At 54.4% G+C, this 1,069,385-nt stretch overlaps 25 protein-coding genes, 1 non-coding gene and 1 pseudogene across 70 annotated transcripts; 14 read left to right on the forward strand and 13 right to left on the reverse strand.

The window, feature by feature from the left end:
• The first annotated feature begins 41,344 nt into the window (after positions 1 to 41,344).
• Positions 41,345 to 70,174, forward strand: FAM102A (family with sequence similarity 102 member A). Its single transcript, XM_041004503.1, has 11 exons — positions 41,345 to 41,840; positions 58,698 to 58,818; positions 59,918 to 59,947; positions 61,446 to 61,562; positions 63,912 to 63,958; positions 64,087 to 64,238; positions 65,769 to 65,873; positions 65,958 to 66,153; positions 66,450 to 66,571; positions 66,667 to 66,736; positions 67,740 to 70,174. The coding sequence occupies exons 1-11, from the start codon at positions 41,695 to 41,697 to the stop codon at positions 67,783 to 67,785; spliced, it is 1,152 nt and encodes a 383-aa protein (XP_040860437.1). The 5' UTR covers positions 41,345 to 41,694; the 3' UTR covers positions 67,786 to 70,174.
• A 1,437-nt stretch (positions 70,175 to 71,611) lies between these two features.
• On the forward strand, positions 71,612 to 74,535 carry DPM2 (dolichyl-phosphate mannosyltransferase subunit 2, regulatory). 2 transcript variants are annotated; one of them, XM_040963352.1, is made up of 4 exons: positions 71,612 to 71,662; positions 71,868 to 71,957; positions 73,459 to 73,561; positions 73,920 to 74,535. In XM_040963352.1, the coding sequence occupies exons 1-4, from the start codon at positions 71,660 to 71,662 to the stop codon at positions 73,976 to 73,978; spliced, it is 255 nt and encodes an 84-aa protein (XP_040819286.1). In that variant the 5' UTR covers positions 71,612 to 71,659; the 3' UTR covers positions 73,979 to 74,535. The 2 variants fall into 2 exon arrangements, with proteins under 2 accessions (XP_040819286.1, XP_040819285.1); XM_040963351.1 differs by lacking the exon at positions 73,920 to 74,535 and having other exon boundaries at positions 73,459 to 73,913.
• A 1,419-nt stretch (positions 74,536 to 75,954) lies between these two features.
• On the forward strand, positions 75,955 to 82,558 carry PIP5KL1 (phosphatidylinositol-4-phosphate 5-kinase like 1). The gene is made up of 11 exons (XM_040963270.1): positions 75,955 to 76,061; positions 76,732 to 76,935; positions 78,058 to 78,108; positions 78,247 to 78,401; positions 78,560 to 78,684; positions 78,930 to 78,964; positions 79,066 to 79,121; positions 79,530 to 79,642; positions 79,906 to 80,059; positions 81,542 to 82,146; positions 82,302 to 82,558. The coding sequence occupies exons 1-10, from the start codon at positions 76,032 to 76,034 to the stop codon at positions 81,810 to 81,812; spliced, it is 1,194 nt and encodes a 397-aa protein (XP_040819204.1). The 5' UTR covers positions 75,955 to 76,031; the 3' UTR covers positions 81,813 to 82,146; positions 82,302 to 82,558.
• Positions 82,559 to 85,121: 2,563 nt separating this feature from the next.
• On the forward strand, positions 85,122 to 91,911 carry ST6GALNAC4 (ST6 N-acetylgalactosaminide alpha-2,6-sialyltransferase 4). Of its 5 annotated transcripts, XM_040963097.1 has the most exons (7): positions 85,122 to 85,221; positions 85,307 to 85,337; positions 85,646 to 85,733; positions 86,936 to 87,121; positions 88,177 to 88,589; positions 89,627 to 89,734; positions 91,257 to 91,911. In XM_040963097.1, the coding sequence occupies exons 3-7, from the start codon at positions 85,722 to 85,724 to the stop codon at positions 91,444 to 91,446; spliced, it is 909 nt and encodes a 302-aa protein (XP_040819031.1). In that variant the 5' UTR covers positions 85,122 to 85,221; positions 85,307 to 85,337; positions 85,646 to 85,721; the 3' UTR covers positions 91,447 to 91,911. The 5 variants fall into 5 exon arrangements, with proteins under 5 accessions (XP_040819031.1, XP_040819028.1, XP_040819032.1 ...); XM_040963094.1 differs by lacking the exon at positions 85,307 to 85,337; XM_040963098.1 differs by lacking the exons at positions 85,307 to 85,337; positions 91,257 to 91,911 and adding an exon at positions 90,792 to 91,236.
• A 6,055-nt stretch (positions 91,912 to 97,966) lies between these two features.
• On the forward strand, positions 97,967 to 109,179 carry ST6GALNAC6 (ST6 N-acetylgalactosaminide alpha-2,6-sialyltransferase 6). Of its 3 annotated transcripts, none has more exons than XM_040963190.1 (7): positions 97,967 to 98,093; positions 98,991 to 99,045; positions 100,391 to 100,481; positions 102,823 to 103,002; positions 104,270 to 104,676; positions 107,287 to 107,394; positions 107,880 to 109,179. In XM_040963190.1, exons 2-7 carry the CDS (start codon positions 99,020 to 99,022, stop codon positions 108,181 to 108,183), a joined length of 1,116 nt encoding a protein of 371 aa, XP_040819124.1. In that variant the 5' UTR covers positions 97,967 to 98,093; positions 98,991 to 99,019; the 3' UTR covers positions 108,184 to 109,179. The 3 variants fall into 3 exon arrangements, with proteins under 3 accessions (XP_040819124.1, XP_040819125.1, XP_040819126.1); XM_040963191.1 differs by having other exon boundaries at positions 98,006 to 98,093; positions 107,873 to 108,144; XM_040963192.1 differs by having other exon boundaries at positions 98,006 to 98,093; positions 107,876 to 108,144.
• Positions 109,180 to 113,510: 4,331 nt separating this feature from the next.
• On the forward strand, positions 113,511 to 121,100 carry AK1 (adenylate kinase 1). 3 transcript variants are annotated; one of them, XM_040963268.1, is made up of 7 exons: positions 113,511 to 113,580; positions 116,234 to 116,271; positions 117,540 to 117,575; positions 117,674 to 117,837; positions 118,323 to 118,439; positions 120,588 to 120,779; positions 120,859 to 121,100. In XM_040963268.1, exons 2-7 carry the CDS (start codon positions 116,265 to 116,267, stop codon positions 120,925 to 120,927), a joined length of 585 nt encoding a protein of 194 aa, XP_040819202.1. In that variant the 5' UTR covers positions 113,511 to 113,580; positions 116,234 to 116,264; the 3' UTR covers positions 120,928 to 121,100. The 3 variants fall into 3 exon arrangements, with proteins under 3 accessions (XP_040819202.1, XP_040819203.1, XP_040819201.1); XM_040963269.1 differs by lacking the exon at positions 113,511 to 113,580 and adding an exon at positions 115,173 to 115,191; XM_040963267.1 differs by lacking the exons at positions 113,511 to 113,580; positions 116,234 to 116,271 and adding an exon at positions 117,239 to 117,293.
• A 9,378-nt stretch (positions 121,101 to 130,478) lies between these two features.
• ENG (endoglin) lies at positions 130,479 to 156,112 on the forward strand. 2 transcript variants are annotated; one of them, XM_040963277.1, is made up of 16 exons: positions 130,479 to 130,892; positions 138,072 to 138,223; positions 141,686 to 141,697; positions 147,075 to 147,212; positions 147,761 to 147,926; positions 148,439 to 148,604; positions 148,745 to 148,871; positions 149,188 to 149,362; positions 149,541 to 149,683; positions 153,065 to 153,202; positions 153,436 to 153,474; positions 153,628 to 153,744; positions 153,974 to 154,231; positions 154,732 to 154,776; positions 155,373 to 155,493; positions 155,604 to 156,112. In XM_040963277.1, the coding sequence occupies exons 1-16, from the start codon at positions 130,826 to 130,828 to the stop codon at positions 155,726 to 155,728; spliced, it is 1,989 nt and encodes a 662-aa protein (XP_040819211.1). In that variant the 5' UTR covers positions 130,479 to 130,825; the 3' UTR covers positions 155,729 to 156,112. The 2 variants fall into 2 exon arrangements, with proteins under 2 accessions (XP_040819211.1, XP_040819210.1); XM_040963276.1 differs by lacking the exon at positions 141,686 to 141,697 and having other exon boundaries at positions 147,057 to 147,212; positions 153,974 to 154,225; positions 154,732 to 154,783; positions 155,398 to 155,493.
• Positions 156,113 to 156,745: 633 nt separating this feature from the next.
• On the reverse strand, positions 156,746 to 165,925 carry FPGS (folylpolyglutamate synthase). 2 transcript variants are annotated; one of them, XM_041004521.1, is made up of 15 exons: positions 165,419 to 165,925; positions 163,985 to 164,113; positions 163,849 to 163,902; positions 163,708 to 163,772; positions 162,162 to 162,276; positions 161,974 to 162,051; positions 161,802 to 161,863; positions 161,611 to 161,713; positions 161,303 to 161,380; positions 161,071 to 161,218; positions 160,700 to 160,789; positions 160,192 to 160,342; positions 159,976 to 160,051; positions 159,141 to 159,207; positions 156,746 to 157,503 (listed from the first exon to the last, which is right to left on the reverse strand). In XM_041004521.1, the coding sequence occupies exons 1-15, from the start codon at positions 165,554 to 165,556 to the stop codon at positions 157,133 to 157,135; spliced, it is 1,725 nt and encodes a 574-aa protein (XP_040860455.1). In that variant the 5' UTR covers positions 165,557 to 165,925; the 3' UTR covers positions 156,746 to 157,132. The 2 variants fall into 2 exon arrangements, with proteins under 2 accessions (XP_040860455.1, XP_040860456.1); XM_041004522.1 differs by lacking the exon at positions 161,974 to 162,051.
• Positions 165,926 to 179,744: 13,819 nt separating this feature from the next.
• On the reverse strand, positions 179,745 to 182,663 carry CDK9 (cyclin dependent kinase 9). The gene is made up of 6 exons (XM_041004440.1): positions 182,553 to 182,663; positions 181,686 to 181,844; positions 181,394 to 181,560; positions 181,129 to 181,300; positions 180,868 to 181,016; positions 179,745 to 180,603 (listed from the first exon to the last, which is right to left on the reverse strand). The coding sequence occupies exons 1-6, from the start codon at positions 182,629 to 182,631 to the stop codon at positions 180,238 to 180,240; spliced, it is 1,092 nt and encodes a 363-aa protein (XP_040860374.1). The 5' UTR covers positions 182,632 to 182,663; the 3' UTR covers positions 179,745 to 180,237.
• A 7,140-nt stretch (positions 182,664 to 189,803) lies between these two features.
• Positions 189,804 to 214,916, forward strand: SH2D3C (SH2 domain containing 3C). Of its 5 annotated transcripts, none has more exons than XM_041004418.1 (12): positions 189,804 to 189,883; positions 191,673 to 192,159; positions 200,476 to 200,515; positions 206,325 to 206,453; positions 207,675 to 208,126; positions 209,531 to 209,655; positions 211,014 to 211,549; positions 212,308 to 212,423; positions 212,972 to 213,143; positions 213,522 to 213,633; positions 214,161 to 214,367; positions 214,456 to 214,916. In XM_041004418.1, exons 1-12 carry the CDS (start codon positions 189,847 to 189,849, stop codon positions 214,629 to 214,631), a joined length of 2,589 nt encoding a protein of 862 aa, XP_040860352.1. In that variant the 5' UTR covers positions 189,804 to 189,846; the 3' UTR covers positions 214,632 to 214,916. The 5 variants fall into 5 exon arrangements, with proteins under 5 accessions (XP_040860352.1, XP_040860353.1, XP_040860354.1 ...); XM_041004419.1 differs by having other exon boundaries at positions 211,041 to 211,549; XM_041004420.1 differs by lacking the exon at positions 189,804 to 189,883 and having other exon boundaries at positions 192,080 to 193,362.
• A 1,434-nt stretch (positions 214,917 to 216,350) lies between these two features.
• TOR2A (torsin family 2 member A) lies at positions 216,351 to 218,908 on the forward strand. 7 transcript variants are annotated; one of them, XM_040963457.1, is made up of 5 exons: positions 216,351 to 216,548; positions 217,034 to 217,299; positions 217,697 to 217,872; positions 218,034 to 218,161; positions 218,277 to 218,908. In XM_040963457.1, the coding sequence occupies exons 1-5, from the start codon at positions 216,398 to 216,400 to the stop codon at positions 218,519 to 218,521; spliced, it is 966 nt and encodes a 321-aa protein (XP_040819391.1). In that variant the 5' UTR covers positions 216,351 to 216,397; the 3' UTR covers positions 218,522 to 218,908. The 7 variants fall into 7 exon arrangements, with proteins under 7 accessions (XP_040819391.1, XP_040819393.1, XP_040819392.1 ...); XM_040963459.1 differs by having other exon boundaries at positions 216,376 to 216,627; positions 217,119 to 217,299; XM_040963458.1 differs by having other exon boundaries at positions 216,376 to 216,548; positions 217,700 to 217,872.
• Positions 218,909 to 219,046: 138 nt separating this feature from the next.
• TTC16 (tetratricopeptide repeat domain 16) lies at positions 219,047 to 228,891 on the reverse strand. The gene is made up of 15 exons (XM_040962753.1): positions 228,769 to 228,891; positions 227,924 to 228,099; positions 227,586 to 227,676; positions 227,356 to 227,460; positions 225,934 to 226,034; positions 225,714 to 225,843; positions 224,010 to 224,224; positions 223,318 to 223,562; positions 222,943 to 223,084; positions 222,504 to 222,669; positions 221,449 to 221,591; positions 221,112 to 221,289; positions 220,612 to 220,699; positions 219,755 to 219,924; positions 219,047 to 219,679 (listed from the first exon to the last, which is right to left on the reverse strand). Exons 1-15 carry the CDS (start codon positions 228,889 to 228,891, stop codon positions 219,047 to 219,049), a joined length of 2,706 nt encoding a protein of 901 aa, XP_040818687.1.
• Positions 228,892 to 229,283: 392 nt separating this feature from the next.
• PTRH1 (peptidyl-tRNA hydrolase 1 homolog) lies at positions 229,284 to 231,102 on the forward strand. 2 transcript variants are annotated; one of them, XM_040962909.1, is made up of 5 exons: positions 229,284 to 229,390; positions 229,595 to 229,814; positions 229,972 to 230,071; positions 230,238 to 230,283; positions 230,379 to 231,102. In XM_040962909.1, the coding sequence occupies exons 1-5, from the start codon at positions 229,295 to 229,297 to the stop codon at positions 230,562 to 230,564; spliced, it is 648 nt and encodes a 215-aa protein (XP_040818843.1). In that variant the 5' UTR covers positions 229,284 to 229,294; the 3' UTR covers positions 230,565 to 231,102. The 2 variants fall into 2 exon arrangements, with proteins under 2 accessions (XP_040818843.1, XP_040818844.1); XM_040962910.1 differs by having other exon boundaries at positions 230,472 to 231,102.
• A 234-nt stretch (positions 231,103 to 231,336) lies between these two features.
• On the reverse strand, positions 231,337 to 235,875 carry CFAP157 (cilia and flagella associated protein 157). The gene is made up of 8 exons (XM_040962755.1): positions 235,703 to 235,875; positions 233,975 to 234,246; positions 233,285 to 233,438; positions 232,811 to 233,078; positions 232,386 to 232,516; positions 232,046 to 232,196; positions 231,660 to 231,826; positions 231,337 to 231,571 (listed from the first exon to the last, which is right to left on the reverse strand). Exons 1-8 carry the CDS (start codon positions 235,873 to 235,875, stop codon positions 231,337 to 231,339), a joined length of 1,551 nt encoding a protein of 516 aa, XP_040818689.1.
• Positions 235,876 to 243,263: 7,388 nt separating this feature from the next.
• Positions 243,264 to 298,328, reverse strand: STXBP1 (syntaxin binding protein 1). 4 transcript variants are annotated; one of them, XM_041004508.1, is made up of 19 exons: positions 298,174 to 298,264; positions 273,963 to 274,012; positions 271,849 to 271,930; positions 268,629 to 268,705; positions 267,813 to 267,891; positions 266,941 to 267,044; positions 264,007 to 264,155; positions 261,921 to 262,005; positions 261,125 to 261,255; positions 259,000 to 259,107; positions 257,720 to 257,780; positions 256,736 to 256,801; positions 256,012 to 256,092; positions 253,934 to 254,072; positions 253,389 to 253,498; positions 252,373 to 252,474; positions 250,883 to 250,968; positions 249,740 to 249,894; positions 243,264 to 243,568 (listed from the first exon to the last, which is right to left on the reverse strand). In XM_041004508.1, the coding sequence occupies exons 1-19, from the start codon at positions 298,208 to 298,210 to the stop codon at positions 243,486 to 243,488; spliced, it is 1,785 nt and encodes a 594-aa protein (XP_040860442.1). In that variant the 5' UTR covers positions 298,211 to 298,264; the 3' UTR covers positions 243,264 to 243,485. The 4 variants fall into 4 exon arrangements, with proteins under 4 accessions (XP_040860442.1, XP_040860443.1, XP_040860441.1 ...); XM_041004507.1 differs by lacking the exon at positions 243,264 to 243,568 and adding an exon at positions 248,059 to 248,185 and having other exon boundaries at positions 298,174 to 298,328; XM_041004509.1 differs by lacking the exon at positions 298,174 to 298,264 and having other exon boundaries at positions 243,486 to 243,568; positions 266,941 to 267,035; positions 273,963 to 274,007.
• On the reverse strand, positions 262,821 to 262,921 carry LOC121145205 (annotated as a pseudogene).
• An 11,399-nt stretch (positions 298,329 to 309,727) lies between the features above and the next one.
• On the forward strand, positions 309,728 to 356,479 carry NIBAN2 (niban apoptosis regulator 2). 2 transcript variants are annotated; one of them, XM_041004290.1, is made up of 16 exons: positions 309,728 to 309,735; positions 313,015 to 313,024; positions 328,299 to 328,311; positions 342,535 to 342,663; positions 345,793 to 345,921; positions 346,750 to 346,855; positions 347,789 to 347,956; positions 351,495 to 351,610; positions 351,963 to 352,067; positions 352,163 to 352,325; positions 352,839 to 353,026; positions 353,274 to 353,429; positions 353,683 to 353,799; positions 353,938 to 354,045; positions 354,307 to 354,418; positions 354,717 to 356,479. In XM_041004290.1, exons 2-16 carry the CDS (start codon positions 313,020 to 313,022, stop codon positions 355,298 to 355,300), a joined length of 2,199 nt encoding a protein of 732 aa, XP_040860224.1. In that variant the 5' UTR covers positions 309,728 to 309,735; positions 313,015 to 313,019; the 3' UTR covers positions 355,301 to 356,479. The 2 variants fall into 2 exon arrangements, with proteins under 2 accessions (XP_040860224.1, XP_040860223.1); XM_041004289.1 differs by lacking the exons at positions 309,728 to 309,735; positions 313,015 to 313,024; positions 328,299 to 328,311 and adding an exon at positions 317,768 to 317,948 and having other exon boundaries at positions 342,533 to 342,663.
• A 1,423-nt stretch (positions 356,480 to 357,902) lies between these two features.
• LRSAM1 (leucine rich repeat and sterile alpha motif containing 1) lies at positions 357,903 to 384,166 on the reverse strand. The gene is made up of 26 exons (XM_041004292.1): positions 384,015 to 384,166; positions 383,664 to 383,777; positions 382,541 to 382,635; positions 382,276 to 382,332; positions 381,762 to 381,806; positions 381,003 to 381,080; positions 380,160 to 380,228; positions 376,854 to 376,938; positions 375,896 to 376,017; positions 374,855 to 374,945; positions 372,681 to 372,811; positions 372,073 to 372,102; positions 371,667 to 371,789; positions 371,348 to 371,487; positions 370,625 to 370,669; positions 368,949 to 369,019; positions 368,154 to 368,253; positions 367,144 to 367,231; positions 366,074 to 366,148; positions 364,998 to 365,078; positions 363,829 to 363,924; positions 361,693 to 361,791; positions 361,001 to 361,132; positions 360,033 to 360,114; positions 359,210 to 359,346; positions 357,903 to 358,383 (listed from the first exon to the last, which is right to left on the reverse strand). Exons 3-26 carry the CDS (start codon positions 382,610 to 382,612, stop codon positions 358,258 to 358,260), a joined length of 2,175 nt encoding a protein of 724 aa, XP_040860226.1. The 5' UTR covers positions 382,613 to 382,635; positions 383,664 to 383,777; positions 384,015 to 384,166; the 3' UTR covers positions 357,903 to 358,257.
• Positions 384,167 to 384,258: 92 nt separating this feature from the next.
• On the forward strand, positions 384,259 to 386,335 carry RPL12 (ribosomal protein L12). 2 transcript variants are annotated; one of them, XM_041004294.1, is made up of 7 exons: positions 384,259 to 384,393; positions 384,736 to 384,809; positions 385,117 to 385,215; positions 385,313 to 385,394; positions 385,783 to 385,869; positions 386,055 to 386,167; positions 386,291 to 386,335. In XM_041004294.1, exons 1-7 carry the CDS (start codon positions 384,357 to 384,359, stop codon positions 386,294 to 386,296), a joined length of 498 nt encoding a protein of 165 aa, XP_040860228.1. In that variant the 5' UTR covers positions 384,259 to 384,356; the 3' UTR covers positions 386,297 to 386,335. The 2 variants fall into 2 exon arrangements, with proteins under 2 accessions (XP_040860228.1, XP_040860227.1); XM_041004293.1 differs by lacking the exon at positions 385,117 to 385,215 and having other exon boundaries at positions 384,275 to 384,393.
• LOC121145160 lies at positions 385,572 to 385,698 on the forward strand. The gene has a single exon (XR_005881957.1). It is a non-coding gene; the product is annotated as a small nucleolar RNA SNORA65 (small nucleolar RNA).
• A 2,768-nt stretch (positions 386,336 to 389,103) lies between the features above and the next one.
• SLC2A8 (solute carrier family 2 member 8) lies at positions 389,104 to 396,323 on the reverse strand. 3 transcript variants are annotated; one of them, XM_040963536.1, is made up of 10 exons: positions 396,219 to 396,323; positions 395,967 to 396,129; positions 395,596 to 395,802; positions 395,002 to 395,101; positions 392,449 to 392,648; positions 391,669 to 391,812; positions 391,452 to 391,560; positions 390,920 to 391,093; positions 390,605 to 390,750; positions 389,104 to 389,503 (listed from the first exon to the last, which is right to left on the reverse strand). In XM_040963536.1, exons 1-10 carry the CDS (start codon positions 396,269 to 396,271, stop codon positions 389,297 to 389,299), a joined length of 1,503 nt encoding a protein of 500 aa, XP_040819470.1. In that variant the 5' UTR covers positions 396,272 to 396,323; the 3' UTR covers positions 389,104 to 389,296. The 3 variants fall into 3 exon arrangements, with proteins under 3 accessions (XP_040819470.1, XP_040819471.1, XP_040819472.1); XM_040963537.1 differs by lacking the exon at positions 390,605 to 390,750 and having other exon boundaries at positions 389,320 to 389,503; XM_040963538.1 differs by lacking the exons at positions 389,104 to 389,503; positions 390,920 to 391,093; positions 391,452 to 391,560 and having other exon boundaries at positions 390,620 to 390,750.
• A 1,606-nt stretch (positions 396,324 to 397,929) lies between these two features.
• GARNL3 (GTPase activating Rap/RanGAP domain like 3) lies at positions 397,930 to 536,819 on the reverse strand. The gene is made up of 30 exons (XM_041004369.1): positions 536,815 to 536,819; positions 520,838 to 521,008; positions 501,443 to 501,512; positions 471,142 to 471,216; positions 459,068 to 459,167; positions 456,756 to 456,874; positions 453,464 to 453,528; positions 451,275 to 451,338; positions 448,359 to 448,385; positions 444,917 to 444,992; positions 443,890 to 443,988; positions 441,665 to 441,768; positions 435,169 to 435,277; positions 432,682 to 432,727; positions 432,166 to 432,272; positions 428,930 to 429,045; positions 428,472 to 428,576; positions 427,563 to 427,637; positions 423,636 to 423,747; positions 419,664 to 419,762; positions 419,291 to 419,407; positions 418,626 to 418,801; positions 417,028 to 417,186; positions 413,617 to 413,683; positions 404,450 to 404,557; positions 403,073 to 403,191; positions 401,644 to 401,782; positions 400,609 to 400,824; positions 399,617 to 399,743; positions 397,930 to 398,092 (listed from the first exon to the last, which is right to left on the reverse strand). The coding sequence occupies exons 2-30, from the start codon at positions 520,978 to 520,980 to the stop codon at positions 397,930 to 397,932; spliced, it is 3,102 nt and encodes a 1,033-aa protein (XP_040860303.1). The 5' UTR covers positions 520,981 to 521,008; positions 536,815 to 536,819.
• A 7,062-nt stretch (positions 536,820 to 543,881) lies between these two features.
• On the reverse strand, positions 543,882 to 765,091 carry RALGPS1 (Ral GEF with PH domain and SH3 binding motif 1). Of its 11 annotated transcripts, XM_041004441.1 has the most exons (20): positions 736,581 to 736,751; positions 732,470 to 732,574; positions 719,841 to 719,891; positions 683,087 to 683,170; positions 673,206 to 673,295; positions 671,179 to 671,271; positions 658,870 to 658,996; positions 584,074 to 584,211; positions 581,839 to 581,932; positions 577,479 to 577,546; positions 563,187 to 563,313; positions 561,891 to 562,048; positions 560,469 to 560,520; positions 553,837 to 553,920; positions 552,648 to 552,753; positions 550,899 to 550,991; positions 550,674 to 550,779; positions 549,342 to 549,433; positions 548,823 to 548,882; positions 543,882 to 545,005 (listed from the first exon to the last, which is right to left on the reverse strand). In XM_041004441.1, the coding sequence occupies exons 1-20, from the start codon at positions 736,635 to 736,637 to the stop codon at positions 544,976 to 544,978; spliced, it is 1,815 nt and encodes a 604-aa protein (XP_040860375.1). In that variant the 5' UTR covers positions 736,638 to 736,751; the 3' UTR covers positions 543,882 to 544,975. The 11 variants fall into 11 exon arrangements, with proteins under 11 accessions (XP_040860375.1, XP_040860378.1, XP_040860377.1 ...); XM_041004444.1 differs by lacking the exon at positions 548,823 to 548,882 and having other exon boundaries at positions 550,674 to 550,755; positions 553,837 to 553,917; XM_041004443.1 differs by lacking the exon at positions 548,823 to 548,882 and having other exon boundaries at positions 553,837 to 553,917.
• Positions 631,319 to 649,130, forward strand: ANGPTL2 (angiopoietin like 2). 2 transcript variants are annotated; one of them, XM_041004452.1, is made up of 5 exons: positions 631,325 to 632,173; positions 642,129 to 642,322; positions 643,311 to 643,581; positions 644,500 to 644,698; positions 649,121 to 649,130. In XM_041004452.1, coding segments are annotated over exons 1-5 (1,506 nt in total). In that variant the 5' UTR covers positions 631,325 to 631,332; the 3' UTR covers positions 649,122 to 649,130. The 2 variants fall into 2 exon arrangements, with proteins under 2 accessions (XP_040860387.1, XP_040860386.1); XM_041004453.1 differs by lacking the exon at positions 649,121 to 649,130 and having other exon boundaries at positions 631,319 to 632,173; positions 644,500 to 644,743.
• A 17,659-nt stretch (positions 765,092 to 782,750) lies between the features above and the next one.
• On the reverse strand, positions 782,751 to 804,178 carry ZBTB34 (zinc finger and BTB domain containing 34). 2 transcript variants are annotated; one of them, XM_041004623.1, is made up of 2 exons: positions 804,142 to 804,178; positions 782,751 to 784,604 (listed from the first exon to the last, which is right to left on the reverse strand). In XM_041004623.1, exon 2 carries the CDS (start codon positions 784,580 to 784,582, stop codon positions 783,080 to 783,082), a length of 1,503 nt encoding a protein of 500 aa, XP_040860557.1. In that variant the 5' UTR covers positions 784,583 to 784,604; positions 804,142 to 804,178; the 3' UTR covers positions 782,751 to 783,079. The 2 variants fall into 2 exon arrangements, with proteins under 2 accessions (XP_040860557.1, XP_040860559.1); XM_041004625.1 differs by lacking the exon at positions 804,142 to 804,178 and adding an exon at positions 801,456 to 802,423.
• An 18,739-nt stretch (positions 804,179 to 822,917) lies between these two features.
• On the reverse strand, positions 822,918 to 840,013 carry ZBTB43 (zinc finger and BTB domain containing 43). Of its 2 annotated transcripts, XM_041004681.1 has the most exons (3): positions 839,907 to 839,990; positions 837,003 to 837,125; positions 822,918 to 825,925 (listed from the first exon to the last, which is right to left on the reverse strand). In XM_041004681.1, exon 3 carries the CDS (start codon positions 825,900 to 825,902, stop codon positions 824,499 to 824,501), a length of 1,404 nt encoding a protein of 467 aa, XP_040860615.1. In that variant the 5' UTR covers positions 825,903 to 825,925; positions 837,003 to 837,125; positions 839,907 to 839,990; the 3' UTR covers positions 822,918 to 824,498. The 2 variants fall into 2 exon arrangements, with proteins under 2 accessions (XP_040860615.1, XP_040860614.1); XM_041004680.1 differs by lacking the exon at positions 837,003 to 837,125 and having other exon boundaries at positions 839,907 to 840,013.
• Positions 840,014 to 917,931: 77,918 nt separating this feature from the next.
• Positions 917,932 to 985,309, reverse strand: LMX1B (LIM homeobox transcription factor 1 beta). Of its 3 annotated transcripts, XM_040963187.1 has the most exons (9): positions 985,170 to 985,308; positions 984,258 to 984,444; positions 921,493 to 921,725; positions 920,406 to 920,587; positions 920,173 to 920,250; positions 919,955 to 920,034; positions 919,643 to 919,662; positions 918,367 to 918,510; positions 917,974 to 918,131 (listed from the first exon to the last, which is right to left on the reverse strand). In XM_040963187.1, exons 1-9 carry the CDS (start codon positions 985,306 to 985,308, stop codon positions 917,974 to 917,976), a joined length of 1,221 nt encoding a protein of 406 aa, XP_040819121.1. The 3 variants fall into 3 exon arrangements, with proteins under 3 accessions (XP_040819123.1, XP_040819121.1, XP_040819122.1); XM_040963189.1 differs by lacking the exon at positions 919,643 to 919,662 and having other exon boundaries at positions 917,932 to 918,131; positions 919,968 to 920,034; positions 985,170 to 985,309; XM_040963188.1 differs by lacking the exon at positions 919,643 to 919,662 and having other exon boundaries at positions 918,349 to 918,510; positions 919,968 to 920,034.
• Between the last annotated feature and the right edge of the window lie 84,076 nt (positions 985,310 to 1,069,385).

Below are 1,069,385 nucleotides of genomic sequence, written 5' to 3' on the forward strand. Positions count from 1 at the left end.
AGGAGCCGGGCCCTGGAGGGTGATGGGTGGGAAGCAATGATGAGGCAGCTAGCACACCTGTCACAGGGCAGTTCCACTTCCCACCCCCCACCCCCAACCTGTGCACTCAGATAACTGCCACCCCGCCCCAGCCTTGACCAAGTCCCATGCCTGCCCTGGGAGGTGCCATGCAGGCAGAACCTGATCCCAGGCCATCTCGATGGGCAGGAGTTGTGAACCTGTCCTGCCTGCCCCTAAGCACCAAGGATGCTGGAATGCCAGGTTTCAGTAAGAACTCTCCCAGGTGAAACTTCTGTCTACTAAGTTCCTCCAAACAAAACATACCTGTGTGCCAGATAAAATCCTTGGAAGGCTAAACACAAAACAAAGCTATTTTATTTATTTGAAAGGCAGTTGTGAGGGAAGGGCAGAGAGAGACAAAAAGAGAGAGTTTCCATTCACTGTTTCACTCCCCAAATGGCTGCAATAGCCACGTTGAGCCGGGCTGAAACTGGGAACCCAGAATTCCATCCAGATCTCCCATATGAGTACAGGGGCCTGAGTACGTAGGTTTTCTTCCACTGCTTTCCCAAGCACATTAGCAGGGATTTGGGTCAGAAGTGGAACAGCCAGGACATGAACTGGCACTCATATAAGATGCTGGCATTGCAGGTGGAGACTTAGCCTGGTGTGGAGACACCACCATACCAGCCTCTTCTCCTTTTATTTCTTGTGTGGAAGGTGGGGAGGGGGAGGGGAAGCAGCCACCACCTGCTGCACCTCAGGGTCTACATTCTGGGAGCCAGACCGCACGGCACAGACTCCGCAGTGGGGAGGTAGGCGTCCTACCCAGCCGCCCAGCTGCTCAGCCCAGCTTCTGCCCCTTGGCCTTTTGTGGTCATCCCTGCCTCCCTACTCCTCCCTGCTCTGGCCCAGGCAACCACGGCTCTGTTTTCTGTTGTGGGAGATTAGCTTGCATTTCCCAGAATTTCACTTAATGAATCATGTGATGTGTAGTTAATACTTCTGGCCTGCTTTTCTTTCTTTCTTTCTTCCTTCCTTCCTTCCTTCCTTCCTTCCTTTCTCTTTCTTTCTTTCTTTCTTTCTTTCTTTCTTTCTTTCTTTCTTTCTTTCTTTCTTTCTTTCTTTCTTTCTTTCTTTCTTTCTTATTTGGCCCAATTGTTTTTTCTTTTTCTTCTTTTTTTTAAGGATTCATTCTACTCATGTGAAAGGCAAAGTGATGCAGCACAGGGAGAGATACAAAGAGACAGAAATCTTCCATGCGTTGATTTTTCTCCCCAAATGGCTACAGTGGCTGTGGCTGGGCCAGACAAAGCCAGGAACCAAGAACTTCAGCCAGGTCTCCCATGTTGATGCAGGATCCCAAGACTTGGGCTATGTTCCATTGTTTTCCCAGGGACATTAACAGGGAGCTGGACTGGAAGTGGAGCAGCCTGGACTTGAACCAGTGTCCATAGGGGATTGTAGTGCTTACAGGCAGTGTCTTGATCTGTTATACCACAGCGTGGGCTCCTCAGCCTGGTGGTTTTAGAGAGACAGTCCGTGTTGTCAGGGGGACCAAAGGCTCACTCCTGTAATGCCAAATAAGCTGGACCTTAGTTTCTTTGTTCAATCATGTATTGATGGGCATTTTTGCTGTTTCCAACAGTTTACTTTCACAAATTAGCTGCTATGAGTGCTTGTGTCAAATTCTTAAAAAAAACAAAACAAAACAAAACACGGGCCTGGCACGGTTGCGCAAGTGGTTAAGGTCCTTGCCTTGCACGCCCGGGATCCCATATGGGCGCCGGTTCTAATCCCAGCGGCCCTGCTTCCCATCCAGCTCCCTGCCTGTGGCCTGGGAAAGCAGCCGAGGACGGCCCAAAGCTTTGGGACCCTGCACCTGTGTGGGAGACCCGGAAGAGTCTCCTGGCTTCGGATTGACATAGCATCGGCCGTTGCGCTCACTTGGGGAGTGAATCATCGGACGAAAGATCTTCCTCTCTGTCTTTCCTCTCTGTATATCCACCTTTCCAATGAAAAATAATAAAAAATAAATCTTTAAAAAAAAACCCATTTAAAAAATTTGTTTATTTGAGAGGCAGAAAGAAAGATAGATGAGTGTGCATCTACTGATTCACTCCCCAAATGGCTGCAATGACTAGGGTTGGATCAGGATGAAGCTGGGTGCAGAGACCCATCCCTGTCTCCCGTGGCTAGGCAGGTGTCAGGGACCCAACTCCCTAAACTGTGACCTCCTGCCTCCAGGCCATCCACTAATAGAAAACTGGAATTAGGAGGGAGGTAGATCCTGAGCCCATGCACTCCCATATGGAGTGCCTGTTCACTGCAGGACTGGCTGTGCATTCCATGGGTACAGGTCTTTGTGAGGACATGTGCTCTCCTTGGATAAACACAGGCACACGATGGCTGGATCCTGTGACGGTGTGGCCCAATGTTTCCAAAGTGGTTATATTGCCAGCTTCTATTCTCATCTTCAGTGTGGCAGAGCCCTGGCGTGCCACATTTGGGCCAACACTGACCCACTCTGTCTCCTCAACTCCCACTGTTCGAGCAGATATGACGTGCTAACTCATTGTGGGTTGTTTTTTGGAAGGTATATATCATTTTTTTTTCATTTGCCTTGGAAGGCAGAGAAAGAGAGAAACATACATATTTTCCATCCATTGGTTGGCTTCCCCAAATCCTGAACAGCCAGGGCTGGGCCAGACTGAAGCCGTCTAGAAACCCAACGCAGGTCTCCCCTGTGGCTGGGAGGGACCCCCAGCCTTTGTGCCATCACCCGCTGCCTCCCAGAGTGAACATGACTAGGGAGCTGATTGGAAGTGGAGTAGCCAGGATTCGGACCAGGCAGTCTGACACAGGGCAAGGTGGTGGGGAAGACCAAGCAGGCACTGAACCACTGGGCAAAGGTCCACCCTCATTAACATGTCCCTAACACTGAGGGAAGCAGGCAGCTTTCCCTGGGGGCAGTCACCATTAGTCCATCTTCCACGATGAAATTTTTATTACGTCCCCTTCATCAATGGCAAGAATGCTTTTCCTGTCTGACCAGTAGAATGCTGGACTTTGGCTGCTAGGCCATGCTGCCAGGCCCCTCTTCTTCTTCTTCTTTTTTTTTTTTAAGATATATTTATTTTTTATTTATTTAGTTCTCCCTTTATCTCTCCCTTTACCCCAGATACAGGAAAAAAAAAAAAAACAATGTGGAAATAATAGTCTTACCCACTTTCCCGTAGCCCTTGAAACTTTTTGCCCTAATTAACTATGTAAAGATTGTCAAAAGTAAAGGGAAAAATTTCCTCCAAAAAAAAGATTTATTTGGGCCTGGCATGGTGGCGCAGTGGCTAAAGTCCTCGCCTTGCACGGTTCTAATCCCAGCAGCCCCGCTTCCCATCCAGCTCCCTGCCTGTGGCCTGGGGAAGCAGTCGAGGATGGCCCAAAGCTTTGGGATCCTGCACCCGTGTGGGAGACCTGGAAGAGGCTTCTAGCTTCAGATTGGCATAGCATCGGCCATTGTGCTCACTAGGGGAGTGAATCATCAGACGGAGGATCTTCCTCTCTGTCTCTCCTCTCTGTATATCTGCCTTTCCAATAAAAATAAAATAAATCTTAAAAAAAAAGATTTATTTATTTGTATTGCAAAGTCAGATATATATAGAGAGGAGGATATACAGAGAGGAAGATCTTTTGTCTGATGATTCACTGCCAAGTGACCACAATAACTGATGCTGAGCCAATCTGAAGCCAGGAGCCAGAAACTTCCTCCAGGTCTCCCACATAGGTGCAGGGTCCCAAGGCTTTGGGCCGTCCTCGACTGCTTTCCCAAGCCACAAGCAGAGAGCTGGATGGGAAGCGGGGCTGCCAGAACTAGTGCTCATGTGAGATCCTGGCGTGTCCAAGATGAGGACTTTAGTCACTAGGCCACCGCATCGGGCCCAGGCACTGGTTCTAATCCAGCTCCCTGCTTGTCCTGGGAAGGCAGTTGAGGATAGCCCAAAACCTTGGCACCCTGTGCCCGTGTGGGAGACCTGGAAGAGGCTCCAGGTTCCTGGCTTTGAATTGGCTCAGCTCCAGCCATTGCGGCCACTGGGGAGTGAATCAGTGAACAGAAAATCTCTGTCTCTTCTCTGTATCTGACTTTACAATGAAAATGAATAAATCTTTAAACAACAACAGAAAAAACACTTCCCACTGTATACCATATATAAATGTATTTACTATATGCCCATTAAACAAAAATGTGTTGTAAAAAGGAATGAATTCTTTTTACATCTAGATATCTTTTTCTCAAGTATGTTCTGATCTGCACCCACCTTTGCACTTCCTGACAAGCCTCACCGATAAACACACTGATCTGAGAAAGGCTCAACAACAAACAGTGCAGATTTACACAGCAATTATATTGCTGACAATGTGGCCCAGTGGGTCAAGACACGGCTCATGTCACCAGCATCCCAAACTGGAGTGCCTTCTTGAATCCCAGCCGCTCCACTTCCAGTCCAGCTTCCCGCCAGTGCACCGGGAAGGCAGCAAAGAATAGTCCAAGTCTTTGGGCCCTGCTACCCATGTGGGAGACCAGGACGGAGTTCTGACCTCTGCACCAGCCCTGACTGTTGCAGCCCTTTGTGGAGTGACTTAGTGGCTGGAAGGTCACTGTCTCTCCCTCCCTTTGTCACTCTGCCTTTCAGAGAGAGACTCTTCATCCACTGTATCACTCCTGCAATAGCCAGGGCTAAACCAGGCTGAAGCCAGGAGCCTGGAACTCCATCTGGGTCTCCCATGGGAGTGGCAGAGGCCCAAGCAGTTGGGTCACCTTCTGTTGCTTTCCCTGGAGCATTAGCAGGGGGCTGGGCTGGAAATGGAGCAGCTGGGACTCAAATCGGCACTTACACGGGATGCTGGCACTGCAGGTCATGGAGACTTAGCCTGCTGCGCTGGACCCATCAAATCACTACATCTCAAAAAACAAACAATAATGAGAACAGGGATGGCTCAGCAGATTGGCACGGAAAGTACCGGTGATGGAGGGGTTGGAGGGATACCCCCCAGACCCTCGAGGAGGAGTGGGAACTGGTGCAGATCCCAGGAATATTTGCCTCAGGGTCATCAAAAGAATCCTTAAATGGGATCTTTGGCTCAGCCAGTTCAGTGGTAGGAATTCCTCCTGACCCAACACATAGGAGTAGTGTGGCTCTGTCCTGGATCTTGGGGCCCTGGGTTTGCCCTTTGGGGATGGAGCTGCCAACATCCTAGCTGGTGACCCTTGGGCTGGAACTGGCCCTGCTCCCTCCCCTCCTCCCTGCCCACAGTGGGGAGGAGGATGCAGGGCAGGCACCATCTTCCATCTCAGCATGCAAGAGTTCCAGCCAGCCAGCTACAACCAGTGCAAGCAGGCCACTCTGGCTGTGGCTGAGAGAATCCCTGAGAACTGAATGCCCTTGGGAACTCTCCAACCACTCACAGCTTTCCTGAACCTCAGTGCAAGGGCTCTGACCGCTGCCTGGAGTCTTGGTCTCTAGGTTAGACCCTGCCCTGCTGTGCCTCATCTGCCCTTCCCACCTCCCACCCCACACATACTGGAGGTTTTTTAGGCAGGGAGCTCCAACTTCCTCCCTCTGCCCCAGGACCTTTGCATGTGCTCTGGGCCCTGGTCTGCATGTTGTCTACCTGCCTCTCCCATCTGTTCATCACAGTTCAGACACTGCTTCTTTTGGACAGTGGCTTTAATTCAATTGTGCCTCCCCTCTAAAGTTCATGTGTTAGAAACTGAATCCCCGAATTCATGAGCTGATGGTATTGGAAGGCAGGGCTTTGGGAAGGAATTAGAATTAGATCATGTTGGGAGGGCACAGGCACATGATGGCATCTGGTTGTAGCTGGCTGGCTGGAACTCTTGCATGCTGAGATGGAAGATGGTGCCTGCCCTGCATCCTCCTCCCCACTGTGGGCAGGGAGGAGGGGAGGGAGCAGGGCCAGTTCCAGCCCAAGGGTCACCAGCTAGGATGTTGGCAGCTCCCTCCCCAAAGGGCAAACCCAGGGCCCCAAGATCCAGGACAGAGCCACACTACTCCTATGTGTTGGGTCAGGAGGAATTCCTACCACTGAACTGGCTGAGCCAAAGATCCCATTTAAGGATTCTTTTGATGACCCTGAGGCAAATATTCCTGGGATCTGCACCAGTTCCCACTCCTCCACAGGGCCTGTGCTGTGGCACAGATAAAACCACTGCCTGTAGTGCTGATATCTTGTACAGATGATGGTTCAAGTCCTGGCTGCTCTGCTTCCCATCCAGCTCCCCCTTATGGCCTGAGAAGGTAGTGAAGATGGACCAAAGCCTTGGGCCCTGAACCCACTTGGGGAGATTCAGAAGAGGCTCCTGGCTCTTGGCTTCAGCTTGGCTCATTTGAAAAGTGAATCAACAGATGGTAGATCTTTTTGCCTCTGTGTGAGTCTCCTCTCTCTGTAACTCTGCATTTCAAATAGAAATGCATAGGGCCTGGTACAATGGCTCAGTGGCTAAATCCTCACCTTGCATGTACCAGGATCCCACAAGGACAGTGGTTCATGTCCCAGCTGCTTCACTTCCCATCCCGCTCTTGGCATGTGGCCTAGAAAAGAAATAGAGGATGATCCAAAGCCTTGGGACCCTGCACCCATGTGAGAGACCAGGAAGAAGCTTCTGGCTTCTGGCTTCAGATATAGAGAGAGGAGGAAAGAGAGGAAGATCTTCCATCCGATGATTCACTCCCCAAGCGGCCGCAATGGCTGGAACTGAGCTGATCCGAAGCCAGGAGCTCTTCTGGGTCTCCCACACGGGTGCAGGGCCCTAAGGCTTTGGGGCCGTCCTCGACTGCCCTCCCAGTCCACAAGCAGGGAGGATGGGAAGTGGGGCCGCCGGGATTAGAACCAGTGCCCATATGGGATCCCGGGCGTGCAAGACGAGGACTTTAACCACTATGCTATTGCACCGGGCCCAGGAATTAGTTATTCTTGTAGAGGCTGTAGTCCCGCTGCATCCACAGGCCTGGCATTGGGCAGGCATCCCAGTACTCTTAATGATGTGTTTTATTCCCATGCTTTTTGCTCCTCCAGTTAACCAGACCAGACAGGATAAAGATCAAGTTCTAACATATTCACTTTACTTAGGATACAGAGAGACAGTGAGAGGCTGGTCTGCTGGTTCACTTCTCCAAATGCCTATAGCAACCAGGTCTACTGGGCCAAGATGTAGCCAGGGACTCCCTCTGGGACTCCAACATGGGTGGCAGGGCCGCCAAACGGGAGGGTCGTCCTCTGCTTCCTTCCCAGGAAACAGAAGTGGAGCAGCTGGGACTTGAACCAGGCCTCCCATGTGGCACGCATGCATTGTAAGTGGCAATTTAACCTGCCAAGCCACAAGGCAGCCCCTACTGGTCATTCTTTAAGAGGCAGGGAAACAGGGCATGCTTCTTGAAGGCGAGTTAGATGATTTCTGCTATAATATAGTCCGACCTTAGGGACTGCGGTGTGGATCCAGGAGAGGACCGTGGGGGTCCCAGAGCTCTGGCCTGCGTGGGATGGGTCTTCTAAGTGGGCACCTGCCCCGCCTGCAGTTACGGGAGCTGGGGGGAAAAGTGTGTGACCTGTAGTTATTGATATGCCCATCTAGGCGGCGCTAGATAACCGCAGTGGCGCGCAACCCTGAGCTTGTTCCAGGCTGCAGAGTGGGGACCGGCGAGGCTGCAGAGTGGGGACCGGCGAGGCTGAAGGGGGCATCTCAGCCAAGTCTGACCATGCACCCTGGAGGGGTGCAGCCTCTTCCTCCAGCTAGGGTTCTTCCAGGCGATCTAGCCCCGAGGCGGTCCTGAGTGCAGAGGAAGCTCAGTACCACGGCTCAGAGTCCTGCCCTACTGGGCAAGCTGTGTGGCCCTGGGACTATGTCCCTCTGTCCAACATAGAGAAAACATTCTCTCTCTCTCTCTCTCTCTCTCTCTCTCACACACACACACACACACACACACACACACACCACACACACTATCTGGAAGGCAGAGTGACAGAGGGAAACACAGAATCTTCTAGCTATGGGTTCACTCCCCAGATGGCTGCTGCTGCCGGGACAGGTCCAGGCTCCAAGGTCACCCAAGCACTGCAGCCACCTTCTGTTGCTTTCCCAGGTGCATCTGGGAGCTAGATCAGAAGTGGACCATATGGGATGCTAGCACCGCAGGTGGTGATTCTACCCTCTATGCTACAATGCATTGATTTCTTAGGGAAGACAAAACCACAATCTATTTAAAAAAAAATGATCGCATAGACTGCCAAATGTAATACTTTTTAAAAGATGACCAAGCAAGTCACAGAGTCGTATTATGCATTACATATTTCTGAGAAAGGCCTTGTTTTCAGAACATACTCAGGGGAACAGACAGTTCAGTTAAAAAATGGGCAAAATATCCCAACAGTGATTCCCGCAGAGAGAAAAGATATGTGCAGATAGCCAACAGGGTGTTAAAAAGACACTCACAAAGGCACCTCTGCCCCCGGGCTCGGGTGGGGGCCGCGAGATCACCTTCTGGGTGAAGCGTCAGATAGAGTACCATTTAATTTTCATGAAACTTCGATGGGCCCAGCGCGATGGCTCAATGGCTCAAATCCTTGCCTTGCAGGTGCCAGGATCCCATATTGAACCAGCAAATGGACACTCTCCCTGAAAGAGAAAAACTTTGTCTATAGCTAAGAGTGATTTTCAGGTGCAGGTGGGAGAGAAGCACAGTGATTCAACCCCGAAGTGCATCTTTGCTCCTCCAGAGCTGAGTCGGTCGGGGGTGGGGGGCAGGAAGGATGGGGGGGAGGGAATGGAGGTGGAGACGCGTGGGTGCCAAGCCCTGGGTGCTTGTCCACAAGGTGGGGGATGTGGCAGACACGGTGGGATGTGGGGGAGCAGGTACTGGCTACAACAAATGGGTGAGAAAACAGCAGGAGGTGTAAGTGCTAAAACAAACTGTGCAGGGGTGAGGTGAGGGGGTGGAGGGCGAGAAGCAGACAGGAAACCGCACTGGCGCAGGCACTACTGTCTCTCCAGGCTCCCGTTGGGTTTCATCTGTTCTAGGGTGTCCACTTCTGCACGTGCAGACACACACACACACACCTCTTGCATCTTCTGATTTGCTTCCCAGATGCAACCGCCAGGATGGGGCACGCTGAAACCAGGAGCTGGAAATTTAACCAGGGTATCTGATGTAGGTGGCCGGGGACCCAAGTACATGAACCATCATCTCCTGTCTTCCACAGGCCTCATCAGCAGGAAGGAAGCTGGACTCAGGCACTCCAGTATGGGACGTGGGATCCCAGCTACAATCTTAGCTGCTGTGCCCCACAGCTGCCCCGTCAATGCACATCCGAACATCCTCAAATGAACATGCACCTGCCCACCAGCCATGCTTCTCTTTTAGAACTGGCAGTGGGCAATGAGGAATGGGCATCTTACGCATGGCAGAGTCTTGGAGTCATTGCGTGCTTTCAGTCAATTAAAAATAATTTCCCAGGAATAAGCAAGCTAGCTGGAACAGCTGCTGTGTGTCGAATTCTCACCATGGGCCCAACTCTTTCAATGTTCACATTTAGTCATTTTGTTTAAAAAAAAAATGTGTTTATTTATTGAAAATGCAAAGTTAGAGAGAGTGAGGGAGAGATGGTGAAATCTAGTCACTGGTTCATTCCCCAGATGGCCGCAACGGCTGGAGCTGGGCTGATCCAAAGCCAGGCACATTCACAGGGAGCTGGATCGAACCCAGTGTCACCTAGTCAGCAGGTGGCAGGCAGGAGCAGAAGCCAGCCACCGTCTTTGGAAAGAGCTAGAAACAACACCACAAGAGCAACACCGAGTAGGGGCCAGCTGAGGGTCCTGTGTCCCTCGCTTAGTTCTGACTTCCTTAACATGGTCCTGACCAGCCCCAGGGACCTGGCTGGCAGCTCCTCAACTCAGGTCACATCTAGGGCTCCAGGCAAAGCCCGGAGGGGGCAGGGTCATTGCCTGTCACACTCAGGCCGGGGCTGGGTTTAGGACGGTGAGGCCAGCTTCAACACTGCAGAGAGCCAGGTGCCATGTAGGGGGCTTGGAGGCGAAGCCACATGTTCAGTGACTACCAGATAGAAGTTTGCCTGTGGGACAGCCCCGGAGCTGTGCTGCCTCCCCAGAAAGTTAGCGTGTCTGTCACTGCTGTCACTCGGGGGACCTGGGCCCCGGGAGGGAAACCCACATCCTGTTTCCAGATCAGCCTGAAGATCCGAAGCTGTGATAGCTGGGCATGGGGCGCTGAGCTCTCCACAAGGCCCCCTGCTCCTTCCTGCCTCTCCCCTCTGCCCCAAATTCAGAGCCCCAGCCCTCCTCCACCCCACTCCCGCAGTGGGGCGTCTGTGGCATTCCACACCTCGTGTGCTGGAGCTTTGCTTTCCACTGCTGTGAGATGGGAGGAGGGGTCGTGGCCCACGGCCAGAGGGAGCCCGTGGCTGTGGAGGCTACTGCAGTGGCTCTATAGGCTAACCCTCCACCTGCAGCACCGCCATGCCACATGGGCACCTATTCCAGTCCCGACCTGTGGACCTGCAAGCCTCAGAAGGAAGCCCAACCTGGCTTGTGCAGTGGGTCAGGTGGAGCACAGCTTTCTCCCTTGGGTTCCCTACCTCTGCATGTCACTTTCCCAGGAGACTCGGTCCTTCACCTGGACAAGGCCGTTCAAGGATGGATGCCAGCCAGGGGAACCCCAGGAATTGTCTGCAAACGGCCAGGGAAATCTGCAGGGGTATACAAGCAGAAGCCGAGGGGGAAGAGGGGGCTGCCTGAGCACCAGGCCTGCCCATAGGAGTTGGTGTGATCTGCCCAGTCAATATTTATTTATTATTTATGTATTTATGTACACCTACCAATTTGCATGAACCAGGGATGGGAGCAGACTGTCTTTTTTTTTTTTTTTAGAGATTAATTCATTTTTATTGGAAAGGCAGATTTACAGAAAGGATACAGAAAGATCTTCCAGCTGCTGGTTTACTCCCCAAGTGGCTGCAACGGCTGCTGAGCCAATCCTAAGCCAGGAGCCAGGAGCTTCATCCGTGTCTCCCACTTGGGTGCAAGGTCCAAAGGTTTTGGACTATTCTCAACTGCTTTCCCAGGCCACAAGCAGGGAGCTGGATGGGAAGTGGAGCAACCTGGTCATGAGCCAGCACCCATATGGGATCCTGGTGCATGCAAGGCGAGGACTTAGCCCCCACTCAGTATTTCTAACACTTACTGTCATTCATTCATTCACTGGGAGGGGACAGGACATAGTGTTTCCTGTCCCCTTACCACTGTATGCTGGAGGCAGAGTGGTAAACCAATCCCTGTCTGGCTGGGGCCTTTCATATAGTCAAGGGTGGTAGGTGGCAGAGAATGATAATCATAATAACAATAATTATTATTGCAGACATCATTCACTCGTGGTCGGCTCCACTTTTCATAGCTTTGCTGTGCTGCAGGTGTTGCAATGATGCTGACTTCCCAGAAGAGGAAGTCGAGATCCACAGGGACCGCATGACTTGGTCAGGGCAGAGGCTGGATCCGGCAGTCAGTTGCATGTGTTATAAGCAACATCAACAAGCCAAGCATTGATGGGGTGGGCTTCCGGGCCAGCAGGGAAGACGCCTAGGCCCATTTCATGCTGCCTAGTTTGAGTCCTGCCCAGTTCTTCTATTTCCCACTCTGGAAGGCAGCACATGATGACCCACGTACCTGAGTCCTGAGGAAGTCCCATGGAAGATGCACGTGGGAGCCGCGGTTGTGCTCTGGGCTCCCGTGGTCAGCCTGGCCCAGCCCTGGCTGCTGTGGGCATTCGGTGACTGGATAGCAGACATCTCTGTTTGCCTTTGTCTCTTTGACTTGCAAAGAAAATGAAAATAAACCATGTAATTCCAAGCAGTGATCCACACCACGGAGCAGTTATTTTAGGGAGATGTGATTTGAAGAGAGCTGGGGTTGGTGATGAGAGAGAGAAAAATCTTCCATTCACTGGTTCACTCACTAAACAGCCACAGTGACTGGGGCTGGGTCAGGAAGAAGCCAGGATCCAGAAACTCCATTCTGGTCTCCCGTGTGTGTGTGGCAGGGACTCAAGTAACTGGGCCTCTTCTATGGCTTTCCCAGGCACATTAGTAGGGAGCTGGATGGGAAGTGGAACAGCTGGGACTAGAGTTGGCACGTGGAAAAGGTGTATCTGTTACATAAGAGGCAGCTTAACTTACTGAGCCATAATATTGGCCCCTATTTTTTTTTTCTTTTTAAAGGACTTCTTATTTTTATTTGAAAGGCAGAGTTATAGAGAGAAGAGATGAAGAAAGAGACAGAGAGATCTTTCATCTGCTAGTCCCCTCCCTAAAATAGCCTCAATGGCCATAGCTGAGCCGATTTGAAGCCAGGAGCCAGGGGCCTCCTTCGGGTCTCTCACGCGGACGCAGCAACACAGGGCCTTGAGTCATCATCTGCCACTTTCCCAGGCTATTAGCAAGAAACTGGATCAGAAGTGGAGCATCCAGGACTAGAACCAGCACCTATATGGGATGCCAGCACTGCACGCAGACAACTAGCCTACTATATCACTGTACTGGCCCCTGTGGTTTTTCTTTCTTTCTTTCTTTCTTTCTTTCTTTCTTTCTTTTTTTTTTTTTTTTTTTTGATTGATTGATTTTCTTTTCTCTCTCTCTCTCAAGTCTGAGAGACAAAAGGGAGAGAGGAGGAAAAGAAAGAAGCAGGAGGAGAGAGAGAATACCAGACAGAAGTCATGCCCATCTAGCCAGGGCAAGGCCAGGTTGAAACCAGGAGCCTTGACATCCATGTCCCTAATGTGGGTGACAAGGACCCAAGTACTTCAACCATGACCACTGCTTCTCAGGACGGCATGAGCGGGGAGTTGTACAGGCTTGAGTCAGGCACTCAGACGCAGGCTGTGGACGTGCCAAGCCTGTCTTACCCAAGTGCCACTCACCCCTCACTCTTCTGCTGACGGAGCTTTGGTGGCTGGAATAACATTTGATTGACAGGAACCCCCCCCCACCCCCGTCACACAGCGGTCTGCACACCTGTCACACGCTTCCCAGATGTCGTCATCTCAGAGGCCTAAGGTGCATTTACCAGCAGGACCTGACTGCAGTGCCTCCTCCCAGCTGGTCCCCCCGCCTTCCCAGGGGCCGTCCGGACTGCGCCGGGTCACTCTCCTTGATGCTTTGCTCTGACTTTTTGTTGGGTTTCCCTTGCTTTCTGTTTCTCTCCAGGCATGACCTTCCTTGGAGGTGCACCGTTTACTTGTTATAACATACCCCATGATGTCCTGACTGGCTTGGGTTCTGGATTTGGGGAAGGAATGCCTCGTAGGGTGCTCTCCTCATGTTTTGTCCCAGTGCCCGTGAGTCACAGGATGTCACCTGCGGTGTCAGCTGTGCTGCCAGATTGGTGTGAGGTCTGCCATGCTTCCTCACCATGTACTTACTAGTTACCTCTGTTTTTCTTTTCCTAAAGATTGATTTATTGGGGGCCCGACCCGGTAGCCTAGTGGCTAAAGTCTTTGCCTTGCACACGCCAGGATCCCATATGGGCACCAGTTCATGTCCCAGCTGCTCCACTTCCCTTCGGTTCCCCACTTGTGGCTTGGGAAAGCAGGGGAGGATGGTCCCAAGCTTTGGGACCCTGTACCTGTGCAGGAGACCCGGATGAAGCTCCTGGCTCCTGGCTTTGGATCAGTTCAGCTCTAGCCATTGCGACCACTTGGGGAATGAATCAGCCAACGGAAGAAGTTCCTCTCTGTCTCTCCTCTATGTATATCTGCCTTTCCAATAAAAAATTAAATAAATCTTTAAAAAAAAGAGAGAGAGAGAGCAAGAAATAAGAGGTCCTGTTTAAAAAAAAAATGATTTGTTGGAAAGGCAGTGTTACATATGGAGAGAGACAGAGAGATCTTCCATCTGCTGATTCAGTCCTCAAATGGCTCCAACAGCCAAGGCTGAGCTGGGCTGGGCTGGGCTGGGCTGGGCTAGGCTGGGCTGTGAAGCCAGGTGCCTGAAATTCTGTGCAGGCTTCTCATGTAGATAGCAGTAGCCCAAGCACTTGGCCATCTTGGCGTGCTTTCTCAAGCGCACTAGCTGGGAACGGGGTGAGAAGCAGAATAGCTGGAACTCTAGCAGGGCTCTCGCGGGATGCTGGCGCTGCGGGGAGCGGCTTCCCGCTCTACATCACCACGTTCTTTAAAAGCAAGTCACAAAGTCAAGCCCCCCACCCCGAAAGGGGTGGGGAATGTAACCCCCCCGGGGGAGGGCAGAGTGCCATAAGTTATCATTTCCTTGCTAAGACAATGTGTGCCTGCTTTCCTGTGGATCTGCTTAGTCAGCCATTTAGCGCTCCAGGATGGGACTTTGTTTTACGCTTGGAGTTTGCAATCGATAGTTCTCAAACGACCCTGGGTTTGGCCATTAGGAGACCTTTCAGGCTGAGCCCAGACCAGCTGGCCTTGGGGTACTTCCTTGCTGTGCCACGCTGCCAGGTTCTCCTGGCTCACCTTGCCTTTGCCCCGTGTCAGCCACAGCAGCAGTCCTGGCTACTTTTGATTGGACAATAGCATTCAGAAGCCAGGATCAGGTATGGCATCTGCTGCACCTGCTGACTGTGTCGCCGCATCCAGCCGTCCCATGCCTCATTGTGTATGGCTGCTTAGATACTGCGGGCCATGAGGCCCTTGGCACTCTCAAGGGCTGACTTCACAAAGCTCCAGATCCCGAGCCAGGGGCACCCTCGAGGGCCTTTCTGAAGGCTGATCACTTTGCAGGGACCTAACGGACCCTCTGCTCCTGTGAGGTCAGAATAGCCATCATGGGCATGTGTTCACACAGTGCTGTCTGCTGGGGTACACACGAGAAGCCCCCAACGCTGGTTTCTTGGGGAGACAGTGTCGGGTGTAGGACAAGAGAGAATGCATTCCCTGTGGTTGGGGAAAGAGAAAAGCAGCAGACAGCCCCAAGCCCCCAGGGAGCCTGCGGCTGAGCCCAGCCCCAAGGGCGCCAGTTCAGCCCTGCCACACACCATACATCTGGCCATGCTGTTTTGGCAGTGCGGTTTGTATTTAAACCGGGGCCACGTGGCACCGCGGTCAAAAACACACAGCTGTGTGAACAAATGCCGGCTCAGTCCCCTCCGCACCAGGCCACCATGGACCATCACACTTGTCTCTCCTTCCGCAGCTTGGGGACAGTCACGTTCCCTCCCACTAAGGAGGCTGTGAAGATTTGGCCACGCATCGGAGGAACCCTAGGGAGAGAACTCCAAAGTGCAAGCTCATGTCATTATCAAGTTCACAGAAAACATAATCCATGTCACCCTGAGGCTCCAAGAGTTCCCTCTCTGCTATCAGTCTATGTGTGGGTTCAGCTGGAGGACTGGTGTGTTCCCAGGGTGCTCATGCCTCATGCGTGGCCTGGTCTGTTCCCTCCTGGACTGACCCTGCCTGGCCCTCCCCCACACCCTGCCCAGCTGGAGGTCTGAGCTGAGCCAGGTAGGGAGTGTCTGTTTGTCCCAGTAGCGGTGATGCCTGGCCTGTGCTTGGTACAAGCCGGTGTTCGGTAAATATTTGGTGACTAAGTGGACACAGGCAGATACGAATGAATGGAAAGTGCAGCCATGTGCATGCGATCGCCATGCTGGCGCCAGCCCTCACCTTCCAGGAGGAAGTGTGGCGAGTCCGTGGTTGGAGGAGAGGACAGTGTGTACCAAGGTTCAGAGAAGCTGGTGTGCCACCCCTCTGGGGCACTGGAGGCAAGTTCACCTGGGCGGAAGACAGTTGAGGGGAGGTGATGGGGGAAGGACCAGGCGTGGGGTGAGGCACCAGAGCTGCCCACTCACAGCGCTGGCCATGGCTCATGAGAGCTGGTTCCCCTTTCGGGGTCTCAGTTCTGGCACCTGTGTGCATTGGGCACAGGGCTTTTAAGGAGGGTGGCCACAGAGTTGGCCAGGCCATGCTGACTTGTCTACTGGACTGATGAATCAGACTAGCTTCAGCTGGGCAGCCTAGCTGAGGGTTTTACATCCTAAATGCATGTGTGACTTTCAACTTGGCAGTTCCTTTTCTTAGCGCTTAATCTGAAGGCGACAGTTTGGGACTTGGGAGAAGATGTGACTCCCACCCAGGACACTGGTCAGCATGTGGCCTGCAGCGCAGGACAGTCAGAGACTGTGTCACCACGCAGCAGGAGGGAACCCAGCACTGCGCTGTCAGGTCATGCTGCTGGCTCCTCTGCAGAGACGCGCAGCGGCTCTCACAGAACACACTCAAGACACATGACTGGGGGCCCGAGTTGTAACGCAGGTGAGTAATCTGCTACTTGTGACGCCAGCATCCTGTGTGAGCACCAGTTCAAGTCCCAGCTGCTGCACTTCTGATCCAGCTTCCTGATAATGCACCTGGGGAAGGAGGTTCACAGGGCGCAAGTGCTCAGATCTGCGCCCACCTGGGACCCCGGTGGCGTTCCAGGTTCCTGACTCGGGCATGGCCCACTTGGGGACCAAATCAACAGACAGAGGATCTCTGTTTCTCTCTTTAACTCTGCCTTTGAAATACAGAAAGAAACCTAAAGAAAAATTGATTGTAAATGAAATACATGGCTCTCAATACACTCAAACCCTCAGCAAGAGCAGAAAATGAAAGTCCCTGCTCTCCCACCCATGCTCAGTCTGGAAGTTACTAATGTCAGAAGCTTAGAAAATCAGCTTCCAAAGTCTCATCAATCATGTATACACAGATGGACATATATCTGCACACATGTGAATTACACAGTCATGTAACACATCTTACGTAGAACATGTGTGGTAAGGTGGGCATTTGGCATAGAGGCTGAAATGTTTCCCTCCTGCAGCGAGTGCCTGGGGAGGTTGGGTGCCAACTCAGCACCTGACTCCATTTTCCTGCTGATATGGATCCTTGGAGGCAGTGGGAAATCATGCAAGCACTTGAATCCTTGCCACTCTCAGCCAGATTCCCAGTTCCTGGTTCAACCCCAGCCACGACCTTCAACAGCATTTGGGCACTGAACCAGCAATGAAAGCTTCCTCCTTTCTCCTCTAAATACTTTTTTTTCCTTGAAGAAAAGGTTTTAATAATGCCTGCTGCTGCCACATGCTCTGTGCTAGATGTCACCGTAGCACACCCCCACCACACCCTGCCTGTCAGCCTCTGCCTGTGCCCTGCCGTAGACCCTCGCAGACTGGCCACGTGACTAACTGTGGCCATCGGACATTGATAAGCACAATGCAAACCTTGCTTTACATTTTCTTCTTTTAAGTTGGAAAGGCAGATAAGATTCATGGAGAGAGACAGAGAGAAAGATCTTCCAACTGCTAGTCTACTCCCCATGTGGCCGCAATGAAGCCCTGAGCCCACGTGAAGCCAGGAGCTTCTTCTGGGTCTCTCACATGGGTGCTGGGTCCCAAGGCTTTGGACTGTTCTCAATTGCTTTTCCAGGCCACAGCAGGGAGCTAGATGGGAAGTAGAGCAGTGGGACACAAACCAGCATCCATAAGGGATCCTCATACTTGTAAGATAAGGATTGATCAGTTGAGCCACATCAAGCCAGGCCCTGTTTTTTTTTTTTTTTTAAGGTTTATTTATCTGACAGCAGAGTTATACAGAGATTCTCCATTTGCTGGTTAAATTCCCAAGTGGCTACAGTGGTCAGAACTGAGCCAGACTGAAGTCAAGAGCCAGGAGCAGCTCCTGGGTCTCCCATGTGAATGCAGGGGCTCAAGGACTTGAACCACCTTTCTGCTGCCTTCCCAGGTGCAAAGCAAGGAACTAAATAGGAAGTGGAGCAGCCGAGACTCAAACCCATGCCTTTATGGGATGCTGGCATCTCAGGCAGCAGCTTTATTGGCTATGCCACAACATTGGCCCTAGCAAACAGAGATGTTTTTTAAATGTTAATTTTATTTATTTAAAAGACACAGTGACAGGGAGAGACAGAAAGTGACCTGTTTCATCTGTTGGTTCACTCTCCAAATGGCTACAACAGCCAAGATTAGGTCAGGCTGAAGCCAGAAACCCCATCAGGGGCTCCCCTATGGGTGGCAGGGGCCTAAGCCCTAGGGCCATCTTCTGCTGCTTTGCTAGGCACTTAGCAGGAAGCCAGCTCTGAAGTGGGTCAGCTGGGATTTCAGCTCAGCTAGGTTGGGGCTTACCCTGCTGAGCCACACCGCTGACCTGGTTCTGCAGCTGCTAACAGCATACCTCACTGGGAATCTCATACAGACCAGTTCACCTGCTGAACGACCCCACAGTGAAACCGAGTCAACCTGTCCGCCTCTTACCAAGGGCTCTGGGCGGCCCCCAGTGCTGTGTGTGAGACAAGCCAGAGAAACCGTGCTACAGCAAATCCCTGCTAGTGGAAGGGCACGTTACCGGGGGCCTTGCTGCTGGGTTGTTGGGGAGGCGTTTGGGAAGTGTGCGCCAAGTCATCCTCCAAAGGGGTCCTTGTAAGGAGTGATTCAAACATCCCACCTTGGACCCTGTGCCACTTCTTACTTCCCCTTCCCCACAGCTCCTGAAATTTGCGCAGTCCAGTTATCCACCAATCGTAACTAATCTGGCGCCTCACTTGAGAATCCCACTCCCCAATCTCTCCGGCCCCTCCCCCTAGTCTGCACCCACCTACCTGTGGCTCAGATCTTCTCAGTCACGGGTCCCTGGGGCCGGCACACAGCCCGCACACAGCCCGCACACAGCCCGCACACAGCCAGCACACAGCCCGCACACAGCCCGCACACAGCCAGCACACAGCCCGCACACAGCCAGCACGCAGCCCGCACGCAGCCCGCACGCAGCCCGCACGCAGCCCGCACACAGCCCGCACACAGCCCGCACACAGCCCGCACACAGCCCGCACAGCCGTCCCTTCCCCCTCTCTCTTCCCTTCTTACCTGGCTCTTCCTTGTCCTCCTCCATCTTTTCCTTCCCTTGTCTTGGCAGGCCACATCCTGCCACCGTGGCGGGAAATGTGTCCCTTTCAGTTTTCTCCCTCTCCACCCCCTCTCCTGTTCCTACCTTACTGGAATAAAGGACCTACTAAGCACCTTGCTGCGTCTGGGATTTTGGCTTGCTGTAAACTGATCATGAAAAGAGGACTTGGCTGCGGGAATTAGCTGCGCCTAACCACGTAAGAGGTTTAAGAGCTTTAAGTGTGTTTAAAACCTAACAGTCCTGCCATCTCAGACTGCTGCCTGCGGAGGCCAGGGCCCCAGCACAGACCACTTGACCTTGAAAGGCCTCAACAGAAAGCCAGAGTGAGATCGTTCCCCAGGGGCTGGGAGGTGGAGAGTGGAGCTGGCCAGGGGCGGGGTCTGGGGAGTAGTGTCTGCCCCATCCTCACTGCCACCTCCTGCCCTGCTCCTGCCCTCCCTGGTTCCCGTTCCTGCCTCTTTTGCCTGTGCTCAGCACATCCTCTCCCAGCCGGCTTGCCTCCGGGACAGGCCCCAGTTCCTCTCGCCTTGACCCCTGATCTCCCGACACTATGACCTCTGCTCAGAGAGGCCCCTTCCCAGCCCCTGGCTCTGCCTCCTGCAGCAAGGGAAGCCTTGCAGGCTGCCCTTGGCTCTGACCCTCTCTGATGGGTTCCTGCTTGTGTGGGCGGGACCAACAGCAGCCACAGTATGCTGCTGCTCATTCTTGTAGGGGAAACAGCATGTTGAATCCTTGCATTCTGGATGCCCCGTGACCCAGTGGCATTCAAGGCCAATGGAGTGCTCACGCAGCGTCGTCCTCCTAGGTGCTTCTGTGTGGGTCTCTATCATCTGGAACAGGGGCAAGTCCATGCACAAGGACTCGACTGAGCCAGATGGTGGGAGACCAGATGGCTGCTGAGTGGGGAGCATGAAAAGGCTTAGTAAGGGGAGAACAGAGTGGCTGTGTCCCTGGTGAGTGCAAAGGCCCTGGGGCATGAAAAGCGTAGAGGTCATCTGAGAAGCTGGAAGCAGAAAGCTGGGGAGGAGTCCGAGATGAGGTCCCAGGGGTGAGTGGGGATGGTCCACAAGGTTGCAGGGGCGAAAGCATTTCATGGCCTGCACCTTTCTGCCTGTGGTCCCTTCCCACACCTTTAAGGCCATGAACATGGAGACAAGTCCTTACATTGCCATCTCTCTAGGGCCTCTGTCTTCTCCCACACTGAAGCTCCCTTGGAGATCACATCCACCCACGTGACCCAGGACCTTCTGACTTTTTTTTTTCAAGATCAAATTCACTTTATTTTTGACGATGTTTGCATAGCTGAGAGGGATGCATGCCCATTGGACCACCAATTAGGATGGAGAGGTCAAGGGAAAGTGGATGAGAATGACTCCACTCCCTTTTTTTCTTCCTGTCTCTGCAGAAAATGGGGAGAGAAAGGGAGGGCCGCACTCAGCAGCCCAACCACATCAGTACCCAGGAATGGGGAGTGGCAACCCAGTGTCATCCCAGGGTCGCCAGTGTGGAGCTTGTTCTGAGAATACTGCTTAAGTGGTTTTGATAGTGCTGAGATGCTGTTGATTTTATTGCTCCTAGACTGAGGAAATCCCTCCAAGGGCCATTGGCTGACATAGTCTACCTTAGAGTCCTCACTCATCCTGATACTTGCTGTCAAAACTTGACCGGGAGAGCTATCTAATTTGTTCTGCCATACACAGTACTAGATGCCCTCTGAGGGCCTCGAGGAACTGGTTGTCATGTCTCCCATGAGCATCTGGGCATGCCATCCACTGCACCATCTTCAGCAACTGAGGAGACCCAGTTCTGACACATATTCTCCATGTCAGACCACAGATCCTATGATTTTCACTGTGGTTGGAGTTCTGAGTCCAGTGATGCAGTTGCAGGGGGCGGGTTTCCCAAAAAAATTTCACGAGAGGTGACTCCAGACATGACCCTTGTGTGCGCCGGCCAGTGCAGCGTCCAGCTCAGTTCATCACCCACATCAGCCCACACTCACACTGATGGTTGCAGTCACCTGGTCAGTTCGGTTCCCAACACCATCTCATACACAAACCAATGGATACTGTGGCCCAGCCAGACCTTGCCCACTTTACACTTAGCACTCACACACACCACGTGGGAACTGCAGCCTAGTCAGAGCAACTCCCAATCATCCCCACCCCTGGTTCCTGCATATGCCAGTATGTGCAGCAGACTGGTTCAGCCTGTCCCGCATCCCATTCAGCTCTCATACATATTAATGGTCATTAGATCCTAGCTCAGCCCAAACGACCCCATTATCCAATCCACACTCATGCCAGTGGATGCCACTACCTGTCCAGCCAGGCCTGCCCCTAATTGCGGTTATGCCTACCAGTGAGAGTTGCAGCCCGAGAGGGGTGCCCACAATTTCCCTGCTAGGCCTACTCCCAGCCCTGGATCTTGAAATTTCTAGGTGATTCTGCATTCTAGCCTAACAGGACTTATTCCCAGTCCCAGCTAGCTAATGCTGTGGCAATGTCCAACCAGTTTCACTTACTCTGGCTCATGCCCCATTGGATATGGTTACTTAGCCCAGCCTAGCTCTCCCCCAACCCAGTTCACATACAGGCCAGCTGGCTTTGTAGTGCTGCCTAACCTGGTCTGCCCCTAGTTCCAGCTCTCAGGCTTACCAGTGGGACCAGTGGCCTAGCAGGGAAACCCCCACAGCTCCCCTATTGGTCTCAACACCTCCTCCCCATCTTGGGTCTTATATGTGTTAGTGGTAGCTGCAGCCAAGACTGGCATAGCTCACTTCACATCAGCATTCACCAGTAGGTGTGCCCCAGCCGGACTCGGCCCAGTTTACACCCAGTCCCAGCTCATGCTGGAGAATGCTGAAGCCTAGCCCAGCCCCCAGTCCCTGCCTTAATGTGAACTGGTTGGTGTTGTGGCCCAGCCTGGCCCACCTCCAGACCTGACCCATACATATGCTGGCAGGTACTATAACTTGGCTTGGTCTGGGCTGCTGGTTCTTACACTCACCTGCACGACTGTGTCCTGACAGAGAAGTTCCCCAAGCTCCTCTCTCAGGTCAGCTCACGGTCTCAAATCTTGCACACATCAGTGGGTTCTTGGTCCAGACTGACTTGGTCTACCTCCTGTCCTAGCAGGTAGAGCAACCTTGCCCAACCGGCTCTTACTGTTGGGTACTACAGCCCAGCCATGCCTGGTTCAGACGCAACTCTCACATGGTTCAGTGGTGCAGAGACCTAGCCCAGCTTGTCCTATACCCACTCTGGCTCTTGCAAGCACCAGTAGGTGCTGGAGCCTAGCCTAGACTGACACACCCCAAATCCAGTCCACTCCCATTCCAACGGATGCTGCAGCCATGTCCAACCCAGACTACCACCCCCATTCCAGCTCTTGTACTCACCAGTGGGAACTGCAATCCAGCAGGGGTGATCTCTTAGCTCCCCAACCAGGCTCGCTCCCAGTCACAATCACGTTGCCAATGGTTGCTCCAATCCAGCCTGGCATAACCCATTACCCAGCTTGGCCTTTGCCACCAGATTGTATAGCCTGGCCTGATCTGTCCCAACCCCCGTTGCAACTCTCACTGGTGGGTGCTGAAGCCTTACCCTGCCCAGCTTGCCCCTAACCTTGGCTTTTACGAAAATCAGTAGAGATGATAGCCTAGCCTAGCCCTGCATGGCTCCACACTTCATCCTGGCTCCCGTGCATGTCAGTGTGCTAGGATTTGGCCTGGCTCTGCTCAGTCTAATCCCCTTTCCCCTCAACCCAACCCACATACCTGAGGGCAAGTGAAAAGACCTGCCCTGCTTGACCAACACCTAGCCCTGACTCATGTGCTCACAACAGAAGTGACAGCCCACCATGGGAGTGCCAGGCCCACTCCCAGACCCAGATCTCACACATGCCAGTGGGTGTTAGGCTCTTACTCAGCACAGTCTACTCCCCAGTTTTGGCCTTTGTGTGGGCTGGTGGAGATCACAGCCCACCCCACTCTACACCCCATTCTTGGGTATGCTTGTGGGCACTACAGCCTGAACCAGCCTGACTTGTTCCCAGCCCCAGCACCAATGAGTGTTGGTGAGTTCCATGGTCATGTCTAACTCAGCTCATCACCACCCATGGTCCTCCTTGAGCAAACCAGCTGGTATGGCAGTCCCATAGGGGTGAGCCCATGATCCCCCATAGAATCTCGCAGATTCAGTTCTCTCGTGTGCTAGTTAATGTCATGGCCCAGCCTAACATGGTCCATACCCTGACCCAATATTCATTGGCAAGTATTGTGAGTGAGCCCTGCCAGGCAGGCCCCCCAACTATGACTTTCGTGTGTGCCAGTAGGCAATGGTTGATATCGACAATTCCAGCTCAGGTTTCCCATGTGGGCAAGTGTATTGGTTTAACCCCAAAAGGTCCTCTGGTTTTCCTCCTCTAAACTAACCAGTCTCAGCCCTCTCGTTGACCTGCAAGTGCAGTAGCCTGCTGAAGTCCCTCAGAAGTCACTCTTCACTTGACGTATTCTCCCTCACTAATCCTCCCTCCCACACATCTCTAGACCCACTTTTCTGAGCAATCCACAGTCACCCCTAATCCCACCATGCCCACAAGTGCACAAATCCCCAAGCCTGGTCCTCTGGCAGTGTAACCTGGCTTGGTCTGGGTTGCCAGCCTGGGGCTCTACCTGCCTACCCAGGGCCCATGCATGTTCGTGTGTAGGGCCCTAGACCCTGTCTGCTGGCGTGCCAGTGTCTACCCCCGACATATCTTAAAAAAAAAAAAATCAGAATAGGCAACTATGCTGATATACTGGTATGGTTAACACAAATTTTGCATTAACCAGGCCCAGGATGCCTGTCAGCTATTAGCTTCTTTTCTCCCAGCAGTGTAACACTTGCCTAGGTACAATGTAACCCAGGCAGTTGCCTGCAGCTGGAGCCTCCCCCTGATTTTAAAGTCACCTGATGAGCAGGCTTAATCCTGCCTCTCCTTTGCTGGGTCACCTAGCACATGCACACGTGCACACGTGTGCACACACACACACACACCTGTCAGGACACAGACATCTTAGGGGCAAGATCATGGTCTTGCAGATCACACCTCCCCTGTTGGAGCCCGTCCTTTCCTGCACACACAGCCAGCCTGGTGGAAGTGTGTGCAGCCCAGCTATATACCTCTGCAGAGGATTTTGTGTTTCTTTTTGGAGAAACATGGAGCCTGGTGTTATTTGCTCTAGTCCACAGCTAAGAAAACCAAAGCTAGGGAGCTCTAGTGGTTGTGCCAAGGTCACAGGGAGAGGGACGGACATTGCTAGGTTCCCCTCCTCCTCCCCTGCTTCCCCATCTTCAAACAGCCTCACCTCCCCCCTCTTGTCATTGCTGTGATCCTCCAAGGCCACTCCAAGTGAGTCCTTTGGCCATTGTGCACTTGCTTCTGGCTTCTTGCCAAAAGTCATGGGGTCATACTTGAAAGACTTCCTCCAGCCCGTAAGGCACTGCTCCAGAGGGTTCTGCCTGAATTAGAAGCAGGAATTGCTCCCTATACTCTGCCATAGGTCCTGCCATAGGGTTCAGTGTATTCCAAAACCCTTCAGAATGTGCCACATGAAGGAAACAGGCAGGGACGCACTTTTGGGGATGGCCTCATAGCACCAGGACATTAGTGAAATACCAGAGCCACCTGGCATACCCGCCAGGAGGGTCTCAAGGGAATGGTGGGCTTCATTGAGCCTTCTGCGTCAGGTGCCACATCTGTGCATCCTGCATGGAGTCAATCAGCTGCAGAAGGAAAATGTTCAGCAGCTTAATCCACCACCTACATACAGTGCCAGCCTCTCAAAAGAGTGCCAGTTTGAGTCCCAGCTGCTCTGCTTCCTATCCAACTGCCTGCTAACGCGCCTGGAAAAGCAACCGAGGGTGGCCTAAGGACTTAAGCCCCTGCTGCCCACATGGGAGACCCAGATGGAGTTCCAGCCTGGTCCAGCCATGACTGTTGCAGCCATTTGGGGAGTGAACCAGTAGGTGAGATCTCTACCTCTCTTCCTCTCTCTCTATAACTGCCTTTCCAATAAATATATAAATCTAAAAAAAAAAAAAAGCACAAAGAAAAAAAGATCATGTCTGTGCTGGTCTTGCACACTTTCCCCTTTGCTGTTGTGCAAGCAGTACAGCATAACTGTATGCAACAGCCACATTGCCTGAGCTTCTCTAAAGGATCTTGAGATGGGTTAGCATCTACAGAGGACGCCCTTAGGTCCTGTGAAATAGGACTTTACACAATGGAGCATCCCGGAACCAATCCCCTTTGGATATGGAGGTTTGACTGAGTTACTGGGTCATTAAAAATGAAAATGTGGCCTCTCCATATTCCAAAACGGTTGCAAAGATGGAAAGATGCTCTACTCCATTAGTGCATTAGTCAGCTTCTCGTGACACTAGTGAAAATGCCTGAGAGGCACAGCTTGGAAGGGAGAAGCTTATTATGGCTCACAGACTGGCTGTTCTTCAGCCGAGGTCAGGGGGCCCCAGGGCTGAGGTGTGGCTGATGGGTGGCTATGGAGCCTGTGCTGAGGTGGAAGGTCACATTCCACAGCGAACCAGGGAGCAGCGAGCAATACGAAGCACTTTCAGCCCGTAGGATGGATCCTTTCCCAAGAAGCACCTTTGGAAGGCAAGCTGCCAGGGACCCAACCACCTCCCTTGGGGCCCACCTCCCCGATGTCAGCTATAATCCATTAAGCATGAACATCAATCCATTGGCTGACAACATAAGATTTTCGGGGTTAAACGCTGTTGGCATGAGTTTAGGGAAACAAATCCTAATCAGATGGTGACAATTAGTCACCAGGGAAATGCAAATGAAAGCCACACAGATAAAATGGAAAAAAACTAACTTCCTCCCACTGCTCCCCTCCCCCTCATTCAGTATCGGCCAGGGAGTGGACTTGCTGGCACTTGTCCATGCTGCCAGTGGGGGTGTAGGATGGTAATAACCCTTCATAAGGCAGTCTGGTCGTTTCTCAAAAAGCTGGACACTTATTCTAGCATTCCGAGGTTCCTCTCTGAGACATTTACCCAGGACAAATAGCATGTGTCCTATGAACACTTGCATATAAATATCTATAGAAGTTTTACCCCCAAACTGGAAACAATTCAAGTGTCTATTAGCGGGTGATGGGTAATCTAACTGTGGTCTAACCACATGACACGCTACCACCCAGCAAAGGGAAGGAGCAGCCAGGAGCAGGTGTTCGGCCTCGTGATTAGGAAGTCCACGTCCCGACCCCAAGTGCCAGCTCTACTTCCTCACTCTGACTTCCTGCTAATACACACTTTGTGAAGCAGCAGGTGTTGGATCCAGGAATTGAGTCCTGCCACACACCTCGGAGACCTTGCCTGGATTCTTGGCTTCCAGCCGTGGTTGTTCTGGGCATCTGGGGAGTGAACTATTGGGTGAGAACTCGGTCTCTCTATCGCAGATTTACAGAGATTGAAAAATCTTCCATTTGCTGGTTTACTACCCAAATAGCCCCAATGGATGGAGCTGAGCTAATCTGAAACCAGGAGCCAGGAGCTTCCTCTGGGTCTCCCACGTGAGTGCAGGGTCCCAAGGACTTGGGTCATCCTCTGCTGCTTTTCCAAGTTACAAGCAGGGAGCAGGGTGGGAAGTGAAACAGTTGGGACATGAACTGGTGTCCATATGGAATGCCAGTGCTTGCAAGTGGAAGGATTAGCGTATTGAGCTACAGCATTGCCCCATCTGCCTCCCAAATTAAAAAGAAAGAAAGAGAACACAATTAATCAGTATACAATGAACATGGTGAATTTCAAATTCTCCTGACTGAGAGGAGCCAGAGAACAATATGACTGCGTTCACTTCTATAAAATCCTGGGGGATACGAACTCATCCCAATGACGTAAAGCCGACCCAGCGTTGTGGGCAGAGCAGAAGGGTGTCCAAGGGGACCAGCAAACTCTGGGGCTGTGGTTCCTGTGCAGATTGTGGTGAGGGATTTGTAGACACACACAAATGCTAAACCCCACACAGGTAAGGCACAATTTATTATTTAATTTTTCATGATGGATGGGAAGGATCGAGGGTTAGGCACAGATGGGTGAAACCGTTATTTCCAATTTTGCTATTTATTTTTCTTGTTTCTGGAGGAAGGGGAGGTACAAAGGGGGAAGCCACATTCAGCTTCTCAAATGGCCTAGTACCCAGGGATGTCCACCCAGAGTCCTGGTGTGTGCATGTTCCGAGGGTTCTGCCCAGGTGGTTTGGATATTTCTGAAATGCTATCAATTTCACTGTTCCAAGGATGATGCAGCCCTCCCAATGTCCATTGGCTGACACAGTCAGCCTCAAGTCTCCATTCATCCAGGTTGTTGCCATCATTATTTAGCTGGGGTACGCGTCTGGTTTGCTCTGTTCTCCTTCTTCCGCGATGGTACCAAATGGGCTGCCATATTCTCCATGTGTGTCATGGGCTGTGTCCATTGCTCTACCTTTTTCACTGAGTCCAAAGACCTGGGCCAGGCGACCCAAGTCCTGCCTGACCCCAACTCCTGGGACTCACGAACTCATCACCCCCCTTGCAGATGGGCACAGGGACCCAAGGCCAGGTGACCCGAGCCCGCTAGATCCCCCAGCTCCACTAGATCCCCCAGCCCTGGGGATCAGTTAGGTACAGTTTATTTCATGTCAATTACTCCTTATGTAAGCTGTGTTTGAGGAAAACTGCCCTTTGGACACACCCTAAGTTCAGGAAACAAATGGAAAACAGATTCCAACATTATGTATAAATTTCCTTTCTGGGAGAGGAAAAAAAGTATGGGTGCACATGTATGTGTGTATGTGTGTGTGTGTGTGTGTGTGTGTGTGTGTTTTGGGTGATGGGGTCAGAGGTGGAGCCCACCTTTTTCTTTAGATTCTTGGGCATTTGTGTAATGTTCTTTAAAAAGCACACGTTTGCGTTTATATTTATGAGAAATAAAGCCAGTTCCATTTTGGCGAGAGGAAAACTGCGAGTGCTGGCTGGAGACACAGACTCCAGGGCTTCCTGTGCGCTGCAGCCACGCCAGAAGCCCCAGGGCAGTGATGGGAGCTGCGGTAGGCAGATGCTTCCCGGAAGGCTGGGGTCAGCCTGGGTCTCAGCGGTAAATTACCGCTGTTGGCGGTGACGGTGCCGGTCCTGGCTGTACCCACTGCTGCAGGGCTGGGACAGTTCCTCTGCGGATGGAGGACCAGGACAGGGAAGGGAAATGCAAACACTCAGCTTGGATGAGAGTGGGGGCTTCCGCTCGAGCTTGAAGGAGGTGGGAAGTACATCACACCATGGGGCAAGTGGTGGAATCCCAGGGTGGGCAGTACAGCTCTGAGTCCCCAGCCCCCAGGGATGGAGACAGAAGGAAGCCAGAAAGACTCTCTGAAATACTTTGCACCAAGGACTCTGCTTGATGCTCTGTTTCTCGGGACACAAGGCTACCATGTGGGTACTTGACATGCCAACAACACGAGCTCCAAGTCAAGAATCCCAGGGTAGAATGAAATTAGTGCAGCTTCAGTCAGGGGAGGCCATAACCCTCCAGGGGTTCCACAGAAACAGTTGAGGACAGCCCAAAGCCTTGGGACCCTGTGGCAATGGAAGAGACCCAGAGGATGCTCCTGGCTCCTGGCTTTGGATTGGTTTAACTGCTGTTCTGACCACTTGGGGAGTGAATCAGCTGATGGAAGATCTTCCTCTCTGTCTCTCCTCCTCTGTGTATCTGACATTCCAATTTTTAAAAAATCTTAAAAAAAAAAAAAGTGGCTCCTATGTAGTGCTGTCCTTGGTTGGGGATTCAGCACAGCCAGCCATCCTGGTCCAAGCACCCTGCCATGAAGGATTAGGACATGAGGATCTGTGCCAAGGCTAATCTTGGTGACAACTGCTTAGATTTGCGCCTCAGCAGCAAAAACACTCCTAGAAATCAGAACAAGCTTATTGTGGGGCAGCACCAGGCTCTAGTCCGCACAGTAGAGGTGGGAGAGTGTATAGAGGGCTGCATTCATCAGCAGTGGAGGGGCTTGTCACTGTCACCAGAGCCACAGTCCTCAGGCTGCAGCCTGGACATAACCATGACAAAAAAAAATGCTTACAATGTGGCCAGCAAGTCCCATATAGGAGGGTGTTGAGTCACAACCATGAATGCCAGTTGCAGGTGTAACCTGGAAGGCCCCATCCAACCGTGAGCATTTAGTGTTAACATTAGCCCTGATCCAGCGCCTCATGTGCACCCACTCTTGTAGCTCTCCTACCAGCTCTGATAATCAGTCAGGTATCACCGTCCCCATTTTCACAGACAGGAAAACTAAGGTGCAAATAGAATCAATGATTTGCTCTAGTGGACGAGGCAAAAATCCAATCTCAGTTGTCTGGTCCAGTGTCATGTTTATGGCACCAGAGCTACGCAGATTGGCCTGTGCCTAACATTGTGCTAGCTACTGGGATATGGACCAAGATACAGATTGTACAGTATGGACCTGACCCCCTAGGGGAGATGGACACAGAGAGTAATAACCCATGGAACAAGCTGGCTTTGTTATCTTGGTACCTAGAATAGGCCTGTCCTTCCCCAGGGGTGTCAGGGAAGGCTCCCTTGATAAAAAGGCATCAAGGTCAAGGTCTTTAGAGGGACAAGAAATGGGCCAGACACGGTGCTGGGGGCAGGGTGAGCAATGGAAAGGGGCCCAGATGAGAGGGGATGGTGTGTGAAGCACACCCAGATTATGTCAGCATTTTGCTGAAGGTCAATCAATGCCAGCCTCTCTGGGACTCTTCCTGTTTCTGGCCTGCAATCAATGCCCAGGACTGTCTTGGAGGGGACAGGGCAGACTGTTGCTCCCAAGCATCCAAAAAGGCCATGGGGCACTTCAATGCCCAGTTTGCAGGAGTCACAATGATTCAGGGAAAGGCTATTAACTGGAAGCTGGATGGGAGTTCAGCCGGCCCAGCCACGCCTGCACGGAGATAACTAAGAGGCTCTGCACTTTGTGTTCGGCAGTGCTGGTCTCTCTCCAAGGACAAACCTGTGTGTTCTTGGCCTTTCCTCAGTGGCTGAAAAGACAAACACTGCAATTTTTGACATGTGCTTCAAGCACAGTCCATTTCTGAACCCATTTCTGGGCCAGTGCTGTGGCATTGTGGGTTAAGCAGCCACTTGCAATGCCAGCATCCCATGAAAGCACTGGCTTAAGTCCTGGATGCTTCACTTCTGACCCAACTTCCTGCTAATGCATCTACAAGGCAGTGGAAGATGTGGTCCAACTGCTTGGACCTCTGTCACCTACAAGAGGGACCTGGATGGAATTCCAGGCTCCTGGTTTGAGCCTGGTCTAACTCTGGGTGTTTGAGCCATTTGGGGAGTCAACCAGCATTTGTTACAATCAGACAGAGGCAATTTTTTGTTTGTTTGTTTTGTCAAGAGCTGAAAGTAGTGGGGAATCAGGCATTAGTGTTTGTTTTGAATATTTATTCAATATTTTAATAAGTTTTAATATGTATTCAAATAAAAATATTTGAAAGGCAAATCTTACAGAGAGAGAGAGCTTTCATCCACTGGTTTACTCCCCAAATGGCTGCAACAGCTGGACATAAAAGATCCAAAGCCAGGAGCCAGGAGCTTCTGCATCTTTCACATGAGTGTAGAGGCCCAAGGACTTGGGCCATCCTCCACTGGTTTCCCAGGCCTTTACCAGGGAATTGGATCATAAGTGGAATTAGTCAGGACCCAAACTGGTGTCCACATAGTATGGTAGCACTTGTAGGCGGAGAATTAGCACGCTATGCCACACCACTGACTCCAAGGCATTAGTATTTCATAGGACTGAATGTGTGTGTGTGTGTGTGTTTGTTTTTAAGATTTATTTTATTTTTATGGGAAAGTCAGATATACAGAGAGGAGGAGAGACAGAGAAGGAAGATCTTGTCTGTTGATTCACTTCTCAAGCAGCCACAATGACCAGAGCAGCGCCAATCCAAAGCCAGGAGTCCAGAGCTTCTTCGGGTCTCTCACACCCCATGTGGGTGCAGCTGGATAGGAAGTAGGGCAATGGGATTAGAACCAGCACTTCTGGGCCCTGCGTGGTGGCCTAGCAGCTAAAGTCCTCACCTTGATTGCGCTAGGATCCCATATGGGAGCCGGTTCTAATCCTGGCAGCGCTCTCTCCATCCAGCTCCCTGCCTGTGGCCTGGGAAAACAGTCAAGGACAGCCCAAAGCCTTGGGACGCTGCACTCGTGTGGGAGACCCAGAAGAGGATCTGGCTTCTTGGCTTTGGATTGGCTCAGCTCCAGACATTGCGGTCACTTGGGAAGTGAATCAAGATCTTTTTGTATCCTTCTTTCTGTACATCAACCTTTCCAATAAAAATAGATAAATCTTAAAAAACAAAAAAGAGTTGACTTTAAGCCAGCTCAGGGCAGGGAAAGGTCAGCTCTACTCTGCCTTCCTACTCTCCTTTCCTCCAGCTCCAGCGGCACCTGGGCACCCTGCATTCACTCTTCCACAGTGCACCCTCAGCACCTGTCTGTGTGCCTGGCAAATGGTGGGCACCCAGTTGTTGTGGTCAAAAACACTTCACAAACACGTCCTCCTTCATTGTTCATAACCACCCCATGAAATGGTCAGGGTTTCTAACTTAGAGATCAGGAAACAAGCATAGAGAGGTTCAGTAACTTGCCCTAAGTCACACATTCAAAAAAGTGGTCCCACCAGGAGGGACTGAGATCTGGGAGGGTGGAATCCTGAAGTCAAACAGCAAATTAGAACCCCAGTCTCCCAGCTTTTCTGCTCCCAGGCCTGAGACCCTGGGCTGCCATGAGTTTGGGATGAGAGGGAAAACCTGGATAGTGCTAAGCTCCTTGCTGTGGCTGCCATGAGTAACAAAAAGCCACTCTCCAGACCCAGTATGACATTAATAGCTAGCTTTGGTTGAGCCCTTCCTTATGGAAGGTCTTTCACCAAGCCCTTTATACACACTGTATAGCATAGACAATGTACCCTTTATATGATTATTTCTTTTTTTTTTTTTAAGATTTATTTATTTTTTATTGCAAAATCAGATATACAGAGAAGAGGAGAGACAGAGAGGAAGACCTTCCATCCAATGATTCACTCCCCAAGTGCCACAATGGCTGGTGCTGAGCCGATCCAAAGCCAGGAGCTTCATCCAGGTCTCCCACGCGGGTGCAGGGTCCCAAAGCTTTGGTCCATCCTCCACTGCTTTCCCAGACCACAAGCAGGGAGCTGGATGGGAAGTGGAGCTACCTGGATTAGAACCGGCACCCATATGGGATCCCGGTGCGTTCAAGGTGAGGACTTTAGCCGCTAAGCCACCACACCAGGCCCATGATGATTTCTTTTGAGCCTTGTCAAATCCTCAGAAAAATTCCATGAGGCTAATAGCAGCTACTAAACCCACTTTTTGGATGTAGGAACTGAGATCCAGAGACCCCAGGCAATAGGATTCTAACAGGAAGAGGAGTCTGGAACTCTCACGGAGTAAGATCTCTGGCCTCTGCTGCTGCCCCCACAGGGCCTCATAACCAAATGCCACCACAGTGAAGACACTAGCTGGGGCTATGTGCTTGGTGCCCCCACCTGGGACAGCAGCACTTCTGATTCAGCTTTCCCGCTCTGTGTGTCCTGGGAAGGGAGACAAGAAGGGCACTTGAGCCCCTGCCACCCAGCCTGGCCCAGCCCTGGCTGCTGTGGTCATCTGGGGAATGAACCAGTAGGTGGAAGATCTCTCTCACATTTCTGTGTCTCTCAAGTCAAATGAAAACACAGAAATAAAAAGATTAAACACAAAACAATAGCAGTTGCTGATAGTAACATCAGGAACTTGTGACTAAGAGTTCAGAAAAGATGCAGAACTCAGCCAAAGGCTGGGTGTGTGCGGATACTTTGGAGGACAGGGAGGTGGGCTGAGAAGGCCTCTTAGCAGGAACAGCCCTGATCATTAGGTGAAAGGTATTAGATTCCTGCCAGATTATGCAAGCTCCCTGCCCACCTGCTGACTGCTGGCCTGCTGGGGGCAGGGGATGAGATTGAGAAGGCCTGGAAGCCTCCACGTGGGCCCTGCAGGTCCTCCTTGAGGCAAGCTGTCCAAGAAAGGCCTCAGTCAGCCTTTCCTTCTCTGCCTCCTGGGGCCAGCTGGAACCTTCTAGAAATTGGACTTTTGCTTGTGTGCTGGGAAGTCCCTCCGGCCCCCTCTTGACTTGGCTTTGCTCAGCCCAGAAGGCATGCATGTGCAGAGTTCAGCTGCTAACTGGCTCTGCGCCATGCACTTTCCCCTCGAAACTTATGTAACTGCGTAAGGAAGGTGTCATTATCTTGGGTTTACAGGTCAGGACATTGAAGGTAAAGGAGGTTAATCATTCCCTGGAAGTGATAGGACCAAGGAGTGGCTGTGCTGAGACTGAACCCAGGTCACCCCTGAGGCCCAGTGCTCCTGAAGTACTTAGAGACCCACGTGGCAGGTGGAGGAAGGAAGGGTGGGGGCACTAAATTCCCAAATCCAATGGGAAAGCAAAAGTGATGTGGGGGCTGGCCTGGCATCATCCCCTTATTCTCTTTGGCACTGTCTGCAGCCGTACCCCATTACCTTTTAGGATAAAATGCCATATCATAAATACGGACACTAGTCTCCCCATTCCCAACCCTCTGTGCCTAGCCCTCCTGCCATGCCCCGACCCTTGGCAGATTCTGGGGGCTGGCTCAAGCTGATCCCACACAGCTTACTTCTCATTGTTCAGGCTTGGTCCCACACGCCACACTCAAACCCTCTGTGTTCCCACTGTTCTTAGAAGTCCTACTTCAGCATTGTCCTCCCCTCCTCCCCCATTCCAGCAGGTGTAAAACAGCCATCATGGCTTGGGCCACGTCTGCAAGCCCCTCACTGCAGCCCCAGGGCAGGTGGCAGGGTCAACATGTCTGCATGTAGGAGAAACTGAGGAGACTGTGGAAGGGTAGGGCGGGCACCAAGTGTATGTGAGGAGGCTGCCGGGGCTGACCCACAGCTTACAGTCATACAAGGGCAGGGCCAGCTCAGAGGCTAGGACACAGCACTTTGCCCTGTCAACGATTTGCAGTCCTCTGTTGTAGGTATGCTGGAGCCAAGACCGGGTTTCAGAAGGGACAAGTCACAACGTAAATGGGTCAAAGGCACATTTGTGCTTCAGCCTGAGAAGTTTGTCTAACTTTACTACGCTGGGGCAGGTGTGCTCAGGGCTGGGTCTTTGCACACACTTGAGAATAAAATCTGTTGGAGAACCCCAGGAAGCAGGGGTTGTGGGGGTCCCACTGAGAAGACAGAGACATGGATACCTGCAGCAATAAAGTGATCCGAGTCACATAAGACATCTCTAATCCCACCTGACCACAATCCTGTGTTGCTGTCCACTGTTGCACTTTTAATAAAAAGAAATGCAAAGTTGAGTTCCTCATTTGTCCTGGCCACATGGCTACTGTGTTAGACAGGGATCCTATGGAACTTCTCTCCACAGTTGAAAGTTCTCCCAGGCAGGTCCTCACAGGCCATCAGCTCAGGGCTAAGAATTGAGGGGAAGACCAAGGTCAGGTTCAGTCATGTGGCAAGTCAAAGCAGAGATGGAAGTCAAACCTCTGGGCTCCTGACTGCTGTTCCAGGGTGCTTTCCACTGACCTGGATTGGCTCCCATTTCTTAGCTGGAATGAAGATGCTTTTGGGAGGCCAAAAGACACCATCAACAAAACCTACAGATAATTGATGAAGTGGAAGCAATGCTTGGATGCATTTAACAGAGGCTGATATCCACACTATATAATAAACTACTGCAAATAAATGACAAAAACATGATGAATCCAGTTAAAAATGAGACAAAGGGGGGCTGATGCTGTGGCACATCAGGTAGGCTGCTCCCTGTAGCACTGGCATCCCATTTGGGCATCGGTTTAAGATCCAGCTTGTCTACTTCTAATGCACCTGGGAAAGCAGCAGAAGAAGGCACAAGTGCTTGGGCCCCTGTACCCACATGGGAGACATGGAAGAAGCTCTTGGTTCTTGGTTTTGGGTTGGCCCACTTGCACCTGTGTGGCCATCTGGGAGTTAACCAGTGGATGGAAGACCTTTCACTTTGTCTCTCCTCCTCTTTCTGTAACTCTTCCTTTCAACTAATCTTTTAAATGGACAAAGGACATAGGTGCATAATTTCAAATGGCCAGAAAATAGGAGAAGATGTTAACCAAAGGAACCCAAGTCCTGTAGGATGGCCATCTCATTAAAAAAAAAATCGCTTTGATCCAACAGGTTGTAAAGATGGAGAGGATGCACTGTGGGGGAGGGGAGAGCAATGTGTACAGCCTTTCAGGAAGGTAGCTGGGCAGCCCCTCCCCACAGCAAACAAGCAAACACTCTCTGACTCAGTAATGCTGGGCTGGAACCCAGCTCCGGCTGACTCCAGATCTCGTGCTCTGAACCATGACTGCCCTGGGTGAGTGACAGCCAGGCTCGGGAGGAAAAGGGCAGATCAGCAGGCAGGCTTGTGCACTTGGCAGTGGGAGGCCTTTGCCGGGCAGCCTGCCGTGGGCGAGTTCTTTGGAGCCTTTCTCTTCTCCTGGGACAGACTCAGATGCTAGCAAGAAGCTGGGCATAAATCGATATGCCCTCGGTCAGCTGCTTTGGTGGCTCAGCTACCATTCCAGTTCTGCAAATAATTGGAGTCCAGTCCCTGGTGAGTCAGCTCTGCTGCCCTTGGCAAGCAGGGCCGGGACGATGGCTTGGTGTGACGTGGCTGTGTGAGGCAGGCAGGGCTGAGGGGCCAGCTGGGGAGCTGCCCTCAGGGCGACTTGGGGAAGTGACAGTCCCCACCCCTGCCTCAGTTTCCCCTTTCTTTCTCTATTTCTTCCCTGTTGTCCCTCTTCTGTCCTATTGCCCTCCCTTGCAGTGAAGGCCAGCTACACTCCAGAGTGTGCAGGGCCTTGGGAAGACAGAATAGCAGGTCAGGCCCTGCTTTTCTTCGCAGCACAGCTTGGGGGGTTCAGGGCAGGGTGTGGGGTGTTGGGCCTGCCAGGGAACAGAAGGCAAAGAGAGGAAAGGAGGTGCTTCAGTGAAAGCCAGACATTTTGTAGGGGACACTAAGTGGGCACTGTGGACTTGGGGCAGCAGAACTGGGAGAGGCAGAGGGAGGATGGGAGCGAGAGCCTGAATGTTAGGCTAAGTATCTTGGATACTGTCTAGGGGAACAGAGACACAGGGAGATCCTTTGTTTATAATATCCTTCCAATCACATGTTGTTCAATTACAGAACAAATGCACCCTACTACAAAAAAGAAATTGGGGGCTGGCATTGTAGCTTGTAGGTTAAGCTGCCTCCTAAGATGCCAATATCACATATGTGTGCTGGTTCAAGTCCCAGCCACTCCACTTCTGATCCAGCTCTCTGCTCATGTGCCTAGGAAAGCAGCAATAGATGACTCCTGCCCCATGTGGGAGACCCAGATGGAATTCTAAGCTCCTGGCTTCAGCCTGGCTCAGCTCCAGCTATTACAGAGTCACCTGGGAAGTAAAGCAGCAAATGAAAGCTCAATATCGCTCTTTCTTTGCCATTTTGCTTTCCTAAATAACAATTTTTTTAAAATCTTTAAAAACGTCACATGATGTCAAGAATATATTCAATAATATACTCAAATAAAGTAAGCATTTCTTGGCCTGACACGGTAGCCTTGAGGCTAGGGTCCTTGCCTTGCATGCACCAGGATCCCATATGGGTACTGGCCCTAATCTCAGCAGCCCCATTTCCCATCCAGTTCCCTGCTTGTGGCCTGGGAAATCAGTTGAAGATGACCTAAAGCCTTGGGACCCTGCACCCACGGAGGAGACCCAGAAGAAACTCCTGTCTCCTGGTTTTGGATTGTCTCAGCTCCAGCCATTGAAGCTTCTTGCGGAATGAACCAGTAGATGGAAGATCCTCCTCTCTGTCTTTGCTCCTCTCTGTATATCTGCCTTTCCAACATAAATAAATAAATCTTTTTTTTTTTTAAGCAAACATTTCCCTCAAGGCTTCTCACCAGATAGAAGCCCCCAACCTCACATCAGAAGTGTGGGGTATGTCCTCCTACATGTTTCTTTCTTTTTAAAAAAGATTTGTTTTTATTTGAAAGGCAGATTTTACAAAGAGAGAAAGAAAAATAGAGAGAGAAGGTCTTCCATCCACTGGCTCACTCCCCAAATGGTCAGAATGATCAGAGCCAAGCTGATCTGAAGGTGGAATCTGGGAGCTTCTTCTGGGTCTCTCAGGGGTTCAGGGTTTCAGGATCTTGGGCAATCCTTTGCTGTTTTCCCAGGCCACAAGCAGAGAACCAGAACAGAAATGTAGTTGTTAGGACCTGAAACGGTGCCCATATGGGATGCTAGCACCACAGGGTGGAAGAGTAGCCAGCTGTGTGCTGGCTCCAATAATCCTCCACTTCTCTTCACAAACTGAAGCCCGTCCTTTCCATACTGTCCTGTGACTTGCTGTGTAACAGCTGAGCTGCTGGCATCCTCCTCTGCAGCCCTACTACTCCACCCTGCCTCACTCACTCCACTCTTCATTGGACTGACACCGGCCCCACTATGCGCCAGGTGCTGTTCCTGGTACCTTGGATGGAACAGAGGACAAAACCCAGTGATGCTTTCTAAGCCTCCCTCTCTCCACTGCTGTCTTCGGGCAGCTCCCAGCCCTTCCTGTAACACTGACAGGGCAGGAATCATCTTGCCCCTGCAGTTTGTGCACATGCAAGTGCCTTTTCAGAAAGATATATTTATTAATTTGCAAGGGAGTGAACGAGAGTGGGAGGGAGAGAGAGTGGGAGAGGGAGATTTTCCATCTACTGGTTCACTCTCCAAATGCTTTAACAGCCAGGGCTGGGCCAAGCAGAAGCCAGGAGGCAGGAATGCAGTCTGGATCTCCCACATGGATGCATGTGCTTAGGTCCTTGGGTGATCTTCTGCTGACTTTCTAGGTGCATTTTCAGGGAGCTGGAGAGGAAGCAGAGCAATGGAACTCAAACCAGGCGCTTTGCTCCAAGAACGGATGTCAGTATCAGTGATGTTGCAAGCAGTGGCTTAACCTGTGGCCCCTGGAGGCTGTAGCCACACGAAATTCCTTCACTGCCCTCTGCCCTCACCCCATACCAGCTCTGCTGCTTAGGCTAACTTTTCTTTCCTCCCAGCTTTCACCTCCCCATGGCCTTCAATCCCATTCACAACACTGGGACTAGTCAAGGTGTTTTTTTTTTTTTTTTTTTTTTTTTTTAGCTTTTGACCACAACTTTATGCAATCATGACCATTGTCCAGCCTGTTCAGCCAGCATTCCGTTTCTGCAAGATATCCCTTTGCTCTCTTCACGACTAGGTCCAGGGCAGGCCCGAGTCGTCCTGCGAGGTTGGCTGACTCAGCCTTCTTCCCTCTCTGCTTCTATTCTCAGCCCTCCCCCCACCTCCAGCAAGGAAAATCCTGTTTTGGATCTTGTCGCTTCCCTGCTGACACCCTTCAGCAGCATCCCTTTGGACTTAGAATAAGATCCAAGCTCCTCCCAGGAACCCCAACCCAATCATACGTATCCCTCATATTTGCTGGCGTTTCCTTCTCCAGATCGTTGGTCTGAGAGAAAATGCTTGGTATTCACTTCCTCCTCCGTGTGGTCAGGCCTCAGGGAGGTAGGAAAGGCCATGTTTGGGAAGTGAGGGGCTGGAGAAGTGTGGAAGTGCCAGCCTGGAGCTCCCCAGGTTTCACCAGGCCTAAAGCCTTTTGTAGGCACTGCCTCTTGAAGTCCTTTCAACATCCTGGAAAAGTTGGTATTGTTACTTCCAAAACTACCTGCAAGTTTGGTGCACAAGTGATCAAGAAGGTGTCAGTCAAACCTCAGGCTCAACTCCCTTAGGTTCCAGGGCAGGTGGTCCTAGCTACACCTTACTGAATCCCTTCCCTGCTCAGGGACCACTCCCCTGTCCCCCCAGCCCAAGCTCTGACCAAGTCTCAGTGTACTGAACCCTGGCCACAGTGCCAATCCACAAGAGGGCTGAGATTCTAACCCAGACTCGGCCCAGCCCACTTCTAGCATCCTGTCCTAGCACCATGATCTCGCCCTGTCCCAGGTGCCATCTGGGAAATGAGACATGGGCAAACTTCCTGGGCTTCCAGCCCTGAGGCTGCTGAGACGGGAAAAACACCCCACCTGAGCTAAGCCTGGCAGCAAGGCCCACCCTACTTCCTGTTGGAGTGCTCTGAGGTTACTGTGGGTCACCGACAAGCCTGAGGATGTGCTTAACCAGCTCTTTGCTTTGGCATCCCCTCCTGGGATCAGGTAGCTAGCTGGCTGTTCCCTGAGTGCAGGCTGGGCAGCTTGGCATCTGGGCTCCAGGGTCAAGTCCCTGATGAAGTAACTGCAACCCTTTAGCCCTTGTCTTTTGTGTCTGTACCATGCGACACACAGTAGTATGTGCTCAGGGTTGCCTTTGTCCAATCGGGCTTTTTCTTTTTAAACACACAACACACTGTTAAGCAGCTGGAAAACAGGAGGAGCCAGATTTAAACACCAACCCTCTCCCGCCATGTCCAGCCAAGTCAGCCTCTCCTGCTGAGCCCATTTTTTGCCTGGACCCAAACCCACCTGTTTCCCATTTCCTTCCCTCCCTGTTACGTGAAGCCAGAGCTTTTGAACAAGAACAAGCAATCTGATCCGACCTGTTGGTAGCTCTGAAAGTTGGCGCCCCCTCCCTACTACTCCATCTACAAGACCAGGCAAGATCCAGCTGCTACAGGCCTTTCCAGTCTCTAATTGCCACGAGGCAGGCAGATTGCAACTAGAGGAAACTGCACTGGTGGTGGTGGTGTGGGATCGGGGTTCCCAGGCCTCTGGCACCCCTTCTGCCTGGACCCCGCTGGTCCTGGGGTCCTGCTTGCTGTGGCTGGGATCATTTCTGAGTCCTGCCCGCCATCCCCACCACCCACCGCATTGCACATGGCCTGAGTCCCCTTGTAGCACCCAGCAGCTGCACAAGGCAAAGCCCACCGGCCTTCCTGGGGATCTCCAGGAGGACTCAAGAGTGCTTGTCCCAAATATTTGGGGACGCAGAGGGCCTGGGAGGTGTGAGGCGCGTTAAGGTGGTCTCCGCCCCTGGCGCCCTCACTCTAAGTGAGCGAGACCGGCTGTAAGGAAACCCTCCTGAAAGACTGAGCCTGGAAAGACCCAAGTTGGCTCAGTTACAAGGCTGTGCGTCGGGCCACCCCCAAACGCCCCCTCAGCGACATTCCTGCCCGCAGCTGAGAGACCCGCGGGCTGTCAGGCCACCTCGCTGGGCACCACCGCTCTGAGGAATGGACTCTGCCCTTCGAGCGGGACCCCGGGAAGGCCGTCCCAGCCCTCGCTCCCACACCATTTCTCTTGGTCATTGTTTCTTTTTCTCTCAGCTCGTGCTCTCCTCCCGGGGCCCGCCAAGCCCGGCTTCCCCGCCCCGGGACCTCCCACAGGTTTCCCCCTCCTCGGCCCCCTCACGAAGCCCCGCCCAGCCCTAGGTGGTGGGCGGGCTCGGCCGCGAGACTCACCAATCCGAGCGCCCCGCGCCGCCTCGGCCTCCAGGAGGCGGTCCCGCCCCCACGTCGCCGACCGCCAATCGGGCTCCGCGGTCAGGCCACCCAATCGCGGGCGGGCTTGTGGCCGCCGGCGCCCCGCCCCCTGCCGCGCTCGGCGGCGGCGGCGGCTGGGCGGCTGGGCGGCTGGGCGGCTGGGCGGGCGGCCGCGCTGGGCCTCGGGCATTCTCCCAGCCGCTCGGCGCAGCGTGCGGTTCGGGCGGCCGCCTCGGGGGCCGGGGGCAGGTGGGGCGCAGGCAGCGGCGTTGCTGCTCGCGGGGGGAGGCCTGCTGAGCGGAGGCGGGCGCCACCGGCTGGGCCGGAGGGCGCGGGAGCTCCGCCGGGGCCCGCAGTGCGGGTCCCAGGACCGAGGAGGAGGAGGAGGCGGCGCCCCCCCGGCTGCCCCGCTGCCTGCTCGGAGGCGATCCGCAGCCGGACGTCCGCGGCCCGCAGCGTCCCCGACGGGCCGTCCCCCATCCCCCGCCCAGGAGGTGCCCGCACCCTTCCCCAAGCTCAGCCTCACCTGCGCAGGCCGCGGGGCACCCAGGTGCGGGGGCGTGTGCGCAGCCGGGGCGCCACCCCCGGCCGCCAGCGAGGCGGGGGCGGGGCCGCCGCGGCCCTCACCGGTCCTCCGGCTAGCCCGCAGTCTCACCGGTTCGCCCGCTGCGCCGGTCCGCGCGGCGTGAGCTCCCCGGGGACCGCGGCTCGGGATGCTGCTGCCCGCCCGCGCGGCCGCTGGCTCGCCGCCCGCCTCGCCCGCCCTCACCTCCGGGGCCGTGCCCCCGCTGTTTACATGCCGGTGAAGCCCCCGGCCGCGTCGAGCCCCGCCGAGCGCCGGCGCCCCGAGGGTGAAAGCAGCCGACCCAGCGACTGGACTGGTTGCTCCGACCTGGGGCTCCGGACTCAATCTCCGCCCGCTCCACCGCCGCCTCCGCCAGCATCTGGGCGGGCTCCGGCGCTGGTCTTTTGAGGAGGGCTTGTGGAGTAAGGAAGGGAATCCTGGGGATTTTTAGGGTCCCCTCTGGTTTGGCCTTCGGGGCACTTCAGTCTCAGGGAACTCGCTCATGGCTTTCTTGATGAAGAAGAAAAAATTCAAATTCCAAACCACTTTCACCCTGGAGGAGTTGACCGCCGTCCCCTTCGTGAATGGGGTTCTTTTCTGCAAGATCCGGCTGCTGGATGGCGGGGATTTTGTCAGCTTGTCGTCAAGGTAGGAACTGGGGCTGTGGTACCTGCATGTGGGAGTTGGGGATGAGGGGATGCAGAGGGCGGTGAGTGAGATCTGGACACTTGTGGAAGCGCCCCTGGGGGGTGGGCAGGCGGGAGAGGGGGTAGAGGTGGGCATTAGGTGTGTTTGGGGCAGGTTTGCACAGGACAAGACTGGGCCTGAGCAGGCTGGCGGGGTGCCAGGCACTGGGCTGCAGGTGACGTGCAGGTGGCTCTCTGGTGGGGGGTTCTTGCAGCCCCCTCCTGAGACTTTTGCAGCTGGCACCCCCTGAGACCTGGAGCCCAGTGGGATTTGTACCTCAGGAGGGGCTCAGGGAGGAACAACCCCGGCCACCATGCAGTCCTGCTGGCATCTTGGGCATAGGCCAGCCATAGGTTCCCAGCACTTTGCAGGTCCCTCTGGGCACTGGCTCCCTGGCCAGGTTGGCTGGAGGTGGCTGTAGTTTGGACCTTCCAGTTCCCTTGCCGGTCTTGGGGCTGGAGCGAGACTGCTTTGCATTGCAAATGCCCTTCGGCACATCTTGAGGCTGCTGCCCTCTCTGCAGGAGGCCTGGCAAAGTTGGGTTTGGTGTTCATGTCCATCCTGACAGGTTCAGCTGCCCAGCTTACAGCAGAAGGCAGCTGATCCCCAGGCTGTCCCCTCACAGCCTGGGCCCACTGGGGCTCCACAGGGGTCCAGAGAGAATGGAGTGCAGCAGATGGATGGGTCCCCATCATGGCCCTGCCCCTTCCTAGTTCTGGGCAGTGGGCCTGTTGCAGCTGTGACCAGCAGAAAGCTGAGAAGTTTTGGCAGCCAGCACACAGTGCAGGGTCTCTGGCCTGGGGGTCTCTACGGTGCTTCCTGACCTGAGGGTCACTGTTGGCTCCTCAGGCTTCCAGCCTGCCCTCCTTAGCTAGAGCCGCCACGATCGTGCCAGGTGGCAGGTGGGGAAACTGAGGCTGCAAGAGAGAAAGTGGCTTGCTGGGGACTTGGCTGCAGATGGTCATCCTCTGAGCTGGGCAGATGCGGTGGCTGAATGCAGAGGCTAAGTGTGGAAGGGAGAGAAGTCAGGCCTCTCTGTTACAGCCAGGAACAGCACTGGCCCTAGTCCGTGCTTATCTGAGGAATTTGCACTGGGTCTGCCCTCGGCGGTGGGAGGAAGGGAGGGTGGCCTGGGACCACCTTCGCGGGACAGGACGCTGTGCTCTGAGCCCTGGCTGGCCTTGGATGAGCTACCTAACCTCTACATTCCCAAGCAGGGGAGGAGGTGCAGGTGTGATTGTTAGTCCCATTTCACAGAGGCACACCCTGAGACTCTGATAGGGCTGGCTACCCAAGAGTCCAACTCAGGAAGTGCTTTCAGCTGTGCCTCTGTGTGCCTCTCCTGTGAAATGGGCTGGCCGCAACTATCCCCAGGCTCCAAGGGGAATGGGTTACCGCGGGCAGAGGGGTCCAGATCCCCAGCTCTTCCCAGGTCTTGGGAGAGTTAGCAAGGGGTCTCTGGGTGGACCAGGAATGGGGATAGAGTCCTGAACCCCACCAGGGACTTGATGGCTGAGATCCTGCCCCTCCTGGCAGGTTGCTGAGCCTCTGCCACCTGTCAGTCTTTCCATTGCCCCGCCCTCTCATCTGGCAGAGTCTGGAATGTTCTGGATCTTAGTGCCCCAGGTCTGGATCTCACCTCTGTTTTCCCATCTTCCCTCCTGGCAAGGAGCCTTGAATTCCTGAAATCCTCTGAGGCCAGACAGCTTTCCCTGAATGCAGCCTGAAGGGCTGAGGACGGGGAGAAACTGGCATTGGCTGCCTTGAGGCTGAGCCATTAGTGGGCATTGGGCACCTGCTGGCTAGAGAGAAAAGACAGTGGAACCAGACTGGCGGGGGTGCTTCGGCTTTCATTCCAAGATGGGGATTCTGGATTCCTACGCCTATCCCGGTCTGTGGCCTGTAGTCCTCAGACCCCTTCACTCCAGACAGGCAGCCCAGGCCGCATTGTTTGCACGTTGGGGTAGGGTCTGGGTTGTCTGGACCTGATTGGATCTTGGACCTGGATCTAGTTCAGCAGCCTGTTCCCCCACAGCCCGCAGAAATCCCTCAGGTGGCCCCCAAGACCTGGTGAGCGCAGCCTGGGCTGTGTCAGTGAGGCGGGCCTAGCTCCACTGCTGTGTAGCTCCCGCCCTCTTAGCTCAAGTGTTTCCCTGGGTGTTGGGTGCCATGGCAACAGCTCGGTACACAGCTCTGCCTGACCCAGTTTGAGCAGGTAGAACAGGTGGCTCGTCTGACTGCTCCTAGGCCTTATCTATCGGAGGCCACCTGACAGACGGTCACCCTCACGGTCATCATCTCCAGCACCCATGCTGTGTGCCAGGCCTCATGTCTCGCAGATGGCATGTCTGTTAATCCTTTCGACCAGCCAGAGGCCAGGAGGTGATGCTGCACACCAGAGGTCACCTGGGTGGTGACCGCCAAAAGGGACACTGCTGTTGTGGTGGTGGCTCAAAGCCCCAGTGGGTGCTGACCTGTGTGCATGTCAGCTCAGCCCCTGCAGCCTCTTGCTGAGCTGAGAGCGTGCGCCCCTGCAGATAGGGACAGATTGGGCTGTGTCCCTCACTGGGGTGTGGCACAACTGTGATTTGACTGTGGGCAGCCCCAGCTCGATAGCCCTGTCTGGTCTGGGAGACAGTGGGCTAGAAGCAGACCACAAGGGGTGTGTGTGTATTTGTGTAGGGGAGGGGAGGCAAAGGCCCTGTCGTGGATTGGGAACCGGGCACAGGCTGGCACTGGAGCACACTGGGCGTTTGCCAAGGTCTCTATCCCAGAGGTCTCCCTGGCAGACACATGCAAATAGCATCTGGGTCCCAGGAGGTTGTGGAGGTCCTAGCCAAGTCTGGAGAGTTCAGAAACAGTGAGCCAGGCACAGGCTTCCAGCCCTGAGCCAACTTGTCCGAGGTGACCCACAGGCACCAAGAATCCCAAACATCCCTGGAGGGCCTTGCTCCCAGCTGGCACTGGTCCTGTGGACTGCACCGTGCACGTGGCTGGCAGTGCCAGGGTCAAGGAGCACAGGGGAGGCACAGACTTACGTCACAGCAGGTCCTTGCTGAGAGAGAAAAGCCGGGTGCTTCTCTGGCCAGTAGATGGGGAAATGGAGGCCCTAAGCAGAGATTTGCTAGGGCTGCTCCACAGGAAGAGCTAGTGACACAACTGGGCACACTCTAGTCCTGCCTCACCCTCGTGGCCCCTGGCCTTGGTACTGTTATTTGCGCAGAGCTGGCAGGCTGGCACCATAGAGCTGTCCTTAGCCCCAGGTCACTTGAGGAGCAGGCCGACTTGGAGAGGAGGTTGCCTGTACTGTCTTCCTTGACAGCTTTTGTTTTTAGGTTAACTTCTTTATTGGAAAGGCAGAGTGCTAGAGAGAGACAGAGACCTCCCATCCACTGGGTAGTTTCCTTGACTTGCTGCAGCAGGCTAGGTTTGGGCCTGAACCAGAAAACTCCAGTTGGGTCTCTTTCGTGAGTGGCAGGGTTTCTGACACAGCAGTCACCATACACTTCTTTCCCAGGTGTATTATCAGGGAGATGGACCAATCTGGTACCCCAGTGTGGGATGCCATTATCACAGGTGGCAGCTTAACGCATTGGGCCACCACACTGGCCCTAACTTAGGATCCTCAGTTGGTTCTCTGTGTGTGTGTGTGTGTGTGTGTGTGTGTGTGTGTGTGTGTGTGTGTTTTAATTGGAAAGATAGATTTAAAGAGAGGAGAGACAGAGAAAGATCTTCCATCTGCTGCCTCACTTTCCCAGAGGGCCACAATGGCTGGAGCTGAGCCAATCAGAGGCCAGGAACCTCTTCTGAGTATCCCACATGGGTGCAGGGTTCCAAGGGCCACCCTTCACTGCTTTCCCAGGCCACAAGCAGGGAGCTGGATAGGAAGTGGAACAGCCAGGACACAAACCAGCATCCATATAGGATGCAGGCACTTGAAGTGAAGGATTAGCTTATTGAGCCACAGCACTGGCCCTACTTAGTGGTAGTTTTTAATCTGGGCAGCTCTGTTGGAGGAGAGTCACTCATGACATAGGCTCTTTCATGCACGCAGCCTGGTGCCGATCTAGAATGGAGGCCAGGGAGGGATATTTGGGATTCTTTGAGCAGGAAGGAGGCCTGGGATGGGTCAGTTCTGCAGCTGGAGGCCCTGTGCCCAGACCCGCTCCCTGGGGAGGCAGGCCAGCTTGGGTCTTCCCTTGCAGCACACCCTGCGTGCTTGGCTGATGCTCCGCTCCCAGGCCTGGCCCCACCTCCTTGGAAAAGGCTGTGGAATGCCACTTGAATCCACAGTCCCATGAAGCCTGCTTGCCGCCAGCTCCTCTTGGTGTGGTGGGGAGGGAAAGCAGATGGGGCTGAACATGTGGTTGTGTTTTTCAGGGCTGTGGGGAGCAAGGAAGGTGTGGAGGTACAGGGGGACCCCCAACATGAATAGGACATCCACTATGTCTTCCACTCTGGGTACCTAGAGCACCAGGGAGGGAGGAGGTGGCTGGTTAGGCCCATGTCCCTGTTCTGCTGCTATATGGCACCCTAGACCTGCAGAGGTGGGTGGGAAAAGATCGTCCACTCCCAGGGATCTCCCAGTGTGGGCACTGTGTGCTGGTGGGCATCCTAGATGCTGCAGAGCCACAGATGCCTGCCCAGGCTGGGCAGCACTGCCTTGTGGGGGGCTCCCGTCTCACGACAGGGACAGCTTCCCTGAGGGAGTGAAGCCTTGAAGGCTCGGAGCCTTGCTCTAGGAGGTTGGAGAGAACCTTTAGCATTGAGGCCCCTGGTCTATGCGCGGGGTCAGAGCGTGAGGCAGGCTGGGAAGTGGCATAGACTGTGAGGTTTCCTCACCAGGACTGTGTGCTTTGGTGCCTGCACAGTGAGCAGCAGCTGAGGTGGGCTGGGTGGGCAGCACAGAGGGAGAGGATCCAGCATGCTGGGGAGGGGGGTCAGCAGACCGAGTGGGCAGGAGGGCATCCTCGACCTGGAGGCATAGCCCTTCACAAAGTGCTTAGGAGATGCTGAAGGGAGACATCCAGCCCAGGTGCACCATGGCAGGGTGTGGCCAGGGTTTTTGTTGACACTTCTCCTAAGTAGCCTTGGGCTGTATGGAATTTTGGCTCCGGGGAGTCCACAGCCACCTCCTGGCATGTGCTGCTTGCCTCCTCGAGCTTCTCCTGGCCCCTGGCATGCCCTGGATGCCTCAAGTGCTCTGCCACTTGCAGTTTGCATAGTCCAGCCTGATCCCCGGGGCCCTGTGTGTTGGCTTTCCATGTATAGGCACCAGGGGCTGAGCTGTCCATGGCAAGAAGTCTTGCTGGCAGGAAGAAAGGACAGTCCAGGCTGGCAGGCCTCAGAGGCCAGCCTGGCAGCAAGGCTATGGCACCAGGCCAGCTGCTGGTGGCCTTGGTAAAGCCTGAATCTGTCCAGTCTGTGCTGGGTTTTGGGCTTCCTTCTGGGTCCTGCCTTGGCTGCCAGCTGGCCATGCCACTGGCAGGTACCACCCTGCCACGTGCCTGGCTGCCTAGTGGCTGCTTCAACTTAAAATGATCTAACTATGGGACACCAAGTCTGTCCCCTGGGGGCTGTTCCCCACAAGGTGCTGTGCTGACAGCCTCCGTGGCCAGCTACATGCCTGTGGACTCTGCTTGTCTTGGGGGTTAGGGGATGGCCAGGGGACCCTGAAAGACATTGAACCCTGCTGTTTAGCACCAGGGAGTCCTCACCATTGTTCTAAGGGCCCTGCCGAGCTGTCGGAATGACTGCTGCCAGTCTACTTATGGGCCTCAGGGTCCTAGGGACTTGCCATGGAGTCTGATGGGGCTATGTAGTGATACTGTTTTTGCTTACCTGCTAATAGCAACAGGGGGCAGGGTGGGAGTGTGTGGTGCCTGAGACCTGCGGCAAACAGTACACACCTCCTCGCCTCACCAAGTCTTGGTTGAGACGGGGGACAGATGCCAGATGTGCTTAGCAAGATGTGGAAGCAACCAGGGTGGAGAGTAGGGGTAGTTATCCTTCGCATGAATCTCGCATGGCAAGTGCTTTGGCTTGTGGGACACTCCAGACCCGACCCCAGGTGTGCTTTGGGACTTGCTAGCCACCCTGTGACCCGTGGGTTCCCTGTGAGGTCCAACGGCTGGAGGTGGGCTCCATAGGGCTTGGCTGGGGTGTCTTTCAAGGGCTCTGCTATAGACCCTCGGTTCTGAGCCTCTCTGTGCACCGTGACCTGGCTCTGCCTGTCCCTCAACAGGGAATGACCGGCCTGTGGCCCCTTTGGTCGCTTCATTTCCAGGTAGGGAAGAAGAAGTGCTGAGTGGGGACTTTCTCTCTGTTTGGTTTGTGCCCTGCTGGTCTCCCACCACCACCCCAGGGACTCACTACCTGTGTGTTGGCCAGGGGCATGGCCCAAGCCTCATCGTCGCCACCCGTGAAACGGGCTGCTGTTGCATGCTTCGCAGGGCTCCCAGGAGGACGTGGTAAGAGCCATTGGGTAATGCGTGTCCTATGGCCAGCTCAGCTCCTGGCACACAGTGTACACGCTGTAAGACACAAACTGTCCTTGCGTTCCTGGGCTGAGTCAAGGCCGTGGGCCAGCTGGTGAGCTCACTCACCTCTGGGGGCCTGGACATGGGGTGCTGCCGGGAGGTGGGCTTCCCTGTTCCAGGCTCTACACTGCTCAGCGTGAGAAGCCAGTGACTGGCATACCTGCCCACGAGGTCAGTGGGCTCAGCCTGCCCTGCAGTGGTCAGGGGCTGAGAGTCAGGGGAGCCAGAGAGCTCTCAGTGTGGAGGAGAAGGGATGGAGGGGCCTCTGCTTGGCCAGCTTGGAGTCCTGCTGTAACCAGCAGGGGACAGCTCCTCTCGGAGGGTGAGGGCACCAGCTGGCAAACTGCTGGCCAACAACGTGTAGGAACTAGCCAGTATCCCCTTGGTGGGCAGGGGGCTTTGTTGCTCCTGGCCTTTGTCACGGCTGTCACTGTACCCACCCCCTCTGGTCTCAGGGCCTCTGCTCTTGCAGTTGCTGGCTGCTTCTGCTCCCTTCCCCTCCTCCACTTTCTCAGCCCAGGAGCCATTTCTTTCCGGAAGCCTTCTGGGGCCTCGTTTGGTCTTGTCAGTCTGTAGGTCTCCCCTGGCCAGGAGTGGCCCCACTGCATCCCATGTTCCAGGCCCAGGGCTTCCTGCTGTGGGTCGGTGTTGCCTGAGGCCTGGGAATCTTCTTCCCTGGCTCTGACCCGGCATGGGTGTGTGTGCTGGACTGTGTGGTGGCCACTGCCAGCTGCAGGGCCTGTCCCCTCCTCACCCTGTGCTGGAGGTGTCAGCCTGTGTCAGGAGCAGCTATACTGGGCAGCTGGGTGCCCACATGAACTCAGAGACTGTGAGAGAGGGGGAGTTGGAGGCCCTGAAGGCTTGGCAGGACTCCTGCAGGGGACAGGGGTGCTTGAAGGAAGGTGGAGGCTGGGGCTTAGGTCTGTGACAGTGGCTGAGGGTCTTGGTCTTGCAGTCTCCTCCTCTGTAAAATTGGGTTCCTACAAGGGCTGGAGGATGGGCAGCTGGGCCCAGAAGCTGAAAACACAGAGGAGCTTTGCAGCCTGGTGCTTGGGAGCACAGAAGTCTGAGTCCTCTTCACTGCCAGATGCTGTCACCACTTCCTCCGCAGGTGGTGGGGTGACACATCTGTAGCTCCTGCTCGGCCTGGACTCCCCATCCCAGTCACCCTGTGAAGACATATTGGGTATCTTCTGTGTGGGGTGCTTGGGCTGGGTTTTTTGGGGTTCAGTCCTGCCCCCAAAGGGCCCCCTGATATTGGGCCAGACCCAGGATCCCAGTGGTGCTGTGGTGACAGGTGCTGAGGAACTGACATGAAACTTAATGGGAGGGAAGAGGAGGGCCTAAGATCAGCCCAAGACAGAGTGTGGCAAGGAGCTTGAGAGGCTGCAGAGAGGGGCTTGGCCTGTGGGGGTGCACATGTCAGATCTGTGTTTTAGAACCAGCAAAGTAGCCATGGGTGGTCTGCTAAGGCCCCAGGTTGCAGGACAGAGCAAGTGGCTGTCTCCCTAAATGGTGGCTCCCCTTCCCCCATACTCATAGAATGTTTCAGAGCTGAATTTGAGATGGGTGTGCAGTGGAGAGCACACACTAGCCCCAGTATTTGGTACTCACCAGGCCCTGCCATGCAGATACCCTTTGTGTCCAGGCAAACAGGGCAAGGTTGTCCTGGACAGGCAGAGGGTCACGTTTGCTCCTTGGTGGTTGGCTGCATGGCTGTGTTCTCTCCAAAATGCTCTGCACCTTGGGTGGTGCTGGACAAGCTCGGTGCAAGTCCTGGAGTACTTCTGTGGGTGCCTGAGGATCCCCAAGGAGGCCTGGGGTCTTGGGAATTTCTGCTGAGTGAGCTGGAATCACACTGGCCCTGGGAACTCTGGATTCCAAAACCAGAGTTCCTTCTGGTAGCTGCCCGTTCTCACTGACTAGTGGTTTCCTGTCTGCCTCTTGCAGCCCCTGGGCTGTGGGTTTGGCAGTTTGGAGGGTGGGAGAGTAGGTGGGCTCCTGAGGCTATGTGACCACAGATCTCGTCCTGCTTGCCTTCCTCATCTGTGAAATGGGGTCGTAAGCTCCCCTGGTGTTTGAATGGTGCTGATTAGGTGCCTGTCAGTCCCCAGAATGGAGTAGGAACTGGTAAGCTGTTGGTTTGAGTCCAGGGCCGTGACAGGAGGGACCTGGGGTGGGACCGAAAGGAAAGGGGCTCATCCTTCTTTCTCCCCTGATCTGTTTCCCTTCTTGGTGCCCAGCTTTGTCCACTAGGCTAGCATTTGTGAGTGGAGCCATGCCACGCCCCAACTTGAGACCCATCAGGCACATGGAGAGAATTACAGAACATGGCTGCAGGGAGCGTGTAGGTGAAGTGGGGCTTCACTACTCAGCCAGCGCTGGCCCAGAACCCCCTCTGTGGAGGTGGTCTTTGGCTAATGTGCCCTGTGCCAGTACCAAGAGCATGCCTGACACTGGGCAGCAACATCTCTGGGGGCAGGAGGAGGGTGGCAGCTGAAGCAAAATCTCCCCCTTGCAGCCAGGCTAGGTTGAGGATGGTTATGCTCAGTGAAGTCGTGTGGAACAAGTGGATGTCTCAGGGTCAGGCCATGAGTCTGCAGAGATTTAAGTGTCCTGGGAGGAGGTGGAGACCAGGAGCCCTGTTGCCTGTGGTTTAAATCTGTGGGGCTGTGAGGAGAAGTGCTTATGACTGAGAAAGTCAGGGCTTACCCTGTGGATCAGTAGGCACACTGGGTAGGCAGGTGCCGTGATGGTGGTGAGCCCTGGGTCCTGCATAGAATGAGGCCCAGCCACAGCCAGGGCACCCTGACTCTGAAGAAGCCAGAGGCTGATATGGGAGCTAGATATGAGGGACACTTAGTCTTTGGGACAGGGACAACAGTAAGAACAGAGGCTGTGCCTCCAGCTGCCCCCTTTCTGGAAATGGGCACCTTGCCCAGTTTTAAACAGACCTACCAAAGACCCAGGCCCAGTGTGTTGCAGAGGCCTTGGCATTGGCGTGGGTAGGGGGCTGAGGGTAGGAGTCCAGGGGACAGAGGCATCCCCAGGACTTGAGTCCAGCCATTTGTCGAACTAGACCCTGGACAAGGATCTTCCTTCCTCTTCTTCCTCCTTGGGTGAATAAAACAGCACTTGGGCATGAGTCAGCCAGGACAGGCCCGGATGCGCCTGGACTATCTGCCAGCCCACCTCCCTGTCACAGCCAGGTTCAAGGTCTGGTCCCTGGTCCTGGGTCTTGGGAGGAGCAAGGAGGCCTGGGGCAGGGACTTTGCAGGCCCAGCCTCTTGCTGGGCCGCCCCAAGCCCCCACCCCACATACTCGTTTCTGAAGTCAAGTCCCTGGCCGCCTTTTGGCATGAGTGCCAGGTACTGTAAATTCTGGGAGACAGGGACAGGGTGGTGATGGGATGATCCCTGAGTATCCAGTGGGGAGTAGAGTCTGGCCTTGAACTCCACTCTCTGCCTCCCCTTGCTGCACAAGCAAGCTTGCTGGGAGCCTGCTGGCTGCAGGAGGGGAAGTCCCCTGAGTGGAGCTGCCCCGCAGCTCTGTTTTGCTTGTCGTGGGTCCTGAGAGAGGAAGTTGCTGCCGCCGACCCAGCCTGACGCCCACGATGTCTTTTTATTTTGAGTTCCTGGCCCCCAGCCTGGCACAGGGGCCTAGCCCTGGGCCTCAGTTTTCGTTGCCTGTGACATGGCTGATGGTGGGCAGTAACTGGGGTTGGACTGTGTGTGATAGGGGTCAAGTGGGAAGCACTTGTAGGTGGGAGGCCAACCTTGAGGGTGTCAAAGACAGAGTCTGCTTATTGGGGAGCATTTTCCTGCACCCCTGGTTTGACATAACATGGTTGGTTTCTGACACCAGCAAATCTTGCTGAGTTCTTACACCCTGACCAGGGGCTGTCATTGTTGGCACAAGCCTGCCCTCAGTACCCCGGCTGTGATGTTGGACCTGGCCGTGAAGCATCAGTCACAAACCCGAGTCCAGGATCCCTGGCACATGGTGCACAAATGCCATGATCGCCCAAGAACTGGTGGCTCTGTCACCCTGGCAGATTGCCCAGGGATCCTGCGGGGTGGGCCCAGCAGTAAGACCATTGTGACCTGCACCCTGTCTCGCCGAGCGCAGTTCCCTGATCCGAGAAATGGAAACAGGAATGAATGCTTTGGGAATCCCTTGGCATGTGGAAGTGTGCCCAGGAAACAGGAGCCAGATGTGGCCGTGCTGCCTGGCGTGATTGGTGTGTGGGTTTGGATGAGCCTTTGGTTCAAGCCTGCAGTCCCTAGCATGCTTGCCTTGCCGTGAGAATGAGAGGGCCCCTTGCTCTCAGCTGACAATCAGGTGGAGAAGGCTTCTCGGGACTGCCGGTGACTGTTCAGAAAGCTCCAGCATCAGACACCCCGGGGCCTGGGCTTCTAGGAAAGGGGTGGACCGTGGACCTGCCACGACTGAAAGGAGCAAGCTGTTTCCCCTGCCCGCGGCCAGCCCTGAACTCCTGGCTGGCTGAGCTAGATGCTGCTGGCCTGCCACGCTGGCTTTTCCGCCTGAGCCCCTAGGCGGGCCCCTCCCCAGGCGGCTGCACTCTCCTCTCTTCGGGGAAACGCTGGCAGATGTTGTTGATTTAAATAGTTTCCTTATTAGACTCTCACTCTCTGGCCCCAGCTGCTTCTTCGGCCAGGAACCTTGATTGCCTCACCATTTGCTGCACCAAGGAACCCGACCAAGGCTCTAGGAGAGTCCGCCGTCCAGGAGCTGGTGTGACCAAGGAGTGGCAGGCTGGATGGCAGGGAGGGGGCCTTCCACTGTGGAGCATGTGGTGTCACAGCTGGGCTAGAACTTGGCCAGCTGTGACCTCCCAGCCGCTTGCATCAGAACCACCTGTTTCCTTCCAGGACTGTCCTTTTAAGGCCTGCATGGAAGTTCTCAGCCTCCGATGCACTGACACATCTGGAGGCCATTTGGGTCACCAGTACCTGGGGTAGCAGTACTGGCAGGATGCAGCCGCATAGCCACACCCCTCCCCTCTACGGGAAACCCTGTAGTCAGTCTACAGTTCTGGTACAGCCTTGGTGTGTAACCAGCCTTGGCTCACGAGGCTGAATGTCTGTTGCCTGCAGGATAAGATCTCCGGGCTGGGGATGCTGTGATTGGGCAAACAGCTGGAAAGGGGAAAGCCATGGCCACACTGAGGTTTTTCCCATGGCCCTGACCGGGCTATGCTGTCTCCCTGGTCCCCAGGGTTCCCTTGACTTTCTGTTCCTGTGATGACCACCAGCTGTGCCCATGCCTTAGCTCTGTTTCTGGCAAGAGGGTCTGGATCTGCTGGAAACCAGCAGCCTGCAGCCCGGAAGTGACTCCCACAGCACTGTCCCTGTCACCTGAGTGGTGGAGGCCCAGGGCTGCCAAGATAGCTGCATTTGTTGAGTAGTGTCACTGCACGTGCGAAGTCCTTGGGGTGGGAGATGGTAGTGAGCTGACCTCAGAAAACCATGGGGGCCACATTTTTGCTGCAAGCTCCAGATTTTGCTGTCCCAGAGGCCAGGGACAGTACCTTCAAAGCCTGCTCAGTTGCTGGGAGCCCGCTAGGCAGTGTCCCCTTCATCCAAGATGGCTACTCCACCAGGGGTGAAGCTCCAGAGTCAGCACACACCCCCTTGGTTCTGGGGTCTTATCTCCCCTCCCTGGACCTCTGGTTCTTCACCTGGAAACGGGTTTGGTGAGGGCACTCCCAACAGTGGGTGCAGGTGGGATGGAGTTACCATGCACCTGAGTCCCAAGGAATGGGAGGTATTCACACTTCTGAATTGTTGAGGATGAGCACAAGAGCAGGCCCTGGGTGAGACCTTGCACTAATTCTGGGAAGACTGGGGTGACAAATAGAGGACATGTGGTCCCTGTATGCCTGGGACCCTGAGGGTGGTCAGTTGCCCTCCTGGGTCCCCTGAGACTCACTGAGGACAGGTGCTAGGATGCTGTAGGTACACTATGGGTGGGCAGGTGGCCTTCCAGGCTCCCTCAGCCTGATTCTGCTCCTGAGTCCGCCCTCCCCTCAAGCTCCAGCTTCACGTCTCTTCTTGGGGACTATCGCATTCCCTCTGAGTCCTCCCCCTGTGTGACTTGACTCACTGCCCGGGACACACTCCTTGAGGCCTGGCTGTGAGATCACTGCCCCTAGACCAGGTCCAGTGTCTGCTCTGTTCAGTGCTCAAGCTCCCCAGGAGATGCCCACCCATGCTGGGTGACCCCTCCAGGACTTTGGCCACACTGTACCTTGCCCTGAATTGGTGCCCACAGTCTCTGGGTCCATCCTGATGGCCCCTGTCCCTGTGTCCGCTCATCATTGGCAGCTGTCTAAGGGAGATCCGGTCACTGGGCTGGCCTTGCTGTGGTGGGGAGGGCCCTAGGGGAGTGTGGTGGGAAGAGGACCTATTTCTAAGGCTGTTCCAAAATAAACTCCTCCCTTGGTGACAGCCACCCACCGAGGTTGCGGTGGGTCTAGGGCCTGCCCCACCTCACTGGCTTCACACATCTAATTGTACATCTTGAAGCTAAAAATGGAACCCAGGCCCTGTAATTACCTGTCCCCAGCCACAGGGAGCCAGGGGAGCACGCCCTGAAACTCCAGGCTGGGGAGGAGGGGACACCATGCTCTATTGTGGTGGTGCCCACTCCTGCCAGCAGCCCCACATCTTGCACGATGACCTGCCTTGGCAGTGCCCAGGGAGGCCGTGGGCTAGAGTTTTGAGTCAGGAATACATCCTGGTAGCCAGCCATCTAGCTGAACTGCACTCCTTTTCTGCTTTAGTCTTATACAAACAGCTCCCAGCCATCCCCTGTGTCCAAACCATGCCTGGCCTCTGGTCACCCCTGTCCACAGAGCCCGGCTTCTCTCCATCCTTGACCGTGCCAAGGTCTTGAGCTGGGATGGCCTCTGCTCCTCTCTCCCCAGATGGCCACCTCTAGGACTCACAGGACAATCCATTCTCTTTAGGCCAACGTTTCAAAAATTCACAGTTGATGCTTGGAGTTCGGAAAAAGAAACAACACAGTGTTTCCTCCCCCACTTGTTGTTGTTCCCTCCCCTGTCTGCGGAAGCCTGACTGAGTGAAGGGACCTCATTTGCAGAGTGGCGCAGGCACCTCCCGTACCCTTTGTGCTCCTGGACACTCATGTCTGCCCCTGCACCCATATTTTGTGTCAGTAAGAGTGGGGTCCTGTTGGAGAGCCTAGCCTGCAGCTTTCCCACCTTGTGGGAGCAGAGCCCGCCCTCCTGTCGCTTTGATGCAGTTGGGCAGCTCCTGGTTGCACGTGTGGGTGGTTCTCACTTTTGCTCAGCCATCAGCAATGCTGCTATGGCCACTTGTACAGGTGCATAGTCGTCAGTGCCTCTACGTAGCCCCAAGCCCGCCTGCCTGCCACCTTTCCCCTCCCCGTTCTGTGATCCTGCTCCCTCCTTGTGTGTTCTGGAGCTGTGGGGAAGGGGTGATGCTGTGCCTCCCCTGTAGGATCAGCAGTACTGTGAGCCTTGTCCTGGCCTGGGAAGTGGCCGCTGTGCTGGTATTTGTTTGGCCCTGGGTGGGCCAGGGTGAGGCAGCTGTTGTGTCCTGTGGGAGTGGTGACAAGGAGCAGGTGATTGTCCAGAGCCCTGTGGGAACAGGAAGTGCCCTATTCACCTTCCCCAGAGGGAGGGAACCCCGCCCGTCACCTGAGCCAGGCAGGGTTCCACACTGCTGTCCCTGGCCTAACCTGGCCTGGCCTGGCAGGGAGGACAGGAACCACAAGTAGGCAGCATTCCCACAGCAGACTCAAAGGGGAAGGGAGAAAGGCCGCAGTGCTGGATCAGCTTTCATTCCCACACTACCATCCTAATCCCCTGAGTGTTCCAACACGCCCTGAGCTTCCTCCCCAGCTCTCCAGCAGCTGCTGCCAGCTCTGGGAGGGAGGTGGCGAGACCAGGGGTCTGGAAGGTCCATATAGGTATCCCACCCTGTTTTCTCCTGGGAAGCGTCTCTGTGCTCTTTGCACCTTTTGTCTGCAGCCTCCATGGCCACTTGTGGCTTCTGCCTGTCACTGTCCATGGGGACAAGGCAAGAATCACTCTCTGAGTGAGGCCCAGCACCTCCCCTTCGGCTGCTGAGGTCTGGGAGGGCTCAGCCCCTGCTCCTCACCCACCTCACCCTCTGCTGTTTGTCCACTTGCCAAACATGTTTCTGCCCCGGCCCTTTGTGCTTGCTGTCCATTCACCCGGCAGCTCTTACCAGGCAGAGGTCATTGCCTGAGCGGCCATCCCATCCACCCACCTGCTGCAGTGTCCACTACCTTTTCCTCTCTGCCCGGCACTCCCTGCTCTTTGTTCCCCATCTTTGTGTTTGTAATTCACACATGCCACACCTCATCCAAGGGAGGCGCTCAGTCCAATGGTTTCCTGGTCTGTTTACAGAGCAACCATCACCAGTCAACTTTCAGAACCTTTCATTACCCCAGGAAGAAGTCCTGTGTCCATTTACCATCGTTCCCTATGTGTCCCCAGCTGCCCCACCCACTGGTATCCAGGGTTCAGCTTGGAAAAGGAATCATAACAACACCTTGAATTTGGCTCCTGGCCTCTCTGGCTTAGCACAGTGTCTTCAAGGTTAACTCCCGTTGTCACAGCTGTGCGTGCCTGACTTGTTGGGATCCTGTTTCCTTGTGTGGCTAGACCAGGTCACACCTCTGGTCAGTGCTTGGGCTGTTGTTGTGGATAACACTGAGGTGAACATGTATACAAGCTCTGGCGTTGGGCCCCTTGGGTTTCCTCTGGGAGTGGAGTTGCTGAGTCACGTGACAGCTGTACCTGGTGTTTTGCAAGCAGATTTGGCTAGGGGCCTTTGGTACACAGCTGGCCCCACCTGCCTAGCTCTCCTGGACCCCTGGCCTGTGTGAGTTGAGAGACTATCTGAGGGCTCTGCCTCGGAGTCAGACAGTCCTGCCCTGCCTGTGTTTTCAGTCCCTTGGAACATGATCTGATGTGTGTATGTGGACGGGGGTAGGAGGGCTTTTTTTGGATACCTCTGCCCTGGTCTGTATTGGGGGCTGCCTATAGCTCACCTTCAGAGGCTGTTGTGAGGAACAAACAGGCAGATGTTTTGGCACTACAAGACCATGGTCTTCTGACTCTGATCTCCCACCCTTAGCCTCAATAAGGCAGTTAACCCACGTACCCCAGTCACTCCAGGCTAGAGATATCACTTCCTGAGCTGTCCACTTTACTGTCCAGTTAAGCTGGCTGGGCTGCAGGTGATGCCTCTGGCACAGGCCCTGCCTGGCAGGCCGGGAGGGGGGGCGCTTCTCTCTGCTGATGCCGCACCCGATCCCACCTAACCCCTCCCTTCCCCAGCTGCTGAGAGAGGCTTAAATGAGTCTCTCTCGCCCATTCCAGGGCATGGTGTGCCTTTTTGGTTAAAACAGTGCCTGCTTTTTCCTCTTGATTGTGCTCCCATGCCCAGGAGGAACTTGAGGGCACTACAAGGCCAGACCCCCAGGGTGTGGGGAAGCCTGTGCACAGGCTGCTGCAGCTCAGTCCCTGTTCTGCCCCTTGCTGGGATTCGCAGCCCCCAGAGCCCTGGTTTTCCTTGGTGGTGGGAGCCAAGTACTCGCTGTCAGAAAGCTCTGGCCTGATCGTCTGGCTCGGCCACATGGGGCAGGGGCGCTTGCTGCTGGCTTCTGTGAGCCTCTTGAACCTTGTGGAAAACCTGGCTGCTGGGACCTGTGGGGGTGTGAGTCTGGCCAGATCCTGCTGGTCTCCAGGATGCTGTCTGTCTGGAAAGCAGCACGTGAGCGGCAGCTGTTACTGTTGTCACAGGTGTGGGAAGGGGCTCTGCCATCGTGCCTGGGTTCTGGGCCAGCCTGGCTTTTGCCCGACTGGGCAAGACTGGGAAGTGAGACTGCCCCGGACTTTCCATCTGCACAATGGATTGAGAGTTAGGTAGCTTGGGAAGATTTGTGTGGGTTACCAAGGTCACAGAGAGGCATGTGGGTACTGCACTGGTCACAGAGGTCAGGGGATCCCTGGGATGGACAGCTACCCTGAGCCAACTGCTCCCATGACTGCTGTCTCTCAGTAGGTTTCAAACAACTACACCTGTGTGTTCCATGAGAAAGCAGTCCCTTCGTGTCCCTTAGCGTCTTGGGAGAGCCCCTCTTCCCTGACTCCCACAGACAGGGTCCCTGCCCTGTCCCTCCCACTGCAGCCATGTGGTCCCACTGACCACATGGTGTCCCTGTGTTCTCTGGCCCGCAGGGAAGAGGTGCAGGAGAACTGTGTCCGGTGGCGGAAGAGGTTCACCTTCGTGTGTAAGATGAGTGCCAACCCGGCCACTGGCCTGCTGGACCCCTGCGTCTGCCGCGTGTCTGTACGCAAGGTGAGCCAGGGCGGGTGTGGGCTGTGCCCTGGGACGTGGGGAGGGGTGTGCCCTTTACTGTTTGAAAAGGAGAGACAGCTCTCCTATCCACCGGTTCACTCCCAGTTGGCTACAGTGACCAAAGCCAGGAGCCAGGAGCTTCCTCCAGATTTCCCATGAGGGTGCAGGGTCACAAGCATTTGGGCCATCCTCTGCTGCCTTCCCAGGCGCATTAGCAGGGAGCTGGATCAGAAGCAGAGTAGCAGGCCCGACATGGTAACCTAATGGCTAAAGTCCTCGCCTTGAACACACCAGGATCCCATATAGGTGCTGGTTCTAATCCTGGCAGCCCTGCTTTTCATCCAGCTCCCTGCCTGTGGCCTGGGAAAGCAGTTGAAGACAGCCCAAAGCTTTGGGATCCTGCACCCACATGGGAGACCCAGAAGAAGCTCCTGGCTCCTAGCTTGGGATCGGTTCAGCTCCAGCCGTTACGGTCACTTGGGGAGTGAATCATCGGATGGAAGATCCTCCTATCTGTCTCTCCTCCTCTCTGTATATCTGACTTTGCAATAAAAATAAATATCTTTAGGGGCCCGGTGCGATAGTGTAGCGGTTATAGTCCTTGCCTCGAACATGCTAGGATCCCATATGGGTACCAGTTCTAATCCTGGCAGCTCTGCTTCCCATCCAGCTCCCTATTTGTGGCCTGGGAAAGTAGCTGAGGATAGCCCAAAGCCTTGGGACCCTGCATCCAAGTGGGAGACCCAGAAGTGCTCCTGGCTCCTGGCTTCAGATTGGCCTAGCTCCAGCCGTTGCAGCCGCTTGGGGAGTGAATCTTCAGATGGAAGACCTTCCTCTCTGGCTCTTCTCCGTATATCTGCTTTTCCAATAAAAAATAAATAAATATCTTTAAAAAAAATGAGTAGCTGGGATTCGAACCAGTGCTTGTAGGGGATACTGGCGTCACTGGCAGTGGCTTAATCTGTGCTGCCATGCCAGTCTCTCTGTCCCTTTTCTTGCCCTCCTTCCTTTGCACTCAGATTCAGTGGGATTTGAGGGTCCTGAGAAGGTTACTGGATTCCCTGGTCACACTTTTGCTTATGTCTCCCTCCCCATGTAGGAGCTGAAAGGCGGGAAAGCTTATTCCAAGGTAAGAGAGACTGTGAAAGGGAGGGGTGGTGGCATGGGATGGCCCAAGACAGGCAGGAGAGAAGCTTCCAGAAGCTACTCGTAGCATGGACTTCGCCCACCCATCCATTGTGTGGGCACAGGTTGCCCTGTGTCCCTTCAGTGGCCAGTGACAGCCAGCTCAAACAGGCCCACGATGGGATGTGTGGTTGTCAAATTTGTGTGGTACCAACAGACATGGTGTAACCCGCACGGTGTAACTTCTTCTTGGGGAAGAGGCGAGGATGGTGCCGGTCTTGAGGAAGCCTGCCTGCCCCTCCCAACTGTACTGTGACAGGAGGAAGGGGGGTGGGGCAGCAGCAGGAAGGGGAGAGGAAATGCCACGCCTCACCTCCGGCTCTGACCTGCTGTGTGGACGGCCAGCGGATGGCCGGCGGGAAGTGCTGCCGCAGGCGGTGCCCTTCCCAGTGACCCCATCCCGGGTGCTGAGGCATGGGCTGGGCTGTGCCCTCTGCCCTGGGCCTGCTGGAAGCACAGGGCAGGTTGCTGGAAGCAAAGGGCAGGTTGCTGGCCCCAGGCTATGGAGCCTCCTTCCTGGCGCTGTGGGCAAAGGCAGCAGCCGACCAGGAGGGGAGCTGCCTGCAAACAGCTTCACCTCCAGCAGACACTGACTGGCACCTGACCATGCCCTCCGCCCCTCTGCTCTGCACAAGACCCCCTACCCCACCCCACCCGCCGCAAGCTTTGTGGCATCCTACAGAGGAGGAAATGAGGCTCAGGGAAGTGGCCAGACATGGCTGGGTTGTGGTCCCAATTCTGCCACTTCCCCTCCCTGGACCTATCTTCCCCGCCTGAAAATGGGGGGCCCTGCCTTGGTGAGTCAGTGGCACGGTTGGGGTCTGAGCCCTGGTGCCTGATTCTGGCGTGAGACTTGGTAGATGTCCCTGCTTGCTTAGGTTGTCCCCCATTACCTACACTTAGCACTCCTTCACCTCTGCCTCAGTCTCCCCTCTGAGCTGGGCAGGTTGTGCTTCATCTAAGGGGCCCCTGTAGTTTATGTGTCTCCCTGCGCGTTCCTGCACATAGCTCCCTGGACGTGGGGTCAGGAGCAGCCCCAGGCCCCACCAGCGGCTGGCCCTACAGCATGTGCTTCCCGTCCCCCTTCCGTGGGGTGTCCCTTCTGCCCTTCCCGCCATCAGGTTCCCACTGGCCTTCCCTCCTCCTGCCTGCTCCACAGCACGGCCTTGTTTCCCAGGGAACAATGTGTCTGTGTCACCGACAACAATGTCCTTTCATCTCAGGCGTGCTGGCCCCGGTGCACACTGGGACGCGGCACAAAGGCTGCTTTGTGCGCCTCAGGGATATGAGCTCCTGGCTTTGCCACATCGCGACCCGGGTCCTCCATTTCTGCCCCCCCCCACCGTTGCATAACCCAGATCCCTTGTTGGAGCTGGGGGGCAGGCCCAGGGGTTCTGCCAAGTTAACCCTTCTGGTGCACCTGCCCGCCTCTCCTCTCCCAGCTGGGCTTTGCTGACCTGAACCTGGCCGAGTTCGCAGGCTCAGGCTCCACGGTGCGCTGCTGCCTGCTGGAGGGCTACGATACCAAGAACACGCGCCAGGACAACTCCATCCTCAAGGTACCCACTGGCTCCTTACCCCCTCCCCCCCGCAGAGTGTATGGGAAATAGGTTTTCACCTAATGGGCTGTGAAAGACGCCAGAAAAGTGTGGGCCCAGAGACCAGGACACAACAGACGGCAGCCTGGGCAGGCCACATGCCTCGGTTTCCCCATCCTGGTCAGGGGAGGGTGTGCCTGTCCATCTGGCTTTAGATGTACTTTCTGGCTTTAGGTGTAGAGTGCTCACAGCTCTTACCCGTGACTGCAGCAGCCCTGTGGGGGCGTGCTATCTGTTCTTGGCCCCAGTTTTGCATAGCAGGGAGATGGTACACAGGATACAGCCATGGCCTGGGGGTCACCTGACCCCCAAGCCATTGAACTCTGGGGCCTGGCCTCACCTGACACAGGTAGCCTGGCTCCTTGCAGGACAGCACTGAGTGGAAGAACCTGTCCTCCACAACTCATGCCTGCATGGGCAACCATGTGACGCCTCGGGGCAGACCCATCCTGGCTGGCCACCTGTGGGTTTCCAGTGGCTGCAGCAGCTCTTGCTCCCCAGGTAGTGGCCTCTCTGGGCTCCTGGGAGCAACATGTCTGGCTGTCCGCAGCTGGTACACCTCACTTCTTGTGTCCTGCACCAGTCTCCTGACAGGTGAAAACAAGCTATGTTGATGTGGCCTCTAGGAGCAGAGCCTGTGTTAGGGCAGTGGGCCCAGGCAGATGGGGGCAGGGGCTCTTGGCCTCTGCAGCCCTCCTAGAGATCTGGAGGCCCCGGAAAAGCCCAGGCTGATGGCATGGAGCGACAAGGCATTTCCGCTACCCATGGTCCCGTGTACTGTCAGCTGGGCTGGACCTAAGGGCCAGTAGGTCAGAGTGCTACATTCAAGACCAGCTCCCCCGTATCCTGTCCCCGAGGTCTTGGACAGTTGCTTCCCCTCCAGGAGTCTCAGTTCCCTTGTTTACAACCTGGGGCTGTCGCTGCTTTGCAGACTGCTGTCAAGGCCAAAGCCAACACTGCAGAAAAAGCCTCGACCCGGGCTACTCCACTCAGCTCTGCATCCAGTACAGCTGCCTGCCAATGGCTTGGGAAGGCAGCGTGAGATGGCCCCACTAAAGTCCCTGTGCCCATGTGGGAGATCCAAATGGAGCTCTGGGCTCCAGGCCACAGCCTGGTGTGTGGCCATTTAGAAAGTGAACCAGCAGATGAGATAATTCTATCGCTCCTCTCCATAACTCAGCCTTTCAAATAAATCTTTAAAAACAAAACAAAAAATGAAAAAACAAAACCCTCCCCCATTGGAGCCCTGTTGGTGTCCAGGAAGACCCTGGGTTTTTAGCACCTCCTCCCCACATGGGCCCCCTGTCTCCATTGCAGCCCAGGTTTGGGCACCTAGGCCTTGCTGTGTTTATGCCATTGCCAAAGTTTGTTCAAGGGAATGTTAAATCCTTGATGGTTTCCTCCTTTCATTACATCAAGCTTGCACCAGCCCCTGCCGGCAGCATTAACCTCTGGGGGGAGTCACTGCCTGCCATGGGGAACCTTCCCTCAAGCTGGGTGCTGGCGATGGGCCTAAATGTGCAGCCTGGGCACCCAGAGAGCCCACAGTCTACTTACAGCAGTCCATTTCTTTATTTGTTTGAAGGGTAGAGTTTACAGAGAAAGGGGGAAAGACACAGAGATCTTCCCTCCACCGGTTCACTCCTACAATGGCCAGAACTGGCTGATCCAAAGCCAGGAGCCAGGTGCTTCTTCCAGGTCTCCCACCAAAGACTTGGGTCTTCTGTTGCTTTCTCAGATGTATTAGCAACAGCTGATTGCACATGGAGCAGCTGGAACAGGAACTGTTCCCCAACAGGTACCCCAATGGGATGCTGGCATTGCAGGCAGCAGCTTTAATCCATTATGCCACAACACTGCTCATCCCTTCCTTTAAAAAAAGATTTATTAGTTGATTTGAAGGCGGAGTTGGAGACTTTCTGTCTTCTAGTTCACTCAAGAAATGGTTGCAACAGCCAGGGCTGGGCCAGGCTAAGGCCAGGAGCCAGAAACTCCATCTTGGTTTTCTACATGAGTGGTAGGGACCCACACCTTCTGCTGCCCTCCTAGGCATGTCAGCAGGAAGCTGGATGGGAAGCTAGAACTGGCACTTCTATATGGAATGTCAGCATCTCAAATGGTAGTTTAACCTAATATACCATGTCAGACCCTCATTGCTGATTCTTGCGGTGCCGGTGGGGTTGATTCCAGCCACCACAGGGTACCCAGTGAAGTCGATGGCCCCATGAGGGTCCCTCAGTCAGGGAGCAGCCTGCATCTGGGCTGGGTGTGGGTGGCTGTAATAGCTGATTGTCCACCCCTCCCCCCCAGGTCACCATTGGGATGTTCCTGCTCTCTGGAGACCCCTGCTTCAAGACGTGAGTGCCTCTGGGCCGCAGGATGGGGTGGGGACACAGGGACCCTCTCTTTTCCTGGGCCCGTGGCTTCCCTGTCTTCCTGGTTCCTGGGGTGGGACACCCCAGTGACACCTGTGTATCCTGCTAAGGCCACCGTCCACTGCCAAGTCCATCTCCATCCCGGGCCAGGACTCCTCCTTGCAGCTGACATGTAAGGGTGGCGGGACCAGCACTGGAGGCAGCAGCAACTCTCTGACCGGGTCCCGGCCCCCTAAGGCACGGCCTACCATCCTTAGCTCAGGTACTGTTCCTCGCTTTCTCTGCTGTGGTGTGCCCAGGTCCTGGGGGAGATGCCTGCTGAGGGAGGGGTGGTAGGCAATGGCGTGCCTCAACCGATGCAGTCTGCACACCCTGCACGTGTGCCCATGGTCACAGCAGCTCCCTGCACCAACTGACACAGCATCCTACAGACCTGGCAGGAGCTAGGGAGCAGGGTCAGAGAGGCTCCTTGGAGAAAGAGGTATTTGAGATGTCATCTGGCATGATGTGCCCCCCAGGCCATCTGGGAGCTTTGCTTTTCCATTGACTGTGTGTCCTTGACCCTGGTCTGGGTTGTCCTCTGTCAGGTGGGATCAGTGGCAGAATTACTTCCGGGTTGACCGTGGGGTGAGCTAAGTAATGTGTGGGCCTGCCTGCACAGCAGAAGCATGCTCTGTGGACATTAACATCATGGATGCTATGCAAAGAAGGAAGGAGCCAGGATTCCCAAGGGAGACGTGTGGGTGGGCTGAGTACCAACAGCAGGGAAGCCTGGGATGCTCTGTATTTCTTGGGCCCCCAGCCTGCATCCAGTGCTGTGCACGGTGAAGCAGGGTCCAGCGCTGAGAGCTGGGGCCTCACACCCCATTCCCCTCTGGCAGCTCAGAGCTGAGGGGCAAACTGCCTGTGCTTATCAGTGAGCAAGTTAGCACACCTGGCCCTCTTGCATTCCATGAGGGGTTTGAGAGGTCACGGGTGCAGGGTAGCTTGTCAGATAGGTCTGCACTCTCAGGCCTGAGGGCCTGTAGACCTACAACAAAAGCTGGGCTTCTCCAACTCCTTGCTTGCCTTGGCACTGGGCCCCAGTGCTCTGTCCACCTGCAGGGTGTGGGTCGCAGAGGGGAGACCAGACCACCTGGTCCGGCTGTGCCTGGGATACACACTTGCCCTTCTCCCTCCATGGGCAGACTGTTGTTTTGCTGGCGCTTAGGGGAGACTGGGGCACTCACCTCTGGTGAGAGAGTGTGCATTTGTCTTTCCTATGTTGGCTGTGGGTGTTCAGCGAAGCCCTGCCTGGACCTTACTACTTCCCTTGCACCTTCCTGGGAAAGTTGGCCTTAGAAGTCACAGTTGTGGACGACTTAGGACAGAGACGCCGGCCTCCCCCTGCCCACCGCCTGATGGCTGTGCGCTGGCAATGCCGAGCCAAGCTGCTCCAGCTTCAGGGCCTCTCCATTTCCCTCCTTCCATCTGGAAAGCCTTAGCAAGCTGCCTCCTTCCCACGCGTCCTGAAGGTCTTGGCATTAAGGCCAGTTTGGAGAAGCACTGCCCACTCCTGGCTGGGTGGCTTCTGCCATGCTCTGCTCACAGCTCTGCAGCCGCCATGGGCGGCCGTGGCCTGCTGTTTGCCAGGCCTCCTTCCTCTCCACTAATCTGGCCGGTCCCTCCTACAAGCAGGCCCTGGCCAGCTGGGGAGGGAGCAACTCTGGGTTCAGAGGCTTGGGGAGGAGGGACATCGTGAAGGACTTATGGGGTCCCCCTCCACCTCCAATAACCCTGCTGCTGCCCCCAGGGCTGCCAGAGGAGCCGGAACAGAACCTGTCCAGCCCTGAGGAAGTGTTCCACTCTGGCCACTCCCGCAACTCCAGCTATGCCAGTCAGCAGTCTAGGACCTCAGGTGAACAGCTGTCCAATCCTGCTTTGCCACAGCCCCTACCCCAGGGTGCCTGTCACCTTGACCCCTAGCTATCCCTGCCCCCAGGCTGCAGCACGGAGCACTCACGCTCCTCCAGTCTTTCGGACCTGACACACCGCCGCAACACATCCACCAGCAGCAGTGCCTCGGGTGGCCTCAGCATGACCGTGGAGGGCCCCGAGGGCAGTGAGCGGGAACACCGGCCCTCCGAGAAGCCACCACGGCCACCACGGCCCCTGCACCTGTCGGACCGCTCGTTCCGGTGAGGCCCATGTGCTGCCTGGCCCCAGGACCCCTTGCAATGGCCCTCTGACCCCCGAGGCTGGTTGGGTGATTGGAGGGCCAGGCAGGGTACAGCTCCCTGTGGCTGCTGACTGGCAGCCACGTATGTGTGTGGTCTGGGAACCCTGCATGCTGTGTGGTCTTAAGCTGTTTGCTCAACCCCTTTGCATTCCAGTCACCTGGGGCACAGGTAGGGGTATGCTGGGGCTCACTGCTCTCTTTGCCCTCCTGCTCCTGCACTGCCTCCGCCCTGACTGCCCTGGCCCATCCCTCCAGGCGGAAGAAGGACTCGGTAGAGAGCCATCCGACCTGGGTGGATGACACACGCATTGATGCCGACACCATCGTGGAGAAGATCATGCAGAGCCAGGACTTCACCGACGGCAGCAACACAGAGGGTGAGCGGCCTGCGCTGTCGGTCTGGGGGCGTGGCCACCTTTATGTGCCTCCCCTGCACTGAACCTTGTCTGCCTCCTCTTCCGCATCCCCACAGACAGCAACCTCCGGCTGTTCGTGAGCCGCGACGGCTCCACCACGTTGAGTGGCGTCCAGCTAGCCAACAGGTAAGGGATGCAGGTGCCACAGGCCTCAGTTCTCTTATCTGTCAAGTAGTGTGGATGACACCCACCTCCCCTGGAGACCTGGGAAGTACAAGCCTCCGAAGGCCAGGATCCCGGGTTACATGGGAATGCACCCGGCAAGGGACCTAACGCCAGCAGGGCGTTTCTACTGTCCTTGTCCTAGGTGGCTCGTAGGTGACTGAGTGCCACCCACGCCCCAAGCACCGAGGTGGGGGTGGGGACACAGCCCTGAATTACATGACTGCCAACAACTGAGGGCATACCAGGGTCAAGCTTTGACTAGGTTGCTGCTGTGCACAGCCTTCCTACAAGCTTCGTCCACAGTGTGCTGGCTGCACCTGGCACGCCATGTCCTTGTCTCACTGAGTGAGCGAGCAATCACCTGCCTTGGGCCCAGAAGATTCTGCCTTGCTGAAGATTTCTTCCTGTGTGCGCCTGTGTGCCAGGTGGGGAGGTGCCTGCTTAAGCTGCAAGCTGCTGGACAGCCCTGGCATGTTGCTCTGCTGACCCCTGCTGGTCGAGGTCCAAAAATGCATCCATCAGCCCCCAACTGGTCTGGTGGACTGCCTGCCCACTGTGTGGTTCACCAAAAAATGAAGAAGTCTGTGAATTCCCCTCTCTAGCTCACTGTGAAACAAAGAATTCAAGGCTCAGGAGAGGGAAGAAGCAAGCTGAACAACAACCAGGTTCTAGCAGACTGCACATAGAGCGCCAGGACAGGCCCGTGTAGCCTCGGTGGAGAGCAGGACTGGCAGCTTCCTGCTTGTTCACTTCCCTCCAAGGCTGGTGGGGCTGGGCGCAGTCTTTCCCTCTGGAGTCCCCGTGAGAATGGAAGCAGACCCCTGGGTGTGAGTCAGAGTGCTAGCTCCCTGGTCCTCACACCCCAATTCTTGCCTTCAGGTCTCTGAGCCACAGATTTAGCCCCTCTGCAAAAGGCCTGCTGGGCCTGGGGCATTCAGGGACCCAGCTGACCTGTCTTCCACAGGGTTTCCTCTGGGATCTATGAGCCGGTGGTGATCGAAAGCCATTGAAGAGCCGGCGTCTGGGCTAAAGAAGGTTCCAGAGCCACATTGTTCCACGAGGGACCGCGCGCAGAAGTCGGCCTCTCATGTGCATTCGCACCTACGCCTGCCTGTGCCCAAGTTGTCATTCCATCGTCCTTCCCGTCCTCACTGGGACCCCCTGGCCTGGCCAGGCCCCAGACACCACTGTGAATATTCTCCGAACCACTAGAGGGCAGGGCACTTGAGCCCACGCTGCAGGGGGACCCTGCCTGGGCTGGGCAGCTCCAGGAACTGTGGGGATGCCTGTGGCCAGAGGGCTCTTGCCTGAGTCCCCACTCACTCCAGGAGTCCCAGCCTTGGCTACAGCCGGGCAGGGCCCGGGGGAGGCCAGTCCGCCATCCATCCCTGTGACCCTCTGATGGCTCAGTGTTTCAGCTGTCCCTGCCTTGTGTCCTGGAGGTCCTGCCGGCAGCCACCTCCAGAGAACCAAGATCGGACCCCAGCCTCACTCCGGATTGCAGCCCCCTGCCTCCCCTCCCGCAAATGTCCTTCTGCTGCCCTCGCAGCCTGCACTTTGCACGTGCTTGTCCCCAGCACAGCCCCACTTCCCTCACCGTTCCCCTGAGCCCCAGGCTTTTCCTGCTGTGCAGCCAGAGGCCTGACGGCTGGCAGCCCGGCTGGAACACGGCGCTGCCTCTACTTCCTCCAATCACCCCCGGCTCAACCCTGAGCCCCTGTGCAGAGATAGGGCTGGGCCTTGGGGGGTGCCCTCCTGCCCAGGGCTGGGTCCTGAGCAGGCTGGTGCTCCCACAGAAAGGTCAGGGGCCTGGCTGGGCTGGGCTGGGTGAACAGAGCCCCCTTCCTGTGCCCAAAGGTCAGCAGCTTGGGCGCGGCCTGGTGCCGGGAAGGCAGGCAAGGGGGCTGGGATTGGGTCGGCCGGAGCTGGCTTCCTGGCTGAAGAAGTCTCTGTCCCCTTCTGGGTAGAGCTGGGGTGGGGCCTGCCCGGGGTGTGCCCTCCTGAAGGGGGGCAGTCTGGTCCTGCCCCTCCCAAAGCCTCAGTTCGCAGCACTTTGCCCCTGTCCTTGTGAACTTGCTCAAAGGGGGGTTCTGGCTGGTAGCCAGCCCACCTGGGCAAATGCCCCTGCCTTCTTCAAGTCTCATTTTGTATAAACCCAGCGGGCTGGTGTTCTAAACCTTCTGCCCCCTCCTGCCTTCCATCTCTGCGTAGTTTGGAGTTCCCACTTGTTTTGCTCTCCTTTCTCCCCTGGATGAGGGAGGTGTTTCTGTCCACTGCCCTACCTGCTGGCGGGGTCCCAGCAGGCCTGGGGACTCCACCCCCACCCTGGGGGCTGGAAGGGTGCTGGTGCGCTCCCCAGGCCGGGAAGGTTCCTTGCCCCATTTTGTCTGCCCAGCAGCAAGGTCATGGAGACTCCTGATGTCGGAGCTGCCTGGCCCCACGACCAGAGTCCTTCTAGGGTCTCTGTTGTCATCGTCACCCTTGTCATTTTAATAGCCTAACTCTGGTAGAGAGTGAATGTTAGAGGGAGCCTACTCAGCAGGCCAGGACCTCGGCTCTGGCTGCGGCAGGCTCTGTCCCAGTGTGCAGGTCCCTGGCACTTCAGAAGGAAGCTGGCCGCACCGTGTGCGGGCCCAGCAGCCCCAGGAGCCAGGGGTGGCAGTGGGGGAGAGGGCACTGCTCTTCTCTGGTGTCCTTTAGTCTGATTTGAAGTCCAGGACCCCCCACCCCAGCCTGGCTACGGGGCAAGCGTGACAGTCACCACAGAAGGACACACTGCCTGTGGTGTCTTCCCACGCCAGGCCCCAGGCCCGTGTCACTGCACTCAGAGTTTGGCCACAACCAAATTAATGCTGGCTGGAGCGTGTGAGTCCTGGAGCTCCGGCCCAGCCCGCACCCTGTCCCGGGGAGCCCACCCCGCAGGCTCAGTGATTCCACCAGGCTGCCCTCGCCCCTGGGGTTTCAGATGCTATAGAGAGATAAAGTCTATTAGAGATATTTTTGGAAAGCTGTTGGTCTATGCAATGCCAGTTTGGAATCTTGAAAGTTTAACGTTTTTACTAGGAGAGAGGTAAAGAAAAGTCTATGATATTTTTAGGGATTTTTTTTTCTTCCAGTCCCCACTACAAGCTGACCACGAGGCCTGATCTGCCAGGGTGCAGAATGTTCCTGCTCCCCCATCCTGACAGGGCTCCCTGAGGGTGTGGGGGAGGGGTGTCTGTTTCTGAATTCCCCTCCTTTCTAACAGAATGTGCCCCCCCCCCCCAATTCCTGGTCCCCTGTGGGTTGTGTTTGTATCTGTCCCAGTTTCTGTCATAGAAAATAACATTGTAAGGGGAAATCGGCCTAGTGTCAGTGTCTGGGTTTGGGGGGAAAAACAATTAAATGTTGCAGTTTTTATTTCTGCTGTTTCATTTTTTTGTGCCCTGAGACTTCACCACCTTGATTTTGAGGTCAAAGACAACAGCCAAAGGAAGCCAGATGTACAATTGGCTATTCCCGGGGGGGTGAGGATATGTTGGGGTCCAGGAAGCTGCCAGCTGGGACCTGGGGGTGGCAGCAAGCCAGCTCACACCTGCTAAGTGGCAGCCATGGCTCTGCAGGTCTTCCTGGTGGCCACTGAGGACAGGGAACTTGCTCGATGTTCTTGGCTGCAAATGGGCCCACAGATTGAACACACACTGGGGTTAGGGAGGCCTGAGCTTGGTGGCTTGGCCATCTCTGGGGCCTCAGCAGGAAGCCTTTGCTGGGGACAGTGTCCTCACCTGGCTCAGGGCTGACCCTTCACAGCCCCTCTCATTCCAGGAGGCTGAGGACCAACACTTTGTCCACACACACCCCCAACAGCCTAGCTAGCTCCTAGCCGAGCCGCTTAGTCTGGGCTGCAGGTGGAAAGGGGGTGCTTCTGGCAGCTTGTGGAGGGTGATCCCCAACTCACCTATTGGCTTAAAGGACCCAAGGCAGCTAGTGCCCACCATGCCTCGGGCTGTATCCAGTTTGTCCTCCTCACCAGGCTCAGATATCAGAACTGCCCCCAAAACATTCAGGGATGCCACACTGACATTGGGGAACCTCATGAAAAAAGAAAATCCACCAAGTCATACAGGCTGCAGCATGCCGCATTCTGGAGTCTGGGATGCCACAGGGACTACTGACCCTGTCCTCAGGACTTACACTCTGTGAGTGAGCCAGAGGAAAAGTAAATTGGTGAGTTGTTTTATTAAATATTTTTATTGGAAAGGCAGATTTACAGAGAAGGGGATACAGAAAGATCTTCAATCTGCTGGTTTACTCCCCACATGGCCACAATGGCTGGAACTGAGCTGATCCAAAGCCAGGAGCCAGGAGCTTTTCTCCAGTTCTCCCAACGTAGGTGCAGGGTCCCAAGGCTTTGGGCTCCTGGCTTTAGCTTGGCCAAGTTTAGGCTGTTGGGGTTGTTTGGGAGTGAATCAGCAGGTGAAAATCTCTGTCTCTCTGTAACTCTTTCAAATAAGTTGACACACAGGCCTGTGGAACTTGGTTGGGTAGGGGGCCACTTCTGCCTCCAGCTGGGAGGCTGTCCCTAGGGTATGGGGTGCCCTCATGAGGCCAGCTGACTTAGGGGCAGCCTGCCCTGTGACAGTGCTCCTGACCCAAGCTAGAGAAGAAGCATTGAAGATGGTCTGTCCCAAATGCTCCATGTTCTTAGAGGAAACGTTTTTCCAGCACCAGAAATTGGGAAGGAGCACAACCCACAAATCTCTCGAGAAACTACCCTTCCCGACATGCCAAGGGAAACAGAGCCTGGGAACTACGACTCCCAGCATGCCTCGCGACCACACGCCGGTGGTGCCCGGATCGGGAACCGGATGTAGCTTAGTGCTCCGGTGGCAGAGTGCCGGGGACATGGTGAGGCAGGGGCGGGTTGCCGGGAGTGGCTGGGGTACAGCGTCGGCTGGGGAGCTGGGGCTCGGGCTTTCGGAAACAGACCCCGAATTGCACTGCAGACGGCACACGCACGAAGGAAAGGCCGAGCCCTGGCTGCGTGCTGCGTGGGGTTAGGGCTGGGCTGTGCTACCCTGTTCCTTCGTCAGCTGCGCCCCTTCTCCTCCAGGCCACGGGGACAGACCAGGTGGTGGGACTCGGCCTCGTCGCCCTGAGCCTGATCGTCTTCGCCTACTACAGCGTCTGGGTGGTTCTCCTGGTAGGTCGGCCTCCCCTGCCCTCGGCCAGGTCCGGAGAGCTCAGGGGGAGCCAGGCGCTGTCCAGCCGAGAAAGCTGGGACTGTCGCAGGGTGCGCTTTTTTATATTTAAACTTTTACTTATGGGAACATCAGAGACCGAAGGACCGTGTGATTCACTTCCCCAAATGGCTGCAACAGCTGGGACGGGGCCAGGCTGAAGCCAGGAGCCGAGCTCTGTCCCGGGCTTGGGGCCATCCCCTGCTGCTGGCAGGAAGGCTGGGTGGAAAGCAGCCAGCCCTGGGTGGGATACCGGGGACCAGCCGTGGTGCCATCTTCACCTCAGCAGCGAACTACTTGTCCTGCTTCTTCTTCTTAAGATTTATTTTAATTGGAAAGGTCAGATATACAGAGAGGAGAGACAGAGAGGAAGATCCATTCGCTACAGCCAGAGCTGAGCCGGTCCAAAGCCAGGAACTTCTAGGTTTCCCATACAGGTGCAGGGTCCCAAGGCTTTGGGCCGTCCTCGACTACTTTCCCAGGCCACAAGCAGGAAACTGGATGGGAAGTGGAGCAGTCGGGATTAGAACCAGTGCCTATATGAAATCCCGTTGTGTGCAAGGCAAGGACTTTAGCCACTAGGCTGTGCTGGGCTCCCTCTTTTCTTTCTTAAAGATTTATTTGAGAGCCTGACATGGTAGCCTAGTGGCTCACATCCTCGCCTTGGACGCACCGGGATCCCATATGAGCGCCAGTTCTGGTCCCCATGGCCCTGCTTCCCATCCAGCTTGTGGCCTGGGAAAGCAGTTGAGGATTACCCAAAGCTTTGGGATCCTGCACCCGTGTGGGAGACCCAGAAGAGGATCCGGGCTCCTTGCTTAGGTTTGACTTAGTTCCAGCCGTTGCAGCCACTTAGGGAGTTATCTTCCTGTCTGTCTCTCCTCTTGGTATATCTGACTTTCCAATAAAAATAAATCTCTAAAAAAATATATTTAAAAGGCAGGGAGTGGGATTGCCGTCCCATCCACTGGCTCAGTGTCTAAATGCCCTCAACAGCCAAGGCCGAGTTCCATCAAAGCCATGAGCCTGGGAGAGGGTGGGTGTTGGCAGGGCCACATGACCAACACACCCGGCCCAGGACTGCTCCTGTCTCTACTACCCTGGCAAGCCCTGTGGCCTGTTGGCATGGCCTTCTGACACCCGGGCTTGGGAAGCACTGGTGGGTTTTGGGAGGGGGTCTTCGGAGTGTCACATTTCCGGTAGAGAGAAACCTTGGGGAGTGGCACTCATTCCCTCGTGTGCCCTGTGCTGGGCTCTGGGTGTCTCAGGGCTGCGGGCACCATGCATGGACTTGGTCAGGCAGTTCTCAGGGAAGAAGGCCTGGGTACCCGGAATGCCACTATCACCAAGCTGAGAGCTGGCGGCCCGGGCACAGGGCGGGTGTCAGCCGTTTCAGTGGATGAGGGGCAGTTTGAGGATGGGGCTAGCAAATGGCGCTCACTGGAACTCTGCCCTTGGGGCCAGCCTTTCATCGACAGCCAGCATGTCATCCACAAGTACTTCCTGCCCCGAGCCTACGCCATCACCATCCCGCTGGTTGCGGGACTGCTGCTGCTGCTGTTCGTGGGTGAGTCCTGCCAGCACCTTACGCACCTGTGGTGGCATGTGGGCAGTGGCTATATGTCTGTCTGCTCGGGGCTCCCTGCTCCCAGCTCTCCACTGCCTTCTCCTTTGTGTGCCCTGGGCCCTGGGCACTGTGGTGGCACGAGTCCTCACCCCTCAGCCCCCCGACTCCACTGCCTGAGGGATGGCCCCATGTCCTCAGCTCCCAGCACAGGCTGTGGCATGAATGGAAAGCCCCATAGGGCGGTTGGGGTGAGCCTGTAGTGTGGTGACTGTGTGGTAGGGTGGGCTCTTGTTCCCAGTGGGAGCAGAAGCAGGCCACGCGGCATCTTGCCCACATGTGCCCTCCCTACGTGATCCAGGTCTGTTCATCAGCTACGTGATGATGAAGAACCAGAGGCCAGCCAAGAAGGCTCAGTGAAGACCCAGCGTGCAGGGCTGACGCTGCCATTCCCACGCTGCAGCTCCTCCCAGGCAGGCACCACGGAGGGAGCTTGCAGGACTGATCCAGGCCCTGTGGCGCCACAGGCCTCCCTGTGGGATGAAGCCGATCAGGACTCTTCCTCTGACAGATCCCCCTACACCCCACCACACACACACACTCAGTCGCCCTCTGGAAGCCAGAGGGCTGGGTGCCTGGAGACCTCCCTCTCTTCCCGCTGTGTCAGGGCCTGGACAGCGCTGCTTCTCCTCAGTCTGCTTCCAGCGTCCCTGGCTCTTCCTCCCTGGGTTCTGTCCATAGGCTCAGCATCCCTCAGGTCACACTGATGGACTTCGCAGGTTCTAGGACAAGCGGCCCCGCCCTTCCACAAAGGCAGCTTTCCTGAAGGCGACACAGCTCAGAGCCCACATGGACTTCCTGACTTGGAAAGTCCTGGGGCAGGATGGATAGATCCCGGGACCACCAGCAGGCTTCCAGGGGCATTAGGGTACTCACACCAGGCTGCGGAGACCTCAACAATAAACCCTGACCACACACTTGTGTCTGTGCTGTCCTTGGCAAGGGGACCTGGTCTGGGAGGGCTTGACTTTGACTCCGACTTGGTCTCTGGTCAGGAGAGCTTGGTTGGGCTATAGGGTGTCTGGGTGCTGCCTTGGCACTGTGCCTGTGCAGGGTGTTACCTCGAGCCAATGAAGTTTGGCCCAGAGGTGCTCACAGCTGGAGTCAAACAGAGGACCCAGCTTGTCTCCCCAGCTCAGCTTGGCCCAGGGGGACCAGAACTGTAGGCACCCTTCAAAACCCAAGCCTGTCACCCATCATCCCGGTGTGGCAGCCCTGGCATCTGTACTGTCCCTGCAGGTGATTCTCGTAGAGGCCAGCATGTCTCCCCGTCCCAGGGGAGGGCTGTCCGTGCACACCTGCCCTCCATTCCAAGTGGAGCTGATTCCCCGGGCTTGGGTCTGCTCTGCTCCTCTCCACACAGCTGTGGTAGCAGCAACCTCCTCTCGCTCAAGTTCCCTGCCCAGGGGAAGCTGCCTCTGCCTCCAGCACTGTCCTCTCAAGGCTTCCCCAACCCGCTCTAGGAGCCCATGGAGGGGACCCCATTCGCCCAGCCATGCTTCCCTGTAGGAAGCTATACCCACTGAGGCTAGGGGAGTGAAATGGCAGAGAGAGGAAGGAAGGAGTCTTCTGTGCGCTGGGGCTCACTCCCCAAGTGGCCACAACAGCCAGCAGCTCCATCCAAGCCGTCTGCAGCTGCTTTGCCCTGGCCCATCAGTAGGGAGCAGCATTGGAAATGAAGCAGCCAGGTGCACACAAGATGGGTTGCTCCAGACCACTTACCCCACTGCCCATCTGCCCTGTCCCTTCAAGAATCCACGTGCCCATTTGCTCCTTTCCTGGGTCCAGTCACTCTGACCTTGGAGCAAAGCCCTCTGCATACCCTACCTTGGATGCTCCAGGCCACGCTGGGCAGTGAGACCGTGTTGGTCCCTGCCTCTGTACTGCCCTTTGTTCCCTGTGGTGACATCAGCCTTGTGTGCCGGCAGTGGTGAGGTCCTCACTGAACCACCAGCACCGATCCTGGCCCAAAGCGGGCGTCCAAAACATCCAAGACACGGATGTGGAATGAATGGGCGCCCTGGCCTCCTTGTGACTTGGAGGGTGTCACCTCCGGAGCTAGGTCTTACCTTGCCCAACTGAAAGCATTTAGTGGATAAATGGGTGGACCACCTCCCCCAGACGAGCCCAGAGACCTGAGTGCCTCTCTCTGCGCTGGGGAAAAGGCAAGAGGAAAATGGGGGTTCCTTCCAGAAACCCCGAGCCAGTGCCCCGCCTGGACCGCGGTCTGAAGGATGCTGCAGCCGCGGGGGCGGGACCTGCAGGCGATCGCCAGCATCCCCCCACACCCGAATTGGATGCAGCCGTTATCGGACCGAACGATTGGCCTGTGGGGAGGCAGGGGCGTGGTCTGACTCCCGCAGCCCGGGCGGCGCGGGGACACCGCCAAAGCCCGGGAAGCTGCTGCGGGGCGATGGCCGTGCCGAGCCCGGGGCCCCGCGAGGTAGGTGCGGATCCGGGAGAGAACAGGAGAGGGCAGGTGCCGGGGCCCGGGTCGGTGAATGGTGTGGACCCGCCCCACTTAAGGAGGAGCCCTGGGCTGGGTGAGAACCAGCAGCTGCCTCTGCCCTTTCCGGATCACCAGTATGAATGGGGGTGATCTGGCGGGTAGCCCCCCACCCCATCCAGGCCTTCCGAGATGAGGATGGACGCTCCTTCCCAGGCATGCCAGGTACTGGGTGCTGGGCACATGGTCAGCAGGTGCCGGCTGGAGGCACTCCGTGCAGAGGACAAGGATAGATTTGGAGCCCATTACTGTGATGGGCGGTAGTACCTGCCAGGAAGGAGTTGTGTCAGATCTCCTGGCACAGGTGAAACAGCCAGGCTCTGGGGCGGTTAGAGGTCTTAGTTGTGGTCACACAGCCATGCTCACATCTGGCTGGACCGCAGTGTACTGTGCTGTCGGGGTGCTGGTCACCTGCCAGGTACTGTGCCACCCCCATTCTCCCCACACACACCTGGTGAGCTGGCTCCCAGCACTAATCATCGACAGCAGAGGAAACTGAGGCAGGGACAGACTCACAGGTGGCACATGGGACTTGCACCTGGGTCTCTTCCCCTTGGAGATGCTGCCACCTGCCCTTGGCATCCTGTGCCTTCCCCCCACTCCCCAGGCGCTGGCCCCCTCCCCAGAGGCTGGACACAGAGTAGCCGCCTCACGCTCCAGCCGTCGTGGACTCTTCTGGCGCCTGCGGGACAAGCAGTCTCGCCTGGGCCTGTTTGAGATCGGCCCGGGCCACGAGCTGCATGGCTTGGCATGTATGATGCAGGCAGGGCTATGGGCAGCCACCCAGGCCTCCATGGACCACCCGCCCACGGTGAGTGGCCAGCCTGCCTCCTGCATCCCCACAACAAATGCCCTGTCCAGCTAATCCTGGGGCTCAGAGAAGGTTGTCAGAAGGGGGAGGGGACGGAGGGTGATCCTGGGACAAGGCCCTCAGTGTTGAGGGGTCAAGAGCCACCTGGCAGGTGCTCGCTATGTGGCTGCAGGCGCCCTGCCCCTGACTCAGCCTCATTGCCCCCATCTGTGCAATGGGTGGAGGGGATGGTGCTCCCAGGTTTGAGTCCCCCCACTCCCCAGCCCTGCCAGGGTTGATGGTTGAGAAGGGGCTCCACTCCACTCCCACCCTATCCGCTCTGCCCATTTTCCCCTGAGCCAAGCTGCGGCCCGCCTGGCTCAGCAGAAAGGTTCATCCAACTGCAAGCTCAGCAGCTGAGCAGGACTGGATGGGCACGTGTGTCCTATTGTGGACAGGGTTGGGTGGACACGTGAGTCCTGTCTGGGGGCACATGTGTGTACAGGGTGGATGAGCATGTGTGTTCTATTTGTGTACCATGTCTGCATTCAAGAAGGGGTGAGCGTGTGTGTGTGCGTGTGCGCATACTGGCTGGGCGACCAGCGTGTGAGGGTTAGGATCCCTTCCCATTAGTGGTTGCAGCCTCTCAGGCCCTCTCTGCCTCCCTCCTTTGCTGGTGGCTGTTAGTGCTGGCCCCACTGCACTGACCTGGCTCCCCCTTTCTACTCCCCCATAAGATTTCTGCCTAAGGTCACCTCCTTCAGGAAGCCTTCCCAGATGTCTCCAGGCTGCATCAGACATACCCCTGACTCTAGACTCCTCCCTTGGTACTAGGCTGCAATCTGGCTTCCCTCCACCCGCATGTGTATGGGGCAGCCTGGGGACACGGGCCAGTCTTGAGCACAGACCTGGTGTGGTGCATCAGACACACTCAGACCTACTGCTGATCCCACAGGTCCTCCCTCCTGCCCTGTGGCTGAGGCCACACAGACTGTGTCCCCAGTTCAGGCACACCCAGGGCCAGCTCAGGTCCCTGTTTGCTGAGGGAACTATATAGGGTGGAAGGCAGGGGCAAGGCCCGGTGAAACCCTGGAGGGGTGGGCTGTGAACTTGGAGAAACCCTGAACTCCCCCTTCCCTGCAGGGGCTGCTCACTCAAGAGGACTTTTCTGAGGTGCTGACCCAAGTTCATGAGGTAGGCAGCCCTGGAGTCCCCTATGGGCAGGAGCCTGGGTTCTCTGCCACCCCAACCCCAAGGCGCCGGGGACTCCTGTGGTCACTCTGACCTTCTGTCCTCACCCAGGGCCTTGGGGGCCCTCTTCTTTCCCCACAGGGCTTCGAGCTGGGCACCCTGGCTGGCCCAGCCTTTGCCCGCCTGCGCCGCTCGCTGGGCCTGGTGGAGGAGGACTATCAGGCGGCGTTGGGCCCCGGGGGGCCCTACCTGCAGTTCCTCAGCACCTCCAAGAGCAAGGCCACCTTCTTCCTGTCGTGAGCTAGAGGCAGGGGTGGGGCGGGGATAGGGATGGAGGAGAAGCAGGGGTGGGGCCAGGGGAGGAGGAGCGGGCTGGAGGCCAGCCCCAGGAGCGACAGAGCTACATGCACAGGCCGCGGGGCGGGAGGGACTGACCTCTCCCTTCCACCCTCAGCCACGATCAGCGCTTCTTCCTGAAGACCCAACGGCGCCGGGAGGTGCGCGTGCTGCTTGCCCACCTGCCCCGCTACGTGCAGCATCTGCAGCGCCATCCGCACTCGTTGCTGGCCCGCTTGCTGGGTACCGTGGGCCCCGCCTCTGGGGCGGGGCCTGGAGGGACAGGAGTGCGATTGGCTGATCTGGCCTGGGGGCGGGGCGAAGGGGTGCGCATCCAGCCGCGCGCGTGGACTGCGGTTGGGGGGCCCGGGTCGGGCTTAGAATCCCGAACATCTGGACAAGGAGGCAAGGCCTGGAGCGGACACGAGGGGCGGGGGAACCCCGGGATGTGCATTTTGCGTCCCTCACCAGACGACCCTCTCTCCCAGGAGTGCACAGCCTGCGGGTGGCTCAGGGCAAAAAGGTGGGTGAGGCCGAGGGAGGCGAAGGGGCCGGGGGCCGAGAGACGGCTGCGGGGGGGCCACTCCGGGTTCCCCTCACCCGCACCCCCACGCTCATCCCCAGAAATACTTCATCATCATGCAAAACGTCTTCTTCCCCGCCGGCCGCATCGCTGAGAGGTGAGCAGTCTCGGCTCTGAGGTTCCAGAAAGAGCACAACCACGCCTCCAATCTTGACGCCCCCCTTGTGTTATAGGGGCAGGTTATACAGGCTGCAGAGGTGAGAGGTGCAGGGGTGAGAGGCTGAGGAAGGGAGAGATGAAGGCGGGCACAGTTCCAGCCTCACCCACCACACACAGCAGGGTATCAGTGACACCCTTGGGGTCCCTGGGGACAAGGTGCCCAGGGGCAGGCTGACCCAGGTCTGACCAGGAGCCTTTCCCTACTGCATGAGCCTCAGCCTCCTGGTCCCTAAGGTGAGATCAGGTTAGGTACCATCAGGACTGGTGGGGGAGGGACCCCTCGTCTGTCCTGGTTGTCTGTGTGCCAAGGTCGGTGTAAAGCCGCGATGTGTTCTCTGCCTCCCAGGTATGACGTCAAAGGCTGCCAGGTGAGCCGCTGGGTGGAGCCAGGCCCCGAGGACAGCCCCATCATTCTGGTGCTGAAGGACCTCAACTTTCAGGGCAAGACCATCCAGCTGGGTGAGCCACGTCTGGGGATGAGGGGTGCAGAGGACGCCTTGGGACCTGTCCTCTGCCCAAGCCCCAGAGCGCTCCGACTGTCCAATCAGGCAGGGTGGGGTCTGTTCCCAGCTCCCTGGCTCACCAGCTAAGTGACTGAGGCGTCTTTGAAATCCTGGCTCCTGTGGGAACATGGGGTTAGGAAGGACAGCACGTGTTTGGGCAGAAGTGGGCACATGACTGGGCCTCCCACCGTGCTCAGGGCCCACCCTGGTGCTCACCAGGCCCTCAGCGGAGCTGGCTCCTCCGCCAGATGGAGCTGGACACGGCCTTCCTCCGTGAGCTCAACGTGCTGGACTACAGCCTGCTGATGGCCCTGCAGCGCCTCCAGGAGGACGAGCGGGGCCAGGGAGGCAGCCTCGTCTTCCGCACAGTCAGGTGAGCACCCTGGAGACGCCTGGCCAGGCAAAGACAGCGTGTGGGGAAGAGACGGGGTGGGGTGATGCCTTCCCTGGGTGGAGAACAGCAAGGAAAGAGCCTGGAAAACTGGAAAGAGCAATGTAATACCGCACACGTGTGTGTAGATGTGAGCACATTATACATGTGTATGCATGCTCACATGTGCACATATGTGTATGAAGGGGCCGGGAAGCCTGGCTGGCCAAGGCAGAGGCAGAAGGCACAGGTGAGCCACGGCAGGGGATGGAGCTGATGAGGTCGTCTTGGACAAGGGCCGCAGGGCTGCTGGGAATGCTCATCCATTTCCCAGTAGGGAATGTAGTGTTTGCCTTTGAAGGAGTCTTCACTCTTACCCAGTCCCCGCATGGCCTAAGCCCCGCGGTGATTGCCACGTGCTCCCAGCTTGGCACTCACCTTGCCCCACGCCCTTTGCAGGCTGACCATGAGCCTCACTAGGCCAGGGTGGAGGGTTGGGGATCTGGAAGTTCATTCTCATTTGTAGAGGCTCAGCAGGCGAGCACAGTGGCAGGATGACCTTGAGGCCTCCGTAGCAGCTCCTGGTCTCCAGAGCCAGTCTCTCAGTGGGGCTGAAAGAGAATTGCCAGGACACAGGTCCTAGGTCCGTGCACACAGGCACAGGAAACCTGGGAGCAGGCAGACGTGAAGGAGGAGGCCCAGCCACCTGCCCCAAGGAGGGAGACCTGGAATAGCCGAGGTTTGGACAGAGCCAGGGTCACAACCCTTCCTCAGGCAGCTTGTGGCCAGCAGAGAACCTGTTGGGGTGCAGGGCAATGGTTCCTTCCCCTAGCTAGCCACTGCGGCCACCCTGGCTCATGTTTACACGGAGTTGTTGTATTGAAATTATTTCATAATGGCTTGTCCCAGCCCAGCATTCATCACCCAAGCCAGCCCTTTGCATCCCGGCGCCTTCTGGTCTCTGATTGGTCGCCACCTGGGCGAGGCCTGCTCATTGGCTGATTTTTTTCCCCAAGGCAGAAAAGGGCTGGAATAAAACCTCTGGGTAACTCATACAGGTCAGTCAGGAGACCTGGGGCTGACATGTTGGCATAGCAAGCTAAGCTTGCAGCACCGGCATCCCAAAGGGACATGGGTTCGAGTCCCAGCTGTTTCACATCTGATCCAGCTCCCTGCTTATAGCCTGGGAAAGCAGTGGAGGATAGCTCAAGTCTTCGGACCCTGAACCCATGAGGGAGATGCAGAGGAACCTCCTGGTTTTGGATCGGCTCAGCTCCAGCAGTAAGCACCTTGGAGAAAAAAAAAAAAAAAAAAAAAAACACACACACACACACAACAAACAAACAAGCAAACAAAACCTCCTAATAAGAAACTTAAACTCAGGCCATATAAGGCAAAACCGAGTGTCTGTGCTCCATGCACTCTGGACCAACCCCAGTGTCCCCTGGACCCCAATCAGCCTCTTCCTGCTCTGTCGGCCCCTAGGTCCGTGCAAGGGGCCGGGAGCCCGGAAGAGACCGAAGCGCAGAACCGCAGGCTTCTTCCCGACAGCCCCAACGCCCTGCACGTGCTTGACGGGCCGGAGCAGCGCTATTTCCTGGGCCTTGTCGACCTCGCCACGGTCTACGGGCTCCGCAAGCGGCTGGAGCACCTGTGGAAGACATTGCGCTACCCAGGCCGGACCTTCTCCACCGTCAGCCCTGCGCGCTACGCCCGGCGCCTCTGCCAGTGGGTGGAAGAGCATACGGAGGAGTGACGGGCACCGACGGGGGAGCCTGGGGCCTCTCCGCGCCAGCAGGGTGCAGCCACCCCCCACCAGGGTCTCCCTCTATGTGCGTTTTTCCTCAATTCCTCAAGCAAGGCTGTTACATTCTCTTCTTAGAGACTAGGAGATGGAGGCTCTGGGACCGAGCAGGACCACTCAGCACTAAAACTGTCGAGCCTACGGTGGTCTTAACCGCGGGCTCCCACCACCCCATCTGGCTCCCGGGCAGGGGGACCCCGCGGGCTGATGGCCAGAGCTCCCACTTCTCCCGTGTGGCCCAGATGAGGAAGCTGAGGCCCAGAGACTCCCAGAGGATCACACACGGGTAAGTGGCGAGCTCGTCCTGGCTCCTGCCAACTTCCTGTCCCTACGGAGCTGCAGGTGGGAGGAGGCGGAGGGGGCTTCCATTGAACGCCTCCCTTTCTCCAGCCGTGAAATGGGGCCATCAGCGCCTGCTCAGCCACTCTTGTTTCCCTACAGGAGAACCCAGCCTCAAGCCCTGGGGGCTGTTGTGGGAGCCCCTCCCCTGTGCTTTGCTCTGTGAAATGGAACCTCATTAAACATTCCTAGAGCACTTGACTTGTGAGCTTGGGGCCTCCCACCACCTGTCAGATGACACAGCTAACGGGAAGAGTGAACTTGGATTCCTGGAAAAAAATTTTTTTTTTCCCACATTGGCATCACTGCTAGCCAGGTGGCTTTGGGTGATTACTCAATCCATCCATCCTGACGTCAGCCCCAGCAGGAAGCTGACAGGAGCAGTGGCTAAGACTTGGAGTGCGGGGGGACTGCAAGGGGGTGAGGGCGGGCACTGTGCCTCCTGGCAGCTTTGGGGGTAGGATTCCCTCAGGAGACCACGTCAGCACCCAGAAGCCTGTGCGCCCCTGGGTGCTGGCTGTCGGCAGGAAGAGACCTGTCTGGGACCTGGCTTCCTCATCCATTCATTGCACGGGCATTGGCACGTCGTGTCCTGAGGCTGGAATGAGCTTGGTGTGCGTGCGGTAGGGGTGGTGGGGGGACAGCCAGGGGTAGGGCAGGAGTCCACACTGGGCATGTTCTTTTGGGCTGCAGTAGGAACAAGTTGTTGTTGTTGTTGTTCCCAACACCAAGTGGGAGAATGCAGCACCCTCGTTGGAGCTGCAGGACTTCAGGTCTTAATTCCACTGTGGATTTCCACCGTCCCATCCCTGTGCAGCCCTAGGAAGGACGTGAGGGGTCACTGACCAGCCACTGTGGGTCATAAATGAACACACAGGGCTCATCTCGCCTTGGGGCTGGATCCAACAGAGGAACTTGAAGGAAGACTTGGACAGACAGCATTGTGGCACTGTGGGTTAAGTCACCATCTGTGGCACCAGCATCCCATAGCAGATCCCTGGTTCAAGCCCCAGCTACTCCACTTCTGATGCAGCTCCCAGCCAATGCACCTGGGAGAGCAGCAGAGGATGGCCCATGTACTTGGGCCCCTGCAGCCATGTGGGAAACGTGGATGGAGTAGAAGTCTTCCTTCCTGTCTCTCTCAGCCTGCCTTTCAAGTAAAAATAAAATCTTGAAATAGAAAATAAAGGAGGCCTTGAAGGGAGATTAGAAGGGCTCTGACTGTGGGGACTTTTGTGCACCTGTGTGACTCAGGGGCTAGGGAGAGGCTGAGCCCAGACTGCTGCTCCCCAACAGGCAGGGCAGAAGGGCACAGGTACCAGGGACACCCCCTGAACAGGACACGGAGCATGCTTGGCGAGCTGCTGAGCAGGGAGCAGGCACCCTGGTGGCCTGCCCTTGCCTGCACCTCTGTCAAGAAGGAAGATAGAGTTTGGAGTGGGGGGCCAGGGCAGGAGCCCAGCTGGTTCCCAGGTCGGCTTCCTGCCAAGGGAGGTACGTGGATGTTTGGGTGGGCTTTCTGGTTCTGCAGGACATAGCCAGGGGATCTTTGGAGCCTGCTTTCTGCCACACCACTTCCTGATGCCTCACACCTGTCCCTGCTGCTACCAGCTTGGCCCCTGTGTGGAAACCACAAGAGCCCCAACTGAACTGCCTTATGGGTTTTGAGAACGCTCAGGGAGGGGAGCGTTGGAAGGCATAAACAGGGGCCAGAACGCCCCTTTGCCTCCAGCTCTGCATCGGAAACCCCTTGGACTCCATGCTGGCTCTGCCATGAGGATGTGGGTACTGCCTTCATCCCCAAGATGAAGGTTACAAACAGCTACAAGGAGGCCTGTGTTGTGGCATGGGGGCTAAGATGCTGATCACACCACCGCCACCCCCTATGGGAGCCCTGGTTCAAGCTTAGATGCTCCATTGCCAATCCAGCTCCCTGCTGAAGCTCCTGGAAAAACAACAGAAGGCAGTTCAAATGCCTGGGCCCCTGCACCCACGTGGGAGGCCCTGATGGTAGTTAATACCCCAACTGTCCTGTATTGGGGTGCTGTGGTCGATACTGGGGTCACACCCTAGACACCAGCTCAGCTCCTTACTAACGCAGACCCTGAGGGTAGTGGGTTCCTATTACCCGCCTGGGAGACCTGGAGGGCGTCCTCTCCTTGGGCGGCATCCGGCCCCACTGGTGGCAGGCATGTGGGGAGTGATGGAACAGAGGGCGCTCCCCTCCTGTAATACGCAATCATCAGAAGAGCAAGCTGCTTTCTTCCTTGATATTTCAAGCTACCTGAGACTCCCGTGTCGTACTTGCAAAATTTGGCAGCCCTGTCAGCCTGAAGCCGGGGCTGCGTGACTCCAGGCCTTGCCTAATTTCTTTACCCACCCTTCAATTTTAGAAACGGGGAAGCCGGAATCCGGCGAGCCCAGCATTCTCGGCCAGCAGCCCACGCCACCGCCACCGGTGCGGAAACGCGGGAAGCTGGGACCTCTTGGAGGGGAGTGAGGGAGGAGGGGCATGCTGGCGCGCCGACTCCGCCCCCAGCCTCCAGGCCTCGCTGCCAGCCACGCCCCCACGGCCCGCCCCGGCCGCGCTGATCCCGCCCCAGGCTGCACAAAGCTCCGCCCCATGCCCGGCAGTTCCCACCCCCTGCAGGCTCCGCCCAGTCTCCGCAGACTCTGCCTTGTCCCCCGCAGGCTCCTCCTCTCCCCTCCCCGCAGGCTCCGCCCTCCCTGCCGCCCCGCCCCGCAGGCTCCGCTCTCCCCGGCTGTCCCCGCCGCAGGCTCCGCCCCTCCCCGCAGTCTCCGCCCTCCCTGCTGCCCCGCAGGCTCCGCCCCTCCGCCCCGCCCCGCAGGCTCCGCCCCGCCCCTCGGCCGCCCGGGGCCCGCGGCTTCCATCCTCCGCGCGGCCGCAGCGCCGCCTCCGCCCCGGGGCACCGGCGTCCAGCCTGGCGCGCCTGGCCGGGCAGGTCATGGAGCTGCGAGCAGCGGATCGTGAGCCTCCGGCGCGCCTCAACCAGCCCGCCCGGTTAGCGCCAGGCCGGGGGGAGGGGGCGGTGGGACCAGGAACAGGGGTTACAAAAGAAAACCGCACATCCTGTCTCTGTCCCCAGGCCTCCACCGCGCGTCCCTCGGGGCAGGGAGGTAGGATGGATGGAGTGGCCATGTGGGCTGTGGGCTGTGGGCTCTGCGCTTGTGGCTTTAACTGCCTCGGACTGAGACGCGTGACCTTGGGCGTTAGGGGTGCCGTCTCTCCTTCCTCATCTGGGCAATGGGGATTGGGTTCCGGGAGGGCTCCTTTAAGGGGCAACGTTGCTGTTCAGGGTTGGGCATCTTGCAGGTGTTTGCTCCCCTGGGTGCCTTCTTCCTAAGCCGAGCCTGTAGCCTCCCCTGCCTCAGTTTCCCCATCTGCCTCATCCCCCTTGAGGCTCTGAATTCCTGGGTCTTGGCAGGTGCCCAGCTTCCACCTCTTCCCAGCCGCAGCCCTGGAGACAGCATCCTCCTGACTGCTGAGGCGGTAGCGAAACCATGAAGGCTCAGGTAAGTCGGGGGAGCTGCCTCGCTCCCCTGGGGGTGCCTGGAGTAGCCTCGGTACCTCAAGACAGACCGTCCCTGTGGATCCCACTGGCCCCCTTATGTGCTGTGCAACACACCCCCTAGCAAGTTTCATCCCTCCTCTGGTTTCAGGACCTTCTGCCTTTACCCCCTGTCCTACAAGGTCACGTGGGTGAGGCCCACCTGCAGGTGGCAGGTGAGGGGGTATCTCAGCTCACCTGCTATTTTGTGTTTATTTAGGACCCAGGGGGTGGGGGGAGGGTGATGGGACACAGACCAATGAGTGGGGCCGTCATCCGCCCTCCTGAGAACTTGTGGGCACGGAACCAGGTGCCAGGCCCAGTCTGAGGCCTCAGGGGCTGTGCACCCTCCCCCACAGCTGGCCACACAGAATAGTCCTATTTTTAGATGCTGATGTGGCTTTGTGGGCAGAAGAGGGTGGGTCTCTAACAGGATGTGCGGGGGGGGGGGCAGGGGAGCCTTCCCCCCTCCCCTTGGAATGTTTGGAGCTCCAGTGGCCTCCAGGTGGTGTCTGTGGGGCTCTTGTGGGCACTTGTGTCTGTGGAAACCGAGAGAGGCCCAGCACACAGTGACATACCCAGGATCCTGCCCCCACCAGGTAGTCTTTCTTGGGGAGGGATTTTCCCAGAGTTTGCCAGCCCCAGCAGCCTACGCTAGGCCCCTGCAGGCAGGCGGGGCAGTGGGCAGTGGAGTGAGAAGGGCTTGCTGGTTCAGTGCCCCTGGCAGGACCTCTGGGTGCAGCTTCTGTCGCCCTTGAAGGCATTTCTGTAATACCACTTCTCTGGCAGGTGACCAGGCTCCACTGAGCCGGGTGGGGGTGGGGCTGGAGGCGGGGCTGGTGGCACAGAGACCTGGGTCATACCCGAGAGTGGCACAGGCCCCCTGCCCCAGGCTTCTGGGCAAGGAGCTGAGCTGGGAAACCTACAGTTAAGGCCCCTTTCTGCAGCATCCTTGCCCTATGCCTTGACCTGCAGCTTACCCTGTCTAGACAGAAGAGGAGAATTGTCTCGGGGCTCTGTGTGTCCCTGAGCCCTGCGGCCCTGGGCAAGGTCGGTGGCTGGGGGCCGTGGGCGCTACACCTGCAGCTGCTACAGCTGCTGACCTAAGCTCCTGGGAGCCTTCTCTCCAGCTCAGCCGCCCCTGCCCATTGCTGCTCTCTCCCCCAGGGCCGCCTCCTGCTCCTGCTCGCCTGTTTCTTGGTCCTCTCCGTGCTCTACATCCTCCTGTGCTGCTGGGCCTGCCTGCCCCTCTGCCTGGCCACCTGCCTGGACCGTCACCTGCCTGCCCACTCCAGGCCCACCGTGCCAGGGCCACTGCACTTCAGCGGCTATACAAGTGTGCCCGATGGGAAGGTGGGTCAGTCAGGGGGTAAGGAGCTGTGGGCAGGCCTGGTCAGGATGCCTTCTAGTCCTTGAGGGTGGGTGTGTAATCGGTAGGACCTTAGTGAGGCTGAGCTTGTGTCCGGCCAGCCTGGGCCTTGAGCTGGACCTTTCCACGTAGCAGCTCAGTGACCCCGGTCAGTCACTGTACTGCACTGAGCCACCAGGTCTTGGCAGGAAATGGAGTTTGGGACTGAGTCTTGCCTGGCTGAGACACATGTGTGTCTTCTGTACGGTTGTGGACTTGTCAGCCTGCATGTCATCTGGTCAGCAGCATGCACTTGGCACCTTTGTGCAGCAGGACAGACAGGTGACAGGTGTGAAGGATACGGGGAAGCACCCCTGCCGGGGCCCCTCTCCACATGTGCAGGTCACACGCCACTCCCTAACTGCAGTGTCATCCCCACTGCATGCTTCTTTTTTCTTTCTTTTAAAATATATCTTTATTGATTTGTTTATTTGAAAGGCAGAGTTAGAGAGGGGAGAGAGAGATCCTTCAACCACTTGTTCCATTCCCAAATGGCCACAATGGCAGAGCTGAACCAGACTGAAGCCTGGAGCCAGCAGCTTCTTTTGGGTTCAGGGTCCCTAGGCTTTGGGCCGTCCTCCACTGCTCTCCTAAGCCACACAAGTGGAACAGCTGGGTCACAAATGGGAAATCCATATGGGATATCGGTGCTTGCAGGTGGAGCATTAGCCAATGGAGCCACCACAGCATCCCCCACCAGCCCCAGATCTAACGGTTTTATACTTGCTGGTATAGTCTAACAAGGAACCCAGGAGAGGCACTGTTAGAGTCTCAGAAAGAGCAGTTACTCAGAGGAAGCCTGGGGGTCTTGAAAGGACCATTTTAGCTGGGCGGTTTGTAATCAGTAGGACCTTAGGAAGGCCACGCTACCTGCCACCTTGCATAATGGGTTAACAATAGCCCTTGAGGCAGATGGCGGCCGCCCAGGGAGCATGGGGGGCAGGAGCAGCTGGCTGGAAGTCACACTCCCGTCTCTCTTCTTTCTCTTACCCTCCCACAGCCGCTGGTCCGTGAGCTGTGTCGCAGCTGCGCTGTGGTGTCCAGCTCTGGTCAGATGCTGGGCTCAGGCCTGGGGGCCCAGATTGATGACGCCGAGTGCGTACTGCGCATGAACCAGGCGCCCACAGTGGGCTTTGAGGCGGACGTGGGCCGGCGCAGCACGCTGCGGGTGATCTCACACACAAGCGTGCCGCTGCTGCTACGCAACTACTCGCACTACTTCCAGCAGGCCCGGGACACGCTCTACGTGGTGTGGGGCCAGGGCAAGCACATGGACCGGGCCCTGGGCGGCCGGACTTACCGCACGCTGCTGCAGCTCACCCGCATGTACCCCGGCCTGCAGGTGTACACCTTCACGGAGCGCATGATGGCCTACTGTGACCAGATATTCCAGGACGAGACGGGCAAGAACCGGTGAGCCTGGGGCCTGTCGGGTCTCGCAGGGGTCTCCCAGGCACCCCCAGGCCTGGCAGGGGTGGGGAGTGGGGGTGGAAATCAGCAGTGCAGGTGGCAGGCCTGCACCTGCTCTCCGCTGGCAGGCAGAAAGCAGAGATCTGGAATCCAAAGTGCAGGCAGGAGGAGGGGGCCTGGGTTCTGTGAGCCGTGACGTGGCAGGGAGCGCCAGCCAGCCAGGACAGGTGTTGGAACTCTACTGTCTGCAAAGGCGCTGCTCTGGGGCCTTGGCATTCCCAGGCCACAGCCACCTCTGCCCTCTTGTGGGCTTATGCATTGCACGTCTGGGCTCTCAGCCTGCCTCTGCCACCTCTCCCAGCTCCTGGATCTGCCATCACAGGGTCATCGGGACCTGGGCCACCACTTCTGGCTGTCCCTCAAGCAGCCTCCTGGCCTGTCACCTACCCCTCCCTACTGTCACCTTTGCCCCTACATTCTGAGCTCCTCCAGTCATGCCAGTGGCTTCTGGCACTTGGCTTCCTAGCAGCTTGGCAGCACATGGAGAATAAAGTCCAGACCCCCTCTTCCTTGGCCCAGCCCTTGCCCACCTGCCTCTGTGCCCTTGTTCTGTTCTGTTCTTTTCTTTCTTTCTATGGCCCTCAGTCACGTGGGCTGCCCATCTCTGGTCCCACCTGCAGGCCTCTGTACCTGCCATTCCCTGTGCCTGGAACATCCCATTCCCAAATCTTCCCAGGTCCGGTTCCTGCTTGCCACTGAAGTCTTGGTAAAATGTCACCTCCTTAGGGAAGTCCTCCTGGACCTCCTCACCAGAAGGGGCAGCCCTGACATTGGGCTGCTGTTCAGCTCATTCCCCTTCGCCCCGCCTTAATCACCCACTAAGAGTGATAGTTCCAGGAGCTGGGTCTGAACGACCCAGCCCTCCCCACCTCTTTAGGTAGAGGGGTGGCCCTTGGCTAGCAGGGTGGCCAATGCTGCTGCCGCAACAAAGCCAAGGTCCAGGGAAGGGCCACCTGACACTGTCCCCAACCCCTTCTCAGGAGGCAGTCGGGCTCGTTCCTCAGCACTGGCTGGTTCACCATCATCCTGGCCCTGGAACTGTGTGAGGAAATTGTGGTGTACGGGATGGTCAGCGACAGCTACTGCAGGTCAGACCTGGCCTGGGGCAGCTGCGCAGTGGGCCAGAGGGGCGGGGCCAGAGGGGGCAGGAACAGGGGTGGAGCCAAAGGGGTGGGACCAGAGGGGCAGGGCCAGAGGGGGCAGGAACAGGGGTGGGGCCAAAGGGGCGGGACCAGAGGGGCAGGGCCAGAGGGGCGGGGCCAGAGGGGGCAGGGACAGGGGTGGGGCCAAAGGGGCGGGACCAGAGGGGCAGGGCCAGCGGGGGTGGGGACAGGGGGTGGGGACAGAGGGGCGGGGACAGAGCCCCCCCACTTGGGCTTCCAGTCCAAGAGCTGTGGGGACACGCTGTGGATAGGATATGGATCAGCTGGGACACGAACTGGTGTCCATGTGGGACCCTGGCACTTCCAAGGGAAGGATTAGCCAATTGAACCATTGTGCTGGACTCAACCAAAATGATCTTTTAATTCCGTTGGCTATGTACTTTTTGGAATATCCTCATGATTCACTAGTAGGTTTTATTTTTTGTTCTTGTTCTGTTTTGTTTTTATATTTATTTATTTTTATTGGAAAGTCATATACAAAGAGGAGAGACAGACAGAAATCCTGGCACATGAAAGGCAAGGACTTTAGTCACTAGGCTACTGGGCCAGGCCCTATGTTATTTTTTAAAAGCTTTCGTTAAAAGAGTTATAGGGAGAAGGAAAGAGGAGTGTCTTTCATCTTTTGGTTCACTCCCTAAATGGCCACATGGCCAGAGCTGAGCTGGTTCAAAGCCAGGAGCTTGTTCCAGGTCTCCCACTTGAATGGCAGGGGCCCAAGGACATGGCCCATCTTCCACTACTTTCTTTCTGAGGCACCTTAGCAGGGAGCTGGATGGGAAGTGGAGCAGCTGGGGCTAGAATTGGCACCCATGGGTGCCAGTACTGTAGGCGGTAGCTTTTCTTGCTACACCATAGTCCCAGTGTGTTTCTGCTTTTGCTATTTCAATCATGCAGCAAGTTCGGGCCTGGTGCTCTTTTATAACCTTGTTGTATGTTAATGTTGTAACTGAGGAGTTCAGCCGGGTTCCCTGCACTTCCTTAGGTTTCCACTTGCTGTTCTCTTTGCAACTTGCTGATGGAGCAGGTGGACAAGATGGTGGAAGCCCATGTGCCCCTGCCGTGGAGCCCATGTGCCCCTGCTGTGGTCCTGGCTGGCCTGCAGGCCTGCATGATGCCAGCCAGGTGGGTGTGCAAGGCTGGCAGCTGTGCACCACACAGAAGGAGGGGCTTCTCACTGTGAACTCAGCGCCCACCTGGCATTTGCATTTGTTACCCTTTGCCACATGCCCTCCAGGAAGATGGTGGTCTCCAGTTCCATTCACAGACAGGCTTCTGGGCACACGGCTGGCCAAGGGCTGCCCATTTGCAGGAGGCAGAGCCAGGGCTTAAACCCTGCTTTGGGGATTCCCTGTTCTCCCCCACCTCTTCTTGTCCTCCCTGGCACCAGGCCTGGGTGGGTCTCCACACAGGTGCCTGGTGCCCATCAGTCCTGTCTTCACCCCTGCAGGCAAGAGAGCCACCCCTCGGTGCCTTACCATTACTTCGAGAAGGGCCGGCTGGATGAGTGTCAAATGTACCTGGCACACGAGCGGGCACCCCGCAGTGCACACCGCTTCATCACAGAGAAGGCCGTGTTCTCCCGCTGGGCCAAGAAGAGACCCATCGTGTTCGCCCACCCATCCTGGAGGACTGACTAACCCCTGTGTGCCCCTGGCCTTGACCAGCTTCGCCCCACCAGGCCTCCACACTCCGCTGAGGACATTTAATTTATGACACTTCCTGAGCCCCCACCTCGGTGGGGGAGGGGTGTGAGCATTCATCTCCACCTTGAAGGGAGCAAGTGGTAGGGAAGCAACCTTGTGTGCCTCCCTCTCGTGGACTCATCTTCATCTTGGGGTTCACCCCTCCTCGCCAGGTCTCCCAAGTGGCCTTTGCCTTCCCCCCATCCGGGGCTGATGCCTCTCAAAGTCACCAGCATCATGACCTGGACCAGTCCTGGTCCCTGCCTCTGCCCACCTACTCGCCCCCTGCCATCTCTGGTGCCACACTGTCCCGGGCCAGTCCCTCTGCTCAGGGTGGCCTGGGCTTGGCTGGCTGAGGTGCTGCTGGCTTCAGTGCCAGGGCCATCTCCGGAGTGTACGGGTAAATGTGTATTCTCTGCACTGTCTTGGGTATGGTCGTGCGTCTCTTTCGGTGGCGGTGAGGGGGATCGGCTGGTCTTGACATTGTCTCCCTCCAACCCTCACCCACGAGGAGGTAGAGGCCTGGTCTGAGGCTTCTTTGGGATGCCTGTGGCCACCTGGAGGAGAGCCAGGAGAGGGAGGAAATGGGGCGGGTGGGGGGGATGTGGAAGGCAGTTCCTCCAGCGTTGGGAGTTTCTCCCAGGGCCGTGGGTCAAATTCCAAAGATGTTGTCCGTTACATTCCCTATTAACTTTGGGGCTGGTCCCTTTGTGAGGCAGGAAGGGCAAGGGCAGCCTGGGTGGGGGAAGCAGAGGAGGCTGCCAGGACCTCGGGCTGGCAGCTTTGTGGGAGAGCAGTTGGTAACCCATTTCCCCATTGAGGAGGGGCCACTTGGCTGAAGCCCATGGGAGAGCCAGGATGGAGTCCCAGCCTGAGGGCTCAGTCAGAATGTGGACCCGCACCCAGCGAGGTTGAGGGGGTGCGGGAGTAGGGTGGAGTCGGGTTGTAGCCCTCAGCTCCAGCCACCAGGGGAGGTGCCCAGAGCTGCATGTGTCACTCAATGCTCTTGAAATTTGTTTTTCTATCTGGAACCTTGTATTTTTCTGTTGTCTTTTGTGTCAGGGGCTTTAGGTGACTTTCTGCTGCCAGACCTCATGAGAGAGGTGGGAGACCTGGTACCTGGCCCACAGCTCTGCCTCCCCCTCCCCAACAGGCTCTGCAAGCATGAGAGGAGGGCAAAAAGTCCTGAGCATGGGAAGCCGGGAGTGGGCAACAGCAGGGCCACATCTGCCGATGTGACAGTGGCAGCTGTCTCAGCAGGCACTGGGCAGAGAGGACTAGAGTGGAACCTGGTGCAGGAAGGCAGGCTCAGCAGGAGGGGATCAGACAATCAGACCTGAATTCATTCTGCTTCACTTCCTGCCAGGGGACCCTGCAAGGCAGTGTTCTGGTTTGGGCCTGTTTCCCCTTCTGCAAGGGATATAGAAATCTCCTCGGACTGTGTGTGGAATCAGGGACCTCAGGTCCTCAGGTGGTCCTGGTAGGGATGGCCTCATTCAGGTGGCCCTGCCCAGCCTGGGCAGCTGTAGGTGTGCAGGAGGCTGTCAGATGCGTTGGTTGGTCCCCTGGTCTGTCATCTTGGGTGTCCAAGATGACTGAACTGGGATGCTGCCTCTTCCTCTTCCATTCTCCCAGAGAGAGGCACGGAGGCCTCTCTCTCCTGGCCCTGCCCCTGGGTGGGGTGTTTACTGTTGAATCAGTCTCAGTAAATCCTACGCCTCTGTGGGGCTGGTAAACTAGCAGGTGTTACCCACCAGCCACTTTCTCCAGGCAAACGGAGATGACCTCTGCTGGGTCTGGTGGCCACTGTAGTTCACTGAAGACTCTCGTGACCATGGCCGTGAAACAGAGGACACCCCTCCTTTGCCACTGCGGGCCTTGCAATTTCCTGAAGGTAGGTGGGAGGAGCGGGGGCTCCTCGGTGTGGAGACCCTCTGGGGTCTTCTGTCTTCCTGTCCATGCCTTGCTTCCTTGGCCTCTCGCTGGGGACCAGCTCTGTAGCCCCTGAGCCCAGAGGGGACACCAGGTGGCTTCAGCTGGCAGACAGGTGTCCCCAGGAACTCCTCCTTCAGAAAGGAGCTCACGCTCTGGCCTTTTGTGCCTAGGAGAGGGTAGGAGCACCAGGCTTCTGGGGACTCGGGGCACCCACACCTACTGACCACAGCAGCCGCTTTCAGGTGCTTGCTCTAATCCAGTCCCAGCACCAGGTCTTGGGGACACGTGTTGTAGAGCAATTCCTGGCAGAGACCCCCCCAGACCACCCCCCACCGCTGTACCACCCCCTCTGTCCTCTTCCCAGGAATTCCTGGCCTGGCCGCACACTGGATCTGAGTGTCTTGGTTTGGGTTCCTGTAAATTGGGAGCTGGGTAGCAGGTGCAGTGGTGGGAGTGGGGCTCAGAGCAGGAGCATGAAGCACAAGAGAAGTCTACGCCCAGGAAGTTTGCCAAGGGGCAGGAAGGTGTAGACCAGGTGGGTCTGGTGGACTCACCACCCTAGCACCAATTCTCTCCCCCTACCGGGAGGTGGGTGCCAGCAGGCTCGTGGGTTCTTGGAAGGATTCGTGCAGTGGGTCTGGCAGGTGCCACGCAGCTCCCTGTAGTTCACCAAATGGCCTGAGGACCCAGTCACTCTTCTAGTGGCTGAGTTACTGGCCTGAGTTAGAGAGAGGGGCTGGGGCACTGTATGCTCTCACCCAGGTGCAGCCTCTGACACCCCCACAGCTGGCAGGGGCTCCCCTGCTAGGAAGTCAAGTTCCTCAGGCTTGCCTGATGCTGTTCTGCCAGTCTGGACCTTATCCTCTATGATTTTCCACTCTGGAGCAGGCAGGGCAAGCTCAGGTGGCTGTGGTGGTCGGTGGTGGGGGGCTCACATGGGCCTGAGGCTCAGGAAGTGGATTGAGGGACTCATCTGCAGGGACAGGAAGCTGGGCCTCTCTGCATCTTCTCCTTCCTGGTTCTTCATTTGCTGGGTCTACAAGAAGAGGAATGAATACTTTTTTTTTTTTTTGAAAGACGTGTTTATTTGAGAGGTAGAGTTGGATGGGGGAGGAGGGAGTGAGCGGGAGAAAGCACGCCAGTTCCCCATGGCTCGGTTCACTCCCCGAGTGCCTGTGACTGGGAACTTGATTGAAGGACTCGGGCTCTCTCCCAAGGCCCACTCTAGCACTGAGCCGGGCTTGCTCTGGGGGTCCGGTGGCACTGGGACACGGGCCACGGGGAGCTTCACTTGCGTCTCAGGTTCTAAACAAACAGCTACCACCTGTACCTTTCCTTGTACACACTGTGACACACACCAAGCTCTGAGTATAAGGACTGTGCATTTTAATGCATAATAGTGTCACGAACCTGAACCTTTGGCCAGATCATTATTTAATTTTCTTTCTTGCTCTCCTAAGAACTTAGTGTGGGCCCCGGAGCGGTGGCACAGTGGTTAAGGTCCTCACCTTGCATGCCTGGGATCCCATATGGGCGCCGGTTCTAATCCCGGCAGCCCTGCTTCCCGTCTGGCTCCCTGCCTGTGGCCTGGGAAAGCAGTCCAGGACGGCCTAAAGCTTTGGGACCCTGCACCCGCGTGGGAGACCCTGAAGAGGCTCCTGGCTTTGGGAGCTTTGGGGCCTGCACCCATGCAGGAGACCTGGAGCGGCTGCTGGCTTCGGCCCGTTGCGCTCACTTGGGGAGTGAATCATCGGATGGAAGATCTTCCTCTCTATCTCTCTCTGTATATCTGCCTTTCCAATAAAAATGAAATAAATCTTAAAAAAAAAAAAAAAAGAACTTAGTGTGGTTCTAACTAGCTTTTCACACTGTAATCATTGTACTAGTCAAAAAAGCTTCCTACTGGAGCCAGCGCAATGGCTCAACTGGCTGATCCTCTACCAGCAAGTGTGCATTCCCAGTGGGTACTGGTTCTAATCCCAGCTGCTCCACTTCCCATCCAGCTCCCTGCTTGTGGCCTGGGAAAGCAGCGGAGGACAGCCCAAAGCCTTGGGACCCTGCACCCACGTTGGAGACCTGGAGGAAATTCCTGGCTCCTGGATTCAGTCTGTCTAATCTTTGATTGTTGCAGCCATTTGCAGAGTAAACCAGTGGATGGAAGATCTTTCTCTGTCTCTTCTTCTCAGTAAATCTGTCTTTCCAATAAAAATATAATAATAATAAATAATGCTTCCTCCTTCCCCTGGCTGACTGGTTTGTATGCCAGCATCATCTGGCCAGCTCTCTGTATCTGAGGGTTCCATCTCCTGGGTTTCCAACACAGTGGGTGAAAAAAATCACTTTTGTCCTAAACATGAACAGCTGCTTTTTTTTTTCTTGCCATTCTTTTCCAGCCAATTTGGTGTCACAACTATATATATATATGTATATATATATATTAAAGATTTATTTATTTATTGGAAAGTCAGATATACAGAGAGGAGGAGAGACAGAGAGGAAGTTCTTCTGTCCGATGATTCACTCCCCAAATAAGCGCAACGGCCGATATTATGCTGGTCTGAAGCCAGGAGCCAGGAACTTCTTCCGGTTATCCCACACGGGTGCAGGGTCCCAAAGCATTGGGTCGTCCTCGACTGCTTTCCCAGGCCACAAGCAGGGAGCTGGATGGGAAGTAGAGCTGCCGGATTAGAACCGGTGCCCATATGGGATCTTGGCGCGTTCAAGGCGAGGACTTTAACCCCTAGGCCACACCGCCGGGCCTGTCACAACTCTATGTTAAACACCTGTGTTGTGTAAGATGTAACACATGACCCAGAGACAGCTTAAAGATGGAGCAAGGTGGACTTGAGTCATGTTCAAGCAGAAGGCCGTGGTGTGGACAAGCTGTGGGATGAGTCATGTGTGGTTTTAGCAGTCTCCCCACACCTGTCCTCGAGTGTCACAGCGCTGAGATTGGCTGGGTCATTATACCCCCTTTAGTTTCCCCTGCCCGTGGCAGTCCATGGTGCCAGAACGGTGGCTATGCGGGCTTCTTCCGGTTCTGTGGAATGTTACACAATATCGCTTTGCTGCATAGCTTAGCAGAAGGCAATTGTTCTGCACTTGGCTTTCCAAAGTGGTTCCACTAGCCCCAGCTCGCAGCTCGCTGATGCACCTGTGGTGATGGGCAGTGTGCCCTCCCAGGTCATGTCTGTGTAGTAAACCATCTCCTCGCGATGTTACTCTGTTGTTTTTCACTGTAGCATAAAATGATGTTGCTAAATATCCCAGGGGCCCAGCCCGATAGCTCAGTGACTAAATCTTCACCTTGCAGCTGCTGGAATCCCACATAGGTGCCGGTTTGAGTCCTGGTTGCTCCACTTCCCATCCAGCTCCCTGTTTGTGGCCTGGGAAAGCAGTGGAGGATGGCCCAAAGCCTTGGGACCCTACATCTGTACGCAAGGCCCAGAGGAGGCTCCTGGCTCCTGGCGTCAGATTGCCTCAGATCCGGTCATCGGGGTTATCGGTCATCGTGGCTGCTTTTGGAATGGACTAGCAAATGGAAGATCTTTCTCTTTGTATCTCCTTCTCTCTGTAAATCTGCCTTTCCAATAGAATCAATAAATCTTTAATAAATAAATAAATAAATATCCCAGAAATTAAGTAATCTTTACATTTTTTTCCCCCATTTTATTTGAAAAGCAGCCAAAGAGAAGTAAGGAGCCTGGAGTGGCAGGGATTGAAGTACCTGGTGCCTCCCATGGTACATGTTAGCAGGAAGCTGGAAGGGAAGTGGGGCTAGGAATCCAACCAGGTGCTCAGATTTGGGATGTGGTTATTATCCCAAACACTTTTTTTTAAAAGATTAATTTTAATTATTTGAAGGCACAAGTTAAAGTTACAGAGAGAACCTCTATTTATTGCTTTATCTCCGCCAAATGGTCCCAGCTGCAGGGGCTGAGGCCAAAGCCAAGAGCTTCTTCCTGGTTTCCCACGTGGGTGCAGGAGCCCAAGCACTTGGGCCATCCGCTGCGGTTTTCTCAGTCGCATAAGCAGGGAGCTGGACTGGAAGTGGAGCAGCCAAGACTGGAACCGGGTGCTTATGGGATGCCATGCCATGGGTGGCGGGTGTATGTGCCATTGCCCTGCCGGTAGGTGTTTCTGATTTCTCCCAGGGCAGAGGAAAGGGAAGGGGAAGTGAGAAGACCCGGGACTTGCCCTCAGCGAACGACCCAGCGGGAACTCCTGTGTGTAGAGCCCCATTGGGGGCTTCTCAATGAGGACCTCAGCAAGTGCGTTTGGGGACTGTTGTGGGGTCAGCGAGGCCACATACAGTGGGCCTGGCCCAAGTAAGCTAGGAGACTCCGAACACCCGCTGTCATTTTCGGGGTCTCCACGGGTGGCCCATGGGCGTCCCTGATGCGCGTCTACCGCCTCAGGACCCCGAGATTCTTACCCCTCTCCCATCCCCACGGGTGCCACCGCCGGGGCGGAGCCACCCGCGGCCTTCCAGGCTCCGCCCGCCTCCCAGGCCCCGGCCGGCGCTGCGATCGGCGGCGCTAGGACCGGGCGGGCCCGGGGCTGCGGCGGGGCCTGGGTGGCCGGAGGAGCGGGGACCCCGGCTCTCGGCTCCCGGCGCCATGTGAGGGGGCTCGGGGGGCCGCTGGGGCCCAGGCTCCCCGGCGGAGGTGAGCGAGCGCCGCGCGGGGGCGGGCGCTCAGGGCGCCGAGGAGGGGGGCCTCGTGAGCGGCGGGGTGGGGGGTCGCGAAGGCGGGGTGCCTAGTGCCCCTCGCCCACTGCCCAGGGCGGTCGCGGCTGCTCGGGGCCTCCGGCCGCTGCCACCCCATTGGGGCGCCGGGACCCTGCGCAGGTGCCGCTCACTTCTCCCAGCCGGGGTTCACCCTCCTGCCGCCCCCCCTCCCGGGGTGCGCGAGTTGGGAAGGGGATCCAGGGGCGATCCCGCCCCGCGTTAATCTATCCTCTCCCCGGGAACCCTCCTCACTCCCGGCTGGCCCGTGGGGGCGCCCCCACCCCACCCAGTCTTGGCCCGGGGTCCGAGTGCGCGCTCCTGGGCCGACACCTCCCCAGCCTGGGCGAGCGGCTCTGCGCGCACGGGGCTTGCGCGCCGCGCGGAGCCAGGCGCTGGGCACGCTCCCGGCGGCCTCTGGCCCCGCGGGCGGAGGGGGATCCTGCTGGGGGAACCCCGTCAGGCGCTGCCCTGAGCCGCCTGGTGTGACCGCACTGCCTAACCCGGCCGTGGGGTGGGCGCGCGTCTCTGGGCCTCGCTCTCTGGGTCTGTGAAATGGGGGGAAAGGGGATGGGGTTAGAGGTGCCTCCCCGGACCGGAAGGATGCAGGTAGTGGGCGACGCTGAGCCCCTTGGTACTAACGGAGGTGGCTGGGTTGGTTTGGCCCAGGGGAGCAGCGGTGTTTGGTTAGCGGTTCGCCTAAGGGGCGGCAGGCCGGGAAGGCGGAGTAACCTACAGATTTAGAGTCATTTCCAACATTGTGCGCCCCCGGCCTCATGTGCCTGTATCCTTCCAACAACCCCGAGAGTCACCTATTCTTATCATTCCCATTTCACAGATGAGGACACTGAGGCCCAGCGAGGTCACATGGCTTGCTCGAGGCCCCCCAGCCAGTAAGTGGTGGAACCGGATTCGTTCGGGCGCCTGACATGCTCTACTGACCATGGTGGCCTTCCGAAGGACAGGACTGGGAGGAGCTGATGGGGGGGGAACAGTGGCCGTGGCTGCGGAAAGCAGGGTCTAGGAGGTGGACCTCGCAGGCCAGGGCAGTCAGTAGACCCTGGAGGCCCGAAAGGCGGCTGCGCCCAGGTGTGGCCAGCAGGGCTCAAGGGGTGGCCCTGGGATTCTAGAATTTGTCCTAACGGTTTCTTGAGTTTAGGAATAAACGGGCTCCTTCTTCCTGATGAACCTCAGTTTCCCCGGCCGTCCAACTCGGTGGGGCCTCCCAGGCTGGTCAGCGGGGACAGAAACCTGACGCCAAGGGAGGGGGTGAGGGCGGGGCCCCCGGTAGCCAATGAGGAGCCGGTAGTGGGGGGTGCCGCCCCTGGTGGAGGTTCTGGGCTCCCAGGGCAGCGGTGGCCGCGTGGGTGTAAACAGCAGCCAGGCCAGGGGGCGGGCACAGCGGCGGGAGGCGGGCGCACGGTGCCCGAGCCCCAGGGTACACATCTCCGTTGCAGTCTCCCGACTGGAGGGAGGCTGGGTGCCACACTCAGGTCCTTTTTACAGGTGGGCCGGTTGAGGTCTGGGCCCCAGGGAGGTTGCGACGTTGAGGGGAGCAGTGGGCACAGAATTGGGAGATACCGGACAGGACAAGGTGGGGCCGGGAGGAAGACTGCCCAGGATTTTGCTGGCCGCCGCTGGACTGATAGAAAGCTTGGGCTCTGGTAGAGATTTCCAGGCCAGGACCCAAGCTGTGCTGCTAGCCCCTGGGATCTAGCTAATACATTCGGGATTCTCCCCCACCGGCTGCCTGCATGCAGATGGAGACCTGGGGGGGTAGGGCTGTGAGTGAGAGCAGATGTGGGTGGTGCCATCTGGGAGGTCTCCATCCCGTCCCCCAGGTAGGCAAGGGTGCAGGAAGGAAGGAGGCAAGGGCAGGGTCTGGAAGGGGAGGGGAGCAGAGGAGGTGAGGGGTCCCTGGGGGTGTCACTGCACTTTGAGTCCCTCGCAGGGCTGGAGAGCAGGAAGACCTGGCGTGCATCTGCTGAGTGGGGACAGGTGTGGCTGTGTGTGCTGACCAGGCAGGGAGAGGCAGGGCTCCGGCACCACCAGGCTTGTGTGACCTCAGGCTGTTCTTGCCCTTTCTGGGGCTCAGTGTCTCCATCTGTAAAGTGGACATAGCTCTGAGCCATCCAGTTCTGAGTACAGAGAGCTGATGAAGAAGGGAGGGTGAAGCCTGCGACCAGATGGACCCAGGGGAAGGTGCCGGGGGCTGTAACACTTTCTGGTGGCTTGCAGGTGTGACCCCACTTCCCTGCCCCCAGGGCCGCCTGCAGGACGCTGGCCCCTACCCCTGAGCAGACGGCGGAAAGAGATGAGTAACAACAAAGTAAGTCCCCTCACCCCGTGTCTTAGCCCCACTTCTTCATCTTGCTTTTGAAAAAGATTTATTTATTTGAAAGACTAAGTTGCAGAGAGAGAGAGAGATCTTCCACGCACTGGTCCACTCCCCAGATGGCTACAAGGGATGGGCCAGGCCGAAGCCAGAAAGCAGGACTTTTTTGGGTTTCTCATGTGAATGCAGGGGCCCATCTTCCGCTGCCTTTCCAGGCACAACAGCAAGGAGCTGGAGCAAAAGAAGTGGAGTAGCCGAGATTCGAACCAGCACCCATTAGGGATGCTGGCGTCACAGGTGTGGCTTTCCTCTCTGCACCACAATGCCGGCCCCAGCCCCACTTCTGAGTTGCATTCATTCTGTGACACCGTGGCCCCCAGGAGTCTCTCTACCAAGGGGCAGCTGAGCACAGGAGATTTGTGCTTGAGCCCTGACCTGCTGAGTGATCTGCGGTGAGCTCAGGGCCACCTTTGGTCTTGTTAGGCTTGGCAGGTGCATCTGTGGTCAAGAACTGGCTTAAGAAAGTGACCGGGAGCTGTGCAGGGGTGAGGCTGGGGAGGTAGAAATGGTGGGAGGCTGGAAGAGGGTCAGTGTTCAGAGCCAAAGCTTGGGACATGCATTCATGCATTCACCCATGCTTTACAGAACCCCTGAGTGCCCGACCCTGCTCATCCCCCGCCACACACATTTCCTGGGCTGAGCGTGACACTTCCAGGTTGGGGGCGAGGTGATTGTACTCGCTGGATGTCATCAGGAGAGAGTACATGATACAGAAGGCCATAGCTGGTGAGCCCCCCGAGAAACAAGGATCACATTTGTGGGGACACAGGCTGCCCCGCCTTCTGGTGCCTTTGCTTGCGGGTTTTCAACATTGCCGTGGTATGAGAGCCCTCCACACGCAGCCTCGGCTGTGCTTCGAGTTGTGTGTGCTCTTGGCTGCTCCTGTCCCTGCCCTGAGCTGGCAGTTTGTCATAGCACCCTCCTGTGTGGCTCCTAAGTCCCTAGGCCACAGCTGAGACTCTGCTGTGTGCCGCATGGCCAGGCTAGGGGTGTGGTCAGTTCCTTGCCTTATCGTAGTGTCACAAGGTGAGCAGTGTCTGTCTCCCCAAATTCATGCCAATGTTTAACGCGCCACCCCCGCCACATCTTGTGTCCATGGCTGATAGAGCTATGGCTGGTGACTTGAGAGCGTCGAGGCGCCGTGCTAGGATCGTGTCTGAAGGTGGGGCCTGCACAAAGAGGTGGGATTGGATAAGGTTGTTGGGGTGCAGCCCTGACTTTTTAGGGGAAGCCACAGGAAGGCAGGTGGAGAGTGTGTGCCCCATGTGTCTTTCTCAGGCCTGGCTTGTCACAGAGTTCCTCTCTCTGCACCAGCGGCTGATCCAGGGGGACCATCTGGCCTTGATCTTGACTGCGAATCCCCTTCCTGGGTAGCTCCTGGCAGGTGTTCAAGTTCCATTAAAAGAGAACTGACTCTGGGATATGGCCCTGTCATAGGTTGGGGGTTTCTGTAGAAGAATGGCAATATAAGGAGATACACACTCACTAGACCACCAGATACCAAACCCGAGCCATTGCCCCCGAGGTGCCTCTCCAGTGCCCTCTGCTGGCGAAGCTTATATGTAGCTGGCTGGAAAGGGCTCAGATGTATTTTGACAGAGCAGGCAGAAAGGGTGAACTTAGAGCTTAGGTGTCTGTTGGCATTCAAGGTCCAATTGGATCCAGGGCGCTCCCTGCTGGCCCCAGAGCCTTTAGCTGCTCAAGTTTTAAAAGCGGCCTTGTGTTTCATAGCACCTTACTCTCACACACTTCCAACCCGAGTCTCTGTATTCCTTATAACCGCTGACTCAGCCTGACTACTAGCTGTTACGCTGTCTTGTTGAGGAACTAACAGCAAAAGAAGTCTGCGAGTTTGATCTGTGCTTGGCTAAATCCTCAGATGTGGAACTGTAGACTCAGAACTGACTGTGTGTTGCTCAATTCTGGAGTGTTCCTGTTGTGACAAAGCTAGGTCTCCTGCCTTGTTCCACCTGCAGGCATCTCTTTTTTGCAACTGAGGGTCTCGTGCACCTGCAGGCAGCCTGGCCCAGCAACCACCCCCTGAGGTCTTGCGATGCCCCTGTCCCTGGGCTTTGGGGCCCCAGTGTGGGGTGGAGATGCGAGGCTGACCCAGGGTCAGTCCCCAGAGCTGACGGTCTATTTGAGGGGAGTTGGGGGTTGGTGGTTTGAAGGCAGTGTGAGCAGGGAGCTCTGGAGGCTGGAGGCCTTGCTGGAAGAAGCACGTGGGGGCTGGGGGAAGGGGAGCTGGGTGCTCAGTGGCCTCTCCCATCCACAGGAACAGCGGTCAGCAGTGTTCGTGGTCCTCTTTGCCCTCGTCACCATCCTCATCCTCTATAGCTCCAGCAGTGCCAATGAGGTCTTCCACTACGGTTCCCTGGGGGGTCGCAGCCGCCGGCCCGTCAACCTCAAAAAGTGGAGCTACGCCAGTGCCTATGTTCCTCTCCTCGGCAACAAGGTAGAGCCACCCCGAGGGGGAGCGTGCAGGGCTGGCCCTCTTCGGGGTCATGGAGCCCTCTGTCCACCTCTGCTGCACCTGCTGCTCCCGCTCCACCTCCCTCTCCCAAAGCCAACACCTCCCTGCTACAGGCAGGACTGACCCCACAGGGGGTCAAGGTCTCCTTGCTTGCTATGTGACCTTGGACAGGTCTCTTGCCGCCCCAGGTCCCATCCTTAGCGCCAGTTCTTTCCTAAGTTGTCCAGTTCTGCCTGCTTCCACGGTTCTGCTTCTGCTGGAGAAAGGCTAGGACGCTGCAGGCTTAGCGGCACAGAGGCAGCGACAACAGCGACTGCCTGTTACCCAGCGCGAAGCTCTGTGCTCCCTCGGAGACGATCACTGAGGCCCGGAGGAGCGGAACTGCTTGGCTGAGGCCACACAGGAAGGGAGGGGACAGGGCACTGCCTTCTGGAGGAGGAGCTGTGTACAAGCGTTTCCTTGAAAGGGGACTAAAAAAAGGCAGAATCTGGGAGAAAGTGGGACAGCTTGAGTGTGGGCAATGGGGCGGGCAGGTGGCAGAGCCCAGCTGAGAGAGGATCTCGGGACGCCAGAGCTCAGGAAAGTAGGAAAACTGTCAGTCCAGACACAGGGCACACGTGGCTACGTCTTGGTGTAAGGGCTTGTGTGGAATGCTTCCTGGAGGAGGTGGCATTTGACCTTCGCCTTGAAGGGTTAGTAGACCATGGGCAGCAACTCGACCCCTGAGATCATGTGGTTCCAACCCATTCACCTCCCCCACCCCCGTTCCTTCAGAACAAGGTAGTCTTGTTTGGAGCCGGGGACTGTGTGGTATCTCGCAGACCTGGGCTTAGCCAGCGCCTGAGTCCCAGCACCCTGCCACCTTGAACCTTGAACCTTGTACCTCCCACCTTGAACCTCCCCCAGGGTGGCTGCCCCCACCCCTCCTCCTCCACAGGCCTCCCCACACCCCTTTCTAGCCAAGCCATGCCCGGGCGGCTCCTGCTTGCCCTATGCGGCCCTCGTTCTTCCCAGCACATGCCACTCATGTTTGCCGTCTGTCTCCACAGCTGGGAGCTTCTCCAGGGTGGGAGCTGGGTAGCTCTGCTCCCAGTTTGGTCGCCAGTAGCTGCCTGGCTATAGATGGTGGCTGAGTGATGATGACTGGGGCTCCAATTTCCCTATCTGTGAAATGGGTCCAGTCATTTTTAGGGAGCACAGGACACAGCCATGACTGGGTCACCTCTGCTTGCTCCCCTCCCTCCCCCAGACGCTGCCTTCCCGGTGCCACCAGTGTGTGATCGTCACCAGCTCGAGCCACCTGCTGGGCACCAAGCTGGGGTCCGAGATCGAGCGGGCCGAGTGTACCATCCGCATGAATGATGCGCCCACCACAGGCTACTCGGCCGACGTGGGCAACAAGACCACCTTCCGTGTGGTGGCCCACTCCAGCGTGTTCCGGGTGCTGCGCAGGCCCCAGGAGTTTGTCAACCGGACCCCCGAGACCGTCTTCATCTTCTGGGGCCCTCCGAGCAAGATGCAGAAGCCGCAGGGCAGCCTGGTGCGTGTGATCCAGCGGATGGGCATGGCCTTCCCGCACCTGGAGGCCTACGCCGTCTCTCCCGACCGCATGCAGCAGTTCGACGAGCTCTTCCGGGGTGAGACGGGCAAGGACAGGTACCAGTCACCCACCTACCCATCAGCCCCAGGCTCCTTCCCAGCCTGCTCAGCCTAAGCACCTGCCATTCCCTACGCGGGCTGCCCTGAGGACCAGCTCCCTTCTTGTCAGATTTCTGTGGCTTCGCCTGCCTGGGAGGGCTTCCTCCCAGCATGTCCCACTCTGAGGGAACCAGGGCTCCCATCATGCTCTGCTCCAGGGTTCACAGTCACTGTTCACTTTCTGCTGCAGTCTCCCCCAGCAGCATCAAGACTTGACTGTTCCCAGCATGCCTTGCTTTAAACAGATAGTTGCTCCCAGAATACCCCATGCAACTAATTTCCCCCTAAAAAGCAAGGTCCAGTAAGAATATGATGCAAGGTACATCTCTAGTTTTTTGTTTTAAAAGATTAATTTATTTCTGTTGGAAAGGCAGATTTACAGAGAGAAGGAGAGACAGAAATCTTCACTCTGCTGATTCACTCCCTGAGTGGAGCTGTGCCAATCCAAAGCCAGGAGCCAGGATCTTCTTCTGGGTCTCCTGTGCAGGTGCAGGGTCCCAAGGCTTTGAGTCATGCTCTATTGCTTTCCCAGGCCACAAGCAGGGAGCTGGATGGGAAGCGGAGCTGCCGGGATTAGAACCAGTGCCCATATGGGATCCCAGCACATGCAAGGCAAGGACTTTAACCACTGGGCTAACATGCCAGTCCACGTTTGTAGGTTTTTTTTTTTTAATATTCATTAATTTTTATTGCAAAGTCAGATATATATAGAGAGGAGGAGAGACAGAGAGGAAGATCCTTCGTTCGATGATTCACTCCCCAAGTGACTGCAATGGCTGGAGCTGCACCAATCTGAAGCCAGGAGCGCCTCGGGTCTCCCACACAGGTGCAGGGCCCCAAGGGTTTGGGCCATCTTCCACTGCTTTCCCAGGCCTCAGGTAGGGATCTGGATGGGAAGTAGGGATGCTGGGATTAGAACCAGCGCCCATATGGGATCCTGGCACATTCAAGTCGAGGACTTTAGCCACTAGGCCACCATGCTGGGCCCCACATTTGTAGTTTTAATTTTAAAACATTTGAAAGGGGCCCAGCGCGGTGGCGCAGTGGTTAAGGTCCTCACCTTGCATGCCCGGGATCCCATATGGGCGCCGGTTCTATCCCGGCGGCCCCACTTCCCATCCAGCTCCCTGCCTGTGGCCCGGGAAAGCAGTCGAGGACGACCCAAAGCTTTGGGACCCTGCACCCGCGTGGGAGATCCGGAAGAGGCTCCTGGCTTTGGATCGGCATAGCATCGGCCGTTGCTCTCACTTGGGGAGTGAATCATCAGATGGAAGATCTTCCTCTCTGTCTCTCCTCTCTGTATATCCGCCTTTCCAATAAAAAATAATAAAAATAAATCTTTAAAAAAAAGTTTTGAAAGAGTTGGAGAAGAAAGACCTTCTATTGGCTGACTTGCACCCCAAACAGCCACTAAAGCCGGGAACCAGGAGTTTCTTCCAGGTCTCTCACGTGTTTATAGGGGTCCAAGCATGTGGACCAGCCTCTGCTGCTTTCCTAGGAGCATTAGCAGGGAGCTGGATGGGAAGTGGAGCAGCCAGGACATGAACTGGCTCCCATGTGGGATCCCGGGGCTTGTGAGGCAAGGAGTACAGCTGCTGGGCCCTCTTCATTTCAGGTGACAAACGGAAGTGTGTGGGTGCTTGCGGAATCTTCTTAGTACCCATTTCATATCTGCCAGGAGATGATGAAGCTCTCTCTTACATTCCTAACATTGGCATTTTTCTCTCCTTTCTTTGTCATTCTTGCTAGAGTTTATTTTAAAGGTTTATTCATTTGAAAGAGTAACAGAGAGAGGGAGAGAAAGATCATCCATCTGCTGCTTCACTCTAATTGGCTACAGCTGCTAGGACGGGGCCAGGCTAATGCTAGGAGCTTCTTCTGGGTCTCCTCCTGAGTGCAGAGGGTAAGGCACTTAGGCCCTCATTCGTTGCTTTCCCAGGCTCATTAGCAGGGAGCTGAATCGAAAGTGGAGCAGCAACCCTATGGGATGCTGTTGCTGCAGGCAGTGGCTTGATGTGCTATGCCACAGCACTGGCCCCAAGAGATTTAATTGGGGGGGCGGGAAGCACCTTCTACCAAATAGGGTGTTCAAGGGTTTCCGTTCATCTTGGAATCGATATCAAACGATGACCTAAGACATGCCCTGTGTTCTCTGCAATCCAAGGCACCTGGTGTGTGTTTCCACGCATAGTGCCTCTGCCAGGATCAAGTGCTTAGTAACCACGGGCGACCGCTGCTCCTTAAACACAGATCCGGGTTCATGGCCACCCCTCGCCCACCCTGTCTGGAGTCGAGTTTAGAGTTAGATCGTCTCAGTTGTCTCTCCTGGGGAATCTGCTCTGGGCGCAGGCACAGCCATGCGGTCACGGTCACTCGCAGCATGCCCGACTGTGCCAAGCACCCAGCACAGCTCATCCTTGCTTCTCCCTGGGTGCTCTGCCTGGAGATGTCCTCTGGCACACCCCGTGGCGGGGCTGGGCCCCAGGGTGGGCCTGCCCTGTGCTTCCTGCCTGTAAACTCCCCTGCCTGCCTCCTTGTCCCTTCACCTTGACCCATCTCTGTCCCCAGAGAGAAGTCACATTCATGGCTGAGCACCGGCTGGTTCACCATGGGGTTGGCGGTAGAGCTGTGTGACCATGTGCACGTCTATGGCATGGTGCCCCCTGACTACTGCAGGTGAGGCCGAGCCAGGGCCCTTCTGGGGAATCAAGGTGTCAGGAGCGGGGAGGTGTGGACTCCCTGGGCCTTTGTGTGGGTTTCTCACTGCTGGGCTCCACCCGATAGTGACTATGGCTGCTGACCCTGCTGGGCGGGCATTAACTGTGACTATATTTGTGGCCTTAATGCTTCCTCCAGGTGGCCTTGGGGGGATACCTATCCACTGTCTTCTCCCCATTTCCTAAATGAGGAAAACTGAGGATGTGCCGATGACCCAGAGGCAGGCAGGAGTGGGGGCCAAGCCACTGACCCACACCACTGCTCTTTCACTACACTAATATAATACCAATGGTTACAATCCTAGTCTACCCTATACCCATTTACAGATTTGGCAACGGAGGCCCAGGGGAGGGGTCCCTAAAGCAGGCGAGGGTCCGCAGGGACCAGCCCCTCGGCGCGTCCACCTGCGCTGATGCCGTGCCCCCCATCTCCTCCACAGCCAGCGGCCCCGCCTGCAGCGCATGCCCTATCACTACTACGAGCCCAAGGGGCCGGACGAGTGTGTCACCTACATCCAGAACGAGCACAGCCGCAAGGGGAACCACCACCGCTTCATCACAGAGAAGAGGGTGTTCTCGGCCTGGGCCCAGCTGTATGGCATCACCTTCTCCCACCCGTCCTGGACCTAAGCTGCCGCCCGCCCGTCTGCCTGTCCGTCTGCCCGTCTGTCCGTCCATCCGCACCTCTGGCCGTTTTCTGGCCAATCAAGGGCTGGCTGGAGTGTCTCCCAGCCAATCAGCGCCTTGATGAGGGTGTGAGGGTGTAGCCTTCTGCCGATTGGCCAATCAGGGATTTGGGAATTTGGTTACGAATCAGGGTGTCAGGGTCTGGCATAGTCAGGGTATTGGGGTGCTTCTGAGTCCATCAGGGGCTAAGGACATGGCCTTTCCCAGGAGGCCTTGGTTCAGAGTTCCCAGGAATGGACCCCAAATCACTTCCTCCTGGGCTGGGCTGCTGGGGGGATAGGAGCTGGGAACTTGGGGCTGCCCCCACCTTCAAGTGCCAGCATCAGGAAGGGAGACGCAGGGGTCGGAGCTGCGGAAGCCTGTGCCGAGGTCTCCCAGGCCAGAGATCAGGAGCCTGTCTTGGGGAGGTTTTGACAAGCCCTCCCCGCCCCCTCCCCGGTCCACTTCAGCGACTGACTGGAGTCTGAGACCCCCCCTCCCCCGACACTGAGTTGGGGGTTGTGTGGGGGTCCGTATACCAGGAGCCTGAGCCCCCAGCCCATGTTGAGCTCCCTGGTGGTGGTGGCCAGGGACGATCGGGGGTGCCCTTCCCTGACACCTTCTGGAACACTTTTGGGGGTTTCTGTGTCAATTTCCCTCAGGTTTGGGGGGACCCTACAGGGAGGAGACAAATCCTGAACCATCTTTTCAGCCTCCCAGCCCAGCTGCCATGAACCTGGCTCTTAAAGGGCCAGGCCTCTTTTTCTGCCACCCAGCAGGAGAGTTTTCCACCTGTTGGAGAAGACTTTGGGAGCTGAGAAAGGGGGCTCCCAGCCAACTGGGGTTCTACAGGGGCTTTCGAGAGTCTTCCTGGCCTTTGGGCTTGGATGCCCTGGGATGGCTGTAGGGAGCTGGGGGCTGGGTGCCCTGGGTCCTGGCCCTGTCACAGGCACTTTACTGAAGCAGGGGCTCGGATGGAGGGGAGGGAGGCCGGCCGTGAGCCCATTGCACACAGGGGTGATGGGGCTGTGGCCACTGTCCACCTCGTGGTTTTGTAATGATTCGTACAGGAATAAACACACCTAAACTCCACTGCTGTTTCCTGCATGTGTCTGAGCTGGCGCTCTGTGGCCCAGGAGCTCACAGAGGCCCACTGTGTGCTTTTATCACCTTTGCAGGGGCCAGTACATCAGGCATTTGGCTGCCTGGGAGGCAGCCTGACAGGTGTGAGGGTACCAAGCCCACCCTGCCTGTGTGTGACCCTGATCACTGTGGTACTGAAGCCACAGGCCCCCCAGCAGTGCCCTGGTAGTCTCAGTGGAGGGAGGAGGAGAGTTGAGCTCCAGGGCCTGGGAGGCTGAGAGGGGGCAACTGAAGTTTGGCCAGCAGGCACCCCCAGTAGGACCCCAGATGGGCTGAGGATGTGTGGGTCCCACCGCTGCCCACCACTGGGCTCTATGCAAAATGCCTGTTCCCTCCAGGGCGGCACAAGGCAGGGGCCATGTCTCCCAAGTTTACAAGCTGTTTGGACAGATAAGATGCCCTTGGGGACAGGGCTTAACAAAGGGTGATTTGTGCCAGACAAGGGCAGGCAGTCTGCTGGGCTCCCCAGGGGCTGGCTGAGAATGGGAAGGAGAGCTCTCTGTTGGCACAAGGCCAGCAACACAGGTGCTGGGCAGAGGAGGAATGTGGCCAGGAGTTGGGGGTCATCAATGGGGGCATCACAGCCTCAATCAGGAGGCAGCTGCAAAGAGGAGGAAGGAGATGACGCAGAGGACCGGGAGGGTGGTCTGAGGCAGCTTGGCCTGAGGCAGCGTTCTTGCCTGAAGACGCCAGGGGACAGCAGCTGGGAGGCTGGGAGGTGACCCAGCGGCCAGTTGACGGGCGTGCTGACAGAGGTCGTCTGTAGTAAAGAGGAAAGGAGGAACTTTGCACAGATCCAGCTTGGGGACCATCATGGGGTTTGAGGGATATGACACATTTTTTCCTGTCACAGCAAAGTCTTCTGGGATTGCCGGCCCAGAAATTCAGCAGCACCCTGGTCCCTCTGTCTGCCCAGGAGTTACAGAAAGACAGTGTCTAATTGGATGATATAGCAATGATGGACTAAGGTAAGGGGCTCAGGAATCAGTAGTCAAGCACAGACCAGGTTGGGGGACCCTCAGTGATTAAGACTTCTCTAAGCTCTCAGACACTGGGAGTTAATGGCCTGAAGGTCACATGGGTGGAGCCTCGTCCCACGCTGTGCTTGGGGACTGCCAGGAAAGGTCATGGGCATCAGAAAGGGCATTCCTGTGCTCCCACTGACTGCTAAGTCCACAACTGGTAAGCTTTGTGGGGCACTCAGCCACACAGCACTAAGAGGGGGTCGGTCACTGGGACGGTCCTCTGAGCCTCAGAAGGTGGGCTTTTGGTGGTAGAAACCTTGGGTGGGCGGTCTAGGCTAGGTGAGCCTAAGACCCCAGGCCCGCTGCCAGGATCCGGCGGATGCTGAACCCTCATGGCCAAAGTCAGCTTCCTGGGGAGTGACCACATCATGCTTCTTTGTCACCAGTGGCTGTGAGTCCCCTGTCAAGATCAAATCGCCTCCTGGTGGGGGGCCCAGTCCCTCCTGTGCCTGCGTTTATGCTCTTCTTTCTGACCCCTGGGAGGTCCAGTCCCCCATCACAGCCCTTCCTCCTCCTGGCTGGGCTTCCTGTCCAGCTGTTTCCTGAAGATGGCAGTGATGTTGCTGTTCCATCAGCCAGGCCCAACTGGGTCACCTGGCTCCCCGCCCCCCTGCCTGTTGCTGGTACGCCCAGCTGTCCAGCTGTGAACCTCAGAGGGAGCAGACCCTGCCTTGGGTTTGTTTTCAAATCTTGGAATTCTTTCTGTAACCAAAGTGTTTTTAACTGTTTTTTTTTTTTTAAATAAAAACCTTGGTTTTATTTTTCTGTTTACATTTTAAAATAATGTTCTGAATTGTTAGAATTGTTATGAAGTGACTTAAACCGTGCAGCTGATACAAGGTATACAACAATGCCATCACCCAGGCCCTGAAGGCAATTTCTGATTGTAAGATAACAAGGTTTATCTTCATGGAGCTGCAAGGCAAAAATTAAATAAAATCTAGGACTAGACTTTGCAAGCATAGCCACACACACAAATGCGATGGTTGCCCCTTGTCCTTTGTTTAGGGTATAGACAGGAAATAAAATCCTTGTATTTAATTGATCAAAAGATGTATTCATTTCCATTGAAAATGAAAATTTACAGAGAGCAGGAGAGACAGAGAGGAAGAGCTTCTGTCTGCTGGTTCACTTTCCAAGTGGCCACAATGGCTGGAGCTGAGTCGATCTAAACCCACGAGCACAGAGCCTCTTCGAGGTCTCCCACGCGGGTGCAGGGTCCCAAGGCCTTGGGCCATCCTCGACTGCTTTCCCAGGCCACAGGCAGGGTGCTGGAAGAGTAGAGCTGCCAGGATTAGAACTGGCATCCATACAGGATCCCAGCATTTGCAAAGCAAGGATTTCGCCACTGAGTCGGCATTCTGGGCCCAATTCCCACATTTTAGCATCCCAATAGTGGTAGATACGCAACTAAAATAATTAGGTCAAGTGCCTAAAATTGTCTTTTTAATTTGTAATGTTTACTTTTTTGGAATTTGCCAAAAAACAAACAATAAAATCCAAACTACACAATGCAAAGTCCTCCGAGCAGGTCAGCCATTCTCCTCAGAATTTCTCATCGTGTGCATGTCGACCACTGAGCCATCTCTGTTCTCTCCCTGGCTGCTTCCCACCCACACCTGGCCTGAGTCCTGGCACCTGCTTTCCTTGTCTATGTCTCATCTTCAGAGGCCTCAGAGAAGTGAAATCCAAGGGGGCTTATCTTTTTGGGACTGGCTTGTTCCACTTAGCACAGCATCCTCGAAGTTCATGGTCACACTCAAATGGTTTTCTATAAGATGTGATCCATGCTTGTGGTATAGGAAAAAAAAAAAAAAAACCTTGAAAGAGCTTGCGTAAAGTGTCAGTCTCACTTCAAACCTGGGCGGTCCCACGCAGACATCCACCCTGCCAGAGATGCCCTAGTTTCTCAAATTCAAGATGCCATGGATTTAAAAATGTGTTTATTTTTACTTATTTGAAAGGCAGAGCTACAGGGACAGACATGGAGATCTTCCATCCATAGGTTCATTCCTCTACTGCTAACAGGTGAGGGCCAGGTTGAAGCCAGGAGCTTCTTCCAGGTCTCCCACGTGGGCGCAAGGGCCCAAGCACTTGGGCCATCTGCTGCTGCTTTCCCAGGCTATTAGCAGGGAGCTGGGTCAGAAGTGGAACAGCTGGGACCTGAACCAGCACTCAAACAGCATTGCCAGCGGTGTAGGCTCACCACAATGCTGAGTCTGAGTCAACAGGATTGTAACTTTGCAGAATTAAAATGCAAAAAAGAAAAAAAGATCAAATCTGGGACTAGATTCCAGTCACAACCACACATGTGTGAACACACGCAGGCATATTTAGAGCTATTTTACGCAGGTTTGACTGGAGCAGCGTGGGTGGACTCTCACCAATGCTGGGCCTGTCAGGAGCCTCTTGTCTCACCAGTTCTCCTGATAAGTCTCATTTGACCACACATCTTGTGTGGCTCCCTGCTGCCTACAACACAAATCCCAAAATTCAATCCACCCCACCCCATCCTCTTGGGTTGCTGCCTTCCAGGCTATGCTGCCATGTGGTGGTCAAGTGTGTGGGTTCTGTTCTGCAGCTGGGTGGTCGGTTCTGGGCTCCCAGTCCTGTGTGCCACCTCTCTTGGCACCTACTGCCAGGGACCCGTCTCCTGACAAAGGGCGGGAGAAGCATGTGGCGTGCCACCAACAAGCCTCACATCCCATTCTTGTTAAGGATTTCAGCCCCAGGCCCCGCTGTCTTCTGATTGGTTTTACTCTTGTTAACAGGACAGGTGCTTGATGTGGGTGCTTACAACATCCTCAACATTGCCTGATCTAGGGGTGCTTCAGCCGTCTCTGTTGGGGGGGCAAGGCTGGATCTGCTCTGAGCAACAGCAGGAGATGAGTGTGCCCCACAGTGGGTGTCGGTTCAGGTCCTCTGGCAGAGTCTGGCCACTCTGCCCCTGTAGCATCTTGTGCCAGCTGCCTCTCATCTTTGGGCTTAGTTTCCCCTGGAGTGATGGTGGGCAGAGCAGCGGGGGCGCAACAAACGCTGCTGGCAAACCGCGAAGGGCAGCGCGCAGCCACTTTTGGATGATCCTCCAGGGGTGCCAGTCTTGCCCGGGCTCGCCAGGCCCAGGCCCCCCCTCGCCCAGGCCCCCTCCCTCCTTGCCCGCTCCCCCTCCCTCCCAGCCTCGGGGAGCGCCGGTTCCCAGCATGCCGCGCGCTGACAGCCTTATAAATAGTCGCCTTTGCGGGCGGCCGTAGGACGGGTAGGGCACGTACGGCCCGGTGCCCACCGCAGCCGCCCCCTACCCGCACCGCCAGGTCAGTTCGCGCTCACCCGCGGCTGGGGCGGGGGGATGGTGCAGGGGGTAAGATGTCTGTGCGCGGAGGTTGGGGGAAGGCGCCCCTGCAGGGCGCGGGGCCGCGCACCTGGTGGGGGGGTGCGAATGTGTTTGCGTCCGGCTGGGTTTGTGCGTGACTGCACGCTCGGCGGCGGTGACCTCTCTTTGCGTGGTTGGCGCCTTCGGCTTGGGCGTGCGCCCAGGTGCTGTGCCTTTGTGGATCGGCGTGTGTGTGTGTGTGTGTGTGTGTGTGTGTGTGGCAGCCCCTCCTGGCTTCCCAGGCAGTCCCCCTTTCGTCCCTGGCAGCTCTCGGGGTCCCCAGGTCCCTGCTCTTGGCTCATCCCTGCTGAGGTCCCCCGGAAGTGGGTGAGGGTGACTGGGGCCTGGTCTCCTGCCCCAGAGAATCCCAGGAAGGGCCAGCTCAGAGGGGCTGTCCTGGCTAGTCACTGGAGAGTTAGGGGCCTCCAAATCCCTGGATACTTGGGTCCCTGCCCCAACCTCCTGCCTGCCAGGGCCAGCACACCAGGACTGCCCATGGCCCCCTCTACTGACCACCCCAACCACAGTCACAGCCACAAGGCCAGAGAGGGGACACTGCCACCCAAGGTCACACAGCTGAGCGATGAGACTGGGACTGGAGCCTCAGGCAGTTGCCAACTCCTGGGAGGGCTGCTCTTGGCTCAGGAGCTGGGAGTTTGCGTGGTGATGAGGGTGATGTCCCTGCCTCTGCCGGGCCTCAGCTCCCTGGATGCCCCAGGAGAGCACCCAGGCCTGCCCTGGGAGCCTTAAAAGGCTTGGGTGAGGGTGTGCTGAGCCCGTAACCCAACCCCGCTTGGACCCCTGGCCTCTAGGAGGCCTCCCTCTTCACCATCCAAGTTATTTTGGTCCAAGGAAACGGCAGGTGCCAGCAGGACAGAGGGGCTTGGGTTACCCGGAGGCCGGGTCAGGCCACACTGCTCAGGGCTTCACTGTGGCTAGACCTGTCACGGGGCAGTCCCCCACCCCTGGGCAGCTGCTAAGGGGCTGGAGGCACTCAGCCCTCCTTCAGCCCACTCAGCAGGAAAGTGGCTGTAACTCATGCCCCACAGGGAGGCACCACCAGCATAGCTATCTTGGGCCCTGCCAGGTGCCAGGCCCAGAGTGGCAGACCTGAGTGTGACCCCAGTGGACCTCTGAGCTAGTCCATGTTCAATCCCTCCCCCAGCCCTGTGCTCAGCACCCCTCAACCTGGTGTCAGGTCTTGCAGGTGAGGCACACAGCTCCCCACCCCTCCACCACCCCCAATCCAAGTGGCATGCCTGGCATGTCTGGTGCTGAAGAAGCTTAGAGAAGGCACCTGCTAGTGTGGGAGGGAGGGCACAGTCCAGGAGGCCTTCCGGGAGATGACACTTGAGCTGAGTCTTCAGCCATGGCAAGTGGGGGAAAGGCAGCAGTGCTGCGTGACATATCTGCCAAGGTGTGGAGAGTCATCACCACGGTGAGTGAAGGGGCTCCACGCCCGAGGCAGCACTTGCGACCCTGCCAGCTCGGTTAAGGGACTGGGTTTTGTCCTGGGAACTGAAGAAGTCGCTTACAAAAGGCTTGTAAGCAGGTGAGTGACATGGGCCCATGCTTGTCAGCCAGGGGTGGACACACTGAAACGGGGTGAGATGGAGCAGGGGAGGCTGGTCGGGGAGGTTGGATGGAGGTAGTAGCTGCAGTGGTGGGAGAGGAACTTTGTAACTCTGCTACTAATGTGGGGCTGCACAGGGCTGGGAGCCAGGCCTGAGCTTGCTGCGCAGGTGTGAGGGGTCCCCCAGCCGAGGCCCTGAGGGAGAGGTTGACGGACCTGGGAGATAGGGTTCAGGGTCAACATAAGGATGATTCTTGATCATGGCTGGTGGTGTTGGGATGTGTGTGGGATGGGGTGATGGGGGGAAGGAAGAAGGGGCCAGAGATGGGAAGGGGCAGTTTGGAGGCGCTGATGAGGGCATGAAGTGGTAGGGGAGGCGTAGGGTTGGACCCTGGGAGAGGTTGGGGAAGGGGGCAGTGAGACAAGGTTCTTTCCCCCTTGAGAGGGGGAATGGCAGAGCCCCTGTGTGTGAGGGGGAGATTAGCCCACCCAGAGGTGCAGGGACAACAGTCTGGAACCTCTCACTTTGAACACTGGCAGGAGTTCCTGCAGACCCCACACCCTTGGGCCCAGGAGTGCTTTAACGCATCCTGGTGCAGGAGGCGTCCCAGGTGAGGCGTCCCAGGGTTCTGTTATACCAACAGCTTCCCGGCAGGCAGGCTCCCCCATCCTCTGTTGTCAGGGTGCTGGGCAGACAGTGGCCCCGCCTCTGGTTCCTGGAGCCATACGGGAGTGGTTCCTCAAGGTGCCTCAAGGGTGCCTTTGTTGCCACCCTTGAGGCACCCCAGGGACACAGCAGGGGGTGACCAACCGTCCTTCAGGGGCAGATGACACAACGGAAACTGCAGAGGGAAGGGAACTTCCTCAAAGTGACCCCCACCCTCTGCCCTCAGCTTGCATATATACTGAGCCAGGCCGTGCTAGGCGCCCTGCGTTGCAGCTTAAGCTGAGCCGGGGTGGGGAGAAGGACCTCCCCCTGGCCCCCCTCCTCCACACACACACCTGTGCCCTTGTCTTGCAGACGCTGATTCAGCTCCTCAGACTGTGACAGGATGGAAGGTATGTGGTGCTCCTGCCCATAGCCTGGGCCTCAGTGTGCCCAGCTGCGAAGGGGGTCTGCTCCCAGAGAGGCAGGGAGGAGCTGGAAGAGGCTCAGGCTGCTGGAGTGGGCCCACCTAGGAGTTTCTGGTCTCCTCTTCCTCCAGGCCCCCATGGGTTAATTTTAGACTCAGTGAGGTCTTCCTGCACTCCTGGAGCCCCCATGCCCCACCTCCACGCCCCTCCCATGGTATTTATACAGCTGAGCCCTGCCTGTCTGGGGCTGGGGGGGTCTGCTCTGCCAAGGGAACTCCCCTGCACCGTGTGCACAGAGCCCACCTCATGAGGCCAAGGCCATCCCTGGCCCTCTCTGAGATGAAAAATGGTGTGCCTGCAAAACCAATCCCCCTCAACCCGGTTCCTCTGGGCTGGGCCCGAGAGAGTGTGAATGGCCCACCCCTGGCTGGGATGCCGGCAGTACCACTGCTCACCCCTGGTACCGGGCAATCCTGGCTGCTGCCACCGCTGCGAGCCAAAGTCTTTGTATTTCCCTAGTACTCTGCCCCACGAACTTCAGTCACCCCGTGGCTGCAACCTCTTGCCCAGTCTCAAGTGCCAAGGGACCACAGCCTGGAGAAGTTTCTCTGACCGCTCCTCTAGGCACCACCCTCTTGCCCACACCCCACCCCTTGTCTGCCTGCCCAGGAGCAGAGGGAGACCTTAGTTTCCTTCTGTCCAGCAGTGAGGGGCTGGGGAACACGGTCACCCCAGCTTATGCAGAGGTAGAGGGCAGAACCGAAGTTGCTTGCTTCCCTGTCCAGACAAGAGCTGCGCACGCCCACTGCAGCCCTCCTCCCTGGCAACTGTCTCCATGGCAACACACGTTGTGGTTGCCAATGCCACATCATCGCCGTTGGAGCAGGCCGGCAGGCAATGGGCAGGGCCAGGCCTGAGAGGGACAGGGCAGGGGCACTAACAACACAGGACCATGGGATGCTGCTCTTCCAATGACCCTCGCAGCTGGGCGGACTCTCAGGCCAGAGGTGACCCAGCCCTGCTGCCTTCCACGTGCAAGGGGGGTGTCCTGGGGGCCATGTCCGGGGCCCCAGGCTGTGCCTCCTCTCAGCTCCTCTATCCTTAGGGCATCCTCACCTCTCTGCTTTCTCTCGGCTGGGACTGGGCTCCCTGTCCAGTGTCCGAGCCGTGTTAGGCCTGGGGTCCCAGCAAAGCCTAGGCTGTTGGTCTAGCCTGGCCCTGAGCTCTCCGTGTTGCCCTCTTCTGTCCCACAGAGAAGCTGAAGAAGGCCAAGATCATCTTTGTGGTGGGTGAGTCATGGGCAGGAGGGCAGGAGTCTGGCCGCGGCACCCTGGGCTCCCCAGCTTCCCTGTGACCACAGGGTTTCTCACTGTGCGGGCACTTGCAGGCGGGCCCGGCTCGGGGAAGGGTACACAATGTGAGAAGATTGTGCAGAAGTATGGCTACACCCACCTGTCCACTGGGGACCTCCTGCGGGCCGAGGTCAGCTCGGGCTCAGCCCGGGGCAAGAAGCTGTCGGAGATCATGGAGAAAGGGCAGCTGGTGCCACTGGTGAGTGGCCCCGGCGCCAGGCTGGCAAAGCCCATGCCATGCTGGCCAAGTTGACAGTGGCCCTTCCCTGGCCGTGTCCCCTCCTATGGGTCTCTGCTAACTTATTCAGAGAGTTCCTTCCAGAAGCATTCAAGTCCCTGGGGTACCCTGTCTTGTTACCCAGTCCCCACCTGTCCTCTCACTGCCCTGGCCTCTCTATCCCCTAGATGAGCCCACCCTCCTTCTGCCTGCCTCTCCCTGATCCCCAGCTAAGACCCCTCCTCTAGTTTCAACCCCCTGAGACCTCTTCTTTATTGTACCCTATGTGCCCTGCTGGGCCTTCCCTAGCCTGAGATGGGAGCTGTTGGTTTAATCAGAAGACTCTCGTTGGAGAGGGAGTTTGCCGAGGGTGTAGAGGTTGGGGTGCAGGAAACACATGAGCCAAGGCCCTAGAGGAAGGCTGGGGAGGAAAGCTCCAGAACCTTCTACTGTTGCTGCGCCCACAGGAGACGGTGCTGGACATGCTCCGAGATGCCATGGTGGCCAAAGCAGACACTTCTAAAGGCTTCCTCATCGATGGCTACCCACGGGAGGTGCAGCAGGGGGAGGAGTTTGAGCGGCGGGTAAGGCCCAGACCTGGGGCAGGAACGGTGAGGCAGGCCGGGATGCAGAGGAGGATCCAGAGAGGGAAGAACCCAGCTAGGGAATTCCCAGGCCCGAGACCCTGGGCCTTTCCTGGGGACCCCCAGTTGGGGATGGGGGGATCAGGCTGGAAAGGCAGGCCCAGTGGATGCCTAGGGTTGTGAATGGCATTATTGTGGTTACTCCCCAGGGGCACTATGCCCTTCATAGGGGCACCTCGCACAAGCACACATGTGTGCTTACATAACCTTGACAGTACAAGGGTATAGCACACACATGCAGCAGGGGCATACATGTGTCTCTGGGGCACAAGACCTCGAAGGCAAACATGGGGAAGCTGAACGCCTTGAGGGGAGAGAGCAGCAGAGAGGGTGGTGGGATTCTTGGGTCCCCCCCTTGAGATTGGAGTCAGGACCAGGCCTCCAACCCTCCACTCCCGGTCAGGTCACTATGGGAGTCACCTTGGGGCTTCTGTAGTTCCAAGCTGCAGCCAAAAGATTGTGTTTTGACCTCTGGGCATCGGCAAGACCCCAAGAGTCTGTTCTGTCCTCAGTCTCTTTTCCTCTCTGTAAAACAGGGGTTGGTTGGGCTCCTGTCTGACCCCTGATCCTGCACCCTGTGGTCGCAAGCCAGGCAGCTTTGAGGACTGCCCTGTCCTGGCCCAGACCCCTCAGCAGTGATGTCCCCTGTAGCCTATCTAGTAAGTGGGGTCCACGGAAATTCCCATTGCCCGGCTCCAACCAGATGGTCCCCAGGGCTCTGGGCAGCCGTATTCTGAGATCTGGACACCAGGGGGCACCAGGGTGTCACTGAGGGAGAAGGGGTGGCCCTCTGGCACGGCTGGAGGACCCAGAAAGGAGAAGGTGTGTGGCCTGCTCCAACCTCTTCAGACCAAGTGTCCAGAGCTGATGGGAAAACGGGGGTTCTACAGCCCAAGCCCCAGCCCAGGAGCCCCTGCCCAGGGCCTGAGCCACCTTCACAGATTCACTGCCTCCACCGTGTGTGTGTGTGTGTGTGTGTGTGTGTGTGTACACACATGCAGGTACATGTGTGTGGACAGCTGGCCCTGAGGAGGCTGAGAGGCTGGTGGCCTGTGGTGGCCTTGCAACTGGGGTGACGCGGCTGATCCTGGCCCAGCCCCCAACCTGCTCATGGTCCCCCCTGCACGAGGAGAACCCTAGAAGGTTGTCCTTCGTCAGTAGACAGCAGCGGAGGCCACCCTCCTTGAAGATGTCACTTCCAGTCCTTAGAACCCCCAGGAGACAGGGGCGGGAGTTGGGGTGGGCTCAGAGAGGGCAAGCAGCCAGGCCTAGGTCACAAAGCTGGGCAGGTGGAGGGGAGCCCTGGGATGGTCTGTGCTGGGGAGTAGCTTGCGCCTGCCATGGCCATGCAGAGAGGCTGCAGCAGCCAGCAGGGAAGGGCATGCGTGTGCAGGCCTGTCCCTGGCAGGCCTGAGTGCGTGCAGGGCTGGGGAGGCCACGGCAGTGCAGAAGGCCTGGTCCCTACCCTGAGGCTGCAGTAGCCAGGAATGATGGCTCTGTCGTTGCGGTTGGTGCTCCCTGGCTCTGGGAGGAGGCCCAGGGGTTTCTCTCCTATAGGCCTGGAGACCTGGTGGCGACAGAGGCAGGGGCCTACTCCTGGGGACTGGTGGCCAGGCAAGGGGAGGGCTGTGTCTCGGAGGGGCAGCGTGGAGGCCAGCTCGGGCAGTGGGTGCGTTCTCCCCACTCCTCAACAGGTCTTGCAGGAGCTCATCCCCCAAGGACTCAGCAGCTCCCCCTCTCCCGCCCCCCTTTTCCTCTGCCTAGCCAATGCCCCAAGGTCAAAGTCAGAGGCTACAGGCTAACTGCATTTCTGGAGGGTCTCGAGGTGCCAGTAATAGGACTGAGAGGGCACACCAGGGTGCAGGTGCAGGGGAGGGGCTTCTGGAGGTCAGGGGGCGGGGTCAGGGTGGAAGGGCAGGACTCCTGGCCAAGGGTCGCTGGTGGGTCTAGGCCTGGCATGGGAGGGGCAGGAGAGCAGGGGCTGCCACCAGGAGAGCCAGGACCCTCCGCGTGGGGGTGCGGACGATGGGGTGGCAGCGCGTGGCGCAGGAGCCCGGGTCCCTGTGACGTGGTGGCCCCTGCACGCAGATCGCGCAGCCCACGCTGCTGCTGTACGTGGACGCAGGCCCTGAGACCATGACGAAGCGGCTCCTGAAGCGCGGAGAGACCAGCGGGCGGGTGGACGACAATGAGGAGACCATCAAGAAGCGGCTGGATACCTACTACAAGGCCACGGAGCCTGTCATTGCCTTCTATGAGAAGCGCGGCATCGTGCGCAAGGTGCACCCCCGCCCCAACCCTCCCCCGGGCTGCTGTGCCGCCTGCCCCCTCCGTGGCCTCACGGCCTGTCTCTCCTCAGGTCAACGCCGAAGGCTCCGTGGACGATGTCTTCTCGCAGGTCTGCACCCACCTGGACGCCCTGAAGTAGCCGAGCGGGGGCCCTTCCCTGGTTCCGCCCGCAGCCGCCCGCCCCTGTCCTGCCTGGAGGAGGTCGCCCTGGCCCCAGCCCAGCGCCTCCGCCCTGCTCTGTGGAGCACAGACAGAGGAAGCCACGTTATCCTGTTTTCACGGACAACCCAGCACTAAAGGAATTGCCAAGGACATTTCGGTTTACTCCTTTTTTTTCTTCCTTCCAATCAGAGTTGATTCACCTGGGTGTGCCCGCCACGCGTGAGGCCTTGGCCCCTCAGCCCACCTCCAGTCAGCGCCTCCCCTCCCCCAGCTCTGGTGGGAGAGCCCCACCCGGGGGCCAGGCCCGAGACCCTGTGGTGACAGCAAGGTGGGCACCTTGCTCTAGGGCACAGCCTGGGTTCCTCTGCACCCTGCTGACACGGCTTTCATCTCTTTGTGTCTGGCCCTCCCTAGGCCTGGGCTTGGCAGGCAGTGAGGTCATGGGCTGGGGGCACTTCCTGGGACGGATGGGTGGTGCCCGCCAGTCCCCAACCCCAAGAGAACAGCGAGGTGGCCTGCTTGTGCACCAAACCCAGGCTAGGAGGTCAAGGCTACTGCAATTGAATGAGAGCGCAGAGTCAGGCTCAGGGTCACCTCTTTGGTGGTGGTGGTGTGGGGTGTGACCTGGAGGCCCCCCAACCCGGATGGTTCTGAGCAGCTCGCAAGCACAAACGGAGTCACTTGCAAGCCCAAACTAGGCCCTACGCACAGCTCTGACCACAGCCCACTCCCTGCCCCAAGTTGGGACAAGTTAGGGGCACAGGCAGGGACAGGAGTTTGACGTGGTAACCAAAGAACCGACAGGCAGGCCCACCTTCTGGGTTCTGTTTTTGCTCGTTCTGTGGCCTCATGGCTAGAAAGGCTCCATTCGGTGCTTGCCATGTCCTTGACAGCTGTCTGGGGCCCGGTCGAGGCTCCCCATGGGACCCAGGCGCCCTTGGCAGCCCCTGCCTGGGCTCATGTGTGCTCAGCATGCCCCCTTCTGTGACTGGCAGGGACCCTGGGCTCTGACCTCCACTAGTTCTTCCAAGTTCCCCCTCAAATAAATGTATTTAAGTTATAAAGAGAGAGTCTGCTGAGAGAAGCACCTGGAATCCACAAGAGAGGGGCACGCGTAGGCCAGGGCAGGCTCCATGGAGGGTACCAGCCTCAGACACAGGCCTCTGCACCTGCTCTCCTGCTCTGCACATTGGCCTGGGCAGGTGGGCAAGCAGGAGCTACAGATCCCGGGGGACCTCGGGCCCCCCACAGGTTGCGCGTGAACACGCACACTCCCCACACTGACACACTCATCGAATACATGATGCACACCACGACTCTCCACTCTCACACCAAGACACGCATACAGGCGCACAACACACACAAGTACACACATGTCCTCCTGGCTCAGGTTAGGCGGTCAGTGTGCATCAGGCAAGCATCAGACTGGAAGGACCCAGAGAGAGGTACCTGCCAAGGGGGCTTCATCACTGCCTTTATCCTGACAAGCTCATTCGCCCAGGGGCGTCCAGGCCAGGAAGCTACCCCAGCCCCGATGACTGAGTCAGCGCATTCATTTTAGAAACACTCTAGGGGGTCGGGACATCTGCAGCCCAGATCCCAGGACCTGGTTTGAGTCCGGGCTGCTTGGTATTTCTGATCCGAGTTCCTCCTCACGCACATCTCGGGAGGTGGCAGACGATGGCTCAAGGGCTTGGACCCCTGCCACTCACGCAGGAGACCTGGGTGGCGTTCCGGGCTCCTGGGCTCGGCCTGTGCCAGGCGCAGCCATTGCCAGCTTTTGAGGAGTGAACCAAGATGTGCGCGTTCTTGCTCTCTCCCTCTGTTTGTCTCTGTCTCTACTAGAAGGAAGAACAAACATCAGGAGCAAGCCCAAAGGCACTTCTCCTGTTACCGCCTCTCCAGACGCTGTTTGTGGAACTCATCAGATGTCACTCAACAGCTCCCCGACTCCGGTCCCCCCCCCACGCAGACCTGCAGCACTCCCTTCCCCCCTCCCCCCGGCAGCCGTGTTCATGGAGTTCCCCCCTACCCTGCTCAAGCAAGACCCCTTCCGGGCAGCGGAACACACAGCGCTGAAAAACCCGGGGTGAGCAGAAGACTGCTGAGCTGGTGCTCTGGGCCAGTGCTCTGCGGCTCTGGGAGTTCACGTCGTGTGCCTGGGAGGGCAGAGGGGACAGCCCTGGCAGCCTGCAGAGGTGGGGCCAACTGCTGGCTGAGGGCAGAGCTGAGGCCTCCGCGGGGACGGGGTGCAGGCTAGAGGGGATGCAGCAACAAGAGACAAACCTGGCAGTGACAAAGGACAGGGGGACTCGAATGCCAACACGAGTAGCTGACGCTTCTCCTATAGGCAATTTGAAGTTCAGAATTAGTGCTCCTTCCTTCCTTCCTTCCTCTCTCTTTTTTAAAAGATTTACTTGTTTTCATTGCAAAGTCAGATATACAGAGAGGAGGAGAGACAGATCTTCCATCCGATGATTCACTCCCCAAGTGACTGCAACGGCTGATGCTGCACCGATCCAAAGCCAGGAGCCAGGAGCCAAGAGTTCTTCCTGGTCTCCCACATAGGTGCAGGGTCCCAAGGCTTTGGGCTGTCCTTGACTGCTTTCCCAGGCCACAAGCAGGGAGCTGAATGGGAAGCGAGGCTGCCGGGATTAGAACCGGCGCCTATATGGGATCCCGGGCACGTTCAAGGTGAGGACTTTAGCCACTAGGCCACGGCGCCGGGTCCTTGGTGTATCTGTTTAAGGAACGTGGACACTTTCCTGAATCATCTCAAATCTGAGTGTCAGAAACATGGACTTAACCTGACTACAGAAAGAGCTGACTCTCTGTCCCAAGAAACTTTTTCTGGTTGTCCCCAAATGCTGCGATTCATGGCAGGTCTGTGGCACCCAGGATGCCACCCAGACTTGCACATGCCTCTGGCCGTGACACTGCTCGGGTCCTGTTAGGGCTCCTGCCTTCGAAATCGGCCGAGGAAGAGAACAGCTCTCCCCGTTTCACCCGTGGCTTCCTCTGGCTGCTCTACCTGGCTGTGGGAGCTGCGAGCTAGTCAAAAACATTCCCAATGTGCCAGTTTGGGCTTTGGGCCCAGAACTTCTAGGAGCTCATCACCAGGGAAAAAGCACACGGGGAATTAGCCCAGTTTTTGAGATACTGGTGAAAGGTGAGCTTAGCACACCCACTTCCCACATCAGAATGCCTGACCGGTTCTGATCCCACTTCCAATCCAGCTTCCTGCCAACGGGCTCCATGGAGAGGCAGCGGATGGCGGCTCTGGAACTTGGGGCCTGGCCCTTCACGTGAGGGGGAGATGGAGCTCCAGGCTCTTGGCTTCTGCTAGGTTGTTGCACGCTTTTGGAGCGTGAACCAACGAATGAAAGCGCTCACTCGGTCTTGCTCTTACTGTCTTTCAGCAGGTCACATAAAGTGAAAAATAATAAGCAGTTTTTTGGTTTCTTTTTAAAATTACTTTTAATTATTTTTTAAATTATTTTTTTAATTATTTTTTTTTATTGCAAAGTCAGATATACAGAGAGGAGGAGTGACAGAGAGGAAGATCCTCCATCTGATGATTCACTCCCCAAGTGAGTGCAACGGCTGATGCTGTGCCAATCCAAAGCCAGAAGCCAGGAACTTCCTCCAGATCTTTCACACAGGTACAGGGTCCCAAGGCTTTGGGTCGTCCTCGACTGCTTTCCCAGGCCACAAGCAGGGAGCTGGAGGGGAAGTGGGGCTGCCAGGATTAGAACTGGTGTCCATACGGGATCCCAGCACATTCAAAGGTGAGAATCTTAGCTTCTTGGCCATCACGTCAGGCCCCTGTTTCATTTATAATAAACATTTTTTAAAGAAGTCTTAAGATAGAAGATGCTAGTTAAGGCAGCTGAACCTCACATCTGGGTACCTTGATTTAATGTCTGATTCTGGCTCCTTAAAACAGTATTTATTTATTTGAGAGGCAGAGTTGCAGAGAAAGGGAAAGACAGAGAGAAAGACACGCACACACAGAGAAATCTTCCATCTGCTGGTTTATTCTCTAAGTGGCTACAATGGCCGGGGCTGAACTGGTCTGAAGCCAAGAGCTTCTTGTACCCACATGGGTGCAGGGTCCGAAGCACTTGCCCCATCCTCGGCCACTTTTTGCCCACCTCTGGCTCCTGACTCTAGCTTCCTGCTGACGTCCGGGTTGATGTGGGCAGCTGCATCCCTGCCCCACACAGCTGGCCTGCGTTGAGTGCCAGGCTCCCAGCTCCAGCCCTTGCCAGCGGAGTGCATCAGTGGACAGGAGCTGTCTAGTTCTCTTTCGCTCTCAAATAAGTGTTTTTTTTTTTTTTTTTTGTAAGAGATTAAAAAGAATCTAATGAAAAATCAAAGCCAACTGTCAGGTCGGGTTTGCCTGAGTCCCTGTTTCCCTAGGGTCTCACCTAAGGCTGCCTCTGGTGGGCAGGTGTGGGCAGTGCCAACAGGCTCATGTGTGCAGAGGAAGGACCAGCAGCGCCCAGATCGGGAGGGAGCCTAGGGGTGGAAGGGGGGCTCCCCCACCCTGTGCGTGCAAGGAGAGCTGAGCAGGCTGACTTGGAAAAGGTCAAAGCTATCACTCTTCTTGTCTCTCAGGACACCCCAGGCAGGCAGGGCCGACTATTCCAGCCAGCCCCCCAACACCAATGTCTCTGTCAACCTTGGGGTCTCCGGGACTGAAAGCACCTGGGTGGTCCCCGCTCAAGTGATGGTCCCCCACTGCTGGGCTGGGCCCCCAAGTCTTGGCCTCGTGGGCTCCCGAGGGCCTAGGCCGGAGACGCAGAAGTGGAAGAGGAAGGAAACCGGAGCAGAGGAGGCCAAGGCTGTCGCCTCCCAGCCGCGAGAGGGGCTCGAGTAAACAGGAAGGCCTGGCGGCTCCACTGAGGTGGGGGGGCAGGCAGGAGGGGACGAGGAGGAAGCAGGCCCAGTGAGGTCCTGTGGCTTCCCCAAGTCACACAGCAGCGGATGCGTGGGACCAGACCCTCGTGGGCTTCTACCCCTTCCTGGGGGTCTGGTGCAGGGTGTCCTGTCTTCAGAGATCATTGTGGGGCCCTGCGCAGTATCCTAGTAGCTAAATCCTTGCCCTACAACTGCCGGGATCCCATATGGACACTGGTTCGTATCCCGGCTGCTCCACTTCACATTCAGTTCCCTGCTTGTGGGCTGGGAAGGCAGTGCAGGATAGCCCAAAGCCTTGGGATCCTATACCCATGGGGGAGACCCAGAGGAGTTTCCTGGCTCATGACTTTGGGTTGGCTCAACTCTGGCCATTGTGGACACTTAGAGAATAAACCAACCGACAGAAAATCTTTCTCTGTGTCTCTCCTTCTCTCTGGAAATCTAGCTTTCCAATGAAAAAAAAAATCTTACAAAAAAAAAAAAAAAAGATCATTGTGGCAGCTGGAGTTCCAGAAAAATACACTCCCTCCTTCACAGCCTTAATTTCCCTTCCCATGAACTCAGGAGTTCTAGACGCTTCTTTGGCCCAATAGGTGATCCTCACAGGTTCCGTGGACCCTGGAGAGTGGGCTTCATGGGCAGGGCCACACAGGACTTGGAGGCAGCGGGGAGACGATGACTCCCAGGAACCCTGTTCTGGAAGCGGAGACTGCAGGATCCAAGCCCCAGCCACCCTGTGTCCTGAGCTGGTCATTCTCCTTCTGCAATTCCGCTGGACTCAGAACCCCTGACAGCAATGTCCTGGGAATGCAGAGCCATCCCCCACCTAGAAGGCTTGGAGGTGCAGCCCAGTGGCTAGACCCATTCAGTGGTTCACCGGGTTCACCTGAGCCAGGCCCTTCTGAGAGACACAGCATGTGACAAAGCAGTGGCCTTGACCTCATGGGATGTCCATCTTGGGAGGGGAAACGCGCTGTGTGTCTGCTGGTGATGCATGTCCCAAGGGCCGAGTGCAGGTGAGGAAGGGTTTCGGTGAGTGCAAAGGGCTTGAGGCAGACAGGGACTGGTCATGCTCAGGGGTCAGCTGGGGCCAGTGTGGCTGGCATACAGGGAGCAGTGGGGAGAAACCTGGGAAGTGAGGCTGGAGGTGGGCCTGGAAACCTCACCTCCATGTGGATGGCCCTGACTGCTGTTCCCAGTGAGGAGATTGTTGGCAGGCAGGTGGGGTTGAGCCAGTATCTTTTCTTTGACAGCACCCTAGAGGGTGTGGGGAGGGGGCTGGGGCAAGTGCAAAGCCACACGGATTCTGGAAGTGGAGGGGACAGTGACCTTGCAAGAGGAGATTATCGTAGATCTGCCAATCCGGGTGTGCAAAGGAACACCCATCAGGAACCACCCCAGGCTTGCAGGTGAGAGCAGCCATTGTGGTCTTTCCAAGCCATTGTGAAGCTCCTGGTTTGGGGCCAGCCTAGCTGTGGCCATTGTGGACATTTGGGGAGTAAATCAGCAGGTGGAGATCTCTCTGTGTCTCTCTTCTTCTGCCTATAATTTAAATAAATAATATTAATAATAATACATTGAAAGAAATGGAGAGGCTGAGATGGGAGCAGAGTGCAGGAAGCCCGCAGCCAAGCAGTGGCTGTGTCAAGGTGGAGTCATCCCCGGGAGCTGAATATGCTCAGTGCACAGCCAGCTCTGGGCTCATTCATCTACACCTGCTGCGCAGTCACGGGTTTTCCTCTCTGGCAGGGGCCCAATGACAGGTGATCAATCACAGTAGCTTGTCATCAGTAGCACCAGACAATTGGGACAGATGGCCGTGAAAGGGGGCGGTACGCTGGGTCTTACTGGATACAACACTCCAGGCACCAGGGTCTGAGAAAACCCCTATGGACAAAGAAAGGCAGGAACGCAGGCAGGGACCAAGCACATGGGTAGAGGCAACGGAGGGGGACAGGGGAAGACAGACGACCATCAGCATGGCAGGAGGACAACCGGGATGGCTTGTTCTAGAAGCTCCTCTGAGTCAGTTTTCCTCCCATTGTGCAGACAAAAACACTGAGGCCCAGAAGGTGAAAAAGGTCCTTGCCCTGAGGCCACCTGGCCTCGGCAGCACAGAGTCCGGACAACCCTTTGGTTGGAGGCTAATCCTGCTGTTATCAGCAAGACCACGGCTGGAGACAGACGGCCGCCGGGGGTCCCCGGGGGCCTCGTGGAATGCTCCAATGGCCGGTGGCCAGTGTCGACGTGCCACATCCCTTCCTGCATCCCAGCCTCCCTGGCCAGCCAGGGGAGGAAGGAGCGAACGTGTGTATCTGTCCGCTGCCTGCACTAGGCCAGGAGTTGCTGCCAGCAGGCACGTGTCTGTCTGGCTCTGGCTGCTGTGGACAGGCAACCCTGGGAAGCCAATGAGTGGGCCAGGGCCCCAGTGGGAAATGGATGGCTCCAGGGACATGTGGGGTAGCTTGATGAAGGGAGGCATGCAGGACGCTGGGCAAGTGCACAAACTACCTCCAAGGCGGGCCGGGATGGGGACACGACACCCCAGCCTGATGGGGAGAATAGAGGAGCCCATGCCACAGCCAGCCAGGCTGCAACCTTCCATAGGACCTTTTACCAAACCCACGTCCAGGGCCTGACTCCGTACTGGGCACCAGGGAGCAGTGCAGAGGACATTGGCAACCCTGCCTCATGTGCTGCTCTAGGTGTCGTGGAAGCTGGGTGCTGTGTGCTCAGGGTGCCATGGGAGCTAGCAGTGCCCTCCTCTGCCCCCTGGGGGTCCCAGGCCCCAGACCTTCCTGTGGTTTATTCCTCTCCCTATGACTTTTCTGTAAGTTCCTCCCCCCGCCCCCGTCCACTTGGAGGCTCTCCTGCTTTCTAGGGAGTCTAGTGGGTCTCATTTATAACCCAGACGGGGGTGGAGTGTGGGGGGTGAGATGTGGAGGGACTCGGGTGGGAGGGAGGGCTGAGACATTCCATGGGGGTTCCCTGAGGTTATGACCCCCATTGTAGTCAGAGCCCCACCCCTCGCCACCAACACACACGACCTAAACCTACACGACCTACAAGCCCCTTGGTCAGCCGCTTGGTCAGCCAGGAGGGGCAGGGAGCAGCTGAGCTTGGAGCTAGAGTCTCCAGTTTTCTTGGGCTCCCCCACTGTAAAATGGGGGGATAACGGACATATCTTATGAGAGCTGATAAGGTGAACGCCTTGGGTGGGCCCTGCTGGAGACAAGGCTGGATTAACTGTTCTTAGGACTGCCCCACAGCCACCTGCTAAGCCACCCTAGGCTGGAGGCAAAGGTAGAGAAGGCATCCCATGGCAGGCAAGGGGCACTGCTAGGAGGGGGTGGGTCTCCCTGGATCCCACTGCCATGTGTGGCTGGGGGCCTGCAGCCGGGCAGCCCCAGGGATCAGGGACCCTCCCTTTAGTCCCTACTTAAGGAGCCATACCACCCTGCCCACCCTGGGTCAGCTGTAGCAGAGACAAACTCAGGAGCCCTTTTGGTCACCACAGAAGGTCAATGAGGGCTGGGAGCGTCTGGGGCCCAGATCTTGGACCCTAGGCTGCCAGGGCTCCTGCCTCCTCCTCCCTCCTGGGCCACCATCTCTCCTCCTGTGACCTGCACAAGCACAGGGAGAAGTACCCTGTGCCATCCCAGGGCGGGTCCTGCTCTGCGACCCGCCCAGCTCTGCGACCACCTGCTCAGCAGTCCTCCGAGGCTCCCACTGGCTTTTTAGTCCTGGCATTCAAGCCTCCCACCCCCAGCCCTCTAAGCCGGCTTCCTGTTTCCACCACATCCCTCTGGTCCCCAGGTGTCTGACCCCTTCCTGCCCCTGTGCTAACTCCCAGCTGGCCCCCGGCCCAACAGGTCCCTCCTCACCCCTGCTTCTTCCCACCAGTTAGCTCAGGCTCCTCCTAAGAGCTCCTGTGGACCTGACCCTAGGAGCCACCTGTGATGAACATGGGGTGCACAGAGCAGGTATCCACTATTTGCACACTGAACATGGGTCGGATCTGGGACTGTGGCCAGGCTCAGGGTGTCAGCCCCAGGGTTTGCTGGGAATTCTCACAGCTGCCCCGTGGGCATGACCCTGCCAGGCCCTGCTTGCCAAGCAGGTGTCTGGGAATTGAGGACTCCGGGTCTCAGGGATGCAAGCTCTGTGCATACCCTGGGACTCGAACCCAGGGTCCCTCAAGGGTAGTTTTTTTTTTTTTTGTGCCTTGAGGATTTTCTATCCAGGAGAGGTGCACAGATGCCTAGTGGGTGCATCTGGTCCCAACCCATCATCTTCTGAACTAGTAGCCTATTGTCATCAGTCTTCCAATCCCGCATCTGGAAAATGGGAGTGCCAAGAGCTGGGGACTAACGGGCATCCGTGGGCCTGCTGGGTGGGAATCTGTTCTCACCCACCCACCTGCAGGGAAGCCTGGGTCCTCCCGCCCTACTGCACCCCCCCAACCCTGTCCTGAATCCCCAGGGCCCCCCACCCAGCGACAAAGCCTGCAGCACTTCCTCTCCCTGCCTGGCAGGCAGCCTGGGCCAGCCCCTTCTCTAAGCAAACGCATTTCCTGCCTCCCTGGGCCGGGCTGGATGAGCCAGAACTCCCTGCCGCCGCCACTGCTACCACTGCCGCCACTGCCGGTCATACCCCGGCCTCCATCTGCACCTGGGACCACCACGCCACTGCTGCTGCCGTCACCACTACCACCACCATCCCCAGCACCCCGGCAGCCCTCTCCTCCTCGCCACCGGCCAGCACCCTCCACCCAGCCCACTTCTCCTGAGCCCTCAGCCGCCACCCCAGAAGGCTGGAGCAGGGACGCCGCCGCTCCGGCCGCCTGCTCCCCTCGTGTCCCCGCGCGAGCCCACGCCGGTCCCGGCGCCCGCCCGCAGCCCTGCCCCTGGACACTGGATAAGGCCCAGCCCGCACAGCCTCAAGCGGACGGCATGGACCTCGGCACGCTCCCCCGGCTTGTGGCCCTGCTACTGGCCGTCTGCAACCTCAGCCCTGCAAGTAGGTGTTGGGGGGGACACGGGGTGGGGACAGAACTGGCCCCCAGCTGGTGCTTTCATAAGCTCATGCCCTAGCTGTGGGCCATGCTGGGGTCTCTGGGCAGTACCCACCTGTCCCTGGCTCCTGGTGCTGGGAACTTTCAGACTTCACGCTCTGAATGTCTGGGAAAACAGGAATATCTTCCTTATCTTGACCTCCCAGTGTGTCCACACTACCCCTGGAAACCTCAGGTCCTGCAATGCTGTGCAGCCTTGGGAAAGTCCACCCCCTCTTTGGGCCTTGAGTTGCCCAGCTAAGGGGTGTGTTGGGAGGTGCACCCATGCTGGGTTACTTCTTCACAGTGTGATCTTTGGGGACCTGTGGAGGCTGCGAGCAAAGGCTCCTGGGGCCCGGGAAGGCCATTGTGGGTGTTTTCTGTCACCTTCAACTCCCTCCTCCAACCCTTTGGGGCCTTGCCCGGTGCCTTCTGCTCCCCAAGAAGAATGTGGGTCAGGGTACAAGCCCAGGGTGGGGTCCTGGGGGCTTCTCCGGGGAATCTTTGTGTCTCAGAAACTGACCAGAAGAAAGAGGCCAGCTGCTCAAGGTAGGAGGTCTCAGAGCCACCAGCCAGCCCTGGAAACCCTTCATTCCACTGCCAGGGTCTCCCTCAGGGCTCTGCAGGGAGAGGCTGTAGCCTGGAGCCAGGCATGAGGGGCAGAAAGGTGTCGGTAGCAGCCTCGCCACTGCCTCAAGCCCCTAGACCAGGCCCCAGACATCCTCCCTGACCTGCTCAGCGGCTTAGCAGGGATTTGGCCCCAAACTGTAGGCTTCTCCTATGAATCCCCAAGTTGTCTCCCACCTGTGGCTCCCATCCCCCTGCCCCCCATTTCCTGCTGGGGATAAGTTCCCTCCTTTGGGTCTTTGAAAAAGATCCATGCGGGGTTTGGGGTCCGGTCTAACAGGCTGGAGGTCAGCAGTGACCAGGGCAGCAGGTGCCCACTGGTTGTCAGGGGGCCCGTTTTGCAGCCTGCTTTTCGCTCGCTCGCTCCTTGCTGTACACATGCCCAAAGTGCCCATGCCCAACTCCCAGCTCCCAGGTCCCAAGCCCAGGATCACGACCTGGTGCCTCCCCTCCCAGGAAGTGACAGCACACAGAATGAAACAATGAGGCAGTGCCCCAAGCTTAGGTATTTAGTATGTTTTATGTAGCTATCCAGTTTGTTTAACTGGAAGCTTGAGCAGCTCGGTCTATAGCTCCAGCTTTGAAAAAATCTAGGGGAAATGTTGTCTGTCTGATGCTGGAAGTAGGCAGCAGCCAGACCCAGCCAGCATACAGGGGTCGCAGGTTCAAGGGCACCAGCACTCCTCCCCCACCCGCCGCCCCCAAGCATCACTTGCCCAAGTCTAAAAATCCATGTGGTCATCAGTGCCATCCATGTGCCCCAGCAGGGGGCCCAGGACATAAGTCACAATGCAGTGGGTTATCCGTGTGGCCTGGCCAGGTCCGTAACAGCAAACAGCCAGAACGTGCACTGTGCATACAGAACATTCTAGAAGGACGAGCATCCATATGACTGCTCTCTAGGCTGGGGAGCTTCTGAGGGGGGTCCTCAGTAAGACCCACTCTTCTATGCCATGCTGGAAGTGTTTATTTCAGCATAAGCCTGTAGAAATGTTGAAAAAAGCAATTTATCCTGACTTGCGCAGTAAGAGCCTGTGAGGGTGTGACAGGTTGATGGGTCTGTGCCGTTTTTCTGGTTTCACTGGGTCATTTTCACCCAGGTGTGTCAACATTTTGGAGTCCTGGGTCCCAGGGCTTTCCTCAATATCTTGTGGACTCTAGAACCACTTTATTACAGTTCTGGAATGTTCTGTGCTTTAAATGTTCCACCATTTGCTTTGGGAATCCCTTATTGTGGAATATTTAGGTGGCTCCCCGCTTTGTTCTAGCTACAAATACTACCTTCATGCACGTTTTTTGGTCCATGCACCTTTTCCTGGATTGAAGATTAATTGCATTTGGATGGAGTCCCAGAAGCTGGGGGGCGGGGTGGGGGCCGGGGCCTCGTGGTCCGAGCTGGAAGGGCTGCGATGGAAGGGCGTTTCCTAAACGTGGATGCACATTTGCTACAGCCGTGGGTAGAGACATGACAGGGAGCTGCTGGCCATGGTGCGGGGGTGTGTATCTCACTGAAGAGGGGTCGGGGATGCAGGACAGTCTACAACCATCCACCTCCTCCAGGCTATCTTCTAGTCCCTGGGGACTGTGGCACTGTAAGCATGGACGCTGAGGGCACAGGGACAGGACTTGCTGGTGCTCACAGAGGAGTAACCCTAACCCTAACAGCCGAGCCAGATCTGGGGACACTGTGCCAGCCCCTGGTCACTGTGCCCAATTGACAGATGAGGGGATTGAGGCCCAGGACAGGAGACATGCAGATCCAACTCCGGACTCTCTGCCTGAAAACTCAGCTTCTTGTCTGCGCCGTTGCTTGTCCCCACCTAGCCCCCCATCTCCTAGCTCCTGCCCAGGTTTTGGGGTATCAAGCCTAGGGACTGAAGAAGGCCCCCTCAGCCAGGACTGAGTGGGTGACTGTGGGGTGCATCAAGGAGAATTACAAGCTGCCATTTCTTTAGCCTCTGGCCTATGGCAACCCGTGTACCTTATCAGCTGAGCTTATGCAAAGCCCTATGGAGCCATACACTGCCAGTCCCATTTTACAGATGTGGAGCTGGAGGAAGTAGCACAGCCTGAAGCAAGCAGCTGGCGGTAGAGCCGGTTAGGCCTGACCACTGCATGGCACTGCCACAATGGAGGGGACAAGGACCTGACCTGACCTCACCACAGGCCATCAGCCCCTTCCTTCGCCCTCAGAGAGGCCTCCCCCTCACAGCATGCCACTGTACCTTCTGCAGCTTTGGGCGTAATAACCATTGACCAGGTACTGTCCCATACCCAGGGGAGTAGCTATGGCCCGGGATGGTGGAGGGGCCTGCCGCAGGGCACCCAGCCAGTTAGAAGGAGGCTAGACAAACCCAGCCTACAGCAGTGTGTCCATGGGAGCTGGGTGACTGGGAGCCAGGATGATCAAGGCTTTTCCTGTCCTAGCACAGCACACTGTCCCCTGGTAGCTCAGACACGTGGTCCCTGCACAGCAACTTCCCCCGGCACGTGTGGTTTGAGCATACCCAGGCACTGATTTGTCCAAAGGAGGAGGAATGACTTTTCATGGGATTTTCTCACCAGGGTTTTGAAGGAGGAATAGAAGTCAGCTGGCTGGTTAGATGCCTGTTGGTGTGGTGAAAGGCAGAGGCAAGGGGCAAGGTGTGTTTGAGGCAGAAGTCTGCCTCTCTCCTGTTGACTTTAGAGTGTGTATGTCTGACAGCTGTGGCTAGCTCCTGGGCTAGCCCTGCTCCAGAGGAGCGTAGTATCCCACTGACCCCACAAGAAAGCTCTTAGAACTGCCCATTGTGCAGACAGTAACACTGAGGCACGACCATGGAGGTGGCAGGTTCAGGAATCTGTCTGATCCCTAGGGGAGCTGGGGCAGGTACGGGCAGATGCCTGGCTGGTAGGTGGCTCCCAAAGGAGAGGGGGCAGGCCTCTGGGCCAAAGAGGCTTCTCTGGGGCCTCAGGAGAGTGCCCCATGCCACTGCACGCCAGCTGCTCTGGGTATCAGGCACATGCCCAGACTCCTTCATCATACAGGCACAGAGGGTGGTTTAGCGTCCCCAGCTGCTATGGCAACTGCCCAGCTCCCCTCACTCCTGTTCCCCACCCCAGGGCTCCCATTTTCCTCCCTGGTGTTTGCCCATCAGCTGTGATATCTGAGCCTGCAGGTAGGGAAACTGAGGCCCAGCCAGGATCAGCTCAAGGTCATGTCCTCTGGGGCAGAGACTGGAATTTGGCCCAGGCCGCCTGGCTCCAGAGTTGCCTTCCTCAGACTGACCTGGCCACTTGGAAAGTCCCAGGGGATCCGCGTGCTCCCAGGAGAGGAAGAAGGAGGCGGCTCCGGGGCTCTCACTCCAGGGACCAGGTCACCCAAGCCCCTGGTGGCGCCTCGTCCACTCCTCCGGTCCCGGGAGGCCCAGGCCTTCTCCTTGGTGCCAGGGGATTGTTTTCAGCTGGGGTTGGGCCCGCCTTGGGCTGCTGGAGACAGGTCCCCCGGCGGCCCGGCGTCACTCTCCCTCCCGTCTCCCCATTCTCGTCTGCAAGGGTGGGGGTGGCCTGGAGCGAAAAGGCCCCAAAATAAATGGACCTCTTATCTGATCTTCCAGCCTGGCTGTTATCTGATCATTACATAATAGTCAGGCCTTCTCTCTGGCCTGGCTGGCTGACAGCATGGAGGAGGTGGCCCTGGGTACCCGGCACTCTGGGAGGAACTAGGGTTCCTGGAAGTCCTGGGAGGGGACAGGGAAAGTTCCAAGAGAAACTAGAGGTACCGTGTGGGTCTGCAGGCCAAAGCACGGGTCAAGTGGGGAGAGGTGGGTTCCAGGCCTGGCGCACGAGTGGCATGGGCATGGCCCAGCCTTAGTCTTTTTTTTTTCTAAGTATTTATTTATTTTTATTGGAAAGGCAGGTTTACAGAGAGAAGGAGAGACAGAAAGATCTTCCATCCACTGGTTCACTCCGCGAGTGGCCACAACAAACGGAGTTGAGCCAATTTGAAGCCAGAGACCAGGGGCTTCTTCTGGGTCTTCCACACAGATGCAAAGTCCTAAGGCTCTGGGCCGTCTTCCACTGGTTTCCCAGGCCACAAGCATACAGCTGGAAGGGAAGTGGAGCAGCCAGGACATGAACTAGTACCGGCTAAGATTTAGCCACTAGGCTACTGTGCTGGGCCCACAGGCTCAGTCTGCTCACCTGCATTGTAGGAGCATGGGCTGATAGTGGTCAAGAAATCTCAATTCCCAGAGAAGATGAAGTGCTGGTTGGTCGGGATGAGACAGGGGCAGATGGTGTAGCCCCTGGATCTTTAGGAATCTGGGGGACCCGTATCACTTTGTCCCCAAGGTCTCTTACTTGGTGGCTGCCCTGTCCCATCACGTCACCTTGGACTGTGTCTGAAGTCTGCTACCAAATGATGAGAAAAAGAGTCCCGCCCTGTCCCGTGCTGTCCTCTGAAGGCCTCCGTGGGGGTGAGCACCCTCCGTTGATTGTCACTTCATAGGCACTTCATTGCCCACTGGGGGCAATCAGTTCCCAAGATGCCCCCTCCGGTCTTGAGCGCTGGCCTGCGTGGGGAGTGGGTGCTGCCTGGTTCTGGGGTTGCTGCTCAGACCCAAAGCACCAGCTTGCCAGACCCTCGGGAGGCCCCGGGCATGCTCAGGATAACAAGCCATAGGCACCTGTCCATAGGGGCCTGCTTGTCCCCAGAAGGCAGCTGGCACCCCAGGGAGGCTCCCCACCTCTCTGATCTCCAGGGTGCCTGGACCCACAGGGTGCGACCAGGTGGGAGAGAGGCCCTGTAGGCATCAGGCAGCCGACCTGGGGCCTTGGGGCAGGGACCGCCTCTCTGGCCGCCACCTCCAAGCTGGCGTCGGCTGGACGCGTGGCCCGGCCCTCCGCGCCCATCTTTGATCTCGAAGAAAACAGGAAGTGAGCGCGACAAGATGGAGACACAAACTTCCAAACAGTCTCTCCCCTTCCCTGTCCCCCTCCCGCCCTCGCCGCCGAGGCACATTCCTTGGGATGAGGTGTAGGGACCTCATTTCCTCTTCCTCCTCTGTGGCTCAGGGTGAAATTCCATTGCCTTCCCTCAGGACCCGGCTTCCTGGCGGCCCAGGGCAGGCTCTTGGGCCTCCAGCAGCCGCCTCCCTCCTCGCGGCCGCCCTCTCAGCTCAGTCCAGCCCTCGGTCCTCTGGCCCTGGGGTCGGGACACACTCAGCCACCCTGAGCCTGATCTGCCTTCCACCCCCTCTACCCCTCCCAAGGAACCTGCTTTTGTGGTCTGCATGCAAACCCTGCCCCACACTTGGGGTTGCCTGATGCCACAAACACACATACGAGAACCCAAAAAAGTTATAATCCCAGAGAAACAACACAGCTTTCTGAATGACAAGGGGGGGGGGCTGGTGCATTATGTAGGATCATTCATTCACAGAGAGACAGAATCTTCCACCTGCTGGTTCACTCTGCAAATAGTCGCAATGGCAGGCCGAGCCAAAGCCAGGAGCCTGGAACTCCATCCGGGTCTCCCACTTGAGCAGCAGAAACGCAAGCACTTGGACTATCTTCTGCCACTTTCTCCGGTGCAGTAGCAGGGAGATGGGTCAGAAGTAGAGCAGGAGCCCAGTGTCATAGTTCAACTGGCTAATCCTCCACCGCCAAGCACCAGGATCCCATAGGGCACCAGTTAATGTCCTGACTGCTCCATTTCCCCATCCAGCTCCCTGCTGGTAACCTAGAAAAGCAGGAGAGGTTGGTCCTGAACCCACATGGGAGACCCAGAAGAAACTTCTAACTTCAGATCAGTTCAGTTCCAGCTGTTGGCAGTCATTCGAGGAGTGAACCAGTGGACGGAAAATCTTTCAATCTCTCCGCTTTGTAAAAAAAAAAAAAAAAAAAAGTGGAGTAGCCGGGACTCGAACTAGTGCTTATATAAAATGCCAACATCACATGGTACGCAAACCTGCTGTACCTCAACAGCAGGACCCAACATACTCCTCTTGTTTTGTTTAATTGTTTGCTTAAGCTGTATTCATTTCCATTGGAGAAAGAAGGAGAGACAGAAAGATCTTCCATCCGCTGGTTCACTCCCCAGCTGAACTGATGCAAAGCCCGGAGCTTCCTCCAGGTCTTCCATGTGGGCTCAGGGGCCCAAGGCCTTGAGCCATCCTCGACTACTTTCCCAGGCAAACAGGGAGCTGGAAGGGAAGTGGATTAACTAGAATATGAACCGGCACCCATAAGGGATCCCAGCGCACGCGAAGCGAAGACTAAACTGCTGCCCTGGGCCTAGCACACTCCTCTTGTATCTGAAGTTCTGGCTTAACTGGGTGGCTTGTTGTTCACTAGTCAACCTTGTACCTTTTGCTCCATGACCCTGGACAAGGGGCTTTTCCTCTTTGAGCCTCAGCTTCTCCATCTGTGGAATGGTTATAATGCTCCCCACCTCGCAGGGTAGCTGACCTTGGCGGGAGGCAGGGTGACAGCCACAACCCTGAACTCACCCAGCTCTCTGACACCTCTCCCTGCAGGCCTCGCAGAAACCGCCCGCTGTGACCTGGAACCCGTGGATGCCGACAGAGGCCAGGTGACATACACCACCAGCCAGGTGTCCGAGGGCTGCGTGGCTGAGACTTCCAGCGCTAGCCTCGAAGTTCATGTCCTCTTCCTGGAGTTCCCAACCGTGAGTGTGCCCTGTGGTGAGGGGGCAGGAGGGCCCGGGGGGGGGGTGCCGACTGGAGGAGAGATGACAGGTATATTCCACCCCAGGGCTCCTCCCCTGAGAGTGACGTGGGCATCTCCTGGGGCCCATGAGGGACGGTGTGTCTGTGGCCGAGCCTGGGGCTGTGGCAAGTCTTCCGGAAGCCCCTGCAAGCCACAGGTAGCGAGGGCTGCCTCTGGGACACCTGTGTGCCCCCTCCTCCCTCATCCCAGAGCTCCACGTCAGTGCCTCCTCTCCCAGGCCGGCAGGTGGCTAAGTTGTGACTAACTCTGGGCCTTTAGTGACGACTCAACATTTATTAAGCACTCCTTGTGTACTGAATCCTGGACCAGGACCTACTGTGTGTGTCGAGAGTGAAGCCCCTGGGCAGAGAAGGCTTCCTGAGGGACCAGCTGCCAGGGTCCCTGCTGCAGACCCCACCTCTCAGACGAGGGAGCAGAGGCTGAGCTCGGGAGAGCAGAGCCAGGCCAGCTGTCACAGCACCTCTGCAGGGAACACTAGAGCCAGGCTGCTGGCCACCTGACTCCTCGGGAGCCCTCTGGGCTCAGGCAGCCAGGGGCCTTTCCCCGGGGTGGGGAAAGGAAGCCACACGTGTCCAAGAGTGATTTCCTGGTGTCCGTTTGGGGGTCAACGGGTGGCCAACCTGTCCCCCAGAACTGTTGGGTTGTGCAGCGATAAGAAGTCGCCTAGACCACCAGTATCAGGGATGCCTGCCCACCGCCAAGGCTGTGGCCTCCGATAACCCCCAAGCCACAGATAGCACCGAATGCATTCATGTGCTTTGCATTAAGACTCCTTCATGTTTGGCAATGGCATGCAAAAGGAAATTGGCTTCTCTGGGTCCACGTGGCTTGTCCTGATGCTGAGGAATGCCCCAAAGGTGATCATGTCTTATTGGGTCACAGTCAGAGAAAGCACCCGCACCCTGCACCTAGTCAAGGGTGCAGGTGATTGGTCTCAGGGCACACAGGGCATGAGGCAGAGCTTCCTGACAAAGGCTCAGTAACTGAAGAGGTATCAAAGAGAGCAGGTGCAGAGCCAGGGAGGTGACCACGGCTCAGCCAGCATGGGGCAGGATGCACGGTCCACCTCAAAGCAGGTCTGCAGATACAAGAGGCCCCTAGCCGCAGTAAGGAGCTCGGTCTTTGTCCTGCGAGCAAGCACAGTTGACGGCTAGGGTTTTAGGGCTGTGCCTGGTGCCACCGCACCTCCTATCCTATTCAGAGAGCCTCTCGGATGTGCCCTGTCCCTCCCAGAGAACTCAGTCTGCACAACATGCGACTTTAGTTCAAGGAGCTAGACAGCCAGGGTGTTTGTTGGAGGAGGTAGTAGAGGGAGCTCAGAGGGGGTGGGGCAGCCCTAGCAGGGTCATGGCCAGAACCCCTGTCGGGCTGGGAAGGCACAGGCAGAATCTTCCACCCACTGTCCTGTACACGCTTTGCTGGGAGCTCACCCAGTAGTCAGAGCAGCAGCAGGGCCTGGCCCGGAGCTGGACATACACACCGCTGGCTGTAAGGACCACTGCATAACAATGTGCAGATGGACTGGTGGCTGAGTGGCGCGGAGCTAAGAACACCAGTTCTAGCCAAGAAGCTGCTCGGGCGACGTATGTCCCATCTTGGCCTTCCCTGAGCCGAGTCCCGGCCTTGACTCTCAAGGCTAGCTTCCTGCTCCTGTGCTGAAGGCAGCAGGTGACAGATGAAGTCCTTGCTTGGGTCCCTGCCACCCACGTGGGAGACCTGGATTGGGTCCCAGGCTCCTGGCCCAGCCCTGGCTGATGCAGGCACAGATGTCCCTATAGGCAGCCACACACGAGTTGTCCCTGAAGTTGTCACTTCTGAGCAGATGGGCAGGGGACATGAATCCAGTCTTGGAGACACCAACCCTCCTGGAACTGGGCTTCCCCGAGAAGTTCCTGGCCTCCTTGTAACCCCAGAGAGCCTCCCACTGTGACCCATGAAGAACCCATGCAGTCCTGGGGCAGCATCTTCTGCCCCCGAGACAGCCCCCAACAAGAGGGTCCAGGGCCCAGCAGTCCCTACTCCACCAGCACCGGGCCCCGTGTCAGTTCCGCAGCCAACATGCTGTGCTGGACATTGAGGTTGCAGAGAGAAAGAGGGCAGGGCACCACCCTGGAATACCCCCCACCCTGGAATACCCCCCACCCTTTCCCTGCACAGCTCAGGAAGCCAGGGGATGGCCCTCGGAGCCTGCCCTGGAATCAGAAATGGAGGGCACGTGTAGAGGTTTGTGGGGACAAGATGGCCAGCATTGAACGTGGAGGGAAGACTTGCTGGGGGCAAGGTTTCCAGTCTAAAACAAAGAGAGGGAGGGGCCAAGTGCATCCCAGGTGTTGAACATTGCATCCCCAAAGGCTAGGGGATGAGAGACCTGGATTGGTGACTGCAATGCAATGACAGCCATCCCAACAGCCAGCCTGCCCCCTCTCCGCCCTCAGCTGCCTGCGTCAGTCCCTGGCATGGAGAAATGGAGAAAGAGCCTTCCAGCTCATCCCCGCCTTGTTTCGGAGCCCTCAGATTTCCCGTCGGTGGCAGCTAGGAAGCAACACTTGGGGCGAGGGGGCGGGGGCGGGGGGGGTGGCGTATGTAGGGGTGGTCCACAAGCAGCCAAGGGTCCCCGAAGGGCAGGACGGAGCCTGGATTCCGGGAGAGGGCCCCGGGGTCACATCCTGACCCGTGGAGACAGGAAGCCGGCCTGGTGTCGGCGCTGAGCTGCTGTCTTCCTAACAGGCGGGCGGGCCAGGGCTGGGGCAGCCGCTGATTCACCCCGCTCCCGGCACTCCCCACCCACCCCTGTCGCTGACTCACGCCTGGCCTGGCCGCAACGCAGGCGAGGTTGCAAAGCAGAGGGGAAGCTGGAGGGGACCTTGCGTGCCCCCAAACCCTCCTGGAAACCCTAAGGGCTGTGGAAGGCAGTGTAGTCCACCTATCCGGTCAGAGTAGACGGTTTGGAGGGTCTTAGTGCGTTTGATCTTCCAGACCCTGCTCTGGCGTCCCCGGGATCTTTGGAGCTCGTCCTTGTAACGTCCTCTAGGAGGCGCACTGCAAAGCAAATGTGAGCCCCCCTGCACTGTCAGGAAGGGGAGGCTGCTGCTGGGGTGAGGAGTGGTGGGGGCAGGGGGAGAGGAAAGCTTGGGCGTCTAGCCTGGGCGTACCCGGCAGTTACACACCATGGCTGTGCTTGGCAGGGCTGGGGCTGGGGGCTGCCACTGCGTTCCAGGCGCAAGTGTGTGTGGCCCTGTACTGGCTACCTGTCCATCTCCTTTGCTCACCACCTGTGTCTGGTCATTTGGGGGTGATTTTGTTTTGGTCTCATCCAAGTTCCTGGGAACAGTTAGGGCTCTGCAACCGGGAGAGTAAATGAGTTGAGAGGCTGGGAAAGCTTGGGCTGACTGTCTAGTAGCATCCGAGCCAGGTAGGAGCCCTGGCTATTGTCCCTGGGCCCAAGACCCAGCTTCCCGGATACTAAAGGCCCAGGATGGGGACTGGGAGCCACACAATCCCTCCCAGTCATCACTGTGCCCATCCCACCCTGCACACACTGGCACCCAGGGAGGGAACACCATGGGGGAGGGCCTAAGAGAGGTAAATCTCGGGTCCCCCATGCCACCCACATCTAACCCCAGCCACGGGCTCCTCCTCTAGCCAGTGTGCAGTGGCAGCTGGAGGTAAGGACAGCCAGGCTGCTACCATGCACAGTCGTCCCTCAGTGTCCACAGACACCAGTTCCAGGACACCCCAGGGCACCAACATCTGCGGAGATGCAGGACCCTCCCGTGGAAGGGTGCGTGTCACAGCTGCCAGGCTGTGAGTGTAGGAAAGTCGGCACAGGCTCAGTACATAGACAACTTTAATTTTTTTTTTTAAATTTTGATTTTTGATGACTTTTACGTAGTTGATTAGGGTGATGCGTGTCAAGGGCTACATGAGGGTGGGTGAGATCATAATTTCCACGTTCTCTTCTTTTCCTTCCTGTATCTGAGGAAAGGAGGGAGACAAGGAGAGAAGCAACACCCAGCCTCCCAAACACCCTTGCACCCCAGGACACCACTCCAGGGTCCCCAGTGTGGGGTGTGCTCTGAGGGTCCTGCTCATGAGGTTTCGATAGTTCAGCAGTTCCGAATCACTGCTGATCTCGCCACTCCAAGAACAATGAAATCTCCAGAATCCACTGGCTGACACAGTCCGCTGTAGAGTCTCCGTTTGCCTAGGAGGCTCACTGACAACACATGGCTAGGGTAGTTGATCAATTTGTTCTGTCCTGTTATGGTGCCAGGTGTCCTCCGCAGACTCCAATGGACTGCTGTGTCCTCCATATGCACCTGGATATGCTGTCCACTATTTTTTTAATGATCAGTTATTTTTATTGGAAAGGCAGATTTACAGAGAGAAGGAGAGAGAGTTTCCATCCACTGATTCACTCTAAAAAATGGCCACAATAGCCAGAGCTGAGCTAATCTGTTTATTTATTTATTTATTCTTATTTTTGAAATTTATTGTACAATTCTGTATAGTCTGGGATTCCCCTCCCCCCAATTTCCACCCCCAGATTGACTTTCCCATAGTGTCACAACTCTTCATAAAGAGTCACAATTCCATCAGTCTGTTAAGTGTGCCCCAACATTGCTGGTACAGACAATGTCAGACAGTCCGTCATCCTATTGCCTAGATATATCCAACACTTTCATTGGGAGTCCAGCTGAGCCAGTCTGAAGCCAGCAGCCGGGAGCTTCCTTCAGGTCTCCTACAAAGATGCAGGGCTCCAACCACTTAGGCCTTTTCTGCTGCTTTCCCAGATTGTAAGCTGGGAGCTGGAAAGGAGGTGGGGCTACGGGAACTAGAAATGGTACCCATATGGGATGTGGGCACTGCAAGGTGGAAGACTAGCCTGTTGAGCCATCATGCCGACCCCAATTTTTGTTTTGAATATTCCTGATCTACAACTGGTTCATTGGCAGCCCCAAAACTAGAGGCCAGAGAGCTAACTGGGCTTGGCTGCCCTGAGGGGCTGCTTTGTGGACAGACTTGCAGCAAGCCCTCTAAAGTCAGTCAGGTGCACTCAGTGTTCAGCCCATTGTCCAGATTAGCAAACCAAGGTCTGGCCAGAACCAGGGACTGAGCTGCTTCTGAGTTCAGGTCTGCTGGGCTTTGTCCCTTCCATGCCCCTGCCCTGATTTGACTGAAGTCTGCCAGGGTAGACAGAGGGGGCGCTGGCCCTGGGAGGGCAGGCTCCACTCTGGGAAGAATTGCTGGAAATGGCTTTCTATTAGCGGCTACGAGTGCTTGGGGCCTCGTCACTGAAATCCCCGTGGCTCACCACTGACATCGGGACCAACAATGGCCTCTGTGGGACACAGGTGTAAAAATAGAAACTGGACTCTCGCCCACCAGCCTGGCGGGGGGCAGACCCAGGCTGGCTCCCAGAATCCCACTGAGGGGTGGGAGTCTTTCTCTGTGGGTGAGTTAGGACCATGGCCATGGAAACACTGGTCATGGAAACCCTGGCTGAGTTTTTCGGGCCACAGGGCCAGCCTTGGCCCAGCCCAGGGGTTCAGACCACCTTCCCGCCCCTGCCCCGTGTGTTTCTACACTGCCATGGGATTGCCTCAGCTCCCAGAAGTCCCTGCAAGAAAGGGCTTGGTGACGACTGGGGAGGAGGGCTGGATTTCTGAGCTCAGCGTGGCGGCAGACGACCGGAAGCTGCTGCCCCCGGATGCCCTCACCCCGGTGTGACCAGGCCCTGACCTCTACTTCCCTTTCTTCACTTCCTTGTTCCAGACCCCCTGCCTGCCGCATGGGTTCCCGACCCCATGGCAGCCCCATTTCCCAGATGAGAACTTGGAGGCTTAGAGGTGTAGGGGCTGGTGGAGGAGCAATCTAGGAGGGAGGCGGAGTCCAGGGCAGTCTGGGTGAGCTGTGGGTTCCACCTGAACACCAGACCAACATGCATGGGCTTCCAGCGTGGCCACCCTCTTGGGCCTTTACATTCACCTCTGTAAAATGGGAGAGCAACATGCTTGCTATGGCCAGACAGTGCAAGCAGAATACTCAGTTTGTGGTCCAGCACAGAGTCAGGTGGACACAATACTTAGGACACTTCATGGCTCTTGAACGGCTTGACGAGATGAAATCCACCCGCCATAGGTGAATCAAGTGAGTTTGAGTACATACGCAGAGTTGTGCAACCACATTCGATTGCTTGCACCAATGGTAGGAGCAAAGCCTGGGTCAAGTTGCTTTCCTGACGTGCATCTTGTGTTACCATGGTGACAAACACAGTCCGGGAACATGGAACTTAGACGTGGCTTTCACACTATAACAAAACAGGGTGTGGAGATTTCTCTTTGAAGTGTTTAGGATGCATGTTTTATTGCAGATCGTTTATTTGGAAAGCGGAGTTGCAGAGAAAGAGTGGGGGCAGTGCCAGAGAGATTTTCCATCTGCTGGTTCACTCCCTACTTGGCCAAAATGGCTCATGCAGGAGCCAGGAGCCTTGCACTCCATCTGGACTTCTGCCATCAGTGCAAGGACCCAAGCACTTGAGCCATTCTCTGCTGCCTTCCCAGGTGCGTTAGCACGGAGCTGGATGGGAAGTGGAGCAGCCAAGATTTGACCTGGAACCAATGTAGGCTGTCAGCATTGCAGATGATGGCTTAACTCACTGTGCCACAATGTAGTCTCCTAACTCACATATATATTTTTCTAAAGATTTATTTATTTATACTGGAAAGGCATAATTCCAGAGAGAAGGAGACAGAAAAGAAGATCTACCATCTGCAGCCTCACTCCCCAAATGACCACAACTACCAGATCTGAGCTGATCCAAAGCCAAGAGTCAAGAACTTCTTCTGGGTCTCCCACATGGGTGCAGCCTGCCCAAGGCACTGGGTATCTTCTGCTGCTTTCCCAGGCCACAAGCAGGGAGCTAGATGGGGCACAAACCAGCACTCATACAGGAGATGCTGGCACTTAGAAGTGGATAATTAGCTAGTTCAGCCATTGCATTGGCCCCAAATTGCATATTTTTAAAAACAATGAAAAAGGATCTGGTATCATAGCAACAGAAGGTGGAACTGTCACCTGCAGCATCTTGTCCCATGTAGGGGCCGCTTCCAAACCCAACCCAGCTCCCTGTCAACAGCCTGGGAAAGACAGAGGAAGATGGACCACTGTTGGGCCCTGGCACCAATGTGGGAGCCCCAGATGGAGCTCCTGGTTCCTAACTTTGGCCTAGATAAGCCTTGGCCATTGCAGCCATCTGGAGAATGGACCAGTGGATAGGAGTTCTCTCTTTGTCTCTCTGTTTCTCTCTCTCTCTCTCTTTTTCCCCTCTCTTTCTATAGCTCTGATGCCCAGATAAATGAGATTTCTTTAAATAAAATGAGAAAACAGGCTAGTTGGAAAATCAGACGTTATAAATTCATTACAGTATCCTTTGAAAATGTGAACTTGTTCAAATGTTAATCTGAACTCCGCCATTCTACTACAAATGAGCATGAAAGTCATTATTTTAAGCTCCCCGACCTGAATGGCCCTGCAGAGTAAGCAGACAACCTCGGGGGAACACTGACACGAATCGGTGTGATTTTTCTTGTTTCGGCTTTAAGAGCAAACAATGAATGCGGGAAGTCCCTGGGCTGCCATGCCATCTCTGGCCGTGGAGCATCAATTCGGGAATGAGCAGGTGGCGGTGAGAAGCTGCCCCTGAAAACTTCCTACTCGCTTCTTCCCCTCTCAGTGGGCCCTCTGATGGGTGCGGCCTGTATTCCCTCTGCTGCCTCTGGGGATAAGCCAGGGGCCAGGTGTGGTGGCCAAGTGGGTTAAGCCACAGTTTGCAATGCAGCATCCCATAGCCAAGCACTGGTTAAAATCCCAGATGCTCTCTTTCCAATTCAGCTCCTTGCTAATGTGCCTGGGAAAGCAGCAGAGGAGGGTCCAAGTCCTTGGGCCCCTGCCATTCAGTGGGGGACTTGGCTGGGATCCCAGGCTCTTGATGTCAACCTTGTCCAGTGTGGGAGTAAACCAGCAAGTGGAAGATCTCTCTCTCTCTCTCTTTCTCTCTCTCTCCTGTCACTCTGCCTTTCAAACAAAACAAAACAAAAAAGAAAGTATGGGGAAGGACAGTGGGGAGACATCCAGATCCTAGGACCCCACTAACTTTCTGTGTGATCCTGCCTAAGTCAGCCCACCTCCCCGGGATCAGGTCCCTCATCTGTGAGTGGGAGCAACAGGACGGCTGCCGCCAAGGTCCTCGTGAGCGGCTTGGTGCCAGGCTGGCCTGGGTGTGGAGCTGTCCTCAGGAAACATGGCAAATGCACCCATGGCTGCTGCATGCAAACTGGCAGGGTGGGTGCTGTGACCCAGGCCACAAGCACGCTCACCTGCCCTGTAGCAAAACAATAGTATTAAGCCAGCAGTTAAAAAAAAAAAAAAAAAAAGGCTGCTTGTGCGTTTTAGAATAGAAATGCAATTAGGATCATTGATTGCAGAGCAGGAGGCCAGAGGGTCACCTGGACAGCTAGCACGGGTGCAGGGACACTGGGCACTCCCTGAGCTACACAGCTGCCTAGAGGCCTCGCACACATTGGAGGGGCTCCTGGGAAACAATAACCTGAACTTGAACCTGAACTTGGACGTGCGGGGCCAATCACCTTCCCTGCTTTAGGCTGTGGGAGACAAGGGCGGACTTGCCACAGGGAGCCAGCAGGTTGCGTACCATCCTCAGCCTGTGAGTGGCTGACTCATCCACGGATGTGTGTCTCTCCCTGTCCCAGACCCGAGAGCTGTCAAAGTTGGAGCTCACTCTGCAAGCCCCCGCGCTGAACGGCTCCCAGCCCCGTCAGGTGCTCCTGGTCCTGGGCACGAGCAAGAAAAGCAAAAGCATCTTCGTGCAGCTCCAGGCCCCCGGGATCCCATTGCACGTGGCCTACGTGAGTGTCACCCACAACCCCAAGCTGAGGTATCTGTGCTGTTTCTCCCTGGGGCCCTGACCAACGGAACTTGGAGGGCAACAGGTTAGAAGAAGCGCTGACCCTTTTTGTGTCCACCTGTCCAGTGGGACCATAGCCCCCAGTGTAATCTGACTGAGAAGTCTCAAGACCCATAGCTGGAAATGCAGGTTCAAGTGCGGTCGGAATGGCGGGGAGGGAAACAAACTCGTGGCTGCAAATGGGCTCGGCCGGGACGTCTATTCCATGTTCTGTTCTAAGAACTGCTCGAATGGACATAGCCTGCATAGCTAACAAAAGCTCAAGTTCAACTGTCAGAGGCATCCAGTAGGGAGAGAGGGAGGGGAAAAATGAGCAGGGACCTTCAGCTTGGCCTCCTCGGTGGGGAGGGGTCCCAGATGTGAGCACCTGCGGTTCACAGCGGGTTCACAGCGGGAGAATGGGGGGTGGAGCAGGGCTCAAGGCTGAAGAAGAAAGGCAGGAACGGAGGGGGAGCGGGGAGGGGGACAGCTTTCGCCATGTCTCCCCAGAACCCGGACCAGATCATCTTCCACACAACTGAAGGAATCAACACCACACAGATCCCATCCTTCAGCAGCACGAACCAAGCCCTTGACTGGGCGCTCACCTGGGGCCCCATCACCTCGGTTGCCCAGCTTGATGACCCCCGCAGCATCCTGCTCCACCTGGGTCCAGGTCAGCCTCCCCCATCAGTGGCTGTTGGCTTAGCCCTCTGTCCTGGCCCTTCCCTGAGGCTGAGCCACTCAGTACCCAAGGGGGACATGAGTTGCCTCGGTTTACTCTCCCCTGCAGGTCGGGTAGGGTAGGGGTGACTTTTCCAGCCAACAGGAAACCCCAGGAAGAGCTGGTTCCTTGTGGGAAAACAGCTGGGTCACCGTGTGCCAAGTTCTGAGCTGAGCACCCGGGAACCCTGGGCAAGGGCCATGTGCACAGAAGGCACCAAGCGTGGGCATCCTGGGAGGGGAGGCTATCAGGCTGAGCTTACCCTGTACATCCCCATGGTTAGGCCTATGTGGACAGGAGAGGAGACAGAACCGTAAGAGAGAGCAGCCTAGCGAGCAGGCAGGTGTAAGCCCGGGTCCTCCAACGCTCCCCTGCCCCAAACCGTGCTGGCGCCATCCTCGCCCGCCCCTGCAGCAGGCCGTGGGCGAGGGGGGCCCGAGGCTGATGCGTGTCTGTCTCTGCAGCCCCAGGCTCCCCTGCCGTTTGCGTGCCTGAGTCCCCCCAGGACATGGGTCACACGCTTGAATGGCAGCCCCAGGCCTCTGCCCCGGTCTTCGGCTGCCGCTTCCAAGATGTGGCCGGTCACAAGGAGGCGCACATCCTACGTGTCCTGCCGGGCCCCAAGGCCGGGTAAGCAGGCCCGCCGGCGCCCCAGCCCCGGCCCTGCACAAGGCTGGCGGGGTTGGGGGCTACCCCACCCAACCTCGCCCCGGTCCCAGCATCCCGCGGCCGCGGCCCCCGCAGTGACGCCGCCGCTTCTGTCGCTGCAGCCCACGCACAGTGACGGTGCAGGTGGAGCTGAGTTGCACATCCAGGGACCCGGCCGCGGTGCTCATCCTGCAGGGTCCACCTGACGTGACCTGGCTCATCGATGCCAACCACAACGTCCAGCTCTTGGTGAGCCTGGCTCTGCCCCCAGACGGAAAATCCAAGCATCCCCTCCCCACCTCCACCTTGCTATCTAAGGCAGTACCATCCCTCGCCCTGGACCCCTGCACATGATGGGTCCCTCCACCCATACAGTGTTCCTGCTTTCTCCTTCAAGGCCTCCTCCTCCAGGAAGTCTTCCCTGATCTCTTAGAGAGCCCCTTAAATGGCAGGTGGAGACAGCGGGAGGAGGAAGAGCAGGAGCTCGGCCCAGGCCCATCCCCTTCCCTCACTGAGTCCCTGACTTCATCCCTTGATGCCTTGTTGTCTTTCTGCGTCCCATCAGACCACCGGGGAATACTCCTTCAAGATCTTCCCTGACAAGACCATCAAGGGCTTCGTGCTCCCAGACACTCCCCAGGGCCTACTGGGGCAGGCCCAGAAACTCAATGTTAGCACCGTCGCATCCTTCGTGGAACTCCCTCTGGCCAGGGTCATCTCGCTGCAGGCCTCCAGCTGCGGTGAGCCCCGGCCCCTGCCCTCCTTGGGGTCCGTGGCCACAGTGTCTTTGTCACATCCATTCATCTCTCTGAACCCCTGGGACACTAAGGGGCCAGCCATGGGGGTCTGAGTCCCTGTGACCAAGCACACCCACTGAAAACCACTCCCCTAAACTCCCCCGCCTCTGCTACCCCACAGATGGTGGGCCCCAGACCTCACCTGCACCCGAGCCGACCACCCCTCCCAAGAACACGTGCAGCCCGGAACTGCTCATGTCGCTGCTGCAGCTGAGGTGTACCGATGACGTCATGACCCTGGTGCTCAAGAAGGATCTTGTCCAGGTAAAGGCACAGCCACCCTCTGCGGCTCGGGCTCCACTCCAGCAGAGGGGTGTCCCGGCCCAGACCTGGGACATCCTCAGCAAGCCTGAGCTTTCTTCCCATGGAACCAGGGCCAGGAACAGTGCCTGCTTCAAGGGGGCCCTTCCCCGGGGTCTGCCAGCTCAGTACGCTCTAGCCATGGCAAAGGGAGCCAAGTGATCGGCCTGTACCACCACTGCTTCTACAGTCTGGATTCAGCCAAACGCAGCTAGAAAAGAACTAGAAGGGGGAAAATGTGCACGTGCTTTGGCCATGGGCAGCCCCTTGTTCTTGTCACCATGCCCCTAAACAGTGCAGTGTGCTACCTCTCCACACAGGCAGGAACGCCGCATGATCTAGAGGCTACTTCCACTGTGCCGGAGGGAACCCAAGCACATGGGCATTGTGGTGCCCACTGCAGGACGGCCACTGAGGATGGCAGTGGCCTCGCAGGCACCTGCTGTCACACAGCGGCAGGACATCCCCATCTCCACCCCAGGGACGGTGGCTGGCGGCCGTCGGGGCCTTTCTTTGTGGTGTGCTCTCTGCGTGCCCTTCCTGTATCCGCGGCGTCACAGTGCTCGCATTCCTTTGTCTCCTGCTAGTCCACTTAGCGTATTTTTAGAACCCTGACGTCTGTGGCCCACGCTGTGTTGTTCGTGAGTATGGGTTGGTCTGTCGTGTCCGCAGTGGGCTCCTCCGCCCATGTGGCACATTCAGAATGTCTCCAGTTCTGTGATACTCCAAGTATGCAGAAAATGCCATGGTGGGCAAGGCTGTTCTGTGGGGGGATTGCTTTCTCTCTCTTCCAATATTTATTATTTTAATCTAAGAGATTTTACAGAGGAAAAAGGAGAGAGAGCTCTTCCATCCACTGATTCACTCCCCAAACGGCTATAGTGACCAGAGCTGAACTGACCTGAAGCCAGGAGCTTCTTCCGGGTCTGCTATGCAAATGCAGGGTCCCAAGCACATGGGCTGTCTTCTGCTGCTTCGCTCGTCCATAAACAGGGAGCTGGGTCAGAAGTGGAGCAACTGGGACGTGAAGCGGCATCTGTGAGATGCTGAGACTCGCAAGAGTAGGATCAGTCTGTCGGGCCAATGAGCTGGCCCCAGGGGTTGCTTTCTTAGGCAGGAGCCCCCAGAGTGAAGTCCAGAGGGGTTCACTTCTCCCTGGTCATGTATGACAGTACCTCTGCCACTCGCTTTCCCTACAGACTCACATTTTTTTAGTCAAAAGCAAAGCCTCTGCCCAGGTCAGATGAACCATGACATTCTGTTCCTGTTCGCCTGACTGGTCTTGAGCTGGGAGTGACCATGACCTTGGCGCCACACCAGCAATGATGACCTAAGTCTCTTTGTCACTGGGGCTTGGTGTTTTTCTTGATGTTTTTGATAAGTTTGGCTTTTTTTTTTTTTTTAACATAAAAGGGGGAAAAAAAAAACCCCATGGCCTTTGTCCATGTTTTTCCCTGCTGTGTTATGCTTCGTTGCAGGATGGCCCCGGTAGTCTCTCGCTCTTTTGAGTATTACTAAACGGAATGAGCTAGAGCTGGAGTGGCACCGTGGCTTAAGCCACCACTTGGGACGCCTGCAGCTCGTGCCAGCTTGGGATCCAGTCTCACACCTTGGCATTCCCATCCAGCTGCTACTTCTTTTTAAGATTTATTCATTTTTCTTAGACAGATTTACAGAAAAGAGAGAAAGATCTTCCATCTGTTGATTTACTCCCTAAGTGGCTGCAGTGCTGGAGCTGAGCTGATTCTAAGCCAGGAGCCAGGAGCTTCTTCCAGGTCTCCCACATGGGTGCAGCATCTCAGGGCTTTGGGTAATTCTTCTACTGCTTTCCCAGGTCACTAGCAAAGAGCTAGTGGAGCAGCCAGGACACAAACCAGTATCTATGTGGGATGCTGGCCCTTGTGAGGGGAGGATTATTCAGTTGAGCCATTGTGCCCCTCCCACCACCACACTACCATCCAGCTTTCTGCTGGAGCGCCTTGGAGGCAGCACGCAATGGCTCCAGTGTTGGGTCTTTGCCACCTGTGTGGGAGACCTGGATTAAATTCCTGGCTGTTGGTTCTGGCCTCATTCAGCCCAGTGCTGTGGGCATTTGGAAAACCATTTTCTCCCACTCTCACTCTGTCTTAAAAAACAAAACAAACCAAAACAAAAAACCCTGTCAGACCTCTGCTAAGTCATCCATGACACTGAACTCTGAGTAAATCCACAGGAAAGCAAAGCGTGGGACAACACTCCAGGTCCCTGGTTCACACATCGCTGGTTTTGGCTGAGACTTCTGCTAGGCAGACAGGCCAGGTGTGTTCAGAAATAAATGAGCGAGAGAAGTAACACTTGGGGGAATGCAGGACCCTCATGCCTGCACAAGCTGCAGGTCAGACCCAGACTGCAACTGCAGAGGCGGCCGCCAGCCTGCAGGGGCAGAAGCAGGGCGGGGTGCACAAAAGGCCGCTGGTGGCGCATGCAGTGTCAAGAGCAGTGCGACGTCACGTGTTCAGGTACAAAGGAAAAACACCCATCTCCCTATGAACACTTTCCCTAACACAAAGGGTCTGCACACTCCCCCCCAAACCAGGGTGCCCTCCCACAATGGCTGCATTCCAAGGTCCCTGGAGCCCCATCCAAGTCCTTCATATGGGCAGTAGCAACCTAGGGTAGCTTTCCAGAGGAGTGACTCCAAGAGAACCAGAATCAGGGGAACCTTCTAGAGTAGTCTTCATGACTCTTTTTTAAAAAAATTTTTTTAAAGATTTATTTTATTTTTATTGGAAAGGCAGATATGCAGAGAGGAGAGACAGAGAGGAAGATCTTCTGTCCGATGATTCACTCCCCAAGTGAGCGCAACGGCTGATGCTATGCCGATCCGAAGCCAGGAGCCTCTTCCTGGTCTCCCACAAGGATGCAGGGTCCCAAAGATTTGGACTGTCCTCGACTGCTTTCCCAGGCCACAGGCAGGGAGCTGGATGGGAAGCGGGGCTGCCGGGATTAGAACCGGCGCCCATATGGGATCCCGGGCGTGCAAGGCAAGGACCTTAACCACTGTGCCATCGCGCCGGGCCCTTGCATGACTCTTAATCTCTGAGATTCTTCTCAAGTTTGATTCTAATGAAAACAGGTTGCCAAATTCTGACTTACCACCTGTTTTTCATTTTTAAATAAAGTTTTATTGGGATACAGCTGCACCCATCTGTTTACACACTGTCCATGGTGGCTTGTGCCTATGACAGCAAACCAAGTCATGACAATAACAGCCACATGGCCTGCAAGGCCTCAAATGGCTGGATGTAGAATCCTGACCATGCCTGTGCTGACCTGTGCCGGCCTCCTGTTTTCCACCCACCACAGGCCCTGCAGTGTACCATTCTGAGCCTCACCTTTGGGGACCCCAGCTGCCAGGCTGAGGACAGCGAGGACCAGCTGGTCCTGCACAGCCCCTACTCACGCTGCGGCATGGTTGTGACCGGCAGCATGGTCAGCAATGAGGTGAGGACTGGGTCTGCCCCCACACCACCACCACCCAGTGGCTCCCCCAGGCTCCAGGCCAAGGTGGTCTCTGGAAGAGCAGACTGTGGTGCACTTTCTAGCAGGAACATAAGCTCCCAGTTGGGCTATCAGCTGACCCAGTCTCTCCATCCCTAAAATGGGTGTATTGGCTGGGCCAGCCTCCAGGGTTCTTCCTGGCTCTGACCAGCAGCTCCTTGGTTCTGTCCCCACAGGTGGTTGTCCACGTCCTGTCGGGCTTGTCACCACAGCGGGTGAGAATCATGGTCCCTTGTACTAACACACCTGGCCCAGGGTTTGCTGCTGCCTGAGCTGGGCTGCACCCCGGCTCCCACCCACTCCCCCTGCCAGAGGCTTCCTGGCTGGTACCGCCCAGCCTGACCGAGGGTCCTGCCTCCCGCCCATAGAAAACCGTACAATGCTTCAACTCAAAAGGGCTCGCTGTGCAGCTGGGCCTCTACCTCAACCAGCATTTCATCCAAGCCTCCAATACCATTAAGCTGGAGCAGCAGGGTTTCGTGCAGGTACTGGGCTTGCCTTGCCCCTCCTGGGCCTTCTGGGTGCCCTTCCTCCTCTTTCTGCCCAGCATATGGGGAGAGTCAGCCTGAGCGGGGAGTGAGGTCGTGGCATGGCTTGGCTGGTGGCCTTGTTGTCACAGGCTCCAGGCAGTCATCACTGCATGTGAGCCATGGCCCAGGGCTTGGGCTCACTGCCCACTCGCCCATACTTCGTACCCCTTGCCTGCCTGCACAGGTGAGCCTGACCCCACCCGTCCCTGAGCTCGCATTGCAGCTGGACAGCTGCCATCTGGACCTGGGATCCGAGGCGGAAAAGGTGGAGCTGATCCAGGCCGGGGCCCCCAAGGGCAGCTGTGTGAACCTGCTGTCCTCGAGTGCTGTTGGCCAGCAGCGCTTCAACTTTCTCCTCCGCGTGAACATGGTGCCCACACCCAAGTCTGGGACCCTCAGCTGCTCTGTGACGCTGCGGCCCAAGAGCTGGTCCCAGGTGCGTGCAGCTTGGGGATGGCCCAGCTTCTGTAGGGGCTTCTGGGTCTGGGATTTGCACACAGGGATGTGGCCATCCAGAGGGACATGGAAACAGGTGGCAAGGAGCAGATTCATGGTCAGGCGCTTGTCCACCCTATGGCCTTCTGCGGGGGCTGCTGGGTCTGGGGCTTTGAGAGCAAATCTGTTATTCTTTATCCTCCCAATGACCCATCCATCCACCCATCCATCCATTCATCCAACCCCTCCTCTTCCTTCCATGTATTCATTCATCCACTCACATTGGGACAAAGGTCCCAAATCTGGCTTTGGTGCATGTGCTGCCCAGGGTGAGGGGGGCTCCTCCAGCACCTGCAGCAAACCAGCTGGTGGCTGCCAGTCCCTTCCATGACACGGCTTGGCCAGGGCTGATTGTAGGTCCCCAGCCAGAAGCTCCAGGCTGCTGGCTGGCTGCAGGGCTGGGAATCAGCCTGGAAGGGTGTGCCATACCTCTCCTCTGCCCCACAGGAGATCCACAGGACTGTATCCACCCACTTCAGCATCAGTTCCGACGTGCCTGGTGAGTGCCGCCCCTTCCCCCTACCCGTGGGCTTTGGTGGCTGAAGTCGGACTGGGAGATGCCTGGGCCTCCAGCAAAGGGATTTCAAGGACAGCAGCCTGGGAAGAGGGGCAAGAGAAGTCCCCCTATGCACAGGATGGAGGCCCTTGCCCACAGCTCCCAGTGGCCTCGGACACCCAATCCAGTGCTCTGCTGGGTCCTTGGGGCTGCTGGTTGACCCAGCTAAGAGGCTGGGGCCTCCCAGGGCAACCTGGGGCAGGGGAGGGAGGGAAGGTTGCATGCTTGGCCCACCCTGAGGTTCCCAGGATGGAGGCAGCTGTTTAGCCCAATGTCCTGCAGCCAGCCACCCTGTTAGCTCCCCTGGGGCCCTTACAGTGGGGGCTAAGGCTTCACCTGCCATCCATCCCGAGCATGCGAGTATCCTTGTCTCCAGTTCGGGACCAAGAAATCAGGACTAATAATCCCATTGCACAGATGGGAAGCCAGAGGCCCAGGGAGTGATTGGCTGGCTCAGAACCACACCACACGTGCTGAGCAGCACAACAGGGGTGGGGCAGTGCTGGGCTGGGCAGAGCTGCAGCGCTGACAGATGGCCCTGTCTTGTTTCTGCAAAGGCCTCAACCTGCCCGCCGTACTGGGCATCACCTTCGGCGCCTTCCTCATCGGAGCCCTGCTCACCGCTGCGCTCTGGTACATCTACTCGCACACGCGTGAGTATCCCGAGGCACCCCCTTCTCTGGGGGAGCCCGGCAAAGCCGAGGAGGCAGTCAGGAGCCTGCCCGGGGCGGGCCCTGACCGCTGCCCCTGCCACTGCCCGCAGGTCCGCACGGCAAGCGGGAGCCCGTGGTGACGGTGGCCGGCCCGACCTCCTCGGAGAGCAGCAGCACCAACCACAGCATCGGCAGCACGCAGAGCACGCCCTGCTCCACCAGCAGCATGGCCTAGCGCCTGACCCTGGGGCCACCGGCCAGCCTGTGCCCGGCAGATGGCAGCTGCTGCCGGCTGGCAGCCACAGCCAGGAGCTCACCTCCTTCTCTAGGGCCTGCTGCCAATGGGGACACTGCTGCCCTGGAGCCCTGAGGGGTCCCCCAGGCCACTCTACAGAACCTTCCGACCCAGTGGCTCTGGGATGCAGCTGTCCAGGACCACAGAGAGACAGGTCACCGTCCCGACTGTCCACATCGCTGTAGAAACGCAAGGCCCATCTGTGCTGATGCAGCCCCTGCTCTGGGTGCCTGGGTTGCACACAGACGCAACCCTGCCCAACCAGGCCCCCGCACCTCTCCACGGGTGAGAGGGGACCTGGCCTGGAGCCCGCTGGGTCCCCACGCAGCAGCCTCCACACTTGAAGCAGAGGAAGCAGAAGCCCAGGGCGACTGGCCTGGGAGACCAGTCGGTGGCAAGAACAGTTTGTGTGTGTGTGTGGGAGCAGGGATCCAGCAGTCCTGGCACACCCCCGACCCCATGGGAGGTGCCAAGATGCTCATCCTGCATCCAACCCTGTATATTCATCCCCAATAAATTAGACATTGAAACCAGTGTTGGGCTGGGAGAAGGGGAGGGGTGGGGAAGGGCCCGGCAGGGGTGGGGGCTCTACCAGCGACCTCTGCTTGCTGCTCCCTGGGCAGCACATCCCAGGACTACAGCTGCAACATCCATTCATGAGTGAATGCAGTCCTTGCTAGCTCCGGCATCTGGTCCCGGGCCTGTCACCTGGTGGCTGGGACAGTGGGCAGGTCCCATGGATCCACAAAGCCAGCTATGCTTAAATCCTCTATCTGTAAAATGGGCACAAGTCTCCTTCCAAGATCTGTGCCAGGAAGTCCACAAAGCAGTGCCTGGCATGCTGCCACGAGAGGGAAGGAGGGACTTGCCCCGGGCCACCCTGTCCACTTCCTGGACTGGCTACACACCCCCTAGTCCCGGACTGACTGTCGCCTGAGAGAGCCAGACAGAGGTCAGGAGTCAGGGAAAAGTTTTGCCATTTCTTTAAAAAAGTGAAAGGCTTTAATTCACTTGGTCACCAGGGAGGCCCAGACAGAAAAGGCCCTGGCTTTCCCAGAAGGCACTGCAAGGAAGAAATCCACTCCCTGGCAGCCAGCAGGACCCTGGGTCTGGCCAGGCAGCTCCTACAACGAGCTGGGTGGTGGGAGGGCAGGCTCGGGTGCCAGGCCTGCCATGTGGGGGCGCTGTCCTTGCTGGGAAGGCATGGCCAAGACACAGAGTCCCTCCTGCCCTCAGGAGAACAAGAATCAAAGGCACCTCCTGGTATCTTGAGTTCACGGAGATGGCAGGCCAGGCGTTGGCTGCCCTTCCTCCAACCCCGACCCCACAGCCCCGCAGCCTTGGCTACTGGGACAGGGAGGGGTCCAGCAGCTTCAGCACGCCGCCCACAAGGTGCAGGCTGCCTGTGACCAGCACATGGACAGCAGTAGCCTCCCGGAGTACCTTGGTCTTGCCGCTGGCCAGGGAGAAGGGGAGGAGACCTCTCGGGGGGCTGGGGGACTGGGAGACTGGATCCCGGCCTTGGCTGATCCACTGCAAGGCGTGCGAGATGCAGCTGAAAACCAAGGAGGTGCTGCTGGAAGGGTGGAGCAGGGATCCTGCCTGCCCTGGGCTGTGGGGGCTCCGGACACCGTCATTCAGGTGGCTCCAGTGCTGCTGGTGCTCCAGGCAGCGGTGCAGCACCTGGTCCAGGGTCACCATAAAGTTCTGCTGGTCTGTGGGGTGCAGAGATGGGCAGGTCAGGAAAGGGAGCACAGCATGGGGAAGTGGTGGGTGCACCGCAGGGGGAAGCTGCAGGTGTGCAGGGAGGGGAGGCACAGGTGTGCAGGGAGGGGAGGCACAGGTGTGCAGGGAGGGGAGGCACAGGTGTTGTGCACCCCACCCCCTCAACACCAGGCCTTTGGCATACATCGCTCTGCTGTAGCCACACTCTCAGCCAATGCTGGGAGGACACTGAGGCTCAGTCAGGCCCAGAAAGGCACAGCCCTGTCTTATAGCTCCCAACACATCTGTGACATGGACAACTGTCCAGCTGGAGTCCACCACCACATTGGTGTATTTCCGAGGGAGCTGGCTAAAATGCAGATTCTAGAACTTTCCCCAGATAATCCCACCCGGGACTTGAGGAGTTGTGTCTTTTGAAAATGTGTTTATTTGAGGGGCCGGTGCAGTGACTTATCAGGCTAATCCTCTGCCTGCCAGCACTGGCATTCCATACTGGCACAGGTTCATGTCCCAGCTGCTCTACTTCCCATTCAGTTCCGAGTCAGAGTTAGCAAGCAGCCGAGTTAGGCTCCTGGAATAAACAAGGCTGTGACACAGGACATGAGAATCCTGACTGCTGCCTTAGCACTGGCCCAGCTCCCAGTTTATTCTAGACTGATGTGGAGTCATCACATCTGCTGACAGACACATTGGGACGCTTCAGTGGGCATCTGTCATTTTTCCAGTACTGCATCAAATTTATTTTAAAAAAAAAAAAAAAAAAAACAAGGGCCCAGCACAATAGCGTAGCGGTTAAAGTCCTCGCCTTGCACACCAGGATCCCATAGAGGTGCAGGTTCTAATCACAGCTTCCCTGCTTTTCATCCAGCTTCCTGCCTGTGGCCTGGGAAAGCAGTTGAGGACGGCCCAAAGCCTTGGGACCCTGCACCTGCGTGGGAGACCTGGAGAAAGCTCCTGGCTCCTGGCTTCAGACTGGCTCAGCTCCAGCCGTTGTGCTCACTTGGGGAGTGAACCATTGGAGGGAAGATTTTCCTCTCTGTCTCTCCTCTCTGTATATCTGACTTTGCAATAAAAATAATTAAATCTTAAAAACAAAAAAAAAAACTAAGACAGTAGAGGGGAAAAATTTAACTGATAAAATTTACTGATTTTTTTTTTTTACCAAATAAGGGGGATACTTCAATATTTGCAGAAAATGAAATTAAGAAATTTATGTTGGTGCAAATAAATAGAAATCTATGCCACATTTTTTTTTAAATAATGTACATGTTCCACAAATGGAAGACTCCTGGAAAATGCCTGCAACAGAATCTCCCCCATACAACAGCTACCCCTGCCCTGAACAACGTGCCCTGGCGTTTTCCATGCTACTTTATTCCGTTTAGAAGAAACATGGCTGAGAACCACTCCATCGGCTTCCGGAACCAGCGTGGGCTGGTTTTGAAGAACATCCTTCCCGATAACTTCCTTAGCATCGCAGTTACACGACACATAATCCAAACTGCACCAAACGTCTGCTCACAGAGTAAACCGAGGCCTCGCTCCCACGCCTGTGTGGTCCACCCGGGCCCTCAGCCCCCTTGCCAACCACCCTCACCACCCTGGGACCACACTTGTCCCCTCTCACCTGCGTCACCTGTGAATGACACCTCTGTCAGGTTGGGGCAAAAGAGAGCATAGTCAAATTGGCAGGGCTGGAAAGACCAAGGGGGAGCTGCGTGTAAGACCTTGTTCCAGCTGAGTGGGATGACGCTGCCTAAGCCCTGCTCCGGACTGCCAGGCCTCCCCTCCTCTCCCCTCCCTGTCCCGCCCCTTGCATGCCCCGTCCCTTGCATGCATGCCCCACCTCCTCCACTGTGCCCACGCCCGCCACACACACACACACACACACACACACACGCACGCTCCCTGCCCCCTCCCACCTTTACTGCACAGACCCAGGGGAGGGGGCACTTGCGGAGGCCCATCTGTTAGTGAGCAGCCCCCACACCCGGGCTGAGCCAAAGGTGCTGCCTGCACAATGCAGAGAGGCTCCAACCAGGAACAGCCTCAGCCTCCTGGTCTGTGAATGGGCCTAGGATGACCTGGGGGTGCCCCAGTTTCCCCAGGAGAGAAGAGCCTGCATTCACGTTGCATCCCAAGGATGCCTTCAACCACATCTAAGAAGCAGACACCCACCCAGGCGTCCCCATTTTATGGACAGGCAAGCTGAGGCTTAGCAGACACTTAAGGGCATACAAGGGGGTGCGAGATTGTACCTCTGAACCACCCTTCGCCCTCCCTGGAGCCTAGACCCTGGGTTTGATTAGGCAGTCAGGGCACCAGGGCAATGACCGAGGACAAAGCTTTCCTAAGCCCCAGTGCTTCTTCAAGCTTAATCTCAGCATGACAATGGCAGAGGGGGCACCAAGGGAGGAGCCCCAGGGGTCACACAGCAGCCCTGCCCCCACGCAGCCCCTTACCTGCAGCAGCTTCAGCAGGGCCGCTGAGTCCCGGTCCCCAGTGGAGTTGAAGAGCAGGACACGTACTTCCGAGCCGCTGCATCAGGGGCCGGGGTGGTCATCCAGCGGCACCTCCCGCAGCCCCTCTGCCCCTCTACTCGGGTGCTCCTTCCCACAACCCACCCGGACCTGCCTCGCCCCTTCCCCCCGCTGCTGCCAAGGCCACCCAGAGCTCACACGCTCGGTCTCTCCTGCTGCTGCAGCGCCCCAAGGAACCAGCGCACACAGGCCTGCACGCTGCTGGTGGTGTGCGCACCATCCAGGTACCAGGTGAGTGGCCCACGCCTCAGTACCTGCGTGCGGCCCAGCCATTCCGTGTCCCGAAGCCCTGGAGGAGGGGCAAGGAGATGCTTTGGTAGTCAAGAAGCCCTCCTGGATCCCCACCCACCAAGTCCCCCTCTCCAGGAAGGCCACGCTCCTGGCACACAGTGGACACGCTTGCTGCCTGCTGTGTATACAGCACCTCCCTCCCACACCCTGGGACACTCGTGCCCTGCTGATGGAGGGGACGGTAGTGACATCCTGAGCCAGCTCCGCGTCCTGTCACCACCTCAGTGGGCAGACCAGGCTCAGGAAGACGCAAAGCAGGAAGGATTGCTGCTCACAGCCCATCACTGGAGCCAGTTCCACTTGGAACTGCCAAACAGGAAAGCAGACAAACCCGTGGGCAGGAGGCCCCACTCACCGTGCCTCATGCGCTCTGTAGGCTGGAACACGGGCGCCAGGGGCAGCTGCCACAGGACGCCGGGCTGGGAGGACTTCAGCTCGCCAGTGTCTGCGGGGGACGGGCACGCGAGTGAGCCAGAACTCAAGAAGCCCCGCCCCCGGCCCCGCCCCACATGGCCCCGCCCCTCATTGCTCCGCCCCACATGGGTTCCACTCCTTCAGGGCTCTGCCTCTCGGGTTCCACCCACACATGGCTCCGCCCCACCGGGCTCCACCCTGAATGTCCCCGCCCCCTCGTGGTTCCACCCATGCATGGCTCCGCCCCACATGGCTCCACTCCAAATTACCACGCCCTCGTGGCTCCACCCCCACAGGGCTCCGCCCACTCACCTTGGTGCTCCTGCCTCCGCAGCCAGCAGTGCGCCAACTGCAAGGCCAGGGCAGCATTGGCCCGCTGGTGCTCGCCCTCCAGGCCCAGGCTCAGCGGTGGCCCACCCTCCTCCAGGACTTCCAGCGGTGGGCACAGGTAAAGGGGACACTGTGGGGAGCCAGGCGGCAGCTGGCGGCAGCTCCACCCCCCAACACACACCCTCAAGACTCCCTCCCAGGCTGACCGACTTACCGAGATCTGCTGTGCTCGGTCTCTGAGCACCGCCAGGGGCCCCTCAGGCTGGAGAGATGTGAAAGCTGGGACACCACACTGTGGGGAGCCGGTGGGGACTGAGATGGGGCCGCCTAGCACCCCCGACCCTCCCCATGCTCCCCACCATGGCCCCCATGCCACCATGCATGCCTGTCACACCCGTTCGGCATCCTGTCCCTTAGGTCACCATGGAGACACCTAAGCTAGGAGGGGGACTGTACCTGCTCCAGGTACCCCACAGGGCCAGGACTCAAGTGCACCTCCCCATCCCCAGCCTGGAAGGTCACCTTAAAGATGCCCCCCTTCTGCCATGCAATCTTCTCCATTGTGTCCCCGAGGAGATTGGTGTGGTCCATGCCAAGGGAGGAGACACCGCACACCACGGGCTTCCTGTGGAAGATGACCAGTGTCGTGTCCCTCCCTGCAGGCGGTCAGGTGGGGGCCCGCTCCCCAGCTGCCACCCCATGGCCACCTTCACCTGACGATGTTGGTGCAGTCGTAGGCCCCACCAATGCCTACTTCCATCACCGCCAAGTCCACCTGCAGGAGATCAGGGGCTATGGCAGGGCATACATGGGGGGCAGGCACATAGGAGCAGAGTGCCCACACCTGCCTGCCTCGGATGCAGGCTTCGGGAGGCGGGCACGCACCTGCTCTTGGAGGAAGACGTGGAAGGCCATGAGCGTGAGGAAGCGGAAGTAGGCAGGCATGGAGTTGTAGTTGTCGTCCTGCAGCATGGGGATACATCAGGCCCTGCTCCGAGGAGAGGGGGTCCTGGGACATACAGCCCCTTTCTGTCACCCCTCTCTCCCAGCCTGCAGCCCCCTACTTGGGGTACCTTGGTCTCCTCCAGCCGGTGGTAGAGGCGCCAGAAGTGCTTGGTGAAGAGCTCGCGGCTGATGGGCTGCCCGTTGATGCGGATCCGCTCACGTACCTGTACCAGGTGAGGAGAGCTGCCGGGAGAGCTCAAGTCAGGCCTCCCCGCCAAGCCCTCTCAGCACAGCCTCCTTGCCCTGGCCCCTCCCTGTGAGGCCCCGCCCATCAACACAGCCTCCCAAGCGAGGCCCAGGGCTGTACCCAGTCCCTCTGAACGTGCCATGTTCCTCACCCTTTCCTGTCCGTTTCCAGGCCTCTTGCACCTGCCCTTGCCCCTTCTCCTCTCCTGGCCCACCTGACCCAGTGAGTAGATCTAACAAGATTCCCTGCCAGAGGCTGGGCTAGCGTCATCTCTGCGCTCCAAGCTGACCCCCTCTTAATGTCCATCCGACTGCCACCATGTCTGTCTGTCTGTCAGCCCTCCTGCTCTAGGCCTGGCTGTCACCACTGTTCACATTGCATCTGCAGGATCACACGGTCAGGGCTTCTCTCATCACCTTACACAGTCATGGACCCCAGCAACACGCCACCTGAGAGCAGGCTGCCTGCAGGCCAGCGGGCCCCTGAGATGCAAGCAGAGGGATGCCGCTGCCACCTCACTTCACTAGGGGGATGTGGGTGATCCCCCAGGCCCCTGTCCTGCTGCCTGGAGGGATTGGCTTATGCCTGGAGAGCGTGGCTTAAGCCTAACCTTCCCCATAACCCAAGGCACAGCCTTCAGGCCTACACGCGGAGTGTGACCTCCAACATAGCTTGAAAGTCAAGGGAAGTATACCTAAACATGTGCGGTCTGGCGGAAGGCTCCCTCCTGCCCTCCCCTTCCTTACCCTTTAAAACCTGGAACCTGTGCGTAATGAAGCAGATATTCCTCACCAGCTTGTCTCCGGTGGTTCTTGCGGCTGAAGGCCACTGTTTGCCTTACCCTTGGTGACCTTGGGGCCTGCTGGCAGGCCTAAATCCTGAGAGGGGGAAGCCTCCATGGCTCCCTCAAAGACTGCAACAGCAGTGTAGGGAGAAGATATTGGGCAGCGGTGACGCTCCCTTGCTGGCCTCTGACACTGGCAGGGCAACCCTGATGGGGCCAGCAACAGCCAGAGGCCAGCAAACCAAATCCCCAGAAGCAGCCAAGGGACTCATTCCACTGGCTTACCAAAAGGAGGCGCTGTCTCCAAAGCAAAGCCACCACCAACTGGGGCAGGCTCCCTTGCGCCCTTCCAAGCCAAAGCCTGCTCCTGACAGCAGACACAGCGCACTGGGAGAAAACCCTTTTGTGACTTTACAACATGTGTTTGCCCTTAGCGGTATCCCGGATGGCTCTGGCTGTGTGTGTGGCTCCTAGTCAGGCCACAGCAAGCCCACCCACTGCATTTTCCCTTATGACCATGAAACTGCCATAAACCCCAGAGACCAAGATGGTAGATGCTGTGTGAAGAACGTATGGCAGACAGACAGACACACTGACAGCTGCCCCAGGGCTGCTTCCACCACATGCCCTTCCAGCTCTGTACCTAAAAAATCCTGTCTTCAACCCATAGTTCCGAAGGATGTGTTCAGTGAAGGCGCAGGTGGAGCCCTATGGAGAAAAGGCACAGTGAGTGTGGGCCCCCCCACCAACCATACCACCCCTACCCCGGCGTCCAGCCTCTCACCTTCCCCTTGGTCCCCGTGACGTGAATGATGTTCAGGCGGTCCAGGTCCTCCAACTGGGACAGACAGGATCCTCACTTTAGTCACTCAGGCCAGGATGGCGGGGGAGTGTGGTCACATATCCCTTCCCTCCTTTACCTGTAGGCCACTCCGTGTCAGGTAGAGTTCCATGGCTTCCAGCTGGGCCTGGGGGTCGCCCCGCTGGCGTTTTACCTGCTCCAGGTAGCTGGCATTGGTCTGCAGGGTATTGAGCATGCGCACGGCATCCTGGCAACCACAGTTTCCAAGCCACAGGTTAGGGTTCCCCTCGGGTCTGAGAGACAGGGGCACCCAGCCCAGCAGCACTGGCCAAGCCAGGGCACCATGGGCCTAGGGTACCGGCCTATGAGTTAAGCAACAGCGCAAAGTGACAGAAGTGGCAGCTTTCCAACTGGGGCAAAACTGGATGCCTGGGGCAATTTGCCCCACCCAGGGAGTGCCAGGCCAGAAACATGGCATGACTAACGGATCAGATCTGGCTTGCCAGCCTTCAGGACTCCCAGGGCCTCTACTTGCCTCCCACCCTCTGGAGAATGCACTGCAGGGCTGGAGGGGGCAGGAAGGTCCACACAAGACCAGGGTCTCTCAGAATTCCCCACATTATGACCCAAAGAGATGGACAGATGTGTCTGGGGCACGGCCTCAGGAGGGCCCACAGAGGTGTAGGGCGTGCCAGTGCCAACTGCTTCCCCTTAGGGCTGCTGGGAGACCCCACTCCATCAAGGTGGGGTCCAACATCAGCCAGCACCTATGCAGATTTGTTTTCCAGCTTCTAGGGCCTTCCATTGCCCCCCACCCCCACCAACTCTGACACTTGACCACCAACAAAAACCTTTCTTTAAAAACAGACTCTCCAAAGCACTTTTGTTTTTCTTTTTTTCTCTGAAAAGGAGATGGAGTAGGCTCTTCCTTCTGCTGTTTCACACCCCCCAAGGGCCTACAACAGCTCAGCCTGGGCTGGGCTGAAGCCAGGAGCCACAACTCCATCCGAGGCCCCCACGTGGATGGCAGGAACCCAACTCACACCACCACCACTGCCCTCCCAGGCATGTGCACTGGCAGGAAGCTGGACTTAATGAGCCCTTCTGAGACAGGACTGGAACCCAAGCCCTTGGGTATAGATGTCCCAAGTGGCCCTCACCCAGGCATCACACACCTGCCGAATCCTGGAAACTGCCCCTCATCAGCTACACTCGTGGGTCTCTGCAGCCCCAACTGTTGGGTCCCCTCCCTCCCCACCTCCCCTGCTGATCCGGACTTTGGGGCCACAGGACAGAACAGAGACCAGGTCCCTACCACCAGGGTCCCTGCCCACTCCGCCGCGACACGCCAAGCCTCAAGGTCCCCAGGTCCGATGACCAGAGCTGAGCTTCCTGGCCCATCCCGCTGCGGACTCCAGGCAGGAGGTTCCCGCCTCCCCAAGCCCCCGCTGCGCCTCGCTCAGCCCCGCAAGCCAGAGGAGCCCGCATGTGGCGTGGCCCAGGATCGGCCCCATATGTCACATCACGACCTGCAGGAAGCCCCGGGAGATACCTGATACTCCATGCCGGGCTCCTGCGGAGCCGGCCGCGTGCTCAGTTCCCGCCGCGCGGCTCCTTCTGTCGTTGCAGCACGAGCAGAAACCGCTGCCAGAGCCAGGGCGGCGTGCAAGTGTCTCCGCGCCCACGACATAGTCTCGGGACAGGCCACCGCACGCTAGGCCCGGACGGGAGACGCTACGCCCCCCACGGGGACGCGCCCCCTCAGCTGACCAATCAGCGCCATCCGAGCCGCTCTCCCGCACCAATAAGGGCTCAGCTCCTTCCGTGGCGGCCATCTTTGTGAGGGGCAGACTTCCCCCACCGGCAGCGTTGGCAGAGCGCTTCCGCCCATACTTGTGCGGGAAACGCTCCCGAGGGGGCGGTTTTTGTCTCGCGGGACACGCGTTACCTCACAGCCTGGCCCGCCAAGTGCCCAGAATAGCCAGTCTCAGCTTCTGCTCCAGGCTGGCAGCAGCTCAAGAGCCGAGATAGAATGACAGGGCTGGCGGGCATTTTGTGCATGTGGTGGGATCCCGACTCCGAAATATCTCAGCGGAACACGGAGATCCTGGGGTCGGGGGCAGCCCTACCTTCATGGATATGGTAGCCAAAGCCCAGTCACGTATATACTCTTGGACCTCCTAGCCGACCCGGAAGGAGCTTCCTGGGAGGGAGGGAGTGCTGCGAGCTGGCAGGGCGAGAAGTTGCCAAGCTAAAGGAAAGGCAGGAAATGGGGACAGGTGCAACTTTGCACCGTATCTGGGATCCCAGTAGGTTCAAGTTCCTGCTGCTTGGAGCTTCGGACCCAGATGCAGTACCTTGCTCAGCCCGAGAGGCCAGGCCACGGGAGAGATGGCCCAGGTGCTTGGGTTCCTGCCGCCCACCCTCGGAATGGGAGACCAGACGGAGTTCCTGAGTAGGCGTGCAAGGGCTGAGCCAGCAGACGGAAGGTCCTTGTCTCTCTCCCTGGCTTTTTTTTTTTTAAAGATTTATTTTTATTGGAAAGACAGATTTATAGAGAAGAGACCGAAAGAGATCTTGTGTCCACTGGCTCACTCCCCAAATGGCCCCAAGGGCTGAAGCTGAGCTAATCTGAAGCCAGGAGGCAGGAGCCTCCTCCAGGTCTACCATTCAGGTTCAGAGCCATCCTCCACTGCTTTCTCAGGGCACAAGGAGGGAGCTGGATGGGAAACGGAGCAGCCAGGACTTGAACTGATGCCCATATGGTGTCCTGGCGCGTGCAAGGTGAGGATATAGCTATTGAGCCATCACACTGGGCACAAAGATTTAACAGGGAGCTGGGTCAGAAGTGGAACAGCTGCAACTAGAACTGGCGTTCATAAGGGATGCTGACACCACAGGTAGGGGATGAGCCTACTACACCACTGCACCAGCCTTCATGTAAGTAAATCCTTTTAGGACATTGGATGAAAACAGTGTCTTTAGGGAGGGATGACGTGATCCAATTTATTATGTCTGGAGCTCCCTGCTGCCTTGGTGGGGGGCCAGCGAGGGGTGGGCAGGTCACACACTTGGTCTGAAATCTTTACTACACTGTCCATCAGTTATTCATCTATCCCTGGGCTGGTGTCAGCTGAGGCTGGGGTCAGGCTGGGGGGGCCCTTCCAGCCAGCCCCACCTGGGGAAAGCCCCCTGGGGTCAAGGCCAGGTCCAGGGGAGCCTGTGATTTCCCAGCTCCCTCCCAGTTTGCTGCCTCAGGGGCAAATATTTGTCAGAGGTTGTTTGTGAAATAAGTGAGTCAGCAAGGTGCTGTTTGGGCCCCACAGCTGGATGTGTGCTCACTGGTGGCTAGGATGCTGTCCCCGGGCGGTCACAGGTCCTTTGGCCCGTGCTTCCCGCCTCTTCTCAGTGCTCGCGCTTGCTCTGCACATGTCATTTAGTGATTGTGTCCACTGGGTGACAAAACTTTGCACCTTTGTCTGTTGCCAGCTCATTTGCCCTGCCCCACCCCCACATGCCCACATGGTTGGTCTTTAGGTAAGCCCTTTGAGAGCTGGGTGCATGGTCTTGTATTTTCTTTCTTTCCTTTTTTTTTTTTTTTAAGATTTATGTTTTATTGCAAAGTCAGATATACAGAAAGGAGGAGAGACAGAGAGGAAGATCTTCCATCTGATGGTTCACTTCCCAAGTGGCTGCAACAGCTGGAGCTGAGCCGATCCGAAGCCAGGAGCCAGGAGCTTCCTCCAGGTCTCCCACACGGGTGCAGGGTCCCAAGGCTTTGGGCCGTCCTCAACTGCTTTCCCAGGCCACAGGCAGGGAGCTGGATGGGAGAAGCAGGACTGCCGGGATTAGAACTGGCAACCATATGGGATCCCGGCGCGTTCAAGTTGAGGACTTTAGCCACTATGCTATTGTGCCAGGCCCTTTCTTTATTTTTCTTATTTTAAAATTTTTAAATTGGAAAGTCAGACTTTTACAGAGAGAAGGAGAAACAGAGAGGAAGATCTTCCATTCACTGGTTCACTCCCCAAGTAATTTTAATGGGGGGAGCTGAGCTGATCCAAAGCCAGGAGCTGGTGCAAGGTCCCAAGGGTTTGAACTGTCCTTCACTGCTTTTCCAGGCCACAAGGGGGAGCTGGAAGGGAAGTGGAGCAGCCAGGACAAGATCCTGGCAAATGCAAAGTGAAGACTTTAGCCACTAGGCTACCACACCGGGCCTCACACCTACCTGCACAGTGAGGCAGACAATATTTTCTGCGTTTTTTTGAAAGGTAGAGCAATAGAGGGGGCAGCCTCTATCCCCTGGTTCACTCCCCCAAGTCACCAAAAGGGCCAGATCCGGGCCAGGTCTGGCCAGGCTGAAACCTGGCGGGGTCCAAACCCTCGGTCATCCTCCATTGCCCTCCTTGGCACATTAGCAGAAACTTGGATCAGAAGCAGAGCAGCTGACCTTGACCAGCACTTGACCAGGCAGGGGGATGTGGGTGATGCAACCCTGGTCCCTGTTTTTCTGTATCTTAATTTTCTTACTCAACAGTGAGTTTCTGGGGTTCCTTCTAGATATCTTAGCAAACACAGGGATACTTAGACAAGTTCATGGAATGTGGAACTAAAAACATGTATGCTGGGGTGAAAAAAACCTGGAAATCCTTGTATCATTTTTCAAAATATACATCACCATGATCTTAAAGAACCTTGGTTGGGCTTGGTGTGACAGCCTAGTGGCTGAATACTCACCTTGCATGTGCCAGGATCCCACACAGGCACCAGTTCATGTCCTGGCTGCTCCACTTCCCATTCAGCACCAAACTTGTAGCCTAGGACAGCAGTGGAGAACAGCCCAAGGCCTTAGGACCCTGCACCCGTGTGGGAGACCTGGAGGAAGCTCCTGGCTTCTGGCTTCAGATCAGCTCAGCTCCAGCTGTTGTACCCACTTGGGGAGTGAACCAGCAGTTGGAAGATCTTTCTGTCTCTCCTCTCTGTAGATCTGCCTTTCCAAATAAATAAATCTTAGAAACAACAACAACAACAACAACAAAAAACTGAACCCTGGTATTTATAGCTTTTAGAATGTTTTGCTTTGCACCCAAATAGACTTGGTTACACTTTCCATGATTTCTCAAAGGACTCTTGTTCTTAACCAGAGCCTCTCCTGTCCCTGACACTGTCAGCACACAGCAGCTGGTCTCCACCCAGTCACTGTCCCCAGGAGTGGAGCCCTGTGCTGTCGGTACCTTTCCCTGCTGAGCGAATCGGCACAAAGGAGAAAGGATTACACTGCAGTCACCTTGTCCAAATTTGAACACAAGCCCAGAGCCCTCAGCTGGCCTTCTGGGGCCCCCTCTCTCCCTGCCTTGTTGGGGATGTTGCTGGCTTGTCCACCTGAAGGTGGCCCAGGGCTAACTGTGCCTCTGGTGTTTTTGCTGTGGCAGCAGCTAAGCACATCTCTCCAAGGATATTAAAAAAAAAAAAAATAGGCCCGTCACAATAGCATAATGGTTAAAGTCCTCGCCTTGAATGTGCAGGGGTCCTATATGGTCGCCGGTTCTAATCCTGGCGGCCCCATTTCCCTTCCAGTTCCCTGCCTGTGGCCCTGGAAAGCAGTTGAGGATGGCCCAAAGCCTTGCGATCCTGCACTCGTGTGGGAGACCTGGAAGAGGTTCCAGATCAGCATAGCTTCAGCCATTACGGCCACTTGGGGAGTGAATTAGCAGACGGAAGATCTTCCTTTCTGTCTCTCCTCCTCTTTGTAAATCTGTGTTTCCAATAAAAATAAAACAAATCTTAAAATATATATTCCTTAAGTTGAAAGGCAGAGAGAAGAAGAGAGCTTTTCTGAGAAGTAGAGAAGTGGGGCTGGGTTCAGGGGTGTTTGCATCCTCTCCCCATCCCCTATCCCTGTTAGCTACCACTGACATCCCATTTGCATGCTGTTTCGAGTCCTAGCTATTCCACTTCCACTCCAGCTCCCTGCTAACATGTCAGAGAGTGGTGGAAGATGGCCCAAGTGCTTGGGTCCCTGAACCCATGTAGGCAACCCGGATGAAGTTCTAGGTTCCTAACTTGACCTGGCCCAGTCTCCAGCCATTGCAGCCATTTGTGGTGTGAGCCAGCAGTGTGTGTGTGTAGGGGGGTATAGGTCCCTGTTTTTTCCCACAGCCCCATTGTGATCACCACAGATCTGTCTGTAAGAGGTGGTGTTGCAGCCCTAGGCCAGTCGTCCCAGCATTTGGTCCAGGGCCAGACTGCTTCCCTACCTGGGTTCCTTTCCCGTCTCCCAGCAAGGAAGCCCACCCGGGCCAGTTGTCCCCTTTGGCCAGTCTTAGACAGGAGAAACTATGTGCTTGGGGGAGGAGTGGGAACTCAGTCCCAGGAAATGGACGCAGAGGGGTGACCAGTACGGGGACTTGCAGGGAGACAGCCTGGCACAGGCCCACGTGTGCAGGCTGTGGCAGGGGCACTCGGGGCCGCGGGCAGACCACCCCTGTCTGCAGTGTCCAGATAGTCAGTGTGCACAGTGCCACGGGGGATGTGTAAGCATCCAGAAGGAACAGGACAAAACAGGTTCCCCTCCTTTTCCTTGGTGGAGCCCAGCAGCTTGGGGTGTCTGCAAAGCCAACATCCCACACCAGAGGTCCCGGGGGGCTCAGGTCATTGGGTTCCTGTCGCTCCCACAGGAGGTATAGATTGAATTCCTGGCTCCTGGGTGTCTGAGTGTTCCCCGACTCCCCAAGCCAGCCACATTCAGCTTCTCCTGAGACCCTTCCAGAAACACCCGTTCACCGTGCCTACTTGAGACCACGTTGCACTTCTCCCTATGCCTCTATGTCCAGAACCTCGTCCATACGTAGGCGCTGCCTCTTAGCTAAGGGTCTTTAGTGGAGGTTTTTTTTTTTTTTTTTTTTGCTTGTTTAAGATTTATTTTTTTTATTGGAAAGTCAGTTTTACAGAAAGATCTTCCATCCACTGGGTTCACTCCCCAAGTAGCCACAGCGGCTGGAGCTGAGCCAATCCAAAGTCAGGAGCTTCTTCTGGGTCTCCCACGCAGGTGCAGGATCCCAAGGCTTTGGGCCGTCTTCTGCTGCTCTCCCAGGCCACAAGCAGGGAGCTGGAAAGGAAGTGGAATAGCCTGGGTACTAACCGGCGCTCATATGGAATCCTGGCACATGTAAGGTGAGAACTTTAGCTGCTAGGCTACTGTGCTGGGCCCAGGACTGTAGGACATTGTGACCCTAGAAGGACATAGGGAATGTGAATAACCCTGGAGGTGGAGAACTCTAACATCAGTCATTTGCTATTGGATTTCCCACATGGGAATGGTAGCAGCCCAGAACCCTTGTCATTGGGTCTGGTGACATCAGAGCTATGGCCAGGAACCCCGGTGGCACTCAGATAAAAAGGATTGCAAATTTCCTTCTGGACTCAGGAGAGGAGCTTTCTCTGGTCCTTACTTAGTTCCAGCCTTGGCTCCCAGCCCTCTCCTAGACTGACCATCAGGGTTGCTTGGGAGCCCCAAAATTAGTTCAGACAGACAGAGAGAGACTAATTAAAGGTCAACTAGCTGATAATCACTCAGCTTGTTCCTTACTGATCAGGCTTCCCATTTGGCTTTTCAGATTGACTGATATAGAAAGTCTGGAACAGCCAGGGAAAAGGCCAGCCAACCTATAATGGCTCAGCCTGTGTTTACTGGTCAGGCTCCCTGTTTGCTTTTCTGGACTTTACTAGATAGGATGCAGAGTTAATTTCTTGAGGATTTCTCTGCTCACCTGCCTAAAACTTTTTTATTCTTCAACTGTTAAGAATTATAAGACTGTTTTGATTATCCTAAATGCACGAGGTTCTGTAAAATCTTGCTTAAATACTATAAACTGCAAAGTTTAAATTGTGGATTAAGATTCTCCCCCAAAAACTTGTATCAGTTCAAAGCTGCTAATGCTAAACAGGCTGTAACTGCGTAGAAACTCTGATGTTAAGTTTGTACTCAGCTGTCACATATGATGGATGTTAATGTTGATCCTTTCACTGTTCCGATGACACTCTGATGTAGGTTAAACCCAAGAATATGCTAGCTCAGGAGAAATTCTAGCTGTTATGTTTCTACCTTCTACCAGGGACCCCTAGATGCATTCCCTAGAGAAGTGCTGGCTGCTGGGGCCTCCTCTCTCTGCCCCTTCTCAGCTTGAAGTAGCCAGAGCACGCCAGCCCCATCCCTGACAGGCAGCCAGAGTCCATTCTTGGGAAAAAGGATGTTGAGTTAGATGGGATGATAGGCAGTTAGGGTGTGCGGTCCCTGATGAAGTTATTTTATATAGTACTGCTTCTCCCCATTTTCTGCTCTTCCAAGAGCATGTTGCCCCTACCTACATCTTTCAGAACTAATTTTATAACACAGAAGGGGGATCTGTAGGACTTTGTGACCCTAGAAGGTCAGCAAGCACAGGATTACAATGGATTGGATAATATCTGTATGAGAACAACTGGATGGATGCCATTCGTGTGACTGATTGGATATCCTTTGAGAAATGAATAGATACCTTCTGTATATCTGATTGGATATCACTTGTATGAGTACAGCTGAGTGGACAGCATTTGAATGAGAACACTTGGTGGAATATACAAAACAAAGAGTTCCGGGCCTAGCGGCTAAAGTTCTTGCCTTGAACGCACCAGGATCCCATATGGGCGCTGGTTCTAATCCCGGCAGTCCTGCTTCTCCCATCCAGCTCCCTGCTTGTGGCCTGGGAAAACAGTCGAGGACAGCCCAAAGCCTTGGGACCCTGCACCCGTGTGGGAGACCTGGAAGAAGTTCCTGGATCCTGGCTTCGGATCGGCCGATCACTTGGGGAGTGAATCATCAGATTGGAGGTTCTTCCTCTCTGTCTCTCCTCCTCTCTGTATATCTGACTTTGCAATAAATAAATAAATCTTTAAAAAAAAAACAGAGTTCCAAACAAGAGTATAGAAACAGTTGATGGGTTCTGTTGATAAGCTCAATACCTCCTCCCTTATCCTGTATGACCCTGTTGTCTAAAGTCTGATGGCATTAATAAACTTTTGCTTTGGACCATCAGTCAGAGTCCAATATGTTATCATCAGCTCCGTGCACTAATTCCATCGCTGCTGGACAGCGACACAGGACCTTTAGTTTTTTGTTTTGCTTTGGAGCTGCATAGTACTCCATAGAGCAGACTGCAGCACCCTGTGTTCAGCCGGTTTCCAATGGGATTTTAGGTTGATTGCAACATATTGCCGTGACAGAGTGCTTTACTGCCCTTACCATCTGCCATGTGTGTCTGAATCCAACAGATGCATTCCAAGAAGGAAGGCTGAGTTAACTTGATGGATGCTCTGGCTCTTGGTAACTACTGCCGCATTGCCCTGGGGTTGGGAGGGCAGTGTCTCCCTGCCAGCTGGACAGGAGCCAGCACTTTTCCCACATCCTCTTTGGCACAGACGGAGCCAGTGACAAGCCTTGCCAGAAGGGTGGATGGTAAAGTAGATTCTGGAGGTCACTGCCATTTGTGGTTATTGAAAAAGAAGCTGACCACTTTTTCTTATGTTTAAAAGGCATTTGTGCATCATGGCATAACAGGCTAATCCTCAGCCCTGTGGTGCTGGGATCTCACATGGGCACAAGTTCTAATCCCAGCAGCCCCACTTCCCATCCAGCTCCCTACTTGTGGCCTGGAAAAGCAGTTGAGGACGGCCCAAAGCCTTGGGACCCTGCACCCGCGTGGGAGACCTGGAAGAGCTCCTGGCTTGGGACTGGCACAGCACCGACCGTTGTGGTCACTTTGGGAGTGAATCATCCGATGGAAGATCTTCCTGTCTGTCTCTCCTCCTCTCTCTATATATATCTAAAATAAATAAATAAATAAATAAATCTTTGCAATAAAAAAAAAATAAATCTTTCAAAAAATAAAAATTTACTTGAGAAGCCACTGTTGTGGTGTAGCACACTAAGCCTCCTCCAGTGGCACAGGCATCTCATACAGGCACTGGTTACTCCCAGCTGCTCCACTTCCAATTCATGTCCTTGCTAATGGCCTATGAGACCAGCACAAGATGGCACAAGTCCTTGGGTCCCTGTATTCACTCAGGAGACCCAGCCCAGGTCTGGCCATGGTGGCCATTTGGAGAACGGACTAGTAGACCTCCTTTCTGCAATTTTGCCTTTCAAATTAATAAAAGAAAAGAGGAATAAAAAGAAAACCTTATTTAAAAGGCAGAAAGAGAGATCTTAATCATTTGCTGAGGGGCTGTGCGTGCCTCAGGGAGAGACAGGGCAAAAGGAAGAGGGCAGGAGGGCACCCGCCCAGCTTGGGGCCCTACGGCAAACGAGGGAGTCAACCTCATGCTCTTTGCATTTGCTCTTCTCTCCCTCTAGAATGTTCTGCCTTCAACTTCCAGGCATTCCAGGACTCTGCCCCAGCGTTCTGTTTTCACCACTCACCCTGTTGTCCCTTTCCAATTTTAAACCACATGATTGCATTACCATTTCAAGATAAATACTAAATAAATAAATAAATAAAAGTGTTGTAAGTCATGGTAAAGACTTGAGAAGAAAAAAAAAAGCCAACCTGTTAGCAAGGCAGTGTGGACATTGGATCCCATTTTTTTCTGAATAATTTACAATATAGGCCAGAAGTTGCTCCCTTCAGATGGGCTCTGATTGGTTGTGGGTGCTGAGACTACAGGTGACCTTGACCTTCCATTGGTAGTCAGAAACTCCCTCCGTCCCACACAGGAACATGTCCGGAACAGAGAATGAACCCTGTTCTCCAGCCACTCTGCTCTCCTGCGGGGGACCCGGAGGTCCCACAGCGAGGGGCTGAAGCCAACCAGGAGCCAGGTACGGCTCCTGAAAGCCACGTGTGTTAGGTGCCCCATGAGGCTGCAGTCCCACCTGTGGCAGGGCGGGACCTCCTCTGCTCCACCCAGATAGCTGCTGCTGTGCGGCTGGTCTTCTCGGGAATATGTGGAATGCTTTTTCCCCTAGTTGCTAGTTTACTTTCGGGCCTCCAGAGTGTCCTGGGGGCTGGAGGGAGGGGAGTACCAGCTATCCAGCCTCCCGAGTGTCCCAGGCTGAATTCCCATTTTACAGGCCAAGAAACCGAGACCTGAGGAGTCCATCCTCTGATGGGCCTCAGAAAGCTCCGGCTCCTATTTCTAGCTATTGAGGACCTTTTTTTGCAGTGACAGACAGTGGAGTCAACCTAGACTTAAGCTCCTTGGTGTGCAGCCTTATTTCTGCTCCATCCTCACGCTTGGCGGCCCTGCCCCACCTCACAGGAGGCGCCCGCACAGGGTCTGCGCCCCTAGGCCGCTGCTGGACCTGTCCCCACCTCAGGGACTAGGGTCATCTGATGCACAGCATTGGCCTTGAGCAACTTTTGACTTGGTTTGGCGGAGTGGGCAAGGAGGCTGTGACATTCTCATCCCCCAGCCCCTCACTGAGGCCACAGGTCTGTGCCCAAACCCTGACCTCTGGGCCCACTGCTGCCTCTGCTGCCTGGCAGCAAGTTCTGTCTGTCCCAAGCCTGAAGGTCTCCGAGGCCTGGGAACTGGGTAGTACAGGGGAGCAGTTGCCCTGTCCTGTCCTGTTCTGACAGGAGATGGCCAGCCAGGGCTAGGTGTCTGCACCTGTAGCCTGTAGAGTATGAAGTCCAGGGTGTGGCTTTGCCGCTTCCAGACCTGACCCTGCTCCTCCCTCGCTGAAGCCCCCTACCTCATCCCAGCCCTATCTGCCAAGCAGGACTCACAGTCCTCCTCTGCCAAGGGCTGTAATGAGGCCCAGGCGGCGCTGGGCCCGGGGGGCATTCCCCACATGTGAGCTGGCTCAAAACCCTCCCAGCAGTGTGGTCTCGGCTCCTCTCTGAACTGTCTGTAGAGCATGAAGCGCAGGTCCCAGGCCACCCCACCCCGGCACCATAGGCCTCTGCTCAGTTCACCCACACAGCAGGGAATGCCCAGCCAGCACACTGTGAGGCAGGGACCCCTACCTCCCCCACTCCGGGACCCCATTCCCCTACCTGGAAGGAGGCAGTGTCAGCTGGGGAAAGACATCCTGGTGGGTCTCGTGGCTCCATAGTCACTGCCACCAGAGCTTTGGCACTACTGGCCAGAAGAGAGCCAGGGAGCTGGCACCTGTCATCCCTCAGCCTCCTGGGTGGGGCCTGAGGTGGCTTCCATGTGCGGACGCCTCTGCCAGGGCAGCTGTGCCAGCCTTCCGCAGGGGCCATGCACCTGACGGGGTGCCAGATGGGAGGGTCCCGTGGCGGCCGCCCCCAGGGGGACAGGCCTGGCTGAAGAGCTGTAGGCCACAGGCAGCAACACATTCCCTGATAGGTCACTGCCCGCATTTGAGGCTCGGCCCTCGGAGATCTCAACCTTCCCAGCAGGCCTTATAGTGCACCTCGGTCAGGGTCTCCCTGACCAGTTAAATAACAACTAGGGAGAGGTTAAAGGTCAGCCAGAGGCAAGTGGCAGATGGGAGACCTAGACTGCGATGTCCAGAATCCCTCCCAGGCCTTGGATCACAGCCCACTTTTCTGCTTTCAGTCAGGATCCCCCACTTGCCTTCAGCCCCCCAAAGGTGGGATCTGACCTGAGCACAGCAGTCCTTGACTTTAAGCTCCTGAAAGAACTGGCTTTGCTTCACCAACTGGCTAGGGCATGCAGCCCGGGTTTTGGCTGTGGGGCAGCTAGCAGCTCTAGGACCAAGAGTCCAGTCTGTTGTAAAATGTTGTCTCCTGGCAGGAGCTCGTAAGTTGGGGAGACACAACTTAAGGCGAGGCACCAAGCCGGGGTATGGGGATGAGCACGCGCCGCTACCAGCTCCCCAGGGGAGGCTTTGCACGGCACCTGTCTGACTGGTTTAAACCGAGAGCAGGTGTGTTCCACAGTGGTGGAAGGGGCAGTGGTGCTGTGCCCACTGCACCTGGCCTAGAAACACTCTGGTGCTTGTTACAGACCCAGAGACTAAAGGTGGACTGAATGGGATACCCCTGAGAGTCTAATGAGGACTGCAAGGAATCCCAGACCCTCGGGGTGCAAGCACTGGGTCCCCGGTGAACAGCACAAGAAACCTGCTCACCTGCAGCCTGGGGAGCAGTAGGGCCGGCTGTTTCTTCAGTCACTTTGTTCAAGACCTGCCACCAACCACTAGGACACCTATGTTGGTGGTACTCTTCGGATTCCTTGACTACCTCTTCTTCAAAGATTTATTTATCTGAAAAGCAGAGTAAAGGGAGAGAAATCTCTCCATTGGTTCAGGCCCCAAGTGGCTACAATAGCAAGGTCACAGCCAGGAGCCAAACTGGAGCACTGGGCCAGCCTCAGCTGCCTCCCCCGATGCATTAGCAAGGAGTTGGACTGGAAGCAGAGCAGCCAAGATTAGAACCAGTGCTTGTGGGCCCGGCACAGTGGCCTAATGGCTGAAGTCCTTGCCTTGAACCCCCTGGGATCCCATACGGATGCTGGTTCTAATTCCAGTAGCCCCACTTCCCACCCAGCTCTCTGTTTGTGGCCTGGGAAGGCAGTTGAGGACAGCCCAAAGTCTTGGGACCCTGCACCTATGTGGGAGCCTGGAGGAAGTTCCTGGCTCCTGGCTTCAAATCGGCGCGGCACTAGCCATTTTTTTTTTAAGATTTATTTATTTATTGGAAAGTCAGATATACAGAAAGGAGGAGAGACAGAGAGGAAGATCTTCCATCTGATGATTCACTCCCCAAGTGACCGCAACGACCGGTACTGTGCCGATCTGAAACCAGGATCCAGGAACCTCTTCCAGGTCTCCCACACAGGTGCAGGGTCCCAAGGCTTTGGGCCGTCCTCGACTGCTTTCCCAGGTCACAAGCAGGGAGCTGGATGGGAAGCGGAGCTGCTGGGATTAGAACCGGCACCCATATGGGATCCCAGCTTGTCAAAGCGAGGACTTTGGCTACTAGGCTACGCTGCCAGGACAAAAAATAAATAAATCTTAAAAAAACAAACAAACAAAAAAACAGTGCTGGATACAAGATGCCAGCACTGTTAAGGGACGGCTTAACCTGCTGTGCCCAGACACACCCTCGGTCACTGACCAGTAACCCCTCCAAATTCGCATTCTTCCAGAGACACAGGAAATGGCCTTGTTTGAAAGTGTTTGCCAGGGCCCAGTACCGTGGCCTAGCAGCTAAAGTCCTCACCTTGAACGCACTGGGATCCCATATGGTTGCAGGCTCTAATCCCGGCAGTTCTACTTCCCATCCAGCTTCCTGCTTGTGACCTGGGAAAGCAGTTGAGAACGGCCCAACGTCTTGGGACCCTGTACCAGTGTTGGAGACCTAGAGGCTCCTGGCTCCTGGCTTTGGATTAGCACAGCACCGGTCGTTGTGGTCACTTTGGGAGTAAATCATCAGATGGGAGACCTTCCTATCCTTCCTCCTCTCTGTATATCTCACTTTGTAATGAAAATAAATCTTAAAATAAATGGGGCCCAGCGCGGTGGCGCAAGTGGTTAAGGTCCTCGCCTTGCATGCCCGGGATCCCATATGGGCGCCGGTTCTATCCCGGCAGCCCCGCTTCCCTTCCAGCTCCCTGCCTGTGGCCTGGGAAAGCAGTCGAGGACGGCCCAAAGCTTTGGGACCCTGCACCCATGTGGGAGACCCGGAAGAGGCCACTGGCTTTGGATCGGCATAGCATCAGCCGTTGCGCTCACTTGGAGAGTGAATCATCGGACGGAAGATCTTCCTCTCTGTCTCTCCTCTCTGTATATCCGCCTTTCCAATAAAAAAAATAATAATAAATCTTTTTAAAAATAATAAAATAAATGAGAATATAAAATTAAAAAAATAAAAAAGAAAGTGTTTGCCCAGGGTCACCTACATGAGGGTGGGCCCCGTGTCCAACTGACCAGACTCTGGACAGCGTGGGAACAGGGGGAAACACATGTGAAGGCAGAGACACCCCAGCAAGGAACCCGAGGTGCCCAGCAGCCTTCGGGAGTCTGGTACCTGACTGCATCCAGCCGGAACCAGCCCTGTCGATTGGACCCTGGCCTCCAGACCTGTGGCCTGGATCTGTCAGTTCAGGAGTTTGGTAGAAAGTTTGCCAGCCCTTCTCCAAAAGGTCTGGCCCCTCGCAGAACACAGACTGCACCCAGCTCCAGGATGCGGGCTCCAGCCTGACCCCATCCTCCCTCTCCATGTACCCACTTATCCCAACTTCTACTGCCTCCTCCCCTGCCCTGGGGTCCTTCACTCCTCCAGTCACCTCCTTTCTCACTTCTCCGGGACATCCTGGTGCATCACTTCCTATTTGAAAGCGACTGCAGAAGTCTAACCAGTGTGTTAAGCGGCCTTCTGCAATGCCTGCATCATTTGAGCACATGAGGTCCAGTTCCAGTGCCGGCTGCTTCACTAGCAATCCAAAGCACCTGGGAAAGCACCTTGGCCCCTGCCAGCCACATGGAAGAGCAGGATGGAATTCCAGGCTCCTGGCTTCGGCCCGGCCCTCCCCAGCTGTTGAGGCCAAATGGGGACGTCAACTAGCAGATAGAAGACCACTCTCTCCTCCACCTAATTCTTTCCAAATGAGTCACATTCAAACAGGTGTCTCTAAACTGCAGAAGCCCAGACCCACCTGCTGGCTCAGGGCAGCCCTGCACCAGGGGGCTGAGGCCTCTTCCTCCGGCAAAAGCACTTAGGAGTGACTCGGTCCTGCAGTGCTGTTTTGGAGAACATCCCGACAGGTGACATAGGAGATGAAGGAAGGTGAGAGTCATGTGTGGTGTGTCGGAGAGAACTGCACCAGGGCTCAGAGCAATGGCTCCACCCGTCAGCTGCCATGGGCAGCAGCTGAGGGCCGAATGCAGGGAAGACACAGCCACCACGTGGAAAAAAACAAAGCCAACTTTTAATTGTAACTAACCTAACTGCACAACTGAACAACGAAACACAGTAAAATGCTTCCTTCTGCCAACCCCATTGCCTGGGGGTTTCAACTTGGGACAGCCCCAGCCCAAAGCCTTCTGTTCCCGCAATGGGGGGTGCCCAAGGAAGGGCAGAGGACCTGTCACCTCCTCCCACCCTGCAGGGCCTCTCAGGAGTCACTGGTCAGAGGACCCCCTTAGCCCCCCATCCTGTCCTGTGGTATGTGGATACTCCCCCAAACATGGTCCATAAAGCTAGGCAGCGGGGCAGCAGCCCTCACAACCTCCTGGCCTGGCAGCCAGTGCTTCTCTCCAGTCCCCTGGCTGCTTCCTACAGCGCCCACCACGGGGAGGAGCCCGGCCAGCACTGGAGACTAATCTCAAACGTCCACTGGCTCCACGGTGCGAGTCACGTGGCAGAGACGGAACAGCAGCAATCGGCCGCAGCGCCAGCCTCAGAAGACACGCTCGAACTCGGTCTGGTTGGTGGTGGTGGGATTGCGGCTCTGGTTGGTCGCCTGCTGGGTGATCTGGCTGCCCTTCCGGCGTGGGGGCGCCAGGTACTCGAACATGGACGTCAGGTGGGTAGACAGCATGCCCTTGAGGTCCGAAGGCATGGGGTCGGACCAGAAGAAGTCATGGTTGAGGGCGTCGTCGCTGTCGATGCGCTGCGCAGGATCCAGCACCAGCAGCTTGTCGATGAGGTCCAGCGCGTAAGGGTCCCGCACGTAGGCCTTCAGCCTGTCCTTCACTTTCCGCTTCTGCCCTTTAACCAGCTCCAGCTTCTCAAACAGCTCGTATTTGTCCACATTGGGCCACACCTGGAAGTGGGTGTGGAGACAGGGCAGTCAGGACCAGAGCGGCAGTACCTGGACCACCCTTGGAGAACTTGGCAGGTCCACAGGAGAGTAGCCATGTGCCAGGCCCCTTCGCGGGAACAGCCCCCACATATGCCTGTCTCTGCTTCCCCAGGGGGCAAGTGAACACCTGTGAGGCCTGCTGCCACAGAACTCATCTGGGCCTCAGCCAAGCCCTGCTCTCCTTTCAGAAGCCTGACCAGGCGAGCCGGCAGCAGGCCCACTCACCTCCGGAGTGATGGAGCCGCAGAGCTGGCTGATGAGGGCAAGCTGGTGCTGCTCCGTGTTGCCCTGCATGATGGGGCTGCGTGTCCACATCTCAGCCATGATGCACCCAGCTCCCCACAGGTCAATGGGGGGGCCGTAGTCCCGCTCCCCTGGGAAGAGCACACCAGGAAGGCACCTTGAGACTTGAGCCCCCCAGGGCGGGTGGGTGGGCAGTGGGATGGGGGCAGGGGAGCCACGCTCAGCCTGCCCAACAATCCTCACCCAGCAGCAGCTCCGGGGGCCGGTACCAAAGCGTCACCACACGGTTGGTGTAGCGGTTGGGCTGGCTGTTCTTGGCCAGACTGAAGGCCCGGGCCAACCCGAAGTCAGCCAGCTTGAGCACCCCGTCCCGGGTGATCAGCACGTTGGCCGCCTTCATGTCCCTGTGCAGGATCTGTGGGGTGTGTGTGTGGGGGGGTTGGCTCAGCCAGGTGCCCAGCCCGGCCTGGCCCACCATCGTCACGGTCACACCTCCCCCGGCCCGCACCTTGTTCCTGTGGATGTAGTAGAGGCCGTTGAGCAGCATCTGCATCACCCTCTTGATCTCTGACAGTGTGAACTTGACCAGGACATTGCTCAGCAGCCCGGCGAGGTCATGCTCGCAGAAGTCAAACACGAGGTATATGCTGCCCTTACAGCGATTATAGGGAGAGGCTGCGGCACGAGAAGGAGCCATCAGGAGGCCCAGGCCCAGTCCCGCAGGACACCGCATCAGCCGGGAGAGAGGCCAGGCGGTGGCCCCGGGAGAGGGGGGTCACATGCCACAGGTGAGCCCTCACCTTTGGTCCGGCAGATCTCGATGAGGTTGACCACATTCTCATGCTTCAACAACTGGAGGATCTTGATTTCCCGCAAGGCCGTGATGGGGAACTGCGGGGCAGGCGGGAGACGGGAGGTCAGGCAGTTACAGGAGCGTGCGTGCCCGCCCAGAGGCCCCGGTTTGGAGCACGCCTCCCGGTGTCAGCCCCTCGCCACGTGCCTGCGTTGACAACAAACCATTCCTTCCTCTCGGGAAGGCCGGGCAGAGCTGGGACCGACGTGCTCCGTCCCTTCTAAAAATTAGGCGTGTTCGCTTGCTGAGAGCGAAGGCAAACGCTGGAAGAATTAATTAGAAGAAGGCAAGTGAAATGGAGAGAACGGTAAAGAGAGGAGGTGTGGGGATTGGGGTATAAAAGAAAATTATAAAAAAAGGAAGTATAGGGATAATGGTGATAATTAGGAGTGAATAAGGAGGAAGGGATGGAGGGGGAGAGGAATGTTTATAAGAAAGAGGGGGAGTATGTATATAAAATGGGGGAGAAAGAAAGTAAGATTGAAAGGATTGGGGTGGGAGGATGGAAATGAGGATAAATGAAGAAAATAAAAGAAAGAAATGAAAAGAGAAATGAAGAGGAAGAAGGGGAAATAAGGGGGGGGGGGGTAAAAGGGGAGAAGGAGAAAGGAGAGAAAGAGAGTATATAGGGAAAAATAATTAAAATAAGAAGAATATTAGAAGAAAAGAATAAGGAGGATGGGGAAGGGGTAGATAAGGTATAAAAGATAAATTAGTGTGTGGTTTGGGGAGATATGGGGGGAGTATGGGGTGAAGAGGGTGATTAAAAGAAAAAATTAAAAAGAGGAATTAGTAGGTTTGGTAAATTGGGAATTGCCGATCTTAGCAAGCTTCTCATATTTGGTCACTTCGTCGCAAAACGGGCATTCCACCGAGTCGTACTGCTTGGCCATGGCCGCTTCCAGAGCGCCGCCGCCGCCCCCGGCCCCCGCCGCCGCCGCCGCCGCCGCCGCCGCTCCCGCCCCGGGCCCCGCAGCCGCGCTCCAGGCCCCTCCGCGGCCGCGCCACTTCCGCCTCCACGGCCACTTCCGGCCCCGCGGCGCCGACCCCGCCTCTTCCGCCCGCCGCCCGCCGCCAGGCCCCCTGGGACTTGTAGTTCCCGGGAGGCCAGGGGGAGCCGGAGCTGCAGAGGCGCCTCCGCCGCCGCCGCCACCACCGCCGCCGCTGCCCGCGCCTCCGCCGCCACCGCCGCCAGTGCCGGCGGCCGCCCCGATTGGGGGCGCGGGGATCCGGGGCGCTGGCGCTGGGGCTCGGGGTGCTGCGTCCCGCTGCATCGGCCCAGGCCGCCGCTGCTGCCGAAGCCGCTGCCGCTCTGGCGCCCGATCCGGGGCCAGCCGCAGTGCCCTGCTCCTGCTCCTCCTCCTCCTCCTCCTCCTCCTCTGGCGGCGCCGCCTCCGCCGGGCTGCGCGGAGCGGCCGGCGCGGGGGAAGAGGAGGAGCAGCCCCGAGCCGCGGCCTGGGAGGAGGGGGTGTGCGCCCTGGCCGGGCCCGGGCCCGGGGCGGCCGGGCGAGGGGGCGAGCCGGGAAGAGCCGACGAGGAGGCGGCCGGAGAGCGCAGAACGGGGCGCGTTATAAAGGGGGAGGCGCCCCGGTCTCGCCCTCCCCTCCCCCTCTGCCCGCCCCCTCCCTCCTCCTCCTCCCCCTCCCGCCCTCCGCGGCCGCACCTGCCGCCGCCGCCCGCCGCCCGCCGCCCGCCCGGCCGCCCGCTCGCACTCGGCCGGCCGCCCCGGGCGCGTCACCGCCCGCGGCCCCTCCTCCGCCCTCGGAGGTGGGGCCCGGCGCGCGACACCTGGCTGCGGGGCGCCCTGCCGCGTGCCTCAGTTTACCCCCAGGAGCCCCCACCCCTCCCGCTACGGCTCCGAAAGGTTTTCGCCCCCAAAAAAGGCGAAGACGGGAGGCGCGCCCAGGGAGAAGAGAACGGCCCCCCGCCGCCGCCGCCGCCTCCCCGGCCCCGCCACCCGCCGTTGGCATGGCAACCGGCCGCCGCCAGGGGGCGCGGCGACACCGGAGGCGACGGAGGGAGCCGGGCCGGACCGCCGTGAAGCCTCGGAAGCAAAAAAAATAAATAAATAAAAACAGCTAAGGCCGACTGAACCCCCACTGTGTGCTCCAGAGGTGCTAGAGGCCCCCCTACTCCAAGCAGCAGCTCCCACAAAGGCGGACCCATTTCACAGACCAGGTCACAGAGGTCTCCAGGGCTGAGGTTGTTAGCCCAAGGTCACAGAGGACCAGAGCCGAGCCTCGAACCGGGCTGGCTGAATCTAAGGCGTTCTGCTCATACAGCTGCTTGCAGTGTGGCACCCCACCTGTTCCAAGCCTGTGGTCCTCGCGCAGGCAACCCCAGCCCTCCGGCACTCCTCCTTCGGCCTGGCCCTCCGCCTCCCTCCCCCATCCTCTCGCTGGCATCTCCCTGACTCAGGGAGCTTCGGCTCTGCCCGCCGAACTGGCTTTTCTGCCTCGCGTCACTTGTGCCCTCCGACGCCGCCCTCTGCTAAGAAATTCCGAGTCCCGGCCCCTTCAGCTGGTCCCCTCCCAGGCCAGGCTAGAACGTTTCCGAAGTGCAGTTTGCAGGCAGTCTCTTGCCATCTTCTGGAAAAAATCTGAATGTGCCACCCATCCCCACCCCATATTGTGGCAAAGTGGGTAATCCCCTGCCTGCAATGCTGGTGCCACTTAGAGACCCAGCTGCTGTATTTCCAATCCAGCTCCTTGCTAATGGCCTGAGAAAACAGCAGAAGATGACCCAAAGTGCCTGCCACCCATGTGGGAGACCAGGAAGAAGCTCCTGGCTCCTGGCTTCAGTCCAGCCTTAGCAGCCGTATGGGAAGTGAACCAGCAGACAGAAGATCTCTGTGTGTGTACCTCTTTCTCTCATTGTAATTCTGACTTCCAAATAAATAATCGTTTTTAAAAGAGGAAAGACAAACTTGAATTTGATGTACTAGGCTCTGTCCAGCTCCCGTCCACAGGGGCTTTGGCTTTCTGGTGCCTGCAGAGGCCCCGTTCTGGGGCAGGGCGCTGCCAGGGAGGGGCAGGCTGAGGGCAACAGGGAGTGGGTTTCAGGCAGAAGAGCTACGTGTTGGGGGGCAGATCTGAACCAGCTGTGTGGGTCCATGCTTATCAGAAGCAGAAAAGCTGTTGGCTGAATCAGGGTGGGATGGGAGAGCATCCTAAAGCAATAATTGCCGTTCATTCAAACAAAATCTTCCTCAAGCCTTACGTGGGGGTGTTCTCGGTTCTGCAGAGCAGCGTTTACCTCGGGCTCCTTGGGGTACTAACGCTGGAAGGCAGCAGCCACCCGGGAAGGGGTGAGGCAGCCGGCAAAGGGATAACAAGTGGCACAGGCTAGTCCAGCATAAGCTCCATCGGGGGCAGAGCCATGGATGCACGGGTGACAGGTGGCAGGGGCTGGCTGCAGGGAGAGATCTACCATGGCTCAGGGTGCCTTTCCCGTGAGACTACCAGGCCAGTATGTTTCCTGCAAGCCCTCCCTTGGTCACATCCTGTGGGCAGAGGACTAGACAGAAGTTCCGCTGGTGTTGTCACCTCCACCTCCCCATCCCTGGGCTGAACCCCGACATCCGCCCGTCACTTCCCCTCAGGACCCACCCTGGCATGGGGGAGGGCAAGAGCAGGCAGGAGCCCCCTCCCTTCATGAGCTGCCCAAGACACCAAGGTTGGCAAAAACCAGGTAGAAACAAGAGCAAAGGAGCTGGTTCTTGCAATATTTGACTTTTCTGTTGCTGACTTGAAGGGACTGTGTCCAGCATCCCGTGGGTTGGCCAAACTGGCCAGACGTGAGACCAGTGCTTCTCAAAAGTGTGCTGAGGGTGGGCATCGAGGCCCACCCGTGAGGCCTCCTCCTGGGACACTGGCATTCCATATGAGCTCCACTTTGAATCCTGGCTGCTCCACTTCCCATCCAGCTCTGTGCTAACACACCTGAGAAAGCAGCAGAAGATGGCCAAGTGCTTAGATCCCTGCCACCCTGTGGGGGGCTAGGGTGGAATTCTAGGCTCCAGCCTGGCCCAACCCTGGCCGTTGCAGCCAATTGAAGAGTAAATAAGCAGGTGGAACATATCTCTCCTTCTCCCTCTCTCTCTGCCTTCCAATAAATAAATATTTGCATATGCGTAAAAAAAAATGTGTGTTGACTGCATGACCAGGCACAACCATGACCTGGTTCGCCTTTAAGAGTTAGGAAAACTGGGCCCAGTGCAGTGGCCTAGTGGCTAGAGTCCTCACCTTGAACGTGCTGGGATCCCATATGGGTGTCAGTTCTAATCCCAGCTGCTCCACTTCCCTTCCAGCTCCCTGCTTTTGGCCTGGTAAAGCAGTTGAGGATGGCCCGATGCCTTGGAACTCTGCACCCGCATGGGAGACCGGGAGGAGGTTCTTAGCTCCTGGCTTCGGATTGGCTGTTGCGCTCACTTGGGGAGTGAATCATCAGATGGAAAATCTTCCTCTCTGTATATCTGACTTTACAAAAATAAATAAATAAATAAATAAATAAGAGGAAAACTGAGGCATGGAATAGAAGAGTCTGTACTTGAACTCCAGCTGGACCCTGCATGAGGAACAGAGGAGGGCCGGGCATCCACAGACACCCACACGGTGAATGCCACAGTCCTGGCACCAGGGAGCCCCAGCAGAGCACCTGCTTTTAGACCCAGCCCAGGACCAGCAGGTGCGCTCCCTCTGAAATGTTCATTACACAAAAGTTGCAGAAGAGACTCGAAGTGGTGATGTAGCTTGCCCCAGGCCACACAGCCAGGGGGCGCCGTAGAGCAGCGCTTCAGAGACAGGACCGTGTTATACCACTGTCCCACCCTGTCCCCAATGTCAGAGCACCAGCCAGAGAGATGCAGTGTGGGCACACACAGCCAGCAGGGGCCCACGCGGATGGGGAAGGCCCAGACCTCACTCAGGAAGCTGGGGGTCTGTTTGGAACACACACATGAAGACATCAGGAGGCCACAACCAAGTGACACCATCGTCAGTGGCAATGTCTCCTCTTATGGCCACAAGGGGCGGGCACCTTGCTCCTCCACTTACCACCAGCTGTCGCCCCCTCAATTTGTCGGAAATGAGTGGAAGCTGAAAATGCCTTAAAGCACCCAACCTCCCTGGCAGCCCAGCTTGGCCCACTGCAAGCTGCGCTGGTTCCCCTCCAGCCGAAACATCAGCTCATACTTTGCCCAGAATGCTGGCCACAGGGAGGCCGAGAATCCCGGCTGGAGACATCTTGCCCAGAGCCATTCCTGGGGCCTGTGTATGTGGGCCTAGTGATGCTGATGTTGGGCTGGTTCAAGGTCATGCCAGAAAGAACTGAATTCAGGTTTGCCTGGGCAATACCTTTGATGGACACCTGAAGGCTCCAGCTCCCCTCTCATGGGTCTTTTCCATTGCAGGAGCCTGTCCCTGGCCTGTGAGCCACCCCCTAACCTCTCCCCTTCTCCTCCCACCCCCAGCAATCCCTGCCAAGTGAGAGCCTGCACAAGAGCGAGAGGAAGTGAGACAAAAATCCAAGCAGGGTGCCCAGTGGCCCTCAGCTCAGGCCGGCCCTGCAGCAGGAGGCTGAGGCTCCAGTGACAGTGACAGAAGGAAGAAAACTGCACTGGGGGTGGGGCCAGCACCCAGGGGCGGGGCCTGGGGAGAAAGGCCCTGGGGGTGGGTCAGGGCAGGCTGTGGACCCAGGGGACTGGCCCACAGCCAGCTCAAGCTGAGGAGGGCCCTGGGGGACAGCCGCCAGCCAGCAGGTCTTGGCCAGCCACACACCCAACGGCCACTTGAAGCCCCACAAAGGAGCCTCTGAACTCGGAGGAGCGGCCACACTGAGCCCCATTCATCCTCCAGGGATGCTAGCCACAGCCCTGGCGCCTGCGCCAGCGGTAAGCTTACTGAGTGCCTGTGCCAGGGCCACACAGCTGCCCCATGGCCGGCACCTCCAAGCCCATGCCAGGCGCCTGCTTGCCAGCTTCTCCCAGTGCCAGACCACTCTGTCCCTCGCCCACACACCTGTCCCTCAGCCCTAACAGCTTGGGGCAGTCAGGCTCAAGTCAGGCCAGAGTTGCCTCTGAGAAAGATGCCAAGTTCCCCCCAGCTTTGCCCTCCTCCTTTCAAACAGCAACCAGGAGATGTGGAGAAGGGGCACCAGCCTTAGTTAGGACACTGGCTGCCCATGGCCTCATCTGTGAAATGGGTACAATAGCAAGATTTTCCTCTCAAGATCTAGTGGAGGTAGAACAGCAGTGCAGCCAATCAGGCCCTCACCTGTAGTACTAGCATCCTATATGGGTGCAGGTTCATGTCCAGGTTTCTCTGCTTCCAATCCAGCTCCCTGCTAATGTGCCTGGAAAAACAGACTAAGGTGGCCCAAGTCTCTTTTTTGGTTGCTATGCCCACACGGGAGGCCCAGAAGAAGCTCCTGGCTCCTGGCTTCGGATCAGCTCAGCTCTGACCATTGCAGCTATTTGGGAAGTGAACCAGCAGATGGAAAATTTCTGTTTTTCCTCTCTGTTAATTCTGCTTTCAAATAAACAAATATCTTGGAAAGCAAACAGATGGTGAATGCATGGCAGAAGGCACCATGATTGCTTCTTGTCATCCCTCTGCATAAACCCTGAGCAAGCAGGACCCAACTGCCTCTGGTCTCCTGGCCTTGGCTTGAACTCTACCCCATGAAGGCCCATTATCCAGCTGCCAGGGGCCTGGAAGTCAGCAGTGCTGGGACTTCGCAGCTGTGAGGGTAGGTTCCAGTTCCAGGGGCGTGGCTTTGGGGGTCCATTAGTCATCTTGGGGGTGCAGGAGTCCCTCGATTCCTTTCTCATAGCCTCGGTGGCCAGGCAGCCTAGAGTGGAAAGAACTTGGCTTCTGTAGGGAGGTGGGATGTGAAGATCCTCCTGCAGGTGCCTAGGGCTGGGGGGAGGGGCTGTGTGTGCCAAGTGAGTGGTAACCCAGTCTGTGCCACCAACCCACTGTGGGACAAGGTGGAATCCCCTTCTGTTGTTCTGTGCCTCAGTTTGCTCATCTGTGGCCATGGGTTTGGTGGCCCATTTTTACCTGTCCCTGCTAGCTTGAAAAGGGGTGTCCCACACCTTGGCAGGCTCCAAGTTGGAGCTGGGCTCTGCACCAAGCACTAGACCCTGGGAGGTCCCTGGGAGATCTCTGGGAGGTGCACAGTACAAGCACCCCACCACCCCCACCCGCTTGCAGAGAGGAAGTGACCTGCTGAGCCCTCAAGACCACATAGTGACAGGCAGTCCAGGGGAGAGCTGCCCCTGGGCTCCAAGGTAGCTGACCACTGCATTGTCTGCTCCTCTGCTGCCACGCACCTCCTGAGTGCCCAGGCTCAGAAGGACCCTCTCTCGTGTGGGTCGGACCTTGCCATGAGTTGCCTGCTGTGATGCCTACATTCTGATGCAGAGTCCCTGGGTTCAATTCCCGGCCTGGGCTCCTAATTTCAACTTCCTTCTTAGGCACACCCTGGAAGATGGGGCACTAGCTTGTGCCTGGGTCTCTGCCACACATGTGGGGGAGACCTGGACTGGGTACTGGCTCCCGGCTCTGGTCCCACAGCTGTTGCAGGCATTTAAGAAGTGAACCAGTAAATAGGGGGTAGGTGGGCACCCCCTCTGCCTCTGCAATACAGAAGGAAATGGAGTAATCAAGAAACTATTTACAAAGACTAAACTGCCCTGCACAGTGGCCTGTCTCCTTGCCTTCCCAGCCCCTGGGCCAGACCCCCTAACAGCTGCTGGCAGGTCCCCAGGGGCCCCCCGGCCCGGTCGGCTCCATGCCCAGAGCTTGTGGTTTGTTCCCCAGTCCTTGCAGGTCCCACAGGCTTGCGGTCTGCCCCCTGCCCTTGTGGCAGAGGCCCAGGAGGCCGGCCCTTGGACCGGGGGAGGGGGGCAGGACAAGGGGGAGGCCCCAGCCCCCCTCCCCCCTGGTGGAGAGGGCAGGGAGGGTGGGGCTGAGAGAGTTTCAGTGGTTTAAAAATACACAGAGGAAGCGAGCAGAGGGTGAGAAAAAGGGGAAGGGGAGGTGGAAGGTACCTCGACTTTGACGTCCACTCGCCGGCCAGCCAGGACCTTGGCCCAGCTTGCCGAGATGATGGAGGGCACCAAGAAGGGCAGCAAAAAGCTCAGTGAGTGCGGGGCCCTGAGCCTGCCCAGTGGCCACCGACTGCCGGGCCTTGCCCCAGCCTCTTTCTCTTTCTCTTTCTCTTTCTCTCCATCTCTGCCTCTCACGGGCTGCTCCTCTCTCCCTCTCTCTCCCTCTCTCTCTCCCTGGCTGGCTTGGCCCCCATCTCACCTCTCTGTGTCTCTGCTTCTCGCTTCTCCACGGAGCCCTTCGGCTCTCGCCTTGACCTCGGAGGAGGCCTGAGTAGGGGAGATCTCCAAACCCCCTGTCTCGCTGCCCCCCAAGATCTCTGGCTGAGAGCTGCTGGGAGGCTGAGGTCTAGGGTTGTGGACCTTGCTTTGGGGTCCTGTTGCCGTTCCCACAGGTGGTGAGGAAAGAGGCCCCAGGCTGGGGCTGCTGTTGCAAGGGGAGGGGCCACACCCTCCTGGCCCAGTCTCTGCCGCTCTTGGCTAACTCCTGCTCCGCTGCTCAGGACTTAGATCCGAAGCACCTGGGGTGGGCAGGGAAGACTCCTCCCACAGCCAGGGACGCGGAGACCTAACTGCTGCATCCAGTCCTTGCCCTCGGGGCCTCCATGTCCCTCCCAGCGACTGCTACTGTTTCTGGCAGCCAGGGGTGCTGAGGGGGGAGATCAACCTGGGTACCCGCTTTCTGCTTCCCTCCCAACCCCCACCTCATGGCACAACTGTCCCCCGGGGCCAAAATGCCATTTCTGAGATAAGACTGAGTTGGGTGGCCAGGGCTGGGAAAAAAGTTCAGGGAACACCGACCCAGCAGACTGCTTAGCCACAGCCTTGTTGCAGGACCCTGGGCCAGGCCTTTCTCCTGCCAGGGCCACAGTGGCCTCTCTGGGCAACCCTGTGGGGTGGAGGCCTGAGCAGGTAGAGGTGCCAGGAAGCAAAAAAATGCTAGGGTTTTTCCTTTTTGCTTTTCCGAGGAAATCAGAGGTGGTGGCTGTGAGGAGGGACAGCACCCCACACACCTCCTCCCTCCCCACACCCCTGCGGAAGCGAGGAGATGGTATCGCCTAAGGGAGTGTGGGCTCAGCTGACAGGAAGGAGGGAACCACAGGTCCTGGGACCCTCTGGCTCCTGGTGGCCCCCCCTCCTCTCCCCCAACCCTGTGTGACCTCAGGCCCTTCTGCCCACAGTGTCCTCATCTGGGGCATGGGAGAACTCAGCTTGTGTCACTGAGTTCTGTTGAGAACCTGTGTAAGGGTTGGTGCTGTCCTTGTCACCCTCGTCCCCACTGTTTGCGGATGACGCGCTGTGCCAGGCAGCGTGGGTCATGGGTCACAGGAACTGTGGGGCACCATTTCTTTCTTTCTTTTAAGATTTATTTATTTTTATCGGAAAGGAGATATACAGAGAGGAGGAGAGATAGAGAGGAAGAGAGGAATATGTCCTGTCTGATGATTCACTCCCCAAGTGGCCGCGATGGCCAGAGCTGCACTGATCCAAAGCTGGGAACCCAGAGCCTCTTCAGGGTCTCCCAAGCAGGTACAAGGTCCCAAGGCTTTGGGCTGTCCTCTACTGCTTTCCCAGGCCACAGGCAGGGAGCTGGATGGGAAGCGGGGCTGCCGGGATTAGAACCAGTGCCCATATGGGATATGGTACGTGCAAGGTGAGGGCTTTAGTTGCTAGGTTACTGTGCCGGGCTTGTGGGGCACCATTTCTAAGAGAGTGATCAGAGGGGTGGTCAGAGGGGTGTTGGGGGCCAGCACTGAGTAGAACTGTAGGTGCTTCTGTGTTTACTATTACTGACACCCCCTTTCCTGCCCTTCTCCCTGCCAGAGTTCTTCAAGTTCAAGGGCCTGGGGAGTCTGTCGAACCTGCCCCGCTCTTTCACTCTAAGACGGTCCCTGACCCCCAGCAGCCTTCGGGCCCAGCTGAAGCCAGACACGTTTGAGGCCACACAGGACGACATGGTAACAGTGCCCAAGAGCCCGCCGGCTTATGCACGCTCCAGTGACATGTACAGCCACATGGGCACCATGCCTCGGCCCAGCACCAAGAAAGCTCAGGACCGACAGGCATCCCACCAGCCTCAGGGGTCCCTAGAGGTGGGCCTGGAGCCTCAGCCGGTACCCCAAGGCCTGCCCGAGCCCCCGGGCGCAGGGCCAGCGGAGGAAGTGGTGGCGGCCAAGGCTCCAGGCATGGACACCGCAGCCGCCTCTCACCCAGACCCTTCTGTCCTGGATGTGGAACCTGCACCAACACCTGAGGCCCTCACGCAGGACACAGAGGACAAGGGAGCTCCTCCAGCTGGGCATCCAGACGGGTAGGTGCCTGCCAGGGGCCGGTGAGCTCCAGACTTGGAGAGGACCACCTCCCCTAATCCCCACATCTGGGCTAGAGAGAGAAGGGCTGACTCTGCTCGAGGTCCCCAGGCAGGGGAGGGAGGTTGCGTCCGGCATGGGCTCTCGGGGGCTAGTTGGGCACTAGGGTTGTGGCTGAACAGCGTCTCCCTCCAGCTGCAACTTCACTAAGTTCCAGGGTGAGTTAAGTTCAGGTAGAATACAAACAGGGATGCCAGACAACCTCCCATTTACTAAGGATTTTTTTTTGTACTGGACATCCTGGAAAACTCGAGTGACTGGACTATTAGCCCCACTCTCAGAAGGGCACACTGAGTCTTGGCAGGCTCATGCCAAGCTAGGATTTCAGTGCTTCCAGTGGCTTGCACCCTCACCCACCACCTTCCTTCCTCCCCCAGCCCAGGTACTTCATGGTCCTGGGGTAGTCAGCCCCAAATTGAGGAGCCCCCAGAGACTAAGCCACACCAGTCAGGTGTTCCCGAGTCGCTCCAGGACTAACGGTCAGTCCAAGGCCTGTGTCCAGGATAGCACCTGTCTGGAAAGTTGATGTTTGAGGAATTATAATGCCTGTGAGATCTGAGCGCAGTACCTGGGTGCCTGGCAAAGGGTGAGGCGGCTACCCTAATGACAACAACTAAAGCTTTTCCACCACGCCCGCCTATCCTCAGCCGCGTCCCCTCTCATCCGCTCCCCAATTCGGTCTCTTCTGGCAGAGAAGGGGGTCCTGACCATCCTTGGGCACTCCGTGCACCCCGAGATCCAAGAAGGCTCTGGGAGCCCTTGGCGGGAGCATGGTGCAGCAAGGCGGGGAGGAGGGGCGTGGCCAAGGGGCGTGGCTTCTCCCGGGCTGTTAGGAGAGGGGCGGGGTGGAGCCCTCGGGGGCGTGGCCCTACACCCCTGACGCTGACGCACAGGGAGGGGGAGGAGCGAGCTTGGGGGCGTGGCCCTTCCTCCCGCTGGCGTAGGGATGGGGCAGGGCTGGAAGGCGTGTCGTGGGCGTGGCCTACACGTTAGGCTCCGCCCTCTGAGTTCTGCTTTGAGCTGGGCTGCTGCGAGGCCTGAGAAAGGCGGGAGTCGCTGAGGCTGAGGTCTCCAGGCTGCGGGCGGCGACCCCCGGCAACCATGACTGCAGTGGGCCGAAGGTGCCCGGCGCTGGGGCTCCGGGGGTGAGTGACCGAGCTGGGCCCGGCGCAGGTCAGCGCGGGCAGGCGTGACTTCAGCGGGTAGATCTGCATGGGGGTATGAATTAAGCATCAGCGAGTTTTCCAAGCCAGTGTTCTGGGAAGGGAAGACACGTCCGTGCTCTATCCGGAAGAGCCCAGGAGAAAGGTCCTATTGTCCCCATTTCACAGATGAGGTTGGCTTTTCGGGTGGGAGTTCCAGTTAGGGCTGCGATCCCTGTTCCTGGCTAAGGATCTTACCTGCTGGGCGCCCAGTGGCCCTGGGAAAGCCCAGGGCTTCTGACAAAGGTGGTGCTGAGGTTGTCAGGTCTGGGAGCCAGCCCAAACCTGTGCGCCTGTGAGCAGAGGCTCCGGTGGCCCTTCCGGCGTGCCTTAGGCATTCGGCTTGGTGTGACATTGTTAATGGAGAGGCTCTCTGCCCTCCATCATCCCGAGTGGGAGGGAGGGGGTCCTGAGTCGGGTGAGGTACCAGCAGAGCAGAGGCTGTCCCTCCAGGGCCCTGGCCCCCTCCATGCAACTACTCTCCAGGGACTGCTAACTGTCCCTCCCGGGTCTACTACCTCTGTGCCTTGCAATGGGGAGACAGCCCTTGCCCCATGCTGGACCCGCATATTAAAGCCATCTGGCTGGGGGAGGTGAGCCAGTGAGCAAGGTGGCAGGGAGCCCGCTCCTGAGTGCTTTTGGGGGGGTGTCATCCCCGGGGGAGGGCAGGGTGCACCTGGAACTGGAGGAAGGAAGGGGAAGAGGTGAGGCTGCAGCAGTTTCCTGGTGTCGTCCCGGCTGAGATCATGAGGGCTGGGGAGGAAGGAGGGAGGAGGGGCCGTTAGCCTGGCCGCTGTCCCTGCCCCGTGCCACACCAGGAATCTCAGCCTCTGCAAGGAGACAGCAGGTCCAGCAAACCCTGCACACTGTCCTCTAGTCCTTACTGCAGAGGAGGGAGCAGGAGGGAACCACACACACACACACACACACTGACTCCAACCCACCAAGACAATTGCAGGCCAGCCAACGAACAGACGGCCTGCTCAGCCGCCTGGGCCTGTGCGGTGGGCCCCTCTCTGGTTCTGCTAGGGAGGAGAATGTAGTGGGAAGAGAGTGTAGTTTGATACCAGCTCCATCTCAAGGCCACATTTCGCTTTCCACCTTTCCTGCCACTCTTTCAGGTGACTTCCTGGGGAGAAGGTTATGGGGGAGCCCATTTTACAGATGGAATCATTGAGAGGCTGGTTTCACAGCTGACACTTCCTTCATCCTAACAGTGACGGGGGTGCAGCTCTGCCGTTCCCTGTCCCAGGCTCTGGGGAGGCCACCATGCATGGGCCCTCTGGGACCCCAACTCCAGTGCAAGGGAGGCAGATAATTGTCAAGACAGATGAGTGAAACGAGTGAGCAAGCAAAAAGAAAGGAACCATTTAAAAACCAGTGGGGGCTTTGGCCCTGGGGAAGGAGGCAGTGGTGATTGGTGGCGAGGCAGACATAGTGGCTGTGGGAATGGGGCTGAGGAGGCAGCTGGGAGTGCTTTTTGGATGGGAGGGCGGCATGTGCAAAGGCCCTGGGGTGGGGTGGGGTGGGGCATGACCGAGGAGCAGCAGCGGCCAGGGCGGCTGGAGCCCCACAAGTTCAGGAGGCCAGGGAGGTGGGGGGTAGGGGTGTGTGCCCAGCCCACGGGAGCCTGGCTTGGGTTCTACAACACACTGCAGGGGGCAAGTGGAAGCTGCCCTTTAGCAAGCCCCCCTCAGGGGTGTGGGATGCTGCTCTGTGTCGCACCAGGGCCTCATGCCACCACCCTGTCCGGGGACACGGGCTCCCTTCCCCTCCCCACCCCCACTTCCCAGTGGGACAAACTGAGACTCAGAGAAGCAGCGAATGAGTGTCCTCCAGGAAGCTGCTAGGGACCCTATTTTGGTCCTGCCCCTGGTGCCAGGCACGGAGAACAGGCCAGGCCACCCCTTCTCCCCTACTCCCACCCTCAACCTTTCAGCCCGCCCCAGTTCCTTCTGGAATGTTGACTCTGGTCCAAGAATTCCCCACTCTTCGCCGGAGTCCCACGACCCTCCCGGCCCTGCGGAGTGACGTCAGCCTAGGGGGCATCTGGTAGAGATTACCCACTGGGGGAGGGGGTCGCGGTGGGCCCCGGCGGCACGGCCTCCTCAGGCTCGCAGCAGCGGTGGCGGCTGGGTCTTGTCGTGTGAAGGGGCCCAGCTGCCGCAGGCTTTCGTTTCCTGTGGAGACTTTCTCACAGTCCCTGAGACCCCCAGACGCCTTGGGCTGTGGGAACGGGGCGAGCTGAAGGATGGGCTGCCCCCCTCTCCCCAGCTGGAGCCGCATCCCTCCCACCCCCACCCCTCAGGGGACTCTGCAAGCAGGCTGCTGTGGTGGCTGTGTGCAGGGAGAGCTGGGGTTCTGTGAACCACACAGAACCTTGACTGGCTGTGTGCAAGTCAGAGCCAGTCCTTTCTCCTCTCTGATCCTCAGTTTTCTCATCTGTAAACTGGAGCTAATGGTAGCACCTGCTTCCCAGGAGTGCCCTGCGGACTGAGGGAGACACCAGGGAGGTCTGACCTTGGCTCAGGGCTGCAGAGGGAGACAGCCCAGTGAGGGGTCTTGCCCCTCTCACAAGCCTGGGGAAGGGGGGTTCTTCACTGGATCCAGGCCTCGATCTTTTTGCTTCCTGATGTCCATACTGGGCTGATTGGAATGTGGCCATCTTCACCCTCCACCCCCTACAGCGTCCCCCTTCTCCTCCTTCTCCAGCCAGGAGTGCCTGGGTTTCTGGGGGTGCAGAGAACTTGACATTATCTGGTTCTTGTCTGAGCAGCTGAGACACCGCATCATGCTCCAAGCTGGGTTTTCTCAGCAGTCAAACGAGGCTTCAAGTTCACGGACATGCAGCTGGCACTCACAGGTGTGCAGCTGGTGCTTCGCAAGGGCCTTCCCTTTCACTTTTCCCTCTTCTTTGGAGAGATTCAGGGCTCCTTAAACTCAGCTAGTAGCCCCGGCTGAACCCTCTCCTTCCAGGGCCACAGTTCCTTCTTAAGCCCCTGCTGGATGGCTCACTCCAGCCAGGAAGATGGACAAGGACAGAGATAAAGCAACAGGGTTTGGGCAGGGCAGGGGCTAAAGCCAGGAACCTTGGTAGCCCTGAATCCCACTGGCCCTGTGGCTGAGTGTCCTGGGGAGGCATGGGGCTTTCCACCCAGGCTATTTTGCCCCAGGCCTTTAAGCACTGAGGTCCAGGGCAGATACCTACTGCTTCCCTCCCAGGAGGAAGTAGAGCAAAGGAAGGACTTGGCTCTCAGTAAGGTCAGATGAGGGATTGCAGGCAGGGGTGAGGGGGGAGCCCCCACTGAGCCAGGAAGTCTTGCACCCCTGCAAGAGAGATCCAGTAAGCCCACTGCATGGATGAGAAAGTTGGGGCTCAGATCAGTAAGACAGGGAGCAGTAAGTGGGGGAGGGGAGCAGGTGGCAGAAGTCAGAGAAATCTCCAGTCCAGCCTGTGGAACCCAGCCCAGCCCAAGAACAAACTGGGGGACGCAGGGGCCCAGAAAGGCCTCGACAGAGGTTAAGTTCATGCCCTTCCTCCCAAGAAGGGGCCCCAGCAGGGAGAAGGGGGCCTTGGCTCCTCCCACCTCTTCTCCTCCAAGGTCACCCTGCCTTCAGGCCCAGGCCAGACACTACAGGTGAAGTTCAGAATCAAACAGGCATTAGGAAAATAAAGGATAATGGGCTCCAATTAATTAAGCTAATGTATGCAATAAGTTGTATCAGTTATTAGAACAAATTGGTTAATACAGGCAATTAAAGGGGTTGGTTATTTAAATAATTAATGCAACTGATTAATGGGATTGATTTAGCCCAATTGTCACTATTATATATTAATTATTCTTAACACTTGCATGCAAAGTGAAGCATCCTCCAAGTCCATATAAGAAGCAATAAATTAATTAATGGGTGGTGGTGAGGCTTTTCAAATGGGTGTTTTGATTTCTGGATGTGATCATGATAGTGGAAAGGAGAATGTTCCAGAAATCTGCAAGGCATTGAGATCTGAAGGTGGAGCAAGAATGTCCTGGGTGAGAGGATGTTCTGGGCAGCAGGAAGGTCATGTGCAAAGGACCTGAGGGTAGAGTGAGTGGCACAGATGGAAAGAAGACCAGAACACAGGAAAGAGTAGGGAGAGGGGGCGGGGACAGGCTGAGTCACAGACAGCTGGGGTCGCTGTGACATTGGTCTGCTTAACATAGACCCTCTGGGTGCCTGTTGGCGTCCCAGCACCATTCCTGGCTGTGGAACCAATCCCGGCCTTGGTGGAGCTGGGATTACAGGACAGACTGCATGCAGGGGGGATGTGCAGGGCAGCTCAGGGCTCCAGTGGCATCTGTGGGACTCAGAGCGTACCTGGGGGGGGGAAGATGCTGTTGGCAGAAAGAGGAGCAGATTCAGGGACCCTGGGGTGGCAGCATGTGGGGAAACCCAGGAGGAGCAGCCAAGGCTGGGAGGCAGGGACTGGGGGTACAGGACGGTGAGGCAGAGCCCAGAAGAGCTGCACCTTTGTTTTGATGCTGTGGTTCCTAGTGGGAGAGTGCAGGGAGGCCAGAGACCAAGAAGGGATGAGGGGCTGGGTGAGTGGGGGCACGGTGGGGTTTGGACAGAGACATCCACACGCTGCCCCCAGATCCCGGAACACTGGAGTGTAGCTGAGAAAGGCCCAGGGGCGGAGCACCTCCCTGGCTCTGGCCACCCAGCCCAGGCCTGCCCTGTACTACTAGCACCCCCTCCGCAAGGCTCTCCTTACCCCAGAGCCTGACGGGAAGTGGACAGGAAGCAGGAGGAAGTGTTGAGTTGATCCCAGTGTCCCGGCCAAGTTGTTCCCAACAGTAGGAGGATTTCCGGGCTTGAATGGCCGGAAACATTGGGATGGGTCATTTCACCCGGGAAAGTAGGGAGGGAACAGGGAGGGGTCCTCCACTGCACCCCAACTCCCACTGCTGCGGGACAGAGAACCCAACAGACTCTGGAAAGTTTTGCCACGTTGCAGTTTGAGGGACTTGGGTGAGAGGGCAGGAAGGACTTTCTACGAGGGTCAGAACCCTAGAGGCCAGCAGGGAAGGAGGTGAGGGGTCAGGGGGCTTTGAGACAAGTCCTCAGCCAGGAGCCCAGGCTGCGGGAGCTGAGAATCACAGCACTATTTTTATTATTATTTTAAATTGTGGTAAAAGTTTATTTGAGAGAGAGAAAGAGTGAGCCTGCTCAAGGAAGAGAGATCCTATCTGCTGGCTGAGACCTCAACCCAGCCCTCCTAGGTGGGGGCAGAAATGCACCTGCTTGCAGGGTCTACCAGTCAGGAACTGGAGCTAGATCTTGAACCCAAGTCCTCTGACATGGGGCACTGACTGTCTACCAATAGGCCAAATGTCCACCCTTTTTAAAGTTCAATCTTATTTATTGATTTGAAAGGCAGAGAGGGAAAGATAAATCTAGATGACAGAGACAGAAAGAGAGTGATCCTCATATCCTGGTTTATTCCTCAAATGACCACAATAGCCAGGACTGGCCTCGGCCAAAAACAGGAGCCCAGAGCTCTCTCTGCGTCTCCACGTGGGTGGTTTGACCCCAAGCACTTGAGCCATCCTCTGCGGCTTTCCCAATCACATTAGCAGGGAGCTGGATGGGAAGTGGAGCAGCTGGGACTTGAATGATACCCTAACATGGGAAGTGAGTGCTAGTCCTGCTTTGCTTTGTCTTCAACATGAACAAGCCCCTGTCTTCGAACAGTTGTTTCCCCAGCATGCGACCTTCCCTCTCCATTAAAAAAAAAAAATATATATATATATATATATATATATATATATTGGGCCCAGCGGCATGGCCTAGCGGCTAAAGTCCTCGCCTTGAACACACCGGGCTCCCATATGGGCGCTGGTTCTAATCCCGGCAGCTCCACTTCCCATACAGCTCCCTGCCTGTGGCCTGGGAAAGCAGTGGAGGACAGCCCAAAGCTTTGGGACCCTGCACCCATGTGGGAGACCCGGAAGAAGCTCCTGGATCCTGGCTTCAGATCGGCATAGCATCGGCCGTTGCGCTCACTTGGGGAGTGAATCATCGGACGGAAGATCTTCCTCTCTGTCTCTCCTCCTCTCTGTATATCTGACTTTCCAATAAATAAATAAATCTTTTAAAATTATTTATTTTTATGTTTTCACTCTCCGTGTTACAGAAGGGACAATGAGGCTTTCCTAGCCTAGCGGAAGTACCAGTGAGGGCTGCTTGTTCACTTCCCACGTGTTTTTTTAACCGTATTATTAAGTGCCTGCTGTGTGCTGGGTACGGTACGAGGGACTGAGGTCTCCCTGGGGAATGAACTCAGTCTCGCCACCCCACCCCAGGCGCCAGACAACTCAGTCAACAGATACAGGGTAGGAGCAACCAGGCAGGGATTTGGAAAATGGAGGAAATAAAGTAAGCCTAGGGAAACAGAGCCTGAGGGACACAAGGGACCCTTAGGGGGGTGTGGTTGAGGCAGGCTTCTCAGAGGAGGTAACTTGAATAAAGTGGGGAAGCATGGCCTAGGCCAGGGGAACAAGTGATTAGAACTTGGGGCAGGAACAAGCTGGTGGGGAGACACGTGTAGCTGGGGCAGCAGCTGGAACCGCAGGCCAGAGGACCGAGGCCTGTGAGGGCAGGTGGGAGAAGGATGAAGCTGATGGGAGCTGGGGCGGGGCAGAGAAGGCCCTGGGGAAAAGCTGATGGGGAAGCACCCACAGGTGGCCGTGGGGGAGCTGCTGGGCTTGGCTCGGTGATGAAGGGTTCAGTTCCAGCTGACCAGCAGTGGGGTGGAGCGTGTAGGGCTGGGGGCTAGGAGTGTGTACAACAGGCTTGGCACCCTGGGTACCCATCTCCTGCAGCATCTTTCCTGGCCACGCTGGAAGGCGCAGGGAACTGACTCCGCAGTCTGTCTGCTGTTGCCAGCCCTAGCACTGCAGCATCCTGGGCTGGGCTGGGAGGGGCCCTGAGGCTCTGGTGGGGGCCCCAGGCAGGGGCTGGTAGTCAGGGAGCCCAGCAGGACTAGGTGCACTCACATTTCTTTTCTCCTTCCAGGGCTGCAGGAGAGCCTGAGGTTGCCGGGGACTATGTGAAGGTAGGAGGGGCTGGGCGGGGGTGCTCAGGTGGCTGGCACCCTTTGTGGTCTAGGGGCTGGGTGGCATGTGGCATTTCAGTGTCAGCAGCTTCCTTCCTCGTGTGCCATTGCTTTGTCCTGGCCCAGGACTCAGCATTTGCCAGGACAAGGCCCCTGGGGAGAGAGGGCGTCTCCATGTAAAGGCTGTAGTGCCTCAATCCCACCTATGATGTGCTCAGGCACAAGGGCCGGGGGGCAGGGAGGGTGGACATGTGGACTCAGTTTCTCAGCCCAAAGAATGGGCAGACTTATCTAGCCACAGCTGAATTTGTGCAGGACACTGGGAATGTGGAGACCGTGGTTTTGCTAGTGAGTCAGGGATGGCTCTGGATTATACCACAAGAACCCACTAGAGGCAGAAGTCTTGGACTTCCTCCCTCCTTGCTGGTCAGAGTAAGGCCTCTTTGGGCCCATTCACAGATGGGAAAGTTGAGGTGCAGACTAGTGCAGTGACTTGCCCACAGGCACACAGCACAGGGTGGAGCTGAGCTTACAGCCCAGGCTTGATGCCCACAGGACAGACAAAGCCCTCGACTCTCTACCCACAAGGGCACCAGGAACACCAGGCCCCGAGTCCACAGGGCTCTCAGTTCACCCCAGGCCCAGGGAGGAATCATGCAAGGGTGTGGTCTTGTGTTTTGCCGTCCAATAGATCTGAGTTTTAGACCCACAGACCTGCCCCATGACCTTGGGTCCTTGGGTGTGGCCGTCACCCTCTGGAGCATCAGGCAACAGAGGGGAGGGGGTGACTGTGGGGTCTCCAAGCCAGGGTTGCCATGGGTCCAGCTGCAATCCCTGACAATTGTCCCCAGACAAAAAGTGGGGAAGGAGACGAGGATAGACAGCCGAGCTGGGGCCAGCCCAAGCCGGAGCACTAGTGGGCTCTGGAGGCTGCGACCAGTCAGGGCCAGGCCTAGAACACTCATTCCAGGGGGAGAAAGACAGGGGGAGAGCCCACAGCAGAGCTGGCAGGTGGGACACACACACACAGGGGCTTGGTAGGGGACCGCCCCCACCCCGAGTTCTTGTCAACTTTATCTCTTTGCTTCTGTATATGGGGCAAAAAGTGCAGATTTTTAGAAAACTCAGGGAAACAGCACCTGCTGCTGGCATGGACTAAACAGCAAGATGAAGTGAAAAGAAATGTTCCCACCTGCTCTAGCCTTGGAGGAAGGTGTGCCTTGGGGGCAAACTTCCAGGCCTCCCCCAGTGTCTCCTGTAGGCAGAACCAGCTGCTGGAACGCTGGAGCTCTCACATGGGGTGTGGATTCTTGGGTTCTCAAGCAGGGATTCTTAACAAGTCAGGTTCCGTGCTCAGAACTTTCCAGGGTCTTTACAGAAAACAAACCCACGACGGAGCCTCAGAGAGGTGGTCCTGGTGGGCTGGAATCACACAGCCCAACAGGAGGGCTTGCCCCTAGCCTGGCTGATGGCAGAATCAGCAGCGCTGTCTTTGTGCTGTGGAGTCTTGGATTGGGGTCAAAAAAGTGCAAATTGGGAGACAGGAAGGCTGAAAAGCAAGCATCCTCTGAGCTGTTACCCGCACCAGCCCAGCCAGTGCCTGAGACTTCTGGGAGGGCAGCTCAGGTACCAACAGCATCCGCTGCCTGGGTCAGCCCGGCTCCCTGAGAACGACTGGTGGGGTTGAAGGAGGGGCCACATCGACCCCAGGGTTCCTGCAGCCCTGCATCCCCCCAGTCTGTCTACCAGGGGCAATCCCAGCACCGTTTCTGACACCAAGTCAGAGATGAGCAATCCCAGGATCTGGACCATCTCTTAAGGCCACAAAGGGATAAGATCAAGGCACACGGGGGTTTGCCCCCGCACCCCTGTTTGGCTGTGATGGAACCCCCCAAGTCTACCCACTCTGAATTAGAGAGGGGTGCAGTGAGTGGGAGAAGCAGAAGCCGCTTCCTCCTGGTCCTGTGGTTCCTACCGCATCCCGACTGTCCCCGGTGACGGACACTCCCCACTTTCATTGCCCCTACACCTTGGCAGGTCCTCCACTCTGCATCCTGGGCTGCTTGGAGCTGAAGCGCTCAGGGCTGGAGCAAGGGGCTGGGAGGAGGGAGGAACAATGGCCCCCTCCCCTCCGCGGCCGGCTGGAGGGTGGGGTCTCCCCGCCCCGCCTCCCCGCTCCTCCCCCGACAAGGCGATGAGGTAATCGCGCCGCTGAGAGGCACGCGCAGCCGGTGCCCAGCCTGGTCTGTCCCCGCGCCCCTGCCCCGCCGGCCGCCGCCCCCCGCACCGTCCAGGCTCCGGCCGCCCGGCCCCACCATGACCGAGCGCTGCAGCCTGTGGAGCGCCCTGTCGGCCGCCGCCTGCTGCTTCTACCGCGGCTCCTTGGTGCAGGTGCAGGTGAGGGGGCGGCTCGGCTGCCGGCCGGGTGCATGGGTCTGGAACCTCCGGCCGCTCCGCCCGGGAACCCGAGCACCCGATAACCCGGGAGCTCCGCAGTCCCGCGGAGCCCCGCAGGCTCTCGGACCCGGCAGCGGTGGTGGGCTCAGGGAGGGGGCGGGGTCGCCCCAGTCTCACCTAGGGGCGCCCAGCTGCTCCGCGGGGGGATGAGGGGTCTTGTGGCCATTCCCGGGACTCTGGGCTGTGGGGACTGACGATCTGGCCTCCTCCGTACCAGGGAGCTGAGCCGGGGCGTGGAGTCCTGGTATGAAGGTTCCCAGCGCCCCTGCAGGTCCTCCAGTTCACGCTCTGGCCCCTGCAGCTGACCAGGGTAGCCTGACTCCCCATTGTACCGGGGTTAGAGTCTGACGGCTGAGTGAGGGGCAGGGCGCGGGGAGGGCTGTGCAGGTGCTGAGACTGGTGTCTGAACGCCTGCCAGCTTCCTGCTTTCTGGATGGGCTCGGTCACTGCTAGGTGCGGGTCTCCCACTCTAGCCGGCCGGACAGTGCCGGTGGCGGTGAGAGGGTTAAACGGAAGGGGGTGGAAGGGAGGACCTGGACCCCGCCTCTCTGCGGAGCATCATCTGGGGCTGACTCTGCTTGAAGTTAGGTACTCAGGGCAGCTAGAGGGGCTTCGCTGGGCGCCAGCTGGAGGGCAGGGATGAAGAACCTGCCCGGGGCGGGGAGGGGGTCCCCGCGCTCTTGCCTCCCGGGTCCCATGGGAGACGCCGGGCGAGTCACCCCTGCGCTCCCCCGGGCTCACACACCCGCTCCGAGCCCGCCTGAATGACGGCTCCGCCGGCGGCGGAGCGCAGCATCCCCGCGCCGGCCAATCAGGCGTGCGCAGGCCGGCCGGTGAGATCATCTTCAGCCAATAGCAGTTCGCGGAGCGCAGGGATGCTGCATTTACACCCCAGCCCCCCTCCCCGCGCAAACTCTTGGGAGCCGGCGACCCCCAGGTCGAGGGTGAAGGAAGAGGGCATAGGTACCCCTAGGAGTCCCCACCCCTAGAGGTGTGGGGGCCCAAGTTGGATCTCCCAAATTGATCACTGATTAGGGCTGGCAAAGAGAAGCCTAGGCTCCCAGCGCCCTTTGACAGGCTCACAGGCGCAGGCTGGGAAGTGACAGGCTCAAGGTCACTCAGGGCCTAGGTCCAGGCTCCTCAGCTCACGACCCTCTCCCCTGCTGGGCCCGGTCTCCCTAGCTCCAGACTTGGGACAGGGTCCTTTTCCTGGGTGAGCTCTTTGTCTAGGACCCCAGCATACAGGGGTGTGTGTGTGTGTGTGTGTGTGTGTGTGTGTGTGTGTGTGTGTGTTGTGAGTGTGTGTGTGTGTGTGTGTGAGTGTAAATTCTCCTTCACCCACCACCCTCCCTTCCCTGGGGCCTGGTATGGGATGGGGAGGGGGCATAGGCTGGTATCAAAGCTGCAGAGTGGGCCAGCTGGGGTCCCCTTGGGGCATGGAGGTATCTAAGATGGCCCTATCTCAATCCAGTACCAGGCCTCTGGCCCCTGGTCAGCTTTTCTATGGGATTCCCACCCCACCCCACCTTCCCCCGGGGACCTGTGTAAGACTTGCCATCTCTGGTCACAATCTCAAGGCCTATTCTCATGGTCCCACCTTCAAGCTGCTGCTGCCCACCTCGGCTTGGGACCCTAGCATACCAGTGTGCCTAAGAGACCATCATCACCAGGATCTTGACCTGAGGGCTTCTCTTACCCCTCTCCCTTGCTTCCAACCCGTGCCCATGTAAACTCTCCTTCCCTCTCTCCCCCATGCCCCACCCTGCCTTACCATGGTTTGAAAAACACTAGGCCACGCTCCACCAGCAGGTGGAACCTGCCCCAACAATTAAAAACCCTCTTGTGGTTCTTACTGTGATTGCTGGGTAAAGCCTGGCTCCCTAAGGCAGCTTCGCATCCCTGCCACACCTGCCCCTGCCCCCATAGCCAATCTCCCCTTTCCCCTGCCAGCCCTCAGCTCTCCCCGCCTCCCCAACACACACATATAACCTCTTCCCTGCCCACCCGTCCCCACCCCCCAGTCCATCTTCTGGCCTGGGCAGGAACCGTACCTCTCGGGGGATGTGAACGGAGTCTGCCCCTGACTAGGGCTAGAAGGGGTTCCCAGTACATTCAGGTGATTGCTGGCATCTGGGGGTTCTGAGCACCTGGGAGCCTTGGCTCTAGCTCAGGGCCACAGTCAGGGCCAGGACTGAGTCAATGCCAAATGAATGGAATTGGAAGTGTTGGAGATGTCTGGAAACTTGGTATGCTGGGGTGATGTAGATCCAGGTAAACTGAGGCAGTGTGGGAACAGAGGGGCATGGAGTGGAGGTGCAATGGCAAGGTCTGAGGTCTCCTGGGGAGTTTGGCAAGGCCTTGGGGAGCCCTGGCTCTGCCCTCGTTTGTCCCTTCTGGAATCTGTGTATGCAGCATCCACTTTGGGGCCTGAAGTTGGTGGTGAGCCTTGCTGTGTCTTCACAGTGAGACGACGCAGGATCTGTCCCATTCTTCTGAGACAAGCTGAGGTTGAGGATTCCCATGGGCCAGCCAGGATCGGGCTGGGCTTTGTGGTGGGAGCTCCCTTAGGACCCCTTGGATCAGTCAGCTTTCATGACCTTTGAGGAGGCCAGTGTGGGCAATCCTGGGCATCACCCCAAGGAGTGACCCTAAGTTCCCTGCTGGGCCGCAATGTCTCATCTTGCAAGGACTGCTGGACACTGCAGGAGGATGGTGCCTTAGGGATTGCCAAGGGTGCAGATAACTTCGGGCTTGGCTGCCTTTCCTGAAACCATCCTGCTGCTTCAGTTTGTCAGCCCCTAGCCCCCAGTATTGTGTGACTTGAGCTCCCTCATCCACCTATAGAAATCCCCCCTCGCCCCACTTCATGATCAGTCTAGTGTCCCTGGTGCATAAGAAATGGTTTTATGGCTGTTGCTTCCAGAAAGGCAACTCAGACTTATGTGCCTCTCACTCAGCCTTAATCCCTGTTCTTCTGAAAGTTTGCCCTGCCCACTGCCGCTGTCCACTGCTGTGGTGCTGACTGCAGGCGACTCCAGTTGCTTCTAGGCTGTTGCCTGTAGGTCTCCTGGCCCAGAAACCTTGGTGAGGAGAGGGCTTAGTTTGTTGAGCACCTCACTCATCCAGTGTAGGTGGAGGTGCAGGGTGTGGAGTGCAGTGGGCAGTGTCAGCTGAGACTGCCTGCCTCCCACGGGGACAGGAAATCATGGTAGGGATCTTGTCAACACTGGCACTTTAGTGTTCCTGGAGTCCCAGGGATGGAGGGAGACCTCCCAGGATGGGGTGGCTGAAGTGAGGAGAGGAGGAGGAAATGGGCTCTGAATACATGCCAACCCTTGCTGTGTGTCTCCAGTTCTCCAAGGAGAAGTACATCCTTGATTCCTCGCCGGAGAAGCTGCACAAGGAGCTGGAGGAGGAGCTCAAGCTCAGCAGTACCGACCTCCGCAGCCATGCCTGGTACCACGGTCGCATCCCCCGGGAGGTGAGTGTGTACGTGGACTCCGGCTGGGAGGCCTTGAGCCCACAGCCTTCCACCCACCACCACGGGGGCTGGTCCTGCCCCATCCCGGCTCCCACGGATCCCTCAGCCTGGGTGGCGTGGAATGAGGGCTGCTCACTGACCCTGTGAATGCCTTCTCTCCCCTCCCCGAGCCTTAGTCTCCTCATCTGTAAAATGGGAGGTAATAGCAGTGCTCACCTCCAAGGGTCATTGTGGAAACCGAGTGACATCATCCAAGCAGGTGCTCAACCTGACCCTGGGAACTCGGGCCATGTTGGCTGGTGGTGTTGTTGTTGCTATTATTGTTGCTATTATTGTGCTATTATTGTTGTGGTTTTTATGAATCAGTTTCCTATGTTTGGTCAGTGAGTGTCAATCCTTGGTCTGCTCAGAATTATTTATTTAAAAAGCAGAGTAGGAAAGAGAGAGAAGGGGAGAGACAGAAACAAAGAGATTTTCTGTCTGCTGATTCACTCCCCAAATGGTCACAGCAGCTCACCTGCCACAGGGCTGGCAGAGGCACAAGCCCTGGGGCTGTCTTTGGCTGCCTGTTTAGGTGCATTATTAGGGCACTGGATCAGAAGTGGAACAGCTGGGAGTCAAACCAGGACTCATATGAAACACAAGCATCACAGGCAGTGGCTTAGCCCACTGTGCTAAGTAAGGGCTACTCGGTTTTGACAAAGTTGAGGCTCTGGGATACTGGACCCTGCCAGGCCCAAGCTCTGCTGGACTGTGTGCCAGACACTGAGGACGCTGAGGTAGAAGAAGCAGTAGCATGGGTCTGACTGGCAGATGATGGGTCTGACTGGCAGGTGGTCAGAGCCGAATAGGAAACGCCCAAGTCCAGAGGAGAGGGGCCACTGTATGTGGGAAGGTTGGAGTTTGCTAGTGGGCAGGGCAGCAGTGGTGTTGCAGCTTGGGAGTGCCAAGGCCCAGAGTGGGTTGGCAGTGAGGACTGGGCATTTACTCATGAGGTGCTGGCAGCCCCTGGGACTCTGTGACCTCCGGTCCAGGGTGCAACCATCCGCAACCCTCATCTTTTATGTCCCCATGGCTGAGGTGCTGCCTTCGAATCTGGGCTGTTGGGTCCTTGTCCCCCAAGCTACACACGTCTCCATTCACTGGTTTCCCTGGGTCTGGTTTAGCTCTCTCACAGCTCCCCCTACTCCAGCTTTACCCTCCCCCTCCGTACCCCTACAGGTCTCAGAGACCCTGGTGCAGCGCAATGGAGACTTCCTCATCCGGGACTCGCTCACCAGCCTGGGTGACTACGTGCTCACGTGCCGCTGGCGCAACCAGGCCTTGCACTTCAAGATCAACAAGGTGGTGGTGAAGGCGGGTGAGAGCTACACCCACATCCAGTACCTATTCGAGCAGGAAAGCTTTGACCACGTGCCTGCCCTGGTGCGCTACCATGTGGGCAGCCGTAAGGCCGTGTCCGAGCAGAGCGGCGCCATCATCTACTGCCCGGTGAACCGCACCTTCCCGCTGCGCTACCTTGAGGCCAGCTACGGCCTGAGCCAGGCAGGAAGCAAGGCTGCCAGCCCCGCCAGCCCCTCCGGCCCCAAAGGCAGCCACATGAAGCGGCGCAGTGTCACCATGACTGATGTCACCACCGACAAGGTCACTCGTGCTGATGCCTGCCCCACCAGGTCAGCCGGCCCCTGTCCTGCCCACGTGCCAAATGGGGGGCATCCTGTAAGCAGAGAGTGGGTGGGAAAGGAGGGAGCCAGCCACCTGGAGCTGGGGTGAAATGAATGCCCCCCCATCTCAGGGCCTTTGCATATGGAAGGGGCAGGAGGAAGGTCAGGTGGTAATGGGTGGTCACTCACATCAGTCCCAACTCTGCCACCTGCTAGCTCCTCCCTGTCTCACCTATACAGAGTCCTCTCTTGCCTTGGCCAAGAGGGTGCTCTGGCTTCCTGCCCCCTGATGCCACCCCTCTTCACCCTGTCTGGGTGGTCCCAGGTGGGTACCTGAGTGCCCCAGAAATGGAATTTGCTCAGCGACATCTTAATGACACCTGGGTTGCCTTGGGGGCTGCATGAGAACAGGTCCCAGGAACAGCCCCAGCACTGACGGCTCCCGTGCTGTGTGCTCTCTGGCCTGCTCCCCTGCCCACACCCTGTCCTGAAGATGAGGAAGCAGCTGTTAGTTATTGTGATAAGAGGGAGTTTCCGAGTCAGGTCTGTCCGTCCCTCATTTCTGTGGCCTCCCTGGCCATTTGCAAGATCTGCTGTCTTCCATCACCAGCACCTGTCAAGGAGGCATTCCTAGCTCCATCTCCCTGTGCCTGGCATGGGTGCTGCTGGCCAAGAAAATGATGCCTGGAAGCTCTGTGGGCAGCAGCCATTGGGTTTGTGGTTTTGGAATCAGGATCCATCAGCTGTGTGTGCCTGAGGCATCCTGAGCAGGCTGTGGGGGCTGTGAGGTGGCCCCTCCCAGACTCATACCTGCTAGCTCCTTTCCACAGTTTTCCCAAGTTGTGGAAAGATGTCCAGGGGAGAGAGTGGTTGTGTATGCTGTGGACTGCACAAGGGCTTCTGACCCAGGAGGCAGCAGGGGGCTAAGATTCACCCTGTCCTCTGTACCTTGAGTTGAGGACACTGCTGAGGGGCTGTATGTGCCCAGAGAATGGGTGGCACGGGGCCAGGTTCACAGGGAATAGCCAAGACACAGCAGACTGAGCAGGTGCCCAGCCTCACCCTACCATGCTGATCACAGCTTTGGTTGGGGGTAGAGTAGGGTGGGAGATGCTGGGCAAGGACAGAAAAGGGAGCAGGACTAAGTGAGGGATCTGCCTGAAACCAGGAGGGCCGAAGCACAGACCAGGATTGGGGGGAGACAGGAGTGCTGGTGTGGGTAATCCTGCTGTGCTCCTGCCCTGCTGGGTGAATCCCGCACAGCCCTGCCCCCTCTGGGGCTTCAGTCTCATCCCTGTTCACTGGGAGGGTGCACACAAAGATTCCCCACGTCTTTCCTGCTTCTCATGGTCAGAGTAGGAGGCACCCAGGCTACAGCAGCGTGCCTGACCTCCTGGCTGCGTCTGTCCACAGCACGTCCCTGCCCCACCCTCGGGACTCCATCCGCAACTGCACGCTCAGCATGGACCAGATCGCAGACCTGCATTCGCCCATGACCCCCATCTCCGAAAGTCCCGGCTCCCCTGCCTACAGCACAGGTAAGGTGGCTGGATGAGGCCTCGGGGAAGGGGAGGGGGTGAGCTGGGGGTGCTGCTGCTGCCGCACCAAGGGGGTATGTGTCTGTCTCTTGGAGAGCTCAGCCCTGCAAGAATGTCTTTAGAGGGGGGCTGGCAGTGCTGCTCACACCCACACAGGAGATATACCCTCCACTTACTGGTTTCCACCCAGATATACGCAGCTCCTACACAGGCCCGGGGAATGGCCAGGCCCCCCAGAACCACTTGAGTTCAGCCTCACCAAGTCAACTATTTATGAGACTCCTGGAATATAATCTGTCCACAGCAGGCTGACTTTTAAGTTGCTCATTTGGGTGTGGTCTGCCAATGACGGTAGAGAGACTCAATGTGGTCAAGGTGGGGAGAAGATTCTGGGTGCCAGGCATACTGCAAGGTGCCCAGAGTGTGTTCTGAAGTCAGCAGAGCCTTGCATAGGCACAGTGTGCAGTGTGCTGGTGCTGGGGCGGCCAGCTTGGGCCCCTCTAGTGGGGCTCCTGCCTTACACATTGGGCTCTGTTGTGCCCTGCGTGGGTAGATGGGGTCTCAGGTGGCATAGGGTGTCTCCGGGTGGCCAGTTCAGACTGCCATGCTTTTTTTTTTTTTTTTTTTTTAAATATGCTGTGTTTCTTAGAACAGTTGAAGTTTCACAGCTCAGTTACAAAGGAAGGCAGTGCCCTGGGCTTCCTTGGAGGGCAGAGAGCGCTTGTGGGTCAGCAGTGAGAGGCCCCAGTCTGGGGGAAAAGAGAATGTTTCCCACACATAGTAGGCAAAGTGTTAGGAGAGGGAGCAGGCTACAGACGCTCTGCCTGGCAGGGGCTCTGTTGGAGTGTGGCCGTGTGAGCATCTGTGTGTGTAGCTGTGTGTATGGCCATGACTCTGTGCGTCTGTGACTACGTGTGTTGCTGTGTACATGGCGATAGCTGTATGTATGTAGCTATGTGACTGTGGGTAGGGGTGTGTGTGTGTGTGTGACCGAGTCTAGCTGTGTGTATGGTCATGACTGTGTGCATCTGTGTGACTGCGTGTGTGTGTGTGTGTATCATTGTGTATGTAGCTGTGTGTGGCCATGGCTGTGTGTGTTGTCTGTGTCTGGTTTATGCCCCACAGTTCACTCTTGGGGGCTCTACCCCAGCGATCCCATCTCATCCTGGTTACCTCCTCAAAGACCCTGTCACACGAGCCACATACAGAGCACAGCCAGGGCTCTTCAGAATGTACCCCAGGGCTGGTCCTGGGCCACCCCATCACCCTGTAGGGAGGATGGAGCCTGTCCCGGGGGAAGGGGAGGCAGTTCGGTGAGGAGCTGTGGTAATGAGTTTTCTCTCTGGACCCCTCTGCAGTTACCCGCGTCCACACCACCCCTGCAGCCCCCTCCGCCACAGCCCTGCCTGCCTCGCCTGTCGCCCGGCGCTCCAGCGAGCCCCAGCTGTCCTCTGGAAGCACCCCAAAACACCGTGGGGACTCGGACAAGAGCTGTCACGCCAGCCCCTCCCACAGCCTCTGCAAGGCTTCGCCGTCCCCGTCCCTCAGCAGCTACAGCGACCCAGACTCTGGCCACTACTGCCAGCTCCAGCCCCCTGTCCCCGGCAGCAGGGAGTGGGCGGCGCTGGAGGCCTCCAGCAGGCAGGCCAGGAGCTACGGGGAGCGGCTGAAGGAACTGTCAGAACGCGGGGTGCCTGAGGGGGACTGGGGCAAGGCCTTGAGCGTGCCTGTTGTGGAAGCCACGTCCTCCTTCAGCCCAGCCACCTTCCAGTCCCTGCTGATGCCCAAGGACAACAGGCCCCTGGAGGTGGGCCTTCTGCGCAAGGTCAAGCAGCTGTTGGCCGAGGTGGATGCCCGGACGCTGGCCCGGCACGTCACCCAGGTGGACTGCCTGGTAGGTGTCCCGTGAAGCACCCGCCCCTGTGTCCTCTGGCCTTGGCACAGGGATCGGGTGTGAGGAGCCTGGAGTTTGGCTTGTGACTTACTTTGCTTCTCTGATTTGGGGCTGGTGGGTCCTGCCTGTCGGGGCCTGTGAGGTCTGCTTTGAAAAATGGAAAAAGCTAGGTATTCTTGCTTCCAACAAGTGCCGGTTTGGCCCTGGAACTAGGCAGCCCTGTTAGCCAGAGGCAGGAGTGGGGACCCGGACGTCTCACACCAGGCCTACGGTCCCAGGTCTCCTTCCTTACGCCCCCTGGTGGGCACACGGGTAGAACCCGTTACTTAGTCCCAGACCTGGGTCCTTGTCTGGATGTGGGGATCCCGCGTTCTCAGCCCCTACTTTTCCCGCATTATCTGGTTGCCCGTCCTAGAGCTAGGCGAGCAAGGCAGGGTGGTCGCTCCATGAAAGAACCCAGGTCCCATGTGCAGTGTGGGACTGTAGACAAGCTACGGGTCTTGAACCTTAGCTCAATAATTGACAGGCACCTCGGGCCGTTTTGTCATGCATCCCCCATTTCACAGATATGGGGACTGAGGCCCCCTCAGCAAAGTGGGCTCAACTTGGTCCACGCCGCTGCGAGGGGGTGGAGGCGCTGGGATGCAAACCCCGCCTCCCAGCCAAGCCACCCCTCCTGGTAAAGCTCTCCTCTCGCTCCCAGATGGCTGGGGCCAGCCCTGACAGGAGATTAATCAGCCCTCTGGGCGTCCTCGCAGGTTGCTAGGATACTGGGCGTTACCAAGGAGATGCAGACCCTAATGGGAGTACGCTGGGGCTTGGAGCTGCTTACCCTTCCCCATGGCCGGCAGCTACGACTCGACTTGCTGGAAAGGTGAGGCGCGCCCAGGTGCTGAGGGCGCGCGGGGAGGACCGGGAGTCCCTGACCCCCCGCGGGCTGCGGCCGAGTCCCCCACCCCACCCTACCGACCAGTCCCAAGCGCTTCACAACCACCTGCACCCACTCCTGCTTTCCCAAACACTTCAATCCTTTCTTGGTGGATTCGGCTGTTTTTGCATCCTCCGGACCAATCGTCTCCTGGTCCCTTTGCCTTGGCCCCGCCTGTCAGTTCGGGCTTCCCCGCGTTCTTTCCAAAAACTGCTCAGCCGGAAGGATTCCACCCATCAGTCACAAGCCCCGCCTGGCCACCTGGTCCCGCCTCAACCCATACCGGCCAATCAGAAGCCTTTGCCTTGCTCCTCCCCTCCTACCGCCACTCTGGCCGCGCTCCCAGCCTCATTGGGCTCTCCCACTGGTCCCGCCCTCTGCCTTGACCGCCCACCTCGCCGGCCCCGCCCCATCCCTCGCTGGTCCCACCCATCCCTCGCTGGCCCCGCCCACCTCCTCGCCGGCCCCGCCCCTCTGACCCGGCCCTCCCACAGGTTCCACACCATGTCCATCATGCTGGCCGTGGACATCCTGGGCTGCACGGGCTCCGCCGAGGAGCGCGCCGCGCTGCTGCACAAGACCATCCAGCTGGCGGCCGAGCTGCGGGGCACCATGGGCAACATGTTCAGCTTCGCTGCTGTCATGGGCGCCCTGGAAATGGCGCAGGTACCGAGGGGCCCACCGGGTGAGCGGGACAGTCCCCAGTGGGCTGGAGGGGCCCTGGGGTGCGTGGCTCTGGGATGGCGCTTCCAGACCCGCCGGCAGAAGGGCAAGGGGAGGACCGAGTCCTCCAGGCGTCGGTCGAGGCCCAGGCCATGGCGTGCCTTTTCTGTGGGTCCTCGTGTCCCCTCTTCCCAGAGCACCGAGGGCTGCTTCCTGGCCCAGCGGGCCGCCCCCCTGAGCCGGACGCCAGGTGCGGGACTGGCCCGGGGACTCAGCCTGCGAGGCGGCCCTCCCCTGTAAAAGCGGGTGACCCCCAGCTCTGCGGCCCTCGGAGCGAGCACCCCGCACCCGGCGCCTCCGCTCACGCTCCGCTCTCCGCAGATTTCCCGGCTGGAGCAGACGTGGGTGACCCTGCGCCAGCGGCACACGGAGGGCGCCATCCTGTACGAGAAGAAGCTCAAGCCCTTCCTCAGGAGCCTCAATGAAGGCAAAGGTACCGCTCCTACTGCCACGTGACCCACATGACCCGCCCACCACGTGACCCAGGACAGCCCTGCCTGCCACGTGACCGCTCTTCCACCTCTGAACCCAAGAAGCCCGCCCTCCTGTCAAGTTACCTGTTAGCCCCTACCACGTGACCCAGGACGGCCCTCCCACTCGTCACGTGACTAGCCCCGCCCTCCCCTGCCACATGACCCATGGCCCCACCCTCTCACCTACCACGTGTCCCAGCCTCGCCCTCCCACCACGTGACCCCAGACCCCCATCACGTGATCCTAGCCCTCCCTCCCACCACATGACCTCAGTTGCCTCCCACGTGACCCGCCTCCTCCCCCACACCACGTGACCCCTCCCATCAGGGGCCCCCTCTCTCCCACCATGTGATCCCTCCCATCGTGACTCAGCCCCACCTGCCACGTGCCCCCACCCCCCCACCAAGTGACCCCGCCCCTCTTACACCACGTGCCCCCTCGTCCGCACCACGTGCCCCCCAGGCCCTGACCGCGTGTCTCCCCGCAGAAAGTCCTCCGCTGAGCAACACCACGTTTCCGCACGTGCTGCCGCTCATCACGCTGCTCGAGTGCGACGCGGCGCCGGCCGAGGGCCCCGAGCCGTGGGGCAGCACGGAGCACGGCGTGGAGGTGGTGCTGGCGCACCTGGAGGCGGCGCGCACCGTGGCGCAGCACGGCGGGCTGTACCACACCAACGCCGAGGTCAAGCTGCAGGGTGAGTGGGCCTGGCCCCGCTGCCGTGGCCGTCTGGGGAGTGGCCGGCCGGGGCAGCCTCTCTGACCCTGACCCCTCTTGCCCTGCAGGGTTCCAGGCGCGGCCCGAGCTCCTGGAGGTGTTCAGCACCGAGTTCCAGATGCGCCTGCTCTGGGGCAGCCAGGGCGCCTGCCACAGCCAGGCCCGGCGCTACCAGAAGTTCGACAAGGTGCTCACCGCCCTGTCACACAAGCTGGAGCCCGCCGTGCGCGCCAGCGAGCTGTGACCGCAGGGTCCTAGCCCCTCTGCGGCTGCGGGCGGGGGCAGAGGGGCACCGACCTGCCCCGAGGACCCCAGGGACACTGTGATCTGCCCAAGAATGTTCCGGAGCTCAGCGCCAGGGTCGTGCGTGGACTCGGCCCCGGAGGGACAAGGTCGCCTGCCGCAGCCCCAGAGGCTCAGGCCCCTGCTCCCCCGGTCCCCGGCCCCTCCCCGCTGTACAGAAGCCTTGCCTGTAAATAGTGTACAGAGCCGCGGGCGTTCTTTCATACAATAAACTTTTATGACTCTTTGTGATGTCCATCGAGGGCCCCTGGGGTGGGAGGGAGCGCTTTGTCCACCCAGGGTTGGAGCAGCAGCCCGCCCTGAAGTCCTGTACCTGCCCTGGATACACCCGCAGCCCCACTGGGCAGTGGGCGGAGGCCCTGGGATGCCCCCAAGGCCACCATGTTCCTGCCCCGGGGACCACTGCCACAGCTCCCACTGACACACAACGTGGGACCCGAGACTTTGGCAGTGGAAGAGCTCTCAGAAGTCTGGGGGTGGAAGGCTGGGACAGTGTGGTGGCATACCACATAAGGCTGCCACCTGCAGCACCGCATCCCATATGGACGTCAGTTCAAGTCCCGGCTGCTCCGTTTCTCATCTAGCTGCCTGCTTGTGGTCTGGGAAAACAGCAGCATATGATCCAAAGCCTTGGGACTCTGCACCCACATGGGAGTCCTAGAGGGAGCTCCTGGCCCCTGCCTTCATATTAGCTCAACTCTGGCTGTTAGTGTTATTTGGGGGATGAGGGGTGAACTAGCAAATAAGTCCTGCCCCCCCAAAAAATGTTCAGGGTTGCAGCTGTGGTCCGCAGAGTGAAGGCAGCAGTGGGGACCCCACGTGCTCTGTGCTCCCCAGAGTAGGAGCAGCAGCTTCTTCCTGTGCACACTTGGCAGTGCGGTACCAGGAGTTTGTGTGTGTAGGGATGAGATGAACAGGGACCAAGGCAGACCCACAGGGTGGGCCCCGCTGCAGGCTGGGGAGTGCAGTGTGTGGGTTAGTCACAACTGGGTCATCGGAAGCTCTCCCTTCACCTCTAACTCCTGTGACCCGGGGAGGCTGGCCGTCTGAGGCGTGGCACTGCCAAGATCCTTTTGGCAACAGCCTGGTGGACTCAAATAAATAAACGACTTAAGCTCTCGGGTCTCAAAGTGCCCTCCCGGTAAGGTGGGGGCCATAACGGACCCATCTCAGTGTAGATGCCAGGTGTTGGGCACGTAGCAATGGCTAGGTAAGAGACTGCCGGGTTTGGGGCCCTCGTGAACTGCCGTTGGTCCCTGCTTTGGACACTTGATGTGGCTGAACAGTGCTGGAATCTCACCCTGTTCCTGCATGGCAGGTGCTGAAGCTCAGAGCCGTCAGCACGGTTCCCTTGTCACCCGAGGAGAAAGCGTGGAAAAGGCACCATGCAGGGTGGAAGGTTCCACACTAGTTTCGGTTACGACTGTCACGTCCCGCTTGGTGGGCATCATTCTGTATTTATTCTGCCTGAGCTACCAAGACGGTCCCTTAGTTACGGTTGCTATAGCAACGCGGCCCGCCGTCTCGGATTGGATGGCTCACGGGCGCCCCCTGGAGGTCATTTCCCGGTCATGCGGCAGAACGACGGGGCCGACAGGGCAGCCGGGAGTTGTAGGCGACGGGCTCGGAACGGGGCACGCCGGGAGTTGTAGTTCGGGGGCGGGGCCGTTGGCGGCCCCAGGGGGAGCTCGGGCCTGACCTGGATGGATGGCGGCTGCGACGCGCGGCCGCCGGCCCTGGGGCTCGCTCCTCGGGCTGCTCGGGCTGGTCGCGGCCGTGGCCGCCTCCTGGGACCTGACTTCCCTGCGCTGCAACTTCTACGACTTTTGTGAATGCGACTTCCGGCCCGATTTTCCTGGTGAGGCGTCAGGGAGCCGCGGCCAGTGTCGGGGGAACGCGGGGAGTCCCGAGCTGGCTCCGGGCCGGAACAGCTGTGGGTCCAGGGGGCGGAACCGAGGGGCGGGACCCGGGGCTGGAGCACGGCCACGGGCTGAAGCGCGCCCGGCCCGGCGGGTCCGGAATCTGAGGTACAGACCCGAGGTTTAGGGGCGCCTGTTGGGGAGACCCCGAGGGCCTGCCAGGATGGAGGCAGCCCTTTGACAGCCCCCTCACAGCAGGGGGGTGTGTTGGGCCTCCACGGAGTGCACAGGCAGGCTAGGGGGCGGGCTGTCCCGGTGGAGGGCAGGGGGTTCATGGCAGTTCTTGTCGGCGGCTCCATAGGGGCGGGCGCCGTCTGGAGGGCGGCCTGGAGGCGTCGCTGCCGAACTGTCAGTCTGGCGGTGGGCCCAGATGGCCAGTGTCCCCCGCCTGCCCTCATCCGTGACTCTCCTCCTGCGGCCCTAGCTTTGGAATGTGACCTGGCCCAGCACCTGGCCGGCCAGCACCTGGCCAAGGCGCTGGTGCTGAAGGCGCTCAAGGTCTTCGTGAGGGACCCCGCCCCCACCAAGCCCCTGGTGCTGTCCCTGCACGGCTGGACGGGCACCGGCAAGACCTACCTCAGCTCCCTGCTGGTGCACCACCTCTTTAGGCGCGGCCTCCGCAGCCCCCACGTGCACCACTTCTCTCCCATCATCCACTTCCCCCACCCGAGCCACCTCGAGCAGTACAAGGTAGGCTGCCTGCATGCACACGGGGCATGCAACTCCCCTGCACTGGGTTGTGGGGGCGGGGAGAAGGGCACTGACCCTTGGGGAGGTCCCCTCTGGAACAGAACTAGGAATGGCGCCCGGGGCTTGCAAGCAGCAGGGAGCGGTACCCATCCTGCACCTGTTGGCTAGAGGCTCCGCGCGAGAGCCCTGGGCCGACCCGGCGTCTACCACTGCTGCTGGCCTTGCGAGGCCCTGCCCGGGCTGGTGGAGGCTGCGGAGTGGGACCCGAGGCCGCTCTGGGAGGCAGCACCTCTCTGGGAAGGGATCTGATCACTGCTTGGGGAGAAGCCTGGGGTTTCACGAGTCTCCCCAACACTACCTCTCCTCCATGCCCGTCCGGCCACCCCCGCCTCCCCAGGAGAATCTGAGGAGCTGGGTCCAGGGCAACCTCACAGCCTGTGGACGCTCCCTGTTCCTCTTCGATGAGGTGGACAAGCTGCCCCCAGGGCTGATGGAGGTCTTGCGGCCCTTCCTGGGCCCCTCCTGGGTCGTGTATGGGACCAACTATCGCAAAGCCATCTTCCTCTTCATCAGGTGGGCCTGGCCTCGCTGTTGGGCAGGGCAGGGTGGGGGGCCTCCTGGCCTGTGTTCCCGCCTCCAGGGCACAGTGCACTTCTGTGGGCATCACCTTGTTGGCTCCTATCCTGTCCCTGTCTGGGGGCCCTGCCTGAGTCCCGGGTCCCTCATGGTTTCAGCAACACCGGCGGCGAGCAGATCAACCAGGTGGCGGTGGAGGCGTGGCGCGGCCACCGGGAGCGTGAGGATATCACTCTGCAGGAGCTGGAGCCGGCCGTCACCCGTGCTGTCCTGGACAACCCGCACCGTGAGTCGGCGGGGGTGGGGCTCCCTCTGGGAGTTGGGGCGCTGGGGACCCGCCCTCCTCGGCCCTCTCCCCTCTGGTGGAGCCTGCTCAGTAGCGCCCGCCCCTCTCCTTGTAGATGGCTTCTGCCGCTCTGGCATCCTGGAGGAGCAGCTCCTGGATGCGCTGGTACCCTTCCTGCCCCTGCAGCGGCACCACGTGCGGCACTGCGTGTTCAATGAGCTGGCCCAGCTGGGTCTGGAGGCCCGGGAGGAGGTGGTGCAGGCCGTGCTGGACAGCATCAGCTTCTTCCCTGAAGAGGAGCAGCTCTTCTCCTCCAATGGGTGCAAGACGGTGGCCTCTCGCATTACCCTCTTCCTCTGACCCTACATGGCAGGGACGGGGCAGAGCCGGCTGAAGAGCCCCCGCGGCCAGCAGCTAGGAGGGTGTTGGTCAGGCACCAGGGACAGGACCCAACAGGGTCGCGACCTCGTAGCTGGCTGCAGAGTACCTCGGGTGGGCGCTGCCTTGTCCCCCAGGGACATAGGAACTCATTGAGCCACCTGCTTCATCCCTCCTTCCCTGGCCCAGCACGAACCCAGCCTCAGGGACTGTGCTGGAGGCCACACCTGCTCCCAGGTACCTCGAGGCCCAGGCTGGGTCTTCTCATCTCCCTGAGTGGAGGGACTTGAGCTGCCCCCTGGGACTGGTTGGAGACAGTTTTTTAATTTTTTAAGAGAACATATGTAATAAATGGAGCCATGGAGCAGAGCACGTTGGGCACTGGTTTTTCTCACTGCCCTGGGAGGTGGTGCCTCTGCTGGGCACCTGGTGGCCTGGGATGAGGGTCGGGGAGAAGGGTCTGTGGCCTCAGCAGGAGTCCAGGCTACCCCAGGCCCTTTCAGAGAGCTACAATGAGGCGGGCTCCTGGTCAGCTTCCGCAGGTTGCGGGCTCCGGCTTGGGCTATGGGCGCCAGCTTGGGCTGCGGACATTGGCTCAGGCTGTGGGCTCGGGCTTGAGCTGTGGGCACCCTTAGTCTGGCTGGAACCTGAGCTCGCACTCTGACCCCAGCTCAGGCCCTCAGTGACCTGGATCCAGTCGGGGCCATAGAAAGACTCTGTCCTGCAGGAGCTCCGGAGCAGCCCGAGGCTCTGGCCCTTGGCACCCATGGTGCTCCAGCCATGGGCTGTCTTGGCCTTCCTGAACCTCCGCTTTGGGCCTCGGGTAGCCTCCATCCTGCTGACCTTCTGTGTTGGGCCCTGGGTGACCTTGGTCTTGCTGGTTTTCTGTGTTGGGCCCTGGGTGGCCTCCATCCTGCTGGCCTTCTGTGTTGGGCCCTGGGTGACTTTGGTCTTGCTGGCTTTCCGTGTTGGGCCCTGGGTGACCTTGGGCCTGCTGACCTTCTGTGTTGGCCGCTGGGTGACTTTGGTCCTGCTGGCCTTCTGTGTTGGGTCCTGGGTGACCTTGGGCCTGCTGGCCTTATGTGTTGGGCCCTGGGTGACCTTGGTTTTACTGGCCTTCGGGGTTGGGCCCTGGGTGGCCTCCATCTCACTGGTCTGTGTTGGGGCCTCTGTGGCCTGGATGGAGCTGGACTGCGGTTGTGGGCCCCGGGCAGCCTTGGTTTTCCTGGGGGTGTGGCTTAGGCCATGGTCCTTCCCATCCTGGTGGGACTGCGAGGACTCGGTCCTCAGCACTGAGGACTCAGATGACGTCACAGCAGCAGTGGAAGTGCTCTGGTACTCCTGGCCGAGGAAGGATGTCTCCGTCTCGGAGGTGGGCACAGTGACTGGTAAGGGTATACAGGCCTCTGTCAGGCCTCTCCCCTCCTCTGGGCAGTTTCCAGGCCGGGCTAGCCCAGCCACCTCAGTCGGCTGGCCCTGAGGTTGGTCAGGGCGACTGGGAGGGGGCCTGGGGCTGTGCTTGCTCGGTCCCTGGCCTGCTCTGCAGGTCGCCCCTGCCCTCTGTGCTCCCTGCAGTCTCAGTACAGTGCTGGTCACTGCTCTGCCTGCCTGCTTCCTGGCATCTGCCTGGCTCCCTGCTGGCTATTCACCTGCACACGTGTGACCTGGAGCCCACTCAGGTCATCTGCAGACATAGCCTGGGCTGTGCCCGTCACCAGGGTCCCACCCAGTCCTGGCCCCAGACTTGGTGCCTGTGCTGGGTTGCCCTGAACAGGGGGAAGGCGGCTGCACTGCCACCACTACCACCACCACCACCGGGACCCTGCGAGAAGCAGCATTCAGCTTTTCCCTTTTTTCCCCTGCCGGGCAGGGCACTGTGGATGTCTGCAGGGTCTGGGGGCTGTTCTCTGGACTAGGCTGAAGGGAGGAGGAAGGACCTAGAGGGACGGACCCCATCCCCTCGAGGTGAGGCTGTGGCCGTCACCTCTGCACTAGTCACTTGCCCAAGGTCATGTAGTGATATGCATCTTGGACCCCCGAGATGCCCAGCAATGGAAGGGCTGGAGACTTACAGTCCAGGAAGGAGGCCGAGGAGGTCTGCTCGACGTAGCTGTCAGTCAGCGATGGCACCTTGAGGTATCCGGGCTCCACCTTGTCCTCCTGTGGCCGCAGAAAGACCAAGCAGTCACGGGCGGTGGCAGGAGGTCCCAGCCCACCTGCCCGCCCAGAGCACACTTCTGCACACAGGCTCCATCCTCCTTGGTGCCAAGGTGTGGTGGGGTGGGCTTAGACCAGGCCCAGCCCCGGGGAAGAGGGCACTGGCGCAGGGCTCTGAGGAAGGGGCTGGTTGGTCGTCAGCTTTCACAGCTGAAAATGAGCAAGCTGTCAGCTGTTGCATGTGTGTGTGTTCACACCGCCCGGGAGGGAGGAACTAAGCAGCTCCCCACTCAGGGTTCCCAGGTGTCACCTGTGTCACTAACCCATACCCAGGGCAGGGTACTGTGGGCTGCAGTTGTCAGAACCACCTGCCTGGGACACTGGCAGCCCCGGGCCCACCTGGGCATCTGCTCACCTCGGCTTTCTCTTCCGTTTCTGTGGCCTTGGCCTCTTCTGTGCCTTTAAGCTCCATGTCCAGGTCCTGGGGGCTAGCCCTGAGCCCCTCAGAGATCTCCACCAAAGGCTCGTCCAGCTTCCAGGACAGGCTCAAGGCCTGGGCCCTCAGGCGCTCCAGTGCCCGCACTCTGAGGGGCCTGCCGTAGGGGTGTGCGTTTGTGCACACATGTGCCATGGCATGTGCCAGCATACTCGTCAGTCCCCCGGACCTCCATACCACCCCCAAGAAGCAGACAGAGGCCCAAGGAGGCCCTGAGGCCCAGCTGAGCCCAGTCCGGCTGTGTCCCACAGCTCACCCCACGACTCCCTCCAGGCTGCTGGGCTGCTGCCCGCTCTCTAGCATGCGCTCCAGCTGTATCTTGGCCAGCTGGCCCACCTGGCTGCGCACAATGTCCTCTGCCGACATGCCCGGGAAGAGGTTGGTCATCAGTGTGATCAGCTGTGGGGAGGGGGACCGAGCCACTGGCAGCCAGAGCAAGGGGCAGGGCATGCATTGCCCTGCTCAGGACCCAAGAGAGAAGGGCTTGAAAATAGGTTTTATTTTAAAAAGTTATTCTATGGGGATGGCAGTATGGTAGAGCAAGTTAAGCCTCAGCCTGCAGTGCCAGCATCACATATGGGCATTGGTTCAGTTCTGGCTGCTCCACTTCCCATCAAGCTCCCTGCTGATGGCCCAGGAAGGCAGCAGAGGATGGCCCAAAAGGCCTAGGCCCCTGTACCCTATATAAGAGACTGAGATGAAGCTCCTGGCTCCTGGCTTTAGACCAGCCCAGTTCTGGCTGTTGTGGCCATTTGGGGAGCAAACCAGCAGATGGAAGATCTCTCTCTAACTCTCTCAAATAAAAATAAATACATATTTAAGAAATCTATTCAAGATGCAGAGAGAGTGTGGGAGCAGGCATGTATACATATATATAATGTATATATGCATTAATGGTTTCGCTCCCCAAACACCCACAGTGGTCAGGCCGGGAGTTTGGTCCAGAATCCCACATGGATGACAGGGCCTTGACCACTGGGGTCATGGCCACTGCCTACCAGGCTCAGCCTTATCAGGAGCCAGAATAGTAACTGACCCCAGGCACTCTGCAGAGCCGTCCTGGAGCCATGTCAGGTGGTGGTTTTTAAAGGGATGACTCTTTTGATCCCAGAACCAGGAGGAGACCACAAGAATGGGCCTGTTCCAGGCCCAAGCCAGGCAGAAGAGAAGAGGCAGGACCAAGGGGACTGCCTTCTTGGAGCCTTGTCTCAGCCTCGTCACCTGGGGGTCTCGCTGGGCTGGCATTGGCAGCCCTTGAAACTAACTAAAACGTGCCCTTCGGGCTGGGGAGGGTCTGAGGCAGGCACCCACCTTCGGCTGGTTGGGATTGAGGAGCAGGACAGTGGCAAGGTCCTGGCGGGCCCCGAAGACATCCTGCAGCAGCCGGCGGCTCTTAGCCCGGTACAGGTAGTACTGGGGCTCCTGTGGGTTGTGCTGGATGGCGGCTGAGAAGTGGTCCTCTGCCTTCTGGAACTGCCTGTGGGGTACAAGGGCCCCAGGCCACAGTGAGCTCGTCCCCTGGGAACCCAGGGTGGACAGCCGGGAAGCTCCACTGCCCCTTTTCCCTTGGCTGGGCACCCCTGGCCTCCCCCCTCCTCCAACTGCGCCCTTGCGCCTGTGTCCCATTATCAGATCACTGGTTCGAGTCCCAGCTGCTCTGCTTGTGATCCAGTTCCCTGCTAATGTGCCTGGAGAGACACTGGGTGATGGGAGCGGGCCAGGGGCAGGGACCGGGTTGCCGTCCCCTCACCTGCGCCGCTGCTCACAGAAGCCCAGTCTCTCCTGCAGCAGGCCCATGCGCATGTTGGCACCCTCGTCTTCCGGGTTCAGCGCCAGCGCCTGCTGGTAGTCAGCCTCGGCGAAAGTCAGGTTGCCCAGCTGGAAGAAACAATCTGGGGCGGCAGGGAGAGGGGAGGAGAGGGCCCCCTCACCGCCACTGCCCTGACCTCAGCCCACCAGGCTGCTTTCTGGGCCACGGAGCCCCTTTTCGATGTGGTCATTCCAACAGGAGACTGAGGCCAGCTAAGGCAGCCTTTCCCCCAGATCGGGCACCAGCCCCGGTCGGGGGGGGGGTGAGTGGGTGGTATGAGGCCACACCCTCTCTGCTCCCCCCACTCCCCCTCACCACCACGGTTGAGGTACAGGCCCTTCTCCCGCTGCTCCTCCTTGAGGGCCTTGTTGAGCAGCAGCACACCCTCCTGGTAGGCGCCCTGCATATAGCAGCACACCGCGAAGTCGTTGTAGGTGAGCAGCAGCTGGCGCTGCACCTGCTGTACTATGTCCTCCTGGCTGCTGGTCACCATGTCCAGTGCCTTCAGTAAGTCCTCCATGGCTGCGTCAAACTGCCCAAGCCGGCGGTACATGGTGCCCCTGCAGGGTTGGGAGGTGCAGGGTGTGGCAGGTGGTAGCAATGGATAAGCAGGCCAAAGCATCCCCCTCCCTCCCCTAGCAGGTGCATGGAACACACAGGCCTGTCCAGAGGTGCTGCTTCTGGGCTCAAGGAGATTCAGTGATCCCTGAGTCACACAGCCAGTCCCTGGGGAAGCCAGGGTCAAGCCCAACTCTCACCCTCTGCATGGCAGGGGCCAACCCTCCCAGCACAGCCACTGTTCAGCAAGTCTGGGGTTCTGGGACTCTCCCCTGGCCCCTGACTGGAACACTGCCAAACTGAGCTGGCCACTCCTTTGGGTTGGAAGGGATGCCTCGGCCCTGACAGGAAGCAGGGCCATTCAGAGACCAGCTGGGGCATGCTGAGGCCTGGGGGAGGTCAGGCACTGCCTGGAGACCATGCAGCCAGTCTGGAGGGAGGGGCAGTACCGGAAGAGGAAGAAGCTGGGGTCCAGGGGGTTGTTCTCGATGGCGCAGCTTATGCACAGCAGCGCATGCTGCAGTTTGCCCTGCACCGCCAGGATCCCAGCATCGTAGCGGGCCTGCTGGGCCTGCTCCACCATCTTCTGCAGCAGCTGCCTGGCTTGCAGGTGCTTTGGGTTCAGCAGCAGGGCACTGTGCAGGTCCTGGTAGCACAGGCTGGGCTGTAGGGAGCACAGCGGCAGGGGAGGCCTCAGGTGGCACAGGCCAGTGCATGCCCAGCACAGGGAGACTACACCACTCTCTGCCTCTTGGAGGAGGCAGGGCACATGGCAGGAACCTCCACTCCACTTCCCATCTCATTGACTTATTTGTTGGGAAGGCAGAGTGGGCAGGGAAAGAGAGGGGCATTCTCCAAATAAGCACGACAGGCCCGGCGCTCCATTCAGGTCTGCCATGTGTGCGACAGCAGCCCGAGGACTTGGGCCTTCTTCCTGGAGTTTCTCAGGTGCCTGAGCAGAGGCAAAGCAGCAGGGATGGGAACCGGTGCTCTGCACGAGCTGCTGGAGTCACTGTGCCACCACGCTGCTCCCACATTCTTGCTGGTCCCTTTCTGGATGTGACCTGAGGTGAGTCAGCCAGACCAGCCTGGCTGGTTCCTGCCTCCTCCTGTGACTTGACGTGTGTGATCTCCTGACTGCATCCATCCCACTGCCAGGCCTCCCCCTCCTCGGGCCCCCCATGCCCTGCCTTTCACACCCTGACTGGTATGTCCCCAGACAAACTCTGCCCAGGGACAGATTCAGGTCTGAGTGGAAAGCTCCCCAGGTTGACACCTCCCACTGGGGCGCTGCTCGAGAAGTCGATCACTCAGTGAGTCAGTCGAAATGCAGTTTCGGGGAGCATCCTGCAACCTGGGGTGACTTGGGCCGCGTGGGAGGCAGGTGCCAGTGGACACGGGAAGGCAACAGCTATGAGCATGAGACGTGAGGGTGTGACATTGGGCAAGTCACCCCAGGGCTGGCTCTTTATCCACCTCAGTGGTGATCACTCAAGTGACCAGGTCTCTGCCACCCACACGTGACCTGGGTGGAGTTCCTGGCTCCTGACTTCTGACCCTGGCCCATGCCTAGACATCATGGATGTTTGGGGAGTGAACCAGCGGATGGGAGCATTCTTTTGCTCCCAGAGAGGCAAATAAATATGAGAAAGTATGAGTACTGTGTGTTTTGCAGGCCTATGGGGGCGTCCACAATCATTGTAATTACTGGCCAAGGGGATGCTGCCGTGAATCACCTGCGGGATGCTGAAGCCCCGCCCCTCAGCCCAGGGGGTGTGGCCAGGGCTGGCCAGGACTGAAGCCAGTCCAGCAGGGTAGCGCCTACTTACTCGCTGGAATTGTGGGCTCAGAGTCCCAATTCACCACCAAAGGGAGGTGACCCTGCCTGTTCCCTGGCCAAGTGGCTGATCTGGTTCCTTCCCTGTGCCTGCCTCAGCACCCTTGCTCAGGCACCTGAGAGTTGGGGAGACCAGGGTCTCTGGTCCGGGGTTTTTCACTGGCTAGTACTGAGTAGAGAACCACACACCCACTCCCCCACCCCCACCAAGTAGGACTGCCCCAAGGGGAGGGGAGAGCCATCTGCTGGGCTGGCTCAGAGCCCCCAGTTCTCCTGGGCTCCTGCTCCCCACCCCACCCACAACCATCAGCTCTACCTTCTGGAAAGAGTTGTAGAGCCTGGCGCGGAGGACAAAGACATCAGGGTTGCTTGTGCCCTGTTGCACCTCCTTGGTGGCGAGGACCAGGCAGTCATGATGGCGTTTGAGGGCCAGGAGACAGGCCATGCTGAGGGCAGAGGGCACAGGTGCCTGTGGTGTCTCAGGACGGGGTGGGGCAGGAGAGGCTGCTGGGGCACTGGGGCCAGCCAGCGCTCACCAGCGGTAGCGGAAGCAGGATTTCTCAGGCTGGAGGTCTGAGGCTTGTAAGAAGATGCTTAGGGCATCCTGGAATTCGCACTGCTCATAGAGGCACTGGCCCTGGGGCACAAGGACAGTGGGTTGTGCCTGTGAGCTCGGCAGTGCCCACCAAGTGGGTCACAAACAGCACAGGGGGCAAAAGGAGAGACAAGAGGCAGGGACAGGCATCGTGGCACAGCAAGTGGAGCCTCTCCCTGCAGTGCCAGCCTTCTATATGGGCACTGGTTCAGATCCTGGCTGTTTCACTTCTGATCCAACCCCTTGCCAATATGCCTGGAGAAGCAGAAGATGGTCCAAGTGCTTGGGTTCCTGCACCCACATGGGAGACCTGGATGGAGTTCCTGGCTTTGACCTGGCGCATCCCCAGCTGTTATGGTCTTCTGGAGAGTGAACCAGCAGAAGGGAGATCTCTGTTTCTCCTGCTATCTCTCCTTAATGCTATCTTTCAAATAAATGGTCTTTTAAAGATTTATTCATTTTTAGGGCCCAGCGCAGTAGCTTAGTGGCTTAAGTCCTTGCCTTGCACACGCCGGAATCCCATATGGACAATGGTTCTAATCCCGGTGGCTCTGCTTCCCATCTAGCTCCCTGCTTTAGGCAGTCGAGGATGGCCTAAAGCCTTGGAACCCTGTTCCCGCATGGGAAAGCAGGAAGAGGCTCTGGGTTCCTGGCTTTTGGATCAGCTGTTGTGGCCACTTGGTGAGTGAATCAATGTATGAAAGATCTTCCTCTCTGTCTCTCCTCCTCTCTGTATATCTGACCTTGCAATAAAAATAAATAAATCTTTTTTTAAAAAAAAATCTTCCTCTCTCCTCATCCTCTCTGTCTCTCTGTATATCTGACTTTGCAATAAAAAATAAGATAAATCTTTAAAAATATATATTTTTTTTAATTGGGAAGTTAGATTTACAGAGAGAAAGATCTCTGTCCTCTGGTTCACTCCCCAAGTGGCTGCAATGGCCACTGAGAGCTGAGCTACTCAGAAGCCAGGAGCTCCTTTCAGGTTTCCCAGTTGGATGCAGAGTCCCAAGGACTTGGGCCATCTTCTATTGCTTTCCCAGACACAAGCAGGGAGCTGGATGGGAAGTGGGGGAGCTGGGTTATAAGGCGGCACTTATACGAGATCCAGCACTTGCAAAGGGGAGGATTAGCCTGTTGAGCCAGCAGGGTTGGTTCTAGGAATAAGGAATGTCCCCATGGCTGGAGGAAGAGCCAGCAGGGATGGGGGCGGAGAGATGGAGAGCCAGTGGGGGATTGGGAGGGAGCTAGCAGGGGTGGGGGGAGAAGCCAGTGGAGGGTGGGAGAATCAGCAGGAAGTGGGGGGCAGCAAGGGTAGGGGGGCAGCAGGGGTGGGGTGGGAGGTACTCCGGCGTCTCTCCACCTGCAGGTAGAGCACAAACGCCAGTCGCTCCAGGTAGAGGGTGTTTTCAGGCTGGTCGGAGTAAGCCCTCCGTAGGTTTTGGACCGCCGACGAGAAGTCGCAGAGCTGGATGTAGGCCTCGGCCCGTAGGGCGTAAAAGTCCACCTGTGGGGAGCAGGGGGTGACCAACCCAGACTCTGGGACAGCAAGGACAGGGTGGGGGCGGCCACTACCCCCAGCTAATCCCTTACCAGCTCTGAGTCCAGGTGGAGGGCCCTGGAGCAGAAGAGCACACCCAACTCCCAGTCCTCCTGTTCCAGGCACCTCTGGCCTCGGTAGAAGCTGCGGGGACAGGGTAAACAGGCGGAAGTGCTGGCCTTGCCGCCCGTACTGCCCTGGGGACCCATGCTGGTGGGAGTGTGGGATGGGTGGACAGGAGGGGCAGCTGGAGCAGGCAAGGACCCGAGGGGGGCGGTGCTGGCCTTCCTGGAGCTCATCCTCTCCAGCAGGAGCTCCGTCACGCCTGCTGCATTCACTGTGACTGACTGAATGGCACCTGGGACCCCAGGGAGCCAACGTAGACACTCACTACTCGCGGAGTTTGAGGGGCACTGTTAGGCCTGTGACCTTTGACTTTGGGGCGTCGTAGACGTGGAACACCTGGCTGGTCCCGAAGATGCGTTGCAGGTTCCCCTTGGGAACCGGGATCACCCATGGCTTCTGTACGGCAGTCTGGAAGAGGACCTCATACTGCTCCAGAACATTCTAGAACCCAGGGGGACAGCAGGCAGAACAGGCCTCAGGAACCCTTCTCATACAGACACAGCCTTCCTGTGTGCTCTGCACAGTGGAGGGGGCAGACGGACAGGTGGGAGGTACACACAGTTTGAGGGCTGGGGGTTTCTGGAGGCTTCCACTCCCCTGGGGGTGCACTCACCCGAGTCCTGCCTCAGGGTCAAGGTCAGGGCCCAGGTCCTGGGTCTTCCTAGTTCCTGCTTCTAGCTATCCAAATCCCAAACTAATATTATCAGCTCAGCACTACGGCCCAGCAAGTGTGCGTGTGTGTGTGTGTGTGCGCGCGCGCGTGCGCAGCTGGAGGCACTGGAACATAGCTGGCTGGCTGCTGCCCCCCGGCCCCCCGACTTTCTTGCCTCAGTGAGGTCACCTTATAAATCCTCAGCCACCAGAGCGCGAGACCTGTGCCCTGTAGCCCTCAGTCCTGGCTGTTCCACACTTGCAGTCTCCAAGGCTTCCTTCCTCCCGGGCTCGCATCTAGGCCAGTACCACCACGCCACCGGCCACTCGTGCCTGCCCGACCCCAGCTGTACAACTGGCAGGGTCCTTGCATTATTTCGTCTCTCCTGAGACCCCAGGCCTGGCCTCTCAGCCCTACCTTGTGCCTCGGCTTTACCCGCTCAGCCCTCCCGCCCGCACCTCGAGAGCGGCTTCCTTGCCGCCCCCTTCCGAGGACCCTGAGGTGCCGGACTCTGCTTCTTCGTTGCTAGGCACCATTTCCAGGACGCCCTCAGGTCCCGCCCCGCTGTTGCTAGGCACCATAACCAGGACGCCTTAGGCCCCGCCCCCACGTTGCTAGGCAGCATCTCAGGGAAACCCCAGGTCCCGTGGACTGTCGGGAGTTTGAGGCCTACGGCGGGGTTAGGGATTGCATATCTGCAGCCAGGCAGAGCGACAGTGGAGGGAATGACAAGGTTCCCACCTCCCAAATCCCAGGGCAAGAGCTCGGAGCCTAAATCACGGCAACCCCACGGGACCCCGTGACGTGGCGCGGTGGAATGCACGGGGGCGAGTGGGACGCGGCGCCGCCCCGCCGCTTCCGCCCTTCTGAGGCGCGGCGTCCGCGCAGCCTGGCCTTGATTGGACGTCCCGGGACATGTGGCGCCGCGATTGGCCACGCGCTGAGTGACGTCAGGGGCGAGGTCTTGGCATGAATGGGGGCAGCATGGCGCTGTCCGGCCTCTTCCCGCGCAGGCTGTGGCGGGGTCCGGCCATGAGCCGGTGCGTCTTGGAACCCCGGTCCGCGGGGCAGCGGTGGCTGGTGAGTGTTGGCGGCCATGTAGGGGCTGACGGGCCTTCGTTCCAGGGCCGCCGTTAATTCCAATCGGGATTTCCCACTTTGGTCGTTCCTGCCTTCTGGGGTCTCCGGGTTTGGCTGGGTCCCTTCTCCCGCTCCGCTCTCCGCTCCCCCTTCTCCTCCTTGGGGCCGGCGTGCTGGGCTCAGGATCCCTGGTGCCGCCCGCAGGTGGCTGGCCTGGGGAACCCGGGCCTGCCCGGCACACGGCACAGCGTGGGCATGGCGGTGCTGGGGCAGGTGGCGCGGCGCCTGGGTGTCGCCGAGAGCTGGACGCGCGACCCGCGCTGCGCCGCTGACCTGGCCTTGGCGCCGCTCGGGGATGCCCAGCTGGTCCTGCTCCGGCCGCGGCGGCTCATGAACGACAACGGGCGCAGCGTGGCCCGGGCCGGTGAGTGGAGGGTGCATCGATGCGGCACCCCTGGGGGTTCTTGGCGAGTGTGTGTGTGTGTGTGTGTGTGAGAGAGAGAGAGAGAGAGAAGTGGGCTTAACTGCGGCCCCTCTGGGCAGATGGGCATTAACGAAGGCTACCGTCTCCCTGTGCCAAGCCGAGCTGTTCGGGCTTACTGCTGAGGAGGTCTACCTAGTACATGATGATTTGGACAAGCCTCTGGGGAAACTGGCCCTCAAGTTGGGGGGCAGTGCCAGGTGAGCCCCGGGGCTGCCTAGGGTTGGGGTGTGCATGTTGACCTCCCCGTAGGGATGGAAAAGGGCTGCTGACCAGCCCTTCCAGGAGATGGGGTGGGGGGACAGCACGGAAGGGCGATGGCTTGGTTGTCACTCACGCCCTTCCCTACCCCCATCTTCCTGGAAGGGGCCACAATGGAGTCCGTTCATGCATTAGCTGCCTCAACTCCAGCGTGAGTGTGCCCATTTGTCCTGTACTGAGCTGGGATGGGGGGAGGATGGTCACATGGGGTCCCCAGTGTGCCTCACCCCTCTTGCTCCCTCCTAGGCAATGCCAAGGCTGCGGGTGGGCATTGGGCGGCCAACCCACCCAAATGCTGTGCCGGCCTATGTGCTGAGCAGCTTCTCCCCGTCGGAGCAGGAGCTGCTGCCCCCGCTGCTGGACCGAGCCACTGACCTGCTCTTGGATCATATACGGGCGCGAAGCCAGGGCCCCTCCCCAAGCCCCTCCTGACGCCCACTTGGCTCTGTGAACCCAGCTGTGGCCACAGAGCTGTCAGGCCCATGGTGCTGTCCACGTTTTATGCAACTTTTTCTCAGGGTTGCTATGGGCCAGGCCACCCACAGGAAAAGGACCTGGCCAGTCCTGGGTCAGGGTGGGAAGATCATCTCCTCGCTTCTTACTTGGGATGCAGGCAGTATTCAGGGAGACTAAACCTCTTGAGCCGTCCTGGGATCCTGGAAGCGTGGATCTGTAAGATGAAGGAGTGGGCACGTGGCCTCATGGTCAAGGGGCTGCTTGTGGGCGTGCCCAGGCCTGGGTCCTCATTCTGCCTATGGGCGCAGCTTCCTGCTCAGGTGTATCCTGGGTGGCAGCGGGTGATGGCTCAAGGATTTTAGTCTGTGACTTCCCCGTGGGAGACCCAGGTAGGGCTCCCGGTGCCCAGCTTTGGCCTGGCCCCACCGTGGCTGTTGTGAATGGAGAATGAGCCAGCAGGTGGGGAGAGTTCTGCCTTATCTTTCCTCTTCCACCTTTCAAATAAATAAGTATATTTATTTTAAAAAAAAATTCTTGGTTTCCTTAAAGAGAGCGAGCCATGGCTGTTGAAAAGCTGAGACTACCTGGCGAAGGAGCTGGGGCCAGTGGGGTCCAGCAGGCCCCCTCCCACGGGAGGCGCAGGTCCCCTCGCTCTCCTGAGGCCCTGGCCATGGCCTTTCTTCTGCCCATTTTATGGATGAGAAGGTTGGGAGCTCTGGCCTCAGCCCAAGGCCACACAGCTCTCTGCCTAATAGAACCCTTGTTCACACCCGACCGAGGCCCCTGGCACGCTCACTTCAGGGCTGCTGTACGCTCGGCAGGTCCCCATGCGTGTGACGTAGGAGAGCATCCGTAGGTCCTGTGGGTTCGGGGGAATATGGACCTGGCGAGGCACCAGACCCAGGTCCCCCGGCCGGTAGGCTGTGATGCTGGACAGTTGCTGCAGCAGGGCCTGCGCCCTGGGTGGCTGGATGCTGAGCCGGCTGCGGGGGAGTTGGCAACAGGGGGTCAGGCCTTGGGAAGCCAAGGTGGCCGGCTCAAGGTCAAGGCTGTGCAGAGCTGCACACTCACCTCCCTGGGGCCATGCCATGGGGTTGGGCCTCCTGACGTCGGCATACTGCCACCTGGGGAGTGTGGACCATGGCCGAGCTGAGCAGGGCCAGCAGCTGCTGCAGCATCTCCTTGCGCTGCAGCTGGAACACCACATCAAAGTCGCCATCGTCACCTTCCGCTTGCATCTGCCGGGAGGGCCAGGGGTGGGGGTCAGGTCCGTGGCTGCTCGGGGGCGGCCCACCCACCTCCACGTGTGTTTGCTGAATATTCCCTGATCATGGCAGTTACAGAGGGAAGAGCGGGATACCCGTTTTCCAGTTTGGAAAGACTGAGGCCCCAAGTTCCCCAGACCTTAGAGGGTCTATATCAGAAGAGGATGGATTGGGGTTCCCAGCCCTGCTTACCTGTAGGATGTCCCGGAGGAAGGCCGTGGCCCGGGCCAGGATCACCTCTAGCCTGGCCCGCAGCTCCTGCTCTTGGCTCAGCTCCTGCTGCAGCCGCTGTGCCTCCCCCTTCTGCTGGGACAGCTGCACGTCCATCTGGTCTTTCTGGCTCCTGGGCCCCAGGTGTGTGGGGAGGTTGGACCACGTCAGCAACTGCCCCCGCCGAGCCGGGTCCCCCTCCTGCTTTCTCTCTGGCCCCAGGCCACCCTACATGTGCTGCGACACTGAAGCCCTATGAAGTGTGTGTGGGCAGGGGAGGCAGGTGTCCCGGGTTATGTCCCATGCCCCCTACCCCGCGCACCTTAGTGCCACGATGTCCTTCTGCAGCTGCGCAAAGTTCTGCTCCAGGTGCCGCAGCAGGAGGCGCAGCTGCCGGACCTCGGCCGTGTCCTCCTGTTGTTTGCGGCACTTTTCCATCAGCATGAGGATGACCTGTGGGTGATGGGCGGGTGGCGAGGCCCGGGGAGGACCGAGGGTTCTCAACCAGCCCTGACCCATACGCTTGCGGTCTGGAGAGGCCAGTACCAGCTCTGGGGGTACAGACTGGCTGAGCCTCCACTTCCTCAGGGCCAGGTTCCGTTTATGAAACTACTCACAGGGGCTTTCAAGTGAGTCAGGAAGAGGCCCTGGCATGTCAGGGACCTGCACAAGGAGGTCCTGTCCCCTCCCAGCATCTACTTGGGTCCCTTCTCTCCCTCCCCCCAGCTCTGGGGACCGTGGGTGCACCTTCTGGTGGCCGCGGCTGCGCCTGGCCATGGTCTCGTGGCCGTCCTGCAGCAGCTGCAGCTGCTGGCCCAGCTCGCCCTGGCTGCCGCGCAGCCGCTCATTCTCCTGCAGCAGGTGCATGCCCTGCCGGGACATCTTGGCCAGCTGCAGGGTCACGCTGTTGTTCTCTAGGATGGCCCTCTTGGTGGTCTCCCACATCTGCTTGGTGGCTGTCCTGCGGAACTCGCTGGCCACCAGGTTCACCCGCTGGGTGATCTCTTTCTGCAGTCTGCCCGTGGGGTAGGGGGTGCATTCAACAGCTCTGCCCTGGCTTTCCCCAGAGATAGCCCCCTCCCCCCGCTGCCAGACCTCTGCTACCTGCGTGAGGAGGCCCCGCCGTGCTGTTCTCCCCCTGATGTCCCAGCTGGGGCACCTCCAGAACAGCAAGCTGGGCTGGGGAGTAGGGGGGTGCTCAGGGACGCCCATGACGCCCACCTGTCCTTGTCCAGCACCGATTTCTTCTCCAACTTGTACATGGAGTCCCGGTACTCGGTCTCCTGCCTCCGCAGCTGGTCCTCCAGCACCATAAACTTCTCTGTGAGCTCCTCCTTCTGCAGTCGGAATTCCTCCAGGGATGCCAGCTTCCCCCCTGCCCATCACCGTTCAGCAGAAGGCCCAGTGAGGGGCCTCCCCTGATGTCCTTCAGGGCTCTGGCCCTGCTCACCTTTTACCGCCCTCATCATCATCTACATTGTCGTCCCGCCTCCCCTCCCCTTGGGTTAGCAAGGCCTGGTTCAGGTTCCACCTTCTCCAGGGAGTCTGCCTGGATAGCCACCTTCCGTTTCATGAAAGGCACAGCAGTGGCATAATTGGAATTCTCTGGGCTGGACACACTCGAGCATCCCAGGCACAGCCCTGGCCAGCTGAGCGACAAACACACAGGTCACAGATGCTTTCTCATGTGCAAGGTGGGAGGGGGAGTGGTGCTTCCTGCCTTGTTGGGGCGCGGGGACCATGAAGGAAGATGATGGTGTATGCAGGGCAGCTGTATCATTCCCCGACCCCGCCCGTTCCCCAAGTGTGAAAAGCGAGGGACACGTGCTCGCCTGGGCCACAGCTGGAGTCCGGTCATGTTAGGGCTGCAGCCCGCCCAGGCCCCCTGCCCTGCTGCCGCCTCCTCCTCACCAAGGACGATGTTCTCCGTGGTGAGCTGGTCCTTGGTCTCCTGGAACTCATGGCGCACCTGTGCCAGCTGGGCCTCAAAGGCGTCCTTCTCCAGTTCCTTGGCCAGTTGCAGGTTCTGCAGCTGCTCGTTCAGGTCCGTGATCTCATCCACCCGCTGGCTGAGTGTCCGCTTGAGGAAGGCCACGATCTCTTTCTTGCTGTTGGCCAGCTGCTCAAACTCTTGGCGGGACAGCTTGTCCTGCACTGCCAGCTCGTCCCATTTCCGCTGGTATCTGGGAAGGATGAGCTAGAATGTGATCTCAGGTCTGTGTGACATCCCCTCCCCCTGCCCGCCCCCTCACTCCCCCAGCCAAGGCTCTCGGGGACAGTTGCCCGCTCTGCAGGCCTCCCCCTGCACTTCAGCATCCTGCCGTTGGCCCTTTGTGAGTGAGCCCTTGAGGGGCTTCCTCAGCAGCTTTGCACTGGGCCCAAACCATATGCACAGCCCTCACCCTCCACCAGGCTGGCCCAATTGTCCTGTGGTCCCGAGCTGCGTCCATCTCCTCCATGTGGCAGGCCTGCTGCCTCCACACCCAGCACCCAGCTGAGGCTGGTGAGCTGTTGGTCCCCAGGGGCTGGCCATTGAGTCACTCCTGCCTGCACCTGCCCTGACTGGGGCCTCAGCACGAGTGCAGTTTGTTCCAGGTTTAGTATATGTGCTGCCAAAGCGAGCCTGTGAGTGCAGCTTGAAGAGCACTGCATAGCGATTCTTAGTTTTCCAATGAAATAATGTAAGTCATTGTAAAGATGGTTTTACTTTTTACCAGCGGCACTTCAGGGATGTGGGCTGATAAAGCAACTTGGGGTTGGGGGTTGGTGAGGCCAGGGCTGTCAGTTTGTACCTGTGAGATGGGGGAGGGGAGTCTCCCTCTTGGAAGCTCAACTCTTGTCTTTCTCCTCTCCCACCCCGCCACTGTCTGTGCAATGGGGGTGACACTGGGACCTCTCCCTGGGTTGCTGTCAGGTGCAGAGGGCACCGGCCCAGGCTCCGCCAGCTGCACACACAAGACTGGATGGTAGCTGTGACTACACAGAGCAACAGGCACCTGCGGAAGAGCTGCTGCCCAGCTGTGGCTTCTAAGGTTCCTCTGATCCAGGACTAAGGCCTCACAGCTGTGGAATCAGTTCCTCGACTAATACAAACCATGGGCAAGCGGTAGGTAGCAAGTGTAGCGGTTAAGATTGTCCCACATCCTACATCGGAGCTGCTAATGCAGACCCTGGGAGACCGTGGTGATGCTTCAAGTCCCCGTGGGTTTCTGCCACCCACGTAGAAGGCGCTGTGCTGGCCCAGCCGTGCCAGCACCGTACAGCAAAAGAGCTCGGCAGCTGTTGGGGTGGGGGGCACAGGCCCCAGCACTTCCAGCAGAGGTGGCGGAGGGTGGAGTGCACTCACCTACCATTCCCAGCTCCTGCTGCCCTTCTGTACAACCTGGGTCCCTTGAGGCAGGAGGAGGGGACTGGCTGGGGATGGGATTTCCATTAGCTCTGTGGTCTCAGCACGCTCTGGGATACTAGAAGGGGCCGGCAAATCTATGACCGGCAATCACAAACCTATAGACCTTTAGAATCTCAAGTTTTCCCCATGTGAACCAAAGGGAAACTGAGGCTGGGGTGGGGCTGGGGCCTGCGCATGCCCTGGGAGGCCAGGATGCCGGTCCAGGGTGGGGGCCCCGCCCACCAGCGCACCGGGCTAGTCGGTCCTCCAGGTCTCGGATCTGGATAAGGAAGAACTCGCGCGTCTCCTCCGACAGTGGCGTCTCCACGGGCTTGAGGCTCACGGTGGCATCCTTCTTGCCCCCTTTCTTCTTCTTGCCCTCGGGCTCCTTGACCCCCTTGCCCACCTTCTTTTTGGGAGCCATGGCTGATGGCAGCCACCACTCCAAGACTCCTTTAAGAGGTCAGGTGGTTGCTAAGGAAGTTGGTCCCATACATAGCAACAGACCAAGGGCATGAGGCTGAGCTTAAAGGGGCCCTGCTCTTCCTGCCTGGGTACTCATGGTCATTCCCCTCCCTTAACACTCCCAAAGACAGCATGACTGAGCTGCTCTTTCAGGTTCTAGGACAACCCCTCTTCCCTCAAGGGAAAATAAGCTACAAGGGGCGTATTACAAGGGGTTGGGGCAGGGCCTCATAAGTCACCAGCTAGCCCCTCTGTGCTGGCCAGAAAGCTGTACCTTATCAATCTGTCTTTTTTTTTTTTTTTAAGATTTATTTATTTTTATTGGAAAGGCAGATATACAGAGAGGAAGTCTTCCGTCCTATGGTTCACTCCCCAAGTGAGTGCAACAGCTGGAACTGAACCAATCTGAAGCCAGGAGCTAGGAGCTTCTTCCAGGTCTCCCACGCAGGTGCAGGGTCCCAAGGCTTTGGGCCGTCCTCGACTGCTTTCCCGGGCCACAAGCAGGAAGCTGGATGGGAAGCAGGGCTGCTGGGATTAGAACCGGCGCCCATATGGGATCCCGGTGCATTCAAGGTGAGGACTTTAATCGCTATGTTATCGTGCAGGGCCCGTCAACTCTTATTTTTACAAGAGGCTTGTAGAGGTTGGTGCTGCGGCATAGCTTGTTAAGTTGCTGCCTGTAGTGCCACATCCCATATGAGTATCAGTTTGAGTCCTTGCTGTTCCACTTCCCATCAAGTTCTCTGCTATTGCACCCGGGAAAGCAGCAGCAGATAGCCCAAGTCCTTGAAGCCCTGCACCCACTTGGGAGATCCAAATGGAGTCCCTGGCTCCTGGCTTTGGCCTGGTCCAGCCTTGGTTTTTGTAACCATTTAAGGAGTGAGCCAGTGGGTGGACAATCTGTCTCCACTCTGTCTGAAAGAATAGAGATCTATCTGCTGGCCCACTCTCCAGATGGCCATAATAGCCAGGGCTGGGCCAGGCCAAAGCCAGGGTCCAAAAACTCCACCCTGGTCTCTCATATGAGTGGCAGGGGCCTTGCACCCTGGGGACTGCCCCCTGCTGCCTTCCCAGACACGGGCAGCGCAGCTGTGGGTCCAGCTGGTTCTCTGCTGTGGGATGCCAGCACTGCATGCAGGAGGCAGCGCGGTTGCTGCGGCAGCCTGGATGCGGCTCCAAGGTGAAGTGTTCCTTCCTGCTTCTGCTGCAGTGCAGTGCCCAGGGCGGCTGGGGGCGGTGGGGAGGGGAGATGGAGGTGGGAGGAGGCCAATGTGGTGACAGCTCCCCAGCTGGGGGTGGCGGCATACCGAGCAGGGAGCAGCAGGCTCCTCTTCATCTCTAGGGAGCTGGATGGGAAATGGGGCTGCCGGGACATGAACCAGTGCCCATATGGGATCCTGGCGTGTGCCAGGCAAGGACTTCAGTCACTAGGCTACCATGCTGGACCCCAGGCTTGACTTTTAGCAGGAGATGATGGTGGCTCCACCTGCTGGTGTGACCAACAGCAGAGGAAGTGCAGTGGGCCTTGGAAGTTGGCAAGTGTGCTTGACTCAAATGGCACGATCTTTTTTTTTTTTAAGATTTGTTTTATTCTCATTACAAAGTCAGATATACAGAGAGGAGAAGAGACAGAGAGGAAGATCTTCCATTCGATGACTTACTCCCCAAGTGAGCACAATGGCCGGTGCTGTGCCGATCCGAAGCCAGGAGCCAGGAACTTCTAGGTCTCCCATCGGGTGCAGGGTCCCAAGGCTTTGGGCCATCCTCGACTGCTTTCCCAGGCCACAAGCAGGGAGCTGGATGGGAAGTGGAGCTGCCAGGATTAGAACTGGGGCCCATATAGGATCCTAGCACGTTCAAGGCAAGTATTTTAACCACTAGGCACAGCGCCAGGCCTAAATGGCATGGTCTTTGGGGGAGAGAGTGGATAAGGAGCCCCCGACCCAAGGTGTCAAAAACACCTGTAGGGGTTGTTCACTGCAGGCAGTGGTCACTTACAGGGGGCTGCAATCTGAGGGCTGTTATGTCCTGTGTGGCCTGGTGTGTCTGAACTGTGAAAAGCGATGACAAGTCATGCTTGGAGGAAAGCGCATGGTGCAGGACCTCAGGCCAGAACGTAGCATGCCTGCACTTAGTAAGTGACGGCTGGTGTGGCCAGTGGTGCGGCCAGCCAGCGAGCTTCAGCTGCTTGTGTGGTGGGGCTGGGTAGGGGGGCTGCCTCTGGAACCCATGCTTCCCTGGCTTGCTCAGGGTATCTGTTCCCCGCATGCAGGGGTCATCCTGGGAGGGCAGATATGTGCCCCAAGAAGGCAGTGTGGAGTTCTATAGGGGTGTCTGAGTCCCTTCCCTGCACCCTACCTAGAACTACAGAACTGGAGAGGCCAGGATGCACCCTGGGCCCCAGGACCTGCACCATGCTGCCCCTCCCACAACACCTGCTGTGGTCACCATAGCTCCCCTGTGGTCCCCTTAACTGTCTTTCTGCCTCCCCAGTCAATCCCCACCTTTTTACAATTATTTCTTTATTTATTTTTATTGGAAAGGCAGGTATAGAGAAGGAGAAACAGAGAGAAAGATCTTCTATCCTCTGGTCCACTTCCCAAGTGGCCACGATGGCTGGAGCTAAGCCGATTTGAAGCCAGGAGTCAGGCACTTCCTCCGTGTCTCCCATGGGGAAACCATCCTCGACTTCTTTCCTGGGCCACAGGCAGGGAGCTGGATGGGAACTGGAGCATCCAGGATACGAACCAGTTACCATATGGGATGCTGGTGTGTGCATGGCGAGGACTTGAGCCACTATGTTACTGCGCCAGGCCAGTGAACTCTTTCTTGCCCCCTTTCTTCAGGGTGAAGCTCTGAGGTTTTGGACCAGTAAGAGAGAGCAGCTTCCCCTAAGCACAGACGGCCCAAGTCCACGCAGCCTCAGCAGAGGGAGGTGGGGGATGGGTGGCGAGGGCGAGGCTAGCGAGTGGCTGCAGTCACAGAGTGACCAGCTGGACTTCTGGGGAGGCTGCAGGTGGGAGGGGGAGCACTTCCACGGTTTGACTGGGGAGTCTCCCCAGCGCTCCCCATTCTGGGGCCAAAAAGCTGTCAGATGCTGGTCTCTGCTGCTTCTCCAATGCTTTCCTGCTCTCTTCCGGGGCCCGGGGCTATGGGAGCCAAGCTCCATGCTGGAAGTGCAGGGCTGGAAGGGGGTGATGTTACCCTCAGAAGAGACGGGACAGGGAGGAGGAGGCACCTCCAGGTTGACAAAGCCCGGACAGGAGACTGTGTCCTACCGGGGAGGGGCCACGTGATGGTCACTGGATCAGCTACAGGAATGTGGGCTCCAGAGAGGAAGAGACAGGTCCTCCAGCTGCTGATTGACCCCCCCTTGCTCCCAGTGGTCATGACAGCCTGACAGCTGGGCCTGGGAGAGGCTGTCCCCAGGGCCTGGAGCTCCATGTGGTCTCCCCTGTGGGTGCAGGGGTCTGAGCCCTGAGCTGCTTCCGCTTTTACCCCTGTGCAGCAGCAGGGAGCTGGATCCGGGACTAACCTGTGCCCAAATGGGATGTTAGCTTTGCTGATGGCAGTTTAACTACCTGCACCAGCCTCTCCCTCTCCTTAGCTTTTTCTCTGTGCGCTCAGCCCTGAGAGCTCCACACAGATGAGCTGCCTGCCCACACTGCAATCCCTATGGAGGCCCATTGTGCTGATAGTGACGCGTGGTCAAACTGGGAAGCCAGGTGAAATCCAAGCCTGTCTGGCAGGAATCAGGAGATAAGATTAAAAATAAAAAATCCTGGAGGCCCACAGTTCTGTTGCCGTGGTAACAGGTGACTACCTAAACTAGTTCTAAATCCAGAATGAAGGACTCACCACTACAGCAGTCTGCCCTGGGAGAACCAGCCAATCAGCAGCTGTCTTACTCCAATAGCCTCACCTTTGTCCATCCCTGCCAGCCAGGCTCCCAGGCCAGGGGAGGGCAGTGCTGCCACCTTGCTTTGAGGCTGTTGGCCAACCATCTCCAGCATTGGTGTGGGGCCGAGCTACAGGGCTATGCACCCCATGCCATGTGGGTTAAGGGGATCCTGGGGTCCCTGCAGACCCCCACCCTCAGCAGAACCCTCTTACTAATGGAGTTTTCGGAATCCACTGACTTGGCTGTTGCCGGAAATGGGGATGGGAGGTGGGGGAGTGAACCAGTGGATGAGAACATGGTCTCTGCCTTCAATAAAATAAATGTTTTTAAAAGTAATCATCTTTAGATTACTGGTGACATTTAATAGTTCTCACACTGCCATGCTAGGGAATGGCAGAAGTCTGCACATGTTCAGGACAGATAGCATTAAAGTGGATTTTCCAACCACAGTGGCTTACACCCCTAGATGTGGAAGATGTGGAATCTAGACAGGGAGGCTGGCTGGTGTTCTGCCCCCGCCGACGCTGGACAGGGAGGGTGGACGCGAGAACCCCATCCAGGGAGCGGCTGCAAATTAAACCTTTGTGCTAGTTTCCTTTGCTGCTTCAGGCAACTGCTCTGAACTTTAGTGGCTTGGGACAGCAGCCATTTACGGACTTAGAGATTCTCTGGGAGCTGCTTCTGGGGGGCCCAGCTTATGTGGTTGGCAACAGGCAACAGGTGGAAGGGCTCTGGGACAGCCAGAGTGGCTTGCTGTTAGCCAGGACAAGGGAGGAACCATCTCGTCACGAAGCAGTCCCACCGTCCCAGCAGCCTGCAGGCAGATGCTGCCAGGTCCTGGCTTGGAACTGGCACAGGCTCCCTCAGGTCTCGCTTGAATTTCTGGCTCTGGGCTCCCACTGTGGGTGTTTAGGAAGGAACCAGGCGATACAAGCATGATTTCCATCTCAATTTTTTTTTAAACAAAATTAAAAAACAAACTTGTTGGGCCCAGTGTGATAGCACAGAGATTAAAGTCCTCACCTTGAATGCACCGGGATCCCATATGGGCGCCGGTTCTAATCCCAGCAGCCCTGCTTCCCATCCAGCTCCCTGCTTGTGACCTGGGAAAGCAGTTGAGGACTGCCCAAAGCCTTGGGACCCTGCACCCGCATGGGAGGCCAGGAAGAGCTCCTGGCTTTGGATTGGCTCGGCTCCAGCTGCTGCAGCCGCTTGGAGAGTGAACCATAGGTTGGAAGATCTTCCTCTCTGTCTCTCCTCCTCTCTGTATATCTGCCTTTCCAATAAAAATAAATAAATCTTTTTTAAAAAATTCTGGGGAAACACCCAAGAGAGCTAGAAGAACGGATTTGAAAAAATGTTTGTGCACCCTCATTTGGAGCAGCAGCATCCACACCAGCCAGCTGCCCATTCGCGAGGGGACCTGGCAGGGAAGGCAGAATGGGCACGCACACACAGGCCCATCACTCGGCTTCAGGCACTTCTGACGCAGGCTGCTACGACATAAATGAACTTGGAAGTCAACTACAGAAAGACAAACGACATGGCATCTCAGTGACACAGGCCTCTATTGGACTGTCACATGGACCAGCAGGTAGCATCTATGGACAGCTTGGAGTGCTGGAAGCACAGGGGTGTGTGGCTAGGAGGCAACACGATGACAGAAGAGCCACTGCACCTGTAAGGCCCTGTGGCCACCAGAGGCCCTAGGCAAGCTTCAGGGGTCCCCCAGGGGCGACAGCTGTTGCCCTCATGCCAGGTTGCTGGAGCCCACACCTCAGACACCATGCCTGAGCAGGGCGGGGGCAGGCTCCCCTGCAGCAGACCACGCACCCCCACCCCGAGACACCCCGGACACCGTACGTGGGCGCTGATTTCTTTATTGAGTACAGAGGGGTACAGAGATGATGCATGTTTGTGCTTCAGTACTTCCAAACACGGAGAACCTGGTGATAATCCCAAGGTCAACGAGTTTCAAGACAGACCAGCTTTTTCTTTTTTTTAAAATATCCTTTTGATAAATTATTTTATATATAAACAACAGAGGAAAGGAAAACTGACACGTTCGACTGACGAGGTCCTGAAGCAAGAGCATCGCACGGCCGAGGCCAGCAGTGATGGTAGGAGACGAGCCAACGCGAGCACCTATGGTGCTGGCCTGGAAGAGGAGGGTTCTGGGGCAGCAGGGGACGGGCCTGGAAACTGATCCTAGCAGCGCACATGGCAGTGGCGGGGATGCACCGACGGGCAGACAGGGCACGTTCTGAGGCAGTTGGGGGCAGGCTGTGCCGCACTGGCACACACACCACGTGGCAACGACATCACGAGACGGGAATATACACAGTCCACGGGGCTGAGGAGCTGCTGGGGGCAGGGCTGGGGACGTTTTTTTTGTGACTTCTACTGTCATTCTATTGCACATCAGCAGCCAAACACTGCGCGTGCTGGCTCTGGGGGAGCGGAGAGGAGTCCCGAGGGTGACGAGTCAGCCCTCCAGCAGCTTGCTGCTTCTTGAAGTCTCACTTGGGAGCTACGTGTATACACAGGGAACAAACTGATCGTTTTCTCTCACAAGCATAATGACCACAACCCCACATTGCAAAGGATCAAAGCACTACAGAACATCTGACACGGCGGATGCTGTCACAGCTGCTTGCTGAGTAGGTACAGGGCCTGGACCAATCCAATGGCTACTTTCAGGCCAAGAGCCCTTTCCCCCAGCAAAGGGCTCTCTGACCGCAGCCTCAGCACCCACCTGCTCTCATCTCCCCACGCTGATGCTTCTATGGAAAGGAGTGAGGGGATGCAGGGGGAGGAAGGAAGGGCTCTGGGTTGATGGCATGAGGCCAGGTGCTTCTTCTCTGGGGGAGACCAAGGTCCCTGGTGCGAGTTTGCTTTCAGCTTGTCTGGGCACCACGACTTGGACTGCAGCAGGATGCCCTTAGGACCACACCTGGTGGACATAAGCTGGGGGTGGGGACAGGATGCCAGCTGGAACCCATCCTGGCTTTGTACAGCTGCCCCAGCCTCCACCCTCAGCAGAACCACTGGGGGCCCCCAAGCTGCAGGGGAAAGCCCAGAGGGCCACCTCCTGGCCCATCAGGAGCAGGGTGGGCACCAGAGGGAAGGTCACAGATGCCTCCTCAGTGAGAAGACTCTGAGAACACAGACAGCTCCAGGAGGCTCAGTGAACATGGGCATAACCAAATACGAGTTTGCAAGAACACGCAAGCTGCTCCCTTTCCATACTCAATCTGCACGTGTCAGGTCGGGTTATGTACAAGGTCATAGGGTCACAGACCATGGCAGGGAGGTGGAGGGGGGCAGGCGTCCACTCATTCCCAGCAGCTCCGAGGACTCTGCAGCGCACGGCTTGCACGTGAACTTGTCCTTGTAGAGGACACATAGGTAGGATACTCTTTTTAAAACAACAAAAACAAAACCCAAAAAACCACAATGCATAATTTCTTTTGTCTCAAACAAGGAGAGGGCGTCATTAAACACAAGAACGCAGCGGCCACGGGGCCGGCCAGGGCGTGCAGAAAGCGAGGAGGCAACGGACGGGCGTGGGGTTCAGCAAAGTAACCGATGCGGTTGGCGCCGCAGGGGGGACGCAGGGCATTGTGGGAGGGGGTCTTGTTGTGAGGGGTGGCTGGGTATTTTTTTTTTTAACTGCTAATTTCTTCATCTGTTTTGTTCAGCTTCTTCAGGGTGTCCAGCAGCTTCTGTGGGGTGAGGATGTGCGTGGATCCTGGGGTGGGGGGAGAACGCCATGAGTAACTTCAGGATACAGATTCTCCTCTCCCTGCTCCTCACGCCCCACCCGGGTCGGGGCCCAGTGGAGGGGGTCAGGGGGCTAGGGACGGGAGAGTCTGGGGCCTCCACGTCTGGGAGTGCTCCCGCGGGGCCCACTGCTGGCTGCCAAGGTGGCTGCACAGGGGTCAGGTTGGTAGGCAACTTGTGTGCCCAGTAGGGGGTAAGTCGAAGGGCCAAGCCCCGGGATCCGCGATGCCCTGGTGGGGGGGGGTTGGGGGGACCTCAGGCATGACGGGGAAGGGCAGGGACCTGAGGCCTTACCTTGCAGAGACCGCACATTCTAAGAGATTAGAAATGCTTGCAAAAATTTAAGCTAATGGAATTAAATAGAATTCTACTGCAAAAATAAACACAAAATATAGAACATAAAAATAAATGGAGGCTATTTTTTTTCTTGCAAGGGGAGAGAGATCTAATTAAAGTGCAGTAAACAAGATGCATGGATCGTGTGGTTCGGACATGGACTTGAAAAGAATGGTGATGCGTAGCTTTGGAGCATGAGGCCTGCACGCATGCAGTGGTGGGTGTCAAAGAAAGATCCTGGTGGGAGAGGGTAGAACCGAACAAAAAGAGCCAGCTTGAAAATGTGCCTCCTTGGAGACCCAAGCAAGGGTGGGGACAGAACTCTCTGAAGGCCAGGCTGCCTGCACAAGGGCAGGCCAGAGAAGGCTGTGGCTGGCTTCTGGGGCAATGTTCCTCCACCAGGGGCAAGGGCCTCTGATCACTCCTTACGCAGCTGGCTTGGGTCTTTCCTGGTCAGTCCAGCCCAGCAGAGAACTGTAATACCCTCTCCATGGGTGGGGGGAGCACCCTGGCTTTCTTCAGTTGAAGCCCCAGCATCCAGTCTCTGCTCCAAGATGAGCCAGTCCTCGGGCAACTCCTGGAGGTGCCTAGCATGATGCCTGCCCGACCCTGGTGCCCCACCGCTCACTTGCCCTGGGGCAGCTGCCATGCTGGTTTTGTGGGTCTGTCCCTATGGATTTGTCTTTCCCCTGAAGCATGCTCATAGCAACCTTCCTGCTAGCCCTACAGGAGAGGCTCCAGGTCTGCTGGGCACAGGAGGGCAAGGGCCTCCACACTCCAAGCAGGCCTCGCTGGCTGAGGACTTGCGCCAGCCAGATGGGGGCTGGTGGCACTGCTGTGGGGCCAGGGGCAGGCAGCCTGTGCTGGTGGGATGGCGGCAGGAGTCAATCCAGGCCTTCCTAGGTAGGGGCGGGAAGCAGCCCCCACTGCCCAGCTTGCCAATCCTGCAGAGGAGTCCTGAGCAACAGGTGGCAGACTGGGTCCCAAGCGCTGACCAACAGCTGGCCCCACGTCACTCACATGTGGATTCGGGACTGAGAGGAGGTGGAGTGGGTCCACACCGGGGCTCTCCAGCTGTTATCTGCTTCCTGCCCACCTGCTGTCCCTGGTCACGACTGGAGAACAGGGTGGAGGGCTACAATCCACCTGCCCTGCTTGTCCCAAGGTGGGAGGCACGAAGACCAGAATATGGGGACTTGCTCAGGGTGGGCAGAGGATACAGCCGGGCTTGTGGTCAGGGCTCTGGTCTCCTAATTCTGGTGCCCTGGGGCCTCCTGGGATGTGTTTGCACACATATAGGACACTTGCAGAGTGGCTGAGTGCCATCAGCTCTGGATTCAAATGTTGCTGTGTCCTGCTGAGAAATGAAACTTCGCTGATCCTACTCCAGAAAGCAGCAGAGCATTCCATATAAAAGGCAAATGGCATGTATAACCTCAAAGGCATGTGTAACCTCCTGATGCCTCTCGGTGCTGCCATTTGCCCCTGACTGCCACAGGGACATTCCCAACCAAATTGGAAGGCTGCCAGGGCTGGTTAGCCGGGACTCTGGCAAGGTCCCCTGCTGCTGGCTAAAGCAATGAGGACCCAGCAGCCTTGGCAGAATACTGTGCGACTCAAGGCTGCACAGCGGATTCCATCCGCATTCCCTGCTCTGCCCGTGGCTGAGCCCCGCTCTGCACTGATCAGGAATGACACACAGGGAAGAGTCTGCAGCGGGGCTCCAGGCCAGGCCGTCCCACTAGCGCTGCCCAGAGCACAGGCTCTTTGGGATTTGGTCTGTAACTCTGAAGTCTTATAAGTAACCCACTGATATCTGTCCTTCTAAGAGTCTTAAAACGGGTCATCATGGCAATTCAACAGGCTAATCCTCCTCCCTGTGGTGCTGGCATTCCATTTAGGCACCAGTTCATGTTGCAGCTGCTCCATTTCCCATCAATTCCATCCAGCTCCTGCTGCGGCCTGGGAAAGCCTAGTACCTACGGACCCTGCACCTGCATGAGAGACCTGGAGGAAGCTCCTGGCTCCTGATCAGCTCAACTCTGGCCACTTGGCCATTTGGGGAGTGAACCAGTAGATGGGAAACATTCTCTATTTCTGCTTCTCTAAATCTACCTTCCAAATAAAACAATAAATAAATCTTAGAAAACAAAGTCTTAAACTATGAGGGTACTACAGGAAGCTCAACGGAGAACAGACAGCAAGACAGGTTTACTTTGGTAAAAAATGCATGCATACGAGGAGTCATCAGAGCATTCAGGCGGTGCGGCTGTGGCTGTGGCATACCGAGCTGAGCTGCTGCTGGCATCCCATGTCAGAGTGCAAACTCAAGCTCCTGTGGATGTGCCTGGGAAAGCAGCGGATGACTGCCTTCGTTCCTAGGTCCCTGTCATCCATGTAGGAGACCCCAAAGGAGTTCCTGGCTCGTGGCTTTGTCCTGGTCCTCTTCTGGCTAATGTTGCTATTTGGGAAGTGAACCAGTGGATGAAAGTTCTTTTTCTCTGTCTCTTTCCATCATTCTGCCTTTCACATAAATACATAAACTTTTTTTAAAAAGTCATAAAAAAACTGCATTATGAAAAATTTGGCGTGGACTTGAAAGCCATTCTTGTATCTTCCTTTTAGGACTGGTGTTATGGTGTGGTGGATTAAGCTGCTGCCTGTGGTGCCAGCATCCTACGCTGAAGTGCTGCATTGAGTCCTGGCTGCTCTGCTCCTAACCTTGTTAACATTAGAGACCCAAGCGTCTGGACCCCTGACATCCCCATGGGAGCTGTGGATGGAGTTCCTAGCTCCTGGCTTTGGTGGCTATTGCAGCCCTCTGGGAAGTGAACCAGCAAATGGAAGAGCTCTGTCACTTTTTTTTTTTCTTTAAAGAAGATAATAAGCAGGCTTCCGAGGGGCTGTCCCCCAGGGGTTCATCAGAGCCCACAGGTGCCGTCTGAGGCACCAAGAGAGTCATGGAGGCTGTCAGAGCTACAGGGAACCCCAGAACTGGCGACCCTGCCTCCCTGTACTTGTGTGTTGTGGCCGGAGGTAGTGTTGGGGGGTGCAGTCACGCAGGTGCTCCCTGAGGAGCAGGGCCAGAGTGATGGTCTCTGCTCGGCTCACAGGTGGCTGCTGGGGCCACGGGTCAGCCAGGCCTGGGGGTAGGGATGTGCTCTATGTCCATGGCTCACAGCACTCCCAGCCTGGGACACAGCAAGCAGCTGTGTCACAGAACCAGCGTGTCGGTGGCTTCGGCCGTTTAAAGGTCTCCCAGGGGGCTCCCGGCGTGGAGGGCAAGAGGGAGGAAGGTTCCCAAGAGTAGTGTGGATGGTGAGTGGATGGACCACAGGGTCAGGCCCCATGTCTGGCAGAAGGGAAGATGCTTCTGGCAGCACACAGAACACATGGGGTGTGAGGAAGCGATTTTTCCTAGGGCTTCTGACCTTCTCAAAAGCTTTTGGGATGTTGGGGGTTGAGCCTCCTTCACTGCTGCAGGGACCCGCAGGAGAATGACAAGAAAGGTGGCAGCTGGAGAGCAAACCCCTGCCACCTGCTGCCTCCAGCACAGGCTGACCACTCTACAGGGACCTGGCGGCTTGCGGCCACTCATCCGGAGGAGCTGTTCCTTGTACTCACTCACCTGACTACTGGGGTCTTGTCACCAAGCCTCCCCTGCCCCCAACCAGGCGTCTGGGTACCTTCCCCAGAAAGCTGCCTTCTTGGACATGGCCTTCCCTGACCGTGTCACCTGAAGCTCCTGGCCCAGATCCCAGCCAGGACACTCTGTATTCACTGCGGATGCCCACCCATTCACCATGGGCCAGCACTATGTCCCAGCATTCCTCTCTGAGGACCGGGCCTGGCAGCTGACTGAGTGGCATGCAGCCCAGGGCAGGAGTGAGCTGGCACGTTGGAGCCCGGGGTGGAATAAGGCAGAGTTCAGGGTAGGGCTAGGAAGGTGGCATTGGACACATTTTCAATCGGTATTAAGAACTGCAAGCATTTTCTTGTTAAAGAAAATCAAATAAATCGTGAACTCAAAAAGAAAAGAAAGAAAGAAAGAAAAAGTGACGAATAACCAAAGAAAACCCTTCGGAGCGGGAAGAGTTTCCTTTCTGGAATAAGCTGCTTTTACTTTGTTTCTTTGGCTCTCACTCCATTGTTGGAGCCTGATCCTCAAAAGATACCCTAGAGGACTCCCTGAAGTCGGGGTGTCTCAGGTCCGTGAGAAATTTGGTGGGAGTGAGAATGTGAGTAGAACCTGTGGGAGAACAGAGGCCAGCTGACTGCCTGAGCACAGGCACGGGGCAGGCGCATGCCAACTCAGGCCTACGGTGTGTGCAGCTGATGGGGCACGAGAAAGCGACAGACACACACACTCGCGCACACGCACACACAGGCAGGGAAGCGGCTGGCATGCACGAAGCAGGGGAAGCCACACAGTGGACGTCAGCTGCGCCAGGCCCCTCTGTGAGCCTGTGCGTTCCAGCTCCTGACGGGTGGCCTTGGAGCAGATCTGCAGTGGGCAGGGAGAGGACACTCCCCTCCCCAGAGCCTGACTGCCCTGCCAGTTTCTGTCCAGGAAAGCTGTGTTTGAGCTCAGAGGGCCTCGGCGCACACATGCGACACAAATGCAAGCTGGGGACGGAGAGTTTGGCCACGGAGGGGCCTACATGATGAAAGGGAAGAGGCAACCTACAGGGAGGGCAGTGGGGGGAACTGGGGTGGGCATGGTCTCTCCAGTGGCTCATGGGTCTGGAAAGGCAGCGGACAACCCCAAGGCCAGCTTGGTAACCCACAAGCAGTGACCTGGACTGCTGCACAGAGCTCGCCTATCTGGGTGGCTTCTGGGGGCCCTCGATTTGTTCCCCCTAGATCAGGGTTATAAACTGATAAGTCTCATAGAGACAGCCACTGAGTGAGGAACTAGGACAGGTAGTGGGCCAATGGGGCACGAGGTCAGAGGGGCCAGCCCTGTGGCAGTTCAGGAGGGCAGCCTTAGGCCTTGGGTAGGGGTGCGGCCCACAACTCCTTCCAAAAAGAGACCAAGCACCCTGGCCTGATACCTGGAGGGCAGTGCAGCTGGGGTCCTCCTGCTAGTCAGTGTCTGGATGGACCCTGGGGCAGGTGCCCTCTACCCGTGCTAAGGGCAAGCTGGGACAAGGCAGGTACGAGGAGGAGGGGGCCCTCTCCCAGCTCCTGCTTCCTCCCAGGCCTGTGGGGCAGGCAATCTCTGGCTGCCTTCACCGTTCCTATGAGCTGCTTACTCTCTGCCGGAAAAGGTGAAACAGTTGGGGGAACCCTAAACAGAGTCCAGCAGTAAGGCTGCCACACACTGCCCATCCATCCCAGCCGACAGGAAGAGACCCGGAGCAATGACTTCCTGTCACTGAGTCTCTGCTGCCAGGAAGCCCTGGGCCTGGAAACTGGCTGGTCTCATTGTGGGCCTGGTCTACAGGCTCTTAGCTGACAACTCCATTTTGTCCAGTGGGGATGTGGTTGCCTGCATAGGCTGAGTCACCTGCTTGAGGGAACCCCCCACTTGCAAACGGCAACGGGCACGTTTGGCTGGTGGTTGGGGAAGGGTTCTGCTGGACTCTGTCTTTGGGCCCTTCCACTTCATAAGGCCATCTCTCAGCCAGAGAACCAGGCAGGGCAGGCGCGAGGGAGGCACCCCCCCTGGCCCTCGGCCTCTGTCGGCTACAGCTGGTTCTCCGGGACAAAGAGGCTCTGACGGGCTGCAACACGGAAGCGTGGAATGGAGTCCGGGTGCGGAGAGGGAGCCCTTTGCCCCGGAAGACACGCCCTTACTCACCTATCAGCACCTCCCACTTCCCATTGGCTTGAGTCACCTCGTAAGCACAGCGCATCTCATTCAGGCTCACACCCCCAAGGATGAAAATAATGAGGCGGGGGCCACTGCGGTACTCCCCTGGGGCCTTGTTCTTGTGCCAGTGTCCATAGCGGGCACTGCAAAGAGAGGGAGAGATGGAAGGCAGAGATCGTTTGATCAAGTACGTCTGTCCACACTTAGAGCTAGCTGGTTTGCTCCCATGTTCCCACTGCCCGACCGTGCCCAGAACAGACACACTGGTGTCTCCTGAGTGCTGGTTGCCAGGCGGTTTATAAGTAGGTAGGCTGGGCCTGGCGGCGTGGCCTAGCGGCTAAAGTCCTCGCCTTGAACACACCGGGATCCCATATGAGCGCCGCTTTAATCCCGGCAGCTCCACTTCCCATCCAGCTCCCTGCTTGTGGCCTGGGAAAGCAGTCAAGGACGGCCCAAAGCTTTGGGACCCTGCATCCGTGTGGGATACCTAGAAGAAGCTCCTGGATCCTGGCTTTGGATCGGCATAGCATCGGCCGTTGCTCTCACTTGGGGAGTGAATCATCGGACGGAAGATCTTCCTCTCTGTCTCTCCTCCTCTCTGTATATCTGACTTTCCAATAAATAAATCTTTAAAAAAAAAAGTAGGTAGGCTGCCAGCAGGAGGGGCACTCTGGGTGCCTGGACTGTGGGCCTGTCATCGCCTTCTAGGGATGCACAGGCACTGCTTGTTTAGGTCACTGTCTGGACACTGCTGGCAGCTGGCAGTGGGGACAGGGTCTGAGGTCTGAGCTGAGACTGGCACTGTGATCCTCTGAGCAGGTGGGTAGCACCAGCCTGCTCTGTATTCCCACGGAGGCCTTGCCCACCTCCAGGCTACCACCCAGCAGGGTGCAGAAGTGGAGACAGAGCAGCCAGTCTGAACTGGGCTACCAGGGAGGGCAGAGCTCCAGGCCGTGGGGGTCAGGCTGAGGGGAGGCCATGGGAGGCTGGGAGCCACCACGGAGCCAGGGAATGATGGCACCATAAGGCTGGGAAGCTCCTGGAGGAAGAGAGGGGGCCGGTCTCATGCGGGCACTGAACACTGTGCCCATCCTTGGGCTGCAGCCCCTGCCTGCGGGGGTCTCCGTCTACCTGACAGCAGTGGTGCTGAAGGAGGCCGAGGAGCGAGTGGAGATGTAAGGGTAGTGCTTGGTATCAAGTTTGTCCTCGATGGTGTCCTAGAAAGAGACGCAAGACAGATGAGCCAGCTGTTGGACAGGGGTTCCCAGGAACCCAGGCAAGGGAAGAGGTGGGCAAAAGGCATGGCCCGGTTTGCAGCAGTCACAGGAGCCCCCCTGCCTGTGTGCGCGGCCACAGGCTCACACCGCGCTCACCCTGGCATGTTTCATACCTCGCTGCTGCACTTCAGAAGTCGGTGCAACTGCTCTTTTACACTGAAGAGCATCTTTTCCAGCTCATTCTCTTCTATCATCTAGGTGAAGTCCTAAGTGGTCCCCAATCCTCCCAAACCCCTGGCATCTGCCAACCAGAGGGCAGCAGGCACAGGCAGAGAGTGCCTCCCACCAGCATGCCTCGCCCCTCCATTTCCCAGGGGTCTAATTATCTGGTGTGGGAATTCTGCCTCTCCTCCCACTGCTAGGAGAGCCACACGCCTCCTAACAGCTGTGTTTCTTTAGGGGATGGGGAGGAGGTGGAGAGATCAAAAGCAGGAATGAGACAGGGAGACTGGCTTTGTCTGTGGCACCAAGCCACACAATGCAATTGGGGCTGCATAAAGCTGCTACCTGTGATGCTGGCATCCCCTATGGGTGCCAGCTGGAGACCCAGCTGCTCCAGTCCTGCTGATACACCTGGGAAAACAGAAGGTGATGGCCCAAGTGTCTGCACCCCTATCATCTATGTGGGAGAACTAGGAAAAGCACCAGCTTTTTGCCAGTGGGGCCATCTGGGGGAGTGAGCCAGCAGATGGAAGATCTCTCCACCCTCTGTTTCTTCCTCTGTATAACCCATACTTTCTAAGAAATAAAAAGAAATGCAACTTGTCTCTAGTTGCTTCATGCCCAGCCATCCTATTGATTCATGGGTTTTAAAAAGGGAAGCTAGTTATTCCACATATGTAAAATGCTGGTTCGACAGGAACACCTGGGCTAGTCCCTCCGCTCCTGGACTGCAGTTCTAGCCACTTGCCTAGCATGGCACTCGGACACAGCCTGAGCCCAATCCCAAAGCTCTTGCAGTGAAGGACTCCGTGTCAAGTTCCCTCCCTTTGTGAGAAAGGAGGACACCATAGGGCACTGCCACACCCGCCATCTGACGCATCCTCACATGTGTGAGGCTCTGTGGCAGCCAAGGGGACAGGGATGGAAAGACAACCCTAGTTGCTGAGCCACACACACGTACATCAGGACTCAGAGGAGCCTCCATGGGGTGGGTGGTGAGACAGGTGCGACAGAGGACCTGCCATGTCCAGTCTGGGTGTGCTCTGTGCTATGCCGCCACACATCCTGACGAAAAAACCCTCAGGGGAAGAACCCACAGGTGTCCCCACCACCAGAGGCACCTGGGTGCCCAGGGATGAGCCCTGGGCCTGGCTGCCCTTGCCTCAGCCCGTCCCCACTGACCTCCATGATGTCTTTAATAATCGGGGTCCATCGCGAGAGCTGGTAGGTCTGCTCACTGATGCGCTCCTTCCGCTCTGGCTTGCTCCTGCGACGCAGCGTCGACTGTGTGCAAACACACACAAGGTAAGACTCTGCTCAGGGCCACCTGGGCCCCTGCTGCTGCCTCCGGGGATTCTCACGAGGACCTTGGCCCAGGTTGGCGAGTGGCTAGAGTAAAAGGGGAGCAGGGACGGTGGCTTCTGACACATCCCAGAACCGCCCCTCCATTTAGGAACCTGGGGCAGACTTGATTCAAATCATGAAAAACAGCGAGAAAAGCAATACAGTTCTCTTTTAAAACCAAACCAAACCAAACCAAACCAAACCAAACCAAACCAAACCAAACCGAGTAGCTGGCTGGCTGCGACAGGGGAAAATACTACTTTAGTGATAGCTTGCTGGTTGATTTCCTTTCCACAGCACAGGCAGAGTGACTCCTCGTGGCCACCACCTTGAATCCCCCAGTGACCACAGCCCTGGTGAACACACCAGTTACAGGCCTACAGCAGGTGGCAGGGGGAGTCCACGTGCAGCTGACGCTGTGCGCCATGCCCTGCCCATGGACAGCAGCCCATGGCTCGCAGCAGAGTACGTTGTGTGGTCTGCTGTCCTAACTTGGTCCTGAAGAAGGTCCATGCAGCAGGCTCGGGGGTGGTCAACCCACCTGCTCCAATAGGTCCCGGGGGCTGTAGGGGGAGTGCTGACTGAGATGTCCAAAGCCAGACCGACCTCAGCTGGGACGGCTGCAACTGAGGTGACCCCTGTCTTACTTTGCTTTAGAGGAGCAGCTCAGTATGACTGTGACACTGCAAAGGGGACATCTAGGTTCCTAACACACCCCGATGTGTGCCTGGACCCCCTGATTTCCGCTGCCCTTTCTTCCTCAGTGTTGAGTTGTGCGCATGTGTGCTGGCCCATTAATGCAGGAGCAGGTAGTGCACGTAGCCCACCCTCCCCACCCACAAAGCCAGCCTTACGTCGGTGACAATGGGCACGCCCAGGTGCGCCATGTTGGTGATGATCTCGCTGTCCTCTGGGGGGATCTGGGCATGCTGGATCAGCTTGTTCAGGTTCTCCTCTGTGATGCCTGTGTACGGGAGTCACCTGGTCACTACACCCACCCCAGGCCATAGCTGCTGTGTAAGCAGAGCTGGCCACTTCGCTTCTCCCTCACAGTCAGTGGATGTAATCCACTGTGTGTACTGTGTCAAATTGACTGTGAGGATAAAACAAGGGCTCCAGTTCTTTTTAAAAATGTGGTAAAGCTAAAAATACTTAGTAAAGGGGAGCTGTAGTGGACTGGCCAAGAAGCCCATGGGCGACCCGTTCTCGGCCCTGGCCCAGCACCTTCCATGGGCTTCATCATGCTTATAGGCTCCAGTCTGCCCTGGGAGCCTTATCTTCCAACCCCTCACATCTCTTAGACAGCTTCTCCACTAGCCTTCCTCTCAGTTGTCTCATCTGCCCCTCTCCCACCCTCTCCCATTTCCCAGCCTCCCTTCCTCTCCCCCCCTCACACTACCATTCTTCAGGAAGATGTAGAGGAGGATGATACGGATTTTGTCATAGGTGCTGACGTTGGCATCCAGCAGGATGGGCACGATGGCTCTCATGGGGTCCTTAATCTTTTCTCCCTCGGCATCTGTCCCCATCGCCAGGTCCTGCAGAGAACACATACCTGTTGGGCCCACTTCGGGCAACAGTGGTTCTAATAAAACTCATGCTTGACAGCGGGGACGCCGTTTCATGTCTCTCACGGCACAGGGTGGTTGGCATGGGCACTGGCAGCTCCACTTCCTGCGACATCACTGAGGACAGAGATTCTCCAGCCCGAAACCCCAGGGAGCTGCCACCTGGGTGCAGGCAGGCTACTCCCTGCAGGTGTGTGTCTGTGCACCTGTGCCCACTCCTCAGGTAGACCCAGACTAATAGTCCCCTGGAGGTACAAGGCCACGCGGAGGGGACCCACTTTGCTCCCACGAAAAGCTCCAGCATCTTAAAAGTGCCTTTGTGCAGCTAGATTCATTCCCCGCTGCTTCCCCTGACACAAACAGCCCTGATAATTTAGCCTTAAGTATTCCTGGGCTTCAATTACTGCCTATAGCACTGGTATCCCACATGGGAAGCTGTTCCAGTCCTGGGTGCTCCACTTCTGATCCAGCTCCCTGCTAATGAAAAGCAGTGGAGGATGATCAAATCCTTAGGCACCTACACTCACGTGAGAGACCTGAAAGACACTCCAGGATCTAGCATGGTAGCTTAGTGGCAAAGGCCCTTGTCTGGCACACACCAGGATCCCGTATGGGTGCCAGTTCGTGTCCCAGCAGCCCTGCTTTTCATCCAGCTCCCTGCTTGTGGCCTGGGAAACCAGTTGAGGACAGTCCAAAGCTTTGGGAACCTGCACCTGCGTGGGAGACCCGGAAGAGGATCTGGGCTCCTGGCTTCTGATCAGCTCAGCTCTGACCGTTGAGGCCACTTAGTGAGTGAATCAGTGGATAGAAGATCTTCCTCTCTGTCTCTCCTCTTCTTTTTATGTCTGGCTTTCCAATAAAAAGAAATGAATCTTTAAAATAAAAAGAAAAGGAAAGAAACTCCAGTTCTTGGTTTCAGACTGGGTCATCTCTGGCCATTGGGGAGTGAAGCAATGGACTGATTTTTCTCTCTCTGTTTTTCCTTTTCTTTGTGTGTAACTCTCTGCTTTCCAAACAAGTAAATGCATCTTTTCTTTTTTTGTAAAGGACGCTGACTCACACGTTAGTATGTCATCAGACTTTAAAGACGGAGGGCCAGGAAGAGAGATTCCAGAGAACATCACTGAAAAATGAACTGGCAATGCACAAAAGCAGTGAGAGAAATAAAACAGAGGGTGCACACATCAGGGACAGAACGTCAATCCTGAACTTCCAGCTTCCGGTGCTGAGTGGGACCCAGGCTCGGGGACAGTGTGTGACCTGCCAGGTCCTACCTTGCCCAGGACCCCTGAATCTGCACAGCTGCTTTGGCCACAGCTGGAGAACACACTCAGGACCCACAATTCTGCCAGTCCCATCGGCAGGAGCTCAGAACTTCTCACAGCCCTCTCTAATCACCCCTGGGCTGCCAGAGACTTGGCAAAGGTCAGGTGTGCACAACCCTGCCTGGGCAGCGTTCACATCCATCTTGTTTTTTCACACCCAAGTGGAGCCACACAGGATGTGACTGGGCAGAACGGTCAAGGTCAAATGTTAGAATGTGACTGCAGGTAGAGGGATGGTGGGTGGTTTGGCAGAGAATGTTACACTTGGAATGCCCACATTTGAGTGCCAATTTGTGGCCCAGCATCTCCACTTCCCAGTATCCCTGGAGGCAGCAGACGAGTGTGCATGCCAGGGCTCACGTGGGCAATCTGGATGCAGTTCTGGGCTGGTAGTTTCAGCCCAGCCCAGCTACAGTGACACAGGAGGCATCTGGGGAATGAACCAGCAGATGGAAGGTGTCTCTGTATCTGCTGGTCTTTCAAACAGACGAAAATCAAGAAGCTAAGCTCACGTTAAGACAAAGGTGACAGGTGGATGGGCTCGGCAGATGGCCAGCTGCAGCGGGGCAAGGTGAGAGCCCTACCTGCTCCACTCGGCAGAGCTTGTCCACGGTGCCTTGGTAATGCTTCATGCAGTCCTCGGCCAGGTGCAGGTGGGTCGAATACTAGGGGCAAGTGCAACAGAAGCGGTGATCAAGGAATTACTCACTGACTCACACAACACCCATGAGTACACACTAGACACGCAATACCGTGCCAGGGCGCTGAGCAGTCCATGGGCCAGGGAAGTGACCGCACGTGTGCAAGCAGGCACACATGCATGCCAAAGGAGCAAGCTGCCCGTCTCAGGAGGAAAGGCCACAGCACAATCTCAAAGAACCCAGAGGAAGGAGAAAGACTTTGCTAGGGTGGGCTGGGCTCGGTGCTTTGTCTCACAAAGCAGTGGTGGGGAGGGGAGCCACGTGAGGAGCAGGACATGACACCAGCGCCCCTTTTGGGCCTTTCTCCCAGCCCACTGGCTCTGGAGAAGCCCATGGTAGTGCTCTGATCCCGGTGGCTCTGCAGTGAGCCCCCAAATCACCCGCCACACCCCGAGCCCCAACAGCAGGGGGATAGGATGTGAGATAGGATGGTGAGTGGGTGGAAGAAAGGAAGTGAGGGGAAAGTAGCTGCCTAGGCCAGACTGTCACGGTTTTTCTTTCCTAGTAAGAACTCGAGAGAGGACTACAGAGTGGGGGTGGGGAGCTCCCACGACTCGGCAGAAGCAGCGAGCTGGCGGCCCCCGCTGCCATGCGCTCGTCACCAGACCTTGCTCAGTTCCTTCTGGTACTGGGGCATCTTCTTCAGCATCTGTGACAGGTCCCGCATGGTGGTCTGTGGGGAAATGAAATTACAGTGTCACCCCAAGGTCCGGACAAGGCCGTCCTGGGGACGTGCTCTGCTGGTCAACATGCATCGATAAAATGCTAGGTCACATGTGTTTAGAATTCTAGGACTCTATCTCAAAAAAAAAAAAATCCATCCACCTCAGTACTATGATCTTCCAGCTGGGGAACTGAGCTCATGGCCTAGAACATGACTCTTGCTGCCCCCTGCCTGGCTCTGGCGGCCTCAGTGCTGAGTCTGCCTATCATAGGCACAGAGCAGCTCTAGATGGCAGGAGGCCAGAAGGTTACAGAAGGCTGGAAGCTGCGGCCTGACAAGTCAGCTGCGTGTGCTGTCTTCCTGTGATCATCTAACCTACACTCTTATCCAACAACAACAACAAATCACTAAATGACTACTACACAGCAACAAAAAGTAAATTTCTGGAACCATGTTGTGACACTGAGTTAAGCTGCTACCAGCAACGTTGGCAGCGCTTACAAGCACAGTTTGAATCCTGGCTGCTCTGCTTCTGATCCAGTTTCCTGCTAGAACACCTGGGCAAGAAGCCGAAAATGCTGCCCCAGGCCCAGGAAGGCCTGTCTGTGGGTGGGCCTGATGCTGAGTGGTCAGTGACAAGGTCAGGGATGAAAGGAGGCCCTGCTAAGTCGGGTTCTGAATTCTAATTCTGGTACAAGCTTAAAACAGGTCTCAGGGTTCTTCCGGCTCAAAAATGAGTCGTGATCCAAAACAGTAACCCTCGGAGAAGCAAGAATGTCTAAAGATGGGAGCTCCACTTCAGAGTCCTGAATGCCAAAGCGAGGATTCAAAACTGCATTCAAGGAAGAGCGGCCTATGACCTCACTACGCCGCCGGCTGAGCCTGCTCGCAGGTTAGCAGGGCGCAGAGACACTGGCCTGCACTTACCTTCTCACCAGTGTTCATTCTCTTGCTAGAAGAAAAATCTTTCAGAGACCGGGTCACTTCCCTGCAAGACAGAAGGAGGAGCTCAGCCGCCCAGCGACACCAAGGGCCCTCCCTGGGGGCTGGGGCCTCGCACGACACTTCCTTTGCAGGGGGAGTGGCAGTGATGACACCTTTAAAGCAATTTTCCAGGTGAGCACAGCCATCGTTTTCTGACGCATGGCTCAGCTGGTGGTCTCCAGAATGGGGGGCCACACTGATGGACCCCGTGGGCAAAGAGAGCATGAAGATTTCGTGTTGTGTTGATTTTATCCTGTTCTTGTCTAACGTATGTTTGAACATGTGCAGCTCATGTTTGAAAAGTAAATATGTATTTGTAAAAATCCATATGTCAGTACAGCTGGGCAGATGTTTGATTCATAAACAGATGTAATTCCTGCAAGTGTGGGCTGAGGTAGTTTAAGGTTACGTGTGGTTAACACAGTCCAGAGACCAGGCCTCTAAATGGCACCACGACATCAGGATGGTACTGCTTTCTTGCCAAGGCTTCCTTGAGGACCTGGTCACACAGGGTAGCAGAACATGTCTGAATGGGCAGAATTAGCTGCCAGCTGCGGTCTGAGGTCTTAGGATCAGGTTTAATGCTGGAGACGAGGTAAGGTGCAGTTCGTGAAGCAGACATCAGCTCTTGGCTCAGATCCTATAGGTGAGTCAACCGGGCAGGCTGCGGACAGCTACATAAAGCCGTCCAGCTGTACACAGCACAGCTTGGATCTTTTAATAGATGAACTATTTGATTACTATGACTACAGAATCCTCTGGCTGTTGATTTTAAATTTATATGCAGATGTCTGCAGCAGCCAGGGCTGGGCCAGGCCAAAGGTTGAAACCCAGTCTAGGTTTCCGACGTGGGTGGCAGGCAGTCAACGCTTTCAGCCATCAGCGCTGCCTCCCAGGGCAGGCAGGAGCAGGAAGCTGGGGCAGCAGCTGCAGCAGGGCCATCCTAACTGGCATCTCCACGGCCAGGCGATGAATGGGCCTTAAGTGTTTCACGTTTATACAGCTTTTATTCAGAGAGCTGTGAATTCTTTCTGAGAACCCAACAGGCAATCCTCCTACCGAATGGACTTTCTGTGAACATGGGGTAGTTCAATTAATAGAGAACTTTGCTGATACTGGCCACCATCCTGGAGACTCTACCAAGGACACAGCCTCCCCACGGGCGGTTTCCCTGCCGTGGCCCACGTCCCCGCAGGGGGAGGGAGCAGGCTGAGGGGTCTTACTGGGACACTTCGGCGATGTGCTTGTGGCGCAGTGCAATCCACAGGTCGTCATCCTCATCCAGCAGCACCTCCTTCACCCGCGCCTCTCCGATGCCACTCGTCTCATACCTGGGGAGGGGACAGACTCAAGTGGAGTGCACTGTCTCCACCGGCTTTACCAATCTGTTACTCCCAAGCCTTGGCTGCCAGAGGCTCAGCCCTCAGGCCCCCCTAGGTAGGTCCGGCTCTGGTTCCTTGGGCTGGAGACACTCAGGGCCTTACTCCACCTACTGGAGATTCTGTTTCAAGACCTGGAGGGCTGGTGGACAGGAGCTCTCTCTGCCTGAGTCCCCAAGGATGAGGCATGGAGTTAAAGGAAAGAGTCAAAGTTTTATGAGAGGACTTGGAGACACTGCTCCCCCTCCCTCCGCAGCCTGTGCAGACTGAACAGCCTGAGGTAGGGGCACACGGCTGACCCTCAGCGTATCCTCATAGATGAGGTCAGGAATGGCTGGAGGGAGCGAGATTACAGGGAGCTCTGAGTGAGAAGAGTGGACATTTGCTCATATTTTTAGAACCTTTATTTTGAAGTCACTGTATCATTACGATTAATGTTATAAAAGAAAATGACATGAAGGGGGCATGTTGTAGCACAGAGGGCTAAGCTGCTCCTTGCAACACTGACATATCAAAACAAGTTCAAGTCCCAGCTATTCTGCTTCCCACTCAGCTCCCTGCTAATACACCTGGGTAGACAGGAGAGGCTGGCTCCTGCACTTGGGCCCTTGCTACCAATGTGGGAGACCAGGATGGAGTTCCAGGCTCCTGATTTCTGCCCGGCCTAGAGCTGATGGCTGTGGCTTTTTGGGGAGTGAATCAGCAGAAAGAGCATCTCTCTGTCTTCTGAAAAAAGTAACTATTTTCTTCTTCTTTTTTCTATTTTATTTTTAATTTTATGGCACAATTGCATAGGCATAAGTAACTATTTTCTAAAAAAATGGCATAAAAGTGATATAGACTGTTTTCATATAAAAAATAATCAGTTTTTACAAACTGAGTTTCTCAGAACTGCTAAAAAATGTGCTTGTTTTTAATTGCATTTACTTACAACGAGAGAGAGTGAGAGAGGGAGACCTCCCATCTGCTGGTTCATTCCCCAGATGTTTCCAACAAGCGGGGTTGGGCCAGGATCAAAGCCAGAAACTGCTAATTCAAACTGGGTCTCCCATGTGTCTGTCAGATACCCCGCACCCCGACTGCCTCCTAGGGTCCACAATCAGCAGCAAGCTGGGGCTAGGAATTACATCAGAAATTCAGATGTGGGATGCAGATGTCTTTAACCACTAGGTCAAATTCCTGCTCCTAGAAAAATGTTTCCTTGACGAAACAAAACGGCTCCACTACGCAGGACGTGCAGAAGGAGACTCTTGTTCGTAAATTTTATAACCATCCTATTTCAGGATCTATAATGAATCAGTTTCAACAGTTTATTATACATGTGTAGAAATATCACACTGTACCTTAATACATTTCCAAGTATTATATAGTAATCAAAAAGCTTGAAAAATGTTTCAGAGAAAATGGTGTTTAACAAGGCTTCATTTCTGAATAGGCAAACATACACAGCAGGCTACCGTGGCTTCAGGTGTCCTAAGAACTACAGATTTAAAGGTCCTGCTTGGAAATTTGGAAACATTCCTGCCATCCGAGTTTGGAAGCAAAGTTTATAGACCGGGGCCGGTGAGTGGCACAGTAGGGAAAGCTGCCCCTGCAACTCCAGCATCCTGTACTGTCAGTTCAACTCATTTGGTCCCAGGGGTTAGGTCTCAGCCCCCCATGGGTGAGACCCAGATGGAATTCCTGGCTTCCATCTGGCTCTATCCTGGCTGTTGTAGTCACTCAAGGAGTGAAACAGCAGGGACACCTCTTTTTCTCTTCCTGTGTCTCAGAGATTTTGACTTAAAACAAAATAAATAAATCTCAAAAACAATGACAGGCTTATTCATAAAACTATCAACACATCTGGTTTTTTCCCCAGGGATATGAATGTGGATTGGAAGTAGAGCAGCGAGGACTTGAACCAGCGCCCCATGGGAGTTAGTCTGCAGCGTGGTGGCCCCTCTGAGATCTGTAGAGTCGTACTCACTTGTATACATCATTCTCAATAGGCAGCAGATCATAACTCATTGCCTGGAAAGTGAGTTCATGGAGCACGGGGGAGCTGGGATCAAAGCCGCGGTCCAGGATCAGGAGCTGAGAGCGCGCCTTGTCTGGACCCTGCAAGGGGGAGAGGGGAGGTGCTTCACCAGCTGCCCAGCGACAGCGATGCTGCTTCTCAAAGCAGCAAAGCCCCTCGTGCCCACGGAAGGGGCAGCACGAGGAGACCCCTGAGCGTGAGTCTGCTCACACAGCACTGGGTGGTGCCACTGATGAACCCTGTGGGAGCCCTGGGGAGCAGATCTGATGCTGTGGCTGGGGTCTGCAGTGAGCTCATGGAGGACAGCTCCAGCCACAGGCAGTCATGGGCAGCCACGGGCAGAGGGGGAAGCAGCCCCCTGGGGGCAGGCCTGCCATGAGGGACGTCCCTATGAAGTCTTGGGCAGTGATGGACTATAGCAGTGGTTGCATGGATCTGCGCTCAACACAGCTGTCCCAGACTACTGACAGAGCACACGGAAATGCTAAGGACATCGGAATGAGGCCTGCATGATGCTTCAATGTCAATTCTCTGGATTTGGCACTGTTGCACAGAAGATCTCCCAGGATACACATAGGGAACCGGCCAAGAGTTGCCAAATAGCTGCATCCCAAGGTACATGGACCCCACCTGGATCCCACCCGAACCTCCTGCATTGCATCAGAAGCTGTCACGAAGGGACGTGGCACTCAGCTTGCTATGCTTGGGACGGGCATACACACAGGGACATTGGGCCTGGACTCACCTCCCCCATGGTTGGGTCATCTGCTTTGTAGGCATCCAGCTTGTCCTGGATTAGCTGAGCCAGCAAGGCATTGTCCTTGTACTCCCTGACAAAGGAGGAGCGACACACAGTGAACAGCCGCAGAGCCTGAGGGCAGGTACCCACTGCTGCCTGGGAGGATGCGGGACACGTGAGGAAGGTGGCAGGGCAGAGGAGACGTGGGTGGCATCCACAGAACTTTTTTAAAACAACAAAAATATATTCATAGACCACATGTGTGATGAGAAAGGACAAAAACACTTAGCTAAGTGCCTGAAGCAGAATGACTTTCTTGTCCTCCTTTTTAAAGCTACTTAAACAGAAACAGAAGTAGTCCTGCCTAGCAGGTACAAACAGCCACAGTTCTAGAAGACTGACCACGCGTCCTTTTCCTGGGATCAGTCAGTCAAAGCCTGGTCTGTGTCATTCTCATTCCCTTCCATTCTCTTGGAACTGCTGTAGGCAGGACAGAGATGAGAACCTCTGACCCCTGCACCCTTCTCCCACCCCCACTGAGTCCGACAGCACCCCTACACTGTGCCTGGCTGGGCGGGCAGTATGGGCAGCGGCTACCACCTGACTCGCCAACCCCAGTGCCATGGCAGCTCTGCTCCTGGGATGGGCTTCGGCCACCCTGCTGAAGACATACCTGGGCTTCATCTCTTAACTCCCACCCAGCTTTGGCCAGTGGCACAGGCATACCTCACTTCACCTCGTTCCCTGTGCTGCACCCCACAGATGCTGCGTGCGTTCCAAGCTGAAGGTCACAGACTGAACCCGTGACACGTCTCTGCCCCACACTGGCTGTTTTTTGGTTAGGAAAGGTGATAGTTTTGTGTGTGTGCTTCGAATCCAGGGCTGTTGCAGGCTACACAGGCTGTAATATAACTTTAAGGCTTCATTGTGTTATTCCTTGCGCAGGGGCCATGCTAATATTCTCTGTATCGTTCCAATTTTAGTATATGTGCTGCCGAAGCAAGCACTTTTAAGCTTCATTGTGACCACTGTGGTGGCCGGAGACAACCTCTAAAGGGAGAGGGGCCAGGCTGCAGGGCAGCCATGAGGAGGTGATTTCTGAAGGCCCCACATTCCAGCAAAGGGACAGTAACGACAGTGGCTAACACAGAGCTCCCTTCCTGCTCGCCCCTAATCCTCCCTGACAATCCTATCCTGCTGCACCTACTTAGCCCCCCTCCCCTTTCCTGCCTCAGCCCACACTGCCACCTTCTGTTCCCACAGGCCTGCTCCACCCCCTCATCACAGGGAGGATCCCAAACCTGACCCCTGAGGTCTCCCGAAGTAGTCCTGTCCTCCCCCACAGCCCCACAAATACACTGTGTTACAAGATGGATCCTTCCAGCTTGCCCTTGGCTCACTCACTCCAGCTGCAGGAGCTGAGTGCCCACACAAATGCCCTCCTGTTCTCCTCGCAGGCCTGCTGGAACACTAACATGTCCTTCAAGACCCAAATGGAAACCTCTTCCCAAGAGCTACCCTTGTCCCTGCCCCAGGACCTGCCCCTGCCCAGGGCCTCCCCCTGCCTCTGCATGCCCTGGTGTGTGGCTCGGCCGCTCTCATGGCCTGTGTTGGAGCTATAGGTACTATGTACACACATTTGCTGCCATCCACAGCTGGCCCCTCCCGTCTCCAGCTCAGGAAAGCCTGCCCAGGCAGGGCTGTGTCTTCAGCCCTAAGTACTCTGGCACTTAGCAAGTCAGTGACAAGCAGGTGACTAAAGTCTGAGGAAAGTACCCTGAAGCTCGAGTTCTAGAAAGACAGTGACACCTGCAGGAGAGCTGGGCGGCAGTTCCACAGGACACCCCAGCTTGGCTATCTGCTATGCTCTTGCCTGCACATACTTCAGTCTGCAATCACCATATGTATATGTGTTGCCGAAGTGAGCACTCACAGCCACACTATGTAAAAAATAACAAAACTCCTGCAAGACCCTCCCTCTGCACTCTCTTGAGGCTGCTGGGGTTCCCCGGGGCCACAGGCAGCGCTGGGGATGGCTCCTGCCCGGGGGACACGCCAAGGCCAGCTGAGGCAGATGGGCACGCTGTCTTACCCCCGATACCGCACGGCTGGGTACTCCTTCAGGGTGGCACACAGAGTGGCGATCTGCTCGGCCAGGCGCTCCAGGATGGGATTTTTCATCTGAGCCTTGTGGGGACTGTAGAAGCTCTGGAAAGAGTCCGCAGAGTCCAAGGAATACACCTGAGGAGGACAACAAACCACACGCATGGTGTGCGCCTGCACGTGGGAGACACAGGCGCAGCTCCTGGCTCCTGGACAGAGCCCGCTCCAGTTCTGACCGCGGGGGCCATTCGGGCAGTGAACTAGTGGACTGAACATCTCTCCGTCTCTTCCACTCTAACTCTTTCACACAAATAATTTGTTTAAGAGTGGCTTGCACGCTACTGAGAAGTCGGTGTAGGTGAGAGAAAGCCGGAGCAGGGGAAGAAAATGCCGCTGGACCGGAAGGGCAGGCCCTGGGGCTGAGGAAGGAGGGGATGCCAAGGGCTCGGAGATGGCAGGCAGTCACCCCCAAGAGGGCACTTCTACTGAGGGGGCTGCATGAGTCCAGGGTGTCTATAAAAACATGCCAAGGCCAGGAGGCCAGGAGGATAGTCTAAGACCCCAGGGGCCATTACAAGTTCAGTTTGTAATGAGTAAGGGATCAACTAGAAATTGTGCCATGACTGCAGGCAGATGGAGATTTTTAATAATATATTTTAAGGTTTATTGATTTATTTGAAAGGTAGCTTTATAGAGAAATAGGGAGAGATCTTCCAACCTCTAGTTCACTCCCCAAATGGCTGAGGTGGTCAGAGCTGGCTAGTTCCAAATCAGGAGCCGGGAGCTTCTTCCGGGTCTGTCACTGCGGAGGAGCCCAAGTACTTGGTCCTTCCTCCACGGCTTTCCCAGGTACTCATCTTGGATTGGAAGTGGAGCAGCCAGGATTCAGAGGTGGCAGCTTTAGTCGCTATACCACAGTGTGGGCCCCAGGAAGGAACTTTGTTTTTTTAACCATTCTTTTTTTTTTAAGATTTTATTTTTATTGCAAAGTCAGATATACAAAGAGGAGGAGAGACACAGAGGAAGATTTTCTGTCCGTTGGTTCACTCCCCAAGTGACTGCAATGTCCGAAGCTGCACTGATTGAAGTCAGGAGCCTGGAGCCTCTTCCAGGTCTTCTAGATGGGTCAGGGTCCCAAGGCTTTGGGCCGTCCTTTACTGCTTTCCCAGGCCACAAGCAGCAAGCGATGGGAAGTGGAGCCATCGGGATTAGAACGGTGCCCATATGGGATCCCAGTGCATTCAAGGTGAGGACTTTAGCCACCAGGCTAGGCTACTGCGCCGGGCCCATGAAGGAACTTTCATAGCCCAAATCATCTCCTATATGTGCTAACTACTTTTTTTTTTTTTCAAATTAAGATTTTTTTTTAGATTTATTTATTTATTGGAAAGTCAGATATACAGAGAGGAGGAGAGACAGAGAGGAAGATCTTCCGTCCGATGATTCACTCCCCAAGTGACCACAGCAGCCAATGTTATGCCGATCTGAAACCAGGATCCAGGAACTTCTTCCGGGTCTCCCACATGGGTGCAGGGTCCCAAAGCTTTGGGCCGTCCTTGACTGCTTTCCCAGGCCACAAGCAGGGAGCTGGATGGGAAGTGGAGCTGCCAGGATTAGAACTGCGCTCATATGGGATCCCGGCGCGTTCAAGGGGAGGACTTTAGCCACTAGGCCACAGCGCAGGGCCCAATATGTGCTAACTACTTTTCTCTTAAAGATTCCCAATATATGGGCCTGGCGGGATGACTTGGTGGCCGAATCCTTGCCTTGCATCCGCCAGAATCCCATGAGGGTGCCAGTTTGTGACTTGGCAGCTCCACTTCCCATCCTGCTCCCTGATTGTGGCCTGGGAAAGCAGTTGAGGACGGCCCAAAGCCTTGCGACCTTGCACTAGCATGGGAGACCCAGAGGAGGCTCCTGGTTCCTGGCTTCAGATCGGCTTAGCTCCAGCCATTGCGGACACTTGGGGAGTGAATTATAGAACGGAAGAGCTTCCTCTCTGTCTCTCTTCCTCTCTGTGTATCTACCTTTCCAATAAAAATAAATAAATCTTAAAAAAAATTAATAAAAGATTCTCAAAATATAAAATTCCCTCTTAAACTACTCAGTCTACCAGCATTCTCTCCAAGTCCTCTCATGTATCAATTATGTTGGTTTTCTAACAAACCTATTTTTAAAAATGTATTAGTTTCTTAACATTTCAAAAATGTACTGAACACACCAGGCAGTCCAGGTGGTGATGGGACTGACACCTTTCCTCAAGCAGGAGAAGGGCTTCCAGCTGCTGAGAGGAGAGACAGCGGTCACTGCCAGCCCCTCCTAATCAGAATAAGTTGATGCCAGGTTCCACAGTCCACATGAGGCCTGTATGCCCCAGGCATCTCTGATCTCCACAGAATGCATGAAAACACGCTGGGATAGAATCCGTCCTTTCTGTTACAATCCGCCTTGCCTTTGCTGCTCAAACTACTTCCCTCCTCCCCAAGGGCATAGGGCAGCTTGCTGCTGTGGCCCCCTAGCACCCGAGGGGTTAACAGCTAATGACAGGGCCACCATCTGTTCCTGGCACGTGATGGGCTGAGGCTGTCTCAGAACAACAGCCTCCTTTGCAGCAGATGGGTCGCCCTGCCCTCCCTCTCCTCCCTGCCCTTCTTGAATGGGCACCTTCCTGGTTATTCAGGAGGGCAGCCACAGGGGTGGACGCTGGCAGGGTTGGGATGCGCCAAGGAAGGCACAGACTGAGAGAGTCAGAGAGAGCCAGAGAGGAAAACAAGAGTAGTGGTACACCCCTACAGAAAGAATCCCACTTCCAGGAAATCAGCGTTCACTCACCGGATGGACACTCTCCACCCACCCCACCCCCGGGATTCGGGAGAGGGTCACCAGGAGCCAGACGTCCCTCAGGCTCCCTGCTCAGCCTCACCTGGGACTCGTACGGGAGAAATGCAATGTTGATTTCCGTCAGAGTTTTGATGACTTTGGCTGCTCGGGACTTCACCAGCTCATTAAAAAGGGCATCTGGACAGGCTGCAGCAACAACAAGACCGGGTCTGCCGCCCTGCCCAGCAGCTGCGCGGTCCAGCAAATTCTTGGTTTTCTCCATGTTTTTAAAAGACAGACAGTTCAGCACACACTAAAATACCCAATACCTTGAGGCAAAACCACCTGAAGGCCCTCAACAGATCAGAGGGGACAGAAGGAGATACTGAGAGCTAAAACAAACCCATCTTCAGATCCCAAAGAAAGCACAAAATAATTAAGAAGGGCAAGCCTTTCCCATAAACGCCTTGAGGGCTGCTGAGTTCTTGCTATCTCTGTCACTTGGTTATCCCACAAGCTCTACACAGCTCTGCCTCTCCACCAGGATCAGCACACAAAACCCCACCAAATAACTGACATCCTAGGGCAGTGGTCTTGGGTTTGAAGATCCAATCCAGGGGGTAGGAGTAATGTGGCAGCTGAACAACTGATGGGCACAGACCACGGTTCATCGTAACATCCGGAAGTCTGTGTGATGGGACCCCATGGTCAGTATCAGGAAAATTCTTCCTGGCATTCAGCTCTCTGGTCTCAAGGAGAGACCCCGTTGTGCCATTTCTCACTGGGGAAGAACTGCATGTCTGTGAGGTTTATAGTTGACTACGCTGGCTGTTTATCTCTTATACCATTTTTCTTCTCAAGAACAAGTAAAGGCATGGCGACAATCTGCTTCTCTTCCTATTGACCCGACTTGATTCAGGGTTGGCCAAGTTGTGCAGAAATGCCCATAGCCGGGCACCCCACGGCAGTACTTACAGTCGGTGAAGAACACGTGTGCGGCCCGGTACTTAGCAGTCGGTGGGTCCTTAAAGTCACTGATGAGAGAGTGGACGGACTGTGGACAGGGAAAAGAGGGGAGCTGAGTCCAGGTCCCGTATCTGACACTGAGCCAACCGCAAGCTGCCTTCGTGTCACTTGCACAAAAGAGACAGGGATGTCTAATGTGTAAGGCGCACACACGTGTTCCACTGCAACCGAGTCCTGAGGGCTTAACACAGGGACTATTTCTGAGATCAGCTGAATAACAGCCCTCTTGGCCTGGTCCACAGGGACACCTGAGACCCAGAGAAGCGCAAATGGGTCACAAAGCCTCCAGCAGACACGGGCTGTGTCCTAGCAATGGACTTACACCTGCAGAAACTCACGTGAGCCAGTTTTCAGGAGTGAAAAGTAAGAACCAGAAGGAATTTACACAGACCAAAATCTGTAAGACAAATATCACCCCCAAAGCAAGGAAGTGGACCTGTGTAGCTGCTGCCTTGAACCAACCCACAAGATGACGAGACAGAGCCAACTGAATGCTAACTGGATCTTGACAAAATGAACCTGAGCACCTAACACTCCCAAGAACAGAGGGGATATTCTAGTGTGATCAAGTGGATCTCCCTGCTGGAGAGGGAGTGTGGGGCAGCCAGAGCCATGCAGTAGCATGTCAGCAAGCTTCACGCACTCCCCGTGACTCACCGCACAAACACCCCCACCTGCGGGCTGCGCACATATACAAATATCACAGGTGTGCTTAACCCAGAAATGGCAGCCGCTGCGACCTGGCCACCTCGGCAGAGGGTTTACCTTCTCGGATGGAGTGATGAGGTACACGGCCTCCAGGCTCGGGAGTGGCTCTCTGCGTTTGTTGATGTCTTCCACAACTAGACGAGAGAACAGCCCTCTGTGAGTAAGGAAACACGACTGGCCATCGCAGAATTTGAAGCAATACGGACTGGCCACCTCCTTATCGGCATAAACGAAAATCTACACTCGGGGGAAAGCAGCATTCAGCCCTGACAGTTACCACCTTCCTCGGCAGCGCATTCCACAGCCTCGCTGTGACCCAGCTGTCAGAAGGCCCAAAACTCTGCCACATTTTGGCTTATGTTCTTGATTTGTTCTGAGAAAACAGGGAAAACACTGCCACTTCCACTGCCAAGAATGATTCTCTTGCCTCTCTAGCTTCTTCTCGTCTGTCCCGAAAAATCCCAGGTCCTTCAGAATTTCCACGCTGACATATTTGTTAAAATAGAACCATTTAGTCATTTTCCTTCTCACGGCAAATAATGACATACTCAACACACCCTCCATATCTCAACAGTTCCGAGATCATATTTTGCTAATGCATGGGCTTCTGCTGTGCCTGTTTCTTTGGGGGTTCCATCCACTATTTCAACTGGGAAAAGCAGCTTTTGGGAGAAGCTCACCCCACTGGTAGCACTCACTAACTCATGCAGGGGACAGAAGCCACTCTTCCTCTGTGGATGATTTCGGTAAATAAAAGCATCACTTTTGGGCCCAGCGGCGTGGCCTAGCAGCTAAAGTCCTCGCCTTGAATGCACCGGGATCCCATATGGGCGCCACTTCTAATCCCAGCAGCTCCACTTCCCATCCAGCTCCCTGCTTGTGGCCTGGGAAAGCAGTCGAGGACGGCCCAAAGCCTTGGGACCCTGCACCCGTGTGGGAGAGCTGGAAGAGGTTCCTGCTTCCTGGCTTTGGATTGGCTCAGCTCCAGCAGTTGGAGTCACTTTGGGAATGAACCATCGGAGGGAAGATCTTCCTCTCTGTCTCTCCTCTTCTCTGTATATCTGCCTTTCCAATAAAAATAAAATAAATCTTAAAAAAAAAAAAAAAAAGAAACCACCTTTGGCGCCTGGCTTAATGGCTCAGTGGCTAACTCCTTGCTTTTCATGTGCCGGGATCCTATATGGGTGCTGGTTCTAATCCCAGCTGCTCCACTTCCCATCCAGCTCCCTGCTTATGGCCTGGGAAAGCAGTCAAGGACGGCCCAAAGTCTTGGGACCCTGCACATATATGGGAGACCTGGAAGAAGCTCCAGGCTCTTGGCTTTGGACTGGATCAGCTCCAACTGTTGGAATCATTTGGGGAGTGAACCAGCAGATGGAAGATCTCTCTGCCTCTCCTTCTCTCTGTAAATCTGCCTTTCCAATAAAAAGAAACAAATCTTTAAAAAGCCAAAAAACAAAAAGCACAAAACCCACCTTTTTGGGGATCAGGGTAGACAAGAGTCTGTGTAGCTGGGAAGCTGAGCCCTACCACCACAGTCAGTGAGTCACAGAATATGTGAAATGGGTGAATCTAGACGTACTACTGTAAGCACTTACCCAGAAAACACGAAGAAGAGCCAGAACACTGAGCAAGGTGGATGCGCCGGGCGGGGTCTCCTGGGGGAGTGGGGAGGAGGCTACTCCTCCATCACAAGCCTGCCAGATTCATCTGGCTTCGCCCCATCCCACCACATCCCCTTTAATTTTTGTGCATAGTTTTGCTTTGGTAGAAAAAAAAAATCCTTAAAAACTCAATCATGAAAATAAGGCTGCAAGTTACAATCAGCAAGTTACAAACCTGGTCTTAAAACCACTCAAACCACTGATGTGAAAGTCACAACAGAGATGATGTATTCCCAATGAATGGGAAATCCTACAAGATCTTCACAACTTAATGGCATTTTAGTACCCGCCAAAATAGGAAAGACATACATTTTAGAGTAAAGAGCAGACCTTAAATTCATACAGCTTAACCCTCCTTTTATTTCCTCTGGTAAACTGCGTTGTGGTCATCATTTTGACAGAAACTAGGCAACAGTCTGTGAGCTGGGAGATGCAATGGAGAGATGCCACCAGCTCTTTCAGTATTGCTTTTCAATCAGTACGGTTTCAGAGATGAAAATGCTGGCAGTCTCCACAAATGAGCCCCACCTTGAGGCTAGAGTTGCCCAGGGATATGAGCAAGAGCCTTGGGGGCTGGAAGGCATGGGCCTGCTCACATGTCACCCTGCCCATCATCGGCCTTTAAAAAACAACAACAACAACAAAAAACCCCTATTTATTATTAAATTATAACAGACATTCCAAAGAGCAAATAAAAGATGAATGTACAAGTAACTACGCTGCACATGCATGTGTGTCAGCATCAGACGTTCCAGTTAGGGAACAGGACCCGTCAGGACAGCAATACCAACACCACCCCAGGCACCTTCCCTCTGAGGACAGCCACCACCCCACCCTGAGTGGGGAGCATCACTCTGCAGGGACCCCACCTGTGTCTGCACTCCAAAACAGTCTGCTGGCTGCTTCCTGGCTTTGGGCTTGCCAAGGCAGAGCAAGCCCCAAGCACCCTGGATCATTCCGCTCCTTGCTCCACGCTGTGTTCATCAGGTTTGCATTGCTGTGTGGGCTGGAGTGCTCCTGACTTGACTGCCTTTTGGTACTCCCACTGTAACTATGTCCCAACCGGCTTCATGAGTCTACTCTTGACCTTGGGGTTTCAGTCACTTTAAGGACTCCTAGGAAGCCTGCTCTGGGGGCACTCCTGCATACGTGCCTCCCTGCTCTCGCAGGCATGTACCTCAGTGCAGAGCTGCCAGCTCACAGGACACGTACGCCTTCAATTGAACCAGATGCTGCCCAGTGCCCTCCAGAGCAGCTATGCCACCTGACGCTCGGTCACGTAGGCACCCTCTTTGTCTACACCCTTGTCAGCGCTTGCCGTTCCCTGAGTTTACATGTTCTAATCGGGCGAGTCTCTGTCGCTGGTTGGAATGGCACTTTCCTGACCACTAATGAGCGGGGCGTGTGTTCCTGTGTTTATTGACTAAGCAGACGGCCTCCTCTGTCCTTATCTGCTGGGTGGCCTGCCTGGTGCTTTGAGCATCCAGGTCTCTCAGGAGCTTACCAACCCACAGGTTGTCGGAAGACACTCTAAGAATGAGAAGGAAAGGGGCAGGGTGGGCTGCAGAGCGGGGATGTGTGCGTGGTGCCAACCCAGAAAGCGCTGGACTCACTGGTTATGCCCTCCGTCATGATATCCGTCATCTTGCAGCAGGAGGACAGCATCCGCATGCTCAGCTGATCCACTACCAGCACCTGGAAGGAAGGGGGCACTCAGGGACGCAGGGCCCCCACCGGGAGCCGTTCATCAGTGAGTGCAGAATGCTGGAGGAAAGGTGCTTCCTGGGGCTGAGAAGTCAGCCGCGAGCCATCTCTACTTTCACCTCCGCTCCTAAGCGCAAACCTTCAGTATTTGGAGACTCTTCGCATTCATTTTTATGAACTTCCAAGGAATAAAAGAGGGACCATAAAAAAACGCAAAAAAAAAAAAAAAAAGGAAAAGAATTACCCAAGTCTTTGACACCCACAGATAACCGCATGGGTGCTTTTTCAGAGCATGAACTTGTGGTTTAGCGAGCGTGAACACAGTGCCCTCACTGGCAAACACAGCTGCTTCCAGGATATGCACAGCTGCTTCCAGGATACGCACAGCTGCTTCCAGGATACGCACAGCTGCTTCCAGGATACGCACCTTCCCAGCACACATGTCCTCCGGGTGCATCATGACCTTGGTTCACGCTGGAGCAACAAGAACCCTCCGGTATGGCAGTGCTAGCTGACCTCTCCTAGCTGCCCCAGCTCGCCGGAAGCAGGGAGATGGCAGGTCGGACGAGACCACTTTAATGAGATAAGCAGGGAGCCATAGCAGCTGGACACAATGGGCAGACAAGACAGCTCTCCACTGCAGTGCAATGGTCAGCTGGTTTTCATTCGGAATGACACCTCCCGTGACACTAGCCTACCATTTATATGCCTACAAATCTATCACTGTGGGGGAAGAGTGTCAGAGCAAGGCAGGCACTGAGTTCTAGGCAGAGAGGCAGGTGTTTGGCGTGGCAGTCCTGACACCCCCGTTCCCTGGGGCAATTCCTTCCTGAGTCCAGCTCCCTACTAGACCAGACTCTGACAGGCGCAGGCAATGACTCCAACAGCGGTCCCCTGCCACTTGTACAGCAGACCTAGAATGAATTCCAAGGTCCTGGCTTTGGCCCTGCCCAGCCCCGCCAGTGTAGGTGTCTGGGGCAGCAAACCGCCAAGTAGGAGTTTTCTAACTTTCTCTGTGCCTCTTGATCCCCCAAATAAAATAATAAGAAAAAAGAAAAAGGGAACTGGCATTGTAGGTTAGTGGGTTAAGCTGCAGTTTGCAATATTATCATCCTTTACTGGAGTGCTGGTTCAAGTTCCAGCTACTTCACTTTGATTGAGCTTCCTGCTAATCCATATGGGAAAGCAGCAGAAGATGATGGCTCAAGCACTTGGGCACCTGCCACCAATGGGGCAGATCAGAGTGCAGTTCCTGCGTCCTTGTCCAGACCTGGGTGTTGCAGTCATTTGATGGGGATAACGATGTTGGCCACAACAGGAGCCCACACAGCCAGGGCTGAGGCTTTAAAATCCTCCTGTGTGCATTAAAGACGCGTGTGCTTCTGACTGGAGGGAAATCAGAGAGCAAGTGTGGTGGGAACAAACACTTCAGCAGCACATGAGGTGGTACAGGCAGAACTGCACACCCTCCTGGCAGGTGTAGTGTGCAGCCTGGACAAGCCTGAAAAGTCTGACTTGCTGCACACAGGCAGTGCTTTCCTGGGCCATCCTCTATGGAATCTGCCTCACTCACACATTAATACACAAGCTAACTTGCTTACAAATTTATCTTTTCTAGTGCTGGGCAGATGAAAGTAGACCAGATGACAGATGAGGGCTTGTGTGAGCCATAGCACAGCATTTAATGATTATAAAAGAGTGTCTCTTTGTCTTCTCTCATATAGAGTGGATTTCTCCTGCTTTATTGAATGGGCATCAGGTCAAATTTTGGTTGAAGGAAAGAACCACACTTGCCTGGCTAGTGATCTTTAAGATAAGCTTCGTGGCCAACAGAATTTGAAACCAAGGTCATTTACATGAGCGGCAGAACAGAGCAGCTTTGTGAAGTCCAGGAGCCTGTGCACGCTGGACACAGCCAAGCCCTCATTCCCACCCCTTTGCCAGCTCTATCCATTTGTATTTCCCAGAAGAACGTCAGGGCCTTGAGGGGCAATGATTACTGATAACGATGGGCGACACTCACCTTCCACTCCCCCTTCTTCTTGACCTTCTTGATAACATCATGCATAATCTCTAAAAAGGAGAAGGAAGGAAGGAAGGAGGGTGGGAAGGAAGATAGGAAGAGGGGAAGGGAAGGGAAGAACAAAGGAAAGCAAGGTTAGTTCAATGTAATTTCAACCTCCACACCTGAATATTACACCAAGTCACTTTCCCTACACTTTCTGCCAACTCGTCTGCTGACTGAGCCATAGTCATTTCACCCTAAAGAGTTCTCCTTCTGTTGCTTTTATTCAGTGAATCTCAAGTATTTTGGTCTCAGGACTTCATACTTTGAAGAATTAAGACCCAGAAGAGTGTGCATTCATGTGGGTAACTACCTATTAAACATTCTCCATATTACAAACTAAACTGAGAAGTTTTAAAAATTTATCAATTGGTATGGGTGCCAGGCTGGGATCGTCTCCATGCTCAGAGCCCTGATTCCAGCCACCTCACACACGCGGTGACCTGTCCCTGGGCCTGCCCGAACTCCAGAGGCTGCTCCCTTCATGATGAGAACACCGAAGGGGGAAGTCTGGAGAGCCGGGCAGGCCCAGACCCCACCTGCCGCCATCATTGCCTGGTGGATGGGATTGGGGAGGGGGCAAACTTGGGGGTCTGGGGATTAAAACTTCCAGCAGCCTGTTGGCTGCTGGTGGGCACCATGCTTGGAGCCCCAATTCTAACCACCGTGTATAAGCGGTGACCTGTCCCTGGGTGGCCAGTGCGCCATTTCGTGCCAGGCTCTGCCTGCTGGCCACTCGGCGGCCTGTTCTGGGGTTTTGGGGCTTTGAATTGCTGCTTAGGTGGCTCCATGTTAAGCCCACTATGCTTCCGAAATGTCAAGCAATCCTAAAGACTCCCAATGACAGAGAAACTTTTCCTTTGAAGGTAAGCAAGGGTAATAAGACCTGGTAGGTTTGAGGACAGGGACCAGAGGATCTTTATGGAAAAGTCTGATATACCAACTTCCTATCAATCCTGTGTAGAACTGAACAAAGCTTAGCACCGAATACCAGTCCATGCAAAAGCTAAGGCTCAAGGCTTGTCTAGTATGATCATATCCTATTACCAACATGATGATGAATCAGGAGACAGGTCTCATTTGGCAGGGCCATGACATTAACTGGCACACGAGAGAACCATATCCGGGGGGGCGGTAGATTCTGTGGGGAATGTGTGGGCTAAACCCCGTAGAAATACTAGCCTCACTGGTTAGTTCAAGAGTTGAGGTGGTGATGGACTAAGCTAGGGGTGACCAACAAGCCTGACATCACCCATGGGTAAAGGAACCAATAACAGTCAGGACTGGTCAAGGCAGCAGCATCCAAATGTACATCCTGAGTAGGGTGTGGGGTGGGCCAGACTGCAACATTCACCAGCTCATTCAAGTCAAGTCTGCCTGACACTGGCCTAAAACCCACTGGCATGTATGAGAACTGGGTCTGGGAGTGGGTCAAGTAGAGGAACTTGGGAAACTCCCTTGGCAGATCATAGCTCTCGCTGGTGAACACATGGTCCAGACCTGGGGGTCAGACAAGCTGGGCAAAGTAGCTCCAACAGCTGGCTAATGTGTGGGTTGGTAATGGAACAGGGTATGCTGGGCAGGGCCAAGCAAAATTAGAAATCAGGATGGAGCACAGGTCATGCCGAGCTAAGCTATTGCACCTATTGGTCTGCATGAGCCAGGGACGCTAAGCCACAGCATCTAGGGCAGGGGCCGGGACAGGTGAGAGGCTGTGCCAAGCTGAGTCAGAGCAACCACTGGCATGCGCGTGATCCATGGCTGGGAACAGGCCCAGTTGGGTTGCTAAGGGGACACCCTATCTGGGTTGAGATTCCCACTGAGGAGCACAGGGGCTAGAATGGGGGCTGTGTTCTGATCTGGATATAGCTGTGGTCTCCCTTGGCAAAAGTGTGGGCTGGGACTGGATGCACCAAGCCAGGCTAGACTCCTCTGGTGCTCTGGAGGACCAGGGTAGATGTGGGATGGACTAGGCTAGGTCTCAGCCCCTACTGAGCCATGTGTGAGCTATATGGGGGTATGGATGAGCTGTGGCCGGGCTGAAACATTCAACAGTAAGAACCAGATTGGGTTGAAGACCAGTCAGGAAAAGCCATTGTTCCTGCTAGGACAGGAGGTAAATTGAGTAGGGCTGGCTCATGGACCCACAGGTATATGCAAAATCTGGCACTGGGAGAGGTTGTGATGGAGGAGCCTGGGCAATTCCTCTGACAGGACACAGTCCCTGCAGGTAAGCACAAGAAGCATGATAGGAAACAGCCCAAAGCAGGCCATGGACAGTTTCCCACTGGCATACATTTGGCATGGGTCAGGGGCAGACCAGGTTGAACCCATTCACGTCACCACTGGCGAATCCGAGCACCAGAACAGAGTGTGGGTCGAGCCAGGTTCAGTCACGACAAAAACAAGCACACAACTGAACTTGAGAACTGTGGTTATGCAGCAAGGTGAAGGAATCCACTATGGGGGGAGGGGTATGGGAGGGGTGGGGGGAATCCCTAGTGCCTATAAAACTGTATCACATAATACAATGTTAATAACAATAAAAAAAAAAAAAACCAGCACACAATACAGAATGCCAAGGTGAGGTGACGTGTACCGGATGTGACCACAGCATCCAACCAGCACACGTGAGAACCAGGGAGCGAGGGGGGAGAGCCAGCAGGGGGAGTGTGGGGGGGACTCCCCTGCTGGACGCTACTCCCACTGGAGAGCGTGAGCTGGGATAGGGGCAGACCAGACTAGACAGGGCTACAAAACCTGTGTGCCTCATGTGGACTAGATTAGGGAAAAGCCAGGCTGGGCTGATTGACCCTACTGGTGCAAACTAAAATTAGAGTGGGTGAGGTTTTGTTGGGCTTAGCCACAGCATCAGCTGGCAGAAGTTGGCACTGGGGGCTAATTCTGTCAAGTTAAACTGCAGAACCACCTAGAGAATACATAATCTGGGAGTGAGAATGGCCTAGAAGGGAAATAGTAAGCACCTCCCTCTTAGGTTACCACTCTCACTGGAGGGCACGAAAACCAGGACAGGAGCTGGAGTGGTGAAACAGAAAGGCACCTAACAGTATGTGGTTGGGCTGGATAGTTGGGCTGGTTGGGTTGAACTAGGCTTCAATGCCTATTGACAATGTATGAGGGCTGAACGGCATGTGGGACAGACTAGACTAGTCTGATGCACATAATGGCAAGCATGGGAACCAGGGTAGGGAGCGGGCCTGGTAGGGGTTATTGTGGGTCACTTTGATTAGGCTGCAGCTCCCACTGGTTTATGTGAGGGCCGAGTAGGTGCTAGGCAGAACCAGGCTGGATTGCAACACCCATTGGTTCCACTGGAAGACAGCGCTGGAAACAGGACCGATCCAGTAATTGCAACCACCAGCTGATTGGGGCAATGGACTGTACCGGGCCCTGTACTTGCAAGTACATACAAGAATCTGTTCTGGGAACACCTCAGGCAAAGTTTCTTTGGGGATCTCCCCAATCGAACTGCCGGACTCAGAACCCTAACCATGAAAAGACAGAAGACAGAACAAGTCAGTCAACTACCTCAGCCATATGTTGGCAGTGAAAAACTGGGCAAACGGAGACTCTAAGATGGACTATGTCAATCAGTGGATTCTTCAACAACCTCATTGTGCTTGGAATGGTGAGATTCGCAGCAATTAATAACTGTTGAACTACCAAAACCACTTGAGCAAGACCCTCTGAGTACGCCCCACATCAGAGACCTGGGGTGGGTGGGAAACTGGGTGGGGCTTCTCCCTTAATCTCCCCCTTTACCCAAGATACATGAAAAAAAATGTGGAAATAATAGTCTTACCCACTTTCCTATAGCCCTTGAACCTTTTTGCCCTAATTAACTATGTAAAAATTGTAAAAAATAAAGAAAAAAAAGTCAATGAAGAGGCTTGGCAAAAAAAAAAAAAAGATCAATTCATTTAAAACGAATCCACTGTATATTAATATAAGTAGCAAATAAATATATGTTCAATAATAATAATAAACTATGGAAAACAGTGGCATTCCCCACACTCCCAAATTTGCAATATAATGCCTAGGTCTGCTGGGACTCTTGGCAGCTGCAGAAGGCCATGAAAGCATGGCCATGAACAAGGCAAGTAGCATCTTAGCATGAGATAGTTCTGACTTCATAAACCTTCAAAAGGGTCTTAAGTTTGAGAAGCACAGGTGTCAAGTGAGTAAGAGGCTGTGACCAGGTCTCAGGCCAGCCTCGCCCAGCCCCCAGCTGAGATGTGAAGAGTAGCTTATCTGGGGAAGATTCCCCTCCCTGAGTCAGCACCCTGGTCATTGGTCAACCACAGTATCTGCAATCCCAACAGCCCACAACCACATGTGGAAACAACCCACTTGCTACTTTGTAAACCATCAAAACACAATTCCTGAGTGACCAAACTGCCAAGAGTTGCTATCAGCAACCACTAGTTTTGTCATTTCCTGGGACATAGTGCTTCCTGACTCTGCATTTACCTGTCTTCAGGCTCTTGTGGGTCATAAGTGTTCTGGAAGCAGATGGTGTGTGCAGCCAGTGAAGAAACCACTTGGGAAATTCCTTTCCCATACCAGAGTGCAGGTTGGAGCCTGGTCTCTCCACTTCTGATACAGCTCCCTGCTCATGCATCCTGGGAGACAGAAGATGCTTCAATACGCCCACAGTGCAGCCTGGATGGAGTTTTGGGCTTTTCGTTTGGCTTGGCTTGGTGCAGCTGCAGCTGCTGAAAGCATTTGGGAAACAAACCAGTGGATGGAAACTTAATCTCTCTGCCTTTTAAGTAGATGAAAATGAATATTTTTAAAGGTAATTTGAGACTTTAAGAAAAACATTTTTTTAAATTGGAAAGACAGATATACAGAGAAGGAGAGACAGAAAGATCTTCCATCCACTGGTTCACTCCCCAAGTGGCCAAAATGGTCTCTTTTTCTGCCTTTCAAATAAATTTTTAAAATTTCAGAAAAGAATGCAAAGGGAAAATATGTATTCATGCCTTTGCTGTCTCATTCAGTAAATGTCTTGTTGAATAAGCACAGTTGGCTGGTCACTGTGCCGCCCACTGGGCATGCACAATGTCAGATCAGCTCAGGTCCAAGGGACTGATGCTCTGGAGGAGGACAACGGCGGCTGGACAAAAGGAGCAGCTGCAGCTTCCCCAAGTGCACTGACAAACATGAGGCGCTATAGTTGGAGGAAAACAAAACAAAACAAAAACTAGTGTGGCAAGCCCACAATGAGGAAGCTGGAATTGATCAGGAAGAACTGAGCCGAGAGCTGGGGAAGAAAGAACAAGCAGAAAGGTGTGAAATGGCTATAAATAATAAGAAATTCGTATTTTAGGGTTTAATGTGTTAGCCTAGTGGCTAAAGTGTTTGCCTGGATCCCATATGGGTGCGGTTCTAATCCTGGCAGCCCCACTTCCCATCCAGCTCCCTGCCTGTGGCCTGGGAAAGCAGTCAAGGACGGCCCAAAGCTTTGGGACCCTGCATCCGTGTGGGAGACCTAGAAGAAGTTCCTGGAACCTGGCTTTGGATTGGCATAGCATTGGCCGTTGCGCTCACTTGGGGAGTGAATCATCGGATGGAGGATATTTCTCTCTGTCTCTCCTCCTCTCTGGATATCTGACTTTCCAATAAAAATAAATCTTTAAAAAAGAAAGAAAGAAAGAAAGAAAGAAAGAAAGAAAGAAAGAAAGAAAGAAAGAAAGCAAGCAAGCAGAGGAAGATGGCCCAAGCTCTTGGGCTTCCGAATAGAAGTGGAAGAACCAGATAAAGCTCCTGGCTGGGCACTGGCCCTGCCCAGCCCTGACTGTGCGGCCATTTGGGTAGTAAGCCAGTGGATGGATGATCTCTCTCTCTGTAACACTGCCTTTCAAACAAATAAATCTTTTTTCAAAATAAAGTTATTATACTATTGACAAAGAAAATGGAGCTTATGCCAGTAAAAATTCATTTAAAGTCACTGAAAAAACAAAAAGATTTTGCTCAAGTCATTTTTTGATGGGGAACAGCAGAAATACAATTAAAAAATCAAACCAAATATATCAGAGCTAAAAGACACAAGGAAATAATGATTGTAGCCCCGGCACTTCTCACCAATTCCTTCCCTTTCCAAAATTCTGAGGCCATATATTTGTCCTGGCTGTTGTTAATAACCAATTCCAGCCTTGCCCTACATTTTTAATCCAATACTGAAACGGAAACAGGGATTAGAGCCCATTTTAGTATTAAGAGTCTGCAGCTTGGGCTCCCACCTCACATCTAATCCCCAGTAGCCACACTTCCTCCCCTTCCTAAATCTCTTTTATCCAGCGGAGGGAAAGATGCAGCTCAAGCTGGTCCTGCTGGGACCCTGCCTCTGGGCACCGAGCTGTGTGCATCCGCAGCATGTGCCGCCCCCTAACCCCACCCCCTTCCCTGTGACATAGAGACCTCACTCTAACGGCTCTGCTGCCCTCAGGGCCAAGTGAGCAAGAAAGGTACCTCCAGCTGGATCTGGATGCCTTCCAGAACTCCAAAAAGTTCTCTCAAACCCTGAGATAAATAACAAGTGGTCTCAGATGATCAACCTGGCCATCTTCTTCCAACTGGAGCGCCAAACAGGATGGAGCCTGTGCCCGAGGGGCCACCCAGGGCTTGCAGGGCCCCAGCCCAGGAAGCTCTTTCAGCCTGGGGACTCGTGACTGTCCCCTCCAGTAACTAATATCAGACTCGGGGCCCAGGGCTTGTCAGAGCATCTGGAATGGCACTATAAACAGGCAGAAACCGAGAGAAATACAGCCAAAGTCCTCCAAGTATGGGTGAGTCCACTAGCCCAGAGCAGATCACCAGGATCTGCCTCCCAGATGAGAGAGACTGAAGGCTGTGGGACCTCAAGCTGCGATCCCTGGCCCCTTCCTTCAATGCTAAGTCCCCAGAATTGAAATTCCTCCAACCTGGGAGTAGAAGTTCAAGCAAAAGTCACCTTTTGGGGCCCAGTGCGATAGCTCAGGGGCTCAACCCTTGCCATGCATATGCCAGAATTCCATACATGTGCCAGTTTTTGTCCCAGTTGCTCCACTCCCCTTCCAGCTCCCTGCTTGTGGCCTGGGAAAGCAGTGGAGGACGGCCCAAAGCCTGGGACCCAGCACCCACGTGCAAGACCCAGAAGAAGCTCTTGGCTCCTGGCTTCAGATTTGCTCAGCTTCAGCTTTCATGGCCTCTTGGGGAGCGTACCAGTGGATAGAAGATCTTTCTCTCCTTCTCTCCGTAAATCTCCTTTCCAGTAAAGTAAACTTCGAAAATACGAAAAAAGGTATCCTCTGGACAGAATCCCAGTGGTGTAGGATATAATGCTGGCTACTCAGACAAAGGGCACCTCCACCCCAAGCCTTTAAGAACAATCATCAAGTGGAGTATTGAAGTTAACAAATGGCAGTTAAAATTCAAGTCCAGACATGTTCCAGCTGTGTTGAGTTTGGCCAAGTTTACAGCATGTTAACCTTTAGTTGTCTCATCTGCCAAGTTAGAGTTGTAATACTTTAATGGTCTGTTGTGGTGATTGGTGAGGTAAAATGCCCAGGACGGTAGGACAGAGCCTGGCACATTTGAGATATTTAACAACAGGTGCCTACTGTAATACCTATGAAAATATGTATTAACACAGAAAGGCAGATACCAGTGTGGTGGTGGGAGGGCCCTGAACACCAGCCTGGGTGTGGAATGCCAGGAGGAGGAAGCCACTATCAGCCGAGAGACCCTCACGCCTGCCAACCTCTCCCCTGTGCCTGGGGAACAAGATGGGGTACCTTGCAGCATGCCTTGCAAGGTCATCGACGCCTGGCTTCTGTGTCTCGGTCCCACCCTGTCACCAAGCAGCTGCTGTTCACTGATGACTACCCAGTACCCCTCTGCCAGAGGTGTGCTGGCACCCTAGGCAGCTTGGCCAAGGCTGCTGTCAGTGCTGTCTCCAAAACCCACAGCAGTCTGACCCCCAACCTCTGAAACCAGATTTCCACAGCGGGAATCCACAGACCATCTTAGAAAGATTCAAACCAGTGTCTGTACAGAGGACCCAGGTGCCAGCTGTGGTGACATACAGGTTTTTACACAGGAGAAATAATGTGAAGTAAGCATGTTAGAATAAAACAGATATTATTCAGGGACCAATGTTGGGTTGTAGATTGGTAAAGCTGCTGCCTGCAATGCCGGCATCCCACATGGGCACAAATCCTGCTGTTCCATATCTGACCCAGCTCCCTGAGAATGTTCCTGGGAAAGCAGCGGAAGATGGCTCACATCCTTGGGCTCCTTCACCCAGGTGGAGGACCTGGAAGAAGTCCCTCACTCCTGGCTGCCGTCTGGCCCAGCCCTGTTGCAGCTCTCTAGAGAATGAACCAGTGGATGGAAGAATCTGTCTCTCTCTAGCTGTAACTCTTTCAAAAAAATAATCTTTCTTTTTAAATTATTGTTCAGGGGTGGGTATTGTAGTGCAGCTGCTGAAGTTCCAGGGACTGCCAACTGCCTGTTCAAGTCCTAGGTGTTCTGCCTCCAGTTCAGCTTCCCACTAGTGTGAGTGATTCTGGGAGACAGCAGGTGCTGGCTCACGCAGCTGAGTCCCTGCCACCTACAATGAAGACCTGAATGGAATTCCCTCGGCTTCAGCCTCATCATGCACTGGCTACTGCCAAGTATTTTCCAGGCTGCAGCTCCCACTGGTGTGCGTGAGGGTCAAGTGTGTGGTGGGCAGGATCGGGCTGGACTTCAACACCCACTGATTTGTGTAAAAGACAGGTCTGGAAACAGAACAGACCCAGCAATCGCAAGCACTAGCATATGCATAAGAGGACTGGGGCGACAGACTGTGCCAGACCCTGTACTGGCATGTACACACAGACGAAGTTTCTCCAGAGATCCTCCCAACTGAACTGCTGGACTAAGAACCCAACCATGAAGAGAAGTGCAGGTTCCATGGTCTGACCATGGAGTGTATGTATCAAAGCTGAGCCTCCTCAGTGGCTCAGACAGAGCATTGGACAGCATATCCAGGTGCACAGGGAGGATGTGGCAGTCCATTGGAGCATTGGAGCCTGCAGAGGACACCTGGTACCACAACAGAGGATGGAGGATAGAACAAATTGATCAACTACCCCAGCCAAGTGTTGGCAGTGAGTCTCCTAGGCAAACGGAGACTCTAAGGTGGACTATGCCAGCCAGTGGATTCTGGAGAGATTTCATTGTGCTTGGAATGGTGAGATCGGCAGCTATTCAGAACAGTTGAGCTAGCAAAACCACTTGAGCAGCGCCCTCAGAGCATGCCCCACATCGGGGACCTGGGATGGGCGGGAGGCTGGGTGGGTGGGGCTTCTCCCTTTATCTATCCCCTTCCCCGAGATACAGAAAAATTCAAAAAGTTTTTTTTTTTAAGATTTATTTTTTTTATTATTTTTTCATTGGAAAGGCGGATATACAGAGAGGAGAGACAGAGAGGAAGATCTTCCGTCCGATGATTCACTCCCCAAGTGAGCGCAACGGGCCGATACTATGCCGATCCGAAGCCAGGAGCCTCTTCCGGGTCTCCCACGTGGGTGCAGGGTCCCAAAGCTTTGGACCGTCCTCAACTGCTTTTCCCAGGCCACAGGCAGGGAGCTGGAAGGGAAGCGGGGCTGCCGGGATTAGAACCGGCGCCCATATGGGATCCCGGGCGTGCAAGGCGAGGACCTTTAACCACTTGCGCCACCGCGCCGGGCCCCAAAAAGTTTTTTAAAAAGAGAATGTGGAAACAGTGGTCTTACCCACTTTCCTGTAACCCTTGACCCTTTGTGCCCTAATTGACTATGCAAAGATCATCAAAATAGAATAATAACATTTTTAAATTTTTCTAAGAAAAAAAAAAAGCACTTGCAAGTTCAAGCTTGTAAACCAAGTGGATGTGAACACACTCCTTCCCTTAGCTCTGCCACCCACATGCAGAGTTTGGTATCGAAGACACACTTGGGTAAGAAGCATCTGCCGTCTTAAAATTTCCCATATCCTAATTTTTAACTACTATCTCAGATAGAAAGAAATTAGCCAAAATACTTTTTAAAAGTATTTCTGTTCTGTTTTTATTGGAAACTCAGATATATAGAGAGCAGGAGAGACAGGAAGATCTTCCATCCACTGATTCACTCCCCAAGCGGCTGCAATGGTTGGAGCTGCACCGATCCAAAGCCAGAAGCCAGGAGCTTCCTCTGGGTCTCCTATGCAGGTGCAGGATCCCAAGGCCATGGGCCATCCTCTACTACTTTCCCAGGCTACAATCTGGGAGCAGGATGGGAAGCAGAGCCACAGGGGCATGAACTAGTGCCCATTTGGGATCCTGGCATGTGCAAGGCGAGGACTTTAGCCTTTCACAAGTATCTATTAGGGGCCAGAGCAGTGGTTCAATTGCCAACATTCAATATGGACACTATTTTGTGTCCCAGCTGCTCTACTTTCAATCCAACTCTTTGTCTATAGTCTGGGAAAGCAGCAGAGGATGGCCCAAGGCCTTGGGCCTCTGCACGCACATGGGGGGCCAGGAATAAGCTCCTGGCTTTGGATCACCTCAGCTTTGGACATTGTGGCCATTTGGGGAGTAAGCCAGCAGATGGAGGACTTCTCTCTGTCTCTCCCTCTCTCTGTAACTCGGCCTTGCACAAGGATCTTCCAGCTCCAGCCCTGTCCACTGTGGGCATTTGGAAAGTCCATCAGCAGGTGGGACACTCTCTTTCCCTGCCTCTCAAATAAACAAAAAAATGAACACAACTTTCTTGACACGGGATCACTCTAGAGCGCCTCCATTTGAAGATGACTTTAATGCCTATAAACACAACAATTAAGCTAGCATAATTTAGTTACCATGATTTTGCACCTAAATGACACTTTGCAGACATAAAAAAGACCAGAAGTTGTTATCCATGGGGCAGGAAGAGGGTACCACTCCCTTCACTGCTGAAGGACAATGGCTGAGCCTCATTACAATCTGAGGATGTTTCTATTTAGGTTCTGAGCTTTGAGTGGTGTGAGTGGAATCAAGGGGTGGGATAAAGGCAGCTTGCAGTTCTCAGGAGCTTTCAAATGCTTGCAGGTGGATTAACAATGGCTTGATAGCAGCAAGTACCCCCAGAGGTTCACAATGTTAGGACAGCCAGGCGACCTGAGCTTCTGCCAACACCAGAGAGGTGTGCATGATGGGAAACGGCTGACATCTGAGAAACCGAATCCTAACCTCAGGGTCATGAAGGTGCCGGGCTCCGTTACAGGAGGGACTATTGGCTTTCTCTCTGGAAAATCACTGATTGTTGGCTTTTCCAATCTTACTTTCCCACTTCATAAGGGTTTAGGGCTAAGAGGTTAAGGGACTAGAAAAAACATCTCTAAGCAAAGCCTCAGGGACTGTGGCCTTGGGTTAGTAAGAAGGAAGTCCAACTGGGCACACTGAGATCAGAACCAGGCACTCCTGGGCAAATGTCAGAGGCAGCCGTCGCTGCACCTCCTCCTGGGGATGCCCACGAGCCGTGAAAATGTAAATTCCACACCAACAGTCAACTCAAAGGTCTCAACCAAAACAACTTGCACCTTCTTAAGATTAACAGCTTGTGGTGTTCAGCACCGCCATACTGATATTTTGAACCAAAACTCGCTAATTGATCCTCCAGGGAAGAAGGCACTGCTATTACTTCATGCGCTGCTGAGGTCCAAAAAAATGGACTGCAGCGTAGGGTCAGGGTTGCTTTGATACAAGACAGCGGGACCAGCACTCACTTAGGTATCAGGGAGTGTTTCATGCCTGCTATGGAAACACCAGACACTGTCCTTGCACACCACTAGCAGCAAGCCTCGTCTGTGCAAGCCCGTGTGCACCGCCGGCCAGCATCTTCTCTGTACGCCAGAAGCTCAGCGCTCTTCGGTAAGCGTGCTGACTCCTGCAGAATCCGCTCCCCCTGCCCCCACAGTGTGGGCCCCAGAATGGCACCCTTGATCTTGGCAGGAAACCAAGATGTGGAACCTAGCATCTTAACCGGGAAGACACAGCCTCTAATGGCTCCAAAGCACACCTCTTATCTTGAAAGGCAGTCTCCCTATGGACTGAAGGATTAGGCGAAATGCACTTTGAAGAGAGGGGAAAAGAATGGAGTGTTTCACACAAGAAACTGAGAACAGACAGGGCACGTAAGATGACTCAGTCTAGGTGTTTCAATGGGAGCGATTTTCCTTCCCCAAGAGACACTGAGCATGGCTGGTAACTTTAAGATTTCTTTATGTATTTATTTGAAGGACAGAGAGAGAGAGAGAGAGAGAGAATGATCACCATTCTGCTTGTTCACTCCCCTCCAACAGCCAGAGGTGAGCCAGGCACCAGGAGCTCCATCCAGGCCTCCCACATAGGGACCCAAGCACTTGGACCATTTTCTGCTGAACGTTCCCGGGAACGTTCGCAGGAATGCTGGAATCAGGGCAGGTGGGCACTTGAACTTGCACTCTGATATGGGATGCCAGGATAGCACACAGTGATTTACCTTGCAGCACCACAACAACGCCCTGGAAGCGGCTTTCATTGCGTGGTTTGGGGCTGGCGCAGTGTGGTTTGGGGCTGGCGCAGTGTGGTTTGGGGCTGGCGCAGTGTGGCGCTTCGGCGCCTGAACAGCAGAGACCAGGGGAGGTGCTACACATCCTACAGGCTACTCGACTCAGAAAGCCCAACAGCAGAAGCTGCGGAATCCTTGTCCATTCACGGAGAAAGTGAAGCTGAGAGAAATGACTACTCATGTATGACAGGGGTGGTGGGAATCTACTTACATTCAAGTTCAAGGCTGCCTAGTCCCACCGGTCCTGCTTTAAGATTTAACCTGCTTAAGGGGGCCAGTGTGAGAGCTCAACTAGCTGATCCTCCCCATATGGGATGCACTGACAGAACGGCCCAGGTCCTTGTGACCCTGCACACCCACAGAGGACCTGGAAGAAGCTCCTGGCTCGTGATCAGCTCTGCTCCAACCATTGTAGCCATTTGAGGAGTGATTCAGCAGATGGAGGATATTTCTGTCTCTCCTTTTCTCTGTAATCTGATTTTCCAATAAAAATAAGTAAGTCTTAAAAGGGGGACCTAGTACAGTAGTCTGGTAGCTAAAGTCCTCACCTTAAACACACCAGGATCCTATATGGCTGCTCCACTTTCCATCTAACTTCTTGCTTGTGGCCTTGGGAAAGCAGTTGAGTATGGCCCAAAGCCTTGAGACTCTGCACCCATGTGGGAGACAAGGAACAAGCCTGGCTGCTGGCTTTGAATCAGCTCAGCTCCAGCCGTTGTGACCACTTGGGGAGTGAACTGGCAGATGGAAGATCTTCCTCTCTGATTTCTTCTTCTCTCTGTATATCTGCCTTTCCAATAAAAATTTTAAAATAATCTTTTAAAAAAATTTAACCAATTTGAGGGGGCTGGCATGATGGCTCAACTTGCTGGTCCTCTACCTGCGAGCACTAGCACCCCATATGAATGCCAGTTCTAGTCCTGGCTGCTCCATTTCTAATCCAGCTCCCTGCTTATGGCTTGGGAAAGCAGTGGAGGATGGCTCATGTCCTTGGGCCCCTGCACCCACATGGGATACCAGAAGCAGCTCCTGGCTCCCAGCTTTGGTAGAGTTCAGCTCTGGCTATTGCAGCCATTTGGGGAGTGTACTAGCAGGTGGAAGATCTGTCTCTCCCTCTCTCTCTGCAACTCTTTTAAGTAAAACTAAATATATCACTTAAAAATACTAATACTAATCAAAGGTCCAATCCCACACTGCATGATGAAGTCCATTAGAGCCCTGTGTGGAACCTGTAATAAAGCCATGACACAGAAGTCAAACACTCTCTCTCTCTCTCTCTCTCTCTCTCACACACACACATACACACACACACACAGCCTCAGGGAAGATTCCAGAAAGCAGGAAATGTCCCCCTCCCCCATGACAGCCCCAAGCACACAAAGGTCCAGTTCAGGAGGTCGGCTTCCTCTCTCCCAATCCTCCCGACTGGTTTCAATAAGATAACATTAAAGGAAAACATCCTGTTGGGGTCTGGCCCAGCATCCAGCCCAGGAAGGAGGTGGCGCTCCAAGGAGAGGCCCAGCACGCAGGGCACAGAGCAGTGGCAGTGTCACCCCCACACTCCCACTCGCACTGTGCAAGCTGCCCACATCCTCCACACCTTGCATACAGCTTCTTAGGTCTGAAACCTGGCTCTGTCGTTCAGCGAGGCCACTGCTTTCCGTTTGTATGGCTGGATAGCTGGCTGGCTCCTCATCTCACTGGGTCAGTTCACATTACCGCATGTCTGAGCTCCACGTTCCTGGTTTCTCAGTGGGACACGGAGGTGGCAGTGGCAGCCTCTGCCCTGGCCTGTGTCTCTGACAAGGTCATTGCCTGAGACTCTGTCACCTTCCTATTATTCTTCCTTTCACAGACTTCTCGGGTAGACTTTCCTCTCTAGGTTGGAGCACGGGCCACTCCCTCTAGCCAACCAGTGACAGCAGACAGGTAGACAGGGGGGCTCTGACTCCCTGGCCACACATTATATGAACATTCTGCACTGAAGGTTAAACACTGACCTTTGCCACCTGCCCCCAGCCGGAGGAAGGAGGCGGGGTGAGACATGACTGTGAGGTTTTTCTCTCCACACCACGTAGTTCAGCGGCAAGTTCTAGATCAAAGATCCCTACCTGGGGTGGTATCGTGGAGCCTGGGGAGGCGGAGCGGGGCAGCATGAAGAATGCAGCCAGAAGCAGCAGCCTGGGCATGCAGTCCAGCCTGGCCGTAGCCTCAGCAGAGACCCAGCTTGCTACAAAATTCCTGGATCTGGTGTGTCAACCCTTTGTTGGCATAGTGAGGTTCTGGGTCACCGTGCAGACAGGCGGCCCTGTCCTCTGACACCAGAACGAGGGTTTGTCAGGAGCAAGAGTATAGCGGTCCCCACCTCTGGCTGGGGAGCCCGCTCCTCCTTCCCTCCTGAAATGCAAATATAACTTTTATACTATGGGTCTGCGGGCTCATTTCCTACAAATGGCTAACTTAGCAGGTCCTGAGTGCGGGCCCTGTGGGAGTGGAGCCTTCAGTGAGCACCAGGAGCAGTGGACATCGGCCAGACATGCGCAGTTCCAAGAACTGGCAGGGTCAGCTACCTCTGGAGCTGAGAAGAATGGGCAGAAGCATAAGGCACCTGGCTGGTTCCTGAGAAGTGGGAGGGTATGGAAGAAGCAGTTTAGCCCTAGACCCTGGGGCCAGTGTGGTGCGGTAGTGCGTAAAGCCACTGTCTGCAGTGCCGGCATCCCATGTGGGTGGCAATTTGTGTCCTGGCTGCTCCACTGCTGATACAGCTCCCTGCCAATGGCCTGGGAAAGCAACTGAGACTGAAATTTCAGGGGGCTGAACCCTAAGGGAAACCACTGATTAAAGCAGTGGTGGGTCCAACAGGATGGGGGTCTCATCAATCTCTGGGGCTGATGTGCTAGTCACTCCTCACAGCGCAAGCCGGTAGATGACAGACTCTCTGCTTCTGTCCCACCTTTCAAATAAAATAAAAGGTCCTGCCGACAGGCCAACTGGTCTTCCCTCACCTGGCAGGACACTGAGGTGACCCCTGGCTTGTAGGAGCCCCTACAGTGGCAGCAAACTGCCTGATAGGAGCCCCCTTCTCACGTCTTCCTCACTCAATGCCAGAATCCTGGCAGGCAAGCCTTTGCCTCCCACAGCAGAACACGGAAGAAACTTCTCTGAGGAATTAGAGTCCAAGAAAAAGCTAATGACACAGACTCTGGGCTCCCCAACAAGCAGCCCACACAGTCCAGGCCACCCCCACCATGAGAGGCCACCCCTGCTCCCGCCCCCTTCACCATGTGACACAGTTTCCCAGAAGGTAACCCACCCAAATACAGGGGGAAATGCAGCCGCATGGTTACCTTCTCCTCAAACCCCAAAGCTACAGGGCTGGCATCGCGGTAAAGGGGATTCAAGCTGCTCCATGCAACACCAACACCCATGCCCTACGCATATCCCTTTGTCTTTCAAATGGACAGATCCTTTAAAAAAAAGAAAGAAATCCCCACAACAGAGCACCTTTATCTCAAACATGAGTCTGTATACTGAATAATTTTGCTTATTTTTTTTAAAAGGTACTATATATATGTATATATTTGAAAGCTAGAGAGAAGTATCTCTCATTCACTGGCTCATTCATCCAAATGGCTGCCAAAACCAGAGGTGGGATGATCTGAACTCAGGAGCCAGGGGTTTCTTCCAGATTGCTTGAGTGGATGCAGATCCCAAGCACGTGGACTGTCCTCCACTGCTTCCCAGGCATGCTACCAGGGAGCCGGAATGAAGTGGAACAGCCAGGACTTGAACCGGTGCTCATATGGGATGTTGGCACCACAGGAAGAGGATTAGGTTGCTATGCCATGGTGCCAGCCTCAAGTTTTGCCTCATGATTTATTATTTATTTATATATTTGAGAAGCAGAGTGTCAAGAAAGAGAGAAAAGCAGAGACAGAGCAAAAGAGAGAAAAATGTCCATATGTGGGTTCAGTCCCCAGATAGCCACAACAGCCAGGGGCCAGGAACTCTGTCCCAGTCCTGGCAAGAGGCTCAAGCAGTTGGGTCACCATGTGTTGTTTCCCAGTCACAGCAGCAGGAAGCTGGACTGGAAACAGAGCTGCCCGAACTTTAACAAGTATGGGGTAGGGGACCCAGCAGCACAGACAAGGGTTTAATCTGCAGTGCCAGGTCACACTGAGTAATTTTTCAGGGGTTTCTTTATAGCACTGTATCCTTTTAAAGCCCATGATGGGAAAGCAACACGGGGTGAAGGGACACTCTTGTCCAGTTCCAATGTGTAATTTTTCTTACATCCCTAGCAACTGGCGCCATCACTGTCCATGAGTCCGGGGACCAATGAGAGCATTCACCTGATGTGCTCTGCGGGCATTTCTAGCTGACAAGCCTCCCAGCCCAGAATGGGGGCCTCATTCCTGAGAGGAGGACTCTGAAAGCTGCTCAGCATCAGTCGGAGGGGGGGCCAGTGAATCAAAGTCACACGCTGCCCTACTGGGGGTGCTGCCCCCTCGTACTCCCAGGGTCGCCAGCTACTGTGGCTGAGCCCACAGCCCTCAGCATCTTCGGTCACCCTCTATCCCCTTCCCTGGATCCAGCCTGCTCCCACACTCCCTGGAAGATGCCCCCAACCCAAGCCTGCAGCTCACACCTCCGTCGGCCCTCTGCTTGCCGACCTCTGAGCATCTCCCGTCAGAGGGTAAGCAGGCTCCGGGAACAGCATGCCCTCCATGCTGACCATTCCCCACAACCTATTTCTTTTTCCTTCTGATTTTCATCTCTCAGCCAGGGTCCCGGTCATCCAACTGGCTCCCCACGGCCTAGAGAGTGTAGATACATGATCTCAGGAAGGCTAATGGGTTCTCTGGCACCTCTCCAGCCAGACTGAACCCTCCCCGCTCTCAGGTCAACCTCGGATGCTCCTCTGCCCGGCTGGCTAGCACCAAGGCCCTGTTGCACCTCATCAGCCTTCCCCATCCCCAAGGGCTCCAGCGTTCCCCACGCGGCCTCAGTCAGAGGACATTCCCCACTGTGTGACACCACTTGTCTGCAGGTCACAAGGGAAAGCCAGAAGAAGCTCCTGGCTCCTAGCTTTGGTTCAGCTCAGCCATGGCTGTTGTGGACATTTGGGCTTGACCCAGCTGATGGAAGACTTCTCTCTTGTCCCGCCTTCTCTCTCTCTGTAACCCTGCTTTCCAAATAAACGACATATATGCATTTTAATTTATTTGATTTTCTTTATCATTCTCTAGATGCTTTTCTTTCTATGAATAAAAAAAGGCTTTGCTAGGCCTGGCATGGTGGCCTAGCAGCTAAAGTCCTCGCCTTCAACGCGCCAGGATCCCATATGGGCGTCGGTTCTAATCCTGGCAGCTCCATTTCCCATTCAGCTCCCTGATTGTGGCCCGGAAAGCCCAAAACCTTGGGACCCTGCACCCACGTGGGAGACCCGGAAGAGCTCCTGGCTCCTGGCTTCAGATTGACTCAGCTCCAGCTGTTGCGGTCACTTGGGGAGTGAACCATTGGATGGAAGATCTTTCTCTGTCTCTCCTCCTCTCTGTATATCTGACTTTGCAATAAAAATAAAATAAATCTTAAATAAACAAGATTAAAATTTTAAAATAGGCTTTGCTAGTTTGATAAACACTTAGCTTCATGTTCACTTCCTACAAGGTCAGCCCCAAGGCCAAACGGTCAGTAGGCTCTGAAAGGGAAAGTCAGTGACCACGAGGAGACGGGGGGAGGGACAGAGAGAAAGGCTGGATTCTGCCCAGAGGCTTTGGGGGTGGGGGAGTCACTGGAACCCCAGGGACAATACCAAGATCAGAGGCGTATCTGAGCTGCTTTAACCGTGCACACCTCCAGGGCTCTCAGAGTGCGGGCAGCGGCCCGTGTCCGCAGTCTATTTCCCCGACTCTTTAGTAACCTGGAGCAGGTGCACTGATGTCTAACTGTAACACAGTCACAGCCCCTTACATTTTTGTGCCTTTCCAAGCAACTTTTCATATATTATTTAGTGTGAACACTGTGATGCTGCCATTAGAATTCTCATCCAGGCAATCCAACCACGAAGAGCGGGTGTCCTGCAGGATTCAACCCAAGGTTGCACTTAGATGAAAATTAACCCTGAGGAGAGCAAGGGAGTGTAGGGGGTAAAGCCACTACTAGGGATGCCAGCATCCCATATGCACGAGACCTGACTGCTCCACTTCCAAGCCAGCTCCGTGTTAATGATCCTGAGGATGCAGTGGAAGATATCCCAAGGCACTCAAGTGCAAGTCAGGAAGAAGCTCCTGGTTCCTGGCTTGGGATAGCTCAGTCCCAGCCACTGTGGCTATTTGGGAAGTAAAACAGTGGATGAAAGATCGATCTCTCTCTCTGTAGCTTACTCTCTGTATATAACTCTGCCTTTCAAATAAATAAATCTTTTTAAGAAAGATTTATTGTCTTTTTATTGGCAAGTCAGATATACAGACAGGAGGAGAGACAGAGAGGAAGATCTTCTGTCCATTGACTCACTCTGCAAGTGACCACCACGGCTGGAGCTGAGTCAATCCAAAGCCAGGAGCCAGAAACTTCTTCCAGGTCTCCCACACGGGTGCAGGGTGCCAAGGCTTTGGGTTGTCCTCGACTGCTTTCCCAAGCCACAAGCAGGGAGCTGGATGGGAAGCAGGGCAGCCAGGATTAGAAGTGGCGCCCATATGGGATACCAGCACATGCAAGGTAAGGTCTTTAACCACTACGCTATCACGTTGGGCCCAATAAATCTTTTTTTAAAAAAATCATATCAATAGATGCTTTTAATAGAAAACAAAAATCGGGCTTGGTGCAGTAGCCAAATGGCTTAAGTCCTCACTTTCCATGTGCCAGGATCCCATATGAGTGTCAGCTAGTACCCCAACTGCTCCACTTCCCATCCAGCTCCCTGCTTGTGGACTGGGACAGCAATCAAGGATGGCCCAAGGACCTGGGACCCTGCACCCACATGGGAGACCTGGATGAAGCTCCTGGCTTCAGATTAGCGCAGCTCCTGCCATGGCGGTCACTTGCAGAATGAGTAAATGGACAGAAGATCTTCCTCTCTGTCTCTCCTACTTTCTGTACACCTGACTTTCCAATAAAAATAAAAATATATCTTGGGTCCGGCGTGGTAGCCCAGCGGCTAAAGTACCTCGCCTTGAATGCGCTGGGATTCCAGGGGTGCTGGCTCTAATCCCGGCTGCTCCACTTCCCTTCCAACTCCCTGCTTGTGACCTGGGAAAGCAGTGGAGGATGGCCCAAAGCCTTAGGACCCTGCACCTGTGTGGGAGACTCGGAAGAAGCTCCAGGTTCCTGGCTTCAGACATGCTCAGCTCCAGCCATTGCAGCCACTTGGGGAGTGAACCAGTGGATGGAAGATCTTTCTCGCTCTCTTTCCTTATCTCTGTAAGTCTGCCTTTCCAAGAATAACAAATCTTTGAAAAATATATTTTTAGGGCCCGGCACGATGGCGTAGCGGTTAAAGTCCTCGCCTTGCATGCGCTGGTATCCCATATGGGAGCCACTTCTAATCCCACAGTCCCGCTTCCCATCCAGCTCCCTGCTTGTGGCCTGGGAAGGCAGTCGAGGACGGCCCAAAGCCTTGGGACCCTGCACCCACATGGGAGACCTGGAAGAGCTCCTGGCTCCTGGCTTCAGATTGACTCAGCTCCAACCGTTGTGGCTGCTTGGGGAGTGAATCATGGGATGGAAGATCTTCCTTTCTGTCTCTCCTCCTCTCTGTATATCTGACTTTGCAATAAAAATAAAATAAATCTTTTAAATATATATATATATATACTTTTAAACCCTGAAATTTTAAAAATTGACAATATCTAGAATAAGAATTCCCATATGCTGTTGATAGAAATGCAAAATAGCATTATCACCTTGGAAAGCAGGCAGTTTCTTAGCAGATTAACTAGACATGTAATCACATGATCAATTAGTTCCCTCCTGGGTATTTATATAGTTAGACGATACAGCCACCAAAACTTGACTGAAGCTTACTTGGTTGTTTTTATTTATTTGTTTGTTTTAATATTTATTTAGCAGCCTGGCACAATGGCTCAGTGGCTAACTCTTCACTTTGCAAGCACCAGGAGCCCATGTGGCAGCTGGTTCGTACTCCAGCTGCTCACTGTCCATCCAGCTCCCTGCTCGTGGCCTGGGAAAGCAGTGGAGGACGGCCCAGGGCCTTGGGACCCTGCACCTGTGTGGGAGACCCAGAAGAGGATCTAGGCTCCTGGCTTCGGATCGGCCCAGCACCAGCCGTTGCAGTTGCTTGGGGAGTGAATCATTGGATGGGAGATCTTCCTCTGTCTCTCTTTCTCTCTGTATATCTGACTTTGCAATAAAAATAAATAAATCTTAAAAAAAAAAACTTTATCCCAAATTCCTCTTCCTCCCTAGCACCCCCACCCCAGAGGACAGTTAGTCTATCCTTCCCCCAAACCCTCTAACAGTATTACCTGCCCTGTGGCAGATCTCATTGTAGCAACAGTTACTGAAGTCCCTGTCTGCTAAGAACCACGCACCCCTCCCATTAAACTTTCATAAGCACCTCCCCCAAGACAGGTGTTATTTTTACCCATTTTGTAGTTGAAATGGAGGCACAAAAACATCCCCCTATTTGCCCAAGTCACGCAGCTAATTTAAGCGATTCCAGACAGTCTAATTCCAAAAGTCCTCTCTCTAACTCTCGCATTTTACAGCCAGTTATTCCACAGCGATTGTCAGAATTTAGCACTGAAGACGGATCCGAGAAAGACAACCTCCGGCTTTTCTCCAAAAAAACTTAGAACCCAGCTGGGCAAGACCAATGCAAGTGTAACACAGAGCACACCCTAAACGTGCCAGGGAAGTACCAGGGAAGACATGGCAGGGCTGTCTCGTGCAGCAGGAAGGGTCAGCAGCCCCATGATACTCTTCTCTGAATACCCCAGTTCCTAGCAGCCTCTGAGCAAACGTTTGGGAATGAATGCCTGAGCTGAAGACAGGCTCTGTTTTTGTTATACCTGCAGCCACTCAATAAAGGTCAACTCGCTCTTTCTGCTTCTCCTTTACTGTGTAAGTCTGCCTTTCCAGTCAAAATAAAATATATATATAAAAAAAAAAGGGTGGGGTGGGGAGGAGCTGGTACAATGGCTCAACTGGCTAACTGGCTAATCCTCTTCCTCCAAGTGCAGGCATCCCATATAGGCACCTGCTCATGTCCCGGCTGCTCCACCCTCATTCCAGCTCCCTGCCTGTGGCCTGGGAAAGCAGTGGAGGATGACCCAAAGCCTTGGGACCCTGCACCTGTGTGGGAGACCCAGAAGGAGCTTGTGGCTCCTGGCTTCAGATCAGCTTCATTTCAGCTCCAGCCTTTGTGGCCATCTGGAGAGTGAACCAGAAGACAGAAGATCTCTCTCTGCCTGTTCCTCTCTTTGTAACTGTTTCAATAAACACATAAATTGAAAAATATATATTGCTGGTCAAAATAAGTCAATGCATTAAAAACACACAAAGGGCGGAAACACACAAACAACAAAACACCCAAACAAGATCATTTGAATTGCTGGGAAGATAAACACATTATCATTTTTAACAAATAAGATGATGAACAATATATTGAGAAGGCCAAGCTGTGATGGTGATATTCAAACTGATTTGCAGTCATTACAAAAAAATAAAAAAATAAAAAAAAAAACCCACCTAATTTTACTTTCATTTTGTTACTGAAATAAAACGCTGTTCACACACAGGCCATATTTCTACAGACCGCCTTGATTTTATTTTTGTACACAGTAGCTTTGCTTTGTTCAAAAAAAAATTCTTGGGCCATATGGCATATTGATTTTTTTAAAACCATTATGCTCGCTTCTAAAAAAAGGTGAGAAAGGAGGCCCAAGGAGCCACCTGCAGGGAGGAGAATCTTGGCAGAATACAAACCCTTGGTTTCTGTAACAATTAGAGATTTTACCTTCAATGGGCAGCACTCAAATATAACATTGGAAACAACGTAACATTTTGGAATGCTTTAAAAGGTATTGCGAGGAAGTGGTATAAACAGAATGATGACAGTTTATTTTTTCTAACTAAAATTACAAGGTAATGGACACTGTGTGTGTAAAACTTAATTGCCACCTATTTCAGCAAGCCTTTTACCTGTTCCTACCATGCATGTCTTTTCCATGAGTAAAATGGGGGTGACGAGGTTGCAGAATCCCCGTGCACCAGCCAGCCACTCTCCATCCCTGACCCAGCCTCAAAACCCGGCAGAAAATAGAAGGTGCAAGCATCTACTGCAAGGGCAATGCAGGTGCAACACTAAGCACTTAAAAAAAAAATTGTTCACCTAGGGTTCGGTTTTTGCAGCAATTTGTGTCTGAGTTAATAAATCAAGGAAGCCTATGCAACACCATTCTTGCATAGGAATAACTCGTATATAGCAGTTAGGATGCTCAAAATATAAATAAAAGAACACTACACAGAGAAAGGCATTCGATAGAAAAAAAGAGGAAAACTAAATATCTCCATTTTCACCATTTTTGTACCGTTTTTCCTTTTTTATCCTCTCCTACAGAGCCAAGTCCAGTCTTCACTTCCTGTTCATCTCAAAGCAGCAGCCAAAGCCGCAGCAGCAGCCTGGCCCGGTTTAGGCGATGAAAACAGAGCCCAAACACCGATTTTTCGACACCTGCGGCCCATCTAACGGGACCAAGAACATCCTGCATCAGCCCTCACCCCGCTGCAGACGACGCTCGCCTCCACCCATTTCTTTAAAAATCCATTTATGCTGTTTTTCCTGCAGCTCCACAAACAACCATCCTTCCCCCCACCACCGCCCGCACCCTTCGCCCGCAACGCTCTGCCCAGCCAGTGCCGAGTCCCGCCAAAGGGAGACTGCGGACTGCGGCGCCTGCAGACTCGCCCCGCCCGCCGAGCGCGCAGTCCCGCACGGGGGGCTCCACCGACTCCCCGAAAGCACCAGCAGCATCGCGCAGGGGTCGTGACCCCGAGAAGACCCCACCCTCGGGGGGGGTGGGAGCCCAAGTCGTGGGAAGGCGCGGTGGCCTTTGGGGACCCTCGGGGACGCCCAGGCGCCCCGGGGTGGCCCCGGCTAGCCGCGCGCCGCTCCCAGGTGGGTCCCGGCCGCCCGCGCGCACGGCTCGTCCCCTCCCCAGGACGCCGGAGGAGGAGGACGCCACCCGGGGCCCGCTCGTCACGACTCAGCCGGGAGAGGGTGGGGGAGAGAGGGAGGGGCTGGGGACAGCAAGGAATAAAGGAGGCTGGGGAGGGAGCGGGGGCCCCGCGGGGAGGGCGCTGGGGGGACCCCGGGCGGGCCGCGGGGTGGGCGCGAGCGAGGGGACGAGGTGCCGGGGAAGGATGGAGAGGCTCCGGGGGGCGACGGGGAGATGTGCGGTGCATGGGGGAGGCCGGCGGGCAGGCGCAGGGCCCGGGGACCGCGGGTTCGCGTCCCTGGCCGGCGGCCGGCGCTGGGAGCCCCCCTCAGGCCCGGGGTGGGCAGCGGCGGAACCCGGGCGCCGCGGCGGGGTAGGACCACTTACTCTCTCCGACCACGGCTTTGAGGCCAATGGGGGCCATGGCGCTGCGCGACCCTGCCGGCTCCGACCTTCGTCTCGCGCCGCCCGCGGACCCCGCCGCAGCCCGCCGCCCCGCAGCGCGCTCGGGACCGACTGAGGCGCGGACGCGCGGGGGCGCGGCGCGGGCCAGAGCGAGGCTGCGGGGCCGCCGGCGTGCGCGCGCGCGGGGGCGGGGCCGGCCCGGGGCGGGGCCTCGCGCTGTCAGGGCCGCGTCACCCACGCGCCTCCGCCAATCGCACTGCGGCCCGGGCGCTCGACCCCGCCCCCCGGGATGCGGCTGCCGCGCCCTCCCCGGCCGCTCCCGCGGAGAGCGCGCGCGCGCGTGCCCGGGGCGCAGGGTCCTAAAGTCCCCTGTGCCGCCTCCGCACGCGGGTGTCTGGCCGCTAGCCTCTTCCTGGAGGCCTTTCTGGTCATCCTCCGAGCCCTGCATGAATTCCGAGGCTGTCCGTCTCGTGAACCACCTCCATCCGTAGCTACCGCGTGATGTCTGTGCTTATCCACGCCCACCTGTGCCTGGGCACCTATGTCCACAGAACTGCCATTCCCAGAACTGGTAGTCTGTGCCAAGCGCCCTGCGGGCATCATCTCGCTCAACGCTCACCATAATTGGCCGTTGTTTTCCATCTCCATGTTCATATGTGGGGGGAAAAAATGAGGTGAGAGATGACAGAAAAAAGCCTGAACTCGCTGCCCTTAGCTCTGCTGTGCCTAAGTCTCTGGAGCTACAACCTAGCACCAGCCAGATTCCGGCCCCAGCCCTGGGATGCTCAGAAGGTTGGCGTTTCTAAGTTCCCAATCTAACAGAAGCGTACGGTAGAAGTGGGGTTGACTCTGGCCCCAAAACCTTCTTCCGATCCACATTTACCGAACTGGCCCCAGGTCAGCTTCCCTTGGAGAAAAATGTGTTGTGCCCATTGGAAATCAAATCAGGAGAGTCAGCATTAAAATCAGTGACTCCACGCGATATGCTTGCAGGAGCCCCAGATCCAGGTCCTTTTCTTTGTGTTATTAAGAACTGGAGTTGTCTTGGGGATATTACTATGGTGCATCAGACTAATCCGACATCTTGTAGCTCCAGGTTCTAGCCCCAGTTGCTCCACTTCCCATCCACCTTCTGGCCTGGGAAAGCTCCGGTCCTTGTCTCGCTTGCCAGCCCCAGGCCATACAGATTCGGCCATCCTCCCACCCCATGGCAGCCCACGCTGACAGAACCCTCACTGCAGCGTCCCCAGACTAGGGTGGGGGTGGGGTTAATGGGTCTTCTCTCACACCTCTGTCCTCCCCTGAGTGTATTCAAGGAAGAACAGGCTTCTTTGCCAACTGGGAGACCTATAACCATGTGCAAAGGTATGGGTTCCTTCCCTTTCCAGCTGGCACCGGTTAGCAGGGGCTCTGTGGTGTAGGCACCTGCCATGAAAATGCGAAGTGCCAGCCAAGGTGTCGAGATGGCAGGGAGCTCTTGTTTTCATTCACCCATCAGTGGGTCAGCAAGCACTGCTGAGTGCTGCCTAGCCCCCGGCCATGTGCTGTGGATAGTACAGACACAACTGGTGCACTCCAGACGTGAATGGGAGCTAAAGAGTCAGCCACAGGCAGGTGGCCGCGAGTTAAGGAACAGGCCTTGGGACTCAGTGGGCTGGGGTTCAGGTGCAGCCAGCCAGGAAACTCTAGCAAGGGCCCGGAGGAATACCCAGACAGACAAATGCCCTGTGGCAACAAGAAGCTGGGCTTTCTCCAGGAGCAAAGAAGTGACAGGACGATTTAGAGGATGGAGGTAGGGAGGGGAGGACGGGGACGGGCCTTGGTGCAGGGTCCTGGGACTCCTGGGTGGCCCAGCATCCTATGGAAGGTCAAAGCCAATCAAATGTAGGAGCAACTGCTTGTTTTCTACAAGAAAGACCCAACAAGATATTTTACGGGGATGTGTACCTGTGATGCTCCCTGGGGATGGCAAAATCAACACAGAAGGGATTTAAATTAAGTGGCAAAGGGGGTGACAGACTGTGGCCTCGGGGCCCGCGTGGAGACCTCCCTACCTCACTGATACTTTCCCAAGGCATGAAAGAGGAACCAAAAAAGCTTGCAGACCTCTCGCGGGCCGTGAGCCACAGGGAGCCACACATCGTGGCTGTCCTGTTCATTTACTAAGGGTTGGCTGCATGCTCAGCACTGTGCAAAGAGCCCTCCGGAACCGGAACCAGATTCTCGCTGCAGCCTACTGGTATCCCACTGGAGCCCAGGATGGGGTGGGGAGGTGCGCAGGACGGCCAAGTCATCCGCTCAACGTCATGGCTCTTTGCGCAGTCCCAGCACTCCACCTGACATCTCCATGCCCAGGGGAGACTGTCCAGGACCCAGTCCCAGTGCCCTGCTCCAAGAAGAGCTTTGGTTGTGTGGACAATTTGTTGAAGTGCATCAGCAAAGAGAACCTGAACCGCTCCGGAGTTTGAACCCCGGCGAGTTCTTCCCCCTCCCCTCCCCCCGTACCAGGTCCCTAACTCTAGCCCAGCTTGCGAGCGAGGCGGGGCTAAGGCCACTGGATGCGCAGAGCGAGACCTGGTCCCCTCCGGCCAGCGTGCAGCTGCTCCTGCAGTTGCGCATGCGCGGCCTGCAGCCTCTGCAGAGCCCAGTGCGGCTCGGCGCTTGGGGTGGGAACTGTCCTGTGATTTACGCACGCGTCACATGCCACCGAGGAGCCTCAGGAGCCGGCGAGTGGGGCAGGTGGGAAGACGGATGCGCAAGAGGGTGCGAGGAGGGATCTAGAACCAGGAGAGTCTAGCCAGAAGCAGCGATGGGGCCGACCGGAGGCGGACAAGCAACCGGTTTTGGCTGGCTCCGCGCAACCCCACTGTGTCCTCCAGGCCTCCCTGCAATGCTGGAGAGCCCTGGGGGCGGAGCCTAGCCCACCTGGGGGCTGGCAGCCAGCTCCCAGTGGTTTGCTACTGCTTGGTGGGCTGCGTTGCCCTGGGGTCCTTCCTCCTGTCTGCTGGGCCTTCGGACTGTTAGGAGTCTTGGACCATTGGACCTGAGGAATTCAAGATAATAGCTACACTTTACCCAGTCCTGGCAACCTGCTGAGGCTCCAGCGACTGTTGAAGTCATTGTTGAAAATGGCACATCCTGAGACTGCGTTGAATCGGTACTTGCATACATATGAGCTGTGCACGTCAGATGTTCAGATGTACGTGAGTTATACATGAGTAGAGAAGGACTCCGTCTTTGCTGGATGCATTGGCAGGGAACACAGGCCCGATGTCTTCGCTGCTCTCAGCCCTGTCCCAAACACCCCCTACAGCGAGCAGGTGGGCAGAGAGCTACTTAAATGCCCAACAGCCTTGCCCTTTCACAGTTCACAGTCTTGGAGGACTGAAGTCCAGGGTACAATATCAGAAGCCTTTTTCTTTTTGTTTTCCCCAAAAGGCTAAGTAAGTCACGCTTGTAAACTTTAAGCGCTGTAGGGGCCCAGAGGTGCAACATCACAGATGTGGCCAAATACACAGCACCTGCCTTCGCCAGAGGAGCAGACGCTACCCAGATCTGGTGAGGCACCTCTCATTGTTGGACGTTACAGTGCAGTTTTTCTTTTTTTTTTCACATATTCAGAGCACCACTCCAGCCAAAGAAAGCCGACCTGTCAGTCACATTTTCCACCAGGTGTCTGCACACAAGTCTGGGTCTACACGAATCGCTCTATAAGAGGAGGTTGGGTGCCCCAGGATCTGGACTGGGAGCCGCAGGTCCCAAACAGACACTGATGCTCCCTGCTCATGGACGCCTCCTAGTGGGCAGCTCTCAGGACAAGGTGGCGGGCACTTCTCAAAGTTGAGGGCCACAAGAGGGGTCTCCCTACTTAGTGTGGCCCTGTGGCAGCGGACAGAGTCAGGCCAGCCACTATGTCATGGGAGTCTAAGAGCAGCTGATGCAGGCAGCCTCATTTGTCCAGACTGTGTAAGCCCTTCAGGACTGGGCAGGCACAGGAGCATGGAGGGGCCCCCAAGAATGGCAGATGGGACAAGGGGGAGAGGGAGGAGGGCTGGAAGTTGGTTGAATGCACAGAGAACAGAGTTAAAATGCCTGCATGTGATGGGCTTGGCACAGTAGCTTAGTGGCTAAAGTCCTCACCTTGCACACACCAGGATCTCATATGGCCGCCAGTTCTAATCCCAGTTGCCCCACTTCCCATACAGGGAGCAGTCGAGGATGGTCCAAGACCTTGGGACCCTGCACCTGTGTGGGAAACCTGGAAGAAGCTTCAAATTGGCTCAGCTCCATCCGTTGTGGCCACTCAGGGAATGAACCAGCAAACAGAAGACCTTTCTCTCTGTCTCTCATTCTTTCTGTAAAAAAATAACCTTTCCAATAAAAATAAATATTTTTAAATAAATTCCTATGTGTAGAAATCTATATATTATTTTTTTGATATTTGTTTATTTTTATTACAAAGTCAGAAGTACAAAGAGGAGGAGAGACAGAGAGGAAGATCTTCTGTCCGATGATTCACTCCCCAAGTGACCACAACAGCCAGTGTTGCGCCGATCTGAAGCTGGGAGCCAGGAACCTCCTCCAAGTCTCCCACACGGGTGAGGGGTCCCAAGGCTTTGGGCCGTCCTTGACTGCTTTCCCAGGCCAGAAGCAGGGAGCTGGATGGGAAGCGGGGCTGCCGGGATTGGAACCGGCACCCATATGAGATCCTGGCGTGTTGAAGGCGAGGACTTTAGTTGCTAGGCCACTGCGCCAGGCGCTCTCTCTTTCCTTCTAATAAATGAATAAGGAAAGTGAGTGAAAGGGAAAATGGAGCCTGAGGACTGAGAGATAAAGTCAAATCAAACCAAAGAGAGCATAGCTGGACTTGTGGTTCCCGTAGTACCAAGGCACCCTGAGTGAGATGACACAGTACCTTAGCCGGCAGGTGGAATGCTTTAACTTTTGGAGGAAAATACAATGCAGTCACCCATTGGGCACTAAGCACTACTAGCCGGAAGCGGGATAGGCCCTGGAGACGCCGCAAGAGAAGAAATCCTGCCGATGGAAAGCTGACATCCTAGAGGGGGAAGCAAAAAATCAGTCCAGGGTCGATTATACCAAGGCTAGAAAGTGTCAGAAGTGCAGTGCTTAAGACAAGGCAAGGTGCAGCGGCGGGGAAGGTCCTTTGTATTTGAAGCTCTTGGACACGCGTGCAGTCAGCATGTACCTGCTGGTGAACGGGTGTGAGTGTTGCCAGGTAAGCATCCGTGCAGTCAGGACCCTGGTCAGCATGTACCTGCTGGTGAACGGGTGTGAGTGTTGCCAGGTAACCATCTGTGCAGTCAGGACCCTGGTCAGCACGTGCCTGCTGGTGAGCAGGTGTGAGTGTTACCAGGTAACCATCCGTGCAGTCAAGACCCTGGTCAGCACGTACCTGCTGGTGAACAGGTGTGAGTGTTGCCAGGTAACCATCCGTGTACTTGGGAGTGTTTGTCCTTCCCTTCTGTGTTGAAGGGCGTTTTCGGTGAATCCAGGGTCTCTTTCGGATGATTATCATAGTCAGTTACGAACGCACTTAGATCTGATGTTAGTATTCTATTTCATGTTGACAGGTGTTTGGCAGAGGAGGGCACACATTAGCATGCCCTTCTGGACAGATGAGAAAACTGAGGTGTCAAGAATGCCAAGCGTAAGGGCTACTAGGCAGTGTGGTGCTGCATGCTAAACCCCTGCCCGTGATGCCGAAATCCCATATGGGCACTTGGGTGTGCCACTTCTGATCCAGCTCCCTACTAATGTGCTTGGGAAACCAGTGGAAGAAGACCCAAGTGCTCTGGTCCTGCTGTCCATGTGGACACCACAATGGGTCCCAGGCTCTTTGGTTTCGGTAAGAAGGCATCTCAGCTGTTGTGGCCATTTGGGGAGTAAACCACTAGATAAAATTTCTCTCTTCCTCTCTCTCTGTAACTCTGCCTTTCAAATACAGAAATAAATCCTTAAGAAAAAAAAAATGAACACAGGACCTTGCCTGGGCCCCACAGAAAGCAGCTGGGCTGAAGTTTCATCTCAGCTCTATCTGGCCTGGAGACTGTGTCCTGTCCACTTCCCAACAACATCTGCTTTCATGTGCTCCCGCCTGCTGCCACCTGCCCCCGACTGTCCCCACCTATCCCTACCTGTCCCCACCTGCTCCTGCCTGCTGCCACTTGCCCCCAACTGTCCTCACCTTTCCCTACCTGTCCCCATCTGCTCCCACCTGCTCCCGCCTGCCCCCGACTGTCCTCACCTATCCTCACCTATCCCCACCTGCCCCCACCTTTCCCTACTGCCCCTTTTGCCCCTCTGATGCAACCTCTGGGGACAGCAAGGAGGAAGAGAAGCCAGGAAGCTCTCAGCAAACGGGAATGGCTGGGCAGCACAGCTGCTGCTAGACCTGGAAACTAGTTTTCTGTTTTCCCATATGTTTAAACAAGATTTATTTGTTTAGTGGAAAGGCAGAGTCAGAGAGAGAGAGATCTTCTACCTGCTGGTTCACTCCCCCAAGTGATTGCAACTGCCAGAGCTGAGCCGATCTAAATCCAGGAGCCAGGAGCTTCTTTCAGGTCTCCCACATGGGTGCAGAGTCCCAAAGACCTGGGCCATTTTCCACTGCTTTCCCAGGCCACAAGCAGGGAGCTAGAAGGGAAGTAGAGCAGCCAGAACATGAACCAGCACCCATATGGGATGCCAGTGTCACAGGCAAAGTTTAGCTTACTGTGCCACAGTGGCGCTGGGTCTGTTCTCATTCTTAGAGAACCCCTCCCCACTCCACCTCCTTATTGATGTTCCAGGCCTTACAAAACCTGGATGCATCAGTGGGTGGGTGGCGTATCATCACACCCAGGAGGTGTCACTGCGGAGGAAGATAATTACCTAGCAACGGGGAGCCCTCTCCGGGGTCCTGGAAAGCAGACCTGCAGAGCCTGGGAAAGGCAGAAGTGCCTGCCCCCCAACGCGACATTAACCACGGGCTGTCTCGGCAGCCCCGGCTCACTGCCTCCTCCCCCTCCCTCTGCTGTCTCCCTGGCTTTTCTGCCCTTCCCCACTCATCCCTCCCTTTCATACAGAAGGTCTGAAGCACTGTGGGAGAGTCGGGGATCCAATGTCCTGGGCCTGGACATGTTTTTTTTTTTTTTTTTAAGAGAGTCTATGCTTATTTATTTGAAGAGTCACATTTCACACATAGACACCCAAAGACAGGAGAGAGAGATGTCTTCCATTCACTTGTTCACTCCTCTCAAATGACCTCAGCAGCCAGGGCTGGGGCCAGGCTGAGGTCAGGAGCCCAGAGCGCCATCTGCATCTCCCAGGGGCCCGAGTACCTGGGCCATCTTCCTGCCTTTGGACTGCCTCAGCTTCAGGCGTTGGAGCATTTGAGGAATAAACCAGCAGACGGAAGACCTCTCTCTCTGTCTCTATCTCTTCTTTCTCTATAAAATCTGCCTTTTCAATAAAAATAAATAACTCTTTTTAAAAATAAAAGTGAAGAGGGCCCAGCACAGAAACCTAGCAGCCAAAGTCCTCACCTTGCACGTGTCAGGGTGCTGGTTCATATCCTGGCTGCTCCACTTCCCATCCAGCTCCCTGCTTGTGGCCTGGGAAAGCAATCAAGGATGGCCCAAAGCCTTGGGACCCTGCACCAGCGTGAGAGACCCGGAAGAAGCTCCTGGCTCCTGGCTTCAGATCAGCTCAGCTCCGGCTGTTGGGGCTGATTAGGCAGTGAATTATCAGACGGAAGATCTTCCTCTCTGTCTTTCCTCCTTTCTAATAAAAAATAAAGTGTCTTTGAAAAAAAGAAAAGAAAAATAGAAGTGAAAAAATTAAATAAAGAGGAGAAAAAAAGTGAAGCCACCAGGACTCAAACTTGCACTCTGACATGGGATGCTGGTGTTGTGGGTGGTGCCATAACCCCGTGTGCCACAATGCTGGGTGGGCCTGCTAACCACCTCTGTCCTCCGCACCTCAGCTTTCCTATTGCCCATCCGTACATAATCTGGGCCTCGCCCGCCCGTTGTCCTGACTCCCTGGAGTGGGAAGCAGGTGGGCCTGACTCTCCCAGCCCTGCAGGCCTTGCTCACACGGGAGGTGTCCCTGGCCTGCCTGACTGCACACTCAGGGCTCTCTGCCCAGACCTTCGGGGCATCCTGCTATGGGGTTCCACAAGGACCTCACTGCTCCCCCCACTCCCGGGGACTCCTCTCCGCCCGTGCTCTGTCTGCCTAGCCCCGGACCTCCCTCCCTCCCTTCCAGGCTAGGCCATGTGTAATCCCCTGACCCCAGCACTGCCTTGGACCCTGGCTAGGCAGAGGAGGAATCTTAGCAAACACGTAAGGCACTAAACAAAAATAGCGGTTATGTTGCTGCATGGGCCCTGGCAGTCTCAGACATCTGCTTGCCACATCCCGCCCGCAGCCTAAAAATACCTGCTTCCTTCTGTGCGCAGCCACCAAGGGCTGCTTCTCGCACTGATGGGAGTCGAGGAGGGCCGTGGCCTAGGACTTGCACGCCCTGCGCTGGAGGGAGGGGCCTGAGTTTGGGTCCCAGTTCCTTTTCTGGTCCCAGGTTCCTGCACAGGCATGTCCTGGTGGTGGCTCAAGCAGCTGGATCCCTGCCATCCCCGTGGGAGACCTGGATGGATTTGCCAGCTCCCATCTTCAGCCCAAAGACCAGGAAACTGAGACTAAGAGTAGGGGAGGGGCTTACCCAAGGGAACAGCCATGAAGTCAGATCCTCAAGTAATTCCACGGACATGGAAAGCAGAGCCCAAGGGGAGACTCTTCGCGGGGCTCAGCTGCAGGTCATTCAGCAGGAGGGGGGCGGGGGGCTGAGAGGGCGGTGAAGGGTCAGCACCTGCAGGTCATTCAGCAGGAGCGGGGGACCTGAGAGGGCAGTGAAGGGTTCAATCGCGTTCTCTGCCCCTGGTTCCAGCTTAGCCTGCTGTTGCTTCTCACCCTGCTCTGGTTTACATTCTTGGTCATTTCATTTACCATGAATTTTCTTTGCCTTGCTTTTTAAATTAAAAAAAAATTTTTTTTTGCATTAGGGGCCCAGTGCCATAGCCTAGTGGCTAAGGTCCTTGCCTTGCAGCCATCAGAATCCCATATGGGTGCCAGTTCTAATCCCGGCAGCTCTGCTTCCCATCCAGCTCCCTGCTTGGGACCTGGGAAAGCAGTCGAGGATGGCCCAAAGCCTTGGGACCCTGTACCCGTGTGGGAGGCCCAGAAGAAGCTTTGGGCTCCTGGCTTTGGATTGGCTCAGCTCTGGCCATTGCAGCCACTTGGGGAGTGAATCAATAATGGGTGGAAGATCTTCCTTTCTCTCTTTCCTCTCTGTATATATCTGCCTTTCCAATAAAAAAATAAAATCTTTTAAAAAATATTGCATTAAGCAATTTATTATTATTATTTATTTGTTATTTAATTTTTTAAAAAGATTTATTTTATTGGAAAGTCAGATTTACAGAGAGAAGCAGAGACAGAAAGAAAAATCTTCCATCCACTGATTCACTCCCCAAGTAGCCTCAACAGCTGGAGCTAAGTTGATTCAAAGCCAGGAGCCAGGAGCTTCTTCTGGGTCTTCCATGCAGGTGCAGGGTCCCAAGGCTTTGGGCCATCTCCATGGCTTTCCCAGGCCACATGCAGGGAGCGGGAAGGGAAGTGGAGCAGCCGGGATACAAACTGGCGCCCATATGGGATCTTGGAGTATGCAAGACAAGGACATTAGTCCGCACTGGGCCCAATTTGTTTTTTTCTCAATTGCTGAGACTCTGGGCACACAGTTACATTTTGCACCCTGGGGCGGTTGTTGTGGCCCCACTGGGGCCCCCTGCTTCCTGTGTGGGAGGACCTGGCTCAGGTCCCTGGGGCCTGGGCTTGCTCTCCACCTTCATGCTGATGTCAAGCAGTGGGGGTCCTGCCACCCATGGGGAGACCCGGATCTCCCTGAAGCCAGAGGGAGAGCAGATCTCTTTGAAGCCCGAAGCCAGATGAGGCGCCTGGCTTCATTCTGAACCTGCTCAGGTTATTGTGGCCATTGGAGGAGAGAACCAGTGGATGGAAGATCTCTCTTTTTTCCTCTCTGCTTTTTATTTTATTTTTACATTTTATTATTTTTATTATTTTTATGATACAGTTCCATAGGCTCCTGGCATTTCCCTTATCCCCTCCCCAATTCCCTTCCCCCCACCTAGTTCTTCTATATCATTATTAAAATATAGTTCTTTGTACACAGTCATATGTCCATCACTGCGGGCATGGACAATGGCAGTTTTTCTCTGCTTTTTAAATAAATAAATTAATTAAAAATATATATATATTAAAGTTTGTGGAAAAGAAAATTGGAAGAGAAGTTTATTGTGTTACAAAAAAGCCTTGGGCCCCTGCACCCATGTGGGGGTCCCATAAGAAACTCCTGGCTCCTAGCTTCAGGTTGGCTCACCTCTGGCCACTGCAGTTATTTGGGGAGTGAACAGACGGATGGAAGATCTCTTCCTTTTTCTCTCGTTCTCTCTGTAAACCTGCCTTTCAAATAAATCAATGAATCTTTATGAAAAGTAGATGGTGATTAGGACTGGACTACTGGTTTGCTTTGTAAGAAGAAGGGCATGACACTATCCTGGGCCGGGGGCTTTCTGAGTGTGTCCCTGGTGGGTGTCAGACGACTGCTCACCTACACAGAAGTATGCCGAGCTCTGGCCATACAGCCACGGCCGCGATTCCAGGAACATCCACCTGGGGGCGCGCCACGCTGAGCCATGACCAACACGTCCTCCATAGAGTACTTTAAGGAAAGATGTGGTTGAGTTACAGGGGCCCCGGGGGGTGGGGGTGGGCCAGTGACTGAGATGGGAAGGGCCCTTGAGCCCACGCCCTGTGCCTCATTTCTACCCTGCAGGAGTGGGAATCGTCTCCCAGCCACCACCAGGGGGCTGTGTGTTCCTACGTGACCACTGAGACAGCCTGTATCCAGTGTGCAGGGCAGTCTCCCTGGAGCCCTCACTCGCCCCCTGGGACACTGTGCTTCTTCCAGAGGATCCTTGTAGGAGGCGACAGGATGAAAAGAAATCCTGACATTCTACTCCATGAGCTTTGTGGTTGTAGCTGGCTACAGTGCGGTGTTATGCTTGGGATGGGACCAGGATCTTACAGGGAACACACCTGGCTCAGGGGAGAGCGGGGCCTGCCCTTCAAGGTGCTATCTCACGCCCACATCATTCCTTTTAGTCTGACACTCCTTTCCTTCTGGGCATCCTGTCTGCCCTCAGTGGTCATTTCCTCCCAGACCTGTTCCTGGGCCAGGCCCTGGTGGCCCTGGTCACACACCAGCCCCTTTCCCAGGAAGGCCTCTGGTCATACGCCACACCCTCCTCATTTGGGGCTCCTGCGGGGGCCTGGTCCTTGATCTCCATCTTGGCACCTGCCCCTGTGATGTCATCAGAATTGGAGTTCAGTGTGGACCTGCCCGCCCTTCCAGGCCAGTCTCCGATCGTTCCGGGAGAAGCCCCTGGCCGGGGGCTGTCACTCTGTGGCCCCCCCAGGATTGAGGGGGGGACGGAGGGAGGGGATAGATACAAAACCCAGAGCCCATCTAGCCATCTGGAGAGCAGTTGTCCCTGCATGAGGGCAGCACGGGCTCCTGGGTGGGCAGAGACGGAAGCGGCTGGAAACTCTTTCAAGTTGCAGGAAGAGATCTGACAGGGAGGCAAGGGTGAGGGCGGGGCTTACTCGAAGGTAAAAGGCTTCAAGTCCCCAGAGCAGGAAATACTTGGTGAAAGGAGACAGGCTGCTTGGAAACCAGGCTCCTGGAAGGCTTGGCCTTGGCCTTGTTTGCTGACCTGCTCCTTACCCTGGGGGCCTGGCAGCTCACCTGGGATCTGCCGACTCTTCCGCCAGTGAATGCGAAGTGCCAAAGAGGTCTGCATGTCCACCCCCTGCGCGTCCATTCCCCCCAGGTCCACTCCCTGCATGTCCACTCCCCATATGTCCATGTGCCCACTCCATTGTGTCTATTCCTGCGTGTCCACTCCTCTGCACATTCACTCCCCTGCGTGTCCATTCCCCACCGTGGTCCGCGTTCTAGCCTGCTGGTGGAGTGCTGTTTCAGAGTGAGAAGGACCCAGGTGGCCAACCTCATCAACCTCACCGCTGTCACGTGTAAAATGGAGCAATTACTAGCTCAGCCTGCAGGAGCCCGTCATGGCGTAAGCACACAACCATGGTGGTGGGGGGCCTGGCCTCCAGGGTGGGCCTAAGGCGACGGCTGGTGTTGCATCCAGCGTTTGCTTGTCATGGTCGTGTAACGTGAGGCAGCTGTGGACACGGCTCTAGCTAGAGCAGAGTCTCTTACAGGATACTGGGCTGACTTAGGCCCTGGGCAGGATCAGCGTCCTTGGCAGAAGGCTCAGGAGCCTAGCCCTTTGGGTCTGAAACACCAATAGCCCCTGCCGGTTTCCACTGCCCACCCCGGGGTCCCTGCCTCCACACTTGGGGCTCCACGCTGCACAGATGCGTGTGGAGCAGGGCAGCTAACGGAGCAGGAGCCAGCTTATGCTGTACTTGCCCGACATGGCACTTGTCCCTGTCAGTCATCACTAGCTTGCCTAATTCTCATGGCAGCACTATACAGGACCGGGCACCCAGGGCCTTGCCAGCCTCCTGCTTCTGGATTCCTGGTCAGCCCTTAACACCCAGTGGCCCGTGCCTACCCTGGAAACCCAGATGTGGGCTCTCCCTAGCTCCACCTTCCTCCCAGGTTCTGTCTCTGTCCTGATCTCCCTCAAGTCTGCAACCCATAATGCCTTTCTCCTGCCAGACCATCCCCTTAGTGAGAGCAGGGACCCCGCCCCATCGGTAGTGGCTCTGGCACCCTTTGGGGGTTCAGGGCGAGCCCCATTCTCCAGAGAAGGCCTGGAGGACAGACATGAGTAAGACCTGAGGGAGAGAGGAAGGGGGATCAGTCTGGGTGGAAGGGCCCCTGGAGGGAGCTAGGCTCAGCCTCACCGCAAACTTAGTCACCAGGAGGGCTGGGCGGGCTGCAAGGCTGGCCTGGAAGGCTCTGAGTCACCAGCCCGCCTACTGGTGAGCTGGTGAGGGGCAGCTGTGGCCCAACAGGAAACTGAATCTGACATGGAGGACGTGGGCGGGGCTGTTGGGGGCCCCAGTCCTTCAAGCTGGCCCTGGGGGAAGTGGGCGGAATTGGCCAGCCTGACTCCCACACAGGCAGATAGGCTAGGGGTCAGGATCCTACCCCGCCCCCAGCACACACTGGTCCCTGCTCTGTGTGGAGGCCTGGGACAGGGAGGTAAAACTGTGATGCCAAGAATATGACAGGGGGCCCTGGCACGATGGCCTAGCGCTAAAATACTTGCCTTGAACCTGCTGGGATCCCATTTAGGCGCCGGTTCTAATCCTGGAAGCTCTGCTTCCCATCCAGCTCCCTGCTTGTGGCCTGGAAAAACAATCAAGGATGGCCCAAAGCCTTGGGACCCTGCACCCATGTGATAGACTCGGAAGAAGCTCTGGGCTCCTGGCTTTGGATTGGCTCAGCTACAGCCATTGTGGTCACTTGGATGGAAGAACTTCCTCTCTCTCTCCTCTCTGTATATATCTGACTTTGCAATAAAAATAAATAAATCTTGAAGAAAAAAAAAAAGAATGTGACAGGGACACAGCAAGTGTCTGGGGACCGCTGGCTGCTGTGTGGTCACTTGAGAAGGACAACTTGATGCCTCGCAGTGAAAGCCTCAACTAAGTTCAGGATTGCTTTTTTCCTTTCATGTAAGATGCACAAATTCATGAAGAAGGTTAGGGCACCCGTTCAGGTGTCTGCATCCCCTCTTCGGGGTGCCTGGCTCCTTCCCCCGCCCCCAGCTTCCTGCCGATGCAGACCCTGGAAAGCAGCACGATGCCTGAAGGGAATGGGTTTTCCTGCCACCCAGTCTCCACACCGGGCTGAGCTCCTGGTTTCTGACTTGTGCCCCAGCCCCCTGCTGTCCCAAAGCAACTGATGGGAGCTGTCTTTGTCTCTCAAATCAAAGCCATGCTCTCTCTCTCTCACACACACACAGATTTCAGTGTAGCAGTCTCACTTTCAGAAATGTCCCATCACTGGGGTTGACACTGTGGTGCAGTGAATTAAGCCACTGCCTGCAATGCAGGCATCCTATCATAAGGGCTGTTTTCAGTCCCAGCTGCTCTGCTTCCGATCCAACTTCCTGCTAATGCTCCTGGAAGGAAGCAGCAGTAGCCCCAGGTACCAGGATGAGTTTCAGCCTGACCCAGACCTGGTTCTTGTGGCCATTTGGAAGGAGCCAGAAGGAATAACTTTCTCTGCTTTCTTCTTTCTGTCACTTTGTCTTAAAAAAAAAATGGGGCCTGGCATAGTAGCCCACTGGTGCCCGCCCCCCTTCCCACCCAGCTCCCTGCTCGTGGCCTGGGAAAGCAGTTGAGGATGGCCCAAAGCCTTGGGACCCTGCACCCACGTGGGAGACCTGCAGTAGGTTCCTGGCTTCAGATAGGTTCAGTTCGGACCGCCGCAGCCACTTGGGGAGTGAATCAACGGACAGATCTTCCTCTCTGTCTCTCCTCTTCTCCGTATATCTAACTTTCCAATAAAAAAAAAAAATCTTTAAAATATATATATATATAAATATTGGAAAAGCTAATGGAAGGTGCTGATTGAGGTGTACAGGGTGTGACAGACCTGGCCTGCTGCGGGCAGGTGGTGCAAGAAAAGAAGAATGGGTTTAGTCTGGGGCTTGGTGGGGTAAGATGGAAAGAGGGTTGGAATTTCGGACAGCCCTAGGTAGGATGGGGTGTGGCAGTCCGGGGTGTCGGAGGAGGGTCGGGGAAAAGGGGCAGAGGGTGGCAGGAACCCCAGATGCCATGTTCAGGGGTCTGGCTGCATCTGAAGGACAGTGGGAGCCACAGAGGATTAGAAGCAGAGAGAAGACATGGAACTGTTTCTGTTTGAGAAGAATCTGCCTGGTTGGCAGCAAGGAGCAAATGAGAGACTGGACAAGTGCCCAGGATGGGAGTCACAGGGCTCAGAATTGGGGGTTCATTGCGAAAGGGGGACGGTTCAGCCACAGAAGGAGCAAGGGAAGCGCGGAGGAGGCCAGGGCCACATGGAACAGACTGAAGCTCTGGTTCTTTCCACCGCCCAAGAGTTCATACAGAGGGGAGGCCCGGGCTGGGTGCCAGGCTCCTGCCCGTCTGTACCAGGGGCCATGCCAACCCAATAAACAGAGGTGGACACTCAATACCCCTTAAAAACAAAATCCTGATTCATTCACACTCCCTGCTGTTTACTGGAGGTGTTTGTTTTTTTTTTTTCCCTCCTGGTCTATTTCAGGTCTGACAGGTTTGTGGGGAAGTGCTGAGCTGAGGCCCACAGCCAGCGGGGAGGGAGGGCCCCTCCTCTTTCCCCACCTGGCAAGAGAAGCATCTTGACCTAGCCCTGCTGAGTGTTCAGGGACAAGTCCCTTCCCTTCTCTGGGTGGGCCTTCGTCCAAGCTGGGGCGGTAGCTCTGCAACCCTCCTTTCAAGACAGTCTGTCTTCTTCACCCTTGGGTCCCTGGCTGCAAACGTGCTGAGGGTGGGGCTGGGCGAGGCGGCCCTGCGGGTAGGTGGCTCTCGGCAGAAGCCACTTCCTGACTCAGGAGTGATGACTCAGGAACTGGAGGTGGCATTCCTGTCAAGGAGGGGGCAGGCCCAGCAGGTGAGCCCCAAATCAGCACTGCTTCATCCCTGGCTGAGGACTTGTCAGAGGGTGGGAGAGCCCGGTGGACAAAACCAGCAACCCGCAACCCCAGGGTCCAGAGAGACAGCAGAGCTGCGTGCCCAATCCTCCACCCTTCAGGACTGGCAGACTGTCGCTACAGAAAGAACTCTTAAATTAAACACACACACACACACATACACACACACACGCACACACACGCACTAATGGCCTGAAGATATGTGAAGAGATGCTTCAATGGACTCAACACTGCCAAATACCCATAAAAATAGCCTTAAGAGCCCGACACGGTACTAGCAGCTAGTCCTTGTCTAGAATGTGCCAGGATCCCATATAGCCGCCGGTTCTAATCCTAGCGACTCTGCTTCCCATCCAGCTCCCTGCTCGTGGCCCGGGAAAGCAGTCGAGGATGGCCCAAAGCCTTGGGACCCTGCACCTGTGTGGGAGATCCAGGAGAGGCTCTGGGCTCCTAGCTTAGGATTGGCTCAGCTCTGGCCGTTGAGGTCACTTGGGGAACGGATCATTGGACAAAAGATATTCCTCTCTGTCTCTGCTTCTCTCTGTTTATCTGACTTTCTAATAAAAATAAATAAATCTATAAAACAAAACAAACAAAAATAGCCTTAAGTCCATGGATGAGGGACATTCATGGAGGTCTGGGAGTTTGACTTCCTGGAATCCATCAAGGTGCTGATAGCTGTGCTTGAGTTTTCTTTGCTTACAAAAAAAGAAAAATCCCAAAGACTGAGTCACCTGCACGCTGTCCAGAGCTGAGGAGTACGTGTCAGTTTTGGACACTGAAGTTGCCTCTTCACCGGAAGTCAGCACCTACCCCGGGGCGTGGGGATGCCTTTCCCTGGCCTGGGGGCCTGCGGACCGGAGGCCTCCACTCTGCCTTGGCTTTTTCCTGGTGCTCCAGCATGGCCTGTCATGTGCACACAATGCAACATATATATCCGTTCTTAATTTTTATTTATTTGAAAGGCAAAGTTGGTGAAAGAGACAGAGCTCTCCCCCAGATGCCTGCCATAGTCAGAGCTGAATCAGGCCCAAGCTAGGGGCCTGGAGCTCCAGCCAGCTCCCTCCCTTGCGTGTGGCAGGAACCCAAGCCCTCAAGCCCTCATCACTTGCTGTCACTCAGTGTGTGTGTTAGCAGGAAGCTGGAGCCAGAAGTGTATGTGTGTGTGTGTTCAAACCCGGATGCTTATTGCGGGATTTGTGAGTCCCAAATGGTGAATAAACTGCTGTGCCAACCTGTCCTGGAATATGATGCTTTTAAGTCCTGGCAGCAGAGCCCGGCACGATAGTATAATGGTTAAAATCCTCACCTTGAACTTGCCGGGATCCCATATGGGCACCAGTTTTAATCCTGGCAGCTCCCTGCTTGTGGCCTGGGAAAACAGTTGAGGACGGCCCAAAGACTTGGGACCCTGCACCCACATGGGAGACCTGGAAAGAAGTTCCTGGCTCCTGGCTTCGGATTGGCGCAGCACCAGCCATTGCGGCCGCTTGGGGAGTGAATCCTTGGACGGAAGAACTTTCTCTCTGTTTCTCCTCCTCTCTGTATATCTGCCTTTCCAATAAAATAAATAAATCTTAAAAAAAAAAAAAACCTGGCAGCATTTTAAACAAGGGTGACATGGTCATGCATGTTTATTCCTTCACCAGAAGTTGGGAGGACTATACGAGGCAGGAGAGGCCGTCTGATTTTAGCAGGTGGTATGGGCTCCAATAAATGGTAGCTCTTCTAGAACCTTCCAGATCTCAAGATATCACCCACTCCCCAATCCCCCAAGGACTTCCTGTACCACCCTCCTAGGTGGTGTCCACCTTGCCTGGCTCACCTGTCATTCTGCCCCGTCTTCATGTTCATTAGTCCCTGAAATTAACTTACTGATTTATCATCTTTGTCTCCCAGCCTGAAACTATAACTTCCTCAAGGGTGGGGACCTGGTCTATCTGGTGTGTTCATCTTTCCCCATGACCTGCAACCGCACCTGAAAAGCAGCAGGCGCTGGACAGAAGGGTGCTGTCATTTTAAATACATTGAATGCAACAGAATTTTTGCAACTATCTTCAGCATGCTGCACAGGTCACATTCACCCCTTCCGGAGCTTTCCCCAGGGAGCTCTCATCTGTCCTATGCTGGCAGGCAGTAACAATGTTTCCTGAGGATTGAAATAGAGGGATGCCAGCAGGTGCAGTTCCTCCCCCCCACCCCCGTTTGTAATGCCTTACCACTATACTCACCATCTCATGAGCTCTCTGCATTCAAAGCCACGGATGCTCAGAGGGGTCAGGAGACTTGTGACAGAAGCTATAACAGCGGGTCCCAGGGACAGGAACCTGGCACAGGGGCAGTGTGTGGGCACTCCAGGCCTGGGTGTACCCTGATGGCTAGGGGAAGGCTACTTGAAGTCCCACCTCCCATCCCATCAGTAACTGGCCTAGGATGCCCTGGGGATATGCAGTCGCCAGCAAGTGTAGTTGTCCCTCCCTGGACAGGGCAGCCTTATTCATTCCTTGTAGCTTGGCTGTGGGCAACCAGCAAGGAGATGACCAGCATCATTTGTGTCTGGTTGCTGCCTAGGTTTTGCTCTGGCCCTGTTCTTGGTTCCTGCCATCTGCTTTCCTTCTCTGTACCAGAAGAGGAAACTCCCCCATGGCCTTGCACCTGCTGGGTCTGGGGGTCTGGGTGCTGTGTGAACTTGCTTGCTCTTCCAAGCCAGCCCTTCCTGCTGTCCCCACACTCAGGAATGTAGCTCCCAGCACCTGCTGTCAGTCAGCGTGTTGGTTTTTCAGCTTCAGGTTCCAGGTCAGCTCCTCCTGTGACTTTCCTCCAGCCCTTCTCTCCACTCCCTCCTCAAAGGGCGGGGGCCAAGCAGAGGACTCCAAGCAGGGAGACAGGTTCAAGGATTGGCAGATGATGGCCACGTGTCTGTCACTGGTCTGGGCACACAGTCATCTCAGCTAACCCTCCCAACCAAGTGTGCTGTGCCCACTTGACAGGTGAGAAAACAGGTTACCCAGCTGGGGCTTGCTCATGGCTTCCTCTACAGTGTCTTGTGGAGGGCGGGGCGCATACCGGCGCAGCTGTACAACGCCTGGGAAGTGACCAAAGCATGTATATGTATCTGCATCACCAACTGGTGCGGGCAGGCCTGAGGCACAGGTGTCTGTCACGGTCCACATTTTGATCACCGCTTCCTGACCCAGGTCACCGGGACAGCAAGGGCTTCCCGGTAGCGGGGTGGGAGGTCCAGATGCTGGGTCTGCCTGGCTTGTAACTGGGGTCTCTTTGGACTGCACCGGTCTTCTTTTTCTCCCTCCACCCCTCCCACCTCCCCCGCCCCTATAACTGTTGTGCAAGAGAGGTCGGCACACCTGAGCACGTAGAATCAAGGCCAAGGATTTCCTGAGTGCGGGTGGCGGCGGGCAGGACCGGGGACAGGGCGGAGGGCGCAGGGGGCGGGCGTCCCTGGCCTGTCCCCCACGTCCGTCCTGCTGGGCGGGAACCTCTCGTGCCGGGAGCGGTGATCCGTTCCTCCACCCCGACCCCGTCCGGGGCACCCCCAGTCCTTTCAGCTGCCCCCTGCAGCCCCAGCTCGTGCTGGGCTTAGTGTAGAGCCCGGGGCTCTGCGCCTGGGTCCCCTGACTCCTACTCCGGGGACCTTCCCTTTGTCTGCGGCTCCCGGGCGCTCCCCGCGGTGGCCCCGGCCCTGGCTGCGCTCCGCCCGCCCGCGGCCCGGACGGGGCGGGTCCGGCTGCGGGAGGCGGGTCCGGGCGGGGCGGGGCGCGGGCCTGGCCCCAGCCCGAGCGGAGGCCGCAGCCGGGGCGGCGGGAGCGGCGGGCGCGCGGTGGCCGGGCTCCATGGCGCCGGCGGTGGCCGCCTGATTGGTGTGCAGCGGCGGGCGGCCGGAGCGGGCCGCGGCTCTTCGTCGCCATGGGGGACGTGGTGTCCACGCACCTGGACGACGCCCGGCGTCAGCAGATCGCAGGTGAGCGACGCGGGGGTCCGGCTGGGAGCCCCGGGCCACGCCCCCGCAGCGGCCCGCCGAGCTCGCCGCCGGGGCTGGGGTCTCCGGAGGGGCCTGCGGCGGGACCGGGTCTGTTCTCCTAGCGCTTCCCGCCCGCAGCTGTCTCTCCTTTTCTCTCTTGACGGAGCTCCTACCTTCTCCCCACCCCCGCACCCCCCTCCCTGCAGGAACCGCTTCGGAACCCGATCTCTTCGGAACCCCCAACCTAGTACTCCAGATTCAGCTGTGGCATGGGCGCAGCTTCTCCCCACTTCCACCAAGATACCCAACCCAGACTCGGTGCAAACCCACCCTGTACTCTTGAAATGTTCGGATCTGCCCCCACCCTCCCAGATGTCTCAGTCTGCAACTTGCCCCGGCCCCAGCCCCCAGTACACGTGGCTGAAGCCTTCTGGGGCTGGGCCTGTAAGGACCAGCTGGGGTTGCTGAGGAGTGGGCTAGGGGGAACCTGGCTGCACTGGAGGGCAGGTGTGGGGGATCCCAGCCCTGGCTCAGACTTGCCAGCGTGTTCCTGCTGGCAGCAGCTGCCAGAGTTCCCAGGAGGCCCAGTACCAGCTTCTCCACCCCTGCTTCTTCCAGGCAACCCTTGGCTGTGTCCCTGCCCGGTGGGCGTTTCTCATAGGGACAACTGTCCACTAAGACTCCTTGGCACCCCAGGGGGGGTGCTGGGACAGGTCCTGGGTTCCTTCCTCACCCCACTGCACTGTCGTGCCTTGGGGGAGGCTGAGGTGAGCTCTGCAGCCGCTCTGTTAGTCTGACACCTCCCACACTGAGCCTGCCCTCCAGCGGAGTCCCTGCCTATGGTGTCTCCGTTTTCCCTTCTTCGCAATGGGATTGACGGTTTCTTCCTTAGGTGTCAGAGGCTGAGAGCTGTGAGCGAGCTCATTCATGGAGCTCGCTCAGCCCCAGGCCCGAGAGCTGGTCGGTGGGGTGTTGGACAGGGGGGTGTGGGCAAGTCTCGTGGAGCGAGGAGACAGTTCCTCTTGGCCACGCTTGCCTCGCCCTGGCCAGTGGGCTGGTGTCTCTCAGTTTTGGTGTCTCCGGGGCAGGAGAACAAGGATGGGGACTAGGGGTCCCTCAACACCCCCGTCCCTGGGATTCCTTGTGCTGGGCACAGGGGCGGTACTGGTATGACTGTGGCCTGTGACTTTCCCTGTGTGTTGGACCCAGGGCTGATTGGGGTGCGGTGGGAGCGAGGCAGGATGAGATCCCAAATCCACCCCTCTCTAGCCTCTGACCAGTGGGGGTTAAGTTCTGGAAATTCTCCTTGTAGGACAAGGCCTGGGCTCTGGGAGGAGGAAGGGCTGGGCGGAGCCTTCCTGTCCCCTCCCTGTCGGTGGCAACCTCCTGGGGCTCTGTAACAGTCCCTCCATTCACGGGCCTGCTGGCGGGCCCCTCACCCAGGCCTGGGTGGGGTGTGGCAGCCTTCTGTTGGGTTTTTCCTCCCCATGCTCTCTCTCACCCCCTCCTGCCTCCTGGGCCGAGACCTGCCAGCCCAGTACTCACTGGGGAGGACGCTGGCACCGCGGGAGGTAAAGGGTGCCCCACTGGCCAGGACCCTGGGTCAAGTGGGCGGGTGGCCCACTCCCAGAGCCGTGGCCTCTAATCGCAGCACTTCAGTAAGCCTCTTGGGATGCCTCACATTCCAGGGGCAGACTCACCTGAAGGGCTCTAGCCACCGGGCCCTGGGAGAGGAAGTCAGCTTGGGAAATCTGTGTCGGAGGGGAACTGGGGAAGGCGGGCCTTGGCCGCCCCCAGCCACCTCAGGCCCCACCCAGAGAGTGCGGGACACGGTTCATAGCAGACAGTTAAGGATTCCAGAACCCTCCCTGGCTTCCCCGGGGGATCCAGGGCCACCCCTGTTGAAATGCTAGCCTCAGGAAGATCCCTTCCCACAGTTCCAGGAGCCCCAGGCGTGCTGGGCTTCTGTGGCTTGGCCGGCAGCTCCGCCATGCCTGCTGTGAGCAGGTGAGCAGGTGAATACCAGCCTGCAAGTCCTGGCAGAGGTCAGGCCGCTCCTGCTTGGCTGCCCCGGCACCTTTCATCCTGGCTTTCAAAGGCCCGGGCAAGCAGGGGCTTGTTCCTGCACCAGTAGCCCCAGCCGCTGAGCTGGTGGTGGTAAGCTGACTGTTCCCCCTGGAGGTACAATGGTGGGGAGCTGGCCTCCCCCCACCCCGGGGCTGGGCAGGTCCTGAGTTTCTCCTACACCCTTCCAGGTCTGTGCAACCTCAGCCATTCAGCGGTTCAGCTTCCCTAGTTGCATGTGGGTGCCCCCTTGAGGGTCCCGGGTTCCCCCATAGTCCTCCAGACTTGGGGCAACTCAAGGTTGGCAGGCATGACCTTGGCCCTATCTTATCTGTAAAATGGGAATAATGATTGTGGCTCTCTGTTAGGACTGATGAGATAAGCGCAGGTTGGATCAGCCCTGCAAGACTGGCACATCCACACTGTGAATACAAAGACACTCCCTTTCCTTCTCTTGGGGGGTGGGGGTCTGCCCTTGTGCCTTTCTGGGGGTATCCTGTCCCTGGGGACCCGGGTGCCGTTTCCTCCCCCTCCCCGTGTGGCCACACACAGGGTGGCCTGTGTGCTGTCCACCTGGAGAACTGCCCAGGGGCTCTGGAGGGCAAATGCTGATGGGAACCCGAATGGGTGGCTTTGGCTGGACTTCACGATCCACGTGGGCACAGGCCCTGAGAGGAGAGGGTGGGGAAGCGGGGTAGCATGCAGGCCCGTGGCTGGGTCCTGAGCTGAGGTCAAGTTCTGTGCACATGGTCGGAGCCACAGACACCAGGGTGCAGCAGATGACATGGGGGGGCAGACTCTGTGTGCTGGGACCCATGGGTAGGAAGCCTGACTCCAGCTGAGGTGGGGGTCCCCCTTTTGTCTCCAGGACACTTAGAGGGACTTAGTCATCGCAGGCCCAGAAGGTTGTTACCTGAGAGCACTGGACCTGCCGCCCTCCAGGCTCCTCCCCTCAGCCCGGCTCACCTTTCTCTTTGCTGGAGATGTTGCTTTATTGAGACAGACGTACTTCACCTGCTGCACAAGCCACCCACTGGCATAGGTAATGCTCGTGCAAACAGCCAGCAGGGCAGAGTGGGCCGTGCACACACATTGGCCTGGTCCTTCCCACCTCCAACCCCACCACTCCCCGGAAGAAACCACTCAGGTGACACTTGGGGTGTTGCCATTTCCAAACATTCCTCTTTCTCTGTGTCCACACGCCTATCATTCTTGTTTTAGGAATGGGCCCTCTTTCACAGTCTGTGTCATCTTTTTTTTTTATTTTTCCCAAGGTCAGAATTCCTGCGTCCATCTCCTTTTTCTGTGCTGGGGGCAGTGTGTTTACCCAGTCCACTGTTCGTGGGCAGCTACTGGGTTGTGCCTAGGGTTTTGCTAACAGTCACGAAGCCGTTTGTCTTTCCTCCTGCAGAAGTGCCACTGTTGGAGGGGGCACTTGGCTGTGTTGACCCCTAGCAGCCATGTGACACCGTCCTGGGGCATGCATGGGGGTGGGCGTCACCCTTTTGGGATGATCAATGTGAGATCGAGAATGTCCCGTTTACTCACTGATTCAGGCAAGCTGGGCCTCCTGCACCTACCTGAATGATCACCCTCTCCGTGGTAGGGAAGTGAATATTGGTGCGGTCCTGCTTCCCACCACAAGCAAAGATGATTTCACTAGTGTCCTGGACGCTGCAGGAGACACTGGGGTGGCCAGAAGTCGTGAAGGGGTGTGTGTGTGTGTGGGCAAGGAGGAACCAACCTGGGCTGCCGCCCTACCCCAAAAGAGGTTTGGGTCGGCCCCTGGAGGGTGAAGCTGCTGGGTGGGGACTGTGCTGTCTCTTGTGTTGGCTCTTAGACAACACGCTCTTGTTGGTCTTGACCCTGCCCTCCTCTCTCCGTCTAGCCTCCTCTGGGCCCTTCCAGTCTGTTCCTCCAACATGAGCTGAGCCCTGGGCTCTGGCCTCACCCAGCTCCCCCAACTCTGAGCTACCCCCGCCTCCTTGGAGGGGCCTCCCGCTTCCCGCTGCGGCTCTTCCCACACACGCTGCCAAAAGAGACCTTTCTAAACCCAAACTGGGCCACAGCCTGCCCTCCCCGCTGCCCGAGGAATGAAGTTGGAAGACAAGAATAGGCATCACTCCTTCGCCATCCTGCCCTTGTGGGTTTCTTTTAGGCATCGCTGGACCTGTGACTCAAGTGTGTGTGTCCTGTTGCTTTCGTAAACACCCGGGAATAAACGTCTCTCCCGGGTCCTGAACACGTACTACCCAGGACAGGCACCTTCCTGGGAGCCCCTGTAAACTGGGGGACAGGGAATGTCCCTGGAGTAGGAGGGGGTCCCGTGACCTAGCTGCTGCCCCAGCCTGTACCCTGCAGGGACGGATATGTTTCCAGTCTGGGGATGGTGGCTGTGGAGGAAGGAGGGGGCAAGATCGGCCATTCCTTTAAGTGAGCACTTACTATGAGCCAGTCCTGTCTTTGCCGGGTTCTCCCGTTCCTTGGCAAGCCCTTAGCTGCTAAAACCACATTCCACTGTGTGCCTGCGTGGCTCCCTGTGGGTGCCCAGCCTGAGCAGAGGGACTACATGGAAAGGGCTCAAGCAGAGGCAGTCGGAGGCCCAGGGAGGTGGAGGAGGTGCTTAGTGGGAACAGAGAGGCAAGTGTCAGAGGCTGCCGGAGGTTGCACAAATATATCCCACCCGGCATTACTCAGTCTGGGGTGCACAGGCCTTCTTTGACGGGTCCTGCCCTCCGCCGACCTGCCCCTTCCTCCTCCTCCCCCTCCCCCCCACCATCTCCTCCTCAGGCTCAGCCATGACTCACTTCGCCCTGGGTCTCTGGAGGCATCCTCCTGCGGTTGCAGAAATTCCTGAGCTGCCTTTTCCTTCCCCTGCCCGCCCCCATCCTGTCCCTGCCCAGGGAAGAAGTGCTCTGGGGCTGGGCAGAATTTTAGGGGCAGGAGCAGGGGCAGACGCCGGGGTTGCACACCTCCTTGTAGGGTGGAGTCCCCAAGGCGCTGTCTGCTGGCGGGAGATGAGGGCTTGACTTGGGACAGGCTGCAGCTGAGCTTCTGATGGTGCTGGTCTTAGAACCGGGGGAACAGGAAGTGCTTGCCCTACAGCCCCCCCCACTTCTGCCTCTTGGGATTAGTCCTGGTTTGGGAGGGGGACTGCCTGGTGACACAGCGGGTGGTAAGTTGGCAAGAAACGGAAGCTCCTTCCGGGGGCAGGGCTGTGCAGCTGGATTGCCCAGGCATCCTCCCTCTCAACCCTGCCCCGGGTGGACTGGTGTTTCCGGCTAGTCTGTCGCCTGGGGGGCGTCCTCTGAAGTGTGGAAGACAGTTCCTGTTTTCTTGGGACAAACACACCAGGGCCACTGCAGCCACGGTGCTGGTGACATGCCTTAGGAGACTTTGCAACCGGAAAGGTGCGCCAAGTCTGAAACCCCAGCACCTGCAGTGTGTATTCCCCAACCCCTGCTTTGAGGGCAGTGCCTCCGCCCCAGAACTTAAGGATGCTGAGATGCTGAGTATCTGAAGAGCAGTGGGCGTGGTCACGTGGCAGGCAGTTGGTCCCCTGTATCATCCAGTCAGTACTTGGCTGTGGTCAAGGCTTGGTGGTTGGAGTGAAAAGACAGTTGAAAGCCACCCCTTGCTGGCTGGTGAGGCTTGAGTCTGGGGCTCTCTATCTGTGACCCCCAGACCAGCGTCTGCTCTTGGGAATTCTCTGCCTCCCTGTGGGGGTCTGGAGCTGCTTTTCGAAGGCAGGGCTGGGTGGGCAGCTGAGCAGATACAGAGCTACGTGCCTCCATTACCCTCCAAGCTCTGGCCCCAGACATACTTAGCCATTCTTTCATTCAACCAGTAGGTGCCCGCTGTGTACCAGGCTCTGTGCTAGACGCCACAATACGTGGATACCCAGACACTCACGGGGTCTGTGATGCTTTCTGACTGTCCCTTCTCAGGGCAAGGTGCATCCTGCAAAGGAAAGACCTTGGGCAGGTGTGTCTGTGGGGAGGTGGGCAGGGATGTTGCTGGCCCAGTGGGAGCAGGCCAGGGCTTCTGGACAGAGGGCTGGGGAGACCAGGAGGCAGCTGGGACTTGGCCTTGGTGAAGAGGGGCTTCTGGACGTGTTTTCAGCCCAGTGGTGAGAGGCCTGGCCTGGACCAGCAAGGTGATGGGAACATAGTCAGAGCAGGTCAACCCTCAGTGATGGCAATGTGAGAGGTTGAGGTCACCTGTTGTCCATCATCTGTGGGCTGTTTATTACGGCTGCCATTCGCGGGCCAGCACAGTGGCATAGCAGGTTTAGCTACTGCCTGCAGTCCCAGCATCTCATATGTCCTGGCTGCTCTACTTGTGATCCAGCTCCCTGTACCTGGGAATGCAATGAAAGATGAGCCAAGTGCTTGGGCCCCTGCACCCACATGGGGAACCTGGATGAAGCTCCTGGCTCCTGGCTTTGGATTGGCCTGGCTGTAGCTGCTGTGGCCATTTGGGGAGCAAAGGGGGCTGGAATCCTATATCCAAGGCCCTGTCCCTCTGGCTGGTGTCCTCCTTACTCTGGGCCTCACGTTCCTCATGTGTAGAGTGGGCAGAGGGGACGCCCAACAGGTGCTGGGAACCGTCCATGAGATGCTGGGACTTGGGAAGCGAGGCGGGAGCCAGAGTGTTGGTACGGGTTGCCTGAGCATTCCCCTCCCCTTGCCCAGCCACATATCCAGAAGTAGACTTGCAAGTCTTGAGTGTCCACCCCTGTGCCCGATGGACCGTGACCACCCACCTCTCCAAGGTCAAGCCATGCCTCACGCTGAGCAGAGCGCTCTGGGTCCAGCTTGCATCTTCCAGAATCTGTAAGAGTTAGCCCTGGGCAGAAAACTCCCCACTTTCTTACACTGCACCTGCTGGGAGCCGTGGGGGGTGTCAGCTGAAGGTCATTGCCCAGGACTGGGGCCAGGTAACCTCTGGCAAGTCCTTCCTCCTCCTCTCCGTGCCTTACTTTGTCCATCTGTGCTATGGGCCTGAGGATCATCTCAAAAGTGCCTCTGGCTCTGACCACTTGGAAGGGCTGTTGGGAGTACTGTGTGCAGGGGATGAAGCAGGGATGCAAGCTCTGGTCCCACAGGACTTGTGCCAGCCCAGAAGGTTCCGTCAGGCCAGCCGCACTGTGGATCTGGTTGCAAAGACAATGGGTCTTTTTTATGCATGTTGGTTTTCAACGCCACCACCAGCGCAAGGCAGTGTCTGCACTTGGCCTAGGCAGGCGGCTGCCATAGAAAGCTGTGACTTTTAGGGAGTTTCTGTCTCTGCAGAGCCCTGGCTGTCTGCGACAGGGATGGGCTGTGAAGTCGCCAGGAGAAGCATATTGCTGCTCCTGGCCCAATTAGGTTCTGGGTCTGGAACGGCAGTGGTTCAGCTGGAATCTCATGGGAGCTGGCTGGCCTTCGTCCTGGCCTGACGGAGACAGAAGGGGAGACCCAGACACCCCGAGGGGCTGAGCTGAGAGGTGACTTTCATTTGGCTTCCCGTTGGTGCTTTTTTTCTTTTTCTTTTTACTTTTTATTTTTCACTTTTTTTTTAAGTTATTGGGACTGGTGTTATGGCCTCAACTTTCAGCTCTGACATCCCATACGGGTACTGGTTCAAATCCTGGCTGCTCCTCTTCCACTCCAGCTCCCTGCTTGTGGCCTGGGAAAGCAGAGAAGGCTGACACAAAGCTTGGGACCCTGCACCTGTATGGGGGACCCAGAAAAGGCTCCGGGCTCCTGGTTTCAGTTTGGCTTAGCTCTGGCCATTTTGGCCATTTGGGGAGTGAACCAGCAGGTGGAAGATATTTCTCTCTGTCACTCCACCTTTTAAATTAAAAAAAAAAAAAAAAAAAACTTTGAAAAAAGGTTATTTGAAAGGCAGAATGATAGAGACAGGAAGGGATAGAGAGAGAACTTCCACCTGCTCTGTTAGCTCCCAGATTCTTGTAATAGCCAGGATGGTTTTTGGAAGGTGGAGGAGGGTAAGAGAACAGAGCTGGAGTGTTGGGGGAGGCCGGGGCTGCCCCGGGGTTGCTCCGGATTCCCTTCAGCTGGCCGGCAGAGCCTCACCTTGGGTTTGGGCCACAGGTGTATCTCTCAGCACAGACCCTGGTTCTCCTGGCCAAGAAGGCCGCTTGGAAGTCAGCCAAGTCAATCCTGTGTCCATTGCGTTTCTGAGTTAACTGAGGCCCAGGAAGAGGAAAGGCCAGGACCCAGTGGATTAGAGGCAGGCAGCGGCTGTGGGACCCAGGACCTGTTCTCTGCAGCATTGTGCCAGTTAGTTGAAGGAGGCCCAGACCGGGTCAGGCAGGGGGTAATGGGCTGGGCAGGGCAGTAAAGGTATAATTTTGAGAACTGAGTAAACAAATAACTCCTTGGGGAGAGAAGTGTGCTGCAACGGACCGGTCAGGTCTGTGCTTGGTGCACCCTGGGGTGTGGTTGGCCACACGCCCCCCTCCTGGTTCTGTGGAACTGGGAGGGGGCGGGCCACCTGCGGGTTGGGCTTGGCACAGTCACAGCTGACAGGGGGACCTTGGCAAGGACCTCAGTTTGCCTAGCTCTCCAGGTGGGTGGTGAGGATGGCAGATGGCATGAGCAGCGGGTGTGTGTGTGTGTGCAAGGCCAGAGACAGGACTCTGCCTATGAGCAGAGTGGGGGTTTACTCTCAGTGACCTGCAGAGTGGGCGCCCCCTTTCCCCCCTGCTGCCCAGCTCATCTTTCCTGTCTCTGTGTGGGATGGGGCTGGCCATGCCTTGGTTTGAGGGCCTGGGGAACTGCCATGCACCTCGGGTGGAGCCCAGCTGACTTCCTGTGCCCACCCCTCCCTTCTCCTGCAGTCTGCTGTGTGAATCCTGAGGGTCCAGCCCTGCGGGTGGTCAGTGGTCTAGCCTCAGACCTGGCTGGCTTTGGGTGGCTCCCTTCCATTTGCTGGTTTGCTTCCCAAATGCCAACAGTAATAGCCGGGGTGGGGTCACATCCATCATGTGACCACTCAGGGACTCCCTACAGGCCTGTGTGGCCTTGGGGGCTGGTGTCACAGGCCAGGGCTTAGTCGTGCACCACAGCTCGGTTGCTGTGTCTCCTTATGTTGGTCTTTGGAGCTGTGCAGACGAGTGACACTGCAGAGGTGGCGAGTGGGGCAAAGTCTGCGTATCGATGATCGATACTGTGATACTGCAGTGTGTATGTACAGTGTATACAGTATGTGTTGGTGCCGGCAAGCTGGCTCTGCTGTGAAATTTCCAAGCCATTGCGAGGTCTTTGTCCCGTGGCACAGTGCCCAGCAGATATGGCCTTGTGGGGGGAACAGGTGGGTGACGGGGACAAGGGTCAGACTGACAGGCGCCAGCATCTGTGGTACCTACCGCTGTATTCCTCTCTGTGTGACTCACTGCCTTCCAGCCCTTGATCTTCATCCTTAAGTCCCTTGGGTGACATCTGTCCTGGGCTGGGGAATTCTGTCCTGCACAGGTCCCTCTGTAGTCCCTTGGGTGATGGGCAGCCCCCACCAACTCCCTGTGTATCCCACACAGCAGCCGCACATCCACCGAACACCTACTGTGTGCCCTGCCTGGCACAAGTAGCTCCTGGGCAGACGATAAGGAGATAGTTCTTTGAGCCCAAATCTCTTATGCTGAGAAAATGAGCATAAATCTCGATTCTTCCAGCACGGCCTGGCACAGGAGGAGACGCCAGCTCCAGGTGGTGCAGGGTCTTCCCAGGGGGAGGGCATCCCGGCTACCTGTGACTTCAGAAAGAGCCCCAAGCCTGGGAGGTGAGATCTGTGCTCAGGCATGGCTCCCTGGAGCGAGCAAGGAGGGCAGAGGAAGGCATAATTACCATTCAGCCTTGGTTCAAACCGGAAAGGAAACCATGTATTACTAGGCGTAGTTCAACAGGGTAATATGTAGCCATTCAAAGTGAAGATGTAGCTTTTTAATATCTAAAGGTGTGTATAGGCAAAAAGAAAAAAAATTGAAGAAGATTCAATAAAATTCAGGGATTATCTTGGGTGATAGATTACTGGGATACTTAAATTTTCTCTCTATCCTTTTTTATTTATCAAAAATTGGTTGATTAATTTGTAGGAATTATAAATATATGTGTGTATGTGAGATATATATATATGAGAGAGAGGAGAGAAAGATCTTTCATCCATTGGTTCACTCCCAGATGGGTTCAATGTCCAGGGGCTTCCTCTGGATCTCTCACACTGGTGCAGGGTTCCAAGACTTTGGCCCATCCTCCAGTGATTTCCCAGGCCACAAGCAGGGAGCTGGATGGGGGAAGTGGGACAGCCAGGATTCCTACCAATTCTCACCTGGGATGGCAGCGTCACAGGGGGCAGCTTTATACACTGTGCCTCAATGCTGGCCCCGAGCTGAAGGTAAGAACAGGCAGCAGTTACTGGGCGCCCCATGACCACGGATGGGTGGGACTGTGGTGGTGCTGGATCCATAAAGGCAAAGGCGCTCTCCACACCTGGCACTGCAGCCTGGGTGGAGTGGGGTATGGGTGCCAGGAGCGAGTGGGTTCCCAGCTGGCTGAGAGACGCTGTGACACATCTGTCCCTCCATGTCTCTGTCACCATTCTGGTTGCTGCTGGGCTCGGGCTCGCTGAGCCGTGCGAGCCCCCTCGGCAGTGCTTGGAGCTTCCCTTCAGCTTGCCCTCCTGTGCCCTCAATCTCACATTCCTCCTGTGTGAGACAGGAATGGATGCACCTGCCTCCAAGAAAGCTCACATACCTGCTACTGGGCATGCTGCCAGCTAAGCGTGTGCCTGTGGGGCCTCATCCCTGCCAGGACCGGGGTGTCCTTCCTGGTTGAGTGACAGGCTGATGTTAGCTTAGGTGGCAGGTGGCTTGGTGGTGAGCTCTGCCTTGCTCCTCACACCTGCTGTGGTTCCCACCTGCCAGCATCCACAACCTACCAGGACCTGTGACCATGGAGGCATGACCTTAAACTTGGAGCTTCTCCTTGTATCATTCTGTGTTCCTTGTTTTTTATTTTTCTAGGATTTTATTTATTTCGCTTGAGGGAGTTACAAAGAGAGAGGGAGAGACAGAGAGAGATCTTCCATCTGCTGGTTCCCTCCTCAGATAGCTGCAACGGCCAGAGCTGGGCCAGTCCAAAGCTGGGAGCAGGGAGTTCTACATCTCCCATGTGGGGGAAGGGGCCTCAAGGGCTTGACCCACCCTCTGCTGCTTTCCCAGGCCACAAGCAGGGAGCTGGGTTGGAAATGAAACATCTGGGACTTGAACCAGTGCCCATGCGAGATGCCAGCATTGCAGGCAGAGGTTTACACCACAGTACAGGCCCTTCTGTTGTTTTTTACATAGGCAATAGCTAGTCATCAAAGGAAACTCAGAAAATCTGGATAAGCAGTAGAGAAGAAAGGGACAGTCCTAGTCCCGCCCAGAGATGATGACTTAGGGGTGTTTTCCTGACGCATGGCTGCTCTTTGGGCTTCTTGTGGTCGCGGTCCTCTGCACACATGTGGCCTCCCAGCAGCTGGTTGGCGCCTCCAGAATATTCCATGATGCCCCACTCTTTCTTTTTTTTTTTAACTTGTTTAACCAAACCCCTATTGCTGGGCAGTTGAGTTGTCTGATTTTTCCATCGTTGTCAACAGTGCTGCATGGATGGCGTGAGTCTTGAGTCGTGTCTGTGACACTTGGCTGGTTGCCTTTCAATGTCTGCTACTTCCATCCCTTCCAGGAGCTGGGAGTTGCCGGCCTCCTTCCGGCCTCCTTCCTCCTCGTGGGGAAGCAGGCAGGAAGAATGAGTGAGCCATGCACCTTCCCCAGGCCACAGAGGCAGGCCTGGCTGTCCCACAGCCTGGAGGGAGGCGAAAAGAAGACCATCTCAGATTCCCAGGCTTACCGCAGGGGCCGGATCATTTTCCTGGAGCCATGCAGCAAGGGCAGATCTGAGGACCCCAGCTTAGGTAACAGCCTGGGCAGGCATGAGGGGTGATGACTTTCATTGCTGCTTGGACTGGCCGGGGGTCGGAGAGCCTGAGAGGTCCTTTGAGGATGCTGGGGAGACTGAATTTGGGGGCTTTGGTGTAATTTCACACACCAGTGTCCTGTGCTAATCTCAGGTCAGGTGCGGGGCCTGAGTGCCGCATGAGAAGGACAGGGCCCCTGCACGCATGGTGGAAGTGGACACTGACCAATGAATTATTGCAATTTTGGTGGCTAACAAGGTTCTGACTGAACAGCGGGACGATGATGGTTGAGGCCAGTACCTTGCAGTGCCGAGGCTGATGGCCGGACCTCAGGAACTGCCAAGCAAGGCTGAAGATTGGGTTTGTGTCTTGGGCCTCCCCATGCATTGGGAAGGGACCATGGGAGGGGGCCAGAACATTGAGGGTCCAGCCTTGCTTCTGGATAGACAAGGGGGTGGCCAGCCAGCAGCGTGAGGGCTTGCCCAGGTTGCCCAGGCCAGTACCTATGCTCAGAGCTGTGCATCACCAACCCCTTCCACTGGGACAAGACTGAGACCGGCCACCCGCCCCCTCCTCTCCTCCCCATCAGGGACCCCCGGAAGAGCAGGCATAGCCTTCAGTGCTGCTGACTCAGCAGAGTAGCCCATGAGTCAGCACAAGTGGAGGGGGCGTCAAAGACGCACGGAGTGTGGAGAGCAGAGACCACTTCCCCCTCTGGAAGAGACCTGCAGCGGCGGACCCGAGGGTGGGGCCCCTGCTCGCCACTGGCCAGCTGCAGAGCGCCAGGCCTGGGGAGTCTTGCTATTTGAATAAACTTTCCATTTTCTGTCTGTGTGATTGTCTCCGTGCCAGGGGTCCCTGGCGCTGCAACCTGGGGTTGGATTTCTTTCTGGCCCAGCTGCAGACACGAGAGAATTTTCATATTGGCTGCCTTCCTCCCTCCCCTGCCCCAGCCTCCCCCTTCCCCAGTCCCTGGGCTGTAGGCTGGAACATACTGTGTGTATTGGGAAGGGGTGGAGAAGGAGAAAGAGGAGGGAGGTGGGCTGCGAGAAGTCAGGGGTCTTGGGGCAGCTTGGGAAGAGAGGACAGGTTGTAGCAGGGACGCTGGCCCTGGGTTGGGGGTGGCGGGAGCTGGGTTTGTGTGGGTTTGTGTGTGTCTGTACGTGGCCACAGGAGCTTCTGTCATTTGGGATTTGGTTCCTGACTAAGGCGCCAAGTGCCTCTTGCATATCTTCTCAACAGCTCCCTGTTTGTAAACCCATTTATGGTTAGAGAGATTGAGCCTTACCAAGGTCATGATCAAGGGCAGAGCTGGGTCTGCCTGGGCCCAGAGTTGACTGCACTCCCTTCACAGCCTGTGTGTGCACCCTGTGGTGGTGGTGATCCAGGGGAGCTCCCTGCCTCTTGGGGTCACTGTCCTGTATGGAGACCTGAGGCAGTCTGGTGCCCTGGCAGTGTCCTGTCTGCCTTCTGTGTGTCCCTGGAGGGCACATGTGTGACAGGGAGTGCCCAACATCTGCTTTCCCTGGGATGGGGCTGCCTTCTAGAAGCCTATTCTGGGCCCTGCAGGGTGAGCCGGAAACTGGAGGCCAAAGCTCTAAGGACGTTCTTATAGCCTCAGTGTAGATGTCTGTGATGGAAACAGGGGGCTTGCTGTGGGAGATAGCTGTGCTTGGGGTGCCTTCAGGGGGAGTTTGGGGTGGGGCCAATGCAACACCTCTGCCTCCCTGCTCCCAGCAAGGAGGGCGCAGCTGGCCTGGAGTTGGTGACCAAGCCGAGCTAGTGCTTGGGGTGCTTGGTGGCTGTTGGGTCAGTGCCTTGGCGGACAGCGTGGCTGCTGGGGAAGGCGAGTGGGGACCACAGCAGGGGTGGGAAGGGGACTGCCAGGGCCGGTGGCAGAGAGGGCTTGGCTTCTGTCTTCACTGGTTCAGCTCTCTGTTGCTGGTGCTGGCTCCACTTCTGCTTTCTGATGAACTGGCCACTGCTGACGGTGGGGTGCTCTCTGTTAGCTCCTGTCCCATGGCCTGAGACTTTCCAGGAAACAGCCAGTGGCACTTGTGACAGATACTATCCACCCCGCCCGTTGTGGCCTAGCCACCACCCCTGGCATGTCATCACTGTCCCAGAGACTTGAGCCCTATGGGTTTGTCAAGTTGACCAGGTTTCTTCTGACTGCCTGGCATCCGTACTGGAGTGAACCTAGTTCAAAACTTGGTTCTTCTACTTCCAATCCAACTTCCCACTATTATTGCATACCCTGAGAGGGGCAACAGGTGATGGGTCAAGTACGTGGAAGACTCATATGAAGCTCTTGGCTCCCGGCTTCAGCCCAGCCCAGCTCTGGCTGTTGTGGGCATTTGGGAAGGAGTGAACCAGTGCTGGCAGATTTCTCTCTTTCTGTCTTTCCAAAACAATGCAGACAAGAGCAAACATGGCCACATTCTCTGTTGTCCTGGGGCTGACGAGGGGGGTAGAGCTAGTGTTTGGGCTGAGCTCTGAACCGCAAACCACACTGTGGGTGGAACTGTGGTCTTCAGTCACTGTATCTCAGCTGGCGTTTCCTGGACCTTCTGCTTGGCACTCTGCCTTTTTAACTGCCCCGGTCTAGGGGCTGCCTCACTCTGATCCAATGCTAGGGGCCAGGCCAGGCACACTCCTCGGGGTGGCAAGACCTTCCATGCCTTTCCAGCAGCCACGCACACACTGTTGGTGTGTCTCATTGGTTACCGCGTCCCCCTGATGGCTGGAGCTGGCTCTGGCTGGTTCTCTGTGGAGTCCCCAGGGCCCTGTGGTTGTTGGATGAAAGACCGAGGACAACAGGAAACTTTCCCTGGCTGGTGTGACAGAGCCTCCACTGACCATGGCCCTGCTGCCACCAGCCACCGTTAGCACCTGCTGCCACCAGGCCAGGCAGGGAGCAGGTGTGGGCTGTGGGCGGGGCTCCATCCTCCATGCCCGCTTCTGGGTGCAGTGACCTGGTTAACGAGGAGAGGCTGGCCCTTCTGCTGATCATGCAAGCATCATGGAAGAGCTCACACAGCGAATTGTGTCTGGTGTCTAGGTCCACACCCAGCCTGGACAGTGAGGGGAAAGTAAGAGAGAGGCTTGCTTTCGGGCAAGGCCTCATACACTGGCCCTGGGCAGAAACTGGGGTGGTATGGAGGAGGAGTGGACCTGACAGTTCCTGGGCTGTGACACTGGGCAATCAAGGGCTTGGGATGAACAAGGCAAGAAAGGGCTGGAGGCAGGGGCACGTGGCTAGGAGTCCGAAGGAGTATGAATGGGGTGGGTAAGTGGGGGATAGTGGGTGGTATCTGTTTACTTATGGTTGGGCCCCCAAGTCCACCAGTCCTACATGCATGGGTTCAGCAGATGCTGGTTTGGAAGTATTTGAAAAAAAGTTACATCAGTGCCAAACATTTACAGACCTTTTTTCTTGAACAACTTAATTCCTTCACATCTACTCCATCTTGCGAATGACATGCAATATAGGCTGGATTTTATGCGCGCAGGAGGACATGTGTAAGCTGTTTAGTATTAGCGCCTGGGACACCTGCAGGTTTGGAGGTGGTAGTTCTGGTCTCCCAGGGGATGCTGCCATGGCTCGGCCTCCTTCTCTGTGTCTGGCGTGATGCCCAGTCCTGGAGAGAGTGGCTGTGGGATTGTCCCCAGGGCTCCAAGCGGGGGGCGATGGCTGGCCTGTGGAATGGGTGAGGGTGGAGCTGGTACATGCAGGTGCAGGACAGGGTGCTGGCCTGCCATCTTGCAGCTCCAGAGTTCCCCAGGCTGCCTTTGATGATCCCTTCTGGTGGCTCTGATGGTCATGGGTGTGACAGTGCAGGAGCTTAGCCTGAAAACATAGCTTATGCGCATGGCAGGTGTGTCATGACGCCCGGCCCCTGGTGGGTGTGGGGAGGCCCGTCCTGTCCTGGGTGAATGCTGCTGGGGGTGTCCACGTTCCTCAGAGGGAGGGTGCGTGTGGCCTGCGTGCCCAGAGCATTCCCCAGCTGCAGGCTGCTGCTGGGCGGGAGGGCAAAGGGCTTTTGTTTCCTGCTATCTGATTCAAGATGGACATCATTTCCTTCCAATGGGCAGCGGTGGGTGGGTCTTCAGGCTTTCTTGGGGGAGTGTTTTGCTGGGCCTCCACCTCCTGAAAGGGGGGGTGCTGCTTCATGCCTCAGACCTGTCGTTGCTGAGTCCTGGTTAAATATTGGCTCATGAGAAGCCATTTAAAGGCAGCTTTGTGAGCCACTCTTCTCGACTTTGTCCCTGGTCAGCCTTTTTGGGGACATTTGGCCAGCTTGTCTGCTGCTCCATTGCTGCCCAGGCCCCTGGAGGCGCCTGATGGTGGCTGGGGCTGGCCAAGGTCCTTTCTGGTGAGTGGGTCAGTCTGCACCTGTTTCAGAGCACTCACCCCAGCCAGGCAGGAGCTGGGTGCTGGGGCTGTGCTGCAGACCACAGGGTGAGTGGGTGGAGCCAGGGTTGGAGGAAGAGGGAATTAAGACGGGGATCACCAGGGCGAGGGCCAGGGTGGGGTCCTGGGGGTAGAGCTTCCAGGAAATGACCCTGGGGACCTCTTCCTCTGGGAATGAAAGTCTCCCTGGCCTCTTTCTTTGTCTTTTGGGCCACTCTCAGGGGATGGGACCCTGGGCAACCTCCTCCTACGGCCTGCTGCCTCAGTTTCCCAGTCTGTCCACAGGAGAGCTCAGGCTGGATCTCCCAGGTCCAGTCTGTTCCTGGCACATGTGGTGGACATGTTAAGGTGGAAATGGCATCCAGCTGTGGGAGCTACTAGGCCCACCTGAGCCCTCCCCCAGCCGCCGTGTGAGCTGGGGACATCATGACGTTATACCCTAGCAAGATGAGGAAACTGAGGCCCAGGAAAGCCATTGTAAGGTTAGGATTTGTTTCTTGCTTGGAACTTGGCTCTAGCTCCCACCTGCCCCTATGGGAAACCCACCCTCTTCTCCCGAGCCCAGTGCTGTGCTGGGTACCAGGATGCGGTGACACAAGGCAAGCCAGGGATGTCCCAGCAGACTTGGCTGATGGCATCTCCCTTCTTGTTCTCAGCAGGGACAAAAGCATCCTCAGGGCTCATTCTTTGGTTTTGTTCTTCCCTGTGTGATGTTGGACAAGTCACTCAACCTCTGTAACACCAGAATCCTCATCCATCCAGTGGAGTAAGCACCAGGAAAGGGTGAAGAGGTGCAAGGCTTATCTGAGCCAGCGCAGGAGCTGGTCCTAGACTGGCACCTGCTGTAGCTCATGCTTGGAGGACATGGCTGAATTGTGTGATGGAGAGGTGGTGAGGGATTGTGGCCTGGCAAATCTGATTGAGATTTATTTTTAAACTTTATTATCTTTCAAAAGATTTATCTATTTTTATTGAAAAGGCAGATTTACAGAGAGAAGGAGAGACAGAGAAGATCTTCCATCTGCTGATTCACTCGCCAAGGGGTCGCAATGGCCAGAGCTGAGCTGATCCAAAACCAGGAGCCTGGACCCTCTGGGTCTCCCAGGCTGGTGCAGGGTTCCAAGGCTTTGGTCTATTCTCTCTCTGCTTTACACAAGCAGGGAGCTGGATGGGAAGCAGGGTTACCGGGATATGAACTAGTGCCCATATGGGATTCTGGCACATGCAAGGTGAGGACTTTAGCCACTAGTTTGAGATTTTGAATGGGGGATGTTAGGGTGTCCCAGGTATAGGGCGTGGCACAGGGCCAGCATGGTGGGCAGAGATGCCTGGTGTGGGTAGGACATGGCCAAAGTAATGGGAAGGGAAGGGGAGTGATACCAGGCTCCTGGGTTCGATCCAGGGCCACTTGTTGGGGGCTGCAGTGTGCCAGGGACCCCTCCACCCCTGAGCCTGCTAAGATCTTTTCAGGGTACTTCACCTGTGCATGGTCCTCAGTACCATGTGCCAGCATCCCAGGTTCAAGCCCCATCTTGGGTTCCAGCTGTCTGACCCCTATTTGATCTTGGACAGCCACTTGCATCATAATCCTGTTTCCTTAAAAGGGGCAAACCTTGCCTACCTCCAGACCCGGATTCGGTGTCAAGCCGTGGAGCTGCCCCACACGCAGCCCACACGTGAACCTGCTGCCCCTGGCAGCTGAGCTGTTCTGCCTCTCTCTGTCCAGCTATCCAGCCCTGGCACGGAGAGGCATGCACCTGTCAGGTGCCTGTTGGGTCAGCCCTGGCTTTCTGCCCGTGCTTGTGTTTATGGGAGAAGATTTTCCTGGTTAATGACTGGCTTCAGGTCCAGGGTGCCCGGCAGAGCCCCTTCAGGGTCCTAAGGCTAGCAGGGAGGGCGGCGCTGCACCTGCTGTCTCCTTGGGCGAGAGAGCCTGTGCCTTCCCCTCCTCCCCAGGACCCAGCCGAGTCTCCTGAGCAGGTGCGCCAGCCTTCCTGGCTGGAGTGTGGAACCACAGGGCCCTGCAAGATTTATTGCTTGGTGGAGCGGTGACATCCGGCCACCGTGGCCTGGGCTGGAGATCACTGCCTCAGGCCTGGGGCTCTGGGCTTTCCTTCGCCTGCCTCCTTGGGTATCAGGCCTTGCACCTTGGACCTAGAGGAGTCAGACAAGAAAGGGGGGAGGGGGGAAAGAGGGATACTCTCCCACCCCCAACCTGGAGACTTTCCACAGGAAGGGCCAGCTGAGTGGGTAGTCGAGGTGAGTGCCCAGCAGACGAGGGAAGACCAAGAAGGGAGGGGAGTTCGGCTCTGGGAGCACCCTGGCTGAGACCCTAGCATCCTGGGAGCAGGCCAAGGGATTTTGCCTCGACCTAAGGCCTGGGATGCCCCTCCCCAGGAGGTCCATGGAGCAGGAAACTCCAGGCTGCTTCCGCTTAGGAGTCTGAGGTTGTAGCTGACACTCGTGTCGAGGCTGAGCAGGTGTCAGCCCAGGGCCAGCAGCCGGTGGTGGAGGCTGTTTGAGTTCCCCCAGCCTCAGACTGGCCCCTGGGCTGCTACAAACATCCCCACCCCTGCCATTCCCATCCTGTTTGGTGCAGGGCATGGCTGAGGAGGGGGCAGGAACCAACTAGGCCTTACTCTCCTCTGGCCCTGAAGCTGGGATCCAGGACCTGGCGTGACCACACAAGAGTGCTAAGCCGTCTCCCTGGGCCATCCCCTTGCCCTCTCCAGTGCCTTTCTGAATTGCCTGCACGGGTGGGGTAGCTGGCCTGTCTTCCCCTGTCCCCAGCTCTGTGGACTCTCTCACTGTGTCCCACTCTGCTCACCCATGGGCTGCCAGTCCCTTCTGCTGATGGTGTGGCCTGTCATTACCCCTCCCCCTGCAGCCTGATTACAGGTTCCAAGCCTGAGCCCCGGGTGTCAGCCTTTCCAATGGAGGCCACCTCCAGGGCTTGCAGGACCTGTCCCCAAAGGTGGGTGTGGGGTCAACCTGGCCAGACCTTGGTCCTCTGTTAGACTGTGCTGAATCCATGCTATTCACAAGCGGCACATCCCCAGGGGAGTCACTCGGCCTCTCTGGGCCTTAGGGAATAAGATATCACCATTATGGTGTGAAGTTGGGTTGGGCGTGCATAGCCACGGTTGTCATGGATTGGCAGCAATACTGGGAGGCTGAGCTGGTAGGTACTGGTGAGGCATGGGGGCCTGACTGCTAGCCCAGCCCTGTTGGGGTGCTCTGTGTGACCCTAGGAGAGTGTTGTCCTTTGCCCCGCCCCCCCACTCCCAGACCTCCTATTCTCCCTGTCTCAGGCAGATGCTGGAGATGGTGATGTTTGGACAAGCCCAGAACACGGGGTGCATTGAGCCTATGGCTCTTGTCTCCTGGGTTCTGGGGGTGGGGGTCAGGTTTGGTGCCCCCCCTCCCAACCTGCTCCCTAAGCTCTGGCTCTGGGAACTGGGCAGGCAGGTTCTGAGCTTGCTCCACCCCACCCCACCCCATGGAGCACTGCCACCTGTTTGGTTTCAGTCTGCAAACCTCCCCGGTCTGAAACCCTGAAACTGGGCCTGGCCTGGAGGGTAAGGTGTGGCTCTGGAGCCCACTGGAGGGACCAGCCAGGCCAGGCCCAGCTCTGGCGCAGCGCCCTTGGGAAGGACTGCAAGGGGCCTGTGGTTGGTACAGAGCTATTGGCATGGTGGTGGGTCAGGCGGCTTCTTTGTCTTGCTGCTATTGTCGGTGGGGAACCAGGATTCCAGCTTGGGCTCCTGGGTCATCCATTGGGAGCTGGGATAATAGTTGATGGGCCGGGGCATCAGTTTTATGGGCTGGGCTCTTGGTGTTCTAGACTCTAGAACATTCTGTTCTAAATCCTCCCTTCACTTCTGCCGTGCAAGCCTGTCTTGAGGCCTGTTTCCCCATGTGCACAGTGGGCCTATGGCCCTATTCCTGAGCCCCCCAAGACTCTGGGGAATCTCAGCACACCATGCCCCCCGCCCAGGCCTCACATGCACCCTCGTATCTGCACAGGAAATAGTATGACCATGAACTTGTCAGTTGGGAGCATCAGAAGAGATTAACCCTCTTCCGGCAGCCTGGGCTAAGTGTGTGCTGCTCCTGGGGGTGCTCCCCACTTTCTAGGGGTCCCCCATTTGTGATGAGCCTCTTCCTTCCAGGCTGCGTTGTACACTGGAACTCACTGATGTTTGGGGACACTTCCCATGAGCCTATTGGCAGGGGGACCCGAGGCTCGGAGTGAGCAGGGGCCGTGGCCTAAGCCACGTAGCTGGTAGATGGCAGAGCTGAGACCTGCACAGCAGCCTGCATACCTCTGCACCTGCTGGACGGGGTGTGGGTCATCTCTCATCCCTGCACCTCACCTGCCACGCTCTGTCCGGCTGAGCTGGCTGTGGTGGCCCCCGGCTAGAGCTGACTCAGCAACCAGCAGTTAGGGGAGACGCCGAGGTCAGCATGCCGGGCAGCTCCCGGGGCCGTGGTAGTGTTGAGGAGATGGCCGTTGAGATGTTAGGTCAGCTGAGTGGACAGGGCTCCGCCCACCCACCCACCTCAGAGGTAGGAAAACGGAGGTGTTGGGGAGATGCCCGACTCAGTGCTGCTCCTGCCCCTTGCCGCTCACAGACCTTTGAAAAACAGTTTGGCTTTTCTGAGCCTCCGTTTTGCCCATCTGTGGAATGGGGTAGTAAACCAGCTTCAGCTGCTTCTTGGGACCGGACAGGGACCCCAGCAGAGGGGCCAAAAGCCAAGTAGTGGTAGTGCTGGGCCAGTGGGGGATTCATGCAGGCTTGAGTGTAAAAGGAGTTTGAAGCCCCCTCTCTCCGAACCCCTGTTTTCTCATCTGTACAATAGGAGTAATCAGCTGTTAGACTCCTGTGGGCTGTTACACACAGGTCTCGGTGGCCGTGTCTGGGGACACATACACATGTTCTGCCTTGCCTACATGCATCTGTGTCCCTCTACACGGAATAGCACATGTGTGCGCACGCACCCTGCCCTGCTTTTCCACCCCACCCCCTCCCTTGCCTGTGCAAGCTCTCCCACCCAATGGGCATGCCTCAATATCTTTCCAGTAAAGATCTACGCATTATTATTTCATTGTTGACTTTCCTTCTGGTTCTTCACACACACACACACACACACACACACACACACACACACACACACTGTGCAGATGAACACACAACAACAACAACAACAAAACACAACTTTATTGGGGTTTTGCAAACTATAAAAATTACACCTGCTGGTGCAGCGTTCCAAGTCTCTTAGCCACCATTGTTAACAGGCCGTGATTCATGGGGGGCCCTGGGCTGACTGCAGGCTGCCCACATCCTGTAGCAAGCCCTGGGGGGTAGGTGTTGCAAGGCCCATTTTACAGATGGGGAACTGGGCAGCTGCCAGCTAGCCAGCCAGCCAGCCGCCTGCAGAGCTGGGACTCTTGGAGGTCTGGTCCCGGAGGCTGCCACAGGCCCATCCAACAACTCTGGGAGCTGAGTCAGCGTGGGGAGGGGTGGATGGCAAGATGTGGAGGGCATGGCCAGCACACACCCTGCCACGGTCCCACCCCTGCATCTCTGTGGCTGGCTGAGCCACTGCAGTGTCTCTCAGTTCCTGGACGCAGACAGAGCGGCCAGGGGTGGGGACAGTGGGGACTGAGCAGCACGGGGAGGGGCTGGCTTCAGCAGGTGCACTGGTGGCAGTGAGGTCTGGCTCCACTCCCCTCCTTCCCTTCCTCCGAGGCCGTGGTGCCCACCCAGGTCTTCTCCTGGCAAGTCCCAGGTGACCCGGTCTGGCTTCCGCTTTGTGAGTCCTTTGGGCTGCACCCCCTCCACAGCTGTATCCCGAGTCCTTGTCCCTGTGTTTTGGGGTGATCTCGTATTCAGCATGGCGGTTCCTCCCAGCCAACCTGTGATGTCCCTGGGCAATGTGTTAGAACCCATGGCCTATGCCCGTCTTTAGTCCCTACCCCCTGAAGGATGCCCCTCCTGTCCCCCGGTGCTCGCGCTGTCAAGAGAGCCAGTCCTGACGCCAGCCCCAGTGCGGAAGGCTGGGTACCCAGGACCGTACACTGTGCCTGTCTGGTGCTGGGATTTCAGCTTGCACAGCGTTACGTCTGAAAGTGGATCCAGCTCTGTGCATTGGCTGGCAAAGGCTTGTCTGTGATGGCGACTGGGTGAACTGGGCCTGTGTCTGCCTGCTGTCTCCGGTGCAGGACATGCCACTGGCTGTCTCTGGTTCCTCTCTGTGAAAGAAGTGAGGTACTGCCCGGCCCCTCTCTGGTCTGTGTCAATGACTTCTTCCCTGGGCACCCCTGAGTGCCTGAGTACCCTGTGCCCACCCCAACAGGATGGATCAGGATTGAGACTCTCCTTGGGCTGCGGCTGCTCGGCTTGGCTCTCCTGGTTCCCAACCTGGCCCCTGAGGCCTGCTCACACCCCGCTCAGGGACCCCAGCCCTATTTCTCTGGTTCTCCCCTTTTTAGGGCTTTGGTGGCTGTCTCCCAGCCCATGGTCCTGCCAAACCCTGGCCTTGGAGACACTCCTGGCTGGGATAGTGGGGGGCCTCTGGCTGGCCTTGTCCTTCTGGACCCATCCCAGCTCAGTCCTGGGGTCCTTCTCATCCAACCGCTCTAGGCCTCCTGGATTTGACTGCTGAGCCTCCACCCGCAGGCTGTGAGCTGAGAGCTCGGACTAGATACCCGGGTGGGCTGGGGTCTGAAGCCCTCCACTCGTGGGCAGGTCCACGTCTGGGCCTGCCCTTCCTGCCGCCTGAGGGACCCTGGGTCCCTTTAGGGTTTCATCCATGAAATGGGACAATAGTGGCGCTGGCTCCACAGGTGTAGGGGGTCCTGTGTGTAACCCTGGCCCGATGCTGCATCAGCACCAGGGACCTTGACCGTTTGTAGCACTGTCTGTTGGCTGCCATCCCCATCTCTTTTCCCATCCCCCCTGCCTCTCCACCCCAACCAGCCTCACCATTTTTCTAAACAATCCACACCCTTTACCCGCCCCCACCCTCAGGCCCTGGGAAAGTGCTGGCTGTGTGTGGTTTTAAAAACCAGGCATTCAAGCAAATTCCTTATTTGTTTTCCCTTCCTCTTGTCCCTCCCCACCAGAATCCAGAAAGACCTCCTTTCAGGGCGGCGGCTTCCCCAGCAGGGCCAGGATCTGTAGGGGTGGGTCGGCTCCAGAGGGTGACTTGACCCAGAAGGTCAAGTTGCTCTCTCTCAGCTTCTTCCCCAGCTGCCTCCTCCTGGCTTAGCTCCAGGATTGCATGGCAGGGTCACTGCCTACTGTGGCTTTGGGCCAGTGGTTGAACGTTTCTGGGGCTCCTCCTGTGCAAAGTGGAAACAGTTCAGCCCCTTCCTCACAGAGCCATTGTGGTACCAGGGACTGAGCTCAGACGGGGCAGGGCTTAGAGAAGGGACCAGGTGTTGGGAACCTGGCAGCCATTACAGGGATGCCCAGTTCTTGGGGTCTGGGTGGAATCCGGGCCCCAGGTCAAAGGTGGGCTGGACCCACCCTGCCCTCCCACGTGGGCAGCTGCATCATGGTCACCCATCCCTGCTGCTGCATCCCAGGGTCTCCATGAGCAAGGGCACTGGGGTCAGGAGCTAGAGCCAGAACTCCAGCCCCTGGCTTCCCTAAAAGCTAAGGCTCCTCCCTGGTACGCTCCAGGATCCCATATGAGCACTGGTCCATGTCTTGGCTGCTCCACTTCCCATTTAGCTCCTGGCTTATGGCTTGGGAAAGCAGTCAAGGACAGCCCAAAGCCTTGGGAACCTGCACCCGTGTAGGAGACCCAGAAGAGGGTCCTTGGCTTTGGATCAGCTTGGCTCTGGCTGTTGTGGCCATTTGAGGAATGAGCCAGTAGGTGGAAGATCTTTGTCTCTCCTCTCTTTTTTTTATATATTTGCCTTTCCAATAAAAATAAATAAATCTTAAAGCAAAGCAAAACGTGGGTCACCTGGTCCCCAGCAAGGCCTGTGTGGGTGTCTCGGGCCCAGCTGCTGTGCATGAGCCATAGCACCTGCAGGGATCCTGGTCTGTGGGGGGCCAGACACCTGGGGGCGTCTCGCGACCCTTGCCGCCCTCCTGCCCTCCCACCCTCACTGTCTGTGCTTGCCTTGCAGAGAGGACCGAGAAGGTGGTGAGCGAGTTCCTCCGCTTCTACGAGGACCAGTATGGCGTGGCGCTCTTCAACAGCATGCGCCACGAGATCGAAGGCACAGGCCCACCGCAGGCCCAGCTGCTCTGGCGCAAGGTGAGGGGTGCCCAGGGTGATGAGGGGCAACAGGAGGGTGGGGGGACTCTGCTGTCTGTTCTCTGGGCCTCAGTTTCCTGTGGTTGTGGTGGCACAGAGTGCTCCCCACCCGCTTGGTTTTCATAGCCCAGGTCCTCTTGTGTCCCTGAGGGACGGTCCATGTGGGTCCCTCTCAGTGCCGTGCTGTCTAGAGAGCTGGCAAAAGAAGGGGTGACTGGGAGGTAGGGTGGTGCCCCATGGAACACCTCAGAAGTGCGAAGTGGGATGACCCCAGGACTAGAGCTGGTGGGTGGACCTTCCTCCTGGCCGCCCCTTGCTGGGGGCTGTGCCACTCAGTGGGGCTGAGATTTCTAAGCCCCACCCCAGGCCCCGCCCCCTCTGCCTTGTGGTCCTGCCAGATGTGAGTCAGGGGTTCTGAGGTTGGATGCCATTAGGAGCTGGGAGTTTGGCTGAGCTGTTGTTGACTGGGCCTCTGGGCTCAGTCTCCACCTCTGACAATGGAGGCCCCTAGGTGGTTAAGCGCGAGGGAAAGTGGGGTGTGGACAGGACAGCTGGTGGGACCACTGAGGCAAGGTGTGATCCTGACCTGCTGGGTAACCTCAGACCCCTCGAGGACATCCCCTCACTACACCTGTCTGTCTGTCCCATGGGCTTCCAGTGAGAGGCACTGTCATGGGCTGGAGGAGGTAGAGCAGCGAGGGCTGCGACCAGTGAGGCAGTGACAGGCAGGAGAGGGCTGGGGTGAGCACAGACCCCTTCCTCCCCGGGTCTGTGATGAAACCGTCTCAGCTGAGGACCTGACCGTTGTTTACGGGGGCAGGGGAAGAGAGATAACAGGGCATGGCACGTGTGAACCCCTGTGATTTCAGTTTGCCCAGGGTGAGTCTGGACTCAAGTCTGAGGCTGGTTGGGCTTCCCCCCCTTCCTCAGGCTGCTGAGCAGAGGCAGTATTGAGGTTATATGGGGTGGGGGGCCCCACCCAGGGCATCATACGCCCCTTTGCCTGCAGGCTTAGTGTCTGAGGCAAAGTCTCTTTTCCTGGCTTCTAGCCACTTTTCCAGCAGGTGCACAGGTGCCTGGAGCTGTGTGGTGCGGAGGGAGGCGGAGGGAGGCGGAGGGAGGTGGAGGAAGGTGGAGGGAGGCTCTGGCCCGTCCTGGGGGAGCAGAGAGGAAATCTTCCTGCAACTTACGTCGCCAGCAGCTCTTGTGGGCAGGATGCTGTCCTGACCCCTGGCCCGCATCTCCTGGCGGGCGCACAGGCCTAGAGGGGGAAACGCAATTGCCCAGGCTCCCCACCAATGGGGGGCCTTGGGTCCCATTTTGCCACGCAAGAAGCTGGTCTTCCAAGGAAATCACAACCTTATCATAACAGGGCAGCTCAGGCTGTCTGCACCCCAGATTCGAGGCCCTGGTTTGCGTTCTGGTTCTGATTCCAGTTGCCTGCTAGTGTACACCTGGGGAGGCAGTGGGGGATAGTTCAATGTCTTGGGTCTCCACCTCCCCACATTGAGTTCTTGGCTGCTGGCCCTGCCTGTTGCAGGCGTCTGGGGAATGAACCAGTGGATGGAAGATGTCACTGACTCCCTGCCTTTCAAATACATAAATAAGTAACATAAAAAAAATCCTGGGCCACTAGGTCCCACACAACTTCCTGCAGACCTTCCAATCTGAAAGTCCGAAAGTGGCTAGAAACCACTGGAAAGCCTTTTTTCTTTTTAAATATTTCTTTTTTTTTTATTGGAACTGAAGCAGGCAGGACTAGAATTAGCACCCATATAGGATGCCAGCACTGACAGGTGGACAGTTAGTCTGTTGAGCCACTGTATCTACCTTTGTTAGAAGGTCTGAAGCCAGCAGCCTGTGTACGAGTGATCCCCGTCTGGGGTAGCCTGGGTGGAAGTGAAGAATCAGGGCTGGGCCCAAGTTCCCAGGGTCCTGGGGCTCCTGCCCTAAACAGAGAGCTGGCCGCAGCCCAGAGGCAGAGGCTGGGTGAAATCGCCCTGGGTGTGGACAGAGCTCGATTGGCTCTTTCTAGACCAGACAGCGGAGGGGAGCACTGGGGTGAGTGGTCTAAAGATAGACCGCAAGTCTGGGGAAGGGAGGGGGAAACACAATTTTTTTTCCCTGGAAGTATTTTTATCCCTGTAGGAAGCTGCCTGCGGGGGCCCATTGTTTGAGTACAATGGACTCTCCACTTTTGGGTTTCCCCTTGAAGAGTGGCATGGAGGGAACTGGTGGCGGCAGGGCAGGCTCTGGGTTGGGGGAGGGTGGGCCTGGAAGGAACCCGAGCTGGACTCCAGCCTCAGATCAGAGCAAGGGAGGCAAGGGAGGCAAGGGGGGCAAGGGGGGCGAGGGAGGCGAGGGGGGCGAGGGGGGCGAGGGGGGCGAAGGGGGCGAAGGGGGCGGAAGAGCCTAGGCCTGCCCGGCAGGTGCAGCAACCGCCCGTTTTTGTTTGCCAAGGCATTGTGTAGAGTCACTGGGACTTGCTGAAGAAGAGGGGGGTTCTCCTGTCCAGGGCATTCACCCTCCTGGCTTCCGCCACTGCCCCTGCTTGTGCCTGGTTGGCCATGGCGACACCGGAGATGGTCACACAGACTCCTGAGTGATCAGGACCCTGGTGGTTCCTGGGTCAGAGGAACAGCCCTCCCAACCCTCCCTGGGACCCCAATTCATGGACAAATTTACAGGGAGTCTGAGGCTTGAACTGCACTGTGAGCATGAGCCAGGGCTCTGTAGCAGCAGCCATGCCTGCATGCAGGTGCAGCCCCTACACCCCTACCCAGATCTGGCTTGGAGCTGGTGTTGGGGGACTTTGCAGCTGCCTTCCTGCTGTTTTCATTCCCCGGTGGGGAGGCTGAGAACTGGGGCTTGGGACCTTGGCAGTCCTCAATGGTAGCAGGAATGGGTGGAGGGGACCTGTCCCCAGGTTACCTTGGTCCTAACCTGGCTCTGCCTCCTGGCCCCACCTCTGCCCTGCCCATACCCTGGATGTGCCTCACTCTTTACATCTGTCCTTGAGGTGAGATGCAGGCTAGCCTCAGAGGCCCAGGTCCTGCTGGCTGGGCCAGGGCGGGGTGGCGACTCTTTCCCCAGGCCATGTCTCCTCAGGGTGATGCTTCCCACCCACAGGTGCCGCTGGAAGAGCGGGTCATCTTCTCCGGGAACCTCTTCCAGTACCAGGAGGACAGCAAGAAATGGCGGAACCGCTTCAGCCTTGTGCCCCACAACTATGGGCTGGTGTTGTACGAGAACAAAGTGGTGAGGCCCCACCCAGAGCCCTCTTCCCCATCCCACTCCGATTCTTCCCTGGTGTGGCTGGGACTGTGGAAGACCTTCTGTCATCTTGGGGCCTGGGAAGCCCCTCTTGGTGGAGCTGCAGACACCAGATTTCATCCCTTATCTTTCTGTGTTAACATGGGGCAGCCTCACGCGCCCCGGGGTGTGGCTCACATCGGAATGCCCTGGAACCATCCCAGCAGTGTTTACCCCAGAATTTGAATCTAATGGCGGAGCCAAGAATGCACCTTCTAACCCTAGTTGGTCAAGGACCACTTTGCCCATCACTGCTGCAGGCAGGAAGTATCCTGAACAGTGACACCTGGTGGTGAGGAGCGGCATGGCAGCCCAGCTGTATGGGCTATTAGACATCCACTGTGCATGGAATCTTCCTCCAAAGGAGAGCTCAGCCCCTAGGGAGGTGGTGGAGGTTCTGGACAATGGTCAAAGGGCCTGGGGGCCCTGGGGGCCGATGCCTGTGTTCACATCCTATGTCTACTCCTTGGGCTGAGAACATTCTGTGCAATTGGTGACACTCAGCTCAATGGGGCTCAATGGATGACACACTTTCTGGAATTTTCTTGCTTTATCCTTAAGCAGTTCTGTAGATACAGGGACTGAAGTAGCAGGTTTAGGAATCTTATCCCCAGCATCCCAGGGCAGCAGCCAGGAGCCCGGGTTAACACTGTTGGGTCTGTCCTTTCTGGTCCCCAGGACTCTTGGCTTCCTTCTCTTTTCTCCTGCCAACCCATATAATCACAGAATTGGGGGCATGGTTTGGACTTGACAGTGTCTGTCATCCCTCTCCAGGCCTATGAACGTCAGGTACCACCCCGAGCCATCATCAACAGCGCTGGCTACAAAATCCTCACCTCCATGGACCAGTACCTGGAGCTCGTGGGCAATTCCTTACCAGGTAAAGACTCACTTGCTCCACTCCCCCCACCAGCCAAGATGCCCTGCATTCGTGGAAAGAGAGCAGTAGGGCCCAGAGCTGTGGACAGGTGCCAAGCACAGCCTGAGCCCTCTCGAAGGGGGCTGTCCCTGGGCCCAGGTGCACAGTGGGGACCTCCCCCTCCGTGCCCTACAGGTGCTGACCCCATGACCAGGCTGTGCATGCCCACGGATTGAACTCCCTGCTGTTCCTGAGCTCTTGAGGACCTCCCACAGTGGGAGGGGGTGGGGAGGCCAGTGACCCTACCCCAGTTGCCAAGAGTTGTTATCTCAGGTGGTCTGCTTCTACCCCTCCCTGGTTGAGGCTCCTTGAAGACCCCATGGGATTACTGTCTGCCTCTCAGCTGACCCCAGGGGCAGGAGCTGTGTCCCCCAGATAGGACTTGGACCACATGGTGGTGGTAGAGGCAGGAATTCCTGGGGGGCTCAGCTCCAGCTTCCGCTCTGTGCTGTTATTTCCAGATTGTGAACTGCAGTGCCGGTCCCGGCCCAGTATGGGGTGATCTTGTGGGATCTCAGATATCCACATGGACAAAGCAGAAATAGAGAGAGAAATTCCTTGGTGTTTATTTTGCTCCCCCCGCTCCACCCCACGTGCCTCTCTCCTCACATGGCCTCCACAACTAAAACTTAAAGGGAAACTCGAGAAAGTGGGACCGACTTGTGAACCCAGGAGCTATCACCTGTCTTGCTGATGCCTGGCCGTAGGAAGACAGAGCCTCGTCCAACAGGGCGGTGGACAGAGTCTGGGGTTTCTTTGGCCAGGCTGCAGGGCACTCCCGGTCACTCAGCTGGGCTTGTGCCTTGCCCTCAGCTGGACTGGGGGCTGGTTCCCTGCCATCTTCTGGCCCAGGGAAGCCAAGAAGGGCCCTGCCCAGCTGCTCTGTCTCCCCAGGGATCACATCCAAATCGGGCACCGCCCCCATCCTGAAGTGCCCCACCCAGTTCCCGCTAATTCTCTGGCACCCTTATGCCCGTCACTACTACTTCTGCATGATGACGGAAGCTGAGCAGGACAAGTGGCAGGCCGTGCTGCAGGACTGTGTGCGCCATTGCAACAACGGTGAGTGGGGAGCAGATGTAGGCGATGGGGTGGGTGGCACCTGCTCAGGTGTGCAATGGTGACCCTTGGTGGCTGAGTGCGGCATGGCAACCCTGCTGTATGAGCTGTTTCAGTGTCCTTCCTAGGTTTCTAAAAAACACCCTTGAGATTTCAACCTTCATTTTCTTCCTTTATGAAAACCATTACTTGAGGACCAATACTGGCAACAGCCAAGATTGGGCCAGGGTCTCCCACGTGGGTTCAGGGACCCAAGTACTTGTTGCCTTTGAGGATATGAAAAAAGAGGAAGGGGCCCGGCGCGGTGGCGCAAGTGGTTAAAGGTCCTCGCCTTGCACCCCCGGGATCCCATATGGGCGCCGGTTCTAGTCCCGGCAGCCCCGCTTCCCTTCCAGCTCCCTGCTTGTGGCCTGGGAAGGCAGTCGAGGACGGCCCAAAGCTTTGGGAACCTGCACCCGCGTGGGAGACCCGGAAGAGGCTCCTGGCTTCGGATCGGCGTGGTATCGGCCCGTTGCGCTCACTTGGGGAGTGAGTCATCGGACGGAAGATCTTCCTCTCTGTCTCTCCTCTCTGTATATCCGCCTTTCCAATGAAAAAATAATAAAAAAATAAATCTTTAAAAAAAAAGAAAAAAGAGGAAGAAGAAATTGGGAGTGAAACGGAAACGCAAACCAAGAGACTTCAATATGGGATGCAAGTCTTTTTTTAAAGATTCATTTGTGTATCTGAAGGGCAGAACTACAAAGAGAGAAAGAAAGAGCTCTCTTACCTCCCCAAGTGGCTGCAATGGCCAGGGCTCGGTCAGTCTGAAGCAAGAAGCCAGGATCTTCTGCATCTCCCATGTGGTGGCAGGGTTCTAAGTTCTTGAGCCATCTTTGCTTTCCCAGGGACATTAGCAGGAAGTGAATGGAGCAGCGGAGATTTGATCCAGCACCCACAGGGGAATGTCGGTGTAACAGGTTAAGCCGCTTGCTGCCTGACTTGCTGTGCCACAGTGTCACCCCAGGATGTAGTGGCTTACCCACTACGCCCAAGGCACACCCTGATGGGAACACTTTTATGTTGCTCAGGAAAAAAAAATGAGGAAATTATTCACAGAGATGTGTGATTGTTGGGCCCTGCATCCCCGAATCACAAAACCATGATTGTCATTCTGCTGCCTTCTCCCAGTGTGACATCAGGCGACCCCATGTGGCTCCTGGTGCCTCTGTAAAATGGGCACACGCACCCTGTGTCGGGGGGCTGTGTGGAAGAGTCGCAGGGGGAGGGCGCTGCTTGTATGCGCGGGTGAGGGTGACCCGCACCCACACACTCTCTCCTTTGTTCACAAGCTTTTTTATCTGCCGAAGGGCAGACTGGGATCCGGGCGGCAAGACAGGTTCCCCACCTTCATGCATCACAAGCTGGGCGTGGAGGTGGGGGGAGGCAGTGGGTCACAGCTGGGCCAGGTGCCCCTGGGGACCTTGCAGGCGTGCATGTTGGGGAGGTGGGCAGTTGTGGCAGCTTCCTCGAGGAGATGACAGCTCTGCACCCATAGTCGCAAAGGAGGTCGGGACCCCGGAGGAAGAGGGGCACTGAGGTGGCACCACCAGGTCCTGGGGTGGGGCAGGGCCTCCCGGGGCTCTCATGTGGCCCCAAGGCTCAGGATTATCTACCAAGCTGGTCACAGCCCTGTCCCGGAACCCTGCCTGGTGATCTGGCCTTGAGGAACACTCACCCCACCCCCACCCTGGGGGTACCAGCTGCACACTTTTTGGGGGAGGGATGACTTGACACCCGGCAGAGCTCTGCCTGCCCCACCTGAAGTCACCTCTGTCCCTCTGGAGTTGCCAGGCAGGAGGAGCCAGGCCTGCAGCTTGGGCCCTGCCCTGCCACCTGCAGCTGGGCCCTGCCCTGCCACCTGCAGCTGGGCCCTGCCCTGCCACCCACAAAGGGACTCCTGTTCCCAGCTCTCCTGGGGCTGTGGCTGGGGCCCCCACAACTCCCACCCCACCCCCAGCCCTGGCAGCTACACATGTTCCCTCCAGGTTCCCAGGGTGGGACTGAGCTGGCCTGGCAGGCTGGATGACCTCAGGCCAGGTGGGAGAGAGCTGGGGACATCCAGGGTGGAACCCCGTGTAACCCAAGCTCCAGAGAGCTGGCCTGGGGTGGGGTGACACCCAGCTGTGTCGTGGCTGGAGGCTGGGGTGGGGGGCAGCCCGAACCCTGGGTGCTGTGGGTGGGGCCAGGAGCATGTCCCGGCCAGGGTGGCACCGTCACCCGCATCCCCAGCCTCTCCTTTGCCCCCAGGACTGTGAGAAAGTTTTCTGCCAGCCGCCTGGGCCTGGAATCTGCGGAGCCTGGAATCGCTCATTCCAGGGGCTGCCAGGAAGTTGGGGGGGGGGAGTGGAGAAGCACGCCAAGCCGGGTGACGCCAGCTCAGCTCAGGCCCCCCTCACATCCTGCGTTCCCAGAGCAGCTGGGGGTGGCAGGAGGCTGGCCAAGTCCTCGGTCGGGGCTTGGAGGCAGGGGCATGGGGCGGAGGTCGAGGCCTGCTCTGCCTGCCTGGGGCCCCTCTGGCAGTTCCTGTCGCAGAGCCTGACTGGTGACCGGCAGGCCTGAGTGCTGGAGCAAGGAGATGCCTCCCTCCCAGGGGCTTCCCACGGGCCAGGAAACTGGGGACTCCACCACAGTGTATGAGTCTAGGGGCGGGGGCACCCCCAGTTTTTCTGTTACCCCAGGTGGGGTTGGAGGTGGAGAGCTCAGAGGGGACCCTTTGAATGGTCAGATTTAACAGATGAGCGCTCAGCTCAAGGGGGTTCCGAAGATCCAAGGCTGTGACCCCAAATTCCACCTTCTACCCCTCTGCAGGACAGGGGTGATGTGGGAGGGGCTTCATGTCCTGCATCATCAGGTTGCCACGCCCTCCTGGGAGTGTGTAGGGACCCCCCCTCTGCCGAGCCACCCTGCGGCCTGGCAGCGGGGATGCCTATGGCCAGCCAGGTGTGGAGAGGGACTTTTTCTCTGTGGGTGACTCAGCGTGTTGTGGGCACTGGGTTCTGGGGTGTGCACGCAGCCGGTTCCCCTTCTGTGGGCTCTGAGGACATCGTGGTCAGAGGCACATGGCCAGGGGAGCCGCCTGCTGCCCAGCTCCATGGTCTTCAACCACGTTTCCCCAGCCGGGTGTTGCAACTTCCTGCCTGCCAGCCCGCCCAGCTCTGAGGCTGGGGGTCCACGCCTTGGGCATCGGGTCCTCCCCCTTTCTGCCGGCCAGCGAGCTACAGTCAGTGTCCCTACAGCAGGGATAGGAAATGGTGTCTTCCAGTTGTCCTTAGGACCTTTCCATGTGGCTGTGGCATCTCTGCCGGGGCTGGTCCCCTGGCCCCCTGGTCCCCCAGCCCCTCCCCATGCAGCAGGTCTCCAGTGCTGGCAGGATATGAGGCAGGGTAAATTCTCACCTCACAGCTGTCACTCCAGGAGACTCACTGGTCCTGGTGTACAGGCTGCAGGCAGGATGGGTGGTGTGTGGCCGGCTCCCTTACTCCCCTGCTCTCCTGGTCAGGCATCCCTGAGGACTCCAAGGTGGAGGGTCCTGCATTCACAGACGCCATCCGCATGTACCGCCAGTCGAAGGAGCTGTACGGCACCTGGGAGATGCTGTGTGGGAACAAGGTGCAGGTGAGGCAAAGAGGGGGCGGGGCGGGGAGGAGCTTGTGAAGTCACCCTAAGGCTGGGAGGCCCCAGCTGGCCCAGGGATGGGGCTGTGGGCGCAGCAGGTTAGCAAGGTGTGGGGCTAAGCCCAGAGTGGACAGGTGGGGGCCTCCAGGGTGGGAGTTAGAGCTGCTGGATCCTGTGTTCAGTTACTGACCTGCCCGGGCTCAGGTGCAGGTGCAGTGAGGGTGGGGTGGAATGGGGGACATCGAGCCCAAGGCAAGCCCAGGGAATGCAGTGGGGGGCCTCGTGTGGCTGGGTTGGCTATGCCGGCCGGTGGTGCCTCAGCTGCAGCCCTTGCATGTGCTGCCGACTCCAGATCCTGAGCAACCTGGTGCTGGAGGAGCTGGGTCCTGAGCTGAAGGCGGAGCTCGCCCCACGGCTGAAGGGGAAACCGCAGGAGCGGCAGCGGCAATGGATTCAGGTTGGAGGGGACCCAGTGGAGCCAGTGCGGGTGGGGGTGGTGGCCCAGCACCCTTAGCCTCAGCCCTGACACTGCCATCCTGGCTGTGCCCACAGATCTCGGATGCCGTGTACCGCATGGTGTACGAGCAGGCCAAGGCAAGCTTCGAGGCCGTGCTGGCCAAGCTGCAGCAGGCCCGACCGGCCATGGAGGCCGTCATCCGTACTGACATGGACCAGGTCATCACCTCCAAGGAGCACCTGGCCAGCAAGATCCGAGGTAGGCTGGCCTCTGCCTTGCCCGGACAGCTGCGGCAGGGGAGTGGGGGGCCAGCAGCACTGTCCATGGGTCCTCTATGTGTCGCCATCTGTGAAAACTCCATGACCATGGGTGCCCTGCCCAGGCCTGAGTCAAGTCCTGTTGCACTGCAAGTTGCCCCAGCAGACAGCGGTTCAGCTCGGAGCTGACCTCTTCCAGGCCAGGGTCCATCCCCAGCTGTCCCCACTGAGGCCAGTCTTCCTGGCTGCCAGCTCTCCCAGCAGCGCCCCTAGCGGTGTCCCCGGTGGCAGACTGAGACCCAGGGAGCTGACATTTTGTGGAACAAAACAGCAGTCCTTGGGCAGGGCTGAGGGTGGACATCCCAATGGCCCCTGCCCACAGGGTGGCTGGAAGGGGCAGGGGTGGTGCAAGAGCCCCTGACAGGGTGATGCAGAGCCAAGCCATGCATTGTGGGGCCAAGGATGGCCTGGGCCGCCCTGAGCTGAGAGCTGGCCGGGGCTGCCCCGGGCGCAGCCTTCATTCTCCCCAAGGCGGAGGTGTGCGTGCGGAATCACGTTCAGCCCTACATCCCGTCCATCCTGGAGGCTCTCATGGTGCCCACGAGCCAGGGCTTCACCGAGGTGCGCGACGTCTTCTTCAAGGAGGTCACGGACATGAACCTGAACGTCATCAATGAGGGTGGTATCGACAAACTGGGCGAGGTGAGGCTGGGCTGCCAACGCCCCCAGGCAGGTGGTCAGAGAGAGAATGGCTGCTGGGGGTTGGAGCATGAGGCGAAGGGACAGGGAGGGGATGGCTGCCACCTGCTCGTTTCCAAACCCGGAGGCTTGCTGGGATAGAAGAGGATTTGATAGACAGGTGGGGTGCAGAGGTAGACCCCCAGGCAGCCGGCTGCCCCAGGCGGGCACTACCAGGGCTCGGGCACCACGCATGCACTCCTCCCCACAGTACATGGAGAAGCTGTCGCAGCTGGCCTACCACCCCCTGAAAATGCACAGCTGCTATGAGAAGATGGAGCCGCTGCGGCTGGACGGGCTGCAGCAGCGCTTCGACGTGTCCAGCACGGCTGTGTTCAAGCAGCGAGCCCAGATCCACATGCGAGAGGTGAGCCCGGGTGCCACCCCACACCATGCTCACCTCGCCAGCCCCGGCTCAGCCCAGCCCTTCCTTCTCTACTGAGGACAACGGCACCTCTGCCCACCAGGCTGATTCAGGCTCATTTTGCAGGGTTTGGCTTGTCAGCCTTCTTCTAGGAGGGGGAGCTCTGCGCCCCCGCCTTAGCAAGCTTGGGGGTGGGCTGAGGGGTTGGGGTCCCTCCAGGGGCATCATGTGCCTCCCCACATTCTGTGCCCTGCAGCAAATGGACAATGCAGTGTACACCTTCGAGACCCTCCTGCACCAAGAGCTGGGCAAGGGGCCCACCAAGGAGGAGCTCTGCAAGGCCATCCAGCGCATCCTGGAGCGCGTGCTCAAGGTCAGACGCTGCCTCCCTCCGGTCCCTGCTCACTACCACCTGCGCCTGGGCATCCCCGTGTACGGCTAGGCTACCTGTTCCCCGGGCTGCTGGAGCCCGCTGAGCCCAGACCCCGCCCCGTGCCCTCTCCCCCTGCAGAAATACGACTATGACAGCAGCACGGTGCGCAAAAAGTTCTTCCGCGAGGCCCTGCTGCAGATTGCCATCCCCTTCCTGCTGAAGAAGCTGGCACCCACCTGCAAGTCGGTGAGCACTGTGGGGCGGGGCCGGGGAGGAGCCTGGAGCCCAGGGCGGGGCTGGGGAGGAGCCTGGCACCCCAGGGCGGGGCCGGGGGAGGAGCCTGGAGCCCAGGGCGGGGCCGGGGAGGAGCCTGGAGCCCCGGGGCGGGACCTGGGGAGGAGCCTGGAGCCCAAGGGCGGGACCTGGGGGGTTGCACAGACCCTCCCTCTATAACGTCAGGTTTCCGTGCCCTGACCTGCCGTCTCTCCACTCCCCATACCCTGACAGGAACTCCCACGGTTCCAGGAGCTGATCTTCGAGGACTTTGCCCGGTTCATCCTGGTGGAGAACACATATGAGGAGGTGGTGCTGCAGACGGTCTTGAAGGACATCCTGCAGGGTGAGCTCTGGTCCCGCCCCCGAGAGCGGCTGCTGCGGAGGGCACACAAGGGTCCACAGACCAGCCAGAGGTGGCATCAGCCCAGGGTCAGCTATTGTGGCCCCAGGAGGGTGGCACCCTGTGTCTAGTCCTCGACTCTGCAGGGTCGGCCATCACCACCTTAAAGTCACGGTGCTACATGCAGTGTGCAGGGGTGAGGCTTGGCCTGAGTCACCCCAATCCCAGATAACCCTTGGCGGGGTGGAGGGTTTGGGAGGGGCTACCAGAGCCCCCTGACCCCTGGCCTGTGACCCCACAGCCGTGAAGGAGGCCGCGGTGCAGAGGAAACACAACCTGTACCGGGACAGCATGGTCATGCACAACAGCGATCCCAACCTGCACCTGCTGGCTGAGGGTGCGCCCATCGACTGGGGTGAGGAGTACGGCGATGGCGGCGGCAGCCCCGGAGCCGATGGCATTCCAGATTCAGCCACGCTCTCGGAGAAGCGGCGGCGTGCCAAGCAGGTGGTCTCCGTGGTCCAAGATGAGGAGGCGGGGTTGCCCTTCGAGGCTGGCTCTGAGCCAGTGACCCCTGCGTCCCCGGACAGTGTCACTGAGCTCCGCGGCCTGTTGGCCCGAGATTTGCAGGCTGAGAGTCCCCCACCAGCCAGCCCCCTGCCCAACGGGGCCCCCGCTCAGGAGAGCCCTCAACCCACAGCGGCCCCCGAGGCCTCCTCCCCACCCCCTTCACCCCCTGACCATCTGCCAACTGGGAAGGCTGTGGACTCTGATCCCCCCAAGCCAAGCGACCGGGAGACGGGTGAGCAGGTGGCCAGTCCCGGCAGTCGTCCCCCTATCCACACCACCACGGAGGACAGTACCGTGGTGCAGACTGAGTTCTAAGTTGATGACCCCCTAACTTCTGTTGGACATAGCCTTGGGGCGGCATGGGGGCGCCCTCTGTGCGGCACTGGCAGCTCGGGGGAGGGGAGCCCCACTCTGTGCCTTGTGGGTGAGGCAGGGCGGGCACCCCCAGCCCCTCTCCAGGGTGCGGCGCCCCTTCTCTGCTCCTCTAGCGCTTTGGGATGATCTTGGATGCAGGGTCTGGGTTTTGGGTTTTCCTCCTTGCTCTGCGGCCGAGGACACCTCTTCCTACTCCACGGCTCCTCCCTCACGGGTCTCACCATCCTTCCTGGAGGAGGGAGACAGAAGCATCTGGAAGTCTGTGCAGTTGGCAGGCAGGAGAGGGCGGGCCATGGCACACCATCCCTCCCTCCCCTGCTGTCTCCACTGTCCCAGCTGGGCCAGGGTCAGATTCAAGGTTGAGGAGAGCTGGGCCAGGGCCTGGGTCCCTGGGTGCCTCACAGAGGGAGTGCAGCAGTGGGGTGGGGGGAGGGCTGAGCTGAGCTGAGGCAGGCCGGGCAGTGCTGTCTGTGGCAGGAAGTGTCCTGATGGCCTCTGGGTGGCTGTCGGAGGGTGAGTGAGCCTGAGGGGGATCTAGAGCAGCAGCCTCGCACATGCCCCTCCCCCTCTCCCTGCCCAGCCTGGCCCCTCCCCACTCTGTTCCTATCTCTTTTGCACCTGTGGCAGACCACACGACTTGGGGGTGTAGGGGTGACTTCTGTCCACCTCTGAGGGACTCTGCCTGCTTGAGGGAGTTGCCCATAGCACTCTAAGATGCCCCTGAGGACTGGGGGTCATAAGCCATGCCAGGCCTCTGACTCGCCGGAAGGTGCCAGACCCCTCCGCAAATGTCCTGGGGTCAAAGGAGGCTTGGCCTACTGTGCCTTCCTCAGCTTCTTTTCCTGAGTGTGAAGGTCAAGTCCACTTGAGTTTGACACCTGCTTGGGGAGCCCTTCTTCAAGCCCCAGGGGGTCCCTGCCCTAGCCCTGCCCCCTGTAACTCCTAGCCCTGCCCCCAGGCTGGGGCTCTAGACCCACAGGAATGGCTGGTGCCTGGAGGACATTGTCCCACGATGCCCCCACCTCCTGTGCCTTGGGGTCTTTAGTCCTCCCTGTATCTTACTGGGAATACTACGCAAACTGTTGTAGCTTCTACTAATCAATAAATGCTTTATTTAAAGCCGGTGGCCTGCTCTAGTGTTGGAAGGGCGTGGGCAGCAGGGCCTCCGGACTCATCCTTGACTCAGTCCCTCCAGGTCCACCAGCCAACGCCTTAAATGGTCCCATTTTCTGGGGTTCCCAGAAGACCCACGTCTGAAGTCCTGGAGTTTGTGGGTGACCAGGCTCCTACTGCAGCCCCTGGCCTCTCAGCCAGACCCCCAAGTGCTGCGCTACACATGAACATGGCTGCAGGGTTGCCCTGGGACCCCTGCCACTCACAGCCAGCCCAGTGCACTCTTTCTTAAAGGCTTTATTCATTTAGAAAGCCAGAGTTGGGGTCGGGGGTTGGGGATCTTCTGTCTGTTAGTTCACTGGGCCAGGCTGAAATCATGGATGCGGGGGACCAAACACTTAGGCCCTCTTTCCTGCCCTTCCCAGGCAAGGAGCTGGAGCGGAAGTGGCGCGGCCAGCCAGGGTGTTGTCCCCAGCTGCGCATGCTGTTTTGTAGCTCCTGCTTGTGTGCGGACGCCCATGGAGCCCTTGCTTCGGGCTGTGGGCTGGCACCTCCTGGTACTGCCCTCAGCATTTCAGCAGGTGTGAACTGAGGCCCAGGAAGGGGGTTCTTGGACACAGGGAAGTCCCCTTGTCCTTGGGGCTGCCCCACCTGCAGGCTGGAACATGTCCTTGTGAGGCAGGTGGCAGCCAGGCACTCCCCTGGTGCAGCCTGGCCACTGTGGCCAGGGCAGTGGGCCTCTCAGTCTCACAGCTGTGGAGTCAGAGACCGGGGCCTTGAACTTCACGTCTGCAGCTGGAATAGCAGGCAGTGATGGTTGCGCCCCGGGAGGACCTAGAAATTGTCAAGAGCCCACAGAGGAGGAGGGGGGGACCAGAGCGTGCTGGGCATGTCTGCCCTGCCTGGGGTGGCACCATGGGCTCAGCCTCTCCTGCTCTTCTTTGGGAATGCTGCACGGGGGTGATCCCCCAGCTCCCCCTGGTGGTCATCAAGGTAAGTTAGGGCCCTATTATGAGGGGAGTGGATAGAGGATACCCCAGCCCAGGCCGGCCCAGGGTTGCTGTGTGAGCCAGGGGCAGAGCTGGGTGCCCCGAGCAAGCCTGCCACCTGCCAGAGAAGGTGTCCATCCGGTGCTGTGTGTACTGACCCTGAAATTGTGCAGTGCACCACCTGCACAGCTAAGTGACCATAGGGACAGGCGGTGCCTGGGCTCCAGGTCCAGCCCTTCCCTGCCCCTGCTGCAGAGGTCCCAGTCTCCTTGTCTGCCCGCACCGGGCCCTGGGCTCAGCGTGGTGGAGGAGGCAGGTGCGGGCACCCTCATGTTTGGCCTGCAGTTTGGTTCAGGGTGTTCCCGGCCCCTCCCCTGGAAGAACCTCTCCCAGCTCCTAGGCCCAGGGCCCTGCCCTTCCCTGCCAGATTCCCAGGCGGCCCCAGGGCTGAGGTTGAGTTTATTGACATTCCTGCTGGGGTGAGGCGGTACAGGGGTGGATGGATGGGATGACCTGAGGGCTGAAAAGCAGCTGAGGGGAAGCCTGGGGGGACACCAACCTGCCCTGTACCCTTTCTCAGGCTGGTCTGGCCCCCCTGCACATGGTCACCTGCCCACAGCTGGGCAGCGGCACAGCCAGTCCCTGCCCAAGCCCCCATGGGGGTGGCCTTCACACTCCAGGCCCGTCTTGCACCAGCACAGCCAGGCGTCCCCCTGGTCCTGCGGCTATGGAGCGGCCCTGGCCCGGCCTCGGTGTGCCAGGCAGTGGAGGCAGGGGTGGCGGGGGTGCGGGCACTCAGCTGCTGTGGTAGATGCGGAGGCGCTGGGTGATCTCCTGGCGGCACAGTGGGCAGGTGCGCAGCGGCTGGCAGCACGGCTGGCAGCAGCAGACATGGCCACAATTCAGGAAGATCATCTGAGCCTGAGGGGAGAGCGTGGGCAGAAGGGGGTCGTCAGGGCAAGATCCCACCCTCTAGGATGAGAAAAACCCCAGACCTGCTCCCAGGCTGGGGGCTGTCACTCCTTGTTTTATAAAAACAAAACAACCCCCTCCCGTCAGCCTGAGGCCTGCTTACCAAAGTGGAGCCCGCATATCTGCGCATGCCCTGGCTTTAAGGTCCTGGTCCCCCTCCCCTACCCATCCCAGACTCGCACCCCATCCTCTGTTGTCCCCACGGGTAGGAACGGGGCTGTGCCCAGTTTTCCTCAGGAAGCCATTGAGGACATACTCCAGAGTGTCAGCCTGCTTGTGACATTGGGCCAGCCGGAGCTCCCGGCAGGGCCGAGGGTTGGGCCTGGCTAAGGCGGTGTGTCCTTCCACCCCACCGGCCCACGGGGCCACTCGTGCCATCTTCCACAGGGGGTTGCTTGGGCAGGCAAGGGCAGGGGCCTCTGTTGCATGCCCAGGTATTGATTCTGCTGCAATTTTGAAAAGATGACTTTTGGGGGAAAATCATGTGACCGAGATTTGAGGCCTTGCAGTGTTTCACCTGCACGGGGAGATGAACAGCCCTTTTCTGGAAACGAGGAAAAAGCTTCAGAAAGTGACATCAGCACCGCTCACACTCGGGTCATGGGATCATGGCTCATCTCTGTTTCCTGGATTTTTCTTTTTCCAAAAGTTGCCATGAATATAGTAGACTTGTGCAACAGAAGAAAACAGTGCAGAAATTCCCCCACAGGCCTAGAGAGGCCGGCCGGCCGCTGGCCAGGCCAGGCAGCTGTGGGCGGGCTGGGGACAGACTCACCTCCCGTTCCAGGCACACGACACACTCCGAGGCCGGTGCCTCCAGCTCTGCTGGGGGAGCCGACGGCCTCACCAACTCGGGGGGCTCTTGGGGAGCCATGGGTGATTCCAGGGCCTCGTCCTTGGCTGGTTTCAGCTCTGTGGGGACCAGAGAGACAGGCTGAGCCAGGGTCATCTCTTGCTGACCCCACCCCTTGGGGTCTCCCCCAGCCCCACCTGCAGGCAAGTGAGCTGGGGCGGGGGGCGGGCAGTGAGGGAAGGGCCTTCTTTCCCTCGAGCTCTCTCTCTTCTCCAAGCCTCACTCTCCCACCTGTACAATGCCTTCTGCACACCCTGCCTCCTGCCAAGGCTGGGAGGAGGGTAGCAGCACATTCTAATTAGGGCCTCTTAAAAACCAGCATTTACTTGTTTATTTGCCCTTTTGTTCAAAGGGCAGAGAGAAAACTTCCATCCTCTGCTTTGCTCCTCAAACATCTGTGACAGCTGGGTCTGGGGCGGAGGGAGCCCAGAACAAACCGAGGGCCCCAGCAGGAGGGGAGGAGCCCAGGGACTTGAGTTGCACCTGCTGCTCCGGATGTGTGTGTGAGCCACACCCTCTTTCTCTCTCTGATGCTGTCTTCAAACAAACAAGTTAATTTAAAAGAAAAAAAAAAAAGAAAGCAGCTGGATAACAGACATGTCAGGCTTTGTGAGGCCTTGGGCAGGGAGTTTCAGGACTGGCCATGGATGGTGTCACCCAGGCCCCAGCCTGCAATGTTGGCAAGGGACCCCCACCCATGGCCATCACAGCTATGGTCCCTACTGGAGATGCCCGGGGGCAGTACCTGGCTGGGTGCTGGCCATGGCCAGCAGCTCCTGGACTCTGCGGAGAATCTCCTGCTGCAGGCCAGCTTCTGAGACGCCCACCTGCGGCAGAACAAGGCTGAGCAGGCTGTGGCCTGGCAGGGCTGGAGGAGGGGCTGGGAGCTGGGGAGCCATACATGACGGGTGGCCCCTCGCTGCCGGGACCTGGGGTCAGCCTGAGGGGGCCAGCAGTAGAGCTGGGAGGGTGATTGCTTGGGCCCGGGCTCCGACAAGCAGTCTGGCAGGGGGAGAAGCTGAGGCCCAAAAGAAAATGCTAGAAACAGCTGTGGTTCAGCAGGTGTCTCCCAGGGCGGGACCTCCTGTTGGTCACATCGGGAGGGCTCCCAGAGGATAAGGCCGGCAGGGGGTGGGGAAGGAGAGAAGAACTGAGTCACATGGTCCCTCGGTCACCAGAGCCCATGGGGGACCAGCCCACAGAACAGCAGAGTGGCAGAGTAGAGACCCTGGAGCCAGCCCACCCTGGGTGGCCTCGGCAAGTTCCTGCCAGGTGGGGACGTTTGCTCATCTAGAGAGGCTGCCCGTGTCTCCTGCCTGGCACAGCCACGCTCTGCAGCACAGGCCTAGCAGGGGCTACCAACTCTGTCCTGAGAGGTAACTGCAAGGCTTACATGTGCGGGGTTCAGGCAGAGCTGCGGTTGCCGGGAAGCCATGGGTGGGGGTGGGCTGGACCAGACCCTCCCAGGGACACCCTGAGGATCAGTCTTGGTTGGCAGGGCTGGCGGTCAGCAGGACTGGCTGGCCAGATGGACACAGGCTACCCACAGGTGGCTGGGGGCAAGTGTCCCGCTTCAAAGGCAAGGTGCCCTGGCTCAGTTAACCACGATAGTCCTTATAGCAAACTACACAAACAGCAAGTTGGACGGGTGGACCTTTGGATCGGCCTGCCTCCCTGCTCCCTCCGCTTCCCCCAGGTGCTGCAGCTCCCCACCTTGGCCAGGTCCCCGGGGCTCATCCTGCTCAGCGCGTCCAGTGACAGGCGATGGTACGCGAAGAGGGGCAGGTAGTGCTCGGCCGACAGCTCCACCAGGATGGCCACCAGAGGGCGCTCCATGCCTTCCTCCTGCAGAGGCAATGGCAGAAGGCCTTCCAGAGATTCTCCCCACAGACACACAGGTGGACGTGTCCAGAGGTGCGTGGGGCACAGGCCTGCAGACCTGCCAACAGGAAGTGGCTCAACATCTGTTCAGAAGGGCCTGCCTCGATAACCCAGGAGCACCCACATTTAGTACCAAGAAGTGACCCGGACCCAAGATGGTGATACAGGTGTACATCTGGGCATAGCGTGTCACCACTGCCGCCAGAACAGTAGCATGCCACACAGCACACATGCAGCAGCTCAGATGTCGTGAAAATGGAAGGCTTGAGCGAGCATGCGCCTGTGTGTGTGTGTGTGTGCATGCGCCTGTGTGTGAGAATGACATCTGTGTGTATATGTGTGTGAGAGAGACAGTCAGAGTCACATCTTTCCCATTCCCCAAGCCCTTCAAGGACAGCAGCTCCCATCCTCCCACGTGGTCTGACTCCTGCCCCACACATCAGTGCCCAGGGCAGAGCAGCAGCAGGGCACCTCCGTGAGGCGCCCTCATGGCTCCCCAGACCGGCGGGCACCACTGGCCTCACCTGCAGCTTCAAGGACAAAGGCTTCTGGTGCAGCAGGCGCTGGTACTGAATGAGCCAGTAATTCTCCTGCTTGGTCTCGCTTTTGGCTTCTAACTCCGTCTGCCAAGAACGAAGCAGCCACTGTTAGTCACGGATCACTTCCTACAAACTGTGGTGACGACCATAAAGACAAGGATGATGACCACCACGGCCCTGAGCGTGGCTCCTCTGAACAACTGGATGTGCTTGGGATTTCAGAGGGGACTCTTCTACCCGCTCAGCTCAAGTTTAAACTCTGAGAAAGGCGGGAGGCAGCCTGTCCCGGCTGACTGCTGAATATGATCTCTTGGGAGGTAACTGACTTGCCCAACCGCACTCCCTTAGCCAGGGAGCCCTGAACCCGGACTTCTCACTCCCTCTGGGCGGGTGACCCTCCCATCCACTTGTCAGGGAGCAAAGTGTAATGCGTAAAGCTCACAGCTGCCTGCCCAGGGCCTCCTCTCGTGCATCTGTCAGTTCTCACAGATGCTGTTCCAGGGATGCACTTGGGGAGGAGGCACTTGCCCAGGCTGCAGACCCGAGTCTGGGCGGCTCCGGGGCATGTTGTGAGCCACTGCTGCCCTGCTGAGGGCTGGGGACTGAGAACAGCATCTCCCTGAGTCCCTCTGGACCTCCCTGAGCTGGCTGCCTCTTGTCCTTGGCCCTCCAAAGGTGATGGACATCTGGGTCCCTGTCTGGACATGTCCTGCTGGGGTGGGGAGGCCAGTCCTCCCAGACCCACTGAGAGCAAACGCAGGAGCCTGTGGCAACTGACTGTGCTTGCCCAGTGTCAGGGCTCTGTGACAGTGAGGAGCCCGTGCCACCTGTGCTTGCCCGGGGCTGGCAAGGAGCTGCTTACGGTGACACACAGCGTGCTCAGCTCCGGTCTCCTTGCACAGCGGTCTGCTGGCCTGGAGGAGGCATCCAGGGGTGCGTGTGGTTCTGCTACCCTGTCCTGGGCCAGCATCTGACCCACCTGGACTTTAGGGGACAAACCACTCCTGCCTGAAGCTCACCAATCACACCTTCCCACCCCCCTGACCACCGTGCTGTTGTCACATACTTAGTGTGACAGACACTTTGAGAACTTGGCACATCGCTGGCGACAGGGCCTGGCTAAGTACCACCCATACCAATGCAGACATGGAGAGACTTTCATGGCACGAAAAGGAGATGAAAGCCTGGCCCAGATCCCTGGGGTCCGTTTTCTAGGTGAGTGACGGACTCGTGAGCACCAGGGGTAGGGAACCTGGTGGGGCTCGGGTTGCCTGGCTCGGGTCCTGGGGCCTGCCTGCGAGGTGGGTGCTGGGTTTATGAGCCTCAGGGGAGGGGGATCCAGTGGTGCCTGGGACGCCTGGCTTGAGTCCTTGGACTCGCCTGCCAGAACATGTCCTACTTAATGAAAAAGCTGGAGCAGTGGACACAGGCCCTGTTGTAAAAGAACATGCAGCACATTTGGTGCTGTAGCAGAACAGAACTAACCGGACAACAACCCCAAACAAACGGTGACAGCAAAAAACCTCGGTGGATGGAGCCGACGGACACTGGGAGGGTGACACCATCTTTGGATCAGTGAAATTGGCAGCATGTCAGAACTATCCAAGCCACTTGGCCAGAACCCTCGGAATTTGTACACACTGGGACTCTGGGTGGAGATGAGGTGGCGGTTCCTCGTCCCTGGGCACTGGGGCGTGTGGAAAGTCATGAGCGGTTTCACCCTTTGTCTCTCTCCTGCCCCCAGGAACTACAGAAGAAATAGCAAATTTGGAAGCAATGAATTCACCCAATTTTCCCTAACCCTCACTCCTTCCCAGCCTGATCAACTTTGCAATCATTATAAAAAATAAAATTTACATAAAAAAGAGTGGAATATAGGCCAATGGCTAGAAATACGCACATCGGGAAAATGCACAGCTGCCAGCCAGGGAGGGACCACTTCTCCCCGACACCGGGAGCTTCTTCCACAACTATTCCAAGAACGAGTATTTCCACCCGCTGCGACTGCATTTAGGAAAGTCTGCGTGGAGGATGCTGGCCATCGGGGGACACGGGCTGGGCAGGCAGGGGAACACTGGCAGTGTGGCACGATGACATTGGCCACGGGCAATGCGCACGCACCAGCATTTCCCGGAGTTCCTGCTCACGCTGCGCCTTCTCCTTGAGCAGCTGCTGCAGCAGGGTGCTGAGTGCCCAGCGCTGCTCCGAAACCATCTCCTGCAACACAGGGTCACGCCCAGGGCCCAGTGAGCTCGCCTAGTCCCCACGAGTCCCCACAGCTGGTAGTGCAGGGGCCCAACCCAGATGGGCTGGGACCGCGTTTTCTTCCCCCAATCCTCAGTTGGTGGCTCCGCTTTGAGGCTCTGCCCCACTGGGGGACAAAGCCAAAAGGCCCTGCTGTGCTAGCACCCCCACCCCCTCTTCCCAAACCTGCACATCCCTTCCCTGTGGGGTTTAGGGCATCAGTGGACCCCAGTGATGATGACAAAATGGAGTGGTGACAAATGTCAAACAAAAGAAATGGCAAATTTTGGTCTCACTGACCATGGAGAACATGGGCAGAAGCAGATGGAGGGGAGGGCTGCTGTAAACCCACAGAGGAGGTGCTCAAGCTGTGTTCCCCCTTCTGGTGCCAAGCTCCACCCACTCTAACAGGTACCTGCTGAGCAGTGAGCCCCTGACCCCTCATCTCTGAGGACCACCTGGAGGCTCCCAAGGGGCTGTATCACCTTTCTCTGAGGGCCTGGGGAGGGGGATGGAGGGTCGGGAAGGGCAGGGTCACATACACACATGGGGCAGACCGGCGAGCAGCCCTCAGGGTCACTGGGGATGGTGTGAGCTTTGGTACAGAGGACAGACACGGTGCCAGGTGGGTGAGGGCTGCTCTGTAGTTGGGTATGGCCTCCTGTCCTCACATCCCAGCCCTCAGCATGCATCTCAGGGGATGGAGGCTCCAGACCCAGTACCGGCCACTGCCTGCCAGGGCCTGATTTCGGTGGGCAGGACATGAGACTGTGGCTTGGGCTGAGCTCTCTCCTGCAGGCATCCTTGGGACACCAGCTGCTCCCTGGGGTGCCACGCAGCCCAGCAGCAACAGCAGGGAGCCTGCTCCACGCCATGGAAAGAAACGCAGAATGAGGACAAGGATGAGGCCTGGGTGCCTGAGCCACAAGCCCCTCCTGCCTTCCAGGGGCTGCCGTGGCCTCGAGCCTCAGCCTGCCCCATGCCTTCCAGGCCAGACTGGGGGCTCCCTTGGGTGGGCAGGGCAGCAGGCCGGAAGCCCCACATACCTGCAGTGTCTCTGTGTCCAGGACTTTCCTCTTTAACTCCAGCTGTGTCAGCTGCAATAACTCAGTCTCTATTAACTTAATCTAAACAGAAGACGAGACAGGGTGTGGTTTTACTCACATCACTCAGGCTCTATTTTGGGTTCTGCTCTTGGGTGTTCATGTGGGGTCTAAGAAATCTTTCTTGGGGGGTGGTCAGGGGGGCTCTGGGATGCAGGAGCCTGGGCTCACCCCTGGGACTGGGGTGGGTGGGAAGGATGGGACTGGTACCCTGACCAGAGCCTGAGCTAGGTCTGGGCTGTGCACTCAGCGAGCATCACGTCCCCTGGCTGCTGGGATGAGGACCCCAAGGCTCTGTGAGGTTCAGGAACCTGCTGGAGGATGCAGGGCTCTGAGGGCCTGTTTTTGGGGTGTCCCAGCTCTGTGGATCGAGCGTAGGTGGCCTGCTGGCTCCGAAGCACCTGCTGTACTGTGTCTGGGGCTGTGGGAGATCAGATGCCCTCCAGCGAGGGACTTGGCCACCCTGTGTCTTCAGGACCCCAGTCTGTCCCCAAGTCCCTGTCACTAACACACTCAGAGGAATGAGCTTCAGGTCCAGCAATGTGCGAGTGAAATTAAGAGGGGGAAAAAGATCAGCTGGTTGTATTAAAAAAAAAAAAAAAGAAAAGAAAAGAAAAAAGAAAAAAAGGAAGCATGGAAAATGTGGAATTCGAAGTCTGTTGGAAACCATGAGATGAGTGCCACCCACAGTCCTTAAGTCCCCGTCCGCCCTGGTCCTGGACCTCTGGACAGAATGAGGCCACCAGTGCAGTGGAGCCTGGCCTGGCTCTGGCCTAGCCCCCATGTCTGGGGTCAGGACCCCTGGGACTTGGCATCTGCCCCGGGGACCCTGCAGGTGTCCTTCATCCACCTGGGTCAGCTGGGTACCCTGGCAAGGAAGTCCCACTGATGAGGTGGGGGCTGTGCGGACACTGTCAGGGTGGAGGCTGCCCAAGCAGCCCAGGCCACATGGTAGTGCTGCCTTGGCGTGAGGGCGCTCACAGGACCTCAAGTCGAGTGGACAGGGCCCCCACACTCACCTGGTTCCGGATGTGCCGGTGCATCAGGTCTTTTTTCACCTGCAGGGCCTCAAAGGCCGCCTTCTGCATGGCGCTCTGCGGGGGGACCATAGCCTCTGCTCACATACATGTGCGCACGCACGACGACCCTGCCCCGCACCCACCCGGAGCCCACCGCGTGCCCACCTGGAGCCCACCCAGTGTCCACTCTGCCCCATGCCTACCCGGAGCCCACTGGGTGCCCACCTGGAGCCCACCCGGCACCCACCCGGGGCCAGAATGAAAGCCATGTGCACCACACCTTGATGTATGATTTTCTGTTTATCAGAGAGAAATCACTTTCAATCTCACTTGTTTAACTTTTGACTTTTAAAAATTTTCTTTGAGAAACAGTATGGGGGAGTGGCTCCCACTTGTTGGCTCATTCCCCAAATGCCTGTCACAGCCGAGGCCAGGAGCTGGCAGGCAATCCTGGACTCCCATGGGTGGCAGCAGCCCAGTGACCCGAGTCTCCCAGGATTTGCATCAGCAGGAAACTCCTTGGGAGCCAGTCAGGTTCCCAAAGCCAAGGGCTCCGGCACAAAGGAGGCAGGCATCTTCACCGGCGCCTGCACCCAGGCAGAGCACCCACCCTACTTGTGCAAGGCTTGCGAGGGCCGGCTGCTGGGTCACACTCTAAATGGCCCCAAAGCCCATGGCTGGGGCCTTCTACCGCCCTGACTCGGACACCAGCTCCACCGGGCTCCAGCGCCTCCCAGAGGCACGTCTGTCTCTGGGAAACAGACTTTCTGATTGTTGTCACCTTCTGCCTCCAGAGTCCTCACCTGGAGCCCTCCACGAGAGGAGAGGGGTGAGTATCCCCCAGGAAGCAAGGGATTCGTTAGATCCAGTGCCCAGAACACCAGCCCCCAGCCTCTCCCTGCTCCTCTGGGCCTGACCGCCCCGCTCCTAAGTCCCCAAGAGCACGTGGTTCTACACGCTAAAGGCAGGACCCAGTCCTGAGCTCCACCCTCTGAACTCCCTCCTTGCCCCGCCCCCTGAGCCCGCCCCATCCTGCTGAGCCCCGCCCCTCCTGCCCAGCACCCATTCACCTCCTGCAGGATGTGGGTGATGGCCTTGTTCTGATCCATCTGCTGCCACGACAGGATCTGCTGGAACCGCTCGTCCATCTCGGCCATGCTGCCGGAAACACGGCACAGCGGTTGGCTCTCTGAGCACTTCAGGGGCGCCTGCTACGGGACAGGCACCTGGGAGGCAGCCAAGATAACCAGGTCACTCCCCCAGGACACCTCGCGGAAGCTGGTGGGAGCTGCCTCCTGCTGGACACACCCACAGCGCCGGAGGAATCGGAAGCAGACAGTCCATCTCCCAGCGCCCCTCTTGTGGCTGCCTGGCCCTGCCCAGCCCCTCCCAGACGAGCCCCCACCCCAGGCTGGGAGACTCCCACCCTGGCTGTGGATCTGCTCTCAGAGCAAGGCTGGTGACTTTGACCCCAAAACCTGCCACCGCACGTCTGCCCATGCTGAGTACAGCCTTGGCTTGGGCTTGGCTTGCCTTCTCCCACGCTGTGACTTGTCAAACCCTTAGGAGGCTGTCACCACACTGGCCCAACTGCTCAACAGCTCCCCCATAACTCAGTGGGAAATCCAGGCATTTCTCTCTCTCTGTCTTGGAGAGGAGAGCAGCTGGCCCACGCAGCTAGCCCTGGGCCTCCAACACAGCCTCCTGCCTACGTGTCCCGCAGGCAGCAGGTGCCAGCTCACAGCCACTGCCAGGAGCACCCTCAAGCAGGCCCTGCCCTGGCTGTTCTCTGCCTTCCTTTTCTCTCCTCTTGTCTCTGGGATTCATATCAATCAATCTTCCTAAAAACTGAACTCACGCAATTCAGTCCTCATAGAACGCGCAGTGACTCAGCCATGTCCCTGGAACACGGGACGTGCACGGGACACGGGGGTGGCTGTTGTCCCTTTCTCATCCCCGGCCTGGAATCACGGGGTCCACACAGAAGAACCAGAACTGCCACTGGCCCAGCCCCTGCCGCCCCAGGCCCGGGGCCAGCTCTGCCCGCTCCCTCAGCTAGGGATCCTCCCGCTTCGCTTACCTGGAACAGGCCTGCTGCACCAGGTGCTGCCGCTGGGACTCGTAGGCCATCTGCATGAGTCGGTTCTTACAGCTCTCAGCTAACATGTGCTGCATGGCGGCTGCGGAGAGGTAGGGAGTGGGCTGCGAGGGGGCGGTGGCTCCTCGGTGGGGGCGGGGGCGAGGAGCCTCACCCGGCTCTCTACCTGGGAACCACCCCACAAAGTCTTTTCCTCTTCTAATTATAAAAGTAACCTAGACATTCAGTATTGTGGCAGAATGGGTTATCACCTGCAGCAGTGCTGGCATTGTCATACGGGCGCTGGTTCGAGTCCTGGCTGCATCACTTTGACGCAGCTCCCTGCTAATGTGCCTGAGAAGGGAGCGGTGGATGGTCCAAGTACTTGGGCTCCCACACCCACATGGGAGACCCAGAAGAAGGTTCTGGTTCCTGGCTTCAGATGGGCCCAGCTACTATGGCCATTTGGGGAGTGAACCAATGGATGGAAGATCTCTCCCTCTGTCCCCATCCCCTCTCTCTGTAACTCTGCCTTTCAAATCACACACACACACACATATTTGATGCTTCTTAACACAAAGAATAATACAGGTATGCCAGTTACCCTGATTTGTATCATGTCCTATGGTACTCATGCCCAAATGTCCCCCACACTGCCTAAATGTGACTGCTGTCCATCAGCAGGACGCTGAAGCCGGAAGGCCGGGAAGCAAGCACTTGAATGGACACTGGGTGCATGAATGGACACTGCTGCCCAGGCAGCACAGCCAACGCGCTTCGCAGGCCGCCCTGACTCACAGGCAATCTCACGGCGCCGCAGGTTCTCGCTCTCCTCCTGGGTTATGGACATCAACTGCTCCATCCTTATTCTAGAGCAAGTTAAAAAAAAAAAAATTCCACTTACCACATAGCCTTTTCCACAGGGCCTCCCATGAGCTGAATGCCACCTCCTCCAGGAAGCCCTTCTGGATGTGGTACTTGCAGTGCTGGCACCCTACACCACAGTGCTGATTCTAGTCCCAGCTGCTCCAGTTCTGATCCAGCTCCCTGCTAAGGGGCCTGGAAAGGCAGCAGAGGATGGACCCAAGTGCTTGGGCCCCTATACCCATGTGGGAGACCCAGATGGCTCCTGGCTTTGGGGGCTGGACCAGCCCTGGCCAACGAGGCCATCTGAGGAGTGAGTCAGAACATGGGAGATGTTTTTTTTTTGTATCTCTCCTTTTCTTTGCCACTCTGTCTTTCAAGCGAATTAATACACACATACGTTTTTTTAACAGCCGGCGTTTTTTCCAGGGAACTGGATTGGATATGAAACAGAAGAGCCATGAGTAACTCCCACATGGGACACCATCGCATGTGGCAGCTTTACCCACTATACCACAAAGCAAGACCTGAATAAATACATTTGGGCTAGAAAATGTAGTCCAGGGGTCCAGGATGATAGCCTAGCAGCTAAAGTCCTCACCTAAATGCGCCAGGATCCCACACAGGCACCGGTTCTAATCCCAGTGTCCCTGATTCCCATCCAGCTCCCTGCTTGTGGCCTGGGAAAGCAGTCAAGGACGGCCCAAAGCCTCGGGACCCTGCACCCGTGTGGGAGACCTGGAAGAGGCTCCTGGCTTCAGATTGGCTCAGCCCCAGTCATTGCGGCCACTTGGGGAGTGAATCATTGGACGAAGATCTTCCTCTCTGTCTCTCCTCTCTGTATATCTGCCTTTGCAGTAAAAATAAATAAATCTTAAAAAAATATACAAGCAGGATTCTTTTATGGAACTTCTTTTTCTTTTTAAATAAGGGTACCTTCCATCAGCCCCTCTTCACATGTTCAGTACTGTCCTTTTACTTTTAGAAAATTTATTTGTTTTTATTGGAAAGGTAGATATACAGAGAGAAGGAGAGACAGAGTAGAAGAGCTTCCGTCCGCTGGGTCAATGCCCAAGTGGCCAAAAAGACCAGAGCTGCGCTGATCCAAAGCAGGAGCCAGGAGCTTCCTCTGGGCCTCCCACGCAGGTGCAAGGTCCCAGGGCCTTGGGCCGTCCTTGACTGCCTTCCTAGCCCACAAGCAGGAAGCTGGATGGGAAGTGAAACAGCCGGGACATGAACCTGCACCCATATGGGATCCCAGTGCATGCAAGGCGAGGATTTAGCCACTAGGCTACCGTGCTGGCCCTTACGGGATATTTAACAACTGTACATTATTTCTTCACATATAATTTACATAACTAAAATTTTTTGCAGAGATCTGGATTTCTTTTCCAATTGTTTATACTGCTAACATTGCTGGACACTGCAGCCTTTGTCATGCCTGAGTTTTCCTCAGGAGCGTACACTTTTTCTGGAACCGGAAGGCAGGGAGCCTATGGAATGGAATGTCCCCTGAGGCGTTCCCTTGCAGCTTCAGGGAAGTTTCTGGCATAATCTACAGGAAGTTGGGATGTGCTTGCTTCCGGCTGAGAGCCTAGAAGAGCGCTCACCTCTCGTTCTCCAGCGACTTCAGGATCTCCGAGCTTTTCTTTTGCCTATGAAGAAGACCACAGTGGGCCCCTGCCCGTGACCCGCAGAGCTCACAGGGCCTTCATGACCAGGCCAGGCTCGGAGTGTCAGGGCCTTCCGCTGGAGACGACAGTAACACCAGCACAGAACACACAAGCCTGCAGGGTCTCGGGACCGAGAAGGTGAGAAAGTCCACTCCCAACACTCAGCCAGGGCAGCTCCTGCGGCCCGCGTGGGCCTGTCACTCACCCACAGCGGGGAACCGGAAGCCTGGAGCAGCAGGTCGGGCTACCACCTGCTTCTGGACCCTCCCTGCTGTGGCCCCCTCAGGGTTCCCGAGATCTCTCCAGCTCGCAGCGTCTCCTCACGCAGGGAATTTGGACCGAGCCCACCCCGAGGTGAAAGGCCAACCTTGGCACAAGCCCTCCCTGCCACCCAGGCCACTGCAGCAGGAAGCTATGGCAACACTGCAGCTGGGAAACCTGGGCCCAACACCTGTCCAAGGTCACGGGTCAGTCCCAGGGTGAGAAGCTATTGCCTGTGGTGCTGGCCTGGGCTCTTCCCTCTGTAGCTGGGCGTGGGGGGAAGCCCCCACGCTGGGAGAGGGAGAGCTGAGGCAAGAGCAGAGACCTGGGGGCTAGCAGGGCCAAGGGGACCCCCATGTGGGGTTCCTCAAAGGTTCTCACGAGGGATGGGAGCCTGACCTCTGGTTCTCCTGTAGAAGTTTCTGGATGCGGTTGGAGATGCTCTGCTCCGTCTGCTTCAGCTGCTCCTGTAACCGCTGCCGCTCGGCATCCAGGTAGCGCTGGCGCTCGCTCAGGCCCTGCTCCAGCCGGGACTGCTCCTGTGCCGGGGGCAGGGGAGGCCTGAGCCTGCGGGGACCGGCAGGCGCTGGGGGCCGGGGTGGGCACTGCTGGGGGCCGACCCTACGGGCCCTCTTGCACAGGCTGGGGACTGAGGGGAGAGCTGCAGCCCAGGTCCTGCCCTGCCTGCTCCATTGCTGCCAGCCGGCAGCTCACCTACCTCCCTGACTGTCTGCAGGATCTCGTCTTTTTGGCTGTTGCTCTGCTGGAGGAGCTGGGCGTGCTCCCGCTGCCCCAGTTCCAGGCGCCGCTCGAACTCCAGCTTTTCCAGCATCTTCTGCTCCTGTGGAAGTGGATGGCTTGGTGACAGTGGCTGCAGTACTGCGCGCACTAGGTCACAGGAGTGGCCAGGGGGTGGGGGACAGGGGGAAACCCAGACCTCAGCAGTGCTGAGCCCCAACTGTAAATTAACACTCTTCACGGCAGAGGGCCGGGCGTGGGCTCAGTCTGCTCCTCTGTCAAATGGGGATGTCGGCGGGCACATGCCCTTGAGCTCAGATTCAGAGGTTGTGAGCTGAGGTCTCTGAGGAGGCGAAGGGTGCCGAGAGGAGGCGGGCCGTTCTCACCTTCCGCTTCTCGTAGTCCGAGAATCTGTTCTGGTGGGAGAGACAGGGGTCAGAAGGTGGTGGCAGGGGACTGGCCCCTGGCACACCCCAGAGACCCACAGGGACAGGGCTGGGTGTCAGTAGCAGGTGGCTCTAAGGTGGGGACCCCAGGTGCTGCCGCAGGCTTGGCACAGTGGGAAGGAGCTGTTTGAGGCTGCGTGGGACATGCTGCACTCCCAAAAGAAGACCAAGGAAGTGACCGATTCCCTGGATGCCTGCTCACCCTTGGGGCTCTCAGGTCACCTGCCCACGCTTAAGGGAGGACGCATGTGGGGAGCCCACACCAATGCCTGTCTGCAGGTGTCTGTACCCGAGTGACAAAGCTGCTGACGGGATGAGCGGGAGCCACAGCCCTGCCTGCCCACCTTTGTGGGGTACAGCCTGATTCCTCTTCTGCACAAGTGACCTCAGCAGAGGGCGCCCCGAGCACGTGCCCGCAGGTGTGCCCTGGTGGGCTGCCCACGGAGGGTGGGTGGGAGGGCAGAGGCCCATGCTCTGCAGGCTTGCTCCAGCTCACACCAATGGGAAAAGCCGTGTGTCATGTGACACCGGCATACATGTTGCCTCACCTGCCACTCGATCTCCTCCCTGCAGAGTCTGTTGGCCGGCCCGTCGGGGCTGTCCTGGGAGGTCTCAGTTCTATCCTGCTCCAGCACTGGCAGCAGGTACTGGGAAGGGGGGTAGTACTCCAGTCCCGATTCTGCAAGAGACAGAGTAGAGGCTGCCCAGGAAAGGGACATGGCCCGGGAAGGGGGACACGGCCCTGGAAGGGGGACACAGCCCAGGAAGAGGGACACGGCTTAGGAAGAGGACCCGGCCCAGGAAGGTGGACACGACTTAGGAATAGCACGCGGCCCAGAGGCCTAGAGCCGCCAGTTCCCTCAGCCCCGGTCCACAGCAGCCCACTGCTTCACCCCTCCTGATGCTCACCCCCCGGCAGTGCTCACGGGTCCTGACTCTGGGGCCTGGGGGGTGCCGAGTGCTCTGCCTCTTCATCATGTGAGGCAGCACGGGCAAGGAGAGGTCTGGCAAAGCCCGGCCTGGCAGATAGGTCTGCGGGCCCCACCCCTGCAGGACCTCGGCGTGCTGCTTACTCCCCTGGCCTGGGCTGTCTCCTCCTGCGTCCTCAGCGAGGACTCTCCCCGCTCCCTGTCCTCTACGGGCTGCTACGGGCTGTCGGCCTTTTAGTACAGACGTTTAAACCACACCTTGAGGCGGGAACATGAGCTGGATGGGAAGCGGGGCCACCGGGATTAGAATGGCGCCCATATGGGATCTTGGTGCGTTCAAGGTGAGGACTTTAGTTGCTAGGCCACCACGTTGGGCCCCCTTTTTTTTCAGGATCTATTTTTGAGTGAAGAAAGCAGGACATAGAATTGTACACTATGACATCCTCTGTGACTTTCTTTATGTCCTCTTTAAAGACATTGTTCAAGAGGGCAGAAAGGGGCCTGGCATGGTAGCCTAGTAGCATGTGCCAGGATCCCATATGGGTGCTGGTTCTAATCCTGGCAGCTCCACTTCCCATCCAGCTCCCTGCTTGTGGCCTGGGAAAGCAGTTGAGGACGGCCCAAAGCCTTGGGACCCTGCACCCACGTGGGAGACCCGGAAGAAGATCCTGGCTTCATTTCGGCTCAGCTCTAGCTGTTGTGACTACCTGGGGAGTGTGAATCATCGGACAGAAGATCTCTCTCTATCTCTCTCTCCTTTCTGTATGATGTGACTTTCCAATAAAAAAATAAATAAATCTTTAAAAAAAAAAAAAAAAAAAGAGGACAGAAAGGCAGAGAGCCAGCTAGGGGAGATAGATATTCCATCCACTAGGTCTTTCTCCAAATGCTTGCAGCAGCTGGACTAGCACCGGGGCTGGGAGTCAGAGGCTCAAGCCAGGTCTCCCACATGAGTGGCAGGAGCCATCACTGCCTCCCGGGGTCAGCACAAGCAGGAAGCTGGAGTCTCGTCCAGCCTTCACTTCTCAGCCAATCGCCTGCCACAAATGGCAGCCCTCAAGAAGGGAAGTTGTGATTAAAAGTTCCATTTTATTGGAAAGGCAGAGAGAAAGGTCTTCCATTCTTTGGTTTACTCCTCTAATGCCAGGGCTGGGCCAGGGTCTCAACAGCCTGGGCTGAGGCAGGAGTTCAAGACTCAGTCTGGGCCAGATGTGTGGGGATTCTGTTCCCCAAGTCCCCCGGGGGTCAGGGAGTTCTGTCTCCTCCAGGCCCCACCGCCCCTCTAGGGTTCTAGCTCCTCCCACTGTCTTGCCCTGCCTCCAAGTGCAGACCAGCGGCGTCTCTTCCCTGATCAGCCCTGTGGCGTTCGGTCTGGCTTCCAGCCTGCCACCCGGGCTGCTCCCGCAGCTGGAATGATCTCTGTGAGAACAAACCACCATCCACCCCCGTGCCCTGGCGCTCTCCCCAGGCACACTGCCACACCGGCTGTCCCTGCATTCTGCCTCAAGTCCCTTCAGCACACATACACCTCCTGCTGCCAGGAAGGCCTCTCTGCTTTAAAGTCCTCAGCATGCTGCAGCTGCCAGCCAGCTCCCTTTCCCGGGGTAGCCTTTCCTAGCCCCAGCCTCAACCAGACGCCTCACTGGATTCTCTCTCTGCCGCAGCTGGCAGCTGTGTTTCCTTTTGTCTGATGCCCTCTGCCCCCGAGCTCCAGCAGGCAGGCACAGGGGTGCTCTGGGGGCTCTGCTGTCCCCTGGCTGGGTGGCTGCTGGGGGTAGGAGGCCTGGCTTTACCTCTGCAGAGGAACTGCTGCACGGCTGCGGTTCCTGCACCACACACGTCCTGCGGGGGATAGACCATGGAGGAGGCGTCGAGGCTCAGCGTCTGCAGATATGCGGGAGGGGTACAGTTCACCTCACCTCGCAAAGCCGTTAGAACCACCTGATGGCTCTTCATTTCTGTGCTGTCTGCTTCCTCTGCCTGGCAGGTGTGCGTCCATGGGGAGCCGAGACAGCTGCGTTGTCTTGTCATTGACTGCTGTGTGCTGGGCAGTGACCATGGAAACTGGTGCACGGCAGGCAGCTCAGGTTTTCGGACAAACACATGAGTCCGTGAACAAAACAAGTCCCACACAGCACGGAGACTATGAGCCCGCCTCGTTAAAAGAAAATATGCTAACCTGCTCACGTGGGTGCAGCCTAAGAAGCATTTGGAGGAATATACGCAGACTCTTAGAGGGGAGATTCTGTGGGATCTTTTAAGGGCTCAGTGGCCACTGGCCCTGAGAGCCCGCCTTCCTGGAGCCTTGGCCTCGTGTCAATGTTTGGGAGGAGTTGACCTGTGCCGGCCCTGGCCCAGAGCACTCGTCACTGAACTAGCCTCTGCCTGTCAGCACGTGGCTGTGGTCGGATTGTCTTAAGGGAGGTGGCTGAGTTAGATACGGGTCACAAGGCTGGGTCCTGACACAGCAGGCACAGCAATGAGGACCCAGTGAGGAGGCAGCATCCACAAGTCATGGGGGAAGGCTGTTGAAGGAACTGACCTTGGCCTTACCCTCATGGCCTCCAGGACTGGGAAAACGGTGTTCTGGTTTGAACACCCCCGCCCTCTGGGGCCCTGGTGCTGCATTATGGCAGCCACTGCTGATTGACACAGGGTCCCAGACGGGCTTGCTCTCCTCTCCTCACCACCCCAGACTTTCATGCCCTCCCAGCCTCCTGCCTACTCTGTCAGGGGTCTCTGGGACCAGAGCAGGCCCTCAGGAAAATGAGAGGGGTTTGGCCAGGCTGTATAGGACCCCCAGGGCCCCCCAGGGTGAACGGTTGCCCACAGACCTCCAGGGTACGGACGTGGGCCAGCATCTGTGGCAGCCTCCGGAGGTTGTTTTCGCTGACGTCAAGAGTGCGCAGGCTGCGCAGCTCGCCCAGGCTGTCGGGAAGCTCCTTTAGTCTGTTGTCTGCAGAAGGAGAGAGCTCGTGGCACAGCTGGGCATTGGCACCTCACACCAGCAGCAGCTCTCTGCCGGATACCTAGCAGGTGCACGTGTGTGTGTGTGTGTGTGTGAGTATGTGTGTGTGTGTGTGTGTGTGTGTGTGTGTGTGTGCTTGTCTCTGAACCTCAGGGAACACACCAGCTCCTGGAACCTGGGGTTCCCTAAGAACATGACAATGGGGTTTGGGTTCAAGTTTGCATCCCCGGTACTTCCAAGCCAAGGGCCTGGGCAGGCCAGCACTAGGATAGCACCAGCCACCTCGCAGGTAGCCAGGGCGTCTGATGAGACGCTGCCCATGTGGTCCTCAGCCTGGGGTCAGCAGGACCCACCAACCCTACAGTTTGACAGGCGGCTACACGGGGGTATTCAGTGTGGAGAGCTGGGGGCAGTGAGCCGAGAGAACTGGGAGCTGCGTGTGTAGAGGGACGCGGGCCACAGCAGGGTCCTGGTTCGCTGTAGGGCTCCTCTGCCTGCTGGGCATGGTTGTACCATCCTCTGGCCGCCTCATGGCTGCATAAGATGGCTCGCCTCAGGGCTAACAGCGGGACAAGTGGGATGCACTGCTCCCTGCCGCCACTAGGGCTCCTTGTTACTGTGCAGTCACTCTCCCCACTGCTCAAAACGCACACAAACCACAGACTGCAGCCCAGCTGACCCAGCCGCCTGCCCTCCTCCCCACGGAGACAGACAGCCCTCAGGGGAGGCTGCCCCCTTACCAGAGGCAGCCCATGGCTCCGTAGGGAGTACCCTCTGCCCCTGGCTGGAACAGGCTGCCTAGACTGGCCTTCCTGACCCCCTACCTTTAACATTGAGGGTTTGCAGCTGGACCAGGTTCCCGATGGAACGTGGGAGATGCGTCAACTGGTTCTTCTCTACATTCAACACCTGAGGAGGAGCAAGCAGTGACGTGAGAAGCCAAACCTGGGTGGGGTGACTAAGCGTGTACCTGTTTCCTGCTTCAGGCATGGCATCATCCAGGTGTCACACACCCAGCCTTTGTCTCCTCCTGCCAGCTCCGCGAAGGCATTGGTTGCTATGAGTCCATTTGAAATGAGTAAACTGAGGCCCTTGGCTCAGAGTGCTGAAGTCATGTGCCTGGGAAACAAATCCCAGACAGTGAACTCAGCTCCAGCCGAGGTCCCATCAGGCACCCTGCCAAAGGATGCCTGGCGTCTGGCCTCACACACCTGTGTCTGGGTTCAGGTCCTAGCCCCGTTCCTGATCCAGCTTCCTGTGATGCAGCTCAAGGGAGTGGGTCCCTGCCAAGACGTGGGTGATATGGACCACATTCCTGGATTCTGACATTGTGGACATTCATGGAGTGAATGAGACGATGGGAGCTCTGTCGATCTCTCAAAAAATAATCCTTAAAAGAACGCCCAAGAGCTGGTGCTGCAATGTAGTAGTTTAAACCTCTGCCTGCAGTGCTGCCATCTCATATGAGCACTGTTGAAAGTCCCAGCTGCTCTATTTCTGATCCAGTTCCCTGTTAATGGCCTGGGAAAGCAGTGAAAGATGGCCCAAGGCCCGGGCCCTTGCATCCACATGGGAGATGTGAACCAGTGGATGGATTCTCTATAGATCCCCTTCCCCCATATCTTTTTCAAAGACTTATTTTCATTGGAAAGGCAGATTTACAGAGAGGACAGACAGAAAAATCTTCCATCCATTGGGTCACTCTCCAAGTGACCATAATGGCCAGAGCTGGGCTAATCCAAAGCCAGGAGCCAGGAGTTTCTTCTGCCTCTCCTGTGTAGGTGCAGAGTTCCAAGGCTTTGGGCCATCCTCTGCTGCTTTCCCAGCAGGGAGCTGAATCGGAAATGGAGCAGCTGGGACACAAACTGGTGCCCATATGGGATGCCAGCACTTGGGAGTGAAGGATTAGCTAGTTGAGATATTGTGGCAGGCCATAAATTCCCCTTTCAAATAAAAATAATAAATCTTGGGGGAAAAAAAAATGGATGCACGCTTTTCCCCAGACTCTTCCCTTAAAAACAAATTGAAACCTGGCGCCATGGCCTTGCAGCTAAAGTCCTCGCATTGAACATGCCAGGATCCCATATAGGCACCGGTTCTAATCCCGGCAGCTCCACTTCCTATCCAGCTCCCTGCTTGTGGCCTGGGAAAGCAGTGCAGGACGGCCCAAGGCCTTGGGACCCTGCACCTGCAGGGAGACCTGGAGGAAGTTCCTGGCTCCAAGCTCCAGACTGGCATAGCACCAGCAGTTGTGCTCACTTGGAGAGTGAATCATCGGATGGAAGATCTTCCTCTCTGTTTCTCCTCCTCTCTGTATATCTGACTTTGTAATAAAAATAAACAAAAATAAATCTTAAAAAATGAAAAGAGAGAAAACCACAAGCCCTGGGTCCATTGCTTTGGCTTGATTGACTGGCTAATCCTCCTGTGTGGGAGAGCTGGAGGAGGCTCCTGGCTTCGGATCAGCTCAGCTCCAGCCACTGCGGCCACTTGGCGTATAAACCAGCAGTTGGAAGATCATTCTCTCAATCTCTCCTTCTCTGTACATCTGGCTTTCCAACTAAAATGAATGAATCTTAAAATCAAAAGCAAGCCCACCTCTGCCCCACCAGTCATGGAGGGAGCAGGAGAGGCCTGTGGGAGGCAGTGCGCATCTGGGCATTGTGTGTGTGGAGAGGAGGGTTGGGGGAGGAACTGGGGTGGCATGGGCGGTGGGATCTGCCCCAAGCCTCCAGGCCCTCCTGGCCTCTGGCAGCACCAGGACTGGGGCTCAGTCCCCCCAGATTGCACAGGTCGGGTTCCCTCCAGGAAGCAGCAGGGAGAGGTGAGCGTGGCTGATGGGTTAACCCTCAGTGGCTTTTAAAGATGGATGTGACGGGAAGCCAAGCAGCCGAGAGGAAGGAGCCGCTGACGGGCACTGGATGAGCCAAGGGGGGTAGCGGGCTACTGTCAGGCATGCGGAAGTTTACAAGTGTGGCTGCGGCACTTCGTGCCAAGCACACCCATGTCCGGAGACTGCCCAACAGCATGGTCGCTGAGCTCGGTCTGAGGGCCACGACGACTATTCTGCTCTCATGACTCTCGCCTGGCCGGCCCTCTCGAGCTTGGTTTCCTGCCATGCGGTGCTTCACTTAAACCGCTCCCTGGTCCTCTCCATATGCTAGCCAGGCAGGGTGAGAGGTAGCAGTGCTGCCCTTGGAGTCCGCAGGCCAGCAACAGACAGACCTCAAGCCAGACAGCACAAGAACTTGGCTGCCTGTGACCAGAGCTCCCAGGGAGGTGAGCCAGAGTCAGGGGGTTGGGGTGAAGGGGTGGGGGGCAGCTACTGACACTGGAGAGGAGCTCTACGGGGAGGACAGAGAGGGCAGAGGGCAGCATCAGGGGCCACCAGCAGCCAGCAAGGCAGACGGAGCGAGAGGCTGTGCAGACAGGCGGGCCCAGGCGGAAGCATCATCTTAGTGCAAGGGAGAGCTCCCTTATCCTCTGTGAGAAGGAGAGGGTGACACCAGCAGATGATGTGGTTGGCCCAGGGATGCCAGGCTGCCCAGAGATGGCCCAGGCTGGCCCAGGCACAGCATGCAGTGGCTGTCGGTGATATTCCTGCTGTGCATGGGAGGGGAGACGGCAGTGTTCCCTGCTGAAGGGCAAGTTCACCGGGATGCTTGTTTTCTATAAACTCATGGCACTCACAAGCACATGCCCAAATTATGGCGGGCAGATGTCTACAGAGCAGGGCATCCCTGGGATCTCAGGAGCAAGGGGCGGGGGCTGGTGAATGTGGTGGCACAGCATGCCAAGCCACCTGGGATGCCGCATCATGCCCTATTGACTGCTTCCAATCCAGCTTCCTGCTAATGTGCCGGGAAAGCAACAGAAGATAGCCCAGAGGTGTGGACCTCTACCACCACACTGAAGAAATTCCTGGCTGCTGCCTGTGGCTGGGCCTGGCCCTGGCTACTGCAGGCAGGCTGCTAGACGTCTCTCTGTCTCTCCCTATCAAATAAATACATCTTTAAAAAAAAAAAAAGCAAAGTTGAGGGGGAGCTGGCATGCAGGCAGCTGCTTTCATGGGGGAGAGCAGTCAGAACATTCCATGACCTGAAGTGGGTTCCTGTTTCCTGCAGACGTACCTGGAGGGCCGTCAGCTGCCCCATGTCCTCGGGAAGGCCCGTCAGCTGATTCGCGTGCAGATCCAGCACCTGCCGGGTGGGGGCAGCGCTGAGCAGCCAGCCTGGCAGACCGCAGGCTCCCTCCCTGGCTGCGGGAAGGTGTAGGGTGGGGAGGGTGCGGCTGCCTCTGGCCCCAGAGCACCAAGCCTTCCTCTCCCATTGACCAATCCTCCTTCCCACCTCGGTCCTTTATGCCATTCCCTTCCTTTATTCATCAAATAGTAACTTTTACTTTTAAGCGAAAAAAGGTAAACTATAAAATAGTCTGCATAAAGAGAAAACTACACCATCACATAAATACACATTTGCAAAGAGCCAGCCAAGGGTGTGAGGAAATACCGCTGATGGCTCTTCCCTTCCCTTCCCCTGGCAGAGGAGACACGGTGGGTCTGTGTGCTCACGCAGGTAGGCGACGCACACGTTTATGAAGCATAAAAAGGGTTTCCAATGTTCTCATTTTTCCAACCATGAAACTCATGCACCAGAGAGGTCAAGGGCAGTTTGCAGCCACAAGGGGAAGCAGCTGGGAAAAGCACTTGACGTTCAAACACCCAATCTCTACCTCCCTCACATGTCCCCTGGCCCACGTCCCTGCAGAACTGTCCTGGGGCCACCATACATGTCATCTGTGACTGTGTCCCAGCCACCCCATCATGGAAGGGCTCCAGTCAGGAGGGACTTGGCGCTTGGCGGGCACAGATGCCCCATCTGTGGTCCTACCCTCCTTGCCGCGGGGATCAGCCAGGAGAAGGGCCCTTGCCCCACCCACTCCTTCCCCCGGGATCAGCCAGAAGGGCCCAGCACCTTGATGGTGGCGAGACTCAGGAGACTGCAGGACTTGGGGAGCAAGGAGGTGAGGTAGTTGGAGTGGACAATCAGCACCTGCCGGGCAAAGACGGGGGCACCGTGAGGCTGCAGGAGAATAACAGGTGCACGGAGCCAGAGGGGGTGAGGAGGGACGGGCCAAGCCTACTGCAGGCTCTGCCAGAGGAGATGCCGCTCTGACCGGCTCCCCCAGCGTGGAACTGGATGACCTTAAGCTCTGGAATTTCAGGGGTGAGAGGGGCGAGAGGGAGCCCCCAGGGAGCTGCTCAGGTGGTCTACACTCCCCTGTTTCCATGTACTCAGAGAGAAAATGGAGAATAATAAAGCGTGTGCCACGCAGGACGATTAAGCGAATTAAAGGCCTGGCCCAGAGCACAGAGAGCATTTCCACCTGCCTGAATCTAGACGCTTTCCTTGGGGCTCCCCTAAGTGCTACCTTCACAGCTGTAAACCTTCTGGCAAATCCCCCGTTCCCTCTGAACCTGCAGACTGAAGCACAGATTCACGCTGGGGTGGAGGGTCAGGGAAGCCACCCTGGTCACGAAGCCGGGTGGTAGGGTGGGAGGGTCCCTGGGCTGTGCCAGCCCCACAGGCTGCTGTCCTCACTGTGACAAGCCAGTGCAGACAGCAAGGGACACTTTGGGAAGAAAGGCATCAAAGCAGCAGGCAGGCCCCTGGCTCCTGTGGGGCTGCGGATCAGTGCATGCGCAGTGCGGGGTTCCCCACTCATTTGCTCACCTTCTTCTGCAGAACTTTGCAGGTTGCAAAAGCGCCAAAAGGAATCTGAAGTGAGAGAAAGAGGAGTTTAGTGCCTCCCCCAGCCCCGGGAGGGGAGGAGCAAAGCACAGGTAGTGTGGTCCTAGGACCCACAGCTAGCCAGTGAGGGGTGTGGCCAGGCCTCTAGCAATCAGCCAGCAGGGGGCTGTCCCACCCTCTTGACCCCCTCAGGAACTCAAGCTGCAGAACCCAGGCTCCCCCATTGCCCCCGCAGGTTCTCCTACTGCCCTCGCGGGCTCCCCCATTGCCCCTGCGGGCTCTCCCATTGCCCCCGCAGGCTCCCCCATTGCCCCTGCGGGCTCTCCCACTGCCCCTGCAGGATCCGCTGGGACACTTTTCTGTCAGGTAAGGAGGCACCTCCTCCCAGGATCTTCTGTCCTTCTCAAAGCCCCCACACCACGCCCCATCTTTCCGGGGGAAGCGGGATCCAAACAAAGAGGGCTGTTGGACTCCACCGCCCAGTCACTCCCCTCACCTCGGAGAGCTCACACTGCGAGATGTCAAGGATGTCATCTGCCCCAGCTTCTTTTGCCTGAGTGTAAAAAAATGAAAACAAACAGAATAAAAAAGCCTAGCAGAGGGAAGAAGCCGGGCAAAGAAGTGCAGAAGCAAGGAGCCGCAAGGGGCTCTGGCTTCATCGCGTGGCCGGATTCTGGTCCATAACCCCTGAGGCCCAGTGGTGGAAGAGGGCGCAAGGCAGGGTGGAGGACGGACAGGCTGGGGCAGCCCCCTTCTCTCACCAGACACATCTGGTATTCCAGGCGTTTCCGGGCCTCCTCGCTGGGCTTGCGCTTCCGGAAGAAGAGTGGCATGTTTCTGCTTTTCCCAGAGCAGGCTTCGGGATCCAGGGGCACAGGGAGGGGCAGTTAGGGCCTGGGGGACCACACACAGCCCCCACCTCCCCAGGACAGGTGCCCCCTCGCCACAGCCTGCCACACACAGAGCTCTGGGGACTGCCATTGTCGCAGGTCTGTGGGTGCCCTGGACGCTTTGAACTCGGCCAGTAGCAGGCTGGGCTGGCAGGGGCGCAATCTGGGTTGAGGCCCACATCAGCCAGTGCCCCGTGTGAGATCCTGGCATTATGTTTTGGGCATTTCCTCAGGATTCAGCCATGACCTCGTATGTGTATATGTGTGTTGGGGTGGGAGCAGGACAACTCAATAGCATCCTAACAAGAGAGGTCTTGGAGTTCAATCCAAATTTCAAATGCAACTCCCAGGTGCCTTCCCTGCCACAGCCGGGTTTATGGGGACGAAAGGGTTCACGGATCTGGTTGCACAGCCTGGATCCCGACCCTGAGTCATCTTCTCCCATCGCTCGGCGCCCCCGGGGGCGGGGCACCGCCCTGAGCCCAGGAGCTGGTGTGCATGGCCTGCTCAGTGACCAGCAAGCAGCAGCACTGGACAGGAGGCCACCACCCCGGAGAAAACCCCCACCCCCGGCTCTGCATCCACCAACCGTGTCACCGCGGGTGTCACCTCTCAGAAAGTCCCAGTAATAATGTCACCAACAGTGGATGCTGAGAGGACCCCACATACCCTGCGCAGCCACGGGGCACCGCATTGCCTGAGGGCCAAGATGGCCAGAGCAGCGCCCCCTCCCCGAGGTGGACGGCGAGCGTGGGGCTCCCTCAACCAGCCCACCTGTTCCAGGGGTTGGGGGACGGTCGCCCCTCTACCCTCCTGCAGAGCTGCCCGATTGGGGGACGATCGCCCCTCTACCCTCCTGCACAGCTCCCCGATGCTCCGGAGGGCACCTCGGTTCCCCACCTCCTCCCAGGGCACCCATCCCCCGACGGCGGCACCCAGAGGCAACGGCCACACCCATCCTTTCCCGGGCTGGGGCCGGGCCGGCGCGGCTCACCTGGCCTTGGGTCAGTCCTGGGGCTTGGTCATGGACGCGGTGTCACAGATCCCTTAAGGGGCAAGTGCCCGGGCAGAGCCGGACTACTGTCTCGTCCGCGCAGGAGCTGAGGGACTGATAGCGAGACATTTTACAAAGTGCAGGGTGGGACGAGCAAGTCTGGGACTCAGGAGGGCGGGATCGCAGCAGGGTTGGGGTCCCCAAAGGACTGTTTGGATGCCTTGGACCGCCCACGCCACGAAGGGTCTGGCGTGGCGAGGACACTGAAGTCCCGGACCGGAATGCGGACTCCTCAGGGTCCAGGCGGGTCGCTGGACTTGGGTGACAGGAAACCCCCGGGGTGACCCTTACGGTAAGGGAGCACAGCAAGCAGCAAGGCCAGGGGACTCTCAGGAACAGCCGTTCTTCTCTGACTTCCCCCGGGCGCACTGCTGCGAACCCGGCTTCTGAATCTTTATAGCTCCCGGCTCGGCTTTCCGGCTGTCAGCATCTGGCGCTTGCCCACAAGAAACATGGCATCCAGGGCGTCGCTGGGCGGAGCCAGCAATTATCGCGAGAGCCGCGTTTTGCATCTTATATCAGGCGCCATCCTCACGACTTCCGGCCTTTTGGTTTTCGGCTCGGAGGAGGCCGCGGTGCAACTTTCTTCGGTCGTCCCGAATCCGGGTTCATCCGACACCAGGCGCCTCCACCATGCCACCCAAGTTCGACCCCAACGAGATTAAAGTCGGTGCGTGTCCTGGCCGTGACCGGGGCTGCGGGATGGAGCCTCTCCGCGCCCCGCCGCGTGCCTTTGCCGGCTCTGGCCGCGTCTTTCCCCTTTCTGGGCCTCGGCTTCCCCACGTGTAGACGGGGAGGGAGGACCGGAAGACCGCGGCGGCTTTTGCAGCCCGCTCGCCGTAGGGTAAGGCTTGTGTCCGGCGGGCTCTCCGCGTGTCGTGCGGGCTGCCGGCCCCCCAGCTGACCCAGGCGGGAGCGGGGAGCGTGTGCCTGCCCCGCTGCTCCCCGCGGGAGGAGGGAGGCGAGAGGGCCGCACGCTGCCCTCGGCTCAGCCGTGCTCCCTTCCCTCCAGTGTACCTGCGGTGCACCGGCGGCGAGGTGGGTGCCACGTCCGCCTTGGCCCCCAAGATCGGCCCCCTGGGTCTGGTGAGTGCGGAGTCGGGCAGGGTGGCCGAGGGCTGGGGGCTTGGGGTCGGGATTGAGGGGTGCACATTTTGCTGGTCAGTGTTAGCGCACAAGGTGGTAAAGGCCTGTGCTTTCTCTAGTGCTGCCCCTAGGTGGCCCTTTTGAGGGACACCTGTAGACCAGGGTCAGATGGCACCCGGCTCCTGTGGCAGGTCCGCCGAGGCCTCGCCTCGCAGCTGGACTGTGGCTAGGTGGCCCGGCCGAGGGTAGCTGTTGGGTGTCGGTTGGGGGCTGGGCAGGGCGTGAGGACCCTCCGTTGTTTGCACAGTCTCCAAAGAAGGTGGGAGATGACATTGCCAAGGCCACCGGGGACTGGAAGGGCCTGCGGATCACGGTGAAGCTGACCATCCAGAACCGACAAGCGCAGGTGAGGGGCACCGCGGTCCCCCCAGGGAGGAGCTGGACTCCGCGTGTGCACGCGCGGCGGGATGGGGGTCCCTGACCTCCCACCATCTCACTCGCAGATCGAGGTGGTGCCGTCGGCCTCTGCCCTGATCATCAAGGCCCTCAAGGAGCCGCCCAGGGACCGCAAGAAGCAGAAGAACAGTGAGTCGGCTTCCCGGGGGTCGGGGACCGGTGGGGCTGGCATAGCTTGTGCGAGAGTTTGCAGGGCTCCCGTTGATTGCTCAGGTGACACCTGTGTAGGGCAGTGGAGCCACCGGCAGGTACTGCTTCCGGGGCATAGGTCCGAACTAGCCGGTCTTGTGGGTGTGTGCCCAGCCACCCGCCACTGCGCCTGACCACCCGGTTGGCTGGCGCAATCCAGTGGTGAGCTGAGAGCAAACCCCGGCTTAGGAAACAGGGTTGTTCTCCATGTGGGCAACTCTGTGCCGAAAGCACGGGGACAGCCTAGCACAGTGGCAGGTGGGGACCTAGTGTGAGGGGTTGGTGCCACACCAGAGCCCGTGACTGAGTTTCTCCCGTCACTTTGTAGTCAAACACAGTGGGAACATCACATTTGATGAAATTGTCAACATCGCCCGGCAGATGCGCCACCGATCCTTAGCCAGAGAACTTTCTGGTAAGAGCAGAATGTGGAACTGTCTGGTGTGGTTTGGGGGTGTCCTGCAGGAGTGGGGTGGTGTTGAAGGAGTGGCTTGATGCCAAGCGTGCAGTCTGCATGGAGAGGGGTCTGTGTAGACTGTCTGGGGCAGACCACGAGTTCAGGGAGCTCAGAGCCCATCCTGGTGGTGCTTTGTTGCACAGGAACCATCAAAGAGATTCTGGGGACTGCCCAGTCAGTGGGCTGCAATGTGGATGGCCGCCACCCGCACGACATCATAGAGGACATCAACAGTGGTGCAGTGGAATGCCCAGCTGTAAGTAACTGCATACGTTTCATTAGATTAGAGCAGGTGTGAAAGTGGAGGGATTGGCTAATGTCAGGCTGGATTGTTCTAGAAACAGTGGTCACTGATAGCCTATTTCTTTCTTTCTCACAGAGCTAAGAAGAGAAAATGTTTCAATAAAGGATCATCTGGCAACCACTGGGCTTTGTGCTGTGCTGTTCTCCCTGGGGACCTGGCTGCTGTTGGGTGGGGCCGAGTGCAGGACCCCAGTTAGTAACTTCTGTGGGCAGCACCTCCTACCTCTGGGACCAGCTCAGAACGAACCCCTGGAGCCTCCAGGGTCCCACTCTTGGCTGGCCAGTAGGCAGGGCAGCACCTGGGCGTCTGGGAACTGAGACTGCCTGGCTGGGTGTGAAGATGGGTGATGGAGAGAGGGTGGGAGCTAGGCAGGGGGCCGGGTGAGTGGTGCAGTCTAAGACCTAGCAGCTTCCAGTAGAGACCTGAATGGGCTCATCTGTCCCTTCCATGACAATTTCAGGAATTGGAGGGACCAGTGGTTAAGTTCTGGATCCAGGATCAGCTCAGCATATGAAGATTTTAACAAATTTTTGATTACATAGTTGGGTTTGTGTACCCATGTGGACAACTGATTAGCCTGGGTTGAGGTTAGTTGAGGGGAGAGTGGATGAGAATTCCAGGAATGGAAGACATTTTTTAAAGACTTTATTTTCATTACAAAATCATATACAGATGTAGGAGAGAGGGGAAGATCTACCATCTGTTGATGCACTCCCCAAGTGAGTACAACAGCCAGTGCTGAGCCCATCAGGAGCCAGGAGCTTCCTCCAGGTCTCCCATGCGGGTGCAGGGTCCCAAGTTTTTGTGGGAGCTGGATGGGAAGTGGAGCTGCTAGGATTAGAAACGGCACATTCAAGGCCACAGCACCGGGCCCAGGAATGGAAGATACAGGTTTATTTTTTGGGCCTGGAATGGTAGCCTAGTGACTAAAGTCCTCGCATTGCATATATCGATCCCATTTGGGTGCCAGTTCTAATCCTAGTGGTCCCACTTCCCATCCTCTGCTTGTGGCCTAGGAAAGCAGTTGAGGATGGCCCAAAGCCTTGGGACCCTGCACCTGGATGGGAGACTCAGAAGAGACTGGGCTTTTGGCTTCAGATTGGCACAGTTGCAGTCTCTTGGAGTGAGTCAGTGGGTGGAAGATCTTTGTCTCCTATTTGTATATCTGACTTTCCAATAAAAATATATACATTTAAGTTTTATAGATATGAAGATCTTTCCATCTGCTGATTTACTCCCTAAGAGGCTACAACAGCCAGAACTTCCAGTCGCTTGTGGCCTGAAAAGCAGTAAAGGATGGCCCAAAGCCTTGGCACCCTGCACCCACATGTAAGATCTTAATGCCTTTAATTTGTTCTGTAAGAATTAAATCCTAAAGGCACTGTCATGTTGGACCTTGGTCAAGAGTGCTGACTTTTCACATTCATTTGGTCACCTTGGTTGTGGTAGACCACGGTTTCTGGGAGGTCTACAAATGAATACAATGAGATTGAGTGAGATGGGGCTACTAAAGGTATGGAGTTGAGCTTCCCTGTGAGTGTGCCTGGGAAAAGCAGTGGAAGATGGTCTAAGTTCTTGGGTGGGAGACCTGGAAGAAGCCCCTGGCTCCTTGTACCAGGTATCAGTCATTCTCCGGAGTGGAGCCTCTGGTGTGAAGGCTGCATCCGAAGGCCTGGCCACAGAGGTTGGGCTTCAGGCAGCCATGGATCCCCTGGTATTGACAGAAGGCTGCCCAGCACTTGCCACCCATTTAGACTGGGCACTGGACATTGCCCGGGTCCTCCCTGAGGCCTGTCCTGCACTGTTGGGGTGAGGGGCTGCTCACAGTGCCCACCTCCCTGCCCCAGGACCTCTGCATGTACAAGGCCATGACCAGCAGTGCCCCCAAGCCATGGTAACAGTGCTCAACTCAATTTTGAAGGGTGGCCTCAGAGATAACAAGGACCTTACAGCTGTTCCCATTCTTCCACACCTTGGTTTGATGTGTTGTGCAGGCTCTCATGATTGCTGTGGCAACAGCTGGGCCTGGGTTTTCCTGTTGCCCAGAATCCCAAGGGGCTTTGCTCATTTGGTGCCAGGGGAAGTGCCCTGTGCATAGCAGGTGTTTCCAAGGGGGAAGGGTGCAGGCCTGAGGCTATTGGGCCCTTCACCTGAGCTTGGTTGATAGCCAAGCCCCATGTAAGACCACCATGCTCCCTATCGCCAGGGAGCCTCATGGCTGGCGGTTACCTCCTCCAAGCCACCTGGGATTGTTTCAGGGACTTTGGGAAATGGATGTGGGGCCCATGCCCTGGGGCCCACAGGAGTGGAGTCTGAGGGGCAGGAGAAGGGCAGAGCCGCCTGGGAAGGGCTGGAAGCCCTCTGCTTACTGACGCCATTCTGCCCAGGGCCCCAGGGCCTAGCAGGCACTAATCCCAGAACACAATGGGGCCCTGTCCCATCTTACTCCTGCAGCCAGGGTCTTCCCGGAAGATAGCCCAAGCATAGGGGCCCTTTGCACCCACATGGGAGGCCATGGAGCTTGTAACTTCAGTGTGATCCAGACCTGGCCGTTGCACCCATCCAGCGAAGTAAACCAGCAGATAGATTTCCTCTCTGCCCTTAACTGTTCTTTTAAATAAATATTTAAAGAATTTTGTTAGACTAAGATTTGTGGGCTAGTGATCTAGACACCGAGGCTAAAGGAGGGCCAGGCACATCTTCCATGTAGCAAGGGTGAGCATGGCTCACCAGGACAAAGTCAACCCCCTGGCCCAATCGACATGTGCTTCTCAAACTGGCTCATGAAGGGAGGTTATGTCCTGGCTTTTGGAGTCAAATCTTTATTTGGCAAACAGTTCCTTTCTGAGCTTTGGGCAGCTTCCCCAGCTTGCTGCCAGGAGCCAGGAGGACCATTCTGCCTCTACTTGGGTGTCCTCAGGAGCTGGCGGGCAGGAACTGACCACAGGCCTGGAAAGCTCCTGCCATCCCAGTGGTCCTGAGTCCATGCAGCAGCACGGGCTGTCCCCGGCAGCTAGGCTGTCCACAGCAGGGCTCCTGGGGGGTGTGGTCCTGGATTCCAGCTCCTCTGGGGCCTGGGGCTCAGCCCAGAGAACTAGGCTGGCTCCATCTCCTCCCTGGAGTTGGGGTAGCCTGGAGCAGTGGTCGCTGGTACCGCCCTTCAAAATGGGCTGTGATTTGTTCCAAAGTCTTGCCTTTGGTCTCAGGGACACAGAACAAAGTGAAGAGGACGCCACAGATGCAGAAGGCTGAGGCGAGCCAGAAAGCTCCATAGGGTCTGAGGGCCTCCTGCAGGGAGAGGAGGCCGCATGTGGATGAGCTGGGCAGTGCCCACCGAAGCCATGCCCAGTGTGTCTCCATCCTCCTTCCAGGGTTGCAGGAGTGGTGGTGGCTGCCTGCCACAGTCGTGCCAGGACCAGTGCTGTCTGAGATGGCCATGAGCTTGGGCAATGGGGTGACCACCCCAAGGTCAGAGGCCACACAGCAAGTGCTAGCTAGGTCCTGGCTGCATATCCAGGCCCACACACCCACCCTCTGGGCCCCATGCCATTCCCAGCGCTTGGGAACGGATGAGCTCTCAGCAAGTCAGGATGTAGGCACAGCTCTGGGGCACCGAGTGACCAGTGCAGGGAGGGCTGGGTGAGCAGTGCCCTCGGTCAAGGCCAGAACCAAAGGCCACTGCCTTAACTCCTTCTGTGGGACCCAGAGACCCCTTCCTCCTGAGAGCCCTCTTCTGGCCTCCTGGACACTGCTCTCACTGTTTGGTCCTCTGTTGCCTCCTTCCTGGCTTATTCTCCCCCCTGTTACCCCTTCCACCACAGGCCTCCTGCTGTACCCCTGGACACCCAGCTTGAGCAGCACGGGCCAGCCTGGTGGCCATACCTCTCACCCAGCTGCCTCCCTGTTGTCCTAGCCCGGCCTCCCACCTCTGCTGCTGTCCACCTAGCTGCTGTCCCTGCCAGCCCTGGTGCCTCGAGCAGGCCCAGATGTGGCCCATGCCAGGAGAGCTGGAGGGGTGAAGGACTAAGGATGACATGTTAATCTGCCCACGGTCCGCTCTTTTGGCATCTGTGCTGACAGCCTGAGAAGCAGCAAGGTGCCCCAGTGCAGTGACACTTTCAGCAACCTCCAGTTCCAGCACAGCAAGTTGGTTCAGAGAAAGCGAGCTTCATATCCAAGGTCACCCCACGAGGGTGTGGCCCTAGTGGGGCCGGGGCCCAGGCCTGCTGATTCTCCCCCGATTCAAGGGGAGGCCAGCTATGTCGTTCTTCCACCAGAATAGACTCCACAGGACCATGGCCTGGGTACCTCGTGGGCTCTGGCTCTGGGGGTGGGCATCCTGGCACGCAGGTGTGCCGCTGGCTGAGGGCAATGTCAGACAGTACTCACCATGAGGCTGCTGAACTCCTTTGTCACCAGGAAGGCCATCAGCCAGTTGGTGAGGACACAGACACCCGTGGCCAGGCCCTTCACGTGCAGGGGGAAGATCTCAGACATGAGCAGCCAGGGGATGGGCCCCCAGCCCACGGCGAAGCCTGCCAGGGGGAGCCGGGTGTTAGGGCAGCGGGCAGCACAGAGGTGCAGTCAGATTTGTGATAGCTAAGGTCGGGCTTCACAGGTTGTGGAGGTGAGGCTGCGTGAGACCAGCCCAAGCCTGGAGCCACAGCAGTTCTCAGCCAGCCTCCCGTGGCCCTTCTTCCTCACCAGCGACAAAGAGGCACATGCTGCCCACTGCCAACCAGGCCAGCCCCACGCTGGTGTCGATGGGTTCCGCAGAGATGGGCGCCAGGAGCTCCATGTGGGAGGAGTTGCTGGGACCCCCTTGGGCCAGCTTGAAGTAGGCCCCGAAGGCACTGGTGCTGAACACCATGACCACACCTGCAGGCAGAGGGGGCATGGCATGGGTTAGGGAAATGGCCCAGATGCAGCGTGGCCTGCAGACAGCCCAGAGTGGCCAGCACCCTTACTGTGCCTGAGACCTTAAGTCGGCCTCAAGGAATTCCCACACAAACCCTCACTGAGCAGCAACAGCCGGAGCAGGCACCCCTGCTCTCCCCACTGAGGGCGTTGGAATCACTTCCCCTGCTACTTACAGTCCTTTGTCCCTGCCTCAGGGGCTTCCTGGGAAGCAAACCACAGAAAGAGCCACAGCCCCGTGTGGCCATGGGGCACGAGCACCCTTGGGTCTGGCTGGGGCACCTGGTGCACAGGCCTGAGCCCTCACCCAGGGTCTCACCTGACACGGTCAGGAGCAGCCTCCGGCCAGCTCGGTCCATGATGAGGGCTGCCAACGCTGTGAATAGTACCTGGACAATCCCCAGGACGACGGAGGCCAGGCTGCTGTCCTGGGGGTAGGGCAGGACAGGCCGTGGCTGGTCAGCTGCGCCCTGGGCTTGGGGAGGAAGCCCTACCCATGCAGCTATGGACAAGGCAGGCCAGGCAGAGGCCCTTACCTGGAACTTGGCCTCCTCAAAAATGGTCTCTGCATAAAACATGACGGCGTTGACGCCCGACAGCTGCTGGAAGGCCATCAGTGCGACGCCGATGACGAAGGGCTTGTAGACGCTGGGCTGTTGCAGCAGGGCCAGCCGGAAGGCCTGCTCCCAGGGAGACTGCGGTCAGCACTGTCTCCTCCTGGGGGCACCAAGGTTTGGGGGAGGGAAGGGGCCGCAGCTTCCTGTCCTGGCCTCACTGTGGCCTCAGGCACAGAGGTGTCCTGGCTTGCCTGTAAGGTGAGCAAGTCCTGATCTGCTGGGGGAGGGGATGGGGGAGCCATGGCAGGATTGTGGATGGTATGGGAAGGCAGTGAACAAACTGTTCCTGAACCCCAGTGCCACCTTCAGTGGTCCTGTGCGCTTCATGGACCCCCAGGCTGTGAATATTGCCCCTCCTCCTGACCACTGTGGATGTGGGCTGGCACTCCCACCACACAGATCAATAAACAAGGGTTACACGTAGGGAGACTTTAGCTGACAAGTGGCAGAGCCAGGGTCAAACCCATACTCCTCACTGTGACTCCTCACGGTGGTCCCTGCCCTGAGACACCAACCCTGCATTTGCATCCGAATGGAACTGCCAAGCTTCATGGGTGACCTCAAGACTCACATTAAGGGGAGCACTGTCTAACCTCAGCCTGCTCAAAGTCCTGACTCATGGTAGGACCGGATGTACCTGCCAAGTGTGTGGCCTTGGGGATGGCCCTGTGCCACCCTCCTCGGCCCCCAGCCTCTCACCTGGGTCTCGGCCTCGACAGGGGGCTCTTCGCAGCCCTCCTCGGAGCCCCACAGGAATTGCAGGGAGGCCATGGCCTCCTGGCGCCTGTGCCGGGCCAGCAGGAAGCGGGGTGACTCGGGCATGAAGCACATGAGCAGCAGCATGAGGGAAGGGGGCACACAGCCCAGCACTGCCAGCCAGCGCCACTCCAGCACCCAGCCTGCAGGGGCGGGAGGGGCAGTGGCCAGTGAGGAGCTAGGGCAAACCAGCCTGGCCCTGCTCACCCCAGGAATGCACTCCCAAGGCAGGGGAGAGCTCTACATAGCTACCTGGGCATGGGGCACTCAACACCGTCATCATCAGTATTATTCTGAAAGGCAGAGATCAAGCAAGCGCTGCCCAGATAACCAAGCCTAGGCTGGGCTGAGAACTCCCAATGAGTCCCCACAGGGCCAGCCAGGACCAGAGCCATCCCCTGCTGCCCGCCAGGCTGTGCACGGATGGGACTCAACCACCGACACTTCCCAGGCGAGATGTAGATGTCCATGTGACATCTTCGTGTCTTTGCCTGACACCCAGCCCTCAGGAACACGGAAGCCGTTTGTGGACACGAGTGGTGGCATATCAGCGTGTACATTACCATATCTGCTTGGTGAAGCAAGCCACGTGCTGTGCCACGTGTCAGCATTGTCCCGTGCACGCACAACACTGCCCAGTACATGGAGCCACAAAGTCCCTACTGCCAGAGGGGTCGCCATCATGACATAACACAGAGTGCCACTTGGGTGTGGGCAGCGACTGCCTGGCCAGTCCCATGGCAGAGATGTCGGCTGACAACACCTTTCTCAGAAGGTGGCCCAGTCCTTCAGCCCTGTGTAACTGCATTTACCCAGCCATGACACCAACAACAGGTGCTGGCCGTGTGGTCGGGCATGGCTGGTGTTGGACAGCAAGGAGCTGCATGCTGCTCAGCCGGGCATGCGCCCTTCCTGGGAGCAGAGATGTTACTGACGTCACGTGCCTTTGGAGATTTCTGGAGGTCGAGTCTGGTTATTGCAGAAATGACAGAGGCAAGATTTTGTGACAGGCAGAATTAGCATGGCCCCCATCCATCCAGGGGCTCTGGCAAAGCGACCGGAATGAGCCATGTTAGGGCCCCAGCTCCCTAACTCCTAAAGCCTGCCCAGTCCTGGCACCCTGGCACGTACCTCTGTGGTAGCCAGGAGGTGCCCATTCTCCTTTGGCAAGGAGAGTGGCGAACAGGAACATTCACACCTTGGCCTGAGCAATACGGTGCTGAGCATCTGTTACCCTGCCATGAAGCCCAGCCCCGGGCATGCTGCTGTCCCCACGGAGGCACACGTGTCACCAGCACCTCACTTTTTTGGGCTGACAGGGGTGACCCACACAAGTGGCTCAAAACTCAGAAATGGGCTGGTGTTACAGTGCAGCACGTTAAGCTGCTGCCTGAGATGCCAGTGTACCATATCAGAGTGCTGGCCCTAGTTCCAGCTACCCTCCTTCTTATCCCGCTCCCTGGTAATACGCCTGGGAAAGCAGTGAGGAGGACCCATGTGGGAGGCCTGTTCTGAGCTCCAGGCTCCTGGCTCCAGCCTGGACAAGCCCTGGCCACAGGTGACAGGTGAGAAGCAAACCAGTATATGGAACATCTCTCTGTCTTGCCCCCTAATTCTTTCAAATAATTTTAAAACTATCCACTCAGAAACTTCTCAGGGAAGAGAGAAGCAACAAGTGCAGATTCAGGTGAGTCACAGGTGGTTTGTGTTGTGTGGGCGCAGTGCTGCTACAGTGGGGACTTCCGGGGCCAGGGCAGTGGGTCAGCAGCAGGAGCCTGCCTTTGCCAAGACAGGGCAGAGTATAAACCAAAGGTCATGGCCTCAACGCCACCCACTCTAGCAGCCAGAAGGCTTAGGCCACTGAGCACCTCCCTGCCCTGCCCCCCATAGCTCTTAAGTCTTCCTTTCCACACTGCCTCACCAGCCTTGAAACAGGTGCTGGAGGCCCCCAAGGCAGGTGTGGCTTGGCCAATGTCACACGGTAAGTAGTAGAGCCTCCTCCAGGTCCCCCACACGAATGCAGGGTCCCAAGGCTTTGGGCCATCCTGCACTGCTTTCCCAGGCCACAGGCAGGGAGCCAGAGGGCAACTGGAGCAGCCAGGATCCAAACTTGTGCCCATAGGAGATCCCAGCGTGTGCAAGATGAGGATTTAGCCACAAGCCACAGCACTGGGCCCTCGTACTGCTTTTCTAGCACAACAGGGCTGCTGCCTGACACTTCCCTAGGCTGCCCCGGCTTTGGCCCTGCGCCCTGCACCTGGCTTCTGGAGGAGGGAGTTTTGCAGTTGTCCCACCCCTGGAGGAATGCTCTGGCCTGTCCCTGCACTGGCCTAACCAGTGAGCCCTCTCCCCTGACCCCAGAGTGGGGTCTGGGAAGGAGAGGACAGCCTCCAAGGCTAAGTCACAGTCCCACATGTCCCAAGGGCCCAGTGAGACAAGTCCCTGACCTCAAGGAAACCCCCGTTACTGGGGCTCGGAGGCGATCAGGGTAAGTACCTGCCAGGTACGCCAGGAGGATGCCCGTGACGACCATCAGCTGCACGCAGGAGCCCAGCAGCCCACGCACTGCTGGGTAGGCAATTTCTGAGATGTACACCTGAGGGCGGGTGTAGCGGCAAGTCACCGCAGGTCCCAGCGAGGCCGCGGGTCAGCTACCCCTTACTGAGGTGGACGTGTCCCATCCCTGTCACCCCTGAGTGCAGGGCCAGGAGCAGGTGGGGGTGGAAGTCGGAGGTTTTGTGTTTTTGCGTCCCCCCCTCACACCCGGGGGCACACCCTCCTAGTCACAGGTATGTGGTGTTAGAGCGCAGGCAAGGGCCGGGTGATCTAGGGGCAAGGTCAGGGGCAGCAGCAGCTAGGGTGGTGACCAGGCAGGGGCTGCCGACACCACCGAGGACAGAGGAGGGCAGGGGGCCGGCCCTGGGTTCTGGGATTCAGGAATCACTTCCCAGGGCCTAGCTGAGGGTTGGGGAGATGAGGCGGCAACCGCAGGCTGGCCCCAGCTTCCTCGGTCTGGGGACCGGACTGGTTGGTTTAGCTCCATCTCGGTCTCAGGCAGGGAGGCAGGAGGCGGAGGGGGCGGTCACTCACCGGGGCCACCAGCGAGGCCACTCCGCAAGCCAGACCCGTGAGGAGGCGGCCACCCAGCAGCATCCACACATCCTGGGCCGCGGTGATGACGGCAAAGCCCAGCACGAAGGGCACGGCGCACAGCAGGAGGCTCAGCTTGCGCCCCACGCGGTCCACCAGCGCCCCGCCCAGGACGCCCCCGGCCGCGGCGCCCAGGGTCACGATGGCCTGCGGACGGACGAGGGCGCCGAGCTGAGCGGCGGGTGCGGGGGACGCCGCCCGCCTGCTCCCTGCTCGCTCCCCGACGGCCCCCCGTCCAAGGGCTGGGAGGGTCGGGGCGCGCCCCCTGTCCGCGGGGGTCCCAGGCGGGCTGGAGTCGGGGGGCGCCTCACCCCGAACCAGGAAGCCTCCTGCTCATCCAGCCGCGGGGCGGGGGGCCCGGCGCGCTGCAGACTCGGGATGGCCGGGGAACTGTAGCCGAGCGCGAAGCCGAAGCTGAGCGGGCCCAGGGCAGCGGCGAAGGCGGCGAGGAAGACGCGGCGGCTGCGGGGAGCGCTGCGAGGACAGGGCCGAGGGTGAGCGGCGCCGCGGGGCCGGGCGGCAGGGCGAGGCCGCGCCCCGGGCCGACACTCCCTGCCGCCCACCTGCCGCCCCGAGGCCCCAGCAGCGGCTGGGTCTCCCTGTCCTCAGGCGTCATGTCGCCGACAGTCAACGCTTGCCTCGGGCCGACTCGGACGGACGCCCGAACCGCCGCCGCGGTTCCGCGAGGGCCGCCTCACGGGGCCTCTCACGGCAGAGCCGACCAATGGGTAGCAGGAGGCGGTGTCGGGGCGGGATCGGTTCCGCCCGCACGTGTACGGACAGCCAATGGGAGAGCAAGGCGAGAGTGAGCGTCTGCGCTAGGTCCCGCCCCTCAAGTCTAACCAGACCAATAGGAGCCCAGATCTGGTGGGCGACACCGTCCCTGGGACATCGCTGCCCAATGCAAGGGGAGGACGGAGCTCAGCTGTCCAGTCGGAGTGCGGTGCGAGCTCGGGGGCGGGACCAGAGAGCCGCTAGGACTTTTCGTCCTCACTCGCGGGTCCGGGCTGTAGTTCCTGGCGTGGAGGCACGTGACCTCTGTGTGTGTGGCCCGGCTGACCCTCCACTTTGGCGTGTCCCCGATTGTTGCTGACTCCGCGACCTGAGGCTTCCCCCGCGTCCCGCGCCGGCGCACGTGGGTGTGACCCGGCATGGGTCCCTATCACAAGGGCAACTCCGCGTCATCGTCTTCCTGCTCACCTATCCAGGAGTATGGCAGGTGCAGAGTCCGAGCCTCAGCGTGAGGAGGTGCTGAGGCTCGGATGAAGGACGTCTGACCGCCTTAGCAAGCAGCGATGCCCCGAGCCGCCCTCTGTGCCTGCACCACCACACGCCAGGGGCGCTGGGCTCCTCTGCTTGCACCTCCCTCCCCCATTCCTCTGGGGTCTCCTCTGGGCAGGGGACCCCTGTTGTTGCAGCGTGGATGAAGGCCTACAATCCAGGGAGACAAACTGGCGCTGTGCGCGGGCTTCCTAAGTCAGCTGCGTGAGGGGGCAGCCTTGAGGGGCATATGTAACCTTCTTGTGTGTTTTGCTCCAGAGACAGCGGAAGTTGTGAGGTCTGAGAACTCAGGGTAGCCGTGTCTCTTGCTGGGCAGTTCCCGTGGGAAGAGATGTGGGAATATGGTAAGGTGGATTGGTTCACGCCAAGGGCACATGACTTTCTCCACATTAAAAGCAGCCAGGATCATCCAGGGACATTTGATAATTTTCCATCCCTCATTCCTCCTGAGATGCAGGAGTTGCTGCTGAACCCTCACACTGAGCTTGTCCAGCCCAGCCGCCAGGCATGCAGCTGGCTCCCAGTGCCATGGACTTGACCGCGCTGAGGGCCGGAGGTGCGGGAAGAAACACATTTATAATAATCTAGTTAAAAGGCAGCAGGTTTTTCTTTATAAAAGGGACATGTCACATGACATAAATCAAGCTTGTATTGAAAAAAATTCTCCATCTGAATCTATTAAAGAGAAGGTTGCAGCAATAAGAATGAACGTTTTTGATTTATTCAAAGTTTCAATCTAAAACCTCAATGAAACCTACCACCTTTATTACAAGGGGACTTGATGGGTCTGGAATGGAGACAAACTGAAAGGTCGCGGAGGAGGCACCAGACACTGGAGGGGGACCCCAGGCAGCCCGGCGTGTGGGTTTGGTCCAAGAGATAGGCTGCAGATGGGCTGGGAGCAACGGGTTGTTGAGAAATGACATTGTGACTGTCTGAAGAGTAGAAACCTCCATAAGAAAAGGAAAGCTGGCCGGCGAGCCAGGGGCCGGGTCACTTCAAATCAATGATGTCCTCCTCGGAGGAGGCAGCGAGCTGGAAGGGGCCACCACCGCTCACCGGGCTGCCTTCTCTCTCGGCTGCTGGCGCTGTAGGCTCGCGCCCATCTGGGTTAGCTTCGGAAGCAGAAGGACTTTCCAGGGAGCCTGATGTGATCCTGGGGGGTGGGGAGAGGAAAGTTACTGTCTGAGGGACCCCTGAAGACCTCACAGGCTGGACCTGCTCTGTCTGGAAGCCCCCAGAGGCGCCTGCATCACCTCGAATGGCTGGGAGTAGGCTCGAATGGCTGGCTAGGCCCAGTTGAAGCCAGGGGTCTCTGGGGTGGGTGGCAGGGACCCAGGGACTCGGGCTGTCACCTGCTGCCTCCCATGAAGCATTAGCAGGAAGCTGAGTGGACTCAAAGGTAGGACTCGATGCCTCTGATACAGGATTGAGGCACTTGAAGCAGTGGCCCAACCACCACGCCACAACTCTTGCCTCCTGCCCCTTCCTGCCCCATCCCAGCTCTCCACACCTGCCCCTTTCCCAGCATCCCACCTGCTAGGGCTGCTCCCGGCTCCTGATTCACTCCAAGCCCAGTTCCATACCACATCCCCAACAAACTTTCTTCTGTCACCAGTCCTCCTACCCACCACCCCATCTCTGAGTTTAAGTGTCTGGGTTTCTCTTGTCAGGGTCTCAAATCACATGATATGCTTGTTCAGTTACAGGGTTGCTATCTGATTCACCAAAGTACAGTGCCAAGTCCACGCAGGTAGAGGCTTGGGCAGTGGACGAGCATGAGAGATCCTAGGCAAGTGGCTCTGCCCTTCCCAGCATGGTTCATGTTCACCTGACTCAGGGGATGTAGCTTAGTCCTCCTGTCTGCCGATGCAGCCCCTCCCCTCCAGCACCCTCACCAGCTGTGGACTCCTTCATTGTTCCATTGTGGGTCTTTTCCATCAGCCTGGGACCCCCCTGGAAGGCCCAGAAGTGGGGTGTAGTTGCCTCCTAACCATCATGCCCAGCTCAGTGCCGTGTATGCCAAGATTGTGTGTTGAGTGAATTGGGAGGGAGGCCCCATGCCCCTTCATGCAGGAGCGCACAGCCATGATGTGGCTTGAAGGACAGACAGAGATGGTTCAGGACAATTCCGTGTGACTCAGCATTTGGGAAAGGCGGGACCTGTTTGCGTGTATCAGGGGCTGACTTCCATGCCCTCTTCCTAGCATCTTTGTTTTTAAAACCTTCTGCCGATCTTGGGGCTAGTGTTATAGAGATGCCGGCATCCCGTCTGAATGCTGGTTTGAGTCCCTGCTGCTCCACTTCTGGTCCAGCTCCCTGCTAGTGTACCTGTGAGGTTAGCAGAGGATGGCTTAAGTGTTGGGGTCCCATCTGGTGGGAGACTCAGATGGGGCTCCTGTCTCCTGGCTCTGAACTGGCTCAACCGCAGCCACTGCAGGCATTTGAGGAGTGAAACAGTGGGTGAAAGATCTCTCCTCCTTTCTCAGTATCTCTATGAAAAAAATAAATTAAATCTTCAAAAAGAAAAAAAAAAACCCTCAACTAAAACTCTCCAACCCAGTGAGCAACAAAGCAAGCCTCCTGACTGTTTAAGGAGGTCGTATTGGAGGGGCTGGGGCTGCCCCTGGGCCAGGGCTTCCTGGGCCCCCATCGTGAACGAGGGTCACCCCCATCTTACCTGTCACTGCTGGTTGATCTCGCTGTCCCCAGCTTAGGGGCTGCTGGGCTCTCTTCTAACCGCTTCCTGGCTTTTGACTTAGTCCTGGGCGCTCCTTCTGACCTGGCTCCGCCTTCATCTGAGAGGCCTGGGTGATGGGTCACGGTCAGAGGTCAGAGAGGGCATGACTCCAGAGCTGCCACAGAAATGAAAACTGTGCCCCGCCCCCCTTTGTCTGGTTGGGTACTTGGGTATTACTAGGCTAGAGTCAGACAGAAAGATGTCAGGATGCACTTACTGATGGAAGGCTTTGTTGTTTTTGATTTAAAAAATTTCAGCAGATAAAATCCATACTGACACACCAGGGGCCCTGTCCTCCTGTACTCCTGAGAAGCATAGGGTGTGTTCAACAGCAACTGAGCTTTCCCAGGAAGCAGGGGTTACAAACAGCAATGTATACATTTCAAAAGGACAGTGGGAGGACCCAACTTCCAGAAGCACCTCTCCTGGTCAGTGTAGCTTGCCACATCAGCAGGCCTGAGTCCCCTTTGTGAGGGGTTCAGGGGGCATTATTGAGGGCCTGGGGACTTGCTATCCACCCCTCTACTACTTCTGTTTTATTTCCACCCAAGTTATCAAACCAGTTCTAACTGGCTTACTGTGCCATGTGGTGTTTCTCCCAATTCTCTTTTCACAAACCTGAACAAAATGTGTGATGCCCACCCAGCCTTCCCGTTGGGACCACAGTGCTTGGCCTGGGCTTCCAGGTGCCCGGGGAGAAGGTGTGACAAGCATCCTGGTTTGTGCCATGCCCACAGCTCTGCCCAGGCAAACCGAGAACTGGAACAGGCACAGGTTAACAGGTGCTACATCTCAACTTTGGGGATACCCAATACCAAAAATGTTGTCCTCCCAGACTCTCAGCTTAGGCAGTGATCTGCATCTGGGGACTTTTACATCCCAAAACTCTTGGGGTGCAACATGTGGAAAATACATAGAGGATGAGCCATTACCCAGCAGCTCCCTGCGGGTCCTGCTGGCTATTTCTTTGATTTCCATGCGGGACAGCGACAAGGAGTGGGTGACGGGGATGGCAGCAATGCCGACCCCGATGGAGGTGGGTGGCGTGATGACCTTGGAGACTAGGGGGGATTTCAGAGGTCGCTCGATGCTTCTGCCCACCAAGTTTCGCAGTGGAATCTTGTACAGATTTTTGGACTGGATTTCACCTGAAAGACGATTGCAGAGGAAAGATGAGGAGTGGAAGTCGGCTAGGTCCTGTGAGAGGATCCCATCCTGCCCCTCAGCATTGTTAGCCTGCTGCCTGGCACCTCCAAGACTCCTTCCTGGCTTGGTTTTGCACCTGCCCATTGGAGAGCATGTACTTCCTCCCGCCCACACCTGCCTGGGGAGGGCTGAACCAGAGCAGAAGAGCGAAACCCGGCCCCGCTCCGGGGAGCAGGGGGCTCTAGCTGCATAGGAAGCCACCAGGGTAAGATCTTACATCCTACTGGTGTGGTAAGCTCCCTTTCTGCAAAGCTCTTTTTTAAATTATTGATTTTTTTTTTTAAATCACAGGTTTCTTAAGAACACAACAGGGGTCAGCATGGTGGCTTAACACGCTGATCCTCCCCATGTGGTGCTGGTATCCCATATGGGTGTTGGTTTGGGTCTCTGCTGTGGCCTTGGAAACCAGTGGAGGATGGCTCAAGTCCTGGGGCTCCAACACTCATGTCAGAGACCCAGAGAAAACTCTTGGCTCCTGGCTTTGGACCTACCCGGCTCTAGCCATTTGGGGAGTAATCCAGCAGATAGAATCTTACTGTAAAAAAGTTAAATCTTGCATCCTTCTTAATTATGTAAACAATATTATAAATAAATTAAAATTGAAATAAATAAATCTTAAAAAACACTCATAACAAATGCATTTGAACGGCACACTTTTTTTTTCTTTCCTAAGTGGCCTTGACCCATGACTCCTTTAGGCTGCCATGCTCTGCAGATACTCAGTAGGAAGACCAGAGATGAACGTAAAAACAGGACTTCACCTTCCCCCAGGGAAGAAGGAAACGCGGGAGCGTCTCGGCCGGGGGGTGTCTGGGGGGAGCTGTGGGCACTGGCCCCCTTGGAGCTGCCTCCAGACGAAACCTCATTGCTGGCCGCAGCTGCTGTGAAGTATATGTCCGACTGGACAGAGAGAAAGAGCGTTAGGAGCAGGTGGGGAGCCCAGGCCCTGCCCGCCCGGCCCCTGTGTCATCACTGGCAGCTGCCGGGCAGGCCTCCTGAGGATGCGCTTGTTCCTGGCAGCCCCCACCTCGTCTGCCTGTTGGTCCGTGATAGAACACAGTGTCTCCCACATCCGCAAACACGTGACACACGCACTTCCTTCATCTTCCTCAGACACCTGCAGCGTCAGAGCTGAGGGAGCTCATGGATTCGCTTGGGACCGTCCTGCAGGTGGGGCTCATCCTTCATTTCATGATCTGATCCGGCAAAGCGGCTTATGCCCCCGTGGGTGACAAAAGCAGTGGTGCGCTGGTGCGAGGTGTGACTCAGGCAAGCCACATTTTAGGAAACTTCCAGGGTGGCTCGTAAAACCCAGCCACAATCACAGATCAAATCACATCACCAACGGGACTAAAGATCCAAGTTCGACTGTTTCTGATGATTTAGTTGCCCTTGGGTGACTGTTCTCAACAGACTGTGTGTGGCAGAAATGTTGGTGGTAGAAGTGTTTCGGGGGTCCCTTGTGGTGACTGCGGCACCCTGCCCCCTGCTCGTATGGAAGCCTGAAGATTGGGAGGGACTACCGACTTCACCAACACCCACGCTTTTCTCCGGACTGGAGAGAAAGCTAACGATGAGGACTGTGCTTAGGGTTGCTGCAGCTGAAGGAGGGTGGCAAGCAGTGGGACGGCAGATGATAGCCCAGTGGCAAAGGCAGACACATGAGCAGCCAGCCACCCCCACAAGGGTTGGATGTCGGGATAGGGAAAGTGCCACAGGGATGTGGCAGGGTCAGCCAAGGGACTGGAGCAAGTCCCTCCTCGCCTTCCTCCTCACCCTTATGTGGCAGTGACAGGAACCACTGCAGGTCACTGTGGTGCTGCATCCTTTGGTTGTGATAACCTCTGGGCTATTGGACACAGATTTGTCACAGCCACACACCACAAATCCAAACTGGGCACAGCCAGGGGCAAGGCTGCCTGTCCCTTTGTGTGGTGAGTGCACCCTGATTCTAGCTGCACCCCGTGATTCTGTCAACAGAAGCGAGTCGTGTTTCAAAGCCCAGGAGGGTCACAAAGGTGCACAGTGGCTCTTCCGTTGACATCAGCACATGGCCAGCCATGCTGCCAGCATTGCCCAGCCTTGGAGACAAGCAAATTCCCCGTGCATACTCTCTCAAAGTCTCCTGGTGCCTGGGGCTCCCAAAACCCCATGGACAGAAACCCAACCCCCAAACCCAGGGTCACTCACCCTGGAAGCCACGAGCTGCAGTTGCGGCACCACGGCCGTGTGGACCAGGTTCCCATTCACCACCAGGCGGATCTCCATGGCATCAGTGGTGAAGGCCAGGAGGTAAGGGAAGGCGCAGACTGCAAGGAACGGGGTGTCACTGCCTAGCTGGAGGCCGACGGCTGCCATGGCTCGGGGGTGTTGGACAGCCAGCCTCCTGTCTCCAGAAATTTCCACTTGTTTCATTCCTTGGCTACTCCTCCCGCCCCCACCGAGCAAGACCCCCCAGTGCTGTGGTGGCAGTCACTCTTAAGACTGTCCTCAGATGGCCTCGCTGGGCTGCCAATCTGCTTCTGGAGGCCAAGAGCTCAGCATTCACTTCTGGCTGGTGAGAACCCAACTGCTGGAGCCACGGCTGCTGGAGCCACAGCTGCTGCCTCTCAGAGACTGCCATGGCAGGAGGCTGGACTGGAGCCAAGTGTACAGCTGCCAAGTGTACTCTGATGGCAGGGTGTAGACATCTCAGCTGCGGGGCCAGAGGCGACCCCCCACTGATGTGGACCTTATAGCAGAGTTTTAGTGTGAGTTAAACAGCACTCACTGGAATGTTCTGGGAGCTGACTCCAGCCAGAAACACAGAGCATGCCACCCAGGGCCTGGAGTGTTAGTGACAGATTAAAGGACCTGACTTTCCGGGACTAGATTTTCCAGCTTGAAAACAAGATGAAAATGGGGCTGGTGCCATGGTGTAGTAGGTTAAGTGTCTGCCTGTGGTGCCAGCACCCACATGAGCACCTGTTCAAGTCCTGGCTGCTCTACTTTTGATCCAGCTCCCTGCTAATGTGCCTGGGAAAGCAGCAAAACATGGCCCAAGTCCTCAAGTCCCTGCACCCACATGGGAGATCTGGAAGACGTTCCAGGCTCTTGGCTTTGAACCAGAGCATCAACAGTCTAATCTGGCTGTTGGAGCCATTTAGGGAGTGAGCCAGTGGATGGAAGATATCTCTCTCTCTGTCTCTCCTCTCTCTTAAAAAAGAAAAGGTGGGTGTGGGGAGGACTGGCCTGACAGCTTTGTGTTCTCCATCAAGTCAGTTCTCTGAGGCAGAGAGACCTGGCTATCAGATAGTTACAAAAAGCAAGGTGGGGCCCAGCGATGTCAGGAGGTACCAAAGAAAACTAAGAGCTGAAGAGGGTGGTTAATGATGGCTCTCAGGTGCCCACGTGTTCAGGGCACAGGTGCACTCAGAGAGCAGAAGTTGTCAAAAAGGAGGCAAGAACACTTGTAAGGGCCAACCTTACCTAAGTGATCTGGGACAATTGAGCAGGAAGCCAGTGAGCCGGTTACCTAAACCTTATGGCTCTGAGAGGGGAACAGTGTTAGATGAAGGAGCCGCTTACCAATCGCACACGGAGCTTGGTTCCAACAGAACTGGAAATCTGATGCGGAGGGCTGCACCAAGAAAGAGCCGCCATTGAACGGGCAAACTTTTTTATAGATGCAGCTGTCTGCAAAGAAAACAAGAGCGTTGTGTTTGTGTGAGAGCAGCATGCGGGGTCCCTGTAACTGGGGCGATGAGAAATGGGTGGCAGGAATAGCGTCGTGTCTTGGGTCCCGAGGCCTTCTGGGATGGGGTGATGCGGCCAGCACCGGCAGTAACTAACCGCTCTCACTTACCGGGAAGCACTTCCTGCGTGCCAGGCACTGACCCGCAGTGAGTCCGGGCCATCTCACAAAGCAGCTGACATTCTCACACTCACTGCACACATGTCTCTCAGATTAGGAGGGGAGGCAGGATTTGAACACAGGTCTTGCTTGGCTGCCGGCACACCTCTGCCATGCGATCTCTCATGCTTGGGAAGGACCCTCCAGGCCCTGGCTGAAGGATGATTTTCCCCCAGGTGGGTCATGCCTGAGCACAGCTCAGGACAGGGTGGTGGAGCAACCTCATGTCCATCAGTCACTTTTCTACCCCTGGATGTAGACAATCATTAATCGATCTGTCTGCACTGAGTAGAACACTCTTGAGGCTCCACCATGTGTCTGTGTGTAGTTTCTTTTTTTTTTTTTAAGATTTATTTTTATTATTTTTTTTTATTGGAAAGGCAGATATACAGAGAGGAGAGACAGAGAGGAAGATCTTCCGTCCGATGATTCACTCCCCAAGTGAGCGCAACGGGCCGATACTATGCCGATCCGAAGCCAGGAGCCTCTTCCGGGTCTCCCATGCGGGTGCAGGTTCCCAAGGCTTTGGGCCGTCCTTGACTGCTTTCCCAGACCACAGGCAGGGAGCTGGAAGGGAAGCGGGGCTGCCGGGATTAGAACTGGCGCCCATATGGGATCCTGGGCGTGCAAGGCGAGGACCTTTAACCACTTGCGCCACCGCGCCGGGCCCTGTGTAGTTTCTTTTCATGATTAACATTCCACTGCACGGCTGAAGTATGTTCTGTGCGTCTTGCCCTGTCACCACATGTTCTCTGGAAGGCACACATGCATCTTTGTCATTGTTCAGAGAACATTACTGAGTGTGGATCTGTGCAGGGCAGGCCGGGCCCAGGGCTGGGTTATGCAGGTGAGTTATACAGGGTCCTGCTCTCTTTCTGGTCCTAAACAGGAAGAAGAGGGAAGTAGAAGAAGCAGGCAGGCTGTGGGGGCCCAGCGGAGCCCCATGCCCAGGATGCCTCTGTGGAGGAAGGAACAGCTGCCTCAGTGATGCTAACATCTCCTATGGGGGCTGGTTTGAGTCCTAACTACTCTACTTATGATCCAGCTCCTTACTAATGTGCTTAGGAAAGCAGCAGAAGGTGGCTGGGGTACTCTGGCCCTTGCCAACCATGTGGGAGACCCAGACGGAGTTTTGGGCTCCAAGCTTTGGCCTCATCCAGCTCCATTTGGGGAGTGAACCAGCAAATAGATGATCTCTCTCTTTTCCTCTTTCTCTGTAACTGACTCTCAAAACAAATCTTGAAAGGCAAAAAAAAAAAAAAAAAAAGAGTAGACAACATGGAATGGTAGCATTTGGAAAAGGAGAGACAGGAGATGAGGCCAGGCAGGGAGGGAGGCAGAGGGTGGTGTGGCAGAGGGGGTCCTAGCGTGAGAAGTAAAATGTTTGGGTTTGAGTTTTAGGAAAACGATGCTGGCTGTGCTTTGTTTGTTTGGTGACCCAGGAGGTGAGTGGCGCAGATAGTAATAGGCGGGACACTCGTGATTCATCTGAATCTGTGCAAGAACACTTGGAGCGGGGTGTGGTGGCGGGGAGAGACCCGGGCGGCAAGCCTGTCCGGCTAGGGTGACCTCTGGGCAGGTGCACTCTGGAGGGCGGCTCCTGAGCTCAGCTGGCTTGGCTGAGTGCACACGCGGAAGTGAGACACCCTGGTGTGCAGGTCAGAGTTGGGTCTGGAGGGAGAGCTGAGTCAGCAGCAGCACGCAGGGTCCAGGTGTGTCCCAGCTTGGCTGCAGGGAGGAGGCCAGGTGCTGGAGTTGGCTGGGGGCACATCTCGGGAGGGTCTGCTGCCTGCTTTTAGCATCCTTCCCACTCGGTGGACTTTTCTGGAACGCCCTGCCTTCTTTGGGTTTGGGGACTCCTTGGCTGTGAGCACTGTGCCTGGTAAAACTGCTACCTCACTGCTTTAAAACAGCTTATTAAGGAAAACACTTGAGTATCTTCATATTCGGCTGAAGATCTGGCCTGAGGAGTGCACCAGGGATCCAAGAGGATGCTGTGAGCTGACCTTGCACCTGCAGCTGCTGCTGGCCTGTGACTGCGGTGCGCCTGGATCACCTGAGTCTTCCTCACTCCAGTAATGCACCCCTCCCTGCACCCCCTGCTCTTTCTTCTCTGTTCTCCTAGATGGCCGTCTCAGCGCCAGTCCCTTTGTGACCCCTGCAGTCAACTCCCACTGCTGCTTAGAGACACCTGCTCCCATGGAGGTTTCCTCATGACCTCACCTGGCCAAGTTCAAGGCTCCAGCTCCCATCTGTTTCACCTGGGCTGGTGGAGTCCTTGGGTGAAGCGGATAGCACCTCCTTCTTAAACACCTGTCTCTAGGGGACGCCACACTCTGCTGTCTGTCCACTCCTCAGCCTGCTGTGCTTGGCTTCTGTCGTCCCCTGTGGGTGATGCGAGTGAGTCTTTTCAGAGCTGGCATCTCCGCAGCACCCAGGCTGGGCCCCTGATTTGTGCCCAGGCCTGCGCTCCTCCAGCATCCTTTCAGTTGCTCTTGTCCCAGGCTGCACGCTTATTCTGCCCCTCTTTCTCTCACGTGCCAGATCTGTGTTGTCAGCAAATTATCCTGGTTCTTCCCCCTTTCTTTAAACTTAAGACAGAAGTGTAAGCAGGCAAGCTGCACAAACAGCTGCACAGACGGCCGTGGCAGGCAGGTGCTTGCTGCTTTGACGCTGCAGCAGGTGGTGGATGAGTGCTGGGGAACAGGTGCTTGGTCACGTTCTTATATTCAAAATAGATTTCTGGGGGCAGTTCAGCCTAGCAGTTAAACCACCCGCATCCCACATGTGAGTGTTTGGGTTGGAGTGTCAATTCTGTGTCCTGTCTCCAATTTCCTACTAACGCAGACGCTTGCAAGCAGTGGCAAGTGTTCCCATCCTTGGGTTCCTGCCATTCACATAGGTTCCTCGACTGAGTTTCTGGCTTCGGCCTTGGGCAATTATGGGCATTTGGAGATTATTTGTTTCTCTCTCCCCACCCCACACAAAATCCTCAGCTCTGACCCCTCTCTGCACCTCTCCTGCCACGCTGTGGCCCCGAGCCACTGTCACCTCTCACCAGGTCATGAACTGTGCTCTCGGCTCTGGCCTCCACACAGCTAACTCTTCACACAGCAGCCAGAACAGCCCTTCTCACCCTCGGCCAGGTCTTGCCGCCCCTTTTCTCAGACTCTTCCAGGTGCTCACTAAGGTCCCCTGCCTAGCAGGCCCTCCCCAGGCCTAGCTGTCCGTGCCGGTTCTCCTCCCCAGGGAACCCTCTATTGTAGCTGCACTGATCGGCTTGGCTTGAGGTCATCTGTGCTGAGCCACAATGTTCCCTCCTCAAGCTCTTTGGCACCTGCTGTTGTGTCTGCTTGGAATACTCTGGAATACTCGTGCTGTAGATATGATGGCTCTGCAAAAAGCTCCGTGAGAGAATGGAATCAAAAGTATGGATTTACTTTGGCAGAAAACATTTGATTTCCCATGATACAGAGAGGATCTGTATGTTAGGAAGAAACTAAATGTGGACTTCAGTGTTGCTTTTATACTCCCATAAACTCATCCTGCTAGTCTCATTTTCCATGAGTTCTTTTTAAAATAATCACAGATCATTAAAACTATAATTTAAAAAAATATCATGAAGGGGTGTTGAATATCTTCAAGTGCTTTCAACTATTGAGATGGTTTTATTATTTATTTATCTTTGGTACTTCATTCTCTAGAGGTAGTTTATGATGTGTATTGACTTGCAAATGTTGAATCACCCGTGTGTTCCTGGGATAAATCTCACTTGATCACGGATGGACGATCCTTTTGGATTCGACTCGCCGGGATCCTGTTGAGAATGTTTGCATCTATGTTCCCGAGGGATACAGGTGTGTAGTTTTCACGTTGTGGCTTTGGTTTTGGTATCCAGATAATGCCGGCCTCACTGAAAGGCTCTGGCAGAGTCCCGTTCCTGCTCAGCATCCTGGAGTAGTTTGGAGAATACTGAACTTTCTCTTCCTGTTTGTATACTTCCTCTTTGCTTTGTAGACTTCAGCAGTAGAGCCATCAGGTTCTGGACTTTTCCTTGACCGGAGGCTTTGGATTACTGCTTCAGTCTCATCGTCCGTCATGGATCGTCTGGAGTTAGTCTTGGTTGATTATAGGAATCCAGGAATTTATCCATTTCTTCTCGGTTTTCCAGTTTATTTATTTATTTTTTTAAAAAGATTTTTAAAAAAGATTTATTTATTTTTATTGCAAAGGCAGATATACAGAGAGGAGGAGAGACAGAGAGGAAGATCCTCTGTCCGATGATTCACTCCCCAAGTGACCGCAATGGCTGGAGCTAAGCCAATCTGAAGTCAGGAGCTTGGAGCCTCTTTGGGGTCTCCCACGTGGGTGCAGGGTCCCACGGCTTTGGGCTGTCCTCTACTGCTTTTCCAGGCCACAAGCAGGGAGCTAGATGGGAAACAGGGCCACTAGGACTAGAACTGGTGACCATATGGAATCCTAGCACATGCAAGGTGAGGACTTTAACCACTACGCCGTCATGCCGGGCCTGGTTGTCCAGTTTATTACTGTACATTTCTTCATAGCAATTTCTTATGATCCTTTGTATGTCAGTGGTATACACTGTAAGCATCTCCTTTTTCATCTCCGATTTTATTTATTGGAGTTTTTCTTTGTTAGTCTGGCTAGAGGTCTGTCTAGTTTGCTTATCGTCCCCAAAAATCAACTTTTTGTTTTGTTGTAGATATTTTTTGGGGTTTGAGTTTCACTTCTTTCTGCTCTGATGCTTATTACTTCTCGCTTCCTGCTCTTTGGGGTTTAGTTTGTTCTGGTTTTTCTGTCTTCAAGACTCATTGTTAGACATTTAATCTCAGATATTTATTTCTCTTTAAAATATAAGCATTTGGGACCGGAGCGATGGCACAGTGGTTAAAGGTCCTCGCCTTGCACGCCCGGGATCCCATATGGGTGCCAGTTCTAATCCCTGCAGCCCTGCTTCCCATCCAACTTCCTGCCTGTGGCCTGGGAAAGCAGTGGAGGACGGCCCAAAGCTTTGGGACTCTGCACCAGCGTAGGAGACCCGGAAGAGGCTCCTGGCTTCGGACTGGCTCAGCACCAGCCATTGTGGCTGCCTGGGGAGTGAGTCATCGGACGAAAGATCCTCCTCTCTGTATATCTGCCTTTCCAATAAAAATAAAATAAATCTTAAAAAAAATGTAAGCATTTAAGGCTATAAACTTCCCTCTTAGGGCTGCTTTTGCTGAATCCATAGTTTTTGATATGTCGTGTTTCATTTTCATTTATTTCAAGTTTTTGATTTCCTTTCTAATTTCTTCAATGATCCATTGATCATCCAGTAGCACGATGTTTAATTAAGCATTCATGATTATGCTCTTGTTCCTGTTGCTGGTTTCTGGCCTTACTGAATTATGGTCTGAGCAGACCCAGGGTGTGATTTCAGTAGTTTTCCATGAGCTTTCTGACTCTCCTGGGTATCTTCCAGTCTAACTTCCAGTCTTCTCCTGGCTCTCCAATGCCCCTCATGGTGACTGGCACTCCCTGCACCTGCCCAGCCCTCATCCCTCTCCCCTTAGCACTACCCACTTAGTGCCCCAGGTAGTTCCCTTGTTTGTTTTGTTCACTGTCTAGCTGTTTACCTCTGAGTGGTAACTGCCATGCCAGCACGCTAGAGGAGTGCCAGTTCAAGTCCCAACTGCTTTGCTTTCGATCCACTTCTCTGTTAGAGTGCCTAAGAAAACAGCAGAGGCTGACTCAAGTGCTTGGACCCCTGCCACCCACGAGGGAGACCTCGATGGAATTTGAGGTTCCTGGCTTTGTCCTGGCCCAGCCATGGCCACTGTAGCCACCGGGGAGTGAATCAGCAGATGGAAGATCTCTCTCTCTCTCCTCCTTCTATATCTGCCCCCATCCTTCTACAAACACCAATTTATTTATTCATTTGAGAGATTTACAGGGTGGAGTTGGGAGGGTGGGAGAGAGAGAGAGAGAGCTCGATCTTCCATCTGCTGGCTCACTCCCCAGATGGCTGCTGGCATCCCAGTGTCTACCTGCTATGCCACCATGCCACTCCTAATACATCAACCTGATAACCTTTCCTGAGGTTAAGTGCTGGTATGCATGTTACCGCTGAATCCCCAGGCAGGCATGTGCTCTGGCTGATGCTGGCTGATTGCAGCCTCTTGTTTCCCATCCCGGGGGGAGGGAGCAGAGGGCAGCAGTCTGTCTCCCGAGGCCTGGTTCCTTACACTTCTCTCTCTCCAGCCCCATGAGGAAAGGCTGCGGTGAATCAGACTGAACAGGTAGATCTATGGAGGAGGGCTTAGCTGTGCAGCCTGTCTGCCTGCAGCCCGTGCGTTCCTCTCCCCAAGGCCTCAACTCACAGCAACCCCAATACCGCCTCTGGCTCACCAGGCCCCCACAGTCCCCTGCTGTGCTCTGGCTGTGTCCCCTCAAACTCACGTGTTGGGGGTTAGAAGGCAGGGCCTCCTGAGAGGGGTTCAGGCTGAGAGGACATTGTCGCTGCTGGGTCACTGCTGCTGCAGGAAAGCCTGCAGAAGAGGGTCTGCTCCATTTTGCTTTGTGTGGACACAGTCTGCACCCATTCGTCCTGTCTGCCGTCTGTCATGTAGGGATGTACCATTGGGTGATGGTTTTTAGGACCATGAGAAGTAAATTCCTGTTCTTCCTAAATTACCCAGAAGCAGGTGTTCTGTGGTGGCAGAATGAAGTCATCTCTCCGCGGTGGCTGCACGTGAGAGGGCTGGGCTGAGGGCTGGACACGAAGTAGCCCGGCACTGACCAGCCAGCTGGTGCAGAACGACAGTGAGTGACACTAACTCTGACTTCAAGACAAGCGCCTCTGTAGGCAGGTCCTGTGGAGGGCAATAGCTGGGCTCTGAAGTCTCACCCTGGTGAAGCCCCACTACCAGAAGGGCAGGTGGCCTCCTGCCGTGCCAGGCAGTGCTGGGGCTAAATAAGGTCATGTGGAGAATGAGGGAGCTTTCCCAGTTGAGCTTGTGTGAATGTCTCTGAGACCCCATTGGCAAACACAAGCATTTCCCCCCTTGTACTTAACTCAATAATTCGCACTGAAGGTTGATGACAATGGAGTACTAACGTTACTGTCAATTCCTTTCTTTTTTCAAGTACTTTACACTGACCTCAGGATCTAAACAAATTTTTTTTTTAATAATTATTTTAAAGTTTTGTTCGTTTATTTTATTTCCCCCTTATGTTTCTGTCTTAGTTTTGGCTTCAGGCTCTTTGACCTTGGTATTTTAAAATAGAGGCTAATGATGAGAAAATAAGAAGGTCACCAACTGCCTGCATTATTTAGACCCTCCGGGGTTTATGATGTGAATCTGTTTTTCTCAAGGGACACATCGTAAGGTCTCTATCACAAACTCTTTTTGTCTTTAGCAGAGCTATGATGAAGATTTCTCCTCTTTAGGACTTTGAATTTCTAAAAGTTATTTTTACTCAAAAGTTATATTTTACTTAAATAATAAAAATCAGTCCCTCACCCCAGGTGAAAAGATGTAGGACAGGACGTTTTGATGTGATGGTCCGTGACTGGAGTGGGACCGGAAACCTGGCGTGGGGCAATGGGCCTCCCTGGGTGGGTTCCGGTAGGCCATGGTGGGGGTGCTGCTTGAGCCACCTTGGCATAGCAGAGACCTCCTCAGCTGGGTTGAAAAGCATTCGGTCCCATATGTTTTTCATTGATTTTTTGTTTGTTTTCTTCTAAAGAAAGTAAAGAGACCACTCCTTCTTCTTGGTTCACTGTTTGGAAGAAGGTGTAAGCAGGCCTGTGATTAAACATCCTCTAAGAGTAACTTCCCCTTAAGGAGCTTTCCTTACACTCTGTAACTTGGTGCACTTTGTAACTGCCTTCTCCTAACTTACTCCCCCTCAGTCTGGCATTTTGAAAATGATGTTGATCCAAAAGATTGCTTTCCTATCTACTAGGCAGAGATTAATGAGTCAAAGTATCTTATCCATGTGATAGAACTAGCACCACTGTCCCAATATTGATAAAGTCATAGGCTGACAAACAGATCTGAGGCTTTAGACTGCATGACCTCTTCCACCCAGGAAAAATGTCCAATTTTTTTTTTAGTCTTAAAAAAAAATACTTTTAGGGGCTAGCATGATAGCTCAATTGACTAATCTTCTTCCTACAATTCTCCCTGTACTTGTGTGGGAGACGTGGAGGAAGCTCCTGGCTTCAGATGGTCTCAGCTCCGGCCATTGTGGCCATTTGGGAAGTGAACCAGAGGATGGAAGATCTTTCTCCTCTTGTAAATCTGCCTTTCAATAAAACATAAATCTTTAAGAAACAAAACAAAACAAAACAAAACTCGTCTGGTTCCTAGCCTGGGGATTGAGGGAGTCCAGGGACCCTAGAAGCGAACCCTGGGCCTCTGCTTTGCAGCTGCCTGACCCCGAGAAAGGCAGCTCACCTCTTAGGCTTTTCCTGTGTTCTCTCTAAGCTGGCAATAGGAACAGGGCCAGTTCGGGGGTGTCCATCATGCAAATTAAACAAGACAATAACCATCACATACTGGCAAAGCACGCAGCACAGAGTAGGGGGTTTCCTTACTGGCAGTCGGTGTCAACACTGCCACATTCTGGTGCTAGTGTCATCCCCTGGCTTTGATGCCATGTCACCGAGAGGTTGGGGTGGAGGCACACGGGGGGAGAGCCAAGGGTGTGCATGTGTGTGTGCAGTTTTGAGCTGCAATTACACGTGCAGGCAAATCTGAGGGTAAGTCCCTTTACACTGCCCAGAGACGAGACAGTCCTCATGAGCAAGCGAAGACGCCGCAGGGCCTTGACTTACAGTTGTGACACAGGAGCAGGCCAGCCTCTCCATCTTCGTACACATCAATAGCTGCAACAAAATTAACCTGCAATGATAACGGGCAATGGTGGTGGGCAGGCAGGACATGGACACTAGGAAAACACGGGCTCAGGCTGCGAGCTGCTGGCTGCCAGGCCATCTGTACCACCTCCCCCACCCAGCCCCCAGCATCCAGTGGCGCCACCCAGAGGCCACGGATGCAATATACGGCAGTCCTTTCTTACTGCCTCTTCACTCATCTGAGCAACTCTATTTCCAGCTCTGCTGTTCTCTCTGTGCAAATATATCAGGTGTACGGCACATGTTCCCGGTAACAGAGCATTTTCACATGGGCTTGTAATTTCATTCTTGGGTCAACCCTAAAAAGTGTCTGGCATTATTCCCACTTCACAGATGGCAAAGGGAGGCTCAGAGAGGCTTCCTGGCTGGTGGGGGCCGCAGCCCAGATCCAACCCGGGGCTCGGGTCCTCTTCCTACCTTTCTATTCCTGTCCCCTCAGAGAGGCCTCACGTTGCCTCTGAGCCTCCCAGTGGCTCCAGCAAGCCTGCAGGGCTGGCCTTTCCCGTGCTCACTTCTGGGGAGAGGAGGACCTGTCCTGCGGGTCCTCTGCTTCTGCATCCATCCAGGCCTCAGTTTCTGCATTTGAGGAGGGGGCTCTGGTGCCCATATCCTTGTTGCTGGCTGCTTTTATTCCCCAGTGCTAGCCCTCTGAGGGTCTCCTGCTCCCTTTGCTGCCCCACCTGCATTTCTAGCCCTTAGCCCAGCCAGGACAGCCTCCTTCCCACGGAAGGCCCCCACTAATGCTCACCTCTGCCCAGTACCCCTACAGCCTCTGATATGGGAATCCCACTTGTATCTGGTCTCCCATTTCAGATGATTCTTCTATCTTGCAGCTCTTTTTTACAGAAGCAACTTGGATAGTATCAAATTTTTCTCTGTTTTCATAAGCTGGCTGTGTTCTGTGGGTGTTAGCAGGCACATGGCACGTTGCCTTGCCTATCTCCAGGGTCCTCCTGCCCATCGGACAAGGGAGCTCCTGACCAAGGAGAGGGACCACGGCTGCTGACCACACAAGGCGTGAGTGCGCAGTGCTCTTGGAGCCTGGATCTGGGGAGGGGGCTTTTGCTTTTCCTTTCTTCCTCCAAAACAGTTTCTTTTTTTCTCTTAGAGAAACGCTCTGTATCTTTGTTTTCCAAAAAGCATACTGAAGGCAGAAAATTCTAGAATTGTTCCTCGTAGATATCAGGAAAAATGAGGAACACATCAAAGCAAGTTATCAAAGGAATTGTCTGTAACTCAGTTTTTCCTAGGCTTTTCATGAGACATGAGGAAAAAAAAAATATCCTCAAGCCTTCTAAGGAACGATCAGGATTTTAAATGTAACTAAATAAGAGCTACAACATAAATGAAATTGTTGAAAAGATGACATTTCTCTACCCTGATAAATGATAATGCAACTGCAGAATTCTCAAAGACATGATCTGTTTTAAACTCAAACACGTCAAACGCTGTCTCTGAAATAAGCTTGGGTACTTTCCCCACGAGAAAGTTTTCTGGAAAGAGTGAATGAGCACCTGCTAGGCCATCATTGCTCTGTGGTTTTCGGCTTGAGGAGCCAAAATGGGTGAGACCTTTTCGAGGATGAGCCAGGCACTTCCTCCCCCATAAGGCCAGCAGGCTGGGGTGGCCCCAGGCCCAAAGAGAAGCCCAGGTGGTGGTCGGTGGCTGCAGGGAGGGGAGTGGCAGTGCCTCAACCTGGGTTCAGGCGGCCTTTCAGGATAGATGTGTGCAGCTGAATCTACCTTAGTCTTAGAAGACAGTGGTTTCTGAGTCCTCCCCATCCTGCTTGAGTCCTCCCCAGACTCTGCTTGGATCTGGAGTGGCGGGATGGGGAGGGCTGGGAGCTCCTTCTCACAGCTCCCCAGGTGATCACAGGCAGGGTTCAAGGTGATGAGGATGTAGCCAGGGATTCTGATGTGAGCAAGTCCATTCAAGACCAGTGAGGTCTCTGCAGGAGCAGCGTCCAAGCTCCTAGATGGCTCCTCAGAGAGCTGAGTTGGGATTCCAGCACCGTGGAAAAGAGAAATGACAGCGTACTCTACGGCCATCAAACCAAGACCTTCTTACTAGATAGATAGATGTAGGCTTCTGTATTTCTGGTTTTGCTGTTTTTCATATTGGAGGGCTAGTTCAAATTCCAGTTACACAGCTTCCCAGCCAGCTCCCTGCTAATGGACCTGGGAAAGCAGCAGAGGATGACCCAAGTCTTTGGGCCTCTGCCACTCATGTGAAGACCAGATGAAGCTCCTGGCTCCTGGCTTCATCCAGGCCCAGACCTGGCTGTTACGGTCTGGGGGTAGGTGGTAGGGCTGGGGGTTAGTAGTGGACGGGAAATCTGTCAGTCTGCCTTTCAAATCAATCAATCAAGATTTTTTTTTTCTGCCTCTGAAAATCTTGCTCTAATTAGATATTACGTGTTCTTAATGATTAGCAGTATTAATGAGCACTTACTAAGACAAGCTGCTAAGCCTAACTGGAAAGAATTCCATGGTCTCTGGCTTGCTGAACAGAATGGATGGGGAGCCTATGTGTTTGGAAGCCCGGTGAGGATCTGCGGGTTGTGTTCTCCCAGGGGGAGACTGAGTCCCTCATTCTACCTTTTGTATCTAAGGTGGGATGCTAGTGTACACTGCCCAGTGTGAACCCCACGATTCAGCATTGCCAGGTCTGCGCCTTGTCTCTCAGTGGTAAACAACCTGCTGTCATCTCCAGCCTCCAGCGACAGCAGGGTACCCTGGCCTCAGGGTAGTGGGTGTTCAGCAGCTTCTGCTGAGCTCAGAATTCAGACCCCCTCCCATACTAGTTAGCATCAGAGTAGTTTTGCTGCTAAACCTGGAACCTGTGCTTTCCATACAGCTCAGGGTGCAGACATGTGTGCTTCCGTCCGCCTGCCCACTCTTCCCTCCCCACCCCAGTGGGGCTCTAAGTGGTCAGAAAGGAGTCCACCTGTCCCCTACCCCGAGTCATTGATCCCTAAGCTGTGAGCCTCAGATTGACTCTCCGAAGGCCTCCCAGGTGCTCTGCCTAGCACGTCCTTTGGCTTCCTTAGCTACTGGCATTCAGCTCTCTGACTCTGTGCTTTGCTTTTGTTCAGGAGGCTGGCATGTTAGGGCAAGATCTGGAAGGGCTATGTGGGGCAATGGGACAGCAGTGTCGAGTTAGGGGAAGCCATTTATCCCTGCTAAAATGCCAACCCAGTGTGGTTCAGGCTGCAGAGTGCACCCATAATACGGGCATGCTGAGTGGGAGGTGATGGAAAGAAACCCCATGAAGGCACCTAGCCCCGTCCCTCGCCCACTCCCCAGGCTGTCCCTCCAGCGGCTGCCTTACCCTGTTGGCCTCCACGTGGTGCAGCCGGAAGGCCTCCCCCGTGCTCTCGTTCACCACATCGAACTGGTGTCGGTAAGCCACGCAGATGAGGTTGTCACTCTCTTCCGTCGGCCCGTCCACCAGGGTCATCACCACGGGTGAGTCCGACAGGCAGATTTCCTGGGCGCAAACAGCCGCCTTCATGTCAGCTCTTGCTGCTAGCCTCCTCGGGCAGCCGAGGCTGCCCCCCGCCCGGTGGCTAGGGCCTCCGGTGACCCGTCATTGAGATGACTGTGCTTGGAGGTGGGGCCTTGGGGAATGATGAGGACTAGACAAATCATTAGGTTGAAGGCCCTGTGAGCAGTGACAGGCACAGCCCCACCTACTCCCGGTCTCTTGTCTCAGCATGCCCTGCGTCCCACTGGGACTCTGCACCTCCACAGCCCTGAGCCTACACAGCCCTCTCTTCTTGACAGTGCCCTGCCCTGCACGTTTGGTTTTTAGTCCCAGAATGCTTGCTCCATGTACTTTGCCTGTAGTCATTGCAGCCTGTTGTGGGAGAACAATGGGAAAAGAGCTTCCATGACATATGGGTGTGTGCGTGCTGTCTGCAGATGGTCACGGATGGCCTTACAAGGGCCAGTATCCAACTGGGGCAAGACTTGAACTTGCCGGATCCGCCATGCTGCCCCAACTCCATTATGTGCAGCAGTAGCAGACCAGCACAGGTGTAATCCAGGGGACTTTGCCAGAAACAGCGTCTCAGTTTGCCTGGGTGGGGGGTTTGGGGACATTGCATGATGGGTTACGAGGCTGTGCCCCCAGCAAGTCCTGGTGCCTCGGGCTAGTGGCACAGCTTCCCCCTCCCCATGCTTCTCTGACCCTTCTGGCTCCCCGGGCCTGAATCCTGCTTCAGAGGCCCACTTGATTTCTACTCTTGGGCTGCAGGCTCTGCTCCACCCAGGAGCTAGTAGAAATCAAAGCCAAAGTCTTCGTTAGGGCCCCTTGGGTCCCGCCTTCTCTGAGCTGCCTCCTGCCCTTTCCTCTGTACCCACCACCTGCCTGTTCCAGCATCTTCAACAGCCCCAAGGGCCACGGACTGGCACCTAGCCCCAGGCATTCTCCGCATTTGCTCCCACTCTGCCCTGTGGTGTCTGTTCAGGGCAGGTTTTCCTGGGAAACAGACCTCTGCCCCCTCACTTCCCTCTGCCTTATCCTCCGCCTCTGCTCAGGATTTATCCCTGCCAACAGTCACAGGTCTAGCTTCTGCTCTGTGTTATCCTTCAGCTAGAGAACAATCTCCAGGAGAGGGGATGCCTAACTCCATCCAGGTCTCCCACCTGAGTGGCAGGGACTCAACTCCTTGGAGCCATGACCTGCTGTCTGCCAGGATCTGCCTTAGCAGGAACCTGGAGCCCAGAGCTGGAACTGGAGCTGAGTGTTAATACAGAATGCGGGGAGTCTCGGCTGCTTGACTGAGTGCCTGCCCAGGAATGAATTTTTCTGGTGAGTGTCCCACAGGTGAGGGGTCCCTCACTGGTTATGGAACAGGTATGTCTAACTGTACCTTAGGCCGGAGTGGCCAGGAGAGAAGTGCTCTGCAGTGCAAAACAACCTACCCTGATGTACTGGAATTCTTCAACTGGTGACTCAGACACTGGGGACAGCGAGGAGAGGCCGGGGCCCCCGCTCGGCTTCTTGTGTTTCCTGGTGATCAGGAGCAGTTTATTCCGAATGGCGACCACAATCCTCAGCTCCCGGCTATGGTGAGTGTTAATTGCATACAAGTGGCAGCCTGGGAAGAGAAGGGAAGTGTCGCTCAATGTGTAGCCGGGGAGTTTAGAAGCGTCGGGGCCTTGATGCTTTGGTGATAACCTGGGAAAACTCCACTTTCTGACATCAGGGGGAAAGGTGACTTAAAATAAAAATGGGTTACAGCAACTGTAGCGTGCAGGGTGTGGTCTTGTCTTCCTGTTCCCTGACAGGTCACATGAGCAGGGTTTGGACCTGTCTGCAAGACATCTCCTCTTGCCAGTTTGCTAACAAGCTGAATGCACCTACAGGAAAACCTGTTCTGCACGGGCCTGGAGCTTCTCTCAAGCCGCAGCCAGCTTCTCTATGTTTTCAAGTTTCCTAAGGTAACAGGTGTCACTACCTCGTGACGTTTCCGAGTCAGGACCAAACCGGCGCGGTCAAATTCCTACTCGTTGTTATCTTCTGCAAAGCTTGGCCACAGGAAAACCTCAGCTCAACAGAAACCCCTGAACACGAGGATCCCAGTCACCTTTTGTCTTTTCCAGCTTGTTCTCCCGGCAGTCGGACCTGCCCTTCCCGGCCTGTTTGGCGTCGAGGCCCTTCTGCAAGGCACTTAGCCGGAAGACAAAGAGGCGGGCATCCTTTCCTGGTGACAGGGGAAGGAAGGAGTTAGGTTGGACGCATCAGAAGACCTGGAGGAACCTGGGAAGGGCTAGGATGTAGGAAGCACCCTATATTGCTTTCTGGCTCTCTGCAATTGCGGATGCACCTCCCTGCCGCCCCTGGCTGAGTGTGGGGGTGCCCCAGGAGAAGCAGTTGACCCCGGAGTCCCCCAGCACATCGGCTGCAGAGGGTGGGCCCTTTTTGGTCTCTCAGAGCACCCACCCGGAAGGGGATGCCACCTTTGTCTGCTCTGAGCACCAGGAGGTCCAGCGTCTCCAGCACGTGCACCTGCTTCACGGGCAGCGACCTGTCGAACACGGGCACTGGCGGGAGGTCGTCTGGAAGAGGAAAGCTGGTTACGCGGGGGTGGCGGCCCTGCCCACACCGCCCCATCCGGGGCTGGAGGAGCCCGCCCTCCCGCACAGCGAGGAGCTGGGCCTGGGTCTCCACAGAAAGCTCAAACATCACCCTTCTCTCGGCTCAGGGACAAGCACCAACACGAGGGGACTTAAGATATTTGGAGAGAATGGGCTTAAGGTTGTTTTTGTTTTTGTTTTTGTTTTTTAATTAAAAAGCAAAACAAAACAACAACCCCAAATTGAAATTCCCTTGTATTCCCCTCTAGATGCATCCAGAACTCAGTCTGGAGATACAGCAACAGGAGTAAAAAAATTGTATTCTCACTTTCATTAAAGACAAAGCAGTTGAATCTCTCAGTCCCAGTTTCAATGTGATGGTCCCAAAAGACTGAACAAGTAAAAAGATAAGAATGAAAAAGAGGGTGGAAGTGGGAGAGCAGTGATCTCAAGTCTCTCGTAAAGTATTATGGTATTTTCCCATTTTTAGGTACTATGTGAAATGATCTTCTATTTTAGATCATTTTTCGTGTATCTCGAGACAGTAAAACAACACTTTCATTTGTACTTAAATACTCTGTTCTAACCTGCTGTGATCTGCACCTACAGTAGTTCGCCTCCAGGTTCATAGTATTACTCTGAATAAGAAATTCTCTTTATTTTAAAGGCAAAAATAAAAGGGAAATATTAATTGTACTGCCCAAACAGCAAGAAGAAATTAATTCCAGGGGGGAAATTTTCAATTATATGGCTGATTAAAGGCATCACAGGTGCACACAGGACCTTCTTTGAAGGTGACTCATGGGAATTTCAAATTATCAGCGGTTGCTTTGCTCTCAAAGGGCCCTGTGACACCGGGGGGCTACAGGTATGATGTAGGCTGATCTGTGAGGCAGTTTTTTTTCTCTGGATGCAGACGCGGGGCATGGCAGGTGCAAAGGGTAGCCAGGGCTGGGGTGAGCTTGGTGCAGGAGAGGTGGCACCTTCGTTCTGTGGCTGCCCTCAGCTCTCAGTGGCTGTGCCCGGGGCTTGGGCTTATTTACCTAAGCCCTATTCAGGTGCAAGGGTCTCTGAGCACATCAGCTGTTATAGCAATGTAAGTGTGCTTGGAGGGCAGTCCACCCTGGACGGTGCCCAGGACAGGCAGGGGGAAAGTGAGGCCTTGCTGTCTGCTCCCTGTTGGTGGGGGATGGATCTTTTGCTCCACACGGCTTGTCTCTGATTTCCTTTTAATTCCTGGGGCAAATGTGAGTGAAACTGATGATGAGTCATTCACTCATCAACCATTCTCCTTCCTCCTCTACCTCAGGCCTTCACAAGAAAGTACTGATTCTCACTGCACTGTTGCCAGGGCAGCCTCCATTGTTCCAAACATGGGAGGATGGCCCCAACGCCCGTCAGCCACCCACCACTTCCGGCTGAGTTACCGTGATCATCCCATTGCGGGAGAAAGGCAGACAACCTTCCAGGGCCTGGTGCTTAGCGTGCCTGTGGCATTTCCCAGTGCCCCCAGGAGGCAAAACTGGTAACATTTCCATTTAACAAGACTGAGCTGCCAGTAACTTTTCTGAGGCCACAGCCCGGAGCAAGTGGAGGCTAACCCCAGGCAAGGACAAAGCCAGCTGTGTGCTGGGTCATTGTCAGGGCATGAGAGCCGCCTTGCCTCCCATGGGCTGAAGGGGCAACCATGGCAGCAGCAGCAGTTGTACACTCAATGATAGGAACTGCACACCGGACACAGGGACACTGGATTAAGCTAAGCAGCCATCCCCCAGGGTTCCTTCCTGGGTGTGCACACAGCACAGGAAGGCAGAAGATGCAGGACTGACTGCTGGGTGGATTCCATGACTGTTTCGTCAATCCTGTTTTTTTTTCCTTCTTGTCATCGCCTCATGGAAAACAAAAGCACACGGGGATGGCATTAGGAATTGGCATTTTTGTTCTTCCAAAGCGGGTTGGGCTCCACTTGGAGTGCAAAGGACCTTGGTTTTGCATAATGGACTTGAAAGGTGTGGACTCATAAGGGCTTAGTCTAATGAAATGAAACAGTGGTTAAACGGGACAGAGTGGAGCTCAGCCTGAAAGGGTCTGAAAGAAGCCCATTCCTGGGAACAACTCACAGGACGAAGAGAACACAGAATCGTGGCTGCCGCTGCTTCTTTTTTTTTTAATATTTAACTTTTTAAGAACCGTGGCTTCTAAGTGCTTCCAAGGCACGAAGAAAGCCTCAAGGATTCATCTTCTTAGTGAAGACCAACAGGGAAGCGTTTGTTTCTATTTCATCCTGATTTGATTAGGACTTCATTTTTGGAAATCTGTATAAAACACTGATAAGAACTTAAATAGATTGTTACAGAACGTAGCTGGTGAGTGGAAACGAGCCCTGGGCTCGGAATCCCCTTGGGTTCCAGTTTCAGACACTCCGTGGTATCAAGTAAGTCCCGACGCTTCTTTTGGCCTTGGCTTTTGCATCTATAGAACTAAGAGACTAGACCAAACCTTTAGGGTTTGCTTCTTTTTCAAAGCAAAATGTTTTTGGTTGTACTTTTGGCAAACAACAACAACAAAATCTAAGGCTTTTCTCAAAGTGTGGCAAGGTCATGGGGACAGAGGGAAGGTCACAGCTATCGCTTAGTAGGTGACAACTGTGTGCTGATATGCTTGGGACACTTCACGTGGGCAGTCCCTCCATGATAACATCCTTTAAAAAAATCACCTCCATCTGAGAGAAATCCAGGCCTTGGAGTCAAGCATTCTTCAAGGTCACAGAGTTTCCAATTGCTTTTGCCATTTCTACACTTCAACACTCATTTTCGATTCTTGCTTGATGAATTTTTAAGCTATCTGCTTTTTCTTGAGTTATAGACACAATTTGGCTAAGGGCATTAGGCATTGGCATTAGGACAGGTATCAAAAGTAAGATGAACCAGGATCAGACAGACATCCCCAGGGAGTGTGGCCAGACTCCCTGACCTCCCCACCCCTGGCACCCAGCCTGGCAGGTGCTGAGTCAGGGTCAGTCTGGGTGCGGGTTGTGCTAAAGGGTGGGAAGAGGCTGCAGTTTCAAGGACACTGTGTCAGTCCCATGATGGTGGCTTTAGCAGTCCCTTGAAATGTTGCTATGGTGGCCAGAGCCTGGGTATCTGCAAGGGCTGTGGGGACCCTTTGGCACCCCCGTCTGGGACTCGGGCTTCCTCAGGAGCTGCAGATGACCTGGTGCTGGGTTGAGCTCCTCTGTCACCAACTGGGAGCCTGCCCTGATGCCAAGAGTCCTGTGGGTCCATCCTTCAATCTATACCCTCGACCCAAACTGCGCTTACTACCCACTGTGTCTTGGCCACGGGCAGGTTCTGCACACGGTGGCTGGTCTGTGCAGCAGGGAGCTGAGCACCTCTGGGGGCACACTGATCTATGGGTTGGTGTTAGAGGGGCTTGACTCAATCAAGGTCTCTTTGTTCATTCATCAGAAATGAATCACATTGTTTGTTTTTAGACATGAAGTATTTTACCTCGAGAGAGATCACATGGTCACTGAAGACAGTGGTTCCAAACCACGTGTCCTTGTGGATTTCAGGTAACCATGGAATAAGTTATTGCTCAGCAAGGGAGAATGCTTTGGGGGCATTTGATAGCCAGCTGTCACCTCATCAGATCTGGGGCAGCAATGAGCCTGCATGATTGGCTAAGAACATATGTCTTCTGCTTGCATTAAAGACAAAGGGTTGATTTGGGCAGGCCATGGCACTTGGCAAACCTCCCCCTGATGGTGTGATGGGAGTTGATTCGTAGTCGCCCTCTCGGAATGACTCCAAATTACACAAATAAAGACAGTTGTAGGAACAGCTACTCACTAACCATCCACTAGCAAGACACCGGCATCCGTGGAAACCAGCAGGGCCTGGCCCCAGGGGTCTGCGCACACGGCTTCATGGGGGAAATTACTGCAGAAACACTGGGGCTCCCAGGGCTGTGAGGCGACACAACATGAGAAAGTAAGTGCATTGGAGGAAACACACGGTGGCCTGGCCAGCCCACGCCTGAACCAGCAACACAGATGCGCAGTGGGAAGGCAAGTTGGCCACACCCTGGAGCTCCGCAGGGGGCTGGGCTCTGTTACCTTCCTGAAGAATGCAAAGTCTCCTTTCCATAGGCAGGTAGAAAAGAGGGAGTTTCGGACGCCATGTCCTGCGTCTCTGCGCTGCAGTTACATTCTTTTGGGCAGGGCAGCTGAAGCCCTGGCAAGGCTTTCTAAGGCTTCAGTGTTTGGAGGTGGGGCCGAATGTGCTGCCTCTTTCTTGAGAGGATGTGCATTCGTTCATTATAGAAGGAAGTGCCACGTGATGCTATGAAAAAGTCAGATTCCTGTGTTGCTGATTCTGCGAAATTATTAAACCACACACAGTGCAAAGGGTTGGTATCGTCTTAACCCCCCAAAATGCTTATCGACCCACATGAAGCCAAGAACTCTTAGAAAACGGTGGATGCTGCCGAGGTAACTATGCCTGCTCCTCCACAAGCAGCAGGTTCACTCCTTGGGTCTCAGTTTCATTTTCCTTCGGGGTGTGAGAGCTGGAACTCCCACGTACGGCTCCGAGCTACACGTGGGTATGTGGAAAGCGCAGAGACAGCTTCCGGAGGCCTCGGTCACACCAGCAGGCCGAGTGAACATTTTCTTTCTTTTTAAACTAAAAACTATTTTACTTTTATTTGAAAGGTAGAGAGAAAGAGAGAGGAGAGAGAGAGAGAATCTTCCATCTACTGGTTCACTTCCCAATAGCCACAAATGCTGGAGCTTCTTCCAGCCAGGAGCTTCTTCCAGGTCTCCCACATAGGTGCAGGGATCCAAGGACCTGAGTCATCCTCCACTGCTTTCTCAGGCCATTAGCAGGGAGCTGGATCAAAAGTGAAGCAGCCACGACTGAGCCAGAGCTCTTATGGGATGCCAGTGACATAGGTGGAAGCTTTGCCTACTATACTATGGTACTAACCCCCTTGTGGATGTTTTTAACATAACCATTAACTCCCCTTCAAATCAATGGCTTGGCCTCAAAGGACAAGGGACCTTTTCAGAGATTCTTGGGGACAAGTTGAAGTCTTCCGTCTTTACTTTTACTCTCAGACACAAGGGCCTGGTAAGTCCCACCTGGGACTGCAGAGAAGCCCTGAGGATGCCCAGGAGGTGTGTCTGTCAGCACCTAGAGAGGGTGTGTTTCATACTCAGTCTCAAAGTCTTCTGGGATGAGAGTCTCATTAGGGCTGAGGATAAAGGATGTACGGGCATCACTGCTACCTTAGAACAGCATGGCACTGTGGCACAGTAGGTAAGGCATCCCGTACGGGCACCAGTTTGTGTCCCAGATGCTCTACTTCCAGTCCTTTCCCCTGCTAATACTACTGGGAAAGTAGCTGAAGACAGCCCAAGTGCTTGAGCCCCTGCATGCACGTGGGAGCCCCAGAAGAAGCTCCTGGCTCCTGACTTTGGACTGGTTCAGCTCTGGCTATTGTGGTTATGTGGGGAAGAAGCCAGCAAATGGAAGATCTCTTTTTAGTTTTCTTGCATCCCTTCTCCCTGACCCCCACCGTAACTCTGTCTTTCAAATTGAAGGGAAAAAAAAGTAAAGCAAATCATAGCATGCTTCCCTGTCAGGAAACCCATGAGCCACCAAAAGGATGTTCTAGCTGCTAAGACAGGAACTGTCCTGTTCTGGAAAGGTTACCTACAGCATGGAAACATCTTATAAACAGCAGAGCGGCTGTGTCCTGCTGATCGTTGCCTGCAACTGCATTTCCCTGAGATTTCCGGCAGTCCTGAGCTTGTGGCTCAGACGAGGACAGGCGAAAGCGAAGCCGTATGAATGTCACACCTGGAAGACAGACTCCAGTGCACTTGGAGATCCCAAGACAGGCAACTGGCTCTTCCAGGCCAGGGAACACTGGGACACTCCTGTAGACGGGGCCCTGGACGAGGCATGGAGGCGTCTGCGAAATGCCAGGAATTGTGCCCACAGCGCCGTCTGCACATTTTGCAGAGCTGGGATGTGGCCTGCCTGTAGACTTCAGGGATTCTCCCTGGGGCTGGTGACTGTGTGAGGTCTGAGGTGCTACTGACTGGGACCAGGGACCAAGGGGCAGTGACAGACTGAGATCTGGCTTGCAGAGGCTCTGGTCTGGACCTGATAGCCCTAGACCCCTTCTACCATGTGCAAGGCTCAGGCCGGGACACGTGGGCTTCCTGCCTGAGCGTCAGACTCCCCACAGGCTGCCGGACAGCACTCTCCTGTGTGACAAGGGGCTGAAGGAGCCCCGTGCCTAGCCCATGAGGTCCTGGGAACAATCTTTCTCCAGGGGTGGCCACTGCCTCGGGGCAGGTATCAGCAACCCCAAAGGTAATAGCTGCTCTTTAGCAGTTACTGGCAAGCAAGTCATGATTCGACATGTTTCAGTTTTTAATCTGGCCCTAGGAACTTCTTATTCAGACCATCATTAAATTTTACGGGAGGAGCTGACACACTGGCTCAATAGGCTAATCCTCTGCCTATAGCACAGACATCTCAAATAGGTGCTGGTTCTAGTCCTGGCTGCTTCACTTCCCATCCAGCTCCCTGCTTGTGGTCTGGGAAGGCAGTCGAGGACAGCCCAAGCCTTGGGACTCTGCACCCCTGTGGGAGACCCAGAAGAGGTTCTGGGCTCCTGGCTTTGGATTGGTTCAGCTCCAGCCATCGTGGCCGCTTGGGGAGTGAATCAACAGATGGAAAATCTTCCTCTCTGTCTCTCCTCCTCTCTGTATGTCTGATTTTCCAATAGACTAAATCTTAGTAGAATAAGTAAGTAGAATAAATCTTTTAAAAAATCCTACTAGAATTTTCTGTTTGTAATATGTTTAGTAACACTGCTAATTGCTACTTATGTGCACGACCAAGCAGACAGACACCTTTGGAAGGCATGCTTTGCTGCCAGGCTTAATTTGGTTGCAGTTCTTTCAAGCTCGCCATTTCCCTGAAGCTACATCTTAAAACATGAAGGCTCCAGTCATCTCTGCTTCTACCACCAAGACACACATACTCATTTCTCTTGCTTTTATAACGCACACTTCTCTAGTAAAGCATGCCTGCCCATCTATCCTCTTTAGGTGATCTTTACATTTTTCTGAAAGTACGCATCCATGAGTACTGAAGGTATTGTTTGGCAATACAAGATCATGTGCCTAGTAAGTTCATATCATAATTTATTTTTTGCTGTTATAATCTTGATTACTGCCTAGTACCCCTAATCCTCTCTTCCCAGTGGCTGGGTGAGTGGCAGATTCAGCAGTAGTGGATTGGCAGCTGGGGTATGTCAGTATTACCTGGGGACCTGTCAGGATGCACCCTCCAGACCCTTCCCACATCCTCAGCTCTGGGGGACGACAGCCATGCAATGGTGTTAACCTCTGCCTCCAGCACAGGTCAGCAGCCCGGGCGCCTCATTCCAGCTGGAGCGAGACACAGACCTGACCGCAGCCACACTCCTGGCTCGGAGCATGCGTGGGTTCAGGGGGTGTGAATGCACACACCGCAGGGTAGGTGCCACCAGAACCTTGCCTGGCTGCCCATGCCCGGCCCAGCAGCTCTGCTCTGTTCCTGTAGGCCTCAGACGTGCATGCCATGGGAACATGGAGTCTCCTTTGGGCCCCAGATGCTGCATTAGGTGAGCTCCTCCTTCTTCCGTCCAGACTTTTCCCCCAGGAGCCTTGCTGAGCAGCAAGGACACTCACAGGCCCACGGGAAGGCTTCACCAACTCACCTCTCTTTTACAGATCCCTGAAGCTGCCAAGCTGGATGGGGCGTCTCCTCTTACTGTGGACTTCAGCTTCAGGGCCTTCAGAACAGAGATGCCTTTTAAAAAGTTTGTCATTAGCAGTAAGGGAGCAGTGGGATGTGGAAGCAAAATTTATAAATCAGGAGCGGTTTCAGACTGAAGGACTGGCTTCTCCCACTGACTTGTCATTGAATAGCAGGTAGTGAAACCACAGCCCAAGGAGCCCCAAACATGTTGTACCGTTTTGGTGAGCTGCTGGATCAGGGCCTTGTGAGTCCTGAACCAGCAACATCGAGAAAAATCGATGCCCAGGTCTTTCTCTAACCTGGATGGCTCCAAATCGTCCATGTGTTTTAGATGGGGGAGCCCTGTAGCCATGCACCTGTGTGAGCAGAGTGGACTTTGCCTCTAACTACCTGCTTACAGCTGGCAGCTAGGCTGTGACGTGGGGCCAGGACAGGCAGCCTTGCCACCTCCTGGAGCTGAGAAAACCGCTCACGTAGGCCTGAGGCAAAGGGAGGACAAATTCCTCCAGTGCCTGCAATTAGGGTGTGGCTTGGGGGCTGTCCATGTGGGGTGGGGGTGGCAGGAACTGTCTTACAGGATGTTACTGGATAAAAATTCAGGCTTTTTTGTGAAAGAGACTGCCATTGAGCCAGGAATAGGGACAAAACCACAGCTCCCTAATCGGCTCCCTGGACAAGATGTTCCCAGGATGCAGGCAAAGGATCCCTGCTCCCTGGGCAAGAGGGAACCCAGGCTTGGGACCATCTACATCTAGGCCATGGCAACCCGCTAATGCAGGGTGCTATTCTCTCACAAGTGCCTACACAGCAGGAGGCAGATGGCAGATGGCTGCACCAGGGCCATCTGGTGGGGTCCGGTAAGACCCACCTGCCCGATTCTGACGAATTCAGCCTGGCGCGCCTCCTCTTTCTTCCGGGCCGACTTGGGCGATTCGGGTAACACATCACTGAAGGACCGTCTGTTAAGCATGTTCTGAAAAGCAGAAATGAGTTATGAATCCCGCAGATCTCTGGAAGATGTCAGAGTTGCCCGGCTCATTCCCCGACCTCCTCAGTTTTACCTGCTTGTCACCTTCACGGCCCAGAGCAGCATCACCTGGCCCTGCTGGGGCCAGACGCTCCAGGGGATGCTGACCAATACTGGGCCACCCCATCCCCCACACCCAGATCCCCACAGGCCCTGACTTCGTGAAAACCACAGTCCCACACAAGGACACTCCAGGGCTGCTCCTGGGCTTCTCGAAGAGGAGAGCCTATCACTAGCATGTGGGGTCTCAACTCAGACCCCCGTGGGAAGGAAAGAACTTTGGAAGGCCCCAAAGTTACCTTGTGCAGATCTGGCATCAGATCCTGATATAAGGATCGGATCAGCATATCCAGAGTACGCCGGCGCTTCTGGGCAAAGGTGGGGGTTTCCAAAGTGGCTTTTTCACCATTGATTACTAAACAGGGCAAGTTGAAGGGAAGTTACAAACATTGTTAGCCATCGAGGAACACCATTAACTTTCCTGATATTGGTGCTGCCATTGGTACAACCTTTCTATTGTGAAATAAAGCTTGAATATTCTGCAAAGGAATTTGTGCATCCTGCTGATTTGGCTTCATGGGTTGGGAGGTGGGGAGATAAGCGGGTCAGATGGGTGGGAAAGCCACTGGTTTGGTCTTCAAGAAGCCTATAGACCAACAAGACAGGCTCGGGTGCACTTTCAGAATGTGTTGATCTGCACAAAAGGCATTTGGTCCATTTTGTTGGGATAATAACTACATCAGCACAGGACTGGGGTTCTTAGCCTAATGGAAGCTTCTGGTGGGAGAAAACTGAGGTCTTAGTGGACTCTCGGCATTAGGAGTCAACAAAATGGAATGGACAGTCCCACATGCACAAGAGTCTGGGAGCCCAGGGCCAAGGTGCAGCTGTTGGCTGTGTATCCTTAAGTGAGTTGTTTGGTGTCTTGGGTTCTTTAGTTTTTCTACCATATACAGGGGGGTATCGCTATATTTCCTATAGGGTTGTTGTAGTTTAAATGAAATACTGCATAGAAAGAACATGGAATTATGCACACTGAACTGAGCAGATGATACCTACAAATCTCACTCGGAGGCCCAGAGGAAGGTCAGAGTTCATAGTCAGAGATGCAACTCTGTGAGGGCAGGTGTTTCTTGGGTAGGGTCTGTGTGCCGGGACAAGCTGGGCGTGTGAATGGCAAGACTCCTGTGTGTGTCTATTACTGTCTTTTCAGTTTTGTTTAATTTGCTTGAAAGGCAGAGGGAGGCACACAGAAAGACAGGCACACACACAGACAAAGCTATTTTTATTCTGTGGGATTTTTTTTTTTCTTCTTAGTACCTTAGAAAAACCAATTAAAAAAGATTTGTTTGAGCTGACTGAAGAGGAAGGTCAAGGTTTTGAATGACATTCCCTTTCCTGTTATCTCTGAGTTGTCTGCCTGGCTGCTTCCTGCTTCCTACTAAATCTACTTTGGAGCTCAAAGAACTTTCTGCTGCCATGGCTCCCAGGCCCGCTGACCACTCACTAAGTCCCCTGGTCCCCATGGCCCCACCATGGCCAGATGCCCTCACTGACCTCTCCACTCCCTCTAGCTCCTGGGCGTACACGATCTGCCTCAGTCTTCAGTGTCAGATCACCTGAGCCCTGCATTTCCTTTCACCCCAGCACCCCAGGGTGCCTAGGCTGGGTGTTCTGTGCAGCTGGGCGCTCCTCTAGTCCCTGGTGAAGGCCCCATTTGCTGCAGGCTCTCTCCCAAGGGTGCCCCCAGCCCCTGTTGAGCTCCCTTCTCTCCCCGTTTGCTGCCTGGAACTTGACCCACATGGACCCCATGGTTTTAAGACGTAGGTAGTTTTACACAGAACTCCAGATTTCCGACTTTTCCTGAAGACTCAGGCTGTGTGGCAATGTGCGGCTCACACTCCTGAAAGGCAGCGCCTGGCTGGTGCCAAGCGCATGCTATCCCATGGATCACAGCTCCTGACACACTTCCTGATCCCACGTGGTCTGCCTTGCCCACTCACTTTCCTTTCTGCCTCTCTAGGGACCTTAGTTCTGGCACTTGATAGAAGGCACATGGACACAGGGAGGGACGAGACAAAATCATCTCCCTTTCCAAGTGGTCAGTAGGATCTGCTGCCCCTTAGGAGTTGCATGCTGTTACCTACAGACCCTGGTGTGGGTTAAGGTGTTGGAAATGATAATTCTGGGTGGCTCTGCTTGGGCTCAAAGGGAGAACCTGCTAAGGTGCCCTTTATGTCCCCGCAGTCCAGAGAAAGGTTTGGAAGCACAGAGGAAAGCAAAAGGATCCATCCAGTGGCTTGGCTAAGACTGCCAAGGGATTAAGTGATATTCATTGCTTTGATTGTCAGTTGTGAGGGTCGCCACCTGCAGACCTGCTTTGTGCTGCTGTGGGGTTCGTGTGCAAGGCTTGGCAGGATCCACTGGGACACAAGGAAATAACGGAGGGACAACGTGTGTGTGTGTGTGTGTGTGTGTGTGCCCTTTTCCTGGCCTAGGGGACTGAATTTGGTCGGTCTTGCAGTAAGATATGACCAGAGGCTGGAGAGCCCCTGTTCGTGGGTGACTGTGTAGAACTCTGGGCTCAGTCAGTGCTACCTTGGGGCTAGGGAACCAAGGCAGACTCAGAGGAGAAAGATGGGAGGCAGCCAGCAAAGCAGCTGAGGGCCCAGGGTGGGTCTGGCAGAGGCTAGAATGGTCTCTTCCCAGAGGGCCCAGGGGCTGGCAAAGCGGCATACACGAAGAGGTTGCAGTGAGCAGACCGTAGGGACTTGAATCTAACATCCATGAGACAGCCACCCCTGGGCCTGGCCCAGCAATGTCCACGAGCAATGGTGTGGGGGAGGGGCGTGGCAGAGCGCGTGTATTCCAGGGCATGGGGATTTGGGTACCATGAGGTGAGCTACAACATTTGCTCAACAGTCAGGGATGCCCAGGGCAGTTGGGGTCTACTTGTCATATTCATATTCTGTCTGTCTCTCACACATTCCCCAAGAATGCTCCCTGTCCCTAAGGATGGGTGCTTAGCCACTCTTCCCCCATCCACACCCCATCCTCTGACAAAACTCGGAAAGACAGAAATACATAGGGTCGGGCCTGGCACGATAGCCTAGTGGCTAAAATCCTCACCTAGAACACACCGGGATCCCATGAGTGCCAGTTTTAATACCGGTGGCCCTGCTTGCCATCTAGCTCCCTTGCTTGTAGCCTGGGGAAGCAGTTGAGGATGGCCTAAAGAAATGCACAGGGTCTTGGGGACAGCTGCATCAAGCACAGGACAGGAGGCCACTTGAAGACCCCACGACACTTACTGTGAGTAGGTGAGCGCAGATAAACTTCAGGGCAGCTGGGCAGCTGGTGGAGACCTATACAACACTCCCTGAAAACTCAACATGTAAGGAAAGAACCAGGGTGCTTCAGAAAGGATCTGTCCTTGTCCAGCTTCCTGGGAGTGGTGGTGGTGGTGGTGGGGAGTCTGAAGATATGCATTCTTACTTAGAACAAGCAGCGAAAACATTGTGAAATGGAAACTTACATTTCACCAGCAAAAAGTCCCTGAATTCCTGGTGATCTGTAAACACCGGTGGGGATGGCAAGGGTGGGCCAAAGAGTGGGACGCTTTCTTCTGAAAAAATTTTCAGCCTGGGTAGGTAGAGAACATTCCAGAATCAGTTGGTTCTTCTTCAAAGGCCACTGGTATCTAGCCCATCAACATGCCTGGCCACCCATGTGATGTGTTAGACATTCCTTCACGCCATACTTGGCTCTCCTTTCCAGCTTGGCCAAATCCTCTTCTAGGCCAGAGGACAAGTCTCCCCAAATCCCTGGTGGTCCAGTCCACCAGCCCTGGACAAGGTCAGGCACTGGTGGGTTGGGAGGAGAGGGGATAATAGCAGTGGCCACTATTGAGCATCTTGAAGACAGTTCTGCAAGGTGAGGGCATTCGTTTTGGATTGATCAGGAACTATGCATATTAAGAACCTCACAAAACTCATGCTGAATTGACAAACACAAGTATCAGGCCACAACAATGATGCCATTCGTTACTTACCTGTAATTGTCATTTTGTTGGTCGTATCTCACTAAGGCAAAGATATCTGTGGGGACGGTTAAGGAAATGGATCAACACTCTGGTTGATGCTAACTGCTGACGGCCTGAGTGGTAAAAATCCCGGCGAGGAGACCTCTCCACCAACGAGGTCGTGGAGCTGTGACTCAGGTTGGGACAGAACTGGGACTTCTCTACAAGAGACCACCGTGGGAGAACCCAGGGACTAGGCCCGACCAGGCAGGCCCATCCCCAGGCATGGGGTCAGGCGCTGTCAGAAAAGACACCTGCTGGGCCTGGCGCGGTGGCGCAAGTGCTTAAGGTCCTAGCCTTGCAAGCCCTGGATCCCATATGAGCACCGGTTCTATCCCGGCAGCCCCGCTTCCCAGCCAGCTCCCCGCCTGTAGCCTGGGAAAGCAGTCAAGGATGGCCCAAGGCTTTGGGACTCTGCACCCACGTGGGAGACCCGGAAGAGTCTCCTGGCTTCGGATCGGCATAGCATCGGCCGTTGTGCTCACTTGGGGAATGAATCATCGGACAGAAGATCTTCCCCTCTGTCTCTCCTCTCTGTATATCTGCCTTTCCAATAAAAAAAAAAAAAGAAAGAAAGAAAGAAAGAAAAGACACCTGCTAAGATGTCCGCATCCTGTGTCAGAGTGCCTGAGCATTGCACCTGGCTCCAACTCCTGCCAACTAAGACCCTGGCAGGCAATGGCGATGGCACAAGCGATCAGCTTCTGCCATCTCCACAGGAGCCCTGGCTGAGCTCCCAGGGCCCAGCTGCAGCTTGGTCCAGTCCTGGCCACTGCTGGCATTTGAACAGTAAATCAACAGTCAGGAATTTTCTCTCAGTTTCCCCCTTTCTCTATCTCTCAAACAAGTAAAAACTTAATCTTAAGAAAGAAAATAAGAAATAAACAAACGTAGGAAATGAAGCAGCTAAAGACAAAAGAGCATCCCCCTTGCCTAGGAGCATAAGCCGCTGCCGACGGCCGATCCGTCATCCACCTCATCTCACACATCTTGCAAAGGAAAGCAACGTGAAGCTGCCGCCACGCACCTTCCTTCTCCCCCTTCTGGCTGTGGGGGACGAGACAGAACCCAACAGATGGGGCCACACCAACAGGGCTGGCGGCAGCTGCGAAGCACAGATCTTGCTGCTGTGTTGGTTGGGCTGGTGCTGTCTCCACCCTACTGCTCCCTTCCTCAGCTGGGGCCATAAAGATATAGGGTTTTCCTTCCAAAGACTGGGGAGTTGGAGATGCATCTGTATTAACTGTCTGCCTATCCTTCTCCAGAAACAAATGTGTCAAGCTCCAAATCTAAAACTTGGAGTTAAGGTAAAGGTCTAAGAAATAACGACCGTCACTCAACCACTTAACATGTCCCTGGCCTGAATCCCAATGAATGGGGGACAAGAGCGTTAGAAAGCACCAGTGAGAATGGAGAAGTAATAGTAACTGTAGCGCAGGGGCGTGCTTCTGGACTCTACTGTTGGGTCACCAGGAACAACAACAACAAAAGTAGAGACAGTTGCACACGCAGTGAGCCACCGTGCTCCTATCTTCAAACATCGTTCCTGGGTCTTCGGAGAACCTGAGTATGTAGGCCAGAATTTATTCCAAAGATGCTCATGAGCTGCCTTTGACTTACGATGTGGAACCGCACAGCCAATGGCCGTGGGTTTTGCACGCACAGCTTGAAGCACGCCATGCGCTTGAGCTGGGCCAGTCTGGCTGAAGAAGCTCAGGCACTGTAGGGGGCCTTGTTGGAAGTACAAGCCGACCATGGGGTTAAGACAGCCAACAGAAGCATCAATTGCATCACTTCTCAAATTCCACAACATGATAGCGTTGGTAGCTATTTCCAGGGCTAAGTGCCAACAAGGAGAAAGTTCAGCTTTTTATCTGAACTGGACACGTTTCCGTATCTACAGCAAATTTCTTGGGGGATTCACTACCTGTAATTCCTCTAATTCACTTATTCCCACTGGATGGTGGATGGCTCCTCATTTCATGGCTACCAAGAAAGGGGAACATATTTTAGAGTCGAGAATTCCCTGAGGGGCGAGTTCAGAGTGCACGGGCTTGATGCTTGCCTCTATTTCCGATTCTAGCTTCCTGCTAGCACAGACCCTGGAGAGAGTAGGTGATCCCTAAAGTCCTTGGGTCCCTGCCATCCAGCTGGGAGAGCTGGATGGAGTTTCAGGCTCCTGCCTTTGGCCTGGCCCAGCCCTCACAGGTGTGAACATTTGGGGAGTGAACCAGCTGAGGGTCTTTCTCTCTGTCTTACAAATACAAAAAGAATTCCACGAGAATGAATCCAATCACTAGTCCAATGGAAGGAGAGGGAACAGCGGCAAACGCAGGGTTTTGGAATTCCCACACAGTGGGTTTCAGGCTGGAGCCCTGCCAAACAATCTGACTAGGACATTCGCCCAAGTCAAGTTCAGCAAGGCTGTGCAGCCACACAGGCCGAGGCTCAGGATGCGTGTGAAGTGGGAGCGGATCATGGAAGGCTTGAAGGCAGGGCACGTCTCCTCTCCTTCCTGGAACACGATGGTCACGATGTCGTTCCCAATGTGGCGCTTCCGTTCCACCTGCGGTGGCACAAACAGCGCAGCTGAGAAAGGAGAGTGGCGTGTCTACGGAGCTCCACGTGATGTGACACAGCACCCACAGTCATGGCCCCAGGGCCCCGAGCCACATGCGTCCTTGCCTTCTCTCTCTGTTTCCCAGCCCCGGCTCCTGCTTCTCCTCCCTTGCATTTCCTCACCTCCTATGCCAGTTTTCTGCAGATTGGATCGACTCACCTACTTCACTCTCTATCCTTAGCCTGGCAGTCTTGGTTCCAAGCCAGAGACAGACAGCAGACTTTCCCCATGGATGGGCCTCCAATGGCCTATAGATGGCTTCCGAGTAAGCATGCTTATACTGTGGATTTTTTTTTTTTTAACTTTATGGTGCTCTCAGAATGCACCATTTTGCTTTTCACTATCAATATGATAGTCAACACATTAGGTGGTTCACACCTGGTCCTAAGACAGGCCACTAGGCAGGCTTAAATTCTGCTCTGAGCACATTAAAGGTGGTGGGCTGAGCAGCGATGCTCTGGAGGTCCGGGCAGAGGATGTATTTTCTACTTGGCAATCTTCTCAATGTACAGGGTGTGTGGGGGAGCATGATTGGGGTCTGGCCCTGACACAGGTCTGTTTTTGTTTGTTTGTTTGTTTGTTTATATAAAGACTTAGCTAGCTCTGAGCAAAGATTTGGTGCAGACAGTGGCGCTTCATAACTTGACCCCAGTTGACCTTTTCAAAATGATTTCTCAGACCTGGGTTTGCAGAGTTTTCTTTCAGTAGAGGGCCAGACAGCAAAGATCCTGTGGCCCAGGGTTTCTTTCTCCACGGCTCCGCTGTTGCAGCACAGCAGCCGCCAGACCTGCACACCCAGGGGCGGGGTGGGTTCCAGGAACACGCTCCTCCCCAGCATGGCTGCCAAGCCCTGCCTATCCCATTCATTCAGAATCGCCTTTCCTCAGATCCCCTGGTGTATTTCCAGCAAAAGACAAGGGAAACATAGCCTCTGTCTGATGCTATTCATTTCGCCTGTGCTCTTAGTTTTGTTCAAGAAAGCAATTGTGCTCTTAGTTTTGTTCAAGAAAGCAATTATGTTTGGCAATGCCTCTGCAGGTAGCAGAGGTGCTGGCTGTGTACTGTGCTAAGGAGCACAGCGTAGCCCAGGTGAGCCTGCTCCAGCCTCAGAGCTGGCTTCTGAAATGACCAGTGGCTTCTGCCACCTTCCCCCTGAAACACACATTTTCTTTCTTTTTCTGGGCGGGGGGCAGGGACGTGGGTAAGGAGGGTGTACTGCCAAGGTCAGAGTCAGGAGCCAGGCTTTCTGCTGGAGAGACAGTGAGGTGATCGCTGAGGCACTATGGTAGGGACAGCTCCGGAGCTGTCCAGAGCAAGGGGCAAGGGGCTAGATGTCACAGGCCTCAGCCTCCAGATGTGGCTTCCAGTTGACTGCAACTGACAAGAGATCCTACAATGTGAGACCAGCAAAAAACCTGCCAGCTGTGCCCAAATCATAAGAAATTAAAAAGCAGCCCTTTTAACTGACGAGTTTGAGAGTGGCGTGTTAGGCGGCAACGGGTAAGTGAAACATGGCCCCTGCCTACTCTATTTCTGTTGCCTGGACTCTTAGTTCTGCGTGTCCCAAACCTGCTTATCTAAGTGCAGGCAGGCAGGACCTTCTCCAGGAAGCCTTCCTTGCTCTCCATTAGATATCACCCTTCTCAGTGTTCAAAGCATATTTCTCAGGCCATTGTTACGGGGTTTATAATCTGTTGCTTTGCACAGTGCTGATGTTTGTTCATGTTTGTACTCCTCACTGTACGTGACTGGAGAACAGGACCCCTGATGGGTAAATCATGAATATTATTCCAGTTCTGCCCACAAGAAGATTTAGGCTAAGAGAGAGGTTCTAGTAGTTTTAATGAGGCCCACTTTAAAAAAATAACTATCTGGGGGCAATGACATTTTGGGTATGACATTAAAACTGCAAGCAATAAAACAGACAGATGAACAGAGCTACATCGAAACTTAAAACTTCTGGGGCTGGCACGGTGGCAGAGTAGGCTAAGCCTCCACCTGTGGCACTGGTTTCCCATCTGGGTGCCAGTTCAGGTTCCAGCTGCTCCAGTTCCATTCTAGCTCCCTGCTTATGGCCTGGGAAAGTGGTAAGGATGGCTCAAGTTCTTGGGCCCCTACACACACAATGGGGACCCGGAGAAAGCTCCTGACATATCATTGCAGCTCAGCTCTGGCTGTTGTGGCCCTTTGAGGAGTGAACCAGAACATGGAAGATCTCTCTCTCTGTTCCTGCTTCTCTCTGTAACTCTGCCTTTCAAATAAAAATAAATGCAACCTTAAAAAAAATTGGAAACTTCTGCACATCAAGGGACACTATGAACAGAGTGAAAAGACATCCAACTACATGGGGGAAATATTTGCAAATCATGTATTTAATAAGAGTCTGATATCCAGAATATATAAAGAGCTCCTAAGATTGGACAACAAAAAACCCAGTTATAAAGGGCTTGAACATCTGTGTGTTCAAGAAAGACACACAAATGGAGGCAAAGCACATGAAAAGACACCCAATGCCATTAATCAGAGAAATGCAGACCAAACCAAAGTGTCATTTAATTCCCACCAGGATGGCTGCTGTCAAACAAACAAACCAATCAACCCCAGAAACCATCACCTATACTGGTGAGACTGGGGAGAAACTGGAGCCCTGCGGGGTCGCTGGTGTGGGAGCGTGAAATGGTGCAGCCACCAGAGAATATGACATGATGGTCCATGAGAAAAATTAAATATAGACAGGCCACATGATCCAGTGGCTGCTACTGGTGTATACCCCAAAGAAAATTACAAACAGGGATTTCAACAGATTTAAGTATTGCGATGTTCAGAGCAGCAGTGTTCACAAAAGCCCAAAGGAGGACAGAGCCCAGTGTCCACTGACGGATGAGTGGCCAAGGAGGGTGTGGGAAGGCACAGGCACAGAGGACGAGCCAACCTCAAGAAGGAAGGAGGGCCCGGCGTGATGGCACAGTGGTTAAGGTCCTCACCTTGCACGCCCGGGATCCCATTTGGGCGCCGGTTCTAATCCCAGCGGCCCTGCTTCCTATCCAGCTCCCTGCCTGTGGCCCGGGAAGGCAGTCGAGGACGGCCCAAAGCTTTGGGACCCTGCACCCACATGGAGACCCGGAAGAGGCTCCTGGCATTGGCTGTTGCGCTCACTTGGGGAATGAATCATCGGATGGAAGATCTTCCTCTCTGTCTCTCCTCTCTGTATATCTGCCTTTCAAATAAAATAAATCTTTTTTTAAAAAAAAAAAAGAAGGAAGGAAATCCTGGCCCTTGCTACAGTGCTAGACTCCCGAGGATGTCAACGCTGGAGATGGATGGTGGTGACAATTGGGTAGTAGCTTGAACGCATTGAATGTCACAGAACCACACACTTGAATGTGGTCAAAATGGCAGATTTACATTATGCATAGTTGACTGCAATAAAAAGTTATTGCTTCACCAACTGGTAGATGGATAAGCAAAATGTGGTATATATCCTTGCAAGGGAAATTGGCTATCAAATGGAATAAAGCAGGAGCAGGTGCTACCTAGCAGTTAAGAAGCCTACATTGCACACTGGAGAGCATCTGTGTTGACTACCCGGGGCCACCCCTAACTCCAGCTTCCAGCTCATGCAGACCTGAAAGGTAGTGGTGATGGCACAGGAACTGGGCTCCTGCCAACCATTTGGGAGACTTTGAGTTCCTGGCCATGGCTTTCGCCCCAGTGCAGCACCAGCCACTGTAGGCACTGGGAAATGAACAAGCAGGTGGGAGGTCTAGCTAAATAGCATTTTGGAGAAGGGCTGAAGCACTGATATGGCTATCACATGGATGACATTTACCAGAGACTGTATACTGGCTGATCTCATTTATACAAAAAGTCTCCAGCTGGCTCATCTATAGAGGCAGGAAGTAGGTTAGTGGTTGTGAGGGGGAGGTGACGGCTAAGGCAAGCAGGGCTTCTCTTTGGGAGTAATGGAAGTGTTCTAGAATTCACTTATAACAGTCAGGGTTTCAACAGGCTCAGGATAAAATGTGCACTCAGCTACGGCTGTTTGCCTGTTTTCCCTTAGGCCTTTTTATAGGAACCCAGCACATCTGCTTATCATGGAGATTTCTCAGAACAAGCACTCATACCCTCCCGGAGAGCTTCTGTCCTGGCTGGCATGTGGAATCGCCAAGGTGGAACAGTGTTGCTGGACCAAGCCTCGTGCAACCTCAAATCCCCAGGAGAGGGAGAGAGAGATTTTGCAAAGATTTTGCCTTTAACTCAAGGGTTTGGAAGTGACCGATTTGTATTCTGAAGGCTCCTCTGGCTACCAGACTGAGAAACAATCTGTTGGGAACAAGGGAAAAGCAACAAGGCCAGACCGCAATGGAAATAATCCACACACCACGTGATGATGGCTGGGAGTGTGGGGTAAAACGCAGCGAGAGTTTTAGATTTTTTTTTTTTTGCGGGCAAAGCCAGAAGGATTTCTGACAAACTAGATATGGGACAAGACAACACATGATTGACTCTCAGGTCCTTTTGTCCCTGAAGCAGGAAGAGCTGAGGAGGGCAGATAAGCAGGAGGTGGGGCCTCCTGGGATGGTAGGAAGAAGGCAAGTGCCAAAGAGGTGGGTGCTGAAGGGCCAACCCCCTGCCGTCACCATGGTGATGAAGGCAGAGGGCAAGGAGAAATGATGGGGCTGCAGGACTCATAGGATCCATGTGAGAGAGCCATGACTAGGGTGTGCCACTTGCCACACCAGTATTCCATGAGTGCCTGTGCTGGCTGCTCTGCTTCCAATTCTCCTCCCTTCTAACGCACCTGGGAAGGCAGCAGAGGACCAGGCAGAGCGCTTGGGCTGCTATACCCACATGGGAGATCCCGAGGGAGCTCCTGGCTCCTGGCTCAGCCCGAAGCTCAATGAAGCACTGGGTGGGAGATCTCTTTTCTTTTCTGTCTCTCCTCTTCTCTCTTGGTCTTTGTCTACCTTTCAAATAAATTGTATCCAGAAAATCCTTATGGGAGCTTGCCTTGTGAAAGCCTATCTGGGATGGGGCTCTGACTAGGGTGCCGGAGGCCAGAATGGCACTGTGGTTCTGTGAGCTGGGCTGGCCTCTAATCTTCCGACTTTGACCTCCAGCCCACGGGGGACTGTGACAGGACAGAGAGAGAGGGGCTCACACTGGTAGTCCCCTTCCCCCCCAAGATCAGGCCCTGTTAGGGTTCACTGTCCAGGATGCCAAGTCTCCTGCAGAACCAGCTGTGCCCACCTCTTGCCCACAGCTCCCTAGTCCCTGCAGACCCTCGCAGACCCCTGGGCTGCTCTGGGTCTCTCCCTCTGCTGGGACAAGGCTCACAGAGCATCCTGTGAGCCCACCACTTGACCTCTGCAGGATCCTGTTTCTCACAGTCACAGTGACCTTTACTTGTCTGCAAGTACAGGGTCAGGATCACACAGAAGGCTGCACGGACACCCCGGCCCTGGCCCACCATCCCCCAGAAGCCAGCAGCACCGCCTTGGCTATGCTGGGACAATTTCTCCTCTGCGCTAGGCAGGTTGTGTCTCGCGTGGGGATGAGAAGGTGCAGACAAGCAGGGCTAACCTTGTGTGTCAACCTCCGCCCGCTGGTACTCAGGACTTACTTAGCTTACTTCCCTGAGTCTGATGAGACTCGAGGTATGGTTGTGAGAAAGGCACAGCTCCCACACAGTCTCTCACCAGTGCTGCTGTGCTTCAGGTCTGGCTTGCATTCACCCATGAAAGGTTTGTGGGCCGGGAGCTGGGTCCCCAATGTGGCAGCGTGGACAATGGTGAACTGCTTCAGAGGGAGCTGAGAGGGTAAAGGCTAGGACTACAAGAGGGATCGTCACTTTGCTCTGGACAAGGTGACCTCCTGGCTGGGTGGGAGCTGTTAAACCAGAGTCTCTCTGGCTTGTTGCCTTGGTCTCTTCTACAAGCCCTCCTGCCACTAGGCTGGCATCCACCATGCCACCCTCACAGGAGCTGAACACACACTCTTAAACCTCAGAACTGTTAGCTAAATCAACCTAAAGTATCTTGTCACAGCAATGTAAAATGGACTAATGCCACTTTATAAAGAATCACACCAATACATGGACACGCATAGATGCTGTTACCACGGACCCTGTGTTTCTTGGAGGTGACAGCATCCGTGAGAATAGTCATTCCTAAGACTTACAAAAAGCACCCTGAAGTGGCAGCTGGAGCTCAGCTCATTTGTGAACTTATACCATCTCTAACTCTATGAGGTTGGACCAACGCCCTCTCCACATTCCAGTCTCTATACGATGGCACGTGAGCTCTCCAGGAGCCCGTGTGCACATGTACGCACCTGCTGTTTGTTCTCTTTGGAGTACGGCAACATGGTGGAGACGTGGAACATGATCTCGTGCCCTTGGTACACCGTGTACACAGAATGGATGCCCGTGGTGTCGTCTGTAAGACACATATGCAAGTGTTGGACAAGGAGAACTCTGAGGCCACGAGGAAACAGCTGTTATTTGCAGGCTGGAGGGAATATGGAGCAAGGTTAGTACATCCTCAGAGATCATTCTGGACTGTCCATCCCAGAAGCAAGGGTGGGTTACCTAAGCATCCATTTTCCACTTGGTGACAGGCTCCTACCCATTTGGGGAGCCCTCCTCTTCTCTCCAGGCTCACTGCTCTCAGATTCAGGACTCACTCAGGATAGAGAAGGTCAGGCATCTGGGCTGCCTTGTTAGGATTCCTTGCCCAGTGGCTGCAGGCATACCACACAGGATTAACAAGCGCAATTCTGATGTCCGTGGAATAAAAAGAGGCAGAACTTCCGGCAGAACAACCCAGAGATGAAAAGCCTGGACTCTGGGCAAGAGTTCGCATCTAACTCCTCATTAGCTCCAGAACTTTTGACAAGTGACTGTGTTTCTCTCTGAACCTCAGCTCCTTCATTAGAAAATGGGGTTTAAAAATAGCACCTGGCTCCTAGGAAGACATTGGAGAGCTCCGGGGGTGGCAGTTGGGGTCACAAGAAAGGCTGAGGGTTGGCCTTGGATGTACTTTTAGGAGTCTCGGACTCTGAGTGTGGAGGGTGTGTCCAGGGGGGATAGCGACCCAGCAGCTGGGGACAAACCCTTCCTGGCTGTGTCTGTCACTTAAGGCACTTCCAGCTGCACCTCTCACACACTATGCACAACCGGCGCACTGATGCCTGGGTGGGCTGCCGAGCAGCTGTGGCTTCCAGCAGCTGTCACACATGGCCTGTCACACATGGCCCAAATGAGTCTCACATTGCCTGCTTGATGTCCCTCCAGGACTGACTGTGCATGTCAAATAGAACAGCTAAAGCAGAAAGAAGTGCAGGAAAAAGCTGGAAAAGCCACATGGATGTTAAGATGGAGAAAGTGATTCCAAATTTTGTGGTCTGGGCCTTCTCCCTGCCCCCTTGCCCGAAATGCTTCCTCTCAGGTAGGTGTGGTCCCACCATCACTGGACGGACACCTTCTCTCCTCTTCACCCTCACTTGCAAGCAGCTGTAGGATCCAGCCAGCGCTGCCTTGGAAATGGCCCTTGCGTTAGCCCACTCTGCCACCCTTCCTTCAGCCAAGGCCACCCGCCTCTGGCTCTTCCTGCCTCCCTTTAGGCCATCTCCCCTGTGCAGATTCGGCTTTCAGGTACAAACCTGATCTAGCCACTCCCTCACTTAAACCCCTTCAATGACATTCAGTTAAATTTAGAACTAAACCCAACATTATAAGGTGACCTCAGACTCCCTGCAGCGTCTGCCCCTCCCAAGTCTCTGGCCCTCCGGCCAGTTTCTAGACCACACCACATTCCCTTCCGCTTCAGGCACTCCACGGATGTCGTCAGAACTTGGAACACTCCTCTTTGCTCCAGAAACAACACTGCCCATTCCTCACTCTCCTGGGACTCCTTCCCGGATCCCCAGATCCAGCCAAATGCCTGCATGACGCCCAGGGTTTCTCTTTTGAGATCCTGCAAGTGCTTAGTACTGAACTGCGGGAACACTGGCTATCTGCCGCCTGGATCGTCCACAGGACAGAGGGGTTTTACAGAGGCAGGGGCCCACACCCACTCATCCACGGTACATGCCCAGAGTTTAGCTCAGCCATGGTGCAATAGGAGAGGTCTCGACAGCAAGCCCAGCCAAGCATCACCTCTGCCAGGGAGACCTTCTGAGAAAGGCATCAGCAGGTGATTTTTGTCAAATGTGGTTGTGACATCACTAGGCCATATATTAAATAGGACCACCATCGTACGTGGGGTCTGGCACCAACGGAAACATCACTGTGTGTGGCACACGATTGTAGTTAAAGGCAGCTCTTGACTCCTGCCACCGCTGGGAGATGTGGGCGGGGGGGGGGGGGTTTGTGAGGGTGGACTTAGGCTTACAGAGCTCAATGGAGGCAGCCCATGTAAAGACCGGTGGCCTGGGTGTGACACTCAGGGCTCCTCCAGGCACGTGTGGTCTCTCTCCCCACTTCCCGTATAAGTGTGAACATGGAAACAACCAGAGCCATGCAGATGACAAGGGAGCGGGTCAAGAGGCATGCTTACTTTTGGTGTCCAGACCACCTCGGTAGCCCGTCCAGCCCTTGAGGGTGATGGTGTCACCCAGGAGTTGTAAGAATTTTTGGAAAGCTTCACTTCCAGTTTCTGCAGGAAGAGGCAAAGTGTGAGGAATGTTCGGGAATCCACAGGTTCTCTTTTCCAAGCATGTGCTGACATCTTGTGACCATTAACCAGTCACTGCCACCACGTGCGGCAGGTAAACAGCACAGAGAGACTCCATTTCCTCCCTTGGAGGGTCGGGGGAAGGGTCTCCATCCAAGACTGGACCCACCTCACCATTGTCAACTTGGGGTTACAGGTGTTCAGCCTTGCAAAGAATGGTCAAAACTGTTACTACTCCCTGAAGTAATAACTAGTAGGTATTTAACATAGAAGAGGGTAGCTACCCAGCATGGGATACCAGCTCACAAGCCTCTCAACCACTTAAAGCAGAGATTGGGCAGAGCCAACTGATTCCAGTCCCTGGGCTTTTCCTCTGGGACTGTACCACCAGAGCCCAGGAAAGCCAGGGAAGCAAGTCACAGAGACAGCAGTCCTCCTGTGCCTGCAGTTTTACGTTCCGTGACATCAATGATCCCAGCTCAATCTCGGTCTGAAAATAGTGCATGGAAATTTCCAGAAAGAGTTTACAAGTTTTGAATGCTTTCTTTAAAATGATAGTGTATGCTTACAGTTGTTTCGTTTTATTGTCACTTATTGTTGTCCGTGTCTTACCGTGACTGATGAGCAAACTAAGCTCCACCATGGATGTGTGTAGGGAGACCAGCATGCGGAGTTTGTCACTCTCCCTGGTTTGGAGAGTCCACTAGCGGGTCAGATCGGATCCCCCGTGGGTCAGAGAGGACTCCTTTGTTTGCCAAGGGAATGAGAATGTGCCACAACCATCCTACAGGGTTTGCACAGCCACCCGGCTCGGTGTTGTTAGCACTGCATCTCGACTGACAGGTTCAAGTTGAGCTTCCCCATGTGCGGCCAGGCGCGTCAGGGTTTCTGGAAGGAGACCATCACTCACCATTGCTGAACATTTCGTCGTCAGTGAGCTGGCCGTCTCTGGCAAAAAGAACCCCAAACTTGAAATTCACAGAGCCCTTATGGTGAGACAACAAAAGATGAGACAGTCAATGTCGTCATCCCATGGGGATGGACCCTGGGCCTCCGCCTGGCTACCCCAGCGTTGACCAATGCTAGCAACAGTCTTTCCTTTTGTTTTTAGCTCACAGGTGAGACTGCTGTTATGTGAGTTCCTGGTGGTATCGTGGGCTGCCAGGCTATTCTGGCCCCAGGAACCTGCAGCACTTGCAGCATCTCCGCATCACTGCCAGGAGCAAGGCGGCCCAAGCCCAGTCAGCAAAGCTGAGCTAATTGTCATTCTAAGCCCAACACAGCGGCCTTGGGCTGATGGCTCGGGACTCTTTTAGAAACAGAAATGGAAATCGTAAGCATTTTATATGAAAAGCTCATTTTCCTTTAGTTCCTAAACATACTTAATCTGAAGAAGTAACAACACAGATGTGCAGGGCGGGAGGGAGGGGAAAGGGAAGGAGAGCGGCAAGCCAAGCACTTGGTAGCTGAGTCTGACTCTAAACCCAATCCCGTGGCAATGACAAACACCAAACAAATGACAAAAGCTTCCATGGGGAAGGAAGGAATGGGGCTGGTGAGTGGGAAACAGGGCCTCCATTGGATCCTGAATATTTTCCTTTTTTTCTAAGTTGGGTGGTATGTTTGTAAATCTTTATTATAGTATTCTCTGCACTTTGGTTGCATGCTGACGTATTTGACAACACCACAAATCTGATGTTGGGTAAAACCATTTGTAATCCCAGCATCCTATAATGGCACTGGTTCTATTTTGGCTGCTCCAACTTCCAATCCAGCTTCCCGCTAAAGCACTGGGAAAAGCTGTGGAAGATTACCCAAGTGCTTGGGCCTCTGCATCCACGTGAGATCCAGAAGAAGCTCCTGGCTTTGGCCTGGCCCAGTCCTGGCTGTTGCTATTATCTGGGGAGTGAAGAATGGATAGACAATTTCTCTCTCTTTTCCTCTCTATCTGTAATTCTGTCTTTCAAATAAATAAGTAAGAAAAATCTGATGTTGGACTCTTGTTTTGCTTGACCCATCACTACCTGGAGGAATTCAGAGTGGTCAGTGAAGGGGCAGACAGGAAACCAGGATGTCTAAAGCACTGACCAGGGGCTTAGGGAGGTTAAGGCATAATGCCTGGATTCAGGATGGTTGGATCTGGGAGAACCGGAAGTCTGAAACTTGTTCAGTCCACAACACACGTGACAGGCGGCCACAGGAGCTGTCCCACAGTTGGGGTGGGGAGGACACTGTTAGATGACCCCTCCACCTGGAACTCTTTCCCACTTCCGCCCTCAGGCGGGCTTTGGCTCAAATGTGTTTACAGAGGGGCCTTTCCTCATTTCTGGAGATCAGGTCCCTCTTGTCTCACTGCTTTTTTCCATCTCAGCACTGCTGTTATTAGAACTCTGCAATCCTTGTGGGTGTGTTAAGGATTTACCTTATTTGAATGGCACGGTGACATAGCAAGAGAGAGACCTTTCATCTGTTGGTTCACTCCCCAGGTGGCCACAATGTCTGGGGCTGGGTCAGGCTGAGCCAGGGACCTGGAACTCTATCCCGGTGTCTGACAGAGGTGTCAGGTGCCCTGGGACTTGGGCCATCTTCCACTGCCTTCCCAGGAGCATGAGCAGGAGCTGGTGTGGGAGCAGGACTTGTACAGGTACACCCAGATGGGATGCCAGTATTGCATCCTAATCCAATGTGCCACAATCTCAGCCCCAGTAATTCTCTTACATTGAGCTTGTATATTTTTAAAGTTTTATTTCCTTATTTTCATTTTATTTGAAAGGCAGAAAGACAAAGGGAGAGAGAGACAGAAAGATCTTACATTTCTAGTTTACTTCCCAAATGCCTGCAGCAGTCTGAAGCCAGGAGCCAGGAGCTCCATCTAGGTCTCCAAAGTGGGTGGCTTGGGCACAAGTACTAGGGTGGCAAGGGCCCAAGTATCTACGATGCGAGACATAGAGACTGGGTTTATGCGGGAGAATTGTCTGACCACATTCTTTTCTGTGGCTTCATGGTATTTCATAATTCCTTCATTTCCCTTGTTGAGCCAACGTTGTCATTGTACCTTCTGTGTGTGCTCTTTTAGGGTCTGAGGCCAAAGTAGTAAATGAAGTTCAGGAAAACCCAGCACCTGGTGCTTGGATTCTTGTTGGGGGGGGACACACAATAAAAAGTGAATAAAAACCCTAGGCTAAGCATCCCTCCCAGGTGCAGGTAGAGAAATGAGGGTGTGAACGCGGTCAGGTGGGGGCCGAAGGCCAGAGAGGCTGTAGGGCCAGCAGGCCCTGGCAGGCTGGGGGAAGGATTATGTATGTACTTTACAGTTAAAAAAAAAAATCTGCTCGCTTATTTGAAAAGCAAAGTGACACAGACAGACCTTTCTTCTGCTGGTTCACCCCTCAAATCATCTCAATAATGGAGGCTGGCCCAAACTGGGAACCCCATCCATGTCTCCCACATAGGTTGCGCAGCCCCAAGGACCTCATAGCAGGGAATGGACTGGAAGTGGAGCAGCAGGGACTCAAATCTGCTTTCTGGAATGGGCTGTTATTTTCACAAGTGGTGGTTTATGCCTTTATATCACAACACCTTCCCCTGAGGCTTGGCTTAGAGGCAGATGAGAAGCCACTGGGGATCTGAACAGAGTGAGGGAGGCCCTGACTGGCCATGCTGCAAAAGGACCACATGATACTAACTGGGAAATAGGCAAGAGGATGAGGTGGGGCTGGGACTGGTGGTAGCAGGGGAAGCAGCATCAGGAGATGAGGTGTGGCCCAGGCCAGCGAGGATGGGGCAGCATCAGCGTGCTGAGTGGTGGCAGTGGGAGGACCGAGATGTGGCTGAATTAGGAACAATTCCGGAGGCAATGTGAATGGAATATGAAGATGCGCGAAATGTAAGGTGTGGGAGAACGAGAGCCCTTGAAGGATTTCCCCAAGCGTGGCCTGAGCAATGGGACAGCTGACCCTGTCCCTGTCATTCACTGGGAGGCATCACTGACTTACCCAGTGGCATACTGATCACATGGGGGACATTTCCCTGAATCACGTGCACAATGTATCAAGGGTGTGCTACTGAACACCAGGGCTTTCGCTGAAGGAAAAGGCAAATGAAGGAAAAGGCAAACCCCATAACCCTCATGACGAAACTCAAGCAGGCTGAGGCCATTTGATGGGTCGTTCAGCTATCTTTATAGCTTGCTGCATGGAAAATCCCAAAGAAGCCCTGCTGGGCTCAGGCCATGCAGGGCCGGGGAAGGGAATCCACTGAAAGGGCCTTGCGCGTGGGCACCGGAGTAGCAAAGTGCTGTGGAGGCAGAGCGCTGTGCTCACATAAGCCAGCAGCATGCTTGGAGCACTCACCTCTTGTTCTTCAAGAACCAGCAAGTCCTGGCAAAGAAAAGTTTTCAAAGTTATACCCATGCTGAGCAGAGAGCATTTCATATCATTTTACTGTGCAAAGCCAAGCTTCAATCTACTCACATAAGTTTTCATGGTTTTTTTTTTCATTGAAACGTTTTGAAAAAAAAAAAAAAGTGAAAAAAAAAAAGAAGCAGCAGCAGCAGCAGGAGGCAAGACTCCTGTCACCTGCCTGCGGCTCACACTCTTCCTTCAGATGTTCCTAAGAGCAGGGAGCCATGTGTTAACAACCTCAGCTTTGGTCCTTAACCAAGTTTGGGAATGAGTCTTTTGGCGAGTGGGATGGGGGTCTCTGCTTCCTTATCCCTGGCCCAAGGACCGACTTCGCCCCATGAGGGTCCCCGTGCAGAGGTAAGAATGCACAGAAGGGTGCAGAGGAAAGAATGGGAAGACCTGTTAAATAACAGAGGTCTGGTCGACCACCAGGCACTTTCTTAGCCTCGGTTACCTGCTAAGAGACTCGTTTTTCCACCAGGCAGAGAAAGCAGCTTCTGGTTGATCGGTGGACACCGCAGCCACACCTCTGGCCTGGAGTGGGTCTAGCAGAGATGAGCTGAGGGGGAGAAGGAAGGGTCCAGGGGACTGGGGCTGCCAGGATGGGGGCAGAGTTGGCTGTAAGAACCTCCCCCTCCCTGTTGTCCAGGGTTCTCTGAGCCCCCTGGAGGGAGGCCTGGTAATTTGAAGAACTACCTGAGACACCTCCAGCTCCACTTTACTTAACAGTGTCTGAATCAGAACTTAGCCATCTTTATCACATTGAATTCTAAGAAGAAGCAGGAGGAGAAGGAGAAAAACAGCCAGTAGGGGACGCAGCTGTTAGATGGCGGTATCTTCACATTTGCATGTGACATGCTTTGTGTTACTAAGTCTCCCCACAGTTCCCTGTGCTCTTCTCAGGCACCCTGATTGCTCCCAGATCACAAAGGTGGGGTGGTGGTGCCTGGGCCAGGGTGCCCTGGCAAGCAGCACATGGCCGGCTTCCTGGCCCAGAAGCCGGAGCTGTGCCGCTGTGTGTCAGACTGAGGAAGCCGGAGGCTGGCCACAGAGGTCTGGCTGAGCCTCTCGGGCTGGCAGCCGGCCCCTTGGCTCTGGCTGGCGGGCCACTGGGCTCAGTCAGTTTGCTCTGTGTTCAGAAGGGACACTCCTGCAACCTGTCCTGGGCTGCCAGTGTCCTGCGGAACACAATCCAGGGATTTAGAATATCCTCGTGCCTGAATTTCGGAGCAGCAGCAAAATCCATTTTATTCCCCAATTAGTAATTTTAGCGCAGAAGGTATCATCCCAGGCAGTAATGGTGTTTCTTAAAACAGTCCCCCCGGAACTGTTTTTGATGGAATTTTCTTTTTTTCCCTCTTCAGATATACAAGACTAGGGACAGAGTGATTTTCCATACACCCAAAAAAAGAATCCAGAAATGCTTTAAAAAATTCAAATTTGTCTCTACAGAGCTTTATAAAATACCTAATCACTTAAGAAAGTTATGCTATACCATTGCTACCTGGAAACAAAGTTGATGGAGAAAAATTGAAACACACAGACACCCAAATTGTTCTGTCCACTTTAAAGCAATCATACATTGCTTCTAGAAAGAGTTTGGTCAAGAAAAAAATGTCACTGTGGTGCAACAGCCAGAGATATTCTTAGCACCAAACGCTCTGCTCTCCGTGGAAAGGTGCCCTGTGATCAAGTTGCTTTATTTTTGGTTTGTTCTTTGGATCCTGTGGTTTCTAAGAACTCTCTCCCCGATGCCTAAAGGCTGGTGCTCAAGGCCTGAAGGCAGCTACAACACTGCGGCTACAGAGTCTACACACACACACAGAGCTCATATGCACACAGCACTCACATACACAGTGCTCACACACACACACACATACACAAACACACCCGGTGCTCACACAGGTATCGCACACAGTGCTCCCATACACACACAGTGCTCACACATGTGAACACACAGCACCCAGAGGGGAAGAAAGCTCACAAACGGTTCCTTGCTAAGCGAAATGTGTCCAAACACAAATGCAGAAAGCATTAAAGTATCTTTTGGGTGATGAACAACAGACTCCCAGGAGAACCATAAGTACGGAGAATGCTGGCGCATCTTTTCTCCTTGCCCTTCTTTTAAAAAAAAATTCTGTACTACAACTGTATTTGAAAAAAAAAAAAAAAGCAGTGGAGGGAGAGAACAGATGGAAAAGAGAGAGGGAGGCATCTTCTACATTCCAGCTCCCTCTCCAGTTCTCACAACAGCCGGGGCTGGGCCTAGCTGAAGCCGGGAGCCTGCAGTGTGATTTGGGTCTCCCATGTGGGCGGCAGAACTGGGTCAGGATTTGAACCTGGGCTGGGATGTCAGCGCTCCAAATGGAGGCCCAGGCGCTGCACTGGATGCCTGCTTCTGGTCCCCAATATATCTTGTGGAGAAGAGAAGGCAAGCTCTGCGGATGGACCCAGCTTAGGAGCAAGAGATGGACAGAGGCCCAGCAGAGGCACTGAGATGGATTTGAGGACTGTGTCTGGAGAGCCGGCTGGTCACACCCAGGTTTGTAGAAGCAAAGGGTTAGGAATGCCAATCTGTGTGCCTCCAACGACTAAGGCCGTGGGGAGGCCACGGTCATGACTCCAAACTTTTTAGGACCACATGGCCTAGTGGCGGTCTCCGTGGTGGCTACACATCAGCATTAAGCAAGGAGCTTGAAAACCACAGAATCCCAGCTCCCCACCCCCTGACACAGTGAGGCAATCTCACGCACGAGGGTCTGCCAGGGCGGAGCGTGTGAAGCCACGCTGGGACACCCTGTCAGTCCTATCCCCCATGCGGTGATGGATACCCTGCAACTATATAACATATGGGTTTATCATTACCTTTTGTATCTCGGGATGAAAAATTTCCCTGGGACCTTTCTCGAATTTGTCCAGATTCATGGCACTGAAAGAGAACAGACAGAATGAGCTGCAGCGGGGTGGAGAGCTGTGTTGTGTGGAGCAGGTCTGAGCTCTGCAGAGAAGCTAAATGACAGCTCCCAGAACACCGCAGCTGGATGCGGGAGGGCCCAGCACGCAGGAGAACAAACCCGCAAGTGGGTGGTAGATGCACGTGCATGCTGGGAGTACCAGAGGGCTCAGGCGTGTCACATGGGTACTAAGAGGGAGAGGGCGGATCAGGAACCCCTGTTACAGGGCACCCTGACTCATCTTCCAGATTCTTTTATTTAATAGAAAAAAATGATGAAATTTAATTAACTTCTAGTTCTTCCTTCCTTGGGCAATTCCTCTGTCACAGAGGGCAAACGTTCACCATGATGCCAATGTCCGCCTTTAAAGGGTGACAGCGGCAAGGACCCAGGCCTGCTGAGCACTTGTCTCAGGCCAGGCGCCCCACGAGGTGCCCGGCACGGAGGATTTCATTTAGTCCCTGAAAGGCAAGGGTTGGGTTATGCTCACTGCAAGGATGAGGAAATGAAGGCTCCGAGGGTGTAACAACCAAAGTTGGTATGGTCAGCAAAAGCCACGATTAGAACTCGGGCTTATCTGTATCCATAGTGTTGCTATTTTAATTTTCTTCTGCAGCTTTCAAGTTCATGCTTGTTCCAAGATAGTGATCTTTTTCCTTGGCCGGCAGCGACCGTAGATATTTTTCATTTTCCACGTCTTTAGAAATGTTGCTTTGGTTTTGGGGGGTGGGGGATGGGAAGCGGGCAAATTACCTCCTATTCATTACATGTCCTTGTCAATAAACATGAAGAAGAGAGGGGGCTGGAACTGCTTCTTTTTAGAGGCGGGTCAGGGGGCTGGGGTCGAGTAGGGATTCACAGAAAGCCAAAGCTGGTAGAATGCAAGATATTATCTCAAGGTAAGTCAAAACAGAGAGCTCTCAATAAAGAGTGAGACAGCCCTGCACTCAAGAAATAAAAAATAATAAGAAAGAGAGGAATCTCTTCAATGTTTTCCTGACTCAGAGGCAGAATGCAGAGCAGAGCGTCAGAAGGCTAAAGGCAGATAGGGCAGGTCAGCAACTGGGAGACCACAGGAAGCTTGGCAACAGGCTACAAAACCTCCTGCCTCTGCACCATGGTGCTGCCTGCCACCCCAGCCTCAGGGTCGAATCTGTCACTCTTTGAGCTGTTTTGGTAAGTATATGCAAAGCCACATTACCTGGGAACACCAGGACATGCTATCAGCTCCTACCCAGTTGCCATTGAGCCCTGCCGGGAGGAAACTGCTGAGACCCTGGAATGAGCTTGGCCAACAGCCCAAACTGAAATCCCATGACCCTTGTGTGGGAATCCCAGCCCATTGGTTTACCAGCTGTGGAATCTTGGTCAAATCCTTCACCTCCTTCCTGCTCCCTGCACCTGCTAAGTGGACTGGGGATGGTGAGGGCTGTAATTGGAAGAGCCAGCTTAAAAACTGACCATTAAACATTCAGCACTGAGCCTGACAGTGAGTACGACCTAACTGGTGGCAAGGCACCAGGCTAGAGCTGAGTGGGTGCTTTCCCCAGGAGAGGCTGGGAAGGGAGGTGGGAAGCTGGGGGGCGTGAGCGGCGGCTGGGTCGGGAGCAGTCAGATGTTCTATTCAACTCCACGTTCTGTTTTGGTGAAGAATGAGTGCGTTCTTCCTAGAGGAAGCTTTGCTGACATCTGGGTTTCTATTTCAAAGCAGAAACTTGAAAGTATCTCTTGATTTTCTTCATAAAGCCAAAGTGTGGGAGTGAATGCTGTGAAAAACCAGCAGATGCCCACTGCAGTAGGGAGAGGTGCTTATGGGCTTCACTGGGCATCAGCCCAACCAGGACTGGGGTCTCAGGCCTGACACACAACAAGCTCTGTACTCTTTCTTACAACCTCCATTTCCTCGTCTATGAACTGGGGCAGGGGCAGCGACAGGACTGCTTGCCTTCTGGGGCTGCTGTGAAGGTTCCACGAGGTAGTGCACATCAAGGGCCAGGCACAGGGTCTGCATGCAATGAAGGTTCGAGAACATGGAGAGCTGACATCAGAACGACCATGCAAAGGCAGGGTGCAGAGGCCTCCAAGGTGGGGCGTGCTCACCTTAAGATGGACTTCACAGACAGGGTTTTTGTGGGGCTGTAGGGCAGGCATATTTTCTGGGTACCCTGAAAAAGAGAAAACACCAAGTCAGTGAGGGGAACATACTTCACTGGGGAAAGTCTTGCTTAGACCTTCTTCTAGCATCTTCCACCGGTCCCTCTCTCCCCAGTATTTATGGAACCAAGGGTGACTCTCCAATATCTGGGTGTTTGCTGTGTTGGGAATTATAGGGAGTCAAGGGGGAGGGAAGGTGTGGTCCCTAAGATTCAGAGAAGCCTCCAAGACCCCCCAAAAAAGTCTCCACGCATTCAGTGGGAGCTACATGTAATGCCTCCAAGTCAAACACTTTCTGACTACGCATCACCTGAATCTAGAGGGATTTCCGAGTGTGCACCGCTCTGTTTGTGGCTTTTGCTGAAGGTGCATTTGCTCCCAGTTCTGTGTGTGCTTCCCGTGACTAACTCCAGGAAGTACCCAGGGAGCACGCATCGACTGCAAAGGGCCCTGAGAACAGAACCTCCCAAATGACACAGCCCGCACTCCAGCCACCTGGGACAGGACGTGCTGTTCTGCTGATTTAGAATCTACCGAGGATTTAAACTGCATGGTTTACAAAAAGGATGATCACGGTGGCACACACATAAAACTCTCTTCCTAAGTTTGGTTAATCATAAAGTTGGCATCGCAGATAACCAGGGAAGGGTCTGGACGCCTCTCACGGGAAGTGGCAGACAAGAAAGTAGGACTTAGGGGGTGGGGCTAGTGTTGTGGACTAGCGGGTAAAGCTGCTGCCTGCAATGCTGGCATCCCATATGGATGCTGATTCATGTCCAGGTTGCTCCATTTCCCATCCAGCTTCCTGATAATGTACCTGGGAAAGGCAATGGAAGATGACCCAAGTGCTTGGGTCCCTGCTCCTGACACCTGCTTGGGAGACCAGGATGAAGCTCCTGGGACCTGACTGCAGTCTGTTACAGCTGTTACAGCCATCTGAGGGAATGCACCAGAGGATGGAAGATCTCTCTGTCTCTCTTCTCTCTAACTCAGCTTTACGTATTAATACATAAAAATCTTTAAAAAAAAAAAGGAAGGATATCTCTCCTGTTTTGGCTGCAGGGACTGGGCTCCAGGAGGAAGGCAGAGCTTCTGTGAGACTCTGAGAGGAGCTGAGACCTGAGATTGGTCACAGAGTGACTACCTAAGCAGCAAACAGGTGCACGCGGGTGTCAGGGGCGGTGCCTTCCCACCCAAGAGTCAGATTGGCTCAGTGGTCAAACAACAAACAAACCCACGTTTAAAAAGTAGGGCCAGAGCACAGCCCGCCTGGTGCAGGAGACAAGGGGCTCTGGACCAAGGCACTGGGGAGGGATGAGCAAGGACTGTGATGTGTGTGCACTCGAGAGAAAAGGCATGCAGTCCTCCACCGCGATCTCCCAAAGCTTGTCTGTGAACTTGGCCCTCAGGAGAACTGGGCTGTTAGTAGGACTGACCCCAACCACAGAGACACGGGAAAGCGGGGAACGCCAACATTTCTCTGCAGGAAATAATTTCACACATAAGACTTCACATCAAATAGGTATTTTTACCTTTAAAGTTGCTTTAAAGATAAAAACCAAAAAGCCCCCCAAAAAACAAAAACCAAAACCCTGAGGCATACCATGGAAATGTTTAGGAATGGAGGGTAAGCTGGACTTGGGTGTCACTTGTTAATTCATTCAACAAGGTGTTAACCACGCTTTCTCTGTGTGCCAGGCGTAGCACCGGGTGGCAGGGATGTGAGGGCACGAGAGGCATGTTCCTGATTCTTTGGAGCGCACAGACTCCTGGGAGAAGGCTGACATGCACACCTGGTTTTAGCCAGAGGGCATGACCCGGTTACACACACCTGGGTTTTCTTGGTCCCTGACACTGGCATGGCGTCTCAGCCATGTCATGTGACAGCACTGAGTCCATGCATTCGTAGGACTGAGTATCATTCTTGGCATGTAGCAAGTACTCAATAAACACTAGATATTATTGTTATGACTATTTTAGGTCATTATATAGTATAGTGATCCCTGCAAATTCTTTCTGGGTAATTTTTTTGAAGTTGTGTGAAAATGCATGCGTATGGATATGAATACACATTTGTATATATGTAAATGTATTTCATATACACCAAATAACTGTATGTGCAAAGTTTCCGTATTATTTCTAGAAATAGTTACCTAGCAAATTTTTTTCTTTTTTGGCATACTGTGGAGCTGACATTGAAACCAGCAGTGTGCTTATTTAAATACTGTCAACAACCATCCCGGGGAGTCAGACCACCGACTGCAGGACCAGCAGTTTCAAAGACTGGCTTACTAGACTGTTTTAAAATCGTGCTCTGTCCTCACCAATTCGAGGGGGAACCACAGTATGCTTCAGGCACTTTGGGATTTGATGAGCTGGGGCACAGGCAAGATCTCATTTAGGAGAAGAACTTTAACCCCCCACCTCACCCCACATGCTGTGTGCGTGGCCCGCTGCTTTCCCCACACCACAAAGATGAAAACGGGCGCTCACAGGGCTCCAGTGGTTCTCTCCAACTCACACAGAAGGAGTCTGTTACGGCCTGTGATCTGCTTGCCCCAGGCCCTCCGTTCTCTCCAGGGCCCTACACTACCTAAAAACTCTCCAGTGTAAGAAAAGAGGGCAGGGGGAAACCAAGAGAAGAAAATGATGATGGTGGGGAGGAAAATATAAGAGTCACCCAGAAAAGAAGGAGAAAAAGCAACAGTGACATAATGAAGCCGACGGCCCTGGGCTGCGCAGACCTGCCCCTGGGAGCTGAAACGGGCTTTGAGCTCAGTGCTCAGAGCCCACCAGGGTGGTGGGCAGCTGTCTTGCTAAGTCTTGAGCTGCTTTTCTACTCTGAGGGACTGACAAGAGGGGCTTGGCCTGCAATGTGGCTGCTGCAGTGGCTCCTGGAGACAGGCGCCAGTGGGGTTGTCGCCACGAGTGTGAAGGTATTTCTGCACTGATGTTGCCTCTTGTAGGAGAAGGTGAGCCTATTCATAGTTTCCAGCATTGGAGGCCATAGAAGACAATGCACAAAGACCCTCTGAAAATTCAGGGTGATATTCCTGAAGGCCAAGGATGGAGGGGGGCGTGGCCACAACTGACAGGCAGCAGCTGCTGGAATTCAGAGTGGGGTGGTCTCATCTCCCAAGGAAGTGGTCCTGGGATAGTAGAGAGAAAGGCTTCCTTGAGCCGCTTGGCTGATGCTTCTGATTCAATTCTGCAAGGGTGACTCTAGTCAGATACTCACTGTTTTCCTCCAGAGGATTGCCCGGTATTGAGGGACGCGCTGGTTGTTCTGGTCAGAGAGAGTCACAGACAAGAAAAAGGGGCTCTTCTCTGCATCGTTTCCAATGTAATTCTGGTGGACTGAAAAAAGAGAGAGGCTTGCAACAGCTAATGTGATGGAGTGTCTCCGTCATGGACAACTGCAGATGCTACAGGTGCCACCTCCCGGCCCTTCCCCAGCCTGGCTTGGGCTCGAACTGTAACCCTCTCTGCTAATCTTGCACCCCTCCTTGTCAGTGACCGTGAACGTGTGGCCACGTTCTGGGCCATGAAACAGGAGGGGAAAATCTGCCAGGGGCTTCTGGGAAGGCTTCCTCATGCCTGCATGACGTGTTTGGCAGCGATGTCAGGATTGTTACAACCATCTTGTGACCCTGAGGAGGGCCAAGCGTGCCATACCAGAGCTGGAGAAGCAGGAAGAGGGAAAGGGCTTGGGTGCCCAACATCGCACGGAGCCCCTGAATGCACCGACTTCGAGCCTGCCCTCCGTCTGGGTTTCCTGCTCTGTCCCTTATTGCTGAAGCTACTGTGGGTCAGACTTGCTGTAAAGTCTTCACTGCTCTAGGCCCAGGCTTGTAAAGCATTTGGGGAGAAGATGATTTGCCTGCTGGGTTCTTCCCTTTATAAACGTTCCTGGACTTCCCCACTTACCTGAATAAATTCTGCCTCGTCACATCTGTATGAACTTGGAACAATGTAATTTGACTTTCAAATGAAGTATTGTTTATTTGAAAGGCAGAGAGGCACACACAAAAGACAGCGAGAGTAAGAGCAAAGGAGAGAATCTCCCATTCACTGGCAATAGAGAGGCTGGGCTAGACTAAGCCAGCCAGGAGCTCATTCCTGGTCTCCCATGTGGCACAGGCACCCAGTGACTTGAGTCATCACCACTGCTAAGAGGGAGCAGTGCTGGGGACTGAACCCAGGTCCTCTGACGGCTGGCGTGAGAGTCTTGGCATGAGTCTCAAGGTGCATCTTAAACCTCCCGCCAAACCAGAGCTTTGGAGAGACGTCATTTAGGTCAGTGCTCTCATGGTGTGCTCCACCATCGCATCTTCTACAAAAGATGGCATTTGCCCTTTTTAAACTTCCATTCCTGAAATGCTCTGTCACCGACCACACTCCTGTTTGTCACCTTCCCGTGTGTGTTCACATGAGCGGGTCACCTCCAAGGCGCATGGCTGTTTACGACAGAGCCCATCCTTGGAGCCAGATGCTGAACTTGGTTTCATCCTGGCACAATCTCACTGAGACTTCTGTTCAACCAGGGAGACCCTTACTTTGCAAACTGGGAACCAAACCTCCATGGCAGGTGCCAGGGAGGCCCTCACATTGCAGACAGGGGACCTGAGACTCAGAAAGGGGAGAGTAACAAGCGTAAGTTCCTGGGCTTTGTAACAGCAGACCCAGGTGAGAATTCTTTGGGCTCCTGGGGGCAGGGATGAGGACCGCCTTGACACTGCACCCACTACTCTGAGTGTGGCCTGGAATCTAGGAGCTGCTGATACATAAATCCTTGTCACTGATGAATGAATCATGGCAGAAGCTAATGTCTTGCTGGGGGAACCATCTCTGTCTCTCATTTCGGTTAACCAGTGTTCAAAACCCATTACAGACAGGCCCTTAGCCTTGCTCATTTGACTTACTTCACAAATCACTTATTCTCTACTCTCTTCTAACTTTCCTAAGATTAAAAAAAAAGTGATCAAAAAACAAAAGCCCAACCAATCAACTAAAACAACAGCCCCACCCTTCAAAATGACAAACAGGGCCCAGTGCGATAGTGTAGTGGTTAAAGTTCTTGCCTTTCACCCGTGCCAGGATCCCATATGGTCGCCAGTTCTAATCCCTGCAGCCCTGCTTCCCATCCAGCTCCCTGCTTGTGGCTTGGGAAGGCAGTTGAGGATGGCCCAAGGCCTTGGGACCCTGCACCTGCGTGGGAGACCCGGAAGAGGTTCCTGGCTCCTGGCTTCAGATTGGCTCAGCTCCAGCCTTTGCGGTCACTTGGGGAGTGAACCATTGAATGGAAGATCTTCCTCTCTTTCTCTCCTCTCTGTATATCTGCCTTTCCAATAAAAATAAATAAATCTTTTTTAAAAAAATGATAAGCAATGTCTTAGGCTAGGGCTTGGACTTTGATGGCTGGATTTACAAAGCTCGCAGATGACCCTAAATTGCTAGGGTCCCTTTCCTCCAAGGCACCAGAAGTCACACCATCACCCATTTCCGTTTCGGACACCCTTTCTTCCCCACCGCCACCATGGCAATAATTACCTTGTCCTAAAAAATACTTGAAGTACCATCGGGTATGGTATTCTGGGTTCTCCAAGTGCACATCCGTTCTTCGCCAAGTGCCTGGCAGCGCAGCCGTGTTCTGTAAGGGAACAGGGTTTGTGCTGTGAGGGGCGTGTCCAGGAGGTAAACTAGGACCAGGCCAAGAACTGAGGCCAAAGAGCATCCGCCCCACGACTGTAACCACACGCTCCGTTGAGGAGACACAGCCTCAATCGGTGCCTCCTTGGAATCTTCTAGAGGTCCAAAGGTTGTACGGTAAGAGGACCATGGGACTGGGGGGCTCAGCTGTCCGACTCAAGGAGCCAGTCTGGGGGAGGTTTCTACCTAGTTGGCAGTTACCATGCCCTCTAGAGGCACATTTTCTATATGCTGCTACCTTTACTATTTTTTTGCCTAGAGTGCATCTTGGCAACATCTTGACTTTGTAGAATTAAATCATAAAAATCAGCCAATGAACATGAAAAATCTGGATAACTATCAATAATATGGTACATTAGCAGGAAGCTGGATTGGAAGCAGAGTGTCTGGGACTCCAACCAGCGCTCATCTGGAAGGCCGGCGTCTCAGGTGATGGCTTAGCTCTCTGAGTCATAGTTGGCCACCTGTATCCTTTTCATATACTTGTGGATTTCAAAACAATCTAGGTCTCATGTCTGCCGGTGAGATGGACCTGCCACGCTGTTGGGGTCATGCCACCTTAGAAAGTGAGTTAGGATGCTTTCCGTCTTTTGTGGCAGCTTGGGAACTCAGAGCACTAGCCTGTGCATTTTCTCCAGCGCCACCTCCACCAGCTTTCTGAAATGCTTTCTATTTTAGCCCTTCTCATTTGGATGAGGAAACTGCAGCTTGGAGAATTTCACACGCTGCCTGAGATGACAGAGGTATCAGGCCGGGAGTCAGCGAGGCGGGGGTGAGTGGGTGGGGAACACGGGATGGATGCTGCTTCCATTTCCAGAGGTGTTTTCTCTTTTCCTTTTATATCTTAACCATGACATCATCTTCTGTCTTTTTTTTTTTTTAAATGTCTTGCCTTTACAACCTTTTGAACAGTAAAGGTATAGCTTAAAATTTCTTAGTATTACAGGCTTTTAAAATAGTTTACTCTCTGAATTTTTAAATACCAACTATTGCTTCACATACTTCAACATTCATTTAGAAATGCTTTTAAATTTATGAGTATGTAAAAGCTACAGGCATAAGAACAGTGCAGGGAGGGCCCAGCGGTGTGGCCTAGTGGCTAAAGTCCTTGCCTTGAAAGTGCCAGGATCCCATCTGGGCGCCAGTTCTAATCCCGGCAGCTCCACTTCCCATCCAGCTCCCTGCTTGTGGCCTGGGAAAGCAGTCGAGGATGACCCAAAGCCTTGGGACCCTGCACCCCTGTGGGAGACCTGGAGGAAGTTCCTGGCTCCTAGCTTCAGATCAGCACAGCACCAGCCATTGGGGTCACTTGGGGAGTGAATAATCGGACAGAAGATCTTCTCTGTCTCTCCTTCTCTCTGCATATCTGCCTTTCCAATAAAAATAAATAAATCTTAAAAAAAAGAGAACAGTGCAGGGAACACCTGTGTATCCTTTGCCAGATTCACCTGCTATTACTGTGTTACCCCAATTTTGTGTTTACTTCCTTCCCACACACACACACACACCTTTTTTATGAACCATTTAATCCCCAGGTGCATAAACAATAGGATTTTATTCCTACATACTTCAGTGTGCATTCCCCAAGAATCTGAATATTCTATTACATAAACACAATTTTCACACAGTTTTATCACTTTAAAAAAAAGATTACACAAAGAATATCACCATCTGGATCCCGATGTTGTCAACCACTCAACAGTGTTCAAGGTGTCTTCCTCTTTGGAATGGAATCATCTCATCATCACGCCTGCAGAGTCCCTTCATTTGGGACATTTCACAAAGTCCTTGTCTTTGAGGACAAAGACATTTCCGAAGAGTGTGGTGTTTCTCCACGATTAGATTCTGGGGAGGTCTGTCTGTTGGGAAGGCTTCTCCTTGACCCATTCCAGATCACGACCTGCTGACTTTCATCACCCAGCCATGATGCTGTCCCCAAGGTTTGACCTGCTGGTGTGACTCAAGAGAAGCACACGTCAGGATTTTGCTCCCTGCAGGATTGCTGCATGTGCCATGCTCAACAGTCATTCATTTCACAACTGAGTCACCCCAGCGGTGCTCCTGGTCCATGACATCCCAACACCACGCTGCCAGACAGCATGCAGCTCGGGCAGGAACCCTGGGGTCCACCAGCCAGTTTTAGGCATCTGTTGGCCATACACAAGGTGGCAGAGAGGCCAGCCTAAGAAACTGGTCTTAGCCTGTCAGATTGCATGGTTGTGGTGGTTAAGGTCCCGAGGTTCTGGATCCTGCAAAGCTGCTGCCGAGTCTGCAAGTGGAGTTCTTACTACCCCAGCATGTGGAAACCTTGGGAGCTGCTGAGACATGCACAGCACAGACAGAACCACTTCAACTGGCAGATCTTAGCCCAGCACTTCTCAAATTTGTTAAACTATGCATTCTTGTAGATCTCTGTCTCCTTGGGGGCTCTCTGGGTAGGGCCCCAGACTCTGCATTTTTCTTTAAAGATTTATTTATTTTTTGAAACTCAAAGTTACAGAGAAAAGAGAGAATCTTCTATCCCTTGGTTCAGTCCTCAGGCATCTACAGCTGCCAGCCTTATGCCAGGCTAAATTCTGGAGTTGGAGCTCCATCTGGGTCTCCCACATGGGCAGCAGGGACCAAACTCTTGGGTCATCTTCTGTTGTATTTTTCTTAGACTATTAGCAGGAAGCTGGATCAGAAATGGAGCAGCCGGGACATGAATCAGTGCCCAGATGGGATGCCCGCATCACAGTTTGTGGCTTTATGTGTTATGCCACAATGTGGGCCCCTAGAATCTGCATTTAGCAAGCATCCAGCTGCTTCTGGTAAACATGGACTTGGAGAATCAATGCTCTGGGCAAGCTTTTAAAGGAATCCAGGGCAGAGGAAGGGATCAGGAATGTGGATAAAAACAGAATACCTGTCTTTATTTTCCCTAGCTAGGACTCAGTATTTCATTCTGTCATGAGTACAGGCGAGAACCATGGGAGAACAAACAGTTCTACTAACTGTGCTACATCCAACACATAAAGAGAGCAAGAGAGAAAGTGGCAAAAGATCACAGACATTTTCAAAACCTGTCTAGTGACTGGAGATACCGAGAGACACTGCTTCTGTTGTAGATTACACAGGAGCTGTGGGACCTGCCTCCAGGCTGCTTACACCTGTTGAATTAGTCATCACCTGGATTACTACATGATAAATTAGGCTTAAAAGTTGGTTTGACAATTCTGTCTCTTTTAAAAGATTTTTTTTTTTTATTGGAAAGGCAGACCAGATTTATAGAGAGGAGAGACAGAGAGAAAAACCTGTCCACCGGTTCATTTCCCAAATAGTTGCAATAGCTGAAGGTGAGCTGATCTGCAGCCAACAGCCAGGAGCCTCCTCTGGGTCTCCCATGTGACTATAGGGTCCCAAGGCTTTGGGCTATCCTCTGTAGCTTTCCCAGGTCAGGAGCAGGGAGCTGGAAGGGAAGTGGAGCCACCGGCACATGAATCGGCGTCCATATGGAATTATGGCGCATGCCATGTGAGCATTTAGCCACTGGGTCATTGTGCCAGGCCTGATAACTCTCAATACAGCTCTTCGTGATCCTATATATTTTGTCTTATGCATTTATGAACAGTATTCCACGAAGGAAGTCTACTGGCTTTTTCAGGTTCTGCACAGAAAACCTCGCTCTAGGCTCCTGAAGGCCCTGAGCCTGCCCTCCCCGTGGCTGGCCCCTGGAGTGGACTGCTTTATGGAGGGGCGAGGTACAGCTGGCATCTCAGAGGCCAGGCTGGCTCTCAGGGCCATGCAACACCTTGAGTTACTTCCTCAGTAGTTCAAAACTTATCAACTTAAATGCTGTCTTCACTGAACACTTAGCTGAAGTGGAGGGGAAAAAATAATGAAAAAAAAACACACTATGAAAGCTGTGAGGCGTGACACTTCCTTCCCTTTGTTAAAATCAAGCATGACAATGTGCAAAGGCAAAAATATGCACAGGAAATGACAAGGGAAAATGCACAGGCCAAGCCCCGAGCCTCCTCTGTCCAGTTTCCCAGAGCAGCTCAGCTCTGGAAGGACCTGCATCTGGCAGGAGGAGACAGTGATGGGCACAAACACAGGGGCAGCGTACAGGTCATCTTCCACGCATTCCTCCCAGTGCCCACTGCTGGGATCAGGCTAGGAAGTAACTTCAGTAGCTTGGAAGGTTTGCTTGCTCCCTTTCTCACTCATTGCCCAATCACATCCCCCAAGGTAATCACTCACTTGTACCACTGTGGGTTAGTTTTGCCTCCTCTTGAGCTTCATGGAGATCAAATCGCCTTGTAGGGAGCATTTGAGTTGGAGTCTGCAGTTGATGGACAATCAGACCGTGGCCAGTTTTTGACTGCTAAGGATAAGGCTAGTACAAACATTCTGGGGTTGACATTTTGTCCAACGCAAGCTCTCATTTCTGGTGGGTCACATCATAGGACACCAAGAATAAGTACATCCAAAAAATATTTATTTATTTATTTATTTATTTATTATTGGAAAGGCAGATATACAGAGAAGAGGAGAGACAGAGAGAAAGATCTTCTGTCCCCTGATTCACTCCCCAAGTGGCTGCAATGGCCAGAGCTGAGCCAATCCAAAGCCTGGAGTCAGGAACCAGCAACCAGCGGTTTCTTCTGGGTCTCCCATGAGGGTGCAAGGTCCCCAATCTTTGGGCCATGCTTGACTGCTTTCCCAGGCCACAAGCAGGGAGCTGGATGGGAAGTGGGACTGCCAGAACATGAACCAACGCCCATATGGGTTCTCAGTGCATGCAAGGTGAGGATCTTAGCCACTAGGCTACTGTGCTGGGCCCTACAATTTAATACATGGCTTTGGAAGAGGTTGCACCAGTGTATCTGCCTGTCAGCAATACATAATACATGAGAATTCTGATTGCCTCACATCTGCTGAGAAAACTTAGTGTTTCAGTCCTTCTAATTTCATCAGCTTTGGAGCGAGTGTTAGTAGTACATAATCATGCCTTCTTTTACAGCAAAGCAAGGTGATGGTGAAGCAGGAACATGTTGCATACTGAAATCAACAAGAAAACTAAGGGGATATGTTCGGATGAGTATGTTTTTCAAATAACTGAGGTTGAACATTGCGAGTATGCCCTTGTGGACCAACATTCGCTCAAAGCCTTGATGGGTGTAATGACCTTGAACCGTTCCCTGTGGATGACCGTCCATGTGTGCAGTGTTCCAAAAGTGATAATTCCTGAGCTATTTGTTTTTGCCAAGTCCCATTGTTTATGGACTTCGTGCACACTTCATCAGGTAGATGTGATTAATTATACCATCAGCCATTGAGGACTGACCCAGTCTCCAGCCCCGCTCCTTCCTCTTAAGGTTGAGGGTAGATAGGGCTGAAACTTTCAGAAGATTCTAACCCAGACTCAATCTTTTTTGGGAGCCAGACCCCATCCTGAAGCCACCTAGGGGTTTTCCTAAGAGTCACCACCATAGCACGGAGACATTCCCAACCCCATTGTCACTCAGGGCATTCCAAGACTTTTAGGCACTCTATGCCAGGACCAAACAGACAGATCAGTTGCACATTTTCCATCATGTCACATGCCTAAAGCTGTTCATTTCATTTTTGAGAATGTCTCCTTGCTAGAAACTTCTTACGGAACAGTGCTCGCCTGCCTCTGTGTTCCATTCAGAGCCATCTACTGATATTGTCCATAGCCCATAGACTACATCTTAGCACTTCAACACAGCAGGCCTTTGGGCCATCCGAGACTTGGGCTCAGGCCCCCATCACCCGCTTCCAGTACCGTTCCTGCAATTCACACGAGTGACTTGAACACATGACTCGGATAGCTCCACACAACTGAAGGGCAGAGCAGTCCTGGCCCTTTCCTCACCGTAGACCTCCACTCTTGATGAAGTCTGGCAGCTCACGATGGACCCACAGTGTGCACGCTCCCATAGGGGTTGGTTGCTAGCTATGAGGCAGCATCATGGTGTACCCAACTGTAAAACTGTCAGCTTTGCCCTCCAACAGTGCCCAGCAGCATCTGACTCGGCGTCCCTAAGCCCCAACTTCCTAATGAATAAAAAGGGAGATGAAGCCCACTGTGTGTCCTTGGCCTTGTCCTTCCTGTACTTGAGAGATCTGTGTTTCGCATCTGTGAGTAGGGTTAGGCATTGTCCAGTAAATTCAGACTCACTAGTGATCCCATAATTGCTCATTGTCAGTTTTGTGTGTGTGTGTGTGTGTGTGTGTGTGTGTGTGTGTGACATCTTGATTCTGTCACCTGTCCCACTAATCAACCCACTGAGCAGCTTTATATTGCCTTCAAATGTCCTCATCTTGCCATCTGTGTGCTCATTCAGATTATTAATTAAAATAAGTGTGACCCTCAGGTGGATTTCAGGGCTGTCCGTTCTAACTCACTTGCATGTATCAATTAATAGATGGTGGCGCAGAGGGGAGCAATCTCTCAGCCCTTTACAAATCTGTCTTCCTTAGCCTGGGGAAGAGTCCTCCCATGCACTGCTGGGCAGGTGTGAATTCATACCATCTTTTGGGAGGGCAATTAGCAATAATTAAAAAGGTGGACACCATTTGGCCAGCAGTTCTATGACTAGGATATACATCATAACATGAGTTAAAATAGAGGGAAAGAAAGGGAGCAGAAACAAAAGCGAGAAGCAGCCTCAGTTCCAGCCAGTGAGGAAGGATTTTACTCCTGTGCATCAGAGTACATTAGTACAATGAACTGCGCAGTAACTGTCAGAGAGGACGAACCAGGGCTGTGTGCTGCCACAGGACGACATTGGAGGTACACAGTGAGACATGAAAGCAAGAGCCATGGCACTGGCGTGATGGCTCAGTGGCTAAATCCTTGCCTTACAAACACCAGGATCCCACACAGGCACCGGTTTGTGTCCCAACTACTCCAATTCCCCACTTGCTTCCTGCTCGTGCCCTGAGAAAATAGTGGAGGATGGCCCAACGCCTTGGGACTCTGTCTTCACATGGGAGACCTGGAAGAAGCTCCTGGCTCCTGGCTTTGGATCAGCTCTGGCCAACCACTGTGGCTATTTGGGGAGTGAACCAGCAGATGAAAGATCTTTTTCTCTGTCTCTCCTTCACTCTTTAAATCTGCCTTTCCAATAAAAACAAATAAATATTAAAGAAAAAGAGAGAGAGACATGGAATCTAACCTAAATCCCTTCCTCTAAGAGGGAAAGAAAATCCAGGGAAGAAATTGGAGGACCTTGGCACTACATTCTACTGAACATTGTGCATGTATTTACAGCATCTGAGTTCAAAGAAGTATTTAATTTTTAAGATAATCTTTATAGTGGTTAAAAACAAACTGGATCTATATGTGCTGACACAAAAATATTCACAAGATGTTAAGGTGTTTTCTTTACTGGAAAAAAATGAGTTTCAGAGTACTGCCTGTATACACTACTATCCTACTTATGAAAACAAATTATGTATATGTATATATACACATATGTTATTTATAAATATATATAGGAGGAGAAAGAGAGAATATGTATGTATGCTAATGGGTGATGCCTCTGTGTGTGTGTATTGATCTTTGTCAATACATAAAAAAGATCTGGAGCAATCCAAGCCAATCCTATAGCATGAATATTACAGAGAAAAGGTAGATTGAGGCATGGAGGATGGGAGAGAGAAAAGGATTTTAATTTTTTTATATAGTTTCTCCTTTTTTAGAACCAAGTTGTATGTATGTTTCCATTTGTAATCCTAAACTTTATTTTTAATCCCTCTTTGCTGATGCCACAATTGTCTCAGCAGTATAACCTAGAAACCGGAATGAAATCAATTCGATATGTCACCCTCTTATATTGAACTCGGTCTGAAAGAGACTCTGAAAAGCCATAGGCAGGCCCTGGGCGATGCTCTCACCTGTGATCTGTGTCTGTAGTGTCTGGTTTCCCTCTTGTCAATATCTGAGAACATTCAGGTAGAACCAGGATGTACGTATTTGAATTCTCAAAATATCTCAGCGTGATTCAGTCCTCCTTCATAGCCCACAGCGTGAACAGGGTAGGAGTGGGCTAGCTACCTGCTGGCTTAGCCTGCTGGGTAAGATGCCTGTACCCATGGGTGGGGGTGGGGAGGTCAAGGAACTTCCAGGATGATGAACACTTTGAGTTGTGGGGAAAGTGGCTTGTCTTAAGAAGTTCTGGAAGCTCTGGAATGTTCCAACCCCGTGCTTTGTCCTATGTACCTTTTTCATTTGATTATTCCTGGGTCATGTCCTTTTAAATAAATTAGCTATGGTGATTAAACAATTTTTCTGGGCTCTGTGAGTCATTTTAGCAATCCGTAGACCCTCAGGAGTGGGGTGGCGGGAATTTCTAATCTCATAGCAAGTCAGTCAGAAATTCAGTCTGTGGACTCAACAACGCTGTGAGTGCCTCCTGGAGCGAAGGCAACCTTGTCGGACAGAGTCCCTAAACCTGTGGGGTCTGACATTAACTCCAGGCAGTTGGTGTAGAAATTGGATTGAATTGTAGGACACTCAGTTGGGGTCAGAACTGGCTGCTGTTAGGAATGGAAAAACCAATCAAGGAGTAGCACGTTTCCCATTACCACAATGTATAAGCAGGGAAAGATGTGCTGACTGTGGGTAAAGTTGTTGAGTGGGTCTCTGTGTTGGATTGGGAACAGCCTGGTGAACTCCGGACAGTGAGGGAGGGCCCATGTCAACAGGACTAATCTGTCAACTGCTTGCCAGCCCATGATCAAAGGGACAGGAGTGGAAAGAAGGCATTCAGAAAGTTCTATAGGAATATGATCTTTGTGTCATCAAAACCTATGCTTAGTGGGTTTATCTCATGCAACAGAGCCCAGCTCCCAACTCAGGTCCACTGAATTCCATGGTCAGTGGTGTAAGGTGGGTGCTGGATCCTAGTCATTGCCAGGTGGGTCATGCATAGCTCTTCAACAGGTTGGAAAGCAAAAGCAGGTCTGTTGCCACAGATCGGCTTGTGAAGCACCCCTTGGAGGCTTGGCCCTGCAGTGACATCCCCGGGAAGGCCTTGACTGACCGGCTTATCTGAAGGCAGGCTCTACCTTTGACTTGGCACCACAGCATTGTTTCTCTTTAGCAGTTGCACACACTTGCAATCATCCTACACATGTGGATTGCTTCCTCACTGCTCTCCCTGCTGGTCTGTAAGCTCCCAGGTCCACGGAGCCACCGAAGTAGGTGAGTAGAAACCCTATCCCGTATGATGCTGGGATCCCAAAACTCTACTGGCTCAAGGAAGAGTGACTCAGAATAAAGGAGGCCCACCACCCAAGATGGCACGGAAGGCTGCCATGCTTCTAAGGACAGCTGTCCCTATGGCCATCACAGGTCAGCCTTCCTATGCACACACAGCTCCTAGAGAGTTGCTGGGTACCACATTGACAAGTGTCTGGTATAAGCAAACATATATCCTCCCTTACATAGGGCAACTCACCCTAGGCCTCACTCTACTTCTTTTTTTTATTATTATCATTTTATTATGATACAGCTCCATACACTCTACTTCTAAACATTAATTTCCAAGGACAACAAAGGGCACATGGTCAGGTAGTGAAGGATACGAAGAACTGCATCGCACCAAAAGCACACGCTGGGAGGAATGAATCAAATAACAGAGAGAGGGAGTGAACCGTGTAAAATTTTGTATGTTAGGAGTGTCAATCACAGATGAAATGTAACGATGGCTTGAAAAGATAAAAGACACATCCGACACTTCTGAAGGGAAGAGTCAATTATGAAAAGTGACTGTGCCATCTTGGAGAAAGGCAATGGTTTATTAGCTAGGACACAGAAAGCACATGCAACCAAAATAATACAAACTGGGCATCATGAAATTCAAATAGTTCAGTACTTCCCAGGACACAGTCAAGACAACAAAGACCACTCATGGAATAGGAGAAAAATTAAATGCATCCAGCGATAGCCTAGTACTCAGCCTAGATAAAGAACATTGACAATCCAATGATACAAAGACAACCAGTCATAAAATTGCTCTGTAATTTGTGGGTTTGCAAAATCGTAAGCTACACTGAGTTAACTACACTGAGTTAACTGCTTTAACCAATTCACAGTAAGACATTTTTCCCTCTCTGAGTATTGGGTGCCCCTTTGATTTTTATCAGGCTGAGCATAACAGTGGCCAGAAGCTTGCGACTGAAGACCATTGGCAGCTAACACAGCCATGGACTCTGACCAAGCACCAGCTTTCAGCAGCTTTGCGGAACCCAAATCTATAACAATATTTGGCCGTTGATACCATATTTCTCAGGAGAAATCTGAAACAAGACCTTTTTTTTAGCACAGCAAACGCAGCAGTGAGCTGTGCAACGCAAGAACTACCTCAGAGAGCTCCTAGCATGTCAGGTGCACAGCCTGAGGCGTCCTGCTGGTGAGCTGCAGGGCCACAGTGGGAACCCCAGCACCCTGACTCCAGAGCCAGGGCACAGATGACTTTTAGTTCCCAGCTGGGCCCTAGAACCTACTCCTGGTGTTTAATGGCACAAGGTGACACAGCCAAGTGGGTGGTGTTTGATGACCAATGTGTGGTGTGTTGGTGCCACAGGAAAGCTCTGCTTACATCTGCGCTAGTCCTGGGAGGGGCCAGAACTATGTTTCTATGGGGTGAGGACAGCCCAGTGCCACTTGCTTACTTTACAGCGGGCTCAAGTTCTGCCAAAGGTAGGTCTTCAGACACAACCGTTTCTGGGGTCTCTGGTACTTGGGTTCTCTAAGAGCGATTCAGCGTGGTGGCTGCAGCAGGGGAAAATGAGAATTCCAGGCTTCTGCTCTGGGCCTGGCACCTGGGCCAGGCTTGCTGCCTGGCTTTGGGAATGGCTGCCTCATCTCAGGGGCTGGGCCTCTGGGGGAGGGCTGTTTGCAAACTTTAGGAGCAGACTTCTCTGGGCGCTCCTGAGCACGGTTCTCTCACAGAACACACATACATGTTCAGGGCCCAAGACAGGACTGTCTCCCCTTGCCTCACACGGCCATGGTGAGGGCACTGGGTCTGGGTGAATGATGGTACTGGGCTAAGGCCAGAGGTGAAGTTGAGCAATGACCTCCCAAAGGCTGGGGCCTTCCAAGGTCAGTCCACAGCGCTTAATCAAGAGTCTGCTCCAGGCAGGGGTCAGGAGGCCAAAGCTGGGTAACACGCAATGAGGACCATGGCAATGGCTGCCACTTCTGTCACAGCCTTTGCTTGCTGAAGGCTCACTACCGGCCAGGCACTGCGTTGAGAGCTTTGCAAGCTCAGTTCGCTGGAGCCTCTCAGTGACCTCTTCAAGACAGCATTCTATTGTTCAGAAGGGGAAACTGAGGCACAAACCACTGCCGGGGAGGGTTGCCTGGGTACGGGGATGTGTCACTTCTCAAAGAGAAGCAAAAGAGAAAAACTTGGGGAGCTTATGTTATACTCTGAGGTTTTGTGGGGTGGAACCCGTGATGGGGGCAAAGTGAGCCCCTGTGGCCTGCTGCAAGGGCAACCTGGAGAGCCCGGACGAGGGCCTGGATCCATCCGAGACATGCAGACCTCACGGCTGCCTCTCCCAGTGTCTTCTCTGGATGAAGGTGACATTTTTGAATCGTGGTAACTTTGCATCTCTATCCTGGGCCCTGAACCTGCTTCTGTGGGGGCCGTGCCTAAGGGACACAGGAGTTCTCTTTGTTCCCACTGCTGTTCTCTAGAGGGTGTGTGCTGTGCCATGCACAGTATCTTCCAGACCTTTCCCCTGTCAACCTGCGCTGACAGCACTGGACAGCTTCTAGTTCACCCCTTCCTGGTGGGCAAGGAGTCCTCCATGGAAACGAGGGCCACACACTGCTCCCTGCAACGTCGCAGACACTCGCACTCTCATGGGAGTAGGGCGGGCATCCTTACCTCATCCGAGGAGCCATTTTCCACTCTGAATCTTCCAGCCCGCTGTATGGCGCCGTCAGCGTCACTGGAGATGAGCTGAGAGAAGAAAGCACTGGGTTAGGCTGCAGGGCCGCCAGGTGCCACGCCTGTCTGCACGTATCCATCCAGGAGGAAGCCACTCTAACACCTGACACCATGAGCTACAGGGCGCAGCTCACAAGCTGCCAGTCCTCTCATTTATTCATGTATTTTTATTTATTTTTTTTAAATCGTTGATTCGTTCACTTGAAAGGCAGAATGACAGATAGAGAAGAGAGAGGAAGAGAGATTTTCCAGTCACTGGTTCACTCCTCAAATGCCTACAACATCTGGGACTGGGCCAGGTCCAAGCCAGGAGCCAAGAACTCCATCCAGGGGTCCAGTACAGTAGCCTAGTGGCTAAAGTCCTTGCCTTAAATGCACCAGGATCCCATATGGGTGCCAGTTCATATCCCAGCTGCTATACTTCGCATCCAGTTCCCTGCCTGTGGCCTGGGAAATAATCGAGGACAGCCCAAAGCCTCAGGACCCTGTGCCCACATGAGAGGCCTGGAGAAAGCTCCTGGCTCTTGGCTTCAGATTGGCTCAGCTCTGGCCGTTGCAGCCACTTGAGGAGTGAACCAGTAGATGGAAGATTTTTGTCTCTGTATCCTTCTCTCTTTGTAATTCGGATTTTCCAGTAAAAATAATTAAATCTTCAGAAAAAAAAAAAAAAGAACTCCATCCTGGTCTCCCACGTGGGTGGCATGGCCCCACGCAAATGAGCCATGGGAAGTGTCACGAGGCCTACTGTCCTTGTCAAGCTCAGTGCTCAGTTAGGCTGTGGTCCCCACAAACCCAGGAGAAAGGAACGCCTCCTCCTTAAGAGTGGGAACCAGAGCGTCAAATCCGCATCTGGACATATTCTGTTATTAGAAAACACGAAAGCAACGCTCTCTTGAAAGAAGAATCGCCACACAGCACATGTGGGCATGCGGCAGCTCACAGATGGCGAAGCTGGAAGCCCGGTCCCTAGTCAGGCGGCTTGCACAGGACAGCCTGAAGAACGATTAGTGGCTGGCACGGACACAGGGCTCCACTAACATCAGAGAAAGCCCGTGTATTTCATCTGCTTTTAAACAGTTTCCAAAAGGCCAATTAGTCCCATGCGAGGCAAGCAGACTGTGTGAGAGCTCTGGTGACACCAGGCTTGCAAACAGGCCGTCTGCCCAGGGCCTTGTGTCGGGAGGGGAGTGGACAGGGACAGGGAGCTGCGGCTTGGCACACTAGTGCTAAAATTAATGACTCAATGCTTATCTCATTCTCTCCTCCAAGATGTCCTACTAGCACCTTGGGAAAATGATGGCCCTTTTTTTTTTTAACATCTAAATCTGTCCTTAATTTGTAGTAAAGATGTGCCAACAATTTCCACACCTCAGATTCATTAAAGCACCTTGCCCAGGGGGCACAGCTCATGGCTCTGACTTGACGCTCACAACGAGGCAGCAATACACACTTCTGTCCACTCCAGAAGACTGTCACTAGTTAATGCTTAAGAGACACGAGGACACGTGCCAAATTTTTAGGAAAAATAATTTCCACAAATTTTCCCAAGGAAATTATTTTTAAAAGATTCAGAATATTTTCCCATAGCAAACACAAAAGTAGTATCTAGTATTTGCTGGGTGTTTCTATGTGCCAGGTACTCCTCTGCCTCATTTAATTCTCATAGTAACAACACCAGGACTATTGTCACATATGAGCAGGGAAACGGAGGCAGAGAGACATTGCTAGCCAGGGCCATGTGAGCACTCAGCCTGGGGAAGGACAGGGTTGCTGGCAAAGACGGCCTGACTCCTGATGCTTCCCACCCTCCTCTCCCTGCCTGCCTGCCCAGCCATCCACGGAGGAAGCACACAGGATTCTGTGTCAGTGTCTTCTTTGTGGGTTTCTGTTTGTTGTCTGTTAGAACAGAGGGCATTACAGACAGGGTTCTCCAGTCCCGTGTTAACGGCCTAAGTTGCCTCAAGGGCATGAGGAGAAGCATTTGGGATTCACATCTGGACGTAGCAAGAAAAGAACACTGCATTCAATTCCTAATGTTTGATCCGGGTATATAAACAGCAGGGGACACACACACATTTCTTACTTGCCACCCTTAAACTAGAGGTTGGCAGACAGAGTCCCAGGACCCAGGTCGTGTAGGACCCAGGGAGAAGAGCTTATGGTTCTTCACTGACTCACTCATTCGTTGATGGAACAGACATGAATTAAACATCTGCCATCTGTTATTGTATTCCAAACATTGCCACGCATGGGCAGGCATGCTCTTTTCAGGGGGATGGCTCAGTGAAGCTGTGAAGATGCCGCTCAGGGTGCCTGTACCCCATAGCCGAAGGCCTGGGGTTCAGTCTCAGCTCCATAGAGGATCCCAGTTTCCTGCTTATGCACACCCTGGGAGGCAGCTGGTGATGGCTCAAGTTCCTGGGTCCCTGCCACCCACACGGGAGACTCAGCACCCAGCCCCAGCTGCTGTGGGCCTTTGGGGAGTGAACCAGCAGATGGAAGATGTTTATCTGTCTCCCCCGTCTTTTAAATAGATCATCATTACATTTCTAAAAGCCTTTAAAAGAGAATGCCTTTTGCCTTTGATGAGAATAGAACAAAAGCACATTGCTTGTTTTGCTTTAAAGGGTCAAGATGAAAGTGAGAATATACTTAACAGCTCAATGATTAGAAGGAATCCAGCCCCCCTTTGAACTCTTGTTCCTGAAATTGACTCAGGTCTCAGGTTAATGCATTTAACTCAATCACTTTCACCATCTCCCCCACCGCCGTCTTCATCCAGGTCACCTCTCGCCTGGATGATGACCACAACCTAACTGGGTTAAATGCCCAACTGCTCACATGGCACTGGCAAGTGGGGTGCATCCCACCCCTCTCAAGTGCATCTTCCCTCACATTAGAGGGCATGCACCCCTGGTACTCGTGGCCTGGGAGCCTCTCCCATGGCGCTTTCCCTAAGTTCCCACTGCTCTAAGATGCCTCCTCTGGCCTCCCGGCCTGGGAAAACGATTCTGCATCAGGGCCTCCGGACACTCCCTGAGGTGTGGCTGCCCTGCCCCAACTCATCCCTGGACTAGTGCCTCCCTCCACAGGCATTCTCGACCCCCTTCCTTACGCTCCATGAGGGCAAAGACCACATTCCTGCTCACCACTGCACTCCCAGAGCGGACTTGGTAGAGATATTTTTCCAAGTTGCAGCAAAAAAAAAAAAAAAATTTATTTCCGTTTGGTCCTGGTAGAGATTTTCATTTGAGTGTTCATCAACAACAATGATGTCAATTAGATGAATGCCAAATTCCAACTCAAATGCCCAGAGGAATCCAACAATGGGAGGGGGAAAGACCTATGCCAGCTCTGGCAGTAGAGAACACTCATGACTCACATAAGAGATGGCCATGAAATTCTATAAGGTTTATCATGAAGGAAAACCAATGAGAAGGGCAGGCTGAATAACCTGAAGCCACCAGGGCACATCAGTGTGAATCATGATGTAAATTTCATAGCTTGAAGCTAATGCCCCTGACTTCCAGTGCCAGGGCCTGCCTGGGGAGGTAGGCGTGAGCGGAAGGGCAGTCGGTGGGAGGAGGGAATCCTGCCAGTCACACCAGGACTGGCAAGCAGAATGGCTTCTCTGTCCTCCCCTGCCCTGCAGCTGGCTCAGACAACTGCGGTGGCTGGTGCCTGGCACACCAGCTCCTGTGGAAAGAAGTGAGCGAAGGAACCAAGAGATGAGCTCACACACAGGACAGGGAGACGTTCATTCAACCAGCAGACTCGGCTGACTGCCAGGCAGTTATCTCTATTCTCTTCCTATCATTCCTTCTCCTCCTCCTTTTTTTCTTTTTGTTTTTTGTCTTAAAGATTTTATTTTTAGGGCCCGGCGCGGTGGCGCAAGTGGTTAAAGGTCCTCGCCTTGCACGCCCGGGATCCCATATGGGCGCCAGTTCTAATCCCGGCAGCCCTGCTTCCCTTCCAGCTCCCTGCCTGTGGCCTGGGAAAGCAGTCGAGGACGGCCCAAAGCTTTGGGATCCTGCACCCGCGTGGGAGACCCGGAAGAGGCTCCTGGCTTCGGATCGGCATAGTATCGGCCCGTTGCGCTCACTTGGGGAGTGAGTCATCGGACGGAAGATCTTCCTCTCTGTCTCTCCTCTCTGTATATCCGCCTTTCCAATGAAAAAATAATAAAAATAAATCTTTAAAAAAAAAAGATTTTATTTTTAGTGGAAAGGCAGATCAAGTTTATAAGAAGGAGAGACAGAAATCTTCCATCCATCAGTTTACTCCCCAGATGACCGCAATGGCTGAAATTGAGCCAATCAAAAGTCAGGAGCCTCTCCGGATGCAGAGTGCCCAAGCTTCGGACCATCCTCTACTGCTTTCCCAGGCCACAAGCAGGAGCTGGACCATATGGCATCCCAGTGCATGTAAGGTGAGAATTTAGCCACTAAGCCATTGTGCTGGGCCCCTCTATCATTCCTTCTGCACCTGGGATCAGCCACTCACAGCCCAAGAGGACCTGCACTCCTCCTGCTGCTGGGAGGATCTGACTCAGGCATGGACACCGTCCCTATCAGAAGCCATCTGAGTGTCCAGTGTGGTACCACCCAGAAGCCCTGTGTGTCCCCAGTGCCTCCTACATGGTGCGGGGTTCCAGATGCCGCCAAACTCTGCTCGTGCCATCTTCTATAGGAACAGCACCCTCAAGGGGGCCATGGGACACACCCAGAGTCCTGGGTGGGGCAGGGAGCACTTATGGATCCACGGCCTGTGGGAAAGGGGGTGTCTTTCTCTCGCACTTGTTCCCTCTCCACTGGCAAGAAGCCTAATGTCAGAGAGCTCACCAAAGCTCACATGGAAGACTGTGGGTCTGCCCATGCTTGAATGCAGTGTGGGCAGAACACCCAGCTGGGTGTGAGGGAGAAGTCAGCTTGTTTCTCACTGCATTGGTGAGCTAATCCAACCCACAAGGAAGAACGCAGAGGAAAACCACTGACCCCAGGTGCATAATGTAACCTGCAGAGCCTGATGTGACTAATCCTCAGCCTGTGGTGCAGCATCCCATACAGGTACCAGTTCGAGTCCCAGCTGCTCCACTTCAAATCCAGCTCCCTGCTTATGATCTTGGAAAGTAGTGACGGATGACCCAAAGCCTTGGGTCACTACATCCCCACATCCGCATAGCAGACCTGGAAGAAACTCCTGGCTTCTGGCTTTGGATCAATCCAGCTCTGGCTATGGTGACTACAGGGAATTGAACTAGCAGATGGAAGACCTCTCTGTGTTTTCCCTTCTATCTCTGTAACTCTTTCAAGTAAAATAAATAAATCATTCAAAAAGCACAAGATTTTAGAAAATCTCTAATTATGATAATAATTTGGGAGCAAACTGGATCTATAAAAACGGGACAACCTGTGATCAGATGAAAAAACATAATCCCAGAATTCTGAAATTTATCCATCACAGAAACCAAATCCTAGATAGATACCAACAAGAAAATGGCCCCCCAAGAGTAATCTGGAGTACTAGTTTGCAATAACTGTAGGAAGAGGATTATCAAAGCTTTAGGGAGGGCCTGGGACAGTGGCCTAGCATCTAAAGTCCTCACCTTGAATGTGCCAGGATCCCATCTGGGCGCCAGTTCTAATCCCAGCTGCTCCACTTCCCATCCAGCTCCCTGCTTGTGGCCTGGGAAAGCAGTTGAGGACGGCCCAAAGCCTTGGGGCCCTGCACCCCCGTGGGAGACCTGGAGGAAGTTCCTGGCTCCTGGCTTCAGATCGGCACAGCACCACCCATTGGGGTCACTTGGGGAGTGAATAATCGAATGGAAGATCTTCCTCTCTGCTTCTCCTCTTCTCTGTATATCTGCCTTTCCAATAATATAAATAAATCTTTTAAAAAAAAAAAACTTTAGGGAACACAGCTAGGAGAAGGCACATGGAAGAATGGGTGGAGTGTGACTCCGAGTGCATATGGGCAGAGAACCAGGGATAGCCCTCTACCAGCAGCCCCCACAGCAAGGTTCATGCCAGGCAGAGAGCTCCCCTGTCTGAGGCAGCTGGGCCTGAACTGCATGGACAGAAAGCAGAGAGCATGTAGGCTGAGTTCTCTAAGCCCAGAGGCAGCCAAGAGGAGGGCTGTGATGGTTAACCTCTCCCACAGGAGCATGCTGTGCCCCGTGAAGAAGAGTCCAAGAAAGACCTTCCCAGGGGTGCTGGGACCCCACCTATCCAGCAGTTCCAGGAGTCACTCAGATGTCTTAAAATATGATCAGCTCAGACCTGCACTTCCAAAGGATGGAGCGTGGGAGATGGGACGGGGTATAAGGAAGTGGATAAAGGGAAGCTTGGAAGCCCTTCCTGAGAGCCAGAGAGAGATGGGGTGTAGTCCTCCATGCAAAGCAAAGAGACCTGGGGTTCTGGTATGGTGGCAGAGTACACTGATCCTTTGCCTGCAATACTGGCATGCTATATGAGCACCAGCTCATGTCCTGGCTGCTCCACTTCCCATCCGGCTCCCTGCTTATAGCCTGGAGAAGCAGTGGAGGATAGCCCAAAGCCTTGGGACCCTGCACCCATGTGGGAGACCTGAAGAAACCTTCTGGCTCTTGGCTTCTGGATCAGCTCAGCTCCGCCCACAGTGGCCATTTTAGGAGTAAACCAGTGGATGGATGATGTCTCTCTGTCTCTCCTTCCTCTGTAAAAATTTGCCTTTCAAACAAAAATAAATACATCTTTAAAAAGAGAGAGACTTGATATTTGGGAGCATTGGTGAAATTCAGCTAGCTGCAGAAGACATCTTAAATAGCATACAGCAATCAGGAACAAGAAAAACAAAGCAAAAATATTCCTGATAAGCAAATGATACAAATCAGAAAATAGGGTTTATGAGAAAAAGCTATCAAAAGAAAAAGTTATTCCATGGGGATAAAAAGAACCAGCTAGCCCCAAATATAACAAAAAACATTTAGGTAGTAAATAGTAATTATAAAACAAAAACCATTATAAATAGGATTATACAAAATCATAATTACAATGGAAAATTTAGTGTTTCTCTTTGATGAACAAAAGTAAAAACCAGTAAATATTTATGCAGGAATTAAAAATAAAATTGATAAGCACAATTTATATATATTTTTTGAGATATTTATTTCTACTTGAAAGGCAAATTTATAGAGAGAAGGAGAGACCTAGAGAGAAAGAGATCTTCCATCCACTGGTTCATTCCCTAAATGGCTGCAATGGCTGGAGCTGAGCAGATCTGAAGGCAGGAGCCAGGAGCCTCCTCTGGATTGCCCACATGAGTACAGGGGCCGAAACACTCAGGCCACCCTCCACTGCTTTCTCATGCCATAGGCAAGGAGCAGGATCAGAAGTGCAGTGTGAATCGGCAATCTATGAAATACCAGCACTTTTAGTCACAGCATTAGTCTGATAAGCCACAATTTAACAGACATAAATATATCAAGGCACAAACAGAGAATCTGTGTCTTTTAAAACTGTTAACTGGCCTTTAAGATACTAACAATTTTGAAAAAAAAAAGGGGGGCGGGGGGACTAAAACCCTAGGAAACTTCTTAATACATATACCAGGAAGTAAAGATACGTGGCAGTACATGTCTGTACTCCCAAATGAAAGCAGAACTCCCAACGAAACATTTAAATATACTTTTACAGTATGACACTAGATTTTCCACCTTGTCTGTACCTGGCAGGCCATGATACACGCAAACAGCAGAAAGTTAAACTTGTAACTGTTACTAAGGGACTATGCTCCCGGGATCATGTGCAGAGAAATGGCAGGAAGGGAAAATGGGGAGGGGGAAGGAGGAAGCCCTATGGTTACAAAACTGTACCGTAAAAAATAATAAAATTGGGCCCGGCGTGGTGGCGCAAGTGGTTAAAGGTCCTCGCCTTGCACGCCCGGGATCCCATATGGGCGCCGGTTCTAATCCCGGCAGCCCCGCTTCCCTTCCAGCTCCCTGCCTGTGGCCCGGGAAAGCAGTCGAGGACAGCCCAAAGCTTTGGGATCCTGCACCCGCGTGGGAGACCTGGAAGAGGCTCCTGGCTTCGGATCGGCATAGTATCGGCCGTTGTGCTCACTTGGGGAGTGAATCATCGGAGGGAAGATCTTCCTCTCTGTCTCTCCTCTCTGTATATCCGCCTTTCCAATAAAAAAATATAAATAAATAAAAATAAATAAATAAATCTCTTTAAAAAAATAATAAAATTTTTAAAAGTCTGTAAAACTGTAGCACTCATATTCTAAAGTAACTGAGTCAGAAATTATGTTCAAAGGATTAAAAAAGCACATTAAAAACATGTAATCGAAAACATCTTAAACAGTCATGATAACACTGGACATTCTTCCAGAGTGAAACAAATGAAGCCACAGATGCTGAGTTTATAGGAGAATCCGTGTTCTAAAATGTTTCATTGCCAGACAAGAAAGGATAAAAATAACAAAACAGGGCCTGGCGCGGTAGACTAGTGGCTAAAGTCCTTGCCTCGCATGCGCCAGGTTCCCTTTCGGGCACCGGTTCTAATTGCGGCAGCCCCACTTCCCATCCAGCTCCCTGCTTGTGGCCTGGGAAAGCAGTCGAGGACAGCCCAAGGCCTTGGGACCCTGCACCCCCGTGGGAGACCCAGAAGAGCTCCTGGCTTCGGATCGGCTCAGCTCCAGGTGTTGCGGTCACTTGGGGAGTGAATCATCGGATGGAAGACATACACTCTCTGAGTTTACCAGTAGCTATCTGGAAAACTGGAGAAGCTGTCAGAAGACAGCACTCCTGGCCCAGGGGGGTCTTCCGAGGAGGGGAGGGGTCCTGTCTCCCCACAACAGCTCCCCCCCAACACATTCACGGGAAGGTGCTTTGCTCAGAGAAGAATTAGCCAATCAACTGCATTTAATCTGCTGAAGAAGGTCAGGGAAAGGAGCTAATGTGTACTTAACATCCTTGATGCAAAGAAGAGAGGACAAGATCTGTATCCGAGGGGGATGGCACGATGGTTCAATTGGCTAATCCTCTGCCTGCAAGTGCCAGCATCTCATATGGGTGACAGTTCATGTCCTAGCTGCTCCACTTTCCATTAAGCTCCCTGCTTGTGGCCTGGGAGCAGCAGAAGGCCCAAAGCCTTGGGACCCTACACTCACATGGGAGACCTGGAAGAAGCTCCTGGCTTCTGATTGGCTCAGCTCTGGCCATTGCAGCCATTTGGGGAGTGAACCAGCAGAAGGAAGATCTTTCTGCCTCTCCTTCTCTCTATAAATTTGCATTAAAAAAAAAGTGTTTTTCAAAATTTTGTATCTGAGTCACTTGACTTGGTATCACATCTCTGACTTGGTCATGTGCTAACAGGTCTGAGCCTGGGGGTGGGGTTGGTGGCAGGAGGCAGGGGCCGTGTCAGGGCAGGGGGAAAGAAAATGGTGAGGGCCCCACGGGCTCTGGAGGGTCCCCTTTGCTTTCTCACACACTGTCTGGTGTGGGAGATTGCCCCTGGATCTCTGCCTGCTACCTGCTGGGCATGGCTCACAGCTTGTCGGCCCATGACCTGCGGCTCAGCTTCCAGCCCTGCGTGGGCAACATGACTTCTGACATGACTGGAGGTCTAGGTGAATAGATGCGCCTTCTAGCCAATCACAGTGTTCTTAAACAACCAAGGAGAGATTATGAGTGTAGGCTTAGGGGTCCTACTGGCCAGATGCAGATCTCTGTGAATTTGGGGAACATCACTTAATGCTTCCTCTTCAATGTTAGTCTCCTTATCAACAAATTGGGGACAATGACTATCTACTTCCTAGCACATGAGGTGGGTCCAATAAGTAAAACATGAGAGGATACAAGGATAGCAGCTGGATACAAGTAAGTGGCCAATACATATTACACTGCAACAGTTTGTTAGGAATGTATGATAATGCAATTAATATAAATGCTCTGATTAGTACTAAAACCATGAAATAATGGAGTGTGACTAAACCACTTTTTTGTTTTGCTGAATTTAATGTGACTTAGTGGGTAAACCTCTTTCCTGGTGCATTTAAACATCTGGAGGATCCATCCAACAGTTATCACTGACACCTGTTTTCAGAGCTTGTGCTGAATGCTGCACTTACACAAACGCAACATCATCCCTGTCCTAGAGGAACTCAGATTCTAGAGGGGGACAGCCCAACACAGAAGCAGACACCAACAGAGAAGCCACATCAGAGGCAGGAACAGGGCGCCCTGGGGGTCAGAGGCTGCAGAGGCCTCTGCTGATTGTGGTACTGTGGAAGGCTGCATCGCTATAACACAGTTTGTTCTGGAGCTTTAATGCAATTTATTGTGGTATAGGACTTTGAGAAATGATTTCCAACACAACACAGGCGGGGTTTTTTGTTTGTTTTTTAAATCACACACACTGGTTAAGAAAGCACTCCTGCTGCTGGCCGCTGGCCTCTCACTCTTCTACACTGGCTGTCAGCAGGGAGAAGCCAGGGAGCAGGTGCAGGCTCTGTCTAGAAGGCTGTGCAGCAGGAGTGCAGAGCGCCATCATAGAACCAGAAGGAACACTGGGGCTTCTCAGAACGTTCTCCATCCAGCAGCCACAAGGCTCTGAGTCTGAGCTCTTTCTCTCTTTCTTTCTCTCTTTCTTTCTTTCTTTCTTTCTTTCTTTCTTTCTTTCTTTCTTTCTTTCTTTCTTTCTTTCTTTCTTTCTTTCTTTCTCTTTCTCTTTCTCTCTTTTTCTCTCTCTCTTTCTCCCCCTCTCCCTTCCTTCCTTCATCTTTTTCTTTCTTTCCTTCCTTCCTTCCTCCCTTCCTTCTCTCTCTTTCAGACATTTATTTTTATTTTTATGAAAGTCAGAATTACAGAGAGAGAGAGAGAGAGAGAGAAGCAAACAGAGAAGTCTTTCATCTGCTGGTTTCCTCCCCAAATGGCTGCAATTGCCAGAGCTGAGCCGATCCAAAGCCAGGCAGTAGGAGCTTCTTCCAGGTCTCCCACGTAGGTGCAGGGTCCCAAGGCTTTGGGCCAGCCTCCACTGCTTTCTCAGGCCACAAGAAGGGAGCTGGATGGGAAGTAGAACAGCCAGTGCACAAATCAGTGCCTATATGGGATCCTAGGTGTCCATGGCAAGGTCTTAGCCACTAAGTTACTGTGCCAGGTCAAGACTTTCTTGTATTGGAAAGGCAAAGTGGGAGAGAGAGAGAGAGAGAGAGAGATTGATCTTCCATCCACTGGCTCACCCCTGAATGACCACAGCAGCCAGTGCTAAAGACAAGAGCCCAGAACCCCATTGGGATCTCCCAAATGAATAGTAGGGGCCCAAATATTTGAACCCCGTCTGTTGTCTTCTTAGGTACAACAGCAGGCAGATGGATTGGAAACAGAGCAGCTGGGACTCAAACTGGCTCTCTGATGTGACATGTCGGTGTTGTAAGAGGCAGCTTAATTTGCTGTGCTATAATGCTAGGTTCCAGACTTTTCTAATCATTATCTCTGATGATTAGAGGTGAACTCATTAGAGGTGATTAGAGTTCTTCAGTGAGCTCATTATTCACCATGAGGATTTATCCGATGGATTCAGCTCATGTCTTCCTGTTTTTCCAAATTTAACGACTTCCTAGCTCTGCCTTTCATGTCCAAGGTTCCAGCAATGTCTTCACATCCATCTTGGCACAGCTTGGTGACCACTGCACTCAATGTATAAACCACCCCTGGCTCCTCTGAGTACATGATCTAGCTGAGGAATCCCTGGTTAATCAAGTCAGCATTGCCAAGTCCCAACACACAGGTCCCATGTACTGCTGGTTTCTCACATGCACATTGTCAAGAGCCAACACTCCAGCCACCTGTTAAAGGTAGGCTGAGTCTGTGGAGACAGTCTGCATGGGACTAGGTCTGCAACCCACGCATGGCACTCGAATAAGGCTAGCTCTTCATCTCAACTTCTTGTGTCCATTCCTGCCTAGCTTCTCATCACATCTCCCACCCTGTCCGTCAGGCACCCTTTCCCCCAACAGACAACCTGTCCACTTGTTGTAGTGGGAAATGTGAGGCAGAGCAGATTAGGAGTGTCACGCAACCCTCCAGCTCAAAATATGCCCGTCGTGGCTTCCTGGATAACGTTGCATCTGGCCAGCAGCCCCAGCTGCCCAGTAGGATGCCTGGGAAGAGTCACCATAAACAGGTGACTACCCATAGACAGGACATTTTCTATTTACTCTACGGCTAGTGGGGAATAGAGGGTCACACCCGGAAATAGGCCCGTGGCCTGTAGCAGTTACCGAAGGCTGGAAGATACTTTGCTTTCTGCTCCACTACTCAATTTGGTCAAGAGACAATGGCCCTAGATAAAGAGCTACTACAAAACCCTGGGAATCTCCCTGTTTGGCACAGGGAAGCCCCCACACTGGGACGACCCATCTATGCCAGCATCTCTTCACTGTGGTGGGAAGGCAGAACATCCTGGGAAGGACAGGCTGCCGATGTGCTGGGCACTGGTCACACCAAAGGGTGTGTGGGGCTGGGGGAAGTCTTCACCTCTCCATCACCTCGATCCTACTCTGGGATCCTCACAGCCGCCATGTCCTCCAGTTCAAAAGAACAGTCAAGCTGATATCACTGGACACTTCTCTTCCAAGCCAGACGGCGACGCAAGCCCTTAAATCCTTGTGCTCCCCAAGCCCTGGAGCCATGGGTCCAGGGCAGCAAGAGGACGCCCTGGCCCAGCCCCTGCTGGACACCCGGGGGGTGTCGGGGGCTTTTCCCCATCACCAGCCACGCAGCTGCCCAGGAAAGCCACCTTTCTGGAAGGACACTGAGAGCTGATGTCATCTGGTTACACATTCTGAACACTGGGAAGCATTAGATCTGAAAAACAGTTTGCTTTTCTTTGAAGATTCATAAGAAGGGAGAAAAAAAAACCCCAACATAGAAGACATGAGAAAAATGAGATACATAATCCCACTCAAAATGAAAAAAAGAAAGTCTTCACTGAAAAATGAAAATAAAATTTTAGGAGTGCAGTTGCTATCCTCAGGGAGAGGGAAGACAAGATCTCTCTTGGCCACAGCATAAAAGCTGTACATGTGGTGACATGAAAGAGGAACAGACAATGCAAAAATATGGGATTTAGAATCCTCACTGGAGGAAGAAAACAATACTGATTTTTAAAATACGAAGAATGAAAAGACAGTCACAGAGGACAGAGAAGAAAGATCTTTACCATTCTGAGGATGTGTGTGTGTGGGGGGGATGAACAGTAATCAAAGTTAAAGTAGAAGAAAATCTATTCATTCCTGATTAAAGACTTGGCTAGGAACTACATAACTAGAATGCTTTTGGCAAAATTAACCACAAGAGAAATATGAAGTAAAACTACAGAAAACATTTTTTTTCAAAAATGTATTTTGTAAAAAAGGCTTATTTATTTATAAGTCAGAGTTATTAGGGGGAGGAGATCTTTCACTTATGGATACATTCCCCAAATGGGCCAGACTGAAGAAGAGCCTTGCTTCCCCAGGGGCTCCCTCTTGGTGCAAGGGGGGCACGTGTTCCCAAGTGCATTAGCAGGGAGCTGGATAAGAAGCAGAGCACCCAGAACATGAACCTGTGCCCATATGGCATGCCAGCATTGCAGGCAGCAGTTTTACCTGCTACATCACAGCTCTGGAGAAAAACAAGAAATGAAGAGAAATCCAAGCAGGAAAAGTCTCCCAGAAAACAGATAAGAACTACAGTGCCCAGTCTCAGGTTAATGACGACTGAGGTTATGAGCATAGCTGATGCATCTTACCAAGCACCTGCAGGCAGGAACCTTTGAGAAGTCAGGGACAGCAAGGAGAACATGCTGGAAGCTCACGGAAAGAGTAAGTGATGCAAATATCACAAAGTGATGCAAAAAAGGAGCACCCAGAAGCAAACATTCCTGTGGTTTTCTTATTCCCATCTCAAGAGACCAAATGAGAACACGTGAGGAATTTTAAGGTCCTTTTCAAAACGGAAGTCCATGCCAGCCATGCCAAATAGTGATGTGAATTTTAAGCAAAGTGTTCAAGTGAGGTCTAAGCTCAATAAAGCTTTTAGGGGTTTACTGGAGCAGCTACGATTATGGACATTCACCTCAACACAACCCACCACGGCAAAGATGCAGAGACCAGCCCTACCACACAGCAGGTGTGTGATCTCTCTGAACCACAGCTGTAAAGTGGGGGTACCTACACCTCCTCAAGTAGTTGTGGAATTTAAATCAGTTTGTATCGATAACACACTCACAGGGTTATCTGATGTTGGCCAGTGCATACAGATGTCAGTCAAAAGCAACGTGGCCCTGAAATCTACATTTGATGAGAGAGTAGATGTGGCCTGTGAATGATTTTCTGGTTTCTGGAACTAGTGTCTCAGACACTAGATCTGGGGCTTGCTGAGGCTCAGCTGCCCTGTGGGCCATTCCAACAAAGATGTCCAGTGGGGATTTGGGCAAACTGGTCCCTGTAACAGACAGCTGTGGACAGAAATCTGGACGAACACATGACATGGAAGTCCCTGTTTAAGTGAAGCCATGGAGAGGGAAGATCGGTTAGGAAGCGCCTCAAGAATGAGAGCAACGCCTGGGGCCAGCATCAGGGGAGCACCTGAAGCAAGGAGCCAGGCTGGAGAGCAGGAGTCCCTGCAGAGGAGCAGGGGAGGAGGAGCGGTGAGGCAGGGGCATGTCAGGGGAGAGTGGAGATGGACAGGGCCCCCCACCGCCACAATGGGGCTGCAGAAGATCAAGACTGAGAAGTGTCAACTGGCTCAGGCAGCAAAAAGGCTCTTGGTGACCTTGACCAAGAGCAGTTCAGTGGATGGCAAGGCAGGGGAGGGGGGCACTGGCATCAAAAGGAGAAAGTCAGACAGGAAATGGTGCAACCAGTGTGGGGATCAAACAGAGAATGTAGAGGCTGGCTGGCATATCCTCCCAAAGTAATTAAAAGTCTTCCCATCTATTAAAAAAGCACAGTTGGAGACTTTGTTTTAAATGACTGCAACATGGTGATAACTGAGACAGGCTGATTAAAAAGCTGAGTGCCCCCTCCCCCCCCCCAAGCACACACACAAGCATGCAAAGTAATCGTTTCTATTAAAATGGCTAGAAGAATTCAATGTGAAAATATTACTTGTGGCTCAGTGGTCACAGTGAGGACATAAAACCATGAACCCTTTGGGGTCAATTATAGCAGGACTTCCTCTGGATTCATTTAGTAAAGGGGATAAAAAAAATTGGATGGGGGAAACAAATTTTTAGACATAAACTCTGTTTTGACTCCTGCAAGAGGTAGGCCCGAGGTAAACAGGCCTATGCCTAGAGAACTTGCGAGACAGGGATGCCAAGAGGAACTCTGACGACACCACCACTGCTCTGGGATCCCATACCCCCAAGAAAGCCTGTCCCTACAGCCTGCCACGGGGCAGTGCGTTAGTCACGAGGGCAGGGGGTCTTGTGGTGAAGACCCCACAAGGGCTTTGCCTGTCCACTCCCATGCGGGGAGAGGTGGCAAGCAGATCATATCGCCTGTCATCTTTAGAATAAAGAGGGCGGTTTCCAAACTTCGTGCATGCTCAGGGCGCACTGTCAAATGCTGTGGCTTTGAGGGAGGACCCGTATGAACTCAGAGGAAAACACAGGTTCTGACAAGGCAGCTTTCAGACAAGTGAAAATGCCTTCTTGTCACTACAGCAGCGCAGACAGGCACCTAATGTGACACTGTACAGAGCGTTGTTTTAAGACTCGGTTTTGTAACAACCGAGGATACGCATTGCTGAGCCTGATCCCAGCTAACCTGAGCCCAGGTGGACCTAGGGCAGAGCAGAAAGGTTTTCACCAACAGGCACCAAGACAGCCACGTGCTTGCAGAGGCACACACGGTGGCTGCCTCTCCTGTGGATACGAGAAGCTGAAAAATATTCTACTCCGAGTAAGCACTGTAAACCTGAAAGACGACCGTTAGACTGATCAAAACTGCAAAGTGTTTTTGTAGGACAGTAGGGTACCATATCCTGGGTGGGGGAGTGAAGGTCACTGGGGTCAAAGCACAAAGATCCCTTAGGACCCCAGCTGAAGGTGTAGAGGCCAGAGGCTGCGAGCTGTCTGGACGGGCTTGACTGGGCAGAACAGGAAGGGGAGACCTGAGTGGCCCACGGCCCACAGAAGGGAGGGAGGTGAGGAAAGAGGGTGGATGTTTGTGGCTCTTCTCCGGAGGATACGCCGATGCCATATATGGTGGTGGCTCTTCCCTGTGTTGATCTTGTCTGGGAAAGTCTGCAGGGTCTGTCTGAATTTTGATACAGTCTGTGTTTGGTCTAGAAGGGCTGCTGCAGCTTTGCACCCCAACTATGCGTGTCATGAACTTGGGACACAGAGCTCGAGATGGTCCCCAAAAGGTGGGGCCAGTGGTGCTGATATCCCCCCATGCTTTGTTGGTCCTGGGAAAACAGGTCCTAAAATCACACTGCAGTCAGAAGGAGGGTGAGGAAGTGACAGGAGGTGGAACTGTTCTGAGCCGGGCTGCTGGCCGTGAGGATGAGGGGGCAGTCTGCAGCAACACCTCTTGGCTTACACTCTACCTTGTTGTTTTTCAAATGGGATAAAATTAAATGTGGAGCCTGCTCAGCATATGGGAGAATCAGGTGTGGGGTAAATTGACTGAAAGACTGGAGAGCAGGTTGAGGTTATGAATTATAAAGTCCTTTAAAAGGCTGTAGTTAGAGGTGAACCACACACAGAGTTCCGAGCTCTTAGGAGCCAGTGCATGGGAGAAAGGACCTTTTGTTCACAGGATTTTCCCTGCTCATCACCTTGTTAACAAACCACGTCCTCTGGTACTGAGGGCAATTTTGCCTTATGGATCCTCTTGAAAAGACATTGGGTGATGGACAGAGACAAACCCTCAGCAGCAACCTGCGTGAGATGCGCCACCAAGCCCATCTGGCTGTTCTCCACTCTGCTCTCACAGCAGGAGCAAGGCCTGATGCCCAGAATGGATCAAGACACACGAGTCTGAGAGGCACTGGGAAAAGCTAGGCAAGCGGGCGGAGGTGTATCATGGCTGGGTTTGGTTTTGGGCGTAAAATTTCAAGCTTGGGCATCTCTTTGGATAACTACGAATATTCTTCTTACAATTTTTGTTACAAATTGGACAGAAAGGGCATTGCAACTCTGAGTAAAGTAGAGCCACTCTCTGCAATTGGCTAAAGACAGTGGTATTCATTAGAACACTCAACATTTTCTCTGAAAAATACTCCCTAGGCAAAAAGTCCATTAAGAACATGGGCTCATTGATTAAGAGATTGGTATGGGGCCTCTGGAGTCAGACAGACCTCAGCTTAAATGTCACCTGTGCAGGCTACAAGACCTCTCTGAGATCATCAGATACGTGGGAATCCGTTCAATATCCGTTCAATATCCGAGCATCCAGTGTGCGACAATATAAAAGCTCCCTGCCTCGTGTGGCTGTCCGTGAGCATCAGCTACAAGAACAAGTCTCAGGTACTCGCAGCAATGACTGGCGCAACAGAAGCAATTTCATAAATGTGGAAAGTAATAATCCTAACAGAACAACAACCCTCATGAAAGACGCCAGGTTCTGCTCACACATTCTAATCCGTGTTCAAGACTAAGATCTCACAATTCCTCTTTACAGAGAATGGTTGTGATCATTTCTGCTGGGAAAACTTTCAAAGCCAGGATCACCTAGTCACCATCATTTCAGGCCAAAGTTGGCCATTAGCAATCACTCTACATGACAGTACAGTCATCAGGAGAGGAAAAAAGAGAGAGAGATTACCCTGTGGTTGTAAACCTGCTTAACTTTCCAGAGGAAGCCACAAGAGGCATGCTGACATGTGACTCAGACACAGGCTGGGCAATGCCAGCAGACCTCAGCTATATCATTATACTCTCGTATTCCCGAGGGAAGTTGTGTGGTTCCTTTACTAATTTCCCAATTTGCTAAGACCACACAGAATACACTTTATCCCATAAAAGTCTACAAAAACACAAAACAAAACAAACTCTGTATAGAGAAGTAAGATGCCCTGTGCAAAGGATGCTTGGCAGACACAAGTCCTTCATTGCCAAAGCATCACAGTCCTGCACAGCAGTCCTCCAGACACAATGCATAGCTGTGCTGCAGCAAAAACAAAAACAAACAAACAGAAAACCCACCAAAAAGCCAAAATAAAACAGCAAGTTACCACAGATCACCCTTGGAGGGTCCTCCAAAAGTCAAAATCTCAAGTGTCAAAGTCTGCAGCTGTCAGCCAAGTTCATCACCCACTGTCTGGCTATGCAACGCCATCGGACGGCAGAGTGAGACCCCCAAGGAGGCCACCTGTAGGCCATGCCAGTGAAGCCATGCCATCATCATGAAGGGGAGTGCTCATGTAGCCCCTTCCTGTACTGCGGGGGCTGAGGGGAATACTTGGAGTCAGTAAGACACAGATCTGACAAGGAATAGGGTGGTAACCTACCCTGTGTCAGCTGATTTTAAAAGGAGCTGCGGATGGTGGGGTCCCATAGGTGTGAGGCTGGGGAGCCGTGTGAGATCCCCACAGCTGCCATAGGCAGGAGGAGAGGTCTCCATCATTTGTCACCAATGCACATCAATTTCCTGTCCTGTCTGTGGAGACCAGGGCCAAGGAAAGATCAATAAAAGCTACAAACACTCTTAATGTGTCTCCTGACAGGTTTCGATACTGAGCGATGAAGAATGGCTGATGGCGTAATAGCTGTGCTTGCTTAGACTGCTGCCATGGGAGTGTGGATATGCAATTCATCAGGAAGAAAAACGCACCTGTTTCAGCTGCAATGCGCCACAGGCTGCTGGGCCAAACTGTATCTGAGGGTGGGCATCTGCAAGCCCACCATTTTCTCCTTTCCCTTATTTGCGACGTGCTAGGCTAACTCTCCCAATTCATCCCTGAATCTGCCACTGCTGGAAACGGTGCTTGCTCCCAAGACACAGTAGGAATAAGTTTGTTAGGAGCTCAGTATCTATGTCCTCATTTGGGGACAAGGGGCAGGCGCTTAGCCTAGCAGCTGAGATGCCCACAAACTACAGTTTTGGTCCTGGCTCCTAACTCTGGCTTCCTACTAATACACGTATCCTGGGAGGCAGAGGTGGTGGCTCAAGACTTCGATGTTGGGATTCCTGCCACCCACGTAAGCAACCTGGATTGGGTTCCTGGTTCCCAGCCTCAGTCTTCCCCGCCCCCCATCTCCCTGCCACTTCAACACTGCAGGAAGTGAACAAGTGGGAGAAAGTTTTTTGTGTCTTGCCCTCAATCTCTGTCTTTAAAAAAAAAAAAAGAAAGAGAGTGGAGGGAGTGCCAGGGAACTAGCTCACAGCAGAGGGGGAAGCTTTTGCCAGGTGCTTTCAGTGGGAATTTTAAAATCCTTTACTTATTATCTGAGAGGATATTAGACACATTTTGAGAACCCAGCCTAGCTCATGCCCTTCAGAGAGGATCCATACTATCTATACACTCTGATGAAAGTGCCAAAAGACGTATTTATCCCAGAGACTATGTCTGCCCAAGCATTGCCCTCTGAGCTGGAGATGGACTCTTGAACCCAGAGGGAACATTCCATAATATTCCACTTGGGATTTGGAATTCAGGCCCAAGAATGAAGAGGGTATTTGTGGTGGTGGCAGGGGGATGGAGGGACAGTGGAGTTGTAGCTTATGTAAAACTTGGGGACTTGGGCCTGGGAATCAGTTGTGTAGTTTAAAAAAAGAGACAACTTATTAGGCTCCAGGTTCTAGAAATGCAACAATGAACAAGACAGACACAATGAGATGAGAGAGTGTTCAGTAAGAAGGCAGAGAGGGAACAACAGGCAATGTAAGTAAGTGGAGTACAGCAGGTGGAGGGATGCCATCATGGCCTGGGTGGTCAAGGAGACCTGGACAGTTACAGTTAATCTGACACTGGCAAACATGGAGAAGCGCTGAAACCGTTCTAGGGGGCAGGGACAGGAAGTGCAGAAGTCTGGGGCTGGGGAAGAACTGAGTGAGACCTTAACAGTAAAATAAGGGTAGAAGTCTGAAGGCCAGTGAGCAAGCAGCACGGGAACGGTGTGGGGGAGAGCAAGGCGCAGCAGGGACCAAACAAGTCTCTGGTGAGTCTTAATTCACAGGCTGGCCTTGACGTGCAATGGGCAGCCACACTGTGCTGTTAAAATGTTAAAACATCATGTTAACATAAGGACAGTTCTTCACTGAGGTGGAAGAGAAAACACAGAAATGAACCCTTGTGTTAATGGTCAACTGGTTCTTCATAAAAGTACCAGAAATATCCTTCAGTGGGGGAAAAATACAGATATTCAATAAATGGTGATGAGAAAGCTGGATAATCACATGCAAGAAAAATAAGTTGCATCCTTACCTAAAAAGTAATTAGGATGGGCCAAACACATACATGCAAAGGTTGAAATGATATAACTCTTAAAAGTCTAGGGAAGGGCCCGGCAGTGTGGCCTAGCGGCTAAAGTCCTCACCTTGAATGCGCCAGGATCCCATATGGGCGCCGGTTCTATTCCCGGCAGCTCCACTTCCCATCCAGCTCCCTGCTTGTCACCTGGGAAAGCAGTCAAGGACAGCCCAAAGCTTTGGGACCCTGGACCCGTGTGGGAGACCCGGAAGAAGTTCCTGGATCCTGGCTTCGGATCGGCATAGCATCGGCCATTGTGCTCACTTGGGGAGTGAATCATCGGATGGAAGATCTTCCTCTCTGTCTCTCCTCCCTCTCTGTATATCTGACTTTCCAATAAATAAATAAATCTTTAAAAAAAAAAAGTCTAGGGGAAAGCCTCTGGGATATTGGATTTGGCAGTGATTTCTTGGATGTAACACCAAACCATAGCCAACAAAAGAAAAAAATTAGATAAAATGGACTTCAAAATTAAAGGTATTGGTGCATCAAAAAACACTATCCATAGAGCAAAAAGACAATCTACAGAATGAGGAAAAATATTTCTAAGTTATATATCTAGTAAGGGATTAATTCCTAGAATATATAAAGAACTTCTACAACTCAATAAGTAAAAACAAAACAAAACAAAACCAATAACTTAATTAAAGAATGAGTAAAGCATTTGAATAGCTATTTCTCCAAAGAAGAACTATAGAAATGGTATGAGATACTCAGGGGCTGCTGTTATAGCACAGCAAGCAGAGCCATATGGGTGCCAGTATGAATCCCAACTGCTTTACTTCTGATCTAACTCTGCTAATGGCTGGGAAAAGCAGCAGAAGATGCCTCAAGTGTCTGGGCCCCTGTCACCCACGTGGTAGACCCTGAAGAAGCTTTGAGTTCCTAGCTTTGGCCTGGCTCAGCCCTGGCCATTTCAGCCATCTGGGGAATGAACCAGCAGAAGATCCTCACTCTTTGTCTCTTTCTGTGTAATTTTCAAAATAAATTAAGTAAATACATTAAAAATATGCTCAACATCACAAATCATTAGAAAATACAAATCAAAACCACACTGAAGACATCATTTTACACCCACTAGGATGGCTATGGTTAAGTAGGAAACAACACGCTGGCGAGAATGGGAAGCCACCGGAGTGCTTACGCATTGCAAGTGGGAATGTACAGTGGTGCATCCACTGTGTTTCTCAAGAAGGTACAAATTGAGTTACTGTGTGACCCAGCAATTCCTAGTTACTGTGTGACCCAGCAATTCTTAGTTAATATACCTAAAAGAACTGAAAGTGGACTTGGCATGATGGTTTAGTGGCTAAAATTTTACCTTGCAAGCACCAGGATCTCATATGGGCGCCAGTTCATGTCCTGGCTGTTCCACTTCCCATCTAGCTCTCTGCTTATGACCTGGTATAGAAGTCAACGATGGCCCAAAGCTTTGGGACCCTGTGCCCACGTGGGAGACCTGGAAGAAGCTCCTGGCTTCAGCTTGGCTCAGTTCTGGCTGTTACTGTCACTGAGAGGGTGAACCAGCAGATGGAAGATCTTTCTCTCTGTAAATCTGCCTTTCCAAGAACTGAAAGTGGGGACCAACAAGTGGCTGTGCACCAACGTTCAAAGCAACATTCATCATCCTAGCTGCAAGGCAGAAACAACCCAAGTGTTCAGCCCCCGAGGAACGAATAAAGAAAATGTGACCTACGCACACAACAGAATATTATTCAAGTATTACTCAACCATAAAAAGAAATGGAATTCTGTTGTCTGCTGTGGCACAAGGATGAACCTTTGCACCATTAATGCTCAATGAACTAAACCAGACACAAAGGATGGATATGGTATGAGTGCACTCCCATGAGCTTCCTGGAATATGCCAATTCACAGAGACAGAAAGCAGCCAGAAGTCACCAGGGGCTGGGGAGAGCGGGGAATGGAGAGCTTGCGTTCAATGACGTTTCACTTTGGGATCACAGTAAATCGTTCTCAAAGCAGACAAAGCTGCCTAACATCATGAATGTAGACAAGACCCCTGGGCTATACACTTTAAGCATGCTAAAATGGTAGATTTTAAGTTATGCTTATTTTTCTACAAAAAAAAATAAATAAAATAAAAGCCACCAGTCTGGTCTGTAAGGGGGAGAGTGGAGCTGTCCCACAGACATGACAAAGATCCCGTGGGGCAGAGGAAACAGAACCAAATGCATCTCTGGCTTTTCCTGTCACGTGATGCTCAGCCACACCCCTGCCTTTCCCTTCGAGGAGACCTCCTCCCCACTCCATTCACAAAACTACATAATACTGAGCTGGACTGAATATACCTGCTCCCAGTGAGGAAGCAAGCCCCAGGGAAGCAGGGGCGGAGGCTGAGATCCAGCTAATGTGCACTTCAGGGATGCTGAGCTTCAGGCAGCTGGTCTCTCCCAAGCCGGTCCACAGCTGCACAAGAGCAGAGATCCAGCTATGTTCCCTTCCCCTCTGTGCCCAGCGTGATGCCTGCCTGCCCCCGGCAGACCTTCAGTAAACATCTGCTGAATGGCAGCTAAGGGACTCTCTGCAGAGTGGTCTCCAGGGATCCCAGCTTCCGGCACTTACTTATCCCATCCACAGCCCACCTGGAACACAGGGAACCAAGCCCCTAACATTTGCCCTCATTATTAATTAAACAGTCAAGCTTACTTCTTCACAAAGATTTATCCCTAGGCCTGGGGACTGCCACCAACTTGGCCGAGGACCCAGGGCAGTGTGCGTGGTGGCTGTGAATTGTCCTGGGAAGAGGGTTTGGAGATGTGTGGGTGGTGAACTTCTGAAGAAGTACATTACAGGTGAGGAATGGCTTCTGGGAGACTTCCACAGACCTGGTCACTGCAATTGCAGGTAAACGAGAGGGCTGGGACCCAGTGGTTTGGAAGAGAAAAAGCCAGAGGACATGTCTAGGTCAGACCAGGACAGCTGCCCATGTGGGAGACGTGAGTTGGGCTAGTTGGCATGGATCACAGCCCAATGGCATATGTGAAAGTTCGGGCTGAGGGGCCTGCCTGCAGGAGTAGGCCACAGTATTCGCCAGTGAGTGTTGGGGCAGGGGGTGGGTCATGCTAGGCTGGGCCATGACACTAATAAGCATGCAAGTGAACCGAGTCTAGGGACAGATTCTAAGATAATTTGTGGACTCGTCCTTGTGGGACTGTAATACCTGCTGACTTGCATGAGAGTTGGGGTTGGTGATGACTGAGCTAGGCATGGCCATGGAACTCACCATCACTCATGGGAACTGGGGTTCAGAGTAGGCCAGGTTGGCCCAACATGCAACACCCTCAGGTGCACCCAAGAATTGTGTGTGCGGCTGGGCTGGGATTCCACATTCAGTAGTACATGCAAAGGCTGAGACTGGGAGGTGGATTATGCTAGGCAGGGCCCTAGCACCCACTGGGATGCATGAGATCCCAAGTCTGGGAGCAGGCCTGGTGGGGAACTTGGGGAACTCCCCTACTAGGCTGTAGCTCCTACTGGTGAGCATGAGAGTTGGGGCTGGGTGTGGGCTAGACCAGGGAGGGCAGGTCCATTTGTTGGCAGGTGTACAGGCTAGCTAAAGGGATGGGGGACAAGGCAAGGCCAGGCCAAGTTGTAGCACACACTGGCATGTGTAGGAGCCAGTACAGGGTGTGGGCCATGCTGGGCTAGGCTTCTGTGCCCTCCTATTTGCACGAGAGCTGGTGATGGGGGCAGACTGAGCAGAGCTAGGCTGCGCACACATTCGTGAGAGTTGGGGACTGGGGAGAGGCTCAGTCAGGCAGGGCCACGGCATCTGATGGCAAAGGCCAAGATGGGGTATGAGCTATGCCGGGCTGGGTTGAGCTACCACTGGCATATACAAGCTCTGTGGCTGGAAGCAGGCCTGGTTGGGGAGCTAAGAGGATACCCCTATGGGGCTGTGGTTCCCACTGACTTTTGAGTGCAAAAGTCAGAATTGGGGTGGTGAACTGGGCTGGGCACAGCTTCAGCACCCCTTGGCATGGTTGTGGACTAGGTCTGGGGTATGTCAGACTGGGCTAGTCTCCAGCACCTGCTGGTATTCACAAGAGCCAAAGTGGGTGTATAATAGGTTAGGCTAGGTCTTGGCACCCACTAAATCACGTGAAAGTTGGGTCAGGGGTAGACTAGGCAGGGCTGCCTGTAGCACCCACCAGTAAGAGCTGGAATGGGTGTGGGCTGGTCAGGCAAGGTTGCTGTACCTGTCAGTGAATGCCAGGACAGGAAATGGGCTCAGTAAGGATGGGCCAAGCATTCACTGCTGTACATGAGATCTGTGACTGGGAGATGGCCTGATAGAATAGAGGAGTTTGGGGAACTCCTCTGTTAGGACACAGTTCATTCTGGTAAGCACAAGAGCCAAGTTTGGGAGTACCCAGCCCAGGTCAGGTCGGATTATAGCACCCATGGGTCTATGTGTGGGTCAGGTCTGGAGATGGACCAGGCTGGGTCAGTTCTTAGCACCCACTGGCAGATATGAGAACCAGGAGGGGTGGGGCCAAAACACATGCCAGTTCATTTTAGGACTTGGACTGGGGACTGCCTGGGTTGAGCCAGGCTGCAGCACCTGCCAGCAAATGTCGATATGAGGCGGGCCATACTAAACTGGGCCTCGGCACCCACCAACACATACAAGACTCAGTGTGTGTGTGTGTGTGTGTGTGTGTGTGTGTGTGTGTGTGTGTGTGTGTGTGTGCCTGAGCCTGGCAGGTGGCTGCAAGGGCTCCCCTACTGGGTCTCTGTTCTCACTGGTGAGCAGGAGAGCTGGGATTTGGGGCGAGCCAGGCTGGGCAAGGCTACAATACCTGTCAGCCTACGTGTGAGCCAGTTTAAGGGGAGAGCCAAGCTGTAGACTAGGAGACTACATCTACTGGTGCATGTATGAGCCAGATTAAATGTAGGCTGATCAGGCTTTGCTGCAGCATCAGCTGACAAGTGCTGGGAATCGGGGTAAATACTATCTGGCTAGACTGCAGTACCACCTGGACAGTACAAGATCTGGGGCTGGGAATGGGCTGAATAGGGAAACTGTGTGTGCACCCTTCCAATGATTGCAGCTCCCACCAGTGAGCATGAGAACCAGGGCTGGAGGTGGGTCTGGCTGGACAGGCAGTAGCTCCTGCCACCATAATTGTGGGCTGAATAGTGGGTCTTGGTCAGGCTGAGCTGGGCTGCAGCACCCATTGGTGTGTACGAGAGCCAAATGCGATATGCAATATACCAAACCAGTCTGCTACACATACTGGCATGCACAAGAACGTGGCTGGGGGCAGGCCTGGTGGGGGTTACTGGGGGTCACTTTGACAAAGCTGCAATTCTCACTGATGTGTATGAGGGCCCAGTGTGTGCACGGTTTCTTTGGGAACTCCCACCCCTGCCGCTCCCAGCCAAATGGACCGCTGAACTGAAAAGTCCAACCATGGGGAAAACCCACAGGATCTGTGGTCTGACCATGGAATGCTTGTGTCAGAACTGGGCCTCCTCAGTTGCTGAGGCCTGTGCCGTGGATCAGGTGCACATGTGCCCAGGGTGCACATGAGGGACATGACAGATCATTGAGGTCTGCAGAGGATGTCTATTAGGGAGGGCAGAACAAAATGGACAACATTCCTGGCCGAGCTTTGACAGCAAGTATCAGGGTGAGTGGAGACTCCAAGGTGGACTCTGTTCGCCAATGGACTTTGGAGGGATTTCCTCAGCCTTGAAGCAATGAAATCAACAGCATCTCAGAACCATCGAAACCACTTAAGCAGTGTCCTCGGAACATGCTCCACATCGGGGACCCTGGGATGCCATTGAGTGGCTGTCCCCCATCCCCAGATACTGATGTGGTTAGGCTGCTGGGAGCAGCCCTCTCCCCTTCTCCTAGATACAGAAAAAAATTTTTGGAAGCAATTGTCTCATCCACTTTGTCCCATTCCTTATCCTTCCAACCCTAATCAGTGGTCCACAGGCATATACCCTTCCCAACTATGTAAACATCATCAAAATAAATTTATAATAAAAGACTTATCCCTAACTTGTTCGGGGTCAGAAGTTATATTAAAATTTCAATATTTTAAAAAAGTTATTTTTATTTGAAAGGCAGAATTACAGAGAGAGAGAGAGAGAATCTTCTATCCACTGGTTCATTCCCCAAATGATTACAATGGCTGGAGCTTAGCTCATCTGAACTACAAGCCAGCAGCTTTCTCCAGGTCTACTACACAGGTACAGGGGCCCAAGGGCTTGAGCCATACTCTGCTGCTTTCCCAGGCTATAAGCGGGGAGCTGTATTGGAAGTGGAGCTTCCAGGACACAAATTGATGCTGATATGGGCTGTTGGTGTGGCAGGCAAAGGATTAGTCTACTATGTCATGGTACCAGCTCCTTAAAATTTCAGTTTCAAAAATACATAATCCTGGCCACCCTTCTACAGAGCTTGAGTGCCAAGAAACCCAATATTCAGTGGATTCCGCAAAGATTTTTTATAACTCCATTTCCTCTGAACATAGAACATACAGAACAGTTCTTAATTTAATATTATAGTTAGCTTTCCATATCTGTGGGTTTCATATCTATGGATTCAACCAACTGCATGAAGAAAGTATTCGGAAGGCCCGGCGAGGCCTAGCAACTGAAAGTCCTCGCCTTGCAAGCGCCGAGATCCCTTATGGGCACTGGTTCTAATCCCGGTGGCTCCACTTCCCATCCAGCTTCCTGCTTGTGGCCTGGGAAAGCAATCGAGGACAGCCCAAGGCTTTGGGACCCTGGACCCGTGTGGGATACCCAGAAGAAGTTCCTGGATCCTGGCTTTGGATCAGCGCAGCATCGGCCGTTGCACTCACTTGGGGAGTGAATCATTGGATGGAGGATCTTCCTCTCTGTCTCTCCTCCTCTCTATATATCTGACTTTCCAATAAATAAATAAATCTTTAAAAAAAAGCATTTGGAGGAAAAAAATCAAAAAACTTGCCTCTGTACTGAATGTGTACATTCTTTTCCTTAGCTTTATTCCCTGAACAGTACAGCACAACCACTATACTCAACACTACACATCCCCTAGAGAAGAGGGAAGACATGCAGAGATTATAGGCAATCCTATACCACTTCATACAACTCAGGCATCCAGAGGTTTTAGTATCCATGGGGAGGGAGTAGTCCTGAACCCAACTCCCAGAAGTAAAAGAAAATACCCCATTCCTTTAAAACCCTGGAACAGAATTTCAAGAGCTCCTGAGATGGCAAAAATTGGAGCTTTGCTCATCTCCTTCATCCCAACCATGTGGCCACAACATGGGAAAGCGAGGACCAGCCTTTTCACAAAAGGATAAAAAGGTTACACGGACAGCCGTTGATCAACACCCTGGGTATTTCTCTCTCTCTCTCTCTCTCTCTCTCTCTCTCTCTGTCACACACACACACACACACACACACACACACACGCATTAAAAGAGTAACTTTGCAGCTTTGTAGACTACACAAGAAAAAGAGAGACACTTGCAAAATATTAAGCAAAGGAAAAATACAAAATTAAACATGTACTCTCAATTTTGTAGCAGACACTTGTAGCTATAAATATTGGAAGATACCAAATAGAATTGGAGCCAATTGCTGCAAAGTGAGACAGTATATGCTGAACTTTTGTTTTGTAATCTTTCAGAAAGTCAGTGATAAACACACACACACACACACACACACACACACACATACACACACATACACACACACAATTGGCTCCAGAGGATTGCAGAACTTTGGGTGGCCTGCTGCCTTATTGGATTGGGCGGTAACTGGTGGACTGGCAGGGCTTCTCAGAGGCTGTGGTCCTTCAAGAATGGTCCTGGGACCAATATCAACCCCCACCCAGCAGGTTGTTAGAAGCTGTGGGTTAACCCCACACCTGCTGAATTTGAAACTCTTGGTCTGGGGCCTAGCGGTCAGTGTTTCCAGAGGGCTGCCCAAGGATCTTGATGCCTGCTCTAGTCGCAGGCCCACTGGTGTCAACAGGCCATCTGACCCCTGATTTCTGCAAGTCTACTTGCTGCCCACCAGGGCTCCATGGTATTTCCTATGACAAGTCCTGGGTTCGTACCTGCTGTGCAGGGCTCCACTTCTGGGACCAGATTTCACCCGTCCTATTACAACCAGTGAATGGGGTCTGTGACATGTGCTAAGTGCTTTGTGTGCACCAGTTCATCTAATATTCATGAACAAGGCCACATAGCTGCCATCACTACTCCCATTTTACTGATGAGAAAACTGAGGCCAACACAGGTTTATGATTATACAACTGGTAAGTGAAGAAAGGAGGAGGATTTGGGGGGCAGGGGTGCAAGTTAATCAGCACTACTAAGAGACAGAAGTGAGGCAACTGCCTGGTCACAGAAGTTGGGGGAAGCAGCTCCAGAAGGCATCTCTGCTAGAACCCCAAAGTCGCCTGCATGGGGCCCTGGTACTCATGCGCTCTGCAGGGCTCCTCCTGGAATGCAGCCCAGCCAAGAGCATCTCACAGGGCCTTCCTGCCCTTCCCTGAGACCCCTGGCTTGGATGGAGGCCCCCTCCACCCATGCTGTGCTCTGTGTCACTCATAATCCTTACCAGTTCCCATGTGGAATCACAATTGTGCACCCACTCTTTGGGCGAGGTGCGGCTGGGATGGGGGGAATCCCAGGTTAACAGGGTCACCAGTGACTGCCACGAACTGGCAAGAACGGAGTCAATCGAGGCGTCTTTGATGTGACTGAATTCCTCCTTCAGATATTTTATGTATCTCACCTGCCCAGGTAGAGGCAGGAAGCTCCTTAAGAACAAGTGCCAAACCTTGTACTTTTTTTTTCTTTTTAATACTTTCAGGAAAGTATAGCCCTGGGTCCGTTCTGTAATCTAGGCTTGCATTCAAGCAGAATGCTACAGGCCTGCAACTCTGCTGTCATTTTTCCACTGCTTAAAATCTGCAAGAAGGCAACTTATAGCAATGGAGGATAAGTGGGCACTGCACTAGTGGATATAAACAACTTGTTTCTTAAAAGGACATAAATAGTGCTTCATGTTTTTAATAGTTAAGGATAAGCAATATAATGTTAGGAATACATTTCCTGAAAATTCGCTCAAATTTCCATGCTTCTGGAAAAAAAAATTACAATTTTATTTTTTAAGACACTGAAACTACTGCATGCTGACTTTCCTTGATCCTCTTAAAAAGAAAACATATTATTTTTTTTAAAGGGCCACATTAGGTAAGTGTGGATATTTTCATTTCAAATATCTGTCATTCATTACAGTCATTTCATTAGACCAATCAATATTCTTTTAACAGGAAAAAAATAGATCTTGTAAATATTCCAACTCCTAACACTTAACATGAAACCAGAATATGAATTACAAATGTAACATTTAAACCTTGGAAATTAGATTCATACACTTTAAAGAATAAGATCATGTAAAAATTAACTGCCGCCCTTCTTAATTATTATTAAATATAAATATATTTTTTGTACTTAATTTTGTACATCATTAACCGAGAAAAAATACCAAGGCACCACAAACATATCTAATTTTTTTTAAACAAAGTGGAAGACATAAAAGTACATGCTCGTAAAAACAAATAAAGATGACCTAATGCTCCAGTCATCGTAGCCCTTCCTGTGCTGTTCCTTCCAGTCCGATCCCGACACTGTCACCACACTGTCACCTACGGTCTAACAGCAAACAGACAACACAAAGGCCTGACCAGCTTGGCGGTCTCTAACTCAATCAATGCACTGCTGCTGAACAGACAGCATCAACTTACCAGCTCCACAGATCCATAATGTTTCCTACTGAAATCCCCACGTCTACAGCCTAGGTCTTCCGAGACAGAGCTGGAACAAAAATGCTTCATCAGTATTATACATAGCGATTGCACAAACCTTCCGCAAAAATCTGCTATCATTTGCAAAAAAAGAAACAAAAACCCAAACCAGCTCCTACAAAGGAGCAGGCTTGCAGTGCCCGGGCTGCTCACTGCAGGGGGGCCTCCCGGCCACAGCCGCGGCCATTGCAGAGCCCAGCTTTCATGGAGCCCTCGGTTGGGGGGAAAACGCCCGAGTCATCCCTGAAGTCCACGAGGTGATTGAATTAAGCATTTAGTCATTCGGAATCGATGGAAATGTCCGAGGCTGTGGGTGGGTGGGTGGTTTATCATCTCGTTTCTGTGTAAACCAAGGGGACGGGAGCCCTGCAGTAAACTCAGGGCCGGGGACAGAGCTGCTCAACTAGGTCTTACAATGTCTTTCCTTTAAGAGAGCCTCTGCACCCCAAATACAAAAATGCAAAAATAACCGGCAATACTGAAGGCTATATTTTAGGCAGGAAAAAAAAGAGAGAAAAAAAAAACTTTAAAATCCCTGTAGGTCCCCTATGCCCCCACCCATCCCCCTTTCCCTTTTTAAGATTGTTATATGTGGCAATATGAAAAAAAAAAATCAAGGTTAACCCAAATCCTGAATACCTAAAAACCTACAATATTTAGCTCTTCACAGACAGCAGTTAATAGCCATCCCCCACCCCTCACCGAGACACCCCAGAGGCTTAAAACAGTTCAGGAAAATCACAGGCAGTGTCAAGGAGCAATTAGAACAAGGACAAAATTGTCACTGCATTTGCATCTCGAATGCACAGTTATACACTCAAAAGGCTCAGATCTTCCCGACTAATTAGCATATTTAGGACCCCAGGCAGTAACTCTGGAAACCGACAGAGATCTGAGATTGGCAAAATACAAACAGTCACATTAAGTTTGGTTCTAACAGGTCATGCAAACCACTCTAAGGCAACACGGAAAATGACAGCTTCCACATATTCCAACATGCAAAGCAAGGCGCACTTGGTACCTTTTCATCCTTCCTTACAAGGTAGGCTACATTTTCCAAAGGACGGGCCCTCTCGGCAGAGCTAGAGCCAGGCGGAGGCTGCTGCCTGGGACCCACGGGCCTGACTCTCAGCCAGGACACTGTCTGATAGGCTCCAAGGAAGACAGCGCGAGAGAAATGAGATTAGAGAGTCTAATGCTATTCTGCCTCCACCATTTCACGGAGATGGCCGAATTAATCTTATCTGAGAAATTTAACCTTTTGTGGTCCTCACTGTCTTCACTGGAGATGCGTGGGGAAGCAATGAGCACCGGGTGGAAGGGGATTCAGGAACGTTAGCCAGACTACCTTCCTGCCCTGAATGATTTGACTATTTGAAAAAAAAAAAATCACAGGAAGAGATTAAGAAACTTCTCCCCACCATCTGTTCCAGCCTGGGTTAAATCCATGTTCTATGCCCACTTTTGGGGAAAGTATTTGGAGAATACTCTCACTGTTCTATGTATCAGTTCCAAGATCCTTCCTGGTGGTCCAGGGTTACAGAGAGAATGTCCACACTTTGGGATTGAGATCTGACACCTGGCTGAAGCCCAGGGGGCTGTAGGCTGGACACTCCGTCTGCCCCGATCTCAACCCTCTGCTGCACATGCAGCCAGGCCCACCATAAAATAGGTGGCAGTGGAGGCAGCAGTAGCCACTTCCAACACCAACGGCCTGTAACTTGAAAAGAGCAGGTTTTGTGGGATAATGGGTCAGTCCCTGCACTGCCCGCAGCATCCAAGCAGTTCTATGACATCGGGCCAGCTCCCTAACTTTGTCAACAGACAGAAACAAACACCACAGAGATGACAACCCTCCAGTATGCACCAGCCCGTCACCCCTCCCGGACACCTCGGAGAAGGAAAAGAATGCCCCTGAAAGCGAGGCAGCTCGGAAGGGAATGGCTGTGCTCTTCAATCTGCTTCACGACAAAGTGCAGGGAACGAGGGGGAACCCTAAGGATCTGGTCTCCAGGCTCGGGGGTGCTCACAGCTGCCCTGTGCACCCAGCACAAGGGTTGGGAACAGAGGGAATCCTCAGAGAGGGCTTATGTCCTCCTCCCAGTGCCCAGCCTCTGTTGGCTGTCTGGCACAGAGTGGGCGCACAGGAAATGTCTGGTGCATGAATGTTATTAAGTACTTGCACTTCTCTGGCTGTGATTAGCTGATGCCTGCCGGCACCCTGTGAACCCCCAGGCAGGCTGCCTGTCGCTGTCCTCCCTGAGGAACCACTGGGCTTCATTCCCTGAGTCCGGGTGGCAGACACTTTTAAGCATAGACGCAGACCTGTCCTTGCCTCTTGGGCTTGCTCCTGGACAGCACGTCCAAGGCCCCTTTTGCGGGGTGCCAAGGCCGGCAGGCAGGAAGGAGGCCTCCCAATTCCAGGCAATGGCCTCAGAAAGGCAAGGGGATGGAAAGGACATGCAGGAAGGTGGAGCTTCAAAATGGGAGAAGCTTGGATCTCTGAATGATCCACACAGAAGATCATGCCACCAGGAGCATCTGCCCTATGATACGATATAAGCATTTAGCTGTGTTTACCTGTCTTCCCCGAACTCCTACCAGGCAGGATCTTTGCGGTGGTATGCCGCCATGGCAACAACCTCCACTACGTGGCACATCCTTAGTGGACAGCCAGCAGCCAGGAAGGAAACTGATTTCAAAGGCTACAACCACAATGAGGCTCTATGCAACTCAGCAGCAGAACGTGTGGTACAAATTAACACCTGCCATAATTCAGAAGGCAGATCATGTACACCCTGAGCCTCCAGTTCCAGGGAAAATATCTAGAAAGAATCAGAACAAAGTAGCATGCTAGCTCCTACTGGCTGACCTTGGCAAGATTTTTCACAAGGCAGAGGAGAGCCTGGGAGAGAACTGGATGGCTTTCAAGGAAAGATGGAAGGGAATAGAGACTCAGAGAATGATGGGCTAAGAAAGGGGAAAAAAGAAAATCCCTGTGTGTCTAGAACCCAAATCCTAAGAGTTCAGGCCAGTGAGATCTGGGTGGAAACGATGGGTGCCTCTTGCAGACCCAGCTCGTAATATGCCCCATGAATGATCAATCAGTGTGTGTTTCTTTCTCCATCCAATGGTTGGAGAGGGGACAACGTGACACAAGAAGGCACCTCCCTCTCAAAGGCCACACAGGAGATTCCAAGCAGGAATACCCTCACGGGGCTAGGCCAGGCGTGTGAAGTGGCCTTCACTGTTTTAAAGCACTGTGAGTCAGGGTTTAGCTACCACGATGGGGAATTTTATCTTAACCAGCACAGCTTTCCAGAAGTAACAGAAAGTAATGGAAGAAATACTTCCATGGAAAGAGGGCTGGTGGACCTGGGTAAGTGTCTATAAGGAGCTAGTAGACTTGGCTTAAAGCAGCTGACCGAGAGAGAGATCCCATTGGAGGGTTGACTGGGCTGGGCCAACGCCAGCAGCTAGGAACCAAATTTGGTGTTCTACATGGGTGGCAGGAACCCAATGACGTGAGCCCTCATCGCCAGCCCCTTTCCTCCCCCCATTTCCGGCCAGCCCTGATCTGCGTCAGTAGGAAGCTCACATCAGGAACCAGCAGACCAGGAATCAAACCAGGCCACTCTAACTTGGGACCCGGGTGTCTGCTCTGCTCTGTCAAACGCTTGCTCCTGCCCCCACAGCCTGGCTTGGAAAACAGCTTTACTGGAAGCCAGCCACGCCCGGCTTCGTTGCTTTCAGACTATCCACCACTGCTTTTGTGTCACTGCAGCAGAGCTGTGTAGTTCTGGGAGAAGTCCACAGGGTCCCCAGAGCCCAGACTGCTCACTGGCTCCTCAAAGTGGGCCGACCCCTGTTCCCTGCACTGCAGTCACAGGGACCCCCGCTCGCAAGTCCTACCCATGCCAGCACAGACACTCCACAGCAGACGTCACCGTCTGCCACAGGGCCCATTAGACCAGGCCACTTAGCAGCTTCAAAACAGCACAGGCTTCCCCTGCCATTCCCCAACCCTTTTATGATTCTAAGCAGCAGGTGGGGAGGGAGGGGGTAGAAGGGGGTATCCTGAGGCAGGAGGTCCTCAGACAGACGCTTCAGAGATCACTCAGGCAATTTGGGTCCGCCTGGGCTGCAACCCATCCTGCGGCACTTTCATAAGGAGGTGTAGACCTAGGGCTCCCACTGCGGGCATGAGGGGCTCTGGAGGTCTTGAGTGGGAGCTTCAACCACAGATGGGGAGGTGGGAGGTTGTGGCTTCTCTCAACATTAGTTCCCAGATCTAAAAAATGTGGCTGAAAATATCCCCTGGCTAACATGGTTATAAAGAGTATATAACAGGCTGGTCATGGCATAGCATGCTAATCTTCCACCTACGGCACTGGCATCCCATATGGGCACTGGTTCAAGTCCTGGCTAAACCACCTCTCATCAAGCTCCCTGCCTATAACCTGGAAAGCAGTAGAGCATGGTTCAAAATCCTTGGGTCCTTGAACACATGCGGGAGATCTGGAAGATCTCCCGGCTTTGGACTGACACAGCTCTGGCCATTGCGGCCATTTGGGGAGTAAACCACAGATAAGAGATCTTTCTCTGCCTCTCCTTCTCTCTGTAATTCTGCCTTTCAAATACGCATAAACCTTTAAAAAGCAAGCAAGTCATCAGGAACTGACCAGGTTCTCCTGACAACACCTCTGCCTGTGAGCGGCACCTGTGATGATTACTCAGCTTTTTAGGAGTTTAAAATAAGACACCTTCTCCCCCATCCCCTTTCCAGGCTCTCAGTGTACACACAGCAGACAAGATGGACCCCTGGAACTGAGCTGCAGGCTGCCCAGGGCAGGGCTGAGGGCAGCAACACAGCTCATGACCACGCCCTGTCCCTGCCAAGGGCTGGCTTAGCGTGGTGATTCTCACCTAGTGAAGACAGGGCATCCTGTTGCCATCTGCCGGGGGAGGGGAGGGCTGAATGCTGCCGGGGGAGGGGAGAGCCCAATGCAGGAGACCCAGGGCGCTTCCAGTTCCCCGCAGATAGTATGGCCCAGGCTCTAAACAGAAACCCTTCTGTTTTAGCAAATGACACGCTGAGGATGCTTGATCCGCTCTGCATCTTCACATCCGGCCTGGGATTGACAGCAAAACGGCACCTGGAGAAGCCGGACCTTGGAAGAGCCGGCCTGCCGGGAAGGCCAACAATGTGCTCTAGAGAGTGAGGCGTGGTTGCCACTGGCTGAGGAAGCCCGGATGGTTCTGGGGGTAAAGGCATGGGGGCTTGGGAGGCAGCACCCCGCCCACTCAATTGACACAGGGATGCCCCGACCTATCCTCAGAACTGCTCCAGACCCCAGCATCACACCTTCAAGGGGAGGGCCAACAGCAAGGACAGGGGCTCTCTCTGGGGTAGCATTTGTGTGAAGCAACAGACAGTGCAGTACCAGGACTGTGGGGCAATGCATCAGGTCCTCAGGCAGACAGTAAGAGTCAAATGGAAGTAGTTCCCCCTCTCGAGGAACAGAGAAGCTAAAAAAACATGCCAGGCTAGGTTCCAGCTTGGAGGGAGCCCAGGGCCTCCTAACAACAGGTACCAGAATAACTCATTGCACAGAAGGGACCAGTTGTCTCCTTCCAAACGCAAGTCAAGAGATGGGGAAAGCAGAGATGCCATCACACAGTCATCTCCAACAGAACAAGAAAGTTCTGTCTTCTGTTAAATACACGAGGAAGTAGCAAGCACAGGTGAAGCTTTCAAAGGTGAAGGGGCCCAGGAAACCAGAACCCCTTGATTACTTGAGCAGCTCCTGTACCCTACTATATTCTGGAGCGCCAGTGCTCCTTGGACAAGGCTCATGGGTTGACTGTCCCCTAGCACAACCCACCTATCACTAGGTGGTCAGACAGTCTTAGATTTGAATCCCAGCTCTGTCACACGCCCTGCAGTGACCTTGGGCATGTCATCTCTGTCTGAACCTGGTTCCGAGTTTGTAACTAGGGTCCGGCATCAAGCTAATGTCTTTCTCCATGGGAAGATGAAAAGAGATCATAAAGTATTTAGTGTGACAACTGGCACATGGCAGTCACTAAAAAAATGCCAGTTACTCAGTCAGGGACTTGGTCCATCTTGGTCATCAAACGCCCCCAATGTGTGTTTCAGAGTGCCTGGTGTGACAGGCCACGCAATAGGCCTGTGCTGACCAAGTGAATCTTGGATGAACACTGACCTTGGCTCTCCTTTGCTGAACTGGGAAACAAGCTCCTTGCTTCTGCCTTCTCCCCTCCACCCATCCCCGACCAGCACCCATCCTCAGACATACCTTCAGGTTACATCTGATGCCATTTTCACCATTACTGACTCATTTGAGTGCACAGCTACTTCATGGCTGTGACACTGCATGAAAGTAATGTGAAGTGCTGTCATGGGGGAAAACTCGGTCAAGGGTACAAGAGCTCTGCCAGTGTCATCTCCCGTAACTGTACAGGAGTCTACACTGATCTCAAAATGAAAAGTTACAACAGAAAGCCTCTCTGAGTCAAAATCCTTTTCCTTATTCAAGACGCATTACTGAACACCCGTGAGGCCCGGGTACTGGAATGCTTGGTCCCAGATTGCCCAGAGTTCGTGATGTGGTAGGAGAAGAGAACTGCAAGGATTTCATAGGAATAAAAACACCGTGCGAGCCAAGCACACCCGCAGGCAGCAAACCTGGCAATTTGTATCCTCTTTGTAAGCTGTTCCTGCAGTCTTTGGAACAGCAGCCCATGACAGGAGCCAGGGAGTGGGGGACAGGTCTGTTACACTCTGCTCAGCTCAAGACCCACCATCCAGAAACCTGGGCAATGCTGCCCAGACAGTGACTGCTGCCAAGTGTCCTGTCTGTACACCTGCTCCCTCCCTTCCCAATTCTTCAACGACCTTGGCTTCTCCTTGCTCGCAAGGACAAGACTTGTGGGATTTCCAGCCCAGGGTATAATTTGGTTTGGGAAGCACGGCTCTGCATGGGATCTATAAATGCATGAGCCAAACAGTGCTAGACAGAAACAGGATGCCTGGATGGAATCAGCAGGTGCCACAGACTGCTGCACACCTCCCCAAACCACCTGCCCGCAGACGTGCTTCTTTGCAGAAACACCCGCCCATCACAGGTGTGCAGTTTCCAGATTCGCAAGATCTGCCGCCCACCGCACCCAGACCTAGAAGCAACAGGTGTCTCTGTATGGTCCCTGGATGGCCAGAACCTAAGAGAGCACCAGTCACTCTGACCCTCACCCCTTAGTGTAATCCCTGGACATGAGTTGGTCAAAGATACCAACACCCAATCGTTGTGGCCGATCCGGGAGGGAAGCTTCAGATGGAAGATCTCTCTCCCTCTCTCCTTGTTACTCTGCCTTTCGAGTAAATACACACACACATACATACATACAGGCTCTCAGCCTGTAAAATAGACCTAGTAACATAGAATCAGCATTTTAACAAGATCTCTCAGAGATCACTGGGGTTTTTCACCTTCTTGCTTGTTTTACTGCAAAGTATTTCAAATTAAGGAACAGTGACTACCTACCTAGTGAATACCAGAGATTCTGTGTGCCTTTTCCTGGTCTCATGCTCATCTCTCCCTCCTTGAAACAATCGTTAACTCACGGGGCTTTTATTTCCAGCTCAGATTTTTCTAGTTATGCTAGGTGCTTATTCATTAACACTATACAGCATTATTTAGCAAGCTTGCAAATTGTATGCCAGTGACACCCTACCCTGCACATCTTCCTGCAGGCAACTTCGAGAGAGCATTTTGTCAGGATTTGCATGGGATGACAGCAGTAGTTCTAACTCATTGACTTAAAATGCTGCGGGATACCCTGCGCTCACTGTTAGGCAGTCTGGCCATTTCCAGTTGCCAGGCCGTAATAAGCTTCTTTTTAGGGTCCCCTTCGAGACAAGGGCAATCACTTCCCTAGACTGTACCCTTAACAGTCCAACTGAAAGGGGACGTGGCAGGCGTCGTTCTTCTGCCACGTAACAACCTTGCTTTTCAGAGTCACTATGCTGATTTACTTTCCCATGAACACTTTTTGAGTTTTGTCTGGGATTGCTAGGTGTGCACTTTGGCTGGTCTGAAGGATGGGAAATAGTGTCTCACTGAAGAATGGTTTGAATCTGTACCCTTCTTGAGAGTGTGACAGCCTGGATAGCTTAGCAACCCTGGGGGCCACCTTTTCCATGACCTTCCCTGGCTGGGTCCCTCCCCTCTTGCAGCATGTGCATATCATGAATACCAATCCAACCATTTCTTTGGCTAATAAGTTATATTTCTTCTTCCAGATAGTTTTTTTTAATTTGTTCCCAATATTTTGGATCATGCATATATCTGTAAATTCTACATAAACATTCCCCTTTTCCCTTTCATGACCTTTGTTTCTCTGACACATGAAATCCTTCAACACTATGATACCATAAAGTCTCTTATCACTTCCTGCAAATGTTTTCAAGTTAGCTTTTATAAGATGTTTCATTTAAACATGCAAATGCCAACTTTCCATCCCAGACCTCCTCCATTAGGATCCTCAGCAGTGGGATCAAAGCATCTGGATTTTTAACCAAAATACATCCCTTCTGTGATCCTATCACAGCCAGGTCAGGAAACAGATTTGTTTCTCACCGTGGGGTGCTCAGGGCAGAGCCCTTCTCCATTAAATCCCAGGAAACCACCTCACCTCTGTCACCATCACTGCGTGGCCAGAGACTTTCAGGGACTTGTAGGGCCTGCGGCGTGAGGACCATCAGTGTCCGACCTAGTCTGTGCATTAGGTATCTGCTTCCAGACATCTGAAGGTGCTCCAGCGTCTACTTACAGCCTGTTTGGGATAAGGAACACACTATGGCCCAAAGTTCTCATTCTTCCTGTGAAATAGTTCTGTTCTATATTAAGTTGAAATCCATCACAGCTGAATTTCCACCAGCTGCTCCTGCATCTACACTTCCTCGCCATCTCTCATACACCCCCGTCCACCTGTCAAGTCTGGCACCACCTCCTCTCCCCCGGAGCCCTCCAGCCAGGCTGCCTCTCTTGCTTCCCATTCCACTTGCTGAGCTGCTTCTTGCTTTGGGACCTACAATGCGCTCTCTGAACTCCTCCTCTTGCTGGATCCCTTCTCTCCAGGCTGGGAATGTTGTATCTGACCAACATTCCAATCCAAGCTTCAAAATGGTAGATTCCCTGTTGCTTCCGGTCAATGCTGACCACTTAGCACCAAATACAACACCTGGCATAGAGTTAATCTGCAGTAGAATTTTGTCAAACTATGGGCAGGTGGATGAGAAAAAGTAAGCCAGTTACCCCTTTAAGTAACACAAATTGGGGTCACTTCTGCAGGAAACTCCATTAAATATCTGAGGAAAGCCATCCTATGCCTTAGGTTTTTATTTTTTATAAAAGGCTGCATAACCTATCCAACCTAGAGTAGGAGGGGACGCACACACTCACATTCTCTCTCACAATCCCACTGATGGCTGAACTGAGCTGCCCGACACAGCAAATGTTTGTGACATTTACTTTTTAGTCAGGCATAAAAATACCGTAGGTAATTGCCTTAAGTCAATTCCAGAAAATTCATACGTTAAGACAATACCAGTAACACGAACAAAGAACATGCCATGAGAGCTGGCACAAGGCACAAATCGTGACCTGCTTTGCTAGCTGTCAGTTTATCACAAAGTTGACATTTCCTATGTCTAGGGATGGGCGTCTTTGAATAAATAGGTAAATGCAATTAAGCGGGATTGACTGACATTCTAACACTAAAAGTCAGTCTGTCAAAACTCATCCAACTATTCCATTTAAGCTCTTTGCATTCTATTGTGCTTAATGTAGAACTCAAACCCCTTCAAAATTTTTTTAAAAATCAAGAATAGAATTCTGACTGTAAACTGAAATAAATGAACAGGTGAGGAGCAGAGAAATTACACAGGCACCAATGCTTCCAGGTGTTTACTCAGCCTCGTCTAACCCATCAGGAACTCACTCCTTTTACCTCGCAATCAGCAAGCTCTCCGGGGCCTCAAGTCACACCACTGCCACGCGGGCCTTGGTAAATGAACTAATTCCACAGATATTGCTAAGTACAGAACTTTGCTCTGGGATTTAGAGATGGCAGGCAGGGGAGGCTCTGCTCAGGCATCTAACCCGAGCACAATGAGTATTTGAATAAACAGAAGCTGGCTATCCCTGCACTTCCTCAGGAGCAGCACACCTCAGTGACAGTGACAGGGAGGAGAAAGTAGGAGCCCTCAGCAGGAAAGTAGGAGAAAGGGACCATTTGCCATAGCCTAAAATGTTCTCGCTTTAGAAAAATATCAGGTAGGAGAAACTTTCCTTTAAACCCGCTTATGTTCTGTTCCTGGCGTCTGCAAATTTAACTGCCAAGAGAGAGATGAGCAGGAACAAAGGCAAACACACTATATTTTAAATCTTACATGCATGGAGACTGCACAGAGAAGACATGCAAACGCAAAGGAGCGGTTAGACATCGGGGTTCATGTACCATTTTAACAAAGGGCAATAAATTATGGAGAAGGGGCTAGACAAAGGAGAGAGATTTGAAGTTTCTTATATATTTTTTAGATTTTTTATTCTGCTTGAAAGAATTAGAGAGAGCGAGAGAGATTTACCTTTAAAAAAAGATTTATTGGGCCCGGCGCGGTGGCGCAAGTGGTTAAAGGTCCTCGCCTTGCACGCCCGGGATCCCATATGGGCGCCGGTTCTAATCCCGGCAGCCCCGCTTCCCTTCCAGCTCCCTGCCTGTGGCCTGGGAAAGCAGTCAAGGACGGCCCAAAGCTTTGGGACCCTGCACCCGCGTGGGAGACCCGGAAGAGGCTCCTGGCTTCGGATCGGCATAGTATCGGCCCGTTGCGCTCACTTGGGGAGTGAATCATCGGGTGGAAGATCTTCCTCTCTGTCTCTCCTCTCTGTATATCCGCCTTTCCAATAAAAAAAAAATAATAAAAATAAATCTTTAAAAAAAAAAAGATTTATTTATTTTTATCGGAAAGGCAGATCAGCTTTTATGGAGAGAAGGAGAAAGAGAAAGATCTTCCATCCACTGATTCACTCCCCAAGTGGCCACAATGGCCAAAGTTGAGTTGATCCAAAGCCAGGAGGCAGGAGCCAGGAGGCAGGAGCCAGGAGCCCCCTCCAGGCTCCCACATGGCTGCAGGGTCCCAAGGTTTTGGGGCATCTTCCACTATTTACCCAGGTCACAAGCAGGAGGCTAGATGGGAAGTGGAGCAGCCAGGACAGGAACCAGCGCTAATATGAGGTCCTGGTGCTTGCAAAGTGAGGATTTAGCCATTGAGACACAGTGCTGGGGCCGAGAGAGAGAGAGAGAGAGAGAGAGAGAGAGAGAGAGAGAGAGAGAGAGAGAGAACTTGCATGCATTGGTTCACTCCTCAAATGGCCACGATGGCCATTTTTTTAGCTGAGCCAGGCTGAAGCTGGGAGTTTTGAGTTTCTTCCTGGTCTCCCATGTGGGTGGCTGGGGCCCACCCAAACACTTGGGCCATCTTCCAGTGCTCTCCTAGGTGCATTAGCAGGGAGCTGGAGCAGAAGTGGAGCAGCAGAACCTCAAATCAGTGTCCATATGGGATGTTAACAGTTCAGGCGAAGGCTTAACTCACTGCACCACAGGGCTTCTAAGGGTGGTAATTTGTAGAAAACAAAATATGGTGGGGCGGGAGGGAAGAGTAGAAATGGGTTATTTACTAAGATTTGCTTATGCAGACTCACCTGGTGCCCTATCTGTCTCCAGCTGGTGCAGGAGGTGAGCAGGGGATGCCTTCATAAAGGGAAATTTCTGCCCTGTTTTTATTCAATAAGGGCAGAGATGAGGATGTTTTTTTTCTCCTCCTCCTCCTCAATTCCTTCTGCTCAAAATACTGCTTGTGCCAAAGAGGCAGATTTTGGGGTGGAGTATTTTGATGCCTTTGTCGCCAACACCACTCTGTGAAAAATCCTTAGTCTCACGCATTAGAATGATCGCCTATAGAACCGACAGGAATCTCGCCCTGAGGCATCCCAGGGGAGGGGAAAGGCGCTTGGTCAGTGAGCTCAGGGCCCTGTTCCAGTCTTGTGGACTGAGTTTGAGCCACTCCGTGCTGACACCTGCTCGGTTCTCCTCCAGGCACACTCAGGCCACACGGCAGAAGTAAAGCAGCTTCCTCTGTGCTTTTCAGGTCAAATCGTATTTCTGAAAGATTTTATTAAGTGCTTATTACACTAAGCTGCTCTGACTCTAGAAGTTTCCAAAAGAGAATGAAATCATGAAAACCAAACAAGGGGTGATTGAAGGAAGTGAGGGAAGAGGACAATATTGTACGAAATAATGCACAAACCAAACATGCTAAAATGCAAGAGGCAAAAGTATGTAAACCAAGAATATTTATTACTATAGGATAATACAAGAAAAGTATCAGTCTGTTTCTAAGGCAAAAATGGGATCAGGGGCCAGCATGGTGGCGTGACACACTAATCTTCCAGGTGGAAGGCCTCCATATGGGCAGTGATTCATGTTCTGGCTGATCCACTTCTGATCCAGTTCCCCATCTGTGGCCTGGGAAAGCAAGAGAGAATGACCAAGGCCCTGGGAACCCTGCACCCCTGTGAGAGGTCTAAAGAGGCTCCTGGCTCCTGGCTTCAGATCAGCTCAGCTCTGACTGTTGCAGCCATTTGGGGAGTGAATCAGTGGATGAAGATCTTTCTCTCTCTTCTTCTTCTATTTGCCTTTCAAATAGAAGTAAATTTTTTTTAACTGAATTAATAGAAACAAGTGCTGTTAAGGTACTTTCAGGGCAAGGCAGCCTGAGCTACGGCCTTTTGTCTCCTCACAACACTGATTGAAAAGAAGACAACTACCTAATTCCTATTTATAGTGTGCCCTTCTGCTGTTCTGTCCTGTTCTTTGAGATAAGGTGAGCATCAAAAGTGGGTTGCTGGTCCTTCAGGAATAGAAAATTTGAAAGAACAGAAGACTCGGAGAGCCAAAGAACACTGCCTTTGGTAATGGCATAACCTCCTTGAGAAAAAGGCTTGCTTTGAACAGCTGTTTCTGCAGTGCAGGACGGCCCTGGGGGCGGCCAACCCCATGCTCCAGGCTGTTCCTGTTCACCAGAGCAGCGGCCTGCGAGGCCTGCCATGCACCTGTGGCCTCTGCGCCTTTAACTCCACAGACCTGGGAGGAGAAAGATGGACTTCTCCTCCAAGTCGGGCTAGCAGCCTTGCTGCAGTCCCTAAATGTGACCTCGAAGGGGACAGTCCCCACACTGGCCCTCTAACTTTCTCTCCCTGACTATAAGCTCGGCCTGAGTGTCACTGGACTGAGTGCTGAGCACACCCCCGTGGTCTCCCCGTGCCCTGGTTCATGCTCCCACCCACTCTCACATTGCTGACTCTGCCAGCAGAAGATGACCCAAATTCCTGAGCACCTGCCACCCATGTGGGACCCCTTGAAGAAACTACTGGCTTGTGGCTTTGGCCTGGCCCAGTCCCAGTGCTTCTGGCCATTTGGGAAGGGAACCAGTAACTGCAAAATCTCTTTCTCTGTCTCTGCCCATCCCCCACCCCGTAACTCTGCCTATCAAGCAAACAAAGAAATAAATCTTTTTTTAAAAAAAGATTTATTGGAAAGTCAGATATACAAAGAGGAGGAGAGACAGAGAGGAAAATTTTCTGTCCACTAGTTTACCCTCCAAGTAGCCACAACAGCCAGAGCTCAGCCGAACCGAAGTCAGGAGCAATGAGCCTCTTCCAGGTCTCCCACATGGGTGCAGGGACCCAAGGCTTTGGGCCGTCCTTGACTGCTTTTCCAGGACAGAAGCAGAGAGCTGGATGGGAAGTGGGGCTGCTGGAACATGAACCAGCGCCCATAGGAGACCCCAGAGCATGCAAGGTGAGGACTTTTAGCTGCTAGGCTACTGTATCAGGCCCACAAATCAATCTTAAAATAAAAATAAATAAATAAGTAAATATAAAAAGGTGCTGCTTAAGATATCTGTATTTCATACTAGAATGCTTGGTTCAAGTCCCAGCCACTCCCCAAACATTTAGCTGTCTGTTATGCGTGCCTGTTAATGGGAGAGAGAAGGCAATGGCACAGATACGAGGGTCCCTATTACCCACGTGGGAAACTAGACTGAGCTCTGAGCTCTTGGCTTTGCCCCAGTCCTGCTCTGGCTGTTGTAGGCCTGTGGGGGGTGAAAGATCTCTACCTTTCCACCTTTCAAATAAAACGAAAAGAAATTAAAAAGACCAAAAAAAAAAAAAAAAAAACTTGTAAGGATAGGAAAGAACAAAGAACTAATAAAAGACAAAGCAGGTCCAGCCCACAGGCCTTGCTGGCTTCGTGGCGGTGGAGCTGTCGGAGCTTAGGAGTAAACCCACCGCTCTCTTCTCTGGAATCAGTTGAGAAATAGGGACAGGAATTAAGCAAATGGACACCAAAACATGAAAAAGTCCTTACTGTTGGGGGTTCACTGGCTTCTGTAGTGGCTCCTACCGCTTCCCCAGGTGCAGACCCCAGGCCAGGCCTCTGGAGGGGGAGTGCGGTCTGTCTGTCAGGGAGGGGCAGAGCCTTTCTGGGTGGCTGCCAGGGGTGCTGCTGCCTTGTGACCACCACGCTGCAGCAGGGCAGAGGGACAGCGGGCGCCCACACCTGCCTCTCGCTGACTCCCGTGTGCTTTCCAGTCTCCCCCGGATTCCCAGCGGGTAGCCTCCCCTTTTGTGGGAAAGGAGGCAGGGACCAGGTCAGCCACCCAATCTCTTTGCTCCATGGATAAAATTTCTTCCTGGAAACTATAAGGGCAGGGGATGGCGTGGCCTCAGCAGGAAGCTGGAAGGTTCATTTCCAGTGCTTCCTTCTGGTGTTCTGGCATTCTGAAACAAAGTGTTCCTGCACTGGGGCTTTTAAAAGGTTTGAAAGCAATTTGAAAAAAATACAGTCTGCCTAAAATGCTGCCTGATGTTTGTATAATACCTTGGTGGCAAACTCTAAAATGCACTGCCATTTTCCTTAAAAGCTGGAAAAATGTGTTGCTGCTCATTCAAGTCGGAAATGGAGACCTGGGAAGCAATGTGACCTTGTCATGGTAGATGGCAACAGACTGTAGGAAGGATGGATTACAGAACCCAAAACCCTTCCCACTGTCCTCTCCCCGTCCTGCCACCGTCCTCCCCGCCCTGCCACCGTCCTCTCTGCCCTGCAGGCTAACTTCCTTCCTAACAGCCTCCCCTTGCTTTCCCTCTGCTGGATCTTAAGCCAGGCGCCTGGGTCCCATTCCTAGACATTCTAACAGGTCCCACAATTCACATTTTTCGAAAAACAAAGCAAAAACTTCCAGAATGAGTTTGCTATAGATGGTGCCCCTTTGTGAAACGCCTCCGCTGGTGCCCCTGCCTCTGCGACCCAGTTCCCAGCCCTGACTGCTGCTTTAGCCCTGTCCACCAGGACAAGCAAGGATCCCCTCTGTCCCCACAGAACCAGGCAGGGACAATGACGCAGGATAGGCCACTGGAGGCCTTCTTCAGGATCCTTCTAACTAGGGCAGTTGGGGACGAACCCCTTCCTCTCAAGTTCCAGGCTGTTCGGGATCATTATGGCCTGCTGTGTGTAAAAACCACCCATGACGGGGACAAGGAAGGCCAAGAGGAAGAGAGGCAGGGCCAAGACAGGAGATGAGGGTGGGGCAGGCCGGAGAAGCCCTTTTAACCTGATGAGCCTTTTTAAGTCGTCGAACTGGTCACCCCGAAGTCGCAGCTTCCTTTTCTTTAGTTTGGTCACAAGAACCCTTGAATCCTGCACTCTGGCCCAAACTGAGCTTCTGGTGTTTAACAACCCACAAGCCTCAGCACACTCCACTCTAACCAGCCTTCCACTGTGCAACAGGCTTCTCAAAGGCAGAGCTCAAATCATCCCTTGCCAGTCTCAGACAGCATCCAGGGCTTCCCAGTGTGCCCAGAACCCAGCAGAACGTCTTTCACAGCCACTCCCCCCCCCCCTGCACCTTTGCCCTAAGTTTGATTTTGCAGACTTCTCGCCACTCCTCCATGCAAGGGACAAATCAGGCTGTGAGGGCTGCTATGAAAGGCTGTCCTTGCTTGGTGCCTTTGCCGTGCTGCTCCCCCACCTGGGGTACACTAGCTCTGCCTATTAAAATCCCCCCAAAAGAAAGCAGCAGAAGGGTCCAGCACAGTAGCCTAATGGCCAAAATCTTCTCCTTGCTTGCACCGGGATCTCATGTTGGCACCAGCTGTTCCATTTCCCATATGGCTCCCTGTTTGTGGCCTGGGAAAGCAGCTGGCCCAACACCTTGGGACCCTGCACCTGCATGGGAGACCTGGAAGAAGCTCCTGGCTTCTTGCTTCAGATCGGCTCAGCTAGGGCCGTTGCGGCTACTTGGGGAGTGAACCAGCGGATGGAAGATCTGTTTGTCTCTCTCCCTCTCTGTAGATCTGCCTTTTCAATAAAAATAAAATAAATCTTTAAAAAGAAAGCAGCAGGAGACAGTCTAATTACTCAGGCCCCGGCACCCATGCGGGAGACCCAGATGACGTGCTTGCCTGTGGCCCTGCCCTGGCCCCTGCAGCTGTTCGAGGAGTGAACCAGTGAATGGAAGATCCTGCTCCTTTTCCTTTCCCTTTTAAATACATACATAAATCTTTCAAAAACATCTACCCAAGAAAAAGACAAGGAGGAAGGTCTTACTCTGTTCAGGTTCCATCTCCACTACTCAAGCCTTCCCTCAATGCTCCCTGCCCCCGAACCCCTTTTCATCCAACCACATCCTTTGCAGACCCGATGGCATTTAGATCATGACCTTGGCCTTGATCTTCAGCAGACATTGTGCTCCTGTCTCCAGGTCCTCTCTCATGAATGACCACACCGACCACCTGGCTGCCCCAGTCACAACTCCCAGGCTCCCGTCCTTACCCTTCCCTCTCCATTCAACGAGCTCCGCTCTGAAGTCCTTCCCCCACGGCCCCATCATGCCTGCCAAGCACTGGAGCTCTGAGGATCTCCCAGAGTATCTCCCACTAGTCTCCAGGCCCCGTTGCCCCAGCCAGACCCCACTGCCACCATCTGCCCCTGACACTAGTTACGTTCCAGTGTGCAGTGTCCCGGCCTAGAGTCCATATCAACAGCCCTGCTGTCCGGTGACCTGGCTTCCTTCGAGCTTTGCAGGTTTACTGCCTGCCAGTCCCCAGGAGGTCCCAGCTAAGCCACGCCGGCCATGCTAGCCACGCTCCCTTTCCCCCTCCCTGCAGTGTTGATTGCCGCGCATCTAGCTACACAGTGGGCCCTTTGTCCGGAATGGCCTCCCCACCTCTGTTCCCATATTTCAAGTGTCTTGTCCACTGAGAAATCCCCCTGGACTGCCCCGCCTCGACTTGATCTGGAAAGAGATGTCTTTTTTTTTTTTTTTTCTTAAACACCCTCAGTGTCTGGCAGAAGGCCCAGCACAGCACAGGAGTGCCCAGTGCTTCACGGTCCCAGAAGCCTTTTCTGGCAGGCAGTATGGCTGCCTTACTGTGGTACCCAACACAGTCCCGACACTGGGGTTCAGCACGGGACTGGCGTCTTCTTGCCTTATGGACACTCATGTCCCATAAATGCTCCTCTCCTGATTGTACGTGTTCCACAGGCGAGGCAGGCCCTGGAGTTAGATGGGGGTAGGTTCAAACCCTTGCTGGGTATTGGATACAATGAGGATCTTAAAACTTCTGATCTTTCTGGGTTTCGGCTTTCTCATGGGGAAGGTGGCCGTATCAGTGGTTGCCTCCTCGGGTCTTTGGGAAGACTATATCAGAAAACACATTTAAGGTGCTCGGGCAAGTTGTCTGGTAAAATGGCCATTGATAAATACTTGTTGATTGAATGGGTTGCCCACAAAATAGCACCAGTTCTTAGAGCTTCTTGGCCCCACAGCGGTAGCCTAGTGGCTTTATCCTCGCCTTGCATTCAGGGTCCCAAATGGGTACCTGTTTATGTTCTGGTTGCTTCATTTCCCATCTAGCTCCCTGCTTGTGGCCTGGGAAAGCAGTGGAGAAAAGTCCAAAGAGTTGGAACCCTGCACCCACACGGGGGACTGGAAAAAGCCCCTGGCTCCTGGCTTTCGATCAGCTCAGCTCTGATTGCGGCCACTTGGGGAGTGAACCGGTGGATGGAAGGTCTTTCTCTCCGTTTCTCCTTATCTCTGTAAATCTGAATTCCCAATAAAAATAAAGAAATTTTATTTTAAAAAATAAAGAGTTTCTTTTCCGGTCCCCTTTCCAGAGAATCCAACTTATGGCTGGCTCCGGAATCAAGCTTCAAGCCTGGCCCACAGGCTTAAGAGTCCACTCCTAAGCTTGAGTCAGCTCAGTCCCACGTGCAAAGCCTAGCAGATGACAGCATACATCTTAGGAATCGGCCACTTCTCCAGGAGGAAAACGGGGTTCAGAGTGGTCCCAAACTGCCAGCAGCCAACATGCCCCAGGCCACCCTCCTATACCCAAAACTGCAGTCCCCATTCTGTTCTTGCCTTGGCTCTGCTGGCCTTATGGCTGCCAATCACCAAGTCTCAGTCCCACTCCTAAGTGAATCAATCAATAATGCCTGGAAGTTGAAGCCTCAGGTTGCTGCCGCACCAGCAGCACGGCCTGCACTCTTGACAAGTCACTGCCCGGTGCACTCTGGGGCTTGTAGTTTAGAAAGGAGGCTGCACAAACTGGGCTGGAGGTGATGACTCCAACAAGAAGCTCCAGTGCCAAAGGGCCCCCAGAGTCACCACCAAAACCCCTAGATACACAGCACCCCTCTTCTAATGAGTAATGAAGTGGGGGCTTGGTTCTTCTCCCACCACTCGCCTTTGGTGGCTGTTCCTGGGGCCTACTCCTTTAACTCTATAATATGTGGGGACCACCAATGAAGTTAACCACAGATTTCAAGAAAGTGTTGGACCAAAATAAGCTTATCTTCCCATGAATTTTGTGAAGTACCTTTGTAGAAGGCATTCCATGTCTGTTGCATCCAGGCCACACAGTTTGTAGCTTTGTCAAATGTTAATTTGTGTGTCTGTTTGGTGGCTGGCTATTCCCTGAGCCCTAAGACCCCCTGGGAATCTGCATCTGTTGTTGTTTTTTTTAATTGCCAAATAAAAACACAAATAAGATATCACTGGGGACAAAATTGCCATCTTCCTCTCTTCTGTCCCAAAGCTACAACCATAGACAACCCTGAGCATGAAGGGACCGTGGAGTGCAGTGAATGTGAGCCCAAACCAGGATGATGTTTCTCTTACTTACTTACAGGTTGACCTGGGACTCTAGTTCAGCGTCTTTGGTGGGCCACATCTGAAGGGACTGGATGCCAAAGGAGAGCGATGACTTGGCTTTCCAGAAAAGCGTCTGGGCCATCGGACTCCCACAGGACTCCTTGGTCAGTGGATCCATCGGTGAGCTCGGTGGTTGAGGTGCTGTACTGAAGCAGAAGGGACAGGCGCTGAGAAACACAGAAGAATGGCAGGCCAGTCCCTGGCCTGGTTGTTGCACTCCCTCCCCAGCCAAGGTCAGTACCCTCCATGGTCATCAACCAGAGCAGGTGGACACCAAGGCCCTCCCAGTCTCCAGGAGCCCCATGAGTCTGCACCCCACTTCACTCACTGTACACAGTGGCACCCACTGGGTGTGAGGAGAGTCCCTGCACTCTGGACCCTCGTGTATCCCACCACCTCCCTCCAAGCACGTGGCCTAAGGGAGTCGGTTGGAAACCATTGCAAACTCAGGCAGAAGGTGCTGCTGATTGGGAAAGGGAAGGTGACTGGGGAGAATGATTCACATGGGCGTTCATGTCCTGAGACATGTCAGGAGGGCTGGGGCACGGGAAACAAAGACCATCAAGCAGCGCACAGCCCGTCAGCAGCAAATGGTTGTGGGATTAACATGGGGGTGGCTCACGGGAATCAACGGAGGCATGCGTTCCTGAATGTGCCTGCTCCTCTCTCGCGTGACGCATGGAAGAGAATGGGAAAGGCATTCTGAGACAGCAAGGCTGCTTCTTAGCAAATGCTGGCCCCTGGCTCCCCGGGTTGGAATGATTGTCTAAGTCAATTAGCAGCGTCTTCACTCACCTCTACCCCAGGGGACAGATCCACAAGCCAAAAGTGCAATTACTTGGAAGTGGGAAAGCACCAGGAAAAAAGGCAACCTCAGACAGCACTTGGGTCAGAAAGGAATTCTCTGTAAATGTCCGTTCAAGGAAGACTGTGATAGGGCAGAAGACAAAGGCCTGGTGCTTCTTCCCAAGGAGGGGAGGAAAGAGGGCTCTGTGCCGGGGACTGCACAGAAACAACTGCACACTGACGGCTATCCGCAGCCAGCCAGTTCCGGCCCAGGCTGCTGTGGCAGGGCCATCAGGCCCAAGGCTGCATGCACGTCACAAAGACAAAGACAGGCAATGGGGCTGGTGCTGTGGCATAGCACTCTAATCCTCCATTTGTGGCATGCATTTCTTATGGATGCTGGTTCATGTCCTAGCTGCTCTACTTTTTTTTTTTTTAAAGATTTATTTATTCTTATTGCAAAGTCAGATATATGGAGAGGAAGAGAGGCAAAGAGGAAGATCTTCCATCCATTGATTCACTCCCCAAGCAGCCGCAATGGCTGGAGCTGAGCCAATCCGAAGCTAGGAGCCTGGAGTGTCTTCCGGGTCTTCTACGTGGGTACAGGGTCCCAAGGCTTTGGGCCATCCTCCACTGCTTTCCCAGGCCACAAGCAGGGAGCTGGATGGGAAGTGGGGCTGCCAGGATTAGAACCAGCACCCATATGGGTCCCAACGAGTGCAAGGCTAGGGCTTAGCCACTTGGCTATTGTGCTGGGCCCATAGCTGCTCTACTTCTGATAAAGCTCCTTGCTTATGGTCTGGAAAAGCAGTGAAGAAAAGCCCAAATTCTTGGTCTCCTGCACCCATGTGGGGGACCCGGAGGGAAGCTCCTGGTCCCTGGCTTTGGGCTGGCCCAGCTCTGGTCATTGTGGCCATTTGGGGAATGAACCAGTGGATGGAAGATCTCTCTCTCTCTCTCTGTATCTCCTTCTTTCTGTAATTCTGCCTCTCCAGTAAAAATAAAGCATAAAAATAGTGATTAATTGTGGTGCAAAAGATTTCAAGAGCATGTATATGAAGAATCTTCAAAAGGATGCATATTATGAAAAAAGTGCATGTCTTTTTCCACCAAAATACACTTATCTTTTCATTCCTTCTTCCTACAAATCGGCTGAACTGCTTCATGCGTTGAACAGCACAGCTCCCTATAAAGGATGCCTCACAGCTGTCCTCTTGCGCCAGCCTCCGCTCTGCGCTGGGGTGAGGTGAACCCCCAAGCACTAGGAGCCCCTTGCACATGTGTGCAAAGCAGCTGTAGGGATGCAGGGGGTTCATCCCTAGGGAGTCCCTGGTGTGGACACTGGAGTGCACTGAGGTGGGGTGCAGAAAAGCGCAGACATGCTTGAGGGATCCCAGGGCTGTTCAAGGGATCCCCACCTCCACTTCTTTTCCTCTGCACTTCCCAGTTTGGTTTCCACCACTCCTTTCCCCATCCATCTGCCCATCTTCCATGTGATAAGATGCTTTGATTACCCAATGCTCTGGGACTTGCTTCTCTACCAAAACCCTAGGTACATCAAGAATACGACAGAGGGCTGGCATTATGACTTAGCATGTTAAGCCACCTCCTGTGACACTGGCATCTGCTATGGACACTGGTTCAAGTCCTGGCTGCTCCACTTCTGACCCAGCTCCCTGCTAATGTGCCTGGGAAAGCAGCAGAAGATATGCCCCAGGTACTTAGGCCCATGAATGGAATTCCAGGCTCCTAGCATTGGAGCCTGGCACGTTGTGGCCATTTGGGGAGTGAATCAGTGGATGGAAGATTTCTGTTTTTCACTCTGTTGTTCTGCCTCTCCAATAAATAAAACAAGGAATATTAGAATGAGGTCATCTAATACATTGTTTGTATTACTTTCAGCATATTATTTCTGATATATATATATATAGAGAGAGAGAGAGCGCGCTCTCTCTCTATATATATACATATATATATATGCTCTTTTAGCCCTTTTCCCACCATTACTCCTTTAACCCTCACAACAACAAATTTTTTTTTTCACACTTTGCTCTAGGTCTCTAGCTTCAGGTTCTCATCACTGATTTTAATCTGCTTACTTCTTGTCTCATTAGACGTGTATGTTTCCCCATAACCTCCTGGCATACTTGATCGCCCCACTGTTTAGAAACGTTTCACAGCTGAAGCACTTGCTGGAAAGATGACAATGTAAGCATTCATCTGCAGAACTCCTTGGAACTCTCGGAAATGAGGGGGAACCCACAGGAACACAGAGAGTTACAGACGGGGGCTGGCTGAGCTGACGGGGTGACTGACTGCACACGGTGCGGCATTGACACAGCAACCTTGGAGAGTCTGCAAATTTTGCATCACAGGAGTGGGTGAGGGAGCAGGTTCCTGAGGATGGTTGCGTCTGCCGGGGAGGGTGCTGGCAGGCCCAGACCGGGCAGGGCTAGAGGTCTCCTCTCTTCTTACACCCGGATGTGTAGTGAACAAGGGCGGCCCTGTGGAAACGGGCTACTGGGAGCGGACAGCGGACAGCGCGTCCCTGGAGTCCCTCTGAACCTCTTACAACATACTAACCCAAAGTTCCCTGCATGGGCCCAAGAGACACAGGAAGACAGCCACCAGACCCTGTGTGCTTATCCTAAAACCAAGCAAGGTCTCGCTGGGGTCTGATCAGCACAGGGATGGCACTCTGGCCCTCTCCGAGGGGAAGCCCAGGACATGGCAGACAGGAGATGCCAACACCGTGCGTGCCTCAAGGCCAGTCTGTGGCCCAGTGTTCTGAGCGAGAAGATCCAACTATCACTGCTGGAGATGGGGAGGGGAGGTCTGTCCAGGTGAATCCCGGTCCCCTTCTCAACATAAGTGAACACTGACCTGGATAGAGCTGCTTCCGTTGGCAGGTGAGTATGCGGGACTAACTAGAGCAGGGCCTGGGATAGCACTGCTTCTATTGGAAGGTGAGTATGTAGCACAGGGCTGGGAAAAGCGACAGTCAAGGGCAGATGCAGAGCTCACAGCTCAGAAGATCTTAAAAGGTTCAGACAAAGAAATCAAAGACAATGGCTTTGATTGTCTCATGAAGATGGTAACAAGCATGGTAGCCTAGTGCTTAAAGTCCTTGCCTTGAATGCGCAGGAAATCACATATGGGCACTGGTTCGTATCCTGGCTGCTCCATTTCTCTCCTAGCGCCCTGTCTGTGGCCTGGGAAAGCAGTCAAGAAGGCTCGGGACCCTGCACCCATGTGAGACCCAGAAGAAGCTCCTGGCTCCTGGCTTTGGATTGGCTCAATTCCAGCCACTTAGAGGAATGAAGCAGCAGATGGAAGATCTTTCTTTCTCTCTGTAAATCTGCCTTTCCAATAAAAACAAATAAATCTTTAAGAAAATGACAACAGGACGTCTCTCAAAACAACAGGCAGGTTTCAAAAAAGAACATGGAAAATGCTGGGCTGCCATGCCTGCTCACCAGCACTCCAGATCCACTGCAGATCAAGATGAGCTTTCATGCTCTGAGCTGTTGAGGGAGGCCCCGGCAGAGCTGGACGGCGGGAAGGTGCAGTGGTCAGCGGCAGGTGGATGAATTAGCCATGGACACCAGATAGACAAGGCTCTGTTCCAGCCTCTCTCTCACAGGTGCTCCCTGTCCTGCACCCTCTTACTCTACGGTCCTCATCACGGCCTGAGGCCACCTCGGTTCCACATCTGCCTACTAGAATGTGGTCGATGTCAACGCTGGCTGCTTTCACAGATGTCCAGATATTTGCTGAACGAACAAGTGACTATTGACTGCCCAAAACATTAGAAAAAAAAAAAAATACGTACTTAGAATAGGAAGCATATGTCAGTTTGTTTTGGTCTTCTCTTTTTAATGGTTTGTTTATTTGAAAGTCAGTGTTACACAGAGGAGGGAGAGAGCTCTCCCATCCATTGGCTCACTCTCCAGATGGCATAAACAGCCAGGGCTGAGTCAGATGGAAGCCAGGAGCCAGGAGCTTCATCTGGGTCTCCTACATGGGTGCAGGGTCCCAAGCACTTGGGCCATCTTCTACTGCTTTTTCCCAGGCTCTGAGCAAGGAGTTCGATCAGAAGTCGAACAGCCAGGACTCAGAGCAGCGCCAGAGGGGATACCAGGTGGCACAGGTGGTAGTCTTACCGTCACACCTGTTCCAGTTTGGGTCTTTCTTGAAGATCACTGGTAGCTTCAGCCAGAAGTGAGTTGCCCATTTTTACTCCTCACCCTGTGTGGTTCCCAAGAGCGGAGCGCCAGCGACATAGCGGAGGGCAGCTCAGACAGGAGTGCATGCCTATGTTACTTTTATCATAACTAAACAACGATGCTGTTTGTGGCACCCCACGGGAGGGTTTGCTCCATACCCCCTTCAATCCCGTTCTGCGGTCCACAGGTGGAAAGGCTAGGACCTGAATGCCCTCCGCACCTCTGCGATGGGCTCAGCACAGGGTCTGGAGTCCGCCCGGAACTGCGCTCATGAGAGGCGCTCCACTGGGACGCAGCCAGGCAGAGCCAGGGGAGGAGTTCATGGGCATGGTTTGTTTTTTACAACTCATAACAGGATACTGTGGTTCTGAGTCTGCAGCATGAATCTCTGGCTTTCTGAAGTGGCAGAGGAGACTTCTGGAAGCAGGGCTGAGGCGGCAGTGCTGTCTCATAGGGAGAGGCTGATGTCCTGGCTGATAAGTCCCCCATGGAGAGGACACGTTTTCCTCTGATGCTTCTGGTTCCTGGGAGCTCAATCCAGCCTGGACTCGAGCCCTTCCGGTGACTATCATGGCGTATCCCGTTCTGAGATCAGTACGAAACTCCCTCCAGTTCACATGGGGTAGGGTGCGTTCTGTGGTTGGCGTCCTGGTGCTGACAGAGGTCTTGGATCTGTCAGGTGGACTATAGGGACAGCAGTGTTTATGACCCCGTGTGGAATGCAGCGTAGAGCATGAGTTCTACTGGGAGCCATGGTAGGACCCCTAACAGGAAAAACATCCTGTGTCCAGGAGTCCCCTCTACATCCCAAGATGCCTAGCGGCTGCCTGAAACAATAAGCAAACTGAACTCCATCCACACGATTTCGCCTCCATAGACACACCTCTGACACACCCTCCACCTTTTCACTTAAAGAAAGCGTGTTGTGAATTCCCAATGGCCACCACTACTATGACTCTGGCCCATAGGGATATGACCAAGTCAAGTTTCTTTGAACATAAGTGCTGTGACACCACAGCGGCAGATCTGGCGACTGGGAATGCTACTAATTGCACCCCCACCCTCAAGAAGTGGGGCTGAGTTGGTGGAGGGCCTGCTTAGCATAGGGAAGTTGGCCAAGGGGTCGCTGTGCAGAGTGGTGTGGGAGTCAACACTTGGAACAGCGCACAACTTAAAGTTCACCACTTGTTTATTTCTGGAATTCTCCACTGAGCGATTTCAAGCTTGTGGTTGAGGGCGGGACCTCACGCTGTGGAAAGGAGGGACACATAAGGATGCTGCCTTCTCAGACACATTCAAAGCCCTTGGCGTTTCTGCTCAGCAGTGAAAAGGCTATGACAGGCGATCTAAAGAACAAGTGCCTGGGGACACTTGTGAGGTCACGGTCAGGCCTGAGGATGGCGGTGCTGTCACCACTGCCGACAGGCTTAACCCTGCTTTGAGTCTTTTCAAGTATTTCGCCAGAAATGGTAACATCCAAAGAGTGCTGGGGCCGTCAAACAGCCGAGAACTACAAGGGGAACTTACAGGTGCTTTGACATATCTGGTCACAGAAACTATTACTGCATCTTCATGCAAGCCACGTTAGTGCGGGGTGGTGCTGACCGCTGCACAGAGTCCAACCCACGTCACTACCTCCTAGCCCAGCCCCCACTCATCCCACAGTAGGTTCCCTTCCTTTAGCATACAGTACCCTTTCAAAGCAACATTATACCCTCTGTGAATGCTCCTTTTATCAGTAAAACTATGCTTCAGTCCCAGCCCCCTGCTGAAATCATCTCCCTTCACTGACTGATTTAATCAGATAAAAACATCTTTATAAGAACAAAAGTCGGGCTCGGCGGCGTGGCCTAGTGGCTAAAGTCCTTGCCTTGAACACGCCGGGATCCCATATGGGTGCTGGTTCTAATCCCACTTCCCATCCAGCTCCCTGCTTGTGGCCTGGGAAAGCAGTTGAGGACTGCCCAAAGCCTTGGGACCCTGCATCCGCGTGGGAGACCCAGAGGAAGCTCGTGGCGCCTGGCTTCGGATCGGCATAGCATCGGCCGTTGCACTCAATTGGGGAGTGAATCAATGGACGGAAGATCTTCCTCTCTGTCTCTCCTCCTCTCTGTATATCTGACTTTCCAATAAAAAATAAATCTTAAGAAAAAAAAAAAGAACAAAAGTAAAATCAAATAGAGACCAAACTGTCCCCTCCTACTCCCGCCCTCCACCCCCGCAAAGAGCAGACACATTTTGTGGGTCACCGCCTCATCTCTGTGGTCTCATGAAAGCCATCTGGGGAGCTTTTCATCCTTGCTGTTCTCAAGTCTGATCAGAAGCCACCAGTGACGCCCATGGTGGTTCAGTTCTCGGCTCTGTGGCTGGCATTGTGATGCAGCAGATAAGGTTGAAGTTTGCAATCTCATAAAGCCAGCGTCTCATACGGGTGCCAGTTCGAGTTCCTGTTGCTCCGTGTCCAATCCAGCTCCCTGTGAACGCCCCTGGGGAGGGCAGAGGGTGGCCCAAGTGCTCGAGCGGCTGCACTCATGTGAGAGACCTCGAAGAGGCGCCTGGCTCCTGGCCTCGTGCCAGCTCAGCTCTGGTCATTGCAGTCATTTGGAAGCAAACCAGCAAATGAAAGATTTCTCTCTATATATATAACTCTGCCTTTTAAATAAATAAGTAAATTTTTAAAAATCTTTTCAAAAATTATTAGTTCTTATTCTTCTTTGACCAGTCAGCAACATGGTAAATCATTACCAGTTTTTTTTTTTTTTAAAGATTTATTTTTATTATTTTTTTTATTGGAAAGGCGGATATACACAGAGAAGAGACAGAGAGGAAGATCTTCCCGTCCGATGATTCACTCCCCAAGTGAGCGCAACGGGTCGATACTATGCCGGGTCGATACTATGCCGATCCGAAGCCAGGAGCCTCTTCCGGGTCTCCCACGCGGATGCAGGTTCCCAAAGCTTTGGGCTGTCCTCGACTGCTTTCCCAGACCACAGGCAGGGAGCTGGAAGGGAAGCGGGGCTGCCGGGATTAGAACCGGCGCCCATATGGGATCCCGGGTGTGCAAGGCGAGGACCTTTAACCACTTGCGCCACCGCGCCGGGCCCTACCAGTTTTTTTTATTTCCTCAAAATTAAAAAATTCAATTAGGACCCAGTGTGATAGCCTAGTGGCTAAAGTCTTCACCTTGCATGCACTGGGATCCACTTCCAGCCTCCCTGCTTGTGGCCTAGGAAAGCAGTGGAGGACGGCCCAAGGCCTTGGGACCCTGCACCCGTGTGGAAGACCCAGAAGAAGCTCCTGGCCCCTGGCTTTCAGATTGGCTCAGCTCTGGCCATTATGGCCATTTGGGGAGTGAATCAGTACATGGGAGATCTTTGTCTCTGTCTCTCCTTTTCTCTGTAAATCTACCTTTTCAATTAAAAAAAAAAATGAATCTTTTTTTAAAAACTCAATTAAATCATGTACCCATGACACAGTGATTTCAGATAAGTCTCAATGTTGAATTTTTTTCCTTAGGACTTTTTATACTTATTTAAAAACACACACACACTTTTAAGATTTCCTGAATAGCCACAATGGTTGGAGTTGGGCTGCTCTGAAGCCAGGAGCCAGAAGTTTCTTCCAGGTTTCCCACACGGGGCAGGGTCCCAAGGATTTGAGTTAAATCCCCTGGAGGGCAAGTGGAGCAGCAAGACACAAAGTGGTGCCCATTTGGGATGTTGGCACTGCCCAGGGAGGATTAGCCCACATGCCACAGTGCGGGCCCAGTCATTGTCTTCTTTCCTGACTAATGAAGTTTCTTTACTGATCCTTTTCTGAAGTTTTCATGGTAACTTTTTTCATTTTTTTTTTTGACAGTTCTCTGTTTCACACTCATATTACAGAAGAAAGCAAAGTAAAAACCTTGATGTTTGCTTTTAAACATTTCCTACCTGCAGATCTTAGTTGAGGCAGCCTTGGATCACACGAGGCTGGCGAGTACTTAATGTGTAGCTAATCTGGATTGAATAAGTTATCAACAGAAAATGCATCATAGATTTCAAAGCAGGGGCCAGTGTGTGGCACAGCGTGTTCAGCCACTGCTTGGGACGCCAGCGTCCCATAACAGAGTGCCAGTTGGAGTCTCAGCTACTTTGCTTCTGCTCCGACTTCTTGCTGATGTGCCTGGGGAGGCAGTGGAGAATGACTCAAGTGCTTGGACCCTTGCCACTCAAGGAAGAGACCAACAAAGAGTTGCTGGCTCCTGGCTTTGCTCTGGGCCGCCCTGACTGCAGAAGTAAACCAGTAGATAGGAGATCTCAACTTCTCTCTCTCCCTTTCAAATAAATACATAAATCAGTAAATATTTTTAGAAGATAGTACTAAAAGTAATCAACTGTCTCAACAATTTCTAATATTCATTACATGGATAAATGATATAAGGGGACTTAATTTGCAGGAAAATGAAATTTAAAAGTAAGTTTATTTTTGGTGCAAAATCTATGTTTTTTTTTTTAAACATGCATTGTTTTATTCCAAAGAATTACAGGGGGACAGGGAGAGACAGAGAGAATGAGATCTTCCCATCTGCTAGTTTATTCCCCAAATGGCCGCCATGACCAGGGCTGGGCCAGGCTTTATCTGGGTTTCCCATGTGGGTAAAAGGGGTCCAAACACCTGGGCTACCCTCTTGCTGCTCTTCCCAGGCCATTAGCAGGGGGCTGGATTGGAAGCAGAACAGATGGAACACAAACCAGAACCAGGAGGGGACGTTGGTGTTGTGGGTGGCAGCTTTAGCTGCTACACCACAACACTGACCCTGGTGTAAACGTATCTGATATGATATCTATGCCTACACGGTAGATTCCAAAAGTTCAGGGAAGGGGTGGGCATTTGGCCTCTGGGTTAGCATCCTGACTGGGACTCGCATCCTAGTGCCAGGGATTAGAACCTTGGCTCTGCTGCCATGCTCATGTGCACCTTGGGTGGCAGCAGGCGATTGCTCAAGTACTCAGTCCCCTCCAAGGGGGAGATCCAGAGTTCCTAACTCCTGGGTTCAGGAACAGAGTGGTGCCCATACGGGATGCACAGCTCCAGTCACTGAGGGCGTCTGGGAGCAAGCCAGTGGAGGAGAGCTCTCCCACTGTGTCCCAGTGAAAACTCCACGGAACAGGAACATCAGGAAGAGCTATGCATGTTTTCTGAAACTTCCTGTACCAACACAGACACCTTCTATTTCTCTGCGAGCTTTTTGTGCCTGCATATTTTGGATACACTGAGTGAAATCAGACACGTTTATGTAATAATGTGGGTCAATTGACCTGATTCTTATTACTTTGTAAAATAGGGCCAACGGGAACTTATAAATCCCTTGGGCCACTGCACACACTTGCTAGTATCAAAAAAAAAGCCACTTGCTTTTTTTTTCCCCCCTTCTCCACTTAATGTGTGAGTATACAGTAGCGATCTTTCCAAATAAGAGATACAGGCTGACATTCATCTCTCTAACACACAGCCCTTCTGACAGCCTTTTACAAGGGCTGTGTCTGAAGGCACCTGTCTCCCCAGATTCACAGGGTGAAGATCCAGTCCAAAGGTGACAGTACCGGGAGGTGAGGGCCTTGGGAAGGGAGTGGGAGCAGTGCTGTTATAAGATACCTGAGAGGGATCATTAGCTTCTGTGGTCCTGCCCTGTGAGGACACAGCCAGCCGAAGGCTCCGTGTGCAAGGGACGGGCCCTCGCCAGACATGGACTCTGCTGGCAGTTGAGTGCCCTGTGACATCAGCATCCCACATGTGCACCAGGTTGAGTCCTAGCTGCTCTACGTCTGCTCCAGCTCCCTGTAAATGCTCCCGGAAAAGCAGCTGCAAGAGGTCCAGTTGCTTGGACACTTGTAACCACCTGAAAGACTCAGATGGAGTCCCTGGCTCCTGGCTTTGGATTGGCCCAGCTCAGGCCATTGTGGTCATCTGGGGAGAGAACCATAGGATGGAAAATCTATTTCTCCCTTTCTTTGTAATTCTGCCTTTCAAATTAATTACTAAACTTAAGGGGGGAAATATATGCAAATATACACCCTGTATAGGGCATTCTGTTACAGCCAGTCTGAATGACTCAGACACCTAGCAAGCCTTCATGAGCATGCTTCTGTGTAAAGTTCTTTGGGTCGTCTGCTTGCTGTCCTCTGCGGTCCTTGCTCCTGGGACAATTGGCTGTGTGGACCTGTTTTCACACACTCTGCATCTCCACAGTCTGTTTTAGAATCTTCTTTTTCTCCAGGAAAATCAGCAGTGAGTCTCATTTAAGCCAAAATCTGCAAATCCCCCACCCAGCATTGTTTGTCAGCCTTCATCTCTTCACATCTCCCATTCTGGAAACCAGACAACCACCTAATTTGACTATTGTCTTCCTCCAAGAAAGGAAGCTGGCTTGCATTAATTTAAAATCTTAATGAATAATAAAAGTTACTTGTTCTCCCCCCTCCCATTCTTCACAGAACAGACATAATATTAAAATTAGTTCTGTTGGCCCTGGGAGCCCATTATGTTAGCCCCACACAAGACAGCCTTTTAATAGCTTTCCCAGGAAGACTGCTGTTTTCCCAAAAAGAAACTAACAGTAGCAGATTTATTTGTGATTAAATACTTAAGGGCCTGATCCAAACACAAATGACATTATACACAGAAATGCAGACGAGGAAAGCGGTGTCCATTAAAATACAACATTCATAAGACTATCCGGGTGGGGGTGGGAGAATCACCTGGAAAAACAACTATGACAAAACAAAACAAAACAAAACAAAAAAAGTAAAATCCCAGAGCCAGGAGAGACAGAAGGAAGAAGCAAAGAAGGCAGCCCTGTGTATAACGGAGCACTGCTCTTTCCCAAGCTGCTCTTGGCCTGGAAAGCAGTTCAGGAACAAGCAAGCATTTGTCTTGGCATCCGGTGTGCTGCTCTCCCAGGGAGCAGGCTCTGTGTGGCCTGATGGAGGAAGGCGCCGTGCACCCAGCAGCCACTGGGAGAGGAAAGAGCGTGATTCCCATTTGGATTTCAGAGTCTTCTGTCTGCAGTAGGGCTTGGCACCCACTAGGCTAAACTTAGCAACCGTAATTTAACTATTAAAGTGAACTGAGGTGCCCTTTCACAACCAGAACTAGCACAGACACCCCTGATTTGGGGATTCTGGTTGCCACCCGTGCATCTCAATTCTACAAGAACCTTCTAGAAATAATGGCACTTCGCCAGCCCCTTTTGGCTGTCCCAGTACCCGTTCCCTCGTTCTGCCAACTGTGGGGGTGATTTTCCACTGGGAAATCGCTACCTTTGGTCTCTATGAATGAAAGTGATTTCACATCTCAGTTCCAGGTTGAATATGGGGGTGAGGCCCAGTCAAGAGTATGCTTCACTCTCTTCTGGCTGAAGCAGTTAGTTCAGAGATAATCCAAGATCCCACAGATAATACCAACCCGGGGCGCGGGAGCCAGAATGCTTGAGAAAGCCCTACTTTCTTTTTTCTCTTGTGTGCTTGGCCGTTGGTAGGAAGCAGGCCTTGGGAGGTACATGCTTGGCATCCATGCAGACAGACCCTGAGAATAAAGCCTGTGAGAGGATAAAGCCAGCTGAGGGCGCTGTCCCAGAACCTGGGCTTACCCACTCCCACAGGGGTCGCTGTCATTGCATTTCACAGTCATGTGAACCTATAATTACCCCTGCTCATCATTCACAGCTTTCAACAATATTAGAAAAAAACTTAAAAACTTTTAGTTACTGGTAAGACTTAGATGCCAGCCAATCAACAAAGAAGGGTGGAGAGTGGGCTTTTAGCCTGGTGCTGCTTAAGACACCCACGTGAGACTGGCATGTCAAGTTCAAGTCAAGCCTCTCACTCTGGCCTGCCCTTCCACCCAAGCAGACCTTGGCTCTTGGTTACAGTTGATGGAAGCTGGATGATCAGCCACAGTGGCTGCAGAAGCAATGCCCACTTTGCCCCTGAGAGGACTTGATTTTTCAAAGCATGTCCCTGGGTCAGTGGAGCTGATACTAATTGTGAGCTCGTTAGAAATACAGATGCACAGAGCCCACGGTGACTGAGCTTGTGGGTCTGAATCTGGGGGTTGGACCAGGAAGCTGTGTTCTCAGAAGCACTCCTGCTGTGGATGCTGACAGTCTAAAAGTCACTGGTTCCAAGACCTGGAGGGGTCTGATAGAACAGACTGGAGGTGAGGTGCGGGGGGTGGGAGGGGGGAGCTCTACCAAGGTCCCAGGCGATGGTGACACTTGATGGCCTGAGAGCCACACCAAGGCGGACAGGATGGGGATGCCGAATGTTTGTAACCCTGCTAAAGTTGTGGTTCAAGTGCACTTTCGCCTTCACGAGGTATTGTCACCAAAAGGGGGCAGTTCAGAAATTAAGAGTAACCCAAGATAACTCAGGTTCACTGTGTATTTCTTGACCACCACAAAGGAACAAAAGGCAACAGATACATTTCCTAAAACGTCACACACCTGCCTACTAGCTTCTCCACAGAAAGCAGGTTGCCTCAGTGCCTCCCACCTGCAGCAGCTGCTTTTCAGCCACTCCTAGTCAATGTTCTGCGCACCTGAAAAGGTTTGAACAGGATTTGGCTCCCCAACTTGGATACACAGCAAACCCCAAAGTCGTAAATGAGTGGTACTCTTTATGGAGGTCAGCCTGGTTGGGGGTGGGTCCTTAGGTTACGGGGGCATGCCTCTAAGGGTGGTTCTACTGGGAGGATTGGGTGTCCATCCTACCACTCCTTTGTCCATTCCCCCATACCTGGACCACGGTCATCACAGACCAAGCCAACAGAGCCACCCAGTCTTGAACTAAAACCTCCCAAACGGTGGGGGACACGGACCATTTCTCATGACAAAGTTAGCTTGTTCAGACATTCCACTGTCATGACACAGAAGTGGACTAACACGATCACTATCTCCCTTCTTCCCTTCCTCAGTCTGCAGCTCAAAAAGATAAGGAAGCCAGGGAAAGGCCGGGGAACAACAGAATGGGCCAAGCTGGGGTTTTAAGCAAGTAAGGGGGAGGGGAGTTCAGGAATACACTCAGAAGTTCCTCATCAGCTATGCTTTCTGTCAGGCAATGGTAGGCAATAGTTTCGGCCCTTTGGGTCGATGACGTCATGTAGAGCTCACGCTAATGCTGAAACAGGCAGGTCAGTTCACAGACAAGTGTAACAAGGTTCAAAGTCCTTAAGCCATTTGTCCACGTTCACATGTGTAGTGATGAGCAGAAAGACAGAAACTTGAACCCAGACCTGTCTCACTCCAGCCCTAATTCCTGAACATCATCTGACGATGCCGTCTCACAAAATGCTGACAGGCCTGCCTAGGGAAGTGACGGGCCCACGTGCATGTCTGCGGCCTGCTTCCAGGCTTACTTGCTGGTTTCTCCCGCTGCCTCTGGCCACCCACTGGTGCCTCCATCCTGGACTGTACCCTGGCCCTGCACGTTTACTTGGCCTGCTGTGACTGTGTGCCAGTTATCAGAACTGACCCTGGGCACTTAGCAAGCAGAACTGTTAGTGTGGAAAGAATGCCTCTTCTCCCCAGTGCCAACAAGATGATGGGGTAAATATGGTTAAACCATATTCTCGAAGGCCCAGCATGTGAAGCAGTGACACCTACGTGGGATGTGACAGGAAGTGGGAAGCAAATGAGTGGTGGCTCCCCAGACTTTCTGCATCAGTGGACCTGGAATAGGGGAGCACACACCTGTGTGGTTCTGATGTCCCATGGGCCACTCTGATGCTGATCATCATTCTTAAGCAACAAAAATAATGAGAGAAGCTGTTGTGGGCACTGATCTAAGTTCAGTAACACTCTTCTACTTAAGCAGAAACGGAAGGAAGAAATCTGACAAAAATTTAAAAAGAACCACCAGAACCCTGTGGCACAGCAGGTTAAACAGCCCACCTGCCAATCCTGTATCTCATATCACAGTGCTGGGTCAAGTTCTGTCTACACTGCTTCTAACCCACTTCCTGCCAACACCTTGTGGGGGGCAGGAGAGGATGGCGCCAGTACTCGGTTCTCTGCTACCAAACTGGGAAACGTGGGTGGGGCTCCTGGCCCCTGAATTCAGCCTGGTTCAGCACTAATTGTTTCAAGGAACTTTGAGAGGAAATGAATGGATAGAAAAATCTCTCTCTTTCTCTCTCACTCACACACACACACACAGTCTTGAAGAAACACAAATATTAGGCAACTTCAGAAAGCTTGTACAAAATGGAATTCTGAGTTTATTTTGCTGCATAAAAAGTTTGAAGTCAGTGCAAAGACTTTCTTTAGAGGATGAACTTCTTAAAAAAATGTCTGGAATTTTGGTTTATGAAAGGCAAAGAGAGACGGAATGAGAGTCAAATCTTCCATCCACTGGCAGACTCCCTAAAATGCCCAAAACAGCCAGTTCTGGGCCACAGCCAGACACCCAGCGTGCAGGCAGGTCTCCCTTGTGGGTGGCAGGGAGCCAAGCACTTGAGTCATCCCGGCTGCCTCCCAAGGCATGCATTAGCAGAGAGCTGGAATCGGAAATGGAGCCAGCACCTGAACCCAGGCACTCCAATATGGCATTCTGGCACCCCAAACAGTGACCTAAGCCACCATGCCAAATGCCAGCCCCACAGGTTTTTCATAATAAACATTTTCTATATCATATTATGGAAAAATTGCATCAAAATAAACTCATACTTTTAATTCCATTATTCCACAAACACTTTGAAATACCTTCCTATGTAAATAACCAGAAGTACCTGCTACACATTTGATCAAAAATAAACAAACAGAAAAGACAGAATTCTTTTCATAATTGAAAAAATTGCTTCCATTCCATAAGGATACACAATCCAAAAGGAAATTAGGCCCAGTTCAGGCATCTATCATTTCATAAGTGCATATTACGAATACATGTGAAAAGACGGTTCACCTCACTCCCAAACAAGACATTCAAATCACGACAGAATACCAGCGTGGCACATATGTATAACTGAAGCTGGCCTAGTGTTGAAGGAGACCCAGGGGAGCCGTCAACCGCTACAACTGGTGAACAAGTGTTCTGACATTACGCTTGGAACGCCTTTAAAATGCTTATTCCCTTGGAGGCCACGACCTCCCCCACCCCCGCCGTCACCTCCATGAGATTACCTCATGGAAGTGACCGCCTCTTCACACCCAGGCCACAGTCTCTCATCCTTGAAGAAATGAACCACATGTCCCACAGTAAGATCCATACAGCAACTGAACCCGGTTTCTGAAGACGTGTGTAAGGGCAGAGGAATCCTTACACAATACTGAGAACGCAAGTTAAAATGTTCACACACACACAGGCACACGTGCACTTCCACACCCAGGAGGGGAGATTATAGCTGATACCTGGTGCGATTACAGGGAAATGCAAAGTTTATGATTGCCAATTTCCTCTTAAAAACACAGATCGTTTACTGCCAGGAGAAACAGTCAACAGGGCCTTTCTGTTTATGAGATAATGTCATGGGTGTCAAAGAGAGAATAAAAGAAAAAAAAATGCCTCTTGAGACATGTGGTTGGAAGACAAGGGTGGGGGGATGCAAGTGGGAATTCGGAAAGAAAATTGCCTTAAATCATCTCTGTCCAGTGTGAAAACCATCCACCCCAACAGTAATCCGCATCAATTAAAAAGGAATATAACAGAAAAACTCAGCTCCTTAGCAGATGGGGCCACATTTGAGATGCTCAATAATAGCCTTAGGCGCTAATGGCGACCACTACGCCCCAGGGTCAAAGGGCTGAGGAAAGTTCCAAGAAGTGGAGGAAAGTTCTACAGGGCAACACTCAGCCTCCCACCTGAGCCTCCCACTCATCTCCCCGTCCCTCACACTTCAGCAACAAGCTCGGAGGCGCGGCACAGCGACACAGGGCCACATCTGACCCTCTTACCCGTCGAGCGGGGTGACTGCCCAGGCAGCTAGCCATGATGGCACATGGGACTCACAGGCTCAGGGAAACCTTCCTGGAGGAGGAGGGGCAGGCACAATCCAGATAGGAACGGGGAACGAGGCCCAGCTGGGCGCCAAGGAGAAGTCACCAGCTGGTCAGACATGTGTCCATGCCACACGGAGTAAATAAATGTCAGTGATGGGCCAGGCCTGAGACAGCTCTGGAGATGCAGCAGCAACCAGGAATGTCATGGTCCAGGTCCTCCCAACAGCAGGGCAGGTGCAGCAAGGGAGGGTGGGGCAGGGCGGGCCTCTCTTCCTCCCAGCAACTGAGCCCTCCCTGCAGCCTCTGCGGGGCCAGAATCCCACACCCCCATCCTTCTCCTGGTCTCCCCATTACTGCGGTGGGCAGGGAAGGGAACCCCTCAAGAGAGCACGCTGTAAGAAGGCACGGTCGAGAGCTCCAATCAATCCCTTTCAGGAACCAGCTTGAGAGGGTTTAAGAATAAGCATGAGAGTCTTGCTTCGGTCGGGGGTCGCTGAAAGCATCCAGAAGAGGAGGACGGGGATGGTTGCATACGTGGTAGGGCCAACAAGAGCGACGTGGAAGCCAGAGATGGCACTCCAGGCAAAGAGGAGACCGGAGCCGCCGCGGGAGGGGCAGCGCCGCAGCAGGGAGGGGCGCCTCAGGTTCGGGGCGCCCCGCAGGTAAGGAAGAGGTGGGTGGGCTGGGAGGACGCCAGGGGCGCCGGAGGGGATGCGTTGGTGAAGGGCGCGGACCCCAGGGTTCTGCAAGTGTGTGTGTGTGGGGGGCGGGGTGCAGAGGAGCCGGGGATGGGCGGGGCTGAGGCAGCAGGTGTGCAGGCACCTGGGGCGCCAGGATGGGAGCGACGCTGTCCCAGGAAGACCTCCTCTGACTTCGAGGGGTCCATTTCCCGACCTTGTCCTTGACATTACGGAACGTTCTCCACCGCCCAAGACCCACCGGGTCCCGCGGTGTGCCCAGGGCTTCCTATAGAACCTACGCCTCCGGGAGCCCGTCGGCGAGGGACCGCTGCCCAACCCTCGCCCCCCACCCCAGCCTGAACCTGGAGGAGGACCCGGCCCCCTCAGATAACCTTCCCACCCACACGGCTGCTCGGCCCCGGCTCCTCAGCTCCAGCCTCGGCCGATCCCTTCCCGCACCGCCGCCTCCCGCGCCCGGTCCCCTCACACCCGCCACCCTCCGAACACCCCCCCACCCCACGTGGCTTCCTCCCCTCCGGGCTGCACCCCCTCCCGGGCCGCGATACCTGGGGCTCTCGAAGCTGCACCCCCTGCGCCGCAGCGCCGCCCTCTTCTGCCGCAGGAGCGCCGCGGCCGCCCCGCCGGGCTCCGGCTCCATCGCCCCGGGCGGGGGCCTCGGGCTCGGGTGCACTCGGGTGGGCTCGGGCCTCCGCGGGTTCGGCCGGCCGCTCGGCTCGCGCGCCGCAGCCCACGCCCCGCCCCGGCCCGGCCCCTCTTCGGGTTCCAGCCCGACCGGCCCCTAAGCCCCTCAGCCGGGTCCAGGTCCTGACCCGCCTCGTCCCCTCCTCCCCCTCTTCCCTCCCCCCACCCCGGAACTCCGGCTCTGTCGGCTCTGTCCCCCTCAGCAGCACGCAAGCCCCACCCCGGGCCCCCCGAAACACGGCCCCACAGACCCCCGGTCTCCTCAGCCGGGCCCGGCCCCGCCCCGCCCCAAACCCCACCTCGGCCAGCCCGTTAGCCAGGCCCAGGCCCCGCCCCTCACTGCAATTCCGCCGGTGGCCAACCCTTCGTCCCTCCCCAGACCCCGCCCCAACTCCTCCGACTTCAAGCGCCGCCCCGAACGCAGCCCCGCCCCGAGCCCGCCCCCACCTTCCGCTCGGTCAGCCCCACACCTTTTTGCTAGGCCTTGGCCACGCCCCGGTCCCGCCCCTCTCCGAGCTCCAGTGGCGCCTCGGGTTTCTCCCGCCACTCGCCCAGGTTTCTCGAACCGGCTCGCCACACCCCTGTAGAGCCCATCAGGACCTCAACCCCGCTCCTGTAGCCTCTCGCCCCTCAACACAGACCCTGGCCCTGCCCACCTACCCATCCATCACTGAGCTCCCGCGTGGCACCCGTCCTCACTCAGGCGCTGCTCGCGCGAGCGTCGCCCCTCGTCACCTCGTCACCTCGTCACCTCAGCATCTCTGGCCCTGTCAGCCGTGGCACTGCTCCATCCTTGGGGTCATTCCCCGCTCCCTCTCCCAGTCAGTCCCGCCTACAGGCCTGGCCCCGCCCCGAGGAACGCTGCATCTTTCTTCTAGATCCGCCTTCTCGCCCCCTACTCGGTGCGTCCCTCTCACGACCCCCGGCCCAGCTCCGGTCCACAGCTGTACCGCGGCCACTGAGGCTGCCCGGTCCACACTGCCGGCTATCCTCATCGCCCTGGGGTCGGGGGTGTCCTGGCTGGCGGGCATCGTCCCAGTTAGAGTGCTTGTTAGCCGGGGATCCCTCCATCCGTCCTGGGGACTGACTGCCGGCTGGAGTGGGTTTCGGGTTCTGCCTGGCCTCACAAGCTCCTCTCCAGCACTCTTGTGGTCGCCTGCTTTCCCAGCCTCACAGTGCTGCAGCCTTTTAGCCGAATCTCCAAGCGGGCCCTAACCTCTAACGCCTCCCTTCTCCCCTCCCTCCCCATCCCAGGGCGGTGTCCCCCACTGTCCCCGCCCTTTCCTCCTCACCTAACCCGTGGAGCTGGCATCTGGAGCAGCCAACTGTTCGCCAAGGAAATTTTGTCTCGCGTTTAATACACTGAGCCACAGTCATTGAAAAAAACACATTTAATTTCAAAGTAAACAAAGATGTTTGTACATTAAAGTATTTAATTCGTGAAACGGTTATTATCAGAGTATAACAAGCTCTGAAAAAATACAGCAACTTGGTACAAGACTGAGGTAACAAAATACTTCACAGCAAGAATCTAAAGAATTTCACAGAGGGCTGATGTGCATGTTGGGAGGGCCACTGCGGGTGCGGAGTCAAGGACAAAGTCCCTACACAGCTGCATGCGGGGTGGGGCGGCGGGGAGTTCTGCTGGGGAAAAAAAAATACGGACAGCCTGGGAGAAGGTGACAGATCCAACAAGAAAGGTATTCAAATGTAGAAACCATTGCAACATACTTGCAAGGGTAGGTAGGAAATTGAAAACTACGGGCTATGCAACGTTTTGAATGCTAAGTGGAAAACCATGCATTTTGGCACGAAATCTGTTTTAAGAGTCTAGCAGACTAATAAATTAGGTGCTATTAGTTCAGTACTGAAGGGTTGCAGTTACTTCAGAAATGGAGGGGCCATCGGTTTAATGCTGCAGCTGCAAGCAGGGCCTCTGGCGCTGCCCCATGAGGGTGCACACACTGGTGTGGGGCAGGGTCACCAGGCATTCTCAAATCCATGTCCCAAGTTCTCAACACCCAAGGCAATGCAGCTCTGGCTATGTACTGTGCTTGGATTAAACACTGATATATTTTTTAAAAGACCTATGACATGGACACTGAATGTTCGAATGCAGCTCCCTTCTTCACGTGTGGACTTCCCCGTGGGCCAGGCCATCATTGTTCCATGCCTGGCTGCTCTGAGCCAATTGGCACACACCCCCACCCACCCTGACCTGGCACATCCAGAGGCTGGTTCAGCTGTCCAGCCTTTCTAGAGGAACCTGCACAGAATTGGCCTCCAATGAGAGGGCAGAGGGCAGGGCTTGCCCAGGAGGTCAGGGGTGGTAACACTTTCTTATCCAAGCTATGTGAGGGTAGGGATGACGATGGTTGGTTTTTCCTCTTTTTGGCGTGGATCCTGGCGCACAGGAAGTACTCAACAAGGGTGTGAGTGAATGAATGAGTGGGTGTTTTGAGCAGAGATGTTCCAATTTCAAAGGCCCTCTCCTAGGTGGGTTTTCCTTTTATTAGACACGAAATCACTCAATGGGTCAATAGGTTGGGCTATAGTCACGTCTGGTGTCACCAGAAGGAAACTGTTTTTGGCAACGTTTACCTGGTGGCTGCCAGCATCTCCAAGGGGGACGACAGAGCTCAGGCTTGCACCCGAGAATCAGAGTGGATGTGGCTCACTGGAGGGAACTTCCTGTTGTCATGGGTCATTCTCCATCCTGAACAATACACACCTCCTGGCCTTGGGAGGTGAAGAATCTAATGACGAAAGAAACATTGGCCATGTTGGTAAGAAATAGGAGGGGGAAAAAATTGTTATAAATTCAGCTGGTGAGAGGCAGGTCTTACCTAAACAGCCTTCCGCTCGAAGGTCACCTCCTCTGCCGTGGTGCTGCGGGTGCTTCCGGTCGGACAGGACGGGGCCTGCACTCTCACTGTACAAACTCAGGCAAGCATTACTGCTGTTCTCTCACAGATCCCAACCTCGAGTTACAAAAACATGTTCCGCAGACTTCCGGGGGCAGAGTCAGGGAGACTTCTTGGGACACTGGAGTGCTGCCAGCTTTCTATGCCATGAAGTTTTGTTTTGTTTTGTTTTGTTTTGTTTTTGCATCATTCATTTTGTGGGGGGATGCCATGATCCATTTGCTTTTTAATACAGTCTATTCTTGCAAGATAGAATGCCTCTCATGAGTTTCCACATGTTTGTGCATGATGGCCAGCCAAGCAACGGAACACACAAATGCTTCCCTCCATGCTGGGAACTCAGCTTTGGACTGCACCCAACACGTGCAGCATGGACACAGTGACTGAGTGAAGACCACCAGCACGGGGCTCCCACATGGAGAACTGGGTGTCTCCCAGCTGTGTCTTCTTGGGGTCTCTTCTGGATGTATTTGGGGTTCCCACTGGTGCTTCAAGGCTTTTGGCCAACAAAGTCTATCCACTTCATTCCAGGCCCATGCTAAGGACTGTCCCTGGCAGGGTCCAGCCAGGGATCAGTGGGTATGCCATTCACATGAGCTCAGGAGAAGATGCTTGTGAGAGATTAGGAACCATCTGAAGAGGGGCAGGAGACAGCCTGACACCAGGAACCTGGGACTGTGAGGGTTTGCTGATTGGCACCTGTCAACGTGCTGTCCCAGTGTGTGGGAAGCCAGGCTAGTGTGGAGAGTGGAGAAACCCAAGGGGACTGAGAGGCTGATGTTCTCCAAACTCAGAGCAGAAATGGACTCAAGGTGGACAGAGATGAACACTGCATGGTGCCAGGCAGAGCTGTCCGGCTTGATCGCTCAGCTTGTGGCAGCCCAGCTGACATCACCAGGAGAACTAGGTTAGACACACATACAGGACCCGGCTATGGGCAGGCGTGAAGAGCAACCGGAGCCAACACTGACACATCCATTCTGTCTGGCCAGAGTTTCCTTTGCTGCAAAAGACAACCCTGATGACCAGTCCTTTCCTCGCCGGGCTTTTCATGTTCTCAGGGAAGTTGTCACTACATCATCACAATGCCATGGTGCGCCTTTGCTGGTTTTTTTTTTTTTTTCCTCTCAAACAGATCTATTCCAGTTTCTTGCTGTGGATGCTGCTGCAGGCGTGCCTCGTCCTGGGAACTCTGCAGGGTGGTTTGGTGTCTGATAGATGGGAAATCGCCATAGTGATGGACAGGGACCTGGAAACTCAGTCTTTCTGAGAAAACTGCTTCGGAAACTACTGCTCGCAGTTAGGATATACAAATTAAAGAGGTGAATGGGTAGAAGGAGGGGAAACTACGGTGACAGAGGAACTTTTTAGTCTTGAATGGAAAAACAAACGAGTCTTGGTGTAAAATAAAAGTCACTGTGAGATGAGATGAAAGGTGAGGCGCAGAGGCTGTCATCTGGGTCGCTGGATGACCCACTCAATGGCTTGGCTCTCTGTTCCCGGCCATCAGCAACCATGTGCCCTTGGACTTGGGACAATGAAGAACATGCTGGTGACTGCATGTGGGGGTAAGACTGGAGGAGCTTAAGGCCTCAATGTCAACTCAGCTCCCAGCAGGCAGCAGGTGTGATGATTGGGAGTTCTGGTGGGCCCCCGCCCTGGCAGTGCAAGGCAGAGGGTGGGTGGGGGAGGGGCAGAAGCCTTGCCCGGGGCGGGGGGGGGGGAGGGAGGAGGAGGAACAGGTGGATACCAGTGGCTCTGTGCAGCCCAACTCTGTGAGCATGGCAGCCTCCAAGCTGCTTCCGAGCTAGCCAAGCCAGGAGAGGATGTCATCTCCTCCCAGGTGGGTGGGGAGGGGCAGAGTGAGAAGACAAAGGCCTCCAGGCCCATGGGGGTGCAGGGGGGAAGGCAGGGGGAGGAAGCAAGCTGGCTGGCAACCTGGTCCTGTCTCAGAGAGGCTAACAGCGACAAGACCTGGATGGACCCAAGGGGCTCAGGGGAGCAGGCCTTCCAGAGGAATAGCACCCATAGGAACAGAAAACAAGACACGAGTTAAGGCATTGTTTGTTTACAGTAAAAGAATGTAAGGGACCCTTAACACAGGCTCTCACTCAGGCCTTCCTGGGGGGCTGGAGGGGAAACAAGATGGTAACTTAAGGTGAAAGCAGGGACTCAATGCAAATGGAATGTGTGATGTTGCCAGTCTTGTGCCAAAATGCATGTTTCTCAGAGGTCACACTCGCTCGTGTGCACACACACACATACACGCACACACGCTCACACACTGAAGACGCTTGGGAGAGGGTTGTACAAAATTTTAGGCCGCCCTATGGGCGAGCAGCCCCGTGCACTTGGGGTGTGACGAGCCTGTGGCGTGGTCTGGCCCTGCTCCCAAGCCTCGCTTGCTGCTGTCATCGCCGCCCCTTGCCGCTGTCCACTCCGTGCAGCAGGAAGCACTGGACCCCAATGTGGGCTGAATACTCTCCAGTCGCAGTTGCAGCTGGTGGGCGGACACGAGGAGCCCAGATAGGGAGCGCAGGGCTGACAGTTTGGGGTTCAACCACCACCCCATGGAGTGATGCTGCAGGAAGGAGTGTCACAAGAATTGTTTGGGGACCAACAGGTGGATCTTGCGCCAGCTGGTGAAGCCCTTGGGGACTTGTGAGGCCGCCGGCCACGTCCCCTGGCACCCTGCCCCCGAGTCTGGCTGTGGGGCTCCCAGCGCCCTAGCCCCAGCCTGTGCCCAGAAACTGCTTCTTCACCACCGGGCCCAGGCTGGGCTCCCAGAAGCCTTTGTGGTCACGCCAAGTCCTGCAGAGACTTATTCAAATGACATAAGGTTTGCAGGTACCTGGAAGAGAAAGCTCAGCTTCTTGTCACAGCAGGAGAGCAGGGGAGGGATGTCCCTCAGGAGAAGGGAGTGGGTTAGGTGGGGAGAGGGCACCAGGACAGTGACAGCCATCAGGTGACGTAATCCCCCTGTGCCCAGGAACAGCTCTGAATATTTCAAATGCATTGTGTCCTTGGGTCGTCCCATCAGTCCTACTGGGCAGGTTCTGGAAGCACCCCCATCACAAAGATCAACAAACTGAGGCTCATGGAGATTAAGTACACAGCAAATAAACCCAGGCTGTCTCAACTACCTCCTGTGCCTGGGCTGGGGAGGAGATGAACCCTACAGAAATGGGCCTAGGGCTCGGGGAGAAGGGCGCAGGGTCGAGACAGCAGGAATCTGCAGGGGAGGCACAGGAGGAAGAAGAGGAGGAAGTTGTCTGGGACTAGTTGGAGCCCCATGGCCTTCCCACTGCTGTGCCCCAGGACAAGAAGCTGGCTACCTTGCCTAGGGGACCACCAACCCTGAGCTCACGGTATCTTCTCCCCTTGCTGGCCTAGCTGGCCTCTCTCCCAGCCATGGGACCCCCAGCCCCGCACTGCTATGCATCCCAGATTTTGAACAGAAGGACTGCATGCAAAATAAACCTGTCTTTGGTGTCAACTTGGTCAGAATGATAAACTGGAAAACAAATAAATTAAATGCTCTCTGCTGTCAGAACGGCCTCAGCAGCACTGCTGGCAGGAGCAAAAGGCAGGACAGCTGAGTGTCACTCTCAGAGCACAGAACACTGAAGTCACACACAACTACCTCCCAGAGACAGCCCCACAACCCGCGTGCAGGAGGCTGGGCGGCCGAGGTCCCACAGCGGCTGAGTGCCTGAGCTGGACCAACTGGATGGGGCTGGGCTGGGGCAAGCAGCAAGGCCATGGCGTCTGCCCTCTGACAGCAGAAGGATGGTAGGTGAGTGGGTGTTTGTTCACTGATCTTTTTATAGCTTACACAGGCGTCAAAGACAGGGCCCAAGAGGACTCGGTGTCAGTTGAGACCAGTGTTACAGAATGCAGTGCTGGGATTCCCCTCATGAGCAGGTGTCTGACCTGCTCCCTCCTGGTGACGTGTTGAGTGGACACCTGTGATTGGCTCAGATGACCCTCAGCTACTGGATACCTGGAGAGTTGTCGATGTTTTCTTAATTATGCATAGCATCGTGTGGGAACACTTGGTTGAAAAGAACTTAGGAAAAAGAGGGGAGGGAGGGGCCAGTGCCTGGCTCCACAGATAAATTTTTCACTTCCAAGCACCAGCACCCCATAGGGGTGCCAGTTTACATCCTGGCTGCTCCACTTCTTATCCAGTTCCCTGCTTGGCCTGGGAAAGCAATGGAGGATGGCCTGAAGCCTTATGACCCTGCACCCATGCGGAAGACCAAGAGGCTCCTGACTCCTGGCTTAGAATCAGCTCAGCTTCAGCCATTCAGCCATTTGGGGAATGGACCAGCAGAAGGGAGATCTTACTTTCTCTGTCTCTTTCTCTCTGTAAATCTGCTTTTTAAGTAGAACTTTAAAAAATAAATAAAAAAGAAAACAGAAAAAAATAGATTTTAAAAAATAGAATGTTTCTTCCCTAGATCTGAAAATTGGACAGAAATAATTAAAAGTTGCAAGATCTTCCTCAAAATGTGATCCACTTCCTTCCAACACGAACCACTCCTGCCCCACGGGGTTCTGCCAAGCCACCTGCTACTCACCTGTGGAATGGTTGCTGACTACAGCCCTAGACATGGATGAGCGGTTCTTGCTCAGGGCTCCCTTCACTGTTTCCATCAGGTGTTGGGGCTGTGACACAGACAGGGTGGATACCAAAGTCCTGCCTTGCCTCTCCAATCCCCACCTCGCTTCTTCTTCCTCTGGCATGCAGGTGGTAAACTTTGGGGCCATCAGTCCCTGTTGCATCATCACCAAGTTCCTGTATGTGGGTCACAAGGCCACTTGTGTGTGACTTCAGCATGCTATGTTCTTAGAAGAGTGACGTGCCCAGCTGGCTAGTGAGTGTGAGCGGGCAGAGGGGCCATCCTCTCTGAGGACAGGGGCCTGAGCCGGCAGCTACCATCCGGCTCACTGTCAGACAATCATATTTGCTTAATGAGCAAGATGACATGGGAGCACTCTGGAAGTGATAGGGCTGCCGTTTCCAAGTGTCAAGAAGTTGGTGGAGAAGTGAGATTTTGGTGCAAAATATTTAAAAAAAATTTTTTATTGGAAAGGCAGATCATATTTATGGAGAGGAGAGAGACATAATGATCTTCCATCTGCTGCTTCATTTTCCAAGTGGCTGCAATGGCCAGAGCTGAGCTGATCCGAATTCAGGAGATCCTTCCCAGTCTCCCACACAGGTGCAGGGTCCCAAGGCTTTGGGCTGTCTTCTGCTACTTTCCCAGATCACAAGCAGGGAACTGGATAGGAAGTGGAAGAGTGGGGACATGAACTGGCGCCCATATGAGGTGCTGGTGCTTGCAAGGTGAAGTTTTAGCCTCTGAGCTATTGAGCCAGCTGAATGCAAAACATTTTTTTTTTTTAACCCATGCACGTTTTCTCCCCCAGTATACACTTTCCATGAACATTTCCAAAGTTTCTTGCATGAGTTTTAATACGGCCAAGACCAGTCTTTCCCAATGTGGGTCTCTGGACTCTGCTGCTTCTGCCTGGGGGCTCCCTACTGTTGATCACCAGCAATCTCCCATCAGGGGTCATACCACAGGGATCTACTGAGCGGCACAGGTGTCTAGGGTCTGTCTATCAAGAGCAGTGCTGAGGGGACATGCTTGAGTGTGTGTTTTGAGATCATGAGTGAGTCATCCTCAGGACAAATCTCCTATCAGTGCTGTAAAGCTACCACCTGCGTAGCCAGCATCCCTTATAGATACTGGATCTAGTCCCTGCTGCCCCACTTCCCATCCAGCTCCCTGCTTGTGGCCTGGGAAAGTAGAGGATGGCCCAAGTGCTTGGGCCTCTGCACCCATGTGGGAGACCTCGAAGAAACTCCTAGCTCCTGGCTTCAGATCTTCTCGGGTCTGGTTGCTGTGGTCATTTGGGGTTGCACCAGCAGATGGAAGATCTTGTTGTGATTTTCAGATTAATAAATCTTTATATAAAACAACTCCTGGATGATATATGGGTGAGCAAGGGGACTACAGTGCAGTCACTGGGTCTCGCTGCACTGCCTCCAGCCTATTCCAGCACTGGTCCTGGCCTGTGGCTTTAGCTTCTTGAGTGTCTTCTGCTGACTCTGCCTTCAGCTTCCTGTCACCTATAACCTCCACCAGCTTCTCAGAGATGTCCTCAGCCATGTCGCAGACAGATGCGACACTAAGCTGAACACAGCTCCCTGGGGTCAGCTGCTGGAGACTACACCCTCAACTCTGTCACAGGCCCCGCTGCTCGGAGGGGTCAAGGGGTCCTGGACTGAGCATGCACCTGCCCAACGCAGTCCCTCTCTCTGGGGCTCCAAAGCCTGCCTGTGCCGAAGTCCCCCCTCTACCCCAGCCCCGGGGCCTCTGAAGGCTGCTCTCTCCCCAGTCAGACAGAGGAGAGAGCTCCAGTGTCGCCAGTGCCTTCCTGTGCTAGATGCACAAGGGCTGTACCCCTGGGTCCTATTTGGTCCACTCTGCTGGTTTGGCCTTTTGCTCCTGTGCAGGAGGGTGAGGCTAGCAGCTCCCTAAACAGTGGCTGGGGTGGAGTTGGGAAGGGTGGGTGGGTGGTGCTTGGCCAAGCTCCTGCCACTTGTGGAGCCCTGGGGTCCTCAGAGTGGGAGGGGATCCGGTGAGAGGACCTACCTCAGAGGGATGTGGGGAAGAGCCGGCCGATTCCTGCACGTGAGGCATTTCGCACCAGGCCTGGCGGGGAGAGGGTGGGCGTGGTGGGGGAAGAGCCGGGGCAGAGCCAGGCCCAGCGGCCAGCGGGGGCTTGAGGTGGTGGCGGTACAGCTGTCTGGCTTGTGCACACCCTGCCTGGCCCTTGGGCGGCCCTCAGTGTGTTTGCTGCTGCTACACCTCCGGGGGCTGGAGCAGGAAGCGGCCCGGGAGGCCCCTGGTTGCTGTGGAGTGTTCCCCTAAGGGCAGTGGCTTTGGGGAGGGACTCTGGAGCCTAATCCTTGGGTGATGCCACACCTGCCACCTAACATCCCCCAGTGGCTGTTGTGCTGGCATTTCCTTCAGTGGGAAAGACTTGGAGCTGGATTCAGAGCTGTGGTCCGGGCACAGGGCTGAGTTCCTCCTTCATCTCAAGGAAAGACAAGTGGTCTTGCAGGGGCAGGGGGCGGCTTGCGGGTGACATAGGGGGCCGGGGGGCTTTACCTGGGGCCCGTTGCTTTTACACGCATCGTCCAGATGTTTGTGCCACAGGATTGCGTGGAAGCGGGAGCCGGTCTGGAACTTGTAAACATTGCCTGGGGGGCAGAGAAGCCACGAGTTACTGATGAGGGGGCACCCTGGAGGTCAGTGGGGGGCAGTGACAAGAGGGAACAGGGCAACCCAGCAGGGACACGACCCCCCATGCCACTTCCCCCCTTTGACTGCAGGGAAGGGGTTCTCAGAACCTCAGAACCGGGTCTCTGCCTGTCTCTGGCCACGAGGTGGAGCCCTCTAGTAGCACCAACGCTTAAAAATGCCTAATGGGAATCACAAAGGAGATTGAGAAGAGGGCGGGCAGCCAGTGTTAGGCGCCTCCTACGGAACAAAGTGACGTCACTCGGCACAGGCTCCTGGGGTATGGCACCGGCTGGGAGGCTGGAGGGGAGCTCTGGCCCGGCTGTGGCTGCAGAGAGGAGTGAGAACGGGGTGCCCTCTGAGTGTGACTTCCCTTTGCTAACAGACCCTGGTAACAGACATGGTCAGAAGTCAGGGAGAAGACCCCAGACGTAGCTTTTTCTCCCAGCTGACTTCTACTCATAGCCCCTGGCCACCCCGTGTCACGTCACCTCTGTGTGGGGACAGTGCCCTCCTCTGGTGTTCCCAGGTCCCTTGGCTGGTGTCACCGAGCGCTGAGCACCGGGAAGGAGCTCACTAGGCACGCGGTCTTTATCTTCACTCCAGGGCTGCTAATTTGAGTTCCAATTTCAGCAAGACCCCGGGTGCTGTGTCTGCACGGGACCCTGCATCCAAGCGTTGCTGTTGGGCGACTTCCCCAGTCCCACCCAGCATGCCTAGTTAGAACCCAAGCCCGGGGCAGCTGAGGTGAACTGCCTCGTGACGTGCGCGTCTGAGCCACGGCCTGTTGTCAGTGGAGCTGGCTCCTTTCCAGAGGCGCTGGGACGCAGCTGGAGATGGTCCCAAAGGTCCTCCTCTGGGTTGGCTGGAGACCTGCTGATCTCTGGCACGGGCTTGCTGCAGGGTGCAGGGGCGAAGGGGGGTGTATGTGCTAAAGTCCCAGCAGCCACGTGGCCGTGCCCTGTGTAGCCTCATGTTGTTTACTATGACTCTTAGGCTATAGCTCTGGGAGCCACAGGGAAGGTCAGAGAAGGGATGGTCACAGCCCTGTGCCCCTCCCGCTGCTCAGGGGATGCCACCACACGCCCCCAGCAGTGTTCCCGCACTCCGTGGGTGGCGCAGGCTGCAGGCCACGCACGCACGTGTGCACGCATGCACTTTTAGCGGAGGTGGGGTGAGCGGCCCCCACCTGCTGCCCACCTTTGTCAGGGTTATTCAGCTGGAAGACGTCTGGGTGCGCGGGGTCGTCAGGCAGCTGCGCCATCCAGCCCACGATGGATACCTTTTTGCCGGGTGTGGATTTGTACTATGGGAGAGTGACACAGGCTGGGGCCTGGGATGCCCACCAGGACCCAGCCAGGTGCCTCCCATCCCGCAGGCCACCATGACCCCTCCTCCCATCCCCCAGCCTCACCAGGAACTTACGTGCTTCCGGTCTGTGCCCCGCAGGGACTTGGCTCCATAATACAGGAGGGTGGATCCTGAGAGAATGACCCAGTACCTGGTCCACGAGGACAGCTGCCGAGCAAGGGGAGGCAGAGTGACCAAGAAAATGGTGAGTGGCAGGAACAGAGTGGCCCTAAGTGTCCAGGCATGGGCCCATGACCCCTGCTTCCCTGGCCCTCCACCAGCCTCTGGCAGCGCCAGTCCACCGTGGGACCGGGAGGCAGGGAGTCTCCCTCAGCCCCCACTGCCTCGCTCCCAGCCAGGACATCACCTCTACTGGTCCTGGGAGAGGCGTTTTGGAGCCCACACACCCTGCCCCATGGCCCGGGCCGCTGTGGACCAGCCTGTTGGCTCTCTCGAAGCCTCTACGGCTAGCCATGATGACACCACTGAGTGGGCTGCAGGTGTCCCTCAGCTTCTCCGGGGGGGCGGTCTTCTATTTGGGGACTGGCACCTTCATTTCAGGAAGATCTCCTCAGTGGGGGCTTCTGAAGCTGCCCAGGCCAGCCAACCCACCCCTGTCCTGGGAACAAGAGGATGGTGTTTGCAGGCTGGCTGCCATGCACACTCGGCACAGGCCCCCTCCCGCTGGGCAGAGCCGCATGGCCACCAGGAAAGGCCGTGGCCCTTACACACTTGGCTGACACCCACAGGTGTGTAGGGCTCATGGAGTCCCTGTTGTAGGGAAGAAGGTTCATGCAACAATGTGTATCTTTACAGTGAATGGGGAGCACCTGTGTTCTCCACTTACTCCTATCCTACTCCACTTAAAGCAGCAGCTGGGAGCTGCCGAGGGGGCTGCCGAGGGAGCTGCTGGGGGGGCTGCCGAGGGGGCTGCCGAGGGGGCTGCGGGGGGGGGGGCTGCCGAGGGGCCTCCTTCCGGCTAGAACGTCGGCCAGCCCCTGGGGAGCACTGCTTTAAGGAACCTGGGACTCTGGGCAGGGAGAGAGCCAGGGAGGTCTGGGCAAGTTGCCAGTAAGAGGGCCCTGAAGTGTAGCCCGCTCTGTGACACTCTGGGCCCAAGTGACAGAGTATGTGGTCAGAGCCAACAGGAGACTCCTTCTTGCCCATGGATCACTTGACACATGGAGACAGGGGGGCTCTGAGAGCACTAGGAGGTGGCACCTGAGCCAGAGCCCCGGGACCTTAACTGTGGGCATGGGTCCACAGGTGTGGGCATCCCTAAGGGGCTTCATGGGCAGTGGGCGGGAGCAGATGCAGCTTCAAGACAGGCTGGTAGGCCATTGTCTGGGGCGGTGAGTAGACGGCTGGGTCCACAGACAACCACGAGGCCTCTGCGAAGGGTTATGGTTCTCCATGTGGGGCATGCCCAGCTGGTAACACTGGGACCAGCACAGCAGACTGGGGGCTGCTTGTGGGGCCTCCTGACTCTTCCTCATCCATGAGTGTCCCCCACTCATTTGAGGATGTTGCTGGGGGCCAAGAGGGACCCCCTTCTGGGGCTGCTACCCAGTCAGTGATTGCCACACGGCTCTCTTGGGACTGCACGACCTCCTTACTCCTGGGCTCATGGGGCTCCTGCCTGCAGGGACGACCACAGGCATAATGTGGCTTAAAGACACTGCCCCATGTGTCCCTCGTGGGAGGCACTGTTCCGTCCCGATGTTCAGACGTAGGCACGGAGGGAGGCCCTCCCCACTCAGGGCAGAGTGGCCGGGGATGGCTGCTGCCCGAGCTGCTTCCACCTCCGGGTGCACCTGCACTCACCGCTGGCTTCCGGCCCTCCTTCAGCAGTGTTTTCCTCCTCAGAGGCCCCTCTATGGTGGGCAGGGCCGCTGAGCTGCCCGGGGTACAGATGCAGGGACCTGTGGGGCTGCGGGAGGGTACCGTCAGGCGTGGCCTTGGAAGTCCCCAGGTGCCCCGTCAGTAGGCTCGTGCTGTTGCCACAGACCAGAGGACCATCAGGACTGGGGCAAGGCCAGGGGAGCACACACATCTCCCGGCAGCTAAGGACTTCCACCTGGGTCTTCGTGAGAGCTACACAGCTCTGGGCCCGGTGGCCATGTCCACCACAGCCCCGCCTCAGGCATCCCCCACCCTTACCCTTCCTCCCAATCCTGACTGACATCTCTGCTGTGGCTTCATCCAGGAGCTTACATCTACAGGTTCCCTCTGCACCTGCAAGCAGGAGGCCTTACAGCCTCAGCTCTGGCAGCAAGACAGAGAGAGGCAGGGCTGGACCGGGAGAAGGCAGGACTCCAACAGCCAGCACTGCCTGTCCTCTCCCTCGGGGACCAGGCGCCACCTGCAGGCGAACATGACCAAGTGCATGACCAAGTCTTCCCAACTGGGATCTGCATCTGCCGTGGGGAGGCGCCTGACCCAGTGTGCCTCCTCTCCTGCCTTTCCTAGGCTTGAGCCAGACACCGGGCTCTGGTCTTTCTTTCCTTCTCCCTCAGGATGTGTTGTGTCCACCTCTACTTCCCCTCCTCGGCCCCTGGACCTTCCACTGACTGTTCGGTGCTCTCTCCCTGTTTTCACTCCTGCCATCCTGCTGCACCCTGTCCATTCTGTGGCCAAGATCAAGGTCGTGCCACAGCCTGTCTCCTTCCCCACCCAGCCCCTTCCACAGCTCCTCCCTGCTTTCTCAGCTCCGGCCTCCAGCCTTATTACGGACCCCTCCCCTCTCATATGTTGCAACACTGGTGACCCTGTCTGTCCGCCTTTCTCTTCCTGTCTTGTGGCCTCCTGGGTTGGGGACATTTCTTTAATTGAGCTCTCCCACTATGTGGCTGGTTCCTACCATTCTTCCGATCTCTCTTCCTTTCCTCTCCCACAGTGCTACACCGCCTCTCAGGGGTGCCTGTTCTTTCGTAGCCCCTGGCACCATGCATGGCACCCAGGAAGCACCCTAACGCTGTGTGTTGGGCAAACAGGCAGACGAGTTAACGCATACCTGTAGACACAGCTCCGGGTCCTGGGAGAATTCCGAACCGGAACCCGCCAGTTGGGCCCCAGCGTGGCATAGAGACGTCCCCTGCTTCAGAGGGGAAAGAAAGAAAAAAAGTGAATTTTAGCAATGGCCTGGGAAGACTAGACACTCTACAGGAGGCTATATGGTCACTGGCTCAGGAAACCTTGTGGCCACCCTCCCCAACTCCTCTCCAGGACCCAGTCCTGCCACAGGGTATCTGGGGAACAGCTGGAGCTGCTAGCTCAAGGCACATAACGCCCCCCGAAGGCCCCCGTGCAAGAAGTTCTCTGAGTCTCTAGGCACTTGGCGCATGAACTTCTATTTCACTCTCAACCCTTCTGTTCCCAGTCATCCCAGTGCGAGGTTGACATTTTTAACAGGAATTGCTGTGCCGCCCCTGCAGTCTGTAGGAGAGCACACACAGGCACAGAACTGCGGGCGACCTTACATGTCGGGATGGCCGTGCAGGTGCCATCGCCAGGACACAGCTGGATTCCTTTGCCAGCCACATCCAGGGCGAAGTACAGCGTCCTACCCCGCGGCTTTAGAGGGAGACAGCATCGTCCCCTCCATGTATTTTCTCGTCCCAGAAGATTCGCTTCTGGGGTAGCATTCAGTGCGGTGGTGGAGCCACCTCTGTAGACACCTGTGTCCCGTCCTGGAGTTCCAGGATGCAGGCCCGGCTCTGCTGCTCCTGCCAGCTTCCTGCTAATGTGCACGGCGCGAGGCAGCAGGTGATGGCTCAAGTACTTGGGTCCCTGCCACCCACCTGCGACACCTGGATTGAGTTCCTGGCCTCTGGTCCTGGCCTGGCCCAGTCTTGGGTGCTGCAGACATTTTGGGGGAGGCGGGGAGTGAGTTAGTGGATGGGAAGCCCCTCTCTTCCTCATCCTGTGTGCACACGATGCTCCCCACTCCTTGTTCCTGCCAGCAGCATGCCCATGCCCCAACAGCAGCTCCTCCGTCCGCTGGCCAGACAATGAAGAAACCCTGCTTTATTAACTCAGACAGGGTCTGCTCCTCTTGCAAATACTCCCCATTCTTCAGAGCCAATCCCAGATTGTTGTTAGTGGCCCATGGCCAGCCACCTGTGGGGACGTCCACACTCGCCAACGCAGGTGTGCTGCACTACCCTCGAGTTCAGGGCCTCGATCCTCTACTTCTTGACGGCCAGTGAAGGCCCACTCTCCAGGGGCCCAAGTTTGTGGCTGGAGGGGGTGTGCAGTCCTGCAGGGTGGCCCCTCCTCTTGATGTGGTGTCAGGCCACATCGTGTGCTGCGTGCTCTCAGCTGTCTGATGTCACAGTTCCTCAGGATGGTTGCTGGCCTCGGGATGGTATGCTCAACTCTCAGCCCACAGACCAGGCAGCCTCCATCTCTCTCCTCCCCTAACATGGCTGGGCTGTGCTGAGGGGAGCACCACAGCCTGCAGGAAGCCAAGGGGCTGCTGAGACTCAGAATCAGATCCTGGCACCTTCCAGGACACTCCGTCGCAATGCAGACACCTTCACAGCAGGTGGCAGCCCCGAGCCACGCGATGCTGCTTGGGGGCTGGCTGTGACGTCTTCCGTGCCGATGTCTCTCCCTCTTCTGACCCCAGAGATGATGTGTGAAGATTGGGACCGTGTGGGGTCCTGAGGTTCCTCAGGCACATGTGTGGCCAGAGCTGCTGCCCTCTTACCAGCCTCCTTTCTGTGTTGCCTGGTGAAGGCGCTTGGCAGAACTGGCACTGTTCACAGGCAGGCTGGAACCAGCGGCTTCCAAGCAGTCTGGCCTCTGATCCTTTCAGGTTTGGTGGACGTGCAGGAGCATGGGGCTCACAGGAAGACGCAGGGTCTGCTGGGTAGTGAGTGTTCCTGTGTGCCAGGCCATGGTGCTGCCTGCTTGCCAGTGTTGTGCTCAGCACCACGGTCCTGTCCTAAGGATTTGGACCCTGGTCTGTCCAACTCTAGAACCCATCAGGGAGGGGAAGAACCAGAGGGGTTCATATGTCAGGGTCTTTCAGGGATGGCTCATGGGGGGAGGCGCTGAGAGAGGGGGTGACGAGGATTGCAGCAGGCACCTAAGGCTGGCCCAGAGTGGGCACTTGTGGGGAGGATACAGGCTGGCAACTAGGTCTGTACCACAGGGTGTGCAGGATGATAAGAATGACGCCAGTGATGAAGGTGACAACAATGATGGTGGAGGTGGTGATGGTGGAGGTGGTGGTTGCAGTGGAGATGATGGTGATGGTGGTGGTTGCAGTGGAGATGATGGTGATGGTGATGGTGGTTGCGGTGGAGATGATGGTGATGGTGGTGGTGGTTGTGGTGGAGATGATGGTGATGGTGGTGGTGGTGGTTGTGGTGGAGATGATGGTGATGGTGGTGGTTGCAGTGGAGATGATGGTGATGGTGGTGGTTGCGGTGGAGATGATGGTGATGGTGGTGGTGGTGGTTGCGGTGGAGATGATGGTGATGGTGGTGGTTGCAGTGGAGATGATGGTGATGGTGGTGGTGGTGGTTGCAGTGGAGATGATGGTGATGGTGGTGGTTGCAGTGGAGATGATGGTGATGGTGGTGGTGGTGGTTGTGGTGGAGATGATGGTGATGGTGGTGGTGGTGGTTGTGGTGGAGATGATGGTGATGGTGGTGGTGATGGTGGTGGTTGCGGTGGAGATGATGGTGATGGTGATGGTGGTGGTTGCAGTGGAGATGATGGTGATGGTGGTGGTTGCAGTGGAGATGATGGTGATGGTGGTGATGGTGGTGGTGGTGGTGATGATGGTGATGGTGGTAGTGGTGGTGGTGGTTGCAGTAGTGGTGGTCATGGTGGTGGTGGTTGCAGTAGTGGTGGTCATGGTGGTGGTGGTTGCAGTAGTGGTGGTCATGGTGGTGGTGGTGATGGTGGTGGTTGCAGTGGAGATGATGGTGATGGTGGTGGTGGTTGGGGTGATGATGGTCATGGTGGTGGTGGGTGCAGTAGTGGTGGTCATGGTGGTGGTGGGTGCAGTAGTGGTGGTCATGGTGGTGGTGGGTGCAGTAGTGGTGGTCATGGTGGTGGTGGTTGCAGTAGTGGTGGTCATGGTGGTGGTGGTGATGGTGATGGTGATGGTGGTGGTGGTGGTGGTGGTGATGATGGTGATGGTGGTAGTGGTGGTGGTGGTTGCAGTAGTGGTGGTCATGGTGGTGGTGGTTGCAGTAGTGGTGGTCATGGTGGTGGTGGTGATGGGTGCCAGGCACAGCACTCAGCAGTATTCATTCGTGATCTCATCTAATCACAGCACTCTGTGAGGTCGGTGCTATTCTGATCCCCAGCTTGGAAGTAAGGAGCATGAGGCTTGCAGGGGTGGGGTCACTTGCCCAAGGTCACGACATCAGGAGGAGGAAGTGGGGGGCGGGGAAGGGCTGCTGTCATGGTGGAGGTAACCAGGGCACACTTGGGCCCATGGCACCATGGGCATTCAGACCAGCCGAGGGGGTGGTTGGGCCATGGCACCATGGGCATTCAGACCAGCGAGGGGGTGGTTGGGCCATGGCACCATGGGCATTCAGACCAGCCGAGGGGGTGGTTTGAAAGGCATCTCCCCTACCGGTGCTTTCTAGCTGCATGTCAGGTTGTAGATCTGGGGGTTCAAGTTCACAAGGCCCTGAGGCCCTGCTACTGGTCTTGGAGGTAGTGGGATGGAGCAGTGTCTCGGAAGCAGCTGGGTTGATGACCAGCCATCATGGTCATAGCACAGGAAGGGCTCCCTGGCCTCAGCCTTCTGTCTGCTGCACGCAGAGCCCCTGGTGGGAGCACACCTGTGGGCGCATCCAGGTGATGCTGGCCATCTGCCTGTGCAGGCAAGCCCTTGATGGGCTTCGTCTGGTCTTGGCTACTTCCTGTTGATTCACCCTCATCTACAGGCACCCTGAATTGTCCCTGGGACAGCTCTGGCAGTGACGCCCTACGTCCTGATTCCCAAGGCAGGGTCCCTGGGAGCCACGCTCATGTACCAAGTCTCCAGCCCTCTGTTTGCTGAGCTTGACCCAGAACTACCTACACCAACCAGCTGGCTCTACCAAGCTTCAGCTTAGGCCTGGGGTGACCCGGGGCAGCCAGGGTAAGCCTGTGAGCGGAGTCTCTGTACGTACTGGCAAGTCTAGCGTCTGGACTGCAGACAGCGGGACAGAAGGAGAAACACAGGGCAGGCAGGGTGCCCTGCCCACTGGCAAGGCACTGACTATGGAGGGAGACAGGCCTGCGCAGATGCTGTGGCCGGCTGGAGGTTTCTGTGCTCTCTCTGGATCAGAGACCAGTAGGCCCAGACAGGGTCAAGCACAAGGCCATGAGTCCCAGGGACCTCTACCCTCTTCTCTTGGTGAGGAATCTGCCGGAGGGGCCTCACTTGCCAGACTTTTGTATCTGCGACCCAGGGAGCAAGGCAGAAGCCGCAGCTGGTGGTGGGGAGTGGAGAGGACGGGGGAGACTGTGATCAGAAGCTTGGCACAGTGCTGGACTCTCAGCTGCATCTCTCAGGGACTGGGCAGGGTCCAGATGTGGCTACAGGGCAGCAGGAGGGCCCTGGGCAGAGCAAACCCTGGGGAGGGCAGGTAGGGGACAGGAACCTGGGATCCTCAACAAGATTATCTGTGAGAGTCCCCCGAGCACAGGTGCCATGTGGCCATGCCCATGCCAGGGCACCTCTCGCTGTAGGGCCTGAGCTGTCTGTCCTCAAATGACTCAGAGGCACCCCGCAACATTAGGCACAGCTGGGGTGTCTCCCGGTGTCCCTAATCTTCCTAAGAAGGCAAACGTCCACCTTTTAGACACTGGCGGAAAGCAAGCTTGCTGCTGTCACCACGCCCTTGCTCTCTGGGGACTTTCCAGCTACAGGACCAACAGGGCAACCTCACATGGGCAGCAGCGCACAACCAGCCTCCTCCATCACCCATCGTACCAACTGCCTGTGGCTGCCTCCTGGGAATCCTGCCCACCCTTTACTGCCGCCCCCAAGGCCAGCATGTGCTCAGAGACCGCCTCCCGGGCTGCCTGTCCATCTTATTGTGACTGTACCATGGGGGGAAAACTCACAGGAACCCCCAAGTGGGTCAGTGTGGGGGTCCTGGCTGTGCAGCCGAGTGCTAGGACTCACAACTGGGGGTGGGTGGCCCTGACCGCAGGCACCTGTAAGGTGAACGCCCATCCAGGGGCCCCTCGCTTCCAGAGACCCTGAGCACTGCTGGGCCCCAGTGCCATCCCACACGTGACTGCAGGCTACCAGCCTCCTCATATCCCACCCCAGGGCACTCAAGCAGCTCTTCCTTACCAAATGTTGAGGACAGTCGCACCCCCCCCCCGACTCCCCAGGAGTCCCCTGCAGGGCCCCTGTTGGATCCTCCTGTTGCACCCTGGGGTGCGAGCTTTGCCACCACCCACACACCTGGCCTGGCTTCTCTAAGACCCTCGGATCTCAGCAGGGGGTGCGTTGCCCCTTGCCCCCTTAAAGGGGCTTCCTTTGCCACTGGGGAAGGTGGTGATCACAGACTCTGACATGGCTTCACCCATCGCTTCCTAAAAACCCAGCAATGATCAGTCCTGCCTGTCTTTGTTTCAAAAAGTTGAATACGTGCTTTCTGGGGGCGGGGGGGGGGGGGAAGCAACATTTTTGCCATTGTGGAAAATTGGAAGAGAACAGGAAAAAAAAATTCCTTTGGCAACAGCACAGCAAGCGACAGGTGAGAGGGGCGGTGGCACATGCCTCCCACAGGCACAGGTGCTGGCCCCCACGAGCCGCTGGCCGGCCACCCCTGCACCTGACCTCCCTCATGATCAAAGACAGAACAGGTGCCCCCTAGGAGTCTGGGGGCTGGGGTATCCAGACAGAAGGAGGCCCTGGAGGTGCGTGTATGACCCAGGGGCCAAGGCAGGGTCTCCTGTCACTGGTAGCCTTCTGAGTGTGAAAGTATGTGTGTGTGTTATACACAGGTGTGAGGGTGCACATTGTGATGGCATGTGTGTGTTGGGTTACTGTGGTGTGCAAGAGTCAGTGAATACAGTGTGTAGTATGTGCCTGCGTGCACAGCTTCTGAACACTGCAGGAGGGGCAGGAGGGGCCGCTCTGCCTCTCTGCCTCTCCTCTCCCTCGGTCTCCCCCTGCCTGCCCTCAGCCATTTTTCCATGGCAGTGCCAGGCTGCAGGAATGCCCCTTGTCTCCCAGAAACGCTGGCGCTGGAGTACCTCCTTGTCTTCCATAAGCTCCTGGAGTCTGCAGTGGGTGATTCCCTAAGTGGTATTTTACAAAGCAGCGGTGGCCACTTCCCAGTGGGCCTCACCATGTGAGTGCAACACTCACAGGGCCCAGCAGGGGGCGCCATGTGCCCATGTCAAAATCTAGGCTTCCATATTCCAGAACGCCAGCCCACCTGCTCCTGGGTTTATTACCGCTGTAGCCTGGCCTGGGGAAACCACACCAGGGCTGGGTCCTAGAGCAGAGGAGCCAAGAGGCTGCTCCGGTGAATGGCAGAGTCCTGAGTCCTCAGGACCAGCCCGCTCTTCTGCCCGCCAAGCTGATGGAGGAGCCATGGGGCCATCAGAGACCTGTCTTCAGTTCCCTGGGGCCCTGCCACCGCCCCTGAGTGGGAGTCCACTCACCTTTCCAGCCCCGCAGACACCTCTTCACTAAACTCTGAGCTCTCACTACTGCCTGGAAAAGGAATAGAGACCAATGAGTGGGGCCATGTCACAAGAAGAAGCGATGGTATCCTGATGGGCACATGGCAGCACAGCCGCCCACTGGCCTGGGCTCACCCAGGCTTGGAGCCTCTGCAAAGAGAGACTTTCTCCTTTCACACATGAGGTGTCTGGACTCTGCCTGGAACCAGAGGCCCTATGGTGCGGGGTGCTTTGCAGGAACCGGCAGTAAGATGAGACAGGGAGGAATGAGCGGTGCTTCAGTCAGCCCCAAACGGAAAAACACCTCGATTTCCCTGATCCAGCACCTGGGAACCCAGTGACCCTGTGTCAGGACACGGGACTAGGATGAGGAAGCCTGGGGTCGGTGAGCTTGGGGGAGCCCAGGCCAACACTTCCCCAGCTTGCCCCACAAAAGCTAAGCTCCATCGAGTGCTCCAGGAAACGGCAGGAAACGGGGGTCTGTGGCCAAAATCTGTGGGGATCTCTGGACTCTAGGATGCCTATCACACTCAGGGGGCAGGAGGAACTCTCCTCCTAAGATGCCCTGTGCCCTCCTCCCCATCCCAGGCGGCACTGTCTTAAGCAGCCATGCACCTGACAGAGTCAGGCTCGTCCCAGATCTCCAGGTGGTGAGGACACAGTGCCTGAGACGGGCAGGCCTAGCTTCGCAGGGTCCTGGGACTGAAACTCCTGCCTCCCCCACCCCCATGCATTCCACAGGCCTCAACAGACCCAACCATGCAGCTTGGCAAATGCCTAACGGGCTGCCACTGCCAGGAGAGGTCTCTGGTTAGGGGAATGGACAGACACACAGCACACAGACTGCACAGACACAGGGACACCGCTCCGACAGCCACCTGCCCTCCGCTGGCCTGGGCAGTGACGAAGGGCTCTGCGTCCCCCACGGCTGCCAAGCCTGGGCACTGCAGGCCGGCCCCGCCCCCACCTCTGTGCCGGCAGGTGCTTGGTGAGGCTGGTTTTTTCTCCCTCTTTCCCCCAGTCACCTTCCCTTCCCTGCTCTGGCTTCTCAGGGAGAAAAAGCAAAGACACAAGAAGAACCCAGTGGTCCACCCAGCTGCAGTTGCTGCTGCCTGAGCAGACTGCCCTGCAGGGCCCAGGGGGCTCTTGGCTCTTTCAGGGACAGGGGTGCCATCCGTAGTGGCAATAGCTGGGTCCCATGCACAGGTCCTGCTGCGGCTTCCACCTGTTTGGGTGCTACCAATGGGGGTGGGGCACAGGAACTAAGCTGGGAAAGAGACTGCCTCTGTGCGGAGCAGGGGAGGGGACACTGGGTTCCCTGGAGGACAGGGCCAGACAAGAGAACACACACAGCGGGCCTGTGGCCCCTCCGCCTGCCACACGCAGGCTGGAGTCGCTTACCTAGGGAGAGTCCATTGGTGACGGCGGTGGAGGAGGTGAGGGTGAGGCCCTTGCGGGGGCTGCGGGACTCTAGGACGCTGTCGTCCAGCAGGTGCCTCGCCTTCTCCGACGGGAAGGTTGCGCTCTTACTCTCAACTACACTCAACTGACACATCATACTGGAAAACGGAAAGGGAAGAGAGGACGCAGGCTCCATATCTACGGCGTTCCTAGCTGGCGCACCTGCCCTAGGGTTCTCTCAGTAGATGGCACGGCAGTGCAGCTGCGGGGTTGGGGTGTGACCTTGAGCAAGCCACTTCCTTTTGCCTGAGCCTCTGTATCTCCATCCGTCAAGTGGGCATGGTCTCTGGGCCCGCCTGTCCCCAGCACTCTGCGATGATGACATGGCTCCGGGGAGCGCCGTGCAGCTTGTGAGTGATGGAGGCCATGGGTTTGGAGTCGCACACACCTGGGTTTGATCCTGGTGCCTGCTGCCTCACCCCTGCAAGGGACTTGACCTTGGGGCCCCTCTCCTCACTTTCTCTTCAACAGTGTGTAAGGGCACCTGCCTCTGAGGCCCACATGGGGTATCACCTGCTCGTGGCAGGCTTGCATCCTGAGGATGGCCCGTCTGTCCTTCTCCCCAACCCCTGGGCCAGGCCAAAGCTTGTGCCTCAGCTGCGAGAAGGGGGCAGGGGAGGAGAGGGGAGGGACGGATAGGGCCACCAGCTCAGGAACCATGTCAGTTGCCTTAGAGGCACTGGGGTGGTCTCCCCAGCTCATGCTGAGGATCTAGCCATGAGCCATAAGGCTGGGGCAGGAGGGGAGGGCAGCGTCATTATTGTGCGGGCAGAGGGCAGCAGACACCTCACATGGCAGGGGTAGGAGGAGGGAAGGGACTGGCGTCCAACAGACACTAGGGTTGTTCAAAATGAGTCACCAACCCTCTGAGGTTGGGACTCCTCTGAGGAGTCTCGGGGGAGCCAGCAGCCCAGGGGACGGGCACGCAGAGCACAGTGAATGGGAGATGTGGTTTTATTCAAACATATGGTGGGGGGAAAAAATAGCGCAACAATCCCTGGTTGTCTGGAGTCCCCCTGCCCTTCCCTGAGTGGGGATGCCTGCAGCAGCTCCTGGGCTGTGCTGCCACCTCCCCACCACTGAGCCCCGCCAGTCTCAGGGGCACACCCCCAGGAGGGAACAACACCAGGGGCTCCCACCAGCAAGTGGCTTCCCAGCAGGGTGGGAGCCCCGTTCTCTTCCAGGCCCAAACGCTGCCCAGATGAAGCCCTAGGAGGGCCGTTCATTATCACCCACTTGTTGCCCAGGCTGTGGCTCTTCCTGTGTCTGGGGACTGGAGGCGTGGGAAGGCTGCCGGCCACAGATGCGTCGGGACACGTGGGCCTCCGGCTGAATCTCACTGAGCTGCAGCCTGCCGAGGGGCCTGTCAATAGCAGAGAAGGAGAGAGAGAGATGATGGGGATCATGGTGGGGTAGGGGCAGGGAGGAGGCAGGGAGGCCCCAAGGCTATGGGCCCTGGGCATGGGGTAGGGTACCTACTTGTCAGTCAGGGGATGGGGCATGTTCCCAAGAGCTGAGCCTAGTAGCTTTTTTCCTCCTGTGATGAGTTAACCCTTTATGCTAAGAACCAACTGTCAGACTGGCTGATACACTGTGGTGTGGACGGATGCAGGAGCTGGCAGCCTGGCTGTCCCCCTGCCAGCATGAGTCACCCTCTCGGCCTGGTGAGCAACCAGGTGGAGACCTCCAGGTGTGCTTTCTGCCTTGAGCCTGTTCCCCAGTGTGGGCCTTCCCACAAGCACCTGCTGTTTCCAGGGCCTCACTAAGCATCCGGGACCCAGCTGCTGACCTCCTGGGCGAGGGTCTGGCTGGACAGATGGGCAGCAGAGCGTGGCCTCCTTGGGTAGACCTCAATTCCCTCATCTGAAAAGTGGGAGTGATTCAATACTACTTGCAGGTGGGTGGGAGGAGATAACGAGGGTGCTGGCGCAGCTGGATCTCCAGTTGGCGCTCACATTCCTGCCACGCCCTTCCCGACCCATCTGAGGGGCTGCCTGGGGGTCGTCAAAGTCGTGGGTTGGGGCCTGAGTCCCCAGAGCACAGGAGGCAGAGTCCAAGCCAGATGACTCCTCGCCAGCGCCCTTGGCACCTGGCACTCCCCTGTCTGAACACTCGGTTTCCGGGCAGGGCCCGGGCTGGGGTTGCGGGGGTGACACCACATTGTCCTTCCCCTCCCCACCCCGCTTCTGTGACTGTGACTGCTCCTCTGTGGGCCCCCCATCCTGGGAGTCCTCTACACCAAGGGGGCTTTGTTCCACTCTGCTTCCTGCTTCTGATCTGATCAGACTGACAATCCCTACGTTTCTACCATGGTCCCCTTTATATCCTGTCACCCAGCCTCGTGTGAGCCCTCCATCTCGCCACCCTGGCACCCCCTGTTCAGTACTGCCATCACTGCATTTGACACCTCCAGCTGCGGTTGGGGCCACCAGGGGCTACTTGGTCACCCACACAGGTGTGGTATTACTCTTGAGCTCCACCTGGCTGGGACAGGCCTCTTGGTACTTGCCACGTGGTCATCAAAGCCCCTGATCTTGCACCCCTCTCTGCCTGCCTTTCCTGGGTCTCTCCCTCCATGAGCAGGGGCCTTCTCCATCCAAACCCTCAGCTTCATCAGAGCCCTAGGAGGGAAAGACTGACCCTGTTCTCTCCTTGCTGGACAGGGGGATAACACCTGTTCCAGGCCCTGCCTGACCTCAGGACACCATTACAAGAGGAGAGAGAAGAAAGAGGCAGCCGAGACAGCTAGGAGGACTGGTGCAGGGCTTGCCCATCCAGGTCAGAGCAGAAAAGATAGGGGTGTGGGGAGGGGTGCAGCCCAAAGACTCAGGAGGGAGAGACCCAGGCCCAGCGCAATAGCATAGCAGCTAAAATCCTCGCCTTGAATGCACCAGGATCCCATATGGGTACCGGTTCTAATCCCGGTGGCTCTGCTTCCCATCCAGCTCCCTGCTTGTGGCCTGGGAAAGCAGTGGAGGATGGCCCAAAGTCTTGAGACCCTGCACCCGCATGGAAGACCTGGAGGAAGTTCCTGGTTCCTGGCTTCGGATTGGCTCAGCTCCAGCTGTTGCGGCTGCTTAGGGAGTGAACTATCAGACGGGAGATCTTCCTCTCTGCCTCTCCTCCTCTGTATATCTGCCTTTCCAATAAAAAAATTAATTAGGGTCCGGCGTGGTGGCGCAAGTGGTTAAGGTCCTTGCCTTGCACGCCCGGGATCCCACATGGGCGCCGGTTCTAATCCCGGCAGCCCCGCTTCCCATCCAGCTCCCCGCTTGCGGCCTGGGAGGGCAGTCGAGGACAGCCCCAAAGCTTTGGGACCCTGCACCCGCGTGGGAGACCTGGAAGAGGCTCCTGGCTTCGGATCGGCATAGCATCAGCCGTTGTGCTCACTTGGGGAGTGAATCATTGGACGGAAGATCTTCCTCTCTGTCTCTCCTCTCTGTATATCCGCCTTTCCAATAATAAAAAAATAATAAAAATAAATCTTTTTAAAAATTAATTAAAAAAAAAAAAAGAGAGAGCCCCAAACTGCTGCCTGGTGGGGGTGGTGCAGGTGGCCACACAGGGAGGGGCTTCTCAGTATGTTGGCAAAGAACCACTGGGCTCCCTGTGGATCAAAGCCTGCAAAGGCCACGTTAAAATCCTGGCTGCTCCGCCTCTGGTCCAGCTCCCTGTCAATGTGCCTAGAAAAGCCACAGCGAAAGGCCCAAGTGCTTGAATCCCTGCCGCTCACGTAGGAGACCCGGCTGGAGTTCCAGGCTCCTGGTTCAGCATCGTTCAGCCTGGCCTGCTGTAGCCATTTGGGGAGTGAGCGAGTCAGGGGATGGAAGATCCCTCGCCCTTCCTCCTCTACCACAACACATACACACAAAATCAATGCTAAAGGGCGAGCCACCATCTGCAAGGAGGTATCTGTCCCCCATACAACCAGCAATGGCTCCATATTCAATGCCGTGAGCGTCTACTACCTAGCGAGGCAAACCAGGCAGGGAGAAAAGGCAAGGCACACAGGAGAGTCATGGGGGAGCCAGCAGCCCAGGGGATGGGCACGCAGAACGGAGTGAATGGGAGATGTGGTTTTACTCAAACATATGGTTTTAAAAAAAAAAATTAGCCCAACAATCCCTGGTGCTGGGTGAGGACGTGGTAGGACAGGAACTCCAGTTGGCAGATCCTGGTGCATTCAAGGCGAGGACTTTAGCTGCTATGCTATCACACCAGGCCCAGAATGAGAATATTTTAAAAATAGTGGACCCCTGGGTCCGGCATGTTGGTCTACTGGCTAAAATCTGCTTTCCACACGCCAGGATCCCATATGGGCACCAGTTCTAATACTTGCGGCCCTGCTTCCCATCCAGCTCCCTGCTTGTGGCCTGGGAAAGCAGTGGAGGATGGTCCAAAGCCTAGGGACCCTGCACCCGCATGGGAGACCTAGAAGAAGCTCCAGGCTCCTGGCTTCAGATTGACTCAGCTCCAGCCGTTGCAGCCACCTGGGGAGTGAATCATTGGACAGAAAATCTTTGTCTCTCCTCTTCTCTATACATCTGACTTTCCAATACAAATAAATAAATCTTTAAAAAAAAAAATAGTGGACCCTTCTCTCCTGGGTGCTCTGCTGGGGGGACTGTGCTGAATCTTCCATCTGCATGTCCTCACCCCACCTACCCGAGTCTGCAATGGAGGGATGGAGGGGCTGCACCCTGGGTTGGGGCTGGGCGTAGGCTGCCCCGGGAGGCACCGCCCCTCAGGCCTGATCTGACACCAGGCTCTGGGGCTGCTGCCTCCCTGTACCCCTGCTGGCCTTGGCATGGCACTGGCCCACAGGGTTCCCCTCTCCTCTGCCCACATCTTTGTCAACCTTCCCATTGTGAAAGTCACCCGGCTGCACCCAACGTTGAGTGTGCCAGCTGGGCCCACCTCAACCTTCACGCCTGACCCCAGGGCTCTGTGAGGTCAGAGCCGTTAACCTCGACTCACAGTAAGTTAAACCACGAGGACATGGGGCCGACTGGGAATGTCAGCAGGTGCGAGGCGAAACCCTGCAAATCCTACAGCGTCATCTGGGACCACGGCCTGGCACCTTCCCTGGTGTCATCTCACTGATAGAGTGCCAGGGCAGCTGATGGCATGCGACCTTGGCCTGGCAGACAGATCTCAGAGTGGGTCTTTTCCCCGGGGATTTTGGATCTGAGTCCTGGGACGTTTGAGGCCCCAGTCCCTGTCTTCAGATGGCGCCTCCAGCACAGGGTCCTACTGACCCATCCATGACAACGGCACCATGGTAGCCTGACTCCAAAGTCAAGGTTCTTGGTCTTGACCTCGTGAGCCCAGAGCATATGCATGTGTGGGCTGGAAGGCACATGAACTTCTGTGCGTGTGATCTGCTGGCCTGGGTGGAGAGGGTCCCAGGCTGCACTCAGCTGCTTTGGGGTGCTGATTCTTAACCAGAGTGAGACCATCTGGAGAGTGTGAGGAGCAGGGTTTCCTGGGTCATGCAGGTGCGGCTGGGTCTCTTCTGTGAAAGCTCTCTGGATGAGGCTGCCCTTTGACCCTGCCCCCAGCCCTGGGACCCCAGTAGGCTCTGTCCTGGAGAGAACGCCACCCCCGTACCCTACCCCAACCCCACAGCAGTCGCTCCAGACAGCAAAAACAGCACGCCTGAAGACCAGCCTGCTTTGCTTGGCTTCGCACACGTGGCTGAGATGCAGCCCCAGGGAGGGCGGGACGCCTTGTTTATCAGCCGCCTGAGTGAGGGCTCAGTCTTGATGCCTGAGTCACTCAGCCTCCCACCCTGCTTCTCAAGGTCAAATCACATTACTCCTCCCCCTCCCCGTGTGGTCTGCAGCGGCGCTGGGGCTGGAGCAGGGAGGAGCGCCACTCAGTGGACCCTGGGCTTTGTGCCTGTGCCCAGTACTCGAGCTGGGAACTCAGCAGCCCCCTGCCCCACCCCTCACACCTGTAGAGCTCCCCCACGCTGGAGGCAGGACCTGACCACAGGAGTGTAGCACTTGTGAGCGGTGTGGGGGGGGTGGAGGGTGGGGGGCGTCCTAGCTCAGGCACCAGTCAGGACCCAAAGCAGAGAGGAACACGGTGAACCAGTGTGAGGCGCTCTCAGGAGTAGGGACACCTCCTCCAGGAAGCCTGCAATGGGTAGGACCTGCCTGCTTCTCCCGGGGATGGCAGTGAAGGGTACACACCAATGGTGCACCTGGTAATTTTTTTTTTAAGATTTATTTTATTTTTATGGGAAAATCAGATATACAGAGAGGAGGAGAGACAGAGAAAGATCTTCCAAATGATGATTCACTCTCCAAGTGACTGCTAGGCTATCGTGCCAGACCCGCACCTGGTACTTTTTCATCATTGCTGTTTCAGAGGGAGGCTGGCAGGCACTCTGGGTGGTATTTGTCTCCTTCACCCACCATGAGGGGCAGGCTAGATGCTCCCTGGTGCTTCTGGCAACTTTGGGGCCCCTCTCTGCTCCTGGCTGACTCCTTTGCCTGTCTGTGCATGGGCCCATCACCTGACTCTGACCCTCTACTTTGAGTCTCTCACTTGCCCCTCTCCAACTCTCCATTCTCCACCTTGCCCCCCACCCACCCCACGAGGCCCACGTCCGCCTACCCCCAACCATTTTTCTGTTTTGGGTGGTCTTGGGTGGCAAACCTGCCATTGGGTGTCCTTTGACCCAGAAGGAAATGGTGGGGACAGCAGAAGAGCCAGTGACTTCGAGGTTGCTGCTGCTCTGGCCACACACACACACACACACACACACACACGCTCCCTGGCCCCCACCCCACATTGTTGACCAACAGCCTGGGTCTGACATAAGGCTTAAGAATTCCCATTCAGCTGGGACTTAGAAAAGTGGGGGTGGGGTAGAGCTCTGGGCCAGCGACACTCGGGCCTCACGTTCCTGCCCCACCAAGCCCGGGGTGGCCACCACGTGACGGCGCCGGGGACACAGGCCTCTGAGGCTGTTTATGAGCTGGGTGGCTGTGAGCTTGTCTGCCTGTGGCTCGGGGCAGGGCAGCGGTGCGGGTGGTGATAAGGAGTGGGGCTCTGGCCTGGCTTAGCACAGCCAGTGCGGTCCCCCCTGCCCAGCCCGATATGGCTCGGGTGGCTGGAAAAACTGACCACGTAGCTCGCCTATCTCAGAGGATTGCTCTATTTTTCCTCCGCATAATTTTTCCATGAATAATCTTTCAAGCTTTTTTTAAGTGGCTGTTCCTTTAGCAGTTTTATTGGAACATATGAGAACCGACAGTCTCCGAGCGGGGAACGCTAGATGTCATGTTGGAAAAAAAAAACCTGGTTTTCATTACGGTTGTCTCAAGAAACCGTGGTGCTGCTCAATAGACCACTTGCTGCTGCGACGCGCCATGAGCACAGGGCCTCCCGAGGGCAGTGTGGGTGGGCAGGGGCAAAGCTGATGAGCACCGGTGGCAAAGGACTCAGGCCTGGACCCCCTCCTTTCCCCACGTGTCACACCTCAGGCTGAGCAACCCCCGGCTAGTCGCCTAGCTTCTCTGAGCACCACCTGTTTCCATCTGCAAAGCAGCTGACCTTGCAGCCTCCCCTGTGAGGAGGGAACCACACAGTGTCCCCTCCTTTTCGCGGCCAATATTTATGCAACACCAGAGGAGGGCCTGCCCTGGGCCAGGTGCTAAGATGGGGAGGATATTCTGCTTACGAGGAACTTATGGTCAAGTACGGGAGGCAAGCAAGTGACCCGGTGACTCCCGCCTCCCCACCATGTGCTGCAAGCCCAGGGGACTTTAACATAAACGCACCCGCAATGACCGCGGCCACGACCCCAAAGGGACAGGGATGGGAGCGACATCCATCAGCTGCATGTGTTTACTGTGCACAGCCTCGGCTAAGCCTCACACTAAGTGTTGTCGCAGTGAGGAAGTGGAGGTCAGAAGGGTTCCTGGAACCTGCCCAGGTGAACAGTCAGGCAGGTGCCTGGTGAGGATGTGGGGACCACAATGGGAGAAGACTTCTGAGAGGTCCGACATCCAGGCTGGCGCATGCGTTCCTGCGGGAACAGTGAGAGATGTAGCAGGAACAGCTTAGAGATGACGGGGCAGGGGCCCCGGGGAGACCTTACCATTCTGTGCAGGACAGGCTAGGGGATTTTTAGTGATGTCTGGGGGCTTGGAAAGCTCTCAGATTTTGCATCCTAGAAAGACCACTCTGGCTGGAGAGCCGCTGGATGTGGCTAAGACTTGAGGCCACAGGCCGGAATGCAGAGATGGAAGGTAGGTGTCAAGCAGGCAGACTGGGTGGGGACGTGGAGGGAGGGAGGACCTGGGGCCGCCCCTCGTCCCACACACACCAGACACCGCAGTGTTAAGTGCAGGGCTGATGCGGGAAGGCCGCCCAGCAGCTGGCCAAGGTGCTAAAGGGCACAGACTGGAGGCTGGGCAGGCTGTGGAGCCTCATTCCCACGGTTCCCCACACCATCTGTCTGGCTGCCGGCTGCTGCTGGGGGAGGGGGCGCCATCTAAGTGTGAGCCGTCAGAAACTGTAGCAGAGGGGAAATGACTTGAATCACAAGACTCAGGGCTCCAGTCCCGCCTCTGCACCGGGCCAGGCGGGAAGTCTCCTCAGCTCCTGAACCCGCGTCTGTTCCCTGGAGGGGCAGGAGGACACTGTGCCATTGGGCCCGGGGTTGGGGTGGGGGTGGCGGGTGGCGGGTGGCGCAGCTTGGGTGGACTTCTGCCCCATGGAGGAGGGGCTCCGTGTCCTGGGTTGTGGGTGCTGGCCCTCTATGGGGCTCGTGTGCACAGAAAGCCTGTTTGTGTTGAAACCCCACTCTGGCCAGGTCTCCTGGTGGAGTCTGGGAGCCGGACCTTGTTACATTCACACGCTGTGAGCCAGTCCCTGCTATGTTCACACGCGGCCTTTGTTTCTCCTACTTGCAGCTCGCCCGTGAGCCAAGATCCATCTCACCCATCACTCACGAGGCCCCTTGTTCATTTTTCTTAGAAAAATGGCCTTCTATCACCCTGTGACTGTGGGGGTGCCCAGATATGCTCTCATGTAGCTGGGCCACGGCAGGGCAGCGTGAATGGGGTGGGGGAGGTGGGATGCAAGTTGGTTTAAATCCTAGCTCCTCCGCTTGATCTCAGTGCGACAGGCTGCCGAGACAGAGGCCTCAAGAACTGGCAAACGTGACATTCCAAAGTGAAAAGGCGAGAGCCCACCTCCCAACCCGGAGCTCCCATGCAAGGGGAAAGACTGCCAGCGGCTGCTTACAGGGAGGTCAGGTACAGTATGTGGGGGCGAGGGGGGTCTCCACAGATCCTTTGAGGGGCTCGGCATCTGTCTCCAGTAGTTGAGAGACCCCACTGTAGCCCGATTAAGCATGGTGGCAGCCAGAGGACAGTGGTAGCCACAAGAGTGTTCATTGTGTTTGCAGGTGCGTTGGGGTGAGGAGAGGCATGGCTTCCCATGAGCCATAGCCAAGCCTCTGGCAGGAGGACCTGACTTGGCAGCGACACAGAAAAAAGGATGCAGGGATGAGCACCTGTCGGGGTGGGAACCCTGTGGAATTTCTGGAACCCTCCATGGATGTACCAGGTAGAGAAAGAATCAGTGTTACCAGCAGCCACCCAGAGGCTCCGCGCCCTGAGGCAGCAGCACCCACAGCTATGGCTGTGCCCCAGCCTGGGCTGGGCTGCTGTGAGCAGCTGAGGGACATGAAGAGACTGCCGGACAGAGCAGCACCACATCCTGGCTCCCTCACCATGAGTGTCAGGTCTGAGGTCCCCGGCTGGGGAGAGGAGAAGGGATATGACGGCAGGTGGGATCTAGGGGTTCTGCTTCCTGAAGGTCAGGTGTGGACTTGAAGTGTCTGTTAGGGAGAGGCAGGGACCTCCACAGTTCCCATCAGGGTGACTCCCTCGCACAGTGCAGATGCATGGGCAACAGAGCCCAGAGGGCTTGGTGGGGGTGGGAGTGGGGGGCTCCCTGCACCTGCCTATCAGGGCTCTGGCCACAGGTGCTGCACCTGTCCAGACCTTGGCCTTGCATGCAGCTCAGCCACTTCATGCATGCTTGAGGACAGGTGAATGCCTGGCCCCAGAGAATGTGGAGATTCGCCCGCCCTCCAGCCCCAGGGCAGGGACCACGTGGGCAATGCTTACTGGAGAGGACAGGCTCAGTGCAGGGCAGCCATGGTGAGGATGAGGATGGCTATGATGCAACTCCTCGAGCCTGGGTCCTGATGAGCAGCAGGGTCCCCAGACAGGGACTGCCCTGACCCAAGGGAGTGGCACAAGCGATACTGCCAGCTCTGGTGGCTGGATGACACCTGCTTTTGGTGAAGGGCAGCTGCCTGTCAGGAAAGTGATGCCATCACCACGCGAGGAGGCCTGGGGCCTTAAGAATCTGTCTGACCCCTGCTGTGGCCCCGGCAAGGCACCTCCTAATCATCCTGGCCCAGCCCTGGCTGCCTTCCCTGATTCACAACATTCAGGCATGTCAGGAAATTGGAGTATCCATGTCCCTAAGTTCTGGGGCGGCTGGTGCAACAGCACAGTGCCTGGCATCGTTGGGCAGTGCCCAGGCTGGAGCAGCCACCTCATACAAGGTCCTGACCCTGGCAGCGTCATGGTCCATTTGTGGGTGGGCATGGGATGGGGTCACGAAGCAACACTCCTGAGAGGCAGGGGCCCACTGGGCACAGTACTTGGGTAGGGGGGTGGGGTCCAGCATCCCGGTGCCAGGGCACAGGAGTGTATGACGCTCCAGGATAATGATAAAGGAGGGAGCACGCACGTTCCCGCCCTGGCGGGCCATGGCTATCTACTGCACTGGCACTTGTGTGGCCCCCTGGGACTCTTCAGACAGAGGCGGGTGGCGGGGGTGGGGACATGAGGAGGCGAGGCCAACACGAGCTACACTGCCATCACCCGTTCCAAGACACACACAAGTGATTCCCTGCCTTCCCCCCGGGTCAGCATGCTTGGTGATTTTTCTCTCCAGGAAAATATTAGTTCATTTTCACAAACTAAACATGATGTGTTTGTGTGGAGGTCGGGGTGAGGGGCGGGTGAGGGGCAGGGGAGGGGATTGAAAACGTGGCATGCTTGGCTGTTTTTTTATTTTTTATTTTTTTATCCTTCATTAGACCTGGGAATTGGACAGTCTCTCTGTTTCCTCTCTCACGATCTCTTTTAGCTGGTGTGGAACTGTCTGCCAGGCCAATCCCTAGGGCAGGAGGAAGTGGGGGGCGGTTCTGTGTGGGGTGCAGGGATCATGGCCCTGTTCAGAGACCACCTGTGATGTTAATCAGGGCTCAAAGTAACCCAGACCGTGGCCAACATCCATGCCAGGGTCACAGGATCCCAGGCCACCAGAAGAGAGCAGTTGGTGGGGGCAGGGATAGGGCACCCCTCCAACCATGAGGCTCAGCTCGCATGGGCCTGTGGCTCCACGTGCTCCATGAGACTTGTGCCTCCCATCCCATCCAGTTAGATGTGAGCTCCTGGAGAGCCATGCTCGCCTGCTCCTCACCAAACACCTGGCACAGGACAATATGGCTGGCCCACACTGGCCCTGGGCATGTGAGCCCTGGGGGAGCCTATGAGCCTACCTCAGAGCCTTTCTTTGGCAGGTGGGGGCAGGGAATGTCTGGCTGCTGTCGGACGGAGCCCCCTGGGAGCAGAGGGGGAAGGAGGCTGCGTTCCTCCCATTCCTGGGACAGCAAGAGGCACATTCCTGCCGCTGAGTCTGCTGGGGCTCCTGCCACGCAGCTTGGTCGCAGTGCCAGACCTGGGCAGGTCTCTCTAGGGCTGGCTTTCTGCTCCTGCCTGCCATGGAGCCCTGCCCACCCCCTCCCAGGTTGTCCTCCTTCTCCACCACAGTGGCACCTGCCTCGGCCTCCTGGGCTCCTGCCAGTGCCACAGGGCTCTCCCCGGGGCCTGGAGGGGATTGGGGGGTGGATCAGGGACAGGCCAAGCAGCCTGCCCCCAGGGCTGGAGCCAGCGCCTGGGGAAAGTAGTGGAAAACACTCCTGCTAGCTGGGCTCCTACAGCAGCCCAAGTGCTGGCATCAAGCTTCTCCTGGAGCCCATGCCGAGTCAGCAGCCGGCTGCCCTGCAGACACCACCCCAAACTAGGAGCCTACAGGGCTGGTGTTGAGGATGTGGGTGGTGCCCACGGTTCTTACCCAATGCCCCAGGAATTCCAGACCATACCTGGGAGCTTTCAATCTGGCAGGGCCAGATACTAAGTATTTTGGATACAAGGGCTCTGTCTCTAACACCCAGCCTTGTGCCTTACATGTGAGAGCAGCTTTGGATAACACCTCAATGGATGGCTGTAGTCATATCCCTTACAGAGATGGCCTGTGTCTACAGCTTGCCAGCCCCTGGGTCAACAGGGCATGGGGCAGCCTGGGGCAGTGCTGGGGTGAGCATGGGTTAAAAGTCCCCTAAGACAGGATTAGCTGGCACTTCCCACCCATCCTATGTCCTTTTTGTGGCCTCAGCTGTGGCTGGGGTTGGTGTTACTTTTCTTTCCCTGTATCGTTCCGCCTGGGGGTGCTGCGGTCTCGTCACACTTCACTGTTCTGCTTACTGAAGTTTTTACATGTGAACCAGTCTGGGGCTTCCATCCCCTCCCAGGGCTACTAGGAGCTTTGGGGTAGGTGACTTGCAGGTGCCTGCTCTCCCATGCTAGCTAACACCAAAGTCAGGTGGCAGAGCATCTGCCTGCATCTGGTGCCAGCTGGTCTGTGGGCTGGGCCCTGCCACAGGCGGGGGTCCTGGGAGCCTGGTGCCTGCAGGCGCCTCCCTCCCACCAGGGCTTCACAGGGAGGCTCCCCACTGAGGCGCTCATGTTTTCCAGGTCTGACTCCCGGGCTACAGCAATGTGGCTCCCTCCCTAACCCCAGCAGAGAGAACTCGGGGTTGTGCATCACAGCCCCGGGCTGGGGGAGGCCCTGGCTCTTTCCCTGGCCTCACGTAGGAGATGGCCAGGCATCTGACCCTGAAGGGACTGCCAGGGTCAGGCTGCTGCCTGGAGCAGAGGAGGCTGACTCTGCTGCCGCCATCCCCTGCCCTACCTTGGAGGAGGAAGGGGACAGAAGGCTTGCTGACGGTGCTAGGGGGCGCCAGGGAGGCAGGTGAGGGCCTGGGCTGGAGGTAGGATTGGGGAGCCAAAGCAGGAGGGGGCTCTCTGAAACAGGATGAGAGGCTACACCCGACAATCTCGTCCTACTCTGTGCCAAAGGCTCACCTGGTGCCACAGCCTGGTTCTCCATCTACTCCCACCTCCTGGGACCTTTGAAGTCAAATGTCTACAAACGCTGGGCATCACACCCAGCAACAGGGGTGGGCACTCTGGGACATGAGGGGAAGAGGGTTTGGGGCAAAAGCAAGGGGCCTGGGTTAGGAACTTCTGTGTGTGTGTGTGTGTGTGTGTGTGTGTGTGTGTGTGTGTGTGTGTGTGTGTGTGTGTGTGTGTGTGTGTGTGTGTGTGTGTGTGTGTGTGTGTGTGTGTGTGTGTGTGTGTGTGTGTGTGTGTGTGTGTGTGTGTGTGTGTGTGTGTGTGTGTGTGTGTGTGTGTGTGTGTGTGTGTGTGTGTGTGTGTGTGTGTGTGTGTGTGTGTGTGTGTGTGTGTGTGTGTGTGTGTGTGTGTGTAGGAAGCCAGGAAGGAGACAGGGCTGCCTCCTGCCAAAGGAGACTGCCTCTGCAGCCTCTGCCTGCTCAGTGGCTCTGGCACATAGGGAGGCAGCAGTGGGCTTGGGCCTGGACCAGCCCAGTGGCAGGGGGAAGAGAAGTTAAGTGGCAGGAAGACCCTGAAAGTCACCTGCAGGTACAGAATGTGGCCATGAGGGCTTATTAGCCCCGTCACTTGGGGAAGGCCAGAGACATGGCTTGTCCTATTGAGGCACAGGAGCCAGTTAAGGCTAGTGGGCGTCCATGGTGGGGTGCATCTCCTTAGGGCAGTACTGCACTCCCATTCTGCTAGCAGAAATAAATATGCAGGGTCTTTGAAAAGTTCACAGGAAACATGCATTATAGAAAAAAATTGCGGAGATCCCAAAACATTTTAGCATAGAAATAAACAAATCTTCATGTTTCACTTCCCAGAAACTTCGTGAGGCCTCTTGGTGGTCCTGAAGGGTTGGGCTCACTCTGATGCTCTCCACACCCTCAGTGACTCCAGGTAAGCCTGTGGCTCCTTCACACTCCCTCTTCACTGGGGGACTGTGTCTGCAGGGACAGTGCTGTGCCCAATTACTAGTGGGCCCCTGGGAGCATGGGGTAGGGTACCAGGTGAGAGAAAAGTGACTTGAGTGGGCACATGGGCCAGCAGATCCATAACACAGGGCGGTAGAGGCTTCCCGCGTGACAGACACAGACCTGGGAGCCTTACAACAGCACTCCTTGGGGAGATAGGGAGATGGAGGCCCAGAGCGGGTGATGCCACACATCCAGGACTGCAAGGTTCTAGAACTGGGGTGGTGTGCCCATCACTGAATTTAGTGGGCATTGTGGGAGGATCCCCTTGGATAGCAGTGAGCAGCCCATCACAGCACGGGAGGGATACAAGGAAAAGGGTGATGGTTCTGACAGTAATGCAGTAGCCTGCACTGGGGTGGGGGCACCTCTGTAATGCACCTGTGCCAACAGAACAAACTTCCCAGGAGTTCCAACTTATAGGTCAGTACAACAAATCAGGCAACCAAAATGCTCCAGAAACTGAAATTTTTGGAGGGGAAAGGTGGGAGGATGGACAACATGATGCCTCAAGTAGAAAGTCCCATGCTTGTGTTCATGCCAAAATCATTTCAAATATTAACAATTACCTTTGAACTATAAATGCAAGGTGCATATGAGACATAAATGAACTTCCTGCTTAGTGAGGGAGGGGGGGCACTAAGACATCACCTTATACATTTGCAAATATTCCCCAATCCCCCAAAATTCAAAATCCCAAAGTACATGTGGTCCCAGAGTCTTGGAGGAGAGCTGCTCAGCCTGGAGAGTCAGCTGCGGCCAAGGCCAAGGCCACTGATAGGCAGAGGTGGGGAGACAAGGTCAGGCAGGAGCCAAGCTTGGACATGACAGAGACTGACACTTGGGCTCTCATGGCAAGGTGTACCTAGATGTGTCTCCATGTGTCAATCACACACAAGTCACTTCTGCCCAGGGCACCAAAGACTCTAGGCATCCCAGGCATCCTCCAGGGCACAGACATGATGGGAAGAGCCTGATGGGCTGGGAAAGAGGACCCTGGGATCTCTTCTCCCCCTGCCTCTTCTTGGGCTGCTTTGCTCCTCTAGAAGGCCCCAGCATGGAAATGTCTCCCCACACATCGCCACCCCACAAGGGGCACCTCTGATCAGGAGGCCCGACAGACTAGAGTAGGAGCAAGGGGTGTGGGTGTGTGTGGCTGGATCTGCCAGACTGCCAACTCAACCATGTATTCAGCCTACCCTGGCGGCCATGGCCTACCCTGGTGGCCACACGTGGGTGCATCACGGGTTGGTTCCAGGCAGCTGTGGTACCTGTGAGATCTTCCTTGGAAGAGACCAATCTTGGAGAGCTGCTTCCTGGTTCGATTCGGAGTGACAGTCTGCAAACAGAGATTTGCATGAGTCACTGAGGGGCTCTGGCTTGTTGCAGGGGGTATCCCAGGGGTTTGGGACACTGGGCGGTAGATAGAGGCCATGATGGCACAGAGCTCAGGAGTCCATGGAGTACCAATCCAGATCTGCAGCCATGGTCCTCCAGGCTTGCCAAGGGATTAGGGAAGATGGAGTACCAAGAGTGAAAGTGACAACTCTGTCGCTGGCAGGCATGTTTGCCCAGAGAAGTCGTGAGGTCAAGTTGGTCCCCTAGATCCACAAGGGTTGGCCAGCAATGAAGCAAGGGACTCAAACCCGGGGCTGTCTGACCCTGAGCAGTGGCATTTCATCATCACCCTGTGCCTTCACTCACCGAGGATGCAGGAAGCCATGTGGCAGAGGACCTGCTCTGGGGATTGGCACCTTGGTTTTGATTTGTAAACACAGATTAGGAACTTCAGGATGAAGGCCAACACTGAACTCTCAGCCTCCCCAACAAAACTAACTGAAAATAGACAAAGGCTCAAGAGCCCAAGGGCTTCCCAGCTGAACCCAGACAACAGCAGGGGAACGATGTGTGGACAAGAACATCAAAAACTTGTTGTGTTTGAAGCAAGAAAAAGAAAAACCTGAGGCTGGACCTAGGAGTTGGAACCAGCATAGAATGGCTCCTCCCATCTTGCCCTCTGGGACGATGGACACAGCAGATGTGGGTGGGGGTGGAGCATGTGAGTGTGTGATGGACACGAATGAAGAGAGGGACCCCAGCAGGGCGTACCACCTGAGATCTGGGGGTATCCTTGGACTATAGCCCCAGCAAGGAAACCCCCAGCAAGGAAACCCCTAACACAGGGGACTTGTTGGAACTCAGCAAGATGAGGAGGCATACCCAGGAGCCTGCGAGCTTGAATTTAAGAAGACAAACCCAGACAAACAAGAGGACCATGCAGGAGTAAGATGGCACTGCAGACCCAAGACCCTAGGGGAGCAAACTGAGGCCTGGTAACTGCCTGGAAAGGAACAGATCGCCTGGGGACTGTGCAGAGCAGCATGGAAGGGACAGCCACCAGGAAGCATCTGATGGACACAGAGTGGACAGCACCCAGCTCGTGGGCTCCCAGCCAAGGAGGCCAAGAAACAGTGCAGAAGTCCCCTGTGATTTGCACCATAGGGATTCCTGGGAAGTGGGGAAGGCCCCACAGCACCCCCAAGGAAGACTGACACAGAACTGCTTGCACTCTCAATGGTTGGGTGCTCCATCACCAATGATGTTTCTGAACTTCAAGGCAGACACAAGCTGCACCTCACGGGGTTGGGGGTTAGCATCACCAGACTGGCTGGAGCATCACCACAGCAGTGCCTGCAGTATCAGCAGGTGGGCAGTAGAGCAGAGGGTAAAGGCTGTGATGGGGAGGGGGCAGGGCCCTGCCAGATGCCACAGCGGATGCTGACATTCCCGTGGGCAAATGAGGTGGAGGCCCCAGGGCACCTCCTTCCTTATGAAACCCAAATGAAGATGCGGTTGATTTCAAATAGAGACCCCAGGGATGGAGACAGTGAGGGGAAGCAGCAGGTGGTAGAAGGGAAGGGGTGCTGATGTCATGAACCTGGACTCCGTGGTCCAATGAGAAATGTGGACATGGAAGCAGGGGCAGGTGGGGGAGGGGCGTGGGGTGGTAATGGTGCTATGGAAGGCCTTGGGGCAGGAAGACCCCGGGAGCTAGGCCTCACAAAGTTCTTTCTGACTTGCAGGACTCTTGGAAGATTCTTTTAGGCACTATTCTCTCTCTTGGTAAAGTGCTGTTTATTTATAGAGCAGCATTTTCTTACATTTCATTTCCGTTCCTTATTCTGTTTAGATTGAAATAAAACAAAAGCAATGCTTTTTTTTTTCATTAAAAAAATAGCCAGTGTAGGAGGAGCCAGTGTTAATACATCCACCATGTATCGGTCCTGCACACACGCATCCACCTGACATGCGTTTCTGATGCACAGGAAATCATCCATACTTGGGTTCCCCGAACGCTAATGGTTAGGCTTTCTAGGTGGCAGGGGATCTATTGGGGAGATTTTCAATAAAAGAGAAACACAAAGTACTGGCTGGGTGGATTGTTAATGCTTTTGTTGTTTTGTTTTGTTCTTCCCAGACTATCTCACAGCAGATGGGGGACAGGGTAGGAACGGAATCATGATGTCCTTGGCAGGGGAAGAGTCGGTGGGCAGGTGCCAGCTGGGCACCTGAGTCGATGGTCAGGATCACAGCTCCTGTCACTCAGGGCCAGGGCCTTCGCCCTCTCCCAGCCCGAAGGTCTGAGGAGCTAGGGGCCAGACTGGGGCTTGATTGTATGAAGGGCCCTTGTCACTGTTCAGTAGCGACAGCTGGGACGGTCAGTATCTGCCCAACCAGAAGGAGTAAAAGCATGCACAACCCACCAACCCACGGCTTGGCCTCGGGGATGGCCTCGTGGCCACAGTATCTGCACACCATGCCTAAGCCTGAAGGAGATGAGGGTTGACGAAACCCTAGTATCTTCTTAATTGCAACCCTGGCGTGGATGGAAAATATTATCCTGGGAACCTAAGGGGGAATGCTCTTGGACTCCGGGGCACTCTTTTCAGGAACAGCAAATGCTTTGTCAAGACAGTGAGCTCAGCCTGTGGCAAAGGGAACTTGAATGAATGGCAGCCTCTGGCCACCGCCTGCCGCCGCCACTGTTACACAACTGACCATGGTTCCAGACTGCATTTCATCTTGACAGATTACTTCAGAATAACAACGGGAGACGATACATCTGTATTCCCACAGAGTAACCCTGGGGTGCTTAGGTAGGAAGACAGACATCCAGTTCTCTGTGGCCCCTTCTCCCCCACCCTCTGACGTGGGTTTAGCTTAGGCAATGCCCCAGGTGGTTGACCCAAGCCAAGGTTGGGACCTGCTCCTGTGGTGCTAGTCAGGCAGGGCTATCTGAATGGCCCTGGCAACCTTCCAAGTGAGCGGATCATGGGCGACCTGTGGGCATCAATAGTGATCAGAATTCTCTGCAGTTTTTAGACCAAGTATCAACTCTGTAGATGCAAGACTGGGAGAGATCAGGAAAAACTGGACAGCAGAATTCAAAGGCATCAAAGCCATCCTGGAAGCAGAGAGGAAGCTAGGATTTTTAAGTGGACATTTAGGTCGTGAATCATCAGCTGTAAGATGGCCAAGAACTTGCCTTGATACCAGGCCACGTGACAAGGTACCGAAGCACTCACTGGGCCTCAAGCTCAAAACGGGCTAAGAAGTTGTCCAACTGATAGGGCAGATGGAGGCAGCCTAAGAGAGATTCCTTCTGGGGATGGCGTATGATGTAGCAGGATGAGCCTCCACCTGCAATGCCAGCCGCTCTCATATAGGCACTGGTTTGTGTCCCAGCTGCTCCACTTCTGAGTCAGCTCCCTTCTAACTGCCTGGAAAATGGCCCAAGTTCTTGGTCTCTTCTCACCCACATGGGAGAGCCAGATGAAGCTCCAGCTTCCTGGCTTCAATGTGGCCCAGTGCAGGCTATTTTGGCCACTTGGGGAGTGAACCAGCAGATGGAAGGTCTCTTTCTGTCTCTCCAACTGCATCTTTAAAGTCAATAAATGAATCTTCTTACAAAGTAAAAGATCCTCTTTCTCCCTCGGTACTCACAGTAATGTAGGATACGTTTCCAGGTACCATAAACAGAGAAAGAAATCAAAACCAGAGGAGGAAGTGTGGAACAAGGTCAAGGGCCCGTAGGAGGCTTTGGGAGAGCTGAGTTTGTACAGGGCTGCCTAGGCATATAGCTGGGCCCTTTGGCCAGAGCCGGTCAGAGTCTGGCAGGGGCTGAGGTCATGAGGACAGACAGCTCTGACCGTGACACAGGCTTTGAGAGAACTCTGGGTGCTGGGCTGGAGACACACCCAGTGTTGCAGGTGGGGGAGCCATTGGGGAGACCCAAGGGCAGCAGGCCTCCCCGGATGCAGCTTTGGAGCCTAAATTCACACTCCCTGGGCCACATGGGAGAGCCATGCCAAGTGAGAATACAGCTCCTTCCTCAGATGGGGCGGGGGTGGGCTGGGGGGAGGGGAGTGAAGGGTTACTCAGACAGCACCGTGTGTGTGTGTGTGTGTGTGTGTGTGTGTGTACTGGGGGTAGGTGTTTGTGCATGTACACATTGGGGGAACTGGGGTGCAGGTGCTGCTGTATATGAATTCCACATGGCTATTCACAGGGACCCACAGGACCCAGGCTGCCTCCAGGGACCTGAGGGAGCCAGGCTTGAGTTGAGCTTACTTGTAGTTGTCATCCTCCACAAACTTCTGGAGCTCTTCGATGTAGCGGACGGACTTCAGGTACTTCTGCACGTGGGGCAGCGTTGTGAGGTGATCTGCAAGAGGCCGACAGACCCAGAGCACTCAGTCGCGCCGCAACTCCAGGCCCGGGGCCCGACGGCAGGCGCTCCCAGGAATGCAGACTCACTCAGTTCTGCAGCAGCTGCCTTAGTTCCTGAGGACTGCATCTGACCCAGGGCGCCAGACACAGATCAGTCAGGCAGGGGTCTCCCCCCAAGTCACGAGTCTCTCTACCCACCCTCCCTTCCACGGCTGGCCCACAGACACCACATCTGAGCCCACTGCGGTTCCCTGGCTGGGAAGGCTCTGAGGCCTCTGCTTGGAGCTCAAGGACCTCCAGGACAGGGTCTCTCAGAGCTCTCCACTGGGGTCACTGGGCAAGTGTCCATCCCTGTGTGACATGAGCCAAGAGTGGATGAGCCTGGGGTTGGCTCTGGCACAGCATGTGATGCTGCCATTTTTGTTGCTGGCATCCCATATCAGAGGGCTGGTTTGAGTCCTGGCTACTCCACTTCTGATCCAGCTCCTTGTCAATGCGCCTGGGGAAGGTAGAAGATGGTGCTTGGCCACCCATGTGGGATGTCAAGATGAAGTTCCTGGCTTCTGGCTTGGGTCAGGCCCTAGCCTAGCCATTGCGGGCATTTGAGGAGTGAACAGTAGATGGAAAATCTGTCTTTCTCTCTTGGTGTCACTCTGCCTTTCAAATAAACAGAATGATAAGATCCATCTAGCCAGCTGTGCAGCTCAGCCCAGATCCTGACCCATGCCCGGAGCCACACGAGACCCGAGCAGCTGCCTGTACCAACTCTGTCCTTGGTGACCGACAGCAGCTGATGGCTCTCACTCCCATCCTGTTCTCTGCAGCTTGCTCAGGAAAAGTCTGGGTAGGGAAAAGGGCAGGGCAAGTTGAGGGCCCAGGGGCGAAGGAGCAGAGAAGAGGAGGGGGGAGTGTGAGGTGCTGTGGGAGATCTTGGTGGGGAGGGTCTGAATGGGACATTTTGTTCGTTGAGGGTTAAGGGCGGTGGCAGGGTGACACGGTGATGGTGAGTGTTTGCTGAGCTCTGGTGAAAGGGGCTCCTGGGCCAGGGGCTGTGAGTGTCACGGCCCCATGTTTACACCCGGAAGAATCTGGGGTAGGAGAATCAGGGACTTCTCAAGAGGCACAGGTAGGATCTGAACTTGTGCCTGTCTGGACCCAGGGCCCGTGTGTGACAGCTTTGAGATGAGAGTGGGAAGGGTCTGGCGGATGGGGCGGGGATGTGCGAACGCAAGGCCTGCGGGAGGGATCTCAGCTGCAGACATCCCCCCTTTCCTTTAGATATTCATCGCCTCTGGGTGGTGCCAGCCTTCCCTGCATCTTTCCTTTGCGGGTGGAGGCTGTCAGCACCCTCCCATCCTGGGTTCCATGAGGAGGGCTGCCATCTTCCTCATCCATTTTTGTGCTTGCAGATGTGGGTTCTTCCGCCCTCTAGGGAAGGACCTGCTTCCCAGGGGCATGTTCCTGCGGCTCTATTACTACACTTCCTCCCAGCAAGCTGCCCGCTGTTCACGGAGGAACTGGGCCCCTGGCTACCGTCCTTCTGGGTGAAACCAATGTCCACGCAGCACCTGACTTCTCAGGCCCCCACTGTCGTGGGTCCTCTGGATATGGCTGTACATGGCAGAGCCTCTATGGCTTCACCAGACCTTTTCCCTTTCCTTTCCAGGCCGTGGCCAGTGGAATCTTCCAGGCACCCCAAGCACAAAGGGATGATGGCCCATGAGCCCCACCTTTGTATGCTCCTGTGTCTTCTCATAGCCACCAGCTCGCTGGAGTAAGAATCCTGAGGCCAGCACAGGCAGTTCTGGAATCTGTATGGCGGGTGGGGACAGATGCCCGGGAACTGGCTCTTTCTCAGTGAGTGACTCAGCGGCCACAGAGACCTGGACTCCACCCTCCCGACACCTGGGACCTCAGACAAGTGACGGGCAGCCTCAGTTCCCCCAGGCAGGAGATGGAAGCAATAGCAGCTGGTTTGCAGGGTTTGAGAGCAAACTCAAGGGATGCTTTGATGACAGAGATAAACGGGGAGAACTTTGAGGGGATTTCCAGGTTTCTAGAACTTTCTCACTGATAAGATGGGGGTCTCACCCAAAGTTCACACTGCTCTGTGACTTCATGGTAGGGGGCACTCACCGTAGCTGCAGGAAACTTGCAAGTCAGCAATTATCCGGAGAATATTGTTCATCTGATTGGATCTTTGTTCATTTTCCATGATGCTGCCAGAGGCAGGATATGCGGAGTCGATGTAGATTAAATCCAGAAGATAGATCCCTGAAATTCAAGATGATCATTAAGGATGGTAGGAGTGGCCTGGGAATCAGAATGGAATGGTGCTGGGCTCTGCGAAGAGGAACTCTTAGCAAGCTTGAAGCTCCAGACCTGACGACCTGATGGTAAATCAGACATCTGAGCGACAACCTAAAGCAAATGCTGGCAGAGGCTTTTACACTCTGCTGCAACAGGCCTCTCTACCTGTGGCCCCCCAGAAAATGTCAGGACACAAAAGGGACAGCTGCTTGGTGCTTTCACCCACCGATGGGGTCTCACAGGATCATGGTGCTGTCCGTCTACTTGTCCATGCATCTACATCTACCCACATTTGCACACAAAAAAATCCACAAGCTCTCAGTTGAAAGAATTAAAGATTTTGAGGGTGATCAGCAGGAAAATAGGGTGCATGTGATATGAAAGCACAGCTATAGCAGGCCAGGGGTGAGCCTGGGGGCAGCCAGGACAAGCTGCCTGGCAGGGGAGTGCGGAGGAGGCTCGGCTGGGTAGTGAGCGCCACTGCACGGAGCAAGGCTGGCTGACTGGTTGGCTGCAGGGCTGCACCTCAGACTAACTGGAGCTGGGGACGCACGGTGGGAGGCAGGCCCTCTAGCAGCCCTGTGTGAGCACTGGTTGGGGAGGGCAGGAGAAGCGATGTGAACTGAAATTCAAGACAGGCAAGAAGAAGTGATATGACTTGACATAACTGTTCAGCGATATGTCATACTGCACAGCACAGTTAGCCACTGCTTGTTTCTGATCCGGCTCCCTGTTGATGCACCGAGAAAAGCAGCAGAGGGTGGCCCAAGTACTGGGATCCATGCCACCCACATGGCATGCGTGGATGAAGTTCCAGGTCTCTGGCCATTGTTGCCAGTTGGGGAATGAACCAGTAATGCAACATTTCTCTCTCTTTCTCTCTCCCTTTCCCTGATTGCTTTGTCTTTCCCTTTCTTCCTATTATTCTACCTTTCAAATAAGTAAATCTAAAAAACTAAAAATAAAAGCCCGGTGGATTAAGAAGGTTGGATGATGACACACCAAAACATACAAAGCAAAAAAGTTGCTAGAAATGAAAAATTTAACTCATAAAAACCAAACCATACAGAAACCTCAGGCATGACTCTTGCAGAATTTGTATATGTGTGTACACACTTGTACATATAAACATCTATGTATATATGTATGCACACACCACATTCATATACACTAGAGTAACAAAATGAACAAGCCTGGTTTAAAATATCCATGGAACATTTAAAAGCTGATTACATACTAGACTATAAAAAAAGGCTCAGCAAGTTCTAAAAAGTGAATGAGTGCCATATGATTCACATTGCTAGACCTTATAACAGTATATTTAGGTTCAAACAATGAATACAGAAAAAAAGCTCAACATTTGAACACAGAGTCATAATTCTTGGGTCAAGAAGAAACAAAATATCTAAAGTAGAGAAAAAAATCTGTCTCAAGACAACAACAAGAACACTACGTATCAAGACTTTTGGGTGCTGGCTAAAGCTGTGATCAGAGGAAAATGTATAGCCTTAAAAATCCTTACTCTTGGGCCCGGTGCGGTGGCACAAGTGGTTAAAGGTCCTCGCCTTGCATGCCCGGGATCCCATATGGGCGCTGGTTCTAATCCCAGCAGCCCCGCTTCCCTTCCAGCTCCCTGCCTGTGGCCTGGGAAAGCAGTCGAGGACGGCCCAAAGCTTTGGGAACCTGCACCCGCGTGGGAGACCCGGAAGAGGCTCCTGGCTTCAAATGGGCACAGCACCAGCCGTTGTGCTCACTTGGGGAGTGAATCATCGGACGGAAGATCTTCCTCTCTGTCTCTCCTCTCTGTATATCCGCCTTTCCAATAAAAAAATAATAAAAATAAATCTTTAAAAAAAATCCTTACTCTTAAGCAGTTAAAAATGGTTATAAGTGCAGGGGCTAATCTGTGGTTGAGTGTAAGTGACAGATGCTTTCTCATGTGGCCACATTCATTGTCTCACTGACTCTTTCAACAACTTGTTTCACAGAGGTGGTAAGGCAAGCTAGAGGGAGATTTGTGGTTATTCGCCAAGGGCCAGAGCTAATGAAGGGCAGGGACAGCAGTTGAACCCCAGCCTGCTTCCTCCAGAGTCCACGCTTCCTGCCATCATGGCGGGCCACCAGGGGCTGGGAGCAGTGAGTCATTCGTCTGCTTTTAAAACAGCTCTGCAACCCTACGGGAAACTACTGAATCACCAAAACATGTGCTAGTGCTTCCCTCTGGGGCCCTTTCTGCCTCCCTTCTTCCTGGCTGTACCATGTTTCCAAAGTTTAAGAATTGGAAATCATTTCTCTTATATGGAAACTTCTAGTATGGCAGATTTGAATCCTCAGATTTATTATTTCTCTTGCTGTTGATTTTCCTTTGTGTCTCTTAAAAAACAAGTAGCTTAGTTACCTCCCTGAGGACTCAACCACGGTGCTCCTGAAAATCCCATTACTGTTTCACCACCCTCCAGCGCTGAGTAAGGGGGGAGGAGTGTGCAGGGAAGTGGGTGGGAGCGTAGACACAGGGCAGGCAGGTAAGGGCCTGGGAGAACACTGCTGCCCCTTTGGGACCCACTGCAACACAAATGCTCTCCCTACTCCTTGTCTTTCCGACACCAGGAAGGAGGAGGGGAGAACTGACGTCCAGCGAGTCCAGAGCCTCACTGGCGGCCTCACAGCGCGTGTGCTTGGATCTGCATCACGTCTTTCTGGCCACTGGGTTGTGTTCCCACACAAAGGTCATTGGACTCCCAGAGTCTCCTTTTCTGCAGGAACACCCTTAACATTGAGGGTTCATGCCTTGCAGCCTGCAAGGATGCCACTGGCTCCTGTGCTTGTCTAAAGACTCAGGAGGAGGAGCCTCGCCCCCGCCCCCTGTAAATACGATGGTGCCAGGCTAGAACTGGGGGCAGGGGGACCTGATTCACAGGGTTTGGCATATCATTTCCATGGGGCACTGCAGCTCCGACTTGTATGCTGGGGCCATAATCGGCTTACCATCTTGCAAATGAGACTTGGGCCAACCCAAGCCTTAGTCATGTGTCCAAAAAGAAGCTCTGCCCACCCAGATACTGGGAACACAATGCCCAGGAGCAAAGGGCCTCCTACAACGAACGCGGCCCGCGTCTGGGGAGTCCCATCAGTATCGCAGGAGCCCCTCCCAGCACAGTCACCAGCTCACACTGCAATAAAGAACTGAGCTGGCATCATGGCACAGCAAAATAAGTCTCCTCTTGCAAGACTGGCATCCCATATGAGTGTCAGTTCAAGACCTGGCTGCTCCACTTCGTATCCAGCTCCCTGCTGAAGTGCCTGGAAAAGCAGCAGAGGATGGCCCAAGTTTTTTAGGCCCCTGCCACCCACATGGGAGACCTGGAAGAAACTCCTGGTTCCTGGCTTTGAACTAGCCCAGCTCTGGCCATTGATGCAAGATATCTTTGCTTTTCTTTCTCTAACTCTTTCTTCTTTCTCTCAAGATTTATTTACTTTCATTGGAAAGGCAGATTTGCAGAGAGAGACAGAGAGAAAAATCTTCCATCTGCTGGTTACCTTCCAGCAGTAGCTGGAGATGAGCTATTAGGAAGACAGGAGCTTCTTCCTGGTTTCCCACACAGGTACAGGGTCCCAAGGACTTGGGTCATGCTCCATTGCTTTCTTAGGCCACAACCAGAGAGTTAGAGAAGAAGTGGAATAGCTGGGATACGAACCAGCATCCATATTGGATGCCACACTTAGAGGTGGAAGATTAGCCAGTTGAGCCACTGTACTGGCCCCAACTGTGCCTTTCAAATAAGTAAAATAAATTGAAATGTATATACATATAATATAAAATATAAATGTATTCTTTCATCCATTTCCCATGAAGTTTTTGTAATATCTTCTGATCACAGGCCTCATTTTGCAGTTGGAGAGCCATGGCAGGTCACAAGGCAGCAGATCCTCAGGCCCAGGGGGGCCAGCTGACCCCTCCCTGAGCACAGCACCACTTGGGGGCAGGCCGGAACCACATTTTGTAGAGGAAGAACCTGAAGCTGAGGGAGGCTGTGCTGCCTGCAGGAGGTGGCCCTGCTGGCGAGTGGCAAGAGCAGGATTCGCACACTCCAGCCTCATATCAGTCCTTCTGAGACTGCAACGGGGCATGGTGGGGGGGGCCTCTGTAGCCACTGCTCCTGGTGCCTCGTTTCTCCTCTGGAGCCACACCTCCCAGGAGGACTGGCTCCTTGCCTTCTTCCATCCCCCGCCTGCTGCCTGCCAACTCCTCAACGGGTGTTTCTGTCCCAGGTCCCATTGTCAGAGGCCCACCCAGGTCTCAGAGCCCTGCCAGCTCTGCCACATGACAGGCAGCTGTGGTGTAGGGCTTGGGGCCAGGAGACTGGGAACTCTGGCTTGATCATAGCCCCAGCTGGGTGGCCCCAACCAGGCCTCAGTTTCCCTCCAGTGTGCCTAGAGATAATGATGCTGGCCGAGAGGTGGCTGCCAGTCTAGGGTCTGAGTCACCACCAAGGTGGTCCAGAGACGGAGCTGCCCAGGGCCTGGCACCCTTGCAAGGTCTCTCAGAGCAGTGGCAGGGATGTCCACAGCAGCTTGGGGATGTGCCCAACTGTTTCCCATCACCAGGGATGGTGCCCAGATGCTGACCACGCGGGGATGCTGCTCAGCTGCGAGTGGCCATTTGGCCAAGGACATCTGATGGATGCTCAGCTGCTACTCCTCATCAGACGGGGCTACTGCAAGGGGATGGCACTGGGGTCACCTTGCAAAGACAGATGGTGGCTGAAGCCTTGACCCTAGCTCCAGGGGTACCCATGGGCTAGGGTGGACTCGGGCATAACAGTCACAGCTGCCATCCACTGCAAGGATGGTGGGTCTTGCTGGGGCCATGACGCCTTCACTGGGAACGTTCCACAGCAGACATTCTTGCTCCTCACATTTTCCAGACTAGACAACTGAGGCTGAGTGAGGAGGCATGGCTTAGCCAGGATCACCAAGCATCCAAGCTAGGAGTGTTAAGACCTACATCCAGGCCCCTATGACTTCAGAAATGTGGGACACACAGCACACTGCTAGGAGCTGGGGGCTGGAGGAAGGTCCCAGAGGCAGAGCTGGCGGGAGGGGGACGAATGGGAAAACCTTTGAGGTGCCCTGCCCTCCCCCGTCCCCCAAGGACCCTGCTGCCAGCGGTACCTACTGGCAGACGGGCCCTGCTCAGAGAGGGATGGCTGCCCAGACCATGCTTCTGGACTGTTCCCTCCACCGCGCCCCACACAGGGCCTGGCAACGCTGCTGTGGCTGCCGCAGAAGTGCCAGTCTCTGACGTCATGGTGGGACACACACCCGCCTTCCTCATCCTCCTCCTGCCCCCCACAGCCTGGGGCTGACACGGGGGTCTGTGGTGGAGAGGCCAGGGGAGTGATTTCTGGGAGTCAGTTCTGCTTTTCCTAGCGAATGCAGGCTCCTGAGTGGAGGTGCCCACAAGATCCCCAGCCCTGATTTGGCAAAGCGGGGCTGACAAAGGAGGGACCTTCCTGTCCTGAACAGACCCCCTTCTCTGAAGTCCATGGCGCAGAGCAGGCTGGAGGCTGGGTGCTCAGCAGCCTGCCTGGGCCAAAGCCCGCGGCTGGCCCTGGGGCTTCCCACAAGCCCTGGCCTCACTGCGCCCTTGTTCTGCCATCGCCACCCCGTCTCGCGTCTAGCCCCAGTCTGGTTTTGGTTTTTCTCACACAGCTATCTTTTTAATAAGGAAAATTCTGCTGTGTTGAGGGGAAAAAAAAAAAAACCCCTCCACAGCAGAAAAATATGCCACATTTCCATCAAGGCTTTCTATCCGGAGATGAAAGGCTTTTTGCCTGTGTTCCCCAGCTCCGCGCTGAGCGGATTCACTTTCCAACATGGGACGGGAGGGGTGCTGGCACCCACGACTGTACTTCTGTGGTTGGATCACATAAACTGGGCTAACAGATCCCAAATGAAATAACAGAGCAGCAGGCCCGTTAGGGCGTGTGACAGAGAGAGAGGGGGAAGGAGGGAGGGAGACAGAGAGAGAGAACACAACTCCATTCCCTGTGGCGCAAGATTTCAGCAAGCAGCTTGGGCTCCTGGGGAAGATGGAGGTGACTCAGTATTAACTGGTGTTGGTTCATTAGCATTGCTTACACAAAACAGACTTGAGTTGAAATCCTCACGGACAAGAATGTTCCCTACAGCCAGTTGGTTGGAAGCTGGCTCCCTGTCAAGCCATCCCCCTGCAGGTCTGCCTGTAGGAAGGGGGCAGACAGGTCCCCGGGCGGCAACATGTCAGTGGTCAGGGGCCACGTGTTGCTTGGAGGAGCACGTGGGCGTCGTTTATGCCTTGGCCCTCCGCGGCTTGGGAACCCCAGGAGCTGGTGGGCCAAGTCCTGCAGCCTGGACAGAGACCTGGGCTTTCCTGAGGCGGGATGTGCACACAGACCCCCTGGGCATTACCTGACAGGTGCCAAGATATAACTTCCTGTTTGCAGATGAGCACGGCAGCTGGGGCTGGGAGCAGCAGTGAGGAAAGGCACGGAAACGACGGGGCCGCTGGGCCTGCTTGGCGGGGTCCAGGTCCCATCTCTGCCACAACTCTCCTGGTGAGAGACAAGGAGCCCACACTCCCCGCCCCCAGCCGGTCCCATTCTGCTGCCCTCAGGCCTCCACTCTCGGAATCCCCTGGAGGGGAGGTGGTACCTTCCACTCTGCAAGCCTGGTGGTTTCCCACTCTCTTCCCAGCCCCAGGGGTAAAAGCAAATAATAAAAATATTAACAATAATGACAATCCCTGGGAAAGGGAGGGGGAACCTAGCTAAGTAATTCTTTTTTTCTTTTTTTAAGATTTATTTTATCTTTATTGGAAAGTCAGATATACAGAGAGGAGAGAGAGAGAGGAAGATCTTCCGTCCGATGATTCACTCCCCAAGTGAGCACAACGGCCAGTGCTGCGCCGACCCAAAGCCGGGAACCAGGTACCTCCTCCGGGTCTCCCACACAGGTGCAGGGTCCCAAAGCTTTGGGCCGCCCTTGACTGCTTTCCCAGGCCACAAGCAGGGAGCTGGATGGGAAGCGGGGCTGCCAGGATTAGAACCGGTGCCCATATGGGATCCTGGCACGCTCAAGGCGAGGACTTTTAGCCGCTAGGCCATGCCGCCGGGCCCCTAGCCAAGTAACTCTAAGAAAAAAGATGAAATTAAAGATTTAAGTCTCCAACTAGCCACATATGATGCTGGTGACAATGCTGTGTAACTCAGAGAAAACTCCATAGCCTCAAATGCTCATATTAACAATTAATTTTAAAAAAAAAAGCAAGCTTAGTATTTACTACACAGAGTGGAAAAAGAATAAAATAAACGAAAAAATAACACAAATATAAATTCAGCAATATTTAAAACAATTAGGGGTCTGAGTATAAATAAAACTGAAATTTGTTTCTTAGAAAAAAAGTAAATAAAAAATAACCCATTGGAGATGTTAGCACAGCAGGGAGGAAGTGCAGCTTTCAGGGCAACATATCTGGATATCTACATGAGACACATGCTTACGGGAAAAATCCATGTTCTTAAAGATTTTATCAGGTCCGGCGCAACAGCATAGCGGTTAAGGTCCTTGCCTTAAATGTGCTGGGATCCCATATGATCGCCAGTTTTAATCCCAGTGTTCTTGCTTCCCATCCAGCTCCCTACTTGTGGCCTGGGAGAGCAATCGAGGATGGCCCAAAGCCTTGGGACCCTAAGCCAATGTGAAAGACCCAGAGGAAGCTCCTGGCTCCTGGTCCAGTTGGTCCAGCCACATGGGGAGTGAACCAGTGGATGGAGGATCTTTGTCTCTCCTTCTCTCTGTAAATCTCACTTTCCAATAAAATAAATAAATCTTTTTTAAAAAAGTTATATTGGGCCCGGCGCGGTGGCGCAAGTGGTTAAGGTCCTCGCCTTGCACGCCCAGGATCCCATATGGGCGCCGGTTCTAATCCTGGCAGCCCCGCTTCCCTTCCAGCTCCCTGCCTGTGGCCTGGGAAAGCAGTCGAGGACGGCCCAAAGCTTTAGGATCCTGCACCCGCGTGGGAGACCCGGAAGAGGCTCCTGGCTTCGGATCGGCATAGCATCGACCGTTGTGCTCACTTGGGGAGTGAATCATCGGACGGAAGATCTTCCTCTCTCTCTCTCTCCTTTCTGTATATCTGACTTTCCAATAATAAAAATAAATCTTTAAAAAAAAAGTTATATCAAAAAGATGTAAAAGGTATCATGCCAGTGCCATGGTGTAGTGGCAAAGCTGCCTCCTGTGGCACTGGCATCCAATGTGGGTCCCAGCTTGAGTCTCGGCTGTTTCACTTCTGATCCAGCTGCCTGCTTACGGACAAGGAAAGCAGCAGAGGATGGCTCAAGTGCTGGGTCCCTGCGCCCAAGTGGGAGACCCACAGGAAGCTCTTGTCTGCTGGCTTCAGACCAGTTCAGCTCTGGTCATTGAGGGTATTTGGGGAGTGAACCAGTGGATAGAAGATTCTCTCTCTCTCTCTCTCTCTCTCTCTCTCTCTCGTGTGTGTGTATGTGTATTTTGCCTATCAATGAAATAAATAAATCTTTAAAAGACGAAAGTTTTACCAGTAAACACAAAAATATTAATATTGGGAAGATATTGCAATTAAAAGGGACAGAGCTAGAAGGTTTCAGAACGCAGCCTCAATACTGTGAAAGGAAACCTGAATGTTATTTCAACTATTTTAGGGCACAGAGAAAAACCAGAATGATCTGCAGTTCGTTTTATGACTCCAGCCTGAGCATTGCATCAACGCAGGTCAGAGACAAGGTAAGAATGAGAACGAGCTCATTGCTAAATACAACGCTATCAGATAAGAACTCACTGCTGAGCCAGAAAGTATTAGCAAATTGGCAGTGTATTAAGGGTAATAAAATAGGAAGGCCTATTAGAGTAGCGCAATCTGTGATCACAGCTGTCAACAAGGAACACCTATGACATTCACTCCCCAGAGAACGAGGAAGCAGAAAGGCTTCCTGGCTCTGTGATACAGCCACGAACACTCAAGCAACACTCTGAATGTGGAATTCCCGCTGGAGAGACCCAAGCCCAGCACCTGCCGGACCGCTGTCTCTCGATGCTACTGAACCCACAAGCCGGCGAGAATAAGCGGAAAGGACACTAATGACCCACACAGCAGTGTCACGGCTCCCGGGTGAAGGATTTGTCCCAGCAGCAGGTATACAACAAGAGCATCTAGGCTACCCCAAGTGACAAACCGATAGGATTAATACCAGAGTTAGCGGCCAAGTAGAGTCCGTACATTGAATGGCCCGCATGTCCCTGGATTCAGAGCCAGAGGGGGCGATGGAGGGAGAGCTACGGAAACAGGAACACCCTAAACCCTGGGAGTAAGCTCTTCACGGAGTGCAAAACACCTGTATGAGTCAGCTTAAAAGTCAATGTGACACTTCTGAAAATTAAACACGTGCACATCCTAGGCTTATTAATCCTTCCTTGAAGAATTAATTTCCCTTAAATAGGTGTCATTCATGAAAACATCTCTGTAGCTGAGCCATCACAACGAAAATGGAATATGGATAATTAAAATAAAAGCTAACAAAGAAAAAATACCCTAAGGCTAGAAAACAATATGTAAATGGGCCTGGCACTGTGGCCTAGCAGCTGAAGTCCTTGCTTTGTATCCCTTATGGGCATGGTTTGTGTCCCAGGGACCCTGCTTCCCATCCAGCTCCCTGCTTGTGGCCTGGGAAAGCAGTTGAGGACGGCCCAAAGCCTTGGGACCGTGCACCCATGTGGGAGACCTGGAGGAAGTTCCTGGCTCTAGGCTTCAGAATGGCTCAGCTTTGGCCATTGCAGCTACTTGGGGAGTGAATCAGCAAAGCAAAAATTTTCCTCTCTGTCTCTCTTCCCCTCTGTATATCTGACTTTCCAATAAAAGCAAATAAATCTTTTTTAAAAAAAAAACCACAAGAAGTGAATAAATGAGGAAACGAATAAAATTCTTGAATAGAAGACACAAGATTGTAAGTGTAAGGATGTTGGTTAGTGATTAATTAATATATATGTCATACATGACTTCAAATTTCACCTGGAGCAAAAGCGGAACATTTCTGTAAAAATGACCAGAGGGGATTGTCTGAACTAATGCACAAATTGTGGATAAGTACGAAATGGATTCTAAAGTTTGGCTTAAGAATATTCTGCACAGGGCCTGGTGTGGTAGCCTAGCGGCCAAAGTCCTCGCCTTGAACGCACCGGGAGCCTGTATGGGCGCCGGTTCTAATCCTGGCAGCTCCACTTCCCATCCAGCTCCCTGCTTGTGTCCTGGGAAAGTGGTAGAGGACAGCCCAAAGCCTTGGGACTCTGCACCCACATAGGAGACACAAAGGAGGCTCCTGGCTTTTGATCAGCTCAGCTCTGCTGTTGCGGCCACATAGGGAATGAACCAGCGGATGGAAGTTCTTTCTCTCTCTCTCCTTCTTTCCATAAATCTGGTCTGCCCTTTCAGCAAAAGTAAATAAATCTTTTAAAAAAAAATCTAAAGCTGAAAGTCAAATCTCAAAGTGGGCTTTGCAAGCTGCTAGGCCTATCACTCTGGGCGGGCCCAGGGAGAATGAAGGTGTTACAGCAAGAATCGGTTCTTCTGTGGTCTGCTTGCTTGGTTTTTGCCATTGAACTTGATGTCCACGAGCATGTGTAGGGACAGTCGCTCTTTCACAAGGTTCATCGTAACAAAAACAGAAACTTTTGGGCGGAGGGAACCTGAAGTATCTAGCAAACACTTTAAGTACATATTCTCTAGGACTCAAGTATTTCAACTCCTAGAAGTGTACTCCATGGCAATCCGACCAGCAGACGGGCAAATATTAAGACGGGATGTTCATTTCAGCATTGTTTGTCATTTATATTTATGAAGAATGACATGGCTTGGGTGAATGATTATATACCCAAGCAGTGGAATATCATACAACTGCTAAAATATCTTTTTAAGAACACAGAAATACATTTTTAAAATGAAAAGAAACCAAACCCACATGTAGTAAAATGCAGACACACACAGAGGCACCACACGGGTCAGCCCGTCAGCAGGAGCGTTCTCTGGCTACGCAACTTTAAGGCTACTTTCTGCTTTATACAGTTTCATGTGACTCTAGCCTGTAGCTATGAGTAGTATTTTTAGAAATTAAAACAGCAAAAAAAAAAAAAACCCAACTTCCTTCCTTCCCCTTGCTCCCTTTTTCTTTCTATTAAAGAAGCAAGTGCCTTCCTGGCGAGCAGAAGCGAGTAGCATTTTCCGCAAGTGATTCTCCAGGCGTTCGTAGCTCTTGGTGTCCGGGGGTAGGCGGGGTCAGCCACAGGCGTGTGCTGGCCGCCTCCACACTGTGTCCCAGGTCCCTGCTGGCGCCTCAGGTCTGTCTGCGCCCTGAGATTTTCCTTAAACTCCCATGGACTGTGTTCTTCTCCCAGCAGAGTGACCTGGTGACTCTGCCTCCCCTAGTGGGTGACAGGAAAGCTCCTGGCAGGACACACACGACCCTCTGGGTTCCTTTCTACAGCCCCCACCACTTCGCCATCTCCCCTGCACACCAGCAGCTTCTGGCCCCTGAGCCTGGCCTGAGACGCCTACTGCACACCTCCTCGTGTCCACTGCACACCTCCTCCTCCCTGGCACCTGTTGGCCATCTCCTCCCAGACTCTGGATCACACAGCCCCGGAGGACACAGGCTGCCCTCTGCCCACCTCTGTGTGCTCAAGCCCAGAAGCCCTCTAGGGCCTGACCAGCCCTCATGCTGCATCGTGATTTGCACAGACGTGACCCCATCCGGGCCTCTGAGATTGCACCATGCAGTAGCAGTGGTGGCAGAGGTCCTCCCCGGCTGCCAGGTCCCCGGCTCGCGGCGGGGCATGCTGTGCCATCTCCAAGCCAACTACCAGGATTTCTCTGAGTGCTGCCCCTGGCATTCACAGCAGCTCGCATCCCTGAAAGGAAATGTAAAACAATTTCCCCCAACGAAAACCTCGGGAACCTGCCTCTAAGACTGTGTAGGACTGAGGCTGCCCACAGGCCAAGCAAAACACTGCTGGGCTTGTCTTTCCAGCCCTGGCTTGGAGATGCGCTACTGTGCACGGAGAGGCTCCCCGAGCGTCCCAGGCCACCAGGAGCCTGGCCAGAGGGTGAGCTCACAGTCGGTTGCTCCTGTCGCCAAGGACTTTTCCACTTCCGTGCTTGCGCTCTCGGATCTGTGGCTGCCCTTGTACTGTATCAGATTTACCAAAACTGCTGGAGTCAACGGCAGCAAAGCTGTGGGGGTTTGCTAGTGACTCAGTGGAAATTAACAAGACACAGGCTCTGAGCCTAGGTTGCCAAGCCCAACAGGCTCTGTGTGGGTCCAGGGAAGGGGAATAGGGGGCCTGCAGATCCAGGGAGGTTAAGCTGGTCCAAAGTGATTTTCACTGTTTTGCTTAAGTGCAATCCTGAAGGGCTCCTTGGATCCCTGGAAAGAAGGAACCTGACTTGCCTGTGGCTCCCTGCTTTGCTCAGCTGGGACAGATGATATGAAGGCCCCTCCTCCCACCCCACCCCCCTCGGGGTAGTCAGTGAGAACAGCTACCGGGGAGCCATCTCTACTGGCGCCATCCTGGGACCCACAGCACTTAGGCCCAAAGCCCCAGCCTGCCTTCTCAGCCTTACTCCATGGTCAGGGTCTGCAACTCTGGGCTGCTCCCACCACACATGGAGGCAAAGTTCACCCAGTCCCACCTATGGGGCTGCTGGATGTAGCCAGGGCTGTTGCTGGTCTAGGCTGGTGTGGGCTGGGTGGAGCTGGGATAGTCCTAGGCTATTCAGGCTGGATGCCCACCCCCTCTTTGGCTTCTTGCCATCTGCCTCTCCCCTGCCTGTTAAGTAAGACCCAAGTCCCTTGGGAAATGACCTGACACACGTGACCCCTGTTCACTGGTCGCCCGTTGTTGGACCCACCCTCGTTCTTTGCCAGTTCTCCAACACCAAGCTTCCTCTGTCCTGGTTCCCTCTCCTCCTCAGGGCTCTCCGCTGTCCGGCCAGCTTAGAAGCCCACATCACCCTCCGGAGGGCACACAGCAGCCAAGGACACAGGGGCAGAACAGCCTCAGGGGTCACCTACAAAGCAGGAGAGGCCTGGGGAAGGTGGGCACTGAGAGGGGCAGCTGTGAGACTCAGGGTGACACGCACAGGGACCAGCCCACTTGGGGATGCCCAATGTATCATGAAGGGCCATGCGTGCTTCCCATGCTCCAGACCCAGGTGCAGGGGAAAACCAGACAGACACCCTAGGGTCTCCGGCCCCATGAGGTGCACAGCCAGGCAGAGGAGCGAGTGTCACCACAAAGGGCATAGAACTGAGAACAGGAAGGTAAAACTCCAGCCTAGTCACTTGGGAAAATCCCCCCCACATACCAAGCAGAGGCCTCAAAGGGCAGAGGTGTGTGAAGAAGAGGTGAGCTAGGTCTGGAGTGCGAGTAGAGTTCACATATCTGGTCTCCTCTTGTCCTGTCCCCAACAGTCACCTGTTCCAGGGTCAGGTCCCAGATCCCAGCAGGGGCCTCCTGCCCTGTTCTATACCTCAGGATACTTAGGGCTCAGTAGTGCCCCCAGGGGTGATGGGAGAGCCTGAGGCCCTGGGCTGTAAATCCAGGCACTGCCCATTTTTTACTCAGGAGGGCCTGGGACAGCCAGCTTGGCCCTCCCCAGCAGGGAACGGCTCCTGTGTTTGCCATAGGGCTGTACTGAGGACAACAGACAGGGCTGGCATCCCATCTGGGCGTGGTGGGCACTTGGGTTACTGGAACAAAAATGTAGACTTTTGAGAGGGGGAAGGGGTCCTTGAGACACCTTCCAGGGGAGATGAGACAGCCCCCACTCGCCTCCAGTCCCATCACTCTAATTCTTGTGGATAGGGGAATGGTGGGGGAAAGAACGAGAATTTCATACTCTACAGGCAGAGTACAGGACAGAAACAGAGCAAATTTAGACTTTGTCCCTTTAAAAAGTTATTTTTTTTAAAGATTTATTTTATTTTTATTGGAAAGATGGATATACAGAGAGGAGAGACAGAGAGGAAGATCTTCCGTCCGATGATTCACTCCCCAAGTGAGCGCAACGGCTGATGCTATGCCGATCCAAAGCCAGGAGCCTCTTCCGGGTCTCCCGCGCGGGTGCAGGGTCCCAAAGCTTTGGGTCGTCCTCGACTGCTCTCCCAGGCCACGAGCGGGGAGCTGGAAGGGAAGCGGGGCTGCCGGGATTAGAACTGGCGCCCATATGGGATCCCGGGCGTGCAAGGTGAAGACCTTAACCACTTGTGCCACCGCGCTGGGCCCTAAGAAATTATTTATTGGATGGCTCAATTGGATAATTCTCTGCCTTGCAAGTACCAGCATCCCCTATGGGTGCCAGTTTGAAATCTGGCTGTTCTACTTCCCATCCAGTTCCTTGCTTGTAGCCTGAGAATGACTATTCAATGTCTTGGGACCCTGCACCCAAGTGGGAGACTGGGAAGAGGCTCCTGGCTCCCAGCTTCGAATTGATGCAGCTCCAGCTGTTGTGGTCACTTGGGAACTGAATCAATGGATAGAGATGATCTTCCTCTCTGTCTTTCCTCCTCTCTATATATGTGATTTTCCAATTTTAAAAAATGAATAAATCTTAAAAACACACACACACACACAAAACCACAAAGCCATGAAATGGGCAGCGCAGCCTGCAACCTGTAACCTGAAGGAACATTGGGGCAGGCTTTAGGGGCTTCCACAGCGGGGAGGGCACTCCAGGGAGCCTGGCCCGAGGAAACAGCTCTGCAACAAGCATGGCAGGTGGCTGAGGTATTTATTGCCCTAGGGGAAATTACAGCCATTAACTAAAGAAAAACTAAGCGGAAGCCGGAAGTATTTCAATGTCCAGCAACAGAAAAGTAGCTAAGAACATGAAAGCAAACTACAAGATAAAGTGTGTGTGTGTGGCGGGGGAGGAGACTCAAAGCCCTGAAATCATGGGATTGCCAGGGCTTTTTAAAAACTTTATAGCAGTTATACAGCTGTTTGTGGAAGAAGGAGGAGGAGAAGCAGAGGAAGAAGATACTAATGAAACTTTCTGTGAAACTGTTACTTACTGGAGTTTAATCCTTATCAGTGGAGCCTTATTTTTACACACACACACACACACACACACACACACACACACGCGCGCGCGCGCGCGCGATGTAAACATCAATGGTCTAGGACATCCCAACAGGTACTTCCTCTCCCCCTTCTAAGTCACTGACTGGGCCAACCCTGTGTGCTCCTGGCTGGCTGCTGGTGTCACACCTGTGATACCCAGTGACCTCTGGGGGTGAGGTCACAGACCAGCAAGCTCTGCTTTAGGCATCTGGGTGTCCTGCCTTGCTCCTGCATCGAGCCCCAGACTCTTGATCCTCTCCAGACACCCTCAGCCTACCATCATCCTAGGCGCTCCTGCGCCACACAGCCAGACGGGAGCCCTAAGCCTGATGTCACAGGCATGGCACAAACACTGGCAATGCCCCCTCTCCTTGGTGTAAGGATGTGCCCACAGCCTCTGCCTCCTTTTGGGGGTGCTGTCTGCCCGCCTCCAAGGGGACCCAGGTCTCTTGTGCTCAGGAAGAGGGTATAAGATGCTGGGTGGGAGCTCCTTCCCCATCATCCTCACCCCTTTCCTTTCTAGTGACTTCAGAGGAGGCTCCGCTGTGGCCATATTCCCCCAGACACTGCCACAGAAGCAGCCAGCCTTCCGTCCAGTTGCTCAGCTGGGTGAGGCTGAGCCTTTGAGCACCACAGGGCACAGGTGCAGGCTGAGACCGCCCACCCCCAGCCGGCCAGTTCACACCCACGGTCATTTCCATCTCAGATAAAACCAGCACCAAGATCTCAGGTTCAAGTGTCCTACATTTAAAACATTTCACATAATTTTTTTTTTTTAATGTAGCAGCAAAAAGCTGCCACTTGCTCTTACCTGGAAACAATATTGAGACAATGCCCAGCATGTATCATGGGTGAACAAACGGCTTCCCCCCTCCCCTAGAGGAGACATTGATACAGTTTTTTTTTTCCTTTGCTTGCCTTTAATAAAACCAAACCAAAAACCAAACACCAAAAGCAAAAGCGCACGCGGTTGGCAGCTACATGAGAACCTCTAAGCCCTCTTCCTAAAGTTTCACCTGCCTGTGGCCCCAAATCCTGGAGCCCCTGGCCCATGATCACAGATGGTGTCGGGTGGCAGTGGTCAGATTGCTGGCTGGCCCAGGAGGGCTGCCAAGGCTGGAACCCTGCAGGGGCTGCTGGGCAAGGCTGGCAGAGGTGCTGGGGGTGAGGGAGGGTGCCCTGTATTGCTACAGGGGCTTCCAAACTCCAACAACACTCGAAGACTGAGTGAATAAGAAGTGCAGCCTGGCACACAACTCCTCTTCCTCCTTGTAGGAGTCTTCCTGTGCCTGTGGGTTCTGACCCAGAACCCCCACTCTAGCACTCCAAGTCCCTGCTACCTGCTCTTCGCCAGCCAAAGTGACAGGTGCTGCTGGTCCATCTCCATCCCCGCACAGGGCACAGGTATGCTGGTATGGACACCCATTCCTCCAAATCTACCCCCAAAGCTGCAGCCTCCTCACCAGCCAGCGACCTCAGCTCACTCCTCACCCTGATCTTGGACCCTCCTCACTCCAGCTGGTGGATGGTTCCCCCGTTACAGCCGCCTCCCACCGCTGCCCACAGCCCTGCAGCCGCCTTGTCTCCAAAATCAATGACTTGCCCTTGTCCCACGCCCTTGTCCCCTTCCCCGCTCACGAGCCCTGCTTGGGGGATGAGGCCAGGCTGCCCCATCGCACCACCATACTCCTCTCCTCCAGCAGCGAGCCCCTACCCTGGCCCTATGCTTGTCTGTATGTAGCTTCAAGTTTCTGTACACTCCGTGGTAATGCTGAAGGTTTCAAGGATCATTCTTCCTGATTAGAAAGGGGATTGACGCTCATTCTGGAAAACCCAGAGGAGCATGTAAGAACAGCTGCTTGTAGTTCAATCACTGTAAGAACAGCCATTCTTGGAACTGAGGCATGCCTACACACACACGTACACATGTGTATGCTTGTACGCACACACATACACGCACACGGGCACATGTACTGTCTGAGCTGACAGATCGGGCCACACCATCGGGGAGGAAGCTTCTGTCAGAGGTAGCCCCAGGGCTGTGACCCTCCGAGGCCAGGCCAGGTCCTTCCCCCAGCAGGCAAGGGCTGAGGCCTTCGGAGGCCCTGTGGAGGTGGACAGGGATGCTGGCTGAGTCAGAGCCATCGCTCACACCAGTGCCTGAATGGTGCTGGGATCTGGGAACAGCCAGCCGTGGCCTCCGGCTGAGCCGCCTCACTGCCTCTGGAGTGAGTACTCCTAGGCCGGCTCCCCAGTAATTGGAAATGGAGAAGGACCCTGGGCTGAGAGGAGGGGCTGGCAGTGACACGAGAGCCCAAGCCCTTCTTGCTGTGCCCTCCAGACACACCGTGGTGATTATGGCGACCCTGACCATCAGATTGAAACGGGAACCCATGTCAGCGCTCACTGTGCAAGAACCAGCATGACAGGCCATGGACAACATGTGCCATGTCCATCCACACACACATACCACAGGCGGGCGTGGTCCTCTTGGAGGACACCAATGGCCATGTCCTACTTCTGGCATACGCTAGAAAACTCCAGCACACTAAACCCTCGAGCTCACAGAGATGAATGAGACAGACCGAAAGAGAAAACTTGAGAGGGCAAGTGCCCAGAGACTGGGCTGCACACCCCAGGTGCCGGGGGTGGCTGGCAGGAAACCCCGTTGGCCTGTCGATCCTGCAGATGGGGATTTCTGTGCTTTCTCACCTTTGCCCTTGTCCTGTTGAGCCTCCCCTACCGCTCCCCCACACCCCGACTCCCACGGCCCAGGGCACTGCACTGGGACACGCAGGTGCCATACAGCACTCTCTTGACAAGCATCTGTGGCCTGTGTTATTTATCTGGGTGCCTGTAGCAGTGGCGCGGGTGAGCACATGATGACCTGGGCTCAAGCACCTCACAGGGGACCCCTTTTCTGACAAAGGGGACACAGGGTGGCCTGGGGATGTTAACCTTGGCAACTACAGTCCGACCTCATCAGAGTGACCACCTGTGGCAGGCTTGGGGAGTTTGTCCAGCTATGCGCTGAGCCAGCAGCCTCTTGGGGCTAGGGACACGACGTGGCTTGTCGACTCTTGCCCAGCCAGGCCTGCCCTGTGTCAACATAGGCCAAGCCTTGCTCTGCGGTGGGGCAAGTCCAGACAGCCTGCTGTTGGCCAGGAGGCCTGGCCTTGGCTTTCAGGCAGGCTCAGCTTCCATCCTTGTAAAGACAGGGCTGGGGAGCTGGCCCTGGCAGCAAACCGCAGGGAGAGACAGAGGGCCCCTGTGGGCCGTGGCAAACACCAAATCAGGCATCCCCACCTCTGCCAGACCAGTAGGAGAAGACGCCAAGTTCAAATTTGGCCTCAGTCAAGATAGGACTTCCCACCCACCGGTACTGGGCAGCACAGCACATTAATATGATGCAAGAGAGAGTGACTCCCTGGAGCTGAGCTCCTGGTGGCTGTCACACAGGTCTTGGTCTACAAGGCAGAGTTTCATGGCATCTGCACACAGCCCTGTGAAGGGGTGGGGGGTAGCAGGGGCTTTCCTAGACACAGGTGTTGAGATTCTGGGATGCCTGAGGTCACACTGCCAGGCAGTGCGGGGTACGGGGCCCCTGTCCTCAGAGGCTGACAAATGGCACCACGCAGGGCTCCCTGTTCACAGGTGCTCCCTCCACCAGCAGCTGCATGATACATTGTGAGCTCGCCTGATGTTTGTTCTTGCCCCCGCCAGGGGACCTGGGCCCAGGGAAGGTCCGTGTCCAGCCTGGTGCCCTGTGATGATATGCTGTCCTCAGGGTTCCTGGGGTAGAGGGAGACAGTTGGTTCACTGGGGTGGCTCAATGACTGACATTGCACTGAGGGTACTGGGCAAGATTTGGGATCCAGAGCCAGCTGGCTGCCCACCCTCCGCTTGGTTTCCCACTCAGTACACGAGGAGGGTGGCGGTGCGGGGCTGGGAAGAGGTGGTTTGCTAGGTGCAACTCTACTGCTCAAGAACAGTCAGCCCACACCACACCCAGTGTCCAGTCAGCTGAAACAGGGACATGGTCACTACCCAGCTGGCCCCGTGCTTAGGCCAGGCCACACATTCTTCCAACATCAGATGGCTGGCATGTGGCTTCTGTCCTACCTCCTCACCTCCACCTGCCTGCTTACTCAGCATCTGCCCTACCCCTCGCGGCCTCTGGAGCCACAGGAACTGGGCCACAGGAACTGCAAGGTCAGGGCCACGCTTGGCTCAGCTCACAGTCACGAAGGCCAGGGCCCAGCCCAGGAGCTGACCTGCCCAGGCCTCTCAGCAGACATGTCTTAGCTGGAAGCAACATGGGAATGCGGGGGCGGGGGAGAGCAAATTCAGACTCCTTCCAGTTGCAGTTGAGAGCGGCAGCCTCACAACAAAGGTGGAATGTGAGAACTGGAGAGGAATCCGAGAGCCAGAGGACAGAAACTGGACCCTGAAATGCAGGTAGCCCGGGCCAGCCAGGGGCCCAGCCCGGCCGCAGCACCCAGCAGATCGAGCACCTTTCTCTCTCTCATTGTCTCTCTTTAACTCTGTATTTCAAGTAAATAAAATAAATGTAGATTTTTAATCTTTTTTTAATTGGAAAGGCAGATTTATAGAGAGAGGGCAAGACAGAGAAAAAGATCTTCCATCTGCTGGTTTTCTTCCCAAATGGCTGTAATGGCTGGAGTTGAGCTGATCTGAAGAAAGGAGCCAGGAGTTTCTTTTGGGTCTCCCATGTGGGTGTAAGGTCCCAAGGCTTTGGGTCATCCTCCGCTACTTTCCCCAGCCACAAGCAAAGAGCTGGAAGGGATGTGGAGCAGCCAGGATATGTACCTGTACCCATATGGGACACCGGTGCATGCAAGGTAAGGATTTAGCCACCAGGCTATTGCGCTGGGCTCAAAATAATTTTTTTAAAAATACAGTCCCCTTGGGGCCCAGTGGCGCGGCCTAGCAGCTAAAGTCCTTGCCTTGAACATGCCCGGGATCCTATATGGGCACCAGTTCTAATCCCAGCAGCTCCACTTCCCATCCAGCTCCCTGCCTGTGGCCTGGGAAAGCAGTCGAGGACGGCCCAGATCTTTGGGACCCTGCACCCATGTGGGAGACCTGGAAGAAGGTCCTGGTTCCCGGCTTCGGATCGGTGCAGCACTGGCCGTTGTGGCCACTTGGGGAGTGAATCATCGGATGGAAGATCTTCCTCTCTGTCTTTCCTCCTCTCTGTATATTTGACTTTGTAATAAAAATAAATAAATCTTTAAAAAAAAAATACAGTCCCCTCCTAAGGCTCCAGCAGAAATGTCCCACCTGTCAGGCAGTGCTGCGCCCTGCGCCATGAGGGCTCCGGTTTCCATCTCGACAGCACCTGCTGTTCCCTTGCAGAAAGATGGACGCCCACGCTGCTGGGAACCTGCCCAGCAGCACGGCCATGGCTGGGGAGAGGCTGGATTGGAAGGCAGACTGACCCTGACGTGGTGTGCAGCATGACGGTGCCTTCCTGGGATGACCAGCCACCGTGGTGCACAGGGGGAAGACGCGGGCAGGTGTGGCTCGTTGCAGGGATGGGGGTCGAGCTCCACACAGCACAGCCCGCCTCACTGTACCCCAAGGAGCGCCCTAGCCGGGGATCCCTGGCGTGGACAGACTCTAGGGCTCCCTGCAGCACCCCGACACTTGACCTTGGGTTGCAGCTGTGTGAACTGAGTATGTGCACAGACACCCGTGGAAGCCCGCAGAGTGCTGGCAGGAAGCTCAGCAACCAAAGCTTTGCGCACAGGTGCCTGGCTCCTTCCTTCTCAGTGCCCGGCGTCACCTACTCGCACAGCCTCGGCCTCCCTGGCTGGCAGAACCGTGGGCACTCCTGTCCTTCTCTGCCACCCTTAGCACAGGCTCCTGGGCACCCTTGGGCATCCAGGCTCAGGTCGGGTAGTCAGACAAGGTCTCCTACCACGGGTGCCTGCATGACTGAGGTCTTTCCTCCCGTCCTGAGCAGTGCCCCTCCTCCGTTCCCGCCCCCACTCACTCCAGCTGCGCTGCCTTTACGAGCCCCCCTCCCTGCAGCAGCACAGGCCAGACTGTGTACCTTCGCAGTCACTTTCTATTATTAGAATCATCCTCATTTCAGGATTTCAGACTTGGTCTGGTTTATTTGAAAACTGGACTTAAAACTCAACTCAAAGTTCTTCCTCTGCTTTCCCTTCCCGTTCCCCTTGGCCCTCAGGTATGTATGGGCCCTGGGAGGGAGTGGGGTTCCTCTCCCCATCAAGTCCTCCAACTCCACAAGGCTCTGGCAGATGCTGGTGACAATCTGCTTACTGGGGGGGGGGCTGCCCTTGGCTGAGCCAGCCCTGGTCTTGCTGGTTCCCTTGGGTGCAGGTGGTTAGCTGGTGGTACCCCTTACCACCAGGTGGCCATCCAGCTCTCCTTGGTCTATGTCCAAGGGTGGCCAGGCCTCCTGTCCCTGCTGCAAGGGGCACATGACCCTTACTCTGGCTGCGGTCTGGCTGCTGTCCCTTCACATACAGCCCCAGTAACGTCTGGGGTGAATTTCCGATCTCCAGCAAGCGTCACAGAGAACTGCAATGAAAGGATGGAGCCCACCTCTTCCCAAACGCCCCAAGCTCTTCAGAAATCTGCACCAGAATGGCCCAACATGTCAATCACCCTCCTCCTCCTCCTCTTCAGAAGTGGGGATGGGGGCACTGAAAGGACCTGGTTCCCTAGGCTCAGCTTCTGGGAGGCTCCCCTGTAAACCCTAGGCTGGGGGCGGGAGAGGATCAAGGCCAAGGGCCCCTGCAGGAGATGCCCCCCCACCTCATCTCTGTGCCACACCTGCTAGAAGCTTCTCTGTTACGCAGCACCTGCCTTGGGGATGAGATGGGGAGGGGACAGCACCCTCGCTACCCCCTTGGATTGGTTGCGACGTGCAGGATGTAGGGACTCTTGTTTGAGAAGCACGGTTAGCCACAGTTGTTCCCAAGAAAAGGGCAGACATGCCAGTCATTTGGCCTTGACACATGTGACATGTCCCTCCAGATGGTATGTGTCCTAATGAAAAAGGAATGAAAACCCAAGTGGTTCTGGAAGCAAAACCTCGCTCTGCGGTGCTGTTCTGGGGCTCCACTTCCTCAGCTGCCCGATGAGGGTCAGAAGCAACAGCAACAGGCAGGGATGGAGGGAGGTGATGAAGGCCTTTGTGCCATCCCTGGCAGAACATGGCCTGGAGCCGCACCAGGGCACATGGCTGCTGTCATTCCTGACAGGCATTTTCAAACCCTGAGCTAGGAAAAGACAAGGTAAGGGGCTCCTGGTGGGGCAGGGGTCCAGGCCGCCAGCTTGGCATAGCCTGGGCTGTTCCTGGGGCTACGGAAGAGCCTAGCCCAGGGCCAGGCACCTGGCTGATCTGGCATATGGCTTTCTGTTGCATGAATGGGTGTTCTTTTAACTCAGAATTCTACTTAGCTTCTGCTTACTAGTAAGGTCTTCTGAATCCAAATTTAAACTGCAGTTAGGCAGGCAGTCAAATGAGATTGCAGGTCTCAAAAAAGGAAAATGAGAAGAGACCCCACTGTGTGATGTATGGGGGCCAGGGTCCTCCTCCTGGGCCGGTGGGCAGGCAGGAGCCGGCAGCTGTCTCCAGGCGCCTGCTGGAGCTGGAAGGCAGCCGTCAATGCTTCCTTTCTTAAGTGAAGCTCTTCTGTGTGCTGAATTACAGCATTCACGGGGGGGGGGGGGGGGGGGGGACACAGCATTACTAAGGGATATGGGATACGGCCTTGCCCCTGCAGCCCTGGACTGCCGGATGGGCCCAGGCTCAGGCAGCCAAGGGACATGAAACCACCTCTGTCATCCCTCAGATGCTCTGTGGGGATGAGGGGGTTGGTAGGGGGGACTAGGTGATACCCTGACCACAACCTCAGCAGGGGGAGAGACAGGGCCCAAAATAGGCTGAGCGTCTGGGGTGTCAGCTGGAACCTGCCCCTTCCAGCAAGTCACTGCTCAAGCATCCTGTTTACCAAACCTCCTGCAACCATGGAAACCAGGACGCTAGAGGCAATGGGAGGGGAACCCCCTAGGGTAGATTTTGAGGTGTTGGGAGCCTCTTTATGGCCAAGGCCTGGGGCTGCCTGGAGGAGGGCCCGGCAAAGGAGGCAGGTGAGGGCAGGCAGTGACAGGCGGGTGGCAGGGTAGCAGCACCCCACCCCGACACAGTCCTGGCCTGGTAGCTGGCAGAAAGGGGGTGATGTTTGTGGGCAAAGTTGGCTCTGCAGAGGGGGGACGTCACCTCTGAGTCACCTCATGAGCTTGGGAGGGGAGTGAGAGGCAGCTGGGTCTGGGTCATACAGTTGGAGGCGGAGAGCACCCAAATGTTGCAGGCAGGGCTCCGGGAGCACAGCCTACCCGGTCTGCCCTCAGGTGGGGGAGAAGGGCAGGTGGTCTCCTCCCAAGCCCGGTTCTTCCTGGGGCTGCACTATCCTCCCTGAAGGCCTCTGCGTGGATGCCAGGGGACCAAGAGTCAGTGCTTATAGTGGGCCGGCCATGCAGTTAAGGACATGGCCAAGGCTGTCCCCAGTGATCACCACATCTCTGCTTTGAATTCCTGTTGGATGGATGAGGCACCCAAGCACACAGGGATGGCACGAGTCTTGAGCCCAGGCTGGCACCTGCACCCAAGGTCTGCACAGGCCACCAGCATGCCTGCCTGCAGGCTGCCCATGGGACAGTGAAGACAGACAAAGGATTCCCTGCACCTGCACCCACCACTGGGCCCCTGACAACTGTGCTTCAGTGAGCCCGGAGCGGGGTCTGAAGCCCTAGGGCATGGCACCACTGACGCAGCAGGGGCTGAGAGGTTGAGTACCAGACACCCAGGGATAGCGGGGCTCCTATGCCAACTCAGGCACACAAGGTTCCGTTAAGACAGAAGATGGGGGCTGGAGCACTGGCTCAACTGGCTAGTCCTCCACCTCCAAACACGGGTATCCCATACGTGCTCTACTTCATGTCCCAGCTGTCCACTTCCCATCCAGCTCCCCACTTGTGGCCTGGGAAATCAGTAGAGGATGGCCCAAAGCCTTGGGACCCTGCACCCACATGGGAGACCCAGAAGAAGCCTCTTGAAAAAGGTCCCTGGCTTCAGATTAGCTCTGGCTCTGGCTATTGCAGTCATTTGGTAGTGAACACAGTGGGTGAAAGATTTTTCTGTCTTACCTTCACTCTGTAAATCTACCTTTCCAATGAAAATAAATACATCTTTTTTTAAAAATAAAATAAAATAAAAAAGACAGAAGATGGACCTTCCCTTGCTGGGAAAGTACTGCCTTGGGGAATTCAATAAACCAACTCTGCTGAAGGTGTCCCTCTGCGCAGGGAGGAGAGCAGAGGCTTGGCAGACAGTACATATCAGAGGTCACTCAGTGGTGCAGAAGGGGCTGGAGACACTCTTGCCCTGTTTCTCCATACCCTCCCATTTCCTGCTGGTGCCTGGAGAGGGGGCATGGGGAGAGAGGGGGCACGCCAGGTAGAGCTGGGCACCACAGAGGGCAGATCCAGTGCAGAGGGGTGAGCCTGCCGTTGCCCTCCAGGCTGTCAGGGCCCGCGGAGCTGGGACTTGGGGGTGCTGTCCAGAGAAGAGGAGGGCACTGGGCAGTCTGGAGACTGGCCTCTCAAACATGTGCAGGGTCCCAAGGCTTTGGGCTGTCCGCTCCTGCTTTCCCAGGTCATAAGCAGGGAGCTGGATGGGAAGTGGTGCAGCTGAGACACAAACCGGCACCCATCTGGGATCCCAGCGGCGCTTGCAATGTAAGGATTTAGCCACTGAGCCACGCACCTGGCCTGCCCACGCACCTGGCCTGCGCTCACTGCTCTTTGCCCTGCTGGATATTCATGGACTCTCCCACAGAGGGTCAGCAGGAGAGCTCCCTGCAGGGGGTGGGTGGGAAAGCTCTGCTGAACTCCCCACCTTTGGCTCTCATTCCTAAGCAGCTCACAGTATCAGTCTCCTGCCAGGAGCCCTCATTATCTGCTCAGCTGCCTCTCCCTGGGTCCAGGGAAGATAAACAAGGGCAGCCACTGCAGGAATGCCCTAGTGCAGGTGCCAGTGGAGGGGGCCTGGGTCCCTCCCCACAGGCTCCAACACTGCCCCCAGCCCCTGGGCTCCTGACTGGGACAGAGGTCCTCCCTGGCACAGATGTATTTCTGGAAGCCACAGGATTTTGTAACTGTGTAGGGGGTAACAGCTTTGGGAAAAGTCTGTGAAGTTTCTGTTACGAAGAAACAAAGGAGAGCTGGCCAATAGCACACACAAAAAAATGTCTCTTGTTCCCCACCCTCCCACTCCCCAGCACCTTCCCCAGCAGCCAGCTCGCAGAAGGCCAGAGCAGGCTGCTTCTGACACTGCAAGAGACCTCTGTATGCAGACTGACCTGGAACCTGGACTCCTGTGCTCAAACGGGGCTTAACCAACGTGAGGATACTTCAAGTGGGTCATGGCGGGGGAAATGGAATTAAAAGCTAAGTTTATTTTTGTGTAAAAAAAAAATCAAAATCTGGGCCCACCCGGCAGCATGGCCTAGCAGCTGAAGTCCTCGCCTTGAACGCGCCCCTGGATCCCATATGGGCACCAGTTCTAATCCCAGCAGCTCCACTACCCATCCAGCCCCCTGCTTGTGGCCTGAGAAAGCAGTCAACGACGGCCTTGGGACCCTGCACTCGTGTGGGCTACCCGGAGGAAGTTCCTGGATCCTGGCTTCGGATCGGCATAGCATCACTTGGGGAGTCAATCATCAGACAGAAGATCTTCCTTTCTGTCTCTCCTCCTCTCTGTATATCTGACTTTCCAATAAATAAATAAATCTTAAAAAAAAATCAAAATCAGAATTTTTTTTCACAATATGTGTTTTCCATACATGAATTCTAATCCTTACCCTCCTTTTTTTTTTTTTTTAACATGAAAACAAGTTTGCCATTTTCCCAAAAAAACATATGGACGTGTTCTTGTGTTTGCTGACTGAGTAACAGATGTGTCTGACCGGCGGCTGACGTCCCTATGGGAGGAGAGGTGCTAGCAGGGCTCAGTTCCCAGTGGGGAGGTGGGAGCACCGGGGACGACGTGGGTTGTACGGAAGTTTAAGGGGCTGCTGAGTACATGCCTGGATCTGACTGTCGGTCACAGAGTCCCTGAGGGGCTTCCCGTGGTCCTGGGTGTCCTTGTGTGACACTGAACAGCAGCACGGCCTTTGAACCTCCCCACAGACACACGTGTCCTATCTTCTGGCCAGAGCCAAGAATACACTCTGCCCCTCCCACCTCCTCCCCCAAGGCTCTCCCACCCCCACCAGTCTGGCACGGGCCATGGTGGGTCACAGGACTGCACCCACGCCTCCAGGAGAGGAGGGGACCCGCTGGCTTGCTCTCAGCTGAGAGGCAGCTGTTTGTTACATCTGCGAAGACGCAGGCGCCGGGCAGCCCTGTGGGCTTCCGGATGCTGGCCAGGACACTCCTGCAGGCCTCTCTGAGGCCAGCTGCCCGGGAAGGGGCGGGGTGGGGCAGGTCACGAGCTACGCAAGGCGTCACAGTACAGGAGAGGCACAAAAGGGCTGCTGCCGAGCCCGGGCCATGCCATCGCCCGAACTATGCCTCCTGATGCGAGGGATCTGACACTAGCTAGGGCTGAAGAAACAATCAGTTTTCAGGTTCACATCAGTCTGAAACTGCAGGTCCTAATCCTCATGCCGCTGCTCTCTAGCTATGTGGCAAACAGGTCAGGGACACTTCCCTCTTCTCCCTTAGAGGGGAGAAAATGAAACGACAGCCATCAAACACTGAGCTTGCCACCTGGCACCCCTCAGGAGCCATGTGAAGTGTCCCGCAAGCCTTGGGAGTCCAGCACATCTTCATCTCCTAGTGCCCAGCCTGCCACACTGACATGAGCCAGCCCATGAGTTGGTCCCCTGGGGCTGGCATTTCACAAGTGACCATGACCGTGGGAGGACTGATCCTGCAGGCTGATGACAGGCACAGGAGAAGCGAGAGGACAGGAGGTTCCGATGGACAGACAAGTGCAACTGGAAGATGGGCAATACAAAATGATGAACCCAGAATAACAGACGAATGCAACGGAGAACAGCGTGGAGGAGGGAACGTGGAGGAGATGCGGTTCTGGACAGAAGGGAAGCATGACAAGGCACCCCCTCCCTGCCCACACCAATTCAAAGTGAAACACAGAAAAACAAAACAAACAAAACCAGAATGCTTTGGAGCTACGCCCTGGGCAGCCCAGCAGGAGGCTGGACAGGAGACTGGAAATGCAGGGGGGACATTCAAGAGGAGCGAGCGACAGAAAAGCAAGGCCCCAAGTCACTGCACGCATGGCCCCTGGGGTGCAGCTGTGCCCACAGAGGATCCTGGGGGAAGAACAGAGAGCAAACAGCTGGGAGAATGAGAACTCAGCAACTGCCCACAAGTTGGTATCTGGAGTTCAAGCCTTTCCAAACCAAAAGCAGCTTCATAGACTTGGAGCTCTAATCCCAGGTGATGCCTAACAAGCAAGCCTAGAACAACCTGCTATCTGTGCTGCAACAACGGGGGAAGCTCAGCTAAAACTACCCGACAAAGCCTGAAAACCAAGCCATCACAGAAACAAGTAATCTTTTTTTTTTTAAAAGATTTTATTTTTTATTATTTTTTCATTGGAAAGGCGGATATACAGAGAGGAGAGACAGAGAGGAAGACCTTCCGTCCGATGATTCACTCCCCAAGTGAGCGCAACGGGCCGATACTATGCCGATCCAAAGCCAGGAGCCTCTTCCGGGTCTCCCACGCAGGTGCAGGGTCCCAAAGTCTTGGGCCGTCCTCGACTGCTTTCCCAGGCCACAGGCAGGGAGCTGGAAAGGAAGCGGGGCTGCCGGGATTAGAACCGGCGCCCATATGGGATCCCGGGCGTGCAAGGCGAGGACCTTTAACCACTTGCGCCACTGCGCCGGGCCCAGAAACAAGTAATCTTACAGTCGGCTAGGAAGGCACAACCTTCACTGGAGCAGGGTGATAAAATACAGTCTGCATTTTCAGTGTCCAGAACACAGCGAGAAGGTAGAGGCATGTGCAGGAGCATAGCACAGGCGTGACTCATAATCAGAGGAAGACAGGTCAATGAGGAGTCACACCTGCTGATGACCCAGATACTATGATAAGTAGGCAAGGATGTTAAAAATTACAAATAGAGCGGATCTTCAGAGAGTTCAAGAAATATGAAGAAAACTGGATAGCTTTCAGAAAGAATTGTAGTCAAGTAGACTTGCTTTTTATTAAAGTCTGCATGGACATTCTGAAGCACCCTCATAATGCACAGGAAGTTCAGGAAATGAAGGGGAGGACGAATGAATGAGAGAAGTGAAGGATGAATGGATAGGGAATTCCAGAAGAGAAATGAGAACTGTTAAAAATGAATCAAGTAGAAATTCTAGAACCAAAAAATACAATATCTGACTTTTAAAAAGTGGATGAAATTAACGGCCCTAATTACTGTGGGAGAAAGGACTAAACTTAAAGACTTTTAATAGAAGTGACTAAAACTGCAGCAAGGGAAAGATGTGAATAAATGATGACGAATATTTTAAATGACTAGTAGTACAACAAATATGGTCATGGAGTTTAGGAAGAAAAAGGGAAGGTTGGGCATAAAACAATATTTGAAAGAATAATGGCCAAAAATTTCCTCTGTGTTCTCAAATTTGGTGAAAAACATCATCCCACAGCACCAAGAAGCTCAGTGAAACTCACATAGAGTAAATGCAAAGAAAATCACAGTCCAATTGCTAAAAATCCAACTGTTACCTAGGAACAAATTCAGTCAAAGAAGTGTAATAGTTCTACAATGAAAACTGTAAAGGACCAATGAAAGAAACTGAAGAGGACACGAAGAAATGGAATGACATCCCATGTTCATGGATGTTGATAAAATGTCCCTACCACCCAAAGTGGCCAAAGATCCAATGTCATCTCTATTAAAATACCAATGACAGTTTCACAGAACCAGGAAGAAGCACTATAAAAACTTTTATGGAACCATAAGAGATCCCGAGTAGCCAAAGCAATCTTGAGCGAAAAGAACAAAATAGGAAACATTACAATATCTGACTTGTAAAATATCCTTTTTTAAAGATTTATTTTTATTACAAAGTCAGATATACAGAGAGGAGAGACAGAGAGGAAGATCTTCCATCCAATGATTCACTCCCCAAGTGAGCACAAAGGCTGGTGCTACACCAATCCGAAGCTGGGAACCAGGAACTTCTTTCGGGTCTCCCACGTGGGTGCAGGGTCCCAAAGATCTGGGCTGTCCTCGACTGCTTTCCCAGGCCACAGGCAGGGAGCTGGATGGGAAGTGGAGCTGCTGGGATTAGAACTGGTGCCCATATGGGATCCCGGGCGTGTTCAAGGCAAGGACTTTAGCTGCTAGGCCATGCCGCTGGGCCCTGACTTGTATAATATATAGTAATTAAAACAGCATAGTAGTTGCATGAAAATAGATACATAAGCCAATGCGGCAAAATAGAGAGCTTTGATAAAAGTGCTAGAAACAGGGACCAGCATTGTGGGGTAGTGGGTTAAGCCATCACCTGTGACATTATTAGCCTCTCCTGTTAGATCAACTCGTCAAGTCCTGGCTGCTCCACTTTGGATCTAATCCAGCTCCCTGCTAATGCACCTAGGAAGGCAGCAGAAGATGGCCCAAGAGACTGGGCCCCAGAAGGGAGTCCTGGATGCAATTCCAGGCTCTTGGCTTTGGCTTGGCCCAGCCCCAGCTATTGTGGCCATTTGGGAAATGAACCTCTCTTATCTCCCTCCCTCTCATCATCCTGCCTGTCAAATAAGTGTTTAAAAAACAAGTGCTTTTTAAAAAGTGCTATGAATAGGCATTGGTGAAAGGGCAATCTTTCCCATATCTGCTTGGATATCCCCAAACAGAAGGATGAAATCGGACCAGTATTGTTCATCATATACAAAGACAAATTCCAAATACATTAAGAACCTGGATGTATGACTCAAAAACTATGTGATCACTATAAGAAACTACAGCAGAAATGCTTCAGGACACTGGAATAAACACATTTTGGATAAGACCCCAATAGCACAGGAAACAAAAGCAAAGATAGACCAGTAAAGTTCGTCAGCTGTAACGCTTCCCCTCAGCAAACAATCCACAGGATAAAAAGGCAACTGACAGAATGGCAGGAAATATGTACCTGCAAGCCATAGCACCTCAACAAGGGGTTAACAACCAGAATATATAAGGAACTCAAACAACTCAGTATCAATCAATCAATCAATCAAAATAATCCCATTTTGAACTGGGCAGTAGGGACAGGCACTGTGACTCAGCGGCTAAGCTACAGCTTGGGACACCTGTGTTGGACTCCCAGAAACTGTGACTCTGATCTGGCTTCTTGCCTATGCATCTGAGAAGACAGCACCTCCTGTCACCCTGCCTGGGAGACCCAGATGGGAGTTTCAGACCCCAGGCTTCAGCCTGGTCCAGACATCTGAGGAATAAACGTCCTGATGGAAGGATTCCGTCTCTATCTCTCCCTCCCTCCACACCACCCTCACCCTCAACAGTCACCCTGACATAAATTAATAGAAACATAACCTAGGCAAGTGTTAATACTTTTGGGAGAAAAGTAGCTAGTTAGCCAGCGGGCAGTCTGGGCCTGGCTCATGTCAATTATGTGTTTAACTATAACTGGTGTACCAGAATGGGAGCCTGTTCTTTAGTGTTAAATCACCCACTTCCTGGGGTCCTTGGGTTGGGGTGAGGGCTGAGGGCTTTTTGTGTGGGCAGAACTGCAGCTGTGAGCCTCCCCAGGCCAGGATGCTGCACCCACAGGAGTGTGGTGGAGCTGAAGCTGGGGTGGGCTGGGCAGGAAAGCCTAGAGGGCCTCCCTGGGCCAGGCGGGTGCACCTGTTGTTGGGGGAGGCCCACCACTGGCTTTTGGCATTAGCAAGCAGTACATCCTTTCATCTCATGTTAGTTTTAGACATGTCAAGATCTCCAATCTCAGGAAACAGAACCCGTGGGTGTGTGGTCTGACCTCAGTGCACACGATGCATGATTAGACCACCTAAGTTGCTGACTCCTGTGCGAAGTCAACAACATCTCAACAACAACTCCTGAAGTCAACATCTCAAGAGTAATGATGAAGATGTGGGGGGCAGCCACTGGCACTGAATGGAAGTTCTCTGGTTCATGAAAGGGATCCATCTGCTGAGACAGAGAGTTCAGAACCCGGAACAGGCAAGCCCTCTGTCCCTAAACAGCGGGTAGTAACTACAGAAGGCGTGATGCATCTGCACCCTTCAGCCACCCTTAGATTGAGAGTCAGAAATCTGAGGCTGGGGATGAAATGAGACAGGTGGGTAGTTAGTTTAGAGTCACGAGCTGGAAGCAGATGGCATGGGAAGTCGCATATTAAAAGTAGAATAAGTCAGGCACAGAGAGGTAAGGAACACAGGATCATGTGTGGATTAAAAAAAAAAAAGGCTGACCCTATGGAGGTTGAAAGTAGAATGGTGGGTGCCTGGGGCTGGGGAGAGCAGGAGGAGGGAGGGCTAGGGAAGGGTTCCCTAACAGGTACTAAGTCATATTAGACATGGGCAAGAAGCTCAAGTACTCTAATATGCAGTAGGATGAATACAGGAGTGAAGGTGTGCTGTGTATTTTCTGTAAAAAACAAAAAAACCAAAAAAACTAAAATCATGTTGCATGTTTTCACCTCCAAGAAATATAAAATATTTGAGGAGACAGACATGATTATTTGGATTTGAACATTACTTAAAGCATGTATGGATCAAAACACGGTGTGGTGCCCATAAATACACAGAATCTTCTTTATGTGTCAGCTCAAAATCATAAAATTACATTTTTAAAATCTGAGGCTCAGGGCCTGGCGTGGTAGTGTAGCAGTTAAAGCCCTCACCTTGAACACGATAGGATCCTATCTGGGTGCAGGTTCTAATCCTGGTGGCCCTGTTTCTCATCCAGCTCCCTGCTTGTGGCCTGGGAAAGCAGTCGAGGATGGCCTAAACCCTGGGACCCTGCACCCGTGTGGGAGACCTGGAAGAAGCTCCTGGCTCCTGGCTTCAGGTTGGCTCAGCTTTGGCCGTTGTGGCCACTTGGGGAGTGCATCATCAGATGGAAGATCTTTCTCTCTGTCTCTCCTCCTCTTTGTATATCTGCCTTTCTAATAAAAAATAAATTAATTAAAAAAAAAATCTGGGGCAGTAGCCTAGTGGTTAAAGTCCTCACCTTGCATGTGCTGGGATTCCATATGGGTACCAGTTCTAATCCTGGCTGCCCCACTTCCCTTCCAGGAACGTGCTTGGGATCTGGGAAAGCAGTTGAGGATAGCCCAAAGTCTTGGGACCCCTGCACCCACATGGGAGACCTGGAAGAAGTAAGTTCCTGGTTCCTGGCTTTGGATCGGTGCAGCTCTGGCCATTGTGGACACTTGGGGAGTGAATCATTGGATGGAAGATCTTCCTCTCTGTGTTTCTGACTTTGCAATAATAATACACAAATCTTTTAAACATTTTTTAGAAGCCAATAGAAAAGAAAGAACATATCTACACACAGAAATAAGGAAGATAGTTGACTTTTTATCAGTAACAATGCTGGTCAGAAGACAATAGGTGGACATTTAAGCAGTACTGAGAGGCAATTAATTTGTTGTTGATGCTGTTGTTGTGGCTGTTCTAACTCATGCCAGTTGTTGATCTTGTTTCATGGCTTCTCACTTATGGTAATGTATAGTGATGGAGTCCTGGGGTCTATCACATACAGACGTGGGGGTATAATGCAACATGCATCCCTGCATCCAGACGAAAGATGGATTCCCATTGAAACTGTTGGACATGTGTAGACAATGGGATGCTGGACTGTCTGACATTGTCTGTACCAACAATGTTGGGGTACACTTAAATAAGAGACTGATAGAATTGTGATTCCTTATGAAGGACTACACCATTGTAGTAAAATGGGAAAAATCTGACGGGGGTGGGAGTTTGGGGGGAATCCCAGCCTATACAAAATTGTACCACATAATTAAAAATTCAAAATAAAAATATATTGTAAAAAAGAAGTACTGAGAGGCAATTAGAAGCCAATTTGAGGTGTGTGCAGGACTTGGATGTTGGAAGACCAGCAATGTCACACCCTCCTAGCACATCCCTCCAGAATACAGTAGGTGTGTACACGCACACATGCTCCTGGTATGTACACATGCCAACATTCCCAGCAGAAAGGGCACGAGATGCAGAGACACCTGTGATCATGCACACAGACCACGGCACATCTTCTGTACATGAAGATCCTTTGTGTCCTGCCCTCAGCATCATCAGTGTACAAGTTTTCATCCTGATGAAAACTGTAAGGAAAAAAACAAGCACTCCTCTGTCTTCACCTGCTGTCCAGCAGGCAAGCAAGAGTGTAGGAGTGGTACTCCTAGGGGAGCCAGGGTTCCTGAGATCCAGGAGTCAGGAGCAGGTTGATGGGAGATGCTCAGAGTAAGAGGAGAAGCGTCAGGAACAGCACCCGTTTCCCACAACCGTCAGGTCCTGCACAGAGGGCTCTGGGGTGCTGTCTCACCAATGGCTCTGGGGTGCTGTCTCACCAACGGCTTTGGGGTGCTGCCTCACCAAGGGCTTTGGGGTGCTGCCTCACTTGGCCCTTGTAATGACCGTGAGCAGTGACAGCTATCAGCCCTCTTCCAACGGCGAGAAAGCAGCAAAGGGGAGCTGTATGTGGTCCCCATGGGCACCTGTCCTCAGAGTGCTTAAGGGCCCAGCAAGGCAGGCAGTTAAGTCACTGCCAGGTGCTTACCAGTATGTGGTACATTTAATATGTCACACCTTAGTTCATTTTCACTTCAGTCCTATGAGATATGTCCAGGTATCATCCCCATTCTGCTGGTAAAACCAAAGTGAGCCTAGCAGAACCGGAATCTGACAGCAAATCCCAAGCTCCCCAGCAGGACATGTGCCTGCCCTCAGCTGCTGCGCCAGGCTACCCTGGGGCTCCCCCTCTTCCCACCTACCCTGGGACCCCGCTCTCCCCACCTACCCTGGGAGCCCCCCTCTCTCCACCTACCCCAGGGCTCCCCTCTCCCCACCTACTTCACGTTCTAGGACCTACTGCCTTTTGAACCCACATTCATCTTAACAACCAAGGAGCTTGGGCTGCAGTTTTTCCCTGATTTGCAATTCCTGGCTCTCCACTCTCCACTAAACACACCAACATGGCCTGTTAAAAAGAGAAGCGAGTCCACTGCTGTGAACAGGGGCTCGTGAGCCACTTCTCTGACAAAGCCTCACCCTCTCTTGGCAGGAGCTTCCAACAGTGGCTCTTGCTTTCATGCCTTCCAGCAAGTCCCTCCCCATGCTCAACAGACAAAGGTGCCTGTCCAATGGTCCCTGTGAGCTGTGTGCATATGGGGTGGTGGGATGACTCATCATGCCCCTCCCATGCCCTCCCCCCCAAGGCAAGACTCCAGGGCAGACAGCGCTGGTGGTACCCGGCAGCCTGGGCTGGGATTGTCTAGGCTAGGGACATCTTTCTCTCACGTGTCCAGGGGTCAGGGCCGGCCCTCCTCTGCACATGGCCCCTGCATGGTGCCTCCAGCACACATGGCAGAAGCCACACTGCCCTTTGTCATGCAGCCTTGGGAGCCACCTTGTGCTGACACCCTCTGCTAGTTAAGAGCACATCAAACATTCACCCAGATTCACGGAAGGGGTGTGTCAAGGACTGTGTGCAGACTGGGAAATGCTGTCGGGCCACCAGCTACAGAGGTCTTCACACACCCTCAGCTGGACACCCTGCCCCCTGCCCCCCATCATTCAGCACCTGTTAATTCCTTCCTCTGCTCAAGAACCAGCTCCAGCATGGCTTCATCAGCAAGCCTGCCCACAGTGTCCAGCCCTGGCTCAGTTGCTCCACAGGTCAGATCCTCCCTCGGTGCCTGCTCTGACCACCAGCTCTTACATGGCAGGACTTAGGCTTCTTGGTGCTGGCTAGAAGCAGATTCCGGACAGACATGTATATTCACACACACAGAGTGGAGAAAGACACACCACATCACGGAGGCTTGCAACCTCTCTGGCGTGCAGCTTGAAGACCACAGTTCAGCAATGCCCCCGGTGTTTCCACAGCTCTCCAGACCCTGGCCCTCCATGGTGCCACCATGGCCCCTTTGGAGAGCTGAAAGGATGTAGGGATAATTCTGTCTGGCTGTGGGGTCCCCAGTGCTGGTCCCGTGTCTGGCAATCACAGAGTCCAAGCAGGAGATGCAAAAATGAAACATCTGCCCCTCACCCTGACAAAGACAGGGGAGGAGGTCCCCGGGGGCAGTGTGCCCAGGCACCAGAGCTCGTGGTGCCTGAGGGGCAGCTACTCTGGAAGCGTTTCTACATTTGTCCCCATGCAGTAGGTGCATCAACGCTCATACAGAATCTTCTGCAATGTTCTCCTTGCTGTTGTCCAAGCAGAGGAAGGTAGCTGGAAGTCCCAGGACGGAGTGGGGGAAGACTCTTCCCCTCATGGTGCTTGCCCCGCCTCTCAGCATCCCTGCAGGTGCAGCAGCCCAGCAGGGCCCAGCAGGCTGCAGGATGCACTCACTCAGTGGGTCTGGTGCCTCTGGCCCAGCTCCCTGGCTGAATCCCGCTGCAACCCACGGGGCGACGAACACGGGTATGAAATCAACTTGTGTGATTCCGTCTGCACCGGATGCCTGGTAGGGTGCAGTGACTCAGTCAAGGCCTCTTGGTGGGGGGAGGGGGCCGTGATGGGGCTGCTGTAGGTGGGATCCTCATGCCCAACTCCATGGTGTTGAGCTTGTCTTAAGCCACAGCCTCCTGCTGGCTTCCACAGCAGGGACCCTGCTGGCCTCCTTCTCCCAGGTTCAGGATGACAGCAAAGGGTAAGCAGAGCCGGGGTGGGGGGGTGGGTCTCCATGGGAGCTGAGCCACAGAGTAGTGCCCAGCGAGTGCCCGCAGGGAGGAGACCCAACTCCCCTATGCCTTTCAGCAGCTGCTCTAACACTGTTCCTGCCGCTCACACAGCACAGCACAGGGAGCTGGCTGCCTGGGCTTCGGGAGCTGAGCTGGCCAGGCTATCCCTTGCCAAGGAAGAGGGGTGGGGTTGGGGGGGGAGGGCGCTGAGGCGGGCTGGTGGGAGGGGCCGGGCCAGCTGGGGCTGAGCTTGTGTGACATCACCCAACCGCCCCGCCTGTCTGGGGCCGAGGGGAGGCCCACAGCCTTTCTGGGGCCTGGGGGATCCTCTTGCACTGGTGGGTGGGGAGAAGCGCCTGCAGCCAACCAGAGCTGGGCTGTGTTCACAGTTTCCTCTGGCGGCATGGAAAGGCCCCACAAAGGAGCTAGGAGTTCAAGTGAGGCTGCTGCAGGCGGCCCGGGGATGGACCCCGAGCCCCGGCTGCGCAGCGAGCAGTGAGGCAGCCGCCCACCAAGTCCCGCAAGGAAAGGAACGCAGGCTGCAGGCAGCCCCTCACAGACCCAGGTGGAGTTCAGGACAGGCCAGTGGAAGCACGGTTGTTCTCGGCTGTTGGGCGGCCCATGCCACGGGACCCCATGGACACGCTGCCCCGCTGCTGACAGCCACTGGAGAGCATGTGAGGAGTTGACCCCGGGAGCCAAGCAGCAGGAGGGGAGAGGTAAGGGCTGGGCTCCGTGGCGGCCAGGGTTGGGTGGAGGAGCTGGGGGAGGTGGGAGGCAGCGGTTTGTCCTGTGGCAGGGTTCGGGACCAGACTCCTCCCCAACCCCCGCTGGGAGTGTGTGCAGCTGGACCGGCAAGGGGCTCACTCCCTGCTCTCCTTTGGCCACGCACGGTGTCTGCTGAGGGCAGGGCTGTACACACTTGGGGAAAGGGCTGTGACTCTGTAAGCCCTACTTTCCTCCTGCAGACAAAGAGCCTTTAGGGTGAGGGCAGGAAGCTCTCAGGGCCCCGCTCAGGCTGGCAGGCAGTGGAGTGTGTGGAGGTGCGTGTGTGATGGGCAGGCACCGGTTCAGGAGGTTGACTTTGAGCTTGGGCTCCTGTGTACCCTGGCAAGATCAGGGCACAGCATAATGCCGGGGCCAATGTGGGAGCAAATGCTGCCCCAGGGTGGCTAGGATCTGGGCAGCCTCTGCTCACATCCTTCTAGGGGAAGGGGTGGGGAGCTGAGGGACCGGACAGAGATGGCAGCCGGGCATCCCTCACTGTTGTTCAGAGACATCTGTCACCGTGACTGGGGCGAGGTGCCATCTGGATGTCCCCTCCATGCCCCAGGACACCTGGGCCTCCTGGCACTGCCTGCACTCCTGCTGTCTCTGTCCCAGTGCTCCCACCTAAGAGGCAGGGGGGCATGGCAGCAGGAGGACTCTTCTTGAGCTCCCACAGAGTCCCTTGAAAGTGCTCCCTGGGTTAGATAACACTTCCCCAGAAGCTCTTTCCCGGCTGCTCCCTCTGCCTTGGAGATGTGTGTCACAGGTCAGCTGCTGCCTTTGCTCTGGGATTAGCAGAGTTCCCGGAGGCACTTCAGTGACTTGGGACAGGGACCTGCTGCCCAAGGCTTGGGGAGGTGTGTGCAGGCTGGGGAGAGCTGAGGCAAGCCAAGCACTCCCCACGTGTGCTTTCCAGCAGGCTGGGCTCTCAGACTGGCTGCAAGTCCCGGCCCTTACACGCACTTTGCCAAGAAGCTCTGGCAAGGACATACAGCCTTTCGAAACCCAATGTCTTCATCTGCGCATCCGGCTAACAACAGTGCCCCATCGGTGCGTGTGTTAGCCACAGCAAACACTAACATTGCCCTGGCCCCCAAGCCAGGCACTGACCGACTTGTAGAATCCTTGCCTGCGCCCAGAACATGGGCACTGTGCTTTGTCCCTGTTTCACAGACCAAAAGACTGAGCAAGAGGCACAGCAATAAACCTAAGGCTAGGTGGCTGGTAACTGCCGACCCTGGGAGGGTGTGGCCGGTGATCGCATGTAATCGCAGGTGTGCTTGCCCACGGTGCCCGGTGTGTGGCAAACTCTAGAGAACATTAGCCACCAATGGCCACCACCAGAGGGATGGCTCAAAGGGACAAGCAGAGGCCCGGATGTCTTTGCCATCCACAACACAACCTGCCAGGGTTTCCAGGAAACTCCACGAGATGGAGCCAGTGCTGTGGCTGCCACCACTATGCACACATGGGGTTAGGAGAGGGGGAGGTCTTCCAGGAGCCTGGGATGAGGCTGTGTGAAGTCTGAGTCTAAGACCACCTGCAGCACTTCTGTGTCCTAGGAGGCCACATACCTACACACACTGACGGAGGGCACTTGGCAGCATGTGCCCAGGGTACCTGGCCCTGCCACCCTGGGGAACTCTAGGGAAAGGGGAAGCAGAGCTACCTCAGGGCTACCAGGCGTGCACACAGCAGGAGGACCAGTGACCAGAGCCCAGGAACGAGAGGCCAGGGGCAGCTGCCACCAACCTCAGCCACTGGGATGATTCTGTGCAGTTTCATCCGGGGGTTCTCACACCAAACTGGTTCATCTTGGCCCAAAGCAGCAGCTCCTGCCCCGGGGTCTCTGGAAGCCCAACAGGGGGACTCTCTCAGCCCCCAGCACTACAGGCTGAACACAGGCTCTTGCTGCTGCGAGGACCTGGCTAGCAGAAACCAAACTGCTTCTTAGGCAATGGGACAGATGTGTGTTTGTGCAGGATCATCGCCCACTCACAGGCACAGCAGGGAAGTTGTCCTCTGGTCTGGCAGGGATTGGTGATGCGCCACCAGGTAGTGCAAAGTGCAGGCACTAACCTGTCTTATCCTCAACACTACTCAAGGAGGTGTGGGGGTAGAGGGGATGTGCTGGGTTTAGCATCCCATTTTACAGATGGAAAAACTAAGGGACGGAGAGGCTCACCTGCCCAAAGCCACACAGGAAATGGGGATGGGAGACTCACACCCAGGTCCATTAGGCCCCAAAGCCTTCCTTAGTCCACTGCTCTGTTCAAGGCTCCGGGCTTCTTTTCTCCTGGTGCCCCAAGAGCCACCTCTGCTGACTGCTGCACGGACCCTCTGTGTGCCGACCCGACTGTCATGCACCCCCGATTCCCATTGGTGCCCACTCCTGATACACAGCAGGCCTCACTGCCACCCCTCCCACAGCTGGGCATCCATACAATCACATCATGCCCTCTTCCACCCAGGCCCCGTGCCTTCCCAGATGCCTCCCACCTTCATTTCAGCACCACAGAGACGCTGGCACCAGCCAGCAGGGGCAGGGCCTTGGAGAAACCGAGAAGCCACTGGCACATTTTCTACAACCCACTTGGAGGGGCCCACAGGGCTGGGAATCTAAGCTCAGAGCTTCCCTGTCTGTACATGGGCTGTGCCAGGGACAGTGCCTAAGAAAGCATTAGGGAGATGGGAAGGCAACAGCCCAGCCCCAGGGAGGGAGCTCTGGGCGTCAGAACTCTCAGGGTCACAGCCATGCAAGCCTGAGTTGTTTCTGCCCGTGGCAGAGGTGTGTGTGTGTGTGTGTGTGTGTGTGTGTGTGTGTGTGTGTGTGTGTGTGTGTGTGTGTGTGTGTGTGTGTTAAAGAGAGAGAGTCAGTCAAGGGTGTGTGTTAAAGAGAGAGAGTCAGTCAAGGGATGAATTGGACTTTGCTCCAAGTGCCCACGGCCTCATAGCCATAATCACACCAACACACAGTGGAGTGAGAGCTGGTGAACAAGACTCACTTCTGTCTTTGACAGAAGGGAAAACTGAAGTTTGGGGTGTGATATCTCTCCCCTGAAAAGCAAGGAATCAGACTCAGACTCTGCCCAGCTCTCCCTGGACAGCCAGCCATGAGGCGCAAAGCATGAGAAGCAAGGAAATCCCTGAAGAGCCCCCCAGGAAGTACTCAGAAAGTGTTGGGGTCACCTCACTTGGACCAGGAGCCTCACCTCTGTTCAGCAACGCCAGGGAGTAGTGGCTGAAGGTTATGATGCCCTGTGAGTCACTGTGGAACCAGGTCCTCATAATTGAGCTATTGTGGCAGGCCCGTTCTCTAAGGAGTTCAGCCTGTCCCAGGGTCAGAAGTCCCAGTGTCAGAGCCCCCCGACTGCACGCCCTGCTGCCCAGTTTCCCAGGCAGGCAGGCCTACGTCCACCACCACAAAGCCCTGCATGGCTCCTTTCTGACCGACTGAGTGACCCCTGGACTGGGTCCTGCCCCGATGGTCCCACTCCCAGTCTCCGTGAGGGGAAGCTATATAGGTGTGTGTCCCCGAAGCTACTGGGCATCCAGGCGGGGAAGAAGCCGAAGAGCTTGGCAAGCCACAGACCTGGGCTCCCCAGCCAGCCCTGCTCTGTGCTGTGCAGTCAAGGGTTTACCCAGCCCTGGCTGCCCAGCAGCTCAGATGCCAGCTCTGTCTGTCAAGTGTATGGTCCCTTTGGGGACAAGAACCACACTTCTGTTGTTCCTGCTCTAACCTCTAGCTCCTGTGGAGTGGGGGGCAGGGGGAGTATGGAAAATGAACGCAATTCTTCATTCAATGCCTGTTTCATAAGCCAGATGCCTTGCGGGGACTCTGCTTATAAAGATGTTCATGGTCTGGGCACAGTGAGTAACGGGTGCTAGGTGGTGCCCGCTCCAGCCCTCCCGTGAGAAGACACCTTGCTGGAAGCGAGGAGATTCAGGACAGGGCACGGAAGCAGGCCTGAAGGTACGAGCTGCTTTCAGTAGAGCTGACATGGTCAGGTGTGCATTTCAAACAGACAATCCTGGAACCGTATCCGGTATGGAAAGCAAGGGCGATGATGCCCAGAGGCAGCGGGGCAGGTGGGCTTGTGTGGGTCAGAAGCCTGGCTCCTAGCCCAGCTCCACTCCTGCAGAACCTCTGTGTGGCCAGGCAAGGGAGATTATCCCCCTCTTCTGCTCATCGGTGAAATGGGGAACACACAGCCTTTGCCACACGGAGCTGCTGGTCAGCTGTTGGGCACAAATCACATGCGATGTAGTAGTCCTGGGGCCTGTGCCATCTAGCTGAGCCCAGAGGAGAGGCTTCACGCAAAGCTCGGTAGGCTGCCCTTTGGGGGTGGGGGCTGTCTACTCAGTTCCCCCTCCTCCACCAACTTCTTCCCCTCCCCAGCTCCAGAACCCCACAGCACCCCAGGCCGAGCCGGAAGTGTGGCAGCCAACACAGGAGCTGGCCTCCGAGATGGCTTCTGCAGCCGCCTCCCTGTTGGCCGTGTCTCTTGGCACGCAGGGCTCAGAGCACAGACTTTCGGGGAAATCTCAAAATGGCTCCCGGAGACCGCATGGTGAAAATAACAGCTGTGCCCTTGACCTCCCACCAGACCTCCCCCACTCCGGCAGAGGCAACCGGCCCCTCTCTACCTGACCCATGAGCTCACAGTGCAACCACGGCCTGCCTCCCCCATGAACTCAGCCCCTGCCTGAAGCCAGCAGCTCACCTGTGGCAGAAACATGAGAGCCCAGGCGTCAGGTAGATCCAAACCCTGCCACCAGCCACCAGTCCTCCGGGCAGCTCTGCTCAACCAGAGACTCCCAGCCTCCCTGGCTCCTTCCTGCACACCCCCTGTCACCCACAGAGGGCCAGACCCTGGTGGAGGCAGAGTGGCAGAGGGGTGCAGGATGGAACTGGCTGCAGCCTTCTGGTACTGTGATTCACAGGATTCTAGCCGGAAGGGGACGGCGGTTGGCCATCTGAGGGTTCCCTCCCTGGCCTGTGGGCTGCTGGTGAGTCACCAGGACAAGCCAGGCACCGTCCTTTTGCCAGGTTTTCTGATGTGACCTGTCACTGCCTGGACACCTATTCATGTGCACCATCAAGGGGCTCCAACACCCAACAAGACACCCCTGTGTTGATCTGGAAGCTATTTCCACAGACTCAGTCCGCAGTGGGGAGCAAATAGCATCCTGGTGTTTAAACAAATGGGCTACCTTCTGCTCATCGCAACCCCCTCCCATCCTGACACTGACTCCAAGCAAACCAACCTGATCCAACTTCAGCCCCCCAATAAATGCCAAATGCAGACAACACCTTTCTTCTGGGTAGGGGGACCACAGGATCGATTTTGCCCATCCAAGACACTTTTGAGAGTGAGAGGCAAGGACACTGCTAACTATGGCACAAGACTCCAGACATCCTGCCGGCCTACCAGTGACGTGTGAGTCGCTATTTACACAGTAGTAAGAACACAACACACACAAATCCAGGGGACCTCTCCTCCAGCCTCTCTCATCCGGTCCCTCCCACGCTGGCCTGGGTACCACTCCACCAGCAACCCGAGCCTTCCAACCAACTCTTGGGCATACCAACGGCCACTCAGCATGGATGCTTTTCCCTCTCCTCACCTGGGTCTCCTAATTTTCACACTTGCTCTGGACTGTCTCCAGCACAGGCCAAATTCCCAACTTAGCTTCATAGCACCCGGGTCTCAGGGACCATGTGTAAGCCTTCTGGTACTGTGTAAGCTCCATGTGTAAGCTCCGGATGCCCTCCCTGCCTGGGCAGATGTGGGCTTCTTGGACCTGGACTCACCCGTGGCCTTTGTGCTCACAGACAAATGAGGCTCTTAGTGTGTGTGAGAGCGAGAGTGCGAGAGAGATGGGAGGAATATCTGTGTTGTGTATCCTTCAGGCAGGACTGTAACCTGGAGGAAGGAGCAGTTCCCCAGGGCCTTGGTAGTTACTTTGGCAGGCTGTAGTGCCAGAACCTTGGCCTCCAGCTATCCAGAGTCTGGTTGGGGTTGTGGGCTGCTGCCGGCTCTGTTCCTTAACAGCTGGGTGATTTGGACAACCGACTCTTGGTCTTCAGATGGCCAGAGCTCTGCTCGCCCTCCGGTGGGGACCGTGAGAGAGCCAGGAGACTGCTGCAGTAGCAACATCCCAAACACAAAGACCACGTGGGTAAGCTGTATCCCCTGGCGCGGCCAGCGGGGTCCATTCAGGAGGGTCCACTCCCCTGAGTCGAGGAGGCCCTGAGATAACATGGCTCCCTGCCGAGGGCATGGGCAGGAGTACGAGACAGGCCTTCCACATGAGGCCATGATCCCCCTGCTCTTTGCTGGGGAGGACTCAGAGCACACAGCCCAGGGCCAGTGGCTTTGGCCACAGGGCGACAAAGCCCTGTGTCATGAAAATGACATTTATTACCGCAGAGTCCTGTGGCAGTGGTGAGAAGGATGTGTGTGTGTGTGTGTGTGTGTGTGTGTGTGTGTGTGTGTGTACCCTGCTGCAATGGGACACCCGGAAGCGCCTCCCCTTCCTCCACCCCCAGGAGGATGGGTGGGAAGGCCACCTCCCCGTGAGCCAGGCTGTCAGGTGGCCTTGTGTGAGGAGGGAAAACCCTAACAGGTGCAAACAATGTGGAAAAACAATTTCAAGAATCACTTTTCATTTGCGAGCCAAGGGAAACAGTTGGTGTTGCTTTTCTTTGCTGGTCACAGGAAGGGGGCCGAGGAGTGCCACTCTGGAGGGAGTGGAGCTCTCCAGGCCGGGGTAGTTGGAATGTGGGGGTACGCCTGCTCTCCAACCTGTCCCCTCCCCTCCCCCGTGTATTTCTCTTGTGATGCAATTACTAGAATACACATCAAGAGAGCGAAAGTAAACAAACTCATTTCTGCCTATTAAGAACTGCCAAATTGGCTTTAAAAAAAGAATTCGGACGGGAGAAGGGAGCTGGAGTCTTTAGGGAGGAAAAAAACGATTCCTAGTCTGCGTGTGGCTCAGAAGGTACAGCAAGGCTTGCCTGGCCCATGGGAGTTCCTGAACAAGTCACTCTGCCTGACTGGGCAGCAGCACTGCCTGCCAGCTCCCTTGGGTCTCAGTACAGGTGCCTCCCCCGCCCCCCCCCCCCGGCCCTTCCATCCTTCCTGTGACCCAACTGGCCTCAAGTCCCCTTGCTAAGCCCAGGCTCCAGGATAACCGAAGTGAGACCCGGAATTGAGCAAAATGCTTTAAGCCTGGCCCCAGGACTCAAGCCAGGGACCTGACACTGCTGGGAGCTACCCTCTTCTCTCCTGCAGGATGGGCACCCCATGAACACTGATCTAGCATCTGGAATGATCTGGCAAGACACTGAAGACCTCACGATCTGTGATCACATGGCCGTATTTCCCATATTTCTGGCTTCCTCCTGGCCAGCCCCGCCCCTGGTGATGAGGAGCTAGTGGGGTAACAGGTGCTCCTCACGGGTGACTGATGATTGGAGGGGGTGGGTGAACTGCTCCCACTCAGTGCCCCCCGGCCGCTGTTTTGCTGCTCCTGTGGTCACATTGCTGCCACACTGTCCCAATCTCTGGTTTCGGAAGCATGCCAGGTATGATCCATCACCTCCTTTTGCGAAAGAGGTTAAGATGCTAAGATCTCAAGTCCACGGGTGAGAGCTTGGCCTCTCACCGAGAGGGAGTTAGGAGTACCCCTACTTGGGAGGAAAAGAACTTTGGGTAGCTTCCCTGAGCCTCTTCCGGCATTTTCTTGGCCCTGATTGGGGACAGCGCCCCTGCCCTAGGTGCTGCAGGTCCCTGCTGCCACAACAGATGAGCAGCCTGCAGGAGGTGCCCAGCACGCCTGCCCTAGCCTGGAGGGCAGCTCCTACCCCATTGTTCTTAGGTGGGGCGTGGCCACCAGCCTGGGATGGGCCAAGGGACTGTTGGAAACAGGCAAACACTTCCAAACTCGGCCCGGTTTCCACTGACGTCACCTCCACCCCACCTCCTGGCAGATGCTCCCGAACACCTTTGTGTGGCCGAAGAGGCGTGTGCTGCCCATTGGAATGGCACTGAGGCCCTGTCGTTCCAGAGGAAAATGTTTGGGTGTGGTGCTGGGAGGACTTGGCTTGTGTTGCCATTGTCCTGGCTGCCAGAGGAGTCCCCGAGGGTCCAAGGTGGACAGAGCTCAGAGGTCCTGAGTGTGCTTGTTCCTCCCGCAGTGATGTGTGTGGCAGCAGAGTGGTGACAAGGACATTCTCTCACTACTGAAGGATGCCTCGGTGTGGGCATTAAGAGCTCAGTCCTGGCTCTGCCTCCCTCCAACTCTGGGTTTGGGGACCGGGGGTGGGGGGGGGTCCAGAGCCTGCCAGACCTGCCAGACTCTGTTACCCATTTGTGACACACCATGAGAATAGGCGAGGGTAGAAGACCCCGTGTCAAGGGCTCGGTGTAGGGGTAGGTAGAGGACAGTGGGGCCGAGGTGGCCAGTCAGGACACTCCTTTTCCTATCTGGGCAGCAGATGAAGAGCCGGCTGCTCCAGGGTGGTGGGAGAAACAAACTGGGTGAGGGCTTTCCGGTTTGGGGCGTGTAGGAGACACCCAGAGCGGGGTAGGATGCAGGTGCGGGGCTGGTTTCTCAGGAAGTGTCACCTGCCCAGCAGAGGCCCAGGCGGGACAGATCAAAGAGACAGTGGGCGGGCATCTCGGAGAGTCTGGGCTGTAGGACCACGCGGGGGCGTGATTCTTACTCAGTGGGATGGGAACAGGAAAGGGCAGCCTGAGTGGGGCTGGGGGCTCTCGGAGGAACTCGGGGAAAGGAGCCATCACTGTGTCCCTGGGGTCAACAAGTGGACCGAAAACCGATGGAGAACAGTGGGGCCCTGTCCCTCAGGGCACTCAAGAGGGCAAGGGGCAAGGCCTGTGCAAGGCAGGTCAAGAGACAACAGGACCAAGAACTTTCTGGAAACAGGGAGCGTGGCCTACCCTTTGGAGGGAAGCACAGTGGGACAGTAGCTGCAGAGTGAACAGGATGTGGAGAGCATTCTCAGCCTGGGCACATGTGTAGGGCACACGTGACCTAGTGAAGGGAGTGAAGCACACGGAGTGAAGGGAAAGGAGGAGTTGGGGCCCACCCCTTGGGGCCCGGAGCTCTCCGCCCTCTCCCCCATGGCCTGCCCAACTCCTACTCATCCCTCGGGGTCAGCCCAGAGGTCACTTTCTCAGGGAAGCGCTCTATCGTGCCCTGTCACATGCGTGCTCTGTGTCACAGTGCTCGGTAATGAGGCAGAAGCCCCATGAGGGCAGGACCTGGCTCTGCCCAGTTTATGGATAGGACCTGGCACATGGCAGATATGCTGTGCACCTCTGGAGCGTGTGGCCCACGAGAAGAGCCGGGCCAGAGCTGGGGTCACATGGCTGTGCCCCCACCCTCCCCAGGCTGGGTTAATCGCAGGGGCAGTGAGCAGCCTATGTTGTCACTGCTGTTTGTTGTACATACTTGGCTCAGGGGAGTTGGCTTGCTTGTTCCTGTTTGGGGCTCTGCAGCTTAGCTGACATGGCCCAGGGCCACGTGACCGGACATGTCCTTCTACTGACATTGTCTGCCACACACTGAGCGTGTCCCCACAGTGGGCTGGACACTTCACTCCTTGAACAAGCTGTCATCCAGTGCAACACAACAGGGACACGGGACTGCGTGAGGCACACTGCCTACCCTCATGCAGCTTGGAGTCCAACAGAGATCAGACACACGGGACGCGTCACCACGCGTTCAGGGGCTCTGAGGTGAAGGTGGAGGGAAGCCGGACCACCCTTTCTTTGCCTCTGTTTTCTGATTTCAAGCTGCCTGGACTGGGGAGATGGGGTAGGGACAGGAGGAGGTCTTGGGCCTGCAGATGCCCTAATCCTACTCTCATCTTTATTTTTTGTGCTGGGCCTTTCTTCCTCTGCCACTGTCCTCCCGTGTAGCTGGGCTTTGGGGACACTCCTGAAGAGGCGGCCAGGGTCATGACGGCACGGTCCCCTGGGCCTGCCACTGATTCTCTCCTCTGTGTCTTTTGCAGGCTCTTTGGTAACTCCTTCACCAAGACTAAGCAAGCAACATTTTTCGTTTTGTTTTGTTTTGTTTTTGCAAGGGAGCATGAAGCCACTGAGCCTGACGTGCTGGTGGCTGGGACTGCTGGCTGCCATGGGAGCCGCTGGCACTGGCAGCCCGGAGGACGGCTTTGAGGGTGCCTCCACGGAGGAGGGCTCGCCCAGGGAGTTCATTTACCTCAACAGGTACAAGCGAGCGGGCGAGTCCTCGGACAAGTGCACCTACACCTTCATTGTGCCCCAGCAGCGGGTCACGGGCGCCATCTGCGTCAACTCCAAGGAGCCCGAGGTGCTCCTGGAGAACCGCGTGCACAAGCAGGAGCTGGAGCTGCTCAACAGTGAGCTGCTCAAGCAGAAGCGGCAGATCGAGACGCTGCAACAGCTGGTGGAGGTGGACGGCGGCATCGTGAGCGAGGTGAAGCTGCTGCGCAAGGAGAGCCGCAACATGAACTCGCGCGTCACGCAGCTCTACATGCAGCTGCTGCACGAGATCATCCGCAAGCGCGACAATGCGCTCGAGCTCTCTCAGCTCGAGAACCGCATCCTCAACCAGACGGCTGACATGCTGCAGCTGGCCAGCAAGTACAAGGACCTGGAGCACAAGTACCAGCATCTGGCCACGCTGGCCCACAACCAGTCAGAGACCATCGCGCAGCTCGAGGAGCACTGTCAGAGGGCGCCTGCTGCCAGGCCCATGCCCCAGCCGCCACTGCCGCCTCTGCCCGCTGCCCCACCACGCGCCTACCAGCCACCCACCTACAACCGCATCATCAACCAGATCTCCACCAATGAGATCCAAAGTGACCAGAACCTCAAGGTGCTGCCGCCCCCTCTGCCCACTATGCCACCCCTCACCAGCCTCCCCTCCTCCACAGACAAGCCGTCGGGTAAGTCTCTTCCTGACCCTGTCCTGCTGTCCCGACACACACACCTACACCCTGCCTTAGACCTTTCAGAGCAAGATGCCAGGATTCCCTTGGCTGTGATCACAAGTGGCGGGGGCAGGGGTGGAGTGGGGAAAGCCAAGTGTGCAGAAGGCTTGGTTGAATCTGGGCCAGGGCCTTGCATAATCACTACGGTTGAACCGCGGGGGGCTGGTGGGGTGGAAAGGAGTGCGGAACCCACACTTCTTAGATGGAATCCTAATGGTAGAACCAGGAATTGGGGGGTCTGGGAAGTTAGAGACTCCAGGCTTTGCACAGCTGCTCTGTTGGCGCCAGCTCACCTGGCTTTGTGTGAATGCTCACAGGACAAACACGGACTGGGGGAAGAGAAGGCATTATTGAACCCAAAGTATAAACTACGACGTAGGGGGCTGGGTGGGCAGCAGGAACACTCGGTGGCCACCCACATCCTGGAGTCTGTTGCTGATGTGTCTGCGGATTCCTAAATACACACTTCAGCCTGAAGACAGGCAATTCTCAGGGTGCCACCATGGGGGAAGGCAGGAGTCACGGGCAAGGTGACCCAGCTATCTCCGTGGATGGTATGCCGCTGACCCGGCAGCTCCTCAGGGACATGCTGCAGGACCTGCTCCTGGGCTTGGGATCCCGGGCTGCATCTGAACTCAGTCCCTTACTACTCAGCTCTGGCTGCAGGACAAAGCAGCCTTCCAGGCAGGGGGGCCATACCAAAACGATGCTCACCACCTCTTCAGAGACAAGCCATGTGTCTACTCCATTTCACAGCCTTCGATACTGCCTTGTATGAGCCAGGAGATATTTATTTTTACTTGTTTTGACACTTTCAGTTAAAAAAAAAAAGTATCAGTATTTTAGCAAGGGATGGAAGTGCCAGGGATGAGCCCCATGGGTGGAGGTGGTGAGAGGTAGGGCAGAGCATGAACACAGCACCTACTTGGGAAAACCTAGACTGGGGTGGGGCTGGGAGCAGGCACTTTGGAGTAGGTGGGCCTCGGTTCCAATGCCGGTACCCCCTCTAATGAACTCTGGGAGATGGCTTTTCCCTTTGGGAGCCTTGGTTTGCTCGTCGGAAGCCCCTGCTAGGTACTTACTGTTCCCGTCAGTTCCCAGCTGGCATCTACAGAGTGAAATACTACAACTATAAGCGTTCAGATCGGGGCTGAGCCAGGGAGAGTTCTGAGTCCCCTTTGATCTGGGTCTCGTCATTTTAACACAAGGAGAGCGAGATCAACCATCCGTCTTGGAGCATATGTGTGGACATATCTCTTAAATCACAAACTCCCGAGCCAAGGGCAGAACCTGTGACTCTGTCCTGACTGTGGGCACCGAATGGAGGCTCAGCTGAATGTGGTTCTAATTCTGAATGAGTCAGGCTGGCCTCAGCGGCTCCCTGACAGATCTCCCCGCTAAGTACCTCTGGTTTCTAAAACAATGATTCCAGGACATTTCCTGGGCTTGAACTAAGCCGGCAGCTGCTCTCGGTGTAGGGATAAAAACCTGGGTCTTGCAAAGAGGCTGCCTCGTTTGTCAGCTGTTGGCTCATGAGGCAACTATGTAATTCCTCCCTGCTCCAATCTTCTCTGTAAAATAGGGGCAAGAGTTACGAACTGACAGGGCTCTGCTGTGTAAACCCAACACAGGGGAGCACCTAGGATCATGGCCCATGGAGCACTTAGCATCAGCTGAGCCCCTGTTCTGGGAAGCTCACAGCATTAGACCTGGGCCAGGAGGTGAGAACTATGGTCCTAGAACTTAGCCCCCCTGGGGGAGTTGGCAGGTGCTACAAGGCACCCAGGACCTACCCAGTGCCTCCCACTCCCATCAGATCTGCCGAAGGGGTTCTCTGGGATGCAGCACTGGTCAAGGCTGGAATTTCTAAAAGTCCGTGAGAACCGAGGAGGCGCCTGAAGTCAGGAACCTCATGTTGTCTGGCCGCAATCTGGCAGTGTGGGCTGCCCCTCAAAGGGGCACCTGACGGGGAATGACTGGAGGAGTGGGGAAAAGGCTGCCTGGGGCCAGGGTATGTGTCTTGCGTCTGACAGCATCTGTTGGAGTTTAGCAGGTGCACTGGGGAGTTGGCAAAGCAGGTCACTTAGTAGAGAGGCCCTGGTGTTGATGGTCTGTATGAGGACCCAGAGGCATGGTCCTGTGCTAGGTTCCTCAAACAATCCTGGCGGGACTTCTCATCACAGTACCAGCATGCGCTGTGTGTCCTGGGGTGCTGAGCGCTGGCATGGGGTGAAGGCCAGTGGGTCCATTCTGGAGGTGACCCAAATGCACCACAGCTGACCGTCTTTTAGATGTTTTGAACCATCCTGAGGGTCGACATCTAACTTTTAACAGCAGCTCCCTTACCCCCAGCTCACCGCTGAGCTCCACACATGGGTAGACAGGAGCCCGGAAGAGGAGGACTGGGGTGTGGAGTTGGGGGAGGAGGAGGCCTGTTCTCTCCTGATGTTGGGACAGAATGGGATTGGGTGGGGGGTGGTTGTAGAGAAGCAGCCACTCAGCAGGGAGCCCTTATCAGGCCTGTTGGAGATCTCGGGGCAAAAGCTGGTCCTGGAACACAAACCCCTCTGTGTGCCGTCCAACACAACCTTTGTTCAGGAGGACGCAGTGCAGCCAGAAACACTTCGCCCCCCGTCCTTGGCACCTCTTGAGTCTGGCATTCAGCAACCTCAGAGCCCTAGCTCAGTTCCTCACTGTCTGGGCAGCTCAGCCCACAGGAGTCATGGCCTGCTTATCTCTCTGTGTTCTCTCAAGGGCTGCTCCCAGCCCCTAGACAGGCGGCCAGGGGCTGGCCCTGGGCCAGGCGGGGCTGCCCAGAGCCCACATGAGGGAGCCAGGCATCTCCTCCTGGCTTCTCACCTGGCTTTTGTTTGGGCACTTTTGGGGCTTGCCACATTGGGGGTGATGTCTGGGATAAGGTCCAGGGCTTCTCTCCCTGTGAGCCCTGCAGCTGCAGGATGGTCACGTGGGAGGCCTGGACCACCATTTCTCAGCCCACATGCACGTCAGTCTCCTGCCACAGTACCTGTCCTAGGGACTGGCCAGGGAGGACAGACAGAGCCATCCCCAGGACAGCTGCCCCAGTGCAACTTTGTGGGACAATAGTCTTTGAAAAACAACAGGGGTAGACATTTCTGGTAGAATAGCCAAGGCCATACAACTGTGCAGAGGCTCAAGCCTCAGTGGAGTTTAACCAGTCTAGGATGCGCCACCTTGCTGCTGGGCTAAGCTGGTGTGAAAAATCACCAGGAATGCTTGGCATAGTTTCGCCTGTCACCATCACCAGAGCTGGAAGGTATGGTATTACCAGGTTCCGGTGACAAAAACACCACAGGCTCCCTTGGGTCCAATCGGAGCCACCCCAGTTGACTCCAGTGGAAGCTGCCAACTTAGGGCTTAGCCAACTGCTGCCACTCAGCTACAGAGAAGGTCCTGGCACCTCTGGAGAGAGCTGCACACAGGGAAGTTGGCAGGAACACCCTTGTCAGGCATGCAGCACGGGGCAGCCTGCTCATTTCACTGCTAACTCAGTACAACTGGACCCCGCTACTCCGAAACCTCAGGGGTTCCTCAGCTCCCAGCAACCCCACCGAGGCTTCCATGCCCCATGCAAGGGAGGCCTGGACCCCAAGAGCAAGCATTTTCCTGGCTGGATTGCCTCACCTTAGAAGGCAGGAAAAACACCTGTCGACCTGTGGTTCCCTCAACAGCAGTATGTTCTGTAACCTCAGTGGCTTGCATCCTTTGAGGAAGCCAAGCAGGTGTTAAGCCAGGTGAGCTCCCAGGTGTGTCTGCAGCAGGCCTGGCAGGCAGAGCTCCTGGGCTCAGTGCTGCAGATGGGGAAGGTGGGGAAGTGAGGGAGCCACGGGGCTCTTGGGGTTGCAGAGAAAGCCTGCCAAGTGGCCGCCTAGGCAGCGGGTGCAGCTTCCACAGCCCAACCTTTTTTTTTTTTCCCCTAAAATGTTCTGCTAAACAAAAACAAGACTCCCAGATTCCTTACAGCTGATGTAATGCAGTGATATTTCAAAGGGCATTCTTTGCTGGCCTCTTGCTAAACAAAAGCCACTTAGGGAAGCTGGCCAGGCTGGAAGATGGCTTCCACCAGGAATTCGTGCTCAGCAGGGGCCACCTTCCTCCCAGCTCAGCGTTCTCTTCCACCACCGGCCCCTTGGGGGAACAGATCAACAAAGAGCCTTTTGAGAGCTCTGGAAAGCTCCTGGGCCTGGGTGCAGGACGCTCCCGAGGACGTCCCGCTGGGCACTGTGGGCACACACAACCACGGGAGGTACCTAGCCCTGGAATTTGGTTGCTGATCCAGCAGCCTGTGGCCCGGAAGCCCCAACAGGCAGCACTTGGAAGATTGGAAGATCAGGTATCTATCTGTGGCCTGCTCTGAAGTCACACCAATAGCCGGCCAGCCGCCTTCAGAAAAGTCTGTGTAGTACTGGATGCCAAAACCCTGAGACACACACAGAAATAACTTGGTAAAGCAGAGCTGAGCAAGTGAACAGCCGCCTTGCAGAGAGTGGAGCTGGAGTCCCATCAGGAAAGAAACAGTGTGTCTGCTTGGTGGAGGAGCAGTTGTGGCTGAGGCTGCAGACAGCTCCCCCATGGCACAACCTTCCCCCTCCGCCACCCTGCTGTGGCCTGCACTCTACCTAGGAAACATCAGACAGACACTTCACTTGAAAAAGGAGCTTTTGAGTCCTCAACTCACAGGGCAAGAGGAACCAAGATGGTTGCGGGAGCTGTCATGGTTTGGTGTCCTGTCCTATTCTTTTTTTCCTTTAAAAAACAAACTTATTTTTATTGGAAAGTCAGAGTACAGAGAGAAGGAGAGACAGAAAGATTTTCTGCCCACTGGTTCACTCCCCAAGTAGCTGCAACAGCAGAGCTGAGCCGATCTGAAGCTAGGAGCCAGGTGCTTTTTCTGGGTCTCCCACGAGGGTGCAGGGTCCCGAGGCTTTGGACCATCCCCCACTGCTTTCCCAGACCACCAGGGAGCTAAATGGGAAGTGGGGTCTCTGGGATTAGAACCAGCACCTATATGGAATCCTGGTGCATGCAAGGCAAGGACTTTAACCATTAGGCTACTGTGCTGGGCCTTGTCTATTCTTTTTTTTCAAAGGAATGGTTGAAACTCCCTTCCTGCATTTTCTGAATGCAATCATTTACATTAAAACGACGGTACCCAAGCATCAGAAGTTCCACTAGAACTCCTGTCCAAACCACTAGCATCTTCATCCTTTAAAATAAACCCTCTGAAGAGGTGTGTCCAAAGTGTAAGCCTGCCCCCCAACCCCCATGCAAGTCCCTGCCTGTAATCAAGGACTCTCTACCCCAAGTCCCCACAGAACGGGTCCCTTGGCCAGAGGTCTGTTCCCCATTCTGAGAATCATGTGGTCCTTGGGATTGGTTCTGGTTCCCAAGCTGCACGGCACAAGATAAGGTGGTAAGAAGTCAGAAGGAGGAAGGTGCCAAGTGTCCCTTCAGCGTTGGGCAGTGACTGGGAGAGCCACACCTGCTCGCTGCCCCAAGGAAGACCCTGCCTTGAAGGAGCCCCAGCCACTCTGATGGCTTCCAACAGCTGCCAGCAACCCTCATGTGGTGGGGCAGCTGCACCCGCATTCCAATCGCAGTTCCTTGAGCTCCCTGTCGTGGTAGGGGCTGAAAGGATGAGGTGCAGCCACGCGGAAAGCTCTGACAGGCGGCCAGCTCTAGACACACAGCAGGAGTCCCTCTTGTTGTATTCCAAACGTGCATCAGGTGTTGGGGAAATCACGAGCAAGATGAAGTAGCTCTGCCAGATTGCGGAGGAATTCCTAGAGGAAGTGATGAGGCTGAACCGCTCTCTGAGCCATTGCCAATAATGGTCAAGAAGCCATAAATACCAAGTGTGGTGGTGGGCAAACGTCCTAACAGGGACTAATACTGTGGCACTGTAGGGTAAGCCACCGCCACTAGCATCTCACATGAGCCCCAGTTGGAACCCCAGCTGGAGCTCCAGCAACTCTACATCCAGTCTAGCTCTTTGCTGGATTGCTCTGTGCCTGGGAAAGCAACAGAGGATGGCCCAAGAACTTGAACCCTACCATCCATGTTGGAGATCTCATTGGAATTTCAGGCTCCTGGTCTTGGCCTGGCCCAAACTGGCTATTAAGGTGCATTAGCCAGGTAGGGAGTAAATCAGTTGATACAAGATTCTCTCTGCATATCCCTCTTTGTAACTCTGCCCTTCAAATAAAATAAAATAAATCTTAAAAGAAAACAATTACGACAGAGAAAGAGAAAGGACCTGTGACCAGAAACTGTACCAACAGCCCCAGGGCAGCATGGTGAGGTAACAGAAGAGACACCAAGCATACTGGTGACCAATGGGGAGATGGGAAGATGGGGAGATGGCGAGGTCATCGGGGATGGCCCACCTGGGCCTGGGCCTGCAGGAGCAGCCAGCAGCTTGCCGGCCTTGCCCAGCAACAGGACCGGCCCTCTGCCAGGCCCTGGACATGGCGCTCCCAGGGGTCTTACCAGCTCCTCCCTTGGGGTCAGCACCTGTCTGAACTCATTGGTACCTGTGAGAACCTCAGGGCACCATGTCCCTCTCTGCCCAGGGACCTTCTCACCTGGGGCAGCTTCCAGGTCCACTGACCATATCCCCAGGGACCCCTGGCTAGTTGTGAATCTCAGCACAGGGAGCCCACCGCAGCCCCTTCCATGCTGGCTTCTTTGCGCTTTCGATCCGCGATCTTGTCTCCTGCCCAACTGCTCCAAAAGAAAACACACATGGGCACTCACTTCACAGTGACTTCTTAAGAAAAACCAGTGCTGAGGCCAAAGTAGGTGGCACTAGGACCCCTTTGAGCCCTCCCCAGCGCCCCAAGCTTTTATTCTAGCGGGAGGTGGGGGGGGTTTAGACGGCACTTGATGCTAGAAGAAGTACTCCCCTCCCACACAGCTAATATGATTTTTACTGTAACAGTTTTGAAAGGATATTTTAACAATCTTGCTCTTGAAGTTATTTGGCTAAGAGTAACTCAATTACTTTATGGCTGGCTCTGATTTCTCTGCAAACATTGGGCATGTTCAGGAATTCTTGGGGAAGTGAGAAAAATCTAACATACAAATTGTTTTCAAAAGCACTAGTGTTTTTACAGGAGACTAAGTCTAACAATTAGCCAACTTGACAAAATCTAACACTTAGCAGAAACCTAATTATATACTAATAAATTTCGATTTTACAGTTTTCTTTTCATATTTTAGAGCCAATAAGTTTTTTTTTTACATTTATTTTAAAGCCTCAAACATTTTCATAAAGTCCTGAAAATTTGCTTACTGGCTCTGGGCATGGTGCCTGCCGGCTGAGGATCGAAGTGGCGGGGAGAGTGGGTATGCGCGCTTGGAACCCTTCCCTGTAACAGCCAGGAGTGAGATCCATGCCGTGAGCCTGGGGCTCGCCAGGGGCTCGCCAGGGGCTGGGGATATCTCCGGGGACGGGTACAATTTCCTTGGGTTCAGGTGGTACTGGGCCCTCTGACTCACCTACAAGGCAGGAAATGACACAGGACTAGGATGGCTGCAACCGAAGCCCTATCCTACTAAGCCTTGTGGACAAGCAGAAAGGAGGGCATCAATGTAGCACTGTGTCTCATGGCCACTTGCCAGGATGAGGGGGAGGTGGTTCTGTCCTCCTGCTCCCATGCAGCCTGGTGAGGCCTGCTGTCAGCAAAGGTGGGATTCAGGGCTCGGCAGCCCAGGTGCCCTGCCACTCAGATGTGTTCATTTGGGTAGGAAGTTCCAGATTGGATTTCATCAAAGGCTTACTTGGCTTGCCAAAAGAAACAAAGTATCTCAGGGACTGAAAACAGCATGGAACTCTCAGGCAGAAGCCCTAGCTGGCATCACAGGTGCCCCAACCAGCACCCACACAGGGACTTGAACCTTCTCTAGAACAATGGCCGAAACCTAAGCCACAGGGGTCTCGACATGCCCCAAGGGCACCAGTGCCTGTCACGCTGCTGGCCCGCCAAGCTCTTGCCAGAACAGACTCTGCTCCTTTCCTAGCCACTCTGGCACTGCCTTCCTCCCACACAGGCCCATTTCTTGCCTCCCAGCTGCCGGGGGGCTGGACCACAGAGCCACCGCAGGAGAGCTGACACAGTGTGTGAGCCTTCCCCATCGGGGCCTGGGGGTGAGTGTGTATTAGAGAATGTGAATGTGAGTATGTGTGTGATGTAAGCATGTGACACATGTGATGGTGTGCATACGTGTGACATCCATGTGTGTATGTGTGTGTGGTCATAAGATGCTCAGCCCAGCGAGGGGTCCTCCCCTGTTTATAAAACTCCTCCCTCAAAGTCACCCTGTGCCTTGATGAGGCCTCCACGCCTCAAGCCAAGGGCTCCTGATGCCAGGCGTGGCACCCTTCCTGCAGCCCCACACTTCATCCTCCTTGGATCCCGTGGTTAAAGGTGGACACCTCCCTGGCCTCCTCCAAGGTATGCAAGCGTTAGCACCTGCCACTGAGCTGTGCATGCCTCAGCCTGTGGACTTGTAGCTGCCTTGACCCTAGCTGGCATCTCTGCATCTATGACAGAACCAACACCCCAACAGCTGGAGAATTGGCAAAGCACACCCAAGAGGTTTCTGGGAAACATGGCCACCTACACGGAGACCTGGACATTTTCACCTGCCTGCTGGCAAAGATGAGAAACAGTATTTGAGTATTTGAGAGGGGAGTCCTGCCCCACTCAAACCACCTGTGGCATGTCATCATGCTGCCCCTAACCTGCCCCACGGCCTCGGAACTGTCCCCAACATCCTTGGGTTCCAGCTCCATCGCCTGTGAAATGGGGTGACTGCTGCCTCCCTCACTGGAGTATCGGGGGATCAGGGCAGTATCAGGTGGAAGCCGGGCAGGGCCTGGAATGGGGCCTGGCCCTCAGAAGGGCTTGGCATACCCTGGCTGCTATTACTGTTTTGCTACTGACACAAGTAATTCTGTCAGGACTCTTATGGCTCGGGGTTCATGTCCTGGGCTTGGAGTCCATGCAGCATGTAAAAACCATATATAGAATAGTACAAATCTGTGCATTTTGATGAATGGAAGATCTTAATATTTCTTAATGAAATGCTTAAAAGTACCAGACACCTCCCTCCCCCCCACCCCTCCCAAACCTCTACCAACACCTGCCTTCTAAGAACGCTTGCATAGGGTTGCCAGGGGTGGAGCTAAAACTGCCAGGAGCACCCACAAATGTAGCCCAGTGTTGAAAGCCATGGGGACCCCATGCTCCTCCACCAGGCACCTGTTCCGGGATGGCCTCCACATCTGACTGGTCCTCAGGAGGTCAGGTGGCTCTGCAGCAACAAGAGGCCACTGCTGACAGTGGGTGGCCTCCTATGCCCACAGTGCCCTCTTCAAGCTGGCAGGGACAGACTCCCATTCTCTGCCAGGTCCTGGGGGCTTGGGTCAAACACAAGTGAAATCTGTCTCTTTCCTGAATGTTCCAGCTGCAGGTCTGGCTGGGGGCAGAAGTAGGAAATGGCACCACGTAAGGGAGAAAGGGCTGCTGGGGCCACATATGCCACCCAGAGCAGGGGCCTGGGGTCTGCCCATCCCCTGTTGGGGGACATGGTGAAGGGAGGAGCCCTGGGTTTAACTGTTCACTGTCAGACCTATCTTTCCTCTTGGTGCCGTATGGGCACTGCAGATCAAGTCATGAACAAGACAGGCCCTGTCTTCCCAAAAGGCTGGAAGCTAGGGTCAGGGGCTCCCCATGGAGCGCTAAGCTTCAGGAAATGCCCCCTGGCAAAGTGTAACGAAGACCCAGAAGCCATGGTGAAGGGGTGCAGGTGGAGCTTGGCCAGGTGACAGACAGGTCCTCTGATGTATGTGTGTCTCTGACTACAGGCCCGTGGAGAGACTGCCTGCAGGCCCTGGAGGACGGTCACGACACCAGCTCTATCTACCTGGTCAAGCCCGAGAACACCAATCGTCTCATGCAGGTGTGGTGCGACCAGAGGCACGACCCTGGGGGCTGGACAGTCATCCAGAGGCGCCTGGACGGCTCTGTCAACTTCTTCAGGAACTGGGAGACATACAAGGTGAGAGCCATGGGGGGGCCTGTCTGCATGGGTGACCCGACCCCCACCAGGAGGAGCCATACGCTGACTCCTCCAGCAATAGTCAGGAGTCCAGCCCGCAGCCCTGGGGCTGGGGGAGGGAGGGGAGAAGCATCTCACCCCAGGCTGGGGTCCCTATGCGGAGAATCCTATACATGGCCAAGTTCTGAGCTCCCAGACCCAGGAAGTCCCACCAAAGGACCCATGTAGGGAGCCGAAAACCTGGGGGAACCTTAACTCCAGGCCAACTCTGGGCTCCCCAATTCCCCCAGGAAACAGCAAGGCTCTCTCTTGTAGAAAGACAGACTGCTGGGGCTCAGCCAGAACCCCACACCCTCTTCCTGGGCCATCCACTGCAGTGGGCCCAGCACTTTACTCAGGGTTGTGTGCACACAACCACCTGCACACGGGCCCTGGCAGGCCCCTTTCAGGGTCTCCTGGCCTGGCTGCCCCAGCCTGGCCTTCTGCTTCCCCCTCCTCCCCGCCTCTGCACCATGGCTAAACTGGATGCTCATCTCAGGTGCCCAGGGGCCAGGGGCCCTTCTGGGCTACTGGTCATCCACTCTCCCCACCTGGCTGAGAGTCGGTACGATGCTCCATTCTGGCTGCTGTCTTCTCCCAAGAGCTCGGTGGCTGCCGCTCAGATGAGCACCCCCAAACAACAACAATCACAAAATCGCGTGTGGGTTCTGCCCCAGGAGGGAGCCCAGGTGGCAGCTCATGCCTGTCTGTTGCATGAATGCTCACTCGTGACCCGCACATACCAGCTGGCGCCCACTCCATGTTTCTGGATGATGCACACAGTTAAGCCTGAGAAGGAAGAAATGACTCCCAATGTCACAGACCCATCCTGGGGGCTGACCTCACACCCTGCCTGGTTCTCCGGTTCCTCTGGCTTGGTGGGGATGGAGGGTGGCCCCCAGCAGGCGTCACAGCGCTCCCCACTAATGCTCTCCGGGATTCTCCCCAGCAAGGGTTCGGGAACATCGATGGCGAGTACTGGCTGGGGTTGGAGAATATTTACTGGCTCACGAACCAAGGCAACTACAAGCTGTTGGTGACCATGGAGGACTGGTCTGGCCGCAAGGTCTTCGCAGAGTATGCCAGCTTCCGCCTGGAACCTGAGAGCGAGTTTTACAGGCTGCGGCTGGGACGTTACCATGGCAACGCGGGCGACTCCTTCACCTGGCACAATGGCAAGCAGTTCACCACTCTGGACAGAGACCATGACGTCTACACAGGTGGGAAATGCAGACACAAAACCCAAGGGCGGGGTGGGGAGGGCAGGCCAACCCAGGCTGGGGGCGTTGGCATCAGGGCTTGAGGATGGGAGGAAAGGCATGAGCTGTCCAACCCTGTTCCCACCTGGAAGGCACCTTTCACAAAGCCAGGTCAGGTGGCCCTTGCAAGAGGGAGAGGCAGAGGGGTAAACAAAACACACAGGCCAAGGCACTGACATCAACATGACCCACCACCACTGAGAGTTTAACAGAAATGTCTCGGTTCGAGTCCCAACTGCTCCACTTCCAATCCAGCTCCCTGCTAATGTACCTGGGAAGGCAGCGGAAGATGGCCTAAGTGACTGGGCTCTTGCCACCCACGTGGGAAATCCAGATGGAGTCCCTGGCTCCTGGCTTTGGCTGGAGCCAACTGTAGCCACTGTGACCATTTGGAGAGTGAACCAGCAGATGGAAGCTCTCTCTGACTCTCACTCACTCTGCCTTTCAAGTAAATTTTTAAAAAAAATCCTATGGAATATTCCTGCCCTCTCTAGAAACTGTGGTGGAAGGTCCTCCTCGGTGCACCAGTGATGGAAAAATAAATGTATATAGGCCCTGCTTAATATCCATGGTGCTAGGTTCTCACAAGGGCACTTGGTGCTCACGGCATTCTCGGGCCAGAGGAGCTGTCTGCTTCCCCGTCATGCCAATTAGAACTCAGTGGCTAGAAGGGGAGCAGGTACTGGACTGGGCTCACATGGCCAGTGATTGCAGAGCCGGCCTTCTTTGGCAGCCCTGGGCAGCCCTCAAGCTGTCCATCTCCCAAGCCTTCTTGCCCAGGTGCCTCCCAGAGAGGGTCCTACCCAAGACCCCAGGCCAATTGTGGCCATGGGTAAAAATCCCCTCCTCCGGACCTCCTCACTTTCTTCTCTCCTGCAGGAAACTGCGCGCACTACCAGAAGGGCGGCTGGTGGTACAACGCCTGTGCCCACTCCAACCTCAATGGGGTCTGGTACCGTGGGGGCCACTACCGCAGCCGCTACCAGGACGGAGTCTACTGGGCCGAGTTCCGAGGAGGCTCCTACTCGCTCAAGAAGGTTGTCATGATGATCCGGCCCAACCCCAACACCTTCCACTAGTTCAGCTCCCTCCTGAGCGCCCGGCCGCACGCCAGCTGCCCACCGCTGGCTCATCTCGGGGCTGGGAGGATTCGGGAGGCCGACTTCTGTTTCCCGAATCACGGCGGCAGATGATGGAACTGAACCGGTACAGTGGGTCCCTGTCGCTCCTACTCACCTGCACACCACACAGTCCTCTCATGCCCAGGACGGGATGGGGCTCCATGGCTCTTTCTTCAAACAGACTGAGCCCCTACAAACAGGACCCAAGTGCAAAACGCCCCACAACTCACCCCCCTCCATACACACATGTGGATGAGCCTCATGGTGCTCTTACGTGTGGACCATGACACGCGCTGGGTACAGGCAGCCTGGGTGCCTGCATCCACAGGTGTTCCATGCTCGGGTGCAGAAGTCATTACCAGTGGCCTTGCTGTTAGGAAAAGAAGTGCCAGCACTTCCTTCACATCGGGGTTCATGGGTCTGAGAGCAGATCACAGGCCCTGGAGCCCCGGGTCCAAGAGGAACCGCTGGCAACGAACAGTGAACCTGGATTTTTCCAGAGGTGTGCTCAAGGCCCCCAGCTCATCAGACCTCCACGTCGGCCTCCCTCTCCTTTCTCATGCTTTTTCCCACTCTCAGGATTCCCCGCCAGTGGTGCAGTACCACTCACTCAGGACTCCATGCGGCAGCCCTGGCCCTGCTCCGCAGTGCTGGGCACTGTCCTCCCCTGGCCTGCCCTGTGCATTCTCCGTCTGTCTCACAGAACTTTCTTTCAGGCAAGATCCAAGCTCCCCACCCCCCGGCTCTCCCCCACTGTCTTGGAGTAGGAGACAGCCCGGGCTCAGGTTTGTGGTCAGAAGGGAAGGTGAGACCCAAAGCAGCCCGGGGCCACACACATCACGTATCTGCAGTTTTATATTTTCCAGTCATACTTTAGCCTACAAGTCATTGTAACCTTCACATGAGTAGTAAACCCGCCTTGCAGGGGGCCATCGCCTGAACCGCCCAATGGGGCTGCGTGTCCTGTGCTCTTGGGCCTGAGTATGCCTCCCTAGAGAATGGGGTCCCCCCGAAATCAAAACTGACTCCACGGGACCATGGGCCACCTTCTCTCTCCCCACCCTGGTGGTGCCCTGAGTCCTGCGGGCCACAAGCATCAGCTTCAGTGCCGCTGGGAATGCTGCCAGGCCAGGAGCAAGCAAGAGATAAGTCGAATGTGCGAGGCCCTCCCGGCTGGGCGTGTAACGTGGGGCGTGCGGTGCTTTCCCTGGCCGGTGCACGCCATTACCTCAGCATTTCTCACCAAATGTACCATGTAGCATGTTCTGTGTAAATAAACAGGAGGGTTTTTTTTTAACATGTTCCCAGATTATCCTTGTAATGACACTCATCTGCAATAAAAGCCGTCAGCAAGGCACGGCCATGTGTGTGGTTTTGTTCCCGGGTACATCCAGCACCCAAGACCCCACTCCCCCATGGTTCCCATCTATGCCCTCAGGCACCTGCCACGTCCCTGGGGCAGCATCTCAGAGGGCAGAGCAGGTGGCAGCTGCCAGGCCTACCCGGGTCACCAGAGGGCACAATGGAGACCTGCTCAGGTCAGAGACAGGGGCTTCGAGTTTTTCTGTCTGAGGCCAGGCCCTCCCTCATCACTGTCCCTCCCCTGTGCCACTGCGACACACTCACACCAAGGGGGACTCCGACACCCCCACCTCTATCCAGCTCCTAGGCAGTTGTTAGGATCAGTTCCCTGTACAGTGTAGCGGTGGCCCAGGAGGACAGCTGCTCCTGGGTAGTATGGCAGACAGCCACAGCCACGAAGGAAACGGCTAGGGAATATGAGTTTTGGAAAGCTCCAAATCCCAGGTGGGCATCTGAGGAGGTGGTTTAGATGCTGCTTAGGACACGTGTTTCCTGTCCCAGGGGGCCAGAGGGCCCGGGAGCCCTCAGCCTGGCCCAACCCTGGCTATTGCTAGCATTTGCAGAGTGAATTAGTGGGTGAGAATTCTCTACATCTTTCTCCTCTCCTGTCTTTCTTTCAAATGAATGAATCACCTTTTTAAACCCAAATATTCTGGGCTGGCATGGTGGAGTAGCAGGCTCCGGCATCCCAACAGTTGGAGTCCTGGCTGTTCCTCTTTCAACCCAACCCCCTGTTTGTGGCCTGGGAAGGCAGTGGAGGATGGCCCAAGTGCTTGGATCCCTGCACCCACATGGGAGACATGGAAAAACTCCTGGTTCCCAGCTTCAGATCAATCCAGCTCTTGTTACTTCCATTAAAGGAAATGAACCAGCAGACGGAAGAGCTCACTCGCTCGCTCTCTCTCTTCCTTTCTCTTTCTCTGTAACTCTTTGTGAAGTAAAATAAATAAGCTTTAAAAACAAATTCTCTTCCTTCCAAAACATAAAACATGACCAAGATTGAAAAGGTAAATCTCAAACAAGAGAGAAAGCAGTGGCGATACATACAGCAGCAACAAGAAGAATATTCAGGAGTGTCCAGAGTATTTCAAACTAAGAAAGACAAACACTGAAAGAAAACTTAGCAAAGTGCACAGTTACCTGAGAAGTCACACATGGCCAATCAACACACAGCAGAAGACATCAACCTTGGAATGCCTATGCAGGTACAGAGACCAAGGACAAACCATCACCTCTCAGGCTGACAAAGATGAAAAGAAAAAGAAAGAAACCACCCATCTCCATGTTGATGAGGGACAAGCAACGGGCACCGTTGCACCACAGAGGGTGGTGTAAACTAACAGCCCGTCATTCTCAGGGGAATCCGGCGGTGCACACACGGCATAATTTCACACACACTTGCATCCCTGCACCCAGCAAGCAGTCCTCCACGGAGAACGCTGTCCTACGAGGCTGTGGCCATGGGAGCTGACCTCTGTTGCCACCCATCATGTGCTGAGATGGGGACATATGTCAGTGCTTGCTTCCGTGCTCACTGTCACAGCAGCTGGTCCAGCAGGTGCTGAGTGCCGGGCCCTAAGTTTTCCCACTTTCCTGGTCAGCAGTGGGGGTCATGAGGAAATTGGGGTGTACTAAAATAAAAACATCTCCAGCTTGGCACAGACCCCCCACTCCCAGCACACCAGCCCCCATACCTGGAGTAGAACGTGGGGAACACAGGGAATGAAGGTCATGGAAAACAAGATATACCCTTACTGTCGCAATCATCAGGCAGACAGCTGGGGGAAGCTATGCTGCGTCACACACAAAGGCTCTCCCTAGAGCACAAGGGAAGAGAGAGGTCACTCCAGGAGCAGCCAGTGCAGAAGTGCCCCCCCGGAGCCTGCCAGCCAGTGCAACCAGCATCCAAGGCCTGGCCACTCCTCTGCCATTCCCTTGGCAGTTCGAAGGCCCACACTCACAGGACTCCATTCATCACTAAGTTTTCTCCACCATGGGTGCACCTGCAAGGCCAGGGGAAGCCAACATAGTCTTTTCCCTGCCCCAGCCAAGCCCCCATGTCCCAGCGGGTCACTGGAGCAGGGCAAGGGTGTCTCACCTGCTAGGCTCATTCAGGGCGTAGGGTGGGAACGCAAAGACTGCTAATGACAATGACAATAAACAGGACCCCCACCCCAACACACACACACTCCTTCCAGTACACACATATCTTGCCATCTTAAACAAAACTGATAGAAGTCACTGAATTCCCAAAAACGTTGATGATGAGAAGTGACCACACTTAAAACCCACAGAACCAAACCCCTAGGGAGCGCAGGGTCCCCCAGGATGCTCCAAGATCACACCATCAGTTTTTCAGAGTCTGGTGAAGAGAGAGCCAGATGACTAAGTAGAGGAGTCCATGCAAGTGCAACAAGGTGTAAAAAAGCAACTCTAACAGCTTTATCTGGGACTCCTAGAACTGAGGACAAAATGACAGTGTCCAACTGTGCCGCCTTCCAGAGCGAGGCAGCCACGGCAGAGGGGACAAACCCAGCGGCTCCTGCGGCATGGCTGGGGCCGCTGAAGCCTGTGGACGTCCACGCACAGGTCCTGGGGTGGGTCGTCATGGTGTGTAGACCTTGTATGTCTCCAGCCACAGCTTTGGGCACCCACTCCGGTTTACCTTTCAGTTGGCAACAGAAGCTGGGCCTCTGCCCCTTCACTCCTGGTCTCTCACCCCCACAGGAAGAGCAGGTGCGGGAAGCAGCACTGGCCGGCCCCAGCACCCGACCCTGAGCAGTGGCTTAGGAGAACACATTTGTTACGAATCCCCACTCAGGACTGTCTGGAAGTGTGTGGCAGGATTAGGGACTGGTTTTGGCAGGCCTCTGTCTGGGGAGACCCGGGCCTGAGTCCTCAGCCTCGGCTGGGGAAAGAACTGACTCTGCGGAGCAGCTGGAAGATGAAGGCTAGTTTCTTGTTACACCTGACTGCGTCCAGCTCACTGAGTAAGCCGGTTACATAAGGACACGGAGGCTCTCCCTGAGGCCACCAGCAAGAAGGACACAGCTAGGCCTTACCAGGGCCAGGAACACAATGCTGTTGGGAAAGCTTTCACCCAGTTGGGCAGTGCCAGTCCTGGCTCCACTCCTTCCCCCTTATAGCAGTGTCTCACTCCCTAGGGTGTTCCTGTCCCACTGTGCCATCATCAGGATTCTGAGCTGCTCTTTAGCCCAAGGATGTCTGGATCCCACCTTTGTCCATCCCCCTACCCTCCGATGGCCATGCATAGTCAGCTAGAAGGTACCTACTGCATCAATCCCCTCTGTTACTAGCCCTGGCTCCACCACAGAAACAGACCCACTGACAGCCTCCACCTTCTCCCCCAGCCCAGTGTTAACAAGAGCCACCGATGCCAACAGGTGGCCATGCCCAGCCAGAATTCCACCCACGCTACCGGGGTTGGCCAGGTTTCTCAACCATACTCTCTCATTTATATGGATAACACAGCTCCCCTGTTCCGGAGTCCTACAAGTGCCGGCACCTCATATGAGCACCTGTTTGTGTCCTGGCTGCTTCACTTCCTATCCAGCTCCATGTTTGTGACCTGGTGAAGCAGTACAGGATGGCCCACAGCCTTGGGATCCTTCATCCAATGGGAAACCTGGAAGAAGCACCTGGCTTTAGATTAGCTCAACTCTGGCCATTACAGCCACTTGGGTAGCAAACCAGCAGATGGAAGATCTTTGGCTTTCTCTCCTTCTCTCTGTAAATCTGCCTTTCCAATAAAAATAAATAAATCTTTTTTAAAAAGTTTGCTAGGAAGGTATATGGCCTGGTGGCTGAGGTGCCAGTTGGATGCCCATGCCCCATGTCTATAGTGCAGTGTCTGGGTTCAAGCCCCAATTCTGGCTCCTACCTAGCAGCTTCCTGCTAATGCACACCCTGAGAGGCAACAGGTGAGGGCTCAGGTTACTGGGTCTCTGCCAGCCACGTGGGAGACCTGGACCGAGCTCCTGGTTTCAGCCCAGCCCGAGCCCTGGGCATCACGGGCACCATGGTGTCCAGTGGCTGCTCCCATCCTGTGTTGATGAGGGCAGCGAGAGCCACACACTTGGTCTGTGTTCAGTGCAACCTCTAGGACCCTCAGGCAGTGGCCACCACTTAGTCAGTCGCCTACAGGCCCGTCCTTCCCACGCCAAGCAAAGGCACATGGGCACAGGGACAGCCTCCCTGCTCACTGGCAGCTATGGCTGGCCGGCAGCAGGTGCTCAGCCGTTGCCAGAACCGCAGGAGAGGATGAGGAGCTGCTATGTTCGCTGCCACGGAACAACATCTGTGACACCTTCCGTGGGAACAAAATGCAAGGTGCAAAAGAACATGTGCGCCATGTTCCCATGTGTGTTTAAAGGACACTTTCTCATTCATCTCTCGCTCATGCACACATACATGTGTGCATGTATGACTGATGTCTGCCAAGACCCCAGCCTCAGCTGCCGACGGCGGCTACTCCAGCGTGGGGAGGAAGACTGAGATGTCCACTTGGCCTTTATAGACTTCTTAGCACAAACGATTTTTACGGCACGTGGCATGGTCCTTATCTAACGTTTAAAAGCTTGGGAGGGAACAAGTGTGCACTGCATGCCACTTCCAGGCACAGCTTTTCTGGGTGGCCACACAGAACGCACAGCAGGCGTGCTGGGGCCTCCAAGGACCTGTCCTGGTCACACTGCTGCCCTGAGTCCCATATTCTGTTAACCCAGCCCTTGCAACACTCCCTCCAAGCCTCGCACATGCTGCAGTCCAAAGCGCTGCCTACACGGCGAGGGACTCACAGCCTTTCTGGGTGTCCTTCCAGGCTCCCCCTACTTGCGACCCCCCACTGCGAAGCTGTAAGTACCCGAGGCAGCAGACATGCCCCTCTGACACACAGGGTCCCCATGTCCAACATGAGCTTTTCCAGGGGGCCCAGCACTTCCGGATGCCCTGGAGGTCACTGTTACAGCCTTCTGTGCTCCGTTCTTCAGTGCGAATGATCCAAGGTCAGTGGGGACAGTGCACAATGTGGGTGTTAATATCACCATGCACTGTACCAGCTGCCCATCACCACATGGCACACGGCCCCAAAGGTGGCAGTTCCCAGCCGTGAGTGCTTATCAGCTTCCACATCTGTGGACCAGGAGTTGGGCGTGTCTGAACCTCTGGCTCACGCCTTCCCACATGGCAGCCATCTCCCCTAAGGGCTCAACTTATAGGCAGGATCCACTCCCAAGTTTCCTCTTGTGGCCTTAATCTCAGCCACATGGGCTTTTCCACTGGATGCCACATACACAGTCCATCAACGGGGGTAATCAGAGGCAGAGTGGTGGGCACCGAGATCAGGGCACACTGGCCTCTAACCACCTGGTCTCACAGTGATATCCCATTACTTCATTCACAGTGTCAGAAGCCTGCACTTCCAGTGGGGGTGGGGACCAGACAGGGATGTGCACAGTAGGGGACAGTGACGTGGGAGCTACCGGAAGGCCACCTGCCGCAGGAGACGGAGCCAACCCTCGGGCCCTCTCTGAAGCATGGCCAGGAGGTGTCCCCAGGGTCCAGGAGGAGTGAAAGGAGGGAGAAAGCACTGGCTCTTCCTTCACCTTCAGACCAGCCTAAGGAGGTGCCTAGCTCCGCCCAGGGATGGCTGGAAGGCCTGATCAGCAATGGCAGGAGACGAGCAGAGGCTCAGGGCCAGGTGGTCAGCTGTGGATGGGGCTGGCACAAATATGAATGTGCCCTGGGGATCCCTGGAAACACATGGGGCAGGGAACTGGGGAAAAAATGAAGTAAGTAAAAAGCTAGGTTTCCTGCACATGGCCCATGCTGGCCAATTCAAGGTCAAACTTTTCCCCAGTATGGCTGTCAGGGTTGGTACATGCCCCTTAAAGTACTCAGTGTCCCTCCTCTCCCCGCCGCTGCTCACTTCCCACAGACACCCTCCCTCTCCCCACCATGTGGTGGCCCTGCACTCCCTCAGACCCGTGCTTCCCCTGCCCCAGCCCCGTCTGGAAGGCTCACCTCCCCTGCCTCTTTCTGCAGCTCAGGCCTCAGCATCTCCCGAGGATGCTTGCAAGGGTGCCCACTCTAGGAGGGACCGCCCTGCCTGTGCCCCTCTCTGGTCCCTTCCCACCACTCAGCTCATCTCCAGGGATTTGTCTGATGCCGGTGATCAGCACCTCAACCGGTGAGCCTCTGAGGACGAGGTGGCATCTGACGGGTCCATGCCCGTGCCTGCCAACCCCTCTGTCTATGACAGTAAACAGGGCCTAGAATGTGCCAGCCTTGGCCTCAGACCTGGAGCCCGGGCTGTTTTATCCATGCACACTGGCTTTTTCTTTTTTTTTGGAACCCTGGAATTTTTATCTTAAAATGAAGCAGTACTGAAGGGTCTGCTTGTTTAAGGGAGCAGTTTTCGTTCTGGAAATCTCCATGTGTGAGAGGGCTGGGTGGGTTCCCAGCAAGGGTCTGGAGGATCCTCAGCCACACAGATGCCTCCCCTTCCCACCCATCAGAGCACCTTGCTTTGTGGCCCTGCGAGAGGCAGGGCTGGGAGCGTTTTCAGAGTCTGCTCTGAAGCATTTAAAATCCATTGAGCTCCTAATCTTATTTAGTGATTTCCTGGAGGGAGTCAGGAGCCCTGAAAACACAGCAGCCCATAAATTAGGGATGGCAAGAGGTATGGCCAGGCTGCCTGGCATCAGGATCCTGCCGGGGTGCAGCCAGTGGGTAGCAGCCGACCCCAGCTCTCGCAGCCCCACTTTCATACTTCCCAGGAATCTGAAGGAACTTTTCTGATGCAGAGACAGTGCCTCATCTGTTTTCAACGTCACCAGCTTTTCCCTGTGTTTTAAAGTTAAGTTTCATGAGGAATTCAGAACACCAAAAGGGCAGCCAACTGGAAAGGTGCTGGGAGGCGCACCCCCGGGTAACAGCGGCCAGCACACATGCACACACAGACATGTGCACACAGATGCTCCCACCCCCACACACATACACGGATCCCCTTGAAAGGTCCCAGGCACCCAGACAGCAAAGACCTTTCACCGTTACGACAGTAAGAACCCATGTCCGTGGTACGGGTGGCAGCGTTCAGGGGCATACACGGTGGGGCCGACAATAGCTACTGGGAAGTCTCAGGGCTGCCCTGAAGCTGCTGCCAGGGACCAATTCCACCTGCCCCAGGGCGAATAGACCTGCCCAGAGGACTTTGCCAGGAGGGAAAAAAAATGGCTGCAGACATTTTTTCCTATACTGCACTCTCCAGGAATTATGTAACAATTCCTCTTTTGGTAAACAAAGCCAACCCTGGGATGGGCTGGGCTCTCGAGAGGCATCCATTATGGAAACCATGACCTGGATTTGGGGCAGATTCTGTACGTGGCAATCAGATGTGCACAGGGAAACCCCAGAAACCCCGAACAGGTGGCCCTGCTGAGTGTGGAGCCCCTGAAACAACAGCATCCCCGCCCTACTCCCACCCTAGTCCACCTCTAGCCCTGTCCCTGCGTCAGGTTCATGCTGGGGCAGCAGGGCCAGGACAGTCCGCCTGGTGACAGGGACATCACAGCTCCCCGGGGCTGCTTCAGCTCAGAAGCAGGGGAACACCTGTCACGATGAGGCTAGACAGAGGAGGTCGTCAAGGGCAAAATGAGGGCACCAGGGTCACATGATCAAAACCCCCGCCCCCTCCACCCCGAAAAGCCCCAGGCAGGGCTGCTTTGCAGGGCAACAACAGAGTGTCACATGAAGTGCTCAGGCGCTTCCCGAGCCCAACTGAGGCAACCCAAGAGTCATAAACAGCAGAGGACATACAGGTGGCAGCTGGCAGGGAGGGGGCAGGAAGTGCAAATGACCTGGATAGCAGAGGTGGAAGTGGCAGCATCAGGAGCACAAGGCTGACCGCAAGATCCTCCGGTCCCAACCCTGCCCTGCCACCAGCCAGCCCTGTGGCCCCAGGGGAGCTCTGGGGTCAGCTAGTATGACCATTCAGTGAGACACTCAGAACACATGAGATGTTCTCTCCACAGGGCAGCTTGCACAATCCCTGGGCCGAGAAAGGAGGCTATTGCTGATCACACCTGGGGCATGTCCACCGGAGGATCGGGGGGCCTGCCCTCACCCTAGTGCCAACAATTCCATCTTTAACTGATATGCCTCAGGTCCAGTGGAGATGGACTGAGAAGTCTGCACACCAACACACCGCCCCAAAACAGGGATGTGTCAGGTGCCAGGTGGAAAGACATGGCAGCCTATGACAAGCCAGGGCAGGGAATGGGGAAACGGAAGGCTTGAAGGGATGACGACCAATTCAGTTATTTGGTAGCAGACCGGACGAACGTGAGAGTCACATATCCCTGTTGTGAGTGAGGCCTCTCACATTGGGTCCAAATACGTGCTGTTGGCAAGCACTATACCTAAAATAACATGACTTTACATATGGAAACCTGGCATATGGTTGGTTTGGTGTGGCAGTTAGGGCACCACTTGGGCTGCCCGCACCCCCGTCAGAGTGCCGGGGTCTGACTTCTAGCTCCTTTGCTTCCTGCTAACGTGCACCCTGAGAGGCAGGAGGGACAGTTCATGTACCTACACAGGAAACGCACACTGAGCCTTGGGATCCCAGCTTTGGCCTGGCCCAGTTCTGGCTTCTGTGGGTGTTTGTAACTAGGCCCCTGGATGGAAGGTCTCTGTTTCGTTATGTGTGCCTGCCTTGCAAATAAAATAACAATAAGTAAATATAGTCAAGAATTTATTTTTAAAAGTGCAAGTGAAAACAAAACAAAATTGATCTACAATTAACGGAAGACCAAAAAGAAAAAGTAAAAAAACAAAAAATTGAAGAATCAAGATGATTTTGCACAGTTAGGGCTAGCGTTGTGCCACAGCACGTTAAGCTGTTGCCTGTGACCCTAACATCTCATATGAGTCCCAGATGCTCCACTTCAGATCCAGATCCCTGCTAATGCACCTGGGAAAGAGGCAGAAGATGGCCCAAGTGCTTGGGCACCTGCCACCACTGTGGGAGCCATGGATGAAGTCCCAGGCTCCTGACTTTGGCCTGCTTCAGCCTCATTTGTGTGGACATTCAGCGAATGAACTGGTGGATGGAAGATTCTCTCTCTTTGCCTCTCCTGTCTCCATAATCCTGCCTTTCAAATAAATACATCTTACAAAATAACAAAAGCGGGCCTGGCGCAGTGGCCTAGCGGCTAAAGTCCTCGCCTTGAATGTGCCGGGATCCCATATGGGTGCCGGTTCTAATCCCGGCAGCTCCACTTCCCATCCAGCTCCCTCCTTGTGGCCTGGGAAAGCAGTTGAGGACAGCCCAAAGCTTTGGGACCCTGCACCCGTGAGGGAGACCTGGAAGAAGTTCCTGGATCCTGGCTTTGGATTGGCATAGCCGTTGTGCTCACTTGGGGAGTGAATCAGATGGAAGAGCTTCCTCTCTGTCTCTCCTCCTCTCTGTATATCTGACTTTCCAATAAATAAATAAATCTTAAAAAAAAAAAAAAACGACATAAATGCGGAACCTTAAACAATACTTTCTGCATAACACCTCATAATGCATCTATAATTTTAACAAATGTCTATGCGCTAAACATGTTCAGGCAGAAATCACCCGAAACGCCAGGGGATTCTAACATGTGTTCCTCTCTTGATGAAACAAATTCCCGTCAGTTAATAATTTGAGTATTATATGCAATTATGAGAGTAATTTGAAGAACTAATATCTTTTTTCTAGTACACACAAAACATGTTCAAGGCCTGATATTATATTAAGCCTCAGGATTAATCTCAAATATTTTTAGAATCTACACAAAGCATATATGTCATACACCCTGAGTCAATTAAAAAAAACTTCTTAAAGACTAAAAACTAAGGCCCAGCACAAAGGTGTAGAGGCGTAGTGGTTAAAGTCCTCGCCTTGAATGCACTGGGATCCCATAAGGGCGCCAGTTCTAATCTTAGCAGGCCTGCTTCCCATCCAGTTCCCTGCTTGTGGCCTGGGAAAGTAGTGGAGGACAGCCCAAAGCCTTGGGACCCTGCTCCCACATGGGAGACCTGGAAGAGCTCCTGGCTCCTGGCTTCGGTTTGGCTCAGCTCCAGCCATTGCTCTCACTTGGGGAATGAATCATCAAATGGAAGATCTTCCTCTCTGTATATCCATCTTTCCAATAATAATAAATATATCTTTTTTTTTAAAAAAAGACTATAAAAACTATGCTATTCATGGCAATACTGTGAATCATAGGCCAATAAATAAATGGATATTATGCAAATACCCACCAGATGAATAAATAAACAAAATGTGGTAAATCTACACAACAGACTATTTGGCAAGAGGAAGGAACCAACTCCTGCATGTGCCCCAGCAAGGGGGGAATGCTGAACACACGATGTCAGGAGAAAGAAGCCAATTGTAAAAGATGACGTATTGTATGACTCCATTAACATGGAATTTCTGGAACAGGTGAAGCTCTGCAGACACAAAGTAGATCAGTGGCCCCCTTGGGCTCCAGGGAGATGGCACTGGCCACTGTCACGGGTAGGGTTTTTCGGGGGAAGAGCGATAAAAACTGACTGTGGTGACAGTGGCACAACTCCCACTCATATATTAAAAACCACCGATGCATGACTCTTCAGTGGATTCTAATTAATTACATTTTCATAAAGCCGTTTGAAAAAAAATCCAAGTCTTTGAAAATTACAAAAGCACTACCTTAGACAACATTTGGTTAAAAGAAAAATTAAAACTAGTTATAAACTGCTTAAAAGAGTATCATGGAGAATACCATTCAGGAAAACATGTGGATGCAACAAAAGGGCAGGCAGAGGAAAATGCACAGCCTTAACCTTTTTCCATATTCAAGTCAAAAGGACAGTATATTAACAGATACTTACATCAAGTGGTTAACTTATGAAACAACTTGAGTGAACAGATTGATTATAAAAGACAAAAGTCAAAAAAAGTCCAGATGTTATCAAATTTAGGGTGTCATCTATTATAAAATGTCCCATTTCTAATGTGTCATTAAGAAAGTTTGTTGCTAAATAAAGAATGTTACGCTGCTCCATCATCACTGGAAAGACACGCCCCGATTTCAGAGGTGCTAAAATGCAGACACAGAGCACACCCCAAGGCACTGAGATTCAGTAAATTACAAAGCAGGAAGAAACATTAGTGTGGCTAATGAGTTCCAAATCTAATTGTTTGGAAAGATCAACAGACAAACCTCTGGAAGACAGATTTTTAAAAAGGGAAGACAAAGGCACACACTTTCAGAATGCGTGCACACAGAGGTTTAAATGTGACACACACGGCTTGAAACGTAAACTGCGGAGGAAGAGGACCAGTTATGTCAAGCATTCTCAACACCTGGGGTGGGCATGGACCTGGTGGTTAAGTGACATCAAGACACCCACAACGACCAGCTCCAGCTGCCGACTCCAGCCTGCTGCTAGCGTAGGCCCGGGCAGTCGGGGGGGTGGCTCCAACAGTGGGGGTCCTGCCGCCTGCATGGGAAACTTGGATTGAGTCCTTAGCTTCCGGCTTCAAACCAGCCCAGTCCCAGCCACTGCAGGTGTTCAGGAAATGAACCAGCAGACACTTTCTCTCCCTTTCTTGCTAATGTTCGCACGAGAGGTTTAAATGTTGTCAAAGAAGTGTCTGCAGGAAAGCTCCAGGTCCTGCTACTATCAGGGGTCACGCCTATAAAATCTTAGCTACACTTGTGACTAGAATTGCTTTTGGTCATAAATTTTTTTTTAAACAAAATTATAATAACCTTGAAATCCAAACTATAAGAAATATTTTTTTCATTTATCAAGTTGGCAAAACTTTTAAAAAGAGGAGTGGGTAATCATGAAAATACACAGTATTTACACAGGTAGGGACAAGCAATTCCACACATGTCTGGGAAAGTGTAAGGTTATACACTCTCTCAGGAGAGGACTCTGAAAATACACATGAAAAAGGCACATATTTTACCGTAAGTTTTGATCTGGTAATCACACTCCTAGGAATGCATCCTACAGTAATATAACATATGTAGAACAGGATGTCCGTGGCAACATTTCAATAGCAAAAAACCCCACAAACAAACCACAGAACAACTTAGATGGTCACAAGCAGAGAACAGGGCCAAGTTTGACAAATCCACCTGACAGGAGTGAGTCATGGTACAGAAACTCAGGTGACAGCATTAACCATTCAGGATGGATGCAGCATGCATGGTATATAGATGCACTTCATACAGCAAAATATCCTTAGGTGAGCTAACAGATGATATTAACTTTATTCCCTTCCCTAACTCTAACAGGCACTAATTACTAGGACTCACGACTACAATTTTGTCCACACAGATCTGGGGAACGGCCAGAGAAATGGAACTCGGCATTGAGGGTTGAGGGCTGAGTTTGGGAGGACATGGGGGAACCAACCCGACCGCTGTCCCTGCGACCCATCTGTGCTGCAGCCCTGGGAGCCTGGGGGTTCACAGCCCAGGTGTATAAGAAAGAACATCCCCTTACTTCTCACCCTTACCACGGTTCCCACCCCAGCAAAGCGTTCATCATCTGTCCCGATCCAAGGAACGAATCAATTGTTTCTTATCCTTGATGTCTGTTTGTCTCTTGGAGATTATGCAACTAGAAACTGGGAAGACATCTTATTTTAAATTCCTGAGCATGTTTCTTAAAAAAAAAAAATCACATAAACAAAGAAACCGATTCATACTCCTACCTAGGTAGGGGATACTGGGCACCATCTTCAAGCTCCGGATGTATTCCCGGGTTCGCTTGTAGTTATCTTCCTTGGACATCAGGTAGTCCAGCTTCTCAAAGGTGGTCTTGTCTTTCCTGTTCAGAAGCTGAAATGAGAAAACAGAGAGAATGAGAGAGAAAAAGGAAACAAACAAAAAGGCCAGAAGAAGCTACAGAGTGGACAACGGTGCAGGGAGACAGAAAGGAAGCACCCCACACAGGCTCAGCCATGCCGTGTTGGCTCCTGTGCACAACCGAAGCTTCCAAAAGGCTGTGTCGTGCATAGACGGAAGATTCCAGATCGTCAGGTCTGTCCTGACCATAGTCCCTGGTGCTTGGAAGGCATCCTCCGAGACCCCTGGTCTGCTCTCGGTAACACCAGAATCTGCCTCTCCACTCCAGTGCCACCTGCTGTGGGCACAGAACACAAAGGGGCCAAACATTCAAAGAAAGCTGATGGCTCTCAGGCCCACCCAGAGTGTCAGGCCACAGCCACATCGGGTCTCCTGCCCATGGGCAAAAGTTATTGGTCTCTTTCTTGTCTCCGTGGCAGAAGGTCCCAGGGACTTCCACTCAACTGTCACATACAAAGCCAGGTCACAGCTCCCATCTGAGCCATCTCCTCCAGGGCCCCCAGGATCTCCCTGTGTCATAGCAATGAGAAATCAGAATCAGGACTTGCTGTGGTGGCTGGGCATGTCCCATCAGGGCCCGGGACCAGGCCACAACTCCTAAGACCCGATGGCTTTGGGGAAAGGAGGGTGAGCAGGAGAGACCTGGGCACGCCATGTGCGGATTATAGGAATATCCCCTCCCCTGCCATGTAACTGCCCGGGCTTGGTGTGTCTAGCAAAGACTAGGGGAGGCCAACAGCAAAGCCAAGAACACAAATGTGGAAGGGCCCAGGAAAGAAATATCCTTGGCTGAACTCTGTGTTGTGACTCGGATGGTCTACACAAACACAGGGGTCAAGAGCTATAGCACCTATGAGCCTGAGTTAGGCCAGGGCCATCAGTCACAAGGCAGGGACAAGTAGAGGACCTGTATCTGCCAGTCCCATCTCCAGGCCACGTCTTATGTCTCACAGCTGCCTGATGGAGGCAGGCACAGGGGATGTGGCTGGTGGACAGCCCACCCCCTAGAGTCCAGAGTCCCACCCCCTGGAGTCCAGGGCTCTAGGACTTCAGCAAGGCGAGGCAGGAGTATGGGCCAGCTATAAATGAGGGGGCGAGTCAGAAAGCAAACACTTCCTTTTCCAACTGAAAACCTCGGGACACACCGGGGTGGGGATGTGACCCAGATGCTGGGGACAGCGGCTGCTCAGCTGGCTCACCACTTTGAGTCTGTTCCTCATTACATTAACAAGCGGATGGGGCGTAGCGCCTTCCTCCGCGTGCCTCATTCCATGTTTACGAGGGCCACTGATGAGAAGAGAGCCGGGGCTACCACCTTTACTTCCAGCTCATCGCCAACAAGGACTTAGTGACTGGTCCCTGTAACCCTGGGAGCCCCGAATCAAGAGAGACAGACATTATGGTAATGCAGTGAGAAACAGAAACCAGGAACCCAAAATGCGAATGGGATTTTGGTCAAGAGAAGTCAAAGAAAGCTTCCAGGCAGAGGCAGCCCCTGGCATGGACGTGCAGGCCGAGAAGCCCACCAAACACCTGTCCCATGCAGAACAGACCCTCACACACATCCATCTGAAAGCAGGGCAGTCCCTGACCCTCCCTGATGCAGCCTGGAGGCTTCCCTGACAATCACGCATGTGTGCCCAGCAGTCTGAGTGATCCTGACATGGCCCTCATCGTGCATGCTGCAGCCCAGGATCCACACTGTGGCTTCTCTGATCCCTGCCATGGTCAGCCCACCCAAGCAGGCTGTGCTGGACCTGCAGGGCGAGCATTTCAGGGGTGGCTGGCCAGTTACCTGCGTCCCCAGACTTAACCACACACACAGAAGCACTGGGTCTGGCTCACTTTTCTCTCCTGCCCCATTCTGTGTCAGTGGAGGAGGCTGAGTCCTTGAGACCTAAACCATGACAAACTCACCTTTCCCATGGAACATGTGAAAATGGCCCAAGGATGTCTGTGAATGGAGTGAAGGAATAAACTGGGCACAGGAAGGTCTGGATATAAATCTAGTACAGGGACAATCTGAATGAATGGCAAGGAGCAGGCCTTAACAATAACTGGATCAGCTGTGGAAGAAAACTCAACAGAGCAAACCTGATGTGACCCCATGAGAGACAGGTGGACCGAGTGGAGTGGGTGGGAAGTGTAGATGCACGTATTATCTACAGCAAAACAAATCCAGCAAGGAGCAGCCATCTGGCGTGACAGTTGTCCACATCCTGTATCCCAGAGCCAAATGAAAACCCCAGTTCTGTCTCCAATCCCAGCTTCCTAAACAGGTGCACTCTAGGGGCAGCACGTGATGGCTCAAGTAACTGGGTGCCTGCCACCCAGGTGAGGGACGCAGGCTGAGGTCCTGGCCCAGTCAGGTGGGACATCTGTGGGCAACTGGGGAGCAAACCCCGAGAGAGAAAAACCTGTTTCTCTTGCCTTTCAAATGAAAAGAAAAAAAAATAAAAAATAAAAAATGAAATTGTAGCAAAAGCTTAATGGTGGGAACATGGCAGAAACTTCTAGAAGAAACCACTGAGTGCCAGCAGGCAGGGGCCTGCTACATGGCCTGCGTGGGTACGGAGAGGGCGAGTTGTGCTGCTGGTTTTGCTGCAGAATTACGGTATTTCAAGGTTTTTCTTTTAAAATTTCAAGGCTTTTTCAAAGGAGTGTGCATGTGTGACACTGATAAAAATTCTTTTAAGATCGAACTTTTTTTAAATATAGGGTTTGTTTACTCAGAAAACAACAGCCATTTACTTACACATGTTTTAAACTTATTGCAAGTTGAGCTGCAAGTTGCACACCTCATAACAAACTGAGGTCCTTCACATTTTAGAGTTTATGGAAAGCCTCAGAGACGTGTATATGAAAATAAATGAGCTGCTTACGCGGAGCCAGATACTAAAACCATTCATGTTCAGGAAGAGGTAAAGAAGTGAGACTAAGAGAGCAGCCCACAAGTGTGACAGGCAGCTTCGTTGCTGTCAAGTTCACATGCCCTGGGGCAGCGTGTCTCCTCTGTCCTCCAGCTGCCTCTCGGGGCCTCAGAGGGCAGTGAACGGGAATCCCTGGGGACAGGCCCTCATGTGGAAGGGCATGGGGCCTGCACAGACCCTGCGTCCTTTCCACAGTGCCCAACACACACTGTGCATGCTACACCTGGGATGGCCCGTGCTGTTCAGGCGAAGACAGCAAGAGGCAAAGTCTGTACTTGCTTGGCACGTGTGCAATTCAGGGAGAGATTCTCAATCCACGGTGGGCAGGAATCCGTGGATGCAGCACCCAGGGGTGCAAGGGGCTGGCCGTGGCTGACCAGGACTGCATTTGTTTCAGGTAATCTCCCACTACTTCCTGCACCTCATGTGTCTCCTGGCACACAACCAAGAGTGCCAAAATAATTGTTATACTAAAAAAAAAATGAAAATTTAAAAAAATCAAAATCTTTGAAATTTTTTTATGAGTCCAATAATTCTGGGGCAAAAGTGGTAATACAAGCCAAGAATATGAACTATTTGCAAACCATATTAATGATTAGAACCACTGTATGTTAAACTATGTAATAAGGCCAGAGCTCTGTTGAGAGAAAAAAAATTCATAGCTCTCAACTTGATTGTAATAAAGCCAGTAAAAAGGCTGAATGAAGTGGGGGTTTGGCTTATTGGTTACACCACTTCATTCCAGATCGGAGTATCTGGGTTCGATACCCGGCTCCAGTTCCAGACTCCAGCTTCCTAATAATGTAGACCCCGGGGGTCAGGTGAGGGGAGACAGCAGTGATAGCTCAAGTATTGGGGTTCCTGGCACCCCATATGGGAGGCCTCCATTCAGTTCCTGATTCTCAACTTCAGCCTGGCCCAGTCCCAACTGTAAAAGGCATTTGGGAAACCGCATCTTAAACAAAAATGTTGAGAAGACAGAAGAAATAGATTGATAGAATTATACATTGGTTGGAAAAATCAAAGAAAGTTAAATATCAAACCTATATAAATAATACTTGAACCTAGATCCAATTTAAAAAAATCAATAAACAGGTAAAATCTTGACAGAGGAAAGGAATAAAGTCAAAACAGATAAAATGAGGGACAGTGTTGCAGCACAGCAGGTCAAGTCACTGCTTGGGATGCCTGCGTCCGATATTGGGCTGCTTGGTTCAAGTGCCTCCTCTACCTGCCATTCAGTTTCCTGCTAAAGTGAATCCTGGGAAGACAGCAAATGACCGCACAGAGACTACCGTCCCTGTTACCCAAGAGGGAGACCTGGATGGAGTTCCTGACTCCTGGACTCAGTCTGGCCCAGCCCCGGCTGCTGTGGCCATTTGGAGAGCAAACCAGCAAAGTAAAGATCCCTCTTTCTCACTGTCTTTCACAGTAATAAAAACTGTACACACACACACAACTAGGATTGAGAAAAGAGCTGCATGCAAAGTGAGTTGAAAGTAAAACTGGGACCCCTAACCATTTAAATCATTTTCCTGGTGCCAAGTGCTGTTTCCCAGCGACGAATGGGACTCACCAACAGGTCAAGGCACCAAGCACAAGCACTGGGACGCCCGAGGAGGGGACTGCAGGGGGCAGGCAGTGCCCTGGCCCAGTTAGGTCAAGCCTCCACCTGCGTCACAAGCATCCCATATGGACACCAGTTCAAGTCCCCGCTACTCCTATTCTGATCCAGCTCCCTGCTAGTGGCCTATGGAAAGCATCAGAGAATGGCCTCAGTGCGTGAGCCTCCACACCTCTGTGGGAGACCTGGAAGAAGATCCTGGCTTCAAACCTGTCCAGCTCCAGCCACTGGGGAACCAGAGGATAGAACATCCGTCTTCCTGTCTCTCACCCCTTCTCTTTCTGTAGCTCTTTCAAATAAATCTTACAAGAACTGCAGCATGCTTCAGGGTGCCACTCATCTCTGACTCAGTAACCTCCCCCCATTCCTGATCAAGTTGTACAAATCTGGCAGTGGGCTCCACGGAAGGAATTCCCTCCACTTCTCTTAGGAGAGTGTTCCCTTGTTCCTCTGCCTTGAGGGAACAACATGTCTTGATTTGTGGAAATACTGTCCAACAAAGAGGCTGCTGCTACAAATATGTTAAAACTGGCTCAAAGTTGTGCTTCGATCCCCGTTGGTATGGAAAGAATTTCTAGTGCAGCGGCTCATCCACAGACCAATGGATTCAACAGCCTAAGCAGTGAATCAGTAAGGAATGAGACTGGGCATTTTTTAAAGCAACGTTTTTAACCTCTTTGGATACAAAATATCAGTTTCTAAAAAAAATTAAAACACACCCAATCATATATTTCATGTAAAATGTTAGACTTAAGGACCCGGTGTGGTAGCCTAGTGGCTAAAGTCCTTGCTTTGCATGCCCAGGATCCCATATGGGCACTGATTCATACCCTGGCAGCCCCACTTCCCATCCAGCTCCCTGCTCGTGGCCTGAGGAAGCAGTCGAGGACGGTCCAAAGCCTTGGGACCCTGCACCATGTGGGAGACCCGGAAGAAGTTCCTGGTTCCTGGGTTCAGACTGGCGTGGCTCTGGCCGTTGCGGTCACTTAGGGAGTGAACCAGCAAATAGAAGATCTTTCTCTCCTTCTCTCTGTAAATCTGACTTTCCAATAAAAACAATAAATAAATCTTTTAAAAGATGTTAGATCTGATACAGACTGTGCACTGAAACAAACATAAGAAGTTTGGTGGCGTCCTAGCCACGTCTGTCTCTGATGGAAGCTGTTTTGTACCCTAACGATAGAGATCACGCTGGAGACGATCTAGTGACGCAAAGAAAGCTGTCTCAGAGACCACGGCGGGGATATACACTGCAAAATCGTGCTGATATTTCTAACCTGACTTTAGAAGTGTGGTATGCTGTGTTCTCGCTTTCTTTCCCCGCTTGGCATTTGGCAATAATCTTTTTTTTTTTTTAATTTTATTTTTGACAATCTTTACATAGTTAATTAGGGTAAAAAGGTTCAAGGGCTACAGGAAAGACTCCTATTTCCATACCGTTTCCTTCCTGTATCTGAGGCAGAGGGGGATACTGAGGGAGAAGCCCCGCCCAGTTCCCCACCCACCCTGTGTTCTCTTTCAATGCAGCTGTCATAGCTTTCTCGGTTTCCTCACTGATGAGTGAGTTATGTAAACCTTTTCACAAGTATTCATCTTGCATTTCCTCCATTTTCACTTTCCCTTCTTAAAAAACAGCCTTTAGAGGCCTAGCGGGTCAAGGTGCTGCCTGCAACAACGCTGGCACTGCCTACGGGAGCCAGTTCATGTTCCAGATGCTCCACTTACGACCCGACCCCCCTGGAAAAAGCAGCAAGAGATGGCCCAAGGGTCTGAGCCCTGTTCCCTCCATGTGAGACCTGGATAAAGCTCCTAGCTTCAGCCTGGCCTAGTGCTGGCACCTGTGACCATCTGAGGAGTGAACCAAAGAACAGAAGATCCCTCTCTATCTGTGACTTTTAAAACACATCTTAAAAAAAAAAATAATTGGGTCCAGCACACTAGCCTAGTGGCTAAAGTCCTCGCCTTGAACACACTAGAATCCCATATGGGTGCCGCTTCTAATCTCAGCAGGCCTGCTTCCCATCCAGCTTCCCGTTTGTGGCCTGGGAAGGCAGTCGAAGATGGTCCAAAGCCTCGGGACCCTACATCTGTGTGGGAGACCTGAAAGAAGCTCTTGATTCCTGGCTCCTGGCTTCAGATTGGCTCAGCTCCGGCCATTGTGTCCACTTGCGGGGTGAATCAGCAGACAGAAGATCTTCCTCTCTGTATATCTGACTTTCCAATAAATAAATAAATAAATATTTTTAAAAATGACTATGTAACAGTTACCTGCACTCACCTATACACACTAACTAATCACATGTACACGTACAGCCAAACATACCTGAATGTGGCCGACACTTTTCACCATGCATTCCCATCGTTTGGTTAATTGCTCTTAAACTACACCTGCTCAACCCAGAGAGAGAGCACCCCACCCCCAGCCACAGTCAAGAGACAGCTGCCTGAGTCGTCCCTGGAACACATTTGCCAAGGGGTGCCCCCAGCCCATCTGTGCAACTTTCTTGAGCACTGAACAGGTGTCAGAAACACTCCAGCAGGGGTGTGGAGGTACAGAACCAACTCAGCAGCAAGGCAGGCGGACCAGGGAGAGCCTCAGGGGATCTGACGAGCACGCCACATGGGACAGGACAGAGGCCTGGAGGGAGTGAGGGGAAGGGGCACACACGAAGGCGCACACGACGGCTCCTGGCTACAAGGCAGCTGCCGTGGGCGAGACTGCACAGGCGGGCGACTGCACACGCTCGCCTGGGGCAGTTGGCCCCGACTTGCCCGTGTAAGTGCCCTGGCCACGTGACCATCGTTTTTCTCTGCTTATTCTGCTTTTCCAGAGTTGAGCAGGATTCAACTCACTAGCAAGGTGCCAGTCACAGGTAGGGAGGCAAGAACAGTGAATACTAATCAAGGGAAAGAATGCGTGGACTGTGACTGTGTTTAAACAGGAAATTCCTCTGGCCAACCCTTGTGTCTTCTGTGCACGTGACTCAGGACGCCGAGGGGCGGCCACACTGCTGGAGCTTTCCTGGGTCAGCAGTAGGTGTGAAATGGGAAGGGAGGCCTATAGGGTCTGCTGCTTTTGCCAAAATGCCCCCTGTTTACGTCCTTGGCATGTGGCATGATGCTCCGTATCCACCAACTTCCAAAGGCCACACTTGGAAGATGAAAACCCTCTCCCGTTAGGACAGGCCAACCTCTCTCAGGGAGCTTGGTAACTTCCCTCCAAAGGTGTCAGTGGAAGGCAGGCATTGAAACCCACATGATGAGAGCTGGTATGATGGCATAGCAAATTAAATTCTGTCTGCAGTACTACTGTCCCCACACAAGTGCCGGTTCAAGTCCCAGCTGCTCCACTTCTGATCCAGCTCTGATAATGCATCTGGGAAAGCAATGAAAGGTGACCCAGGTGCTCAGCCCTGCACCCACATAAGAGTCCTGGGAAGATGTTCTGGTAGGTAAAAAAATAAATCTTCATGAAAGAAAGAAAGAAACTCAAATGATGGCTAAGAATTATTTGGGCCTGGCGCTTTATCCTAGTGGCTAAAGTCCTTGCCTTGCAGGTACTAGGATCCCATATGGGTGCCAGTTTGTGTCCCAGCTGCCCCACTTTCCACCCAGCTCCCAGCTTGTGGCCTGGGAAAGCAGCTGAATAAGGTCCAATGTCTTGGCAGTGTGGGAGATCCAGAAGAAGCTCCTGGTTCTTGGCTTTGGATCAGGTCAGCTCCGGCTATTGCAACCACTTGGAGAGTAAATCAGCAGATGGAAGACCTTTTTCTCTGTCTTTCCTTCTTTTTGTAAATCTGACTTTCCAATAAAAATAAGTAAATCTTAAGAAAATTTGTTTGACAAAATAATCATTTATTGTAAAAATGGAAGGTGGAGAAATGTATGCTCCAATGGTGAGCTAACAGAGAGGAAGGGCCTTGGAATAGCTACTGCAGTGCACCCCACTTTGGAGTAGTGGGTGCAAAGCTCCCCACTCAGCAAGAAAGAAAAGGTTGGGGAGCAGAGGAGACCCAAAGCCACCTTTACTCAGGACTGTGCAACCCGGAGCCACATGTCACCCAGACACCCCAGCAGCGGTGGGAGGAGGACCAGGAACACAGAGACCAACTGGGCGAAGAGGACAGCTCAGCCACCAAAGGATCTTCTCAGGACTGTGGCCCCCACCAGCCCCACGGAGAACCATCAGGAAGAGGCGACATGGACGCTGGCCTGGAGCCCACTGTGTGCATGGCCACCTGCTCTGTTACCCAGTCCTCACGGTAAGAGGCACCCAGGGCTGCGTCCGTGCTTTCAACCTCCAGGCCTCTCATTTCCTGGCCGAGGATCCCCACAGCCACATGGGGAACATTGCCCATCGATGCTCCCTTCAGCTATCCCCAGGATGGACAGAAATTTTTTGATGGGGAACACCTGAGGACTCTCTCATTTCCTTTTTTAAAGATTTATTTACTCATTTGAAAGGCAAAGTTACAAAGGTCTTCAATCAGCTGGCTAATTCCCCAAACAGCCACAACAGCAGGAGCTGGGCTGGTCCAAGTTGAGCTTCTTCCGTGTCTCCCACACCAGTGCAGGGGCCCAAGCACTTGGACCATCTTCCGCTGCTTTCCCAGGTCCATTAGCAGGAAGCTAGATTAGAAGTGGAGCAGCTGGGCCTCAAACTGGAATAGCTTTGGAGTGCTTCATAAGGGATGCCCATAATTCAGGCGATGGCTTTACCCACTATGCCACCAGTAGCAGATCCAGATCTCTCTTTTCTATGGAAAGCTGAATTCCAGCCCTCATCCCCACCCCTTAACAAGTGTGTGACTGAAGCTTGGACGCTCCTCTCATGCGGGTGCTAAAATCCAACCCCTGACACCAACTCTGGTCCCTGCTCCCACTCGGACTGTCCCTCTGGGTTCGGTCTGGCTGGTTGGTTTTGGAGTTGGCTGCATTTTACCTAGTGGTAAGGTAGACCAGACTGATGGGAAGTAAGCACCTCCCTGTCTCCTAGAGCATGATGTCAGACCTGCCAAGTGGGTGGCCTGGCAGAGCTGCGCAGTGAGACCTGGGGTTCAGGAGTAAGGTCAGGGCCAGAACCATGGAAGCATGCAGGTGACAACAAGATCTCTAGGGGATGTGAAAGGGATGAAGGTGGGGACTTGGGCAGGGCGACGGTGGGGTATCTGGGCAGAACACACGTGTCCATAGCAACACGCTTCAGGGAATGGCAGCTGTGAGGGTGGCAGGTGAAGAGCCTGCCCACGACAAGGATGCTGAGCTGTGGCCAAAGCTGTGTCAGTAGACACAGGTCAATGGCGAGGGATCCTTGAGAAGCAGTGTGAGTGGGAATAGCTGGGAAAGGTGTGCCAGGGAGCTGCAGAGGGTTCCTAGGCCTCCCATCTCCTGTCCCCTCACCGACTCCATGCCCCAAGCCAGTGCTCAGAGGAGCCCGACACAGGCAGCTGGCGGCCTGCCTGCCCACCTCGGTGCCACCAGAGGGAAGTCTGGGAGCACCACATTCGCTCCTGGGGGGGGCCACACCCTGCGTGCAGCCCGGGGAGTGACCGTGCATGTATGCCACCACCCTGACACTGGGACTCTGACTCAATATGTAGGCTGCGAGTCCAGCCCCAGCCACCAACAGCTTCAGTACTCATTCTGCTGCTGCGAGCCGGTTCTCTGGACCAGGTCAGGAGGCAGTGGCGAGTCCCTCAGGGAGCATGCATGGAGCAGGCAGAGCATGTGTCCAGGATGATGCATGGGCACATGTGCATGTGTAGTATATGTGCATATGTGTGTGATGCATGTGGCATGTAACCGGGGCAATGGTAAGCAGTGACTCACCCATACTCCAGGAAATCCCTGCCTCCTGGAGCGTTATGAGTAAACCAGGCTCCCTGGAGGAAAGTGCTCATGAGCATCCCGGCTGCCCAGGCCCTCCCTCCTGGGACCCCTTGCCTGGCCTCCAAACTCACCCTGGGTTTCTTCTTCTCTTGGTGCCCCTCCCAGTCTGCATTCAACAACCATGACAGCAGTAACAGAAAATGCTAGAGTATACCACACCCCGCCTGGCCCCCGGTTAAACCCCTCAGAGCACATGGGGATGATCTATCCTGCAGGGAGGGCACCTGCCTGCCTCAGGCACTAAGACTCAGCTAGGGACGTCCACATGTCATACCCCAGTGCCTGGTTTGAGTCCCAGCTCAACTTCCAATCCGGCTTCCAGCTGATGTGCAAGCTGGGAGGCAGCAGAGGATGGTGTGGGAAACCCGGATGAAGTTCTGGCTTCATGGATTTGCCCAGTCCAGCTCTAACTGTTGCAGACATGTGAAGAGTCGACAGGCAAATGGAAGATCTCTGATTCTCTGACTCTCTCTTTGCCTTTCAGTAATTTTTTTTTAACTGTAAAACAAAGCATTCTACCTCCTGCCCCAAGCTGTGAGGGTGACACATCAATCTCTCCGGCCCATTGAGCTCTGGCCACACCCTTCTCTGGGTCCCCCGATGGTATCTTGCTGAGGCACCTGCTGCAAGCCCCTGTCCTGCTACAGCCCCCTCTGCCCAAAAGCTCAGCCTCATCTTGATGTGCATGGCTCCCCCTTGTCATTCAAGCCTTGACTTCCGGGTGTCGTCTCAGAGAGGCTCTGCAGAGGCACGCCCAGCCTTTGGGCTACAAGCTGAAGGTGCTTGGTCTACTGTGTTACGGCGAGATAGGCAGACTGCAGCTTGAAGCTGTGAGGCTTGTTTGGGATCATCTCAACAGCATAATTCCAGTGCATTTTCAAGACTCCCGGACCAGCAAACAGATCACCCTCTCCCCAGCACACCCCCAGACCAGCAGGACGGAGCTCAATCAATCAGCTGCTGAAGCCACTGTCCCCACCAGGTAAGGGCATGGAAACAGGTTCCGAGAGGCTCAGATTGTGCAACTGTGAGAGGGAGACCCCCGGGCCTGGCCAGAAGATGGATGCTACGGAGAGATGGAAATGGCAAATTACGTCCCCCTACCCACCCCCCGCCCCATGTCAGGCCCTGCACAAAGTTCAGGAGGATAAGCAGGCCTGAGATATTTTTAAAGTATTCTTCCAGGAGGAAAACTTTCCTACAGACTCAATTATATAACCATCAGACTCCACCTCAGAACTGAAATTACCCATGGCCTCAGGGAAAAAAAATCCCTTTTCCCAACAGGAGGGTCCCAGGTTTCTGCAGAGAAACCCTTAGCTGTGGAGCCAGTGATGGGGGCAGCTGTGAACCATCAGCCAGGGGGCCTTGCAAGGGCAATGTGCAGCCTGCCAGAGAACAGCCCGGCAAGAGTCAGGCCACTGACCCGGTCATCACCCAAGGCCTGGCAAGTCCAGGAAGATACACGCTTGGGGAGGGAAGAGAGGGGAGGGTGTCTGACCCCAGCCATACTGGCGCCCTTGCCTCTCCTTTGCTCCCAAATGGGGCTGGTGGGGTCACTGAAGAAGCAAAGATACCCAGAGATGTTGCGTTCGCTCCCGGGGACTGGGCCATGGACAGTGAGTAGATGGTGAGGCAGAGCCCAGGGCTCGGGGACTCTTCCCCCAGCGTGGTGGTCAAGGCCAGCATCCAACTCAGGAGGGTACACTTACAGCCCAGGTCTTGGTCAGCCTGAAGATGGGTGCACTCTGCAATGCTGACACCACAGACATGAGCGAATGAAGATTGTTGAGTTCTAGAAGTTTCTGGTGGTGGGCGGGGGGGGGGGGGGGGAGAAAAGAAGATATGGAACAGATTATTTTTGCTGCTATAAACAGAGCAAAAACACGCTCGAGTGTTACCAAATGTTGTCATCTTTATGAAATCCAATTAGGCTTAAAAATATCCTGTGTAGGAAATAACAGCTCCCAGGCAGACACCAGCTGCTCAGTCTCCTCTCTGAAATTGCTCAAGGTGAACCTGCAATGCAGCCGTGTGTGGAACACAGCCAGCAGGTGGATCTGGCTTGGAGGCAGAAGCACAGCTGGGCTGAGGTTGGAGAGCGCCCTCCAGGTTCTGTTCCTAGATGCATTTGGGCGCTGTCCCGGCAGGGCATGCATGCCAGCAACAACAGCAGCCGTCACTATGTGGAGCCCTCTGTGGTCGCCTGAGCACTGCCCACGGGAGCCAAGGAGGGTGCAGGCAATACTCATCCCCTCAGCTGGGAAGGCCGTGCCCCTGCATCCCATCCATACGCCTCTAAACCGAACCCCAAGTCAGTGAGAACATGCAGGTTCTCCCTCAGCTTCAGCTTGGTCCCTCCCTGTGGCAGGAAGCACAGTGAGGTGGAGTGGAGTGGAGAGCCAGTCCTCATTCCAACCCCAGCTCCCTGCTCCATGCATTCCCCTTGACAGTCTGGCTTCTGGACCTGGCATCCTCACGGCCGGCACAAGACAGGTAATGGCCACCCATAGCTATGCGCCATGGCTGGCCAGCCGGAACCACAACCCACTTTCTCGTGTGAGCCAGTACAGAACTGATGGGCAGCAGCCAGCATTTCTTAGGCCAGCACCGGTCCAGATCCTTTGAGGGTAGGGAACCTTCTTCCTGCCAAGGGTCACTTGGACATTGACAGTGTCACTTGTGGGCCATGCAAATTATCAACTGAAAAATCAGCCTGCTTGAGACGTATGGAATGTCAAGATCCACCTGGGGTTGCCTCAACAGGGCTAGACCAAGTGATTTCACAGGCCTTATAGTGCCTGCTGGCCAGCCATCCCTCACCCCCAGGATGTATACATGACCAATGCCCCTGACCTTCCGATAACTGGTGGCAGAGCTCTGTTCCCTGCTCCGCCACTGGCCAGTTGCGGGGTGCCGAGCAAGGTCTTCGTCTCACTATACTTTGCTTTGTTCCTCTGCAAACAGGACAAGGACGGGGACCTGAGCCCTGAATGTGACAGTGGAGTGAGGTCTGCTATGCTGCCCTCCTCATGGGAGCTCTGACCAGGGCAGCTACCCTAAGATGGTGGGGAAGGCAGCCCACATACACACAGGGAAAGTGGCAAGCCAGGCAAGCCAGAGCTGTGACCTGGGGCCTGGCATACCCTGGTGATGGGGGCAGGGGGCAGCAAGGAGCTCCCCGGGCATGGAAGTCATCCAAAATCAGAGGCTAGCACATTACTCAGGGCTGGGGAGACGAGGGAAGGAGGGGTGAGAGGCAAGCACAGAACCTATTAGGCCAAGGCGCTAGAGGCTGTTGGGGACCGGGGGTGTGAGGGGAGGAGCGGCAGGCCTCAAGCTCAGGATGGGGTTGGGGGACGGGAGGTGGGGTCTGCCAGCTGGTGACACAATCCTGTAAGATGTGCTGCCACCACAAGCACTGGGGCAAAGAAGACTCCACCAATGTCCAGCCTAGCTAAATCTAAAACAAGAGAAGGAACAAGTACCCAGGGCAGTGTTAGGGCCTGGTGGAGAGATGGTGACTGCTGGAGAGGAGAATGCTGGCAGCCAAAGTTACTGGGTGGAGGTGGAGCCGGTGGGTAGCCGGGCAGGTCCTACAGTTGGGTGGGAAAGTCAGGCCCAGAGCTAAGAGACTGCACCTTTACTAAAGAAACACACATTCCAGACACATAAAAATAAATACGAAAGGTAGTGGGCGCAGCGGGTGCGGCAGAGAGGGGAGGACAAAGCGAATTACCTTGGCTATTTTCACAAAATGGCTCAGGATTTCGGCTCTTATTTTTAAAGTCTGTGCTGTTAGGATTTCTCGGACGACCCAAAAACTGACCTGTAGAGTCAAACACACACACACACACAGTTAGAATGCTGGGCCACCTCCTGGCAGCCTTGTCCACCTCTCACGGGGCTTCCAAGAGGGCAGGAAGCTGGGTCCCCACAGCATCTGACCCTGCACAGGGCCCTGTGCTCCCAGTCAGCCCCCTCCAACTCCCACCATGCTGCTGGGAGGTCACACAGGGCAGCGCTGGGCCCCATGGTAGGTCAGGAGGATCCCAGTTGCAGGGAAGACAATGAAAGGTGATGGGTGGAGAGATGGGTGAATGGCCAGACACAGCAACGTGCCTGCTGGCAGGACCCCCACCCCCACGAGGTCCACAGTCTCAGCCAGGTCCACTGCAGGGTGGAGTCACTGCTGTGCACACAACTAGCAAATTTCATTCTCTAGGAGAGGTCTGTCCCATCACTAAAGTGACACAAAGCCCCACAGAGCCATACAGATCAAGGATCTTATTTCTTTGCTGGCAGCTTGCATTCAGACCTCAGTCTTGCTCCCCTTTGGAGCCAGAGAAGCATCCACCCACGCAGAAAGGGGCAGGGCCAGGACAGGCTGGGCAGCCAGGCTGGCAGACTTGGTTCCTGTACTCCTGCTGTGACTCCAGCTCTACGGTCATGCAGCGCTGAAGTCTAAGAGGACAATGACAGTGCCTCAGGGAAAAGTGGGGAGTCCAGTGAAGGGCAGGACCCAGCGCCTCGAGGATGGACGGGGGACCTGGGGAAGGCAGGGCCTGGGCAGTAGTGGAAGGAAACACAAGGCAAGAAGGCGGCAGGGATGCTCCAGGAATAAGGAGCCAGGGCAATGGACTCCTTCCTGAAGTGCTGTCAGTTCTCGGGGGAAGACACGGAGGAGCCCAGAGCCAGCAGTTTGCTTTTTGTAGCAACAGACGGGGATGACAGAAAAGGGTTTTTTCAGCTCAGCTAGCTGTGGTTGCCTCCAGGACATGCTTGGGTTTCCACAGAATCATTTTTTCCAAGGAATTGCCTCCAACGAAGCTCAGGCCAAAACGTCTGACTAGTCGCGTAAGAAAGTCATCCTGGAAGGGCTGGTACCATAGCTCAATAGGCTAGTCCTCTACCCCATGGCACCAGCATCCCATATGGCATGAACAGTGTCCTGGCTGCTCCACTTCCCATCCGGCTCCCTGCTGACAGACTGGGAAAGCAGCAGAGAATGGTCCAAGTGCTTGGGACCCTGCACCACGTGGGAGATCTGGAGGAAACTCCTGGCTCCTGGCTTTAAATTGGTTCAGCTCTGGCTGCTGCAGCCCTTTGGGGGAGAGAACCAGAAGGCAGAAATCTCTCTCTGTCTCTCCTTCTCTCTGTAAACTTGCCTTTCAAATAAAAATAAATGAATATTTAAAAAGTGAGAGAAAATCTTTCTGGAAACAGATAGGCTGCCTGTAAAGTAGAGTTCAAGGCAGGGGTGTTTTTAGGCACATTATGCCTAGGGTGGCAGATCCCTGTGTGGGTCTGGAACTCAGCAGAGCTGACGTTCGGTCAGTGATACACAGCGTACGGGGGGACATTTAGAAGCCACAGTGCAGTTCAAGGGAGCTCTGCAAAGCTGCCATGGCCCCAGAGTGTCCACACATTGCCTAGTATGGAAGGTGACAAAGAGACAGAGTTCCTCAGAAGTCCCAGTGCCAAAGGCAGCCCTGATACTGTGGCCACAGAGTTGCAAGTGAGAGATCTGGACTATGGGGTGGTGAAGACACAGGAAAGCTCTGAGAGAAAGGTAAGCCTTGGAAATCGGATGGACCTCCCAAAGGGAAGGCATGAGTGAGGTGGGCCCAGTAGCTGCGTGAGCTAACGAGGGATGCGGTTCCCAAGGTAGGGGGAACAGTGAAGACTGACCCTGCAGAGCCAGGGGGACTGGGCTGGTGGAAGGGGTGGGGCGGGGCTAGGATGCCTTCCTGCACGGGCAGTCTAGAAGGCGATGGAACAGAGGAATGAGTGAGACTCTTCGGCAGCGAGGATACCTGTTACAATGCTGACGTGACAGCCCCCTGACAAATGTCAAAGTTTTGGGCCAGGGCCATGCTGAAGGGGTGGATCGGATGGATGTTTTTAATCAGACTTTAGTTCTCATGAGATTTCACGTGAGTTTCATGCAGAAAATGATGGAAACATAGGCAAGTAGAGAAGACCCAAACTCTGTGGCCCACACAGGCCTCCAGGCCACACGCTGCAGGGGAGGAGCGGGAAGACCTCATGGTGTTTCCTCAATCAGTGGTAACATCAGTCATTTATGTATTTTTACAAATGCATGTGTATTTTACAATGTGGCTTCTGGGGATGTGTTGGTCTCTACTCAGGTAAACCCCGGCTGTCAGGTGGCTGGCCTCTGGGGACTTCACTGTGACACAATGCTGTGATGAGCATCCACTTTCCACTTGGGCCCAAGAACAGATTTCTGTTAAGGTGGAGCGAATAAAAGAGGACCAAAGTGCATACCAACCACATGGGCCCCTGCACAGGCCTGTCAGCTCAGCCCGCAACCAGGGTAAGTAGGTACATGTTCTCTCTCTCTCTCTCTCTCTCTCTCTCACACACACACACACACACACACAGCCACCGGTCTTTTCTTCTACTAACTCAACGGACAAAATGGTATCTCACTGCTTCTCTGTGATGTTTTCCTCATCACTGTGAAAATCAGTGGACTCCGTGTTTTGTCAAGTTAGCACTGTTGGCTGCGTTGTGACTTGCCTGCTCAGGGCCTCCATTCATCCACCTGTCTAGGTATCATTTCTCTTAGGATTGCTGCCTGACAAAAGCTCTCTCTAGGGCCAGGCGGTGTGGCACGATGGGCTAATAAGCCCTTGCCTGGGGCATCACACACCCTCTGTGAGCGCCAGTTCCAGTCCCAGCCGCTCCATTTCTGATTCAGACTCCTGCTGGGTCAAGTCATGGGGCCCCTGCACCTGACAGGGAGATGGTGGTGGAGCTCCTGGCTCTTGTTTCTGCCTTGGCCTAATTCTGGCTAACTGTGGGCATTTGAGGAACAAACCAGAGGATGGAAGATTTTTCTCTCTCTCTTTCCCTGTCACTCTTCTTTTCAAATAAACACATAATTTTAAAGCTCTTTGTATATTAAATAAGCTGCATTTCGTGAGAAAACTATCATTTTTATACACTGTTTGGGAGGGGGTAGAAATTAACAGAAACATTTAGAACTCAAGTGCATCTCTGAGGATGTTGTAAGAGACGTTTTCTTGAAAAGAGAAACCGTATGAAAATACAGACACTTAGGAGGACACTCCTGGAAGTCTGTGGGAAATGGGATTAAAAGTTTCAGTCTAGGGCCCGGCACAATAGTGCAGTGGTTAAAGTCCTTGCCTTGCATGCGCTGGTTCTAATCCCGGCGGCCCCGCTTCCCACCCAGCTCCCTGCTTGTGGCCTGGGAAAGCAGTCAAGGACAGGCCAAAGCCTTGGGACCCTGCACCCGCGTGGGAGACCCGGAAGAGCTCCTGGCTTCGGACTGGCTCATCTCCAGCAGTTGCGGCCGCTTGGGGAATGAATCATCAGATGGAAGATCTTCCTCTCTGCCTCTCCTTCTCACTGTATATCTGCCTTTCCAATAAAAATAAATCTTTAAAAAAAGTTTCAGCCTATTTTGCGCAAAATGGTTTTTTTTTCCATAATAGATGGGAAAGGTGAATTATTAAAGAACAATGCATGGTCACTGTTTTTCATGAACTTTATCAGTTAACCTTGTATTTGTCAAAAGACTCACTGACAACACTGCATGAAAGACCAGGCAAAAAAGTCCATCTACCTGGAAGTGGTTACACAAACCCACTTTGGGAAGGGACACACGGCTCAGCCACGCTGACTGGCGGGAGGGAGGCCCGCCTCCAAGGCCAGGGTACACATCTCACTGGGATTCCTCGGCTTGGGATGATCTTCAGTCCTCCTGTGTTTATTTACCCAATCATCATTTACATCGGCAGGACTCAGAGACATTTATTTTGTTCCCGGGGTCACAATCCAATACTCCAGAGTTTCTTTTGTTGCTCTGATTGGCCTGGCATTGGCTACAGCGAGCTCTCGCTTGGCTTCTTGGCCCTTGCTGGCCCTAAGGTCAGTCATTGCACCTGTAGGCTGAAGGGTCCTAGAGTAGACCACAGAATGTGACAATGGATCCTGTGTCATCCATGGATAACAAGATACCCCCTACCCCTCCACCGGGGAAGGGAAGGGAGGAGGTTATCAACAGGGGTCACTTGGCCACAGAGTAGCTTCTGCAAGAAGTAACACATTGCAGTGCACTGCACTCTGGAAGACTTCATCAAGCAAAAATGGGTTTCCTCTCTGTGTTGTGAAGTTCCTTGGGTTTCCACAAACACCTGGGCCATGAGTCCACTATCACAACACACAATGCAGTTTCTCTGTGTCTTGCCTACCCAACCCTTTCCTCCCAAACTCTGACAACCACTCCTCTGCTAATCACCTCTTTAGTTTTACCTTTTCCAGAATGCCGAAGGAGAAGGAGTGGGAGGAAGAGGAGGAAGAAGAGTGCAGGAATCCTCCGTAGGAAACCTTTCAGACTGGATTCTTCCACATCCAAGCTCAGTCCACATCGTTACATGACCTGAGAATGATGTATCCCCCTGGACTCACACAGACGCTTAAATGTCAAACTCAAGTTAATAGCGGCAAGAGGATGGAAACCTCGCCTTACCATGATGTTTGGAGGTGGGGTCTTAGGGAACTGATTAATTGCACCTGACCCATCCTGCATACCTACCAGTGGGTCATGACAGTTTGGGATGTTTCATATCCTTGCAAGTAAGTGGTACTGCCAGGGTTTTCCTATTGTGTTTTGTTGTTCTAATAGGTAGGCATGGCTTGGTATCTCCCTAATGGTGAATGATATTGTTGGCACTATACCAGATCCAACATCATTCAGATCCTTTGCTATGTTTTCTCTTAAAAAGGTTTATAGCTTTGGGGCTGACACATTGGCTCAACAGGTTAATCATCTGCCTACCAGGGCCTGGATCCAATACGGGTGCTAGTTCATGTCCTGACTGCTCCACCTCAAATCCAGCTTCCTGCTGATGGGCTGGGAAAATAGCAGGGATGGTTCAAGTCCTTGGGAGCCCTGCACCCGACCCGTGTGGTTGACCCAGAAGAAGCTACTGAATCCTGGCTTCAGAGCAGCTCAGCTCCAGCCATTGTGGCCACTTGGGGAGTGAATCAACAGACAAGATCTTTCTTTCTCTCTGTCTCACCTTCTCTCTGTAAATCTGACTAATAAAAATTAATACACCTCTTTATAAAAAAGAAAGTGTATAGTTTTTTTTATTTATGTCTGTGATTCATTCTGATTAGTTTTTATGAGAGGCCTAAAGTCTATGCCTAGGTTTGCTTCTACACACACACACACACACACGCAATGACGTGCTCATCGTTTCAGGGCCATTAGCTGAAGATGGCATTCTTTGTCCATGGAGAGGTCCTGCACTGTTACGACGGATCAGCCAACTGTAACGTGTGGGTTCACTGTGTCCCACTGGTCTAGGTAGCCTCTCTTGGGCCACTTTCAGGCTCTTCCATTCACGACAGCTTTACAGTGAGTCCTGAGATCGGGTGGAGTGAGTCTTCCAACTTTCTTTCCCCACACTGTCTGTTGTGCTGGGTTAACCTTCCTACACCCTCTTCAGAATGGGTTCTTTGATGCTTACAGTTTTCTAGAAGGTTGGCTGGGATTGCATCAACTTTACAGATCAAGTCGGAAAGAACTGATGACAACATGGTGTCTTTCAATCCAGGAAGTTGGAATATCACCTCTGGTAATTTAGATTTACATGGATTCTCTCTGACAGTATCTTTGTACATGAACACATTTCTTTAGATGCATCCAGAGATCCGTCTTATTTGTTGGTACTATTGCAAATGGCACAATTGTTAAATATCAAATTCCCACTCTTGGTTGCTGGTATATAGGAAAGCAGTCGGTTTTCGTGTGTTGACAACTGTTTTTCTTGATGGATTTCCTCTAAATCTCATCATCTGTGAATAAAGATGACTGCACTTCTTCGTTTCCAATCTGTGTCTCTTGTTTCTCTTGCAGTAGCAGGGACTTGTGGGACAACGCTGAACAGGGTACAGGCAAGCGCGCCTGCATGTCTGTTCCCAGCCTTGGGCAGAAGGCACCCAGTGCCCCAGTGGGCAGGAAGCTGGTGAGGCAGCTGTGTGGACGTCCTGTGGCAGCTTGGCCAAGTCCTCCACTGGTCCTAATTTGCTGGAGTGCTTTTCAGCATGAATTAGTGCGGGACGCACTTTTACAGACAATTAGGGTGACACAATGCTTGTGCTTCAACCTGCTAACACAGTGGATTGTGATTCTTGACTTTCACCTATCCCGTGGTATATGTCCGGGTGTGCACAGCCCACGGGACAGGTGCTACAAATATCTCGTAAGCCTGTTCTATTCACAGCTTTCCTAGAAACCAACTCAGAGGGGACTTCCCCTGGGTGCTGCTACATGCTCCCCGACTCCAGCGCCCTCTGTCACATCTCTGCCAGGGCTCTAAGTTTCTTTGCCTGGAGTAGCTGGCAAAGCCTCCAGCTTGGTCCCCAACCTAGACATCTTCTCACCTCCTTGGGACTCCTTGACCTCCTGCCTCACCAAGGTGGGACCCTGAGCCCCCCTGCTCTGTACCCACATATGAGCCCACATCTGCACCTTCTGTCCACTTGTACCTCAGCATTTCACACCTGTCCCTACACTTCAGTTCTTCAGTATCCACCCTGCCCCCACCTTGCTCATCTGTAAGTTTTCCTGACCCTACTGGATCCTTCTACTCAAAATGTGAATGTCCTCCAGGCTCTGTGCTCTTTTATGAAGAAGGGAACATTCAACAACATCCCGGAGACTCCACATCTCCTGTATCCTCAGCTTCTTCCCCAGGACCCCCTGACACCGTCTCTCTCCCCCCTGCCTTCTAGCCCCTCCCTCTACCTGCATCTCTGCAGAAATGGTCCCCTCCCGCTTGGTTCAGAAGACTCATCCTCTTTGGCCCTCTGCAGCTTCCCCCTCCTTCTCAACATTTTCCCACATTCCTCCCACCTTCCACCTAACAATCTCCCTCTGCCTCCTCTCCTCTGCCAACTCTCAGATGCCAGCAACTCTTAGCTTCCCACTGGTACCTTGGTTTCATCCAATTCCCTCTGTTTTCCCCCAAATTCCCACATCTATGGGACACCTCACGCCTCCACCAAGGCATGAGCCTTCCTCTCAGCTCAGGGCTCCTACTCCTCAGCACCCAGAGGTGCTCACTGCTTGCAAACTAGTGTGATTGAATTATTAATCGCGTATTAAGCTCTGGGCTGAACCCTTCACATCCACGATTATCATTGTATCTCCAAAGACTGGTGGGTATGATTCTTCCCGCTTTATGCATGAGGAAGATGAGGCTGAGAGAGGCCCCAGGCCAGCCCCGGATCCACAGTGCTGAAGTCATTTGGCCAGGACTCAAAGCTAGCTCTGCCTTATGGAGACTGCAGCAATCACACTGACCGCAGGGAGCAGTGGGCCCCCTGAAATTGTATGTGAACTTAGGATATTCCCACATATCTCTGGGTGATGTCCACATGTGATGCTGCCAAGATTCTCAAGAGAGTCCACTCTACCCTGAGGCTGAGCACTTCGGTACTGCGCTGTGACCTCCGTGCGGTTGAGACACAGGCTTGGCACATCCCGAGACCTTGTGCAGAGTGGCCATGCCTGTCTATGTTAGCCACTCTGTGAGTAAACCTCAGGGGACTCAGACCCCACGGAGGGATAGTAAGTCCCCAAAGGAGAGGAAAAGGCGAGGACACCAACCACTAGGTTTCCGGTTTGGCTATAAGAAACCTCGAATCTTCTGGTAGCCTCTTTCCACTCAACTGACACTCAACTTGACATCTTCCACCGTCACTGAAACATGTGTGGGCAGACTTGACGCCAGACACCACTGGAGACCTTTCGTGTGATGTCCCCATGCCTCCCTGTAACAGCTGTGGAGGGGGTACACTGCTGGGGGACTGAGAGCCCGAGGTAGGGGACTCCCTCCCCTTTATTGGGACACTCCTTCTCCAGGTCAGCAGTTCCAGGGGCCCACCAGCCTGGCCTCTGGCACATCGCTGGCTCTCAGAGTGACTGAGGGCAGTAAGCAGAAAGACCACAGCCCAGAGCACTCTGTTGGTTTATCTCACGGTTCATCTCGCGCCTTGTTCTGAGTGGAACACAACGCAGTTGTTCAGAGAACAAGCTCTTTGCCAGGCTGACCCAGCATCTGAGTGCAGACCTGACTACATGAGAGCCTCCAGCGGCCCTCCTCCTCCGGGAGCCCCGTGGCAGCTCAGAGGTAGGACTGAGCCGGCTCCCGGTCAAACAGTTTTGTTAAGGAATCAACCAGTCCCCTGACAGCTGATGCACATCTGCTTTAAAAAAAAAAAAAAAAAAAAAGACTATGCTTGCTTGAAAAAAGAAAGATTTCAAAAAGTGGGGGCGGGGGAAAGCAATCAGAAGCCTTGCGACTTCTCTTTTCCAAACAAATGATGTACAGTTCTTTGCCTGGATGCATGGAGACTTTCTCCGTCTGCTTGGTCTCTCCCTACACAACCACCACGCGAACCCCAGCCTCGGTCTCTAGGCCACAAGCAGGCACCTCCTGAGGCTGCCCCCACGCGGGGGGCAGAGGCCGGCAGGGGCCTGCAGGGAGTTGAGCAACAGTGATGCAAAGGGCCAGGCATTTCCGAGAGGGCAGGCCCAGCTGCAGAGGCGGCCCAGTGGGAAATGCAGGCCCAGGCGCCTGGGGGGGCCAGTCACGGACATTGCACAACCTCCAGGCCATGGTCATTCCTCGGGTGAAACCAGAGAGATAACGAGTGGAACAGAGAAACAAGGGGAGAAGAGAAACCTTCAGTGCCACGAGGGCATCTTGCTGATGCCAGGGAGCTGTGCAGGTGGCCTCCCATGGAAGACACCAGAGGTGCCTCCCCCAATCGAATCCAAGACCCTGGCCTTCCCACCTGTCAGAGCACCCCAGGGTTGGTAGCTGTGCCAGCGCAATTCAAAGAAGCTGCTTGGAGAAGCCACCCTCATTCACTCACTTGCACGTGGACAGCTAGGGTCCCTTCCAGGCCTGACACCTCTGACGTGGGGTGAGGCAGAGGGTGGGCCACAGCGGGTTGTGAGCAACACAGGCACTCCTGGAGCTCCTGGATGCACCAAGGGGAAGCAGGGCCCCTCAGCGACATGCACCACGGACACAGGAAGGGTGATGGTGGCAGAGACAGGGCTGACAGGGGCGCCTCCTGCAGGTAGGGGGTTCAGGGGAGACTCCCCACCAAGGAAGTGATGTTCTAGCTGAGATTTGAGAGCTGAGCAGACAGGTAGAACTCGGTTGAGAAGGACCATGCGTGGGGACCTGACTGGTAGAGATTTGGAGCAGCAGGCAGGGGAGCAAAAGGCAAGATGGCAGAGCTGAAGAGGGAGGAGGAGGACAGGCCACAAGATGGAACATGTGGGCGGGGACAGAGCCCGCAGGTAGGGCCTCATGGAGCACCCACATGTGGCAGACGAAATTCCTCTAGTGCCATGAGCACAAGGAAAACCTGCCCAGATCCCAGCAGCAAGGGATAGCAGAGTGGACAAAGGTAGGGGTGTACCGAAGCTGAGATGGGGACCTGTGGCCAGGTGCCTGGGCCTGGACCCTGGCAGGGCTCCTCCAAGGTCAAGGGGTTCAAGGGTGGCTCTACCCACAGCCACCAGCAAGCAGTATGGCTTACCTGGTTAAACCTCCGAGTGAAGGCCACAACGTTGGGGGCGAGACTGTGTTTCTCTTTCTTACTCCATCCGCAGCTGGCCAGTTCCTAGGAGCACACAGAGTCCATTTCAGCAGGGATTCCACTCTGGTGGCGAAATATTCCACAGCAGTATCAAAGCGGAAAGTGGGCATGGAATGGGGAAGGGTTGAGGCCTGGGGCTAAACCTTTAGTACCAGAGAGGAGGAAAGTGGGGTCACACCGGGACCAAGGGTGAGGAGGAGACAGGAATACACTCGCCCTTGGTGCCAGCCACAGGTCCCAGGGTGTCTGTGCTGAAGTTTTCTCAAGCTACTCTGTCAGCATCTCTGGGTCCAGGAGTCTGTTCTTTCTCACAACACATACTGTTTGAGAGGCACATGAATGGTTGAAGCAGCTCATTTCACCTCCTCCTCCCCCTCGCCCTTCCCCCATGTGATGCCACAGCTTGGGAACTTCATATTTCATTGGCCACACAATCCCTCCCTCCTATCCCACCCCTATAGGAGCCTGGGTCAGCAATCCCCTCTCAAGGAATGCAAAGTGGAGGAGACAGAGGAGCAACCCCAGTGGGATTACAGGGGGCATGTGAAGGCATCATGGCAAAGCCGTGCCCAGCTGCCCAGCCCATCAGCCAGAGACAAGAGTGGAGGCGTGATGACAGATTCAAGAGTCCTCTGCCCTGACACTTCTATAAGATCTGAGAAGATCTTCAGTGAGAGTCAGCTGCCAGCTGCCCAACAGCTGACAGACAGGGAACCAGCAGAAAGGAAGAATGAGGGTTTGGGGGGCAGAGGATGCAGTGGGTACAGAGATAAGTGACAGTAGAGTAGGGATGTCCCAAGATAAAATTTGTTGGCTGGGCAGTTAGGTCTGAAGTGCTGTGCCAGGCCAATGTAGCCCAGGACCCAGATGGAGGTTTCTGGGAGGCCTGACTGAAGACAGGGCAGCTCTGGCTGTAAAGTTGAGCCACCCATGTACGGAGAGTACATGGGAACCGTGTTGGAGCTCATAAGCCCAGCCATTCTGCCCAGCTGCTGGCGCGCACCTAATGTCATTGCCAGCCTCACGGCTGACCCTCACAGGGCTCACCATCCACAAGTTCAGTGTCATACGGAAGTATTGACTGTGCTACATACCAATGCAACCCTTTATTGAGATTCCCTGCACAGCAGACACTGGGCAAGGCCCTCTGTGCATGATAGCCTGTCAGTCTAAGCACACCTGTTCTGAATGAATACTGTGGCTTTCACTCCCAAGGCAGACCTAAAAAACCATGGTTGTAATCAAACAGAAAGCCTGGTCCTTGAAGCAGATATTCAAGGATGGAGGCACAGCTGGATAACTCCTGGGCTGTTTAATCAATAGCAGGGCTACCCAGGGGTGTGTCTTGGGTGTCACCACCACACCGCAATGGCTCAGGAAGGCAAGGCAGGGAGGGTGGACCTTGTAGATCTGCAGCCTCACTCAGACCCTGGCTCTCCACACCTGGGCTATATGATGTCCACCTTCTCAGAACTCCCACTTCACAACTCAAAGTGGGCCTGACACTGGGAAGCTGCAGGTCTGTGGGAGGTGCGTGCAGCAGGCTATCCAGCAAAGGCAAGTACCACCCGGCCTCTCCTCTTCCCACCCCGCAGTCTGGGTGCCATCTTGAATTGATCACAAAATCAATGACAGCTCATCTTCTGCTTTGAGGGCAGGAACAAAATCAGGTCTGTGCTTTGAATACCAGCCCACACATTGGACTTGATCTGATTGCTTCCATGGCTCAGACTCAAAAACTCTAGGTATAGGGCCTGGTGCAGTTGGCATAGTGGCTAAGGTCCTCACCTTGCATGTGCTGGGATTTCATGTGGATGCTGGTTTAGGTCCCACTTGCTCCACTTCCCTTCCAGCTCCTTGCTTATGGCCTGGGAGGACAGTAGAGGATGGCCCAAGGATTTGGGACCCTGTATCCACAAGGGAGACCTGGAGGAGGCTCCCAGCTCCTAGCTTTGGATCAGCTCAGCTCCAACCATTGCAGCCACTTGAGAAACAAGCCAGTGACTGCAAAATATTTCTGTTTCTCCTTCTCTCTATAATTCTGACTTTCCAATAAAAAATAAATAAATCTTTTTAAAAAAAATTCTAGGTGTAGTTCTCAGATTTTGACGACTTCCCCCAAAGGAGCTTTTGCGATGGAAAACACGTAATCTTTAAAATTAAGACCTCTGTGGAGTGAAATATGATGGCTTGAGAAGTGCCTTGATCAAGCCGCAGGAGCCAAAGCCTGGGAGTTGAAGGGCCTGGCGCAGAATCCCAGGCCCCGTCACTGTTGGCTGACAAGTCCCAGGCGATCTCCCTCTCTGGGTTCCATCAGCAAGAACAGGAGGCCACAGGGCTGCAGCAGCAGGTAGGGCACCGGGCCTGGCAGGCAGATGGCAGGTGCTTGGCTGCACTGGGTGTAATCAGTGAAGTCGCAAACATCTCTGGGTGGGGAGGGGAATAGGGTACAGCTGCCCCAACTCTGTGCTGGAAGGCTTTGCCCGTGATGCCAGCAGAAACTAGACCGTTCTGTGTGAACCAAACCCCAGGCCCAGCCTCCTGGCGCTGTTCTTCTTCTGTGTCTGGCCTTACGGGGATTACAAGAGATTCCATCTGTGTGGAGCATGATTGGAAAATGTGAAGTAATAGAACAGAACTCTTCCAGTCGCTGATGCCTGCTAAAGGGCCATGCCGTGGAACCAATCTGACTATAATTAACTTAAAATGGACCACAGAAGGGAGATGCGGCTTTGGGCTGAGGCTGCTGTGGCCTTGTGGTTTTGCCCCCACTGTGGGAGCCTGTGAGCTTTCCCCAAAGGTAGGGATGAGAGACAAGCTGCATCTCTCCCTGCTCAGGGCCCCAGCTCACCCAGGCTGGCTGGCTGAGGCCCTGAGCGCTGGGCTGAGCTGTTGGTCACACAGGGAGCCTGGTGCCTGCGTACTCCCTTGTTGGCCCCACCACCTCCCCCTGGTCACGTGGATGTTGTTGGATCCCACTGGGGAAAACAGAAGCTGTGAAAAAGAAAACCGCTTGCCACCAAATGCTAATTTCCCTGCCTTCTGTCCCTCTCTCTGGCTCTAGCGGCAAGGAGGCCCTCCTGTCTCCAGGACCAGTTCAACCTGGGGACCCCCTTCCCATGTCTCCTCGGCCTCTTTTCTGCTGCCGTTTTGACCCACATCTCCAGCGACTGCTCGAGTCTCTTCCGGTGGCAACAATGACAGTAACACTGATGTCTGTTCCCAACACACACATGCCTGTCTCCCCCACTTGTACACACTGTACTTGTCCATGAGGGGAGCCCTTGAACTCACCTCCCTCTCCCTGCCTCTTCTGCCTGCAGCCACTCTTTCCTCCACCCACAACTGCCCCACTAAGGACCCAACACCCACGGGTTCCTGGGCTCTGCACCCTGCGTTCTCCTGGCTGTCTCCCCACATCCTGGGCCCTCTTTCTTGGTTTTACCATTAAGCTGTTCTTGGCTTTTCTAACACGTTACTCCAAGCTCTACCTACATTAATATTTCTCCCTGGTTGTGGTCGCACACCCATCTCCAGTCTGTGCTTCTGTCCTGAGCTAACAAACTAACTGTCCAGCCACCTCCCCACCATACGGACCTGGGCGGCCCGCACAGGCCCCTTGCCATTGGCAGGCCCGGAACCCACAGAGTCTGAGCGGATGACTTCGCTATAAAAACAATCTGCAATTCGCTTGGACATCCACTCTGACAGGCAGAGAGCAATGTTTATTGTGAAGACTCTGTCTATGGAAAAGTTCCCTGACTGGCGCCAGGCCAGGTCTGTCCTACTCCCTCCCCCACAACCTGTGGACATTCCTGGCTGACAGCAGAAGTCAACATTGCTTTCGGCTTCCTAGGAGCTTCTCGGGGCCAGAAGGCTGTCAGCTCTGAGAAGGGCCTGATCCTGACCATGCCCCTGGAAGAAGATGCCCTCCCTGAAGACACCCATGGGGGCCAGATCATGCTGCCTTTTGTGTATGTGTGGTTCATTCTGATTGCTGCTTCTTCTCATGGTCCACTTGGAAAACACAGCACTGCACACCGGAGCTGCTCCGTTAGGCCTCAGTGTCTGCCACCACCAGCCGGCAGCAGCCCCACATCCCCACCGTGCTCTCCAACAGCCTCCTCCTGGCCCTCCCTCCCTGTCCCCTGCCACTCCAGGTCCACCCTCTGACAGGGAAAGGAAAGCCAGGTTGCCACATGAGCCCTTGTCAGAAGAAAGTGTGGCCAAAGCGGCCCAGCAAGGGCAGAGTGGAGCGGGACAGGATGGGCGGTGGGGACAGTGCCAGTTGGAGGCATCTGGGGACTTAGGCTGATGACAGGGTGAACAACACACAGATCAGAGAGGGACTAGCAGGTCCTTCAAAGACTTCCAGTCCTTGTCCCCGACAAGGAGCCAGTGTAACAAGGGTGCCCATTGTCCACACCCTCCTGTTGTAGAGGTGTGAGGGCGCGGGGGTGACAAAGTCCCTAAAGGAGCTTCCTCTCTTGGGCCTAACACAGGAGTTGGCTCTGGTCTCAGATGTGAGCCGAGGACACAGGGGTTTCACAGGGCAAGGCAATAGAGGCATCAGACCCTGCAGGGTCTCGTCACTTAAACCCAGCACCTGATCGTCCTCATCTGGGAGTGGCCTTGGTAACAGTGCCTCCTGTGTTGTGCTGGACTGATGGGCCCAGCACCTGCTGCGTGCACCTTCTGCGTGTTTGCTAAACATAAATAACGCTCCTGGGAGAGAGGGGGCAGCACGGAACGGGCAGGCATAGGGCCCAAAAACCCAGCCCAGGAGAGTGGGCCTTGGATGCCTGAGGAAAGGGCCCAGGGGGATGGAAGGTAGCTGCAAGACTCACTGAGCATCTTCCACCTGCCAGGAACTGCACTGACCACCAGCAGACGTTACTGCTGGGACGCCCAGTGCTGACATGAAAAAGCAGGTGATGAACAGGTGGAATCCCTTTTTCCTAGCCACACAAGCAGGCAATGAAAGCAAGCCTCTGCCAGGGCTCTGCAGATTCCAGCCTTGAGGACAGCTGGGTGACATGCATGCCAGGAGCTGCTGGGCACCGGGCTAGGTGCTCTCAGCTCGGGCTTCATTGAACCACAAGAACAATGCGATGGATCGCAGGATCATCTCCATCGGCTGGAGGACCTCGGAGAGGCTGCTGCTTGTCTGAAGGTCACACAGCCAGGAAGTGCTAAAACTCAGACCCAGATCCAGCCTGAGTCCAGAGCCCAAGCTGGCATGGCGTGGGGCACCTCAGCAAGAAGGCTAAGGGAAGCAAATGTGTTTGAGTATGGAACCAAGGAATCCTGCTCACAGCCTCTCAAGGAGTCTTCCACTGCCACCTGTCTCCCCAGGGAAAGTCTAAGACTCTTTTGGATACCAACAGGTACTCGCCGATGGATCTGTGGGGATGCTTTCCTGGAATGTGTTTTACTCAAGTATCTTCTCTGGCCGCTGTAGCGTTTAACATTTAACAAGAGCACTAATCAAACAGGTGACAGAGCGCTAATGGCGTGTGTCAAAAGGGGGTAGCTAATTCTGTCCATTGCCTGTCCCTGTGACAAGCCCCAAACCACCTATGCTTCTGGCTACATTAAATTCAAAACAGGTGATATGTTCAAATGAAACCCAACACACCTGCCTCTGCTGTTCAGAGGTCAAAAACAAACTCATCAGCAAGTAGGATGGGGATGCTGCGTTGGAGGAGAGGGGCACTGCCTCACATGAAGACATTCCCTGAGTCTCTTGAAACAGCAGGGGGTTTCTTTGGCTAAACGGAAATGCAAAGCTCCCAGCCAGGTCAGGTGTGCAGAGATGGTGAAGCCAGGCTGCAGGGTGAGCTCCCCAGGGCAGTGTGGCTCAGACCATGGAGAACAATGAGAAATGGAGGACAAAGGACCAGGTCAGAGTGCTGGGCGTGCTCTCAACACCCCCACATGCCACCTCAAAGTACCGCACCCTAGGCAAAATACGGCATGAGGAATGAACGACTTCCCATAGGCACCCCCAGCATGAAGACCCCCTCCCGACCCTTGCAGGCAGCATTCGGGAGACTGCACCCTGTCAGCCTGGGCCACCCAGAGTCCCTGCCGCTCAGTACAAAGGGGGGAAGGCACTGTGCCTAGGACATAGGTGCTGAGCCAGCAAAAGAAAGAACACCACCAATATAAGAGAGAATTTGGCCTTCAAAGAAAGATAATTCAGAGATGAAAATTTTAAAAGGAAAGAAAAAATAGTGTTTCAATATACAATATATAAATGAAAAGTAAGTTGTTGCTTATGTTTTTTTTTTTTTTAGCGAATCACACACCTGGCGTAGGCATTGTGGCAAATCAGGTTCCAGCTGCTGCCTGAGATGCAGGCATCCTACATGGGTGCTGGTTTGTGTCCCAGCTGTTCCACTTTGCATCCAGCTCCCTGCCACTGGCCTAGGAAAAGCAGGGGAACATAACCCAAGAGTTTAGGACGCTGACACACGGGAGACTGGCTGAAGCTCCTAGGCTCCTGGTTGGCCTGACCCAGCACTGACTGTTGTGGCCATGTGGGGAGTGAGCCAGAACATGGAAGATCTCTCTGACTCTGTCTCTCCCCACTGTCTAAAACTCTTGACTTTCAAATAAACAAGTAAATCTTTAAAAAAAAAAAGAAAGCTTGACGAGATAGAGTCTCGCATACAAAATTCACAGAACTGCCAGAACTTAGTCATGAGGAAGGAACCCAATGTTTTAGGCGGTCTAAGATTCCGACACTTCACGGGAGGGCAATGGCAGCTTTGGGGGTGCTTCTGAGGCTCACTAATGAGCTCCCAGATGTCACCAACAGGTGTGCCTCTTGCCATTCGGGAAGCTGACGTGGCAGGTAGTGAGATAAAGATATGCTTTCCCCAGGCCCAGCCAGCCCATGAGCAGGGGTTCACCAAGGGAAGACACTGCACGCGTACCTTCTGAAGGCTGTGTTCTCTTTTCCCTAGGAGGTGATAAAGGAATCATGGATTACCATCCTGGTAACCAAGCACTACTCAGCAAGGACCAGAGGCCGACGCAGGTGAACGTCAAAGGCTTTATGTGCTTGGGAAGGAAGCCACAAAAACATTGTATGCTTCCATCCCCATGGCAGCCCAAACAGCAAAACACTGCAGGCACAGCCCTGAGGTCACCGGTTACCCGTGACAGGCAGGGCAGGGAAATGGACCACGGCAGGGGGCAGCGAGGTTTGGGGGTAGCTGAGAAGCTGTCTTGGTTGTGGTGGCTACTTAAAGGCTAATATTTTTCAAAATTCACCACACTGTTCACTGGGGGGGAAAAAAGGAATGATTTTTTTCTGGATATAATTAAACCTCAATAAATGAATTAAAAAAAAAAAAAACAACTGCCTTGGTCTAACCACAAGGACCTGGGAAAGAAATCCCACAACAGCAGCTGTGCCTGACCCTGGACCAACTGGGAGTGGAGCAGGACAAAGGGTTCCTGCAGGGAATGCTCTGGGAAAAACACAAGCCAGTAGGAAGATGATGGAAAAAAACATAATCTGGACCAGCACTGAGGTGCAGCGGATTGGGAGGCTGCCTGCAGTGTCAGCATCCCACACAGGAGTCCCAGTTTGAGTACCAGCTCCAGTTCAGATTCAGCTCCCTACTCCTGCCCAGGAAGGCGGTCCAAGGGCTGTGTGAACCCTGGCACTCACGTGCAAGACCAAGAGAAACTTCTGGCTTCAGCCTGGCCGAGACTTGGCTGCTGGGGCCATCTGGAGAGTGAGCCAGCCTATGTTCTGTCTGTCTCTCCCTTGACCTTGTCCTGCCTTACAAATAAATGAATGTATCGAAAGAAATGAAAAGAAAAGAAAAGGGAGGGGAGGGGAGGGGAGGGGAGGGAACGGAGGGAAGGAAGGAAGGAAGGAAGGAAGGAAGGAAGGAAGGAAGGAAGGAAGGAAGGAAAAGAAAAAGAAAGAAAATAAGAAAAAGAAAGAAAATAAGAAAATGTAATAAAAATGTTGAAAACATCAGAAGGGCATGTGTTGGCTGCAGCCCTGGCTGCTGGGGACATTTGGGAGTGAACCAGTGGATGGAAGATCTCTTTCTGTCTCTGTGTCTTTCCCCTTCTCTGAAAGTTAAGAACATCATGGAGGCAATGGAGAGAAAAGGCAATTACAAACCCCAGGAATAACCAAACACTGAAACAAAGGCACTTCCATTTGTTTATTGAAAAACAGATCTAACAGAGAAGGAGAAACAGAAAGATCTTTCCCCTGCTGATTCACTCCCTAAGTGGCTGTAACAGCCAGAGCTGGGCTGTCCCAAAGTTGGGAGTCCGGGTCTTCCATGCGAATGTAGAGTCCCAAGGCTTTGGGCCATCCTCTACTGCTTTTCCAGGCCACAAGCAGGGAGCTGGAGGGGAGGTAGAGCAGCCAAGACACAAACCAGTGCCCATATGGGATCCTAGTGCATTCAAGGCAAGGATTTAGCCACTGAACCATCACAATGGACCTTTTTTATTTATTTGAAGGGCACAATGACAGTGAAAGAGGGGAAGACAAAGAGGAATAAATCTTCCATCTAATGGTGCACGTTTACCATCAGGGAGGCAACTGGGTGAGGGATCAAGGTCACCCTTCTCAGCTCTTCCGCACAGACGGGGAGACTTGGAAAAAGACTTAGTAGATGATGTATTACATGTCATAAACTCTCTAAAATTAAATGCTATCAACTGCATATATACTACAAAATATACCCAGGTTTTATAAAGTCCCTCGCCAGTTGACAAATAATAGGCAGTTTTCACAGGGCCATGAGTGCTCCTACCTCTCTGGGGAATGGATGTAATGGCCAGCTGGGCGGAAGAGACCTGCGTGTCACCAGGGGGAAGAAGTGATCAGTGGGGACAAAGAGACCTCGGAGTGGTGCGGGCAAGCGGTGTGTCTGTGACACGGTGGAGAAGCAGAGACAATGTACTCTCCTCTTGTCGGGTGTGCGAGAGTCTGTAATATAACAGCTCATCTACAACCACTTCAGCTTGGCTGATCAGGTGCTGGGGTCATGAAGATGATGTGACTTTCCCAACACATCCCCCCTCCAGCCCTAGCACTGTGCAGTGCCACAGGCAAGGGCAACCTTGGCCTGGGGCACAGAGAGAGAGAGAGAGAGACCCTAATCAACAGAGCTGAGCAGCAGTTCACCTCTATTCTTGCCCTGGGGACGACACTTACATATTCTGGGAAAGTGTATTTTTTTTTTTTTTGCTAGTGCAGCAAGATGCTTTATTTTTAGCAAAGTGTATTTTAGGAGCTGGCATTGTGACCCAGAGGGTTAAGCTGTCACCTGAACTCCAGCATTCCATATAGGCACAAACTAGTTCAAGTCCCAGCAGCTCCGTTTCTGAACCAGCTCCCTGCTAACACACCCAGGACAGCAGCGGAGGAAGGCCCAAATGCTTGAGTTCTTACTCTCCTGTAAGACATGCAGAAGCTCCAGGCTCCTGGCTTTGAACCAGTTCTATTCTGGCCACTGTATATATTTGGGGGAATGAAGCAGCAAATGGAAGATTTCTCTCTATAACTCTGCCTTTCAAATAATATAATAAATCTTTTTAAAAAGATTTAAAAAAATTTTTTTTATTGGAAAGTCAGATATATAGACAGGAAGAGACACAGAGAAGATCTTCCATCCATTGATTTATTCCCCAAGTGGTCACAACAGCTGGAGCTGAACTGATCTGAAGCCAGGAGCCTGGGACCTCTTCTGGGTTTCCCACAGAGGTACAGGGTCCCAAGGCTTTGGGCTGCCCTTGACTGAATACCTAGGCCATGTGCAGGGAGCTGGATGGGAAACGGAGCTGCTGGAATTAGAACTGGTGCCTATATGGGATCTTGGAGCATACAAGGTGAGGATTTCGGTCACTAGGCTACCATGTCAGGCCCAAATCTTCTTTTCTTCTTTCTTTCTCTCTCTTTTTCCTTCTCTCTTTCTTTCTTTTAATAGACTCTACTTAGGATCTGGTGCCCATTCATTATAGAAACCTGAACAACACAAAAATTCCTGAACAATACATAAGTTATCCAACAGCCAACACCTGAAGAAAATGGAAGCTTACATCTCGGTCTGCGTAACAAGAGGAACAGCAGTAACAGCTAGCACATCCCGAGCACAGGCCAAGGTCCTGGCACATCAACCCTTCGTGGACATTCATGCATCACTCACTGGATTCTCACGACAGCCCTATGCCACACAGGCTGCCAGTACCACACTCACAGATGAAGACATAGATGCTTGGCCAACAGGCAATTTGCTCAAAACCCCCAAATCAATGTGAGAGTGAGGACTGAACCAAAGGCTGTGGGTCTCTGGAGCCAGGACTCTCACCCTGCCGTGTAGAAGCTACTCCCACACCACAGGAGTTACAGATGCTGCAGGGGAAGGTACTCCCACACCACAGGTGCAGAGCACACACATGTCCATATGGACCCACACTCTCCCCAGAGTTCAGACTGTGCCTGTGATTCTATCAAGGCCTTTGTTCTTAATCAACTGTACTCTCGTGTGTGGGCCCCACGCCACCTTTTTAGAGTCCCTGGAAGACATAGATGCCACTGTCTGGGGTCAATCCATCACATGGCTCTCCTGCTGCTCGGCCCTGGAGTTAGGTTTCAGAGAAAATGCTAGCTGGGCTTTTTATTCCTTACTTTGGTTTTTTGCAACATCTCATTTGGGGCTCATTCTCCCACTGTAATTTAAACCTGGTAGTCTACTGCTCAGCACCCTTCAATCTTTCTTTTTTTCAGAAGTCTCAAGTCAATAGATCTTTTATTGCATTACTAACATACCACAGGACATAATCAAGGCTCTTGCTTCTGTAGCCAGACAACGTTCAGATCTTAATTCACCCACCTGCCGAGCTGTTCCTTTTTCAGAGCCATGGACATCACCCAAACATGTTCTGATATCCTTGTTTGTAACTGCTGCTGCCTGCTTAGTCAAAGCAACTGAACTTGAAACAAGTCCGATGTCATTTCCTTCCAAGACTAATGCACCTTTCTCGGCTTGCAATGCAGAACCTGGGCTGGGCTGGGCTGGGCTGGGCTTTGCACCCATGACGTTTCAGATTTCAACAGATCTGCTTCCTGGAATACCGCGTTGATGGAGGAGCGCACACACACGGACTCCATCTGGATAGAGTAGCTCAGCATCACACTCAGGTCACCTCCCACACATGACTGCAGACGGTGCCAACAGCTGCCAGGTCCTTTCCACATCCCTACCATGTGCCAGCCCGCTGCCTCTTCCCTCTTCATGCTGAAGAGACCGAGTCTTCCATGGACATGACCGAAGCCCCTCCACAGGCTTCCTCTGGGGCCCTTCCCAGTCACCATGCTCCCCTCAGGTGGATGTCCATATTTCTGGAATATTGCTAAGAACTGTCTTCACTCTCACAGTGGGTGCAGCAAAAAGCCTTTCCGTCCTTCTGAACCTGGACCTTCCCCTATTGCAGGCTTGTCCTGAATAGCAGTAGAAATACAACGGGAAGTTTCTGGAAGCACCTGCTTCAGGGGAAGATGCAGGCTCCAACCTAGCGTCCACACTGCCTTCCTGTATGGCCAACTGGCTGCTGCCTGCCTGCTGAGTGTGTGAGAGCAGGGAGTGTGAGCCTAGCTGCAGGAACGGGGGCTTGAGCAGCAGCTTCTCTGAGACTTTCCAACAACTCAGGTTTCCATGCTCAAATAACTCATCCCGGGGTGGCCGTGTGGCCAGGGTTGCCGTGTGATCTCCAAGGCTCCTGGGTTTGTCTGAGAAATCCAGTGATCAGCTAATACTGGTACGCAAACCAGCACATCAGTGATTCAGAGGAAGAAAAAAAAATGGCATGACCCTCTCAAGGAGGACTGAAAAGAGAACATTCACCTGAAATTTTAAAAAGAAGAGAGTGGCCATCCAGCAAGCTGAAGAGCACCTCCAAGCTGCATCCCACAGAAACACGATGTGAGGTGCAGACTCTGAACATTCTAATAGCAACACCAACAAAAAGAAACAAGCAAGGCCCGGCAGCGTGGCCTAGTGGCCAAAGTCCTCACCTTGGACGCGCCGGGATCCCACATGGGCGCTGGTTCTAATCCCGACAGCTCCACTTCCCATCCAGCTCCCTGCTTGTGGCCTGGGAAAGCAGTCAAGGACGGCCCAAAGCTTTGGGACCCTGCACCCATGTGGGAGACCCGGAAGAAGTTCCTGGATCCTGGTTTCAGATCGGCATAACATTGGCTGCTGTGGTCACTTGGGGAGTGAATCATCGGGCGAAAGATCTTCCTCTCTGTCTCTCCTCCTCTCTGTACATCTGACTTTGTAATAAAAAATAAATAAATCTTTTAAAAAAAAAAGGAAGCAATGGATAAAGTTGAACTGGACGCTTTTGACTCAGTATATCTAAAATAGTATCTTGTCAACATGAAATCACTGTAAAAGACAACAAACTGGTTTTCTTTGTACTGTTAGCTTTGAAATTGTGCTTGTCTCATACACACAAAACATCTCAATTTGTACAAAGTCATGTTTCAGGGGCTCCGCAGCCACCCTAAAGTAGATACCAACATGAAAAGGGCAGACCTTCCTTTTCATGGAGAGGGACCGACACCATGGCACCACTAGTAAAGTTGCCTCCTGTGACGCTGCCACCCCATATAGGCACCAGTTTCAAGTTTCTGCTGCTCCACTTCCAAACCAGCTCTCTACTAATGCGCCTGGGAAAGCAACAGAAAATGGCCAAAGTATGTGGGCTCCTGCCACCCACATGGGAGACACAGACAAAGCCCCTGGCTTCTTGCTTTGGCCTGGTTCAGTGTTTGCCATTGTGGCCATTTGGGGACTGAACCAGCAGATGGACAATCTCTCCTTCCTTCTTGCTAACACTTTGAAATAAATAAATAAATCTTAAAAAAAAAAAAAAAGGTATGACTTAATTGAAGAGAAGTCAGCAGAGCCACACTGAGAAAGTCACACACAAGCCACGCCTCACGGGCAAGGAGCAGGGTCCTTCCATGAGCTCAATCCTGCTTTCAGACTGCAGATGATGCAGTAAATGGAGCCGCTGGCAGCTCACTCTGTGCCCAGCACTGGCTGAGAGGGCTTTCTTAGTCCTGCCCCTCAGTTTCACAACAACGGCACCTGCTTACTGCCCCCAGCTTACACACAAGTAAAATGGAGACTCAGAGAGGGTGAGTGGTTTCCTAAGGCCACAGGCAAAGAAGCAACAAAGGAAGGCTGACTCAAGCTCGGGTCTGCCCACTCCAACGACCGGCCTCTCCACCTAGGAACTTCCACCTGTATGGCTGTGGATGGCACAGCATCCGTAAAGTGGACACTACATACCAGCCTCTCTGCCTGGGCGCTGCAACCTGCATAGTTGTGGATGGCACAGCATCCACAGAGTGGACACTACAGGGGTCACAAAGGAACAGGAGGGCAAGAAGGGACAAGAGCCACATGCAGTGCATGGTTGACATGTGCCCAGGGCTCCCAGAGGGGCAGTCCTTTATGTGGGCTGACTTTATCTTGGTGACTATTAATGGCAGGTCCCAGAGCTTGCTAGTACAATATAGAGAGGTCTCAGGAAGGCGAGTAAGGGACAAGCGAGTGTAACTGGACAGGAGAGCCGACTTCACCTTACAAGGCAATTCCAGGTACAGGGCTGGAGTGGGATTCTCGCGGCCACGGCCAGACTTCCACGGGAATGAGGCCGACTGTTGGAGGAGCTGTAGAATGATGGTTTCAGCCACACTGCAGCACGGTGACCTCCCATCTCCCCACCTGCCCCAAGGTCAACGACCTATTTGCTCACAAGCAGCCTGGAGGCTCTGCACAGAGCAGGACTCCCACAGACAACGCAGACGTCTGATGCCCCACAGCACCTGCCACACGGCAGAACATTCCGCCAACACGCACACTGCTGGAGGCTGGCCACAGGCGGCCAGCTCATTTGGAAACACGAGAGGAAACAACACCAGCCTTCCAGACATCTGGATCTGCATGGGAAACCTTAGGGGGGGAAGCATGCCTAGGCCCGCAGCCGCTGCCCGGCTGTAAGGCAGCAGCGAGTGAGACTGTGGCTTCATTCCCAACCTGGTGCCCACCTTCTCAGCTCCTCCACTCTGTGCCCAGTCTCCCCACTGGTTACAGCAGCTACCATGAGACAGGACAGAACCCTGGTGATGCCTGCTACCACATGCACAGGACAAGCACAGCGTGTTGTCAGAGCGGAGGGAGGCGAGCACACAAGGTGGACTGCAGAAGCACATGTGCCTGGAGGACCTGGGAAGAGGCCAGGGCAAGAGAAACACAGAAGGCCTAAGGAGGGCCACAAGAAAGCTCAGCTGGTCCTCCACTGGCTGCATACCCAGCCTAGAGACTGGGAACAGAGCTCAGGACACGAGGGAACCCACGGGAAATTCTGGGCTCAGTAGTGAGCAACAAGGTAGAACAGGGCAGACACTGCAGGCAGAGAGGCCTGCTGGGCTGCAGCAGTACACAGACAGAAATCAGAGGAGGGACTGACCAGGGGCAGAGAACATAGGAGAGGAGGCAGTCACGATTAGTGTCATGTAGCAGGTGTAGATACCAGAGCAGGGTCCCGGAAAGACACCCAGCAGGTATGCCGTGGGGCCCACGGACTCTGCCGTCTGCTCAGCTTCACTTTCCAACACAGGCACAGCTCCCTTTCTCTCCACCCTTGCCCTGCTGGTGCCCACAGAGCCAAGTTGAGCGCACTGGGCATGGCATTTGAGGCCTGCAGAGGGCCCAACCAATGCACTGGTCTCACTGCAGTAACTTTGTTCGCAACAGTCCCATCTGCGCTGAGGCTGTTCTCAGAACACACTCTGTCCCTGTCCCAAGCCCACACCAACCCTCCAGGCCACAGGGTCCATAGGGACCCTACAGGATGCCCTCTGTTACCCAGCTCCCCTCCCAGACTTCAGTACATCCCTCAGCCAGCGACCCTTGGTGCCGCTCTACCTGCGCCCATGTCAGACGCACAGGCGTCTTTGAGTTTCTGTGGCCTCACAGGTGCCTTGTGGGGGTCATGTAGGGTCTGAAAAGTACCCTGGGAGGCTTTGGTGGGGGTTGGCCTCAGCCCAGGGCCTCTGAGGCTTCCAGTTCCAACTGGAGGGCCAGGGCAGCCAGGAAATGAGCTGCCCACTGCAGAGTGGACACAGTGCCTACACAGGGGAGGGTCTGGGCACCCCATTTCAAGGGGCTTTCTATCATTCCAGTGGGTCTTTCCAAAGTGTAGAGAATGGAAAAGGCAAACAGAGAAACCCAACAAGACATCACAGCTACTTCATGAGTGGGTTTTGTCCAAGATGCTCAGATTTTCCACCCAAGGCAAGGCCAGGCTGAATCTTATGATTCCAGCTCTCAATACCTACCCTCGGGACACAGAAACAATCTCCAGCCATAAATTTGAAACTCTACTTTAAACTCTCACTTCCCAGAGTCTGGACCCGCCCACCTGACTTGCCCACCCGCCCATCTGTCTAGTCGGAGGGCAAACAACACGGGCTATTTGTGACGACCAAACAAACATGCGAGACTTAGGGGCGCGTCTGGGACTTGCATTTATGGATCCGGAGGCCATCTAGCTTCTCTCCGCTTTTGCTGCCTGCCAGTGAGGCAACCCCAAGTATTTACAGGCTGCGGGGGCTGCCAGGCCTGCTGGCAGGAGCCAGGCTGGGCAACGGTAGCAACCACCCCCGTTACCCTTCCACTCCATGTCACAAACCCATGTCCATGCTCCAACATTCGGAGCAGATCTCTGCATGCAAAATCCTATTAAAAAATCATTTATTTATTAAATGTCTTGGGGTGGGAGGGAGAGTGGGCCTCACTGTCTCGATTGAAAACAGGCGCAAACCCAGTGGGAAGTTACCAGAATGACTTTTTAAATACTGGCCGGATATGAACGGAGGATTTCCACGGCAAGTTCCCTAGTCAGACGTGCCATTTGGCTGAGGTGTCCACAGAATTCTGAGAGTCTAGAAAGGGCCTCCCTCCAGTCTTTGGTCTGGGACATACACACACACATCCCAGCCACCAGGGCCAACCCCTCATTGCCAGCTATGCCACCAACGGCCACCTACGACGAAGGGACTGTGTGGTGGCTCTGGGCTTCCTTCCACCCCCAAGGAGGTCTGAGGGAGCCTCCCTGGCACCCAGATGGCCACCAGGGCCCCACCAGGGGGCCGCCAGCAACCACAGGGAGTCGGCACATCAGTGCCCACAGGTGGGGGCAATGAAACCCTGCTGGAGCTCCCACATAAGGGAGTCTTTCTCACACCCCAAGAGCTGGTGCAAAGCTCACTTCCTCAGGGCAAAGTGTCCCCACATGGGATCTGAGCCACAGGAAATGAGGACACCCCAGGCTGCAGGCACTGGCACATGCTCAGGACCCCTCTCCGGACCCTCAGGCCACCCCATTCCCCCAACCCCTGGCTCTGCTGCCACCTTCTTAGCCATGCTCACAAAACTGCACAACACAAGGCGGGAGGCACCAACCAGAGCAGCCATAGTTCCCAAAAGGCAAGTGGCACATGAGGACGCTGGCTCTTCACTCTTGGTGTGTCTAGGGAAGTGGGGGCACCTACCTACCTCTTTCATGGGAACTGATACACACCCCCAACCTTGGCATTCCATCACAGGACACAAATCTAGCCAGTCATTTTGAATGGTTTGAATCTGATCCCCATACACAAACACATCCACCAGATAATAAATAATTACATGTAAATGAACTTGGAATCCATACTAGAGGTAGTAAAAGTAATTGGATTTATACGACATGGGGACTCTAGTGTGGTGTCCTGTACCCCCTTTGCAGATCAGGAGTCAAAGGAAACAAGAAAAGACGCGGGGATGGTTGCGGGTGGGGAGGGCCCTGGGGTCTGGCCAGGCACTTTGGCTTCCACAAGACACCCCCTACGTTGGCAGCAAACTTCCTTCTTGGTCAAGCTGGCCAGATGGCAGGAACTAAACAGGCCCTGAGTCACTGCCCCCCTCCTTCCCGACTGTGTGACCTCATGGCCTGGGAGCGATGAAAGGCAGTGAGGCCTTGGGAAGCTCAGCTTCCAGGGAACCAAGGATACAGAGGAATGCTGGGAAGCTCCCTGGGTGAGGCGAGGTTCTGGCAGCACAGCCCGGGGAATGTGGGATCTGCCCCTTGGGCTGTTGTGCTGCTTTGCCTCCTGCCTTTGGGTCCAACACCTGCTCCCAAGAGATGGCGTGCTGAAAAAGGAAGTTTTTCAGCAAAAGGGGCCTTACACTTTAAGCCCAGTACCTTCTTACTGGGCCAATAAAGTTAACAGAATAGACATTGTGTGTCCAGCATGCCAAGAGTTGAGGGGGAAAAGCCACACTGGGACCTGGTGTCATGGCATAGCAACTAAAGTCCTTGCCTTGAATGCGCCGGGATCCCATATGGGCGCCAGATCTAATCCCGGCAGCTCCACTTCTCATCCAGCTCCCTGCTTGTGGTCTGAGAAAGCAGTCAAGGACGGCCCAAAGCCTTGGGACCCTGCAGCTGTGTGGGAAAACTGGAAGAGCTCCTGGCTCCTGGCTTCGGATCGGCTCAGCACCGGCCGTTGCAGTCACTTGGAGAATGAATCATCGGACAGAAGATTTTCCTCTCTGTCTCTCCTCCTCTTTGTATATATGTGACTTATATTTAAAAAAAGCCACACTGGGTGTGGTCCCTGCTTCAAGGTCCTGGGGCCTTCTGGGATGCAGTGAAAGTCACACACTCTCCCAAGGAAAACGCAACCAACAGAGCCGGGTGAATGAGAGGTGCTGCACAGTTTATCTTCAGATTGTATGTAAATGAAAGACGCTTTTCTTTGTGCTTTCCTCCCTGTCTCTTGTGTACAAAAATCAATACCAGGTTCACGAAGAAAAACAAACCCATGAAAGGTGGTTCCCACTGCAGGGTGTGACCGGGGCTTGCACTAGACTCCATGTGGAAGGGGCCTGGGACAGCAGGCAGTCTGATTTACCCATCTCTGCTTCAGTCTCCTTGTTGGACAGTGAGGCCAACAACGTGGCCCATCAACTAATGCCCGAATGCCAGCCTCCCAGAGGGAAAGCAAGGAGCTCCAAACCGCCACTACTGACGCCCACTGGAAAGAGCAGGTGCTCTGGAGGCCTGTGGCCTGAGGCACTCCCTCTCCTCCTGGCACATGACTGATACACTGCAGCAGCACAGCTTGGAGAGATGCTGCCTGTACACTGACATCCCCTGTGGGCACTGGTTCAGCTTCCTTGTAAATGTGCACGGGAAAGCAGGGGCAGAGGACCTGAGTGCCTTGGGCCCTGCCACCCCGTGGGAGAACGGGATGCAGTTCCTGACTCTTGGCTTCGGCTTGGGCCAGCCCAAGCCATTGTAGCCATCTGGGAAGTGAATCCCTGATTGAAGCACACTTTCTCTCTCTGTCTTTAGAATAAACATTTTTAAAAAGATAAAAAAGGAATTTATGCCCCCATGGGCTTCTAACAGGAGCAACACCCCCTGGGCCTCTCTGGTCTCAGTCACAGGTCAAGGTCTGTTTCACTAGGTGGCTTCTCCTATAAGTGTTAACCATAGGATGCGAGCTTCCTCCCCTGATCTCATTCGACAGATTCAGACACATGTTAGCAGCAGCTTCCAGCTAGGACAGGGTCTCAGATTTGCACTACCACTGCCACCGTGGCCTGGCCACATCCCTCCTGAGCCACACCCACACTTCTGCAGAAGGACACGGTCACGGCCTGGGCCTCCAGCTTCCCTCTGCCATGGGGCAGCAAGGCCAGAAAGGCCCCTTTTCCAGCAATTTCTGTAACGGGCAATTGACATGTCTACTTTACACCCATGGCCAAAAACAGCTGCTATATAAGCCAAGTCATGAATGAATTCTCTTTCTCTGTTTTGTGGATTTTTCTTTCCTTTCAAAGGAGAAAAAAAGAGTGGTGATTTGGTCTGAAGTCCAAAGTGGCCAGTACGCTGGGTCTGGTCCAGGCTGAGCAGCCACCAGCAAGCTCCCATATGGCCGGAGCCACTCTACATCCTGCTCCATTTCATCATGGACCCTCCTGAGGAGGTCCTGATTGGCAGACTGGCTCTGATCGTGTGTGCCTGGATCCACCACCATCTCTGCTATCCCTGTGCACTGGCACAAACAACCCAGCCACACAGCAGCACATGGGCCACCATGCCGTGGTAAAGCTGTGAAACTAGATGTACAGCCAGACGAAACAGATGCTGCCACTGTGCAGAGCACGCATCTTAACGTTCTTCCTGGCCAGCCATTTAGAGCTCAGCAAAAGACGCCCTCAGCCTCCTGCCATGGGCTTTGAGAGTTCCCAAAAGGGTATGAAAGAGAGAGGAACTCCTAGACATGGTTGGTGCCTCGTACTGCAGGTGCCAGTACATGGTTCATGCGGTGAGTTTAAGGAGAAAGGACACAGCTATTGGCTGAGTTGATCCCACACCTGCCTCACGGCACAGGCTGGGAAGCAGGACATTCTGGAAATGGCATCACTGGAACCAGGGATTTCTTTCACCCCCTTACTCTCCTCTGAGCCACAACCCAGCTTGCCATGGCCAGTGGTCTCCTGGCAGAGAGACGTCCTCCATATGGCGATGCAACAAGCAGTTGGGACGGGGGCCTAAGGGCACTGGAGCAACCTTTCTGCTCCCACATGCGATCCCCCATTTTGTTCAGGAAGGGGCTCTCTTGCCTGCCTCCTGGCAGGTGTTACAGAAGCAGGGACAAGAATCCTAGCAACTGCAGCAAAAGCATCTGGCCATGTGAGTCTCACCACACTGCTTTCACTTGACATTGTCAGCCTTAAGCTGGATCAACGTAAATGCAAACAGATGTCTGAAATCCCAAGCTAAGTGTGCTTTCATCAGTCCCTTCTGAGAAAAACTCCCCAAGACACTAGCAGGAGACATCATGCCATAACATGCTGAGAACCGTGACTGCCTGGGCAGAGCAGGACAGCAACTTGGGCCACCCCGCGCCTTTTCAGGACACAAGGATGCTTTCATAGAAGTGAAGAAAAACAAAGTGCTTACGCAAAGGACAATCTTCAAAACAGAAGAGAATTCTGATTCTGTGACAAAGGAATTGGTATTAGAGAGGTTACTGAGATTGGATAACAAAATGGTGACTGATTAAAGACAGCAGAGTGTCCCAAGCAGCCAGGACCTGAGTGTCCAGGACTCCAGGAAGGAGAGGGATGGGTGCAGAGGTGGGCACTCGGCTCCCTGCCGTTCCGCTCGCTGGCAATGTCGAGTGCCAAGAAAGCCATGCGAAAACCAGGACATTCACTCACTGCTCACAGCGCTGCACTTGGCACAGCCCCTCCTGAGAAGAGTTGGGAGGAAACTGGACCTGTGCATACCTTTACCCCAGCAAGGCCACCCAAGGGTAATGAGTGCTGATCCCCTGAGAGAGACGTGTGGAAGAGAGGTGTGTGTGCTGGCATTATGCCCAACAGCCCCCAAACTGGGAACAACCAGGAGACCCATCAACACCAACAAATATAAGGTTGGCTACTCACTCACTCCAGAACTGGCAGGAAAGGACAAAATCCCCCAAAGACACGATGGATCTCATGCACAGGATGTCCCAGGGAAGCAGGCAATACTTCATGACAAGGAGTGGATACTTTACAATTCCATTTACATATAAAGTTTAAAAACAGATAAAGCCGGGCCCGGCGCGGTGGCGCAAGTGGTTAAAGGTCCTCGCCTTGCACGCCCGGGATCCCATATGGGCGCCGGTTCTAATCCCGGCAGCCCCGCTTCCCTTCCAGCTCCCTGCTTGTGGCCTGGGAAAGCAGTTGAGGACAGCCCAAAGCTTTGGGAACCTGCACCCGCGTGGGAGACCCGGAAGAGGCTCCTGGCTTCGGATCGGCATAGTATCGACCCGTTGCGCTCACTTGGGGAGTGAATCATCGGATGGAAGATCTTCCTCTCTGTCTCTCCTCTCTGTATATCCACCTTTCCAATAACAAAATAATAAAAATAAATCTTTAAAAAAAAAAAAAAAACAGATAAAGCCGCCAGCTCTACTTTCAGACCAGGGATGGTCTCCCAAGGAAACTGCTGAATTTATCTGGACAACAAGAGGCTGGACTCTATGCATCCTACATGCTCGCAATGAAAGAATCACGACTGGATTTGAACTGTACTACTGCAACAATGTGGAGGAATCTAACATGGGGTATGGGTATGGGGAGGGGTTGGGGGAATCCCAGAGCCTATGAAACTGTGTCATAAAATGAAATAAATTGAAATGAAATGAAATGAAAAAAGGAAGAGAAAGAAAGAAAGAAAGAAAGAAAGAAAGAAAGAAAGAAAGAAAGAAAGAAAGAAAGAAAGAAAGAAAGAGAAAGAGAGAAAGAAAGAAAGAAAGAAAGAAAGAAAGAAAGAAAGAAAGAAAGAAAGAAAGAAAGAAAAAAGAAAGAAAGAAAGAAAGAAAGAAAGAAAGAAAGAAAGAAAGAAAGAAAGAAAGAAAGATCGAACGAACCATCTGTGGTGACAGAGGTCAGAACATTAGTCACATCTGGGGGATGGGGTAGCACTTTCCTATATGCATGTTAAACGCCTACACCAAGCAGAGGGGACCTCAAGCTGGGTCTTCCACAGAGGACACAGGAATCCAATCACTTGAGTTTCCACTGTTGCCTCCCGGGGTCTGCATTAGCAGGAGGCTGAGCCAGTACCAAACCCCTATACTCCAACATGGAACAGATATCTTCACCATGTCTTACTCTTAGGGCATGCTCTCATTCCATCAGTTTCTTACAGTATACAGAAAAGCTATGTATATGCATATACTTTTTAATTTATTTTTTGAGAGGCAGAGAGAGACAAAAGGACAGAGTTCCCATCTGTCAGTCTACTTCCTAAATGCTGGGGTGCACCAAGCCAAAGCTGGTCCACCATGGGGGTATCAGGGACTCAACCCCTGCAGCCCTCACTTGCTGCCTTTCGGGGTGCACACCAGTGGGACTCAGAAGCAGAGCTGAGACTCAAACTTAATCACTCTGATACAGGACAGGACATCTCAATCAGTGTCTTAATCACTAGGCCACTTCTGAAATGGTATAGTATTCCTTAAAAGTAGACTATAAAAGACGCAAAGGTACTTCATAAATGGAATTTAAACATTAGTTTGATTTGGGTCCCATACATTTTTAAATCCATGTACAGGGACCTACACAGTAGCCTAGTGGCTACATCCTCGCCTTCATGTACTGGATCTCAGATGGGCGCCAGTTTTTGTTCCACTTCCCACCCAGCTCCCTGCTTGTGGCCTGGGAAAGCAGTCAAGGACAGCCCAAAGCCTTGGGACCCTGCACCCACGTGGGAGACCCAGAAGAGGTTTCTGGCTTCAGATCGGCTCAGCTCAGGACATTACAGCCACTTGGGGAGTGAACCAGTGACAGAAGATCTTTCTCTCTGTCTCTCCCTCTTTCTGTAAATCTGTGTTTCCAAAAACAATAAACAAAATCTTTTTAAAAAGACAAATATTTAAAAAAAAAAGAAATCCATTTCAGTTTTTTTTTGTTACATGTTTTTAGGGTGAACTTTTTAAATACACTTTGTGAGTACAAATTCTAAAAATTCGATACCAAATAAACATCCTTTACCTTCATTTTCACATGAATTTTTGAAGTATCCTGTAGCAATTGCTAAAAGAGGGAAAAAATACAGCTAGTGAGCCAATAGGGAGATAAAGTACAATCCTGGAAAAAAAAAAGCTCGATTAATAAAGAAGAATTCAGAGGGTAAAAAGGGAGAAATCAATCATATTAAATATAAACAGCCAACACGCTCAATTTAAAGGCAGAGATTACCAAACGGGTTCAAAAAGGAAACCTCAATTATATGCTGCCTACAAAATAACCACTTAAATACAAAGACAGAAATAGGGTAAAGAGGATGAAAAAAATACACCACACTAAAATGCATCAAAACAGGGATGAGTCTAATTATCTAACAAAACAGACCTCAGAGCAAAGAGCATCACCAGGGCTGAAACAACCACTTCAGAGAGCTCTATGTAGAAACATGTAGCAATTCTAAATGTCTCAGCACCCAGTACATAAAAACTCCCAAATGCACAAAGCAAGTACTGACCAACAAGTCAGTGGGAGATGTCAACAGCTGTATCTTGATAAAAAAAATCAGACTGCAGACGACCACAATAACACTGCTAGCCAACTAGAACCCCTTGCTCTCAGCAATACTTATAGAATACTCCACACGTACTGTCAGGCTCACACGGAATATTTATCAAGATTTTTCTTTTTTAACTACAATGGAATTCAAAGCCAATCACAGCAAGAGACTTAGGAAATGCTCAAAAAATGTCAAAAATGTACTTATTTATTTGAAAGAGTTACAGCAAGAGGGAGAGAAAGAGAGAGAATATTCCTTCCACTGGTTCATTTCCCCAGGGGGCCACGATGGCCAAAGCTAAACCAGGGCAATAATGAAGAGACAGGAACTTTATCCAGGTCTCCCATCTGCGTGTAGAGGCCCACACATTTGAGCTATCTTCCTCTGCTTTTCTCAGGCCATTAGCAGAGAGTTGGATGGCAAGGGGAGCAGCCAGGACATGAACCAGTATCCATATTGGATGCTGGCATCAGAGGTAGCAGCTTTATGCACTAAGCCACAATGCCACCTCCACTTTTTTGAAAAAAAAAAGGGGGGGGGGTGGAGAAATCAGAGACAAAAAAATCCTCAAATGTTTAGAAGCCAAATTATTTTAAAATAATTCATGGGCCAAAAATAAATTCAAAAGAAAATTAACCCAAAATAACACATTGTGTGGGATGGAGCTAAAGCAATGTTGAGAAGGACACTTGAAGACACTTGCACTGGACATGAAGAAAGGCCATGAATCCACTGACCTCATCTTCCACTGTTAGGCACCAGGAAGGAGAGCTAATCAAACCAGTGTCAGCAGGAAAAAGCTTTCCTTTCTCAAGGGATCAGAAAAAAAAAGACAGGAGGTAGACAAAAACGAAGCCAAAAACTCCTTAGAAGGAGAAAAAAAACAAAAAACATCAATAAAATGAGTAAACGTTTACCAGACCGATCAGGAAAAAGGAGAGATGCAACTGACCACCTCCAACAACAAAGGGGGACAGCGACACAGACCTCACAACACTAAAAAGGGAATATTATAGACAACTGCATCAGAACAGGTTCAACAACTCAGATAAAATGGACAAACTCACTGTAAAACAGAACCAGATCCTGCTTTTAAGAAAAAAAAATCACCTTGATATTTTTTTATCCAGTGGGGAGATGAGGTCCACAGTTACAAATCTTTCCACTAGTGGGCACCTCCCTCGTGGGTTACCACTCCCACTGGAGAGCACGAAAACCAGGATAGGAGCAGGGGTAGCTGGACAGGAGGGCACCTGCCAGTAAGTGTGTGGGCTGGATAGTAGGCTGGTTGGGTTGAACTAGGCTTCAATGCCCACTGACATGTACAAGAGCTAAATGGGATGTGGGACAGACTGAACAAGCCTGCGGTACATACTGGCATGCATGGGAACCAGGGTAGGGGGAAGGCCTGGTGGGGCTTATGGGGAGTCGCCCCGACTAGACTGCAGCTCCCACTGGTTTGCATGAGGACCGAGTATGAAGTGGGTAGGATCGAGCTGGACTACAACACCCATTGGTTCACGTGGAAGACAGGGCTGGAAACAGAACTGACCCAGTAACTGCAACAACCAACATGCGCATAAGATTATTGGGGCAATGGACTGTGCCAGACCCTGTACTGGTAAATTCACGTAAGAATCAGGTTTGGGCTCATCTCAGATGAAGTTTCTTTGGAGATCTCTCCAACTCAACTGCTGATCTCAGAACCCCAACCATGAAGAAACTATGTCAGCCAGTGGATTCTGAATAGATTTCATTGCAATTGGAACAGCGATATTGGCAGCAATTCAAACTGTTGAACATCAAAACTGCTTGAGCAGGACCCTTGGAGCATGCCTCACATCGGGAACCTGGGATGGGTGGGAGGCTGGGTGGGGCTTTTCCCTTTGTTTCTCCCCTGACCCCAGATACAGGGGAAAAAAGGATGATATTAGTGTGGAAACAATGATATTACCCACTTTCCTGTAGCCCTTGACCCTATGTACCCTAATCAACTAAGTAAGATTATTAAAAAAAAAAAAAAAAGTAAAGCTAGTAATTAAAACAGAAGCAATGAGAAAAAAAATCTTTCCACGACAACACAACCAGTCATGCTAGAGGAGTCGACCAGCCGTGCGCCCACAGGTGCACGCAGGGACACCTACAGAACTCTACTCACAAGGACCAAAGCCCGAGGGCAACAGAGAGGTCCATGGTAGCTGACTGGATAAGCTGCGGTACACGCAGACAACGGAACAATACTTAGAACTAGGCAGACTTGAATCTCGCGCCGTGAAAAGATACGGAGGAAAACCTAAATACACCTTACTGCATGACAGCAGTCCACCCGAGAACACGACGTGCACGAGCCATCTTGGAACTGGGGAAAGTGAAGACGTGTGCTGCCAGGGGCTGGGACTGCTGCAGGGCGGAACTGTTCTGAAGCAACCTGCGACAGGTCTGGGCTACTTCACATGTGTCACAACAACCAGGAGTGGGGCCAACACAACCCAGCAAGATTCATCAGCTGTAGCAAATGATAACCCTGTGGTGGAACATGCTGGTCTGTTAGAGACTGTGTGTGCCTGGGGAGGGAGAAGGGAAAAGCAGTGAGAGAGAGGAGGGGCAGGGGGGAGGCAGGCTATAGGAAGTCTTGATACTTTCTGCTCCATGTTGCTATGAATCTAAAACTGTTCTTAAAAATAAAGACTACTGCAAAGAAAAGAAAAAAAAATTTTTTTCCACAAAGAAAGCTCTATGCCCAGATGATTCAACTGGTGAAAAAAAAACTACCAAATATGTAAGAAAGAAACCACACAAAATCTACACAAACTCTTCTGGAATATTGAAAAGAAAAGATAACTTCCCAAGTCCTTTTGTGAGGTCAGCATTACTACAATGATAGCAAAAGCAGACGAGACGCTACAGGAAATGAAATGCACAAGTGGGTAATCTTGCTCGTAGACACGGAGACAAAAATCCTAAACAAAATGTCAGCGAATCAAGTCTAACAATACGCAGACAGGAGTCTCCGTCATGACCAAGTGGGGTTTAACCACAGCCATGCCAGAAAAATCAACTGATGTAATTCCCCACAGGAAAAGACTAAAAAAACAAGTCACAGGATTATCACCATCGATATAGAAACATACTTGATGGAACTCAATATCCACCCCAGATTGAAAAAAAAAAAAGTCCACAAACCAGGAATACAAGGAAATAACCTCCACGTTAAACAAGGCATCCACAAAAAGCCTATAGCTAACAGCCTCCTGGGTGGTGAGGAATTCCTGCTCCTCCAGGAGCAGCAATAAGCCAAGGACACCTGCTTTCATCGTGACGTCTACTCAACATGTGCTAGAGGCTCTAGCCAAAGCAATACAGCATGAAAAACAAATTGAAGCATTTATTTAGTACAGGAGGCGGCACTGTGGTGCAGCCAGTTATGCTGCCACTTGTAACACCAGCATCTCAAATTAGCACTGACTAAAAGTCCAGCTGCTCCACTTGCCTCCAGCTCCCTGCTGATGCTCCTGGGTAAGCAGCAGCAGGTGGCTTGAGTAATCTGGATCCCTGCCTTTCACATGGGAGACCCAGATGGAATTCTAGGATCCTGGCTTGGATATGACCCAGCCTTGCCCATTGTGGCCTTGTGGGGAGTATACCAGGAGATGAAGGATCTCTGTCTCTCCCTTTTTCTCTCTAACTCTGCCTTTCAAATGAATAAATACACCTTTAAATAATAAAGCATTTAAGCCAGGAAAAAAGTAAAACTGCCATTTCCCACCAAGGCATCATCATCTGTAGGAAATCCTGAAGCACCTACAAAAGCCACCCACACCCCTCAGGGTCGGGTTCCGGTCCTGTTGCCTCCACTTGTAACCCAGCTTTATACTAATGCATCTGGGGAATAGCAGGTAAGGCCTAAGTGACTGGGGCCCGTCACTCAGTCTCTGGCTCCTGGCTTTTGCCTGGCCCAGCCTGAGCTATTGTGAGCTCTGAGGGGTGAATCAGCAAACAGGAAATCTCTCCCTGACTCTCTCATCCGCCTTCTACCCTTCATCTTTCTCTTTCCTTCTCTCTGCCTTTCACCTCCAGTCCACAGAGACTGACACTCACAGGAGTTAGGGGACTTGGGCATGGTCACACCAATGTGAACCTTTAGAACCCAAGCCCAGGAGCTCCGGGCCAAGCAGGCAGGAAAGATCCCTGCCTCAGGGAGCTGTGCTTCCAATGACCCAGGTCTTTCTGAGCTTGACTTTCTCTGTTACTAGTGGACCACATGTGCCAGATGCCCCCAAAACCCACTGCCATGCAGTCCTCCCTCAGCCATCACGTCACCATGACAGGGGAGTTGTGAAGGCACAGCAAGGGAGTAGCTAAGAAGCCAGGCTCACGTACAGACCCTTGCTGCTTCCAAAGTCACAAAACACTGGAAGCATGCAAGGACACCTGCAACCACAGCCCGAGCAGACCCTCTTTGTCCTGCAGACAAAAAAAAAAAAAAAATCACAGCCGGGCAGGCACCCCGGTCCCTGTGGGTGAAAACAGCTGTTCACCAAAGGCTCTGTTTTGTGTTATTAATTCGGCAAAGAGGAAAGCTGGCTTCTCCCCAGCAGTAACATCATAGCCACACTCGGGGAGGGAGAGAAAAATGAGCCCGAAAGTCCTGACGAGTTGGCTTCTTTGGCTGCACGTGCTGCTGGCCAGTGCTGGCTGCCCGGCCAGAATTCTGTCCCCGCACGCCCTCGCTCTCCTCCAGGCAGGTCCTCAGGGCCTGGAAAGGGGCTCCAACGTCCACCCTAGGCTCCCCTGATCCCAGCCCATCGTAAGCAGAGCTGGAGGAAAGTCCTTCTCCACTTTGTTTCCATTGTGACAGTCACTAGGAAGTGAAGCACAAATAACAATCGGGAACCGGGGGCAGCCGCAGAAGAGACACAGCTGCTCTGCATCCCCGAGCTAGCCTGAGTCCCAGCCCTGCGCTGGGAGCAGCCTCCCCTGCTGCATGCACTGCCCCCTACTGCCCCGTTCCACCCATGAACAAAGGAAGCAAGCCTAGCACCCAGGGCAAGAGGACCCAGTGGGACCCACTTGCTGCCCCTGCCTCATCCTATGTTCACTCTGCAAGCTGGTGCTGGGTCCCCAGGGTGACCTCTGTGTTCCCAGAGTTCATCAATTTATAAGGCGACCAGGCCTCAGACAAGTAAACATTCAAGTTTATACAACGTTGTCACTTGCCATGCGATGCAGCAAGGCGCTGCCTGTAACAAGTCAGAGGCTGTGATAGGGCCTGCTGCGGGGAAAGCGCGGGGAACCAGGCACAGGTGGAAGGCAGAGCCAGGGGAGACCAGGGCTGCTGCTGAACGCCGCAGGCTACGTGGAGGAGGCAGAAGTGTGTCTTGGGAGCAGTGGAGAGCCACCGAGGGCTCTAGGCAGGGCAGGGACATGGGACACAGTCGGCTTTGGGGTTTAGAATGATGTAAATGGCTGCGAAGAGGACGCTGTGGGCAGTGGGGACAGGAGGAAGTGCCGTGGCCATGTTCCGCAGGGCGGGATGCAGGCGCCGGAGGGGAACAGGCTGAGGAAGCTGCACGGCGCGTGACCTGAGAGAGGGGTCTTGATGATGTCAGCCCAACTCATCGCCTCCTCACAAACACACAGCCGCCCGCTGGCCACCTCTGCCTGCCTTCCTCCTGGGGCTGAGCGCTGGGATTCCAAGCAGCAGCAGAGACAACATGGGGCTTGTCCTGTGGCCAAGGCTGACCTCGGCCTTCTGGAATGCCCATGTCTTGGGAGCAACTACAGCGTCCAGACAAAAGGCCAGAGGGGGTCAAGCTCCCGAGTCAGAGCCGGCCAGTTGAGTCTTCCTCAAATACAACCCGTGCCATGGCTCAGAGCTGCTCATGGCTTTCCTGTGGGCTGCTCTCCCAGGGCCAGCAAGGTGCCAACCTGAGCTGGTCCTGTTCTGACCCAAAGAATGGACAGAGAGCATTAACGCCCACTGTGTATAAATCTTTCTTCCCACACTGCTCCCTTCAGCATGGTAACCAGGTCTGCCACCTACAGACTCCCTTGTCTGTACCCTAACCGGGTCAGCCCCCCTGCAGGCTCCCCCTCCCCAGATGATAAGGAGCAGGCTCAAGCCACTCCTGGCCTGCATGGCTTCAACACCCAGAGCCCAGCAGCCTGGGTCTTGAGGCTGGGGCCAGGTACACAAGGCTCAGCCTAGACCTGGGGGGGGGGGGGGGAGGGGGGAGGGAGAGCTTTCCTCTGCCAAAGAACCACGAGGATATTTATAAACAAAATTATCAACATAAACATTTGCCTGCTACAAATTCAATGAGTTCTCAGTCCAGTCTGCAATTGCCTTGACACAGCCAGACAACATGATTCTGAGGGCCTTGACACTGCCTGTGGCCAGATAATCCCACTTATAAAGAAGCTGTCAGGACCCACAGCTTCTTTCCTGGGCTGCCTGAGCCAACCTGACCCCTCAGTGTCTCCTCAACCCTCCCCCATGCTGTCAGCCCCTTGCTCCAGGCCAGTCTCTGGCCTCCCGCTTGTCCTCCACTTTCTGGCATCATCTCAGGGCTTTACTCTTCCTTGACCCTCCTGCACCTCAACCTCCCCAAGCCATGTGTTTGCACCAGCTCAGCTCCCAAAGGCCCTGCCCCCACCTCTTCCAGCAGGGTCCCCAGAACTCCACTTCCAAGGCCCAGAACTCATAAATCCTTCTCCCCGATACTCCTTCCTGCCTCATCCCTAACCCCACCAACCAAGTCTGAGATTTGTCCTCCCCTTGCCTTTTGGTCCCTTAGCTGTTCTGGGTCCTTTTGGAGTTTTCCATGCTGTTCGTCATCTCTGGTCCTCTGAACCCCAGGCCTTCAGACGCCTCCTCTGCTGCTGACTTCACAGTGGGTCTTTGTACTTCCAGGAGAGACCCTGACACACTTCCTGGTCATCACGAACCTTCACTGTGACTCCACACGCACCCAACCCTTTGCCTTGCAATGCTCTGGATCAGCCTGCTCCCCGGCTCTCTGGAAGAGCACGGAGCCCAAAGAAAAGCTGCTCTCCATGCACCCCTGCCCCTAATGCCAGGCCCCAACAGCAATACAGGCTAATCCTCCACCTTCAAGTGCCAATATCTCAAACGGGCACAGGTCCATAGCCTGACTGTTCCACCTTTCATCCAACTCCCTGCTTGTGGCCTGGGAAAGCAGCAAAGGATGGCCCAAAGCCTTGGGGCTCTGCACCTTCGTGGTAGACCCAGAAGAAGCTCCTGGCTCCAGATCAGCTCAGCTCCAGCCATTGTGGGCATTTGGGAAGTGAACTCTCTCTGTAATTATGCCTTTCCAATAAAAAAAAAAGGAAGGAAGGAATAAAAGAAAGGAAGAAATAAAATAAACGTTCTAGACAAATCCTGTCTGTGTTGTGCACGGGTTATTCCTGTGCCTGATATGGCCTTCCCGGTTCCCACCTCAGGCCAAGGTCACTGAGAAGTTCTGGTTCTTGTAGCTTCCATAACCCCAAACCCTGGGCCCAACTCCTCAAGCAGAGCTTGTCTTTCCCCTGGAGAGCCTTGGTCCAGACCTGAGTCCACAACCCAGCCTCCCTTCCCTCACTTCCCCACCATTCGATAACCAGAACCTCTTTCAACCATGCTGGTGGAAGCTAACAGCCCCAAGGAACTGGGAGCCCACTGCTCTAGGCTCCCAACTGCTCTTCCTAGGGAAAAAAGCAACATGTACACATGCATTTACCCATGGAGAAGGGACTTGTCGAGGGTCCCCGGGCTCTGAAGCGTAAGGCTGGGACTCAGTCTCAAAACACTGGATCAGAGTGCCTGGTGCTCAGAACACTGTGCGGGGTTAGTGCCCACAGCTGGGTTCTGCCCAGGCCTCAGCTCCCCCTGAAAGCTGCTCCCGGGTAGAGCCAAGACCATGACCACACCAGTCTGGCATTAACAACAACCTCCGAGAAACTATAGTCCAATGGACTACACTGGGCACTGGGCACAGTGACAGGTGGATTTAGTGGGGGATGCTAGTGGGGACAAACTGCCTCTTGGAGCCAAGGTCCCTCATACCAAGTCAACCACTGTGCAGCCCCACCTGGGGCCCTGGCAGCCAGAAGCCCAGCCAGAAGCCCAGCCAGGCCCTGCAACTCAACCCACGCAGGGGGCTAGGGAGATGGTCTATGACCACGGCTTCTAGGTTCACACAGCTATGAGCAACTGCACTACAAGGCTATGCCTTCACAGCCTTGGTGATGTTAAGAACATTGGTTCCTTGTCAGAGAGCAGGGGTGGCTATGGTTCACATTCAGAGCTTCCACTCCCCCCCCCGCCAGTCCAGAATTCACCCCTGCCTTGCTTCCCCCAAACCCTGGGAGAATGCTCTTATGACTGCCTCCTCCCCTGAGCTATGTGCCCTGCCCCTTGCAGAAACAGACAGAAGTCACAAGCAGGCAGAACTCCCTGCTCAGAGACCACCAGTGTTTGGAAATGTGAACCTTCCAATAGCTGAGCTCACCAGACAGAACCCGGCAGAACAGGCATGGTGACAATGTCCCTCCCTGCATGGCTCCAGCCCATGTGGCTAGACAAAGCTGTGCCACAAACGTTCTCCACTCATCCAACAAGTACCCACTAAGATCTACAGGGCTTCAAGCACTGGGCCACTGGGCTCAAAGCAGGGCCTACGGGCACACAGACCACCAGAACACGTGAGCAGATTCCTCCTTTCCCACCCTGGTGCTTCCAGCCCCTCTTTAGGGGAAGGAAGTAGGAAGGAGCCAGAAGGGAGGCCCATGGGGCTCCAAGCAGAAGCGAGAAGAAACAAGAACGAATGAACAACTCTGCATCAGTGTCATGGCACAGCGGGGTTAAGTCACCATGGCCTGTGACACTGGCATCCCACATGAGCGTCGGTTTGAATCCTAGCTGTTCCACTTCCGATCCTGCTCCCTGCTAATGCACCTGGAAATGCAGCAGAGGATGTGTCCAAGTGTATGGGCCCCTCTGCCCACATGGCAGGTCCGGATGAAGTGCCTAGCTTTGGCCTGGCCCAGCCCGTCATCACCAGTCATGGCCATCTGAAGAAGTGAATCAGAAGATGGAAGATCTATCTTTCAAATAAATAAACAAATAATAATAAGAAGAAGAACTAACAACTAACAAGAACCACAAAGAACGGTCGGACTTTAGCCGGCGGTCTGCTGGTTAGTGGTGACACTGACACTATTTTAAACAGCTCTTTTATGTATCTGTGTAGAGAGAATGCAGAAGAAATATCCTCCAACGCTGTAGGAAGCAAAACTGTCACTGTGCGATGAAACTGACAAAAAATGATGGAGTTAATTGATAACCCTTTTAAGAATGAAACAGTTGAAGCCGTAAGTGTAACTATAAATGAAGGAATCAAAAAAAAAAAAAATCCACCATTTTGCTACCCCTGGCAAAAGAGGTGGCAAAGACCATCCATGGTTGAAATTAGCAGAAAAATGGCAACTTGGGAACTTAACAGTAAAGGGGTGACATAGTCACCACCTGAACCCCAACCCCCTGAACACGACCTCCTCCTCTGGTGATGAGTTCTCCCAGAAAGACTAGACTGACATCCAAAAAGCCTTGAACCAACCATAAAGAGCCATTCAGATATTGATAACATAATTCATGGATCATACCAAAAAAAAAAAAATCAACATAAACATGAGCCTGCTATGGAGTCACTGGATCTTCACTGCCTCGGCAGGGATGGGCCAAGCAATCTTGCCTCGTGTTGCCAGATGTCTCCCCCAGTTAGCATAAGGCCTGATGTGCATCACACATTCCAGAGCCGTAGCTGCTGTGTGTTAGCAGGCTGCAGGCCCATGCCCAGTGCTGTGGCTGCATTCTCTCACTGAATTCCCCAGTAATCCCGGGAGGGAGGGACTCTTATCAACCCTCGACAGGAATGAAGGAGCTGGAGCACTGGGAGACAAGGTCACACAGCCAAGACCACGCACCTGGGACTGGGGTAGAGCCAAAGTTCCAGAATCGGACTACCCAGAACATGAGCTTGGACTGAGTGCTGTGGTAGGCACCTCTGAGGTATCCTCCGTGAGTGTCCGTTCCCTGTGTGTAGTCCGTGTGTGGTCTACCTAGGAGACTAAAGGGAAGCTGTGGGGTTGGCAGGATGGGATGGCCAGAACCACATCATGAGTCACCGAGGCTCAGTCATGCTCTCCTGGATCACTCCCGTGGGGAAAGTCAGCTGCCCTGCACGCAGATGATGCACACAGAAAGTTCTGGAAAGTTCCACATGGCACGGATACCATGTGTGGTACCCCTTGGAAATAGGTTTCCCAGCCTCAGGGGAGCCTCCAACGGCTCAGTCCCTACAGACATCTCAGCTACAGCTTCCTGGCTAAGTTGCCTGTGCTCTGTTAGCTAGGAAGCTGTGGAATATAACATGCTGGGTGCTACGAGCCACTGAGTCAGGGATTATTACGGGCAGCTGCAGACTGAACGGGTCCTGGTGGAGTCAGTTAACAGTTCTCAACATACCCGAGCTCCCGGCTCCTCACACACAAAACAAAGATAACAGCCTTGCATTGTCAGGGTGTCGAAAGGATCAAGTGAGAAGCATCCAAGATGCCTGGCCTAGCGCCTGCACGCAGTCACGGGAAAGTGCGACCGGCCCAGGCTGCCACCCACTCATTTCCAAACCAGTGCTGAGGCCAGGCCACAAGCCACTCAAGTTTAGGGCTGAGGTGTGCAGGGCAGGAAAACCCACTGAGGACACAGGTGAGGGTCTGCATGGGCAAAGGAGCCACTTGCTGGCAGCACCAGGACTCAACAACACCTGAGGGCTTTACAAATCTTTAGGACCAAATCACCACCAGCCTGTGTCCCTGTCATAGCCTCTGTGTGTGCTGATCCCATGATCCCGAGCATTCTTCCAGAACCATCTCCAAGACCGTCCCCCCAGTGGTGCCTCCTGGCTGCTCTGAGCCTCTGCAATTCTCCCAGCAGGAGGCAGTCCCCACAGAGCTAGGACCTTCTGAGCTCAGGAACCCCCACACTCTTCGATAATGAGCACTGTTGGCAAACTGCATGCTGGCAGCTTCCCCAGGAATGGATGGAGGAAGCAGAGATCCGAGACAGACTGGGAAAATGATTGCCAGGGAGAAGGGCCGGGTGCCAACCAGGGAAATCCCCCCAATCCAAATCTCCATATTTAAACCCAGCCAGCAGCAGCACCCCAATTAGGAGGGAACTTAAAGGTCTTGGAAGGGCACAGGGAATGTACTCCCTGAATAATGGTGTAACCACAGCACATCACAGCCCAGGCGAAGGCGACACGTCTCCATCACAGTCAGCATTGATCCATGGCCAGTGTTGTGCTGATCACCCGTGCAGGGCCAACTTCGGAGCGGCATGAGTCACTGGGTCAGGGCAGGTGTTCACAAAACGAGACAATTACAGAGCAAATCGCCATCACTGGTCAGAACCACCTACATACACCATAGGTCCTCAGCTTGGTGTGCCCCTGGGGAGCTGTCCAAAACCCGATCCTCCCATCCCCTCAACCAGAACCTTCTGGCTCAACTGACTCAGATGCACCAACAGGGTTGGAAGGCACCAACTCCCCAAGTGCCCACTATGCTCTCAGGCACAGCTTCCTGACGAGTCTGCCTGCAACAATGCCCAGGCGCCCCGCTTGTGGGTGCCTCCAGCTCTGGGACGGGCCAGTTCCCACATGGCAAGCATTCCCCAAGAGGAGAGCTTCCAGTGTGCGGTCTGCTGATCATCACACCAAGATCAGAGAGGCTGGGGCATGCTTTCAATCTGGATTTGACAGTGATGGACAAATACTTCCCATTTTTGTCTAGCACATTATAAAGCAGAAACATCCGAGCTTGGGATTTCACAGGTACTTCCAAACAGCTGGTCTCGAGTCTTCCCCCAGCGTTCGGCACACCTGGTAAACTTGCAGCAAACAGGGCTGGCTGGGTTCCAGACACTCGCTTTCCTGAGGAGGTCCCTTCTGAGCCATGCGTCCCAGGAGGTGTCTTGGCCTCAGCCCTCACTGTGCCTCTGAGGACCAGGAGTCTTCCCTGTCCCACAAGCCTAGGCAGCGGGGCCAGCCTGCTTGGGCACACTCAGCTTTGGAGCTCATGCAGGCTCAGCCTTCCCTGAGGCCCAGACCCCAGATTCACAACTGCTCTGACTCACAGTGGCTTGGGACAAGGGCAAAACAGAGGCAGGCACTGCTCAACCACACCCTGGGGCTCCGACAGCCCGAGGGCTGCTGTGAAGGAGCACGTCACTGCACGACAGGATGCAGAAGATGGCCGAGGAGCGGCGCCCAAGTGGACAGAGCAAACGAGCACCCAGACCTCTCCAGCAAAACGTACAGACACAAATCACTGCTGCGTCAGCCTGTGAAGGCTGAGCACAGCCGGCAAAGCAGGCCTCCTCCCGGGTTCCTCTAAGGAGGCCTGGAAGATCTGGCTTTCTGTGCAGGTTTGCCATCTGAATGTCTTCACTGTCAACAGGTTGCAGCAGATGCTCTCTGACACCTTCCCCCTGACACACACCTGTGGACCCCTCTTCTCCAGGACCCACACCCCACATAGAAACTGGGGCGCCAGCTTGCCTTGACAGCCTAACTCTTGGCCAGTTCTGCATGCGTGAGGAACATGGCTGGTCTTAATCTGGAACAGCAGTTTTGATGGGAGTCACGGAAAGTGGGCCTGTGAGGAGGCCAAGCTGGGCCATGTGTATAGATAGAAAGGAAGGCAAGAGGGAGAAGGGGAGGGACAGCGGAGCGAGAGGCAGGGTGCCCACATGCTGAGCGGCTCCCGGGCTGCCCGAGCCCTGCATCCACCAGGTCCCACAAGCGCTCTGCATACCTGCAGTGAAGCCCCATGCCACCCACTTGGCCTTTTGGACATGGATTTTTGCCACTTACCCGCAGTGACAAAACCCTAGGCAAAACAACCAATGCTCAGTATCTACTGTGAAACATTTCCAGGAATTTTTTTCTTAAACACAAAACTTTAAAAATTTTTCCCTTTATTGAATATGTTCTCTCTTAAAAAGCATGCATACTTCTCATATAAATGTGCATGTGTTGGCTGGGGCAACTGGTTTCCAAACCCAGAAACAAGGCCACCACCCAAACTTGGCATCTATGAAACAACAGCTCCCTGGCAAATGATGCTGCACTGGCCCTGCCAGGCGGGGCGGTGGCCCTTGGGTGGACGGGGTAGGGGTGGGAATCAGGGGGTCTCGTGTGCCCAGGCCTGGGTCTTGGGCACAAAGGCCTCTGGATCCCCAGCTGCTCCACCCTACTGCAGGGTGGGATGGCTAAGAACCCAGATGCCCAGCTCAGGGACCAAGCACCCCCGGTGACAGGAGGACGTTATGATGGACAGCATGCATCCCTTGCGAACTCAGGAGAGAAACCAAGTCCCTCTCCAGTGGCCCTGGCTGCGGGAGCTGAGCAAGCAACAAGGACGCAGTACAGACCTCCGGCTGGATGGCTTTAAACACAGGGATGTCCATCAGCGTGATCTGGGTCTGCAACAGAAGGGAAGCTGCGTTAGACACGGGGACGGGAACAGGACAGGGTCCGCACGGAGAAAACACACACTCACAGGGTCCATCTCTAAAACACTTCTCCTACCCCCTGCACCTTCTATCTGTGAGCCACACCCCTGCTGCCTGAACGGGAAGTGAACTTTCAAGCTCAGGGCAGCCAATGGCTGCCTGGAGGGTGTAAGAAGAAGCAGGTGTTGACTTTGGGCATTTTTGTAAACTGATTTAGGTTTTTAGTTCAACTTTTTTAGGGTGTCAGGAGGAATATGAAATGCCAGAATCATATTAAGCACACACTACCTACTACTCTGAACATGGATCTGACAAGTACAGCTTCTGGGAACGAAGCTCTTTCTCCTGTTTCCCCTAAACGATAGGGAAGCGCACCCTGAGACACACCCCCCCCCCAGCCACTCCAAACACGGACTCTACCCCCCCAGCCCGTGGTGAGCTAAGCTCAGAAGCTGAGAGCAAGCACGAGGAAACTCTGACAGCAGTGTGACACTATATTTCACTTTTATTTTCTTAAAACACAAACTGGAAAGCTAAAGAGAAAGAGGCCTTAACTGGCCAGCTTAAGAGGCACTCTTGTCACCACAAAGAAAACGTACCCTTTCACCTGCTGACAGGAATGAGAGCTGGGCAGCCCATTGTCCAGGCCAAGGCACAGACTGGGCTCACTTCCTGAGATCTCTTTACCTCCCCAGGGGACAGCCAACCAAAGACTGTGCAAGAAGCCAGGGGAGTGACAGCCAAGGGTGCCAGGGTGCCTGCTAGTGCAGGAGGGGACAACCGAGGATGCCCAGGTGCCTGCTGGTACAGGGGGAGTGGCAGCCGAGAGCACTGGAGTGCCCGCTGGTACTGGAGGGGACAGCTGAGGGCACCGGAGTGCCTGCTGATACAGGAGGGGACAGCCGAGGACGGCCAGGTGCCTGCTAGTACAGGGGGGGAGTGGCAGCCAAGGGCACCGGAGTGCCTGCTGGTACAGGAGGGGACAGCCGAGGATGCCCAGGTGCCTGCTGTTGCAGAAGGACACCTGCCTACTGGAAGCAGAGTCGCCTGTGATGACCAGATGTGGTGGAATAAACTCGGACTCTGGAATATCGGCCTGGGGTCGGGGGGCATTGCTGTCACCCCACAGCGATGTCCTCCTGGGTATCTCCTTCCTCCAGTCTCAGGTGTCGCCTCAAGGGAATGGTGACAAGAATCTCTGTCTTAGATTCCTGGTAAGCAGGTGAGGCAAGAGATGCAGAACATCTCACACACCCAACTGAGGCTCAACAAGGACATACATGTGTGCTTCTGTATTTGCATGTCTACGTGTGAAGGCATGCATGGCCTGTATGTGTGTCTTGGAAATACATCTCCTGTGTATGCTGTGCATCTGTGTGTGTGTGTGTGTGTGTGTGCGTCTGTCTGACAAAAGCGCAGTCTTGTGGAGGGGCACTGCGACAGTGGCCGAAGTCCCAGTTGCTGACCTGTACGTAAGCCAGGACATCAGGGACCGTTTCTTTGCTTGAATCTGCACACTCAGGCAGCCCCAGAGAAGATTAAAAGTGGCTGTTGACATGGAGCCAGCAAGAAGGCTCCCGTCAGGAATATGCTAGAGAAAAACCACAGGTCACACAGTATGCCACTTGCACCCACAGACAGGGCTTAGATGCAGAGCCAAGGTCACTCTAAGATAACCCTGTCCCCTCCCAGGGGCTGGCACTCCTAACTACAGAGGTCAAATTCTGCCACGGCTGGGACAAGAGAGTTTTTCCATCTCTGGGCCCAGTGGGTCAAGGAGAGAGCTGGGTGATATGGGCATACCATAGATGGGGCCTCAGCCCCTGGGTATCGAGGGGCGGGGAAGCTGTCAAGTCCGAGGCCTGGGCCTGGCTTGGAGCTACCCCCTGGGCACTTGCAGACAGATTGGCCACTTCTTCTGCCAGGCCCATCGGGAGTGATGGCCAAGTGCTCTGTATACTTGGATTAGTTCTGTCACACCAAGGAACAGAAGGGCCTTGTGAAATCAGGAGATTTGAGCTGAAGGCTCCGAGGGCCTTGGGAATCTCGCCTGCTGCTCAAGTTACCTCCCGTCCTGGAGAGGGGCAGGATGTTTGTAATGTCATTTAGGAAAAGAACCAAGCATCTGCTAACGCGAAAATTAGCAAACTTCCTTCCCACCCTGCCATCAGCACTGGGGCTTTTTGCTACTGACCTTACGAATGATTTATTAAAATCATGACCTTAACATTTCATCGTTTCTGGCTGGTCCAGGTTTCAAACAGTCTCGTGTGTGCTCAGACCTTGAGTCGAAAAATGAAGCCCAGTGTCTTAGTCAAAACAAACAAACAGCTGAGGTCTTCAGGCTTAAAATAAGCCAGCTGACTGGCCCTGGACACACTGAAGTTCTCAGAAGACTCTTGACTGGCCAGCAAAGGTGCAGCGGGCGGGGCCAGGCTGTCAGTTGATGAGGCTCACACCCTGAACGAGGGCCGCTCCCCCAATCCAGGGCAAACAGCTTTACCAGAAAGGGAAGGTGGGGATGGGTGTGGACTCCAGGGTCCTGGCCAGGTCCTGCCACGCTTCAAGGCCAGGTATGGGGATAACTTGGGAATGACGCCTTGGCTTCTGGTGTGTTCAAAAGCCTGGACAGAAATGAGACAGCAAGACTCCCACACTTGTTCCTAGCAGTGGACCGCCCAGTGGTGGGGCTCAACGAATCTCTAACGGCTTGGGAATTTCAGCCTTGATTTAGACTTTCAACAGGGTTCACTGAGCCCTCGCTGTTCCTCCTCCTAGTTCAGGGACCACTGTGACCCCAGCTTTTGATGGTTATACAGGACACCTCATTTTCTGTCGAGATGGGTCCTACATCCTGGAGAGACCTACTGGAGTCCCTCACAAAAGGAAAAGATGGCATTGTGTGCACAGATGGGAACTATGTGGTGGGTGGAAAAAAAAAAAGAATCTAAATGTTTTTTGCATGGGCTGAACACAGAACCCCTTCTTTTCCAGCCAGACTCAGCACAGGGGTCTCGAGCCCTGCATAAACCAGAAAGCCACGGGCAAGCCAGTGCCCCGTGTGCCGACAGAGGCCTGAAGTGTGCACGTGGAACATTCCTGCAGCACGACCTGGAGGCCTCATGGAGCAGCACATCAGCCCCAGAGTTTTCCCTGGATGCTCTCCCAGGCCACAGGAAGCAGCGGGCTGGCCAGGTACAGAGCCATAGCTGGAATTCTAGAATCAAAATGCAAATGAAACACGAAGACACCGCTGGCTGGCCATCACAGCTAGAACAGTAACTGTGCTCTTTCAAAGTATTCTACCAGCAACTCATTAAAAAGTGTAACTTTTCAGGACCAGCGAGGTGGCTTTCAGGCTAATCCTGCACTCTAGTGCTGGCATCCCATCTGGATGCTGGTTCGAATACCAGCTACTCCACTTTTGATCCAGCTCTCAACTCATGTACCTGGAAGAGCAGAGGAAGATGGCTAAGTACTTGGGTCCCTGAGGGAGAAGAGGAAGAAGCTCCTGGCTTCAATCTGCTCAGCTCTGACCTCACCATTTAGGGAGTGAACCAACAGGTGGACTCTCTCTCTCTCTCTCTTTTTTCCTGTCTTTCCTATAAATCTGCCTCTCAGATAAAAATAAATAAATCTGAAAAAAAAAATAAGTGTAACTTTTTATCAAAACATAAAGCATACCAAAAAGTAGTACAATGGACTCACACAAGCCTTTACTAAGCCTCACTAGCTATCATTTTGGCTCATGTCAACTTCCTGGAATCCAGGTACAAAATTACATATGTGCATTTTTTTCTGGGCCAATGAGAGCAAAATGCAAATTTTTACAATTATTTCTCTCAGTTACTTTATCAAGCATCTCCTAAGAATAAGACTATCCTCATGTACAGAGATACAATGGTATGGTCTCACACACAATGCACATTCAAAGTCTGTTAATTACCCAAAAAAAATTTTTTTTAAGATTTATTTCATTTTTTTATTGGAAAGGTAGATAGAGAGAAGGAGATACAGAAAGACCTTCCATCCCCAAAATGGCTGCAACAGCCAGAGCTGAGCTGATCCATAGCCAGGAGCCTCTTCCAGGTCTCCCACGCGGGTGCAGGGTCCCAAGGCTTTTAGGCCGTCCTTGACTGCTTTCCCGGGCCACAGGCAGGGAGCTGGATGGGAAGTGGAGCCGCTGGGATAGAACCAGCGCACACGTGGGATCCCGACTGATGCAAGCAGAGAATCTAACCACTAGGCTGTTGTGTCTGGCCCTGTTGTTACTGGTTTGGCTTCTTTATAGAAAATATTTCTTAATCCTGGATCATACCCTGCATTTGGATACCATCTCCTTATGAATGCAATGAGCATATTACTGAAGCAATAATCCTCACACAGACAGAATGGAAAGCACTGACAGCTAGGCTAGCGGTATGGATAGATGTGCACGGGGATGCTGGCTATATCGCTGCCAGAGGCCACTGAAGGAGAATCACTGAAAAAGTTACGGTTCATCCAGACACTGGAGTACTTGTAGCTGTTAGAAATGGGCAAATGTGGGCCCGACACAGTAGCCTAGTGGCTAAAGTCCTCTTCTTGCATGCAATAGGATCCCATATGGGCACCGATTCATATCCCAGCTGTTCCCTGCTTGGGCCTGGAAAAGCAATCAAGGACAGCCCAAAGCCTTGGGTCCCTGCATCCACATGGGAGACTCACAGGAAGCTCCTGGCTTCAGATTGGCTCAGCTTTAGCAGTTGCAGCCACTTGGGGAGTAAACCAACAGATGGAAGATCTTTCTCTATGTATCTCCTTTTCTCTATAAACCTGACTTTCCAATAAAAATTAAATAAATCTTTTTAAAAATGGTAAATGACATCCACACACACATTGAGCTGGAATTGCATCACAAGTGACAAGGGGTTCTGGACAAGCTCCCATGCAGCATTGGGCTCTGCTCCCAGCTTGAGGGGGGCGAGAAGGCACCCATTCTGAAATGGCTTACTTCTGTAAGAATAGAATGACACAGTGACAAAAGGCCACTGAGGCAAACACACAGTAAGCAGAGACAGGGCAAGAAACAGCCACCCCAACCAATGGACGTGTGCACAGACAGACATGGTCTAGACAAGTCACAGAAAGGCAGTTCTAACACACGTTGCATGTGGACAAGCCGGGCAGACACTGCTGGGTAAAAGCAGCCAGGCACACCGAGGCACACAGGCACCCCGCACACTGTGTCCAGGTACACACACACACACACGGGAATCCTGCACACTGTGTCCAGGTACACACACACACACACACACACACGGGAACCCTGCACACTATGTCCAGGTACACACACACACACACGGGAACCCCACACAGTGTGTCCAGGCACACACACAGACACACGGGAATCCTGCACACTGTGTCCAGGTACACACACACATAGACAGACACACAGGACCCACGCACACTACATCCAGCTACATACACACAGAGGACCCACACATACTGTGTCCAGGTACACGCACACACACACAGACACACGGGTCCCCCGCACACTGTGTCCAGGGTCACACACAGGACCCCCATGTGCATGCCCAGCACACAGACAGACACACAGGAGGGAGGCCTGACATGAGCTGTCCAGGCAGGTAGGATGCACACAGGTACAAAGGGGCATGCATGGTGGCTGCTAGGGCTGGGAAGAGGAGGAAGAGGGTCTTTTAATGGACAGTTTCAGTTTAACAAGATAAGAACCACACGGGAAATGGTCACCCATTGATGTGCATGTGCTTTACACAACTGAATGAACACTTGGAAATGGTTAAGATGGAAGATACGGTGTTATACATATTTTACAATCACAGCAGGCAGTGAAGGCCCTTGTATCCCTGATCAGTATGCCTGAGTTCAAGTCCAGCTCCCCTGACTCCAGCTCCCTGCCAGTGCACACCCCCAGGAGTCAGCAGACAAAGGCTTGAGCACCTGGGTCCCTGCCACCTGCACAGGAGACCTGGACTGGGCTCTCAACTCCCAGCTCTGGCCTGGCACAGGCCTGGCTTTCGTAAGCATCTGGGGAGTGAATCAGTAGATGGAAATTCTGTATGTGCGTGTATTTGTGTGTGTCTGTCTTGCAAATAAATAAAAATCATTAAGAAAAAAAAAAAAGAATGGACACTGAGGTTAAGCCACCACTTGCTACACTATCAGCCCATATCCAAGTGCAAACTGCCTTTCCCGCTAGTCGGCTTTCAGTCCAACTTCCTGTTTATTCACGTGGGAGGGCAACAGGGATAGCTCAAGGGCCTGGGTCCTTGCCTTCCATGTGGGAGACCAGCATGGAGTTCCTGGCTCCTAATTCAGGCTAGGCCCAGACCTCTGCGGTCATTTGGGGAGTGCCAATGCATAGATGATCTCTTCCTTTCTCTCTTTCACTCTGTTACTCTGCCTTTCAAATGAATAAAGCGGAAGAGTTGCCCAAAAAGTTCCTCCATGTCCCAGTCCCCAGCCCTCTCTCGCCAAACCACAGTCCTGACTGCCTTGAGTTTCCTTGGAGTTTCATCACTAAGTGTGGACAGTCAGGGTCACAATTCAGCCTTGCCCACTTTCTTTAAAATCCATGTGCACACTCTAAACCAGTTTCCATCTACACCCAGCCTCTCTACCCCTTCATATGCCTCACTAGGCCTGAGTGAATAACCCAAGCCATTCGAGCCACCCAGCTCCCCACATCCATGCTGTGAGTCTGCCCTCGGCACTTCCTGCAGGTCGGTGGCAGGAAAAAGAGGGCTCCGGCCAGATGGGATCAGGTGCAGGGACTTCATGAGGCGGCACACAAGGCCTCCCCATCTGCAAGGCCAGTGACCAGGGCCGTTCACTCTGGTTCTGTCATTTCCTTCCCATCTGTCAGCTCAGCTAATTCAGGGAAGACGTTCCCCCATTTACTACTTAGTTTATCCAGGTGGGTCACATGTACCTTGCCTCACACTTAGTGGTATTAGGATAAAAAAACTGGTCCTGCCAACATCACCTTGGGGTGATCCACCATCTGATAGGTTTCCAATCGTTGTAATTACTGTCCTTCTGAAGTTCACACCACCTCACGACCAGGCTCCGAGCTCCTGCTGGCTCGGCCCTCCCGGGTCCTGACTGCTTCCTTCCCCTGGGACCGGGCAGATGAACCAGGCTCAGAGGGAGCACATCCTGTCACCCCTTGGAGTCAGCCAGTCCTCGGGGAAGCCCTGCGCTCTCATGGGGAGATGGCATCATTTCAGGACCACAATCTGGAACTCACACGGATGTTTCCAGTTCAAGTTCAGGGTGCCTCCCCGACCCACAACCTGCTTATACATTCCTTCCATAGCATGTCCGTACTGCCTTTCTTCTACATCAAAAACCCAGGCTCCCAGCACTCCAAGACTGCTAGAGTAACCAGATCCCATCATTACTTACGTATCATAGGCCACCATACCCAGTCTCAGGGCAGCACTGACATTACAGGGGAAAAAATCAAACTTCTCCCGACTCTCCCCCCATCCTTTGCAAATCACATCTCCCATCAAGGTCAGCCTGCACTGGCCCTCAGCACCTCCCTCTGACCCTCCTTGAAGCCTGCTCTGCAAGTGGCTACAGGTGTACCGGCCTCGGGATGGGCTCACGGGAACACCATTCATTGCGGTCTTGCACGCCCCTGACAGTATAATGTGTCTGTTCTCTCTCTTCAGAGTCAGTTGTCCCGGATGGAAAATCCACATGTTTTTCTTTCCTTGATCTAACTTTTGACGTTATTTCATCTTTCTTGATAAAGAAAAGTGTCAAATCTTTTTTGTTCAAAAGATGAAGGTAATGAAGCTTTCTCTGCCTTGTAAGTCATTCGCTATTTTTGCCTACGACTGCGAAGGATTTGTTTCTGATCCTTTAAGATCCACTAGTTTGGGGAGCCAGTGTGTATCCTGACTGCTCCGCTTCTGATCCAGGCAGGCTGAAGCCCACACCTCAACCCAGCTCTCCTGTGTGGGTCCCGACACTTGAGCCATGCCTGTCGCCTCCCCGAGTACGTGCTAGCAGGAAGCTGGAATCAGAACAGCAACCGGGACTTGGGCCCAGGTACTCGACAGGTAACCCAAGCAATGGCCTTGCTGCTAAACCAAACAAACCCCGACTTCCATTGTGATACGAAAAACCTTCCTCGCTTCATGAAGGCATATTCTGTCACAGTGCTCTGTACCTGGGTTCCTTCCAGCTCACTGCTCACTTCCGTAAGAATTTTTCTTGTACCTGCTGTCGCCTCGTTTCTGACTTTGCTGCTTCACCTGGGCTCTGCTCATGGCTCACAGCTCGATCCGAAGGGCACCACGCTCTGCTCACTGGGTTCTGCCACTCGGGATCTTTCTGCCACGCACTCGGCAACTAGCAAGGATGAGTCCCTCTTCTGTCCTGGAATAGCCTCGTGTGATATTTGATGGCAGTAACTGCCTGTTGCTCATTTTTAAGCCAATTCATTTTCCAAAACTTTTCTCAAAAGTGAACATGATTCAGAAGTCCTTTTTAGCTTCATGAAGCTCTTGTTTCATGCTGACTTTATGTAGTGTCCAAAACACAGCAGCTGCTGAGACTGAACACAGCACACACAATCTTCTTTTCCCTTTGCCATTTGACTTTCTCTTAGGTTTGAGGTCTTGTCCTAGAAGGGACCACCGCTGGCTGGTTCCTGGGGAGTCATACAGCTACTGCCCCCAACAGTGTCTATGAACCCATTAGTCCACCTTGTGCCAAGCCCCAGGCCAAAGCCCCACTCGGCGTCAACTGCTGAGGCCACACTGAAGTGCCCGCCCTCCCACGAAGCCTGTGGGCAAGGATGGGTCCACCTGTGCTCACTCTGCTTCCCCTGCCTCAGATGCCGAGACCCTCACGGCCTTGTGGATGGTGCTGGTGTGTTCCCAGTCACCTGGATTTTGAAGGCAGATGGGAATAACTTTTTATCTAGCTTTTGTCTCTTTGTTTATTTAAGATTTATTTATCTAACTATTTCAAAGATAGAGTTACAAAGAGAGATGGAATCGTCTATCTACTGGTTCCCCACTCCCCAGATGACTGCAATGACCAGACTTGGGCCGGGCTAAAGGGTTCCATCCCATGTGGTGGCAGGGGCCCAACCACGTAGGGCATCTTCTGTTGCTTTCCCAAGCACATTAGTAAAAAACCAAATTGGAAGTGGACCAGCTGGGCCTTGAACCAGTGCCCACATGGGAGACAGAGTTGAAGAGTGGCTTCATACGCCATTCTACAACACTGTCCTGTCATCCAGGTTTACTGTAAATGTTGCTCACAACCTTCAGAGTTTATTGTCTAGTTGCTATGAAGGTGGAGGAATTTAGAGAGAATAAAATTCTATCTTACTGGAACCACAGAAATGGTCTCTTGGTGGACATTTGTGTCTGAGTTCATCTCCTTTCTTATATAATTAGATGGGAGTCAAAGATGCCAGCAGTCTAGCCCAGCATCAGCTGAACACCATGGAGACTCCAGTGCTTTCCCCTCCCCAAGAGATTCCAGCAGGGTCTGGCTTCAGAGCAAAGTGGGGCCCCTAAACTAGCACTGCACCCTCAAAGCATTCACACCCTGCCTTACTGTCTCCCCAGGTTCAGAGAGCCAGTCTGGGGCAGGCCAAGCAACATCCTAGGGTGAAGTGAGACCTCCAGACCCAAGGCCTCCACCAGGGGTCCTGTGGGTGACAGGGCCGGAGTCCCAGCCAACAGCTAGGCCTGCGTTTTCCCCCTTACAGTTCTGTCACTCTTCTTGTGACACTAGGAAGCACAGCTGCTGAAAACACCAGTGAATGTGCACACAGAACACGGAAGCCAGGCCCTGGCCCGTGGGCTCACAGTGTCTTCCACGGCAGAGGTTTCTGCTGGGCTTTGTGGCCAGGGATACAGACAGTGGCCCTGCACTGCTCAGCACAGCAGCTGAGAGCCTGGGTGGCAGGGGTGGATGCAGAGGGGAGGACCACTGGGTCAGTGGCATACACGGAAAATACACGTGGGACTTGGAGGACTCTGTTTGAAGGAGAAGGAAAGTCAGTGTGTTCATAATTACATGTGCCTTCCATGTTGAAATGGCACTACTTCAGAAATTATGCATTTCGGACCCAGCATAGTAGCCTTGCACACACTGGGATCCCACATGGGTGCTGGTTCTAATCCCGGCAGCCTTGCTTCCCATCCAGCTCCCTGCTTGTAGCCTGCGAAAGCAGTAAAGGACAACCCAAAGCCCTGGGACTCTGCACCCATATGGGAGACCTGGAGGATGCCCCTGGCTCCTAGCTTCGGATCAGCAGTTCTGGCTGTTGCAGTTGTGTCGGGGGGGGGGGGGGGTGGATCATCGGATGGAAGATCTTCCTCTCTGTCTCTCCTCTCTGTGTATCTGACTTTCCAATAAAAAATAATAAAAAAAAATCTTTTTAAAAATTACTCATTTGAAACGCACTATCAAAAAAAAAAGTCTCTTGAGGGTTGTTGGTTTTTTGTTTTTTTGTTTTGTTTTGCTTTTTAATGTGGCTTCTTAGAAAGTTTCAAGTTGCCCACTGGCTCAGATAATATCTATTGGGTGGCTCTGGTCTAGTGCTGCCCCAGCTGAACCACTTCTTCCCTCCTGCCTGACTGCCTCACCAGGCAGCCCAGTCCTGTCTGGGTGCACCTGCAGGAGGCCACAGGATGTGGCTGCTCTCATCCCCCATCAGCGTCAGCGGGGGCAATTTCAGAGAGATGGAGAAGCGTCCACACCTGGTTCTGCCAACAGCCGGCCAGACGAGCAACGGAGGAACTCTCCTGGGTCCTTAGTTTCCTTCTTAGGACATCCAGAGCTAAGGATATGTCATACTGAACCGTGAGGATTGAATTCCTTCAGGCTCGTGGTATGCACACTGAGCTAGACATGCTTGGGATATTGGGAAAAAGCAATCGACAAGCCAGACGAAATTCCTGTTCTTAGGGAGCGTATGTTTCAGGAAAGAAAATGAGTTTCTAAAAATTTAATTTTTTCGGCCCCAGCACAATGGCGCAGTGGTTAAGGTCCTCGCCTTGCATGCCCAGGATCCCACATGGGCGCCGGTTCTAATCCCGGCAGCCCCGCTTCCCATCCAGCTCCCTGCCTGTGGCCCAGGAAAGCAGTCGAGGACGGCCCCAAAGCTTTGGGACCCTGCACCCGCGTGGGAGACCCGGAAGAAATTCCTGGCTCCTGGCTTCGGATCGGCATTGCATCGGTCGTTGCGCTCACTTGGGGAGTGAATCATTGGACGGAAGATCTTCCTCTCTGTCTCTCCTCTCTGTATATCCACCTTTCCAATAAAAAAAAAATAAAATGAATCTTTAAAAAAAAATTTAATTTTTTCACAGCACATGTTGAGTTTCTGCTTGGGATGCCTGCATCCTATTTTGAAGAACTGGGCCCAAGTTCCAACGAATCGACACTTCCAGCTCAGCTTCCTGTCAATGCAGTGGGAGGCAGTGGAAGATGGCCTGACTCCTAGGAGTGGTATCTGGATGAAGTTCTGGCCCCCTGGCTCTGGCCTGGCTCAGCTCTAGCTGTTGCAGGTAGCTGGGGAGTAAATCAGCAGATGGAAGACGTGTGTGTGTGTGTCCCTGTCACTCTGCCTTTCAAATAAATAAGCAAATATTTAAAAATTAAAATTCGAAGGCCAGCACAATGGCTCAGCTGTCTAATTTTTACCCTGCAAGTTCGAGCATCCCATATGTGTGCCAGTTCCTTTTCCAGCTGCTCCACTCCCATCCGGCTCCCTGCTTGTGAAAGTAGAGGACGGCCCAAAGCCTTGGGACCCTGGGAGACCTGGAAGAGGCTCCTGACTCCAGATCAGCTCAGGTCCAGTCACTGCAGCCAATTGGGGAGTAAACCAGTGGATAGGAGATCTTCCTCTCTGTCTCGCCTTCTCTCTGTAAATCTGCCTTTTCAATAAAATCTTTAAACAAAAAATAAGAGGAGCCAGTATGGTGACACAGCAAGCTAATCCTCTACCCATGTGGCACTGGCATCCCACATGGGCACCGGTTCCAGCTGCTTCACTTCCCATCCAGCTCCCTGCTTGTGGTCTGGGAAAGCAGCCGAGGACGGCCCAAGCCCTTGGGACCCTGCACCCCCTTGGGGAGCCTGGAGGAGGCTCCTGCCTTCAGATCAGCTCAGCCCTGGCCACTGCAGCTGTCTAGGGAGTAAACCAGCAGACTTCTTTCTCTGTTTCTTTCTCATTCTGTAAAATCAGACTTTCAAATAAAAATAAATCTTTTAAAAAATTTTTCAAATTAGATTGAGCTTTCTTCCCCACAACTCATGCTGTGGTCTGCTCCTCTCCATTTCAACCCCGTCCTGTGTGTGCGCCTTCCCTGTAACGCAGCCCTCTGCTCAACGCTACCAGCCTTCCTCGGGGATGTGCTCACCACACACACCCAGCACTCTCTGTCCCAGGACACACAGATTGCTCCCAGCCTGAGTAGAAGCTCAGAGCCAGAACTCCTTCCCTGTTTGGGTACCAGCCACCTGCTCAGCTCCGTGTCACTTACGGCAAACTCCTCGGGGGTCACTTTCAATACGTCGAAGACGACGGCGTCGTAGCTCTTGCTGGCATAGTCGCAGCTCTGGCCGTCCAGGGAGTCGGAGCTGCTGCCCTGTGGGGTGGGGAGACAATGCCGTTGAACCACTGAGTCCAGGCCTATCCCAACCACCGCCCCACCAGCCTCTGGATTGGGGCTGCTGGGATGGGGCAGGGCAGAACAAGATGGCAGAAGAAGCTTCTAAAGCATAGTACTCCACTCTATTCCAGGCACTCCATGTGTCTAAGCTTGTTCAGCATCATGAGGACCCTGTGGATATGTACCAGGGATGTTCCCATTACACAGATGGGAAAGTAGAGGCAATGCCATGTCATCAGTCTGAAAGCCAGAATGTCAATCTAGTTTGGGACCTATGTGAGCCCCTAACCTGACTTCTATCACTACACCCTGACTACCTCCAGCCTGTGAGAGTATGGGGTGAGGATGGCGGGTGGGGAGGGATAGACAAATCTAGTCAGGCATCCCCCGTCCAAGGGAGTGGGCCCCAATGCCCAGCAGGTCCATGTAGATAATCTGTCCTGATGGGTCTAGGGCGTATCACCTCGCTTCACCTTGCTCTCCCTCCGTACGGGAAGTCACTGCTAGGAAAACTGCCATGCGGAAGGTAAAACACTGACCCTCAGCTTACGGCACGTCGGGGCTCCTGTGGCTGAGGGGCTGCAAGGGAACCACAGGGCTCCTGAGGCTGAGGGGCTCCTGCGGCTGAGGGGCTGCAAGGGGACCACAGGACTCCTGAGGCTGAGGGGCTCCTGAGGCTGAGGGGCTCCTGCGGCTGAGGGGCTGCAAGGGGACCACAGGGCTCCTGAGGCTGAGGGGCTCCTGCGGCTGAGGGGCTGCAGGGGGACCATAGGGCCCCGGCGGCTGCCGTCAGAGCAGTGCTTAGGAACGTCTCGATGTTGAGGACACTCTCTGCCCTGTGTGTAAAGAAAGGGGCCCTCATAAAAAGTATATAAATATATCCAGCTCAGTCTCTGCAAACACGGCTGACTTCATGAAACTCAACACCGAGGGGGGATCCCAAAATACTGAATGCACCTTCCCTTTAATTTTGTTGAATTTCACCAAGCCCCATTTTGGAGAATCAATTGAGCTTACCACCACATCCCCCCCAAAAGAAATGATGCCCGGGTCATAGCTGGTTTTATTTGTCTTGACTTGTGAAGCAAGACTTTGTGGTCTCCTGAACCTCAACAGCCTGGACTGGGATTTAGAGAATACGCTTTTATTAATTCCTTTGAGTTCACTCTTTCCAAGCTGGCTATATCTGGAAAAAACTTTGCAATCTTACTGGAAACTGGTGTGTTCTTAAGCCAATGAGGGAAACCGACAGTCCACAACTGGAAAGAACAGGCTACAAAGCCGGGCAGCAGCGGCAGCCTTCAGCATTCCAAGGCCTGGCGACAGCAGCAGGAAGTGGCATGGAGGGTGAGGGGACTTCTGAAGTCACACGGGCCTGGCTCCCGGCTGGCTCCACGTAGGTCACCGTCCCCAACCCTGCCCATCTGTAAAATGATGTCAACCCTACTCCCACAGGGTTACGTGACACGGAGCTCGGAAAGGCTTCTGTAGCACCCACTTCCCTCCCTGGGAGATGCTGGATCGAGGGGCTGATGGGGTCCAGGCTTCCCTGAGGAGACCCCGTGTCAGAGTCAACCCCGGGACAATGACTGACACCAGCCTAGGTGATTCCAGAACAGGGCGGTGGACTACACTGCCCAGGTGGACGCCGAGCAGTGGCAACCACGCTTGTCCACCTGTCCGCAGCCATCCCGAGAAGCAGGTTCTTGGGGCACACCCCGCTGATTTTCTGCAGGACAGTGCAGGGAGGTCCACGGTAGAGACACTGGGAGAGTCACAGAGGCCCAGCTGTGAGCCCCCACCTGCCTGCCTGCCTGCGGACTCACGGCCAGCCATTTCCTCTCCCTTAGTCTAACCTTTCTCATCCACAGGCTGAGAACACAACTGGGCTGTTTGTGCCTGGCAGGGTTACTGGGAGGATTAAAATCAGAGAATGCCTGAGGGACACGTGAGAAGCAGCCACAGCTGTGGGAGGGGTGTGGATGTGCCACACAGTCCCCAAATCCACTGTGTCACCTCAGTGACACACACACATCCACTCATTCACTAGCTACTACTGTGCTGAGCACGTGCCAGGTACACATGGGCACATACAGGTCACAGGTGTGTGCACACACGGACAGGGGTACTTCTACGAGCTTGGAGGGGTGGAATTAGAAGCTAAGCTTCTTTTGATACACAATGTTTTTGTCTGTGATATCCACGCACAGAAGAGGGACTCCAAAGAGTTTTTATAGAGGTTAGGCTTTGGTCTTGCAGTTAAGATGTCACTGAGGATGCCCACGTCCCACGCTGGCACACCTGAGCTCAACTCCTGACCCCAGCTTGACGTTCATCAGGCCCAGGGAGGTGGCAGGTGACGGCTCAACAGCTGGCTTCCTCCCACTCACGTAGCAGGTCCTTTTCTCGAGTTCTCTCCTGATTTCAGCAGCCACAGCTCTCACAGGCAATTGGAAAATCAACCAGCAGATAAGACAGTGCTGCGTTCTCTCAATCTCTCTCTTACTACAGAGTGTCTCTATACATATTAACCACTATGCTATCGTGCCAGGTCCAGTAAGTCTTTTAAAAGTTCATGCAGGGCCCAGTGCCGTGGCCTAGTGGCTAAAGTCCTTGCCTTGAATGCCCCGGGATCCCATATGGGTGCCAGTTCTAATCCCAGCAGCTCCACTTCCCTTCCAGCTCCCTGCTTGTGGCCTGGGAAAGCACTCGAGGGCGGCCCAAAGCTTTGGGACCCTGCACCCGTGTGGGAGACCCAGAAGAAGTTCCTGGCTCCTGGCTTCAGATTGGCTCAGCTTCGGGCGTTGCGCTCTCGTGGGGAGTGAATCATCAGATGGAAGATCTTCCTCTCTGTCTCTCCTCCTCTCTGTATATCTGACTTCGCAATAAAAAAATAAACAAATCTTTTAAAAAAATAATATCTTTATAAAAAATAATAAAATAAAAAGTTCATGCAGAGTGCATATTATGCAAAACCTATACATGTATTTTGGGGGAAAAAAAAGTTTGCGGCAAAATAAACTTAGCTTTTAATTGCACATTCCATGAAGTTGTCTGAAGTGCCCTCACAGAGACACACACTGAGGCACAGGATGAGGGGCGCAGGCTCCCCAGGATTTCAGGGTTTGTAACTTTCCTCTGCACACCCCACTACTGAGCCTCCACACAAGTGCGCACTCACACTGATGGCTCTGCTGATCAACACATTCCTACTTAGGAGAGGAGAAGGAAGAGGAAGGAGAGGGGAGGGAGGAGGAAAAAGAGGGGAAGGAGAGAGGGGTGGTGCTACTGGGACCCCAGCTACTGTAACACCACGTGGGTCCCCTGGGGAATGCTGTAAAAAGGTACCCATAAGCCTAATTTGGGGGCAACAGATCAAAGCCCTGAGCATTTCTGGGAGACCTGTGTGGGAAAGAACAGGTCCCTCTGACTGTTCCGGAAGCCCAGCTTGACGGCTTGACAACCTGAGGATGACAAGGGCCCTGTGACCTCTGAACCCTGCCACTGCCTCACCTCAATAGCGGAGAAGCGGGGCCAGCCACGACTCCTGCAAGCCCCCATTTTTTGAAAGGCTTGGGAGGCAAACTCCCAAACCCCACACGGGGGCCCGAGCCCGGGGCTACTCCCAGATGCCCACTCCTCACAGCCATGTCCTGCTGAGCACAGTAAGCTAGGGCCTAGGCCACCTGCCACGACGCCTGTCTGACTTCACCCCGAACTGTGACCTGCACAGCAGCAGAGGCAGCCCTCCCCGGAAGGAGGCTGGGCCCTCTCTTGCCACCAAAACGGCCCTGGGTGGGATCCGTCTTTCTTTGAAGAGAAAGATTTCGGGAAACCTGCCACCCTCCTCAGAGCTGTCTACCCTCTGCGGTCCGCACCTGGCATGCTCCAGGCTGGGGTGGTACATGGAGGCACCAGGGCCCTGCGGCTGACCACGCCAGGCCCTCCCACCCGCAGTCCCAAGGCCCCCAACCCTACGTACCTGTGGAGTGGCGGAGGTGACCAACACGCTAGCCATCAGGCCATTCCTCTTGTACATAGTCTCCGGGCCGCAGGGAGCGTCAGGGCAGCCTCTGCCGGGGACATAACCCGCCTGGAGACGTCCTGCAAACAAGGCCAAGGCGGCCGTGAGAACCGGCTCGGAGTCCACAGGGGCCGCCCAGGGAGCCACGTGTTCTCACACCGAGTACTCAGGAGGGACAGCGGACCTTCTGTGGGCAGCCTCAGCGCTCATCTCGGCCCACAGGTGCAATCCTGTTGGGCTGAATAGTTTTCAAGTTAATTACCAACATCTACAAACCAGAAGACTCCACAAAGAACCGCTAGCAATCCTGACCCAGACTCCCCTGTGGCAGCTGTCAACAGTTTTGAACCCAGTTTCCAAGTAGGGCACTGAGGCCCAGACAGCTGGTAACTCACGCACTGGTGCCTACGCCCATGCTGTGCCCCTTGTAGCATCTCTCAACACCTGTTCAAGGTGTCACTTCCAGTGGTCAGTGTGAACCACCCCCATGGCCAGCTACACTCAGGCATACACACACACCTCCAGGCCACAGCCCACATATAATGTCCCAGGACAGATGGTAGCAGCCACCAGCTTTCTGGAGAGGGTGGGCAGGGGGGAGAAGGAAGGAGAGGGCAGAGAGCTCGGTTGGAAGCCAACTGCAACTGCTCCGGTGAGAGGGGAGGGGTCCTTGGGGCAGAGGCTGCAGCACCGAGACGTCAGAGAGTGGGAGATGGGAAGGACAGAGTCCATGGGGCTGGGTGGGAATGACCCACCCCTGGGAGAGACAGCCACTGGTGCGAAGTCCTCTCTGAGAGACCAGAAGGATGCTGTGTCCCTTGTGGGGAAACAACAGATTGCTGAGAACAATGATGCATTTGACCAAGGACGCACGGCACTTGTGGCGTTTGCGCGAAGTCACCATAGGAGACGCAGGCACCAGCACCAGGACAACAGGAACAAGGGTATCAGCCTCGCAGACTGCCTGTCTGGATCCCAGGCCCTGCCACACAGCAACCCGGCTCCCCTCCCACTACCTCAGCTCTGCCTTTTCAACCATGCTCGGCCCCTCCTTGAGCCGTCCACCCTGCCCACCTTGTCCCAAAGCACTCGGGAGAGTCCCAATGCCCAGAAATGTGCAGGTCTCCAGTGGCTTGCCTGTGGACATCAGGCGACAGCTCAGTTACAGCTAACTCAGGTGTCACGCTGGGGTGGCACTCACACAGGTCTAGGCCCTTGTCCTTTAGGACCTAGGGGTGGACAGTCCATAGCTCCCTCACCAGTGTGCCAGCAGAGCATGCACAAGACAGCTAACACGCCAAGTGCCAACAACTGCCCAACCCAGAGAGGACAGCACGCAAGGGCTCGCTGCACTTGACCCTCAACTTCTCTGGAGACCCAGAGATTCTCACAGCAAGGGGAAAAACAACAGGTTGAGCACGTGGGCGCTGGGTGGGCCAGAGTGCTTCTCTGTAGAAAGCACCTGCTTCTCCATTACTCTGGTGCCGCACTCCTGTACCCCAAGGGAGCCCTGGCTGGCACAGGAGTAAAAACTCAAGACATTGTGTAAGACAACATGTGGAGATGGCCAAACCAAACCCCCAGCCTGCTCAGCCGGGTCCCGACTACAAGCCTTGCTCCCCACTCGGCCGTCAACCACAAATCCTCTTCCCCCACAGCAAGACGCTGCCTCCCACTGACCGGGATGGCTCCAACTTTAAACAAACATGACAGACCAGCCCATGTGCTGGCAAGCAAGCGGAGAAGGGCAGCCCTCATCCACCGCTGGCGGGAAAGCCAAGCGTACAGCTGCCTCAGAGAACCTTGGTGGTTTCTTAAAAAGCAGAGCGTAAGCTTATCCCACAACCCAACAAACCTACTCTGAGACATCAAAAAAAAAAAAAAAAATAGCAAACATCCAGCCACATGGAGACACACGTGTGCTGGAACAGGTAACGCTGGAAACGAGCCATGGCCCATCAACAACAGGTGCACCCAAGCGGCAGGGTCCCAGCAGGCAGCAGAAAGAAACCGCAAGCAGGCCGCATGAGAGATGTCAGATGCGGAAGAATGCACCCTATGGTTCCACTTTCAGAACAGTCCAGAATTACAAATCTGTGGAAACAGAAGTGCACACCAGCAGAGGGCTAAGGCCGTGGCGGGGGTGGGGGCGGTGTTGACAGGAGCAGGAGAGCTGCATGCGAACCAAGGGATGCTTTTAAAGGGGCCTAAGCATTCTGAAACCACAGCATCACGCTCAAGACCAAATGGAAGAGGAAGGCTGTTTGGGAGGTGAGGGATGGACTGCTGGCCAGGGGAGAAGGGGAGAGGTTGGGGTGTTCCGGAAGCCAGACGGACACGGACAGAGGAAAGGAGAGGGACGAGGAGGACGTTCAGGGTCTGCGGCCACACCCCTGCCAGCTCTTCTGCCTATTCACTCCACATCAACCCCGCGGCAGCTGGTAGACCAGCCCTAGGACTCCAAGCTGAGCACAGCAGAGCCTTGCTCAGGACACTATCCGCTGGCACAGACCACGGCACCGGGGGCCACTGCAGCATCACTAACAGGAGCCTCGGCGTTGGGTCCTAAAGGGTGAGAGGGCGAGCGTGTGAAGGGGTAGGCAGTGTGGGCACACAGGGCATGGGCAGAGGCACGGAATGGGCAGGTGCATGAGAGCTGCCAGGAGCAGAAGCAGGGCTGCCCCCTCCCCCAGGCCAGTGTCCACAGATCACCAGGGATGCTGACTGAAGCGGCCATGCTCCTGGCACAACCCCCACAGCACACAGCATCCTGTCTGGGCCCCCACCCTCATCTTCCCAGCCAACCTTGCAAAACCTCCCCCAGCCCTGCCCTGTGCAGAGTAGTCACTGGCCCTGCGGGGCCATCTCAGAGGCCTCCTCTCCATCCTGGTCATTGCCACATGTTATAGGACACCTATTTTTTGCCAGGCTCTTGGCTACAGGATTTAGGCACATATAAAGAAACATCCATTTTACAGATGAGATGCCTGAGGTGCAGTGGGGTTGTCCCAACTGGAACAGGGGCATGGCTGTGTACACCTACACCAGGGTGGCCTCTACCAGGCACGGAGGCTGCGTGATGGGAGGGGCACCAGTAACAGGAGAGGCTGGGCTGATGCACCTCATGTCAGACACCTACTCGCTCGCTCTCTCTCTCTCTCTCTCTCTCTCTCTCACACACACACACACACACACTGCCAACCTCTTTCCTCTTTTCTCTCTCTCTCAGCCACAGCTCTCATGATGTCACCCGCGGGGAACGTGGCAGCTCTGTCAAACCCGCACAGGGATCCGCATCCCCCATCCCCGCCTGCGGCTGACCGCAGGGTCCTGTCCAGAGCCTGTGTGCACGCCTGGTGAGGGAGGGGAACGCTCCTTACGCAGTGCTGGCTTCCTTCCAGGCAACAGGATGCTCCTCCATCCCAGGCCCAGGAAACCCAGAAGGGGGCTGAGCCCGGATGATGCAGACGCAGCCCCGTAGCTTTTTCCTAAGCCCGCAGAGATCATTTCAAAGAAAACACACACATCATCACAGCAAGTTAAATTACAAGACGGCGATTTCTTTCAAACGTTTCAGACGAGTCTGAAAGCAGATCCCCAAAGCCCCATCTAAGAGCCCAGGGCCCGGCCGCTGTCTGCTCCTCCTCCCGATGTCAGGCTCAGAAGTCATGACAAAGACCAAGTGGGGAGGACAAAGAGGGGCTTCTGCCCACAGCCCCTCTGCGAGCATTAAGTACACACACACACTCGCTCTCTGAACCACAGTCCTCGGCACCCTATTTTTTGTGTTCACAAGGGTCGCTCACCACTCTTGAGCCTGGACCATCTGCCAGTAGCTGGAGGAAGCCTTCTGCTGAGGTGGATGGCAGTGCCACTCCCTGAACCTGCCAGGGACCCTCTCCAAACTCTTCCAGCCTCTCCTGGCCCACAGTGGTATCTGGCTGCTGGACGTGACCTGGCCACGGCAGCACAAGGCACACATCAAATGCCATCTCTTGCTCCCCGCATTTCTAGGCTCCTGGCAAACCACCCTTTTGCAAGTTCCTCTAGTCTCCTCTGCAAGGCAGAGACACGGGGCCAAGAAGGCACCTACGTGTCCAAAAGGCCACAGACAAGACATCAGCCATACCCAGGAAGGACGGCTGACGGCACAGTGCTAGGCTGACCCCACCGCAGGCACCAGGAGCCGGTGAGGCCTATGGAGAGGAGCATGTGTGGACAGCCAGGCTGGGGACAGGGAGCACTTCAGGAGGATTCATGGCCATCGGTGCTTCCACAGCCAGCGTCCCCCTGCAACCCTGGGGCCAAGTTCTGGGTGCTGAAGCTGGGGAGACACTCCGGGAGCTCAAGGTCAGCCATGTGAACACACACCAACGGGTACAGGTGCATGGACACATAGCCAGCTGGCCAACCACGTACGTACACACACCCCCCAACACTGAATGAAATAACCTGCAGCTCCTGCAGGACACCTGCTGAGCAAGGGAAACCTGCACTCCCAACACGGAGTTAGTAGATGCACCAACACTTTCAGATGCATTTGGGGTCGAAACTCCTGGACAGGCTTCAGATCCATCAGAAACAGCGGCAGCTGCAGTGGCACATCAGCTCAGCACGCAGACACAGTCGGTGCCCACCTGGGGAGGCCTAGCAGTGATGTGCCACTGCACAAGGCCACACAGCAGGCTGCAGGCACCCCTCCTGTCCTGTCCGACACTCGCCTACCCCTCACTCTGCACCTGGCAAGGGGCCTGACCCCAGTGGCCTGCAGCATGGGGAGTCCTGGCGACAGATGCAGGTGTGGTTGGCATAGAGCCCTGCCCCAGCTCCTGCTCTACCAACAGCTCCACAGACACCTGCGTCTCTGCCTGGGGCAATGCTATTGGGCCCTGAGGTCACAGGAAGTGAGCCCAAGTGCAGGGCCAGGAGCAGCTGGATGTGAAAGGGCAAAGCCAAACCCAGTGTCCAGTGCCAGCCAGGGCAGAGGGGGCAGCAGCAGGTAATATTTGTGGGGCAATTGGTGGGGGTGGAAAGGGGACTCCTGAGCTTATCCTCAGGCTCAAACGGAGGTAGTGGCAGAGGACAGAATATCATAAAAGCCTGCGATGGGACAGCTGTCACAACGCACCTCAGTGAGGAGGCCAGGTCACGTTGGCTGCCACCCCAGGAGAGCAGGGCAGTCCTGGAGGCCCCTGCTGGGCAGGGGAGCCCCACATCCCCAGCAGCCTGTGCCAGGCTAGGGCCTCCAAGTCTACCCTACCCAGGCAGGGTCTCCAGGCACCATAGAATCCCCAAGGCCCGGCCTGAGATGGCTCCAGAGGGGCTGGAGGTCCTGGACCAGGGGCTGGGACAGAGCAAGAATGGCAGAGGTGGTGCAACATGTGGGAGGAGGGACAGGGTCAGGGGAGCAACATGTGGGAGGGCACTCTTGTTCAGCTAACACCAGATGCTCCTATTCTGTGGTCATGTGCCCCTGTGCTGGCATGCCACTCCGCCACTGGCCCAAAACCATTTCAAGATCATTCAAATCGACTTTCAAAAAGTGTCAGCACTCCCACATCCCATCCACCACCTGCCACCTCTGGTCTCTCATACGAGGGCCACTGACTAGGATGGACATGACCCAGAGATCTCAGTATTGTCCCCATCACCCTGAGATTGGCCACCTGGTAAAGGCCCAGTAACATGGGGAACCATACTGCAGGGCCCTGCCTGCCAGCCCCTGCTACGTGAGACCCGGATGGTGAACTGGGGCCCCACTTGGGCTCCTCTCCGACTTGCTCCCACACTCCTACATGTGCTCACCTGCCTGGACCAAGTTTTAGGGGGTGGGTGTCCCCTTGGGCTGAACTCATCACTTGCTGAAACACAGACGAGGCCTGTGACTCACAGGAGAGGCCTTGGGTTCTTCTCTGCTGCTGTCCCCTCTCACCAGGTCCCTCAGAAACCGTGAGGCAGGTGGGGCACCGGATACCCAGGCTCCTGGGCCTTCCTGACGCTCCCCACTGAAAGAGGGACCTGCCTGCAGAGGCGAAGGGGAGAAGGGGACAGATTCCGTGGGGAAAGGGGAGCTGAGGCCCTCTGGTGTTGGCACAGAGAACAGCAGGGAGCGCAGCCAGCCATGGGAAGCTGCTGCAGGAGCAGAGGGTGGGGAGGGGGTGCCAGAGGTGCCAGGGACAGGCGCACCTGCAGGTCCAACTCTGTAGACCTGTTCCACCCTTGGGCACCATGAAACAAACCGGCCCTGCCTTCCCTGGCCTCCACAACCCGCCCCCGTGATAACAGACAAGGAGCAACAAGACTATGTCATGGCAATGACAGAGAGGAGGTGACCCTGGCAGACAGGAGCCGCTTCCAGATGGGAAGTAGCTGCACCTAGACTGAGGAGGAAGCCGTGGTGTACAGGAGCAAGCATGGAGCGGGAAAGGAGCTGACATGACAGCCAGAGAGAGAGGCAGGCCCAGGAAGAGGCTTCAGGGGAGACTGGACGTCACTCAGAGGACACCAGGAAGCTTCAGGGGGGCAGGCAGCAGGGAGGCCTGCACAGGCAGCAGACGCCTCCTGGTCCTGAGCAGGACACAGGGCTGCCAGGCAGCCATCGGCTCTCCCCAGTTAATCCAGGAACCGAGTGTTAGTGCCCATCACATCCTCAGAACTCAGCAAGTTGGCTCAAAATTCCTCCTGGGAACGGCACTACAGGGCTAAGTTTAACAGGACACAGCCATTACCAACTTGCACCTGCTTGTCAGGTTAACTGACAGCAGACAGGGCACCGGCCTTCCTATCTCCTCTGGCACCACTCCAGTTAACTGAAGGTGCGAAAGGAACAGCCTGCCCCTCCTGCCTTCCGAACCATTCACAACTGCCAGCGTGGACATTACTCCGGAGTTCCCACTCCTGCCCTCCTGCCTGCTGTGGTGCTACCTTAGCTTAGTTAACTATAGGAAAACTTTGGGTTCTGCTGACTCCCCTCCTGCCTGAAGCTTTGTTTATGCTGCATGGCGCTCGATCTGATTGGAAGATGGGAGCTCAAAACCCCCGACTTTCTGCCACTCAGCACAGCGGCTCCTGGACTGTAGCAGAAGCTGCTGTCACCAAGCTTGGGAAATAGACCCCCTCCTAACATCCTACACTTGGGTCCAGTATGATCTCTCTTGCTCTCCGCAACACAAGGAAGCCCCTGGAAACAAAAAGCGAGCCCCTAAAACAATCCCTAGGCGGAGCAGAGGCAGAGCAGACTAGGCTAAGCCTCCACCTGCCGGCCAGCACCCCAACTAGGCACTGGTTCCACACCCGGCTGCTCCACTTCCCATCCAGCTCCCTGGGAAAGCATCAGAGGTGGTCCCAACCCTTGGGCCCTGAACCCACATGCGAGATCTGGATGGAAAATTCTCTCTCTCTGTGACTCTGACTTGGAAGTAAAATAAATCTTTAAGGAAGAAAGAAGGAAAGAAGGAGGGAGGGAAGGGCGGAGGGAGAGAAGGAAGGAAGAAAGGAAGGGAGGGAGGGAAAGACAGATTTGCAGACGGGCCCATCATGGTAGCCTATTGGTTAAACTTGCCTTGCATGCACCAGGATCCCACATGCATGCCATTTCATGTCCCAGCTGCTCTGCTTCCCTGCCATCCAGCTCCCTGGCTTCTGACTGGCTCAGCTCTGGCCACTGCAAACGCTTGGGGAATGAATCAGTGGACGGAAAATCTTCCTCTCTGTCTCTCCTCCTCCGTAAAATCTGCCTTTCCAACAAAAATAAATAAAAAAGAAAGAGGGAGGAAGGAAGAAAGAGAAATAGAGAGAGAAGAAATAAAGATAGATTGACTGTGAAGAGAGTCTTGTCCAGGCAGGCACAGGCCAGGGAGGGGTGGCTGTCCCCAGAGAGCATGGGCTGTCCTTGCAGCGCCACCAGGCACAGGAGCGCGGTGCGGAGGCCAGAGGACAGCTCGGGAACGTCCCTGCACCTGATGACAACTCCTCTGGGAGTATTTCCAAGTCAGTGGGGAGGCGTTCCGATGCTGCCAATGGGAAGGACGCAAACTTCAGCCCCAGCTGGAGCCCATACAGTACACCTGTGCTAACTCCCCTCCTGCCTGAAGCTTTGTTTACGCTGCACAGCTCTCCACCACGCTGAGCAAGTCAGCACTAACCCAGTTAGTGCTGGAAGTGTTAGGAAGATGAAGTGAACAGAGCCCAATGGCATCTGTAGGAAGACACCGTTGGGGGATCACACAGGTGTAAACGAAGACCCCAGAGTCACAGGTAAACCAGCTGTCGTACTCCGGGGAGGAAGCCAGGCTAGGCAGGCTTACAAAAGGCAAACAGGGCCGGGGCAGGTGTCTGGTCCAGCATTAAAAAGAAACCAGATTGGGGGACAGGGCGACCTGCAGTGTGGTGGCCTAGCCCACCAATCCTCGGTCAGCGGTGTCAGCATCCCCTATGGGCACCGGTTCTAGTCCCATTTGTTCCACTTTCAATCCAACTCCCTGCTTGTGGCCTAGGAAGGCAGCACAGGATGGCTTAAACCCGTGGGCCCCTGCAGAATAAGTCCCTGTTTCCTGGCCCCTGATCAGCTCAGCTCTAACCATTGCAGCCATGTGGAGAGTGACCCAATGGGTAGAAGATCCTTCTCTGTCTCTCCTCTCTGTAACTCTGCCTTTCAAATTAAAAATAAATATTTAAAGCAGAACAAAAAATAACATATGGAACACATGCTCCCAGCGTTGCAGTGTGGGGGTCCAAGCCCCAGCTCCCGTCCCCATTCAGCTCCCTGCTAGCATGCTCCCTGGGAGGGAGCAGGTGGTCGCTCCATGCCTTAGGGCCTTACCATGCTCACTGGAGACCCGGATGGAGCTGCTGGCTCAAGATCTGCATCTCCCAATTAAAAGTTCAGGATCCAGGGCCCGGCGCAGTGGCCTGCAGCTCAAGTCCTTGCCTTGCACACACCAGTAGCCCATAGGGGCGCTGGTTTGTATCCCCACTTCCCATCCAGCTCCCTGCCTGTGGCCTGGGAAAGCAGTGGAGGATGACCCAAGGCCTTGGGACCCTGCACCCATGTGGGAGACCTGGAAGAGGTTCCTGGCTCCTGGCTTTGGATCAGCACAGCTATGGCTGTTGCGGCCACTTAGGGAATGAACCAGCGAACATAAGATCTTTGTCTCTCTTTCCCTCTGTGAATTTGACTTCCCAATTAAATATATGTATATATATACCTATATATATATATATATTTTTTTAAGTTGAGGATCAGATGCTACAGCACATCAGGTGAAGTTGCTACCTGAGTGCAGGCTTGCGGCCTGGCTCCCGTGCAGCTGACCCAGCGCCCTGCTGGTGCAGCCTGGGGAGGCAGTGAAGGACGGCCCTCTGCTTGGGCCCCGCCCAGGGGGCGTGGTCTGGCCCAACCCCCGCTGCTGTGGGCGTTTGGGGAGTGAACTAATAGAAAATCTCTCTGCCTCCTTTCAAGTAGATGAAAATAAACATTTTCTTTAAAATCTTATCCATTAAAAGATAATAAAAAAAAGAGAGAGAAGAAAGAGAAATCTTATTCACCCTGGTCAGGAAAATACAATGGTAGAAAAGGCATGCAAATGGAGACACCGGGAAGGGTGTCCGAGGAGTCACCGCAGGGGATGAACTGCCATTCTTAACAGCCATGACACCCCAGGGGAAGCTCCACGGCGCCTGGGGCAGGTGCGGCACCGAGCAGGGCCTGTCCTCGCAGGGCTGGCATGGGGACAGCTGCAGGTGGCCAGCTGGAAGAAGCCGGGTGCAGGGCGGGGGAGCCCGCACTCCAGGAAGCCCACCCTCGGGGGCCCCACTTACTAGAAGGTAGGAAACCCGTGTCCACCTGTTAGGACCCTACAGGTTACGAAGCACGGGACAAACGGGATGAGTGAGATGGCCGTGTGCCGTGGAGGAAGATGCCCCCACGCCTCCATTGGGCAGTGCATCCGGCGAGCCTCCAAGCACAGGACGTGTGGGTCAGCTACTGCTCTGGGTACGGCTTGAGGAAAACCTCTGGCATCCCAGGACACAGCACGCGCCCCATCCCGCCCCCAGGCCGCTGACAGCCCGCGGCAGACCCCGGGGCAGGTGCAGGGGCACATCCCCTTGGCACTTTTCCTGTCTGCTCTGATGGAATGGAGAACTTTCCCAAGCAGGGACCACAGGGACTGGAAGTCAAGGGCGGATGACTGGTGTGACGGCGCCCCCTGGTGGCCAGCCTCACGCAGCTCAGGCAAGAGTGTCCAATGGTGCTCGCACACACACACACCTGTATACACACACATGCATACAGACATACACGTGCGCATACACACACACCCCTTGCCAACAGGAGGCAGGTGGACACACAGGTACGGTGGCAGAACTGGTGGGGGGAAGGTTTGGCCGAATTTATTTATGATACTGTGTTTCTGTATTTGCAACCACCACAAAGCACATGTGTCCGTGCAGAAGTGGAGTGGGAGGTGGGCTGGGCCAGAGGTTCACTTATCCAGGCTACCTACACGTGTGACCCCCCAAAAGCAGCTTGGGGGTTCATAACGAACAGCGTTGGGGGCCTTGGGTTGGCTACAAAGAGGGTCAGCTGGGGGCAAGCTAAGGCGGGACCCACAACTCCGCACCATCCCTGCACACTCGTCACCAGTGGAGCTACACCAGGACCATGCCAGGACAAAGCCCGCAGCTGAGGCACACACCACAGGTGAGCCAGAAGGGGCCCCAATCCCACCAAGGCCACCACCCCCTGGGCCCTGCCCAGTCACGACAGCACCTACCTAGCCAGACACTGCTGCTCCCTGGGGCTCGGGGAGATGACAGGACAGGGCTCAGGGGAGTCTCAATGCCAACTCTGCCTCCACGTCCTGCCTAAACAACACATTCAAACTTTACTCCCCTCTGCAAAGGTGGGAACCCAGACGGTGCCCTTCCCCCAATGGCTGGCACACGTTGGGGTGCATGGCATCCCCCAGACCCTGCACTGAGCCCCTGGGGAATGGACCAGTGGATGGAAGACCTCTCACTCTCCTTTCTGTACCTCTGCCTTTCCAATAAGAAAAAAAAAAGAAGAAACGTCTTTAAGAAAAAGGAAGCTGTCTCTCACACATAAATGCAAACCCTAACGTGCCAGCATGCACACCAGGACACAAACACGAACGCTCAAGCCACGAGATGTAGATGAAATAAACATGTGAAAAATGATTGTATTAATCACTATGACAGTAACACCTTAGTGACAACACAGTGACACAGTGACAACACTTCCTTTCTATGGAGTTTTCAGTATTTGCCCACACACAAGGCAACGCCTCACCCGGTGTGCAGACGGCCCAGGGACACACCAGCAGCCCCTGCGCCGCTGCATGGGACCCTCTCATGAGAGAGGCCCGTGCTGCACAGTTCTCAGGGTTCTTCAACTCACTCTAAATGAACTCAGGCAATCGGAACCTTCCGGGCCTGAATGGTCACTGGTGGGCAAGTCTGTCGAGGCTTTTGTCACTGCATGACTGTGTGGGAGCTCCCACTGACTTCAGTACCCACCTTGGGTTACCAGGCACACCTGTCCACTCTACTGACGCACACCGGAGCCTTCTCCAGCATGGGCTGCGGCTGGCAGAGCTGCCGCAGACCTCACTGGGCAAGCCCTGTGGGGTGCCCACACCCACTTATCTGAACGGCGGTGCAGTGGCTAGGTCTACTCCAAAGCGGCTGAGCTGGCAAGCTTTCCCACCCGCCAGGGACAAAGTTCCGGCAGCACCACCACCTGGGCAACGTGTGACAATGTCCTTTCCGTTTCAGCCATTCTGATAGGCAGCACAACATGGAGGGCAGGCTGGCTATGGTCTCTTTTAAGGTCTGAGAAAGCAAGGCTTAAACGCTTCCCATAGCCCACAAACCCAGTGAGGGTCGGAGCTGGCAGCAGGGCCTCTGACTCCATGGCTCCGGACAAACTCCACGACAATGGCGGCGTACTATGCACGAAGAAAAGAGGCATGGTCGGGTCCCATGCTCATAGCAAACCTACTCCTGCGCCAAGAAAGCACACGACACTCGGGCCACCAGGTTGGAGACGGCGCACGGAGCAGGGTCTGCACCAGAACCCCAAGCACTAACCGTGGGATGACGGCTTGCTGCCAACTTTGCCCTCTTTATTATTTTTCCGCAAGTATCACTTAACGACGAGACAGGGCTAATTATTTATATATATATATATTTTTTATTTTGACAATCCTTACATATTTAATTAGAGTAAAAAAGGTTCAAGGGCTACAGGGAAGTGGGCAAGACCATCACTTCCATACCGCTTCCTTCCTGTATCTGAGGTAAAGGGGGATATAGAGGAAGAAGCCCCACCCAGTTTCCCACCCACCCTAAGTCCCGGATGTGGGGCATGTTCTGATCAAGTGGTTCCAATAGTTCACCATTCATGGATCGCTACCAGTCTCGCCACTCCAAGCATGATGTGGTCGTTGAAGAGTCTATTGATTGACATAGTCGACAGGGTTAATTATTAAAATCAGGTTAGAACATACAATTGGCCCTTTCAGGGTTGGAACTCGGTGCTCTCCAGCAGGGCCACAAAGTTGTGTGACCATCACCTATAACGTCACAACAGTTACCACCCCAAAGGGAAGCTTGTACCAAGCCCTCGGCGGGCACTCCTGGCTCCCCAGCTCCTCCCACAGCCATCCATGTACTTTCCGACTCCTTGGATTTGCCCCTTCCGGACATTTCACCTCAATGGAATCATGTGGTGTGTGAACTGTGGGGTCTGGCTTCTCTCATTCCACGCAGGGTGGGGAATACCTGGTCCACAGGCCATTTAAGACCTGCAAAACCATGTCAAAGCAACCATGGGTGGGACTCAAGATGCACTAAGTCTGTGGCAGGCTAATTTTTCAGTTGATAATTCTGTATGGCCCATGAATGATGCTACAAATATCCAAAAAGTCCTTGGCAGGGGAGAAGATAAAAAGGCTCCCTGTCCCTAATGTATGACACCTGTGTGACAGCAGGAATTGGTACTTAACTCTTGATCAGTACTCCACTGCATGCATGAACCACAGCTGGTTCACCTCTGTAGTAATGGATAAGTAGTTGGGCTGTTACTTTTTTTCTAAAGGTTTTCTTTTTAACACATTTATTGCAGAGGCTGTGACACAGACAGAGCTCCCATGTACCTGGTCACTTCCCACATGTCCACAGGGCCAGGACCTGGAACCAGGAAGCCCAACAAGGTCTTCTATGTGGGCGGTGGGCACCTGACCACTTCGGCTACCACCTGCTGCTTCCCAGGGCACACGTGGGCAGGAGCAGGGCCTTATCTTCAATCTAAGCTCTCTGGTGGGATATGGGACTTCTCAGCCCCTCGCTGACTTCTGCCCCTCACTGACCTCTGCCCCACCCACCTTTCACTACTGTAAATCACGAGGCTATGAACCTACCACTGTAGGCTTCATGTGGACAAGTTCTCAAGTCTCTGGACATAAAACCAAGAACAGACTGACAGACTGGCAAGGAAATAGGTGGACCTGGTGTCTGATTTTCTGAGGAGCTGCCAAAGTGTCTTTTTTTAACAGCCGCACCATTTTACAATTCGCTGGGCAGTGCAGGCAACACACCACACCAGGGAAGTAAGATTCCAAGCCAACCTCTCTGGGGCTGTTTGAAAAGCTGGTGCCCAGGGCGCCAGTGTTGCAGCACCAGTGGGTGAAGCCACTACCTGTGACACCAACATCCCGCGTGCATAGGTTCAAGCCCTGGAGGCATCACTTCTGATCCAGCTCCCTGCTAACGCACCCGGGAAAGCAGCCGCGGGAGGCCCACATGATTAAGACCCTGCATCCATACATGGGAGACCCAGAAGAAGTTCCTGGCTCCTGGCTTCAGACCAGCCCACTCCCGACCACTGAAGCCATTTGGGGAGCAAACTAGCAGATCGTAGGTTTGTCTCTCCCTCCTTCTCCCTCCCTCCCTCTCTCTTTCTAACTCTGGCTTTCAAATAAATAAAAATCCTTTGAAAAAAAAAAAAAAAGACTGTACCCAGATGACATATCACCACAAAAGTAGCTCATGCAGATGTGGATGGTATCCACTGGCAAGGAGGCCTGTGCCAGGGACGCCGGAGGGCGTGGCGAGAGCTTTTGCATCCTCCCGCACAGAGTCAGGTCTCTCACGTGAGGGCCAGTCTCATTGCTGCTCTCACTTGCATGATTCACTGCTTCATCAACTCTCCACAAACGTCTCACTTACACACTATTCTGTCATCACAATCACAACTTCATCAAATTTCTTTAAAATGTATTTGAGAGGCAGAGTGTCAGAGAGGAGAGACAGGAGACAGAAGGAGAGTCGTTCACTCTCCCTGACAGCTGCCGCACACCAGGATCGCCAGCCGGCTGACCCTCTGCGGGTCACAGCGGCCCAAGCCTTTGGGCCATCCTCTGCTGCTTTCCTGGGTGCATGAGCAGAGAGCTGGACCAGAAGCAGCGTGGCCAGGACTCGAACCAGCATTCAAGAAGGGATGCCAGTGTTGTGGGCTGCAGTTTAACCAGCCACATCATAGCGCTGCATCACCAGGATTATTCGGATGCCATGGTTACCCCTGAATGCTGTGAGGCTTCGTGCCAAATGTCCTGGTCGTTCTTCATCTCAGTTACCATGAGAAGTCGTCTGGCAGTTCCTCTCCCCTTAGGAACTATGTGTGGGTCCAGCAGAAAATACATACAGTATGTAGCCTTGCATGACAACTTTGGCCCTGACCAAGTGGGGGTCACCACTGGACTCAGGTGGGGATAAGACGCCCGGGATTCCTCCCCAGCACCCGGACAGGTGTCGCTCCCTGGCCCTGGCTGCTAAGGCTGCAGCTGAGCCATGCATCATTCTGAGGCCTCAGGGCTCAGCCGATCTCTGGCACAGTGACATCTCCTGGATACTCACATCTTGACCTGACCTGTGCTGATCTTGCCTGGTTCATGAGAAGCCCTTGTTACTTGCACAGTCAAGTCCTTCCCAGGTCCATTCTCCAATCCACTTAGCTTTGCTCTCCAGCTGTGACCTCTAACAGCCCAAACACCAGACCAGTCTTGTCCACCACCCGTGCCTCTGTAGCTGCTGGGGGAAGACTCTTCCTGTCCGCTGGCTCCCTCCCCAAAGCCAAGTGGGACCTGATTACAGAGCCAGAAGCGAGGAATGCCATCCAGGGACACGTGGGGGTGAGCGGCACCCAACAACTCAACCCTCACCCCTGCTGCCCAGGGTCTGCATCAGCAGGAAGCTGGAGTCAGCAGCCAGCAGCAGGCCTTGGGCCCTCCAACCTGTGATGTGGGCATCTTTCCCTCAGCCTTCACTGCTGGGCCTGCCACCCAGTCCCGCACTGCCTAGTGGTGACGCCAGCAGGACACCATCAGCCTTCACCGCTGGGCCGGCCACCCAGTCCCACACTGCCTGGTGGTGACACTGGCAGGACACCATCAGCCTTCACCGCTGGGCCGGTCACCCAGTCCCGCACTGCCTGGCGGTGACACTGGCAGGACACCATCAGCCTTGTGCTCCTTTCTGGTCCCATAACCTCATCTCCCATGGGACTGGTGGCTTCAGAGGGCACGTCACCTGTGTGCTGCAGGCCGCTGTTCTCCAGCAAGCCCTTTCTCCTCCATCATCAGGTGTTCTAGCTGCTCAGTCTCAAATGAGGACAGGTGAGCCCTGACCTGTTACACTTCCCAAAATAGTGCTGGGGTGTTCCCTTGAGTCTCCAGCTTATCACCCAAGATTCCAAGCTTCCTGGGAGCAGGGCGGCGGGGGGACGTGCTGAGGCCTGACCCCCATGCCCACCTACAGCACCATCTCCTGCCTTAGCCTCCTTGATGACTTTGCTTTATCCTATGATTTCAAGTTCCCCTCATGTGGAGCCAGTCACTGGCCAGGGATCTGAACACAGCACGAACAAGTCCGCACTCCCCAGCTCCTCACTGGAGGTCCATCCAAAAATCACTAAATTCCACAAACAGACTGTACTGGATGACACAGAAGAAACACGGGGTTGTATATAACTTACCAAGAGCTGGCAGAGTCCACGCTCCAGGTATGTGCGGCATGTGATGTATGTGAGAAGGTGGGAGCTGCCTGCAAGTGAGGGATCTTCCTGCACCCACTGCCTGCCCTGCCTCTCCAGTTGTCTCAATCCTGAAAACCAGGCAGAAAATTCCTGAGAGCGGACCAGGCCTCTGACAGGCGGGACTGTCCCAGGCACAGGCATCATCAGGACAGCACATGCCACGGCAAGCATGTCACCAGCCTCACCTCGCTGATCACAGCCAACCTCCTCGAGGGTGACCTGGCCCTCCAGGGGCACCAGGCAAGCGTCCTGGACCCCAACCACATCTCCACCCAATCCACATTAGGGGCAGGAGGCAGGTCTGTCAATTGCCTGCTTATAGTCCCACAGCCAGGAGCCTTGGTTGGGTTGCCCCCGTTGGATGGGGGAAGAGGAGCTGCCATGAAGGCTGTTATAGACAGAACAGGACTGGGGCTCCCCTCACTCTTGCAGGCATTTAAACTCCAAAGTCTTATTTTTATTTTTTTTATTTTTTTTAAGATTTATTTTATTTTTATTGGAAAGGCGGATATACAGAGAGGAGAGACAGAGAGGAAGATCTTCCATCCAATGATTCACTCCCCAAGTGAGCGCAACGGCTGATGTTATGCCGATCCGAAGCCAGGAGCCTCTTCCGGGTCTCCACGCGGGTGCAGGGTCCCAAAGCTTTGGACCATCCTCGACTGCCCTCCCGGGCCACAGGCAGGGAGCTGGAAGGGAAGCGGGGCTGCCGGGATTAGAACCAGCACCCATATGGGATCCCAGGCGTACAGGGCGAGGACCTTAACCACTGCGCCATTGCACTGGGCCCAACCCCAAAGTCTTGTGCCAACAACCACTGGATCACGACTGAGCGGTAAAGGGTGGCCTCTGGGAGGTCTGCAGGTCAATGGGGATGTGCCCACAGGAGGCAGCACTCAAGAGAGGTGTGCCTGCATGAGCTGGGCACACTGCCCGCCTGCCTCCGCTGCCTGGCTCATCACGGATCACTTCACACACCAGGCTAACAGAGCCACGCCCTCTTAGACTGTGAACCCCAAACTGTGAGCCAACGTGCACCTGCTAGCATCCTCAGAAGCTCTATCAGGTGATCCAGTTAAGGTACAGAAAAGTTGATCGATGTACAGACACTTCCAACAAGCATTAAAGACACAGAAACAGGCCTGGTGCAGTGGCCTAGTGGCGTAAGTCCTCACCTTGAACGCACCGGGATCCCACATGGGCGCCGGTTCTAATCCCAGCAGCTCCACTTACCATCCAGCTCCCTGCTTGTGGCCTGGGAAAGCAGTTGAGGATGGCCCAAAGCCTTGGGACCCTGCACCCGTTTGGGAGACCTGGAGGAGGTTCCTGGCTCCTGGCTTTGGATCGGCGCAGCACCGGCCATTGTGGTCACTTGGGGAGTGAATCATCAGACAGAAGATCTTGCTTTCTGTCTCTCATCCTCTCTGTATATCTGACTTTGCAATAAAATAAATAAATCTTAAAAAAAAAAAAAACAAAAAGAATCTGGTCCGAGAACACCTCAGACAAAGTTTCTTTGGAGATCTTCCCAATTGAAATGCTGGACTCAAAACCATAACCAAGAAAAGACAGAAGACAGAACAGGTCAATCAACCATCCATCTCAGCTATATGTTGGCAGCGAAATATGGGGCAAAGAGAGACTTTATGATGGACTATGTCAATCAGTGGATTCTTCAAAGACCTTATAGTGCTCGGAGTGGCAAGACTGGCAGTGATTCATAACTGTTGAACTATCAAAACAACTTGAGCAAGAACTTCGGAGCACACCCTACATCCGGGATCTGGGGAGGGCGGGAAATTGGGTGGGCCTTCTCCCTTAATACCCCCCTTTAAACATGAAGGAAACAATATGGAAATAATAGTCTTACCCACTTTCCTATAGCCCTTGAACCTTTTTTACCCCAATTAACTAAGTAAAGATTGTCAAAAATATAATATAAAAATGCCAAAAAAATGTATGTGACCTCAGATTGAACACAACATTAAAATAAATAAATAAATCTTTAAAAATTCTTAATTTGTGGGCCCAGTGTGATAGCATAGCAGCTAAAGTCCTCACCATGAACACACTGGGATCCCATATGGGCACTGGTTCTAATCCAGGGAGCCCCACTTCCCATCCAGCTCCCTGCTTGTAGCCTGGGAAAGCAACGGAGGATAGCACAAAGCCTTGGGACCCTGCACCTGTGTGGGATACCCGGAAGAGCTCCTGGCTCCTAGCTCTTGGCTTTGGATTGGCTCAGCTCTGGCCGTTGCGCTCACTTGGGGAGTGAATCATCAGACAGAAGATCTTCCTCTCTGTCTCTCCTCCTCTCTGTATATCTGACTTTGCAATAGAAATAAAGCTTTTTTAAAAAATCTTAATTTGTGTTGATTTAGTTTTCCAGATGAACATCAGTATTTTACCCAGCATCATCTCAGTGGAATGAATCCGGACCCTGCCCAGCACTAGGAAATAACTACCACCAGGGATTGGCTTTGTCTTAGCCACTCAACAAACATGTAACCAGGCCAGTCACACACACACACAAAAAAATGAGCACAGAGTAAACAACCCCTAAAGCCACTTCTCTTTCACCTCTGCAGATACACTGTGGGAAGGGGAGTTCCAGCTGCACTAAAGACCAGGAGCAGCCACTCCACCCCAGACTCCAGCATGGACACAGAATTGTCAACAGGATCCTTCAGCCCCGTCATGATCTGGGAGGGCCCTGTGACCCTGACCCCTCCTAGCAGTGGAGTTGACCCTGGCCCCTGCCATTCCCACAGCTGAAGGTCTCCGGAATCAGGGTTGGATGCTGGCGGGCTTTGTCCCATGGATAACAGCAGAGGCACTGAGCTCAGACCAGGCATCATCCCCACCCTTTCCCAAGCCACCACTTTGTGACAGCCATTCTGCTGAGCACACCACTCCCGCCCCAGGCCCGGCTCCTGCTGTGATTCGTGAGAACAGGTTCTGTCTTCATGGGTCATTGCGCTGTCAACGCGGGTGTTGTCACCACACCCACGGGTGCCATCTCCATGGGTGCTGTCAACGTGGGTGTTGTCACCACACCCACGGGTGCCATCTCCATGGGATGGATGCCGTCTTTGTGGGTGTTGTCACCACACCCAAAGGTGCCGTCTCCATGGGATGGGTGCCGTCTTTGTGGGTGTTGTCACCACACCCTCAGGTGCCATCTCCATTGGTGTTATCATTGCAAATGCTGTCATCATGGGTACCATCATCACACTTGTGTTGGGTACCACCACACCTAGGAGTTCCCATCTTCATGGGTGCTGTCATCACATTCAGTGAAAACCAGTGCCCTGGGGTCCAAGGTGGCTCCCCAACTTCTCCAAGACTCATCAGTCACAGCAGCTGGGTTCGAACCTAACTCCTCCTTGTCGTCCTACTCCCATCCCTATTCCAAACATCGTCTTTCTGTCCAGTCCCACGGAGCTGGACGACACTCTATGTCCCACCTTGGGGCGCACGGCCCCCTCACCCTGCCTCCACTTCCTATCCTCTGCCTCTTTCTTCCCTAGCATTTAGGTCTCTCAGCTCAACACACATGAATGCCTTTCCTTTCTTCCCTTCCTTAGGGACCAACGCCTTCACACAAAAAGCCTGGCTCTGCTCCCTAGGGTGGTCACTTCCTATGGGGATTCCTCACATACCCTCCCTTCCCCTCAGCTGGGACTCTCAGTGGCAACCAGATCTGGGTTTCCAGCTTCCATGCCAGCCCTCCCTGTCCCTGAGTTCTACATCCAGGGAGTCAACCAACTACAGGCCAAAGTAGCCGGGATCCTGCTGTGCCATGCAGGCTGTGCCTTGGCCTTGGCCTTGGTCCTGGCCAGCACGGCACAGCAACCATGTCCACGGTGCTTCCCTCAGACTAGGTAATGCTGAGTGCCTGGAGAGTACACAAACTCCATGCACTACTAACTCTGTGCCACTTCCCATGAGGAGGTGGCATGGCCACAGGAGACCTGTGTTTCACACCCCCCACACACGTGTGCACACACATACGCACACACGTCACAAGTCAGGTCCCATCTCATCCTGCGGGGTCCAACCTGAAGGCTCCTCCTTGGAAGCCGTCTCCACCTCCCCAGGTGAGCCCATTCCGCTTATGGCCTCTTCAAACTCTGCATTTCTCAGTGGCCACCATCAGTGCCACGCCAGACCTTGAGAGCAGAAGCCGATGACGGTAAGGACCAGATGTGTCTTTCTCTGGCTCTGTGGCTCCCACTCGGCATAGCATGGCCCGCGGCAGGTACTCAACACGAGCTGGATGGCTGGTGGACAGGTGGACTAACAGGCATGAAAGTCTAGAAGAGGGCTGCCTCCCACTGCTGGTACAATCCTGCAGTGTCACCTGGCACTCTCCACTCTGAATCAAGCCTCACAATCTTAGTTCTTCAAGCCAGTGCTGTCCTAACAAGGAAAGGATGTACACACACACACACACACACACACACACACACACACGATATCCCTATTCCCTTGAGGCATCTCCAAGCAAATCAACACCTTTGGTACTCCAGCTCCACATACATGGGTCTTTCCCACACTGTTGCTCCCAGCCCCATCAAGCTCTTCCTGCAACCATACTGCTAGGTTCAAGGGCCTCTCACTGGTGCCAACTGAGCACAAGAGGCACTCTCCTTTCTCACCCTGAACGTCAGAGCTGAGTGCCAGGCTGGCTCTGCTTCCTGCTCCCCTGTGTCCACACTGTGACCAGGCAGAGGTTCGCGCCCGAGCTGAGTGCTTCGCCATGGACATGGCTGCTCACAGACACTGACGTGGGCAGCTGCCGAGGAACCACTACCTACAGCTGGGTATGCGCAAGTCACAGGCTCCAGGTGGGAAACTTGAATTTCAGGCCCTGGCAACCCCTCTGCCCTCATTCGATGCAGGAGGAGGAGATGCAACAATCCCTTCAGCGTCAGCACAGAAGGACACTTCATTGAATGGGCACAAGGTTCCCGGGGCGCTGACCGCACAGGTGTCTGCAGCAGGCACGCCCACAGCACCACCAGAGAAGCAAGCGAACTGACGCATCTTCTGAAAATAGCAGAATGCAACCTACCCTGTAGCAGCAAGCACCTTGCAGTCCTGTCCAAACGCTTACCAACAAGAACACAAGTTAACTTCATCTCAGCTGCCAGCCAATCAGAACATCACCAAGAGCTACGACACTCCACTCGTTCACCGGCAAGCCCGGGCTTGCCTGTGGGTTCCTCAGCCCTTGGCTTCCAAAGTGAACTCACTAACTCAAAGCCAGCTATTGGGAAACAAGCTAAAGCCATGAGAAACTAATCCAGGTACCCTTGTGCAGGGCAGCCCTGCTTCCTTGTCCTCACCTGGGACTCCTGCAACGTGTGTGCTGGAACCCACACCTGCAGGCGGCCCTTGCGGCAGGAACAGCACTGAACCCTTCCCAGGACTACCTCCTGCGCAGCCTGCTGAACCCCTGCGAGCTGTGCACTTCTCATCCCCATCAAAAGCTGCCCCTGAGCCCCACAGAGCTAGCGTGAGGCAGAAATGACAGGTGTCAGGAAAGCATGTGAGTGCTGAGACCTGGTATAAAGGAGGGGACCACAGACCCAGCCACCTCCTCATTATTTATGGATTCGACTCGGCCATTTGTTCATCTAACGAACACTCGGGCAACACATACCACAGGCCACATGCTCTGCGATGCCCTAAGTAGCTGCTAGTGAACAAAACACACCCAGTCCCCAGGATGGCCATGGCAGCACAGTGGGCTGACCCTCTGCTTGGGACACCCACATCCCACCCACTCCTGCTTCTCATCCAGCTTCCAGCTAATGCACCTGGGAGGCAGCAAAAGATGACCCAGCCACATGAGTTCCTGGCACCCACATGGGAGACCTGGAGGAGGTTCCTGGCTCCTGGCTTTGGATCGGCGCAGCACTGGCCATTGTGGTCACTTGGGGAGTGAATCATCAGACAGAAGATCTTCCTCTCTGTCTCTCCTTCTCTCTGTACATCTGCCTTTTCAATAAAATAAATAAATATTTACAAGAAAAAATGAAAAAAAAAAAGCCAAAGGAACAACCCACTGCCCAGGATCAGCCCTGGGCTAGGCACTGAATGAAGGGGGAGAAACCAATGTATATTTATTTGTTTGTTTATTTATAATGGAACAATTAAGAGAAAAATAAATAGAAGAGGAGTCGGGGGGAGAAGGAGACAGATCTTCCATCTGCTGACTTATTTCCCAAAAGGCAACAGCCAGGAGCCAGGAACTCCATCCAGGTCTCCCACATGGGAGGCACAGGCCCCAGCACTTGGATCATTTTTTGTTGTTTTTCCCAAGCACATTAGCAGGAAGCCAGACTGGAAGTGGAGCAGCCAAAAATTAAGCCAGCACTCTAACACAGGATGCTGATGTCACAATCATGGAGTCTGTGGCTATGTAAGGCTGGTCCCCCAAAACATTCTCTTTCCACCAGAACCGGGGGAGTCACAAGCAAGTCACCAAGGGTCACACGGTATTACCACGAGCCAGGCAGGGCAGACGGGGCTGTGGGAGCCAGGATCCTGCAGGCAACGCAGACAGGCAGCCAAGGGGAAGAAGCCACAGGCAAGACGCAAAGTAACACAGTGACAGCGCCTACCAATCCCACATGACAAACTTCTCCTGCTACAAAGAGACAGAGCAAATGTTCCTGAATTTACTAACTGGTTTTCCTTAAGTATTTCATGATTTAGCAATGCACTGAAAGCACCGGAGCCACCTGCCCTGGTTACCAGACTTAGGCGACACTAGGGGGAGAATTACTGTCCCCAACACACACCCAATGAAAGACGCCCATCACTCCTCCTTGCTTCTCAAACGATTTTCAAAAAAAAAAAAAAACCTGGAGGTATCAAACCCAAACAGGTGAACCGTCCTCTGATTACTCAAGTGACTGTCTTAACCTTAGAACAAAACCTGGCTACAGAGCTCTCCAGCATGTAAGAAGCCAAACTATCGTGCTACATAAGGTTCGTAAAGATGCATGCGTTAGCGGGAGCACAGGCCAAGGAAATGCAAAGACCCAGGGAAGCCAGCCCCCACTTCCTGGATGGCCCTGCCACCATGCTTCCCTCCCGGCTGACCCCATCCTCTCCCTCCAGCACCCGCTGTCTTTATAGCGGTCTAGGCTTGCATCCCTCAGCTGTCCCAGCCCGCCTGGCCTGGGCCTGGTGCCTCCATCCCCAAGCATACCTGGGGTTTTAACACATTTCTCACATAGCCACTCACATAGTCTCTACCGGCAAGACATCATGACACACAGAGAGAAAAAACCCTAAGCCCTGGGTGATTCTGGGTTGACAGAGGACACCCTCCTGGTGCTAATGGCAAGTTCTCCCTCTGCTAGGCCCAGACCTCCTCTCCAACGCTCAGGACACACCCACCACAGGGAACACCACAGCGGACCTGGAAGCTCTGCCCCAGCTTTCCTGATCTCTGCTCTCCTCAACAGGTACAGAAACGACTCTCAGGTCCAGTGCATGCTTTCCCCCGAGGGAGAATGCATCAGTGCAGGAGCTCCACTCAGCTGAGTGCAGAAATGGGGAGGCAGAGGACACCTGGGGACAAGCTCACAGGCTGCAAGGGGCCCCCCACCCCTGCCAAGTGCTCTGTGACTTCAGAGCCGGTCTCTCAGATGCCCCGACCATCCCACCAGCCCCACTGCCACTTCAGCAGGACCCACAGAAAACAGCGCCAGGTACAGTTACATCAACAGCGAGCCCTGGGCAAGCTCCAGCTCCTGCTGGACACCAGGCTACATGTTCCATGGCCTCCAGTCAGACAACACCGCTATTCCCATTTTCCAAATCAGTAAGCTGAGGCTCAGACACCTGCCCAAGGCCACGCAGGCTATGTGGGGCAGAGCTGGGACTTGAACACACAACTACCCAGCTTACAGGCTGAATCTGCCTGGCTCCTTCACTTCTGTGCTGGCCACTTGCCTCTGGCTACCTTCCACCCGTGGGAGACTCTCCACTGACTGTGAGCTGAAGACACAAGCCCCACAAGGCTGCAGGATGAAGGCAGGGCAGCACCCTCCCTCAGAAGGGGAGTTCTGAGGAAGAGCTGCAACCTGCAGTTCCCAGCTGCTCGCCTTCCAATCCCACTCCCTGCTGAGGCACCTGGGAGAGTAATGTAAGAGGACCCAAGTGCTTGGGGCCCTGCACCCACGTGGGAGACCCAGATGAAGCTCCTGGCTTCTGGCTTAGGCATGACCCAACCCTGGTTGTTGTAGCCATTGTTAAGTTCTCCAGTGAATGGAAGCGAGATCTCTCTCCTCTCTCTCTGTCACTCTGCCTTTCAAATACACAATAAATCAACTTAAAAAAAAAAAAAGAAAGAAAGGAAAATGAGCATAGGCACCCTCCCTCACAGAGGCTAATCCAGCCATCTCTCCCAGCCCTGACTTCCGGGCAGGCAAGGTGGGCCTCAGCAAGCACCAGCGCCAGCATTTAGCCCTGTCCTTTCTTCTGCTTCTCCACCTGCCCCTGCAGCACCTGCAGCAAACGCTTCCTTCTCTCCACACCCCCACCCGGAGAACTTTATAGGAACAGTGCCACCAGCCACACCCAAACCTTGCTCAGTGCGTGGCATGGCACGTGCCTGGCTCAAACATCGGGCAGCGGGGGGAACAGAGTCCAGACCCAGCTGGTGGGGCTGAGCAGGTGCCCCTCATGCCGCCCACTGAGCTCTCACTCTGGGCGTCACCTTAGAGACCCCCGCCCCTGTTCAGGGAGAAGCACGTGCAAGGCCAGGCATGGCACAGCTCGGCCACTCAGGCTCTGACAAGCTGTGTAAGCCACCACAGTCAATGTCACTGTCCCAGCCCTGGGACCACCCACACTGCTAACCTCCCCACGACTCCTCTGTAACCAGGGCTCGCCTGCGGTACAGAGACATCTCTAAGCTGGCATCTCCAAGGTTCCCCGGTGGCTGCCAACAAATGGAGCATCTGTCTGGAAGGACTAGTGACTCCCTGCCAGTTATCAGATTTGCTGTCTCCCTCCGGGTCTTATTTCCTCCCAGGAAGCAGATCCTATTATCATCATTATCATCATCATCATCCAGTTGACAGATAAGGCAGAGGCACAGAGATTAGGAAAATTGCCCCAAGCCATACAGTCAGAGAGAGAGACCCAGCTGGACTTTAAGCCCAGGCTCTCAGCCACCCAGGCTCTTTTTCTTTCTCTTCCCCTATCCTGCCTGGCATTCTGATGCATGGGGTTGCCCTCTAACCTGCTGTTCACTGGGAGCAGAGCCAAGTCCTTCCTAGACAACAAGAGACGGCTCTCGCTTGTCTTGTAAACAATGACTGCTGACCAGGCGGACTGAGTAAACAGCATGCGGGAGGGGGGACCACACCGGGCCCTCACTATCAGGGAGAGAGGTTCATTAATATTCAAGAAGGACAGTATGTAGCGTGCGGAACATTTTCCAATACTGGACCAATTTCCAAAAGTGATGGGGTGAGCAGATGGAGCAGCAGAGAGAACGTATAGAAAGCTCTTTGCGTGGGAGGCAGAACATGTCATAAACAAGGAACTGGTAACAGTGGGTGCCCCAAGGGAGGAGGATCAGCTACTGGAATCTTGAGGCAACAAAGATTCTTGCTTTACAATTCACCTTCCTACTTGTCTTAAAAAAAATAAATAAATAAAGTGTGACTTGAGGAAGCCACTTACTGCCAAACCTTCCCCCAAGCATATGGCTGCAGCCGCGAACCCAAGTGGCTGAACTTCTCGAGGGTGCCACATGGGGCGGATTTGAGCCAAGGGTCGCTGATTTCTCTGACATTGTAGCACTGCTTCCTGGACATTGCCAGAGGGCATTCTATCACACGTTTCTGCTTCCGTCCCTCGGAAAAGGATTGAATGAGCACCTACTACATGCCAGGTGAGGTGCCAGACAGACACGCGTGGGAGAATTCAACTGCAAGCAGCGCGTACAAGGTTCCTCCATGGCAAGCAGATGTGATGTGATCAACAGGCCAGAGCTAGAGGGGCTCTTGGTGAGCCCGCAGCCCCATCCATGCCTCACTCGGCTCAGAAAAGCCAGGTCTGTCCCAGGTGACAGAACACCACCTGCTGCTCTAAGCAGCCTGTGGCGTTAGACAGTGGGCAAGCAGGGCTGGAAAGAAAACGCCCCTGACAGTGATGGCCAACAGGTGCCCTCACAGACTTTGAGCCGTTCATTCTTCATAACCACCTCGGCAGGTGGCATGAGCATCCTTGATCCTGCAGAAGGAAACCAAAGCACTAAGGAGCAGAGGTACCGGTGCCCCGGTGCCCCGGTGCCCCGGTGCCCCGGGGCCCAGCTGTAAGTGGTGGTGGCTGGAGGCATCCAATGCCAGCCTGCCTGACACCCGGGTCAACCGCCAGGACTCTCACCCTCATTACCAAGATGCAAAGTCCATTTACAAGGCTGGCCTGGGGAGCCACAGGGGCAGTACTTGCCCACTAAGGAACATTTTCTCTCTCCCACGAATGCTGTCACCCCCAACAAATGGCAGATCAGAAAACAAAGCCCCTCGTGCTGCAGCACATCCTGCAAAGCCACCAGGTTTGCGCATTTCTCTTACAGGGCAGAGTGGTCAGCCAGGGGGCAGCAGGCTCTGCAAGCAACTACTGACAGAGTTCTTGAGCGACAGAGGACAGTGGACACATGCAGCTGCTGGACCTTCTGGTACCTGCCACACAAGGACAGGCCCTTGCTGGGGTCCTGTTCCTGACATGCCACCGCGTCTCACCAACGCACCAACTGCTGGCAGTGAGGTCCCCAGCATTTCCACAGCCTCTGGGCAAGGAAGGGAAGAGGAACCGCAGCTCAGAAAAGCCACCTGCTAGTGAGCAGGGATACTGGGCACTGGAAGGGCACCCAGAGGGAGCCCTGTCACCACCACTTCCTTCTCCCCGCACCCCGTCAGAACCTAAGGAAGATGTGGCATAGCCTGTATTTTGTTTGGCATCTATCCTCTGCAATGTGGTAAAATAATAATAATAATAATAATAAGGGTCCCCAGTCAGCAAAGCCAGGGCGATTCCACAACGATCAAGTCCCACGTTCTCCTGGGGGTGGGGTGAAGCCGAAAGGTCAACACGACACACAACTCTGCCCTCCATTGGTGCCCACGGCCCCCCACCGCCCTGACAAAGCCCCTCCTCTCCAGTCCCAAAGAGGCCTACCCGGACCCACGCATTTCCTGGGCACCCCGCCATCCCACCCCACGGGGCAGGGGGCCAGAATGCTCATTTTGCAAAGGTGTAAACAAAGCCACGCCACCCACCGCGAGACTGTGAGACACCAACTCCACACCAGACTGCCATTTCCTGCTCTCTGAGCTGGGCACCGCGCACATCTGTGGCAGCATCTGGCCCCAGGAGCCCACAAGCCAGAGCCCTTTCACGCCACGCACCAACTCTCTCCATAAGCACACACTCTTCAACAGCCCTCCCCCCCCACACACACACACCTTTCATCTAGGCAAGCCCCTTCGTCCACAACAGGGAGCGTCCCTGAAAACCTGCGCGTCTCACTTCGGGCGCGGCGCACACGCAAGAAGCGGGCCTAGGGCGATGCGAGTCCGGCTCCACAGCGGCTCGGCCAGGCCTCGGCCGCTCCACCGGTGGAACCCGGGACATGTGCAGAATCCTCGGAGAGCACCACGTCCCTACTCCCACCCGAGAGGGAAGGAGGACACCGTGCAGTCTCGGGAGACCACCCACCCCGCTGCCCGCTCCTCACCTGCGAGCCTCGCTTCCGGACCTGCAGCCACTCGGGCCCCTCCCCTTGCACCTGTGCTCTTCCCCAGGCCCGAGGCTCGCCCGCCCGCCGGGGCCTCGCCTCGCTGGCCCCTCTCGGCCCCGCCCCCTGCACCTGCTGCCCACCCCTCCGGCCCCGCCCAACTGCCTCCTCCGGCCGCCCCGCCCCCACCCCGCCCGGGACCCGCACGCTCGGGGCCCCCAGCCCCGCTGCAGCCGACCCCCCGCTCCCACGCCCCCAGGCCCCTCCCCGGCCCCAGCGGCCGCCCCCGGGCCCCGCCCCCCGCACCTGCAGCTGCCTCCGGCCCGGCCCTCAGGGCCCCGCCCCGCCGCCGCGCTCCTCACCGCCTGCAGTCCCGGCCGGTCACCTTGACGCGGGCCGCAGCGGCTGCCGCCGCCTCCTCATGGCCCTGGGAGCGGCCCAGCGGCAGCGGCGCCTTGGCTCGGAGGCCGGAGCCGGGCCGAGCCGGGGCCGGGGCCGGGGCCGGGCGCAGCGGGAGCGCGGGACCGACGCGGGAGCCGAGCGGGTGCCCAGCCGCAGTAAGAACCGTCCGCTCCCAGGCCTGAGCGGCGGGCCGCGCAGCCAATGGGCGCGCGGCGCCTGCGCAGCTCCGCCCACCCGCCCCAACCAGCTCGGGGCAGGGGCGGAGACAGGCAAATCGGCCAGCTGGGCGCGCAGTGCGCAGCCGCGGCCGCGCGCTCCCCGGGCCCCGGCCCTGCGCTCTTGCAGCCCTGAGCATCCTTACCCACGACCTATCGCTTTCCACGAAAAAAAAAAAAAAAGATTTTGGGAGCGAGACGTCACCTTTAGGGCTCAGCACCGATAACTCGGAGATAGGCCCGGAACGCAGAACGTCAAAGGCCAGAGAAGCGAGGGAGAGATGGTGGGGGACACCCCATACGTGCCAGCTGGGCACAGGGAGGCCTAGGGACCTGCCTCAGGCCGCTGAGCTCAGGGCTGTGCCTGGACCCTGCCTTCCCGCTCCCAGATTCTAGTCCCTGGGTCGGGCATGACACACTGAGCGCGCAGTCGTTGCTTAGAGCTGCCAAGACAGTGGGAGCATGGCCTGCAGATCCTGGAGCTGCGACACGTACCCCCATTGGCGTGGCCACACTCCACTGTAGCCCCTGCAGAGGCAAGAGGGGAGAGCCCTAGCCCTGTGCACCATCATGGTGGAACAGAGGCTGTGCCGTTTTCTAAGTCAACGTGAAAGTATGGTTACTGTGTTTCCAAAACACAGACTACTTTCTCGGTCCTAGGGGGGGACCCCTGGAGTGCAGGCAGGGGAATTTCCGCTCAGAGCCTCCACACTCAAACTTGCACAGGGTGGGGGTTGAGGACACAGATGGAAACAAGGACTGTCTGAGCCCAAACCCTGGGCCTGCAGCCCTGAGCTGTGTGTCCATGAGTAGGGGACCTAAAAACGCTGGGCCTAGGTTTATCATGGTGCAAGCAGTACCCTCTTCTGGCAGGCCCTTGATGGAATTAAAGGGAGTGAGACGGGGTACGGTGCGTGGTCCACATTTCAGAAACCAGTTTGAACTAACACAAGCACGTTCTTTCACGCAGCCACGGAAGGGGCGTGGCTCAGCACTTGTAATCTGCACTCTATTATTTGGACTGCTTTAAATAACTGACAGTATGTATACCCGGTTTCTAAGGTTTTTTTTTCAGGGAATACAGGTTCTTTTGTGACATACCAAAAGTAACTGTTAACCCCATTTTAAAATGAAAAAAGGAGGGGTTCCAAGAGGCACAACAAGTTAAGCCAAGGCCTAAAGCATCTGGCATCGCGTTGTAGCCACTGGTTCGAGTCCTGGCTGCTTCACTTCCAATCCAGTTCCCTGCTAATGTGCCAGGGAAAGCAGGAGAAAATGGTTCAAGTGCTTGGGCCCCTGCACTCACATGGGAGGCCCGGATAGAATACCTGCCTCCTGGCTTCAGGCTGGCTCAGTCCTAGCCACTGTGACTATATGAAGACCAAGGAGTGGATGGGAGACCTTTCTCTTGTGCTCCCTAACTCTGCCTTCCAAATAAAAATCTTAAATATATTAAAAACCAAAGAAAGGGGTCTAAACAGACACTGCTGTAAAGAAGATACCACAATGGCCACATGAAAACATACTCATTACCATTTGCCAGCAGCAAAATGCAGGTCCAAACCACAATAAGCTGTGATTTCCTGCAGGTAGGAGGCAACCAGGAAGGCTGGCAAGGAGATGGAGGGAAGGGAACCCTCCTATGCTGCTGCTTCAGGCCTGCGATGGGGTGGCTGCCTTGGAAGAGCTCCTGCTAGCTCCTTAAGACGCTTGCCACGGAGGAGCCACGTGACTCCACAACCCCAACAATACTCAAGAGAAATGAAACATGCGCTGTGCAAGATGGACACATGTTGAAAGAGGCATAATTCACTAGGTCCAAAAGGTGGGCAAACCCAGATGCTCAGCCGCTGATACAATGTAATATGGAAAAAAAGTGCGGAGGAGGCAGGCTGCAACAGAGGTGGACCTTGAAACATGCAAGTGGCAGCCAGCCGCAAGTAGCTCAGCTGACTAATCCTTCACAGACAAGCACCAGGATCCCATACGGGTGCTGGATCATTTCCTGACTGCTCCACTTCCCATCCAGCTTCCTGCTTATGGCCTGGGTAAGCAGTGGAGAATGGACCAAGGGCTTGGGACTCTAGCAGTGTGGGAGACCAGGAAACAACTCCTGGCTCCGGGTTTTGGATCAGCTCAGCTCCAGCCATTGTAGTCTCTTGGAGAAACTTCCAGTGGATAAAAGATCTTTCTGTCTCTCCTTCTCTCTATAAATCTTCCTTTCCAATAAAAATGAGTAAATGTCAAGAAAGGAAGGAAGGGAGGGAGGGAAGGAGGGAAAGAGGAAGAAAAGGAAGGAAGGAAGGAAGGAAGGAAGGAAGGAAGGAAGGAAGGAAGGAAGGAAGGAAGGAAGGAAGGAGTGAGTTTTTATTGGGGTGGCCTCATGATCCTCCACTCTTCCCCTACCGATGTCCTTGGGTGCTGTGGCCAGGACCTGTCTTGCCTCTTTACCTCCAGCTTTAGGGAGCTTAGCTGCCCCTGGGCCTAGCTGCTACCCTCTGAAATGCAACCAAGCATTGGTGCTGAGGTCATGCCACCTGCTGCACCCAGTGACTGACCATGGCAGACCTTGTCCTTGTGTGGCAGTGATCCTACAGGGGTGACCATCTTTGGTTCCAGGATGGCCCAACAGCCTCTCCTGCACTGTGAGATGAGATGGGTCTGTGGGCTTCATCGCCCTCTGTTCACTTCAGCTCAGCCTTGAGCCACAGTCTACTGGCTCCCTCAGCCTTTCCCTGTCCGTCTCTTGTGCTGAAATCCTTTGCCTGTTGCACCCTGTCTGTGCAGCTGATGGGGAGGTGATGAGACCAGTCTAGGAGAACCAAAGGAAAGAAGCCACTGCCGGAGTGTGAGCCACCTGCTGGTGATACTGAAACAGCAAGCAGACAGGAGGAAATCACTTGTTACCTTGTCTTGCCACCAGTGACAAATGCTATCATAAGCTATCTGCTAAACTGCCAAAAGAGATGCAGTCTTCAACATCCCACTAGCGTCACAAACAGTGCCTAGGCAGTGGGTTTTGTGACTCAAAGTCAGTGGCTTCATGACCAACATGGAGCACCCCTTGGGCTCCCCTCACCCACCGTTCTATGAATATTTGAATGTCCACACCACAATAACTTTATGTCCTCACTGCTGGGGTCCGTGTGATGGATGTGGAAGACAGGAAGGTGTGAAGAGTATCGTTCCTTTGCAGGCAAGGCCGCAAGGAATGTCCCGCTGTGTGGCAAGGCCCGGTGGATGTCTCTACAACACCTGAATGCAGCTCTGCCTCCCTTTGCATGGACACCTGACAACCCCACTGAGATTTCTGTAATCTATTTAGGCATTGTCTGCCTCTGCGGAGTTACTGTTTAATATCAATGGGAGCTTAGAAGCTAATGTTGCTGTTGCCATTTTTAGCCAAAGAGCTGTTATTGCTGTTAGGGCTGCATCCTGTGGCAATATGTTAATCATGAGTGTTAAATCCCCCCTTTTGATCCTATGCTAATCAAGGGTGTTCTGTCTTCAGGTGTAGTGGGAATCTATTCTTTCCCTCTTTCTTTGATCTTTTAGGCCCCTTCCTTCCTTGACTGTCTCAAGACCAAGCTGTAAAGTAATTGTGGTAGGAATGTGCTACTGACTGATATGCATCATCTATTGAAAACCTTTTCCTAGCCAGGCGCCAGGTGCCAGGTGAATAGCAACCTAGCCTTAGGTGAAACAAATGGCAGAATTATCTTTAGAAACCCCCGCTTGAGCGTGACGTAAAAAGCCTGAGCCAGAGTTTGACTGATTTTGTATAAATAAAGCGGACAGCTTTTGTGCGTCGTCCACGATGGTCAAGAGTTCTTAGTGGTCCGTCTCTTTCTTTCTTTGCACCTCATCCACGCACCCTTCGCGAGTTCTGAACTCAGCTGGAGCTGGACTCCGGCACCTCACCTAGCAACTGTTCTGATGGTAGCAAAGACACCTCTATCCTCTCCCTCTCAGAGTAAAGAAATAGCAGTTGTAATAACTGTTTCTGAGCCCAAGGCATGCTATTTTAGACAAGAATTATTACTCTTCATACACATTCTCAGTCAAGCTGAATATTCTGTAACCTAAACAATTCCTTAGGGCCAGCATCATAGCTCAACTGATTAATCTGCTGCCTTCAAGCACCCACAACCCATATGGGCACTGGTTCGTGTCCCAGCTGGTCCTCTTTTCATCCAGCTCCCTCTTGGTGGCCTGGGAAAGCAGCAGAGGATGGCCTTGGAACCCTAGACCTGCATGGGAGACTCAGAAGCAGTTCCTGGCTCCTGGCTCCTGGCTCCTGGCTCCTGGCTTCAGCCTGGCCCAGCCCTAGCAGCTACAGCTATTTGGGGAAGGAAACAGCAGATGAAAGATTATCTGTGTGTGTGTGTATGTGTGTGTGTCTTTCTTTTTCTCCCCTGCAGTCCCACCATTGCTCTGCCTTTCAAATAAATAAATCTTTTTTTTTTTAAATAAAAATTCATTGTAGGGTCCAGCATGACAGCTTAGTGGCTGAAGTCCTTGCCTTGTACATGCCAGGTTCCCATATTGGCCCTGCTTTATGTCCTGGCTGCTCCACTTCCCATCTAGCTCCCTGTTTGTGTCTGAGAAAGTAGTAGATTACGGTCCAAGACCTTGGGACCTTGCACCCACATGGGAGACCTGGAAAAACCTCCTGGTTCCTGGCTTCAGATCAGCTTAGCTCTGGCTGTTGCTTGAGGAGTAAATCAGTGGACAGAAGATCTTTCGGTGTCTCCTTTCAGAATAGCAGCCTTTCCAATAAAAATAAACAAATAAATCTTAAAAAAAAAAAAAAGAATCCACTGTAAAGCTGTCTGCCCACATTACTCTTTCTTAAAAGTTTTATTTATTTACTTGAAAGGCAAAGTAAGAAAGAGAAAGAGAGGTTCGGTCTACTGGTTCACTTCTCAAGTGGCCATAAGGCTGGGGCTAGACTAGGCCAAACCGAGGAGCTATGAACTGCATCCTGGTCTCCCATGACCCACATAAATACTTATCATTAAATTCTTATTAACTGTGTCTTCCGTTGACCATTTTACCACAATTTTTTTTTTTTCAAAATAGCTACCTCTGTAAAAGAGGCAGCCAGTAAGACCACTAATTCCCTGTGCATAAGTTTATTACCATTCTCCCCATGAAATTAACTGCTAGGTCAGAAGTAATTGTTCTGGGAGTGAGGCACTCTAAGTACATGAACAGTGGTTCATGCATCAGCCTTGCAGAGAAAGAAGGCAAAACCGTATCTGTGAAAACTCTCTTTGCTAGTGAGGACCAGCAATCGTTTCTTGCTTGGGGAAAGGAGTCCCTGGGAAATGGTGCCAGATTGGCAGGCTTGACCTACAGCAGTGGCTACAGCCAGCTCGGCTTTGTTGAAGGAAGTCCATGTGGTTAAACCTACGCTCAGTTCTCCACCTTGGCCACTGTGATCCCTGTTGCAAGGCGAGCTCTGGAATGGTTGGGGAAAGAGGCTGATGCACTTAAATAAACACGTCCTCTTGCTTGACTAGTAGACCTTCATGTGAGACATGAAGATTACAGATTTTTTGGGACCGGCATGATAGCCTAGTGGCTAAAGTCCTCATCTTGCACGTGCCAGGATCCCATTTGGGTGCCAGTTCTAATCCCAGCAGCCCTGCTTCCCATCCGGCTCCCTGCTTGTGTCCTGGAAAAGCAGTCAAGGATGGCCCAAAGCCTTGGAACCCTGCACCCACATGGGAGACCCGGAAGAGGCTCCTGACTCCAGGCTTCAGATCGGCACAGATCCAGCTGTTATAGCCACTTGGGGAGTGAATCAATGGAACCAGGATTTTCCTCTCTGACTCCTTCTCTCTGTCTGACTTTCCAATGAAAATAAATAAATCTTAAAAAAAAAAAAAAAAGATTACAGATCATTTGCAGATGTCCACACTCTTTCTTCTCACCCCTGTCCACCTGACTCTTTGCAGTCACTCTGACATCCCTTGAGTCGGGGTTGGCCTTGCGACTTCCTTGATTGGTTAAATGACCTTGTAACCTCAAGAGGCCTTGAAGCTTTCACACGGGCCCTTCTGGAACTCCTCCCAAACTGGCCTGCTGGAGACTGATGGCCGAATCCATGACTCCAGACAAGTCTGACAGAAGAACCAAGCAACTGAGCCCAACCCCAACTGCAGATGCACAAAATCATGAAAAACAAACAAACAAACAAACAAACAAACAAAAGTTATGGTATTAAACCAACATGTTTGGGAATAAATAACCTATACAAGTGTCTTCACATTCTATGAGCACACGGGGGTCTATTTGCTTAAGATTTGTTTATTTTTATTTTGGAAAAGGCAAATTTACAGAGAGAAGAAACAGAAAGATTGTCCATCCACTGGTTTGCTCCCCAAATGGCCAAAACAGCTGGAGCTGGGCCAGCTGGAAACCAGGACCCTCTTCCGGGTCTCCCACACAGGTTCAGGAACCCAAGAACCTAGACCATCCTCCACTGCTTTCCCAAGCCGCAAGCATGGAGCTGGATGGAAGTGGAGCAGTCAGGATATGAACCAGTATCCACATGAGATCCTGGGGCTTTGCAAGGAGGATTAGCCACAGCATCGCCCTCCTTCCCCACCTATCTGGACATTCTTAACTCCAGCCTTTTCTGCTGGAGTCCGTGTGATGGGGGTGGAAGACAGGAAGGTGTGAAGAGCGTGGCTCCATTGCAGGCAAGGTTGCAAGGAACTCCCCGCTGTGTGGCAAGGCCTGGAGATGTCTCTACTACACCTGAATGCGGAGCCTGCCTCCCTTTGCACGGACACCAGACAACCCACTGAGAATCGTAAATCTATTAGCATTGCCCTGCCTCTGCGTAGTTACTGTTAAAACGTCAATAGACTTAGAAGCTAATGTTGCTAGTGCCGTTTTTAGCAAAAGAGCTACTATCGCGTTAGGGCTGCGTCCTGTGCAATATGTTAATAAGAGTGTTACTCCCCCCTTTTGATCCTATTCTAACAAGGGTACTAACTCCCCTTTTGATCCTATGCTAAATCAAGGGAGTTCTGCTTTCAGGTGTAGTGGGAATCTATCTTTCTTCATCTTTTGATCTTTAGGCCCCTTCCTCCTTTGACTATCTCCAGAACCATTTGTAGGAATGATCTACTGACCGATATCATCATCTGTTAAACCTTTTCCTAACAGGCGCCAGGTGCCAGATGAAACAGCATCTACCTTAGTGAAACAAAAAGGCCGAGTTACTGGAAACACCCACTTGGACCATGACGAAAAAATCTGAGCAGAGTTTTAACTGATTTTGTATAAATATAAGCGACTAAGCTTTTGTGCAGGTCATTATTATGATGACTAGTACTAGTGTGCCGTCTCTTTCTTTCTCTCTCTTTCTTTGCGCCTCATCCATGCACCCTTCGCGAGTTCCGAACTCAGCTGGAGCTGGACTCCGGCACTTTTCTCTACCATTTCTACTGACTGTGGCTACCCATACCACCTTCCTGCCTGGTTGTTCCGAAAGTATTTAGCTCATGATGAGCCCTTGGGTCACCCGATCACTCAGTGTTCCAGAATTAGATATTTGGCTTCAACAAGGGCTCTTCCGAAGCAAGACATGAACTGATTCTCAAAGGCAGAAACGGAGTGACTGACGCTGGCACGGTTTTGCAGAGGGCTGCAGTGTGACGCTCCTGCTGGCTTGGTTCTTAGAGCTTGCCTGTCACTCACAGGTGCTCGTGGCAGTACAGAAGCTGCCAGGTCACAAGGCCCAAGGGGGTACAGCACCTGGCATTGCGCTCTGGATCCCCTCAGACCTTTCGTTCACACTAAATCCTGCTCAAAAACAGCCACCAACAGGTTACTTGGTAAGTGGGTCAGAGCAGCCCACTCACACGTAACATATGTTGCCTCCAAAATCCCAAAAAGGCTCGTCAAGCCTTGTCTCTTTAAAAAAAGAAAAATGTCAGAACAAGAGTGAGAGTGAGAAAGAATCCTCAATGTGCCAGTTCACTCCCCAAGTGGCTGGAGCTGGTTCAGGCTGATGGCAAGTTTAGAACTCCACATCCTGCTCTCTCCCATGGGTGCTGGGTGGCAGAGGCCCCAACACTTGGGCCATGATCCGCCACCTTCCAGGTACATTCATCAGCAACCAGCTGGATCAGAGGTGGAGCAGCCAGGACTTGAACCAGCACGGGATGCCAGTGTCACAGGCAGTGGCTCAGTCTGCTGGGCCGTCCCCCATTGTGTCTCTTTCTCATGAGCAGCATCCTTTCTGTTTCACATCCGAGGAACACCCCAGCGTTTTCCCAGACCGTGAGAGTGTGCAGTGTGTGTCGGGGGAGGATGCAGGGGGAACCTCCTGAACTCTGGTGGGGTTTGATTCCTGCTCTCAAGCTTTACGTATCTTTCTTAAGACACCGCAGGCTGATGACTCACTCGCATCCATAGGGCCATACAGCATAAACTGGAACAGCAGCTTCTCAGGGGGTCCTGTCATTTTACCAATGGGTTGTTCTTTGATTCTTCTGTTAGCCTTTTAGTGGGATGTTCTTCACATTTGCCTTTGGTTTTGGTAGTTGCTATTCCTTTTCTCTTTCATGAGTACATCTTTGAGTATTATTTGTAAGGCAGGTTTAGTAGAGGCAAATTCTTGAAGTTTTTCTTTATTGTAAAATAATTTTATTCCATTTTCAAAGACAAAGGAGAGCTTTTCAGGGCTCTCCTTTATTTTGGCTGAAAAATTTTCCCTTTTAGATTCTGGAATATGTCACTCCATTCTCTCCTGGCCTGTAGTATTTCCTCTGAGAGGTCAGCTGTGAGTTTGATTGGGGTTCCTCTATAGGTCACTTAATTTTTTTCATGTGCACGTTTAAGGTTTTTTCCCTTATCTTCAGCAGAAGAGAGCTTGATTATCATATGTGGTGGTAAAGTTCACTTTTGATTAACTTTGTTGGGAGTTATGTGACCCTCCTATATATTGTTTCCAATTGTTTCTCCAGATTAGGGAAGTTTTCGTTTATTATTTCATTGAATATGCCTTTAGTCCCAGTTTCTCTTTCTGTGCCTTCTGGAACTTCCATAATTCTTATATTGGGCCTTTTAATCATATCTTTTTAATTTTTGGATACTTTTTTAAAGCTTGGCCTAGCTCTGCTTCCAGCTTTTTGTTTGCTTCCACCTGGTAACAGAAAATATCTTCCAATTCTGATATTATTCTTTTTTTAAGATTTATTTTATTTTTATTGCAAAGTTAGATATATAGAGAAGATGAGAGATAGAGAGAGAAATAACTTCTGTCTGATGATTCACTCCCCAAGTGACCGCAACAACTGGTGCTGCGCCAATCTGAAGCCAGAAGCCAGGAATTTCCTCCGCGTCTCCCACATGGGTGCAGGGTCCCAAGGCTTTGGGCCATCCTCGACTGCTTTCCCAGGACACAGGCAGGGAGCTGGATGAGAAATGGGATTAGAACTGGCGCCCATATGTGATCCTGGTGCTTTCAAGGTGAGGACTTTAGCCGCAAGCCCACTGTGCTGGGCCCAATTCTATTATTTCTTCTGCATAATTCATTCTATTTTTGAAACTCTCCACTGTACTTTTAATTTGCTCCACTGTATTCTTAACTTCTGAACTGTCAGCTTTCGCTCGATTCATTTCCTGTGTGACATATTTCTTAAATTCTTTGAACTCCTGTATCATGTACTTCTCATTGTCGATCAGAAGATTTATAAGATTTGCACACCCAGGGGGTGTGCAAAGGTTCCAGCACAGTTCTGCTCTTCAGGGTCAGAGAGTGCAGATCTTAGTTTGCCCTGAGCACAGAACATCCTGGTGCAATATCTCCTACCCGCTCAGAGTTCTCCAGGTCGACAGGTCTCATCACCAGCTCCCAGGAGGGACTTGGCAGGACCCTTTGTGCATGCCTCAGTGACACACAGTACCCATAGCACGGGGCTAGGTCACTCACCTCTTTCTACCAGGGAAGGCCTGGCACTCCATATGGGGCTGCCATGAGCCCATGTCCATGCATGAAAACCTAGGAAAGTGGTACAGTCTGCCCGCAGGAGTCCTGTCCTGTGGGGAATAGGGGACGAGGTAAAGAGAGGAGAGATTTCCCTGGGGAGCAGGGACAGGCTGGTTCAAGCAGCAGCCACACAGCTAGGGAGATCTGCTTGCTAAAGATGTGTGCTCTCCAAGTCATGGGTTCTCCTGGGTTCCAACACAACCCCAACAGAAATGTCCCTGTCCTTGTACTTGCTAAAACCCTGAGATGAAGGGGGCAGAGGTTTCCCTATGGCTTGGACTCTAGAGACTGGAGTCCAGACACAGAGCCAGCCGGGGACAGGAATGTTGCTGCCACTCAGGACTATGGGCACTGGCTCCAGGGTGGCAAACTCGGGGTCCGAGATGGAGAAGGACTTCTGACACGAAAGGCGATTCAATTGCAGAGTCCTTGGGATGGGGGTTAGGGTAGCCCTGCAGCAGAAGCGGGGTGTGGGTTGGTTATGTGTGGACAAGTGTAGGGTCCTAGCACTGGCACGTGAGCTATGATGTCCCCTCCAGTGTCACAAAGGGTTGTTCCCTTCCACCTCCAGCACACTGGGGAAGAGCACAGAGTTTAGTGACTTATTATCTGTCCATGTAAAAGACACCCCCCCGACACACACTGCACATGAAGGGTGAGGGGAGCCCAAGGAAACCTTGGTCCAGGACTGACCACAGCGTCCAACTGCCTCACTGCCTTGGTCACAAAGACTGCATAAAGTTGAGATGTGGCTTGTTTGCACAAGGTACCCCCCACACTAACACTTGGCTAACCACCCCCTGAAAAGGGCATTGTCACTAGCCTCCCTCCACCCTCCTCCTAGGCCCTGCCAGATGCTGGTTCCCTTAGGAGCAAGGGAGACACATGAGGAGCCAGAGCCGCAGCCTGTCTCAGCCCCAAGTCTGGGACCTATTTCCTGGCTCTGAGACGTAGGCACTCTCTGCCTGCAGATTTTAGAGTTTGTAGAAAATAGAATTAAAAGTTTGCTTTGGTGCAAAATAATTAAGAAATCCAAGCAGTTTCATAAGATGGCATCTGTCATGGACCTTTTGAGAATCCCTGTTATGCCTGTTGTAGTTGAGTTGTGGTACAGTGGGCTCCCTTCTGGGACTCTAGCATCCCAGCTCAGAGCCCGGGACCAAGTCTCACCCTCAACCTTCATTCCCGTTTCCTGCTCAAATGCAGCCAGGGATGCAGTGGATGGCAGCACAGGTGCTTTGGTGCCTCCCACACAGATGGTCGGAGTTCCTTGGTTCGAGGTTTTTGCTGGACCCAGTCCAGGTTAAGGACATTTAAATGAACCAGCAGTTGCAAGATTTCTCTGTTGCTTTGCCTTTCAAGATATAGATCATTAAATTCCATTTCCCTGAAACTTATTAAAAGCTTCTTGCATGCCACATCATTTCTTCCACTTGGAGTAGCAATATCCTCTGCTCCAACAAGAGATGGAATGGCAAGTTTTATCATCCAACTCTGAGTCAGGCCCTGTGGTCACAGGACTGCCCCATACCCTCCTGATGTGTCCTTAACTTGTTTCCTTCATGGCAACCCCTTCCCCCCATTTGTTGTATTTTTAAAGTTCAAGTTCTACCTATTCACTGACAAAAAGGATGAGGTTTTGTTAAAGATTTACTCATTTGAAAGGCATAGAACCATTGAGAGGGAGAGAGCTTCCATCTGCTGGTTCACTCCCCAAATGGCCACAACAGCCAGGGTAGGCCTAAGCCAGGGAGCCAGGAGCTTCCTCCAGGTCTCCTGTGTTGGGTACAGGGACCCAAGGCCTTGGGCCATTTCTGAGTTGCTTTCTCAGGATATAAGCAAGGAGCTGGATCAGAAGTGGAGCAACCAGGATATGAACTGAAGCCCATATGGGGTGCCAATGTTGCAAGAGGCAGCTTTGCTAGCTATACCACAATGTTGACCTCAGCTGTTTTTTTTTTTTTTTTTAAGATTCTTTAGAAAGCCATCTGTGTGGTTCATGAGACATATTTTATCTTGGCCCAAGTTGTGGAAGAAGGATGGCTTGTTCTTGTGTTTTGTATTTATGCCAGTCATGTTCTGAGATGACACACGGCCCTGTGTAGTTTACACAGAAAACTATCATCTTCTGAAGAAAGTCAACCTTTTAGAGATGTCTTTTTAGATCTTTAATAAATTTTTTGTTTACAAAAGTGTGCACTGTTCCAGTCTTGGAAATTACCAGGCCGAGCAGGTCGCCACCTCATACCACATTTGTATCCGGAGAGTCAAGCTGTGGCTAAAAACAGGGAGTGCTTTGCTTAAGGTCAAGGTTGGGCCAAGGCGGAGCTGGTTGGAACTCCAATACACAGTGCATGCCCTTTCTCCACCATGCCCTGTTCTCAGGAACCCTTGGGGCCCATCCTTCCCCACCTGGCCACCCTGGTGAGAAGCAGCATGCCTCAGCTGGGTACAAGCAGCAAGGCTACAAGGCATGGCGCCCACACAGGCCAGGGTGAAACTTCCCCTGCAGCCCAGCCACATTGCCCCGCACAGCCCTGCCACATTGCCCCGCACAGCCCTGCCACATTGCCCCGCACAGCCCTCCAAGGACAGGCGTTTGCTCATTCACTCAACACACACTTACGGTGGCATGCCAGGGTTTGTGCTAAGGACACAGGACCCACACATGGTCACTGAACGCATAACCATGCAGACATGCAAACAAGTGCTTCCAGGTTCAATAGGTCATGTAAGGGACCCGATATGGAATGGGTGCCGGGGGCAGGGGAGGGAGGGTGCTGCTATTGGGGACAGATCAGGGGGAACACGGGCAGGGGAGGCAGGCCAGAGTCCAAGCAGCCAGCACCAGGGAGGGCACAGTCAAGGGGGACTCTGGCAGGCAGGTGACAAGAGGTCTCTGGGGAGATCTGGACCCCTAGATGATTTTGCCCCTGGCCAGGCCAACGAAAGGTCAGACTCTCTGACCCATCCCCTACCCCACCTCCTGCCTCCTTCTTCTCTTTTCAGCATGACTGCAGCACGCGGACTTTTTGGGAAACGCATCTTTCATCAAGAGTGGTCAGAGCAGCTGCCACCCAGCAGGGGAAGCTCCCGGAAACCGGGTGAGGACAGAGCGAGGCCACAGCCCATTTGCTCCAGCAGCACTTTATTTACAAACAGCAACTTCCATTGACTTTTGTTGATACCATAAAAAGGCCATTTACAAGCAAGAAATGAGAATCCAGAACAAAATGAAGCAGCACTGAAATAGTCATGTCACAAATCTAAAACAAAAATACAAGAGTAAAATATCATTTGAATAAATAGATTCAAATCCATGCTATAAAATAACCCTTAATGGCAAGTTACTAGTTGATACAGCATCCGCTTAGCTAGCTTCATTTACTTCACATGGCAATGAAGTGTGGAGTTGTGAGGTTACCGGTTTATATTGCAATAATGACACTGTGTGGAAGTCATTCAAATTGCTCAACCATTTATAACGGAAAGCAACGTTAGCCCTACTCGTACAAGTGAAAGACGGTCTTCACATTAGGAGGAAATGGTCATCCTCAAACAAACCAGCTGAGTTTACCTCTCACTGTGGTCGGGGTGCAACCAGAGGCCTGGGCGGCAAGGCCCGAGGTTGACTTCACAGCATACTTGTTACTGAGGGGCAGCAAGAGGTCTGGCTGGGGACCGGATCTGCTCCGAGGAGCGCTGGCCAAGGCCGACTCTGGCACTTGACCGAAAACTCCAGCAGCCCTGCCAGTGCCAGAGCCAGCGAGGGAACCCAGGCTGCCAGGTCCTCCTCTGGGCCAAGTAGAAACACGGGAGGAAAGGGAGCGGGCAGACACGCTCTGGCACTTACTGAAAGATATACAGGACACGTGAGAACCATTACAAATTCTGAACAATGTGAATGACTTTCCTGAACTTTCTAGTTCAGTTGCACTGAGTAATATGAAATCTAGGATTTATGTACTAGATAGTTTCATATAAAGAATTTACATAATTCCCCAATACTTTCATATATAAAATTTAATAAATAACCCTGACCAGTCTAGAAGCACCATTCAAGGGGCATGCGCCCTTGGAAAATAGTTTAGGTGTTGCATATTTGAGTCCCTTTCAGTGGCGGCTTCACAGGAAACCATTAGAAAATTCAACAATGACGACGACAATGACAAGAATCACAGTTAACTAACAGTTGTTCAAATAAAATACGTCGATCTGTTGAAAGTAAAGCTTATTCACATATATGACTTTTCCCCTAGCCTGTTCTGTGTTCCTGCAACTTCTTCCTATGGCCTAGGCCATCAAAAACAAAAAAATGAAAACTAAACCACACACACACATATATAGTATGCAGGCCTACGGTCCAGACTAGGGGAAGAACAGAGAATTGGTTAGAACTGCTATTAGAGAAGAAGTGTACTTGCGCTCTGGAAGGTTTACAAATATTAATTCAGTTCTACAGTATATTCTGCTTAACAGTGAACTGACAATATCCTTTCTGCTGTTTAAAAAAAAGCAACAAACTTTAAAAAAAAAGGGGGGGGGGAACCAGAACTGCCAAACCAGAGCCAATTGGTTGGGAGGCTTTCCACAACCAAAAAGCTTGTCTGCCCATATTGTATTTACAAACATAACTTCTAAGTGTATTTACAGTCTGAGTAGAAATCCGAGGGCTGAGAACTGATGAGAAGGAAAATAACTGTTTAAAACCACATTAGGAAAAGTAGAAAAATCCTTGTGTTTTCACAGTTTGTAGTAACGGGCTGAAACGCGGACAGAAAAGGACGCTGCCACGGTCTTCACATTGTCGAAACGGGGAAAGGTAGCTCGGGCAGAGACTCAATTATGAACAAGCCTGGAGGAACTCGGGAGAGGTTTCTTCACAGATCATTTGACCTTAGCTGATTTCTGCACCTGCTATAAAGGAAACACCTAGCCTAAAACTGTACACAAAGGAGGGACTTTGTTTTCCACAAAGAGCTGCTCTGAGGAGTGACATGGCGGCCTTTGTCTGCAGAGATGGGACGTGAGCTTCAGGGAGGGAGGGCACGCCTCGGCCCTGTGGTCATGGCTGTCCCATCCTCCCGCACGGGCTCGCGCCGCCTCCCTGGAAGCCTGCGGAACTTTACAGTACTGGGTTATGGCTTGAAGATTCATTCTTAACACTGCTAGCAGTGGGGGAGAGGTGTTAGCAACGTGAATGGGAGTGAACGGGACTTGCCAAACCTGCAATCATGATTCTTTAGGAACGCCAGCAATTTTCTGCCCCTAACAGTCCCATTACAATGTCTGAACCTGAACTGTACAATCAAAGCAATGTATATTTTTTGTCAAAGACAATTTTGGATAAGTCACTCTTTGGTAAACTCAAACCAGTTAAACAAATCTCACAAGTACGAAGAACTTCAGAGAACTAAGGTAAGACTGACACAATGACAAGAGCCGGGACGTTGGAGGTGCTTGCCCCAAGTGTTCACCCCTCCCACCTTGTCTCCTAGCTTGTCGCGGAATGCTCTGGAGACTTCTCAGAAGGCCCCAAGCCTGAGTTGAGCGAAAAGGAGGTTCCTTCCCTGAGCTTCACCTCTCGTGTCCTCAGATTTGGGTGTTTCTCATCAAAAACGTAATTGGTATCACAACACAAATTTTTTGCATTAATTCTTAAGAAGAAAAAAAACTTACTCTTATAAGGAAAAAAAAAACCACAAACATTTACCTGAAACCCCAGAACACATTGAAGTGGGTAAACACTTGGGGTCCCGCCTCCCCGTGAGGCACGAGGCTTTATCAGAGTTGAACAAGTGCTTCAGGGAGAGAACGGCCCCGACTTAGGCAGTTAGACAAGGAAAAAGGCATACGATATACCCGATTCAGCCAAGGCTGCCCCTCCGCGGGGCGGCGCCCGAGAGTCATGGGTAGAGATAACACTGATGGGAAGTGTGGCGGTTCACACTGGAACATGGCCTGTGTGCTAAAGAGGTGCCGCTGCACAGCTACTGCCCCCGGGCCTGGCACACAAAGGAAATGACTTTTTAATTTTTCTTATTTAAAAAAAACAAACTTAGAATCATATCATTGTTGATATCTTAAGAACTAAAAACAAAACAAAACAAAATAAAAACAAAAAAAGCATGAAAATCCAGCAAGCACGTGGTTTTGTGTTCCTGGATTCCTGGCCCCTGAGACTGCTCCTGGTTCTGTTCGTTCTCCAGGTGCCTCACGGGACTCCAGGTCCGGGGTCCTCCAGGGGAGACCCGAGCGCTGACATTCCCCAGGGTAGGCGGGGACACTGCACACAGCACCTGCAACACGCCAGGTCTGTCTGCTCCCAGACCTGCAGCCAGCAGGCAGCACTGAAGGCACGTTCTCGATGCCACGACCAGACCACAGGGCAGCAGCCAGTTTTTATACAGGAACGTGGGCCAGCACATGCTTTTTGAGGTCTCTGTTCCAACTATAAATTCAAGAGGAAAATAACTCATGATCACCATTAGATTTCACATTGTCTACAACTATACTGACCTAGAAGATACTTAACATAAAAATAGCACCACGTGACCCCCAAAACAAAACGGTGACACACAGAGATTTGGTGACACACTGAGTATCTTAAGAGGGCTTTTTTCACTGTTGGTTTCTTGAAGCAGGAAACACTGAGAGCGTGGCGGGGCCACCGAGGCCCTCATTAGCACACCCAATGCTGGGATAGATATATTGCTTGCGATTCCCATAGAAGTATAGATAGCGCTTGCTTTATAAAAAGTACAAATTCCGAGTTCTGCAGTTTCCTTGGGAACTGCATGTAGAAAAAGTTGCTGTGCACCTGAACTGGTTGTTTGAGAAGAGAAAGGGAGGGGAAGGAAAAAACAAAACAAAAGAAAGAAAGGAAGAACAAAAAACAAAAATACCACAACACTGCAGGGAGAACTCCATAGGCGGAACTACGGATCCCTTCTCTTTAGTGTGAGTCCTAAACTCGTGGTAGGGCAAAAGTCGGCTTAGTTACCTGGTCTGCGTGTTTCTACAGTACGGAATGAAGGTAGATCGGTAAGCCAGTAAAAACTTGGACAGCCACTGCTGCTTTGGGGTTGGCTAATACAATACACTGGGTATAAAGGTCAGCACCGCAGGCCACCCGGCCACTGAGCCAGGTGACCCAACAAAAATCCCAAATGGTTTTTAACTAGCGTGGAAGAAATCGTATGGCATTTGGCTTATGTGTCTGTTACGAAGCAGAGCTAGGGACACGGTGAGTTGCTTTGCTTGCTCTCGGACACGGTGGAGGATGACATATGAAAACCTAACGACATTCTTTCGCAGGGGGAAATGACAGGGCCAAACCCTAACATTTTAGGTAGGGACGAGACAGAGTTAAAGCTCTGTTCACATTGTATTAAATTATATATTTCCTCTTACATTCACCTCAACCAGAATAAACCCAAATTTTGAGCATGTATATATACTATATATAATAATCACTTTATTATATATATATATAAATTGTCTAACTACCCCCAAAAGTAATTTTAAATTAGAAAAGATTACCCATTTGTATCAGCTGACGGCATCCTAGTCTCTCTCCGTGGAAACGCCTGGTGCCAGCACACGGAGAGAGTGTCTGCCTCTTGGCAGGGGATGGAGGCTCAACCGGTTGGCAGAGCTCAATCACGAGCAGACTGGGGATTAAGAGTTCAGCCAAAGAGGAATACTGTCAGCCTGTGTTTTCCCTGGATACGTTGCCCTTCATGCTTTGAGCTCCTTGGGGGGCGGGGGGGGGTGGTTGGGGAAAGGATAAACACAACTAAGTATTCCATCCAGAAACTTCGGAAAAACTGCCAAGAGACCGAGAGATTTCCAGATGGCTGGGAAAAGCAAAGATGACAACAAAGCAAATCACAAATACGCATCGATGAGTGTGCTTTGTCTGGGGGCCCTCCTCGCGTTTCACTCGGGAGCCTCGGACACTGTGTGAATTGCCATCCGGGACTCGAGGGCCATCTCAGAGGCCGACGCATCGTTCTCGAGTTTCTGCTCCAGGTACACGTCTGTTCTCTCGGGGGACTCCAGGCGACTCCGGACTTCGGCGACGCCCGGGTGGTTCTTGCGCAGGTGCTGGTTGAGGGTACCTTGGAATGGAAAGCACTTCCCACAGATCTCACAGCGGAAGGGTTTGTCGTCAGTGTGGCCCCGGATGTGGTACTCCAGCTGGTCCTTCCGGGTATATTTCTTCCCGCAGAACTTGCACACAAAGGGGGTGATGCCCATGTGGAGGCGCATGTGCCTGTCGAGGCTTCCCTTCTGGTTGAAGGACTTCCCACAGTAAATGCAGATCAGCCTCTCGTTGTACGGGTACCAGTGACCCCTGGCACTCCTCTCCCGGGGACTGCTTTCATACCCAGGGTTGCTCAGCATGGCTTCGCTGTCAGAGCCCTGCACCACTCCCTGCAGGTCACTGTGCAGGTGGACGGACAAAGCGCGCTTCTGGCGTGGACGCCCTCCCCGGAAACAGCTCAGCATGGACCTGGATGGGCTGGAATTACTCAAACCCCCGAAAGCTTCAGGGACACTGGCTGGCTGGGAGGCCGCCTGGGAATGGGAGTAGGAATAGGCGTGCTGGAGCACAGAGCCGTAGGAGCCCACGTTCACGGCCACAACTTGTTCCCCATCAACCATCTCAGTGTGGTACCCGTCATCGCCCAGGGAGGAGCTGTCGGAACAGCTGGGCCGGTCAGACTTTTCCATCTTCACCTTTACCTCAGCGATCTGGGTCTCCCTCACCAGCAGGTCCCCTTGCTCGGGATCCCCCTCGATCTGAATCTCATACTCAGACACGCTCCCGCTGCTCCCGCGGTCCGAGTGGCCCTCCTCCTGCAGGCGGCTGCGCAAGGCTTTGCTGGGTGTCGTCTCCATCCGGAGTTCAGCGGCGGGCTGCCGGGCCTGGGGGCAGTAGGGCGGGGAGATCTCCACTGGGCTGGCAAAGAAGCTGGCGTCTTTCACTCCGTTCCTGCTCTCAGGATTCTCCTCAGCCCCAACCGTAACCGAGTCAACATCACCCACGCTGATCTTGGAATGGATGCTCTCTAGGATCTGCGTGCACTTGTCGATGACACACTGCATCTGGAGAAAGCTGGCGGCCGTCAGAAAGCTGACAACGTCCTTCAGCTGCAGGGACATTCTTCCAGTGTAACAGAAGGAAAGCAACTGCTCAAAGACGTTGGGGTTTTTAATGACGGATATCGACAAGCCACTCATGGTACTCAGTGCTGAATGGTCCCGAAAGTAGGGGGAGCTGGCGGCGAGCACCGCCTTGTGGGCACGGAAGGGCTGACCCTGGATGTGGACTATGATGTCACATAGTTTCCCCTGGAGGCGGAGCTCGTTGAGCTGGCTCAGGACGGTGCTGCTGTACTCAGGCACGTCAAACTGAATGAAACTGCTGCTGTCCATTTCTCCTGACGTGGGGCGCGATCTGTGGACAGAGAGAGGCTCCGTAACTCACTGGGGACACACACACGACACATGCAAACCTCGGACAGCAACAGCGACAACGCCATGCCAACGCGCCTCCCGAGGCCGGCCTAGGCGCTCCTCCTCCTGCTTATGCTTCACCCTTTCATGCTTCGTGTTAATTCACCTAAACCCAAGTAACATCACAACCAAGTCGGGAGCCTAGGGTCCTAACCGCCGGACACCACCCGTGATAAGGAAAACACGAGCTGCTAGCAGAGCTCTTGGGCTCTGAGTAAGCTGCAAATGCCTTTGGAGGAAAAACACTTCACCTCCTTTTGAGGATTTGAGAGCCCTCATAAAAAATAATTCAGTCCATCAAAGGCAGGACCTGATGTCTTTGGGTATTTCTTTTCTTTTTTAATTGAAAAGTCAGATATACAGACAGGAAGATCTTCCATTTGTTGATTCACTTCCCAAGTGGTCGCCAATGGCTGGAGCTGAGCCAAACCCAAGCCAGGAGCCAGGAGCCTCTTCAGGGTCTCCCACGTGGGTGCAGGGTCCCAAGCCTTTGGGCCATCCTTGACTGCTCTTCCATGCTACAGGCAAGAAGGGAACTGGATGGGAAGGGGGCTGCGGGGATTAGAACTGGCACCCAAATGGGATCCTGGCACGTGCAAGACGAGGACTTTAGCCACTAGGCTATCACACTGGGCCCTTATTTGGGCATTTCTAAAGGGTATTTTCAACTGCACGGCACATACCAGATATAGGACTGAAGCTACAAGCTGCATCCTTCTCCTTTTTGGGGAGGGGGGTGGGGGGAGATTATTTTACTTGAAGGAGTTACACAGGGAAAGACAGAAAGCGAAAACTCCCATCTGCTGGTTCACTCCTTAAGTGATCGAAATAGCTGGAGATGGACCAGTCCGAAGCTGGGGAGCCAAGAGCTTCGTCTGGGTCTGGGACCCGACTGAATGCTTCACCTTCCGCTGCTTTCCAAACTGTAGGCAGGGAGCTGGGTCAGAAGTGGAGCAGCCAGAACTCGAGATGCCCATATAGACGGAGTTGCCTCCTCTGCTACAACACCGGCTACAAGCACTGTCTTCTCCGGCACCACCCTACTTCCACTTCCCTCTTCAGATCCTGACACTCTGTGCTGGCAATTCTCAGAGCAACTCTCTGGTGAAGTATTCAGGTACTTCAGAAAGTTCACGGAACTTAGAATTCAAAGCTAATTTCGTTTTGGTGCCGATTTTTGAGGGTGCTTCCAAAATTTATGCAAAGTACACAATATGAGACAACTATGCATGGAATTCAAAGGTTCTGGTGCCAAATAAGTTTATGTTTTAATTCCATTTCTCAACGACAGGAGTGAGCAGAGCAGGGGGCTGGGAGTGCCTCCCCCAGGCTTGCGGTCAGAGCTCCCACAGGTCACAAGTCTGGCTTTCCCTGCAGACTCTGCAGTCACGCAGGTGGCCCCGGTGCCCTCCTCACTAAAGCACAGCCGAGGCACAGGTTGTATGTCAGCCAACAGAAACCTAGACAGCGCCTCTGTTTACCTTCACAGCCTGCAGACTCGCTGAGGGAGGACCTCCCTGGAGTGCAAAGGTAAACGCCTTTGCAGACACTTCCTTCATGGGCCTGGGATGACAGGCAAGATGGGCCGGCGCCACTGTTTTAGTTCTCCTCCTATCTGGACACTAACCCAGAGAAAACGGAAACAGAATCAAGCTATTCATAAAATGAAGAAATCTCACACGAAATCTGCAGCAAGTTGGCCAGCCTTCTGACACAGTGGGTAAAACCACTGATGGAGACGCTGGCGTCCCAGATGGGCACTCGTTCCAAGCCAGCTCCTCACTCTGTGTCTGGGGAAAGCAGAGGAAGTTGGGCCCCCACCAGCCACATGGGAGTCCCAGAAAAGTTCCTGGCTCTTGGCCTCCACCTAGCACAGCTCTGGCTGTTGCAGCCATCCTTGAAGTGCAAATTTCCCCCAAATTCTCAAGATATTTAAAATTTTCTACCCTGTGGGCCAGCATCTTGGCTCAGTGGGGCAATCTTCCACCCTGTGGAACCAGCATCCCGTATGTGCACAGGTTTGTGTCCCAGCTGCTCCATTTCTCATGCAGCTCCCTGCTTGTGGCCTGGGAAAGCAGTGGAGGACGGCCTAAAGCCTTGTGACCCTGCACCTGCATGGGAGACCTGGAGGAGGCCCAAGGCGGCTTCAGATCAGCTCAGATCTGGCCATTGCAATCACAGAGGAGTAGGCCAGCAAGATGGGTCTCTCTTCTGTTAATCTACCTTTCAAATAAAAATTAACAAATCTTTTTAAAAATTCACCAAATTGTTAGGAGTTTTGAAAAACAGTAAAGCTGCCTTAAAATATTTTCTAAATAATTATTTATTTTAATGGTGTGTGCTTTTTTTTTTTTTTTTAAGGTAGAAAGTTGAGAGATCTTCTAATCCTTTGTATGTTGATTCATTCCCCAGATGACCAACACAGCAGTGGCTGGGACAGGCCGAGGGCAAGACCCCGGCACTCCACCTGCGGGAATCCAAGTGTTTGAGCCATCCCCAGAGTGCATGTTAGCAAGCGACCAGGGACTTCATCCCCACGACGCTACCACAGGATGCAGGCAAGGTTTTTTGAAACATTAAACAGCAAATATTAAAAAAAAAAAAAAGTAAAATGGCTAGAAAAGGAATAATTTAAAACCCAAAGAAATAATAAGTACAGAACTATAATAATATAAAATACATTTAGAATTTTAAGAAAATGGGTAAGTAAATCTAAGACTCAACCAGAAAAAGATCAGTCGGTACGAGCAGTTCATGTCAAAAATTCTTTTTTTTTAGCACATCAAAAGTCCAATTTAAAGCAGTTTAGTCAGAGAGGAACTGAGTGCCCTCATCTACCCCAGATTTATGCTGAAATCCATCTGAAATGTGCACGCAATGAACATATTTTTAGGATAACACAAATTGGCAGAACTGAATAACAACAACAACAACAAAAAAAAACACAGAAGTGCCGAGCACAAATGCTCTTCAGGCCACTGACACGCAGAAACACCAAGAGTGAGGCCCTGTTCAGATGGCATGCAGCTGATGCCAGAGGACACACAGCCTGGGCCTGGGAACTGTCTGCTTCTAAGTGGAGCTGACCATTCTAAAGGAAAAGCCAACAAATACAACCGACTAAAAGAACTATACCTGCAGACCAGAAGCAGCTGCTTTGCGACCAGGATGGTACATGCAGGAAATACAAACGTGATCTGCAAGGCCAAAGAAGCCACAGGAGGAAACCTGGCCTCTCACACCAATAACAGACCACCGCATCCAAGAGGCCTGCGTGTCCCTCACATCGGTGCTGGACCACTGCATTCAGGAGGCCTGCATGTCCCTTCCAAGTAAGGGAAAAGACTCAAGGAGCTAGCAACACAGCGGTGTTTTTGTCATCTTTTTTAAAAAGATTTATTTATTTTTATTGGAAAGGCAGAAATACAGAGAGAAGGAAATATAGAAAGATCTTCCACCCACTGGTTCACACTCCAAGTAGCTGCAATGGCTAGAGCTGAGCCAATCTGAAACCGGAAGCCAGGAGCTTCTTTGGGGTCTCCCAAGTGGATGCAGGGTCGCAAGGTTTGGGTTGTCCTCAACTGTTTTTCCAGGCCTCAGGCAGGGAGCAGGATGGGAAGTGGAGCAGCAGGATAGAAACTGGCACCTGTATGGGATCCCAGCGCGTGCAGGGCAAGGACTTTAGCCACTAGGCTACCGAGCCAGGCCTAGGATGGTGTTTTCTTTTCTTTTTTTTTTTTTTTAAGATTTATTTATTTTTATTGGGAAGGCAGATATACAGAGAGAAGGAGAGACAGAGAGGAAGATCTTCCATCCGATGATTCACTCCCCAAGTGACCGATGATTCACTCTCCAAGTGAGCACAATGGCTGGTGCTGCACCGATCTGAAACTGGGAACCTCCTCTGGGTCTCCCACGTTGGTGCAGGGTCCCAAGGCTTTGGGCCGTCCTCGACTGCTTTCCCAGGACACAAGCAGGGAGCTGGATGGGAAGTGTAACTGCTGGGATTAGAACCAGCGCCTATATGGGATCCTGGCGCGTTCAAGGTGAGGAATTAGCCGTTTGGCCATGCCACTGGACCCAGGATGGTGTTTTCTTAATAACGAGTATCTACTGCAAAGCAAGGCAGCAGCACCTTTAAAAAGGAAACACTGGGTGCCAGGGTTGTGGTGCAGCACACAAGACCCCTGTCTGCCATGCCAGCATTCCATAGAAATGCTGGTTCAAGTCCTGGTTGTTACACTCTCAATCCAGCTGTCCGCTGGGGAAGCAACCTAGGATGCCCAAGGGCTCGATCCCCTGCCATCCACTTGGGAGATCCAATCGGCTCTTGGCTTTGCTTGGCCCACCTTGGGCCACAGCAACCATCTGAGAAATGAGGCAGCAAATGGAAGATCCTCATCTCGCATTCTCTCTCTCTCTCTCTCTGTGTATATATATATATATATGTATAAACACACATACACACATACATATAGACATAAAATTGCCTTTCAAATAAATATCTCTTTAATAAAAAATAAAAAGAAACTTTATGCCTGAATTATACAACAAGTATTTAGTATGTGCGCTAGCCCTAGCACCCTTCTGTCTCATGGACTAAGAACAACTACCAGCACACTATCCTATTTGAAGAGTCTGCAGTCTGCAAACTCACCGAACCAAGCAGCTCTTCTTTCAAGGTACACACGTTAATGCTTCCAAGAATCGTGTTCCCTGGAGAACTCTGGAGTGGACAGTCAGTCCCACCAGGGCCTGGGACACGAGGCAAGTTTGTCTGCCATCAGTGTTCCTTCTTCACACTGTTCTGGAGCTCACAGCCAAGACCAACAAGGGAAAAGCAAGGCACACGGCCATCATAAAGAGGAGATAAAATTACTATTACACAAAGATAGGACTGTTTACACAGAAAACACAAGAGACTCATTGGGAAACCCTATTAGCATTATGATCTAACAAGTAAAGGGTTTCAAAATTAACTGTGCCATAAAGAAAAAGAACAAAAGCAAAAAGCTCAGTAAGATAATGACAAGTTACATGACAAGCTACGCTATAAAACATCTGGGGGGTAAACGGAAAACAGTTGGGGCCGACAAGAAGCACGGCACAGTACTGCTTCACCCAGGCTCATGCCACGCACACACAGAGATGGGGACCACAGCCGGTGGGAAGACAAACTGCGGTACACAGTCCCTTCCCCGTATGTTAATGCAGAAACACAACGAGGCCCAACAGGAATATTTGCTTTGAAATCTGATAAGATTTTTAAACTGCCCAATAGTTACATTATTACACAATGTTTCTAGTACTCAGATTTTTTTAAATGTAAAATACATTTTAATCATGTAAACATTCCCACAGCGGCACACCACTGATAGGAGGAAGTTGGGCACGGGCGCAAGTCTCTTAGCTCTAACAGGCCTTGTATACCAGCATGTCTGCATCGGTCTAGCCGCATTTCAAGGGCTCGGTTACGAGGCAGGAAGGCACAGATCTACAAGTGCAAATCCTGAAGAGATTTCAGAAAAATAAAAACACAGTCACACTGAGAGATGTCGATGAGCACCTTGGCTGTAATGCCCACGCTATGCACCGGGTGTTTCCTGTAGGACCAGGCACCAGGGGCGCATGGGAGTCACACGAGGGTTTTTAGACTGGGTGGGCAGTCAAAGCCAGTCACTTGAACAAAGGCTATTTCAAAGCCTAAGGGATCAGAACAGGTTGAGTGTTTGGGCATAGGTTCTGCAGGGAAATGTTCAGACAGGACTCGCAGATCCACAGGCAGGCAGGCAGGCAGCAGAGGGGCCACTCTAACGGCCAGGGCACAGGGGAAGGGCTGTCAAGAAAGGCAGAAATCAGACCAAGATGGCCTCATGGGCTGTGTAACATCAGTCAAAAAGGATGAATGATTGAAAACAATGCTGCTGGGGGTTCACAGTGTTGCACGGTGGGTTAAGCTGCCACCTGCAATGCCAGTATCCCACATGGGTACCAGTTCCTGTCCTGGCCACTCCACTTCCTATCCAGCTCCCTGCTAACAGCTGGCAGAAAGCAGCAGATGGATCAGGTGTTTGGAACCCTGCCACCCACGTGGGAGACCTGGATGAAGCTCCTGGCTCCAGCCTGGCCCAGTGCTGGCAACTACAGCCCATTAGGGAGTGAATCAACTAACAGAAGATCTCTCTCCATCTCTATTAACTTTTTCAAATAAATTTTTAAAAAATGCTTAGAGAATTTGAATAAATAATAATGAAGTTACGTCCCTTCTTCACAGCATATCCCAAGATAACCTGTAGAGAAGGTTCTTTTGGGCCAGTACTATGGTAGAAACAGGTAAAGCCGGGCCCGGCGCGATGGCGCAGTGGTTAAGGTCCTCGCCTTGCACGCCCAGGATCCCATATGGGTGCCAGTTCTAATCCCGGCGGCCCCGCTTCCCATCCAGCTCCCTGCCTGTGGCCCGGGAAAGCAGTCGAGGACAGCCCCAAAGCCTTGGGACCCTGCACCCGCGTGGGAGACCCAGAAGAGGCTCCTCCTGGCTTCAGATTGGCATAGCATCGGCTGTTGCGCTCACTTGGGGAGTGAATCATCAGATGGAAGATCTTCCTCCTGTCTCTCCTCTCTGTATATCCGCCTTTCCAATTAAAAAAAAAGAAAAAAAAAAACAGATAAAGCCACTGTCTGCAGCGCTGGCATCCCACATGGGCGCTGGTTCAAGTCCCGACTGCTCCTCTAATGATCTAGCTCCCTGGGAAAACAGCAAAGGATAGCCCTAGGGCTTGGCCTGCTCAATCCTTGTGGGAGACCCTGAGGGTTCTGGCTCCTGGTCTCGAAGAGGTCCAGCTCATCTGGGCAGTGAACCAGAGGATGGTGGATCTGTGTGTGTATGTGTGTGTGTGTGTGTGTGTGTTTCTGTAACTCTGCCTTTCAAACAAATACATCTTTTAAAAAAGATGGTATTTACAAGCACTAGCATACAAGAAACAGAAATACACATTTAACTACAGAAATAAAACTTGTAAATTATCTAAAATAATACCATCTCCCCCCTGAGAAAGAAAAATTTTTAATTAGGAAGAATACAACATACTTGGCAAAGTACAAGACTCATATAACTATTTAAAATGGGCAAAAAGTATGAAAAACTTTTTAAAAAGTCACCTTTTAACCATGAGAAGGAGTGCTGACAATTTCATCAGTGAACAAAAATTGACACGAGACAGGATTTATCTCTCTCAAACTGGCAGAAGTAGCACCCAGGTGGCCTTTTATCACTCCTCAGAGGAAAAGTGGACGCACAGGACTAACACCCAGCCTGGTTCACTCTGCTGGCAGACAAGAGAAAGCTTCTCCTCCTGCTCCCCCTCACAGCAGTGACAAGGGAGTCCACGGCTCCTCCCCAGGGCTGCTAACCAGCCACACTCTGCCATCAGAAGCCCTGAGACTGGCACACAGGGAACTGACGCTGAGTTTCAGTCCCAGGCCAGTCAGCTCTATGGGAGCAGCAGGCATAATGACCCCACTTATCAGACCCACTGGTCCTGGAGTAGGAGATCAGAACCTCTGGCTGGGACATCAAAGTCAAGGACGGCCCTGCAGTCCTCCGGACAGGGATTCCCCATGGCCCATTCACTCACTGCTCTCTCACAGGCCTTGGTTCTCCCCAGCATGGAATGGAATACCCAGCATGGAGCCACACCCAAGGAAGAGCAATTTATAACTCCCAAAACACAAGCGCATATAGGGTAGGACTTCAAATAATGGGACAGAAAAAGTTCAAGTGAATAGCCAAACTCTGTCCAGAGCCACAGGCCCTCTTTCCAGAAACAGTCACTGGCAGGATTTTGGGTACTTGCTGGAGGGGAAAAAAAAATTTCAAATGTATATGCTGCTCTGAATTCTGCATTTCATATACATTAACATCCTTCCATACCAGCACATTAGCATCCAGATTTCACAGAATTCCAGAAAAGTCCATGTTACAACACACTTAACCAGATCCCTACAGGATGAGACCCAAAGCAGGGAAACACTGAAACAACATTTGCAAATACAGAATGCTCACATCTTGGGTTTTCTTTTGTAAGGAAATCTACAGGCTTGGTTTGTCCAGCAGGAATCTTGCAGTTTCTTTTTCATTTGCTTCTTTTTTCTTTTCTTTTTTTTTTTTTTAAGATTTATTTGTTTTTATTAGAAAGGCAGATATACAGAGAGGAAGAGACAGAGAGAAAGATCTTTCGTCCGATGATTCACAGCCCAAGTGATCGCAAAGGCCGCAATGACTGGAACTGAGCCAATCTAAATCCAAGAGCCAGGAGCTCCTTCCAGGTCTCCCATGCGGGTGCAGGGTTCCAAGGCTTTGGGCCGTCCTCCACTGCTTTCCCAGGACACAAGCAGTGAGCTGGATGGGAAGTGGAGCTGCAGGGGCTGCAACAAACTTTCCACTGCCTGTCCCCGCAGCCCTGCCCGGTACCCCCTCCAATGGTAAGTGTTACACCCTTTGGCTTTCACTGACCTCTTCGGGGGAAGCTCCTCACGGTTTGCTTAGTCCTGAATGAGGCTGACATTGCTCCCTTGTGTTCAATGGCCATCTGTCTGAACTTGCCTTTTCACATCTTTGCTCACATTCACCTTTTTTTTTTTTTACTTGTCAGAGTTCTTTGTAAATAATGAAATTAGCCCTTTGTCATATGTGCTGCAAGCACCACACTTCATGGCGATCACCAGCTGCCATGGCGACTGGGTTTACATCATTCTCCTACTCTGACAGGGAACACTCATCCAATATCACACACAAAACCAAAGGGAGTCCAGAGATGCGTGGGCGTCCGTGCTCGCAGCTCCCCGCAGGTTTAATGCAGACAAGCCCGTCAAAGGCGGGGGGTGGGAGCCACTTCCGAGGACGCACAGCAGCGATTTACGCCAGTTCTTCATTTAGATTATGTCTGTAGCTGCTTCAGAAAACAATAAATTATTTCACTCACTAAAAACATCAGAAAATCAATATTCTTTAATTCAGCAGGTTAATCATAGCTCCTCCCATCCCATTAGACTAAAAAAACATGCCCGAACGAGACACTGACACTGCTAGATTTAATTAAAAACAAGCTGATCATTTTATCATACACATACACACACACATATATTTAATATTCTTATTTATTTCAAAGGCAGAGTTACAGAGCGGTGAGAGGGAGAGAGAAAAAGAGATCTTCGATCTGCTGGTTCAGTCCTCAAATGGCCAGAGTGGCAATGTCCAGAGCCGGGCTGAGCTGAAGCCAGCAGCCAGCAGCTCCTTCCAGGTCTCCCATGTGGGTGAGGGGCTCAAGCACTTGGGCCATCCTCTGCTGCTTTCCCAGGTAGGGAGCTGGATCAGGAGTGGAGCAGCTGGGACACAAACTGGAACCTGTATGGGATTTCAGTATCACAGGTAGTGGCTTTGCCTACATTCTTACCTTCTTGCAAAAATAATAATTTCACATTAGGGAAGCAACTCTGGCCTCGCACACAGCCTCTGTGGTGAGCACATAAAGCCACCACAGTCCCGAGGGTGCACTGACCAGGACGACCCAGATGTGGGTGCTCAGAGTTATACTTCCCATGTGTTCAGGACCCCCAGACCGGCCTCAGCAGCTGCAGCAGGGAACGGCTGTCACTTCCCACTGTGGCCCTTAGCCTTGCCTTGTTGACACGCTCAGTCTTGCTGCACCAAAGGCAGGGACTATGACCAACATTTTAGAGACAGGAACTGGGTGTGCCAGAGACCAAGTTTCCCAAGTCTGTCCTGGGGTCTCCATCAGGCTCCTGCAGGGACACCTTCTCCTCAAGTGTTTCACTTTGGGGGCAGCAGACCAAGGACAGAAGCAGGAAAGGAATGCTAGTCCCAGGCGACATTCCTGCCCCTACTGCTTCCCAATCGCAATGCTAGCTACAATTGAGTGTAGTAGGTTCCTGTCCCAGGGAGGTGGCTGGGGGGCTCAGGACAGACAGGCAGATGAGGGCATTTTCACTGCATCCACCCCCCCACACACACACACCCCATAGCCACACACACATCCCACAGCCACACACACACCATGACCACGGCCACAGACTTTCAGCTCCAGGAAGCTACTGCAGCCACTCTCTGCTGGACCAAGCTCTCGCTCCTTCCTGGATCACAACCCCACACAGAGGGCCATGAGCAGCACATGGCGCCTCTCACATTCAGGGGCTTCTCCTCCCCTTTTCAGAGTCCCTTACCCGGGCTCAAGTTGTCTGTTTTAAGGCTACCTGGACATTATAAAGCCTCCCCAGACCATAACCACCGAGGCTGGGCTCGAGGACCTGGCCCTCGGTGCCGCAGGCTGAGAGTCCAGGAGAGCAAACACTGCCAAGAGGACACAGGGTTCAGCCCAAGTTCAACAAAATTCAGAGCAGCACGGAGATAGGCATTCAAAGCAGGCGTGAGCTGTGAGGGGTTGTCTGGGACCGACCACCACAGCACCATGGCCAAATCAGAGAGCACCGCAGGGCAGCAGGCAGGGCCGCCGAGTCAACAAGGGCGGCACAGAGAGAAGGGGCACACACGGGGCTGTGGAGGAGGGCGTCGTCCACACTGAGGGCACAGTGGCCACAGGAACAGTGCCACCAGCCTGGGACGCTGCTCCACAGACCTGAAGGGAAGAGATGGAGGAGAGGGTTCTAGAAATAAACATGCAGGCTGACCTGCAGGGAGAGCTAAAGCATGCCCACTGCGTCACAGGATAAAGGGCTTAGTAAGGACGGCTGCTGGGAGTCTGCAACTACACAAGAGGCCGCCCTTGCATGCCCGGGGCCGCAGGCTGCTCCAAAAAGCAACAAACCAGAGGTGGCTGTTTGGCCTGTGGTCCACATGCCTGGGTAGACGCATGCTTGGCCCACATCACAGGGTGTTGCTTTAATCTCTGGCTCTGACTACCCACTCCGACTTTCTGCCAACGCAGTCCCTAGGGGACAGAGTGCAGGGGCGCCTGCTACCCACGTGGGAGACCTGGATTGAGGTCCCGACTCCCCGGCTTGTGGAGGTATTGGGAGAGGCAGTCAGTGAACAGGAGGAGCTCTGTCTGTTCCCACCAGCCAGGCAAAAAAAAAAAAAAAAAAAAAAACCAGAGGGAAACAATGCTCTCGTTCCAGGTTCCAAAGCTCCTAAGAGTCAACACATTTCTCTAAAAGAGGTAAAGGATAAAAAGCAAAACAAAACAGCACTTCGCAAAGACAGGGAGCACAGGCGACACAGCCAATGGAGGAGGAGCCCTTGCTCTCACTGAGCGCTCCCACCAACTCTGAGCAAAAGGAAGCCAAGGGGCAGCCCTGCTCTGGTCTAACTCCACAGGGTCACTGCGGAGAGAGACACCTCATCCATGGAGTTCCCAAGTGTTTACCAGTTCCCTACAAGCCACTAGAGAATGCAACGAGAATAAATAAAAAATAGCAGACTTTTGTTTTTTATTTAATGCCACTATAGCTGTACATCAGTGCCACTGTTTATAAAAAATATGGTAGGGGGGCTGCAATGGCTCAGTTGACTGAGCCTTGCACACAGGCGCTGGTTTGAGTCCTAGCTGCTCTATTTCCCATCCAGCTCCCTGCTTCTGGCCTGAGAAAGCAACACAACATGGTCCACCGCTGTGGGCACCTGTGTGGGAGACCGGGAAGCAGCTCCTGGCTCCTGGCTCCGGATCAGCTCTGACCACTGGTGCCGTTGAGGCCATCTGGGCCATTTGGGGGAGTGAACCAGCAAATGAAAGATCTCTCTCTTAAAAAAAAAAAACCTATTTAAATATATGTGTGCATGTGTGTGTATCTATCTATCTATACATCTATACACGTATGGTTGAATTTACTTCCTCCAAAAGCCAAAAACAAAACAAAACAAGACATATTAAAGAAAGACACATGCCTGCTTGATTAAAAAGCAATTTCCAAAATTCCTTAATTTAAGAACCAAACTGGGCCCAGCACGGTGGCCTAGCGGCTACTGTCCTCACCTTGCATGCACCAGGATCCCCTATGGTCACTGGTTCTAATCCTGGCGGCCCTGCTTCCCAATTAGCTCCCTGCTTGTGGCCTGGGAAAGTAGTCAAGGATGGCCCAAAGCCTTGGGATCCTGAACCTGCATGGGAGACCCGGAGGAGCTCCTAGCTCCTGGCTTCGGATTGGTACAGCTCTAGCTATTACAGCCACTTAGGGAGTAAATCAGTGGACTTTGTCTTTCATTTCTCTGTCTCTCCTCCTGTCTCTCTCAAGGATATATAATATATTTATTTGACTTTGCAATAAAATAAATGTTTTTTTTAAAAAAAAAAAAAAAGAATCAAACTGGGCTGACACTCAGGTTAGTGCTGTGACAAGGTGGGCTAAGCCGCCACTTCCTGACACCCATGTGCCCTATCAAAGTGCTGACTTGAATCCCAGCTCCTGTGCCTACTGTGCCAGCACAATCCAGCTGCCTACTGACGGGTACAGGGCTTCAGGGGAGCATTTGGGCCCCTACTGCCCTGACGGAGTTTAGGCTCCCAGCTTCAGTGTGGCCCTGAGCCGGCTACTGCAGCCATCTGGAGAGTGAACCAACAGATGTAAAACTTTCACTGTGTTGTTCTGTCTTTCAAAAACATAAAACAGGGGGGGAAAAAAAAGAGTGCCATTTTTAACCCAACAGCCCTGCATGCATTCCAAGGGCTGGCAAGTGTAATCCTGAGTGATACCTTGGTCGTTCTGCACCAGAATGTAAACGTAGCTGTGTTTTAGTCCACAAGTGCTTTTAGAACCTACAAAGGATGAGAGGGCTTCATGAAAAGAGGTCTTCATGAGTTCATAAAGATTTCAAAATTTTACACCAAGACAAACCTCAATGAAATACCACACAGGTGTTGGAAAAAACCTGTCATCTGCCTGCCTGGCTCGGGCAGGAGCTGCGTGCGAGCCCCTGCACACACACCTGTTGGAGGAACCATGCAGGGCTGTTGCTGCCGTAGGTGGGCCGACACTGCCCCAGAGGTCACCTCAGTGAAGAGGGACAAAGATCTGGCAGAAAGACAAACAGACTTGAACTGATACCTTCTGAATGTGAAAGCACAAAACTGCAGTATCCCCAAACTCTTTTTAAGATATGTAGGTTTTTAATCTAAAAATATAATTTTTTAAAAACCAAAGCAGCAGGGAGGAAGGATGAGCTATGCGTGGATAATTATGATATCGAACAAAGAGACAGAAAAAAGAATTACAAGGATTAACCTCAGGTCTGGGAACTAACGCATTAACAGCCATGAGGCTGACTGCCTTAGACCAAAAAGGTTCTTCAGAAAGAAAAACGCCCTGGTGGGACGTGGTTTTGAGCAGGGCCGCCCATTTCAAGGAGGCAGAGACAGAGCACGGAGACAGCACAGCACAGCCACAGGGAGCACAGGGTAGAACCGGGAGGCGTGGCCACCACCAAGAGGCTGGGGCCTCGGGACAGGGAAGGCAAGGGTCGGCCACAGCTGGACTTGACACCCAAGGTCAGAGAAAGCGAACTCAGAGCAAGAGTCCAAAGAAGGCCTCCAGGGGAAGCGCGGCCTGAGGGCTGACTGCTCAGCTAAGCCAGGACAAGTGAACTGCCCACTAGGCAGCGGGAAACACAGGGTGGGAGTTCCAAAAGCTACTGGGACGTTCCAGAGCTACTGGGAGTGTTCAGAGAGGATCATTACGGAAAGATGAAGTTACTCATGGGGAGAAAACAGAGAGGGCGGAGCACAGAAAAGACCCTGCTAGTTTGAAAAAAAGAAAAAGCTTGCCATGACACTTAATCCTCTCCTAAGTCATTGCTCCCAGCTCCCACCAGCACACAGCACACGTCTTCAAGCAAGACGTTGCTTTGTGCATGCAATGAGGGGCGGTGCTGTAATGTATCAAACCTAGCCTCTGCCTGCAATGACAGTACAAGTGCTGGTTCAAGCCCCAGCTGTTCCCCTTTCAACTCAGATCCCTGCTACAGCCCCCACCCAGGAAAGCAACGGAGGAGGATCCAACTATTTGGGCCCCTGCACCCTTGAGGAAGATCCAAAAGTGAACCAGTAGACAAAAGCTCCTCTCTCCTCCTCATTCAGTAACTCTGCCTTTCAAATAAAATCTTTTTTTAAAAAAGATTTATTTATTTATTGGAAAGTCAGATATACAGAGGAGGAGGAGAGACAGAGAGGAAGATCTTCCATCCGATGATTCACTCCCCAAGTGAGCGCAATGGCCGATGCCATGCTGATCCGAAGCCAGGATCCAGGAACCTCCTCCAGGTATCCCAGGCAGGTGCAGGGTCCCAAAGCTTTGGGCCATCCTCGAACACTCTCCCAGGCCACAAGCAGGGAGCTGGATGGGAAGTGGAGCTGCCGGGATCAGAACCGGTGCCCACATAGGATCCTGGCGCGTTCAAGGTGAGGACTTCAGCCGCTAGGCCATGCCGCCGGGTCCCTAAATAAAATCTTTAAAAAAAAAACAAAAAACCAAACAAAATCCACAAGCTCTCACACACGATGAAGAGAATCCCAACATGAAGGGGTCTCAAACACATGCTGGGCTGAGAACCCGCTCTGTGGCTCTAACCAAACACCCGAGCCTGGGTCCTTTCTGGAGGCCTCCTTGACGGCGTCACCATAGACTGCTGGGCACGGCAAGAATGCCAAGAGGCACGTATGGCAGAACCCAAACAGGGTGATGGCCTCCCTCTGGAACAACTGGGTCTTGCAATAACCAATCTGGTCCCACAAGACTGAGTCGGAGCCCACACCCAAGAGATGGGCATCAAACTATGCTGAAGGTGGTAGTCACATGTGGGACCGAGCGTCCCTGGGAGTTCTGGTGGGAAAACACCACCATGGGCCTAGAAAGCCCCTCTGCAGCACCCTGCAGGAAAGGCTGGGAAGTGGTTCCCCGTAATGCCAGCCACAACAGAAGCAAAGGCTCACACTCTGAGCTGCAGGTGCTGACAGCGCACAGGCCAACGAGGGCTCACTCTCACAGCAGGGAGCCCCAGATGATGTGGGGGAGCGGGGCACAGAGTTCCCAGGAACCAAACTAAACCAAGCTGCCGACTCAAACCAACAGGCTGCCATCGTAGCCACACCTGAGGCCTCCGCTTCTCCAGCCGAAGATCCCAGCCACACAGAAGTCTCTGCAGGGAGGCAGGCAAAACCCCAGCAAGGTGGCTGATTCCTGCCTAACCCAGAAACACTCAAATCTGCTCCGCAAGATGCCACACACTTTAAAAATACCCAGTTACACTTCCAGGAAAGGAAAGTGGGGTTACGGATTTGGAAGTTGTATCAGGCGCCAGGAGGTACCCATTATTCTTTGTCAAGATGGTCTCGATTCCAAACGCAGATGTGCACCTGTCTGCTGGCTTCAGTCACTTGCTGAGACCCAGCTCAAACCAGGCTTTCCAGATTCTAAGCACCTGAGGACCCCAATTCCTGGACTCAGAGAAAGTCATTCGAAGGACCCCAAACTGAAGCCCTGGAGATGAAGGCATGGCAACAGCAGGAACAACTACATCAAAATAACTTTGCTACATATTTCTGCCCGGGGTCTAGGTCAGAATGAAAACTGAGCTGTCAGGAGCTCCATGCTAATCCTGTGGCAAGCAGCAGCCGCAAGGCACCAGGGCTGTGCACGGCGTGCGTTCGGGTGCTACTGAAACCCAGAGCAAGGGAGAAAATAAATAAAACAGCATTCTGTGATGGATATTCATGAAGCACTCAGCCTAATTTAAAAGAAAGCAAGTTTAGAGTTCTTACTGCATTAATGCATGGGAGCCTGAGAGAACATTTTTATCCAAACTGTTACATTTCCTACCAAGGCGCTAACGTCCTCCAGGTCTGCTCCCGATTTTGTCTTTTCTTCAACGCAAGAGCTTTCCAAGCAGGAGCCCAACGGTCTCTTTATCTTTGCTAGCAAGGGTAGGAGATGACAGCCATTGAACTCTCACTGTACACAGCTGAGCGACCTCTTTCCTGCTCACCAATCCACCAGGACAAGGTGGGGAGAGAGGCAGCAGAGCGCACACAGCTAAGGTTCCTCAGCTAAGGACTGGAACCTCAGACTCCAGAGCCAGGACTCTACTTCTTGATACAGCCAGGCAGGTGGGCTGCAGGGATCTTCCTGGCGCTGGGTTTTTCCAATCAACCTTGAGGGGAAACAGAAATCTCACTTCAGGGTGTGTTGCTACAGGGCAAGGCCAGGCTGAGTCAGACCTGCCGGTAACTAAGGAGGTCACTGCCTGCTGTACTTGGAAGCGTCTGCAGTCATTTCCCCGTCTTCTTTTTATTTCTGTCAGTGAAGTGGGCAGAAGGATGCTTCAAATCCGAATCACACACTGGAGAGATTGGTCTAGGGTCAAAGGACAGCATTTCCTGGAGCAAGGAATCCAACATGAAAATACTAAGGAGTAGCAAGGTATCTGCTGATATGCTGCGTTCTGCTTCTTGGGACGGAAGGATTAGACATGCTCACCTTGAACCCCACTCCTCCAGGAGGATTTGTCACTAGAACTCTAACTAGGCTACGTGGATGACCTTCTCTAAGCTAACTCCAGCAGTCTGTCAGCTACAACACATTAAATGGACACAATCAAGAAGTTTGAAATAACAACGTGCAGAATTAAACATGAAAACGGGGCGGGGGGTGTTGAGCACAAGGATAGCACTAGGGATACTTGTGCAAGTGCCTGACTGAAAGGTGCCCCCGCCCCCGCCCCCACCCAGGGGCCTGTCATTTCCCCACAAATAACAACAATAATAAAACATACCAAGCAGGTGCTAGATGTTGCAAATGGCGCTACCTCCTTCACAAACTGTGAAATGGATCTTATCATCCCCTTCGCCATGCATAAGAAAAGGGACTTTCTAGTGGCTCACTCCAAAGCCTCCAGTGGCCGAGGAATTAATGGGATGTCTTCCTCTTCCCAGGAGTAACATTTTTATTGTTTCAAAGATTTCCTTTTGTGATTTCTGCACCCTGAACATGAAAGCCAAAGGAAAAACCACCTGGAAGGGGAAGGGCAGCGGTCAGCACCAGGTAGAAAAAAATGGTAACTCAGAACAGCTTCCCCTTTAAGAACAAAAAGCTGTTTACCAACAAAAAAAATCACAAGTATTTGAGACTCCATTACAGCAGTCCAGCTCCAGTGTTAGATACTATCGGGGCTCTGAGAGAGGTCTTCAGGCACAATGCTCTCAAAAACCCTCCGAGCCAGCTGGGATAAGAACAAGTTCGATAAACCAAGAGCGGGTGAGTGCAGGCTCCAAGTGCCACAAAGGCATGGGGGCAGGGCAGACAGGGAACACCCCTGGAGGAAGTCCATCTTCAGCCGGGGGCCTGGAGGAAGTGAAAAGGAGGCCGGGGCTGCAGAAGGGGGAAGGACAGGAGGCAAGAGCAAGGCACAGAGGCGCAGGGGATGGCCTCGGAGGAGCAGCAGGCACTAAGGTTCAGGTGGAAGGGGTCGGGGTGGGGCCAAACCAAGAAGGACCTTAAAAAGAGTGAGCTAAGCCCAACACTTGGGGGAACAGCAAGAGGATCGCACTCAGGGGCTGGTGTCCTGGTGCAGTGAGTTAACCCAGCACCTGCAATGCAGGCGTCCCAGCCAACTCCATTTCCGATCTGGCCCCCCCTGCTTAACCGCCTAGGGAGACACTCTAGGAGCTCCAGGCTTCCCGCAGCTGGAATCCAATGCCTGTGGCCATTTTGGAGGCGTGAACCAGAGACAGAGGGAACTCCTTCCTTCCCCTGTCTCTAACTCTATTTTTCAAAGAAACAAAAATAAAACAGGCAGGAAGAAGACCAGGCTGGGCTCTGCACAGGGTGTCACGGCCACAGCTTCTCTCTCCCTTCTGCCACTGTCGGTCGTGTCTCCTGTCACTCACTGAGGTCTTTGGGATACTTCCAACTTGGGTCTGGCATGTGAGTGCTTTCAGGAAGTAGCCCCCAGACAGTCTCCCCTCCCACCGCTCCTCGGCCAACCCTCTCTGCCAGGGGACCTGTCCAGTCATGGGCTCCCTGGGTTCATCAGCCTGAGGTGTCTTTTCCTATAGGCCCCCTCATCCTTTAACACCCGGCTCAAATCCAGCCCTCTCACTAAGCCCTCCCTGACCACTCAGCTGGCCAACCATGACCTCCAGCTCTCCTTCTTGTTAATGCTGCGGCACACAGGGGCTCCACTCACCAAGCTGACCTTGGCACAACTGACATTTATTTCTGACCCCGGTGTTAAGAGTTGCTTGGTGAAGCCCAGGAGTGACCTTCTACCACTTTCCCCCGTCACACTGGACGGGCCTCCTGACTGTGCAAGAAAGCAGCGAGCACTATTTTTCGACTTCCTATAGAGTAAGTTTGGTGTTAGCACAAAGGAAGGATGGGGGAGGGAGGGCACCTCTGGAGTCAAAAGACCAGCTAGGCAGCTGTTGCAATGTTCCAGATGTGAAGCCAAGGGGGCCGTGGGCCGGGCAACAAGGCGGGGAAACACACACAACAACCACCACCACAAAGTCTTGCACGCAGAAACTTGGCCGAACGTGATCCACGTTGACTAGGGACAAAAGCAAGAACTGTGAGCAAGGCAACACAAGCCTGATGCCCTGTCAAAGCCTGTCTAAAAGTACGGCAAGTGACCCCAAAGTCCAGCCCCTAGACAGAGAGTCCTCAGCCAAACTGCCCTGGTGTCTTGAACCTCGGTCAGCCCTTCGGAGCTCACCCACGCACGCGCGCGCGCACATCCAAGGAGCGGTGGAGCTACCCCAAGCCGCTCCACCATCCATCCCACGGGAAAATTTGAGGTCTAGCGAGGAAGAGGTCAGCCCGAAAGCCTCAAGACAGGGACCCGCTGATGCCGCCCTGACGCGCGGCCGCTCAGCCCAAGAGGGCACTACCCTAAGCCCTCCCTCATGGCAGGACCGACCCAGCCCGAGTGACCATGGAGACGTCCAGGGAGGGCCAAGCACATCGCGCCGCCGCCTGTTTACCTGGAGAAATGCGTTGGCCTAAGGCGACGGGGGCGGGGGGGCGACCCCCGTGGAGGGGACCCCCACCTGTCCAGTCCCTCGGGTACAAAGGGGAGCGCCCCGGGAGGGTCAGGGGCCCGGAAGCTGGGCAGCCCGAGACGCCCGGGGCGGAGGCTTGGAAAAGCCAAGGCAGCTCCCCTACGCGAGCGCGAACCCTCGGCCCGGCCGGCAGTGCCAGGACTCTGGGGAGCAGAGCACCCGTGGGCCCCTCGGGGAAGACGGGGGACAGGGAGGCGCGCGCCCGGCCCGAGCAGGTGCCCGGAGCACCCCCAGAACCCCGCCCGGCTCCGGCTGGCTGCCGGCCCGCGGGGACTGACTGACCAAGGCGCTCGCCCCGCCGCGCCCAGAGGGAGTCGGACAGCGGCCCGGGGGTCTGTCCCCGGCGGCCCCAGCTCCGGCCGTGCCTCGCCCGTCGCCCACCCGGCCGGCGCGCCTCACCTGCCCAGAGCGCCGCGCTCACATCGCCCGCCCGCGGCGCCCCCTCCGCCGCCGCCGCCGGCGCCAGGCCCGTCCCCGCCGCTCCGGCAGCCGCCCCAGCCCGCGCCCCCCGCCCCCGGAAGCGCTTACCGGCCCCGCCCCCTCAGCGCCCGCGCTTCCGGGCACGAGCGGACCGGCCTGGCGGTGTTGGGGGGCCGGGCCTGTTGCCGGGGCGTCGGTTCTCTCAATCCCGCGCCGTGGGGTCGGCCGAGGCCCCGGGTCTGCCCCTGAAGGGGTCCCGACTCCAGGCGTGGCGGCGGCGGCCGTGCGCCCGCGTTCTCCTCGCCGTCCCCTGCCCACCCGAGGAGGGCCTCGCAGCTCTGGGCGCACGCCCCGGGCCTCGTCAGGCGGAACCGGGGGGCCACCCCGGACCCCTGGACGTGCCGGCTCCGGGGAGCCTGTGCCCGGCCTGCCAGTTCCGAGTCCCTCCTCGCAGCCATGAAGCCGCTAGCCTCTCACCAGCTGCGCGCCTGGTGGGGCGCCATGGCTCCCACAGCAGGGACCCGGAGTATCCGATTTTGGGGGCGCAGGTTTTTCTTCCCCCCAAGGCCTGAGGTAACAAATCCCGCAGTCGTATCAACTCCTGTCTCGGAAAAAGCCTGAGAAAAATGTGTCTGACCGAGTGTGTATCTCCACAGCCTGGGGTGCCCGCAGGGGCCGCCCGCAGCATTTCCCTGATGGATTCAGGAGACTTAAAGACCGTCTTGAGGAGCTTCCTGTTGCATTTTGGTGGACTCCTCAGGGTGTAGTGGCAGGGGGCTATTTTCGTCCGCCCCCGCCCACTGGGCAATTAAAAATAAGCTAGCAAAGATACCAGCTCCTCCCTGTCCACCCTCCCTCCCCTCCCCTTGCAAGCAGGAAGTCTGCCCAGCGGTCATCTTACTTTGGCCAGGCGGCCCTTTGTCAGACGGGAGAGCCTTAATGTCAACCTCAGGGGTAATCATTTCACCCCCAAGAGGGTGAGTGACTTGGCCAGGACCGCACAGCTTGTAAATGGCAAGCTGGATTTATTGGACGCCTTGGGGTGGACATGGTGGATGAAGCCACATTCAGAATGCCAAATGCCACTCCACTTATGATCCAGCTCTTTCCTAAATGCACCTGGGAGGCAGTGAAAGACGCCCGGGTACTTGGGTCCCTGCACCTCATGAGGGAGACCTGGGTGGAACTGGCTTGGAATTGGTCTGATCAGCCCTGGCTGTTCCAGGCATATTTGTGCAGTGAACCAGCAGATCGGTTTCTCTGTTTCTTTTTCATTCTGTCTCTCTTTCAAATGAAAAAAAGAGTTGGGGTCTCCTTGGCTGTGATTGCATACTATTCCCATGTCTTTAAGAACTGTGAAGACTAGAATGTTCCAGAGGGTCTGCCAGGTGTCTTAGGGTTGCTGGCCCCTGTCCCTCAGATGTTGGGATTTACATATATTTATTCTCCTACCTGCTTTGGCGGCCACTCACCATGTACGGGTTTTCACAGCGCTCTGTGGTTTTGTGGTTCATGTGGTTGTCCCAGTCTCCGCTAATTTGGTTGGATAAGGGTCACTCCATCACAGTTGGAGGACATGTGCGTTTGTAACCTGATGATCTTGGTCATTTTCAATCTCAGTTAACATCTTAGCCCGTTTGAAGTCAACCAGAGCCTGGATGGAAGGCGGCCGGTGTGTGTTGGGGACTGAGGGGGCTCGCTTTATTCCAGTTTTCCCCGTCAATATTGATGAAGTCATCAGATTCCTGTTTCAGCAAGTTGGGATGGGGTTGTGCCCAGTCCTCCTCTCAGCCTCCCAGCCCTGGTCCTGTAAGTTGAGATAGCGTGCCAAGAACTGGGCATTCCGGAGAGGACTCCATGACCAAGGTTCTCCTTTTTCTTGTCCCTTTCCTTGCACCCAACAAGGGACTCCTAAGCTCTTGAAGAATCGAAATGGCTGGCTTCTCAGATCCCATAGGAAACCCTTTCGGCCAGAAGTCAAGCTGCTCTAACTTGGCTCCTGCCCCACCTGCAATCCTGGGTGTGGCAATACCTGTTTGTCTCTGTCGGTACCTGTCAAGAGTTCTCTACAGCACATGTCTGACTCATGAGGCTCCTGAAACGCAACATTACGTGAATTACATGGGGTTTCTTCACTGTCTCTTCTCACCAGGACCTGCTCACTACCTGAAGGGGAATGAGCAAGCTGGAGGAGCCTGTCTCTAAACACTCCCAAACTAACAACTGGCTTCTAGAACATTCCAGTCAGTCAGGGTTCCTCCCACTTGGCAACACGACTGACTCAGTGTTCCACTTGGCCAAGGAAGAGGCCTCTCCCTTGGAGACCCTGTGGGCAGGCAGACACCACCTATGTGCCAGGTAGCTGGCTCACCCCTCCCAGCTGTTCCACATCAGTTGAAAGGGTATTGGGCTGAAGGGTGCAGTTGCGGCTACTCCCTTTGCACAGCCAACACCTGCAGGAGAGAAGGCACATCCAGCTCGGAATGTCCGCTGGGTACATGATCCATCCCAGTGTAGGATAAGGGGGAGGGTTCCTACTTCAGTAAGCCAGTTACAGAACCATTTCCAGTAAGGACACAACACCCAGTAAAATACTCTTGGTTGGCAAGAGTCCCCACCGACTGTCGGGCAGCCATTTCTCACCTCCTGGAGAAACAGCGTGCCCTCGCCGCGCTTCTCTCTGCTGTCCAGCCTCCTAGGTGGATCCCCTGCCTTGCTGATTGTCACTATCCGGTCCCCAAGGGTCGCTGTCTTCCTCCTCTGCTTTCTCTGGGTCTCCTGATGCTTCCTCAGCCTGTTTTATGTGGTCATCACCATGGCAATGAAGTTGTCACCTCCTGGCCATCTCTCTTAGGATGAGAATTCGATTGCTTTCTTTCCAGCTCTTTCTGCAGTGTTTGGTGCTTGATGGATATTTATTGAATGAATAGGTAATGAGCAACTACTGTTTTGTTGATGATTTTCCCCAGCACTTCCCAGAGAACCCTGTGTGCTAAATGTGTGGCAGCAGCACTCCTTATTTGCAAAATGAAAAAAAAAAAAGTGAGTGCATATATGTGTCAATGCATGAATGGACAGATGGATCTAACATTTCGCTTGCTTTGCTTTTTTACCTGCAACACAGCTACCTGAAGACTGAGTCTCGGAGCTGTTGCTGTAGTAGAGTAGGTACAGCCACCTCCCGCGATCCTGCGATGCCAGCATCCCGTGTGGGTGCAGGTTTGTGTTGTGGCTGTTCCCCATTGATCCTGCTCCTTCATCTATCCAGCAAAGGATGGGCCAAGTCTTTGGGCCCCTGCACCGCTGTGGGAGACCCGGGAGCAGCTCCTGGCTCCTGGCTTCAGACCAACCCCAGTCCTGGTCGTTGCAGCCCTTCAGGTAGTAAACAGACACGCTCTGTAACTGCCTCTCAGATAAAGAAAGACCAGGTCCCTGCCTTTGCGACAGCGTGCGCTTAGACCTAAGGGGGATGATGCTGGAAAAGGGCAATGCCTTCTCTCCGAAAAATGAACTTTTCGGGAAATTTGCATGAGCCACTCCACCCCTGTCCCTGCAGAGGACACACTGACCTGGCCAAAACGTGTGGCTTCATGCCAGGCAAGTGTGCCAAGCTCACTAAGGTTCCACTTTGGATTTTCCTCCCAATCTTCCTTGGACCCACTAGTTGCCATGTGGTATGCCTATACAGGTAAGCAGTGCTGTGTGCTGGTGAAGAGAATGGACGATCTCCAGAGATGCTTCAAGTGAATCACTTTGTCATGGGGAAAGGGGATGAGGAAAGGTGACCTCGGACCGTGTCTCACGTAGAAGGGTTTCGTGCGGACAGGACAGTGAGCAAAACAAGATTTATTAAAGTCAGAAACCTTCTGCCTCAGTATTACAAAGAGACCCAGAAGAAGCTCCTGGCTGTAGGTTCTGGCCGTTATTCCTTTTTGGGGAGTAACCAGCAGATGGGTGCTTCTCTCTGTCTCCCTCTCTGTGACTTTTTTAAAAGAGAATATTTAAGGGCCTAGCTTGGTAGCCTAGTGGCTAAAATCCTTGCTTTGCTTGAGCCTGGATCCCAAATGGGTACCGGTTCTAATCCCAGCAGCCCCACTTCCCACCCAGCTCCCTGCCTGTGGCCTGGGAAAGTAGTCGAGGACAGTCAAAGCCTTGGGACCCTGCACCCATGTGGGAAACCCCAAAGAAGTTCCTGGCTCTTGGCTTGGGTTTGGCTCAGCTCCAGCCGTTGTGGCCACTTGGGGAGTGAGTCTCTATATACCTCACTTTCAATAAACATAAATGAATCTTTTTTTTTTTTAAGAGTATTTGTTTGGAAAGCAGGTATTTATTTGAAAGACGGTTACAAAGAGACAGGAAGAGACAGAGCGAACTCCAATCTACTGGTTCACTCCCCAAGTGACTGCAAACACCTGCAACAAATAGAAGCCAAGAGCCAGGCCCGAGCACTATGACCATCTTCCACTGCCTTCCCAGGCAAATTATTGGGGAGCTGGATCAGAAGTGGAGCAACCAAGACTCGAAGTGGTGTCTGTATAGTCTCCTGGCCCACCTGGATGTTTCAGTGAAGGACACATGGTTGGTTGGTCACATTTCAGCGTTCCAGGAATCTGCAGACACCAGACAATAAGTGCATATGTTGAATCTGGCTGTGATATTTTTAGTGTTTATTTTTATTTGAAAGGCAGATTTTTTACAGAGAGAGGGAGAGACAGTGAAAGATTTTCCTTCTGCTGATTCCCTCCCCAAATGCCCACAGTGTCCAAAGCTGAGCTGATCCAAGGCTAGGACCTTCTTCCAAGTCTCCCATGCAGGTGCAGGGTTCTGAGGCTTTGGCCCATCCTCTACTGCTTTCAGAGGCCGTAAGCAGAGGGCTGGATGGCAAGTGGAGCAGCTGGGACAAGAACCGGCACCCACATGAGATGCCAGTGCTTACAGGTGAAGGATTAGCATGTTGATCCACCTCCTCCCCTCCCTGCAACACTTCTAAAAGCTACATCTTGAACTGGGTTTTGGTAACACACACAGTCTGGACTTTGTAGTCCACCCGCAGGGCCCATCCTGAATCTCAGAGCAGGGAGTGAACTGCAGGCAAAGTGCATCTCCGCTGCAGCACGGGTTTCCTGGAAAGCCAGCAACCTGCCTGTCAAGCGCAGGACCTGAAGCTTCACCTGCTGTCACTCAGCTGGCAGGGGACTTTGCAGGATGACTTCGATGGGGAAAGCGTTTTTATGTTAAAAACAAATACTGAGGCAGATGGAGCCTCCCCCTTCCCTAAGTAGATTTTCCCCAGAGCACATAGTTCCCTTGACCTTAAATTTGACCTCAGCGCTTTCTTCAGAAACTAAGCTGGTTAAAAGTACGAGTCATGGCATCTAACTGCTTGAAGTAAAGATGAGGATGGGGCAGTGTGTGGAGGGGGCATTGTCCCAGGCATTTGCGGGAGGGCAGAAGAACCCATTGTTGCTCTACTCTTCCAGCCAACTGTCATGAGACTGGACCACCATCTACACTCATCCACAACCCACCAAAGCATCTGCTCCGGGGCTGTTGCCTTCCTTTGCAGTTGAGCACAGTCTGAGTGTTAAGTATGCAATTGTGGTCCTGCTGTCTGCCTCATTTCTCCTGGGGGATCCTCCTCCCCTAGCACATCCCAGCTTGGCAAAACAGTGACCACGGGAGTCACAGTGGGGGAGGTGAGGTCACCACCCAGCCGCTGGCAGGACCAGCCAGACAGCAGAGGCACTGGGTTCCTGGCAAACTGCACTGGGAAAATCTCAAGTTTATTTCTTCAGCCAACATTTACTGAACGCTTCCTGCCCTGCAGACATCCCCGAAGGGACTCTGGGCTGCTGCTGAAGTGGACGGGGAAATAAAACAATATGTTCTTCAGGCACTTCATGCCACCAGGTGTTTGTGGGTATCAACTAACAAAACAAGTGATGTCGGATGGTGAGAAGGCAATGGGAAAACGGTCTCCACAGACTGTTTCCAACCTGTCCTGAATTCTTACCTGTCCACGCAGAGGCCACTCCCAGAGGCAGGTAAGCAGCACGCATGCCTAGCCCACTCTTCCTGACCATGTGCCTCTCCGCTGCAGTTCTCCTAGAGTCAGTCCCGTGCACCTGCGTGGCTCTGGTCAGTCAGTCTCCCTCTGCTGAGATCTGTTCCTCCCCAGGTAGCAGGTCCTCCCCTGTTCCCTGGCCTTGGCTTTGTGGTCCAGCTCACCATCCCTACTCCAGCACTTGCCTGAGGGTTTGCTTCCAGATTCAGAATCTCTGCCATTCCTGGGCACCTGACTTCTTTCACTACTTTTCCAAGGTTGGGATACCTGTAGTTTAAAAACAAAACAAAAAGCCACTCAAGATCCTGGACAAGTTAATAGCTTACTGAGCCTCAGATCTTTTTCCTCTACAAAATGGGGATTGTAATGGTGGCCACCTGCAGTGGGTTCCGCAGGGAATCCCCTGAGAGGATAGAGGCAAAGTGGCTTGCAGAGACTTTGTGCCTTCCAGGTGCCGAGTCAGGACAGCTGCTGGCTTGTAAGTGACTGATTGGCAGCACAGGCACCCGCACTCAGCCCCCTTGCCCTCCTCCCCACCCTGCTCCTGACACGCTGTCATTCCCAGCTCCCCTTTCATCATGGAGCTTAGCTGGCTGGAATCTTTGCCTCTGGCCACTAAAGGAGAAAAGTCCTTCAACGGACCGGTCCCCACCCTCCCTCCCACCACTGTCTCAGTCAGACAGAAGGCAGCCTTGCTTCTAAATCAGGGCATGCCGGCTGGCTCTCCTGTTGTTTTGAAAGATAAAGTGTGTCCTCTCAGAGAGGAAGCAGTCTCTGGCCCGGCCTCAAACCTGGACACCCGTGATCACTCTCACTGCTACTCAATGGGGACAGTTTCTCCAGGCGTCTCTTACAGCACCTCAGTGTCACTGCCAGGTCCTTCTGTCCCCTCCCAGGCTGGCCCAGCTGACAATGCGCGTGGATTTTCCCTAGCTGCTGCCTCTGGTACATTCTGATCAGAGGTCAGTGGAGACCCATTCTCCCCAGCAGAATGGTTTCCACAGCCAAGATACTTCACGTTTCTGAACTTGCTTGCCAGTACTATAAAGCGGGGGTGATTACTTCGATCTCAAAGGATTGTTGGGGCAGCACTATAAGATCAAGTGCATTACAAAGCACCTAGTGAAGGATAAGCATAGGACAGATGGTAGTTTGGGGCCTGGGGTTGTGGCAGAGCGGTGTTACAGGGGAAACCAGCATAAAGGACGGAGACGACCTTGGTTCTTATCTCACGTGAAAGAATTTCCCCGTGGATGTGACCCTAACTACCTCTTAGCCCGTCTGTCACAGCAGTTTAACAACCTGCTTGGAATGACTGCATCCTCTATCATGGCTCCACTTCGGATCCAGCCTACTGCTAACGCTCCTGGGAAAGCAGAAGAGGATTCAAGTTCTTGCAGCCCTGCCATCCATGAAGAAGAACAGGATGGGGTTCCTGGTTCCTGGGCTCGGTCTGGCACAGACCTGCTGTGGCAGCCCTTTGGAGACTGAACCAATGGATGGAAGATTCTCTCTCTGTTGCTGTTTGAAATGAAAAAAAAAAATTATTTTTCTTTTTAAAACGTATTTTTAGGGCTCAGCACAGCCTAGTGGCTAAATTCTCACCTTGTATGTGCTGAGGTGATCCCATGTAGGCACCAAATCATGTCCCGCTGCTCACTTCCCGTCCAGTTCCCTGCTTATGGTCTAGCAAGGCAGTAGAGGATGGACCAATGCCTTGGGACCTTGTACCCACATAAGTGACCCAGAAGATGCTCCTGGCTCCTGATTTTGGATCGGCTGAACCCTAGCCATTGTGGCCACGTAGGGAGTGAAACAGTGGATGGAAGATCTTTCTGTCTCTCCTTCTCTCTGTAAATCTGCCGTTCCAATAAAAATAAGTAAATCTTTAAAACACACTCCAGAGACAGCCTGTTCAGAGCTCTCCATTGTGGGGAGACCCAGGAACTCTGAAAGAATAACTGGAGTTGGAAGTACAAACAAGATGCTTAGCACCGCAGAGTTCAAGCCATGAATCTCACCCAGCACCTGCAGTTCTCCGCTGCTGTTACATTCCCAGGATATGAATACAAATTTTTAATCCAACAAGGACTGAGGGTGACAATCCCACTCCTTGCTGAACTGGTTTGCTGGAGAGGACAGAACTCCCATTTTGGACCACCTTGTGTGAATGAACAAGTAAGGAGCTGGTGCTGTGGAGCAGTAGGCTAAGCCACCACCTGTGGTAGCAACATCTTGTGTGGTGCCTGTTCATGTCCTGTGGACTACTTTTTTTTTTTTCTTGAGATTTATTTATCTCTTGGAAACATAGATTAGATTAACAGAGAGGAGAGACAGAAAGATCTTCCATCTGCTGGTTCGATTCACTCCCCAAGTAGCTGCACTGGTTGGAGCTGAGGTGATCTGAAGCCAGGAGATTCTTTGGGTCTTCCACACGGGTGCAGGGTCCCAAGGCCTTAGGCCATCCTTGACTGCTTTCCTAGGCCACAGGCAGGGAGCTGGATGGGAAGCAGAGCAGCCAGGACATGAACTGACGTTTATATGGGATCCCGGTACATGCAAGGCGAGGACTTTAGCCACAAGGCTACTGTGCCGGGCCCAGAAACACAGTCTTTCAAATGATCATTATCTTTTCCAGTGAACAAGAGTCGGCACTCACACAGGGTCTGTGCCTGTACAAGCTTTCCATCGTCACCCCAGCAGAAGTCAAGGGTCAGAAGCTGCTCAAGAAAGCACCTGGTGCTGGGAAAACCTTGAAGAGCATGGAAGGACTGCGCCTGGAGCAGGTACAAGTCAGAGCTGGGGGGGCGCCTGACCTCAGATTCCAAGGTGGCAGAATCTGCCCCCAAGTGCCACTCTGATCACAGGACACGCTGCCTCCTGGCCATTCTGCTGAGAGCACAGCAACCTGTCTTTCATCCTGCCCAAGGCAGGGGGAGGGGTGAACAAGGAAGAAGAACTTGTCATTTTACTGAATTAAAAAAAAAAAAAAGAAAGAAAGAAAGAAAAGAAAAGAAAAGCAAGGACAGCCTGAATTCCCACAGGCCTCCCTTTGCTAAGAGGATGTGGAGGTCAACGAGCTGGAGGCAGCTCAGCTCTGGCCTGGCTGGACCCATAGCCCCAACCATTGTTTTGGTCCCAGGCACTGCACAGGGAGCTGTGACAGCCACTAGGAGGTCAGTACATTTCAGGACCTGAGAGAGGGCCATACAGACACAGCACAGTGCTGACACCCCCCACCTCAGTTGTATCTGAAACATTTCCTCACTTATGAGAAATCTGGACTTACTGGATAATGGATTATTTTTTATTTGTTTATTTATTTATATTGGAAAGGCAGATTTACAAAGAGGAGACAGAAAAATCCATCTGCTGATTCACTCCCCAAGTGACTGCAACAGCCAGAGTTGAGCCAATCCAAAGCCAGGAGCTTTTCTAGGTCTCCCACGCGGGTGCAGGGTCTCAAGGCTTTGGGCCGTCTTTGACTGCTTTCCCAGACCACAAGCAGGGAGCTGGATGGGGAGTGGAGCAGTCAGGACACAAACCAGCACTCATATGGGATCCCAGAGCCTGCCAGGCAAGGATTTAAGCCACTAGGCTACCATGTTGGGCCCTGGATAATCGACTTTTTTAATATCCTTATTGAAAATTTATTTACTTTAATTGGAAAGGCAGATTAATAGAGCAACAGAGAGAAAGAGGATCTTCTGTCCATTGGTTTACTCCCCAAATGGCCACAATGGCTGGAGCTGAGCCACTCTGAAGCCAGGAGCCAGGAGCTTCCTCCAGGTCTCCCATGCAGGTGCAGGGTCCCAAGGTTTTGGGCCATCCTAGACTGCTTTCCCAGGCCACAAGTAGGAAGCTAGATGGGATGTGGAGGAGCTGGGATACGAACTGTTGCCCATATGGGATCATCTTGGCACATGCAAGGCAAGGATTAGCCAACCGAGCCATCAGCCGGGCATGGATAATGAAGTTTTCAAGGAGGAACACAGCCAGGAATGCTGCAGTTGTGCCTTATTTTTAACTCATACCAGAAGAAATTGATGCAGCTGATGTGGAAGCCAGTACTTGGGTCCCTACTAGTACCATGCCCATGCCTGCCTCGGGACCCAAGGAGGTTGTTCTGACTTCAGAGGGACAAAATCTTGTCAGGTGACAGGTCCAACGGTAGAAGGAACATGGTAATAGTGGGTCCTCACACTGCTGCGGTCCTTGCAGAGCTAGTGATGTGCATGTAAACGTTGCCCACAGGGTGGTATGGCCTCTGCTTTGCATGGGTTCCAAGGAAGAACGCAACCCCGGGCTGAGTGTGTCTTGGAGGAACGCCCTCAGAAAAGGGCGTTGGACTGTGTAGCAGCAGGAGGGCACAGACTTAGCAATGCCCAGGGGCACAATGTGGGGGAGTGTGATGATGGAGGTGGTGGGGGCAGGCCACTGAGGATGGGACCCAGCTGCAGAGCAGTTAGGCGTAGAGGTGAGAAGAAACCGGAAGTGAAGTCCAGGCCTACCATCTGCAGGGCCAGGGCCTGCTCTGGCCAGATCGGGGCACCCACGGCTGGTTCTGAGCACTGGACAATGTGAGGGGAGAGTGAGGTGGGTGGTGGTGGGCAGGACGAGGCAGAGTGGGGTGTGCAGGGTGGTGCAACATTCCAGCTGACAGCCAGTGAGGTCAGGATGGGTGGCAGCCACTTCCAAGGTGGGATTCAGGGAGTGAGGGCAGACAGTATTTTTCCTTCTTCTTAAGATTTATTTATTTGAAAGGCAGAGCGTGGATGGGGAAGGAGAGTGAGAAACAGCCAAAGGGGCAGGGAAGTTAAACCCAGAGGCCAAAAACTCTACCCAAGTTTTCCAAGTACTTGGGCCATCCTCTGCTGCCTCCCAGATGCATGATCAGGTGCTGGATCGGAACCGGAGCAATGATACGGGATGGTGCACAGCAAGCAGCGGCTTGGCCAGCTGCATGGCATCGCCGGCTGCGGCTGGGATAGACACTCCCCGCTGGCCGCCCTTGACCTTCCTAGAGAGAAAGGAGTGTGTTGCTGTTAGGGATGCCAGCAGAGTAAGCCTGAATTATCTTAGAGGAACTGCTAAGCGGGGTCTGGCTGGCATGCATGGCTGGAAGAGGTAGACACAAGGAAAATCAAGGTCACAAGGACCCTCTGTGATTCTTGCTCCAAGCGGGTTCAGCCTAGGTGAACAGCAGCCCTCCTCAGGCTGCTGGCCAAGGGTCAAGCTTGGCTCATTTCCTCACTGACTTTGAACCTGATTTCCCCGGGAGGCACCTTGCCTTGTGCCACACCCAGGAGAGCAGTGGTCAGCCTAGCTTTCTGGACACTCAGCTCCTCCACGAGGCCATAGCACACGCCCATGTCATTCGGGAGTTCTGATCCCCAGTTGGGATCAAATCCGCACCCTGCAGTCTGGGGTTAGCTGCTCCGGGACCAAGTTTAGAATCCTGGCTCAGAAGTGTACTTCACCTCTTGGGGCTTCAGTTTCCCCTTACCGTTCCAGCTAGGTTGAAAGGTGATGATCTTGTATATCTGACTTTGCAATACAAATAAATCAATATTAAAAAAATGGGGGGGGGGCAGGTGCAGTGGCCTAGCAGCCAAAGTCCTCGCAGGGATCCCATATGGGTACCAGTTCTAATCCCGGTAACTTCACTTCCCATCCAGCTCCCTGCCTGTGGCCTGGGAAAGCAGTCGAGGACAGCCCAAAGCCTTGGGTTCCTGCACCCACGTGGGAGACCTGGAGAAAGTTTCTTTCCTGGCTCCTGGCTTCAAATCAGTGCAGCACTGGCCGTTGTGGTCGCTTGGGGAGTAAATCATTGGATGGAAGATCTTCCTCTCCGTCTCTCCTCCTCTCTGTATATCTGATTTTGCAATAAAAATAAATAAACCTTTAAAAAAAAGAATAGAAAGGTGACAATCTGAGCAGAAATCAGCATGGAACCCAAGGGAAGCAGACACACGCGGGAGCAGCCTGCCCCATCCCCACCTTTCCTACTACTGTTTTTCCATGGCTCCCTGCCCATTCTGAGTTCAAGGGTCTTATCTCAGAGGAGAAAGAAGACAACAAAACTCTGCTGACTCACCTCTTCCCAACAAGCAGCAACCAGGGCTGTATCAGGCTGAAGTTAGGAGCCCAGAACTCCTCTCGGCTCTCCTACACGGGGTGGCAGAAACTGCCAGGGTCTGCACTGGCAGGATGCTGGAGTCAGGAGACAAACCCAGGAACCCATTTGGAGATAAGGGTCTTAGCCACTGGGCTGCCAGCTCCCCACAGGGCAGTGTATTGAACAGGGATCATGGAAGCTGTTCCAACACAAGCAGCCGATTCTGTCAATTTCCTGACACACTGACTTCTGAACCTGAAAGCCTTTTTTTTTTTTTAAGATAAGTCATGCGACCTTCATGCAAGATATAAGATCAATAATAGTCCTTTCAATACTTTTTGAAAGTATTGGTTTTGATCATGGGTTTTGATATTTTTGTTATTTCCATTTCTTCAAAATAGTTTTTCTTTTATTAAATTCTTCACTAACTCATAGGTCATACAGTAGCATCGTTTTCTCCAAGGTTTTTATTTTCTTTTTCATTTCTTCAGCAACACATTGGTCATTCAATAGCATGTTATTTAACTTCTTGGTGTTGTCAATTTTTAAACTTTATTCCTGTTGTTGATTTTGTTTTATGGCTTTTCATTTAAGGGACTATATAGTAATTGTGTAATGGAGACTATCATATCCAGATGTGGATATAATGCAGTGTGCATCTCTACTTTCAAATCAAAGATGGACTGCCAATGAAACTGTTAGATATATCTTGACAATAAGATGCCGGACTCTCTGCCATTGAATAGCAGAATGATGGACTTGAGACTGCTTTTGAAGAATTATAATTGTAATAATATAGGGGAAATCAGTAGTGGGGGGGAGGAAATTTGGAGAAAGAGTAAGGGAAATCCCAGAGCCTATGGAATTGTATCTGTATCATAAAACATACACACACACACACTCTCTCTCCCTCTCTCTCTCTTTCCCTCTCTCTCTTTCTCTCTCTCTGTCTCTCTCAGCACCCTCTTTGGCCCAAGTTAAATAAACCAGCATTGCAGCTAAGTACCTGCTCAAATGCTTCCACTTGGGTAAAAGTCCTTATCTCAGCTACCAGGCAATCTGGGGGATGCTCAGGTGACGTTTCGTCCAAGCGCACACTTCCACAGGTCTGTCAGGTGACCATGCTTCCCGAGATCTCTGTGCACGGTCGGAACTAGGGAACAGACATTCCCCAGTCAACCTGCTTTCTTTAACCGGATCCCTAGCAGTGGGATGACTCAGGCCCAGGGTCTGATGGGGATGGGGTCCTGAACATCACTGTTTGTAGAACCTGAACAATTAGAAGAGACCTATATGGGGGCCAGCACTGCCAGCACTGCCAGCACACCAGTCCAGGGTGCCGCATGGTACCCCAGCATCCCATCCGGAACTGCCAAGTAGTCTCAGCTGCTGCATAATGAATCCAGCTCCTTGCTACTGACCTGGGAAAGCAGCCTACATATGGTGGCCCAACTACCTGAATCTCTGTCATGGATGTGGGAGACCTGCCTGGGGCTCCTAGCTCTTGGCTGCCACTTAGTCCAGCCCCAGCCATTGAGGCTATTTGAGCAGTCAATCAGCAGATGAAAGATTTCTCTCTCCCCTTTCTACTCTGTCATTTAAAAAAATTATTTTTAACTTATTTAAGTCATATTGACAGGGAGGGACAGAAAGAGACCTTCCATCTACTGGTTCACTTCCCAAATGGCTACAATGGCTGCAGCTGGGTCAGGTGGAGGTCAGGAACTCCAGTCAGGTCTCCTATGTGGGTGTCAGGGGCCCAAATATTTGGGCCATCTTCCTCTACTTTTCCCAAGTCACCAGCAGGGAGCTGGATCAGAAGCAGAGCAGCTGGGACACAAACAAGTATTTATATGGGATGCCAGTATCACAGGCGGTAGCTTTACCCAACATATCACAACGTTTGCTCCCACTCTGGCTTTTAAATAGTAAACTTTTATCTTAAAAATTAAAAATTTTATTTTTGATAATTACATAGTTGAGAATCGATGCATGATGATGTATGTATGTGGAACAATGATTAGGGTGGGAATGGTTGAGGAACAGGGGAAAGCAGATGAGACCATGGTTTCAATGTTCTTTTTCTTCTTCCTCTATCTTGGGGAAAGACATTTTTATCAAGTTGAAACCCACTGGCCTCTCCGTTCCTGGGGTTAATGTCTGCAGGCATTTCCTGAACACAGCTGGGTAGGATTAGCTCTTGGTGATTAAAACATCTTTCTAAAGACATCCCGGGAATCACCCTCTAATCCAGCCTGGCTCTGTGTCCCAGCATCAAGGATGCAAACCCTCCCAGGACATGACCATGGCTGCTGTTGGAGGGGCAGGGCTTTGAGATGGGCTTTGCTCAAGGGTGACTCTCCATCAGAAGAGTCAGCTGTCATTCTTTTCTGCTATGTGATGCTGTGGCCTGCAACAAACTACCTCATGGTTCTGTTAAAAATGAGTTTGTACCCAGCATATGGCTCAATGGGCAAGTGCCAGGATCCTACATGGGCGCTGGTTTATATTCTGGCTGTTCCACTTCCTGTCCAGTTCCCTGCTTGTGACCTGGGAAAGCAGTCGAGGACGACCCAGAGCCTTGGGACCCCACACCTGTGTGGGAGACCAGGAAGAGCTCTGGCTCCTGGTTTTGGATCGGCTCAGCTCTGGCTGTTGCAGCCATTTGGGGTGTGAAACAGTAAGTGGAAGATCTCTTTGTAAATCTGTCTTTCCAATAAAAATCAATAAATCTTTAAAAAATTCATTCAAGCTCGGTGCTTTGCACCTTTTAAGCTCATAATGGACTTTGGTTTTCAACATTTGTTATAAGTAGGCACGGTGTTCAGTGGGCTGAGGGGGCATCCTGAGCACTGCATGGGGCTGCAGGCTTGTAGGGAACCACAGGACTGCTTCGATGAAAGGTTAGTCATATTAGGTGGTCCAGCATTCTCAGGGCAGTGACTAATATCTTAAATAAGTTATAAACACACTTAACAGCTTTAGTATCGGTTTCTTATTTTGGAATCTGGGGAAGAAAAAAAAAAAGCTAGAACTTATAATTACCAGAGTCTGGGTGAGAAGTCACTACTTTTCAGAACCTGTTGTTACTGCTTTGGGAATGATCTTTGCTCACAGACCCACACATGCCCTCAGGATGGCTGTACACCGCCCCCCTCCTCTGAGCACCATCAAGCCAGGTGCCAAGCCCCCCTCCCTGCCTTATCTGTTTGGAAGAAATGCAAAGTCGTAGGAAGATTTAAAAATCAAATTGGTTTCATTTCTAACTAGTCGAACCGGTTCAGAGAAAGACCAGGAGCTGTCTCTCCTCTAGCCGGTTCCTCGGAAGGAGGGGCCCTTTGTGTCCATCTTCATTCATTGAATTTAAAACGTGGGGGGCTTCCTTACAAGAGCAGCAGATGCAGAGTAGGAAGGACACAGAGCCCCTGGCTTCAAATTACCTGCATGGGAAGGAAGCTAGGATTTGAATCACTAAGTCGGAAAGGCTGGCTGGAACAAGCTCACACTCACCCTGTGTCTGCCTGCTGACCGGCTTACTGCTCCACCAACCAAGAGCTGATCCTGCCAGACACCCAGGGCAGAAGAGTGGCTTGGGAATGTTTGGGAGGTGTGGTGGGCAGCAACGATCCTGAAGCCAGCAGGAGGTCACTGCAACAGACACACAGCCAGCCCTGCTTGCAGCCCACTTTCTTCTGGGGCAAACACAAAGGGGCCTTTAGCCTCTCCCATCAGGTAGACTGGCACTACTCAGCTCTGCCCTGGTGGTGGGGGTAAGGGGCGTGGAGGGAGGAAGGCCCATGCATGTATTCTATGGGACACCTACTTCCTGGAAGGGCACTGCTGGCAGCCAGGGCCCAGTGGGGTCCCTGGGAGGAAGGATCTAAGTGGAAGGTCACGGGGTGACCTTGGTGAGAATGGACAGGGAGAAGTGAGAAACAGTTTGCCTGGGTACCTTCTTCCCCTCTCAGAGAATGGCAAAGCTGGCGGAGGCGATGTGGAGTTGGCTTCAAAAGCAGCAATGGGGAAGGGAAAAACCTCAAAACAAACAGTGGGAACAGAAGGTTTGCGTGGGAAGGTGGCTTGCAGCGCTCTAAAACAAGCAGTGTCTCTGTTGTTAGGAAACCTAGGGGGCCCTCGGTGCCTGCGCCGGCTGCTCCTTCGGGGCTGGGGTTTTGGCAAGAGGGAAGAGTGAGACCAGGCAGCGGGCAGAGGCTGTCCTGAGCAGGGGAAAGGCCACCCACTGCCCATGGCTGCCACCCACTGCCCATGGCTGCCACCCACTGCCCGTGGCTGCCACCCACTGCCCGTGGCTGCCCAGGGCCTGCCTCCAGCCTGCAGTGCCTGCACCTGTCCTGATTAGAAACAGATACACACACGGAGAGTGAAACCTCCAAGTACAGCAGAAGCAAGGGAGCTCAGGCCCTGCCAACCCACATCTGGTGCAAGGGCCTGGGCCGGTGAACTCCCAAGCCCCTCTCATCAATCCCCATGTCCCTGGTGGAGCCTGACCAGAAGCCGGGAGGAGGGGCCATACTGGCCAGCCTGAGGGGTGGGCAGGGGAGGGAGAGCAGGGTGAGGGCACAGCGAGGAAGCCAGGCTCCCTAGCATATCTGGGTATCTGATGAGGTTGGGGGGGGGGCGAGGTGCAGGCAGGTTAAAGAGGGACGATAATCACCAATCCCCGGGGCAGCTCATGACCACTCACTGCCCACGTGATCAGACTACCCAGCATTTATTTATCAAAAAGCTGTAGGAGAACTTTTTTCTCGGGTGGCCTACAGCCAGAAGGAAAACAGGACATGAAGTCATCCACTCAAGAGTGAAAAACAAAATGTTTGCAAAAACTGACAGGTAACATTTATTAAAACATGTCATACAAAAGGGCGTGGTCTCTTCTATAAGAAGAAAATATTAAACAGTAACATTCAATTAAGTAAAACCATGCTGTACATTGAAGACAGCAATATATAAAGACAGAACTATTCAACTTCTGCAACACAGGCATAACATTTCACAAAATATCAATAAGATATGCACCTAATGATAATCTGCTTATCATCAAATGGTTCTGTGGCCTAAGAGTCACCTGACTTGCATAAATAAAGTAATTTTTCTGGAAGAAACATTGGGAAAGAAGGCAGCAGCAACGGACATGACACAGGCTTCAAGCAAAATTAAAAGCAAACAAGAAAGGTCACATTTGCAAAATGTGTTCCAGCATCTTCCCATTGGGCACTATCAGTAGAAACTTGAGGAAAGAAACCTGTACCTTTAAATATCTAAGGAGCCAAGAAAAACCCCAAACAAACCCTGGTTTCACTGAACCAAGTCAGTGACCCATGAAAGCAACTTCAGTCACATTAGTGGCATGGAAGGGGCTGTTGCTTGGTTGCCGCATTCCAATGGAATTAAAGACCTCACGTGGTGGGTGGGAGGACAAACAGACACACACACACACCTGGAGCTGCGGCCACGCCCTCTCCACCTGCTTCTGCTCCACCTTGGCTGGCAGCTGGGCTGCGTGTGCCTGCTCATGGGTAAGCAGGCTCATCACCGACCTTACCCGGCAGTGACCCCCTGGTGGGACTGTGGGCTCCTGCTGCTCAGATGGAGGGAACCACAGCTAAAAGCAAGAACGGAACAAGGCCTGGGCTGGAGATCACCGAGGCGGCCCTGATGGACTGGACCACATCACCCATAGCCACTGCACGTGTCTGGAAGGATCCAGAGCTGTCAGCTGTACCTAGGTGAGAGGTACAGACCCTCACCATGGGTAGGGGCAGGTGGAGGTCACGGGACATGCAGCAACACGGTGCGGTCTCCCACACAGCAAGGGCCACCCCTTCTCTGAACACGGCCAGCGCTTCAAAGACAAACCTTCTGCAAGGGAGTGGCTGGCATACACGTAAGGACTTCAATCCAAGACACTCCTCCCTTCCCAGCACTGCTACCTAACTGCTCCCCAGGCTGCCAGCTGAGGGCCAGCTGGCCGCCATGCCCAGCTGACCAAGAGCCAGGACTGAGGGCGAGGGTGCTGTGCCGAGCCAGCACGACCGCAGGACGGTCATCTGCGGCCCTGAATACCACCCCGGGAGGACACAGACACACGGATGGACAGACACACAGACAGCTCTGCTTACACTCACAAGGTGGGAGGGGAAGGTGCGTGAGCTTTTGGCAGAACAAAATGGCTTTCCAGCCTTCATACTGAAATGAGACTTTCTCACACCTGAAACCCATGGGCCCACAGGAAGGCAGAAGGCGCCATGGGGCCTGATGGGACAAACACCTCTACACACCTGTCCAGTACATGGGGAAGGGACTGTGGGCTGGCAAAGTCTCAACACTATGAGAAGATGGTTTTAATGTGGCAAAACAACCAAGAGGTAATATCTAGTTTGTAGGTTAAAAAAAAAAACAATATATATATTTATAATAAAGTTTTAAATACAAAGTGCTTTTATATATCGAGAATGATACAGTGTTAGTGAATAAATCCCTGTTTTGTAATCTTGATTACAAGAATTAACTGGTAAATACGGTTTTTTTTTTTTTCCTTTCCCCTTCCAGGACAATGTTCAACAAGTAAACACCTTGGTGTGTTAGGAGCTTGAAGGTCAAAGGCCATTGCCAGCAATGTCTAGTCCATTAGAGCAAAAACAAACTTCTAAAGCAAAATTTCACCCCAAGTCCAAGAAAAGCTATCTTTATTTGAGAGGGAGAAAAAAAAGTTTCCGCTTAGAAATACTAGCCCAGAAAGTGTACGAGGAAGATGGCATCCCAGTAGCACCCTGTCCTATGCTGGTGCCAACCTCAATACGTCCCACAGCTTAAAGCCTTCTCAATGTACACTTTCTCTGGAACTAAAACACCCAACCCATCACCAGAAAGATCTCAGAATAGCTGTTTTCTTGAGTTTTTGGTAGGTATAGCTGTGTAGACTTGCAAATTTATGCAGCTTTCACTGTCAATTGGGAGCATGGATCTGTAGACAACTTGGCTAAAATTAGGACTCTTTACCCTTTTAAAGCATGCTACAGCACTCACAAAGAACTGGCAGTATTAGTGCAATGCACCCTGGGAAAGGAGGGTCCTCCCCACCAGTGTATTTTTCTTCCCTTGGGTGGATTTTTCCCCTCAAGTATGACCTGGCCGCTCAGGAAATTCTACTTTCCTGTCCCTGCCCGCAGGAGTCCAGCATGTCACTGTGGCACCTTCCTACCTCTTCAGGTTCACAGGTGACACAACTCCTTTCCACTGGCTGTTTTCTTTGGGAAGCACCATAACCCAAGACAGAGCAAGAGCTGGGGCAGCCCTGCCAGAGCCACAGCAGGCTGACCCCATTGCCGGGATGCTACCACAAAGCAAACAGGATTCGGGAGAGCAGACCCATCTGCAGTACCTGGCTCTGGCACCCTGGAGAATTACACTCAGGCATAACAGTTCAAACTCTGTGCTAGCACTCAAATACTGAACCTGGCCTTACCAAGATTCTGACACACTTTGTAACAGCGGCATCTTAGGGAAATTGAAACTTGTACCATAAACCACTTGTTTCATACTTAGAATGTCACCCTCCCACCGTCTCCAGAATCTCAGTTAAATATCCTCTTGTGATAATCAAACCAGGAAAGAAAGCTCTGTTAATTTCTCATTCTAGAAATCACATTATTTGTACTTTTGCTAAGTAGCATCTTATTCAGTGAAGTAGCTACCAAAACAGATCCACATTACCTAAGTATCTAGAGTAAGAGCAAAACAAAATCTCAACTTGAGCTTGTAACAATGAGTGGTCAAAAACCGTTACCACCCAAAGTGGAACTGGTGAGTGGGGTTCAGTTCCAGGGCAGGTGGGTGTGTTACCAAGCTACCTGTCTCCACCGCGAACTGGCACCCGAGGCTCTACCCCGCCAGCTGGGTGGTGGGTTAATCCACCTCCCCAATGCCCATTCTGGGCCAGGACTGAAACATAAATTTGAGGAATTAGATTTTTTTAATTGGCCTACTTAGAGCTGGTCTTTCAGAAATATCTTCCTTCTTTTTTTTTTTAAGCGTCTCTCATAATAGCAAGTGGCACGCATCATCTGTGCCCAGATTTGCATTAATTACCATAGTTTATTTCTGTGCACGCCACTCAAGGGCCAGCTCCTATTTTTAGTTAGCCTCAGTCGTATTCTGCTCAGCCTTTGCAGCTTCGTAGGACTTGGTACAAGAAGTCACGTGCCTGTGGAAACTGTCCCTCCACATAAATCTCTTGGCGCAGATGTTACACTCGTAGGGCTTGATGCCCGTGTGGATCTTCATGTGGCCCACAAGGTGGTGCTTCATCTTGAACTTCTTCCCGCACACACCGCAGCCGTACGGCCGGAGGCCCAGGTGCATGCTCATGTGCCGGTCGCGCTGGCTCTTGTGAGTGAAGCTTTTCCCACACTGGCAGGGATACAGCTTGTCGGAGGTGGAGAACCCCAGGTGGGAAGCTTCCTCCTTAATCCCTGTCACCATCTCAATGTTCTCACTGTAGCCTGCTGCCAGGGCAGCCTCCTGCCTGTGCCCAATCAGGTTCCCGTCCGACCTCTCTCCAGAAAACTCTTCCATGGACGAGCCATAGAAGTCCACCTGCTCATCGTAGTTGCTTTCATCGGCCTGTTCGTCAAACTCGGCTTCCACCTTCTTTTCCCCAAGGTGGAAGTCCTCCTCCACTCCTGAAGGCTGCGCCGTGTGCTCGGTCTGCATGGGGTTCATGGACTCGGTGACCTGGTGCTCATCATAGGCCGCGTGCACGTCCATGCCCTCGCACGTCTGCTCCAAGCGCTCGGGCTTCACGTGGATCCAGCGCTTGTGCGCCATGATGCTGGGCTTGCTGTACATGGGCCGGGTGTAGTGGAACTCGGCGCTGTCGCTGGCTCCCTCCTCGCCATCCTGGCTCGCCATCTCGGTACTCAGCCGGTCGTGCTCGGTGGACGAGTTGCTGGGCAGGTACTCGTGCTCGGTGAGCTGGGAGGACAGGTCGTCTTTGGTGCTCTCCTCTTCGTTCTCACCATCCCTCAGCTCTTGAGCTTTGGAGAAGTCAGGGTGGCCTCCAGGGCCAAGTTCAAAGCTCTCTACCAGGCCATTGTAGTTGCTGCTGCTTGGTGACTGGTGGTCATTGCCATGATTGAGCTTCTGGCAAAGGACAGTCGGGTTTCCTTCCAAGACCTCAGTGCACTTGTCCACGACGTGCCACATCTGCAGGAAGCTTGCTGCTGTTAGGTAGCTGACGATCTCGGGCGCCGGCATCACCAGGCGTCCCGTGTAACTGGACAGCAGAATGTTCTCAAACACTCTCGGGTTCATCACATCAGGTAAAACAATTCTCCTGCTGTTTTTCAGGAGCACCTGGTCACAAAAGTAGGGGGAGCTGGCAGCAAGAACAGCTTTGTGTGCCCGAAAAATGTGGCCTTGGACAACAATGGAGACGTCACATAATTGTCCTTGCTGGCGCTGCTGGTTCAGTTTCTGCAGAATGGTGCTGGAAAAATCAGGAAATTCAACTCGAAAAGAGTTTGTTCCAGGCTCCATTTCATTACAAATCTTGTTTGGTGCTAAAAGAGAAATAAAAATTAGTTCAGCCAAAAGAGAAAGTGACTCTACCCACTTCTCCATCACGAAGGAAACGAAGTTCCCAACTCCTTGAGCCCCCTGCTGCCTGGCACCACTGGGTGGCAGATTCAGTCCTCAGAGGAAGGTTCACAGGTATGGGGACCCAAACAGGAGTCGCCACTCCCCGTCCTGGTGTCTGTGTCTAGAGCGAGAGCACCGCACCTACGGCTATCACTTTATCCCCAAGTAAAACAAAGCAAATGTCCAGGCATAGCAAACAGGATACTGCTTAGAGCCAGGGAGTCTGTAAGCCTCAGATTCAACTCGCTTCTGCCAAGTTGGGGTGAGGAAGTGCCAACAGGTCTGTGGGGAAGAGGAGGAGCATGTGCGAAGGCTCTGAAGCAGAGCTGACTGCTCGCCAGCACCCAGGGAGGGATTGGGGCGGGGGCAGGGTAATTCTATCTTTGGGTCTTCAAACGTGAAACACAGCCAGTTTTTCAGCCCCTCAGAGTGTCTGATGACATGGACTAGCACTGTCAGGTAGGCCAGCACTGTGGTCTAGCAGGGGGTCACCCAGCGTCCTAGCTGCTCTACTACACTCCAGCTCCCTGCTGACGCACTTGGCGAGGCCGAGAAGCTGATCCGAGGGCTTGGGCCTTCGTGCGGCCCAGCACCTCGTCCAGCGGTGATTAGGAGAGTGAACCAAAAGCTGTCTCCCTCTCTGTAACTCTTTCAAATTAATTTAAACAGCAGCAGCAGCAACTGAAGGCAATGACTGTTAGGCGAGATCCTCTATCGGTCTCCAAACCTCCTGAAGAGTCCTAGGCTGAGGACAAGAAACTGTCCCTGCTATTCACCCGAAAACCAGTGTTGTAGAGCAGTGGACTAAGCTGCTGTCTATGGCACTGGCATCCCATATGGGCTTCAGTTTGTGTCCTGGCTGTTCCACTTCCCATCCAGCTCCCTGCTTGTGGCCTGGGGAACAGTAGAGGATGGTTCAAAGCCTTGGAATTGTGCCTCCAGTAGGAGATCCAGAGGGAAGCTCTGGTTCCTGGCTTCGGATCAACCTGAAGCAACAGACGAATGATCTCTTTCTGTCTCTCTCCTCTCCCTGTAACTCTGCCTTTCAAATAAAAATAAATAAATAAATAAATAAATAAACCTTTAAAACAAAAGGAATTTAAAAGTCTGGATTGGTTACTAACAATTTTGCGACAGCATTTCCAGAATTAATTATTAATTAAGTTTTACACATCTTAAAACACTTCATAGCAATTTAAGACAGAAACAGACCATGCAGCAAACATTTAGATATTTGTAATTTCACGAGGAAGAGCTGACACAATAGACTAGAGGTACAGATTCTGAAACAACAGCTGCAAATAGATTCTCTGCTAGGTCAGACCAAGCAGAGCTTTGTTTTTTTGCTATCTGACTATGGGAGAAGAGATAAAACATGTAAATATGAAAAAAATTTTACAGAAAGATACTTCAAAGATGCGTCAGTTACTCCTGCTCCCCCTCGCCCCAGGAAGCCACCAGTTGACACACGGTGTACTGTAGGGACTCCCCTGCACAGGTGTCCTGTAAAACCCCTACCCGTGCGCTCAGTACCTACGTTTTACCCGACACGCAGCTCTGTCACTGAAGAGCCCTCGGAGATCTTCCCATATTAGCACCAAAGAGCTCATTCATTCTGTGTGACGGCCACATGGCTTCCTGGTGTCTGAAGGCCTCATAATTGAGGCGGCCGCTTCTGACAGCATTTCCGCAGTCTGGGTTTCTGGACACACCTCAGGGGATGCTGCAGGCTGACTTCTCCCAGCAAGTCAGGCCAAAGGGCTGCACACGACGCTGAGATGCACACCAGCAACCTTCGCAGAAGGATGCCCCAGTCACACCCTCACCAATGGAAAATGACAATGCCCACTTCCTATGCCCCTTCCATGACCGGACAGTATTACACAAGAAGTCTGCGAATCTCCACAATTCATGGCTATTTTCTTAATTAGGAACCAGATTCATACTCCGCATTCATTTTTACTGATCATTTGTATTTTTCTGTGATTTACTAATTCACCTTTTGATTGAATAAACTGACAAGCTTACTGCTGTGTAACTTTTCGTAAGTTCACACTGTAACATTTTCACAGAGCTACTTTACAGAATTTTTTGCCACAGTGAAACTTATAAGGAAAGATCATTTTATCGCCTCTAGGTTTTGCAAGCAGACACAGAAAGGATTCCTCAACTCCATGCTTTTCTGACTAGATGAGCTGAATAGCCCATCTTGGCCTTACAAATTCAGATTGTTGTGGGATTTCTAATGACTGACAATGAGATGTTTCCAAGAGTTCTACAGACATGAACACCTCCGAGTGGATACGGAAAACAGCGAGGGAGGGCAGCTCCAGGGCACCAGGCCTTCCGTCACAGGCAGGAAGTTGCAACAAGCAGCAAAGCATCTGTTCCAGAACTCTGACCACTCACAGCCACTAGAGGAGGGCGGCCTGCGCAAGGCCCTGGCTCTAGGCTTGTGCCTGCTGGACAGCAAGGGCCCCCTCCTCCAAACATTTGGGATTGTGTGTCTGGGTCAGCCTGGGGATCCACGCAACCTCGCTTCAGCAGCTCCTATACTACCACAGTCGCTTTCTGGGTACGATTTTAGAAGCTGTACAAGCCAACACATCCAGATCCAGACATTTAAGGAAATCTGTCAGCTCAAGGCTGACCGCGGGCACAGCACAAAGGAAATCTCAGGGACTCCACCCAGCAAGGAATGTACACATCATGCAGAAGTCACCAGACAACTGCAGCCTCAACAAGTACCAAAGCACCCCCTCCCCCCCGGGGCAAGGTGGGGGAAGATCTGATCTCCAGAACTACCACAACCCAACACTCAAAACACTCAGTTCTCAACAAAAACTACTGAGCACACATAGGGAAAAAAAGAACATATGGCACATACACAGGGAAAAAGAATTAGAAAATGTCCCCGAGGAAATTCAGACACTGGGATTACAAGTCACAGATGTTAAATCAAATGTATTAATGCCCAAAGAACTAAAGGAGAACAGGAGGACAAAGCTGATCGAGACAGAAAATAGAAAAAAGCAACCGACCCTGGAGCCGAAGCCTGTGTGCGTGACAGCCAAGTCTGGCTACGTCCGGGAAGCGGCCTTCACAGTGCTCTTCGGGGGAGCATGGTGCCCTTATGAGATGAAATGTGGACACGGGGAACCACGGGCCCCCTCAGACCAACCAAGTCCAGAGGCAGGCCCCAGGACACCGATCTCACACTGCTGCTTCCCGAGCTGCGAGCGAACACATCCCACTGCTCAGGCCACCCCCTGTGCTGCACTCCTACAGTGGCCCCGGCGAACTAACACAGGCTGGGAGAGAAACCAGGTTCAACGGCACATCCCAGCAGGCAGAAGAAAATCATCAATAAGCTAAAAACAAACAAACAAGAAAAACTAAACAAAAAAACCCAAAAACAACCAAGCAGAATACTGAAACCACCCGGTCTGAACAGGACAAGAACAAACACAATGTGAGGTAGCTGTGACATCATCAAATACACCATGACAGGCATTCCAGAAGTAGAGAAAGAAAAATAGTTAAAAGTTTCCAAAATTTGATAAAAGACAGCAATTTACATAACCAAGAAGCTCACGATTCCACGCAGCAGGACAAGGTTAAAGACATGGACATATTAGAGTCAAACTGTAGAAACCACCAAGAGGACCTTTAAAAAGCGGCAGGAGAGAAGCTACCAGTCACATAAAAGGACCCTCAATAATGAACAGTCAAGTTCTCATCAGAGACGACCAAGGCCACAAGGTCGTGGGACAGCGTATGTAAAATGGTTAAAACAAAACAAAAAACAGGGGTCTGGATCGTAGCAGAGTGTTAGGCCACCACTTGCAACGCTGGCATACCCTATCAAAGCGAAATTTCAAATCATGGCTGTTCCTCTTCTGATTCAACTGCCTGCTAATGCATCTGGGAACCATGAGACACTGGCTCAAGTATTTGGGCTCCTACCAATCAGGAGGAAAACCTGGAAAGTGTTCCTGACTCCTGGCTTCAGTGTGGCCCAAGCCTGGAGGCAGCAGCCAACCACAAACACCTTTCAAACAAACAGTCAATCAATCTTGGGGCCACTTCTGTGGCACAGAGGTGAAGCTACCGCCTGTGATGCCAGCATCCCATATGGGCACTGGTTCTCGTCCTGGCTGTTCCCCTTCTGATCCAGCTCCCTGTCATGCTTGTGAGAGGCGCGGATGAAGCTAGTGTTTGTGGCTTCTCTGGAAAGTGAACCCACTGGATAAAAGATCTCTGCAACTCTGACTTTAAAATGAATAAATACATTTAAATAAATCTTTTTTAAAGGTAAATTTTGGTACAAAAGCTTGAAAACATAATGAGCTGTTATGTCAGACCACAAAACAAGTATTAATATATTAAGAATTAGTATCACACAAAGTATTTTTCTGATCATAATGAAATGAAACAAGAAATTGTTAAGAGAAAACAGAGAAATTGGAAAACGTGGAAACCAAACTATATTATTTTTTTCCAAAGATTTACCATTCTTATTGGAAAGTGAGATCTACACAGAGAAGAGACAGAAAGATCCTCCACCTGCTGGTTCACTCCCCAAGTGGCCACAACGGCTGGAGCTGTGCCAGTCTGAAGCCAGGAGCCAGGAGCTTCTTGCAGGTCTCCCACGCAGGTGCAGGGTCCCAAGGCTTATCTCCCAACCTACCAATGTAGAATGCCTGTCCAAGGGCTCTGTACCTAATTCTTCCAGCAGCTGTTATCTACATTTTTTTTTCTCTTTTTGATGCTATTTTGAATTGAATTATTGTCTTAATTTTTTTGTTGATTGATCAGTTAGCGTGTTGTTTTAATTATAATGTATGTCAGGGTGTTTTATTTCTCTCCTGATTTCTCTTTGATGTGTTAAGAGTGCAGTTTAGGGGCCTGGCATGAGAGTGTAGTGCCTAAAGTTCTCACCTTACCTGCAGCAGGATCCCAAATGGGCGCCAGTTTGTATCTCGGCTGCTCCTCCCTTCAAGCTCCCTGCTTACGGCCTGGGAAAGCAGTAGAGGATGGCCAAGGCCTTGGGACCCTGTAACCCTGCAACCACAGAAAAGGCTCCTGACTCTGGCTTCAGATCAGCTCAGCTCCTGCCACTATAGTCACTCGCTCTGTCTCTCCTCTCTATAATTCTGCCTTTCAAACAAAACCAAATATTCAAAAAAACAAACAAACAAAAAACAGAACAAAACAGAACTGTCTGAGAAAATGAACAGACATTCCTCCAAAGACATATCAATGGCCAATGACTACATGAAAAGATGTTCAGTATCATTAGCCATTAAGGAAATGCACATGAAAAACACTGTATCGCTTCACATCCACCAGAATGGCTAAATAAAACAAAAACAAACAACAACAAAAAAGAGTGAACAAATGGAAATAGATGCTTATAAGCATGTAACAAAATATACCTGAGGGCCTGGCACAATGGCCCAGCGGCTAAAGTCCTCACCTTGAACGCGCTAGGAACCTATATGGGTGCTGATTCTAGTCCCGGCAGCCTCGCTTCCCATCCAGCTCCCTGCTTGTGGCCTGGGAAAGCAGCTGAGGACGGCCCAAAGCCTTGGGACCCTGCACTAGCTACATAGGAGACCCAGAAGAGCTGCTGGTTTCTGGCTTCGGATAGGCTCAGTTCTGGCCATTGCGCTCACTTGGGGAGTGAATCAATGGATGGAAGACCTTCCTCTCTGTCTCTCCTCCTCTCTGACTTTGCACTAAAAATAAATCTTTGAAAAAATATATACCTGAACTATCCTTATATTCCTGCAGGGAATGTAAAAAGGCACAGCTGTTTTGGAAAACAACTTGGTATTTCCTCAAAAAGTGACTCCATAATTCTGTTCCTAGGTATACAGCTCAAACAACAGCGACTCACAGACGCCCATGCACAAAAGCACACAGCAACACTCCTCACCAAGCTGGCAAGAGGTGGACACAAGCCAAGTGTTCATCAGGAGATGAATGAATAAGGTGTAATAGACCCACATCATGGAATAGTCCTAACGATGAAAGGGGTTCTGATAAAAGCTGTAACACGGATAGACAATGAGACATTATACTAACTGAAATAAGACCAACATGGAAGCACAACCACAACGTCACTGTGTGAACTATCTTAACGAGGCAAAGACTAGAAGTTACCAGGGGCTCAGGAAAGACACTGGTGAATAGGGAATTATTGATTAATGGCTAGAGTTTCTGTTAGGAGTTAAGAAATAGTAGTGTTAACTGCACAACATTACATGTAATGCCACTGAACTGTACACTCACAATTGCTTACAATGGGGCTGATGCTGTGGCATGACAGTTAAGCTGGAGTACTGGCTCAAGTCCTGGCTGCTTTGACTCTGAACCAGCTTCCTGCTAACGCCCTGGCAAGGCAACAGCACATGGTCCAGCTGCCTGGATCCCTGCCACTCACGAGGGAGACCAGGGCAGTTTCTGGCTTCCGGCTTTGACTTGGTGCAGCCACTTGGGAAATCAACCAGCAGATGAAAACTCTCTCTTTCCTTCTATCTCTGTAGTTCTGACCTTCCAAATCGACAAATAAATCTGAATAACAAAACAGAACAAGGATATGAAAACAAAAACAAGTGAAAACGAAACACGGGAAGTACTGCTGCCACCCCTTGCACTGTCGGCGTGCCCGCTGCCTGGGCTCTCGCTAACGCAGGAGAGCAGCAGAAGGCAGCCTCTCGGTATTTGGGCTCCTTCCGTCAATGTGCAAGCCGGACTCCGGGCTTTGACCTGGCCCTGCACTAGCTGTTGTAGCCACCTGGGGGAACGAACCAGTGGATGGAAGTTTCTTTCAAACAACGAAGTCTTTAAAAAAGTGAAGCAACACAATACTAATATTAAAGTAGAATTCAGTGTAAAAAATTTTTTCAGAGGAATGAGCTCTTAATGATGAAATCACAATGAGTTTCACTTTGTGAACTCCTAAGTGTCAAGGACACTGTGTTGATAGAATCCTCCAGTGAGCCCCGCTCCTCCTTCTGCACCATCCCAGTTGACTGACAGCATGTAACGGAGCCTGCTCCACAGCCACTTCCCTGCACCTGGCCCTCCTGCCTCCTATTGTGCTAGATTATGAAGACAGCACAACTACAGGACAGCTTTGGGCTCCAGCAGCTCCCTGCCTGCCTCCTGCACTGAAACTGTGTTCTGCACAGCTCTCCATCTGATTGGAGGATGAAAGCTTAAAAACCCTTGACTTGTGCTACAAAGTTGTGGGAGCTACTGACGCCAAGCCTGGGCAACAAAGATGCCTAACACCCTACATTTGGGTCCTGTGTGAGCTCTCTCAGCTCCGCGACAATTACATAAAGAAACAAACACCTCTCTTTCAATCCTTAATAACCAAACAAAGGATGAGGATTTAAGGGATCAACAGTGTGAATCTAATGCAAACTTGTGGACTTGTGTGTCCTGCAGGGTGACCCGCCCTTTCCAGTGCCCACTGGACACCTGCAGAAATGACCACAAATGGCCAGACCACTGACAAGTTCCTCAGAGAAGAAATGCATGAGATGTGCTTGATGGAATGTGTTTCTTCAGTTTTTTTCAATGTGATAAAATCACGGTTATCCAAAGTACAGGAGGCAAATGGAGAAAGAGAACAGGGGTAGGAGAAAATATGCTAATTAATTTTATTTAAAAACCTTGGTATAAAAATTTTACAACACTAGAGAAAAGTTAGCTTCATGTATTAACAGAGAAGGGAACCTGATTAAGCACCGGCATGACCATTGATTTACTTTAACCTTTTGTGAATTCAGCACAGGGTGAGTGTGAGACACTGAGGAGCCAGGTGGCTGGTCTCATCCTTTTGAAAGCAACATCCAAGACTATGGCCACTTCACCTTCCAAAGCTGCACCACAAGCTCTTCCTTGTCTGTTTTCCTGTCACACAGATCAAATGACAGGGTGTGCAGGGAGGGAGACCCTAACTGCTGCTGGAGGCTGAGCCCGAGCACCAGCAGGGCCCCTGGTCAGCAGAGCCTCTGAGTGGCAGGAGAGACTAAAACCGTTAACAGCCTCCAAGGCGAGGCACTCCGAAGACAGGTGGGCTGCAGGGTTTTACCAAGTACAGCCGAGGTTTGAAAGCAGTGGGCATGGAAAACAGAAAACCACCTGGGCGGCAGGGAGAGACAGAGGTGCAGGGTATAAGTGATGCCATCGAGAAACAGAACGGGAAATGTGGCTCACGTAACTAACGAGAGACCCACCTGCAGAATAAAGAGCTCACAATTCTACACAAACAATCCGCTTAAAACGGACACGGGATCTGAAGAGACATTTCCCCAAAGAAGATAACCCATAAGCACGGAAAATGCTCGCCATCACTAGTCATGGAAAAGATCATGAAAACCATGAGCTGCTCCTTCTTACCCCGCAGGAGGGCACAACAGGCAAGACAGGCTGGCAAGCGTCAGACACGGGTGTACAGGGGCTGGAACTCTTCGCCAGCACTGCGAAGAGACTGTAGGCAAAAACAGTCTAACCATGAAGGAAATGGCGTGGCATTTCCTCAAAAGCTAAACAGAAATACCATGTAATTCAGCAATTCTATTCCTTAAATTGGAAGTGCAACAGCCAGGACTTGAACTAGCACTCATTAATAGTGGCTTAGCCTGCTGTGTCACAAGGTCAGGACTTGTGATTTTAGATGAGAACCTAAATTTGGTGATGGGTGAGCAAATACATAACTACGTTATCAAAAACCGCTTTAACTGCTTGTTAACTACGCCTCCATAAGGCTGCTTTAAAAACACAGATCAACACAGACAAACCGAGGCAGTCAGAGTCAACTTTGATTCATGACTGGGACCCAGGGCAATGGCTCAAATGGCTAATCCTCCATTTCCAAGTGCCAGGATCCCATATGGCTGCCAGTCAATGTTCTAGCTGCTCCACTTCCCTTCCAGCTCCCTGCTTGTGGTCTAGCAAAGCAGTAGAAGATAGCTCAAAACCTAGGGACCCTGTACCCAAGTGGGAGACCCAGAAGAAGCTCCTGGCTCCATACTTCAGATAGATTCAGCTCTGGCTGTTGTGGCCATTTAAGAAGAGAACCAGTGGACGGACAATTTTTCTGTCTCCTCTCCTTAAATCTGCCTTTTCAACAAAAATAAATAAATGTTAAAAAAAAAAAGATTTAAGACTGTAAATAGGAAATTATCATAATGCAAATTTATAACAGCAATTTCTCTTCAGTAAATACATCCACAAACAAACAAGGTACATGTACATATGTATGTAAGTATGTGCAGGGACATGTAAAGGCATTGGCAGCAGGCACAGTACCAGCCTCTGGGCCGTGACCTCAGAGAGTCTACTTCATTTAATCCTTACAGAATCCACTTGGCAGGTATTTTTTATTCCCATTGTACAAATTAAGAAATAGACAAGGAGGCTAATCTGTTTGCCTAAGGTCATACCACTAACAGGTACTGAAGCTGGGATTGAAATTGAAGTGCTTTTTCTGGACCATCACAGGCTGAGAAGGGAGCTAGTACAAAAGGGAAAAGTGAAAAGCATTTCCACAAATAACCTACACAGTCGATCACAATGTACCTATTACTAACTGCAGGCACTTCCACGCTCACATTTGAGTTTTGGTAACCCTAAACAGACCTTGTAGGTACACATACATGCTTATTTTTAATCCAGCAGCAATGGTTCTTCTTTTTAAAGATTTATTTTTATTGCAAAGTCAGACATATAGAGAGAGGAAGAGACAGAGAGGAAGATCTTCCATCCGATGATTTACTCCCAAATTGACTGCAACGGCCGGTGCTGTGCCGATCCGAAGTTAGGAGCCAAGAGCTCTTCCAGGTCTCCCACACGGGTGCAGGGTCCCAAGGCTTTGGGCCGTCCTTGATTGCTTTCCCAGGCCACAAGTAGAGAGCTGGATGGCAAGCAGGGCTGCCGGGACTAGAATCGGCACCCATATAGGATCCTGGTGCGTTCAAGGCGAGGACTTTTGCCGCTAGGCCACTGTTCTGGGCCCAGCAATGGCTCTTCTAAACCCACTCCCCTCTCTCTGGTCCTTCCCTCCATGTTCCTTGGAACTAGAAGACAGACGGCAACACTGAGGAACCCCTGAACTAGACAACCTCCAAGATGTCTTCCGGCTTGGAGTTTAATGGCAGCCTCTATCAATCACAATCAATTAATTTATGCCAAGCTGAAACCAAAAGCCAGGAGCTTCATCCAGGTTGGTCTCCCAGTGGGAGCAGGCGCCCAGGCGCTGAGAACAGCTTCCGCTGCTCTCTGGCAGATGAACAGGGAGCTGGATTGCAAATGAAGCAGCCAGAACTCAAACTGGTGCTCACTTGGGCTGCTAGCATTAATGGCAACAGATTAACCAGCTGTGCTACAGTATGAACCCCTCTATTTAATTGTGTATTAAACAGCCTGCAAACACAGGTATCAATGTAATGGGATGCAAATGCAGCAACTATTTGTCTGGAAGCCTTCTAGAGAAATTCTTCACCAGGGTGACATGGCGATTTGCATGGTTACTGTTGATGGTGCATTTACACCTGGAAAATGTTCCTTTAACACATTTGAAGTCTCCAGAAATATGCAAAAACACCAACACCTTACCACGAAAAGTCCACATGAGTCACATGCTTTTAAAACGCACACAGCACATTATTGCCACATTCGTGTTCTTGTCATACTCATTATAAAGAGAAGCAACTAAAGCGCAGATTAAAAGACCTGCCTTCTCTTTTACACATATAAAAACTGACATTTAGTTACATTTATCTGAAAGTCCATGCTCTCTCAGTGCAAACATGGAGGTGATCACCCTAAAAAATGTGCCACATCTCTTTAGGAAAGGAGAAGGAAGTCAAAGAATACAGGCCAGAGCAATCACAGGCCTATCTCGAACCACTCCTCTGGCTGGTTACACTGCTGGTAAGGAACTTTCTACATTGGGGTAATTACAAAAGTGAAGCCCACCTAGAGCAGGGCAGTCTTTCCCGGGGTCAGTTCCTATGCCATGGCGATCAGAAAACAGGAGGGAGCAGTAAGGAAGATGGCCCCATTGCTCAGCTTTGCTCCAAAGGAAAATCGCATTGACATCTGGAAGGAAAAAATAAAATCATGTTGGAAATGTTAAAGAGAGGCGGTTCCAATTGCCGTGTCCACCTGTCTCACCAACAAGCCCTACAGAAGCCCACGGAGGAAAACACACTGGGTTTTTTGGTCACATTAACTTCCAGTCTCCAACTTCTTAGCTTTTGTCTTTGTACTAAGTAAACTTCTTTTTTAATCTAAAAAGCACTTCAGACAAGTGCTTTTATCCACTAGCATCCTTTTTTCCTAATGGGAACATATTACCAAAAAACCTAGTAAAACTTCACGTTTAGGAGACAACCCACCTGCTTCATGAAGAGCCACTACACTCTTCAAGCTTTGGGCCATCTTCAACTGCTTTCCCAGGCCACAAGCAGGGAGCTGCATAGGAAGTGGGGCCGCTGGGACACGAACCAGTGGGATCCTGGTGCATTCAAGTAGCCACTAGGCTACTGTGCTGGGCCTCCACACTTGAATGTTTTACTCAAAACTTCCAGGGCATAGTCCACAGAGTCAGCCCAAGAGATGGCGTTGTCCAAGGAGCTGACTGCCCACCTACCAGTCAGTCTTCTATTATATTTCCGTAAAACCATGAAAAATTTTAAATTGTATCCTCATATACATTAGAACGCAGGTCAAGGAGTTCAAGTCAAGAAAACAGAAGGCATTTTATAAAAAGTATTAACTCTATAGCAACAATAAAAGGGATTTTTTCCCCCAGCAGTTTACAAATAACTCCCCTTTCACTTTGATCACTATTATAAAGCAAGTGGGGACTAGCGCTAGGGTTTACACACGTTGAGTTTCTGAGTTCAATTCCTGGGCTTCCTGCTAATGGAGGCTGGGCAGTGGCTGATGCCTCAAGTCGCTGGGTCCTGCCACTGCTGGGGGGAGACCTGGATTTAATCCCCTGTCCCTGGTTTCAGTCTGGCCTAACTCCCAGCTGTTGGGGGAACACCTCAGTGAACCAGTGGGTGGGTGTGCTTTCTCTCTGCCTCTCACATAAATACATTCTTAAAAATAAAAATAGGAATAGAAGCATATCGAATTGACATTAAGGCATACATTTTAACATTTCTGAAATGAGGACAGTCAAGTGGCATTTCAAGTGCTGTCCCTCCTGTGGACAGAGCTGTGGTGCCCCAAACTGAAAATATAACTTAGACGGTCAACAAATTTAATCAACAGCTTAACCAATTTATTTTTATTTGTTTTTTTTTTCTCTTCACATGCACATGGCAATATTCACTTTTTTTTTTTAATGCCCATAAAGTCTAAACGGCAAGAAAACATTTTGTCACATCTTCACTGGCAGTATCTATTTCTCAGTAACATGTAATACCACCTGAGGACCGACACCTCTGACCAGCCACCTCAGAGGCAAAGAAGGGAGGGCTTAAACAACAGAACCCACAAGAATAACACAGGCGCTCCCCGTGAGAAAACAGCAGTAACGCCCAAGTTTGCCTTCCCATCACAGCAGGGCTACCGGTCTCACCCTGTAGGTTTTCCTCCCGTGAACAGTAAAATCATTCTCAAATTTCCTGCTTGGCCAGCAAATTCCTCCCTGCGTCCGGGGTTGACAGGGAGATCCAGCCGGGAATCTGCTGTGTAAGGAGGAAAGTCCCGCAGGATTTTCACCAAATTCGATTAGCCCAACTCCTGTCCTACTTTCTCCGCGAATGTGAGCTCTTCCCCTCCCCCTGGGCACCTTCAGTGGTCTCAACACTTCTCCCTTTTGGATCGCACTCGTTTCTCCTATTCTGCAGAGCACAGAGTGAATCCCTCAACCTCAGGATGTCAATGTGCTGACACCTGCAGCGCCCCTAAAACAGAGTCCCCAAGCACACGCCCAGGGGCCCTCCTGGGTGGGAGACGGGCAGGGGTCAGGAGGTAAGCTGAGGGCGGTCGGACGGGGATCCCTCCAGCGCGCCCCAGCCAGGGAGGTTATCTGACAGACATCTGTCAGACGTCAGGCGATGCAGTTCCTTGGAATGTCACCCCCGCGAGCGCGCGTGCACACGCACACACACCGGGAGCTCCACGGGGTCTTGAGTCACCTTCCGGGGTTCAGAGGTCCCGCCCAGCCCTGCCCCGCCCTGCCCCGGCAAAACTTTAGGGAGAAGAGGCAGGGGGGGAAAAAGAAAAGAAAAGAAAAGAAAGAACATAGATACAAAATGGCCAGAAAGAGGAGAAACAGACAGAAGCACAGGACGGTCCGGGGGTGGGGGTGGGACAGGAGACATAGAAAACAAAATAGCAGTGTCGAGATAACACGGAGCTAGTTCAAGAGCCACGAAGTGGAGACCATTATCCAACCCAGGGAGGCTAGGTGACAACAGGTGACAGAGGGTGAAAAACAACCAAGGGGGTGGGGAAAAAAAAAAAAAAGGCAATTCAGCCAAGTACAGGTGGTCTAGGCTCTTCAGGGTCACAACGCCTGGCTCGAACCCCTAAGTCACCTCCCCGCGCCCCGAAAAGGCGGATCTCCAAGCGCCCCGGGGCCCGCCGAGCGACGCTGCCTCGGGGTGACCTTGGACCAGAGGCTGCCCGGGGGCGCGTGGAGAGGATGGGCGTCCGGGTCCGGGTCTGCGCGCCCCGCGGGGGTCGGCCCGGGGAGGAAGGGAAGGGACCCCGAGCACCCCGAGCGCCCGCCAGCCGCTCCGGCATCCCGGGCGCACAGGACAGGGCCGGGGAGGCAGCTGCGCGCGCCCCGGGCTGAGGACAAGCCCCCGAACCCCGCAGCCGGCTGCCCCGTGCGGCCCGCGGTCCCGACGCCGCCGTTACCTGTCAAGGGGGCTCCGCGCTCACATCCCAGCCCCGGGCACCCTCCACCGCCGCCGGTCACAGGCCTGTCGCTTCTCTCGCCGCCGCAACAGCCTCAGCCTGCACCTCCCGCCCCCGGAAACGCTCTCCGGTCCCGCCCCACGAAACGGCCAGTACTTCCGGAGGGGTTAATCGGCTCTACCACCCCCGCAAAGAAAAAAAAAAGCTCTGTGCGCGCATGCGGGCTCACGTTCCTGGGCGGGGCGCAAGGGGAGACGGCCGGCGCCTGCGCGCTGTGGTCGGTGGCCAGTCCATCGCAGGATGGCCGGTCGGGATCCCGTCGTTGACTTTAACTTCCTTGGTAGAGACGGGAGTCGGGCTCCACAAGCCTAGTCCGCTCTTGGCCTCGAAAGGACCCGTGAAATGGCCGGTGTCCTCTGTGTGACCGCGTTTTGCTGGGCCTCCCCTAGTCTGCAGCCACCCTGTCCACGGCTGCCCCTGCCTTTTCTTCTGCATGACTCAGGCCTCCTACCCCTCAGACCTGGTCAGAGACCAAGGAGCTCGTTTATATGGCTGCCTACCCCAACTCCACGCAGCTGTAAGGACTTGGCCCGAGTGCCTCTGGATTTAGGATGGGCCAGATAGGCCTGAGGAGGGGAGTGTGGGTTATCTGAGTTTCCCAGCAGGCTTCTCTTGCTTCTTGTTGGGCTCAAGGACCCGGGAGTTGTTGAGAGAATTCTGGAAGGAGATGGCTAGGAGACCCAACTGCAGAGATGGGCACCGCACAGCTTCCAAAGATGCTGTTCTCCGGGTCTGGGCGCCACCCGCTAGTTCCACCCACACCCTCCAGCAAAGCCTTCCGGTAGATGGGACCTTCCCTTATCTTCTGGCCTCCCTAAAAACAAACAGAGCCAACTCAGTTTTGTTCCGTTTTCAGAAGTCCTTTGATCAGAGGAAGGTGGAGTTTTCTTGGAGCTGAAAGCAGTGCCTCAACAGGGACCACAGTCACTTGATCTGACCTCAGGCTTGTAACTGGGCTTGTGATCGCAGCAGCAGTCACTGAGCGCGCGGAGTCTAGAAAATGGTTTTGTTTTGCTTTACCAAATCCGCTAAGACTTGAGATCATTTTTCCTGCCTCTAAGGAGATCGGAAGCAGGTGCGATTGATGGATAGTTAGGGTCATGTCCCTGTGGAGTGAGAGAAGGGGGAGTCTCTTCAGATGTGTACAAGATCCAGCAGGTTCTTTTAGCATGACTAAACTGCCATGCCTTCTCCCTCCCCCCACCTGAGAATAGAAGTTATCGCTCGTGGCCTTCCGACGGGCTTTGTCCCCGCCCTATGTGGATTGTTGCTGTTCTGTGCAACCAAACTGCCCTTGAAAGACTCCATGCCCACTACAGTCTTGGGTTTTCTTGGAGCCCTAACTCCTAATTGCTGTGGCAGGACGCTTCGGTTTTTAATAAATCTCTCTTTGCTCACTGAATTGTCCACGTGAAAATTCTTTCGTGTGAGATGTGGACCAAGGTTGCCTCTATCCTTTGCGCCGACTTCCTTGTAACCTGTGGCTGGGCTGCTACTGGCCTGTGTCAGCAGGGCAAACAGATGGAGAGCCTGGTCCACCACAACGCCAGGCCCATCTTTGCCCTACTTACCTCCAGGTGATTGCTCACATAAAATAAACCCACTTATTTAGATTTCAACTCCAGTCATATTGTGGACTCTAGCTCTAACTATGACTACTGCAGATATATGTACATATAACATTGCTAGGAGAAATAGAGAGCATTGCAAGAAAATCAGGGGAGTCACTTAGGGCTAGGAGGAGAGCAGAAATGTACTGATGTCCTGGTGTTGTATCCAGATAACACCCTCCATCTTGTGGCTGTTAATCCCTGTACTAAACTGACAGATTTTGAGAATCGGCTCTGGAGAGAAGACTACACTGATGCTGCTAGTGGGAGCATTTCCCTGGGTCCAGGCAGTGTCAGAGCTCAAGTGCCACCTCAGGTTGGCAGTCAAGATGGCCTGTGTCTCCAGGATGAATCTGCCACGCGGCAAGGAAATCAACTCTCTTTGCTTTTGGCTCTGGATGGAAGGGAAAAATGTTACCCCGTGGGTTTGTAGCCAGAGTCTGACCATCACAGGGACGCACAGTCTGACCATCACAGGGACGCACAGTCTGACCATCACAGGGACGCACAGTCTGACCATCACAGGGACGCACAATTTGCACAAGGCAAAAGCCCACAAAGCTAAACATTTTAATTAAAAAAAAACTTGGGGCCAATACAGGTATAAACATTTTCTCTGTAGGAACTCATGACACGTTATTGTGGTGCAGTAGCAAGCCATATGAGTGCCAGTTGGAGTCTTGGGTGCTCCACTTCCAATCTAGCTCCCTGCTAATATGCCTGGAAGGGCTTCAGCTCCCTGTTAATGTGTGGGGAATGGCAGCAAAAGATGGTCCAAATGTGAATGTGGTGGCTATTTGGGCAGTAAACTAGAAGATGAAAGATTTTTTTCTCTTTCTCTTTCCCTCTTTGTAACTCGGTGTTTCAAGTAAATAAGTCGTAAAGGGTAAAAAAAAAAGTCCCCACTATAGGCGACTGCCTAGGTTGCCTTATACCTAGGCACATATTAACATTGTTGGGAGGAGAGAGCAGCCAATAGCTGGTGGGCATTCTGGGCCTGGTTAATGCCAAATTTGTGTTAACTATAGCAGTTTGCCAGCATAGTTGTGGAGGAATAATGGGCCTGGACATGTTACCCTAGACCCCAGGCAGGACGGGGCTGTAAATTGCTCAGGGAAGGCAGTCTGGAGACATATGAAAGTGGGAACACCTGAGGGCATGTTTGACTTCCGGAGTCTTCCGTGCACCAGGCCACTGCACTTGCAGTTAGGTGAGGAAGCTGAGATGGAGTGGTTTAGTGGCAGAAACTGGGAAAATGTGTGGGTCAAACCAAGGTACTTGCCTATGTGGGAGACCTGGGCAGAGCTAAATAGCACTGCCTGCACCTGCTGGTACATGCAAAGGCTGGGGCTGGGGGCATGCCTGGCTGGGCTGGGCTGTAGCACCCATCCTCAAGTGTTGGGGCAGAGGGTAAGCCATGGCAGGCTAGCTGCAGTACCCACCAGAAAGTGAGAGAACTGGATCTGGCAGCAGATTTTGTAGGGGACTTGTGGGCTTGCCTCTGTGGAACTGCAACACCCTCTGATTTGCATGGAAAGCTGGGGGTACTTTACAGTAAAAACAAGTAAAAACGTATAGTAAGAATAAATATTTTATAAAAAAGACTTACCTTTATAAAAAAAATCATTAGGTCAATGTAAAAATAAATTACATGGAAGTTATAGACACAGCTATTATTTTAAAGAAATGTGTAGTTCATTAGAAAGGCTATGTACCAAGTGAGATACAGCTGAAAGGAGATCAGTGAATTGGAAGATAGATCTGAAGAAAATAACCCAGCAGACATACCGAAGAGATAAGAAAATGGAAGAGTGTGAAACTTTAACACATGCCATGGGTCATGTTAGGAGATAGTAAAAGAATGTGTGGAAGGCAGTTGTCAAATCCTTATGGGTGAAGAATGCTGCAGAACTGGTGAAAGATAGGAAGCCCCAAGAATGACAGTTTATCCAAAGCAGGATAAAGAAAATGAATGCATGGATTACACTGTTAAACCACGGGACAGGGGTCAGTGTTTGGTCAAGCCTACAACTTGTTGGCCAAAGTAAACCTCACAGTCATGTTCACAGTCGAAGTAGCAGGGACTGTGAAGGCTCAGAGAGAAGAAGCTGACTCAGAGACAGGTGAAGTAAAACCCTTGGGTACTTCAGGGTCCACAAATGTGTTCATGGACTTTAAACTCTCAGTATACGTTAATCATAGAATATCGAGAGTTAATAAAAGGATAGCAGATTTTGACAACAACAGAGCAAAAACAAAGGAAGAAGGTGGTGATGAAGGTTCCAAGACTTGGGTCCTTGGCCAACCACATGGGCAGGCCTTGATTGAATTTCTGGCTCCTGGCTTTGGCACAGTCCGACTTCAGCTAATGTGAGCATTTGCAATGAAAACGCAGGTGATAACTCATCCTTTCTGCCTCTTCCTTTGTCTCATTGCCTCTCAAATAAATCAGCTTTTTTAAAGATTGAAAAAAAAATGTAAGGCACAAAATAAAGTGGGAAAATAAATTCAAATGTATCAGGAACCACAATAAGTATATATTTAAAAAATCCCTAATCCTTCTAGCTAAAAGATGATTGGCATGCTAGATTTTTAAAATAATAATGCAAATTTCAAACCATGTGCTGTTGGAAGTAGAACATGATGGGAAATTTGAAGCCAAGCCATTGTAAGAGAGATTGTGGACTGGCTTTACTGTAGGAGCACTGGTTAGGCTACAAAGCAGAGTGCTGTCAGAAACATGGGGGTGGAGCGCACAGCTGTTCTCAGTGCTTGGTGGGACGTGTCTGTGAGAGGCTTGACTTCCACCCTGTGGGTGTGATGATGGCCAGCCACCTGGACATGTGTGGAAGCCAGGTGTGTTCCCCATGCAATGCGTCAGGGAGTGTGTGTCCCAGCTGAGACATGGTCTCTGAATGATGATAATCCCTAATGGACAATGGGCAGTGCCGCTGAGGACAGACAACAGGAAGAGAAGCGAGCCCTCCTTGCTAGAAGCAGCCCAGGGTTTGGAGGTGGGTGTAGTCAGGTGGCTTTCCTTGATGACTGTAACATGAGCTGTGTGTCACTCCCTTGGGGGCTCAGTGCGTGAGTCACATGATTGGTGTTGTGGTGCTGTTACTATAGCTGAACTTTTTAAGGGATGACTCACACAGAAAGGCAACTTCGTAAGGAGAAATGGGTCACCTCACCAGGATAGCCTAGTGATTCTAAGTTGTATCCATAGGTAGAAATAAGTTCTAACTGGGGTATAAAATACATGCGGATAGAACTACAAAAAGAAAAGGACAAAATCTGAGGAGAGTTTATGCAACTTGGCGGTTGCTGTGGTTTGAATATCCGAGTTCTTCACCAGTCACATCATGGACTCCTCCCTCCAAAATTATCCTTAAACCTAGTCTCCAGGCAGATGGTCCTGGCAGGTGCGGCTCTGCGAGATTAGGTTGTGAGGGCCCGCCCTTGCGAGGGAGATTAATGATCTCATAAAAGAAGAGCAGGGACCGGTAGTAAGTGTCCAACTCTTTGGATTCTCCACCAGCCACCCTAGGATTTAATTGGGGGCCATCATCAAGGCATAGAAAGCCAGACCTCCTCCTGCAATGCTGGTATCTCTTATGGGTCTCAGTTTAAAATTCCAGCAGCTCTGCTTTCAATCCTGCTCCCTGCTAATTTGCCTGGGAAAGCATCAGGAGATGGGCCAAGAGTCTGGGTCCCTGCACTGGGACGAGACCTAGAGAAAACTCCTGGCTCCCAGTGTCGGACTGGCCTAGCTGCGGCCTTTGTGGCCATTTCAGGAGTGAAACAGTGGGTGGAAAATATCTGTCTTTTCTTATGTCTATTTAACTGCCTTTAAAAATTTTTATAAACATGTATTCACTCGAAAGGCAGAGTTAGGGTGCTGGTACTTACTAATTGTTTCCTTTGCTATACAGAAGCTTCATAGTTTGATATAGTCCCATTTTTTTTTAAGATTTATTTATCTTTATTGCAAAGTCAGATATACAGAGAGGAGGAGAGACAGAGAGGAAGATCTTCTCTCCACTGATTCACTCCCCAAGTGTCCGCAGGTGCTGTGCCAATCTGAAGCCAGGAGCCAGGAATTTCCTCCAGGTCTCCCATGCAGGTGCAGGGTCCCAAGGCTTTGGGCCGTCCTCGACTGCTTTCCCAGGCTACAAGCAGGGAGCTGGACGGGGAAGCAGGGCTGCCAGGATTAGAACCAGCACCCACATAAGAGCCCGGCCATTCAAGCCAGGACTTTAGCCACTAGGCCACCGCACCGGACCTGCCCTCCCCACAATTTGTTCATTTTGTTTTTGCCTCCCTGTGCTTTTGGCGTCTATTCTAAGAAGCCATTCCCCATTCCTATTTCTTAGACAGTGCTTCCCATGTTTTCCTTTAATAATTTGATGGTTTCTGGGTGTAGATTTAGGTTCTTAATCCATTTAGAGCTGATTTTTGTATAGTGTGACAAGTGTGGGTCTTGCTTCTTAATTCTGCAAGCTGCTATCCACTTTTCCCAACATTTGTGGAAAATACCAGGAGAAACTTACCATGTTCCTGGATTGGCAGGATCAACATCATCAAGCTGTCCATATCACCAAAAGTAATATACAGTTTAGATTCAATGCAATCCCAATCAGAATCCCAACAACATTCTTCCCAGAAATAAAAAAGATACACAAGCTCATCTAGAAACACAAGAGACCACGAATAGCCAAAGCTATCTTGAAGAATAAAAATCAAGTTGGAAGAATCACAATTCCAGACCTCAAGACATATTACAGAGCAGTGGCCATCACAGTTGCATGCTGGTACAGAAACAGAAAATCACATCAATGGAACAGAATAGAAGACCAGAAGGGAGCCCACACATGTATAGCCAACTAATCTTTGACACAACATCTGAAAACAATCCAAGGAAACAGGCTGGTCTATCTAGCAAATGTTGTTGGGACAAGTGTATACTAGCCTGCAGAATTAAGAAGCAAGACTCACATCTGTCACACTATACAAAAATCAGCTCTAAATGGATTAAGGACCTAAATCTACACCCAGAAACCATCAAACTATTAAAGGAAAACTTGGGGAGCACTGTCCAAGAAATAGGGATGGGGCAAGGCTTCTTAGAGAAGACACCAAAAGCACAGGTAGTCAAAAACAAAATGAATAAGCAAAGGGGACTACATCAAACTAAAAAACTGCTGTAGAGCAAAGGAAACAGCTAACAAAGTGAAGAAGCAACCAACAGAATGGGAGAAAATCTTTGCACACTACACAAGTGACAGAGGACTATATCCAGGATTTACCAACAGCTTCAGAAAACCCAGAAACAGTAAAACAAATAACCCTGTGAAGAAAAAGGCAAAGGAAATGAACAGACATATTACGAAACAATAGATTCAAATGGCTAACAGACATGTGAAAAGATGCTCAGGCTAGCTAGCCATCAGGGAGATACAAATGAAAACCACACTGAGGCACCACCTAACTCCAGTGAGGTTGGCCTGCATTCAGAACTCTACCAGCAGCATCTGCTGGCATGGATGTGGGGAGAAAGGTACCCTCCTCCACTGCTGGTGAGAGTGCAGGCTAGTGCAACCACTATTGAAATCAGTAAGGAGAGTGCTTAAAGAATTGCAAATAAACCTGTCATATGACCCAGCTATCCTTCTCCCAGGGATATATACCCAAAGGGAAGGAACACTGCATATGAGCAGGGAATCTGTAATTCCCTATTTTCAGCAGCACAACCTACAGTGACAAAGACATGGAAACAATCCAGATGCCCATCCAAAGAGGAGTGGTTAAAGAAGCTGTGGTATATCTATTTCACGGAATATTACTCAGCTATTAAAAAGAATGAAATCATACCATTTGCAACTAGATGATCCCAACCTGAGACCATTACACTCAGCGAAATAAGTCAATCCGCAAAATGACAAATACCACATCTTCTCTAATATAAACAAACTGTCATGCAAATTTTTAGGTTCAATAACATTTCCCATACTGTTTTTGCAGCAACCCGTAGGTTTTGATGTTTTTTTTTTTTTTTTTTCATTTTCATTTCTTCCAAATGCTTTCTTTTCTCTTGTCGAATTCATTGCTGGCTCATGGATCACATGGTGGCATGATTTTACCCAAGAGGCATTTGTGTTTTCTTTTCGTCACCCATGTGTTAGTTATTCAGTGGCGCACTTTTTTGACTTCATGGTGCTGTAACTTTGTTGTTTTAACTTCATACCTGTTGTTGACTTTGTTTCATGGCTTCTAACTTAAGGGAATGTATAGTAATGGCATAGTAGAGACTGCCATATCCAGATGTGAAGATATACTGCAATATGCATCCCTGTTTCCAAATCAAAGATGGATTCTCAATGAAACTGTTCGACGTATCTAGAAAATGGGATACTGAACTGTCTGCCATTGTCTATACCAACCATGCCAGGGCACACTTAAATAACAGATGGAATCATGACTCTTTATGAAGAACTATTGTGATAATATGGGGAAAATCAGTCAGGGAGTAGGAACTGAGGGGGGTGGAATCCCAAACTCTACGAAACTGTACCATAAAAAAAAAAAAAAAGAACGGGCTAGCCTTGGAAACAGAGAGAATAGGCATGTTTCCCAAGGAGCACACAGTAGGTTCAAGGGCTCAGAGACGTTTATAGACCTCAGGCAGAGGGTTCAATGGGAGTTTGTGTGTGGAGGAACGCAGATGAGACTGGAAGTGGGGCAGTGGGGCTGTTTGATCACTGCAGGCCTGGGGAACTTGCCCTTGACTCTGAGGACAAGGAGCATGCTTGGAGGGCCTGATGTCCTAGTGGTTATGGCATGTCGGAACTGGTTTGAAGATGGTGCTATTAAGTGTGGAATGGGAGGGAGTACACCTGCACACAGAGGGACCAAAGAAGAGGCTGGTGCAGTCCCTAGACACTGGCGACTGGGACTTGACAGGGTGGACTTGGAGTGTGGGCAGCGGGGGGTGGGGAAGGATGCATTTGGGAGACTGAGGTTGGCTTAAACTCTGGGGCAAATATTATGCTTTGTCTGACAGGGTCTGAGTCCCCTCCACTGTGATCGCTTTTACACTCATTCTTGGGTGGCTTGCCCTGTGGCTGCTCAGGACTAAGCGCTCTACATCGAATGTCCAGCTCAGGGTTTGCAGCACCTCTGGGCAGCAGGGCCTGCTGGGCTCTCGTTCCTCAGGTGGCTGAGGAATCTGCAGCTCCAAACACCAGAAGCAGCCGGATTCTGTTGTTTGGGGAAGAGATCCTATAACAAGTTCCAATCTAGGAAACGGGCAGGGTCTAGCTTGTCCTGCAGAGGCTGAAAGGAGGCTGCCGCCACTACTCCTCATGTGTGGCTTACAACCTGACCATTGATGTGTTGGGACTCTGGCTACTGCCAGTCTTCTCTGTGATGTTCTCCTCATGCCCTGTGGCAGTCACCAGGTCCAGCAAGGGCCAGTGGCAGCCGTGTTTGGACAGTATGTTTCCCTGGCTTTGCAGCTTTTCCCACAGAAGTGAAGGGCCCAGGCCAAGGTCAGGCAACAGGCCCAGCATGGATGGTCACTCCGTCCCAGACTGCCCCGAACCCTTCATGAGATGAGTCGCTTTTTCCAAGTTCATAGCCATGTGTTTGCTCACAGTTATAGACAGCGGAAGTCCAAGGTCGAGGGACAGGCGAAGATGACCTCTCCTTGCAGGCTCTCTTGGGCTTGCAGATGCTGCCTTTTCAGGCTGGGTCTTTGCATTTCTCTGTGCCTCCTGCTCTTCAATTTCCCCAACTGTCCCAACAAACTTATGTATGTGCTTAGTTAGCCTGAAAGTCAGAGAGGAGAGAGTTTCTGTGTGCTGTGCTCACTTCCCAGACAGCCTGTATGACAGGGACTGGAGCAGGAGCTAAAGCTGGGAGGTGGTACTCAATCCAGGTTCCCCACATGGTGACAGGAATTCAATCACTCGAGCCTCGCAGGTTCCACATGGTAAGGCAACTGGAATCAGCAGTAGAACTGGGGATTGAACTCATGCACTCCTAATATGGAACACGGCCTAGCCTCTTTGCATTGGGGGTTCTGGCATTTGGAGAACACATGTATGCTATTGGTAGAAAAGCTGGGGCCAGTGCCGTGGTGTAAGAGCCTAATCCTTTGCCTGAGGTGCCAGCATCCCATCTGGATGCCAGTTCAAATCCTGGCTGCTCTACTTCCCAATCCAGCTCCCTGTTTATGGTCTGGGAAAACAATGGAGGACTGGCTCAAGTCCTTGGGCTCCTGTACCCACATGGCAGACCTGGAAGAAGCTCCTGTTTCTGGCTCTGGATCCACTCAGCTTTAACTCTGTAGCCATTTGGGAAGTGAATCAGTGGATGAAAGATCTTTGTCTCTCCCTCTCTCTGTAACTTTGCCTTTCAAGTTAAATAAATAATATTTTTAAAAAATTGATAGGAAATCTAAGCTGTGTGGAGTCTGTTGGATTCCAGCAGAAAAAGCAAGTTGGTCAAAAGCTCCTAGGTAGCTCATGGAGCCTGTGGCAGGGCTGGAAAATCAAGCTCTCTGACTGTGTAGCTGAGCCACAGTGAGGCCACAGGACTGGAATGGTCAGGATGCCAGCACGGTCACTGCTGACTGCACACCCTGATCACTATGACCCCTCTCCCACTGCTTGGAAAGCAGCACTTGTGGCCACAGCTGCCTCCTTGATGTAATGGCTACATGTCTCCATCCCCCGCCAGCTTTGCCTGGACCTATGTCCTGTTTCTAGCTGCAAGGGAAGCAGAAAAGGCAGCTAACTGACCCTTTGAGCTTGTACAGTGGGAGGTGGGTTCTGCCTCCTTCCAAGCCCTTGGAATTGGCAATCCCTTCATCACAGAAAAAGCCAACCACATGCTCGGTTCAGGACCTGAGATCCATCTTTCTGCAGCTCTACCCCCACTACACCTGAGTCGGAGAGTGCAGCTTGAACCTGGGGCCAAAGCAGGACTTCCAAATCCTCCCTCTCTAAGCCAAATTGATCTCCCAGCTCCAGAGCAGCCCTCCCCCTGGCTGAGCTAAGGCACAAGCAGGAGCAAGGAGGTGCTGGGTTCAAGCGCAGGGCGAGGCTGGTATCTGAGCTGGGATATGTCTCCTGCCTCACCAGAGAGATGAGGGAGATAGGGCCCTCCTGGGCGGCTTCCTCTTTGAGGAATGGGTGAGAATGGCCTCCCCCAAACGGATACAAAACCAAGGCAGGGTGTGGTGGACGGCAGGGAAGAGGAGGGGATAGCATTCTCAGTGTCACAGAGACCGAGCAAGCTGTTGGGGGTGGTAGAAGGTGATGCGAATGAAAGACGTGGAGCAGGTGTATGCTAATGAAGCGTAGAGGATACTGCACTTGCCTTGCACATAGAGATGTACTCTTATTTGTCCATAAGCATTTGCCTTGTCTGGCTGCCTTCGAGGAGCCCAGGTAGTGAAGCCTGTTGTCTGTTTGTCCCCATCCCCCTTTCTCTCCCTGGCTCCCTACCCCAACTTGTTGCCTGACAGGCTGAAGGACACAATTGTTTCATCTGCTGTCTTCCAGACATTGTAGCCCAGAGGAGCCTGGGCAAAGGGAGGGAGGGGTGTGCACTTGGAGGAGAGTGTCCAGGCTTCCTTCCTGGCCAGTCTCCAGGGACTGGCTGCAGCCTGGCACGCAGCCTTGGCCTCCCATAGCAGATCTTGCAGGCCAGGTCCCTTTCTGTGTGCCTTCAGGTTTGGGGTGATGACAGTGCTTCATTAGTAGCCCTGGACTTTGTGGCATTTGTTCCCAGTTCTTTTTCCTATATTGTGGTTGTGCTTTCACAAATGATACTGGGGCTGGACTCTGTGCAGTTACTCACTGTGAGGGAGCTGTCCATCTCTAGCTGGGAGCCTGGCTGAGTAAGGAGATGCTTTCCTACCAAAGCGATTCCACAGCTCACAGGCACCAAGAGCAGCGCTAGAGGGCATCTCAAACCCCGCAGGGAGACGGATGGTGGCAAACGCAAAGCTTAGCCTCCTTACAATGCCAGTCTTGTGTTGTCACGGCAGTCCCTTGCCAGTCCCTCCCAATTTGTCAGGAGTAGGAGCATGTCCACATTTAAAATCGAGGCCTTCTTTTTAAAATTTAAATATTTTTTATTTGTTCTGAAAGAGTTATCGAGAGAGAGTGGAGAAGGAGATGCACACACACATAGAGCTTCCATCCACGGAATCACTCCTCAGATGGTCCCCAAATGGCCAGCGTTGAGCCAGGCAGATGCCAGGAGCCTGGAACTTCATCCTGGTCTTCCAGGTGGGGGGCATGATCCCAAGTGACATGGGCCATCTTCCACTGCTTTTCCAGGTGTATTAGCTGGAAGCTGGATCCGAAGTGGAGCAGCCAGGTCTTGAACCTGTGCCCTCATGGGGGAGGGGCTGCAGACAGTGGCTTAATCCACACTACACCACAACTCCTGCTCCCACTGTCTGTATTCTTACAAAGCCACCAGGGTTCCACCTGGCATTTCACCTTCTTGACTCAACCCAGACCAACCACTTTTGCGAAGGTCTTACCTTCAAGTACCGAAATCAGATTACATTTTCATCTGCTTCAGCGCCATTAACGTAACTGCCGAGTTCAGGAGCCAAATTGCATTTAAGCCACAGCACCAGGCAAGCAATTGACCAGCTGAACCTAGTTGGCTCTTTGGATCACCGATGTGGATCAGTAAGCACCAGCCTGCTTGGTAAGAAGAGCCTGTGGGAGGGATGTTGGTGCGGAGGCCACCAGTGAGACCTGGGAGAGTGGCCCTTGGGGGCCAGCAGAGGGGCCAGCTGGGACCCTTCCTCCACAAAGGCTCGGAGGTGGAGTCCACAAGCCCACGTGGCCGCGATGCCACGATGCCTCTGTACAGCTGGGCAGCCTTGCTGCGCCTGCCTGGTCCATCGTGTCTAATGTGGGTGTCAGCAGAAAGTAAATGAAATGTGCGAAGCTCTAATTTGCAAAGGAAACATTCCATGGCAGTAACTAAACAGAGCATTATGTTTTAATCAGGGTTTTAAAATGTGGTTTTAAAAATCATTTTATTGTACAGAAGCTGGTATCCAAAGAGCTGTAATTCCTTAAGTAACGGTATGCTAACGCAGTACCCTCTCGTCTAGATGATCTTAGCAGCCCGGGCGCTCGCCGGCGTGCTCTGCACCGTGGGTACGTTTCCAGAGCAGACGTTCTCCTCCGCCCCCTAGCTGCTCCGTGGAGAAACGCAGCGGCAGATTCAAGGGCGGCCTTGACCTGGGCTTTGAGAAACCAAAGGATTTGTCTTTCCTTCCTGAGCGCTTACGATCCTGTGTTCATTTAGCGACTGAACGAATGTACACACTGCTCTGTGCGCATTCTGCAAATGCTAGCCCAGTGCAATCTCCCGCTCGCCCTTGATGCAAGTGTCATTCTTACCTCTGTTTTTATTGATAAGGCACAGAGAGGGGAAAGGATTGCTTCATGTCACACAGCTGGCATGTACTGGAGAAGGAGGCTCTGGAATCTGTGCTCTTCCTCCAGTCCCTAGCCCAGCTGTCTCTTTCCCGGAAGGGCCAGCCCAGTCGCTTGCAGCACGCTGAGTTTTAGAGGGCTGGGGTGGCATCTGTGGGTCAAAAGGCACCTGGGGCTGTATTCCAGGTAGGGGAGCAGTGAGTGTGTTTTTCTTTCTTTCTTTTTTTTTTTTTCAAGATTTATTTTTATTGCAAAGTCAGATATACAGAGAGGTGGAGAGACAGGAAAATCTTCTATCCATTGATTCACTCCCCAAGTGACTGCAACAGCTGGAGCTGAGCCAACCCAAAGCCAGGAGCCAGGAGCCTTTTCTGGGTTTCCCACATGGGTACAGGGTCCCAAGGCTTTGGGCCGTCCTCGACTGCTTTCCCAGGCTACAAGTAGGGAGTTGGTTGGGAAGCAGGGTTGCCGAGATTAGATGCCCATATGGGATCCTGGTGCATGCAAGGCAAGGACTTAAGCTGCTAGGCTACTGTGCTGGGCCCTTCTTGTGGATCTGGGGTGGGCTTGGCTTTTCATGCTCACCAGTGAGAGTTCAACCCATCAGAAGTACCCCCAGCTTCCCTGCTGGGCCCACTCCCAGTCCTGGATCTTGCACTCTCCAGGTGGTTCTGCAGCTTAGCTTGACAAGATTTGCCTCTAGTCCCAGCACCTGCCAGCTGATACTGCAGCAAAGCCCAACCAACGCTCACCCACTCTGGTTTATGCATGTACTAGTAGGTACACTCCGTTAGCTCAGCCGGCTTTCCCTCTAACCCGGCTCACACACAGGCCAACAGGTGTTAAAGCCCTGCCCGGCCTGGCCTGCCCCCATCCCAATTCTCCTGCTTGCCAGTGGGGACAGTGGCTCAGCAGGGTAACCAATGGGGTTGGCTTTTAGAGGGATTTGGGTGACATTCAGGAGAAACAGTGTCCTGGATTATAAGGTACTCTGCAAGTTGACACATTCAGAGCCAAGTTCAACTGACCTGGAGAGACTGGAGACCCGGCTCTCACTTCGAAAGGCCAAGCGTGACCACCGTTCTCGGCTCTTGCTTTTTAGAACAAAAGATCTAGGTGGCGGCAGGGAGGAGAGAGACTGGCTGGAGCTGAGCAGGCAAGGGCTAGGTGCCGAAGGTGCTGGGGCCACGTGAGGCTGCTCAAGTGGCTTGTATGTTTTGTTTGTATGTTTTTTAATTCTAGGGCTTCCCTTGGTCTTTCTTTCTTTCTTTCTTTCTTTCTTTCTTTCTTTCTTTCTTTCTTTCTTTCTTTCTTTCTTTCTTTCTTTCTTTCTTTCTTTCTTTCTTTCTTTCTTTTATTGGAAAGGCAGATGTACAAAGAGGAGAAACAGAGAAGATCTTCCATCTGATCGTTCACTCCCTAAGCGGCCACGATGGCTGGAGCTGAGCCAATCCAAAGCCAGGAGCCTCTTCTGGGTTTCCCATGCAGGTGCAGGGTCCCAAGGCTTTGGACTGTCCTCCACTGCTTTCCCAGTCCACAAGCAGGGAGCTGGATGGGAAGTGGAGCCGCTGGGATTGGAACCGGCACCCATATGGGATCCCAGTGTGTTCAAGGCGAGAACTTCAACACTATGCTATCGCACCGGGCCCAAGTGGCTTGTATGTTAAGGACTTAGGTCTGGGGCCAGTGCTTTGGCACAGTGAGTGAATTCACTGACTGTGACGCCAGCATCCCATAGGAGTTTGGGATTTGAATGCAGACTGATCCACTTCTGATCCAGCTCCTTGCTAATGCACTTGGGAAAGCAGTGGAGGATGCTCCAAGGGCTTGGGCCCCCCTAGACCACATAGGAGAGCATATACCCAGACGGAGCTCCTGGCTTTGGCCACTGGGGAGGGAGCCAGAGGGTGCAAGATCCTCCCTCTCTCTTTGTGTCTCTGTAATGCTCTCAAACAAATACATCCTTAAAAAAGAGGTTGAGACGGAGTTTCACATCCCGCTCAGTTCTGTGGGCTTTAGCATTTTCAGGAAGCTGTGCAGCTCTCATCGCGCCCCAACTTTGGGGTGTTCTCATCCTCCTGGGGCAAAACCCGAGCCTAACAGCAGTCCATGCCCTCTTCCTCCTCCCTAGCCATAAGTTCATCTTGTGTCTGTGGAATTGCCTGTTGTGCACAGTCCCCCCGAGAGGCGTTCTGCCCCAGCACCTGCCACAGACGTGTTTCTTCTCTCAGCATCCTGTGCCCAGGTTCATGTGCATTGCCACAGGGCGCAGGACCTGCTCTGAGGGCAGAATGATATTCCAGGCATGTAGATGGAGCCCAACTTTGTGTTGTTCTGAAGAATGCTTTCTGAACTTTCTCGCGTGAGTTTCTGTGAGGACCCCCTGTGCTCACCGCCTCCAGGGGGCTAGAGGTGAACTGCTGAGACAACAACTGTAGGTTTTGCTTTTTGAGGGACAGCTGAACTGGCATCTGCAATGATGACATCACTCTACATTCCCATTGGCAGGAAATAGGGTCCAACCTGCCCCGCATCCTCGCCAGCACTTTTCTTGTCTGTCTTTGATTTAGCCATCCTACTCAGTGTTGAGTGAGTTTGGAGTATTGTGTGAGGTAAGAATCCAACTGAAATATTTTGCGTGTCTGGGTATCCAATTGTCCCATCATCATTTATTGAAAAGACCTAACCCTCTCTCATCAAATTATATGGACACCCTTGTTGAAAATCAACCGATTGTGACCAGTGTTGTGGCAAAGGAGACTGAACTATTGTCTACGGAACCCGCACCCTGGCTGCTCCACTTCCTATCCAGCTCGCTGGTAGTGCCCATGCGAGGGCAGCAGAAGAAGGTCTGGGCACTTGGGCCCCTGGGCCCACATAGGAGACCTCGAAGAAGTGCCACAATTTTTGGTGTTGGCCTCACACAGCTCTAGCTGTTGCAATATAACAGAGCCAGGGGATGAAAAATTTCTCTCTTCTCCTCCTCTCTTTAACTCTGCTTTTCTTTTTTCTTTAAATACTTATGTACTTATTATTTAAAAGGTAGAGTTAGAGAGAGAGAGAGAAGGACATGTTAATTTTCCATCTGTTGGTTCACTCCTCAGTTGACCACAGAGGAGCCAGGAGCTTCTTCTGGGCCTTCCATGTGGGTGCAGGATCCCACGGCTTTGGGCCATGCTCCGCTGCTTTCCCAGCACGATAGGAGAGAGCTGGATCAGAAGTGGAACATCTGGGACTTGAACCGGTGTTCATATAGGATGCTGGCACTGCAGTCAAAGGCTCAGCTTGCTATGTCATAGTGTTGACCCCAACTCTGTCTTTCAAACACAGAGAAAAAGAAAATGAACTGACCACAAGCGCATGAACATACCACTGAATTCTCAGTCTTATTCGGTGGAGATGTGTGTCTAACAAGGAGCCATCATGCCCTTTCTTTTTGAAAAGGATTTATTCATTTTTATTGGAAGGGCAGAGTTACAGAGAGAGAAGGTATTTCATCTGCTGGTTCACTCCCCAAGTGGGTGCAATAGCTGGAGCTGGGCGATCTGAAGCCGGGAGATTCTTTTCTTTTTTTAGATTTATTCTTATTGGACAGTCATGTTTACAGAACGGAGGAGAGACAGAGAAGAAGATCTTCCATCCGATGGTTCACTCCCCACGTGGCCACAATGGCTAGAGCTGAGCTAATATGAAGCCAGAAGCCAGGAGCCTCTTCTGGGTCTCCCACATGGGTGCAGGGTCCCAAGGCTTTGAGCTATCCTTGACTGTTTTCCCAGGCTACAAGCAGGGAGCTGAATGGGAAGCTGGGCTGTTGGGACAAGAACCAACACCCATATGGGATCCTGGCATGTGCAAGGTGAGAACTTTAGCTACTAGGCTAATGTGCTGGGCCGCAGGAGCACTAGCAGGGAACTAGATTGGAGGTGGAGCAGCCAGGACTCGAACAGGCACCCAAATGGAACGAAAGTGCCAAGGTCGAGGTTTAGCTTGGCATGCCAGAGGGCTAGTGCCAGCAATTTCGTGTCTTAAGAACAAAGGGGAGATTTGTAAAAGGGTTTAGGCAGTTGTCTGCATGAGAGACAATCCAGGGAATTGTTGTAGCAGTTTAGAGGAAGAATGTGTTTTTCTCCTTTGACTTAAAGAATTTATGTCCTTTGGATTCAGGAAGATTCTTCCAAAAGTTCATAGAAAATCAAAATGCACTTTCAATTCCCTTTCCATCAAAGGAGCTGAGTTGAGGGTAATTTAAGAAATGGAACCGGGCCCAGAGCGATAGCATAATAGCATAAAGTCCTTGCCTTGCTCACCCGGGATCCCGTATGGGCACCAGTTTGTATCCTGGTGGCCCCACTTCCCATCCAGCTCCCTGACTGTGGCCTGGGAAAGCAGTCGAGGACAGCCCAAAGCTTTGGGACTCTGCACCCACGTCGGAGGCCCAGAAGAGCTCCTGGCTCCTGGCTTCAGATTGGCTCAGCTCCAGCTGTTGCAGTCACTTGGGGAGTGAACCATTGGATGGAAGATCTTCCTCTCTGTCTCTCTTCCTCTTTGTATATCTGCCTTTCAATAAAAGTAAATAAATCTTTAAAAAATATTTTAAAAAAAGAAAAGAAAAAGAAATGGAACCAACCAGACTTGGTGATTCCTGAATTGGGGGTGAGGGATTTGGGGAGCCCAGATGCCTCATGTATGTGGCACTGGTGGCGGGGTCAGCTGGGGACAGTGGTGGCACTGGCAGGATGGGGCAGCCCAGGGCAGGGACCACTCTGCCAGGCTTGAGGTCAAGAAGGGGTTGGGGACGAGAGCAGCTTGAGCTAGGCACGAGGGTGGCTGGAGGGCAGTGGAGGGAGAATCTAGAAACAATTTTTAATTTTATTTGTTTCATTTTAAATGAGGAATTGTTTCCTTTTTATATTTATATTTATTTGTATTGGAAAGTCAGATATACAGAGAGGAGGAGAGACAGAGAGGAAGATCTTCTGTTCATGGTTCACTCCCCAAGCGGACGCAAAAGCCAGAGCTGAATCAGAGCCAATCAGAAGCCAGGAGCCAGGAGCTTTTTCCGGGTCTCCTACGTGGGTGCAGGAGCCTAAGCTTTGGGTCTTCCTTGATTGCTCCTCCAGGCCACAAGCAGGGAGCTGGATGGGAAGCCAGTTGCTGGGACACAAACCAGAGCCCATATGGGATCCCAGGGCATGCAAGGCAAGGACTTTAGCCACTGGGCTACCACGCCTGGCTCACAACTTTTGATTTTTTTAAAAGAAATCTCTAGCTTGTGTGTTTTTGAAAAGTGTTTCTGACAGAGCCGGGCCTGAATTTGCTGGATTCCTCACCCCTGCACCCCACAACCCTGACCCTGCACCCCACGACCCTGACCCTGCACCCCACGACCCTGACCCTCCACCCACACGACCCTGGCCCTGCACACGACCGTGGCCCTGCACCCCACAACCCTGACCCTCCGCCCCCACAATCCTGACCCTGCACCCCCCACGACCCTGACCCTCCACTCCCACGACCCTGACCCTGCACCCCACGACCCTGACCCTGCACCCCACGACCCTGACCCTCCGCCCCCACAATCCTGACCCTGCACCCACACGACCCTGACCCTGCACCCCATGACCCTGACCCTTCACATGACCCTGGCCCTGCACCCCCACGACCCTGGCCCTGCACCCCACGACCCTGACCCTCCACCCCACGACCCTGGCCCTGCACCCCACGACCCTGACCCTTCACCCCCACAACCCTGACTCTCCACCCCCATGAGCCTGGCCATGCACCCCACGACCCTGACCCTGCATCACACGACCCTGGCCCTGCATCCCACGACCCTGACCCTGCACCCCAAGACCCTGACCCTCCACCCCACGACCTTGACCCTTCACCCCCACGACCCTGACTCTCCACCCCCACGACCCTGGCCATGCACCCCACGACCCTGACCCTGCACCCCACGACCCTGACCCTTCACCCCACGACCCTGACTCTCCACCTTGGGCTCTGGCTGTCCCGTGGGGGCTGCAGTTCAGGGCAGGACCGGCAGATGGCGCCGGAAGCCCAGGGACGCGCCCGCCCTCTGGCGGCCCTCGCTGGCCGCGCGCTGCCCTCCCCAGCGCAGTCCGGCCCGGATGGCTGCAGCAACAGCTCCTGCTCCAGCCCGGCTCCCGGAGCCCTCTGCAGCCTGCAGGTCCCATGCTGCAGACACAGGCTGCAAGCCCCAGAGCCCCAACAGAGCCCTTCCCCGACCCCTCCGTCCCCCGCCCCAATGGCTTAACCCACAGGGACCAGGGGGAGGGGGTCCCATGGGAAAGGGGTCCCTCCTCGGCCCTCTCCCCTCCACCATCCCCACTCCCTTCCCGCAGAGCCGCTTCCCCTGTGAACCAGGAGCTCGGAAACCGCGTGCAGCAGCTGCTGCCGCCGGCCGTCCAGTGTAAAATATGAAATAGGAGTTTTAATTACCAAGCTTGGAAGGCAGCCGATGCTTTAATATTTAATGCAGGCTCTGCTCGCGCCCTGAGGCGCTGACGGAATCGGGGGTTTCCCTGGGGCTGGCTGTGGTGGGAGCAGCGCCAGGCACACCCGCTCCGGGGGAGCCCCTGCAGCTGGGCCTGGGCCCACGACTGACTGACTACCCCTGGCCTTCACTCTCCCCTGACCCCTGCTCTGTCCACCCGGGGAGGACCCCTGATCCTCGCTGAGTTAGGAGGGCTCCTGCCAATGGAGACAGCCTGGGTGAGAAGGTGGAAGGGCTCTCCTCCCAGATTCACCCCTAGCATTGGTGCTGGGTCACCGAAGGCTCAGCTGGCAAGTCCTCAACAGGCAGGTGTGTGGCCAGGGCCCTGATGAGCCCAGTCCTCCTGTCCATCTCTGACAAACTCCAGAGCAAGCAGCTGCGGGATCGGGGCCCCACACACAGGGAAGACCAAGTTCAAGTTCTCTAGCCACTGGAGGTGGGATTTACATCTCAAAGACATGAAAACTTTGGCAGGTTCCCACGGGTGGTTTTTGGCACACGGTCATCACTGTGGGGTGAAATACGTCCAGGGTCATGAGCTCCTGGCAAGTGAGGGTCTCACTGGCCGCCCCCTTCCCGAATCCCACTGACCTGTAAATCCTGATTCCTGGCCCCCTAATGACAGATGGCTGCCCTGGAGACAGCCTGCGGCTGCAGCCTTGCCCAGCACCTCACATGGGCTGAGTCTTCCTGTCTCCAACAGCCCTGCCAGGTGGCTGGGCTGGGACTTGAACCTTCCAACCCCAGAGCCCACAGCCCTGGAAACCCAGGTTAGAAAAGCACTTCAGAAATGAGAGCGAGCCAGTGAGAGAGAGAGAGAGAGAGAGAGAGAGAGAGAGAGAGAAAGAGAGAGAGAGAGAGAGAGAGAGAGAGAGAGAGAGAGAGAGAGGACTTCCATTCCATTCCAAACGGTCAGGGCTGGGCCAGGCTGAAGCTAAGAGCCAGACACTCCATGCTGGCCTTCCACGTGGGAACTGGGCACCCAAGTACATGGGTCATCTGCTGTTTTCCAGGCACCACAGCACTGGACACGGACACCCCACCCGCAGCACTGACCCTCAAACCCCATTCCTTTACAGCCCTACGTTTGTACTTCCCAGAGAGGGGGGCATCCTAGCTGCATCTGATTGGCTGAGGGTTGTTTGGGGTTGGTCACTCACTTGGCTTTGTCCTTGGGGTCACACACCATCCTTTCCTCCAGTTGACTGTGGCCGCATCCTTGCCTTGCATCAGCTCCCTAACAGGACACGGATGATAGCCAATGATGGGCAACCCATAGAAGATGCTTGTCTCAACAGGTAACTGGGACCAAGGCATTCGGGCAGCCTGGTCAGCTCTGTGCTCAGCCAGCCCACGGGGGAGGGGGCGGGGGGGGGTGAGCAGTGCTGGACTGAACAGGCAGGAGCTGACCCAAGGACGTTTGCTTCTGGGGAGGAGCCATGCAGGGGGAAGGGGCTGAGACATATGGAGAGGAAAGAGGCTGAAAGGCTGGAGGAGCCGTGCACGGCCTCCCACAGCTGTGAGTGGCAGCCGCCATCCATCTGGTTCTCCGCAAAGGAGGTTCCAAGCGCCACACCAGGCAAGGAAGCGTTAAAGACTTCCGCCGGCTTTTTCTAAGATTCAGACACTGTCTGCTGGCGGGGGCGGGGGAGAATGGCGTCATCCGCACCAGGCTGGAGTGCAGGCTGTCGTTGCATGCCAGGCACCTCCCAGGGGTGTTTGTGCGGTTGTCGCTCAGCATTCTCACTGCCACCCTCACCCACGTTTTACGGGCGGGCGGGAGGGTGGTCAGCAAGGGGCGCCATCAGCCCTGCCCCGCCAGCCAGCCCAGACACCTGCCAGCTCAGCCAGGAACCCCGGGCACCTGTGGGGTTTAGAAAGCCGCATTTCTCGTGATGGTCTAGAGGTGGTGCTGTTGAGTCAGGCCTGAGGCTGTGAGGTGGGGGAGGGACCAGGACGGCCCTAGGAGGCGGTTCTGGGTTCTGGGAATCCCAATTCCAGGTCGGGAACACCTCAGAGAACGCGCCCACACCCCTTCCTTCACCTAACGTCCTTCTCCGCCTTTCTGACTTCGTGGTGAGCTTGGGGCTTCAGGCAGATACTGTAACCCATTCCTGGCCCTGGGGACGTGGGGCAGTTAGCCTGGGTGACCCCCCGACTCCCAGGTGGCCAGGTGTGGATGGATCCTTCAGGTCTTGGTGAGGTTGTGGGCTTGGGCCCAAGGTTTCTGACAGCTGGAAAGTGTGCGTGCCAGCTGCTGGAGGAGGCCGGTGCCGATGGCTGGGAAATGTGGCCCAGCATGCACGAGGTGCCAAATAGTTGCTCAGCTAAAGAATACATGGATGATGAATGAAGAAATGAATGGCATGAATTCCTTGCACCTCAGAATAGGGTGGCCACCATCCTAGGATCAGAGCCCCAGGACTGGCCTCTCAAACTGCCTGCTGCCCCTGGCCCTCCCACATGATACAGAGATAAAAAGATGGGCTGAGCAAGGAGTGAGAGCTGGCGGGGCAGGAGTGGGCAAAGGTGAAGGCTGCCTTGGGTTTTCTGCGGTGGGTTGGGGAGCAGGCACGGTTGAGCTGTGTCTCCAGCATCCCGCCAGCAGGGCTCACCGGAGACATGGGCTGCAGGCACTTTACTCAGGAGAAGATCAGAAGTTTCCATTTATGTCAAGTGTCACCAGATCCTCAGGCCACACACCATTGCCTCACCCACCTTTTGCCTGCCCTGTGGCAGTGGTGTGTAGCCCTGGGATCTTTGTGCCCTCCCTCCCCGGGGAGGATGTACTTGGAGGCACAGCTGGGATTCCATGGGTCCCTGAGGATGACAACCTCGTGATGGAGTCAACTCTTGATGAACAGGAGAGGCCTGCTGACTCTGGCTGTCCAGGCCCTCCTGCCCCGGATGCTTTGGACGGTCCAGGTGCCCAGCCGTGGTCACTTGCCATAACAGCCTGAGCCGGCTAAGATCTCCTCTCCCACACGCCGAAGCTTTTCCTTAGCGTTTAGTTCCGAGACAGAAATCTTGGCACTTCCTGCTTACCTCCTCACTTCAGGGAAAATGTCAAATGACGGAGGTTTCCTCCTACAACCAGCGATGGTGACAACACGAGATGGAGAGAGCCCAGAGTAGGTGGGGTGGGAGGGTGGGGGGGTGAAGGAGCCAAGTCAAGCCGGAGGGGCCCGCTTCCTCCACAGACTATGGAATCATTACAAGGAATCATCATCATTATTTCAAAGATTTACTTATTTTTATTTGAAAGGCATAGTTAGAGAGAGAGACAGAAGGATGTTTCATCCACTGGTTAACTCCTTGAACAGTCTCCATGGTCAGAACTTTGCTTTGGTCCAAAGCCAGGAGCCAGGAACTTCTTGCAGGTTTCCCCTGTGGAAGTAGAGCTGCAGGGACATGAACTGGTGCCAATATGGGCTGCTGGCGTTCAGGTGGAGGACTAGCCGATCATAGCACCACACCAGTTCCTAGAATTATAAATACATGACAACCAAGTGAAAGTTGACTTGAGTCACCCCCTGTGGAGCACACTTGGGTGACACACTGTGAAAAGCAGAATTAGAGTTGCAGAAATCACTTGAGGGATGTGGGGGCTGGGGATGGGAAGGGGCTGACCCTGAGGGTACAAGGGGTGGCGGCAACACTCCATGTCCTGGAGTTTGAACACTTGGTGTTGGCGGGGAGGGGCAGGCGCTAGGGGCAGTACCTCGATTGCTGCTTGGGCTCCTGCATCCTGTGTCAGAGCATCATCTGGGGTGGAGTCCTGGCCCCGCTTTCAGTCCTGCATCCTGCTCATCTACGCCCTGGGAGGTGGGTGACGGCTCAAGGCTTTGGGTCTCCGCCCGCCCCTCACTGGAGCTCCTGGTCCTGCTGCACCTGCCCTGGTGTCGGCTGTCGCAGGTATTTGAGAAGAGAATTGATATAGGGAAGATCGTTATCTGTCTATGCCTGTTTCTCTCCATCTCTCCCTGACTTTCAAATACAATAAACCCCCCCCCCCTTTTTTTAAAGTCAAGAAACAAAATAAAGCTTGGGTCTACATCCTGAAAAAGAGTGAATGTTGTCTGCACATGATGGTGCGATGAGCTTGCCTTAGACTGAATGACACATTTAACCTTGGGGGACAGGGCTACACAGAACGCAGAAGAAGCATGGTGAAAAATAGCAATGGATCATGGGCTTGGTGCCAGCAGGGACAACTTGTCCCAGGGAAGTAGGGTTGGGCTGAACCCTGAGGCTTAAAGTTCATGAGTTCATGTGTCCCAGGGTGGTGAGTGCCAGCATGCCTGTAGAGAGGTGCAGGTGACAACAGGGGCGGCCTCAGGGCTGGACCAAGATGCGCAGATCCCAGAAGTACTTAGGGGAGAACAGCAGGGGGAGAGGCCTGGGGGCCTGTGGCTTCTGGTATGGCCCTGGGGGAAATGGTGACACTTTCTAAGACATAGAACTCCTAGAGAAGGAGGAGCAATTAAGGGGAAAACTGCGGTCTGGTTCCTTCGAATGTCTTGGCAGAGAACATGTGATGTCAAAGGGGTTCTTTCTGGAATGTCCGGCACTTTCACTTCTTCCCTGAAATACTGTTCCCCTCTCCCTGCGGGGGCAAGTTTTTGAACCTCAGGCCATACCCAGTAGGATCAAGGATGAAGTCCTGGTTTGAAGCAGGCCACATCAGCAGTTCACAGACTGGATAAAGGCTGGCAGCACAGGGACTCTGCCTCTTCGTCCCTGACTCTGAGTGCCCTTCCCTTTCCTTTCCATTCCCCCAGCTCAGAAATGAGGATGTCTGGGTCAGCTCCTGTTTGGGAAGCCAAGCCAAGAACTCGAACCAGGGGCCACAGCATCACCCAAGGACTTGTAGCTTAGTTTGCTGAGGGTTTACCACCTGCCAATCAGCTGCCTGTGTTCTGCAGGTAGAGGGTTAGGCCACTGAGCCTTCACGTTGGCCGCAATGGTGTGTCATTAAAAAACAAATCAATTCCATTTATTAACATATTATTTTCTAAAGACTTACTTACTTTTTTGAACGATAAGGAGAGATTTGCTGATTTACTCCCCTAAAGGACCATAACATCTACAGCTGGGCTGCAACGAAACCAGGAGCTTCTTCTGAGACTCCCACGCAAACTCCCAGGGGCCCAAGCACGAGGGCCATCTTCCACTGCTTTTCCAGGTGGCACTGGCGGGGAGCTGGATCAAAAGTGGAACAGCCTGGACACAAACCAATACCCATAGGGATGACAACACTGCAGGTAGCAGCTTTTACCTGCTGGCCCCGGTGCTGGCCCCTAACTAACATATTATTTAGAATATTTACTTGTAGGCAAGAGTTTTTGATACAACTCTCAACTTTTCTTGTGCTCTATTTGCTTTTGGCATTAGGATTGTACAAAGTTCATAAAATGAATAGGAAAAATGCCATGTACCTTAGTGCTTTAGTGGTCTTAAATAATTTAGGCAATGTCTGTTCCTAACCTCTTTTCTCGCTCATCTGTAAAACCCCTGGTCTAGGACCTTCAGAGAATGCCTTAAACTTATTTGTTACATTGTTACAGCCTTTTTCTGGAGTCTCATTCATCAACTTGAGTCTTTTTTTTTCTGAAATGCATATAGTCAACTTCAGAAGCTCAGATTTATTTGTGTGCGTTATGCATAGTATTTGCATGAGTTATGCATAGTATCATGTTTAGTAGGTCATGTGGGTGCTGGCTTGGGTCCCAGCTGCTCCACTTCCAATCCAGCTCCCCCTTGCGACTTGGGAAGGCAACAGAGGATGCTCCAAGTCCTTGGGCCTCTGCATCCAGGTGGGAGACTTTGGAAGAAGCTTCTGACTCCTGGCTTCAGATCAGCTCAGCTCTGGCCATTGTGGCTACTTGGGGAGTGAATCAGCAGACAGAAGGTCTTCCTCTCTGTCTCTCCTTCTCTCTGTATATCTGACTTTTCTAAAAAAAAAAAAAAAAAAAAAGAAAGAAAGAAAAGAAAAGAAAAGAAACTGTTACCTCAGAATATGTGGGAATTTTAACAGTAAATTTCCTGGTGCTGTTTTTGTTTTACGTTGTGGTCAGAGAACATTGAATGATATCAGTTATTTCATAAGTGCTAAGGGCGCGCTCCGAGGGTCTTGCTCAAGTGGTTTTGATAGTTCAACAGTTCTGAATTGCCGCCAATCTTGCCATACCAAGCACGATGAGGTCGCTGCAGAATCCACTGACACAGTCCACCTCAGAGTCTCCATTTCCCCAGTTTTTCACTGCCAACATAAGGCTGGGGTAGTTAATTGACTTGCTCTGTCCTCTGTAGTGGTGCCAGGTGTCCTCTGCAGGTTCTGATAGACTGCCATATTCTCCATGTGCAGCTGGTATGCTCTCCACTGCTCCGTCTGAGCCTCTAAGGAGGCTCGGCTCTGGCACTTGCACTCCATGGCAGACCATGGAACCTGCATGGAGTCTGGCAGTTCTATTGGGGAGATCCCCAAGGAAACTTGGTCTGAGGTGATCCCAGACCAGATTCTTGTGTATACTTGCAAGTACAGGGCCCAGCACAGTCCATCACCCCAATCAGCTGGTGGTTGCAATTGCTGGGTTGGTTCTGTTTTCAGTCCTGTCTTCCACTGGAAACAATGGGTGTTGCAGTCCAGCCTGATTCTGTCCAGCACACACTCGGTCCTCTCATAAACCAGTGGGAGCTGTAGCCTACTCAGAGCAACCCACAATAACCCCCACCAGGCCCGCTCCCTGCCCTGATTCCCATGCTTGCCAGTATATACAACAGACTGGTCCAGTCTGTCCCACATCCCATTCAGCTCTCGTACATGACAATGTGCATAGAAGCCTAGTTCAACCTAACCAGCTCCACTATCCAGCCCACACACTTGCTGTTGGGTGCCTTTCTGTCTCGCCACCCCTGCCCTTGTCCTGGTTTTCATGCTCTTATACCAGCAGGTCTTCTTCCCACCCTAAGAGTCACTTATTTGCAAAGGTGGAGTGACAGAGAGAGGAAGAGACAGACATAAAAAGGGTGTGCATGTGGAAGGGATCTTTCAGCTGCTGGTTCACTCCCTAAGGCTGCAGCTGGCCAGGCCAAAGCCAGATGCCTGAAACTCTATCCAGGGGGGCAGGGACTCCAGCCCTCTGGCCATCCTCCTCTGATTTCTCAATTGCATTCTGCAGGGAGCTGGATACGATGTGGAGCAGCTGGGACACGGGCCGGCGCTCCTGTGGGGTTCTGGCTTCTCACACGGCACCTTAACCTCTGTGCCAGCCCTGGGCAGTCAGCGTGGTGCCTGGCACATCCATTGCTAGCCCAAACATCTGCCCCAGGAAGCTGTTATCTGGATTTAGTTCAGACTTTTTGTTTGCAGCAGTATCACAAGTCCAGTGTAGAAGTTACGAATGTGCAAGCTGTAAACTGGAGCTTCCAAATTGTTCTGCACGTTGGCTGTGCCAACTGACAACAAGCTAGTACTGTTAAAAAAAATCCTTTTTCTATCCCTGGACAATAGATGACATCTTGTTGAGTTGACTTTCCTTCCACAGTCGCTGGCAGGGCTTGAGCAGGTCTTACATGTTATTGGCCAATTGTATGTCCTCGTTTGTAAATGGTTCCTTTCTATCCATTGCCCCCCTTTTTCTATTCAGTCATTTCTCTTTCATTATTGATTTGTTGAAATTGCCTTGTGCGACCTCTGTTACTGGGGATTTATTGAGGTTTACTTTCAAGCTCATTACTTAATCAATTTGTCTATATGCTTTACAAGCATTTGGAAAAAAAAAAAAAGTATTTGCTGTTCCAACTCTACCTAGATACAGTAAAACAGGCTTGTTAATGCTGTTATTTAGACTGTCTGTATGGTTTTAAAATATTTGCTCTGTTAAATTCTCAGACAGGTGTTCTCAAATCTCCCACTCCGGCTTTAGGTTTGTGGATTCCCCTCCTCATATTTCAGTCCGCTTTAGGGATTTGTTCAGCGCAATAATCGGCATGCCTGGTTCAGAGTCACGATTGACCAGCCAGTCTGTGGTGCTGCTGATGGGCCATGGGGTCAGGACCCCTGGGTTCTGTTGATTCCCCTTTAACTGTATGTAGCTGTGGGTCCATAGAACCTTTCTGGGTCTCAGCTTCCTCAAGTGTGAAATGGGACAAAGAATAGTATCTACCAGTAGGACTGCTCTGAGAGTGAATAAAATTAGCCTTGTAAGTGTTCAGCAAATGGCTGTTACTGGGTTTCCCCGGTGACCGTGTATTTCATCAATGCAATTATCAAAATATTTTATCAAAATATTTCATCTACTGATTTCCCCCTAATTCTATAGTGTTTAAAAGTGGAAACAAAGGCGCAAGCGTTCTTGTTTGCATCCCCTGCAACATCTTTACCTGCCTTCGTGGTTACTTGACTTGGGTGCATCTCTTGTAAACTCTTGGTTATAAATGATTAAAGATGGCATCCAGCCAGCACTGTGATATTGCGGGTTGAGCTGCCTGACATGCCAGTGTCCCATATGGCGCCGGTTCAAGTCCAGGCTGCTCAACCTCCAATCCAGCTCCCTGCTAGTGGACTGGGAATGCAGCAGACGAGCCCAGTGCTTGGGCCCTTGTCGCCCACGTGGGAGACTTAGATGAAGCTCCTGCCTTCTGGCTTTGGCCTGGTCCAGATCCAGTTGTCATGGCCATTTGAGAAGTGAAACAGTGTGTGAACTCGTTCTCTCTGTCTTCCCTCCCTCCTGAAGTTTAGCCTGATATGCAACTGCTCTGGCTCCCTACACCGCATTTTAAACACATTTTTAAATCAACTTAAAAATTAAATTGCATTGATTTGAAAGAGTGGTGGGGGTGGGAGGTGGGGGAAGAGAAGAAGAGAGAAATAAAGAGAGACAGAGATCTTCCATCTACTGGCTCACTCTTCAGATGGCCACAGTGGTTGGGCTGGGTCAGGCTGAAGCCAGGAGCCAGGAACTCCATCCAGGTCTCTAGGTGAGTGACAGGGGCCCAGATATTTGGGCCATCACCTATTGCTTCCCAGGTCCTTTCCAGGGAGCAGGAGTGCACGTGGAGTAGCCATAAAACTGACCAATACTCTGTTGGGACACGGACTTTCCAAACAGCATCTTTGATATATATACAGATATAGAGAGACAGAGAGAAAGATCTTCCATCTGCTGGTCCACAGCTCAAGTGACCACAATGGACAGAGCCAAGCAGATCTGAAGCCAAGAGCCAGGAGCCTCATCTGGGTCTCCCACTTGGGTCCAGGGACCCAAGGCTTTGGGCCGTCCTTGACTGCTTTCTCAGGTCACAAGTAGGGAGCTGGTTGGGAAGTGGAGCAGCTGGGACATGAACCAGCATCCACATGGGATCCCAGGTGAGGACTTTAGCCACTAGGCCTATGCATGCAAGGTGAGGACTTTAGTCACTAGGCTATGGCACCAGGCCCTCCAAACAGCGTCTTAACCTGGTGCACCACCAGGTCTAGGTCTGCTCCTAGAAGTCAGAGGCTGAGACAGAGAGAAATCTTCATCTGGCTTATTTTACAGATGTCTGCAACAGCCGGGTCTGGGCCAGGCCGAATTCAGGAGCCCCAGAAATCAAGCTGGTCATTCCTCATAGGTAGCACGACTCCAAGCGCTTGGGCCTTTGCCTGCTACCACCCAGGCTGCCCCTTAGCAGGAAGCTGAAATGCAGAGCGGAGATGGTACTAGAACCAAGGGGTGCAGGCATCCCAGAGGGCGCATTCACCATGGCACAAGATGCCAGCTCCTTGGAGCCTTTGGTGAGCTACTTCCTCATGTAACTTCCAGGGGGGCTATACTAGGGGTACAAGTCTGAGATGTCTTCATGTCCTGTGTATTCAATCAGGTGTCAGCTGACAGCGCCTGCTTCTTTTTGGCAGGAGCCCATCTCGTCTACCTGGAGATAGGTCACTCTTCCCCCGGCTATAACTTTTGTTTTGCAATCACCACAGTCTTGCTATAGGACGCTGAGATGGACCTTCAGACACACTGGGGGTGGTAGACATCAGAACCCGGTGGGAACTAGGGGACCAGCTGCCTTGTGGGACTTGCAGAGAGAGTGGGTGACCAGGACACTGGCTGCACAGGTGTCCCAGCCCTCCCCACCTGGAACGTGTGCAAAGGGCATTGGTGGCTCCAGAAGAGGGGATGTCCAGACTGCCTCTGCAGGGGCCGTGGGTGTGATGTGAGTCCCTGCTCCCTGGCGCAGGTGCCCGCCACTCACTGTCATGGCTGGAGAGCCTGACCTGCAGCACCAGTGCTCAGGAGACGTATGCCCAAGTGCTGCTTGGGCCATCTGATGTGCAGCGCACCTGTGAGAGGGCGGCCCCGACTCATGCTGGGTCATGACCAAGGGTGCCAAGGTGCTTCCTCAGGGTGGGTATAGCCACAGCGGCTCGTTGTGCAGAGCTGAGCAGGGAGGAAGCTAGCACGCAGCCACACTGAGGGCCAGCGGTCTCGGTCAAGGAGACTCCATGGGGAGAACCCTGTGACTGAAGGAGGACCCTGTGTCTTTGATGAGGACATTCACCCTTGAGCTCCACAAGCCCTGGAGAACAGGGTGGTGTTGGCCCGTGGCAAAATGACCACACGATGCTCTCTTGCTCCCCTCACCTCCTCTACTCCTCTACTCCTTGCCTGGCTTCAAATCAGCTCAGCTAGAGCTCTTGTGGCAATTTGGGGAATGAGCCAACAGATGGAAGAGCTTTATCTCCTCTCCATCTCTCCTTCTCTGTAAATCTGCCTTTTCAATAAAAATAAATAAGTCTCTCTTGCTCGGCTTTTTTTTTTTTTAAAGAAAGTTGAACCATTCATTAAAGAGAATACTGACTGGGCGTGGCGTGGTAGCCTAGTGGCTAAAGTTCTCATCTTGCACACACTGGGATCCCATATGGGCACTGCTTCGTATCCTGGCAGCCCCACTTCTCTTTCAGCTCCCTGCCTGTGGCCTGGGAAAGCAATGGAGGACAAACCAAAGCCTTGGGACCCTGCGCCCTCATGGGAGATCTGGAAGAAGCTCTTGGCTCCTGGCTTTGGAATCAGCTCAACTCCGGTTGTTGCAGCTACTGGGGAGTGAACCAGCAGATGGAAGATCTTTCTCTCTGCCTCTCTTCTCTGTAAATCTGCCTTTCCATTATAATAAATAAATCTTAAAAAAAAAAAAAGGAATACAGACAAAAATAACCAGCAAGGCATACCAGGGCCATGTCGGTCCAGCCCGTCATGTTCCTGTGGTCTGAGTCCTTGCCACACACCAGGATGCTCCCAGCCGCCAGGCCTCCTTAAGCTGTAGCTTCTCCAAGGACACGGGGATGGTGGGAGGTCCAAAGCGCAGGCCAAGGTGGGCATTGCAAAGCCTCTGGGTGCAGTAAGTGAGCTGTCACTCCAAGGAGGGGCCCAGCCCTTCCCGGCTCAGGCATTATGTAAAAGACAGTTATAGAGACAGGAGATGAGAAAGATCATGTCTGAAGGCTCACACGGGCAGTGTGGGAGGTGGGGAGGTTATTTGTGCTGGTTCGGCCGTTCACCACACGCTGCGCGCACACATGCTGTGCTCACACTAATTCCCACACACAGGGATGACGACCACGTGTCCTTTAAAAATAACAGAGTGTGGCTGACACTGCAGGAGCTGAATGGTATCCATGTGGGTGCTGGATCGCATCCTGGCTACTCCTCTGCCTATCCAGCTTCCTGCTTATGGCCTGGGAAAGCAGCAAAGGACACCCCAAGTCCTTGGGTCCCTGCACCCAGGTGGGAGACCCAGAAGAGGTTCCTGGCTTTGGTTCAGCTCAGCCGCAGCCGTTGTAGCTGTTTGGGGAGTGTAATCAGTGAATAGAAGCTCTCTCTGTAAATCTGCCTTTCATTAGAAATAAATAAATCTTTAAAGAGAGAGCGCGAGAATATATTTAACAAGCAGAGGAGCTGGAGCACAGGACGGCGGGGCGGACCCGGCCAGGGTGCTGAGAGGTGCCCCCCACCGGCCCTTGCTGGCTTCTTTGGCACCAGCCCTGGTCCGGCTGGGTGACTCTGGCCTCCTCTTCTCTGCAGCCCCCAGAGCTGCCACCGTGCCAGGTTCTGCGGGCAGAGCAACATGGCTGCTTCAGCTTTGCTGTAGTTATTTCTCTCTCCCCTGTTTAAAATCATTTCAGTTACGGAAGAAATATGTGCTGGGTACACCAAAATCAAATAATACTAACAGAAGCTTACAAGGCACAAAGGGACTCCCTTGGCCGGCTTTGAGCAGCCGGTCAATGGCGTATTATATCCCTTGCAAATTTCACCTACGCACAAGACACTTTCTTTACTGAAACTGGGATGGTACTATTTTCCAGTTGTATAAATTACCTGCTAATTGAATGACATTTTCTCCTAAATGTATGCTTGTCGCTACCTCTCTCTTCGTACCGGCTGGGCAGTGCTGCGTTCATGTCCAGAACAGCAGAGACCGATGGAAATAGAACTTGGGCCACACATGTAACTTTAATTTTCTCATAGCTACATTGGAAGACAAACAGAATGGCCTGAGTGGGTTTTTCTGCAAATCAAACATCTCTCATCTGAAAGCCTGAGACCTGAAGTGCTCCCAAATCCGAAATGTTTCAGACATCGAGGTAACACTGCCAGTGGGGAATCCCGTGGCATAGTTATTAAAAATGTAATATGAACTTAGCCTTGGCAACGTGTTTATGTGGGACACCCTTGAACGTGGCATTTAGGCGTGGGTCTACACCCTACACCTCTCCTTCTGCACGTGCCGGTGGTGTTACACCTGAAACAGTGCCACACACCTTTCTTAAAGTTTGATTTATTTACTCAAAAGGCAGCATGAAAGGGAGATTTCCATCTGCTGGTTCTCTCCCCAAATGAGGCTGGGCCAGGCTGAAGCCAGGAACCAGGAACTCCGTCTGGGTGTCCCTTGTGTGGGCGGCAAGAGCCCGAGCTCTTGGGCCAGGGGTTTGCTGCTTTTCCAGGTGCATCAGTGGGAATTCAAACGCTAACACCGGGATACAGGATGCTAGGGTCACAGGTGAAGGCTTAACCCACTGCACCACAACGCTGGCCCTGGACTGGCCATATTTTAAGTACCTGGTAGCCACATGCGGCCTTGGTTACTATATTGGAGAACATGAGCATCCACCACAACTTGACAGTGGGCCTGCTGGCTGGCATGCAGATGGTGCCCAATGTTTGCCATGATAAGCGATGCCCCAGCAATGTTCCCAGGCTTGCCACATTTGCACATGACTGTTTCTTTAGGATCGATTTCTAGAAGCAGGATTTCTGGGTCAGAGAGCTGAGAGAGTCAGACCTGGAGCCAGCTGATCACTCCCTAGTCAGGTTAACTGGATTGATACTTCAGCGGCAGCACACGAGTGCCAACGCCTTTCGGTCGCACGTTTGTCCATCACTCCTTGCCTGTGTCATGGGGCACCTGTGCATTGCACCATAGAGGGGCCGCCCCTTCTCACAGCTGCTGCATTTTACCCTGTCACTCTTAGCCACACGGAGGCAGTGCTTGGCTGCCTCAGTAACAGAAAAGCTAGCAGGTGTGTCAGATGGCACAAGTCATAGCCCTTGGTCTTGTGTGAGAAATCTGGAGAAAAAAGCTCCTTCTGGCGGAAGCCATGCCTGCCCAGTTCGTTCTGGTCCCCCGGTGGACATGCTCAGCAGGTGGGGCTTCCTCTCCTGGTCACCAACTCATGGCCACAAGATGGCTGCTGCTGCACCCTCCAGAGAGTGAGTCTGTGTCCCAGGTAGGAAGGAGGTAGAGAAGGCCAGTCCCAGGTGCATCTTAGCCAAAAGCCACCTGGCTGAGTGACAGTTTTCTGGGCAGGAGGAGTCCTGTTGTGCTGTCTGTCCCCAAAAGTGGGTCTCAGGCTTTCTTTTTCTTTTAATTTTATTTTATTGAAAAGGCAGATCAGCTTTATGGAGAGAAGGACAGAGAGAAAGATCCTCCATCTGCTAGCTCACTCCTTCACTGTCCATGAAGCCAGGAGCCAGGAGCCTCTTCTGGATCTCCCACGTGGATGCTGGGTCTCAGGGCCCTGGGCCATCCTCCATTGCTTTCTCAGGCCACATGCAGGGAGCTGGATGGGAAGCAGAGCAGCTGGGACGTGAACTGGCGATCATATGGGATCCTGGACTTGTAAGGTGAGGACTTAGCCGTGCAGCCACTGTGCCGGGCCCATGAATGGGTCTTGGGCTTTTGTGTAAACACTCCCACTTCAGAGTGTGTTGACACAGGGTGCCCATCAGAGACAATTCTTGAGCTGGAGCTGAGGCCCTTCCCACCTGTGCAAAAAGCTTCTGCCAGCATCCAGGCGGGCGAGTTGGGAAGCAGAACTCCTCCCCCCACACCCTCAGGGGCCTGCGACAAGGTGGCCTAGCCAGTACCCTGAAACAGGGGACCAACTAAATCACACCCTGAGGATGCCCTGGGGCTGGCGACTTTATCAACGAAAAGGCTTGCTCAGTGCCCAGCTCCAAGGGGCTCCACAGTGGGGCCTTGGCGACTGCTGGGCTCTGGGAACAGCCTTGCGGCTGCTTGCTGACATTGAGAACTGGGAGAGAGGGAGACCACATGGGGAGAGGGACAGTGGGGAGAGGGACAGTGGGGAGTCTGAAGCGCAGAACAACCTGCCCTCTGGGACTAACAGTCCCTTAGGAATGCCATTCCCCTTCTAGGGATGGGTGCCACCCAGCGTTCTCATCACCTTTTTTTATTAAACATTTTCTTTCTTTCTTTCTTTCTTTCTTTCTTTCTTTCTTTCTTTCTTTCTTTCTTTCTTTCTTTCTTTCTTTCTTTCTTTCTTTCTTTCTTTCTTTCTTTCTTTCTTCCTTCCTTTCCTTCCTTCCTTCCTTCCTTCCTTCCTTCCTTCCTTCCTTCCTTCCTTCTCAGAATTATTTCTTTTTATTGGAAAGGCAGATATACAGAAAGGAGGAGAGACAGAGAGGAAGATCTTTCATCCGCTGGTTCACTCCCCAAGTGGCCTCAATGGCTGAAGCTGAGCCAATCCAAAGCCAGGAGCTTCTTCCGGGTCTCCTACGCGGGTGCAGGGTCCCAAAGCTTTAGGCCGTTCTCGACTGCTTTCCCAGGCCACAGGCAGGGAGCTGGATGGGAAACAAGGTCACTTGGATTAGAACCGGCGTCCATATGGGATCCTGGAGCATTCAAGGTGAGGACTTTAACCGCTATGCTATTGTGCCAGGCCCCCTCTTTTGTTTTTAAAGATTTGTTTTATTTATTTGAAAGAGCTATGGAGAAAGGAAGAGAGATTGAGAGAGAGACTTCCATCAGCTGGTTCACGCCCCAGGTGCCTGCAATGGCCAGGCCTGGGCTAGGCTCAAGACTGGAGCTGGGAGCTTCCTCGGTCTCTCACAAGGGTGCAGGGTCCAAGGACCTGAGCCTCCCCCTCCACGGACTCCCCAGGCACATTAGCAGGGAGATGAATTAGAAGTGGTATAGCTAGACTTTAAGGGCGTAGACCGTGCCTTTATCCACTGCCCCACCACGCCGCCCGTGGGACGGAGGGACTTTTGACAGTGCGAGGACTCCTGTTTCCTCCAGGGACAGTCCTGGCCTCCTCCACCCCTGGAGCATTCGGCCTCCTGGGAGGTGGGCTTGATGCCTGTGTGCAGGGTGGAGAACTGAGCCTTCCCACCTACCAGTTAGATCAAGCTGTGACGGTGGAGGCTTCCTCCCAGAGGGCCCTGGAAGAGACTGCATGCAATCCGGGAAGGCGCACCTGGGCTTACTCCTCCGTGCGCTGGGCTCACTGCTCCTCGCCCCGGGCTCCAGCTCCCCTTGCTGAGTCATTGAGCTAACTTTGGGCTCCATTTCTGGAACTTGCTTCTTGCTGGGTCTGCACTCAGAGCAGACACAGAGAGGGCTGATTTGTAGTGTGTATGTGTTGAAAAGAGCTGAGCTCCCTGGATACGGAGATGGAAGGCCGCTGGGTCACTGTGAGCGCTGGAGAGGATGCTGAGGCAGGGACTGAAGGAAGCGTGTCTGTCAGTGCCACTGTGTCCCTGGGGTGCGTCTCTGACCTTGGGGTGCCCCGGGGGAGTGTGCCTCTTCCACATCCTCCTGCTTCTCTCGTGCACCAAGAACAGTAAATCTGGAGCTTGCTTCCCGCAGGTGTGGCTCCCACAGTGCTGCCCTGTTCTTGTGGTCTGTCCCCTCCTTGGTTCAGGATCTGAGCCCACTGGCAAGGTGCTGCTACTTCCAGGCACGTGCTGGCCTGAGCCCCACCTGGCACTGCCCACACCTGCTGGGGTGGAGAGAACAGAGCCGCACCCCCCTCCACACGTACACACACACACACACCACACAAGCTGTGCCTGCCCCAGCCGCTTTCGGCATCCCCGATCTCTGTTCAATGTGCGATTTTTTACGATCGATCTTATATCCGGCACAATCAGATTTATGGCTCCTGCATCTTATGAAATTACACAGATGTTGCTGCTCTGCTTCTCTCTAGGACAGTAAAAGGCAATAACGTTCTTGCAGATTTCGACAGCAGGCAATTCAATAAAGGGCCATGTATATTTTATAAGTACAATAAAGGCAAGGCTATGTGCCCGCACCGCGGCCCGCTAGGGCCCCGCACCGCCCCGGCCGCATGTCCTGCCCCCACCCTGTCTACTTGTCGATCAGATCTCTCCCACTGTCACACGGGGGACCCGGGAGATTTATTCCCTTTCTGATCCATTATTTAAGTTTGGCTCTAGGGACCGTGCAAAGGGGGCTGTTTAAAATTTAAAGGTGTTTGTGGAACTTAATACTTTCCTCATCCTGATTCACACTATAAAATTTTATCTATATTTTTGTTGCCCCATAAAACGTTTCTATCTTATCAGGGTGGCTTGTCCTTTTATGGGCAGAACCATAAATACCTGATGAGGTGAGAGTTGCTGCAAGGGATCAGAGAAGCGAGGTGAGGCTGGGGACGCAGGGCGGCCGGGGAGATGGCAGAGGATAGAACTTCCCAGGTCTGGCACTAGTGCCCGGAGCGGGGCAGGTGGCAGCATCCGCTGCTTGAGCTGATGTGAGGATGCAAGCAACTGTGGCATTGCAAGAGGCTGTTTGGTCCCTGGCCATTGCATGTGCAAAGGCCCAGAGGTCAGAGGGAGGAGATACCAGGGGAGATACCAGGGAAGCCTGGGCGGGTGGAAAGAAGAGGGGCCCTCTCCGGGGTTAGAAAGTCAGGGGGGCACGTCAGGCTGGGAGCAAGGCTCTCCGTCAGCTTGGGGGTGGATGGGTCACACAGCTCTTGGTGCCTTGCCATCCTCACATATAAAAGGGAGGTGATAGACTCCCTGTCTCATGGGAGAGCTGAGAAAATTGATAGTGCCTGCCAAGTGGCTGGTCCAGAACACATGCCCCATGCCCTGATGGCACCTGTTCCCCAGGTGTCGGGAGGGGGGCCTGGGATCAGGAGAGCCCAGTGGGGTGCTCAGGGAGTGAAGTCTAAAGGCACAATTGGGAGCAGGCATCCAGCATGGCACTTAAACCCATATCAGAGCGCCTGTGTTTGAAGCGGCTGGCAATGGCTCAAGTATCAGATCCTTCCACGTGGCAGAAGGAAGCGTTTGAGGAGTGAATCTGCAAATGGGAGATCACTGCTGCTGTTCCAAGCAGGAAACAAGAGCAGAGGGTGCTCACAATCCAGGGGCTTGCAGGTGCACAGGGCTCCCCACAGGCAATACCTTCTTAGTGGGCCCCAGGCTCCTGGCTGACCTATCCCTTGTCCCAGCTCCCTGAGCACATCCCAGGGTTGAAGAAGGGGGAGCAGTTCTCTCTGGCTAGAGACCCTCCTCCTCTCTGAGAAGTTGAGGCATAACTGGGACCAGACCAGACAGATCTTTGGGTGTTCCCAGGCCAGGCCAGTCTTGGAAGTCAAGACCGAGAGCTGGCTAGGCACCTGCAGCATCGAGGAGAAGCAAACCTGAGCTGGGCCCTCCACATGGCGTCCAGTCTTGATGGGGGCGATACCCAGTGAGAGTGTGAAGGGGGCAGGGGGCTTCAGTAGGAACATCGAAGCAGTGTCTTCCCCCTGCATGCTTAGATCAGGATGGACTTCTTGGAGGAGGCATTCGAGCTGGACTGAAAAGGACTGGGGGGAGTTTTCCTCCTGTGGGACAGCATGAGCCACAGTGTCTGGGTAAGAGTCCTCAGTCCCTCGGAGGTGCAAGTGCAGGACCTCCAGGAATGGCAGAACAGTCAGGAAGCACCCTGTGTCTCCCAGGGCCTGAACTGTTGGGTGCTGGGGATGCTAGAGGGAGGAGTGTCCAGTGGTGAGGCTGGTCTTGACAGAGACCCGAGCCCAGGGCGGTGACATTGGGGGCAGCCTGATGCCCCCCTGGGCCTGGACTGGGAGGTTCATCTGCTGTTCCAGTGGTGAATGCCAGAGCTTCTTGGGGAGCCAGGCACCTGCCCCCACCTACTCCTTCCTGCTCCCTAAGATAGAAGTGAGGGTGCAGCCCTAGGCTGAAGAAGGGTGGCACTCAGAACTGGGATGTCTGGGCAGAGGTACCCTGAGTTAATGTCAGGGGCTGGGCATCTCCCTTCTACACCTGCCAGTCCCCAGGGCAGGTAGGCATGGCCATCCTGGAGGAAAGAGTGGGGACCTTGTGGGAGGCACATGGGACTCCTGGGGAGGGAGGGGTGTTTGTGGTGGGTCTGGGCTGCAAAGTTGAAGGATCAACAGCTGAAGGGTACACACAGCCACCCTGGTGCAGAGGGGCAGGCAGCAGCTTCCTGCCTGGAGGGGAATGGAGTGGCTGTGGACCCACACTCAACCGGGATCTCAGCTACTCACAAGGTGCAATCAGGCTCTGGATGGCTGGGGCTGTCACGTGGCTGGGGGTGCTGGGCGAATCAGGAAACCACAGCACAGAAGGTAGAGGTGGCAGCCCAGGTCACCCCACTTTCGTTTCCAACCGTGAAGGCTCAGCTGCTCTCACCTCTCCCCCTCTTAGCTGCGGCTCTGCTCCTCTGATTCCTCCAATAAAATCCCTGCAAATTATTTGTTTGAAAAGCAGAGTTCAGAGAGAGAGAGAAAGAGGGAGGGAGAGACAGAGAAAGCGAGGTATCCTCCTTCTGCTGGTTCACTTTCCAAATGGCCAGAACTCTGTCTGTGCCTTCCAGGTGAGTTCAGGGACCATCTTCTTCTGCTTTCCCAGTCCATCAGCAGGGAGCTGGGCAGGAAGTGGAGCAGCTGGCACTGAACCAACACCCCGAGGAATGCAGCAGCTTAATGTGTTATGCCATAAAGGGGGCACCTGTAACTCTTCTTTTGCCTAGAATGATGGTTGAGTTTGTTGTGTTTCGTTCTAGTCGCTCTAACTCTGAGCTTTAGGTAATACAGGGGCTGGTGGAAGAGCCGGTGGGAGCAGTGTGTGCCATCCTCCCCCTGCCCTCAGGCAGGCACGGTTCTCCCGCTGGCACCTTTTGGAGTTCGTCCTCCCAGGCCCTGGCTGTCATCCTCAGAGGTGCACCAGAGGCTCCCATATGTCACCTCCCTCCCCACGTCTGGGGAGCCTTTGGGACAGCAATATGCTGAGTGCTCACTTGGCATGGGCTGGGAGATCTGTCTCCCTGGCAGAGAAGAAGCCAATCCTAAAATCTAGCCATCTTTCAACAGATCCTGCGAGTAGCAGGAAAAAAAAGTAGAGGAGTAAGTCAATAGACAGAAGTGCGCTCATCAGCAAGAGAGAGCTCTGAGTCAGGAGGACAGAGGAGAGACACAGCAGGTGTAAGGAGGCACATGGTGTGTGCTGGGGACCCTCCCCACCCCCGGCCATGGTGGGCATCACGGTGAGGGGCCTAGCACGAGGGGGAAGCTGGCCCTGCCAAGGCAGGGGCGAGTTCGGCAGGCAGGAGCAGACTAACCAGAAACCAGAGGAACCCAGGGCCTCCAGAGAGAAAGCAGGGATGCACTGATGGGCTAACAACATGTGAAAGATGGAGAGCTTGTGAGTAGGGAATGGGGGGGTGGGGGGCATAGCGGGCGGGATGCCTGCACCCCATACGGGTGCTTATGCCAGCTCCACTCCTGAATCAGCTTCCTGCTGAGACAGCAGGTGATGGCCCAAGTTCCTGGGTCCCTGTGGCCCTTGTGGGAGACCCAGTTGGAGCTCCTGCCTCTTGATTTTGGCCTGGTGTAGCTTGGGCTGTTGCAGGCATGTGACGTCAGTCAGTGGACGGCTTTCTGTCGAAATCTCTTTGGCTTTCTGTGTGTCAAATACATAAATGTCTCAGAAGCATAAAGAACTAGAAGACCAAGCTGAAATGATTTTCCACTATGAGACACAAACGGCATGGGAAGGAAAGGTGGAAATATTTTTAATCAAGTTACAGAGGAAAAAATGTGGGTGGTGGGAGGGGGTCTTTCTATGAATGGTGAACGACCCCCCGCCAGCAGCGTCAGGAGTGGGCTGAATGTAACGAGGGCATTGCCCTAAGTGAAGTAAAGCAGCCGCAGGAGGTCAGGTGCTGTGCGAGTTGCTTCACTGAGGTGCTTGGAGAAGCCCAGGCAGCGAGTAGATCCAATCATCCCAGGGAAAGGAGCTCTTGCTGAACGGGACAGAGTTTCAGTTTGGCAATGTGGAAGCTTCCGGACAGCAGTTGTGTAATGGTGTGAACATGCATAGCACAACTGAACAGTTGAGTGGGACACGCCTGTGGCTCATTGTGGAGGGTCTCGGTTCAAGTACCAACTTGGCTTCTGATTCCAGCTTTCTGCCGACGTGCACCCTGGGAGGCAACAGTGCTGGCTCAACTACTTCGATCTCTGCCACACACACAGGAGACCAGGATGGAGTTACTGGCTCCTGGTTTCAGGCTTGCTCAGCTCTGGCTGTTCCAAGAATGGTGAGTGAGAGATCTCTGTCTCTTTGCTTTTCATGCAAGTTTTTAAAGTAACAGTTAGGCCAGTGCTGTGGTGCTATGGGGTAAGCCACCCCTAATGTACCTGGAGAAGCAGATGCAGAGAGCCCAAGGCCTCGCACCCATGTAGAAGACCAAGATGGAATTCCTGGCTCCTAGCTTCAGCTGGACTCAGCCCCTACCATCCCAGCCATTTAGGGAGCAAATCAGTGGATGGAAACTCTCTTTCTCTCTGTCCCTTCCTCTCTCTCTGTCACTGTGCCTTTTTTAAAAAAATAAATCTTAAATCAGGATTAAACCCATTGATTTACTTGCCTTGTGTTTGCATGGATCAGCAGTTCGGGCTGGGCTCAGCAAGGTGGTGCCGCTGGTCTGCGTTACGCTCAACCATGTGTCTGCGGTCAGCTGCCACACTGGCTGCGAGGTGAATGGCCATAGCTGGCCGCTCTGGAACAGTTTTCCCCGTGACCTCTCGTTCCTCTTCAGGCCAGCTCAGCTTGTTGGTGGCCATGGCATGGAGTCCCATGAGGAACAGCTCACCAGTAGCACCCTGCCCCTCACCCGCTATCTTAAGCCTCTGAATGAGTCACAAGACCATCTAGAGGTAGAGAAAGTTCCACTTCTTGATGGGAGGAGCTGCCAGATCACTTGTAAAAAGATTCTGCTATCTAATTTTCTGTTTTCTGTGTTAAAACACATAATTAATTAATTAAGAAACAGTGCATAACTTACTTATGCCCCCATTTTACAGGTGAGGACATAGAGATGCAGAACTTCTGGGACCTTTCAAGGTCTCCCAGCCAGTGTGGGGGTGGAGTGGGGTCACAGCCTGGCTGTCCCCGATGCTCTTGCCCGCCATCTTTTGTGGCTGATCCCATGCCCCTGAAAGCCGCCCCCTGGTGGTTGGGAAGACTAAACTCTAGGGGAACTTGGCCCTTTCCAGGCAGCTGCACGCTCTCTCTGGGCACACATCAGCTTTGCTCTAGCTGAGCTCAAGGTCAAAGAGCTTTGCATGGGGTCTTACGAGGCCCAGGAAAATATGAGAAGGAAAACACAGGGCAGACAGAGGAAGAAAGACCAAAATGTGGAAGGAAGATGATTGAGAAAGAATAAGAAACATGGTGGGGTCTGACGCTCCCTGCTTGTGGCCTGGGAAAGCAGTGGAGGATGGCCCAAAGCCTTGGGTCCCTGAACCTGCTTGGGAGACCCGGATGAAGCTCCTGGCTTCAGATCAGATTAGCTCCAGCAGTTGTGGCCACTTGGGAAGTGACCCAGCTGATGGAATCTTTTTCAGTTTTTCCTTATCTTTGCACACCTGACTTTCCAATAAAACTAAATAAATCTTTCAAAATAAAGAAAGAAGAAAGATGGTGAAGGTGTGACAGATATGCCTGTACAGGTGATATGCACACATACACGGTGTACACACACACACACACATATACATACATGCATATCATATGTTGGTCTGTGACGGACTGGTTTCCCTAGGATTTGCCACCTGGAGGGGTGGGTATTTTAGATCACTGCATCCCATGTTAGCCTGGTTTGAGTCCTAACACACTTCTGATCCACTTTCCTGCCAACTCACATCGCTGGCACAGGAAAGAGCTGACAGCTCAAGTGTATGGCTGTGTGCCACTCACTAGGAGATCCGGACGCAGTTCTGGGCTCTTGACTGTGGCCTGGCCCAGTCCTGGCTCTTGTGGCCATTTGGGGAAATGGACCAGTGGGATGGCAGGTCTCTATCCATCTGTCCTTCTGCTTAAAAAGAAAAATAACAAAAAAAGGAAAATTAACAGTTGTTTCTGAGTGACCCTTGTGGTTTGTGGCAGCGCACACTGTGAGGTTTGCACGACGACAAGGTCACCTAAGGAGGCACTCCTGTAGCTAGGCGACTCATGGCTGCAGAGAGCTAGAGGCAGAGGGATGTGGACCATCAGAGCCGAAACTGGAGAGGGAAGGGGTAGGAGACCAGGAGGCAAAGGGGCGTGGGGAGGTGACACTGAGACCTGGAGCCGGCAGAGAAGACAGGTGGGGACAGGAAGAAAGGGAGAGAGAAGGACAGGGTGAGAGGGCCAGAGTGGGAGGAGGGCAGAGAGAGAGAGAGAGAGAGGAGAAGAAAGAGCCGAACAGGTGGAGAACAAAATGACAGCCAGCAAGGAGGAGAGAGGGATACAGATGACAGCAGAGAGCAGGGCCAGGTGGGAGGGGGGACAGAGGAAGCGCAGGGCCGAGTCAGGGGGTTGCTGGCTCTGGGCGTGGCTGAGTCTCCCCCCCCGCCCCCAGGCCATTGGGTTGCCCTCCCACCACTCCCCCACATCAACCGGAATGGAAAGTGCTGAGGGAGGGCGGGGTCTACAAGCCCTGCTCCCTTCTTCGGAACTGAAATGCTAATGTATTCTAGAAAGCTTTTTAGCCGCGGCCGCTCTGCATGTTATTAATTTCTTTATTACAGATCTTGTTATTTTCAGGGGTCCCCAGGGACCCATTAGCAGGGGGTTTTATGGGAAAGAAGTTGGTTAAAGTGGTGGGAAAGGCTGTGCCTCAGCCCTGAGCCACAGAGCCCAGCCACACCGAGGATAATGGAGGCTGTTTTAATTTCCAAAATAGCAACAGTTCAGACATTTAATTGCAGTTTTATGTCCTTTTTTCCCCTCATACTGCAGAGTGTAAAATATGTGACCAGTAATATATAACGGCTAACCACGGAGCGCCCCGCCTCGCTCCTGGATGGGAGAGGAAGCCAGCGAGCCAAGGGTGAGGGACAGTCAGAGGGCCGGCCTTCTCTCTGTCCCGCCTCTGTCCCTCCCTGGCATGCTCCCTCCTGCCACACTGCCCCACTTCCCTTACCGGTTTCCAACTTTTTCCTCCATCTGTGAATTGCAAACTTGTCAGATTCTTCTTTTTTCCCCTCTTTCTCCTGTTGCCTCAGCTTTTCCAAAAACATACTCTGCGCACTTCCCTACCCAGGAGTGCCAAGAGCAGGTGGATTGCTGGACCCTGCCACGATTTCCCTTCTTGCCCTTTTCAACCACGACCTGGGCATAGTCAGTGCCTAGGAAATACCCTGCACTTTGTCCTGCCCATCATTCATCCTGATGTTCTCTCTCTCTCCACCTTCCCTCCCATGTCCAGTGTGGTGTGAGTTCCACAGCCTGGTGCAGGGCCTGACACACAGGGATGTGCCTGACCGAGGAGTCTCCCACCTTTGAGGCTCTCCGGAACACACTGTGAGCTCTTTGCATGGCCAGAGCATTGTGGGCAGGGCGCTTCACACTGTTGACAAGCAATTGTGCCAAGTTCTCGGTGGCAGATGATAGGCTGGGGAGCATCTGTTGTGCCTGAAAGCTGCCTGTTGACCTGCCAGGGAACAGACAGCCTTCAGGCCACATGACTTGTGCACCTGCGCAGGGCGGATGGCACCAGACTGGAGGCAGGAGCCAAGCTGGACCAAGCACGGTCTGTCTGAGTACTTTGTCTCAGACAGTGGCTGTAGCCATCACGTGCAAGGACACACCACTCCCTGTGCTGCAGTGGGTTGTGGTGGACTTGGGTAAGCCGTGAGCCACCTCTTCCACAGTCTCCTTCTGGGCCAGAGTTGACCACAAGAGGAAGTGGGGTGTGGGAGGCAGGAGCATCTGATGGGCTTCATGGTCCAGTGGTCTTGGATGTGTACTGAGATGCCCCTAACCCATCTTCCTTCTTTCTGCTCATCCCAGGAAGTGACTTAGCAGCTGATGCAAGAGGTGGGTACCAAGAGCCAGCAGCATTCCAAGGACTCCCAGCTATGGGGTTCCTTTTGAAGTCCCAAGTAAAGTGGTTCAAATGTGTTTGACCTCCCAGATTCCAGCAAGTTGTCAAACCAAGAGACTTGCACAGAGACTTGGAATCTGACCCCCTGTGGACCCTCACCTCTCCAACCCCACCCACAATAGTGTCAAACTTATCTCCGATGATAAATGCTTCCCACAGCACTCACACTGCAGCTGCCCCGACCAACCGTCTGTTGATGCAGTTCCTATGCCAGTGGTGCTGCTGGGAGGAAGTGACCTTGAAGGGCAGGCACCTGGCATGAATATCCAGTATCAGCAAATTTGGGGGTGTTTAGGACACTGCTTCCAGGAAGAATAGGGCCATGTGCTGGTGAAGGCTTTAATCTAAGTGGTTGCCGTCAGACCCCCCAGAACACAAGACTTAGCTTCACCAAGCAGCCCCTGCAGACGTGAACGGCACCAGGACCCAGGGCTTGGTCGGCTGCTTCGCAGTGTGCTGGCAAATTTGGAGACAGGGATGAGCTTGGACCTTTGAATTCTCAGGAAATGTGGAAAGGACAAAGCAGCCTTGACACCTGCCCAGAAAAGTTGCAGGTGAAAGCTCGGATAAACTCCAACTCCAGTGTGGCAGGTAGCTGAATGGCAATACCAGTAAGTTCACGATTTGGAGGGAGAGTGGAAGGGCTCATTTCAGAGTGAGAGATGCTGAAGGAGCAGGGCAGGACCCTCAACCCTGCTGCGGGGATGTCCGGACTGGTTCTGAGGCAGGTGGGAACCTAGAGCCCCAAATTGCACCAAGCTTTCTTGTCCATCACCCCTGGCCTGGAGCATCTCTGCTCACAGCCTCCCATGTGATGCTGTTTCTGCAGGGCGGAGGGCTCTTCCTCAATGCCTGCCCCTCCCCTTCATGTTGGCTAGACCTTCAGGCCCACTTGAACCCAGCGAACTTTAGCGGATCGAGTCTACAGGGCGACTTGCCTGTCAGATGTCTCCAAATCCTTAGAGACATGAGAATGGGCCCTCAGAGCTGCTACCCCCGTCCTTGCTCTATGCCACTATAAATAGGTGACGTAGAGATTCCTGGGGGACACTGATGAGCTCCGGATGGGGACTTCCCTTCCCAAAGCTGACCAGGGCATGCCCAGCTGCTGAGTGCCCAGCACAGAGTCCCCAAAGGCCCTGCGCCGTAGGGAACAGCCAGCGCCTGGTGGCAGACAGACCATAGGGCACCACATTCAGTCTGGCAACTTGTGTCTGCACACTCAGGCCTGATGTGGGTCTGTTTTTCCTGCTTATGGTGCTTATTGCAAACTGCTACTGTCCACAACCGTAGCCATGATTGCAGTATTTCACACTAGGTCGCTTATGATGCCAAGATCTAATTTCACAGCAAATGCAATAACGGTGGCAGGTGGCTGGTGGAATTTGCCAGCCTCCTCGTGTCCCTGCTATCCTGCAGCAGCAGCCTGCTGAACAATGAAATGACCATTTGGAGATGCCGAGTGTGCGATTAGACGCTTGCAGGCTGGGGCCAAGTCTCCCAGTGCTGTAACGGCATCATTTGATCCAAAACCAGGAGCCCAGGTCCTGGCATTAAGGGGTGGAGATGGGAAAAGCTACTCTCCCTGGCACCTGGGGGGTCACCCTTTACGCTCCTGACCTTCTACTTCTGCTGGCTTCAGGATCTTGGTTCCAAAGGGAATTGTAGTTCCGGTAAACCAGAGCTGAAGCTGGCTACATCAGACTCCTCACACCAAACGAGTCACACACACACACACGGAAAGGCTTGGTGTGCTGCTTGTGTTGATTGATTCCAGAATCTTTCAGAAGTTTGAGTTTCTATCATGGGGCTGGGGGAGTGTTATGCTTGAATATAAAAAGTGTTTTTTTTTTTAATTCATTCATTTATTTGAAAGGCAGAATGACACAGAGGGATTCACTCCCACAGTGAACAGCAACCAGGGCTGGGCCAGGCGGAAGCCAGGAGCCTGAATTCCAAGTAGGTCTCTTATGTCAGCGTACGGACCCCTTGGGCCTTTGCTGCTTTTCCAGGCACCTGAGCAGGGAACTGGATCAGAAATGGAGCAACTGGGATTGGAACCAGCACTCTTATGGGATGCCTACATTCCAAGTAGGGCTTAACTTGCTTGCCACAACTCCAGACCCTGATTACAACCCCTGAATACCTGTTAAATGCTCATGTCCTGGGCCTGGCGCGATAGCATAAAGGTTAAGGTCCTCGCCTTGAAGCCATTGGGATCCCATATGGGTGCCAGTTCTAATCCCGGCAGCTCCACTTCCCATCCAGCTCCCTGCTTGTGGCCTGGGAAAGCAGTGGAGGATGGCTCAAAGCTTTGGGACCCTGTACCTGCGTGGGAGACCTGGAATGAAGTTCCTGGATCCTGGCTTCAGATCAGCACAGCACCGGCTATTGCTGCTCCTTGGGGAGTGACCCAGCAGATGGAAGATCTTGCTCTCTGTCTCTCCTTCTCTCTGTACATCTGCCTTTCCAATAAAATAAAAATAAATCTTTACAAAAAAAAAAAACAACAAATAAATGCTCACGTCCCAAAATAAGTTCACAGAGACTCACTAGATCCCTTAAATGAAAGTCCCTACTAGACAGGAATCACGAGCAAATGGGGCTTTCTGGGGCAGAGGGAATAAAACATGATAGCGAAGGAATCTGTGACTCCTGAGCATTACCGTTGCAGGAGTGAGGGGCTGCAGTAATTTCGCGTACTCTCATCATACTTTGATACACATATGCAAGTGTGCATACTGATCAATTCTTCAAAAGTGTTGTACTCTGTAAAGAAATGTTAGGGATACGGCAGTCAATTTTGTTTCCTTCTATGGATGCATAACAGTCATAAACCTCTAAATCCACAGGGGTGTTTCAAAGGCAGGCATTGTGCAGTGGGAGAAGCTGCCATATGAGGCACCTCCATTTGGTATTCGACTGCCAGTTACAGTCCCGGGAGCTCCTCTTGCAACCCACTTCCCTGCTAACATGTCCTGGAGGCAACAGAGGATGGCTCAAGTGTTTGGGCTCCTGCTATCTATGTGGGAGACGCAGATGGAGTTCCTGGCTTGGCCTGGCCCACAAAAATTTCCAGTAAGTGTAGAATGATGACAACGCTGCCTTTGAGTTTGGCAGTGTCATTATTTCTTGTGAGATGCTTTTCTGCATGTGTTGGTCACATGGCTTTGTCCTCTACTGCGTAATATGATGTATTGCATTGTTGGATTGTCATACGTCAACCGACCTTGCATTCTTGCAGTGTATTCCACTTGGTTGAATCATCCTTTTTGGTCTATGATAATCCTTTTCTAAAAGTTGACGGATTGGTGCATTTGGCTGGCTAAGAGTGTTTGGGTCTACAGATTTCTGCTTCTTCGATGACTTTGATCTGGTATCTGGATAGTATTGATTTTCTAAAACACATGGGAGTTATTCTTCTTCCACTTTCCAGAAGATTTTGGAAGCAGTTTGGGTAAATCTGCCCTGGTAGAATTCAGCCGTCCAGTTCTCCGGCCCTGGGATCATCTTTGTGAGTAGTTGTATGATGACGATCATTCATGCATTCATGCGACCTCTTCACTTGGTACGGGCTCTCTATTTAGATGAGATTTTAAAAATCAGGGCCCGGCGCGGTGGCACAAGTGGTTAAGGTCCTTGCCTTGCACGCCTGGGATCCCATATGGGCCCCGGTTCTATCCCGGCAGCCCCGCTTCCCTTCCAGCTCCCTGCCTGTGGCCTGGGAAAGCAGTCGAGGACGGCCCAAAGCTTTGGGACCCTGCACCCGCGTGGGAGACCCGGAAGAGGCTCCTGGCTTTGGATCGGCATAGCATCGGCCGTTGCACTCACTTGGGGAGTGAATCATCGGACGGAAGATCTTCCTCTCTGTCTCTCCTCTCTGTATATCCGCCTTTCCAATAAAAAAAAATAAAAATAAATCTTAAAAAAAAATCAATTCCAGTATTCTGTGTCTTTCTAGGACTTTATCCATTTACTATTGGCTATTTCCTTTGTTTGCAATATTCTTTTAAGATTCTTTTTAGTCCTGTAAGGTCAGTAGAACTCTCCTCCCTATTCTTTCTGATTTTAGTAATTTGAACCTTTCTTCCTCTCACTTTCTCGCTCAGTTAGTCTTACTAACATTTTCGATTTTGTTGACCTTTTTTTTTTTTAAATCAACTTCTGTTGAGTTTTCTCTATTAAAAAAAAGTGGGGGGATTGGCATCCCAGATGGACAATGATTTGAGTCCCAGCTTCCCCACTTCTGATCTAGCTCCCTATTGGCGCATCCAAGAAAGCAGTAGAAGACGGGCAAAAGCTCTGAGAAAGAGAGACAGAGAGACAAATCTTCTGTCTGATGGTTCACTCCCCAAGTGGCTGCAATGGCCAAGGTTGAGCCAATCCAAAGCCAGGAGCCAGGAGCCTCTTCCAGGTCTCCCACATGGGTGCAGGGTCCCAAGGACTTGGGCCATCCTCGACTGCTTTCCTAGGCCACAAGCAGGGAGCTGGATGGGAAGCAGCTGGAATATGAACCAGAGCCCATATAGGATCCTGGTGCATGTGAGGTGAGGACTTTAGTCACTAGGCTACCATCCTGGGCCCTCAAATAAATCTCTAAAAAACTTTAAATTGTATTTATTTGAAAATCAGAGAGAAGGAGATAGGAGAGAGAGAGAGAGAGAGAGAGAGAGAGAGAGAGAGTTCCTGTATGCTGAGTCACTCTTTAAAATGTTTGCAACATTCAGAACAAGGCCAGACCAAGCCAGGAACAAGAAATTCCTTCAGGAGGGAGGGTCCCCAAGAACTCAACCCACAGCCTGCCCCCTGAGGTGAGCATTAGCAGGGAGCTGGAAAGGAGAGCAGACATGAAACTTGACCTCTGGCACTCTGAGATAGGACGTGGGCATCCCTAGTTACCAAGTGCCCACCCCCTCCATTGCTTTTCTCTTTGCTACTGCATTTATTTTTTTATCTTGATTAATTCCATTTTTTAAAGTTTTTTTTTTTCCCCATCAAAGGCAGAGTTACAGAGACAGAGTGGCCTTGTATCTGCCAGCTCACTCTCCAACTGGCCTCGAGGGCCAGAGCTGAGCCAGGCCAAAACCAGGAACCTGAAACTCCATCTAGATTCCCACATGGGTACCAAGGCGTGAGGCTTGGGTCCTCTTCTGCTGCTTTCCCAGTGCCTTAGAAAATCCATTAGGGAGCTGGATTAGAAAGTAGAGCGGCCAGGACTTGAACCAGCACCCTGATATGTGATGCTAGCATTCCAGGCTGCTGTTTAACTCTGTGTGCCACAATGCCAGCTTCCAAATCTTGTGTTTTAAAAAATCTATTTTCCGGGCCCAGTGGTTAAATTCTCACCTTGCGTATGCTGGGATCCCATATGGTGACCAGTTTTTGTCCCAGCTATTCTACTTCCCATCTAGCTCCCTGCTTTTAGTCTGGGAAAGCAATCAAAGACGGCCCAAAGCCTTGGGACCCTGCATCAGTGTGGGAGACCAGGAAGAAGCTCCTGGCTCCTGGCTTTGGATCAGCGCAGCTCTGGTCATTGCAACTGCTTGGGGAGTGAACCAGCAAATGGATTGTCTTTCTCCTTATCTCTGTAAATCTGCCTTTTAAATAAAAATAATAAAATGAATCTTCTAAAAAATCTATTTTACCAATTTCTGTCTTTTGAATGGATCATTCAAGCCACTTGATCTGCTGTGACTCTTGATAAGGTCGTGTGTATGTCTGCAGCCTTACGTGTCTCCTTGATGAGTGATGACTTTCTCATTTCTGCAAGTCCTTCATTAGTGCCTTCCGATGTACCACTTCCACTCTCTTGTCATTCCTTTATTGATTGGAGTTGTTTTTTTTTAATGGTTACACTCAGGATTAGAATTAGTTAGGGCCGGAATTTGCAGTGAAACAACAATTCACCTTGTGCAATGCTGGCATCCCAGTTGGGTGCTGCTTTGTACCCTGAAGGCTCCACTTGTTTTTGTTTGTTTGTTTTAAGATTTATTTATTTTTATTGAAAAGTCAGATAGACAGAGAGGAGGAGAGACAGAGAGGAAGCTCTTCCTTATGATGATTCACTCCCCAAGTAACCGCAATGGTCAGAACTGTGCCGATCCGAAGCCAGGATCCAGGAACTTCTTCCAGGTCTCCCACACGGGTGCAGGATCCCAAGGCTTTGGGCCGTCCTCGACTGCTTTCCCAGGCCGCAAGCAGGGAGTTGGATGGGAATCGGGGCTGCCGGGATTAGAACCAGTGCCCATATGGGTTCCGGATGTGTTCAAGGCAAGGATTATAGCCACTATGCTATCGCGCCAGGCCCTGGATGCTCCTCTTGTGATCTGGTCCCTGCTAACGTACCTGGGAAAGCAGCAGAAAATGACCGAAGTGCGTGGGCCCCTGGACCCATGTGGCTCCACTTACGGCCCAGCTCAGTCCTGGCAGCTGCAGCCATTTGAACAGCGAGCCGGTAGATTCAAGATCTCTAGTTCTGTCCCTCATTTTCTTTCTGTTATTCTGCCTTTCAAGTAAATAAGTAAAACCTTAAAAAAAAATCTGTCTTAACTTAGAAATGCTCTAGTTCAATTTAACTGCAATATTATGCAAAAACTCTTCTTTTATGTAACTTCATTCTGTCTTTTTTTTTTGCACATCATCATACAAATTACATAGAAAATTATCAGCATTGTTTTATAATTATTGCTTTATTCAGCTGTCTTTTAAGTCCCACAGGAGAAAAATACTTCTAAACAAAAGTACATTTTACCCTTTTTTATATTTACTTTTCTTTAAATCTTTACCTGCAATTTTTATTTCTTCATGTGGATTAGATTTACTGTTTAGTACCTTTCACTGGTGGAAATTATTTCTTTAATTATTTCTCACAAGGCTAGTGCCAATCTGCTTAGTAATAAATTCTCCTGCTTTTTCCCTTTATGTGGGAGTGTTTTAATTTCCCCTCCATTAAAAACGGTTTTACTTATTAATTTTTATTTATTTGAAAAGCAGAGCAAGAGATGCAAACATCTTTCATCCTCTGGTGGGATTCCCTGACTGCCCATCACAGCCCCTGCCTGAGGCTGACACCAGGGGCACAAATCCAGGTCTCCCACGTGGGTGCCAGGAACCCCAGTCCCCGAGCCATCACGGCTCCTCGTGGAGTCCTGGTGAGCTAGAAGCCAGACCCAGAACCTGCAGCTGCCCGGGAGGCCAAGCAGGCTTCTGCTAGGTCAGGTCCCCATCCTTCTTTGCTTTGGTTTTCTCTCCTTTCTATCTCCTTCCCAACACCCCCTACTTGCCAAGACGTGGCTCTCATGCTTCCCTTCGGTTTTGAGAAAGGGTTTCTTTGAACTCCTGTGAATTAATTTGGAGTCTTTTCTCACCCACCCGGGCTCTGGTTCTCCATGGACACAGCCTCCGATGACCTCCCTGCCTGCGGTGGGCCACATGTTCTTTCTTGGTTCTTGGCACGTCTCAAGTCTGTGTTGAAAACACACACTTCAAGTGGCTCCAGCCACCCAGCTCCTCTTCCCTCCCCACTGCCCAGGGTTTGTTGTGGTGGAAGCTGGTGGCGGTGGTTGGTTTAGCGACTTTTCAAAACCAGTTCTGTGGCTCCTGAAGTCCCTGTGTGGCCGGCTTCCTGGTGAGCTGAAAACTGGACAGGAACGTCCTCATATGCTTGGAAATCAGTGTCTCACACACTCCACCTTCACCCTTGCCTCCTGCTGGCACACAGCTTTGAGCTTAGTCAGAGGGGGGAATTTAGACCCTCTCCCATCTCCGCCTGAGCCTGTGCACAGCTCTGCTTGTATATGTGTGTGTGCCTGTACGTGTGTGTGCCCATGTGTGCGTGGGCCTGTGTGTTCACATGTGTGCCCGCCTGTACCCTAGTGTACCCGTATGCATGTGAGTATGCCTGTGTGTTGACACGTATGACCATGTATGTCTGTGTCTGCACAGCTGTGCCCAGTGTGCTGTGTCGTGCATGTGTACCCATGTGTGTATGCTTGTGTGTGTGTGTGTGTGTGGCCGTCCTGATTTACTGGAGCACGGCTGAGCTTTTCAAAGCTCCCCGTTGGCCATCTCAAGCCACACATTTTCCTTGCAAGCTCTGTCTCTGGCCCTTTGCCTGTCTCAAATGTTATTGCTGCCTCAGGCAGCCAGTGGTCAATGGTTTCTGACTTCTGCCCCTGGAGGAGGGCGGTCGACAACGGGGGAATGCCGAGTCAAACCAAATAGAGTCGGCTCCGTTGCAGGGGCAGCGTCTGGGGACCACGGCCCTGGTCCTGAGCTGACAGTCCCCAGCCCTGGGGCCCTGAGGCCCTGAGGCCACTGCACTGCTCCCTGCCCTGGTGGCGGCCAGGCTGTGGTGGCCTTGTTCCAACTACAGCAAAGGAGCTTCTGCAGACCTGGAGAGGGGACGAGTTACATGCTGCAAGTCTTGCGGCTTTTGCTGAGATTCAGGATTTAAAAAACAACATTGTCAAGCTTGCTGTAAGCCTTTGGGTAATTTCCAGTGCTCTGAAACAGTTCTTTCTGACATTTTTTCCCCCAGCGCTTTGTTGTCTTCGTGGAGGAAGGAGCTTTCAGCGGTCCCTACTTTGCCGTTTTTACTGACGTCACGTGTTTTCCTCTTTGAGGTATGTGAAATAACAGTGTTTCTTACAATCGATGACATCTGCGATTTGGTAAAATACAGTAACCCTTAGCCATAAAACATAAGTAGGGGCTAATGGAGACTTAAAAAATAAGGTGACGCTAAATGCCAGACAATAAAAATAGAGGTGATTTAAATATTTGGATCTCATATTATCATGGAAAATGGTGGAACTATGGATTACCTTGTCAGTTTGTTGCATCAGCTACTAATGCTACATTTGTAAGAGAAAAAGAATCCATTTATTTGAAAGGAAGAAGTTATAGACAGCGAGAGAGAGAGAGAGAGAGTGAGAGAGAGAGAGGCCTCATATCCACTGGTTCATTCCTCAAATGGCCACCGTGGCTGGGACTGGGTCCAACCAAAGCCGAGAGCCAGAAGCTTCCTCCCATTCTCCCACAGGGTGCCGGGGCCTGAGCACTTGGCTCATCTTCCACTGCTTTCCCAAGTGCGTTAGCCAGGAGCTTGATCTGAAGTGGAGCAACCAGGAGTCCATATGGGATTCCAGCAGTGCATGTTGGCTGAAGTGCAATGTCACAATGCCACCCCTTTCTGTAATATTCAAATCACATGAATAGAATGCAAAACTCACAAGCCAATGGAAGGGAAAGGCAAACATGATTAGGTCAGCCAGAAGTAAGAAAGAAGGAAGGTACGGAAAGGAGACCCGTACTGAGACAAAATGTGGTAAAAAATTTCTAATACATTGGCAGTCATAATAAATGTAAATGAAATAACTTCACCTGTTAAAAGACAGAGATTTGTATATATGAATTAAGAAGCTTAGCCAGGGTGGTTGGCTCAGCAGTCACCTTTCACCTAGGACACCAACTTCCCATATTGCAGCAGCTGGATTTGTGTCCTGGTTCTATTTCTCAGTCTAACTTCACGTACACCGTGGGAGGCTGCAGGTGATGGTTAAGAAGTTGGGCCCCTGCCACCCACACAGGAGGCCTAAACTGAGCGGCAGCTACTGTATTAAAAAGGAATGAAAATGCAGATACAGTAGAGATGAAAAGGATCATAAAGACATATTTTAAATTATCTATGCCAAGCATCAAAAAACTAGAAGGAAATAGGGATCTTTTTCAGAAAATGTTTCAATAGTCAGTTAGATATTAAGAAAAATAGAAATGAAAATAAACCTATGACAGCTTAAACCCGTGACCCACAATGAAAAACATCAGAACCTGGGCCCAGCACAGTGGCCTAACGGCTAAAGTCCTCGCCTTGAACGCGCCAGGACCCCATATGGGTGCCGGTTCTAATCCCGGCAGCCCCACTTCCCATCCAGCTCCCTGCCTGTGGCCTGGGAAGGCAGTCAAGGATGACCCAAGGCGCTGGGACCCTGCACCCCTGTGGGAGATCCGGAAGGAAGCTCCTGGTTCCTGGCTTAGGATTGGCTCAGCTCCGGCCTTTGCGCTCACTTGGGGAGTGAACCATCAGACAGGACATCTTCCTCTCTGTCTCTCCTCCTCTGTATATCTGCCTTTCCAATAAAAACAAAACAAAACAAAACAAAAAAACCATCAGAACCTGAATTTTTTCAAAAGAGCTGTTTTTATTTGAAAGGCAGAGATACTGAGAGAAGAGACACACACACAGAAAGGTCTTCCATCTGTAGGTTCACTCTCTAAATAGTTGCAAAGGCAAGAACTGAGCTGATCCGAAACTGGGAAGCAGGAGCTTCTTCTGGGTCTCCCGTGCAGGTGCAAGGGCCAAAGCGCTTGGGCCATCCTGTATTGCATTCCCATATTATAAACAGGGATCTGGATGGGAAGTAAAGCAGCCAAAACTCCAACTTGTGCCCAGAAGGGATGCTGGTGTCATAGGTAGAAGCAGCCTACTAAGCCACAGCGCCAGCCCCCAGAAGCTGAATTTTTAAAAAAGGTTTATTTAGTTTTATTGGAAAGTCAGATATGCAGAGACAAGGAGAGACTGAGAAAGATTCTATCTGCTGGGTCACTCCTCAAGTGGCCACAACTGCTGGAGCTGATCTGATCTGAAGCCAGAAGGAAAAGCTTCTTTCAGGTCTCCCGTGCAGGTGCAGGGTCCCAAGGCTTTGGGCCGTCCTCCACTGCTTTCCCAGGCCACAGGCAGGGAGCTGGATGGGAAGTGAAGTAGTGAAATATGAACTGGTACCCATATGGGAGCCTGGCACATGCGAGGCAAGGACTTTAGCCACTAGGCTACTGCACCAGACCTCAGAAACTATATTTTTAAAGGTGATTTCTTTTAGGTGAGTTTTTATTAAAATTTCAAGAAACAGCTAAGTTCTATCTTATTTAAATTAGTTCCCAAATGGAAAAAAAACTAAATTTCTACCTCTGCCTTCCTTCCTTCCTTCTCTCTTGCTTTTCTTCTTCCTTTTTTTTGGAGGAGGTGTAGAACCTCCCATCTGCTTGTTTACTCCCTAAGTGGGCTCTGCTGAGCCAGGCTGAAGGAACTACACCCTGGTTTCCTGTGTGAGCGGCAGAGCCCAAGCACTTGGTCTTGGGGTTCACAGGAAGGGGAGATGAAGCCAGGGTGGAGCTGTGGCTTGAGACTTACAGGTAAAGGCTGACAGCAAGCCATGTGATAGCTTTTCTCTGTTTTAACATATATCTTATTTTATTTTTGGAAAGTCCGATATACAGAGAGCAAGAGAGAGATCTTCTGTCCATTGATTCACTCCCCCAAGCAACCACAACGGCTGGAACTGAGCCAATCCGAAGCCAGGAGCCAGAAGCCTCTTCCTGGTCTCTTATGTGGTGCAGGGTCCCGAGGCTTTGGGCCGTCCTCGACTGCTTTCCCAGGCCACAAGCAGGGAGCTGGATGGGAAGCAGAACTGCTGGGATTAGAACCGGTGCCCATATGGGATCCTGGCACATGCAAGGCAAGGAATTTGGCTGCTAGGCTACCGTGCCGGGCCCAGCCCATGTGGTATCTAAGACTGCCACCCACCTCCTTTCTGTGACTGAGGTGATTTTAACAAAAGTGATAGTCCCAATGCGCTCGGGAATGTAAAAGCAGAAATCCTCTTAAAACATCAGCAAAACAATTATTTTATTTTAAAAATATGTATTCTGGGCTCCGATTTGCGACTCAGCAGGTGAATCTCCTGCCTGCAAGTGCAGACATGACATATGGCCTTAAAAAAAGACTTTTTAAAAATCTGAAATGCAGTTCTAGACAGGAGACACACGCTTACACAGAAACAGATCTTCTGTCTGTGGGTTCTCTCCCTAAACGGCCACAACGGCTGAGCCGATCCTGAACCAGGAGACGGGGGCTTCTTTCAGATCTCCTGTGCGAGTGTGGGGAGGGGCCCAAGAACTTGGACCATCCTCTGCTGCTTCCCCAGACATTACTAGGGAGCGAGATTGGAACTGCAGCAGCCGGAATGGGAAGCGATGCCAGCCCTGAAGGCAGAGGATCAGCCTGTTGAGCCACCTCATCGGCCTCCAAGATGCATCTTACACTTCATATTACAAAACTAAATTATGTTCATCGTGGGAACACAGGAATGGTTTAATATTACTAAATCTATATGTATGTGCATAACACTAATAGATTAAAAAATTCAATTTCAGCAGATGGAATTGCTTGAAATAACAATAAAGTATATCGACTTCCTTAAAAACTGTATAATCATAGCAAAATCGCTATGTAAAGAAAACTTTTAACTAATTAAGTGAGCCTACGGGGAAAAAATCTACTAAAAAGAGTTTCGGTGGCAGAATATTAGAAACAATTCCTTTGATTTTTGTTCCGAAGAAAAAAATGGAGGGGACTATAGGTAGGGAAAGAATTAAATTGACATTCTTTTTTTATGTGTTTTGTTAGAGAAAAAACCCGACTGATCTTTATGCGCTGGGAGAGAGAAGTAAAACAAAGTTTCCACTCTTGAGGAGGCAGACAAAAATAAAGCAATGATTGATTAACCTTCAGGTCTGTGAAGAAACCCACGGCAGGCTAAGAGGATAAAGGTGGTGTGTGCAGCGCCTCGGGCAGGGGCTTGGGAAGCTCAGAGATGAGCCCGTGTTTGAACAGGGCCCAGCCTGTCTCAGGGGGCGCACCTTGCACTCCTCGGGGGCAGGCAGGGAGAGACAAGCAAGGGCATCTCTGATGTGGTTTCCTACACAGAAAATCCAAAAGCAATCGACCTCGCTGGAACTGAGAGAGGAATTCGGCAAGGTAAATATTGCAGACCCAGGGAGGCTGCTTCGCAAGGGCAGGGCAGGGGAGGAGGAGAGGGAGTTAGTTCTCACTGGTGCTAGCTGCCCCTGAACGGGGGCTGGAGCTGTGGTACGGCAAATTAAACTGCCACCTGTGATGCCAGCCTCCCACAGAAGTGCCCACGGAAGTGGCTCACAGACTGCTCCCTTCCTTTTCCAGCTCCCTGCTTCGTGGCCTGGGGAGAGCAGCAGATCCAAGTGCCGTGGGCACGTGCCATTCTCATCACACGGGAGACCTGGACGAAGCTCCTGGCTTCAGCCTGGCTTTGCTCTGGCCGTTGCAGACACTCGGGGAGTGACCCAGGAAATAAAAAATGGATCTCTCGCACTCTCCATGTGTATATATAACTCTGCCTTTCAAGTACATTTTTGAAAAAATTGTTGAAAAACCAACTGAAGGAGCTAGCACTATAGACTAGCAGTTAAAGCCACCTGCGGCACCAGCATCCCATAGAGATGCTGGTTTGAATCCCCGCTGCTCCACTTCCTTTCCAGCTAATGTGCCTGGGAAAGCAGTTGAGGTTGTGCCAAGTATTTGGGCTCTGTAACTCATCTGGGAGACCCGAAAAATCCCCTGGCTTCAGATTGGCTCAGCACCACTGTTGCAGCCATTTAGGGAGCAAACCAGCAGATTTCTGTCTCTCCTCCTCTCTGTAACTCTGCCTTTCAAGTAAGTCAATAAACTTTTTCTTTAAGAAGCAACTTAAGGGGCCCAGCACTGTGGCTCAACAGACTAATCTGTTAGCCCTGGTATTGCAAAGGGACATTGGTTTGTGTCCTAGCTGCTCCACTGCCAATCCTTTCCAATAAAAATAAATCTTTTTTCTAAAGAAAAGCGACTAAAAATAATGAAACACGCACAAAATCCATGTATAAAGTAAATAATAAGATCTAATAAAATAGCAGCTAATAATTAATATCTACATGAATGGACTATTTATGAATGGAAAACCCCAATATTGCAAAGCTGATGAGTCTCCAGAATTTTTATTATTATATATACTAATTTTTAAACTCAAGATTTATTTACTTATTTGAAAGGCAGAATAAGAGAGAGAGCAGGAGAGACAGAGAGAGAGATTTTCCATCTGCTGGTTCACTGCCCAAATGGTTACAATGGCTGACTCGGTGGGGAACCCCATCTGGGTCTCTCACAGGGGTGCAGGTGCCCAAGCATTCAGGTCAGCTTCTCCTGCCTTCCCAGGCCATCAGCAGGGAGCTGGCTTGGAAGTGGAACAGCTAGAACTGAAAGCAACAGCCCACTGACATGTCAGCACTGCAGATGGCAGCTGGACGCTCTGGGCCGTAATATCGGCCTCAACACACTGAGGTTTTAGGTCAGTTTTAGAATCACAGTCAAAGGGAGCAGAAGGCACGGGAGATTTACTGCTCAGCTCGCTCCCAGCATTGTCAACATGGCCCCCAGAGTGCTGCAGGGAGCGCTTGGTGACCCCCCCACGGGCACACCCTTGTGGCTGTAGGTCTACAGTAGCTCGCCTCACCACATGCTGTGGGGTTGAGCTAACTGCTGTTCACCTGTGTCCATCCTCGGACCATCCCAGGGAGGGGTTTCCTAGTAGGTAAATTCCTCCCTGCTCTGCCTCTTCATTGTCTTTTAATGAATAAATTTTTTTTTGACTAGTGGGGCTGGCATTGCATGCAGCAGGTTAAGCCGCCCCTTGCCATGCTGGCATCCCATATCAAGTCTGGGCTGCTCTGTTTCTGATCTGCCTCCCTGCGACTGTATCTTAGGAGGCAGTGGAAGATGGCCGAAGGGCCTGGACCCCTGCCACCCACTGGGTCAAGTTCTTGGCTCCCGGTTCCTAGCTTCAGCCTGGACCAGCCCTGGCCATTTGGGAAGTGAACCAGTTGTAAAAAATCTCTTTCTGTCATTCTGCTATTTCAAATAAAAATGCAAACAAACAAGTGTAAGCAGTGCCTGGCGAACAGCATTTCCATTCACGTCACTGGCTGGCTGGAGCCTGCAGGACCACGCAGGGAGGCCATGAGATGGAGCAGTGATGTCAGGACTCAGCAGGAACAGGTGCCGAGAGCAGCTGGCCAGTCTCCGATACATCTGCCATCTATCACGATTCCTTCTGCCGATGGAATCTTCAGAACCTTGTGGTGGGGGCACGGGAGCACAACACACAGGTCCAGTGGAGCTCCCAAAACGGAATAAATAGAACAAAGGCAGAGCTAGGGAGTGGACTCTCAAGTCACTGGAAAGTCCCCATAATACAGTGAGCATTGCACACGGTAGCGGGGAAGAGAGAGAGAAAGAGAGAGAGAGCATCCTAATGCTGGTTCATGGCAACTTCATCTGGGTCTTCCTTGTGTGTGGCAAGAATGCAGTGAGTAGAGCCACGACCTGTGACCTGCTGCCTCCTAGGGAATTAGGCTGGAATTGGGAGAGCAGCTGGACTCCGGCCGAGACATTCTATGGAATGGTGGCATTCCAAGCAGCGTCTTAGTCCATTCCAACTTCCATTTGATCTATATATACCTACTTATCTAGCATCACCCTCACCAGCCTCACCTATCTGTACAATCCATCATCTTTATATTATCTACCTAGCTAGATGGCGGGGGGAGAGGCACAGAGAGAGAGAGAGCGCTCTCATTTCTGGTTTGCTCCCCAAACACTGGGCCAAACCCAAGGAGGTTGGAACTCAGTCCAAGCCTCCCACCTGGGTGGCAGAGACACAGTCCCCAGAGCCAAGCTGCAAGCTGAAATTGAGAGTGGAACCGCAACTTGAATCTAGGCACGCCATCTTGGGATGCAAACATCCCTGTAGCATCCTGCCCCAGGAAAAAATGTCCTAAGCCAGAGAAAAGGGAACAAGGGAGAGAACAAAAGCAAGGAGGGCGGTAGGGAGGGAAGCCAGCCATAAGACAACGCCATGTGTTACTGAGTCTGCTACCTGCTCCTTTGCTTCCTCCTGCCCTGAGCCAAGTCACCGTGTTCAAAAAAGGAGACCCTTGCCTTATCAATTACCTTGACTTAATCATTCCACAAGATATCACCTAGTACTTCATAAATATGGAATATATGCTACTTTTCATATTTTGAAGAATTATTTATTTAAAACACAGGATAACTACAGAGAGATAGAGAGAGAAGCAGCGAGGGAGAAGAGAGATCTTCCATCTGCTAGTTCACTCCTCAAATGGCCACAATGGTCAGAACCAGGCTGATCCAAAGCCAGAAGCAAGGAGCATCCTCTGGGCCTCCCGCGTGGGTTCAGGGGCCCGAGGACTTGGGCTGTCTGCTCTGTTCCCAGGCCATAAGCAGGGAGCTGGATTGGAAGAGGAGCAGCCAGGACTCCAACAAGCACCCAGCTGGGATGCCGACCCTCACTACACCACAGCACTGACAGCTACTTCTCATTTTAAAATGAAAAGAAAAAAAAAATTGGAAACAACAGTCTTCCAAGAATTTTCAAATGACAAAATGGGAAAAAAATACTTCGAAGGGATTTAAAGGATCAACGTTCGGATTACAGAAAGAACTTTGTAAATTCAGCTAAGGACTGGCGACCGCAGAAGGGCGGAGGCTTTGAAGAGTTCCTGCGCGGCAGAGGACACAGCCATGTCCCATAGCAACAACAACCAAAAAGCACAAAGAAACAAAATGAGAAGCAGCTCGAGTATGCTAGCACTGAGATGCCGCAGCACCGCGCTTTTGGGCGGATACACGATGCCCAGCGGCACCCCATCTTCATAGGATGTGGTACATGAAGGTCCTTGCACATGGACAGCGGGAGGGTGGATTAGCACAGCTGTGGGGAACATCTGGAAACACAGCGTCCCAAGCCCCAGCAATTCCACTGCTCGGTCTGCACACCAGACATTTTGCTCTTCTGCACATAGACATGCACAGGAATGCTCGCAGCAGGATCATCTGCCATGCAATGAAATCTGAAAATAATTGTTATTTCTACCAAAAACAGATACATAAGGAAATCTAGGATCTTGGTGCCAGTGCTGTGTTGTAGTTGGCTAACATCTGACTGAAGTACCAGCATCCCCTATGGGTGCTGATTGGAGTCCCAGCTGCTCCACTTTTGCTCCCTGCTTGTGGCCTGGGGAAAGCAGCAGAGGAGGGTCCAAGTCCTTGGGCCTTTGTACCCATGTGGGATTCCTGGAGAAAGCTCCTGGTTCCTAACTTTGGATTGGCTCAGCTCTGACCATGTGACCATCTGGGGAGTGAACCAGTGAATGTAGGATCTCTCTGTCTCTCTGTCTCTCTCTCTCTCTCTGTAACTCCATCTTCCAAATAAAATAAATTCTTTTTAAAAAATGTATAGGTCTTGGCGTGGCAGCCTAGTGGCCAAAGTCCTCGCCTTGCATGTGCCAGGATCCCATATGGGGACTATTTCTAATTCTGGGAGCCCTGCTTCTCATCCAACTCTCTGCTTGTGGCCTGGGAAAGCAGTGGGGGATAGCCCAAAGCCTTGGGAGCCGGCACTCACATGGGAGACCTAGAAGAGGCTCTGGGTTCCTGGCTTCAGATTGGCACAGCTCTGGCTGTGGCAGCTGCTTGGAAGTGAATCAACAGATGGAAGATCTTCCTCTCTGTCTCTCCTCCTCTCTGTATATCTGACTTTGCAATAAAAATAAATAAATCGTTTAAAAACTGTATGGTGTTTTCATACAATGGGCTTCTCTTTGTTAAGCAAAATGAATTGAACTAAGGTTATACCTTTATTGCTATGGATAATGTTGGGTGAAAATAAGAACAATTGTACATACACATCCTAGTGCAGTTGATTTTGCCATCAGCATTAACTGAACCCAATGAGTCAACATTTGGGGAAAAAAAAAAAGCGTCTGTGCTGAGGAAGCACAGATAATCCTTCTTATTATTCCCTAAAGAATCTAACAGCCATTTGCCCCACATTGGACATCAGAAGTCACCTGCAGATGACCCAAAGCACGGGCTGATGCGTGGAGCTCGGATTTGTTTTAATGAAGATGCTTGGGCATCCATGGATTTGGTGTCTTGCAGGGAACCCTGAAACCACTCCCCTCCCCAAGGACACTGTGGGATAGCTTTATTGTTCAAGTCTGCCCAGCATGGTGAGAAGCAGAAGGATTTTGTAATGTTGTTCTCTGTCTTCCCTGAGCATGACAGAGGATCCCAGGGAAGGGTTCCGGTTGGCCTGTTCTGGACCACTGGCCCCTGTCTGAGCCCATCGACCAAGGGATGGAAGAACATGGCAGCTCTTGCTCCGCCTTGTATGTGAAGTGGGCTGGGGTTGTGGCTCGGGGAGAGGGTTGAGGAGCTGTCTTGGAGGGCTCCAGTAAGCCGCCCAGACAAAGACCAGGGTGGCTGCCCCACTTAGGAAGTTGCTTCCAGCGCCCAAAGCCTGTATTTCCACAAAGCTCCCCAGCTAGTGTGATGGCAAACTGTGGTTAGAGCAGTCACCTTGCCCAGACAAGTGGGGCCACGCCTCTAGCTGTGGTTCAGGTGCAAGGTCAGGAACGGCTGCCCTCCACCCTGAGCCACACACCACAGGCAGCCTGGATTCCAGGAAAACACCGCTGCCTGGAGACATCTTCTGGGAACACATCACCCTTGGCCTTCACAACCCACCTGGGCACGGCTGCGAATCCCCGAGGGTGTGGCCTCAGAAGGTACATTAGGGAAGGGAGGCACTGAGTCTCTGAAAACCCTTTCCTTTTAAAGAAAGATTTGTTTTATTTTTATCAAGAGAGAGATAATCTTGTATCCATTGGTTCACTCCACAATTGGTTGCAATGGCTGCAGATGAGCCAGTCTGAAGGCAGGAGTCAGGAGCTTCTTCTGGTGTCCCAAGTGGGTGCAGGGTCCCAAGTTTTTGAGCCACCCATCCTCAGCTGCTTTCTCATGTCCATAGACAGCTGGATCAGAAGTGGAGTAACCAGTGTCTGTGTGGGATGCTGGAGCTGCTGGCAGAAGCTTAGCTTACTACACCGAGGAATTCCAGAGGCCATCCTCCGTGCAGGCATCGCATGCTCACAGTCCCCAAGTTAGGGGGTGGCAAAGTCAGAATTCAAGTGTAGGTTCAGCCCCCAGAATTCTGATCTTTAAAAAGGAAGCAATATTTATTGTAGAGTTACAGAGGTAAAGAGAGAGAGGGAGAGATCCACTGGTTTACTCCCCCAGATGATCACACCGACCAAGATGTGGCCAGGCTGAAGCCAGGAGCCCAGGGCTCCATCTGGAGCTTCCGTGTGGGTGACAGGGGTCCAAGCACCCAGGCTGTCATCTTTCCTAGGTGCATGTGCCACAAGCAGGGAGCTGGATGGGAAGTGGAGCACCTGGGACACAAACCCGCTGGGGGTGCTAGCACTGCAGCCAGCAGCGAGCAGGTAAGCTGTGGAACCACGATGCTGGTCCCTGGAATCCCTGCTCTTAGTCACTCGCCCTGGGGAATCTTGGGTCCCTGAGGTCCCTTGGCAAGGTGGTCCCAGTGCCTCCTCCTCCTTGCTCCCTGTCAGTGCACCCTTCTCCAAGCACCCAGGGAACCACAAGGAGGTGATGCTGGCAGAGATGGCTGTCTGCCTCTCTTACCGTAGCCACCCTGCCTGCTCTTGCCACTCTTCTTTCTGCCCAGTTCCTTTGTGGCAAGACCCTCAGCGCTCTGCAGCAAGTGCAGCTGCGGGGTGCTCATCTCTGTCTCCCCAAGCTCAGCCTGTGTTCCAGGTTCCTAATCTCTGAAGCCCCAGCTGCGGAGTCAAGGGAGAAGATGAGGGTGAATGAAGGAGTGGTGATGGCGATGGGAATTAAAAGGTGGCCTCCGCAGAGGAGGAGGATGCGGAGTCTGTAACCATGGCAACGGCGATGGCGCAAGCGATAGCGCTAGGGAGATGGTCACCATGGCAACACTGATGGGGAGGCTTGTTTGGGCAGTGCTAGCCCTACAGCTGCCCCCGGTCCAGGCCAGGCCTGAGTCTGTGTGCCCTAAGCGCTATTGTCCTGCCTGCACGGGATCCTGGAGACCCCCCCCCCCAACCCAGAGCTGAGCGGCTCAGCGGCCACGCCCTCTGCCTGAAGGGAGACGAGAAGAGAGGCACCTGCCTGGAGTTGGGTATACAAGAAATTACTCCATCAGTCATTGAAAAAGAAATTCAACGATATTTTTATTTTGGTGCAAAAATGTTTGAAATCCACACACACTCGCACCTGCGCAGGAGACAGGCAGCGTGATGGGCCAATGGATACCGAGCGGTTGGCACCCAGCGCTCAGGGTTCCGCTGGTGGCTGGGTTAGGGAGATGAGGGATCCTGGGGCAAGGGGAGAGACAGGCTGATCGCGTCGGTGAGGGGTCCCGAGATGTGCGTGGGCCGGCCTCGTGGAGAGTGGCTATCGGTGCGGTGCATCCGATGCGTGTGTGGTGCGTGCGCGGTATGCTGCATGCGTGCCGGACGCGGGCCCAGCCAAGTGCGGCTGGCGGTGCGGGGTAGGATGGTGAGGCCCCCAGCCGCATCCATCACGGCGCGAGCGCGCAGGCGGATATCACGACGTGGCCAGGCGGCTGGGCGCACAGATCTTATCCTCTTCATTTCCGCCCGCGCCGAGCCCGCCCGCGCTGGCTCCCTGAAGGCTCCATCCATCACGCGGGGAAGACGGAGGAGGGGGTGCGGGAGGGGTCGTAGCTTGGGACAGGGGAGCGGGGAGGGGGGCGCCGGCAGCGTAGCAAGATGTGGCCCACAGCGGACCCCGAGGGAGGGGACCCGCAGAGGCGGGCCGGGCCTCTGGGTGCCCGCGGGCAGCGCCAGGGACCTGCGGGGCCCGGCCCCAGAGCAGGCGGGTATGGTGCGGGGGCCGCACCTGGCCCCTCCGGGTGACCCGAGCCCCGGGCTGCGGGCGCCCCGCGGGGAGGCCTTATTTCATTTCCCCGCGCTGCCGAGGCTCTGCGCAGTGTCTCTCTCACCTCTTTAAATTTTACTGCGCTTGGCCCGTGGCCGCGGGGCTCCGCCCCGGGGAGGAAGCCGAAGTTGGGGCTGGGAGCCTCCTCCAACCCACCACCTCACCACCATCACCACCACCACTGCCGAGGGGCGGCCCCACCAGGTCAGGCCCCGGGCCCACGGCCTCGGCGGGACACCCAGCCCGCTACCTCCTCGCAGGGACTCGGGATCACGAGCCAACCCCCTCATGGCTGGCTCCCACCCCCCCCCCAACCTCCCACCCTACATGTCAGGGCTCACCTAGGAGCCTCCCAGGCTCGGCCCTACCCCTTGGCCAGCTCCTTCCCTCCCGGGAGCCTTTGGCAGTGAAGATGGGGTGGGGGAGGCTGCTGGGCAAGGGAGCAAGGGATAGCCAGGCGGACCAACCGCTTGACAGCTCCCCCAGACATCCTGGGGGTTGACCAGAGGCCGATCAGGCAAAATGCGTGCAGCTAGGCAGACCTGCAAGGTCGCTGGGTCACCTGGTCCCAGGTGGGGGTTGACACCTGTTTAGGGAGCAGGTTGAGGCAGGAGATGCAGGGAGAAATCAGGGGACGACCCCCTCTCAGGAACACCTGCCTGGTCCCAGGAGGCGCTTGTGGACCACGTGATCTGGAGGGTGAGGGAGAAGAGGGGAGAGAGAATAGGAGACCAGCGTGAGGGTGTGTGTGTGAGAGAGAGAGAGCAGAGTGGAAGTGTGGACGCAGGAGGCAGGGACCCAAAGACCCACTGGGCAGTCAGGATTGGAACCCCCCACCCCCGCCCCGTGCTGGGTGATCCCAGCTGCTGTTCTTGCACTCTCGGTCCCCAGCCTGGTTCCTCTGCAAGTCACTGGGTATTCACTTACTTACACACACACACACACACACACACACCCGCCAAGCAGCTACAGCTGGAACCGCCCAGGCAGTGGTGGGAGCCGCCAGGTGGAAGAAGGCTCTGGAACATTCTTTTCTTTTTTCTATTGACCTGGAGAGGAAATGTCCTGACTGACCCCCTCCAGGGAGAGGAAACCACAGGCATGTGTGTACGGGGAGAAGCAGGGGAGAAGCAGTCGCCTCCGCCTGACCCAGCAGCCCCAGCCTTTCTCCTCCTCTCCCTTCCCCTCCCCTCCCATCCTGTCACACCCAGCCCCCAGGCTCGGTTCTGCTCAGAGGCGCCCTGGGCCCTCAGCATTGCAGCAGCCTTGTTGGGTGGGGTCCCTGTTGCCCATGCATCCCAGATGCCATGATGACAAGGGGCCCATGTCACCCCACCCGACGTAACTGGCAGAAAGGTTGGCCGCAGCCCCACGGTAAAGCTCAGGAGCTGGCCCCTGGAGCCCACGCCTGGCCAGGCTCCCCCACCCTGCTGCAGCCCGGTTCCTGCCGGTCAGTCTCCCCGAGGCGCCCTCTGCCGGCAATGCCCTTCCCTCCCTTCCCCACCAGGCTGGGCTGCAACTCCTTGGCCCTGGGAAACCTTAGGGGAGCACCGTTTCCTTGTGCTCTGGAGAGGGGGTGTCCCCTGCGTCACGGACAATGGGGACACGTCTGGCCCTGGATAGACAGCTCAGCGAGGCAGGATCCTGGGAGTGGGCTGGAGGAAGCCTGGGACCTAGTTCTGAACGAAGAAGGGGAACTTGGGTATGGCTTGGGACTTAGCACAAGGCCGACCCAGCCTGCTCACAGCACCTCTCCCATTCGCCCTGAGACTGGGGCTGTCACAGCTGAGGTGTGGGTGACAGGGAGCCGGGGAGCATGACGTGTCCCCCAAAGCCCATCCCGCGCGACCCCTAAGGCTACAGGAGATGCCTTGGCACTGACGCCTCAGTACCCAGGAGTTTGGGTAACTCAGGGCAGAGGAGGACTGATTGGTTGTCATGGAAACCATACAGGAAGTGCCTGCTGGCTCCATCCCTGGGTGGCAGGTGCGACCAGGGACCTGCTGTGTGCTCACTGCTTGGGGATGAGCCCTGGCGAGGCCTGCCATCCACCCCTCCCGCCCCAAACTCCCATCCTTCCCTCTGGGGAAACAGGCTGCCTTCGGAGAGCCTTGGTCTTGAGTGAGGTTGTTCATGCTCTGAGCCTCAGTGTTTCCATCTCTAAAATGGGATCCCAACAGTGTTGGGGATTTCAGCGATGGGCTCTGAAGGGCTCTCACCCTGGATACCAGATTCTATGGGAATTATAACAACAGGATCTGTGATTTCTCATACATTGCTGGGTTTGCCAGAAAAGAAGGCAAAAGCAGTAAGAAGTCCATACTTTCTGCCAAAAAAAACACAGCCAGACAATGGGGACCTGGAACTTTAAAGCATGGGGTGGTGACTAAGCGCTAAGTGAAAGGGCAAGCCAAGTGTTGCCGTTAGCTGTGCTAGGCCAATGAAGGCATGGGCAGAGGCAGGGTGAGACTCCTGCCGTGTGGCCCCAGCAGAGCCAGGTTCATGGCTGCCCCCGGCTCCTGGCAGAAGCAGCTGCAGAGGTGTTCAGGAGGCCTGTGCCTCCCACGAGGCCTGCAGGATCCCCTAGGTTAAATCCTCCAACATCAGCCGTCACCAAGCTGTGAGGGAACAAGCCACTTCATGTCCCTGGGACACCTGAGCCACTGCTGGGACCAGTTGCAGACTAGAAGAACCCTGGGTACCGCACCCAGAGAACTACAAGTGAGGGCCAGCTTGACGCTGCACGGACAGCGCCTGCTTGTCCACTTGGGGAGTGAACCAGTGGATGAAAGATCTTTGTCTCTCCTTCTCTCTATAAACCCGCCTTTCCAATATAAATAAATACATCTCAAAAAAAGGGGGCATCAAAGAGTTTATGTGACCTTCCCCAGTTTAGAATAAAAGAAGCAAAAATCCTTCATGTGGGCAAATGAGACACCACACCAGAAATGTTCAAAGTGCTGGGGACGAAAATACTACATATTAAAAATGACAGAGAGGAGCTAAGGTGGTATTTTGAGGAAAATGGAATCTTTAAATGCTTGATATTTACAAGAAGAAAATGAATGAGGAAAACATGCAACCTAAGAAATAAGGAGCCATCACTGTGGCATAGTGGGCACCAGTTCGAGTCCCGGCTGCTCCACTTTGATGCAGCTTCCTGCTAATGTACCTGGGAAAGCAGCCTTAGAGGGCCCTGGGGCTTGGGGCCTTGAGCCCCGTGACAGCTCCAGAGGAAGCTCCTGGCTCTGCCTTGGACAGAGCATCTGGGGAGTGGACCAGTACATGGAAGATCTCTCTCACTCTTTTCCTTTCTCTATGCAATTCCAATGGCCAAATCAATACATCTCTGAAAAACAAGTTAGAAAACAAAATTAGAATGAGGGCTAGAATAAATTAAACAGAAAAATGAAGATATAATAGAATGAACAAAGGCAACACTCAGATCTTTGAAAGGTTCATAAAGCAGGTTGATAAATGCCTGGCAAATTTAAAGAACAAAAAGATATAGGCAGGAATGGGCCTGGTGTGGTAGCCTAGCGGCTAAAGTCTTCATCTTGCACACATTGGGATCCTATACAGGTGCCAGTCATAGCCTGGCTGCTCCACTTCACTTCCCATCCGGCTCCCTGCTTGTGGCCTGGGAAAGCAGTGGAGGAGGGGCCAAAGCCTTGGGACCCTGCTGCCTGTGTGAGAGACCCGGAAGAGGCTTGGGCTCCTGGCTTTGGATTGGCACAGCTCCTGCAGCCATTGGGCAGATTTGGGAGTGAATCAACGGATGGAAGATCTTCCTCTCTGTCTCTCCTCCTCTCTGTATATCTGACTTTCCAATAAAAATGAATAAATCTTTAAAAAAAATGTTTAAGAGAGACTATTCTATAGCACTTGGTATCAGTAACCTTAAAAACAAGCAAAATGAACAAAGTCATATACATGTGTATCTTATTAAAACTGACTCAAGAAGAAATAAAAAGCCTGGATAGTGTCTTGGGGGAACCAGAGCAGGTGTGGTGGTTACACAGTTTCCATGTAGCAAAGGCCAAGCCAGGCAGCCTCAGCCCAGGAAGGTGATCGTGCTTACACACTTGTCCAGGACGGATGGAGGAGATCGGATGGAGGAGATGGGCAGGACCTCACCCTGACGGGAGAACCTCGCACAGGTACATAGATGCAGAGCCCGAAGTCAGCTAGGTGAGAACTGAATGCAACAAAGTATCAAGAAGACAAATGCCCCAACCGCTCATACCATGGATGTCAATGTGGTTTAGCACTGACAACATCTTCTGTATCCATAGCAGATTAGATTACATAATAACATATAGTGTATCCTATAAGGGTATAGCATGTATTCAATACTATATAACGATATATATATAATGTATAAATATGTACACAGTGACATCGCCAGGTTAAAGGAGAAAATTCTGCACATAAGAGGGTTCAGTAAGAACTCATGTCTTGTGGTGCACTGCAGGAAGACAAGGGGATTCTTCTGACTTGAAAAATGAAGCCAATCCTACTCGGTGGTAAGGAATTAGAAAGCTCTCCGGATGACAGACCGAGACAAGGGTCCCGGTTGACAGCTGAGGATGCCCGGGAAGCAGAATCGAGCCAGACTGTCATCGCCAGGCGAGGGCGTTGGCACAGAAAGACCCACTGCCATCCGCCGAGAGCTTATCAGAATGAATGAAAGGCTCGATTCAGGTGGCAGGACGCGAGATCAATATTCAAAACAAAATTGCTTTTTCTCTACGCTGGCTTCCACGAGTAAACAATTCCGGAAAGTGAAATATTTAGAATAGTGACAGAAAGAAAGGAATCTAAAAATAAATGTAATAAGAGACGTGCGAGGTGTGATGTGGAGAACGATACAACTTTATTGGAAAACATTAACGTCCTAAATAAACAGTGTAAGAAGAGAAAGCCTTATTACCTGCCGTCTTATCAGTCTCTCCCTGCTGATCAAAAGAGTGATTTAATTCCAATCAAAAGCCCTCCAGGGTTTTTTTTTTTTTTCCAATGCTTTGCAAATGGATTCTGCAGTCTGTGGGGATGGACAGAAGCCTAAGCTGAGGCTGGGGTCTGGGTAGGAGCCATGAAACAGCCAACGTGGAGCTGACCTGGGTGCCACCAACCACAGACAGAGGACAGGACAAGTGCGCATGTGTGTGGAGGTCTGTACATCACAGCCGGGTGGCTCTGACTCCTGGACCAGTGTGGACGCCAGCGTTAATGGGCTGGGTTATCCACTGGAAAAATGCAACAGGAGACCCTAAGGTCACTGTACCCCAAGAGTGTGCGTGGGGGGGAGAAATCACTCTTTGATGGATTAAAGATCTACACGAGAGGGGCCAGCACTTGTGGGATGGTGGGTTGAGTTGCTGCCTATAATATCCATATCCCATAGGTGTGCCCATTTGTGTCCCTGCTGACCCACTTGTGGTCCAGCCCTGGCTGGTGGGGCCATCTGGGGAGTGAACCAGTGGATGGAAGATCTTTCTTTCTGTCTCTTTCTTAAAAATGAAAGTATTTATTGTTCTTAAGAGTTACAGAGGCGAGAGAGCGCGTGTGAGATCTTCCATCCATTGGCTCAGCCCTGAATGGCTGCGACGATCAGGGGCGGGCCAGTGCGAAGCCAGGAGCTTCTTCTGGGCACTTGGCCTGTCTTTTGCTGCTTCCTCAGGGTCTCTGCAGGGCAGCTGGTGGCCCGGGTTTGACCATCTGGGATGCCAGGGTTGAAGGCAGCAGCTTAGCTCTTTATGCCAAAGCACTGGCCCTGATCATTTTGTTGTTGCTGTTGCTAGGAACGTTGCCAAAGGCCACACTGAGTGTGACATCCCTTGCATAGGGTCAGGCAGCAGACACAGCGAAGAAGATGTCATCTCAGAGCACCAGGTGTCCATGTGTAAAAGGCAGAGCCACGATAAGCACTCCGCCTGGGCCAGGCTGAGGTTGGGCATGGGCCAAGGAAGGAGGCAAGGAGGCCTCCGTGGCTTAGGGGGTTCTGGTTCCCACAGGTCACACCAGCTGGGGTTCTGGGTCTGATGTCCTTTACGTATCCTTGTGGTGTCTGCATCCAGTGTAGCATACACTAAAAACACAGAACTCCACTTGCCTGCTGCTTTTCTCAAAAAACAACAAGCCCTCGAAAAGCTGTGAAGACATTGTGAAGCTGAGGGCTGGACAAGGACAGGCCGGAAAATGTTACAGCCTGCACAAGAGGCACATGGCCAGGCTTCCAGGGGTGTCACCCTGGCCTTGTCCAACACTCCCAGTCCAGGGAGGCCACAGGGACATCAGTCCATAATGACAAGCAACAGAGGCTCACAATAGCTTAGGCAGTTGGGGGTTAACCCATGGTTGACTTGCCAGCCTTGGTCAGGCTGCCCCTCCATCCATCTTTCCACTTTTCCCTTAGTGAATTGGCCACGGTCTCTAGGGCTCCCTCTTGTGGTGAGGAACAGGAGCGCATGCCTTCCCATTTTGGGAGCCAAGGAGATCTCCAAGTTCAGCCCTGGATTCATCTCAGAAATGGGTCCTCCAGCTAAAGATCCAGGCCTGGCTGACCAGCACGGTCAGACTCCCACCGCCCCAGCGTCTGCTCACCTGCTTGCTGTCTGTCAACTTCAGAGAAGGGGGAAGGAAGGCTGGTGTCACAGGTAGAAGGAAGCCCTCCTGATCTTGGGGGTGAGGGGTTCCCTGCTCCAGCCATTCTGAGGGTGGATAGGAACCTGGTGCTGGTGGGGGAGCCCCGACTCCTAGCCCCCCTGCCCTGCCCCATCCCAGGTGTCTAGGTCTGGGGAGTGTGAGGTTACCCTAGGTCTTGGACAGGGCCTGATCTGTTGGCTTTCCTCGCAGGGGGAAACAGGGTGGACAGGGCCCGAGGCAGGCAGGCGCAGGCGACTTGGGACCCTCCCTTCGGCTCACACAAGGTTGATATCCCAGGAGCCAGGGTGCGGTGGACACGCGGCCTCCCCCAGGCTTTCAGTCTCAGCTTCCTTATCAATGAAATGGGTGGGTATGAGGAAGCAGGGTAGCAGGTGGCCCAGCAAAGGTTGCCATGGCAACCTGTAATTCCCTTCCCTGTCCTCTCCTCCCACCTGGTTTTCTTCCTTGCAAGTCTCAGATCAACTCCCCGATGAGGTGCCACTCTCCCTTCCTGCAACATGGGCACTCTTACCCTTGCTTCTCAGGGCTGCCATCGGGGAGTGCCCCGGGGTCCCTCCGAGCACAGCGCACACTCAGGGCCTCCCGGACCCCTCTGCAGCCTCCAGCACACCGCGAGGTCCCTCCCTGGTGGACCCCGGTGCGTCTCAGCACAGCCGGTCCTGCCGGGCACTGGCCTGACTCCCAACCGCCACCTGGTGGCCTGACGAATGACTGCAGAATGAGTCGCAAAGTGCAAACCCTTTGTGGTCGGTCAGGGTAATTGAGCAGCCAGCCTGGAGTTCTGTTGCCACAGTGGGTGCTGTTCAAGAAAATCCACCCGGGGAGGTGCATCGAGGACGGCTGATTCTGTGGTGAACGTGTTCTATGCATCATCGTTGCCGATGCTGTTTGGACGCATGTTTTCCAAAGGAGGGGCTCCAAGCTCCCAGGTGCCAGTACCAAGGATGCCTTTTCAGGGTAGGTACTGGGCTTGGCAGTCAAGATGCCCATGCCCCAAACTGGACTCCTTGGGCTGAAAGCCCGGCTGTGCCTTCGTCCCCAACTTCCGGCTACTGCAGACTCTTGGGGTGGTGGCCCAGATAATGGGGTTCCTGCCACCCATGTGGGAGATCTGGATGGAACTCCCAACTCCTGGCTCCAGCCCTGGTCTGGTCCCAGCTGGAGGTGTTCTTTGCCTGCCTGTCCCTGTATCTGTGTCGCATCTCCTCTCAAATCAATAAGCAAGAAAGACAAGAGGGAAAACGAAGGTGCCTTGATCCAGAGGTGCACCTCACCTGCATGCCACGGAGACACAGTGTGGTGGCCATTCATGCAGTGGCTGCTCCGCACTGGGGGCTGTAGGTCACCACGGGTGGTTTCTCATACACAATGGATGTCATTGACTCTAGGCAAATGTGTTTTAAAATAACCCATTTTAGGGACCGGCCCAGTAGCTTAGTGGCTAAAGTCCTCACCTTCCACACGCCCGGGATCCCATATGGGCACCGGTTTGTATCCTGGTGGCCCCACTTCCCATCCAGCTCCCTGCTTGTGGCCTGGGAAAGCAGTTGAGGATGGCCCAATGCCCTGGGACCCTGCACCTGCATGGGAGACCCGGAAGAGGCTCCTGGCTGCTGAGGCCGCTTGGGGAGTGAATCAGCAGATGGAAGATCTCTGTCTCTTCTCTTCTCTGTGTATCTGACTTTGCAATAACAAAAAATAAATCTTTTTAAAAATTTCATTTTATTTTTTGGAAAGGCAAAGTTAGAGAGAGACAAAGAGGGGTTCCATCTCCTGGTTCACTCCCTACATGGCTGCAATGCCAGTCCAAAGTTAGAATCCAGGAGCTTCTTCTGGGTCTCCCACGTGGGTGCAGGGGTCCAAGCATCTGGACCATCTTCTGCCTTTCCAGTGCATCAACAGGGAACTGGATCAGAAGTGGAGCAGCTGGGACTCGAAATGGCACCTACATGGAATGGCAGCACTGAAGGAAGTGGTTCTACCTGTTATGCCACCATGCCAGCCATAGGAAAATACATTTTATAGAAGAGACTTGCACCTCTCTGGACTAGATGTTCCTCTGTCCAGTCCAGTGTCCCACTGAGGGCCAACCTGATGCCCAGAGGGACTAGCAAATAGGGCTGCTTGCTGAGCCTGGCAGCGCAATACCAGGACCCGCACCCCCGCCACTTCAGCCTTCAGGCCTGGAGGTGAGCTCCGGTTTGCCCCTGCTCCCAGCCATCAGCCATGCCAGCCTCTGGACTTCTGCTTTAGTCACTGCCTCTTCCCCAAGGACTCTGACCCATCCTTGGAGCCCCCTCCTCCAGGAGGCTTTCCTGGGATTTCCCCAGGCACAACCAGTGTGGCCCTGCCCCTTGCAGCCTTCTGCATCTGCCTTGTGATTTCTACTCACAGTGAGCAATGAGTTCTGGGGCTGTCTCCCTTCCTCAGCCCAGTTCCAGGTCAAAGCCACCAACAGAGAAGAGGCCCGCCAGGACCTGAGCTTAAGCTCTGCCCAGCACGGGGTCCGAGTGCATTATTAGCAGGGAGCTGAATCAGAAGTGGAGCAGCTGGGACTTGAACTGGTGCCTGGATGTGGCTGCGGGGCAGAGCAGCCCTCTCGTGCACCTGCCTCCTCCTGTCCATAGCTCTTGGCCCTCCCCCGCCAGCTCCTAGTACTCTGAAGGAAATCTAGGGGCTGGTAGCTACCAGGGACTCCTAGGGCCCCCCTCCCCTGTAAAACAGGCTGTGGAGGGGGCACATCCTCCCTCATAGTCTCGCTCCTCCCACAGGACCCCTGGCCCTTGGTCAGCTGCTCCAGGAACCCTTCCAACCTCAAACCCCTGAACTGACCACCCTCAGTGGCATCTCTCTGGGCCTCAGTTTGCTCATCTGTGCAATAGGAGGGTCTGGGGCTGCCAATAGCAGGCATGGGCTGCTGTTGGTCCCGCTTCAATCTGTCCCCATTCCATGCCCTGTTCTGCCTCCAGGGTCTCCCCCACCCTCCCAAGGCTACACCTTCTGGGCCAGGAAACAGGCAGCTGACAGGGCCACTGGCTCACACCCACACCACCTCTTACAGGAAGCCTGCCAGGATGCCCTATTCTCACAGAGTGTGCTGTAACAAGCTCTGTGCACACTATTTTTCCTCAAGGAGGCACACCTCGTTCCCCCATTCTGAGCTGGCATTTGTGGGGCCCTCATAGATACAGGCTGGCTGGACGCATGAACAGGTGTGTTGGGGGAAGGAACTCAGGCAAGTAGAGAGGGTTTTAGGTAGCTGCAGGTGGCAGGGCACAGGACAAGGACCGGTGGGAGAGGGGAAGTTAGGACAATATGGGCAGAACCTGAACGCCAGGCCCTCCCCCTCCCTGACCACTGTCCCTGGACAGCCACCAGGGCACCTGGCAGTGTCACACAGGCCCCTGCACCCCCGCCCCAAGGAGAGGCAGTGCAGGCGCGTACAGGTTGGTTTATTTACAAATTACACCATGTCTCGGCGTTTCCTGCGGTTGGTTCCGTTTTCTGCTTTTGTGGGAAGAGGCGGAAGGTGAGAGTGGAGGGCAGGGTGGGTGGTGATGTGGTAAACGCTAATAAATAATTTAACAATGACAAGTTATTAAATAAAGTGTGTCTGGGGATGGCGGGTGGGCAGTGAGAGTCTGTACAAGGGAAAACAGAGGGACGGCTGGGCTCCTGTGGGACCCCCAAGCCGGAAAGAGGCACCGCATGGCCAGGCTCCTTCCTGTTCCCGCCGGCTGTAGGCGCCCCCACCCCCAAGTGCGTCCTGGCGTGTGAGCATGGAGCCCCCTTCCCACGGGCAGCTTGCAGGTGCTCCCTTCTTCCCTGCCCCCATCCCCACCGGGGGTGACCCACTGGCCTCCTCTGAGGCTCCCTGTGTGTGAAGTGACAGGGATCTCATTAGATGGTGGGGACGCCTCACCATCCAGAGGCCCCGAAGCTGAAGTTCTCTCCCTCCCAGGTCCTGGGCTGGACCCTTGTCAGGGCTGCAGTTCCACCTCTTGCAAGCCTCCCCAGGGTGGGCCGATGAGGCTCTGGGTATGATGAGAATATGGCTTCTCACCCCTTCCTCCATGGTCCTCAGCAGGGAAGCAAAACTGCCTGTCCCTCAAGCTGGTCCTCCCCTTCCAGGGGCCTCCCGCCCCGCCCCCTCCGGCTGATGGATTTCCACGACAGCAGGTGCATGTGGGGGAAGTGGTCCTGGCTACCTCCGTGCTCTTCCTGCCAGTAAGGGTGGTGCTTGCTCCATGGAGCTTGTCTGCCCATCTCAGCCTGCCCAGCCCTGTGTGCTTCTGCTGGGGGACCCTGACCATGTCACCGGGGAGCTGGGGCCAGCGAGCGTGATGGCAGGCATCTTGGGTTGAAAGCTCACTGTGGTCCCTTTGGCTTTTGCCCATCTGGATTGCGGGCTTGGAGTCCTTACCTAGTGCCTGGGCTGGTATAATGGGGAAGAGGAGACCACCCCCCAGGGGCAAACAAGTTTTCCTAAGATCAAGTTCTGCCCTGCAGTTAGTGGCCACACCCAGGGGGTTTTGACAGGTGCTCCTTGTAGGTTCCACCTGTGGAAGGTCCCATCCCCCACAACTCCTGGCTCAGGCTTTCCCGGCTGTCAAAGAAGTTGGTAGACCAGATGGCCCATTCCTGGAGAGCGGCAAAGGGTTAGTGTCTTTAGTATGGATGTTTGTGGGTGATGGCGCTGGTCACCCTGGGGTCACAGAGGGACTGCAGCTCAGAGACTCGGCCACATTTTGTGATATGCAAAGACCCATGGTGACTCTGAGTCACATCTTCCTCTCAGCAGCTCTGCCTGGGGAAGAGGGGTGGGGTGCGGCTGCCCAGGGAGCACAGAGGGGTCTGAAGCTTAGAGCGAGACCCTACCTGGCCCCGTTCTTGTCTGCTGAAGGACATGGCAGGGCTCAAGGTTGCTGACTGGGTCAGTGAGCAGGGCTTTGTGTGTCTGGGTCACTCCCATTCCCTCGACATCTCCCCTCGGCGGCTGGGCACTCCAGGCTCATAGGGCAGGGCACCGTTCTGAGGGCCTGGGGCTGGGAGTGCAGAATGGGTGCAGGAGGCCTGACTACCATGTGGCACTGTGCCAGGAATGGGCACCAGGCCTGGGGCCACAGGGTAAGAAGAACTGGGACCTGAGCGAAGGCCATGGCCTGCATGGGCTCTCCACCCCCGACTTAGGTGTGGGGGCCGACCGTGGGAGGCCAGGGTCACTTTCCAGGACCACAGCTGGCTGCTGTCCGTGAGTAGGTGGACCTGGCTGCCTTCCCATATATGCCTTCCTTGGGGAAGCCAGAGCCCAGCAAAGGTGTGGCTTTCACAGGATAAGCCTGAGGATGCTGTAAAGCTGGGAGCCAGGGGTGTGGCTAACTTGGGGATGGCAAAAGCAGCGCGGGAAGGAGTGAGCTGCACAGGCGAACCTGAGGGCCCTGCCTACTGGCCTGACTCTCCCTGCCTCCGAGGGGCTCCCCATAGGCCCCTGCCAGGTGGCCGGGGCTGCCTTCCCTGCCCCAAGGGCTTCTGGGTCTGTATGCTTCAGGCTCACCCCTTCCCCTCCAACTGCTTCAAGAAAGGGGGTGGGGAGGTCCTGCTCCCCCTCTGCCTCCCGCAGCTCTGCTGTGACCCGGGTGTGCCTTTGCCCGTGTGCATGTGTGTGCGTGTCCTCAGGTGCATCTGTCCCTCTGGGTCCGCCTGGGCTCCCTCCACACACACCCTGAGCTGCTGGTGACCCGTTTCCGGCCAAGCACGGTGAGCCAGGCACCCACTGCCGGCTGCCCCAGGCTCACACTGGCAGGGGTAATCCGGGAGCAGCTGGGAACCTCTCCCTCCTCTGCCACCCGAGGCTGCCCTTGCCCTGACTGCCAGGAGGGTGGGCACGAGTGCAGAACACAAGTGTACTTGCTTCTTGGGTCCCAGGCACCATGCCCCAATGTCAACATCATCCTGGAGTGTGGCGGGGAGGAGAGGTGGGTTTGCTGGACACAGTGAGGACATTTAAAAAAATAGAGAGAATTTAAGCTTCCCAAAAAAGAGACGGGGAGGGAAGAGGCAACAGGGCCGGGCTGGGGCTGGGACGCGAGAGGGTAGCTGTGCCAGAGCTCTGGGTCCCTGTGGGCAGGTCACAGCCCCTGCTCAGGCCACACCCAGCTGCCCATCTGGTCCGGCCCCACGGGCACGCTGGCCGCGGGCAGGGCACCATATGGCTGTCTGTGAAGTCCTTCCGGGCAGCGGGGCCGGGGCAGGCCCCTAGCCCCTGGGCCCAAGTGTCCTGCGCCCTGGCCGGCTCTCAGGAGGCGAAGTACGAACTCTGCATGGAGTAGAGCCGGTCGATGGGGTTCCCCACACGTGCCTGCAGGGAGCCTACGTCGGAGGAGCCCAGGAAGCAGTCGCTGAGGCTGGTTAAGGAGGTATCACTGTCAATGTCATGGAAGATGGAGTCGCTCCCTGTGGGAGGGGATGCAGGAGAGAGGCAGAAGGGGGTGTCAGTGTCAGGGGAAGCGGGAGGAACCCCAGTCCCCACCATCCATCCTATGGGTTCTGGGGAAGGGGGTGGCATGACCTGTGGACCAGTGCCTGAGTGGCAGGTGGCTGTGGAGGACGCCCCAGGCCAGCCCAGCTGGGCAAGGGTAAGCCCTGGGAGTGGTGGTGGTGGGGTTCCCACAGGGGCTTATGGAGTCACCTGGCATTTGGGGCGGCGTGAGGCCTTGCTGGAAGGGATCGCTGCTGCCGTAGGGGCTCTGCTCCATGGCCACGATCTGCTGCTGCGGCGGGGCCAGCGGCGTGTAGGAGGCCATCATGCCTTCCATGCGGCTGGACAGCACCTCTGGGAATAGGGCACACCTTCACACAGCAGCCTGGCACTCTGGGTGGCCTCCACGGGCGTTCCCCTGGGAATTCCCCCTGACCTCCCTGCCCAACTTCTCAGCCCCCTGTCCTCCAGGAGCCAGCAACAGGACCTGCCTCCAGGAGCACAGCCCAGGCAGAGACCCAGGAGGGCTTCCTGGAGGAACACCGCTGCCCCCACCTTGAGTGTAGGCAGGTGCAGTAAGAGTCAGGGACCAGCCCACAGTGTTCACAGCATGCAGACTGCGGACCCAGAAACTGCTCCTTGCCTGGCAAACTGAGCCAACACAGGAGGGCCTGAGGGGGCTTTGGGGCTGCTGCCCTGGGTGAGCCAGGGCATCTGCTGCAGTGGGGCGGGGAGGAGCTGGCCGCACTGTGAGTGCATGGCAGGGATGTGCAGCATAGCACAGGCTGTGTGGGCACATGGGTGGGGGCAGGGAGCATTCGGGGGGAGGCTTGGAAGGTAAGACACAGCTGGGACACCCTCGCACTGGGCCCTCAGTGCAGCCTGGGGCCCTGGCCTGGTCCCTGGGGCCTGGGCAGCTGAGACTGCCTGCGGGGTCTCCCAGGAGCCTCCCTTTCCCCTGCGCACCCTCCCTTCGCAGCCTGGAAGCTTCCCTGTCCCAGGGTAGGGGAGGAAGTCGGTGAGCTGCTGGGACCAGCCCTGGCCAGGAGAGTTCTGGCCCTTGTCCCCTCAACATCCAGCGGAAGTCCACCCCGCCCACTGTGGATGGTGGCAGAACCGTGCACCGCTCACAGGTGCAGGCTTGGGGCCCCTCCCTCAATGAGTGAGTCTCTGGATTTGCTCTGCTTGACCGAACCCCAATGGAGACACCACCACGCCTGCCTCCAGGGAATCCATGGGAAGCCAGAGGGACAGGACCCCGTCCCCACCCCCAGTTTCCTGCAGTCCCAGTCTGTGGTCACTCCTCCAGGTCTCATTGCAATGCACTGAGGGTAGGGCTTCCAGGGTCCTGTGTGCCTGGGTAGGATGCTTCCTGAGGGTCTCCCTGCAAGACGCTGCCCAGCCCCCTCCTCATCCGAGGCCCTGGGGTGCAGGCTCACCTTGGCCCGGACCCCTCCCCATCCGAGGCCCTGGGGTGCAGGCTCACCTTGGCCCAGCCCCTCCCCATCCGAGGCCCTGGGGTGCAGGCTCACCTTGGCCCGGCCCCTCCCCATCCGAGGCCCTGGGGTGCAGGCTCACCTTGGCCCGGCCCCCTCCCCATCCGAGGCCCTGGGGTGCAGGCTCACCTTGGCCCGGCCCCCTCCCCATCCGAGGCCCTGGGGTGCAGGCTCACCTTGGCCCGGCCCCCTCCCCATCCGAGGCCCTGGGGTGCAGGCTCACCTTGGCCCGGCCCCTCCCCATCCGAGGCCCTGGGGTGCAGGCTCACCTTGGCCCGGCCCCTCCCCATCCGAGGCCCTGGGGTGCAGGCTCACCTTGGCCCAGCCGTTGAGAGTTCTGCTGCTCCTGCTGCTGCTGGTGCCGCCGCGCCAGCTTCTTCATCTGCCGGGGAGCAGCCAGGTCACACCTCTGCTTGCTGGGGACCCCCTCCGCGCTCCCACCCACTGGAGTCTCCCCTCCTCTCCTGGACCCCCTCCCAGGTGCTGCGTACAGGTGGCCCCTGTGCTGTCGGGCTCTCACCTTGGCTCTTTGGTTCTGAAACCAGACCTGCACCACGCGCACGCTCAGGCCCGTCTCAGCCGCCAGGGTCTCTCGGACCTGGCCGGGACAGAAGGAAGACAGGTCAGATGCCAGGGTCAGAGGCTGGGGGGGGATGGATTGACAGGGCACAGTGGGGGTCACACTCCCCCTAGCAGGAGCGCCAAGTGGTGTGGGTGGTAGTGGGGGCTGGGCACCCCCTTCTTGCCCCTCACCTTCCGGCAGGGCTTCGAGGACACCTCGAAGGAGGCCTTGAAGGCCCTTCGCTGCTGCGTGGTCAGGATGGTCCGCGGTCGCTTGGGCCTCCGGGGATCCTTGCCGTCATCTCCGCTGCCCTTGCTCTGGCCGCCCTGTCCCTTGGCCGGCTTCATGTCCCCGTCCTCATCCTCACTCTTCACTATGGGGACACAATCAACCCATCAGGGAAGGCCGGATCACCTTCTGGCCACCTGCTGCCCGCCAGGGCTACCCTCTCCCCACCCTCGCTGACACCTGCTGTGGTGCCCCAGTGCCCAAGGCAGGTCAGCAGCTCTGCCCTCTGGCCCATGGGTCCTGCCTGGTCTCTGCCCTTGTGCCCCCTGAAACCGTCCCTTTGCCAACACACTCCTTGTTTCACCCTCCAGACACAGACCCTCACAGGAATGGGCACACGATGCCATAGCAACCACAGGCACGTGTGGGCGTGCACACCCCTCACCCTCCCAGGGTTCACGTGTGTCCTGAGGACAGCCTGGGGCCAACCTGGGTATCCCTAGAGCCACAATGTGTGCTGGCAGGGCAGAGGACATGAACTCAGCATGGCAGCCAGCCGGGCTCCAGGGTCCTGAGAACAATGTGAGGAAACTCCCTCCCCAGGGCTCCTGGGGACTAAGAACTGGCAGCAAAGCACATCTGCTGGACCCTGACACACAGCAGTATCTATGACCCCAGTGTGCACCTGTCGCTGCACACACACACACACACACATACACACACACACACAGGTACACGCTGAGCCGCTCACCTGTGCAGACTGGAGCATGGGCCTGCAAAGGTCTGGGTGGGCGCAGACAGCTCACAGGTACACTCCATGGACACACACATGCATGTATGAGATTATACACGTCTGCATGTCTAGCACACGCCACCACACACGTGAGGATGGACACACACACTTGTAGCCTACGCTCGGGTGCCTGGTGAATGACCTGGATCCCGAGTGTGTGTGTACCTGAGTAGGGATGTTGGCATGTTTGTATGTATGTGTACATTCACACATGTGCCCGCTGGCACAGACCCCTGGGGGGCCGGGCTGGAGCTCACCGGAGTCGGACTCGTCGGGGCTCACAGAGCTGAGCAGATCCTTCTCCTTCTCGTAGTCTCCCTTGCACAGCAGCTGGCCCTCCTTCAGCACAAACTCGTCACCCTTGCGCAGCTGCCGCTCACACACGCAGCAGCAGAAGCAACCCAGGTGGTACACGCACTCCAGTGCCCGCATCACAAACTCCGTGGGGGCGATCTTCTCCATGCAGCCACTGCACTTGGCTGCGAAGAGCCTACGGGTGGAGAGGAAGAAGGGCACAGAGCGTGGGCTGGGCACTGGAGTCACTCACCGTGGCATCTGCCCCTTCAGGCCCTCTCCTAGGGGCACAGATCATTGCCACGGTGACCACCAGAGGGCAGTGTATGTGGGTCAGCCTCAACCACCCTGGAGCTGGTGGAGAACCAGGCTCAGCCAATTATCCTGCCCCCTCTAGTTCCCTCCTTCTCTCACCTGCAGCTCCCAGCAGGTGCAACACTCCTTCTATGCTGGCCCAGCCTGGGCCTTGCCTCCTCTGCCTGCACCATCTTTGGCCTGCTAAAGCCTTTTTCAGCCTCCCCACCACCCCAACGCCCACCCCACAGACTCCTATCTGCCCAGGCCACCCTCCTGTTCTGACCTCTTCTATGGCTCCGTAATCCTGGCGTAGAGGGCCTGAGCCCCCAGCTTAGCTCTCAGAACCCCACTAACCCTGCTCTTCCTGCACCACACTCTCCCAGCCTCCTTCCCCTGCCCCTCTTTCACCTCCCACGTGCCCACCACACACAGATTTGACTATGCAGGTGCAGAGATGCCCCACAAGAACCCCAGGAGATGAGAATGAGTGTTCAGCCCATTTTAGAGATAAGGAAACCGAGGCATGGGGAGGTGGTGGGCTGGCTCAGGTCCATGGGAGGAGTAAACACTGCTGGGGTTTCTATCAGCCCAGTCACAACAAGGCAGAAGCACCTTGCATCCCTGGAGACATATCCTGGGTGGCATGGGTGTGTGCAGCCAGAGCCTGGACAGCAGGCCCCTCTCCCCTGCCCATACTTGCTGACCGCTCTGCTCGGCACCCTGCAACCCCATCACATGCCCTGCTCGGTGGGAACTCAGCCTCAACAACACTTTGATGGAAAAATTTATGAAGAATCAAATTATTGCTGCTGGGAGGGAATTAAAACCATTTTTCATTCGCGGCGTCCCCGGGCCACGTCTGCGGGCGCCACCTTGGGAGCACCGTGCACGTCCCAGCCCTCTTTATGGCCCACCACACGGGCACAGATCACAGCTGCAATTCTCTGCTAATCGGCTCCGTGCACGGCGCATCACTGCCTGCCTCCCTTCTTCCTGCAGCCACTGTCAGTGCCGCCCACACCCAGGGCGCTGTGGACAGGGCCAGGGCTGAGCAGCTCTGCCTGCTGCCCTGGCACGTCCAGAGCCCCTGTCGCCACTCTCTAGTCTGCCTGGCAGGCTCCTACTTACCCTGCAATGCCCAATTCCAATGCCACCACTTCCTCTGGGAAGCCTTCTCTGATACCCCAGGCTGGGTTCCCCTGAGCTCTCTTCCATGGGCAAAGGCGGCTTTCTCCAGGACTAAACGACACAGACTACAGAGACAGGGGAAGGAGCATTACAGTGGAGTGACAGCATCTATTCCCACAGGCATTCAGTGCTGCCCGGCTGTCCAGAAGCAAGACCCGGCTGCCCCCTGGCCATCCAGGAGGCTTCGGTGGATATATGGGTAACAGCTGAACTAAGGCAGGCAGCAGGTGGCAGCTCGGGCCACGGAGGAGCAATGCAGCAGGGGCTGGGGAGGTGAGAGGAGCTGCATATCGGCTCTGGTTTGTCACCAGCCCATGGTGGCCTCAGGTGGAACCCCCACCTGCCCAAGGCTGTAGGAGTTGTGGCCTCACCCCCATCCCCTGTGCTGCACCTGACTTGGAAGCCCGACTGAGGTCTGCAGCCTGACCTCGAGGCTTGGGAGTGGACAGGCCATGGCAGCTGCTCTGCCAGTGCAGCAGGTCGTCCAGCCAAGGTCAGCAGTGTGCCTTGGGAGGGGGGCAGGGGCGGCTGCAGGGCTGACCCGCATTTGTGGCTGACACCAACTGCGCGCATGTGCAGCCTGTGCTCGGAACAGCCACACACTAATGCCTTCACAGCAGGGGGTCGATTGCTACTTTCTCCAAACTCATCAACACAATCTATTATTAATACTTCTCCAAAGGCTCCTGGCCGCCATTACAGAGGCAGCACCAGCCACACGGGGCATCATCTGTTATCTAGATTGCAAAAACCTGGGAAATAAAACAAACGGCATGCACTTTATAAACAGAATGTGCCATCCGCTGGGTCTCCGAGCATCTTTCCACCCAATAAAACACCAGGGGGGCACACATGAAATACTCACTCCCAACCACGGTGGCGCTGCCTTTGTCTACTGCACGCAGGCTAAGAGCTGCTAACGGGGTGTGGGAGGGGCCCTGCTATCCTTCCTGTCCCACACAGGGACCCAAAGAACCAGCCACTGAGAAGCAGGCTAACGGGGTGGCACCGGACTCAGATGGACCTGGGCTTGGAGTCTGGCACCACTACTGCTGGTGACCCGACAAGCCGTTCCTGCTTTCTGGGGGCTTCAGCTTACTTTTCTGTACAATGGGCCTGAGCTTTCTGTCTACTTCTTGGCAGGAAGAGGTAGCAGGTAGGCAGTGGCAGGTACAGGGGCACAGCCTGGGCTCGCATCCTGGCTCAGCAGATTCTGGGCAGGACAGCCAATTTGTCGGAGTCCTGGGGTCCTCATTGGAGGAAGGTGGCATGGCAGGGAGCAGGATGGAGCTTGCAGGTAGGGGGTGTGCACTTGAAGGTTTGGCCCTGGCAGGTAGGAGACACAAGATGGCCCTCCTAGACATCTGCCTTTCTCTTCTCCCAGGATGCCAGGGTTCCTGGGAGTGGCCTTGTGCATGCCACCGGTCCCAAAGAGACCTGCCTCCATGACTACCGTGGGAAATGGCCAGCCCTTCAGTACCTGCCTGGCGGTGCATGTGTCACCCTAGAATGACAGAGAAAACTGGGGGGGTGGGAGAGGGTTAGGGAGTAAGGGGAAGGGATCTTCCATCTACTGGTTCACTCCCCAAATGGCCACAATGGCCAGGACTGGGCCAGGAGCTCCATCCAGGTCTCCCATGGGGTCAGCAGGGGCCCATGCCCTTGGACCATTCTCTGCTGCTTTCCCAAGTGCATTGCCAAAGTGAGCCAGCTGGTACTGGAACCAGTACATATGTGGAATGCCAGCATCACAATGGTTGCCTAACCCCCAGCACCACCCTGCTGGCTCCCTACTCCCATTCTACAGATGAACATACAAAAGTCAAGGTCAAATTCTCCTTCAAGGTCACCCAGGATCCTGACGCACTGTCTCCCTACACTGTGCACCCTGGTGTGCCTTCACTCATCTGTCACTCATGCCCTGCCTTCTGGGGTCCTGCCCCAAGACCATAAACACCCCAGGCAGTGGTGGGGTTCACCCCAAGTTCTTACCACTGTGCAGGAGCCTGGTGTCCCCTTGCCCCATGTCTGACATGCGTGTTTTTTTTCCCCTGGCAGGATCACCCATGACTGTGGAGATAGGAACTCTGTGCTTGGAGCCACCTCCCTTGGAGAGTCCCAGGCGGGGAGGACACAGCCCCTTCTCCTTTCTGCTTTATCGGTTTTTTCGTTGCATGCCCAATTTATTAAACCCATAAAGCTAATACACAAAACTCAGGAAACCCGTTTATCTAGGAGCACTTGAGCGCAGATTAAAGACGGGGATGAATTTCTCTTGCACCCTTGGCAGCCGCGGAGACGCAGACGCCTCCAGCTCTGATGACAGAGGCTCCTACGGCCCTATGGATACCCCAGATGCGAGCAGCCACATAGCAAGCCTCACACTTGGAAGCTTGGTTTTGTCCCTTCCCAAAACTGGGACCTTGTCCAAGGCCCCCCACCATCCCGGGGGTTCACGATGACAGAGGCTGACCCCTCCGGACAGCCCTGGGCGCCCCTCCCTGTGCAGCCCGGAGGCGTGGGAAAGGATAGGTCCATCACAGCGAGATGTCTGCCTCCACACCAAGTCACATGGGAACAGGTACTTCCTTCATTCCACATGGCCAACGGCACAGGCATTTCAGGATAAGACGAGACAACCAACTGTGTCCTTCACGCCTGTCCACCCTGGTCTGTGGGCTAAGCTCCTCGTTCCCAGCTGAGACACATCCAGCCTCTCCTTCCTGCCTTAGTACTTAGCATTGCACCTGAATCCTAGGCCTTTCTCTCCCCAGGGTTCTTGCTGAACTACTCATCCTTCAGGACCCAAATTGCGTGTCAGCGCCTTCGTGAAGCCTTTCCTCATGCCCCCGCCCCAGCACCCTCCAGCGGTTTGTCTGAGGTTCCTGGTTCCAGGAACCAGACACAGGGGGTCTAATGTACCCACTGGGCTCTTGCAATGCTATGTTCTTGCTCAGTGACTCCCCTGGACAACCTACCCTCTGTCACAGGTCCCCTCCTCACTGGCTCCAGGGCAGCCTCACTGTGACTCAGCTGTGTGGCTTCCACATCTCCAGTGCCGGCGGCATGGCCTGGAGTATTTCATGGTCTTTCTCTGAGCCTCAGTTTTGCCTTCCGTACAATGGGGTATTGACTCTTCCTGCCCTGGGCCAAGGGATTCTAAGACAGGATGCCTGGCACGCTGAGGTGAAGGGCTGGCCCCCTGAGGCCCAGGGGACTCTGGTGAGGTATGCTCAGCAGGCTGGGATGGGGAATCGCCTAGAAAAGGTGAACTTGCTTCTGGAGGCAGAAAGAAGAGCCCCAAACTTCCCAGTTTCCTGGTCTCAGGGCAAGACCCCTACACCTGTGAACTCATTTCTTCTCTGCAAACTGAGGATCCCCGTCCCCACCTCACAGGTCACCCAGACAAAGCGGCCACATCTTCTTCCCAGGTGGGTGCCAGGAGTCAAGCGCATGGTGCCCCTGCTCATGGGACTGCGTGGGGGGTAGGGGTCCCAGGCTCATGCAGCTGAAGGATGCATCACACGGCACAAGAGGGCCCGGGACACCCTCAGGGCCCAGCGAGGACCGCAGGAACGAGGCGCCTGTCACTCTTGCCACGGGAGGCCCGGCCAGGCTCTGCCTGCTGACATCTCCCCCACGTGCCGGCTGCGTCCTTATCATTCCGGGCGTAGCTGTTTTTTATTTTTGAGACAAAAAGGGGCCTGTTGATGGTACTCCAACTCAAACCAGCTGCAAACATCTGCTTTGATGCGGCGGTGCAGGCCAGGCGGGCGGCGGCGGGAGCCGCAGGGCCTCTGCGTGTCTGTCACGGGGCTGGAATGCACAGTGTAGCGGGCACTCGCTCAGCGGCCACAGGCCTCTCCGCAGCCTGGTTATGCCTGCCAGGAAGGCAGGCCTTAGATGCAGCTGTGCGGGTTGGCCCCATGGCCCTTTGATCTGGGATTGGGGCGCTGTCGGGAGCCCCCAGCCCGGGCCGGAGGTCACAGGCCAGGGACAGGGAGGGATGGGCACAGCCGGGAGCCTGGATCCCATGCCGGGTGGACGGGAGGGTACACGTGCTGCCTGCAATGCCACAGATGTTTGTGCAGCACCTACTACTGCTGGGCGCAGTCTGGGAGCCTGGACACAGCACAGGACCATGGGGACAGGGTCTGCTCTGTCCCCGCAGGGTTGGTCAGGGCACAACAAAACGTGTCTTGTTTTGGCACCAGATACAGCCAGGGTATGTAGAGCAGAAAGAACGGTGACCATGTGGGGAGAAGCAGCAGAAGAGCAGTTGGGTGTGACCTTGCCATCGTAGCAGAGATGCCCAAATCCTAAGGACAGGGTCCCAGGGCAAGATCCCTGGGAAGTGGTTGCATCTCCCATGACCATGAGGACACAAGCTGGAGTAGTGTGGGGAAGAGCCAGGAGGCGGATCCAATGACACCACTGATAGACGCGTTCATGATCCACCCCAGGCTTTGCAGATAGCAGGGGCAGGCGGGCGAGACTTTGGGAAGTTTAGGCAATGGTTCAGGACCACGCAGGAGCACAGCAGGAGCTGAGGGGCTGTCCCACAGGGAGGTGATATGAAGATGCAGGGATGGGAGATGACAGGAGAGCAGCCGCCTGCAGAGACTAGCAGGTGGGAAAGGGGAGGTGGGGAGGGCATTTCCAAGGTACTACGTGCAGAGCAGCCTTGCATGCGTCCAGGGCAGCTGCCCCTGGAGTCTGGGGCTCTGGGAGATACCAGGCTGGAGATGACATTTGAGATACAGACACACGCGTGTGCACTGACAGACATCCACGACAGAAATATGCACTGAGTCACAGACACACATACAGACAGGCTCATTCAGACAGAAACATGTACACTTGGAGACACACGCAGAGACAGGCACACACCCACAAAGACACCCCTGGAGACACACACACACAGACACAAGTGCATACATTCCAGAGTGTCGCCAGCCTGGCACCGACAACAGGCCTCCTCCCCAGCCTTCTCTGCGGGCCAGACCTCCCTGGTGACAAGCAGGTGCACTCTTGGCCTCAGAGCAGGCAGGAGGGGGAAGCATCCTATCTCTGTGGCCATCTGTCCATGCATCCCTCTGGCCGAGCTGGGGACACTGCCCTGGAAGCACTGCAAAGCATGGCAGGGCCCTGTTCAAACTCCACACCGAGGGTGCACCTACCCAGCCCTTTGCTCAGAGTCTGCTCTTTCTTCCTGCTGCCCCTCCTGGGTGAACCTAACAGGTGACTCGTTCTGCACCCTGCCTGCACTAAGCACCTTCCACATTGGTCCTGCTGGAGGCGCCTCCTCCCACATGCTCTCAGACCCCTCCGAGCTGCTGAGGGTTCCCTTCTGCCATCACTCAGGTCCCCGGACCTGGCAGTCATTGTTGGTGTGATGGTTGCTCACTAAGGTTTACGAGTGTTCCCTAGCTTCATCTGCACATAGATTGTTTCAGCTTCCTGTGTGGTGGGCACTGCCCTCTTGGGGCTGGCAACCTGGGCTCTGGCATTCCTGCTGGTCCCCCATGGCTACCACTCAGTTCCTGCTGTTGAAGCCCTCTTTTACCCCTGCCCACCTCCTGGACGGACTCTACCCTTGCTCCCTGAGCTCAGGTGCTGGGGGCTGCAGCTGCCGACACCCCAAAGACGGAGGGGGCTTGGGAGCCTGGGTGCAGGTGCTGACACAGGCAGCAGGGAGACAGCGCACACCAGGAGGCACAGAGCCTTCGGATTTCTCTCTGGGGTTCCGCACCGCTGGCACAGGCCACATCCAGGGCTGTGTGCCGAGGCATGGCTGAGGGAATTCAGTGGGAGAAGTGGTGGGGCTCTGAGTGGGGACAGAGAAGCAGAGAGGTCTTCCTGCGAGGGAGATGTTGACAAAAAGCAAAATCATAAAGAGAACAGAGGGCTTCTTCAGGGCAGACCATATCCATCCATCCACTACCCATCTACCTCCCTTCTTGCCAACGCACAAGCCACCTAGCCATCTATTATTCATCCATTCTCCTACCCACTGTCTCAATCATACATCAGCCATTCACCTGTCCACCCCAGTGCTCACCCACTCATCCAACCATCCCTCTGTCTCCTAACCAGCCACCCATGCAGCTGTTCACTCATCATACTTAGCACCTGTGCCAAACCCTGTGCAAGTGACCCCTCTTCTCCTTATAGAAACTTATTTGAAAGCAACAGAGAGAGAAAGAGAGAGAGAGGAGAGCTTTTATCCACTGGTTTAGCTTTCCCAGTGTCCACACAGCCAAGAATAGGCCAGGCCAAAGGCAGGAGCCCAAGATTCCATCTGCGTCTCCCACCTGGGTGGCAGGGACCCAAGCCTCTGAGTCATTGCCTGCTGCCTCGCAGGGTGCAGACTAACAGGAGGCTGGAACGGAACGTGGAGACAGAGCGTGAACCCAAACCCTTGGATGTGAGTTGCCAAGTGTCCTAAGTGGCAACCTAACATAACTGCCCTGGAAGGCTTCTGCTCTGAGACCTGTTACCCTGCCAGCATTTGCCATACTCTCGTCCTGACCAAGCTCCGAAGTGACAGGGTCACCATCCCCAGGGAAGGCCTGGTGGGGTGGCTGGGTCTGGGTAGACGGCTCCAGGGCATCCCAGAATGTAACAGTTGGGTTGGTGAATACTGTGGACACCATGCTGACCCCAAGGTTTCTGGACACAGGCCATCCATGGCCACAGCGTTTTAAATTAAGATTATAACCACCTTGATAAGTTCCCTTGGTACAAACCTCGTCTGGAACCAAACCCCATCAACCATCTGAATTTTGGGTCCATTTTGTTTCTAGTACAGCTAAGTCGTTTGCAATCTTTCTTTCCACGTTTATCTTATGGAAATTATTTTCATCGAGACAAATGGCTTTTTCACGGAAGATGTTCTACAAAGGTTTGCTCCAGCCTGGGACTGTTGCCCGGAAGGGCTCCGGGCGACGTGCTCCGGTGGTTCTGCAAGCACTACGCTGCGGTCAGCATTTCCTTCTCATTACTGATCAGGTAGGATGGTTCCTGACATCACCCATGTTGACTGGCACAAACAGTACCCAGCAGCTGCCAGAAACAAGCAGGACCATGTAATGTGGGCAGTGCAAGTGCCTGCTTCAGCTGGGACCCCACTGACTCAGGGATTGGGGGCCCCTTCTGGCCCCCTTCCTCTTGGGTTTAGCTTCATAGGTTCCAGGACCCTGTCATCTTCTGAAGGAACCAAACCTCCTCTACCTCCTATGCTGTGCTCCTCTTACCCCAGCCAGAGACAGCCCTGGCTCTGCGCTCTTTTCTAGCTCCGCTGTCCTGGAGATCTGGATGAAGCCACTTCCTGCCCCGCCCAGCACCTTCAGTCACCTGTTCCCAGAACCTGGCCTGTAAATGCCAAACCAACAGCGGCCAGCCTGGCCCTGTGCCCATAGCATCCTCTAAGCATGGGCACCTGAGGTCACACCAACACCCAGGCACCTGATTCCAGCCGGCGTTCAGACTATGAACTGAGCCAGGGACGTGAGAAAGGCAGAGGGAGAGCAGGAGGTCCCCAGGCTTAGCAGGATGGGGGCCCTTGGCTAGGGAGCCAGGGAGGAGCTGGGAAGTGGCTTCCCTGGGTCTCGGGGAGGCGTGGAGGGGCAGGGCACACAGGGCGCTCTGGTCGCTGCAGCGGCCCGCCCGCCCATTTAGTGGGTAACTGATCGCCCTGCGCCCCGCCCCAGCCGCCCGCTGCCCGCCCCAGCCGCTTAATCACCGCCCGCCCGGCTACATTAGCATAGTAATGGCCTTTAAATTGAGCCTCTTTGTTTTTTAATTAAGCTCCCAGCAGGTACAGAGAAGAGCGATTATTGAGGAAGCTGCCAGCGCTAATCGCCCGCAGTCGTTTGACAATTAAAAAGCGCCCGGCTTTAACCCTTTCTCCCCATCCGCGGTCGTCCACACCCCCTACTCAGCCCCAACATACATCCCGCGCCCACAACCGGAGTGCCTTCCCTCAGGGTGGGAGCCTTGGACCCGCCTCTTGCAGCTCTCAGAGCCGTGCCCACATTCCCATTCTGCAGACCAGCAAACTGAGGCCCAAAGAAGGGTGTTTGCTTAGGCAGAGGTGAAACAGACTGGCAAATAGGCTGCTGGGGAATGCCTCGCCTCTGTGCAGCCCTCTGCTTAATAATCCCCACCCTTAAGGATAGAGGGGCCTCTCCTGCCTCCTGCTCTTCATCGGATCCCCAACTCTGAATCAGGCGCTTCCGACTGGCCAGTCTCAGTGCTGGACACTGAGGGGGCTGCAGTGACCAAGTCAGGCCTGAGCTCTGCTTATTTGAGTGCAAATGACCACCAGGGGGACAGACACAGTGGGTCCCTAGGACCCCCACGGGGAGCCAGGGGAGGCTCTTCCTGCACACAAAGCTGGGGAGAAGAGGGGGAGTCGGTGGGGATGGGAAGCAATTCAGGGGTGGAGCTGCAGGGAAAGGGCTAAGACCCTGAGACCCGAACAGTGTTCCTGCAGGGTGCAGGGTCTGCGAGTGGAGCTGGCGTTCACAGACCACCTACTCGGAAAGTTTGCATATTTTTGAACAGGTAATGCATTCCACGACATAATATGGAAATCTGCAAAAAAAAGGTTGTCTGTTGAAGTCGCCTCCAGCCCACTCTACCCCTCCTGGCCACCTCCCTGGAGGAAGCATCGGAGGTCTTCCTTCCAGGGATGCTCGACCTAGGTCTGAAGCCAGCATCTCACCACCCTCCCTCTCCCTCCCCTGTCTGCTTTTGCTTTTAGAAGAAGCACTGGCCGAGTTTCCGTCCTGCTTCCGACTCCTTTCTGCTAACCTACGGATGGACATCTCCTAACCCAGCTTGGGTTTCCCTGCCTGCTCCCAGCCAGCACACCCACTGGGGGTGCCTGGAGCACCTCCAGTCTCTAGTGGAGGTGGAGGCAAACCCTGATTTATTTAACCTGTGCCCTGTTGATGGCCTTGAGGCCCCTGGAAGACTTCTTCATCTGCAGAACCAGTGGAACCACTGAAATGCTTCAAGTTGGGAAGTGGCCGGAAGGATTCTGAAAAGACCATTTTGGTGTCGAGTGGGGGACCCCAAGTAGAGAAAAAGCAGGGTGAGAGGCCAGCTAAGAGGAGGCTGGGGATGCAGGAGTGACGTGGGCAGCACTGTAGAGGGTGGACCACAGGGTGGGGACCAGGCGGCTCCTGGAGATGGCTACAGGATTCATCCCTGGCCCTTACCTGCCCTGAGGCAGGCTCTCTGACTGCAGGAGGAGCCCTAGATGTGCCAGTCTCACTGGGCTAGCTCCAAGTGCCCTCCACCAAGCGCTCTGGCTGAGCTAGCTCCAAGTGCCCTCCACCAAGCGCTCTGGCTGAGCTAGCTCCAAGTGCCCTCCACCAAGCGCTCTGGCTGAGCTAGCTCCAAGTGCCCTCCACCAAGCGCTCTGGCTGAGCTGGTGCTGGGGGCACCTCTATGGGTGGTGGGACAAGGAGGGCTCTCTACAAAGGGTAGGTTCTGTCTGCTCTCTTGTGGAAGAGACCCCCTTCTCTTCTGTCTCCAGGCCCCAGGAGTTGGGGGGTTGTTCTATGCCCTGGCCTCCCCTTACCCTGTGCCTGATGCACTGGTCCTGTCTCAGAGCTAAGAGAGCAGCCAAGGAGCAAGGCAGCAGGACCACGTCATGTCACCTTACACAGGGCAGGAGCGCGGAGTGGGCGGCAGGCACTGCAGGCAGCGAGGGGTTAACCATCTGCCTGCCCCCATCTATCAGCCAGCATCTCCCAAACAGACGGACAGACAAGGCAGCTGTCCAAACAGGCCTGTGTACCTGGCCACGGCAGGGCAGCGGCTGTTTGCTCTGCTCCTCACCCTGATAGACACACACACACACACACACACACACACTCTCACACACACACAGCACATGCACCAGGCATTTTCCTGCACTCTCTGCTCTGGGGCTCTGCCCCCAGTTCTGTCCATGCCACCCAGCCTGAGTGAAGAGGTGCCTGCTGTGGCTGGCGGACTGGGTAGCTGGTGGCTGAAGTGACTGGTCCATTGCTGCCTCCCTGCCCCTCCTCTGCACCTGCCCCGCCCCGCCCTGGCACCCTGGTACGAGGCCCTGTGACTGTGCTCTTAGTAAGGTTCCTGGTGGCCCCTGTATGTCCAAAGTGAGAACGGAGCTCAAGGATGCCTGGGTGGAGCCGGGGCCAACACAGAGCGGTGTAAACCCTTGGGACTTGCCTGGCCCACTCTCTTCTTGCTCGTGGCTACCTAGCAGCCCCACCTGAACATCTAAAGCATCTGGGAAGCCCCAAATGCACAGACGGGGCACCCAGCTCCTCTCACCCCGCTCCCTTACTGACCCTCTCAGTAGCCTCCCAGGGGCTGCTTAGATCTGATCTCCTTCCTTCCCTGGTGCCTGTGGGAAACACTGTGTCCAGTCACCAATGCCCCTCCCCCTGTATTCCCCTACCCCCACTCTGCTTACCTCTCAGCCCCTCCAAATGCCCTTCTGCTAGGGAGGCGTTGCCTCCAACACCAGGGACTCCTGCCCAACCCTGGCTAGCCCTTCTGACACTATGCTGCCAGCCCAGCTCCTATCATGACCTCCCTTCCTCTCCATGCTGGCAGTCAGAGGAACCCAAGACTCTGCCCATTTCACAGATGGAAACGCTAAGGCTCAGTGAGGCCACGGGCCTAGGGCCAAGCCTCAACAGCCAGCTACTCCCACAGCCCTCCTATAGAGAGATAAGACCTGTTTGATTTGGCACAGGACAGGAGCCTCCTCTTGCTGCGTGTGGGCAGAGTTCCTGGCACCCTGTCTGGCACAAGTGGGAGGTGAGAGGTGTGAGTTTTGGGCTTGGGCCTTGCTGTGTGGTACCATGAATCTGTAGGGCTCCCTGGGGATAGGCTGGCACCTGCTCCCTAGCTGGCATGGAGAAGGATGAGTGACCACGGCAAACACGGGGGACTTCCCAGGGTACCCATGTCCTGCTCACAGGGAAACCCCGAGGCCCAGGGAAGGTTGCTCTTGCCTAGCCTGGCTGCAACAGTGCCCCGGGCTATGCACCCGTTCCCCGACCCTGCCCCGCCCTGGGACATCTTTTCTGCACATGCTGGAGCTGAGAAAGGCCTGGATGGGGCGAGAGAGGGGCAGGACACCTCTCAAGTAACGGATTGTAAATTCCTGGGCCCTGGCTCTCCATCCCTAACAACCTTGGCCCACGGCTTGCCTGCCGCGCCTGTCCCTTCTCAGCCAATTTAAATGAGGGGTCCCAGACCCGGGGCGTGAAGCATTCCAGACTACAGAGAGGGGCAACTATTGTTGCTTTTGGGCGTTTGAGAGGGGGGGGATAAAATAAAAATAAAATAGTCCGGGTCTCTGCAGGTCCTAATCACTCTCACATGTGCCGTGTGGCTCTCCTGCTCACTGCAGCGTGTGAGCCCCTGCAGCCCCAGAGCCCCATTCTCCAGAGGGACAAACTGAGGCAAGGCGGTGGGGAGGAAAGAGCAACCCTGACCCGGGCACCCGCTTGTTTCCTACTAGATGCTGGCTCTGGCTGAATCTCCTACATCGTTATCTGATGCTCCCCCATCACGGAAGGTACCATGAGTACGTGGCCCAGCCTGGCACATGGGCCCAGAGCTGGAGAGCTTGTCCTTGGGCAGTCCTGCACCAATAACCCTAAAACCTCTCCTTGGGTAAGTCCCCGCCACTCCCACAGCTGGGGTTGGGCTTCAACAAAAAAAGAGATGAATTTGCTAGGCAGCCCCTGCCCTGCACACAGGCTGCTGGGGGGCACTGGGCAGCGGTGGGGAGGGGCCTGCCCAGGCTGGAGGGAGCCGCTCTCCCGGGTAAGCCCACAGGATATTACGCCGCCTTTGTGTGCCTGGTGACCCAGCTGCTGGTTATTGAAAAATTCCACCGCTCGGCCCAGGGCAGGCCACTGACCCCCTCATCCCGGGACGCGCCTATCTTTCAAAAGATCCGGGATTAGGGAGCCCGCAGCAGAGCCCATGGGGCGGCTGTGTTTTCCTGGCCCCTCGGGATCCTGGCTGGAGTGGGCTCTTGGCGCAGGATTTAATTAGGTGGAATCAGCCTGCGATGACTGTGGCGACTATTTACCCAGCCACTCAGCAGTCTGAGCCCCACTCCGAACAAAGATGGGCCCTCAGCCCCCCTGGCTGGCCAGGCCAGGGGCCCCAGAAGAGCCCGGGCCCAGCTGCTGGGCGGGCTACAGGCCCGGCCAGGCCTCCTGGCGGCGCACCTCATTTAGCCGATATTTGTGGGTTTTCGCAATGCGAAGCATCTACGTGGGGCTTTTAAAAAATTAAAGCATCTCCAGAAATTTACGGCCGACTTCTGAGCGGGGGCCCCTCCCCCAGCGCATGGCTCCGGAGGTGGAGGCAGTGACAGTGGTGGAGTGGAGCGGCAGAGCGGGTGTGCTGGGGCAGGACTGGATTCCTGCAGCCGCTGCACTGCAAGCCGGCACGGGAGCTATGTGCACCCAAGACGCCCAGCCTTGGGAAGCGGGGTAGCACCCCTGGGCCCCACCCTGGTGCCTCGTGTGCCCTTGGCCATGGTCCCCATTGGGCAGCCTCAGTGGGGTCAGCTGGCCTCACGAGGAAGATGAGGCCAAGGCCTGTGGGTGCATGTGGCTTCCTGGTTCTCATGTCTACACACCTGTGTTCCCGTGACAGGAGCCACCACACGAGCACGGAGGTACCGTGTATGCACATCTATGCATACCTCCCACGCCAACGGCCTATAGCTAGGCCTCCAGTCAGTCATAGCCACCTGCACACACTTGCCAGTGCACCTGTGTAGGCTGGCACGGTGTGTGCACATTCTTTCGTTTCTAGCTTCCAACATCTACCCACACATCTGTACCTGCCCAACCCTGCCATTCTCACCCCCCTACATGTACATCAGGACTGCAGATCTGAGTGTGTCCCCGCTGACTCAACACACACAACCCATATGAACTCATATGTGGCCTGGCACCTACTGCTATTTGTGTACCACTCTACGTGCAGGCTGGCACACATGCATGACTGCCCATGTGTACACACACACACACACACACACACACATGCACATGACATGGTGGTCACTGCCTTGGCTGGGCGAGGATATGCCTTGGGGGACTCAGAAACTGCTCCAGGAGTCTGCCCCTTGGAGGGTGTCCCTCAGGCCCAGAGTCAAGGGATGGCTTGGGGAACATGCCCTGGTGACTTTTTGGGAAGCTAAGGCACAAGCCAGAGATACTTCTGGAAATTCTGCTCACCTCCTTCCTGGGGTCAGGGTTCAGGAAAAGCTGCCAGGTCAGAGCTCAGGGCTGCGCTGGGCAGACAGCTCCTCCCAAGGCCCCACCCCTCTCCCCTGTCCCTCACTGCCACCTCAGTCACTGGTTCCTGCCTCGAGGTCTAAGTCAGAGAAACAAGCTGCCCAGATTCAGGGGACTTTAGCCCTGACATCTCCCTGTGTCCCTGCCCTGGAGCCAAGGGACTTCAGGCTTTAGCCCTGAGCCCCATGGCCTCCCAAGTACTCACAATCACACAGGGCCACACACCGTAACATGTATGCACACACACAATATACACAAGGGGCTGGATGTCACTTCTTCACCCAGGGAAACACACACACACACACACACACACACACGAGGAATGAGACACACGGGGTGTGCACACACGGAGGTACCGCGGGCCTTGTGAATACAGCCTCTAAGAGGCTGAGATACCTGAGGCTGCACAGGCCCGCACAGGTGACTGTAGCTCGCAGGACCCACTTCTGAAAGTGGTCACAAGTAAGTCTGCTGGGCAGACTGTGAAGGCCGAGCCGAGCACTGGTCAGGAAGCAGGCCAGGGGACAGGCAGCCGGCCAGCTCTGTCCTTCCCTTTCCACCTGCTCTGCTGTGCTTCACAGCTCCCACAACCACTGGACACCACCACCCTTGGCCATCGCCCTCCTCTGCTTCCCTGCTTTTTCTTGTCCATCTCCTCCACGTGTGCAACAACACTGTCCCAATGCCTCCCCTTCCTTCCCTATGCTGCCTGTCAGGGGCTAGGCTGGATCCCAGGCCTGTCAGTCTCCATATCTACTTTCTTTTTATTTTTTAATTTAAAAATTAATTTTTCTGTACTAGAGAGACATGAGAGACGGGTAGCAGAGAGCACCCTCATTGGCTGTTTCACTCCCCAAATGCGCCCATGGCTGGTGCAGGGCCAGAGCCAGGGATACAAGCTGGGTCTCCTACAAGGTGCTAAGGTACCTGAGTTAACACTTGGAAACTCTCAGCAGGAAGCTGGGCTGGGAATAGAGCTGGGATTCAAACCCAGGGACTCCCCTGTGGCAGGTGGGAGCCCTGGGCCTGTATGAACCTTGGTGCTGGATGTCCACTGCAGCATCCATGGTAGCTAGTGGAGCAGGGGAGTGCAGACTATTCTAGCCAACCCTGACCTTAGGGACCAGCCAAGCAACTCCCAGAACACTCTCCCATTTGTTTCCAGGGGTCCCAGGATGCCTGAGGGTCAGGGAACAGGAGGGAGTCTCTCCTACCTCCGTATTAGCCTGTGTCCTGGGGCCAGTGACTCTACCTGCAGAACCTCAGGTTTTGCATCTGTAAAATGGTGGGATTTTAGGGACCGGTGGATGCTGACACTAGGACAGAGCCCAGGAAGTGAGTCCTGCTTCTCCTCCCGGCCCTGACTTCAGCTTCTGCTGACAAGCTAGAGGGACCTGCACCCTGGGCTGTGGTTCCTGAGGATCCTAAGCTGCTGACACCAAAGTCCTCACTACTGCCTCCCCTCCCCCGCTCCCTCAGCTCCCCAACATGCCCAGCTGCTACCCTCCCCAGCAGGCCAGGCTCCCAGGAAACACTACCACACCCATAAGTACCACGTCTTTATCTATACCGCTTGTCTCATTCAGCTGAGAAGATACCTACAGGGCCTCCAGACATACATACCTCCTGCACTGGGTCCCGGATTGGGTCTGCTGACCCAGGTTCACTGAGTGACTGCCACTAGCCAGGCACTGTGAAGGGAGCTTCAGTGGCTGATACTGTGGAGCACTGAGTGGGTCAAGCTGCTGCTGTCTGAGGCACTGGCATCTGACATGCCTGCTCCACTTCCCACCCAGCTCCCTGCTAATGTGGTTGGGAAAGCAGCAGAGGATGGTTCAAGTGCTTGGGCCCTACACCCACATGGAGACCCTGATGAAGCTCTGGCTTTGGATGGGCCCAGTCCTGGACATTGTGGCCATTTGGGGTACGAATCAGCAGATGGAAGATCTCTCTCTAATTCTGCCTTTTGAATAAATAAATCCTTAAATAAAAAGAAAGAAGGGGGTTGCACATCAGAGCTTACAATCCCCTCTACTACCTGCCACAGGCACCACTTCTTCCTTGAGTAAATGCCATGACTCATGACTCTCTCCACACACATGGACTTCAAAAAGTTTGGGGCAAAACCAGTTAGGCATCCACTGTGGAGGCTGGCATCTCATCTGGGTGCTGGTTTGAGTCCCAGCTACTCCACTTCCACATTAGTTCCCTGCTAATGCATCTGGGAAAGCAGTGGAGGATGGCCCAAGTTTTTGGGCCCCTGAACCCATGTGAGAGACCCACACAAAGCTCCTGGCTTTGTTCCTGCTGTTACAGCCATTTGGGGGAGTGAACCAGCACTTGGAAAACCTTTCCTTCTTTCTGTCTGTCTCTCCTTGTAACTCTGCCTTTTTATTATTTCTTAAAATATTTATCTTTTTTATTTGAAAGGCAGAGTTATAGAGAGGAGAGACAAAGATGTTTTCCATCTGTTGGTTCACTCTCAAATGGTTTCAATGGCCAGAGCTGAGCAAATCTGAAGCTAGGGAGGGGCAGGAGCTTCTTCTGGGTCTCCCACATGGATGGAAAGGCTCAGGGGAGCCGCCATCCTCTCCTACTTTCCCAGGCTATGAACAGGGACAAGTGAGCAGCCGGGACTCAAACAGCACTCATGTGGGACACATGGTTCACGGGCAGAGGCTGAGACTGCTATGCCATGACATTGGCCCCTACTTATTTTCAAGACAGAATTACACAGAGAGGGAGAGAGAGAGAAATCCATCTTCCATCTGTTGGCTTACTCCCCAGATGGATGGGCTAGACCAAAACCATGAGCCATGAGCTAGGTCTCCCACATGGGTCCAGGGCCCAAGGATTTGGGTCATGCTCTACTGCTTTTCCAGGTGTGTTAGCAGGGAATCGAATTGGAAGTGAAGCAGCCAGGACTCAAACAGGCACCCATATGGGATGCCAACATTGTAGGTTGCGGACTAACTTGTGTCACAAAGCCTGTCCCAAGTCTGCCTTTCAAAGAAATAAAGATTAAATCAACAGCAACAGCAACTTGATATTTTGGTGCAGAAAAGCTTTAGAAATGCACATCTAGCTTTCACACATCACATATTTCCCGCAGACTTTGTGAAGGCAATTCCTTTCTGCAGCTTCCTGTCTCCACTCCTACCCTGACGTGCTGAGACTGTCTCCTGTGGCTTCTATTGTCTCACCGATGCCAAATGTCCTCAAACCACCACGTCCAGTTCCACAGCACTGCCCCTCCTTCCAGACCTCTGTTCCTCGTCCCTGCAGCTCCAGGTCAGTTCCAGGCTTCTTGGATGCCCAGGGCAGCCCAGCCTGCTGATGTATGATGTGTGTGATAGCGCCTGCCTGTAGGGAACAGGGGTGTATACAGCCAAGATCACCCATCACCTGGATAGCTTGTCGCAGCTGCAGACACAGAGGCAGATCTGTGCGCACCTGCCACGTGGGAAAGGCCACTGCCAAGCAGACCCTGGGGGGTGCACTCACTCACTTCAGCAGGACTCACTCCAGATACAGCAGCAGGAAAGAAAGCTCTGGAATGTCTGTCCACTGGCTGCCAGACAGCCCCTTGGGGGAGGGGGACAGGACTGTCCCATGTTGTGTCACGTCTGCCATGCCTGAATTTACCTGACAGTGAGCAGAAATGACTTTGATATGTGCATGTCCATGCATGCAAGTCAAACACAGGCAAGAAATAGAGGAGACACACAAAATGACCCATTTGCCACTTGCCTAAGCTCCGCTAACCAGCTCTGCTGCCTCCTGGCTCTCCGGCAATCAGAGTCCTGTTCCATCACCTGCAGAGTCTCTCACGGGACTGGACTGCCTGCCTGAGCCCTCCCTCCCAACTTATAAAAAGGCGCAAAGCCCTCGCAGAGGTCCTGGGGTCCCTGTCCTGCTTCCGTGCGCACTGTCTTCCCCCTGTTTCCTCTCTCTCTCCCACTCTCCATCCCTTCCTCCTTCCAACAGCACAAAGGCAAGCTCTCCCAGATCTGGCCCCAGTCAGCCCCAGGAGCCTCTGGGGGCCCTGGAGTCTCAACTCTTCCAGTCCCTCTTCCCACTTCTAGGGCTGTCAAGGAATGGGTGGGGAACTTTCCACCCTTCATGGCTATTCAGTGGGGACTTCCTCCGGGGAGGCCGCCTGTTCGCTCCTGCATCCTTCCAGGGGCTACCCTGAGACCCTGGGCCCTGGAAGATCCAAGGTCAGCAGCGAACAACCAGATCTGGGTTCATGGCAATCGCTGCCACTCACCAAATGTCAGTTCTCCCATCCGTAAAACAAGACAAAAGCACCAGCTTCCCCCAGAGTGTTAGAAGGGCACCATGGGGTGCACTGCATGGGCCTGGTGTGGGTGCAGGGGGCCCGGCATGGTGTCCAGGGTCTGTGTAGGTGCTTAGGCACCACAGCTGCGGGCAAAGGCCAGGCTCCTCCAAGCTTTGTTTCCTGGCACGGGCAGCCCCTTAATGTGCAATTGCCTTCTGCTCTAGCCTGGTCTTCTTTCACCCTGGAGACAATGGTTTAGCCCGCAGGGAGGGCCCAGATCCTGCTGTGGGGGTGGGGGATTGTCCCCACGCGGGAGGTGGAGATACAGCTGAGTTGCCCCCGGCTGGCACAGGCAGCCCCATCAAGCAGGCAGACTACCCCCGAGGCTGGTGGGGGGCAGCTGGTGTCTACTCTGCTTAAAGCTCAGCGATTCTCCACGGCTACTGGGGGGATGGGAGTGGGGTATGGCAAGTAGAGGCGCCTCCCCCCACCCCACAACATATACCACCAAGGGATCAGAGACGGAAGCCCTGCCCTTGCAGCCCAGGGGCAGGGGGTGGGGGTGTACCCAAAGGGCCACCCCTTCTGCAGCTGCCCTCCTGCCCCTTCAGGAGTGGCCCTGCCAGCCAGCGGCCGGGCCAATGGGTGAACCTCTGCACCAGGCCAGCCTTTTCCCCGACACTCAGTAAATACGCAGTACTGCATTAAGGCAATAAATAGTCATTTTAAGGAAACCGAGACTCAATTTAGCCACCCGAGTCAGGAGTGGCAGTTAGCAGGGCTGCGGAATGTCACTGCACAGCTGGCAGCCCCACCCCCTTCGAGGCTGTGCTGCCCCTCCCCCCCAATCAGGTTACTGGGGAGGGGGAGCTGGGGAAAGCCAGAGGCTGGAGGGCAGAGTGGGCTGCCCCAAGCCAGAGCGGAGACAACAGCAGCAAACAAAACAATAACAATAATAAACAGCAGCAGCCACACAGCGGGGTGGGTGCCATGGGGTCCCAATGAGGCAGGGGTCTGATGGGGCAGTGGGATGTGCTGGGTCAAGGTCAGGATGAGCTTGCATATTTATTAAACACCTAATATATGCCAGCAAAATCCCAGTGACCAGATCACACCGCAGGTCACCCACTCTATGCCCATGGCCAGCAAGAGAAGAGAAGGGGCTGGGAGACCACACCTCCTGGCTCCCGCTCAGCACCCCTTAGCCTGTATGGAAAGCAGAGGGGGTATTGATCCTTGTCCAGCTCCAGGCTTGTCTGCTGATCAGCTGGGGTGTGGGGGTAGGAACAGTTGGGCTGGGCAGGGACTTGGAGGACCTGGCTTTCCCCCACCCCAACCAAAATAAACAAAGCTCCTAGGTGAAGGGCTAAGGGGTGGGTGGGTGGGTGAATGTCTGCTTGTTGCCATGGGAACCACACAGCATGGGGGGGAGGGGGATGGGAATGTGGCTAGGCTCCCTTCACTGAAGTGAGACCCCACAGCCTCAGATCTGGGGCCAGGCAGCCAGCCCGGCAGTGGGTGGCCTGGAGGCAGGGATGGCAAGAGGTAGAGCAGCTGAGTTAGTCAGGAAGTGCCCAAAATATCAGGAACAGGATTAAGAGCATCATCCATGCTTCTCTACCTGCCTAAAAACAGCCTGCACTGGGGGGAGGCAGAGAGACAGAGAGACTCCTGGAGAAGGCCTGGTTGGCTGCTCCTCCAAGCGCCCACTGCCCAGGTGGGGCAAGCCAAGCCACTTTAATTCCAGCAAAGGCACTGTGAGCGTGGGCCAGATGCTGGCTGGCAGGTAGTCATTGAGCCTGCTTCACCCATTGCTGGCTGGAAGGAGGACAAAGCCACCCAGAGCTGCAAAGCAGAATGCTGGCTGTGCCTGATCCTACCCCCTGGGAGGAGGAAAGGATGGCATCTGTCCCCATGGGCGCTCTCGTGTCTGTCCTGAAGTCACATAGATGTGCAAGGGGCAGAGCTGGGATCTGAACCAAGTTCCTGAGTCCGGAGCTCTGAAACCTCAGCGTGTTCAGCGGAGGCCTGGAAGGCTCAGAGAGAGGACAACCCCTGATTCCAGATCACACAGCAACACAGGCGGGCTTGGAGCTCTCAAGTCCTCCTTCCCCTCCTGGGTCCCTATCCAGCCTGGTCTCCTTGCCAGCAGCCTGGCCCTTCTGGAACGCCCCATTTGAGCCAATAGCACCAGCTTCTCCGACTGCACCAGGTGGCAGAGCCCCGCACTCCGCGGCTGCCCTGTCTAGACACTTCTTGAAACTCGGCAGTGGTGGCCGCTCTTATGGGTCCCAGCACAATGGGCCCTCTGTGCCCAGCCTGGGGCCTGCTCCAACAAGCCGCCCACCGCCTCCTAACCCAGCGGCACTCACTTCCGCCTGCCTGTACCCTCACCTCCAGGCCCCGAGGCCCACCCTGGAAGCAGGAACCTTCCTCTTGAGGGCAGGGGTGGGAGTGCTGTCCCCTCAAACCAGGAGGTTGGTTCTACAGACACCTCAGGACTGAGCTGGCCCAGCGCTGGGATGTCCCCAAGGGGCAGGAACCAGGCTGCTGGCTCCACTCAGCAACCAGGCAGAACCCAGGGGATGCCGTACGCAAGGCCCACAGGGAGGCCTTGGGTGGAGTCCACAGTGACTGCCAAAGGATCAACTGATCACTGCAATTCTTATTTCCCTTAGGCTGCCCTGATCTGAGTATCCATCATACCAGCATCATCACTCCTTTCACAGGTCCCTGGGAGCTCAGAGACGTGGTGTCGCTGGCAAAGGCCACAGAGTGGGCAAGTGGCAAGATGCCACCAGGCAGTGGGATCCAGTCTTGATGGGTGCAGGGAGGCCCTGTGGAGGGTGAGGGGCTGCTCTGCAGGTGTCCCCTGTGCCTGGTGGGCCCCCTTCCCCGCCACAATCCCTGCATTGTTGACTCATTAGGTAATTTCCCTGGAAGCACCAGCTGTTCCCAGGGCGGGGTGATGACTGACAGAGAGGGTGGGGGCGGGGAGCCCGGACCGCTGGGCTAGGCAATGCAGGCCTCCCCCAGGGAAGAGGCAAAGGTCGAGCTCAGCCAGGTGTCCTCACTCCCCACAGCTGCAGGTGAATCCTGAGGGCCGGCCAGTGTCCACTCCCAACTCCCAAGCAGGGACCAACGTTTGCAGGTGTCAGCTCAGCCCCACTACAGGCTTGGGGGCGGGGCGAGGCGGGGGTGGGGCTCCTGGCTACCCCAGCTGGTCTAGGGACTGGGAGGAGCACCCCTTGTCTAAGGCTCCTTGGAGGGCTACTTCCCTGAGGGGCTGGCTCATCAAAACTGTCCCCACTGCTCCATAAACAGACAGCGACCATGTGCTACTGCCCGGGTCAGTGCTTCCATGCCAGGTGCTGTTGCCCTGGTGATGCCTGTCCACCTGTCTGGAGCCCAACCTGGCCCTAACGGTGCTCCTGGGGGAGGTAGCAGCAAGGCCCCTGTGTAGGGTACCCCAGTGGCCTTGCAACCCTCAAGGGAGACCCTATCTGGGGCATCCTACTATTCCTCCACTCCCCATCTCTCCTTAGATGCTGCTTTTACACAGCTTTCGTGGGGTCCCTGTCTTGGCTGTGAGTCCCCAGCAGCTCTGGCGATGTCCCCATCACAGTGCCTCCCAGAGTCCCCTGTCATTGCCTATTGCAGTGTTGGTCATCACAGCAGGTGCTGACTTGTACTGACTCAGTTACTGGAAGGGTTGTTCAGGGGACACCAATGACCAGTGACCCGGGACTTTGAAACATGCATCCCCGGAGCTTGTGCTGAGCACCCTGTGGCATGGCAAAGGCGGTGGCAAGCACCTTCTTGGAGCTTTGATAATGAAATCCTTTGTGAATGGTTACATGGAGCTGCATCCTTTGACGGCCCCGGCTGAGGTGCAATGGGGGACAGCTGTCTTTTGCCCAACCTCTCTTGGTGGTGGCGCCTGGCTCTAGCCTCTATGCTTACGGTAGCCTAACAAGTTGCTTCTGCATGCCTGCAGAGGCCACAGCTCACACTGCTTCGGCCATTGCAGGACACCTTGCACGGCCAGTATGGAACTCCCTGAAGCTAAGCCAGCATTTGCAGTCGGTCCTGGCCTGCCCCTGTGCGTGGGAGAAGCTGCCTGGGCAGAGTAGGGTGGGGTGAAGGGGGCGGGTGCCTACAGGGCCAGCTGGGCCACAGGCAGGCCGGCCTCCTGGGGAAGGTGTGAAATTGCCATTCTCCACTGCTACAGGGCCCTTCCTGGGCCCAGCTGGGAAGAGGTCAGCAGGTGGCCCTGAACACTGGCCAGCCCAGGCGCCTGGGACCCTCCTCACCACCTGCCCAGCGCTGGTGGCCAGGACAGAAACCAGACAGGCCTGGGGCACGGACACAAGTCGCCTGAAGCTGTCCTGCTCGGTAGGGGTGAGGGATCCATTCAGGCCTGTGACAAGGCCCTTCTGGGCCAAGACAAAAGGCCCTGGCTCCTGGCAACCGCCAGCGACAAGTGTGGCCGGGCATCTGGGAGCATCTGCTGGCCTCTCTGGGCACACGTGAGGGGCAGGACCTGCAGACCCCCTGCCACACTGTCCCCCAAAACACATCCTTTCCATCCTGTGTCCTCACAAGCTTCACCCAGGCCTCTTGTGGCTGCCCGCCGCCCCCAGGACAAACTTCCCCCACCCAGCAAACAAGGTCTGACAGGGGCAAGGGGCTTCCTGAATTTGGACGCCTGGCATCTCTTGGGCTGCGATAAATGCAAATGACTTTGCTAAGGTTTGGGTTTGATAATTTGATTACTTGTTCAGCATTTATCTTAAGCAAAGTGGATGACAAATAACTGCAAACTAATGTGATAAAAACCATTTATAACGCGGCCTCGTTCAGGGGCCTCCCCCTAACTCTTTATGACAAGGTAATAACGCGGTAGTGCGCGTCCGCCTGACTTTAAATTGGTTACTTAAACGTGTGATGGATGAGGCCCCGGCCACCCTCTTCTGAGGAGAGCTCCTGATTTCTGATCTCATTTTGGGGAATAATGAATTATATCTAATTAGTCCTTCCCAAATCGAATCAGGAGGTGGGGATGTAGACCGGAGGGAGGTGGGTGGCGAGAAGCGGGGAGGGCGCAGGGTCAGCAGGTGGGGTACCCCCAGGCCATGGAGACCCCCAGCAGGTACACAGGCCAAGCATGAGGCTGGCTTGCTTTGACATGCTTGGATACCAGACCGCGGAATCCAGGGCTGACAGTGCTTCAGATACTTCCTGACTCACCTAGCTCCCCCAGCACGGCCTGGCCACTGGCCACTAGCTCTCTGCCCGCTGCCCCTGGACCTCTGCGCAGGGTGGCGACATCCTCAGCCTGTCACATTCAGGACCCTCAGGATGACTTTGGTCCCCTAGCTGCTCTTCTAACATCTGTTCCATCAGCTGTCACCTCCCCTGTCATTTATCCTCTGGAACCTCTGTTCTCCAAGCTCCTAGCCCATGCTACATCTCACTGCATCGCTGGCTTGTAAGGACCTGTGTCAGGTGAGCCGCGTGCAAGGTGTAGCCTAGTGGTGAAGACACTTGACACCTGGGTAAGATGCTTATGTCCTTCTCTTCCTCCAGACTCCAGCTTCTTGCCAATGTGTATCTGGAAGGCAGGGGTGATGGCTCAAGTGACTAGGGGAACTGGGTTGAGTTCATCTCCATTGCGAGATTCCGGGCAGTGAACCAGCAGATGGGCACTCCTATTCGTTCTTTGACTTTCATCATTCTATGCTTGTATGTATTCACAGTGCAAAGTGCATTACAGCTCCCCACTCACCCCATTACCTGGTGCCCTTGTGCAGTGAACAACCTACACAATAGTACAGGACTAGCTCAAGGTGGACTCATAGAACTAGAAACTCCCTGAGGTTCTCCTCTTGATCTCTGTAAGTCCCATGCTGAGCCTTGTGGCCAGCACTCCACACACTCTCATTGGTTACCAGATGCCTGCTTGTTAGGATGGATGGGTGAATGAAGCAAGATCCTTCCCATCCCCAAACTCTGGCTCAGGAGCCCCCTGTCCTCCGGAAGTGACAAGACTCTATAGTGAGGATGCCCTGCCTCCCTGCCTAGGGAAGGTTCTGAGATCTTAAGCCCATGGGTCTCCTTCCCTCCCCCATCCCTGGTCCATGATGCACACAGGTAGCCCCTGCTTCCACATAAAGGTGTCATTACTGGATGCTCCACTGGCAGGGAACCTGGGCACGCCCGTATGCCTGTGTCTGCTCTGCCTGCTGTGTGAGCTTTGTGTGTCACAGAAGTCACCTGTGCTGTCTTTAAAGTTACTTGCCGATGGGTTTGATGCATGACCAGATACACATTTCTCATTATTTTTTAAGATCTGAACTTAAATTTTTTTTTTAAACTTTATTTGGAAGGCAAAGAGAGAGAGAGAGAGAGAGAGAGAGAAATTTCTCATCTCCTGGTTGACTGCCTAAAGGCTTGCAACAGCCAGGACTGGGTCAGGCTGCAGTCAGGAGTCTAGGATTCCATTTAAAGTATGGTGTCACCTGTATGGGTGGCAGGGGTCCCCACGTGCTTGGACTATCATCTACTCCTTTCAGGATATGCATGAGCAAAAAGCTGGATGGGAAGTGTGGGAGTCAAGAATCGAACCAGGCACGCCCTTGAGGGACGTGAGTGTCCCGAGCAGCCGTGCCTGCCTCTCCTGTACTTCACTTGCCCTCATGACCAGGTTCACACCCACTTGTCAAGCTGGTGCCCCTGCTTTTGTGAAATGTGTCCCATTTGTTTCACTTTTGAAAGATCTCTGAACTAAATGTAACATTTCTTCAATGGCTTAAATGCTGTTTACAAGTAGGCAGCTGAGTATGGCAGACATGCCCGTGTTCCCTCCCAAGCATATGATTCTATAGATAAGGGCAGAAGGTACCCTAGGCACTTCAGGCCCCCAAACGTGTACATACCAAGTGTAAGGCCAGAGGCCCAGTATCTGCCCAACCAAATGGTTCCCCCCACCAGCCATGACCTTGGCCTCCAGGGGACATCTAACAGCTTTGGGAGGCATCTCTGATGGTCATGACTGTGGTTTGTGGCTGAGGGAGTTGTCCAACACCCTGCAATGTTCAGGACAGTTCCCCATGATGAAGAACCACCGGACCCAGAAGCTTTAAGAGCCAAGCCTAGTGGTATCCAGTGAGGCCACAAAGAGCCATGTGACAGCAGGGGAAAGGTGATATCTCCTCCTGGTCCTAGTCCCAGGAGCTGCCAAGAGCTTCCTAACCCTTCCTCCCCACCCAGCTCCACCACCAAGGTGCCTGTCTGAATCCATGAGCAGGAGATGCCGAGGTTTTCTGCATCAAAGGCTTGATAACAGTTTCTACTGAATGGGCACCAGCAAGGGCTGGCACTCTGACTCCTGCCCCGTCTTACACTCTTCATAGCAGACGCTTGCAAAGGCCCCCCTGCCTTCCACACATACACCCCCCTCCCCAAAATACCACTGCCAAAATGAAGTCATGAGCCTCTGATGTCTGACAATGTGAACTCCCCACCCTTCCTGCTCTGGCTGCCAGGATGCTCTGTGCCCAACTCCATCTTCCACTTGTCATTCGGTTCTCCAGCACTCTCCAGGAATTTGGTCCTCTGTTTTTAGGAATCTGAGGCTCCTAGAAGCTGCCTCATACCTCATACCCTTTCAGTGTTAGCAGGTGCATCAGACCTGCTAACTGGTGACTAAGGAATCTGGTCAAAACAAATTTTCTCTACATTGTGCAGGGTAGGGTTAACTCAATGGCCTCTGATGTTCAAAATGATTACATTCCAAAGAAGGGACTGACCCCTGATCAGCTCCTGGAAGATAACTTCTAAGCCCTTGGAATATCTTGCATGATAAATAGCTCTACACTGGAGGCTGTGGACCATACCTGACAGAAGCAGCTCACACCTGTGCGGAATGCTCACTCACCCACATCATCACTCCTGATGCCCAGAACAGCGCCGTTCAACCTCACAGCCAGATTAACTGTTCACTTTAAAATGAAAAGTTTGAGGGGTTGGCATCGTGGTATAGCATAAATCTCGGTCTCTGGCATCCCATACAGGTATCAGTTTGAGTCCTGGCTGTTCCTTTTCCAATCCAGCTCCCTGCTAAAGTGCCTAGAAAGGCAGTGGAAGACGGCCCAGTGGAAGACTTGGGCCCCTGCACCCACATGAAGAACATGGAATAAGCGCCAGGCTTCTGATAGGCCCAGCTCCTGCCATTATGGCCATCTGAAGAATGAACCAATGGATGGAAGATCTCTTTCTCTCTCTGTAACTCTGCCTTTCAAATTAAATAGGGGCTTTTAGGGGTCATCTACTTCAGTGGGTTAAGAAGTCAATTGAGATGCCCACATTTTGAACCAGCTCTGCTTCTGATCCCAGCTTCCTGCTGACTTGTCCCCTGGGAGGCAGCAGATGCTGCCTAGAGGACTTGGGTCCCTACCACCCATGTGGGAGATTCAGTGGAGTTTCTGGATCCTGGCTGCATCCTGACCCAGCCCTGGATATTGAGAGCATTTTAGGAACAACCCAGTGAATGGGAAATCTGTTTTCCAAATAGACAAAGATTTTTAAATGTGAATACGACACTATGTGTGAAATTGCATGCTATGTGAGATATCTAAAATGAAACAGCTGGAGCAGGTGCTGTGGGATAGCACGTTAAGCTACTATGTGCAAGGCTAGCATTCCATACTAGAATGCCAGCTGGACTCTTCGCTATTTTGTATTCAGTCCCATTCCTTGCTAATGTGCCTGGGAAGGCTGTAGAGGATGGTCCAAGTACTGGGGTCTGTGCCATTCACGTGGGAGGCAAGGATGGAATTCCTGGCTCTTGGTTTCGGTCAGGATCAGCTTTGCTAGCTCTTGCGGCCATCTGCAGAGAGTGAACCAGTGGGTGGAAGACCTCTCTGTCTCTTCCTGTCATTCCGCTATTCAGATAAATCTTAAATAAATAAACACAAACGGAAACTGGTCATCTATGCAAGTTTCCAGTGGGACTTAGAGAAATGAAACACTTTTCCCTGGGTTGGTTCATCCGCTCAACAATAAGTATCACGTGTTGGACACAGTCTGGGTGCTAAGAACACATTCATCCCTGAACAAAATTGCAGGAGGCTTTCTGTCCATGCTGCCTGTGGCACGTAACACTTAGCAGAAGCACGGTCACCATCCCAATAGATGAGGCTGGAGACCTCTAGGCTGCCTTTTCGTCTCCGGCTGTCTTCCTTCTGGGACAGAATCCCTTTGTGCTGGGCAGGTGTCCCTGGGCAGTGCTCTCAGCCCCAACAGCTCCCTCCTCCCCTACTTCGCCAGAAGGATCAGCTGTAGGGTGGCTTGGGGCAGTAAGGACACGTAGCTCCTCCCCAGGAAGAGCTGACTGTGCCAGCAGGGCAGCCTTGGGCAGGCTGATAGTACAACGGCCAAAGCACAGCCATTTGCAACTCTGTGCTCCCCTCCCAGGAACCTCACAGGCATACCACTGTCCATTTCACAGGATAAAGGGCCTTGCCCAGGACCTCATCGTGGGACAGACACAGGACTGGGTATCACTCCTGATCCCTGGTTTGCTCAGAGCCTGCCATGCATTTCCTTTTTCTCTAGAATGGGCTGCTAAGGCCCACCTGGGGAGGTCTTCTTATGCTTTGGACAAGAGAGAAGCACACAGTCCCTCCCGGTACTGTTCTAGACCTCGGCTGTCTGTTACCACCTGGAGCCAGCACAGGAGCTGGACTTAGTGCCTGCCACCCACCTGTTCATCAGTCGGGCCAACTGGAGTCCAGTGCCTGCGCCCTGCAGTACCTGAGACCTGGGCTCACAGTGCTGGACCAGACAGACTCTGCCTGCAAGTTATTTGCCATCTCTGAGGAAGCCAGGAAAACAAACAGAGCTGGACAATGCCCAGGACCGGGGCAGGCGTGGAGGAAGCCCAGGCATAGGGGACACCCTGGGAAGGGAGAATGTCACAGTGAGGCTGCAACGACAGCAGGGCAAGAGCCACCCAGAACCGGGGGACAGTAGGACGGATGATGGCGTGTCCCCGGAGCCCTTATATGCCACCCAGAGGGAGGCGTGCAAAGAGGACGGATGGGAGGACAGGGCAAACACAGATGCAGAAGTAGGCTGAGAGCAATGGAGCTGAGCGAGGCATGGACGGAACGTAGTGTGGCTTGGTGGGGGCCCAGGGATGAAGAGGAGAGGAGCCAGCACAGGAATGGGGAGTGTAGGGAGCCCCAGAAATGCACAGAAGGGCCAGGTCTCCATGACAGACTGGATGCAGGGGAAGGGAGTAAAGATAGTGGTACTACAATATATTCTGATGTTCAGCTTGCAGAGGGAGGCACTCGCTACAACTGGATAAAACCATGAGGAAGTTAGGGCTGGCCATGGGGAAGGGTCGGCATGGCTACAAGGGCACTGGGGGAGGTGTTCTTTGCCTGTGGTATTAGACAATGGATCTCATCCATCTGATCGAGGTGCACCAAACCACACGCATGTACAAAGACACACACAGAGACACTGTGCAAAATTGCTGATGCCTGCATCTCAGGCGGGACACTGAGCAAGATGCGACCACTGGGAGCTGCTGACCAGAGGGTTCAGGGCATCTGTCATTTCTCACAGAGACAGGCAAATCGACAATTACCTTTAAAATAAAGCAGGTTTCCCAATGCCATGACACCAGTGGGCAGTCTGGCCCATTGCTGGGGCTCCCTTGGCTGTGCGCATCTGAACTGGCCTCGGCCCTGGATTCTCTCACAGCCCCTTTCTTCCCATCAGCACCGCTGCCCGCCCCAGGGGTGAGGGCACACTTTAGTGGGAACTCCCCCTTAGAAGCATCCCCTGGTATCAGACACTACAGGGGAGACACAGGTGAGGCCAACTGACTTGGAACTCAGGCAGCACCTGGTCCTGAGGCCAGAGCTGAGCCTTTTCTTTTGCCCGCTGTGCAGGGCAGGTCTCTGGGCTCCCAGACACACAGTTACACACGCACACTTATGACTGGGCTGGGAGCACACAGGGGCACTGACCGCAGGGACCTCCATGTCCTGGAGCCCGGCGACCTGGCAGCCCTCCTCCCACCTGCGGGAAGCCTTCCTGGCCAGGTGCAGTTATCGCCCCAAACCAAGCCCAGCTGATAAGGAGGCAGCCTTTGAACAGGAGCCCTTCCCTGCGTGGGGGATCAGATAAGCAGGCTGCAACGGGCTGCTGGGGCAAAAGGGAAAATCCCCACTGCGTCTCCTGCTGCGTGGCTGCTCGCTCACACCCAGCTGCCTGGGGCCTGCAGCGCCCTCCACAGCGCTCTCAATCACCACGATCACAGACGCGCCGTGGCAGGCGGCTCCTCCGGTTTGGCTTTCAACCTCCGCAAGCTGTAGCCTCAAGCAGCAGAGCCAGGGTCCTTACACCTGGGTCGGCTGGGATGGAAGACCCCGAAGTGCCCCCTCCATAGCAGGTGTCCCGGTCTGAGGCTGTCTCAGGTTTCGGTGGCCTGGCTTGGAGTGTCCTCAGCTCCAGTCCCTGCCTCAGGTTCCCCAGCCTTGCCCTGACTTCAGACACCTGAACCCCTCTTCACCCCTGATTCCCTGTGGTCCAGCTCTGCTGAGAAAGGAGGATGCCGCTGGAGGGAGAGGACCTGGGCTGGGCAGGGGAGGGGTTAAAGGGCAGTTCTCACGGCCTGACCTGGGGCGGAGGTGTAATTAGAGGTCTCAGGTGTGTGGGGGCAGGGCTTCAGTGTTGTTTCTTCTCCACAAAGACCCCTCCCCCAGGGGGGCCACTGTCCTACTCTCCAAACAACCTCACATCTCAACTCTGCTGACCCCAGCCCCCAGCCCGGCATCCTGCTTTGCTTGCACCTGCCAGCTGCCTGCTGAGAGGAAGGGAGCCCTCGGGGTTTAGGGAGCACAAGGGGCCTGCTAGGCCAGCCTGCCCTGGAGCCCTGGGGCGGTCAGGACGCCCCCCCACTCCTCCAGCCTCTCCCTCCAGGTGCCTCCCCAGCTCAGCTGACTCAACAGAAAACCCCATGATTTATTTATGCCCCAGGCAGCCTCTGCCCAGGACGCACAATGGAGGAGGATCCATTCAGTCCCAGGGAGGTGGGGGGGGGGCGGGGGTAGAAGGGGAGGCAGCAGAGGAACAAGCCTGTCTTCTCCACCCTGGAGTCCTGCCCAGGCCCGGTCCCTGTGCCCACATCCTACAGAGACTTTCCCTATCACCCTCCACGTCTGGGCCTTAGCAGTCCCAATTACTTATAATAAACAATTCCGTTTATCTTTATCAGAATCATTATCTAAATTGGCTACATGACACATACTGTTCCCTAAGTGTGCCCCGGGGAGGGGCCATAAACGCTGGGTTCTGCACTCCGTAATTATCCCTCTATGGGCCATAAACCATCACACTGGTGTTTAAAATAGGTATGGCGAGCAGTTTCCCGGCTGCCCAGGGCACCCACGGAAAGGAGGTGCTGGGAGCTCTACTGTGGCATACAATGTCCAGTGGCTCAGTGACTCTTGGTGGGTTGCTGCCAGGCCCTGGGCACTCCGACAAACACAGGTGACTGGTTGGAGCGGCGGGCAGCAAGTCCTTCACCGGGGCTCTCCCGCTGCGCTGTCTCGCTGGCGTCCTCTCTCTGCCTCCGTCCCTGCTGACTTGGGTTCCTTGGCTGTTTGCAGAGGCACCTCCACCGCCCGCCCACAGAGCTGGTCTCACCCTTGCCATCTTCAGGGAGGGCCGCATCAGCAGCTCACTCGTGATTAAAACAAAACACGAGCTGCCCCCTGGGAGCCCCCCGCCTGCCTTTTAGCTGACTGGTCAGAGCTGTGACTCTGGCCTCGTCTTCCTGGACACTTCCACTCCTTTTGGCCTTGAAGAGGGGGTGGTCTGGGTCTGTGCGTTCCTCCAGGGGGCTTCCAGATCCCCTGCTTGACATGGCAGGATAAGCTGCCAATTCTGAGGCTGAACTACAAACCCTTTAGCCAAAGCTTCCCATTCTCCGATGGGATTGGGGGTTCCTAGCCTTGTGGGAAGCCATAGGGACAAAAGGGTTCTGGACCACAGGGGCCCGGCTGGCCCTCGACCTGTGGATGTGGGAGAGAGTGGCTGAGGTGGGAGAGGAGGAAAGAAAACTGTTTGCCCCAGCAGGTGCAGCAGGTTGCAAAGGTTTGGAGGTGGGAATGAAACAGTATCAGAATCTCACACAAAATTTCCTTAACCTCACCAGCGAGCCTGTTAGAAACGCAAACCCTCAGGCAGGCCCCAGCCAGACCTCCAGACACAGGCATTGGGAGAGATGGCAGTGGCCATCTGTACTGTAACAAGCATGTCAGGAGGTTCCATACCTGCTCAAGTCGGGCAACCCTGGTACAGGAAGCACACACTCAGAAGGCGGGCTTCGAGGATGCAGGGGGATATGCCAGCAGTTACACTTCTGGAAGGTTCCCAGAGGTCTGGAGTCCCTGGGAAGGGCTGGAGGGGCAGGGAGGACCAGGGACAAGATCAGAGCCTAAGAAGTTTGCCCACTTCAGGGTGCAGAAAATAGGCTGGGAGAAGGAGAGGAAGTGGCCCATGCAGTTTTCCCCTGGAGCGTGCAGTGGTCTACGTGCAGGGGAGACAAGTGGGTCAAGGGGTGCAATGGCCAGGATGGGGGAAGGGAGAAAGAGCCAGCACGGTGCAGGTGGTTTTGGCTTTGGCACTTGGGGGGATGGTGGGTATCTCTCCCTACCACAGAGGCAGGCCAGGTTCCGAAAGGACAGGGCTGGGGTCCATGACTTCAGACCATGCTGACTGCAGAAATCACATAGGCAGCTAGCTAGCTACATGGTCCCATGCAGGTACAGTCCAGGATCCAGGACCTGCCATTGCCTTTCTTCCTTGATTATGTGGGTCCCAACTTCCAGCCCCAGGCTCCTCCATCCCCATGACCCTTATGCTCCTGGACAGCCTCAACACCCTGGGTTCACTAATCTCCCCAGTAGGGCTGGCTGTCCTTGGTCCAGCATACTGAGTCGCTGTGGTGTTACTCTCCTGGCCATGGGTGGCACAATTAGCACCACTACCTAGATGGGAACATCAACAGAGAGAGGCCACGTCACCTGCTCCAGGTTTAACAGCACACAGGTTGGAGGAGTGGAGGTTTGAACTTTCCCCTCCATCAAGAAGGGGCTGCATTTTCTTCCAGCTGCAAAGACCACCCGGCTCTCCCAGCACGGGCAGACCTATGGGGCAGGGAGCCCTGGGAGCCTGCAGGCCTCCTTAATGTGCCCATAACTCATGCCCTGGGTTCACTAATGTTCCCGGCTATTAGTGCCGAGCACAGCTAAGCAAACTACAAAATATTCCTCTGGCTCAACAATCAATTTCCATATTGTTACAAATGGAGTCCGCGTTCTCCGCGGTTCATTTTTCTTCACAGTCCTTTTGGCCCCGCCCCCCGCCCGCCCTGTTCTCCCTCCTGCAGTTCAGTGAAGTACACTGGGTGTTATGAATTTGCCAACAACCTGGAAAAAAATAAAACCCATAGTGCCTGGAGCCAGGACCCCTTGGGAGTGGCAAGGGTCAGCCAGGCAGGAGGCCTGGCTACGAAGGCACAGGGGGATGCAGAGCTGGGGGCAGATGCTGGCTCTCTGGGGAGGGAAGACTGTGAACTCACCCAGCCCAGGCCTGGAACTGCCCCAGGCTGGCCACTCCAGAGCTGGGAGATTTCTCAGGGGACACAGCAAGGGTTGCGCTACTCTGCTTCTCTTCCCTGCAGCTCCCTCCTCCCCCTTCCCTTGCAGCCCCGAGCTGGAGCTGCAAATTGTAAGTGTCCTCCAAACTGAGATTCCCGAAGGAGCCACTGGGTCACAGATTGCACCAGGAAGGCATGCAATTCAGCCACCTGGAACCACTAACTGTTCTCCAAGCTGGGCAGATCGGGACACTGATTGAGAGGCCAGGATGCAAACCCAAGGGTCATGAGGGGACCAGCCTGTGGCAAATGCTGGGCCTGTGGTGACGAGCAGCTGAAGGCTGGCATGGATGGAATGGCCTGGGATGTGAAGGACACAAGCTGCCTACAACGTGTGCAACACACATGCACGGGGTCCAGCAGTGACATGTGCAAGAACCGAATGGGAGTGAGCTGAGACAGTTCCCATTGTCCTCCCTCCTGGGCAGTTTCTCGTCAGCATCTGGGCTGGCTTGAGAGGGAGAGGAGGGATGATTCACATATTTAAGCAGTCTGTATCTGCTGAATTTTTCCGAGCATGTACTGCTTTTGTCCTAGCAATTTTTAGCAATATCTGTTGAGTTGGGAATTTGGCACAGTGGGTAGGACACCTCTCAGAATGCCTACATCCTATGTTAGAGTGCCTGGAATGGGATGGAGTCCTGCTTCTGTTTTCCATTCTAGCTTCCTGCTAACTCCCTGGGAGCCTGCAAGTGATGGTCCAAGGACTTGGGTCTCAGCTCCTGCGTGAGAGGACTAGGCTCTGAGCTCTGGCCAAGAGCATCTGGGGAGTGGAATCAGCAGAGGGGAAATATCTCCTCTTTCAAACACATAAAAAAATACAAATGTAAAGAAAAGAAAATGTATTCCAGAGGAGATTAGTCTATTTCCTCTTTTGCAAAAGGTTCCCGGATCCACTAGTGCTGGGTAGCCACATGCTGTTGTGTCCTGCAGGTACCACCCCAGACCTTCTCAATGGAGGCAGCCAGTGGCTCCATCTGCCTGTGTAACTCTAGAGTCAGTACAAGTTGTGGAGTGTGAGATCTAAAGGACAAGGGTCTTGGCTGCTGGCCCCTCAGCAGGACAGGGTTTGTCTGGCCTGGGAAGAACTACAAGGAAGATTTAGCAATTGGCATAAGGATTTGGCTTAGGGTACACCCTCCAGACATGGACCAGGGGCTAAGGGGCTCATCTTACAGATGTGCAAACAGCAATGGCTGTACCCCACTATACCTCCCCCTCCCCCAAGGAGGCTGTATTTTAGCCGCCCCCCCAAGAGGTATAGTGAGCTGTGGGCCAGAGAACAAGGTCGGCCTGTAGGCTTTATGTTTGTCTTCATGTGTCTAACACAGGGTCAACACGCATGCAATCAAACCTCAGGGAAACTGGGCAGATAGATGAAGGATGTGGAGGGCTGAGGGGCGGATGGGTGGGAGGATGGATGTGTGGGTGTAGGTAGACGTGTGGGGAGTGGATAGATGTGTGTAAGTGTGTGGGAGGGTGGGCAGGTAGATGGATCACGGATGATGAATGTGAGTGGATCTGTGTAGGGGGTGGGTAGAAGGATGGGTGGGAAGGTGGGTGGGTAGTGGGTGAACAGATGGGTACATGGTGAGAATGGATGTGCTGGTGGGTGGGTGGATGGATGCAGGGGTGCGGGTAGATGAGTGCAGATGGATGGATCAGTGGGTGGGTGGGTAGTTGGGATGAAAGAATGTGGGAGGGATCCGAATGCCTTCTTGCTTTTATTACTATTTTTTAGGATTTATTCTTTTCTGAAAAGCAAGAGACAGAGTAGTAGAAGGAGAGAAATTTTCTATCAGCTGGTTTGCTTCCCAAATGCCCACAGCAGCCACGACTGGGCCAGGCCACGTTCAGCAGCCAGGAATTCCATCCAAGTAACTCCCAAAAGCTTGGGCCATCCTCTGCTGCTTTCCCAGGGGTACCAGCAAGGAGCTGGATTGGAGTGGAGCAGCCAGGACTAGAACTGGTGCTCATGTTGGATGCTGGCGTGACAGACACTGACTTTACCCTCTGCCCATGACACCAGGCCCTCCTTCCCCTTAACACTTGGGGCTCTTGTCACCCACACTTGTAGCAGGTGTGGTGTCATGGCCCTCTCGCTGAAAACCCCAGGAAGCTGGGGCTGACTCAGACCATACTGGAATCAATTTGGCTTCCTCCCCAGGCACGCTTGGAGGTGCTCCTCAATGGCCCAAGCCCCTAGCATCCCCCCACCATGTGTGTGTACAAGGGGCGGGGTGGTATTGAGGGGGCTCAAGACCCCTGCATGGCAATCTTCTGCCCTGTAGCCTTGCTGTGTCCCCTCGACTTCAGAGATCCACACCATCATCTTTGTGGATCCTGGCTCCTCCCAGGCTGCCCTCAATGGTGAACAGGCTGTTCAGAGAACAAGATGCTCATCAAAGAAGTGAATGGGTTGAAATTCAGTTTGTACTCAGCGAGCCTGTCCCGTTCTCCTCTGGGCTAGGGGGCATCCCTCCAGCATAGCAGGCTCTGTTTGTCACCCTTATGAAACTAGGGACAGGGCTGGGGCCAGAGTTCCAACAAGGTGCAGGGGGAGGGGCCTAAGGCCGAAGGCAGAATTCTGAAGAACCCAGCGCGATGAGCAGGAGTCAGGAGCAAGCCGGAACAAGGCTGAGGCAGCTGCTGGCCGCCGCTGGGGGCCAGGTGGAAGATGGGAGCAGTGAGAGTGACAGCAGGTGGGCTGGGAGGGCAACGGGAGCCCTCAGGCCTCCATCTCTGTCAGCACTTGGCAGGGATTCTAAGGAAATCAACAGCAACGCTGAAAGGACCTGTCCTGCTCCAGGGAATCCCGAGCAAAACACGCCCAACTCCCCCCACTCCACCCCGCCCCCCTAAAGCCACCCCAGCCACTGCAGAGGGCTCCTCCAGGAACCTCCTTCTCCTTTTCCAGGAGCCTGGCACACTCCCCAACTCAGTGGAGTGGAGTGGAGTGGAGTGAGGTGAGAGGAGAGGAGAGGAGAAAGGGAGGGGAGGGAAGGAGAGCGGAGAGGGGAGAGCTGAGAGGGGAGAGGGGAGGAGAGAAGAGGAAAGGGGAGAGGGCCAGGAGGGGCAGTGCCAGACCCAGACTTGGGGGTGGCACAGGCTTGCTGGATAGGGTCTCCCCACTCAGTGTGGTTGAAGGTAATAGCCTTCTGATCGCTTTGCCCAGTCCACTCCATCTCGCCCAGGGCAGGGCCAGGTGCTAGAGAGGGGAACAGGGGCTCTGCCAAGAGGGTTATCCTGAGGCTAGGCCTAGGGGCAGCGCCCCCCCCCCCCGCACCTGTCCACCCAGGGAGTGAAACAGGTGATCTTGGGAGGGGAAGCAAGAAGAGGGGAGGGGGTGCTTAGCTTTGGCCTCCCCTGACCCCACCATCCTCTACAGCCACTCAGCTTAACCACTAACAGTGCCGTGGGCACAGCCTGCCTTGGATCAATAGCTCACCCAACAAACAGGTTTTGCAAACCTGTGGTCTGTGGATCTCTCTCCCCCTCCAGCTCCTTCTGTAATCCTGGCAGCTGCTGAGTGGTTGGGGGCAGACTCTAGCCCAGGAAGCCGCTGGCTGGAGGGCCCCAGGAGGACACCAAGGGCCAGGTGAGGCCACTGCCGGCCAAGAGCTCGCTGGGCCTGGTTACCTGGCAGGGCAGGAGGACTCCCACCTGGCCCCCAGATGGCTCTTGATCAGTGTGGCCTCCGCCATCCAAGCGTTAAGTCTGCAGCCTGGGAGCTCATCAGGGTCACTTTCACTTCTGCCCCTTCCTGGCTGTGAGATTCCCGGGACTTCATCTGGAAAGTGAGTGTAGAAGTGGTGTCTCCTCCTAGGGCCACGGTGCTAATTCAATGAGAGAACACAGAAAGTGACCAAGCAGGAAGTCCTTCCTCCATTGGAACTGTTTCTACAAATGCCCATTACAAGACCCCAGGAGCGCTTCAGCCATCAGCAAGCTTTGGGGGAAACATCAGGGAGGCCCACAGGCACACCCTGACATACTTGACCTTGACCCCCCTGGAGAAACACTTTATTGACAGGTGGCTGCAGGCCCCCAGGATGCCCCAGAGTCCAGGATTGCTTCAACTGCATCCCCTTCCCTTCACTTTGGACAATGCGTTTGTTATTGGCTGGTCAGCTGTGTCTAGGACAGACAGCATGTTGAAATCTTGTCAACAATTTGGGGAGGGCGGGGAGGGACTGTGTTCCCCAGTGACAGAGGTGGCGGTGGAGGTTCAGAGACGGAATGGGACATGCCCTAGGACTGGGGGTGAGACGGCCAAGAAGCTGCTGAAGACTGGAAAGCAGAGGGCTGAGCACTGCCAGGGGCAGACTGAGGCCTGGAGCCTCACTCCCCACCACCCTCCTCCTGCTGCTATCCACAGAAGCAGGCAGCCTGCAGAGAGCCCCTGGCCCCCCAGCTGTGCACACAAGTCAGCCTGCCCCAGGACAACAAGCTGTGAAGATTCTATCGGGCCCCTGCCGGGGTGGCTGACCGCAGGCAGGCGACTGTCTCGACTGTCCCGTGTGCACTGCAGGCTGGATCTCCCCCAGCCCCCGCCCCACCCTGCCCCGGGATCCTGTTTTCTTTCCTAAGTGGACATCAGATTACTGGGCTCTGATTTCACTGCTGGATGGGGGTGGAATGGGGAGGGCCATCCACTTAACACCTAGACACAGCGTGGGGTGCCGGAAGGGGCTGCTTCTCCATCACTGTTGACAGCGCTCCTGTCCACACCCAGGGCTGATGGCTCTGGTCCGTTCCCCTCCCTGCACAAAGTGGACCTTGCAGAAGGGGCAGGAGGCCAGAACAAGCAGGGACTGCCCTGAGAGGACCACAGGAGTGTATCCTCCCCTGCCTTCACTCTCTTCATGCATTCATTCCCCAGACCCGCCCCACCATCTCTGCTCTGATGACGCAGTCTCACCCCCAGGTCACTGGAACAGCAGTGGTTGGCTGGCAAAGGCAGCTGAGGGTGTTCCAGGGAGTGACAGGAGAGGCTGCACAGGGGCCAGGGTGTGCCTGAGAAGGGAAGGCAGAGGGGACAGCATGGAGACGGAGGGCACAGAGGCAGGAGAGGGGAGGTCCAGGAGAGGGCAGATGTGGGGTGGGGCTTGTAATTGCTAACAGGAGACCACTTGGCACTCAGGCCACAATCTCTGTGGAAGGAGCCCGAGATCCAGGGGTCTTATCATGTGTGCTGTCATTTGTTCCCATGTGTGGGAATCTGAGATCAGTGTATACCAGGATACAAACACAAAATGCCATGGTGGCCAGGTGCCAGGACACAGGCAAGGAAGTTGTGGATCAGAGTAGGCATTGTGGCTCAGCGCATTAAGCTTTCACTTGCAAAGCTGGCATCCCATATAAGAGTGCTAATTTGAGTCCTTGTTATTCTGCTTTCAATCCAGGGTCCTGCCAATGCAACTAGGGAGTGGCAAACGGTGGCCCACGTACTTGGGCTACACATGTGGGAAACCAGGATGGTATTCCTGGTTCCCAGCTTTGTCCTGGCCCAACCCTGATTACTGCGGACCTTTGGGGGAGTGAAACAGTGGTAAATGATTTCTCCCCATCCCTCATCTTTGTGCCACTCTGCTTTTTAAACAAATTAATCCTGGGCCTGATGCAATAGCTCAAAGGCTAAAACTTTACTTTGTAAGTCCCAAGATCCCGTATGGGTGCCAGTTTGTGTCCCGGCTGCTCCACTTCCCATCCAGCTCCCTGTTTATAGCCTGGAAAAGTACCAGAGGATAGTCCAAAGTCTTGGGATCCTGCATGCATGTGAGAGGTCCAGAAGAAGCTCCTGGCTCCTGGCTTTGGGCTGGCTCAGCTCCAGGCACTGTGGCCACTTGGGGAGTGAACCAGTGGATGGAAGATCCTTCTCTCTGTCTCTGCTTCTCTCTGTAAATCTTATCTGCTTTTCTTTGATACAAATAAAATCTTTAAAAAATTAATTAAAAAATATTTATTGGTGGGGCTGGTATTACGACTCCGCAGGCTACCAGCTGCAATGCCAGCATTCCATGTGAGCACCACTTCGAGTCCTGCTGCTTTATTTCTGAGTCACCTCCCTGTTAAGGCCCTAGGCCCTTGTCATGCATGTGGGAAACCTGGGTGGAGTTCTAGGCTCCTGGTTTGGGACTATCCCAGTTCCAGCAACTGCGGTTATCGGGGGAATGAGCCAGCAGATGGAAAATCTTTCTGCCTCTCCCTGTTCGTATTAATTGCTTTTCAAACAAATCATTTCTAAGCAGAGGTATAGGTAGTATAGCTGTTTAATGGAAGTGTTTGTGTGGTAGGAGAACCCAGCAGGAATGTGTCTTCCTGCACCTTAGTGCCTTAGTGGATGAGCGCAGTCTCTGCTGTGAGGTTGTGAGATGAAGTGTGTAAGGGGCCAGGCCTGGAGGGAGCTCGGACAGTACTGGGGGTATCTAAAGCAGCAGCTCTGCAGAAGGCACACTGGACATGGGCGAAGCCAGGGACATGTGGCGAGGTGAGAATCAAGAGGGTGCACAGGGCAATCCAGTGGGTCCAGAAGTCCCCTGAGACACACACAACCTGCTGTGGCTCAGCCAGTAGCCTAGTGGCATTCCGGCCAAGACCAGCTCCAGGACAAGACATGGATGAGAGCAGGAAGCGACAGGAGAGGATACTTGCTGAGGCTACAGCTCTTGTCGCTACCGCAACCCCAGGTGCTGGCTCCATGAGCAGGGACCTCTGCAGACGTTAACTTAGGGTCTGCAGGTCCCACAAGATCTGAAGTTGTCTTCCAGGGCTCCCCACCCCATGCCGGATCACACCGTCCACCCTGCCTAGCAGTTGCCCCCTGGCACCCTGGTACCTAGGACAGAGGGACTTTTTCCCTCCACCTGCCTCCTATCACCTGCTCTGCTCACTACCAAGTCTGTACTACTCTGGACAACTTTGGAGAGTATTCTAGAGAATCTACCCCTGTTGGCTGTCAGTCCAGGGGCAGGTGGCTCAGCTCTAGCAGGTGGGGACCCTGGACCAGGCAGAAAGGGCCAGACAGGTGCAGAAGTCGCCATGGCCCTGACCCTTGGCTGTGGGAGAGGCTGTATTTGGTGAATGTGGCCACGCACGTCACAGAATCACCCCCAGCGTCAAAGATGAGGATGGGTGAAGAAGACCCCGTCTCGGATGCAGGCCACAGTGGCTGTGGGAGACCTGGCCTCCTGGGTTCTGCAACTGCCCAAGGCTGCCTAGCAAGAAATGACCTGAATCTACCTGGAGGGCATTCAGCTTGGAAGAGGTAACCCTCTCCAGCCCTCAGCGCCTCAGTCCCCGCCCCCTGCCAGAAGCAGGCAGGTACCTGGGTCCCAGGAGCTCTCTGGAAAACACACCTTTACATCCATGCCAGGGTACGGTGCTCACTGTGCCCCCATACCCCCTCAAACTCCATCTTTCCACACATTGGGTTCTAAAATTGGGGCCATCCCGCCACCCGCATTAACTGTGTTTAGGAGGAATTATAAAAAGAAATCAGATTTCCCATAGCATTTGAACGCCATTAAAATGCCAAACAATAAACTACCAGCCTGCAAATTAGATCAGTGGAAATATCAAACACATTGAGGTATAAAATCCATAATTGCATTTAGTGGTAGCCGTCCCTGGAGAGGCCCCTGCTAAAGATCATCCCAGCCCAACATATGAGAAGCTATTGACAGAAGAATAAAAATCGACAGGCCAACCAAATAAACCGCACAGGGTTCATTAAATATTCAGCAACGGAAATTTGACTATCCTGGGCCTCTCCCCTTGGTCCCATCCTGAGCTCACCAGGCCCCAGCTGGCCCCTCCCCAGGCGTCCCCAACAGCTTGCACCAGGCGCAGGAGGGGCTGGGGAGGGCCCTTCCCCCTGCAGGGCCAGGGCGGTGGGAAGGGGGTGAGGTTGCAGCAATAACAGGGGGGTTCCGTAGGGACCACGTTATTAGCTTCCACCTCAGAGTAGGTGGCCCTCAAGTCTTTAATTAGGTCATTACCGGGTGATTTCCAGGGAGATTTTAACTCCTTAGCAGCTGAAGAGCCGTGAGGCTGAGTCCACATTCCCAAGGGGGTGGGGGGCACAAGGGCCAGGTCCTCGAGGCAGGAGAGGAGGGTGGGGGCTAGTAAGGGCAGGGTCGGCCCCCCCCCCCCACTCCCCGCTTTGTTCCAGGCCCCTGGTTCCCCCAGGGAGGATCCAATACACCTGCCTTAGGTTAGGCAGGCAGATGGAGGGATAGCAGGCTGGCCAGCAGTTGCCCTCATCCAGCCCTGGGAACTTGAACGGGAGCCTCAAGGGCAAAGTGGGACCCCGGTCCCAGTGGGTTCCAGCCCCTCGGATCCTCCTCCTGGCTGACCCATACCTTAGCCGGCTTCCCCCTCGGCTCCTGGCCTCGGCCTCTCCCCATTCCTTTCCGCGTCTTTCCCCTCCCCTTTCCTCTCTCCTCCTCTCAGTTCTGCTTCCCAAGGACTCCCTCCCCTTCTGCCCCTCCCGCCCCTCCACACCTAGGCGCATGTATAATGCATACAGTGGAGGCACCCAATAGGATTAGGCACCTCCGCCCGGCCTGGCGGAGAGAAAGTTTATGTAAATGACTGATGACAGCGCTATTGTGCGAGGAATATCAATGGAGTAATTACAGTTACATCGGGCGCCCGCGCCGCCGGCCCGTGTTAATTTTTCACCGGCTCCCTCGGGAGAGATCGCGGCGCGCTCGGAAGAGCACAGCTAATAATGGGAGCTCGGAGCCGCCGCTGCGCCACGCGCCCTGAGGTCTTTCTGAGCAGACTGCTAAGCACTGGCTGTCTCCCCGGAGAGCCAAGAACAGAGATAAAATGATTAAAAACTGCCAAGCGGGCCTGGCAATCACTCGCTCCGCTGTCAGCCCGCGACAAGACAAATCTCTGCGATTTTTCTTGTCCCTCCTCTCCCTTTGTGAGCCCTGAGCTGGGACGTGGGGGGTCGGGGTCAGCCCCTCTGGGTGACAGGGCCTCAGGCAGGGCAGTCGGTAGGGGGCAGGGAGGGTGCCCAGGCTGCAGGGAACCCAGAGGCCCTGGCTCCTCCCAGAAACACTCCATCAGGGCGCACCTGTCAAGGCACACCTGTTGGGAGACACAGGCAGCACACCTGTGAGGACATATGGGGCACGCCCACTGGAGCACACCTGTCAGGACCCATCTCCCAAACATACCAGCAAGGAGGGGGCCCACCTGGGCACGGGGCTTCTCTGGCTTTCAGGGAGCTGCTCCCCCTCATTGGCAGCCTGCATGCATTGATGCAGTTCCTGACCATGGTCCCAAAGTAGCTTGCCAGGCGGAGCCCAAGCAGGAGACAGATGGGAGGATGTCTGCGTCCCTTCATGTGCAGGGGAGATGCTCTGGGTGGGCCTGAAGTCAAGTCCAGACCCAGCACAGAAACGACAGAGGGGAGCAGGAGGCGCTGGTTGCCCTCACCCTGGCTGAACGTGTCACCCACTTTATACCCTGTGTGTTCACCTGCTGTGGCCACTCTAGCTGGGACAAAGGTGAGCAGAAATTCCTACCAACACCCGGGGCAGGGCCCTGGGAAGCCTGGCTGTAGATGGCATAGGCCAGGAGGGGCAGTCTGCCGAGCACCTGTCACACACCACACCGTGCCACAGCTCACCATGGTTGACACCACACCCTCTCACCAACACCCAAACAGTGTTCCCGAGACAGCAGGTGTGCTATACATGACAGTGTCACTGGTCCACAGACGCTGAGGAATGCACACACAGCTTGGCTGCCTGTGCTCGCTGACAGGGTGATGTGTAGGTACAGGCACACACGTGCACGCTGACACAGGGGGTTCTCCGCGTACCCACCTGCCCTGTGCTCTGGTATTTAAACACAGGGAGGAGGTGCTGGGCCTGCCCCTCCAGATGCTCCTTGTTTAGAGCACAGTGTGACATCCCCACCCTCTTGCCCACCCCCACAGGGTCAGCTCAGCCGGAGAGAGCCAGCTCAGCATTGCAGTCATAAACTGTCTTGGACAATCTGCAGCAGCAATGCCCCTTCTGGGTCTGGCACAAAAGCTAAGGCTTGTGCTGGTGGCCTCTGGCCAGTCCTGACTATCATGACCAGGAGGAGTCTATGCCAGGCTGGGCTCATGTAGGCTAGGCCAACAGCTGCTCACCCTCCTGCCCAAGGCTTTCAGGGCCCCTCCCAGGCCGTGTCGCTGGACAGGGGGCTGCCATCCCAGGATTCACCACGGGCATCACACATACCTCCAGAGACGTCATGACACACTCCAACACTGTGGACGGTCATACACAGGCATCTGTCCGGCACCCCTGACATCTACCTGCACTGAGTCCCCTGCCTGGGCCGGATCCTGGGCTGGACGCCACGTGCCAACATGGGCCTAGAGGACTGGGGGACTCTCATGGAGCGCCTGACACATGGGCACACAGGGGCACACATCTGAACCCTGCCTTGTAGCACTGCCCCCACCCCCATCCACAGCTTCTGCCCACTCTTCCTGAATGGGGCCATCCACAGAGCAGAACACTTCCTCACCTCCTGTCTCACCCTGCACCCCTGCGCAGACTCCCCCCACTGCTTCCAGGGGCCGCTAGAGGACAGACCACTCTCCCCAGCACTGCCTCCAAGACCGTGTCCCAACTGACGTCCGCAGGTCCCTGTGCCTACCCATCTCTACCTGTAACCCACTGCCTGCTCTCAGATAGGATGGTTCCTCCTCCAGGAAGTCTTCCTCCATCCATGTCCTGGTCTGGGTAAGGAGCCCCATCCCCTGGGGATCACAATGCCCAGGTCTTCCTCCGCCACACATGTATTTCTCCCACAGACAGGGAGCTCTTGGGGGGTAGTGCTGTGTGTGTTCGGCAAACACCATAAAAAAGGGTGGTGGAGGCCCTCACGCAAGGCCCTTGCTCCCTAGAGATGTGCAGCAGCTGAAAGGGCACAGAAGACTCCCAGGAACTTGGGACTGCCAGGCTGTCCTGTGACAGGAAGTGGCTGTCACTCCTGGTCCTTGGAGCCTGATCCCAGGCCGGGGCAGTGGAATGCCCAGCCCCAGCTCTCCCCTGTCCTGCCAGGCAGCAGCACTTGGGCATCCACAAGGTGCAGCCCTCAGAGCTCCTTACAGTCTCACGCTTCCCAGCTGAGTGACCACAGAGCAGCCACCTAACCTCTCTGAGCTCGTATGTCCTTGGCTGACTTACTTCATCACTGCTACCATCATCAAACACCCATCATGTCTCCATTTGCCAGAAGTTTTGACTTGGGTTTTCAGCATACCCATTTTACAGACCAAGAAGCTGGGGTTACATGGCAGATGGTGGTACAACTGAGGCCGGGACTGGTGGCTTCTGATGCACAAGCATTCCGAGGTCACCTGTGTGACTGGTCACAGTTGCGGCTGGAGATCGGTACATGTGGTCTGGGCTGGCCAGTCCTGCAGAGCAGGACCACGCCTCCTCTTGACTGCATCTTAAAAGCTCCTGGCTGGTAGCTCCTCCCATAGCTCGCCTGTGCCTGTGTGAACACCTCTGGGTGACAGGGCAAAAGGGGTACAATGAACCAGCAGGGCACAGGCTGGCAACCTGGAAGAGGACTGGGGACAGATAAGCGAAGGGAACTGCTGCCTTGGGCAAGTCACTACCAGGTTCTCAGCCTCGGAGTTCTCATCTGTGAAATGGGACAGCAGCAACAGTCTCAGTCTCTCTCTCTCTCTCTCTCTCTCTCACTCTCAGGCGCATCAGTGCCTTCCTGAGGTGCTGTGCCTGCAGCAGGTGCAGGGCTCTGGATCAAACCTACAGGGCTGCACTGCACTGGCGTGGGATGAGAATAGAGTGGGGCAGAGAGACAGGGAGGTGGAGCCCTCTGTTCTTCCCAAGCAGCCGCAGGCTTCCATGTCTCCCAGAATAGCCCCCTCCAGGCCTTTCCCAACTCTGTCAGGTATCTCCTGATGCTTGTACCCCAGCTGCAGTCTGCACCCCCTCCATACACCAGAGCTGCCACCCACGGGACTCAGCAGGGCTGGTCCTTCGTGCTGGCCCCTGTGGGGCTTCAGGTCCAGTTATCTGTTCCCTGCTTGCTCCGTGTATGCAGAGAGGGAGACCCAGGGAGGCTGTGACAGAAGCGGGAAGGAGGGGAGCAGGAGAGAGTGAATCAGGCTTTGGTGCATCTTGGGACGATTCTTCTAATGAACCAAAATGTTCCCATCCACTGGCTCGTCCCCAAATGCCCGCGATGGCAGGGCTATGATCCCCCACTAATCAAGAATGGCCACCAGGGTAGTGACAGTGGACGGGAAACCTCTCTCCCTCACCTGCTCTTTTCTGAGCAATAAGCTTTGCACTGCACATCTCAGAATCTTTCTCTTGCTCATCCCAAGCTAGACCCACTTCACAGAGAAGGAAATTGAGGTCAGGGGATTCAGGACAGAGGCTCACAGACCTAGCCTCAGAAAGTGCCCACCACTTGGCATTCGGGTGTCGATTCTCAGTCCCTAGCCCAGATCCACATGGCTTAGCACCCCAGGGCAGGGCCGACAGCCAGGATGCCCCTCGTTCCTCACCCCGGGCTTCTCTGAAATGAACGCTGTCTGCAGACATTTGTCAATGAGGCCCCTCAGTGCCACTCCAGGTGCACCTGGGTAAAGGGGCTTGGGCTCAGCACAGAACATTGTGGATGCCCCCAGCAGGTCTCTGCATACCTGCTAACGTTAGAACTTCTCCTCTGGGAGCACTCCCCTGCCGCTCCCCTGCCCTGCTCCCTCGGGTCCTGCCTGGGCAGATGGGCAGAGTGGCCTTCCTTCTTCTTTTTTTTTTTTTTTTTTAGATTTATTTTATTGTTATTGGAAAGGCGGATATACAGAGAGGAGAGACAGAGAGGAAGATCTTCCGTCCGTTGATTCACTCCCCAGGCAGCCACAACGGCTGGAGCTCAGCCAATCCAAAGCCAGGAACATCTTCTGGGTATCCCACGCGGGTGCAGGGTCCCAAGGCTTTGGGCCGTCCTCGACTCTGCTTTCCCAGGCCACAGGCAGGGAGCTGGATGGGAAGCGGGGCTGCCGGGATTAGAACCGGCGCCCATATGGGATCCCGGGCGTGCAAGGTGAGGACCTTAACCACTTGCACCATCACGCCAGGCCCAGGCCTTCCTTCTTTCCTCACTGTCTCAGTCGCTGAGCACCCACTGTATGCCAGGCACTCCCAGGACACCAGAAGCAGAAGCTACAGGGGTGGAACAGGCAGCTCAGGGGTCAGCTGGTGGACTGCTATAGCTGCCCTGTGATCTCGGCTAGCTGACACTCCTGCCGGTGCCTCAGTCCCCACATCCCTCAGACAGGAAGAGAGACAGGCACTGTCTTTGGACTTGTAAAGAGACAATGTGAGTCCTTGGCTTTATGGGCTGCATAGCGCAAGAAGAGATGTCAGGAGGTGAGCTTGCAGTAGTGTGTCTCACGACCTTACCTCCCTCCCCCAATCTGCTTCCAGGGAACTCAGTATCCCCGGCACACCCCTGTCTGGCCTCTGTGTCCTGGGCTTTCAAGGGAGGGAGAAGAACCCTGACCAATATTCCAGGATGGGCTACTGTCCGCATGTCCTCGCGATCTGCACCTGCTCAGTCCTAGCCCACAGTGCCATGCCAGGCCACACTGTGTGCAGTGAGATGCGTGCCAGCCACAGTTCATGTGTTCATTCATGACACTCAAGTACCTGTGCCAGACTTGGGGACCCCTGGGCACAGGTTCTCCGACCCCAGTGTACACATGCCTCCCCCAGGGGCTGGTACCACCCTAAACTCCAGCCCTTCGGCAGGCCTAGGATTCCACACGCTTGCAGAGTGTCAAGGACACACTCCACCTGGCTGCTTTGAGGGGTTCAGGGATGTCTATGGCCATACCACCCTGAACACGTCCGATCTCATCTGAGGGGTTCAGGGAGAACCCAAGAGGCCCATGTACCTCATGCCAGGACTTTTCCAGAAGAAGGAGGGACAATGGCGGCCAGGAGACACGTGTTGGGCATCGCCACAGCCTGAGCAAGACCTGGACAAGGACAAGTGTGCGAGATGTATGGGAATAGCAGGTGAGTGGCTGGCTCAAAAAAATGCAAACACAGAGCTGCTTGCTGCAAAATGGAGAATGCACAGGTCCTCAGCAAAGCAGTAGAGCAAACGTAGCCCCTCATCCATAAAGCCATATGTCTGTCTGGGGATCTAGTCAAGTGGGTAGCGAGTGCTCAGGTGCCCAAGGCAGCTGAGCACCCAGGGGTCCCAGGCCCGCAGCTCTAGGCCCTGGGCCTCTATGATTCTCCATTTACCCTGCTCTCTCCCCTCATTTCCCACAGCTGCCACCTGAAGTTGGCTCAGATCTGTCCCCTCCCCTGCCCCCAGGTTCCAAGGGGGCAATGGCCTCCTCCTGCCAGTCCCTAATCCCATGCTCATGCTGCCAATGTCATCTCCATAAAGTGCCTCTCTAGTTCCCGTCACTCCCCTGTCCAATAACCTTCAATGGCTCCCTCCTGCCCACAGCATAAACTCCATACCCTGCAGTACAGCCATGCCCCTGCCCCGCTCTGTGGCCTCATGTCCCAGCGTCCCAGCAGCCACACTCACTGGCCTGGCCTGCCCTTCTCGAGCTGCAGGCTTAACTCCTGATAGTCCTACCACCAGTACGTGCTCCTGGAGTGACCTCCCCGCACCGCTGGTCCACCCACAGCACAGCCTGCTGTCTGCAGGCCTCTGTCTTTCCAGGGCACCAGCACATAGACTCTGTCTTCTTGGGTTCACCCCAGCCTTTCCCCTGAATGAAGTAGTGCCCACCGACCATGTACCCCTCACCCCTTCAACCTGGCTCACACCCATAGAAGCCAGGTTCTCTGATCGTCCTAATTTTACCAACCAGGCAACACAGGCTCAGACAAACTGAGGAACTTGCCAAGAGTCACATATCCAGTGTAGCCGAGCCTAGCTCTTGCCCGATTCCCTGTGCTTTCTGTCCCAGCGGAAGCACCACCTATGTCCTGTTCTAGACAGGGCCTAGGACCCAAACCAGACACCTGCTGGGGTCTTGCCCAAAGGACCACAGGCACCTCCATCACACAGCCTGCTGGAGCCACAACTGCCATGGCTGAGCCGCAGATGCCTGCTCCTTTCAATCTCATCCCTCAACAGGCACAGAGAGGCCAAGCACTGAACTCAAGGTCACACAGCCATGAGGCAGCATAGGCCAGACACCAACTCGGAGGCTCTGAAGTGCTATGAGAAATCTAACTGAAGTTCTTGGTCTCCCAAGCAATGAAGTTTAGAGCCATCAAACCCACGCCTGCAGGCATAGGGGCTATGCTGGCATGACACTATGCTGGGAGAGTCTGCCTGTACTCCACCCCCGCTGGGTGCAGGCATGTTGGGAGACTCCTCTGCTTGCACCCCACCCCTGGATCCTGGGAGCTCCCTGAGGTCAGGGTGGGGTGGGCCCACCTCCTCCTGGCTCAGTTTAGAAAGCACCTGGCTGGGAAGGCCCCCTACCTGGTTCCTGGCCTCTTACCTAGCACATGCTCACCTGTGCCAGCAGAGCTCACCCCATCAAGCCCAGGATGGGGCCCTGATGCTCCCTGGCTGCCAAGCAAGACATTTCCTTTCACAGGTTATCATCATCATTGCTATCAGCACTGCTATTCTAATTTAAATATGTGCCGTGCAGCGGCAACGGCCTGTCTGCGGGTGACTGGCCAGCACGTGGGATAGTCTGAGCTGTGGGCGGCCTGTCCCGGCCACCTCCAGGGGTCTGTCGCTGCTCACTTATCAGACTAACATGCCACAGGGGGCTGCTGCCTTGCCCGCCCCTCCGGCTCCAAGCCTGCCGACTGGAACAAGATCTGGAGGGGTGGGCGGGTGGGGGGGGAGCTCCTAGGGGGAGGCCAAGCCCTCACCACAGGCCCCTTAGCAGTTCAAAGTGACACACTCAGGCGGCAGTCCCTTCAAAGGGCAGACAGCGCCTGCCCAGTAGCTGCCCCGGCAGTCCGGAGCCAGGAAGGCACCGCAGGGGTACAGGTGGCCCTGGGAGGGCTTGGCAGAGCCCCTGGACACAGGCTGGGCCTGCTCCCCTGCCCTCCTTGGCCTCTGCCATCCCGTGCAGGAGGACGGATGTTGCTGTGTGAGCCTGAGAAAATCAGCCTTCTTCTCCACCCTTCCCTGCTCTTACCACGTGTCTGTAAATTTTTTAGGGCAGTGCGGCCGCAAAGGCTGATGGTTGAGGAGGATGATTCAATCTCCCTGGACAAGCAGCACCCCGGAGCCGGCAGCCCCGTTCTCCAGCTGTACCATCTAGGAAAAGCACTTCTATGCCCTGGGCTTTGGTTTCCTCATCTGCAAAATGGGTCTCAGAGGGGATGTAGTCACACATCTACCTAGCCCACCCCTATCCTTACCTGGTGCCAGGAGAGGTGCCCAGCCCAGGGGAGACCCACCCAGAAGCCCAGGTTCCCTGAGGATGAACAATGGTCATGAAAGCAGGTCGTGGCACCCACCCAGGCTGGCTCTGTGCCACGCAGCCCCTCAGTGGCTGTGCAACCCAAGGGGTGTGGCTCCAACTCTGAATTCCAGGGCTGTCACCTGGAAACCTGGTGCTTTCCAGAACCTTCCTCAAGACCCGGGGAAATGTGGCTCAGCCCCATGCCTAGCCACAACACTAAACTGGGACTGGCGGCCCTGGTTATCACCTTCTGAAGCTGTATGACCTTGAGGCAGGATGGGAAACAAAATTCAGATGACCTGTCCCCAGGCCAGTGAAAAGTAACAAGATAATTCCTACAGAAGCCTGACCCCAGGCAGCCACGGGAGCTCCGGGGCAAGGCTGCCAGGAGGACCCCAGGCCCAGCAAAAGGCCTGATTCGGGGACTCCAGGACTGGGCTCCAGCACCCGGCTCCCCCTCCTCCTTGCTGTGTGACCTTGGGCCAGTGACTGGTGTCTCTGTGCCTCATTTCCTGAGGATGAAACAGACAGCAACTATCATTCTTGACCGGCTCCAAGTGCCGCCCAGGCAGCAGCTGGGATGGTTTCTGTGGCCGCGGCTGCGGTGTGCTCCAGAAGAGCCCCGTGCAGCCGAGGCTCTCTGCAGCTCACAAACTTGGGAAGCATTAGGCTCTCGTGTGGTGCCCAAGGACTCTGCAGATCGGAGGAGGCTTCTGTGTGCTTCCTCTCTGGTCTGTTTCCCAGGCAGCTGGAACGCTAAGGGGGGAAAAAAAAGCATGCAGCCTGCTGGGTTTGTCCAAGCAGGGCTGCCTTGACTCGAACCAGCTTTGGATGGCAATTTTGCGGTTATAACAAGTATTTTCTTTACATACTGCTATAGAAAGGGGAACCCCCTCCTCCAGTGCCACTTTTTTTTTATCCTAATTGAAGACACTATCAAGCATAAATACGTTGGCGTTTTTAATAAAAAACACAACGAAGGAAAACGTTCAGAACTCAATCATCAGAAGCAATTTGCGTCGGGAGCAGAGATGTGTCAACTGCCCCCCTGCCCACACCCGCCCCATTGGCCACGCTCACTCAGCTTGGACTGGCAACTTTAGACCTATGGCCAAAAAAAAAAAAAAAAGAACAGCAATGAGGCTGGGAGATAGGCTGAAAAATATCCTGGAAAAGAAAAACATATGCCAAAGAGTGTGGTGTAAAAGCCATATTTCATGGGTGACTTTAGAGAATGTTAATAAGGATTAGAACCATACTCCAACAAAACAACCATCAGTCAAGGCGGAGTAACGGATTGTACTTCAGATCTCTGCTTGGGGAAATGAAAGCCGAAAGTGTTGTTTCACAGCATCGGGATTCCAGCGACCCAAAGAACTTTGCCAGAGCCGCCGCCCCAGCCCAGAAGAAACCTGGCTGTTGCTGGCGGCCTCTGCCCATCTGTCTCCACGTACATTTGGGAAACTCTGTCGAGTCATTACAATATCGGACTCTTTTCTTTTCTCAGGATCGGCTAATAAATATCATTAAGATAACACGTCCCAAACCACATGTCCTCGGCTCGGCCTCCGACATGTGGAGGACAGATGTGTCTCCTGTGCCCAGATGACCCAGCCGGGCTGCTCCCCCCGGGGCAGGGACCCTGGGAGACACGGCAGCCTCCAGAGGTCCCTTCACGGCCCTGGCCATGCTGCTGGCCTCCCAGTGACCCACCTGGAGACGGATAGGCCAGGTCCAGGGTAGCGATCTGAGACAGGAAGGATGGAGGGACAGTGGGACATGGCCATCCCTGGGTTCACCTGCTGCCTGCCTCTTGCTGTCCTGACCTGAAGGGAGACATTCCCCAACCCACAAGCTATTCAGGAACCTCTCACCATCGCTTTACCACCAAGGCCCACCGGTTGCTCCCGTGACAAGCCACACTCCCTAAGACATCAGCCCAGGCAGGAGAGAGCGAGCCAGTCAGTGCCCAAGTTAGAGTCTGAGAGAAATTTCTGGGGAAAAATCACCACCACCCGCGGAGCTGCCAGGCAGCCAGGCAGCCAGCAGAGGGGGTTTTGGCCTCCGCCCTCTCACAGGTCCCTGGCTACACCTGGACCTCAGTCTTTCCTTCTCTCAAAGAACCTGCAAGAGCTTTCCAGCTGGAACATTCTAAAGTGGCCCAGAGCACTCACAGGTGTGGCCTGGCAGCCACTGGCCTGCTGTGGTCAGGACCCTCGGAGGCTGCAAGAAAGCTGGGCCCAAGGCCATCAGCTCTGGGCAGAATCGGGCCAAGAGCTCCACCTAGCCTGACAGCAGAGACCCCCAAAGCAAGGCTGTGGGCCCAGGTAAAGGGTCCCCTACTCGGCTTTCCCCTGGGACTGGAGACAGAGGACCCTCTGGAGCAGGCTGGCAGGGGTAGGGAGATGTTCTGCCAGGATAGGGCAAGCAAATGTAGCAGAGTGGGTAGTGGGCAGGCAGGGGCCAGGGCACCTCCCTGGGTAAAAAGGCCAATAAGCCCCCGGGGGAGGGGCCTGATGACGTAAGCCAGCCCCAGCCGCCTGCAGGGCAGGGGTGGGCTAAGAGGCTGAAGGCTCTCACTTCCTGCCCAGTCCCTGCTCAAACGCTGTCCTGGGCAGACAGGGGGTGTTAGGCTCCTTCTGCGCTGGACAGGGTCGGGACCTGATGGAGGAGCCCTTCTACCCCGCAACCCGTGGATCCCTGAGGCCGCGGGACATGCGCTCTCCCCGGAAGACTCCAGGCCCTCGGTCGTCCCAGGCAGAGGAGCCGGGCCGCCGGGCGGGCTCTGCGGGCGCAGGGTGCGGCCAGCCCGGCTGATAGGAACCATCTGCGTTGTCTTAGGCCGCCCCTCTGCCCACTGTCCCTCTGAACTCGGCCGGTTCCCGCGGGCCGTTTGATGCTCGCGGGGTCACAGACCCCCGCACACAAATCACCGCCGCCGGGCTGGGGGTGGGGTGGAGGCTCTGAAACCTAATCCGCAAAGTTTGCCGGCCGCCGGCCTATTCCTTCCCTCACTCCTCGACGGAGAACCCCCCCCTCCCAAACAAGGCTTATTTTTCTTGCCAAGAAAACAAAGTTGGTATCAAGTGTTTGGAGGAAAAAAAAAAAAAAAGTCCAACCACCTCCCTCGCCCCGAGCCTGGGCTTACGAGGAAGGACTGGGGTTCATCGGCTGAGCGGGGATGCCCGGGTGAGCCGCCGGCTCCTCCTGGATCCTGCCTGCCCCATCTATTCCCAGCTTAACGGCCCTACCCTGTCCTCCTGGGCAGGTCCCCTGCCTGGATCAGGGCAGGAGACAATGGGCAGTCGGCGATGGAAGCATCACTTCCTGCCCCCTTCTTCTCCATAAAACAGCTTTTGCCTGTTGCTTTTACGAGGTGACACGGCGCTCTCAGGCCGATCTTACCCGGGGCCCCAGGCGGGAGGAGACCGTGTGTGCAGCCAGGCGTCCCCCGAGCAAGCGCTGCCAGGGCCCACGGGGGTCCTTGGAGCACAGCCCAGGAGCCCTGCAAGACTGCAGAGCCAGGTACACCGCAGACCATTCCTCCGCAGCCCCGCCTCCAGAGCTCCAGCGCCCTGGACTCTTGGGGGGCCAGCCCAAAAGAGTGTGAAGGAAAGACCCTAGGACTCACCGGCTTCCTTTGCTAAGTGTTGGTTTTGTTGTTGTGTTTTCGTTCCTTTTTTTTTTTTTTTTTTTTTTTAGTTGGTGCAGGACCCGAAACCATTGGACACTGGTCAGCTGCTACCTGCTGCTGAAGTGTGCTCACTGCCTCCCCCTCGCCCGCCCCCAACCCCATGCCAGCCGTACAGGCTGGGTTTGTGGTTGTGCCAGCAGGCAGCCTGGCCTTGGGCGATGTGGAAAGGGCCGGCCTGCAGAGGAAGGACAGACCTGCACACGGTGGGACGCAGGCGGTGGCGGCGGCAACGGCGAGAAGAAAGGCGCCACGGGCCGGCGGAGAAGCGGGTTTCCGCGGGGGTCGAACAAAGGAATTCGCCCTCTGAAGAAAGGGGCCAAGCTCTGGGGAAGGGCTAGCCCCGGGAGGCCAAGACTCGAGTCCCAGGGAGCCAACGAAATCTGCCCCGGGTTGGACCCCAGCCGGGCATCCCCCATTCGGCCTCCCTCACCCGGTGACTCTCACTTGAATAGGGGTGGCAGGGGCTCGCCCAAAATTCCACCTTTCCCGGGATGAAGAAGACCCAGTGGGCGGTTGGGGGGAACTCTGCTCTCTGTGGTGGAGGCCAAATGTCCCCATCCCTAGCTCGTGTCTCCTTGGCCCCTTGCCCCATTTTACAGGTGTTGCCAATCGAGGCTGCTCCCCTCTCTGGCTCCAGAGACCCGGGCCCACTCCAAAAAGCCAGAGGTCAGGGCCTTGGGGATACAGGCGTGCGGCCCCCTCCTTCCTTCCGCCACTGCCGCCCTGCCCTCGGAAGGGGTGGAGGGGACACGGTTGTAAGGTGCTCTGCTTCTTTCTCTGCTTGACATGAATAAGGGGATTAGGACGGCAAGTTTCCGTCGTTCACTCGGCCGGACAAAGGGCTCTGCGGGTCGAGCGGAGCAGCCGCTGATTAAACGACAGAGCCCTGTCACTCAGCACCATCCTAGGTACTTGTGTCCGTGACATAATCTTATTAGAAGATAAAACCGCCGAAATCCTTTTCATAATGAAAAGTTACATTTAATGGCTGGACTAGCCTCCTCGGACCCTGCCTGCCTTTCCCCCCTGGTTGCTGTTGGATATGGCTCGGCAGTAATTGGCATTTAAAGTATCAAGTCCGGGAGAAAAACGGGGTTTAGGGTTTTTGTAATCCCCCTAAACTGTCTTTGTTCGAAATCTCCACAGATACAAGTTTGTTAAGAGTAAATATTTGTGGATTGATACAACCACATCTCCCCCTTGCAAACCCAATCTGGGAGGGGGAAAAAATAGAAGAAAACCCGCTCCCGCGGGTCCCCTTACCCCGTTCCCGGGCGGGCCGGGGCGCATGCCAGAGGGAGGGGGCTGGCGTCTCCGGAGCCAGTGGCCTGGGGTCTGGGGCGCAGAGAGCAAGGCATCACACTCTCTCTGGCCCGTTTCTTTCCTTTGATTTTTCTGTTCCCTCAATACACAGATCTCTTAAACTCGCTGTTTTCGGGGCTGCTGGAGGGGGGTCGGCGAGAGGAGCTTTACACTGCCCACCCTGGCTCTGCTCGCCTGCCTTCTGTAGGGGCCACAGCCCCAGGCCAGGGAAACCTTCCCTTTGGGCCACCACTGATTAGGGCCCCCCAAGCCACACCCAGGGAGAGGGGCCGAGCTGCCGGGGCTCCTAAAAGAGCGAAGGCTTCTGCGGGGTGCGGGGTCTGGGCTCCTAGCTCCTAGCTCCTAGCTCCAGCCCATCCGGGCTCCAGCCCAGCCCAGCCCAGCCTGGCCCAAGATCGGATTCCTTCATAAATCAGCAGTTGGGTGAAAAGGGCTATGCTTTGGAAAGGGCAGCACCGTGTGCGCGTATTAGAGCGCGCGGTTCCCAAATCCGGGCTAAACCCCTGGTGACACCGAAATTCATCAACCGCCACTGGCGCCCGCGGGCCCGGCGAGGAGGCCCGGCGCCCGGGTGCAGTGCTGCCTCAACTCCCGGGACTGGAAATCACACGGAGGAGCAGGCGCCGCCGCGCGGAAGAGAGCTGGGCCTTGAGGAGGGCGCTGGTGGAGGCCATCGGAAGCCGACCCACCCGTTCGCCCTGCATGCCAGTATGCCCTGGCGGGAAAGGCAAACAGTTCTCCCGACCCCTTCTCTCCTCCTCAGGGCAGGGCAGGGCTGGCCCTCCAGGGGGCATTCCGTGAGAGAAGGGCACTGACCCCCTCCACCTCCTCCAGGCTGGGTGCCTGGGGGGCATCCCACAATTGCGGAGTGGTGCGGGGGCGGGCTGCATTGGGAGCTACAGAGTGCAGCTCCCAAGGAGCTCGGTCTGGGGAGAGTAGCTGAACCTCCCAGGCTAATCAAGTCAGTGACCTTCACTGGGGTGGGGGTGGGGGGGGCAGAGACTCCTGTCCTTTCCTCGCAGATGCAGTCGGGCTGGGTAAGACTCTGCTGCTTGCTCCCCCTCCACAGATCCCATGCTCCACCACCATGCCTCCCCAGGAGCCCTGTCTGGCCTGGGCAGCAGGCAGACCTGCCCTTGCTTTGCTTCTCAGGACCCCCCAAACCTGGGCAGGGGAGCAGAAGGGTGACCAAGGCCTGCTTCAGGAGGCTGCACTTCCTGGGCCTCCCACACAGGGCAGACAATGCATTCCTGTGGGGCTGCAGTCGGCTCCCTTCCCAGCAGGGAGGGAGACAGCCCGCTGGCTGAGCAGCCTGCCACCTCTGGGGTCCGTCTAGTGAATCCTCAGAGCAACACTGGGATGCTGGAATAGTCACCCCCATTTCATGGGAGAGAAAAGCCGAGGCTGGGGAGACCCGACCCTTCCCTCCCTCAAGGAGCTTGGCCTGCTCCATTCCCGTCTCCAACGGCCAAACACTCTTTTTGAGAAAATGCGCCTTTTCCTGGGATTCCTTCCGCTGGAGGAGGTGGCCCCGGAGTACCTGGCTGCTTGTCACCACTCAGGCCTGCCCCACCCCCATATTCCCAGTCCCCAGGGTGTAGTCACACCCAGCTTGTCCCAGTCCAGCGGGGGCTGGGGGAGGGACCCTTCACGCAGAGTTCCTCCTCCGTGGCCTGCTCATTCACTCCAGCCAGCCGCAGTGGGCATCTCTGGCGCTCTGAACGGCCCTGGAAACTCTACCCCCACTGGAAGTCAGGAAGCAAACAGCTTTGTTTCTTCTGGAACTGGACTGTAGGAACCTGGTTTCCTCCAACCCTCTAAGTTTACCCAGCTAGCACCAGGGTCAGCGAGGTGCTTCTCTAAGCTGGGGTGGGCATTAGACAAAGCCCCCATTCCATCCTCACTTCCTAAATGTGCCCACAGCTGCTGACATCCCCACCTGCCTATCAGGACCCCCAGGTCAGGGAGGCAGCTCCGATGGCTGCCAGTCTAGAAGCTGGACAGTTCAGGATCCCAGGGACCCCATCTTGCCCTGGGAATAACAAAGGAGACCCCACCCCACCCCCAGGACTGTGTATGTAGGGCCTGGGTAGGCCAAGGGAAGGGCATTCAGGAAGGGCTGTCAGCCAGGCCTGAAACCCAAGAAAGCCGCACAGTGGCCCCTTCTGTCCCTCGCCCGCAGCAGTAGTTAAAGCAAACACGGCCCTTCACTGCCCCGTCAGTTACACCTTCCCCCCAAAATTACACAGGCTTTGAAACATTTTTCTGAGGGAAGATGGATGCTCCAGGAGATGTGAGGTCAAGGCTGGGCTGTTTCAAGTATATTATTCACAAATAAACATTTACTACCAAAAAAAAAAAAGAGAGGGGAGGGAGAGAGAGAGGACAGAAAGAGGGAAAAACAGAGAGAGGGGAGGGAGGAGAGAAAGAGAGACAGAGAGAAGAAAGCCCTATAGGCCAATGGGGAACCAAATCGTGTTGCTTTTGGCATTCAATGACATGGCACATTTAGGACGTGAAGTGGGGATCCAGCGCCTGCCACTCCACTTCCCTGGCCTTTAGGAATCAACTTGTGCGAACACGGGCTCCGCCTTTACCCTGTCCTTCCGCCACCTCCCCACTTCTGACTGCGGCAGCTGGGAGAAAAGATCTATCATTTTGATTTTTGCTCTTTGCTGCCATCAGCACAGGATCCCGGAGTTGGAGAGGACTGCGGGAACTTCCGGTTGGGTCAGCCAGAAAGCCACGGGCCCTGGTCTGCTGGCACCAGATGACTGACGGGCACAGGCAATTCCCTGGATGAGTGGATCATCCAGCTCTCGTCCCGCCTCCCGAGCCCGGGCTTGACAGTGGTGGCCAGCAAACTGCAAGTTATAACTCATGTCATTGGGAGCATCCTCCATCCTTCTGCCTAAGTGGTGCCAAAGCAGGGCTTTTTACTATATATTTTTTTCCTTCTTCCCCTCTTAAAAACAAAACAAAAACAACAAACAAACAAAAAACCACAGAGCCACAGGACCAAGGCAGCAAACACTTGGAGCCCACTTGGGCAACAACTTCACCAGGCCACGGAGTCTGAGCGGGAGGGGCCCCTTCCCACCTCCCGGGAGCATTTCTGCTGAAGCTGCTCCCTCCTCCTTCTCCGAGGGCGCGCGCTTACACACTTCGTCCTAATCTCACTCTGTCATTCGAATCACAAAAGCCAGCACACTAGGTTCTCTTCAAATATAAATCTGCATTACTGAGAATGCTTTCCCAAGTTGTTAAAAGACCCCTGCCACGTAAGACCGGTGCTAAGGAGCAGTAGTCCCGCAGGATGGGCTCACCTTGCTGCCTGCACAAAGCACTCCAGGCACCTACGCCCTTCCTTGCGTGAGAAGGTCACCTACCTCCTCTTCATGAGCAGCGGGAGAGAAGGGACCCACTCCCAACTGGCCCCAGACTGAGGCACCCGCTAAGGCTCTACCAGGTATCCTGGGGTGTAGCTGGCCAGGTGGCAGCCTTGCCTCTGGTGTGCTGATGGGGAACCCAGGGTACAGAGTGGGAAGGAGGCGAGCCCAGGTCTGGCTCAGGGGCAAGCGTGCCTCTAGCTCCTGCCACAGAACAGGCTTGTGGCAAGCCCAGCAGGGCAGCCGCTCCTTGGGACAGGACCTCTGGGCAACGTGGTGCATGCGCAGGACATCAGGTCTTTCCCACCATGCTGGTGATGACAACGACAACTTCCAGAACATTTTAGCAATACTCCAGGCAGGATGCCATGCCCTTTGGGGCACCTTATTTCGAGCCCTCTGAGTGCTCCCACCGAACCTCCCCCATTGCCAGTCCTCACAGGTGGACAGGTTCTCCTTTAACAGAATAGGATAGGCTGAGGGTGCCAGGGCTGTGTGGTCCCTAAGCCAGGCCCCAAGGCACAGGGGAAGAGGGAGCCGAGAGCCACCAATGACACAACTGCACCTGAAACCTCGGCAGTGAGCAGAATCTGGGTCACCCTAGCTCTGGGGAGGAAAGGGTGGCCAGCAAAGAGCGCTGCCTTTGCCTTGCCCGAGACAGCTGGGGGTGCCAGGAGAGGAACCTCGGAAGGGGCCGAAGAGTCCCCAAACATGGGCTGGCAGAATGTGCCTTTCAAGCCCCGGGAAGGGACCCCAGACCTTTCGTCTAGCAAAGCTCCAGTTCCTCCTCCTCTGAAGATAGCCAGTACAGGCCTGAGGGCTGTGGCAGGGCCACTGACTACAGCCTTGCGCGGGGCCAATGGGGTATGCTGCTTGGGACAAGGGGGACTGCTGAGGGGTGGCACCCTGCTGCCACTGGGCTGGCTGGACTGCCAGGAACAGTGGCCAGAGAAGGTTGCCGCCTGGCTTTGCTCCCCACCTGGGCCACCGCGGCCAGCAGGCTCCCGATGCTGGGGAGAGCAGGGCCCTTTCCCGGTGTAAACACTTCGGAGGAAAGGAATGTGTGGGGAAGCACGCTGCAGCCAGCTGGGGGAAACTAAAACACAAAAATCATCGCTGGGATTCAGAAGGCTTTTTGTGAAGCTCCACCAGCGCCTGGACGGCCCTGCTTCTGCCGAGGTGGGCGCATCCCACCTGGACAGGCCCCGCCGGTGGCGGCTGCATGGAGCTTCAGACACTGCTGCCCACCAGGCACACGGGCAGGAACCGGCACAAAGGCTGTTGCTTGCACAGCGACAGACACGGATGAGTCTCCGGCCGCCAGACCTGGGAGCTGTCGTACAAGTGATTAGACTCCATTTTGTGACAGATTTTTGGACTCTTCCCTCTTCCAGAGCCTCCTCCAGGAATTGGCCACCTCCTCGGGACACAAACCCTTTCCAGGCGCGAGCGGGAGAGACGGGCGAGAACGAAGTGTTACATAATTCTCCCTGGCCAAGCCATCCAGGAGGGAAAAGAAAAAGGACATTGGGAGGGGGAACCTTTTTTTTCCCCCTCAAGATTCCACAGTGGACAGAAAGAGGTGTGGAGATTTTGTGCCTCCTCTCGGCTGCCAAAGGGGCTGAGGTTGCCCTGGGTCCGGCAGAAATGCTGCTGCTGGCCGGCTGGTGCTCAGCTTTGCTCATCCCGCAGGACCGGCCCTGGTGGCTTTTAGCGGACGCCACTAATCCCCCCTGTGGTGCGTAAAATAACTTTGCACGTCTGGGTGCCCGGGATCTTGGGGAACAAATCGAAAGGAGGGAGAGCCGATGCTTACTAAAAATGGCAACTGCTTTGTTAGGACAGAACCCTGCGGCTCCTCACTGGCTAAGGACGTGGGTCTTCAAAAGTTACAGGGTGGGGGGCAGAGAGGGAGGCTGGGGGTGGGGAGCTGTGAATTTCCCCCGGACCGCTGATGCTGAGGCTCGGCAAAATGGAGAAGGCACGTTTCTGCGCCCACTTGCCTGGATTCTTGTCTGAAAAGCATTTGCGCACAGATGAAATAAATATGTATTTGCGCTTCACAAAGGAGGGGGAAAAAAAGGAATCGTGAATAAAAAAAGATATTTTCATGGTGCAAAGAACAGTGTTCCCAAAGAGCTCCCACCCACTTCTTGGACCCTGCCGGCCGTGGTGTTCGTGCAGCCGACCAGAGATTCAAGACCCGCAGAATTGTCTTGATAACAACCAAGCCTGGAAGCCACCCCGCCCACCCCAGCTCAACTGCTAGACCTCAACCCCAGATACCTAATTGGCATTATTGGAAGAAAAGAGAGGACAGGGAGGAGGAGGAGGAGCCCAACACTGAGAGCTAAGAGAATGATGCCCCCCTAGAGGCTCCAGCCCGGCAGGCTCCAGACTGGGACTCAGGGTCCAAAATCAGTACCAAAATTTATCCCAGCACCCCGGCACTGGATGGGAACAGTCCCCAACTCCAGGCTCGCAGGCCACCTTCTCCTTTCTTTTTTAAAACATGATCGCACACCGCACACCGATGCAGCCGCCGTCAGTATTCTCTTCTGCGACATCCAGCTCAACCAGGGGACCTTAGGGTTCTAAAGCTGGGGAACCAGCAGCTCTATAAAGAATATGGGGCTTTCACGGACAGGTTTGGACGCAGACTTTCCAACATGTTTTAAACATTTCTCCAGCACACAGACGCGGGAGCCTCTTTCTGACTTCCCAGCCCACTGGCCCCCACATGTTGAATTCTTGAAACTGGTGGTGTCACTGGTCCATAGTGGGAGACACTGTCGGACAGGAGCCCAGCTCAGGTAAAGCAGGGCCAGGCGAGGGGCGACGGGTGTGGGGCGTGGTGAACCTCAGCAAGCTGCTCCCTATGTAGGCGCTAAGTCTTCAAGCACTTCCCACAACAAACGACCTTTCCCATTTTACGGGTACTGCTTCCTAGCCTGGCGGAGGCCCACAGCCTCAGCTTCTCTCCAAATTAGCAAACGAGTGCAGGGCGTAGCAGCAGCCCAAGTCAGTAGCAGCGTGTCCAAGCCTGGGGTACTTCCCACAAAGCAAGAGGCCCTGGAACCTGCCAAAGAGTTAAGCCTTTGCATGGACCCCCGATTGGTGCCTGCAGAATCGCCATCAAGCAAGCAGAAGAACAAGGCGCAAAAGGCAGCTCCTGCCGTGCCCCCAGATGGGCAGGGTGTGAGCAGAACCTGAGAGTAGGATCTGAAACTCAGAGTGGGCCCTTGCATTTGCAGCCGGTCACTGGGCAAAGCCAGTGGGTACCCTAGCCACTCACCCCTAGACACCAGACTCTTCCAGAGCCCCAGCACACAAAACAAAAGGCCAGCATTTCCTCTGATCTGTCCCAGGCCCCTGGCCACACAACAGCTAGGATCTCGGCTTAAAAAAGCGAAGGTCAGCAGCTTGCCGGGATCAACTCTTGGTCCCTGGCCTCGACTAACCGACCGGGAAGGCCTGAGCTACAGCAGGGCAGAGCAGGCGCTTCCCCGTGAGCCTCGGCAGCCGAGAGAGGAGGCCTTCCGGGGGAGGGAACGCGGACCGCTCCCTTCTTCAAGCGTTCCTTTTCCTCTTCCGACACTGCTTCTCCAGCTAAGGACGTAGGGAAGCGCAAAATTCCCGCATGGGACGATCTGAGGAAGCTGGACTGCCCTTTCTCTCCATCAGGGATTTAAATGCAGCAGACCGCCTGGTAGGAGGGGGGCCTGCCTCCGACTGCCCACATCTACGCCAGATCTCGTCTCCCTAAGCACCAGCTTCCTTTAAAAGGCCCCCCAAGCCAGGCCTCCTGTCAGCCACAGGCCCTCCAGTTGCACCCCAACTCAGCGGCCCAGTACGGGTTTCCGGGTCCACCAGGCCGGCTCAGCCTGCGCAGCCCTTGTAGCAGCCGGGCCTAGCGGAGCGCAGAGCCCCTAGCCGCCACAGCGGGCAGGCGGTGGTAGTGGTGGCGGCGGCGGAGGCAGCGGCAGGGAAGGAGGAGGGTGAGAGGCGCTTACTGTTGGTAGTCTTGTTTGCAGTAGAGTTTCCGATCCCGGAAGTAGCAGCTGGTGGTGAGGGCTTGCTGACACGCCGCGCACTGCAGACACTCCTCGTGCCAGGACGATTCGTTGACTCGCATTAGGAAGCGGTCGGAGATGGGCCTCTGGCAGCCCTCGCACACGGCGGGATGCGGGCAGTCCGAGCCTGCAGCGCACAGGGCGAGAGCCCGCCCGTCAGCGCCGCGCGATTCAGTGGCCGGCTCGCGCAGCGCCCCGAGTCCCAGCCCCGAGGGCGAGGGCGTCCCGGGAGCGCCAGAGGCCGGCCGCGGTCCTAGCCAGCTCGTCCAAGCGCCGAGAGCCTGTGGCTGGCCGCTGCGCTCGCCCCTTCTCCGGAGAGATCTCGCTGGGCGCTAACGTCAAGGGCCAGGAGCACCAAGGGTTTGCGGGCTGCGACCCGGGCAGGCGAGGGGAGGCTGCTGCGCTCGCTGGCGGACACGCCCCACCTTCGCGGTCCTCTGTTCTGTTCCCTCAATGTCCCCCTACCAACCCGTGGTGTGGGTGGCCCGTGGGACCTTCTGCCAGAGGCTCCCCCTCAGCAGGTGAACTGGCATCTCTCTGAGGTTCATCCAGGTAAGCTGCTTGGTTCCCCATCACGCCTTGCCAGCTGTGGGCTACCCGGGTCGGAGGGATCGTTCCAGAACCCTCGACCCCGCAGCGGCTGGTAGAAGGCGGCCACAGCCTGTCCTGACTGCTCGCGCACAGGGGGATGTCCCCCACACACACCTGCAACCGGACTCCGGTCGCCTCCTCTCCAGCCATCCCTCCAAGAACCTCCCGCCTATGAGCCCACAGCACAGGTCCTCTGGCAAGCCCATCTTCTTCATCCGCCAACACCCGTGTCCCCTCAGGCTCGCGACCCCCTGCACTCACCCAGCAGCACCCCCAGGGTGGCAGGTCCGGGGCGCAGCGCGTGCTCTTCCATCTTGATGCCGTCCAGCATCTTGGCGCAGTCCGTCTGCCCGCGAGGGAAGCACCTCTCCAGCGACTCGGGACCTGTTGCTATATCCATGGGACGCGGGGCGCGCTGCAGACCACGCCGGCCAGGCTGCTTTGCTCGCCCGCCCGCCCGCCCGTCCGTCAGTCCGTCCCTGCAGCCGGGGAGGCGCGGCCCCCGCGGGGCTAGGGCTGAGGCCGGGGCCGCCCCGCTGTCCCCGGCGAGCGTGCGGCGGTGGCGGCGGCGCGCTGGCCCCGGGCCCCGGTGACGGGCCGGGGCGGTGGCACCCGCGCCGCGCCCTCCCTGCGGGTCCCTCGCTGCCACGCGCGGCTCCTGTGTCACCTGCTTGTCAGCGCCGGAGCCCCGCGGCGGTGGCGGCGGCGGCGACAGCGGCAGAGGCGGCGGCGGCGGCGCGGACCGAGCCCCGGGAGGAGGAGGAGGAGGAGGAGGAGGCGGCGGCGGCCGCGGCGCGGGCGGGGGAGGGGCGCCCCGCGGGGTGCGGGGCTGGCGGGGCGGGGGCGCGCGGGCGGCGCGGCGGGGTCCCGGGCGGGGCGCAGCGGGCTCCGGGCTCCGGGCGCGCTCCCCGCGCTACTCCAGTGCCATGGTGCGCCCGCCGGGCCGCTCGGTTTAGAGCTGGGGCTGGAGGCGGAGGGATACCCCGGCCGCGGCCGCCTCACGCTCCCAAACTTCCTGACATTTGAACTCATTGGCGCGCCTCGTATCCCTGCGCCGGGACGCGCCGGCCGCCCCACGTCAAATAGTGCCGCGCCGCCCCCCCCCACACCTCCTGCGCTCCCCGTGCGCCCCCCGGGCCTGCGCCCCCCGCGCCGCGCGCCCGGCCCCGCACCCCGACTGCCCGCCCCGGCCCTCGCCCAAGTCCGGGTCGTCTTCGAAACCAATCCCTCTGCCCCACCCCCTGGAAAAATTGATTTGGGAGTTGGGGAGCGAAGTTTTTTTTTTTTCTTCCCTTCCTCTCGTGCCTTCTTGATTATTAATATTTTGCCCAAAGCTCCCGCGCTCAGAGGAGTGGCCCCGAGCGAGGCCCGAGCGCCGCACGGACGGCGGCGAGCGCGGCGGCCGCAGCCCCGGGACCCCCGACCGTCGGCCGAGGTAGGTCTCAGGGGTTGCTGAGCTGGCGGCCCCCCACCCGAGCGGGCGGCGGCCCCGTGGGGAGAGAAGGCTGGCGACGGGGTCTGAGGGGCCCGCAGAGCCGAGGGCGAGGGCTGCGGGCCCCCCGACTCGCGGGATGCAGCCGTGGCCCGGGGAGACGCGGGAAAGGGGTCCTAGGTCGCTTCAGGCCTGGCCGCGAAGCGAAGTGGATGTGGGCCCTGGGATCCAGAGTGAAGGGACTTGGGGGACAGGCCCCAGGTGTAGAAAATGCTAAGTTCCGAGACTCGGGTACCCGGGCAGGGGCAGGCACGATGGGCGGGAGCCAACCCTGCCAGGCTTTGGAGTGAGGGGCGCGGTTGGGGGGGGTGACCCAGGGCCGGTTGGCTTACTCCTAGGAGAGCGCGTTAGCCGCAATGTAGGACGGCCTGCAGGCGGGCGAATAACCCTGCCGCGAGGACCCTAGAAAACAGCGCCCTGGCAAGCACGGGCAACGTGGGCCTCGGCATCCTAGAAGCCGGGCTGCAGGCGCCCACGGGGCCTGGCACCCGCGTCGGGCGCGGGAGCCGACTGCGTTGGGCTGCAAGCATGATACCGTGCCTGAGGCCCGTTGCGCTAGCTGGGGTGCGGGGTAGGGTGGGGCATCCCCAGGTGCCCACCAGTGTGAGATGATGAGGCCAGGAGCCGGAAGGCGGATGCCACCCCCGGGCAGGCGCGGGTTGACCCCTGGGAGCCGCTGTGCGGGGCGGCCCCGGCCCCTCCCGGAGCGGAGCAGCGGCGCGGAGCGGGGCGGGGGCGGAGGGCAGGGGAGGCGGGTCCCCTGACCCCGCTGCAGGCGAGAGGGCGGATCGGATTGGAAGCCTGCGGGAGGATGGGTCAGAAGTGGCCCCCTGTGCGGCAAGGGGCCCCAGCTTTGTGGAGGATTAGAGGCTCCCGCCCCACCCCAGTACCTGTGTGCGTGCCGGTGGGTGTCTGTGTGTGCTTGTGCGCGTCGGCTTGCCCGGCTCCGGGGCGCCCGGCAGCGTGCAGTGTGGCTCGGCGCGCCCTGCGCTTCTGCGTCCTCGAGACTTTGTGAGCTCGGGCTGCGTGCATCTGCGACCCTCGTGCATTCGTGCGTGCGTGCCTGCCCGCATCCAGGTGTTGGGACGGCTTTGTGCGTCTGCTGTTTTGCGGTGCCCCTCCGTCTTTGTGTGCCAGCCCCTGTTCTGCGTCTTGGGGCCCTGTCCTGTGTGTGTATGCGCACAAGCGTCTCCAGGTCACCTGTGCCTGCCTGCCTGCCTTGTGTCTCTGAGCTCCGGAGCGAGGCTGGGTGGCGTGGCTCCTGGAGGTGTGTCTCATGCGGCTTTGTGTCTCCGTGTATCGCTCGGCGCCTTTGTGTGTGTGTAGGCGGGAAGGGTGCGTGAGTGCGTGTGGAGTTCCTCCTCCACGTCCGTGGGCCCCAGTGTTTGCTCAGCTTGGAAACCCAGGCCTTGAGCCCCCCCGAGGTTGGGCCTGTGCGCTCCTCGCGGGGTGTGGAGTGGGGATGCGGCAGCAGCGGCGAGGAGCCGGGCGGGCAAGGCTCTGGTCCGCGGAGCCGGGAGCTGCGGAACCCCTCGCGGCCAGTGGGTGGGCCTGGTGCTTTGTGCCCTCTGCTGGCCGCGTTGTGCGCGTGCAGCGGCTGCCCGGCCACGGCTCGCAGGCAAGGGTCCGCAAGCAGCAAGCCGCGGCCGCTCCTTCCACTTGCACGTGGTAACCTGCCTCAGGTCACCGGCCTGGCACATCCACCTGAGCCCCAGTCACTGTTGAAAGTTCCCGTATCCCTGCCTCGATTTCCCATTCTCCTCATTCCCTGTGCCAGTCTCTCTCTCTCCGGTCCCCTCTTTTCCCGGCTCAGCTGAATGGGAATCCCCCAAGACGCGCAATCCAAAGCTTCCCTGACCGACCGCGAGGCTGCGGTTCAGAGCCCAGGAGGAACCAGGGGCTACGCCCAGGGGCTCGTCTCCCAGGGACCCCCGAAAGGCTGGGTCTCAGCATAGAAGAATGTGTGTTCCGGTTGGGCGCCATCGTCACAGATGCCCAGTGCTTGTCCCCGAACCGCTGTCTCTGAGAATCGCAGCCGGCTGCCGGGCTGGAGCAGCGGCCGGCTGCCGAGGTGAGGGGCCGGAACTGCGGCGCGCTGCCTTCTCTGGCGCACCGTAGGACTGCTGAACTCGCAGCGTGGACCCCATCCCCGTCTGCTCCGCTCATTTTCTCCGTATCTTCCCGCCACATCCAGCAGAGGACCAATTCCTGGTCTTTGTCCTGCTCTCCGGTCCGTGTTCCCAGGCAGTGGAATCGGCAGTACCCGCATTCTTCGCACCCAGATGCGCAAAAGGGCTCCTGCGTCTTCCGACCATTGCTCCTGCCACAGAAGAGGCAGACGAGACGGCAAGAACCGGGCCGGGCCTGCGGCTCCAGGCGGTCGCTTGCCCCGAGCACCGGCTGTTGGGGTTGCACCTTGCCTCTGAACACCAGCCGCTTCACATCCCCTGCAACGGGACACAACCAGGAGAAAGAAGCGCGCAGGCGGGAGACTGGGGTCCCAACCATACGGCCCCACCCTTTCCCAGTCTTCTGCAGCCCATCGCTACCCGCCTCCGGCGAGCACAGCTCTGAACACTGATTCGAGGATGAAGCGGTGGCCGTCCTGCCCGGCCCTTTGGCGTTTTTGGCCAGATCCACAGCGGGGGTCCCCTAGCTGGAGGAGCCAGGGTCTGGACTAGGACGGAGCCCTAGGGCGCAGACCAGCAAGGCACAGAGGAGGAGCCACCAGCAAGTGAGGGAGCAAGCTGAAATTTCTCAGCCCCAGCCCCAGTTGCTAGAGGTGGCCAGGCCGGGCTGTGGGCACGAGTTGGGAGCCGCTATTGCACTAGTCAGTGGCCTGGGTAGAGAACCACGCAGACTCTGGAAATGGAGAGGGGAAGCCAGAGCCCGCCGCGGAGCTGGGTGCTGGGAATTTCCTTGCCAGCAGTGACCAGGTGCGACGGGTGGACCCCCGCCGGCTTGAGCCCTAGCCATGTGGACTGGAGGGCCAGGTCCCTTGTCAGCAGAGAGGGTCCTGTGTGACAATCACAGCCACGGGGCCACTTTCCTACATAAAGTGTGGTCTTCCTGTGTCAGCGCCCAGTGGGGGAACCCTAGAGGGTCGAGTGGCTGGCGAAGAGGAGTCTCCTGTGGGGTCCTTTTGCTTCTGGGCAGGGAGTCGATTCCTCCTTTCCTGTGTGTGTCCTCCAGACTGGAAGGAGAGGGGGATGACCTGGAGACAGCCGCCAGTGGATGCTGCAGTGAGCCGTGTAGTGGTATGTCCCTGTGCACACGCCCAGACCCAGCCTGGTTCCTGGGACCGCCTTGCCTCCCTGGGGGCTGCCGCAGCCTGCTGTGGCCACAGGCTACAGCTTGCTCACTGCACAAGGGCTGGTCAGTAGCCATAGGACTCTCCAGCACCTGGGGCAGGAGATACGGCTCCCTCAGGTCAGTTTAGAGGGCGACAGAGCCCTGGCTGGGTGGCCCAGTGCTCAGGTCTCCCACAGGCCCAGGGGCAGGATAGAGAAGGTGAAGAGCAGACCCTGGGATCTTATCTGCCCTATCCCAATGCACTTTAGCATTGGGAGCACCTGGCTCACAGAGGGGTACACCATTGTGCGCACAGTAGGTGTGATTAGATGGAGGGGGATGGGGGAACCTGCTCTTCAGACTAGGGGGAGATTGCAGCTGTCTCCCCTCCCTCCCTCCAGAGCCTCCTGAAGTCAGCCCCCCTTCCTTTCAGAGCAGGTGAAGCGCTGGGCCAGACACTGCCACACCCAGCAGGGATAGTTCAGTGCTCGCCACATGCCCGGCTGCCTGGGAGCCCACAGCAGTGTCGGCAGGGCAGCCACAGCAGCCATGGCCTGGGAAGCAACAGCGGGCCACTCGCCAGGTGTCGTTTATGTTTATTTTTTAAAGGAGTAGTTTCCTTTTAAAAAATCAGTCTTTGGATTTTGTGCAAATAAATTTCCTCCCTGAATCCTGGGAGCTAGAACAAAGAGAAGGGGCAAGGCCCTATGTGAAGCCATAAAAACCCCATTAGGGGACTAAGAATAACTCGCAGAAAGACATATTCTGTGAATTCACAAAAGCCAGAAAGCCTGTGGGTCTCCAGCCCCCCAAGTTCCCTGGCGGGGGAGAAGGGGCAGGCCAAAGATATTATCTGCAGCCACTTCAAAAACACCCAAGGCTGGCCTGAGGTAGGGGCTCTCCGCTTGCTGCAATGACTTGGTGTCTAGTAAAGTTTTTATGAGTGTCTGTGCAAATAACTGCATTGGGCTGCATTTGTGACGGCGAGTGTCGCTGTACGGAGGACGTGCATGTGTTCCTAGAAAAGAATGGCAAAGTATGAGGCTGATGCCAAGACCTGCACACCCGACTGGGGATGGGGGCGCTGGCCAGTCCCACTGCTGACCTCCACCTCTCTGATGCAGGCAGGGGGTGGCCCAGGGATGCAGCTTTGGGGCTTGCCACGTGAGGGTGCTAGGCCTAGGAGGCGGGGGTGGGGGGTGGAGGTGTAGAACCCCAAGGTAATGGAAGCTTTATGCCAACAGCACACAGCGTGCCTTTTGCTTATCACACTCTCGGCTTTCTTGGTGAGGTCAGATGGACAATAACTTGGGGTGCATGTGGTGGGAATCATTGCATCATCCAAGTGGCAGGCAAGTCTGGCTTTCCAGAACATGAGCAGAGGAACTGGCAGAGAGGCAGGGTTGAACAGAGACCTGACACCCCAGCCCCCTCCCTACAGGGTGATGGAGGTAGGGGACAGGATGGGTTTCCTCCTGTGTGCTGGAAAGGCTTGTGTAGGGGTTCTGCCACTCACACCTGCCCCTTGAAGGGCGAAGGGTATGTCCTAGGGGACGAGGCTGAGGGTACCCAGCCCATCATCCCAGGTGTTCACAGAACAGCCCGGGACAGGACCCAGCCAGCAGGTGCATTGCGTGTGACTCCCATGCTCTTAATGTGTTTACAAATGATCACAGTTTTTTTTATTGACATGTAATAAATGTATAGGAATTTACACAGAGCATCAAGTCACAGGAATGACACACCCCTGTCACTCTGCCTTGGTGAAGGGAGGGAGTGTTTCCAACTTCCTGGAGTCCCTCCTCTGAGGCGCTCCCTGCTCCTTCCTACAGGGACACCGTGTGCAAGTCCAGCCCGGCTTTGAGGTTTCTTTTTTTTAAGTCTATACTTGTTTTCGCCTTCTTGCCTGCTGACTCACTCCCTCAAATGGCCACAATCGCCAGGACTAGGCTAGGCCACAGGAGCCGGGAGCCAGGAACTCCACCTGGGCCTCCCAAGTATGTGGGATGCCATTTGCTCTCTTGCAGGTGCATGAAAAGCAGTTATAAAGAGTGGAGGAGAGAGAGAGATCTACCATCTGCTGGTTCACTCTTCCAGTGGCCACATTGGCCAGAGCTGGGCCGGTCTGAAGCCAGGCGCTTCCTCTGAGTCTCCCATGTGGGTGCAGGGGCCCAAGCACTTGGGTCATTTTTTCCACTGCTCTTCCCAGGTGCATTAGTAAGAAAGTGGCTTGGAAAATGAGCCACTGAGATTCCAGTTGGCACCCACAGGGGATGCTGGCACCGTAGGTGGAGGCTTAGCTGGCTGCACTGCAACACTGGCCCTGGTTTTGAGTTTTACATAAGTGGAATGACGCAGCATCTGTGCTTTGTCCTACTTCGAATATGAGCTTCTGCTTGAGGAATGGGGATTCTCCTGACATGTCAGGAGTTGCTCACTCTGAGTCTTCTTCCCCATGGGGCTGCCTGCCCCCAGTCTTTCCTCCTACCCCCAGCCCAAGCAGTTTGTGTTGGTAACTCCTGCTGGTGTTCCCTCCTTTCCCCAAATCCCATACGCTGGGGAAGGACATCTAGAATCTTCTCTCATACCCGGTCCTTGCATTACAGCCAGGACCCTCAGAGACCAACAGTATGAGTCTTTAGAACAGGTGAGGACATCAGTAACTTAAAGAAGGAAAGTCCCTTGCCTGGGGTCACACAGTGTGATCATAGATTTGAAAGAAGGGCTGGTTGGATTGCCTCCAAACCCCAGGCCCTTGTCACCACCTCCCTCCACCCCCACCCCGCATGGCTCCCCCAGGCGCTCTGGTCCAGGCGTGAACATCTCCTCCTGCCTCCTTCTAGGAGGGAGGAAGCTGGACTTTCTCCAAAGGAAACGCTGGGAAACACAAAACCCAAAACAGAAAACAGGGCAGGGATGGTTCCCAGGCCCTGGCCGCCTAACCCCGGGTGATGCAAGTCTCGCCCGGGCTGCACCAGTGCCGGGTCCCCGACTCATCGTGGGAGAGCAGCCTGTGTCCTGCCCTGAATGTCTACACACACGGCAAGTGTTCCTCATCGGTGGTCCCATGTGCCCTCGAGGGAGATGTTACTGTTGAGGACCACTTTCCCGATGTGGAAGCCAAATGTCCCGCCCTGGAGAGCAAGCCTCTGAGCCAGGTTTTGCATGTGACCCCTATGCTTGTCCTGGCTCTGAGTTTCCAGCTCCAACATCTTGTGCCACTTCTCCTCTCTTAGTGTAATGGAGATGTAGCCAGATGCTCTCCCTCCAGTGCTCAGAGAGTCTGGGAGTGGGGTGGGAGGTGGAGAGGGTGGTTTTAATTGACCTGGCTCAAGGTTTAGCTCCAAGGGTCACTGGCCCGTTTCTCCATCAGGAAAGCGGGACTATTACTGTGTTCCATCACCGTTTAGGAGTTCTGCCAGGTCTTGGTGAGACAGGATGAGCTGGCAGCGGCCTGTCGGAGGAAGGAGGAAGTTCAGTGTCCTTGCAAAAGGTCCTGGGGCAGGAGAAAACCTGCCCTGTTGGATGGAGATCCCCATGGCCGGGGCCCAGTAAGGCTCTGCTGAGAGGCTGCAGGTGGAAGCCTGGGCCAGACCACAGGACGCTGTAAGTGGTGGTGAAGAATGCGGACTTGAACCCAGGGGCAGCTGGGAGCCGAGGGGAGGGTCGATGCGGGGCAATGACACGGTCAAGTTTGTTTTGAAGGAAGATCTCTCTGGCTGTGGCAAGGGGTGAGTCCATAGGCAGGAGGCCAGTGTCGAGGCCTCTGGGTTTCAATATCCCTTTTGTATGGAATAAGGTTGGGCAGTCGGCAGAGCAGACTTTATCCTCCAATTTCCCATAGAGGTCGCATTTCCAGATTCAGGGTTTCATGTTACACAGAGTTATTCTTTCTGGAATGTGTCCCCCGAGCAACCCCCTGGACCCTGTGTGGAAGGAGGGGCTCCTCTGAAGGCAAAATGCACACACACACCCTCAGCATCTTGGCCCTGGGACTTGGCAGCACTGCCCCTGACGTGGTCCAGCAGCCACCAGGCAGGGCAGTGCCCAGGCAGCAAGCCCTGCCAACACCACTAACGGCCATCAGGATGTTTACAGATGACCTACTAGTCCTGGCCTTGTGTGCAAGCTTCTGCGACATCACTTAGCTTGTGCAATCTTACCCTGAACCGGCAAGGAGCTGATGAGGAAAGGGAGGGGGCAGGTGACTCAGGTGTGTTGTGGAGTCCGGCTGGATCCAGGCAGTCCTGCCACTGTTCCCAGTCTGCAGAGAGGCCAGAAAATTTCGTCTTGGGGGTCTTGGCCTCTTCCTCGGCTCCAGCCCACACACAGCACAGCAGTTCCTCTCCCTGGAAGAGCCTGCTAACTCAGGCTTTCCCAACTCCGGGAAAGGGTTCCAAGTCCACACTTGGCTCCCTTGCTTTGTCTGTTCTCCCGCCCCTGGGCTCCCTGCACTATGTGCCAAGCAGGCTGGGCCCCCACCCCTTTCTGCTTCCCAGGCATTGGGCGGGCTATTCCTGTGGCTGGATGGCTCTCTCTGTTTCCTTTTCCCAGCTCGCTTCTGCTCCTGCTGTCCTCAGTGCAAACGTCTCACCTCCTCCAGGAAGCTCTCCCTTCACTGGACCAGCTCAGGCCTCAACCCACCTGTGCTTCCCTTCATGGTGTGATGCAGGTGGCCTTCTTCACCTGTGTCCTTTGCAGGGACCGAGAGAAACTCGGGGTGAACACAGAAGGCACCCCTGAAACAGAGTATGTCCATATTGGGGTTGGAGTTGTGGTATGGTGAGTTAAGCTGCCACCTGCAATGCCAGCTTCCTGGAGGAGCACCAGTTCAAGTCCCGGCTGCTTCTCTTCTAATCCAACTGCTTGTTAATGTTCTGGGGAAGGCAGCAGAAGGTGGCCCAAATGCTTGGGCCCCTGCCCTCCTTATGGGAGACCTGATAAAATCTCAGGTTCCTGGCTTCGACCTGGCTCAGCCCTGGCCGTTGAAACCATTTGGGGGAGTGAAACAGTAGATGGAAGACCTCTTTCTCTCTCTCTCTGTTATTCTGTCTTTTAACTTTAAAAAATCTGTAAAATAAAAATAAATAATAAAAAAATAATAATTAAAATAAAAAGTAAAGTAAAAGAATGTGGTACAGGTTGTGCTTGGGGGGTGTTCACCCCTTCTCTGTGGGCCAGCTGGACACTCAAGCCAAGAAGCCATCTCACCATGTGGGGGGACTGCTGACTGGGGGCACTGAGTCAGTTGGCCCCCCATCTCCCTCTCAGGAGCACCAGGCATGGGGGAGAAGCGCATGTGCAGCTGGGACTGGCTGAGCTCCACGCTGTGGAAACCAGGGCTGCTCGGTCTTGGGAGAGAGAAGAGAGGACTGGCAGGTGGGGGGCAACAGGGGGCGAGGAAAGAAGCGGCCGCTTATTAAGATTTTTCTTGTTAACGATATGCACATCCATTTACACCTATGTGTAATATATACTGCGCATATATACGCATATGTCTACATACATTTCTCAAAGGAAGATATTCAGATAATATTCAGCTAATAGACATATGAAAACATGCTCAGGCTTCCTAGCTCTTAGGGAAATGCAAATAAAACCACATTGAGGTTCTACCTAACTCCAATGAGAATGGCCTACATACAGAGATAAATAGCACCTGCTGGTGAGGATGTGCAGAAAAAAGTGCCCTGTACCCTCTGTTGGTGGGAGTGCAGACTTGGGCAGCCAGAATGGAAGTCAATATGGAGAGTGCTCAGATAAAATTAATTTACCGTATGACCCAGCTATCTCACTCCTGGGAATAGATCCAAAGAAAGTGAAATCTGCATGCGAGAGAGTGACTGCCGTCCGTAATAGTGAAGACACAGAAGCAACCCAGATGTCCTTCAACAGATGAGCAGATAAAGAAACTGGTACAGCTACTCTGGACACTAAAGGAGTGAAATCCTATCGTTTGCAACAAAATGATCCCGGCCGGAGACCATCATGATTAGCAAAATAAGCCAGTCTCAAAAGGAGAAATACCATATGTTCTCTCTGGTGTAAGATGCCTTTATGCAAACTACACATTAAATAGATATAGGTAATCAAGTATGTACATAGACTCACGGACGATGGTATGTTATGGTACATGTCTACTCCTGAACAAAGTAGGACACTCCTTTAAAAACATATACCAAAACATTGTGATGCTAGAATTTCTACCTGTACCTACCATGTCATGATACACTTGAAAATAACAGTAAGTTTTTACTTATTTATTTTTTAAAAGTCAATCCCTCTTCTGATATCCTTTCTTTCTTTTTTTAAGATTTATTTATTTATTGGAAAGTCAGATACACAGAGAGGAGGAAAGACAGAGAGGAAGATCTTCCATCTGATGATTCACTCCCCAAGTGAGCACAACGGCCGATGCTATGCTGATCCGAAGCCAGGATCCAGGAACTTCTTTCGGGTCTCCCACACGGGTGCAGGGTTCCAAAGTTTTGGGCCGTTCTCAACTGCCTTCCCAGACCACAAGCAGGGAGCTGGATGGGAAGTGGAGCTGCCGGAACTAGAACCGGTGCCCATATGGGATCCTGGCGCGTTCAAGGCAAGGACTTTAGCTGCCAGGCCACGCCGCCGGGCCCGAAAATAACAGTAAGTTTTAAAAAATATTTATTTTTATTGGAAGGGCAGATACACGGAGAGGAGGAGAGACAGAGAAAGATCTTCCATCCATAGGTTCACTCCCCAAGTGGCTGCAACGGCCGCTAGAGCTGAGCTGGTCTGAAGCCAGGAGCTTCTCCCAGGTCTCCCATGCAGGTGCAGGGTCCCATGGCTTTGGACCATTTTGTATTGCTCTCCTAGGTCACAAGCAGGGAGCTGGATGGGAAGCAGGGAGCAGCTGGGACACAAAACAGATGCCCGTATGGGATCTCTGTGCTTGCAAGGCGAGGATTTAGCCACTGAGCCATCATGCTGGACCAAAAATAACAGACTTAGTAAGGGGCTACACTGCTGTGATAAATTTGGGGAATAAGAACGGGAGGAGGAAAACAGGGAGGGAAGAACCATATCTGCAAAACAGTAAGAATAAAGTATACAATGTCCATATGCATATATACATACCATAACAGACGTATAATACACATTCACATATGCACATTTACAGGCACATGTATACACATACATAATATCTGCATATACAAATATGCTCACGTACATATATACACAGAGACATACATATGCACACACACGTGCTTATAAGCATATACACAACATACATATATATTTGAAGGTGTGTCAAGGAGCGAGATACCTTCCATCTAGTGGTTCACTCCTCCTGCTGAGGCCAGTCGAGTCTCCATGTGAGTGGCCCAGGTCCAAGCATGTGGGCCCTTGTCTGCTGCCTTCCCAGAAAGCTGGTGCTCCAGAGTGGGGCGCCGGACTGGCAGCGGTGGCTTACCCTGCTGCTGCCCGACACTGGCCCCTTCCTCTGGATTCATGGGAGCAGCTGAGGGAGAAGCTCCAGGTGGTGATGGCTTTACACAATGTGAGGAGACAAGAGGCTGTGGCCAGGGGCCTGGTGGCATCACGAGCAGCTGGTATCAGTGGCGGCTGGCAGGATTCCACCCATCGGGCCTTGCGCCCAAGCCTGCCACAGTGAGCAGAGGCCCTGCAGGCCTGCTGCCCGCCCAAGGCCCCTTGTTGGGGCATCTGGGAGGCAGCAGGCCTGAGGGGACCCTGCAGGGAAAAACCTATTTCAGGGAACCGGGGCATCAGAGCAATATCAAGACTCTTGTGGAGAATGAAGCAATGGGTGGGATTGGTCCCTCTCTTTTGCTCTCTGCCTCACTAATAAAAACTTCTAAACAATTTTGAAAAATTTATTTTGTGAAGATGTATTTACTTCAAATTCAGAAATGGAAAGGGAGAGAAATCTTCCATCTGCTGGTTCACTCCCCAGGTGGCCGCAGCGGCCAGAGCTGGCCTGGTCCAAAGCCAGGAGTCAGGAGCTTCTTCTGGATCTCCAGTCTGAGCGCAGGGGCCCAAGGGCTTGGATCATTCTTTGGTGCTTTCCTGGGAATGCACATAACATATGCCCATACACATGCACATGCATATACAACACACATATACATATAGATGCACACACATAATGTACACGCTGGGCATGCCCAGGGTGCATGGTTGGAAATGGAACAGACGGACATGTCTGGCATCCAGAAGGGTGGCTGAGCCACAAGTGGAGGATTAGCTTACTATGCCACTGCACCAGCCTCTAAAAATTTATATTAAAATTTTTATTTACTTGACTTACAGAGAGAGAGATGGAAAGGAGACAGACCACCTACCCCCTGGCTTACTCTCCAAATGACTACAGCAGCCAGAGCTGGGCCAGGCTGAAGTCAGCAGCATAGAGACTCATTTGGGTCTCCCACAGGCGGCAAGGGGCCCAGGTGTTTAGGTTGTCTTGTGCTGCTGTTAGCACGGATTGGAAATGGAGCAGCCAGGACAAAAACCAATCCCTATATGGGATGCTAACACTACAGGTGGTGACTTTAACTGCCATGAGATGACGCTGTCCCCCCAGCCTCCCAACTCCCCCACCTTTTATTTTAAATGAGCTATTTAGGGGCCCAGAGTGATAGCCTGGTGGCTGAATCCTTGCCTTGCATTCATTGGGATCCCATATGAGCGCAGGTTCATGTAATGGGTGCTCTACTTTTCTGCTTGTGGCCTGGGAAAACAGAAGAGGATGGCCCAAGGCCTTGGGACCCTGCACCTGCATGGGAGACCCGGAATAAGCTCCTGGCTCCTAGCTTCAGATCAGCTCAGCTCTCGCATTGTGGCCACTTGGGGCTTAAACCAGTGGACAGAAGATCTTTCTCTCTGTATATCTACCTTTCCAATAAAAACAAATAATCGTTTTTGAAAAATTGAGCTATTTAGACACTAGACATTAATTGCTGTCTGTATTAGGAAGTGTCCTGTCAGGAAGATGGCGGTCTTGGTCCTGAGACTGAGCCATGGGTCTCAGTCTCTTATAAGGACTCAGAACATTTCAGCACCTCCTGGGTTGGGAATGGCAATGGGAAATGATCCCATACCTAGCACTAAACATGCTGGAAGGAATGGGAAACACCTTTGTGTTTTCCCAGTTAGAAGATGCCCCTCCAATTGCTTTTGGCTGACTTGAGTAGATAAACCCGATGCTGAAGCTGTCGAATGCCTATTCAAAGTGTCACGTGTAGGGGTTGGCCGTTATCTGTGAAATAACACACAGTTTGGATTTTATGTAGCTTTGGGTGCTTACAGCAAAAACTTGACGGATAACTTAAAAATGAGATGATATGTTACAAATTTGGATTTTTCTTTTTATCTGAATGTTTATTTTTATTGGAAAGGCAGAGGTTTACTGAGAAAAGGAGAGACAGAGAGAAAGATTTATCCACTGGCTCATTCCCCAAATGGCTGTAACAGCAGGAGCTGAGCTGATTCAAAGCCAGGAAACAGGAACTTCTTCCAGGTTTCCCATGTGGGTGCAGGGTCCCAAGGGCTTGTGCCATCCTCCACTGCTTTCCCAGGGCATAAGCAGGGAATGGATAGGTAAATGGAGCAGTCAGGGCAGAACCAGTGTCCATATGGGATGCTGGTACCAGAGTAGAGGATTAACATATTGAGCTATGGCTTTTTTTCTTGTAATTCTGATACAATCTCTTTCAAACCCTCCATTGTATTCTTAGTCTTCCTCCACTGCTTTCCCAGGCCACATTCAGGGAGCTGGATGGAAAGTGGAGCAGTCAGTGAATTACTGCTACACATACTGGCAAACCAGGGTAGGGGGCGGGCCTGGTGGGGGTTATTGCGGGTCGCTCCAACGAGGCTACAGCTCCCACTGGTTTATACAAGGGCCGAGTATGTGCTGGGCAGAACCAGGCTGGACTGCAACAGTCATTGGTTCCAGTGGAAGTCAGAAGTGAAAACAGAACCAACCCAGCAATTGCAACCACCAGCTGATTGGGGCGATGGACTGTGCCGGGTTCTGTAATTGCTAGCACATACAAGAATCTGGTTTGAGAACACCTCGGACAAAGTTTCTTTGGAGATCTCCCCAATCAAAATGCTGGACTCAGAACCCTAACCAAGAAAAGAGAGAAGACAGAACAGGTCAACCAACCATCTCAGCTATATCTTGGCAACGAAATACGGGGCAAACAGAGACTCTTATAATGGACTATGTCAATCAGTGGATTCTTCGAGGTCCTCATAGTGCTTGGAGTGGCAAGATTGGCAGCGATTCATAACTGTTGAACTATCAAATTCACTTGAGCAAGAACCTCAGAGCATACCCTACATCCGGGACCTGGGGAAATTGGGTGGGCCTTCTCCCGTAATACCCCCCTTTAAACGTGAAGGAAACAATATGGAAAAAATACTAGTCTTACCCACTTTCCTGTAGCCCTTGAACCTTTATACCCTAATTAATTATGTGAAGATTGTAAAAATATTAAAAGAAAAAAAGAAAGAAAATAAACAAGTGTATAGCAGCCAAAAAAAAAAAAGGAAAAGAAAGTGGAGCAATCGGGACTTGAACTGGCCCCCACATGGGATGCTGCATCTGGATGGAGGTACAGGATTAGCCAATAGAGCCATTGTGCCAGCCTCTGTAACGGTTTTTCATTGTGGTGAAACAACATGAAACGTACGGTCTCACTCATGTTTAAGTGGCATGTGCAGTTATATCATTGTTTGACTTTTGCCAACACTCCCAAACTTTAACTGGCAAGACAAACTACCTCCCCATGAAGCCCCAACACTTTTCTACCCAGCACGCAGCATGTCCCCAGCCCCTGCCTTCTTCCTCTGTGAATCCAACTGCTCACCTTGGTGGAGTTGGACTTCCACCGTGCACGCATCAGTGTCTCCTCCCTTCTTTGGGGCTGAGGGACGTTCCTTAGTCTGCATGCATCGTATGTTGCTCATGCTTGTCAGAGGGCACCTGGCTCAGCTCTTGGGAATCATGCTGCTGTGAAGTGTGTGCACAGACGTATTCCTGCTTTTAGTTCTTCTGGGTAAATACCCAGAAGTGGGTCGCTAGATCATAGGTCCTTTCTTCCTTTCTCCCTCCCTCCCTCCCTTTTTCCCTTTCTTTTTTCCTTCCTTTTTCTTTTTTAGAAGCTGGTACACTATTTTCCACATGGCTGCGCCAGTTCGCCTTCCTACCAACAGCATGTGGGGTTACAATTTTTTTACTTCTGCTGTTGCCTGACAGGAGCCATCCCGACAGCCGGGTGTGCTGTCCTGCTGTGGTTTTGACGTGCATCTGCCTAACGAGCAGTGGGGTCCCACAGCTTTTCGTGTCTGTATATTGGACACTTGTATCCTTATCCAAGTCCTTGCCCCATTTTTCATGAACCTGTTTGGGAGATGTTGAGTTTCGGAAGTCCTGTAGGTATTCTGCATTTAACTTCTGATTGGATACATGATTTACAAGTATTTTCTCCCATTCCATGGGCTGCCTTTTGACACGATTGTGTCCCTTGATGCACAGGCATTTTCTTCATTTTAAAATGTTTATCTATTGGAAAGTTTCAGAAAAAGAGGGAAAGAGACTGTCCATCTGCCGATTGATTTCCTCAGTGGCTGTAACAGCCAGGGACAGGAGCCTAGACTGAAGCCAGGAGGCAGGAGCTTCTTCTGTGTCTCCCATGGGGGTGCTGGTGAGCCAAGCACTTGGGCCGTCATCCGCTGCTTTCCCAGGCGCATTAGCAGGGAGCTGGACGGGAAGTGGAGAAGCTGGGACTTGAACAAGTGCCATAGCAGATGCCAGGACTGCAGGTGGTGGCTTAACTCACTATGCTACAACATCAGCTCCAGGTGTTTTCTCAAAGATGTTGCCTGCACCTCACCTATGGTTTTCAATGCATTTGAGATGTTCAGCACACGTTTCCAGCATGCGTTCCTCATTTCTAAGGTGTTTGATTTACACATTCATGTGCAATTATCCCAAGGCACAAATACCCAAATATTGAACACCAGCCCACCGGGGCCCTCTATTCTTCTTGTTTCATGGGTCTAAATTCATAATCTGCATAGCTTTTGCATTGCATTAGAAAGGAGGCTGTAAATGGTTTGCCTGTGATGACCGTCTCCATGAAGGCTCTAAATGGCTTGCCTGTGACAGTCTCCAACCCCTCTGTGTGCAAGGCCACACTCCCAGGAGAAATTCTAGAACTGCAACAAAATTGCTTTACCTCCCTTTTTGCCTGTTAGCCAAGTAACCACAATTAATACCCAAAATGAACATCCAGCAAGGTCATTTCAGGCCAATGCATCTTTTCCAAAACCTTCCTATTGGTTGAAATGAAATAACAGAGGAACAACATGTTGTTTAAGGGGTCCAAGGTAGGGGGAAGTCTGCTTTGTATGGTGGCGACGTGATAACAGTTCAGAAACAGCGGCCCTTTGAGCAGGCGTTGTGCGGTAAATCGAGCTGCCACTTGGGATCCCAGCCTCCCCTAGTGCAGGACTGGATCCACTCCGAGCTGCTGGGTATTTCATTCAGCTTCCTCCTGATGCATCAGACGAGGCAGCACCTCATCTGATCACCACTGCCACCTGTGTGGAAGACCCCGATGGAGTTCTAGACGCCTCGGCTTCTGTCTGGCCCGGCTCTGGTTTGGGGAATGAACCACACGTCTCTTTCTCTTGCTTCCTCTGTTTACTTCCCACACATTCTCAGGCTGAATTAACTCATGCAACAGCCTCATGAGGCAGGCAGGTCTGTTCTTCCCAGTCTACAGTTGGGGAGATGGAGGCGCATAACAGCTCATGCTAGGAGCCACAGAGGGGCTGACAGGTGGATCTGCAGTTTGCAGCTGTGTCCCCCCCCAGAGCCCAGGTTGTAAATCACAGTATCACTCAACTCTGTTCTGTCCAACTCATGCTTGCTGGGAGCACCCAAGCCCGAGCATCAAGTTTGCTGGGCTCCTGCCTTGCACTTGCTGACATGCCTGTAGTACCGGGGCCCAAACCACGCGTGGATTCCTTTGCTTGGCAGTGGGTTCCTCCAGGGGTGCACGTGATATGGGCATATCTGGTCCCTCCTCACACCTGCTCTCACGTGGGTGTCAGGGGCCCAAGAACGTAAAGTCATTTTCTGCTGGTTTCCCAGGTGCATCAGCAGAGAGCAGGTTCGAATCCTAGCGTTTCCTCTTCTGATCTTGGTTGGAGTTCTAGGCTCATGGCTTCAGCCTGGACCAACCTTGGCTATTGTGGTCATTTAGGGAGTGAACCAGTCATTGGAAGATCTTTCTGTCCTTCTCTCTCTAATTGCCATTCAAATAGATGAATATTTTTTAAAATCCACATTTATTATTTTTAATATCTATCAATATCATCTATGTCTGTCTATCTGTCTGTCTGTCTGTCTATCTATCATAACACGTGGTTTCTGTCCCTTCTCTGGGTCTCTGTCTCTCTGTGTCCTTTGCCTGTGGAGCAAGCCTGGGTGCGTGTGCTGTGTGCCGTGTTCCTTTGACTCAGTCCTCTGCCCCCTGTCTCCAGGACTTACGTCTGGACGCTGGCTTAGATTTAACCATGAGTTTTGGCAGCAGGTGCCTTGCAGAAGTTTGAGTCCTTTGTCGGGCAGTCTGAGTGTCCTGTGATCTTTCTGTAAAAATCAGTGGTGGTGTTCATTGGCCTCAATTGATTGTTTCATTAATGTTATAAAGTGTGATGTCTAGGGCCTGGCGTGGTAACCTAGTGGCTAAAGTCCTCGCCTTGCACATACTGGGATCCCATATGGGCACCAGTTCTAATCCCAGCAACCCTGCGTCCCATCTGCATGTGGTATGGTAAGGTGGTTGAGGATGGCCCAAAGTCTTGGGACCCTAACCCACGTGGGAGACCTGGAGGAGGTTCCTGGCTCCTGGCTTCAGACTGGCGTAGCTCTGACCATTGCGACCACTTGAGGAGTGAATCAATGAATGGAAGATCTTCCTCTCTGCCTCTCCTCCTCTCTATATATCTGACTTTACAATTAAAATAAAATATGATGTCTGATTCTCCATGTCTTTGCTGAAATATATTTTAAAAATATTTATTTACTTTTATTGGAAAGATAGATTTGCAGAAAAAGGAGAGACAGAGAAAAAGAGCTTCTATCTGCTGGCTCACTCTCCAAGTGGCTGTAGCAGCAAGAGCTGAGCTGATCCAAAGCCAGGAGCCAGGAGCCTCCTCTGGGTCTCCCACAGAGGTTAGGGTCCCAAGGCTTTGGGCCATCCTCTACTGCTTTTCCAGGCCACAAGCAGGGAGCTAGATGGGAAGTGGAGCACCTGGGACATGAACTGGTACCCATGTGAAATCCTGGTATATATGAGGTGAGGATTTAGGGAGCCTACAGAGGCTTGGCTGTTAGGGGTGCCCACATTGGCGGGGGCAGGGGGTTCCTAGTAGCTGGGAGGTCTCTGTTAATTACCTGGCCAGGGTCATGTGTGCAGGGAGTTGATGCAGCTTGCTGTGTTCCCTCCCTTGCATTTTTATTCTTGCTCTTGCATGGCCACACGCAACCAAGAGGAGCTCTTGACTTGGCTCCTGAGGCCGGCGGCCCAGCAGGGTCCCTTCTTGCCCTCTGGGACAGCCAGGCACTCCGGACTCACCTGTATATTGCAGACCTAAAGTCAGCCGTTTCTCCAAGCAGCCGTGGCTTCCTCATAAGAAGCCTGACCTGGGTTTCAGCAATGTTCCCTGTTGCTGTGGGTGACCGTGGTTTCTAGGTGCTTTGAGTCAGCTAGAAACTCCTTGTGTTTATATTTTTTTAAAACAATTTTTAAGCACTCATTTATTTGAAAGGCAAAGAGAGACAAACAGAACGAGAACAGACCTCCACCCAGTGGCACCTCCAAATGGCCACAACAGTCATAACTGGGCCAGACTTAAGCTAAAAGCAAAAACTCCATGTTGGTCTCCCATGTGGGTGGTAGGAACACAAGTGCTCGCGCCATCACCCACTGCTTTCTCAGGGACTTCAGCTGTGGAAGTGTTGGTCCAGATGCCCAAGTTGAGCACCTCGCTGGGTCTTACCCTGCGGTCACAGTGCTTCACATCATCACAGGGCAAGGGTGAGTGGGCACAGAAGCTGTTCTGAGAGAGAGAAAGGCCACATCAACTAAGTTTTATTACAATGTGCTGTTCCGGTTCTATCTATTGTCATGACTGCTCACCCCTGACCCTGCCAACTTAATAAAGCAAACCTTCTCCCGGCCACGTGTGTAGACAACGTGCGTGTAGACTTCGTAGTCAGCTGGGTTGCATGCACCCGCTGAGGATGTGGGATGGTACGCACCCTGCGTGGGAAGGGCAACGACGGATGCGTCATGGTGCGCTGTCACCATGCAGAAGGATGCTGAGGGCGAGTCCTGTGCACGCTGGGCCCATCAGGTGCTGCTCACAGCCCTTGCTCACAGGTTGGAACAGACTTCCTCCTCGGAGGCCGGAGTTGGCATCGGGAGCCTGGGAAGTGGGAGAGGAGGGGGTATTTGCAAATTTTGTACTTTCTGCTTAACTTCTCTGTAAACCTAAAACTGCAACAAAATGAAGTACGTTAATGTTTTTTAATCATGTTTTCATAGGACATCTCCAAGTTAAATTCAGCAGCCTCATTCATTTTATGTCTGTCCTTTCTCCCAGGGAATGTGTCCTTTCATGTCAGTTCCCAAGAAGAGGCTCAGTGGGTCCCACCTGCCACACACCAAGACCACCTTGGCCTCGTCCCCCTGCGCTCCTGTGACAAAATGCCTTCGCCCGGCTCGCTCACAAGCAGAAGTGGACTGTTTACTGTGCTGCACCTCAGACATCACAGGTCGGGGGCCCATAGGTTTCCTGGGGGATGGGTGTCTGTCTCCCCCTGCAGAGGGAGTTGCAGACTGCACATATTTGTTGATTAAAAGTAGTCAAGGGCCCGGCACGGTAGCCTAGCTGCTGAAGTTGTCACCTTGCATACACCGGGATCCCATATGGGTGCTGGTTTGTTTCCCTGCATCCCCGCTTCCCATCCAGCTCCCTGCATGTGGTCTGGGAAAGCAGTCGAGGACGGCCCAAAGTCTTGGGACCCTGCACCTGTGTGGGAGACAGGGAAGAGGCTCCTGACTCCTGGCTTTGGATCAGCTCCGGCCGTTGTGGTCACTTGGGTAGTGAATCAGCAGATGGAAGATCTTCCTCTCTGTCTGTCCTCTTCTCTGTATATCTGACTTTGCAATAAAAATAAATAAATATTTAAAGAAAGAAGTCGTCAGATGCTCTTGGTCATTGTGGAAATCTTCTGTCTTATGGACTCAAACCTTTATCAAAGTTTAATGACTTTTCAATTAATATAATAATAATTTTCATTGTAGAAAAATTGGAAAATATAGAAAAGCACAGATTAGAAAGTAAAGAGAAGGAGGGTGAGAGGGAGAAAGGAGAGAGCATGTGTGCATATAAAATATGTGAAATCTATTTACATAAATAACATTTTTAAAAAGAAAGTGAAAATAGCTCATTAAAGAGCCTGTAGAGTTATTCTGTGTATTCCTTTCATCTTTTTTATATATGTGTAGCCTATTTTTAAAATATTTATCAATTTGAAAGACAGAGAGAGGTCTTCACTCTACTGGTTCATTCCTCAAATGGCTGCAGCACAGAGAGCTGGGTCAGGCTGAAGCCAAGCACCAAGAGCTTTATCTGGGTTTGCCAAGAGGGTGACAGGGGCCCAAGCACTTGGGCCATGTCCTGCAGCCTTCCCAGGTACGTTAGCAAGGAACTGGATTGAAAGTGGAGCAGACACTACTCTATCACAGTACTGCGACACTGCCCACTGTGCCACGACGCCAGCGCTCAATAACCTTTAACGTTTTTCTGATCATATGTATCTCTAGTTTGCATTTATTGATTTGTTTTTAATTTGTTTGAAAGGCAGAGCTGCAGAGAGGAGGAGGAGAGAAAGAGAAAAATTTTCCACCTTCTTGTTCACTCTCTAGACAGTTGCAAAGGCCAGGGCTGGGCCAGGTCGAAGCCAGATTTCTCCACATGGATGGAGGGGTCCAATCACCTGGACCATCTTCTGCTTTTCCCCCAGGTGTATTTGCAGGAAGCTGGATCAGAAACGGAGCAGCCAGGACTCGAACCAGTGCCCACATGGCATGCTGGTGTTGCAGGAGGAAGCCCAATGTACTATACTACAATATCAGCCTCTGCCATTTACATTTTAAAACATAAAATTAGCAATCTGCCATGGAAATTCTCCTAACTGTGAACAGCCTATGGAACCTAAGTGCCTGTTTGGGGACTGGATTTTACTTCTACCGGTAATGACATCCTTTACCAAATCAAGTTGTTCTGAACTCAAGATTCAAGCCAAACTCTCAACAACCAAAGAATGTGTGGCAGGCTTCAAGGTTGCACACTCCACTTTAACTTGACTCCCCAGCAAATGGCCCAGGGAAACTTCACCAGCACTTTTCTTCAGTTTCTTCAGTTCTGATCACCAGGGGCACCACAGGATTCCCTCTTCGCTGCTGATAGACCCTCTCCATACAGCCATTCCTGCAGGTGACTTGGGGCTGGCTCTGCAGTCACCTGCTCCGCCCACCATGGCTGTGTGATGTCAGCATAGAGCTTTCCCCTCTCTGTGCTTCAGTCCCTGCCCTACCACACCTACCCGCCTCCCCGGGCAGTGTTGAGGGTCAGCAGTCCCATGCCTGGTACTGGATGAGCCACCAGAAGGTGTCCGTTATTGCTGTCCAGAATACTGTACTAGGTACCATCAAGCACCAAACTCAGGGACAGGGGATCCTGTTTGGTCCCCACAGGAATCAAAATGCTCCAGCTAGTCATGGGAGCCATCTCGTGCAGTCACACATTCATATCTCTGGAGCCGAGTGATGTGGGTTCACATCCCTGCCATCTCACTGCCTCCTTGACCTTGAACAAGCTAGTTCCCGGCTCCAGGCTGTAGTTCCCCTGTCAGTTGGAGCTGGTAATCATGGTAGATGACTTCTTTCCCCTCCAAGTCAGCAACCATCACCTCATCTTCATTATCGCTTTGGGAGAACTGATTGGCTCCCCCCCAAACTTGATCTTGCTCTCTGGCTTCCTGATTGGGTCAGGGGACCCAGGATTAAGCCAACCAGAACAGTCCTGACTTCAGCGATTGGTGGGAGGGTGGCCATGTGAGATATGCCAGTCCAGTTAGTGCGTCTCTAGGCTTTGGCTCGAACCTTGTGTTTTCCATTCCTTGTGGTCAGAGCCATCTTGCTTGGAGATGAAACTGGTTGAGGGTGGGGTTGAACTGGAGGAGAGCTGTAACTGAGCTCTAAGACTGTTCCACAACTTTTCCTTTGGCAAGTTCAAGTCGATCTTTTTTTTTGGAGTGAACCCAGTGGGAGAGGTGTCTCTCTGTAACTGCATTACAAATATATAAATCATTGTTTAAAAAAAGAAAAATTTTAAGGATTGAACAACTTACACTGTTATTTAATCATATTTAGTTATAGTCACTGTTAGTGCCTTTTCAAGACGGCAGGAACCCTGATCCACGGGCCCACCATGTGCTAGCCCGCAGCTGTGATGCCATGAGTCTGGAGCATGTCGGAGAGGGCCTGTGGTGCCTGGAGCTCGGGCAACACCAGCCTGGGCCGCCAGCTCTGAGCTCCACTGTGCCTTCCAGGCGTGCCATGGATACCCCAAGAGGTGCCCAACATGCACCTGCAGTGAGTCCTGGTTACCCTTTATTTGGAAAGAAAAATGATATTTGTTCGTAGGTGACATGATCCTCTGTGTGAAGTCTGCCTTTGGGGCCGGCCTGGGGTGCCTGCAGCACTGGCGTGTCATATGAATGCCGATACCAGTCCCAGCTGTTCCACTTCCAATCCAACCTCCTGCTTATGGCCTGGGGAAGCTGTGAGGATGAGCCTTGGGACCTTGCACCCACCTGGGATACCTGGAGAAAGCCCCTGGCTTTAGATTGGCTCAGCTCCAGCCATTGAGGCCATCTGGGGAATGAACCAGTAGATGAAAGATTTTCTCTCCTTCTCTCTGCCTTCCAAAAAATAAAATAAATATTTTAAAAAAATCTAACATGATGGACCTCCAAAAAAGCTGTGCAAATAGGCAAGCTTATAGTAGGATCATTAGATCAAAGATTCAAATACAAACATCAGTTGTGTCCTGGCAATGAACCATCTCCCAAGCTCTTTGAAACAGCGTGGCTGGGAAATCATCCACATGGGTCCCAGTTACTATCTGACAGCTCCTCCACCCACGGTCACCTGCTCTGCTGATGTGTGGGTCGACAAAGTCACCACCATGGCCACCTGCCGTGTCTGAATGCCATGCTGCCTCTGAGCCTTTTGGGGACAAATGATGCCACTGAAGCAAGCACTTGGCTCCCTTGGGCCTGCTGGCCACACGGAGCTGCCTGGCTGTGCCCAGGGGTCAGTCCTCTGGTTTCTGCTTGTTGTGGTCCCACAGTAGGGTAGACATCCTTCTGCACAGCCCCTGTCCACGCAGGGATCTGTGTCCACGCCGGTGATGAGACTGCCCTTGCATGCCTGCCCTTCATCCTGTGGCCAACGCGAGAGCCTGGCTCTTTTTGTGGGGAGGTTCTCCTGGGGTACGGTTGTGTTTCCTACCCAGCCCTCTTTCTCACTGCCCTCCACCCAAGTTGATCACCTCTGAACCCAGGGTGGCTGCATCTCACCTCCGCCCCAGGGAGATGCCCTGTCCATGGGGAACACAGTGAGTAGAAATGTTTGTGAATTTGAATGTGGCTGCTGCTCAGCCTCAGCCAAGAGGACACAGGTGCAAAAATGAGCCCGGAGAGCCCCCTGCCTGTTGGAGGTCTCACAGCAAACTAGAATGAAGCTGGCATGGGAGTCCGTTTTTTTCCCACTCTGTACTCCTAGCTGGTTTGGCTGTGTCCTCCGGTCCAGTACGTGTCCCACCAGCACCTAAAACCCAAGGTCTAAGGAGGCTGTGGACAAGGGATGAGGCTAAAGGCCGAGGGATTCGAGGCTGGAGAGTGGACCGAGGGCTCTGCCTGTGGATAACCAAGAGTCCTCCACTCCTGCATCCCAGGCCTGGCACCACCCTTCTCCAGGGGCCACATGTGGGGGTCTCCCTGAAATTCACTGCCAGACCCAGCCTCTAGTCTGGAGGCCTCTCACTTCAGCTCTGGGGGGCTAGAAGGATCCCAGAGCTTGACAGACGGCTGGAGACTCGCCCTTCCACGCCCCGCCCCCACCCCAGCTGGCTCCCGAAGGGAAGCGGGGGCGGGGCACCCTCACAGGGAAGCTTTTGTTCCTGTCTGGACCCAGCTTCCCTTTGGCTGCCACGGAGACCAGGGCCGCTCGAGTTCATGTTTATTTTCACAGCGTGGATTCCATGGAGATAATCGTGCCTGACAGGCAGGCCCTGGGAATAGGGCTGTGGCTTCCACCGAGGGCCTACTGTGTGCTAGGCCACAGCCAGGCAGCAGCTGGTGACACCCACAAGACAGACCTGGGCTGCACCTGACCAGGGAGGAAGGTTCAGAGAGGGGAAGCCACTTGCCCAAGGACTCACAGCAGGTTAGCAGGAAGCTGGAAAGGAAGCCACCTGCTCCCAGGCTGCGTCTGTGCTGCCTGGGGTGGGGTTCCTGGAGCAGGGTGGGTAAGAGCAGGGACACCTCTTCCAAGCTCAGGCCTTGAGGCAAGGCAGCCTCATTCTCCCAGCCTCAGTCTCTTCTTCTGTAAAATGGGACTACTACCAGTGTTGGTTGCATCAGAGGGGTGTGTGATCGAGCCAGGAAGCCTGGCACTTAGTGAGAGCTGGGGCTCAACCATGGCGAGCGTCCTGACCGGTCCTGTTGTCCTCTGGCCTCACCGGTTCCTGAACTGTCGGGGGCCCAGGAGTCTGATGTGTCTGAGTCATTCCAAGGCAGCGGAAGCAAGTGGAAGCTTCCAGCAGCGTGGCTGGCAGGGTGACCCGTGCCCGAGGGGCTGCTGCTGCACACAGTCACGCAGAATCACCCCGGCCCTCTGCGGCATACCTGCACCCCTCACTGCACCATCCCTTCCCCAAGTGCCCTTCCCACTCTATTTACTTGTTTATTTTTTCTGCATGTAAGTTACCCATCCGTTGAATTCATTTCTGAAACACATCACGAAAAGCCGACACAGCCAGCAGCCCGGGGCCCCCCAGGCGGCCAGAGCCGATCGCAGTCGGCAAGGCCGGCAGTGGACACACGAGGACCCGAGGAAGCAGCCGGATCAGAAGCCAAGCATGGAACCAATAAAATCTTGAACCTGACACTGCAAACTTCCCACAGACTTCAGAGAAATACCTTGAGAAGTGCACGACCTCTGGGCTCCTTCCCAAGGAGGCGGCCTCCTCCTCCTCTTCCTCCTGCTCCTCCTCCTCCATGGGACTGTTTCTAAAAAGCAGTCTTGACCTTGTCACTTCCCAGCCTCAAGACCCTTCTGTGGCTCCTCGTCAATTATTTTTCGTGGTGGTTCGTGTTTAGGGAGGTGCTGTGCAGGGCGCCGCGTGTGTTTGCTCCACTGGGCATGCCACTCCCCTGGTGTCAGGGACAGGGGAGGGCACAGGACAGTGGGATGCAAGCCCAGGTCACCCTAGATCCCAAGTTGGCAGTGCCTCCCAGATCCCTCTGCCTGACCTGGGGTGGGAGTCCCAGCCTCTCCCTCTGCCCTCTCTGGGTTGACCCTCCCAGCTCATCATTTATGTTCATCGGTCTCAGTGTGGAGGCCCCGCCACCTCCTGACCTCCAGGCCCCAACCCAGCGCCCACCACAGGCCCTGCCCTCAGGAGCTGTCAGCTCCTGGGACTTGAACTTCTGAGTCAGCGGCAGCTCCACAGGACTCCCTGAGCCCCCTGCTGGCGACCCTCCCCTCTCTGTTTCCTGTCAGGTCCTTCAGTGAAGTATGTGACTTGTGTCCTGTCTGCCCTCTCTGCTCCATCACCCCTCCGGCCCTGCAGCACCTGCTGGCTCAGTGACCCCTGCCTTGCCGTCTCATCCCCTGTCCACCTTCATCATCCTCGCTCTGTCCCTGGCTCACCCCCTCCCCCAGGCCTGCTCTTTTCTTGGATCCCTGTCCCAGTAAGGTGGTGCCCGGCGTTCCAACCCAGCCCCCTGCCTGTGCTCTGCGGGCACCACAGCCTCTAACTGCCGCAGGGGGATGCCCGTGCCTGCGCTGTGGCTCTGGATTCTCTCAGGGTCCACACGGGCCGACTACCTTCTGTTTCCAGCACCTTCCCTGGGCACACAGATATGACCTGTGTCTGACTCCCACTGGGGGGGCCCGGGGCCTCTTCTGTGGAATGCCACCTGGGTGGGACTGGATAAGGGACACTCCTCAAGCCAAAACTCATCTAGGAGTGTCCCTGGGCCATGTGCTCCAACACCTCGGAGGGAGAACCTGTGGTCTGGGGTGAGAACTGGGCTCCCAATTTCCTGGATGAATCTGGGAGTCCTCCCTGCCTGAGGCTTTGGGAACCAGGCAGATCTGGCGTTCAACCCCAGCCCCTCCTTCCAGCTGTGTGGCCTCGGAAGAGTCTCTGAGGCTCCGTGTCCCCTTGAAATCTGCAGATGGTCTCTCTATGGGGTAGTGAGTCCGCTTTAAAGTAACTACACAGACTCGCATGGGCATGGAGGCCCTTGGACTGTTTTGACTTTTCCCCAAAACCCTTGAAAATGAAGGCATTGCAGTTGTGTGGCTATACCAGTGTGGGGCATGTGGTGGGTGCTCAGGAGCTGTTTGGTCATGCAACTTTGCAGCCTGGGACCTCCCTAGGCGGGGGAACAACTCTGCGGTCACTCCCTCCAGTCCCCCCACCACAAGAACCCTGTCTGGGCAGAGGGCATAAACAGTGGTCATCACCCATTGCCCTAGGCACCGGGCATCATCCCATGGCAGCCATCTGTGGGACCATCGGAGAATCTCATGTTCAGAGAAGGTAAGCTCCTTGGCCAAGGTCAGAGCCAGAGGGACGCTGGGATGGGAGATTGGGCCAAGCCCTGAACCGTTGGCCTGTTCTTCCCTGGGCTCACCTCTGCGTTCCCAGATGGCTCGGCGCCCTGAGTGCGACCCAGCCTCCCGCACAGCTCCGGGATCCAGGAGGGTTTCCCCGTTTCCCCCACTCTCCACCTCCCCCCTCTGCCCACCGCTAGATCTGTTTAAACCAGCTGGGAGGGGGAGGGGGAGGCCACAGAGAAGGTACAGAGATGTTTGTTTTCCTTGGGGGTTTATATCAACATTGGTCCTGACATTTCGCCTGTTATTATGTGTGGCTCTTCAGAGGGTGAAATAATATTTTCTTTTGCTTGAGAAAAGGACAAAGTTCAGACAGAGCTCTTGGCCCCAAATGGGTTTTCCTCCTCCTCTGCTTTCCATGTAGCGATCCGAGTTCCTCAGAGCTACTTCTGCAGGGGCTGTCAACCCTCCCTGGGCTGCGGCAGCTGTCTGTGGCTGCTGGGGGCGTCCACAGGGATGCTGTGGCTGTTGGGGGCGTCCACGGGGATGCTGTGCCTGCCTTGGGCTCTCTGGACCTGGTCTGCTGGCCGTGCCCCCCACGTGCACCGTGTGGGGCACTGCTGGCAGGGGTCCCTGGGGCCTGCCTGGGCTCCTTCGCTTGGCTCACATGTCCTCACACACACGTGGGGGGCTGCTGCAGCGCGTGTCCTATGCCGTGGGTACATGCTGTGTGCTGTCCATACCCTGGACACCCCCGGGCGGGCAGTGGGCACAGGTAGTGCTGATGTGTGTTCTGTGTGCCATCAGGAAATCCCGCAGACGCTACAGTCTGTGGGAGCCTCCTACACCCTGGGCACCTGGAGAGGATGTTCTCAAAAGTTCAGACAAAGTGGAATGGAAAGATAAGTCTGTTTCGGCACACACAAAAAAATTGAAATCCACTCAGAGTTATTTATAGCACACATTTCCTGACACCTTTTTGAAGACCCCTCATATGAAATTTTGCTTTTTTTGCACAAAAATAAACTTATCTATTTATTCTATTATCTGAGCTTTTGTTTTTAAGCACCCTGGCAGGTGATCACCATGCAGCAGCAGCAGCAGCTTCCTCCTGGGGTCCGAGTTCCAGGCAAGAAGCGGGAGGGAGAGCAGGTGCAGCGCCTCAGGGTCCCGGAGCTCCTCTCTGAAGCTTTGCACTTCTAACAGAGCTAAGTGTTTTACATCCAGGATCTCACATTATGTAAATCCTAAAATCTGAAAAGGTGAGTGTTACCCTTGCTGTTTCATAGTCCAGGATAACAGAGGACCAGAGAGGAGTTCCATGCCATATCAAGAGGAATCTGGGCTTCACACCCAGGTCTGCCAGGAGCCAGGAGCTTCCTCCGGGTCTCCCACAGGCCTGCAGGGCCTCAAGCAACTTGGGCTATCACCTGCTGCTTCCGTTAGCTGGATTGGAAGTGGAGTGGGCAGGACTCGAATTAGCACCCACATGGGATACTGGCACAAGAGGTGGCGGCTTAAGCTGATACGCCATAAAACTGCCCCCTTTGACCAAAACAATGCTGCCACATATCCATGTACTATATAACCAGTCAGGGAGACTGTGTCCAGCACCGCCGGCATCTGTCATTTTTCTGCAGTGAAAATGTTCACAGATCCTCTCCTCTGGATTTTCTAAAATGTGTTTATTCGGAAGGCGCAGTCACGAGGCAGAGAGGCCTTCCAGCCACTGAGCCACTCCCCAACGGCCATGACGGCCAGAACTCGGCCAGGCTGGACCCGGGAGCCAGAAATCAAGAGTCTCTTCTGTGTCATGCTCATCGGTGCAGGTCCCAAGGCCCTGGGCCATCCTCTACCGCCTGCCCAGGTCACAGGGAGCTGGATGGGAAACAGAACAGCCGGGATGCGAACTGGCTCCCATATGGGATCCCAGCACATGCAAGGTGAGGACTGTAGCTACTAGGCTGTTGCATCAGGCCCTCATGGTTCAATCTTTTTAAAAGATTGACTCATTGCTTTGAAAGACAGTGCAATAGAGGAAGAGGGAGAAATAGGAAAGGAAGAGGAAGGGAGAGAGAGAGAGAGAGAGAGATATTTTTCACCTGCCAGTTCATTTCATAAATGGCTGAGTCACAGGACTGGGTCAGGCTGAAGGCAGGAGCCAGGGTCTCCATCTGTCTCCAATGTGGATGGCAGGGGCTCAAGAACTTGGTGTGTGGTTCATGTCTTCTGAGGTGCAGGGAGTTGGTTAGGAAGCAGAGCAACTGGGACAAGAGCAGTTTAACCTGGTACACCATAACGTGTTCTCTGGTAGTTCTGCTTTTATTTTTTAAAAAGATTTATTTTTATTTTTATTGGAAAGTCAGATATACAAAGAGGAGGAGAGACAGAGAGGAAGATCTTCCATCTGATGGTTCACGCCCCAAGTTACTACAGTGGCTGGAGCTGAGCCAATCCGAAGACAGGAGCTTGGAGCCTCTTCCGGGTCTCCCACGTGGATGCAGGATCCCAAAGGTTTGGGTCGTTCTCGACTGCTTTCCCAGGCCACAAGCTGGGAGTTGGATGGAATACAGGGCCACTGGGGTTAGAACCTGAACCCATATGGGATCCCAGTGTGTGCAAGGCGAGGACTTTAGCTGTTAGGCTACCACACCGGACCCAATAGTTCTGTTTTTTGAGGACCTGCTATGGTATTCTTCCTCATGGCTGTGTCATTTGCGTTCCTAACAGTGTGTGAGGGCCCCTCTTCATAGCCTAGCCAGCACCTGTTCCCTGTTGCTGTTTGGGTAGTGGCCATTCCAGCTCCGGTGAGCTGAGAGCTCATGGTTATTTTGTCTTGCATTGCTCTGATAATTGTTGATTATGGGCATTTTTCCCCCTTTATTTGTTGACAATTTTATATGTTTTGTGAAATGCCTAGTCGGGTTTAGGTAATTTGGTGTTGGCTTTTGGCTACGGATTGGTCAAATTCTTCCCATTTTGTGAATATTAGCCCTCATCATCCCACGGTCCGGGCTGTCTCTTCGCTCTGTTCAATTGTTTCCTTTGCTGTGAAGATTTTTTTTTAGTTTGATCTAATCCCATTTGTCTATTTTTTTCTTTTGCTATCCGTACTTACAAGATCTTACCCATGAAGTGTTCTCTGTCTCTCCAACTAAAATTTACTTATTTTTCTTTGAAAGATAGATCTAGAGAGAAGAAGAGACAGACAGAAAAATCTTGTGCCTCCCGGTTCATGTCCACCGTGGCTGGAGTTGAGCCTGTCTGAAGTCAGGAGCTTCCTCCAGGTCTCCCGCATGGATGCAGGGGCCCAAAGGTGTCAACATACTGATCTAACTTCCTTTGAATGCTTACCCAGACATAGGATTTCTGGGTCATATGGTAATTCAATCTTTTTTATAAAGGATTTATTTATTTTTATTGCAGATACACAGAGAGGAGATACAGAGAGAAAGATCTTCTGTCCACTGGTTCACTCCTCAAGTGGCTACAACAGCCAGAGCTGATCTGATCTGAAGCCAGGAGCCAGGAGCTACTTCTGAGTCTTCCATGGGGATGCAGGATCCTCGGATGTTTTCCCATTCTATAATGTGGGAGCTGGATTGGAAACAGAACATTCAGAACCAGAACTGGTGCCTGTCTGGGATGTTGGCGCTCCAGGTGGAGGATTAGCCTGTTGAGTCCCCATGTATTGCTTCATATTTTATGCTTAAATATTTAATCCATTGATATGTTGTGAAGGGTAGAGAGGTTTCTTTTGTCTCTTTTCAATGTGGATCTTGGATTTTCCCAGAGCCATTGATTGAAAATGTCCTTTTCGCCGTGTGGTTCTTGGTACCTTTGTTGGAAATCAGCTGGTTGTGAATCTGTGGACTTATTCTGTTCCTTTGATGTCGATTTCTGTTTTCATGCCAGTGCCGTGCAGGTCTGCTAACTAGAGCCTTGATGCATATTTTGAAGTCAAGTATTGTGCTGTCTCCAGCTTTATTCTTTTTGTTCAAGATTGCTGGTTGATTCAGAGATTTTTGTGGTATTATATGAATTTTAGGATTGCATTTTCTATATCGGTGCTGAGTGTTATGGAGATGGCACTGGATCTGCAGACTGCTTGAGGTAGTTTGGCATTTTAACAACATCAATTCCAATCCATGAACATGGGATATCTTTCCATTTATTGTGTCTCTTCAATTTCTTTCATCAGTATTCCTTAGTTTTCAGAGTAGAGATCTTTCACCTCTCTGGTTAAAGTTATTCCCAGCTATGTTTTCTTTTTAATGCTGTCACAAATGAGATTGTTTTCTTTATTTCTTTTCACATAATTTACTATTAGTGTTTAGAAATGCTACCGATTTTTTTTTTACATTAACTTTGTATCCTGCAACTTTGCTAAATTTCTTTATTAGTTCTAACAGTTTTTCAATGGAGTCTTGCAAACAAGGACAATTTGCCTTCTTTTGTAATTTAGGTCTCTTTTAGTTCTTTTCCTTGCCCAATAGCTCATGCTAGGACTTGTAATACTGTGTCGAATAGATGTGTTGTAGATGGGCTTCCAGATCTTGCAGAAAAAGCTTACTTCTTTCCGCTGACTCAGCACCATGCGATCTGGGGAGATTGGTTATGTTTGGCCCTTGTCGTGTTTTGCATGTTTTGTATGCCTAATTTGTTGAAAAATTCTGCCTATTCTGTTAATGCGATGAATCATATTTGTTGATTTGCATGTGTTGGATTATCCTTGCCCCTTGGGGTACACCCCAGTTATCATAGGGAAGTCGGTGTTCGGTGTGCTGTTGAATTCAGTTTGCTAATATTTTGTCGAGAACTTCTGCATCTTTATTCACCAGGGACTGAGATCTGTGCTTTTCTTTTGTTGTGGTGGTGACATGTCCCTGGGTTTGGGGATCAGGGTACTGTTAGCCTTATAGAATGGGTTAGGAAGATCTCTGCTCTTCAGTTTTCGGTGATAGTTTGGGTTGAATCGGTATTGCCTCTTCTGCACATGCTTGGTGTAACTTAGCAGTGAAGCCATCAGGTCCTGAAAGAGTCATACTACTAATCCCATCTAATTATTCCAATTTTCTGCTTCTTCATGATTCAATCTCGGTAGGCTGTGTGTACCTAGAAGTGTATCTAGTTCTTCAGGTTTTCCAACTTGCTGGTGAATATGTTGTTTGTAAAAGCCTCTTATGATCTTTGGTAGCATCAGCGGTGATGTCTCCTTTTTCATCTCCAATTTTATTAATTTGAGTCCTTTGCTTTTTGCTTAGTCTGGCCTATGATTTCCCATTCTTAGGGGGGGGCAGCATGATGGCTCAACTGGCTAATCCTCTGGCTGCAAGCACTAGCATCCCATATAGGCACCGGTTCATGTCCCAACTGCTCCACTTCCAATTCAGCTCCCTGCTTATGTCCTGGGAAAGCAATGGGAGATGGCCCAAGGCCTTGAGACCCTGCAGCTGCATGGGAGACTAAGAAGTAGGTCCTAGCTCTTCCTGGCTTTAGATCAGCTCAGCTGTGACTATTAAAGCCATTTGGGGAGTGACCCAATGGATAGAGGATCTTTCTCTTTGTCTCTCCTCTCTGTGAATCTGCCTTTCCAACAAAAATAAATAAAATATTAAATAAAAGATGTGCCAATGTTGGCTTGTCTTTTCAAAAAACAACTCTTGGTTGATCTTATATTTCTTTAAATCTTTGTTTATTTTTGCTCTGATCTTTATTATCTTTTCCATTTACTAATTTTGGGTTAGTTATTTTTTTTTCTAATTCTGTAATGTGCAATGTTAGGTTGTTTATTTGAGATGGTTCTTTTTTTGATGTTGGCCTTTATGGCTATAATTTTTTTTAGTACTACTTTTGCTGTATTCCCCAGGTTTTGGCATATTGTATTTCCATTTTCATTTGTCCCTAGACATTTTTAAATTTCCCTTCTAATTTCTTCACGGACTCACTGATTGAACAAGAACATGTCATTTAATTTCCATGTGTTGGTATAGTTTCTGAGCTTCCTGTTATCTCTGTTAGTTTCATGTCATTATAATCAGAAATAATACTTGATATGCTCTCAATGAAACTTTTAACAATTGGTCTTAACAAAATACTATTTCAGTACTAATTTCCTTCTGCTGTATGTTCTGTCCTGCAGAATATTTTGTGTGCAGTAAAAAAGAATATAGATTCAACTGCTGCTTTTTTTTTTAAAAGTTCTGTAGATGTTAAATCCATTTGGGGTGCTTTTAATTCCAATATGTCTTTATTTACTTTTCCATCTGGAGTGATCCATTCCTTGTAGAAAATGGCTGGTGTGATGGCTCAATTGACTAATCCTCCCTCTGCAAATGGATGGAGGATGCTGGACTGATGGCTCAGTTAGCTAATCCACTGCCTGCCAGCTCCAGCATCCCAGAGGGCATGGCTGCCCCACTTCCCATCCAGCTCCCTGCTTGTGGCCTGGGAAGGCAGTCAAGGATGGCCCAAAGCTTTGGGACCCTGCACCCCTGTGGGAGACCCGAAAGAAGTTCCTGGATCCTGGCTTTGGATCGGCATAGCATCGGCCGTTGTGCTCACTTGGGGAGTGAATCATCGGACGGATGATCTTCCTCTCTGTCTCTCCTCCTCTCTGTATATCTGACTTTCCAATAAATAAATAAATCTTTAAAAAAAAGATTTACTTATTAAAAAGGCAGAGTGACAGAGAAAGAGAGGCAGCGACAAAGAGATATACCACTCACTGGTACATGTCACCTAGGACCACGATGGTCTGAACTGGGAGCCTAGACCTGCATCTGGGAATCCTGCATGGATGAGAGGGGCCCAAGCACTGCCACCATCCCAGGCTTGTAAGTGGGAGCTGGATGAGAAGTGCATCAGCTGGCACTGCTCTGTGGGACGCTGCTGTTACAGCAGCGTCTTAACCTGCTGAGCCATGATGTTGGCCCGAAGATCTGTATCCTTTTGTGTAAGAATAGCAGCCCTGCTCTATTTTGCTTACCATTTGTGTGGAATACCTTCCTTTTACCTTCAACCCAAGCGCTTTTTCTTAAGACGAAAGTGGATCTTTTTGAAGCAGCACATAGCTGGCTCTGTTTTTGCGGCCCCTGTTCGGACACTTGATGCCTTTTGATGGGAAAGTTTCATCTGTTTGCTGTCAAGGTGGTTACTGATCGATGCAAACGTGCTGCTGTGTGTCTGTTTTGTTTTGGTGGTTTTCCAGATCCTTGCTCCTTCCTTTCTCGCCATCTTGGTTATCTTTGTGATTTGGTGATTTTGGTGATTTTTTTCCCCCATGTCTCCAAGGTTTGATTTGTTTCTTAGATGCTCTAGTTTTTTGCTTCATGGCTGCCACGAGTCTTATGCAAAACATCTTATTGTTATAACAGAGTTCCTCACTGTTAACAGCTTCAGAAACTCTAGACTTCCACCTATAATGGGGACTTGGGGCGTCACGGTGTGCTTGAGTGGCATGTGGCCATCACAGCCTCAGTGTTCTGGGGGGCTTGGACTCTTCCGCCTCGTCCTAGAGGGGAGGCTGACTCAGCAGTGCGATGGGTGAACAGACTCCAAGCCTGACTCCAGCTTTCCTTTTGCCAGGCAAGGGCACGTTAGCGATTGACAAACCTTATTTTGCTTGAACACCCTGAGATTTTTTTTTTTTTTTCTTTTTCAGGTTCATTGTTCCCTGCAGTGCAGGCATCCCAAATGACACGGGTTCAGGTCCTGGCTGTGGCACTTCCCATTCAGCTCCCTGCTAATGCGCTTGAGAATCCAGCAGAAGGTGGCTCCTGCACACACATATGAGACCCAAAGGAAGCTCCTGGCGCCTGGCTTTGGCCTGGCTCAAACCTGCCCATTGAGAGAGCCCTTTGAGGAGAGAGCCAGCAGATGGAGGATCTCTCTCTCTTTCTCTTTCGTATGTATATACGTGTGTGTGTGTGTGAGGGTGTTTGTGTGTCTCCCTCTATAACTCTGCATTTCAAATAAATAAAAATAAATGTTTAAAATCAAGGCTCGTTCAGAACCATTGGGAGTCCCAGATGTTTTGTGTCTTTCTCCGTGTCGTCCGTGTCATCCATTGGAACTCAGCAGGTCTGGAAGGGTTGCAGCTGCTGCCAGAGACCCCAGTGCAGAGGGGGCAATCTGCAAGGGGCTGGTTTAATGCATTGTGCTTTTTGAACTTGTCCTTGACATAAGGTGCCCATTCCTGAGTCAGCTGATGGGTGGTGGCTACACCTGCCCCCCATGGTGCCCACGGCATCTCACAGACTGCCCGTAGGAACCCGGTCCCTGGCTGGCTCCCCAAACACAGGCCGGGGTGGGACACTTGGTGCAGAGGTTCAGATCTGTCGTATCAGTCAGAGTTCCTGGGTACAAGTCCCGGTTCTGCTTTCAGTTTTGCTTCTTGCCTGGGCGGCAGCAGGTACTAGTTCAGATCCTTGAATCCCTGCCACCCATGTAAAGGGACCTGAATTGAGTTCTAGGAGCCTAACTTTGGCCTGACATGGATATTTGTGATTTGGGCCAGCAGATGGAAAAGTTGGTCTCTTTGCCATTTAAATAAGTGAAAATAAATTTAGAAAAATTAAAAGTAGAGCATTGTTAATAATTATTATAATAAAAAATCCAGTTTGATGAGGATTCTCTTAGCATATATGACTTTTCATTTTTCCTGTTTTTCAAATTCTTCCTTTGGGTCCTGCACAGTAGCCTGGTGGCTGAAGTCCTTGCCTTGCATGTGCCGGGATCTCATATAGGCACTGGTTCATGTCCTGGCTGCTCCATTTCCCATCCAGCTCCCTGTTTGTGCCCTGGGAAAGCAGTTGGGGATGGCCCAAAGCCTTGAGACACTGCATCCATGTGGGAGACCCAGAAAAAACTCCTGGCTCTTGATTTCGGATTGGCTCAGCTCTGGCCGCTGTGACCACTTGGGGAGCGATCCAGTGGATGGATGATCTTTCTGTCTCCTTCTTTCTGCAAATCCGATTTTCCAATAAAAATAAATGAATCATAAAAACTTTCTCCCTTTGGGCTTGGTGTCCTGATGCAACAGATTAAGCAGGCTTCGACAAAGCTAGCATCTCATCCAGAGATTGGTTCAAGTTCTGGCTGCTCCACTTCCAATGCAGCTCCCTGCTCATGTGCCTGGGAAGGCAGAGCAGGTGACTCAAATGTTTGGTCCTCTGCCATCCACGTGGGAGACAGGATGGAGCTTCAGGCTTCCGCTTCCTCCTGGCCTTGCCCTGAGCACTGCAGCCATTTGAAGAATGAACCGGAGGGTAGGACATCTAACTCTGCCCTTCAAATAAATAAAGTCTCAAAATTTTCCATATTTAACTTTATCAGTATTTAGTTATTTATTTGAGAGGGAGGGAGGGAAAGAGAGGGAAACTTCCATCTTTTAGTTCACTCCTCAGATTGTATGACAGTTGGTAGGGGAGGTAAAGGGGCGGAGGGTGAGGTTGTTGGGGGTTGGGAAAGGACTGAAACCAGGACCCGGAAATTCAGTCTCTGGCTCCCACATGGTGGAGGGCACCCAACTTCTCAAGCCCTCACCACTGTCTGTGTTAGGATCTGTATTAGTTGGAAGCTGAATTAAGGAGCCAGAGGTGGAGTTGAACCAGTGTATCTCAGAACAGCACAGGAGTGCTCTAATTGGTGTCTTGTCCACTAGGGCCAAGGCCAACCATTGTCTTTGTTTAACTTTAGCACCTTTAGGGGTTGGATTTGTTTGGGGATATGATGGACTTCACAGACCTGGATGTCCATCCCCCCCTCACCCCAGGATCTGGCAAGTTGTTTGCGATGATCCCACCTCTGTCCCTTCCCCTTCTGGAACTCCCGTTAATAGGAATGTTTGCTCACATTACGGATCCCATCTGTGCACAGTGTGTCTTCACTCATTTTTGTTTTATTAATTTTCTCCAGACTGGATCATTTCAAAAGACCCATTTTTTTAGATCAGAGATTCTTGTGCCTCATTTGGTCTGCTCTTAAAGCCCTCTGCGGTATTCTCATCATTTTTGTTGAATGCTTCAGGTCTAAGATTTTTTTTAATCACATCTATGCTAAATTTCCCATACAGATCATTAATTACCTTCCTGATTTCCTTGAATTGTTTATTATTCTATCTTACTGAGTTTCCTTAAGATCACTATTTTTAATGTGTTTTTTTTTTTCAGCTAATTTGTAAGTTTTCCTCTTCAGTTCAGAGGCAGAAGAGCACGGTTGCAATGGCCAAGGCACCACTTCCAGGGGGCCAGGTGTTAGGCAACAGAAAAGTATGACTGCTTTGGGAGGCCAAGGCCCTGGTGCCCGGGTGGCAGGCCCTGGTGCCCGGGTGGCAGGCCCTGAGGGGCTTGTGTGCCATGGCTGGTGAAGGCACCACTTTCTTAGTGAGCATGTCCCCAGAGGCAGGCCAGATCTGAGACTGCAAGCAGCGACAGCTCAGCAGGCAAAGTGGGCTGAGGTGTCTTGGCTGCTCAACTCCTGGGGCAAGGATACATCATTCCAGCATCTTCTAAGACAGCATAGTGCAGGAAGCATGTGGGCCACAGTGGGGCAGGTCACGTCTTCTTGCATGGGGCGGCTTTGTGGACTCTGGGGAGCTCCCTTTGCTGGGGACTGCAGGAGTCCCCAAGGGCGAGGACCACGGCGGTGTCCAGGCTTGACCGGCGGCTTCTGGACCAGCTTACTGGCCTTTCTCTGCAGGGCAAGATCTCCCAGCTCCCACTGGCTGCAGCAGCGCCCTCTGCTGTCCGTGTGGCCACTCAGTTCCAGTACCCTGCAGACCTTTCTGCTCCTCTGGGGCCGTCCTCTCAAGCTCTTATTCTTCCTTCTAAAAAAGATTTATTCACTCTTATTGGAAAGGGAGATATACAGAGAGAAGGAGAGACAGAAGGAAAGAGCTTCCATCCACTGGTTCACTCCCAGGTGGCTGCAATGGCCAGAGCTGAACCGATCTGGAGCCAGGAGCCCTGGACTTCTGGGTCTCCCACGTGGGTGCAGGGTCCCGAGGCTTTGAGCCATCCTGAGCTACTTTCCTAGGGCACAAGCAGGAAGCTGGATGGGAAGTGGAGCAGCCAGGACAGGAACCAATGCTTATATAACGTCAGTGCCTGCGAGGTGAGGACTTTAGCCACTAGGCTACCACACTGGGTCCCCAGGAGCACATTCTTTAACCCAGTAGATCCAAAGCATCATCATTTTTCTCTGTAGTCGATGCAAACAATTACTGACCTATTTTATAATCTCTCACTCCTGCTGTGTTGTGCGATCTGGTGTGTGTTGACATTAACAGCACATGTCAGTGAGGACTGGCGGTATCGCCATAGCTGCTTGTGGTTGGTGATGCAAGATCGGCCCATACAGCTGCGGAGATCCAAAGCACAACCGATCCAGTGGGTCCAGAAGATGGTCTTCCATGATCACAAGCTGGAGAGCCTCGTGGCCAGCTTGTCCGTCGGCCAGTCCTTGGGCCATCTGCCCGCTGCTTTCCCAGACACATGGACTTGGGAGAGGAGCATCTCAGGATCGGAGCCCGCACCTTCATGGGATGCCGGCATCACAGGCAGTGGCTTAACGCGCTATGCCACAGCTCCAGTTCCCACCTTTATTTGGTTTGAGATAACTGTGGAGTCACACGTCGTTGCAGGAAACAATACAGGGAAATCCTTATGACATTCACCCCGTTTCCGGCCAACGGACACGCCTGGCACGACCCGGCTCCATGACTGCCAGCAGGAAACGGACAGAGCTCACACAGCTTATTCAGACTCTCGTTGCACTTGTACGCGCGTGTGTGTGTTTAGTTTCGTGTGACACACGTGTAGGTGCCTGTGTCCAGCGCCGGACGTGACACAGGGCAGTTCCATGTTGGAGGCTTGCTGTCGAGGGTGAAAGGTGAGTTCAAAGCTGATGAAATTTAAAGGTGCTGGCCACTCTGCTTGCAGCTGGACAGAGAGCCGAGAGAGGCCAGGGTGGGAACTGTGCTCGGACAGAATTGGACACTCCCAGTCACGTGAGCCTGAGAATGTGTGTGCTCCTTCTAAATAATCGTGGGAAACAGAAGGATACGCTGAGATCAATTGCTTGCTCCTCATATCCCAGACACGGTGGTGAAAAGGTGTTTGGGGAATTGAGTCCCCCACTGGAAGGAAGCCCACGTGACCCAAGAACTTCTGGCCGTGCTTAGGATAGAGACACAGCAACATCTCTCCGCTGGCCCCCCCTGTCCGGTGTTGACTGTGACTGGCGGGCGTGAGGCTGGGTTGGGCTCCTGTAGGCTGGGGTGGGGGCATGGCATGAGACCATCAGCCTTCTTTGTCGCTGGGAGACGTCCACCACCTGCAAGATTGGCCTTGTCATCCCCCAGTGGCTGGCAGGGGCCCCTAGCTGCAGCGGTATCACAGAGGCCACCTCATCCACTCCTGTATGGGCTGTAACCCTGCACTGCCACCGGCCTCCCTCCCGGGTAACTGTCCCACAAGACACTGCCAGTTCCTCTCAGGACCCACTCCACCCTACTGCTCCTACTTCTTGACCAGTAAGAGATTGGGGCTCCCAGCAGCCCCTAAAAGTATATGACAAATTGTGATCCAGAAGGAGGCAAACTCCATCTCAAGAGAATGACTTGGGTTTCCTGATTTATATGGAGAGCCGGGGAACACGGGTGGGAGTGGACATCGAGGGTGTGGCTTGGTGGGGGAAGAGCTATGGACAGGTTGGGCTGAACTGATCCACCCGAGCTCGCGAAACAGATTCTGCCCCCGACGTGGCAGCTTGAGGAGTTGGAGGGGGCTCTAGGCATTGGGTTGGCTGGCTGCTCAGTTGACTGAAGTGTGGACCCGCTTGGGGATGAGTTGGGAAATGCCCAACCTGGCTTGGCTTCAGACAGAGGGAGGGGTTAGCATGGTGTTGTCACCCGTGACCCACTCAGGCACACCAGCAGAGCCCTGTGGACACATTGCCGTCGTTAGGATTCTCCTTCGTGGAGCTTATCCACCCTCACGAGTGGATTAGTACCTTGTAAAAGGCCTAGAGAAGCCGGCTGGGGCCCTTTGTGCCTTTCTACCTCCTGCCCCGTGAGGACGCAGCAATGGGTCATCTTGGGTGCAGAACACAGCCCTTACCATTGGCATTTCCTGCCAACACCTTGACCTTGGTCTTCCGGAACTAAAGCTTCCAGAAGATGGGTTTCCATCATCTGTAAGTGTCCCCACCTCTGGTGTTTTGTTCTGGCAGCAGAAAGGTCCAAGACTGCCCCTCTCGGCCATGCTTGGAGACAGGTCCTCCTCCAGTGGGCTGGGCCAACAATAGGAGCTGTACCCTCTCCAGTGGGAGACCTGGCTGCAGGGGCAGAGCCCGAGGGTGGCAGCCCTCAACTCCAGGAGCCAAGAAGGCATGGTTACTGCTGTGCTGGTGATGCAAAGCAGCTGTAGAGTAGGCTGATCCCAGAGCGTTCATGGTTGTGGGGTTCCAAAGCAACATGGACAGGGACACCTGCTGAACCCTCACCTGATGAATGTTAGCAGAAAAGTTCCAGGTCAAGGAAACACAAGCCTACGCCAACCGTGGAAGCAGAGGATCTCAAGCCCTCAGGCTGTTCCCGGATTTGAACTTGTTCACACACCCAGAACTCCTTGCATGAAAGGGTGTCTGGACCCTGGTGCACACACAGCTGAGGTTCATTGCTCATCTTCCTCCCAGCTTCCCCTTTCCCCATGCTACCCCCCAGGAGGCCTGGGGCAAAGGAAGCAATCAGGTTTTGGGGGAACCTCTGGACTCTGGCTGAACTAAGCTGACACCAGGAGACCCCCAGGGGCTGATGGAGGCCACTTGGAGGTGTCTGCAAACCACCCCACATCGCTGTTTCCCTCTCCTGTGGGCTTGTGTGGAAGGCAGGTGGATGCCTGAGAATGGCCATGGGTCAACACACCTTCCATGGGTGCCGGTTCCAACTGCTGCAGCTGTGCCAGATGTGGATATCATGTCTGAGCAAACTGATAGCACTGCCTCCCCCGCAGCCTCCCTCCCCCAACCCTGGCATGCAGCTGCTGATCTGCACAGTGCTGACCCCTCCCCTGCCTGCACAGTCACAAGAAGCAGTTTACCGGTAGCAAGCAAAGCCAGCCGAGCCTCCCTGTCCTGCTCCTGGGGTTGGCTGTGTCTCCAGGCCCTGGAGCACGAAGCATTCGCACGGATCTGTCACTGTTCCCTCCCATAAAGCATGTTGCTGCTTGGAGCTGGCCAGCAGGAAGCAGCAGCCCTTTCATCCCACTGGAGAGACACTGGCCCTCTGGGGCTGGGAAGCAGATCTGACCAAGGGGCGGGGCCTCCACGGGGAGGCGTGGCTCAGTCATCCAAGGTGGAGGGGGTGGGGAACGCATTGGCCTCCCATCCCGGAAGGGTGAGTGGCAGTTTCTCCTGCCCTTCTTTGACTGACAAAGTGTCCCAGTGCCCAGTGGGCCTCTGGTCTGGGGTGGCTGCGTGTTCCCTGCATGCTGGGTTTGCCAGCATGTTCCCGCATGCTGTGCCATCCTGGGTGGTCCACTAGGTGAACCACACCTTCAGGATTTGGAGCAAGGCTCTGCCATTCCTTCAGGCCCCCTCTCTCCTCTTGACCCACGCGGGGGTTTTAGTAGGCACCAAAAGCTTGACCACAGACTACTACGGGAGCACGTGGCCTGAGCTGGGTGCTGTGCTGGGAACTGTGTGCTGGGCGCTATGACCTGACCAGCAAGCCCAAGCACAGTGGTGTCCGTCATCCTATGGGAGCAGCACCCATGTGTGCTGTGTGTCCGTGGTCAGCCTGAGCAGGTCCTGTTGGCCCAGGCAAGTTACATGCAGTGGCCCCGGTGTGCTTGGTCCCACCCTTGCTGCCTTCTCCCTCCAGGTTGCACCTGTGGCCTGCCGGGGCTACCTCACGCTCAGCTGATGGAGGAGAAGCCTCAGCGAGCTGGGTGTACCAGCAAGCATATCCGAGTGGACAGACAGCTGCAGCCCTGTGCCCGTGTCTGGGATGTCCCTGTCAGTGGTGATGAAAAACCCGCCCGGGGGTCGGGACTATGGCACTACCTGTTTGTGTTCTTGGCTCAGAAGAAACAGTCACGCGTGTTTGCATGTGGATTCGTGGCCGACAGTATGGTTGGGTGGTCAGGGACTTGGTGGAAACGTGATTGGGAAATAATAAGTGACAAAGAAATGTGGGAAACAACATGTGGATTGATATCAATGAATGCAAAAATAAAATGAAATGAAAACAAACTTCATGTGGCTCCTGGGACAGGCGTTCCAGTGCAGTGGGTTAAGCCACCACTCGAGACACCCATGTTGAAGCGCCTGCTTCCAGTCTTAGTGGCTCAGCTTCTGCTCCAGCTCCCTGTTGACTGCTCTTCCCAGAAGGCAGCAGGCATGGCGCGAGTCGCTGGGCCCCTGCCACCCACGTGCAAGACCTGAAGGGCAGTTCCAGGCTCTCTGAATCTGACTTGGCATTTGGGGAGTGAATCAGTGAATGGAAGATCTCTCTTACTCTAGATGCGGGTGTGTCTTCCCAACACGCCACACTTCTATTCAAATGGCTGTCCACTGCCTCCTCAGATACCTTAGCCATGGCCCTGCTGTCTCATGCAGTCTCTCCCTTCCCATGCCCACTTCCCAGTCCAAGAAATCACACAGGGGACCCAGGCTTATGGAACTGCCCTACTGGGCAGAAGTGGCTGGCACCGTGGGCGGCAGATGCAGGGATGGGGTGACACCTTGCAAGGCAGTGGCAAGGCGACCAGTGTAGCACTCTGTCCCACAGCCACGCCTACAGGTGTGGGGATCAGGGAGTGGGTATGGCAGGGGCATGGCTCATGTTGCTCATGGGGACCTACCTGTAAAGCAATTTTCTGTCCGGCCGGCCTCGGGCTCCAAGGTCCACAGCGAGAGATTGTACCACTCTGGGCTCCTTGCGTCTCCAAATTGGCAGGTGGAGGAGGCATCTGCAGGCTGGCCCTGGGCCTGCTGCTTCCTCTGAGGGAAGGAAGAAGAGTGTGTTTGCATGTCAAGGTCAACAAGAAGAGCCCTGAGCGATTCCACACCTGGTTCCACACCTGGATGCGATGTCAGGTGTATCACTATCGGTGTTTGTGTGCCGTGGGTTTCACAGCATACAGGTGCACTTAAATTGCAGGATGGGGTGGGGTTGGGGTCGGAGAAGAAACCTCACCCAGAGAGTGTCGCTTCTCTTCTGGGGCAGGGTGGGGCAGGGCACCTTTTTAGTTGCATCCTGTGAGGGGGAGCCAGGACTTGCCACCGTCTCGGGGGTCAGTCTGCAGAACAACAGGTGACTTAGGCATGAATACCTGGCTGCTAGGGTGAGTTGATGATTTGCTCCCGGGGGATCAGCTGGCCGGGGCTAGGGGTGGCCTCACTTCTGCGTGCATTGGTGATGGAGCGTCCAGGAGGGAGCAGCATCGTGTTCATGTCAAGGCTCCGGAAGGATGACTCTGCCGGGACTTGTCTGACCTCTCTCACCATCAGACCATGGCGCTCCCGGTCCTGGGGCCTCTGACTGGGGCTGGCACCACATCGCCAGTTTGAACTGCGTCTCTGGCTTGCAGGCGGCACAGAGGGGAGGCTCTGGCAGCCACAGCTGCGTGAACCATGGCCCCCAGTAAGATCCTTTCTGCACCTCTGCAGTTGCACCTGTCAGCCCTGCCGTCTGCCCACAGCTGTGACGGGCACAACCACCTCCCTCTGACTCCCTCAGGAACACCTGGCAGACGAGAGCACATGTGCCCCCATGAGTTCTCCCCACCACGTGCCTGTACTCCCATCACCCTCTAGTCAGGACAGCTATGCCTACCCCCAATCTGCACTCCTGCCCCTGTGGTAAACTTGGGGCCATTCTCCAGCTTGAAAATTTCATCACCTCAAACATATTGCCAATGCAGCTGTGCATCGTGGGCTTGGGGATCAGATATTTTCACAAAGAGACAGACCCAGGCTGGGGTGTCACCTGTCGGTTCTCAGAAGTATTCCATAGCTCACACTCATCTCAATGGTGGCACCTCACTGCCTCGTCCTGTTGGATGCTTCAATCCTCAGACTGCGTAACGGAATTTTCGTCCAATGATTTGAGGGTAAAGTTAAGGTCAGGATAAAAATGACAATTTTGTTCATTTCTCTGAAAGGCAGCGTGACACACAGAGAGAATGTGAGTTAGTGAGGCAGCGAGAGGGATATATCTGCCATCCTCTGTTTCAATCTCCACTTGTCTGCAATGGCTGGGGCTGGGCCAGGCAGACTCCACAAGCCTGGAACTCCAGGGGGGTGGTGGCAGCCCATGTACTTCATCCATCTCCTGCTGCGTTCCCAGGCACGTTAGCAGGAAGCTGGATGGATAGAAAGTGGAGCAGCTAGGATTTGAACCTGCGTTCACGTGGGATGTGCTGGCACAAACAGCAGGTGAACCTGCTGTGCCACAAAGGATTCCCGGAAGGTAAGGATTAGCTAAGATGATGTATGTGAAATCTCCAGCAAGATGACTAGAAAACAAAATATACCCGATGGATGTAAACCAAAACAAAGTTACTTTGTGGATAAGTCCGTTCGGTGCCCCATGATGAGATCCTTGGTTCCGGCTGCCGATGACAGCGAGGAGGTTCCTCGGCTCGCGGGTCTGGGCATTCCAAGTCCAGTTGGCCCAGGCAGGCTCTCTGAAAGCTATGGCCAGACTAAGCAAGCCAGTGCTTACATCTGGGGATGGCCTGGAAGGGCTGGGCTCAGCAAGAACCCAGGCGAGCAGGTGCACTACCCACCCCCAACAGCGATCTAAGGACTCCTGCTCTGCCCTGCATCTAGGGCACTTCCGATACACCTCCTGGAACGGAGGCTCTGACCGTGGTGGCCCTTCAGGGAGTGACGCTCAGACCACTGCTGAAGGCAGCCTGGGCTTGCCAGAGTTTCAGCCAGCAGGAGGGCAGTGTCCTGAGCCAAGAGTTTGACCTTGGAGAACCTTACTGGCCTGCCCAGGGTTCCTGGCTGGGAGGGAGGTACAGAAGCTGCCCCCAACTTCTGGTTCCTGCTTCATCTGCTGTCACATCAGAGGCAGGGGACAGACACTCACATGGCTGCCTGGAGGCTCCCGGGATTCACAAGGGTGCTCGGGCAGCAGTGGAGCCAGCTGGGGCTCACACTGGCTCTGCTGGATCACCCCTTCTGTGCAGCAACCCTGCTGGTCAGAGTCCACCTGCTGCAGTGCCATGCCCTCCACTGCCTGGCACCTGCTGGGAGATGCTGGCCACATGGCTGGCTGGCACCAGAAAGGCAGCATTGCTACGGCCTTTGTCCATCGTGTCACCCACTCACTGCATGGCCCTGCCCTCCAGCTGCCCCTGCTTGCAGCTGACCGTGCATGCAGGCCAAGGTCAACACAGATGCCTAACCCCTCCCTGGGGAAGTGGCACCGGCTATACCCGCTGCCTGGAGCCCTCCCTTCAGGCACTGCCCCCTCTTCCGGTTGTTGGCTCTCAAGTCACCTCCGTAACACTTCCCTTGGGCTACTCTGTTTAGAATCTTGTGGTACAGCCAGCCCACACCCCCTATGCTATCTGTCCCATGGGGTTCCCTGCAGACTGCTGGTGTTGGGTGCCTGCCCCTCCCTTGTCAGGATCCGGGGTCACTCCTCTAGGCTGGGAATGTCCCAGTCCAGCACCTGCTGCAGGGAGGGTGTGGGACAAGCACCTGCACCTCTGCCTCCAGGCTGTGCACCTGGTGAGGCTCCATGGGGTACAAGCTGCACTTGCTTCAGAAACAAAGCTTGCAGCCGCATCGACTAGCTGCCACCTGTTCCAGACACCCCGCGTGCTCCCTGCAGCATCGCTGCCACGGTTCCCAGCAGGTCGGGGCTACCCTGGGCGAGCGTCCCTTGGCACCGATGAGCTGCACCTTGGTCTTGGATGGTAGAGCTGAACCCTGACCTTGACCTCAGGCCATGGCCTCATCTAGCTCCAGGAGCCCTTTCTGGGGGCACTGGCAGGGTGTGGGTTTCCACAGTGTCCTTCCTGTTACCTAAGGGGCTGGGGCCTGGCACACCCAGTGCCTTCTGAACTGCCTCTGCAGGCCAGGAGTTGGGCACAGCACAGGCAGGTCGGGGGTGGAGGCCGACTGGGTGGAAGCTTGAGGGCTGTGGGACCCCGAGTCCGCTCCAGGTCTGGTGCTCCCCCCAGCGTGATCTTGGCCTGTCCATCTATAGAATGGGAACAACAGCCCCACCTTCCTGAGCTGCAGTGAGCTCAGGAGCACCCAGTCGACAGTGGCTGGTGGGATAAGCTCCAGGCCAGGCCTGGCTGATCATCCTCCCCAGGCCTGACCCTTTCCAAGAACATACCGAGAGGTCCCCGAGGGGCCCCAGCAGGCATCTTTCTGTGTGCATCCCTGGCTGACACCTCAGTGGCCAGGTAATCAGTGACCTTCGAAGTATGCGCTGGCCGCTGCCCACGGCCTGCCATGGCTCCCACCGTCCAGGGGGACAGGCCAGCTGCCTTTGCCAGATGACAGGTCTGGCGCTCGCACTCCTGGGTGCATGTGCCCGCTGAACCTATCCTCTCATCTGGCAAAGGGAGAAGATGTGTTCCCTTGCAGGTGCACCTGGAGTGAATGGGCACCTCTGGGTGGGAGCTGGACAGCCAGTGCAGGCAGTGGGGGCTGACGCTACGCACGGCGCTCCACCTGGAACTTCCCAAGGAGCTGGTTCATTCTCCCCACTCTAAAGACGGGCTAATGAAGGCACAGAGGGCGTGACGGCGCCTGCAGGAAGTGACCCCTGCGTCCAGGCGGTGACTCGGTATGAGAGAACTCCACTCAGCAAACAGCATTGCCCTCCTCTCTGCTCCCAGCATCTTTCCCTGGGAAGGGATTAGTGGGGGGTTCCAGGAGTGGGAGTGGAAGGGACAAGCAGGCTGTGGCTGGGCCCGGGGAAGGCAGGGTGCCAGGCTTTGGTCCGCCCACCTCACCCCAGGCCCCACCGTGTGGCCACCACGCCATGTGTCCTGGGACACATAGCTGCACCTTTTCCCTCTCTGTAAGCAGCCCCAGTACTCACCTCACAGGTAGCTCTAAGGAGCGAATGAATGCACAGCCAGCATTAGCCACCAGCTCGGAGCTCACAGCCAGCAAGAAGCACAACCTCAAAGCGTCTCCCCTTCCTGGGCCTGGAAGAGAAGTCCGAGGCTGAGGTTAGGGGAGGAAGTTGCCGATGCTGTCACAGTGGGGGCGAGGGGCAGGGCAGGGGACCCAGCCTGGCAGGCCCTGAGATCCCAGTCTGTCCTAACCTGGCCCCAGGGTGGACTGCCGTCAGCCACATTCACCATCCTCCAGATTTTTTTTGGTCGTGGTATTCATCACTTTCTGCCAACAAATGTTCGCTTTTCTCACGTGTCTTCTGTCTCCCACAAGAATGTGAGCTGTGAGGGGGCAGGCAGGGGATAGCACAGCGGGTTAAACTATCACCCCAGATGCCTGCCTCAAGATCAGAGTGCTTGAATTTGCGTCTCACTTCTGCTTCCCATCCAGCTTCTCACTCATGTGCACACCAGGAGGCAGCAGATGTTGGCTCAAGACCCTGCTACCTGAGCTGAGATCCAGTTCCTGGCTCCTGGCTATGGCTTGGTCCAGTCCTGGCTGTTGAGGGCATTTGGGGAGTAAGTCAGTGGATGGAAGGTTTTCTCTATCGCTCTTCTCTCTCCTTCAAACAAATCAATCAAATGCATTGCGTTTTAAGTTCAATGCAAAATCTCCAACACTTGTGCAGGTTCTCAGAAAACACCTGCTGAATGATTTGATTCGTTTCTCGTTATTAGACCACAACAGCCACCCCGCTGTGCTGCAGTGCCCCGTTCCTGCCAGCAGATGGCAGCAGAGAACAAGGCACCTGCCGGGTGGAGCCCAGGTGAAGCGCCCAGGTTCCATCGCTCTTTCCGCTCTTTCCGAGGCTGCTGGCAGCTGGCGTTGAGGCAGGGGAGGCCTGTGGATCTCTTTCCACCTGCTCCTCCTTTCCACCAGCTGGGCTGCAGGGCCAACCCCACAGGAGGGAACCCTTTCAAACAGAAGTAGCTGGGACTGCGCCTCACGCGTGCATGATCTCATTGCTCACCAACAAGCCTGTTACCAGCCACTCTTCACAGATGGGAGACCGAAGGGCACTGGCCTGGTCCAGGTTCCACAGCTAATGGGGCACCTCGACTGGAAGGCAGCCTGCAGCCCGCTCCCCGGTGACCACTGTGAGACACGGCTTCTCGGTCCCTCTGTCAGGCTCTCGGCGCCTGCCCTGGAGGAGGCAAGCCTACCAGAACAAGGTAGGGGGCACGATGCCCCATGCCACTCCTGGCCGGTGTGCAGGAGCAGGAAGCAGGGTCTAGAACATTCTCTAGATTTCTAGCTGGCAAACACAGAGCTGTAAGCCCGGGGCAAGGCCCATGGGAACTCTGTGTGGCCACACAGGTTGTAGGCCCTTGGGACCAGGGCGGGGTTGAGAAGAAGCCGGTCCCCTCTGGTCCAGGGTGACACCCAGATCCCAGGGCGAGGGGGTGGAGGTACTGAGGAACCTGCCCTGCTCGGCAGGAGTCCCCCTCAGCACATTTCTTCTCTCTGTCCCTTTTATCTTCCAGCCCTCCCTGTGATTTATCGGCCTGTGAAGGGCCGGGGCAGCCCCAAGGCCAGAGGTCCTCCGGATGGTCCATGAATCTCTCCTGTGTGGATCCCCTGGCCACTCTTGGCAGACCTGTCACTTCCTCTCTGCCAAGCAAGGATTAGGGAACCACAAAGCAAAGACCCCACCCCTGGCGGGACGCACACACATGGGCCTCAGCTGTGCCGGCTATGGGCTGCTGGGAGATGCCGGATGCGAACCCCAGAGCGGGACCCACTTGCCAGCTGCGGCCCCTTGGTGCAGTCTGAGGTCAGAGCTGGTCAGGGCCACTCCCAGGGGCAGCAGGGACCCAGTTGTGGCCTGAGCGAGGCGAGTTCTCCGGTGGAGGCAGCCTCCACACATGCATGTCTCCCAGAGCTGTTGCGCCCATGCCACACCAACGACCGGCCCCTCCCAATCCTGAGACACGGCTGAGCAGCCAGGAGCACCCTCCCAGATGCCCCCGAAGGCCAGAGCTGAGGGCAAGGCCTTCCTGGATGGCTGCTCCACAGCCACGTAACAGCCGGGGTACCTTGGGCAAGGTCCCCTTTCTCCTCTGCCCATCCTCTGAGGCCGTGGAGGCCAGTGGAGCTGGCAACCCCAGAGGACAGTTACAGGGCTTGACTGGGGGTGTTGCAAAGCAGTGGTTGACACTGCCATCCTGGCACAGACATATCTGGGGAGACTTCCATGAGGAGGGGATCAGGGCTTTGGGCTTTGCAGGATGAGTAGGAGTCCACCAGTGGCCTCAGGAAGGGAGTGGAGAGTCAGAAGAGGCTGGGACAAGAGCCCAGAGGAAGGACATGGCTAGGCTTTTAGGAAAGCACCCCAACTTCTGTGATGTGTTTCACAGGGAGGCTCGCCAAGTCCCAGGCTCTGCTGGAGGGACAAGTGATGCCTGCAAGTCGTCCCTTGTCCCCAGCTGGGTCAGCAGCCCCCACACTGGGGTGGTGGGGAAAGGCCAGGCAGGTGCAGTTTACAGCTGAGATTCTCCCCTTGACCTTGAGCTGGGGAGGGAGGAGGGGTGGGCCTGGTTCACCTTGGCTTCCCAGCCCCTGTGAGGTGTGGCATAGAGGAAGGACCTCACACACTTCCCCTGTGGGTGAATGAAGGATTGAGGGGCAACTCAGGAAACGCAGAGTGCAAGGACCCTGCAGGCAGCAAGCCCGGATCCCGCATGACCTCGGGGAAATGTAGCCGGCCTTCGTTTTCTAAGCAAGCCAAGATCCAGTACAGGGGATCCTAGCAAGAGTGGGCAGGAATGGCCAGGAGCCCCCCGGGAGTCAGATGAGGGGGTGGCTGGGCGGTCCAAGCAGGAGGTGGTGTGGTGGGGTTGCATGGAGGTGCTGGGACTCAGCTCCACCGTTGGTAAGGCTCTCCAAGGGCCATCCAAACTGCTGCCAGTTACTCAGACCTGCTCCCCACCCTCAAGACTGAGTTAACCCACTCACACCTAGATCAGGGCCCTGATCTTCCTTTCTAGGTGGGGAAACTGAGGCAGCTGGTCCTGCTACTGCGCAGGAGCTATGGGAGTCAGGACTGGCGAACATCAATTTCCTGTCCTTGAAATAGGGGACCCCCCCCACAGTCCCTACTTCCTGGGGGCTCTGTTAGGGGCCCCTTGGGGGCTGCTTGGCCATGAGCAAAGAGCAGAAGCTGCTGTCCTAGGTCCCAGCAACAGTTTTAGGTTCCTAGGACGCAAGAGCGCAGGTGTCTGCCGGCACTGGTCGGGGTCGGGCTTGGTTGGAAAAATGCTGTCCACAGCTTCTGCCCCAGGCCGCGGTGCACACAGGGGAGGGTCCAGGATGCTAGATCTGTGGTTTGTAACTCGTGCAGATTTAATTAACGTGAACTCGTCCTGCTCTCCCAGGAGGCTGCCGTGCCTGGGGTACGCCGTCTGCTGGGAATACACAGCCCACGATGGCGGTGCGCATGTGCAGGGACTCGGCCACGGCGTGACTCAAATGAATGTGCCCTCTTCCCCAGTGCCGCATGCCCACCTTATTTATCGAGTTAATTTTGGCCTCTGGCTGCAGCGCGAGGCAGCTTAGTGCCGAAGTCCCGACCTGACTATGCTATGGCCCCTAGACTGTGCCGGCAGCCCGAACTGCCCACCATGACCGCCAGCTTTGACCCTAGAAGGCCCAAGGGGACCCTCTGTGGCCCACCTCCTGCTTCTGTACCCGGTGGGAGCTCCGAACCAGAGGCCTTTGCCATGGGCAGGCCGCGTGGCCTCTGGGGGTGCAGCTGCGCTGGAGCCCGGGGTGGGGCGCCTGTGCAAGGGGGTGTGAGATGGGCTGCAGGCCATGCTGACCCTCCCAGGGGTGCGAGCGGCGTGCGAGCATGAAAGAGACGGAAGTCCACTCATCTTTCAGTCACCCACTAGCTGTGTGCTCCTGGCCAGGAGGCCTGGGACTCTATTTTTCCACCTGTGCAATGGGAACCTTTTGTATCGGGGTTAGCCGGAGAAGTCCACCAGCCAGGCATGGAGTCCCGTGGGGATGGTGACCAGCGAGGATGACTTTTGAGTCTGGGAGTAGGTGGGTATTGGCAACGCCTGGCACTCCCTGGAAACCTGCAGGCCAGCAGCTCCCAGCAGATCGGGAGCGCTTCCCCCCGCCGCCCCCGCCGTGGGCCTGCTCCCACGTGCCTGCTTCTGTCCCGCGGCGCTGGGGTCAGATAGGTGGCCGGATATCGGCTCCTGGGAGACAAAGCTATCGTGGCGGCAACAGGACACTCAATGTGCCCCTCGGAGCTGGTGCAGAATTGCATTTGGCTGTGATTTAATTAAAAAGGCTCAAATCTTTCTGATAATCCTCCCAGCAGCGGCTGGAGCGGGGCGGAGGCCAGCTCCCTGGCAACGGCGCATCCTGCTGATAAAGGACGCGCCGCCCACCCCCGTCCAGCGCAAGTTGTTCCCCGCTATCACCCTGCCCATCGCCCAGCCAGAGGAAGAGCGGGAGGCCCAGGAGGCCGTTCCCACCACCCATCTCCTCCCCCTTCACGTCTCCCGGAAAAGTCCTGCCACACTGTGTGGGGGCACCCCTCCTGCTGGGTTTCTTTGTTTCTGCCGGCTGCCCGGCTTCAGGCACCCGCACCGCACGGGAGGGCCATATATTCTGTGGTCTGCATCATGGTGAGCAGCTGGCCTCATCATCTGGGGCTGACGGTGAGGCTGGGCACCTGCAGGGGCATACCCCTCCTTCCTCCCAGTGGCCCCAGCCCCCAGGCAGGGACCAGCAGAGATCTGGGCTCCCAAGGTGCCAGATGAGGGGTGCATTGAATGAGTGTATGAATGAATGCAGGCGTGGGGATGAGCCACCTCAGTCAGGGGCTCCTAGACCAGTGTTCCTGCTGTCTAGGCCAGGCACCCTGCAGGCAGGCTCTGCGAGCATGAACTCTGTCCATGCTTCGGGTGCTTCATCTGCAGGTTGGAACGCAGTACACCTGCTCGGGGTTGCACCTGCTTGTCCTCAGGGTCAGGCACAGCAGGGCTCAGGCTTCAGCCCCCTACCCCCATCAGTGGAGCAGTGTCTGTCCCTTTCTCATCTCACCCATGAGGAGGGCTCTTTCCTGGGGTTCCCTCTGCAAGCTATGCCCACCGCCCTATTGGCTGCTTCTCTTGCTGCACCCGTTCCATGTTGCCACTGGTTCCACTCCCCGCCCCACCTCCTGCCTATGTGGATTGGGACCCGTGCCCTCGCCCTCCAGAGGGACATTGTGGTTGCCCTTGGTTGTTACGACATGACGTGGAGAGCCTTCTTCACATGGGTGTGCGTACAGGGCGTTCCTAGATGAACAAGCTGGCTTGAAAAGTGGAATCCCGTGATTTAAAAGTGATGTTTATTTGAAAGGCAGAGAGAGAGGAGAGAGAGGCAGATCTTCTATCCATAGCTTCACTTCCCACATGGCCACAACAACTGGAGCTGGACCAGACAGAAGCCAAGAGCCAGGAGCTCTCTGGGTCTCCCACGTGGGTGCTGTTCTGCGCTTCCCAGGCACATTAGCAGGGAGATGGCTCGGAAGTGGAGCAGCCGGAACTTGTGCCAAGCTCTCCGATGTGGTATGTGATTGGTCCAAGCAGTAGGTCCACTCACTGCATCCCAGCACCAGCCCAAGTGGAGTCCATTTTAATGGAGCAACTTCATTCATTCATCCATTGAGTTAGCATTTGCTCTATGCAAGCACAGGAGGCTGGCCTCCTCTTCTCCCTCTTAGAGTGCCAGTGTGTGCTCCGTGCACTTGATGCTTGATACTCAAGTGTGTGGGAGAGGGGCCTCTCTCATTCCAGAACCTCCTTTGGCTCCAAGTTGCCACTGGGTCAGATCCGCAGCCTGTCCTTTCTCACCAAGACAGCTGTGTCCTGGCTTTCTTGCCTGTAGCCGTCATGACTGTCAGATTCTTTTTTAGAGCCCTGGAGGCTTCATCTCTGGTGACCCTGGAGTGCCAGCTCAGTGCCTGGTGGGCACTGTTACCATTGGCACCCCTGCTGGGTGCTGGGCCTGGATCATCCTGCTGTGCTGGAGTCACACTGCTTGGGTTTAGTTCTCAGCCCCATGGCCTTGGAGCCCAGTGGCTTGGGACAAGCCACCTAATTGCTGTGTCCCTGGACTCCTGCGTCTGAGAGGTGGGGGCAATGCCTGCCAAGTCACAGCTCCAGGTGAACGGTGTTAAGTTTGTGCACTGGCTCAAGCCTGGGGTTGGGGCTTGCTGCACCTGCCAGCTCGTCCAAGGGAAGAGCTGTGTCCACAGGCCGGGGGATGGGCTCTGAGGCTGGCACCATTTAGTACGCGGGCTTTCTCCTGTGCTTCTGGACTTTTGTGGGCTCATGTCTGCTCAGTAGTGCCCAGCCTGTCCACTGCCATGGTGAGTCCAGGCCAGTTTTCCCTGCCTCAGCCCCTTCCCCGGAGGCTGGGCTCTCGCCTCTCCTCATTTACTCACTCATGTATTCGCTCACCGGGCCAGGCGTCTGGTGGCATGGCTGGAGTACAGGGCTCAGCAGAGAGCCTGATGGAGCTTACCTGTGGTGAGGGGAGTCCATGTGCCAAGGAGTAGGGGTCTGGGGGCAGGGTGGGAGAGGAGGGGAAGGAAGCCTGCTGGGGACAGGAGGGTGGGGGCAGCCCTTGCTGATGACCCCCAGTGGAGTTTGCCCTGCAAGGGAGGGGGGCTCGGGCAGGAGGAGGGGGTCTTGAGCAGGTGTTTAGGCTCCAGAGAGGGAGCAGAGACAGCGAGCACCGTGGGGGTTCAGCAGGTGGCTACAGGGGTGTCCTGCTACATGGCATCCTGAAATGTTGAGCAAAGGAGTTGTTACCTGCTGAGTCTCATCCCAGTGATAAGGGGCCCAGGAACCAGGGGATAGAGGCTTCTGGGCTCAGCAAATGGCCCCACCCAGCCTGAGGGGAAAAATCTGTGCCCTGCTTTTCTCTCTCTCTCTTTCAAGATTTATTTATTTTTATTACAAAGCAGATTTACAGAGAGGAGAGACAGAAGGATCTTCGGTTCATTGGTTCACTCCCCAAGTTGCCGAAACGGCTAGAGCTGAGCCAATCCGAAGCCAGGAGCCAGGGACTTCTTCCAGGTCTCCCTCATGGGTGAAGGTTCCAAGGTTTTGGGCAATCCTCTGCTGCTTTCCCAGGCCACAAGCAGGGAGCTGGATGGGAAGTGGAGCAGCTGGGGTGTGAACCAGCGTCCATATAGAATGCCGCACTTGCAGTTGGAGGGTTAGCCAGTTGAGCCATTATGCCGGCACCTCCGTGTACTTCTCCGCCCTCCCCTGCGGCACCACCACCAGGTGTCGCTGCTTCTCACGGCCCTGGTGCTTCACCTTCCCCATCCTGGTGATCCCCAAGACTGGAGCCTAACGGGGGTCCCGGCATCTTCAGAGACTTCACATGACAGCGGAAGGGGTGGCTTCAAATAAATAAATAAATCTTCTAAAAGATTGTGAGATGAAGCATGGTATGCCAGGGACAGACCACGTTCCTGCACACAGCACACACAGCTGCGATTCTTTTTAAATGAGATTTTTTTTTATTTACACCCCTCTTTCCTCTCTTTCTTTTTCTTTTCCTTCCTTCCTTCCTTCCTTCCTTCCTTCCTTCCTTCCTTCCTTCCTTCCTTCCTTCCTTCCTTCCTTCCTTCCTTCCCTTCTTCCTTCCTCTCTCTTTTTTTCTTTCCTTCCTTCTTCTAACACTGCTTACATACTTGAGAGAGATGAACATCCATGTGGACATTCTAACCTCTGATTAGGATGTGCATGGTCACGTGTGGAGGAAGGTGGGTGGGACAAATATATCAGTTTTTTTTTTCTCCTGTGTCCACAGCGGGGGGTTGGGGTTCTTTGGCTGTTTTTTTGCTGTTAAACTACATCAGCACCCAGGTTTGGGGGACGGGCATCTGATGACACTTTAGAGACCCCAGTGTGGGAAGACTGTTCTGAGTGTGTCACCTGAGTGGTTCTCAGAAGTTGTTAGTTTTGATGCTCCAAGGTTGAGAACAGTTTTTCAAGGTTATTGCACTTCAGTGCAGGTGCAGGGAAGTTTGCCAAGTTCCCCTGCTGCTTTCCCAGGCCACAAGCAGGGAGCTGGGTGGGAAGTGGAGCTGACAGGATCCGAACTGGTGCCCATGTGGAATCATGGTGAATGCAAGGCCAGGATCGAGTCACTAGGCTGGCGTGCTAGGACTGTGACGTTATGTTAATTTGGCTTTCTGTAAGTATTCTTTAAGTTGGTCATTTTTTTTTTAACACAAAAGGACAATTCTAATGTGAACTGTCATACTTGGAGACGTGTAAGAGTTACTTATATGTCCTGTATCACATAATACAATGTTAATAACAATAAAAAAAATAAAAGAGTTACTTATATGTCAATGAACTCACTCTTTTCTGCCCTAGAGCTAGAAAATCCCTCCTCTCCCCAAGTTAGGATGTTTCATTTATAGTTTGCTCATTGGAATATGTTGATGTGCAAAATACTTAATAATCTTATATGAAACCAATAAAGCCATGATAAGATCTTTTAAAGCTTTTTCTTTTTTTAAGGAAGAGCCAAATAGATCTTGCATGCACTAGTTCATTCCCCAAATGGCTGCAACGGCCAGGGCTGGGCCAGTCTGAAGCCAGGAGCCAGGAGCTTCATCCAGGTCTCCCATGTGGGCAGAGAGGCCCAAGCCCTTGGACCGTCCCCCACTGCTTCCCAGGCACACTAGCAGGGAGCTGTGGCATTAGTGGATCAGCTGGCCTTGAACCAGTGCCCAAACTGGATGCTGGCATCAAAGACAGAGGTCCCTATTGTTAAATATTTAAGTTTCCGTTTAGTAATTTAAATACAGCAACTAAACATTTTTTATTTGTTTACTTGAAACATCTTGTGTACCAAGATTACAAAAATATTCACCAATATTTTCTCCTGGAAATTAAAAAAATTCTAGGAATATAAGTCTTTGATCTATGTGGAAGTTATTTTCAAATAACGTAGAAGTGTAACTTCTTTTTTTCTTCTTAAAGATTTATTTAGTTTTATTGGAAAGGCGGATATACAGAGAAGAGGAGAGACAGAGAGGAAGATCTTCTGCCCGATGGTCCACTCCCCAGGTGGCTGCAACGGTGGTGCTGCACTGATCTGAAGCCAGGAGCCAGAAGCTCTTCCGGGTCTCCCACGTGGGTGAGGGTCCCAAGGCTTTGGGCCATCCTCGACTGCTTTCCCAGGCCACAAGCAGGGAGCTGGATGGAAAGCAGGGCTGCTGGGATTAGAACCAGCACCCATATGGGATCCCAGTGCGTACAAGGTGAGGACTTTAACCACTATGCTATTGTGCTGGGCCCAGAAGTATAACTTCTAATACTTCTTCCATGTTAGCTATTTAAAAGTCCAGTATTCCCCTACCTATTTGGACTCTTCTCCCATGGATTTTCGCCCTTCAGGTCAGTCTCCTTGCCATGCTTGCCTCTTTCTCTACTGGCACCTCGCGGATTTAGTTACTATATTTTCTTCACAGTGGGTTAGGATGCAGCTGCAATGCCAGCATCCCCTGGGCATTCAAGTTGAAGTTCCAGTCCCTCCACTTCTGATCCGAATTCCTGGGAAAGCAGCGCAAGATGTCCCATGTGCTTGAGACCCTGCACCTGCCGGGGAGACCTGGATAGAGTTCCTGGCTCCTGGTTTTGTCCTGCCGCAGCCCTGGCTATGGCAGCCATCTGGGGGTGGGAACTGGTGGATGGAAGCTCTCTCTCCTTATGTATCTTTCTCTCCTCCTTCACTCTGTCTTTCAAATATAATAATCCTAATGACTGGAGTTTTACAATCGGCTATCTTTTTGTACTTAGGGACAGGCAGACAGCCACCCTCCTCGCAGCTATCCATCTGGCAGGAACCAAGCCAGGGAGCTCACCAGGTCTCCCACGTGGGTAGCAAGCAGCTTTCTGTGCTGGAGCCAGGGGTGCCATGCAATGACTCCTCCAAGGGCAGATGTGGGATGCAGTCTCCCTGTTGGGTCCAGCACCCATTTCCCCTCGCGATCTTACTCTGCTTGTTAGTCCTTTGAGAACATAGCTCGGGAATTCTATTGCCTTTGAATGTCCACCAGAATTTTAGAGTGAAGGAATTAAGTTTAAGGACCCACTAGGCTTCTGTCTGTGCTTGTGTTTATCTGTAATCACGCTGGAGAAGTCAGACAGTGCTGTCCTCACCCACCTGCCCATGCCGGGGAATGCCTTCAGCTTGCAAGTTCTCCCAGTTATTTAGAAGTCTGTGTTCTTCAATACAACATCTCCCTTTATATTCTTACAGGGCCCATACATATTGGGTTGTGCTAACTTCTAAGCATTTATTAGTTTTATAGCTTTTAAAAATAAATTTTTTTCCCATTATATCTTCCAAGTGCTTGCTAATGAAAATGTATTTCATTCTGCTTATCAAACCACTTTCCACTTCAACAAATTCTCTCCTTTTATTTTCATTTTTTTGGAAAATGTACATATTTTATTTGAAAGGCAAAGAGAGAGAGAGAGACAGAGAGAGAGAGAAATCTTTCATCCACAGGTTCACTCCTCAGATGGCTACGACAGGGATGAGCCAGGCTGAATTCCACCAGGTCTTCCGTGTGTGTGGCAGGAGCCCAGGCAGATGGGCCATCCTCCACTGCTCTCCCAGGTGCATTAGCAGGCCGGACCAGAAGTGGAGCAGCTGGGACGTGAACTGGTGCCCAGATGGGATCCTGCTATCAAAACTGCACCACAATGACAGCCCCTCTAACAGTTTTTTTTTTTTTGACTAATTTTTTTGTTGTTGTTGGCTTGGATTTTGTATGAAAATGAGCTCTACCTCAGGCAATCATGATTCTTCCTGTCCCGGGCCCTACACAACCTGCCAGCCTGCTGCGGTACCACGGCTCCCTGAGCAGGTGTTCACAGTCTGCAACTTGGGAATGGTGCAGGACCTTGACTATGGCAAAGTCCTGTTGGCACCACCGTCACCGTCTGGCATGTCCACCAGGCAAGTTGGCAAGCGTGGAGAACGTTGGGGGCGGCCCGGCTAAGGCCACGTGCCATCATTGTTTCAGTCTCAGGGCACCTGTCTGCGTCCTGGGCTGGTGTGCACCTGTTCCCAATGTCTGACCCTCAAGTGCAGACATTGAGATTGTAAATAGATATGACTTGTATCCGAGTTTGATTTTGTGTTTCCCCATCAACAGTGACAGCGGAGACCCTTCTGTGGAGTGTTAGGGGCTTCTCTGTTGGATGAGGGGATTCGATTTGCACTAACTCAAAAGTGTGAGTGAAATTTCATCTTTTCCTACTCTTTGGAGAAGTGTAAGTATCCTCTTTAAGAACACTCACAAAACCTCCCTGGGCCTGGTGTCATGTTAGGACCACCTTTGAAAAGATTTCTTTCTTTTGTGAGACAGATTTACAGAGAGGAGAGGGAGGGAGGGAGAGAGAGAGAGAGAGAGATATCTTCCACCCATTCCCCAAATGACAGCAATGTTTGAAGCTGAGCTGATTCAAAGCTATGAGCTTCTTCTGGGTCTCCCATGTAAGTACAGAGTGCCCAAAGACTTGAACCATCCTTTGCTGCTTTCCCAGGACATGAGAAGGGAGCTGGATTGAAAGTGAAGCAGCTGGGACTAGAACTGGTATCCACATGAAATGCCAGTGATGCAAGTGGAGGGTTAGTCTGTTGAGCCACCATGTCAGCCCAGGGCCATCACTTTAAAATTAAGAATTGATGGTCATATGCTTTCAACAGTGGCACGGGCCATAGGATAAAGTGCAAACTCTTAGCAGTTAGCCTGGCCACACCTAACTTCTAAGAGTTCCCTAAATTTTGGAGAAAAAGGTCCCAGAGGGTTTGCTTTGCTTGGTGCAGAATCGCTGGCCTTTAGATGAAGGGTCCCTTGATAGACTCTGAGTTCCCATGGATTGTACTTGACTCTCTCAGGTCTCTGAGCTCATGCCAATTCACAGCCAATGTGCTTGTCTTCTGAGTCCGTTCTTGTGCCAGCCCTGGGCAGAGAGGCTCCCAGTGCCTGTCCTGCCTGCCAGCTGCCTTCTAGCTACTGGGGAAAGCAGAGGAGCGCATGGAGGAGACAGGCATGGGCCAGGTACACAACTCAGCATGGGGAGGAGAAATCTAGGCAACTTCCTGGAGGCGACAATTTCAGGTCTAGTCTTGTTGAACGGGCAGTGGGAATGGGTCCTTCTAGGCCGAGGGATACCGTGAGCCAAAGGCCAGGAAGAGGAGCAGCACAGCCTCCACTGTCTCTCTTCGGGCACCGGGTGGCAGCCACCTTCTGGCCTGTGCCCCCAGGCCTAACCACCCCCCTCCCCGGCGACTCTCGAATCATTCCAGTTCCAGCATGAAACTTTCAAAATGTGTGTGCTGTGACACCACCCTGTTGGACTCTGGTGAGCGACTTCTTAGCGCATCGGCAATAAATGCCAAATACTGAACCCAGAAGACTAGACTTGGGCCCCTGGGTCTCTCTGAACTGACGAGATACTCATTCTAGCTCCCTCCACCTGCAGCCCATTCCTTCACAATCTGTAGCCGCTCTGCACCAAGGTCACGGTCACTGAATCTATCCTTGACGCTGGTGTGACCTAATCTACTCGCGTCTACCAACTCCTTGTGTCTTAGCTCTGCCTTATCTTCAGTGCTGGAAACACTAGTGGCTAATGCACTCTCCAACGTGTTTAAATATTTCAACTCCTAGAACGCAAGCTTCAACAGAGCAGAGGTTTTTTTTTTTTTGTTTTTTTTTTTGCCTCATTCACCTTTCCAGCCCTGGATCGCCACCTGCACGAGCGTGCACTATAAACATAAGTGGATCAGTGTGGCTGGGGCAGGGTGCACCTGCCCGACGGGCAGTTCAGGAGCCTGGGCAGGTCCCTGAGTGATGGCTGAGGACCTGAGACCCTCTCCTGCCAAGGGCAATAAGGTCAAGTGTCTGTGTAGGGGAGGTGTGGTCATGCTGCATGTTGGGACAAAGGCAGTCTAGAAGGAGCCAGACTAGTGGCCAGTGAAGGGGGGCGTCGCCCTGCACAGGCTGAGAGTAACTGGAGGAGGCCTGGCTATGTGGGGTGGGTGGCCAGGATGGTGCACTACTGGCCTGGGTGACACGGAAATGACATTCACTGGGCATGTTGGGGAGGGGGATGGGGATGCTTTTCTGGACCTGCTCAGGCTGCAGCGCCTGGGGCGTCCTCCTGGGGGTGTTTAGCAGGTGGGACCAGGTGGTGCTGGGGCCAGAGACCCATGGGGGAGGGAGGGGGAGGGAGGCTTTGGGGGTGTGTCCCAGCCATCACTGTCGTGGGGGGGGGGAGCGCAGGGGGCAAGGCTTTACCCAAGCCACCTCCTGCATGCTCTTGATCAACACCAGGTACAAGTTCAGAGCTGCAGTCTGTAGTAACCCACCTGGGGCTGCAGGAACCCACCCTGGCCTGCAGGAGCCCACCCTGGCCTGCAGGAGCCCACCCTGGCCTGCAGGAGCCCACCCTGGCCTGTAGGAGCCCACCCTGGCCTGCAGGAGCCCACCCTGGTCTATAGGAGCCTACCCTGGCCTGCAGGAGCCCACCCTGGCCTTCAGGAGCCCACTGGGCCTTTCCTGTGGTGTGAATACTCTGGAGTGATCACTTTATTTTAAAAAAAAATTTTATGTATTTGTTTGTTTATACTGGAAAGGCAGATATGCAGAGAGATTTTTCATCAGCTGGTTCACTCTCCATATACCAGGAGCCAGGAGCCTCTTCTGTGTCTTCCATGTGGATGCAGGGTCCCAAGGCTTTGGGCCATCCTCCACTGCTTTCCCAGGCCCCAGAGAGCTGGGAGGGAAGTAGAGCAGCCAGGACACGAACCTGTGATCATACAGGATCCTGGTGGATGCAAGGTGAATTCAGCTGCCAGGCTATTGCCCCGGGCCCTGCAATGATCACTTTAACCACAATATCATCCCTGAATGTGGACAGGAGTGTGGCCACCCTCCTTGAGACCCCAGTGCTGGCATGGTGAGCCTCATGTTTGGGATGTTCCTGACGGCGAAAGGTGAGGCGTCTGTAGGAGCTGCGGGGCCTAGAAAAATTGTTACCTTTGACCTGGGTACCATTCACTTCACTGTGAGCCAAGAGTGTTCACTTTTACAGCTGGCGTTGTCAATTTTCTTGATTGCTTTTCACATTATCTGGGAGGGTGGGAAAGAGGAAGATCCCTCTGCTGGCTCACTCCTCAATAGCCCCCTGGCTGGGGTGGACGCCAGAGGCTGGGAGCACACTCCAGGTCTCCCACCTGGGTGGCGGGGACCCCCATCACTGCAGCCTTTCCCACTGCTTCCCAGAGCAGAGCCAGGGCTGGGAGTCGGGGCTCCTGCATGCGGCTCCTGCAGGCTGCTGCAAACCAGCCCTAGCTCACTCCTGTTCTGACCTCAAGATACAGCTGCTTCTACAGACAGGGACACGAACAGAGGCCACCCAGCAAGTCACTTCCTGTGTGTGAGCCTCACTTCCTCATCTGTGAAATGGGTGCATGCTCTCCAAGCAGGGAGCAAGCCGCCGGCATGTTCTCGCTGCTTTCAATTTTCATTCACTTGAAAGGCAGAAGGGCAGAGTCAGATTCCCCCCACCACCCCGCAAGCTGCTTCACTCCCTAGGGTGCGCCCAACAGTCAGGGTTGGGCAGGAGCAAAGCCAGGAGTCAAGAACTCTGTTGGGGTCTCCCAGAGGGGTCACAGAAACCCCAACACTTGGGCCAACGCAGCTGTTCTCAGCAAGCACCTGAGCTGGCACCCGGCACAGGCTGTGGTATCCCAAGGCTGTGCCCAGAGCCTGTCCTGTTCTTGTCTACACATCCGTCAGGGTGCACCCTCCCCTGAAAGTGCTCACGCATGGCCTGAGAGCACCAGTGACAGGAGACAAATACCTCGGCGGATTCCAGTCTGGCCAGAAGGTTCCCGAGGCAGCTGCATCTGCGCTGGCCCTAAGCAGGTGGAGCGAAGGCAGATGCACCAGGGCCCAGGTGAGGCGTTTCCCACTGATGCTCCCCAGCCTGCAGAGGAAGACGGCAGAGGCAGCACTGGAGCCACGGCTGAGAGGTGAGGTGGCTGCCGGGCAGTGAGGGTCTGTGCTTCCTTAGGGACAGCCACAGTGCAGGGGCTGCTCAGCAGGGCGTGGCGGGATCCCATGGGGCCCCGTGGAACCTCAGTGTGGCTGAGGAGCAGGAGGGCTGGAGGGGTGAGAACGGTTGTGGGAGAGGGGAGGTCCCCTGACTGGGGTTTCTTCGCCTTGCCCTGTGTGAGGGCTGGGAGTGTCCAAAGTCAAGGGGGTCCCCATGAGTGCCCCACTGCTGCACAGAGGGCAGCCCAGCCCCTCCCCCAGTGCCCTGGCAGCTTGGCCTGGTGACACAGGGACCTGAGGCTGGGGTGGGGCGATCGGGCAGCTGGCCTCAATTAGCAAGGGAGCCGGGTCTGGACAGTGTCATTAGGAGAAAACCAGAGCCTGGCTGTAAACCCTAATGAATGCATTAATGGAAGGCTTGTGCACCTCAAAGGGAGGGAAAAACGCGGGTCTCAATAAAGTTATTAACACAGCCCACCTGTGCTGGGCTCGCGGCCTCTATTGTTGCGAGAGCCCATTAACTGGCGAGGCGGCCAGGCTTGAGCATGGGCTCTGCCTTGCCGAGGCTGACGTTTAACTGCATTCAGAGAATTCAATTAGGGTCCACGGCCGTGCGCCAGAGGCATCCCCTGGGCTTTCATCTTGGTAATGGCCTGCAGGCCGAGCAGGAGGGGACAGGCAGTGAGAAAGAGGGCCTTGGAACCTGCCTTTCAGCCTGACCCACCCCAGCAGCCCCAAGGGCCTCTGTCCCCTTGGGTCCTCCTGGGACGCATGCCTGGACTCCTCTCGCATGTTTCCAGGCCCTGCTCCGTACATGCCATCTCTCTTCCCCGCTCCAACCATGCCTTGTCCAAGTGTCCGGAGCAGCTCGGACCCCAGTCTCCTCTGCACCCCTCCTCATCTATTAATAAAGAGTTAAGAGAATTCATTAGGAAGTGGGCCTTTTATAGATTCTGAGAAAACCTTCTTCCTTCTCGTGTCACCGAGCCAGGATAAAAATCCTTTTATCACTCTGCAACTTGTTAATGTCCCACCCCAGGAGCACTTCGTCTGTAATAAACATCTTTCCGAAATATGCATCCCCGGGGAGCAGCCGCTAATTTCCTCAAGGCCTCACACATGTAAGGGCTTTTATTGCCTGCAGGTGCTTCTCGATATTACGTTGGCTTCTAATAAACCGGCCGGCAGACCGCAGGTAGCGCCTTGCACAGAGATGGGCGTGCACCTGTCCGCGGAGGACCTCCTGTGCCCCAGCCCCAGCCCCATGCGGCTGGCTCCCCCAGCCCGCCCCTCGGGATCCTGGTAGGTAAGTGCCCACGGCTCCACCTTCCGTGACCCACTCGGGGAGCCCTCCTCACTGGCAACTGCACACCTGGGCGGCTTGCGGCGGGGAGGTGGGTGGGGGATCTGCGATGGGGTGGCGACTACATTCTTGGTATTTCTCGCCTTCCTTGCCATGCTTGCCTGTGAGGCTGCACCGTGGAAATGTGACTGTTGACAAGTCTGACTTCCTAGTTCCTTCCTGATGGTAAAAGCTTGCGTCTCCCCAGGGCGGTTTTTGGGGGTGTTGCAAATCATTGTGAGAACACTGTGTTGGGGCTCAGTGGCTCAAGAGCTCATGGCGGAGTCGGAGCTGGATGTGTGTGTTGAATACCTGCCTCTGTGTCCAAGCTTTGATCACCAGATGTGGGATGGAGGGAGTGTGGGAGTACGTATGGATGGGACGCGTGCTGGGGTGCACCCAAGCCCCAGGCCTCTCTGAGCCTGCAGGGTCGGGGCAGAGGGAGCACCAGGCCGGCTTCAGGGAGGGGGCCGACTCCACAGCCTCCCCAGTTGCTTCCAGGGCCCGCAGTGTGCAGGAGGCTGAGCGGTGCTCAGGCTTCCAAGCTGAAGCTGGTGCTGCCCAGATGCAGACAGACAGCACCTCTGGGTCTGCGGGCCGTGACCTGCTCTGCCTGGGCGGCGCCCACAGCTGCTGGGAGCTTGCGTTTTTGCTCAGACCCATGAACGTGAAGACAGTTTAAGCCTTGGCTTTGTTAGCGGGGTGCCTGGGCCAGCTTTGGGTGAAGGTCCTTGGGAGAGCTACGGTGCCAGGACGGGGAGGGAGAAGGCCGCTGTGCTTAGATCGTGCTAGGGCCATGGAAACTTCTGGAAGGTCTTTCCAATAGATTTGGGGATCCCTGAGGAGAAAAAGCTAGCTGGGCCCTAATTCCCAGCCAGAGGGGCTGCACCAGGATTCCCCAGGCCCAAAACCCAGAGCCCCGGAGCAGGGCCAGGCCATTCATTGGTAATGGAGTATTCTCTTGGGCATTACACTGGGCAGTGGTAACGTGGGGGCAAGATCTGGTTCGGTAGAGTGGGTTTCTGGAGTTCTCCCAGCTACCCCTTTACAGGCGAGAAAGCAGAGGTCATTTGCTTAGGGCAGAAGAAAATCTGAGGACAGCTTGGCGGTGGCGGCAAGGGCTCTGCCTGTGTGAACCCATCCCATTTCAGTTTCCTCATGAAGGTTGGGGGGCAGTGAAAGGGGGTTCCAGCTTCCCGAAGAGCCACAGCTCCTCTGGCAGTGGGGAGACCTGGCATAACCTGGCCAGCCTCAGCTGCCTCTGCTCCTCCAGGTTGGGGTCATTCACCTTCTGCCCCTTTGCCCTTGCTGGTCAGCCTGGCCTGGCCTGGCCCAGCCCAGCAGAAGCCTGCAGAGGGCTGGGAACCTGGAGTGGCTTCAGAGACACGGTGGACAATGATGAAAGCCCTGGAGCCGGGGGCCCAGTCGGGAGGTTAGAGGAAGCGGGATTATTCTGCCCTGGGAGCGGAAGGGCCCAGGGGCAGAGGCCTTGGCTAATGCAGAGTGCCAGATGCTGGCCAGCTGTGCTTTGTCTCCCTGAGGGCCCAGCAGGACCAAAGGTGTCGCCACAGCAGGAAGGAGTCAGGGAGGATCGGAAGAAGGACTGGCTGTAGAGGCAGCTCCTGTGCACCCTTGCCTGTCTTCTCTACAGGGCCTCGCCCAGCAGCCCCTGAGGCCAGTTCTCTAAGCTCATTGCTGCTGGGGACAGCCGAAGCCTTTAGCCAAAGCTCCAGGAGGGTCCAGGCACCCACCACACGCCCAGCTCAGCTGCGTCAAAGGGGCTACGCTGCAGCCGGTTGGTTCAGAAAGCAATCTCCAGTTCTCCTCTAGGATCTCCGGCAGTGGGGGTTCCTGGCTGTCCCCGCCTGTCCACTAACTGGGTGACCCTGCCTGCTGCCTCTTGCTCAGGCCAGGTCTGAGTTGCAGACCTGGGAAGACCTGGCATGTGGTCAGTGGACCTCCCCACTTCCCGGAGCCTCACCCTTCCTTGGTGGTAGGATGACTGGGGTGCAGAGGAGGGGATGGGTCTTGGCAGGGAGAGCCCGTGTCTGGGTAAGGGCTGTGCCCAGCCCTACACTTCGGATGAGAATGCGGGAGGCATTGCCTGTGCAGGGTCCCTTGGGCTAGGGAATAAGAAATAAGGGTTCCCAGGCAGTGTGAATTTCAGGTCAATAACAAGTACGTTTTTCCTGCTGGCATGCACCATGCAGTCTTCGGGATACACATAGACTAAAAAAATAAAATTCTTGTTGATTTGAATTCGAAAGGAGCGGGGTGGCTTGTGTGCTTTTTGCTCAATCAGCTTGCCTCCTGGGTGTCTTGTCCGTCCCTTCTTGTCCCTGGGACCCTCAGTGGCTCTTCCGAGGCTGTGTAAGCTCTGTGGAAGCCACCGGCTTTGAGTGGTGGATATGCTGCTGGCCACGGAGAGCAGGAATGCCCGTCCTGGGTTCTGTTTTTGGGATGCGTGTTTTGTGGGGAGACTTTGGCATGGTGGTGGGGCAGTGGTCCTTACATGGGGAATGGCATCTCTGGGCCTGTCCGTGGTGGGAAGCAAGGCCAGCGTGCAGGCTGTCTCTCTGGGCGCCTCTGGCAGGGATGGGAAGGAGCCAACTTTGATGGAGCTTCTGGGGTTCCCCAAAGCTTGAAAATTGCCAGGACGTAGGTGGGCGGCCGTGGTTTAAAACCGAAAGAACGGACAAGAGTGAGGGCCGAATGGGTATCTTGGTAGTTTTTTGAAATTGTTGAGGATTTTTTTCCCAAAAAAGATTTCTAGAAGGGCCGCAACATCTGCATACGCGGACATACAGAAAGGCTTGCTGTTTTCTTTGCTAATGCAAAGATGGGCAAGGCGAATCGTCTGCTCTGAAGGGTTGGGACAATGCCTGGCAGAGTGGCAGAACGCCAAAGGGAGCCTGTCTTTGAATTCACTTTTTCTTTCAAAACACTTCAACATTTGACTTGCTGTCATGGCCTGCCATTCTCATCTTTCAAAACGCCAGAACTGGAAGCTTCAAATTTTGGCCACAGTTTCTTGCTTGGCTACCAAAATAGTCAATAGTGTTCTTTTTGGAACAAAACACTAGATCGCTCCCAAAATGTGAAAATGATACATTCGGTCTTTCCCCGCTTCTGGAGCATTCGGCTCTGCTGCTGAGACAACATTCTCCAAAGGCTAGATCCCAGCTCCAGCCTGTGCCCGCCTCTCGCCCTGAGGAGCTGGCCCTACTCAACGATGCCCGGCGGAGAAAGGTCGTGTCTGGGCACAACGTAGGGCCGGAACCCTCGCCCATCAAAGCTAAACCCCCACCCCATTTCTGTGTTGTCCGTCTCTTCCCTCTCTGCTCGTCGGCCGAACCTAGAGCCCGGCCGCATGGTGATTACCCTCCGATTCCAGGGGTGCCGTCAAAGAGTTAACTTGGCTTGTCCCAGTGGGCAAATGTGGGATAATTGGGAAACAAATTCTACAAACATCTTGAAAGGGGCAGGAGACCTTTGATCTCTGCAGCAAGGCAGACGTTGAACGCGGTCGGCCTTCGGGGCTGCACACATCTCATACCAGCTCGGACGATGGCATCTTTCGGAGAGATCAGCCAGCACCTAATTCCGTCGCACCTTAATTATCCTAACTGGTTTCAGATGGCCCGAGGCATGTTCCCCCAAGATTAGAGGGGAAAGAGGGACTGACAAAATAATTAAATATGCAATTTGCCAAGCGTGGGCAATATGGCTTTGAAATCACCTTCTCAGGAAGTTTTACCGCTTGTTCATTGACATGTATATTGCGGACTTCAGACTTTTATTTAAGCTCTTTTGATTGCCTTAATGAATTAATACCCGAGTACCCTCGGCATGGGCAGACACCCGAGGCTGTTTCTAATTTCGCAAATATTGCGCCCGCTTCCTCCGCTCAGACGGCAAAAACACGCTGGAGCGCGACTTGTGATGTGCCCCCAAACTGGATGGCCCAGTGCCCGCCCCTGCATCTCTCACATGCTGGCGTCTGCACCCCTCGTGGGTGCCAGGGGCTGGGACGCGTGCATGCACGCCGAGGGCAGGCCTGGGTTGTGCCATTCTGGGAGTTTGGATCTGTTTTGGGGACGTTGTATCTCCGGCTGGCTGGATGCCTTCTGGGACAAGGGCCCGGGCAGTGTAGGGTGTAGGCCGGGGGTGGGGGATAGCTAGAGGAATGTTACTGTCTTTACTTAGAACTCCTGACATGGATAAGGAATTCCACAGGGCTGGGGTGGTGGGGCGCTGGTGGGGAGAGGCCCCAAGGCAGGATTTGGAGCAAGATCTGAGACCTTGCTCTAGCCGGAGGGAGGTATCTGGGAGCTGGGGCCGGAGCGTGCTCTGGGCACATAGTCTACATTCTGCACGTGACAGGCAGGATCTGAGGGTCCATGGAGGTGGGGGTGAGGGGGATGAGACCACGGCAGCAGAGTGGTCTAGGAACGGTGTCCTTTGCCCCCTCCCAGGGCACGCAGGCAGGGCTCCTGGCTGTGAGGGAGCCCGTGTCTGAACTGGGACAGCCCTGGGTACTCATGGGCTGGAGATGGGGCCTTAGGGGTGTACCAGGAGCTTGCCTTGAGACAATGTATGGGAAGAGCAGACAGGAGGGGTAAGGCATCCAGCAGGGGCTGTACCTTGCGCACACACAGTGCATAGAATGGCCTTTGAGGCCGAAGGACCGGGCCTAATTGTCCCAGGGATGTGTGTGGTGGCCTGGCTATTCCATGGTCCCTGGAGCTCCCTAATGAGGCCGCGGCTTGTCCTGGGGGGAACTGCCCCCTGGAACGGATGGGCGTCTGGGACGAGTTACCGGCTGTCCCTCTTCGCCTTTTGAACCCTGCGGTGGTATAGTATTTTTGTGGCTGAGAGTCTTCGATCTCTCTCTGTCCTGTGGGCTCCCCAGCCCGGGAGATGGGAGGCCGGGGGGGGGGGCACTGAGGTGGGAGAAGCAGGGTTCATCTTCAGACCGTGGCCACTTGGCGAGTTCTCACCCTGCTCACGTGTGTGACAAGGACCGCCATGGTCCTTCGCTCATGCCCTTTCACAGGTGGGCTGACCGAGGCTCTGAGGACAGAGTGGCAATCCATGTCCCGCAGCCCCTTCCCTGGCTACACTGTCCTACACTGGGTCTTTTTGCCCGGGATGGGCTTTGCGAAGTCACAGGACCCCAGCTCTGGGCTCTGTGGATGCCTATTCCTGTTTCCCTCCTCCCCTTGGAAGAAGAGAATCGTCACCACGGGTAGCCCCTGGCCCGTGTCTTTGTTTTCCAGTGGCCTCTTCCCAGCCACCTGCCCATGCAGGATTCTCCCCACTACCCCAACCCTTTGGGGATGGCCTGATCTCAAAAGCTAGCTTGGCACCCCCAGACTCTGACATGAGACAAGAGCTTCAGCTGCTAGGTCCAACCCCAGCTGCCTGGGTGGCTGGAGAGCAAGGGAGAGGTCCCTCAAGTCCGTCCAAGAAAGCAGAAGGGAGGCGTTTAGGGCTGTATCCAGAGCTTTGCTTTGCGGCTATGCAGTAAGGCTTCCTCTGATCTGTGTCCAATGTGCATATCTCCATGCACCTGCCCACCAGCTCCTCCCACCCTGAGTTTGCAACTAAGTTGCAGACATTGTCTCCAGATGGTTCCAAGTGCATCTTAGGACAAAGGTAATCATTGCACTATGAGATTTGCTCCTGGTGAAGAAAATTAGCAGCTGGGAGGGAAGGTGGGCAGTCCTGGTACCCCAGATGGAACACAGGGGCCTGAGGTAGGGAGGCAGGCAGTTACCTTTGCAGGGAGCCTCTGTCCCAGTCCCCTGGTGGCCAGCGGGGTAGCCAGAAGCAGATGGAATGACTGTTTACGGAGTTTGACCAAGGACAGAGGTATACCATAAGTGCACAGGGGGAACGTACACTGGCTCCCTGGGCCTGGTGGAGGGGGTGGTGGGCAGCAAAACTCATTGTCCCAGCCCTACTCCTGTCTGGGGAGCTGACACCTGGAGGCCATGGGGTCTTGGCGACAGGCTGGCACTAGTTCCAGATTCTGTGATCCCATGTCACTGGTTCCTGTTGGGGCCAACCAGGCAAAGGTCAGTGAGGGGGAGGTGGGTGCCTCCTTGGGTGCCAGGCAGCCCTTGCCTTTGTCCCTGACCCCAGACCTGAGATAGCTGATGTGCCGATGGCTCTAGACCCTGCCCAGGCTGCTCAGGCTCTGGGTGGGCGTGAGCTACCTGGGCCTGCCATGGTGGAACCTGGGGCTGTGTGCCTCCTACAGGACTTGGAGAGGGCCTTGAATTTGTACACTCCTGTCCCTGGGCGTGAGACGAGGGACACTGGCGGGGCTGGGAGAGGGGACACAGGGAGAGGAGGGGGGAGAGGCTGCTGTTCACAGGAGGAGCTGCGTGGAGGAGTTGATGGCGTTGATGCTGGCCACCATTCCAATGGGGGTGCTTCACCCTGATTGAAAAAGCCACGAGTGTAGGTTCTCGTGTCAGGAGGCCTCCCGTTTGGTGACGGGGGGTGCCTTGCCCCGGCCCTCGGGGACACGCTGGGCAAGGCGGGGCCGACAAGGTCCTTGGCCCAAGCCCTCCCCTGGCAACACCCCCGAGTTATTGGGGACTCCCGACAGCCAGGAACAAGTTGGAGGCATTTTGTCAAAGGAAAGGACTTGATGAAAAATTGTTTTATGAAACCCGAATTTTGGCATGTTTTCACATTTTCGTTTGTCAGAACACGGAGCAATAAATGTTCGCCATGCTGTTTGCTGTTACGCACGGCTGATCTCTTTACGATGACAATTTTATTTTAAAGTTCGCTGTTGAGTCACTGGGGATTGAGGACGGAAACATGGGAGAGATGGTTTAGCTTATCCTGGCGGGGCTACCGGGAGAGCTGCTTCTGTTAAAAAAAGAAAAAGTTAGAAGAGGGTGGCCTCGGGTCCACTGCTATGGCAGGGTGAGGGTGCGGCGAGGGGACCCCAGGGACTTGCTGTGGGTGCTGTCAGGCAGGGTCCCAGGAGGGAGGCAGCATCTTTGGCTCTGTCCACCACAGTCACTGGGGACTATGGTTGGATGGCAGCCATTGTGCCAGGCCTCCTCTGGTGCCATGGATATGCCCACATGTAGCAGGCAGGGGATGCGTACCATGAATCTTCTCACTCCTGTCCTCCATCCGTGGTCAGGCAGCCAGGCCCTGGTGGCTGGGGAAGGTGAGGCCAGCCCTGCGATTTAGAGCCTGGACCTCCGCTTCCTCAACTGTAAAGTGGGCTTCCATCCTACCCCCTTCCACCCTATTGCCGTGGGGTCTCATTTCCGGGTGTCCACTCTGGCCTGACTGCTTTGAAGTCAGACTCCACCCAGAGCCCGGGACAGTCCTGTATCTGCCTTGGAATTCCAAGTTCAGAGCACAGAAGGAGCAAAGAAGACTTGGCCATCTGTGGGGATGGTGCCGACAGCAGGACGGGTGAGGGTGTCCAGTCTGTGGATCTGCAGGACCTGGGGTGCCGGGCCAGCTGTGGAGGGTGGGATTGGGGGCTGGGCCTTGGCCTCAGAGTTTGAGGACGGAGTGCAGGTCCGTCGCTGTTTCCCCGGCCGGAGCGGGAACCTCGGGCTCCTGGCTCCCAGCTCTCCTCGGCAGCCTGGGATCGCCCTGAGGCCTGCTGTTTTGACAGGGTCTGGGCTGGGAAGCTGGAGTGGGTTTCAGGAGCCCCTGGGGAAGAGAGGTAGGGACCTGCAGGTGTGCAGGGAGCCCCAACATCTGGTTCTTGGGGGCACACAGCTTGTGGGCAGAGGGGGTGCCAGTTGCCCTTCCTGAGGCAGGGGTTGGCATGGGCGGGAGCATCTTGTGCAGTTACCACCCCCACTACCCCCACGGCAGTCACTCCGAGTCGGGGCAGGGCAAACCCACCTCCAGGTTTGTTCGCCACACGCCTGCTGCCTGTTCCAGGCCTGAGCCTAGTCTCTCACTCACGGAACTTGGCTGTGAGAAGTCACAGGGGGCTGATCAGGGTTACCTTAGGTCCTTCCCCCAGATTTTACCCAGAAAACAATGCAGCTGACCCTCCTCAAGTCTACTCCTGGCCAACACCACCTCTGATATAGAAAGTGCTTTGAGGCAAATTGGGGTGCAGGGTTGGAGGTGGGTGTCCCAGGCTGCTCCCACTGCAGAGGAGGCCTTGGGAATGGGCTCCTGTGGCTGCCGGTGGTGGCAGTGGGCCTTCCACAGGAGGATCCGGCTCAGTTCTTCTCGCTTTTAAGTCACGGGCAAGCTGCATGCATAATTAATGAGCAATAAATGTGAACAGCAAGAAATTAACTAAATGAAAAAAGGAATAAACTTAATTGTGAAAATTTAATTTTGCTTGGATTCTTTTTCCTTGGGTCTCTCCCTGCCCGTCCCCTCCCCTCCCCTCTCCCCTGCCCTTTCCCACTTGGAGCTCCCGTGGAGCCTGCTCCGGGAAGGCAACGCTGACCCCTTCCTGGGGAGGGAGGGCGCCGGGCGAGTGAGCCGTGGACTGCGCGGCAGAGAGGAGGTGCGCTGCTTCTTTCTCCCCTCCAGGCCTTCCCTGCCTCTCCGGGTGGGGAGAGGGATTCTCCCTACGCACATCCATCCTTGTCCCCGCGTTCCAACAGCGTCTACAGCACTGACATCTCGGCTCCCTTCTCCTCGTTTTTGTATTTTTTTTTAAAGGACCGGATCTTTTCAAGGTAGGAGGACGAAGTGGTGAAATTTCCTGCTCAAGCAGCGTGCCCACACATTCCCATTGCAATATAATCTGAGTGTTTGACTTCAACGAACAAACCCATCCACTTGAAAGAGGATTAAGAAAAAAAGGCAATAAAGCTTCAGAATAAAACGCTAGGAGCAGAGACTTTGAAACGTGGTTTACGGAGCACACAGAACAATACCCGGGAATGCCCGCTCTCTGGGAAGAACGCCCTGTGGATCCCGGCCACCTTGGGCCCCAACCGGCCATTTCCTGGCTCCTGTCCCCTCTCCAAGCCTGGGCTGTAAACAGAGAACTCTAACAGGCAGAAGAGACAAGAGGTGTGTGGGCAAGAGGTGTTTTCAGAACACCCCAACTTGTCACCGGCCAGCCCCTTTCAAGTCTTGGCAAAGGAGAATTAACTCTGGAGCCCCCAAGTCCTTCTGCCACCAGATAGAAGTGTAACAAGAAGGAGTTAGTATGGTCACTGGGCTCACTGCTCCCCACCTCCCCGGGGGCCCTAATCCTGCTCCGGGGCCTGCTGCCTGGTCCTGGTAGTCGGGGTCCACAGGCCAGCTGGGAACCGCAGGTTAGCCCTGGTCGGTGGCAGTCGCAAGCTTTGCTGCAGCTGGTGCACTGAGGACAGTGGCGGCCAGGTGGCAGGCAGCTCTCTGCAGTGTCTTCAGAGACCCACTCGGCCGGGTCCCAGTCCTGAGTGTGAGACAGTTTGTGACACTAACAAGCTGGGTCTGCCGGCTCTTGTCATAGGGATGCAGTACCTTCTAGGGGCCCCTTTATTAAAAACCAAGGCTGGCCACGGCTTCCCCGGGGGAATGTCCATTGCATTTGTATTGATCGTGGGCACTGTCTCATCCCCCGGTGGGCAGCCACAGCCAACAGGGCGTTCAGTAGAAAACGTTTGTTTCCATAGGGAGTTGGAGCTGGGGCTGTGATCCTGCAGTTATCTTTAGTCACGACACATAAAATACAGGATTGCAGGCCGGCCAAAATGGCCAAAGTTTTAGATGCTTGAGGCCAAGGGCAGGGACTGGACGTGTGCAAAGTGATGGTGGTAATGGCTCAGACAGGACTGTGTCCTTTGGGTGCTGCCTGCCAGGGCATTTTCCCAGCAAAGGGGAGGGCAAACTTCCACCTATCCGTCACAGAGGATGGGGTAAGAGGTGTGGCCCCCCAGGCAGGATGGCGGTCAGCTACTATGCTTGCTGGTTGGTGCTGCGTGATCATTGGCAAGCTCATGGGCCATTCCTGGGACAGCTATTGTGTGAATGAAGAGCAGAGAGGGAGAGGAGAGAGTTCTCTCCAGACGCGTCAGAAAGTTGATCAAAGGGGGAGGTTACAAGGCGAAGGCGTTTGCCTGCAAGCTTTTCTGAAGTTCTTGTGCTTGAGGTCAAAACCAACTTACCCCTAGCTCTTGGCTTCCCATCAACTTTGTGACGGCCCAGGTCAGGCTGCAAAGCACCGTGCCAGTTCTACTCCAGGGGGGGCGGGTGTGTGTGTGTGTTAATTTGCTGTTTCATCTCTGAGCAGGAGGAAGCCGCCTCAGGGTGGGGGACGGCACGCTGACTTCTGTGCCTTGCAGGTGGGAGCCCCACCTGCGTGGGCAGCAGGGCACAGTCTGGGCTACATCCAAAACAGATCAAGAGGTCAGCGCTGAGGGGGGAGACCTGCTGCCTGCCCTGGCCCCAGTGCAGCCCTGGGCTGTTGTGGTCACTGGGGAGGAAGCCAGCAGATAGGACTTCGGTGGGTCTGTCTTTCTTTGCCTCTAAAATTCTCTAAATGAAAATTTTTTTTTCATTTACAAAAGGCAGTGGAGCCCTCATTGCTGCAGCTTAGCAAACAATTCTGAAAATTCATGTCACTCCACGCTGCCTCATTGTGTCATGCATCAGGCGGGGGTAACTAGAGCGTTTATTTCTTAGGGGTGATGGGTCTTTAGGACAGGGTGTTGTGGCACACGGAGTTTTCAGGCCACGAACTGGCATTCCCAGCGTGCGCACACACGAGTCGGTGGTATTCGCTCAGCGGTCATGCTGGATGCCTCGGAAGGGCGCCTTTACAAGGAGCTGTGTGCGTCAGGAGTTTGGGAGGAGGGGTGCATGGGAATGGTTGAGTGTGGCAAGTGCTGCCTGCTCGGTGGCTCTGGCGGCTGCCACGGCGCACGCTGTGTTGACGGAGTGGGTGTTGAGCGTTTTCTCGGAGCCAGAACCCGCTCTTCTGCAGCCCTGTGAACGCGGGCAGGTGAGCTAATAGAATTAGGCTTATTGGTTTAACTCCTCTGGGTCCCCTTGGCCAACAGAGAGCAGCTGGAGGAATATTTTAATTAAGCTCTGACACCCAGAAGTCACAGTCCCAGCGCGGTCCCATTGGGCAGGGGCTCGCCATTTGGGGTTTAATCAAGTGTGGCGTCGGAGTTCAGATTTCTTTCTGGACAGAAATCTGTCACTAGGCGTCCAGGATTTCCACTGAAAACAAAAATACGACTTGACTATGTTTTCTCTGGAGAATGCCGCGGTGATTCGATTAACTCTTTTCCTTGACATTTTGCCCATTTTATTAACTTCTGCTTTGCTTTTAAGCAGGCAACTACTGTTTTACTTCCCAGAAGAAGCTCATAATATTATAATTCAAGTGTCAGGACAGATTAGGTTAAACGAACTGTGTCATTCCCGAAGGAAAATCGAGCGCAGTGCCGAGGCGCGCGCCTCGTGGTCGCTCCCCGGCGGCGTTGCCCGGCGCACCGGCCCCACCCCGGGCCGGCTGGAGCCTTCGGCGCTCCGCAAAGGTGAGAAATGACTTCGCTAGCCAAACATGCGGCGTCTCTCCCTTCACATTCTTTCTTTATGAGATCCTGCATTGTGACATTTTCACCGAAAAATCTCTGCGCTTATTTGTGAAAAATGTATATTAAAACCAAAACCTGGCGCTCGAATGGAAAGAAGTCACAGATGGTTTTATTCACGGCGCTAGAATTAATGGCCTCTCCTCTCTTTATAAATATTGGAAGCAGATGAGTTCATTACGCTGTCACCCTAATAAAGAAGGCCCCGCTTACTTTGGACAAGACAGCGGCTTATCTGATGCGTGTGCTGCGCCACACAGCCTCTCCCCGCACCCGGGGACCGCGGGCACGACGCGGGGTCCCTGCGCCTCCGCCCGCCGCTTCCCCCGCGTAATGAGAACCACTCGCCCCCGAAGCGGGCGGAACGTGGAATTCACGGGGTTTTCCACGACGTGCCTGCTTTGGGAAAGCGAGGGTTTTGAAATGTTTACTCTGCGGTGGTTTGAAAGTTTTACAAAGCGGGCAGAGAAGTGAAACCAGCTGAAGCGGCTTTCGGCAAGCGCGAGCCAGCACGAGGCGGGAGGAGCTGCGGTGCCTTTATCTCGCACGCAGAGAGGGGAGGCGACGCCTCGTGGGTCCCCAGCCTCGCCAAAGCCAGCCGCGGGAGGCGGCGCGGGGCGGGGGAGCCGCACGGCCACGGTCTGTCCCGCGCAAAGCCCGCCTGGTCAGCCCCGCCTGGTCGGCCCTGCCTGGCGGCGGAGCACCGAGCCCTGCTCTCAGACCCTCCCTGGCTGGGTTCTTGCAGAAGGCCCTTGGCAATGCGTTCAGGTCTCCAGCCCCATCGGAGGTTGTGGGCTGCAGCGACCAGGCACCCACACACACCCCAGTGCCCGGACTGGATCCATCAGGTGCAAAGGCTCCGGGGAACCTGCGAGCGCTCCCAGGGCGGGGAGTGCAGGGAGCGGAGGAGCCCCCCTGGCCACTGCTCTGTCCTGGGGGAAGGGGCTGGGGCCGCACCCCTCCGGCTCCGCCTGTGTTCCCCCGTCCCACGCGGATCCAACTGCTTTGAGGAGGGAACTGGGGAGGGGAAAGAAGCCACAAGTTTGAGCCAAGACCCCATGATTGAAATTCCCCCATAAATCCCTCCCAGCTGAGCCCTAAGGGTCTGCGGTTGTTTGGGCAGGGAGAGCGGGGAAGGGAGCGGGCTGCAGACTTCAAACGGGCTGGGGGTGGGAGAGAGAGAGGAGGCCACCGAGTGAGGACTCGGAGTTAATGAGAGTGGCCATGTGGTGGCCCTGACTGACGCAGTCCTCACCAGGGGAAGGGACATCTGCCACCCGCCACCTTCTGGAAAGCTCCAGCGGCCGGACTCGGCCCCAAGGAGCCCAGGGTGTGTTTCAGAGCCCTGTGAACGTCGCTGTCCAAGCAGGTGCTGCGCTTGGAGACAGGGGTCACCGCTGCCCCCATTTTACAGATGGCAAAAGCGAGGCTCATAAAAACACTGTCACGCGGTCCAAGCAAGCCAGTGGGAGCCCTCCACCCCCGCCCCCGTGCTCTGATGTGGTTGCCTGCAGAGAAGGACGGCCAGTCGCCTAGGGGCCGGCGCGGGACCCCCGCCCTGCCCCCTCGTGCTGTCCCTGACATTCAATCAGGTGCCGGTGATGTGTGGCCCAGCTCCTTGGCGGCGAATGGTTCTCATTTGAGCGGGAGGTTATAAAAACACAGGCCCAGAGCCACTGTCAGGGAGCGAGGATTAATCTCATTTCAGGCAAAGACCATTCCAAATATTTTCCCGGGGCTGGAGGAGGCCCTGGCGTTGGCCCTGGCGGTGGGGGTCCCCGGATGGTCCCCCAGGTGGGGGGCTGCCTTTGTCCCCACCCCGCTGGGCTGGCTCTGCGGGAGGCGTGCGCGGTGGTGATGTTGCGGCTACTCACGCCACGCTCAGCATCTTGGCCGGGGTTCAGGGCGGTTTCGGCTGCCAAGAGGCAGAGACGGATTAGCCGCCCGGGCGGTTTTCGCGTTCAGCCTCTGAGGACCAGGAAGGCCAGGGCTGGACTGCATGGACACCTGTGGGCCCCGCTGGCGCCTGGGGATCCGCTGACTGAGGAGGTGCCGCTGGACACCCCCCTCCCGCCCCGCCCAAGACGCTGGTCCTGGGGCATGGGGTCAACATTCTCTGGCCCCTCCTTCGCAGCTGGGGAAACTGAGGCCCAGCCAGCAGTGTCCCTGTGGGTCCACGCTGGGGCTCGGCGAGAGGACTTAGCCAGGCCTACGCCGCCCAGGAGGTTTGGCCTGCGCATTGAGAGCTGGGCTCGCCTTCCATCCGAGGGACTCTGCGGGGTCCTCTGGTGGTGTCCCACGCACCACTCAGAACCTCACCTGGCCCGGCCTCTCGACAGTGGACCAGGCTTGTTCTCTCGCTCGGGGTTGGAGGGGCAACCCGCAAGGCAGTTCTGGGCGAAGCGGTGGCTGAGGATGGAGTCCTGCCAGGGGCTCAGGGTCGGGGTGAGGGTGGCTCTGCTTTCCAGGGGGAGAAAATCAAGCACCAGTACAGCGCTAAGAGACCTCCCAGTGCTGCAGGGAGCTTTGTCTCTCGCTTGGGACCGGCAAGAGGGAGGGGTTGTCCTAGGTCCCCTGCTAGGATCCACCCTTTAGGGGGCCCCTCCTGGCCCAAGAAGTAGGGCTGCTGGGGTGCAGCCTCCTTGAGCTATGGGACCCAGCAGGAACAGCTGGGAAGCAGGGAAGCACTCCCATGGGGGGGGGTGCCCTTAGTCCTGGCAAGCTTCGGCTGGAGGCATGCTGAGCGCCCCACACTAGTGGGCCTGCGCCAAGCCCGCTGAGACCCAGTGGGTCCTCCTGGGGTCTCCCTAGTAGGCCATGCTCCTCGACGAATGGGTCTGATCTCCCCACTAAACATGGAGGGTGGCTGGCAGTTACTCCACAGCTCTGGGGGTGTCTGGGGTAGTGGCAGTCCTGGACCAGAGGAATGAATCTGACTTTCTGGTCATCCCCGACTCCAGCCCGGGGGCAGTCCAGGTGGCAGTCACACATACACCTGGGCTGGCGGTTCGGCACCATCCCCCGGGGCTGTGAGTTGGAACAGTCATCCACTAAATGGGGAGGCTCCTGCCTTGGGATTGGGGTGAGGGGGCTCTGTTGCCCCACACAGGACCTGCACAGCTGCACCCCTAGAGCTCGGCTCCCTCCTCCACCGTTGCAGAAAACTAACGGTCATTTCCAAAGGGTGTGGGAGGATGGGCAAAGGTTCTGGGTGCAGCCACGCAGCACCAACACGGGAGAAAGGCAATGTTTGAGATGTTTGCTCAGAGCTTCTGTTCTGGATTCACCTGTGAGGGTAGTGGAGGGGGTTGGGGTCACGGCACAGCGGGCTGAGCTGCTGCCTGAAATGCCAGCACCACAAGCATCCTGTATGAGCACTGGTTCGAGTCCTGGTTGTTCCACTTTCCATCCAGCTCCCTGCTAATGTGCTTGGGAAAGCAGGGGAAGATGGCCAAGTGTTTGAGCCCTTCCATCCATGTAGGGATCTGGATAATTCCAGGCTCCTTGCTTCTGCCTGGCCCAGCTCTGCCTGTTACTTCCACTTGGGGTGTGACCCGGGAGACAGGGCTCTTTTTCTCTCTTTGTAACTTTGCCTTTGGCAACGCGAGAGGAAAATGGGCAAAAGCCTGCTTTCCCCAGGGGCCATGCCGAAGGCCAGTGGACACAGCTCCACCTCGTTATTAATACAACAATGCGTATTTCACCTGAAATGGGATTCGATTTCCCACCTACTGAGATGGCACCCAAGTGTGAGGATGCCCGATTTTGTCCCGGGAGTGTTGTCCTTGGCTGCTGGGGTCAGAGGCCGAGGCCACTTGAGGAGCTCTCAGGAAAGACTTGCCCACTCTAAAGCTCGCTGCTTCCCATCCAGGGGTGCCACGTGGGCGTGAGGTCACCGCACTGGTCCATCTTCAGGGACTCGCGTCAGGGCTGGCACCACGCTGCTCTGAGGACAACTGGCCATCCGAAGCAGCTTCAGTTGCCCAATTCCTTACCTGCCATACCCAGGGGCTTTCGTCCGCGATGTCCCATGACCTTGCCTTCACCAGCATTTTCGTGTTGGCCTCTGGAACCGTGGTGGTATTGTAGCCACCTACCAATGCTGTAACACTTTGGAAAGAAGTGAGTCCCACTGCCTCACTGACTCTGTGTGTGTGTGTGTGTGTGTGTGTGTGTGTGTGTGTGTGTGTACACGCAGGGTTATACTCAGATTTCCATTTGGGAACTCATCCGTCACCAAGGGTGTATTTTGTGCCAAAGGCTGCCCGGTTCACAGGGCTGGGCACCAGGAATGGAGGTTCTCACTCTGAGGGGGCCCGTGACAGTCTTGTGGGAAGGGCTTAGTATGGCCAGCTCCTGTGGCCATCAAAATCCAATATTAAGGCTGGTGCAGTGGTTTAGCAGATTATCTTCTGCCAATGTAGGTACCAGTTCGAGTCCTGGTTGCTCCACTTCCCATCCAGTTCTCTGCTTATGGTCTGGGAAAGCAGTGGGGATGGCTCAAAGCTTTGGGACCCTGCACACACATGGGAGACCCAGAACTCCTGGCTCCTGGCTTTGGATCAGCACAGGTCTCGCTGTTGTAACCATCTAGGGAGTGAACCAGCAGTTGGAAGATCTCTCTTCCCTTCTCTCTCTAAATCTGCCTCTCACACAAACAAACAAAAACCAAATCTTTAGAAACAAACCCCAACACCTTCAAGGACACTTTGTATCCCTGGTCTTCTGTTGAGAGCCCGGCAACCTTCCCCATTGAGCCCCAGCCCTGCTCTGCCGGCTCAGTTCCTAGATGCTTCCTGGCCACAGGAAAGGGGCTCGTCTTTATCTCCTTGTTGGTAGCTGGTCACAGACAGGCGATGTCCTTGTCCGGGGGTTTCTGTGGCTGAGGGCCCTGCCAGCTGGGCTCTGTCCCTGTGTCCATTCTGCTGGGGGTTCCGTATGCAGGGGCTGTGCAGGCTCCCAGGAGAGGTGGCACTGCCTGTGCAGGCCTGACCTGCATTGCTCTGTTACATCTTACGGCACCGGCTAGGGCCCCCGAGGGGTGCTGAGGCCATGGTGGTTGGTAGTAGCATCTTTGACTTGTTGCTGTCTTGAAGAGCAAAGAGACCCCGGCTGAGGGGTCTGCCATGGCACCCTGCACTGGGCCTGAGGCCACTGGGGTCTGCTTGGGACACGCCTCCTATCTTACCACAAGTGTCGTTCATTCTGCATTGCTGTCACAAACTGGCTGAGCAAAAGAGGTTAGCGTCCTTCACACTTCCGGGTCCCCCAGGGTCCAGTGCCTGCGTGAGCTGTTGTTGAGGACCCTCTTGCAGAAAACAAGTTTGGGGAGAGGAGACAGGAGAGCTGGGAGAAGCCGGGCTGGCTCTGGTACAGCAGCCCATCTTTGCAGGAAGGTGACGGTCACACCTATTGAAGGGCCAACATGTGGGGGGGGGGACACAGCGGCTGCCTCCTCTCCCCCTTCCCTCCAGGGACTGGCATCAGAAAGGCATGAATCAGAGTAGACTCAGCAGGTGACAATTTGGTCCTAGGACATTTTGCGGGACAGGGAAGAGACGGGCTGGCACTTGAGCAGTCTCCAGAAAGTGCATTAGCAGGAAGTGGCACTGGAGGAGTTGGGTCGCCACTTTGGGGAAGCTGAATTCAAGTCCAGGCTTCTCTGGGAACGAAGGGATTGGGGAACCAGGAGCAACACTGCAGCTCTGGCACCTAGAGGTTCAGGCTTTGTTCTTGGGGTGGCGGGCATGGAGACAGTTAGGGCAGCCCTGTTTTCCAGGTGATGGGAGGCAGGCAGACACAGGAGAGAGATGGCGGAGGGCTGAGTCAGTCATCCACGAGTGAGGCCGCGAGGGTCCCAGTGGAAGTGGGTACAGCACAGAGCATGGTGGCCAAGAAGGGACTGTGTGGCCTTTGGTGCAATCACCCAGGGCTCCCGGGAGGAGATGGTGTCATTTCAGGAGCACAAAGCCAGGACTGAGAAAAGGAGGCGCGTTTGTTCTGGGGGTGCCCAGGTCTGAGAGCAGACCCCCTTGCCAGGTGGCCAGGGCTCGGGAGCCTCAGGCTGGCCTGTGGCATGGGACCTGGAAGTGGAGTGGGCCCCAGGGTTTGGGGTGTTTGAGAATCAGTACCTGGAGAGGCAGTGGCCATGGATGGTGCTGTGCCTGAGCCCTGCAGCCTCTTAGGCGATGTGACCCGGATGAGGACGGAAGAGGGTAGGGATATGGGGTGACCTGACCTAGGCTGGCACGGTGGATATTGGCACCTTGAGGCCCTCAGCCTGTGTGGGAGGTGCCATCTGTCTCCCTCTGCAGCCTGTAGTGTGGCTGGAGGCCCCAGGTCTGGATTCTTGCTCTCCCTCGTGCTGGCGCTCTGTGAGCACGGCCACCCTCACCCTTCCTGGGTGTCTATGGGAGGGCCCTGCTGAGCTCTGGTGCCCATGTGTGCACCACAGACCCATCCCAGGGAAGGGAACTCGAATACTGGCTGAGTGAAGGGAGGCATGCTAGGAGCCCTGACCCCTGCAGGTGCCAGGGTCGGCAGCTAAGCCCAGCTCTTGGCCAAGCACACTTGGCTTTGCCACGGGGTTCTGAAGGCCCCCTCTGGGCTGCTGCCATGGGAAAGGATGTGGAAGTTTCCAGAATAGGGCTGGAAGGGCTGCCACAGTCGGGATCCTTGTGTTCCTGGCTCTGCCCTGCCCATCTTGGAGAGCTGCAGGCAGTGACAACCAGTTGCTGCTATCTGCCCCGAGCTACAGGGGTCATGGACAGTGAGGCCAGGAGCTTTGACAGTGAAACCTGACCTGATGGCTTCCACGGAACCCGTCTGGGCCCTGCGGCTCCAGGGGCTGCCAGGGCAGTGGCGTCTTGTAAGCGGGTGAGCTGCCGGGACAGGCCTCAAAGGCACAGGAGCCATGGCTGCGTCCACCCGGCTTGGTCGGGTGAGATGAAAGGGGCCCTGTAGCAGCCGGCACTGTCCCAGGTGCACCCCCCAGGGGAGGTGGCTCCCCACCCCGCCCACTGCACAGGAACTGAAGCAAAGCCTGCTGGCTCCTGGTTGAAGGTTGGACATCCTTGCTGGACTTCCTCTGGGGAACGCTGACCCCTGGTGGCCTCAGACACAACAGCCAACGGAAAGAAGAGGGTCAAACAAACGTTTACTTAGCAAATTATATGAAGAACACAGACGGTCCCGTGGGGAATTCCCTCACCTTGAATAAATATGCCAAGGCCCCAGCCCAGCAGCCTGTGCACCCCCCACCCAGTGTTGGGGATGGCTGCGGCTGCCCCAGGCCTAGGCTTGGGCAGGTGGCACACGGCTGTGGCTTCATCGAGCACCTTGCCTTCGCCTTGGGCAGCTGTAGGCTGGGGTGGCCGCCGCTAGGTCGGGGTGGGGCAGGGGACCCCCGGAAAGTTTGGGACAGGACCAGAAACAAAACGATGTGTGCTTGTGATGGGGCAGCTGGCGCCCTGGGCTCTGGGGCAGGTCCTGTCTGGGCTGCCCGCTGGCCTGACTTCCCTAGCTGGCCCCGGGAGCGAGGGTTGCCCCGACTGGGAATTGTTGAGGGGCATGGCAGGACTGTGCTTTTCATGCCTGGCCTAACCGCGGCCAGGGTCACGAGCCAGCATCGCAGCTCAGTGTGGTCGCCTCCACCCACTGAGTTGCCCTGGCCGCTGACCATGCTTGCACCTCTGCCCACCAGCAGGGCCGGACAGCTCTGTGGTCTGAGGACCGGGATTCCTATCTCTCCAAGTGGCAGGCAAGGTGTGGCAAGGGTTGTTTCTTGAACTCGGGGTGGGGGAACAAGCCCCAACCACAGAGCCGAGGGCATGAGGCCACGGTCCTTACATGTTCCTAGGCGGAGCCTGGTCCTTCCCTTCCCACCAAGGCCGCCCAGAGCCTCCGTGGAAAGCAGCGCTATACCCGGAGCCCTGCTGGCGGAGGAGCCCCACACGGGTACACACACACACACACACACACACACACACGTCTATACAGTCACACACACATGTGCTCTGCCTTGCCCACCTCGCAGAAGATGGAGGCGTCAGGAGCAGTCTAAGAGCTAGCACAGACACGGACTAGGCCAGGCACGGCTGCCGCTCAGAAGCCTGGCCACGGTCCACACTAAGCTACACGCCACAGGGGCCCAGTCCTTCTGCGGCTGTCACCCCCTTCTCGCTCTTGGACAAGGGGTCCCACACAGTCACCTCTGAGCCTCCGGGGTCCTCAGTCACACAGGAGAGACCCCCCAGGCCTGGCGTGCCCAAGGCAGCCTCACAGCCGGCTGAAATGGGCCCGAGGACAGAGGCGCGGACAGCAGTGAAGTGGGCACCTCCTCCGCGGGCCCTGCACCCCACAGGCTCTGGGCTTGGACCTGGCCCCCACTCCCAGGAGGGGCAGCCACTTCATGACAGGTGGGGAGGGCCCACGAGAGGTCGGGGCAGGCGTGGTGGGCTAAGCAGCTGGCACAGTGGGCGAGGTATTTTTCTGGGCCAGTTCTTCCTCCTGTCCCGCGGATGCCTCGGTCA

Source organism: Ochotona curzoniae, unplaced genomic scaffold (assembly GCF_017591425.1).
Source record: "Ochotona curzoniae isolate NIBS_2020 unplaced genomic scaffold, NIBS_Ocur_1.0 scaffold_3208, whole genome shotgun sequence".
In the NCBI taxonomy this organism is placed as follows: Eukaryota; Metazoa; Chordata; class Mammalia; order Lagomorpha; family Ochotonidae; genus Ochotona; species Ochotona curzoniae.

What these genes read in the sequence shown, in the direction of transcription:
- FAM102A (XM_041004503.1), top strand. Translation starts at nt 41,695, where the DNA reads ATGGCTTTCTTGATGAAGAAGAAAAAATTCAAATTCCAAACCACTTTC. An exon ending in GCCGCGTGTCTGTACGCAAG is followed by an intron (nt 58,819 to 59,917) that starts GTGAGCCAGGGC and finishes CTCCCCATGTAG; the next exon opens with GAGCTGAAAGGCGGGAAAGC. An exon ending in GCCTACCATCCTTAGCTCAG is followed by an intron (nt 64,239 to 65,768) that starts GTACTGTTCCTC and finishes TGCTGCCCCCAG; the next exon opens with GGCTGCCAGAGGAGCCGGAA.
- DPM2 (XM_040963351.1), top strand. An exon ending in GCGTCTGGGTGGTTCTCCTG is followed by an intron (nt 71,958 to 73,458) that starts GTAGGTCGGCCT and finishes CCTTGGGGCCAG; the next exon opens with CCTTTCATCGACAGCCAGCA.
- PIP5KL1 (XM_040963270.1), top strand. Translation starts at nt 76,032, where the DNA reads ATGGCCGTGCCGAGCCCGGGGCCCCGCGAG. An exon ending in CGAGCCCGGGGCCCCGCGAG is followed by an intron (nt 76,062 to 76,731) that starts GTAGGTGCGGAT and finishes CCCACTCCCCAG; the next exon opens with GCGCTGGCCCCCTCCCCAGA. An exon ending in GGGCAAGACCATCCAGCTGG is followed by an intron (nt 79,643 to 79,905) that starts GTGAGCCACGTC and finishes GGTGCTCACCAG; the next exon opens with GCCCTCAGCGGAGCTGGCTC.
- ST6GALNAC4 (XM_040963097.1), top strand. An exon ending in CAAGTGTGCCCGATGGGAAG is followed by an intron (nt 87,122 to 88,176) that starts GTGGGTCAGTCA and finishes ACCCTCCCACAG; the next exon opens with CCGCTGGTCCGTGAGCTGTG. An exon ending in GACGAGACGGGCAAGAACCG is followed by an intron (nt 88,590 to 89,626) that starts GTGAGCCTGGGG and finishes ACCCCTTCTCAG; the next exon opens with GAGGCAGTCGGGCTCGTTCC.
- ST6GALNAC6 (XM_040963190.1), top strand. Translation starts at nt 99,020, where the DNA reads ATGGCTTGCTCGAGGCCCCCCAGCCA. An exon ending in TGCTCGAGGCCCCCCAGCCA is followed by an intron (nt 99,046 to 100,390) that starts GTAAGTGGTGGA and finishes GGTGGCTTGCAG; the next exon opens with GTGTGACCCCACTTCCCTGC. An exon ending in GGTGAGACGGGCAAGGACAG is followed by an intron (nt 104,677 to 107,286) that starts GTACCAGTCACC and finishes CTCTGTCCCCAG; the next exon opens with AGAGAAGTCACATTCATGGC.
- AK1 (XM_040963267.1), top strand. Translation starts at nt 117,239, where the DNA reads ATGGGATGCTGCTCTTCCAATGACCCTCGCAGCTGGGCGGACTCTCAG. An exon ending in GGCGGACTCTCAGGCCAGAG is followed by an intron (nt 117,294 to 117,539) that starts GTGACCCAGCCC and finishes TCTGTCCCACAG; the next exon opens with AGAAGCTGAAGAAGGCCAAG. An exon ending in AGCGCGGCATCGTGCGCAAG is followed by an intron (nt 120,780 to 120,858) that starts GTGCACCCCCGC and finishes GTCTCTCCTCAG; the next exon opens with GTCAACGCCGAAGGCTCCGT.
- ENG (XM_040963277.1), top strand. Translation starts at nt 130,826, where the DNA reads ATGGACCTCGGCACGCTCCCCCGGCTTGTGGCCCTGCTACTGGCCGTC. An exon ending in CTGCAACCTCAGCCCTGCAA is followed by an intron (nt 130,893 to 138,071) that starts GTAGGTGTTGGG and finishes CTCTCCCTGCAG; the next exon opens with GCCTCGCAGAAACCGCCCGC. An exon ending in AGAGCTGGTCCCAGGTGCGT is followed by an intron (nt 154,232 to 154,731) that starts GCAGCTTGGGGA and finishes TCTGCCCCACAG; the next exon opens with GAGATCCACAGGACTGTATC.
- FPGS (XM_041004521.1), bottom strand. Translation starts at nt 165,556, where the DNA reads ATGTCGTGGGCGCGGAGACACTTGCACGCCGCCCTGGCTCTGGCAGCG. An exon ending in TGACACGGAGTGGCCTACAG is followed by an intron (nt 163,903 to 163,984) that starts GTAAAGGAGGGA and finishes TGTCTGTCCCAG; the next exon opens with TTGGAGGACCTGGACCGCCT. An exon ending in ACCGAGCACAGCAGATCTCG is followed by an intron (nt 161,219 to 161,302) that starts GTAAGTCGGTCA and finishes GGCTCCCCACAG; the next exon opens with TGTCCCCTTTACCTGTGCCC.
- CDK9 (XM_041004440.1), bottom strand. Translation starts at nt 182,631, where the DNA reads ATGGCCAAGCAGTACGACTCGGTGGAATGCCCGTTTTGCGACGAAGTG. An exon ending in GAAGCTTGCTAAGATCGGCA is followed by an intron (nt 181,845 to 182,552) that starts ATTCCCAATTTA and finishes CGTGCTCCAAAC; the next exon opens with CGGGGCCTCTGGGCGGGCAC. An exon ending in CGAGATCTGCCGGACCAAAG is followed by an intron (nt 181,561 to 181,685) that starts GTGAGGGCTCAC and finishes CTCGTGCCGCAG; the next exon opens with CCTCTCCCTATAATCGCTGT.
- SH2D3C (XM_041004418.1), top strand. Translation starts at nt 189,847, where the DNA reads ATGATGGAGGGCACCAAGAAGGGCAGCAAAAAGCTCA. An exon ending in GAAGGGCAGCAAAAAGCTCA is followed by an intron (nt 189,884 to 191,672) that starts GTGAGTGCGGGG and finishes TCTCCCTGCCAG; the next exon opens with AGTTCTTCAAGTTCAAGGGC. An exon ending in TCACCCAGGTGGACTGCCTG is followed by an intron (nt 211,550 to 212,307) that starts GTAGGTGTCCCG and finishes GCGTCCTCGCAG; the next exon opens with GTTGCTAGGATACTGGGCGT.
- TOR2A (XM_040963457.1), top strand. Translation starts at nt 216,398, where the DNA reads ATGGCGGCTGCGACGCGCGGCCGCCGGCCCTGGGGCTCGCTCCTCGGG. An exon ending in GCCACCTCGAGCAGTACAAG is followed by an intron (nt 217,300 to 217,696) that starts GTAGGCTGCCTG and finishes CCGCCTCCCCAG; the next exon opens with GAGAATCTGAGGAGCTGGGT. An exon ending in GCCATCTTCCTCTTCATCAG is followed by an intron (nt 217,873 to 218,033) that starts GTGGGCCTGGCC and finishes TCATGGTTTCAG; the next exon opens with CAACACCGGCGGCGAGCAGA.
- TTC16 (XM_040962753.1), bottom strand. Translation starts at nt 228,891, where the DNA reads ATGGTGCCTAGCAACAGCGGGGCGGGACCTGAGGGCGTCCTGGAAATG. An exon ending in CGTTTGTGCTCTACCTGCAG is followed by an intron (nt 226,035 to 227,355) that starts GTGGAGAGACGC and finishes CTTGTGCCCCAG; the next exon opens with GGCCAGTGCCTCTATGAGCA. An exon ending in CTCGGCCTCCTTCCTGGACT is followed by an intron (nt 219,925 to 220,611) that starts GTAAGTCTCCAG and finishes TACCCTTACCAG; the next exon opens with TCACTGTGCCCACCTCCGAG.
- PTRH1 (XM_040962909.1), top strand. Translation starts at nt 229,295, where the DNA reads ATGGCGCTGTCCGGCCTCTTCCCGCGCAGGCTGTGGCGGGGTCCGGCC. An exon ending in CCGCGGGGCAGCGGTGGCTG is followed by an intron (nt 229,391 to 229,594) that starts GTGAGTGTTGGC and finishes TGCCGCCCGCAG; the next exon opens with GTGGCTGGCCTGGGGAACCC. An exon ending in TTAGCTGCCTCAACTCCAGC is followed by an intron (nt 230,284 to 230,378) that starts GTGAGTGTGCCC and finishes GCTCCCTCCTAG; the next exon opens with GCAATGCCAAGGCTGCGGGT.
- CFAP157 (XM_040962755.1), bottom strand. Translation starts at nt 235,875, where the DNA reads ATGGCTCCCAAAAAGAAGGTGGGCAAGGGGGTCAAGGAGCCCGAGGGC. An exon ending in CACGGAGAACATCGTCCTTG is followed by an intron (nt 233,439 to 233,974) that starts GTGAGGAGGAGG and finishes GGTGATGGGCAG; the next exon opens with GGGGGAAGCTGGCATCCCTG. An exon ending in CATGGCATGGCCCCAGGGAG is followed by an intron (nt 231,572 to 231,659) that starts GTGAGTGTGCAG and finishes ACTCCCCCGCAG; the next exon opens with CCGGCTCAGCATCCAGCCAC.
- STXBP1 (XM_041004507.1), bottom strand. Translation starts at nt 298,210, where the DNA reads ATGGCCCCCATTGGCCTCAAAGCCGTGGTCGGAGAGA. An exon ending in GAATGAACACTGGTGAGAAG is followed by an intron (nt 256,802 to 257,719) that starts GTAAGTGCAGGC and finishes ATTTCCCCACAG; the next exon opens with ACCACCATGCGGGACCTGTC. An exon ending in CTACATCTTCCTGAAGAATG is followed by an intron (nt 253,499 to 253,933) that starts GTAGTGTGAGGG and finishes TCCCGTACACAG; the next exon opens with GCATCACAGAGGAGAACCTG.
- NIBAN2 (XM_041004289.1), top strand. Translation starts at nt 317,894, where the DNA reads ATGGGGGACGTGGTGTCCACGCACCTGGACGACGCCCGGCGTCAGCAG. An exon ending in CCGGCGTCAGCAGATCGCAG is followed by an intron (nt 317,949 to 342,532) that starts GTGAGCGACGCG and finishes CTTGCCTTGCAG; the next exon opens with AGAGGACCGAGAAGGTGGTG. An exon ending in CGTGGGCAATTCCTTACCAG is followed by an intron (nt 346,856 to 347,788) that starts GTAAAGACTCAC and finishes CTGTCTCCCCAG; the next exon opens with GGATCACATCCAAATCGGGC.
- LRSAM1 (XM_041004292.1), bottom strand. Translation starts at nt 382,612, where the DNA reads ATGCCACTCTTCTTCCGGAAGCGCAAGCCCAGCGAGGAGGCCCGGAAA. An exon ending in GCAAACCCTCAATGTTAAAG is followed by an intron (nt 376,018 to 376,853) that starts GTAGGGGGTCAG and finishes CTCCTTCTGCAG; the next exon opens with ACAACAGACTAAAGGAGCTT. An exon ending in GCAGCAGTTCCTCTGCAGAG is followed by an intron (nt 372,812 to 374,854) that starts GTAAAGCCAGGC and finishes TGTCTCTTGCAG; the next exon opens with AATCGGGACTGGAGTACTAC.
- RPL12 (XM_041004294.1), top strand. Translation starts at nt 384,357, where the DNA reads ATGCCACCCAAGTTCGACCCCAACGAGATTAAAGTCG. An exon ending in CCCCAACGAGATTAAAGTCG is followed by an intron (nt 384,394 to 384,735) that starts GTGCGTGTCCTG and finishes CCTTCCCTCCAG; the next exon opens with TGTACCTGCGGTGCACCGGC. An exon ending in AGATCGGCCCCCTGGGTCTG is followed by an intron (nt 384,810 to 385,116) that starts GTGAGTGCGGAG and finishes TTGTTTGCACAG; the next exon opens with TCTCCAAAGAAGGTGGGAGA.
- SLC2A8 (XM_040963536.1), bottom strand. Translation starts at nt 396,271, where the DNA reads ATGACGCCTGAGGACAGGGAGACCCAGCCGCTGCTGGGGCCTCGGGGC. An exon ending in CCTCCTGGCGTACCTGGCAG is followed by an intron (nt 392,649 to 395,001) that starts GTACTTACCCTG and finishes CCGCCCCTGCAG; the next exon opens with GCTGGGTGCTGGAGTGGCGC. An exon ending in TTGAGGAGGCCAAGTTCCAG is followed by an intron (nt 391,561 to 391,668) that starts GTAAGGGCCTCT and finishes CCCTACCCCCAG; the next exon opens with GACAGCAGCCTGGCCTCCGT.
- GARNL3 (XM_041004369.1), bottom strand. Translation starts at nt 520,980, where the DNA reads ATGGATCCACTGACCAAGGAGTCCTGTGGGAGTCCGATGGCCCAGACG. An exon ending in ATTATGGATCTGTGGAGCTG is followed by an intron (nt 471,217 to 501,442) that starts GTAAGTTGATGC and finishes TTCTTCTCTCAG; the next exon opens with CTCATCTCCAGTGACGCTGA. An exon ending in CAGGGATCTGTAAAAGAGAG is followed by an intron (nt 423,748 to 427,562) that starts GTGAGTTGGTGA and finishes GTCGCCTCACAG; the next exon opens with CCCTGGGAGCCCCAGTGTTT.
- ANGPTL2 (XM_041004453.1), top strand. Translation starts at nt 631,333, where the DNA reads ATGAAGCCACTGAGCCTGACGTGCTGGTGGCTGGGACTGCTGGCTGCC. An exon ending in CTCCACAGACAAGCCGTCGG is followed by an intron (nt 632,174 to 642,128) that starts GTAAGTCTCTTC and finishes CTCTGACTACAG; the next exon opens with GCCCGTGGAGAGACTGCCTG. An exon ending in GGAACTGGGAGACATACAAG is followed by an intron (nt 642,323 to 643,310) that starts GTGAGAGCCATG and finishes GATTCTCCCCAG; the next exon opens with CAAGGGTTCGGGAACATCGA.
- RALGPS1 (XM_041004441.1), bottom strand. Translation starts at nt 736,637, where the DNA reads ATGTACAAGAGGAATGGCCTGATGGCTAGCGTGTTGGTCACCTCCGCC. An exon ending in GGGGCACAGACCGGAAGCAC is followed by an intron (nt 550,780 to 550,898) that starts GTAAGTTCCTGG and finishes ACTCTCCCATAG; the next exon opens with TACAAATCCACACCCGGCAA. An exon ending in GCTGAATAACCCTGACAAAG is followed by an intron (nt 549,434 to 550,673) that starts GTGGGCAGCAGG and finishes TCTGCCCCCCAG; the next exon opens with GCAATGTTTACAAGTTCCAG.
- ZBTB34 (XM_041004623.1), bottom strand. Translation starts at nt 784,582, where the DNA reads ATGGACAGCAGCAGTTTCATTCAGTTTGACGTGCCTGAGTACAGCAGC.
- ZBTB43 (XM_041004680.1), bottom strand. Translation starts at nt 825,902, where the DNA reads ATGGAGCCTGGAACAAACTCTTTTCGAGTTGAATTTCCTGATTTTTCC.
- LMX1B (XM_040963187.1), bottom strand. Translation starts at nt 985,308, where the DNA reads ATGGATATAGCAACAGGTCCCGAGTCGCTGGAGAGGTGCTTCCCTCGC. An exon ending in TGGGGAGGGGCTGGGCCAAG is followed by an intron (nt 918,511 to 919,642) that starts GTGAGCCTGCAC and finishes CCCTATTCCCAG; the next exon opens with AGGTGCTGTCCAGCCGCATG. An exon ending in CACGCCGCCCCAAATGCCAG is followed by an intron (nt 918,132 to 918,366) that starts GTGACTCCATAA and finishes CCCCTCCCACAG; the next exon opens with GGAGCGACTCCATCTTCCAT.